At 39.2% G+C, this 1,153,433-nt stretch overlaps 2 protein-coding genes and 1 pseudogene across 11 annotated transcripts; 2 read left to right on the forward strand and 1 right to left on the reverse strand.

Annotated features, from left to right (window-relative positions):
- Positions 1-16,310: 16,310 nt before the first annotated feature.
- hts (adducin 1-like protein hts) lies at positions 16,311-522,893 on the reverse strand. 10 transcript variants are annotated; one of them, XM_067147793.2, is made up of 23 exons: positions 522,788-522,877; positions 436,905-436,953; positions 378,212-378,288; positions 297,345-297,484; positions 297,069-297,258; positions 270,218-270,369; positions 269,777-270,007; positions 266,198-266,341; positions 255,630-255,728; positions 253,001-253,207; positions 225,511-225,647; positions 214,803-214,929; positions 212,231-212,254; positions 201,802-201,915; positions 158,927-159,019; positions 158,594-158,789; positions 147,213-147,359; positions 108,773-108,844; positions 91,642-91,704; positions 76,919-76,993; positions 56,487-56,554; positions 22,189-22,330; positions 16,311-18,090 (listed from the first exon to the last, which is right to left on the reverse strand). In XM_067147793.2, exons 4-22 carry the CDS (start codon positions 297,459-297,461, stop codon positions 22,205-22,207), a joined length of 2,382 nt encoding a protein of 793 aa, XP_067003894.1. In that variant the 5' UTR covers positions 297,462-297,484; positions 378,212-378,288; positions 436,905-436,953; positions 522,788-522,877; the 3' UTR covers positions 16,311-18,090; positions 22,189-22,204. The 10 variants fall into 10 exon arrangements, with proteins under 10 accessions (XP_067003894.1, XP_067003896.1, XP_067003895.1 ...); XM_067147795.2 differs by lacking the exon at positions 522,788-522,877 and adding an exon at positions 522,044-522,194; XM_067147794.2 differs by lacking the exon at positions 378,212-378,288 and having other exon boundaries at positions 22,205-22,330; positions 522,788-522,893.
- A 540-nt stretch (positions 522,894-523,433) lies between these two features.
- FANCI (Fanconi anemia complementation group I) lies at positions 523,434-950,591 on the forward strand. Its single transcript, XM_067148224.2, has 25 exons — positions 523,434-523,566; positions 523,917-524,027; positions 553,838-554,010; positions 570,205-570,372; positions 613,039-613,268; positions 636,424-636,620; positions 654,290-654,426; positions 654,584-654,807; positions 663,365-663,566; positions 682,225-682,354; positions 698,994-699,102; positions 722,884-723,044; positions 755,931-756,092; positions 765,526-765,717; positions 791,798-791,961; positions 827,821-827,994; positions 836,163-836,314; positions 843,537-843,733; positions 857,084-857,254; positions 893,294-893,474; positions 895,733-895,949; positions 912,668-912,740; positions 933,992-934,156; positions 946,735-946,827; positions 950,203-950,591. Exons 1-25 carry the CDS (start codon positions 523,474-523,476, stop codon positions 950,302-950,304), a joined length of 3,978 nt encoding a protein of 1,325 aa, XP_067004325.2. The 5' UTR covers positions 523,434-523,473; the 3' UTR covers positions 950,305-950,591.
- On the forward strand, positions 665,906-674,071 carry LOC136874252 (outer dynein arm-docking complex subunit 4-like; annotated as a pseudogene).
- Positions 950,592-1,153,433: the final 202,842 nt, after the last annotated feature.

Consider the following 1,153,433-nt stretch of genomic DNA (forward strand, 5'->3'; position numbering starts at 1 on the left):
TCTAAATCTGGAGTATACAGATTCAAATGTAACAACTGCAGCTCCTCGTACATTGGACAGACTGGACGCAACTTTAATATCAGGTACTCCAAACATATCAATGCCATTAAATACAACAGATTCTCTGCTGTAGGACAACACATACACGACTCCAAACAAAATTTCACCAATACTGAAAAAGACTCACCTTGACCAACACTTCAACCCTAATGTCAATTTAAATGACATTTCTGAAAAACCCAACATTCTTTTCGACTTCCTAATTCTTCTTCTCAAAAATGCTAAATTTCTAAATCCAAATTCAATTTTCCATGCCTTACACAGTTCCTACACACGTTTTCTACCTCCAATAACCCATCCTCCTAACCCACCCTAAACTACCCCTCCTTTATTTCCCTACCATATCGTTTCCCATCTTCTTTTAACTTCCAGTTCTTTTAATCTTCTCTTATCTACTAATCCTCTTCCTTTATTATCTTATCCTACCTTTTCTTTTCACTTCTCCTCTCAAAAAAAAAAAAAAATTCGAATTGAACTGTATACTATATTACATCTCACAGTTCAGATCATTACAACATTCAAATTTACCTTACTCATACCTTAATAATAATAATAATAATAATAATAATAACCGTATAGCCTCAGCTACCGTGTGCAGACATTTCAATTTGACGCCATCTGGCTGTCTGCTAGTCAATTTCAACGTTCCGTTTTACTCTAGGCCCACTAGATGGCAGACCGAGTAAACCGAAACTCTCTTGGGCGTCTACGGCTGAGACTTAATGAATTTTGTCGGGTAAACACCAAATGTGTTACCAGAGATCTTTTACATGTTGACATCGTACGACATGGAGTGTCTAATGGACTTTTTTTACGCCCTTCAAAAATCCAACTACCTCTGCCGGGTTTGAACCCACTATCTTGGGAACCGGAGGTCGACACTACCACTGATCCACCTCAAGTACGACCTGAATTCTTATCTTCAAGAAATAACATGCTATGCATGTGCGTTTTTCATTTGTTTCCAATATTGTGCTTATTACCATTTTTCTCTTCACAATCCTTGAGTACGGTAGTTCTTGCGAATTTCAAACTTTAGGCCTAATTACAATTTTCATTTCTATTTGTGCTTATTAATAACCTATTGTAATTAGGATACGTCTGAATGTAGTTTAAAAACTGTTGTAGTTTATTGTAGTGAGTTATTAGGATTTAGAGTGCTTATTCTATTATTTTGAGTAGTTTTGCGAATTTCAAATTTTAATTGTAATTTCCATTTCAGATTGTGCTTAGTAATAACCTGTTGTATTATAATTCGGTTACGACTGAATGTAGTTTAAAAATCATTGTTTCAAGCCCCACTGTCCGCAGCTCTGAAGATGGTTTTCCGTGGTTTCCCATTTTCACACCAGGCAAATGCCGGGGCTGTATCTTAATTAAGGCCATGGCCACTTCCTTCCAATTCCTGGGCCTTTCCTCTCCCATCGTCGCCGTAAGACATATCTGTGTCGGTGCGACGTAAAGCAAAAAAAAATCATTGTAGTGTATTATAGTAGGTATTTTATTATAAATTAGTGCGTATATTCTATTACTGTGAAATATTTGTGTAGTATAGTATCTGTAGTATATATAGTATCTGTGGTATCTGTATTAACTCTCTTACTAGCATTCTGTTGCAGTAATTAGGACAGACTTAACTGCAGTTTAGAATTGTGTAGACCTCATTCTTGTGTATTACCTTCGGTTTTCAGTAATTAACAGCAATTTTCATTCTGTTAGGGTGTTGTAGAAAAAAATTCCTACAACTAAGTACCAGTAGTATTGTAGTGTAGTAGTAGCTTATATTAATTACCTTGTTGTTGTGTGATTTTTGTGAACTATCCTAGACAATATTTCTTTCCTTTCATTTTTATAGGCAATATTTCTTTCCTTTCATATTTATTTGCACAGAATAAGTTATTTTATTTTTCCTTTTCTTCCCATTATTCCATACATAATGGCTAAGCAGTGCAACTGTAGGAACTGAGGGTGTGGCCAGGCATTAAGGAGTATGAGGGAGGAGTTGGAGAGTTTGAGGGAGATAATTAGGATCATCTCAGAGGACAGAAAGGAAAGTAGGCCTCCCTCAAATAATGTACAGGATACAGTAGGTGTAAAGAATGAATGGGAAGGAAATGGGGGAATTGTAGAAGACAGGTGGTCTAATGTTTTAAGGGGAAGGAGACTGCAGGCTAAGGGCTCTGTTCAGGACAGCTGTTAGAAATCGGTACGAGTCACTGCAAGTAGAACAACCGATGGAAGATGAGGAACAGGGAACTGTTGCTGAGATGTGTGGAAGTATTAGGAAGGGAAAAGGTAGGAAAGGGAAATGTAGTGTAGTGGAAAGGAAAAGACAGGTGGAACAGGGTCATGGGAGGGAGAAAAGGGAGGAGGAAGTAGCTTCTGCAGCTATCAGGAAAGATAGGGCTGACCAGGAGGGGAGGGGATCAAATGAGGTGGGTAGGGTTGAGGCTCTGGTCATGGGGGATTCCATCGTTAGACATATGGGGAAAGTGTGTGGAGGAAAGGGAACCAGGGTAGAGTGTTATCCAGGAATTAGGTTGAAGCAGATGTTGAGGAAAGTAGAAGAGAAGGAAGAGGGAAAGGAGAAGGTGGTAGTGTTTCATGTAGGTACTAACAACGTAAGACAAGCAGGTATAAATACCAACATAGTTGGGGATGTGTGGGATCTGGTAAATGCAGCACGGATGAAGTTTAAGGAAGCGGAGATTGTTATCACTGGAATACTCTGTAGGAGGGATACTGACTGGAAGGTGATTGGGGATTTAAGTGAGACTATGGAGTGGGTATGTAGGAAACTGGGAGTGAGATTTCTAGATCCTAAAGGGTGGGTAGGAGACAGGGATCTGCGCTCAGAAGGCTGTCACTTAAAACGCAGTGGTACATATAAGTTAGGAAACTTGTTTACAAGGGTTATAGGCAGGTACATTCAGGGAAACGGGCTGGCCTAGGGAGCGGTGTTAAGCGAACAGGGAACTGGAAATCAAGTAGAGATGACATAAAAATGATAGTGCTCAACTGCAGAAGCATTGTAAACAAAGGAATCGAATTAAGTAATTTAATAGATATATACTTACCAGATATTGTAATAGGAGTTGAATCATGGCTGAGAAATGATATAATGGATGCAGAGATATTCTCACGGAACTGGAGTGTTTATCGTAGAGATAGGATAGGAATGGTAGGAGGGGGAGTATTCATTCTGGTGAAAGAAGAACTTGTAAGCTACCAAAAAGTTAAGGATGAAAAACATTAAATTCTGGGTGTAAGGCTCTTCTCTAATGATAATGGGCAACTTGATGTCTTTGGAGTGTACAGACCGTAAAAGGGTAGTGCTGACACTGATTCAGAATTATTTGATAAGATAATCAGCTATGTTGGAAATGATATGGAAAGGAATGTGATAGTAGCAGGTGATCTCAATTTCCCAAATGTCAATTGGGAAGGTAATGCAAACGACAGGAAGCATGACCAACAAATGGCAAATAAGTTAATATGGGAAGGGCATCTGATTCAGAAAGTGATGGAACCAACTAGAGAGAAGAATATTTTGGATGTCGTGCTGATAAAACCAGATGAGCTCTATAGAGAAACCGAAGTAATAGATGGTATTAGTGATCACGAAGCTGTTTTTGTCTTAGTTAAAATAAATGTGAAAGAATGGAAGGTATTAAAATTATGACTATTACGCAGTACCATATAGCTGATAAAACAGGCATGAGGGAGTTTAAAAAAAAGTAAGTATGATTGCTGGAAAATGGTAAATAAAAATGTAAACAGACTCTGGGATGGGTTTAAAGCAATTGTTGAGGAATGTGAAAATAGGTTTGTTCCTTTAAAGGTGGTAAGGAATGGTAAGGATCCACTATATTATAACAGAAGTAAAGAGACTAAGAAGGATGTGCAGACTGGAAAGAAAGAGAGTTAGAAATGGTTATGGAAGTAAGGAGAATTTGAAGGAACTTACTACGAAATTGAATCTAGCAAAGAAGTCAGCTAAGGATAACATGAAGGCAAGCATAATTGGTGGTCATACAAACTTTAGTGAAAAATGGAAGAGTATGTATAGGTACTTTAAGGCAGAAACAGGTTCAAAGAAGGACATTCCAGGAATCATTAATGAACAAGGGGAGTGTGTATGCAAGGATCTTCAAAAGGCAGAAGTATTCAGTCAGCAGTATGTAAAGATTGTTGGTTACAAGGATAATGTCCAGATAGGGGATGTGAGTAACACTAAAGAAGTATTAAAATTTACCTATGATAACAATGACATTTACAGTAAGATACAAAAGTTGAAAACTAGAGAAGCAGCTGGAATTGACAAGATTTCTGGGGATATACTGTACTAAAGGCAATGGGTTGGGATATAGTACCATATCTGAAATACTTATTTCATTATTGTTTCGTTGAAGGAGCTACACCAAATGAACGGAGAGTTACTATAGTAGCCCCTGTGTATAAAGGAAAGGGTGATAGACATAAAGCTGAAAATTACAGGCCAGTCGGTTTGACATGCATTGTATGTAAGCTTAGGGAAAGCATTCTTTCTGATTATATTAGACATGTTTGTGAAATTAATAACTGGTTTGACAGAAGGCAGTTTGGGTTTAGGAAAGGTTATTCGACTGAAGTTCAGCTTGTAGGATTTCAGCAAGATATAGCAGATATCCTGGATTCAGGAGGCCAAATGGACTGTATTGTACTTGACCTATCTAAGGCATTTGATAGGGTAGATCATGGAAGACTACTGGCAAAAATGAGTGCAATTGGACTAGAAAAAAGAGTGACTGAATGGGTGGCTATATTTCTAGAAAACAGAACTCAGAAAATTAGAGTAGGCGAAGCTTTATCTGTCCCTGTAATAATTAAGAGGGGAATTCCTCAAGGCAGTATTATAGGACCTTTATGTTTTCTTACATATATATCAATGATATGTGTAAAGAAGTGGAATCAGAGATAAGGCTGTTTGCAGATGATGTTATTCTGTACAGAGTAATAAATAAGTTACAAGATTGTCAGCAGCTGCGGGGTGACCTCGATAGTGTTGTGAGATGGACGGTGGACAATGGTATGATGATAAACGGGGTTAAAAGTCAGGTTGTGAGTTTCACAAATAGGAAAAGACCTCTCAGTTTTAATTACTGCATTGATGGGGTGAAAGTTCCTTTTGGGGTTAATTGTAAGTACCTAGGTGTTAATATAAGAAAAGACCTTCATTGGGGTAATCACATAAATAGGATTGTTAATAAAGGGTACAGATCTCTGCACATGATTATGAGGGTATTTAGGGGTTGTAGTAAGTATGTAAAGGAGAAGGCATATAAGTCTCTGGTAAGACCCCAACTAGAGTATGGTTCCAGTGTATGGGACCCTCACCAGGATTACTTGATTCAAGAACTGGAAAAAATCCAAAGAAAAGCAGCTCGACTTGTTCTGGGTGATTTCTGACAAAAGAGTAGCGTTACAAAAATGTTGCAAAGTTTGGGCTGGGAACATTTGGGAGAAAGGTGACGAGCTGCTCGATTAAATGATCTGTATTGAATTGTACAATAAAGTCAAAGAAATATTCATGTTTATTTATTCCACCTATTCAATACATAAAAAGTGATTTTAATTAACAATTAAAATCTGTGAACAAAATTACAGGGACATGTTTCGCCCTTTATCTCAATCCGAAAGATAAAAAATCAGGATCCTGATTGTTCTTAATTGTGGTAGATTTAAACATACATACATAATCATTATAGACTGTTATGCCTTTCAGCGTTCAGTCTGCAAGCCTCTGTGAATTTACTAAACGTCACCACAACCCTCGATTTGCAACTAGTGTTGTGGCCTCATTTAGGTCTATACCTCTGAACTTTAAATCGTTAGAAACAGAGTCTAACCACAGTCATCTTGGTCTCCCTCTACTTCTCTTACCCTCCATAGCAGAGTCCATTATTCTCCTTGGTAACCTATCCTCCTCCATTCGCCTCACATGACCCCACCACTGAAGCCGGTTTATGCGTACAGCTTCATCCATCGAGTTCATTCCTAATTTAGCCGTTATCTCCTTATTCAGAGTACCCTCCTGCCATTGTTACCACCTGTTTGTACCAGCAATCATTCTTGCTACTTTCATGTCTGTTACTTCTAACTTATGAATAAGATATCCTGAGTCCACCCATCTTTTGCTCCCGTAAAGCAAAGTTGGTCTGAAAACAGACCGATGTAAAGATAGTTTCATCTAAGAGCCGACTTCCTTCTTACAGAATACTGTTGATCGCAACTGCGAGCTCACTGCATTAGCTTTACTACACCTTCATTCAATCTCACTATATTACCATCCTGGGAGAACACACAACCTAAATACTTGAAATTATCGACCTGTTCTAGCTTTGTATCACCAATCTGACATTCAATTCTGTTGAATTTCTTACCTACTGACATCATCTTAGTCTTTGAGAGGCTAATTTTCATACCATACTCATTGCACCTATTTTCAAGTTCCAAGATATTAGACTGCAGGCTTTCGGCACAATCTGCCATTAAGACCAAGTCGTGAGCATAGGCCAAACTGCTTACTACATTTCCACCTAACTGAATCCTTCCCTGCCATTTTATACCTTTCAACAGATGATCCATGTAAACTACGAACAGCAAAGGTGAAAGATTACAGCCTTGTCTAACCCCTGTAAGTACCCTGAACCAAGAATTCATTCTACCAAGAATTCTCACTGAAGCCCAATTATCAACATAAATGCCTTTGATTGATTTTAATAATCTACCTTTAATTCCGTAGTCCCCCAGTATAGTGAACATATTTTCCCCTCGGTACCCTGTCAAATGCTTTCTCTAGATCTACGAAACAAACAACCGCCTATTCCTCAATTATCTGGCGCATACTGAAAATCTGATCCTGACGACCTCTCTGTGGTCTGAAACCACACTGGATTTCATCCAACTTCCTCTCAACGACTGTTCGCACCCTCCCTTCCAAGATGACAGTGAATACTTTGCCTGGTATACTAATCAATGAGATACCTCGATAGTTGTTGCAATCCTTCCTGTTACCTTGCTTATAGATAGGTGCAATTACTGCTTTTGTCCAATCTGAAGGTACCTTACCAACACTCCATGCTAATTTTACTACTCTATGAAGCCATTTCATCCTTGCCTTCCCACTATACTTCACCATTTCAGGTCTAATTTCTTCTATTCCTGCTGCATATGACAACGGAGTTTATTTACCATTCTTTCCACTTCCTCAAGCATAATTTCACCAACATCATTTTCCTCATCCCGATGAGCTTGGCTGTTTGAAACACCACCAGGATGATTTCCTTTTACATTGAGAAGATGTTCAAAATATTCCCTCCACCTCTCCAGTGATTCCCTGGGATCTATTATGAGTTCACCTGAATTACTCAAAACACTGTTCATTTGCTTTTTCCCTCCCTTCCTAAGATTCTTTATTACAGTCCAGAAAGGTTTCCCTGCTGCTTGACCTAGCCTTTCCAGGTTATTACCAAAATCTTCCCATGACCTCTTTTTGGATTCAACAACTATTTGTTTCATTCTGTTTCTTTCATCTACGTACAAATCCCTGTCTGCCTCGGCCCTTGCTTGGAGCCATTCCTGATAAGCCTTCTTTTTACGCTTACAGGCTGCTCTCACTTCATCATTCCACCAAGATGTTTGCCTTTTCCCATCTTTACACACAGTTGTTCCTAGGCATTCCCTTGCTGTTTCTACTATAGCATCCCTGTATGCCACCCATTCACTTTCTATATCCTAAACCTGCTTATTGTCTACTGTTTGAAACTTCTCACTAATCATATCCATGTACTTCTAATTTCCTCGTCCTGGAGATTTTCTACCCTTATTCATTTGCAGACAGATTTCACTTTCTCTACCCTAGGCCTAGAGATACTTAGTTCACTACATATCAGATAGTGGTCTGTATCATCGAAAAATCCACGAAATACTCTTACATTCCTAACAGATTTCCTGAATTCAAAGTCTGTTAAGATATAGTTATTATGGATCTGGTACCCCTAGCCTCCCATGTGTAGCGGTGAATAGCCTTATTGCTTGAAGAATGTATTCGTAACAGCTAAACCCATACTAGCACAGAAGTCCAGCAAACGCTTCCCATTCCCATTAGCTTCCATATCTTCCCCACATTTACCAATCACCCTTTCATATCCTTCAGTTCTATTCCCAACTCTCGCATTGAAATCACCCATTAGCACTATTCTATCCTTGCTGTTGACCCTGACCACGATGCCACTCAATGCTTCATAAAACTTGTCCATCCTCATCTGCACCCACACATGGTGAATACACAGACACATTTCTTGTCCTAATTCCTCCAACTGACAAATCTACCCACATCATTCGCTCATTTACGTGCCTAACAGAAACTATGTTGAGTGCAATGGTATTCCTGATAAAGAGCCCTACCCCAGACTCTGCCCTTCCCTTTCTAACATCCGTCAAGTACACTTCATAATCTCCTATCTGTTCCTCGTTATCTACCCTTACCCGAATATCACTTACTCCTAGCACATCCAGATGCATCCTCTTTGCTGACTCAGCCAGTTCTACCTTCTTTCTTCCATAAGCCCCATTAATATTGACAGCTTCCCATCGAATTCAATTTTGTTCGCAAAGTTGTTTCCAAGGAGTCCCTTGCCTGTCAAATGGGAGTGGGACTCCATTACTCCCATAGGTCCGAGGCTTGCTTAAAATGTTCTGAGCTCGGTAAATTCATGAAGCAGGATTAAAAAAAAAAAAAAAATATACAAATGAACGTGAGGATGATATAGGAAAAATGGTTCAAAAGGTGAGAGAGATGTTTCAATAATAATAATGTTATTTGCTTTACGTCCCACTAACTACTTTTTAAGGTCTTCGGAGACGCCGAGGTGCCGGAATTTAGTCCCGCAGGAGTTCTTTTACGTCCCAGTAAATCTACCGACATGGGGCTGTCGTATTTGAGCACCTTCAAATACCACTGGACTGAGCCAGGATCGAACCTGCCAAGTTGGGGTTAGAAGGCCAGCGCCTTAACCGTCTGAGCCACTCAGCCCGGCAGAGAGGGAAATGTTTGACAGTAGTTAAGATATTCTTAAAAATAAAGTCTTAATAAAGTCTTACAAATAGTCGTAATTTACACACTTTCTTGAATGTCCTTGTCTAAAAATGTGGTAACTAGTTGCATATTGGTAGTTCTATAAGAACGCAAATTGCTATGTTGAATCTTGTAAAGGGGTGCCCTGTGTTGGTTGAGGGTAATAGAGAAAAGTTTGGATCCTAAATCAGCAACATTCTTCATCATTATTCTGACGTTTGAACTGTTTAGGATCCAAATTTTTCTCTAACACCCTCAAACAACATGGCATCGCTTTACAAGAGTCAACGTAGCAATTTGCGTTCTTATAGAACTACCAATATGCAACTTGTTACCACATTTTTAGACAGTGACATTCAAGAAAGTGTATAAATTACGACTATTTGTTTGTAAGACTTTATTTTTAAGAATATCTTAACTGCTGTCAACCATCTCGCTCACCTTTTGAAGCATATTTCCTACATCATCCTCACATTCATTTGTAATTTATTTTTAAAAAAATCAACCACAATTAAGAACAATCCGGATCCTGATTTTTTTATCTTTCAGATTGAGATTAAGGCTGAAGATTCCCTTAGATAAAGGGCGAAACATGTCCCTATAATTTTATTGACAGGTTTTAATTCTTAATTAAAATAACTTTTTATGTATTGAATAGGTGGAATAAATAAACATTAATATTTCTTTGACTTTAAATGGTATGTTCCGAGCTGTCAGAGGAGAGATGGCGTGGGAGGACATCAGTAGACGAATAAGTTTGAGTGGTGTCTTTAAAAGTAGGAAAGATTACAATATGAAGATAAAGTTGGAATTCAAGAGGACAAATTGGGGCAAATATTCATTTATAGGAAGGGGAGTTAGGGATTGGAATAACTTACCAAGGGAAAGGTTCAATAATTTACCAATTTCTTTGCTATCATTTAAGAAAAGGCTAGGAAAACAACAGATAGGGAATCTGCCACCTGGGCGACTGCCCTAAATGCAGATCAGTAGCGACTGATTGATTGAATAATTGTCTTTTATGTCAACTGTTCCGCATCTCTTAAGAATCTACAAGATCCTATTAACATTGATACATACCGTGCCGTTTTCACGTGGAACGAGGGCGACAGCATGAGTGCCGACTCAGGACTCAAGATCCAGCAACATGGCGATGGAACAGTCAGGACCTGTATTCATCTACACATTACGCAAACACAAGAAGGTGAAAGTGAAGAAATGGACTTTATATTCATTTTTAAGCGTGAGGATGTATAGTTTTATGTATATAAGGTTATTTTAAGTTGTATATAGATTATAATGTGTATTATACGAGACGAAACCAAAGGGAATGCAAATAGTTTAATGTCATGTAGAATAAAATATCGATAGTTTGTAAGTGTGACGGTGGCGACACCTATGTATTGATTGGTAATGATATGCTCTTTGAGATGAAATGGTATATCTAAGTTAGTATACTTCTGTTCCATGTCTCTGTTATAATGAGAAGGCGGAATACAGATAATTGTCGTTGTTGGCGTGTGTGAAGCTTGGAATTGTGGTTGATGAATTAAGGTTTTACAAAAATATTTGTGGAAAACTAAGTGTATATTGTTAGAGTCTTGTAAAGAAATACTAATACACAGCAGGTATTTCAAATCTGTGTCATTACTGACAAATAGCGAGGAAATATTAGAAGTGGTACGAAAGCCAAGCCATCAAAGAGTACATGTTATTGTTTAGTATAATAATGGTGGTATGCGGACTTGTTAATCTAATACTAGACTGTTTCAGGTGTGATCTACTTGAGAATAATATGATGGTTTGGAAGATGAATTCCTTTAACAATATGCAAGGTAAAATGTGAAAGCGGGCTCCAGCCGAGACAATGGCGTGGTTACGGGGAGGATTTCCTGGACCATGCGAATCCCAATACCCTGGTCTGCAAGTCAGTAAACCACCAGATATTTATAATGGCTTTTCATGGTAGATTTTATTGCATTTTCTAGTAGTAAAAATGTAATTTAGTAGTGATAAGCGATGTCCTGAGGTAGTTCGTTGAAGTGCATAAAGCGACTTGGTATACTGAATTATTCTGGTATGTAGCGATTTACATACGCGTTTGGCGATGCGATATTGGAATTTTCACGGTATTATGTGCATGTGATTGTTAATTGAAGGGATTCGACTTCGAAGTTGTTCATATCAATTTGTATCGTAACTGCTGCATGGTTAACGAGTTTATGCGAGCATATGTGAGACGTGTAGGTGTATTATCTGCTATTTGCTTTACGTTGCACCAACACAGATAAGTCTTATGGCGACGATGGGATAGGAAAGGCCTAGGAATTGGAAGGAAGCGGCCATGGCCTTAATTAAGGTACAGCCCCAGCATTTGCCTGGTGTAAAAATGGGAAACCACGGAAAACCATTTTCAGGGCTGTCGACAGTGGGGCTCGAACCCACTATCTCCTGATTACTGGATAATGGCCGCACTTAAGCGAATGCAGCTATGGAGCTCGATAGGTGTATAATCTAGGCATATCTATATTGTGAAGTAAATGCTAGCTACGCACAGGTAATGGTGAATTATCAGTCGAATCTTAATTACACCAGAGTTATTAATATGATGAACAAGAAATTACGGCATATCGTTGTATTACAAGAAGATAATATGCAGGTAAGTAATGTATTTAGTGTGAAGCTACGAGTGATAAATATATGAGAAGACGTTATATGAATATATATAAGTGATAATGTGTATGCCAAGTGAATATTAAGTGCCAGTGATGTTGATATTTATTGTGGTAGATAATAAGTCAGTGCTGTATGATACTGTGATATACAACCGAAGCTTGTGGTGAGCTTGAGTGTGCTGAACTGGTTCTTATACTGAAATGTGCTGTGTATTGAGAGTAATGGAATTCGTGTGAGATGTGTTGATAGTTCACTGAGTAATCCGCCACGAAGCACTTGCCGTTTAGGCGTGTTGTGCGCACTTTGAAGTCAAGCGGTATTAATGGATATATATGCCACATATGCAAGTGTATATTGGGGTTATGATGGTGAAGATTATTAACTACGAAGCTGTGTCAACTATTATGATCTGATTTATTGTCACGACGTCATGATTACCGTAGTGGAGATTCACATTTCGTTTGTTTATGCTTTTCGACTGGTTCTGTAGCGATATGCTTGCGACATTTATGAAATTCACCACACACATGGCTACGAGGATGTGTACCATGATATCTTTTATAGGTTAAAAGTAGCACTTCATGGACTTAGTAGTTAATTAATACGTAGAGTATATATCATGCGATACTTTGATTTGATATTTGAATGTGAATATGTTGTGTTAATATATCTTATCTCATCATCCATATCATCCACTGTTTGTTACGTTAGATAGATCCTCAAAGGTATGTGTGAGGATAGTTGTGCATTTATTTTCGCGTTGATGCAAGCGTCTTCAGTACAATGTAATTTAATTAGGATGTAGTAGTAATAATTTAATTTCAGTTTATTTCAGTCGAACCATGAAAAAGCATTACTGTCTGGACCAAAACGACGAAAATAAATGTAAAAAAAATTCTTAATATGTACAACATGCATGGTATTGAGTCTGACGCAAAAGTATCAATGACAACGCAATTAGGCAATGAGTATTTTCATGTAGGTGGTTTCACTTAGGCAGTATATGCTCAATGAGATCTCATAATGATTGTCAATCTTAAGGTTAATATTATTTATTATTGTGAACTGGTGTTTGTATTCACAATTAGCTGTTGGAAGTTGAAAATTACATACCGATATCACTGCATTACACAGAGTTAGCGATAGATAAATGATTGGTTATGACTGATCTAGTTAGGACATTACCTTGAATAAACATGATCCAATCCAGAATATCTCAATTCTTTCATTATTATTTAGCTTACTTGTGAATTAATTCCAACCTCATGTTCACAATAAATCATAAGGCAATTCCAACATTAGAAATATGGTCAACTTTGTTGCAAGCATCATGCGAGTCAAGATCGTAGGGAGTATTAATAGGGTATTGATGGACTTGAAGCCATATAACGCAAGCACGCCATGAAGTCGAATGGATACTCCACATTTTAGATTTGAAAATTTAGTCGCCCAATAGGATTCCCAACTAGACATCTCGTAATCGATATATTTTATCACCATTCAAGATCAGGGATGCGAACCATCGTATTTATGCACCAATCAACCACCCTAGCTAGCTGTGGCGTCGCGGTTCGCTGAAGTTGCCCCACAACGAGAAGAACCAGTCAAGACCCTGAGTGTAGAGGACTTCATCCATATGGCGTGTTGGTACAATACATCAATTATATTAAGTTGTTTTATATATATTTTCACGACTGAAGCATTAGCAACCTTGATCATTAAGCTATTCACCGAGTTTCGTCGGCATTTAAAAGCACAGGGCCAGACATTGAGTAGACCTATGTTGTGTTGATCTTCAGGAGCTAGCATCTCGCTTCAATTAAATGATTCGTCTTCGACTTCTACACATTTTTGGGACTTCGCGCCTGACAGTGTATGCAGGCTGGTTGACTGAACTATTCACCTCTTCTCGTAAACATTTTGAGGCACAGTGCCGGACATTGTGTGTGTTGTGCTACTCTTCAAAGGCTTGCGCCGTGCTTCATGTAAGTGACATCTTCAACTTCTTCTGGATTTTATGATTTAAAATTGCACAGTGCTAATCCTTATTATATTGCCTCTTCAACTCCTTTTGAAAGACTTATCCTTTAATTTCTTGTTTTCCTATGCATTGTTTTTGTATTTTTAATCGGCTGATGATGACCCAGATTGGTGGTCGAAACCGGTACCGCTTTTAATCAAATAAGAATGTAACACTACATTTCTTATTTAATTGTATTGAATAGATTGAACCATTTTATTTCTTATTTCAATTTAATTGTGATACAGTTCAATGCGGAACATTATGAAATTTTTATTTTTAAATGCCTGTCTATGTACGGATACAGTGAAAGATACAGGGCATCTACCATTTCTAAAGAGGAGAGTATTAAAAGGCGTGAAAAAGACTAGAGAACACATACGAAAATCTTTCCACTGGGACTTATTAAAAACCGGTAACAACAATGTACTTAAAGGTGTGTAGAACACCAGACAAAAAAATATAAAAATATTTGCACTGGGCCCATAAAAGTATCAGCGAGTTATTAGCAGGTCACTCTCTTTCTAAAACAAACGTCAATTGAAGCCTATTTCGGACCAGAGGGTTATTACATGGTTTCTGATCATACTCTTTGATCATGAATTATTTGAAGGTTAAACTCGGCCATGCGCAAAAGGATTACTTTGAAAGTCATCTCGAATGTGACAACACTTTGATCAATTGGATCAACTCGAGTCTAAACTCGAAGGCATGTGTTTCAACATGCGTGCCATTGTTGTCAGATGCGGATGTCTACTTCCTAGATTTTAATTTTGTCTTCATTAGCAAGCGATATCACGATTTTTTCAGTATTCATAACTGGTCTACAAAATAATATGACCACGCTAGTCAACTTCACATGATTATGTTCCTAATCCATACGTAGGCTATCACACGCCAAATATTCTGTTCCCTTCACTGTATAACTCAACACAATAAATTTCTAACTTCGGAATGGAATGTGAAATGCAAGCACAAAGCCGGAAAGCAAAACTGAACTTTCGTGAGGCTAACGGCTGGCTTCACAAAGGTGTAATTTACCCTATAAAGTTCAGGACTTCAAGGACACTTCTCGTTTTCGTGCAACTTTTTCCGACCGGCCTCCACTGGCGAGGACTCAATCTGTGCTGGAAATCACGTTCCTTACAAAGGGATGACATAGAACATTTTCAGGGCTAGGAAAAATGTGATCGTACTAAGTGGTAATAGTGAAAATTTGTGATGCGATAAGTGAGGTATTTTTGTATAGATTTAATAAGACGTGAATTGGTACTTCAAAGATTTCATTGTATTTTCTAGCGTGTGGTCAAATTTTTGGTAAGGCTATTCCCATGTAAATTTATAGAGAAAAGTTTATCATTACTTTACTGGTGCTTGAAGTATGTTTTCATTATGCATATAACATTAACTTAGATTAGATTGTGCAATTTGAATAATTAAATCGAGTGTTTGTCACAGAACACACTGGAGTGATAATAGTCCAATTTTTCAGAAAGAAATTGAACATCTGGGTTCATGATTCTCGGAGTTAGATAACTAACGAATAAGCTGCAGTATGGAAATCTGCGAAAACGCAAGTTTTGAACAAACTGATTGCCGTTTCATACCGATTTTAAGAAAAATCTGATATAACGACAATCCGCTATAGCAAGTAAATTTTTCGCCGTTATGAATTCTCGCTATAACTGTGTATGTGAAACAAAGAACACTTTTTTTTTCAGATTAGAAATATTACAGAAGCACCATTTACTTATTTTATTCAGCGTATGCCTTTTAGTGCTGGGAGTGTCCGAGGACAGGTTCGGATCACATGAAGCAAGTCTTTCTATTTGACACCTACGGGCGACCTGCAGGAAAGGGACGGTGAAAGACTGCGCCGGGACATGCCCTCCAAGGAAGCATAATGAAAACAACGTCCTTAATCAGAAACAACCGATCCCATCATCAACGCTGAGAACAAAAATAAAGTATGAGGATTCAGTCACTACATCTGTATTGTTGGGAGGATGCAATGCAGGAAAGTAAAATGTGGGAAACACAAGGAATTGGGGAAATCTTAGCTGAAGGTATTATAAGTCCCAGAACTCACAGTACCTTTATATATCTGTTAAGCGGTATGTGCAATTGGTTATCTCCTGCATAATATGTGATCCCTTGAAATGTTTTACTGAAGTTCTATTGTAATTGAATATAATCCTTTTGGGCATGTGGACAGGGAACAAAAAATGTACCTTCTGAGCTTCTTAAAGATGAGTAATATCAATTAAATTCACTGTATTCTGTTTTGAAACATTGTTCTTAGGGACATTCAGATTTCACTGAACTCAAGTGTAACCACTGTAGCTTTTATATTCATATTTACAATGTCTTCTATGGACTGTACCAAGGTCTTGGACAAATACCTAGGAAAAAACTGGTTAATGTTACAAAGTGATGTAATAACACTGCAGTCCAACCTGAGGTTGTAATTTATTAATTCTCATGTAGCATTTCATTATGTTAATAATATTGTTTTCACTTTTTCTTTTTTACAATTATCACGTAAAGTGAACAAGAACAGTATTGAAATGATTTCAAAGAATACAAAAAAATATCTCAGTTGAATTTCAGATTATGGTCCAAAAATAAAAAATATAGCAATCTTCCATTCACAACACAAACAGTGCTCTCCCCTAGTTGCTTCCCTATTTCAATCTTGCTAATAAACTGTGAAGTTTCAATATCTTTTTACAAGAATGGATAGGAATTCAGCTCATAAGCATTAAAGAACTCTTAAATAACCCATGTTATTATTATTCCTTTCAGAGAAATGATAGCATGGGACCGGATCTATGTACACGCATAATTTACATCTACAAGGTATAGTTTTATTTTATGTGATGCAACCTTCTTACTTCTTCAAGTCTCTAAGATAATTCTTGTCGTCTACTAAGCAAGCACTGATGGAATATTTGAAAACCACTTTATAAGAAATGCTTTCAGCATAACAACATTGAAAGAATAAAAAGAAAAGTTATAGGAAAGCCAGAGAAAGGGAGAAAAAATAAAATAAAAATAGGCATGTATTTAGCACAAAGTCAACTAGCATCAATAAAAAAGGGGAGGAAATATACACAAAACCTTACACCGTCTATGTCGAACAATAAGTCTATAAACTGATATGAAATTCGTAAATAATACAATATATCAAAAATTAAAACATGCTGGTTGTTGTACCCAAAGATCTGTTAATATAAGATATGTAGTAAAATCTAACTAATTCATCAACAAAACAATAGCTCTCAACAAGACATCTTCAACATGTTCATGGTGGGTTTTATAATACACTCTCACTCTTCAAGTCCAGACACTTCATTAAAAAAGAAAAAATATATATATATATATATAAAGAGAGAGAAAGCAAAGCCTCAAGTTTTTTTGTTTGCTGCACCATCTCAAATATTTCACTACTCATTTAAAACTGTCCTTTCATAAAAGATATTGCAAACATCAATTGTGTACACATTAACATAAAATATGAGCTGCAAGCAAGATGCTCAGTAGAACCACCTTTAGCTTAAGCAACTCAGTCTAAGATGATTCTGCACCAATTTTTGGCAGCTCGTTCCAAGCAAATTGAAGCCTCAAAATCCCACGACTTCATTTCATGTTACCACTTTTTTTTGTTTGTTTTTGCTTTCTTTGTGCACCACAGTAAATTATTTCATTCTAGTCTTCAGCACTTTTGTTCCTTATAAATTTGCTAATCGCTGTTGTCAATAAAAAACTAATAAATGATGCCAAACATTAGAACCACACCAGCTCGATAAAAAACCCTGAAATACTACAGTACTACTCTGAGGGGTACTCTTTGAGAATCGAGTGATTAAAAAGGAAAGCATTTTAGGCTTGCACATATAAGGATAATCATCTTGAAAAAACACCTCGTATCTTAAATTTTGCACTTTCTTCTTTGTGATCTGTACAAAGCTAAAATATATATATTCATTTAAAAATAAAACAGTACAAGAAGCAGGCCTGCCATTTCATAGCAACACCACGCAATGTAACCAAGCAAGGGGGAGTCTCTTGCATGAACAGTATTGGTGACACACGCGACATCCACACATACTATATGGAACGGATGTTGATCGTTGGCAACTAAATGCTAACACAAGTCAACAACTGGCAGTATTGGTTCTTCTGAAAGATGGTGGAAGTGGTTAGTTTGCAGTATCTGAAATTAAATAAAAAACAAACATTAAACCCAAAAGTTTAACTAAGAATTACAAAGCAAATTAGATGTACTCAAAATAAACTTTAAACTTATTAAGTAGTGTTCAGTACTGTACCGGTTACGACCTGCACATGCGTATTTTTTGATAGTTAATTGCATTTAATCATCACGCGTAATATTCCGAACAAGCCTGGTTTGTTTACATTCGGTGGAACGAGCGAGCGAGTCGAGGACAGCTGTGTGTGTGTGTGTGTGTGTGACATAGCGGCAAGGGCAAGATAGATCACCCGCCTGACACGCCAAGTGTAGCTGGCCTGACCTGGTATGTTCTGGATTCAAGTGTCACACTTTCACGAACATTCGATTAAGAAAATTATAAAACTCCTCTACTAATTATGGTAGCGACTTGAGCGACATGTCATTTTGAAGGGAATCACATAAACGTCGCAAAGCGTGAATCTCAAGTAAATCCGTCGAGGGATTCATGGGATAACCAGCTTCAAGGGATCACGCTATATGACGACGTAGAAGCCCCCAAACCGAATATAAGGAGGGCTCACTTTAGCCTGATCAGTCAGTCACAGCTGAGTATTCAGCCTGGCTCTACACGCTGCCGTAGTCGTCAGAGGCTATCTTCGAGTAGTTACAGTCTTCATGCGGAACTTAAACCATCACGACCATATGGGACTTATCAATTGTGCGCGCGTGAACTCTAAAATTATTCAAAGTCTTTCTGAACATGGACTTGTAATATCTGTGAGTGTTAAGGAACAAATTATTCTAAGTCTTTGTGGACATTGACTTGCACTTTCTGCCAGTGGTCAACTTTAAAATTATTCAAAGTCTTCATGAACATGGACTTGTCATTTTCGCGAGTGTTAAGTCTTTATGGACAGCGACTTGTAATTTCGCCAGTGGTGAGAAACCAATTATTCAAGGTCTTTATGAACTTTGACTGGTATATTCTGCGAGTGACGAACACATTTTCGAAGTCTTTGTGGACATTGAGTCCATCAGCCACATCGGACTTAGGTGATGAGTGATTACGTGCAACATCGTCAGAGACCATCGGAGATTATCCAGAACATCGGAAGTTCGAGACTTACTCATACACGACCAACCTGGGTGTTCCGGCCTCATCTTAACGGAGTATTTGGCATCTTCCGGAACGTGTTCCAGCCTGTTCGGCCCGGTGAGCTGGAGACCCGGACCATTAAAAGGACGATGTTGAAGACAACCCCTATCTACAATGAGGTGATGTGCAATTAGATATGCATTTAAGGAATAAAGTCTTATTCAATCGGATTAAAAATTTTCTTGTAGATAGGACCCTGCCTCCTGTACCAAGCCTTAGCTAGTGTCTATCCAGTTTCGCCCTGAGAACTATTTCATGCTTACGTTAAAATTAAAATCTTAAAGTTGGGCTCTTTTACTGGTACAGTACATGTTAAGTACAGAACAAAAAATGGCCAATCGGACACCAGTGGGATCTGAAACCACAACCTTCCACTTTTGCGTCAGTTGCTATTAGATGTACTGAACACGAACTAATAAGCTAAAAGTTTATTTAGAGTACAATGCGGTCATGAAAATTAAATATTCATTAAATTAGATGTAAATAAACGTAGGTTGTAAATATAGATAAGGTAAAAAAAAAAAAAAAAAAAAAAAAAGCATCCTATATGTAATGTCAGATTGAAAATAAAACAAATATGAAGAGAGAGCAGCTTGAACATGGTTTCAGAAAAACGGTGACCAATGTTCTAAGATGATTGGTGGTTATTATTGTTTTAAGAGGAAGTAGAATATTCTAAGCGTTATCCAAATCAACAGCTCTGATACAAGAAGTATGCAAAGTATGTTTAACTCTTGAGAGATAGCAATCATGGTGACAAGAGGCTGAACTATCGGACAGCTGAGTCTGCATACCTGTTATTTCAGGCTATTTTTGAATTTTTGGTTTCTGGCAACATTATGTAACTGTGCACTGTAAACACGGCCCCTCGATGAGTACTGATGTCTATAAACGCGACAAAGCTAGTAAGCAGAAACAAACTAGTTGGAGGCTGATAAAAAGTGGATGCAGAAGAATTAGGAGTGATGTATGAAAATATGGAGATAGAATATCTATAAAAGAAGAGTTTTGTCTGTACATTGCTCAGAATTTAAAAAGAAGGGTATTTCTGTATCGGTCGTATCCATAGTAATAAGGAAGTGCAGGTTTTAATTTTCCGTAAATTCTGGCTGTCTGCATGTACGATTCATGTTTTTTAAGTAAGTACCGTTTTGGTATTCCGCCGATGCAGCGCTGCGGTCGGCATTCCGTGCGTGTGCGCTGTGTGCCTGCATCTACTGGCAAGGCTGAGACGCCATTACGGCAATAGTCGCCCTTGTGTACGTTTGTTGGCAAGCATTTGAAATGGCCTCTCCGATTGAGAGTCCTGCCGACTGTGGAGTCTGGTCTATTATTCGTTTTCTGAGTGTAAAAGGTTTGAAAGCTATCGATATTCATCATGAGACCTGTGCAGTTTACGGACCAAACATTATGAGCGATGGAGTGGTTAGAAAATGGGTTCGAGCATTTAAAGGTGGCCACAAAGATGTGCATGATGAAGAACAGAGTGAGTGACCTTCAGTCATTAGTGAAGATTTGGTGCAGGCAGTTGACGATGAATATCGATAGCTTTCAAACCGTTTGCACTCAGAAAACGAATAGCAGACCGGACTTCACAGTCGGGACTCTCGATCGGCGAGGCCATTTCAAATGCTTGCCAACAAACGTACACAAGGGCGACTATTGCTGTAATGGTGTCTTAGCCTTGCAAATAGATGCAGGTACACAGCGTGCATGCATGGAATGCCGACCGCAGTGCTGCATCAGCTGAATATCAAAACGGTAATTACTTCAAAAACATGCCTCGTATGTATGCGCATCACAAGAAAACGACTGAAGAGAATTTAATAAAAATTGGTATGTAAAGTCCAGGAATAAGTCTCTACAATCTAGGCCATAAATAATTATATTCATCATGCTGAGTGAAGTGGTAGTTTAGGGGAAGGCCTAAAATTTAATTCTCAAATATTTATGTTAGTGGTCCTATCAATAAATAATAACTGAAGTTATATAGCATTACATTTCCGATCATTTATGTCTTATAGATTTTTACCATACCGGCTAGGATATCAGAGATATTCATGAGTTCGGATTTTTGTTGCTAAGTTCATATCAGCGCCGAGTCACGAGAACATGAATAAACAGAATTTAACGAAAATCGGTACGTAAAGTCGGGGAATAAGGAACTACAGTATATGCTATAAATAATTTTACAAGTTGCCCTAATATCACAGAGTTGGAAGAAAACTAAATGTGAAGGCCTACAATATATGAAGCTTATAAAACTGATCAACAATAACATTACGTTGACCACTGTTGGTTGTGATGTGCATTGTGTCTTCTGCTGCCACTTATCTCCGATAGATGGGATTACTACTGTGTACCGAGTATAACAGCCTGCCTGAATATTGGAGGAAAGTAGCTGGGGAGTTAGATCTGTCTCTTCTTTAGCATCCCATTCCTCTGGTTCATAAATTTCCTGATACTATTGGTACGTAACACACTGGTTAATCATAGCATTCCAGCTATTCAATCACTACTCTGAGGCACTGACTGGAATGAACGTGTGCACATTTAATGGAATAATGTCAGAGGAGAGTTCGCGGCTGTCTGCAGCCTGGTCATTCCAACACTGGAACTTTGGACTGTTAGATCGGCACTGTAGTAATTTTCGTTAGAAACAAGAAAATGTGCGGTTTTTCATTTGATCGAGTATTTTATGTGATGACATTGCTTTGAATCGCTACATCCCTACTGACGTCATAATGACCTACATTGACTTCAGTTCGGAAAACGACAAAGACAGACTTTCTGAGAATTCTGTAGCGAAGCATGGGTACATCAGCTAGTTGGAAATAAATTTATTGATGAGCCACCAGTATCCTTTAACATGCAAAACTAAATGTCCCTAGGGACGTGTAAATTTTCCTAGCAAAGCCTGTGATCTCGAACTGAGCGTTAAGTTTAGATAAATATGTACTAACCCAGTAGTTTGACTACCTATGCTTCAGCCATCTTCTTCTTTTCCTTCTTTTTCTTGAGGAATGATGGTGTCCTCAAGCCTTTCTTCTTTTTCTTATCCTTCTTAGGAGACTCTTCCGTTGACAAATCCTTAGTAGGAGACCCCTGAAGCAAAACATCAATCAAATGATCATGTTATATATAACAGTTAAGATTACAAGACAAGGCATTTGCAAATAATACAGGTATCATGACAATCAGAGTTGGGGAAACAACTGAGTAAAAGTAATAAAATTACTTGTAATAATTACTTTTCAGTTATTTTTAATTGTAATTGTTACTATTTTTAAAATTAATTTACTCCTTGAAATAAAATTGTAGTAGCATACCTGCCAACTTTCCAAATGACCTATCAGTAAAATGCCCGTACATCAAAATATGCAGGAATCCAATGCACCAAAAGGCGGTAAACATGACAAAACTAAAGTATTTTCTTCCTTCAGATAATTATGAGTTCAACAGCATTAATATAAAACACTACATGCAACCGATGACATTATAAAGGGACAAAGTATTTCACCTCAGTTAAACTAACACAAATATCTTTAAAATGCATCAATGAAATCTACTTACACAACACAATTTGTTTACGCACATGACTAATTAAAACATTGAAGTAAAGAGTATGTTGCTGCACATAATTATATGCGCACAAGTTACTTACAACATCACAAGCACATCATCATTCTGATTTAACAGCTAAAGTTGTGGCTTGCTTTGGTTCGTTTAGAAAGTCAATAAAACGTGTGTTTGCATTACATGCTTCAGAACTTAAAGTCTTCAAAATGGAAATGGCTTCCAGAGTTCCATTGGACATCGATGACCTGAGCTGCGTTCTGTTCTTAACCAGGCTAAAAATTTGTTCACACTCTGCATTACTATGTGATATGGCAAGTATAGTCAGCATTAATATAGAGATCCTGTCATATTTATAATGTCCATCAGCTCCACCGATATTCAACAACTGTGCCCATTTCGAATAATTTGTATCTTGGTTAATTACAACACCGGACAAGTCTTCTATCTGAAGAGCCGCAAACTGGCTTTGGTGTTCATTCACAGCGTCATCTCGTTTCATTTTCTCTTTTACACAAAATAACAGGAACTCTCCAAAAAGGAATTAACAGAAAAAAACTGTGCTTCTTCAATGGCATCAAGTTTAGCAACCTGTGCATGTTTTAGCACATTGTTCTTATAAGGGAACTTGTTAACCATGTAGTCACAGACTCCACAGAAATAGTTTTTAACTGACAACAAAAATAGATTTGTCTTCATCTTGCAGCGCCTTAACCAAGTTTGAGGTATGAATGCCAATTACCAATTCATCATCATCCTTCTGATTCTGGATTGGGTGATACTGGACATCAAGCAATACAGACCGTTTAACTACACTTGGCTTCACAAACTTGGTGAGCATTTGTAACGATAGATCCATCATTAATTCAAGCAGTACATGGATATATGCAGAAGCATTCTGAAGGACTGTATTGATCATATCAAATGATGGGATAGTCATCTGTAAAAACAGTACAAAATGCCTTGTTTAGGTCAGAGGAAAGAAGCAAGCAGCTTTACTTCAGATGCAATGGGATTCACGTTTCTGAGAACAGGTATGTCACGTTTGGAAGAACATGCCAATCTTTAAGCAGAAAATGAGGAGGAGGGAGGATCACAAAATCTCTTCATTTGTTTGTCATCAGATTTACAGGGTCCTTTGAAAAAAAAAAAAAAAAAAAAAAAAAAAAAAAAAAAAAAAAAGAAAGATAAATTGGCAGAAATATTTGGAGCAAACACTACCACATCATCCTATAAAAAATAAATAAAAAAAAAGTGGATCCCACTGATATAATAATTATTAGATTATAATCTGTCAAAACACCTGGCTAGGGATAACCATCTTGTACACACAATCTTCACCAACTTCTTTGTTTCTTTTCCATGCATACTTTGAAGTTTCTGAAGACATTTTCTTTTGGCACACTTCTCCAAGTAATAGAATTGATGAGATTCTTGTTATTTTCTAACGAGTAATGTTACAGCAGCTTTTTCAGTGGATAAGTTTGTTAGATGGCAGCTGCAACCAATACAAAAAATATCCTGATGAGCTTCTTTCAGAACTGCTAGAACTCCATTTTTCTGTCAAATCATAACAGGAGCATAATTTCAGACAGTTCTTGATTGAGACTAATTCCAACTGCAACAATAGCAGCTTTCCTAAGTTGCGCACTGTCCAATCCCCCTCCAATGCTGGTACCAATAAAGCAGTATTTATAATACTTTCTTGAGCAGCATCATAAAAAGTAACCATTATGAGATACAACTTGGAATCTGTATCATTGCTTCCATCTGCCAACAAAGAAAATGGATTATTCTGTAAACAAGTAACAATGTCCTGTGTTACAGTACGCACCATTTCGTTCAGTAAACATGTATTTGTGCGACCACTACCATATTTTTTTTGCGATATCTGACGTAGGAAACAACTTTCTGAACAAAACTCCTGCATGATCAGTTGCACTGAATGGAATGTTGTTTTCCACTTAAAAAAAAAAAAAAAACCACTCAGCCTTTATTATATCGTGAACATCTCCAACTTTGCCCCCCAAAAAACGGTTTATTTTCTGATTTTCTTCCTTAGATTTAAAATTACCAAGATGTTTAACACACTTTACACGATTAGTCCGGTTGTTTTTTCCGCCATGTGCTATGTTAATATAACAAGAGCACATGGTACAAAAGGCAAATTCGTCAACTTTTGTTTTCAGTACAGATGGGAAACTCAAAGAATAGGTTTCCGTAAACACCTTATGTTTTTTCGTAGATTTACTCATGATTAGCGATAAACAATAATACAAAATAAGCAACAAAATTCATGTAACTCTACATCTACTGTATATAACCTCAGCTTCGCAATATGTGGCAATAAATAAATTAAGCGACAAACATGATTCACAGGTTTTTTTTCGTAACTACATGACCTATGCTTTGTAATTTGTGGTGAAGAACAAAAGAACTACTTTTTATACAGAACGCTAAAGGTTATTATCGAACGAATCAATGCAGAGAACAAGCGAATGGTTATGCAAGAGTCATAATAGAAAAGTAAAATTAAAAATCCACCTTTTCAATACCAATATTAAACCAAATAAGTTATAATATTTACTCTGAACTAGTTTCGATGCTGGCGAGCGTCATCTTCAGCCAAATATGAGAACAGGCAATTGTAAATATACATATCATTAAATCAACGCACATATAAATACACTTAACCCTCTAAGCGCCAACGTCCTTTTGAAAGCCCCTTTCGTTTTCATCTTAAAAATGCCAACGTCCTTTCAAAAGGACGTTCAGTATTTATTTTTTATTATTAAAAATAACAGTAATTTCCTTTCAGAATTTCCCAATATAATTTAAAGACTTACTTTTTTTTTTTGCAATAAACAGCATCGTTTATTTTCAAGGCCATTCTTACAGTACATTAGTCTAATCAGCAGGCATATTTATTGGTGCGCTTTACTTGGTGCGTTTGTGCAAACTGTCCGCTCTGTGTCTAGTTGCTCTCGATCTTTTACTTGTTCATTTATTGCTGTGAAAATGATTATACAGTATATCCATTGTGCTTGACAAAATATAAGTGTGTTTGAGAGGCCTTTTTGTACCGCAGTTAGTAAGTACTGATATATAAATGAAACAAGTGTAATTAGACTTGTATTTTTGGCTCATTTGTATAATTATATAAATTAATTATTTTTACTACAGATTATTTTAGGCACAAAATGAATAATTTTCAATATAGCTTCATAATAGGTTGTACTAACCAATAAATATGTTCGCGATGTATAAACATTTTTTGTTCTACCTGAATTTTATTGCTAAACTTTTGTTTTGTTTTATTTTTAATTAATATTTTTGGGTTTTGGCTGCCAAATGTTTACTAATGGTCATAAATCGACTGAGTAAGGCTTTATTCGTAGAGGTAAACATATTAGTAAAACATAACGAAAATTTCAAGTTTCTACCTACAATAACAGCTGAACTGTGAGTGATCAAACAAAAGCTTGCAAAAAACGGAAACTGGCCTTGGCGCTCAGCGGTAGGAAAACCGTATTAGCATGCGGCGCTCAAAGGGTTAATATGAGACTTATGATGCCCCTAAAAGTATCTGGAGAATAAAACTTCAAATAACCACAATTTCAAAATCTTGAAGTCACGATTAGCACGACACTTAACACAGTATAATCCTTTTCACTCAAGTTAGAACTTTGGAAGTATTGAGTTCGATTTAGAACTGTTAGATTCTCAAATTAATAAAAAGTCTTGTTATAAATGAAATGTTATACAAAGGTAGAACCACAGGTATGGCAGGTATGCAATAGGTTACATTCTGGTAATCGATATACTTCACATCAAGAATTTGGCAATTTTCGAGCCCCAGCACTTGCAAGGTGTCTTGTCAAGGGTATATAATGTGCACTTGTGATAACAGGTTGAAATTTAGATAATCGTGAACTATCCTAGTTGATAATTGAACTGGAATATACTTGTGATGATAAAGGGGTTAAGAATTTCCATTCACCTACTTGAATTAATATTTTGAATTAGCTGGTCCTGAAAATAATTAAAAAAGAATCTGACATGTAAACTTTGCTTGGGAGCAATCTTATTTACAGTTTGTTTAGTCTCATTTAGTGATGATAGCCACTTAATATGTCTATGTAAAAAAGTATTTTTTCCTTGTAAACTTAGGTATCCTTCCAGCCCCATGTAAAAAAAAAAAAAAGTCAACGATTATTGTAATGACTTGTGTTCTGTATAGTAATTGTAACTTTCCTGATTAATTGTTGAAAAAGTCATTAGTAATCGAGTAAAATATATCAGGTAAATGTAATTCAGCCCAATTACTTTTATTATGTACTTTTCCTCATCCCTGTCCATAATACAGCAACAGTCCCATGGCTGCAGTTTCAGAAATAAAACTATTAAATAGCAAGGAAACACTTCTAATGCACAAGTTTTAAGAGTGCCACGAGCTTTTTTTAATTTAGTAGCACAAAGGTTACAATTTTTCTTACAATTAAACTAAGAATTTGCTTGCACTGGTCAACACTCGCGTATCAATTGAGAGGGTCAGTCACTGACCTCAGTGACATTTCTTCGTCCTAACTCTTAATTAATTGGTTCATTTATTTTAAGCAATTGTAACATTTGTCCATGACCAATATTCTGTGGGTTGACAAAAATTGGAGCCTCAGATGACAGTTCACCGTTTTGTTATTGCTATTCGTGGATTAATATGTTTAGTTGTGTCAAGATTATTATGTGGGCTAACAACATGCGAACATCCGGTGACAGTTCCTTGCTGCATTATTGTTATTACGGTATTTGATTGTGTACCAGCAACCATTAGTCAGTAAATAGTGCTGGAAAAAGTGGTTCTGTTTTCATCGCTTGTTCTAAAGTGTACAAATGGCCAAGTCTGACCGAGAAAGAAACTGATGAATGACTCGAAAACACAGACTGTGAATTAAGTTGCAAATTATGTGCAAGGTCAGACAAACTGAATATATTGTTCAACAAGCCCCTACCATAGTTTTTGGATATCAATGAAGTTTTAGAGCACAGAAAGCATCTGTTATACCCTGTTGATAGTAAAAAGTAATTCCCAAAACTGGTAGCCAGATCACGAGTATTAATAATTGATAATCTGCGTGAAAATCATTGGGTTTATTAGTGTAACACACAGCACTGGTTACTCAAACACTCTGTGCATATCAATAGAAAAGTGTGTACAGTTATTAGGAAATCATGGAAAACTATCTTCAGGCTGCAGATGGTTTACTGTCAGTTCTACATCAGTTACTGTGCATGTTCCATTTCCATACAACACTCCATAGAAAATCATCTTAATATGAATGTACAACACGTTACAGTTAAACAAAGTCCTTAACCTTTTGGAAGCTCTCGATCAGACTCGTTAACTTTAAGGTTAGATTTCTCAAAAAATCGGGGCAAAATGTTGGACAAGCTTTACCTTCAGTATAATTATTCCTCAGTGTAATGCTGAAATCTACTATTCATTTTAGAAGCGCTATCTCCGGAAATATATCATCTACTCTACAGAATAATGTTCATGAGCACCAACATAGCCGAATGCATAGCGGTGATTTTAGGAACAACTGTGCGAGAGTGATTCTGATGTTACGTCTCAACGGGAAGCTGATGTGTGACAGGACAAGAAATACAAAGGATTGTGTCGTTACGTTCAGACAGGAAAGTGAAAGGTTGTAGACATAATCTCTGTGTGGAATTTGTCCAAGGAACCCAGGACACCATCCAACAAGTCTTCTGAAAATACCACATGATGAAAAATTATCAATGAACATTGATGACTGACTGACAATATGAGGTGTGTCCAAAAAGTAAAGTTACAATGGCTGATATCCATTGAAAAAAAATGATTGTTAGACGAAACATCCATTACAAATTATTTACCGGTCTTGCTTTATTTTCAATATAACTGCCTCCATTGTTTACACACTTGTTATCTTTGGGCTCTGACTTCTGTATCCCATTATCGTAGAATTCTACCACCTGCTGCCGGAACCACATTTCCACTTCATTCTTGATCTCTCTTTATTCGTGAAAGTGTAATCTTGCAAAAGACAAATGGAAGCTGCACAAATGGTTCCCTTAATACTCTTACGAAGTTAAACTGTTATCACAGATGGCCTATTGCTCCTGCATTTGTCATGAACATTGTTCTGCCTTCTGAGAATTCAGCATGCACTTTGTTCTATGTTGTAGATTGGGAACAATATTACTTTGTTAATATCTGGAAGGTATTCACATCTAGTATGGAGAAAACTTAGGATAGAGCACAATTCACATTTGGTGGAGTTCTGAATTGGTGCAGCCATTGTTAAGATGTGTTGCTTGAACTAGACTCCAGTTAGCAATGAGGAACAGTTGCGAGACGAAAGTCGAAGGAATAAAGTCAAAGCCAGTTTAGCCAACGTACCTTCGATGTTAGGCCCCTTAAAACAACAAGCATCATCATCAGTATCAATACATTACCTGTACCCTTTAACAGGCTGTAGCCTTACTTTCTGGACATAAATCGTATAAGAATTTTGTACAGATTTACTTTCAAAAGTGTTAATTGTATAAAATAAATCTCTCTGCAGTTTATCTCCTACTTGCTTTATTTTGAACTAGATCTACAGGGGATGCAAGTGGATCCCAAAAGGTTAAGAAATGCCTTTCTTGCTTGGGCTAGTCTATATGTCCTTACTTCTCTAATTACTGATTACTGTACAACCCAAACAGCAACATTCATCTACCTACTTACACCATGAGCCATTACATTACAACCACCCCAACCCAGGAACATATAGCGTGCCTGAAGCGGGGAGAATAGCATGTGGCAAGCTGGTAGCATGGCATATGTGGGATAGGTCTACAGAGTTGCTGTTAACACATTAGCTGCCATGCGGGGTCCAATTGGACTGGCAGTACAGGTATTTATTAATACCTGCTCCGCTCCGACAACAGCTGGTTGATAGTTAATGTGAAAAGGAACTCTTATACTACGCATTGTAGTGTGGAAAAATGAGCCACGGTATCTCAAGTGACTCTCTGGTAATCCGATGATGAAACACTGTCACCCAATTCGGTTGGCTACACAGCATAGAACACTTACAAAATGACGCAATGTGCAACATTAGTTATCGGCCTGACTGGGTCGGCATATGATTGATATTGTAATGACTAATGGCAAAGGTGAAATTGAGAATTTGAACAAATTATTTGAAATTGCAGTGTACTTCAGTAGAGAGATGTGATAAAGAATGGTGAAAGGACCTGTTTCCTGTGAAACGCCTGCTGGCCAGGTGAGAGCCCATGTTCAGTGGCCTAAAAAATTTTAGTTCACAGCCAAGACGTTCAGTTTCAGCTTTCAAGCCAGCCAGCTCCCTGGATGCATCTAAGTAATCACTAATTTTCATGGACACTAACATGCAATAGACCTTGATTGAATTCTCGCACCAAATCTATTATGAAAGGCTAAACAACGTACAGTGCCTGATTGGGTCGGTAGTTGTGAGCCCCCTGAACATGAACATTTTTGCCTTGTTCATGGTTTATTAGCAGTACACATGCACAAAATAAGAAATAAGGAGAAACTAGGTTTAGTTCAAAATGGTGCTTAAGTGTGGCAGCTAACGTGTTAATAGTGTCAAAATGGGAAAATTGGCCGATCACTCTGCGTTTCATAAACGGAAAGTTGTGACAGCACAGGGTACAATGATAATGGCCAGCTCAATGTTTCCCAGCACACTGTTCATTAAACACTACTACATATGGGACTGTGGAGTCGATGACTCAATTGTACCCCAATGCTAACTGCACTCCACCGAAAGCAAGGCATGAGGTGGGCACAAAATCATCGCACTGGACTATGGATGACTGCAAAAGAGTTTGCCTGGTTTGATTAATCCAGATTCCTGGATCATCACATTGACTGCCGAGCTTGTGTATGCCACTTTCCATCGGAAGCTATGGCACAGGCTATTGGAGGTGTGATGATCTGGGTAATGTATTCATGGGACACATTAGGGCCCATTATTCGAGTACACCAATCCCTAACAGCTATATGGTATACAGACGTTACTCGCAACTGAACCAAGTCCATCTGTTCATGACAACAGAGTTCCCTAAGGGTGAATGCTACTTCCAACAGGATAATGCACCCATTGAACATTTATGGTTCCACTTGAAAAAGTGGGTTTGTGCTACATCACTACCACCCAGCAGTGTATGTCAACTGGAGGACTTGCTGTTGCCCTTGTGGTACCAGATACCCCAGGATACCTTCTGCTACCTCATACCTCACCAAGTGGCTGTGGTTTTGTGGGCAAAAAATGGTCCTGCATTGTATTAGGTATATGATAATCGGTATATTTCTATATCACTGAGCTTCATTCAATCTTCTCCAAGGCTAAATTACAACACATCCTCTGCAGACTGAGGTAAAATAACAATGTCTTCCGCAAAAAAGAGTATTGACCTTTCTCTTTGATCAGTACTTCTTTTTCCAAATTTCTTCTTAATTTCCTTCAACATCTGTTCATCAATACTGTACCAGGAAGACATAGGCCCTGGAACATTAGTTGTATAAAATCTTTGATCATTAAGGAATGGCTGAGTTGTAACATCGGAAACAGCTGTACGAGGGAATGTTCTAGTCTCTACTGCTCCGTGTAAGTGTGAGGGAGACAGTGAGAGAGGGGAACAAGGTCAAGTGACATCAGCGCCACATGTATTTTACCTCCCCATAGAAACATCCAGAAATTATTTTTCCAACTTCTAAACGGCTCAACAGATAAAAATGAGACAAACACCAACGTGTAGCCCACATTTCAAATGTAAAATGATAAAAATTTGAGATCAATCCATCTATTAGTTCAGAAGATATGAGTAGAAGTTTGGGATACGTAATCGCTCCTCTGTCGCTTGACCCAGTGAGCTCGCTTCCAGCGGTGTATAAATAGGTCAACGACTTGAGGGGGATAGTCAGTTGAAATCTACAACTCGATCATGGCTGAAGGTCATGCTGCTTCGTCACGTTGCGCGAGATACGAGTAAGTCATATTGTGAGACTTTGAATTTGTGCAAGATCGTAATAAGTTGAAAACTTCAACCGCGTCGTGGACGTGTGGAATATTATAAAGTACTATAAAACTGAGTTTCGTCGTACGAGACTTACGAATTTCTTGAACAAGTGATCTCGTGTTATTGACTGTGTATTTAGTTAGAATTGAAAATACCAGTGTTAAATTTGCAAGTTATGAATCTCATTCCGTATTGACGGTTATCAAGTATTGACTTGTATTGATAGGAGGATTTTATAAATATTTTCTTTTGTAAAGTGTTAAATTTGCCAGGTTGACAGCCTTATGGACTTTCTTTCTTAATCACTTGCGGTGACAAGCATATTAGGAAATTGTGCATGGTAAATTAAACTTTCAACTAGTGACAATTTCGTGAGTTTTGAGACAAATTTCTCGTCTACAATTACGATTGTGAACTATTTGATCGCTATCGCCGCAATACGAGGTTCAGTGACCATACTCCAAAATCATCTATATAACATCTGAAGAACCGTATTGCAAATTTATTCCCGAGCCTTGTGGTGATTTTTCTACCTGGCCCAGTAGCAAAGTCAACAGTAACTTAGAAGACAAAATACTGTGTAGTCGACATACTTTGCCCTTGTGGCAGCCTCCGCATGGGGGAAGTTGTAATAATAATAAAATAAGTATTATTCCACTCGAATATTCAGTGATTAATAGGACGGAGTGTAGCTAATTTTCACGTATTTTCTTGAATATTCGATCAGTGTCGTGAGAAAAGGACTGAATATTAAGGAAGGACATTTTATGGTGATATTAGGTCATACGAACCCTTATTATAAAAACTCGCTCATAAAATTCACTTAAGCAGTGAATATTAGGATTCTAGAGACTGCTGTAGAAGTTACACGTTAACTGCATTTACTAGTGAATTTAATGGACTGTGATAGTCATTCTAATGCCGAATTTACGACGTAATCTGTGGATATTATGAACTGTGCTAGTGTCTAATTTCATGTCTTACAAACTGTGTGGTGAAAGACTGTGCCTTCGACTTCAGAAGCGATCTCATTTTATTACCACAGAAACTTAACGTGTAGTTCGACTTGTGACACTGACTGTGCTTTTTCAAGTCACATATTCACTGCCATATTATAAAAGTGTGAGTACAAACTATGCATTCAAACTTATTTCAGTGTGAAATGCAACTCATTAATGAGTGGTGTCTTCGAGGGATTAATTGTGGTGTCTTCGAGGGATGGAACGTGGTACGATGCTGATGCTGAGTTCGACTCCAGGCTGTTCGCTGCAGAAGTTCTAGTCATCAAGCTGCAGAGCTGTACTTCATCCATTCTTATAAGCAGAACACAGGTGATATAAGTGTATTTTACATCTTCTTGAGCAAGTAATTACACTTAGACAATAACTGACTCAATCAATCTCAATATTCAACAGTGCTACGTTTATCAAATGAAAAGTGCCTCGTCTAACACAATTTTTGATCGTGTGAATTCTAATCCTACTACTTGTAGAAATTGTAGAAGGTCATTTAACGAAACTTTAGGTCGTATTTAAATGAACTTTAGGTTTCTCTCCAAAGCAAGCATAACTGGAGATCCAATTTTAAATGAACTTTAGGATGTCCTTTTCAAAGTTTGTGTAATCTGAAGTCATTTCATAACAACTTAATTGAACTGTAGGGCTTGTTCTATACAAGTGTACAATTTAAAAATCTTGTTTAATTCATTTAGATGAACTGTAGGATTTCTTCAGTAAGTGATTGAAAATAAACTGGACTGTAGGATTTCTTCAGCAAGTGCAATTTTTAATATTATGTTTAATAATTTTAGACTGACTTTAGGTTTGCACCAAAAGTGATTGATTTAATTTTCTTTGCAATCTTGGTCAATTGACAAAGTGGTTGAATGAAGGTTTATGATCAAAGTGTTATTTTGAATCTGAGTCTGTGTGTGAAATCTTAAATGAACTGTAGGGTGTATTGAAATCATAGAAAGCTGGTATTTATTCTGGACATTATTTAAACATCGAGTGGATGTATAGGACAACGACTCAATTTATTTCAATCACAGCAGCATATATAATTCAGCCATTTAATTTCTTCCTGAAGAGATCAATTGTTTTGAGAAATGAGAAGCAGGGTGATTTGCTTGAGATTATCAATAAATATTGTCAAAAATGTTAAATACCATCTATTATTCGCCCTGCAAAATTATCCTTCTCTGTACCTGCTCCAATAGTAACCGTACACAACCCGAGGTCCTTCCCATGCTCTTGCCCAATGCTTTAGCATTTGTGTGAATGGTTTTCAAAGCTATTTTTAATGAAGGTTTTTTAAAAAATATTTGAAATAGGATATATGTTATTATTGTTAAAGGTAAATCCGGTAAACTTCTCTTTAGGGGGAGGTTCTTTTCCCAAAGTAGTCTTGGGTTCACTTCTAAATTTATTGAGAATTTTGTTCACGAATGTTTTATTGAAACCATTATCTTCGGCTATAGTATAAATGGTGTTGATTTCTTTTCTGAAATTCTTACGGGATAAAGGAACATGAAGAGCTCTAAAAAAATCATACTATTAGAAGCTGCCTTCTTCTGCATCCCCGGGTGTAGCGAAGTCTGGTGAATTGTGTTTACTGTGTGAGAGGACTTCCTGTAAATATCAAAGGAAAGGATTTTATTATGATTGCGAGTGATAGTTAAATCGAGATAATTAAGAGAATTGTTGTTTTCGGATTCTATCGTGAACTTTATATGAGGGTCAAGGTTATTACTGTAAGTAATTCAAGAACTGTATTGCTATCTGTAGTATGGGAATCTGGATAATGAAAGTGTCATCAAGTAGCGTGTCCAGTGTTTGATACCGTTAATTCTGCCTATGATATGAGTGTGTCAAGGAAATCCACGTAAATGTCAGCTAGGATTCCCGAGGCCAGTGACCCCATAGGAAGATCCTTCTGTTGGTATACAGTATTATTAAAAGTGAAGACATTATTTAATGTAAATCTGAGGATCTGAACAAACTCATCTATCTCGCCTATAGTCAATTTACTGAATTCGGAAAGATTAGCTTTTACTATTTTTAATGGTTTTATTAATAGGTACATTTGCGTACATATTAGGCTGAAACATGTATAGACAATGTCCCATATAACAGATGGTTTGTTTTGTATTGAAAAGGAGGATCTTATACATACTTTTTATTTGTGAAGCGATAACCGTCAATACGGAATGAGATTCGTCACATGCAATAATGAGCAGCTACCATTTTCCGAAATTTGCTACGAAATGCTTCTGTGGCATTATAATATGGTGTCCATTGACATTGTTGGTTTCTCACATAGGTGACTTCAATGTATTTGCCTAGCTCAATCAGATCCTCATTGCTGTCATTGTATAACATGTCAAATGTATTTTATAGATCTTCCAATGGAATGAAAGGGAGAACAAAGTTCTTGAATTTGTTGCTGATGTTTTCATTGTTCCACATTTAGATAAAAGTCTTGTAAACCTAAACTTTGAATATTTATACAATGATGAACAAATGAATTAGAGATAGCTGCGTTTCTGACAAAATGGTGCTGTGGTCGGCCCCGTACGGCGTGATATGCGACTATGGACCAGCAAGTTGGCAGAAAGGTGATACTTGTTTTGATTTGGGCAGTAGATTAAAGTAATATGTACGCGACAAGTTTGGTCTTTCCAGCTAACAACTGATCCAGTAAGTGAGTAATTGTCACTAATAGAACCAAGTCGTCTTTTCATGCTATCGTAAGATAAAACTAATTAAAAATTTGTTTTCTTGTTTTTAAAGGAGAGGGATAGTTGTACCTGGCTTGTGTGTTGTCCATGTCAATAAAGGTCAAGGTTCTGTTTCGTTTTTCTAGTAGCTGCTTGTCAAATATATCGGGAAGTTTTCTGACAGCATTTGAATTTTTATATATTTTCAGGAGTGAGATATTGGAATTAAGTTAGTTCCTTCCTTTATATGTTTAGGAACCAAAGAAAGATCGAGAAGGACTATGAAGTAAATGAAGTGGCCGAGACAAAAAGAGCTGATAATAAATTAACGTTTTTCGACGCATCAATCTAGAATTTTATACACACACACACTCTTTTAGCAAATTTTTTAATATATGTTTTGTACTGTTAACTACAGAGGTGCCAACCGCTGAAGTGGATTATTAGTAATCCCCACCCCACCAAAAAATCCAAGTCAAATCCAAAGAATGCTCTTCGACAATGACACGTCTTCTGCCCTTCTTGACAGCAATGTGTTATAAACAATATATTTCACTTCACCTGTTAGTACTGCGATAAATGATGCTTTGTAGCTTATTTTGCAGCTGCTTTTCAGTAAGTTTTTTGAAGCATCCTTCCCCCTGCAATGATGTTTCTGTCTTCTGACTATGAGCAATTCCAGTGTAAATGTGCTTAATGTAGGGCTGAATTCCATCTGATTTTTACTATCAGCACTGAAAACTTCTGGTGTGGGGAAAGTTACTCTGAAGTGCACTTAATACAGTACTGCAAATACAACATTACCAAGGTTCTACAATGAAGAACAGAGTAGAGCTCCTTCATTTACAATGAATTTCACAAAGCTCATGGATAGCAAAAGAAACAGATGATCGAATAAGTTTCGTTGCCAACTCAGAAGCATTGAAATTAGAAGGGTTGAGCAGTATGCTCAAAAGAACTGAATGTTTTTCTTCATTCCTTCTTTTCACAGAATTTGTTTTTGTTTTTCGTGATAATTGCAATTCATCTATAAACCTATATGTTCAACCATCACTTTTGTACAACTATATCCCATACTTAATTTTTGTATGTGTATTAATAATATGTATTATTTTGTGCATGTCAACTACTAACCAGGTACCTGATTTTTTGCCTTGAGGTGATAATTTGACTGATAATGCCCTCAATGAAGGGCGAAACATGTCTCAAGTGGAATCACTAATAAATTCCTAATTTATAAAATTTATATGTATTGAATAGGTGATAAAACAAACCTTTTAGCATCCTACATTTCGTGATAATGCCGTTTTTCCATAATCATTTTCCCTTTGACAGTAATACCATAATTGTGAAGCGAAATCCGCAATAATTACCGACAAACCATAATTGTTGGCACCTCTGTACCTATAATCTAAGATCTGTATTTACATATTTTGTAAGGTGATACATTTAAAGTTTTTAAATAATTTAATCAAAACATTTCAACAGTTATTATACAGTAGATATTTAAAATTATTTTAATGTGTCAAGTGAAGAATTTGGGATTACAATGATTTAACAATTCCAAGAGTTTGTTTGGTCATTTTTACACCGGTGAAGAAGAGAACAGTAAGTTTCTTGAAACATGTACGACTTTTAATAATAACAAAAACACTTAATAGTATTGACAAGGAGTTTAAATAAATGGATGTATGGTTCACACCACTCTTTTGCTGTAAATAACCCACAACAAATCATGCTGCTTTCCATTTGATCTTTCCCAACTCTTGAATTAAGAAATCCTTGTGAGGGTTACATACACTAGAACCATGCCCTAACACGGGGTCTTACCAGTGACTTGTACTAAAATAATTATTCCTTTAAGTGGAATAGTATACATTTTCCACCTTTCAATACTTAACAAGTTATAATAATTTCTTTGTTCCAGTAAGCCAGGTGTGATTGTGTACAAGCCTCCTTCAGTTTGTTCAGTCCACCCACAGATGTTCAAATATGTGATGCCAGCTTAAATCTCTGATTTCAAGGTCCTTGAAAATCTGTTTCTCCCAAACATCAAGAGGTCGTCTTCTTGGTCAATTCCCAGGAACACTGCGGTCAAAGTATGCTCGAGGAGTCCTGTGGGGGAGCTATTCTTCTCATGTGACCATAAAATTTCCATCTCTTCAATTCTAAGGTCTTCAGGAGGCTTCTTTCCAATCCAAGCTGCTGTTGCAGCTTCATTATTTTCAAGTGTTTTCAATGGACTATATAGTTGGAATTCATTATTCAAGCTCAACACTGTGATAATTTAAACACAGCAGTTCCAGCGTTGTTCATGAGGAGTGTATTACATGCATGTTCACAACTTACTCTTTTTATAAGCATCAACGGACAATGATAAATTAATTTTTAATTAACAACTGTTCATCAAGATATATAATCCTAGTATCTGAATCATACTGAATATTTTAATTGCGTACATGTGTGTTTTTGCGACCAGTTTGTGATTATTGCTTGTTAAGATTCAGTTCTATTTGGCGTTTGTATTAAGACATTCAATTTTAATGACACTATGTCCTTCATTAAACTACCTTCCTAGGAACAGCTGAAGATGGCCGTTTACATCGGTCAAAACTAGTCCAATAAAGCAATATTGCATTGATTAGGTGGTCAGTAAAAATTTTCATCAAGAAAATAAGTTAGATCCATCAATATGGGCTTAATAATGAAATTCATTGCTTATTGCTAAGCCAGAGTGCTAAACCATGGAGATACTCCATAGACCGAATCGCCAAGTAAGGAGCTTTACCATCGAACTGAGCAATGATGTTTCTAATTGGGCTACGTCTCCAGTCTTTATATCCTAGCATCGTGCACACTACCAGGCCACTCTGGCTTATGCTTGTAAATTTGTCATCGGTATTGACAGTAGCTTGCACACTGAAACTGGCAAACCCTTTCCGATTTATGTACTCATCGCCATGCATATAAATGGTTTCTTTAGTTCTTTTGTATGCAGTCCAATGCACCTATGATGCTTGGCAGATGAAAACTAGTTTGCCAGTGTAACTTGGCAATATTAATTTCTTGCATTGTGGAATAAAATTTCGTCGAGAACACTGTCCATATCACAGTTACCCATTTTACATACTGTACTGTTGTTTGATCAACTCTGAAGTCCCCCCTCACGTTTCTTCAGTTACTGCCAAAACTTCCGACGTCGAAAAGTCTACATTTTCACTATTGAAACGCAAAAGTGCCTTACATATGCTCACATCTCCTTGAACACAATGTATTTTCTCTTGTCCAACCAGCCTGAACATTGCCACGATGAGAAATGACAAGCAGCAAGGAAAAAGTTAGCTATTTGCTTTTCGTCGCACCGACACAGATACGTCTTATGGAGACCATCTTCAGGGCTGCCGACAGTGGGATTCGAACCCACTATCTCCTGGATGCAAGCTCACAGCTGGGTGACCCTAACTGCACAGCCAACTCGCCCGGTAAAAAAATCTAGCATGCCCCATCATAGTCTTATAAAAATTAAGATACATCTACACAAAATAAGTAGAATCTACTTTTTATTCACACCAAAATTAAGATGTATCTACCCTGCCCAGAAAAAGCAAGATACATCTAGGTGTAGTAGGTTCGAGTCTTTTTACTCACATGAAACAGAGACACATCTCAAAAATCTAACTTACATACTGTACCTGCCAACTTTACAAAACAAAAAAATCATCAGGAGATTTTGATATGAAAATCAAGAGATACAATTGGTCAAAACTGCTTATTCTACATGTCTTGCGCAATACAGGAGTACTATGGTACATATTATAACACATATTGTTTCAAAACCGTTCTTCTGCGTCGTCTGTCTTTTCCCGCTCATGCAGGGTCACGTTTTTGACAAGTCTTTTCCATTTCCCCTCTGTCCCAAATGGTGTTTTCAGTTAACTGCTTTTCTGTTAAGTCTTCCCGCATGCAGTCCACCCATCTTCTTCTAGGTCTGCCTCTCTCCCTCCTGCCCTTCACCTCCAAGTCAAGCACTCTTCTTGCTACACAGTTCTCATCCCTGCACTTAATGTGACCATACCAGAGCAACCGCATTTCTTGAACTTTCTGTGATGCTTGAGTTATCTTAACACTGCCTTGTATGAAGCTGTTCTTGATGTGGTCTTTCCTAGTAACACCACACATCCATCGCAACATTTTCATTTCGGCTACATCCAGCTGCTTATTTTGCGATTGTACTATTGGCCAAGTTTCTGCTCCGTACATCATAGCAGGTCTCACCACACTTTTGTAGGCTCTCCCCTTCACCTGGACATTTAGTCTCCTGTCACAGAGGACACCAGACAGCCTTTTCCAATTTAACCAGGCAGCCTGAATTCAGTGTGTAATTTCCAGATCTAGATTGTCATCATTAGATACAGTTGATCCAAGGTACTTGAAACTATTACTTGCATGGAACTGATTTCCATACATTTTCATGCTATAATTTTCCTTCCCACCGAGGCACAAGTATTCTGTCTTATTCTGACTGATTTTATGACCCCTATCCTCCAGTGCTTTTCTCCAGTGTTCTAGTTTGAGTTCAAGTTGTTCTCTATTAGTGCTGCATAGTACGATATCTGCAAAAAGCATGAACCAAGGGACTGGTTCTCTAAGGCTTTCAGAGAGAACATCCATTATCAGATCAAAGATATAGGGACTCAGAGCAGATCGTTGATGGAGACCAACTTCAACTGGTATGATATCCGTTAGCCCCACACTGCTTCTAACTTGCGTCTTTGCCCCATGGTACATATCCTGAATGATGCACACATACTTCTCTGGTACTCCCTTGAATCTCATGCATCTCAATACTTCTTGGCAGGGAACACGATCATAAGCCTTCTCTAGATCAATGAACACCATATGTAATTCTTTCTTCTTTTCTCTGTGTCTTTCCATAAGCTGTTTTAGACAATAAAAATAGCATCTATAGTTCCTTTCCCCTGCCATAAATCCAAACTGTTCTTCTCCTATTCTCCTGCCTAAGCCTACTTTCAATGACTTTTCCCCAGATCTTCATAGTGTGCGTCATGAGTTTTATTCCTCTGTAATTTGCACAATCCTGAATGTCCCCCTTTTCTTTAAAAATGGGAATTATGGTACTCTTCTGCCATTCACTGGGCATTATTTCCTCTTGGAATATTTGTTGAAATAGGTTTAGCAACATATCTATTCCCTCTTCTCCCAGGCATTTCCAGGCCTCTACAGGAATTTCATCGGGGCCCGTTGCTTTTCCATTTCATTTTCTTCATAGCAGTTACAACCTCTATCCTGCATATGTCAGTTGTTACATTATAATTTGGAATACCATCTTCAAACACAAGCCATTCTTTCTCCTCATTAAGCAGGTTTTTAAAATACTCCTCCCATCTCTTCTTAATGTTCTCATCTTGATTTACCAATCTTGCTCATTCTTCATTTGCTTGATGTAAGATCTTTTGATGCTCTGTCCCGTGCCTTAGCAATTCTGAAGAGCTTTGCCTCGCCCTCTTTGGTTTCTAAATTTTCCTGGACTTCATTCCATGCCATTGCCTTTGCTCTTCCAACAGCTCTTTTCACAGTTGTATTTGCTTGTCTGTAGTGTTCTCTATCCTCAGCCATTCCAGATTCTTCCCAGGCTTTCTTGGCTTGTTTTTTCATCTAGATCACATTCTGGACCTCATCATTCCACCACCATGTTTCTTTATCAAGTTGAGCGCCTTTCCCAGATGGCATACCCAGAACTTCCATACCAACTTTCCTGACAGCTTCAGCGTTTACTGTCCACCATTTCTGAACACCTTTCACTAACTGTGTTTCTTGGATCACCTTTTCCTTGAATTCACTTCCCAAAATTGATCATTTAACCTCCACCATTTGATTCTTGGAGTAATTTTCCTTACTGCTCTTTTCTTCATCCCTGTGCATTCATAGTCAAGCACTTGCACTCTGCGTTGTGGAGCCACGTCTTCCTCTAGTATGACTTTGCAGTTCTTTACCTCCTTCATATGCATTCTTCTACACAAGAGGAAATCTATTCGGCTTTCCCGTCCTCCACTTTTGTATGTCCATAGATGCTTCTCACTTTTCTAGAAGAAGGTGTTACAAATTGCCAGATCTGAAGCCAAGGCAAAATTTATCTCTCTCTCACTCTCTTCATTTATTGTATCAAATCCCCAACCTCCATGCACTCTTCAATGCTTCTCCTTCCATACTGATTCCCACATGACCATTCAGATCACCACCCAAGCAAGAATACTTTTCCATTTGCTGGTATGCTGGAAAGTAGTTCTTCCAGGTTTCTCCAAAAATCATCCTTTTCTTCTCTTCACAATCAACTTGTGAAGCATAAGCAGTTATAATTGCGAACTCTTCCCCAAGGCACAGCTTCACACTCATTCTATTATTTCTTCTGTTTACACTGACCAGGCAGGTTGCAAAGTCATTTGAAAGGATAGTTCCAACACCATTTCTACCTGCACTGTTTGCTCCACTGTACAGCAACTTAAAACCACAGCCAAGCACTCCTGCTTTATTACCCTTCCACCTAGTTTCTTGAACACACAGAATTCCAATCTTTCTTCTCAACATTAGATCCACAACCTCTCTACCCTTCCCCGTCATAGATCCAACATTCAGGGTTCCAATTCTCACTTGAACTTTCTTCTTTAGCCAGGCCCGCCTATGACCTGGTATCTTTCGCTCATTTCTCACAAGGGCCAGGCGGAATCCTTGCGCGATCTCCTTTTTAGACAATACATTATAAAATATGCTAGTAAAATGCATTGGCAAAATAATATTGTTAGCTTCTGGAATCTTAGCAGAGATTTATTTGGACAATTCAGAATTTTAAAAAAGAAAATATTAATAAACGAAAGTTCGGAAACACAGTAGAAGTCCGATAGTCCGGCACCGACCCGGTGCCGGATTACCGAAAATGCCGGACTATCAGGCGGTACCTCTTACTACGATATAGGTTAAGGTGTACAGCAAAAACAGCTGTAACATGGCGTTTTGTAGTAAAATGTTGATCAGCAGAATCATTAAAAACTTTAGCTCAAAATAAGGGCAGCACCAAATCTTGGTTTGTTGAAATTGTCCCTCCGGTTACATCAAGTCTTCAAATTCCATGCTGAAAGTTTCTGAGCCAACCATCAGAAAAATTGCATTCACTTTCTGCAACACCTAAGTCTTGTCCAAATTTATTTGCCTTTTCAATAACCATTGGCCCTGTTACCGACTTTCTTTTCGGGCGTACTGCACCGAACCATTTGTACAATAAAGCTATCTAATTGTTCCAGTTTTGGTTTTTTTAATGTTTGTCTGGAAGCCAATTTTTCAGTTGTTACCGATTGAGAAGCAAATTTCATAAGTTCATCTTTTGTTGTTTATGTCGTAAATGGCTGATGAGCCAATATTGAATTCATTCAACAAAATATTTCTATTCTCACCTTTCTCCAGGCATTTGATGATTTCCAGTTGGTTGATGGTCAGAGTTATGTGCTTACGTTTCTCTCCTGATTTGGAACTTGAAAAAGGTCTCGGTTTCAAGAACACTGTCACTGCTTAAATACCAAGAAAACTTCCACAGGGCACTTTGATAAGCATGTTCAATATACTACTGCACTACTGTAATATGGATCCTAGATCGCAAGAAAAAATACTGTAGAGAAAAGTGCTTGCAATCAAAACAATGAACTGAACCTGTGTGTGGTGACAGCCAACAATACCGATTGTGTCTAACAATAGCAGATGCGCAGTGGGCACTTCCGGGTGGTTTCGAACCGCGCCGTGCGCTTTAACTGTCACAAACGTGTATTTTTTTTTAAAAAAATCCTGGAATGGTGCCGGACCATCGGGCGTTCCAGACTGTTGGATGCCGGACTAATGGAATTCTACTGTATTAGCTTTTGGGCCAGGTAAGTGGATGACATTTTTGTCATACTAGATGATAATACTGAAGATGCAGCTTTCACTTTAACTAATTTGAACACCCTTCATCCACTTATCAAATTCACGTTAAGAGTTGAATCTAATCTGAATTATTTGGATTTAACTATCATTAGAAAGAAATTCAAACTCTCTCAGCCACCACGTCTATAGAAAGTCAACCCAATGCAATGAACACCATATAACAAGATTCGTACAACCCCCCCCCCCCCCCTCATCCCATAAGAAAGCCGCCTACTATATTTAGTATATCGTGCCTTTAATATCCCGTTGTCCAAGAAAGATCTTAAAAATGAATTAAGATCTTATATGTAACATTGCTAAAGACAATGCCTATGGCAGGCATTTCACTGAAAAGATAATTAATAGAATCAAACATAGTCCATCGACCACCTTATCCAGAGAAAAAAATTCATAATCTACAATTTCTACCTTTATGTTTAATAATGAGAACATTTAACAGGTATCCAATATTTTTAGAAAACACCCATAAAATAGCCTACAGAACCAATAATAACAGATCCATTATTTACAACTCACTCTATCAACCAAAAAAAAAGTTTTCCAAATCGGGTCCATATAAACCAAAATGTAATGACTGTAATACATCATATGTAGAACAAACGGGTAAAGTTTCACCACAAAGTATTCTGAGCATGTTAACACTATTAACCTTTTCGCTGCTGAATTCTTGGACGTGTTGGTGTGACCTCAGTGCTGGATTATTTCAACCAACAAACTCAAAATACATTATCACCAATTTGAACATAAAATACAAGCATTAACACAATAATATAGTTTGTTCATACAGTGCTGGAGACCGTTCATGTTTGGGGTTCAGGGTTCGAGGTTGCAAAAATTTCGTCCATTAGGAAGATACTTAGAAATTTTAATTAGCATTATGGGCTGTGTCTACTATGTATATGCACAATACAAATCCATACACACAGTTAAGAGCGGAAAGATTATACACAATATTGATAAAAGTAGAGCAGAACTTGACATGAACTTAGCATCAACAGTCTGTTGTTTTCATCCTGTTATCTTTCCCAAAATCTCTTCATTCACAATAATAATCAAATTTCATGGAATTCAGGGGTCAAATGATTATTTTACATAGCTAGGTTTGGCGCTTGAAATGCATGTGCATTCAGCGGAAACTTGTCTGGCAGCGTAGGCAGTCATAGGTCAGTGACACTTTTTTCTTCTCTCAAGCAGCAAATCATCACCACTATCAATATCACTATCACTCCCTATCATTTCACTATGTTGTTTGAATCATCAGTCCATAGACTGGTTTGATGCAGAACTCCATGCCACCCTATCCTGTGCTAACATTTTCATTTCTACTTAACTATTGCATCCTACATCTGCTCTAATCTGCTTGTCATATTCATACCTTGGTCTACCCCTACCATTCTTACCATCTACACTTCTTTCAAAAACCAACTGAAAAAGTCCTGGGTGTCTTAAGATGTGTCCTATCGTTCTGTCTCTTCTTCTCACCAAATTTAGCCAAATCAATCTCCTCTCACCAATTCGATTCAGTATCTCTTCACTCTGCTGCTGCTTTTTCAAAGCCCTTGATTCTTATCACTGCAGACCGATTTTAAACAGATTGTAGATAATTCTTCGTTCTTGGTATCTGATCCCAATCACCTTCAGAATCTTAAATAGCTTGGTCCAATCAACATTATCGAATACCTTTTCTAGATCTACGAATGCCATGTACGTGGGCTTGTCCTTCTTGATTCGATCCTCTAAGATCAGACGTAAAGTCAGGATTGCTTCACGTGTTCCTACATTTCTTCTGAAGCCAAACTGATCTTCTCCCAACTCAGCTTCAACTTGTTCTTCCATATTTCTGTAAATTATACGCGTTAAAATTTTGCAGGCATGAGATACTAAACTAATGGTGCGGTAGTTTCCACACCTGTCAGCACCGGCTTTCTTGGGAATAGGTATAACAAAATTCTGCAGAAAATCGGATGGGACTTCTCCTGTCTCAAACATCTTACACACTAAATGGAATAACCTTGCCATGCTGGTTTCTCGTAAGACAGTCAGTACTTCAGACGGAATGTCATCAATTCCAGGTGCCTTGTTCCTATTTAGGTCGCTCACAGCTCTATCAAACTCTAACCTCAAAATTGGGTCTCCCATTTCATCAGCATCAACAGCCTCTTCTTGTTCCAGAACCAAATTATCTACATTTCTACCTTGATACAACTGTTGGATATGTTCCTGCCATCTTTCTGCTTTGTGTCCTTTCCCTAGAAGTGGCGTTCTATCAGAGCTCTTAATATTCATACACCTAAATTTCCTTTCTCCAAAGGTTTCCTTGATTTTCCTGTATGTAGCATCTACCATTCCTAGGACCATTCCTCCATTCCTCCTTAGCTACCTTGCACTTTCTATCCACTTCATTCTTTAATCGTCTGTATTCTTATCTGCCCTCTTCATTTCTAGCATTCTTGTATTTTCATCCTTCATCAATCAGATCTAGTATCTCTTGAGTTATCCACTGATTATTAGTTGATCCTTCCTTCCTTCCTAACATTTCTTCAGCAGCCCTACCGACTTCATTTTTCATGACTATCCACTCTTCCTCTATTGTGTTTCCTTCAGCCTTTTCATTTAGTCCTTGTGCAACATTTTCCTTGAAACAATCTTTTCTTTCAACTTGTCTAGATCCCATCTTTTTGTATTCTTTCCTTTCTTCCATTCCTTCAACTTCAGATGGCATTTTATGACCAACAAGTTGTGGTCAGAGTCCACGTCTGCTCCTGGGAAAGTTTAGCAATCCAACACCTGGTTTCTGAATCCCTGCCTAATCATAATGAAGTCTATTTGATACCTTCCAGTGTCTCCAGGTCTCGTCCACGTATACAGCTGTCGTTTGTGGTGTTTGAACCAAGTATTGGCAAGGACTAAGTTATGATCAGTTCAGAATTCAACCAGCCGACTTCCTCTTTCGTTCCTTTGTCCCAATCCAAATTCTCCTACTGTATTACCTTCTCTTCCCTGGCCTACCACTGCATTCCAGTCTCCCATCACAATTAGATTCCCGTCACCTTTTACATATTGTATTAAATCTTCGTGGCGGCCATTGGTTTGGTGTCTATCTTGACGACAATAATTCTTTCAGTATGCTGGTTGTAGTAGCTTACCTGCTGCCCTATTTCCTTATTCATTATTAAACCACCCCTGTTTGATTTTGTGTTGATAATTCGGTAGTCGCCTGACAAAAAATCCTGTACTTCACTTATACCAACTACATCTAACTTTAGTCTATCCATCTCACTTTTCAGATCCTCTAAACTACCACAAGGATTCAAACTTCTAACATTCCACGCTCCGACTTACAGAATGTCAGTATCCATCTTCCTGATGATCGCCCCCTCTCGTGTAGTCCCCACCCGGAGATCCGAATGGGGGACTAGTTTACCTCCGGAATATTTTACCCGGGAGGAAGCCATCATCAGTACATCATTCATACAGAGAGAGCTGCATGTTCTCGGGATTTAGTTACGGCTGTAGTTTCCCGCTGCTTTCAGCCGTGTAGCAGTATCAACACACCTAAGCCATGTTGAGTATTGTTACAAGGCAATATCAGTCAATCATCTAGACTGCCGCCCTTGCAACTTCCGAAAGGCTGCTACCCCCCTTTCGATGAACCGTTCCTTCTTCTGGTCTCTCAACAGATACCCATCCGATATGGTTGCACCTGCGGCTCGGCTATCTGCTTCATTGGGACACGCAAACCTTCCCACCGTGGCAAAGTCACATGGTTCGCAGGGGAGGCATTTCACTAATATCCTCAATATAACTCCCGCCACTATGGAAATCCACATTGGATTCAATCTCCTCTAAAAATGTAAGATTTCCTTCGGATGCATCTTACATTCGTAGACGGCAGCCATCATTTCAACACAATGTTTACAACTGTGTGACAAAAGAACAGTTTTCCTACAGAACTAATAATATAAACTACTTGGTTTCAATTGTGCCTAATAGATGGCAGAAGCATACACAGTTAAAAGGTAGATCGAGTATATTTGATCACAGCACTGGCAGTGCAAAGTCCTGCTTGAGTATACTTGGCAGGCCGTTTCAGGCGGATCGAGTATATTCAAACGCAGCAGTGAAAAGGTTAAATATGATGATGCTTAAAACAGCTGAGAAGGGCACTTTACTAAACATAATCAAAACTTGTTTTATACATTTGGAGCAGTACCACAATCTCATTTTTAATCTTGAGATATATGTAATATCTTATTTGATCACATCATACAGTTTTATGATAAGCTAAAAATCACATAAAAACAAAGACCTTTATCATCTTTCACATCTACATCACCCCCCCCCCCCCCCCTCCATTCTTCCTCACCCGTCTATTCCGTTGAAGCGTAACCATGTCTTACCCCTCCAACTTCACTTCCCCTGTTCTCCTTCTATACATATTCATCATCAACCTTGTTATTGCAGTTTGTGTCTGAGAAAGATACACATTGGACAATATATTTAATAGGGGCGAGTCTCGTATCACTTCCCTTCCCTGCAGCCTGCACATGTAATGGTCTTTTTACTTTTTGTTTTAGTTACAGATACCTTTCTTGCTTTATTGTGGTCCGCACTGAAAATAAACTTGGATTGGACTCTTGTACTTCGATGTATCGCAGCAAGATGTTCCCCAGCCGACCCTTAAGTACTTCGCACCTTCAAGAACACAAATAGCTTCATATTATATGATAAGCTATTATATAATGCACCTCTAGATGACTTTGTATACAACAAACTAGATGCGTTATCTTCAAGTTTAAATATAGAATTTTTGATGACATTTTAAATAGAGGTTTATGGTGTGGGTTACTGTAGCCACGTCCTAGTTCGTGAACCATGGGCAATGACTGAGTGGCCTAGTAAGTGGTCCTGATAGTCGGGATACCAGTTGCTATGGAATGGGAGTGGGCATCTCGGACATATTCAAAGTCATGGTCCTCCTTGTGCTCAGGCGGCTAGGACTATACAATCCACCGGTGGTCCATAACCAGTTAGAGGAGAGATCTTCACTTGGACTAAGTGTAAGTAGGGTAGCATCCTGCTTCATGATTTTACCGAGCTCAGAACATTTTAAGCAAGCCTCGGACCTATGGGAGTAACGGAGTCCCACTCCCGTTTGACAGGCGAGGGACTCCTTGGAAACAACTTGGCGAACAAAATGGAATTCTATGGGGAGCTATCAATATTAGTGTGGCTTATGGAAAGAAAGGAAGTAGAACTGGCTGAGTCAGCAAAGAGGATGCATCTGGATGTGCTAGGAGTTAAGTGATATTCGGGTAAGGGGTGATAACGAGGAAGAGATAGGATATTATAAAGTGTACTTGATGGGTGTTAGAAGGGGAAGGGCAAAGTATGGAGTAGGACTGTTTATCAGGAATACCATTGCATGCATCATAGTTTCTGTTAGGCACGTAAATGAGCGAATGATGTGGGTAGATTTGGCAGTTGGAGGAATTAAGACGAGAACTGTCTCGGTGTATTCACCATGTGAGGGTGCAGATGAGGATGAAATTGACAAGTTTTATGAAGCATTGAGTGACATCGTGATCAGGGTCAACAGCAAGGATAGAACAGTGCTAATGGGCGATTTCAATGCAAGAGTTGGAAATAGAACTGAAGGATATGAAAGGGTGACTGGTAAATGTGGGGAAGATATGGAAGCTAATGGGAATGGAAAGAGTTTGCTGAACTTATGTGCTAGTATGGGTTTAGCAGTTACGAATATATTCCTCAAGCATAAGGCTATTCGCCGATATACGTGGGAGGCTAGGGGTACCAGATCAATAATAGACTATATCTTAAATGACTTCGAATTCAGGAAATCTGTTAGGAATGTACGAGTTTTCCAGGGACTTTTCGATGATACAGACCACTATCTGATCTGTAGTGAACTAAGTATCTCTAGCCCTAGGGTTCAGAAAGTGAAATCTGTTTTCAAGCAAATAAGGGTAGAAAATCTCCAGGACGAGGAAATTAGATAGAAGTACATGGATACGATTAGTGAGAAGTTTCGAACAGTAGACAGTAGGCATGGTTTTTTTTCTTCCCATTTGCTTTACGTTGCACCAACACACATCTTACGGCGACGATGGGAAAGGAAAGGCCTAGGAATGGGAAGGAAGCGGCCATGGCCTTAATTAAGGTATATCCCCAGCATTTGCCTGGTGTGAAAATGGGAAACCACAGAAAACCATCTTCAGGGCTGCCAACAGTGGGGATCGAACCCACTATCTCCTGGATGCAAGCTCACAGCCGCGTGCCCCTAACTGCACGGCCAACTCGCCCGGTATTAGCAGGTTTAGGACATAGAAAGAGAATGGGTGGGATACACGGATGCTGTAGTAGAAACAGCAAGGGAATGCCTAGGAACAATTGTGTGCAAAGATGGGAAAAGGCGAACATCTTGGTGAAATGATGAATTGAGAGCAGCTTGTAAATGTAAAAGGAAGGTTTATCAGAAATGGCTCCAAACAAGGGCCGAGGCAAACGGGGATTTGTACGTAGATGAAAGAAACAGAGTGAAACATATAGTTGTTGAATCCAAAAAGAAGTCGTGGGAAGATTTTGGTAATAACTGGTAAGGCTAGGTCAAGCAGCAGGGAAACCTTTCTGGACAGTAATAAAGAATCTTAGGAAGGGAGGGAAAAAGGAAATTAACAGTGTTTTGAGTAATTCAGGTGAACTCATAATAGATCCCAGGGAATCACTGGAGAGGTGGAGGGAATATTTTGAACGTCTTCTCAACGTAAAAGGAAATCTTCCTGGTGGTGTTGCGAACAGCCAAGCTCATGGGAAGGAGGAAAATGGTGTTGGTAAAATTACGTTTGAGGAAGTGGAAAGGATGGTAAATAAACTCCATTGTCATAAACCAACAGGAATAGATGAAATTAAACCTGAAATAGTGAAGTATAGTGGGAAGGCAGGGATGAAATGGCTTCATAGAGTACTAAGATTAGCATGGAGTGTGATATGGTAACTTCAGATTGGACAAAAGCAGCAATTGCACCCATCTGTAAGCAAGGGAACAGGAAGGACTGCAACAACTATCGAGGTATCTCATCGATTAGTATACCAGGCAAAGTATTCACTGGCATCTTGGAAGGGAGAGTGCGATCAGTAGTTGAGAGGAAGTTGGATGAATACCAGTGTGGTTTCAGACCACAGTGGGGCTGTCAGGATCAGATTTTCAGCATGCGCCAGGTAAATGAAAAATGCAACGAGAGGAATAGGCAGTTGTGTTTATGTTTCGTAGATCTAGAGAAAGCATATGACATGGTACCAGGGGAATAGATGTTTGCCATACTGGGGGACTATGGAATTAAAGGTAGATTATTAAAATCAATCAAAGGCATATACTGTATGTTGACAGTTGGGCTTCAGTGAGAATTGATGGTAGAGTGAGTTCTTAGTTCAGGGTACTTACAGGGGTTAGATAAGGCTGTAATCTTTCACCTTTGCTGTTCGTAGTTTACATGGATCATCTGCTGAAAGGTATAAAATGGCAGGGAGGGAATCAGTTAGGTGGACATTTAGTAAGCAGTCTGGCCTATGCTGACGACTTGGTCTTAATGACAGATTGTGCCGAAATGCCTGCAGTCTAATATCTTGGAACTTGAAAATATGTGCAATGAGTATGGTATGAAAATTAGCCTTTCGAAGACCAAATTGATGTCAGTAGGTAGGAAATTCAACAGAATTGAATGTCAGATTGGTGATACAAAGCTAGAACAGGTCGATAATTTCAAGTATTTAGGTTGTGTGTTCTCCCAGGATGGTAATATAGTGAGATTGAATGAAGGTGTAGTAAAGCTAATGCAGTGAGCTCGCAGTTGCGATCAACAGTATTCTGTAAGAAGAAGATCAGCTCCCAGACGAAAATATCTTTAGATTGTTTTCAGACCAGCTTTGCTTTACGCGAGCGAAGCCTGGGTGGACTCAGGATATCTTATTCATAAGTGAGAAGTAACAGACATGAAAGTAGTGAGAATAATTGCTGGTATAAACAGGTGGGAACAATGGCAGGAGGGTACTCAGAATGAGGAGAAAAAGGCTAAGGAATTAACTTGATGGATGAAGCTGTAAGCATATACTGGCTTCGTTGGTGGGGTCATGTGAGGCGAATGGAGGAGGATAGGTTACCTAGGAGAATAATGGACTCTGATATGGAGGGTAAGAGAAGTAGAGGGAGACCAAGACGATGGTTAGACTCAGTTTCTAACGGTTTGAGATAACAGGTATAGAACTAAATGACGCTACAGCACTAGTTACAAATAGAGGATTGTGGAGACGTTAGTAAATTCACAGAGGCTTGCAGACTCAACGCTGAAAGGTGTAACAGTCTATAATGATAATGTACAGTATATATGTATATAATCATAACATGAGTCAGGAATATGTAATATAAAATATCATCATTTTATAATTCTTCATTGTAACATTGTCATGTCAATTTTTAAGATTTATGGCTGAAGATGACTTCTATGGAAAGTTGAAGCTATTACCATGGTATTTTAAGCTATAGTTACTACAAAAAAATGTGTACTGAATAGGTAAAACCATTTTTTTCTTTTGAATCCTAATCAGGATATTGACAGGACTTTTTGAGTTTGAGTAGCATCAATCACTAATAAAATGCTCTAGACTCAACTGCAATGGTATAGGCACATTTTGCAGAATGACGACAACTCGCCTGCGAAGATGGCACTGGAGCTAAGACTCCTAGATGGCAATTTTGCAGAAAAGTTGGCTAGGCACACTGCGAGAAGACACTAAGACTGCAATTATCATTGAAACAACATACCTGATTGTGCAAAATGGAGAGCTAAGTGCAGGTGGAAAAAGAGTGAAGAAGTAGGCATCTAATGAAGGAGAGGAATGAAGAAACATCTCAATCAAACAATGTACAATGTAGAAAAGAGTAAGGGGAACAGTCGTGGGAGACAGGTGAGCTAGGCAGGAGGGACATTCCAGGAATCATTAACTCTTATAATGAACAGTTAATTATCAACCAATTCACAAAATTATGAGACAAAAAATGAAGTTTTGCAAATTGGGTTTTATACGCTATGTATGCTCTATCAGAAAATAAGAAGGGGAGTTAGGGATTGGAATAACTTAACAAGGGAGACGTTCAATAAATTTCCAATTTCTTTGAAATCATTTAGGAAAAGGCTAGGAAAGCAACAGATACGGAATCCGCCACCTGGGCGACTGCCCTAATGCAGATCAGTATTCATTCATTCATTATTCATTCATTCATTCATTCACTCTATAAACTATGGTCACTACTCGATATAAAAATGCTTATTGCTGACTATACGTGAGGCAATGAATTGTAATTTATTATCTACGGAGCAACAGTATGTATAAGACAATGAAGGCTGGCTATGTTATACTCTGACAGCAAATTCGAATACTACGTTATACATAATACCAACAATATTTTATATGTAAGCTTGTGCTTTAAACTAAACTAATGGTGTACCAGGCTGTAGTGATCTCAACACTTCTATATAGCTATGAAACATGGATCTTAAATGGCCATGACATCAAAAAGCTGAAGCGTTATCACCAGCAAAAACTACGCTCCATCATGAACATCAAGTGGGAGAACTATGGTCCCAATGTTGAAGTTCTCGAGAAAGGATGCGTTAAGAGTGTAGAAGCATTGGTCATCACCTTAAATGGGCATGGCATGTGCGCTGTATAAATGACACCATGTCAGATCTTTTATAGTGACCTGGGCTCTGGTTCGAGACCAGAGAGTAGTTCATATTTAGCACAACATGATACTGAGGTGATACTGTGGCTTAGAACACCTGCAACTTCACTATCAAGTAAACACATCCCTGCAAAAGGCCAAGACAACGGTGATAGAAACATTAGTTATCGACATGAAGAATGTTCAGCTCGAATGGAACTTTCCATATATACTGCCTGACATAAAAATTGAAGCACCCAGAATGGGAGGAGGAAACGAAATTAAATTTCACGTGTTGGTAGGTTATGCGATGTTATTTCAAATTACAAAATTGAGTGACATTTACATAGAACTTGGCAGTATGAGCCCACTTATCGGTATGACGGTCCACCGGCTCTGGCCTGGATGTGTGCACTTATACGGTTAAGAAGCATGTCAAAGCTGTTGTATCCTCTCCTAAGGCAACTGTTATAACTGGTTGTTTATATCCTGGATACCAGCACTGGGACAGAGTTGATGTTCAAGCTGGTCCCACACTTGTTCTATCGGGGACAGATCTGGGAATCTTGCTGGCCATGGGAGTACCTCAACATCATGCAGACAGTTCATAGGGACATGTGTTGTGTATGGACGAGCATTGTCCTGTAGAAAAATGGCACAACCACACTGTCACGAGAGGTAAACACATGAGAACGCAGGATGTCTGATGTACCTTTGTTCCGTCTGAGTTCCCTTAATCACCACTAGCCGTGACCTGAAGTCATACCAAATGGCTCCCCACACCATAACACCAAGAGTAACACTGCTGTGTCTCTCCAAAACATTGGAAGAAGGGGACCTCTTCTCAGGTTGCGGCCATACTCGCAGATGATGGTCATCTGGGGTAGTGCAGAACCGTGATACATCGCTGAACAGAATGCAACAACATTCATCAGCAATCTGTGCCTCCCAGTCATGGCAGCACTCCAAATCCAGCTGTTTGTGTTGTGGTGTTAACAGTATTCTACGTGTGGGACGGTAAATCCTGAGTCTGGCTGCTGCTAGCCTCCGACCAATGGTGTGGTATGCCACAGAATTTTGCAGGGAGTCTTACTTGTTCTCGGATGGCAAGCGCAGATGTGAAAAGATTACAATGTGCTTGATGCACAATATGGCGATCTTCCCTTGTGGTGGTAAGACATGGTCATCTGGAACCTTACGACTAGTATGCCTGCCCTACATTCCCATGCAGTCCAACATCGGGCCACTGTCATATCCGAATGCCCCAAAAATCTGGATATTGAACGATTCGACCAGCCGGCCAAACAGACTCACAATGAGGCCCCTTTCAAACCTGTCAGGTTCTGACAACGCTGTCTCGCACAAGTACGTGGCATCTCCATGTCCTTCCCAGTGATCACTCTGCATCTGACGCTGTTCATGCCCATTATACACCTTAACAGACCTGGTAACAACATAAAATGTTAACAACACTAATGCACTCTGGTGGCTGTTCTACTTGTCACAGAGAATTGCAACTCTTATCATGTACATACCCACCAATGGTGTGTGTGTGTGTGTGTACAATGTTACATTGACATTCGACCATTTCTTCCGAGTGTTTCAATTTTTTTGACAGGCAGTGTAATTGCATGAAATGGTCTTCATTCATGCAAAGAATGGACCTCCCACATGCGAGAAAACTAAGGCAAAGAACAAAATGTAGAAGTATGTGGATGGCAAAGAGTGTGCCTCCATTCATCCCTGAATAAAGAAACAGTAACTCAATTCAAATAGAAAATTGACCCACAGGGGACAGTTATGTAAAATATGGTGTAGTACAGGGAGAGGCTAATGTGTACACTGGGAAGAGCCGTAACATGATGTGCTGGAGAAATATATTGTATTTAACTGACAATTTATGGAAATTAAGTTTTTGTCTTATCCATTCTTTATATGAGCTGTTGAAAACATTCACCATTCATATCCAAGCACAAGTTACAGTGGCCCATAAAGTTCTCAAAAACTTGCTGGAGTCCATCTTGACTTATACTGCTTACCACACTTGTGATTATTTTGTTCAAGAGCCTGAAGAGTGTAAGGGTTGCTGCTGTGTAGTTTCTGTATGAAGGTAACCCCAAAGATAATGATCACATGCCATTTAATTTTGGGGGAATTTAGATAGGACAAAGCCAGCAGCTAATTACCTGTTCATCAAAAATACCATGAACTATATCTTTTGAGCTGTTGCATTATTCTGCTGGAAGTATGCATATTGCTTTTCTTCTTCCATTAGCATTTCAGGAAATGTTTGTAAAATGTCATTCATACTGCTTTAAATTCACTGTGACGTATGGAGACGATCATGCAACTTTCACTATTTGTGCAATCATACCCCAACTTTTTGCCACTTCACAAACAACTGCGCCATAGTACTTCCTGATGCAACCTCCAGATAGCATATATTTCATATGACTTTTTCTTTTAAATATGTCTCAACTAGATATATTAACTGTTGTGTTTTGTATCACATTTTCACTGACCATGCCTTATCTATTCAGATACAAGGCCCCAACTAGCTCTGCGTCAAGTGGAAAGTTTCTCTCATCTCTCCCGAAAGTTCCACTATTCTAGCCCTTGGTTGCCATACATTGGTACGTTTGCTATACCTCACCCTGAACTTAATAGGAACAGTGCATATCAAAGATGCATGCAGTATCTCCAGATCATTAGAAAAAAAAAAAAGGAAAAAAAAAACACCCCACATTTATGTTAAAATAAATGTTTACACTATAGTTTATATACTGAAAATATGCATAACCACAGAATATATTCAGCAAGACAGAGCAAAGTTTTGATGTCATTTTCCACAGACAGCAGTAATAGCAAGAGAAACACATTTTACTTCCCAATGAATACAGTCTATTGCACTATTGCAACACCACAGGAGGCACTTCAAAAATAAAGTGAAAAGCTGCACATGGGAATATTAACAGACATCAAAGTGAATGAACTAGTATAATAATAAAAACGTACTATTATAGTTTAGAAAGAGTGCAGAAAAAATAAACACTGGCTAAAATTAAATGAAGAACAGGATCTCGTGTGGATAAATCACATTTTCAACAACTTAATTATAAAGGTATAATACAAAACTTCCCACTCACCTCCTTGCTGCTCTGCGAAAATGTGCTATGAGGTGCATCAAGATCATCACCGTTCACCGTATTTTCACCTGTAAAAAGCCATCTTTAACCTCCTTCCTCCCATTTCTCAGTCGTAAACAACAAGATAGACCCTGATAATCATATATTACCATATTTTCTTTGGTATCAAAATCTATGCAGATGAATTATAGTTAAGTATTTTAAAATCTTGCAAATCAATTAACATTAATAAAACAAAACCTTTTCAATTTATATTGTTTATTATCATAGAAACAATGAATTATGCAGGACACAAGTGCAGAGATTATAGGGTATTGCTAAAGCTTTGGGTTAAGGGGAGGCTTAAAAATAAATGAACACAATAAAGCATGCATAAGGAAACAACTGCCACTTTTAATTGCAAAGGAAAACAGTACATGTTTGCAAGAGAATATCATATATTTTACATTAAAAGGATTACAAAGGTAAACCAAGATATAAAAACTATTTATAGGGATGTGTTATGACAGATACACAATTGCATATTGTATATTTTGTACTTTATGGAACATTCCCAGAGAGTTATTATCAACTAGCAAAACAAAAAATGGAGGCTGGAACAGCACAAGAAAAAATGAAAATAAAATGAAAGCAAAATGTTCAAAGCTGGAAAGCCGACAGTTACATGCTGAAGAAAGTTCTTTTATCACACCACAAAGCACCATTAGTAAATTGTACGTAAGTTACACCACATGGAAGGAAGAAGGAAAATGTCTTGCTGTAGCATTTATTCCTTGCAAACACACACAAGAATAAAAATAAGCCTCACAATTATAGAATATAGTTACATGGCATGTTCAAGAAACTAACCTACGATGTGGTATGGATGAAAAGTCGTCCTGAAAAATTATCAGAAATATAACCAAGAAATTATTTTAACCTAACGCCATTTCCACTCACCAGGTGGGGGGAATATATTTCTATATTTTCTCAAGAGAATCAGGAACTACATCACTTAGATTTCTCATTAATACCTTTGCAAGAAGCAGGAAAGTCTTTAATATTGGAAGAGTGTGGATGAACAAGGGGAGAGTATTCTAACGAGTCTATAAAGTTACTGAAGTCAGACACAAAGGATTCATCTAAATCCACAATTCTCGGTAAACCACTGTGAGAAAAGCTATCTTTTAGGGGTGACATTGTTTCAGTGGTCAGCAAAGCCAATGCATGATCACTGCCAATATAAAATGTATCAACTGCATCAAAACAATGAAAATCTTGAATATGGTCAAAGTAGAATGTAGTACAATTATCGGAAAGTTCAGATTTATTTTCAGCACTACAGCATTCTTTGTTTGGAAAAGGTTTCCTTTGGAAGCAGCATTCATGAAGATTTTCCTTAGGCTCATGAAAAATCTCATCCTCTTGATTCCTTTCAGTATCTTTTAATTTGGAAATCACAATTCTACCGGAAAGGTCCTGGAAATTATCCCTAGCGTTTGTACTGGTTCTAGCGCTATTGATGAATTTCATCTTTTGCTTAGCTTCACAGACATTAACTTCTTTACAACCCACCGTTTTCATATTAAGGTCTCGATGTTGTATTTTAAGGGTTGAATCACAAAATTCACTGTTGCCCCATTTATATCCTGAGTTACTAGTATTGAATTTCATCCGACTAACCTCTCCAGTGTCAGAACAGACATATTTACCTCTTTCTTCCAAAAGCTGCACGTCATCAATAGACTCATTCAGACTACAAGGTTTAGTATTACCTGGCTTGGATTCCAAATTACCCTCATCTCGTAAGTCTAATTCACAAACCAAGTTGCAGTTTCCATACTTATACCTACTGTCTAATATTTTACCAAGTTTATGTTTATGTCCTTGGTTCCCTCTACAGCCAACGATAACATTTTCATGATCTATTTCAGATTCTGTAGTACTTTCAAAACCTTCAAAGAATTGCCTAGCTTCTGGTATAATGGTGATACCTTTGTATTCTTTCTTCAATCCTGAATTCCAGCTCTCTTGTCGATGTGCTGAACAGACACTGAATGTATAAATGTTTCCTTCTTTACATGCTTTCGTACATTTTGTTTCACCAGAACAGAGATCAGTAGCTGACTCCATCTCATTGGGACAAGTTTTATGCAAACATTTGGAACAAGAAAGGCTCAGGCGAGCAATTCTAAATTCTGATCTTAAGACTACCTTTGTTTTCACACTTTTTCCTGTGATGCTACATTTATCATCAATGTGATGTCTCGCACAGCATTCACATTCTACAGAATAGGTGGAATTTTCAGAGCCTCTTTCTGAATCTGTATTTGTACCTTTGCCTCCAGGGGTTGGCATAGAACCTAAGCTATAAAAATGATCATTATTTTCTGGATATCTTGATTCAATAATATTCTCCTTAACTAGCAAAGGATTTCCAACACTGGATCCTTCACACACATTAAGAAGGCTATTACACATTTGAGACCCGCCATAAATGGTTTCAAGATTATTCCTCCTTCCTAAGCTAGAACTAGTTTGCTTGAGTATTTCTTTGGTTTCTAAACACTGAGGTGTTGCATTAGTAAGGCAATATTCAGATCCTGAGTCACTAATATCTGCTTCAAACTCTTCTTCAGATAACAGTTCAACATCCACAAGATCCTGATCGGATTCAGCATCAATAATATCCCCACAACAGTCTTCCATGTATTCTATAACATTTCCAATGACTGTAGGTTTCAGACTTTCTTCCTGAGATTTTTGTTGAGAATCTATAGGATCATCATCTACCTTGAAGTCGAAGCTGGTAATGTTTTCCCAAGTCTTGTCACTTTCTTTAATTCCAAGACTATATTCAGGGCCTTTATCAGGTCCAGAATGTACAGCATCTATTGCATATGGTTTCTCATGAGCTGTGTTTTTAATAAACAATACAACTTCTTGGTTAGACTCCAAATTCCCTCCGTCTTCCCGAATTTCATTATCTAGTTTGAGGTTTCTCTTTGACTTTGAGTAACAACTCACTCCATGCTCTAGTTTACACTTTGAGCAGCCAACTCCTGTCAGATGCTGTGTACTATCAGCAACCAAATCATCTTCGCCTACATTACAGATCCTTTCCCAACTGTCGTCTACCATCAGATTTTGTAGAGACCTCTCCATTTCATCTTGCTCAGATCTTGACCGAGTAACTTCTTTGTATACTTTACTAGAATCTGCTATATCATCTTCTTCACTTTCTAAATTACTAACATCTTCCCAACTATCGCTGTTTGCATCAATATGATGGTTCTGATTGGATTCTGAATACCTAACAAATACCTGATAATCTAGTTTGGGTTTAAAGTGAGTAGTTGCACCACCACTGCCCACTTTCTCTGGCTTGAGATCACTAATATCTACCCAACTCTCTTCTACAAAATACTGTTCAGGTAGTAAACAGCCATCATTCAATTTGGCATTTTGTTCAGCCTTATGGTTGAGTTCAGAATTAATATTAAAAATATCTGTTGAAGAGTTTTCCTCTAACCTGTCTGGTTCATAGTTCCCTTCAGTATTCACAAGATTGTAGTCATGTTCCTGCTCAGATACAGAGTCAGTAATATCCGTCCATTCATCATCATTTAGCTCTGTATCTACTACAACAAAATCTGATTCAGTTTTAGCTACATTTACTTGCTGAGATCTCCAGCCACTTACACCATAGTCTTGTTTACAGAAAATGCTGCCATTTCCACTAGAATTCTGTTTGGAATGCAATCTAATCTCTCTCTTTCCAAGATTTTGCTCAAATCTTGAATTACAAGTACCTCCAAATATTGGCTTAGCTCTTTCTTCAATCACATATATACAATCTTCTTCAGATCCTGAATCACTAATGCCAACACCAAGGTCTTGTTCTAATCCTGCATCACCAAATACACACAGGTTCTGCTCCCAATCACCTAGGCTGAGTTCTGGATAATCATCTTCAAGAGCTTGATTATCACCCACAAAATTCTGCTCTGATTCAGTTTCTGCAGAACTAATCTCATGGTCAGGTTCAGAAGCAGTTCCACTATCTGAATCATTGTCTTGTTCCGATCCTATACCACTGCTACACCCATCAAGGTCATGCTCTAAATCTGAATTTGTATCATCAATGTGTGTCTGCAGGTCTTCATTAAATTTCATGCTGTCATCCTGAGTAGATTCAATGTCACTTCTTATTGAACCATATATCAGTAAGGATTCTAATCCATTCTTCACTACTTCAAGACTTTGAGTTATTAAAGTGTTGCTATTATTTCCTTGCATGTGTTGCTTTAAATTGAAGTTAAAAATTACTCTTGATCCATCTGTAAGTTCTATATTACTCCACTTGCACTCTGAATTGTCTGCATGTGTTCCAAAGTATAGGTAAGGTGCTATTCTAATTGCAGCTCCACCTTTCACACCTCTAGTCAGCTTTGAAAAAGCACCATTATTCTTGAGGCAATGTTTAGTTTCAGAGTCATGACAAGTGAGACTGCATTCCAATGTATGAAGCCCTCTGTAATCTTGAATAGAACTTACAGTTTTCTTCGGTTTGTAGAGAGGACTCTGTTTGCTAGTATTGCCATGGTCTATATCACTAACAATTTGCCTATCTTTAAAATGAGGACAGGAGGAAAATTCCTTGTGGTACGCTAATAATTTCACCCAATTTTCCTCTTGTTCATATATCTTCGAATGGCCTATGGAACAAATTTTGTCCAAGATCTGCATGGATATGAATAAGTCAATAATTCTGTAACTGTGATAAATGTTCCTTAGAAACTCACATGCTTTCACAACATCAAATTTGAATTTTGAACAGTCTTCAGTTTTATTGCACGACTTCTGTTCTTCATTACTGTAGTCCGACAATGAGTAAACCATATTTCTGGCCTTAAATATGTGCGATATAAAATTTATACACATGATCACAATATCTGTATCAGATTTTGGAAGAAATGTGGAAGTACTGAGTACTTTCGGTAGTAAATTAAATGCAATAATGACATATTTTTGATTGTTCCCTGAATAGGAAGAATTCTTGACAATTTGCTTTGACTGTACCCTGCACAGTTTACTGTTGGGTTCAAAACAACAGAATCCCTCATCACAGACTAGGAGAAATTCACACAAAACGTCATTTGCACTTTGTTTCTGCTGAGGTTCTGAACAAAAGAAATGATCGCAAGTGGACTTGAATTCTGGGCTTGACATATTACTACTATGATTCCACCGAAACACTTGGTCAGAAATATTGATGTGTTCCTTATGTTCCTCCTCAGGCTGAAGCTTGCGAGCATCTTCCTGCGGATTTCGTCTGGAGTCTTGAGTGCTATGTTTAGCATCTGAATTTGGATCCTGATTACTGTAGTGGCCAAGTACTTTTGAGTGATCTGGGTCACAAAATTCCCTAGGTTTGGGATGGTCAATGGTACCTTTCTCATGAGCTTTTTCACTATGAAGTCTTGTACTTTCCAACTGAAAATTCTGATTAGAAGCCTCACAACAGCAAGCTTGGAATTTTGAAAACCCTTCACAAGAACAAGCATGATCATTGAAATTTTTTTGGACATCTGAGGGCACGGGAGGATCAGGAGGCCTCATGTCAGCATATACACCATCTGTTTTTCCTTCACAATCCATTTTCTTTTCTACTTCTGGCTCTTTGGTTATTTCCTCATGTTCCGGACTGGGTACTAAAAAATTAAAAATATCACCAACATCCCAATGATATTCTCCAAAAATATTTGCTTCTGGGTCATAATTCACCTCTCGATGGTTTAGATAGCTTCTCTCAACTTTCCTTAGAGGATCATTCCAGTCTGTATCTCCCATATCTCCACAAGTCTCTTCTGGCGAGGATGATGAACCAGAACCTGAAGAACTGAAACAAATCTTGAGATATGGTGACATACTAGCTCTACTTAATGTTGTAATTGAGGAAGAGCAAGTTTCCATTGAAGTTTCAGAATATTCCTCTAAAGGATTAATTGTCATACTAAGTTCGTTAGTGGTTGAATTATCACCAATATTAAGTTTCAAATGCCACCCTTCATTACCAGACTCAGCAATAATGTGCGTGGAGGAATTAATTTCAGCAGAACCTAACTCGTCAACTAGAGAATTTGCTGAGAATTCTTGATCATCCGTTTCCATTTCGAAGATCGAAGATGTAAAAGAATAATCTTCAACAGAGGAATCTGTAGGACTGTCAGATCCCACACCCTCTGTATCATCATCTACAGAGCAGACTGATGTCTCAACCTCAGAAAACTTGTGGTGCTCCTGAATTTTCACAGAGTTCAATTTTGCCAAGATTGCTGGTATGTTGAAAAGCCCTCTGTCCTGTGAACTATGTTCTTCTTCCTTAGGTACATCACCGTTCATTTCAGAGTTCTCTGTTAATGTACATCCTGGGATTTTAAAAGGGTTACTTTCCTTCACTATTTGGCTACTAACAAGCTCTGTCTTTCCAGCAATAACAGTGTTTAACACACCAGAATTTTCTGTAGAACATTCGAGGAGTTCTAGATCTCTGAATAATTTTGGCAAAATGTCCCCTTCTCCCATGCTTTTAATGGAATTTCTCTCTTCAGAAACATTTGCTTCTGTTATGTTGATTTCTATGCGATCCTCTCTTGGCGATTCCATATTTTCAAATACAATTCCTATTGGTCTTCCAGGACATTTTATATCTTTACAGTACTCTATTTCCAGTTCTACAGGATCCTCTGCTGCTTTCTCAACAGGCAACATTGATGCACAGCTTGCTCCCCTGAAATTTTCAAGAAGTATTCTATTCCGAAAACCAACTGATGTGACACATTCAGATAATTCCATATCCTCAAAATTAACCGATGATCTTTCACAGTCATTTAATAATTTGTTTTTATGGAGCATCATTTCATTACAACTCGCTTGTGTTGTTGCATCATCAATGACGTAAGTTTCTAAAAAGTCATCATCTGCCATTTTATCTTCAATAACCTTTGTTTCTATATAATCTTCTGGAGTTACATCTTCAAAAACCTTGGCTTCAATACTCTCTCCCTCTAACATTACATCTTTAACTACTTTGGCTCCTGAATAGTTAACTTCTGTCATTACATCTTCAACAACCCTGGTTACTACACAGTAATCTTCTGCCACTACAACCTCAACAGCATTGGTATCTATACAGTTATTTTCTGCAATTCCATCTTCAACAACCTTGGTTTCCAAATAGCTTCCTTCTAGTATCACATTCTCAACAGCCTCAGTTTGTAAATAGTTATTTTTTGATATTACATTTTCAACAAGCTTGATTTCTGCATAGTTTTCTTCCACAATTACATCTTCAATATCCATGGTTTCTATATTGCGATGTTTTGCAATTACATCTTCAACAACCTTGGTGTCTACATTGCAGTCTTCTAGCATTACATTTTCAACCACCTTGGTGTCTACATTGCAGTCTTCTTCCATTACATCTTCAACAACCTTGGTGTCTACATTGCAGTCTTCTGCCATTACATCTTCAACAATCTTGGTGTCTACATACCAGTCAACCTTGGTGTCTACATTGCAGTCTTCTACCATTACATCTTCAACAACCTTGGTGTCTACATTGCAGTCTTCTGCCATTACATCTTCAACAACCTTGGTGTCTACATTGCAGTCAACCTTGGTGTCTACATTGCAGTCTTCTACCATTACATCTTCAACAACCTTGGTGTCTACATTGCAGTCTTCTACCATTACATCTTCAACAACCTTGGTGCCTACATTGCAGTCAACCTTGGTGTCTACATTGCAGTCTTCTACCATTACATCTTCAACAACCTTGGTGTCTACATTCCAGTCAACCTTGGTGTCTACATTGCAGTCTTCTACCATTACATCTTCAACAACCTTGGTGTCTACATTCCAGTCTACTACCATTACATCTTCAATAACCTTTGTGTCTACATTCCAGTCTTCTACCATTACATCTTCAACAACCTTTGTGTCTACACTGCAGTCTTCTGGAAATAAATATTCAACAACCTTGGTGTCTACATTGCAGTCTTCCACCATTACATCTTCAACAACCTTTGTGTCTACACTGCAGTCTTCCACCATTACATCTTCAACAACCTTTGTGTCTACACTGCAGTCTTCTACCATTACATCTTCAACAACCTTGGTGTCTACATTGCAGTCTTCCACCATTACATCTTCAACAACCTTGGTGTCTACATTGCAGTCTTCTAGCATTACATTTTCAACCACCTTGGTGTCTACATTGCAGTCTTCTTCCATTACATCTTCAACAACCTTGGTGTCTACATTGCAGTCTTCTGCCATTACATCTTCAACAATCTTGGTGTCTACATACCAGTCAACCTTGGTGTCTACATTGCAGTCTTCTACCATTACATCTTCAACAACCTTGGTGTCTACATTGCAGTCTTCTGCCATTACATCTTCAACAACCTTGGTGTCTACATTGCAGTCAACCTTGGTGTCTACATTGCAGTCTTCTACCATTACATCTTCAACAACCTTGGTGTCTACATTGCAGTCTTCTACCATTACATCTTCAACAACCTTGGTGCCTACATTGCAGTCAACCTTGGTGTCTACATTGCAGTCTTCTACCATTACATCTTCAACAACCTTGGTGTCTACATTCCAGTCAACCTTGGTGTCTACATTGCAGTCTTCTACCATTACATCTTCAACAACCTTGGTGTCTACATTCCAGTCTACTACCATTACATCTTCAACAACCTTTGTGTCTACACTGCAGTCTTCTACCATTACATCTTCACCAACCTTGGTGTCTACACTGCAGTCTTCCACCATTACATCTTCAACAACCTTGGTGTCTACATTCCAGTCAACCTTGGTGTCTACATTGCAGTCTTCTACCATTACATCTTCAACAACCTTGGTGTCTACATTCCAGTCTACTACCATTACATCTTCAACAACCTTTGTGTCTACATTCCAGTCTTCTACCATTACATCTTCAACAACCTTTGTGTCTACACTGCAGTCTTCTGGAAATAAATATTCAACAACCTTGGTGTCTACATTGCAGTCTTCCACCATTACATCTTCAACAACCTTTGTGTCTACACTGCAGTCTTCCACCATTACATCTTCAACAACCTTTGTGTCTACACTGCAGTCTTCTACCATTACATCTTCACCAACCTTGGTGTCTACATTGCAGTCTTCCACCATTACATCTTCAACAACCTTGGTGTCTACATTGCAGTCTTCCACCAATACATCTTCAACAACCTTTGTGTCTACACTGCAGTCTTCTGGAAATAAATATTCAACAACCTTGGTGTCTACATTCCAGTCTTCTACCATTACATCTTCAACAACCTTGGTGTCTATATTGCCGTCTTCTGGCATTACATCTTCAACAACCTTGGTGTCTATATTGCCGTCTTCTGGCATTACATCTTCAACAACCTTGGTGTCTACATTGCGGTCTTCCACCATTACATCTTCAACAACCTTTGTGTCTACACTGCAGTCTTCTGGCAATAAATATTCAACAACCTTGGTGTCTACATTGCAGTCTTCTGGCAATAAATGTTCAACAACCTTGGTGTCTACATTGCAGTCTTCTGGCAATAAATGTTCAACAACCTTGGTGTCTACATTGCAGTCTTCCACCATTACATCTTCAACAACCTTGGTGTCTACATTGCAGTCTTCCACCAATACATCTTCAACAACCTTGGTGTCTACATTGCAGTCTTCTACCATTACATCTTCAACAACCTTGGTGTCTACATTGCAGTCTTCTACCATTACATCTTCAACAACCTTGGTGTCTACATTGCAGTCTTCTACCATTACATCTTCAACAACCTTGGTGTCTACATTGCAGTCAACCTTGGTGTCTACATTGCAGTCTTCTACCATTACATCTTCAACAACCTTGGTGTCTACATTCCAGTCAACCTTGGTGTCTACATTGCAGTCTTCTACCATTACATCTTCAACAACCTTGGTGTCTACATTCCAGTCTACTACCATTACATCTTCAATAACCTTGGTGTCTACATTCCAGTCTTCTACCATTACATCTTCAACAACCTTGGTGTCTATATTGCCGTCTTCTGGCATTACATCTTCAACAACCTTGGTGTCTACATTGCGGTCTTCCACCATTACATCTTCAACAACCTTGGTGTCTACACTGCAGTCTTCTGGCAATAAATATTCAACAACCTTGGTGTCTACATTGCAGTCTTCTGGCAATAAATGTTCAACAACCTTGGTGTCTACATTGCAGTCTTCCACCATTACATCTTCAACAACCTTGGTGTCTACATTGCAGTCTTCTACCATTACATCTTCAACAACCTTGGTGTCTACATTGCAGTCTTCTACCATTACATCTTCAACAACCTTGGTGTCTACATTGCAGTCTTCTACCATTACATCTTCAACAACCTTGGTGTCTACATTGCAGTCAACCTTGGTGTCTACATTGCAGTCTTCTACCATTACATCTTCAACAACCTTGGTGTCTACATTCAAGTCAACCTTGGTGTCTACATTGCAGTCTTCTACCATTACATCTTCAACAACCTTGGTGTCTACATTGCAGTCTTCTACCATTACATCTTCAACAACCTTGGTGTCTACATTGCAGTCTTCTACCATTACATCTTCAACAACCTTGGTGTCTACATTGCAGTCTTCTACCATTACATCTTCAACAACCTTGGTGTCTACATTGCAGTCTTCTACCATTACATCTTCAACAACCTTGGTGTCTACATTCAAGTCAACCTTGGTGTCTACATTGCAGTCTTCTACCATTACATCTTCAACAACCTTGGTGTCTACATTCCAGTCAACCTTGGTGTCTACATTGCAGTCTTCTACCATTACATCTTCAACAACCTTGGTGTCTACATTCCAGTCTACTACCATTACATCTTCAACAACCTTGGTGTCTATATTGCCGTCTTCTGGCATTACATCTTCAACAACCTTGGTGTCTACATTGCGGTCTTCCACCATTACATCTTCAACAACCTTGGTGTCTACACTGCAGTCTTCTGGCAATAAATATTCAACAACCTTGGTGTCTACATTGCAGTCTTCTGGCAATAAATGTTCAACAACCTTGGTGTCTACATTGCAGTCGTCCACCATTACATCTTCAACAACCTTAGTGTCTACATTGCAGTCTTCTACCATTACATCTTCAACAACCTTGGTGTCTACATAGCAGTCTTCCACCATTACATCTTCAACAACCTTGGTGTCTACATTGCAGTCTTCTGGCATTACATCTTCAACAACCCTGGTGTCTACATTGCAGTCTTCTGGCATTACATCTTCAACAACCCTGGTGTCAACATTGCAGTCTTCCACCATTACATCTTCAACAACCTTGGTGTCTACATTGCAGTGTTCTACCATTACATCTTCAACAACCTTGGTGTCTACATTGCAGTCTTCTACCATTACATCTTCAACAACCTTGGTGTCTACATTGCAGTCTTCTACCATTACATCTTCAATAACCTTGGTGTCTACATTGCAGTCTTCTACCATTACATCGTCAACAACATGGGTGTCTACATTGCCGTCTTCTGGCATTACATCTTCAACAACCTTGGTGCCTACATTGCTGCCATCTGTCATTATACCTTCAAAAACCTTGGTGTCTACAGTGCAATATTCTGCCATTACATCTTGAACCATCTTGATGTCTACATAGTAATCTTCTCTCATTACTTCAAGAACCTTTGTTTCTACAGAGTTATCTTCTACCATTACATCTTTGGTAATCGTCCTTTCTACATTGCAATCTTCTGCACTTACATCTTCAACTACGATGTTTTCTACAAAGTTTTCTTCTGCCACTACAACAACGCTGGTGTTTTTGCAGTTATTTTCTGCAATTCCATCTTCAACAACCTTGGTTTCTAAATAGCTTTCTTCTGGTATTACATTTTCAACAGCCGTTTGTTTTGTACAGTCATCCTCAACCATTACAATTTCAACAACCGTGGTTTCTACATAGTTATTTTCTGATATTACACCTTTTACAATCTTTGATTCTACATGGTTATCTTCAGATATCACATCCTTAACCTTGGATTCTATATATTTATTTTCTGATAACACATCTTCAACAACCTTTGTTTCTATACACATATCTTCTGTTAATATATCTTCACAGACCTTTGTTTTTACACAGTTATCTTCTGTTGATACATCTTCGACAACCCCGGTTTCTACATAGTTATCTTCTGTTACTATATCTTCCATATAATACTGTCCATGGCTCCTTCCAGTAACTTCTACATTAGTCGTTTCATAGCTTTCTGTCAGGCTGTTTGCGAGTAGTTTTCTTTCTTGAGGTTTACAGTGGCAAGATTGGCTACAAAACCTTTTTTCACAGTCACATAATTTACTATTGATTAGCATTGTCACCTTGGAACACTCAGTTCCTACCTCTCTAGTAGTAACACTTTGATCTTCTTCAGAGTGCTTGTGATAATCTGAAAAGAACCATCCTCTGGAGGCACTTCTTTCAGAACATTCTGATTTACAAGTACCCAGTGCAAAATGTTTAATGAACTTATCCTCTTCTGAACTTATGACTGTTATATCAGGGAAACAATTTGATGTATTATAACACATTCCCATGCCACCACCAAGAATGCTGGTGTCAGAAATAATATCTGATTCCATTTTCTCTGGTGGCTCTTTCATTTCTGTATAAAACTGTAGAGTACCTGATTCAACATCTTTAATAATATTTTTATTGTGCTGAAAATCAAAACACAGATTTCTGTGATGAGGTTTGTTTACAAGATATTCTTCACTGAGTAGTTCTTCACACATTCTTCTATTGTTTTCAACTGATTCCAAATTATCTATACTATCTTCAGTTTTTCCATTCATTTCAATAGCAACATACCTTTTATCAACATCCACTGTATTATCTTCTATCTCCTCAGGTATGTTTGGAATATGTTTTGAAAATTTCACATAATCTTCTTCTACTTTTACCTCTAAGATGTCAAAACATTTCTGAAGTTCTGTTTCTTCTGCTGAAAATCTTGTACTAGAACTGTCAGAAGGAACAGCCTCTTCAGCTGAAGATACATTTGACAATTCATCCATGCTGACTCCATCTTGCATCACTACTCCATAACTTTCAAGAGAGCTTAATACTTCAAAACTTCTATCTTCAACTGTGTTTGAATTACAAGAGGATTCAGGAAGAAAGATATTAGACTCAAATTTATTGACATTAACCTTTTTCTCAATATCGATGTCACGTCGACTCCTGACGGAGTTTGAATGCAAATCAACATTACCGTGCTTAAATATAGGTGAACTTGGACTATTTATACTAAAGATCTTAGTCTGTAATTTTAAAAGAACATCTGATATTTTATTAGTCACGACCTTATTATCTTGAACAACTGTCACCTTCTGCTTATTACTACCACTGACTAATGAATCCTTCTGGGCAATAGATTCATTGTATCGGGATATGAGATAGCGAACGATTTTTGGCACTTGGAGTGGATTTTCAGACGTCTTCTCTTCTGAGAATTCATCAACAATCTGTTGACAACTATCTGCAATATAGTATGATATGAATTAGTATGAAAGTGCATTTTTATAGTACATGCTACATGCAAACATTGACATGAATGCTCTTATAACAACCTGCACCCAGCTTGCTGGAGCAGAGAATTGATTAATATGCTCTTGCTACAAAAAGATAACAACATGCAGGATAAAAGCTTGTATGGCAGAAAAACCAAAGCAAGCAGAGGTATTTCAGCCTCAGGTTCTTGTTCACTAGTACTCTTCTTTGAACTTGGCATAGCAGGTTCACTTTTTATAGTGAAATCTTATCCAATCTGTCATACATCAGGCAATCAATTAATCCCATGTGTACATAATGCTGATACAGAGGCACTTGAAAATAAAAGTATAAATCAACTTAAAGTGCAATTCTCAGAAAATGCTCCAGCAAACTAAACATAAGCACAGTAAATTTAAGAGGTAGATTTCTAAAATGCACAACAATCTAACATTAAGTAAATTACCACAGCACATCTGGTTGAAAATAAAAACAAGCCAAGAAACCAATAACAAGATGCTCTAGCCAGAAATACATTCAGGAAGTCCATCACAAATATATATCATATGCTGTAGGTTCACAAAAGTCCTCATATAACCCACAAGCCACATGACACTGGTGCTGTTAAGTTTGTTATTTTACCCCACTTCAACTGTTATTTTACTTCAATTAGTTAAAAAACCCATAGGATTATGACAATATTACCAGGACACCAAGAATCAAATGGCTTCAGGTTTAGCTGATATCACACATGGTCCAGAAAATGCTAACACAAACAAAATGTCACTTTTCTGCTATAAAATATTCAAGATAACAGTTCTTGTAAATTTAAGTTAATATATATTATCTGAGGGTAATGCCATGAAAATACTGCCGTGTCTGTTCATTGTTCATGGTGAAGTTACGGCCCCTGGCCTACTCTTACACTAAACCACAATCTTACGAATTGTGATTAATCTCCAAATATTTCCACTCAGTTCCTAACTAGTGTACAGTTCAGTGGTCATATGTTTCATGTAAGGATTGGTCTCAGCCATCAAAGGCATCTGCATCCCTGAATATTGCAAGAATTGTAGGAGAGAGATGAATACTCTGATACAAGTATCAGCTGCCACCAGCAGTTTAGTAGACCTGTGACAGTCCTAGCAGATTGTTCATCCTAGAGCATATCCCTCATAAGGATGTTAAAGACTTATATGGCATCAATATAGCAGCTCAAGAATGGTTTAGAACAACCAAGAGCAACCTCTCTTAATCACAAACAGAATGAATCACGCCAGTAAAACAAATATTCTTACTGCACGATACCAGGGCAGATTAAATGAAAAGAAATAGGGGCCACACAATGAAATCAACAAGGTTTATTTCAGTCCAAAGTTACACAAGCACTTGTCCCACTGTTTCACCAAGCAGCGAATACCCTGCTTGTAAAACTCCTTCAGCTGAGATTGGAACCTTTTCTGAACATTGTCCAGGACTTCAGTATCATAGTAGAAGTACTTTCAATGCCTTTTTCAACAGACCAAAGACATGAAAATCGCATGGTGATGCCGATGACCTTCGATGTTAGGCCCCTTAACACAACAAGCAAGCAAGATGCATCAGGAGCGTATGGTAGGTGTTCCAACACTGTCCAGCCAAATGTTACCAATGTATTCTGTATAACAGCTGCCATATGCGATTGCGCACTGTCGTGCAACAAAACCACTCCAGTAGACAACAGACTAGGTCGACTGGCCTCAATGGCCGCATGCGACACTACTGAACAACACTAACGGTTTGGCCACAGCCCAGGAAATCAACGAGAAGGGGTGCTTTATGATTTTTAAAAATGGCAGCATCACTCTGCACCATCTTTGACATCTTCAGCAGTGGGCGAGCTCACAGGTCTCCACTGTTGCCTTTGTCCTATGCTTTCAGGTTGGAAGTGGTAGCACCAAGATTCATGACCTGCCACAACCCTTTTCAGAAAACTGACCCTGGCACAATATCTCAGAAGTTGCCATTAAGAAAATCCTATACGTTCTTCTGATCATCTGTGAGATGGTGCGAAATCCAATGTGTACGCACTTTCATGAACTACAGTCTGTCTCAAATGACATTAAGAACAGAACAGAACTGAACCTCACCCCAAATCTGACAGCAACTTGATATGGCCCTAAGAAGGGCTGATATGTCATCAGGATTGATCAAAGACTGGTATAGGTAATGGGGGCATGGGAATCTGCTTGCGTGGACTATTCAGTCGACTCATTCCATCACAGCATCTGTGATAATGTGAGCTTGACCAGGTCGCATTTCATCTCGCAGATTCCTGTCCCTTGCGGAAAACACCTGCGCCAGTTCTGCACACGAGTCACTGACAGAGCACATTCCCCCTTTATTCGCCAATTCACTTAGCAAATTCCAGCTTCTTCTACCACTAAAAAAATATTACACCATGTTGCCCTTCTTCACTGGCAAACATTCTGCCAACGCAAGTGAAGGCTGACTGCCTGCTAGTCTTCGCGGATGATTGATTGTATCTTAAGCGATGAATGTAACAATATAAAAGTAAAAAAAATAAATTCATGCAATTTATGTAAAAACTGTGTGTGTTAATAAATAGGTTTTTAATTTTGCGTTTAAATGGTTTTAAAACATCTAATGGTTGTATTAATAAACACAGCAGAAGCTGCGGGTATATGCTAATTATAAAAATTATGAATAAGAAAAGGATGAACAGAGTTTGAACAACATATATATTATGCAAGTATAGTCCTTTTGTGTTTGTCCCGTGTTCCTAATCTTTTACTACTTGTATTCATCTTTATTTCACGTTTCTTCCCTTTTCCTGTATTTATCCAGCTTTCTTCTTATCCTACACCTCCTGCATCAAGAATGAAGACATGTCAAGTTGGCCACTCAACGAGTGTTGATGCCTGCACTTCTACAGTTCGTTCTCTTTTAATCAAATGTTACAATTATTATTGCACTGCATTTCTTTACTATCACTCACACTTTCAGAAACGCGAGTTGCCACCTCTGGCATGAATCTTAGCTTTGACCCATACTGCTGACAAGTACAGCAATTTGTAATATCTGAAGATCTCTTTTCAGTTTCAACTCAGTTAATTTATAACTTAGGTTCTTCAGTCTGCCAAAACTAATTTTGAGTAATAAATTTACAAACTATCTGAAAAAAGGAACATATGTAATCATTAGTGTACCAGCTCAATTTAGTTCACATTCGTGTCAATTTCGGCGTTCTGCAGATAAACCCTAACTCTGTCTCGGGTTCTAATAAGCTTTGTCGGGTTCACGCTGAAAGTGTCTCCAGGATTCTTTTGCATGCACTGCATTAAAATAGAATGACATTTCATGCTTGAAATAATATGATCGGATTCTAACAAATACCACTCAATTGTTTAGAAAAGTATAAACATGTATGTTTTTTTCTGTTTAAATACTTAAGAACTTGAAATCTGGAACTTGGAATAGAGAAAACAGGACTTTATTAATGTAAGTACCAGATTTCAAATTTATAAGTATCTAACGAGAGAAGAAAAAAAAAACCTTTTATATTTTTCTAAATAATTGAGTGGGATTTGATAAAGTCTGATGATGTTCTTTCAAGAACAAAGCATGTCATTCAGTTTTAATTGTTTCTTTTTTTAAGTATAATACTGTTACCATAGGTTATTTTTTTCAGGTGATTTATACATTTATTACTCAAAATTAGTTTCGGCAGAATGAAGATCTGAACAGTCATTACGTATGTAATTTAATAAAAAAGAATGTTGCAATGCCCTCTTGAGGAATGAGCTCTCATTCTTCCTGGGACACCTGCATTGTCTCTGGACTATGACTACGTACTTTTTTTTACCCCCAAGATGTTCCATAGATGCTCAAGAGGGCCGAGATATTGATTGCAGGCAGGACATTGCATCAGTCGCTTCCCTACTTTGAGGTACTGACGAGGACATCTTGCCACATGAGGGATGCCTTGTTCTGCATTAGCAGGCAATCTTTACCAATGAATGGTGCAAAAGGAAGAACATGTTCTAGGATTTCTTCAATGTAGCGATGGGCCGTAAGTGACCCACCTTACAAAAAACGAGCTCTGTTAGGGCAACTAAGGAGCTGCCTGCCCAAATCATTACAGAACCGCTGTGAAAGCTATCTGTGAAAAAAAAAGTTGCAAGGAGAATACCTTTTTCCACGTCTCCTTCACACTCTTTCTCGTCCGCTTGGGAATCTGAGACTAAATATTCATCCGTGAAGAGAATTGTTTCTCACTGTTCACCTCAGTCCCGAAGATCTCTCAATGTTGATGTACCAGAGCTGGGCCGGTAGCAGGTCTTCTCAAGTGGAGTTCAGCACCTCATAACCTCCTCCTCCTCACTGTCCACTCACCAACATGTATCTGCTCAAGACGACTTCTGACACGACCTGCAGTATTGCGCTGATCATGCAGAATTTGAAGGTGCAGGAACTGATCATCCCTTGCAGAAGCTGACCTGCTATCAGATCCTGGCCTGCGAGAGCATCAACCCAATACCTAATACCTTTGCATGGTACATGAATTTGCTTACGGAGAACAGTGGAACAACTCAGCCACATAATAACGCAAGCTGCATCCATCCACTACCAACACTACTGCCCTAGCGGCATCCTTTGAGCCAAAAAACATTTTCACTTCCTAAGTGATGTTTACACTGAGTAGATAAGGGAATTCCCTCGCATATAAAGGTAACAATAAGGGTATGGAAACAAGTATTTGCATTCTTGTGATAGGCAGTAATTTTCAACTGTATAACACCATACCTTTGACATGGTCTATTATTGCCTATTGTTTAGTTAATTCCATTCGGCAGTCTTTGAGAACATCACCTAAGATTCAGCACAACACTGCCTAAGATTCAGTATATGGTAAAAAGTTTCATAGGAGAGCATGAGAAATGTTAAAATTTATACTGTATCTCAATTACTAAAAAATCTTGAGATGTTTCATTTCTTTTGCTCATCAGTGTATTACGTTTGTTTTAAACAAAGCTCTTTTGTAGAAAATCCACCAGATTTTGTCACACACTTTTATACTGATCTTCTGGAGGAGAATAATGGGGACCCTATTTTCAGGGCTACCCTCAGATTTTGTTATCTTGAACCCCATGGAGTATATTAAAAAGGCTTTACTATCTTCCTCTATGTTAACAGACCCACTACTTTAGCAACTTAAAAAGACAGGAGGTTAGGACAGTAGGAACACAAAGCATAAGCTGGGAAAAGCCAGTGTACCTTGCTCCCCCAGACCTTGGTGTCACACTGCAAACAATAACAAACACACACTATGTACAGCCATGAAAAACCTCAATCTCAGTCAAATGGCCTCATTAACTATGATAATTAGAAAAATCAGTGGTTCCCAAACAAATATATCAATTTCCAATTGAAAAGTGGTAATTTACACGAACTCCTGTTGGAAGAATTTAAAATGTGGCATCACCGTGTGGTCAGATTTAATGCAGTAATATTTTGATTTCAAAAACTCTAGATGAGGTATCAGACAATCATGTCATACTCTCAGGGAACAGTCTGCAGTGTAGTATGTGGGTTAGTTCAAGAATGTCAGGTCAGCAAAGAGGTGTTTTAGATCTATCATTTTATATCTGAAGCTGAAAATGGCACGCATGAGTACATTTCTATTCATTCTAAATTAGGCACCATGGGTATCGATACTTTTTTCTGTGTATACTCATTTCACACAAAGTTTCTCAGCAAGATGTATAATTCTGTCCTTTATGCTGTTAGTTCCTGTAACACAATGTCGAACAAAATCGGCAACTGATCTATTCTTGAGAAAGGAATGGATGGCAAGCGGAAAATTTAGCAAAAGAAAACAAGATTTAAGTTATTCTGCAAACTTCATTTTCAATTTCTGTAACTAAGGATAAACATGTTCTAAGAAGCTCAAAAGAGAAATTTCATCACTGTTCCTATGAACATCATCGGTGTCAGATTTCACTAGTGTAATATAGTTTACAGTATTCCAATTACATTTCTGTGACAGTTTGATTTCACATTCAGTTAGTTACTTTTGATCCACTTTGAAATGGTGTCTTTATTAGGCAAATGTACCCAATTATGTAGCTCAAGAATCTTGTCTTTATGTAAATTCACCAGGACAGTGCAGAGAAAGATCTTCATAGCTTCTTTGGTCTAAACATCTGATCATAGTCGCACTACCAACAGGATGTAACCCTGTTATTCACAAGAAGCTGAGAGCCAACATACTGGCAGGCTGCAGCCCATACAGTTTAAATGAAGATATAATACAGAGCTTGTTATATTACTACAGACAAAAAATTTCTACACTGTAAATGTGACCAGTCATATCAGCTGTGTACCAGACCAAATGAGTACCGACTAGGACTTGCACCAGCTTTCCTAAGCTACCTCCTGCTGTGCTACCAGAAAAAGACTATATACAACTTCTTGATCAGAAGCAACAGATCTAGCAAAATATTTTTCCAAATACAAAATAACCTGTTTGGGAACCACTGAGATAATGACATTATGTCTCCTACAACTTAAGAAATGCAAGCTAACTGCCAAGAAATAAGTTCTGCACAATATCACAAACTGTGCTCATGTACACCACTCTACAGTAAAGAAAATCTTGTTCAACATTAGGCCCCTGTGAAGAAAATGCTTCTAAATTATGACGATGATAAGTAAAACAATAATAGTAACTTAAGAGCTGTTGTTGATGCTCAGCTGAGATGAGTAAGAACTTCATGGCATAAGTCAATATATCTTTCTGAACTATACTCTGACTTACCTTTCGATTTGACCTTCTCAGGACCCAAAGACCACGAGCGTTTAAACTGGTCCGAGACATCTGTAGCATCCGCAACTACACAAAACAAGTCATGCCATAGCAGATGCAAAAAGGAAGGCGGGAAAAAAATAATTACATGCAACATATGAAGAAAGATCATGCTACAACATTACACAAGAGGTAAAATAAAGAGCAGAATATAGTTCACAGTGCATTATTTTAGTCTTCATCAACAATAATATGAGCCATAATCAATCCTTACAATAATCTAAAAACCAGATATTCATCAGAGAATAAAGCTTTTGTTTGTCATTTAACATGAAGTACAATAACACACACAAAATATTTCATTAAAAACCAAGCACACTTGCACATGTTTCACTTACTAAATTGTGCTGACAGACTCAAACTGGATAAGAAAACTGAACTACCACCACCAATAAACTTCTTTCATTCTAAGCAAACAAGTTTAAAATGAATACAAGAAGATTACTGTGCAAGGTGTTGAAATAGTCTGATGACCAGCAAACTAGCCACATGTGATCTTCAATGTAGAGTTTGATTCAAGATAAGATCCCCTGTAACACGGAAGAAGTCAGTTCTAAAAGAAACAGTTACCTGTGAGCTGCAATTTCAAGATACCAATTCTGGTTTAATGTGGTAACAGGTTGTTCACTACAAGATTGCATCATCTCCAATGTCTGCATCTCTAGTAGTTTCACACCTAAGAGCCACCCTGAACGACATTTAGCAGGTTGACAACATCTTGCCATGTATGGCCTGCCAGATCTAAGCCAACAATCTACAGTCAGCTGAACTCTATTTGTCTACACAACACAGGATATCTTATAATGACCGATTCATCTAAATTAACTTCTACATGTGTCATGGCAAGGGCTAGGATACATACATGCAGCACTTTGATTGTCCAGTGTTGAAGACCTGGTATCAATTTGAAACTCAGAATATAATTTAAGGCAGTATTCCAAACTTTTGTTGAGGATTGTATCTATTTTCCTAGCTCCCTGGTTGTCATGAACGTTAAGATGTCAAGTCTTCATGGTCTGAGATGGTGGTTAGCTATTTTGATTCAGGTCAACAGAAACAAATTTTCACCATAAGAATGTTGGCCAGCCTATTACTACACTGCATGCCAGGCTTTAATTCCAAACTTCTCCATAGGGCTCAAACGGAGCGAGGGCACATGGCATTGACAGCGATTCATCCGCTGGCTGAGGATATTAAGCCTTGAGCAGCCTTGGTGTTATTCAACAGGAGTAGGCTGAGTGTTGTCACTGGGTTTCACCCTCTCCGCACATCATCATCATCATCAGTCGATTTTTGGTAACAGATGCGAACATTTTTCATATCCTCCTCCTCATGTGTATGACATGTACTGTAATGTAATTTTGCAAAATCAACTCGCAAAATCTGTGATGTATTGTGCAAATAACCATGAAATGTACTTTGTTACAAAAGTGCTAAAGATGGCAAACATCCTGCACTTAAATGTAAAAAAATGCCAAAATTAAAGTGACAACATTCTCTCAACAATCGAGTGAGGGGATTTGATGCTGCCAGAATTCTAATCTGTAAATACTGTAATGTTTGTATTAAGTGGGAATGAAAAGAGACTTGATGGACACTGCAGGAAATCAGGGAATAAAGAGTGAAGTAAATGAACAGATTTCTATGCATCAAATAACAGTATTGGAGATAGCAGAAGTTGATGAGCTAGGACCATCACTACTCGGAGAAGAGCTTGATAAGGCTCTCAAGGGATAATGAAAGAGAAAGGCTTTAGGACCAGCTGAGATCCCTGCAGAAAAAAAAAAAAAAAAAAAAAACTTATATAATGAAATGTAAAAAACAGGAGGAATCTCAAATGATACAGCAAACTATCCTTATTCTATCCCAGAAAAGCATAGAACACAGATGGTGAAGATCATAGAATGTTGAGCCTCCTCTCCTTTTTACCTAAAATCATCTCAGATTATCTACCACTGGTTAGAGAGGATAACAGAAGATGATACTTCAGAAGAACAGTTTGGATTTAGAAAGGGAAGAGGCACAGAACAAGCCATAAGTCTTAAGAGTCATTATCAAAAATCCCTAGAAAAAAGACAGGGCAATGGTAATTGCATTCATTGATATTAAGCAAGCCTTCAGTAATGTAAACTGGAATGTGCTGTTTGAAATCATAAGAAAGTTGAAAAAAAAAAAAGAGACTACAGGGACAGAAGAATACCACCGTTACAAGAACCAGGCAGCATTAACTGGCAAACAAAGAGTGGAAATAAAAATTGGAAACAGCACACAATAAGGATGTGGGCTATCACCAATAATATTTAACATCTATATAGCAAAAAGCATAGAGGAAATTTTAGCTGCCAACATTCATGACATACAGGTTAATAGCAAACTGTACAGTACCACATGACTAGCAGATGATACAACCATAAATGCCCTGGCCTGGCATGAGCTGGATAAAGGGAAAGGAGGACGAAGAAGTTAGCACTGATAAATGAAAAATACATGGAAAAGGCACCAAATTACAGAAATGAATTGCTAAAAGACAGGAGTGGTTAGACAAACAAAAATAATGACATGTACAAAGGACGAAGACCAACTTGGCAATGTGTTTAATGGCTGGAGAAAACCATATCAAGTAAAGGAATTCAAATATCTAGGAAGTCTGATCACATCTGCAGTAAAATGTACAAGACAAGTGTGTACTAAAATCTAAGACCAACACTGAGGTACAAAAGCACTTCATAAAACGTTTTTGTATGAAGTATGTTAAGCTATGGGTCAGAAACATGGACCCTGTGAAAATAAGTATTGAAGCTGAAGGCATTTGAGATGTGGTGCTGGCACCAACTCCTAAGAATATCAGACTGACAGAATTGCAAATGAGAACTTTTAAGTACAGCTAAACAGGTACATCTCATAAGCTGAAATCAATGTTACCTTTGACTGTATTTTACATAAACCGATGCTTGGTATAGTGGCCAGAAATTCTTTGCTGGTGGGATATAAGTGCACTCTAATGTGTTCAAAGAGTCGAGCCTCCCAAGTTTTGTTCGTGAATGCAACTACGTAAATAATCAGTTTCACGTGTTGGACAAGCGTTTCTCAGCTCTGAGCTTTCCTGCTGCGTTTTTCCGCATCCTCGTGTAGTAGTAATTTTATTTTGTTTTCTTGTCATTAGGAAGTTATTTCATTTGTTGCTGTGATAACACCTCCAATTCTCTCAAAGCTGTGTCGTAAAACAATCCACAGTCAAACCTGTGAAGTTGTTGCTAACATTCACAACCTCATGAGATGGGAGGTGGCTGCAGGGCATGTAATTATACTTCTCAAAAAATACAAGAATGGGTGTCAAAATGCACTTCATTGTCAGAGTGAAGTGTCTGGAGAACTGTGCAAGAGAAAGGGAAATGTAAGGAACAAGTCACGCCACTCTATACTGGAGGTAAAAGCTGCCATGTTCCAAACCATGTAACAAATAGGAACGATTTTGATAAATGTGTCATTTGCTGAATGGTATATAACTTCTATGGGAAAAGCATTGCCCCCCAATAATAAGAAAATTACTAATTAAGCATTGCGAGATCTCATTTTTAAAGTGCCATTTCCAGTTTGAAAACTGTCCTAAAATAAATGGGCATCAATAAAAAAGCTCAGGAAAAAAGCAGGATTGTTTTTATTGAATGACATTCAGTCTTTGTAAGAGTCTTTTCTAACGCCAATACGAAAGTATAGGCAGGAAGGTCTGCCGATTCTGTATGAAGATGAGATATATATTCACAGTGACTATTCTCAATCCTGAAATCGGAACAACAACAGTTCAAAATGTTTAAAATACCCACTGTTAAAATGCAAAAAAGATTTGCAATATTGTTCATGGTGGAAGGTGTCTTGGGGCCTAAGTGTTAAACATGCATATTATAAGGTACATGCTCAGAATAATAGCATGTAAGTTTTGTTTCATGAAGTTAGAAGCTTCCAATTTAAATTTAGAAGTTATAAACTTGTTTCAGCAGTGTTCTAAAATTTGTTTCGCAAATAAACAATAGGACTCATAAAATCACTGCTAAAATTAACCACTCGTAGTACGTATGACATGACTTAATTTGCACTGAAATGCAATACACTCTGAACATCATCCACAAACTGGAAGTTTGGTGTTTACCTCAATTGTCTCTTCTGTGAAGAAAGGTTAATACATTTACAAACATGAAAACACTCAGAGAATTATTAGGCGAAACACAACAGCAGCTTCTCTCTCTCTCTCTCTCTCTCTCTCTCTCTCTCTCTCTCACCCCCTCCAACAGGCCCAGGTATCATCTCCACCGAGAACGGGCATGAGGTAGAATAAATAGTAGTTGGAGAGGAGGCGTGTCGAATGTGAAACACTGATACATATGCGCAAATGCGCAAACAAATAGACTGGAGTAGCATCCATTTCAGTGCTGAGCCAATTGGCCTGATTAATGAAGCGAGATTTTACATATGTCCAAGATACAATACGGTCCATTTTACACCAGCGAACAATGGCAAATACCTATCTTAAACTTACAACCTAAAACTTAATTATGTAGTTATAGGCCAAGGCTATGCTAGGCCAAAAGCATAAAACTGCACTCTGTAACCGCAATAGAAACGTGACGAACAGAATAGTTTAAGAATCCCTTAGTTTCATGCTGATATGACATCCACACATTTTCTTCTTTTGCTTTGCTGCAGACGAAAGTTGAAAGGCATAATACAACAGGAGGAGGAGGACCAGATACCAATTAGATGAAACCCACCTTCTTGTCTTAGAGATTATGAGTAAAGATTCTCCGATTGTTGAAGATGTGGGGATACCAGATACCATAGATCTAGATCCTAACAATACAGTAGGAATAGGAAACCAAGATTGTGCTGATAACCAAGGGCTTGTCGAAAATGATGCTGGTCAATAGAATTTCATTTCGCTGGAAGAGAAGGGTCATGATTTGGAAAAGGAAAGCCACAGAAAGCAAATCTGTATAACCCTCACAGTTAGCAAAGGTTAGGTAAATGAAGTAATTAAGTTTCAGTGTAGCCCAAGAGTCAGAACTTAATAGCTTTTTGTCTTTTTAATACTGTAAAATTAATTTAAAATAAGGTCAATAAAATGCAAATACTGCATACAAATAATGCACATGCTATATGGAGGATGAACCATTCTTACGTATTTTCTTCCCATGTATTAGGTTGGGAAATACAATTTTTCTTCTGTTTTCATTTCAGGGAATCACTGGAGAGGTGGAGGGAATATTTTGAACATCTTCTCAATATAAAAGGAAATCATCCTTGTGGTGTTGCGAACAGCCAAGCTCATGAGGAGGAGGAAAATGATATTGGTGAAATTATGGCGTATGCATATATATCGCGCATTTCGAGAATGCATGGACTTAAAAATTATTTAAAGGTCGTTCGAAGCCCGATGGAATTTTACACGAATCGTAAGAAGCGGGTTCTTACTAGTAGAAAAGTCGGCTATCAGACTGAGCGTTCCATCTGAACTGCATCCTACTGCCATCTGTGAGCACAGCATGAAGTTCAGCGCTGCTCTGCCAATTATCGATCGAGTTCGACAATATGTGCGTAGTTTTTTGTTTTTTTCTACTTGTTGTTGGATATCGTGAAGCCAAACTGTTGGAACTTGGTCGCAGATACTTGGTGTTTTAATAGAAACCCGATCAATATGATGAAGACGGGCGAGATGTGGCTGATTTTCGACCCTGGTTAAATTTGTGGCCAACCGGCCACAAATTCTAGTTGGATTTGTGGTTTGTTTATCAACTTATATTTGCTTCCGAGAAATTGTAAGTACCCTGCATGATGAAATCTGCATGAATACCTTTTTCCACCGAGGTATCTCCACAATCCTCAAGATTTTTGGTTTGGACTGAACAAGTTAAAAAATTGAATTGCGAGTATGTTTTAAACTACGGTTATCAAGAGGAATTTCTTTATCACGCGGTAGCCTTTACTATGGCGTTAATAAGATGTAATTTTGTTAAAATCGGGACTCAGATTTCTTATGTGTTGGTAAATTTTCATTTCAAAACTTCTTGTAACAGATATTTAAGCATTATTTCGGCGGATCACAGATGAAAAATCGGTAAGTTGGAGTTGTTTGGTCGATGTCTATCTGATAATGTTTTGAAGCCATGCTTTAATCGCGGCATGTGATTCGTTTCTATGGGAACTGTTGTAAACAAAGATGGTTTCCGTGTGTTGAAAAAACAGCTGATGGCTGTCGATTGTATCTTTGATCCGGTGTGTGGACTCGTTTTGTATTCCAGTTTACTAATTCTAAAATTGAAATACGTCTTCCTTTCCTACGATTTAATTTAATTACTATTGGGTTCTATTTCGCCTAAATCTTGGTAACATTTATTTGCCACTTCGGATATTTCTGTGAATTATACTAGACATGTCGAGAAACAAGCCTCAACTTACCGTTAATTATTCCACTACTGCTCTACTAATTAAACTGATTAATTTGGTTTTCAAGGATTGTGATCCCAAGGTTTATTTCTTGTATTTTCAAGGGTCGACCCAAGTTATTATCTTTTCCTTTAGTATGATGATAATTTTCTTCTTTTCTTTTAATCATCGAATTGTAAGTTCCAAGTTATTACTGTCCTTTGAGAATTGAAGTCCAGATCCTTTAAAGTTAGTTTAATTTTTAATCTGTCTTTCCTTTATAGTTAGTATATTCTCTTGGGTTTTGATTCACATAGCCTCTGGCACCGAGTGTCCGTTTTTCATGCCTTTTCTTCTTTGGACATCGTGGTAAGTATTTCATTTCCGTAGTTTTCTTGTAAGGTCCAGTGTTACCAAACTACTACCGACTGGGAAGTTTTGGAGACACCAAGGTAGAGTTGGTTGTTGTACTGTTGTGTTGTAACAAATTATGCTAGAGGAAGTGGAAAGGATGGTCAATAAACTCCATTGTCATAAAGCAGCAGGAATAGATGAAATTAGACCTGAAATGGTGAAGTATAGTGGGAAGGCAGGGATGAAATGGCTTCATAAAGTAGTAAAATTAACATGGAGTGTTGGTAAGGTACCTTCAGATTGGACAAAAGCAGTAATTGCACCTATCTATAAGCAAGGGAACAGGAAGGATTGCAACAACTATCGAGGTATCTCATTGATTAGTATACCAGGTCAAAGTATTCACTAGCATCTTGGAAGGGAGGGTGCGATCAGTCGTTGAGAGGGAGTTGCATGAAACCCAGTCTGGTTTCAGACCACAGAGAGGCTGTCAGGATCAGATTTTCAGTATGCGCCAGGTAATTGAAAAATGCTACGAGAAGAATAGGCAGTTGTGTTTATGTTTCGTAGATCTAGAGAAAGCATACGACAGGGTACCGAGGGAGAAGATGTTCGCAATACTGGGGGACTATGGAATTAAAGGTAGATTATTAAAATCAATCAAAGGTATAAATGTTGACAATTGGGCTTCAGTGAGAACTGATGGTAGAATGAGTTCTTGGTTCAGGGTACTTACAGGGGTTAGACAAGGCTGTAATCTTTCACCTTTGCTGTTCGTAGTTTACATGGATCACCTGCTGAAAGGTATAAAATGGCAGGGAGGGATTCAGTTAGGTGGAAATGTAATAAGCAGTCTGGCCTATGCTGACGACTTGGTCTTAATGGCAGATTGTGCCGAAAGCCTGCAGTCTAATATCTTGGAACTTGAAAATAGGTGCAATGAGTATGGTATGAAAATTAGCCTCTCGAAGACTAAATTGATGTCAGTAGGTAAGAAATTAAACAGAATTGAATGTCAGATTGGTGATACAAAGCTAGAACAGGTCGATAAATTCAAGTATTTAGGTTGTGTATTCTCCCAGGATGGTAATATAGTAAGTGAGATTGAATCAAGGTGTAGTAAAGCTAATGCAGTGAGCTCGCAGTTGCGATCAACAGTATTCTGTAAGAAGGAAGTCAGCTCCTGGACTAAACTATCGTTACATCGGTCTGTTTTCAGACCAACTTTGCTTTACGGGAGCAAAAGCTGGGTGGACTCAGGATATCTTATTCATAAGTTAGAAGTAACAGACATGAAAGTAGCAAGAATGATTGCTGATACAAACAGGTGGGAACAATGGCAGGATGGTACTCGGAATGAGGAGATAAAGGCTAATTTAGGAATGAACTCGATGGATGAAGCTGTACGCATAAACCGGCTTCGGTGGTGGGGTCATGTGAGGCGAATGGAGGAGGATAGATTACCTAGGAGAATAATGGACTCTGCTATGGAGGGTAAGAGAAGTAGAGGTAGACCAAGACGACGATGGTTAGGCTCGGTTTCTAACGATTTAAAGATAAGAGGTATAGAACTAAATGAGGCCACAACACTATTTGAAAATCGAGGATTGTGGCGACGTTTAGTTAATTCACAGAGGCTTGCAGACTGAACGCTGAAAGGCATAACAGTCTATAATGATAATGTATGTATGTATGTATGTTTCATTTCATATACAGTACACCTTCAAGTATCAACATGTGAATGTACATATTTTTCTTGTTTATTTCTCACAGGTTTTACTCTGAAGCAGATCAATGTTGGAAACTGTGATGAAAGTAAGGCTGTAGAGAACCTAAAAAAAGAGGAGATTGGAACTTGAAATTTAGAAATTGGAACTAGATGTTTGGGAGAAGCAGGAGAGAGACAGTGCAATTTGACAAACCATACAATGCCATGCTCCAGCTGAAAGTCGTCAAAAATATTTCTGTAATTCTTAGATTAATGTTCGAATTGAGTGAATTTCTTTTTGTAAAAAAAAGGTCTTTCTCGCTTGTGCTGGTCTGCTTTTTATGCCCTCCTTACTTTTACCATTGTCAGTTATTCTACTACGCAATTAACAATATTCATCTACTTCTCTTAAGACTTCATTTCCTAATCTAATATTTCCTTCATCACCTGACTTCCTTTGATTACACTCAACTACTTTAGTTTTGAATTTATTTATTTTCCTCTTGTACTCCTTCTCCTAGATTGTGTCCATACATTTCAGCAATTTCTCCAGATCTTCTGGCGGCTCACATAAAATAGCAACAATATTGGCAAATCTTGAGTGTTTAGATTTGCCCTGCTGTTGGGGTGCGATTCCCTTTCCAAATTCCTCCTCTATTTCCTTTACAGTCTGTTCTACATAAACAATGAAAAAGAGAGGGGACAAACTGCAAGCTTGTCTCAATCCTTCCTGGACGGCTGCTGCCGTTTCATAGGCCTCTATTTTTATCACTGCTAACCGAATTTTATAATTTCTGTAATTGAGTCATATAATTACGACTGTATGCGTACAAAAATTTTTTTCATGATATTTAGTATGCGATCCTTGAACAGGCTGTAAGTCTGAAACTACTGATGATAAAAATGTGCTTTATTCTTTAGCTTATTTGTTGAACTGAAGTATGTATCTACAGTATTCTATTTTTCTTCAAATACCACTGATCCACCTGGGTGGTGATGCGAGGTTTTACAGGCATTGCAGTGCTAAGGACTGCATGAAGCAGACTTAAGACTCATTCTGTTTATTGCTCACGCATCGCACCGGCCAGGAACGACTGACGCAGTAATATTACACAGTACAATGTGTGGAAACATACCGTACACGTCTTACTTGATTTGACAGAGTCAAACAGGTTTAGAGAAAAAGGAAGATTCAAAAGCTTCTTCAAGAGGAAAACACTACTCATACGCAGTGTACATAAGGTATTAGATATTTTATTTCCTATGTTCATTTAGCAACCAACACTGCTTAAAAGTTGAAGATATAAATAAGCACTGTGATGCAGATGTTACACTGAAGCTGACACTATAAAAGCAACAACTGAACATCATGCAACAAATGAACAAACAAAATAAAAAAGTAAATCTAGTCACTTATTTATCATTCTTCAGCCAAATTAGTATACAATCAAAAGCACATCAAAATTACATCATGCAAAATAGATCACAGAATCTAAAAAAATCCAAAACAAACAATTTTTAGTTATCCGTGCATATAATCTAAAAGAGAGACAAAAAAACAAAGGGAACAGATACTTAAAGAAATTAATCAAGATGCATTTAGTATTTCCTTTCACAATAAAAATAAAAGCAGGTCAAAGCAATCAAGAGCAACAGCTAGTACCTGGCATTTCATAATAATATGACCATATACAGGGTAATTTCAAGGACAATGGCAACTGAATAACCAGGATAATTCATTTCGTGTTTTTCAGCCAACTTGTAAACCAAATTCGATATTATGTTTGTTTGTTTGTTTGTTTGTTAACATTTGATTGGAATTTATACAAACTCATAATTTATTTCCAAAAGGCTGGAGTTCACAGTATCACTTTCATATTGTCCTAAAAAGTATTAATTGCCTAAATTCTTTAATAGATACTCCTAAAACACAAATGAAGCCTCCAAATGGACAACAGAAATCTCTCATTACACACTTTAAGCAATTTATATTGTGGGGGGGGGGGAGGGGGGAGAGAAAAAGTGAGTCGCTAAGATATCATTAAGAAAAACTATTTCAAAAAATACGACAAGGGAGTGCATGAAACCTGCAAAATTGAAATTAAATTAGGAAAGAAATCAAGCACATGTTAAAAGTCAATGTTTTTTTTTAACGTCAAATCTTCTGAAGGGAGAAAAATATAGTATTGTATTCCAATTTCCTGAGATCTTTATTATGCCAACAATTATGATTTAGTGTGCCAAAACTTCTGCGTAGTCCTCAAAAAATAAGACTATTTCAGTTGGGATTGAACTTGAACCATGAGTTAAACACATTCCCTCTGATCTACTTCAGGCAGTTTTTTAATTAGGTAATTATTATTCAATTGCTTTCACTCAATTAAAGAGAAAATTTGGACATAATCATATCCTATACTTGAGAATAACAAAGGAGGATTTTAAAAGGAAAATTACTTATTGAATACTGTTTATTTCATGGAGCAAGTGACTATCCTTTTCTCTCCAAGGATGGATATTCTATGAATATATCATGCTACCTACTCTACTCTCAACAATATATATTTTTTTTTGCTAGGGGCTTTACGTCGCGCCAACACAGTTAAGTCTTATGGCGACGATGGAATAGGAAAGGCCTAGGAGTTGGAAGGAAGCGGCCGTGGCCTTAATTAAAGGTACAGCCCCAGCATTTGCCTGGTGTGAAAATGGGAAACCACGGAAAACCATTTTCAGGGCTGCCGATAGTGGAATTCGAACCTACTATCTCCCGGATGCAAGCTCACAGCCGCGCGACTCTCAACAATAAAGAAGGGACTTTTTACCATTGTAAGAATACAGTACTTGTTACACCTGTGTAGCACACGTACCTTTTTCTTCCAGGACTGACACTTTTATTGCACTATCTACTCTTACCAACAAAAGGTCTCATTAACTACTTTGTCAGGTAGGTGATGACAACGTCAAACAGGGCTGGATTCCACGCCAATCCTCGGTGTACACCAACATATCACAAACACCTACATGAGTTTTCACCTTGGTAGATGGACATAGAAATATTCCCTAAGTAAAACCGACGAATCGTCGCCATAAGACCTATCTGTGTTGGTGCGACGTAAAGCCCCTAGCAAAAAAAAAAAAAAAAACGACGAAAAAGCTTACCGGTTGAGAAAATGTGAACGATAGTGAGCTTTTAGAATGGATGAACAGCAATGAAAAGTTTGGAATGTTTCTAATAATAATAATAATAATAATAATAATAATAATAATAATAATAATGTTATTTTGTTTTACTCCCACTAACTACTCTTTTACGGTTTTCGGAGATGCCGAGGTGCCAGAATTTTGTCCCGCAGGAGTTCTTTTACGTGCCAGTAAATCTAGCGACACGAGGCTGACGTATTTGAGCACCTTCAAATACCACCCGACTGAGTCAGGATCGAACCTGCCAAGTTGGGGTCAGAAGGCCAGCGCCTTAACCTTCTGAGCCACTCAGCCTGGCTTGGAATGTTTCAATCGTTGAAACGATTAATGAACCTGCTGAAGATAGTGGTGAGAGACACTACCGGTGATGACCACACCCACTAACACTATACTTTGTAGAGGATGGCATAAAATTTCCGCTAAAAATGGAGACTATTTTAAAACAGAAGACTCTGGACAATTTATTTAAGTTTAGAATTTCTTGTAAACTTTGCAATATTAGCTCGTATCTAACACAGGTATGTACTTTATTGTTCAAAAATGTTTGTACTCCTTAAACATTTATTTAGGCATTCCTTTTTTGTTCTTATTCCTGTGTATTTAGAGTTTTTTGTAATTTGAGATATTGTCAGCTACAAGCTCTGCTGCACATAATATTCTAGTTCCCATAAAGCAAAGTAAATTAGTCTTAATAGAATCATTGATCATAGGACAACTCTAACACCAATATAATGGTCCGTTATAGGACATAATAAATTTTCCAGCTAACTCATTCTTGGTTGCCTGTGTTTTGTCCTCGTGTGCCAAGTTGGGCTCGTCAGTTGGGACTTAGCACACCTCCCAAGATGCAAGGCTAGTGCATTTTGACTCGGAAGAGATCGCGCGTATTGAACTTCGTTTTCACGGCTATTGTTGAGAGTGAAGGAGAATTTCCTGTTTTGTATGTTTATCAGGAACACAAGGGAGACTTCATTAGTTAGTCAGAACATAGAAAGAATGATGAACTCTTCTCAGAAGAACTCTTAAGGTTTCACTTTACTTTGTCCTGCCTGCGTGCTCTTCAGAAATGTGTGCGCGTGTGTTTTGTATTCAGGAATCATTCAAGACGAATATTTTCGCACTACAAGATGTGTGGTTAAGGTTATTTTTAATAAGTACAACTTTCCCTGTTTTCATCTCCTTGTAAGATGTGTATTGTTTAATTTCCTGTTGTGTATGTTTATCAGGAACTCAAGGGAGACTTCATTAGTTAGTCAGATCATAGAAAGAATGATGAACTCTTCTCAGAAGAACTCTTAAGGTTTCACTTTACTTTGTCCTGCCTGCGTGCTCTTCAGAAATGTGTGCGCGTGTGTTTTGTATTCAGGAATCATTCAAGACGAATATTTTCGCACTGCAAGTTGTGTGGTTAAGCTTATTTTTAATATGTATAACTTTTGTTTTCTCAACGATGCATGTGTTTCTACATTCGTCCCTGTTTTTATCTCCTCGTAAGATGTGTATTATTTAATGTAACACCTTGTGTAAAAAGCTGGGTTATATGAAGGAGTTATATCATGTTCAAAATCATGCTTTCACGTCTCTGCACAATATTTAAAATGAGATTTTACCGTTGGTCTTTATAGCTATTGTTGAGAGTGAAGGAGAATTTCCTGTTTTGTATGTTTATCAGGAACACAAGGGAGACTTCATTAGTTAGTCAGAACATAGAAAAATGAGAACTCTTAAGGTTTCACTTTACTTTGTCCTGCCTGCTGGCTCTTCAGAAATGTGTGCACGTGTGTTTCATATTCAGGAATCATTCAAGAAGAACACTTTCGCACTGCAAGATGTGTGGTTAAGGTTATTTTTAATATGTATAACTTTTGTTTTCTCAACGATTCATTTGTTTCTATACTCGTCCCTGTTTTTATCTCCTTGTAAGATGTGTATTGTTTAATGTAACGCCTTGTGTAATATAAATGCCGAAATGCTTGCCTATTCCCACATTTTGGCTGATGATGACGCAAATCAGCGTTGAAACTAGTTCCAAGTACAAATACATGTTATAAATAAACTATAACATTTTGTATTGAAAAGGTGGACCGTTTTAAGTTTTCCTATCATCCTTTCTCAGTTCAATACGGACAAAAATGAAATTCCTAGGTTTAAATTAAGTCTTATGGCGACGATGGGATAGGAAAGGCCTAGGAATGGGAAGGAAGTGGCCGTGGCCTTAAGGTACAGCCCCAGCATTTGGCTGATGTGACAATGGGAAACCATGGAAAACCATCTTCAGGGCTGCCAACAATGGGGTTCGAACCCACTATCCCCCGAATGCATGACCCTAATCGCATGGTCAACTCGTTCGGTATCTTCATTTTCAAAGCAACTACCCGATATGAGGATACGACCTTCACCTGTGATAAACAATTGTTCATGCATTATGAAATATGGTACCACAATGCATTGAAGCTACCTATAGAAGCGTTAATATGTTGGCAGTGACCTGCAGATTAACACGGAAAATGATGAGCACAAGTGTCACTTGCACTCAAACCTTTATCTTCCAACTGATTGCCCCCTTCTGACATCTTGTGGCCACTAGTAACTACAGACTTGCAGGACAACTGCTGGATATGAACTTCGAACCAGCAGTCTACCGCAGCACAGAAAAGCCAACGAACACACGACTGCTACAGCAGTCCACCCGAGTGAAAAGGAAAAACAGGATTTGCTAAAAGAAAGAATGTTCAAAAGAGGTTCTACTGTATTTATTACTAGGATGAGCAATTTTGCCATGAAAAAAAAATCTGTAAGATGCCCTTTAATTCAGTCAGGTTAGTGTCCTGCAAAAATGTCGACTAAATGTGTAAATATGGCACACATAAAGCAATTTCAATTATTGTAAAGCAATGTATCCTCATTATTTGGAAAAATGTTACTTTATAAAAAAAAGACAAAGTCAAATTTCAATGTATCGGCCACTTCAATACTGACTCATAATATTACAACTTACCTTTATCAGGATACCGAAGAGACATGGACCGCTCAACACTTGGATCAGGGAAATCAGACTCGGCTTAAAACAAGACAACAATCATGCAGATTTCTGAAGCAAATGTCATTCACATGAAATGCATGCACATCAAATTGGTCTCTTCAAATAAATCTACTACCATGTACACAACACATTAATAGCTACAAATCAGAGCATGATAAATGTGCCTGTCCATAATATGAGGGTGGGTTGGAGAAATGCAATCACTGACTTAGGTAACAAGACAGACTGAATAGTTAGATAAGTCTGAAACTGTAGATACAGTTAAGTTTATTATTTTATTTCCCAATTTACCTCTAATGATGGAAGATCAGAATTACTGAAGAGCTATCTTAAAAACAATCTTGTTGCACGAGTCCTTATAATGTGCCATCGAGATACAAACTAGTTCTATAACCTAGCGATAATTCTGTTGAATGGTACTGAGCAAGTGGCCATGCGGTTTGGGTCACGTAGCTATCAGCTTGCATTAGGGAGATAGTAGGTTCGAATCCCACTATTGTCAACCCTAAAGATGGTTCTCCGTGTTTTCCCCATTTTCACACCAAGCAAATGCTGGGACTGTACCTTTATCAAGGCCACGGTCTCTTCCTACCCACTACTAGCCCCTTCCTATACCACCATCATTGTAAGACCTATCTGTGTCTGTGCGGTGTAAAGCAAATTGTAAAAAAATATATATATATTTTTGAATGGGAAACATTACACTGAACAAGTAACAGCACAAAAAGTGGAAAAAGGGCAAGACACTGGTGATGGAAAAAAAGAAAAAAGAAAAAGAGAAAGGTTGTATTAAACTGGGGGCGGGAGGGAGATCTGGAATTAGTGGAGGCTTTCAAGTACTTGGGAAGTGAACAAGTACAGAATGTACAACTGGATGCAGATACAGAAGTGCCAACCTTTTAAGCGTGTTATCAGTAATCACCCTCCGCTCCTCAGAAAATTTTCGAGTCCAAAGCATGTTCCTTCCTTCTCGATAACGATACCCCCTTTTCCCTTCCGACAGCAATCTATTCCAAAGTATATCATATTACACAATAACATTTTCTCACGACCTTCAGTGATAAAACATTCTTTGTAAGCATCTGCTTTTCAGTATAGGTTTGCATGAAACATCCTTCCCCCTGTGATGATATTGTCTTCTGAACCATAAGCGATTGTATTGCACTTGTGCTTAATGTAGTCCTCAATTCTGTAAATACAATATTAAGTATTTATAGTGGAGAAGAGCAGAATAGAGCCCCTTCATTCACACAATGAATTTCACACCGTTTATGGGCAGCAAAAAGAAGTGACAATCGAGTACCGTTGCCAACTCACAGGCATTGAAACAAGGAAGGTTGAACAGAAATGCTGGAAAGGATTGGACATCTTTCCTTCTTTCTTTTTTTTCTGTAGAGAATTATTTGTTCGTGATAATGTTGCTTTTCTGTAATAATTTCCCCTTTGACTGTAATCATGAGGTGAAATCAGTAATAATTATGGACAACCAGTAATAGTTGGCACCTCTGCAGATACAATAAAATGCTGCCTTAACAAACTCCAATATAACAAAATGTTCAAATTGTGATATAAAGTTTTTAGGCTGCATTTTTCCCTATATATAGTATGTTACAATATTTCACTTTAAATCTTTGAGAGTCAGGTTTTTGAAGCACTAATACACCCCACAATTTAGGTTAAAATACTTTTTGAATGGCCTAGGCATATAGGTTGAAAAACTAGTATATTGGTTCCAACTACTCAATACCATAAGATTATTTACAATTCAAAGTTGTAAAACATCACATTAAATTAAATTTATTTCACGACCTACTCATACATGAAGAAAGTAAAATAAATCATAAAATCACACCATGTTCATGGTTAATGCTTTTTGTGTGATATTCCTCAAAATATGGTGCAGGTCACAGCATGTTAGTCTTTGCACTGGTAAATGGTGCTCCTGCGCATCTTTCTGGGATGCTTTTGTTGTGTATGTCATCTTGAGGTTGGGAACTGTTATTGTGAAGAGCTGTAGAATTACTTTATATCAATTACAGAGCAAGAGCCAAGAGAATACAGGGGTTTGGATGAGTGGATCTATCGACCAGTACTGTTATGCTTTTATGGTATGTTTGTTTACATAACCCATTAGTACAGTAATTCTTAAAAACAAACTCATTTCTTTCACAATTACATCAGTACAATTTTTTATTTGGGCACAGGGAGGAATTCCTGGATAATTATTCTCCACCACCTATGCATGCTACAAGTTTTTCATCTCTTTGCACATTGTGCTTCTTCTTCTTTGTCACTTTCACTTATTCATTCACACTCAATTACGATATCCGCATGGGTAAAATAAGAACTCTAATTTCACTATTGATCTAAATTTCAAACACTTTTCTCATTATCTTGTACTTCATCAGCATAACTGTGAGCTACTATGTTTGTGAACTAGGAGTCTACTCCCAAAAACGGTAAACGTTCACACGCAAAAACAGAGTTTACACCACTTTCCGTGAGAATATGAGCAAGTGCAAGCTTCAGTAATGTAACCAATAGATGACATATTTGAATCCCTACTCAAAGACATAGAGAAGCAAAAGACACTCAGAATATATATTGGGTCATAACCACAGAGCCACTTCGAGCGAGACTCATTATACAGCATTGCGACTCTCATTGGGTTAACGAATTTCAAACTTTCAGAATAACAAATTTAGCCTATGTTTAACCTTATTGTTTTCAAAATATAATTGAAATTAATCTTGTTTCACTTGCTGGGTATATTGCATAACACGTTATTACGCAGTTAATACCAGACAGTATAATCATTACAACAAAGGCGAAACTAGCTGATTACAAGTATCAGGGGAAGGTAAGCAAACCACACAACAGTTCTGATCAGCAGGTTGCCTATCCAACAGCATGTAATTATGATGAATTTCTAAAACTTTTTTTTTTGCTTTACGTCGCACCGACACAGATAGGTCTTATGGCGACGATGGGACAGGGAAGAGCTAGGAGTGGGAAGGAAGCGGCCGTGGCATTAATTAAGGTACAACCCCAGCATTTTCCTGGTGTGAAAATGGGAAACCACGGAAAACCATTTTCAGGGCTGCCGACAGTGGGGTTCAAACCTACTATCTCCCGAATACTGGATACTGACCGCACTTAAGCGACTGCAGCTATCGAGCTCGGTAATTTCTAAAACAAATGTATACGTTTATGAAGTACATCATAATGTAGAATTAATTTCTTGTAAATAAAACACAAATTAAATTTACTGTGAAATATTGCCTTACCAGGGAGCTGGCTGGCCGGAGAGCCGAAACTGAGCGTCGTAGCTCGCCGCCGCCGAGTGCGGCCTGTGGGGGACAGACTTGCTTTGCTCCGTTGGCTGGCCGAGTGGCCGCCAACTAAAATTTCATAGGCCGCCGAGCACGGGCTCTCACCCGGCCGGCGTCACTTCACCATCCATCGTCACATCTCCACGTCGTCCGCTGCCCAGGCCGGCAGGACCGTACGAGAGGCGTACAACACTACATTCTCACGCCCGAGTAAGGGCGAGCGGTTACCAACATTATTGAGCGCCGCATATGAGCATGAACACTGGGTGTGCAGAGGCTCGCAGCATTCCAGTCGTGGGCAGGGAGCCTGCCGCTCTCAGTGCATCAGGCGGCGTGTATCTCAGGGTACTAAGGGGGCCCGGCAGTTCACAAAAGGGCCTCCACAGCGCCAGCGCCCGGCCGCAGCTTCGACCAAATTGTGCGGACCGCGTGCGGGTGCGCCATGCTCTCAGTGCATCGGGCGGCGTGTATCTCAGGGTACTAAGGGGGCCCGGCAGTTCACAAAATGGCCTCCACAGCGTCAGCGCCCGGCCGCAGCTTCGACCAAATTGTGCGGACCGCGTGCGGGTGCGACCTATATGGCGATGTTAAGTGGTATCGTAAATTAAGACAACCACTCCAGGGTGATGTAACCCAAACGGGTGCATTACGTGATTATGGATTTAAGACCAAAAAGAAAGTAATTAAGAAGAGATTAGGGAAAAAGTCGCGACCGAAAGCTTTCTTCGCTTACGCTGCCTGAGCCATCAGCGTTAGGCCCAAGGTGTAAGCGTACGAATTGTAGAGCATAAAAAGTCTGCGACGGCATATATTTATTTCCAACCATTTACCCCTAAAAGCGACCATCCGGGTAAAAAATTAACACCTTCAAATGAGAAAGAGAAAAAGACAGACAGACACTAATATCAACATAATATTGGAGGAAGTCACTGCAAACTGCTTTAGAAAAGTTGGAATGGTTTATGCAGAAAAGGGCTCAGAGAAAGTCGTGTTGGATGATGCAGAAACAGAGGAAAAGAGGAAACATTTGTGTGAAAAGTTGGATATGCCAACAAATGTGAATCTTCCTGACTACATCAATACTGACTGTGATGTGCTGGTGCAAAAAGAAATAACTGATAATGAAATTGTGCCAGACATTAAAAGTGACAGAAATCCTAGTGACAATGAGGTGGAAGAGAAAGATGTGCCTCAAAGGGTTTGACACTTGTGCAGGCAAAAACATGGCACGTAGTCTTCAAGATTTTTTTCTGTTGCGAAGTGATGTATTAGAATCTGTCTTAAATTCATGTGCAGTGGTTGGCGACAATCTTTAAGGTTCTTTTGTGGCTGTAAGTGACAAGCTTGATATGTTTAAAATTTACAGAAAACCTCTTGTAATTACCGAGTACCATTACTGACTTCCCTACCATTTAATAAATGATATGCTTTTTTATCTATAAAGTCATGCTGAAGTAATGTAGATTCTGCAATGGATATAACAACAGGCTTGTTCCAAGAATCAACTAATTTCAGCACATCATTTCACTATAACAAATTAATTTCCAAGGTCTCCAAAATTTTGTTCTACTGATATTTTACTGTATTAGCAAAGGGATTCAAGCTGGAGAGTGTTTCTATCACAGTGTACAAAAATTACTGTGGGATAAAGAAGTGCCAATGAAAGCAAAATAAAATGTATACCCATAACAACACATGGAGCAGAAACCAGGTTGATGACATGAGAAGAGAGCCGAACACAGGTGGCAGAAATGGAAGTCCTGAGAAGTATGGTGTATTAAGAAAAAAGTGAGGAATGAGAAAATACGGAAATAAATTGAAGTGGAAGGGAAGGGATAAGTGATAAACTTGAGAAAAGCAACCTAGTTGGTTTGGATAAGTTCGTTCGCTCGTTTTTTTTTGTTTTTTTCTTCAAGTTGCGTTACGTAGCACCGACACAGATAGGTCTTATGGCAACGATGGGATAGAAAAGGGCTATGAGAAAGAAGGAAGGAAGGAAGGAAGGAAGGAAGGAAGGAAGGGGCCTTAATTAAGGTACAGTCCCAGCGTTTGCATGGTGTGAAAATGGGAAACCACGGAAAACCATATTTTCGGGCTGCCAAGAGTGGAGTTCGAACCCACTATCTCCTGCATACTGGCTACATATAACCGACTGCAGATATTGCATGTATTGAGGTTGGTGGTTTGGATACAAGGATGAATAATGAAAGAATGCCAAAACACACGATGGAAAGGAAAAATAAGGGAAAGATATGCCGAGGATGATCAAGACTTAGATGGATGAACCTAGAACAGAACACAATGTTGGATGGGGAGTGGTAGGTAGAAGAAAACAGAGAGGAACCATATTTAACCCTGATCGGCTCTAGGTGGAAAATGGGAGGTGAAGATGAAGATGAATATGATGAACATGCAAACACGTGGACCACTGTATTTACTCATGTATTAGACCCCCTGGCTTTTTGGGACAAGGAAAATGAAAAAAATAAATCTGGCATACAAGAACCCCCAATGTAATTCATCAGAGAAGAATAACGATTCCGCTTTGATGGGCTACAAGCCTTAATGCAGCTCCAATGACATCACACAAATTTGTGAATAGTTTTGTCCGTACAATCCGCGCAATGAAAACATGCGTCAATGTCATGCGGTACTTCTGTGTTTCATAGTTAAGAAATTTCGCCTCTGTAGCGTAGGCCTACTGCAGTTCTGATGACGTCATACAAATAGGTGAATAGTTTCGTGTCCAACCTACGCAATTAAAGCATGCATCAGTCATACTATGTGTCTCCTTTTTGTAGTTACGAATGTCCGCCAGCATAATGGTTAACACAGTTAGCTGCCGTTCTCGGGGGCCTGAGTTTGATTCCCATTACCGTATTGCCAGATATTTAAGAATGGCAGGGAAGTTGATATGCCGTAAAAACGGTACATGCACCTCCCCTCATTGGAGGCTGCACCACCTTGTGATGAGGAAACTAGTTTACTTTAGTTAAGAAATATTCACGGTTGTTGCTACTAATATAGCAGGCAAGGTCATTAAAGTGATTGTTTAATATCTCGTAACAGGGCCAATATAGCCTACACAATCTTTGGAGAGAAGTAGATTTAAACTCTATAAAAGCAATCCAATCATAACAATTGTTTTACTTGCCAACGTACCTAATTAATAATAATGGTATTGATTTTACGCCCCCACTAACTACTATTACGATTTACGGAGACGCTAAACAGAACATACTATGCGTTAATGAAAAAAAAAAAATGGCGGCAATGAACGAGCTAAATTAAATGTTTTGATAGTAAAACACATTACCGCCACACCTGTAGATATCCACAAATGCGACAAGCTTTCCTGTTATTTATTTTCATTCTTTCTGTCATGAAACTTTGACACTAGCTGCGCACGTAACACATTCACGCCCGTATCCGAGTTACTTCCTATAGCGCGTGACCATGCTGTGGACCGTATCCGAGTTAGCCCGGATAAGCGCAACCTTAACCTACGCAGCTGGGATCGATTTTGGTCACAAATGTACGCGAGAGAGATGAAGGTAATACCCTTATGAATGCTTCTACTCACCAGAAACCACATGGCTACAATATGCTACAATGCACTTCTTTGTTTTGTTTCTGAAGGTTACAATAAGTTAGAACATGAGTATATAGAACACATTAAAACATATGGGCCACAATATAAAACACTTAAAAAGTTTTAACACCTACATCCCTCTCCACAGCTAATATGAGCCCCAGATGCACTCGTGGTAGAACACAGCACACCTTCAGACATACTGCTACAAGACCTCCACAACAACAATAATAAGTACTCTTTCCATACACACACCAGACATTCCTTCATACACACACTACCGGTATACTTATAATAGCTTATCTTTACAGACTACAACCACAAACTAATATAGACGAGAGAGGTGTTGCCACCAACTGCTTCTAAATTCAAACTCAAGACCTGCAGCTTACTATATTAAAACTTACTAGAGTACATCACAGTTGGATTATATAACGCAATAAAAATTCATGACAAAGGTCCATATCAATATGACGCATATCAGCCTCAGAACATTCTCGAAGATTACCTCACACAGCTAAAATCAACATGACATAGAAGCAAAGGAACCACGAAGAAGTTAGAAGAATAGAATCTATGTAACATGAATTAAAATTTTAACAAGTGTCTAACCCAGGGCCTCTCAGGGTGCATGCGCTTGGTGCAAAAGACGACTTCTCTTGGTTGACCAGAGTGCAGACCCCCCCACTCCTCGATTTGGAGCAATAGCGCTTACTCTCTCTTTCCTCACGCCTGTCTTGCTTGCTCCCCCTGTCTCCCTCTTCCACACTTGCCCCGTAGCGCTCGAAATCCGAGCTGAGTTGCGCCGAGTAGAGCCAAGCTTAGCCGAGTAGCCCAGAGACGAAGTGTTGGTCAGAGACAAGCCGAGCCCGACTGATGCACAGTGCACGGAGTTCTTGCGCCTCGATTTGCACGCATGAGATTTTGGGCGTTTGAGAGGCCCTGGTCTAACCTATACATACCAAATTTTAATGTGTTAAAACTTTTTAAGTGTTTTATATTGTGGCCCGTATGTTTTAATGAGTTCTATATACTCATGTTCTAACTTATTGTAACTTTTTACCTTGACCGCAGATATTTTAACTTCATGCTACTGTATACTGCATTTTCATCCCCCATTAGACATCCGGATGTCTAACAAAGAAACAAATTGTGATTTGTCTAATGGCTGGAAACCAATCATGTACTAGCTGATGATGGCCGTTAAGAGCCGAAACTGGTACTAGTGTAATCTATTTACAATAAATCGTGTATTGATTGGTGGAAAAACACATTTCTTGTCTATACATCATAATCGTATACGATAATATTAAAATATTAAATTTGTGTTACTTGAGAAGGAGCAGTTTCGATTCCTGCCTGAAAGCCCAGTGACTATACAGTGCCCTGAGGGAAATGCCAAAAGCCTGCTCGGTGACACACTCGAAAAAAAAGTAAAAAAAATTTAACATCTAACCCCGGACATAATTTAGACGTTTTTGTAAACGAACATTTGACGAAAATCGTTCCGTCTTCAAATAGAGCTGTCGAAATGCGTGCTGTCTCCTTCCAATTGTCGTGGGCACTCTCTGACTTACGATTTCCGAGGATTCTCTAAACAATACTACTCGAATGCGATGCTAAGATGATCCCTTATGTAAGTTCACCGCCGGACGCTTTTCCAGTAATTACCACAATGACGGGACGTCAACACCAAGATCTGCAAGTATGCTGTAGCCGTCCTTTCGTAAGATACAGCTTCTTGAACAATGCGTGATCGAGGATTTAGCGTTGATGGGACTGAAATTTCTGGAGGGTTGATGCGGGAAATCGTTTCGAGGAACGGAGAATGCGGGATTTTTACATCGTGATTTAATTAGGATGTTCGCAGGACCACATAATTTGAACGAATAATACGGGAAAACGGAGTTTCCGGGAACGTATAATCGAGGTTCTACTGTAACAACATTAAACGTGCCATTGTAAACCGTTTGTCTAGCTTCACTAACTTTTGGTGGATAATTTTCTCTCACTGAATTATTTTCATGTCCTAATATTTTATGGAAATAGCATATTGGACCCTGAACTGGAACTCGACTTCTCCTTCAGAATTCCATGGTATGCCATCTGTAAAAGTGAAGGATCCTGGATTTGATCTACCCATAAGAACGTGAACTAGGGTGAACAGAATGTGGACTGGGTATGGTGTTTGCACTGATACACTGGAGGAAGTTAGCATGTGATTGTGGTGCCAAGTAACAGACTATTGCTCACATTGAACATTAGTGCTCTTTGAAAGCTTACCACGGCAACCTCGAAGACTTTGCACATTACAAGTGACTCACTGAAGTATCTAAGGACCTTGAACATTAATTTGTAAATTGTGTAAATATATACGTATCTATTTTGTTCTTCTATAAGTAATATTGTTTTATTGTAAACCATACAATTAATAATAATGATGCAAAATGAAAGGAAAGCATAGATGTGTGAAGAATGGAGAGCTCCTGCCAACCAGTCCAACAGCTGTTAACCAAGAGAGAGACTATAATGATAATGATCCAAATTACAATGGGCAGAACTTAACACATTCACGCCTGTATCCAAGTTCTTGCCTATAACACGTGTACATGCTCTGGACCGTATCCAAGTTAGCCCAAATAAACTCAACCTTGAATTGTAGCCATTTCCTAAGCAGCTGTGGTTTATTTTTGTCACAAATATGTGCGACAGAGATGAGAGCAATACCCTTGTGAATACTTCCACCTGCTTCTACCCACCAGAAACCACATGGCCTTGGAGATTTTCCCTTCCAATACATTTTTTAAATTCCGTTTCTAAACGAAGGCTAGTGCCGGCCAAGCTAGCTGCGTAGTTGGTTTGTGATTGCACAAGCGTGTGTATAGTCATGTTCTGAAGTGTAACCATAGCGTTTAAGGGCAATATAAGTGTTGATGAAACTGCCGAGATCCTATTCAATGAAGACTCAAGTGATGAACTAAGTGAAAATGACAGTGATGACAGTGAAGAAGATTCTCCTGGACACGTGACAAAGCACAGTACCTGAAGGCTCACCTTATTTTGCTGCCCCCCCCCCATCCCATTAATGGCTAAACCAGGTCTAAATATTGAAACAGAAAACTCTAACGAGATGTAATTTGTAAACTTATTTCTCACAGCTGAATTTCTCAAATACCTGTGCAAGCAAACAAATCTGTATGCCAGCAGGTAATCAGTGCTGCGCCATGACCCTTCTCTAAACACTCTCTTACATAAACTTGAAGTCTGATGATGGCTTCAGAAATAAGAATTCCTGGGTTTGATGCTCACTACCGACATCATTAGTAAACCATCCCTCAGAATGTACTGGACAGAAAATCCAATTTTCTCCACTTGTATTTTCTCAAAAACTGTCACGAAATAGTTTCGAAAGTATCCTGTCATTTCTCCACTTTAGTGACAGCAGCTAATACGAACACAACACTGACAGATTATATAAAATTAGACCCATTTTACAGAAACTGTGACAGATTTACAGAGCTTTACACTTCAAAACAGAAAATTGCTCTGGATGAGGGAATGCTAGCCTGGAAAAGGCGCCTAAGATTCCGCGTATACAACCCCGATAAAATAATAAAATATGGGATATTAGTGAGGATGGTTTGAGAGTCTAACATGGGGTATATCTGTAAACTCATGATATATGATGCAAGTGGTGCAAATTTACAAAGCACAGTTTTTCAGCTGCTTGAAAATTATCCTGGTCAGGGGTATTCAGTATATAGGATCATTATTAGCACAGCATTGGGCTCACAAAACAGTTACAGGAACAAAACACTGCTGTATGTGAAACAATACGATCAAATAGGGGTGTACCAAAAAACCTGAAGGAACACAAGGCAATTCTCAAACGGGCCAAAATGACTTTCAGGAGGGACGAGGATTATTACTATGGTAACTCAACCACTCAGCAGAAATGGTTGAAAAAAAAAAAAAACAAACCTGAAACTGGAGTCTGTGACTGACACTAATCAATACATGCATGGTGTTGATACTGCTGACGAGTACTTGGCACTATCCTTTCATGAGGAAAACAGTAAAGTGGCCAAAGGTTTTCTTTTTACTGTGCTGCTCACATTTTAATGCATTTTGGCTTTCAGAACTTAAAAAAAAAAAAAAAAAAAAAATCCTGAATTTCATGCAGGAAAGTTAGGAACTTGCTCCAGGATAAAAGTGAACATGAAATAAAAGTACAGAGACTCTCCGACATCTTAGCACCCTCCACTTCATCAGCTCCAAGTCCACGTCCTGCAATTTTGCCGCCAACAAGGGCACCGGCCAAGAATCCACCATTTAGGTTGGATGGGAAGAGAAAACAGCTTATTCTCTTGAAGTTTCCACCGTCAAATAAAGTACAGTTTCCCTCAAGAAGGTGCAAAGTGTGCTTCAAAAATAAAATTATTAGCGAAATACGCTATTTTTGTGGAAAGTGCAGTGTTCCCATTCACCCAGGAAAGGGAGACATTAGCTACCACACCCTCCAGAGATACTAGAGGACTTCTTTAAGGTATGTGCAAAATTTTGTTTCCATATCTTGTTTAGTTTACAACTTATTGTGAAAATAATTCATTGTTGTTTGCTGTTCCACTAACAGCTGGAATAGCTGGGCCAGCCATTTAAACAGCCCGCTCAGCTGGTGGGTGTGAATGTGTTAAGAACAGTTCAAAGAAAGAGGCCTGGACTGGAACATCGAAGAACAGGGGAAAGATACAGTCGAGTATGTATGTTGGGTATTCAGCACGAAGGCTGATTCGATCCTCCCCAGCTTCGCCAAAAGCTGTCATAAATAGCTTAGGCGTCACTGAAGAGGCATGCTAGGGAAATGAGGAGTGAGGTAGTTTCCTGTTGCTTTTCTCACTGAGCCAGAAGTTGCTATCACATATCAGTCTGCCAAGCCCACTGAAATGCTTGCACCAACCAACCAACCAACCAACCAACCAACCAACCAACCAACCAACCAACCAACCAACCAACCAACCCACCCTATGAGTGTTATTTTCACACCATTCATAACAGGGAATGGCTGCATAAGGAGTGGTATTACTAGCATCGCTCATACCTCAGTCACATTCATATTGTCAAAGCCAAGGATGAGACAGACAGGTCAATGAAAGTAACATTTATTTTAGCCCATACCAGAAGATATAGCACTGTAAACACTACATCTCGCTAGCAAAGATGCCTTAATTCCTTTTGATTCAGCAGACTCTAGAAGAATAAGCGGAAAGGGGATGGTCATATACCAAGTACATCAGGCCTACCCTCCATAGTTAACTCTTCAACATCTTTCTCCTTGACCGTGGAATTAACTATATTTCAAACAGGGTCTAGTTATTATGGAGTGACAGTTGCAGCTGAAATCTTTGTATTTGCTCTGAAGATTATCCTGGTTGCAGGTTTGAAACGCATCAGCATATAATAAGTAAGAATTTCAAAGGGAAATAATATCCTTGGTACCCAGGAAGGAGGTGGGGAGTTTTGAAAATGAATAGAAATGATTTAAGGACGCACTGGTTGGATGTGCAGAAAAAGTACGTTGTAGAACATCAGGAAATGTAAAAGACAAAGAGACACACTGCTGGAATAATAGGGTAAAGATTAAAGTGAAGGAAAAGAAAATGGCATGGAAAGCATGGAAAACATCTAAGACTGAAGATATTAGAAGAAAATATGCAGAGGCAAAGAATTTGGCCAAGAAAGTCATGGAGGAAGAAAAGAAGAAAAGCTGGGCCTTATTCACACAGAAATTGAGAGATGATATGCAGGGCAGCAAGAAATTACTGTACGGTATCTTAAGAAACAAAAAGATAGTTCAAGTAAACACCAGATTTGTGAAGGATGAAGGTGGCATAATATTAACAAAGCCAGAAGAAATGAGAAATAGATGGAGCGAGTATTTTCAGAAGTTGCTGAACATAGGAACTGATGACCGTCATTCAATGGATGACTAGGAAAGGCAATTAGTTGAAGAAATGGATAAAGAAATCGCAATGAATGAAATTGAAATGGCAGTAAGAAAGATGAAGAATGGAAAAACTGCTGGAATAGATGAAATTTCAGAGGAGATGATAAAGGCAGCTGGAGCTGTAGGTCTGCAGTGGACATATCGGGTTCTCAGGAATGTCTGGGAGAATTCGGAGGTCCCCGAGGATTGGCAAAAAGGAATGATCATTCCAATTTTCAAGAAAGGCAATAAGGAAGTTTTGAAGAACTACAGGGGAATTACTCTAATATCCCATGTTGCTAAGATAATGGAGAGGATACTGGAAAGTAGAATAAGGTTGAGGGTTGAAAATCACATACAGGAAAATCAGTTTGGTTTCAGAAGTGGAAGGTCAACAATAGAGCCCATTTTCATTATGAGACAACCAATGGAAAAGCAATGGGAGTATGGAAATGATATGGTGATGACATTCATTGACACTGAAAAGGCATATGACAGTGTCCCTAGGACTAAAGTTTGGGACAGTCTGGTGTAAAAAGGAATTGGACAGGGATTAATAAAAATGATCATGGCAATGTACAAGGAATGTTGTAGTTGCAAGCGAACACAAGTTGGCAGGACAAGTTGGTTCAAGATAACTAGTGGGCTGAGACAGAGAAGTGTTCTATCACTAATTTACAATATTAATCGACGACATCATGAGAACAGCAAAAGCAGCATATGGAGGAAGAGAAATGAACATGTTGTTATTTGCAGATGATATTGTGATTTGGGGAGAAGACAACAGGAAGGTTCAAGAACAGTTGGATGTGGTGAATGGGAAGATCGAAGAATGTGGATTGAAAATAAGTGTAGAAAAGAGTAAAACTCTTGTTATGACTAGAGGGGAGAAAGAAGGGAAAGGTCAGATTAGACTTGCAGACAAGCCTCTGAAAGTAGTGGAGACATTCTAATACCAAGGGAGTGAATTAATGAAGAATGCTGAACTGGGTGCTGAAATTAGTAGATTCAAGCTGGAAGTTGTTTCTATCATAGTGTAAGAAACATGTTATGGGACAAAGATGTGCCCATGGAAGCAAAGGAAACTATGTACAAGATGTATTACGTATCCATAACAACTTACGGAGCAGAAATTTGGACAATGACAAAGAAGGATGAGATTCAAATACAGGCAGCCGAAATAAAGTTCTTGACTAGTATAATACAGAAGAGTAGAAGAGACAAAATAAGGAATGAGAAAATCCGGGAAGAAACTGGAGTGGAAAAAATGAATGATAGAATAGAGAAGAGCCGACTACGATGGTTTGGGCACATAAAACGAATGAGTGATGAAAGAATGACAAAAAAAAGTGAAGGAAATGCAAATGCAAGGAAGGAGAGGCCGTGGACGAACACGATTGAGATGGAACGATACAATCCAACGCAGTATTACAGAAAAAATGAAATGGCGTATGGCTTTTAGTGCCGAGAGTGCCAAGGACAAGTTCGGCTCGCCAGATGCAGGTCTTTTGATTTGACGTCCGTAGGCGACTTGCGCATCATGAGGATGAAATAATGATGAAGACGTCGCATACACCAGCCCCCGTGCCGGCGAAATTAACCAATTAAGGTTAAAATTACCGACCTTGCTGGGAATCGAACCCAGGACCCCTGTGGTCAAAGGCCAGCACGCTATCCATTTAGCCATGGAGCCAGACAGTATTATAGAAAGAAACCTCGACTGGGACACAGTATTGGAGGAGTGGTGGAAAGTCCGAAGAAAGTGGAGAGGAACCATATTTGCCCCTATGGGGCTACAGCTGGATAAAGGGAAATGATGATGAGTACAAGAACAGCTAAGTAAAATAGAACCTCGATAATTCAAAATCGGTTAATTCAAAATCTCGCCTAATTAGAAGCAGCTCTCATTCCCAGAAACATGAAGTATGGTTAAGCATGTTATTTATTTAAATAGTTTAATTCGAAATACGGATAATTAGTAATTCGAAGAACGATGTCCTGTTACCAAAATTCAGACTTTTAATTCGGAATTGCCTTTACATTTTGAAAAAAAAAAAAGTATTTTACAGAGTAATTTAAATTCAAAATTTCTCCGCGCCATGAAAGAATGCGTCTTCCGGAACGTGCAGGGGTAACTTTGCATACCTTCATCCACTTCGGCTTGACTAAAATGTGCTTCATTTTTACCAAGTTTGAGTGAAATCATAATTATTTTGTATTCGGCGTTTTAAGGAATGCCACAATATCACGTAGCAGGCAGTGTGCCGAGTGGGAAGAATCCGCGAACACTGGCGATGCCGACAGTTGGCGAAAAAGCGTGGCTTATATAATCAATTTGAACACACCAAACAATATTGTCATCAATGCCGATGAAACTGCATTGTTTGTTTGCGAAATTTTTTAAAATGCTGAGGCCAAACAAACTTATGGTTTTAAAGGAGGGAACTGCCAGCCGGGAAATGTACTGCGGTGTAATGCAGTGCACACGAAAGAGAGGGACTTCCTTCCCCCGTCAAACGAAAGTTCGAAAAGCCACGATAATTTAAAAGTGTCGGGCACTTTCCGTGCAAATACATGGTATCTAAAAATGCAAACAGTACAGTAATCCAAGAGATAAAGCATTTGCACCGGGGAGCCAGCATAATTTGTCCTCATCTTTGAATCGTATTTTTTCCCCCCCCTTTCGTTGCGTGAGGTTGTTTGCCATTATTTTATATAAGTGCAATTGTAATGCAGACGAAAGCGAGAAACTTTCTCTCCTCGTCACAGGAAAGTTTGATAAGTCATGATGTTTTAAGGGCATCGGGTACTTTCCGTGGAAGTACAAGGCATCTAAAATGCATACAGTACAGTAATCCAATTAATAAAGCACTTGCACAGGGGAGCCAGTATAGATTTCTCCTCGTCTTTGAATCACGTTTTCTTTCTATTGATTTCACTGCGTGAGGTTATGTTTGTCAGCGAGTTATCCAAGTGTGTTTATTGAATACTGTAAATGCACCTTGTTGGTTACATTTTAGAAAAAAATTTTTTCCCATGGCATTTGAGAGGTTTAAACTGTGAATCAAGGTTATTTGCATGCAGTAACGGGTCTTAGAATATATTGTGACGCCACAAAGGTTGGCATTTCTGAATTATGTGTTAGCGGTTAATTCAAAATCACGTAATTCGAAGTCTGATTTTTGCGTCCGAACGACTTCAAATTAACGAGGTTTCACTGAACTGTCTATGAAAATTAAAAGGAATTTACTTACAAAATATAAAAATACAACTGAAGTACACAAGATCAAGAAATAGCACCTATAATGCTGTAAGAGGGGCCCGAAATTCCACCTACTGAACAGGCAGAAGAGCTTTGGGAATGATATTTGCAAATGACAAAGTTCACAAATATATATTTGTGGACTTTGGTGCTTTGAGATCGTAATATATTTCCCTTATTTACAATTACTTTTTTTTTTGCTACGGTCTTTACGTCGCACCGACACAGATAGGTCTTATAGCGACGATGGGATAGGATAGGCCTAGGAGTTGGAAGTAAGAGGCCATTGCCTTAATTAAGGTACAGCTCCAGCATTTGCCTGGTGTGAAAACGGGAAACAACGGAAAACCATCTTCAGGGCTGCCGACAGAGGGATTCGAACCTACTATCTCCCGGATGCAAGCTCACAGCCGCGCGCCTCTACACACACAGCCAACTCACCCGGTACAATTAAAAATGTACTACAAAGAAATTACCAGTAAGTAAAGATTGTACTAAAATAAACCTCCCAATAAATGTTACCTAGTATCAATAATCAAGAATAAGAAAATGTTTTGAATCTTCCTCAAGCTTCCAGACACAGTAAGTTACAACCAGTCTGTGTACCAGACATAAGTATACCCAAGTTCAGTAGAGTAGTTTCCTTGGTGAAAATGGCAGTTCAGAACAAAAAAAATACAACATGCAGTTCCCATGTTTTCTCAATCCATGCGACTTTCATTCAAGCATAAACTATCTATATAACATAAGCAAAGTATTACTTTCAAACAATTACACAAACCGAGTATTTCTTGCCAACAGATAATTCAAATCGCATGCTCATACAATATGCATACATACCTCACATAAAAAAATATAGGTCATAAGATCCGACACTTGTTTTTTGACTAAACAATGGGAGATATATTACTACTCACCATCACTGAGTACTACCTCCGCCTGGCTTGGCCGTGGAACCTGTTTGGTCTCTATCCTCAGGACCCTTGGTTCTGAGGAATACAAAAATACAAAAATTATTTGTCTAGAATATAATCTGAATATTATGTATGATCTAGCTCTAGTAACACATTCACAATTAAATTAATAAACTTCGTTGTTTGTCCGTATTGAACCAAGATTACAACTTTAATATAATTTGGGACCACCTAATTCAATACATAAAAATTGTTGCGTAGATTTAGTTACAGCATACTGCACCTTTCGGGTCAGGGTGACCACATTTATTTTCCCAACTAGTCAGATAAACGTCTCAGGGTATCCATGTTTCCAGAAAAATCGTTAATTTTTCTATAATTCCGTTTAACGTGAGTCCAAAGAGAAATAGTGACACCCTACGCAGTTCAAAATTCCGTAATTCAACGCTCAATTGTGAACTCCGCATACGTATACTTCAATCAACATTTCCTAAGACATATCCACTTATCGGGTACCTTATTCACTAAATACAACTACAGTCTATCACTACAAATGAGAACTCATCCAATTATATAAAACATAATCAAGAAACATATTTATTAAATTACTGAGAATCGCGAAAGAAATGGTTAAATGTCAAAAATAGTTCGTGAACTTCCAATCATTAACCTAATAAACAAGTATTTTAACTCCTGAATCAATTATTTTAAGTCAGCGCTGGCTTATTTCTAATCTAAGTTTGCATATCACAACATTCTGGGTTGAGTATTCCTGAAATGAATTCACATTTTGTTTCATCTTCCTATCAAAACTTAAGTCTGGTCGTTTATGTACACAAATATATCAATCTTCTGACCATAGTCAAAGTTCAGTATTTCAATAAATAATTCTATCACTTGCGGTGTTAACTATTCACCATCATCAAAAATGCTACCATTACATTATTCATATTATCGTGGGAATGATCTGAATTTCAATAAAAGTGTCCTGAATCCTAATATCAGTGATCTGAATTATATTAAAAATTATCTGAGTTCGTTGGTGCTGAATAAAGTGAAGAAAATGAGAAATCGAATGACGTACTAAGTTTCTTGGTCCGATTGCCATTTAAAATACGGCTCCTAGCTTAATATTAGCTCTTATAGTATTTCAAATTAATAACATCGATGATATCCTACGTAAATTACATATTATTTCCCTACTCTAGCTAGATAATTTCTTATGTAACGTATTCCAGCTCAATATGCACACAGCCAATTAGCATTTATCATATATATATATCTGCAAGTGCCTTCATTACGATATCTCAATACTATATTATCATACTGGTTACATACTAGTTTCATCTTCCATGCAATCAACATTCATTCAGAATACGACATAATCAAGCATAAATGTACCCATCACCAATTGTTACTACTGTCAAACCACTCTCAAACTTCATCTAAATATATATAATTTTACTATCCATACCTTGCTATAGTTCTTCCCTGGGGCATATTTCCTTTCCGTAGTTGCTTTACTTGTGCCCTTATATCGCACATTATTTATATCATATACGTCTCATTTCTTATTAATCTGCGCAATATTTCACTTAAAACACCATATACACTTCCATTATTTCATCTATAACCTTCATTTCAACCTATATTTAACTTATTCAACACCTACAATTAACGCATTTAACCTCCAATATTCATTAAATATGAGACGTGACATTCTTTTAGCGCAGAATTCATTTCTTACAACACGATTTATCGTACAATTCAACACATAACCCCAAATACGGTATCTACTCTTCCAATATAATCATTCAGCAAAGAGTATGGCAACTTAAATTAAACAATTCAAGACATGCGTCCCTCTATGACGTAATCTGGGTTCGGATGGTACTATATCATTCGTGGATCCTTTTAGCTAACCGGGATTCTTAGCAAATATCTGTTACATTATGTCACTTTTAAAATCGTATTCTCACTCCTCTGGTTAAGATAATATAGTAAATACATAACCATTATATCACGAGATATCGTCTTAAGTTCACACTGACTTAATATATGTTAATATCATCTTAAATATTTCACACTGCACTTCCTTATATTAATTGCACACTTAATTCACGCTTAGGCTATTCAGTTCTATTGCATATACTGGTAATATTCTACATAAGAAATTATACTACTTATTACTATTACTTAGCTCGCCATTCAATATCTCGGGCCTTAGTTGCTCTTCTTCAACTGCTCCACGGTCTAGTCACAGGCCATGGATCGAGAATTGGACGGGTCCTTCATCTCTGGTAGCTCGGGTTGAGTGACCTCCTCATCTCGGGTCGGGTGGTTTTAACTGCCAGGACGACATCTCTCTCCAGGTTGGTCTATGCTGATTTAGCAAGCCATCATTTCCTCAGGAATACTGTAGATAATATACATCAATTCTGAAACATATGTATTCATCATGGTTCTGTGAAGTCTTAGTATTTATCGTTGATAACTGTATATATATTTGGTAGCCTTCCTCTGCAGAAACATTTTCTTATTCCTTGAGGCCAGTAGAAGATTATTTCCTTCGTCTAATCGTATATTCAAAGTTAGCTTATTTTCCTTTGTGAAGTATAATTTTTCAATGATCGCCTATTTATTTACGATATCGTTGCTATTACTTTCTCCTGTTGTAATTCAATCTCCAGCTCTTGCATCTCGGTCAACCTTTTGCTTCAAGACGATTAGCGTATAAGTATCCGGACGAACTTTTCCAAATTTCTTTGGTTTATATCCTCCTTACTGTATTTCAGGGTTTAGCACTTCCGTTTCCTTCAATATTACCGTCGTCTCTACTTAATATTCTCGTTAGAAACTATAAATCTTGCTTAATTCTTGAGAGCTATGTTCAGCACGTCTTGTCGTTACGAAGTCAATTTTAAAAGTAAGTTTTTATAATAATCCGTTCGATCCTTCTTTTTTTTTTTTTTTTTTTTTTAAACAATTCAGTCGATTCTACTCTGTTGTACCTTGCCTTCATAGTGGTAGGTTTAAATGTCATGGCCTTCTAACATACATAAATATCGATACTCTGCTACATATTCCTTTGCATTGGCTGGTCTCTACCTTCCGTAGGCGCCATTTTGGAATACGTCCAGTAAATGCATCGGGTACAATACTGTACATTTCAATCAGTACTAGTTTCGACGCCTCTCTGCGTCGTCATCAGTTGATAGAAGTTTGTAGAAAAATTGACAATTATGTAAGTTCATCACCGTCAAATTGATCACAATTTAAAACCATATTAACAACATGAAACTGCGTTAAAAATATACTGTCTCTAATTTTGTATTTTCTACAAGTCCAAGACATGCGAGTCTTATGCCATAAACTGATAAAAACATATGCAAACCGGTTTGCTCACTTATGATTTAAAGTGGATTTAAAAGAATCAACAAATTAGAATAGTCTTAAAAGCACAATGTGCTTAATTTATCACACTTCTTAGAACTTGACGTAGTATCATAGTAGAAATAATTCAATAAAAACTACAGTGTCCCTTTAAAGGAGCAATCCTAATCAGGTGGAAATGAGCAATGACTCCTTTGAGATGTTATCAAGGACGTTTCCAGTTCAATGCGGACCTGTAATAATAAGAATGTAATCAACTATCACTTCAATGAAGAGGCAAGATATAAAATTGCGTCATAATATAATCGTTTTTACGTGACTCACCTCAAAAGGTCGCTGTCCATGCGAAGCGCAATGAAGCACAGCAAGCAGTATTGTGATAAAAATCAAGTGTCCAAGGTTGGTTGGGATTGAAGAGGGTAAGTAGGGGAAAGTGGGAGGAGCAACTGAGGAATGGCAATTCGCTGGAGCTCTGGAAGGCGTGGTCGTTAGAAGCAACTAGCAAAGCTATTACGCATAACATGAAACACCGAACTATTGACCGGGACATGAACGTTTTTAAAAAACGCAATAAGGAAATCAAATAGAATATTTGATTTTTCAGAAATCTCATTTAAATTGGATTAAAATATTGTACTATACCCTTCTGGACACCCCCTATATGCCCCTCTGACCAGAGCATGGGTGATGATGAGCTCCTTCCAATATCTGCCACAGCTATCTGGAAAAGAAACCTAATATTCACCAAGAACTTACCATCACGATGACTCTCTTCTCAGGCGCAGCCGTCCATCAATTCCTCGGGCAGGGCTGATGAATAGGGGTGTCCCAAACTAAACTACGGGTCAAGCTAACTACTAAATAATTGTAAATCCCCAGACTGATTGAAACTGAATGAAACAAATTTTATTGCTCAAGCAAGCAACTGAAAAATTAAGTTAAATTAAATAAAGACTGTGTAAAGATGACATTAATTAAGAAGTTAAATTAATTGATTAGTAAAATTCCAGTAACAAAGTGTCATAATAATTATCTGTAGTTATCAAATAATTGAGTTACATCATATACAAAATTTTAAAATAAACAACTAGAATCTCTTCGCTGCATTCCAGACAGCACGTAGGTCTAACTGAACACTGTCACTTATTATACCATAATGTGCTAGATGGAGTAGGAATTGGCAATAATTGAATTGTTGAAGTAATGCATTGACTAATGCACTGTCATAACACAGTCTAATCTGTGATTCACCTAGACGTGCAACCTAAATCTCGTTTAACACCATGAACACACACACACATCGTCAATTTGACGATGTTACATTGTCACGTAGACTTACACTGTTGAATATAATTATTCAATAAATTGAAATCATCAGTTAGTGGCTGCTTTAAAATTTTATATAAAAATAAGTTATTGAAGATAATTTATCAGCCATGATTACATCACATATTTTTTTCACTGTGAAGTTATCGGACCAATCTCAAAAATTAAATACAACTGAGCCTCCATTCTAAATGAGACTTACAAGCACCTGCCGCGGGTTGTGTAAACATACAGACCTGTTTACTTTTCTTTACATCACATCCACATACCGTTCTAATTTTTACATTGTAGAACGAATTTGTGGCGTACACCAATTGTAACACTAGAATACATTACTTGTTGACCTGACCTTGATGTGCTAAAATTAATGTGACATGTAATACTCTGGATTCTTGCGTTGTTGAGCAAAGGTATTAAGATACTGCAGTCATCTAGTCGACCAAGACCAACGTGTTTTCCATAGAACCTAATCCTACCGCTTAATAACTAACTATAAACAAATTAATATTTACAGAAGTTAAGATTATACAAGCAATGTAGAAATCCACAAATTGGGGTAAGTGAGAAAATAAAACTAATCAGCTACACTCTACTATCTACAGAACATGAAGTTCACGATCTTCCAAATTAATTTAAAGTAGCATGAAATTTAAGATTTAAATATTAAGATTTAAAGTGACGCGAGTTTCTACTCAAATATACGACATTTAGCATCCATGGGATTGTCCCTGATTATTACACGTAAGCGAGTCTGTCCAGCGAAAATACATGTTTATCGAAATTAATTAATTAAATAATTCTTTAATTAGAGTTCCCCTGATCAATCACACCTAAGTATAAATTTTAATAGACTGAAATTCACAACTATAATATTTAATGTTGAAATTATTCATCACGTTTACATGTCATTATTGGCAATCACCTTGAATTTGCGAAGCATTTACTATTTCACCATGAATCCTCAAATGTCGCAACGTTTCCTAAAATAACGTTATGTTAATCTGCATTGTCCCCTCGCTAAATGAATAATTCTTACATGGGTCCTTTCATATTCACTTGATCCCTCTAGGCCCCTGTTCAGTATTTATTATTATTCTCATACATCATCGTAGAATCACTCTTATCATTTGAGTCGCCAACATTATTCACTCAATTCACAAATATCTGTCCTTCACTTCAATGACAGGGTTCATTTCACACATCTCAGGAATAAAATGCTCATAATATTCACATGAGCTTCACTAGCGTACACTTTGGACCTGTCCGTCTTCTATCACAGCATTTCACAAGTTGACAATGCCTGATAAATATTATAACTATCATATCTGGACATGTGATTGCCTTCACAATGACGTGTTTTAATCTAAAACAAAAATCTACCTGTAATGCCTTGCTTTACCTTAGTTAAGCACTGAATTCCCGATTATTATTATTATTATTATTATTATTATTATTATTATTTCAATAATCTGAACTCGGCATTGAATTTCGAATATTCGAATGATCAGTATTATCATTACGCGTGGATACCTGTTTATAATCTGGGCTAGACAGACACTGACATGAAACTATCCGACGTTTACATCCTAAATTTGTTATTATTACTACATGCATCAACAATAGGAAGTTACCTCATCACTGAACAAGATTAAATATGACGCTTTAACATTCAAATTTGGTCTCGAAAAAGTATTCACCTGTGCCAAGAGTTTGTATGAAAAATTCATACTCATACAGTAGTAATTATTATTATTATTATCAAACTGAGTTACCACAGTCAGATTCCGATCGACAACCTGACTGTTTTAATCTCTAGTATCCACGTGATTATTATTATTATTATTATTATTATTATTATTAGATTTTCGCATCACCGTTAATTTTGTTCTTAAGTCTTCAGTACATGAACTTCTATTTACAAAACATTATATAATGACCATATCGGACAACGCATTGATCTGTAGCCTACATTAATTTACATAGTAAATTTTGCATCTTATTACCTTGTGTATGATGGCTGCAACTGCATCTCTAGGATACAGACATTCCAATTTTAGCACTCCATGATGATGATATATGTGACGCACAAGAAAACACACATTAACACATTTGTCACCCGCATTTCACAATCTTGAGTTTCTTGATGTCTTCTATCTAACTTATAAACTAATACAATTTACAATTAATATTGTCTGATTGTGGATCGTCGTTTGCATAATGAAGTGACCTGACTCCACTATCGATGTGTTTCTTCTATGGGCGCTGGTAATTACAGTAGTAAGATCCCCGTGGTACTTTGATCGTGTGTAAACAAGTCGCAGAGCGTGTCCAATGACCTTGGTCAGGGGAGCTGAAATGTTTGTCTTAGTTACCTGGCTTCCGGGAATATTTCTACCTGCTACTGGATTCTAAATTCCATCCTGACAAGTTCTGCCGTTGCATTGTCTTTACTGCAGATGACATTGAAAGTACATAGCCTGTAACTGCAGTCGAAAATAATATTATTATTATTATTATTATTGTCACTTTGTGAATGGCAAGAAATCGAACTAGATTTGCGTAACTACACACAGACTGTGATTGTGAAATATGGCAAAGTTCATGGGATAAGATACTCGACTCTGGAAAAATATATTTACATCTCGCGGTCAAGTGAGAGTTTCTCGTGTCATTAACAAAATGTTGAATTCATGAACCGATCCAGACAACATTTCAGACAGCTGAATAGAAAGCCGAGTAATGTATCTCACCTACGGATGTGCAGGAAAGTTTATGCTGTTCATGGCAAAGTTTATACTAGTCTGTGTTACGACTGACACTCACCTCTCCTTTCAGTAAATAGCTCTTACTTATAAATCGTGTACCGCGACCGAGCTTCAGATCTCTCTCACCTGAGCATATTAAGACACAATGCTCGCGGACCGTACACCGAAAGCTCACTGGAAACCGAGTGAAGACTGAATGCGGTAGACTGAAGACTGTCGACTGTTAGACTGACTCCTTGGCGGCTATGGCTTCTACTTTTGTAACTTCTCATGCCCCGCCCTCACAAAATCCAGAGTAGGGGTAGCGGAAGGATATGAAATACACCATGGAATCTTCCTTTTTGAATATCAATCACTGAATTTACCACTGGTTTGCCCTGATTTATTCCATTAATTAATGCGATTCGCCCTATGACGACGATTCTGTAAAACGATCACAGGGTTTTATTAGATGTTAACAGCGACACCCACGTTACTTAGCTCGGCATAGACACACGGTTTTTACAAGTCATTAATCTCATATTTGGTCCATATTGACGACAGTGATTACATAGAATTAAAAAAAAAAATTTGTTTAATGTCAACCTAGTCAATACTTACAACATGTTTCGCCCTTCTTAACGGGCATCATCAGCACTATGAACTTTAAAAATAATAGTTACATTTAAAATTATATGTAGACACACAGTTTGTCGGTTTTCGCGCCTTCACTTTCGGATGAGTCCACTTCCTTTGGATATAAGACGTAGTTACTCGTATTGAAATAATTTGGCACCAATTAATCAAGAAAAATATCGGGAAATTTCTCAATTATATGTTAAAGATGCGAGCACACTTAATCTTCATTAACACTGTCTAAGATCACAAAATTGACTGATTTTCAGTATTGCTTCAACTGGGCGGTTACCTCGTGCAATTTTCTGATTGGCTGAATTTTGCCTTAAGCAGTAAAAATGTCTTCCTTACCAGGGTCATTCCAAGTTGGTGAGGGGTGACAGGTATCATTCTGTCCATCTTCCACACACCTCTCTCTCTAACATTTAAGGAGTGGCCCTTCTTTGTTCGTCCAGCTTCCTTTCTAACTAGAAAGTAGCACGCAAAATATCCCAGGCAGGTCATTAGTGCCAAATTGGAGACTTTTATGACCTCTTGTTGTTGGCTGTACGTGCCTTAACACAAGTCCTAAGGATATGAGCTGACGCCAAGAGTGTCTGGGCTGTAACAAAGACTAGATGCGATGTTCTACAGATCTGCAGGACATATTCCCCGTATGATATTAATAAATTTAATAAAATCATAGCTTGAGCAGTTGCATTATGGGTGCAGTACCAGGTATACATAGCAACCCTCCGTGACATCCAGCAAACTTCCTTTTTGTAAGTTCTCCAAGATCTCAATGCCCTGTTCTATAGATGTGAATTTATGCTTTAAATCGTGCATATGCTGGCCTACTGCAGGAAACCTGTTATATTTTATGGCATTAGTATGTTCTGTACATCTAATTTTAAAGTTTCGTCCTGTTTGATCTAGATATATGCACCCACAGTCGTTACATTTAAATCTATACACACCCGATTTGGAATATCGGTTCGATCTATTGACAGGCTGAATTATGCAGTACAACTGTATTATTATTATCGGTACAAAACGAAACCCTGACATTGTGCTTCTTGAAAATATTCGTAAACTTATATATATCCTTATTATAAGTAAATATACAATAAATATGTAGGTTGATGGACCACCTGGTCAATACTAAATATTAAATATTTATTTACATAAGTCTAGTACATGTTTTGAGAATCTTAATACATTCCCTTCATCAGCTAGTCAAATTAAAATTAAAATTCCTATACACAAAAAGACCTAAAAGGGGGGCCCCCCATTAAGAAATCCAAAACTGTTGCCAATACAATTTGACATTTTTAAAATCGAAGAGTGGATGGGATTTAATTCCATCCAGTCGAATACAATAAAACACAATAGAATAAAGTCAGTATGAATTAAAATATTGAGCACTATGTTATTATGGCGTTAGGTCACTGTGTACTTGATGATCCGATGATATTCTTGTAAAATTCAATTGGAGTTAGGAATAAGATAAAATAGTGCAGAAACTTGTTGTCATGCCGAAACCATCCGTTAAAGGGTGTGTTATGCAGCCAAGTGATATGAGCTTAAAATGATCCGTAAGAGGGAAAAGTAAAATAGAAACTATAATTAGAAGACATAAACAAAATGAGAATACAACGCGTAAAATTATTAAAAGTTACCAATATAATGATACAAGAAGTACGTGAGGCTGTCATGTAACTATTAAGGGTATATGAAAGCGGCTGAAGTTGTTCGGCGAATGATTGTGTAGTTGCAGTGGAAGGCGCGATGACCAGACGGAGGAGGGGAGAGAGTACTGCCCCTGTGTTCTAACGTCATACTTCCTCTCTTATGCGCTTTTCTTCCTTCTCTTTTGCTCTCTTCATAGCATATTGGGTCACCAATTTAAACAACTGGTTATCCTCTGCCATGTGCTCGTTAAGGCAATTTTCATTATCAAATTTTTGTAAAATGTAAATTTCTAATTTCTCAAGGGTATTCATTTGTTTACCTTTGTTTAGCGAGTGTAATAGAACCATGTCCCGTTCAATGTTAGTGAAGTGATTGTTTTCATGCATTCACATGCTCTTTATACCGTACCGACACACTCCTTCTCGACTGTCCTACATACTTTTTTTCGCAGTAAATATTGTGAACGCCTTTTGATTAGGTTTGTCTTTGAGCATAATGGTTTGTAAACGGTACCTAAACTTGTTGATGATATGTTCAATAAAGCATTCACTAAAACCATCAGCCTTAGCCATTGAACGGATTATGTTAAGTTCTATATTCAAATTAACCTTTGTCAAAGGGGATCCTAAAAGCCCATTCTACTGAACTATTTGTATGTAGAGTTTTTTGATTCTGGGAACGTTGCCCTTGATAACATCTCAAAGGACTTATTGCTCATTTCCACCTCATTAGGATTGCTCCTTTAAAGGGACACTGTAGTTTTTATTGAATTATTTCTACTACGATACTACGTGAAGTTTTAAGAAGTGCGATAAATTAAGCACATGTGCTTTAAGACTACTCTTTTTTAATTTGTTGTTCTTTTAAATCCACTTTAAATCATTAAGTGAGTAAACAAGTTTGCATGAGTTTTTATCAGTTTACGGCACAAGACTCGCAAGTCTTGGACTTGTAGAAAATATGAAATTAAAGTCAGTATATTTTTAACAGTTTCATGTTGTTAATATTATGGTTTTAAATTGTGATCAATTTGACGTTGTTAAAACTTATATGATTGTCAATTTTTCTATAAACTTCTATCAGCTGTACTGATTGAAATATATGTTGTAATTAAATCTACCCAACAATTTTTATGTATTGAATAAGGTGGACCCAAATTATAAGAACAGTTGTAATTACACATTCACAAGTCATAAAACACGTAACGATATAAGAAAAACCATTTTAGGGCTACCAAATCTCCTCGTTTATTTCGACTCGCACACAAATTGACACTGTGTCAGAGAACACATGAAAATATTTGTTACATATCCCCAATTATCAGATTCTCTATCAGTTGCTTACCTAGTCTTTCCTTAAATGATTTCAAAGAAGCTGGAAATTGATAAAGTTCACTTCCTAAATTATTCCAATCCCTAATTCCTCTTCCTAAAACTAATATTGCCCCAATTTTTCCTTCCCCCACCCCAAATTTTCATTTTTACAACTTGTTTAACGTCGCGCTGATACAGACTGTTCTGATTGTGACCAAGGGATGGGAAAGGCCTAGGAGTGGGAAGGAATTGGCCGTGGCCTGGTGTGAAAATGGGAAACCACACAAAACCATCTTCAGGGCTACCGACAGTAGAGCTCGAACCCACAATTTCCCGGATGCAAGCTCACAGCTGTGCGCCCCTAACTCCACGGCCAACTCGCCCGGTTCAATTTTTTCTCAAGTTCAAAATTTTTCTTCATAAATCTTTTCTACATATGAAAACTCCATTAGGCATTTTTTTTTTTAAATTTCGTTAGGGCCATCTATGGCCCACGGTGCTTGTATTTTAGCTGTTTCTTGATGTCATCGTCGTCGTTTGCCACAATTGGTGTTCTTAGTGGTTTGGCAGCTGTTTTCTTGTTGGTACCTCGAGCTTTCCTGATGGCCCAGTAGTCCTTCATTTTCTGGCTAAATTCAATCTTAGGTTCCTCAGACCATTTCCTGTCTCACCTTTAGGTCTGTGGGTAAATTCTGTGAGGGATGTCACAAAGGATTTAGTTTTAAGAGTTGTAGTCGAAAGGGGGGTAGCAAACTTTCGGAAGTTGCAAGGGCGGCAGTCTGGATGATTGATATGGCCTTGTAATAATACTCAACATGGCTTAGCTGTGTTGATACTACCACACGGCTGAAAGCAACAGGAAACTACAGCCGTAACTAACACCCGAGGACATGCAGCTCTCTCTGTATGAATGATGTACTGATGATGGCTTCCGGAGGTAAACTAGTCCCCCATTCGGATGTCCGGGTGGGGACTATACGAGAGGGGGTGATCATCAGGAAGATGAATACTGACATTCTGCGAGTCGGAGCGTGGAATGTTAGAAGTTTGAATTGTTGTGGTAGATTAGAGAATCTGAAAAGGGAGATGGATAGACTAAAGTTAGATGTAGTTGGTATAAGTGAAGTACGTTGGCAGGAAGAACAGGATTCCTGGTCAGGCGACTACCGAATTATCAACACAAATTCAAACAGAGGAAATGCAGGAGTTGGTTTAATAATGAATAAGAAAATAGGGCAGCGGGTAAGCTACTATGACCAGCATAGTGAAAGAATTATTGTCGTCAAGATAGACACCAAAACAATGCCCACCACAATAGTGCAGGTCTATATGCCCACTAGCTCAGCAGATGAGGAAATCGAAAGAACATATGAAGAGATTACAATGCTAAAAAGAGAAAGATCACCTATTCAATACAATAATATTGTTGCACAAATTAATGTAGCAACATATTTAATATGTTATGGGACCAGTTTCGATACTGTGTTGACTTCTTGCCATTTCATGTCGGCTGATGATGACATGGACATATGTCGAAACTGGTCCCATAATATTAAATATGTTGCTACATTAATTCGTGCAACAATATTATTGTATTGAATAGGTGGAACATCTTTCTCTTTTTAGCATTGTGATTATTAGTTTAATACGGATCAGTGATGAAGTTTTTAACTTTAAATCATATGAAGAGAAAGAAGATTTAATACAATATGTAAAAGGTGATGAGAATCTAATTGTGATGGGAGACTGGAATGCAGTGCTAGGCCAAGGAAGAGAAGGTAATACAGTAAGAGAATTCGAATTGGGACAAAGGAACGAAAGAGGAAGTCGGCTGGTTGAATTGTGCACTGATCATAATTTAGTTCTTGCCAATACTTGGTTCAAACACCACAAACGACGGCTTTATACATGGACGAGACCTGGAGACACTGGAAGGTATCAAATAGACTTCATTATGATTAGGCAGAGATTCAGGAACCAGGTGTTGGATTGCAAAACTTTCCCAGTAACAGACGTGGACTCTGACCACAACTTGTTGGTCATGAAATGCCATCTGAAGCTGAAGAAATTGAAGAAAGGAAAGAATGCAAAAATATGGGATCTAGACAAGTTGAAAGAAAAGAGTGTGAGGGATTGTTTCAAGGAACATGTTGCAAAAGGACTAAATGAAAAGGCTGAAGGAAACACAATAGAGGAAGAGCGGATAGTCATAAAAATTAAGTCAGCAGGGCTGCTGAGGAAATGTTAGGAAGGAAGAAAAGATCAACTAAGAATCAGTGGATAACTCAGGAGATACTAGACCTGATTGATGAATGACGAAAATACAAGAATGCTAGAAATGAAGAGGGCAGAAAAGAATACAGGCGATTAAAGAATGAAGCGGATAAAAAGTGCAAGGTAGCTAAGGAAAACTGGCCGAAGGAGAAGTGCAAGGATGTCGAAGCTTGTATGGTCCTAGGAAAGGTAGATGCTGCATACAGGAAAATCAAGGAAACCTTTGGAGAAAGGAAATCTAGGTGTATGAATATTAAGAGCTCAAAGCCACTTCTAGGGATAGAAGACAAAGCAGAAAGATGGCAGAAACATATCCAACAGTTGTATCAAAGTGAAGATATAGATAATTTGGTTCTGGAACAAGAGGCTGTTGATGCTGATGAAAAGGGAGACCCAATTTTGAGATCAGAGTCTGACAGAGCTGTGAGCGACCTAAATAAAAACAAGGCACCTGGAATTGATGACATTCCCTCTATATTACTGACTGCCTTAGGACAAACCAGCATGACAAGGTTATTCCATTTAGTGTGTAAAAGATGTATGAGACAGGAGAAGTGCCATCCGATTTTCGGCAGAATGTTGTTATACCTATTCCCAAGAAAGCCGGTGCTGACAGGTGTGAAAACTATCGCACCATTAGTTTAGTATCTCATGCCTGCAAAATTTTAACACGTATTGTTTACAGAAGAATGGAAAAACAAGTTGAAGCTGAGTTGGGAGAAGATCAATTTGGTTTCAGAAGAAATGTAGGAACAAATGTAGGAAGGACAAGCCCACGTACGTGGCATTCGTAGATCTAGAAAAGGCATTCGATAATGTTGATTGGACCAAGCTATTTAAGATTCTGAAGGTGACTGGGATCAGATACCGAGAATGAAGAATTATCTACAATCTGTATAAAAATCAGTCAGCAGTGATAAGAATCTAGGGCTTTGAAAAAGAAGCAGCAATCCAGAAAGGAGTGAGGCAAGGCTGCAGTTTGTTCCCCTGCTTTTCAATGTTTACATAGAACAGGCAGTAAAGGAAATCAAAGAGGAATTTGGAAAGGGGATCAAAACGTTGAGATTTGCTGATGTTATTTTATCTGAGACTGCAGATGATCTCGAAGCTGCTGAATGGTATGGACGAAGGGTAAGGAGTACAAGATGAAAATAAATAAGTCCAAAACAAAAGTAATGAAGTGCAGTCGAACAAAGGCAGGTGATGCAGGATATATTACATTAGGAAATGAAGTCTTAAAGGAAGTAGATGAATATTGTTACTTTGGTAGTAAAATAACTAACGATGGCAGAAGTAAGGAGGACATAAAATGCAGATTAGCACAAGCAAGGATTTTAGCAGATTTAAAATATGAGTATCATTATCTGACTATTTTAATTGTTCCTTTATATTTCTGAGGTACGTGCATTTTATTCTATCTTTTTGGTACGTTCATTTTCTATTCAGTATCACCCTTTGGTGCGTGCTGCCCTGTCGTTGAGCGCACGGTTGTGTGTGTAAATGAGTCGAGCGTGTTATTTGCCTATCTGATGTACGGTCCCAGGGTTTTGAATTTATGTGCCTCTACATTTATTCTTCGATTACGTGACTGTTGGTCATTCGTATCAGAACCTACATCACTGGATCTGTATGAAGTCTGACCTTGTACACCGCGTGTCTCTTAGTGTGCCTACTGCATGAACCTTGGGTTCGATGCTTCTTGTTTCTACGGAATATTGTCCATAATATTGAGGCAGTCTGATTTGGTAATCCGGCTCGATAGGGAGGCCGTTGTTAGTGTAATTGCCCTTTGGACGGACCAGTGGTCTCGCGCCACATATTTGTTATTGTGCTCAAGTGGATGACCGTGCATGCGTGAGTGTCGTATGTATGGATCGGACAGTAGAAACCGCACTGTATAATGTATATATTTTTCCCTTATTAATTAATGTCATGTTTTTATACTGCTCTCATTTTTGTTTGTACCTGACCGGGCCTTGTATTCGATTTATTTTCTATGGCCCCCATTTTCTTTTTCTTATTCTTCCGATTACTTGACTATTGATGTGCGCAATCTCATGGTTTCCAGCCATGGAGGTTTATAACGGATTTCTCCGCCCCTTTGTCCTCTTTGACGCATATATTTTTCTCCTTTCTGATGGGTCACCTAATGTAGGTTACAATAATGAACTAAGAGTAATAGGACATGTAAAATGAACATCGAGCTGTGTGGGTGTCGTAGGAAAAAAAAATGGAGAGTGATGCATGAGAATATAATGGAATTGAACGTTTGGATTTAAGCTTTACCCCCAATAACATTCGTGGGAAGCTTGGCGAAGAAAAACCCGGATGTTATGCTCAGTGTGTATGTAATTCTTTTTATCATTTTCTATTCAATATCCTACTTGCATGTTTCGTTGATAAATTTATTTTTCTTAACTTATTCTTTCAATAAAGTGGGAATTTGTGTGCTTATTTGCTTTTATTTCATAGTAGCTTTAGTCCTTTAGTATTATTACTATTATTAAGAGACTGACCTCCACTTCAAGGTTGATATGTGTTGCCTTTCCCTATCGCGACCACCAGACCTCATGTTCTTGAGTGCACTCGTTTCCTCACGTTTCCCGTATTGATCCTCTCTGTTGCCCTCTTTTTCCGGGATACGAGTGTGGGTATTCGCTCATCGCATGGCATAAAAGTTATTTCTGATGATATGTAAATCATCACGATCAGTGGCATAATTAGTATTACACTCAGGAAAAGTGATGAATTTATTTAGGGACCCTGCGACTTCTGCCCAGCTGATTCTCTCCTTTTCTTTTGTTTTCTCATCTGAGTCACTCTTCAAGATTGTGTACAGGTTTGAGGGTTTAATACACTTTGGATAATGTCCTCATCAGTTAGCTCCTGCTCGGTAGGTTCATTGTTATCCATTTAAATCCACTCCGTGAGTTCCTCTTCAGATAAGTTATCCAAAGGATTGTTGTTGGTTACACTTCTTACAACATCCAAAACTTCAGACACTGATTTGGGATGTTCCCCCTCCTCAACAGTTTGTGGTGTTGAATCAAATGTAGGATCAGCAGTCTGCCAAAGTTTTCCCCAGCACCGTTGTAAAGTAACTTTTTTTACATGAGCCCAGGACAGTGCGACAGGATAAACGGCATCTTGTACATTAAACTTCTTTTGAAATTCAGATACATCACACTTGGCGTTTATAACAGGCTGAGAACGAAAGAACTCCTGTAAAAAACATTTGAAGTTCTGGATCGCCCCTTAACCCACTGGCTGAATCAGTGATGTAACATTAGGCGGCAGAAGTGTGACAAATATATTTCCAGAAACTAACTCAGCTACTGGTGGATGTGCTTTACAGTTGTCCAAAAGAAGGATGGCTTTGCTGACTTCTGGTAGACCAAGATTTTTGAAGCTTTCTTTGACTTGTGGCACAAAATTATGAAAGAACCAGTCTTTGCAAATTCATAACATTTTTAAATGCCCGAGGTTTTCTAGATTTACCAATTACAAAAAGAGTTATTTGGTGGCTTCCAGACGCATTAGAACATAGCAAAACTGCCAATCTCCAGAAGATCTAACGTGACAACGCTTATATCAAATATATTAGTGGTAAATTATGTACAAATGGATGATGGGATAGACATATCAGAGTGGATACCCCAGAAAATAAGGGTCCTCCAAGGAGATCCACCGAGCCCAATCTTGTTTAACGCCTTCACATGCGATGTAGGGGTAAAGATAAAAGAAAGTACCAATGCAAAAATGTATATCTACGCAGATGACATGGCAATTGCTTCAGAGAACGTCGATGAACTGGAACGGGCTATGGACTTAATTGTGGAATGGGCAGAAGAAAATGAAATCTGCATAAATGAAGACAAAACAGAAATGATGATTTTCAGGAAGGGTGATAAATTCGCAGAGGCTGACCAAATGATGTGTACAGGATCGCATCTAAGAAGAGTAAACCATTTCAAATACAGTAGAAGTCCGTTATAGCGATAATTCATAACACCGAAAAATTTACTCACTATAGCAGATTGTCGTTATATCAGATTTTTGTATAAAAGTCGGAAAAAGCACATACTAAAATTTGGTATGAAACGGCAATCAGTTTGTTCAAAACTTACGTTTCCGCAGATGATACACACTACGGCTTACTTTTATTTTTCGAAATCCGATACTACGTGAAAGTGTATGTTTAATTTAATTCTGAAAAAATATAGTACCGTATTTCTACGAATCCAAGACGAACCCTACTTTTTCCTTCAAAAAAATTAAAATCAGGCTCAAAAAGTATTTTGTAAAATCACATGAATGCCTTTGTTGTACAGTAGGCCTACGCATTTCAGACTATTTTTAGACGCCGAACAATGGCTTTCGTCATGCTGCAATTTTTTTGCGGCTGCACAATTATTCATTTCCGCGGGTTTAACGACTACTAACTTATAATTGGCATAATAATACTGAAGACAACCCGTTGAAAATTTGCCGCCAATACCTATTCCATGCGGTTCTACAATACGACGATCCATCAGGAAATTATTTTTGCTGTCTATAAAACTGTTACTTTTACTCAGCGTCAGATAAAACCGGCTACCACTGCACGCACGTGTCGCTTGCCGCCTAGCGATGTATAGGCCTAATCGCGGACACAAAGTCGACGAATGAGTTTACTGCATCACGGTATGGCCATTCCGCCCTTGCGATTTTTGTGCACATACCTCACAATTTCATCGACCTCTTTAAGGCGTCCTTGCTGCGGACCACTGAATGCATTTTTTGTACAGTATGCATTTTTTTAGCTCTTTGTCTTCACACTAACGCCAAATATTGGCTTTAGCTAGGCTTATGCCGCATTTTCTTGCGGCTGCACAATTACTTTACATTTCCGAGTGTTTAAAAACCATTAACTTAAAATTGGTATCATAATATCGACGAGAACCCGTTGAAAATTTAGCGGCAGTACCTTTTCCACGTATCTTCACAATACGACTATCCAACACGTAAATATTCCTGCTGTCTATAAAACTTAATTTTATTAAGCGTCAAGTACAATAGGAAATCAGATCAAAAATAGATGTCTGGCTTTTCAGGCGTTTGCTCTATTAACCAGCGTTTCGTCTTAGGTCTGACACTAGACTCTTCAGAGTGGGATGTGTCAGACCCTAACCACTGACGCTGGGGTGTATGCAGGTGAACTTATCAGAAGCCAATTTAAGAGGCACAGTGTGATAACTGCATACGGGAGATAAAACTCCACAATGGAATTAATGCCCGTCTAGCAAGAAGATATGAACTATCCTCTGAAATAAGTGATGTACTCTGCCATATCTTGAGGTGTATCACATTCTTACTTAAATCTAATTTCCGTATGTAACAATAAAATTAACAGATCGTTTACCTCAGTCTTTATTTTTAACGAGTTAACAAATCCTATCGACCACGTTATTTACACATTTATTACGAAAACGTGTTATCCTCTTTCATTTCAAATTTTTTTTAGAGAATAGCAGTCGACAGGAATTACTAATCGACTACAACATCGCCTTTGAATGTCGACGAGAGAGCTAGCAAATGCACATAGTGAGAAAACTATACCGTACCGAACATGATTGATCGCATTTCGTAACAAACGCTTCCGTTTTCTTATTCAAACAGCGTCGCCTATCCTAACTTATCCGTATTATACGTATGATGAAAACACACTTCATGCGCCAGTAGAGAAATGATAACCTCGCTACAAAATGTTTATAACAGCTTTTCCGTAATTTCTTCAGATGCGAGAAAATATAAACAAACCTCTGCAAATCAATAATGCACTCTACTATATCTCGAGGTGTATCCCATTCTTACTAAATTGCAGTATTTGGCCTTAAAATTAAGCGGTCATTTAGTCAGCGTTTACTTTTAATGAGTTAACAACCATTATCGGACACATTTACGCAACTATTACGAAATTGTTCTCTTTCATTTCAAATTTCCTTTACGGAACAGCAGTCACCGGGTATTACTAATCGACTCTGACATTGCATTCGAATGTCGACGAGAAAACTCGACAGTGGACATAGGGAGGAAACGATACCGAACGTAATTGATCGCATGCATATCGGGTGCATAAATATCGGGAACGGGAAAAAAATCGCTTAATCGCTTGTAATAACGAATGCATCAGCGACAGGTCTCTCGCTGTAACCGAAGGACGACGCACAGTTTAATATAGGAATTTTGAAGGGACAGAAAGATATTGTCGTTATAACGGAGTTCTCATTATATGCCGTACTTGCTATTGCGGACTTCTACTGTATCTAGGACTAACTCTGCAAACAAGTGGGCATTGCTTCCGAATACACATCAGATCCAGGATGGTTGCTGCGATCAGAGCAATAAACGACATAGGGAATATTACCCTTATTGCAGTAGAGACAGCTATGCTGATATTTAAGGCAAAGGTAATACCAGTGCTAACATATGGTCTTGAACTCACAGGAGAGTACCTTACTTATAAACAACTGGAGAATCTGGAGAAAATCAAGGCTCGCTACCTCAAAAGGGTCCTGGGAGTATCAAAGACAACCTGATCGCGTTTGGTATATGAGCTAACGAAGGAAACGTACCCGATAGAGGACCTTCGGAATGAGCTGATACTGCCAGTTAATGCGGTATATGAGAAGCTTCTACAAGATCTGAAAGCCAAGAAAATGAAAATTTGGGATTCCTTCTACACTACCGAGGTCATGATGGACAGACGGCGGATGGGTACAAATTACCAGCCGCGCCACATCGCTACAAGAATGGCGGTCCATGGTTTCCATTTTAAGTTTTGCTCAGAGAAGAAATTCCATGACCCAAGTGATCGGTGTGTGTGCAAGCTTTGTGGTCAAATCTGCGGGCGATATCATATACAGGAATGCTCTGAGAGAAAGTGCTCAATTAGTGAATTTGTGAAAGACTGATGGTGATCTCCGCCTGAACTAAGCAGGCGTGGATGTATATATGTCATTGTATTCTTGTTTTATAGGTTATGGCCATTGGCTGCATTAACACATCATTATTAAAACTGCCAATCTGTCCTGTTTTTTTTTTAAAAACCTTTTAGCTGCCTTTTTACCTCCTGCAGCTAGAGTAGATGTTGGTAAGCACCACCATAGTAGGCCTGTTTCATCAGCATTGTAAATCTGATCAGCTGTTCGATTATTAACTGTGATTATTTCTTCAGACTCGTCTTTGTATTTTTCTGCTGAATCTTGGTTTGCTGAAAGTGTCTCTCCGGATACATCAAGTCTTCGAATTCCATGCCGAAACTTAAGTTTCTGAGCCATGCATCAGAAAAATTGCATTCACTTTCAGCAACACCTAAGTCTTGTCCACATTTCTTTGTCTTTTCAATAACCATTGGCCCCGTTACCGGCTTTCCTTTGGAGCGTACTGCACTGAACCATTTGTACAATCATCATAATCATCCTAAACCATCTCCAGTTTCCCAGTGTGGTATATGAGCCTCCTCCATCTCATCCTGTCCTTGTACCATTCTTCCTCCACTAACTTGTCCCAATCATGACCTCTCAGCAGTACATCGCTCTTAACTAAATCTATCCATTTCCTTCGTGGCCTTCCCACGGGTCGTCTTCCTTCTACCTTTCTGTCAAATTCCTTCCTTGCAGTTCTGTTTACTGGCATCCTCTTCATGTGACTAAACCACTTCAGTCTTGATATCTGAATCTTATTGAGGAGAGAATCGTCTATTCCTACTTCTTCTCTAATTTTCTCATACCTAATCTTGTATTTCCTGGTTTTCTGGATCATAGTGCGTAGGAATTTCATTTCAGCTGCCTGAAGTTTGGAATTATCTCTACTGGTCAGTGTTGTGGTTTCGAGACTGTATGTAAGAATTGGTGTATAATAGGACTTGTACAATGTCATTTTTGTTTTCATGGGTATTTGCTCATCCCACAGCAGGTGTCTTACCTGTTGGTAAAATTGTGTTGCCTTACTGATTCAATTGTTTACCTCATGTTTTGCTAGGTTGTCAAATCAAATCAAAATCTCTTTATTTGCAAATGAGGTGTCTACCTCGGTGGCAAATGGTACACTAAAATACATTATTGTCAGGCACTAAATATGAAATTAACAAGAGAAGAAAATTTTTCCTATAATACAATATTATACAATTTACGCTAACAATGTTTTCTATTAAACACACAGTTCATCCTTAATAAATTTATATTGTTTACAAAATTCTACTTATAATATATCCTGTCCTACTTACAAATATAGTCAACTGATATACAGTATGTGGAATTACTTCAAATGATACTATACAACTGGTATAACATTAATATTTACATTGCATTTATTTATTTACTTTTTTTTTTTTTACCCGTTCTGGATCCTAAGTAGCATAACGACCTGCTGCGTCTTAACCAGAGCCCCTTTTGCCACCACTTTTCAGAGTTCCTGAAGGGCCTTCACAGCTACCGTAGCGTTCCCAGGGCCCTCGAAGTCCCCACTGTACTTCACCCCTACAGGCAGTCCCCTACTTTGGCTGTCCAAACTCCTTAGACCAGGGGATGGAATTAATTTATTCACACACATTTTTTTATATACAATAACCTGCACTGGTCGAATGCCCTCTAACATTTCATTTATTTTCTCTGTTGCTGTTTATTCTCTTCTTGAATATCTGTACAGATTTTGGAAAAGGATCAAACACTACCCCTGGTAAACTGTTCCACTCCTTCACACCCTTCCCAATGAATGAAAATTTACCCCAATCGCTTCTGCTAAAATTCCTTCTAATTTTATATTTGTGGTCAGTCCTGCCGATATAATTATTTTCCAACTGAAGCCTCTCACGGATATCTCCCCATGCTTCTTCTCCTGTATAGGCTCTATATAATCCTGTAAGTCTAGTTTTCTCCCTTCTCTTACTTAAAGTTTCCCACCCAAGTTCCTTTAACATTTCTGATACACTACTCTTTCTCCTGAAATCCCCTGTTACAAATCTTGCTGCTTTCCTCTGCACACTATCTATTTCTTTTATTAGGTATTCTTGGTGAGGATCCCAAACACTGTTTGCATATTCCAATAATGGACGAACCATACTCAAGTAACTTTTTTCTTTTAATTCTTTGTTGCATCCTTTAAGTAGCCTCATTATGACATGTAATGATCTGTATGCTTTCCCAACAATGTCATCAATATGACCCTTCCAGTGCAAATTACTTTCAAATCTCACACCTAAGTATTTGCACTTGCCATCTTTTGGGATAACTACCTCATCCAAAGTATATTCAAATTCAGTTTTAAAGCTCCTGTTTGTAAAAGTTGTAACAGTTGATTTGCCTCCATTAACCTTCATATCATTTTCTTCAACCCATTGTTGGATACTTTCAAGGTCCCTTTGTAATTCTGAACAATCCTCAATGTTGTTTATTTCTCTATAAACAATTATGTCATCTGCATACAATCTTATTTTTGATGTTATATTGTTCCCTAAATCATTTGCGTATATTAAGAAAAGTAACGGACCGATTATACTACCCTGTGCAATTCCCTTCCAAACTTTCTCTTCCTGAGATACATTATTTCCTACTTTGACTTTCTGAACCCTTGAATTTAGAAATGCTTTTATCCAACGTGTAACCCTTACGTCCAATCCTATTCCCTCCAATTTCTTTAATAATATTCCATGTTCCACTCTATCAAAGGCTTTGGAAAGATCTATGGCTATGCAATCTAACTGGCCTCCTGAATCCAACTGATCTGATATGTCCTGCTGAAATCCCACCAGTTGTGCCTCACAAGAAAATTTCTTTCTAAATCCATACTGGCTCCTCATGAACCAATTTTTATCATCACATATCCCTCTGATGTACTTCGATATTAAACTCTCCAGAATTTTACAAACTATACTGGTCAGGTTGATTGGTCTGTAGTTCTCTGGTTTCCTTTTATCACCCTTTCCTTTATAAATTGGTATTATTATAGATTCCTTCCATTCCTTTGGTATTACACTATTATTTATGACATAGTCAAAGAGAAATTTTAAATAAGGCACTATGTACCACCCCATTGTCTTTAATACCTCCCCAGTAATTTGATCACTCCCTGCTGCTTTTCCTTGCTGAAGCAGTTGGATTTCTCTGAAAATATCTTCGTTTGTGAATGAGAAGCTTCTTGTTTCCCTCTGTCTCTCTCCCTCTCTATCTTCTGTTTCGGTTTCCAACTCTTGACAATCATCTACTGAATCTCTAAATTCCCTACTAAATAGGTTTGCTTTCTCAGTATCTGTTAAATAGTGTTCACCCCCTTCTCCCACCATTGTAGGAATTTGGATTCCTTTTCCTTTTTGATTCCTGATATATGAATACAGCTTTTTCCATTTCCCTTTGTGGTCATTACCCTCTTGAAGTATGCCATTCATATAATTCTCTTTTGCTTCCTTTTTCACTCTATTCAGTTCCCTCATTAGCTGTTTTCTAGTTTCTCTACTCTCCCTACCCTCTTTGATTTTCCTGTTTACTATTCTACATTTTCTTTTTAATTTTCTTATTTCCCTTGTATAATAAACAGGGTCTGAGGTCATTTTACCCTTCTTAACAGGTACAAATCTCTTCTCTCCTTCCCAAATAATTCCTTTAAATTTAGCCCAAAGTGTATCCACGTTACTCCCTTCACTTATCCAACAACTGAATTGTGAGTTAAGGTAAGTCCCAAATTCATCAACTTTAGTTTTTCTGTACAATTTCTTGTCTTGTGTAACCCTCTTATTAAGCCTTTTTGGTACGAGTCCTACATCCATTATTACAGCCTTATGGTCTCCTATTCCTTCAATTACCTCAGTTTTATCAACAATTTCCCATGGTTTAACCAAGAATACATCTAGTAAGTTATTGAGACGAGTCGGTTCTTGTACTACTTGTGTAAATCCTCCCTCCCAAATTAACTTATTTGCCAGTTTCTGTTCATGGGCTTCACTTGCAGCTCCTTTCCATTCAACTTCAGGCAAATTTAGATCTCCCCCAATTATTACCATATCATTATTATTGTTTTTACAAGTATAATCTATTATTTTTTCAAAGATTTCCATGTCTCTTTCCTCTCTTCCAGGCCTGTATGTTCCTATAATTCCCACCTCCTTCATATTATCACAAACTAATTTTATCCCTAATATTTCATCCCTTTCATCGGTAAACCATTCATGTGAACAGTAAGTTTCCTTCACCAGAATAAACACCCCCCCCTCCCTTTTTATCTCCTCGGTCTCTACGATAGACTGTGTACCCTTCTGGAAATACTTCTCTATTACCCACCCCTTCTTTCAACCACGATTCCACTCCTATCACCACATCAGTCTCATAAGATTCCATCAATGTACCGAATTTTAATTGTTTATTTACTACACTTTGACAGTTTACCAAGAGCAATCTCAGACCCCCTTCCTCCCTAAAACTTGACTGTTGCAATTGGGTAACTTGAAATTCATTACCATCCTGAGTTTCTTTTTCTAGTTGACTGAGCCAGCTTGAAGTATAGCTGGCTCTTTCTGCTAGTTTTCCTGGTCAGTATTATAACTCAAGGGAGTTGCCTGTTTTACAGTACATATCTTAAGATTAATAGAATCTAGAACAATATTTCCTATCTTTCGTTTACCTGAATTGTTTAGATGGAGGCCATGTTTTGTATAACAGTATCTCTCAAAACTGCTGCATTCAATAACCTGAGTATTCCGAAAATGTTTACAAATTTTAACAATATCTGTATTGACCTTGTCCACTTCAATGTTCACACACGAATCTCTACTCAAATCATGCCTGTGGGGCACGTTCACTACAAAAACGTTAGTGTGGGTCAGCTTCCCTAGTGTATGTTTAAGTTGTGATCTTACATTCTTGGCGTCGTCGCGAGCTACGTCGTTCGTCCCACCGATGATAAGCACTGCATCGCCGCTCCCGAAGTTCCTAGTTGCTGCTTCTACGTTTTCCACAACCCTGCTGATAGAAGCTCCTGGATATATTTCTCCGGTTGCTGCTATATTCTCGTCGTTAATCACTCCCGCAATTCCCCTTCCTTGGCTATCACCAAACACAGCTACCTTCGCTGATTTAGGCCTAACTGGGTCTTGAATCTGAATTCTAGGCCTAAATTTCAAACTCGGCACGGCAACGGATCGCGATGATTTGGTTTCACGCGCGCGATCACTTTCTTCCAGGATTAAATTATTTAGGGCAGAAAACCTATTTCTAATGTTTATTTCCGGAAATTCAGTTGTAGATTTCTTCTTAGCCGGCCATCCACGAACTACTTGACACCACGTGCTCGAGTTTGTTACTTGTACCGGTATATCACTCGAAGAATGGTCAGTCCCAAATTCTAGCGATCGCAGTCTTTCTTTTAATTCTTGATTTTCAACTTTAAGAGTCTCATTGTCCTTTTTTAGAATGTTTATAATTTCTAATGCACTTTTATATTCCTCATCGACTGTTTTCGGTGCTTCGTCAACGCCGTCCCCAACAACAACATTCCGAACACACTGCTCACAAATCCAGTCAACATTTTCATTAGTTTTTACGTCTCTAGGGCAATTTCCGCACTTATAATGCCACCATCGATCACATGAATCACACAACATTCCATTTTTCACTAATTTTCGACATTTTCCGCACTTTTCGTCACATTTTACGGTTAATTTACTCGGAGAATAAAACACTACGTCGTCATTACCGGGCGCCATTTTGAAAGAAAAAAAAAAAAACGCTACCCAAGTATTTGAAAACTGGAACGCTGTCCAGTTGAGCTTCATTTAACATGACTATTGGTTCTGCTCCTTCCCCATACACTTTCATCACCACCGTCTTCGTCTTGCTGATGTTTAAACCATATTTCTTAAACTCCTCATTCCAGCTTTGTACTCTCTCTCCCAATTTCTCTTCTGAGTCACTCCAGATCGCAACATCATCTGCAAATGTGAAGGCTTTGATATCTCCATGTTCTTTCCTTTTAATAGATTTCATTACTACATCCATTATAATAATAAACAGAAGTTGTGACAATGAGCTGCCCTGCTGCACTCCTCTCTTTGTTTCAAACCAGTCCGACAAACCACATCCTACTAGGGTTGGGCAGACCGGAACATTCTGTTGTTCCGTAACATTAGGAACTTGGAGGCGGAGCGTTTCGGTACAGAGTGCCGCCACATGGGACGCGGGACTGTAACTGCATAGTAGAGAGAGAGAGGCAACATGACATGCTCCGCGTCAGCTGGAATGTGCCTGTAACGAACGTGCTGTGTCGAAGGCTGCACTAGATAAACTACTTGGCCTTGGCTGTGTGCAGTGGGCACTTGGGACGCGGGGCTGTAACTGCGCACTGCGCAGTAGAGAGAACTTCGAGAGGCAACATTACATGCTCCGGGCCAGCGGGAATATGCCTGTATCAGTGTATCGAACGTGCTGTGTGTAGTTTATAATGGCCATGGCCAGCATAAAGCTGCACGAAACGTGAACGAACAGTTGGAACACTGAAATTCGCGCACAATAATCTCGTTTAAAGGCTGCGTTTAGATTAAGATTTTTTCGGTCAATACGAAATACAGATAACACAGTTACAATGGCAGTGCAGGTGTTTAAAAGTAACTAATCCAAGGATATTTCCACCAGTTGAATGTATCGGCAGGTATTGTAATTAGGGCCAGGATAAAACTTCACGGCACGTGAAAAACCAGTCGAAAATCTGAAATATGCACCCAGAAATATCATGTCTAAAATGTTTTTAGGATAAGAATGTCTTCATTCATTCTGAAATACACCTGTCATAATTACACTGGCAGTAGATGTGTTTACGAATGTCACAATGTTATTTTCACTAATTAAACATATACTCGCACAATTAAAGAGATATTTACCGAGCTCGATAGCTGCAGTCGCTTAAGTGCGGCCAGTATCCAGTATTCGGGAGATAGTAGGTTCGAACCCCACTGTCGGCAGCCCTGAAAATGGTTTTCCGTGGTTTCCCATTTTCACACCAGGCAAATGCTAGGGCTGTACCTTAAGGCCACGGCCGCTTCCTTCTCACTCTTAGCCCTTCCCTGTCCCATCGTCGCCATAAGACCTATCTGTGTCGTTCGGTGCGACGTAAAGCCACTAGCAAATATATATATATATATATATATATATATTCGTCAGTACCGGTACTCTATTTACGTACACGATATTAAAGCAGAACACTAAAATACAAATTAAACAGTATATACTATACAAGGAGAATACGAAAATAAAAATTAAATACTATATTATACTGTAATAGGAGAACACGAAAATAAAAATCAAACACTATATTATACTTTACTAGGAGAACACGAAAATAAAAATTAAACACTATATTATACTGTACTAGGAGAACACGAAAATAAAAATTAAACACTATGTACTGTACAAGGAGAACACGAAAATAAAAATTAAACACTATGTACTGTACAAGGAGAACACGAAAATAAAAATTAAACACTATATTATACTGTACTAGGAGAACACGAAAATAAAAATTAAACACTATGTACTGTACAAGGAGAACACGAAAATAAAAATCAAACACTATATTATACTGTACTAGGAGAACACGAAAATCAACTTTAAACACTATATTATACTGTACTAGGAGAACACGAAAATAAAAATTAAACTCTATATTATACTGTACTAGGAGAACACGAAAATAAAAATTAAACACTATATTATACTGTACAAGGAGAACACGAAAATAAAATTAAACACTATATTATACTGTACTAGGAGAACACGAAAATAAAAATTAAACTCTATATTATACTGTACTAGGAGAACACGAAAATAAAAATTAAACACTATATTATACTGTACAAGGAGAACACGAAAATAAAATTCAACACTATATTATACTGTACTAGGAGAACACGAAAATAAAAATTAAACACTATGTACTGTACAAGGAGAACACGAAAATAAAAATTAAACACTATATTATACTGTACTAGGAGAACACGAAAATAAAAATTAAACACTATATTATACTGTACTAGGAGAACACGAAAATAAAAATTAAACACTATATTATACTGTACTAGGAGAACACGAAAATAAAAATTAAACACTATATTATACTGTACAAGGAGAACACGAAAATAAAATTAAACACTATATTATACTGTTCTAGGAGAACACGAAAATAAAAATTAAATACTATGTACTGTACAAGGAGAACACGAAAATAAAAATTAAACACTATATACTGTACAAGGAGAACACGAAAATAAAAATTCAACACTATATACTGTACAAGGAGAACACGAAAATAAAAATTAAACACTGTAACTTATACTGTACAAGGAGAGCACGAAAATAAAAATTAAGTGACTCTACCGACAAATGTTAATCTTCCAATAGGCTACAACACTTTAAATGGTGCTCAAAATGTTCACGGCATATTTGCATTCAGGAACATGATTTTAGAAACTTTGTCACTTTTCAGACGTGTACGGTTTTCTGTGATGGTCTGTCCCTGCTTTGAGAACACTCGTTCACAGGGAACTGATGTCGCCATAATGCAAAGTCTCTTCTTCATTAAGTCGTAGAGGGCTGGCAAGGTATCTTTGTTGTCATTCCACCATTGAAGAGGATTCTCTATCCTATGCAGAAGAGGCATATTTAAATACTTGTCCATCTGTATGATACTTGCTGCTTTTGGATTAACAGTGGGCGCTTGAACGAGCTCTTCAACGGCTGCATCAAAGTTTTTCCATAGTATGCTCGAAAATGATACTGTAGACCCATATGCCTGATTCTCATTTGATGAGGGCTCTCGTGTTCCAGCTGATGTGTTAACAGCTGTCTGTTGGTGTGCAGTGCCAATAACGGTAGCGGCATCATTAATAAGTTTTTCCTTTATTTCTTTAAGTTTGCTTTCATCCTTCATAAAACCATACGTCTTAAATCGTGGATCTAAAAGTGTTTCTTCCCACATTATATTTATATATTGTGGTACTTATTGCAAATTTTACTTGTCAGTTCTTCACATATCTTGCCAAGGAGTCGAGAAATGGCCGGACTGTCATATTCCATCTCTCGCAGCTGTTGGTAATGAGTTCGAAGGTTCCTACTCATCAATCCAATTTTTGAAAGGGTAACGTGCTTTTCACTGCTGACTTCCCTCGTCATTTCATCGAAGCACCGTAGAATTTCAACAGATTTCTCAATTATGTACCAGTCTTCATTGTTTAAAACTTCCACAGAATTATTGCCACAGAATTATTGTTCATTATTGCAAGAGTACTTTGTAGTGGTTCTTTGGTCTGAATCACTCTATTCATCATCTCGTATGTCGAGTTCCACCGTGTTGGACAGTCCTGCTTTAGAGTCAGAACAGGATAACCCATCTGTTTTTGACTGCTGTGAAGTTTCTCCAAGGATTGTGGGCTCCTTTTAAAGAATTCGACAATACGTTTTACCTTCTCTCTCGTTGGCCTTATTTCTTCCAGGCTTGATTGTGCTACTAGATTCAAACTATGCGCTAAACACGGAACGTGCCACCAGTTGCACTTCTGAACCGCACTAACCATATTTGAAGCATTATCTGTTGTGCAGGCCACGATTTTGTCCTGAAGATCCCATTCTATTACCACTTTCTTGAATTCTTCGGCAATGTTTTCTGCTGTGTGTCTTCCTACAAACTTTGAGCAGGACAGAAGCTTTGAAGAGAGTGTGCCATCACTTTTACGTATGAAATGAGCGGTAACTGCTATATAGTTTTAATTTTTCAATGAAGTCCACCCATCTGTTGTAAGGGCTACATATGAAGCATTTTCTGACATGTTAGCCTTGACATCTTGCAATGTTGTGTCATAGAGTTTATTCAAGAGACTATTCGAAAGTGTTTTACGGCTTGGGATACTATAATTAGGATTCAACATCGATAAAAACTTCTGAAACTCCTCAGCCTCAACTATATTGAAAGGTAAAAAATCTTTTGCAATCCATTTCAACAACTGTTCGTCAAGTTTCTCTTTCTTACTTGTTGACATAGGCCTGGATGAATAGGCTTGTATTCTATTTTGTTTCAATCTTTGTACCTTCCCTCTGCTTAACTCGAGTGTATGATCGGACGTACCTGTAGTAGTAGTAGTGTTGGTGGGAGATGATGATGAAACAGCTTCCATTAGCGACACAGGAAGATAGGTTTGTCCAGTTATTGCTTGAACTGATGTGGCAGGCACAGTACTTGAAGCTTCAGTTGTTGCCTTTTCATCTTCTGAGTCATGATGCACCGATAAGAACCTACTTTGATAAATGTCTGTTGTGGGATGTTTAAGTCTGAGATGTCTCGTCATTGTGCCGGTTGAAGATCCCTTTGCACACAAAATAGAAAAACATACATTGCATTTCACTCTGTCGGGTTTTATTCTAGTAAAAAAGTCCCAAACAGGACTCCGGTGTGACGACATGGAAAGTTTACCGTCTTTTGTACGGTATATATTCCTAGGCTTCAATGAAAACACTCTTACAGAACAGTTGAACACAACACAGAACACATTAAGTTATTCGCATGTACCGATTTACTACCGCAAGCCAGTGGCCGGTGCAACGGAACTCGCAGAACTAAGAGGATATGACAGAACACGAAACACTCCAACACGAGCAGCACGTGGCGGGACTGGCGGCGGCACGGGCACACTGCACTTCCGTCTCGTGTAGCGCCTGACACCCAGGAGCCGTCATCGGCTATATTCACTGTCACTCGGCTCATGGTGTCAAGCGCTTCGTGTCGTCACAAGTCCCGCTTACCTTTGATTACTTGCGAATCTTGAAGTGAAACCAATTAAACTAGTGTATTATTTAATTGTAAAATAGCCAAGTATAACTTCGTGTGCCCAGTATGTTGTACCCGTACTTCCTTTTATTATACACAAGACTTTCTTTCTTTTCTTCCTTATAGTGTAAGCATTCTCGAAGATACCGCGCGAAAAGATGCTTTCAATCAGTTAACTGTAGCTTGCGGTAATGAGGTGAAGTTTGTTAAAACGTGGACTTGAGTTTCTTTCTTTCAGAATGTTCAGTGAAATCATTACTTAAGCTAGTGAAGTGTATTAATTAATTCTCTAATAGTTGTGAATAACTTCATGGGCTCAGTATGTCAGAATGTTCTACATCCTTTAATTATAGGAAAACTTTAATTGTCATTTTAAGACGAAACATTCAGGTGAAGAAGTGATATTTACAAGTCACTTCTTCACCTACAATATGACATGGTCTTCCATCATAACGATATAAATATGATAATATTTGTAAGTAGATGTAAGTGTTTCATAATAATATTAGCGACATAGTTTCTCTTTAAGGTGTTAGAAATAATGAATGTGTACCAATTAACATTAGAACCGATTACAAATTGAGCACGCGATAGCATTATGAGCGTTCAATTATATCAGTGAGCCTGTAATTCTGTTCACAATACACTCTGAACTCGAGGAAAGTGAAAATAAGAAGTTCTGAAAAGCTCAAGCAGAGGGAGAGTGTGGTGGCTAAATATCCTGCTACGACGATCATGCACGATAAAAATGAAATGGCGTATGGCTTTTAGTGCCGGGAGGTCCCAGGACGGGTTCGGCTCGCCGGATGCATTTCTTTTGATTTGACTCCCGTAGGCGACCTGCGTGTAGTGATGAGAATGAAATGATGATGAAAACAATACATACACCCAGCCTCCGTGCCAGAGAAATTAACCAATGATGGTTAAAATTCCCGACCCTGCCGGGAATCGAACCCGGGACCCCTGTGACCAAAGGCCAGCACGCTAACTTAGCCGATGACGGCTCCTGAGTGTCACGCGCTAGAACAAAGTGCACACTGCCGGTATCGACAGTCAGCTAGTAGGCGAAGGGGAAGGGCGCTTCTGACGGGATAGCAAGTCAATATCTCGGTCTCGCTTGAGAATGTTTCGGAGCAATTGACACTCCGTGTTCCGGAACAGCGAAACATAACTGTGCACCGGCACAGTGTCCCGAAACAGGGACATAGTGCCCAACCCTACATCCTACTTGAATACAGCTTCTGTTCCCACTATACAACATTTTCATTTTGTCTATGAGGCTGTCTCGCACTTGAAGTTCTTTCGTGCATTGCCAAATTCTTTCCCTTGGTACACTATCGTATGCTTTCTCAATGTCCAAAAATATTAGAAATAAAGGCTTGTTCTTCTCCCAGTATTTTTCCATTAGCATCCTAATTGCAAATATAAGGTCTGTAGTTGACCTTCCTGGTCTGAAACCATACTGCTCTTCTTCCAAAATTGGTTCAACAATATCTCTGATTCTGGTCTCTTATTTTTTCCAATATTTTCAGGACATGAGACAGGAGTGTGATAGCACGGTAATTAGTACATTTTCGTCTGCTTCCTTTCTTGAAAAGAGGTACAATGATGCCCATCTTCCAGTCCTCAGGAATAGTATTTTCCTCCCATATCTTGTTGAGCAGTCTATAGAGCCATTGGATTCCTGGAACTCCCGCTGCTTTCAGCATATCTGCACTCAGTTCATCTATGCCCACTGCCTTTCCTTTCTTCATGCTCTTGAGCACATTTTCAACCTCAAGCCATGTAATTGGTGGTTCAGTTGTGGTTCCTCGACAAGCTATCTAATTGTTCCAGTTTTGGTTTTTTTAATGTTTGTCTGGAAGTTAATTTTTCGGTTGTTACCGATTGAGAAGCAAATTTCCTTGGTTCATCTTTTTGTTTTTTATGCCTAAATGGTTGACGAGCCAATATTAAATTCATTCAACAAAATATTTCTATTCTCACCTTTCTCCAGGCGTTTGACGAGTTCCAGTTTCTGATTGATGGTCAGAGTTACGTGCTTACGTTTCTCTTCTGATTTGGAACTTGAAGGTTTTGGTTTCGAGAACATTGTCACTGCTTAAATACCAAGAAAACTTCCACTTGATATGTATGTTCAGTACACTACTGTAATACGGATGCTAGACCGCAAGAAAAAAATACTGTAGCGAAAAGTGCTCTCAATCAAAACAATGAACTGAACCTGCGTGTGGTGACAACCAACAATGCCGATTGTGTCTAACAATAGTAGACGTGTAGTGGACACTTTCGGGTGGTTTCGAACCTCGCCGTGCGCTTTAACCGCCACAAACGTAAAACATTAAAAAAGTCAGGGAATAAGGAACTACAGTCTATGCTATGATTTATTTTTTAAGATGCCCTAATATCACAGAGTCAGGAGAAAACTAAATGTGAAGGCCTACAATATAGTATAACCTTTCAAATGGTCTCTAGGTCGAGTATGCGGGAGCCATTGAAAGTTATAATAAGACAAGATCAATGGAAATCGCGCAGAAGTATACATCCAACAAAAGTATGTCCAGTCTATACGTCCAACTAGGTCCGTAAGCCAAGATAACTTGCTCATTTAATAGGAACTTAATGCAAATAGAATGAGGGGAAATTCATAAGCTCAGAACCCCGTGGTGTTTGGATAAATGAGACAAGAAAGCGTAGGTTGAGACATGAATGGAGACCAGCAAATAAAAGATTGTACCAACAGCTGAGAAGTAGTCAAGTCTTGTATGTAACATTCAGGTCCAGGAACGTCACATGGCGGAGGCCATGGAATGGTTTTGAATAGTGCAAGTTTAATTATCAAAAGGCGTATATGGAGTAATCGATTGTATACATTAAGAAGATAAATGAATAGCTGAATGTGTTCCTTGGCATGTTTTCTTTCTTTTCTCGACTTGAATGGTAAATTGAGATCACGTGTTACAATCATGTTCCTCTCTGTGAAATTTCCCACATACCGGATTATCTTGTCAAATTATTCTGTGTCAACGTAACCTCTTCCAAGTCTGTACTAGGGTTGGGCAGACCGGAACATTCACTTGTTCCGCAACATTAGGAACTTGAGGCGGAGTGCTTCGGTACAGAGTGCCGAGATACGGGACACAGTGCACAGGACTGTAACTGCGTCCTAGAGAGAACTTCGAGAGGCAACAGGACATGCTCCGCTTCAGCTGGAATGTGCCTGAACTGAACGTGCTGTGCCAAGGCCGCACTAGATAGATTAGTTGGCCTTGGCTGTGTCTGCCTGTCGATACCGGCTGTGTGCCGCCCTGTGTTGGAGTGTCAACATTTTTTCATCCAGTTATATCTTTAATTCCAAAGCGATGGCCCGTATTTTTCTTGATCTTAAAAGTTCCCTTAAAGTCCAAATTAATTTTTAACATCAATCCCCGAGAAAGTGTTGAGGGAAATTTTCGAGATATTGAAGAAAGTAAATGGAAGTTGAGAGGGAAGGAATTCGAAGTGCAGAGAGCATAAGGCGGGGCGCACATTGGGACGCAGGCGAAGCAGCTAAAGCAGTGCAGCGCAGAGCAGATTTTTGTAATCCACACAAATCATTGCACCATCGCAAGTTGACAGACACGGCAGGACAGAGCAGAGCAGGCCGGTTCTGCACGTACTTCCGCCTACCACGCGATGTCTTCGAAACACAGTTTCCTGCGCACGTGTCATGCAGTTAAGAAATGGAGGAGAAAATTACCACAGCCATTCAGTCTCGCCATGTTTTGTAGGTACTATGTGAATCATGTGGACTGCAATGCAGTATGTACGTATATATATATGTATGTATGTATGTATGTATGTATGTATGTATGTTCGTGAGAAAATGGCTGAACAGAATTTAATTAAAATCGGTATGTAAATTCGGGGAATAAGGCACTACAGTCCAGGCTATAAATCATTTTATTCACGCTGCGTAACAAGGTAGTTTAGAGAAAAGCCTAAAATGTAATCCACCGAGCAAGTGGCCGTGCGGTTATGGTCGCGCATCTGTGAGCTTGCATTCGGGAGATAGTGGGTTCGAACCCCACTGTCGGCAGCCCTGAAGATGGTTTTCCGTGGTTTCCTATTTTCACACTAGGCAAATGCTGGGGCTGTACCTTAATTAAGGCCACGCCCGCTACCTTCCCAATCTTCCACCCTTCTTCCATCGCCGAAAACCTTCGATATGTTAGTGCGACGTTAAACAAAAGCATGTAATCCTCATATATCTATGAAACAATCCATGACCCAAGTTCTCGCAACATATAGAATTTAAGACAAAGTTCTAATGTTGATTATGGAGAGCATCATCGCCGACTCCGTCGCCGTCATCCATCATCACATTTATGTGAAGAGATAAATACGGAAAATCATTTGTCATGTCTTGTCAAATATAAATGCAAACGCGTTCACAACAGATTGTCAATGTTGATTGATTTTAGTATCTTGTGTCTTGTGACAACTAGATGAAAATCTAGCAGTACATTTGTAAATACATATTTTTCCCTCTCCCCCACTGTGATCCTATTAATGAATTTACCATGCAAGTTGGTCGTGCGGTTAGGATCGCCTTGCTATGAGCTTGCATTCAGGAGATAGGGGGTTCGAACCCCACTGTCGGCAACCGTGAAGATAGTTTTCCGTGGTTTCCCATTTTCACACCAGGCTAATGCTGGGGGGCCTGTACCTTAATTAAGGCCTCGGTCGCTTCCTTCCCATTCCTAGCCCTTTCCTATTCCATCGTTGCCATAAGACCTATCTGTGTCGGTGCGAAGTAAAAAATATAAAAAATAATCATGAATTAAATTCTTTGCTTAGTCCATATGAACGCCGAATATCGGTAACATAGAAATATTGTTCAGTCTTGTAAACTGGCGAAGGTGGTTGTTTTTATTGCGATTATCTTAAGCTGAATAACCGTGTTGCCATCAGCACAAGGGAAATTGTGAAGATGACTAACAAAATGAGAAAAATCGCGAATGCTTGAAGAAAAAGAAAAAAAGAGCCTCTTTATACTGGATGCCCCAGTATCACAGAATCTAAAGAAAACATGTCATTTCTGAAAACCGACGAGACCCTGCGTGGCAATGTGCGCTCACGTCAACTTCGCAATTTCGTACGCTTCGCGGTGTTCTGCTCTGCTCTTCCCTGCTCTGCGGCCAACTGCTTCTCAATGTGCGCCCGGCCTAACAGCAGGAAAGTACAACAATGTATTCATCCAGTTATATTTTTAATTCCAAAGCGACGACCCATATTTTTCTTGGGCTTAAAAGTTTCCTTAAAGTCCAAATTAATGTTTAACGTCAATCCCCGAGAAAGTGTTGAGGGAAATTTTCGAGATATTAATTACTCACTAATTACTCACAATACAGGCCAATACATTCAACTGGTGAAAATATTCTTGAATTGGTTACTTTTAAACACCTGCACTGCCATTGTAACCGTGTTATGAGTATTTTATATTGACCGGAAAAATCTTAACCTAATAGCAGCCTTTAACGTGATTATTGGGCGCGAATTTCAGTGTTCCGACTGTTCGTTCACGTTCCCTGCAGCTTTATGCTGGACCATGGCCATAACTACACACAGGCACACACCACACAGCACGTTCCGTACAGGCACACTCCCAGTTCCCACTGGCGCGGAGCATGTAATGTTGCCTCTCGAAGTTCTCTCTACACTGCGCAGTTGCAGTCCCGCGTCCCGTGCGCCCGCTGCACAGTTCAGCTAGTAGGCGAAGGACAGTGCATAGCGGCGCTTCTGATGGGACAGCGAGTCAGTGTCTCCGGCTCGCATGAGAATGTTTCGGAACAATTGACACTCTGTGTTCTGGAACAGCAGAACGTAACTGTGCACCGGCACCTTGTGCCGAAACAGGGACATAGTGCCCAACCCTAGTCTGTACACCCCAAGAAACATCAAGTTGCCTATTATCTTTCAAGATGAGTCTTACATCTAGAATGTGTTTTTCATCCCTAATTTTTTTATAGCTAATACAACTCAGAAGCTTTTCAGTCTGCTGAAAGACTAATTGTAACACATATGACACTGTAACATACTTGCAAAAAATAACACACCGATAAACAAAGAATGACATGTTTTGTTCTACAAGAAATCCTCAGATTCTATCAAATCACTTTTAACCATAAATATTTTACATTATGCTAACTTGTCAATGATAGTGAATTGGTGAAATTATGAACAAGTGAGACAAAATTATGAATGCAGAGGAGGGGTCACCAAGGGGCCTGTTGAAGGGTTAATGTCCTCAGAGGAGTCATCATCATATGCCCTCACTCCAGATGAATACTGCAGAGAGGTTAGGAATTTCAATCCAGGAAATTTTTTCACTAACAGGACTCTAACAGGCTAACCATGGTTCGAGACCATATAGACCTGATGTCATAATGATCATGGCCATCAGGCAGGCTTTCCTCTAACACTTAATATATATATATATATTTTTTTTTTTTTGGTAAGGGCTTTACGTCACACCGACACAGATAGGTCTTATGGCGACGATGGGATAAGAATGGCGTAGGAGTTGGAAGGAAGCAGCCGTGGCCTTAAGGTACAGCCCCAGCATTTGCCTAAAGTGAAAATGGGAAACCACGGAAAACCATCTTCAGGGCTGCCGACAGTGGGATTCGAACCCCCAATCTCCCGGACGCAAGCTCACAGCCGCGCGCCTCTACGCGCACGGCCAACTCGCCCGGTACACTGTTAATAAGGATAACTGTTGTTTAAAGGGGCCTAACATCAAGATTATTGGCTCCGTGATAATAATACAAATCTCCTAAAAAAGGGGAATACATAGTGTGTTTGCAGCATCTGTAGGAAGAGTCTTCTCATTAACGAAATTCTGGAGAAAAGAAAGAGGCAGCACAACTACAGAAACTTGTGAAAATTTTGCTAAAATTTCACTGTGAATACAGTTGCAGTTGCTTTTATGAATTAATAAAAAGTGATGAATATATTATACGAAAAGGTGTATCCACAGAAAAACATGCATGGTACTGTACAACGAGAAGGCCACTGTTGGACCATCATCATTCAACACTTAGTGAATCACATTTTTTAAAGGTAATTTTATGTTTTACTAAAATGTTGGAAGTTATCCTAGTTTTTTCTTTCAGAAATAAGGTAGCCGTAAGTACAATATCGAAGGTCCTCTCAGGAGTATTCAACAAAAAAATAATTATTAATATAAACCATACATATACTTGCCATCCCTACTTTCCTCTTCAGTCTCGCTAGCAGCTGATGTTGGAGACAAAAGAGGGGACTTAATGACACCTCCACTATCATCGTTCGTAGGTCGACTATTCTGCAGCGATGACGACAATGGTTCCGACTCCGTCTGATCTTCATCAACTGTTAAAAGATTAAAAATAAATAAAAGAAAGAAAGCACTGTACTACAACTTAAGCCGTGTTATAGAAAAGAGCAAGTGGCTTACAATACGAACGTGGGCACATAAAAATGAAGCCCCTTAATTTGTTATTTTTTTTGGCAACTATCAGGTAAAGCATAAGAAGGATGAGGTACAAATTAATATCACAAAGTGAAAGCCAGGTGACTGAACACACCTACCTGATATCTCCTAAAAGACAGCATAAAAGAAACTCCACAAATGTCATCAGCCAACTAGCAGAGGGCTGACCTATACAGCATTAAATAACTCCACATACCACAGCTCACAGTATTCACAAAGAAACAACATAGTTGAATACAAGGGGAACACAATGATATCAGGTCTGTTGGAAAGACCTGAAAAATACATGCTGATTCACAAAACATGAGGGATCATGAAAAGCACCTGACACCATTACATCCTATTTTCACAAGCCCCGTAAAGTCCCGCATCTGGTTGTTTGTAACACTAAAATAAATTTTCTTGTTTGGTAGATTGGACTACAAGCAACTTAGGCACATATCAGATCTGCAAGAAATTTTAAGATTAGTAAGTGGAACACAGGGCATTTTTCATGTACAAAGAGTGACTGGTGTAGCCATTAGACTGGTGACAGTGTTCTCATCGCTTATGTCTAGTGAAGAAGCAGAATGGATAAAAGAAGAATTATTAGAAGAAATTACTGTTTGCAAGATCACAATCTTTGTAATAAATGAGAATGCATATGATTATGACAATGATGAAGGCAGTTTATTCAAAACTGAAGTTCGAGAAAACGTATTTTCTTATCTTGCATGTATATTTGATTGTATTGACAAACATTGTTTTTTGAGTGCGTGCAGACAAATTTCAATACTTGTTCTGAAGATTAAAAGCCTCAGTATAATGGAGGAGGTTTCATCAAAGTTAACAGAACTGTCAATGTTAATGATTCCACGTGCATCGTTGTCTGTCTCTAGATTTGCCTGTGCTCAGGCCTCCTGTAGTAGAACGTGTGATGATGAGATACCCAAGGTCAGGAATTGTCTGCGAGCACTCAAAAACAATGTTTGTCAATACAATCAAATACAGTATACACACAAGACAATAGGTTTTCTCAAACTACTGTTTTGAATAAACGGTATCTACTTCCAGAACACACAGATCTTGGTAAATAAACAAAAAAATCATCACATGATACAGTATTAATTTTTTTTAAATGAGACTGCAAACTCTCTTTTATAAGACTCAATTTAGAATTAGAGTTTGGCAAGATTTGACAATTGTTATCCAAACGCAAAATTTTTATGAACAATTTTAATTCCACTTTGTGAATTTTAGTATGTAGTGTATCATATTGTGAATTTTTGTACTAGGTGTAGATTGTTTTCAACTCTGTACAATACAAGCTGTACCTTAAAAATGTCCACTAAAGATGGCCCATAACTAAGGGCCAAAACCTGTATGTTTTTTAAGTAAATTTTACATGAACTTTTAACCCCCCTCAGGGAAGTTTAATAAGGTACTGTACAGGAGGAAAAAATAAAGGCTTATACTGTGTACAATCAAAAAAGTATGCAGAAAGTAGTGGTTTGCTATAAATAAAAAAAATAAATAAAAATTTGCTCCTGTCAACTTTATGGAAGGTTATTTGACAGATGCATGCAAGTTGTGGACCAGGCAACCATGTGAAAAAGGAGATTCTAGTACTTTATCAATCAACTGACAATCAATACTGCTAACTTAATCTTAGAACAGCTATAAAAATTAAACACTTGATCACGAGTCAACAGGTCCCATACTCACTTAAAGTCACACAAAATGAGAAATATGAAAGGAACTCTATATAAATAAATAAATAAATAAATAAATAAATAAATAAATAAATAAATAAATAAATAAATAAATAAATAAATAAATAAATAAATAAATAAATAAATAAATAAATAAATAAATAAATGTGGCAACTTCTTGCAATTTTAAGACATCAGAAACCAGCACGCGATAGGTATAGTAATAGTACCCACGGTCAGGATCGACCTTGGAACAGAACAAAAATTAATTCTAGGAACCAACCTCACGGATGAAAAAAAATTCAAAACTCACCAAGGAGGAAACGAGGAAAATAAGGAGGAAAGTTCAATCGTAACCTGACTACTATCCCGATGAGGGACCGTTAAGACTATCGCCTTGTTGGTTTGTCAAGGAACAGTTATAAGGCTCGTATCATGAGATGACAGAGAAAATACAAAAAGTAAGGCATCAGTATCTATTGGTTGATGGAATGGAGCTTTAGCGCATATGTATTACCCAGCTTGCAGAAAGGAGGGAAGAATGGAGAGAAATGTAAATCACACTGGAAAAAAAAAAAAAAAAATTAAATATGTAGATAGCACGTACCTATATGTGGTTCTTAAATAATATATCCTGGTTCATGATGAATTGTTTATTTGGTTCAGTATGGGTCTTGTAAATGCTAGTAGCTGCTAAAAGTTTGGTTTGTTATGCAAATGGCAACCAGGATTTTTTTTTCGCAAACAATACAGGAATTGAGCACATACGGAATGTGACGAATTCCTGCTAGCCATACTTACCTTTGTATTCACCAAGAACAAGATTCATTGGTAAAAATTAGCATCCAAAGAAAATGACAGGTTGATAGGGGAGCAATCGGACGTGTTGGGTAATGGGACGCACCTCTCTAAATCCCTCCCCTGGTAGCAAGCATTCCGTGACCTGCTTCAATCTAATGAGGAGTCACCATAATGTTTATGCAAGCTGAGTGTCAGCCTGAGTTGTGTATGTTTCTTGCGCTATGCAGAAATACTTGTTTTGTTACATCATCTTACATTAGAAGAGTTGAATTTATATTAAGGTATATACTAAACTGTCCACTTTTTTCTCGACAGTCTTCATTACCACTTCAGTGCGCACAATTAGCCCCTCTAAACAAAATGGGTTTTTACATTTTACCAGAGATTTATGTGAATGATATGTGTACAATCTATTGGCGAAATTACTATATGTGCATATCATTAAAACTAAGAATTGTAATTTCAAATGGTTCGGAACTGTAAGAGGGCTACAGAGAAGGCTTGTTGGTCTGAAGAAACATTAGTTGCTGCAGATGCTAATGTTAAAACTGGACGTGAAGTGCACGAGGTTTTTCCTTCTTCCGCCAATCACGAATACACGATTTATCAATATCGTACCTTCTGCCAACGGCACGACTTCCGTATATTTCAGCTTCGCTTACAACTTTAAGTTTCTCACGCACAGTAAATGACCGCAGATGCCATTTTGAATCCATCATTTACTATCGAGACAACACTTTCACGGACAGATACGGAACTCGAATGTGAGTGACGTAGACTTCCATAACCAACAATCTCGACTCTCTCGAAGTACGATATCCCGCGAGATCAGCTATTTGTGCACCCAGCATGCCAGCAACACTTTTGAAACAAATAACGATCGAGCATCCGCAGCAGCGGCTTTCATATTTACTGCATATTTACCCATTTTCTTTGATTTACTGCATTTCATTACCTTGCATTTCACGTTTAAATGCCACTGTAACCATAATGAGAAAAAAATTGATACTGTTTTTTAGAACGCAACGAAAACACAATAAGACCTGAATGCCCGTTTACATGTGGCATATTGAGTATAGTAACCGTATTCAAATTATTTCAATACTCCATAAAGACTTAGTGAATATTTACTTGAATGAACGGCTTGAATACGACCCGCACCCAACATTTAGAACCAATATTTTTGGGGAAAAAATGCGGGTGGTATTTGGGATTATAGGGTATTTAATTTTCATGTTATGAAATGTATACAACACACAAATTGGTATATCTAATGCCCGTTTTGGTACTACAAGTAGATGTTCAAGGTGGTGACCACTGACAGCTTTACACAAGTTAAGCCACTGGGTGAATGACAACACCAATTTTTCCAGGGTTGACTGCTGAAGAGAATTACAAGCATGCACAATAAGTTTCTGCATGTTCTCTAGAGTTATTGGAATATCTATATGATGTATTACCAAAGGAAGTCTTTGTTTTATAATTTGACAACTATCAAGGTATCTCATTAATCAGTATACCAGGCAAAGTGTACACCGGCATCTTGGAACGGAGGGTGCGATCAATGGTTGAGAGGAGGTCGAATGAAAACCAGCATGGTTTGTGACCGCAGAAAGGCTGTCAGGATCAGATCTTCACTGTACATCAGGTAACTGAAAAATGCCGTGAGAGGAATAGACAGTTATGTTTATGTTACATAGATTTAGAGAAGTCATATGAGAAAGTACCGAGGGAAAAGACTTTTGTCGTACTCTGGGACTATAGGATTAAGGGTAGATTATTAAAATCAATCACAGGCATTTATGTTGACAGTTGGGCTGCAGTGAAAATTGACAGTAGAATGTGTTCTTCGTTCAAGGTATTTACAGGGGTTAGACAAGGCTGTAATCTTTCACCTTTATTGATCATAGTTTACATGGATCATCCGCTGAAAAGTTAAGTGGCAGGGAGAGATTCAGTTAGGCGAAAATGTAGTAAGCAGTCTGGCTCATGCTGACGACCTGGTCTTAATGGCAGATAGTGCCAAAAGCCTGCAGTCTAATATCTTGGAACTTGAAAACAGATGCAATGAGTATGGTATAAAAATTAGCCTTTATAAGACTAAACTGATGTCTGCAGATAATTTCAAGTATTTAGGATGTATTTTCTACCAGGATGGTAGTATAGAAAGCGAGATTTATTCAAGGTACAGTAAAGCTAATGCAGTGAGCTTGCAGTTGCAATCAACAGTATTCTGTAAGAAGGAAGTCTGCTCCTGGACTAAACTATCTTTACATGGGTCTATTTTCAGACCAAATTTGCTTTATGGGAGTGAAAGCTTGGTGGACTCAGGATATCTTATTTATAAGCTAGAAGTAACAGACATGAAAGTAACGAGAATGACTGCTGGTAAACAGGTGGGAACAATGGCTGGAGGGCACTCGGAATGAAGAAATGTTTGCTATGTTAGGAATGAACTTTACGGATAAAGCTGTACGCATAAACCAGCTTCGGTGGTGGGGTCATGTTAGGAGAATGGAGGATAGGTTACCTAGGAAAATAATGGACTGTCTTATGGAGGGTAAGGGGGGTAGAGGGAGACCAGGACGATGACAGACTCAGTTTTGAATGATTTGTAGGTAAAAGATATAGAACTAAATGAGGCCACAGAACTAGTTACAAACAGAGGATTGTGGCAGCAATTAGTAAATTCACAGAGGCTTGCAGACTGAAGACTGGAAGGCATAATAGTCTATAATACTGGGCGAGTTAGCCCTGCAATTAGGGTCGCGCAGCTGTTAGCTTGCATCCGGGAGATAGTGGGTTCGAATCACATTGTTGGCAGCCCTGAAGATAGTTCTCCGTGGTTTCCCATTTTCACACCAGGACAATGCTGGGGCTGTACCTTAATTAAGGCCATGGCTGCTTCCTTCCCACTCCTATTACGTAAGACCAACACAGACCTGTCTTATAGTGACAATAGGATAGGAAAAGGCTAGGAGTGGGAAGGAAGTGACTGTGGCAGGGATTAAAGTACAGCATTTACCTGCTGTGAAAATGGGAAACCATGGGAAACCATCTTCAGAGCTGCTGACAGTGGGGTGTGAACCCACTATCTCCTGAATGCAAGCTGATAGCTATGTGACACAAACCGAACCGCGCAGACACTCTCTCTGTGCCAAAGAAGAAGTCCACGGGTGTTAAGGTCAGGAGACCGAACAGGCCACTTAACTGGTCCTCAACGATCAATCAAACCACCAGGATCTTTCTGGTCCAGAACATGACGTACATACACGGCATTATGTGCTGGGCATCTATTATGCTGTTACCACATCATTCTGTTCCTTAGAGGCAGCTCCTCCAGAAGACCCCACCCTCCCAAAAAAATGTTTGTATTAAGCTATACCCAAAATTAGGTCCCATATCCTTGTTGTCAACAGTAGAAATTAATTCGCCATTCACGCTGATAGTCCACCTGTTGAGCCACCGTGTGTTTTCGATGGTTCAATGATGCATGTATGCACTTGGCCCGAGTTTCAAAACTAAGATTCATTAGTAAAAAGACTGATTAGTGCTAATTTGATACTGTGCCCATGGATAGAAATCTACATGATTCTTGAAAACATTCCCATGCAATTCTTGGTGTGAGTGAACATAATAGGGATGGAACATACCGTATTTACTCATGTATAAGACCCCCCCTGGCTTTTCGAAAGAAAATGAAAAAATTTCCCATACAAGACCCCCCCCCCCTCAAACATAATTCGTCACAGAACAACAACAATTCTTCTTTGAAGCGGGCACAAGCCTTACTGCAGCTCTGACATCGCACAAATTTGTGAGAGAAAAAAACCCACTCGAAGTCATGCAGTACATCAGTGTTCCGTATTTAAGAAATTTCCGCCTCTGTAGCGTAGGTCTACTGCAGCTCTGCTGGCATCGCACAAAAGGTGAATTCTTTCGTGTCCCACCCAAGCACTGCAAGCACGCATCACTCGTGTATATGTGGCTGTGTTTTGTAGTTAAGAATGTCCACCAGTGTAATAGTTACCACAATTAGCTGCCATTCTCAGGAGTCTGAGTTTGATTTCCGGTACCGTATTGCTAAAGATTTACGAATGGCAGGAAGATGAATATGCAGTACAAATGGTACATGCAACTCCCTTCCACTGGAGGCCTATCTAAAAAGAGCTGCACCACCTCGGGATGAGGAAACTAGTTTACTTTAGTTAAGAAATATTCACGGTTGTTGTTAGGCCCATTAATATAGGCAGGTGAGATCATTAAAGTGATTGTTTAATATCTAGTAACTCGGGCCAATATAGTTTTTTTTTGTTAGAACTAGGTTTAAAACGTGATAAAAACAATAGAATCATAACTATTGTTTTACTCACCAATGTAGTTCACAAATAATAACAATAATAATTTTACGTCCCCACTTAACATCTTTCGGAGACGCCAAACAATACATACTAATGTGTTAATAAAAAATGGAGACAACGATCGTACAAAATTAACATTACGATGATAAAACTCATTACCGCTACACCTGTAGATATCCATAAATGTGATAAACTTCCCTGTTATTTATTTTTAATCTTCCCGTTGTGTAACTTCTGGCACTATGCGGGCACTTGATACCATACCTAACCTAAACAATGAGCTCCATCTGATCTCATTTACAGTTGTTTAGATAAATCCTGATGTGATATATGTGGAAAACAAGCATGAAATATACTTAAAAATAAGGGTTTGGCTTTCAATAGCCACAGTTATGCAAAGAATGCTATATATTACATGTATGTATGTATGTATGTACGTATGTATTACATTCGAAAGTACAACTCTTAATATATGCTGGTCATCAGCTGGTGGTTTGGCACGCTCTCTGCAGCATGTCTTATTCAGGAGTGGCTTCTGCTACACAGATAGGAAAAAATTGGGAATAGATTCTCATTGTCTGGAATCAATAGTCCAGAACAAAACTATTTTTTTAAAGTTTAAAAAAGATGGCACCTCAAATGCTCTCTATGCATGGCTGACGATATGGCAGTGAAGGCGACGTCATTTGGAATGACAACATGCCGGTAGCAGGGAAGTGGCAACAAGACTATAATTCAAAAGCAGTGATTAGGTTTACTCAGGTTTATTGTGCAGTAGGCCTACTGCTCAACTGACAGAGACAAATGACTGGCATCACATAAAAGGTGAATTCTTTGCATAATAATACTATAAGCTTATCCCTTTTCTCTACGGGGTTGAGTATGAAGGGAGACAAATTTTCGTAGAGAGTTTTTACGATTGTATGCCCTACCTGACAACCTAATCAGAGGAATTAATGAGATGAAACGAATGACTTGATATGAGTTACTAAAAGTGACTATTTACTTTATCCGTAGGCCTAAAAGTCGTGTTCACCATTCATTGTCTTTTTACATTTTTAAATACTGCCTTCCAATGAAAATTGCCAGTATAACTCAAATACATTCGTTTGTTGAAGAATAGTGTGAAATGTTTACATGTATAATTTATAGCTCTTTACAGCATAGAATCCATGTGTTCACTGCACAAAATTTGAGGTTATCGCATACTGGACCCCCTTACCTTTTTGGCTGTAAAAGGAGAAAAAGGGGTATAATACGTAAGTAAGGTATTAACTCGTAAGAATGCAATGTGCACTCTTTTGGCTTCAAGTTAGTGTATGCTGATTTCTGCATTAACTGTAATTGTGCTGAGAGTTAGAATTGCCCGTTTTACAAAGCTGCACTGTCTGGATGGAGGAGTCTTGTCATGGTATCGCTTACTGTAGAGTTGTTTTGCCCGACTAGCATCACGCCTACCTTCAACAGAATGGAAGACGAGTGAGCAAACCAGATACTGTTAATGGTAATAACATACCAGTGTGGGTGTGTGTGTTTCAGTACAACTCATCCGAACATACTGTACTGTAAAATACAAATACATTCATTTGCTAACTCACATTCTTCATAGATGAGCAGAATTTCTACCTTTCCTTTGTTGGAGTACATTTCCGTTAAAACTTTCAATTTGCAATGTTCTGTACTGTATTCGACTGAACATGGATGACTTGAGTATTCGTTGTGTGTTGTGTTCTCCTCTGTTTCTTCTATGCACAACGTCCATGGAGTGGGCTATGCAACTCGGGGTACCTGCAATATTGACGAGTGTTAACATATTGTAATGTACCATGCTGGACAACTGTGCAGCAAGGCTTCAAATAATTGGTCTTCATGAACCATTCTGAGTTCCAATTTCTGTGTCAAATTTTAACAATATGTTTATTAGAATGATACATTGTGATAAAAAGCTGCCTCTGTGGATCAATGGTAGAGTGTCGGCCTCTGGATCACAAGATAACGGGTTCAAACGTGACAGAGGTAGTCAGATTTTTGAAGGGCGGACAAAATTCCATTCTACAATGCATGTCGTACGATGTTGGCATGTAAAAGATCTCTGGGGACATTTTTGGTGTTCACCCGACAAAATTCATCAAATCTCAGCCATACATGCCGAAGAGAGTTTCGGTTTACTCTGCTCTCTAGTAGCCCTAGAGTAAAATGGAACGTCAAAATTAAAAAAACAATGTTAGGTTTTGGTCCACCCAATCAATACATGTCGCTTTACAAGTGAACTATTTAATTAAAAACATATTAAAATTTCTTAGTTTTAACTATATCAATACCGATCTACGAGATGAAGTTCGTAAATTGTTCGTTGAAATTGACGAGCAGGCAGCCAGATGGCGTCATATTAAAATGTCTGCAAACGGTAGCTAAGGCCATAAAATAATAATTGTTGTTATTACTGTGATACATTTTTTAATAAGTTTTGACGAGCTTCACTAAACTTTTAATCAATAAATACCCAGTGCTGTTCAAAAAAACTGATGCTAGTACTCACTAAGAAATAATGCTGTAAAGCTGACTCTCCCAGAGTATAATTTCCCCCTTTCAGTTGTACAAGTTTTGTATGAAATATCTTTTCATTAAGAGCTCTGGTACGTATTGTGGATTGCCAAAATAACAGAGACATCCTGCATGTGTGTGTGTATTTTTACGAGTCAGGACAGTTGAATGGCAATGTATTTGTAATCTTTAATTTTTCATGAACTGAAATGTTTAAAACAATCTAGTGACCTGTCACACATGAAATAGGGTCAGTTATCTAGTTCATCACAAGGTCTTGTTTGATTCCACCTGGGTCAGGGATTTTAATCACATTTGGACGACTGGGTGCTTGTGTTTGTCCCAATTCATTCTTCATAAACATAAAACGAATCATACTACCAACCACCACACAAATGCAATAGTGCGTAGATCCCACTACGTAGGGTTGGCGTCAGGAAGGGCATCTAGTCGTAAAACTAAATCAAGTTACCGTGTGCAACCCCCACAAGTGGGAAAAGTGATATAGTTGATGATCCAGATCTTCAGTGCAAGAAATCAGAGGAGAGAGATCCCCAGGATTGAAGTGTACAGCTCCAATGTTGATTACCCATATCTGGACAAGCCACCCGGAACAACTAACTATGGATGAGCGGTGGTCAAGTGAACACAGACAGTTTATAAAATAATAACAAAAAACTTGGAAGCTAGAAGTTGTGCTCTTGATGGATTCAAAAGATTGTCCAGTGGTTGCCGTAGCTGTTTTTGACCCGATACTGTGAAGAAGGTAATAAATTATTGGACCCCATCCTCAAACAACCGCATTTGTGTTTTTGATACACGGAGAGTTTTGTCTTGGGACTTCACTCGCCAAGTTATAATAGATGACGTCGAGTATTGAATGATGAGAGAGCAAGAGAGCGCGCATGCGCTATCTGTGGCTTCCTACTCTCTGCCACTTTTGCTGTTTCATGATAATGTGAAAACCCACACTGATGCTTAAATATTAAATGTGCAAGCTCTCGTAGAATCTTTTGGTCAGCAATAACTAGATCACCTCCCACAGCCCTGACCTTCCGCCCAATGACTACTATGTCTCCAGCACCTGAAGAGGTTCATTGTCATCCCACGTTTTCACTCTGCAAACGAAGTGAAAACAATGGCATAGGAATAACTTTCCTTGCAAGTAGCAGACCACTGTGATAGTCAAGAAAAACTGAACACATTCTATACTAAGGTTTAAATAAGAAAACTGAGAATTAACTGAAAGTACACAGAATCAAATTTTTTTTTTTTAATATTACTTTGAGGAGATTGGACTGAAATATGGAAAACGTATTCACGACAACCAACCAGAAGGCTCATTAAGCAACGACCTGACTGGGGAAAAATATCTTCACGAAACAGACCAGAAGACTCATTAAGCAATGACCTCACTGGAATTACTGGTAAGCCATGCCAGGGGTTATTTTTGGATTATCTTTGTTTGAAGAAATGAACGGGTGTTCTATTAATCATAGGATCTTTTGGTCAGCAACAATTGGATCACCTTCCACACAGCCCTGACCATGTGTCCAATTCTATGTCTCCAGCACCTGATGAGGTTCGTTGTCATGTTTTCAAGTTTCTCTTAAAAGACAATTCACAACATCCCCTTTTTACAGCATAATGCTAATGTCTTGTTTGAAGTTGAGGACAATGTGATAATCAGGTCTGCATAGTCTAGTAACTACTTACATGATTCTCCCCTTTGTTTCCGTTCTACAGTTTTCTTGTACTCCTCGATCTCTTCATCTGTAATCGTATCGAATGGATTCTTGGCATATGGGGTCTTGTACACCATAGCATTATGCTGAAACCCTCTCTGGATGATACCTTTAGAAGCAGCACCTACTAAAATCACCTGATCCCCAGTAGCAGAAATATTGGCATCCTAAAAACAAAATTAGTGAAGTGAGTATTACTTTCCCCTTTCAAATTAACACCCAAAGTTATTATGCATGAAAATAGCCATTCTAAAACTGAATAATACATTTTATGTAGGTACATCGCACAAATTCTATACATTACCTGCAGTTTCTTGGCTTCTTCCCATGACACACCCTCCAGTATGTGTGACTGAGGTCCAGAAGTAATTTTATCAGCACGTCGATTATCCTTGATCTAAGAGAAGAGAACGTTGTATGTTAGAAGATCAATGGAACAGGAAATTGAACACTATTATATAGTTTCATCCACATAAAAACTTTGGTCTCCCCTTTTGCTGAATTTGTACGACTTTCTCCTTATCCTTACTTCCAGATTGCAGATCTTGCTCATGAACAGTCCCCTCTAGCACATCCTGCTCCCCTCCCCCACTCCACCACTCCCAACAATGAGCACTGATGTCCAACCATAGTGAAATAAACCAGGAATGCGAAGCTGAGTGGTTCAGAAGATATTGTGATACATTCCTGTGAGTTCGATCCTGGCTAAGTATGGTGGTATTTGATTAGTGCTCAAATAAACCTGTTGCTTGACAGTAGAATAACTTGTTATTTGTATTATTCCAACTAGGGTTGATGAAAATTGCACTGTGGTGTTGTATATCATCATCATCATCCTCCAATACCACCTTTACATTCATTCAACTGATGATTAAAGACCCAAACTTCATAGTCATCCTTGAATCTATGATACAGTACCCACTTAGACCTACCAAACACTAGCAATTATATAATTGCTTGTTTGAGTACCTATTTAGTTTCCAATGAAAATGAAAATTTGCTCCAAAATCAATAATAATGTTCTCTTCCAAAATTATACCTGCGTGAGCCACCAACTGAATACCTTGAATCAGTCAAAAGTTTAGGGATAATCCTAATAATAAATCCTTCTTGGAGGCAACATATCACAAACATTTTAAGAAACATTTTCAGCTCTAAAATCGATACATAGCTTTCAGAAGATTTTTTTCCTTGGGCGTTGAAGGAGCGGCTTATCTTTACGTTTTAACGTTACCTCATTTTGACCACTGTGATGTAGTTTACAATGACCTGACTGCCATTCTCTCTGGCAAATTACAACATGCTCAATAAACTTGTGTGCATTACATAAGCACACTTCAGTACTACGACCAAGTCAACTTGGCTGCTTGAAACTAAAACAATCCTGTACCCTTCATGCCCTATGCCTTCACTGAAGTGTCTCTATGTCCTCTCCACCTTGCATTGATTCTCAATTAAACAGGTTGTCACCCCACCACAAACAATACTCTAACATAATACTGTGCAATATGATTCACAAACTCTTATTTCTATAGTACAACTATGGAATAAACTACCTAGCTCTCTCAGAAAAGACAAACCTGCTAGATTCATGAACATCAGCAATATCTCATCAATAACAAGTATCAATGCTTTGAGAGAAAGTGTCCTTTAAAATAAAATAAGATTAAATGACAACACTGATACTTTGTCAATATATGAATTTTTCATTTAAACAGTGTTATGTGGCTGAAGATGTCAATAATATATGAAACATATACCACATAAGTTGCCTTAGGGCCGGTTCTAATACCTACTGGTAAAGTAGCGCGTAATTTGCCCTCCGCGTAAAAGGATGTTTCCGTCCGACCACTCCCAGGTAGCGCTATCGGCAGCATAAATCGTCGTTACCCGGCGCGTAATTTCTCGGCCACTTCGAGGGCCCGATAAGACTTTACCTGCCGGGCAAGTTCTGAGAGCTGAACATTATTAGCTGTATTTCTGGTGATATGCAACTCAAATTAGCTTAGTATACTGAAAAAAGCAGTATACTGTAACAGTGATCGATATTGTATTGCAGGATTTTGAACATTAATGCTTCCCTTTAATTGCAACGGTCACACCAGCCTCTCGCATCGGTAGCACAGGGAACACATTTTATACGTCAAGTTTTCGTAAAGAAACTCTAAAAGGATGTAAAATCAAAATCTATTTGGAAATCATTTCAAATGGACTTTAATTTTCTACTTTTCCAGTTTTCGGACACGAGATATATATTACTGTATGTATCCCACCGAACCCAAGCGTTTTCGTAGCGTAGTGGTTAACACGTACGCTTCGTAATACGAAGTGTGGAGGTTCGAGTCTTTATTATGACAAATTTTTTATTTCCATTATTAGCGTTGTGTTAATCTGTATGCCTCTTTTCATACGTTCTTATCACAATATTATGTCTACTAGGAAAATTGCTTTATATGTATGCTACCTATAGCAAGTGATGTTATGATTAATAGCACATAGGACTGTCGCCCAGGTAGCAGATTCCCTATTAGTTGTTTAAATAGGCTTGTAAATTATTTCGAAGAAATTGGAAACTATTCCATTCCCGAATTCCTCTTCCTATGAATGGATATTTATCCCGATTAGTTCTTTACAGTACCTTCCAACTTTATCTTCATAAAGTTCATCATCATCATCTGTTTACCCTCCAGGTTCGGTTTTTCCCTCGGACTTAGCGAGGGATCCCACCTCTACCGCCTCAAGGGCAGTGTCCTGGAGCTTCAGACTCTTGGTCGGGGGATACAACTGGGGAGTATGACCAGTACCTCGCCCAGGCGGCCTCACCTGCTATGCTGAACACGGGCCTTGTGGAGGGATGGGAAGATTGGAAGGGATAGGCAAGGAAGAGGGAAGGAAGCGGCCGTGGCCTTAAGTTAGTTACCATCCCGGCATTCGCCTGGAGAAGAAGTGGGAAACCACGGAAAACCACTTCCAGGATGGCTGAGGTGGGAATCGAACCCACCTCTACTCAGTTGACCTCCCGAGGCTGAGTGGACCCCGGTCCAGCCCTCATACCACTTTTCAAATTTCGTGGCAGAGCCAGGAATCGAACCCGGGCCTCCGGGGGTGGCAGCTAATCACGCTAACCACTACACCACAGAGGCGGACCTTCATAAAGTTAAAAATTAAAATGAAATGCTTTATCAATAAATGGAAGCATCTGGAACTAAACGAGGTCACAGAACTAGTTGCAAATAGAGCATCGTGGAGATACTTAATCAGTTCACAGAAGCCTGCAGATAGAATGCTCAAAGGCAATAAGTCCGTAAAGAAGATGTGTGTATATGCGTATATGGAAGCGCGTAAAAGAGAGTTAAGAACAACGGCAGGGAACGAAAATACACTTTAAAATGTAAATTAGAGATACGATGAAAACCTGCGTACCTTCTATTACGGAGCGAGCGACTTGACCAGTCTACTACGAGAATACCTTTCAAAAACGCTGCCTTACATGACAGGTTATAACTGGCATAAGAAAATGCAATCTCGAGATTTTAATCCCAATTTGGTATTGATATTGAAGATCATAGATTAAAATCACGAAAGCTTGACATGAATCGTTGTCCATAACTCTTAAGACTCCCCTTATTAGGCTTTTTGGTGATAATCAGCAGACGCAAGCACAGGGAAATAAGACAATCGAAATGGGTTTCATGCATCTGACGATAGATAGCACCACACTCGAAGGCGAGAAATCGCTGAAAATCAGTCTAGCCAACTTCGTATATCGGTGTCTAGCTCCGGGTAGCTACCTAGCGCTTGCGCGGAGGTGGTTGGACGCAAGCCAAAGTACCAGCCGATTTACACCTCCAGGTAGTTTACCTCCCGGGCAGCTGCCAGCCACTTTACCAGCAGATGGTAGAACCGGCCCTTAAACAACTAATGTATCGACAAGGTGGAAAATAATAAATACTTAGTTGTGAATTGCATTTGAATGGCGAGGAGAGAACTCTTAAGAGTAGATAGCCAGAAAACTATACCATACCGAAGATATCTGATCACATTGTGTGGCAAATGTTTACTTTCTTATTCAAACAGCATCGCTTAACCTAACTGCAAATGAAGGCTTACCATGAAAATATATCACAGAGATTTCACAAAGTAAGGTTCAACCTTTCCAATACAAATTCAAGTTGTATAAGATGTTATCTACAACATTTATTCAATAGTGGTACCGGTTTCGACATTTAAAATGTCATCAACAGCCTAAATCACAAAAACTGAGCAAGTACATATTAATTAAATTGTCATGGTGACATATAGGGATACATATCATACACTATTTTGCACCAAATAAATCATTATCATCATCATCATCATCATTTCCCAACTCCAGTTTCCCGGGTGTGGTGAACAAGCGCTCGCCAACTCCTTCTGCCTTCATACATCTTCTGATCAAGTACATCCTCCCATTTATATCCTCTCTCCTCCACATCTGATCTTACAGTCTCTATCCAACGTTTTCTTGGTCTTCCCTGTGGTCTTCTTCCTACGAGATTAAGGTCGAAATATTTTCTGGCAGGTCTTTCCCCTGTTCATTCTCATTAAATGCCCATACCACTGAAGTCTGCATTTCTTTATGATGCTGATAATAGGAACCTCAATACCAGCTACTTTTCTATTCACTTCATTTCTGATCTTGTCCTTTCTGGTTGTTTGGTTCATGGTTCTAATGAATCTCATTTCAGTTGCTTGGATTCTACTGAGGTCTTTGTTTAGTAGGGTACATATCTCTAAACCGCACGTGAGGATTGGTACGAAGTAAGTGTGGCACATGATTGTTTTGCAGTCCCGGAGAAGATTCCTAACTTGACTGTAGAAGTTCGATGCTTTCTGTGTCCTGCTGAGTATTTCCTGCCTAACAGTGTTGTCTTTCAAGATTGTGCTTCCGAGATACTTGAAGTGGGAAGCTGATTCAATTTTGCTCCTTCCAGAAATATATTTGAGCTTGTTCCTTCCCTGTTGATGGTCATTTCCACTGTCTTTGTTTTGCTCATCTTCAGTCCAAAATTTTTGAATGTATTGTTCCATTCATTAAGTTTCTTCTGAACTTCAACTTCTCTCCCCATAAAAGCACATCAGCAAATACCCGGGCGTTTGATTCACTGTCCATTTTCTTGATTGATTTGATGACCTTGTCCATTACTATTACGAACAGGAGTAGTGACAGGGCACTTCCTTGTTGGACACCTCTCTTTGTTTCAAACCATTTTGATCGTCCGTTGCCTATCTGGACACAGCTGTAGCACTTCTGATACAGCATCTTGAATTTGTCAGTTAAGTACTTTGGCACCTTTAGGTCTTCCAGAGATTCGCATATCTTGTTTGGAGGAACACTATCATATGCTTTTTCAATGTCCACAAATGCAATCACAAGATTTCTTCTGTATTCCCAGTACTTTTCTGTCACAGTACTCTCCTGTCAGTATCTTTACTGCGTTGATAACATCCACAGTACTTCGACCTTTCCTGAACCCGTGTCGTTCTTCCTCAAGCAAAGGTTCCATTATCTTCCTAAGTCTTGTTTCTATGATCTCCAGCAGCTTCAGTGAGTGTGACAACAGCGCGATACCTCTGTAATTTCCACATTTCCGTCTGTTGCCCTTTTTGAATAGTGGGATGATGACTCCTTTACTCCAATCTTCTGGAATTTTGTTACTTTCCCAAATCACTCATAACACTCTATATAGCCATTTCAACCCTGGTATTCCAGCTGCCTTTATCATATCTGAGCTGAGATCATCAAAGCCTGGGGACTTCCCATTTCGCATGCTCTTTAGTGTTGTTTCTACCTCAAGCCATGTTAATGGGTATTTGTTGTTTTTGGCTTCATCAATGATCGGCGTGAGCTATTCCACACATTGTACCTTATGGAAATTCAAAACAGCTGAGTTTCGGCGTGACTAATATTCATTTCATCCGTAAAATAAACTGAAGCACACTGTTGATTATAGGTTATAAATTTGTCGTACTTTAAATATTTAACGTCCAATTTTTCAAATTCACGAATTGCTTGTAGACTTTACCAGTGTAGGGCAATTCTACAGACGTTAGCAAGGACTCGGTCAAATGGTGACAGTCAAGTTTTGATGAAAAGCAAGCGGTAACTTCATTGAATTTTACGTAAGCAAGTCTGTTGACATCCCTCTAACAGGAAAATATTTTTGTAAAGATATGTTAGATGGTTTAAAAGTTGAAGAAGCTAACGTGCTATGTTCCTATGATATAACCAATATGTATACAAGCATACCTATTATAGAAACCGTTGAAATCATCAAATCTAATCTAACCAAACAGGGCAAGTTAAGTACGTACAAAATAGAAGAGTTTATAAATCTATTAAATTTTGTTTTAAACAACAATTATTTCACATTCAATGATAAAATTTACAAACAGATGTGTTTGGGGATGGGTGACCCCACGTCAAGAATTTTGGCAAATATTTACATGCATCATCTAGAGCACAGCAAAATAAAAACAAGCATAAAAGGACTATGTTTGTGGTTGAGATACGTAGACGATACCTTTGTTATAACAGATAGCAAACTTGATGACAGTGATAATAAATTAAACTTCTTAAATAACCTAGACCAAAGAGTAAACTTCACTAAGGAGGAAGAAAATCATTCGTTAAACTTTTTAGATATTACAGTAACACGAACAGAAAATAAATTTAACTTTCAGATTTATAGAAAGCCATCTTACGTTCCAATAGCTATTAAAAAAGATTCCTTACACCCAAAATCACAGAATCAAGCTGCTTTTTTTAAGTCTGATATACAGAGCCTTCAAAATGCCACTCTCTGATAATAGTTTAAAGAAAGAAATTCAATTTATAAGACTTAGCTTCAGTCAACGGTTATAAAATAGATGTGGTGAACAAAATTATTAATAGAGTGAAATCGAAACTAGCCACTAACCTTATTCCGATCAAAACTTAAAAACCAAAATTCGCAACATTTACATTTACCAACCCAGCAGTATAGCAAATCACGAATCCGATCAAAAAACGGCAAATTAATATTGCATTTAGAACACAAAATACAAACAGAAATATATTTTTCAAACATAATAGCATAAATTCATGCACAACAAATACCGAAGTTCAGGAATCTATAAGCTATTTTGCTCAGATTGTGGTTTTTCTTACGTTTGCCAAACTGGCAGAAGTTTTATAACTAGACATTTGGAACATGTAAACGCAGCTAAACATAAGAAATTCTCCGCTATGAGTAATCATATGCAAGAAAAAGGATACCATTTTACTACAATAGAAAAAGATTTAAAAATAAACAGAAAGGTCGGTAAAGGAGAATTAATGAATGAGCTAGAGAACATACATATCTACCTAGACAAATACTTCAATAGAGATAAAAACCTGGACGAAATAGAAATAAAAAACCCATTAATAGAACAAATTCCGAAGTTAATACAAACATTCAACCTCAATAGTTCAAAATTGACAAACAATTTTATCCCGAATAATAATAATAATAATAATAATAATAATAATAATAATAATAATAATAATAAGACAAACTACGAATATACAAACACCCTTCCACACAACTTCTGAACATTCCCCTCCACGAATCACGCCATTCGCTAGAACGCCGCCCTCTGTTACCTCCCCTCCCAATGCCCCGAAGATATGGAGAAAAACATACAACACGAGGAGCGCAAGCAGTCGTCAAACAGCTGAGTGCACTAACGTAAATGCAGGCAGAATTAGAAGGGGTAAGTGCTGATCCTTCAACGTTAGCTTCTTCAACTTTTAAACCATCTGACATATTTTTACAAAAATATTTTCCTGTTACAGAGATGTCAACAGACTTATTAGGTAAAATTCGATGAAGTTACCACTTGCTTATCATCAAAACTTGACTGTCACCATCTGACTGAGTCCTTGCTACCGTCTGTAGAATTGCCCTACACTGGTAAAGTCTACAAGCAATTCGTGAATTTGAAAATTGAATGTTAAATATTTAAAGTACGACAAATTTATAACCTATAATCAACAGTGAGCTTCAGTTTGTCATTTTACGGACGAAATGAATATTAGTCACGCCTAAACTCAGCTGTTTTGAATGTGCACTAAGATTTCATTTCCATAAGGTACAACGTGTGGAATAGCTCACGCCAATAGTAACAACATGATTTTAATGAGTATTCCAACAAATAATTTTAAGACATTCAACAATTTTAACAGATTGTAAATGTATCTATACATGAGACTAACTAGTGACATTGTATTTCAAATATTAAACAAGGTTTTAAAGTTTCAAACACAACAAATAGTTATACTGTTTTTAATAAGACGACGTAATATATAAAGCTTTATATTTAAGATAATTTTAATAGTTTAATAACAGTAAACAATAAGTGTTTCTAGAATAATGTTACCGGTTTTAACCTTGTTAAGAATGTTTATAGCTAAAGATGTTCAAAATTTGAACAAAACATGTCCTATGTTTTTAATAATTTAGCAATAAAATAAGGATGAGATCCTAATTTTATAATTGCTTTTAATGTATTGAATAGGTGGAAAACAAAGTTTTATTGTTCTCCTTTAAGTTTCTTTATACCGAACCATTCTGTCATGGGCCAATTGAAGAAATGTTTAATGCATTGATAATAATAGGGATGTATAGAACTAGCACCAATAGAGCACACTGCTGTTTTACTGGGTAAGCGCAATGCGCTCTTCATTTGTCTCCTGTGTACTCATGCCACTAAATATCCATGAATTTAAGTTGCTTAAATTGTTATTTTCGTGACTATGCCAAGCTATTACAGTACTCCTCTTTGAAAAATCAGGGAAGCCCATTTTCGTTTCACCAGTTCCCACAAAATAAAGAAATGAGGAAGAAATGGATACATGCTCTTAGAAGAAAAATTTCGGTGAGAAGAATCTGACCGAAAATATTAAAGTGTGTTCCCATTATTTTCAACCCGGTGACTTCACGAAAATTTTGTTGGGTAACTACTATTTACGAAGGGAAATAATTCCTATTTTCTACCTATAAACTGATTAGGCATTTTGATAACTACCACAGAATTTATGCGTCTGTATTTAAAGGTGAGAGAGCAAGATTAAAACCGGGCGTTGTTCCATCGCTTTTTCCGTGGACCACGAACACAACAAAAGCAAAGAAGAGACCATACACCAGAAAATTGCCGGATTACTACGATAAGCCTACAATATCGGAATATGCTGAAATCACCTCCTTTGAAGTACGGGAAGAAATCGTGAATATACCCGAAGAAGTGAATGTTACATTTGTGACTCCCATTTTCAAAGACATCAGCACTCAAAAAATACTACAGGTAATTTGGTTGTTGAGCAAACAATGCGTAATCCTGATGCCATATTGCGCTATACAGGGTTTGTAGATGTCCAACATTGTAATTTGGTGTTTGCTGTTCTGGGAGAAAACAGATACTATTTACAGATATTCCCTCTTGAACCCAGACTGTGTTTCTTCTTGATAGTTATGAATCTAAGGACCAACAAATCTGACAAAGAACTAAGCCTTAACTTCGGAATCCATGAAACTACTGTTGGGATAATATTTAATGTTTGGATTGATTTCATGTACTGCCAATTTAAAGAGTTGAACATGTGGCCTGATAGGGAAAATGTCCTTGAAAACATCTCCCTTGCTTTTAGACAGAAATATCCCCCGACTACAGTTATAACTGGTGCAACTGAGATTATAATGGCAAAACTTGCTCCAAGGGCAAACATTCCACTTTAATAGGGCTAACTGTCCTCAACCGTTTGGTACGGGGATACTGAAAAGTTTATAAATTTTGGCTGCATGTTTCTGAACCCTGAATAATACCAGTCTTAGGGAAGTGCTCTAATGGGTAGCTTACAGCAGCAATATGCTTACAACAAGCTTTGAGGCCTGCTCCAGCAAAACGTTCACATTTCCTTCCTATAATGTCACCAGGTACTCCTAAAATAAGCTTCACATTATAGGCCTTAGGCTATGTTTCGTGTACTCGGATTTCACAGCACTGCATTTTAGAATTTCACCCGATTGAAATTAACCTTTTATAAACTAAACAAACTTTTCGCTGAAAAGTCTGTATCCAGCATAACACAATGATTTGTAGTTGGAAAGAGTTGCTCCATCTATTTACGATTTTCTAAATACGAAATCATCCGTCAGATGCAAATCTGTGATAATGATCTTCACCTTATGGCTGATGGTCAAATATTCAAAGGAACCGGCACTGGGAAACTCAAAAATATTCACATGCCTTTGGTGGTGGATAAAGGCTGTATCTGCAGTTTCACGTAAGTAAGCCATCAACCTTTAAAAAATACATGAATCGAAGTCTATAAGCAAGGGAACCAAGTGCGTGTTTAAATATCTATTCATGATTGAAGTCTTGTGGAGGTACATTTATATATTTATCGATGTACAACACTCAAGTAATTGTAATCTTTAGGAAAAGGCATGCTGACTCCTATTCATTATTTGGATAATAAAGTGTGTTAGAATGTTCTAATTACCGCTGTACTAATTCTTCATTACTCCCGCTAGTTTTAGCGTTTCTGGTCCGTAGCTCATTTTGCATCTGTTTAACGCTTAAAATAGTCCGTAATATACTAGGGGATATACCTATACAATTAATTAATATAGTCTTAGAGTAAAATTAGAGAAGATACAGTCCGCTTTAGCTCAGAAAACTGTCACATTCTATACATTACTCGCAGCTGACTGGGAGAAACCTAAGACGATCGTCTTGCGCTTACCCAGTAGTACACGAGCAGTATCTGGTGCGAACTTTCTCTGCCTACATCCCTATTGTATGAGACCACACGAAAAGGGCGCAAACTGGAGCAACAGCGTGCTTGGGAGAATCACCATGTCGGTTTCGGGTGCAGCTCACTGTGCGACAAGGATGGACACAAGGCAAGCCAACCACTTGATGCTAGGGGATTTTCTTATGCCAATCTACGGACAAGAAACGCGGGAGATTCCAGGGCTGACGAGAAAATAAACTTGAGATGCATCTCTGCCTACAGATGGAATCTGGAGAAGATAAAATGATAGAAAAATCAGAAATAATTTTCTGAGTCATGTGATATGCATGGCTATGTTATTTATCATCTCCTGTAATTAATAGGTGTTCACAGTAAGTACCGTGAGAACCACGCCAACTCCACACAAGGGAGTCAAGTGGATTTCAAGAGTGTTAGACGGGGAAGAACTTGGCTTGGCATGGGTTATCAAGCTAATATATACTCAGCAGACGCAGCCAGGAACCCACTCTATACTTAACTCTGATCGTGGAAGTACGTGATGTGTGTCGATTGCACTGAAGCATAATCTTGTGTAACAAAGCATTAGCCTTGAATAGAGTTAAATATTTAGAGAACTTTTCTTTGTGTGCACGGTTAGAATACCGGTCAGTTACTTTTAGACTGAATTATAAAAGTGAACAGTAATCAGTTAATTATGGTTCGAATTAAAGATATTCTCACTCTAGCTAGGATCGCCTGCAGTGTAAACTTAAATCCAGTAAAGTTTGATTGCTAACTTCCTCTCAGAACTGTGTGAAGTCAGACTAAACTGTAAAATTTAGAAGTCACGTTAACTGGGCTTTTCATGTGGACAGAAAATCTGCGGATGGACAGGGTGCTAAGTTAGGTGAAGCTAGAACAGTGATTGTGAATTGCACTAACAGCAGTAAGCTTAGCAGGAGGAAGGATGAACTAGCATAGAACTGTGCTATACAAGTTGCTAGGACAGAGGGGTGTGCGCGGTTTAGCACTTTGATTTGCTTGAAAACTTTCCGTCAAGAAAAGTACAGGTGCAACAGTGCTATGCGATAGTAAGGGAATATGCACATAAACAAATGCGGACATTAATGGAGTATTTCCTTGTAGTTAACGTTAGACTGCCCGTACACACATCAGTAAGTGCTGATACACAACTGTGCATCCCAGATGTATGAGAGGCTGTAAGAAGACAACAGGTGCTGCCGGGAGAAGAAGATCAAGGATCAAGCAGAAGCCCAGGATCGACATGGTTGCGAAGGAGCCAGCAGCCCAGGATCAACGCTCAAGAAGACTTACGACCATGGGGAAGCTACTGGAGGTGAACCAAGGACTGTGGACCTGTGACAACAGGTGTACCATGAAGTGCTAGAAGCCTATGGTCCGGTATGGAATTTTCCACACTCAGGACTTGCATGCGTAGATAATGTTTTCTTTTAGAGAGTGGTAGATTATATTTTGCTCTCAGCTGTAATTGTAGATTTGTGTTGTTCATGTAAATAGATTTGTGGTTTATTTCGGAGAAAGTGCTTGCAGAGCAGGATCATTAAAGGAATGAGACCTGTACGGTCCATTAACATTGTGAGTTAGGTGAGCTATTTAGAGAGGAATTTGCATGAGCATGAATTACAGATGTAGTTTTCACAACCTGATGTTTACAATGTTGCAGTCAGAGGGGTTATCACAATAACATCCTCAGATATTCTCTTAGACATGAGTGTGCATTGAATGGTGGACCACAGCGTTCAGAGGGATGATGCCTAGACCAGATAAAGTAATGTTTGATTAGCCCGTACGTAGCTAGGCTGGATAGCCCTCAGTTTGAGCGGTTACACAAGAGATAAAAGGTGTAATGTATGATACTGAATGGCCTGTAGAGAGCTCAGTAGATGAGTCTTACTGTGTGCGAATATACGCATGAAATGAGAATGAGAATTTATACTTCGCGATACATAATGATATGGAAACGGCACGGCAGATAAGCCTCTTAGTTTGCGTGTACCCAAGAAAATATGTTATTATAATTTGTCACGGGCCAGAGGGTGAGTGATCAGACAGTCGGGTCTGTGATTTATGAGGGTCTAAATGACAATAGTAATGGCCGCCGCTGTGACGTATAGCCATGCCTGGAGAATTCATGTACTTCTATTACAGTTGATTGAAGATGCATGTATTCTTCGTGAGTTGTCATTTTATTGTTTTCTTTCGTCTGCATTTATTTGTTTGTTTTAATCTTGTCAATCTTATGTTAATTTCAAGGACACTTCCTCTAAAGCATTACTTTGTCAATTTTATATTTTTCATCTAAACAGTGTTATGTGGCTGAAGATATTGATAATATACGAAACATGTACCACTTTTGACCAATAAAAATTGCCTTAGGCAATCATTGTATCGACTAGGTGGAAAATAAATAAATACTTCATTGTGAATCTAGAGGTATTGTACGGATATGAGAAGGGGTCTCATATTCGTATCCCAGCTGGTGAGCTGTGATGTCTTCATGTGCAGCTTTAAGTAGTTATATGGGTTAATTCAGTCCTGTAGTGCAATGTAAATATTTCCCTACACCGGGGAACTGATAATTTAAGTAATGCGAAGTGATTCCTCTCTAATCTCATATGAATTATGTTTAAGCAACATTCCATAATGAATCAAATCGAGTCTGCCCACGCCAAAACACTACTCCAGCTCAAATGAGAATTCTCGCCGGTGAACGCCGAATGAAGATTGATTTTGCCACTTCATGGCAGAACTATTTGTACAAGCCTTAATGTCATTAACTATTCAACGATTTATGTTTGCTTTGGATTTCGCATCCATCCTTTTCTCACACACACACACACACACACACACTCACTCACTCACTCACTCACTCACTCACTCACTCACTCACTCACTCACTCACTCACTCACTCACTCACTCACTCACTCACTCTCTCTCTCTCTCTCTCATTAAAGACTGTTATGCCTTTCAGCGTTCAGTCTGCAAGCCTCTGTGAATTTACTAAACATCGCCACAACCCTCTATTTGCAACTAGTGATGCGGCCTCATTTAGTTCTATACCTCTTATCTTTAAATCGTTAGAAACTGAGTCTAATCATCATCGCCTTGGTCTCCCTCTGCTTCTCATACCCTCCATAACAAAGTCCATTATTCTCCTAGGTAACCTATACTCCTCCATTCGCCTCACATGACCCCACCACCGAAGCCGGTTTATGCATACAGCTTTATTCATCGAGTTCATTCCTAAATTAGCCCCCATCTCCTAATTCTGAGTACCCTCCTGCCATTGTTCCCAAATGTTTGTACCAGCAATCATTCTCGCTACTTTCATGCCTGTAACTTCTAACGTATGAATAAGATATCCTGACTATAATCTATTAGTCTAATACAAACTAGCCTGTTTTTTATCATTGATATAGACTGAGTAAGAGCTATATATCTGTAAACAGGTTATTAAACCTCTTATTTTAATGAACATGACGTCCCCGCATATTAGCAACCCAACAATGCACCTTCAATAACCGTTGGACATGGTACTGGCATTTAACATTGGATATCTGAGCCTGACACCAGTATGTCAATGATTCTCCATAAACCCTACGAATTGTATCCAATTTCAACCTCAGCAAACGGAACTTTTGTAATGTGTGGTAATCAGGGGGCCAGTGTAAAACCCTTCAACCCCATAACTGTACCATATGTGTGTATCTTAATATTAAGTATTTTTTAGAATAGTGGCACTCAATAACATATTTTTCAGCAGTGATACAGACTGAGTATATAAGCTATGTGTCTGTGAACTGGTTGCTGAACCTCTTATTCTAAAGAACACGACACCCCCGTAATATTTTTCGCACAACAATGCACTTCAAAGATCTCATAAACCATTTGACATAATACTGGCATTTAACACAGATAACTTGACATCTGAATATCAATGATTCTTAATTAACTCTAAGAACTGTATCCGACTCCAGCCTCAGTTAATGTAATATTTGAAAATAACCCCCTGAACCCCAAAACAGTACCATATGTATATATCTTAACATTAAGTAATTTTAGAATATTGGTATCATGTTTATTTAATGGCATTCTTGTTTAATTTTAATTGTAGTAGTATTTATTCTGTACAGTCACTATTAAGTAGGTTCTCTAGCAGCTGAAGATGACCTATTTACGGGTCGAAACCGGTACTAATTTTATGTAAATAATATTGACACTATGTAAAATAAAGTATTGATTAGGTGGAGAACTCATCCTTTATACTTGTAAGATATCCCGAGTCCACCCAGCTTTCGATCCCGTAAAGCAAAGTTGGTCTGAAAACAGACCAATGTGAAGATAGTTTCGAGTGGGAGCTGACTTCCTTCTTACAGAATACTGTTGATCACAACGGTGAGCTCACTGCATCAGCTTTACGACACCTTGATTCAATCCCACTTACTATATCACGATCCTGGGAGAACACACAACCTAAATACTTGAAATTATCGACCTGTTCTAGCTTTGTATCACCAATCTGACATTCAATTCTGCTGAATTTCTTATCTACTGACATCAATTTACTCTTCAAAAGGCTAATTTTCATACCATACTCATTGGACCTATTTTCAAGTTCAAAGATATTACACTGCAGGCTTTCGGCACAATCTCCCATTAAGACCAAGTCATCAGCATAGGCCAGACAGCTTACTACATTTCCACCTAACTGAATCCTTCCCTGCCATTTTATACCATTCAGCAGATGATCCAAGTAAACCACGAACAGCCAATGTGAAAGATTACAGCCTTGTCTAACCCCTGTAAGTATCCTGAACAAAGAACACACTCTACCATCAATTCTCAACATAAATGCCTTTTATTGATTTCAATAATCTACCTTAATTCCATAGTCCCCCAGTCCCCCTTGGTACCCTGTCATATGCTTTCTCTATATCTAAGAAACATAAACGCAACTGCCTATTCCTCTCGTAGCATTTTTCAATTACCTGGTGCATACTGAAAATCTGATCCTGTGGTCTGAGGTCTGAAACCACACTGGTTTTCATCCAACTTGAGCCATCCCCAGGATGCCTCAAGATGTAATAATAATAATAATAATAATAATAATAATAATAATAATAATAATAATAATAATAACACGGTGTACATATCTATTTAATCATGTGCACAGATCTGGGTACGAAGTAATGGGAGTCCGTTAGCTGCCGAGATAGGCGAGCTGCAGCTTGTAATTTTCCAGTAAACACTGGGCTGTTTGAATTCAAAGTAAGTCGTTGCCTTGGTAACTACGCACGTCATCCCCCTTCCAGCTTTCAAATTCAACCAACTTGATCTTGGCGGAGGTTCGATTCAAATATAGGGAACCCCTCCCCAGCATTTCAGGGTGACGAACTTCGACTACACTGGACTGGGATCTCAGCATTTACATAGTTATATCACCACTAAGCTAGCATTCCACAGGTCCAAACTGCATAAAACTTGCCCACGTATTTATCAGTCACTCATATATGAAAACAATGACTACTTGTGCATTATCAGAGTAATTTTATTTGAATGGAAAGTCGTTGGGCCGAACCAGAGTCCGTTACAGGCAATCTCAATGTTTGCCGGGAGTTACCCTGCTGCCACAAAGAGACAGTGAGTTTATTCGAAGTCCGGTGGTGGGGGAGCAGCGGTTATTCTTCTGGTGTACTTTGAGAGAACTACACTTTGTGCGCGAGTGATGAAAGTTCCTTTGTACTGACTGAAAACGGTTATACTCTATGTGCGCATTGCTATTTGAACTCGAGCCGAAGTTTACAGGATAATAATGTCCTATCCTTTGTTTCAAATACAATTGATAGACCAAGTGCAGTTTGGTACCGCGGATTTAATAACTCTCTTAATCCGAGAATAAGGTTTGCTCGAGACCCGCGGATGAGATAAATGTACATTCCGAACAGTGACCACTATCTCATATCGGTATCTGATCGCGAGATATATATGCATTGTGCGCGCTTCGCTTATTTATTACCGCGGTGAAGAACTTAAGTTGATTGGGCTCAGTCCCTTTATCTAATGACGAACCAGTCCGATTAACACTGGAACGTAGGCTGCGCGAATTACAATCTAGCATTGGAGTCAACTTACGCAAAGCGTTGAAGAAGTGAACATAATCCAATATCCTACAGAGTTCCAGGAATGTAAAGAAGATGATATGGCTGTACGTGGAGTTGACGCTAGGACCAATCAACCTCGGCTCAACATCATCACGATGAGCTAAGCAGCGGAGACACTGCGACCATGTGGGCCATGGTGAACGACACCTAACTGCACAAGATACGTATGAGAATTCCATTTACTAGGCATGTTCTGGGAAAATAATACAGTAATTTACGAAGATTTTTCATTATGTTTTGTAAATTAAATGTCAGTCACATAGGCTGGAGATTTGTTTTAATTCAATTAACATTGAATGTTGGATAAGGCTGGGATGCATGTGTTCAGACCAGGCTATTTGTATATATGTTATAGTTAGATGGGATCGATGGAAGATGTTAGAAATGACCTAGTTATTGAATTTTGGCTAGTGTAGTGTTTTCTGTGCAATTTCATATCATTATTTTATTTGGAGATATTCAGGTAAAGGTCTTTATTTTCAAGCAGGCTAGACGCCTTCTGCGTTGGTTATATTTACTTACAATATAAATTCAATCAGTATTTTCTTTGCATGTGGAATATATGATATATGTTCTGAGCTCGGTAAATTCATGAAGCAGGATGCTACCCTACTTGCACATAGTCCAAGTGAGGATCTCTCCTCTAACGGGTTATGGACCACTAGTGGATTGCATAGTCCTAGCCGCCTGAGCACAAGGAGGGCCATGGCTTGGAACGTGTCCGAGATGCCCACTCCCATTCCATAGCAACTGGTATCCCGACTCTCAGGACCACTTACTAGGCCACTCAGCTGTTGCCCCCAGTTCACGAACTAGGACACGACTACAGTAACCCACACCATGAACCATCTTTGTGTTGCAATAAATTGTTATTTTGTTTTTAAATCATTTTTTGGATACTCACACAAGTATAGACAACAGCTCTAGGCATATTTCCTGTTCCTCTTAATTTCATTTATAAGTCACGCAAACTTTTACCATGGATCCCGCCGACTGAGCAGCTAAGTGCCGAAGAGGACAGGATATTATGGTAAGTTATGTGCCAATATCTGCGACCCACCAAGGCAGGTATTTCTACGATACTACAGTACTTCCGATACGTTCTCGGCATTCGCTTGAGGTGTATTGGAGTCTGTAGGGCACAATACTGTGTGTTAAAATTATGATATACTCATAGCAAATACATGATGCACTGATCTTGCTGATCTGTTTACAAGCTAATACTCAAATCATCACACATTTTACGGTTGCATTTTAATCTTTAGTGATTGTCAATCCATTAAAACACTTGTTACTCAAATGTTGTCCAAATAAGAAAATAAATATAGTCGATCTAACACTTCGCTCGTGTAATGAACCTTGTGGAACTATGCATTAGTGTATCTCATAAAACACGTCTCGAATGGCTAATTATGCTTGTGAAAATTTACACTATATATACTATATATAAAATTATATAGTAAAAAAAAAAAAAAGGGTATTGTTTAAATCATAGTTGGTTGTCCTTCTGTTATTCTCTTTGGGTTTGTACTGAAATGGTTGAACCTTACCTTGTGAAATCTCTGTGATCTCAGTTCAATACAGAAACAAAATGGAGTTTGTATCTTTGAATGAAAATATATATCAAGCGCAGCAGAGAAATGATTAACCTTCTCGCTATAAATTTGCATGGAAATATCATCTTCGAAATTTAACCCAGACGGGAAAAAAGATAAAACTAACTTCTGAAATCAGTGATGTGCTCTTCTGTACCTTGAGGTGTATCGCGTTCTTACCTAATTTCAGTGTTGAGTATTAAAATTAAGCGATCGTTTCTTTAGCCCTTATTTCTAACGAGTTCACAACTGCTATCCACCACATTATTTATGTATTTGTTATGAAAACATGTTCTCCTTCCTTTCTAATTTTCTTTACGGAACAAGAGTTGACGGGTATTATTAATCGACTCCAACATCGCCTTTGAATGTCTACGAGAGAGCTTGCCAGTGGACATAGCAAGGAAACTATATCGATTGATTGCATGCAATATAATCGTTGGGTGCATGAACATCGGTAACGGAAAAAATTGCACACAATCGCTCGTAATACATGCATCAGTGATAGGGGTCTCGCTGTAACAGAAGGATAATACACAGTTTAATATAGGAATTTTGAAGGGACAGACAAAATCTGCCGTTATAATGGGGTTCTTGTAATATACCGTACTCGTTATATCAAACTTCTAATGTATCTTCTTGATTCAGTCTAAGTAGAAGTTGGCAGTGTGGTTTTGGAACAGTCTCATGTAATCGTAGTTCGAATATTTATCAGGTTCGATTGGGGGAACTCCTCTTGTTCATATGTGGTAGACAGATCTTGATACAGTGAATATATTAATACATTGTGGATAAGTCACGGCAAGGTTACGGGCAAAAGAAAAGAAAAATTAAATAATTAAACAGAAACACACTGAATCTTATAATTATCATTTCTATTACATATTTATTACATGACAAAGCAGAAAACTTACACCGTTAGCAGACATATGTAATAACATCCAAGTTCTTTATGACAACATCTCCACCTGATGTTCAATCAATCTACAGGGTCTTCCATACTAACTAAGACTGTTGAAGCAGCATTTTTACTCTCCGACACATAGGCTCCAATATAAGACTGTGCGCGTAGTTCTTGACCTTGCAAGCAGCCTGCGCATATTTGACCTGGCAAGCATGAGTTGCCAGTCGATCTTGGCTGTTAACATGAGACAGTTATCATTGCAACACCGTATTTTGAAACGTAAAAGTAATGTTCTTTTTTTCTATTGGCTTTACATCGCACTGACACAGATAGGTCTTATGGCGACGATGGGACCGGAAAGGGCTAGGAGTGGGAAGGAAGCGGCCGTGGCCTTAATTAAGGTACAGCCCCAGCATTTGCCTGGTGTGAAAATGGGAAACCACGGAAAACCATCTTCAGGGCTGCCGACAGTGGGGTTCGAACCCACTATCTCCCGAATACTGGATACTGACCGCACTTAAGTGACTGCAGCTATCGAGCTCGGTAAATTTATGGTTTAATCTTGATGGTGTGAACAGTAATAACTCTCGCTACTGAAGTGCAGAAAATCCCAAGGGTATTAATGAAGTCCCTCATTATGATAGGAAGATTGGTGTTTGGTGTGCTGTTAGTGCAAGACGAATAGTTGGGCCAATTCTTTTGAGATGACAGTAAATGCAGAGAGGCACCAAGATGACTTTTTGATGCTGTTCTTCCATCAAATGGAAGGAGAAAAATCACGTGGGTGGTTTTAACAAGATTCAGCCCCTGATCATACAGCAGAAGATTCCATTCTTACAACCTCGGAAGTGTTTGGAGACAGAGTGATAAGTGTTGGTCTATTTCCCGTTCGTTCTCCAGATTTAACAGCGTGTGATTTTTACTTGTGGGGTAAATTGAAAGAAAAAGTGTATTGAACAGATCCTCACACATTGGAGGAACTGAAAGAAAACATTACGAATTAAGTCTGAAACATTACAGTGGCAGAACTCACTCACGTCAGCAAGAATGTGGTCGCCAGATACAATGCCTGTTTAACCCAGGAAGGATGACACTTCCAGCATCTTTCATAAGGTAAGATTTCATACAAGATTATATACACGCTTAAAGCAGGGCGGGCCACGCGCGATGCAAGTTCAGCTGAGGCAGCTGCTGTAGCGCAGAGAAGAAACACCGTGCGTCCGGTCTTAGTTTATATGAAAGACCCATATTCAACTATGCGACAGTTTTTGAGTTTTAATTTTGTCACACACATTCTTCTGTCCTGGCTCCAGTAATTCAAGGGTACCCATATTTCTCCAGTAAAGTTTTAAAATGTTCCTCCAGACACTTGTAAGGGACTCAATAATGATGATGATGCTGTTGTTTAAAGGGGCCTAACATCGAGGTCATCGGCCCCTAATGGTACGAAATGAAATAACAAAAAATTCAAATTCATCCACTGACCAAAATAAAATAAAAAATGTCATGAAGAATGAATGGGTGGACATGTACCCTACAAAAGAACAAAAACAGTGGATCAGACTCAAAAAGGTAGTTAATTATAGTATTACTGACCAAGGGACCATTTATAAAGCACAATGATGCTTGATGTCTGAAGGGGTGCTAAATTCACGTCTAAGGCCCCACAGAATGGTACATGTCGCGAGTAAAGTAGAACCATGGTATTTGTCATTTTGGGGTACTGATCAAAAGTAGCAAAGACTCACGGTGGTCCACCCAAGATGGTACTACTCACAAGTATTGCAATTCGTACAGGGAACACAGACCTATGGTGTTTCTCACACAATGGCGCCACTCATAGCCAACTCAAACCAGTAAGGTTCCTCACCTAGGTGTACTAGTCACGGGCGCCGGTATCCCCGTGGTGTTCCTCACATAGTGGGTACCAATCACAGGCAACGCTGACCCACGGTGCCGCTCATATAGCGGTACAACTCACAGGCTACGCCCAGACCAGCGGTGTTGCCCACATGGGTACAACGCACGGGTACTGGAATCCACCAGGCCAGGCTTTTTACTGCAACTAATCACAAACCTATTTCGTACCAATTTAGTGATACTACTCGCAAGTACATGCAACCCATGGTGTTCCCCGCATGATGGTACGAATCAAGAGCAGTTTCATGGTTCTAATTCAATCATCCCTTGGTTGCCCCTTGTAGTCGCCTCTTACGACAGGCAGGGGATAACGCAGGTGTATTCTACATGTGTGTCCCCCACCCGTAGGGGGTAGTGGGTTTGGTCCGCGAGAGGTATTTTATTTCCCTTAAGTCCGCCGGCAAGCCGGTTAGGACCCCCCTATCCGCCACCTGGGATGCACCACGTGGGAGTATCACCTCTCCCCCTGCTACGCCTGCGTAGCAGGTTCGTGGGGACTCAATAATAAGTCCATATTTCCTTTCAGTCCACGCTTCACACTCAATTGTGATAGCACAGGAATTTGATAATGATAGGGTGATTTCCCTGCCCGACTACTTCAGCAGATGTTCAGCTGCGTTGTCCGAGTCTATGATAGCACTCAACATTGCTCATATAGTGTCCATAGATACTTCACTTTTTAAGGGATCAAATGATTACTTATAAGTATCCTCCAATGGTTCTTCTGGAATTCTATGCAGAAGAAGAAAATTTTGATGACTATACTGGTCAGCCTGGTCCAACATAGCTGTAGGTGGATATCGAGGGCCCCCAGACTTATCTTCAGGTAACCGACTTCTACACTAACATCCAACTTGAATCCTACAAAATCACCACCAAGTGATTTTAGTGCATTCATTGGGTTGTGGTTGGCAGCATGTACAGCAGAATCCAAGCGAGTCCAGAAGTCTTTCATAACCTCTTCAAATTGACTGATTTTCTTCGCTGCTTTCCTCAGAACCATTGTGATGGTCAGAAATTTTAGGGTGGTAGTTTAACTGTATCACACTTACTGTAACATATTGTGATCTGGATATTTACAGAGCATTATTACTCGTGCGCTGTGACAGTGCAATAGTTGCTCTGTCAATCTTGTGCATTCTGTAATTCCACGTTATAATGGCAGATATATTAAGTATATTTTTCATCCTCGTTACGAGCAGCCATGAAGGCCATGTGTCAGCCATTTATTTGAATGAAGGTTGAGGTCGGGCAGTCTCCTGTTTCTGTGTATTGCGAGTGTTGACAAGCGTGTTGCGAAACAGACAAGACTTACAAAGGAAATTTAGAAACTACAACATTTTGGACATGTTGCTCAATGAAGACTCTGGTGATGAATTCATACCAGTGGAAGGTAGAAGGGACAGCAAGCTTGAACTACCCATAGAATGTGACCCTGGAGAAGTTTTAGCACCTGATATGAAATGTGCTATATAGGCCAACTTCACCACTATTCACAGATAATACTGGGTTAAATGAAATTGATGTGTATTTAGTGAATTTGTTTCTTTCTGAGGATTTTTTTGAATATATTTATGAACAAACTAACTTATATGCCAGTCAGATGATTAAGCGTTTCTCCTCGCCCCTTCATTAAATAGTCTCGGGTACAGACACTGAAGCCAGTAGAAGTTCCAGTGCTAAAAGTATTCTTAGGTTCAAAATCTGAGAAACGAATAAATAAATATCTGGATTTAAAATTGTTATGGACTGAGAACCCAATCTTCAAAACTCAAGTGTTTTACTAAGAACATGTCTTGGAACCAGTTTTTCCTTCATTTCAGTGACAGCTGCCTCTGTGAGACTAGTTACAATAGACTGTACAAAATTAGGCCTATATTGGAAAGACTGACAGGTTTTCAATAGTGTTCAATCCTGAGCAACAAGGTATGGGGTTCTGCTTAGAATGGTATGTGAATCAAAGTAAGGGTACATTTGTAAACTAAAGATGATGAAACTCAGACAGAATCCAAACCTTGGTCAAGGATATTCCGCATTCATGAACAACTACTAGAATAATGACCTTTAAACACAAATATAACGTTCCGGAACGTCTTACACCATTCATTACATGTTATAAACCTCATATTAGGTCCGTATTGAAAATTTAACAGTTCAACAATGATAAAGGTGTTTTAATTTATTCCACCTATTCAATACTTAGGTGGAATAAATTAAAACACCTTCAAAATCTACTTTTTGTAAGGAAAAAATAAATAAATAAACGAGGCGCCTCAGTTTCTATTGAGGGGAGTTTAGCTGAATGGAGACTGGAGTGGTCTATAGTCTGACAAAATCACTTATGAAGTAAATACAAAAGCTCGATCCACATATCCAACACAGTACACGTAAACATTTAAATATAGTACATATTTCAAAACCTAATTGGACCTTTTTCAGCTAAATAATTCTATTACAATTGGACAGAATTAGTAATTTATAACGTATGTATTAAAATATAGCTCAACAAGTCCAAATATAAACACATCAAGATCCTAAAATGACATATCTTAAATAGATGTCATAAAAAGGGACAATTAATTTTTATACATATTGATCATCATTATCATTTTACAATTCCAGTTTCCCAGGTACTGCTATATATATTGATACTGAAGGTAATTAAAAACATAGTGCACAAGTAATATCGTCTTTAATAACGAACTTCACTGAATGTCTATCCTGAGTTACGTATGTTTTACATTTTTTATGTTATCTTCTTTAAGAAGTAATAATAATTTTGTGTGGCTATTTCTAGCCGAGTGCAGCCCTTGTAAGGCAGACCCTTCGATGAGGGTTGGCGGCATCTGCCATGTGTAGGTAACTGCGTGTTATTGTGGTGGAGGATAGTGTTATGTGTGGTGTGTGAGTTGCAGGGATGTTGGGGACAGCACAAACACCCAGCCCCCGAGCCATTGGAATTAACCAATGAAGGTTAAAATCCCCGAGCCGGCCGGGAATCGAACCCAGGACCCTTTGAACCGAAGGCCAGTACGCTGACCATTCAGCCAACGAGTCGGACTTAAGTAAAATGTCCCATCATTCAAGGAAGCTAGTAAACAAACATGTTGCCTACATCTTGACCAATATGGAATCGGATCATCATTATTTCTTGTTTCCAGCTTCCTGGGTTGGGTTGTAAATAAAGGACCTCCATCGCTGCCTGTCTCTCCACCACTCTTCTTTTTTAAGTACATCTTCTGGTTTTGCTCCCCACTTCTCTATGCACTCCCACACTGAATCTGTCCACCTCTTTCGTGGTCTCTTTTCTGTTAACTTCTCTGAAAAACTTTTTTTTGGGCACTCTCTCTTCTCCCATACCACTTAAGCTTTTTTGTTTCTATCCTGTCTTGAAGTTTCAAGATTCCTGTCTCTTTCCTTATCTCTTTATTTCTAATTACAGTGAAACTCTGTTAAGAAGTTTTCCAAGGGACTGCAAAAAAACTTCTTAAGCAGGGGTAATGCCCAAAAACTTATTCTGTACTTTGAAATACATGTGAAACACACAGCCAACAGATTTTCTTGTTTGTGAACAATACCAAAATAGGCCAATATATAAGAGCTGCTAACAGAAAGCCACAATATAAAAATTTGATTATTATGACAATATTTTTAGAGAAAAAGTAAAATAATTGAACATATCGTATTATAAATATATTTTACTTAATTTTACCCCGTGGCAAGATTCTCCCTTCAAAACTAGAGACATATCCGGAATAAGCTGGTAAAAAAGTGCAAATTCATCAAGATTAAAAACGTTGCAAGGTTTGCTTATTTTAGCAGGCAGAAACATTTCCTGAGATTTATGAGTGAGGTAAGTTTTTAAGTGGAAGAGTTACCAGCCCTTTGCTATATGGAAGTGAGACATGGGTAGATAAAATAAGCTATAGGAATAAAATACAATCATCTGAAATGAGATTCCTAAGATCAGTGAAAGGATACTCCCTAAAAGATAAAATACGAAATGAAGAGATAAGATAAAAATTAAATATATTCTCAATGAATGAAAGAATATTCCAAAACAGGATAAATTGGAAAAACCACGTTCTGAGGATGGATAACGACAGAATCCCAAAACTTGCCCTGGAATACCATCCTACAGGAAGAATAGATATTGGTCGTCCTATGAAGAGATGGAATGAAATCTGAGGTCGGAACAGGCTATTAGCCTAATCCATGAAGAGGAAGTAAGTAAGTAGAAACATTTCCTTCACGCTTCCCTTTCCTCCGCACACACACTCTGCTTCTCCACAAATTTTTGTAAACGATGCCGGCTCGATTTTTAAAGCGGTCCAGCCATCCGTTTGACGCGGTAAAAGGTACCCTTAATTTGCATGCAATTTTTCGGCTTTCTCCTTCACAATAGTCCCACCGAAAGGTATGTTTAAACTTCGCCGCTGTTTAAACCATATTCATCATCATCATCATCATCATCATCATCATTTCCCTTTATCCAGCTGTAGCCGGGTAGGGGCAAATATGGTTCCTCTCCACTTTCTTCGATCTTTCCACCACTCCTCTTCCAACACTGTGTCCCAGTCCAGGTTTCTTTCTATAATGCTGCGTTGGATGGTATCCTTCCATCTCAATCGTGGTCGTCCACGGCCTCTCCTTTCTTGAATTTGCATTTCCATCACCTTTTTTGGCATTCTTTCGTCGCTCATTCGCTTTATGTGCCCAAACCATCTTAGTCGGCTCTTCTCTATTCTATCATTCATTTTTTCCACTCCAATTTCTTCCCGGATTTTCTCATTCCTTATTTTGTCTCTTCTACTCTTCTGTATCATACTCCTCAAGAATTTCATTTCGGCCGCCTGTATTCGACTCTCATCCTTCTTTGTCATTGTCCAAGTTTCTGCTCCGTAAGTTGTTATGGGTACGTAATACATCTTGTACATAGTATCCTTTGCTTCCATTGGCACATCTTTGTCCCATAACATATTTCTTACACTATGATAGAAACAACTTCCAGCTTGAATCCTTTTACTAATCTCAGCATCCAGTCGAGCATTCTCCATTATTTCACTCCCCAGGTATTTAAACGTTTCCACTACTTCCAGGGACTTGTCTGCAAGTCTAATCTGACCTTTCCCTTCTTTCTCCCCTCTAGTCATAACAAGAGTTTTACTCTTTTCTACACTTATTTTCAATCCACATTCTTCGATCTTCCCATTCACCACATCAAACTGTTCTTGAACCTTCCTGTTGTCTTCTCCCCAAATCACAATATCATCTGCAAATAACAACATGTTCATTTCTCTTCCTCCATATGCTGCTTTTGCTGTTCTCATGATGTCGTCGATTAATATTGTAAATTAGTGATAGAACACTTCTCTGTCTCAGCCCACTAGTTATCTTGAACCAACTTGTCCTGCCAACTTGTGTTTGCACGCAACTACAACATTCCTTATACAATGCCATGATCACTTTTATTAATCCCTGTCCAATTCCTTTTTGCACCAGACTGTCCCAAACTTTCGTCCTAGGGACACTGTCATATGCCTTTTCAATATCAATGAATGTCATCACCATATCATTCCCGTACTCCCAATGCTTTTCCATTAGTTGTCTCATAATGAAAATGGGCTCTATTGATGACCTTCCACTTCTGAAACCAAACTGATTTTCCTGTATCTGCTTCTCAACCCTCAACCTTATTCTACTTTCCAGTATCCTTTCCATTAGCATATTAGCAGAGCTTATTCTATTTCATCGTACTTTTCAGATTTAACTTCCTAGCAATTTGCTAAAGTATTCCCTGCAGAAGCAAAGATTCTTCTTTCTTCGCTATAATGCCATTCAAAGTAGACGGCGGCATCCCCAGCTCCTTTGCCAAAGCAACACGGGAAAGTGTAGATGACTCCACTTTCCTTATAATCTTCACTTTGTCTTTTATTGTTAGTGCCTTTCGCTTCATCTCTTTCCTCTGAGTTCCGCTCATTTTCACTTAAAACGTTTGTACGTTGATATTACAAGTACAACTAACTACGCGACTCCTATCCATACTAATTACGACGCTACACTATGCTTGGCAATTTGTAGCTTAGGCTTACAAGACGCAAAGACAAGATGTGTACTACAGTTTGTTAGCATGTGCTTTCTATCTTCCTCACACCCCCGACACCTGCTTCACGGATTACGGCAGCAAATGGGAAATCTGGCAACTTATTCTTAGAAATTCTTAGAACCTAGGCCTAAATCGCCCCTGCATTCCTACTGGTTGTCACGGCAACGGGCGTAGTTTCTCGCTGTTTCGCAAGTACTGCATGGCCAAGCCAGTATTGATTTTATTTTCCCGCTTCAATCCTCTTCATGCTATAGGTAATGAAGAAAAGAAATACAGGTTCGAAGTTGCAGAAATGAACGCATGGAAAAGTATCTGGGCTATTACGTGGGAGTGATAAAGGCGCAGTAGCAACGTTAGCACATCTGAACGTGAACAGTTTCTTTCCCCGCGAGAATTTTATTTCATGTCTCCTCATCCTTGTGCTACGTTCTAATAATGCGGTGTAATAATTACGAGTGACACGATAATACAATGTTTAGCTCGTATAAGGGTAAAATTAAAAATAAGTTTCAATTTTATGCCAACACATGGTATTGCAATGGCTCTGTGTGCCTCCCACCAACACCCAGTTGGCTGTCAACATTCATTCAACTTCATAGGCGATCAGGATCTTTTGGCCGGCTGTTTGGCGGCATGTGTATCAGCCGGCAAGTCGGCTGTTTCTGCATAGAGTTGGGAAGTTGTTTTTGTTCACCTCGCTAATAATGGACACTGAAAATCTTATCAGTTTAGTTCAAAAACGTTATTTCCTCTACAAGACCCATACGTATTATTGCAACAACGTAAGAGAGAATGCCTGGAAGGAAATAAGCAAGGAAATGAAAAATCAAACAGGTTAGAATATTCAAATTTGTGGTAGATTAATAGTAATGTTATGGACAAATACACTTTACGGTTTTTAATTAATGTTTAGGCCACCTCGATTAAAGACTTCACCCTGTCGCGGCCCGCAAATTACTGCATTAAAGTTTTATCAAACCATCCATTGCGTGCTTTATGTTTCTCACGTAGAATCCCGTTGGATTCTATTCCGCTAGATGGAACGGTGGAGTGTAAATTTCGAATGATGGGTTCGATTCGATACCACAAGGTGAGAGTGAGCATCGTGTCCGTGCTGTCATAGCATGACGTCGTATGGCCTTGGCAAGCCCGCACAGGATCCGTGACACCAGAGACACACAGCGAGCACGCGAACGGTCTAACCGGAGACGGTTCAACTTCAGTAACGCTTATGCATACAGTAAAAACTTGATGCATCGTTTTTCAAGGGGAGGGGGAAAATGACGATGGATGCGGGAAAACGATAAATGCGGGTGACATAAAATAGTGGGAAAGCAAAAAAAATAAAATATGAGTACTGTATCTGGGCATTTTTCGTCATGTAAATATAATAATAATAATAATAATAATGATGATGGCATGTGGCCTCCGAAACTAGGTGCAGATCTTTCAAGTTGAAATGAAAATCGTGCAGTTTAAAATTGTTTCAGCATGCGCCGGGTATGTTTTAATTAGTCACAGTGTTATTAATCGTGTCGTACCTTGTGGTGTGTGTGTGTAATACTAGAGGCCTGTTGATCAATTTGTTGCTCCCTGCCCAGTTGTGTTTTTACAAGCTAGACCAATAATCTTTAGACTAGCCTGGTCTTGAAACTAATTCGAAAGTTGGCAGCATCACGTAGCCCGCTGTGACATCGCCCGAGCCGTGCCATGTGGGATCTCTAACATATCGTTCACGAAGGGGCTACGAAATCTTTATCAAAATACCGGTTATCGCCGTAATATCCATGTATATCATTAATTTGCAATAAGAGAACTGACCTTGAAGGTTTTCTAATTATTACGAGATGCATGGAAAAGTGAAACGAAGTGGCGTAAAAGTCACTTTTTATTTTTCATCCTGTATATCATGAATGCAATATTTTGATACCGTTCTGTATAGTATAAGCATGTCCGACTCCATGGCAAAATGGTTAGCACATGCTGGCCTTCGAGGAGTCACGAACGGTTCGGGGATTTTAACTTTTGTTGGTTAATTCCGACAGTTCGGGGGCTGTGTGTATGCGCCAAATTACGCATTAGGATTTATCTTACGTAGAGCCACATTTTCGTAAGCGTATAGATCGCCTATCACGAGACAACTTGAAAGATCTGCACCTAGTTTCGGAGGCCACATGCCATCATTATTATTATTATTATTATTATTATATTTACATGACGAAAAATGCCCAGATACAGTACTCATATTTTATTTTTTTTGCTTTCCCACTATTTTATGTCACCCGCATTTATCGTTTTCCCGCATCCATCGTCATTTTCCCCCTCCCCTTGAAAAACGATGCATCAAGTTTTTACTGTATGCATAAGCGTTACTGAAGTTGAACCGTCTAATTATAGTCTGTGAATGGATAACACAAATCGAATTAAGGTTGAAAACGGGTGACTTAACAGGAACAACATTTAGATTAAGTTATGAAGAACGAAAATTAACTTATGTTATGTGCCTTGCTTGTATCACCTGTGTTCTCCGATTACGGAGTCTAGCTCTCGACTGACGTGCCCGCAGTCAAGACGCAAGACATGTTGCTAACTACAGTGACTCTGTATGTACAGTGTGGTCAAGTGCAGTCCAGCCGCCATATTTTAACCAACTACTCTCAATCAGCTGATAGATGAAGGAGAGCGATATTAATATTGTTTCAATAAAGAATAGACTAGGTCAATGTTTTTAGATGTTATTTATTTTGCTTTTGCTGTGTGTATATAGGCCTATCAGTATTTGTTATATGCACAGTCTAGCTACCTGGCATAAGACTTAAAAATTTAGATTTATACAGGGTATAGGCCTACAAGTACAAATTATTGAAGAGGTTAGAAAATCTGTGCTAGTAGCTAGGCCTATAACAACATTTATAATACATGTAATAATAATAATAATAATTATTATTATTATTATTATTATTTTTATATATATACATATATATACATGTGGCATAAAATACTATAGTCATTGTCTTGAATAATGTATGTGATGACTGTAAAGTTAGTCTACATTAAATTAAGAAAAAAATAAAATTGCCATGTTCAAGGTTACATCGTTTTACATATCAGAATATACAACGCAGTGTTATCAAACTATACATAGAAGTGTACCTTTTTATATATGTATATAATCTTAACACACACAGAAGAGAGAACATAATATGATTAGTTGACCGATGGGCAAACAAAACTGTGTTACCTAACTCCATATTAGGTTAACATAAGTTAACATAATTATCTGTATCATTTTACTGTGGTAGCCCTTCTAATAGAAATAATAACTAAAACCTACTACTCTTTAGTCGTGAAAAGAAGCAATTGCCATGGTCCCCGGATTATGTATAGTACTCCTTTAATGATGGCTATGGTTTGATCCCCGCAATAAGGAATTAAATATTAGTATAACTACACAACAGGCCTATAGTTTGAGAAAATACTACTTGTTGCTCAGTGAAAACAAGCAGTTATCCTGGTCCCGGAGTACTTGTATTCAGGATTCAACTATTGACCACCCGCAGTTCGATCTCCATGATGTGCGACTAATTATGTGCCCCAGTTCAGTTAGTACTGGTAGATATCCGCTGTGTTTTAAACATATCTGCTACTGTCGGTTTTGCTAATTTTGCTAATACATTGTTATTACTGTAAATGAAATAACGTATGGCTTTTAGTGCCGGGATGTGTACGAGGACTTCAGCTCGCCAGGTGCAGGTCTTATGATTTGACGCCCATAGGCGAAATGATGATGACACAGACACCCAGTCCCCGTGCCAGGGGAATTAACCAATTATGGTTAAAATTCCCGACCCTGTCAGAAATCGAACCCGGGACCCCTGTGGGCAAAGGCCAGCACGCTAACCATTCAGCCATGGAGCCAGACGTTATTACCTACTGTTATCATTACCTTCTTTTTCTCCCGCTCTTCCCACAACTGTGGGGTTGTGGGTGGGAACTGTGTCACACGTGGATTTGGTCCTGTTTAACGGCCGGATGCCCTTCCTGATGCAAATCCTATATGGAGGGATCTAATCACTATTGCGTGTTTCTGTAGTGATTCGTAGTGTGGTATGTTATCTGAATATTAATAAAAAACACAACCACTCAGTCCCCAAGCCCAAGCTATCAAAATCCACTCGGCAGGGAATCGAACCCGGAGCACTCTGAACCGAAGGGCAGTACGCTGACAATTCAACCACGGAGTCGGATTATTATTGTTATAATTATAATGTATGGGAAAACTCAACTTGATGCTAGGCGGCACTTATAACCACGCCCCTTAAGACATGAACAGCCATAAAAGTTTGAATTCGAGAATTTATCGATCTTAATATCTCATACAGTGAAAATGAATGAGACTTGCAGTAAATGATCGAAGATACATTTTCAGGGATATTTGGAAATTTGTGAAAAATAATATAATCGTGAAAATCTGTTATTTTTCCTTACACGATAAAAATCGCACAAAACGTAAAAGAGGGGAAATTATATTCTAAACAACTTTCGTTATGTACAGGTTTTCTATACAGCGAATATTAATGGACAAATCTGACATTTACTGTCTTGGACTCCATAAAATTACTAATCCATTTTGTTATTATTGTTACCATTATAGTGCACGAGACAACTCTACTCGTTGCTGGGAGTGTCTTATAACGTGCTACTTTCAGAGATAAAAACAAGCAATTGTTCTATTGCATTTTAAAACCCTTTTCCGAATTTGTTTCTGCATCCATAAGCATAACAGCCTGGCGTAATTTTTCTTCAAAACTCAGACATCAGAAATATGTGAATTCACACACATTTCAAAACTAATAATACTAAATAATCTTCCATATTTAATAAAAATATATTTTCGGTTGTATTAAGGTTAAAAGAGGTAGCCTGTACGCTGCTGAAACTGCATAAAGAGTGATCTTACCCTTTGCGGAATACATAAGTTTAAATCAGCTGACGGGACATTTAGCTAAAACATGGCGGAACCAATCTGAATGGAGCACTCGTTGGCCACACTCTACATATAGAGTCACTGTATTGCTAAGAAGGAAGTGAAGTGGGGAAATGGGGCGAGGCTTGCGGGAGAATGGGAGTGTGCGGAATAATGGGGGCGGTGACAAACCAAGTGTAATAATTGTGAGTTCGAATGTTCCTGTTTTTTTACTACAAATGATCGGAACAAAAGTTTACAGTATGTTCTTTTTTCATGTATCTCATTTAAGTTGAGGGCTGGGCTCTTATATTGATCCATACTGATGTAAACATTCTGTAAAAAGTTTGAGTAGTGCACCTTTTTTGTTCAAGTTGTAGAATTTTTTAGATCTGGATCTATTTTAGTATAATTGTGATTATAGTCTTTGTGATGGTTGCTCATGGCAGAGAAACGATTGTACTTTAAAGCGCTGCGATGTTCTGTATATCTTATGAGGAAGTTCCTACAAGTTTGTCCGATGTAACTTGACCCGCATCCCTGACATTCCAGTTTATATATCCCAGAATTTGTGTATTTATTGCTAGTATTTACTGTGTGAGAGATAATAAATCACACCCAGGAGACTGGAGAGGGACATTGATGAGTTAAATAATATTCTTTCATCGTTGCTGGTTTTGAAAGCAATTTCTAGGTTCTGTTTTCTTAAGACGTTGGTGATTATGTGTATACAATTGTTGCTAAATGTGAATGTGGCATATTTTTCTTTAGCTTTTGACTCATTCTTTAAAGTAGTTGTGGGCTTGTTAGTATGTTTATTGATTAGCTTACTTATAAATTTTGTGCGGAATCTGTTGTTCAAATTTATTTCGTGGATGGTCCTCGTGGCTTTTTTCAAATATTAAATGCCAGGTGATTATTCTTATAACGTGATAGTGTTGTCTCTAAACTAGCTGATGTACCCGTGCTTCGCTACGAGATTCTCAGAAAGACTGTCTTTGTGGTTTCCTAACTACAGTAGGAATGTAGGAATTAAAAGCAATGTTATCATAAAAAATACTCACTGAAATGAAAAACCACACCTTGTCTCAATTTTAACGAACAGTACTACGGTGCCGATCTAACAGTCCAAAGTTCCAGTTCTGGAATGACCAGGCCGCAGACAGCCATGAACACTCCGCTGCAATTATTCTGTTAAATATACACACTGCTCCTAATCAGTGCCTCAGGGTAGGGATTGAATAGCTCGAATGCTATGATGAACCAGCTTGTTACGTACCAGTAGTATCAGAAAATTTATGAACCAGAGGAATGGCATGCTTAAAGAGGAAAGTTGTCTAACTCCCCAGCTACTTCCTGCCAATATTCAGGCAGGCTGTTATACTTTGTACGACCGGGCGAGTTTGCCGTACATTTAGGGGCGCGCAGCTGAGAGTTTGCATCTGGGAGGTAGTGGGTTCGAAAACCACTGTCGACAGCCCTGAAGACAGTTTTCCATGGTCTCCCATTTTCATACCAGACAAATGCTGGACCTTAATTAATGCCAGGGCTGCTTCCTTTCCACTCCTAGCCCTTTCATATCCCATCGTCACCGTAAGACCTATCTGTATCGGTGCGATGTATAGCAAATTTTAAAAAATACTCGGTATACAACAGTAATATCATCTATTGGACATGACTGGCAACAGAAGACAAAGCACATCACAGCAAACAATGGTCAATGCAATGTTTTTTTGCAATGTCATGAGCTTTCTGAATTATAGGCCTTCACATTTAGGTTTCTTTCGACTCTGTGATATTAGGGCATCTTACGAAATTATTTATAGTGTAGACTGTAGTTCCTTATTTTCCGACTTAACGATTTTCATTAAATTAGGTTTACCCATTTTCTCGTGACTTGGCGCTGATACGCACTTAGCAACAAAAATACAAATTCATGCATATCTCTTATCATAGCCAGTACAGTAAGAATGTATAAGACATAAATAATCGGAAATTTAATACTATATAACTTTAGTAATGTAGTATTTGTCAATAGGACCACTAATAACACAAATATTTAAGAATTAAATTTTAGGCCTTCCCCTAAACTACCATTTTAATCAGCATGAATAAAATTATTTAAGGCCCAGATTGTAGCGACTTATTTCCCGACTCTGCATACTGATTTTCATTAAGATAGGATCGCTAGTAACATAAATATTTGAAAATTAAATTTTATCCCTTCCCCTAAACTACCATTTCTCTCAGTGTGAATAAGATTATTTATGGTCTAGATTTTAGCGACTTATACCCGGACACTACATACCGATTTTTATTAAATTCTCTTCAGCTGTTTTCTCATGATGCGTGTACAGACAGACAAAAATTACGGAAAATTAAAAAGTGCATTTCCTTGCTACTATGGACACGACCGATAAAGAAATACCATCCTTTTTAAATTCTGAACAATGTACAATGAACAATGTTATGTCTAAATAGGTAAGCAAGTTATTGTTCTCCATTATCATAGTGAATTTAGTATTCTGATCTAAACTGCTGAGTAGTTCCAAAATTCCCCTTCCTTCGTTAACGCTGCTATCTATGATGGCTAGAACATCGTCGCGTAACATGCCAGTATTTTATAGCTCTGATCTTATCTATGACTAGGTGATGTACCCGTGCTTCGCTACGGGATTCTCAGAAAGACTGACTTTGTGGTTTTCCTAACTGAAATTCCATAGGTCATTACAAAAACGTAAGTATGAATGTAGCGATTAAAAGCAATGCTATCATATAAAATACTCGATCAAATGGAAAGCCGCACGTTTTATCACTTTTAATGAACAGTTCTGCGGTTAGATTGCGGTGCCAATCCTGACTTTGCATACCCATTTTCTTTAAAATACGACCACTAATAACATAAATAGTTGAGAATTCAATTTTAGGCCTTCCCCTAAACTACCATTTCACTCAGCGTGAGAAATGATTTATAGCCTAGATTGTAGAGGATCATCCCCCGACTTCACATACCGATTTTCATTAGACCACTAATAACAAATAGTTGAGAATTCAATTTTAGTCCTTCCCTTAAACTACCATTTCATTCAGCGTGAGTAAAATGATTTATAGCCTAGATTGTAGAGGCTCATCCCCCGACTTCACATACCGATTTTCATTAAATTCTCTTCAACCGTTTTCTCGTGATGTGTGTACATACATACATACATACATACATACATACATACAGACAGACAGAAATTACGGAAAAGTAAAAAGTGCATTTTCTTGTTACTATGGACGTGACCGATACAGAAATACCATTATTTTCAGATTCTGAGCAATGTACAGACAAAACTCTTATTTTATATATATAGATGTTTGTGTCTTCTAAGTGGTCTATATATATCTTCACCAAAATACTAGGACGGTGCTCCCACAGGTAAACATAATTAATCGAAATGTCCGTAGTATGGGCGCCAGAGTTCACCAGAATGGATCCCTCGAATTTAGTTAATGATAAACTTTATATCCCAGGGCGTGTACATAATGCTGCGTACTGGTACATCTGCTGCAGGCCTTACCTAATCTCCTGAAAACGACTAAATGGGTAGGAACTGCACCTAGCTGCACCTAGGTTCATCAGTAACTCCACTGATTCTAAAATATCTAACTATATTCACAATAAAATCCGTGCATGAGCACCTCATCAACACAACAAAATACACTTATAATACAAACAAAAGATTGCTGGAAGACTCCATATTTACAACAACAAAGAAAACAGTGGGAAAACGAAAGCGAGAACTATGCCACCATTTGCAGATAGTCCGTTGAACAATGCACATATATGTAGATAAATTACCTTCACTGTCTCTGTATCAACACGACTTTCCGATTCTCATAATCGGCACTTATATCACACAGATACTGTACCTCAGAATACTGTGTTCACTGATTTTAATACTTGTTGTAAAGAGATATACATTTGAGCAACACACGCTTGTCGATCCTGAACATAAATTGTGGAAAGTCTGAGATAACTTTCACCAAACATATAATACCAGGCCACCTCAAGTGCTACAATACCTGATGCGTAAGCACTCCACAATTTGTCGATCATCCACTTTCCATGAACATAACAAGACTACGTTCCACGAACGTTTGAAGTCCAGTCCAGTATAGTGCAGCAGCCTCACTCCAGTACCGTGTATCAGCACAACTTCATACCCGTACCGTGTCTGCGCACTACTTCCTTCTCGTACAGTGTGTGAGTTGTAGTTTCCTTCCTTCTCTTACAGTCTCTGGTTCCCGCTGTTTGATCAACCTTTACAGACATCAGTATTCCCCTTCCTCTCACATGATACGTCTGGATTGGTCCTTTGCAGCCAATCGTGAGTGATCCTCTTGTCAAGACCATGCCCTGAACTACTACTTGGTCCCAAGACATAAACAAACTCTCGGGTGTTTCACGAGTCGTAGAACTTTCCTAGTACAACATCAACAAGCTCATGTGATTCTGGGCTATTTACATGATTCATCAAACTTACTGACAACAACAAGTACATCTCATAAGACACTGGGATGCCCGCACGAGTCATACAAATTACCAGAGTCCAATATAGCAATGTTTTCCCACTTGTTCAAAACAAATTACTCATACTACATTTATGGAGTACAAATATAAATGACAAAATATACAAATAAAATACTGATAATAATAACAACAACAACAACAACAACAATAAAAATAATAATCGAATACTGACAATATCATCTCTCACTTTTACATATGGTGCGAGGGTGTGATATATGTACTATCACAACCTAAGGTTCATGGCAAAGAGTTTCTTCTTTTCAAATTCATTAAAGAGGAAAGTACTATTATTGACTATTGATTTTCAGTGTTCTCCCCAGAAATTTTCGTTAGCTGGGTGGTAGGAATGAGTAGCCGGGCGGGGAATACTACGTAAAAAATAATTATAATAAAATTTCAACTCATACCCCTCAGGCCATTAACAATAACAATAGACAGGTAAACATTAACTGCAAAAATGAACTATTTTAGTGTTAACACGAAGAGGATGTAAGAGAGTAGTTTGAAGTTCTAGTGTTCTACTGCTCGTTCATAATCACCCGGTTGCTGTGGAGAGCCAGACGGGTTTGTTACGTCCCGCGGAATCGAGTGCTCGCATGCGATTCCACGCTAATCCAGACATCGCTCGCGCACGACACTACGGGATAAGCTGAACTCCGATGTAACTCGCGCAGTTATGCTGACAATAATGAAGGTGTTTCATTTAAATAAACAGTTTGACAGTGTTTACATTTTAATTTGGAACACATAATGACTTAAATATGTGAGCCTCCGTAGCTCAGGCGGCAGCGCGCCGGCCTCTCACCGCTGGGTTTCGTGGTTCAAATCCCGGTCACTCCATGTGAGATTTGTGCTGGACAAAGCGGAGGCGGGACAGGTTTTTCTCCGGGTACTCCGGTTTTCCGTGTCATCTTTCATTCCAGCAACACTCTTCAATATCATTTCATTTCATCTGTCAGTCATTAATCGTTGCCCCAGTGGACTACGTCAGGCTTTGGCAGCCGGCACAATTCCTATCCTCCCCGCAAGAGGGGGCTTCATTCTTTCCATCCCTGACCCGGTTACGGACTGGAAAATAGCTTGTACGTTTTCAATGACTGAAATATGTATTAATATTACGTAAACCGAGGGAGCACAGCTGTGAGCTTGCAGTCGGTAAATAGAAGGTTCGACCCCCACTGTCGACAGCACTGAAGATGGTTTTACGTGTTTTCCCATTTTCACGCCAGGTAAATGCTGGGGTTGTAGCTCGATTAAGGCCACGGACGCTTTCTTCCCACTCCTAGCCCTTCCCTATTCCATCGTCGCCATAAGACTTATCTTTGTCGGTGCGACGTAAAGCAACTAGAAATATTATGTAACTAGCAGATATCTAGGTTATGATAGCTGGGCGGTCAGTGAAAACGGCTGGGCGGTGCGCCCATTAGAAAGGTCCTAGGGAGAACGCTGATTTTAATTCTTTTTACAGGTTATTTAAGGGATCCTTCTTGATTACATCAAATTTGTTTTCCACGAAGAATGAACGAGTTCTATTAATGTAATCGTTCCTCTCCACAATTACTATTGCACCCCCTTGATCAGATTTGGTTGCTATTAGTTCATGAACCTTTCATTTTTCTTTGAGGTTTTTAACTTATTAATGGATCGGTCTGCGTTATGATTAACCTTTTCCGGTCCAACGTCGAGGTGGATCGTTATGGTTGCCCACGGCCTGTCAGCTGTGTTTACATTGAGTAGTGCAGCATGCGTGTTGTACTCGGCGTGTTCAACTGTGAACGCGAATTGTCTCTGTTGAATTTGTGATATAAAAGGGTCAAGTATGAATGAAGAAGTAATATGTATGCACGTTTATTTAGACAGCAGTGACGATGAATATTTATTTGAATTAGTCGAAGTGTTAGAGAACTGTCAAGTGAAGACGAAGGTGCAGTGAACTCAAGCATTGTAAGTGAAACTTCAGCGACTGGACCTGTGCGCAAAAAAGCACGGAATGATCCTAGACTATCATAAGCAATTTCTGAATATTCAGAAGAGGAAATTCCAGTGATTGCTACAAAAGCAAGAAGACATGCAAAGGTAATGGGCCGGGGGAGGGGAGAGGGGGTACAGCACATGCTAATGACAACGCTTCTCTGGTGAGTGTTGATAATTTTAGTAACACTGATGCTGAAAATACTTCCGTAGATACAAATGGGAATGCAAACGATAATAGTGTTTACCAGAATGTAACATTTCATGATAGTGAGCCTCCTAGACTGAGTTATTCATCAGATCAGAAAACTAGAGGACTGCATCACTCCACTTCAGTTTATTGTTATTTTTCACTCCTGTACTGGTGACTTTTGAGTGAAGCTGTAAATATGTAATTCAATACGGATCAGAACCATGAAGTTTATAACCTATGAAGCTGTAAATAACTCACTAGACTAATGTTTATTGAATATAATAATAATAATAATGATGATGATTATTATTATTATAGTTACTAATAAAAGTTCTAAGTTTAATCTGACTAGGTAAGAATGTGCAAAATTATTTTGGACCAGACTGTTGGAAGCAATCTTCGAGACAGAGACCCATGTCACACTCCTGGCAGCAGTACACTGACGTCTTGTTTTTGTCGTGTTTTGAACACACGATACGTCTCTAAGGTTTGGATTTCTCACTCTTGGGTGCCAATTTCCTGACAAAATTTCTTTCCTGCAACCTTGGAACTGTATTTTATCTGATGCGCGCCGGCCTTGAATATTTCTTTCGCTGCCCAAGCGAGCGTATTTTGTAAACAAACCTTTCACCAGCTGACATCGATAAGGTAATCGCTCAGTGTTTGTCTCTGTGACCTGTGTGAATATTATTAGACAAATTAGGAATCATAATTCACTGTTGAAAACTTCCCTTTGACCTGTATGATTATCTATAGTCTCCTATACGAAATTTCCAAGTACTGTTCTCTCCTCATCGTCACTCTCATCATTTACCACTGCCACATCATCTATTTCATTATCAGTGCTGCTCATACTGTCACTACTACTTCCGACTAAACTTTCATCTGAATTATACAATATTTCAAGCATGTAACTGTCAAACCACGGCTGAGCGCGGTGCGTGACACGAACTGATGAAACTGCAGTGAAGCCGAAAGCAGCAGGACAAAACTAAATGAGGGGGATAACATTTATGACGAAACAAACCAACTCGATACATATTTCAGATGAAAGGTCGAGACATCATCTTTCAAGCGAAATATATACCATGATTACAAGCCGAGAAATAAAGACAAATATAATAAATAAACCGCACTCCCAATATACAAATAGAGCAAAGAATATCACGCGAAAAGACAAACTTCTCAGATCATCATTTATTTATTTTATTCCTTGAGAAAGAATGAAGCAAACAGACTATTAAAAAACCAGAGATTAGTGCTCAGACTTACTTGACAAATAATTATCCTTGCAAAAACAACTACATTATAATGATTTTCAATTCTTATTTACAGCACTGATAAACCCAAAATTGTCTTCTTGGAAACAAAACAATTTGCATATCAATAACTCCAAAACTCTTTGCGCTATAGCCGTAAATGTGATACCATGTATGGGTCTATACCACATATAGAGGTCGGCGGCTACGGAAGAAAAGAGGGTCTATACCACGTATAGAGGACGGCGCCGAGGGGTTAAACTATCATGTTTGGAGGTGGTGGGCCAATTGTGTTTGGGTCCACTACTCAGAATTTCAAGGTCATCCTTGCTAAGACTTACTTTACTCAAGTTCATAACTGGTGGATGAAAACCTTTGGATTTGATGTTTATTTCAGTTGTGTTGGTTATATTAACAAAGTCTTTTGTGTTCTGTTTTTTCGAGTTTATGAGCGAGTTTCATCTTTTGTCTGGTGTATTTTGTTTACTGGATAGTGTGTTTCTCTAGTTTATTTGCGAAGTGTTTTTGTGAAGTTTTTGTAGTGAATTCCATTCCATTCTAATAGGGCTGTTGAACAACAGACTTCACAAGGCCCACTTGGAAATTACCACACTTTTAGCCTCATTAGAATGTATTCACTATAAAAACAAAACAGAATATTGCAGCCCTTTAAAATATAATAGTTTCTCTGCCATGTGTAACCATCACAAAGACTATAATCACAATTATACCACAATAGATCAAGATCTAAAACTTCTACAACGAGAACAAAAAGGTCCACTACTCAACATTGTAGAGAATTTTTACACCAGTATGGATCAATATAAGAACCCAGCCTTCAACTTAAATATGATATAAATAAAAAAAGAAAAGAACGTAATATAGGAAACTTTTATTCCGATCATTTGTAGTAAAACACAGGAACATAAGAACTAACAATTATTATTATAGTCAGTTTCAGCTACCACCCCCATTCTCCCGCAAGCCCCGCCCCATTTCTCCACTACACTCCCTTGTTAGCAACATGTCTTGCATCCCGACTGCGGGAGCAAGTCAGTCGAGAGCTGGATTCCGTAGTCAGAGAACACAGGTGTTACAAGCGGACCACGTAACACGAGTTTTCATTCTTCATAACTTAATCTAAATGTTTTTCCTGGTAGTCACCCTTTTTCAATCTTAATTCAATTTTTACTACCCATTTTACAGACTAAACACTGGACGGTTCAACTTCAATAATGCTTATGTACATCAGCCAATGTCTGAACACAACAAGTAAGCCAGCAGTATACAGATACCAATTGAACCACACCAAAGGACAACAAAACATTGAAACAGAAAGACCTCCAGCTCAAGACTGTTTTAACGATCCAAATTTCAGTTTTTTATCTTTCATCATGCTTTAAAAAAAAAAATTTAACTAACATTTCATTTTGTGCGTTTCTTATGTGTTTAACTCATTTTGCATGTCTTACCGAGGATGACCCAATGCCGAGTCGAAACATGTCTGTGTTGAAGTTTCGTCTTAATTGGAGGTAAATTATATAGTATTGACCAGGAGGATTAAAATCGTTTTGTACATTTTTGTAAGAAATATTCTGATATTTTTGTATTTCAACGAATATTATCTGACCCATGGATACTGATACATGAAAGAAAGATGAAAGAAAGGAAATTAAAAATTGATGTAAACTAGCGTTTGTGTAATAGAACAATGATACTTGCCAAACAATGCAATTAACTTCCCAGTGCATTACGTTGTAATAGCCGGAGTAACTTAAATGATAATTTCAATTACGAGCTTGGACATTGTCAGTGTAATTAATTCCTACTCTTATTATTTTTCTCTTTTAGCCTTCAACTTAGTGCTATTCTTTGGTTTCATCAAAGTGATAGGGGGATTTATTGAATAAAATGTGACTGACCTGAATATCTCAGTTGTTTTCTATGTAGAATAGATATAACCATTCATGATCATGTATAATATTATTTCATTCATTAGTATATAATATGTTCTGAATATCATGAATATGTAAAATTGGGAACAATGGTCATGGTTAGATACAACCATTTGATATAATAAAATAGTACCAGAATAAGTTCACAATACGCCATCACATGTAAAAATCATCGGAATTATTCATTCTATTCGACTAAATTCTCGATGTTGAACACTGATCGCCCAATAGGATTCTAGCCATAACCATGTTTTCAAGTCATCTTCGATGCTTATAAACTTGACATCATATGATACCTCGTTTAATCAGCACTGTTGCACCTTTGACTAGCTGTGGCATTCATAAATTTCAGACTGTTCTCATTGGTAAAGACCTGCGAAAAGCCCTGAACGCTGAGACCCATGCCTCCGACTGTATGGGTGCATGTATCTTGAAGGACAACAGAAACACTTTTACAGTTGAGATTTTTAGATTTTGTAATGAATACTTCACCTCGTTGCGGATTCTAGATTACCAATGTACTTTTGCTTCAACCTCGAAGGAATGATGTACTGGTAAGTTAATTCTCAAGCAGTAAAGGGTACTTTGAAGAGAATGTAACCTGCATTCACTTTTGTATATGTGTAGGATACAGACTCCCGAGGACCTATCTCAAAGTTATTTCATTAACACTAGTAGTGTTCTGCATTTGTCGTAGTGTGTATCTCAAGGGGTTACTGAAGGGAGACTTACCTGCTGTTGCAGTTTCTTGAACTCTCGAGGATCCGTATTCTTTGGCACAAACTGTAGAGCAGCATCGATCTTGACCGGTGTACTTGTATGTGTAGGCGAACCGTCTGCCACCCACTGTGGACAGACAAAACCAGTGCATTAGGGACCACTGTTCCCTTTCAGACATATTGCAATAAGAATAAACATGTGCCTGTTTTCAGTTTCTTTCATTAATATATTAAGCATCTTAACAAAATCTGGATCCATTTTCATCAATTTTGTTCTGGTCCCTTATGTTCTGGTTTTGTCACGACAATGTGTTTTGGAAAGTCTTGCATAGATGGGGGAGGGGACGGGGTTGCAGAGAGAGGGGGAGAGGGGGAGAGAGGGGGAGAGGGAGAGAGAGAAAGAGAGAGAGAGGAAAATGTCTTGAACGATCAGGAAAACAGGCACAAAACCTCAAGTTTCCTCTTGTAACTGATGCCAGAGAAGTTTAATTGAACTAGGGCAATGTAATGCTTCAGGACAGAACAGCAATTTTAAAACTACAGAAAACTTTATTTTGATTTAAAATATGCCTAGACCATTAAAGATTTAGGTGCATTGAAATTCAGTTTTTTAAAAAATCTTTTCTGTAGTTCATGTACAATAATAAATTGGAACTATTTTCACTCTCCAAGGAGCAAAAAGTTATTTATAGTTTGAAAAGAATAAGAAAATTAATGAAAGAAACTGAATGGAAGGATTAAGGACATTGCCACAATAAGTGTAAAGAGAAAGCAAGATGAGAGCATAACGATAGAAAATTATCATATCCAAGAGAGCAATCACTTCACTATTATTACCATGACAAGCTGCCTCCAAATTCCTCCCACAGAATTGCCCCTAATCCACCCTTTTATAAATAACCTACCATTTGGAAGGAATTGGCAAAATTTATGAATAATGAATTATCATGGAAACTGGTAGAGTTCAAAGAGAACTGCACAAATGCTATGAAACAACCCAGTCCAGGTTTTTCAGTCACATGTAATGCGTTTCATACTTAATAGTAATGGCAATTACCTCCCACTAGAAGCAGTAGTAGTCTGAAGTCCAATTATTTACTACAATAAATGAAGCCATCCATATCTGCAGAAAATTAACATTTCTATCTACACAAAAATTCCATAAGGAGATGATCTTTTTTTCAACATATATTCCCTCCAACTGACTGGGTATACTGGACTGTATTAACACATTCCGGTCTAAACGTGAGCATAGCCCACAATAGGTTCTGACAGGATATTAAAAATGGGGAATGAACTATGTTTAGTCAGGCTTATATGTGGTGGCAATACTACTACCTAAGTCAATGATGCAAGATAGCTTCTGAGTATTTCCATCGTCGAAGACCAACTTTACTCCTTAAATACGGTTGCGCAACTTGAAGTGGTCGATATGACTATAATATGTTACTGGACATAGCACTCAAAAATTCCTACAACCTAGTTAATATTTACTGATATGGAGTAGATTTATAACCTACTTCTTTTGCTCTAGACACATTCACTGGAGGAAAACGAGACACATCAAAATACCAATACGCTTGCATAATCCAAGATACTAAGGGAGATGAAGTGGAAGTTACAGGTATGAGAGTTCAAGACAAAGTAAAAAGGGTGTTCCTGTCAAACGGGAATGTTTCGTTCATAAATAGATTGCAAGTAGAAGGCATTCTTCTGCATCCAGAAGTTAATCAGTAATGTGCCAGATTGAAATACATATTGAACCCTATGCCATTACTAATGCACCAGAGCGCTGAAGTTTTATGACCGTCTGCCGTGCTAAACGCTTCAAAGCGCTCGTTACACGTGCAGTTATTACAAGTGTGTTGATGGAAAAATTGAAGGGTCTTGTGAAACCACGGTACATTCCCAGGACTCAACAAGCTCTCAGCTCCTTGTCAACAGTCTTTTCTGTGTATATTTTACAAGCAGACCTAGTTTATCAACATGGTACTCTGGTTAGAGAATATTTATGTTAGAGTTCTCATCATGTCTTCTCTTTATTGCAGAGAAGTGTCACACGGTTGGAAAAAATGCAAAATTGCAGTATGTTAGAAATAAGTGGAGATAGAAAATCTTTCTAGCAGTGGTTCAGAATAATATTCTGATGAATGCAGTAGTGATAATTATTCCAAGGATCATGAAAAACATTAACAAATACTGTGTTAAGACAGAGGGACAGGGCTAGGAATTTAATGAACTTGTAGTAAAGCAGATAAATACTGAGACTGAATATTTACAGAGAAAAACTGGCACTGTTGATGCTACCTGGCAAAACATTACACTGACAATGAAAGGGTGTATATAGGTGTTCTAATTTATATAGGTTTGGTTGTTTTACCTGAAACTGACGATTACTTTCTAGCAAACTTTTGTGCGTGCCCGTTGGTGAGGCAGGTAATGACACTGAAATTGTTAAGGAAACTTGCTCAATATTTAGATTCAAAATTAGGGCGAGTAAAAATATACATGTATTGATTGTTTAAAAACGAAATGCAAAAGAAATTGCATTCATTTCTTTATTTGTTTCACTTCTACGCCGTTTGCTTTAAAGGGTGACATTTATGCTGCAGCGTCTATAGGGAATAAATGCCTGAGAGAAAACTCTAATTCCGGCTAGGCAGTTGCCCTTATATGGGGAGTGGCAAAGGGTTAAGAGCCCTGTTAATGTATGTGAGAACCAAGTTCACAGCTGGCTAATACCAATGTCTAATACATTAGACCCTTGCACATTTTAATCATTTTGTTATTTATTACATATTTAGTTTATATTCCTGTAAAAATAATTCCATATGCACTTTAGAATTTTATTTGTATTGTACAAATTGTGTATTTAGTCTCGCTTTACTTTATGCATTATTATTATTATTATTTCCATACAGGAGCAGGCAGAAGCGGTTACTCACAATCTTCTGTTCCAAGAATATTTGTGTAATTTTCATAAAAATATTTTTAAAGATACATTTTTATATTTATTTACATGCCTTGTGGTAAGTTGGAATGGATCCTTCGTATAGCTTACGCTGATATTTACGTCAGAAATCTACAAACTTGCCATCAATAATGCAGACAGATTTTGAGATGAAATGTTCCGAGCTGTCAGCTGAGAGATGACGTGGAATGCCATTAGTAGACAAATAAGGTTCAGTGATGATTTTAAAAGTAGGAAAGATCACAATATGAAGTAAGAATTGAAGGGACAAATTGGGGCAATATTCTGCACCCGTAAGCGGACTGGTACGCACTCGGGTGGCTGGGCCAGGACTCCACAAGCGGACTGATATGCCGGAATGCAAGGTCGCATATTGGAGACATTTGTGACATCTGTTAGCTTTTTCCGGAAACATTTCTAATTGAAATCTGTTCTTGGTGTCTCTAAGTGTCACCAGAGTGCTCATGCTTCTTTGGCAAAGAGAACTGATTAAAATATCGATCGAGAAATCCATATTCTGTTGTTGACAAGATGGCTGAGAAGGAAGTTGCTTGCTTGCTTGCGTGAAATGCTCACTAATAGCGAAATTCAAAGCATATTTGATGTTTTAGGCTCTGATTTCAGCAGTGTTATTGAGGAAGAAGTTATTAGTGATCATGTGCATGAATGAACACAAAATATATCACCACAGGTATCGTACGACATGGAATGCCGAATGAACTTTCTCCCGCCCCTCAAGATCCGATTGAGACTGCCGGATTTGAACCTACGATCTTGGTACCTGGATGTGAACACTTTACCACTGATCCTCAGACTGAATAATAATAATAATAATAATAATAATAATAATAATAATAATAACAACACACCGAGTGAGACATACGGCTGTAAGTTCGTATTTGGGATATAGGTTCGAATCTCATCATTCGCTTACTCGTGATTTGTTTCCTATTATTTCAAAATCAGGCAAATGTTAGGCTTGTGTCATATAATTAAGGCCATAACACACACTAAAGAACTTCCGAGGTGAGATAAGTTAATGAAAAATTTAAGATTTCAAAGGGATTTTTTATGTGTTATATTTCAGTATTTTTTGTTTTTTGTGTCATGAGCAATAGCGTGGAATTTCTCAATAATATAAAACAGGTCCTGTGATAATACGCGCAGTCGATCACCCACTATACTGTTTTAACCGAAAGCTTGCAACACCCAGGTTGCATACTAAAAAGTTGGCGGATTCCTAGCAATGTCGGAGCAAAGGGAGGGTGGGTGCATATGGGTTAAGGATTGGAATAATTTACCAAGGAATGCATTCAGGAAAGATGCAAGGAAAGATTAGGTAAACAATTAACAGAGAATATGCCACCTGGGCAACTGCGCTAAAGGCACACTGGTGGGGATTGATTTATGCGTGTCTTGAAAGAAAAAATGTTCTTTCTCCTATAGTTATAGCAACAAAAATATATATAACACCCGCCAACCAAACCCCATGGCACAAGAGTTCTGGCCAACCAAGTGACCGCTACTCAGCCTGAACCCCTGCAGATTACAAGGCGTCATGTGGTCAGCACGAGTAATCCTCTCTGCCATTATTTAAAGGTTGCTAGACTAGGGCCGTTATCTCACCATCAGATAGCTTCTGAACTGTAATCACATAGGCTGAGTGGGCCTCAAACCAGCCCTCAGATCCAGGTAAAAATCCCTGTCCTGGCCAGGAATAGAAACTGGGGCCTCCGGGTAAGAGGCAGGCGTGCTACCCCTACACCGCAGGGTCGGCCTAACACCCACCAGTTGACTTTTTTGTGTTATTAAAACAGTTTCATTATTTTAAAAATAGGAAATAACCTGTGAAAGCTGTGTTTGCCACTTATATACAAAATTACTCTTGATCCAATCTCATGCAAAAAATGACTAACATGGATAAAAAGTCCGATTGGTACATATTTTGAAGCCCAGACCGGAATGTGTTAATTAGGACAGTCTCAGTCTCAGCGATCTTATCTCAAATATCAAGTTGATGTCAGACCTTATCTTAAAATCTACAAGACCAAAATAAGCAATGTAATGGTGTATGACTACAAAGTGGCAGAGCAGATTCTGAACAAGCACAAAAGCAAATATTTCTTTTCAGCCACTTTCTTCCATTACTTAACATAACAGGCTTACCTCAAACTACTTCCTGCTGTACTTGACAATATAAATTTAAAGGAATATCTCTATCTGAAATGTATCAGCTTCCATGCTACCATCCAATTACCCAAAAAACTTTAAAAACAGTCCTCTAGATAAGAGATGTCAAACTATGCTATACATTTCGAAGTGCTGTTATCTTAGAAAACAATTTAACACTCCAGAGAGGCAGCTTGGTGCACACTTGCTGCCAGTAATACAGTAAACAACACTAGTAATTTTAGAACTACCCTACTCTGTATCTTCAATATTGATTTTGTTTCATAGTATACCAACTTTTCACTTGTCAGTAATATCAAAGCTTGATGTCTCAGAAATTAGGGCTGTTATAAAACTGAATACAATATGTGAAGTAGTAGTAGTAGTAGTAGTAGTAGTAGTAGTAGTAGTAGTAGTAGCAGCAGCAGCAGCAGCAGCTTGCCTGTGTGATAGGAAGAGACAAGCTAAAGAACTATGGATCAAAACTACTTAAGGCAGGACTTCTCTTCTGCAAAACTACATGCACTGGCCAGGAGTTGAACCACAGTTACACAGTACTTTGGATGATTCATAAAGAATAAGATCTACAGGAACATGCTTAGAGCAAATTAAAATATTGAGAATAGCACAGAAGATAATGCAAATTCACATAAAATAATTCATTTGCAGTTAACATTTCTAAAATGTTAACATTGTTCAGTATAACTTACATTTTAGTCATACGACTTGTACATGAACATTAATTAATTGAATAAGGAGGAAAAATAAAACCAGCCCCCATAGACGACCAAAAACCAAACCCAAAGAGTGCTACAGTCCCGATGGGCTTGGCCTACCAAGTGACTGCTGCTCATCCCAGATGCCTGGAGATTATGAAGTGATGTGTACTACTGGCTGTTATTTTGGGCTTTATGGAAGAGGGTTGCTATCCCACTGTCAGATAGCTCCTCAACTGTTCTCATTTAGGCTGAGTGGCTCTTAAATTAACCCTCAGATCAAGGTTAAAAAAGTTCCCGACCTGGTTGGAACTTGCACCCGGGCCCTCCCAGTAAGAGGCAGGCTCGCCATCGGCAGTCCGCGAGGCTGGCCCTTAAATGATCAACAATTCAAAATAAATAATAGCAATATTTGTCTTCAAGATAGTAAAACTGCACCAAGAATCTAAAGTAGTAAGATACCCACTGGAGAGTTAAACTGCGAGATGTAAAGATAACAGCTCTATTCCTGCAAGTATGGAACACAAGTTTTGAATACAGATGTATTAAAAAAAAAAAAAAAAAAAAAACTCAAAAACTGAATGCATTCTACCCAAACTTTTAAGCAGAACTACGCATATTTATTTCCTACAGGAGAGAAATTACACCTGAATCAATTTTGTTTAGACAATTTTTCTAAATGGCAAAATTAACAAAATGTTGATTAAGAAAGTACATAAGATTTACAGAAATGTAATGAAAACACAAGACCATTATATCCATTTGACATCTCTGTTTCAGAACCAGATTACTGGTCATCTTCCCCATGCAAAACACCTCAACATTAGAAGCAAGAAGAAAGGAGAGAAGATAAATATAGAGGAAGAAGGTCCTATTACAAGTGCAATTTAAATTCTTGACCAAATAGCAACAGTTAAGAGAAATTCCGACTTCACGAAATGCTCTTTAAATTACAATTTTCACGAAGGATTACAAAAAAACCACTCATACCTCTTTTCCAATTGACTATGCAACAACTTGTCCACATAATACAACTCTTAAGTAAACTTCAGTAAATGCAACTAAATATTCATTGATCAGCTACTGTTCATATAATTACCATTTATATTCAGTGAAATATATACAGGTGAGGAGAACTTGGGCTGATGTCTATGTATGTTCTCCAGTTGCTATCTGCAATAACAGGACAACATTATCCTGATTGCCTGAGGGCCTAACTAATCATTTTAGAACTTTTGTGAGAAAATGAAACGGAAAACCAGCAAGTAACTTTTTGTCTACACCAAAGAGTTTATAATTAATTGAAATATCTTTTAGCAGTGACTGAAAATTGAGGTTATAGGGCTCTTATTACCAATGGAAATACAAATCTAACAGCGAGCTCATAACTGGAATATATCGGTTCTTGGCGAAGTCTTAGATTACTGGTCTGTTCAAATTTTGAAAAATATACGAATAGCAAAGCACAAAGGCGTTCATATGAGAACTTCTACCTAAAAAACAAAATGTTATAACCACCCCCAATCTAATTTCAAAGTCGCATGATGACTGTCTCAAATACATTTTTGCCAAACAGAATTGCACAATCATCACAGTGACAAAAAACATAGCTAGATTTGTGAACAATTCAAAATAAATAATAGCAATATTTGTCTTCAAGATAGTAAAACTGTACCAAGAATCTAAAGTAGTAAGATACCCACTGGAGAGTTAAACTGCGAGATGTAAAGATAACAGCTCTATTCCTGCAAGTATGGAACACAAGTTTTGAATGCAGATGTATTTAAAAAAACCTCAAAAACTGAATGCATTCTACCCAAACTTTTAAGCAGAACTACGCATATTTATTTCCTACAGTAGTTAGCTGATTCGAGTCCTATTGATGGATGGTATGTTGGCCAGCAGGATAGGAAAGGTAATGGTATACAATTTCAAACCAATGGATTGCATGCTAAAAGCCTAGATTTAATTCCAATTCTCTCCATAATGTTTGTATGGAGGGAGGGCACACATCACTGCTGATGGGGGATTTGTCTGTCGGATGGCGACATTAAGCCTTGAGCAATTTACCTGGCTATTTGTCGACAACATTGGTTTTACGTCCCACGAACTACTTTAATGGTTTCTGGAGACTCCGAGGTACTGAAGTTTTGTCCAACGGGAGTTCCTTTATCATGCCAATAAATCTACCAAACAAGGTTGAAAGAACCGGGATTGAACCTGCTGCCAACTTCAGAGAGAAGGCTAGCGCTTTACCGACTGAGCTACTCAGTCCGGCAGGTTTGATTTCCTTCTGGCCCAAGAGGCTCTTGAGTAATCCTTTATTTAGGAAACTGACCCTCAACGTGTTTGCCATAAGACACAGCATTGTACAATTTTTATGTTTTTGAATATAAATGGTTCCTTAAAAAAGAAGCATGGACGCAAGCACAGCCGCCTCAGCAATCGTGGCTAGGTAGCTTTTCTCGAGGGCAAACCTCACCCACAACTCTGCCATCATCCTTAGTATGGTACCTCTTGCACCCACGAACAATCCACAGATTGTGACGGAATTCACATGATATTTCTCCATGATGTAACTGGATACTGGAACATAGATTGCCTGCTTCTCACAGTTTACATCGTGTGGCTGTTTTTCACCTGATTCTAGACGTACTGTTGGGTCCAATATTACAGAATGATCTCTATTTATCGATGGCCAGAATATATGCTCTTCTTGTGCTACCATTTTCAACCGACCAGTTCACTTTTGCACATACTTCCCCCCCCCCGTTATTGCAGAAGGCTTTTATAATAAGGCTGTAAATTGTGTGATGGTGAGTATTCCTAAGCAATGAGTCGAATAGACAGTTACCGAGAACATGTCCCAAAGTTTCAGTCCCACTGCAGGTATGCCTGCATGCCTGCAGTGGTTGTTCTCCTGGCTTCTTTCTTACTTTGAGTAATATTTTTACTCAAGGAATAAAAATCCCCATTTTCACAGTCAATTTTTATACCGGTATGTGGCAAATCGTGCACAATAATGACATTTTTGTTTTGCTGATGTTTATTTTCACCTCTAGATAAATCAATTCTTGTCTGCAGGACAGACACACGGATCATTATTGAAGAAGATGAAAGGAACTCGGCATGAGAAATGAGATTCATGAGGAGACATAGATACTACCTGCTAAAGTGTTAAATGTCAACTTTTAAGAATCATGAATTATGCCGAGAGTTCAACATGGACAGGAGTATCAAGTACAGCGAAACAATTTGATGGGATGAACTCTATTTAGATCACCACTCACACATCCTTCGTGAAATCTAAGAAATCTTCACTTCTTTAACTTGAGTTAAATTTCTGGAATGTTACAAATATGCTACTAAAATTTACTATAAATATCAGACTTTTTAAAAAATTATTAATTTCATTATACACTAATTATATTCTATCAGAAACAGATGTGACATTTGTAAACTGAAATACAGTCTAACTTCGTTAATTTGAAGTTGAGGGGATTGAAAAAAAATTAAATTATTAAAAATGTTGAATTAAGACAAGTTTCAATTAAAAAACAAAGGTTTTAATTAAAATAAGCATTATAAATGCATCCTCATTTTGCAGTAAAATAGCGAACGTATTCAGTGGGATTCTGCTGTCTCCTGCTATCTCACTCTTTTTAAGAACCTTTTTCCACCCCATGGATGGCTGATGGCCTTCTCAACATGTTTTGTATTGCACTAGTCTGTTAGGAAACAGAGAGGGTCAACATACGGTAATTCAATAATAAACAAACCCTCATACCTGCGATGTGCTGTACATGCTGATTTCCTACGCAATTGAATAGTTTTCGTCTGTTACAGCACGAAGAGTAGAGTGTGCTACACAATACAAGCAAGTGCCTGGGGTGAGAAGAGACTGGGTCTATTGCCTGGAATTTAGTTTTTTTTTAAAAGCTCGACTAACGCACATTCCTACCACAACCGTTTTAATCCCATCACTCTACCTCACAATATACCAGTATAAAGGACTGAATAAAAAAAGTTTTGCTTCTCAATCTCGTCGCGTATTACTTTAAATTTTCAAAGAATAATAACTGAATTATAGAAGATTTGTTTTAAAAATACATTGAATTAGGGACCATGTGAAAAGTAGAATAGTTTTACAAAATGGAAGTTAGACTTTGCATTCCTTATCCCAAAACAAGATTGTATAGTGCAATGTCAAAATAGAGAAAAATGGAAATCTTGCCTTCTGAAAAGCAATCCGAAGCGCAAATATAGAACCTACAGTAAGCATCGCAAATTAGAATAGATTTGGTTTTAGTACTGTATGGGAAATTTTAAAGGAAGAACCCACAAAACTTATATCATGGGTTTTTTCTTGGCAACACATCTACTCATCAGCATGCAGGAAAGGAAAGTTAAGACCCATATTTGAAAAGCTGTTCCCAAAAGAAATAAGAAAAGAAAACAATCATGCAAATCCCAGAGGTGACATGCATGGCACCATCACCAATCCTTAATAATCAACTAAAAATAAAATGAAACAAGACACTTAGACCCTCTATTGAGAGGCTTGGCCAGGAGACAAATCCAATTACCTCCTCTGCATTTGCTTCCACCCACTAAAAATGAAAATAAAAATTGGTATGAAACACTGTGCCCTTCTATGAAAACAACTCGTATTAGTAACAAACTTATGCACTTATTCAGTACCTTTCACTCTGGTCACCGTCACTTCTGGCAGTAATATGAACAAGTTTTCATCACTAAAGTATGTTCCCTAAAGTTTCTAACCCAAATGTACCATCAGTCTTATAACAGGTATAAATGAAATATCGAATCAAAAGATTGAAAAAATAATCATGTATTTTTTCCATATGCTCACAAGAATTGAGGAATGTATTACAAGTTCATTTATAATTGAACGTTTAGAGTTTACGACTACACTCAACAGTGACCAGGAAAGAAAGAACTGAAATAATTTTGGGAACATATATACTAACTAAACAGTGGTTAAAGGGGATTTTTTTTTTTTTTTAAATTGGAGGTTAAATAGAACTAGTCCAATTTATACACATTTATTGAATGAACATCAGCTGCCTACAGACTTTGTTATACTAAAAGGGGATTGTGTCTTTACTAGTGATTAAATATCAAACTGAACACACTGTACAGCAATGTCTACAATTTAACTGCACAAAACACAATCAGTAAAACTGCTACAGTTACAGACTTACAGAAATGTTTGAAGTTCTAAGATTGATTAATTAAAACCATACAACATTATAAACAAGTATAATACACACAGAGAAATGCATTTCACAGAAAGTGGCACTTAGTTACTCCTTATGGAATCTCTGAGATTACTTTTATATTTCCTCCTGTTCTCAAATTTGACAAGAGTCATGGAACCATTATTTCAGCTTCAACATGGTCCACCCAAATTTTTGTAAAATTCTAATCAACATCTAGATGAAATATAAGAACACAGGAATAAAACATTCAGATAAATTAGCATTTAAATTTAAGACTAACCTCAGAACTTAAAACTTTTCTGTAAAACTTTCGAACTCAAAACTCTACTAAAGCTAAAAAATGCAGACGGCAGTATCAATCTGGTTATTTAATACAAAAGCTCATAAAGACAACAAGGAAAGTCTGAAATTCTGCAATATCTTTTTATAAATACATTATTAAAAATAAAGATCTACAATAAACATATATGTATTTTTTTTAAAAGAACACCTTTATAACAAATTTTCACAATCCCAAGTACATGGTTAACCCTCAAAATGCAGAACTCAGACTGCAATCAGCAGCCAAGTATTACAACAAGGAGAATTAGTCCTCTTTTACATTCACGACTCTACACATGTGAGAGAGAAAACATTTGAAGGGTTAACTGGGAAGGCTAATACATATTTCTCTACAAAATCACAATTCTCAGCATAAAATATCAGTAAAAAAACAACATAGTATGTATTACTCTGTCATAAACATATATAAAATGACAAACAAGTTCCTTATACTAAAAATGAGCAAAACAAAGAACAGTATTTGACCCTTGCAAAAAATGCCCTTTAATAAAACCACCAGCTTGGAATAAACCCTATAGAAAACACTCACAAGTGTAGCAATTCCTACAAAGCAACTTTATGCCACGGGTACCATCTGTTCAAGGAAACAAACAAAACTGCTGACCACAAAATGTCTTGCACTGTTCACTGGCTTTTCAAAGTCCTGCACAATCTCTATCAGTACAAAACAAACAAAACACCACCAATAGTCATGCTACTGACACTGGAATGGGAATGCAATTCATACACATGTTCATACTATGGCAAGACATGTACCAAAACATTTATATGGCAAGACCTACAATGCAGTTAAAGGATGTGTCTAGGTTCTCATACTATTTGAAGTGTTGTAAATCACTTCCTAAACACAATGATTTACCACCTTTCAAAATGTTGACTACTACTATTGCAAAGCTATGAGCTTTGAGTCAGAAACCATGAGACAAAATGGAATGCAATAAGAAGAAGAATTGAATCCAAATGGACATCAAAGGGAGTTTCTAACTCTAATCCAAATGAATACGGAACAAAGTTTCAACTTAAAAATAGCAACTGAGAAGAAGTTTCATAAGAAGAGAGATGTTTGATCAAATTGTGCAATTTACTATACTTCCAATCCGAATAACACTAGTCTTTTGGATTTATGCTGTGCAAAATGAGAAACAGCTGGAGAACAAAACATTCACTTCCTCTGAAGAAATCACAACAAGAATGTTTAAAAGTACTAATTACAACAATGAATCGCAAAAGAGAAATTTATGATTAAAACAAAGTACAGTAAATCTGAACTGTCCTCTATTTTTAGAACATGACAAATCATGATATAAAAAGGTACCTCCTTAACAGCTAATTCATCAACCTGCAGAAGTACAGATAATCTGCAAAAGGATACTACTTTCTCAGGCCACACTGAACATGTTCAATGGAATAATTAAGAATACATAAATGAACAAGCACATTACCTGCTCTAAAGCACACTCACTATGTAGTCAAATCCATCTTATAAGCATGTGAAAATATCAAATTCAAATTTACATTGCAATATATCTTAATCCTAGGAGCCCTCTTTCTTCTCAAAAGTGATCACTTCTACCTTTGTGATCTTCTTTGGATCAGGTGTTCCAGTTTCCAGGATTTCCACCTTCTGATACACATTAGGAGAATTCAGCCACCGAGTTCGGTCGTGTGTTTTCCTACCATCAAGGAACTTCTTCCATTGGCTGAAATAGAGAAACTCAATTTTAGTTCTCATGTAATTTTCTCTACCATATTAACTTAATTCCAGTCAAGCTTCAGTTACTGTTGAGCTATGATAGGTTATAAACTTCATGGTTCTGATCCGTATTGAATTGTAAGTACAATATAATTATTAAATTAATGTAGTAATGGTCCACCTTTCAATACTATAATATGTAATATTCTAAATTACATTAATAAGGGACTAGTTTTGGTCATGGCTGGCCATCTTCAGCCTTAATGTAAAACATCTAATAACTAAAGAAATGTACATGCACACAATTGACATAAAACAAAATGAAACAAATATATACAAACTGACATTAGAAAATTGAGATGAAATTATGATTAAATGCTGAAATGTTGTTGGACATTGTCAGGATGGCACATGATGTGGTTAACACAGATACACTGTGTCTGGTATAAAATTTGCAATTCATTGCGGTGCCCATGAAGTTAACCTGAATAAATTAGATTAGATGGCATATGGGATATGGGAAAAGGAATGAAGTACATAAATTAGTTTAGTTTTGCGAGAGGAATGTAATGATAGTGGGCAAGACATGGTTTCGGAATGATGATTGTTATTCGAAGAGGCCTAACATCTAGGTCATCGGCTCCTAATGGTACGGAATGTAATGACAATTTAAAAGTTCAAAATCATCCACTGACCAGAATAAAAAATGTGATGAAGAATGAATGGATGGATATGAATTTAAAACAATCAGTGGATCCGACCCAGAAACTATCATAAACAATAGTATTACTGACCAAGGGACTGCTTCTGAAACAATTCTGAATAGAGGATGCTTGTTGTCTAAAGGTGTCCGCGGTCAATGGCCCCTCGTAATGGTACTTGTCGGTAGTCAAGTATTACCATTGTATTTGTCATGTTGCGGTACTAATCAAAAGTAGCGTAGACTCGTGGTGTTCCACACATTATGGTACTACTCACAAGCATTGCATGTCGCACAGGTAATGCAAATCTATTGTGTTTCTCACATAATGACACCATTCATAGGCAACGCAAACCCATGGTGTTCCTCACCTAAATGTACTAATCATGGGTGTCAAAATTCCCGTGGTGTTCCTCATGTAGTGCTACTCATCAGAGGCAACGCTCAAACCAGTGTGTTTCTCACAATGGTACTTATCACGGGTACTGAAAACCCACAGTGAACCACTCTCTGCTGCTACTAATCACAAACTTATTGTGTACCTAGCATAGTGGTACTACTCACAAGTAAAGGCGATCCATGGTGTTCCCCGCGTGATGGTACTAATCACAAGTAGTTTCATGGTTCTAATACAATCATCCCTTGGTCGCCTCTTATGACAGGCAGGGTATACCGTGGGTGTATTCTTTGTGTCCCCAACCCACAAGGGGGTAGGTTTCGGAATGAAAACAGTATGAAAATTATAAGATATGGCTGGGGTGACAGAAAATCAACTGATTACTTTCTGGTGGAAAGGACAAATCACAGATGGTTGGATGAAACATCTTTACCAGAAGCATTCGATGGAGATCGTAGAGTTATGATAATGGGAAGAATGGAAAAATTAAAGGAGATACGTGATGGTAACATAAAAGTGTGGAAATTAAAGGTTAAGAATGTACAGGACAAATTTCTGGAGAGACTGAAGTAGGAAATGTGGAAGATGAATGGTCCAACTTCAAAAGGAACATTTGTGAATGGGACAGGACTGAGGACAAATAATATTTTGACGATCGATTTGATAAAAACGATAGTTCGAGAAATGATAGATGCAGGGAAATTTAACATTGGTTTATATGGAACATTTTTGGGACCGAATAAATTCAATGATGGATACGGGAAAGCGACAAAGGAAATGCTACCGTTATCATGGACAAAAGTGACTATGTTAATAAAGCACACACGTTTTTTTTTGCAGACAACTTAATAACCTCTAAAAAAGATCCAACTAATAAAATACAAAGAGAGACCTAAAAACCATAATAAAGAATATTTCATTTCTGTTTAATGACCTTGAAAAATCCAAAATGATTATCATGAATCCGAAGCTTCCCACAGCCAAAGCGCTACCCAAGATCCATAAAGCAGACGTCCCCATAAGACCCATTATCAATTTCAGAAACAGTCCGACCTATGAAGTATCTCTGTTCATTCACAAATTCCTCAAGTCACACTATCGTTTTCAAGCCAACACATCAGTAAAGAACTCCTTAGAATTCTGCACCAAGATTAAACACTTTAATTTATCCAAACACCACACTCTTCATTCTTTTGATATTACTACCATGTATGCTAATGTTCCCGTTAACAGCAACGTACAATTGAACAAGAACAATCTCTCCAAATTCAGCAATTTAAGTATAGGCGAAATAGATGAATTTATTCAGTTTCTGGAATTTACTTTGAACAACAATTTCTTCACTTTCAATAATGTCATTTACCAACAGATAAGTCTTCCCATGGGGTCACCAGCTTCAGGAATCCTTGCAGATATCTACATTGATCATTTAGAGCATTCTCACATCATTGGCAAGATCAATGGCATTCAACACTGGACACGCTTTGTAGATGACACATTTGTTATTTTAGACTCTCACGTTACTAACAGCAACACAGTACTTGGATTTCTCAACTCCATTGACCCACATATAAAATTCACCAAAGAGTCTCAGAAAACAATAAAGCCCTTAATTACCTGGACTTAACCATAATGCGCAACAGCAACAACACTATCCTTCAATATATACAGGAAACCCACCCATACAATCAATACCATCACTCAGACCATTGTGCACCCAGACACATAAAAAAGCAGCTTACAATAACATGGTTCTCAGAGCATTAACTGTCCCTTTATCTCGCAAGAATTACAAAAAAGAAATTAATACCATTTACAATATTGCAGAACACAATGGTTTCAGTACAACCTTTGTCAGCAGAATCATCATCAGATATAAAAGCAGACCCAAGACTACCCTAGAAAAAGATTCCACTCCTAAAGAAAAGTTTTCCACATTCACTTTCAATAATAGTAATATTTACCAAATTTCTAATATTTTTAAGAAACACAACATCAAAATAGCTTATAGAACCTTCCACACCAACTCCAAACTAATTTTCAATCCACACACTGTCAACAATAACTATAACAACATTAACAACAAATAAGGCACCTTGCTCAACGTTCTCAAGAGCATCCTCATCGATTTAGATCAATTTATGAACCCCTCTCACAATTTAAACGAAGTCAGCGAGAAAAAGAACATTCTACTTGAAACATTCATTCCATATATTTGTCAGAATTTCCAGAACACAAACAAACCCCACCTCCATCTCTCCAACTCACCACCACTCCCCCCTCCTCACACCAGCCCAGGACCATCCCTTCCATCCTAGCAAACACAGTCAAACCAACAACAGACTCGATCACGCGAACGAGACCGTTACTTTGAGAAGGCCAGGCCATTTGAGAGGACAACCACCTGCTAAACACCGTAAGTTTAAGCTTTCTTCACACCCATTCTACACTTTTTACTTATCACCCCACGTTTCTCACACAACCTCATTTTTCCATTACAGATTAGAACTTCATTGATGGTTTCCACTAGATCACTTACAGTTTACTATGCATCTGTCTTCTACCTAACGCAGCTTCTCGATTTCATATTGCGGCCCTTCTGACCCTTTATAATAATAAGGCAAGACACAAGCCAACATTATGAAACAATAATCAAGAAAGGGACCGCTAGATTGAGAAGATATTGAGAATGCTGCTGTTTCTAAAGCTTTAAATTTCATTGGGGTTTTTTCCTTGTCACAGGCTTTTCGCCTGCACGTTATATCAGACTTGGTTTCCCAAAAATGTTTGCTCCCGCTCCCCTCCTGACCAATTTAATGTGATGGGTTTCTACAAGGATGATTTTCGACAGTGATTTCAACTTGTTTTGTTATTGTTACTAAACAATATTTTGTAAACTATGAGGTCCACAACCTCACCATGTGCTACTATTGTTCATTTCCATCTGCATCATTTGTTTTTTCATTCCTTTGTCTTTTAGGTTACCACAGTTTTTAGTTTCAATTATTATTTTAAATTAACACCTTTTCACTGAATTTTGTCGCAGTGAGTTGTTTTTTGCTCCGCATATTGATGTAAATATTGTATATTTGTGCTAATTTTGTTTCCATCTAGGCTCTCTTTTGTTTGTTTTTTCATTTGCTCCTTCATTATGTTTTTTTTAAAAAGCATTTTTCAACTTATATTATGTAAATTATTTCAAACTCCCCTCATTTTTCACTGAAGATGGCTCAAACGAGCCAAAACATGTTTGAATTTGTTTACTCTGTCTAATGACGGAATATTTATTGTATTGAATTAGGAGGACACTCTCAGGAACGTTGCATCGAGGTTCTAATCCACCCAGCCACCCACCGGCTAAACCTCGTCGCTGCAGCCACATCCCACGGTCTTCAGCAATCCTTTTCATCGTGACATAGGAAGCAAAACCCAGCTGAGTGATTATGTTCCTAAGGTACGAGACACGTGGTCTTCCTCTCGACTTGTTCCCTAGGACCTTTCCCTCAAAGACATTCTGGAGAAACATGTCATGTCGTAGGACGTGTCCAAGAAATTTAGCTTTCCTTTGCTCTGTTGAATAAATTAAGGTCCGTTTCTAATTAACTTGATAATGAAAGGAAATTTAAGAAATTGGTAAAAGTTGGGAGGAATTTACACAAAAGATGGAAACAGGTGGAACTGGCAGTAAAATAATGCTGTATGGAATTATACGAAGTAAAAGGAAAGAAAGTTTATACAAAGCTGATGAGAGGAAGATTGAGAGTTGATAACATCCAGAGAAATAAAGAGAAGATGGAAGGAGTATTTTGATAAACTGCTGAATGTGAGAAATTGTGCAGAGTAGACTGTATTAGTACAGTGTAATGACTCAATAATAGAAGACAATATAACTATTATAGAGGTGGAACTAGCAGTCCATAAAATGAAAATGGAGAAGGCACCCAGGATGGAAGAAATTAGTGTGGAAATGATAAAGGCTGCTGGACTACAATGGGTATACAGATTGTTAAAGTGCACATGGAAACAAATGTGCGCTAGAAGACAGGGGAAAAGGAATAATAATACCAGTCTTTAAGAAGAGAGGAAAAAAAAAGTGTGCAACAACTACAGCAATCAAACTCCTATCATAAGTGACAAAAATAGTGGAAAGAACAGAGGAGAATGAGAAGGTGGGAGAGTTGCAAGAGGAACAGTATAATATTAGACATTGAAGATCTACAGTAGTCCCCATCTTCAGCACAAGACAATTAATGGAAAAACAATTGAGAAAATGGAAAGGATCTGGTCATGACATTCATAGATCTAACAAAGACATACAATTGTGTTTTCAGGGAGAAAGTGTGGGAAACCATGGTCACAGAGAGATTGGGTACACAAACTGTAGAAATCGTGCAAGCAATATAAAAATGTACCTCAATGAGAGAATTGATGGGAGTAAACAAAGATGGTTTGGACATGTAAAGAGAATGGAGGAGGAAAGAATACCATAACATATGACGGAAAATGAAGTTTGAGGGAAAGAGAGCAAGGAGGAGACCTATAGAACGTTCCAACCTTAAAATGCACACAGTGGTTGGGGGGGGGGGGTTCTCAGTTCGAAGAAAAAGTACAGAAGGATGTACAATGGATCGTCAAATTAAAAAGAAACGTTCCGTAGGTAAACTCAGGGGAAAAGAACGCAATATTAAGAGTGTCCTGGATTATTTTTCAAAAGACTATGAATGTGAGTAGCGCAGTCAATGAAACAGCTAAAGCTACAGGTTGTTCCAAAAGAACAATCTACGCTATGAGGAGGGAACACACACATGGTCCTTTGCAAACTCCCGCAAAAAAAAGACTGCAGAAAAATGCAACGAAAATTATATATGATGAAATTGTGCAAATTGGAGTGCGTCGGGTGGTTCACTGTCTTTTATTTGCTAACATACCACCGACACTGAACGTGATTTTCAGTCCGGTAAATGGAAAAGATTCTTTGCCACCATTTTCCTAAACTACGTTTTAAGGCTTCTTACGTGATATAGGCTTCCATTATTTAAGATGGGGTAATAAAGCAGCTTTCATTGAACTGATGAAATTATTAATTGGAGGCACAGATATCTCAGGGAGATAAAACGTTTGAAGGCACAAAATAAAGCTATAATTTACACAGATGAATCGTGGGTAAATACTGGGCAGACAAAGACAAAAGAATGGAAGGATATGACAGTGAAAAGTGCACGGCAGGCCGCCATTGAAGGCGTGAGTTCGGGACTTTGGTCACCGAAAAGCCGAGGACCGTGATCGTCTTAGTCCACGCGGGTAATGAACATGGTTTTGTTCCAAATATTGAACGAAGATTTTTATGCCATAAAACATGGCGGACGCCCACGAGGAAATGACTGGTGAAATTTATGAGAAGTGGTTTGCGGAACAACTATTGCCGAACACTCCCGAAGGTGCCGTGATCGTGCTGGATAATACCGCTTATCATTACCATTAGTTGTAACCTTTGCCGGTGCCTTCTTGGCGAAAATATGACATCATACATTGGTTACGTAAAAAACAAATATACCGGGCGAGTTGGCCGTGCGCGTAGAGGCGCGCGGCTGTGAGCTTGCATCCGGGAGATAGTAGGTTCGAATCCCACTATCGGCAGCCCTGAAGATGGTTTTCCGTGGTTTCCCATTTTCACACCAGGCAAATGCTGGGGCTGTACCTTAATTAAGGCCACGGCCGCTTCCTTCCAACTCCTAGGCCTTTCCTATCCCATCGTCGCCATAAGACCTATCTGTGTCGGTGCGACGTAAAGCCCCTAGCAAAAAAAAAAAAAACAAATATGTTTTGAGAACGGGATGCTCAAGCGAGAATTGTTGCACATTGCTTCTCAGCATAGTGCCCTGTATGATAAGCAGAGTTTTTTTTTTCTACGGGCTTTACGTCGCACCGACACAGATAGGTCTTATGGCGACGATGGGATAGGAAAGGCCTAGGAGTTGGAAGCGGCCGTGGCCTTAATTAAGGTACAGCCCCAGCATTTGCCTGGTGTGAAAATGGGAAACCATTTTCAGGGCTGCCGATAGCGGGATTCGAACCTACTATCTCCCGGATGCAAGCTCACAGCCGCGCGCCTCTACGCGCACGGCTAACTCGCCCGGTAAGCAGAGAATAGATGAAATGGCAAAAATTGCAGGTTGGCAGATTCTATGTCTCCCGCCTTATCACTGCGAGTTAAAACCCTATTGAGATTGTGTGATCCCAGGTGAAAAACTACATCCGGTATCATAACGTATCATTCAAGAAAAATGATATGGAAAGTTTAATAACCGCTGCATATATGAACATTACGGTGGACAATTGGGCAAATTACGTGAACGAAGTAAAGAAAAATGAAAGAGATTGTTGGAAAGCAGACGAATTACAGGACGATGTCGACGAACAGTTTTTAATAAGACTTTCTTCATCGTCTGGATCATCCTCAAGTTCATCTCCCGAACCCGGTTCATCCAATAAGAGACCATTTATATTGGTATTATAAATTTACTCATTCGGGACAAATATTTCAGATTCCCTATGGGAACTTCTATATCATGTTAAGAAAACCAAATACTTCTTTTCTGACAAATCCTACGTAATAGTAAACAAAGACCCATAGCAAAAATACAACGGAACCTGAAGGTATTACTAAGAAATTAAACATTTTTCCTACAAGAAGAGAAGTACCAAAAACTCGTTAGCATGAATCCAAAATTACCAACAGCTAAAGCATTGCCCAAAATCCATAAAAAGGATTATAAATAGCATAAATAGTCCTACATATAAAACCTTGAAGTTCTTACACAGTCTTAAAAAAACAAACTTTAAATTCAATAATGAAGCTTCTATTAAAAACTCAATTTATGTGAGAAACTGAGTAGATCTAATCTACAAACCAACCACACAATATGTTCCTAGGACATTACAAAATATGTATCCTAATATTCTTGTCAGACCATTATTGAAACTTATCTTTCCAAACATAGTAACCTAAGTAAGTTTCAAATAGAAGATTTCATCAAGTTATTAAGTTTCGTGCTGAATAACAACTATTTTACTTTTAACAAAAAAATTTACCATCAGAAGCGTTTGGCAATGGGAGACCCCATTTCAGGAATTTTGGCATATATTTACATGGACAATTTGGAGAGTAACAAGATAGTGAATAAAATTAATGGGCTCTGCTTATGGCTCTGGTACATTGATGATACGTTTGCAATAATAGACTAACACAACAATAGTGAAAAAATCTTAGATTTTCTGAATAGTTTGGTTGACAATGTAAAGTTTACAAAAGACGACTAAGTTAACAACTCTTTAAATTTTCTAGACATCGACATAACACACACCATTAATAAGTATGAGTTTCAAATTTAGAGAAAACCAACTTTTGCCCCACCGACAATAAAAAATAAATCTCTACATACAAATTCCCACAAACAGGCGACCTTCTATTGTTTGATCTACAGAGCATTAAAAATCCCTCCGTCGGCAAGCAATTTAAAGAAAGAACTTGATTATATAAAAGAGTTGGCAAAATTTAACGGTTATAAGTTAGATATGATCAACAAAATTATTAACAGTCACACTTAAGATAGCAACAAATCTCTCCCCGATTAAACCCAAAAATTTGCTACTTTCACATACATAAATGCAGCCATATATCAAATCTCTAATCCCATAAAAAAAGAGGTCAACATTGCCTATAAGACTCTTAAATACTAACCAGAATATTTTCTTTAATCTTAACAGTCAACTCAACCAATAACCGTTATTCAGGCTCCGGGATCTATAGAATTGTGTGTTCGTAATGCAATTTTTCTTACACTGGGCAAACGGGCCGTTGATTCCGTACCAGGTATTTGGAACATTTTAATGTGTCAAAACATAATACTCCGCTATGAGCTCCCACACGAAGGAAACTGGGCATCAATTTACCACAATAGAACAAGATTTAAAGATCATTAAAAGAATAGATACAGGCAAACTAATGATGGAATTCAAAAACATATATTTAGACCAGCATTTCAATTACAACCAGAATTTGAATGACGTAATAGATATAAAAAGACCGTCATATGAACAGATTCCGGAATTACTACAAACATTTATTTTACAAAGATTTTTAAAAAAGTATTTAATTCTACGTCTACAAACACTCCCACTACACCAGCGAATGCTACTCTCCCCTCTTCGGTTTATGTCAATTCCCCTCCGCACACAACTAGTGATTTCAAAGCCCCGCCCACCCCTCCTTCCCCGACACACTGCCAGTTCAAAATTCACACTGCTATAACACGAGAAGCAAAAGTGTAGTGACTGTCAGACTTTCCAGTGCAGTTAGCGCTGCAAGAAAACACTGGAACAGTCAAGGGGGAAAGTGATAAAATATCAACATTATCAATTAAATCAGATATTCCTATTGACTCTTAAATTTACACAGCGTTCTTTTAATTGTAGAACTTCAACATGCATTTGGTAGTTCTGTAGCAGACTACATCCATAATTTAAGTTTGAATGCCCCCTTTTGACTAGCTCATTTTCGGAAGATTCCAGCTATTTTAACTAAGGGGCGTTAATCTGTTCTTCTAATTCCACAATATCAATAATACAATTAAGAAGGGTATCTAACATCGGTTTCAACAAATAATTCTCGTCAATGGTGACGCAAATCTCTTTTAATGACAGACTGTTACTAAAAAACATTAACACTAGTTTTTAACCAGATTTTCACAACAGTTCCAATTAAATGGTAATATGTTCACAACAACCATTATCTGAAAGAGGTTAAGATGGAATGAGTTTCCTAAAAAGTTTAGACAGAGTAATTTATTAGGTTTTAACATTCCATAATCGGGAAGAGATTTGTTGCTATCTTAAGTGTGACTGTTAATAATTTTGTTGATCATATCTACATTAGAATTATTCAATGTGCTTTTTCTAGTCAGTTCACAATCACAGTCTAGCTATTGATTGTTTATATTTTTAAATTTACCACAACTATTTGTAATTCTATTATATAAACTTGTAAGTAGTTTTTAAGATTTTAAACGATGTGATAGTCTCATATACAGTAAGAACAATATCAGGATCCTGATCTAACTTAAAGGTGATATGCTGGCTGATGATCCCTGAATTAGAGACAAAAATATCCCATTAGAAACAAATGTAACAAAGTTTGAATAGTAATCACAAGGTTTTTATTGTAGAATAGGTGGATGATATAGCAAATAATTTGTAAATTTAAGAAGCCTGGGAATGTCAGGAATGTCACAAGATGATCATTTTATTCACTTTCCCTAAAATACTCTACTTTCCTTACAATGCAAAACAATCAAGTGATAGCCATTTTGCATACACAGTGAAGTCAGATACTAACACAATGTTGCTCACAACATGACCTTGCTTTTGCCCATCCTCAACTGGGCTGTTCACGCTAATGAAAACAGACTAGGTTTCAATTTTCCTTAACTCACCCATGTTTATACATCTCTTCCTCCTCTAACAAATATCCAAGAGAAGAAACAGCGGGAGGAACTTCCACATCATTGCGGGGACGAGGTAATTCTCCTTTCACCAGAGGATGTCTGTAAATATAGCCTGTCCTGAAGCCCTGAAACAAAGAGTTCTTTCATAATATTGACCTGACAAAGAATAAAAATACATAGACATGACAAACGAGACGCTTAGAATAGCACTGAAGAAGGCGCCAACTACACAATTTTTGTTTAATCTTGCTATGGAGTTATTTAAACCTTGATCTTCATATCAATATAAATTAATCATACATCTTCTAAGCTGGTGAAAATTTCATTCAAATGCTTACAGCATGAAGAGAATGTTGTCTAGAAATTTTAGAATAGCAATTATGTGCCAATTCAAAGCACATCTGCACCTATGTCTCAACATGGTGTATGCAATTTGTCATTTCAATCTCCAAAGCTGTTTACAATAAATCCTTTTCTTCTTCTGCATTTAAAGCCTCATTGGACAACTTCAGACATAATTTTCTAGTCACCTTATGGCAAAATTTAAACACATCTGGGTAATGAAATAAAATATTAACTAGAAATAAATATAAATTACAAAATTGGGCACCACCTGGAAAAGATTTACAGGAATAATTGACTCTATAGAACATGAATGAATTCCTTCTCCCAAGGTGACTCATCCGGCTGACGAGGCTCCAAACTTGCTTCATTACCTTAGCTGCTACTGTTTAACACTGTAAATAAATTTGGGTAGCAAGGCATGTTTTCCCTTACTCCTTACATCACCAATGAAAGATTTGCTATCAGTTTACCACTAGAATTTACTCCCACAACAAAATAAAACAAAAACACCAACAATAATCATCACGTGATGAGATCACTTTAACATCTACAAACATCTACAAGCTATGAATCACAACTATACATAGTTCTGAAGGTCACGCTTCAAATTGATGGTTTCCTATGGCTAAGACGACTGTCCATTCTTAGCCTTATATTACATTAGCACAATAGCATCATCACCATGGAATCTATTTTGTTGTGTTGGCTTTGAGTCATCAGTCCATAGACTGGTTTGATGCAGCTCTCCATGCCATCTGTACCCTTACGTTATACAGTCCAGACGCAAATACAAAGGAAAAAGGGACAGGAAAAATGGCACACGGCAACTTCAGGCAGAATAAATATATGGAAAATGTCACCGAAACTCAGATCAACTTAAGTTTAGAAGGCAAGGAATTACAATGGCCATGTATAAGAACGTTGAGATGGAACAGATATCGTTTAAAAAAATTACTGAACCCTAATTTATTCTATACACAAGAAGAAAACAAGATTGCACTACAAAAAACATCGAAGAAGGAAGACTGAATATGTTGTCACTGCAAGTCGAAAGAACAATTTAAATATAACATTGAAGAATAATTGCGTGCTATATAGCATAGAAGAAGAAATTAAAATATGAAAAAGATCCGATATAGTCAAATTTAAATACCAGCTGAAGGTGATATTGAGACCGCTGTAGAGATGAAGCCAGAGGGCAAAATTCCGTACTTCAGGCAATGTAGTACATAGAAGAGAAGTTAGATTACAATAAATAAACTTGATATTTCCACCTATTCAATACAATTTTAATGCTGTTATTCAATTACAACATATTAAATTTTCACAGGACTAGTTTCGACGCGGATTTGCGTCATCTTCAGCTTTTTCGGAAAATAGGCAACCTTAAAATTCATGACATGTCTTAAAATGTTTGGCATGAAATCCAGTTAAATCTATAATTAAAACCTTAACTCATTAAAAACTATTATGACAAGTAAAAGACTTGCTAGTCAGTCGTATGATAAAAGTTCATTGGTTAAATAATATTCTTATGATCAAGCAGTTGTGGAGTCCTTAAATTTGTTGAGCGATAGATAAAATGTTGTGTTCCATTTCACTACAACTTGTATACTGCTGAACCATCTCGAAAAACGTGAAGGTTGGTCATGTGGAACTTTCTGCATAAAATCTTCTATGTCTTAGGCCTATGAGGTGGAAACATTAAAGTAGTTTCTTGTGATGTTAGTGAAACAATGTTTCCTGGTTCAATGCGGAACCTGTAAATATATTAAAACGCGGTTAACGATCCTGTGTTAAATGTGTTGTGGCTCTAATCAGTAAAATGATAAAGTGATTGTATGTAGGACTCACCTCAAAATGCCGTGAGACGATGCTATTACTAGTCGCGCTCAATGAACAATGAAGGCTCTGAGCAGGTTTGCATGATCGGACGTAGCTAAAGAGGGGAAGTAGGGGTGGGTTGAGACGATGTATGTGGGCCGCACGTGTGGAGGGAGTCTGGTGGGCGTGGACTGCGGAACGAATATCGGGAAAACTTATTGCGAATTATACGTAAAATTAAATTTTTGTTTGGGATTTGAACATTTTTTAAAAATGTTATCAGAAAATCGAAGAGAACTTTTGGAATTTCAGATATATCATTGAGGTTGAGGTTAGCGTTAAAATATTGGTCTATATGAATGTAACATAACTCAGTAGCGTCCAGCAATGGTCCCTTGCTCAAAATCTCTAATATTTTCATGTCTTTTTCCAAGTTTGTAAAATTATGTTTTAGCTCATGGATATGTTGTCCCACAGCAGAGAATCTATTATATTTTACTGCATTAACGTGTTCGGCATACCTTATCTTAAAGTTGCGCCCAGTTTGCCCTAGGTAGGCGCTGCCACAGTCATTGCATTGGAACCTATAAACACCTGACGTAAGATAAGGGTTAGATTTATTTACAGTAGCTGCATTGTGTAAAACTTCGGTACTTTTGTTATCTGTGCGAAAAGATATCTTTACATTATTCTTTTTGAATATATTAGTGACTCTGTGAATGTTGTTATTAAATGTAAAAGTTGAATAGGAATTATGACTTTGTTTATCTTTGGTAAGCGTGGTTTGCGGACGATGTTTAATTTTATTGATTATACTTTCGATGAAAGAGGCCTTGTAGCCATTGGCATAGGATATATTGCGGATAGTATTCAGCTCCTTGTTTAAATTAGCTTTAGTCATAGGGATTCTAAAAGCCCGATCTACGAGGCTGAAATACGTAGCTCTTTTGTGAGCTTGTGGGTGTGTTGAATCTTGTCTTATAGTGATGCTAGTTTGTATTGGTTTCCTGTAGATGTTAAAGGAAAAAGTAGGTGGCTGTCTCTTAAGTTACATCTAAAAAGTTAATTGATCCCTTCTTTTCAGATTCCAAGGTAAACTTGATGTGCGGATCTATGTCATTGAGTTTACTTAAGGTGGTCTTTGCATCTATTATCCGCTCATCTAGAACTACGAATACATCATCAACGTACCTAGACCAATGGTGTATGTTACTGAACGTATTTCCGTTATCTATCACGGAATCCTCTAAAAAATCCAGATAAATTACTGCTAAAATCCCCAAGGCCGGAGACCCCATTGAAAGCCCATTTTGTTTATAAATTATACTATCAAAAATAATTGTCTATTAACAACCTTAATAAATTCATGAAGTCCTGTATCTCTAGTACGCTTAGGTGACAGTTTTTAAATTGTGAATGATCGGTATTATGTTACTGGTATTAACGCTTGGAAACATGTTAACCACATCGAACGAATGTATTGTGTGGTAGGGTCGTAGTTCGAAGTCGTTCAACTTGTTAACTAATTCAATAGTATTCTTAATTGATTTATTAGCCCTAAATTTATAATGTTGTTTGAGGAATTTCTGAATAAACTGTGCTACTTTGTAAAAAGGACTTGGTCTATAGTTTATTATTGGTCTAATGGGGACTCCGGCCTTGTGGATTTTTGGAAGTGCTTTGGCTGTCGGAAGCCCCGGGTTCATGTTAATCAATTTGGTCTTTTCTGTTCCGTAAAGAGAAAAACCGCTTTCTTTAATGTTTGTTTTAACTGTTTTTGAAGTATCTGTGTTGGATCTTTCTTGGACACTGAAGGTCTTATCATCGAAAAATATTTTGGCTTTTTGAATGTAATCGGCCTTATACATAATTACTGTCGTATTACCTTTATCCGCTTTGGTTACGATAAGTTCTTCTTCTTGAATCTTCTTCTTAAAATCTATGATGTGTTTTCTTTCCGTAAAAGAAACTTCTGCCGTAACGCCAGTTCTATTATTGTTTGCAATAAAGATTTTTTGTAATTGTCTTTTTACATCTGTCCTAACATCATCCTGCAAATCTTGTGGCATTTTACGAATTGCGACTTCAGATTCTGTTACTAATTTAGAGGCTATATTGGCCAAATTAACATTAGGCCAATTGTGTTTGGGCCCTTTAGAAAGAATACTCTTTTCCTCTTCACTTAAATCAATTGTAGACAAGTTGACTATTGGAGTATGGAACTGATCTATTGATCCATCATTTGGATTATGCCTAGGTTTTTTAGAGGAAGGTTTGCTGGCTACTACTTCGTTATGTAATATGTTAAGTTTTTTTATCTAATGTTGTCTGTTTGATATTAAGAAAATTGGTAAGTTTGTCTTGAACCTGATCTTGGAAGAGGTTCCATTGAGCCTTCGTAAGTAAACTCGTGGCCTTGAGGTGAGCCTCATACAGTTTCTGGTTTAAATAGTATTTTTTCTTATGAAGAAACTTTAATCCATTCTTTAGCCATAACTTTTTAGTTTTTAAATGAACACTACTTTGATGAATTGAGGAAAAATTATGCTGGCTCCCCTATGTATATGCTTTATCTTTTGGATTACTGTACTGTCGGCATTTTTAGATGCCTCGTACTGGCATGGAAAGCGCCCGACGCCCTTAAACATCCTGGCTTTTCGAACTTTTCTATCACAGGGGAAGGAAGTCTCTCCCGTGTGCAGTGTGCACTGCATAGCAACACAGTACATTTCCCGGCTGGCAATTCCCTCCTTTAAAACCACAAGTTTGTTTGGCCTCAGCATTTAAAAAAATAAACAAACAATGCAGTTTCATCGGCATTGACAATATTGTTTGGTGCATATGAATTGATTATAGGCTATAAGCCACGCTTTTTCCCCAACCATCGGCACCGCCAGTGTTCGCGGATTCTACCTCTCCGCACACTACCTGCTACGTGATATTGTGGCGTTCCTAAAAACGCCGAATACAAAATAATTACGATTCTGCTTGAACATAGCAGATATGAAGCACACTGTAGACACACTGCCGTACGTGAAAACGCGCAAAGTTACCCCTTCACGTTCTGGAAGACTTGTTCTTTCATGGCGCGGAGAAATCTTGAATTTAAATTACTCTGTAAAATACTATTTTTTTCAAAATGTAAAGCAGTTTCGAATTAAAAGTCTGAATTTCGGTAATGGGACAGATATTGTTCTTCAAATTATGAATTATCTGCATTTCGATTTAATTTAAATAACATGCAAAACCGTACCTTATGTTTCTGGGAATGAGAGCTGCTTCGAATTAGGCGAGATTTTGAATTAACCGATTTCAAATTACTGAGGTTCCACTGTATATGAAGAGGCTAAATGAACATTTTAAATATGTATTCTGCCAATCCAATGTTGATTTCTACTTTCATGAACAACTGCAACATCATGAAATCCGCTTAAGCTGAGGGAGAAGATTACCTAGGATGCCATAACGAAGCAAAGCAGCACGAATTCATTGGGACCAGAGATGACGTCCGGAGAGATGGTAACTGGCCGCATGGAGCACATGTAACATCTGAGAAGGAGGCAGTCCCAGAGGAGTGACGAGATACGAGATAAGTTTCTTTTTAAAAAATATTTATATCATTAGGTAGGAATATTTTTCTTTCAACAAAATTCTCAATTTCTAACCATCAATAGCAGATCTGTCATAAAAACCACGAATATTATTTATTTTAATCGATATGTATACTGACATGTGCAGAGATGGCTATGCTGATGCTTTTAGTGAGTATATTATATTGATACATGATACCAATCTACTTGAAAAGGCTATTCAGTTATGATTCAGAAAACATTGGGAAGAATGCATGTTATATAAGATGTAGATGAGCTCTAGGAGGCAATTATATTGACAAACATGACCACACCTATAAGAATTAAAGGAAGAGATGGATCCTACCTGAATTATATGAGTATTGCAGAAGTAATATCGTCAAGGGAGGTTATCGTAACAAATGAGATGTTATAAGGAGGTATAATGAAATGAGAATAAAGATGGCTAAGAAGAGAAAGATTTGAATTGTGTATTAGTGGAAATATTGAGATTTAAGTGTTTATATTTCGAGAGGTTATTTGTAAGAAGAAGAATTTGTATGATATATATCGAGAGAGGATTGTATTGGATAACTATTATAGGGTTAAGCTCATGTGGAGAAGAGTGTATAAGCAACAGACCAGCTGATTTTATGTCAAAATGAAACGCATAGTAACATGAGTAGTTGTTAGCCTCCACATGCATAATGGTGCAGATGTAAGGATATATAAGAGTAATCGACGTATTTAGGGTTTTTCTTTCCCAAACGATCTGTAGATTGTCATATTGAGTAATTCAAATGAATGGCACGGCAGAAGATTAAATGAGGTTACACTATGATTGATGGTGGAATAATAATATGACTGCTTGGCACATACATTCATTTACTATACTAGTCGATTAATGAAAGGTATATTTATTTGTTTACATTTGCTAATATCACTGATGAATTTTAATATGTAGGAGAAATATAAGAATATTTCATTTCTAATAACATTTTTGAAGGTATCTGGCCACATGAAGAAAACTTATCAAATATCTTGAATCTCACAATTAAAGTCACAAGAAGAAATCCAAACACTATATGTGAAATAACAAAAATTGGACATGATAGGGCTCCAATTATGAAAATTTCCGTATAATAAAGATGCAGGTTTTGTGTACGGACGTCAGGATGGTCAAATTTGAATAAAAATTGATGAAAACTAACCAAACTACATGAATTATATTTTCAGTAGGGCATCTTATTATAACGTTAAACTTAATTTTTCCTGACAGAGGAGTCGAATTGTGATTTAGATGCTACAAGATGGTATTATATAATTCAATGTCATGAAGTTCAGTATTGGATGGATAAGTTTATATCCTAAATAAAATCCCATTTCAATTATGAGTCATCGCCAGAGAAAAATAATGTAATTAAGAAAAATGGTATCACAGTTGATCACCAGAATTTTTTTTTTGACTTTGTATAGAGGCACATTGTTCTTTCCTCGAGATTGCCACAATTTATTTAACTTTTCTTCAGATTAGCATGCTACTAAATTAGTATAAATGATACGGTGAATTGATTATTTATGCAAGATAGGATAAGATATGTAGAGTTAAGGTCACATATTCATTTGCGCCAAGGGTTATGTCGAATGGAGATGTCCGCCGACAAGAATAATATTTATTGAGAGATACTTAGAGGACTGGAAGGCGATCTTTCTCGGAACCTACGATGAATAAATAGAATATTGTTCAAATTAATTTCTTCCCGAGATGCTACCGGGATTATCCTCACTCTGATTTAGACACAGGTGGGGTAGACATCCTACGCAGAGAGATATGCATGAAACTCAGTCACCTCATTATATTCTGTTAAACAACTTTACCATACAAAAAAAGAAAACTCCTGTGGACTAGATGCAAGACAAATGCCAAGTCAAATCAAAGAACGACCAAGCGCTGAACATTTGGCCTACACTTCTAGCAATAGTCAGTTCTCTGCCCAACAACACATTATCTCCAGTTTACACCTATAAAACACTACCCACAGTGTACATTTCCTCGGAGAGGAATAATCCAGAGTCTGACTTAAAAAAGAACACTATGTAGAGTCTTCCACCAACTGCTCACTGGGAACTTTTAATTACCGAGTAATGCACTCGTCATGACTCTGTAATGGTACAGTAATGCAACCGTAAAGAAACCTTACAGCAAAGATTTCATAATGATGATTGTCATTAACAGCAACTGCAATGGTCATGAAGAGTAATAAACTCGTTTCACACGTGCAATAGGCTTGCTCCACGTGGCTGTCACGTCTGTAAAAGTCCACTGTAAACAACGCTACCACTGAAACATCTTCAAACGCCACTCTGTCAATGTAAACTTGTTCAAACTTTGGGCTTCTTTATTGGTTACCGAGCTGCCAATTTGGAAATAGTGATCTTGCACGTTCATCCACACACCATCTTCCACATACACTTCCTGGCCGAAGCACACCCGGGTTTCTAAACCACTTGTTGCAACACTTAACAGATTTCAACCGTCTATAATACCAATATAGTTGGTCTGTTATTGGACATTATAAATTTTCCTGCTAACTCATTCCTGGTTGCGAGCGTTTTGCCCCAGTGTAGTAAGTTAGGCTCATCAGTTGGTAAATAGTACACCCATCAAGACACATGGCTAGTGCATACCGTGGAGGCCACTGCGTAGGCTACTTGGAGCTACCAGCAGTGCCAATGCACTATGAGAGACTTTGTCTCATTTCCAAATATTGATCCCTGCCTGGCCTCCAGATGATAAAGAGGTTGATTCCCATAGAGAACCGTACCATGTGCACAAACCCTTATCCAAACAGAAATATAATGATGCAGCAATTGACATATCAAGTTCTCAGGATTGTCTGGGGAAATAAGGAGGTCCCTGAGGATTGGCAAAAAGGAATGATCATCCCAATTTTCAAGAAAGGCAATAAAAAAGTATTGAAGAACTACAGGGGAATTACTCTGATGTCCCATGTTGCTAAGATAATGGAGAGGATACTGGAAAGTAGGATAAGGTTGAGGGTTGAAAATCACATACAGGAAAATCAGTTTGGTTTCAGAAGTGGAAGGTCAACAATAGAGCCCATTTTCATTACGAGACAATTAATGGAAAAGCAATGGGAGTATGGGAATTATATGGTGATAACATTCATTGACATGTAAAAGGCATATGGCAGTGTCCCCAGGACTAAAGTTTGGGGCAGTCTGGTGCAAAAAGGAATTGGACATGGATTAATAAAAATGATCATGGCAATGTACTGTACAAGGAGGGTTGTTGTTGCGTGCAAACACAAGTTGGCAGGGCACGTTGGTTCGAAATTACTAGTGGGCTGAGACAGGGAAGTGTTTTATCGCCAATCCTGTTTACAATAGTAATGGATGACATCATGAGAACAGCAAGAGCAGCATATGGAGGAAGAGAAATGAACATGTTATTTGCAGATGATATTGTGATTTGAGGAGAAGACGACAGGAAGGTTCAAGAACAGTTGGATGTGGTGAATGGGAAGATCGAAGAATGTGGATTGAAAACAAGTGTAGAAAAGGGAAACTCTTGTTATGACTAGAGGGGAGAAAGAAGGGAAAGGTCAGATTAAACTTGCAGACAAACCCCTGGATGTAGTGGAGACGTTCAAATACCTGGGGGAGTGAATTAATGGAGAATGCTCGACTGGATGCTGAGATCAGTAAGAGGATTCAAGCTGGAAGCTGTTTCTATCATAGTGTAAGAAACGTGTTATGGGGCAAAGATGTGCCAATGAAAACAAAGGAAACTATGTACAAGATGTATTATGTTCCCATAAGAACTTACGGAGCAGAAACTTGGACACTGACAAAGAAGATCAGAGTCAAATACAGGCAGCCAAAATGAAGTTCTTGAGGAGTATGATACAGAAGAGTCGACGAGACAAAATACGGAATGAGAAAATCCGGTAAGAAAGTGGAGTGGAAAAAATTAATGATATAATAGAAAAGAGCTGACTAAGATGGTTCCGGCACATAAAGCAAATGAGTGATGAAAGAATGCCAAAAAAGGTGATTGAAATGCAAATGGAAGGAAGGAGAGGCCATGGAGACCACGATTGAGATGTAAGGACACAATCCAATGCAGTATTATAGAAAGAAAAAAAAAACCTGGACTGGGACACAGTGTTGGAGGAGTGGTGGAAAGACCGAAGAAAGTGGAGAGGAACCATATTTGCCCCTACCCGGCTACAGTTGGATAAAGGGAAATTATTATGATCATGACGATGATGAAGAAAGAAGACATGCTTTATAAAGAGGAATAGCCATAAGATCAGCCGATATAGTTGGGATGGACAGTATGGAACACTCATTTATTTTATAACAACGGACTGACAATGGGGAGGATACGTCATGAATACAAAAATAATTCCCAGTGAAAGTATGGAAGGTTACCATAGATTATTAATTGTGGAATTAAAACAAGTAAAAATCCCTAAAAGTGTATTGAAGAAGAAACCAAAGATCAGGATTTGGGAATTGGAGGAGGAGGATAAAAGAATGGCATTTCAAGATTGTATAAAACAAAGTTGCCTAGCACGGAAATACGAAGTGGAGAAGAAGAGTGGGACAATTTAAGACAGACATTTGTGGAAGCAGCAATTGCAGGGAAACAAAAGCAAAGGTTAAGCAAAAGGAGACACTGTGGTGGACAAAAAAAAAAAAAGTGAAGAAAGAAATGGATAAGGAAAAGCAAAAAATGTATCACAGGGATGAGAATAAGATAAAAAGGTTACGTGTGGAATACAAAAGATTGAAACTACAAGGAAAGAGTAGTATCACGGAAGAAAAGGAGGAAATCAGAAACTATTACACAGAGTAATAAAATCGAAAAGAATAAATCGAGAAGAAAGATCAAAGTATTAGAGAGAGAAGATGGATCCACAGTACATGACGAAAAGGGTCTTCAGAAGCTGATGGCAAAGTATTTTGAAAAACTTTATGATGAGAATGACTGCTCGGAGGAAGGAGATAAGAAAATGGAAATAATAGATGGAGAAAAAGAGGAGAACCCGATAACGTGGTTGGAACTTGAAAGGGCAGTGAAAGCAATGACCAAAGGTAAAGCAAATGGAAATGACATTATTATTTAGCGTATGGCTTATACAGACATAATCAGTAACGTACATATATACATATTTACAGCTGAGAAACAAAGCAACTTGTGCTTCACAACTGAATGTCTAATTCTTCGATCCAGCGTGTAGCATCCGGAGTTAGCAGCAGGAAGTAATCCTCATCACCGTGATAGGCTCAAATCCTACATTCCCTGACGATATGACGAACAGTCTGGTGAGGAGCTCCGCAGTCACAGTCTGGATTAGGTAGCTTTTTCCACTTATGGAGAGCAGCTCTACACCGACCATGTCCTGTTCTGATTCTATACAGGGCAGTCCAGGTCTTGCGTGGTAGGTGGGATCCACTTGGAAGTCTGGGACCTGAGAAGAAGGTATGAAGGCACACATCCGTTGCTGCTTCCCATCTACTTTTCCACTCATCAAGAGATTTAAAATCCTTAGCATCCATGTTAGAGGCATCGCGCAGAGTTGGATGGCGTGATTTTAGTCTGTTAAGATTCAGAAGTGGCAGGTCACTATTCACGGGTAGACTAGGATTTCTTGAGATTTTGTGAAATTCCTTCATAAGGGCATTAGATCGGCATAGATCAGGTGGCATTATACCAGTTAACAGCGGAAGCCAATGAACTGGAGTAGATGTGATTACGCCAGATATGATGCGCATTGTGGTATTAAGCTGGGCGTCAACAAGCCTTGTATGATGACTGTTCATCCAAACAGGTGCACAATACTCGGCACTTGAATACACCAAACCCAGGGCTGAAGATCGCAAAGTGGTTGCTGAAGATCCCCAGGTAGTTCCACACAGTTTATGAAGGATGTTATTTCGAGACTTCAACTTTTGTGCTAAGTTCAGGAGGTGTTGTTTGAAGGATAGTGTGGTCCAAGATGACACCAAGGTATTTTGGGTTCCAGTTATGACGAAGAATTCTCCCCCTGAAACTAACATTCAGTTTCACGTTCACCAAACGATTATTTAAATGAAAGCAAGGCACTTCTGTTTTGCTTGCACTGGGTTGGAGTCTCCAGATTTTGAAGTAGTCTTCCAGTAAAGACAGGTCCTTGGTCAGAATCTCTTCAGTTGTCTTCATTACCTGATCTTGTACAGCTAGAGCCAAGTCGTCGACATAGCAGAATTTTCAGGATGAAGTGTCAGGAAGGTCAGAGAGATAAAAGTTGAACAGTAATGGTGAGAGAACTGATCCTTGGGGCAATCTGTTGTTTAGCTTCCTCTCCTTGCTTATCTTGCATCCAGTGATTACTTGGAACTTCCGATCACTTAACATGTTGTTAATCAGTTGAACCATCTTTCTGCATGGTATGATACGAAGAAATTTGTAGATAAGGCCTTCCCTCCATACAGTGTCAAAGGCAGCAGTAAGGTCAATAAATGCTACAGATGTTTTCAGTTTCGTTTGATATCCTGCCTCAATGAAGGATGTAAGAGACAATACTTGGTCACAGCAGCTACGTCCTGGTCTGAAGCCTGCCTGTTCAACTGGAATATGCTCTAGGATTGCACTACTTATTCTGTTATATATCAACTTTTCAAAAAGTTTGTAAGGCAGCAGCAAGCATTGGACTACTGTAGCTATACAGAGCCCTCAATGCCATATGGAAGGATGAAAGGATACCTGAAGATTGGCAACAAGGAAGCATTGTACCACTGTTCAGAAAAGGAAATAGGAAGAAATGTGAAAATTATAGAGGCATAACCCTATTATCACATGGGCTATAAATAATGAAGAAAGTCATACACAAAAGACTGAGGGATATAATAGAAACACAAAGGAAGAACAATATGGCTTTAGACCGAACAGATCATAATAGACTTGACATTTACAGTGTGAACGGTAACGGAAAAACATATAGAAAAGAAGGAAATCATCTTCGTATTTTTGGAATTGGGAAAAGCTTATGGTATAGTTAAGAGAAAACAAGTATGGGAATGCCTACTGAAAAGGAAAGTACCAAAATCATTAATTAACAAGATAAAAATGTTGTATCATGAGAGTAAAAGCAGTGTACAAGTGGGGAGTGGTGACTGAAATAATATTGTATTTAAAAAAAGGTCTCAAGCAAGGAAGTGCACTGTCACCATTATTGTTTATTATATTGATGGATGAAATTATAAAACGTGTAAAACAGTATCAGTAGTGATGAAGTGAATGCTTTGGTATTTGCAGATGATGTGGTAATTTGGGGAAAGGGATAAAGAGAAATACAAAGGAGACTGGACATTTGGAATGAAAATCTGAAGGAATTTTGAGTGGTAATTAGTAAAAAGAAAACTGTAGTCATGCACTGTGGAAAAGAGAAAAAGAGAAGTCAAGTGAACATAGGCAGAAAACGGTTAGAGAATTTGAAAATTTTACATATCTGGGTAGCATTATTAATGGAAGTACAGTAGAAGTCCGACATAGCGAGTACGACATATAACGAGAACTCCGTTATAGCGACGACTTTTTTCTGCCCCTTCAAAATTCCTATATTGAACTGTGTATCGTCCTTCGGTTACAGCGAGAACCCTATCACTGACGCACCCGTTATTACGAGCGATTAAGCACGCACGATTTTTTTCCGTTTCCGATATTTATGCACACCAGCGGAGATATTGCATGCGATCGATTACCTTCGGCATCGTTTCCTTGCTATGTGTACTAGCGAGTTCTCTCGTCGACATTCGAAGGCGATGTCCGAGTCGATTAGTAATACCCGTCGACAGCTGTTCTGTAAAGAAAATTCGAAATGAAAGAGAACATATTTTCGTAATAAATGCGTAAATAACGTGCCCTATAACGGTTGTTAACTCGTTTAAAAATTAAGGCTGACTAAACAACCGCTTAATTTTGAGGCTAAATACTGAAATTAAGTAAGAAAGGGATGCACCTCGAGATATGGCACAGTGCTTAATTGATTTCAGAGGTTAGTTTATATTTTATCGCGTCTGGTTAAATTACGGAAAGACTATTATGAAAATTTATAGTGAGAAGGTTATCATTTCTCTACTGGCGCCTGAAGTATGTTTTCATAATACGTATAGTACGGTTAAGTTAGGATAGGTGACGCTGTTTGAATAAGAAAACTGAAAAGTTTGCAACAAATTGCAATCGATCATCTTCGGTACGATATAGTTTTCTCATTTTGTGCATTTGCGAGCTCTCTCGTTAACATTCAGAGGCGATGTTGGAGTTGATTAATTATACCCGTTGACTGCTATTCTCTAAAGAAACTACGAAATGGAAGAGGATAACACGTTTTCGTAATAAATGCGTAAAAAACGTAGCCGATAGCAGTTGTTAACTGGTTAAAAATAGAGACTGAAGTAAACAATATCTTAATTTTAATGTTATATACGGAAATTAAGTAAGAATGTGATACACCTCAAGGTATGGCAGAGTTACATCACTGATTTCAGAAGATATATCATCTTCCTAGTTAAATTTTGGAAAGGCTATTTACATGTAAATTTTTAGCGAGGAGGTTATCATTTCTCTACATGCGTTTCAAATACGTTTTCATGACACATATACGGTTAGGTTAGGTACCGGTAACGCTGTTTGAAGAAGAAAACCGAGGTGTTTGCCACAGACACCTCTGGAGTGAAACCGTATTTCTCCGAATCCAAGACTTCTTATTTCTCAGAATCTCGTGCGAAAACTCAAGGGTTGTTGCATTCACGGCCTAACAGTAACTTAATGGATACCACTGGCAACTACCACGGTAACCACGCTGCTTCTTTTCACACGCGCACAGAACTCATTGACAATAAACGCCCGCTTCTTTACTATTCTGTACATCGCTAGCCGCGACAACTGGTTGTACAGTGCCTGTGTGTAACGTCACTGGATCTCAGGAAATAGTGAAGAGAGAATGGTGTTCTATTATTAGCCTCTACAAAAGCGTTTCTCAAATCTGCAGAATGGCATTAAAACATGCGACCCTTCAAATTCTTAGAAAAGCCATGGCTACTCAGTGGCAGAGTTATAACGCATCTATTGTACATGACGCTTAGTAAAATTAAGTTTTAGAGACAACAGGAATATTTTCGTGATGGATAGTCGTATTGTACAGATACGTAGAAAAGGTATTGCCGGCAAATTTTCAACGGGTTCTAGGCGATATTATGATGCCAATTTTAAGTCAATGGTTATTAAACACTCGGAAATGTAGTATAATTGTGCAGCCGCAAGAAAATACGGCATAGGCCTAACTAAAGCCAATATTTGGCATTAGTGTGAAGACAAAGAGCTTAAAAAATGCGTACTGTACAAAGAATGCATTCAGTGGTCCGCAACAAGGACGCTTTAAAGAAGTCGAAGATGAAATTGCGAGGTATGTGCACGAAAAAAGCAAGGGCGCAATGGGCATGCCGTGGCGTAATAAACTCGTTTGTAGACTTTCAACGTCTGCGATTAGGCCTATACATCGCTAGCCACTGAATTTGGCCGAACCCGGCAAGCGAGACGTGCGTGTAGCGGTAGCCGGTTATATCTGACGCTGAGTAAAAGTAACACTTTTATAGAGAGCAAGAATAATTTCACAGAGACGCATGGAATAGGAATTGCCGGCAAATTTTCAACGCGTTCTCTTCGGTATTATGATGCCAATTTTAAGTTAATGGTCCTTAAACCCACGGAAATAAATAATTGTGCAGCCGCAAAAAAATAAAAAAATTACACCCTGACGAAAGTCAATGTTCGGCGTCTAAAAATAAGGCATTCATATGAATTTACAAAGTACTTTTTGAGCCTGATTTAAATTTTTTGAAGGAAAAAGTGGGGTTCATCTTGGATTCAGAGAAATACGGTACTATATTTGTTTTCGGAATGAAATTAAACACACACTTCCATGTAGTATCGGATTTCGAAAAATAACAAACAAGTAAGCCGTAGTGCGGATATCATCTGCGGAAATGCAAGTTTCGAACAAACTGATTGCCGTTTCACACCAATTTTTATGTGCATGGAGGTTTTTCTGACTTTTATACAAAAATCGGATATAACGATAATCCGCTATAGCGAGTAAATTTTTCGCCATTATGAATTCTCACTATAACGGACTTCTACTGTAATGAAATCAACCCGGAAATTAATAACAGACTAAGTAAAGGTAAAACAAGTCAGAGAGCTTTTATGGGATGACAAAGTAAAAGAGAACAAAATTAACATTATATAAACAGTATTTCATACCAATAGTAACATACAGACTAGAAACGCTGGAAACTAATAAGAGACAAGATAGTAAGATCCAAGCAGTACAAATGAAATTTTTATGAACATCGGTTAAAAAGACAAGAAGAGATAGAATTCAAAATATTAAAATAAGAGCTAAATATAGAACCGTTAGTACAGAACGTAAGGAAAGCAAGACTGAAATGGTTCGGACATGTAAAAAGAATGGGAAAGGAACGGGTAGCAAGAAGGGAATTGGAAAGAAAAGTTAAGGGAAAGAGACCAGTTGGAAGACTGAGAAGAAGGTGGATGGATCAGATTTGGAAGGACATTAGAGAAGCTGGATTGGATGTGGCAGAAGTAATGGAGCAGGAAAAGAGGAAGGACAGAAAGGAGTAGAGGAGGCCTGTTAACTACACCCGGGCAACTGGAGTGGAACATTGATGATGATGAAACTGATCCTTTTGTTTTTCTCAGCTATAACTTAAACCTATACCCATTGTAGATATTTCTTTGAACAAACCGAAGGACTGCTATGATAATGATACACAGTTCAACTTGCGTCTTTATTATCAACCTACAAAGTGATGAGTCTTTCTACACCTGTTTTAAATAAACATGCAAACATAATGGCTTCTATGATAATGGAAGTAACAAATTTAAGAAGGAATATATTCTTCGACACATCCCATTCTTTCTTGATTCATTATGCCCAACTAAGAAGCATGTTTGAACTTGCTGGCACCTTTGTTTCTTCTTCTCTTTGCAATAAATCCTCATCTTCTCGCTGAGTTCCTATTTATGTTTAGTCCATCATGTATTTAGTCAGGTGGACTTTACAGAAAATTTGAGGTTGTATATTAAGGTTCTGAATTTTATTTTATCTTGAATGCTTTCTTCATCAATGCCAATTTCATTTAGGTTTTCATTGATTTCTTTTAGATTATTGTGATTTTTCATTGATATGCTAAATTTAAAATTTTCTTTGTGAATTTGTTGTTATCCATTCTATGTAAGTGACCATGAAATTGTAATGCTGTTTCTTGATTGTAACTGATTTTTTCTATAACTTGATAGATCTCATGCGATTTCTTTTTCATCCAAATTCCATTATCGCATTTTGGTCGTAACATTTTCTGAAGATTTTTCCTTCTTGTTTTTCGATGATCTTTATTCGAGATTTGACACCAATTATAGTATCAGATGCATAAACTGCTTCTGTTTCAACTATTGTGCTATGTCATAATTTTGCCTTTTTTTGATATACAGTGAAACCTTGTTAGTGCGTTCCTCATTAACACATTTTCCCGCTTAGCATGTCGTAAATTCAAGTCCCGATTCTCATCGCATTAAATCTGTATAAAAATATCTCACTTGTGCATCACAAATTTTCGCTATTACCGTTTAGTATGATCACATTTTTCCTCGACAGGAAAATGTTGTTGTATTTGTCATCCCTACTGAAATAAACTTAATTTCGAACTCGGGGAAGAGCCGTTGCCACAGTTGCAGGATTAAGGGTAAAGGCCTTCCTGAAATTCCAAGAGCAAGTTGCACTTTCGGGGAGCAAGCTATCAACCTCAGGAATGTTTAGTTTAGCTCGCTGAATAGCAGAGTGAGCCTGTTCGTGCTTGTATTTCGCATTCCATTCAGAAGGTAGAAATGTATAGTGTGTTGAGTGGTACAGTGAAGTTTAGTTAATATTTGTTGCGTGATATTGTACCCTAATTGGGTGAAATTGACTAGCGTGGTGCATATTTGTCTTGTGATAGCCTAGTTATGGACACTGAAAATGTGAAATTCTGTAACTATTTCCTTTGCTAAGTTCAGCCTACATAATTTCAGATTTTTTTTCAAATAAACATTTAACTCCTTGAGTGCCAACGTTGATTATATCAATGCTTGGAAATTATGCAAGAAGTGCTGGCGTTGATATAATCAACGCTTCGTTTAACTTAACATAGTTCCTTCTGTAATCGCTAGATGGCACTAACGTCATGCTTTCTCAATAGCAGGGTCCTTTAGCTTCCTCATTTGGCAACTTGGAAGGGTCTGTAGCTTTTTTGCTTTGAAATATTAAATTTTCTTCATAGTGAGTGACAGCTGACATACAACATGGCGGCATCCAGCAGTAAAGGTGTTCGGCTTGAAGAACAAGAAATTGGCGCTGTTTTAAATGAATCCTTGGAGGAAGGGGAAGTTTTCTCAGACTTTGAAGAAAGTGAAAGAGAGTTTGATAATAGTGAACATGATAGTGACTCAGGAACATCATATCAGAAAATGATAATGGTGGCAAATGGTCATAACATCAGTGATAGTGATGCCGATAGTCCACCTCAGTTTACAATGCCTTTCATGGAAGTGCAGGGTCTTAACATTGTCACCCACCAGATTCAAAGCCATCCTCATATTTTTCCTTGTTTTTTTACTACTTCATTTCTCAATATTCTTGTGACAGAAACAAACCGATATGCTCAACAGTTCAGTTCATTTCCCATCCCAATCTTATGCCGAAATCCAGAGCAAAACTGTGGAAACCAGTAACACTGCAGGAGATGAAGGCATTTGTGATCTGTATTTTGAACATGGGCATAATTCGCAAACCATCCATATTTAGCTACTGGTCAGTAAAAGGTTCCATGCTAACACTATGGTTCCGACAAATGTTTTCTCGCAACAGATTTCAACTTATTCTCCAGTTTTTTCACATGGTAGGTAATTCTAAACTTTCTCCACCTGGCGAGTCTTCATATGATCCATGTACAAACTTTCAGCCCATAGTAGACCGTGCAAATCTGACCTTCAGGCATTTTACACTTTGCATCAGCAGCTTAGTATCAACGAGTCTTTAATTGGAACTAAATCACAAACCCAGTTATTACAATATCTCCCAAATAAACATCAACACCGATGGGGAATCAAATTCTGGATGGTATGCGATTCTGTTGTGGGTTACTGTCTTTGTTTCTATCCATATCGTGGTGCAAAAAGACAAAGAAAAAATTAGAAAAGATGGCCTTGCTTTCACTGTTGTAAAGAAAATCTTCTCTCTACAGGCAACAACTTGAACAAAGGGTACCATGGAACCTACATAACTGGCACAATCAGATGAAACAGAAAATCTCTACCTCTTCAGATTCTACAGAAATTCAATGCGGGGACATTCGTTTCTTTCAGAAGGCCTTTCTGTGTCTCTGTGGCTTCAGAGAAAAGAGAACACAGAAAAATCAAGTTCCATACCTGCCAACTTTTAGAACCCAAAAATAGGAAGATATTTTAATTCTTGGATTTCTTCACGCTTATTTCACCACAGTCTACATGAAAATAGCTCAGGATAAAAGGCATACATACCTACAGTTACAATGCGAATTGATCATTAAATTTAAAATCTTAAACTAAGAAAACAAAAATGGTTACAAGAAAATGTACCTAATCACTCTCATTTATGACACTTACATACGAATAATATTTATGTCACACCGACACACAACAAAATCCATAATACCATATTTTTTCGCGTAATTAACGCACTTTTTGACAAAAAATACAGGCGAAAACTGCGGATGCGTAAATTATTCACGGAATTCAGATCTTTACAAATTATTTATAATTCATTTACGTTTAAAAGATACATAAAATATACTATAAAGACAATTGGTTCAATTCATTTGCGATTATCGTCATACAGCATAAAATTCCGGCGTGAGATTTTTTCTGAAAAGTCAAATAGGGTACATCAGGTAAGTTAGACACGTGGGTTTCAAGTACCGACACTAGAAAATATTCTTCTCATTACGAGCTGAAAATACGACCTGAATGGCATACCGAAAAAAAAACTATCCAACACGAGAAGGGCCGGGCATCGAAGAAGGGACCCTGCTACATTACCCCAAACCGTTCATATCTAATCTTGTACGAGTGACGTGTCCATCCATCCTTTCTGTTGAATACGAACGTGGATCACTCTCGGAAATTTTGCTTTAGGCATTGTTTTTCGTTTTAGAATAATGTAAAGTGTAACCTTTCTGCCATCAGCAAGCATTGCAGTACATCGTTGTTTTTGACTTTCGATAGCGCGTACGATAACACTATGTTCCTTTCTCATCGATTCTTCGACTTTGTGGCGTATGGAAACTGATTGGCGTCTGACGTGCGGTTCCTATAAAGGGAGATCAAATATTCCTTCATTTCACGCTTCTCAACCACAAAGCGATGACAATGGTTGAAACCATTCATCATTTTTTGGCATAATGTTGTTCTTCGTCGAAGAGAAAGTTCATTTCTCTTCAGAAAATTAATCAAGCCTCGGCTAACCTTCAAATCCGAGACACCGATTCCATGTGCCGCGGCTATTTCTCATTCTTTAAAATACAGCATTTCGTGAGAAACGGCTTATCCAACATTGCCCAACAAAATCATTTAAGCAGATAATCCTCTACTTGCAGAAACTTGCCGCTTTTTGGTCCGCGAAATGCTTTGGGAGACTTGTTGGCCGCTTGAAGTGCACTTCTGTTACCGCGGTAGCGTACGTTTCATTTGGACACTGAATACTTGCTGCCCGCAGCTCTATTCCCGTATGTTTCGACGTAAATGATCACCGCGAGTTTGTATGATGCAGTATTACTGGAATACTGTGTACTGACAAACAATTTTGAGATCACAGAAGGTCCCGTACCCGAAACACTCGTAAAACTAGTGCAGTGGGATTTCCTGACGGATAATAACAGCAAGTTGCCCTGTGTGTGGAATGCCTGCTTCGCGATAGGAAGCTTGCTACTTGAGTAGTTGGCATCTTTATTTCGAAATGCATCCGGAGCTGAGTGATGGATGTTCGAAGTTGTGGGTGCGTCAAATACGTGAACATTTCTTTTCCTCCACTTTGGACCCAAAATTACTGGGATGCGTAAATTATGCCAGGGCGTTAATTACGCGAAAAATACGGTAGTTTCCCTTAGACGGTAAAATGAACGGAAATTTATAGGTATCTCTGAACACTTGGAGATAACGTTTGTTATATTTTTTGGCCATAACGAGAAAAGAAAATGCCAGAAACTGTCACCGACAAGAAACCCCTTAAAAACATTAAATTCATTAAAATTATGCACTTAAATACGCGAAACTACCACATGCAAAACAATTCAATATGTCCCATACATTATTAACAAACGACTCTGACAGAGAGGGGGAAAAACACGTGGCCTACCACTCCGACGAAACTGTGCACAGAAAAGATGTCAACAGCGCGCGAACAGCACAATAAACTCGTTCTTTCGTCCCGATTAACTGAGTCGCTAGCGCGCGCTAGCCTCTTGCTTGCAGGACGATTGTCGCCCCGAATCCCCAGCTGCATAAAGCGCGCACGCTGTTGTGGTGTGCGGGAAACACGATACACGGAGGCGACGGACGAAACACTCACGAAATAAAGCAACAAATAAATACGCTTGAAAATAAGGTTTCGTAAATTACACAAGTACGTAAGAATTTATCCTTTATCGAAGGGGAAGAGTATTGGCGGTACTAGAGGTTATATTAGTAAAAAATCGGAAGAACTAAAAATAAATCGGAAAATCTGAAGACTAGTTAAAAACCGGAAAGTTTCCGGGTAAATCGGAAGGGTTGGCAGGTATGAAGTTCACCACCTTTCTACCGCTTCCTTAGCTGCAAATTCTGAAACTCCAACGACAAGAAATCGCCTGGTAATGATGAAACCAGACGTTGTGTTGAACTATAAGTATATAGGGGGCATTGATTCATTAGACCAGATGCTGTATAATTATTTGGGCGAAAAGACTAAAATATTGGAAAAAGGTAACATTCAACATAATGGCAAGAATGTTACTAAATTCTAACATTTTGCACAAACATAATCATACCGTAGAAGTTAAGAGAATGTCACGATTATCTTTCAAAAATTCTACAATTGAGGAATTTGGAAATGAGTGGTTTGATGTACAGAGGGAATGTAACTGTGCAAATGCTTCTCGTTCACAAATGCAAGCCCTTCATCGTCTTTTGGTGTCATAAAACTTCCAACAGGCAAACAAGGCTGTGTCAAGTTTGCTCTAATGACAAAACATAGAAAAGGGCTGTTACTGTGTGTGTACATTGCCAAAAAGGATTGCATTCAGCCTGCATCACAGGGCATAAATGTGAATTTTGAAAACTTGTGTAATGTGAATGTTGGAATGTGATATTGTGGTTTGTTTCATTCTCTTCCTGTAGTTAGTAAGTAGTCAGATGGTGTCAATTATGAACTATTCTGTGTTTTCAATTTGAGTGTAAGACTGAAACATCATATTTAGTGTTTTTCAGGCTCTCAAACTGAACCGCCCCCCACAAAATCAGAAAAAAAATTGAAGATTTTTCACATATTCGTCATTAATTACTAATGTATTTAAAGTTTTGGAATACTAAATGGGAGAATGGAATGTTGAGTACCTTCCAAAAAAGGACTCATCAGTAGTTTATGAACACTTATCCAAACCTTTGCATATTTAGGAAACTTTAGAACTATACTAAGCAATTTCAGCTGGCACTCAAAGGGATATCTGAAGTTCATTATTTCGTTTAATTTTTTATTCCGTTCACCGTATTTAAGACAAAAAGTAGGTTTCTAAGTATTTTACTAGGATCTAAAATGCATATATTAGAAACATGCAAAATTATAAATGAAAAAGACTAGGTATGCACGATACATTTTTTAAGTACAGCGGAGAGGAGTTTCAAAGGAAGTATGCCCCTATATGTCACAGAAAGTCATTATCACATAGTCTGTCTTAAAATATCCAATTAATACAGTGATTCATATTTTACAATACAATGATATGTGGGGTGGAAAGCACCCCAAGCGTGTTTGTGTCCTAAAATATGGTGCGTATGCTTGAGAGTTAATTAAGGTCCAGTGGAAAAGGTTGTCATGTTTGTTCTCTTCTTTTTCATGCCCTTTAATGCCTTTTAATACTCGCACCTTTAGAATTGGCAGATAGCCTATATATTTCATTGTACATGTGTATACACGTCGCAAAATGCACGCATGTCAAAAAAAAAAAAAAAAAAACACCATAACTTGTTTACATATCCGTGTTGGATAGCTTTTATTTGTGTATCAATAGTAAGTTTTCTTGCTTAACATATTATCCTTCCTTGTTCCCTGCAGAAATGCCTAACAAGGTTTTACTGAATAAACTAACCTCCGAAATCAGTCATCCACTCTGCACCGTATTTTGAGGTGTATCACATTCTTGCTTCATTTCAGTACATAGTTTTAAAATGAAGCGATCCTTTCCTTCAGCCTTTATTTCTAACGAGTTAACTACTGCTATCGGCCACGTTATTTACGCAGTTATTACCGAAGTATGTTCTATCATTTCGAAGTGTGCTTCTAGAACACCAATCGAGTATTACTAATCGAATCCGAGCACCTTCGAGCTCCAATGTCGATGAGTGTGTTCGCTAGTGCACATAGTGAAGAATCTATACCGAAGATGATCCATCACATTCCAGATAATTGCTAGAATACACAGATATTGATATAATGGAAAAAGATTATGCACGGTTAATCTCTCATAATAACGGATGTATCGGTGATAGGGTTCTCATTATAACCGAATGATAATATACACTTTAATATAGGAATTTTCAAGGGACAGAAAAAAGCTGTCGTTATAACCGAGTTCTCGCTGTGTGCCAAACTCGCTATAGTGGACTTCTTCTGCACCTTTTTTTAAACACTGAAACATACAAATAAATTTCTTAAATATAGGCAATTTAGTAATTTGTTTTGAAATATGTAATATGTGTGCATCATCATCATCATTCACTTGCTGATGAGCAACTCTTATTCCGAGTGCATAAAGATTGCTAATTACCTTCTTTGAAGAAACCAATTCTAGAACCACTTGTTCAGCCACAATGCTGATATGAGGCTCCTTGTTACTGGTGATCATTTGTTTGGAACACCTAAATCTTTTGTATGATCACGTATTGGACTCGTGCCTTTGCCACCATCGTTCAAAATGCCACAGACCCTCATCACTAAAACACTATAGCCTTGCAGTTGGCACTTCGTGTTAAAACATTAGAAAGTCTGTACGGTCTTCGTTGTCTTCTTCGATTATATTGCTCATCTTTTAACTGCATTTGAACACACTGTTTTTTTACTTAAATCAACATTGAAGGTTGGTTTATTTTTATTTTTTATTTTGACCTATTAAAATCCCACAACAATCTACAATTTGCAATATTACATATTCTAACTCACAATTCTACCTATCATATTTAACCCAACTGGTTCATGTCACTGGCATATAGATATGACTAAAGTAATATTAAATGAGGTAGAGTTCATATTTGAAGCAGTATGTGTGTAGCAATCAGGTCAGCTGAATCATGTCTTAAACGGCGCACGTGTAGAAGATTAGCGGATGTTGCATCATAAAGAGAGTAATGGAATTTTCCACTCTGAAGAGAGAGAGAGACGTGAGATCGAGATGAGACAGATACCGAGTTATGTTGGCAGAACTCTCAAATAAACGAATCGTGAGGTAGCGCGCACAGGAGGGACTGATGCAGTAGCAAGAATGCCAATGTGAAAGCACTGTGAACTAAGTCTAAATCCAGAAGAAGTGATTACTAAAGGCAAATAAGACTTTCATATATTTGTAAAATGTAATTAAGAAATCCTAGCAAACTTTTGTGATTAGATATGGGGTTACCAGAGACAGGACGTGATGTAATCGAGCCGTGGAATCGCGGAGATGTTTGGTCTACAAGGCACGTGGACTGGATGATGCCAAGCGCTGACGAGACACACACAGTAAGTTCCGGGACCGAGTGTGTCGAACGTGTGTTGTGATAGTCGATTAATATATAATATAGATATAATAGTGGAAGTATTAACAAAATTAGCATTAGAAGGCTGCTAAAATAAGTGCAATGGATTATTATATCTCATCACATTGTACTTTTTAAACCATCATCGTTATTTTTAATGTTATTTTACTTCAAATCTCTTCAAGATTTTAAAATTCATTTCATTATTACATGTTATTTAAACGCTTATTTTTAATTTAAAATTAAGACTATGGCTGATGCCTTCAGGGAAGGCGAAACATGTACCACTATTAGTTAACAAATTTATGTAAATCATCCAAGACGATTTTGTATTGATTAGGTGGTCTAATAAATAACTTAATGTTATTATTTCAATCAAATATCATCAATACGGATCAAAAATGATATTTATTACATGTAATGTTGTGATAGTCTCAGAAAAATGTGAAGACTGAGCATTTGAGATGGAACAATAACTTTTCTTTTATCGTGGACTTAATCTGCAGGGATTTTCCAATAAGGGAGTTAATGGTATTAAATCGTCATAGATAAAATTATGTTTAAAGTGCCGAGAGACTTGTTCTTAAAGCGGTATTAAATTTAGTTAATAATGAAGTTGTGGGGCATGCTGGAACTTGAATTAACAATGAACAACAGATTCCACCCGGAACAGGATACAGATCAAATTATTACGTGAATGGAGTGCTTTGGAGAAGAATTATTTATTGTGTTTTGTAACTTATATATAAACCGATTGTATGTTTATGCTCAGTGAACCTCAGGATTGTGCGGACACGAGTGTACCGATTGTGCCATACGTAAATTGTGTCGTGAACATGAACATCACGAGGAGAATTATGGAGGAGAGCCCTAAAGACGGTTGCATTTCCAGCATGATGAAGTGAGCACCGCATTGATGGGCCGACCCGATGGCTGAGACAGTGCATTGCTGAATCATGGACTGGACAGGGATGAGCACATCTGATTTTATTTAATTTCATAGAATGCATGGCTAGCTGCTTGTGTAAATTTGTAAATAATAACTTCTTGCACTGTATACGCTGCAGCAAGGTCTTACGTCCCGATTGAACAGAGGAACCTTAGTCCTACACAATATAATAGGACCTACATGTACATTTTAATACCAACAGCAAACACTTCAAATTAAGAAGCCTATACAACCAGCAGTGACCGGATTATTTTTCAATACAGTATCATGAACAAGATTTTAATGCATTCGCAAAAGTTTTTATCATATCAAAGTATAAATTCCACAGTAAACACTCCAGATAATGTATAAGACTAATACGCCGTCAACGTGTAGATATCTGTGGACATTTTATATGAACTATTTTAAACGTGACAATTTACGAATTTTATTTAACCTGTGTATTTTGTTGCTAAATGTAAACCTATTTACTTGCTTAGTTTTACCTATGGCTGATGATGACACTGGATACGTGTCGAAACTGGTACCATTTTAACTAATATGTTGTAATATAACCTATAGTGCAACAATTGTGTATTGAAAAGGTGGAATCTGTTATATTAAATTACTATTGTAGTCCTATATGCTATACTAATCATAACATCACTTTCTATAAGTAGCACACATATAAAGCATTTTCCTAGTAGACATAATGTGATTAAATATTTCAGCTAAATATATGATTAACAAAATAACGTATGAAAAGAGGCATACAGATTAATACAACACTAAGAATGAAAATAAAAAGGATTCGTCATAATGAAGACTCGAACTTGTATACATCATATTATGAAGTGAGCACGTTAGCCATTAGGCTACGAGAGAGCTTGGGGAAATTGCGATACATACACTAAATCATACTTTGTGTCTGAAAACTGAAAAAGTAGAAAATTAAAGCCCATTCGAAATGATTTCCAAATAGGTTTGGATTTTATATCCTTTTAGTTTCTTTGCGAAAGCTTGACGTATAAAATGTGTTCCCTACGCTACCAATGCCAGGGCTGTTGTGACCGTTGCAACTCAAGGGAAGCATAATGTTCAAAATCCTGGAATACAATATCGATCACTGTTACAGTATCATGCTTTTTCAGTATACTAAGCTAATTTAAGTTGTATGTCACCAGAAACACAGCTAATAATGTTCGGCTCTCGAAACTTGCCCGGTAGGTAAAGTCTTATTGGGCCCTCGAAGTGGCCGATAAATTACGCACCGGGTAACTACGATTAATGTTGCCGGTAACGCTACCTGGGAGTGGTCGAACGGAAACGTCCTTTTACGCGGAGGGCAAGTTATGCGCTACTTCACCAGCAGGTGGTAGAACTGGCCCCTAGTCGGAGTTGAGTAACAAATTTTATTTCTTATAGTGTTGTAGTTTATTTTCGTTATCACTCTGCCGAAGTTTTAAATAAATTTGTTTGCAAAAAGGTTCTCATTCATAATCTTTTTATTATTTTTTCTCTTTATCCTCCCTGCTTATTAAGATTAGTTTCTTTTATTTAGAAATATCACCGAGGATCACTCGTGTACGACCCTGGGATTATAGCCAGCGCCCAGAATCATAGGCTGGAAGGGTAGAATATACTGCCATTAATAGTAATACTTACAGCATTATCCAGCATCCTCATGAGGGCTTCAAATTCTATACCACCAATCCGCCATGGTTTTTCTTTCTTAATGCCAGAAGGTGGCAGATCTGAAGATTCCTGCTTTGGTGCACTGTCTGGAGCTCGTCTAGCAGCTTCATATAACTGTTTCCTGTTTTCATCTGATACCAGAATCAAGTTTTCTACACCCATCGGCATCAGCTTTATCTGTAAAAGACGAGAGTAATACATCGAGTGAAAAAGAGCAAGACCAAGAGTACATAAAACAACAATTAAACTCAAGATAAGGAGACTCATTTCAGGTTGGATCTTTGTCTAACATCCACCACATCAAATATCTTCCTCAAAGACTCCTGCTCTCCTAAATAACCTTCACCACCAAAAATGAAGGTTACTGGCAAAAGAAAGGGAAGAGTGATGAAGGACGTAGAAATGAAAGACTCCCTAGGCCTTATAAACCTTATACTACTGGGGTCAGAAGAGAACAAGAACTGACCGAGGGAGATCATATAAGAAAGATGACAGTGATTGGGGGGGGCACCAAACTGAGGTCTTGTTTAACTCTATCCAAAGGTTATGATAAAACAAAGGCCAAACAAGGGTGGTTGTTGTAATACAAGCCTTTTTTAAAATCCTCTCAACTGAAATTATTTCACCATTTTTGAATGCAAGTGTTGTTCAGGACAGCAAGGATATTAATGTAACAATGCCATACTTAACCTAAAGAGAAGTGAGGAATTTAGAGTCAGAATTCTGGACTGTGTTTATACATTAGAAAGAAAGATAAATGTCATCTTTATGTACTCAAAAGTTCTAGCTCCAATGTAAAAGTACATTTAAATCTAAGAATCTACCAGTTACAGCTAGCTACCTGATCCTAACAATTAAATATAATACTGACCTAGTTTCCCTTTCTCCAAAGGTTTCATTGATTTTTCTCTATGCGCATCTACCTTTCCTACAATCATACAACCTTCAACTACTTGCACTTCCCTTTCAGCCATTCTTCCTTAACTGGCCTGCATTTTTGCCATTCATCAATCAGATCTAATATCTCCAGGTGATCCAGCAAATGGAAGCAAAGTTTCTACTTAGTAATGCATACTGTACATATAAATACAACGAAAACGACATATACTTCAAGGAAAGCGTTCAATATTGTGTAAATTTCTGTGCAATGGTGTTGTAAACACAATGTTAAGCTAGTAGTAAGTCACTGTAACACTCAAATGACAGTAACCATTAATATTATTGGAAATTACAAGTTACCTGTGAATTTTTAGTGCTTCACTACTTGTAACATAATATAAGTTAAATTCTATAAATCCTTATATACGCTCCTTGTAATTGTAGGTAATGTCCAGCTTCATAGCTGAATGGTCAACGTACTTGGCTTCGGTTCAGAGGGCCCCAGGTTCTATTACCGGCCAGGCTGGAGATTTCAACTATGTATGGTTAATTCCTACGGTTTGAGGACTGGGTGTTTGTGTTTATTTCAATATATTTCTCTTTATATTCACACAACACATCACACTACTAACCACCACAGAAACATGCAACAGTGAACACATCCCTTTGTATAGAGTTTGTGTCAGGAAGGGCATCCAGCCGCACATCCCGGCCAAATCCACATGTGCAATACAGTTTGTACCTGTGACCCCACCAGTGTTGGAAAAGCAGCAGAAGATGACATACAATTGCTAGTAAAATTTGATAATTAGTATTTCTATGTTATGTAATATGTTTTCATTGAATTTTGTTCTTATGCTACTGTTAACACTGTCAATCAGATATCTCCCAACTGCAAACTTTTGTGCTAACAAATGCTTATCAGGAGAGAAGGAAAAAAAGAAGAAAAAACCTACCTACAGTAAACTATTTATTCAAGCTAATGAAGGGGAGAATGTGCATGAAAAATCAACACATGAATATCAAATTTAATGAAAATTTGTGGAATAATTTGACACATTGTACCCGTGATGGAACACGTACATTTTTGTTGGACTACAGTTGAAGTGCAACATTAATTCAACTATGTAGGTTTTTTAAAACTTTTACATTCTGAAGGTCCATCACTGTCACTCTTCCCCACAAAATCCTCCAGTTTTTCTTTTCTTAAAATTGCGGACAGTTTGTACAGTACCCCTACTCCATAAACCTGCCACACACTTAACTGCCGACTCTCCTTTTTTTTAATTTTTCCTTTTATTCTACAACATTGTTTGCTGTTTTATTAAAATGGTATATCAATGTTTTTTCTGCCATGACAAAACAAAACTGAAGATCACACAGACTGACAAAACAGAAATGTTCAATTTCTAGAGACGCTAAACCGATAATGGATATGGTGCTCTATTGTCACCTAGAGCAGAATTTATTGCTGTCACAGATGCTACATTTCTGAACAACTCAACTTACAGAAAGCCTAGTTCAAGACCAGAAAAAATAATGTTAACTACAGTATATTTCTGATTTTTTATTAATAACTTTTTAAGGTGCATGAATAATCTGCAGACTGGATAACCCACACACAAATAATTCAGAGTTTATTTATATCAAACAAACAGGCCTAACACTGTGAATCTTCAACGGGTATACACATGAAATAATCCATATCTCCCAAACTCACCTGAGTTTCACATGCGAGCACGGTGTTATACACATTATAGAATGCTTCTTCAATGGTTTCTCCACAGCACACAGCACCATGGTTTGCTAAGAACATAACCTACAAATAGAAATATATTATTACATTATATTAATTAGAAGACAGAAGAAACATACCAGGAGATATAGCTAAAAGCATAATACAATATTGGCTAAGATTAAATAGGCAGGGGAAATGGAAGGAAAATACTGAATTTAGCTTACTAATATCAGATAAAGTACTTACATGAAAAATACTGCATAAACAAGGTGAAAAGAATGGTAGACAGAACAGTAATGGTAGACTGCTGGGATAAAGAAATCCATAGTGAAGAAAAGTTGCAGAGTAAGAAAGTAATTACTAGAGTGAAAGATTCTGAGAAACAGATGATCATATCAGAAAGATCATTAGAATTTAGCAAAATTCACTAAAAGGCGAAAAAAGCAGAAAGGAAGACAAACGGTTTCTGGAATGACAAGATATCTGATATGTCTGGCAGCTACTGAATGGTTACAGTTGTGAATTCTATAAATCTTCACTATGCTGCACAGCATTATACTAGCTGACTTATCAAACTAGGAAACTTGATATATTTGGAGTGTACAGACCGGGAAAGGGTAGCACTGACACGGATTCAGAATTATTTGATAAGATAATCAATTATGTAGGAAACGACATGGAAAGAAATGTGATTGTAGCGGGAGATCTGAATTTACCAGATGTCAATTAGGAAAGGAAATGCGAACGACAGGAAGCATGACCAACAAATGGCATATAAGTTAAAATGGGAAGGACAGCTGATTCAGAAAGTAATGGAACCAACCAGAGGGAAAAATATCCTGGATGTGGTGCTGATAAAACCAGATGAGCACTATAGAGAAACTGAAGTAATAGATGGTATTAGTGTACATGAGGCTGTTTTTGTCATAGTTAAAAATAAATGTGATAGAGAGGTAGGTCCTAAAAGTAGGACTATTAGGCAGTACCATATGGCTGATAAAGCAGGCATGAGGCAGTTTCTAAAAAGTAACTATGATCGATGGAAAACTGTAAATAAAAATGTAAACAGACTCTGGGATGGGTTTAACGCAATTGTTGAGGAATGTGAAAACAGCTTTGTACATTTAAGGGTGGTAAGGAATGGTAACGACCCACCTTATTATAATAGAGAAATAGACTAAGGAGGTGCAGACTGGAAAGAAATAGAGTTAGAAATAGCTGTGGAAGTAAGGAGAAATTGAAGGAACTTACTAGAAAATTGAATCTAGCAAAGAAGGCAGATAAGGATAACATGATGGCAAGCATAATTGGCAGTCATACAAATTTTAGTGAAAAATGGAAGGGTATGTATAGGTATTTTAAGGCAGAAACAGGTTCCAAGAAGGACATTTCAGGAATAATTAATGAACAAGGGGAATGTGTATGTGAGGATCTTCAAAAGGAAGAAATATTCAGTCAGCAGTATGTAAAGATTGTTGGTTACAAGGATAATGTCCAGATAGAGGAGGAGACTAAGGCTAAAGAAGTATTAAAATTTACATATGATAACAATGACATTTACAATAAGATACAAAAGTTGAAAACTAGAAAAGCGGCTGGAATTGATCAGATTTCAGGGGATATCCTAAAGACAATGGGTTGGGATATAGTACCATATCTGAAGTACTTATTTGATTACTGTTTAGTCGGAGGAGCTATACCAGATGAATGGAGAGTTGCTATAGTAGCCCCTGTGTACAAAGGAAATGGTGATAAACATAAAGCTGAAAATTACAGGCCGGTAAGTTTGACATGCATTGTATGTATGCCTGATCATTGACCAATGATCGTGAATTGATGCACCTGAAATATGCACTAGGTAGGTGTGCTAGGTACCAACTGATGAGCCCAACCTATCACACGAGGGCGAAACGCTGGCAACCAGGAATGAATTAGATGGAAAATTTATAATGTCCAATAAGGGACCATTTTATATTGGTATTAGGAGTTTTATTCTCGAACTCAATTTTAGAATTATCATAGACAATGCTCCAATATTATGTTTTATGTATCAATGTATTATTCACATTAAGTGTACCAATTTTAGTAACTAGTCAACAAGGCTAATCTTTTAGCTTCTCTTAATATTATGTGTAACTTTTAAGGTTGTATTTTAGGCTGAAGATGCCCTAAATTGGGGGCGAAACATGTCCCGAAAATAATAAGTTTTAATATATTTAGGTAAGCACTTATAAGTGGATGCAAAGTATAATAAATACCTTCATTGTTTTTTAACTTATCAATGACCGTGAATTGGTAATCTTCGCAAGCCTGATAAATTATGGAAGTTCAGCAACATTGTGAAAGTTTTCTGTACTTATCTTAATTTTTATGTCTGTTACATCTAGCGATAACAGCTGGACTAATTCCAGGTCTCCTGCTTTGGTTGTGGCTAGTCGGCATACTTGTCTGTAAGGGTTTGATGGGAAGGTGGAATACATTTATGGCTTATCGGCAATTTGGCAACACAGTCACATTTGTGAGATGTCAGACAACAAGCAAGTAAATAAAATTGGTATACACATGATTCATGGATCATCGGTAGTTTGACAATGTGGTCGCGAGACAGTGTACAATTTATACACCAGTGACAAATGAGTTCTCATTTGAAATACGCAAGGTTGTAAGTTATCCCTTATCGGCAACGGCGCCGGGAAATACTGCACTGTACACACTTGTTTTCTAGTACAGCTTTCAAAGTCTTGCAACCAGGGGTACACTGGTAATGGAATGCGCAGATAAACTGCGACAAAATGAGTCACTGAGAATCTAATTCACAAAACAAGAAAATTAATGTTTGCTCTTATCAATGGTAAACATCATAATGAATGCGTTCTTTTTTCATAACGTTGCGTGCTTGTGGTCTACTATGATACATAATCTAATGTTCCGGTACCAGGAAATTTAAGAGTAGGTACAACCCTGATTACAACCCTTATACTTCACCTCTAGTGGACCTCCATGTTGTGGGGGAATGTGGGTTTTCCCATTTCGTGTTTATTAAGTACTCTCACGGAAGTATGACTACTCTGAAATTAACAGATGTGTGTGTGTGACATGCTTACTGTAGATGTGTCCGTGAAAATGTAAGTTTTATTTCGTTTTTTGGGATGACTGTAGAAATATTTTGTTTTTGAATATAATAATATTGAATAGTTACAGACAGTAATTTACATAGCGGCACATTAATGTGTTAAAGCATATATCAGTAATTTTGGATAATTATAGAAACTATTCTGTGGCCTTCAAGCTGAAGGTAAATTGTCTTTGCAGAACAGTATGGTAACAGAGCTGTGAAAATTTTCAGTGAGTGGGAACTTTGTGTTTGACAGGTGGAAATTAAAGGAGAAGCTAAAAATCATGAACTTATCTAGACACGCGTTTAGATGTCCGGAAACAAGGAAGTGTCCAAAAACTGACTAAGTGTTTGTGTAGGTCATACTAAATACGTAACAATCGCCGCAGCGTATCATTTGAAATGTTACAAAGTAAGGCATGGGAGGTAGAGCGGGAATAAAATATTCCCATAACTCAGTTTAAGACGAGTCGTGGATGGGTTATGAGGTTCATGCGATGACACAATCTGTTGGTTCACAATCAGAATTGAGGAAAGGTTCAACCTATTCAATACTAAGTATGTCGTATAAGATGTTTACAACATGTTATTTATTGCTTCTAGTACTGCTTTCGACGCATAGTGGCATCATCAGCTAAAAGTTACAAAGTGGGCAGGATACGTAACAAAACTGTGTACATAATACATGCAATGCAAAGTACAAAATGGTTAACAATTTTTTTACATTTAGAGGTAAACGAACAATGGGTAAAATATGGAGTAATGTAACGCATAACAGGCGATATAGTCTAATATGGTACATTGGTGTTATACAATAAAACTGGTCTGATGAATTAGAGTGAAAATCTTGGTATATATAATAAAACAAAACAATGAGATAAAATTGATGTCCACTCTTCTGTTAATATTAATGGAGATATATAAGTCAAGGCCAGTGTTGTGTGTGGTTGGCAAGGACATCAAATATTTGTTTATGGCTATACGCCTAAAGTTGGGTGGTTGAATGAGGTTGAATTTTAAATTAAAGTTGTCTCACCTCAACATAGGTAGTGAAGCCTAGTTCAGCATACTTGTGTGTTGTGAGTCCATGTTGACCGCATGTTTACTCAGATATACAAGGGTCGAGTCATGTCAGTTTTTTTCTTGCGAACAAGAGACAACACGGAAAATCTAAGATATGCATTTGGAAATATAGGGCATGCACTTATGCATAGTGCCTGAAAACAAATTCTGACTTCAGGAGATTCTCGTAGGAAAATGACAGAACACAGACCATTGGTAAACATTGTTTTATTATGGTATAGACAGCAAATACACAAGACTACGTACAAAGGACAGGTGTCCACTGGTTACAGACCTTCAAAATAATCACCCAAGGTTTCCACTGTGCGTTGCCAGTGGTGGGGCAGGCACTGAATACCATTCACTGCATGTGTATTGCTAGCGTGCGACACCTCTCTCCGAAATGCTGTTACGATGTCCTCTTTGTTAGCAAACCGTTGTCCATGTAATGGCTTCTTGACTTTGGGGATTAGATCATAGTCACACGCCTAATGCTTCCCGCAGCTCTGCATGGCATGTGTGTGCATTTCTGCCGCGGAGAACGGCTACTGTAATATACGATCGTTGCTCCTGCTTGTTGACTTCCATTTTGTGATGCTCTCACTCACACACTGAACTTTGAGGCATGCTTAGACCCACACTGTTGTTTACATACACCATCTAGTGGCATCATATGCAAGTACATACCGTACGTTTCTAAATGCATATCTTAGATTTTTCGTGTTGTCTCCTATTCGCGAGAAAAAAAAAAAGTTGCCATGACTTATGACTCGATCTCCGTATATCAGACTGAGTAATATATCAACTGCATTATCAAGTGAAAAGTCCTCAATTAGTGAAGAAAACTTAGTATGAACATGTATTCATCTGGGGCTATAGGTTAAGAATATCTCTCTGCCGTGTTTTAATTTTGTAGTTTATTTGTGTAATGTTATATACCTAATGTAAAATTGAGTTAGTGCATTCAGCATTTTATTATCAACCTTGATGTGTATATAATTGAATTAAGGTTATCAGCAAGAGAAATCACCATGCTAAGAGTTGCTGTGTGCCTGGCTGCAAAGCAAATTATAAACAAGGAGAGTACACTCCAGTATTTGTGCTTTCTTCTGATGAAAAAAAGAGTTAGGTTATGGAAGAAGGCTACTCCAAGGGAGAAAATAATAGTTAATCACCACACAGTTGTATCAACCAATTACTGAAGACTAAATCCTGAGGGAAATAAGAGTGTGTCGTCAGATGGTGAGTTAAAATTTCTTAATATGTCAAAAACACGGGTAACATTAGTTATATTTTTACGTAATCAGACTTACGGCTTATATGAATTTGGTGTATCTGAAAATTGAAGTTGAATTTATGCATTTTACCGTTTTAGGTAGAAATATTGTGATTAACACTGCTGAGATTTTTCCTATCAAATTTCATATCATAGGCAATGGAACAGTGTTATTCCATGAAAATTGAATATGAAAATAATTTTATAGGCATTATTTGCTGTTTAAAAATCTACATTTTTTTAAAACAATAACTGAATTTCATGAAAGTAAATGTTTTGTTATTGTTGGAGGTTAGCTTACTCATAATCTTTCTTGTAGGTACTGAATTCGTGGTATAGAAATAATTTACATTTGTAGTATATTGTATTGGTAATTGGTTGCTTGTTTTTTATCAGTGTATTATCCAGTTGACTAGAAAATGGATAGAAATTGCAAGAATATGTCCCGCAGTGTTAGCCTGTACTCACGGAAACGGATATATGTGAGAAATAGAATGTTACGGGGAAGGATACGCATTTTATGTTAGAACTAACAAATATTTATGAATAGTTTTTGGTTTCATAAGGTGTTAACAGTTCATTAAGTAATTTAAACGAGTGTTATTCAAGCAGAGCAGATGCGTATTGCCAAGTCCCACCTAAAGCGTGACATCAGAACTACGGCATGGCTTGTATATAAAAAAGGCAGCAGCACAGGACTGCGAAATGTGGTAAAAAGAGTGTAAAAAGCCAAGACTGTTACACTTGGTGGAAGGACAGTAGGCACCCTGAAGGAGGGCACAATTGTGAAATTGATAATAGTACAGAGCAGTACAATGCACCAGATGTAAGCAAAATGATATCTGCCATTTTTGCTACGCTTTACCATTGTATCAGCAGTGATCAAAACCTACAGCATAGAAGGTGTCAAAGTGGGGTGTCATCATGGTGCTTTCAAAACAGAGCAACTGCAGCAGGAAAACTACCTGAAAAGCACCAAGTCAACAATTCACACTCCACTGAATAAGGATGTGTTGTTGAAAATTGTTCCTGTGTACAGGAGACTGGCATCAAAACCCATTTTAGCAAGGTGCTAATGAAAATCTCCAGTGTTATCTGGTCAAAATACTCAAAAGGAATCTTCGTTTCTAGGAAGAAAATTGTAATGGCTGTGTCAGAAGCAATTTCATTGGTCAACCAAGGACAATATAGCACTGAAGTTGCCAAAACTCCAGACAGGAGCCCGATGTGCAAAGTGCAGGGACTCCTGAGTAAACAGAGGGATCGTCGTAGAGTGAAATGAAGTGTCCGCCGTTCTTTGGAGAACGAGAAGAGACAAGCTTCTAAAGTTGCCAATATTCGTGCAGAAGCTGCTAAGAAAGAAAAGGAAGGAAAACCACACAGTTCTGGTGACTTTTAGGTTACAGATCAGGAAGAAAAGGTCACTAGAACTTTGTTTTAATTTTCCTGCCAATTGTAATTTTATATTTAAATCCCATTTCCCTCCCATAATATTCTGCCAAATGTAACAAAATTTGTATGGTTAAATGTATCACAGCTATATTAAGAAACCTGCATATGGAATGTTTAATTGCAGAATTTTTTCAAGTAGTAGGGATTTTTAAGTCCAAAACTGTAGAACGTAAAAATTACAAAAACTTTAGTATGATCTCCTTACATAAATTATGTACAGAAAAATCGATACGTTGTGCTTTTGAAGTATTATCTACCCAATTACAAATTTACATTAACATGTAAATTAAATTTCATGAAAGAAAATGGAATTAAAAATTTCAAAAACAATTACCATAGTTATGTGAATAATTCCTGCACCCTAATTTTAGGAAGTTCATTTTGAAAAAAATGAAATGAAATAAAATTCCTTCCATTGAAAGACTAACATAGGCATAAACAAACATTTCACATCACTCCGCGAGGTCCACGTAGTCTTTACGCAAATATGAACTTGTAAATTTACGGATTTAGCTGTTTTGCCTGAATATATTTGAAAAATACATTATCACTGCTATAACGTCCGACTCGTTGGCTGAACAGTCAGCGTACTGTCCTTCGGTTCAGAGGGTCCCGGGTTCGATTCCCGGCCGGGTCGGGGATTTTAACCTTAATTGGTTAATTCCAACGGCACGGGGGCTGGGTGTATGTGCTGTCTTCATCATCATTTCATCCTCATCACGACGCGCAGGTCACCTACGGGTGTCGAATAGAAAGACCTGCACCTGGCGAGCCGAACTTGTCTTCGGACACTCCCGGCACTAAAAGCCATACGCCATTTCATTTCACTGCTATAACATATATTTGCCATGAAAATTATCAAGTAGGCCAAGGTATTTCATTAATCTGAACTTGCAGTAGGCTCGATTCCATGTAGATCGAAAGATCCGTTGTCTCTTGCATCACTAGTATCCTCTCCTAAATTACTTACAAATGCGTTACACACCACATCTAAAACACTTTTCACACACGGTGTTTTCTTTACACAGATATTAACACGACCCGTGGTGGATAATCCTTTTTTCGTGCAATGTAAACAGTTGAAACGCACACACCGGCGAACTCCGACGTTAGTTTTGCAATAGGGTAAAACCTCGTTAATTCAAAAATTGAACTTTGAATTACGTGATTTCCAATTAACCGCCAACTCGTACTTCACAAATGCCAACCCTTGTCGCATCAAAAAATATTCTAAGATCCGTTACTGCATGCAATTAACACCGACACAGTTTGAACCTTTCAAATGCAATGGAAGAAAACAATTTCCAAAATGTATCCAACAAGGTGCATTTACAGTATTCAAATATTGTAATGCACTTTGATAACTCGCTGACAAACATAACCTCATGCAACGAAAGAAAAGTTTCATTGGTTACTGTACTGTACGCATTTTTAGATGCCTTTTATTTGCACGGAAAGTACCCGATGCCCTTAAAACTTAGTGGTTTATCGAACTTTCCTACGATGAGGGGAGGAAATCTTTAGCTTCTGTCGGCATTGCAACACAGTAAAGTGACCCCATCTCCTTTTAAAAAGCCCGTTTGGGCTAGGCATAAAAAAACCAATGCGGTTTCATTGGCGTTGACAATATTGTTCGTTGTGTACGAATTGATTATAATTATGAGCCATGCTTTGTCACCAACTTTAAACGTAAGGAACTTCATATTATTTGTCCGTATTGAACTGAGATCACAATTATTAAAATCTAGCAGGTTCCACCTTTTTCAATACAAAATACAATGTTGTTGGATGGTTTTTACAGCATATATTTTATTACAGAACTAGTTTTGGTGTTCATTTAGACACCATCATCAGCTGCATATAAACAATAACATATTGCTATACTTAACTCCTTAAAATCTATATTATGCTAGGTTTAAAAACTCTAATTTAAAACAAGAAAACCCTTGTAAGTCAAAAATCTAAAATCTCATCTCTGAGTGATGAGTTGTCTTCAAATTCTGTAATGGCTGCTATCGTGAATGTCGGGTTCATATATGATCTTAAAATTGAGGAATTAAAGTTGAATGCAGTCCTTTAATGTTAAAATGTTCATTTCATATATACGTTGTTAGCCATTTGTTGGATAAAAACTCGTGTACAATAAAATGATTAAACTGCGCCGTCTTCTTAACTTTGTTGGTGTGTATTGAAAAAGGTGCAACCTGCTAGATTTTAATTGTTATCAACTGTCGATATCGCCAAAGAAAATCGCCAGTGTTCGCGGATTCTGCTTCCGCGTATAATGCCTGTTATATGATACTGAGGCATTTCTTAAAGTGCTGAATACAAAAGAATTATGATTTCACTTGAACTTATCAGCTATGAAACCAACTGTCAACACACCGAAGCGAGTGAAAGTGTAGAAAGCTACCCCTGCACGTTCCACAAGATGCATTCTATTATGACACAGAGAAATTTTGAATTTAAATTACTGTGTAAAATATTTTTTTTTAGTACAGGCAGTTTTAAATTAAAAGTATGAATTGTTTTCCATTTAAATATGACTTATGGGGGCTGTTTTCTTCCATCTGCTGTTATACAAAGCACAACTGTACACCCAATATCGAAAACTAGGCGAGCCAGAAGCGTGTTTCCAACACTGACCCAAATAAAACCCGCACACCAATTTACCGCCTCAAAAGTTTTAAAAAGAAATATTCGTGATATCTCTACTTTTATGTAGGAGACATTCCCACAAAGTTTCGTGAAAATCCATGTATTAGGCAAAAATATCCTTTTTATCTCCAAGAGTGTCGCCTTAAGAAAATTTAAGTTCTTAGACAGGTTTTTAAAATACAATTTTTAGAAGAAAATATTTATATAGGCCCACCTGGTCAATACAATTCTAAAGTAAACCACTAAATAGTATGTACATTCATAAAAACTAGAGACTAGGATATGTTTCAACCCCATATGGGTCATCATCTAGTATATATGGAAACAAGTCAACTTAAAACATCCAAAAACTGAAAAATGATGGAAACATTCAGTGTAACACATTAAAAGTTTAAAACATCATGCACTGTTTTATAGCCTTGATGAAATTTTAAAATGGAATTGATGATCATTATGACCTATTCAGTTGGCTGTAGTCCCATACTGATTTTCAAACAGAGTGTATGGTAAAATATGGCTGTCAATATGGAAAGTTTGTGCACCCTGCTGTTATTCCTCTTCTAAGGAAAGTAAATAATCGCTATTATTACAATAAAGCCCTCACTAAATGTAGGAACACGTAAAAGATCTTAAAAGCAGGTTAAAGCAATGGTTAAGCATAAGAATTAAGTGAATCTCTGGCATCTCCTTTTCCAGAGCCAATGCATTCTTCTGGATTCTGCAATCGCAGGTTCAAACTTTGTAGAGGTAGCTGTATTTTTGATGGGTGGAAAGAAGTTAATATGGCACTCTATATCACATGATATTGGCATGTAAAAAAATGTTTCTTCATCAAAATTAATTGAAACTCAGCAATGCAACATTAAAATTGAGACCCAGGCACCCTGAATTGCATCAAAATAAAATACCTGTATACAACAGCTGACATAATTATTACTAAAATTACACAACGTTAGGTCATAACGAATCTCCTGCAATATGACTCACTTTGTTGACAGGTCCCAAATTACGTGCAATCTTCTCTCGTTCTTCAGGTTCGAACAGGCCTCCAAGATACGGATGATGACCGACTTCACCTATCACAATTGCCTCCTGACATAATGGGAGTAATCCACATTTTAATGATGAGACCTGAAGAGGAACATATTTAACATTTTTAACATCTTGATGAGGAAGAGAGGAGTGTACATCCTGAAATACATGATTAACTCAAAGAAATTCAGGTACAGTACATTAAAACAAGAACACTTCCACAAGAAGTAAACTTACAATTTTATGACATTGATATAAGAAGAGAGATCAATCCAGTGCAAGAAGACACCCCACTACAATTAGTTTTACATACTCACCCAAAAAATCACTACAGGATTAAAAAACAGGCATGTGCTAGTATGGTTATTCATCCAGATGTGGAAGCAACTCATTTAAAAGAAAGTCAGTCCTTGCACTGGAGTTTGTAATGGTAGAGTTGGAAATACAATCTTAAGTAGATTGACAAGTTAGATTACATAAGGCGAGGTCGACAGCATTGCCTGACACCCCAGCAAAGCTACCACCCCTCTGGTCCTTATCAACGAAGTTCCCTCAGAAGTATTTTACTATGATAGTTCTCAATATCTTTGCCTGGATTTCTGCCCTTACACTCTCAAGACTACACTCCAATTCTTGATACTAGCAGTCCCACCTGCTTATCTACTAATACTCCCTTCACTGATAATATTTCATTTTTCCTTCCAAAACTCATGGTAATGTACAATGTAATATTAATCAGTGACAAATGGTATGTTAAAACATGCATTTCCTAATCTAATAAGCAGCCTTTATACTTATGCCTAAGTAAAAAGATGAAGTGTGTGTGTTTATTTTCTTCCTACTCAGCCCAATGCACCATAATAAAATAAAGGAAAACAAAAAAGTAGATGCTTTTTTTTTTTGCTTACATAGCAAAGCAAAGCCATCAGGCCATTAAGGCCCTTGGAGGAGAGGAAGGTAACCTTGGGACTAAGTGGGATAGAGTTGTTAGCTCCATGCCAGGCCACCTTTGCTCCCCAGAATTCTTTCATTTGTGCATGCAAATCAAATAACATTTTGCCAGCGAGTAGGCACAGTTACAGTTTTATGTGCAGCTTTACAGTCTTCTAGTGAACATTTGTCCATGAAGGGGCAGACCAGCAAATGGTCTGACTCCTGTATGATACCACTCACTGTTGAGCATGTTCCAGTTCTACAGAATGGTCTTGCAGAGTAAAAATATCCATGCTCAGCCTGTTCCAACGATTTCCAAATTCCATTATCTACACACTGGAAACTTTTTGTCCTTATTAGACATTATTATCCTATTATGTGCAGATAGTTTACTTTTGGTGTTCAGGCAATGCCGCTTGGAAGACAACTGTCTGGTCGAACGAGACAGCAAGATACTTGTATTCTGGTGTAGCAGAGCAATGAACCAATTCACCTGTTACTTGAATTTGATGTAGGCTGAGTGAACCTCCAGGCCATGTGCTGTTCCAGAAGTGGGAATTTTATTTTTGGACTTTATGACAGGGAATTGAACCCATATCCTTCCGGGTGAACCAAGCACGCCTTTACTGCCTGAGCAAGACAGCTTTTTAGTTATTTCTACATACACAGTGTAATGCACTGAAACTGCATAAACAACGGGTGGACCAAGGTATATGCTTTACAACAGAGTTATTTAAATGGGACTCAGCAATTGTGAGTTCAGTTCCAAGGCAAACAATATTTATGGTATATGATTCACAATAACCAATACAATTTTTTTGGAATTCTAAAGAACACAAAGATTTAAAAAAAATTTTTTGTTGCCTAGCAAGTAATTATGTTAAGGTTCAAATTTAAGGCTGGTTTGGTCCTCAACAGCTCTCATCTATCAGACTGCCATAAATGCCCTAGATGTCAATAAAAAGGCATACTAGCGAAACAAGGAGTCTGTTTCTTTCCTCAAAGTAATCAAGATGAGTTGTTTTAACACAGATACAATAACATATTTCTTTCAAACTTTTCCTCATTCACTATAAACTAACTGCATATGAAGGCGCAACCGCCCAGAAAAAGAAAGAAGCAAACTACCCTCATAGAATTAAAAAAAAAAGCTTGTAGTTTTATGTGACTATCGGTTTTGTGATCACAGCCGCAGGACCTAAAATTTTACGTGGGATTTGAACCACAGGGTTAAAAACTTCTCATTTCCTAAAAAAAAAAAAAAAAAGAACCACGGCTGCCTCTGTGATGCCACTTGGCTATCATGCTTCCTTGTAACATACAGTGGAGATAGAGAGAGAAATAAAATGCTCTAGTATAAAGGGTAAACATCATTATAAATTTTACACATTCAGGACAAGGTACAGATTGTAGCAGCCAGTGGCAGTTTCTGGCCTTATCGCATGTTTATGCAACCACCACTTTTTATATTCTTCTAATAAGAGATTTTAAGTTATTCTTTCTGAACAGTGATTCATTCGTTTGTAGCTCTCTGAATCAACATCCACACATCTTGATTTCTTTTCAGTTCAGTGACGTGGAGTGAGTGTGGCACATATTTGCTTTGATTATAACTTGCAGTGCTTGTAGGAAAACAGTTGAGCATGCAGTGTACACACTAGTTAGAGCAAGCAGTTTACACGCAAGTTCAATTAATCTGTTTATGATAAACAATTGAATTTGTGGCTATGAAAAGATCAATTCATTATACTGTTTAGTATGCTTGTTATTTTGTGAGGCAGATAAATGGACAAAACAGGAATGACATTATCATCTAGCAGACAGGATAAAAAAGCACAAAACCTCAAAGGCCCACATTAACAATGCTTGATGCTGATCAGTGTTTAGCAAAACTAACATTGCTGAACAGTTAGACAATGAATTTAAGAAGTCGATATATGCATAAGAAAAAGGTCAAAAAATAATTGATCATGTACACAGTTGTTTTATTTATGATTTCATTGTAAAGAAAACCTACATTTATCTTATTTTGTGAATTTAAAATTTATGCTTACACATTTAAAACTGACCATGTTTCATACCTACTTCATTCCAATTCTCACCTATGGACTCTAAAACATATCCTACATAACAAGGCTAACAGTAAATAAAATCCAGTCAAAAGAAATGAAATTCATTAGAACAATGAACCAAAAGATCAGGAAGGACAAGATTAGAAATGAACCAACCAGGAAGGAGGCTGGCATCAAAATACCAGTTACTAAGCTTTTAGGATGACCCAGACTACAATGATTCGGACATGTTACGAGGATGGACAGAACGAGAACACCAAATAATTACTTTGACCGAGGAATGAAAGGGAAAAGGTCAGTATGGAGGCCAAAAAATCAATGGATAGACGAAGTGAAATCGGAGGTCAGCAAGATGAATGTCAAGTGAGAGGAGATGAAGGGGAAAAAACTATACTTTGACAGGAAGAAGTGGTGAGCGCTTGTATAGCACACCCAGCCAACTAGAGCTGGAAAATGATATTTAAAATAAATTGCAACCACCTATAAATTATACCATGAATTACCATTGATAGTAAGAGTATACACTTACTGCTAGAACTGATGGCGTGTGAACATGAATGATGCATTTAATGTCCGGACGAGCTGCATGGATAGCAGAGTGTAACATGAATCCAGCAACATTCACACCGAAGTTCGTGGTCCCTGGCTCAACAATGCCACCTTGCATATCAATCTTCACTAAACTTGAAGCAGTGATTTCATGATACAACATTCCAAAGGGATTAACTAGGAAATGCTCTTGGTCTTGATTTAATCTGGCCTGAAACACATGAAAGATATTAACTTATAAACTTGAAACATTTGAACCTGCAATAGTATTTTCATGAAAACAGAATCAAGTAATACCATATATGTATTTCAGTTTTAAGCTACTTGTTCAAGACGAATTACAAGAAAAGTTCATTATTGCTACCTTAAACCAGTAATAATGACCAAACATTTCACTAAGTTTTACGAAGCTGATGCTTACAGTTATATGGTTGTAGATCCCCTGAGTCCAGCCATACAAGTCCATCAACCTATAGACAGCAGCCAATTTACATCTGAGAATTTTCTCCCCCTTTGCATATCCCATGCTTTCAACACCACGGATATCATTGATGGGAACCACACAGTTTGAACCTAAACAAAGAGAGAGATCAAAACCATAAGGAGAGGTCAAAAAAGGTTGTAACAGTAAAATTCCTGAAATGTAACACTGTAATGAAATGGTATAACCATTCAAAGCTGGAATGGGGTTGATAGCAAGTAAACTTATATAAACATTTATAAACCTCTTTAGAGTATTAGTGTCGTGTGGCCTAAGCTGACAACGTACATGCCTGGAAGAAGAGGAAAAAAATGCAATGTCTGAAGGTCTTAATTTAAAACTCGCTTTCTGCTGCATGATGAGGGAGAGCAAGTTGTGATGAAACAACATTTCACACTAAACTTCCTTCACATTCGTTTTTTAGTTATAACATTAATTAGTTAATAGACATTTTGGGTGACAGTACATCATTTTTATTTTTTAACGTTAAAGCACTGCCTTCATGATGTCTAGGCCATACTGTTGTTGATGATTATGATAATGCTTGTTGTTTAAAAGGGCCCAACATCTAGGTCACAAGCCCCTAATGGTATGGAATGAGATGAAATGTAATGAGAATTTAAAAGTCCAAAATCATCCACTGACCAGAATTCAAAACGTGATGGAAGAATGATTGGATGAATATGAATTTAAAACAATCAGTGGATCCAACCCGCAATACCCCACATTCCCAGAAACTAACGTAAAACAATAGTATTATTGACCAAGAGACTGCTTCTAAAGCACAATCCTAAATCGATGATGCTTATTGTCTACAGGGGTACAAAATCCAGGTCATCAACCCCTTATAATGGTACTTATCGCTAGTAAAGTAGAACCATGGTATTTGTCATGTTGAGATACTAATCAAAAGTATCAGACACGCAGAATTCCACACATGATGGTACTACTCACAGGTAATGTAATATGCACATGTAACACAGACCTATGGTGTTTCTCACATTGCGTCGCCACTTATAGGCAACGCAACCCTATGGTGTTCCTCACATAGGTGTACTAATCACAGGGACTCTTACTATCCCGTGGTGTTCCTCACACAGTCGCTACTGATCATAGGCAACGCAGACCCACGGTGTCTCATATAGTGGTACTAATTACACGCAACGTAAGCCCGTGGTGTTCCGAATGTAGTGGTACTAATCACTGGTACTGTAAAAGCCATCCTGATTCACATACTGTTGCTACTAATCACAAACCTATTGTGTACCTGACATGGTGGTACTATGATAAAGACGTTGATTCCCAAAGGGAACCTGAAATATTTGTTCCGAATGAGTTATTGGACACTGGCGCGAAACACTGGCAACCAGGAATGGGTTAGCTGTAAAATTTATAATGTCCAATAATGGACCAACTATATTGGTATTACAAATTTACTCATTCGGAATAAATATTTTAGGTTCCCCTTGGGAATCAACATCTTTATCATCTGATGGCCAGGCAGGCATCAATTTTTGAAAATGAGACTCTCGCATAATGCATTGGCACTGCCGGTGGCTCCAAGTATCCTGCGCAGTGACCTCCACGGTATGCACTAGCCATGCATCTTGGTAGGTGTGCTATTTACCAAGTGATGAACCCAACTTAGCACACTGGGGCAAAACGCTGGCAACCAGGAATGAGTTAGCTGGAAAATTTATGTCCAATAATGGGCCAACTATATAATAGTGGTACCACTCGCAAGTAACGGCGACCCATGGTGTTCCCCGCATGATGTACTAATTACAAGTAGTATCATGGTCCTAATTCAATCACCCCTTGGCCGCCCCTTTCAATTGCCTCTTACAACAGACAGGGGATACCGTGGGTGTATTCTTCGCCTGCGCCCCCCACCCACAGGGGGTTGTGTGTTTGGTCCGCGTCAGCTATTTTATTTCGCCCAAGTTCGCCGGAAAGCCAGTTAGGACCCCCCCCCCCACTATCCACCACCTGGGACGCACCACGCTAGCGTAGTAGTTTCGTGGAGGCTATACTGCAGCGAGCGCAGGAAAGCAATCAGCTGACTGCTAGGGTGGAAGGCTAGCACGTGGGTTAGTCGAGTTGGTTGTGAATTTATTGCTATTCTAATGATATTTTCAACATTGATCGCACATTAACACTGAAATATATAAGAGAATGAGTCAAGATCGACTGCATTTTTAAGTGAAAAGTGCTTAATTAGGGAAGAAAATGTGTGTGTATATTCAGGTGAGCCTATAAATCAAGAAGACCGCTCTTCAGAGTTTTTAATAGTTTACTTGTGTAGTGTTATATTCATAAAATTAAGAGGTAGTGCATTCACATTTTATCATCAAACATGATGTACGAGGGATGCGGCAAAAGTCATGGCAACTATTTTTTTCTTGAAGATAACAGTCCGGTTGGAAAATGTGACATATACAGACAAAAGGACAAGGTGTTAACTACATGTGTGGACAATGAATAGCACTGAAATATCGTAACACACTAATTTATTATGGTAGTATACAGGGCAGTATGGCCTTTCCGGTGCAAAAGAATGACATCACAGTACATATAAAGTTGACATGACAAACCTGGGGCTAAGGACCCTCAAAGTAGTCCCCTGCTACTGACACCACACGCTGCCAATGATGTGGGAGGCGCTGAATACCATCTGCCTCAGCATTTGCCACACCATGTGTGAATCAGGTCACCTGTTGGTGGACAGCATTAGCAATGTCCTCTTGTGTTGCAAACTGCCTACTACGTAGTGGTTCCTTAATATTTCGAATGAGATCAACGTCACAGGGTGAAATGTCAGGGGAGTGCGGTGGGTGCTCCAATTCTTCCCATCCCTAACGTCGCAGTAACTGCCCTACACACACTGCTTTATGTGGTTTTGCATTGTCGTGCAGGATTATTGCACTGTCCACAAGATCCGGACGTTTCTCCCGAACGCCACGTCGTACCTGTTGCACCAGGAAGTCCCTGTAGTACTGTGCAGTCACTGTTCTGCGATGTGGAACAAAGTGGCAAACAATGACACCCCTGACATCATACGCGTAGATCACCATCAATTTGATTGGGGAAGGATTCTGACGGATTGGTGAACCAGTATGTCGCCACTCGCGGACTGACGTTTCAGTACTGGTTCGTATGCCCTGGTCCAAAATTCATCGATGGCGATTATTCGTGACAAGAATTTAACGCCGTCCTGTTGCCAGCATGCAAGGTGGTCTGAGCATATTGCATACCGCACCCACCTTTGAACTTCCGTCAGTGCATGCGGTACCCACCGCAATGCGATTTTGTGCAGTTGCAGCTCATTACGCAATATCCTGTGGACGGTACATTTCTTGATGCCACTTGCCCTCTCTAACTCCAGTAGCGTCCATCGTCTGTCTTCATCCAGGAGCTGCTCGATGACGGCATGTGCCACGTCGGTCCGCACAATGACAGGTTGCCCTGAACGTTGCTCATCACTGGTTGACACACGTCCTTGCTGAAACTTTCCTACCCACCGTGCTACTGTACGGTATGGTAGGGCATTATTCCCAAGGGCTTCCACTAATTCACTGTGACATTCCATCGCATTTCTCACTCTGAGAATGGCTATTTTGATGTATCATTGATGGTTATGAATTTCATGTTTTTGGTCCGTATTGAACAATATATAAGTAATAATAATAATAACTTAAATGTTTCCACCTTTTCAATACAATATATTCACAAGATTACAAAATTATACGGTACTAGTTTCGACCCATCTAGGGGTCATCATCAGCCGTATTGGAGCAAAGATCATTTGTGGCGAAATCCTAAGACAATATTATTTTAAAGAATAACAAGTGAAATGAGATGTTATGGTAATAGTTAATAATACAAGGAATATACATAATAAGAGGTTTTTAACAAAGAATAAAGTATAAATGGGGTGTTGTAAAAATTATAATCATGGAAATCAGTAAGTTCTTGTATTGAAATGAAATATGGCTTAGGAAGAGGGCTTAAGGTGGGGCTGAAGGGTGCGGGAGAAAGTGTAATTGTCTTGGAAAAGTACCTTTGATTAAATTTAGGATTGAGTTTAGGTTGGCTGCATTATTGTTTCTGAGGAAAGTGATAAATAGATCGAAGAGTATGTTGGGTTTCTCTGAGATTTCATTGAGATTGTGACTGGCATTAAAGTATTGGTCTAGGTGTATGTAGTAATTTTCCATTATGTTCAGTAAAGAAGCAATAAAAAGAAACATCGGACTTCACCTCAAACCATCAAAACTCAAAACAAAACAAACAAAATATGGTTAAGAGACGAAATTAAATTCTTGTACAGGAAGAAATATTTTTTGAATCAGAAATTATACGACACTCACCTCGCAGCGACTAAACTACTTTCAAACGCACAATGGACACTATTCTATCAAGAAGTAGAGAACAAATTATTCTACGAACTAGCCAAAAAACAGTCAAACTTGGAGAATAAACTCAACAGGCTAAAAAACTGCCAACTACATAACCAACAAACTAGAAACTCCAATAGTAACACGTTCGTTCGTACGCAGTTTCATCCAGCTGTTGTAAATCTATCTAACACGCCCTTAAGTGAAAGTGAACACTTAACTTTATCCAAAGGACCGAAACACAACTGGCCAAACTTGAACAGCCTCAACATAGCCGCTACTATGATCACAGAATCAGAGCTAGCCATCAGCAAAATACCGGAAGACACGCAAAATGAGGTTAGAACCGATGTTAAAAGGAAACTGACTGATATCCTCCACAATTTAACCAACCCCGCAAATAACCTCAATAATAAAGAAAAAATTGCTGAACAAAAGCGCATATACGCCCTCAAGAAGAAAATTAAAGACAACGAACTCATCATAACCAAAGCTGACAAAGGCAATGCAACAGTTATCATGGATAAAAAAGTATATATTGAAAAAACAAAAAACTTTTTCACAGACAGCTCATTTTCCATAATCAAAAAAGACCCCACCCAAAAAATTCAAAAACTACTTAAACAAACTCTTAAAAACACTTCATTTTTATTTACCGAACAGGAAAAATCCAAACTCATACATATGAACCCAGGACTCCCCACTGCTAAAGCTCTTCCCAAAATTCACAAAACTGGAATTCCCATCCGGCCAATTATCAACTATAGACCGAGCCCCTTATACAGAATATCACAATTCATCCAATGTTTCTTAAGAAAAAATTATCAATTCTTATCCAAAAAGTCTATTAAAAACACATCTGAGCTAGTAGAAAAACTAAACAAGTTCAATTTGCAACCGGATCACTCCATCCACTCTTTCGATATTGTAAACATGTACCCAAGCATACAAGTATCAAAATTAATTCCGATAATTATAAACAATTTAAACAAAAACAGCCACTTAAGCAAACTAGAGATACAAGACTTTATCACAATATTAAAACTTATCATCGACAATAACTTCTTCACTTTTGAAAATGTCATATATCAACAAAATGGTTTGGCAATGGGGTCACCGGCCTCAGGTATCTTAGCAGAAATATACCTGGACTTCCTCGAATACACCAAAATTGACAACGAATTCGAAAACATTCTCTTTTGGGCCAGATATGTCGACGATGTCTTTGTAATCATGAATGAGAAATCAATCAACGCACCCACCACCCTCTTAAGACTCAACAATATTGATCCTCATATCAAATTCACACTAGAATCCGAATCAAATCAAAAAATCAACTTTCTAGATTTAACCATCACTAGAAACTCAGATTCTTTCAGTTATAAAATTTTCAGAAAACCCACTCAAACAGCCTCCACCATTCGCCAAGATTCAGTGCACCCCCAGTCCCACAAACGAGCCACATACAACAGCCTAGTTCACCGAGCCTTCAGCATACCTATGTCCAATAAAGATCTAAAAAACGAACTCAACACAATCCGTGGAATCGCAAAATTCAACGGCTTCAGCAATCATTTTATAGAAAGGATAATCAATAAACACAAACATCGCCCAAAAACTACCCTCAAAAAAGAAATAACCAAACCTCTAACATTTTCCACCTTCACGTTCAACAATGATATCTACAAGTTAACCAACATCTTTAAGAAACAAGGCGTTAAAATAGCCTTCAAAACCAACAATAAGAACATGAATGTTTTATACAATACTTCACACATCAACAAGACCAGCAGTTTTTTAAAATCAGGAGTTTATAGGATCAAATGTACCACCTGTAAAAAAACCTACATCGGGCAAACCGGGAGAAACTTCATTATCAGATACCACGAGCACACTAACGCAATAAAATACAACAAGTTTTCAGCCATCGGCCAACACATGCAAGATTATAACCATAATTTCACCAATATTGAACAAGACATGGACATCCTCGTATTAGCAAACAAGGGCCCTTTACTGAACATAATGGAAAATTACTACATACACCTAGACCAATACTTTAATGCCAGTCACAATCTCAATGAAATCTCAGAGAAACCCAACATACTCTTCGATCTATTTATCACTTTCCTCAGAAACAATAATGCAGCCAACCTAAACTCAATCCTAAATTTAATCAAAGGTACTTTTCCAAGACAATTACACTTTCTCCCGCACCCTTCAGCCCCACCTTAAGCCCTCTTCCTAAGCCATATTTCATTTCAATACAAGAACTTACTGATTTCCATGATTATAATTTTTACAACACCCCATTTATACTTTATTCTTTGTTAAAAACCTCTTATTATGTATATTCCTTGTATTATTAACTATTACCATAACATCTCATTTCACTTGTTATTCTTTAAAATAATATTGTCTTAGGATTTCGCCACAAATGATCTTTGCTCCAATACGGCTGATGATGACCCCTAGATGGGTCGAAACTAGTACCGTATAATTTTGTAATCTTGTGAATATATTGTATTGAAAAGGTGGAAACATTTAAGTTATTATTATTATTACTTATATTTTGATGTAAGCACGCTGCTCAACACGGATTACTTCCATCTCACATGACACTTACCAACTGACTGATTTCACAGCCCTCGCTGCAAACTACCAGCTATCACAGAGCCATTTGTTATTCTGCATACAAACTATGCCTGCAGAACTCCCACACTACACGTATACATTTGTGATCCGTTCACGTATCTACAAGAAAAAAAAAACGTTGCCAAGACTTTCGCCCCAATCCTCGTATATGTCATTGGATTAAGGTGATCAAAGAGCAATATCACCATGCCAAAGAGCTGCTGAATGCCTAGCTACAAAGCTTATTATAAATGAGGAGAGTATACTCCAGCATTTCAGCTTCCTTCTGATGAAATAAGACATTATGGAAAAAGGCTATACCAAGGTAGAATTTAATAGTTACCGGTAATCAGAACACAGTTTTATCAACCACTTTCCTGAAGACCAAATTCTGAGGAATACAAGTGTCGTCCTGATGGCAAGTTAAAATTTATTATGTCATAAACATTTGTAATGTTAGGTATATTTACTATGTAAATCAGGCTTATGGCTTATCTGAGTTTGGAGCATTTTAAAATTTAAGTCCAAGTTATGCATTTTCGAAATGTATTGTGGAATAAGACAACTGTTATTTTTCCTATCAAATTTCATATCATATGTTAGGCCTACGATACTATGCTATTCCCTGAAAAATGAAGATGAAAGTGATTATACAAATGAAAACAGAAATTTATATAATGCTCTTCTTGTAACAAAAGAGATACGATTTTTATAGGCCTAGTTATTCATTTGGATATTTCCTCTTCAAAGTCTCTTTTTTACAGTCTGGGTACATTTTTCTATGTTCTTGCATACAATGTAATAAGAAGTGTTTCTGTTCTTCATCTGCGGTAATCAAACCATGAAAGTCTGTCATTAGTTTAACAGCTCTTTCAGCTGTGTCATTAACTGCTTTTAAGGTAGAAACCTTCTTTTTAGCTTCCACAAACGCCACATTGTCTTTCCATGAAGATACCGTTTCTTGAAGGAAACCACTGTCAAGTTTCGGTCGTGAAAATAAATCTTTACTTGACAGAAACAAAATCGCTCAAAGATTTCCCTGAAACAAGGTAAGAAATCCTTGTAGTGCCTATAAATAAAACAAATCTATATATATAAAATTAGAGTTTTGTCTGTACATTGCTCAGAATTTGAAAAGAATAGTATTTCTGTGTCGGTCATGTCCACAATAACAAGAAAATGCAATTTTTACTTTTCCTCAATTTCTGTCTGTCTGTATGTATGTACACGCATCACGAGAAGACGGCTGAAGAGAATTTAATGAAAATCGGAATGTAAAGTCGGGTGATGAACCGCTACAATCTAGGCTATAAATTATTTTAATCACGCTGAGTGAAATGGTAGTTTAGGGGTAGGTCTGAAATTTAATTCTCAAATATTTATTTTATTAGTGGTCGTATCTTCACGAAAATTGGCATGCAAAGTCGGGAAATAGGTCGCTATAATCTAGGCTATCAATAATGTTATTCACACTGAGTGAAATGGTAGTTTAGGGGAAGGCCTGAAATGTAATTCTGAAATAAGTTATTTATGTTATTAGTGGTCGAATCGATAAATCTATATATATGAAATAAGAGTTTTGTCTGTATTTTACTCAGAATTTGAAAAGAATGGTATTTCTGTATCGGTCATGTCCACAGTAACAATGAAATGCATTTTTTTACCTTTCCGTACTTTCTGTCTGTCTGTCTGTCTGTCTGTCTGTCTGTCTGTCGGTATGTATGTATGTATGTACGTATGTACACGCATCACGATAAAACGGCTGAAGAGAATTTAATGAAAATCGGTATGTAATGTCGGGTGATGAACCACTGCAATCTAGGCTAAAATTATTTTATTCACGCTGAGTGAAATGGTAGTTTAGGGGAAGGTCTGAAATGTAATTCCCAAATAAGTTATTTATGTTATTAGTGGTCGTATCGATAAATACTACATAACTAACATAACTTTAGTTTATGTCGTAAGTTAGTAGTAGTTATGTAAGAAGTTATTAAATTTCTGATCACTTATGTCGTATACATTGTTACCGTACCGCATATAATCGGAGATATTCATGAATTTGGATTTTTGTTACCAAGTCCATATCAGGGCAGAGTCACGAGAAAATGGGCAAACAGAATTTAGTGAAAATTGGTATGTAAAGTCTGAGAATAAGGAACTACAGTCTACGATATAAATAATTTTGTAACACACCGTAATATCACAGAGTTGTAAGAAAACTAATGTGAAGGCCTGCAATATAGAAAGCTCATAAACTTTATCAACAATAACATTACATTGACCATTGTTTGTTGTGATGTGCTTTTTGTCTTCTGTTTCCTCTCATCCCCGATAGATAGGATTACTGCAGCGTACTGAGGTTTTTTAAAAATTTGCTTGACGTCGCACCGACATAGGTAGGACTTATGGCGACGATGGGATAGCAAATGGATAGTGGTGTGAAGGTAGCGGCCTTGGCTTTAAGGTACAGCCTGGTGTGACTGGTGCGAAAATGGGAAACCACGGAAAACCATCGTCAGGGCTGCCGACAGTGGGGCTCGAACCCACTATCTCCCGAATACCATCTTCAGTGTTGCTGGCAGTGGGGTTCAAATCCACTATCTCCCAGATGCAAGCTCACAGCTGCGCACCCCTAACTGCAAGGCCAACTCGCCTGGTCGTACCGACTGTAACAGCCTGCCTATATATTGGTGGGAAATAGCTGGTGTGTAAGATAACTTTCTTCTTTAGCATGCCATTCCTCTGGTTCATACATTTTCTGATATATATGGTATGTAACACACTGCTTCATCATAGTATTCGAGCTATACAATCCCTACTCTGAGCAACTGATTGGAATGAGTAGTGTGCATATTTAATAGAATAATGACAGAGGAGTGTTCACGGCAGTCTGCGACCTGGTTATTTAAGCTTTGGAACTTTGGACTCTTAGATCGGCACCGTAGTACTGTTTGTTGAAAGTGAGAAAGTGTGCGGTTTTTCATTTGATCGAGTATTTTATATGATTACATTGCTTTCAATCGCTACATTCCTACTGACGTTTATGTAATGACCTATGTTGAATTCAGTTAGGAAAACCACCAAGTGAGTCTTTCTGAGAATCCCGTAGCGAAGCATGGGTACATCAGCTAGTAAGTTCTAAATAAAATACCAGATTAAACACTACTAGTCTACTATGTACCATATAGAGAGCAAAACATCCCTTCTTTCAATGGAACATATCCCTTTCCGGAATCACTAAAGCTTTCTCTTCGTAAGTTTTCTACAATGTTTCCTCTGGTCTGCTCATCAACTTCATCATCAAAAATTGAAAGGATGGCTATTTCTTCTGACAAGTACCACAGTGTTGACTGAACTTGTTGAAAGCCGCATTGGAAATCAATTTGTCAACTTTCTCGTAAAGGTCTTTAAAAAACAAAAGTCTTGATTCGGCGCTTTTATTGCCAAACTACATCCAAGCCAGGGCTTCACGTAAACTGCCACAATGAATAAACACAACATCCTGTAAAGCTTGTTTGTCCTTAGCGCTCATTTTAAACTGGGACTGCAGTAAACACATTTTCAAGGAGAAAATAGCTCTTGCCATCCATCGTGCTTGATGAATTTCACCAGGAGGTCTAATTTTTATTTTATTCTTAATGTCTCCACCCAGAAAAACAATAGCGAGCTCATATATTCTTCCAGTTGTCTCAACTTTTTGAACAGCTGAATATAAGGACTACTAGTGATTTGTTGGTTCTTTGATTCAAACACACTTTTGAGCACCAGTTCGTAGATATGATGGCGGCAAGGAAAGGGTAACAACTCTCTCTCTAGTTTTTGCTCTAAAAGCACACAAGCTCCGTTCAAGAGTCCTGTATTCGATCCTGTTGTATCACAGCACGTTATTTGGACCTTGATACTGCTTTCGCTTGCTCTTTCCTGGAAGAGTTGTCTGACTTTGGCACAGCAAGAAGTTGTTCTTCCTTGTCATATGAAATAATTGGTAGGCGTTCTTCTTTAGAACTTCTTACGTCCAGAGCAGGTAACAATTTTCCATGCCAATAAACAGTAACTACTTCGGGCATGTTATTCCGAAAATCGGATTTAATGGATCCCGATCTATCTTTTCTCATTTGTGTTTGAATGTGTTGAATAGATTTGTTGATTGGGTAATTGTCAGAACTAAAACCTGATTTGTTGATTGGGTAATTGTCAGAACTAAAACAAAGCGCTTCTACTACAGACTGAATTATATGAACAGAATCTCTGATGCTCAGTTGACATCTGTCTAAAGTTGCAACTAATTTAGATGTGATAAAATCTTTTCTTCCTCTTCTTGTTGACGTAGCTAAAGAAGTTACAGAATGAGATGTGGATGGCAGAGATTCTTCCAGGTAATCTTCAGCGCTTGTAGATTGTTGTTCTACGTCTTCATGTGTATCAAAGGTCTGTAAAGTTGCAGATTCCAAAGAGCTCGCAGAAGGCATTTGCTTTAGTCTCTTTATCTTCTGCGAGTTTTCTCAACCTGGCCCTTTCTTCAATTTCAGCCAACTTTTTGTCAACACCCGCTAGGCACCTTCTTTGATTTTTATTCTTTCAACAGCATCAGCATGTGCGATATCAAATAAATTATCTAATTCAAGTTGAAAGTTCTCCTTGTGGCGCCTATGTGAATCCTGATTTTTTTTTTATTTATTAATTTTTTTTTTATTTTTTTTTGCAGTTCTCGCCAGACCTGATAAAGATCCACTAACTTCTTATCACAATTAGGGACAGCTCTGGTAGGTATTCTAGCCTTTTCCCAGAATACATTGCACTCCCGAATGACAAGATTTGCGCTTTCACTAACATCCAACTTAACCTCACGTATGTTGAAAAATAGAACTGCGAGAATTTGATGATTAGATGGTAATTTTGCGCCTGTTACTTGGTGATTTTCTTCACCAACCAAGAAAATACTTTTTTTTATTGCTCCTTAGTTCCACTGACATCTTTGAAATATAAAACAATCTGTGCTAGCTACCCGATAAGCGAAAACTAAGTGACAATAACAATGAGAGCACGCCATTCTTGTGGCGCAACTTGTATGGACATGTTTGCGTGCGAGTTGGCATGGGTTGCACTGTTCCAAATAAGGGGAAAAAAAAAAAAGTTTGGGTGTTTTAGGCCCAAATGAATAAAACAATAACCTATGCATAGCAAAATCAAAACTTTGAAAAATAAGGGACACCCTGACGTACGTGGATGAATGCTTATGCGAGCAGCTGTATTTATGGCTATACAACCTTCTTTTCAATCATCCATGTTTTCAGAACACACAACACCACAAAAATTCACTTGAAAAGACACAATTTCAATAGTCCGAATGGTGGAAACAAACGTACTGAACACATTTAATGATACAATTGACAATAATATTGACCGTGTAGGGTAATAATAATAATAATAATCGTATGGCCTCAGCTACCGTTTGCAGACATTTCGATTTGACGCCATCTGGCTGTCTGCTCGTCAATTTCGACGTTCCGGTTTACTCTGTCTGCCATCTAGCGGACCTAGAGTAAACCGGATCTCTCTCGGGCGTCTATGGCTGAGATTTAATTAATTTTGTCGGGTAAATACCAAATGTATCACCAGAGATCTTTTACATGCCGACATCGTACGACATGGAGTGTCGAATGGACTTTTTTCCGCCCTTCAAAAATCCGACTACCTCTGCCGGGTTTGAACCCGCTATCTTGGGATCCGGAGGCCGACACTCTACCACGGACCCACAGAGGCAGCTACCGTGTAGGGTATAGCGATGATGACATATTGACAGGAGTAAGCAACTGTATTGACAATACTAATATTGTCAATAATATTGATCTGTACGGGCCGCTTTAGAAATATTTATAAATTGAATTGTATGTCACGGACGTGTTGTTCTCTCTTTAAGAGAAGCCATTGTTTAAATATGCCATTGTTATAATCCAAGACCACCATTATAGTCATCTTTACACAATATAATGTTGCACCTTCACATCAATACAACATGAAATGTAAATAAACTAGCCATCCTACATTTAAGTTTATTATTTATAGTTAGAAAATCCTTCCACACTCCTTCATTAAGATAGTTAATTACTACCATTGCACGAGACGCCTGTCTAACGTATTCTTGTTATTACGACTATTCTGATTTAGTGGTGAAACCGTCGTGAGGACCCACCCCACGAGATATGACTCTTATGTTTTGCCGGAGCTAAGCTATAATATAATGCGAGAGGATTTGATACAAGATAATTTATATGAGTATGCGCCAAACCCACACAGGGTAGGTAGATTTATTTATGACATTCTACCTTAATAATTACGCTGATTTGATTACAATTAAATGATGTACATATTTGTTATTATCATAATAGTTTTAATATGACTGCTGTAAGATGAATGATACTGGTTGCACATATGAATAACACTGAGTTACAAAATGAAATTTTTTTTTCAAGGCTTTTAGTTTTGATGAGTGATTGTAATGTAGTTTTGCATCCTGTTTATGAATTACATAAGGATTTTACAGAATTTCTTAAGTATTTACTAAATCTATAATATCACTTACAGCAAAGTTTGGGAATTAAACACCAGTAAAGTAACTATAACTTTGTTGTCCAAGACAGATTCCCAATTCCATCCTCTTCTCCCCACGTCTACCCTCAGTTGGTCCATCCATCTTCTTGGTCTTCCAGCTGGTCTTCTGCCTGTTATTCTCTTTTCCAAATAAGCACATGGTAACCTTGTGCTATTCATTCGTTTAACATGCCCAAACCATTTAAGTCTAGATGATCTAAGTCTTTTCTCCATCGATTCATTTAGACCTAGGTTAGATCGGATCTCATCATTTTTCACATGATCACGTCGAGTCTTTTCGAGGGCAGTTCTAAGAAATTTCATTTCACAGGCTTGTACCCTACTACAATCTTTTGATGTAAGTATGCAGGTTTCAAGAGAATATGTAAAGATGGGAATGAAATATGACTTGTACAGGGTCATTTTTGTTCTTTGTGGGACCTTCTCATCCCATAGTAGGTGTAACGATACTGTAAAAGTTAGAGCCTTTGGTTACTCTGTTATTTCTATCTCAGCTATGTTATTACTAGCCATTACACTTCCTAAATAACTGAATTGGTGTACTACTACAACTTGGTGGTCCTGTATTTTTATGTTGCATTCTCTATTATGTCTGCTGATTTTCAATGCTACTGTTTTTGATGGATTCAATTTCATTCCATAATCATCGAACTTCTTACACTATGCCTTCAGATTATTTTGCACTCCCTCCTCTGTTTCATCCCATATTGCCACATCGTCTGCAAACACCAGAGCCTGGAGATCTTTATTACATTTTCCTTTTAGTTCCTTTAAAATGGTATCCATAACTGCTATGAATAGAAGAGGTGATAAGACACTTCCCTGTTTTACTCCTTTGGTTGTATTGAACCATTCAGAGTGACCATCTCCAATTCTGACACAGCTTTTACAATCGGTATATAGCATTTGGATCTTCCTAATAAGGTACTCCTGTACACCAAGTTTTCTAAGACTTATTCCAAATAGTTGATCTAGGAACATTAACATATGCCTTTTCAAGGTCCATAAACACAATAATTAGGTCTTTTCCTCTCTCTCAGTGTTTCTTTGCCAACATCCTCAAAGCAAATATCAGATCTGTTGTGCTTCTTCCAGTCCTAAAGCCATATTGTTCCACTTCTAAGATAGGCTCTAGTATATCCCTTACTCTGGCTTCGATGATCATCTCCATAATTTTAAGGCCGTGTGATAAGAGGGTAATGCCTCTGTAATTTTCACTTCTCCTTCTACTCCTGTTCTTAAAGAAAGGAACTATCACCCCTTTTGTCCAATCTTCAGGTATTTTGTTATCCTTCCTTATTGTTCTGAGAACTCTATACAGCCACTGTATTCCTGGCAGACCAGCAGTTTTAATCATGTCAGCTGTAATTTCATCAGCTGCTGCTGACTTACCACTTCTCATCCTATGGAGAGCTTGCTCTACTTCTGTCCATGTAATTGGGATATCTTCCTCTATTGTTTTCTGTCCTACATCCTCAACAGAGATCTCTTTAGGGCCATTTAGGAGCTTGTCAAAATACTGCCCCACTGTATCCATGGTATCTTTCATATTGCAAACTATATTCCCATCTGCTGTCTCCAGAGCTGTAATTGCTCCTTGATCTGATCTATTACTTTTTACTATTCCATACATCATTTTCATATTCCCTTTACTGTCTTCTTCCAGTTTAGTTGTAAATTCTTTCCAACTTCTCTTTTTTCCCCCCGTACAATTCTCGTGACTTCCAACTTTCTGTATCTATATTCCTTTGCCATCTCTTCCAATTTATTGTTGTCTATTTGGTCGCTGTTGATTCTTCTGCCAGACTTAGCCACATCAAGAAGTTTTTTGGCTTTATTCCTTTTCATTATGACTTCCTTCACATTATCATTCCACCAAGATGTTCTTTTCTCTCTCACTCTTCTGCTTGTTCTTCCACATATTTTATTTGCACTACCAACCAGACTTGCCTTAAAATCATTCCATTCTTCATAACCTTTCTTTGTGTCTGTTATTGTATTTTACCTCTGTTTTCCTCTTGAAACTGCTGTTTGACTGCCACATCTTTCAATTTCCAGTCTTTAATTTGTGGTTTTTTCTTCTTGTTTACTTTGATAATAGGTTTGGTGACTTAGGTCTGCAATGAGGAGTCTACGGTCACTATCAAGGCTCTCACTAGGTATCACTTTTACATCATGCACCTTTCCTCCACTTGACATATCAGTGATGATATGTTGAGTGATAGGAGGCTTCAGGTTATCATCGGGAACAATGTGAGCAAGGAGAGGAAGCTTAAAACTGGTTTGCCTCAAAGTTCAGTCCTATCGCCACTCCTGTTCAGCTTATATATATCTGATCTTCCTGAATCAATCAATTAATACCGATCTGCATTTAGGGCAGTCGTCCAGGTGGCAGATTCCCTATCTGTAGTTTTCTTGGCCTTTTCCTAAATGATTTCAAAGAAATTGGAAATTTATTGAATGTCTCCCTAGGTAAGTTATTCCAATCCCTAACTCCCCTTCCTATAAATGAATATTTGTCCCAATTTGTCCTCTTGAATTCCAACTTTATCTTCATATTGTGATCTTTCCTACTTTTATAAACGCCACTCAAACTTATTCGTCTACTAATGTCAATCCACGCCATCTCTCCGCTGACAGCCCGGAACATACCACCTAGGCATAGATATCAAGGATAATTTAATAAAAAAACACCTATTCAATACTTTCCACGTTTAATGCGGTTATTATCTACATGATTTTATGTAGACTTATTTAGGTCAGGTACATGTTTCACCCATTATTTTGGGCATCTTCAGCCCGTATACAACCTTTAGATCAAGGTTTGGGACTTTTTTAACCAATATATACACTATATACTATATATACAAACATTAATGAACTCTTGTAACATACCACTTAGTCGAGCAGCTCCTCTTCTTTCTCTCAATTCCTCCCAACCCAAAATTTGCAAAATTTTTGTAACGCTACTCTTTTGTCGGAAATCGCCCAGAACAAATCGAGCTGCTTTTCTTTGGATTTTTTCCAGTTCTTGAATCAGGTAATCCTGGTGAGGGTCCCATACACTGGAACCATACTCTAGTTGCGGTCTTACCAGAGACTTATATGCCCTCTCCTTTACATCCTTACTACAACCCCTAAACACCCTCATAACCATGTGCAGAGATCTGTACCCTTTATTTACAATCCCATTTATTTGATTACCCCAATGAAGATCTTTCCTTATATTAACACCTACATACTTACAATGATCCCCAAAAGGAACTTTCACCCCATCAACGCAGTAATTAAAACTGAGAGGACTTTTCCTATTTGTGAAAATCACAACCTGACTTAACCCCGTTTATCAACATACCATTGCCTGCTGTCCATCTCACAACATTTTCGGGGTCACATTGCAGTTGCTCACAATCTTGTAACTTATTTCTCTATAGAGAATAACATCATCCGCAAAAAGCCTTACCTTCGAAACATAAAGGTCCAATAATACTGCCTTCATCGAAAGGGGGGTAGCAGCCTTTCGGTAGTTGCAAGGGCGGCAGTCTAGATGATTGACTGATACGGCCTTGTAATAATACTCAACATGGCTTAGCTGTGTTGATACTGCTACACGGCTGAAAGCAACGGGAAACTACAGCCGTAACCACCTCCCGAGGACATGCAGCTCGCTCTGTATGAATGATGTACTGATGATGGCTTCCTCCCGGGTAAAATATTCCGGAGGTAAACTAGTCCCCCATTCGGATCTCCGGGTGGGGACTACACGAGAGGGGGCGATCATCAGGAAGATGGATACTGACATTCTGCGAGTCGGAGCGTGGAATGTTAGAAGTTTGAATCGTTGTGGTAGGTTAGAGAATCTGAAAAGGGAGATGGATAGGCTAAAGTTAGATGTAGTTGGTATAAGTGAAGTACGTTGGCAGGAAGAACAGGATTTTTGGTCAGGCGATTACCGAATTATCAACACGAAATCAAACAGGGGTAATGCAGGAGTTGGTTTAATAATGAATAAGAAAATAGGGCAGCGGATAAGCTACTACGACCAGCATAGTGAAAGAATTATTGTCGCCAAGATAGACACCAAACCAATGCCCACCACAATAGTGCAGGTCTATATGCCTACTAGTTCAGCGGATGATGAAGAAATCGAAAGAATATATGAGGAGATAGAAGATTTAATACAATATGTCAAAGGTGACGAGAATCTAATTGTGATGGGAGACTGGAACGCAGTGGTAGGCCAAGGAAGAGAAGGTAGCACAGTAGGAGAATTTGGATTGGGACAAAGGAACGAAAGAGGAAGTCGGCTGGTTGAATTCTGCACTGACCATAATTTAGTCCTCGCCAATACTTGGTTCAAACACCACAAACGACGGCTGTATACGTGGACGAGACCTGGAGACACTGGAAGGTATCAAATAGACTTCATTATGATTAGGCAGAGATTCAGAAACCAGGTGTTGGATTGCAAAATTTTCCCAGGAGCAGACGTGGACTCTGACCACAACTTGTTGGTCATGAAATGCCATCTGAAATTGAAGAAATTGAAGAAAGGAAAGAATGCAAAAAGATGGGATCTAGACAAGTTGAAAGAAAAGAGTGTGATGGATTGTTTCAAGGAACATGTTGCACAAGGACTAAATGAAAAGGCCGAAGGAAACACAGTAGAGGAAGAGTGGAGAGTCATGAAAAATGAAGTCAGTAGGGCTGCTGAAGAAATGTTAGGAAGGAAGAAAAGATCAACTAAGAATCAGTGGATAACTCAGGAGATACTAGACCTGATTGATGAACGACGAAAATACAAGAATGCTAGAAATGAAGAGGGCAGAAAAGAATACAGGCGATTAAAGAATGAAGTGGATAGAAAGTGCAAGGTAGCTAAGGAAGAATGGCTGAAGGAGAAGTGCAAGGATGTCGAAGGCTGTATGGTCCTGGGAAAGGTAGATGCTGCATACAGGAAAATCAAGGAAACCTTTGGAGAAAGGAAATCTAGGTGCATGAATATTAAGAGCTCAGATGGAAAGCCACTTCTAGGGAAAGAAGACAAAGCAGAAAGATGGCAGGAGCATATCCAACAGTTGTATCAAGGTAACGATGTAGATAATTTCGTTTTGGAACATGAAGAGGCTGTTGATGCTGATGAAATGGGAGACCCAATTTTGAGGTCAGAGTTTGACAGAGCTGTGAGTGACCTAAATAGGAACAAGGCACCTGGAATTGATGATATTCCCGCTGAATTACTGACTGCCTTAGGAGAAACCAGCATGGTAAGGTTATTTCATTTAGTGTGCAAGATGTATGAGACAGGAGAAGTCCCATCCGATTTTCAGCAGAATGTTGTTATACCTATTCCCAAGAAAGCCGGTGCTGACAGGTGTGAAAACTACCGCACTATTAGTTTAGTATCTCATGCCTGCAAAATTTTAACACGTATTATTTACAGAAGAATGGAAAAACAAGTTGAAGCTGAGTTGGGGGAAGATCAATTTGGCTTCAGAAGAAATGTAGGAACACGTGAAGCAATCCTGACTTTGCGTCTGATCTTAGAGGATCGAATCAAGAAGGACAAGCCCACGTACATGGCATTCGTAGATCTAGAAAAGGCATTCGATAATGTTGATTGGACCAGGCTATTTATGATTCTGAAGATGATAGGGATCAGATACCGAGAGCGAAGAATTATCTACAACCTGTATAAAAATCAGTCTGCAGTGATAAGAATCGAGGGCTTTGAAAAAGAAGCAGCAATCCAGAAAGGAGTGAGGCAAGGCTGCAGTTTGTCCCCTCTCCTTTTCAATGTTTACATAGAACAGGCAGTAAAGGAAATCAAAGAGAAATTTGGAAAGGGAATCACAGTCCAAGGAGAGGAAATCAAAACCTTGAGATTTGCCGATGATATTGTTATTTTATCTGAGACTGCAGAAGATCTCGAGAAGTTGCTGAATGGTATGGATGAAGTCTTAGGTAAGGAGTACAAGATGAAAATAAATAAGTCCAAAACAAAAGTAATGGAGTGCAGTCGAACGAAGGCAGGTGATGTAGGGAATATTAGATTAGGAAACGAAGTCTTAAAGGAAGTAGATGAATATTGTTATTTGGGTAGTAAAATAACCAACGATGGCAGAAGTAAGGAGGACATAAAATGCAGACTAGCACAAGCAAGGAAGAGCTTTCTTAAGAAAAGAAATTTGCTCACTTCAAACATTGATATCGGAATTAGAAAGATGTTTTTGAAGACTTTTGTGTGGAGCGTGGCATTGTATGGAAGTGAAACATGGACGATAACTAGCTCAGAAAGAAAGAGAATAGAAGCTTTTGAAATGTGGTGTTACAGAAGAATGCTGAAGGTGAGATGGATAGATCGAATCACGAATGAAGAGATACTGAATCGAATTGGTGAGAGGAGATCGATTTGGCTAAATTTGACGAGAAGAAGAGATAGAATGATAGGACACATCTTAAGACACCCAGGACTTGTTCAGTTGGTTTTTGAAGGAAGTGTAGGTGGCAAGAACGGTAGGGGTAGACCAAGGTATGAATATGACAAACAGATTAGAGCAGATGTAGGATGCAATAGCTACGTAGAAATGAAAAGGTTAGCACAGGATAGGGTGGCATGGAGAGCTGCATCAAACCAGTCTATGGACTGATGACTCAAACAACAACAACAATACTGCCTTGAGGAATTCCCCTCTTAATTATTACAGGGTCAGATAAAGCTTCACCTACTCTAATTCTCTGAGATCTATTTTCTAGAAATATAGCAACCCATTCAGTCACTCTTTTGTCTAGTCCAATTGCACTCATTTTTGCCAGTAGTCTCCCATGATCCACCCTATCAAATGCTTTAGACAGGTCAATCGTGATACAGTCCATTTGACCTCCAGAATCCAAGATATCTGCTATATCTTGCTGAAATCCTACAAGTTGAGCTTCAGTGGAATAACCTTTCCTAAAACCGAACTGCCTTCTATCGAACCAGTTATTAATTTCACAAACATGTGTAATATAACCAGAAAGAACGCCTTCCCAAAGCTTAAATACAATGCACGTCAAACTTACTGGCATTTAATTTTCAGCTTTATGTCGATCACCCTTTCCTTTATACACAGGGCTTACTATAGCAACTCTCCATTCATCTGGTATAGCTCCTCTGAATAAACAGTAATCAAATAAGTACTTCAGATATGGTACTATATCCCAACCATTGTCTTTAGTATATCCCCAGAAATCTGATCAATTCCAGCCGCTTTTCTAGTTTTCAACTTTTGTATCTTATTGTAAATATCATTGTTATATGTAAATTTTAATACTTCTTTGGCCTTAGTCTCCTCCTCTATCTGGACATTATCCTTGTAACCAACAATCTTTACATACTGCTGACTGAATACTTCTGCCTTTTGAAGATCCTCACATACACACTCTCCTTGTTCATTAATTATTCCTGAAATATCCTTCTTGGAACCTGTTTCTGCCTTAAAATACCTATACATACCCTTCCATTTTTCACTAAAATTTGTATGACTGCCAATTATGCCTGCCATCATGTTATCCTTCGCTGCCTTCTTTGCTAGATTCAATTTTCTAGTAAGTTCCTTCAATTTCTCCTTATTTCCACAGCCATTTCTAACTATTTCTTTTCAGTCTGCACCTCCTTCTTAGTCTCTTATTTCTCTATTATAATAAGGTGGGTCTTTACCATTTGTTACCACCCTTAAAGGTACAAACCTGTTTTCGCATTCCTCAACAATTTCTTTAAACCCATCCCAGAGTCTGTTTACATTTTTATTTACTGTTTTCCACCAATCATAGTTACTTTCTAGAAACTGCCTCATGCCTGCTTTATCAGCCATATGATACTGCCTAGTAGTCCTACTTTTAAGACCTTCCTTTCTATGACATTTATTTTTAACTACGACAAAAACAGCTTCATGATCACTAATACCATCTATTACTTCAGTTTCCCTATAGAGCTCATCTGGTTTCATCAGCACCACATCCAGGATATTTTTCCCTCTGGTTGGTTCCATTACTTTCTGAATCAGCTGTCCTTCCCATTTTAACTTATTTGCCATTTGTTGGTCATGCTTCCTGTCGTTCGCATTTCCTTTCCTAATTGACATCTGGCAAATTCAGATCTCCCGCTACAATCACATTTCTTTCCATGTCGTTTCCCACACAGCCGACTATCCTATCAAATAATTCCGAATCCGCGTCAGTGCTACCCTTTCCCGGTCTGTACACTCCAAATATATCAAGTTGCCTATTATCTTTAGAAATGAGCCTTACACCTAGAATTTAATGAGGCTCATCTTTAACTCTTTTTGTAGCTTACAAATTCTTCTTTCACCAGAATGAATACTCCCCCTCCCACCATTCCTATCCTATCTCTGATACACATTCCAGTGCCGTGAGAAAATTTCTGCATCCATTATATCATTTCTCAGCCATGATTCAACTCCTATTACAATATCTGGTAAATATATATCTATTAAATTACTTAGTTCCATTCCTTTCTTTACAATACTTCTACCAACAATTTTATGTCATCCCTACTTGATTTCCAGTTCCCTGTTCCCTTATCACCGCTCCGTAGGCCACCCCGTTTCCCTGAATGTACCTCCCTATTACCCTTCCAAACAAATTTCCTAACTTATACGTACCACTGCGGTTTAAGTGAAGGCCATCTGAGCGCAGATCCCTATCTCCTACCCACCCATTAGGATCTAGAAATTTCACTCCCAGTTTCCCACATACCCACTCCATAGTCTCATTTAAATCCCCAATCACCCTCCAGTCAGTATCCCTCCTACACAGTATTCCACTAATAACAATCTCCGCTTTCTTAAACTTCATTGTGCTGCATTTACCAGATCCCACACATCTCCAACTATGTTGGTACTTATATCAGCTTGCCTTACGTTGTTGGTGCCAACGTGAAACATTACCACCTTCTTCTTCCCCTCCTCCCTCTCTTCTACTTTCCTCAACATCTGCCTCAACCTAATTCCTGGATAACATTCTACCCTGGTTCCCTTTCCTCCACACACTTTCCCCACGTGTCTAACGATGGAATCCCCCATGACCAGAGCCTCAACCCTACCCACCTCATTTGATCCCCTCCCTTGCTGGTCAGCCCTATCTTTCCTGATGGCTGCAGAAGCTACTGCCTCCTCCCTTTTCTCCTTCACATGACCCTGTTCCACCTGTCTTTTCCTAACCTCTACTCTTCATTTCCTACCTTTTCCCTTCCTCCTACGTCGACACATCTCAGCAACAGTTCCCTGTCCCTCATCTTCCCTCTGTTGTTCTACCTGGAGTGACTCGTACCGATTTCGCACAGACACCTGTCCTGAATTCTGGTCCTGAATAGAGCCCTTACCCTGCAATGTCCTTCCCCTTAGGACATTAGACCACCTGACTTCTACAACTCCCCCCTTTCCTTCCCCTCCCTCTTGTACACTTACTGTAACCTGTACATTATTTGAGGGAGTCCTATCTTCTTTCTTCTGTGAGAATCCTATTTATCTCCCTCAAACTCTCCAACTCCTCCCTCATACCCCTCAATGCCTCGCCACACCCACAGTTCATACACTCGCGCTCCTTAGCTATTCTTTACGGAAAAGAATGAAAATAAAAATAAAACTTATTTGCAAAAAATAAATGAACAGAGGGATATATTGTCTGGGATTGTACTCAAAGATCACACTACAATAAGGTAATTACTATACGACTACACTACAATACTACTCAGACGTACTCCATTTTTTATATCCTACAACCCCTAACAGGATAAAAACTGCTGTTAATTACTGAATATTGAAAGTAATACACAAGAACTACACAATTCCAAACTGCAATTAAGCCTATCCTAATTACAACAACAGAATTTTACTAAGATTTTCTACGGATACCTCTACTACACCAGTGCTACACAAATATTTTACAATAATAAAATAAGCACGCTAAATTCTAATAGGATATTACTCTTATACTACTGTACAGCACACTATAGTAATTTTTAAACTATTTTCAGACGTATCCTAGTTACGATACCGGTACCTTATGTCACTACTAAGCACAAACAAATGAAATTTGGAAGAACTACTGTACTCAAAGATTACCAACAAAGCTAAATGCTTAGACAAATTATTATTAATACTACGCTCTAATAGACACTGGGAGCCTCCGTGGCTCAGGCGGCAGCCTCTTACCGCTGGATACCGTGGTTCAAATCCCGGTGACTCCATGGGAGATTTGTGCTGGACAAAGCGGAGGTGGGACAGGTTTTTCTCCGGGTACTCCGGTTTCCCCTGTCATCTTTCATTCCAGCAACACTCTCCATTATCATTTCATAGCATTTATCACTCATTAATAAATCCACCTTGGGAGTGGTGACCCCATTGTAATAACAGCCTATAGGCTACATGTTTCGTTCATTATATCCCTGATCCGGTCAATGACTGGAAAACAGGTTGTAGGTCTTCATTTTCATTTCATTTTCTAAAAGATACACACGTAAGATAACACACGAATATAGCAGGCAGGATTCGGCACTATCTAAATGTACTGTATCTACACTACAATTTTCAGCTGAAGTGTGGTTATATGGAACTTTTACTGCTGGTGGATTAGTATTATTTTCCCTACTACACGGGACGGAGAATAAAAGTGTCCTTAACCCTTTCCCGCCCATATTAAAATTCATGTTTTCCCCAGAATTAAAGCAATTATTTTCAGCCATCATTATGATAATGCAGATATTTATAAAAATGTATATTGTACAAAAACTAATGAACAATTAAATCGAAAATGTTTTCATCAAATATAAGGTAGAAATACTCTAATGCTGTACTAGCTACAGGAAGAGAATGGCAAGGTCCTGCCTCTTTAGTAAAGTCCGCCGGTTCGACGTAAGACAATGTATTTGTCCACTGAAAGTTAGGCCTACAATCTATGTCATCACGCATGTGTACGTCGTCATTTCCTGAAATATCGTCATTTTTATTTTCACTTTCCAGTTCACTGAGTTCACTTGAGCCACTACTAACAGTTCCACAGTCAGGATTATCGTTCACCAAATGTTCAATGTCGTTACTGCATAAAATATTTTCACGCTAATTAAACGTTGACGTGTTTGTTTACAATATGTCACTGCCTTCCGTATTTTGTGTTCTAATATGCCTGCTAAGGTTTTAAAAAAAGAAAACTAATATCTTTGGTCTCTAGGAAGTGTACATGCTAGTAACAGTAAGTTATATTTGTCTATCGGCCAATAGATGGCTCATACATGCGACTAGAAGTACAAGTACGCTTTACTACGCTATGGGCGGGAGGCCCTAAGCTTTCGCGCTACGCATTACTACGCTATGGGCGGGAGAGGGTTAAATGCTGAGAATAAGAGGTTGTCTACTATAATTTCTGCCAAAACCACGCCAGGGGTTTTGAAGTGCAATATTATTGGGATATAGGAATTTGATTATTAACTTACATCACATTACATGAAGTTACATCATGGAAATTCTGCTATGCTGATAATATAGCATTAGCTGTGCAACACAAAGAACTGGAGAGAACTGAAGAGATTTTAACAAGGGATTTGTCCATTTTGGAAACTTACTTCAGGAACTGGAGACTTAAGCCTAACACCACTAAAACGGAGGTGTCTTGTTTCCATTTAAACAATCACTTAGCAAATACTAAATTGAATGCAAGTTTCTGTGGCAGGATACTTCACCAAAACTGGAACCAAAAATATCTTGGAGTAATCTTGGATCGAACACTATCCTACAAGCAACATCTGCTGGGCTCTGCACAGAAACTGAAAACACGTAACAACATCATTCATAAGCTTTGTGGAACTACCTGGGGCTCTTCGGCAAGCGTTTTACGGTCTTCAGCTTTAGGCTTGGTATATTCAAGTGCCGAGTACTGTGCTCCAGTATGGATGAACAGTCATCACACAAAACTCATTGATACTGAATTGAATTCCACTATGCGCATAATAATTGGCACAATTCGATCTACACCAACTCATTGGCTCCTGCTTCTATCTGGAATAATGCCATCTGATTTACGCAGATCCACCGCTCTTATCAAGGAATTCAATAAAATCTTAAGGAACTCCGATCTACCTGTACATGAAGATCTATGAACTATCAACCAAAACAGATTACGTTCATGCCATCCAACTTTACGTAACGCCTTAGACATGGTTGCTAGAAGCTACAACCCAACTACAGAGTGGAAAAGACGGTGGGAAGCAGCAATGGAGACGCACCTTCACAGTATGTTCTCGAATGCGAAACTTCCAAGTGGATTCCAACTACCACGTAAAACATGGTCTGCTCTGAACAGAATAAGAACAGGCCATGGCAGATGCAGAGACAGGCTGTTTAAATGGAACTAGTTGCCGACACCCGCGTGTGACTGTGGAGCTGCACGACAAACCATACATCATATTGTCAGAGAGTGTGAAACGCGGGCATACACAGGCAGCAAAGTGGATTTCCTGATGGCACTCCAGAAGCAATACAGTGGATCAGTGATCTTGACATTCAGTTGTAGGGAGCCTTTTCTTGTTCATTGTTTTCTTGTTATGTAAATATGTATATAATTTATATCTGAACTCAACTTGATTGTATGAGTCATACGCTAAATAAAATAAATTTTTTCTTACTCTTATTCATAAATAATTAACACGATGTGCTCACATAAGTGTAAAATAATTACATCTTTTACACAATTCGCCTAATGACCATCATCGAACAGTCCAGGTGACTGAGTAGCCTTCAGTCGAACATTTTACAATAATTATGTAATATACCGTGAGTGTATATTTTTGCATATTTGTATGTAATTTCCTTTTATAGTGTTTCTTCGACATGTGTTTATAGGCTTATTATTGTGTATCTTTTGCCATATTATGATATACCGGTAACGTGTTGTGTCAGCAGTATAGGAATTACACGCAATGACAACTAAAATTAAGCACTAAAAGTGTAATGTCACAACTATTGGTAACATGCTTCTGTATCAAGGTGGCTGTGGTTAAAGCCATTTAATCATATTGATGAGTGAATAAAGATGTTAAATATCCTTGTGGCTACATCTATAAAATTCACCTCAGTATGAACTACTAAACTTACTTCGGAAAACATTTCCAGACTGAAGACGTCCACCTTGGTATCCCATCATATCAGATATTTGCTGTAGAAGTCCAGCTGGCCCACTTCCATCTTTCAATTGGGTTTCGATTATCCTCTCCAACTCTTCTCGAAAGAGCCGGCTGTTCATTATCATTTCCACACGCTTCCGCCGTTCCATTTCACGCATATCCTAAAAGAATTCAGGTTGTTCATATTCGAATAATTCCACAAACTGATTACAATGTAGGGTATATAAAATTCCTTGAAAATACTTACAGCATCAATATCAGCCGGTCGCATCTTCATTTTCTCATCTTCATCTATGCCATCGGGAATACCATTTGTCTGCGGTTCAGACGGAGACAGCTGCTCCATCTGACTTGTGTCAGCCATTGTACTTGGAGCCTCTATTCAATCTGCAAAGAACACAAAAAGAAAAGATCACTCAGCATAGACTAAGCAGTATTGTGTAGCTAGAATGGTGGGTCAGCTATCAATCATACAGCAGAAATGTAACTAGGCATTAACGGACCTGGCAGGAAAATAGAAGAGGTACAGTCCAGATTGGTCAGATAGTTTTGAACACAAACAAGCTTGCTGTTTTACATGGCTGTTGATACCGTGATCAGAAGCATGGGACCTCTAATTTGAAATGGAATTCAAACAACAGAGACAGGACTTTCACCTGAATGGTTAGGACAGGTCCAGCAGTTCTCAGCCTTACCTAAAATTTATGATATTATAATCTGATTCTAGTGAAGAGCTATGTCATACGAAAATCCAATCAGTATCAATATATCATCTGATAAGACCAGTAGCAAACCTTCAGTGCACTACTGTAGATTAAGCCTAGTTTTACAAGCGGATAACATTCCCGACACCAACCCTACATATTATGATATATTTACTATTGTGTTTCTGAGATGATACTGTATGTAAATGAAGATGTGCATAAAGAATATCACAAATACTCTTCTCGCCAGAGGAATTAACCAAATGCGGTTAAAATCCCAGACCCAGGGGTCTATGATCTGACTATCCAACCAAATAGCCGGACAAACGATTGTACTGCAATGAAAATGAAGAGAATCTCGGGAACTAGGACACCCTGTACAAGTTTCACCACTCCTTTATGTGATAGTACATAAAACACAATTCTGCATTGTATTTATTACAATGCATTATATTGATCATAATGCAATATATTATTGTTTGCGTATTAATTTAGTTATACGGTAAAAAGTACTAACTGGAAGGTCTCTATATTGGATCTTGTACTACTATTATTTTGTACAATAACTGGGAAATACAGAGCTATTTACAGAGATGTGGATAACATTGAAAACTTTTATCAGTCACGCCTGAGTCAGCAACTCAACCAGAAGGATGTTGGTATGGTAGCTACAGACTATAAAATTCTATTTCAAGGTGTTACTTTGGGGGACTACTATGCTGGAGATTCATTATCCTCCTTCCTCTTTTCTCCTTATCCAGCTCCTGCCAGGTTGGGGCATTTACGGCACAACCTTTCCTTCCACCATTCCTCTTCCATCATTTTGCCCCATTCCAGGTTACTTCTTATTCCACTCCTTTTTATTGAATTGATCCAACTTGTTCTATGTCTATGTCTCATTCTCTTCCCCTCAAACTTCATCATCTGTTATGGTATTATTTCTTCCCCTATCATTACATGTACAAACCATCTCAGTTCATTCCTATCAATTCTCTAATTCAGGTTTTCTAATAAAACTTCCTTTCTCACCTGTTTCTCACTCTTTTCTACCATATTTCTTAGGTATTTTATTTCAATGCCCTGAATACTACTCTTCTCCCTACTTGTCATTGTCCAGATCTCTGCTGCAAAAGTCAATATGGGTGCATAATATATTTTGTACATTATCTCTTTACACCTCTTTGGTACTTTCTTCATCCAGACAAGGTTTGCCATCAGTGTAGAACACTGTACACTAGTGACTCTATATGTACCGTGTGGCATAGTGCAGTCCAGCCACCATGTTTTAGCCCAATAATCAGCTGATAGATGAAGGAGAGTGATATGATTGTTTCAACAAAGAATAGTTTGATATTTTAATATGTTATTTATTTTTCTTATACTGTGTGCATTTACATACAGTGGACGGCGTTTATTGTAATCACGGATAATGTTATCAACCATATTATATAATCACTTTTATGAAGTCCGGTACGGACAAATACTAAAACACTGAAAATCTTCCATTTATTGTGATCATGAATTCGGTTCATGTTATATTTGTTTTCAAAGATTTTGTTCTCAAGAATGCAAGTATTATCGCGCCTTGTGTGAATACACTTCTTCAGATATGAAAGTGCTAAAGGCTGTAAAACCTCCAAGGAACGAGTAAGAGTCTTATGTTGTGCAAGTGTGTGTGGTGAAAAAAAAAGACTTAGCGATTGGGAAAAAGTAAGATCCCATGTTGCTCTGAAGACATCAATAGGTTTCCAGTGGACTATCATTCCGACTAATGCATGGAGGACTGCCCTAATGTACAAAGAATGGCTACTGAAGTGGGATAATAGGCTGGGCCGTAAAATAGTTTTGCGGTTGACAACTGTGCAGCATACATTGTGAATTGTAAGCTCAAGAACATCAATGTGGTTTTCTTACCGGCCAATCCGACTTCATTAATACAACCATGCGATCAAGGAATCGTTCACACCATGAAAGCGTATTATGGCAATGAAATGCACACAAGAATCTTAGAAAACATAGGACTCACATAAAACTAGTGCCAAAACAACCAGCCTTCTCGATGCCCTGCATCTTCTAGCCATGTCATGGGATAATGTCTCAGCACATACAATAAGGAACTGTTTCCGGTATGGGGGATTTTTAAGAGAGTTACCAGAAGTAGATGAAGATGTTGAACTTTGTCCAACAGGCTTAACGGAAGATGAATTTCAGGAATGGATGAACATTGATGAGGGCAACATTACTGATGCGAAATAGACAAAGACGACATATGCGAGGCAATTACCTCCACAGAATTAGATATGAAAGGTGAAGAACACGGTGCAGAAGATAGCGATGCTGCTGCTGATGATGATGCTGCTGAAACTTCCCGAACACCAACAAATGGTGAAATGCGACAGGCGCTAGATATTAATGGACTTTTGAGACAACCAGAAGCAAACAAAGATTAGAGACTATTTTACATAGCTGAAAACAGTTAACTGTATTGCAGTGTTGTGTGCCGGTATCTGTTTCAACAATTATTCTATAATACATCTATATCTATAAAATGAAGAGTTTTGTCTGCACGTTGCTCAGAATTTGAAAAGAATGGTATTTCTGTATCGATCATGTCCACAGTAACAAGGAAGTGCAATTTTTACTTTTCCAAAATTTCTGTCTGTATGTATGTACACACATCACGAGATAACGGCTGAAGAGAATTTAATGAAAATCGTTATGTTAAGTCGGGGAATGAGCCACTACAATCGAGGCTATAAATAGTTTCATTCACGCTGAGTGAAATGGTAGTTTAGGGAAAGGGCTAAAATTTAATTCTCAAACATTTATATCCTTAGTGGTCCTATCGACAAATACTGCATAACCAAAGTTAAATAGAATTAAATTTCCGACCATTTATGTCTTATAAACGTTTACAACAGATATTCATGAATTTGTATTTTTGTTGCTTTATTTATTTAATCGTATGGTGATTATAACCACAAATTTATAAGTCCAGGTCCAAGTGTTTCAGCCACTCTCTTACGACTATAAAAATCTGTCACTGGAAGAATATTATATATGCAAACACAATATTACTTACATTTTCTTGTCACAAAGGAAACGGAAGAAAGACCATGCATTCTTCTCTACTTCATAGTTACTGCAGCCAAACACAGCACATACCTTTCCCCTCATGTTGAGAGAGATATCAAGGAATGACACACGTTACTATTTAATTATGTCAACTCACTGAAAACGCATAAATAACTCCAAAAACTTCACACATAAATACACGTGCTCTTATGATAGAATCAGTAGTTCTCAGGTCAATCCGCTAGAGAGAGCTCTAATAGCTGTCCCTCGATATCCCGCCGAGCGTCGCGTATTGTCTCTACCGTATTTGGTTTTACTGTACTGACACTGATAAGCAAGACGGGAATTTGCCTATTTTATTCCTGTGTTCAGAAACATAGGCTTTTGAGATATAAATCCGTTTTAGGGTCCTTTAAGCTTGATGTCATTGGTTTTATTGTGCCTATAAATGCCTATTTCAGGGGTCTGTGCCTATTTGGAGTATAATTGCCTATTTGATGCCTTTTGAATCTATTTTAAAGAAGCCAAATTTCTTCCAGTGCATTATACAGTATTGTAACTCATGTGCTCGACAGTATTATCTTCTCATTTCTCAAGATCTGTTTACCCTACGAACAAAAATGGGAATTCTTGGAAATCACCAGAAATAGTTATTGGGAAATTTCCGTCAGGAGAAACAAGGAACAGTTTGACCTCGAAGCCTTCAACCACTCCAACCTTCTAAGACATATGCGAGAACCAATCAACGTCGAACCCTTATACCTCCTTCTCGATGTGAACTGTTGTACGTGTATGCTTTATCTTCAGAACGTGTTGCGATTTATTGTGAAGAAGTGTGTGTGTGTGTGTCAAAGCCCAAAGAAAAATCACTGGGCGAGTTGGCTGTGCGCATAGGGGTGCGCAGCTGTGAGCTTGCATCCGTGAGAGAGTGGGTATGAACCCCACTGTCGGCAGCTCTGGAGATGGTTTTCCATGGTTTCCCATTTTTACACCAGGCTGTACCTTAATTACCTTAATCACCTTAATTAAGGCCACGGTTGCTTCCTTCCCACTCCTAGGACTTTCCCATTCCATCGTCCCCATAAGACCTATCTGTGTCGGCATGACGTTAACAAAATTGTAATTGCAAAGAAAAATAGTCTACGTCCTACTGGTTGAAGTGGTGGATTACAGGGGATCCGAATTTCACTACGGATGGAAAGGTAGTCTTCTGCCAAGCTTGCTGTAAGGAGGTAAGTTAGTTTGTTCCTTTTATTTTTATCATGACTGAACTACTATCATTTCATTGTAGCATTTATAGGCCTATTAATTTACGTATTGTGGAAAGTGGTTTTGTTGCAATGCTGTATTCATCGTGAACTATCAATAAATTATATTGCTAAAATGTAAATAATCATTTAATTACTGAACGGGGAGTTAGAACGCCGGTGGTCTCGTCACAGAGAGGATGAAAATTAAAAATCTGTATTTTGAACTGATTCAATTCCCGTGAAAAGAGAGATTTACAACTGAAATATTTTCTTTCTTTCTTAATCTATTTACCCTCCAGGGTAGGTTTTCCCCTCGGACTCAGCGAAGGATCCCACCTCCACCGTCTCAAGGGCAGTGTCCTAGAACGCGAGACTTCGGGTCGGGGGATACAACTGGGGAGGAGCACAAGTACCTTGCCCAGACAGCCTCACCTATGCTGAACAGGGGCCTTGTGAAGGCATGGGAAGATTGGAAGGGACAGGCAAAGAAGAGGGAAGGAAGTGGACACGTCTTTAAGTTAGGTACCACCCCGGCATTTTCCTGGAGGAGAAGTGGAAAACCAGAGAAAACCACTTTGAGGATGCCCGAGGTGGTAATCGAATCCACATCTACTCAGTTGACCTCCCAAGGTTGAGTGGACCCCGTTCCAGCCCTCGTGCCACTTTTCAAATTTCGTGGCAGAGCCGGGAATCGAACCTGAGCCTCAGTGGGTAGCGGCTAATCAAGCTACTACACCACAGAAGCGGACTACAACTGAAATGTAATTTTAAAAAATTGTGAGTAACGTTCACCAACGCTATGTGTAGGCTCTAGTGAACTCTATTACGCTTCCGCTAAGCCTTCGCGAATATAGGTTGAAGATCGAATGTGTTGCAGCTAGAACGATGCCACAGAGGCTAGACATACACGATGGCACGGCTTTGACGATGTCACAGTATGTTTTACAAGGCTGCAAAGACACTATCTACAAGACCAGGCCAGTGAAAAGATCGTTGGTCTGTATTGGTAAGGTTCGGTTAGTAACCGTTGTGCTGGGGGGGGGAGCAGAGAGAGTCTGGGGTGCGTAAGCTCTAATATCCCATCTAGAGTCTTGCTATATTGTGACAAAAAGTTTATGGGCGCATCCACGACAATTTCAAATCACACGGTTTTCTAATTTTCAACGAGGTGGCAGCCTTATGGGCACAAATGATGCAGGATCTACTGCAGGCAACAGAAAATAGTCTTCATGACAGCTGACTCGGCTGACCAAAGGCGGCGAAAAGCAACATATAAAACGTTCACAAATCTGAGATTTATATTGCCTCCGTTTTAATTATTCTATATAAGTAAGAATACTGCTAGGGGCAGCTTGGTGAGTTTCTGGCAAGCATATAGGAAAGATCTCTCCTCTACGCTGCTCAGGTATCGTTTCTCGTCATTTTTATTATTTTTTCACCCGGTGAACTCGGCAGGAAACTGCCAATTATAACTGAACATTTTTGAGGACATGTCTCCATGTAGATTCTCTTGTTCCTACTTTAAAGTTTTGTACTTCTAGAAACATCACCTCTAATAGTCCTTTTTTCTATGAAACAAATGCATATGTATGAAGTCCGACTCGTTAGCTGAATTGTCAACGTACTGGCCTTCGGTTCACAGGGTCCTGCGTTCGATTCCCGGCCGGGTCGGGGATTTTAACCGTAATTGCTTATTCCAATGGCTCTGGGGTTGGGCGTGTGTGTGTGGTGTTTTCAGCATTAGAAATCATCCTAGGCAAGGCCCTCATCTTCACAGACATGCAGGTCGCCTAATAGACCGTCTACGAGAAGACGACCCGCACCAGGACTCTGCGGAGGCCATGCGCCATTATTATGTTTATACTAAGCATTATTGCAAAATAGCCCAGGTGTAGAAATATAAGAATATTGTACCTTTATTTTTCAGGTCAAATGTTAAAAGATACCATATACACTAGAGTCCCGTTAATCCGAACGTCCGGTTAATCAGAACTGAAGCATTCAATCTTTAAAAAAAATTCTCGTTATTGAAATGAAACAACATATTATAGAATGAAGATTTCCTTGCATTTTAGTAGTCATATTTTACTAGAATAAATGTAAACAATTACACATCATGAACCATGTTATCTTTACGAAGTCTGTTAGTTTCTTTTGCCGTAATGATTGGAACCTAGTCGAAGATGCAGTGTTAAACCAGCGTCTCATAAACAACACATCAGTGAGCGTAGCAGCGGAGTGTTGCTCGACGTAGCGTATGGCAAGTTCTAAGGCGGCCGCGACATCTGAATGTGATACTAGTTTTTCATTGTGGTCTTCTTCGTCGTCACTCTATTCCTCATCAACTCCAGAATCTTTCTCCACCATAGCTACAATTCCTTGGTTTGTTTGTAATTGATGACAGTCAGCTTCCATCCACCCGCTAATGTCATTTTCACTGTCGTTTCCTCGTCTACGGGTTCTTAAATACCCTACTGTAATTTTGTATTTTGTTAATGTAACTGCTCAAGAATGGACATTTCAAATTACAGTATGTACTGTATTGTAGAAACTATTTTCCGCAGACGGTTGAGGCGCTGGCCCTTCTGGCCCCAACTTCGCAGGTCCGGTGGTATCTGAAGGTGTTCAAATACGTCAGCCTCGTGTAAGTAATTTACTGGCACATAAAAGAACTCCTGCGGGAGAAAATCCCGGCACCTAGGCGTCTCCGGAAACCGTAAAAGTAGTTAGCGGGACGTAAAAGCAATAACATTATTATAAGAAAATATTTTCCGGTTAATCAGAAAATTTCGTAATCCGAACAGGCTCCGGTACCAATTAGTTCGGATTAACGAGACTCTACTGTAGATCAACATAGAAATACTGTGATGTATTTGACAAGAGTACAGAAAGCGTTGTCATCGCAGCTTTTCTACCAGTCCACTGTGAACAGCAACCAACAACAATTTTCTATACACCTGTGCACTGCAACTGTGGGAGCTAATATCCCTCCGCATAAACTGGAGCATCTTCAAGCTTCAACAAGCTGCCGGGAGGAATCACCGAGTTGGAGATGAGTGGCTTTCCCCCGGTGGAGTCATTTAGGGTTGTGGAAGAAGTCAGAAGTTTTGACCGAACCTCTGGGAAGGTAGCCGCTTTCAGCAAAAAGTCCTGCAGCAGAATCCAAGATGGAAAAGGACGGTAAAAGTGGCCAGGGTGCTATGAAGTGAGGTAGATGAAGCGGTTGAACTTAAACCAGATGAAGTGGCTTCAATGAAGTTTTATACAATCACTTCCTGTGATGATAGATTTCCCCTCAGTACAAAACATTCTGCCCGACAGGAAAACAAGATTGTTAACGGAAAACATTGAAACGTTGCTTGTTGTAAATTCCTTTGATAGTAATTGAGCGTGTTATTAAGTTCTATTTTGTTGCCTATTGTGCACGTTGGTGCCTATTTACATGCCTATTTTGGCTAATGTAAGAGCCTATATGCCTGCCTATATGCCTGCCTATATTAACTGTTTTTAGTGCCTATAATTCTCGTCTCTAAATTGATAACAGTGGTATTTCATAGTCGGAAGAAAACTAAATGTGAAGGCCTACAATATCGGCCTACATTGATCAACAGTAACATTATATTGACCACAGTTTGTTGTGATGTTCTTTGTTTCCTATGCTGTCATTCAACTCCGGTAGATGGGATTACTGCTGCGTACCGAGTATAACAGCCTGACTGAATATTGGCGGGAAATAGCTGGGGAGTTAGGAAACTTTCTTCTTTAGCATGACATTCCTCTGGTTCATAAAATTCCTGATACTGCTGGTATGCAACACACTGGTTCATCATAGTATTCCAGCTAGTTGATCCTTACTCTGACACGCTGTTTTGAATGAGCAATGTGCACACTTAAGGCAGAGGCTCACTTACTACAAGTAGTAGTAGTAGTAGTAGTAGTAGTAACCTGGTCTAGAATTACAGTTCAGGCCTATTCCAAATTATAGCCCCACAATTCACTAAATAACTCAAAATTCAACCCTGAAAAGGACCGTTTCTTATGAAAAGCTTCTTTCTATTCACTTTTATTAAATTATACATTCATCTTATTCCAAATTAGCAGAGAAGGGGGAGGGGGGGTGTTTCCTCCTCTGACTTGTAGGAAAAATTTGCCTCCCAGTCAGTTAGCTTTTTCCGTCCCCAGTGTAGTGAATTGAGATTTTCCGACTCATCGCGTATTCCTAGGAAACAGATTAATAAAATGGCATCGTTTTTGCCCTGGGACTATTCGACCCCCACCCCCGAAAAAGACGAAGAGTGTTCACGGATCTCAGCTGTCTGCGAATTGGTCACTCCAGCTCTGGAACTTTGGACTGTTAGATAGGTAGCGTAGTACTGTTCTTTAAAAGTGGGAAAATGTTTGGTTTTTCATTTGATCGAGTATTTCATTTAAAAGCATTGTTTTTAATCGCGCCATTCCTACGGACGTCATTATAATGACCTGTGTTCATTTCAGTTGGGAAAACTACTGAGGCAGTCTTTCTGAGAATGTAAAAAGGCAAGTGGAGAGTTAGTATCTGCCGTTATAATGAAAACTCCCCAACCTGATTGTGACTGGTGGTAGGCAAGCGGGCCTACCATTACAATGAAAATTCCCTACCCAATCTTCATATGAGAAAAGACGTTAGGTGACTTCTTCCTCGCCATGCAATTTAATACAACCTTGCTCACAACGTGTACACTACCTAACCTAGAATTATGTATACAAAGTAGAATTCCGTAGCGAAGCACGTGTACATCAGTTAGTGTGGAATAAAATAATGAAACTATACTGATTCACGAACTCTACGCACCACGACGGTCGAACTGCCTAGCCCTAGAGGGCATCCCTATTTTGACTTTCACAATGAAGAAGGACCCAGTCGATGGAGTAAGTACTTCGACTCCACACTTTGACAGCACAATATTTGGCACAGAAGGTGACGCTGTATTGAGCCATTATCTCGAGAAACTTTGCAGGAGCGATATCAGCGAGTTTTCATCTGAGGTTGCGAAACACATCGCTGGTTTTGTTATGTTTCAGATTGAGCGGAAAATTCGAGTGTTTTACAATTTGCTTTACATCGCACAGACACAGATAGATCTTATGACGACGATGGTGTAGGGCAGGGCTAGGAGTGGGAACGAAGCGGCCGTGGTCGCAATTAGTGTACAATCCCAGCATTTGTCTGGTGTGAAAATGGAAAAATTCGGAAAACCATCTTCAGGGCTGCCGGCAGTGGGGTCCGAACCCACTATCTCCTGAATGCAAGCTCGCAGCTGCGCGGCCCTAACCGCATGGCCAACTCGCTCGGTAAAATTGAAGTATTGACTGTAACTTTATTATTATAGGATTAAGAATAGAGGTGGTACGGTTTTCCCATAGAAGGACGTAATCAGTGTGTGCAGGAGAGCTGAGAAATGTGTAACAAGACAAGTGCAAAAATTCGCTAATAGAGCGACGGGAAGTAGGCTACACTACTCCATCAGAAGTATTCGAACATCCCTGTGCAATGCGGAATCGAGCCCTAGATGTCACGAGAGGCAGACCCACTCGTATAAAATGAGGCGAGGAGTATTGTATGGTTAGTAGAGAAGCAGTAACAGAAGCATGAGTCAGTCAGGAGAGCTCGACGACTTCGAACATCAGGGACATTTCAATCCTTCTGATACGGTGTTGTGTGGTGGACAGAGGTGAAAGGTGCGGGCATGAATGGGTCTATATACTACTATCAAAAGATTAATTAAAAGCTTTAAAATTAGAGTTATATTTCTTTTTTCCTTTTTTTCAACTGCAAAAATATTCACAAACAAGTCGTTCAGTGACGGAACAAGATTTCAGGTACAGTACTTTAAATACAAAGTAGGAGAAGTCAGAAAATCAACAAAATTTGTTAACCATAGGAGTTCGAAGCTCCAATTGTACAAGTGCTATTTGAGCACTATTGCTCCATACACCCAAAAGTTAAGGAGACAGGTCTCCCCATTGCATTTACAGAGTATATCTACAAGAATAGGAAGAGCATCTATGCTCTATGAATAGTCGAGGAGACTGAGCTCCGAACCTAATACCAATACAACCCGAGCATCTTTGCTCACTGGAAACTTAGTTTCCAGGCCTCTCGAGGCACAACCTACATTTAATAGTTCAAACAGATTTCACTGTCTTCAACACTCAACAGTTTAACCACTTAACAGAAATAACTAGGTTTTACAAGAATATCTAATACCCACTACACCGGGCCTTGGTGGGAAGAAAAAACACAGGTTAAAGTTACTGGCTCAAAAATCAAAATGATGCGGAGGCAGACACTTGTACTCCTTGACACTGACACTTAGAAGTTTAAAACCCTAATAGGGCTCACTGCTCTACGTTCCAGTGGCTAATTCCATACTACTGAAGTGACTAGATGGATAAAATTTAAGTTACAAGGCTACAGATAGAAAACGCAAAAACATTCACCTCAAATACAAGTTGATAGGGGACTCGAGGAGTGTCACACACTATTCCCGAATGTAAGCTAAGTTTCTAGGCTAGTTTAGAAATTTACATTTGAAGGAGAAAATTACATTATTGGAGAGCAGAAATTTAAAGTTATGTTCTTAAAGACAGGAAACCTTCCCCTCGGGTTAGCTTTAGAGGCTATCACCTACTTAGTACGTGGCTACCATTACCTTATTGCGCTGGACTGCTCGATCAAGGGCGAAACGCCCCCATCTTCACTATTAGGATACACTGGACGATCAAGAAGACAAGGTAGCTCGAAAAATGGCCAGCTTTTGTACCCGAGAGGAAGGTTCGAGAGAGATCTGGAATAAAGCCCGACCGCCCCCCCCCATTTTTATTGGATAATTCAATATGTAGAAGAAAACGCTGATTGGTTGAAAATTTTCTATTGGCCACTTTTGAAGTTGGCGTAAGGAGGTCGAAGTGTTGACAACTTTAACATACCAAAAACAAAAGAATTAACACAGTGTGGTAAACTTAGGAGACAAAATTACTTTATCACTTTAGTAACGACATCTGTTGACCAAAGTCCGAACTTCTTGCTCTACTTGTTTCAAGTTTAAAGTGTAAGATGTCATTTCACAAGGCGCTTGATTTAAATGAACGGGGCGGGTGTACCCTCGCGGTACCCTTCTAAAACTGATCAAGTCGACTGTTGGTGATGTCATTGTAAAGTGGAAACGCAAAGGAATAACCACAGCTAAACGATCAGGTAGGCCTCATTATTTTAACGACGGATAGGGACCGTTGACTATTGAGAAGGGTGGCTGTAAAAAAAAAAAAAAAACACACCCGCAGGCTGAGGGTCGAATAAACGATCATTCAATGATGCAAGACATCACTCACAAAATATCTCACTCTTGTGGCTGGATCAGCTGGTTTTAAACAATGGACCCCTGTGAACCTGTACGGTTTGATTTGCAGCTTTGTAGCTCTATGTGCAGAAGCAGCCAAAACCCCTACTTCTTGTCCTCATTTTGTGAGTGATTTATTCAGTGACCAAGATTCCTGTTAAAACTGTTCGTGTGCGCACACGTTTTTTTATTATTATTGAGGACTGAGGTAGTAGTTTCAAATTTACAAATATGTGAAATCTGAAATAAGAATTTGTGCTCATGAAGGCAGTACCTCACCAGGAAACTGCTGACCAAATGCATCGCGTACCCATCGAGCCGATTTGTAGTAAAGTAACTTTTACATACGAAAATACGGTGTTGCAATGATAACTGTCTCACCATGTTAACAGCTGAGATTCAGACTGGCTACTGATGCTAGGTCGAACACGTGCACGCTCCTTAAAAGGTCAAGCACTATGCGCGCGCCTTCCAAATTGCTGTTTAGGTCTCGGAGAGCAGAAACGCCACTGAACGGTCTAGGTTTATAAGAGAGACCCTGTATGCATCAACTTGAACGACCCGCAGCAGGGCCTCACCGGAGGCCACACGCCATTATTAACACATGCAGTAATCGGCTTAAAAAAATTTGAAGTCCCCGAATACAAACACGACTGAAAGGGTCATAATTATAGTAGATTTCTAGGAGGTTCATCTACACTTTGTTAGTAAAATGATCCACTGCAGAACCAGAATTGCGATAACCTTTGCTACATATTTCTCCAAGACTACTAGGCTGCTCCTTAATGTAACAGAATTAGACAAGTTCATTCACGAAATGTGAATTGATGGGTAGAACATTATTACGAAAGATCATGGCACGGGGCGACGTTTATGGAATTCGATGCGGATTCTTCCGCAGAAGAGTACGCTCAGTTCGTGTGATAGGTGTTCATAAGATTTTAGTACGCAATATTGCGATTAAGAGGAAAAAAATATTTTCTGTACTGTCTAGGTCAGAATATCGAGGCTTGGATGTAAAATGTAAGCAATATTGTACATATTACGGCTATGTCAAAGGACAAAAACTGGCTTTATTTCGAACGACTGACAATCGAAAGGCTCCCCTCTCCATAATTATATAAAACAAAAATAAGACATCGTACAAAACACACCCCATGTCTTGATGCCTACAATGTCGTAATGCCTATCTAAAACTAAGCATGGAAATTAGATAGTGATTGAACCCAGAAAGAACAGAAGAGAATGCATCGAGAACACGTTACGTGAAAATCTTGGTTGGCTCATGGATGAACTTTCACTCCTTCCCTACTTTGCCTTCAGGCTGCACAAGGAAGTGGCAATTACGCCCACTGTTCTCACCAGCACGATATGACCTCCTTCATACAGAACAAACCTTTAGAGTTCATCCTTGCAGGGCACAAATGAATACAGTGCACTACTATGGAGACTCTGTAACGAGACCAAAGGCATTGAGCTATAATCTAATTACACCCTAGTGCTTCCAAAGAACAAATTTATCGATAAGAGGATAACCTCTTCGTCTCTGAAAGGTCTTGTCTTTTCTCAGTTTAATGAGGTATCTACACTATCACTATGCTTAAAGCCTCCCCTCCCGCTGTTACGGGACAAACCAACGTGATTATGAACATGGAAACGAAAAGAAAAATCAAATAAAAGCCCATATCATGTCTAAACGTACGGGCCGTGAAAGCATCTATGTTAACATCGAATAGAAGTTCAACGAAGGAAGGTAGTGGTGGTGATTGTTTTAAGCGGTAGGGCAACACCTCTAGGGGCTTTCATAGCCTATACAGACGTGGCCTTGCTATTTATTTTACAACTAGGGAACTATGTTTTAAAAGCTAGCCGATCCTTCAAAGAAGAGTGGTATCGGCAAACGAAAACACAGGACCAGAAGGGGCCCGCCTTACTTATCGTATGGCTTTTAGTTCTGGGAGTGTCCGAAGACATGTTCGGCTCACCTGGTGCAGGTCTTTCTAGTTGACACCCATGAACGACCTGCGCGTCTGGCTGTAGAATTAGGAGGAAGGGAGAGGATGAAACCTGGTGTTGTCACGTAGCCTACTTATGTCGAAAACCACCAAGGGGTCTGCTCAAAGCTTTGCGTCCCCATCCGACGGACGAATCACCATGGATATGCCCTCACTCCTCATTAACACTGCAGAGAGGTTTGGAATTGAATCCAGACTTTTGGAACGCAATTTGGTGAATAGAAATTGTATACCACCACATCTCTTACCCTGCCGGCCAATATTCTGATTAATTTTTTCGACCACTGGGACTCTAAGTTGACGCCTTAACGATTATGGCGACCAGGCCAGGAATCCATAGGCCGCGCGAATCTAATCCATCTGGGTCGGAAGATAACAAAAGTTGATCAAAAGAGATAGGATAGGAAGATGAAAGTGATGTGGAAACGATGTCAGACTCGGCTAGGGGTGCAGTGCTCGCCAATCCATTCTCGCAATGTCACAACCCGACAACCCCTGATCTATTACCACAGGGAGGGCATAAGGTGAGTATTTTACGCCATCTCTCACAGGGTAAAGGCATTTCTGAAGACAAAGTTTAAAATCGAATTACAAAAACCACCAAAAAGAGCATAACCATGTGAAAAGCAACACGATGTAGATACTAGAATAAAGAATGCATTCAATAAATCCTCGTTCGTGAACCGGCAAGTAGAATAGTGGTACTTACCTCTCCACCCTGTTCATAGATTTTTTTTTTTTTTTTATTACGATAAGTAGAGCCCAGATGTTTGGCAACAGTCGCGAAGATACGACTTTTCCTACTGGGGATATGAAGAATATGTTTACCTGCAGAGTGGTCAATTTAAATACAATTTATGGGATAGCGGGGGGGGGGGGAATCCACAGCCTGTTTTGTTTCCAGTCATCCGACCGGGTCAGGAATGGAATGAAGCCCCATCTAGCAGCGAGGACACGAACTGCGCCAGCTGCGGAAGCCTGTCGCACTCCTCCCGGGTAATGGTTGACTGTCAGAAGAAATGAAATGATATTGGAGTGTGTATTGCTGGAATGAAAGATGACAGGGAAAATCTGAGTGTCCGAAAAAAACCTGCCTCACCTCTGCTTTGTCCAGCAGAAATCTCACATGGAGTGACCGGGATTCGAACCACGGAATCCGGCGGCGAGGCCGAAGCACTGCCACCTGTGGCACGGTGGATCTTACGCGGGGGGGGGGGGGGGAGAGAGAAAGTTAATTATTGTTATTATTCTTCAAGCCATAAAACATTTTAAATTAATGGTTTTGCGAATGGATATTATGTTTTAGTATATTTATAATAAGGAGTACAAAGGCCTCATGGGGGATATATCCCCCTTATACCCCCTTACCTTCGCCACTGTTTGGCAAAATACCGTTTTTTGTTGGTTTATATGAAAGAGTTAAATATGTTTGGACATATTTGGGAATGGCAGGAACGATTTTTATTTTGCCTATTTTAGCCTTTGCATGTTGTAAGACTTTTTTCCTAGTTGCTTTACGTCGCACCGACAGATAGGTCTTATGGCGACGATGGGAGAGGGAAGGGCTAGGAGTGGGAAGGAAGCGGCCGTGGCCTTAAGGTACAGCCCCAGCATTTTCGTGGTGTGAAAATGGGAAACCACGGAAAACCATTTTCAGGGCTGCCGACAGTGGGGTTCGAACCTACTATCTCCCGAATAGTAAGACTTTTCTCAGTTATTTTGGTATGATTCACTTTTCTGAAGATACTGTAGTAACTGTGCTATTCTAATTTTCCCCTCATCTAATAATGCAATATTGAATATACTGAGTGGCCGTAAGTCATGGGAACACACTGAATGCGATTTCAATAAAGAGTTGCTCCTCCGCGAGCCCTCATAACGGCAGCAATACGGCGAGGCATCGACTCTGCAAAGTGTTGGAATCGTTCTGAAGGGATCTAGACCCACGCATCTTTCACTGTTACCCATTATTGGTCTTGTACGTAATTGATGCGGGGTTCATGGAGCGTACGCCAGCATCGATAGCATTCCGTAAATGCTCGATTGGATGAAGATCGGGGGAATCTGAGTGCCAATCCATGGTCGTAACTTCACTATTCGTACGCTTATACTTGGGGTCTATCGTTGACGGTTCCAGGCAGCGTAAGCCAAGAGAGCAAGTGACCGACCATGGCAGAGCGCTGGCCTTCTTAGCCCAACTTGGCAGGTTCGACGTCGGTCGGTCGAATTGTACAAAAAAAAGTCCGCGATGGTATATACCAATTTCGACCCGGTTGCCCTCTAGAAGCGATTTTATGTTACAGTCCGCGGTAAAGAAAAATAACTCCTTAAGATTAAATAAATATTTCGATATTATCCTCTAACTCCTCGTCGAAATACATTGCTTGACCTCCTCCACTATTTCATAAGGATTACAATAATCTTGTCAGGACATTATTTGCATGAATGGTTCAGAAGTTATGACCGTTTTAGACTGTAGTGGTAATTCGTTCCCTGTTGTCTGCTAGCAAGTTGCCTCTACCTCGCCGCTTGGAGCGCTGTAGTCGCCTCGGATGAAAAATATAAGAGCTTCGCGACTGTATGTATTAGCCATAGACTGTGCTAATAGCTTGCTGTAATTGTCGCTCTGTGACTGCCATATTGCGGGAGCTATAATGCACAGCAAAATCGTCCACACACAGCGACGGTATAATTGCTGAACCAGCAGCAGCGACAATACCGTTTATGGCAATCGCGAACAGGGTGACACTAAGAACCGATCCCTGTGGGACTATTTTCCTGAACGTGGTATTGCGAATATGCCCTGCTAATTCGGACACGGAATAGACGGAGCGACAAAAATTCGCAATAAACACCGGGATGTTACCCCGGAATCTCCATTGATGCAGGACTGAAAGGATATATCGCCATGTGGTGTCACAGCCCTTTTCTAAGTCGAAGGAAACAGCGACCATGCCCTCTCGCCAGTGAGACGGAAACTCACCCTCTATCCAGATGGGTAAATACTTATGTTTTTAATTTCAACACTATTTTTTTTACGCTGACTTGCGCAGTCCTCCCAGTCTGATGGCGAGCAACCAACACCGCTCCGTATCTATCTACGAAGTAAGAGAATAGAGATGAATGAACGAGCGAGGGCTTTCGGTTTTATGTCCAGATCTGTCCCGGGTGAGATACAGAGTGGAGCGTGCAAAATATCTCCACTTAAATTGCAATATTACATAATTAAAATCATAGGCTACAGACTGTGCTTATATACAATTACCGTATTTACATAGACGTATTATTGACTAAGTTATTCACAGGATCTGCTGTGCATTATCAAGTATTTCTACTTGGACGTTGATCCCCGTATATACTCCAGCTAAACCTGCTCATTCGTACTCACGTTCACTCACATACACTGATACACTAAGTCGCAAACACCCACTCTCCCGCGCATACAGAACATTGATACAAATAAGACAATTGCGTTATGTACAGAAGGTTTCGTTAAACAAGCGTTCATTTTACCTATTTACAAAATTTTACGGTAGGAATTTCTTTTTTCTCTGGTGTTAGTTCATTCCACAGCTGAACACAACGAATAACGAAGCCACTTTGTTAAGTGGAGAGGAGGGAAACGCGTCGACCTCTTTGAACGAAACTGGTAGTTCAGTTAAAAATCGGTTGAAAGGGTTGGTTGATGAGTTACTCGCAAAGCATTATCTCAGAAAAACAATATCTGTTTACAGAGAGCTGCTATAGGGGGCAGTGACCTGGCTGTGTGTAAATAACCGTTGAGCAATTAGCCCTTCTACTCGGCTTTGAACTACCTCTAGTTTCTCTACAGTAGTGGGATGTCAGAGAGGAAATCCTTCGAATAACGAAAAAGCACAGCCTGTTTCCGGTCATTCGATCGGGTTAGGAATGGAATGAATCAAGCCCCTATCTAGCGACGAGGATAGGAACTGTGCCGACTACCGATGCCTGTCGCACCCCTCTGGGGCAATGATTAATGACACATGAAATGAAATGATGCTGGAGTGTGTTGTTGGGATGAAAGATAACAAGGAAAACCGGAGTACTCTGAGAAAAACCTGCCCCGCCCCAGCTTTGTCCAGCAGAAGTCTCACATGGAGCGGAAACCATACAACCCAGCGGGAAGAGGCCGGCGCGCTGCCGCCTGAGCCACGGAGGCTTCCTTAGAATAATATTGATCGTAATAATATCAAATAGGCCATTCGAAGGGCTTTCTTTCTAGATCCCAATAGATATCTGTGGTTAAATACTACGCCTATATATGCTTTGCAGATTATTTCCTCACTTACTATTATTATTATTATTAATGTCTGGTTTCGGGGACGTGATTAGCTCAGTTTGTTAACTGCTGGCTTCCCTCCCGCAAAGCTGAAGTTTGAATCCCGGTCGATCCTGGGTTCGTCTCGAAGTTCACGTGGCGTCAAGAAGGGCATTCAGCCTTAAACACCAAACCAAAACGAGCCTAGGTGGCTCCAGTGACTGCAGAAATAACTGGGATAAGGTGGAGAAAGGTCTTTATTGTTATTGATTTCACGTTTCGTTTAACTATTTTACTGTTCTTTAACGTATCAGTACATCTATCGACACGAGGATGACCTTAAAATATCACCGAAGTGAGCCGGGATCGAACCTGCCGGCCAGGGTTCTACCATATGAGCCAGGCGGACTGAGCTGCTCTGCTGTATCCGAAACGCATCACCTATTCCCTTCACACGTATTCATCAAGCAAGTGGACACAAGGTGGTGGAAGCAGCACACTGCGCCACAAAAATTGCCCGTACACTCAGTTGCAGTATTCATTATACACAGAACGTCGCATGGATTTCTTCAGTCAAGAAGAACGGGAAGAGCGAAATCTTATCCGTCCATGCATTTCAATATTCAAATGAAATAGCATTCCTGAAAGAAACTAACCACTTGCTGGCGACTCTCAGGAGGGTCACTTGCAATGCGCTCTTCCCTCACAACACAGGTCGATAATGGTGAATAGGGGTTGTCAACCATGACGCATAATTACAATATTTCCACAGAAAATAAACTGGGTTCAAAATGCCAGAATGCTTACTTTTCTCAAACAGAGATTTACTATCACCAATTGCATCATGGAATTGTAAGTCAATTCCTAAATGACGCAACGTATCTACATAAATAAGAGAAGCAAATAAGTGCAGAGAACGGGTAAACTATCATACATAACCAAAAACGCAAAACTGGAGCAGGACGTCTATAAAGAAAGATCGAAGGCATCCAATACAAGTAGAAGCGTGTGTCCACGAAATAATTTCCAGCACGATCATTATCACGCTGGTAACAGATTTGTAACAAATTCATTCACTATCCATCTAACACTATCATAATGTTTAAAAAAAAAAAAAAAGGAATCTCGACATCTCACTCTTCAGAAGTACGGACCGAGCCCATGCTGGCGGATTCGATCCTGGCTGAGGTAGTCTGTTTCCAAAGGGCACTTCGGCAGTCCATGTCGTTAGCACGTTCAAGATCTTTGGTGGTACATTTTGTGCCCACCAAAATTAAATTAACTCAGCCATAGTATCAGTACATTTCCGCTTCTGTTGCTAGATGGCATCACACCTGGAACGCCGATATTAGTAGGCAGGTTGCCTAGACGATACCAGGTCTGCATCTCGACCACCGAGACCATCGATGATTCTTATGATTATTTCCAGTTGTTTACAGTTAAGTATGAACATTTCTTCCGAGCTTCGTTCGACAGAAACTGTTGCTTCTAAGGCGGGGCTTTTGACTCCCCAAACCGCTACTGCAGAGTGCTAGGCAAGTCTCTCGTGAAATGTTGAAGCTTATCTGCTAGTAGTTGGAACTGGATTGTTACCTCTTATGGAAACAAGATTTCGTAGACTAGTTTACCGTATAAAAGAGAATATATTTTGTCAGATATGTAGAATGTCAACTGAATGCCATTCAGCATGTAGTAATGTCCAATCACTGTACGGAAGGTGTACAGAGGGCAAGTAACTGATGTGTAACACTGAAATGACGGAAGCCAGTCTTTTGGTGTCTTTACTGAACTTTTCCAGAACTTAACAGCCAAATCAATATCCCAGAGGGGTTCGTGGGCTCGAAATTTCTTCAAGTGAGGATATTCACCGTGCTTGTGATACCTGTCACCAGCGAGTGTACGTACCCTACAACAATGTAACATGGCCAATATCAAAGGACTTACTGCATGCCAAATCAGTCTATTAATCTGTGCTTGTCTTGAATCTTTCGACAAATATTTGCACTCAAGACCATGCAGGAAAAATCTCGTGGCATCTATGTTGCGTATATTGCAAATTAATAAGGGCTACTACCTCGTCTACATCAACGAGTATGGACGTTTCTGTCTCTGACAACGTTATATTGTTTTCCCGAATGAAGTAGCAACTGACATTTTTCGAAGCTCTTATGTATTGTACTCGGCACGTAAACTATACATTAAAAAGCAAATATCGCCGCCAATTTATCTTTTTTAAATGGGTCATCGCTGCCGCCAACTGGACTAGTTACATATTGAAATTGTGAGACAAACCCCAAAATATCAATAATGGAGGTTTCTTACCCAAGTAAATGATCAGTCAAGATATTCAAAATTAAGACTGTTTTCAAGCTCAGTGAGGAATTAAGGAAATAAACGCTCATCCTCACTCAATTGAATGTTATATATTTCTATCTTTATTTTAATATATTCGAATTACTATAACTGTATTCTTCGGCGTTTGCCTTGTGTGAATAATTGAACTCCCTTCTTGACATTATATTACATGTACTTATGCCGTAAGTTAATAAGAATACACAAAGGCTAAGTCAGCAAACCGTACTGACGTGACAAGACAAGTTTAGGTTAAGTTGATGAAGAAATTTCCTTCCATTTCAGCAGAACTGATCTTTATAGAGGAGGTAGAGTTTTCCTTTTCGAAGGAGTTCTTGCAGATTTTTCTTGCTTTTTATAGGCTACATTCTAATCGAACTCTATACATACGAAATGAACCATATGTAATGTAATGCGCAATGGCTTTTAGTGCCGGAGGATATATTTGGCTCGCCAGGTGAAGGTCTTTTGATTAAACACCCGTAGGCGACCTGCGCGTCGTGATGAGGATGAAATGATGGAGACGACACATACACCCGATCCCCGTGCCAGCGAAATTAACCAATGATGGTTAACATTTCCGATCCTGCCGGGAATCGAACCCGAGACCCCTCTGATCAGCATGCTAACCATTTAGCCATGGAGCCAGGCAATGGACCATATAAGACTGTATTAATTAAAGGCTGCGTTCATCATTTAACACCATGTACGTTATTAAATGCATTATTCGAACATGCCACGATTCTACTGAGCTACTATTACCCAGATAGATTTACAATCCTACAGAAAAACAAAATATGCTTTAGGCTACTTACTCCCGCAAATGTAACGGTGATCTTCACAATACAGTAGTGGACATACGTATCGTTAGGTATAACCTCGCAAGTAGCTGCCTCTGTGGATCCGTGGTAGAGTGTCGGGCTCCGGATCCCAAGACAGCGGGTTCAAACCCGGCAGAGGTAGTCGGATTTTTGAAGGGCGGAAAAAAGTCCATTCGACACTCCATGTCGTACGATGTCGGCATGTAAAAGATCTCTAGTGATACATTTGGTATTTACCCGACAAAATTAATTAAATCTCAGCCATAGACACCCAAGAGAGATTCGGTTTACTCTAGGTCCGCTAGATGGCAGACAGAGTAAACCGGAACGTCGAAATTGACGAGCAGACAGCCAGATGGCGTCAATTCGAAATGTCTGCAAACGGTAGCTGAGGCCATACGATTATTATTATTATTATTATTATTATTATTATTATTATTATTATTATTACCTCGCAAGTGACGAAAAAAAAAACCTACATAGTGCCAACATGCTGGATTAACAGTAACTGTAAGACTGTCGCATCGGCAAGCAGGGTCCCTAAACTGTATGATTACCGACATTGAATTGAACCCAGCACTTAAAAAGTAACTATACATCACTACCTTCAGTAGTAACAGGGAGAAGAGTAAGGTTGTACCCTTAGCGTATAACCGTACATGGCAGAGACTATACTGTCTAACCAGTCATCAATTGAACATACATCATTTCTGCCTTGTCTGCATGTTGCTGGGTCAAGAAGGTTGTTTAGGGCAGTGTGGGCTCACTTCCTGTCAAACGTGTACTACTACGTAACCCGGGCCATGACGTCATCGCCCATCTAGCTGTGCTATAGCACGCAGACAACGGAAGGGGACGAAGAAACCATACACATCGCGTAACCTTCACTCCGCACCTGCTCAGCGCAGGCAGAAGGTGCGATTGTCGAAACGTAGGCGAAACATTATCGGAAAACAGATACAGTGAAGTTCTGATACCACGCGAGCTCGATTGGTCTTATTTAGGTATTCCATAACCGGAGTGTGACTGCAATTTACGGTGGTTTAAACAAGATACGTATGAAAAAAATGAAGCATATAGGAGCAAATTGAAAATCAGGATAGTTACAAAAATATGTATTAAAATATTACGTAAATAAATAAATTATTTCCACAAGGAAACTAACTGGCCAGAAAGAAAACAAACGAATGATATACAATAAATGTACATTGCATTTCATAGAAAGGCTGTCCGTTAAATATGTAGTAATTACTTCCACAGTAAACTTCCTTTAGTAATTTCATATACCTGTTAAGACCAAGAGCAAATTCAAAATAGAAGTTATCAAAGATTGATTGATTGATTGACTGATTGATTGAAGATATGCATTTAACGACTGCAAATTGCTCATATCGTAACTAGCCGTGAATGTGTGAAAAATTTTGTCTTAGAAACTGGAATTCTAAAAAGCTGCTAGGAACTTGAATTGTACACTGTGATTCATTACCGGAAGTGAATTAGCTCTATGAATTTAGAGCAGCGTTGTCCTCCATCCTGACCACACGTGGAATTTTCAATACGAAAATTACAGTATGTCCGAGTGACATGATATTTACATTTTATAAATGGCGATGCAGGCTATTTGTATGAGAAAATCCATTATTCGTGCTCTGGGTTGAAACCTTGTAAGAAAGGAAGGATTTACCATCGAAAAACAACTATCTTGCGTAAAGAGTAAATTATAAAAGGTACAAGCTGGACTGATATATAAGTTATGGCGGATAGCGAACGGTGTATACTTTATCTGAGTAAACTTATGAACAAAAGTACGAGTGGAGTTAAAGACAGGTAAATACTGAACATGGAAGCTAGTTACGATGTTGAGAATGGGCCTTTACGAATGTGAGTCTACATTTCGAGGTTAACGCCACGGGACGAACATTACGAAGATTGATATCTAGGGAAGAGTCAAGTGCTTTCAAAATAAAATCTAAGAACTTCATTTTTTTTTATAACCAACTTCCCACCCATATTCTTGTCGCAGAGATGAGTGCTAACCCCGAAGTAACGTAAGATTCGTTTTTACAAGTAAATACCGTAGGCCTATCACAAAACAACTCCAGAACATTCTCAAATACTGTAATATAAATCAAAGCACACTCTCCAATAGATCGCAGTGTTAGACATTAAAACAGACATCCTAAATGGATTTCGCCACATACGAGAGAGTTCTAGAACGAGTACTTTAAAACTAAGACGGATGCAGAGGAACATCGAACGGACTTGAGCATTAGAGCAGCAGGGACGTATTCAACGTACTGGGAAAGAGCAATGGTCATAGCGTGTTCTAAACAGGTCATACCTGTGAGAAGATGCAGAGGAAAAAGAACGTGGAGAGGAACCATTACCACGGCAAGTCGATTGTTCGTGAGACGTGCTAATATTTTCTTTTTAACTATACACCGTATTGTTTAATATAATATTGTTATTACTGTCAGTGCTTTTAATTCCTTATGTTATGGAGCCACGACCAGGTCCATATCAACAATCAGAACACATTGATAATGTGGAAACACAAACTGGTAATTCTCAATGAGTTATGAGAGAAACTTCGAAATGTGTTGGGAGAAAAGACACAGAAAGAAGCGAAAATTATCTAACACGCATGGATTTTGGACATAAAAATGTTAATTTATGCTGCGAGCTTTCTAGTAATTTTGATTCTTTTTTAGATTCTAGGTTCTTTATAAAAGACCGACATAGCAGGAAAGTAATCACTGCAAGTTTTGTTTCTAAATTTTTGAGGAAAATAGGAACTTACTCAGCGTTTCATTTTTGTTTTTTTGTTTATTCTTCTGGACTTGTTAGTTTTCTCCTGAGTTCAGCTATGGCATGTTTGAAAACATACAGAATGTTTCAACTAATTAAGTTCAATAAACAACAAGTAAAAAAATAGGCCTGTTGTATAATTTAACAGTACATTTCTGGAGCCTGGCAGAAACCATGATACCGGTTACGTTACACAATTGAGATGTATGGCCCAGAATTGTTATAATGTACACGTTTACGAAAGGGAAACTTACGACAGCGCAGAGAGGCATGGAAAGGTCAATGCTGGGTTTTACAAGGAAAGATAAGAGAACAGATGATATCAGATCAGTCACTAATGTTAATGACATTCTTGAAAGAATAGCCACCTTAAAATGGCAATGGGCTGGACATACTGCTCGAAGGGAAGATGACAGGTGGACGAAGCTAGTGTTAGAATGGAGTTCAAGAGATCATCAGATGCCTAGAGGAAGACCGCCAGACAGATGGGACAGACATCAAGAGAATAGCTGGTGCTATCTGGAGAACCCAAAACAAAAGTGGAGTGCAGTCGAACGAAGGCAGGCGATGTAGGAAATATTAGATTAGGAAATGAAGTCTTAAAGGAAGTAGATGAATATTGTTACTTGGGTAGTAAAATAACTAACGACGGCAGAAGTAAGGAGGACATAAAATGCAGACTAGCACAAGCAAGGAAGAGCTTTCTTACGAAAAATTTGCTCACTTCAAACATGGATATCTGAATTAGAAAGATGTTTTTGAAGACTTTCGTGTGGAGCGTGGCATTGTATGGAAGTGAAACATGGACGATAACTAGCTCAGAAAGAAAGAGAATAGAAGCTTTTGAAATGTGGTGTTACAGAAGAATGCTGGAGATGGATAGATCGAATCACGAATGAAGAGATACTGAATCGAATTGGTGAGAGGAGATCGATTTGGCTACATTTGACGAGAAGAAGAGATAGAATGATAGGACACATTTTAAGACACCCAGGACTTGTTCAGTTGCGTTTTGAAGGAAGTGCAGGTGGTAAGAACGGTAGGGGTAGACCAAGGTATGAATATGACAAGCAGATTAGAGCAGATGTAGGATGCAATAGTTACGTAGAAATAAAAAGGTTAGCGCATGATAGGGTGGCATGGAGAGCTGCATCAAACCAGTCTATGGACTGATGACTCAATCAACAACATCTGGAGAACTGCTCAAGACCGTTCCACCTGGACAGTTCTGCTAAAGAGTTCACGACTTAGAGGCCACAACATGTAATAATATAATTGGCGGCTGCTGCTGGTGATGATACTTGATCGCGTGTGTTAGCGAGTAACATTCCAAACCTAGCTTAATACACACTTTATTAAAACGAATTTATCTTCAAAGATGTCTAAACTGGATTTTTTTTTTTTTTTAACAATTTGCTTTACGTCACACCGACACGATGGGTCTTATTGCGACGATGAGATAGGAAAGGGCTAGGCATGGAAAGGAAGCGGCCGTGGCCTTAAGGTACAGCCCCAACATTTGTCCGGCGTGAAAATGTGAAACCACGGAAAACCATCTTCAGGGCTGACACGATCCCAATTATGATTTAACTCCATCTCGGCAAAGGCAAATCGATGGACCATATGTTCAACGGAGAGACACTCTTTGGCGGCAGTTTTTTTTTTTTTTTGAAATGGAGTCGTAATAGTTTACGGATCGCGTATGGCTATCCAGAAAAAATGGTCGCATGCATGAGCTCCGCGGGGTTAAAAAACGGGTTCTATGAAGTTTCAACTAACCTGCTCCGCTTTAAACCAGAGCCCAGTAGACCCCCAAAGCCTTCCGACACCCACTAGTACTGTATCCAGCTTTGAGCATCTCTAGGCGAAATGGCACACGAATGCTAAACTGTCTTGTTGGACGAGAAACATACTTGCCCTAGAAGTGTGTAAATAATATGCTATGTCACAATGGAGCGAACCGTTCAGCATCGAAGCTAGCTCGGCCGAACTTTAATGTGTTCGTTGCCTGACGCCATCAAGGCGTATTCAATCTGAAGGGAAAAAAAGTCGTTCACGCCGGGATTCGAACCTTAGTTGTTATGGGAAGAACTAATTTTGTAACCTACAGCTGACTCACTGAGCTACGTGGGAGCGTGACATGTATTTTATCATTTCCTAGTGTTTCAGGCAAGTGCATGTCACGAGGAGGAGAGAGAAGGAAAAGAGGGGGGGGGGGGCAGGGGGGAGTGTGAATGACAATAGGTGGCCACTGGCCATACACACATTCTTTCCTCTGTAAATTCGCAGAGTGTTAAAACGGCAAGGTTAGCGCGCGCTAAAAGACGGCGCGTGGAAAAAACTGTCTTCTCCCATACACAGTAAATAAAAAAGAGAAAAGTTTTACGTAGTGTTTATAGATTTCACAAAAGCATTCGACCTCAAATCGAGAACTTGTGACCCAGAAGCTGGAAGAAGCCCTCAACAGAAACAATGTGTGGACTAAAACCATAAAAACGATACTACAATGGAACAAAATAAGAATCTCTGACAATATATCTCTCACAGAACCGATACTTCAAACGAACGGGGTATTACAGGGTGACCCAATTAGCCCGTTACTTTTCATCCTGGCAGCAGAAGAAATAATGAGAATAACCCACAAGGAAGACGTAGTATCGTACGCATACGCCGATGATATAGTGATCGGATCAAGAGACATCACGAAACTGGAGGAATGGTGCTACGAACATTAGTTTGAAATTAATACATCAAAAACAAAAATGATGGTATTTAGGCAAGGAGGAAAGATCCCAGCAATGGCAGAAATCTTCATAAAGAGGCAGAAAGTAGCCACAGTAAATGACTTCAAGTACCTTGGCATTACTCTGCAAACAAGTGCCAAATGCTTAACAAAACATGTAACAGAGAAAGCAAACAGGCGGTACGGGCGATGCACGAAATCAACTACATCAGATCACTCAGCCTAGAGACGGCGATGGCACTATTTAGATCAAAAATCATGCCTATACTAACATATGGGATAGAAATCACATGGCCGTACCTCACAGAAAACAACCTATCCTCTCTAGAAAGAGTAAAAGCTCTATACATAAAAAGAGCGATCGGTGTATCCAAGACTACAAGATCAAGACTCGTCTACCTCCTAGCGCGAGAATCCTTCCTCATTGAAGACTTCAGAATACACCTGACTCTACCCAACACCAGAGCATCAGAAAATCTCCTAGCAACACTCAGCAAAAAAAGAGAAGACATTCCTTCAGAATTCTTTGGAAGTGGGGCTATGATAGACGGACATGGACAACATCCAACTTCGAGATGAGGCACGTATTCACAAGACTGGCAGTACATGGTTTCCATCATCTAATTTGTACCAACACCTCGTACCATGAACCGACAGACACATGTAAGTGAAAACTATGTGGATGCATGTGCCTCCGCATCAAAAGAACAAAAACAATTAAAGAATATGCAAACCAAGGCGCAAGAGCGCGAGTACAGTGTATATAAATGTATTATTTTTCTCTTTCTGTATGGCTATTTGGCTGCAATAAATATATTAAATTAGTAAATAACTCAGCAGGGAATTTAGCACATTATACTACGGCGCGTTCCGTTTCCGAAGGAAAGGCCGTGAGTGTATCGACGAAAACCATTTGGCATCTCATCTCGACTCGCATGTTGTCATGTACAAATTTTCAACGTGACTAAGTCGTTCCTCCGGCGACTGCAGTATTTTGTGCCTGTAGAGTCGAAACAAACAAGCAGACTAACAATATGGATGAGAGAAAAAAATGTGTATCATTGCCTGTGCCGTAATCTGAACTTCCGAAGGACTTCCCATGGCTCAATGCTGTCTGAAGGAGCTTCATGCTCCCCATAACCAACAATTACACCATAGGCTAGGTACATAATTGTCTTCACTAGTAGAACAACTTTTCTTAAAACCGAATTTTTTTAAGCTCTTTCCTGAAAGACCCCCTCAGCGATTGAATTTTCTTGGAAACAGTCACGATCAACATTTGGGTCAACTCACGCTAAAACTCAACCTTCAGTTTCACCTTCCACAAAGCGGGGTGAGACCTATAAATCTCAAATTCAGTCTAAAATGCTCCGTTATCATGAAGAACGTCGGCTATTCTTCAACTTTATAGCACACGTTAACATAACACTTAGCACGAGGTGTAGCGTGGCATGTGGTTACTTAGCGTCTGCACTCGCAGCACGCGCTATTCCAGAAGGTTGTGTCAAAATATCCCTCCGCGTTCTATTTGGCGCGAGGCGATGTCCACGAAAAGAATTTTCCGCTTGATTCGAGACACGCCGCGATTTTACGGAGGAAAGGCTGCGTGTGTATGGCCTCCTATTGAATGAGAACTACGAGCCGTGTTGTGAAACGCATCCATCAGACTGTACAAAACCTTACATAGCCAAAATGGACTTTCTTATATTTCATGTCTCCAGAGATGCGAAAACTGTTTGTTTGACCGAACATGGTGAAAGTGATGACTGTACCTCATACTGAATGAACAAACCTTACAGCATATCTTTCGCGGACGATCCCATCCCGATAAGAGAGGTTTCTTGTGGACTAAGCGTCTATCTTAGTACAAATCAATCAATTGAATTTTGTCCAGCTAGATTGCAATGTAACGAAGCACCGTCCAGCGTACTTTGCTATGTATGATGCAAATATTAGCATTTAAATTTTGAATTGAAGGAGTACAATACTAGGAAATTCACTTTAAGGAAGAACAAACTGAGGGCAAGTTTACCATTTCACATAAATTCCAATCGCATGATACGATATTACTTATAATTTTACGTAGAATCCGAATTAAAGTAATCCTGCTATCCAGAAGGTTGGGAACCCACAGTAACGTTGCTGAGAAGTGTGTCAGTGCTGAATTGCAATGAAGGGACATTTCTGGGACGGAAAAACCACTGGGTACAACAAACAACGTGGATTAGAATTATGATGCGACTATATCAGTTTTTCAGAAACGAGTAAAGGGACAAGATCGGAGAGCTCCATACATGGGTTTAGGATAGAACTATAGGTTACAGTGCTACAAACGAAAGTTTGTGTATATACAGGGCAGAAAATGAGTAGACGTGGAGAATGAATGAGGGGGAGGGGGTGGGGAAGGTTATGGTAAAATTAGCTGCTTCCTCGCTACGCAACTTCACTCCGCTGCGGGCTAAAAAAAAGAACTCTTCCTGCTTATCACAGAGGAAATTGCTTGCAGCCACATTTAAACGCAAGGTATAAGTTCAGCAGAGAGTGTGAACCTTTCGCAATGCCAGAAGCTTCCGAGAAGTAAATGTGCAAGAGAACCTGCTATTTTACATCGGGATGTGGAAAAGACTCCAAGAAATGAACTTGCAAAGCAGAGTGCAAGCAGTTCGATTCTCTCTCTCTCTCTCTCTCTCTCTCTCTCTCTCTCTCTCTCTCTCTCTCTCTCTCTCTCGCTCTCTCTCTCTCTCTCTTTTTTTAAAGGTATACTGCTGACAATTATGCAATCGTTACTGCTCAACGTAATGCGATGGCCATTTGCTCTTCACCAATTTTCAACATGTTTCGGGACCAACATTACCCGCGAGATAGAATTCCAGGGTCCGAAAATGAAACAATGCGATAAAACAATTCATAGGTCCAAACACTTAAGGATCCCTAAACGTATCCTGCCGTTCACAGAACACAGTCACCGTTAGAACCGGGCTTTGTTGGACGGTCACCAGTTTAACAATTCTGTCGTGTCTTAGGACCGTTATTCTTAATTAAATCATCCTGTGAATTAGTGATAGGTAGGGAGCGGATGTTGCTGAAATGTCCTATTTTCCCCTTTGCATTAGGACGCTGCTCAGAAGTATAAAAATTCATTCTGCGATATATAACGAACTATAACAATACGTTTTTACTTTGCATTCATTTACATTTTCTTGGGATGTTTAGTCATCATTTGAACATTCAAGAAGGTTTTAGGTCAATATAGCATTTTTAAGGAGGCTTGTTACTTAAATGAGAAAGATGGAACGAGTGCGAAGAACAGGGGTTCCCAGGTTCTTCGGGAGCTAAGCAAATCTTTATGTCCACACTAATTACACTTCCAAATAAATTGGGATACAATTGTTTACGTAAAAACAGGACCTGCGCTGAATAGAACAGGGATATATTAACTGTAAAGCCATTGAAACTGAATTCTGGTGACTTTGTAACGTCAAATATTTTAAAGCCACTTTTAAAAACTTATTTTATAGCATTTTCCCATAAACTGAAGGGCATTTTATTGATCATTTTCAGCGATTGTTTAGGTCATCAACATTCGCCCTCTAGTGATAAGAGAGCGGGCTTCTGATCTCAAGATAACAGTTCAGACAGACAGCAAGTAGTCATTTTTGGACGGCAGAAATTAAGACCACGATGAATGATGTAGGTGTCAAAGACCTCTGGTAATACACTCAGTCTCAATCCGACAGAACTGTAACTGAAGAAGAGGTCGCGCAACAGACTTCCGGTTTCCCTGCCCTCGGATGAGGTACAACAGAACGTCGAAATCGACACACACGCAGTCTAGACGGTGTCATATCCAAATAATTGCACACTGTAGCTTAACGCTTGTTCTATCAAGGGAATTTCAAATATCCGATGAATTTAGTGATCGAATATGCATTTCCTATAAACTCGTGCGTTAATGGCAGAAATGCACCACAGGGTGAAAAAAAAAAAAAAAAAAAAAAAGCCGCACGTGGAGGTAGGCATGCGGTTCCTCGTCAAAATTCACGACAAAAGTTTATCTTGCAAAACCTAGTCCCACCAATAGGTTTAATAGAAATGCGAGTTAAGAAACAAGGCTCTGGCAACGCCGTAACGGCGCGGCGTGCAGCGTGGCCAAGCACAAGTCGCATGAACTCTGCGCTCTGCCGGAGCTGTCTCATTAGCTCAGTGAGACGAGGTAATACCATAAATGCCGGTTGTGCAGACGCGCCGACGTTCGAGTCGCGTTCGCGCCAAATTTTTTTTCAGTTAATGTACCAAACTGTATCCAATGTACACCTCCACTATGCAATACACTATGTTCTGTTTTACCGTTACAGTTACCTTTATTTAAACATTCAAACATGAACTTACAGACGTAAACGACCACTTTGTTTCGTTCATGGCACAAATAAAGCCAATACGTAGAACACAATAGTGGATACAGTAACCGTCTCTATACAATACGGTACAAGGAAAGAACACAGTACAGTAGGTAGGTACACTGAATTGCCCATTATGCTACGCACAATAATTCCATAGTGTACGTGTGACATCCAGTCTTCAGAGAGCCGGTACGCACATTTACGAGCAACGTTCACTTCACAGAAGATGTTCAAAGCGAACACTTTGCATTTGCAAACACTTCGCCACTCGCTGGAGCATACTTTGCCGGACCTTACGCAACACACCTGCATCCACCATTGCCGATGCAGCATGCACGCGAGCTATTACGTCTTGTACATCCACGGGTGGAGTATTATATACATGTTCATTAAAGTGTCCTCAGAAATAAAAATCTAGTGGATTAAGGCCCGGGAACGTGGAGGCCAGAACATTGGACTTCCACGACCAATCCATTTCCCTGGAAACACTTCATTTAACCAGCTATGCACAGTCATTCCAAAGTGTGGTGATGCACAATCATGCTGAAACCATAGCTGTTGCCGAACACCAAGTGGAACGTTTTGTAACCGTCAGGCAAAGTATTGCCCAGAAAAGTACGATAGCGGGGCGCATTCAACTTGTTCGGCAATAGGTAAGGGTCTAAAAGCACTCCTCCCACAATTCCAGCCCACAGGTTGAAACCACGTTCACGGGTGACATGTGGGTTGTGGTCAGACCAATAATGGCTGTTGTGATGGTTGAAAATACCTTCCCGAGTGAAGCTACATTCGTCACTCAATACCACATTCTTGATAAAATGTTCATTATCTTCAACTTGTTGCAAAAGCGAATCACAGGACTGTACTCGTTGAATGCGGTCTTCTGGCCGCTGGTGTTGATTTCATGTGTAATGATATGAAGTTTTTCGTCGTGCAACACGACAACAACCAGTGTCTGAGATACCTGGAACCGCCTTGCAATATCACGGATACTTCGCCGAGGTGATTGGTGAACGGCTTCAAGAATGTCATCCTCTGTTTGTGGAGTACGTCTAATCCTTGGACGACCTCTGTCCACTACTTGTGGACGAAGATTACCGGTTTTCCACAGGCGTTGCTCAAGGCGACGAAAAAACATTCTTATCGGGATGGCGCCTTTGAGGGTACCGTGCTGTACTCACGAGCAGCAGCAGAAGCTTGGTTATCGGATGCACACCCAATACTAAAAGCATATCGACGTATTCGCCGTTTGTGTACTCCATCAGGAAGCCGCCCTACATGCACTCGACAGGACCAGTTATGATTGTGCACTGCTTGGTTAATCGACTCATGCATTCACTTGAATGGATCACACTGCCACGTGTTCGATTATTGTCATGGGACAATAGGATGTCATGCTTACAAACGCAGTTACACAACGGGAACTAGGGACCTGACGTCACACATAAAAAAGAAAAAACAACCTGAGGGGTAGATTCGAGTCGAAATTCTCCTTCAGCGATACATACAGAGCCATAGCACACTTAAAGAATCGTACGTTATAGCAAACTGCCGTTCTCAGCTCATTCGAAAATAACACAAATTTGCATTCGCTGTCTTAAAGGGAGGTTAAATAGATTTATTTTCAGTGTTAAAAAGGTAGGAAAAATATAATTACAAAGTAACTAGCTAGTAAATAGGCAAACCAGGTTATGTCACATCACTGCACATGACTTCAATAGCCGAAACACGAGATCACAGGGGTGTACGTGGACAGTAAGTGAGCCGACTGACTTATCCTATTTATTAGTTTAATGAATCAGTATTGAACCCATGACCTTTGTGCCCTAAGAATTTTAAGCATGAAAGTTATTACAGGAGGCCCCATGTCAATTGTAATAGGAAACTTTATTTTTATATATCTCAGAGGCGACACGTGGCAAAGGGAGGTGGCTACCTTCCGTACCACGGTATGAGATGTGACGTCATCCGCACGTGTCGACAGTGGAAGGATACAGAAGAAAGTTTAGGTTGAATAAATATATTTAAATAAAAGAATTAGTGGTGAACGCAGTATGAGGGTCCTGTATTTATCTATAAGACACTTTGTCTTTAGTAAGACGGATTCGAGACTGCTAAGCTACTTCTGTGGATTATGTCAGAAGGACGCGCGTGTCTAGTTCACCCACGCTAAGTCGACAGAAAATTGTGCCTATCAAATGAGGTCACTTAACCGGTTAATTTAATGAGAAATTTTCAATGTTCATGAACACTACTGCTAACGAGTTAACAAGTATGTGGCTACATCAAATACTCTTAAATACAGTTCATTTAAGTCGGAAAAGTTAAGCAAGTTTTCGTGGCGGCAAATGGAAAATGCCTGGGGAGAGGGGGTAACGTCTATAAATAAGAAGGGACGCCATGTTGAAACCCCTGCATTTGTATCATTGAAGCGTAAGAGAGGGTTGAACTGTGCAAGTAAATCGTTCGTCAAAAGAAGACTAAGTACTACAAACCTAGATTCTGCCGATGTGACTGGGTCGATTCCATATGGAGATAGTTTTTTTTTTTTGAGCATAAGTAATTTGATACATTGGACAGTCAAGATACCGAAGTAGTTTTGGTAAAATTTTTAACACTGTGAATAAAAGTAATTCATGTGGGGGTAATAAATACAATTAGTCGAGTGCGATCAACGATGACGCCGAGTGAAAGGGCATTTCTTTTTTTATGCTTCATTTCCAGGAAACATGAAAATTCTATGTACAGCCAGAAATGTAAAAATGGCTAAATAAATGACTGAGGGTCAGAGGTGAGCCCAAGGATGGACGCTGACGTAACCTAAGGTAGGTGACATACCATCTTACCGCCTAGTGTATCTTGTTTTATGATGTCAAACTTATTTGTATTTGAAATGGGTATTTATGACGCAGTTGGTCACCCGTATGTTTTTGAGAATGTTATAAATATGACGAAAGGTCATTGGTTTTATGTTCTGCTTGAATAAATTTTTAAAGTATTGCAAGTGCCGTGTAATGTTGTAAAAGTTATAAATGAGGGTTTCGAAGTGGTATCACGTCCAAAGTAGATCGTCATTTCCGTGAATTTATTGCCTATATTTTGTGATGTCAAATTAAGATGTTTATTCGACGTAAAATTTTTCTGTTGGAATTTTGATGGAATTGTTGCAAAAGGATCCGTGGTTACCCATTTTCAATCGGGTGGAAGCGCTGTAGTGTTAAGTAATGGAGATGGGTGAATTTTGTCGCGAGGTGTAACGATATTCTATGTCCGTTTAGACTGGGTCTATGTGATTATAAATAACAGTAAAATTTGTCAGTCATTTTTTGTGAAAATTCAAGTTGTAAAACACGAGATCATTTTATGCGAAGTTGTTCATTATTAAAGTATTGTGCATTATTAGGCGTCGTGGATTCTAGTAAGGATTTTTAATCCAGTTCTTTTGTCAGTGAGAATCGTTGAGTTGAAGACAAGAGTTAGATTTGCCGTATGAGTTGAGATAGGATTTGTGAATCAGGTGACGAAGCCTCTAGTGAACCCGGGACTTTGGTGTGCGCCCGAGGAAGATTTTATAATGTTTGGGATGGAAAGTAGAGTGTGAGAATCCACGCCGGTATTAATTTGCGACGTGTACAATTATTGTAGGACATTTAAAAGTAAATCTATGTGCATATTTGTTCGTCAGAATATCGTATTTTGTTGTATTTTGCGAAGCCAAAGGGGTTCATTCTTAGAAGTCAGTCAAGCGAGGCGCAAGACATGTGTTTCAAATTAAAACTGACAGACAGGGTGAGGGTCATTTGTTTTCAATGCCGTCAGCTGATCGGAGTTCGCCGCTCGGAGATAACAGGGTTGTGCGCTTGCTACGTGTTAAAAATGAAACTGCATTCTTGACAACGGAGATCATTATTTGTGAGAACTAGTTGAACATATCCGGAAATAACGTGTAGGTTATTAAATACTGTGAATTTGTTTGAGATCGTAATGTATATTTGAAACCACGAAGTTAGAGTATAATGAGCGAGGTTAGCCAATTTCAGGGTTGTCCAAAATATATAGTGGTAGTGATGATTGTGTGTGAGGGGTGCACAAAGCTTTATGGAATTATTATGACAAGATATGACACCGTAATCGGCTTACATTGTACGGCGAGTTATTTATGGTTTTGTACTTAATTATTAGAGTTATCCAAGTATTAATAATGGTTAGTATTAGATTTAAGTGTGATGTCATGAAACAAGATATAATACTGGAAATAAATGATGGAATTTTTTTTCCAGCTGCACGATAACAACAGATGATAAACATGAGCGAATTAAAATTTAATTCCATCAAAATTTGAGTAGGGACTTGTGAAAGAAACCATTCGTCTGTGGAGATAGAATTTGTTGTTCATTAAGATTTCATTAAATCATTTAAATTTATTTAATTATTAAATTCAGTAGAAACCATATTTATGAAAAACTTCAAACCAAGCGAATAACTTGAAGATGCATTCTGGAAATCTTTATTTTTCTGGGAATATTTAAATGTTAACGTAACGATTACGGGGACATATCCGAAGGTAATGGATTTTACTGCCCCAAAGTATTGTGAGCGTCGTTGTTGTTGCATTATTTGACTTTGATTGATTGAGCAGTAAATGTGCTGGGGTTAGTAAAGTGGAAACTTTGGTCATCAACCGATGTAACTTAATTGTGTTTAGCCTTCAGCTTAGAAACTTGGATGGTCATGGGGTCATCAACCTCAGGGACTTAGATTAAGGCCATATGCCACTGTAGCATCATTTTCCTTGCGGTCATCATCCACAATGACTTTAAAGTAACTTAGAAGTTTAAAGGTCGGTCCATGGCATAGTCCCAGGTCACATTGATTCAATTAAGGGTCCATGCCGTACAACCACTGTGTGGCACACACCGATTACACTGCCTTTATTATGCCCAGATTCCAGAGTTCGTGTTACGAGGGCTGGACCATCAAGAATCATTATGATGGCACATGTAGTCTCACATGGAAGCCGAATTTAAGGATTTCCAGACTTTCCTTTCTTTATTTAATAATTGAGACAGTGGTTTCTAGTAAGGATGCCCATCAGGCAGTTAAGTCAAAGGCTCAAACCAGCGTTCAGCACCTCTGTGTAAAAATGATTGTGGTGTCAAGTGGACAAGATAGAGTCCGAAATATACATGGATTACAAAATATTAGTTTCTTCAGTATTCTTTTCCAAAAATAAAATACAAATATTGTATGAATAGACCTTTCATTTGAGTAGATTAGGATTACTGAACCCTACCTTTTACCTCAGCAAGTGACGAAGAACCCGAAACGACCCCAAGAGACAGATCTCATGAAAATCGCTGATAGGTAAGGAAGGTAGGTATCCTTCATAGTGGACCAAAGGGTTCAGTATTATCAAATACAGCAGACAATACGCGACACTCAGCGAGATATCGCCGGACAGCTATTAGAGCTCTCTCTAGCGGGTAGACCTGAGAACTACTGATTCGGTCATAAGATCACGTGTATTTGTGTGTGAAGTTTTTGGTGTTATTTATGCGTTTTCAGTGAGCTGACATAATTAAATAGTAGCGTGTCTCATTCCTTGATATCTCCTCTCAACATGAGGGGAAAGGTATGTGCTGTGTTTGGCTACAGTAACTATGAAGTAGAGAAGAATGCGTGGTCTTTCTTTCGCTACCCTCGTGACAAGAAAATGGAAGTAATATTGTGTTTGCATATATATTCTTCCAGTGACAAAGAGATTTTAATAGTACTTCATAATTTTCTGACCTGCTCGACCCATATTTTAACTGGCTTAAAATATAATACGCATATTTTATTGTGTAGTGCAGCAATTAACCTTCAATACCGATGTGTTGTAGGTGTGATCTGTGGGTTTTGAAATGTAACAGAAATGATTTGGATAAGGTGTGCAAGAAAGAAGGGACGTTACGCTTATATAAGAATTATAAGATCTGTTCAGATCATTTCCAGGCCAGCGACTTTAAAAATCCTCGACTATACAGCCAAGGGTATGTTACATTTTTACTCTAACTGTACGTAAATATTCCTCAAAGCATCACTATCGACAACATTTTCATACTTTTCTTTCTTTTATCCCTCTTCTCAGATTAAAGCCGGGAATTTACAGATTTTCTTTCCGTTAGTAGGCTTCATGTTATGAGGAATATTGTCCAGCTTTTAAATGTTATTTCATTGCATCATGTGCGTAAGAAATGTGCCGATATTTTTATTGACAAGTGTCTTACCGCGATGATACAATGTTTTTAAATGAGAAAAAAGACAAATCTAACGGTAAAAGTTCAGGCAGGAATGCTAAAGCAAAAAAAGTAATGCATAAATGAAAGATCAACCCATTTCACAGCAGTCCATTTCGCATCTTGTCTATATGTCTAATTTCAGTCTTTAAATAATAACCTTTTAAATAATTCTTCATGCATTTATCCAGAATTGCTTCATCAACTTCGAAGTTAATATCTCAATAACACTTTCTTTCTAGACGTAATTTGTGTATCCATTTTTGTATATGCATTTCCATTGGTATTTGAATTTAGCGCGACTTTTCAGGTCAAGTCACTAGGAGCGCCACCGTCCAATTGTCTATTTTAACAAGGCTAAATTCGTAAGTGTCGCGTATTGTCTCTACTGTATTTGGTATTATAACTTAGTTGACATTCGACAATTCAACTCAACTCTCCAGTCTAACTTATGACTACCGGTACGTCATGCTCATGACCACTCAAAATTGTCTGCTTTATATTGGGAAGAACCGCTCAGTATTTTCTCAGTTCGTATGTCACTGAGTAGACGGCTGGGTTATCAAACCCACATGCACATGCGACGGTAGAGTGGGATAATGCAACTCGCTCGGTCATTTTTGAAAATATGCCTCTTTCTATCAGCAGAGGATTTATTTAAATAGGCCTAGTCATATTTTGTATAGGCTACCCGAGATGTACAGTAGTCCTGTGGTTTCTGATTCATTATCTGTTTATTTACGTTACTGCCTTACTTAAGGTACAACACCAGCGGCCCCGTGTTCGATTCCCGGCCGGGTCAGGAATTTTTAATTGTATTGATTACTATTTCTGGCATGGGGACTGGGTGTTTGTGTCGTCCTTAATATTCTTTGCCTCACATTCAACACTCTACACTTCCGCAATTCCACTTACACGCAGGTTCCTATCATATGGTGAAAGTAGTGGCAAAAGATGTTACAGAAGTCGACGCCACGAACAATTTTTTTTAATTTTTTTTATAAAAGGCTACGGCCGCTTCCTTTCCACTTCTAGCCCATCGCCGCCATAAGGTCTGTGTGTCGGTGCGAGGTAAAGAAACGTATTTGATTTATATTTAACATATAGGCTACTCATTTGCGAACACATGTATTTTTACATCTAATTCTACATATGGAATAGAGTTGTGACTTTCAGGCAAATGTGGGAAAACCATAAGTTAGTGTATAAAATTTGAATTACGTCAGTTCTTATTGCTACGTAAGTTTTGTACTGTAATATAACGAACATGTATAGTACTGCAGAAGTACCTACTTTTTCCTGCATTTCATTTTTAACTTGTTTTGTATTATGTGCTTACTGTAAATACAAATGGAATTCCCATGGTCATTGAAATCGTTTAAGCGACTAGGCAAACATTTGACAGGGAATCTCCCACATGGGCGACAGCTCTAAATGCAGATCACTTATGACTGAACACATTTTTTCATCAAATTCTATATACTTATTTAATGGAGTTGTCACTGTGGGGGAGAGTATTTGTAACATCACAATTTGATCCAAAGAGGTTGCTGATTGAGAAACCTGAATCTGAAAGCTAGATGACCCGCAGGAAAGCAGTTCATAGAATGAAGACAAGATGACAGCAGCAACCACTGAATGTTGTTGCTGTCTCACCAGTACTGTTGAACGTCATTACTCACTACACAGATGCAACACGAATGGTGACTAATCCGCCGTGAATCTGATCACTATCGATTGCGTAACGTGAACGGAATCAAATGAATCGATTCTGTGGTTGCCGGAAAGCAGGTCTGATCTGTTCTTCCCTGTGCACCTGTACCCTGAGAGAAGCTTGCGGACATGTATGTCATCTCTCTATTCGAAGACGGCAATCTTCGAACCACCTCCAAGAAACGCAGGGCCCCTTCGGTGGATCGAGTAGCCGAGACCCTGAAGAACCAAACCAGCAATTCCCCCCCACAGCCACAGCCAAGCAAAGTAAGAAAACCAAGTACGTCCTCACTTCCTTTCTCTATCAGCCTTCACATCATGATTACACCAACTAAGATGAAACACTGGTCGCGGGAGACGAGGCGGTGCACACATATGCTGCCAAACACGATGCTTTACAATTCCAACCGTCAAACTTACTTAATTTAAATATTACATTTTCCATAGAATTACAGTGTCAAGACCACCTGACACACGGGATTATTTTCAATCCCGTGCTCACAACAGTGACAAGGCCAGTTGTATGCTGAGCGTCAACAATTTCCGTTAAGCAACAATGGGCACGTACAGTCATGGATTTTCCACTATAGCGCAGGCAAGGATGGTGGTGATTATTGTTTTAAGAGGAAGTACAACTGGGCAACCATCCTCTATATAACACTAATCAGAAGGAAAAATGGAAGGGATCCGACACTTCGAAAAATGAAGATATCGGCCAAAGGAAGACAAGGGCCACGAAGGGCGTTAAAATGAAAGACTCCCTAGCCCTCGCAAACCTAATAGCGTCGGGGTCGGAAAAGAACAAGAGTTGACCAAGGGAGGTCAGATAGGATAGATGAAAGTGAGGAGCCTGGCACAAGTAAGTGGAAGCAATGCCAGGACTCAGCTAAGGGCCCCGTGGTTGCCAACCCACGCTCCAAAGTTCAGAGCCCCTGGGGCCGCAGGCAAGGATCGCAATAGCGAAACCGGTACTGGGATAATAAGCAAAATACAGGATATTTGGGGGAAGACGGCAATGAAGCTGAAGACGAGCTCCCAGCGTCCATAAATGATGTATGAGCAATGATATGGAAAATGTTGATACTGTGTTGAAAGGGACGATGGGCAGCAGACAGAGCTTGAAGAGATCCGATCTGACCCCTCAAAATAGCAAAAACTATAAATAACATGTTCTGATCTATAACTCACTACTAATGCCCCAGTTTTAACTCGTGGTGTAAAAATTTAGTACACATTTTAGTAACTTTTTTAATATATCCTTATTGCTTCATGGTGTCCAAATGGCAGTGGATGTAGACTAAACAGTAAATTACAAGTACAAAAATTGTGCTTGTGTGGATGTTTTAATAGCCTTTAAAAGAACTGCATATCTTGAAATATTAGTCGTAGAAACTTCCTTTAATGCTCTATGTACAGCAAATTTACTCACCTATAAAACTGATCTGTATAATGTTTGCTCTGAACACCTTAGTTTGGGAGATATTTAATTTCGACGAAAAATAACAAATTTAGCAACTTTCTGACAAAAATATGTCTGAAAGTCTATATCTCAACAACTACGTAAGGTACGAGCTGAATGTGGGCTCAAACTGTAGGAAATTTACTTTAAATTAGGAATGAATGTTTGTTAGACCAGCCGTTTAGGCGATATTAAAAACACCGAGAAAGGGTCAATTTTTTAATGTTTTTCCAATGCCAAGTGGGGCGCGGTGGCGCGCCAAGGTCTAAATCTTGGATTTTACATTATAGGCCCAACACAAACAACGTATCAACAAGCCAAAACACAACTCTTTGCATACCAAAATGTGTGATTTTACTGGACTAAATGTCAAAATCACTTAAAGTTGCTTATTATATATTCCTATATATATATATATATATATAGCATGTTCTGTCAGGTCAGAAGTTTTCTGCTACCGTATCGTATGTGACAGACGGTACTACCTTCGACTGTCCGGCCGAGGGTTGGGCGGCCAATACCAAATCTGACAACCCGTGAGAGAACCAACGGCTTCGGGCGGAGGAGTTCTCTCATGGGAGTATTAATGAAGACTTTGTGGAGGAAATGCCTCATAAATTCATTAAAAAGACTTCAACGGCAGCAAAGGCGGAGAAGATGGACTTTGGTACGGTGGAGCTAGCGAAGGAGATAATCTGCTGCCCATCGTTATAATGGGCAGAGTGCACGACGGTTCCACATGTCGATGGCGGTACTCCGGCAACGTCTGTTCCACATGTTAGTGGCGGCTGATACGATATACCTCAGGGCTAACAACCTCGAGAGTTAACCGTCACCCACTAAGGTGACTCCAATATAATTATAATCGTTGGACTCAACATGAACAGAAATATCAACAAAAATATTATCCCAGGTTGCAACCAATCCACCCCCAGTCATGATGGGGCAATCAGGTCATCGGATTCTGGGGAGCCTGCACCTGTAACCGTACGTATGTACGATCCCGAATTTTAGGTTAGGAAATTTTCGTGTATAGTTTATAATTTTAAAATCATGTGATTTTGTTTATTTAGAATGTAAAAACGTAATATTATAAGAATAATTTGTAGTTAGGGAATATTGCATATGTGCATCATTATATTTTGTATAAATTTCTGTTTTGGTAAGAGTCTGTAAATATGGCCTAGCCGTAAGGATTGTGCAACCGGGAAAACTGCGACTATATCGGGAAGGACGGTTGAAGTCAGTTGGATGTGTTGCAACTAAGTGGCTTGGAAACACGGGGTACGGCAGGTAGTATAGGCTGAAGAATTGGAGTGGATCAATGTGGATGTACGTGAGTGGACGTTCGATGTCACATTAGACGCACGATAGCCAATACGAGGGCTTTGTTTTTAAGCGAGGTTGGGTTGACTGAGTGACGCGTCAAGAAGTGCCTGTGAGAGCGTTGCTACCAGTAAATTTTCCAGGACGCTATAGCCACGTGTAGCAAGCCTATAAGCAGGTACGCGTTTGCGGCAAGTCATTTTAATGCTGTTCCTGACTGATTCGGATTGTGTTTCTGTCTCTGATTCTGTGTGTATCTCACTCGGACCGGCGCGCGGGAGCTACTTTGCGCATAGTCCTACGCAATGTTGTATTGTTCTTGAGTATCGTTTTCGGAGTGAGCACGCTGTATGTCGCTGATGCTAATGAGTTTCTGGTGGCTGTTAGGTCAAAGACGCTACTTAAGTGTTTATTTGTAACTCCAACTCTGTATAGTTGGACTACAATAATTCTTCTAAGAGATTATGTACAGTGGATGTGGTGATGCGTACAGAATCGAGATTCGGTAGTGGATGTGTGAAATCGTCGGCCGAGTATCCAGTTTCAGTTGCAGAAACCTGAGGCGTTACACCAACCTGTGCGGCAGTCGGGAAGGACTCAAGACGTCGATGAAGTGTGTAAATAAGGTTAGGGATGCTCTTCGCAAAGAAGCTTGCATCCGTACGTAGAGAAAGTCGTCGTACTTTTCTTTACCAGTATACGATTTTGATCTACAACAGTAGAGTGCAGTGCGACTCTTACCTGAAGTAAGTAGTGAAAATAATTTTATGGTGGTTTGAAGATGTTTGTAATTTGCCTTTATAAGCGGCAAACACGAGTTGGTCTCGTAAAGTGATGTTTCTTTCTTCATGTTAGTGGTTTGTAGATGTTTGTAATTAGATCCTGTAAGCGGCAAACACGAGTTGGTCTCGTCAAATGATTTATTTTTGTATGTGGTTATTAGTGGTCTGTAAAGATGCCCTTCGTTAACGGCGAACAGGTGTTGGTCTCATCAAGTGATTATTGAGGTAATTTATATGTTTTTTATTTATTTTGGGAGTAAAGTCATGGAACGAAACTTGCAGTGAATCTTTTATCAGTAGAATATGGATGAACCTGGCATGCTAACCAAATCTAATTTCAGGCGTAAACAGGTAAGGTTATAAAGTAAGTCTGGAGCTTCGTCAGCCTGATGACCGTCGCCTTGGGAGAGGGAGTTACTCATTGCTCTACATAGTTATATATTCCTGTAATTGTTTTACAGGTGGCGCCCATTCATTTACACTTATTTTAGTCACCGATAATTTATATATATGTTTATTATTTATTGGTAGTCGTCAAATTGTTACACACCTTCACGCATTCCACCACTACTGCCCTACCATAAACAAAAGAAAAAGAAAAGGAACATTACTTACCAAGCTACAGTGAACATAACCTCCCTGTTAAAGCTAAGGTAAACACAACAAACAACCTTGATGTGTTGGACAAGTATAACATCAAGTTAGCAGCATTACAAGAGAGACTGTCCGCAGATTAAGACGCAATGGAAACCCAAGGATACCGGATATATAAAGGGAAACCTGATAAGAGGGTGATGAAGACTGTTCCATACCTGGGTACTGGCTTATCTGTACACCATCGAATGGTCGACCATATATTAGAATTCATCTCGTCCAATGGCAGAACCTCCTCACTATCCTTCAGGTCTCACAACAGAGCGTACACCATAGTGAAATTCCATGCACCTACAAACGACACCAACAGGAAAGATCTGGAAGCAGTAGAATACTACTGCAACGCCCCTGAAGAGACCCTAGACAAGATCCCAAACCACCATACTCATGGGCGACTTCAACGCACAGGTCGGTGAGAAGAAGAAATACCGCAAGATAGGTAGTTACCCAGCCCACAAAAGGACCAACAGAAATGGCGACCTTTGTGACAAACACAACCTGGTCCTAAAATCAATTGCGTTCAAGCGATTGCCCGAAAGACTACAAATCACATGCTGTGTGAATATCAGTTAGACCCTCCGGCTATTGACAGGAGATGCTACAGGGAAATACAGAACGTCAAGGTCTTGAGAGGAGCCAACCTCGACTCTGACCACTATCTCTCCCTAGTAAAGACCAACCTACAACCCTTGAGGAGAGCACTCAACACCCCAAATATCTCGAGGATACCTAGGTTCAACACCCAACGGCTGAGCAATGAGGGTTGTGACTTCAAGATCACCCTTGAGACGAGAGCACGGAAACAAGGGTAGCCTACTCTACAAAAGGCTCTACTGGATGCCGCTCAAGAAACCATTCCTGCTTCATCCAACGAAGGCAAACACCCCTGGTGGACCACCGAGTGCAATCAGGCTATATAGGAAAGGCGCGGAATCTGGCTCAAGTGGAGCGAGTGCAAGGACGGACCCAACAATCAGGCTTTCATTGCGCAAAGAAAAACAACAGCGAGCATCATCCGTAAAACGAAGAGGAACTACGGCAGGTCTCAAATACAACAGGCAGAAGACGACTCGAAGAGAAACAATTCAAGAGATTTCTACCAGGAAACCAGTCTATCTCATACACGGCGACCACCCTACATCTCCGAGGGCCAGATGGGAAACTCCAAATGAACAACAGAGACTGCACCAACACCTTTGCCCACTGTCAGGAACCAGAACTGTACCATCCAACAGGGAAGAAATAGAGGAGATAACCAAAGGCCTCAAGAACAACAAGGCCCAAGTGAAGATTGTATAGCTTCATAGATGTGGAAGCATGTAGATGATCAGTCCCTGCAGATTATCACCCAGATCATCCAAGACTTATGGAGAACAGGTCTTGCCATAGGGATGGACCTCAGCCGTGATTCACTCGCTACACAAGCAGGGAAGTAAGACCGACCTAAACAACTACAGAGACATCTCCCTGTTGCTTGTAACCTACGAGATCATCTCTACAGCCCTGCTAACTAGTCACATACCGAGCGAGTTGGCCGTGCGGTTAGAGGCGCGCGCTGTGAGCTTGCATCCGGGATATAGTGGGTTCGAATCCCACTGTCGGCAGGCCTGAAGAGGGTTTTCCATGGTTTTCCATTTTCACACCAGACAAATACTGGGGCTGTACACTAATTAATGCCACGGTCGCTTCCTTCCAACTTCTAGCCCTTTCCGATCCCATCGTCATCATAAGACCTATCTGTGTCGGTGCGACGTAAAGCCAATAGAAAAAAAAACAGTCACCGAACAGCTGGACTCCCAACTAGGTGAATACCAGGCTGGTTTTCGCGTCAGTAGGTCCTGGACAGAGCCGATACAAAACCTCTAGACCATCCTTACATATAGGAGCCAAGGGGGACACCCCCTGGGTAGCCATTATGGTGGATACGATTCAGTAGATAGACCCTCTTCTCCATCTTCTGGGAACTAGGCCTGGATGAGAAGACCACCCGACTGGTCCAAGCTACCTTGACGAACACCGCCCCCAAAGTCAAGTTCAGGGGTGAGCTCTCCGAGAGCTTTCTCATCCAGGCAGGGAGATGGTATCACCTGCATCCTCTTCAACTGCGTACTAGAGAAGATAATCAGGGAATGGGCTATCAGAAGCAGGACTGAAGCTTGGGTACGAGAAAGACAACCACAGTGTACCCTGTCTAGCCTTTGCTGATTATCTCACCCTACTGGCCAACAGCATGGAAGAGGCTACTCACCAACTACACAGCCTCTACAGTATGGCCGCAAAAACCAGCTTGAAGGTCAACCTACAGAGGACCGTTTATCACCAATAAAAAGCAGGCTCCTAAAATTCCACTAGGAAATAACACCGTAAGTGAAGTTCCTGCGGTCAAGTATTTAGGGAAATGGATCTCAGCAACAAGCGAGAGCGAAACTTTGGCCATAGACACCAGGTGCACCAAGTTAGAGAGGGCGTACAATTTCTGTAAAAGCATCTACACTTCCAAGACACCAGGTGCACCAAGTTAGAGAGGGCCTACCATTTCTGTAAAAGCATCTACACTTCCAAGTACTCCTCCAAGAACCTAAAGCTGAAACACTACTACTCTGTAGTAAGACCCTCTGCACTACCTGTTGATGAATCGAAACTAGAACTTAAAGAGAGGAAGATCTTGAGGAGGATACTAGGACCCGTAAGAGAGGAGGATGACACCTACAGGATCAGGCATAACAAGGAGCTCTACGAACATCAGGAAGACAGTCACATGTATGAGGAAAAGGCGACTGACTTGCTACAGGCGCGTGAGCCGCCTGAAACCCTGCAGGCTCACCAACAGAATCCTCAGTGACAAATAGGGGAAAGGCTTCCAAGACCAAGTGGATCACCTCAGTAAAATTAGACCTAGAGGAACTACAGATCCCATTAGAGACCATAGAGAACCGATCTCAGTACCGACAAGCCATCCTACAGGGAGTCTTCTCACTGTCCCCCACAAGCAAAAAGAGTACAGGGACCACCAGACTTAAGTGGACGGATGGAAGAAAGCAGGCAGACAGCCAGAAAATGAAAGCATACTGGGCCAAGAAAAAGCAGAAGACCTTAACTAAGAGTTATGACGAGTCCCGTGGTCTCTAGTAGGCCGAAACGAACCAATATATACAGCGTGATCAAGGCCATCTCCGTAGTGTAAAGGTTAGTGCTACTAGCTACCGTCTACGGGGGCCCGGGTCTGATCCCGTTGAACTACCAGAAATTTAAGATTAGTATGAGGTTAAAACTGTACATGCAGCTCATTTCCATTACGGTTGTGCCTCAAAAGACTTGCCCAACCACGCAACGAGGACATGGATATACTTATAATTACGCATTTGTAAAATACGGTATTCGTGTGAGCTATTGATAGTGTAATGTAGCCAAATTTCTGTAATTTTAATTGCCTACTGCATTTTCAAATTTATTTCGTGAGGTCGTGAAGGAATACTATTACATTTCACACTCTGCTCCGTATTACACTATGGTATTATGACCTTCCAATGACGTGCAATTACATGTCAGGGAGTCATTGAAGGTCATGATAAATGCATGTGGACGGCATGGTGGTAAAATAAACTATTGATGTGCGGCGAATTTATATATTCGTAAGATATTGAGCCGACACAACTCGCGAATTGATAGTAGATCTTATGGATGAGAATCGATAGATCAAGCTCGGAACCCCGTGGTACACATCGGACCGCGTGAAAAACCGTGTAGTCACAAGCGGGTATCAATAAATATTTGCAGTAACAGCTGAGAAGAAAATAGGCCAGACATCACATCTAGTATAACAGACGTCAAGGGGGCCATGGATTGAGCCGGAATACAGTCAATTATCTAACAGGCGTGTGGTATGACGTATTTCAGGTGGAGAAGAATAAACAATGGTAGCCTGCATTCCTTTGTGAATCTCTAAGATAACGTTCCTCAATGTCGAAGTCAGATGTAAAGCAGTCAGGATCGTAGTCATGTAGTTTATGAAAAGCAGCCTCGTTTTTTATTGAAATAATGAAGTTTGATTTTGTTTTAAAATGTGAATTCTTGTATGGTACAAAAAGGATCGTGAAGCAATAGAGAGCTCAGCCCTTATATCCGAATTAAAGCTCATAAAATTTAAGGGTACAACTCCCGTAAAGGTTGACCAGCGCAGAATCGCTGTTTAATGTTCATTTGTCATTGGGGATGTAGGTCAGTTCAATTACTTCGTGGTACCAACTTGAATTAGTATGACGTACCAACAACTAAACTGAGTTCCTAAATACTACGTAGCACGAAGTACCAACTTGGCCGGGCGATAAAGGTGAGTGCACTGACTGAGATGTTTAATTATTCTTTTCCTTTCTTCTTCTTGGGCACTCATTGCGCGCGAGGTTTAATTATATTTTTTCGTTGCTACGGTAATCAACAACTTACTATTTAAATGGATGTCGCTGGTTGTGGACACTGCTGTGTGAAAATTTCTTCCTGGCAGATGCTGATCTCTACCCTCCTCTCCATTAAGGTACGTTCAATGTCACCATAAATGTTTCTTTGTCTAAGTCCTTCTTTATGTGTGTGTATTTTTGATAATGAATCATGAGTTCCACTATTGCAGTCAGTAAGAACAGCCCAATCTATGCATTAAAGTGTGCAGTTCCGTAATAACTGTCTCCCTACATTGCTCTTGATACGTTAGGTCCGGCTACTGACAAAATCATTGCTCTAACCTCCATTTCTTCTTCTTATTATTACTAAATCATCTGGCTAGGTTAGCTCCCGGTAGTGACAAAATCATTGGTCTGTGAACAAGCAAACGTTAGAAGCCGCAAAGCGGCTTTAGGCCCCTATTTCTTATTAATATTAAATCGCAAGTGGCGCTGTCTATGATTTGTAGTGTTTGGAATCGTAATTACTGCTCACCTACAATGATATTAAATCGTAAGTGGCGCTGTCTATGATTTGTAGTGTTTGGAATCTTAATTACTGCTCACCTACAATAATATTAAATCGTAAGTGGCGCTGTCTATGATTTGTAGTGTTTGGAATCGTAATTACTGCTCACCTACAATAATATTAAATCGTAAGTGGCGCGGCTTCTAACCTCCATTTTTTCTTATTACTTTCGCGGCATTAGGCCTCTATTTCTTATTAATATTAAATCGTAAGTGGCGCTGTCTGTGATTTGTAGTGTTCGGAATCGTAATTAGTGCTTACCAACAAAAATCGCGGCTTCTAACCTCCATTTCTTCTCGCGGCTTTAGGCCTCTATTTCTTATTAATATTAAATCGTAAGTGGCGCTGCCTATGATTTCTAGTGTTTCGAATCGTAATTACTGCCTACCTACGTCTGAAGTATTTCAACATTATGTTATAAATCTAAATCTTCGGTGTTTCTATATAATCATGGCTGGCGGTGGAACGAATAGACTCTGCCATTGCCTGAAGATTTGCCCCATGAAACGTCACTCCCATAATTCAAGACAGCGACATATTGTTATGTTTATTTATTTCATTTCGTTACTCTTTGCCATTGCCTCATTTTCTTAGGTCTTTTCATCGCGCGTAAGTTGGCTATAACTTCTCGCTGTCTTAAATTATGGGAACGACATTTCATTGCTCTAATCTTCAGCCAATGGCAGAGTCCATTCGCCCACCGTCAGCCATGATTACTATGTTACTAATCCTGGGGTGCCTTATCGGGAGTTATACCAGCTCATTTATGTAGGGAATGATGATTTCTCATTATGTGGTGGACATTGTGTAGAGTAAAATATGTAGGGTCATCTAAAGGTATAGTTGACGGTATAAGCAGAGAATGATTTATTGAGTGGTGAATTGCGGTAGTAATTTAATTCTTTGAGATGGCTAATGATTAGGATAATAGTATTGAGAGGTATTTCCGCCGCATACATTTGAGTTTATTAGATGAGCGTGTTTCGTAGCGTTGTTTGAATGCTTTTCGAAGAGTTTGGTTAGGCATGCGAGCTGACATGAGTTTAATTTGGTATCACATGGGTAGCGGAATGTATTTACGAATATACGAGTAGGATCAATCAATCAATCAATCAATACTGATCTGCATTTAGGGCAGTCGCCCAGGTGGCAGATTCCCTATCTGTTGCTTTCCTAGCCTTTTCCGAAATGATTTCAAAGAAATTGGAAATTTATTGAACATCTCCCTTGGTAAGTTATTCCAATCCCTAACTCCCCTTCCTATAAATGAATATTTGCCCCAGTTTGTCCTCTTGAATTCCAACTTTATCTTCATATTGTGATCTTTCCTACTTTTATAGACGCCATTCAAACCTATTCGTCTACTAATGTCATTCCACGCCATCTCTCCGCTGACAGCTCGGAACATACCACTTAGTCGAGCAGCTCGTCTTCTTTCTCTCAATTCTTCCCAACCCAAACATTGCAACATTTTTGTAACGCTATTCTTTTGTCGGAAATCACCCAGAACAAATCGAGCTGCTTTTCTTTGGATTTTTTCCAGTTCTTGAATCAGGTAATCCTGGTGAGGGTCCCATACACTGGAACCATACTCTAGTTGGGGTCTTACCAGAGACTTATGTGCACTCTCCTTTACATCCTTACTACAACCCCTAAACACCCTCATAACCATGTGCAGAGATCGGTACCCTTTATTTACAATCCCATTTATGTGATTACCCCAGTGAAGATCTTTCCTTATATTAACACCTAGATACTTACAATGATCCCCGAAAGGAACTTTCACCCCATCAACGCAGTAATTAAAACTGAGAGGACTTTTCCTATTTGTGAAACTCACAACCTGACTTTTAGCCCCGTTTATCAACATACCATTGTCTGCTGTCCATCTCACAATATTTTCGAGGTCACGTTGCAGTTGCTCACAATCTTGTAACTTATTTATCACTCTATAGAGAATAACATCATCCGCAAAAAGCCTTACATCCGATTCCACTCCTTTACTCATATCATTTATATATATAAGAAAACATAAAGGTCCGATAACACTGCCCTGAGGAACTCCCCTCTCAACTATTACAGAGTCAGACAAAGCTTCACCTACTCTAACTCTCTGAGATCTATTTTCTAGAAATATAGCAACCCATTCAGTCACTCTTTTGTCTAGTCCAATTGCACTCATGTTTGCCAGTAGTCTCCCATGATCCACCCTATCAAATGCTTTAGACATGTCAATCGCGATACAGTCCATTTGACCTCCAGAATCCAAGATATCTGCTATATCTTGCTGGAATCCTACAAGTTGAGCTTCAGTGGAATAACCTTTCCTAAAACCGAATTGCCTTCTATCGAACCAGTTATTAATTTCACAAACATGTCTAACATAATCAGAAAGAATGCCTTCCCAAAGCTTACATACAATGCATGTCAAACTTACTGGCCTGTAATTTTCAGCTTTATGTCTATCACCCTTTCCTTTATACACAGGGGCTACTATAGCAACTCTCCATTCATCTGGTATAGCTCGTTCGGCCAAACAATAATCAAATAAGTACTTCAGATATGGTACTATATCCCAAAACCCATTGTCTTTAGTATATCCCCAGAAATCTGATCAATTCCAGCCGCTTTTCTAGTTTTCAACTTTTGTATCTTATTGTAAATGTCATTGTTATCATATGTAAATTTTATTACTTCTTTGGCCTTAGTCTCTTCCTCTATCTCAACATTATCCTTGTAAAGAACAATCTTTACATACTGCTGACTGAATACTTCTGCCTTTTGAAGATCCTCACATACACACTCCCCTTGTTCATTAATTATTCCTGGAATGTCCTTCTTGGAACCTGTTTCTGCCTTAAAATACCTATGCATACCCTTCCATTTTTCACTAAAATTTGTATGACTGCCAATTATGCTTGCCATCATGTTATCCTTAGCTGCCTTCTTTGCTAGATTCAATTTTCTAGTAAGTTCCTTCAATTTCTCCTTACTTCCACAGCCATTTCTAACTCTATTTCTTTCCAGTCTGCACCTCCTTCTTAGTCTCTTTATTTCTCTATTATAATAAGGTGGGTCTTTACCATTCCTTACCACCCTTAAAGGTACAAACCTGTTTTCGCATTCCTCAACAATTTCTTTAAACCCATCCCAGAGTCTGTTTACATTTTTATTTACCGTTTTCCACCGATCATAGTTACTTCTTAGAAACTGCCTCATACCTGCTTTATCAGCCATATGGTACTGCCTAACAGTCCTACTTTTAAGACCTTCCTTTCTATCACATTTATTTTGAACTACCACAAAAACAGCTTCATGATCACTAATACCATCTATTACTTCAGTTTCCCTATAGAGCTCATCTGGTTTTATCAGCACCACATCCGAAATATTTTTCCCTCTGGTTGGTTCCATCACTTTCTGAATCAGCTGTCCTTCCCATATTAACTTATTTGCCATTTGTTGGTCATGCTTCCTGTCGTTCGCATTTCCTTCCCAATTGACATCTGGCAAATTCAGATCTCCTGCTACAATCACATTTCTTTCCATGTCGTTTCCCACATAGCTGACTATCCTATCAAATAATTCCGAATCCGCATCAGTGCTAACCTTTCCCGATCTGTACACTCCAAATATATCAAGTTGCCTATTATCTTTAGAAATGAGCCTTACACCTAGAATTTCATGTGTCTCATCTTTAACTTTTTCGTAGCTTACAAATTCTTCTTTCACCAGAATGAAAACTCCCCCTCCCACCTTTCCTATCCTATCTCTACGATACACACTCCAGTGCCGTGAGAAAATTTCTGCATCCATTATATCATTTCTCAGCCATGATTCAACTCCTATTACAATATCTGGTAAATATATATCTATTAAATTACTTAATTCTATTCCTTTCTTTACAATACCTCTACAGTTCAACACTAACAATTTTATGTCATCCCTACTTGATTTCCAGTTCCCTGTTCCTTTATCACCGCTCCCTAGGCCATCCCGTTTCCCTGAATGTACCTCCCTATTACCCTTCCAAACAAATTTCCTAACTTATACGTACCACTGCGGTTTAAATGAAGGCCACCCGAGCGCAGATCCCTATCTCCTACCCACCCATTAGGATCTAAAAATTTGACTCCCAGTTTCCCACATACCCACTCCATAGTCTCATTTAAATCCCCAATCACCCTCCAGCCAGTATCCCTCCTACACATTATTCCACTAATAACAATCTCCGCTTTCTTAAACTTCACCCGTGCTGCATTTACCAGATCCCACACATCTCCAACTATGTTGGTACTTATATCAGCTTGCCTTACGTTGTTGGTACCAACGTGAAACACTACCACCTTCTCCTTCCCCTCCTCCCTCTCTTCTACTTTCCTCAACATCTGCCTCAACCTAATTCCTGGATAACATTCTACCCTGGTTCCCTTTCCTCCACACACTTTCCCCACGTGTCTAACGATGGAATCCCCCATGACCAGAGCCTCAACCCTACCCACCTCATTTGATCCCCTCCCCTCCTGGTCAGCCCTATCTTTCCTGATAGCTGCAGAAGCTACTTCCTCCTCCCTTTTCTCCTTCCCATGACCCTGTTCCACCTGTCTTTTCCTATCCTCTACTCTACCTTTCCCTTTCCTACCGTTTCCCTTCCTCCTACTTCCATGCATCTCAGCAACAGTTCCCTGTCCCTCATCTTCCCTCTGTTCTACCTGGAGTGACTCGTACCGATTTTGCACAGACACCTGTCCTGAATTCTGATCCTGAATAGAGCCCTTGGCCTGCAATCTCCTTCCCCTTAGAACATTAGACCACCTGTCTTCTACAACTCCTCCCTTTCCTTCCCCTCCCTCTTGTACACCTACTGTAACCTGTACATTGTTTGAGGGAGTCCTATCTTCCTTCCTGTCTTCTGTGAGAATCCTAATTATCTCCCTCAAACTTTCCAACTCCTCCCTCATACCCCTCAATGCCTCACCACACCCACAATAAGTACACTCGCGCTCCTTAGCCATTCTTTACGGGGGAAAATTTTTAAATTAAAAAATAAAATAACTTATTTGCAAAACAAATAAATGAACGGAGGGATATATTGTCTGGGATAGTACACAACAATAAGGTAATTAATATACGACTACACTACAATACTACTTAGTCGTGCTCTATTTTTTTTAATCCTACAACCCCTAACAGGATAAAAGCTGCTGTTAATTACTGAATATCGAAAGTAATACACAATAACTACACAATTCCAAACTGCAATTAAGCCTATCCTAATTTCAACAATATTTTAGTAAGAGTTTCTACGGATGCCTCTACTACACCAGTACTACACAAATATTTTACAATAATAAAATAAGCACACTAAATTCTAATAGGATATTACTCGTATACTACTGTACAGTACACTACAGTAATTTTTAAACTACTTTCAGACGTATCCTAATTACGATACCGGTACCGTACCGTATGTCACTACTAAGCACAACAGAAATGAAATTTGCAAGAACTACTGTACTCAAAGATTACCAACGAAGCTAAATGCTTAGACAAATTATTATTAGTATTACGGTCTAATAGATATACACGAAATATAACACACGAATATAGCAGGCAAGATACGGCACTATCTAAATGTACTGTATCTATACTACAATGTATCTACACTACACTACACTGCGTTTGGTTAAATGCTTAAGTATCAAAAGGATTGCCGTACACGAAGAAAAACACGAATATAACTGGCAAGATACTATCTAATATATTATACCTTATCTTCACTACAATTCTACTGAAATGTGGTTATGTGATTATTACAGCTGGTGGATTACTATTATTTTCCCTACTCCACGGGACGGAGAAAAAAAAAGTGTCCTTAATTAGACCTACTGAAAAATACGAGGTTGTCTACAATAATTTCTCAAATATTTCTACCAAAACTACTACTACTACTACTCCTCCTCCTCCTCCTCCTCCTCCTCCTCCTCCAGGGACTTGAACTGCAATTACTGGGATATATGAACTTTATTATTATTAGCTAACCGCTCATAAATGCTGAAAGATCGAGGGAGCGAAATATAAATTACGGATACTAACTACCTACTCAGAAGTACAAATGAATGGAATACAAGGTCAGCTGATTTTTATTTATATTTACTTGACTACACTACACCCTTTGTTCACGACTGTAGCCAACAATGCAATATTTGAATATGAGGATCTTCGACAAGCTACTCGAACGACAATTAGATTGTGAGATTGTCACCTGTACTGTAGATCAACTTGTGGTATCGCTAGATGTAGTAAATTAGCGCTGTAGGTGTATTTTCAGCAGGATGGAATGGAGCCGATGCAACGCAGATCGTCTGGCATTTGATAGTTTTCTTATTTATGTCAGTAGATAGTACCTTATTTCAGGTGCAGCCACATGATGCCGTTGGTTGGATGGAGACATGCAGTTAGTTGATTATGGAACACTGATATTATGTATTTGATGGATTTTCGGTGTTTATCACGCCCTGTTAGAAAATTCTAGTTATTACTCAGTTAGTTAGGTAATTATAATGAAGTAATAAGAGAAGTAGAGCAGGGAGGACAGGTTCGTCTAGTAATACGTCAGAAATGAACAAACAAGATGAACGAATAGAGACTGAAATTGCTGATTTTCCATTATATTAATTTATATTTATTTAAATGAATCAGTGTTGTGTAATGATGTGATTTTAACTTAGTGACTGACATTATTTTTCAAGATGGACTTGATTCTTTAATTCGGCGCGGTAGCGATGCACAAAGTTAATATATTTTTACGTTGCATATTCAGTTCAATTGTAGTCTGTTATTTCATTTTATTAAAATTATTATACTTCCAATTTCTCATTGCAAATATTCATTTATGCTTAGTTTTAGTGAACTTATTATCTTGAAACTGATGTTAGATTATTATCGGACTAATTATTGATAGGATGTGACTGCTTCCTTTCCGAAGGGCCATGCCCTGAGTGGAGGATCATGTAATCCCCTGAAATCTAGTAAATTTATTATCATCTCCGAGTTAGGCGTCCCGCGAACGGTCACAGTATATTAGTATTTCATCTGAGCCAGGATATTATTATTCTGGTTTAAGACTATGGGTTAACAGAACAAACTTGTGTCTATTAGTATGATGCGTCTGCTTTAAAATTATGGCCTACTGCAGCTTAGTTCGCAAATACGACATTGCCCTAATTTTGTGTTTTTGTTAACTTATTTGTAAAAAGGTTAAAATAAGTTTTGTAAAGAGTTATTTTGTATTACCGGCAATTCAAATGTTAAAAATCCCCAATCAGTTCTTGTGATTTACAGCTAAGATCCGTCTTTTAAAATCCATTTCGTGAGGTCGTGAAGGAAAGCTCCGTATTACGGTGTCCATTTCTGTACCCAACAACAAACTCACATTTCTGCCGGAACGTTATGACATTAAATACAATTTTAAAAACTTGTAAAATTAATAAATGCAAGTAAACATCATGTGTCCTCCAGCTTCTTACGGTCAGCTGTTGATGAACAGGGTTCTAAGCAGACCTCGTGATATCCACCAACAGCAGCACACTGTTGTATGCACGGAGCCTACATGCTTTGCATTTAATCTTTGTGATATTAGTTCGAGTTTTCTGAGTTCTGCGAGCAGTCACAACCGTTCACATTTTCAACTGAAGCAGCAGAAACACATAACTGAACTGAACGTCTGAAGGTTTCATACTTTTTCTCGACAACTGGACTTAAACCACACGAAGTGCCGACTCCAAGTAGTGGGAAAAGACCAAGAAGAAGAAAAAGATACTATATCGTAAAGGGGAAGTAGAATATAATACACCCACCCCCTAGTTCCAAACCGTCTGGAACTAGGGATCGAGTAATCTGATTGCAATTCATTATTCTGATACATTTTAAATGTGATAAAAGCATTCATGTATCTACTACTACCACCACCTTAAACATCACACTTACACCTAATTATTATTTCCACTTAATCTCTAAATTGTAGTTTTAAAAAGAAAATTATTTTTGTCCTATGCATTAAGTGTGTTACTGTCTAGGACAACATGTATCTTACCCTTATTATAAATTGGCGCGAGCATTTGTTTTGTTGAGTCCGATCAGGTTTCCCCTTAGCTCGTAATAAACACTGAATTTCTCGACCTACAGCTACGGAATTCCAGCGGCTGAGGAAGACGCATTTCACCTATTGCAAGCTAAGCAGATTCACATGCAATTTAACACGTTACAAATGACAACATTACAACCATGATTCTAAATGTTTTGTTCTTGTTCTTTTCATACTTTCAGTTATGGTGCTATTATTTTTTTCATTTCCGTAAAGGGGAGTAAAGAAAACATTTCGTAATGAGCAGCGATTTAGTCTGAAATCACAACGAAAGAATACTACTACTACTACTACTACCACCACCACCACCACCGTTTAATTTTCGGAGACTCCGAACAGTCTGACATTTTGTCCCGCGGGATTGTTAAGTCCCGGTATGACCATCTACAAACACAAGGCTGGCGTATTTGAACACCTTCAATAGCACCGGACTGAGTTGGGATCGAAACTGCCATCTTGTGCTAAGAAAGCAAGTCTAGAAATAATAATAATAATAATAATAATAATAATAATAATGGTTTCAAGAATCCCTGACTATTCTTACGGCTTTCGAAAAAATCGAGGTAATTGAATTTGGCCCCGCAGGAGTTGTTTTAAGTGCCAGTACACCAGGCTGGCGTATTTAAGTGCCTTCAAATACCACTGGATCGAACCGGGATGGAATTGGCCAACTTGAGTTCAGAAGGCCAGCGCTCTACCGTCCGACTTTACTCAGCTCGGGAAAGACGAGAAACAGATGTTATTGCGAATTAAACGACGTTCTCCAAGTTTAGCCAATAACGTGATAAAAACAAATGTACCTACGGGGAGAGAGAGCTTGTCAATGTAAGATCGAAATGAATCTGCCATAACATGGTTTTAATCGTAACAGGACTGTTGCCGAAATCCATGATTAACAGGAATAACCATTTATTTTCGTAAAACTAACACAAACGCCCTTCTTCACATCATCCATAGGACTTCAGCAGTGTGACATAATGATGCGGTCGTAACTGTATAATTAGAATTACCCACAGCAAGCGGCTAGCGCTCTATACAATTTTACTGACGATAGTGAAGATCCGAGACAACAGAACAGAAATGGCGTGGTCACCGTAGCTCAATCGGTACACCACCGCGAACGTGATATCCGAAGGTTGAGAGTTCGAGTCTCTACTGTGTCCAGCTAGCAATTCATGATCTGTACTTAACATGTCTTGGCATATAAGATATCTAGACTACTCGACAGGACATAATACTCCGTAGTCTTTATCGGAGTATAATGCAGTCATAAAAGCTAAATTTTCAATGAGTTTGCAATCAGATCGATGCTTCCAGGGTCCATATTGATAGAAGTGATATTTTGGAATTTTTGCCGTGTCAAGAAAATTCTTTAAGTTTTGCGGATATTTTGCTCCAAGTGTGTCCACGACTTTCTGCTTCTACTTAACAGTGCAATCTCTTTCCCACCAGACATCTCTTGGCCAACATCTGTTCTCTTCAAATACAAGCGAGGCCTACGGGTGTCTCATTTTCACCTTTCACGGCCCACTTTCATGGGAAGAGCCCGATCTCCTCTTCTTCCTCCTCCTAGGAGTAATGTTAAGAGGGGCTGCTCCCTGAAACAAAAGCAAAAAAGCAACCTACCTCCACCTTGACAGAATTTCCTAAAAGCTATGCCGTGTCGCGGTTGACATTCCTTTCAATGTCGAAATGTAACGGAAAATTGTCCTTATTAGGCCGCTGTTGCATTTTGACGAGGGTCCGCTCTACAGCAGGCCTTGTCAAAACAGTTCCGATAGATGGAAAATAGATAGAGGCAAATGTGTTCGCGGCGCAGTCTGTATTTCTGAGAACTATTATTTTAATGGTGTTTTTAAAGTGCACGTGTTCCAGTTTGAAAATGCGCATGCTGAATTATTTTATATTTTAATCGCTTTTCGATGTTAACTAATAAGTGGTACCCAGAAATGTTCCTCGAATTGTATATTGTGGCTAAGATGGTTAAGTACTCGGGAACAATAAGTTAGTTTAGAAGGGTGATGAACTTAATTGTAACAAGTTTGGATCAGGTGACTTGATAAAGTGAACAATGAACCAATACCAAAAGTCTGATCCTCATGCTTAGAATTACATTTATATTCACCAAATAACTGCACTAACGTAATTCGAAGGGTGTTAGGGTATTCCCACTCACTGAGGGTAACGAGGCACAACGGACAAAATTTGATGGTGCGAATAGTTTCAACCAGGTAAAACGCCGCGGGCATGTAAGCACCTCGTTACTTCCTTACCCACATCAACCGTGTTATATTTAAAAGCATTTACGAGAAACGTATGCGGAATGATCACGAAAAGGATCATCGATATCGATATATATATCTATATTTTACAATTTGCTTTACGACGCACAGACACAGTTAGGTCTTATGGCGACGTTGGGATAGGGAAGGCCTAGGAGTTTGAAGGAAGCGGCCGTGGCCTTAAGGTACATTTGCCTGGTGTGAAAATGGCAACCACGGATAACCAGGACTGCCGACAGTGGGGTTCGAACCCACTGCCTCCCGGAAGCAAGCTCACAGCTGCGCGCCTCTAACCGCGCGGCCAACTTGCCCGGTCATCGATCTCGAAATCCAGGGAGTTCGGATTTGCGATGTGAAGGAAGTTTTTAAACCAAACCTAGCTCTTGTTTCCAGACATACAATATTTATTCTAGATCTTTAAACTAAATCCAGTTTTAACAAAGCATGAGGTTCATTACAAGCATTTCACGTTAGAGGCAGCTGAAATATGGAACGGGAGGAGAACGCAGAGGGTAAGTTGGACTGAAATGAAGAATACTGTAGTTATAAATGGACAGGCAATTAACAATATCAGGTACGCAGATGATACTGTTGTCATAGCAAATGAATTACCTGCGCTCCAATTACTCCAGCGCGGTGAATAGTTTGGCCTGTTTGTCAACGCTTCAAGACCAAAGTTGTAGTCTTTTCTAAAAGAAAAGTCCAAGCAACCCTGTCAATAAAAAGCAGTAAGACTGAATAAGTGTCCTCCTAGATGAGGAATGTGATTCCAAAAGAGAGAAAATCTAGAATAGAACAGGCCAGGAGACAATTTTTTTAGCATGAAATAGCTACTTACAAAATCGGATCTAAGTGTGAAATTGAGAATGCGAATGATTCGGTGCTATGTGTTCTCCATTTTTCTCTTTGAATGTGAAAGCTGGACCCTTGACCAAAATCTAGAAAAAAAGAATTTATGCTTTTGAAATTATCTGTATCGCCGCCTACTCCGAATACGCTGGGTGCTGAAAATTTCAAATGAAGTCCTTCATCACATGAAGAAACAAAAAACTATTACTTGCTGTAAAAAAAGGAAAAACCAATATCTAGGGTACATTATGAGAGGCGAGAAGTACCTGCTATTTCAACTCATCATTGAAGGTAAGATACGGGGGAAAAGGTTTGTTGGTAGGAGGAGGAATTCATGGCTGAAGGACATCCGAAGATGGCACAACTGCACTTCAGAAGATGCTTTCTATGCTGCAACATCACGTCAGGAGTTGACTATGTGGACCGTTCACCAGACAAAATGAACTCAGCCTTAGGAACTGTCGACTTGAGTTATGAACGACAACTTCGACCGATTTTTAATACCACTTTCTCATATCAACGTGTTATTGGTACATTAAAAGTTGATCAACGAAACTATCCCTCCCTTTTTTCCTGAAAGAGCATATACACACACACTATTTGCTTTACGTCGTACTGACACAGATAGCTCTTACGGCGACGATGGGGTAGGAAAGGGCTAGGAGTGGGAAAGAAACGGTCGTGGCCTTAAGGTACAGCCCCAGCATTTGCCTGGTAAGAAAATGAGAAACCACGGAAAACTATCTTCAGGCTGCCGACAGTGGGGTTCGAACCTACTATCTCCTGAATGCAAGCTCACAGCTGCGCGCCCTTAACCGCACGGCCAACTCGTTCGGTAAGAGCATCAATTTAGAGGCACGTATGAATGAATAGTACTACGACTTGGCACTCAGCCCGTGGCTACTGACCTTCCGTGCGGCACATTACGCAAGCCCGACACCTGATCAATGAACGAACTAACGGTCACTTCTCACGTGTACAACACTTCCCGGGAATAGACGACCGATTATCACTGGATCACCCATGAAATAATATATATTCTTACACCTTGGGGAAGGTCTGTAGGAGGTATGTCCATGCCCAAGAATGGTTGGTGATTTCTGTTAGTACAGTATAACAGCATGCTTACTGTGAATTCCAGGTAGGCTAATCGAAGTAGTTCTGTAGTGGGTCTGGGTTGCGCACACAATGACACTTCTTTCCCGCTTGCATCGCTCAGCTGTCTGGATTACGTCAGCCAATTCTATGACTGAGTTGGTGCCGGTAGATACTAGACGGTCTAGATGCTGATCTATTTCTTATATATTTATTTTTCCATGCATCAAGCAGCAAAGATGAATTTACTTGGTTTGGTGGGCCTAGCCTCGTTTCAAATTTGTTATAAGATTTCTGTTCAAGAAGGCTGTTTGTGGTGAATAATCAATTTTTTTACTATTTCGCTAACCTTTCTGAAACATATTACGATTATCTGAGGATGAACAGAGTTTAACAAAATATGCCATGCCACGCTGAAGACTTGGAAAAATTGTCATCGAAACCCAATTCTACACGAAGAACGGCTAGTAGGCACTTTAAAGTTAAAAATATATATATTCCTCCTTTTACGTATCGTTAACCTATTTTATATTTATTTAGCTTTTCACCATTAGTATAAAAAATTGGTGTTTCTTCTTTCGTTTTGACTGGCTGTGGACCACGTTAATTCGATTTCAGCTGTTTCAGGGCTTTGGGATACTCTCCCAGTACTCCTCCATTTGTGTGTTACTGGATTATTTTCGGCATTCGTTCGATCTACAGTACATATTCATTAAACTAATGTCATGTAACTCGTTTTACAGACAAACAATGTATTTGAAATGTTAATTTAGATTTCTTGCAATTAAGCACCTCGCTGCAAGCGGGACGAATACCTGGACTCATGATCAAGAATCCATACGTTAACGTGAGTGCTTACATAAACCATATTTCTACAACCTTCATTCACCCCCATCCAGCAATTTACAAGGAAGTCTGACCTCGAGGACCATAAAGGCCGTCAAGACGCTACACAGACAGTCGCTAAGAGGTAGAAGTGCAAAATTCTATCTTCGTGCCGCTGAATTCTTATTTGCAACACAGCAGCAAATGAATGGATGATGCATCACTCCGGACGCCCAAGTTCCATACACAAAAAGTAAACTCGTGTCATCCTGAGGTGGTGTAGCTCTTTTCAGGCACACCCCAATGGAGGCGAGTTGCATGTACCATTTTAACCATATACCAGCCCTCCTGCCATTCTTAAATTTCGGACAATACCGGAAATCAGACCCGGGCCCCCGATGATGGTAGCTAATAGCACTAACAGTTACTCTACGGAGGCGGACATTTCCATATACGAAATCGAGGAATTACTTGGGAAGGCAGAACACTTAGCATTCACGCCATAAACTTTAATGAACGGGTTCCAAAATACTGGAATGTAGGTGGTAAATAACTTGACCGGTAGCATTTACTCTAGTAGGCGATCACCTCCTCCTGGCCATCCTGTACCTGCGACAACACCCCACCAAATCCCACATGGCTGTTATCGGTGTCTAGGATGAACTTCCTAGGCTTGGGGTATCCTAGGAGGGGTGACGTACACAGTGCCTCTCTATGTTATGGAAGGCAGCCTGTCTCTGACGACCATTAAAATTGCCTACTCTCCTCGGTGAGCCAGTAAGTGGCTCCGAGATGTCACCAAAGCCGGCTATAAACGTGTGATAGGTGCAAAGGCCGAGGAAACTCCTCAGTTCCCGATTGCCCTTAGGCACCGGCCAGTCCCTGACGGCTCTGGATCTGTCACTTCTCCTCCCGATGACATGATGTGGCGATGTGGTCCACGCAGTGCACCTCCTAGAACAGCTGGCACTTTCCAAGGTTCAGGTTCAGGTGAGCCCGAAGTCTCCGGAACACAATCCGGAGACTCGCGGTATGTTTCCGAAAAATGCGCCCCTCTATTATGCTGCCCAGAAACACGAGGCAGGCGCCGTTAGCTTTCGCAGTAAAGACTATCAGTCGCTCGAAGGTCGCCGGGGCGTTGCACAGGCCGAAGAGCATCACGGTAAAGTGCTATAGCCCTTGGCAAGTAGAAAACGCTATATTGTCTTCCGGATGGAGCGCCTCTTGCTAATACAGAGACTCGAGGTCCGAAGTCTAAAATCACTGGTTCAGGGTGTCGTCTATCCGGGGTAACGGGAAGCAGTCCTCCTTCGTGACGTCATTTAAATTGCGGTCGTCTGCCTCGACTTGCGGTAAACGAAGCAAAAAAGGAGCTCACCGTTCTTCTCCACAAGGTCCACTGATGATGACCACGGGTTGTTGGACTCCTCGTTGATTCCCCGCTGCTTCATTTAGTCCAGCATCCGGTCGATTCCAGCAAGATATAGTACATATTTTAGATTCAGGTTAAATGGACCGTATAGCTATTGACCAATCAAATGGCATTTGATAGGGCAGACCATTGGAGACAACTGACGTAAATCAGGACTATTGCACTACAAAAAAGGTTGAATGGGTAGCTATATAAAAAAGACGACTCGGAATTAAGAGTAGGTGAGCCATTATCTGATTCTGTAATGATCACGAGGGGTGATTTGCAGGGCATGGACATTTATGTCTAACATAATCTGCTTTACGTCGCTCCCACACAGATCTTACGGCGACAGTGGGTTAGGAAAAGGCTAGGGGAAGGAAGGAAGGAAGGAAGGAAGGAAGGAAGGAAGCGACCGAGGCCTTGAAAGTCCAGACCTAGCTAGGTAATTTGTTTTCGGAAAATCCACTTAAGTGGAACAAAAAGGGGGGGGGGGTAACATTTTTAAAATGAGCCTGTTTACAGTATCTCAAAAACCTAACATACAGAAGGAAAAAAAGGTATTTTTTATCTCTATTAAAAATAAACATGTATTTTTGTTTTCAAAAAAAACCCACTTGGGTGGGAGATAAAAATGACAAATTGGGGTTGAATTATTTTTATTAAGATACTGATATCTCAAAAACTGAAGATGTTACAGACGTGAAAACTGGTATTTGGATCTCCTTTAAAAACAAAAAATACGCATTTTGGGGGGGGGGAATCATCTTCGGTGTGTGTGTGTGTGTGTGTGTGTGTGTGTGTGTGTGAAAAGGAGTTGAATTCCTTTTATGAGGAGACATATCTCAAGAACTGAAGATGTTACAGTCGTGATAATTGGTATTTAGAAGATCCTTTACTAACGAAGAAACAAATGTTTTCCCGGAAAAAAATCACTTGGGGGAGGGGGGAGGGAGTGTGAAGGAAGTGAAAAAAAGTGAATTTTTTAAATGTGGATACTTATATCTCAAAACTGAAGGTAACCGACGTGAACATCGGTATTTGGAATCTCCTGTGGACATTGTACCGGGCGGTACACCTCCACGCCGCTTATTTAAACTTGGCGCCAGTTGAAACTCCCCTACTGGAAGAAGCCTGAACTTGGTCTTATGTGTTAATTTTCAAGTTACCCTTAAGATGCCACTACTTGGAAAATTTGAAGTTTCTGAACTGTGTTGTTTTCGATGTATTTTTGTTTTGCTTGTAGTAAGAAGTGTGAACATTCTCTTCTAGCGGACACTACTGAAGAACTACAACGGTGCACCCTAGTGCGAAGTGAAAGAACTGTTTTTTTGGAGAAAATTTAATTTCAAAAGTTTGTTCTTTGCTAAATTTCTTTCAGTCATTGTGTAAGTTGGCAATATTAACCCTTTCTTTCCCCTTGTTTTGAATTTAGCCAATCCCGAATTTCTCGAATTAATTTTCCACCAATAATATGTTTCTTCGTATTGTGAAGGGGGTTTCTTGGTGAACCAATAAAATCCTTGTAGGAGGGTGTTCTCATTCCAAAAACGCCTCGAACTTTCCGCGAGAGTATATAAACTGCTGATTTTCGGGTCTCGGTGCCACTTCAGTACCATCTTTCAGTGTGTAAAGTAAATAGCAGGGGGCGGGAAGCGCCTCTTTCTTCGGGGAGCAGTTCAACACCAAGGTAATGGCCTTTTAATAACTTCTTTTCTTGCTAGCTCAGCAGTTTAACTCTCGGGGAGGGTCCGAAGCGTTTCTACCATGTAACTTTCCCTAAAATGTAAAGAATCCTTGTATCTATTCGCTTTCAAGCTACATATTGGGATAGAGAGTGCTTAACCCTCTCGAGCTCCCACTCATATTGTTTTGAGGTGAACTTATTTCTCACAACCGATTCTTCCTTAATGTAATGTAAATTATTCTTTTCTAAAGTCACCTCCGTAGTATGGGATTAGCCCTTGCATTAGCGGCCTAGAGCCAGATTAGGTTTTAAACAAATGTATTAGGAGTGCAGATCGCCTCCTCTCAAATTGTTATTTTAGAGGTCATGTACTTAACCTTTTTCTCACTTAATAGACCTCAGTAGGTTGGGTATGTTACCCCTGTGTATATGTCCTTAGAGGACAACTTGAAGGTGGAGTTTGGTGTGGCCTTTGATAGGCTTAAAGTTGAGAGCGAGTGGCTCTTTTTCGAAAATTGAGTGTTGTATGCCTCGAGGAGGCTTTACTGTGTAATTTGGAGCAAGTGCTGCCGGGCTTGATTGGGGTCTTCTGCCCCTTTGTTGAATTCTGTTTATCGTAAAGTTGGGCTAATTGCTCAGAATTGTGTGTCTGGCTCTCGGAGCCCAAATCCTGTAATTGTACATTCTCGATTGGTGGTTTTGCTACTCTGTACCTGCCATTATTGTTATTTCATGTTTTTTTTTTTTTTTGTTAAGAAAATATAACCTTGTTAAATTTTAAATTCGCTTTAATTTCGTAGCCTGAGACCTGTTCACCCTCCCGCACCTTCTTTCACCTCTAACTACCACGGAAAACTCCGTAACAGAGAAAGTCATAAACCGATCATTTTTATGTTTCCTGGGTTCGTTTTCAAGAGCCTTCTTTTCCTTGGGAGAACTTAACCCTCCGTCGGTCGCGCCGTATCCAGCAGGCGCTAGCGGTAGTTTTTCGCGCCCTACTTCACAGCGCATGCGTCTGGTGAACCTGCACTCACAGTATCTTCATAGCTCCCAGTGTCTTACAATACAGTTGAGAAGTTGTCATTGTTGATAACATTAGTGTTGGGATACTGAACGTTGGCGCCTACCGGATGCCACGCGACCTAAACCTTCCGTGCTTTTTGGTATGGCCGGTAACCGTCAGTTTTTCGATTTAAACAATCCTAGTGACTTGAAATGAACGCAGAGTTTACTTACTGATGATAATTTTGACGAAGAGCAACAGAATGAAGAGGACTGATACTGACGCTGAAGATCTTCCGGCTGAGAGCAGAGAAGACAACTCCGATACTGAGGAAAGTGGAGCGGAAGATGAACCTCTTCACAGGGACATCCTGTTTTATGCAGGGAAGGATGGAAACACAAAATGGGGTTAGCACCCTGAATCTGATCTTAGGAAGAAAACCCCCACATAATTTGCTCACCAACCTGCCAGGAGTTATTGGTGATGCACGTCACGTAAAAGATGAAGGCGGGTGTTGGAAATTGTTTATAACTGACGCAATGTTACATAATGTAGTTCTGTACACAAATCAGTATTTAAAAAAAAAAACACGTAGAAGGACATTTTCAAAGGGAAAGAGATGCGAAAGTGACTGATATTATTGAAATAAAGGCATTCTTAGGACTTTTATATTTGGCTGGTACTTTACATGCAAACAAAATAATGCTCGTGGACTTGTGGGGCACGGACGGCAATGGAGTGGAAAAATTCCGTCTTGTTATGAATTTGAGGACTTTATTGTTGCTGTTAACAACGGAAATAAGAGTAAAATGAATGTCAACATTATTTAACTCAATTATATCCAAACATATCTACAGGAAATGTATTTTTAAAACTAATAACACAATGGCGCCTCCTAGATGCGGCGCGACTTTTCGTGTCGAAATTAGAGCGCGACCGACGGAGGGTATATAAATTTAAACATTTTAACACGTCATCACACGCTCCCGCGGCAGTTTGCCGCGTTTGAACAATAATCCTAATATCTTCCTTTGTTGTATCCAAGAATCGGCGGGCAGTCAGGTATTCCTCCCCCCCACATCTCTGTATAACGACCGTAGCCCAATCCAGTTCGTCGCTGTCTCCTCTCTACGTCAGTTCACATTTGTGTTGGTGGTGTCACGTTGTGTGAGCAGATTGCTAACGTGCGTGCTATCGCGTACAAACATTAGTGAGCATATTACATACAGTGCCAACGTGTTCGAGATGCTCAACCCAACAGGAGGATCCAGCTGAAAATGACTAGACTGGCTGATTGTTGGACAGAAGTAACATGCTTACGATGTTTCTTAAATCAATCATATTTGTTTATATTTCATATTTTACTAATTCAACTGGACTTGTGTTAATGCAACTGATGTGAAAATGCCTAAAATATAGTATGCGGCAATTTGCTAACCCGCGGTTACTCTCATGGGGAGTGCGGCGCTCACCTTCGTAGTATATTGCTTCTTGTTGGAATGTTACAAAACCTCCACCTTTGTAAGTCCCTGTACCTTTGTAAGAGATTATTATGAAGGGGATGTGTCATTTTCATTATCTTTGAAAATATACACCCGAAATTCATTATTAGGCACAGCAGTGTATGTTTGGTGAGCGGTGCGCTCAGTAGCGAGGAACTGCGCTACTTATATTTCGCTCATTGTAATAAGTCAGGTTTTGTTTTATGCTTGTGTTTAGTGCGAAATGTTTATACTGTAGGTGTTGTTAGACAATATTTACAAGTTATTGTGGCATCCAGTGATCAGATACTTTCGTGGTTGTGTGAAACGAAGGAGGGAAGGTCTTGAACATCGAGACTGATGGTATGAAATAGATGAGGTTTACGGAAGTGATCATAACTCTGTTTCAGAGTGTCTGCAAGTTCTGGGAAAGGAGAGAAACTTTCGTTTATAGCAAACTGTGATATCAATGTACATAGCTTGTTTTACGACCGGATGCCCTTCCTGATGCCAACCTCAGTTGAAGAGCTAATAAAGATGAAATAAATGATGGTGAACGAAGTTGGCTAAATAGGTGTAAGGAATCGGCTGTAGTCTGTGAATAGAAACTGCCCCGGTATTTGCCTGGAAGCGTAAACAGAAAACCATTCTCAGGACAGCTAACGGTGGGGATCGAACTCACGCGTCTCCCGAGTGTTGAGCTTGCCTCCATAGCCACTCCACTCGGCCGTGTTCCTAAATAAATAACTATCTCAAAAGGACATATTAAAAATACCTCCATATTTATATGGACATATTATAGCCTTTAACACGTTGGGTGCCACATGCCGCCATACGGCGTCACGGTGGTCTACAAATTTGAGATGGCGTGACGCCATATGGCGGCATACCGTTCTTGAAATCAGAGTTGGCGTGACGCCATATGGCGGCACAGTTGAGTTTCAGGCGATGCGCCGTAGATAATCAGCTGTGACATCTATGCGCGTAAAATTGGTACTACGTGAAGGGCGAACTTCAGGGTCTATTCCAGCTATGTATTTTTACTGTATTCCACCATGTGGCGCCACAGTATTCTTCCGAAGCCACTGTCTGGCCAGTGGTCTTTGTCACAGGTGAAAGCGCGCCAGGCTTTGTTTATTCCTCGTTTACGTACGTATTATCACTCAGTTTATATAGTTGTGCAAAAATATAAAAAAAATGGAAGATATTGGTAATAATCTTACGAGGGAACACATACATGTGTTACACTCGGATTCGGTTGAAATTTGGTAGGAATATTCGTGGGAGGCAGTAGAATGCCAAGGTGAAAACTGCATGTACCCAGCGCAAGTTTAAACGCCAAAATTGAGCAAATAAATAGTCATAAAATTAGAAGTACCACGGGAGTATCGGGGTGTGGCGGAGAGGTAGGGAGGAGCGAAGCATCGGACGTGAACCAACCGGGCTGCGTCGAGCTGCGCCAGCAGCCAGGTAGCGTACAGTTAGCGCGTTTCCCTTAACTTCCCGATCAGATGTGCAAAACGTAAATATGAAAACAGCACATGAAACAAGTGTACAAAGGACGATGTTTGAACAACGATGCCAATAAGGTTTGAAAAAATACGAGTAACAAGAACTCTGGCATGCCGAGACGCATATTTTCATTGTTTAGAGTTATCAGAAAACTGTTCACAACAATATGTAATGCAATATAAGTACTTGTTTTGCATTTTACTAGGTTTTCATAAATATTGCGTTAATTTGAATTAGGAAATAAATATCCCGTATTGGAAATTCGTATTGAACATTCCATGTCAAAAAATTCTGTGACACCATATGGCATCACGCATGACCAGGGTATGGTGAGATAAAATTTACTTAGTACATCATATAAATACATCCGAAGATTATATAAACAGTCTACAACGCGTACAATTGCTTTGGCACCAGCGGAATGCAATTCAAAAACATGCCTGGCACCAGTGGAATAGTGTGCTACAATCGGCTCGGCACTCAACGTGTTAAACATAAAGGTGAGCGCTGCGCTCACCAGCGAGTAACGGCGCACGTAAAGACCTAGTGAGTAATGCCGGGCTAACGGGGCGTGCTTTGATGTCAGGTCACAGGCATGGAATTGCGGCAGTTTGCTAACATAGCGTGTTCTCGTGTTGTAAAATATTTTAAATTACTAATAATTATTTACAATCCTAAATATGATGTTTTGGTAAGTAAATTCTCTTTCTTACAATGTTGTTAACGTTTGAGGATTGGTTTCTTCATTTAATTAATTATATAAGGAGCACTCGATTGAGTATTAAGTTTGTTGTCCCAATTTACATTGTGCTGTATTCTGTTGGAGTCTTTATTCTGTTCTTGCACTTTAGCAGATGGTAGCGGTCGCACTTTTCCTTACACAGTGTACAAACACAGTCATCTGTTGGATTGTGGAATTTTGTCTTTGCGCATATTTTGTGGTGGAAGCCATGTATTGCATATCTTGTTATGACATGTCTTTGCTCTTGAAGTTGCTTGGTCCAGTTTCGATCGATCATGGCGTCATTTCCGTAGAATTCGGGGTCTATTTCCGCGCGTTTCTTGAGAAGTTTTTTCTGAAGCTCTTGGAATGGGCCGGTAGATGGCAGTGGTAGATTGAGTCGTAGATCCTCAATGAAGTAAGTTTCCCGTGCCAGTACATAAACAAGTCTGGAGGGTGCCAGTTTGCCTACTCCTAGGGCCTTCTTCAGGAACCTTGCTTTGACCCTTTCTATCCTCTCCAAGTCACCGATTGTCAGGTTATCCCATATTATTTCGATTCCGTACGAGACAATTGGGGTTATTGCGGTCTTGAATAGAGTCATCGCTGTGTTAAGGGATAGCATAGAAATATTCTTGATATTGTGGATGGCTCTGATTGCTGCTGTCGTTCTGTCTATGACGTGGCTGTTGAAGGATGCCATGCTCGTTTGGAACGTGATGCCCACGTATTTGAATTTCTTGACAATTTCTAGTGGTTTATTATTTAATGTTATAGCGTCGTCCTTGGCCGCCTTGCCACCTTTTCTGAAGACCATCTGTACTGTCTTTTCCTGGTTAATTTCAAATTTGTTATCTGAAGCCCAAGCTTCTAACTTCCTCACTGTCGACTGTAGTTCTGCTTTTGAGCTGGATCCCAGAGCCATGTCATCAGCGTACATTATTAGAGTAGTCTCAGGGGAGTCCGTCATTATCTGTGTGATATCTGCCGCTGCTACGTTGAATAGTAGCGGGCTTAGCGGGTCTCCTTGGGGTACCCCGTTTGTTTGAATTACTTTCCCGGATGAGGATGCTCCATCTTCAATTTTGATTAGGTTGTAGTCTAGTATGGTCTCAACGATTCTCACGAGCGTGTTGTCACCAATCATTTGTTTCAATTTTCCTATCAGAATATCTCTGTCGATAATATCGAAAGCCTTCTTATAGTCAACAAAGACGACGTAGTACTTCCCTTTTGGATGCCTCAGTGCCTCTTCAATTTTTTCTTTCAGGTATGCTGCGGCTTGTAACGTGCTTTTTCCTTTGCGGAAGCCTAGTTGGCATTCTGGTATGAATGGGTCTATTTCGTTGTTCAGGCGATTCGCTACAATAGTTGCAAATGCTTTGTATAAGTTGCTTTCTAGAGCTATACCTCTATATGAGTCGGGGTTGTCCGTTTCTCCTTTCCCTTTGTACAAAATCTTCAGCGTTGCCGTTCTCCAAACTTCCGGTATTTTGCCTAAATTTAGACATTTGTTGAATAGTTCTGTCCAAAGCTGTAGTAAATGGTCTTGAGTACTTTTTAAGTGTTCTGTATATATGTTGTCCGGTCCTGCTGACTTCCCTTTTTTTCCTTTGCTGATTACCATCTGTACTTCCCCTGTGGTTAGTCTAATTTCGTGTTCTGGATCGATAGGGTGGTTTGCGGTGTCACCTTTTGCTCTGCTGTCCCTGTTTAGAAGCGCTGAGAAGTGTTTTTCCCATGTTTCCATTGGTATTTCCCTCGCTCTACACTCTTGCTTTTTCTTGAGGGCCCGAAATGGGTCTGTTTCTGCTTCGACTGCAATCTTCTTGGCTTCTGCTTCCAGGTATTTAGCTCGCTTCTCTTTTAGAAGTTTTCTGTAATTTCTTCTTTTGATGGCATATGCTTCCAAGTAATCGGCGGTCTCCATTTTTCTGGCTGAGTATAACGCGCGTAAGGTGTCTTTTCGTGCTATGTAGCATTGCCTGTCAAACCACTTTTGCGCTCTCCTTTCTTTCACAGGCAAAGCGGTTTCCTGTATCAGATTTGTAGCAACTTCTACTGCTTCATCTAGGTGTCCTCGAGCTACAAGTGCTCTTGCTTTTTGTATATTCGGGTGGTTTTGCAGTTTCGTTCCATCAATATTTCTTGAAATTGTGATGCCTTTATCATCGGGTCTTAGTGTTTTCCGTGACTCTTTGTGTTCAATTTCTGTGCAGATGGGTATGTGTTTTCTGATTGGCGTTGACCCTGAGGACCATAGACCTTCCTGTTTCCTTATCATAAATTTTTCACCTCTGTAGAATAAAAGATCAATTGCACTAGAGCCATTTGGTGCAAAGTAGGTTTCATCATTTCAAAATCAGAGCAACAATATATAACATGCGTGAGCAAATTGCCGTGGGGCGAGTTATGTAAAAATAAGGGGGCGTGTGATGACGTGTTAAATAAACGATAGGAATGATACTGGCCGTGCAATTGTTCACCTCTATAATAAGGTCAATAATGCACGGAAGAATATCATTCGTATCGCCAGAAATCCCGCGCACTTGCCTACGCGCGACAATGGTGCTGGTCACATTATCAGCAATGACAAAGGCAGATGTAATTTACCGCCAAGGAGCGGTTTTGCATCTTGCTGTGATGTCCAGAACATCAATAACATTCAACTAGTATCACCCACCCTAATAATCAATCTGCACCGTCGTCAAAACGTGCGGACCGCGCTGGAAACTGATCCTGGCCGGGTAATGACTACGAACGCAGCCCGGCCGCGGGTTCAGTACAGCCAAAGCACCCATGACGACACCACGCCGGATCTCCTCAAGGATTTGATCCATATAAAAATGCTTATAGGAAAAGATGGCAAAGATTTAGGGACCCAACTGACCGGGCGGAATACCTGGAGCTAGCCCGAGAAGTACGAAATCGACTGCTGGAAAGAAAGATTGGAGAATGGAGGAACTCTGCCGTCAGATCCCGAATTCTGGCCGATTACGTATAAAATGTTAAGCATTCAATTATAAATTTCAATATAATACCGTAGCGAAGCACGGGTATCTTGCTAGTACTGTACATATAGATATATAAGTTACAGGAGAGGGAACAGCTGCAAAAAAGACATCTATGAATTTGTAAGATAAACGACAATGATTCATTTATAAACTAGCTGATGCACCCGTGCTTCGCTACGGAATTCTACACTGAATACAGAATTCTAGGAAGTGACCAAACGTCTTTACTTATATGAAGACTGGGTTATGGAATTTTGATTGTAATGCTAGGCCCACTTGTCTACCATAAGTCAGAATCAGGTTGGGGAGTTTTCATTATAATGGCAGAAACTCTCTTAACCAACCTTTTTACATCCCAGAAACACTGAGTGGTTTCCCAACTGAAATGAACATAGGTCATTTCAATGACGACAGTAGGAATGGCGCGATTAAAAGCAATCCTTTCGTACGAAATACTCGACCAAATGAAAAACCACACATTTTCTCACTTTTAACGAACAGTACTACGCTGCCTATTTAACAGTCCAACGTTCCAGAGCTGGAATGACCAAGCCGCAGACAGCCGTGATCCGTGAGCACTCCGTCTTTTTTCGGCGGGAGGGAGAGGATAGGGGATCGAATAGTGCGAGTCCCAGGGCTAGAACTATGCCTACTCATATAATTCTTAGTTCCTAGGAGTACCCGATGAGTCGGAAAATCTCAATTCACTACACTGGCGGCGGAAAAATCTGACTTTGAAGCAAAATTTTCCTCCAAGCCAGAGGAGAAACCCTCTCCACTGCTAATCTATATAAAATCATAGTATTGTCTGTACGTTCAGAATTTGAAAGTAATGGTATTTCTGTATCGGTCTGTCCACAGTAACAAGGAAATGCACTTTCCACTTATGCGTAATTTCTATCCGTATGAATGTATGTACACGCATCACCAGAAAACGGTTGAACCGAATTTAATGAACATCGGTATGTGAAGTCCGGGAACGAGCCACTACAATCCAGGCTATAAATCAGTTTATTTACGCTGAATAAAATGGTAATTTAGGGGAAGGCCTAAAATTTAATTCTCAAATACCTTTTTATGTTATTAGTGGTCCTTTCGATAAATACTACATAACTAAAGTTATATAGAATTAAATTTTCGATCATTTATGCCATACATTTTTACCGATTATGATGACACAGATATTCATGAATTTGTGTTTTTGTTCTTAAGTCTATATCAACGCCGAGCCACGATAAATTGGTTAACAGAATAATTGAAAATCGGTATACAGAGTCGGGGAATAAGAAACTACAGTCTAAGCTATAAATAATTTTATTCACCCTGGATAAAATTTGTAGTTTAGGAGAAGGCGCCTAAAATTTAATTTTTAAATGCCTATGTTACTGGTCCTATCGATGAGTACTAGACAACAAAGGTTATAGAGAATACAATTTCCGATCATTTATGTTTTATTCAGTTTTACCGTGCCGACTATCATGATTAGTATTTCAGAGTAGGAAGAAAACTAAATATGAAGGCCTACAAGATGTTATGATTTTCTTTGTCTCTTATGCTATCACTCAACTCCGATAGATGGGATTACTGCTGCGTACCAAGTATAACAGCCTGACTGAATATTGACGGGAAATAGCTGGGGAGTTAGAAAACTTTCTTTAGCCATTCCCCTGGTTCATTTTCTGATACTGCTGGTACGTAACACACTGGTTTATCATAGTATTCCAGCTATTCGATCCCTCCTCTGACGCGCTGTTTTGAATGAGCAGTGTGCACACTTAAGACAGAGCTTACTTAGTAGTAGTAGTAGTATCCACCTCAGTTTACTCCAACACCAACTTCAACCTAATTCAGCCCCCCCCCCCCCCTCGGTGGATGGAGTCGCCGAGACCCTGAAAGACCTAATCAGAACCCCCTCTCCCCCCGACACACAAAATCCTTCTTGGTTACGCTTGGGATTGTTCATATATCTGAATATGATATGTAATATTTGAGTTCATATATTAAGAAGACTCCATACTTTATCATGTTCCTACCTCATTATTATTATTATTATTATTTTGCAAATTGCTTTACGTCGCACCGACACAGACAGGTCTTACGGTGACGGACCGATGGGACAGGAAGAAGCTAGGAGTTGGAAGGACGCGGCCGTGACCTTAATTAGGTACAGCCCAGCATTTGCCTGGTGTGAAAATGCGAAACCACGGAAAACCCATCTTCAGGGCTGCCGACAGTGGGGTTCGAACCCACTACCTCTCGAATACTGGATACTGACCGCAATTAAGCTACTGCAGCTATCGAGCTCGGTCATGTTCCTACCAGAAATGTGCAAATAATATACAGTATGTCCCTGGAGGAATGGTCAATATTAAGAGATGTAACAGGGACGATCATTTGAAGCAAAAACTGCATATGGACATATGCCCTCTTACGAATGATTTCCGAAATAGAACACATTTAATGTTTTTATTTTGGGAGGGGGTGGGGGGCTAGTGGCCTGTACGTATGTCTTACCTTGATGTTTTATTCTAGTCTAACCTACCTCTTTGTTCGGGATGTCTTTCTGCCATTAAACTAGCCCGATGAATGCGCAGCTGTCCATGGTGTGTTGTGAGTGAAGTAGTACGAGAGATTGGGAGTTTAACAGAGAGAAGCACCGGTTAACTGTTTGCACACGCGCAGGTTATATACCACACATCTACACTTATGAATATGCCGATATGGTGCATGTTTACGGCTTCTGCGATGGTAGTGTTCCTGCTACTCTCGAGGAATACCGTCAGCGCTTTCCGACACGTCGAAATCCTGATCGTAGAGTGTTTACCAAAGTTTTTCAGCACATTGCGTGAAACAGGTACCGGTTCAAGTTCACATCTTTCTTCTGAACGTGTAGTTCAACAATCTGTGCTGTAACAATAACGCATTGTTGAAATGGTGCAGCGTAGTCTTATCACCACACGGCGACTTTCTGCACGCATCAATGTCCCACTAATATGTGTATTGCGAACATTACATGCAAAAAACTTCCCATTTCAAAATGTCAGAGAGGTCGGGTGGGTAAGACATACGTGCGCACCACTAGCCCAAAAGCAAATGCACATTAAATGTGTTGTATCTCGGAAACCTTTCGGAATAGGGCATTTGCCCATATGAAGATTTTTTGCTTCAAATGATCGTTCCTGTCATATCCCTGAATACTGACAATTCCTCCTGGAACACCCTATATATATTTCACAAACCAGCCAACTTGCATTCACGTTTCAGCTGTACACAAAAGATTACGCACTTGAAGACTTCAGTCGTGATACAATATCCTACAGGCTTGAGGAAGATACTATGGAAATTATGAACAATTACCAAAATTTTACCTGACCTGATAAAGTCACATTCCTTTATAGAGATGGGAAATTATCTTCCTTAGAGAAATAATCCACCTGATAGCCGCCCCTATTAGGGAATCGAAATGATCGGTCCCCTATTCAGTTCATATGAGCAATATTTGTTTTATCTGTTATATGAGCGTGAGCGAGGTTCGAGTTAAAACTCGAAATTAAAACTCAACCATCAGGCAGATTTTCTCTTTCGAATTTTATTGGAAAAAAAAATCCAATACATGATGTTTCAGGTCAGGAAGTACGACTTTTTTATATAGCAAGAATCAGCTGCTCTGGATAATTGTGCCCGCAAGTTTTTATATGCTTAGAAAGTTCAGCGTCTCTTTTGGAATTGCCCCTCCTAGCGCCAATCTTCAGCCCAGTGTAATCCCATTTGTAAATCTCGCTCTTTCCGAGATCCTCAGTGCATGCTTCATACATGCACCCCCCCCCCCCACTCTAATCTAGGCTGCTGTTCATTTTCCTCGAATCTTATAATGGGATCAATCACCATATCCGTGCCTTTTGCCCGATCAATTACAACAATATCAGCTCGTCTCGTGGATCCGTTTGTGGAAAGACGTAACATCTCACAAACCTTCAAAAGTTGCTGTTTACGTAGGCTTCCAGCAATTAATGTGCAGACTGATGCAGATTCATTGTCATAACCTCTCCCTTACGAGAGAACCCTAATATATGAGGTAAAGTTTCGAACTCGTCGCATCTTGTACAACAGGATGTATTAAGGCTCTTTTAAAGGAGAGACAAAACTGGGATATTACAGTTAATTTTAACTGATTCTGTCCATTGTCCGCACGACATACATCTCTTATTACCGATCCAGGAATTTTTCTTTCTTACCCTTGCATGGTAATGTGCACTAACTTCTAAATGAATCTTTACGGAGTACTTTTCACAACGGGATTTTACCTTACTCTATGGACAAATGAATCCTGGAACATTTCGAATTTCCTCATAACTGAAGAGCCTTTTGCCGTATGTAATAGCCACCCCACAAAATCGAATAATATAATTTGCACACGGCTGCAGAAGAAGGAATGTCTGCAAGTTTTTGCGTTTCCAACACAAACTTGGCCAATAAATGTGCATAATTTTAGTAAGGGAAGTGAAAAGCAGCGTCTAGGGCAATTTGTAGCGAATATTATAATTTGAACTCATTTTATGCGCTCAAGAGCATGAAGAAAGGAAATGCAGTGGGCACAGACGAACTAAGTGCAGATATGTTGAAAGCGGCTGGAATTCCAGGAATCCAATGGCTCTACAGACTGCTGAACAAGATATGGGAGGAAAACACTATTCCTGAGGACTGGAAGATGAGCATCATTGTACCTCTGTTCAAGAAACTAAACCGACGAAAATGTACTAATTATCGTGGTATTACACTACTGTCTCATGTCATGAAAATACTGGAAAAAACAAGAGATCAGAATCAGAGATATTGCTGAACCAATTTTGGAAGAAGAGCAATATTGTTTCAAGACCAGGAAGGTCAACTACAGACCTTATATTTGCAATTAGAATGCTAATCAGCAAGACCAAGACGGTGGTGATGAAAAGTGTATGGGGAAGGAGCAGAACCAATAGTCATGTTAAATGAAGCCCAACTGGACAGCGTTCCAGTTTTCAAATACTTGGGTTGCGTTCTATCAAATGACAACCTAGCAAAACATGAGGTGAACAATCGAATCAATAAGGCAACATAATTTTACCACCAGGTAGGAAACCTGCTGTGGGATGAGCAAATACCTATGAAAACAAAAATAACATTGTACAAGTTCTATTATACACCAATTATTACATACAGTCTCGAAACCACAACACTGACCAATAGAGATAATTCCAAACTCCAGGTAGCTGAAATGAAATTCCTACGCAATATGATCTAGAAAACTAGGAAAGACAAGATTAGGAATGAGAAAATTAGAGAAGTAGGAATAGATGATTCTCTCCTCAATAAGATTCAGATATCAAGACTGAAGTGGTTTGGTCACATGAAGAGGATGCCAGGTAACAGAACTGCAAGGAAGGAATTTGACAGAAAAGTAGAAGGAAGACGACCCGTGGGATGGCCATAAAGGAAATTGATAGATTTAGTTAAGAACGATGTACTGCTGAGAGGTCATGATTGGGACAATTTGGTGGAGGAGGAATGAATGGTAGGACAAGATAAGATGGAGGAGGCTCATATACCACACCCGGGAAACTGGAGATGGTTTAAGATGATGATGATGAACTCACTTTAAAAACACGAGTTAAACCTCCATGTACTAACTAACCAAGTAGTCGGGAACTTTGATTTTTTTTCTTTGTTTTCTTTTGCTAGTTGCTTTACGTCGCACCGACACAGATATGTCTTATTGCGACGATGGGATAGAAAAGGTCTAGGAGTTGGAAGCAGCCGTGGCCTTAAGGCCAGCATTTGCCTGGTGTAAAAATAGGAAACCACGGAAAACCATTTTCCGAGCTGCCGACAGTGGGGTTCAAACTCACTACCTCCCGGATGCAAGCTCACAGCTGCGTGCCCCTAACCGCACGCCCAACTCGCTCAGTACTTTGATTTTCAGCCGATCATTTCTTGAATCAGGAACTGTACAACGGGACTGAGTCGCTGCGGTCTTTATTCGTGTCTCCTCATTTTCATCTATCTTAACTGACCTCCCTTGGTGAACTTATTTTCCGACGCCGACGGTATTACGTATGGAGGTGTAGGGAGTCTCATTTTCACGCCCTTCCTGCCCTTTTATTTCTTTGGCCGATACCTTCATTTTTCGAAGTGTTGGATACCTTTCATTTCCCCCTCTAATTAGTGGTAATAGAGGATGGTGACCTCGTACTTCCTCTTAAAAATAATTCAAACCTGGTGGAATCACGTTTTAATTTCTTTATCTAGAAGATTAGAGAGACTAGGTTGCAGGTTGCTGAGAGGACGATGTTTAAATTACGTACGGATTTCAGGGAAGGAGGAATAGATAAAACAAGACCATAGAGCAAAAGGCAAGGCGGATTTAAAATGAAGATTACTTTTAACATACACATATACTAATTTCAACGGTAATGTTACAAGGGATTTACCTTTGGGCAAGGACATAATCAAGAACAGTACTGTCGCCTTCTAATTAAATACAAAAAGTTGTTTTAAAGAACTGAGACAGTGGCTGTATCTTCACATTCCTTTCTCCTCCTCTCTTCTCATTCTGACCAGCAGCCATTTTAAACATCGTATTACCAGCGGAGGTTCAGAGTATTCGGCTAAGGAGTCTGACTTCGCATTCATTCTTCATAAGTTATCACAACTCTAGGATGGGAAAGGGGAATTGGAAGGTAATGACCGCGGACTTCAGGTACAGCCCGTTATTTTGCCGGATGTGAAAATAGGAAAATACGGATAACATACCTGCCAACGTTCAAAAAGAGAAATCTGGAAGATCCTCAAGCGGAATTTTTTTAATAACACGCGCATGCTTAACAGTCTTGAGACATAATGAAAAAGGACGGCAGAGGGGAGGGGGATTGATGATGATTGTTGTTTAAAGGGGCCTAACACAGAGGTCATCGGCCCCTAATGGTACGAAATGGAATCGCAAATTAAGTCTAAAATTCTCCACCGACCAGAATTCAAAGCGTGAGAATGAAGAATGAATGGATGGACATGAATTTAAAACAATCAGTGGATGCGATCCGCAATGCTTTACATTCACAAAAACTGACACAAAAGAGCAGGATTTCTGACCAAGGGGCTGCTGCTATAGCACAACACAAACGATAATGCTTGCAGTCTAAAGGGGATTCAAAATCCAAGTTATCGGCCCCTCATAACGGTACTGATCGCTATCCCTTGGTCGCCTCTTACTACAGGCAGGGGATACCGTGGGTGTATTCTTCGTCGGCGTCCCCCACCCACAGGGGGTTTTGTGTTTGGTCCGCGAGAGGTATTTTATTTCTCTCAAGTCCGCCGGCAAGCCGGTTAGGACCCACCTATCCACCACCTCGGACGCGCCACGTGGGAGTATCACTTCTCCCCCTGCTAAGCCAGCGTAGCAGGTTCGTGGGGAGGGGGATTATAAACAATACTAATACAAGTCAAATTCAATAGAACATCGATGCACTCTTCCCGGCACTGTCATTTTCCCGTATTCATCGTTGAATTTATTCGGTCCCAAAAATGTTCCATATAAACCAATGTTAAATTTCCCCGCATCTATCGTTTCTCGAACTATCGTTTTATCGCATTGATCGTCGAAGAATTATTTGTCCTCGGTCACAATTTTCGCGCACAGACCGATCGTGCGTAAGAAAAATATACGCGAAAGTTTTTTTGGATTTAGAGGGACTGCTCAATACTCTTAGCATATAATAGCGGCAACCTGTTACGCGAGAATGTACGTGCAAATTCGGAGTTGGTAGTTTTGAAAAAGGATCTTGCAGGCTGGAGTGCTATGCGCAGGTCACTCACGCGCGACCTCTGTACGAACCTCCTGGTGCCAACGCTTCTCGACCCACTAACCCGACCCTAGAAGTATTTTTATTTACAATAATTAAAATGTAGACAACGTAAAACTCAAATTTGTCACCATTTTCTGTGTCGGTATAGGCTGGCTAGGGCTGCAAACTTCGTTGAAAAAAAAAAAAGGGAAAATCGCGCAGTGCGCCAGATACGTTTTAATTAGTCACAGGGCGATTAATCGCGCCGTACCTTGTGGAGCGTGTGGGATGCTAGAGGCCTGTTGACTGCTTTGTTGCCCTCTGCCCAATTATCTTGAAAAGCCGGACCTACAATCAATTTAAGATATTACCAAAATTTATTGGGTTCAACCTATTCAATACAATAGAATTTATAAAGTTAGGACTTACATCCTATTAAACTAAAATTTGAAGGGACATGTTTCGCCCTTTAAAAGGGCATCATCAGCCTTTTTACACTCATACTCAAAGATAAAAATCAGGATCCTGATTGTCATGGTAAAAAATATAAAATGAGAATATAAGATTAGAGTGAAATTATACAATGCGAGAAATTGTGGAGTTCTTAAATAATAATTTACAATTAAAACTTCATTTAAAATGTTTGCGAAGAAAAAGTTGAAGTTGGTATGATATTACACTAGTAATTTTAAAATTATTTTATAAATTAGACAAACTAGGCCTTAACCACATAATAACAAGAAAGTCTATGGCTAAAGTTGCCGTATCAAAGTTCGAGTGAAATTCGGCTGGAAGCAACTTGATTTACATGTTGAAGAGAAGGTTAATGGAACTTAGTAGCCGCTTGAGATGACATTGAAACTTTCTTGTTGAAAAGTCGTAATATTTAACTGTAGTATGGCGCTATGTAGATTATAAAGTTGTATCCAACTAATCCACTAATCTCGTTATTTACGCAGTGGGTTCGCGGTTTCCGTAATTTTGTTGAAGGAGTTATAACGAGTTCATAATTGAATGTTGCCGTATAGATCTTTGTTAACTCGTATACTGATAGTTAAATGGGAACATTCTTACTTGTTGGCTGTAGTTTTGACTATAGATTAACTATTGAAGGATATATGGTGAAGAATCTGTAATGAAAAGAGAATAAAAGGTATGAAGTTACCGCCGTAATATCCACGTAAATCTTTAGCCTAATTTGCAAGAAGGTTTTCAATTACTACGAAATGTGTAAAAAATGTGAAACGAAACGGCGTAAAAGTCACGGTTTCCTCGTATACCTATATCATGGTTGCAATATTTTGATACCGGTATGTATAGTATGAGCTAAATGGTTAGCACGTGTTGGCCTTTGGTTCAAGGGGTCTCGATTGGGTCGAGGATTTTAACTTTCCTTGGTTAATTCCACCTGTTCGGGAGCTGTCTGCCGAATTCATCTTAAGTAGGGCAGCATTTTCATATGGGCGTAGATCGCCCATCACGCGACAACACGGAAGACCTGCACCCGGCTCCGGAGGTCACGCACCATTATTATTGTTTTTATAATAATAATTTTATAAAACGAAAAATGTCCCAATTTAGTACCGTACCCGTATTTTATTATTTTTGCCTTCTCCCTATTTTTATGTTGCCCGCATTTTTAGTTTTCCCGCATCCGTCGTCACTTCCCCCCTGCCCCCTGAAAAACGATGCATCGAAGTTTTACTGTATATGTTACGATCACCCCTGAAATTAAATACTTCACACAAAGTTACATCTTTATGAGTGCTCTTCTGTTTTCACTGAACACTGGGAACACTTTCCGTGATCGTATAAAACAAGGAAATTAAGCAGAATGGCCTCCCGAAAAGACATATCGTTTCTTAGTTGAACTCATTACGAACATTACTAAATCAATTAGAAATTCGTCACAAAAATCCACGAGTTTCAGAACTACCGCCAATGTTACACACGCACACAAAGCCTTTCAGCTGCTACGAAGCACAACGCAGTTACTGAAGTTGTTTTATATAACTTCACAGCCTGCTACTTATTTCGGAACATCTTATTGAATGAAGTAGCAGTTGAGGTAGAACAGGTGACAAAAGCACGGCGATAATCGATAATGTGATTATCGATACATTTACCGGTCGAATCTCAAAAACTGCATCTCGTATTATCAGCTACTTTCTAAAGTCAAATTCCATTTGACCGCAGAAAGCGAAACCAAGCGCGGATATTCAAAATCCATACAATAATGTTCATTCGCACAACCATAAAACACTCAAATCCGTACATTTTACAGAAAAACCGGAATACTTGGCAGGTATGGAAAAACTATTTTCAGGGATGTGGACGGTGAGATTCGAATCTCCCGAATGCAACCTCACAGGTGCGACTCGCAGCCAACTAGCTCGTAAGAATCAGCGGGCCTATGAAAACACTGCCCGCCAAGATTTATCATTACGTACATTTTTCAGACAACCCCTTCATTACAATTTGCAATTAGTCTGGTCGAATAAACCGAGGTATTACTGTCTATTGATAAACACAGCGAATGTTAAAATACCTTGGTTCCAGTCGGGCATATAGCACTCCTTTAAGTAAACTATCAACAAAACAAACAAGATTTAGCCGTTGATTGATACTGACCTAATAATAATAATAATAATAATAATAATAATAATAATAATAATAATGTTATTTGCTTTACGTCCCACTAACTACTTTTTTAAGGTCTTCGGAGACGCAGAGGTGCCCGGAATTTAGTCCCGCAGGAGTTCTTTTACGTGCCAGTAAATCTACCGACACGGGGCTGTCGTATTTGAGCACCTTCAAATGCCACCGGACTGAGCCATTATTGAACCTGCCAAGTTGGGGTTAGAAGGCCAGCGCCTTAACCGTCTGAGCCACTCAGCCCGGCTGATACTGAACTTGGAATCCCGTACTAGTTCAAGTAGGGACCGTACGTCTTTAGACTTTGCGCATACAACCAATAACAGCTTAGAACAAGGGATTGCCTATTACGGTACAGTAACCTGTAGGTCTATGTATTTCAGTACTGTAAATTATCTTCCGCAGCTTATCCTGCACTGTACAGAGTCGCTGTTCCTAACGAGGCTCCACTGCTCTCCATTCTGGACTCCATCAGGTCTTGTTCCAACAGGTCTACCCCACCTTTTGTTTGGGCGCCCATGCTTCATCTTTCCCTCAACATCCATTAACGCTATCTTTTTTGCCGACTTAGTTGTCTACCCCCCACCCCTGCATTAGATGGCCAAACCCCCTTAACCTTGTCTCCTGAATCTTTGCCCTGATGTTGGTAGTACGTGGTCATCTCGGAGGCGCTTTCTGGTACCAGCGCATATCCACTGCTACCCCCTACCTGCTGATATTCCTTCTTAGAGGCACCATTTCAAAGGAGTACAGCCACAGTCTAATATATTAGTAAAATTGGTAGCGGCGTTGGGCTTGAGATAGGAGCTATTAGATCCAGTTTAGATATCACATGATAGAAAACCAATTAGGATGGCGGATCACAGTGGTAGTTGAAATCACTAGTCCTCGATAGTTAATAATACATTTAACAAACTTCATTGTTAATGTAAACAAAGCTTGCAGTTTAACGTGGCTTGATATCGCGATCAAATGATCAGGACATCCAGAGTCGTGTGGAAAAACCCAATCACACGGACGTAACTTATTAAAAAAAAAAAAAAAAATACTCCGTATTCAAACCGTGCCTGCCTTGGTGACAAGTCTCCTCCGATAATGGTAACTACTAAAAACTAAACAGCTGTTATTTCAACTTAAATTCTTTGAGTTTACCGTCAATTAAAAAAAAATGTATTTCATAATAAGGACAAAGGAGCTGAGATAGGTTTATAGAAATAAATTAAAATAAAATTCGTGAATATTTCACCTTTCTATGCATTATCACTAAAGAAGCTTGCAAGGATTATCATTATCACTGAGTTATTTAAGCCATGGTTGTTTGAATGATATGTCGTTTACTACTTTCACTTAGAGAAAATGCATCAAAGAAAGAATATGTCTACTTCAGATAGTACAATTTGCCAAGAACTGCAGGTTTCTTAGTACATACTTGCATGTCTAATAAGAGTATCCCGGATAAAGTCAAGAATCTGTGACCTACATAAGCAACATGGCAGATGAGTACGATAACTAAGGCTGTCTTTCACAATGGAATGCTAGTCAGTAAAATGAATTGGTTGTCACGTGACAAATTTAAACGCATGACGTCACGGGAGTGGAACTTCCAGGCAATGAGAGAGCATCGCCTACTTAAAATAACCTCAGTGCCTGAAGGAACTGAGCTCACGGGCTGTTCTTACTGCAATGTGAACTTCGTGTTCACGACGGATTAACATTCTTTCGGAGTGCATCTTTCAATACGCTGTTGTGGATTTCACCCTAGAAATTATGAGGTCGGGTTGCTCTCTGGAAAGAAATTTGTATCATCACCTAATATATTCCTTATGAACAAGCGCACCTGAATCAATCATAATCACACGTGTCCACCTCCGCAGTGTAACGGTTAGAGCCATCAGCTGCCGTCCTCGGAGGCCCGGGTTCGACCCTTCTAATATTAACAGAAGATTGCCAGGTAAGAAGGTACACGGCAGCTCATTTCCATAGGGGGTCTGCCTGGAAATAGCTGGAACATCTGGGAACGACGACAAATTTACATTGAGTTCACACTTTTATTCACAATCAATACAGGGCAAATATAGCACTCCCCTACTGGGCCTCACTAAAACAAGCACCTTCTGTGGGTGTGGTGATAGCAGGGGGTCTCAGTTTGGGAATATGAGGTGGCAACAACGAGCTTCCTAGCTGAATCTGACACCGCTTCCACTTCTGAACCTGGATGCTAATTTTCAGTTTTCCTATCCGACCTCTTTGGTGAATTCTTGTTCTCTTTCCACCGTTGTGGTATTAGGCTAGTGAATGGTATTCGTTCATTAATGAATGTCCTTTCCCTTCTTTTTGCTGGTAACTTAATTCTTCGAAAGACGTACTAAGACTACTTACGATTAGAGTTGCGAAGGGATGAGTCTTATTACTATTCCAAAGATGATTTCAAAATTCAGTTCGAAATATATTATTGCCAAAACACGACGCATCAGGTAGAAAAATCAATATTTCTCACAGGAAAGAAGACGCTCGCTCTTTCAAAAAGATTTTGTTATCAATATAATCTGTTTACAGGGCGGCTAAACCTCATAGTTATAAACGAAGAGACAAAATACGGTCGTGTAACATCTTAGCGCGCAAAGTATGGAAAGGAAGCTGCAGCGTCGTATACGTTTCATTCCATCGTGAAATACATCCGAAGTAAATGGGAGTTATGAACAAATTTTGCAATTTCTAGGGTTCTGATCCTATTTTAATATTTTTTAAAAAAATGGCATTTAAAACACTCGTCAATATGTTCTCATTTCACAGTACTCTAGATACATTAGTTCCGACGTTACATAATGATTTCTAGTATTTTATTAGCAGTCAAATCGTCCCTTGCGTTTAGAGTTTTTCATTTGTACATGGACGTTAAATAGACGTGCAACAGGCGAGCCGAGCATGTCCTCGAGACACAATCGGCACTAATAATAATAATAGTAATAATAATAATAATAATAATAATAATAATAATAATAATCGTATGGCCTCAGCTACCGTTTGCAGACATTTCGATTTGACGCCATCTGGCTGTCTGCTCGTCAATTTCGACGTTCCGGTTTACTCTGTCTGCCATCTAGCGGACCTAGAATAAACCGGATCTCTCTTGGGCGTCTATGGCTGAGATTTAATTAATTTTGTCGGGTAAATACCAAATTTATCACCAGAGATCTTTTACATGCCGACATCGTACGACATGGAGTGTCGAATGGATTTTTTTCCGCCCTTCAAAAATCCGACTACCTCTGCCGGGTTTGAACCCGCTATCTTGGGATCCGGAGGCCGACACTCTACCACGGATCCACAGAGGCAGCTCAATCGGCACTAAAAGCCATATGATAAACAGAAAGTGACCTATAGGTCTACAGAAGAGTATACTGAGCTCCTGTTAAAAGGCAGTAATATAATAAGAAAAAGAAAAAAAACAACAACAGATGAACTGGTTTAAAGAATAAAGCTCCACAGGGAGATAGTGTTACATTCTAAATTTAATTTTAACGGTAAACAAAGTTTTATTTTTAATTAATCTGCATGCAATTACAGGTGACGACGGGGATCCAGAATACTACTGTAAACTTATTAATAGTCTACAACGGCTATGATAAATATAAATGAAATAGGGGAAAGTATATTTTAAATTTAGCGATGGAGTCATTTGAGAATAACTTACAGATAACAGTACATCTACACAAATATCTTAGTCGCAACGGGTAGTTATAGGGAAAGTGAGAAAATTCGTTTTAGAGTGGTGGTGGTGATTGTTGTTTTAAGAATCGTAACTAAGTAACCATCCTTTCTGAACAAATTAAGTGGAAACATTAAAATGAGTTTAAAACGATTTCTTAAACGGAGAATTTGAAAACGAATTTTTTTTTTTTTTTACAAAATATTACAGCGAGTGTTTTACGTCGTACCGACTTAAATAGGTTTTAAGGCGACGGCGGGATAGGTCAGACTTGGGAATAGGAAGCGACCGTGACAAAGTTCAGCTGGTGTGGAAATAGAAATCCAAGGAAAACCATCTTCACGACAGTGGAGTTCGAATCCTCTCCCCGCCCCCCCCCCCCAAAGGTAACAGTTACACGCCTCGAATCGCGTAGCCAATTCACTCGGCAACTCCGTTAGTAATAATAATAAATAATGTTATTTGGTTTACTTTTTAAGGTTTTCGGAGACGCCGAGGTGCCGGAATTTACTCCCGCAGGAGTTCTTTTACGTGCCAGTAAATCTACCGACACGGGGCTGTCGTATTTGAGCACCTTCAAATGCCTCCGGACTGAGCCAGGATCGAACCTGCCAAGTTGGGGTTAGAAGGCCAGCGCCTTAACAGTCTGAGCCACTCAGCCCGGCTAATCTCCGTTAGTACAAAATACGATTCGGGACACAGGTTGTGTAGTCATTTAAAGGGAAATATTTTGCCATAAGGCATGGATGTACAGTCTAGTATAACGAAGAAATGAACAACTCCAAACGCAAGGTTACCATACATTTCTTGGATCTCGAAGTAGTTAACCGTAGTCCTTTGTTTAACAGCAAGGAAGCCCTAGTTGAAGGTTGAAACCCTATGAATGCTGGATAAGGAACTATTCATTCAAGCTTCATTTTGACGCTCGAATGTAAAAGCAAGCTGGGATTAAAAGGAGCGGGAGTTAACTACAATAGTAGACACTACCGTACCTTGCTTAGTATGCGCATACAAGCACCCTATGAACTAATCTGCAAAATGATTCTTAAATAGAATTACCAGAGCGTCTGATTTTGCAGGAGATCTACTTTTAGAAAAATCAACTGAGCAACTGTGGATTTTAAATATTTCGTCTTTTCTTCCCCTGTGGATGGGAACTGTAGAGTAACACCCACGGTATCCATGCCTGTCGTAAGAGGCGACTAAAAGGGGCCCCGAAGCTCTTAACTTGGGAGCATGGTTTGGCGACCACGGGGCCCTTAACCGAGTCCTGACATTGCTTCAACTTGTGCCAGGCTCCTCACTTTCATCTACCCTGTTCGACCTCCCTTGGTCAACTCTTCCGACCCCAACGGCATTAGGTCATTAGGTCTAGGGCAGGGATGGCGAACCTATGCCACGCGTGTCACTAGGTGACACGCGAACACGATTTTGATGGCACACCACATGCACACATTAACGTTTTATGTACGTCTTGTACTACAGACTATACATATCCCATTCATGGTATAGTTATAGTGTTTTAGGTTTAATAAATAAATGCCGAAAATCTTTTTCTAGTTCCATTCGGACGTGCATTATGGCAACATCATGACGTCCGGGAGTCAAGTGAGATAAGTGTCACATGCGTCCGACGAACCATTCACTCAGCCACATCAGTCAATTAGCGAAGTTTAGCTTGTGTCTGGTTGCCAAAATCGCGTAATTATTCGTAGCGTGTGTTTATTGTTTCGAATTTTGTAAGACAAATAGTTGCCAAGAGATTACCCCAACTTCGAGATTTAGAGAAACGATCGCACTTTATTTCAAAACCCCATTTTGCACAAATGATTGCTATCAAGGTCAATTTTTTAAGTGGTTAGATACAAAGGGCACTAGGAAAGTTTTGCAATGTGAGTGAACGCTTTGGACTTTTTCAAAATAATTGCACCACACTCAATACACTTCTCCATACGTCGAAAGCAGTCACTGAACCAATTCTGCCACTTTTATTCGGTTACTTTTCACACTCTCGATCCCATACTGCCAGACACTCCTCTTCGGATGCATAACGCGCCCTTTCAGCTTCATCTTCGCTTTTGAGAAGAGTGCGAAGTCACATGGGGCAACGTCATGACTGAATGGAGGGTGATCAAGCACAGTCAAACCTGATCTGGCAAGAAAATCCATTGTTAGATTAGCACGATATGTTGGAGCATTGTCGAGATGCAGGAGCCAAGTGTTGAGCCGTGACCTTGGACGGAGCTGCTAGAGCCTGGATGACCTGAGGCAGACAAGTCTCACTGTACCACTTAGCAGTAACTGTCCTTTGTGTTTCTAGCATAACCCGAGTCAGGATGCCCCGTTTAGTGAAGAATACTGCGATCATCCTTTTCTCCACTGACCTTGACTTTCGCACAGTCACAGGAGTACCCTCATTTTCAAACAGCCACATCTCGTTCTGGGATTTTGTTGGGACATCGTAATAATAAAGTCAAGTTTCGTCAACTGTAACGATGTTATTGACGTTACGCGAAGTCCCATTTTCAAACTGTTTTAGCATTTTTCGGCACCATTTCACACGATGTGCCTTTTGTTCCTCTGAAAGTGAATGGCCAAAGGGAACAAACCTTTCTATAACATGGAGTGGTCATGTAGAATTGAATGAATAGCTGGTGCAGGGATGCGGAGGATCTTTTCTACCTGGCGATACGTCAACCGCCTCCCTTGCTGCAACATTTTCCTCACAGCTTCAATGTTTTCCTCAGTCACTGAATCAGACGGTCGCCCATAACGAGGATCGTCTTCAGCCCCAAAATTTCCCCTCTGGAACTCTTTGTACTAGCGGAAAATTGTTGTCCGATGTGGACAGTCTTTGCCCAGCACAGGAGTCATTTCCTCCAGGCACTGGTCAACAGTTAATCCACGAGCAAAATTGTAGCGGATAATTGCGCGATATTCACTTTTAGACCACACTGACACCTTAACTTCCTTTCAATCCCACTGCTTGGTAACAACTGGTGTGAAGGTCACACCTTGCTGTCTTCTAAGCCAGTTTTCAACCCTCACCATAACAGGGGTGTCCAGCCAACCGTTTTTGCGTATGGCAAAACTTTCCTAGTGCCCTTTGTATTGACAGTTTAGAAATGGAGTTGACTGAATTCAGGAAAGCAGTACATCTGTTAAGTTCCTGCAACTTGGTGAAGAATTGGTGAAAATCAAGCGTGTTATTGATGGTGAATATTATTTCCAGAAGCCAGATGACTTAATACTTGAACAGCGGAACAACCTCCCACAAATGTTTTCGGCCATGGAGAAACTTGCAACAGTGTTAGTTACCTTGTGAGTCATCATACGCCTGCAAAGAGCTACTTTATGCAATGAACGTTGTGAAGTCAACTGTTAGAAACCGTCTTAGTTCAGACCTAAGTGCTTCTTGTGTGTTACCGAAGACAAATTAAGAGCCAAACATAAATGGCATGGCTACTAAGATTCAGCAACAAGTTTCACACTAAAGTTGAGAACGACATTTCACTTAAAGTCCTTCGGCAATATCAGTATTTTTGATTTCTATACCCAATACTACTCAATGACGAAGTGTGTTACAATGGGCGCTTATTGTATTTAAACACAATTAATATTAGTTATTCTAAAAAATTACATATTTAAATGTATTTTTGCGGTATTGGCAAAATATATGTAACAACATATTATAAAACATAATTTGGAATTACGCATGGAAGTCGGGGGTGGGTTGGTAGGGGTGGGGTGGTTGTAGCCATTCCAAAGGAAAATAAGAAGTGGCACAGTATACAGTTCAGAAAAGTAAACCAGACTTAAAATGGCACACTAGTTGGAAAAGGTTCGCCATCCCTGGTCTAGGGAGTCATTCATTTTCACGCCCTTCGAGGCCCTTTTCTTCCCCTGAACGATACCTTCATTCTTCGAAGGATCGGTCCATTTTTTCTCTCTAATTAGCGTTATATATAACACTAAATCAGAGAGGTTGCCTAGTTTTACTTCCTCTTAAAAATAACCACCATCACTTCATCTTTTCGTGCTCCACGGTCAACCAAACCTTTACTGAAATGATACAGATTAGAAAACCGCGTAAGACCATGTTGCAACGTTAGACGGAAAGTCCAACACCTACCAACAAGAGTGTTGGAAGCCTCCATGAAAGTATTACAAAATTCTGTCCAACATCTACACTATCCAATAACCACACACCAACAGCACGGCCGTGTCTCACTAACCTGAAATACCCCTTACAATAATGAACACAATGAAATCTACGAGAATTTATTGAAAGTGACGCCAGCTAATGCCTAGAATACCCGAAAGACTGATACAGTTTGACTGAATCTTAGTACCCAAAAGTAGTAGTTCTTGGTCGTGGTTCGATTTCGAACGACGTGACCCTTCACCCAATTCTATGAACAATACTTCAAATTCCGCGGTTTTGCACGTGCAAAATTTCGTCGCAATCGTTTCGTGTTTATTTCCAAGAGGTTCACATATTATCTTATAATTTGAACGCAAACATGACCAAACATGGCACAGCTTCTACATCACAGAGCGTTTCTTCTCTTTCAATTGGAGTAGATTTCAACATCAACGGTGATATTTACAGTTCGTGGTTCTTTTCTCAATCTCAATCTAATAATCCACCCAAAGCATTCATCCACCTGGATGTTAAATGCTTTTAGTTCTATAAATCACGAGGTTCCCTTCAATTGTGGAACGAGTATGACCGTAATTAGATACACATTTAGATTATTAAAAAGGACGGTTGTTAGTGATCAAAACAGGCTACAACTAAACCAGACATGAATCAGCCCAATGCAGGTTCACCGAAACTAGCAAAAGAATCAATAATGTTGGAAGGGACTTCACTGGGATCCTCGCTGTTTACTGCTCGCAAGTGATCAAGTCAATGGCCGAAATTTCGCGCTACGTTTACGGTCAATAATCACCGTGAGAGAAAATATGTCAAGATTCCTACAACCCACTTGTAGCTCGGCGAGAAAAATACCATTCCTCTCGTATATCAATCACTAAAAAAATTGACGGCGCTCCAGTGAGGTAATTCATTTACTGTCAAAAAGTCCAGCTCCATGACTAAATGGTTAGCGTGCTGGCCTATGGTACAAAGGGTTTCGGGTTCGATTCCCGATCGGATCGGGGATTTAAACCTTAATTGGTTAATTCACTTGGGTAGGGGATTGTGCCGTTTTGAACATATGAATTCATCATAAGTAAGATCCCATCCTCACAGACGAGGACATCGCCTATAGGTATAAATTCGAAAGAGCAGACCTCACCGTAGGCCATAACTACACTATTGTCATATCATCGACAAACAACCTACGGATTACAGATAATTTACTACAATTATTATTACTATGGACGTCAAGACTGTAGAGTAAAACGTTTGCTGGTGAAATGAATAGTAAATAAATTGATTTTACGTCCCAATAACTACATTCACGGTTTTCAGAGATGCCCAAGTACCTAAATTTTGTGCATAAGAGATCTTTTACGTAAATATACCGATACATGGCTGGCTTATTTCAGCACTTTCAAATACCACTAGACTGAGCCAGGTTCGAACCTTGGCTCAACAGGCTATAACAGCACTCTCTCCAAGTTTAGGAAATTGATATAGTCTAACTACAAAAATTCAACTCGATATTTACTATCGGAATCCTCGCTGAAACGAAGGAAATAGGTTGGACCAAAAGTATTCCAAAAATCAAGATATTTAATTTTTTAAGATGAAGGTAGAAAGCATAAGGCAATGGGACTGAATAACTACCCAAAGAAGAACGACTTTTCACAAAATCTGTTATGCAATGGTGACATTGCAAGTTAGTTACTTTAAAAGCAAGCATTCATAGGAATACCCTGCGTAAAAAATTCAAAAACATGATTTAAGTCGTGACGCAACTATTGAAGAATTTCTTTAAAAAGCGTTCAAGGCAAAGTGTTCATAAACGATGTGGAAATAACGCTATCACAAAATATTTAATAAATGCAATATTCACTAAATGAAATGAATATATCACTAGGATAAGTGGTGATTGATTTTATTTTTAAAAACGTATACAGTGAATGTACCCTGTTCACCCAGATCATTTGAATTATTCTGTTGCTGAAAAATTGGATTTTTCACGTAATTATGTTTTATCTTATTAACCATTTTTTCCCCCAACTACCACCAGTGTCTGGACAATTACAAATGCCCCTTGAGGTGTGGAACAGTCATGGAAACCGACACCGAACAAACAATGCCGCTGAAGGATGGTATTTTAAGTTCAATCGTCTGATAGAAAGACCTCGTCCCCGCTTCAAGGAGTTGGTATGTTGTTTGAAAAAAGAAGCTGGAAAGTCTGATTTTCAAATAGCCAGGAAGAATATAAATCTGGAAGGTTCGAAGGAAAGAAAGAAATGTTGCATTTTAGACGAAAGAATCAATAGCACTACAACTAAATACGAAGAAACTGGATACATCAAAATGTTTAATATAACCTCTTACGTCATCAAAATGGACAAACCTGTGACAACATTCTGACGAAAATGTGTGAATGATCAATGTTGTTCATATGACAAAGCAATTGCTGCATTTTAAAAAATGGGACTGGGCCTAACTTCGCGCGGGCTTATGGCATCCTTGGGTTTGCTGACCCTTGTAGTATATATCTTTGTGTTAGGCTAGCCCCAGCTGGCGCTAACAATGAACCTTTCCCCACCTGTTTGTATAACTTTATGTTTATGATCAAGGTTACGATTATTAGGTGCGCACCTTTTTTGATAGGGTAAATTAAAGCTGTTCGGAAAGATATCACAGGGTGAAATTTTGTTTCTGGTTGCGATAAGACATTTTTCACGCACCTTTGTCCACCCCCCCCCCCCCACAACTATGCCCATAATCCCTTTCATCCTTTTAATTCCAATTTATTCTAAGATTGAAAATCAATAAAATATTTAACTTTCAATTAACGTCTCTTCAGCTTGCTGTGTACGCGCGAATAGTAAGTCTACCACTTTCAGTGAACACCGCGCGGGAGATGAAGGCACACATGCAACAATGGATGTGTTCGACAAAACCTCTTTCTCTCGTTTTACCGCTATAATGTAGCCCGCAATAATGCAATTGTCAAAAAGTGACTTTATCCCACCAGAATCAGTAGTCTGCTGTTCGTGAATGTGAGTTTGTTACTGTGAGGGACGTGATCTGTTCGCGTGGAGGCGGAGGCTGGTGACGCAAAGATGTCAGCAACCGCACCCGCGTAGTTCCGAGAATAGGGATGTATCACGCAAAACTCGTCCGCTAGGCAGCGCAATGGTTAACACACGGTATGCGCTTTCCGTTCTCGATTGTTTTACATGAGACATATGGAGTACTTCTCAATGTATGAGAATCGTAACGAAACTTATTTTAAATGCATGAACATGAAGTTACCATACTCTACTGATTATCTGAAAGAGATGGGAAATAATATAATGCAATGACGATAGCGGATTTGAAAGCGGAATTGGGAAGAAGCTAGCTGACTGAAAGTAGCAACCTCTTCTTTTAGTGTTTTTGTTAATACAGAATTCTTTTAAGACAAATAGACTTTTGAAAACATGCCTAATACAGTATATATTAGGTTAGAGGAGTACATAAAGCACGATACTGGTACGACTGCAGTACCAGAGCCTACATCCAGTATTACAGAATTGAATTTCCCTTCAGCGCACGAGTTTCAAAGACTTTGTTTGAGGTCATAAGGCAGGTATAAATATATTAAATTTGAAATTGATGAATTATTGTGTGTTCATGGAGTATTTTTTTTTGCTAGTGGCTTTACGTCACACCGACACAGATAGGTCTTATGGCGACGATGGGATAGTAAAGGCCTAGGAGTTGGAAGCGGCCGTGGCCTTAAGGTACAGCCCCAGCATTTGCCTGGTGTGAAAATGGAAAGCCACGGAAAACCAGGGCTGCCGAGAGTGGGAATTCGAACCCACTATCTCCCGGATGCAAGCTCTCAACCGAGCACCCCTAACCGCACGGCCAACTCGCCCGATTCAGGAAGTCTAGAATTGACGGTGCTCCAGTGTCAAATTAGATGTCACTCTTGTTATTCAAGGTACACCACCGCACACGATGTTACGGCTGCTTGCCTACTTCTAAATATTCTTGATCTCGGGATTATTTCCATGGTGCCGGTGCCACTCCATGAAAATATCGAAGGTACAGCGTTCTCCTTAAGTCTTCGTCTTTCACCTAAAATGATGTCCGCCTCCGTAGCGTAACGGTTAGTGTTATTAGCTGCCGTCCTCGGGGGCCCGGGTTCGATTCCCGGTACTGCCAGAAATTTAAGAATGGCAGGAGGGCTGGTATATGGTTGAAATGGTACATGCAGCTCACCTCCAATGGGGTATGCCTGAAAAAAGCTGCACCACCTCGAGATGAGGACACGAGTTTATTATTATTTACCTAAAATGATTCAATAATACCGAAAATGAAAACTTTCAGCCTTTTTCCAGTCATTCGAAAGGGTCAGGAATGGAATGAATGAAACTCCCATCTAGCGGCGAGGATAGGCATTGTGCCGGTTGCCGAAGCCTGACACTCCTCTGGGGTAATTATTAATGGCTGACAGATTGAAATAAAATTGGAGTGTGTTACTGGAATGAACGATGACAGGGGAAAACCGAATGTCCCGCCTCCGCTTTGTCCAGCATAAATCTCACGTGGAGTGACCGGGATTTGAACCACGGAATCCAGCGGTGAGATGCCTGCGCGCTGTCGCATAAGCCACGGAGCCTTATTGAATAATAAATAAGGTTATTGTTTTTATGTCCCACTTACTACTTTTATGGTTTTCGGAGACGCCGAGGTGCCGGTATTTTGTCCCGCAGTACTTTTACGTGCCAGTATATCTACCGACACAAGGCTGACGTATCTGAGCACCTATAAATAACCACCGGACTAAGCAAGGATGGAACCTGACAAGTTGGTCTTAGAAGACCGGAGCTCTACCGTCCGCGCTACTCACCCCGGCTAAAATGATTGAAAAAGGTCATTAACTATTCAGGACGTCACTAATATATAATAAAACTATTTCTTAAATGGACTGAACAATCTCATTCACTCGTTTCAGTAATGAAACTGAAATGAATATTATGAGTCAATTTTATTTCTTAGGTCCTGTCTACGAAGCGCATGCAATCACTTTTTACGGAAGGGCTCCTCCTTAGAAAATTGATGGTATGGATACGATTGACCTTGAACACTGAAACAGTGCAATAGTCAGGCAAAATAGTTTTGTTTTCTTTTCTGCCATTTCGATATATTAGAACTTTAACTCGCATCCGGGAGATAGTAGGTTCGAATCCCACTATCGGCAGCCCTGAAAATAGTTTTCCGTGGTTTCCCATTTTCACACCAGGCAAATGCTGGGGCTGTACCTTAATTAAGGCCACGGCCGCTTCCTTCCAACTCCTAGGCCTTTCCTCTCCCATCGTCGCCGTAAGACCCATACCAAAGGTAACCAGTGCCCGATTTATTGCTCTGGCTCAGGAATTCAAACAAGATTTCATAAGCACTGATGGAACTGTTATGCGATGTACTATTTGTGATCGCATCAAACAACACATTTCCAGCTCTAAGCATCAAATGAATAAGTCTCTTCAAGTAAACAAATCGCAGCAACCTCTATTATGAAATGCGTTTCAACAGTTCTGCAAAAAGCTACAATATGAAGGAATTAAACATTGATTTGTGAGTAGGTCTTACACAAGCAGGAATTCTACTCAATAAGGTGAACCGGCCTTCAAGAGATTTCTTGAAAAATACACAAAGATGTCAATGCCCGATGATAGTACTTAAAAAAAAACATGGAGCCTGCTTACAAAGAAACCATACAAAGAACCAAGGGGAAAGTGTGATTGCGATGTGATAATCATTGTGGATGAAACCATAGACTCAATGGAACGATATGTTTTGAACATTTTAGTTTTTCCCTTAGCAGGGGAGAACGCTAAGCCCATGTTGTTACAATGTATGAGCTGCAGAAAGCCAATACCAGTACAGTAATGCATTCAAGTATGGAGTTCTGCCGACAACTCTGGACTACTGGTATCGAATTTGAAAAACAAATTATTGTGGTTACGGACCAAGCTCCATACATGGTTTTAGCTGTTAACCAATTGACACCTTTATTTCCTAAGTTGAAGCACGTGACATGCTTGGTTTATGCCCTTGACAGGGTTTGTGAATCCATAAGGAACGAATACGACATCGCAAATCAATTCATCTCTGCCCCGAAGAAGATTCTACTGAACGCTCCGAGTCTTGTTGCCTACAGGAAAACCACTGGCCTGCCCCTTCCACATTTCCCGGCCATTACTCGCTGGGGATCGTAGATTGGGTGTGCTGCTAAGTTGGAATTTTGACAAAATTAGAGAGCTTGTACTTTCTTTGGATCCAGCCGACGCAGGTGAAATTTCCAAGGCACAGCAACTTCTGTTACCGGAGAAAATACACAATTTGCAGACAGAACTATATTGTGTCCATAATTACAAGTACCTGACTGCAGTTATTAAACGATTACAACAACATCAGGAAAAGGAAAACAATGGGATATTTTTACTTCCGTGAGGTAGCAGTTAGATGGCTTTGCCAAAGACAAACTTGAGTCTAGTCTTCAGAAGAATCCAGACATTGAAGAATTCGGCACATCTGTGGAGTTGCCATTCCGAGTGAATACAAGGTTTGCCCCACTGGTTTCTGTGGATGTCGCAAGAAGCTTTAGCATCTATAGACATTCTATCTCCTGACAGACTTACTTTTAAAAATGTAGAGATGCTTTTAATGTTCTTGTTTGTCATTCAATAAACGAGAATAGATGAAAGAGAAATCGGTGAATTAGTTTAATAAACGAGCACCTTTTTGTCCTATATTTTAGGTTATTTGAGCATCTTTCCCCTTTTTTCATCTGAAATTTGCACCTAAAAATCCTAACCCTGCTTATGATAATACTGTATACTGTTTTGAAACAGTACCAACATCGAAAATACGGATATTTTGAGATTCGTCCTTCAGGCAGTAAACAGGCTTAAACTGTTCTCGGAACTCTGATGTTTTCAGACACCACCATTCAAACTTCTTCGAAATAATTTAAGAAAATGCTAGGTAAACAAATGACAGGGAATCTGCCAACTGACCTAAATGCTGGTCTATGGGGTCACGGAGAGTCGAAAGCGACTAAACGACTAACAACAACAACAACAACAAGTGACTGATTGAAGGTTCCATAATGTGCCAGGAGAACACCTCTCAAGGTTTTCTCTATAAACAGCTAAAAATGCAAAATGCCAGCCTGTATTTGATCCTGTAACTTTGGAAGAGGAAGCGAGCGCCTGATCGTTGAAACAGCCGGTCATCGATATGGTTAAAGAGGAAAACATCAAGACTGATAGAGAACTGTGTAGATGACGTTGGGTCTAATCAGCGGTTGAGTCATAACCTTGAATGGTACAGATGGTTCATCTTAACCACTGCTGTCAATGCCCGAATACAAAGCTAGCATACTAGATGACCACTTGTAACTTGCAAGAACACTACCATTAAATATATTGCCTACGTAGTGGATTAATATTAATGGAGAAATTTCGAATGAAAACAATAGTCTAAAGCTGTTGAATCGTAAGCGATTCCTGTGCAAAACACAAATGAAGAACTTTTAAGATTCTTCTCGTCCAAAATTGCTGGTACACAAGGTACCGAGTTGGATCGCCAACACATCAAACCCATGAGTTTAATTTTTGTCTAGCTACACCTTATTTTAATACAATAACCACCACCACCACCAATCGGTCCCACCTGAATATTTACTTAACCCCCTGAGGGAACCCAGTATAGAAAGCCAATAATAATGGCCCAGAGGATCCGTCGTGCTGACCACATGAAACTTCGTAATCTGCAGGGCATTTGGGCTGAGCAGCGGTCGCTTGGTAGGCCATGGCCTTTCGGGGTTGTTGCGCCATGAGGAAGTCAGAGAAAGAGCATATAGAACACTGATTAAATATGCCGCTCCTTAGGAGCTTACAGCGTAGTAATATAGCTTTAACTTTGGAAAGGTTCCCCTGATCTTCCCTGTTCATTCCCCCATGATTAATTCCAAAGGTTTTAGGTTTGCGATGGTTAAGAATAATATTCATTCCCACCGGGTCATTCAGTCTGTTTTTACCGTTCCATTCACGCCAGGACGTCGGATTTCTTACTTCTGCAGTCAGGCACAAATGATCCTGGCGTTCATGGCCTTAAATTGAATCATTTATCATTGACAAACACAAGCAAGGGCACACCATAGAGTAATTTGGAATAGATGCTGTAGATTAGAATGCACTATGTAGTAAAATGTTCAATTACTGAAACAAATTGTTGGCACACATCCTGCTACAGATGGTCGCAGTACACACCTTACTACAATAAAAATATTCTGCTGCTCCTCCAGTCGCCAATTCTGCTGTAACCTAGCCTCTTCAAGGGCGCATTCAATCGAACAATTTCACTATTTTCGAATTTTGAGTACGGTCTTCATGCCCTACTCTCGGGAAGGAATGATCCTATACGGAGAACGTACAGCGACCGAGTATCCATTCGTGTACTGGCAGGAGGCCTAAATAACCACACATTACGAGAATTATCAGAGTGAAATGTTTGACAAGGGGCGACTGAAAGTGTGCTGGTGCCCTAAAAACAATCCGTGGCGCCAGGCTATCGATTCTAGTCGTTCCCATGACAACCCGCAAGGTGTTGTGCGAAGTGGTCAATGGGATGTCTACGCAGTTTGACCCGCTTTCCTTTCTCGCCAGTCACAAGAAATGGATACATTTTCCACCCCGAAGTTTAGATGTGCCTCAAATATTGAAAAGGAATTCAAATACAGTACCAACGTGACAATAAAATTATATGATTATAAAAAATTAAAAAAGCAAAACTATTAAAAACTCTGCTATACTACATAAGCTACTTGCAATTTGTAGAATGAGTAAACTTACACAGGACATGATCAATTTAGGTTGACAACCTGAGTTTAATACCGCACGTTTACATCAAGGTACACTTCAACGAGATACCTGATTTATTACACTAATCAATTCCCATTAAAATATAATTACAAGGTTGCGCCTTCAGTGGGCTTACTCTAGAATTGGTACGTTGTATAACACCCCAAGAAACGCGCCAATGTTGTGACTATTATGTCAAGACTGAAAGGACGAAATTGTGTCAAGTTCCTCAACAGCAATGTTAACATCCAAGTACAAGTCATTACTCAAAACAGTAAGAACATTCCTGCAATAAAAGTGGTATTGCATGTTTTTCTTAGCACATTACGTCCCAAGTCCCAGGGCATCCCCCACCTGTCATAAGAGGCGAATTAAAGGGGCACCACGGGCTCTGAACTTTGGAGAGTGGGTTGGCAACCACGGGGCCCTTAGGTGGGTCCTGGCATTGCTTCCACTTGTGCTAGGCTCCTCATTTTCATCTATCCTATACGACCACCCTTGGTCAACTCTTGTTCTTTTCGACCCCAACAGTATTAGGTTGCGAATCCTAGGGAGTCTCAATTTCACGCCCTTCGTGGCCCTAATCTTCCTTTGGCCGATAACTATCGAACTGTCTGATCCCTTCCTTTTTCTCTCTGATTTGTGTTATACAGAGGATGGTTGCCTATGTGCACTTCCTCTCAAAACAATAATCACCACCACCTGAGAAACTATATGCTAGAAATTTAATCCAAAATAAACTTGTGTATCTACATCCATTCCCTAAAAAAACAGTAAGATCTCTTTCCATTGCGGTGTCAAGTATTCCAATATTCAGTTCTTTGACAATTCGACCGTGTAAGCATGTGACCTGCTCTTTTCTCTGGGTGGATTAATCATGCTCAACTCCTACTTGGCGATATACTGTCGTGGAAAAAAGTATAGAAACCCGAGTTAATACGTTAATGAAAAGTTTATCATTTCTCCAGCATAGAAACAAGCTACACCAAGATTTTATTCTACGTTTAATTATTTGGAGTAGACATTTTTATCGTATCCAAGTAAAATTCTAACGCAGGTTGAAAAAATAAAACACACACACACACACAGCCGGTATTTTTTTCCACTTCATAATTTTAAAAGTATTGATCTGATCGTTACCACACTTGAATACGTCTTAAAGTAACTTATTGCTGACCTGTATGCCAAGCTTTTACTTGATATTTGTGAACAAGGTGGTTGTAAATTTTGTGAAACATTTTCTCATTACTGGGTGATCATAGCCGTAAAAAATTCGGCTTATGAAACTCGTGTGAATGTCATGTTAAAATTAAAACGGCTTTTTGCATGCCTGCAATTGTTGATTTTATATTGATAGTTGTTAGAGAAAAAAGCAGCCTACCGGTCGGCAAGAACAATGCACTTGGCCCTCGAAACCCTTGCGACGTTGCCATGTTGAATATCAATTGGCCGTTCCTGCTGTACAATAAGTGGATGTTTGTTGTTTCGTCAGTTGTTTAAACCCTTATGGACTAGCTCTCAATATAACAGTGAATTACGTAGTATATCTCCTATTTCGCCGCAAGTTCCGGCTTATTAGGGACCTCTTCGTTTCATTAATGATAAATGCATCAGTGCACTTCGCAGAAGTATTTGGAAACTTGCTTTTCTTAGAAGTAGAGAAGAAGTGATTGTTTCTTCAAAATGTCGCATTTCTACGCGAACTTTCGTAGGTCTCGTTCCACCTATGTGCGTAGCGTTTCATTCAACTTCTCGACCTCACCTGGGGTAGAATTTGCTTTAAAATAGTCTCATGTACAGTGATGAGCCGTTACAATATGGCCACCTCACCTTAATACAAAGTAGGACCACCACCTGCTCGTACACACACGCACATTAATGGTGTCCCGACATAAACAATCAACACTGCCCCACTCCAGTACTGAAAAGGAGGGGAGAGAGTGAAGGGATAGTGTTGAAGGCCAGTACTGAAAAGGAGGGGAAGGGAGTGAACAGGTAGTGCTAAATACACAGTGTGTGTATTCCGGGGTTATACTGTAACATTGCAATAAGATGGCTCCTATCCTATCACAGGTGAATCGAGGCCGTATTATTAACATGTGGGAGGCTCGCATGGTCCCCCAAGCAATAGCACAAGCAATACCATGCAGTCTTAAGACAGTTTGGAGATGGATAGAAATATGGCAAGAACGAGGTGAAGGATTGGTAGACCCGATATAACGCAGCTACAAAATATTCCTAACTAGTATAAAATACTTTTTTCGGTTGACAACCTTCTTTACCTCTTAATACTGTAATTAACAGAGTAGACCATTTCTTTTATTTTTTTTATGTTAAAATGCTATTTGTTCGGGGCGTCGACCTGTAGAGTTCTTTTGCCCCTACTTGCACAATATATGAACCTGCATGTACTTGGAATTGCGGAAGTGTTGAGTGTTGAATGTGAGAAACGTTAAGGACGACATGAACACGTAGTCCCCAGGCCAGGGATATAATCATTTACAATTAAAACCCCCTGACGCGGCCGGGAATCGAACCCGGGGTGGCCGGACGCGTTGCCCCGTACACCGCGGGGCCGGACGAGTAGGTAACCTAATGATGTACTTCAATACATCCGCCACTGTGCCCATTTCGATCACAACGAAGTCTTGTAGCGGGCTCTCTGCATGCAGTCCATGCAGCAATGCGTTAAGCGAGAAGGTGAGTCATTGTGCCTTCGACACTACCCCTTCACTCCCTTCCCCCATGTTTTGTACTGGATTGGCCTTCAACACTACCCCTTCACTCTCTCCCCTTCTTTTCAGTACTGGAGTGGGGCAGTGTTGATTGTTTATGTCGGGACACCATTAATGTGCACGTCTGTACAACCACGGCCACTCTGCGAGGCATCGATTCAGCGAAATGGCGGAAGGTATCCTGCGCAGTCTGGTGCCACAGCAGGTCCTCCAGTAGGCGTACACTACTGGGGGTGATGTAGAATGAACCCACTTCAAGTCGAGCCACAAGTGTTCAGTTGGGTTCAGAACGGGACTATGGTGAGGCCACGGCAATAAAGCAAATTCACTATCACGTTTCTCGAACCAGTCTCCAACAATCCTGGCAGTGTAGCATTGCGCATTTGGAAGTGGCCAGCATCAAGGGAACACAGTTGACATGAACGAATGGACAGTTCCCAGTCACGTCCACATACAGGATAGCTGCTAGGTACTGGTGTACCGGAATAATGGGCACTCGAGTGTCGCATGAAAACGTCACCCAGATCACAACACCGCGGAGTACACGCGATCGGCCGTCAACGTGATGAACCAGGAAAGTGGATTCAACGGACCAGGCGACCTCTTTTCAGTCATCCACCGTGGCGATGATTTCTTGTCCACCTCATGCAGTTTTCGGTGACTCCCCAGTCCCATGCGTAGCAACGTTCGATGAACCGTGTGCTGGGAAACATTGCCTTGGTCATTACCGCTGTACCTGTTGACGATTTCTCAAACTGTGACGGCTTTGCGATTGTCCCGAACAATGCGCGACAGCCTTCGCTGGCCTTTGGCATCAATGAGCTGTTTGTCGACACACGGCTGGACGAGCATCGTTGTTTGCCCATCGCAGTTCGATACGTGCTCACAACAGCGGCACGAGTAGCCCACAAGCCGCGCTATGCCATCCTATCAAACGCGGAGAGATAGGCCGCTTTGCTATTCTGATGCCGGAGACACTACTAACAGCAAGCCTACTATTACTAAAACGTTTTCATTCCGTCCCGGAAGGAGCGACGGGCCTCCTAGACGGTAAAGTCATCCCCGAAGGAGCGGCGGGCCTCCTAGACCGTAAAGCCGTCTCCCAGGCCACGGAGAAGTGATACGGCCTAAGATGTTCGGAGAAGGTTAGAGTGCTGGCGGCCATGGCCTGTACAAGGAACTGTCCCGGCAACTACGGAAAACTACTCTCAGGACAGCCGACGGTGGGGACCAGCCCCTCTGTCTCCCGAATGCAGAGCCGCGGCTACCCCATCCTCTGTTCGGTCAGAGTGCACAGCCGCCGAACCACAAACAAGCCGTGGCCACCTGTAGGCGAAGCACACTCTGCAAACGCCGACGTAGCAAGCCTGTAGAATAACCCTACATATGCCATGCTACCAGCGTATCACGGGTTACTCTACCCACCCCAGGCGAGTTAAATGTTCCCGGATCGGGGTGGCCGTAATGCAATGACTTATCAGAGTATACCAAATTGTGGATACTATTAGCCGCGTGATTCCACCCATATTTACAAGCAGACTTTCTACGTATATTTTTCTGTCAGTACAGTATTCTACAATCAAGTTTCGGAGAAGTTTTGCAGGCCTTATTCTTATAGGAACTATGAGGTCACAGATAACACCTGCCAAATTTAACCAGACAGCACTTATTCAGCGAGTGACATCTTGCTCAAGACAGGCATTTGTCGTCAGAATGGAACCGCGGTATTTGAAAAATGACACTTTATTAATAATAATAATAATAATAATAATAATAATAATAATAATAATAATAATAATTGTTTTACGTCCTACTAACTACTCTTACGGTTTTCGGAGACGCCGAGGTGCCGGAATTTAGTCCCGCAGGAGTTCTTTTACGTACCAGTAAATCTACCGACACGAGGCTGACGTATTTGAGCACCTTCAAATACCACCGGACTGAGCCAGGATCGAACCTGCCATGTTGGGATCAGAAGGCCAGCGCCTCAACCGAATGACACTTTCGGAAACTACATGTCTGTTTTCCAGGTCCAGCGTTGCCTCTGTATAGGACTCTAGGGTATATCCACAGGCAGTTACATAGCTATGATGCGATCGTTTCTTCTGTCAACGCTGATAATTCTGAGATCTTTATCTATATTTACTCTAAAATAATTCAGTAATAACAATATTCCAAGGTCAATAAGTCACATCATACTATCTCTACAACATATGACACTCGGACTTATTCTGTAATGAGCTGAGGGTGTTGAAGTTTATGTAAATATAATATGCAATTGTCTTTCAATACGTACACCGGTGTTCTTTAAAATCTCGTGGCCAGAAATATTCATTTCAAGCAAGGAAAGCTTACACTCTCTCATCTATCGGATCCATGCTGAACCGTAACACATGAACACACGTGGAGAGCAAGGGGAAGATGGAGAGAGCAAGCGACGGGAGATCGAACATGAACCAAACACATGCTGAGGGGAAGGTACGTGCTTCCGCACCTGCCCACAAAGCCCCCTGGCTCGACCTTGAATATGCGCTTAGAGGGGGGAATGAAGGGAGGAACCACACGGGGTCAAATTCTCCTACTTTTTCACTCTTTTGTGAGAAGGCTGACTGAAATTTTAGCGGTTCCAACCATGACCTTATTTTCAAACGGCATCCCGCCATTAATGACTTATTTTTGTCAATATAGGCCCTATTAAATTACTCTACATTAGTAGCTTTTCAAACACTATCAAAAGAAGAACTGATATATTTTGCACTAAGATATGCTCGGATATCAAATTGGGACGCAAGAAATTAAGATGAACGAAATAACTTTCACGAAGAACTTAGTAAACGATTCGTGTTTCATTCGAAGGCATTCCCTTTTACCGACACTCATTCCATGCCATTTCTTAATATAATTATGGAAAATGGGGAGAAAATTAAATGGGATAAAAGACGTATAAAATTAGTTGTAATACACAAAAATTCTCATAATGAAAAAATCCACAAGTCTGTTTCCACTCATTCCACCGGGTCAGGAATGGAATTAATGAACCCCCCTCTAGCGGCGAGGATAGGAAGTGAGCTCGCTGCCAAAGCCTGTTGCACTCCTCTAGGGCAATGATTAATGACCACCGACAGATGAAATTAAAATTATATTGGAGAGTGTTGCTGGAATGAAAGATGACAGGGAAAACCGGAGTACTCAGAACAACCTGGCCTCTGTTTTGTCCAGTACAAATCTCACAGTGCGATCGGGATTTGAACCACGAAAAAAATGGCGTATGGCTTTTAGTGCCGGGAGTGTCCGAGGACGAATTCGGCTCGCCAGATGCAGGTCTTATGATCTGACGCCCGTACGCGACCCGCGCGTCTTGAGGATGAAATGATGAAAACGACACTTGCACCCAGCCCCGGTGCCAGCGGAATTAACCAATTATGGTTAACATTCCCGACCCTGCCGGGAATCGAACCCGGTACCCCCCAGTAACCAGAGGCCAGCACACTAACCATTTAGCCATGGAGCCATGAACAACGGAACCCAACGGCGAGAGGCCGGTACGCTGCCGCCTGAACCATGGAGGCTCTATAATATCATAGCAAAAAATCCTTTAAGAAACAAAGGAGTGCATTTTGTAAGGGGGAAAAAAAATACAATGAACGCTTCCTGCGCATGAAAATAATTGTATTTGTATAAAATGAAAAGTGGAGCATAATCTTAATGCTCTAGTTTTCCGTATTCATGCGAGACTGATCATGATTAATATTCAAGTGAGTCCAGGTGCCGTATGCTGTTCTATATTGCCGAAAATACATCATAGGCCCAGAAGTTACTGTATTCACAGGGGAAAACGCGGTAGGTAGGTCAGTCTTTTCTTTTCAGGAACTGCTATGTGGTATAAATGTATTCGTTCTTATGATCACTTTTTCCACCTTTATAAAGCCGTTGAATTTTAAATAACTGCTGAGTTTATTTCCCACAGGGAGTATTATTATTATCATAATTATTAGTGGTATTTATTAAAAAATAAACATCCGTCATCCAGTGAGGGTAAACAAAGGTCCGAAATACATAATTTTAAGTTATGCAATTATAATAACGAAATCATGTCTCTTGTGGAAATCACGATGTATAGATGAAACTGTATAATTTTTTAAGAGAATCTATTATGATCTGCAATAAGATTTTCAATATGTCATAAAAATGAATTTTTAAAATTTGAAGGATAGTTGCTGCGTTCTTCGGCAGGGTACCTCTGGATCCAAACAACAGGCCTCAGACAATCCATTAACCAAAAGGAATGTTATATTTAGCTGATAGATATGGCAGGTATGGTGTATAAATTGCTCGTTTTTCCAGATTAATATCCTGGGCTTGTTGCAGGTCCCTCCCGAAGCGAATGGTAGGATCTAACACCATCGCTTTATTTTCTTTCATACTGATGGCTATGATGTCCACTCTTGTCGTTGAATCGTCGGTAGAGACGCAGTGGACTTCTTCGTGCACCTCCCATACACGCTGTCTCAGGTTTGAGCAGTTGATACTCTTACTCAATGGTGACTATTGCGCAGTAATTCGGTGCTCCTGCAGAACCCCAGCACATGTCCAAATGTTTCGGTCTCGTTGCAACCGTTTTGTCCGCAACGGGTTGAGGTGAAAGTTCTGCCGGGAACCGATCTTACTGCGGTCAGGTTGCACGACATTTTTATAGCATTTATGTATTCGGATGAAGATATAGGTGACTTGCGAGACATCCAGGCATTTGCTTTCGGGTGTAAAGATCGATCTCATTATCTCTCGCAGATTTCTTCCATTAGTTTTAGAGAGAAAACTTTCTTTATTGATGTTCAGTTTATGGAGCACCATGTTTTGCTCATCGGAAAATTTTCGTACATGATGCAGCCATACGTCCTTAATTGGGAGTAAGCGACTGCAGATATTATAGTGCTGAATATTAGCCTCCGATTCGGCGCAGAGTAGTCTCATACCTCTGATTTTCTTTGGACTACATAACATGGAGTTTGGCGAATCATTTCTTTAACCGAACTTCTCATAACTTAGTCCAGATCTTAAGAACAGTGCTGGATAACAGAGTTAGAGGTGCGCACTGTAGCGGATATATAACAATCCTGGCCAAATTAATTCATTGATAATTTTAACTTTGTTCTGGTTTTAAAAGTGCAGTTTTCACTAAATTGTTTAAATCAGAATTTAGGATATTAATTACTTTAGATCTGTCAAGAGATTTCGTTATTGAAATCAATTCCTACATATTTGATTCGTTAATTATTTGATGTGATGGTATTACTGATCCTTGAAGAGTGGTGACTTCCCAGAACCATTTTTCCATTCTTTAGGATAACAGATTTACTTTTTTGTGGGTTGATATTTAGACCTATATCTGTGAAGCCACTTATGGGTAAATTAAGAAATTGTTGCATCTTTTTCGGTTCTGCTGATTATTGCTATATCAGCGAATGCGAAAGCAGACAATGGTGGAATTTCTTCAGATAAAATGCATCCGTACTTATCGCTGACGTCATGGTCGGTAAGATTATGTAATATTTTATTAACTCCCAAACTGAAAAAGGTAGGTGAAGTAGGGGAAACTTTTGCTAGTCCACATTTAATTTCTATAGGTTTGAATTTCTTAAAATCTGCTTCTCCTTGAATACTGTTCTGCAAAAGGAAAGCTAAAGTAAGTTTACGTAAATTGTCTGGAATAACAGACTGCTGTAGAGCCCGTCTGATGTGCTGATGTCCAATAGAATCAAACGCTTTCGATATGTTGAGAAAAATGACGCAACAATCCTTCCGGTAGTGTTTCAATCAATCACTACTGATCTGCATTTAGAGCAGTCGCCCAGGTGGCAGATTCCCTATCTGTTGTTTTCCTAGCCTTTTCTTAAATGATCGCAAAGAAATTGGAAAATTATTGAACATTTCCCTTGGTAAGTTATTCCAAACCCTAACTCCCCTTCCTATAAACGAATATTTGCCCCAATTTGTCCTCTTGAATTCCAACTTTAACTTCCTATTGTGAACTTTCCTACTTTTAAAGACACCACTCAAACTTATTCGTCTACTGATGTCTTCCCACGCCATCTCTACTCTGACAGCTCGGAACATACCATTTCATCGAGCAGCTCGTCTCCTTTCTCCCAAATCTTCCCAGCCCAATCTTTGCAACATTTTTGTAACGCTACTCTTTTGTCGGAAATCACCCAGAACAAATCGAGCTGCTTTTCTTTGGATTTTTTCCAGTTCTTGAATCAAGTAATCCTGGAACCATACTCTTAGTTGGGGGTCTTACCAGAGACTTATATGCCCTCTCCTTTACATCCTTACTACAACCCCCAAATACCCTCATAACCATGTGCAAAGATCTGTTCCCTTTATTACCAATCATATTTATGCGATTACTCCAATGAAGGTCTTTTCTTATATAAACACCTAGGTACTTACAATGATCCCCAAAAGGAACTTTCACCCCATCAACGCAGTAATTAAAACAGAGGACTTTTCCTATTTGTGAAACTCACAACCTGACTTTTAATCCCGTTTATCAACATAACATTGTCCACCGTCCACCTCACAACACTATCGAGGTCACCCTGCAGCCGCTCACAATCTAACTTATTTATTACTCTGTACAGAATAACATCATCTGCAAACAGCCTTACCTCTGATTCCACTTCTTTACACATATCATTGATATATATAAGAAAACAAAGGTCCAATAATACTGTCTTGAGGAATTATTACAGGGTCAGATAAAGCTTCGCCTACTCTAATTCTCTGAGTTCTATTTCCTAGAAACAGAGCCACCCATTCACTCACTCTTTTCTAGTCCAATTGCACTCATTTTTGCCAGTAGTCTTCCATGATCTACCCTATCGAATGACTTAAATAGGTCAATCGCAATACAGTCCATTTGGCCTCCTGAATCCAGGATATCTGCTATATCTTGCTGAAATCCTACAAGCTGAGCTTCAGTTGAATAACCTTTCCTAATTCTAAACTGCCTTCTGTCAAACCAGTTATTAATTTTGCAAACATGTCTAATATAATCAGAAAGAATGCCTTCCCAAAGCTTACATACAATGCATGTCAAACTTACTGGCCTGTAATTTTCAGCTTTATGTCTATCACCCTTTCCTTTATACACAGGGGCTACTATAGCAACTCTCCATCCATTTGGTATAGCCTAGCTCCTTCAACCAAACAATAATCAAGTATTTCAGATATGGTACTATATCCCAACCCATTGTCTTTAGTATATCCCCAGAAATCTTATCAATTCCAGCTGCTTTTCTAGTTTTCAACTTTTGTATCTTACTGTAAATGTCATTGTTACCATAAGTAAATTTTAATACAGTTGAACCTGACTTATACGTATATCAAGGGGAAGGGAAAAATCTACTTGTAACTCAGAATGACTTAGAAATCAGACTTACACAATAATCACATATTTACTGAAAAACCAATGGAATAGACCTACATGTGTTAAACCTTGCAAATAATAAACACATTAAGACAGAATATAATTTTTTGAACTTGGTCCAGCCTTAGAGAAATCAGATAGGTTGGCTTGTTTCACTTTGCTTGCGTTAAGAGTATAAACCTCCTTTTGCAAACTTAGTAATGAATTCAAAGCATTTTCACTACAACTTTTCACACTGATGTAACGCCTACACCCATCAATTGCACTTAACACCTCACTCAGTTCAAGTGTTTCAAGATTCAAGTCGTTATCTCCATCACTGTCACTATCGCTTGTAGCTGGTCCATCACAACCGCGTTGTTGGCATACATTAGCAATAATCTATTCATCTGGTAGTTCTCCACATACAGCCCGATTATCATAGAAATGCACAAAAGTATAGAATTCTACACCCTCCGGTAGCGTTAGCTCATTGCCAGACAAAACTTCGTCCCCATAATCATCATTAGAGACAGCCTCTTCTAGTAAGCCACCAGCTTTGCGGAAACAGTTGCTGATTGTGGAGAATGACACCTGCTTCCAGGGAGCCGAAATAAAGTCCATGGCTTGTAGCAAATTAATGGTGGGAGGTTCATTTCCTACATCACTCAGTGTTATAAAATGTTGAAAAAGCATTTTTCTATAATGCACTTTGAAATTTGCAATGATGCACAAATCAAGCGGTTGTAGAACACTGGTACAGTTAGGAGGGAAAAATTCCACTCGGACATTCTCCAGAACGCTTTGAGATGCACATCGATCCATAAGAAGAAGGACCTTCTTCTGTTTCTTTTTTCATTTTGATGTCCATTTTTTCAACTACTGTTCCATTAGAAGCATAGCTATTTCTGTTAGATTCATATTCCATAGGTTTTGTTTTCGCGCCCTTAAAACACCTCGGATTCTTGGATTTTCCTATCACAAGTGGAGGAAGTTTGTCAGATCCATCTGCATTGGTGGCGAGAAGTAGACTGTTACACGAATTTTACTTTTATTCCCTCGATGGCATGAGTCATCTTTTTCAGCTAATGTCTTATTAGGAAGGAGATTGTAGAATAGGCCGGTCTCAACACAATTGTAGATGTTTGATCATCGCTTACGATACCCGGCAGAACCTCTTCCTTCCAGTGTTGCACTGTGACGTCGTCCACAGCTTTTGAGTCACCGCAAATTGTTCTCCCTGTGATTTCATGACGAAATCCTTGCAACCATCCTGATGAAACCTTGAAATCAGCAGTGATACTTATCATTTTAGCTAAATCTATCGCCTTTGCCTTCAGCATGTTGCCACTAATTGGTAGAGCTGCAGCCCGCTTTTGCTGGAACCATGTGAAAAGTGCTTTCTCCAAATCTACATACCTTCCTTCTTGCTGACGGCTGCGATTTGTTGATTTTGAAGCCAGTTTTAAGAACTCATCCAAAATAGCGTTTCTTTTGCTGATGACTGTACATAGCGTGGTATAAGCAATCTCTAAATCTAAAGAAATTTCAGTTTTTGTTTTGTGTGGATTAGTGTCCACTTCTCGTATAAATTTTACTTTTTTCATCTAGGGTATAACTTTTCCTTTTTCTGTTCTCCATGGCTAATCAAAAGCAACTGAATGACAAAACTACTGTTCAACAGTAAACACCAGATACCGGCGCCGTGGACATTTTACTTCTCCGTTGTTCCCACGAAAGAAATTCTCATATTCAAACAAATTTACTGTATTTTCTTTTGTTTCCGCACCGAAACCGCTCACTTTGCTTGTAATGTATCTTAGGCGGCATTGTGAAGGTCAAAAACGACGAAGGTACAGGAGGAGCGAGATAGAGAGTGAAGGGAACTCGCTCCGTTGGCCTTTGTTCAGCCGCCAGAAAGGGTCAACAATGTCACTCGGCGAAACTCTGTCTTCTGTTTCAGCACCGAAACCCGACCGCACTACTTACGCCTACGCCGACAAAGAGGAAACTTCGTAAATACAGTAGTTTCTTTTACGAAAAGCACGTGCTCATTACATTTACGCAAACTCAGTCATATTTCACTGACACTTAATACGTATAACAGCGAATTACGTATAGACGGATTACGTATAAATAAGGTTTAATTAACACGCTTTTAAATTACATTTTGCCGGGACCTAAAGGAAATTACGTACAAATACGAATTACGCAGAACAGAGTTACGTATAAAACAGGCTCAACTGTACTTCTTTAGTGTTACTCACATCCCCTATCTGGACATTATCCTTGTAACCAACAATCTTTACATACTGCTGACTGAATACTTCTGCCTTTTGAAGATCCTTGCATACACACTCCCCTTGTTCATTAATGATTCCTGGAATGTCCTTCTTTGAACCTGTTTCTGCCTTAAAGTACCTATACATACTCTTCCATTTTTCACTAAAATTTGTATGACCACCAATTATGCTTGCCATCATGTTATCCTTAGCTGACTTCTTTGCTAGATTCAATTTCCTAGTAAGTTCCTTCAATTTATCCTTACTTCCATAACCATTTCTAACTCGCTTTCTTTCCAGTCTGCACCTCCTCCTTAGTCTCTTTACTTCTCTGTTATAATATAGTGGATCCTTACCATTCCTTACCACCTTTAAAGGAACAAACCTATTTTCACATTCCTCAACAATTGCTTTAAACTCATCCCAGGATCTGTTTACATTTTATTTACCACTTTCGAGCAATCATAGTTACTTTTTACAAACTCCCTCATACCTGTTTTATCAGCTATATGGTACTACCTAATAGTCGTAATTTTAATACCTTCCTTTCTTTCACATTTATTTTTAACTACGACAAAAACAGCTTCGTGATCACTTAATACCATCTATTACTTCGGTTTCTCTATAGAGCTCATCTGGTTTTATCAGCACGACATTCAAAATATTCTTCCCTCTATTTGGTTCCCATCACTTTCTGAATCAGGTGCCCTTATTTGCCATTTGTTGGTCATGCTTCCTGTCGTTCGCATTACCTTCCCAATTGACATTTGGTAAATTGAGATCACCTACTACTGGAGGCAACCAATGACAAGAGAATCGTTAATATGGGTTCCAGGTAGTATCATAAAACGGCGTTGAGATGGATTTAAAGTGACGTGTGCACGTAGCTGAACGTCTAAAGGTAATCGCCCACTACACCGCGCCGCGCCGCGTAGCCGAGAAGAAATTTCCGTGGTCTGCTTCTTGTGAAATGAAATGGCTTAACGCCCACTGCAGGGAGCCGCGCCGCGCGGAACAAGCTCGTGGAATTTCCGCTTCTGGAACGGAACTTTTTCCTTTCGGCGCGCTTGTGTGGGCGAGGGTAGAAGGAAGGAATAACGGAAAGAATGTGGTTTCGTGGCGTTTCGGCAGTCTTCGCGAGTCCTCGACTAGTGCCAGCACGCTCGTACCTTCATGCGGTTAGTGGTATTGTGTACTGTACGCCTTTCTCACCGAAAGGTGATATTTTCTCGCTCTACACACGGCTTTTTTATTTGCTAGTTGCTTCACGTCGCACCGACACAAATAGGTCTTATGGCGATGATGGGACAGGAAAGGGCTAGGAGTGGGAAGGAAGCGGCCGTGGCCTTAATTAAGGTACATCCCCAGCATTTGCCTGGTGTGAAAATGGGAAACCACTGAAAACCATTTTCAGGGCTGCCGATAGTGGGGTTCGAACCTACTATCTCCCGAACACTAGATACTGGCCGCACTTAAGCGACTGCAGCTATCGAACTCGGTACACACGGCTTAACTAGGTTCAATAGTTCATAGAATTTTTCTTGGGACATACGAAAGCAGTGGGAAAATCTACTTCGGTCCTTTAGTGGATCAGGAAATAAATGGTGAAACTCTCCTCGTTTCCCTTTTCTCATAAATGTTGTGGACTCAAATTTTTCTTTCGCGTTTTTCTTCTTCATTTGCAAATATCGCAGCCGCAAATAATAAGTCCTCCTCAGAACTGGAACTCATTTCTGTGTGAGCTGCACTTCCCCAACTGGAGAGAGGCGGCGCGGTGAGGTGTGCTGTATGGGCGAAGTCTCGGAAAATGGCCCGTGGAATGTTCCACAAGCTTGTTCCGCGCGGCGCGGCGCGGTTCCCTGCAGTGGGCGATTACCTTAACACGTTCTATGATTCTCCTGACCACCGAATATATGGTAATAGGTCTCAAATGCTTGATGTTTATTTCTCCCTCCTTTGTGTATCAATATCGTTCGTCCCCTTTTAATTTGTGAGGGTACAGAAAGCCGGGTATCGACTGCGCGCGGCAATGCTCGTTGTTTTGCATCGCGAAGTCGATACCATATTGCCCCGCGCAGCAAGACGAACACTTCCCCGCTCAAACTTGGCGCGGGTCGAGCCAAATCGGAGCGGTTTTCTTTGTCCCGCGGCAAAGGGATTTCAGTGCGCTGTGTTCGTTCAGTTGAGACGGGTGTTTGGGATGGTTCTACCGCGGCGAAATCGAGAATAAAATTTGTATAGTTCTGATACAGCTGTATAAATGTAAATAGGTCTTGTGGAATCCTAAAAGTGCTAGTTATCACAACAAAAGTATGCGTGAGAGCGTATGGAAGAACATACGTGAGGAAATGAAAATGCCAGTTCAAGAGTTAAAGAAGGAAATGACAACTTTATTGGCGTCATACAGAAAAGTCCCGGATTAAGAAGTCTCTCATGACTGGTTCTGGTACGTACATATTTATTAAACTGAACTCGTGTTATATGCAATTATTCTAATGCACCAAACCAGTCTTGTTTATTTACATATGCAGGTACTGTTTACGTATCCAAGTGGTTTGCTTTCAAGGAATTCGACTTCATGGCCGACAAAAATACACCCGTGGATACCGTGTGATGTACGTATCTTTTTTCATTACAATACGTATGCACGTGCAGTACTCACAGTATTCGCGCGAGAACTGAGGAACCAGTGTCGATCACCTGCCGCGCTCGACTCTGGCACCACAAACATAGTGTTACGCGAAACACAAACGGAAGAGCCTTGCCGCGCTCGAACAGAAACGCGCGGCAACCGCGCAAAGTGGATACCCGAGTTAGGAGAATTGCAGTATTGAGTTAATGAGCAACGTAAGAAGTCTACTGGGTTTAAGATGTCTTAAAACACGAACTGTTAAGGCTAGGTCACACTTGGCGATTTTATAGCAGCGAGTCAGGTAGCAACGAGTACTAGCTGTTTAAGTCGCTCAGTGTGATTGAAAAAGTCTCTACTCACCGTAAGTCCAGCGAGAAGGAAAATCTCTGCGAGAAGAGTTGGACATGTTTAACTTTTCTCGCTGCTAGCTAGTCACGTGATCATCACGCAGCGACTCATCGCCTTGTGTGACAGCGTAATCGCTGATACAGGAAGTGCACAGCAGCGAGATGTTTTAGCTGAAAACACCTTATAAATATGCTTTCCAGTGTTATTTAAAATGAGTAATACAAAATGGTCAGGTGATCAGATAATACAATTTCTGGAGGTTTTACGGAAGTATGAGGCCCTGTGGGACGTTTCGACTTGTGACTACATGAAGGGAGATCGTATAGACAGTGTTTATTCTAAAATTATTAGTGAATTAAACGAGTTGGGATTTACAGTTACGGTAGATGAGGTCAAGAAGAAGATACAAATCTAAAAGACGCATACAGAACAGACATTAAGCTATCACTACTTGCCAAACATCGTAGTGTTATTTCCAGTTTTGTCCTGCATGAGATCGCCATACGCAATTTCGTACATTGCTTTACAATAAGTGGTGTAATAATTTCAAGCAAGTCATCGAATTTGCGAGGGCTCGTTCTTAGAACATTGCGGTACGCTTTCGGATCTTCTGCAGAAAGCTCTTGCATTAGTCTGTTGGAGGCTCCAAGCTGACCCCCTCCCCGCCTTTCTATGCAGTCTCTCACCCATTTACGTTTTCTTGATTCTTTCGTCAACACTATCAATAATTCGCGACTGATCTCATGCACTGTAAGTCTCAACAAACGTCTTATAACATCACACCGCAATCCAACACACGACATCATTATAAAACACCACGAAAATTACACAAACTCGGCAAAGTAGTCTACTGAAACGCAGAAACACAATGTTATCGCTGCTTGTACCGCTATATACTACCTCGCTTGAGTCTTTGTAATGTGACAAATTCTCGTAGCGATTTTACTATCAGCCAGAACTCGCAGCTAGAACTAGCAGCGAGAATATCGCCAAGTGTGACCTAGGCTTTATACGATCGGGGCCAGGTGACGTGTCAACTTTTATGCCGTGAAGCACCTTATGTATAGTCCTCTCCGTGTAAGGACGTACACTAAGGGTGCAACCTTACCCTTTCTCCCCTGTAATATTAAGGTATTGGTTTATAGTGACTTTTCTTGATGTTGGGTCTTTTTCAGTGTCGGTAACCATACAGTTTAGGGACCCTACTTGCCGATACGACGTCTTACTGTTACCGTTAATCTGGCACGTTGGCAACGTTCAGTCACTGTTCTAGCGTGAATTGTGTGTTGCCACCGCATTGCCTCTAAAGTCACTAGCGATACATTTGCGAGAATATTTAAAGCATATTTTCTTTTTCTGTGGGATTGTAAATCTATTTGGCTAATACCAGGTAAGTAGAATTGTGGCATGTTCGGATAATGCATTTAATAACATAGTTTGTGTGAAATGATGAGCACATCATTTTATTAATTACGTTCCTATTTCGTCCCATACTTATACGAACAGAATTCGATTGGGATGTCTAAGAAGGAAGAAAAATCTGCAAAAACTCCTCCGAAAAGGAAACCAAGGTTACGTCCTTTACAAGCTTCAGGTCAAGAAATGCTTGTACATTGCTACGAGCAATTGAAACAGGAAGACGACGAAGAAGGTATCAGTCGTAGTGATACTAAGCTAATGGCAAGAGTTTCATTATTAACTGGGGTAAGTGTTCGTTTTTATCTTGTTTCTATGATAAGTTTCTGGCATAATGACAATCAGTTGAAAAGGAGCAGTATTTCATTCTGAACCTAACCTAACCTAACCTGATCATGTAGGCCTAGGCCTATACCGGTACCATGTCTTGTGTCGACTTCGATACGGTTCGTAGACTTAACCTTTGTGTATTCATGTTGACTTATGGTATATGTGTATGTAATATATTTCTGTGTGTGTATTCTTACAGTGTAGTTTCGGTTTAGTCCGAAAAGTAATAGGAAATTTCAAGAAGGGAGTTGAATTTTCTACACCAGGTAAACGCCGAAAGCGTGAACATCCAGTGACCGGCATAGACAGTTTTTCTAAGGAAGCGATAGCAAGGTTTATTTATGATAAATTACATAAAGGTAAGGTGACTTCATAAGGAATCTATTGCAACATTATTTATAGAAATTGGCACGCAGGTGAGATAAGCTCCCAGAAATGTTTTGTGCATGTATTGTCATACAGCTCTTTTGAGTCCCTTGTAACTCTCTTTTTTCTTCCCACAGGAGAAGTCGTAACTGTAAGAAAGGTTTTCGACCACATGAAAGCAAATTATGACACTTATTTGTACAAGGGCTCCGAAACATCATTAAGAAGAATTTTGAAGGCCATGGGGTTTGTGTGGAGTAAAGGTGATCCCTATGCGTATGTTAGAGAAAATGAAGACATTTGTTTTAAGAGATCCTGTTTTCTGAGGGAATACATGCGTAATAAGGACAGTGAGAAACCAAAACCTGTTGTTTTCTTGGATGAGACTTGGATTTTTATGAATGGTGAATATATATGTTATATATTACATTTTATATTTAAAAAATCTTGGAATAATTTATCTTCATCAGGTGTCTTTGGTTTCAATTGTGCATTTGTCTTTCAGGGTCACCCACATACTCCTGGAATAAACCACACAAATCTGGACATGATGTTCAAGGAGTAATTCGTCGACCTGTGTCTGAGGGAGGAAGACTGGTTATTGTTCATGCTGGAACGAAGGATGGCTTTGTACCTGGTATGTTCTTAATTTATTTTACTTCATTTTATTGTAGTGAGGTGATCTCTCTTTACATAGTTATGAGGGTATTTAGGGTTTGTAGTACGGATGCAGGGGGGGCACATAAGTCTCTGATAAGACCCCAACTTAAGTACAGTTCCTGTGTATGAGACCCTCACTGGGATTACTTGGTTTGAGAATTGGAAAAGTTCAAAAGACAGAAGCACGATTTGTTGTGGGTGATTTCTGACAAAAGAGTAGCGTTACAAAAATTTTGTCGGGTTTGGGCTGGGAAGACTTGGGTGAAAGGAGACAAGTTGCTGGACTAAGTGGTATATTCCGAGCTGTCGGTGGATAGGTGGTGTGGAATGACATTGGTAGACGAATACGTTTCAGTGGTATTTTAAAAGTAGGTAAGATCACAGTACAGTGCTAAAGTTGATGAAAAGTGGGGCAAATATTTGTTTTTTTTTAAGAAGGGAGTTAGGGATTGGAATAATTTACCAAGGGAGATGTTCAATAAATTTCCAAATTGTTTGCAATTATTGAAGAAAATACTAGGCCTATCCCTGAAACTACATCTTCTGTCCTAAGTGCAGATCAGTGGTGACTGATTGATTGAAATTGACTGGCACTAGGTCGGAAGTGGCATTATAACTTACCGCTCATTGAGCTCTGTACGTGGTTTTTGATTTTGACTTCTCCACTGTTATTAAAAAGACTTGCAGGTATTCACTTTAGGCCAATGATTAACCTTAGAGAGGTATTTCAATCAAAACTTACTCAGTGTATTTTCATATAATATTACTGGATATTTGTATCAGTAAATTACTTGTATTGTAGGCCTATTTATTATGTTTATTCTGCATTCGACAATCTCCACCTGAATCAGTGCTTGATACCTGACTGTTGAACACCTTCCAAGCTTCTTATTTCTTACTGCCTGATATAGGTTCAGTGTTCGCAGCAATTACATTTGTTCTAAGGTATTGAAATGGGTGTTTATACTTATATCTTTTATGCAAGTGATCGTGGACTTCTAATCCAGATATAGGCCTACTAATGGAGATACATTCATGAGAGATGTTACGATAAAGTAGTGTAAGTAGTAATTAATTGACTTCATCATCAGGTGACTTTGCTACACAGTAGTTGGTTTTACTTAAAATCAGACAGCTTTTTGTATCATTCAACAGAAATCACATTTTTTATTAATAGGCCTATACTTTTTTTAGAACAAATAACTTCATACTAAAACTTAAAATTCTTACAGGTGCTGATTTGATATTTGCTACAAACTTGAAGAGAAATCAGGATTACCATGGTGCTATGAACAGCGAGAAATTTCAGATGTGGGTGAAGACGCAATTAATCGTAGGATTAAGAAATATAGGACCCTGTGTTATTGTAATGGATAATGCACCATATCACTGTAAGCTTGTTGAGCATCAACCAATAACGAAATGGAGGAAGGATCAATTAGTGGTAATTATACTTAATTGAATATTTCCTTCTACTGAATGATGTTTAATGATGTTACAGAAATTAATTTTTATTTTTCCTTTAATTTACAGTCATGGTTAAGGCAGAATGGAGTTTCTCCACCAGAAAATGCCACAAAAGATGAGCTGCAAAGGTTGTGTAATATGAATCGAAGTCACTTAAAGAGGTACAGAAGCACGTAAACATAAGTTTAGATAATGTTGTTTACACTCGTGTATTTGACTTTCATGTATGCATAACAATATTTCTCTGTTTCTTTAAAACCAGGTACATTGTTGACGAGATGCTGCACAGTGAAGGCCATACTGTCTTACGACTTCCTCCATACCACTCATTTTTCAATGCCATCGAATTTGTATGGTCTGTGGCAAAACAGTATTATAACAAAACAGTGGCTTCAAGACCTGGTCACGGATTGGACAGAGCTACAGCTGTGTGGAAAGAATCTCTTGATCAGGTAGGCCAAGTGGAAATGTTATTTATTGGATATATGCAAGTGGAGTTTATAATATACTTGTCAGGTTGTGATACTTCAATATATCCTATAGGCGACAGCAGAGATGTGGAGAAATGAAGTAAAACACACTGAGAAGAAGACTGTCGAGTTCTACAATAATGAGGTGAGAGGTCTTCCTGAAGTGGAGGAACTAGTCATTCATCATGGAAGCAGTGAATCGGAGGAGGAAGATGAAGATGAAGAAGAAGAAGAAAGAAGAGAAGCCGAGGAGTTAGCTGTACCATTGTAAGAGCCATTCCATGAGATTAAGAATGTTATAACTTTGCTGGGAAATAATACATTTCTGATTGCCCCGTCCTTTCTGATATAACGAAGTTACATTTCAAAATTGTGGGAATTGTGTATCTACAAGTTACAGGGCGGTATAGATGTGCAGGTGGGGATCAGTGTCCAATCGGAGTGGAATTATCTAGAACTGCTGTGGCGCAATGTGATGAGGAGCGGGCTAGGGGGGGAGAGAGAGAGGGAGACAGCACTCTGTCACCAATACACGATGTAAACATTGTACGCCTGTTAAAATACTGACATAACTTAAATTTTATACACTATCTAATGGTTTTCCACAGTTCTCTGAAAGTCACAACTCACGTATACTGTATATATATAGAGAGAATTACATATAAAAATACCTGTGTACACATTAAGTAGCCCACATATTAAATATAAATCAATTTGCTTTATGTCGCACCAACATAGATAGGTCTTATGGCGACAAAGAGGATAGAAGAGATAGGAAAGGGCTAGAAGTGGGAAGAAAGCGGCCGTGGTCTTAATTAAGGTACAGCACAAGCATGTGTCTGGTGTGAAAATGGGAAACCACCGAAAACCATTTTAACGGCTGCCGACGGTAGGATTTGAACCCACCATTCCCCGAATGCAAGCTCATAGCTACGCGACCCTAAACGCACGGCCAGCTAACTCGGTCATCTTTGAAAATGTCTTTTTCTATCAGCAGAGGCTTTTTTAAAATCGTCATATTTTGTATAGGCTACAGGAGATGTACAGTAGCCCACTGGTTTTCTGATTAAACATCATTTATTTAATCTATTGCATCAGTCTACTTACATACTCACTGTCCACGTACATCGGTAACCTCGTGATTCGATTATTGAAGTATTGTGCAATGATGCGACATACAAACTAAGAGAATACCGAGTGGTTCTTCCAAATATAAAACAGACAATTTCGAGTGGTCATGAGCATGACTCATAGTCATAGGGTAGGCTAAATAATAATGTTATTGGCTTTATGTCCCACTATCAACTTTTAGGTTTTTTTTGAGACGTCGAGGTGCTGGAATTTAGTCCTGCAGGAGCTCTTTTATGTGTCAGTAAATCTACTGACATGAGGCTGAGCACCTTCAAATACCACCGCACTGAGCTCGGCCCTGCCAAGTTGGGTTCAGAAGGCCAGCGCCTCGACCGTTTGAGCCACTCAGCCAGGTGTGGAGGCTAGAGAGCTGAGTTTAAGTAATTGTCGAACGTCAACTACTTATAAAGATACTGATTGATTAAACTAATACAGTAATTAGAATAACCTAATTGACTACCTACTTACAACCTAGGTACTTTGGAATTGTGTTCTATCTTTTTAACACTGCAAATAAATCCATGTATTGTTTAAAACTCCCTGTAAGAAGAGGACAGTGGATGCGAATAGGTATTATTTTCAAATGAGCTGAGCTCGAGAGTCCATTATAGCATACGATTTTTTCAGTGTACCATGACTCTGTATGTATTGCTTCAGAGGAAGTTCGGCTCCCCGCCAATGTCCAGTGTACCGATAATGAACCATGTGTGTGTTGTGTCTCACTGATCCATGACTGCGTACGATTCTTTCAGTGTGCCATGATTCACTGTGGCTCACTGCAGCGAAAGCTCGACTCCCCGCCAGTGTCCAGTGTGCCTATAAGGAGCCGTGTGTGTCGTGTGGCTCACTGAGCCGTGATTGTGCATGATTTGTGTGCCATGAGCTTGCCGTTCCTGTGAATCGATTCACTCGGACACTGAATGAATCGATACACTGCTTCGAATCAAGCACTCAGTAGCCTACACTAGTAGAGGTACATAGTACATTACCATTAAGATAGATAGCATTGCAAAGTAATTTGTCTTTACCATAATAACAATAATAATAATAATAATAATAATCGTATGGCCTCAGCTACCATGTGCAGACATTTCAAGTTGACGCCATCTGGCTGTCTGCTCGTCAATTTTGACGTTCCGTTATACTCTAGGCCCACTAGATGGCAGACCGAGTAAACCGAAACTCTCTTGGGCATCTGTGGCTGAGATTTAATGAATTTTGTCGCGTAAACACCAAATGCGTCACCAGAGATCTTTTACATGCCGACATCGTACGACATGAAGTGTCGAATGGACTTTTTTCTGCCCTTCAAAAATCCGACTACCTCTGCCGGGTTTGAACCCGCTATATTGGGATTCGGAGGCCGTCACTCTACCACTGATCCACAGAGGCAGCTGTCTTTACCATGAAATACATCGTCGTCGTACATGACTGAATTACTATCAATATATCTTAGAGAAACTGTAATGTACATGAAACCGAAATTGAGTTAATTTCCACGATACATTCTTCCTATATAAAGGAGACCATGTAGCTTATCCACCTTCATTTCAGCCACATAAATATTCAGCAAAAATTGCAAAATCACATTAAAGGACAAATACAATTTTTTAAGTAGAAATAGTCTGGAACATAGATTAGTGAGGTTGGACATCCTGCGCGTCATCATTCAGGAGTCGCTGTTGAACATACTGTACTTGTCAAAACTAGTAAGTTTCTATTTTACACAATAATAGTGAAATGTTGATGAAGACGACATACACCCAGCCCCCGTGCCAGAGAAATTAACCAACGGTGGTTCAAATTCCCCACCCTGTCGAGAATCAAACCCACACCCTGTGACCAAAGGCCAGCACGCTAACCATTTAGCCATGGGGCCAGACAATAATAGTGAAAAAGCATGTTCACTGCAGCTATTGTTGACAGGATATTTCTTCTCTTTAAAGAACAATGAGTACCACGAATTAATATCCTGTTTTGTTGATTCCTGTAAACTTTGTATGTACGGTTTTGGTTCGCCAGTTCCTAGCGTATCTACTGAATGAAAACTTTGTAGACCAATGGATTCAGTTTTATGTTTATTGCCTTCAGTCGTCACGACAGTTTTTTCAATGACAACAGTCGCTCAATTACAAATCCTGTCAAACCTAACCTAACCCTGCGACAATCAGTGGTTTTCGATGGATCACTACCTAACCGGTCATTATAATTTGTTTTCGGTGGATCACAACCAAACCTGTCCCTATCAGTGGTTTTCGGAAGAATACAGTGGTTTTGTCACAAGTCAATACAGACTCTTGAATCAATGTGTGAAAATGGGAAAGTGTAGAAAACCCTCTTCAGGAATGCCAATCTCTAAGTCCATAGTCTTTTCAGCGTTGTCACACAGCTGAAATTCACTTTAGAAGTAATTGTAAAAAGTCGTATATAGGCTCTACAGATACATAGTACATTACCAATTCCATCTCGATTGCTATGATACGCACACTGCATAGCGGTTTTGCTCTATAGATAAATCATATTATAGTGAAAAAAAAATTGTTTAAAAAAAAAATCTGTCTGGCATGAAGGTCCAGAAGGAAAATACTTTCATTGAATTCTTATTTATGTGCTCACCACCCTAGTAGGTTTAAATAAACCTTATAAATACGTTGTAAGACCCATTCTCGAATATGGATCTGCATGTTGGTTTAATAAATTCCCTAGAGAAAGTTCAAAGAAGAGCGATGCGTTTCGTAACTGGGAATAGAAGGAATACCATTAATTGGGAAAGTCTTGAATCTAGAAGAACTAGAGCTCGCCTGTGTGGTCTTTATAAGAGCTATACGGGAAGGGCTGCTTGGAGTTGTATTAGGAATAGGTTATAACCTCCCTCATTGTATCACTATTTGCAGCGATAGCCAGGAAGCGTTAAAAGCACTATGTGCAGTTAAAACAACATCAAAAATGGTATGGGAATGCCAAAGGATGTTAGATCAGCTGTGTGAATTTAGCTCAGTTACCCTATTACGGGTCCCTGGGCACACAGGTATCAGTGGAAATGAAGAAGCTGACAAACTAGCGAAACAAGGCTCAAAAGGTCCTTTTATAGGACCAGAGCCCTTCCTGGGAGTGTCACTCCGAAGCGTGAAACTGGTAATATCCCAGTGGACAAACCAGTCTCACTTAAGACATTTGGAAGAGGTTAACTATAGCAAGGCAGGCACGTGAACTTATCAAAGGGCCTAGCCAAAGTTATAAAAAGGTCCTGATAAATTTGAATAGGACCAGAATGCGAATGGTAGTTGGACTGTTGACAGGCCACAATACCTTACAGAGACACCTACACATCATGAAAATCAGTCAGGATCCGATGTGTAGAAGATGCGGTAGGGAGGAGGAGACCTCCGCGCATGTGTTATGTCAGTGTGAGGCTCTTGCAAGCACTAGACATCGATACCTTGGCTCACATTTCGTGAGCCTGGAAGACATCAGGAATGCCAACATCCGGGCACTGGTATCCTTTATAGGAGCACTAGGTCTGGACTAGGCAAACCCGTTTAAGGGACACAAAGGGTCTTCACAGACCTACGTGTGGAGCCCTGCGAAGGCAGGGTTCACCCATTCTTTATCTATCTATCTATCTATCTATCTAACCTCCCTCATACTTATCGAGAAATTATCATAAGCATAAAATTAGGGCCAGAAACCAGCATACGGATGTATTGGAAATAATTAAATTGTGTATGAAACTGTACATGATGCTGGATTTAGAATGACTAGTAGTATTTCTTGTAATATTTTTTTCCATGGAATTCCTTTTTGTACTTGAGTTGTTGTAGTTGTTGGGTAGTATGATTTAACTTTATTATCACTTGTAGTGTTAAGCTAGTAGTAAGTTCAATCTATAGTATTGTAATTTGTAGTGTTAAGTACTGGAAATACTTAAGTTGTGTGTGAATATGTATATAATGACACTGGATTTAGAAAGTTTAATTAGTAGTATTTCTTGCTTGTTGTAATGTTGTTGTTGTTGTTGTTGTTGTAGGGTAATTACGGTTTAACTTCACTTTATTATCACTTATAATGTTAAGCTAGTAGTAAGGTCAACCTATAATATTGTAAGCCAAATTGTTAAGCACTGTAAATACTTAAGTTGTGTGTGAATTTGTATATGATGTTGCTCGATTTAGAATATTAAACTAGCAGTAATTCTTGTTATATTTTCCTTCCATATATCTGCTTCTTGTACTCTTGTTGTTTGTTTGTTTGTTTGTTTCTTTGTTGTAGTTGGGTAATTATGTTAACTTTATTATCACATTACTGTAAGTGACCGTTGCCACCGGGGTATTTCCCATTTGCAATTTATTAATAATAATAATAATAATAATAATAATAATAATAATAATGAGTGACAGAGGTTTAACGTAATTTGGAAGGAATGTTTTGCGTATGATAAATGAGTACCAGTTAACTATTGGGGGCAAAGGCGGTCATGCGTTGAGCTAACCACTCCACCCCACCCCACCAAGTGCCAACGTCATGGATAGTGGAAGCCTTCACCTTCCCCCTTTCCAATGGCTTTCATGGTTTGTACGGAGATGACTTTGCTTTTTGCTTTTTAAATATTAGTATTCATGTTTATTTTGTTTATTCATACCCCTGCTTTGTAATTCAGTGACCATGGAATGGCTCTAAATGTTGTAAATTATATTTATATTTACTTGTATTTATTTCCTTTTTCCTTATTGCACACGTTTGTTGTTGTTATTGTTATTACTACTACATATCGCTTAACATGTAAATAAACTAATATTTAATGCAGTAAATAATGCTTATCTCTTCGGATTCATTTCTTCGTTGCGTATTCGTTTTGCTATGACAACATGACTTCTTTATGATATAAATAAATATAAAATAAAAGTATTTCTTCCCAAACATATTTGTTATACGTGCACCAATCAGAGAACCAACTAGGGAAGTACCTCTTACTAAGGTGCATAATGTTTTTGCATACATGTATAATTGAAGAATTGAAGATCCATATACAGGTAAGTGGGTCGCCCATGTGGTAGGCCTATTACGCGTCATAGGAAACTGAGTGAACTGGCTGTGCAGTTTGATCACATTGCTGTTAGCTTGGTTTCAGGAGATGGTGATGTATTCGAACCCCACAGTTGGCAGGTCTGAAGTTTTTTTTTGCCCGTTATTTTCATTTCAGGCTAGTGCTGTGTCTGTACGCTTATTTACATCTTAAATCCTAGCCCTCTTTCCTATCCAATTCTTGCATCACAACCTGTCTTCATGTGATTTAAGCCAATATATATGTAAAAATCTGGTAATGTTGTAAGCTTGAGATACACCAACTTGTAAGCTGAAAATATGTTTAAAATGCCAAATGCCGAAAACCGTAAAAGTTCTTAGTGGGATGTAAAGCTGTTAGCATTATTATTAAAAGGAAGGACATATGTCTTATGTGGTAAGTCCTTGAACTTGCAGAAACCGCAATGAATTATTCAATCTATATTCCCTCCCCCCTTTCTTTAAGAATGCAGTTATAGTAATGCATACATCAGAATCAGAATAAAGGCAGGAAATGTTTAACATTATTTTAAGCGAGTGAAGGAGAGAATGTATGACTAGCTCATGTTGGCGGATTCGAGTTCGGCGGTATTTGAAAGTGCTCAAATACTCCAGCCTCATGTCTAGATCTACTGGTACATAAAGAACTCTTGCGGGACGAAATACTGGCACCTCGGTGTATGTGAAAACGATAGAAGTAGATAGTAGAACTAATATTCAATTGTGCAGTGAGCTTGAAGCTGACCTAATTTCCGTTCACGTAGCTTGGCACATTAGTATTCCTATATGTTTCCTGATAACCGTGAAGATATAACCAGCCTGCAGGCTGAAAATATGCCCAATCTCTCTCCTTAGGCTACGGGTTACCGGTATTGAAGAGAGAAGGAAATGTTCGCGCAAAAGAAAGGGAAGTCATTGGACTTTCGAAAATCACACTGCAAAGACTTATTAAACAAATTGCATCGTTTAACACGCCCCTATTTTCAAGAATATGGTTATAGTACGTCTACTGCATATCAAAATAAAGACAGATATATGTAACATTAATTTGAGTGAGAAAGGGTGTTTATTTCCTAAATTTCTCATTGAGCGTGGAAACCGACTTAATTATGAATATCTTGATTTATTTCATCTTAACTTTTATCATTTACTAGGGTAGGGAAACATTTATTATCGGTGTTTACATTGAGGTTAGTTTGTTTGGTTATGTCTGGTGATTTTAATATGTAACCAGGCAGGTTGGCAGCAGTGATCAGCCATTACAAAATAGAGAAAAGAAGAGCATCGGGCGGCGATATTTACTTTCTGGGGTATTTCGTTACGTGGCTATTACTATACGTCATTTTCACTAACGGTAATATCAGCTGGTAAGTCAGTATTTATTTTTGTATCTGGGAGAGAGGTGGTGGTGTTTACGATACCCAACGTATTTTCAGAATGTGTTATTCTTGGCAATGGAATTTTGCAAGGTTGAGACTTGTTCATTTTTTCCATTACTTTACGGGTAACTTTTCGTCTTTGGTTATAACACTGGTATCGAGCTACCTCGTAATCATAACATTCCCATTATTTTTGTCGTTGTCTCTTAGGCCTTCGTTTTGGATTATTAGACGTTTTATGATCGTATTTATGATTACTTTGCAGGCAATTCAGTTAAGTGGTCGGCGAGAAACTGTAAAATGTTATATATTTTATCCTCAACAACCGAAATAAAAATAATTTGACATTAAATAATTATGATCATCACAGGCGCAAAAGGTGTCTGAAAAAACGCGCCTATGGAGTTATTGTCAGCGCTGATCAAATACTTAGGTCATACGTATTGGGGCAGGATTGCATCGTGCACATTTCTTCACAATTACATTACAGTTAGTTGTTTTCCTGTATTAGAAGCAAGTGTAACCAGAATGTTTAACCATAAAATCTTAAAAATCAATTCTCGAGAAAATAGAATTGGGAGTGACCTCTCCGAGTGCGTAACGTCACAAGCCACACCTCCTGGAAGACTAACACAAGCCTCGCTTTTTAGGCTACTACGTCGTTCTTATCTCGGACTAGATAACGTACCCGTCGTTGATGGGACACGCTCTTACTGTATGTTTCTCAGTACAGTTTTGACGACCTCTCATAGTGTTCCTGAGATTCTCAGGCACGTACGTGGACTTGCTTGTTGTCGGAGACTTGTGATGTAGTCGCTTCCTGGCTCCGTGGTTTTTCGCGGTTTCGTCGGTTTTGCATCACTGCTGCTCTTGATTAGATCTCTTCCTTGCAGTATAAAAACCATCAAGTGCGCGCGCGTGCGCGCGCGTGTGTGTGTGTGTGGTCCGTATGTAGTGGGATGAATCTTCGTAACGAGCTTTTACGACCGGATGACCTAGCTGACTTCTACGTCATCAGGGACGTTAATGAGATGAAATGAATGATGTGATGTAAGATAGTAAGAAAGGAGAGGGTGAAATCCGGTGTAGGCACATAACCCACTCCCGTCGAATAACACCAAGGGGTTTGTTCACGGCTTGACGTATTCATTCGACGAACGAATCACCATCAATAGTGTCATATGAACTCATTCCAAATGAACAGTGCGTAGAGGTACGGAATTTAATCCAGTCTTTTGGCACACAATCTAGTAATTATAAATTGTATACCACCACCCCTCCTACCCTACCGGCCAAAATTCTGGTGACGAAATTTTTTCGACCAACGGACTCTAACCAGCTAATCACGGTGTCAGACTATATGGACTTGATGCCTCAACGATCATGGAAACCAGGCGGACTATACTGCAATTACACCTACTATAAATAAATAGCAAAAATAATATTAGATAAGGGATTATGTGCCTTTTTCTAATGGGTGTAACGTACCATTATTGGGACAAAACTTCACCTTACCATTCTAGGATTAAAACTCAAACTTGATTTTGATATTAAATGTCAACTATGCAGAAACAGGCAGTCACTTTGAGTAGAGTTTTCAGACCGGTGTGGTACTGATATTTTTCCAAAGGAGTAGTATTAAAACATTGAAGGTTTAGTCCGCGATACAAGAATGGGAACGGGCTAGGATTGGAGAGGTAGTGGCCGTGGCCTTAAGGTACAGCTCCAACATTTTCCGATGGTGGGATTCGAGCCCACCATCTCCCGAATGCAAGCTCTCAACTTCGCGATTCTACCCGTACGGCTGAATTGTTCGGTGGGGTGTATTTTGAAAAACTAGTCAGATTATCAAGTAAAACTAGTGTAAAGCGTGTAAACTCGAAATTCAAGGTCTTATGGCTAGGCTGAAAGCACACTCGTGTTTACAGAAGTTGAAAATTCTGAAAATGGGAACGAAGAAATGGTGTTCAGTGAAGTTTTGACCCCAATATCATCACACAAATGCAGTAAACACTTCAAACTCACTCAACAAGTAAACACATAATTAGGTCTAGTGTGCAAGAATTTTAAAATTACTCAAGTTTTTATTTTGTGTTTCTTTTGTTTCAGATAAACCACAAGATCCACAAAAAAAAAAAAAAAAAAAAAAAAAAAAAAAAAAAAAAAAAAAAAAAAGCAGTACCAATGGATACTTGTTTTTAAAGTAGGCTACTGCATGACCAAACAGGTAGATTTATATTTGCAAACTTCTTTTAGAACAGTGGAACAAATATTTTGTTTTTAAAATGCGCACTCTCCTGAGGCCTGGCAATAAACCACCATCCCACCATGACATTGCTGATAAATGGCTGCAAACTGATTGCAATAAAGAGTCAGAATTGAGCGCTATGGAAATGCATCATGAATATGTGCCAATGGATGGCTGGTCTAATATTCGAAACGAACCAATAGTTTGTGTGACTAAACAAGATGTTCTTGGTGGATGGTACCGACACTTCTGGACACCCCCCAGGAAAAGTGTAATACTTTTTCATTTAACATATTTTGTCTAGTAACTATATACCGCTCCACCATGGCCTTTGTTGGTATTAAAAGGTTTGTGACGCCGTACGTTTAGAATATCAGCACTGCTACAATATCAGTAGCAATTAGTATAATAATTTTAGTTCTTTCATCGTAGCATTAGGATACATTTACCAGAATTCGTAGAATGAGGAGCTACACCATTTGGGAACTGGAGATCGTATACTGCTATAGTTGGAACGGGCAACTGATCCCAGCCGGCAGCAAAGAACGGTTTCATCTCGTGGTCCCCCGTTGGTCCAGCAGAGGGTGATTTATAACGTTAGTGGGTTTTAAAACGGAAGTTCTCATTCCCTAAAAGAAATCCTAACAACTCTGTTGTCAATGCACCTATTCCTTCCTTCCAACATCTGCGACCAGCGCACGGGTTATGCACGGAACAAAACATTCTGCGATACTGGTTTGTGCTGTGGTTCATTATCAGGTTTTTATATTTTATAGTTCGTCTTAGGAATATATATATATAAAATAAGAGTTTTGTCTGTACGTTTCTCAGAATTTGAAAAGAATGGTATTCTGTATCGGTCATGTCCACAGTAACGAGGAAATGCACTTTTTACTTTTCCACAATTTCTGTCTGTCTGTATGTACGTACACGATCACAAGAAAACGGCTAAAGAGAATTTAATGAAAATCGGTATGTAAAGTCTGGGAATAAATCGCTACAATCTAAGCCATAAATAATTTTATTCGCGCTGATAGAAATGTTAGTTTAGGGGAAGGCCTAAAATTTTATTTTCAAAATTTATGTTATTAGTGTTCCTATCTTAATAAAAATTGGTATGAAAAGTCGGAGAATAAGTCGCTACAATCTAAGCCATAAATCATTTTATTCACGCTGAGTGAAATGGTAGTTTAGGGTAAGGTCTAAAATTTAATTCTTAGAAATTTACATTAGTAGTCCTATCTCATTGAAAACTGGTATACAAAATCGGAGAATGAGCCACTACAATCTAGGCTATAAATCACTTTATTCACGCTGAATGAAATGGTAGTTTAGAGGAAGGCGCCTAAAATTTAATTTTTAAATAGCTATGTTTTTGGTCCAATCGAAAAGTATTACATAACAAAAGTTACAGAGAACACAATTTCCGATCGTTTATGTTTCATTCTGTTTTATCGTACCGACTATGATGTGTGGTATTTCAGAGTCGGAAGAAAACTAAATGTGAAGGCCTACAATATCAAAAGCGCATAACATTGATCAACAATAACATTACATTGGCCATTGTTTGTTGTGATGTTATTCGTCTTTTATACTGCCTCTCAACTCCGATAGATGGGATTACAGCTGCGTACCAAGTATAACAGCCTGACTGAATATTGACGGGAAATAGCCGGGGAGTTAGACAACTTTATTCTTTAGCATGCAATTCCTCTGGTTCATACATTTTCTGATACAGGTGGTACGTAACACACTGGTTCTTCATAGTATTCCCAGTTATTCGATCCCTACTCTGGCGCGCTGTTTTGAATGAGCAGTGTGCATACGTAATGCAGAGGCTGACGTAGTAGTAGTAGTAGTATTAGTAGTATGGCCTGGTCTAGAATAATTTAGGCACTGTAACTGTTCTACCCCTCATCAAAACACTTGGGGAGATGAAAGTTATTATCTTGGGACACATGAATATCAAATAAACTATTTGTGGCTTGCCCGCAAATTGCCACGCAAATAGAAACAATTAACATTCCATGGTTTCCCATTTCTCTATGTAATGTTTGGGCGCCAGGGTTACAGTTTTAAACCAAACTGTAAACCAAAATTTATATTTACTAGCATAGAGACTTATACTTAAATCACAGGGGTAGGATTTTAAATAATTAACCATTAAGTATCGCTTAAGAAAGAAAATTAACGCAATATAAAATACAAATGAATTTATTATAAAAAAAAAATAAAAAAAAAAAGAGATGAATCGGAAAAGTTCCTTAAAGCGTGGAGGAATTTATAATTTACTGAATTTACTATTGCTTGCTTTATCTAATTGAAGCTCACCAATTGCAGCTTCCGTTGAAGTCATCTGGTTTCCGTGGTTACTCGTTCTCTTCTTTTCGATGTAGAATTTGCTCCATGGACATCCTTCCTTCTCTGATATGGTACGGGCTATCTGGACTAGCACTCCCTGCTTGCCTAGCCTTTAAATTAGACATTGGCCCTATACTTGTAAAAACTGATCAGCGTTGATCGTATGAGGAGAAAATTCAGGGATATGAATTTTCCCATATTAGTAGAAATCTCAATCCAACTGAGCTATACTATTTATACGGTACAGACTTGTACCAAATTTCGTAGACTTGAACTAAACATAGTTCTTCGTCCAGAATATTTACTGAAAATGACAAGCCGTAAGATTGTTTCGTCTCACGCAGATCCGATAACATTACCGCACCTAAGTACTGTATCGAAGCGATAACACATTGTACAAAAATAACTATGTCGCGAAGCGACCACACACTGTTTCAAAAATCAAATCACGTCGTTCAAAGTAGATGTTCACAGTAGAAGTAGATGTTCACAGTAGAAGTAGTAGTGATGGAGTATCCGTAAGTATCTCGCTCCGCACTTGATAATATCACCGGGCTCCCCCACTCTTGGTAACAGCTTCATCTCAGATCTCTATATAACGAAACATCTGATTCGTGGATCGCATTATCATCTCCCCTTCTCTTCTTTCTTGTCGAGTCCAGTAGGCGTGGCGATGATTTACTCTGCTGGTGTGCAAGCCTCGCGCGCGGGTCGCTGTTTACTGCCTTCGCCAAACCCACGAGTCACGCAAAATCCCAACTTTAAGAATAACTTTCCGTATACACAAATATGAGATGAAATGAAAACAACTATGTCTCAACATATTGACCGTATTTACAACATAATGAATTCTTATCCTACATAATATAATAATTTAAATAATAATACGATGTTATCAAAAAAAATGCCTTTGCTGGTGAGATGTAGTGTTTACAGTGCACTATGTCTTCTGGTATGGGCTATATCAAATTTGTTACTTTCATTGACCTGTCACAGTCTCATCCTTGGCTTTGACAATATGAAAGTGACTGAGGTATGAGTGATGCTAGTAATACCATTCCTTATGCAGCCAGTCCCTGTTATGAATCGTGTGAAAATATCGCTCATAGGGTCAGTTGGTGCATACATTTCAATGGGCTTGGCAGACTGATATGTAAGAGCAACTGCTGGCTCGGTGAGGAAAGCAACGGGAAACTACCTCACTCCTCGTTTCCCTAGTACGCCTCTTAAGTGACGCCTAGGCTATTTATGACAGCTGTTGGCGAAGCTGCAGAGGATCAAACCAGCCTTCGGGCTGATTACCCAACATACATACATCAAAAATAAAATATGATTCCAAAAGGCCTTGATTACAAATGCTTGACGTAGATTAAATATGTTATTACGAATAATTGCCGATGGCGGATAAACTTGATATCAAATGATATCGCGTAAAATGATATATTAAATTAGTAGGGCTGGAGAAGCCTGGACGGTTACAGCATATGCCAAATTATAGCACCACGTTTCATTAAATAACTCAAAATTCAACCCTGAAAAGAGCCGTTTCTTACATTTCGTAAGAAAAGCTTCTTCCTCTCCACTTTTTTTTTAAATTCTACATTCATTTTATTCCAAATTATCAGTGAAGAGGGGGTTTCTCCACTGGAATGGAGAAAATTTTTTCCTGGGAAACATTAGTAAACGGGCATAGTTTTTTTCCCCTGGGAGTCTCCACAACTCGACCCTCTCCCCGCCGATAAAAGACGAAGAGTGTTCACGAATCATGGCTGTCTGCGGCTTGGTCATTCCAGCTCTGGAACTTTGGACTGTTAGATCGGCAGTGTAGTCCTGTTCGTTAAAAGTGAGAAAATGTGTGGTGTTTTATTTGATTTCATATCAAAGCATTGCTTTTAATCGCGCCATTCCTACTGACGTCATTGTAATGTATGTTCATTTTAGTTGGGAAAACCACTAAGACACGTCAGAGGATGTACAAAGGCAGGTGGAGAGTGAGCGTCTACCATTATAATGAAAACTCCGAAACCTGATCGTGACTGATGGTATGCAAGCGGGTCTACCATTACATTGACAATTCCCCGACTCAGTCTTCATATGAGAAAAGATGTTTGGCGACTTCCCCGTCGCGTTTCTATGGTAACGTCAAGAGCTATGCAATTTAATACAATCTTGCTCACAACGTGTACACTAAAATTCCGTATACAATGTAGAATTTCGTAGCGAGGCACGGGTACATCAGCTAGTTATGTAATAATGTTATTGACTGAAGTCTCACTAACTCCTCTTACGGTTTTCGGAGAGCTCGATGTGCCGGAATTTACTCCCGCAGCAGTTCTTTTATGTGCCAGTAAATCTGATGTAAATTTGACGTATTAGAGCACCTTCAAATACCACCGGACTGAGTCAGGATCGAACCTGCCAAGTTGCACCTGCCTCAAACATCTCAGCCACTCAGCCCGGCAAGAATAAATTATATGCTAACTTGTTTAAATAATCAACCCAAATTATGGCTAACATGCTCTTACGGTACTCAACTGCCTTTTAAACGACACGCACCCCCTGTATCCAGAGGAAAGAACTCTACAGATAACCCTCCTTATCACCAGGACGGTCCATGTTTTGGGGATCAGAAGCTGCCGCCTGGAAATACGTTCAACGAACCAACTATACTACTAGTACTACTGTCATCACACAACCACATATCCGTTCTTACATAAGCATAGACTAAATTGACGAGCACCATCACAAAAACACGGGATAGGGATGGTGGTGGTGGTGGTGGTGATTTTTGTCTTAAGACAACTAGGTAACCATCCTCCGAACAAATTAATTGGAAACGAAAAATGAAAAATTAAAGCTACTTATTAAATGGGAGAATTTGAAAATGAATTAAAAATGAAAAAATCTCATTATGCCGAAATGGACAAAAATGAAAAGTGAACGTTAATTCCCTGAGTAACAGAACACCTAAAATTTATATGCCCTTGATTATAAAACGTGTCTCCAAGATAGAACATGAATTATTCATAGAAATCCGGCACCGAGGGCGGTCTCTGTACTCCGGAAACACGTCGAGGCCCAGTCCATACCCGAGATGACTGTGCATGCGACGTCACAGACGACACATACCCCTCGCAGGAAATCCCCTAGCTCTATCGAACAAGAACCTGCGCCCCAGAGCGAAGCCTTCTAAATGACACCAAGCCTGCCAGAGGAGGCTGTCCCGAGTACCGTTCAGGAGCGCGACGCGACATCTCTCTTTCAGCCGCAGCAACTTGCTCGCTCCACCAAGGGACGAGCCTTCGTCGAGAAGCCCCACCCCCCCAAAAAGAATATAACGGACTCGGCAGTAGCAGCAAGAATAACCCGAGCTATACAGGCCACATCGTCATCTATGCTCCGGTTATTCGCATCATTGAAGGCAGCTAATGACAAACTTTGGCCAGTCAGCATGTAAGAATCCATCGGGAAGGAACCTCGATAGATTTTTTTTTTTGCAGTATGTTTATTCGATAGTATAATTATATCATTCAACTAAACAGAACTGATAAAAGTAAAGCGAGGCAATCTCACTACAGCAGACACCTTATGGTCGATACTTTTCACCTCGGTTTCGAAACTACACGAGTTAAGCTCCTCCACAAAACAGCCGTCCGAATTGAAGTTGGAATAAATTCAAAATCTGCTGCTTCGTGAAACATCAATTGTACTGACGCGTGAATTAACTTTTCAATTAGATACATATGTGAGGAAATTACACTGTGATAATCTGTATGCATAATCCAAGGATTATTTTAGATACACTTTCGTAAGTTCACAGCAATATGCCTACATTTGATTAATCAATGTCGTCGTTCGCGTCGAATACAGAATGGGAAAAATGAGATTTCCATCTCGTGGAGATCGCACCAGGCTAGTTTTTTTCTTTCCTTCCACCCCCTTTTTTTAAGGGATAAGAGATGAAAATGTAGAATTATTAAAGCCAAGAAGCACAAACATGTCTCCAAAAAAAAAAAAAAAAAAGAGAATGAATTTCACACTTATGGATTTATTCACTCGAAATATATCGTAAACAGTAAAATGGTAGAGAGTTCTTTTAAGAGGGCCGGCCTGAGTGGGTCGGACTGAAAAGCGTAGGCCTTCTGAACCTAGTCGGCGGGTTCGATCTCGGCTCAGTCCGGCGGTATTAAGTGACATAGATCAGCCCCATATTTACCGGCACATGAAAGAACTGCGAGACAAAATTCCAGCACCTACGAGTCTATGAAAACCGTAAGTAGTTAGTGCGACTTAAAGTCGTTATTACCATCATGGATTGATGAAATCCACAGAACGGATATTCGCGAGCTCGCTCAGAGTCGGTTCGTCTGACTCAATGTCTGACGTTCTTGCACCAGATCGAATGGCACCTCACTTTTCTGTAAGACAGCCCTAGCAGTTCGTTTGCATGTTGCCTTACGACGCCCACTTCCTCTCTCTGGCTCTTCGATGGCAAGAGCTTTCTGTACTAAATGGTGTTCATTTCTTCTTCTGACGTGACCATACCAGCGGAGCTGTTTTTCTTCCATCTTGTGAATAACGAAATTTGAAATAAAACGTGCATTCATTACATCACACCAAACTTAAAGGTAATATCTAGTCAACTACAGAACTCGTCGAAAAATAAATCAGTGTAATGAATGATTTGGAATGCCATACATCGAGATATTCCTTACCCAGAGAAAACAGACGAGTCATACCGCAATTTACTTTACGTCGCACCGACACAAATAGGTCTTACGGCGACGATGGCATAGACCTAGCAGGGGGAGGAAGCAGCCTTGGGCTTAATTAAGGTACAGCCCCAGCATGTGCCTGGTGTGAAAACTAGAAAAACACCTCCAGGGTTGCCGAGAATGGGGTTAGAACGCACTATCTCCCGGATGCGAGCTCACAGCTGTGCGCCCCTAACCGAACGGCCAACTCGCCCGGTAAGAGTTTTTAAGGTCAAACCCCTAACAATGTAGGGGGAAATGTACAATTAGGTAATGTTATACTGAATACTAGAATAACACAAGTTCAGTTATATTTTAATAAAGATTATTTGATTTACATTTACCTGACCTTTAACCCTCTACTGCATGAATTATTTTTCGTTTCCGTATGGTGAAGAAAATTCCAAGCTTTAATGTTCAACATACGCTCAGTGGTTTACATATACAAGCAATTCTTAACTGGGCCTAATAGCTTAACACTCGTACGTGATGTGGATTGCCATATTGGAATATACTGTATATACGATTTTCCACGATTTTACGCTAAGCTTTTAACATTCAAAGACCGAACATTACTGCCTACTGGCCATGGATACGTATTGCAGGGCGCAAGTATACTTGCACAACGGTAGGTCGGTAATGTCTTTGAGGTTGAGCCAGAGGTACTCCTGAAGCCTGTGGTAATATGATGGGGAGGGCCCATGTAAAATAAACGGTGGTTGGTTCGCGTGGATGTTGACGGGTTGGAAGGAGTACCTTTGGCTGTAGGGCTGTTTTGTCTTATGTTATGTAAAAAAAAAAAAAAAAAAAAAAAAAAAACAAAGGCATCACTGGGATGTGTGTTTAATTGACTGTACAGTTGAAGGTGTGGCAAGGTGGAAAGTTATTTGTTGCCTAATGGCAACAGTATGCAGTAGAGGGTTAAGTACAGTTCTGGGGATCATCATGATCAGTTCCTGAATTTTCGGAGAACGGAAATGACAGAGCAGCATCTTCGTAAGTCGCTTTTGTGAAGTACCAGCACGAAGCGCAATGTCACTTGAACCACTTCTATAAGCAGCTACTGCCCCTACTTTACATAACACACCTGGGATAAACTGGCAGTTTCTACAACAGGAAATATGGTGATGCGTTTACGTCTTAACCTACAACATGCCCATATACGGAACTACGTTTCCATGTCCGGGAGAAGGTGCCAGCACGACCAGCTACGGCTCGTTCGGGAGACAGGCGGTTTCGAATCCCCGTCGACCATCCCCGAAAATAGTTTTTCGTGTGGTTACCCATTTTCTTCTCCAGCCAATTGCCAGGATCGTACCTTTATCAAGGCCATGCCCACTTCCTAGCCCGTCAATTACACCGATACCCATAAACACACAGTGGTACATGTAACACACAAGAAAAACAGCTACAGAACTGGCGAGCCAAATGACCTCGGTCACTCCAAGCACTAAAACATTTGAAAACGTTCAATGTAACCATAAGAAGTGGTAGCATTTTTCATATACCTTGAAGTTTCATGAGGTCATGTTACATTATCAAAGCACATTCCAGTATATACAGGCTGGAAAGCAACTGATGCACCAAATAAACACAAGTAATAGAACTTGGGAAGAGAATTGCAATCTCGTAATTTTCATGTCTACATTGCATCGGTAAGCTAAGCCTTTGAATAAAGGGGACGAGTTGCTCGATTAAATGGTATCTTCCGAGCTGTCAGTGGAGAGTTGGTGCGGAATGACATTAATAGACGAAAACGTTTGAATGGTGTTTTTAAACGTACGAAAGATGACAAAATGAAGATTAAGTTGGATTTCAAGATAACAAATTGGGGCAAATACTCGTTTATAGGAAGAGAAGTTAGGAATTGGAATAATGTACAAAGGGAAATGTTCGATAAATTTTCAAATTCACCGAAATGACTAAAGAAAAGACTAGGTAAACAACTGATCGGCAATCTATCACCTCGGCGACAACCGAAAATGCAGATCAGGGGTGACTGATTGGTCGTATGCAGCACGGTGCTAATCTACTGTATTCGGTGGCTAGCGACACGATTCTGGCGTGGTCGCGTCCGGCACGCCGCTTATGGCATGGAACCAAGGACTCTCACATCGATAATTTTTCAACCCCTCATTGACAACCTACTTCATACTCTTTCACATCATGTTTAACAGCAGTACATTCATAATGAATTAACCGGCTTCACACCTGTATTCGACGCAAGATGAATGATATTTCCTGGAATGATTAAACAATAGTGAAGTCGAGTAATTCAATACGTAGGAAGGTCAGAGTTAAAGAACGCAAAAACAACAATACGAACAATGTAGCTAAGAAACAACCGAAAGGGAACTTGGAATTTATTTACATAATTATTAGAAAACACCGACTTCAATCAAAAAGTGTTGGAATACTGTACGAAAGGTGGCAAATCATGTACTATTCATTCCACAAAATACAGCATTCTTCTACAGACTATGCCTAATTTAAAGCAGAACTTACCGACTGCCGCGAAATTCTTCCCGGGGTCGCTACGAAGTGATGGTGGGATCTGAAACAAAAACAAACAAACAAAAAAATTAGTAATGTACTCTAATTTATGTTCATAACTAGCTGATGTACCACTGCTTCGCTACGGGATTTTCCGAAAGACTGTCTTTGTGGTTTTCCTACCTGAAGTCGTCAGAAGGAATGTAGTGATTAGAAGTAATGTTATATAAAATACTCGATCAAATTAATAAACCGCACATTTTCTCACTTTTAACGAACAGTACTACGGTTCCGATCTAACAGTCCAAAGTTCCAGAGCTGCAATGACCAGACCGCAGACAGCCGTGAACACTTCTCTGCCAATATTCCATTAAATATGCACACTGCTCATTCCAATCAGTGCTTCAGAGAAGGAATTGAATAGTTCGAATGCTATGATGAACCAGTTTGTTACGTATCAGTAGTATCAGAAATTTATCTAACTCCCCAGCTACTTCCCGCCAATTTTCAGGCAGGCTGTTATACTCGGTACGACCGGGTGGGTTGGCAGAGCGGTTAGAGGCGCATAGCTGTGAGCTTGGATCCGGGAGGTAGTGGGTTCGAACTCCACTGTCGACAGCCCTGAAGATAGTTTTCCGTGATCTCCAATTTTCACACCAGAAAAATGCTGGGGTGTAACGTAATTAACGTAGGGGATGCTTCCTTCCCACTCCTAGCCCTTTCGTATCCCATCGTCGCCATGAGTCCTCTCGGTGTCGGCGCGACGTAGAGGAAATTTAAAAAAAACCTCTTATTATAGCAGTAATCCCATCTATCGGAGATGAATGGCAACAGAGACAAAGCAAATCACAACAAACAATGGTCAATATAATGTTATTGTTGATCAATTGATCAATGCTTTCTGTATTGCAGGCGTTCACATTCAGTTTCTTTCGACTCAGTAATATAAGGCCGTCTTATAAAATTAATTATAGCGTAGACTGTAGTTCCTTATTCCCCGACTTTACATACGGATTTTCATTAAATTCCGTTTACCCATTTTCTCGTGACGGCGCTTATATGATCTTAGGAACAAAAATCGATATTCATGAATATCTCGGTTATCATAGCCACTACGGTCAAAATATATAAGACATAAATGATCGGAAATTTAATACTATGTAACTTTATATAGCAACTGTCAATAAGACCACTAATAACACAAATATTCGAGAATTAAATTTTGAGCCTTCCCCTATACTACCATTTCGCTCAGCGTGAATGAAGTTATTTATGGCCTAGATTGTAGCGACTTATTCCCCGACTTTGCATACCGGTTTTATTTACGATGGGAAAACTAATAAATATTTGAGAATTAAATTTTAGGCCTTCCCCTAAACTACCATTTTTCTCAGCGTGAAATAGATTATTTATGGCCTAGATTGTAGCGACTTATGCCCGTACTTTGCATACCGATTTTCATTAAATTCTCTTCAGCCGTTTTCTCGTGATGCGTGTACAGACAGACAGACAGACAGACAGACAGACAGACAGACATTACGGAAAATTAAAAAAATGCATTTCCTTGTTACTATGGACATGACTGACACAGAAATACCATCCTTTCCAAATGTTGAGCAATGTACAGACAAAACTCATTTATTTATTTATTTATTTATTTATATAGATTACAAAATTAACGTATTACATCAGCTTCAATGGTGGTTTGTCTAGGTGGAAGCAACTGTTACCAGGAAAATTACGTGCATTTAGTAATTAGGCTATTTGTCCGACTCTGTGGCTGAATGATCAGCGTTGAGGCCTTCGGTTCAGAGGGTCCCCGGTTCGATTCCAGGCCGGGTCGGGGGTTTTAATCGCCTCTGATTCTTCTGTCCCAGGACTGGGTGATTGAGTTTGTCCTAACACTTTCCTCTTCATATTCATACAACACACTACACTACCAACCACCACAGAAACACGGAATAGCGATTACATCCCTCCATATAGAGTTGGCGTCAGGAAGGGCATCCGGCCGTAAACCAGGGCCAAATACACATGTGCGACACGGCTCGCTCCCGCGACCCCACAGGTATGGGAAAAAGCGGTAGAAAAAGAAGAATTAGGCTATGTCAATTATCTCCATTATAGACTGATTTGTCTTTCAGTATCATTCTGCAAGCATCACAACGAACTAAGCGATCCCCACAGCCTTTCATTTACAACTAGTACCACGGCCCCTTCCCGATCTAGATCTCAGAAGTATTTTCTAGTGGTTTAACGTCGCGCTAACGCATGGAAGGTTTTCGGCGACGGAATGATTGAAAAGGGCTAGGACTGGGAAGGTAGTAGCCGTGGTCTTAAGGTACAGCCCCAGCATTTCCCTGGTGTGAAAATGGAAAACCGCGGTAAACCATCTTCAAGGCTACCGACGGTGGGATTCGAACCATGTATTTTCCGAATGCAAGCTCACAACTACGCGACACTAACTCGCTCAGAGTAACCATAACTGCCAAGACAATAACATTCTCAAATCTCTACATGACAAAGTTGGAGTATCGTGACTGCCACTATGCCAACAATTTAGGCATTCCTGAGAGAACTGGAGATGAATGTTACTCTGCTACATATCGTGAGTGGTATTTGATGCCCAATGCCTTAATTTAGGGTGAAAACTATCGGAAATTACTTGAGCTAAAAACAAAGAAACAATGGTTACGGAGTGACGAGCCGGACCTACAGATGTGCACTATCAAACTAGTCTATAGTTTCAACTATTAAAACAGTCGACTATTTTCCAAAACAAGTCGACCGAATTCAGGTACACTCCCGTCACTGTGACACGTAAACAAATGTAACTATCGGTTCATGGTCACTTCGTGTATCTCCGACAGCCATAGAGGGGTTTTGGTATCTTGCAACGTGTTCTTCGTTTTCGCCGTATATTTTTTAATATTAATAACATTAAAAAAGCACGGCTAAAAATAATCTGGAAAACAGTTTGGTTATTTTCATATATCCTACAGCAACAGACGTTTGATGTATTATTGTTAGCACTGTTCGGGGATAGAGCCTAATGTCGTCTCTCCACGTTTCAGTGTCCAGCTAGCACAAAACAAGTTACTGAATTCAGTCGCAATCCCGTAACTAATTATTTAAGACCAGGATCTGGATACTTGCCCGAGGTAGAGTACTATCGTGATATTTGGTAGAGGTGAGTACAGCTAGACTCATGGGAAAACTACACCAAGGATAGCCACACACTGTGACAGGATACGAAACTTGGATTTCCGGGTAGTGCACCTTCCCATTCCCAATGTGGAGTAAGCTTCTCGGCTGCAGAAGTGTCACTTTCAACTAAAAGCTGCTCAATATAACATTTATTTTGTCCAATGAGTGTCTAAACTAGTGATTTCTAATTTCATAACTAATGATCAACGTTTAAAATAATGTAATTCTTATAAAAAACACTATCCACTTTCGTTACGGAGAGTTTCAGCTAGAAGGATTCGAATGTTTCGTCATGGAACGACTGGCAACTAACATTATGTAATAAATTAATACTTTCGACTGAAAACATTCGACATTCAGCCTTCTTGATTACGAAAAAACTAGAAAAAACATGTCTCAATGCAAGCCTAACATTTTTGTTCTAATGAGTGTGTACAGCAGTGATGTCTAAATGCTGGTCAATTACGTTTAAAAAACTAATTCGTAAAAGACACCACTGTCCACTTTTGTTGCGGAGAGTTTCGACTAGAAATTTTAGAATGTTTTGTCATGGAACGACGACTACTTGCGATGTGCAAAGAATAGGTTCGACTGAAAACATTCCAATAATCTAACAGCAGTTCAAAGATCTTGCCTTTGCTGGCGAGATGTAGTGTTTACATTGCACTATGCCTTCTGGCGTGGGCTAGAATAAATTACTTTCACTGACCTGTCTCAGTCTCATCCTTGGCCTTGACAATATGAAAGTGACCGAGGTATGAGCGATGCTAGTAGTACTATTCCATATGCAGCCAGTCCCTGTTATGAATGGTGTGAAAATATCACTCATAGGGTTGGTTGGTGCATGCATTTCAGTGGGCTTGGCAGACTGATATGTAACAGGAACTTCTGGCTCAGTGAGGAAAGCAGCGGCAAACTACCTCACTCATTTTCCTAATATGCCTCTTCAGGGACACCTAGGCTATTTATGACAGCTGTTGGCGGAACTGTGGAGGACCAAACCAGCCTTCGGGCTGAATACCCAACATACAGTTCAAAGGTCCTATCGCCCTACCAGTCGATAGTGTCCATCTCAAGCCGGTCCTAACCTATACACATAGCCAGACCAATGGTTTTGTCAGTAATCTGGTCCGGTAAAGACCGAAGTTCGTAAGTTGGCAGCCTTCTGTCACGTGTGTTGTGAAGACTCAAAAGACAAAAATTCATGTGAAATGTAGTTAATCAACTCTTGAAAGTAAAAAAGGGTTCTAAAATAACCATCACCAAATTACCTTGCTGCTACCACCAAATAACGTAACTCAATTAAGTTGCACAAAATCATAAGAGTTCAAGAAGTAATTACAATAAAGCTTTCCTGATCAAAACCTATAGCTAATGTTCTGCTCTATATGATACATAGAATTCAATGGAAATAACGTAATTTTCCCCTTTATCTTGCTATAATCTAAAATCACCACCAAATTACCTTACTTTACCCTATTTAGGAAAACAGAAATTCGTGACTGCGGGGGAAAAATCAAACTTCCCCACACACGTATAACAATAAACCATGCCCTGTCCATGTACACTTTGTTCAAGCGACCACAGAGGAAACTGCTGTCGCTGCTTATACAGGGTCTTTCATAAAGAATGAACCTATTTCGAAGGCTTATTGTGCCGTACTCAAGCCACGCAGCGGAACAAGTCTCATATCGTTACAAAGTGCGTGGTCTCACATTTCTATTACTAGTCAGTAATGTGCTCCGCGCCTTCCTTGCCTCCCCGCGACTTCATTCAACACTGCTACGGATTGTGCTCTACTCGCATGGCCTCCCAGATCCCCAGACCTCACTCCTTGCGATTTCTCCCTGTGGGAATTCGTCAAGGACGAAGTTTATGTTCCGCCACTACCCATTACACTGGATGGCCTTTAAGAGCAGACAACACGCGTGATCAACTCACTGGATCGTGGTATGCCACAACGCGTTTGGGAGGAATTGTCTTATAGCCTTGATGTGATCCGTGCTGCTGGTGGTGGTCATATTGAACACCAGTATGAACATCAAACATATGTGTCTTAGGTTTAATCTTTTACTACGGACTGTTGGGAAAATATAGCTTGATAAAATCGGTTCATTCTTTATGAAAGACCCTGTACGATGGACTCAGTGTGACGGCAAGAATTAGATCTGTGAAGTCCCGCGTATTTTGTGTAATGTAACGTGTATGTTATGTTTATGTACATACACTGAAGAAAATGGAAATTGCAACACCCAGAAGGAGTGGTGCTACATTGCTGCAACTGAACATGCAGAACGAGTGTTCGGTTGTGCTTTGATGATTACATTTTCAGGTCCCTCTGATCGCAAGTTTGGACAACAATCAATACAGGACATGACCACCACGAGCTGCAATACATTGATGAATTCGTCGAGGCATGGAGTCAATAAGGCCCTGGATCGCTTCCTGAGGAATTGTGGCCCATGCTTGCTGCACTGCACGGGTCAGTTGTTCCAGAGTTGTGGGTGGTTGATGACGGTTGACCAGTTGTCGACCCATCATGTCCCGCACATGCTCAATAGGACTGAGGTCCGGGGATCTGGCGGGCCATTCTAAGGTTGTGATGTCGTGGAGAGCTTCTCTGGAGATGCGTGCAGTGTGAACCCGGGCACTGTCCTGCTGAAACATCCCATTAGCGATGTTCGCCATCATAGGGACAACCACTGGATTGAGTAACTAATCAACGTACTGTCGAGCAGTCATAGTGCCCTCAACAAGCACTAATTGTGATTTCACATTAAAGCCAACAGTTCCCCAGACAATAATGCTTGGTGTTGGCCCTGTGTGCCTCTCAACAATAACATCCGAGTGGCCCCTCTCCCCGGTACGTCGGCGCACAAGATTCCGGCTATCACTGCGGGCAAGACAGAAGCGCGATTCATCACTAAAGACGACCCTATGCCATTCGTCGACCCACGTCGATCTTTCTCGACACCAGGCCAGTCTTACACGTCGCTGTTGTGGGGTCAATGGAACACCTTCTGCAGGGACGGGTTCGTAAACCAGCTGCACGCAGGCGATTACCAACTGTTTGTTGCGCAACTTGGGGTGCCACAGCTGCTCGAATTTGCACTGCTGTTGGATGGGGTTCCGTCCGGGCCATCCGAATGATGCGGCGATCCTCTCTCACAATTGTCTGTCGAGCTTGGCCTGTGCAAGGTCCATGAGTGTGGGGACCTTCATTTGACTACTGCTGTCATACACGTTGTACCGTAGATGCCTGTCGGTCAACACGTGCAGCGACAGTCCTTAGCGATAATCCAGCCTCACACAGCTCAATTATCCGAACCCTCTCAAACGGCGACAGTTGTTGATAGCGTGCTGTTCTCTGTCGTCAAGGCATGTTTGACGGGGAACACTTCACTGCACAGACTGCGTCCTTAGCGATAATCCAGCCTCACACAGCTCAATTATCCGAACCCTCTCAAACGGCGACAGTTGTTGATAGCGTGCTGTTCTCTGTCGTCGAGGCATGTTTGACGGGGAACACTTCACTGCACAGACTGCACGTCAACTACGCTACACCAGAGTCCGTAAACTTGAGTTGATTCCTCCGCGACCAATCACGTGGGAAGACCTGTAGCAACAATCCAATGGGTCTGAAACTTTGACCATTTACATACCTACATGGCATCGTTCCATATCTTGAAAATCAACACAAACGACCAATGTCTTCATGGTGTTGCTATTTCCATTTTCTTAAGTGTATGTACTGCTCACGAAATATGATTACCGTTGTTTAAAGCGGCCTAACAGCTGGTCATCGGCCCCTAACGATACGCGGTGCAACGAAATGAAACTATAATTAAAACTTCAAAATGTATCCACTGACTAGAATCTAAAAATAATGATGAAAAATGACCATGAATCCAAAACAATCAGTGGATCCAATTCACAATGCCTTATTTTCTGAGATGATGCTTGTATTCCAAAGGGGTCCAAAATCCAGGTCACCGGCCCCTCATAACAGCACTAATCACTGGTAAAGCAGAACCATGGCGTTCCTTCTATAGTGGTACTAATCACAGGTAACACAGAACCATGGCGTTCCTCACATGGTGGTACTAATCACAGACAATATAGACCCCGGGTGTTCCTCACATAGTGGTACTAATCATAGGCAATGTAAATCCATGGTGTACCATACGTTACGGTACCACTCACAGGCAGCACAGACACATTCTAAACACAGTGGAACCAATCCCATGCAACGCAAACACCAGCGGTGTTCCTCACATGGTGGTTCTAATCGCAAGTAACGTCGACCCATGGTGTTCCTCACGTTATGGTACTAAATACGAGTAGTCTCATGGTTCTAACTCCATCATCCCTTGGTCAACTCTTACGACAGGCAGGGGATACCACGGGCGTATTCTTCATCTGCGTGTTCCACCCACAGCGGGTCAGAGAAGGAAAATTTAAGGGAACCGACACTTCGAAAAATGAAGTACCGGGCAAACACAAGAGCTATGAAGGGCGTGAAAATGACAGACTCCCCAGGCCTTGAATGCTCTTAATACCGTCAGGATCGGAAAAGAACAAGAGTTGACAAAGGGAGGTCGGACAGGATAGATAAAAGCAAGGAGCCTAGCAGAAGTGAAAGCAATGTCAGGTCTTAGCTAAGGACCCCGTGATCGCCAACCCACCACGCTCCCAAGCTGAGAGCCCTGAGGCCCCTTTTAGTCGCCTCTTACGGTTGGCAGGGGATAGAGTGGGTGTACTAGTCTAATAATAATAATAATAATAATAATAATAATAATAATAATTTCCCTACTCTCTTTAATGGCGCGTATTTCTGCCCCGTACAACGATCTGAATTTTACAAGCGAATGTAGAACATCTTCCTCAAGTTTATATTCAGTATTTAGGATGTCCCTCTCCAAACATCTCGTGCTAGATAAGGCTGCCAGTTCTTTCGCTTATTACTTCTTTACGGATACAATTCCATGCTAGAATCGTGCTATTGCATGGGTGTGAAAGTGGAAAGTTGCGAGAAAGGAGAGAGCTCGGTAAGAGGCAGTGGAGATGAGGGTACGGAGGATCACGCCAACGAGCAGGACTGACTGGAAATCAAACCAGGTTTTTAGAGGAAGTACATGAAAAACAAGACACCCTGCTGAGACACGCTAAGTTTCTCACAAATATTTTTGTAGGAAACGTGTGGGGAAACAGGCACAGGAAACTCCAGGAAAAATCATATTTCGATGACATGAAGAATGTGATGAAAACAGGGACTAGAAGGAAAGTAAGGAGAGCGACAGAGACGAAAATGTTTACAGCGACAAGGCTCCGCCTTTAGTAAAATCAAATAGAGACAATATGCGACACTTCCGGATTTAGCCTTCTTAAAATGGGAGACAATTCGCAAGTGGCGCTCCTAGTGGCGTGACCTGAAAATTAGCGCTAAATTCAAATATCAATGGAATTGTATATACGGAAATGGATAAATAATTACGTCTAGAAAGAAAATGTTGCTAAAATATTAACTTCAAAGTTGCTAAAGCAATTCTGAATACATGAATGAAGAATTATTAAACAGGTTATTATTTAAAGACTGAAATTAGACATATAATTTAGATGTGAAATGCACTGTTGTGTAAGGGCTTGACCTTTCATTTATGCATTAATTTTTTAGCTTGAGCATACCTGCCTGAACTTTCACGGCTAGATTTGTCTTTTTTTCTCATGTAAAAAGCATTGTACATCACATTAGCACAATTGTCAAAAATATCGGCACATTCCTTACACACATGATTCAATGAATTTACATCTAAGAGCTGGACAATTTTTCTTTTAACCTGAAGCCTACTAACAGAAAGAAAATAAAATCTATAAATTTAACCGCAAAAACATTCAAAATTTGCCTATAAGCAATACTTGCCATTACATTAGGGTAAAGCAAATTTGCATAATCTTCACATTTCCTAAATCATCCATATTTTCTTCAGTGCTTGACAACGCATTACGGCATTCCAAATGGGCTAAATTGGAACACAACCAGCCACACACATATGCATATGCATTTTCCTGAATTAAATCAAAACCCACAGTTCACTCCTACAAAACTACATCGGTATTGAAGGTTAACGGCTTCAGTTAAAATACGCTTATATTTTAAGCCAGTTAAAATATGGGTCGCGCAGGTCAGAAGTTTATGAAGTAGGCCTTCTATAAAAATATCTTTGTAACTGGAAGAATATATATGCAAACACAGTATTTACTTACATTTTCTTGTCACGAGGGAAACGGAAGACCGCGAATCCTTCTCCACTTCATAGTTATTGCAGCCAAACGCAGCACATATCTTTCCACTCATACTGACAGGAGATATAAAGGAATGCCACACGCTACTATTTACTTATGTCAACTTAATGCAAACGCAGAAATAACCCCAAAAACTTCACGAACAAATACACGTGCTCTTATGACAGAATCAGTAACTCTCAGGTCACTCCGCTAGACAGCTCTAATCGCTGTCCATCGATATCTCGCAGAGTGTCGCGTTTTGTCTCAACTGTATTTGGTACAATGAATGATTACGTAGCATTGTGACGGGATACAAAACTTATGGTTATTAGTGAAATACTTCAGTCAGTTTTCATGCTCATACTTCAAAAGTTAAAGAAACCCTTAAGCCACGAAGAAGTTGAGACAGTTGCGTTAGTGAAGGAGGGTGCAGTGCATGCTACAGGGTTAATGCTGTTGCATGAATATGTGTACAGGTGTCCACTGCGTAGACTGGATCCGGCCATAACATGTAGCAATCGATTAAGGATAACAGCTCAACTACCAACCCTAGTTTAAGTATGGAATCACCCTGAAATTGAGGGGGACATTAAAAGTAGTAGTGAAAGAACAGTCTGACTCAAGGTTCTTAGAAGAGGACCCGGAACAGGCCCCTATAACTTGAGCGACAACATACCATAGACTAGAACGACTCGTGCAGAACAGGGATACGTTTTCTTCACATACGAGATCTCTTTTCCGCTTAGGTCCTCGTCAGAGGTAAGTACGAAGCAAAAAATGGAAGTGTACAGATAAAATTATAGTTTTTTTTATATGAGCTCCTAGAATCGGTGAGAATGGCAGTATACTTTTATGGTCAAAAATATCTTCTGATGTTCAATTAAAGCAGTAGCAAAATTTCAGACCTAAAGAGAAAATAACTGATTTTTATCTTATTTTCCGAGCACGAATTATCTGTCTACCTAGAACTTCAGTTATTCATCTATGTCTACCTCTTGAAGGATATTGAATAATCAGTCGAATTAGAACTATAACAAAAGGCAGTTTGAATGTGGTAAAGTTCAGCAAAGACTCATTTTTGCGATGCCATTTAATCTTAACTCGATAACTAAGAAACACAATTTTATTTCTCACGCGTCCGACTCCATGGCTAAATGGTTAGCGCGCTGGCCTTTGGTCACAGGGGTCTCAGGTTAGATTCCCGGCAGGGATGGAATTTTAACCATCATTGGTTAATTTCTCTGGCATGGAGGCTGAATGTATGTGTTTTCCTCATCATTGCATCCTCATCATGACGCGCAGGTCACCTACGGGCGTCAAATGGGAAGACCTGCACCTGGCGAGCCGAACATGCTGGACACCCCCGGCACTAAAAGCCATACGCCATTTCATTTTTTCATTACCCACGTGAACTTAGCAATCACGAGCACATTTCACAAACTCAATAAGCGTCGAAGTAATTAATCTTAAAATATAGAGGGCGTTTGCTGTTCAAAGGTGCTGAACAACTAGGTCATCGGCCCCCCAATGGTACGAGGTGCAACGAAATTAAACTTAAAACTTCAAAAAAGGATCCACTAACTAAAATATAAAACGAATGGTGGTGAAAAAATGATCCTGAAACGAAAACAATCAGTGGATTCAATTCACAATGTCTTAATTACTGGGATGATACGTATCATCTAAACGGGTCCAAAATCCAGGTCAACGGCCCCTCATAATGGTACAAATCACAGGTAATGCAGACTGATGGTGTCTCTCGCATGGTGGCATTAACCACAGGTAATATAGACCCATGGAGTTTCTCAGAAAGTGGCACTACCCATACGTAGCGCAGACCCATTCTGAACACAGGGGAACCGACACATTCCAGCGCAGCGTTACGGCACATGGGTATTAGTCGGCGCAGCCGAATGCACCCCCCTTGCCAAGGTGCAGACGATAGTACTAACCCCACGCTACGTCCAGGCCCGTGGTGTTCCTCACATAAGGTTACTACTCGTAGGTAATGCAGATCCATGGTTGTCCTGACATGGTGGTACTAATCGCAAAAATGTCGACCCTCACGAAATGGTACTAATCACAAGTACTCCCAAGGTTCTAAAATCATCACCCCTTGGTAGCCCCTTACGACAGGCAAGAGATACCGAGGGTGTATTCTTCGTCTGCGTTCCCCACCCACAGGGGGTAATCTTGAAATATATAGGAGGCCACTGAGTATACGCAGTGTGCCAGCAGAAGCCTTGAACATGCTTAAAATGTCATTGCAAAACCACTATTTTTATTCCTTCAAAAATTGACAACCTCCGTCAGGACTGAACACAGGTTCTTCGCGCCGAGTCGTGATGCTGAACTCAAAAGTATCATAGGTATTTCTTTTATAAAATAATGTCACTTCGAACAAATCATCCCCACAACTTCGTAATGTAACTTCCATAACTATGACATCCAAGCACAACTTGCAACTGCTGGGAGAATAAACGTGAATTCATCCTTCAACCTACTTAGGAGTTCCTAAGACGCGACGAATGTCTGTAAAACCATGCAGACAGGTCTAACAAAAGACCTATCTACTTACCGAAAATAGCGCAGTTGGCGTGGGCGTCCCACTGCTCTCCTGTGCGTGTATTCTGCAATGCGATCCATACAAATGTTGAAGACTTTCTGTGAAACTCTACGACGATATGAAGGAATTAAGTTTCCTACCGATTTATATAGTACTAACCCAGACTTTCGACAACAACGGGATAGGAAAGCGGAAGGAAGCAGCTGCAGACCGAGGTACAACTCCATTATTTCCCTGCTGTGAAAATGAGAAACAAAAGAAAACCATATTCGGGGCTGCCGATTGTGATCGAGCCCATTATATCTCGCATGCAAGTTCACAGCTACATGAACCATACTGCGCAGCCAACTACCTTGGTAAAAAGCTGTAATGTATTTTATATCAAAGTAACAAATGTGCCACATATGTAGTGTAGTGGTTAGCGTGATTATCTCCCACCCCCGGAGAACCGAGTTCGATTCCCAGCTCTGCCACAAAATTTGAAAAGTGGTCCGAGGGCTGGAACGGGGTCCACTCAGCCTCGGGAGGTCAACTCCTACCTCAGCCATCCTCGAAGTGGTTGTCCATGGTTTCCCACTTCTCTTCCAGGAAAATGCCGAGATGGTACCTAACTTAAGTCCACGGCAGCTTCCTTCCCTTTTCCTTGTCTATCCCTTCCGATCTGTTCAACATAGCAGGTGAGGCCACCTGGGCGAGGAACTGGTCCTCCTCCCTGGTTTTATTCCCGACCCGAAGTCTCCCGTTCCAGGACACTGCCCTTGAGGCAGTAGAGGTGGGATCCCTCATTGAGTTTGAGGGGAAAATCAATCCTGGACGGTAAACAGATTAAGAAAGAAAGAAAGAAAGAAAGAAAGAAAGAAAGAAAGAAAGAAAGAAAGAAAGAAAGAAATGTAGTGATGTTGGTACGTTATACCGGCCAGGAAAACAAAAATAGTGATCAATACAGAACTCATTTTAAAAGACCCGTTTCCGAAGAATATCTGTCAAACGAGTGGAGGAAATATGCGAACAATTTAGTATTCCATCAGAAAAGTTATTGTTTTAAAAGGAATAATTATGAGAGCAAATGAAAATTTGCAAAAAAAGTGATCACGTAACTCTTCATTGAAACTAAATTCTAAGCGAACTTCATTTCGCACATGACTTCCAACGCCTACTTCCATTATTTAATGTTGAACCGAATGCCTTAATATCTCCAATTAGTCTTACGCTTCAATAACGCCATTCACGAGAGGAGGTTTACTTACTCGGTGAAGTCAACCAACCATACAACTTTAATCTTACGCTAGAGATCCGATACGGTAATCAACATAATCATCGAACGTTTCCTTTTCAGCAGCTAGTGACGTACGATGAGAAGAAACAAAAAAGAACAATGCCAGGCAGTAAACAAAAAGTCAGAATATTTTAAGCAATGAGAACGTGTATTTCCCAAGAATGGGAGTACGGTAAGTAAAGCGGATTCAAGGTGTAGGAAAGCTAGCGTAGTAAATTCCCCAGACGAAAATATCTTAACACTGTCCCGTTTTCAGACCTAATCTGGGTTGACTTAGGAAATCTTACAACGAACACAAAAAATAACATGATTGCAGGTACAAACAGATTGGAACAATGGCAGGACACTCGCAACGAACACCTAATTGCCAAGTAGTATAGAAGTGAATTCAAGTGGCATGGACCAGCATCGATCTGAGTCCGAAGTACACGCACGGACAAAAATGGTGTCCGGAGATAAATAATAAACACTGCCCCACTGCAGTACTGAAAAGAAGGCGAGGGAGTGAAGAGGCACTGCTGAAGGCCACTCCAGTACCGAAAAGGACGGGAATGGAGTGAACGGGAAATGCTGAAAGCACAGTGTGCGTACTGATATGTCTTTTCACGAGAGTTTAATCCTGATGTAAACAGGGTATGTCCACGCCTCCGCCAAAGAAAGAGTTGTGATTCGCTGAGCGTGTAGTACCGACCTCCACCCCGTCAACGTCTCGTGTTCGGACGTACACGGCTGCGCATCGCATACGACAACAGTGCTAAGATCTGAACTTTTGAATAAACGACTAAACCTGGATTCTGTTTACTTTATTGAACACATTCACAATGCACTGCGTATGGTCACTTCTGAGTGGGTTTCCTCTTTTGTGCTTCACTATACGCGATGATCCTACCTCTTGCTCCATTTCTCTTACTATGAATACTGACACTGCTGCTGCAAAATGCAGCACCTTATCTCTACGCTGTACAGCTTGGGACTTAACCTCATTACGAGAAGACTTCCTGTATTACACCACGCCTTGTGCCTTCATTTCACGTTACTTAATCACTATTTTATATTTAAAAAGCATATACATCTATATACGACAACCGTTTGATTACGTACTATTCCAAACTTTCTAAATGTAATAAACTAAAATAAAATTAATGCCATGTAGGGCCTACTACCACCCTTCGAGCTCGCATACAGTCGAGTGAGTGCCAGTCTGAGTCCGACGGTTGCTTCTCCAGTCAACTACGTGAATGTCACGTGCAAAGGTAACGTGCTCCGCCTATTTGTTTACACCAGGATTAAACTCTCGTAAAAAGACATATACATCCACCGGTCGAGTTGGCCGTGCGGTTAACGCGCAGCTGTGAGCTTGCATCCGGAAGATGGTGAGTTCTCAACCACACCATATCATTTTATGGTTCGTTTGCCTGTTCTGAAGACCTCACGTTCCTAGCGGCCTCTTGTATCTATGGTGAACTGTTACTCTTTCCCATCATGTGTTGTTACCACTACGTAATCTTTCTCTATTCCGGCAGATGGCATCTCATGCGTTAGCATAGGGCAGAGCATTTCTTTTCTGCCCCGTCTTGTTCGGTTATCTTTCTGGTTGGTTGTGTGGAGAGTTCTGACTTTAGAAGATGGAAGCATTGGATTTCCAAGTCGCCTTTGTGGCGTATAAAATATATTTTAACAGATTCAAGATGTCTTTATACATATCTCGACCTTTCGAGAATGTTAATTGTCTATGTGACTGAGGTATTTATTTTTCTTTAACCTTCTCTTGTTTTATTATTACTTCGTTCTGTGTTCACCATGGTTGGGTTAGAAAGGTTACTCTCATTACATGTGTTTCTAATTTATTTGTGTGTTAACTTTGCTTTTACACGCTTCTTTCGATATTTTCCTTTACCGATCCGCTATGTTTGTTTTGACAACAGAAGGTGACATGGATGCATACGTGCGTGTGTGAGATTGTTTGCTGTGTGCCGCCTGAGACCTTTTTCTTTAACATACCGCTTGAGCTCATGTTCTATTATTTTATCGCGTGTTCTCAATATTTCATGTACACCACATTTTCGTGGTATGAATACAAGCTAACAACGCGATTGGCCAGTTTGTTTCTAAGATGGACCACTTTCTGGTTCGTATTGTCTGAGCTCCAGAGCGGTTGTTTATTTTGTCATGTGCTGTGTGTTAACGTTCTTATACGTCCCTTTATTCGGCGATCTAACCTTTATGGTCACTGTGTGAGCGTGGGTGGTTCTGACCCTTGGATCCGTGATACATTGTGTGTCTAATTTATTTATTTTTAGTTTATTTGCCGTCATTGGCTTTCTTTACCTATTTTCTCGTTTAATTTGTTTTATTCTTTAAGGGACGTCTTTCAATTTTACCTTAGTTATTTGGCGTGAAACCATGGCGACCACCCCGTTTTCTCTTTTCTCTTCGCTTTAATTTTATGAGCTCGGTGCACCCTTCCCTCTTCTCCTGTTTCAAGCACTTTTACTCAATTATCTTGTATTATCGGGGGACGTGGATTTTTAATGTTGAGAGCGTTATGTCTTACCGTATGAATAGCAAGGGAGAATGTTATAACGTGCTGTTTCTCCCTAAACTTATGGTTTTAGACCTTAAGTGCATAAAAAAGTACTTTGTACCCACCTGAATTTATGTTCATTTAATGATGATAGATGTCAAGCCCCTGTACCTGACTTTTCATCACGTCTTTTTATCAAGGTGAGCGAGTGTGAAGGTGCGATAAACAGTGAATCTTGTGTATTTTGATTATGTGCCACGTATGATTAATATAATCTCTTTGATTTTTGGCCCCCTGGTTTCGCCTTGCGATCTTTTTTGAATTTATCTTCATAATAAATTAATGTTCTTGCCCTTATTCCTGTTATATTTTTATTTTTATTCGTCTCATATGTATGTTATCTGTGTAGGAGGCCCGGGTCCATTTCCTGACAGTCTTTCTAGTTTTTGACCAAATCCACCGCATTGGGACTTCGTCGTGTTCTTAGTGCCAGTTCAGTTCGAACCCCACTATCAGCAAACTTGAAGATGGTTTTGCGTGGTTTCCCCATTCTCATACCAAGCAAATGCTGGGCCTGTACCTTAATTACGGCCACGGCTTCCTTCCAACTTCTAGGCCTTTCCTATCCCATAGTCGCCATAAGATCAATCTGTGTCTGGGCGACGTAAAACCAATTGTAAGATACACATCCACCACTGTGCCCATTTCAACCACAACAGTCTTATAACGGACAGTTTACCTGCAGCAATGCGTTAAGCGAGGAAGTGGTGAGATGCCATGTTTTATTTATATCGGGATACAATTTTTGTGCATGCGTGTACAAAGGACAGGACCATGGATGGTAAACAAATCATAAAACACCCAGATGATTAGACTCCGTATTCAAAACATCTCTGCAAATAACCTCAGCCTTGTGGAAGGGGTTAACTTCTAATAAGTAACCAGGGGAACCTGACCACTTCAGAGCGCGTCACCAGGTGGTAGATAGGGGGATGCCTACTGGGATGATCTTTGGATCCGCGGACCAACATGTAGCCCAATTCCTGGGGGCTTTAAAATGCTGGGGCACCCTCTCTCCAGGGGTCAAATATGGAGGGCCCTAGCACAGAGTGATGTGTGAAGACCTCAACGGTAACTACGGCGAAAGTGTAGAAGGCGGAGGAGGCAACCAAACACTCGGAATAATATAATATAGGTAGCGTCTCCACATTAGGGGCTGCTATCGACAGGGTCTGAACAGAAACCAGAGAAGGCAACGGGAAACCACCGATTATATATTCCCCAGGATGTCACTATGGATAGAGTTAATCAGACAGAGGCCCCTAGTCCCGGGCCGCCCTTAAATGGGCAGGGGGTGCTAAGATTGTCCCAGTTCAATGAAGTGGCATCTAAAATGAGATTAGCAACATGGAATGTGAGGGGTTTGTTCATGGCTGGCAAAATGGACAATACAATTAAAGAAATGAAAAGGTTCAAGATTGATGTTCTTAGGGCAAGTAAATTAAGCTGGCCAGGCGAAGATACATGCAAAAGAGATAATGGAAATTTATATTACCATGGCAGTCCTGACACTGATAAAATTCACCGTAATGGTGTAGCAATATTTGTGGTCAGAAACTGTGAAACATGTCGCCAATTTCGTTCCAATATCAGATCGACTTATGCTCTTACAACTACATTGTTACCCTTTCCAGATCAACATAATAAAAATGTACGCTCCCACAGCAAATAAATATCATAATGAGGTGGAGAACTTTTACAAAGACTTACAAAACATCCTGAAAGCAACGAAAAGTGATAACGTAACGATAATGGGAGATTTCAATGCAAAGATCGGAAAAGGACAGCGTAGAGATTCGGTGGGAAAATGTGGACTTGGTGCATCCAATGACTGTGGAAACAGGTTGTATCAGTTCTGTCAGGAAAATTAAATGGTCATCTCTAATACAAGATAAGGTACCAACTTCCAGACCGTAGAGTGTACACTTTGAATTCACCAGCTGATAATGAACATGACGTTCCAAAATGTAATTAGATTGATTATATCCTCTTCAATAAGAGATTCAGGAACTTTATTAAAAGGGTTAGTACATATACAGGAGCATATGTAGGTTCCGATCATAACCCACTAGTTGCTGATGCGCAATCAGATTTAAAATTTTGCATTCAAGCAGAAGTGCAGAATAGCAGAATATATGTGAGGAAAATACGGAATTGGCAAATAAAACAACTCGCTCGTGAACTCATTGAAGAACTAAAACAACTAGCATTTAACAGTCAAGAGGTAGAAAACCAATCGAAGGAAATAACCACTCTCCTGGCAGTAAGCAAAAAATACCTTTGTGCCGGCCTTTAGTATTAATATATGTGTATAAACTCATATGTTTTATAAACTCCTTGAACTTTGTTTATATTTTGAAGACTTTCATATATTGATGTTCTGTGCTTCTAATATTATCTTTATTCTCTCTGATTATTATTCATGCTTTTACCTTCGTTCCCCACGATAGTTGGAGTGTTAATTAAACACATTAATACACCATCCCTGTTCTATTATTCAAGTACATAATCATCATCAATTACCACATTGGTGACCCCGACGTGATATTAAAATACGGCGCGAAACACATTTTGTGGTTAGTCAAGTGTGAAAATGACCGATGCCAGCAACGAAACAAATCCACCGCCAACAACAGTATGGAACGAAGCGGGTATTGTTCGCATTTCAGTGAGGATTCCACCCATCTGGAAGAAAAACAAAGGTATGGTTTCTTCAAGTTGAAACACAGTTTACTATGTTGGGTATCACTAACGAAACCACGAAATTCAATCCTGTTGTTGCGTCATTAGAAGCGGATATTGTAGAATTAATTTCCGACTTTTTATCTCGACCACTATCTACCACTCCGTTCACAGAGCTTAAAGCACGACTAATTCAGGAATGTGAAGAGTCAGAGAATAGAAAAGTGACGAAATTAACAGAATTAGAATTAGGTGATAAGAAGCCAACTCAGCTCTTGCGTGAGATGCGAACTTTAGCCGGTACGCAAGTCAAGGACGATTTCTTGAAAACCATATTTATTTATTTTATTTTATTTTATTTTTTGCTAGGGGCTTTACGTCGCACCGACACAGATAGGTCTTATGGCGACGATGGGATAGGAAAGGCCTAGGAGTTGGAAGGAAGCGGCCGTGGCCTTAATTAAGGTACAGCCCCAGCATTTGCCTGGTGTGAAAATGGGAAACCACGGAAAACCATCTTCAGGGCTGCCGATAGTGGGATTCGAACCTACTATCTCCCGGATGCAAGCTCACAGCCGCGCGCCTCTACGCGCACGGCCAACTCGCCCGGTAAACCATATTTATGCAGCGGCTTCATGTTACCGCACGTTCTATATTAGCTACGAGTAAAGATAATCTGGACACCATAGCCACTATGGCTGACAAAATTGTTGAAATTTCACAACCGGGATTAAATGTTTGTGCTCAAACCGCGCAGGCACCATCCACCATTGCAGTCGATAAAATAAATGATGTCAGTAACGATCGTATCTCAAGACTAGAAATGCAGATCGCTGAATTAACACTGAAAATCAATGAATTGAAAACGTTGTCACGTTCTTCAAGAAGTAGCTCACGATCATCTCGTTTCACACCAAGAAGGTCACGAGACAGGTCCCGATCAGCCCACTCTTTTAATCCTAATGGAGCACTATGTTGGTATTACTTGAAATATCGCAGCAGGGCAAAGAAATGTCAGTGCCCATGCTCATATCAACCACCTTCCGCTCAGAATTCTAACATGCAGTCAAACTAAAACGCTCCACACTAGCGGCGGCAGGTGATCGGAGTCATTTTTCACGCCGCCTATTTCTCACAGACAGAAGTAGCGGAAGTCGTTTCTTAGTCGATACCGGAGCTGACATTTCTGTGATTCCGCCTTCGGATAGTGATCGCCCAAAAAAGACAGATCGTAAACTTTATGCAGCAAACGGTACTGGTATTAACATTTACGGAGAGCGTCTACTAGTACTCAGTTTGGGTTTACGGCGCAATTTCACATGGAAATTCGTAATTGCAGATGTGCAATCACCGATTATTGGAGCCGACTTCATTCACCATTACAACCTTATCGTAGATCTAAAGAACAGGCGACTCATTGACCCATTAACATCAGCAGACACACCTGGCACATTGATTAAAGTCTCGGGCATAGAAACAGTTTATGTAATGCCACCAGATCAAACACATCCTGAGATTCTAAAGAAATTTCCCAACTTGCTCCATGAAAACGTCCATTTCGACATCCCAGATACCTCTGTTTATCATACCATTGTCACAGAAGGACATCCTGTAGCAGCAAAGGCACGACGACTACCACCAGATAAACTCAAAGCAGCTAAAGCAGAGTTCCAACAAATGATAGATATGAAAATCTGCCAGCCATCAAAGAGCGCCTGGGCAAGTCCCCTCCACTTAGTTCCCAAGAAAGACGGATCCTGGAGACCTTGCGGAGACTACCGTGCTCTCAACAACATCACCAAGCCTCACAGGTATCCTATTCCTAACCTTCAAGGTTTTAACAGCCAACTACATGGCAAACGAATATTTTCAAAAATAGATCTGATCAGAGCTTATCACATCCCTGTACATCCGGACGATGTACCTAAGACAGCAGTGATAACTCCATTTGGTTCGTTCGAATTTTTGCGTACCCCATTTGGACTCCGTAATCCGGCTCAAACTTTTCAAAGATATATCGACAGTATACTCAGAGACCTCGATTTCGTGTACTGTTATATAGATGACATCCTAGTAACATCACAAGATGAAGAAGAGCACAAGAAGCATCTTCAACTGCTTTTCGAACGACTCAGTAAGTTCAACATCAGAATCAATCTGAACAAGTGCATTTTCAGTACAACAGAAGTACCTTTCCTGGGATATGTGATATCTGCAGAAGTAATCAAACCACTACCAGAGCGAGTGCAAACCACTGTTGACTATCCGCTACCCACAACAGTAAAAGAACTGCGCCGGTTTCTTGGCCTCATTAACTTTTACCAAAGAACACTGCCAAATTCAGCCAGTAAACAAGCAGAGCTTTTGAACCTTCTCCACGGGACTAAGAAAAATGACAAAAGAAAAATTAATTTGACAGAAAACCTTCGATAAGCCTTTAATGACCTAAAAAATAGCTTGGCCGATTCAACACTTCTAGCTCATCCATCTTCAAATTTACCACTAATTTTAATGGTAGATGCCTCAGATTATGCTATTGGTGCATCCTTGTAACAAATCAAGGACAATAATCTGCAACCATTAGCATTCTTCTCCAAGAAACTGACAAATGCAGAGAGGAATTACTCAACCTACGACAGAGAACTCCTCGCTGCCTACTCAGTTGTGAAGCACTTTCAGTACATGCTTGAAGGACGTGATTTTCCGATTTACACCGACCACAAGCCACTCACCTTCATGTTCAAGCAACGTTAAGACAAAGCTTCTCCACGTCAGATACGACACATTAGTTTCATCGGACAGTTCACCACAGACATACGTTACACTACTGGAAAGGAGAACATCACAGCTGATGTTTGTTCACGAATTGCTTCAATCACTATACCTCCAACTGTTACCATGGAAGAAATAGCAGAAAGCCAACAATGTGACGAAGAACTTCCACACATTAAGAATACGTCACTTGCACTTCGAACAATAATGTTGCCCAATGGTAAAGAACTCGTTTGCGACATGACTGAAGATATGATTCGCCCATATGTACCTCAACAACTACGACAGGCAATTTTCAACTCGCTACACAATCTAGCTCACCCTGGTATTCAAGAAACCATTAATTTAGTAAAAAAGCACTTCATTTGGCCATCACTAAAAAAGGACGTAAAGACCTGGTCATCAGCATGTATTCCTTGCCAACGAAGTAAAGCCTGGAGACACACCAACAGTGCAGTGGGACAGTATCCTCCAACGGCAGCAAGATTCAGTCACATTAACGTGGACATAGTTGGACTCTTACCTCCATCACAAGGATATCGCTATTTACTAACAATTATTGATCGTTTCTCCCGATGGCCAGAAGCAGTTCCATTAGCTGACATCACAGTAGAAGCAGTTTCATTCGCCATAGTACACTGGGCATCGTCCACATTAAAACGACAGCATATCATCCGGCAGCAAATGGAAAAATTGAACGCTGGCACCGTCAATTAAAATCTGCTTTGAAGGCACAGATGTCTGATGATTGGGTTTCGAAGCTTCCCTCGGTCTTGTTAGGACTTCGTTCCTACATAATTCCGCAAGTCAATACCTCGCCAGTGGAAATGACTTACGGCTCAACAATTAGGCTACCAGGAGTATTTCTCAACGAACAGAAACTAGTAACTGACATCCCGACCTTCGTTTTTAAATTGAAGGAACAGTTGAGGAACCTAAGACCAGTCCCAACAGAACATCACGACCGCAAAAAGATCTTTATTCATCCACGGCTGATGACGAGCAAGTTCGTTTTCGTTCGACATGATGCGGTCAGAACACCTCTTCAATCACCATATGACGGGCCATATCCAGTCCTGTCTCGCAGTGACAAACACTTCGAGGTGGAGATGCCAACAGGGAAACAAATTATTAGCATTGACAGATTGAAACCTGCCTTCCTTCTGGCAGACCAATCATCGGACAACAAGGAAGACATCTGGAGAAACCACTGTCGACATTCCGTCGAGTTCCATTCCAAAGACTGTCAACCTTCAGAAGAAGACAGGCAGCACTCAATCAAATACACCCGCACCACGGATCACCAGATCAGGTCGAAGGGTCACCTTCCCTCGAGAATACATGGACGCTGTCACTGCGGAGGGAGTGTGTGGCGGCCTCTAGTATTAATATATGTTTTATAAACTCATATGTTTTATAAACTCATATGTTTTATAAACTCATGTTTTATAAACTCATGTTTTATAAACTCCTTGAACTTTGTTTATATTTTGAAGACTTTTATATATTGATGTGTGCTTCTAATATTACCTTTATTCTCTCTGATTATTATTCATGCTTTTACCTTCGTTCCCCACGATAGTTGGAGTGTTAATTGAACACATTAATACACCATCCCTGTTCTAACCTTCATCCAGACAATAGAAACAAGAAGAAATGGATGACAACACATACTGAATTTGATGGAAAAACGCAGGAGTGTTAAATCCAACAAGGATCAATATCGGCAAATCAATAATCAAACTAGAAGATAAATTAGAAAAGCCAAACAGGACTGGATGAATGAAAAATGTAAAACTATTAGAGTCTCAATGAAAAGCATGACACATTTAATATGCATGATGTCATCCAAGAAGTAACTGGGACCTTCAGGCGGATGATGACCCATTTTTATAAGATAACTTTGGGAAACCTATTATAAACTATATTGACAGACACAAAACATGGGAGAAAATACATTACATACCTCTTTTTTGATAACCGACCGCAAGTACATGTCAATCATAAATACGCGGATGGGCCAATAATTTTGAAGTAGAAAGTAACTCATGCCATAAATCAATTAAAAACCGGAAAAGCCGGGCCCTGAGATTTCATCTGATATCAAACTTATCATAAACAGACAGTGGACCTCTTTAATAACATATATAACAGCTAAGGATTGGCTATTATCTACGTTCATTTCCCTACCAAACAATCGAAATTCTAAAAAATGCAACAAATATCGTCTTATAAGGTTAATGAGGCATTTGTTGAAATCCTTCCTGAGAATTATACATGCCCGAATAAATAAATGTGAAAACCAGATAGACGAAACCCAGTTTGGATTTAGAAATGGTTATGGAACTCGTGAGGCTCTATTTGGATTAACAAATGTTCTCCAAGAATGCTCGGACCAACAGAAAGATGTATTTGCCTGCTTCATAGATTATGAAAAAGCATTTGATAAAGTGAAACACCAAGAGCTCATCAGAATACTCCAACAAACTGGAATTGACAGTAAAAATATAAGAATCATTGAAAACCTCCACTGGAATCAAAAAGGTGTGATGAAGATTGATGGTGATGCATCAGACTATATGGAAATAAGGCGAGGGGTTCGACAAGGCTGTGTTTTGTCCCCGTTATTATTCAACATCTAATCTGGAGTTGTATTTAAGGCAGTAACATATGTTTTTTTTTTTTTTTGCTAGGGGCTTTACGTCGCACCGACACAGATAGGTCTTATGGCGACGATGGGGCAGGAAAGGCCTAGGAGTTGGAAGGAAGCGGCCGTGGCCTTAATTAAGGTACAGCCCCAGCATTTGCCTGGTGTGAAAATGGGAAACCACGGAAAACCATCTTCAGCGCTGCTGATAGTGGGACTCGAACCTACTATCTCCCGGATGCAAGCTCACAGCCGCGCGCCTCTACGCGCACGGCCAACTCGCCCGGTAAGGCAGTAACAAATACGGAAGTGGGAATCAAGGTGAACGGAGAACTAATACGCACACCCATATGCCGGTGACACAGTACTTCTTGCCAGTTGCATTGAAAGCCTACAACTGTACTTAGACAAGCTTAATACAGTTGGAGAAGAAATGGGTCTCACAATCAACACTAAGAAAACTGAACTATCTAATCTAAATCTATTCTGAAACTGAAAGGTCAACGAATCGAACAGTTGACAAATTTAAATACCTTGGTCATTGGATATCAGATGATTTAAACCCAGATCACGAAATTAAGATCCGTATAGAAAAGGCAAGATCAGCATTGAAGAAAATAAAGACTTTACTGTGTGATGACGCCTTCAACTTAAAACTGAGACAGCGCATGGTTAAATGTTATGTTTGGTCAATTTTGCTTTATGGAGTTGAAGCTTGGACCACCATTAAAAGGCTGGAAGCTCTAGAAATGTGGTTTCATAAACGAATGCCGAGAGTCTCCTGGATAGAGCTCGTCTCTAACGAACAAATATTACAGAGAGCAAACTTCAGAAGAGAACTACTGATCAACATCAAATGCGGGAAAATTGCGTACTTGGGGCATGTGTTATGTGGTGCAAGATTATCTGATTTTAAATGTAAAAATCGAAGGACAGCGAGGAGTAGGCAGAAAAAGAACGTCATGTCTTAAGAACATTCAAGACTGGACTAGAATACGAACCGTCGCACAACTCTACCGTACTGAAGATCGAAGAACTGTCCATGGTGTGAAAATGGGAAACCACGGAAAACCATCTTCAGCGCTGCTGATAGTGGGACTCGAACCTACTATCTCCCGGATGCAAGCTCACAGCCGCGCGCCTCTACGCGCACGGCCAACTCGCCCGGTAAGGCAGTAACAAATACGGAAGTGGGAATCAAGGTGAACGGAGAACTAATACGCACACCCATATGCCGGTGACACAGTACTTCTTGCCAGTTGCATTGAAAGCCTACAACTGTACTTAGACAAGCTTAATACAGTTGGAGAAGAAATGGGTCTCACAATCAACACTAAGAAAACTGAACTATCTAATCTAAATCTATTCTGAAACTGAAAGGTCAACGAATCGAACAGTTGACAAATTTAAATACCTTGGTCATTGGATATCAGATGATTTAAACCCAGATCACGAAATTAAGATCCGTATAGAAAAGGCAAGATCAGCATTGAAGAAAATAAAGACTTTACTGTGTGATGACGCCTTCAACTTAAAACTGAGACAGCGCATGGTTAAATGTTATGTTTGGTCAATTTTGCTTTATGGAGTTGAAGCTTGGACCACCATTAAAAGGCTGGAAGCTCTAGAAATGTGGTTTCATAAACGAATGCCGAGAGTCTCCTGGATAGAGCTCGTCTCTAACGAACAAATATTACAGAGAGCAAACTTCAGAAGAGAACTACTGATCAACATCAAATGCGGGAAAATTGCGTACTTGGGGCATGTGTTATGTGGTGCAAGATTATCTGATTTTAAATGTAAAAATCGAAGGACAGCGAGGAGTAGGCAGAAAAAGAACGTCATGTCTTAAGAACATTCAAGACTGGACTAGAATACGAACCGTCGCACAACTCTACCGTACTGAAGATCGAAGAACTGTCCATAGTGATCGCCAACGTCCGGGACACTGGGCAAGAAGAAGAATTCAAGGCATGAAGTGAAGATGTTACAGAGTCCGTAGCAAATAATGAACAACCTAAAACTACTCCGAGAGTAGTCTATAATTTGGCAAACATTTTTATGAACTTAATTTGTGTTTAGAAAGAGTGAATTGAAATGATTTAACGAAATTTACTGATCCAAACAAAGCCTTGAATTCCTTTTATGATGGGGTTAATAATATAAATCAAACCGTGCCTAAGAAAACATGTTATAAAAGGAGAAGGCATCCATGTTGGTTCAAATATATAGAAGATATAACAGGAGTATCATAGAAAACGTGCAAAGCACTGAGTTCAGATTGAATCGCGATCTGCACAGGAAGTCAAATGTATGATATGTGTAGAAGTGTTACATACGTTAATCTGGAATGAGTATATATAACAATCTTAAATGCTTTCGGAATTTTATTAAAATCAAGACGAATAACAGGGCATCCACTCAACAAATGTCAATGCTAATGCTTAACTAGTGCTCAGAACATTGCTGACTCTTCAGAGTCTCATTTTAAATGTGTCTAGCACCTTCATATTCACTGGTAGCGAGTGACTCTTTAAAATATCTATACTTTTATCAACTGATCTGATCCATAAAGTTTAGTACAAACGAGCAATACATAAATTAAACCAGGAAAGTCAAGTGGTCCTGCTGTTTGAGAGGTTGTACCGATTTGCCTATGTTTCCTTTATGTCTCCATTTAACTAGCACGTACCCGCGACTTTGCCCGCGTTCATTAATTCATCCGTTAGATATTTTAAAACCATTTAAAAGCAAAATGATTAACACACAGTTTTTACATAAATTGCAGGAAATATATTTTACTTTTAACAGAATTGTTACTTTCAGTGCTTAACATACCGGGTTGGTGGATGGTACAAATAACATTACAAACATTACGACCATATATTAAAAAAAAAGGAGCTTTCAGAGCTTCCGGATGAATTATAATAAGTGCCCTTCCAACATCCCACAAACCTGACCATGGGAAAGCATCGTTTTCGAAGACAGAATCCTACAACCTGAAGCAAGTATCCGTGTGCCTTGTTGATGCACAGAGCGAAACTCGAACGAACTGCAGACGTCTAAATTGAAACTAAATGCATAGGCCTATCCGAAGGGATGATCTAAATCCGAGGAATGAATACTACTTCGCTCGCGGCATGTCCAATCATGGTGGCTTCGATAATATTCGGCATCCGTTTCTTGAAAGTCTTGTTCCGCTGCAGAGGGAAGGACGATTAATATTCTTAAGGATAATCGATGCCACAATCGCCTGCTTCAAGACGTTCGAGGGAACTCTAGTTGTTGAACAATTGTCTCAGCCACTCAGGTCGGCGGACGACTCACTCCAAGACAGTGGATAAAGTAGGGGGTAGACAGTATCTTCTTTGAGCGCATAGAAGATTCTATGTCACGTTGATTGCTTGAAAAACCTAATAATAGCTGCCCGGACTAGATATGAACCAAACATCCTCAGCAGCCCACTTTACGATCAAGAGCACCGAATCAATGCATGAATGTGTTTGCTGACGTACCGTATCTACTATGGGGATTGAATATCACGTTCCGTAACTGACAAAAACCTAATTAGAATTGGCTCCTGGACTACATATTAACCCCAAACATGTGGCGAAGATCCTCCACTTCCCTCTTCAGTATGTCATTTTCTATTTATAGCATACGTACTTTATTTCCTGCATTTGTAAAAGACAACATTAAAAAACATGGTACTACAGTCCAGATGGCCTAAAAAGCGACCATTGCTCAATCGGGAGGGCTGTAGATTACTAGGTGGCACAAGGTCACGCGCGATGAATCACCCTGCCGTTACTCCTGGCTTTCTAGACCGGGGAAGCTGACTCACAGATAGCTCCTCAACAGTTCTCACGTTGGCTCAGCACAGTCCACACAGCAAGTGAAACTAGAACAAGAACTTGCTCAGTACCTCTACGCTACGGCAACGAACAAATATTTAACGTGTCGAAGAGCGGGTAATTGATGACTGCACTAAGCATAAAATTTATGAACAAATTATTACAGCAGTCTTTCGACAGTAGGTCCAATGAAGAAATGTAGCGAGGTTAAAACTCATCACCATGGTGGGACGAGAAGTAGAATAGTTCCTACATTGCGTGCAAGAAATAATGCTTTCAAGGTTCTCTAACTGGTGTTATCACATTTCTTATGCAACATAAGTGAATGCTGGAAGATAAATAAATCTGAATGAAAATCAGGTTTTAGAACTACAGCATGAAGCGCTGGACAACATAATGGTCAATTCTATTACAAGAAATATTTTAAAAATCCGATACAACACTTGACATTTTTCGGAAAGCTTGCACGTCATTTGTGAATTGTATGTGGCGGATAGCTAGATTGGTTAATTAATATATAGTGTACCGGTTGGTACACCCCGACCCCGCAAGTTTAAATTGTGCGCCTAAAATAATCCCCTACAGGAGAAACTCCGAACTTTAAAATCTGTATTAAATCAATGGTTCCTTGGAAGATGTCACTACGGTAAATTTTGAAGTGTTCTGAACTGTGTCTATTTCGATTCGTGTTTGTTTGCTCTGTAGCAAGAGGTGTGGACATTCTCTTCCAGATGTCATTACAAAAAAAACTATGACTGTGCACCCTGGTGCGAAGTGAACGAACTGTTTTGAAGAAATTTTGTATCCTTAAGTTTGTTCTTTGTTAAATTTCTTTCTTTCATTCTTTGGGTTGGCAATATTGATCTCTTCTTCCGCCAGTTTTGAATTCTACCAATCACTAATTTTCAGCCAATCATGTATGTCTTCTCCAATTTTGTATGTAACTATTGCGTCCACCAATAAACAGAGCGGGTGTGGCGTTTTTCTTTCATGAAAGGTCTCGAAGTTTCCTTGTGGGTATAAAACTGCTGATTGTCATGGCTCGGCGCCACTTCATCGACATCTTGCTTAGTGTGTGATTATGTAGCAGGGGACGGGAAGCGCCTCTTTCTTCGGGCAGCAGTTCATCAACAAGGTAATGACCGTTTAATAACTTTCTTGCTAGCTCAGCAGTTAAACCCACGGGGCGGGTTCGAAACTGTGCTCATGTAACCTACCTTGTAAAATGTAATATCTTTGTAAAACTCTATATCTTTAACCGCAAATTGGGATAGGGAGTGCTTAACCCTCTCGAGCTCCCACTCATACTGTTTTGAGGTGACTACGTTTTCATAACCAATTTTCTTCTCTTCTTAAGGTAATAAAAGTTTTTCTTCTACGAGTCACCTCTCTAGTATGGGATTAGCCCCTGTGTTACCGGCCGAGTGCCACCTAGGTTTTAAGAAGTTTCATGTAGGAGTGCAAGCTACGCCTCCAGCCAATTTGGTATTTTAGGGCCATGTAATTAACCTGTTCTTTTCTGATAAGGCCCAGTAGATTGGGTACATGATACCCCTGTATAAATTTGTAAGTTGTGCCCGAGGGCAAGTGATGGTGAAAGTTGAGGTTGCCTTAAACAGGCGTGAGTAACTGAGAGCCTGTTAGTTCTCTCCGAATTGGATTTGAGTGCCTCTAGAAGGCCTGAAGGTGTTTGTTGGGAGCAAGTGCTCCTTGTATGAAGGGGTTTTCTACCCCATGAATTAAGTGTATGTAGGTAAAGCGGAGCTTGGAGCTCAGGATGTATGCCCGAGAGCTTTGTAAAATGTAGGGCTGATAGCCCAAGAGGGTTAAAAACCCCTAAAATTTGGATACCTCTAGTCTTGCTGTTTACTTGTAATTGTACCTGATTTTTGGCTTTAATCATTTCTTGTTGAACTTGTTGATATTCCAAAGTATATGTAAATCTTGTTCTGTTTGAAAAATATAACCTTTGTTGAAGTTTTAAATTAACTTTAAATTTCGTAGTTAGACCCATTCGCCGCCCGCACCTTCTTTCCACATCTGCTAAACCATCAAAACAACGGTAACATATAGAATAAGAGGCAATGTCACAAACCATACACTAATTAAGCCTACCATTTAAGAAAGGAAGGCGAGAGTCAAAGGCCTACATTAACGCAACAGGAGAATATTTAACACTATGGACCGGTTCCTTGGGTGAAGTCAGTTCAAAGGGTCTTAAGCTCTACTCTGGCCACGTCGGGTATTTTAGCTGGTCTAGCTAATTTCTCTTGATTCGGCGACTGGGTAGGCTATTTGTATTAATACACACACACAAAAATCACTAACAGTCACAGCAAAAACACGGGATAGCGAATACATCCCAACAGATAGGACTGGGGTGTGCGGAGAGCAGCGAAAGAAAATATTATACACTGTGATGAGGTATAAGAGGGGTTCATAATCCATCCTGAACTGGGCTGCGGTCACAGCTTTAGACTTCGCTAATGATATTGTGGTTATTGGAAGAAATGAAGAATCGATTCAGATGCTAAAAATATCTTGTTAGCTTGGCTTCAGTGAGTCAAAGAGTCAATCCTTCGAAATTTGGCATTATTAACATTAGAAATTGTTGCTTACGAATAGTTCTTCCCACTTTATGGAGATTTCATTGCATCGTTGGAAGACGGTAAAGTTCTCAAGTATCTGGCGTTACATTTCTCAGATGCAATCACTTTTGATAAGAGATAAACTGTTCAAAATTTAAACCTTACCGTTAGTTTTCTGACATGTTCTACCCTACTAAAACACGGTCAGAAATTGAACATTATAAATCAGTTTATTCGGCCAAGTATCACTTATCGGGAAGTAAATTTAAATTACAATGGCATGCCAAAAATCATGGGACGAGGTTCTACTATCGTCCAGGCCAGAGGTGCTTATGCTGAGCATATCGTCCGCGGGCGCACAGCACTGTAAGCGGGCGGGCGATGGCGGGTTCAGACATAGTGACGGGGTTAGGTCAAAAGTCGAGAAGGTTGGGCGTTCTCACAAACACACTCGATCACTGCGGCGATGACCGAGTTTGAAATGGTCGCAGAAAACAATGAAAGAAAGAGGGCAGAAATCCTGGTCATTTACAATTGATGTATTCTGACTGAATACAATAAAGAGTTAGGCCTACAAACTAAAATATAGCTGCCTCTGGATCAGTGGTAGAATGTCTGCTTCCGAATCAAAAGACAGCGGGTTCAAACCCGACAGAGGTAATCGGATTTTTGAAGGGCGGAAGAAAAGTCCATTTGACACTCCATGTCGTACGACGTCGGTATGTAAAATATCTCTGTTGACACATTTGGTGTTTACCCGACAAAATTAATTAAATCTCAGCCATAGACGCCCAAGAGAGTTTCGGTTTACTCGGTATGCCATCCAATAGGCCTAGAGTAAAACAGAACGTCGACATTGACAAGCAGACAGCCATATGGCGTCAACTTGAAGTGTCTCCACACGGTAGCCGAGGCCATACGATGCTTCTTCTTCTTCTTCTTGTTGTTGTTATTATTATTATTATTATTATTATTATTATTATTATTATTACTACTCAAATATTTTTGTACTGTACGCAATGAATGAATTACAGTTTTCACTACTGTATTTTAAGAAGTGCTTTAGAAACATTTCTAATAGCCTATAATACGGAATGAAGATGGTTGCTTGGGTTTAAATTCTGATAAGCTCACCAACAATCTATTCGAATGCTTACCGGGAGTAACATCAGTCAGGTTATTTATTTTAAGACATACTGCATATCCATTTGGCATTTACATTGATGTACATTAATCTCCGATAGTAAATATGCACGTCCTCACTCGTGATGAAACTCCTCGCCATTATCATCGGACGCCTGATAAGTTTTAAATATTATTTTCATTAATTCAGAGAGCACAGAACACTACAACACTACAAAATCAAGCAGTAAACTTGTTAACTATGTAAATACATTACGTTTCGCTGAATGAACAGCAATTTTACTTTTTTCAAATGGAAATTGTACCGGAGGTACACCCGCCTTGCGCATTCAAATTAAGCGCCTTGGATAAGGCCATCTGCAACAAACTTTGAAACTACTAGTACAAGAAGTTTGGACATTTTTCGACAACGCTACTATCAACTTAGGTTGTGCCCTCCGGGGTAAAGATAAACTTAAAATTCAAGAGTAATTTTGTCCGCCTCTGTGGTTTAGTGGTTAGTGTGATTAGCTGCCACCCCCGGAAGGCCGGGTTCGATTCCCGGCTCTGCAACGAAATTTGAAAAGTGGTACGAGGGTTGGAACGGGGTCCACCCAGCCTTGGGAGGTCAACTGAGTATAGGTAGGTTCGATTCCCACCTCAGCTATTCTGGAAGTGGTTTTCCGTGGTCTCGCACTTCTCCAGGCAAATGCTGGGATGGTACCTAACTTACGGCCACGGCCGCTTCCTTCCCTCTTCCTTGTCTACCCAGTCTTCAAATCCTCCGCAAGGTCCCTGTTCAGCAAAGCAGGTGAGGCCGCCTAGGCGAGGCACTGGTCATCCTCCCCAGTTGTATAGCTCGATCCAGAGAGTGAAGCTCCAGTACGCTGCCCTTGAGGCGGTAGAGGTGGGATCCCTCACTGAGTCCGAGGGAAAAGCCAACCCTGGAGGGTAAACAGATTAAGAAGAGTAATTTTGTGTGTTAAGGTTTCCTGAATTGGAATGTTTAGTGTTTATGTTCAAACGTTATCAACACTTCTATCTCTTTCCGCCAACTTAACATATATTTATTCACCAATGATACAATTTTGATATTTGATTATCCAATTAAAACTGGGGATGTGTCAGGGCCGTGGCCCAGAGTTTTCTGGAACTTTCCCCTTGGCTATAAAAACCGGCAAATTTCGCACCAGGTTGTCTTTGTGATCGTTCCAGTCTAAGTGTGTGTTCGTAACGGAGGTATGGGAATGGCTCCCTCGTCCATCTTCGGGAGGTCCACCAGCTCAAGGTAATGGTAGTTTTGGATTAACTATGTGATAGTCCTTGAAAGCAAGCTAGAGGGGAAGGTTTCAAATCTTCAGTAATTTAATGTTTATTTTCTCTAATGTAAATTTTAAACTTTAAGTGTAAATTTTCAAACTAGTCGAAAGAACTTAGCCAAAATCAGGGAATAGAGAGCGAGGTACCCTCTCAACTTGATCTAGAGGTGACTATCATTTTGTAACTTTTAAAATCTTGTAATTTCTGTAACTTCAATATTTTTCTCCATCTAGTCACCTCCATAGTGTAGGCTTAGCCTCTGTAACGTCGAGCCATAAGCCCAAATATGGTTTTAAAGCATTTCTGGTAAATTTCAAGGGGAGTGCAAGAGTTCACCTCCTTACCATTTTGATTTTGGCCAGTAACATAACCATTTTTTTTTTTTTTTTTTTACCAAAGGCCAGGTAGAATGGGTACTTGTTACCTCCGTTAAACTCTTTCATTCATTTCATGTTAAAGATATTAGACAGTTGAGCAGTTAAGACATTGAATACTGTTTAATTTTGTTAAATGTACGTTGTGCCTTTGATAGGCCTGGAAAGTGTGAATTTTCGAAAATAGATTCCTAAGTAGAAATTTGTAGAGCGAAGAAGCTCTTTCACTGATGTAAAAATTGGGAGAGCCGTCTCCTTGATTATTGATTGAATGTAGTAGTGCTCAGGTAAAAATTGTAATTAGGGAGTTTCAAGCTCAGGTTGTTAATTGGTGATTTGTTGATTATTCAGATTTTCCAACATTGTACCCAAGCTAACGAGGTAGTTCTGGGATTATTGCTTTATAAGCAAAGTGTAAAATTGAAAATTTTTAAAGAAAAGAAGCATAGAAAGAAATATAGGTCCAATTTTAAAGTTTTAAATTAATCTTCTGTTTTATATCCACCCATTCATGCCCGCACCTTCTTTCACCCCTGCGTTCCACAGAATACCCGGAACAGAAATAACGTTATTCCCGTACAAGGAATTGTAAATCGTAGCCTGTAGGTTTAAACCTTGTATCTTTGTAAACTGTAACTAAAAAATTATAAATATCAGTCTTTTGAATGTATAAACAAAATAATCTCGACTGTGTATATCGAGCGCAGTATAAATCAAATCAGAATTTCTTGAAAGGGTCTTGCGGTTACAGATTTTAAAAAAAATACTGTACCCCAATCAAAATGTCCCCTTAGTAGCGGAGGAGAGCTTTGTAGTCACAATCAAACGTCAATGCTTCACTTTCCTGCAACGTGAGTTCGCTCTCTCGCTTCACTGTGGCGTATGCACGCTACGTAAGCTGTCTTTCTTCATTTACGTCAGGCCAGCCCGGCCACACTGAGCTAGCCTCAATGGGTGCCCAGTTGAGCACCTATGGTTTAGGCCCTCGTCTACCATGGCGAAGTGCAGCAACTCGTCGTGGCATCGATTCGACAGGTGGAAGAAAAACCTGGAGAGATACTGACCCGTTCCGTTTAGCTACCGGCCCTTTGTAGGTGCAGGGTCATTGATGAGAATGGACCTTAATACCACTTTTCATAAATGCTCGACAGGGTTCATATGAGGCAAACGAGGTTGCTACAGCAGTCGTTGAATCTCAAAAGAACGCTCCTGGAACCAACTCCGATAACATGGTGCATTATCCTGCTGGACTATCTCATCGTTTTAGGGGTACGAGGTACTTAGAAGGCTGCAAGGGGTCACCAAGCAGTTCAATCAACGTAGCAGTCACTGGTCAACGACCTATTCAGATTGATCAGCGCATCCAGCCAATACCACGTGAACACTTACACCACTATGGAGCAACCACCAGCCAATAATATGCCTTGTTGAACACTGGAGTCCATGTCTTCATGGGGTCTGCGCCATATCCGAACCATGCCATCAGCTCAATCAACTGGAACAGTGACTCATCTGACCAAGCTACATGTCGCCAGTCCTCCAGCGTATGGTTGGTAAGGTCACGCGCCCAGGCGAGATGCTGTAGCAGCGTAGACCGCTTACACGCACTCGAGGTATTAGGTCACACCCGAAACAGAGCTGGGCATTTTCAAGACTTGGACGCCAACCCAAGCTACTAAAATGAGAGCCCTTGGTTCCCCTTTTTGTCGCCACTTTCGACAGGCAGGGGATACCATGAAGGTTAACCTACGTCCTCACCCACAGAGGGAGGTCAGCAACAGACAAGGTACGGTGCCGCCACCGACTACCATTACTTTTGGCATCCCAATGCATGATACCCCCAAAACTGCTGCCAACAGAGGATGATCATTTGTACAGAAGTCAGGATTTGCGCGGTGAAATCGAAACGTATTGGGAATTCCTTGTAACAAAGTTACACTCTGGCAATCCACAATCCAGCAATGAGAACAACTCAAGCGACAAGCCTTGGCTCGTGGAGTCGTCTTCACATCAGCTCAAACAACTGGAGCCGTGACTCAAAGGCAAGGTGCGGCTGTACTGGGATGATCCTCCGAGTACTTCTTGGGTTTGCAATAATGTAGTAGAGGTGATTAGCAAAACGAGGCAATACAGGATAGTTGTCCGGTTGTACTTTTAAAACAATCACCAGCACCATCCTCTACTAAAATTAATCAGAAGGAAAATGGAAGAGGTCCAACACTTGAAGGAATGAAAGTAGCAAAAAAACAACGTGAAAAATGCGACTCCTTAGGCCAGTGAAACCTAATACCATCGAGGACGGAAAAGAATAAGAACAAACCAAGGGAGGTCGGATAGGAAAGATGGTGACGAGCTTGATAAGTAAACTAAGGCAATGTCAAGCTCAGCTAGGTACTACTCACAGGTAATTAAATTCGCACATGTAATGCAGACCTATAGTGTATCACACATTGCGGCGCCATTTACAGGCAACGCAGACGTATGGTGTTCATCACATACGTGTACTAACCAAGGGACCCACTATCTCATGGTGTTCCTCATATAGTGGGTACTAATCACAGGCAAGCCAGAACCATGGTGTCGCTCCTAAAGTGGTACTAATCACAGTACTGTAAATCAATCAATCACTACTTATCTGCATTTAGGGCAGTCGCCCAGGTGGCAGATTTCCTACCTGTTGTTTTCGTGACCTTTTCTTAAGTGATTTCAAAGAAATTGGAAATTTATTGAACATCTCCCTTGGTAAGTTATTCCAATCCCCAACTCCCCTTCCTATAAACGAATACCACATACCACTTAGTCGAGCAGCTCGTCTTTTTTCTCCCAAGTCTCCCCAGCCCAAACTTGGGAACATTTTTGTAATGCTACTCTCTTGTTGGAAATCACCCAGAACAAACCGAGCTGCTTTTCTTTGGATTTTTTACAGTTCTTGAATTGGCTGTAATGAATTAGAAATTAGGCAGTTACTTGTGGAACTAGAGGAAATGGCAGCACAAATAGGCTTACGGGTAAATGACAAAAATACATTACATGGTTGTACTGAGACTGAATTATAAGGTTGACAGACTGCCTTTGAAGATTGGGAAATTATTACATTTAAAAGAGTAGAGGAGTTTACTTTCCTTGTTGTATTAATCAGTGAGGAACACAAAAGGCAACAGGAACACCAAGCTAGAATTAAGGAATGCAAAAGTGATTATCTACAATACAATCATTCGACCAGTACTTCTGTATGGTCCCGAGTTTAACCAAGAAAGAGCAACCGCAGTTGTAAGTCTTTGAGAATAAAGTTTATAGAAAAATATTTGGCCCATGGTTCGATCCTTTCTCTCAAAGCTGGCAGAAAAGTTCTAATTATGACATTTACACCTTCTCTCAACAACACACTATAATGGGTGTGATAGAATACAACAGACTGCGCTAGGCTGGGCATGTACTGAGGTTGCAGGATAAAAGAGCAGGAGTAGATCTGTACAAGGGATCTCTTCATTGGAAAAGACCTTCAGGAAGACCTCGAAGCACGTGGAAGAAGGAGATTAACAATGTATGCTGGACCCTCCAAACTGATAACTAGGAAGAGCAGGCTCATGCCTTTGCTGGCAGGACCTAGAGTTTACAGTGCACTATGTCTTCTGGTATAGGCTAGAGCAATTTTGTTACTTTCATAAATCTGCCTCTGTCTTATCCTTGGCCTTGACAATATGAAAGTGACTGAGGTATGAGCGATGCTAGTAATGCCAATCTTTATGCAGCCAGTCCCTGCTATGAATGGTGTGAAAATGTTGCTCATAGGGTCGGTTGGCGTATGCATTTCAGTGGGCTTGGCAGACTGATATGTAATAGCAACTATGGCTCGGTGAGGAAAGCAACGGGAAACTACCTCACTCCTCATTTCCCTAGTACGCCTCTTCAGTAATGCCTAGGCCATCTATGACAGCTGATGGCAGAGCTGTTGAGGATCCCACCAGCGGAATCGCTGACGGACTGAACATACATACAAGAGCAGGCTCAAGATCGAAAAGGATGTAAGAGGATTGAGAGACCTGCACGGGAACTTCACGTCCCTCAGAAACCTATGGAGTGAGTGTCTCCTACACTGGAACCATACTCTACTTGGGGTCTTACCAGAGACTTATATGTCCTCTCCTTTACAACCTTACTACAACCCTTAAACACCCTCAACTATGTGCAAAGATCTGTACCCTTTGTTTACAATCCCATTTATGTGATTACCCCAATGAAGATCTTTCCTTATATTAACACCTAGGTAGTTACAGTGATCCCCATAAGGAACTTTCACCCCATCAACGCAGTAATAAAACAGAACTTTTCCTATTTGTGAAACTCACAACCTGACTTAACCCCGTTCATCATACTATTGCCTACTGTCCATCTCACAACATTATCGAGGTCATCTTGCAGTTGCTCACAATCTTTTAACTCTATACAGAATAACATCTGTAAAAAGCCTTGTCTCTGGTTCCACTACTGTACTCATATTTATATATTTATAAGAAAACAGGGGTCCAATAATACTACCTTGAGGAATATTCCCCTATTAATTACTACAGGATCAGATTAAGCCTTGCCTACTCTAATCCTCTGAGATCTATTTTCTAGAAATGTAGCAACTCTTTTGTCTAGTCCAATTGCACTCATTTTCCAGTAGTCTCCTATGATCCACCTATCAAATGCTTTAGATAGGTCTATTGCAATACAGTCCATTTGACCTCCTGAATCCAAGATATCTGCTATATCTTGCAGGAATCCTACAAGTTGAGCTTCAGTGGAATAACCTTTCCTAAAACTGAACTGCCTTCTATCGAACCAGTGATTAATTTTGCAAACATGTCTAATATAATCAGAAAGAATGCTTTCCCAAAGCTTACATGCAATCCATGTCAAACTTACTGGCCGGTAATTTTCAGTTTTGTGCCTTTATGTCTATCACACTTTCCTTTATACACAGGGGCTACTAAAGCAACTCTCCATTCATTTGGTATAGTAAAAGCCGGTAAAGCACTCTAGTTGCTACTAAGCACAAACCTATTGTGCACCTAACATAGTGATACTACGCGCAAGTAAAAGCGACCCATGGTGTTCCCCGCGTGGTGGTACTAATCACAAATAGTTTCATGGGTCTAATACAATCATCGCTTGGTCGCCCCTTTTAGTCGCCTGTTACGACACGTAGGGGATACCGTGAGTGTATTCTTCGTCTGTGTCCCCCACCCACAGGGGGTTGTGTGTTTGGTCCGCATTTTATTTCCCCCCGGCAAGCCGGTTAGGATCCCCCTTATCCGCCACCTGAGACGCGTCACGTGGGAGTATCACCTCTCCCCCTCCTGCGCCAGCGTAATAGGTTCGTGGTTACAACGTTGCACAAAGGTAGATCTTGAAGAGAAGGGAAGATATGTAGGCCAAGGAAACAAATAATAGTGTAAAGGAAGATCTTCAAGAGACGGGAGCGAAGAGACTTCGAAACAAGTCGCAGGACAATCGTCAATGAGACCAAGGCCACAGAGAGAATACAGCGCGAAGGTGAAAGCAGTAATATCTAACACGAATGGTTTTTTTTTCTCTGCCATTTGCTTTATGTCGCACCGACACAGATATGTCTTATGGCAACGATGGGATAGGAAAGGCTTAGGAATGGGAAGGAAGCGGCCGTGGCCTTAATTAAGGTACAGCCCCAGCATTTGCCTGGTGTGAAAATGGGCAACCACGAAAACCAACTTCAGGGCTGCCGACAGTGGGGCTCGAACCCACTATCTCCCGATTACTGGATACTGGCCGCACTTAAGCGACTGCAGCTATCGAGCTCGGTACACGAATGTTTAAGACCTTCGAAGCATTCACTAGCTATTTATAATTTAAGTAGAAAATCATCATCTTACATGTCACGGGATTGTGTCATTTCAACTGGATCATCAACCCCCATTCAAGAACAAGGAATATTGTATACAGCAGGTATAATCAGTACCTGAACATTACACTCATGGTAATCGTTTCTGTACATAGTATCAATTTAAAATGAGATTAAACACACCTTCACCAAATGAGCTTCCGCGCAATTTGGAAACAATCTCAACAACTGAATGATTACTTGCATATGAACCAGAATACCCCTCCCCCCTGGATTATTATATAGGAGGTTGTATATCGCAGTGCCTCCGAAGATATTTGCACTCAATGCCACATGTTGAAAAATAATTTCACTTCACGGTTAGCCCGGTTCTTCATAGCAGCCACTATCACTTTATGCTGCGAACTTATCAATGAGAAAGCGAGAAAAGAAAAATAACCAATGAAATAGGTAACTAATGTTAGAGAAAAAGTTTCCACGGAGTGAATTCAGTTTCGACTGCTGTTCCAAACAAAGGTACTTCCGGAAGACACTTGGCTCGCCGGCAGTTCACTGACCTCAGTACCGTTTCGTGCCGCGGACTCGTGACGGAGCAGACGGCAGGCAGACTGGCTGCACCGGGAAGGATCGATACTGACGCGGCGCAGCGGCAGCTCTGCCAGGCCAGCACAACAGACTTCCCTCACGCTATTGAGTAACCTTTGCCGCTCAAGGATTTCATAACCACATTCTTACCAATTACAATTGCAACAATGAATTCACTTCGCTCAGTCTCTGATGCATGATGGATCACAAACTTTATCGCGAATCGTTCGAAGAAACAGGAAGATAAATTATACCATTATTTAAAAAGTTTGCATTTCGCAGTGCCTCCGCAGAAATAATTTACACTCAATGCCATAGGTTCGAAAACGATGCCACTTCAGTGTCATACAGGGTCATTTAACACTTATGCCGTTCAGCGTTCAGTCATCAAGCCTCTGAATTAACTCAACGTATCCACAATACTGTATTTGCGACTAGCTCCGCGGCCTCGATTATTTCCACATATCTCATTAAATCATTCAAAGTAGAATCTAAGCATTGCCGCTTTATTCCTCCTCTACTTCTCTTTCAATCCGTGGCCGAGTCCATTCTCCCACGCAGCTTATCTACCTCCATGCGCCTCGCACATCACGGAAGCCGATTCAGCTAGCGAGCTTTTTCCCCTACTTAGCCTTTATCTTCTCATTTCAGGTACACTCCTGCTACATACCCACCTATTCGTACTAGCAATCATTCTCGCTACTTTCTTGTATTTTACTTCTAATTTATGAAAAAGAAACTCCCACTACACCCAGCTTCTCCTCCTGAACAACCAAGTCGATCTGGAAAAAGACCGATTTAAAGAACAATTTCATTCGGGAGCTCACTTGTTTCTTACATAATACAGTATACCGTTGATCGCAACTGCGAGCTCACTGCATTAGTTTGCTGCACCTTGATTCAGTTTCAAGGTAGCAGGACCAATTTAAGGGCATCGCATTTACAGGGATCCCCGATTTTAAAGGGTCCTCATCGCCACTCTCCTGTAAACGAGTTATTGGTAAAAACAGGTTGAAATTCCCGCTGAAACTAAAATCCCTTAATCTTCCAATAGAATTTTCAACGTTTTTGAATCACTAAAATCTCGAACTTTTGCTCGCCACTGCAATTCTAGTTCAATTGTCAATATCTAAAGATCAAGGACTTCCGGTCCATGCAGTTTCTGCTCCTGTCTGCTTAGAATGCTTGTTGATTCTTAGTTGTGCAAGTCCATGTTTTGTCACCATAGTTTACCATAACGTAACATAAAATGGAAAATACATAACAGGTTATAAAAAGGAGAAAACGTATGAATGCGCTGAATAAAAACCACAGTAGAAAGGTGTGTTAAACAAATTCGTAAAGAGAAGGCACGATGATAATGTGGCTGTGGTGCCTGTGATACAAGTGCGGGGAATACAGTGATCAAGTGAAAAGTAATAAAACTCCAGCAACGAAGTGTAGTGAAAACTCGTCAGTTATAGTTTTAAATGAGAACAGCATACAATTAGAAGATAGTGCGGGAAGTTTAGCTTGCATTCGTGAGATAGCCTAGTAGGTTTGAACCCTACTGTCGGCAGCCCTGAAGAGGGTTTTCCAAGTTTTCCCATTTTCACACTAGGGAGATTCTGAGGCTGCCTACGAAAATCGCTACGTGAAAATTTTCAGCTTAGTACTTAGGCCGGTAAGGTTCTGTCATCTAACGTTCAATACTGAGAGGAATTTCACAAGAACTTTCCCTCTTAATGTGTGTGCTGCGGGTCAGTTTTTCTCCCACAATATTATCACATAGCGGTTTTCGCAGGCAAAGAACGACGACATATTGTATCTCACTTATGAGGCTCCAAGGAAAGTTTCTTTAAATTGAGCATAATTACAGATTTAACCGACTAAATACAGGCTAATCTCTTTCAAACACAACACGCGTCAGTTTGCAGGCATATTGAACTGCCAGAGAGAGGGAAACAAGCGATGAAAGATTCATGAGCTTGGGCCCATTCAGCATTGCGGTATACGGTGCTGTTGGAAGGTGCGCGAATGATCCCCGGATTCGCGAGGGTCAACTCTATTCTACATGACGTCACCGTCCCGCTGAGCAGCTCATCGAATGACGGGTCCAGCGCTACACAAGAGGCAGCAGCTGGGCACTAGGTGTACGAAATACTCTTAACGCTTTATAGGACAATTATTTTTATTAAAATAAAATTTGTTTTTAATATCTACAAATGAGTTTGCAGTTAAAAAAAAACATTGACAGGAGATACAGTGCCAGGTTTCAAAATTAATTGTAGAAAATAGGCGGTCACCATCCGTTTAAAACGACACTGAATTGGACACAATCAGTCTGAATTACTTGCTTATGGCTAATTGAGTCGAAGAATTCACAACGAGTCACTGATTCTAATATCTCACCGAAACCTCTGCGTGTCATGCTGGGAAAATAAAGGTAAGAAATTAGAGTTTGTGCCACCTCCCGAAAAAAACAAAAAACAAAAAAAAAAACCAAAAAAAAAAACAAACCACATGACAATGAAAATCTGCACACAATTCGCAAGCAAAATGTTAAGTTTAAGGCAAAATACAATTATACAGGAAACCCTTATAACTCTGACATTTCACATGATGTGTCACAAGCAACTAGTTTGTTTGTAATGCGAGGAATGGTTATGGACTGACACCGAAGTAACAAATGAATCTCTTATATTTAGATATTTTTACTAATAAGGCAAATCGGCTAGAAATAGAACTACTGTCCGACATGCAAATATAGTGCACGTAAGAATAACAGCATAGCTCTCACATTTAATTCCAACTGATTTTCATAAAACACTATTAAAATAATCAAAGGCTCAACAAGAACAAATCCGCACAAAGAACAACTAGTGCAAGGGGGTTCTCATGAGACATTTTCGCACCGAAATACCACCGTTAAAGCTGTATAATGCAAAGGTGGATGTATATACCATCACAATTCATTCCAGTACATCCGAACACGTCTATAAGTGTCATCTACCGTAGGTAGGAGGTTACTCAATGTACCAGCGTTTCACTTGTATTACAATGATAATAAATGCCCGGGTTCTATTCCTGGTACGGCTAGAAATGTACAGCAATATTGGCGAAGGGCTAGAAGATAAGTTAGAAAGGTATATACCGGTCGAGTTGGCTGTGCGCTTTCATCCGGGAGATGGTGGTTCTGAGCCTCACTGTCGGCAGCCGTGAAGATGGATTCCGTGGTTTCCCATTTTCACACCAGGCAAATGTCGGGGCTGTATCTTAAGGGCACGGCCAATTTCTTCCCACCCCTAGGCCTTTCCTATCCAGTCGCAACAACACCTATTTGTGTCTGTGCAACGTAAAACACATTGCAATATACATATATATATATATATATATATATATATATATATATATAATATAAAACAAACAATAGGAGGCGTGCGTGAGAACCGAGTGGTCTAGGCACTGGCTTCTCACGAAGGCAGCCGCGATTAGAATCTGGGCGAATACATGTAGGATTTTTAATATGAACTGGAACATCTCCATGGTACTGATATTACATTACTTTTCTTTTAAATACATATTTATACGAAATAGGTAGAGAGGACTGACCACTTTCCTCTTTTATCCACCCGCTATGTCAAGTTTCCGAGACAACCCTTCAATGAAGAAAGCTTGCATCCGGGAAAAAGTGTGTTCGAGCCCCACTGTCGGCAGCCCTGAAGATGGTTTTCCGTGGTTTCCTCATTTTCACACCATGCAAATGCTGGGGCTCTACCTTAGTTAAGGCCACTGCCGCTTCCTTCCCATTCCTAGGCCTTTCCTATCCCATCGTCGCCATAGGACCTATCTGTGTCGGTGCGACGTATGTCTAATTCTAAAAAAATAAAATAAAAAAACGAATATATAATAAACCTCAATATACTGGTCGTCATGGGCATCATCCTGGTAAACTTCACAAACCAACTGAACGTTATTAAAGTGGAGAACCAATCTGATGACTCGCACGCATTGAATGAATCTAATGATTCTTCACCATCCCAGGAGCTGCTCTTTTAAATCTCAGTTTAATGAAATAGAATGAAACACATAAAATGAATACCACATAATAGTAGTCTAGCAATAATAATAATAATAATAATAATAATAATAATAATAATAATAATAATAATAATAATAATAATAATTGTACCGGTTGGTACACCAATACGCCGCACATTTGAATTCTCCGCCTTAAAGTACTCCTCTACAGCTGAAACTCTGAACGTTAAAACTGAATTAATTCAACCGATTATCAGAAGATGTCACTGTGTTAATTTCGAATTGTTTTTGTTTACTAATTATCAAGAAGTGTGGACATTCCCTCACAGATGTCTCTACCAAAAACTATGATCATGCACCCTGGTGCGAAGTGAAGGAACGTTTCTTGAAGATATTTTGTATTTGTAAGTTTGTTCTTTTACTAAAATGTTCTTTCATTTGTGGGTTGGCAATATTAATCTTTCTTTCCGCCAGTTTTGAAATTAGCCAATCGTAAATTTCTGTCATTAATTTTCAGCCAATGGCGCCTTTCTTCCCCAATGTTGATGTGTAATTGTAACCTACCCAATAAACGACTGTGGGTGTGTAAATCATTCATGAAAGGTCTCGAATCTTCCCCGAGAGTATAAAAACTGCTGATTTTCCTGGCTCTCGGCCACTCGTACAACATCTAGCTTAGTGTATGGAAGTATAGCAGGAGGCTGGAAGCGCCTCTTTCATCCGCCAGCAGCTCTTCTACAAGGTAATGGCCTTTTAACATCTTTATTTCTTGCTAGCTCAACAGTTTAGCCTTCGGGGAAGGTCCGAAACCTTTTCAATGTAACCTACCTTTCTAAAAATGTAACTCAGTGACGGCTTATGTAAAAGTTTCTTATTACTTTAACTGTAACTCGAGCTCCACTTCATTTTGAGTTTAGGTGACTACGTTTTCATGACCGATTTTCTACTCTTAATGTATTAAAATTTTCTTATACGAGTCACCTCCCTAGTTTGGGAATAGCCCCTGTGTCAGCGGCCTAGTGCCCCTTAGGTTTTATAAGGTTTCATGTAGGAGCGCAAACTACGCCTCCATTCATATTGGTATTTTGGGTCATTTAATTAACCTATTATTTTTCTTTTAAGGCCCTGTAGGCTGGGTACAAGATACCCCTGTTTAATTCTTGTAAGTTGCGCCTCGATGGCAAGTGATTGTAAAGCATTGTATTGCCTTTATTAGGCTTGAAAGATTGAGAGCGGGTTAGCTCTAAGGTGTTCTGAGAGGTGCCTCTAGGAGGCTTGACAAAGGTGGGAGCAAGTGCTCCATGTAATGAGGGGTTTTCTGCACTTTGGTAATTTGTGGTTGTGAGCTGAGGGCTCAGGAATTGTAAACTTATGGCTCGAAGCTCAGAATTTGGAAAGATCCCTTAACTTGTGCTTTCGTTTGTACAGTTATAATTGTACCTGATTTTTCATTGTTATTTCACCTAGTGAACATTTGTTAAATCTTGTTGTCTATTGAAAATATAACCTTTATTGAAATTTTAATTCATCTTTCGGACTTGTAGTTAGACCCATTCCAGCCCGCACCTTCTTTCACCTCTGCACTCCACGGATAACTCCGTAATAATAATAATAATAATAATACACTCGCCAGCTTTATGAAAATGTATGTTCACCGCAACATCGGTTCCTTATTTTCAAAATTGATCCCCAGTGTCTAAAAATAGAAGTCTTTTGAACGGTGACATCGTTAGAATGTTGTATTTGAATATGAACTGGATTCGTAATTAAATTTCTAAGGCACACGATGGAAGAACTGCCAAAAGTAGTTTAAAAAATGTTTTAATAATTACGGCGACTTTGTGCGGCCACCATTTCGTATTGTGTGAACCCCAAAAATGTGCCGTTATTTTACTACCTTACTGTAACCTAAGTTATAACCGGGTATAAAATTACAGCATTTGTAGCCTGATTTAAAATAAAAGTATTTCGCGTTCATTCGTTTTGCGCCGAATAACTTCCTTTACTGACATCCTAGAATAAAGAACAAAGTGACTACAGAACAATTTCCTGCAAGTTACACGTAGTTGAAAATGACTCGCATATAGCGGGAATGCGTTACAACAGACTCATCTGTCCGTGAGTTAAAGGACTGTCTCTCGAGGGTATATTATGTTCCTGCGTGAAAGGCATCGACACCAGCCGACTCCCATCACTACTGCGCTGTATCCACTACAACATTCTAAAATGGACAGTGGGATAATCACAGAGAAAAATGGGTTCGCGCGCGCATACGGCCTTGGTGATTAGAGCTGCTGTCACGACCAATAAGCGGCTGGCATACCAGAGCAACTTCAAATACAAAGACTGAAGAAAGCCAGCGCTCTACCATCAGAGCCAAGAGAATTCAAGGAATCAGTACACAGAAGTGTCGGCGCTCATTGGACAGTGCGTACCGCAGAGCTTCACAGATAGCATAGAGATCGCTGTATAAAAACTACAGGTTACCGGGAGTGCAAAGATAAACCTATCAGTGTCGACAACGAACGCACAGCCCACTTTCGTGTCTGTTCTCAAGCCATCCATGTAAACGACGACTGAACCTGGATACCGGCCAACAACGGACAGGAAGAGCCTCCGATAAATCGAAGGGTCCGTGTTTTCCTTCGGGCCAGTGTGCAGATCCAGGATTAATTCATAACGTCGTACTACACACGGAGGTACCCCACATGGTTGTCTGACAAGGCAAGGAACCGAAGGTACGTGAAACAATCAGACTGCTATCCATGTGCATTCCAACCGGCCGCATTGCTCGAGGACAAGCAGCACACAGCCGACGGTAGGGATGGGCGCGACTTAAGCCTACAATCGAGAGTGTCGATTCCATCGACTCCGAACACCGCACCGGGGTAGGTTCGCATGAAGCCTCGCGACTCCAAGTAAACCTGATGCGCATTGCAAGGCCCCTAGCATGTCTATGCCCGGAAAATAACATGAAATATCATGCATGTTTAGGCTCATTTTCCCATTGGGATTGTTAGGAGTAGAATGAAGTACGGTATCGACGAAGTCGACGAGTGTAATGATGTAGTTGAAATAAAATAAAACATGTCAAGTCAGAAAGTATCGACATAGTAGACCAAGGGCATTTAATTTCACGTCTTTATATTTGTCGTGATCAGGAAATTGATGAACAGATATCGATGATAAATCATTACGAATTGCACATGAAAGATGAAAACAAATCTAATACGGGTAAAGCCACTAGCATAATTCGAACATAGATGACACCATTAAAAATAAACATTGTGAATGAAGTCTTAACCAAACCCGCCAATGTCGTCTCCCATACGAGTCATGTTGATGGCTATACAGAGTGCGACAATGAATAATATTCGTCCCACAAAAGACGTGTCACGAATGAACAGCACAATGCCGCCCATACTGTAATTCGCGCATATTTCACCTTCATCACGAAAGCTGACATAGCCTACACTATGTACCGGTACTCAAGTTTATTTTTATATATCGGTAATTGCAGTTCATATTGGTGATTTTTAAGCAGATCTCAGAAACTATTATTATTATTATTATTATTATTATTATTATTATTGTCCGCCTCTGTGGTGTAGTGGTTAGTGTGATTAGCTCCCACCCCCGCAGGCCCCGGTTCGATTCCCGGCTGTGCCACGAAATTTTGAAAGTGGTACGAGGGCTGGAACGGAGTCCACTCGGCTTCGGGAGGTCAAATGAGTAGAGGTGGGTTCGATTCCCACCTCAGCCATCCTGGAAGTGGTTTTCCCAATTCTCCAGGCAAATGCCTGGATGGTACCTAACTTAAGGCCACGGCCGCTTCCTTCCCTCTTCCTTGTCTTCCCATCCCCCCGCAAGGCCCCTGGGCGAGGTACTGATCGTTCTCCCCAGTCGTATCCCCCGACCCAATGTCTCACGCTTCACGACACTGCCCTTGAGGCGGTAGAGGTGAGATTCCTCGCTGAGTCCCAGGGAAAAACCAACCCTGGAAGGTAAACAGATTAAGAAGATTATTATAATAATTATTATAAACACCAATAACTGATACAATTGTCATTATACGTAATACGCTCGCCGGTGTTTGGTTGTTATATAATTGAGGGTCATATTGGCGATTACTTACGATTCTGTCACAATACATTATTAATATTATAAATAATAATTAGTGAAGAATTTGTTGTAATATTCCATTAGTACCGGTAAATGAAAGTTAGTTGTATTATGTAGATCAAGTTCACGTTGGCGATTACTGAAGATCATTCTGTCAGAATATATTATTATTATTATTAATATTATTATGTACAAAAGACCCTTTTCGCGACAGCCTTCATGGGCCTTCGCCTGTCAACTGACCTCTGCCCATCTCGAAGGCCAGCAGCTTACGAGATGACGTATGGTCAGCACGACGAATCCTCTAGACAGTTATTCTTGGCTTTCTAGACTAGGGCCTCTACCTCACTGTAATCACAAAAGCTGAGACCCTGACCAGGCCGGAATCAATCCAGAGGCCTTCCTACACAGCGGATGCAGCTATTATGATACACAATCATTGGTCAAATATTTCTGTTTAAAATCATACGCTAAGCACTCGCCTTTTTTTCTGTTTTACATCATTGAAGTTAATATTGGCGATTATCTAGAAGTATAGTCAGATTATTATTATCAGTGCTACTATCATCATCGTCGTAGGCGTCCAAAATAGACCTACAACATTAACAATAACGATAATACCCCGAAACAATATTTAATGTTCGCTGGCTAATAATCATCTTATCATAATCATATCATAAATTATCAAGGGAGGAACACTGAACTATAATTCCAGGCAGTTCCGAAAACAGTTGTTAGATGGCGTTAGTGCATCAATGGAGTCGAGAGTGTCGGTACCAGAGGCAGCAGTCTCGATTCTTCGCGACTCCGTTCGCAGCCCATCCCTAGCCGACGGTGTCCATTGTTTGGGGCTTGTTTAAAGGCTCCCGTCTCCAAACTAACCCCACTGCTAAGAAAATTCGAAAGATTTAGCTTCTTGCTGCATTGCACTTTTAGCTGCCGCACGTGTGGCTCCCGCGATAATTTGCTATCAAAAAGGAGCCCAAGAAATCTGTCAACTACGGGAATAGCGACATTTCCTAAATAAAGTACAGGATGAGGGTGAAGAGTACGTCGCCGACAAAAGTGGACAACAGGGGTCTTTGAGGTGGAAAATCGAAAGCCATGTTCTAGGGTCCTCTGCTCCACTCTCCTAATAGCTCGCTGTAATTGTCGCTCTGCAAAGGCCATATTACGTGAGCTACAGTGAGAGCAAAATCGTCTACATATAGCGACGGTATTACTGCTGAACCTGCAGCAGCAACAATACCGTTTATGGCAATCGCGAACAGAGCGACACTAAGAACCGATCCCTGTGGGACTCCATTTTCTGGAACGTGGTATTGTGAATATGCCCTCCCTAATCGGACACGGAATAGACGGAGGGACAAAAAATTCGCAATAAATACCGGCAAGTGACCTCGGAATCTTCACTGATGCAGGACTGAAAGAATACCATATCGCCATGTGCTGTCATAGGCCTTTGCTAAGTCAAAGAAAACAGTCACCAAAATGGTTTTTGCGGAGAAATGCATCTTGCATAGAACTCTCCAGGCGTACCAGGTGGTCAGTGGTCGAGCGAGCGGCTCGAAAACCACATTGGTACTCGGACAGAAGTCCGCGTTTCTCCAGACACCACATAAGTCTGCGATTGAACATCCTCTCAAATAGCTTACACAAGCAGTTTATGAGACAAATAAGTATACTGCTTCCTGCATACATAGGGCTTTTGTCAAGCCTGAGGACAGGTGTCGTAAAGCTAATGCAGTGAGCTCGCAGTTGCGATCAACAGTATTCTGTAAGAAGGAAGTCAGCTCCCAGACAAAACTATCTTTCAGACCAACTTTGCTTTACGAGAGCGAAAGCTGGGTGGACTCAGGATATCTTATTCATAAGTTAGAAGTAACAGACATGAAAATAGCAAGAATGATTGCTGGTACAAACAGGTGCGAACAATGGCAGGAGGGTACTCTGAATGAGGATATCTATCTATATATATAAAATAAGAGTTTTGTCTGTACATTGCTCAGAATTTGAAAAGAATGGTATTTCTGTATCGGTCATGTCCACAATAACAAGAAAATGCATTTTTTACTTTTCCGTAATTTCTGTCTGTCTGTATGTATGTACACGCATCACCAGAAAACTGCTGAAGAGAATTTAATGAAAATCGGAATGTAAAGTCGGGTGATGAACCGCTACAATCTAGGCTATAAATTATTTTCATCACGCTGAGTGAAATGGTAGTTTAGGGGAAGGCCTGAAACTAAATTCTCAAATATTTATATTATTAGTGGTCATATCGATAAATACTACATAACTTTTAGTTATGTAGAATTATATTTCTGATTACGTCTTATGCAGTTTTACCGTACCGGCTATGATAGAAATATTCATGAATTTGGATTTTTGTTGCCAAGTCCATATCAACGCCGAGCCCCGACAAAATGGGTAAACAGAATTGAATGAAAATCGGTATATAGAGTCGGGGAATAAGAAACTACAGTTTAAGCTATAAACAATGTTATTCACCCTGGGTGAAATGGTAGTTTAGGGGAAGGCACCTAAAATTACATTTTAAATACCTATGTTCTTGGTCCTATAACATAACAAAAGTTAGCCTATAGAGAATATAATTTCCGATCATTTATGTTTTATTCAGCTTTACCGTACCGACTATGATAAGAGTGGTATTTCAGAACCAGAAGACAATAATGTGACGGTCTACAATATCGAAAGCGCGTAACATAGATCAACAATAATATTGCACTGACCGTTGTTTGTTGTAACGTTCTTTGTCTCATATGCTGACATTCAACTCCGATATATGGGATTACTGCTGCGTACCGAGTACCTAACTGAACATTGGCGGGAAATAGCTGAGGAGTTAGATAACTCTTCTTTAGCATGCCAATCCTCTGGTTCATACATTTTCTGATACTGCTGGTACGTAACTGGTTCATCATAGTATACCAGCTATTCGTACCTATCCTGACGCGCTGTTTTGAACGAGCAGTGTGCGCACTTAAGTCAGAGGTTCAGTTAGTAGTCGTAGGAGTATGAACTGGTCTGGAATTACAATTTAGCCCTATTCCAAATTATAGTACCAGAATTCACTAAATAACTCAAAATTCAACCTTGAAAAGAGCCGTTTCTTAGGAAAAGCTTCTTACTCTTCACTTTCATTAAATCTACATTAATTTTATTCCAAATTAGCAGCGAAGATGGGGTTTCTTCTCTGGCTTGGAGGAAAAATTGCCTCCCCGTCAGATAGTTCTTTCCCCCGCCAGTGTAGTGAACTGAGATTTTCCGACTCATCGGGTACTCCCAGGAAGCCGATAAGTAAACGGGCATTGTTTTTGCCCTGGGACTATCCACTATTTGAACACTCACCCCCCTCCCCCTCCGCCGAAAAAAAGGACAATTGATCACTGATATCTGCGTCTTGATCATTCCAGCTCTGTAGCTTTGGACTGTTAGTTCGGCAGCATAGTATTGTTCGCTAAAAGTGAAAGTGTGGTTTTTCATCTGATCGAGTATTTCATAGGCATTGCTTTTAATCGCTCCATTCCTGCCGACGTCATTGTAATGACCCATGTTCATTTCACTTGGGAAAACCACTAAGAGAGTCTTTCTGAGAATCTATAAAGGCAGGAGGAGAGTGAGTGTCTGCCATTGTAATGAAAAGTCCCCAACCTGATTGTGACTGACGGTAGACAAGCTAGCCTACCATTACAATGAAAATTTCCTAAACCAGTCTTGATATGAGAAGACGTTGGTGACTTGCCCGTCGTGCTTCTAGGTCAACATTAAGAGCTATGCAACTTAATACAATCTTGCTCGCAAGGTTTACACTACCTAAGCTAGAATTCTGTATAAAATTTAGAATTCCGTAGCGAAGCACGGGTACATCAGTTAGTAAAGGCTAATTTAGGAACGAACTCGATGCATGAAGCTGTACGCATAAACCGGCTTCGGTGGTGGGGTCATGCGAGGCGAAAGGAGGATAGGTTACCTAGGAGAATAATGGACTGTTACGGAGGGTAAGAGAAGTAGAGGTAGACCAAGATGGTTAGACTCAGTTTCTAACGATTTAAAGATAAGAGGTATAGAAATGAGGCCACAACACCAGTTGCAAAACGAGGATTGTGGCGACGTTTAGTAAATTCACAGAGGCTTGCAGACTGAACGCTGAAAGGTATAACAGTCTATAATGATTATGAATGTATGTAATATGTCCTGGCATTAGGCTGTGCGGGGACCTGTGTTGTCACTACTGCACGGGTAGGCCTACATGACGCTCCCACCCTCAAGATCCCTGGGTGTTCACAAGCGGGCTTTCGGGCGTAATCGCACACGTGAAGGGCCCATCTCCGAGCAGCAAGCACATCAAAAATTTTGAATCGGTCCACAAGTAACCCTCAAAAAACAATAAAAAATAGAGGGGCCATGGCCACATGGCCCTTTTAGTCACCTTCTACGACAGGCAGGGATTACCTGTGAATGTATTCAGCCCCTCTCATCCACAGGAGGCACAATACATATTAAACCGCAATCCATGTCTGCGCCTAGGCCGCCCCTTTTAGTTGCCTCTTACGACAGGCAGGGGATACCGCAGGTGTATTCTACATGTGCGTCCCCCACCTGCAGGGAGCCTTGGGCTCAGAAAGCCAGCGCCTTAACCACTCAGCCCAGCAATAAATAAATAAATAAATAAATAAATAAATAAATAAATAAATAAATAAATAAATAAATAAATAAATAAATAAATAAATAAATAAATACAAAATATTCTGAAAAGAAATCCGTGTAATAAAATGTTCGTAGACGTAATCGGAAGGTATTGACAGTCTGGATCTACCAGGGCGTGAAAGCCCGAAATATGGGATGTAGTCTAAACTTGAGTAGGTATGTCTCTGCGAACCTTGGGCAGTTTTCAAATCTTATACAAAGAGCACAGAAACCTTCACACCGGTGTGAAGGCCATGATGTTTCTATGGGCAAGTGTACGGGGTGGGGCGCCAAGAAGAATATAAGTGGAGAAAACATCTTTGTGGGACAGACAAGGCGGAAGAAATTCGTCAAGAAGTATCTTACGTGTTAAAAAAACACGAATCCACCACGCCATAACTTCAGCAAACGTGAACTCAAAGCAGCTGATGAGTTTCGCAAAGGCGATAACATAGTTGTAATTCCGGCTGACAAGGGTAATATTTCTGTCATCATGAATACAACTGATTACGAAACAAAAATTAACAGCCTGCTAGATGAAGAAACGTATAGGTAACGCAATCAATCGACTTATTAATAACTCAACACTTCGAATACACTTCCAGAAGACCCTACTGAATTCAGACCGGTATCTCCAGTCATATGGGCTATCAAAAATACACAAGATACAAGTGCCACCAAGACCAATCGTGTCATTGGCTCTGCGCGCTACATTGCACCCCCGTTACAGCCAAAAATAGGGAAGACGGAACATCGCGTTAACGATTCGAAACACTTCTTACACAAGTTAAACGCGTTACATATGGACGAATGTAACACTCCGGAAGCCACAAGTCATTTTTATAAATTTATGCGACAGGGGAAAAAATGTATTATATTAGCTTTAATACAACAGCAAAATATTTTAATAATAGTAATAATAAAACACCTGTCTCTTTCATTCACCAACCATCGTTTTTCCCCTGCGGGTTGGGGTGGCAGAGTAACATCCACAGTATCCCCTGCCTGCCGTAAGAGGTAACTAAAAAGGGAAGCGTGAGTCACCGCGCAATTCATCCCTCCCGCGGTCATCACTAGTACCTGCTGTCCGGAGTCGAATTCTGAGACTCATTAGAATGTTTACTTTAGCTACCAGTTCGTAGTCGTGAGTTTTGATACTATTTGTTATTAATTTTAGCCTGTGGGTTTCGAGACGTTACCAAGGTGACGGACGCTTATAACCAGTCGAGTGCATTAAGAGAACTGACAGGATCCATAAAGAAAAACTGTTATACATTAGCAGACATCGCACGAGCTGTAAAGATTAAGGAGCCTAATAAGGATAGTACAAAGTGGGACTTCAGAAAAAAACATTCCCTCCTTACTTGTTAAGTGTAACTGACAAATAGTACGCATAGCCAGTACAATTTAAGTCCACGCCACATACCGGAAGTTCAAATCCGTTTCGGTCAAAGAAAAAAAAAAAACACCTCTTGAAGCGTCTGGCATCTGTGAAGTCCCATGTGGTTGTGGCCGCTCATATATTGACATGACAAAAAGGCTTAACACCAGGGTGAAGGAACATACCAGATCCGTAAAGAAGTACACTTTCATTCTCCTTCACAGACGATGTTATAAACCTTTGCTATAGCAGAATACTTCTACAGTAAAGACCACCAATTTCTGTTTGATCAGGCGAGGGTCCTCGCACCTGTAAAAGACTACTATGCTCGACTTGTACCGGAAGCCGAATAAATTGAAAGGGAGTCATGACTGAAATTTGGAACTTCTACAATTTACAACCAAATCTAAAACATGAATATGTTAATAATATAGAGCACCACAGAAAATTTGAAGTTGATTAAGTTTAATTAATCTGTTGCAAAGTTATTAAATGTCTAATTTTTATACTTGCTCCTTGCGGCACAATTTTAATTTTTTGGGGTTATAATTTTACAGACTTGTCCAAAATATTCATAAACTTAATTATAAATCTGGGTTTTGCAATCAGGTATGAACTATTGGAGATACAAGTTTTTCAATTTTTCATTATCAACACAATAGACAAAACTCTAGTTTAATGCTAGACCTATTTTAGAAAAAAAATATGAAGGTAATATTCAACTGATAAAAAAATGCTGAACTACTTTTAATTCCTGTACATACAGAAAATTTATCAGAAAATTTCAGGCGAATCTGATAAGAACTTTGTTGCAAGGAGCATTTTATATACGGCAATGAGCTGATATTTTAATCTACGAAAAGGCAACTGAAAGTTTTAAAAAACATACTTGCATTAAAACTGCCCTGGACTGTAAGTTACTCCCTCAGACTTCTGTCTCCTCGTATGCACAGCCTAGGCCTACTACAAAGTAAATATATTTCAGCGGGATTATTGAAATGCCCAAAAGAACATTGAAGCCAATGATGTCTAAGAACCTGAAAAGGGCGTATGCTTGCTCTATATATGCAATGCCACTACCCTTTAAATAGGGCATGTAGAGTTTTAAAAATGGCACTAGGGCAAAAGTGACAACGGGATTTGTAAGAGGAAGAATTGGGGGATGGTTAAACTTGAAAATTCGATTTTGTGGTAAAATACCGCAGCATTTCAGTCATGACTCCCCATGACACGGAAGATTGCTTCAAGTTGTCAAATGCATAGAAACCTGTACTCCAGAAATATAAACTTTACACCACCACACCATGGCACAGCACGGCGAGGTAATAACTCCCCTCCAGACAACCATAGCACAGCGCGACTGACACAAGAGTCCAGTCATAATCAGTTCGTGATTAGCTCAACGGACTTGTAATACACGATCCACGAAGTATTTTTACAATTACTGTCAACAGTAGATCATCGAATGGACAGCCCCAATGAAAGCCAATGAAACTTAGCGTTATTTGTTGAATACGTGATTTTAATGCAGAAATAATTTATTTAATAAATGATAGCGAGTCACGGAAACCTACATTCATTAACATTCGCAGGTTATATTACCAGGCTGTTAAAAATAATATATTAACCAGAGGTTTCAGCCACAATACAGAAACTTCGTGATCACATACTCCATGACAAATACGGGTCCCAGCGATTATCCATTTTCGCGGTGGCCTTTGCGAGAAACTAATCGCAACCTCCCTTGGTCCAGATTTCGATACAACAAGAGGCGGTTAACAGCTCAATTCGCAATATTCCTATTTTACTGTAACAGTACCAAAACAAAACCAATCTAAACCCGACGCCAATACAGCCCCGACGAGCCTTGGTCTACTACGCGACTACTGTTCAAGCCCGAAAACCTGCAGATTTCAAAGTGACGCGTGGTCAGCGCCACCAATCCCCTCCGTCGGGGCCACTATTTCACCGCCTGACAGCTTCTCAATTGTTCTGACGTAAGCCTTCAGATCTAGCTCAAAATCCCTGACGTGGCCGCGAACCGAACCGGGGGCTTCACTACCTCCAGACCACGAAGCCAGCTTCTAACACCGACATCAAGTTATAATTCGAATACCGATTTCTTCAGGTTGGTTATTTAAACGGGACACGTTTGGTAACAGCGGCATAAAAGCTGTTTACTCATCGTCGGTTTGCTGGTCCTCGTTGCATTTCCTATTACTACCTGTTCCTGTAGTTATCCAATAGGATTGTAAGCACAAGATTCAGTGCGTACCTGGTACAATGCGTGACTGATGTGTAAATGTATCGTGACTTTAGTCACGATCGTGAACGAAACATAGCCCTTCAAAGCACAAAAAGGAAAGCCTTGGTTTGAAGGTTGTTTTCTTTCGCTACAGATGAACAGTGTTTTGCTAGGTTATGTTCTCCGACCAAGAATACCAATCAATTTGGGGATACGGCTAAACCTGAATAAAAGGTGCGAAGACGCATAATAGGACTCAACACAGCAGAAAAACAAACTGTTTAATTGCTGGGGCTCACTGTTCTCATTTTCTGACTTGTTCGCTTTGGTTTACCTTCCTCAAACAATTACGTGTTCAACTAACTTAAGCGCTGAATATTTTACCTTCTGATAAACTCGTGTATATATATACCACGCTGCTGATCTCTATTTCCTATTCCACATTCTCCTCATACTGTTATAAACAATTGAATTTAGATTAAACTGTTCTCTTCAAACACAGTCCTGTATGACTTCTGATCCTTTCACTCCAGATAAATCATTTAAGAGCAGGTGCATTTTCAACGAGGTATGGCGGCCTTGTGGGCACATATTTTGCAGGCAACAGAAAACAGTGTTCATGACACCTGACCCGGCTGACCAAAGTCGGCGAACAGAAACAAAATGTTCACAAATCTTAGATTTACAGTGCCTCTGTTTTCATTCTTCTATATAAGTAAGAATATTGCTAAGGCCAGCTTGGTGGGTCCTTGGCAAGCATAAAGAACGGATCTCTCCTCTACGCTACTCCGGCATCGTTTCACGTCTCTTTTATTATATTTTTCACCCGGGGAACTTCGACACGATACTGCCAAATTATAACTGAAAATCCTTGAGGACATACTGTATTTCCATGTAAATTACTAATTCCCTTGTTCCTACTTTAAAGTTTTGTACTTCTAGAAATATCATCTCTAATAGTCATTTTTTTATGAAACAAATGCATGATACATACTAAGCATTATTGCCAATTAGCCCAACTAGAAATTTAAGATATAGGAACAATGTAATTTATACCAATTTCATTATTTTTCAGATCAAATATGAGAAAAATACCATGTAGATCAACTTAGAAATACTGCGATGCATCTAATACGAGTACAGGAATTTGTATCAACTCACCCTTTCTACCGGTTCACTTGGGCAGCGACCAACAATCATTTTCTTCAGACCTATGCACTGCAATGTTGGGAGCTAGTATGCCCCTGCATAAACCGGAGCATCTTCAAATTTTAACAAGCTGCCGGGAGCAATCACCAAGTTGAAGAGTGGCATGCCCCTGGTGGAGTCATTTCGGATTGTGGAAGAAGTCAGTGGAAGTTTTGACCGAACCTCAGGAAATGCAGCCGCTGTCAGCGAAATAAAACCATATGAAGTGACTTCATTGAAGTTTTGTCCAGTCGCTTCATGTGATGCTGAGAGATCTTTTTCTCAGTAAAAAAAAACAACATTATGCATGAGAGAACAAGATTGTTACCGGAAAACATTGAAACGTTGCTTGTAAATTCCTTTTAGCCTATATTAATTGAGTGTGTTATTAAATTATTAAAGTATTTTTTCATGCCTATTTTACACGTTAGTGCCTATTTAAATGTCTATTTTGGCTAATTTAAAAGCCTATATGCTTGCCTATTTTAACTCTTTTTAGTGCTTATAATATTCTCGTCTAGTTATGACCATCTGAAATTAGCAGCCGTTGATGGATGGCCATGATTGAGAGACATATTTAGGATCATTTGATTTCCGCAAAGGGAAAAGTGGTTTATTTTATTGTAGCGAATGTGTAGTACTATTTCCATGTAAGTGTAATGTTTCAGTTTTGTAAACAATTTCACCACCCCACTGATGCCCATTGTTCCCAAACGAGAACACGAGGAAACCAAAGAATACAGTATGTTAAGATTTGTTCCCTAAGCGATGTATGGATATTATGAAGTTAGTCGTTTGATGCTGCGGCTGTTCGAAACTGAATTAGGGCAAACTATTTTTAACGCCATGTTGAACGTACTGTCAATATTTTTAGACAGCCCTGAGGGCCGGAATTTTGTGCAGAAAATGGGTTCTACTATTCTATCAAATGATGATGCTTGCTGTTTAAAGGGGCCTACCATCTAGGTTATCGGCCCCTAATGGTACGAAATGTAGTGACAAATCATCCACTGACCAAAACATAAAATGTTATGAAAAAGGAATGGATGGATATGAATTTAGAACAATCAGTGGATCCGACCCAAATAAAAAATAGTATTACTGACCAAAGGACCAATTCCAAAGCACAATCCTGAATCGAGGATACTTTTTGTCTAAAGGGGTCCAAAATGTAGGCAACGGCCCCTCATTAAGGTACTTATCGCTAGTAAAGTAGATATTTTTTTTTTTTTTGCTAGTTGCTTTACGTCGCACCGACACAGATAGGTCTTATGGCGACGATGGGACAGGAAAGGCCTAGGAGTGGGAAGGAAACGGCCGTGGCCTTAAGGTACAGCCCCAGCATTTGCCTGGTGTGAAAATGGGAAACCACGGAAAACCATTTTCAGGGCTGCCGATAGTGGGGTTCGAACCTACTATCTCCCGAATACTGGATACTGGCCGCACTTAAACGACTGCAGCTATCGAGCTCGGTAGTAAAGTAGAACAATGGCATTTGTCATGATTGGGTACTAATCAAAAGTAACGTAGACTCACGGTATTCCACACATGATGGCACAACTCACAAGTATTGTACTTCGCACAGGTAACGCCGACCTATGGTGTTTCTCACATAACGGCGCCACTCATAGGCAACGCAATCCGATGGTGTTCCTCACCTACGTGTACTAATCACGGCCGCCAGTATTCCCGTGGTTTTCCTCATATAGTGGTACTAATCGCAGGCAACGCCCAGACCCGCGGTGTTTCTCACGATGATACTAATCACGGGTAGTGGTAACCAGAGTGAACCATTCTCTGCTACTACTAATCACAAACGTCTGGTGTACCTAATATAGTGGTAGTAGTCGCAAGTAAAGGCTACCCATGGTGTTCCCCGCGAAATGGTACTAATCAAAAGTAGTTTCATGGTCCTAATGCAATTATCCCTTGGTCGTCCCTTTTAGTCGCCTCTCACGACAGGCAGGGAATGCCGTGGGTGTATTTTTCGTTTGCGTCCCCCACCTACAGGGGGTAGACAGAAAAAAAAGAAAAAGGGATCCGTCACTTCGAAAAATGAAGTAACGAAGAAAGGCAAGGGCCACGAATGCTCTAATACCGTCGGGGTCGGAAAAGAACAAGAGTTGACCAAGGGAGGTCGGGCAGGATAGATGAAACTGAGGAGCCCGGTACAAGTAGAAGCAATGCCAGGACTCAACTAAGGGCCCCGTGGTCGCCAACCCACACTCCCAAGTTGAGAGACCCTTGGACCAATTTAATCGCCTTTCACGACAGGCAGGGGATACCGTGGGTGTATTCATCTGCGTCCCCCACCCACAGGGGGTGATTCTATCAAATGCCAACGGACTGAAAAAAGATTCGATCGACGCACATTTGTTGTGAAATAGTGGTAAGAATTAAAAAAAAAAAAAACAGGATTAATAACTTCAGTTGCTGACAAACCTTTCCATTGCGAAATATAGCAAACGTTAACGATAACGAGTATGAAGTATCATCCCTTCATAGGATTTTACAACGTACGAAGCAGCAGCATTCGATAAATTTTGTTCTGGTATGGTAGTATACTAAAACAACTTACGGAATTCAAATCTATGATTAATAAACCTGAATACACATTACAAAAAGAAAACCTGGGTTCCTGGGCAATTCCATCAATCCTTACGCCAAATCTCTACCGACTAACCCTTTTCAAGGAATTCATTGTGTACAGCAAGATTCCCGTGGATATCAGGTGTGGTCCCCTTAATATTGCTAAACCATACAAGAATCAAACAATATATAGTCTAGTACACACACCGGCTTCCTTTGAACTTAAATACCGACTTACAGAAATTATGTTAAACCGTTGGTGATTACAGACAAAACTGAACTACACTGACTTTCTCGTCTTTTGAATACCTAACTCGAGATCAAAACGAAATATGAGGTTAAAAATATGGAGCGTCAAGATAAAATTATTGTATTTACATAGATGTAAACAGTGTAAATAATAACACCCAACTTAATTACTTACAGTGCATCGTTTATTAATGGAGACAGAAAAACAGAGGTGCTTCTCCGTTCTATTCATCTACAATAATCCAGTTATGTAACAATTTCCGGAAAAGAAAGAATGAACACACAAATGAGCAGCCAAAATTTGTTAAGCTACAAAGCAATATGGGCTACCGTTCGAATAAAATTCCGGCCAACTGAATGATACATCTGTTCAGCTTATACATCAAGCCCGAAAAAAATGGGGGTCCGGCTAGGTCAGATAATGCGCTGATGAGAATTCGATGGTGTTAATTATGCACCACTTGACCAAACGCCAAAACAGAATTTTTAAATTATTCCTCCAACTGGTAGCTAAAGGTGTGAACTTTATATAGTTTGATGTTCGCATTTTTGTTCTTGTCACAGTTTCGTGAAAAATTAATGTTCAACAAACGCAACCCCTCAATCAATAAAATGAGTTTTGCGTCAAGTGACTAACCGCCATTTCCGAGTCTGAACCACGCTATTTCATGTTGTAGGCTGTTACGTACAATATTGTTTTGGAACATTTTGTATGAGCAATTAACAGCGTAATTCTAATGTTTAAAAGTTTGTCCCATTTAGTCGTAAAATTGCAGGCATTTGTAAAAGAGGCCAGTAGACGAATGTGATCAATATAACACGAGTGGCCATGGCCTTAATTAAGGTACATTTGCTGGAGTGAAAATGGGAAATCGCAGAAAGCCATTTTCAGGGCTGCCAACAGCGAGGTTCGAACCCACTATCTCCCGAATGCAAGCTCACAGCTGCGCGCCCGTAACTGCACGGCTGACTCGCTCCGGTACACAATATAATCTTGTACATAAATGAGCAATAACTGTTTTGAAGTCAAATCGAATCACGAAATGACAATTTTGTTTGTTAGTCAAGCGACGCAAACAAAACCCAAAAGGAACCACAATAAAGCATCAAATCGCCAAGCGCCATGATCTCATTACTATATGTTTAAAATATCACTAATTTTGATACATTAATACGAAAAATTAATTTTGATCTTTATTTTGTTATATAATACTTTATATTTCAAAGGAGAGACAAAGAATTTTGTGTATCTCGAAAATCTATCTTTTGGCACTTGGTCAAGTGATGCACAAGGCCATCCAATTTGTCATCGAGTAAACCTACAAAATAATTTCAAGACTTGCACGAAAATCTTTCCGTGTAAATAACTGATGTTTAGAGTTCGTGGTTTATAGCATTTAAAAATCAGAGATTTAACATTTTGATTTTCAAATTTAGCGTTTTGTAGCATCTAAACTTCTCAAATTTAGCGTTTTGTAGCAAATTGGTTAAAAATAGGCATAATTTGCTAAATTGCACACACAACAGTTGGAGTAAAATCATACTGTTTAATCACACATTGCTTGTCATGCAGTTTTGAATTCACTATGGAAAAATAAGACAAACAACATAAGACTGCAAGAAGTATTAACGAACACACAGGAATATGCTTATTTTCAAATTTACAAACACAATTTCAAAGTGAAAAATACTATTCTGAACGTATTTATTTATCACAGTACAACACACCTACAAGGAAGAGGAATTTCAATGATTTAAGTACAACCTGCCAATTGTTTAAAAGGTGTCCTTCATTTGAGACCGCCTATCAGTTAGAATTATGTTTTACTTGCTAAAAAAAACTCTACATCGACAGTGTTCCTAGAGGCCCAAGTGGACAGAAGTGCTGCCAAGGCAAAGGAAGGCCTGCAAAACATTTTTTTTCCTTCAAGTTTTTGATTGCAGAGTCGGCACATCAATATAGGCCATCTGTATCCTTACATAAAAATGTCCCGATTTGTGACTTTCGGCATGCTGTTTGATTGTCACTTGGCTTCCACCCATGGCTAACAGACAATAAAATAAATCGCTACCGTACTTTTAAACAGAAGTACTACTCAACACCAATGTCAAGAATAACCGACTAAGATCAAGGGTCAACACACAAAGAGAATGAACGTGGTGCTTGAAAGTGTATTTGCTGTTTGACTGGTCTTTGCAGTGCTCTTTAGGCAGTGAAAGAAATTCCACACATTGAATGATTTAACCCTTTGGCCTACTTGTGAAAGGAAATATTCCCTTACATACTATTTATTTTTTCGTCACTTTAACATAAATTTGATTAATCACATAAGAATACACAAAGCAAAGTGAGCTTTTAGCTCGCCTAAAGTAACAGGAAACCAATGTTTTTGTTCGTAGGTATTACTGGTTTCAAGGGAAGCAGATAAATTAGCAAGAAATGTAGGGGCATAGGCATTGGTTTCCTTAGTAACGTGATCCCAGAACTGTGGGGTTAGAAATTCATTCCCTAAGTCCATTTCTTTCGGATTATTACCCAACCCCCTCCTCACTATAGAGTGAATTTCAAAAACTGGTTTACATGTTACAGAAAGAGGCTTATTGTCAACAAGGTCATAATTCCAAGTATCATTTTACTAGACGTCTCAACGGGCGAGTTGGCCGTGCGGTTAGGAGCGCGCAGCTGTGAGCTCGCATCCGGGAGATAGTGGGTTCGAACCCCACTGTCGGCAGCCCTGAAGATGATTTTCCGTGGTTTCCCATTTTCACACCACGCAAGTACTGGGACTGTACCGTAATTAAGGCCACGGCCGCTTCCTTCCCATTCCTAGGCCTTTCCTGTCCCATCATCGCCGTAACACCTATCTGTGTCGGTGCGACGTAAAGCAACCTCCCCCCCCCCCCCCAAAAAAAAAAGGAAAACTAGACTTCTCACTCGCTCTTGTTGCATTCTGGTTTTGTCACGTAGTTTCAATTGGCACTATCATCTCGGAACTGAAATCGGAATCACTTTCATCACTGTCATTTGAAGAAGAAGTATTTTCACTCTCCAGAGAATCTTTTCCACTTTCAACATCCTATTTTCAAGCCAGTTACGAATAAACTCATCCATGCCGCGCTTGGATGCCGCCATGATTGTTTACAACGAGCGGCAAAATGAGGTGCTTTTAATTTTCCGTATTTCAGCTCAGAGTTACTATTTACACAGAGAAAATAGCGTCAGGTATCATCTGACATCAATCGGTTGGGTTGCGAAACAAAGAGAATAAATCTCTCCGACCAGCTAACTGCGATAATGAACTTATAGATGTTCCGTGCACCAAGACGGAAGTGTCCGTCAAAGCATGTTACCGCTTTACAATCGCAATGGGCGCCGTAATAATTATTTCTCCTGAAATAAGTAACATTTTTATCTTATTTTTAAGAAAAATGCATCGTTTTTAAAAATATATATGTTTATTTCGTATAAAACTGAGAGTTTCGCATCTATTTCGCATAAATTGTATAATTTCGCATTTTGAACCAATTTCGCATTTTATCGCGAATTCGAAACCGCTAAAAACCACCCGTATGGGTCATATAAGACGAAGGCACATACACTGACAAAGTTTCGGCATATTTCGCATTTATCGCAAATGCTAAAAATCACAAACTCTACTGATGTTGCATCGGAAGATTTTGTTGCCTAATATACTTTGGCGTGTAGTCACGCGAATCTGAGATCAATGCTCCAACTATGTAATACCAAACAGAGTGAAATGTGCGAGAATGAGTACGCTTTCAGAGTCGTACAGTTAATAGAGGTCTGTGGAGTGCTCGGGCCTAGTTTACGAATTGGCTAGGCTTTTCGGAATGAACACCAACGCAAATGTGTACCTTTCCTGGTGGTGCTGGTAGTAACAGCTTTATGGGAAAGAATAAGTAATCAGTGGAAACACCGAATCTTGAATGACCGTATAAGAGAGAGGGAAGGAGGGGGGCAAGAAATGGGTGAAAATGAAGAACACCCAAGGCCTTGTAAAATTAATACCCGGGGTCGGAAGAGAACAGCAGACCAAGGAGTCGGACAACTAAGATGAAGCGAGGAACCTGGCATAAGTAGAAGTAACGTTGGAATCCAACTACGAGCCCCGTCGACACCATCAATCGACGTTCACAAGTTGAGTCCATGCGACTGTAATTTCTCTTATTCGCCCATTACTAGAACCCTGCGCGGATATACAAAATAATATCCGCATCTACGAATGGTTAACCGCGGATAATTTAAATATTTAACTGCAGTATATTACACCCAAGGTATTGAGACTGATAGATCTGTTAACATAATAGACCTGGCATCTGAACCCCTTACAGTCACAGGTTTATGAGGGATTTTCTCTCGCGAAAACTATCGACGTACTGACCTTTGTTCCTTCCATCCATTAATCGCGGGCAGAAGCCAGATTTATGGCTTTATGGTCTCAAGGCTCTTTATATATCACTATTATCCAATACCAATGTCAAGAGTCGCCTAACCACAACCAAAAAAGAGAGCATACTTAAGTGAAAATCAATAAATGTCATTATTTAGAAATTATCCGCACTGCCATACAGTTTGTATCCGGCAAGACACTACCTTCGACCAAGGCTCTACCTATTGCCCCCCCCCCCCCAACCCGTCTCACCCGGAGCACACCAACTGATATTACTGAAACTATCACAATGGTAGGAAAATACGATAATACTAAATAAAGGTTTCTCGCTGGGTCCATCCATGCGTTTCACTTTAATCCTTGTCACGCCGACAGTCGCTCGATGATTAACATTCGCCAAAAATATGCCTTTAATTATTTTTGAGATTGGTTAGTCATTGCCAAAAAAAAAAAAAAAAAACGAACTTATGCAGACACCTAGCATTAACAATGTGAAAATGTGTTAGAGAATATGGTGGAGAGATACTTCCAAGACAAGTTCACACGATAATGAATACGAGACCTTTCAGCTGGCATATATAAGTAAAACCATTACCTCATACGGCAACTTTCACCGATGACATCATCCACAGTTTCAAGTTACTGTTCTGCAAACTGCTCGCAACACAATATGATATCAATATCTTCATCGGCGTGTCTGCTGTTACCAATTACAGTATGCTCCAGAGCATGAAGTCCACGAAATTTACTCCCTAACCGGTACCCGCAAACTATCTACCCGCTAATATATAAGTAATAATAACAACGTAAACGTTTCCTTTTCATATTTGAAATTGGAATCGCGGTACTCACGATAGAAGAAAAAAAAAAAAATATCACTTTGATTAAGTGAGGAAAGCAATGGCAAACTACCTCTCATATTGCCTAGTACACCCCATTTCGGTGCCGCCATCGATTTTTGAAGTTTCCCTATAATCGCATAACGTTTGGTCCAACCAGCCTCTGGACTGATGACCTATCAGACAGATTTGGACGAAGATTATTACCATTAGCCTCCGCGGCTCAGGCGGCAGCCTCACCACTGGATACCTTGATTCAAATCCCGGTCACTACATGTGAGATTTGTGCTGGACAAAGCGGAGGCAGGACAGGTTTTTCTCCGGGTACTCTGGTTTTCCCTGCCATCTTTCATTCCAGCAACACTCTCCATTAACATTTCATCTGTCATGTATCATTGCCCCAGAGGAGTGCGACAGGCTTCATTCATTCCATTCCTGTCCCGGTCAGATGACTGGAATCAGGCTGTGTGGATTTTCATTTTTACCATTAAGTATCTGCTACCGGTATGCCATTCTTTTGTGAGCTAGCTGTAACAACATTATAACTTGAATGAAACACTTTAAACTCTGACTTGTAAATCTCCACTGTTAAGCACTGAGTAAACAAACAATACATTTCTTTACAGGAGCTTAGAAGAGTTCTTTCAGAAGGGGAAACATTTTAAACGTTCACATAACTTCTGTTCATTAACCACTAGCATTCCTCGATTCCACCCAATTTGAAGTCAAGACTTGATTTAAAATAGTGCACTTTCCGTAAGAACAACGAAGAGTCCAATATTAGCTTACCGCTGATCACCTGTCAAATTTTACCACTCCCGTCGGCTTCGACAACATTTAGCGTGTCCAAGGTGGTGCTAATGATTTTAGTTTTTTTTTTGTTTTTTTTTTTGCTTTACGTCGCACCGACACAGATAGGTCTTATGGCGACGATGGGATAGGAAAGGCTTAGGAGTTGGAAGGAAGCGGCCGTGGCCTTAATTAAGGTACAGCCCCAGCATTTGCTTGGTGTGAAAATGGGAAACCACGGAAAACCATTTTCAAGGCTGCCGATAGTGGGATTCGAACCTACTATCTCCCGGATGCAAGCTCACAGCCGCGCACCTCTACGCGCACGGCCAACTCGACCGGTAGATTTTAGTTTTAAGAGGAAGTACAACCAGGGAACCGTTCTCTGAACAAATTAAATGGAAACAAAATGAAAATAAACAATTTATTAAGCCAAAAAGGACACAAAGGATTTCAAAAGTATACGGCCCCGATTAACCCACTCTCACACAAAGCGAATGACTACATGAGCAGTACTCTCGTCATCGGCTAATATCAGGTCGAGGTCTCCTGCAGGCCGAGGTTCGTTCTTAAGCCAGAGTGATCGGCGCCCGTCGGCCACGGTGAATTCGGTACTGGTGCTGGGAACAAACGGAGCGGAGCCGGAGGTTTCCGCGCATTGAATCGGAGGCACCGAGTACAATCGCAAGTGAATCGTGGCGGGAAGACAATCGTTTCCCCCGAAACCGTCGTTTCACTCACCGTTTCCTTTACACGTAGTAAAGTTGCTACACTGTCATTTGGACGTGACGTATATGTTGTACAACGTTGTTGAATGGAATTATGATGAATGTGTATAGGATGTGGGGCGAATTACCAAATTATAACAAATAAGGTTAGAACTACAAATGTTCCGAGTATTGACTTTGAGAAGGAACTATTTTCTTTCTTAATCAATTCAACTGACGGTAGGCATATAGGTACCGGTAACATTTTTAGTTCGAGGAAGATTACAATTATATCAAACCACCCTGCATGTGCACCAAGTAATAATTTCCTTCAGAGATTTAACGAGTAACTTATAGGGTGTTAAAATGAAAGTATCAAATATTTTAGGTGGCGACAGTATGCATCGAAACAGACAAAATGTCTAATAAACATGGGTTCCACAACAAAAGTTCTGAAATATGAAAATGTGTTTACAGGAGGTGCCTAATGTGATGCCATTCATGGTAATGCATTTCTCAGCCCTGCAATAACACTAGACTTCCAGATATTCATAGCTGACACCCCTGACATGGAATGAAAACAATCTGGCTTCTCACCAATGTGGGCGCTGTTTGAATCCCGACCAAGGTATATGGATTTTGTTATGTATTTGGTTTAATAATATAAACAAGTAATAAGGAATACTGTATTGGATTATAACCTATTACCTACGTCCAAGTTTTTACGAAAAGAACATTGCGTATGTAACATATCGACTGGTGCTACAATAAAATCGGTAGTAAAATCCAAAGAGATATGACATCCCTTTTCTTCGGGGTTAAGAGAAGAAAGTGTCTTACAAATTCAATCTCTCCGCTGTCTTCCTAGTCCTAGTACAGCGCCGCAAGACTTGCTCTCCTTCAGGTGTTGCGGTTGGCTGCGAATCCGCATTGTTAAGTGCGGTGTCGGACTTCCGCGGCGCAGGCTGCAGGTTAGACTCCGGATCGACTGAAGTGGGCGTCACGACCTCGTTGTCGGTGTCGCTGGTAGAGCTATTATTATTAGGGTTGGTCTTTTCTGGATGATGTAAAGGTAAGGGAATAAGACTGTAGCGGGTGTGTCTTGAACTGAAGATCCGCATGACTTCATCTGGTCGATATGTCTTTGCGATAATTGGCCACTGAGATATCGGGTAGTTCAGTGCTCCATCCTTACTTAGGACTGTGTCTACAACCCATTTATTATCGGGAGGCCTGTAGCCACGGACGGCTACCCATTCGCCTTCGGAGAAATATCTATTGTAGAAGAATGTTGTCTCTCATTTGTTCAATCACGTCCTTAACGGGATCCGGTTTCAGGATGACCAGTCTGGACCGCACCTCACGTTGCAAAACCGCTGGTAGACAGACGGGCACATCTTTTCTTGTCCAAATTGACATGGTTGGGGTAAACCCGTTTCAGTTTAGATGTTCCTCCTCCTGTTGCAAATGAAAGGTCACACACTTTTATATTTGGCCCATTTCTTGCCTGTGTCTCGTTCGAAGAACGACCAAACTACAGATTGATGTCACGGCATATAGCCGAAAAGGGGACACCGGACAGGGTTCACTTGTGTACTAACGGCCCCTTTCCTCCTAACGTCCTCCGGTTCCTTCGGTGTCACTCGCTACTCCGAGTACTTCGCTGCCGTTCATATCTCCAGAGGGACTCTTAACACCTGCTACCGATTCAATCACTTCGCTCCCAGCAATATTCGGTACTGTAAGAACACACGGGGGGGGAGGGGGTTGTCTTCCCTCTTCTGAAGGAGAGAGTGCGCAGATCTTGCATGGCCTATCCTCAGCCCACACAAAACTACGGTCCCTCTCCGTAAAGGCCGGAGGGAGGACCGTCGTAAGGTAGTTTTCTACGTAATTGCTCCTAGCTTGTTGGGACTTCGGATAGTTAGCTACTTCCTACGTGATTGCAACAGAGGAGCTATATGATCGTGAGATAACAGCCCTGGGCTAGAGAACCAAGAATAAAGGCCACGAGGATCAGTTACGCTGACCACACGTCACCTTGTAATCTGCAGGCCTTCAAGCTGAGCTACGGTCGCTCGGTAGGCCTAGGACCATTACACCTGTAGTGCCATGGGTTTTGTTACAGTAAGTTATAATTGTGTATTTAAATATCCTATGTCCACATATACCTAATTTTTCATTTTTGTGCCAAACACTCTGCAATAAATTACTCCACTGAATGCATTTAACATCTATGTCCATAATCCAGCCAGTTGCCTATTTTCACTTTATTACATGGCTCCTGTGACCTCTGAGTTAAAATTGTTGTAATGAACTCATGTCAACGAAAGACAAAAAGTGTTAAACCGAAAGAAAGTAATTCCAAGCCAGAACAGAAATCCTTTGTCACTGCTTTTCTTGAGGACTTGCCAAAAATTGCTTCCATCATGCAGTTTATTCATGAAGCACAACATACAGCTACACCGAGCAAATTTCACTTATACTGTCACGTACCATTACAGAATTTAGCGTAGTAAGAATAAATGTGTGAACTCTTGAGCATCAGTTTCATTTTTTCTCGTAAGAAGAATCAATGTGATTTTCTTTTTACAATTTGCATTACGTTGCACCAATACAGATAGGTCTTACGGCGACGATGGGATAGGAAAGGGCTAGGAGTTGAAAGGAAGTGGCATGGCGTTAAGGTACAGCTCCATCTTGCCTGGTATGAAACTGGGGAAAACACGGAAAAACATCTTCAGCGCAGCCGACAGTGGGGTTCGACCCACTATCTCTCAACGTCGTCTGTGTTGTCAGTATAAAGAAGGTTATCTTCCGGGAGAAGCACGGCTGCTTTATAATAAAAATGAAGACACTGCCAGGAAAGAAAAAGATAAGAGTTTATAGTTTGTGGACAGTGCACAGTATTTTCTCTGGATGTTCAAGCTGTGACAGTTGCCCCTGTTTCAAAGCATCTGCTTTGTACTATAAAACTAAGTCACGTTGTCACAATGATATACCATTTCGCAATCTCAAAAACAAACGAGGTTCCTTTTACTGACGGAATGAGAGTGAAGGAGAACTGAAGTCTTTTTTGGAATTATCCAGCAAAACAAACTCCGAGATACACCAGAAATATCTTACAAAGGGTTACACGCAAATGGAGTGATTCTGTACATACTACCATACAAAGATGCAAACTTGCAATTCATCTTCCCACAGATAATGTGGCTGTTACGAGAAGTTACGACTCAAAACCATCCACCCATGATGCTTATACTGACAATTTTTTTTCCAATGATTTCACAAAATGTAAATTCCATTGATACTCATCTAACAGGCAAGGTAACAAAGCTAACTTAGTGAGTCAAAAAAAAAAAAAAAAAAAAAAATCCAGAATTTGATTCAGAAGCAAACAAAATATTACAATCATTAAGTCACACCGCAGTAGACCAGTGATGTGTAATCTCAGGAATGTATGGTAATGCAAGAAGATCTGTACAAGATGCAGGGCAAAGCAGGCAATCCTGTAGATGCTCCATAGTCAATGGTTCTTTGCAGTCACAATTAATGGTGTTGACAGAAGTGTCATTTATGGAGAAAACTCTTGGATCTTCCAACTCCACAATGAAGACGAGTGAGCGACATCCACAGTCTGATTTTGTTTGTGCCCAAGTGGGAGACTTTCCCAAGGGCAAGGCCAGGTAGTTATTCTGAAGTCAAGAATCCCGAGTTCTTTTCTTGCTGTAGCTGCTGTACTTTGAAAGACTGCAGTGGTTTTGAGGGAGTTTGTCCTGGACCTCAAATCAATGAGAAAATCAAGTACATGCCAAACGGAAATCTTCACTATAAAGTCGAAATTGAAGAGTTTTCAGGTGATGCCCAGTCAGGCTCCTTGGCTGAATGGTCAGCATTGTCTCCTTTGGTTGAGAGGGCCCAAGGATCAATTCCCGGCTGGGTAGGAAATTTTAACCGTATATGGTTAATTCCCCTAGATCGAGTGCTTGTCCTGTCCCTAGTAATGCTGCAACTCATACACCATCCCAAACAGCAGAATAACACGCAATATTAATAGCAGATGCCCCAGGAGGAAGATGATAGTGACACCCATGCACTGCATAAAAATAATGAAAAGGTTGCTGGCAGGACCTAGTGTTTACAGTGCACTATGTTTCCTGGTATAGGCTAGAACAATTGTGTTACTTTCATAGATCTGTCTGTCTTATCCTTGGCTTTGACAATATGAATGTGAAAGGTATGAGCGATGCTATAACGTCAATCCTTATGCAGCCAGTCCCTGCTATGATTGGTGTGAAAATGTTGCTCATAGGGTCGGTTGGTGAATGCATTTCAGTGGGCCTGGCAGACTGATATGTAATGGCAACTATGGCTCTGTGAGGAAAGCAACGGGAAACTACCTCACTCCTCATTTCCCTAGTACGCCTCTTCAGTAATGCCTAGGCCATCCATGACAGCTGATGGTAGACCTGTTGAGGATCCCACCAGCGGAATCGCTGACGGACTGAATATACATCCCGTTTATTATAAAATAGGTTAATAACAGGCCAAAAATGTTAATTTATAAACAGTTCTGTCCTGAAACAGTGTTCTGGCCAAAGGAGGTTTCAATTCTACACAATCAACATACTGGCAACATTTCCTATTTAGTTTGCCATTTTTTAATTTAACCATTTGCTCTGTGTCACACCAACAGAGATAGGCCTTACGGCGTTGATGGGATAGGAAAGGGCTAAAAGTGGGAAGGAAGTGACCGTGGCCTTAATTGCGTGTCCTATTTAGATATACATTGTTTAATAAATTATACATAATATTTTGTATTTTGTGTTGTCATCCTGGACCACCATGACCATTTATAAATGTACAAGCAGGCTCCATTCTTTCTCGGATGAATAAAATATGTTACAAATAATGCTTTTGTTGCATTGTAACTAATACAATATTAACTTAAACAAGTGGGGACATTTCCAACGTAAAATAATTTACAGAAAACACTACTTTTCCTAATGAATCTGTCAACGGATGGGATTTTAGTGACACTAGGAAGGAAAATGCTACAGATAGTGGCCATGGCCTTCCTTAAGGTACAATACAGGCATTCACCTGGTTAGAAAAACAGGAAAGTATAGAAAACTATTTTCAGGACTACCAACTGTAGACTGTCGGCATACCATCTCTCATAATCCATGTAACAGTAATACTGCCAAACTTGCCCGACAATAATATCCGCTGTTGCAGGAAGCAACTTTTAAAAGAAACCTATAAAGAAATAAAGCACTAGAGGAATGCCAGAAAACAAAACATCAAAACTTGCACTGTGAGGGAAATTTCCTCATAAAAAGATATACCACTTTAAAGAAACATTCTCCTAGGATATCTCTCCATTATTTATCCAGTACTCATCTCTGTTTAGGGATCTTATCCTCTTTTCTCTCAGATCTTCCACCATCCATCTTGCATCTCCAGCCTTTGTACTATCCCAAATAGTTTTTAGGTCTTCGAAGTAGCTAAACCACGAGGGAAACGATTGTCTTCACCTAAAGACATACCCAATGGCTCCCCACACCACGATGCCAGGGGTAACACCTCATTGGTTATCCAAAACATCGGAAGAATGGATATCTCTCCAGGTCGCTGTCATACTATCAGACAATGGTAATCTGGGATAGTGCAGAAACAGGATTCATTGCTGAAAACAATGCAACGCTATTCATTAGCAATCCATGCTTCCTGGTCATGGCACTACTCTAAATGCCGCAGTTTGTGTTGTGGTGTTAACGGCAGCCTACGCATGGGACGGTAATTCCCTAATACGGCTGCTGCTAGTCTCAGGCCAATGGTGTGGAATGACTCAGAATGTCGCAGGGAGTCTATTACTTGTTCTCGAATGGTAGGTGCAGATATGAAGGCGTTACGATATGCTTGGTGCTCAATACAGTGATCCTTGCTTGTGGTGGTCATATGTGGTCGACTGGAACTTTAATAAGAAGATGTACAATATTAGAAGGATCCACCTTTCAATACTTCGTTGTAAGTTGAACTAAAAAGAAGTCACAACTTGTTTATTGGGACCGGTTTCGACACATTACAAGTGTCATCATCAGCCAAACAGTAAAGTAGGGCAAGATATAAAGATCTTAAAACAACTAATACATTGAACAAGGCAAAAAATTAACATTGATTCATATCGTAGCAATTCAGTTAATGTCCAAAACACAATGATCGCAGTCAAGAGAGTAAACAGAACATCATTGTCTTGCACCGAAAACAAATATAGTTGAAGTTCACAAGCAGGTCAAGTATGCACTTATGTAGAGTCGTTGCTAGACAGGTCTTGTAGGCATTTGTTTCTCAGGCCGAAAAGTAAAAGGTGACATAATTGAAGTCTTAGGAAAACAGTGTAGGATTTAATTTTGTCAAATTCAAAGTAGATATACAAGTTTGAGAATAATTAAAAAGAATAAAGCCAAATAAAAATATATTAAAAATAGGAAGAAATAATAAAAGAAAATTGCAATGTGAGGTTCAACTCGAAACAACTTGCCGTAGTAATTGATAGATGAATGGGAGATGATAAAGAAAAGGTTGGGGAACGTTTATTAGAGGGTGGTGGTGAACTCGTTGCAGATCGACGTTCTCTGAAGTACAAATGGGTAAATATCTTATATACATCTACTTTGAATTTGATGAAATTAAATCCTACAGTGTTTTCCTAAGACTTCAATTACGTCACCTTTTACTCTTCGGCCTGAGAAATAAATGCCTACAAGACCTGTCTAGCAACGACTCTACGTAAGTGCATACTTGACCTGCTTGGGAACTTCAACTATATTTGTTTTCGGCGCAAGACAATGATGTTCTGTTTACTCTCTTGACTGCGATCATTGTGTTTTGGACATTGATTCATATCGTAGCAATTCAGTTAATGTTAATTTTTTGTCCGTGTTCAATGTATTAGTTGTTTTAAGATCTTTGCATCTTGCCCTACTTTACTGTTTGGCTGATGATGACACTTGTGTCTAAACCGGTCCCAATAAACAAGTTGCGACTTCTTTTTAGTTCAACATACAACGAAGTATTGAAAGGTGGATCCTTCTAATATTGTACATCTTATTTCTCTATTCAATATGGAATGATCATGAAGTTTTTAACTTTAAATGGAACCTTAATGAAGAGTACGACTGCCCTCACGTTCAACATTGGGCCACTGTCACATCTCTAGGCTAAATGTGCCATAAATATGAATACTGCAAGATTCGACCAGTCAGCCAAATGGAGACCCACAACTAGGCCCTTTTCAAAGTCTGTCAGGTGCTGACAATGCTGCCTCACACAAGAAGGCCCAACCTAAACATGAACATTAAAAACACACTTAAGATCTTCTCATGGACTAAATAAAATCAGAAGTTGTGCGAGTGACCAAGTAACCAATATCGCCAACCACCCACGTTTATAATAAATTCCATTCATGTAAGTAGCATTAGATCCCGGAGGGTCCTCAAAAATTAATGGCATCCCTTCACATAAGCAACAATAGTTCACTGTAGGACCTGCAAAAATTAATATTTACAGGCAACACCTGCAGCGCAAGCACCTAGCTGATGAATTGGTGCCAACTGCACAACTCTGGGACCATGGTTAAAGGGCGAGGTATAAGTGATCCTCGCTTCTGGTTTCTTTTCAACTTTTCTTTATTAGTCTGTGAACATCCCACTAATGACAAAAAATCATCTTGGTCTGATACGTCATGGGTGGTTAGAAAAAAGTTTCTCTAAGTAAGTGTGGCCCCGCACAGAAGGGGTTCGGTCGCGTGTCAGGCATTAGCTCCTATTTAGGACTTATCATGCATGGTTGGTAACAAAATCTGTGTGTTAATTTCTAGGAATGTCATATTGCATGTTTCAGCCAATGACAGAGGTAGCAGTTGCAAGAAGTATGGAAAATGATGTGTGCGTCATTAGGTAATAAAAGTACATATTACACTTCGAGTGGTGGGATGATGTGTCCTCAGCTTTCATAATGATTACAACTCTACAAGTTATTTAAGTTTAGCATCCACTGCAGGCCCAACTGGGAATAATACAGCATTATAACTGAAGATCCTATGTAGTAAATAAAAGTATGGTAACTTAGATGTTAACACTAGCACAGCCAGAGCAGTCATTTTGACCGTAAGCCAATTTCAAGGTAATTCTACGCTTGTATTTTTTATGACAACGTTGTAACTTATAATAACTTAAAGTTCTGCATATTCACGCCAAAAATTACGGATGATAAAGGAACACCGATACTGTTATACCTAGGAAGGACATAAGATGACCAGATAGCGATTCGGCTAATGACAATATGCACACAGTGGTCATCGTATCTACAACAGATCACTACAACTACCAGTGATCAATCTTGCAGCATAGGTCATTCTCTCAACAGTGGGCAATCTGTGCAAAGAGGAAAGGGATGAGGAGGGAGAGTTCATGAACATCAGCACCAAAGAATCAGTTGTGTAGTAAGGATTGTCGTATCGATAAGTGGGATCCCTCCTGACAGGATGGCTGCATAGAATGTAATAAAAAGGGTAACAGGGCCTACGTCTCACGCTAAACGCAATATAGAGACTACAGATATATTTGGCAAAAATTCTGGCTGCTGGTAGATGATTCTAAGTATGCATGCAATGGGTTCCCTTATCTTGGGGAAGATGAAATACGACCTGCCAGGGGAGTCAATGCCCAAACATATTTTCATGAAATATATTGACCTAATCTCAAAGAAGGATGTAATGTGACCACTGGTAACTCCTTTAAATCAGTAAACTTGGCCAAGAGACTGAAAGAGAAGCAAACAAGTAATGCTGGAGCAACTATCAAATGAGGGAGGAAATACCCAAGCCAATAAAAGCATCACGCATGAATCCGTAAGAGACTGTCATACTTTGGGGAAAAAAAGACCATGCTACTCTCACAGTCTATCAAGGAAAATCAAACAAGAATGTGTTTCTGCTAAGCACTATACAGCAGAGCATTCAAGTCAGCGAAGAAAACAGGAAGCTCCCTAGTACAACTGAATTTTAATAATAATGTTTTAATGCAACCACTGGCCATAAAACAAGAATATAATACAATGACATATATACATCCACACCTGCTTAGTTCAGGCGGAGATCACAATTATTATCAGGCTTTCACAAATTCACTAATTGAGCACTTTCTCTCGGAGCATTCCTGGATATGATATCGTCCGCAGATTTGACCACAGAGCTTGCACACACACACACACACTGATCACTTGGGTCATGGAATTTCTTCTCTGAGCACAATTTAAAATGGAAACCATGGACCGCCATTCTTGTAGCGATGTGGCACAACTGGTAATTTGTACCCATCCACCTTCTGTCCATCATGACTTCAGTAGTGTAGAAGGAATCCCAAATTTTCATTTTCTTGGCTTTCAGATCTTGTAGAAGCTTCTCATATGCCGCATTATCTGGCAGTATCAACTAATTCCGAAGGACCTGTATCAGGTACGTTTCCCTCATTAGTTCATATACCAACCGCGATCGGGTTGACTTTGATACTCTCAGGACCCTTTTGAGGTAGTGAGCTTCGATTTTCTCCAGTTCCTCCAGTTGTTTATAAGTAAGGTACTCTCCCATGAGTTCAAGACCATATGTCAGCACCGGTATTACCTTTGCCTTAAATAGCTGCATAGCTGTCTCTACTGCAATAAGGGTAATATTCCCTATGTCGTTCCTTGCTCTGACCGCAGCAACCATCCTGGATCTGATGTGTATTCGGAAGCAAAGCCCACTTGTTTGCAGAGTTAGACCTAGATATTTGAAATGATTTATCCTTAGACACGATCCTCTACACATTATTTGGTAAGCCTCCACGTATTTACCACCCTTCCTGAAAATCATTTCTGTTTTGTCCTCATTTATGCAGATTTCATGTTTTTCTGCCCATTCCATGAGTAAGTCCATCGATGTTCTCTGAAGTGATCGCCATGTCATCCGCGTAGATATAAATTTTCATACTGGTACTTTCTTTTATCTTTACCCCTACATCGCATGTGAAGGCGTTAAACAAGATTGGAATCGGTGGATCTCCTTGGAGGAGCCCTATTTTCTGTGGTATCCACTCTGATACGTCTATCCCATCATCCATTTGTACATAATTTTCCGCTAATATTTGATATAAGCATTGTCATGTTAGATCTTCCGGTCAATTTCTCCAGCTTCTTGACTAGGATCCCCCTGTTCACTAAATCGAAAGCCTTCGAGTAGTCTACAAATATTACGTAGAGTTTTCCTCCGGGTGTATCCAATGTAGATTTGATGTGTCCTAGCAGATTTTCCATAGCCTTGATAGCGGACCTTCCTTTTCTAAACCCAAACTGTTCCTCGGGTAGCAATGGATCTATCATTCCCTCTATTCGCTTGGTCAGGACTCTTGTTAGCAATTTTAGGCCTGTCGACTCTAAGGCTACTCCTCTGTAGCAGTTAGGGTCGTCAGTGTCTCCTTTACCTTTGTATAAAGGCTTTATTGTGGATTTCTTTCATTGTGTTGGTATTCTGCCTAGTTCTAGACACTTATTAAGCAGAGAAGTCAATATATAGTTTCTGTCGCTGTCTTTTGAATATGCTCATACCCGGAGCCCTGTTTTGCTTAGCTTTACTGATGGCCCAACTTACTACTTCTATTGTCAAAGGCTGGGGCTCATAACAGACCCCTGGCTGTCTGAACTGAGGCCTGGTTTCCTTCGAGCAGATGACCTTGTGCAGATGCTCCTCCCAAGTTTCCATCGGTATGTTTGGCTGGAATCTTCTTTCTTTGGGGCATAGTGCTTTATATGGATCCCTCTTGGCTTCCTCTATAATTTTCTGTTTTTCTCTTTTGATGTTGTCTTTCTCAAGAGCTTTTTGTACACCATTCTTTTGGCTCTATATTCCTCGAGTACTTCTGTAGTTTTTATATTCATAGCCTAGTGGAGTGAGCATCGTTTGTTTTCTTTGTAAGTAACACTTTGTCAAACCAGGGTTTTCCTTTCCTTTCAGATCGCGGTAATACCGCTGCCTTAAGGAGTCTTTCTAGAGAGAGCTGCTTCATCTAAATTTTCCTTCTCTATCAAGTTCTCGATATATCGCTTTTGAGTAGCCTCGGCCTTTATTTTCTCAATGTCGATGTTCTTGCCAAGTGTGTTGGCTTTCATTTCTTCTTCAGTCTCGCTTATACTTGAGATGATCTTTGCGCTGACCGGGACGTGTTTTCTCACGACGGCTTCTTCTGAGCAAACTGGTTTAGCCGGGCGAACTATCTTGAATCCCTTAGTGAAGACGAGATCTATAATACTCCCTCCGTTTGGACAGACATACGTCGAGTCGGATTGTCGGTTTAGCAGCTTTAGACCTTGTGATTATACGGTTTTCCCTTTTTGCTTATCAATGGCACAGTTTAGATCGCCTGCTAATATAATTATCTCATCTTTTTTTATCTTGTTCAACGCTATGCCGAGACTGTCAACAATATCCATTGTGGAGCATTCGGGGTTGAAATACACTGCCAAAATTACTCCAATGTTAGCCCGTACGACGAGTATGTCATCTTTTCCCATTAGCTGTTTACAGGGTGTGAAGTGGGGTTTAACCAATACTGATACTCCTCCTGATGATCTTCCTCTTCCTCCGGGCATTCTTGCTGTTACCTTGTAGCGGTAGAATCCTGGTATAATAATGCTATTATGTTCTATGATGAAGGTTTCTGTCGTTCCTGCGATTCGTTTCTCTTTGTTGGTCTGCTTTCCTTAATTTTTTTTATAAACATTACTAGTACTTTCCTCCGGTTTGTCGTTTTCCTCCGAGTCAATCATGTCCCATTCACGGTCGTTTTCAATACGGTGTTTTCTCCTGTACGTAATTTCGTGGGGATCCCTGTCTTCTTTGGCTTTCCCTTCCCCATCTGAGTTAGTTTCCTTCTTTTCTTCTCTCTTTTTTCAAAGATTTGGAGCTCATTTCTCTTATTTTTTTTGTGCTGTGGCTTTATTGCGGGTCCATCTCTTCCCCACACATGCCTTATGTCCCATTTTTCCTCGATTTGTGGTTATAGTATCTAATCATTGCTGAATGCGGGTTCGGTGGTCCGATATTCGAAGATGATCCTTCCCCTTGTATTTCGGGAGGATTCTGCGACTTTAACTTAATTACTCAAGATCTGAGTTTTAAATTCCTTCCGCAACGCATTGTGCATTCCTTCCCTTACTTGTTACACTAAGCTATTCTTCACGGACTCTATTATAGTGTGAATACGTGTTGATAGTTTATCTAGCAGTTCCTCTTCCATATTGATTGCCTTTATTTTTGATTTGCATTTACTGCATAGCCAAGTTAGCATGCAGTGTCTTCTTTTTATTATATCAAATTTCCCTTTAGTCATTTCTGTGCAACCGAAGTGCTGCCATCTGTTACAAATCTCGCATTCGACAGCGTCGTCTCCATCGGCGACTTGCTTTTTGCAGATTTCGCACCGATCTGTTTCTGCTGAGGTTGTACACTTCTCTGACATGATGAAAGTCACCACCTCGTAACGATCCACCGGCCGTGTAATTTGAAGTTATGTATAGTATAAAGCTGGCACTACACGGTATGATCAATTGTCACATCACGCACAAAATTCTGCTAATAACGAGATAAATATTGACCATTCTTCTTTATGCCTTCCCGAGTTCACCTAGCGAGAATGTCGATGCTTTCCTTTAACAAATTGCTCCTACATTTCCCTATATTTCACTCTAGCAAAAACAACTGAATTAAGTATGGCTTGGGTGTAGCTGATCAAATGAAGTGTAAATACTCGACTAGGGCTGCATGTCGAAGGTGACCTGTGTATGTATTTCACAACGTACTTGATCTAGCAGCAATATATCTATGGGTAGTCTACAAGAAAATTACGGTACCGGTACACAGAATCTCGACCCGATTATTTTCTTCAAGTAATATGAGAACGAAGATTAGGCTAATTTTCCAGAGACAAGATCCTCATTGATTGAACTCCTACACTTCCACCTGAGCCTCAGCCCCAGGTCCAATGTGCCAGTCATAAGCAACGACAATGTTATGTCAACTACAACTGTAAACAGAACAAAACCTATGATATGTTCTTCATACAATAAAGTAGCAAGACTGAAGTGATTTGGCCATGTAAGAAGGATGAGTGCAAGAAGGACTGCAAGAAGAGAATATGAAAGAGAAGTAAAAGGAAAGAGACAAGTGGGCAGACCCAGAGGAAAATGGACAGATCTGGTGAAGAAAGATGTCAACAGAACAGTGGCTCAAGGACAGCCGAAGATGGAGGGGGCTTGTACACCACACCCAAGCAACTGGAGATGGTCAATGATCATGATGATGGAAAATGTTTGCGCAAAGTACTTAAGCTTTTCACGAAAGCAGTCGGTATAAGTCCAGGATCCGCCGGCACGGGCTCCGCAGCCCCTGCTTGTGCGCCTGACGTGTTTGATGAGTTGATGTTTGCAAACATGGCGTATAATTCGAAGGGACGTGTAGCGGTTGCTAAATTTATGAATTAATGGTCTGTTATATTTACCCGTTTAAGACTGCGTAACACAATTTACAGGCACTAGATTGGGTAACAACTCGACTAGTTGGTTCGTGAAATAGGTATTAACGGTACGATATGATGGGGCTCACTTGATGTTGCAAAAACTTTACGATCATTAACTCGTTGGGCCCGAGCCACGGAACCGTTCCGTGCTTCGTCTCGGTGGACCAAACACTGGACCACGGAACTGTTCCGTTGTCTCATTTTACTACGTAATTCTACTTTTCCTCAAGAGATGGCAGAGTGAGTTGCATTTGTGATTTGTGTAGGGACTCTTTCTTTGCAATGTTATATGCTCTTTGGTAATATATATCGATAGTGTGCTTGGTATTATTAGTTTGAAGTGGACTATCTCTACCTTTGAGATTCGCTTGTAAACAAGATGGCTGCCAGTGTAGAACATATTTACAGATATATAACCCCTTTTAGGAAGTAATGATGATTAGGAATGTAATTTTTTCAGTGAAATTAGTAATAATATTAGTACTAGTGTGAGCAATGCTCCTGAATAACAAATAGATGTGGAAATCGAAGAGAAAGTGCAAAGAGAAAACTGGGTTACAGCTCAGCAGGCGGACTGAGTAGGCCTACGGTACCGTGATGCTAATAAAATAAAGTGTTTTACTGTATTCCTTGTTCCGCAGTTTGTGGTATGAAGCATTTTGTGTTCATGTATATTTAAATCTTTAATGGTCTTTTAACTAAGAAATTTCTAATGATATGAAGCGACACTATATTTCCTCCAAAATAATCCCAGCGCCAATGCAGTTTCAATCCAACAAATATGCAGGGCTCAATGGGTTAAGTACGTCCGGCAAGTACGAAAAGCATTGGTCTGGTTTGGTTAGGTCCAGCTAGTGGCAAAACCATTGGTCTGGGGACAAGCAAAGTGGGTCTGGGGGCGTATGCCCCCAGGTTAGAAATGCGAAGTGGCCAACAGGCCTTTAGCATCCCTTACAAAAGCAATTGTGTTTCACCGAAAACCACTGATAGCGACAGGTTAGGTTGTGAACTACCAAAAACCACTGATAGTGACAGGTCAGGCTGTGAACCACCAAAAACCACTGGTAGTGACACGTTAGGTTAGGTTTGGTTAGGTGCGACAGCATTGCTAATTGAGGGGGTGATCCACCGAAAACAACTGATAGTGAAGGTTAGGTTGTGAACCACCGAAAACCACTGATAGTGACAGGTTAGGTTGTGATCCACCTAAAAACACTGATAGTGACAGGTTAGGTTGTGAACCACCTAAAACCACTGATAGTGACAGGTTAGGTTGTGAACCACCTAAAACCACTGATAGTGACAGGTTAGGCTGTGAACCACAGAAAACCACTGGTAGTGACAGGTTAGGTTAGGTTCGATAGCATTGCTAATTGAGCGACTGTTGTTGGAAGTACACTTTTGGTGATCACATCACGAATAGGAAGACAACACACATACGTGTATACTGCAATCACTAAGACAGGATATGAATTTATTGGTACTCACCATAAATTAACAGAGGAGTGGACAGAAGATGGACTTATGTTTATGCAGATGTACTCCGTCTTAAAATAATAATTAGGCTACTAGTATGGATACAGCACCGAAAAGGAGTTTTAACTGTTTTGGCTACTTGTACCTCGTCTTAAAACAATAATTACGACTATTAGAGAGCTGGACACACGGCTCGATTGTTTCTGTCTAGTAATACTTCCTCTTAAAACAATAATCACGACTGACAGAGCTGGACACACAACTCTCTTGCTTTCGTCTAATTGTAGGCCTACTTCCTCTTAAGACAGTAATCACGACTATACATAGCTGGAGACACGACACTTGTTTTCTTGTGGTTATACTTGCTCTTAAAACAATAATGACGACTATCGCAGAGTTGGACGCACGACTGGTTTGTTTTCGTCTAGTTGTACTCCAACTCCCTCTTTAAACAATCACACTGCCAGTAATGAAACTCAGGATGTGAGTTTGATGTATTTTTTTTTATTCGTAGAAGTTAAGTTGGCAACAGTTGAGAGAGAGAAGACAGTGATCTTTCAGGGTAAATATTATTTTGAGATGCCATCTCTGTTGCAGGTAATGTACTATATGTATCTATATATGCATCGTTTACATGTGCAAGTAACAAGTTAGCTGAGTGGATAAGCTGGTGGACTACGGAATTGAAGATCGCTGGTTCAAGACGGTCTATCGCCAGGAATTTATGACAGGTAAGTAAAATTAGTATAGTATGCGAATATGTACATATAAATTAGGTTAAATGGAAGCTGGTGAAGTACAGGCGTGAGTTGAAAGAAGGTGAAGAAATAGAAAGTGAAGGCGAAATTTCTTCAGTATGCCTTAATTTCTCCCCACCCGAAACCCCTCCTACCCAGGAGGTTCCGTAATGTCGTCATAGCTGTGCCGGCGAATTCTGGCCTTGTTCCAAGCATTCAATAGCAAGTACACCAAATTATTTCATTAGATGTATTTAATTGTTATGTATTAGAAGTAAAATGAACAACAATAAAAATTTGACAATGGGTCGTTTCGTGTACAATAATACAGTGTTCAGCTAAGTTGTTTTAAGATACATTATTGAACATTCCGATGCCTCCCAGCCCCTGGATGCTAGATATACATCAGGAAGTGGCAGTAGTCAAAATGACAAGTTGCGGCCTTTATACGTATGAGGAAAGTTCGGCTGTTGTAATGTTAATTTTGAGGATCACACTCATAACCACCAAAGGAACCTCCCCATATTTATCTTAATGTGATATATTGAAGCACGTCTACAAATAACAGGTAACCGGTAAACCTTCTCTACCCGGTGGTTAAAAGTTAGTTTAATGATCCATCACTGCACAGCTTGGATGATGTTTCAAGACGCTGAGCAGGCTTACCAGGTTAGAGCAGCAAAGCAGCCCAAAGGGTTTCAGTGTCCTGTGACACCACTGGTCTGGACAGTAAGCAAGAATGTAATCATGTTGTGGATAGAGAACTTTCATCTCGCACAGGTTATGACAATTTCCAAAGGATAGAGAACTTTCATCTCGCACAGGTTATGACAATTTCCAAATTTCAGGTTATCTGATTTTTGCTGAATGTAGCAGCCCTGTGTTTGGGACATGATGCAAGCTCCATCAGAAAAAATGCTAAACTTGACTGGGCAATAGGAACACAGCAAATGGTTGTATTTCGCTGATTTACAGTTTTAATTCTTCGATATGAGTAAGAATAGTTCTAGTAAGGGATGATAGGTCTCTGGCAAGCATAAACTAAGGATCTCTCCTTTTTGCTACTTATCATATTGCTGTACATAATTTTTATATTCTTTTACTCTTTCCTAAACATGCAGTTACACACCAGGTTTGGAATCAGCACCAAATAATTAAATCCCAACAATGCTTGAATAAGACAGCAATTATTGGAGTTTCTTTATGTAGAGTATGACTATGATAACCTTCATTTTGAAATAGTTTGTCTTAAACATGCATAAGCTACAGGTTAAGTCATTTCCTGTTGACTGCTCTAACAGTTGCTGTATTTCTTTGAAATAGTCATATTCAAGTTAAATTATGCATTAGGTTAGCACATTTGTGACAGAGCAAAGGTACGTAGGACTACAGTTTGTAAAGTTAAAACAGACTGAAAGATGGGATACTAACAGTTAATTATAAGAACATAGTAAAAGTTCAGTGCCAATTTTAAATTGGAATCTCAATGTAGAAGACCATAAAGTAACTTTCTACAGGAAAAAATGGCAGCCTACTGAGAAGGATGTTATTGTTACCAAGACCTAGTCATGTTTTAAGGTAATTCAGTAACGACTGAACGAACAAGGACATCTATAGCTTAGAGGTTTATTTATCACGCCCCTGCACAAACTACTGATTCATTGTAATCTACATAAAACTTCTCAATACATGTTATGTACTTATAAGTTCAAATAAAGTTTCACCAAATTAAGCTTCACAAGACTGGTCATTATACAAGTCAAATCCACTAAACTGCACAGCTTGTTTAACTTCTCTTAGCAGGTACAATAGGCAAAGATCAGACATCGCTAAATTGCATGTATAAATTGAAATCACCGTCAATCGAGTTGGATAACTTCCAACCAGTGTCAGTGACGCCCACCATTCAAGAGAATTACGAAGAAGAGTAATACGGGTTGCTATAGATCGATCGAAGGTTCCTCACCTCAATATCACCTTCACTTTAACGGTGATACGAAAGCATCAAAAAGTGACGTACTTTATCAGGTTTGACAACTAGGTAATGAAAAGACCACACCGAATTTAGTCTCCATGAAGCAAATTTCCTCACACACATTGGAACATTATAACCTCCGCTATTCAAACAACTCGCACAACGAAGTAAGTTTCACCATAGTGAGTATATGTGTAGGTTAAGTGCACTGCTCACACAAGGCAAAACCGACAACTACTCTACTGACACCCATGCGAGGCGAATAATGAAAACTCCCAGGTTAATATTTACAAATTCCTTCTGTTGGATGTTTGTACAAAGATCAAAGTACAGTACCAAAGAAACAGATATATGGACAGTTCATTACTCACGATATTTTAAAGGGAGCAAACTCGATCTATTTACTGATGAAGCAAAAGTCACACAAACAGTTTCGGACGAACAAACAGTACACTGACAAAATCATGTCCATATCAATATTCTTGCCTTAACAACACGATCACAATGACCAAAACAACGACTGTTGAAACTGCGGCAAAGCCCTGATAGCATTAGTTCAAAAACAACACCAAGGGGGGTACGCCTACTGACTAAAAGAGCCACTGCAAGACAATAATGTAGTCAAATGTTGTTAAATGGCTTATTCGGGAATACTTTCACTCTTTATCTCAACTATGCACGGTATAAAATTAAGAGTGGAAGGGGTATTTTTACATCTTACGGAGAAATTAAGATTATTATAACCTAACCGGCATTCGGCACTGCACTGCCCTACATCCTCTCAAATATGCATGCATAGAAATGGCGCCTCTGGTCCACATTTATACATCTTTAATATATAATTTGCTTAACCTCAAACAAAACGTATTTTGTTCCTAAAACAATGCTTTGTATATTTAGCGAAATAAGGTATTTATGAAAATTTTCAAAGAGATACCATACACGCAGTGTTCTCGGTATCCGAAGTGACACACCCCTAATTCAGTATGTCAGACCAAACCCGTATTAAAGGAACTTTGATCATTATAGTATATTCTGCCTCTTAAGAAGAGAGCACAGAGTGTTCAGAAGGATCGTGAGCAAATAACAATTACATAAAAGTTCATATAACTTACCAAATAATATTCCCAACCGAACAAATCCAACTACACTTCAACAACCTCTCGCACCACTTCGCACCACTCACTGACTCATGATATGGCTGTTCCAGTAACGTTCTTTACTCCCCTGCTAGTAATGCAGAAGCAAAGAGTAAATGGTATTCAAATGATTGCCAGATTTCTGTACTGCTTCGTAGCCGCCAACGAGCTAGAAAGAGTAGTCCTCCTTGGTAGCCGCGTATTAATGAAAATGTCTTCGCGAAACAAAACAATATCAAAATACTTCTTGACATATGGTATTCTGATGATATTCATCAAAGTTTGAAATATTCTCTACTAGGCCTATATGAAATCATGAAGAAATCATTCCTTGAATAGGCCTTTGGAAACTTTATTGGTTGTAGCAAATACAGTCGAGACTCAGTATTTGGTTGTAGTCATAATACTTTGACAGATGTTATTTCAAAGCGTAATATTTAATTTCATTCGCATTCTGTCGCACCCATATAAGAAAAAAATGTACACTCTAATTTTTGGGTAATTGTATATTCTTGAACGGGTTATTGATGTTGCACTTTGTCATGAACACTGGAAACTCTTTGCATAGAGAAATCGGATCGGAATTACCGCCAGAAATTCAAGCTGCCTTGTTCAGAGTGTTGAAAAATTTAAGGTTAGAATAGTTTGATTTTTGCGTACCAATGAAGTCGTTCGAGGAGGCTATTGTATCCCTTGGGCAAAAACGTAATGTGAAAGAGTTAGGAGCTCTTGTTGAGAAACGGGATGTAGAAGAGGTTCGTATTTTAAGACATTTGTGATTGACGTGTGTCATATATCACTTTACATTTTTACAACTTGTGGTTATTTTAATCATCGAGCACGATAAAGTGCTGCCAGTATTCAGTATTCGGGAGATAGTGGGTTCGATCCCCACTGTCGCCAGCCTTGAAGATGGTTTTCTGTGGTTCCCCATTTTCACACCAGGCAAATGCTGCGACTGTACCTTAATTAAGGCTACGGCCGCTTCCTTTCCACTCCTAGCCCTTTCCTATCCCATCGTCGCCATAAGACGTGTGTCGATACGACATAAAACAACTTTCAAATATATATATTTTAATGACGTGCCGGTATTGTATTGTTACAGCTTAGTCGCCTAATAATTAGGAAGATCTCTATTCCTGATGGCACCCAACTATTACATTATGTTTTTGCTGGACTGTCAGACTCTGGACCTTCTCAGATGAAGCGACTGAAGGTAAGAATACATCAGTTACTATTTGATCACGTAATGGCAATAATGAGCATGGACCGAACGAGTTGGCTACGCGGTTTGCATCACGTAGCTGTGAGTTTTCATTCGGGAGATAGTGGGTCTAAACCCTGTTGTACCGAGCTCGATAGCTGCAGTCGCTTAAGTGCGGCCAGTATCCAGTAATCAGGAGATAGTGGGTTCGAGCCCCACTGTCGGCAGCCCTGAAGATGGTTTTCCGTGGTTTCCCATTTTCACACCAGGCAAATGCCGGGGTTGTACCTTAATTAAGGCCACGGCAGCTTCCTTCCACTTCCTAGGCCTTTCCTCTCCCATCGTCGCCATAAGACCTATCTGTGTCGGTGCGACGTAAAGAAAAAAAAAAACTCTGTTGTCGCCAGCCCGGAATATCAATCATTCGTCATTGATCTGCATTTAGGGCTGTTGCCCATGTGGCTGATCCCATATCATAGGTTTGCCTAGTGATTTTTTTTTTTAATGTTTTCATAGGAAGTGGAACTTTAGCCCCAGTTTGTTCTCTTGAATTCCAAATTTATCTTATACTAGCTGATGTACCCGTGCTTCGCTACGGGATTCTCAGAAAGACTGACTTTGTGGTTTTCCTAACCTAAAATCAACATACGTCATTACAAAAACGTAAGTATGAATGTAGCGATTAAAAGCAATGCTATCATATAAAATACTTGATCAAATGGAAAGCCGTACGTTTTATCACTTTTAACGAACAGTGCTGCGGTTAGATTGCGGTGCCAATCTAATAGTCCAAAGTTCCAGAGCTGGGATGACCAGGCCGCAGATTGCCATGAACACTCATCTGCCATTATTCCGCTAAATATGCACACTGTTCATTCCAATCAGTGCCTCAGAGTAGGGATTGAATAGCTCGAATGCTATGATGATCCAGTGTGTTACGTACCAGTAGTATCAGAAAATTTATAAACCAGGGGAATGGCATGCTAAAGAAGAAAGTTATCTAACTCCCCAGCTACTACCCATCAATATTCAGACAGGCTGTTACACTCTGTACGACTGGGCGAATTGACCGTGTGGTTAGCAGTGCGCAGCTGTGACCTTGCATCCGAGAGATAGTGGATTCGAACCCCATTGTCGGCAGCGCTGAAGATGGTATTCCGTGGTTTCCCACTTTCACACCAGTCAAATGCTGGGCCTGTACCTTAATTAAGGCCTAAGGCACTCCTAGCCCTTTCCTATCCCATCGTCGCCATAAAACCTATCTATGTCGGTGCAACGTAAATCAAATAAAAAAAATACTCTGTACGCAGCAGTAATCCTATCCACCGGAGATGAGGGGAAAGAGAAGACACAAAGCACATCACTACAAACAATGCTCAATGTAATGTTATTGTTGATCAATGTTATGAGCTTTCTATATTGTAGGCCTTCACATTTAGATTTCTTTCGACTCTGTGATTTGTAAAATATTTTATACCATAAACTGTAGTTTCTTATTCTCCGACTTTACATACTGGTTTTCATTAAATACTGTTTACCCATTTTCTCGTTACTCGGCGCTGATATGGACATAGTAACAAAAATCCAAATTCATGAATATCTTTGTGATCATAGCCATTATGGTAACAATGTATAAGACATGAATAATAGGAAATTTAATACTATATAACCTTAGTTATGTAGCATTCATCGATTACACCTCTAATAAGAAATATTTGAGAATTACATTTTGGACCTTCCCCTAAACTACCATTTCACTCAGCGTGAATAAAATAATTTACAGCCTAGACTATAGCGACTTATTTCTTGACTTTGCTTACCGATTTTCATCAAGATAGGACTACTAATAACAACAATGCTTGAGAATTAAATTTTAGGCCTTCCCCTAAACTACCATTTTTCTCAGCGTGAATACAATTATTGATAGCCTAGATTGTAGCAACTTATTCCCCAACTTTGCATACCCATTTTCTTAAAAATATGACCACTAATAACATAAATAGTTGAGAATTCAATTTTAGGCCTTCCCCTAAACTACCATTTCACTCAGCGTGAGCAAAATGATTTATAGCCTAGATTGTAGAGGCTCATCCCCCGACTTCACATACCGATTTTCATTAAATTTTCTTCAACCGTTTTCTCGTGATGCGTGTACATACATACATACATACAGACAGACAGACAGACAGACAGACAGAAATTACGGAAAAGTAAAAAGTGCATTTTCTTGTTACTGTGGACATGACCGATACAGAAATACCATTATTTTCAAATTCTGAGCAATGTACAGACAAAACTCTTATTTTATATATATATCTATAGATCTATAGATATATATAGATATATATAGATTATGATCTTTCCTACCTTTAAAAGCTTTCTCTCCTTCTGTGGGTGGGGGTGGTAGAATAACACACACGGTGTCCCCTGGCTGTTGTTAAGTCAATCGATCATCAATGATCTGCATTTAGGGCTGTTGTCCAGTTGACACTTAAGTTGTTTACCTAACTTTCTCATAAACATTTTCAAAGAACTTGGATATTTATTGAACACTTCGCTTGAGGTGACTAAAAGGGAAAGCAAGAAAGGGCTCTCAACTTGGGAACATGGGTTGGCGTTCACACTTTCCCTATGTGAGACTGGCATTGCTTTCACTTACTTGAGCCAGGCTCCTCACTTTCAACTTTCCTATCCGACTTTGCTTGGTCAACTCTTGTTCTTTTTTGACCTGAGTATTAGCTTTGCAAGGCTTGGGATTATTTTATTTTCATACCCCATGTGGCCCTTGTCTTTCTTTGGCCAATACCTTCAGTTTTCAAAATTTCTTAGCCTGTTTCATTTTTTCTCTCTGATTAATGTTAATAGAGGACGCTTGCCTAATTGTACTTCCTCTCGAAACAATAATTACCACCACCACTTTAAAAGCTCCACTCAAGGTATATTTATTTAGTAATATCTTTTCATACCATCCCATAGTCGCCAAAAAAGCTGTCCATGTTAGTGTGACATAGAAAAATTACAGCAAAATAGAAAAATAAGCTGCATGTAGCTAGGTACAGGAAAGGATGGGAGGTGAGAGAATGCAGGGAAGTAGCTGCTGTGTTATTGAAGCCCACTGTGGATGTGGGGGTGGGGGGAGCAGTAGACTATCAATCAATCAGTCACTATCAATCACTACTGATCTGCGTTTAGGGCAGTCACCCAGGTGGCAGATTCCCTATCTGTTGTTTTCCTAGCCTTTTCTTAAATGATTGCACAGAAATTGGAAATTTATTGAACATTCCCCTTGGTAAGTTGTTCCATTCCATAACTCCCCTTCTTATAAACAAATATTTGCCCCAATTTGTCCTCTTGAATTCCAACTTTATCTTCATATTGTGATCTTTCCTACTTTTAAAGACACTACTCAAACTTATTCGTGTACTGATGTCATTCCACGCCATTCCGACAGCTCGGAAGATATCACCTAGTTGAACAGCTTGTCTCCTTTCTCCCAAGTCTTCCCAGCCCAAACTTTGCAACATTTTCGTAACGCTACTCTTTTGTCGGAAATCACCCAGAACAAATCGAGCTGCTTTTCTTTGGATTTTCTCCAGTTCTTGAATCAAGTAATCTCAGTGAGGGTCCCATACACTGGAACCATACACTAGTTGGAGTCTTACCAGAGACTTATATGCCCTCTCCTTTACATCCTTACTACAACCCCTAAATACCCTCATAACCATGTGCAGAGATCTGTACCCATTATTTACAATCATATTTATGTGATTCAAAATTAGATAACCACGAGGGAAGTACAGATGGTAATTAGTAAAGGAAAAAAAGGGGAAGACAGCAAGACCGGACAACATATATATGAAACACTTAAAAAGTACTCAAGACAACTTCGGACAGAACTTTTCAAAAATTTCTAACTTTAGGCAAAATACCTGAAGTTTGGAGAATGGCAACACTGAAGATACTGTACAAAGAGAAAGGAGAAACTGACAACCCCGACTCATATAGAGGTATAGCTCTAGAAAGCAACCTATACAAAGCATTTGCAACTATTGTAGCGAATCGCCTGAATAACGAAATATACCCATTCATACCAGAATGCCAACTAGGCTTCCGCAAAGGAAAAGGCATGTTAAGGCCCCAGCATACCTAAATGAAAAAGTAGAAGGGGCACTGAGGCACCCAAAAGGGAAATACTATGTCGTCTTTTTTGACTATAGGAAGGCTTTTGATCTAATCAACAGAGATATCCTGATAGGAAATTTAAAACAAATGATTGGTAACAACATGCTCGTGGAAATCGTGGAGACTATACTAGACTACAACCTAATCAAACTTGAAGATGGAGCATCCTCATCCGGGAAAGTAATTCAAACAAATGGGGTACCCCAAGGAGACCCCTAAGTCGCTACTATTCAACGTAGCAACGGCAGATATCACACAAATAATGACGGACTCTCCTGAGACTACTCTAATAATGTACGCTGATGACATTGCACTGGGATCGAGACCAAAGGCAGAACTGCAGACGACAATGATGAAGTTAGAAGCTTGGGCTTCAGATAACAAATTTGAAATTAACCAGGAAAAGACAGTGCAGATGGTGTTCAAAAAGGTGGCAAGGCGCCCAAGAACGATGCTATATCACTAAAAAATAAAACACTAGAAATAGTCAAAAAATTCAAATACGCGGGCATCATGTTCCAAACGAGCATGACATCCTTCAATAACCACATCATAGACAGAACGAAAGCAGCAATTGGAGCCGTTCACAATATCAAGAGTATATCTATGCTATCCCTTAACACAGCGATGATTTTATTCAAGACTGCAGTAACCCCAATTGTCACATATGGAATTAAAATAATATGGGATAACCTGACAATTGGTGATTTGGATAGGATAGAAAGAGTCAAAGCAAGATTCCTCAAGAAGGACTTAGGAGTAGGTAAACTGGCACCCTCCCGACTTGTTTATGTACTGCCACGGGAAACCTGCTTCACTGAAGATATACGACTCTGTCTACCACTGCCATCTACTGACCGATTCCAAGAGATTCAGAAAAAACTTCTAAGAAACCCACAGAAATAGACCCCGAATTCTACGGCAATGACGCCATGATCGATCGTAACTGGACCAAAGAACTTCAAGAACAAGGACATCTCATAACAAGATATGTGATACATGGCTTCTACTACAAAATATGCGCAAAAACAAAACTCCACAACCCAACAGATGACTGTGTTTGTACTCTGTGTAAGGAAAAGTGCGACCGCTACCATCTGCTAAAGTGCAAAAACAGATTAAAGGCTCAAACAGAATACAGCAAAATGTAAATTAGTTCAACAAACTTAATACTCATTCGAGTGTTCCTTATAAATATAATATTTCGTTCCCACTCTGGCAAACTAGCGAAAGTGACAAACTAGGGAATCTGTAGTCCTCAAGTTTTGGTATATATTTAATTATTTATATATTGTCTACCCTCGGCCAAAGTCTCACATCTGCAGGTCTTTCTGTATGCCTAACGCATAAAACCAATCATTAAATATAAACATTGATCTGACATGAGCAATCACAACTTCTTTCAGCTCTCCTAACCTTTTGACAATTTGCAGATTCGTTAGTTTGTGTAGGGACGATTTATGTGATTACTCCAATGAAGATCTTTCTGTATATTAACACCCAGGTACTTACAATGATCCCCAAAGGGAACATTCACTCCATCAACGCAGTAATTAAAACTGAGAGGACTTTTCCTATATGTGAAACTCCCAACCTATCGTCGCCATAAGACCTATCTGTGTCGGTGCGACGTAAAGCCCCTAGCAAAAAAAAAAAAAAAAAAAAACCTCACAACCTGACTTTTAACCCCGTTTATCATCATCCATTTGCCGACTGTCCATCTCACAACATTATCAAGGTCATTTTGCAGTTGCTCACAATCTTGTAACTTATTTATTACTCTGTACAGAATAACATCATCTGCAAAAAAGTTTTATCTCTGATTCCACTTCTTTCCACATATCACTGATTTATATAAGAAACATAAAAGGTCCAATAATACTGCCTTGAGGAATTCCTCTCTTAAATATTACAGGGACAGATAAAGCTTCGCCTACTCTAATTCTCTTAGTTCCGGTTCTATTTTCTAGAAACCTAGCCACCCATTCAGTCACCCTTTTGTCAAGTCCAATTGCACTCATTTTTGCCAGTAGTCTCCCATGATCCACCCTATCAAATGCTTTAGACAGGTCAATCGTGATACAGTCCATTTGTCCTCCAGAATCCAAGATATCTGCTATATCTTGCTGGAATCCTACAAGTTGAGCTTCAGTGGAATAACCTTTCCTAAACCCAAACTACCTTCTATCAAACCAGTTATTAATTTTGCAAACATGTCTAATGTTATCAAAAAGAATGCTTTCCCAAAGCTTACATGCAATGCTTGTCAAACTGACTGGCCTGTAATTTTCAGCTTTATGTTTATCACCCTTTCCTTTATACACAGGGGCTACTATAGCAACTTTCTATTCATTTGGTATATAGCTCCTTCATGCAAACAATAATCAAATAAGTATTTCAGATATGGTACTATACCCCAACCCATTGTCTTTAGTATATCCCCCGAAACATCTATTCCAGCTGCTTTTCTAGCTTTCAGCTTTTGTATTTTACTGTAAATGTCATTGTTGTCATAGGTAAATTTTAATACTTCTTTAGTATTAGTCACTTCCTCTATCTGGACATTATCCTTGTAACTAACAATCTTTACATACTGCTGACTGAATACTTTTGCCTTTTGAAGATCCTCGCATACACACTCCCTTTGTTTATTAATGATATCTCTAATATCCTTCTTGGAACCTGTTTCTGCCTTAAAGTACCTATACATACTCTTCCATTTTTCACTAAAATTTGTATGACCGCAAATTATGCTTGTCATCATGATATCCTTAGATGACTTTTTTGCTAGATTCAATTTCCTAGTAAGTTCCTTCAATTTCTCCTTACTTCCACAGCCATTTCTAACTCTATTTCTTTCCAATCTGCACCTCCTTCTTCGTCTCTTTATTTCTCTGTGTAAATATAGTGGTTCTTTACCATTCATAACCACCTTTAAAGGTACAAACCCATTTTCAAATTCCTCAACAATTGCTTTAAACCCATCCCAGGAGTCTGTCACATACATCCACGATATACTTTCTCTCTCGTAAGAGGCGACTCATAGAGGTTGCAGGAGCTCTTAACTTGGATGCGTGGGTTAGCAACCAAGGGGCCCTTAGCTGAGTCCCGGCATGGCTTCCACACGCTTCTGCCATGCTGCTCTCTTTCATCTAGCCTATCCAACATCCCTTGCTCAACTCTTATTCTTTTCCGACCTCAACGGTATTAGGTGTCAAGGCCTAGGGAGTTTTTCATTTCCACGCCCTTCGTGGCCCTTGTCTTTCTTTGATGGATATCTCCATTTTTCGAAGTGTCAGTCCCCTCCCATTTTATCCCCCTTTGATTACTGTTAACCCTCAGGATGTCGCGCTGCGCTCTTTTCGATGACACGTATCCTTCTTTTGTTACTCTGTCTATGATTGTTGTAGGACAGGTTTTTCCTTTCACCATATCTCCCCCGCAGCCTTCCTCTAGTGTTTGAAGCTTGATAGCGCTCCCTACTTGCTATTTTGTTGTCGCTGTGTATGTTTATGTGACTGCGCGGTGCTTTCGACTGCGGGCGACTACTGCCGTTTGTTAAATTTGGTCCTAACACTGGACGCACGACAATTACTATACATACATTGTTTGACTGTTTACCGAGTGAGTTGGCCATGAGGCTAGCAGCGCGCAGCAGTGAGCTTGCATCCGGGAGATAGTGGGATTGGCAGCCCTGAAGATTGTTTTCCGTGGTTTCCCATTTTCACATCAGTCAAATGCTGGGGCTGTACCTTAATTAAGGCTACGGCCGCTTCCTTCCAACTCCTATACTCCTATCCCTTTCCTATCCCATCGTCACCATAAGACCTATCTGTGTCGGTGCGATGTAAAGCCACGAGCAAATGTTTGACTGTTTACCTGTGTTCTGAGTGAAAATTGGATTCCCAAGAATTTGATAGGATGAACAAATTGATTGTGTGGAAAAGGAAGAGAAATGTAATGAAACATTACAAAAACTACAAGTTAGTGCTAGGAAAGGTTTTAAAAAAAATGATGATGTGAATGGCAGAAGATGTGGTTGTTATTGTTGTTGTCGTTGTTGTTGTTGTCGTCGTCGTCGTCGTTGTTGTTTGAGTCATCAGTCCGTAGACTGGTTTGATGCAGACCTCCATGTCACTCTATCCTGTGCTATCCTTTTCATTTCTACGTAACTATTGCATCTTACATCAGCTCTAATCTGCTTGTCATATTCATACCTTGGTCTAACCATACCATTCTTACTGCTTACACTTCCTTTAAAAACCAAATGAACAAGTCCTGGGTGTCTTATCATTCTATCCTTTTTTCTTGTCAAATTTAGCCAAATCGATCTCCTCTCACCAATTCGATTCAGTATCTCTTCATTCGTGGTTCGATCTATCCATCTCAACTTAAGTATTCTTCTGTAACACCACATTTTAAAAGCTTTTATCCTCTTTATTTCTGAGCTGCTTGTGGGCCATGTTCCACTTCCATACCATGCCACACTCCAGATGGAAGTCTTCAGAAACATCTTTCTAATTCCTATATCAGTGTTTGAAGTGAGCAAATTTCTATTCTTAAGAAAGCTCTTCCTTGTTTGTACTACTCTGCATTTTATATCCTCTTTTCTTCTGCCATCGTTAGTTATTTTTCTACCCAAGTTACAATGTTCACCTACTTTCTTTAAGACTTCATTTCCTAATCTAATATTTCCTGCATCACTGTCTTCGTTCGCCTGCATTCCATTACTTTTGTTTTGGACTTATTTATTTTCATCTTGTACTCCTTACCCAAGACTTCGTCCATACCTTTCAGCAGCTTTGATTATTTTCACCATGTTAGTTCGTATTGACTTATATTCAAATTTCTGTAAAAAATATTTTCACCGCCTTGTCAATACTTTATACATTTTATTTTATTTAATTACCATACATGTACATGTTTCAAGAGCCACCGCTGTCTTCTTCAGCGGTGCCAAACATTAATTGATCCTTGGACTATGGTACCATGGTATAATATAACAAGTATATATGAATTTTGAAAATTGTTACAACAATTTCTCTTAGTTTCACCTTTCCTATTTACTATGTCATTTGTTGCACATTTTACTGGAAATTTCCTAAATAATGAAATCTATTAAATTAATCTCTATATGTTAATTTATGTCCTTATTCACATCTGAAAGAATAAATATTTCTTCTTGTCTAAATTTAACATTTACTTGTCATTTAGTGGAAATCCTTAAATAAATCAATTTGTAAAATAATAGATAACATGTATAAAATAGTCCTTATTCTGAAATCGTAAAATCATAAATAATAAATATCAATTCGTAAAATAATAATTAACATCTATAAAATTAGTTATCCTTTAAAATGTTTCTGCTCTCTTCTTAAAAAAAAAAAAAAAAAGCGAGGTCTCCTCCATACAGGCCATGAAGGCCCTTGAAGGAGTGGAAGGTAAATGCTTCCACCTTTGTTAACCTCAGCACGTGATGGGGTAGAGTGGTTAGCTTTACGCCCAGCCACCTTTGCCCCCAGAAATTAACCTGGTACTCATTTTTGGTGTAGGCTGAGTGAACCTCAGGGCCATATGCACCTCCGGAAGTGGAAATCTCGTTTCTTAAATTTTACGACTTCCTGACGGGGATTCTAACCCACGTCCTTCCGGGCGAACCAAACACGCCTTTACCGCCTTGGCCAGGCAGCTTCTTCTTTCTTCTTAAAGTCTGCTATAATTTTCTAGACCTCTCATAGATCAGAATATCTTATCTTAATCTCGTCCAATTCTTCATTCCATCTAATTTATCCAAAAATTAAAATGATGTGATATTGGTCTGAACCCAAACAATATGTCCTCCTTGCTTCCTTGTTGTCAATCTGCTACTCTGCTACTGGTTACGCGATGACCATGCTGGAAAACTTAAAAGGGTCCTTCTTTTCAATACAAAAATGTTATAGTTTATTTATAACATATATTTGCACTTGGAACTAGTTTCGACGCTGTTTGGCGTCATCATCAGCCAAAATGTGGGAAATAGGCCAGCATGTAGGCATTTATATTACACAAGGCGTTACATTAAACAATACACATCTTACAAGGAGATGAAAACAGGGACGAATATAGAAACAAATGAATCGTTGAGAAAGCAAAAGTTATACATATTAAAAATAACCTTAACCACACATCTTGCAGTGCGAAAATATTCGTCTTGAATGATTCCTGAATACAAAACACACGCGCACACATTTCTGAAGAGCCAGCATGCAGGAAAAAGTAAAGTGAAACCTTAAGAGTTCTTCTGAGAAGAGTTCAACATTTTTTCTATGTTCCGACTAACTAATGAAGTCTCCCTTGAGTTCCTGATAATCATACACAACAGGAAATTCTCCTTCACTCTCAACAATAGCTATAAAAGACCAACGGTAAATTGTATTTTAAATACTGTGCAGAGATCTGAAAGCATGATCTTGAACATGATATAACTTCTTCATTTAACCACCTTTGAAAGTCTCTCTCTATATTACATAGCTTCATTAACACCACCATTCTGTAGATGCACAAAATAATCTTGTAATCTTCACAGGTCCGGTATTCAGCTCGACAAGAATATAAAATTGGTATTAAGGAATACGTTTTAGAAACATAGAAACATAGAAAAAATGATGAACTCTTCTCAGAAGAACTCTTAAGGTTTCACCTTACTTTTTCCTGCCTGCTGGCTCTTCAGAAGTGTGTGCGCGTGCGTTTTGTATTCAGGAATCATTCAAGGCAAATATTTTCGCACTGCAAGATGTGTGGTTAAGCTTATTTTTAATATGTATAACTTTTGCTTTCTCAACGATGCATTTGTTTCTACATTCGTCCCTGTTTTTATCTCCTCGTAAGATGTGTATTGTTTAATGTAACACCTTGTGTAAAAAAATTGGGTTAAATGAAGTTATATCATGTTTCAAGATCATGCTTTCACGTCTCTGCACAATATTTAAAATGAAATTTACCGTTGGTCTTTATAGCTATTGTTGAGAGTGAAGGAGAATTTCCTGTTGTGTATGTTTATCAGGAACTCAAGGGAGACTTCATTAGTTAGTCAGAACATAGAAAAAATTATGAACTCTTCTCAGAAGAACTCTTAAGGTTTCACTTTACTTTTTCCTGCATGCTGGCTCTTCAGAAATGTGTGCGCATGTGTTTTGTATTCAGGAATCATTCAAGACGAATATTTTCGCACTGCAAGATGTGTGGTTAAGGTTATTTTTAATATGTATAACTTTTGCTTTCTCAACGATTCATTTGTTTCTATATTCGTCCCTGTTTTTATCTCCTTGTAAGATGTGTATTGTTTAATGTAACGCCTTGTGTAATATAAATGCCTACATGCTGGCCTATTTCCCACATTTTGGCTGATGATGACGCCAAACAGCGTCGAAACTAGTTCCAAGTGCAAATATATGTTATAAATAAACTATAACATTTTTGTATTGAAAAGGTGGACCCTTTTAAGTTTTCCTATCTTCCATTCTCAGTTCAATACGGACAAAAATGAAATTCTTAGATTTAAATGACCATGCTGGTCGCTTTCTAACCGTCAAACTGTTCAGCTCGACTGGTTGCCAAAATTTGACCTTTACCACAGTTTTCTTGTACTAGTTTGAATAAACAAACATGTATTGACAGCAGAGAGCAGAACACATTTGTTTATTCAAACTAGTACAGGAATACTGTGGTCAAGGTCAAATTTTGGCAACCAGTCGAGCACAACATATGATATTGACATCTGTAACAGTGTATCAGCATTGCTTTTTCTTATCATCTTCAAGGAGGCACATTTCTGTTTCATTATAAAGACTGAGCTGTTTACTGCCGTACCCCAACAAGTTTTTCAACGCTCCGGAAAGTATATTCATGTGAACTTATGACATGCAGCTTGATACTGCAATTTTAGCCAAGGACATTCTAATATTTTGTATGTTTAGACTGACACCTATAATGATATCCTCTTTTTATGGCTTGTAAGAGCAATCAGGATCCTGATTTTTCACCATACAGGTTTGAATTTGAGGCTGATGATGCCCTTAATATGGGCGAAACATGTCCCTTAACATTTTATAATAATATTTAATTTCTAAAAAGATCTCTTTGTATTGAATAGGTGGAAATATAAATAAACACTTGTAACATACTTTGTATTTAAGTGGTATGTTCCGAGCTATCAGTGGAGAGATGAAATGAAATGGCGTGTGACTTTTAGTGCCGGGAGTGTCCAAGGACATGTTCGGCTTGCCAGATGTGGGTCTTTTGATTTGACTCCCGTAGGCGACCTGCGCGCCGTGATGAGGATGAAATGACGATGAAGCCGACACATACACCCAGTCCCCGTGCCAGCAAAATTAACCAATGATGGTTAAAATTCCCGACCCTGCCGGGAATCGAACCCGGGACCCCTGTGACCAAAGGCCAGCATGCTAACCATTTAGCCATGGAGCCGGACAGTGGAGAAATGGCGTGGGAGGACATCAGTAGACGATTTTGAATGGTGTCTTTAATAGGAAAGATCACTATACGAAGATAAAGTTGGAATTCAAGAGGACAAATTGGGGCAAATATTCGTTTATAGGAAGGGGAGTTAGGGATTGGAATAACTTACCAAGGGAGATGTTCAATAAATTTCCAATTTCTTCGCAATCATTTAAGAATAGGCTAGGATAACAACAGATAGGGAATCTGCCACCTGGGCAACTGCCCTAAATACAGATCTGTAGTGACTGATTGATTGACTCTATTCGTTCCTTTCTTCAATTTCTTCAACTTCAGATAGCATTTCATGACCAGCAAGTTGTGATCAGAGACCATGTCTGCTCCTGGGAAAGTTTTGCAATCCACCACCTGGTTTCTGAATCTCTGCCTAATCATGATGAAGTCTATTTGATACCTTCTAGTGTCTCCAGGTTTCGTCGACGTATACAGCCGTCGTTTGTGGTGTTTGAACCAAGTATTGGCAAGGACTAAATTATGATTAGTGCAGAATTCAACCAGCCGACTTCCTCTTCTGTTCCTTTGTCCCAATCCAAATTCTCCTACTGTATTACCTTCTCTACCTTGGCCTACCACTGCATACCAGTCTCCCATCGCAATTAGATTCTCGTCACCTTTTACATATTGTATTAAATCTTCTCTCTCTTCATTTATCTTCTTCATATGTAATGTTTTAGAAGAAGACATTGACGATTTTCCAGAAGTAAGTGATGCACTACACGGGTATCAAAGATTCTGCAGATACTGAAGGTGAAAAATATGGATATATCTGAGTACAGGGTTCTACCAGAAAACATAGCAATACCTCAGTACACCGGAAAGGAGAAGATAACTGAGTATGACATTCACTGCCCTAGGTCTAAGGGACGAGCCAGAAGACATAATATGGTATCGCACATGCCTGACCCGTTAAATTTAGCTCGTAATATAACATCTCCCATTGAATCATGGCAGTTATTCTTCCCAGGTGATGTACTAGACAAAATTGTATGTTACACTAATGTATGGATTGGAATGAGATGAGAAAATTAACAAAGACCTCGGGATGCCCCAGACACAACCCTTGTAGAGGTGCAGTCAGTAATAGGATTTCTCTATCTAGCAGGATGTCAGAAGTCGTCTCACACAAATCTAAAAGGTTTATGGGCTGGAGATGGTGCAGGTGTTGAGCTTTCCTGCTTAACTATGCGTCTCGGAAGGTTTGAATTCCTATTGACTGCTTTTCATTTTGACGATTTCGCAAGCAGGGTAGACCGTAGGAAATCTGACAAATTCACAGCCTTTAGGGAGGTGTGGGAGGAATTCGCCGAACATTGCAAATTGTATTACTCTTTGAGTGAATACGTCACAATATCTAATGTCAAAAACTTCATTTTTAGGTTCCGTATTAAATGGAGATTTACATTCAAAATTGTAAGGTATGGGGATCCACCTATTAAATACAAGAAATTATGATAATTATAAGGTCATCACTAGGGTTCGGATCGATATGCTCGATAAAATCTCCAGATATTCTCGAAAACCATGTGTTATGTGCTCGATAGATATGCTCGAAAAACCCATTATATGCTCCATAGATATGCTCGAAAAATATTATTTGCGGTTAAATATGCAGAATATGCTCGAAAAACACTGTTATAAATTATAGAAAGGAAAGTGAAACTAAAAAACCAATAACATATCTATATACGAGCTTTATTTTCTAATTGTATGTACGATACACTGCAATGTACTCGCATTGAAGTTTCAAGTATATATATGAGAAGTTTTCTTATAAAAGTTACAGTTTAAAAGTTCATTTAAAAGATGTTCAGAATTAGGCGAGTCATTGAAGTAGATTTGCATTGCTCTGTACAACAAGAATTTTTTCTATGTTTTCAGTTTTGAATGATTTTCTTAAATCAGTCGATAAAAGTTTCAATTATGAGAACGATCTTTCGACGTCAACTGACACAAGAGGTAAATACTTGAATGATGCTGCTTCTTGTGCAGAGTAGTTCGGAAAATCCTCTGACGGTGCAGACTCGCCACGCAGCATCCTCTCCAAGTCCAACGCTGCACTCCAACCGGGATTTTGAGCCAGCACGAACTCCCATTTTTGTTTCATGGTTTTCCCAGTCTCTCCAGGCTACGAGTCGGCTTCTTGGATGACTCCTTGTATTGTAGCGACCATTTCAACCAACTCCATCCCTCGCGATTCCAACTTTAGGATGGCCTCAGGAATGACGCTCATGTAGGCTTTTATGAAAGTCAAGGATGGCATCAAGCCCTTCATTTTAAAAGCAGCCTTAGGTTTGGCGATGTACTTGCTGTCCGCCTTATCAAACGTATTGATCACCTGGAAAAAATATAAATGAAAAATATTAGCCGAGGAGAATAACTGAGAAAATTACAAAATTAGGTGCCGTATGATGGAGTAAAGATAAAAGATATGAAAATAATGATAGAGAAAACCTCGAAAATGAGAAGATTTTAAACATTTCAACTAATCTTACCTCTTCAATTGCCCTATGATTTTCAGCGTAATACAAGGCAGCCAATATCCAAATTCCCCATCGTGTCAATATGGGCTCGGGAGGTAAAGGGAGCTCTGGATGCATCGTCTTGAAGGCACGGTCGTGAGAAGGAACCTTGACAAAAATTTTCTTCATGAGAAAATGACGCTGTTCACGCTGGGCGATTTTTCGCGCAGTTCCTCAGCAACACTGTGCATTGCATGGACAAGACAAGTAACATGTAACATCTTCGGGTAGAGAAGCTTGAAGCTCTTCCCAGCATTAATCATGTAGGGAGCAGCGTCAGTCACCAATGCAAGTACTTTGTTTACCTCCTCATCTGAAAAGGTTGGCCACAGCAAGCCTGAAACAGGAATGCATAAAATGAAGGGTGAATCGTTCAGTTAATGAGATTCTGACATGTCATACGACTGTAAGAGATATTTAACTATCAGAAGTACACTTAAGAAAATGGAAATTGCAACACCTTGAAGGCATTGGTCGTTTGTGTTTATTTTCAAGATATGGAACGATGCCATGTAGGTATGTAAACGATCAAAGTTTGAGACCCATTGGATTGTTCCTATAGGTCTCCCCACGTTATTGGTCATGGAGGAATCAACTCCAGTATACGGACTCTGGTGTAGCTTAGTTGACTTGCGGTCTGTGCAGTGAAATGTTCCCTGTCAAACATACCTCGACGACAGAGAAGAGCACGCTATCAACAACTGTCGCTGTTTGAGAGGTCTCGGATAATTGGGCTGTGTGAGGCTGGTTTATCGCTAAGGACTGTCGCTGCACGTATTGTCCGACAGGCATCTACGGTACAACGTGTATGGCAGCAACAACTGTGAGAGAGGATCGCCGCATCATTCAGATGTCCCGGATGGAACTCCATGCAACAGCAGCGCAAATTCGAGCAGCTGTGGCACCCCACGTTACACACCAAACAGTTGGTAATCGCCTGCGTGCAGCTGGCTTACGAGCCCACGTCCCTGTAGAAGGTGTTCCATTGACCCCACAACACCGATGTGTAAGGCTGGCCTGGTGTTGAGAAAGATCGACGTGGGTCAACGAATGGCATAGGGTCGTCTTTAGTGATGAATCGCACTTCTGTCTTGCCCGCAGTGATCGCCGGAATCGTGTGTGCCGACGTACCGGGGAGAGGGGCCGCCCAGATCTCATTGTCGTGAGGCACACAGGGCCAACACCAAGCATTATGGTCTGGGGAGCTATTGGTTTTAATGTGAAATCACAATTAGTACTTGTTGAGGGCACTATGACTGCTCAACAGTACGTTGATAGGGTACTCAATCCAGTGGTTGTCCCTATGATGGCGAACATTGCTAATGGGATGTTTCAGCAGGACAATGCCCGGGTTCACACTGCACGCATCTCCAGAGAAGCTCTCCACGACATCACATCCGTAGAAAGGCCTGTCGGATCCCCGGACCTCAGTCCTATTGAGTATGTGTGGGAGATGACGGGTTGACAACTGGACAACCATTCTCAGCCACCCACAACTCTGGAACAACTGACCTGTGCAGTGCAGCAAGCATGGGCCACAATTCCTCAGGAAGCAATCCAGGGCCTTATTGACTCTGTGCCTCGACGAATTTATCAATGTATTGCAGCTCGTGATGGGTATATCCTGTATTGATTGTTGTCCAAACTTACGGTCAGAGGGACCTGAAAGTGTAATCATCAAATCGTAACCAAACACTCGTCCTGCATGTTTAATTGCAGCAATGTAGGAACACTCCTTCTGGGTGTTGCAATTTCCATTTTCTTCAGTGTATCAGTCTCCACTGAGCATAGATAGAATGCATTGTAATTATAGCCAGACTGTACTTATTCTTCTTTGGCAAAACGCTCAAAAAATAAATTAACAAAAATATACTTACACAGAGCTGCTTACGCTGTTCGCACAATGGTACCATGGTTTGTCACATCCAGCTCCCTGCACAGAATTAGGTGGCCCTTCCCCGGTTCACTGGGACTGAGTTTTCCAACAATAACGTTGGCCATGTACCTTCCACAACTGTCTGTGGTCTGGTCGATAGATAACCAAATTGGGTGGCTCCCGATGTTGTCCTTTAATGCGTGTAGAACCTGGTGAAGGAAGTACCTGAATGAATATTCTTTGTGGAATGAAGGTATTATCGAGAGATTACCTTCATTACGACAGAGCGAGATTCATGTTAAAATTACTTCTAAACTGTTTAAACGAGAATGCGGAATACGGCAATTGTGCATGAATTTATACCTTTTCATACTCTGAAGAAACGTAATTTTTGCGTAGGGTCAACTCATGAGGCAACTCTCTTCTTGCAAATTCCTTGAAGAGAGCTCTAATCTCAGCATGTTCGACCTTGTAGAGGGGTATGTTCGCACTTAAAAACGCCCTATAAACTCTGGAAGAGAACTCGTCCGAGTGCTGTTGCTGATTGAACAAAGGTTGTATCAGCACTTGTTTCTTCGATTTCCTTTTTTAAAATTCTTCAACTTTTGCTGAGTGCCCACTTGTGGCTTTATGTTGAGAAAATTGAAAACCCTTCGAAATCTTGATCTGAAAATAAATAGGTAGGTACGCATAAGTGAGAAAAAATACATTGAATGAACAAAAATAAAGCATTGTGAACTATGAAATTATTTTCAAATATTGCAGTAGAAATACGAGCACCCTCTCAACCAGAAGTCCAAACGTCAATTTCCGTCTCGGAAATGTAAAATCTGACGATCTAACGGGTCTACACTCCGAATTCTTAGACTTCTCTCTTCTTACCTAGCAGGTAGGCACCGTATGCTGCACATACGGCTTACTTGAAATTTCAACCGTTAGACCAGTAATATCTTTAAGAACGTAGATATGAAAATGTCAATAAGAACTTACCTCTATTTCACACATTTTGCAGAAAAGAATTTTCCCCTCAGTAGAAAACGAGTCAGGGTCTTCCTTTGCACATCGTAGGAGTAAAACACTCAGAGATTTTTAAACTTTAAGCATCGCGTTCTTGGAAATAACAAGAACTCGATAGGTACGTACGGATACGATTACGAACTGAGAACTGATAGTAGAATGCAAAAAATTCATTTGACCGGGTCGGATCTTCCACCACTTTGTGGGAAAAGCCACCTAAACAATACTGGTTCCCAAAATAGGTGCACCACTAAAATACCTCACATTTCAAAGTGAAAGGATGCTTGGGGCTTCCAGAGTTTATCTCACGAGTTGCACTCTAATCCGGCAGAGGCCAATTAGGGCGTGTGAATGACCTCACTAAAGGTTAAAAACCTGCGGTTCTGTTATTCGCACCAGATAGGCTTTTCAATAATTATTTCTGTTTTAGAACCTTAAGGATGGTCAGGGCCCAAATTCGGGGGTGGGGGTGGGGGTGGGGGTGGGGGTGGGGGGGTGATTCGAAGAAAAACAAACTATTTAGATGAAAACCACAAGAATATGCATTTATATGCTTCTATTCTAAAAACCACGGTTTTATGCATTTGTATGCTCGATAAATTTAAATTCTGTTGGTCCCAGAGAGATGAAAATACTACCAAAAGGCTTCCTTCAATGTGTACTATTCAGGAAAAAAAATATCCTAATATGCTCGAATCCGAGCCCTAGTCATCACATATTCATTTATTTGGGACCGGTTTCGGCAATAGGGTATGCCATCATCAAGCTAGGAAGTGAGACAAAGACAAGTACATTACATTTCTTAAAATTAATATCAATACTTTTTAAAATGTATGTGCTTGAACTGAATTACTTTATGTATGTACAAAAGGGTTCTAATCATTAAAATTGAATATAGAAAGGTGTACACCAAAATATTTGTAAATTAAAATCACAAAAGTGGAATGAGCTTTTTCACATTGTTAGAACAATATGGGTCGTTAACTACCTTGTAGTCATAGTGGTATGAAATTGAGTTCCTTAGTTCTATATTAACATTTGTAGTCATTATAAATAAGCTGATGAACTAGTTACAACAACCAGTTATTTACTTAAAGTTCCTCGTAGATTATGACTAATTAATTTCTAATATATTCAACTTGGATACAGCAATGTGTGAAGTTTAAATAAATGTCTTATGTGGCTAAAATATAGTATGGCATCTGTTTCACAGGTTATTATATCCACAAAAGTCCAGCAAATAAAAAGGATAAGTCCACTGTATACCTTGGTTTGCATGTCCGCAGGTTGTTAACTACTTTCCAGTTCTTGTGGTATATGTGAAATTTAGTTTATCTTTTTGAACATCTTGATTCAATTTTAAACATTTATAAACAGTATAGATATGCCGATGAGTTAGTTGCTACAGCCAGTTATTCAAGTAAGAGAAGTTCCTCATAAATGTGTACTAATTAAAATTTCTGAGGGATTTAACTTGGACTTAACAATGTGTGGATTTTGAATAAAAATATCGTATATAGCTAAAATCTAATGATATGACACTGTATCACAGGTTATTATATCCCTAAAAGTTCAGTAGGTAAACTTGGTAAGTTCATTATATGGCTTGGTTTTTTACGTGAGCGTAAATAGCAACTTAAGAATTGTAAGTTAATATAGAAGAACAGACGAGGTTTTTGCGAGAGTATTATTATCGAGTGGATCTTGTAAAACTCTGGAAGTATCTTGAACCAAAGGCGGAACCTAAAAGAAGAAATTGAGCCGCGTGTTAGCACAACAGAATGGACAAATGCTGGGGAGGAATTATATGTTAATAGAAATTCACCTCGAGTGCCAAGTTGAAAGTTGTAAAGTAAGAGAGGAAACGATAAGCTAAGTGCCAGACAGCAAGCCGTCAGAGAGCGCGGGGCGAGAAGGAGCATGTATGATTCCCCGTACCTAACAATTTTGAATGTACTGTATGTCACAATAGACAAAATGCTTGACGTCTTCCGTGGTAGATGCCCTTTTCGTCAAAATATAGGAAATAAGCCGGCGAAATACGGTTTTAAAATATTTGCCCTTGTAGATGCGAGGACCTTCTATACGTACAATGTTGTTGTTGTTTGTCCAACCCTTGTCCCGTTTCCCTACGGGGTCAGTTATGAGGTGAGATAAATCTGTCGTGGCAGGTTTTTATGACCAGATGCCCTTCCTGACGCCAACCTCATCAGAGGAGTTAATGAGATGAAATGAATGACGTGATATATGCCAGTAGGGAGAGGGTGAAACCCGGTGCCGGCACATAGCCTAATCCTGTCAAATAGCACCAAGGGGATCTGCTCAAGGCTTAACGTCCCCATCCGGCAGACGAATCACCATCAACAGCGTCATATGCCCTCACTCCATATGAGCACTGCGGAGAGGTTTGGAATTTAATCAAGGCTTTTGGCACGCAATCAATTGATTAAAAATTGTATACCACCACCTCCCTTACCCTGCCGGCCAACATTCTGATGGTGAAAATTTTTTCGACCAACGGGACTCGAACCGGCTAACTTCGGTGTCAGACTGTTTAGACTTCAGCGCCTTAACGATCATGGCCACCAGGCGGGCACTTTCTATACTACAATATACAGTCCAACAGTCCAACCCCTCGTCCACTTCGTGGGAGATGGGCAACGTCATCAAGTAGGGAATAACCTGTGGGGGCGAAGTACAGTGGGGTCTGTTGGTGCCCCGAGACCGCTACAATAGCTGTGAAGGCCCTACAGGAATCCTGAAAAAGATGGCAGCTAACGGGGCTCTGGTGAAGTCACAACAGGCCTAGCAAGCCGGTGATGGATATTAACTCGCTTTCAAGGAAACAAGGAACGATAAGCTGGATGGATGTAACAGACGACGACCCTGGCGAGGAACAGGATTACGAATTGGCACACTGAATATGCAAACATTGACCGGAAAAGTAAAAGTAGACATGATGGAAAGAGGAAAACTGGATGTACTAGGGCTGGCAGAGACTAAGTGGAGGGGTGAGGTAAGAGAGAGCTGCGGAATGGTTTTTGGTTGTACTGGATAGAAAATGATGAAGGAAAGCGAAATGGAGTAGGAGTGGTAGTAAGAAATGGATTGAAAAAAAAAAAAAAAAAAAAAAAAAAAAAAAGGAAATAAAAGAGATAAGTGGCAGTTTGATAAAAGTCAAAATAACAGTCAAAGGAAAAACCTGAGAAATTGTACAAGTGTATGCTCCACAAGCAGGATGCACGCAACAAGAGAAAGATGACAAGCGTCCACATGCAGGGTGAAGCGAAATTCGTGCACTCGGGTGTTGCAGTGCGACTCCTCACAGCCAGCAATAAAAAAATATCTCTCACAAAAGTTTATCTTGCGAGTATATCCGGCAGAAAAAGAATGTTGAAGGGTGGCAATCTGGCAACACTGTAACCACATGTAGGGTAACTACTTCTGTCAGCATGTATTAGTCGTGCTGTACAGTTGGTGCAGTGGATGGTGTTTTGGATTAGCATGCAGGAGGTCGAGGGTTTGATCCTGACACCGTTCCTTAGGTCACATGTATCCTACATTTACAAAATTTAGTAACGCTGAACACGTAATGCATCTAGTAGATGAAGTGGTGCGAGTAAATTCACGTCCACGAAGTGGAAAGGGCGTCTTTCAAAGCTGACCAATGAAAACGAATGTTCGTCCATTTCTACGATCGTAGTATGTAAGTGCAAATGGTATCTAGAGGACCCGCTGCAGTCACTGTTGACGATTAAGATGCCAGATACCATACCACCTGGACTACATTTACGAAATAAAAAACATATGCCTCAACCCAGGATCGACCCCTCGATCTCCTGCATGCTAAACCAAAACTATCTACTGCACCAACTGTACAGCACAACTAATACGTGCTGACAGAGGTAATTACCCTACATGTGGTTACAGTGTTGCCAGATTGCCACTCTTCAATGTTCTTTTTCTGCCGGATATTCTCGCAGGACGAACTTTTGTGAGAGAGATTTTTTTATTGCTGGCATGTGAGGAGTCACGCTGCGACGCCCGAGTGCGCGAATTTCGCTTCACCTGTATATTGCACAGAATTGTTGGAGGAGGGCGTGGTAGTGCTGCACAGAGTTTTCATGTTTCTCTCCTGTCCTCTTCATATCTGCATCATTCCCCTCCAGACAGACTGACAGCAGTAGGTTTAGCCAAATTGTGCAGTCTTGAGCAAGTGTGTCCTAGGTTTGTGGATTGAGACCTGTCACCTTCATAATGTGCTTAAGCTGGTCCTTGTAGTGTCTCATGGGGGTTCCATGAGGTCTGGTGCTGGAAGAAAGTTCACAATTAAGAATTTGGCATGGAAATCTGGTATTACTCATTTGATGGACTTGGCCAATTCATCTAACCTGATGATCAATAATGCATGATTCTATGCTCTTGGCATGCGCTTTTTCAAGAACAGCAATGTTGGTGATCCTAAGGATGAATCGAAGTTTTCGTTGGTGGAAGCGTTCAAGCTTTTTTCAAGTCACGTCGGTGAAGGGTCAAAGTTTCACAACCATATAGCAATGTTGTGATGACAGGAGCATGGTACACAGTGAGTTTCATCTTCACGGTCAAGTCTTTATTCATGAACAGCTGGTGTGATGGATGTCCAAAAGCTGCGTGGGCAGCACCAATTCTCTTCTCCACATCTTGCTCACATTTACAGCGCACAGAAAGGATACTACCCAAGTATGAAAAGTAGTCTACCTTCTCCAGTTGAGTATCTGAGATGGAGATGTTGAAATGTGGAAGGGTTGTACATGGTGAAGGTTGTGCCAGGATCTTGGTCTTTTGAACGTTAATGGTGAAACTACAATACAATAATCACATGCACTCTTGTAGCAGAGAGATAACTAACGTTGCAATTCCTCTGGTGTGAGTGTAGGTGATGCAGCATCATCTGCATACAGCATTTTGGTTACCTATATAACCTGGATGAGCCTCCGGGAACGAAGTATTGCTAGTTTGAAAAGCCCTTCATTGAAACAATACCTAACTTCCACACCTGGGTTGTTTGTAGAAGATTCATGTAGCATGTTAGCCAAATATAATGCAGAAAGTGTTGGAGCAAGCACACATCCTTGTTTCAGTCCATGAGTAATAAGAAATTCATCTGAGATCCTATTCTGATGGCAAACCTGTCCAGTTATGCCATCATGGAGGGCCTGAACCAGATCAACAAAATGCTGAGGACAGCCAAAGTGTTTCAGTACCACCCACATAGCAGGTCTTGGACCAGAGTCAAATGCCTTTTCCAGGTCATAAAAGACTAAGAAGAGAGGGTTCTGTTGCTCTCTGCATTTTTCTTGAAGTTGCCTTGCACGAAAAATCAGATCAGTTGTTCCTCTGGAAATTTGAAACCCACACTGGGACTCTGGGAGGACTCTCTCGGAGATAACCTGGAGGCAGTTAAGCAGAATTCTTGTGAGAATTTTACCTACAGTAGATAGTAGTAATATACCGTAATAGTTGCCACAAACACTGCGATCACCTTTCTTGAAGATTGTGATGATAATGGCATTTTTTAGTGTACCAGACACTTCTGTGACTTTCCAAATTTTGAGGATGAGAGTGAAAATCCTCATTTTGAGTGATTGAATTAACTCTTAAGTGATGTTATCTGGGCCAGGTTGCTTTCTGGGTTTCAGATGGTTGAGAGCTGCACTGAATTCTTAGTAAGTTGGCAGAACTGCCATCCATGGTTGTTCGGGCTGTTGAGGCACATCACCAAGAAATTCTTCATCAGCTGTGGAAGGACGATTTAGAAGGGTGGAGAAATGCTCCTTGCAACGCTCCAGGATTTCATGGCTGTCAGTAAGAGTGGTAGAGTTGTCAGCAGTTTTCAGTGTACCTGTTGAAGAGCAAGATAGACCCTTCACGTAGGTTTCAGTGTTTCCTGTATGTGGCTGAAGTAGTCCAGCTAGGTAACGGGCGATATCGTGCGTGGGAGAGCCTATAGCTCTCACGATAGGTCGCAGAGGTATGCCTTCTTTATGGATTTTAGGAAGGCCATACAATTTTGGAGGTATCGGGTCCGAGGATATCAGTTTCTTCTGTATTTCGGCTGGGATACTGGAATTTTTTACTAGTGTGTGGAGTTTGTTCTTAATGCGGTTGGTAGGGTTCCTAATTTTTCTGTATGTAGAATCGGTGAGTAATTGTTCTATTTTCCGAGTGTAGTCTGTGCGTGTCACTATCACCGTAGCGTTGCAGATAAAGGCAACGTGAAGGACTCCCGACATTTCATCCAGCTCATTAAGGACCAATCAATTGAAAGTACGGACCTATTAGTAAGCTTTGACATCACGTCACTTTTCACCAATGTGCCGCTAACAGAAGTATTTCCGCTATTAGACCAGAAACTTCCAGAAGACCTGTCAGCACTAGCTAAAGAATGCCTTAGCGCCGCTTATTTCTATTTCAACGGGGAGTTCTACGAACAGACAGAAGGGGCCGCGATGGGGTTGCCACTCTCTCCAATAATAGCAAACATGTATATGGAACACTTCGAACAGAAAGCCTTAGCTACATCTGCCCTGAAACCGAAATGTTTTCTCCGCTTTGTGGACGACACTTTTGTAATCTGGCCTCACGGCAGCAATAACCTACAGCTATTTCTCGACTATCTCAACTCCATACACGTAAATATTCAGTTCACCATGGAAATAGAAGTAGACGGAAAACTACCGTTTCTGGATGTGCTAGTAATACGCAACCCCAATGGGACGCTGAGTCGTGCAGTATACAGGAAACCCACTCACACGCCTCGTCTCATCATCACCCATCACAAAAGCAGGCTGTCCTAACATCACTGGTGAACAGGGCCATAGCGATATCTGACGCAGAGCACCTCGAGGAAGAGAAAGAACACCTCATGGAAACCCTTAGGAAAAATGGCTACTCGCTCAATAACATCAGACAAGTCCTTAAAAAATCAGAAGAGAACAAAGAAAAGGCCGCCGCAGGAGAAAACAACGGGAAAGAAGAACTGACCCGCCAGAAAACAGCAATACTGCCATACATTAAAAAAACACTACAGACAGGATCGGCAAGATACTGGACAAATATAACATAAAAACTATCTATAAACCTCACCGGAAGCTAGCCTGTTATCTACCACCAGTAAAAGACACAATAGAATTACAGACCCCTGGAGTGTATCGCATTGAATGTAGCTGCGGAGCTTGTTATGTAGGTGAGTCAAAACGTCTGATCTCCACCCGCCTAAAAGAACATATCCGTCACACCAAGAACCAAAACACAGATATTTCAGCAGTAGCCAAGCATTCCTACGAAACTAGGCACGGAATATCATTTGACAAGACCAAGATCCTAGCAGCTATCCCTTGGAATCTGGAAAGGAAAATCTGCGAGGCTATCGAAATCAAGAAACATCCGAACAACATAAATTTAGAAGAAGGATATAAAATCAGTAATTCTTGGATGCCTATCATTCATAGTTTAAGACATACAGGCCACAACATAAACACACGGGCCGCAACCCCGTTACATAACAGTGCGGGCAAGTCCCCACTACCTGGCTGTGACACATACTTTCCAGAATCCTCATGAGACAGCCAGGGCTTACGTCAGCCAGAAAGGCTAGGATATAAAAGGCCAAGATCAAGGCCACTCTAGTAGTGCAATTTCTGCCTGGGAGACTGATTACCTCAGATCGAGTAGGGGTAGTTCAGTCGCCTTGACAAAGAATACTGCAATGTATTTGAAACGTCGGCAAACTGTACGTGATGTGTGTACAAGTACAACACGGTTCAACCCGGAAATTAAATTAAATAAATTTACTCATCTGCTGACCTGCTAAGCCTAACGGATCTCAGCATTTTCTTTCGGGGTTTACTCCCTTAGCCTTTGAAGATCCCTCTTCTCCACAAGGCAGTGGTTTCCTCTTCTTGTATCATGAGAGTAAAAGCAGTGTACAAGTGGAGAGTGGTGGCGCTGAAACATTTTCTAAAAAAAAGTCTCATGCAAGGAAGAGCATGAAATCATAAAACATGTTAAACAGAGTATCAGTAGTGATGAAGTGAATACTTTGGTATTTGCAGATGATGTGGTGATTTGGGGAAAGGGAGAAAAGGAAGTTCAAAGGAGACTGGACATTTGGAATGAAAATCTGAAGGAGTTTGGAATGGTAATAAGTAAAAAGAAAACTGTAGTCGTGCATTGTGGAAAAGAGAGAAAGAGAAGCCAAGTGAACATAGATGGAGAACGGTTAGTGTAGAACAGTTTACATATCTGGGTAGCATTATTAATGGAAATAATGAAATCAAGCCTGAAATTAATAACAGATTAAGCAAAGGTACAACATTTTATCATCGAGTCAGAGAGCTTTTATGGGATGGCAATGTACCCAAGGGAAGGAAATTAACATTATATAAGCAGTATTTCATATCAATTGTAACATACGGACTAGAAACGCTGGTAACTAATAAGAGACAAGATAGAAGATCCAAGCAGTAGAAATGAAATTTTTTAAGAACATCGGTTAAAAAGACAAGAAGAGCTAGAATTCAAAATATTAAAATCAGAGAAGAGCTAAATATAGAGCCGTTAGTACAGAAGATACAGAAAGCAAGACTGGATGGTTCGGACATGTAAAAAGATTGGATGTGGCGGAAGTAATGGAGCAGGAAAAGTGGAAGGAAAGAAAGGAGTGAAGGAGGCCTGTTAAGCATACCCGGGCGACTGGAGTGGGACATTGATGATGATGATGATGATGATTGATTGGGGCTCCCTGCAGCACACCATTTGTTTGAGTGATATTCCTTGAGATTGCAACATTGTTACTTATTTGGATGTGATTATTCGCCAGAATTTTTTCTAGTATTCTCATTATAGGGTGGTCATTCCCTATCATTCCTGTCAGTTTTTCCATCAGTATTTCCCTGTTAATCAGGTCAAAAACTTTCTTGAAATCTACAAAGCGCATGTAATACTTTCTCTTGGGGTGTTGCTTGTGATAAAGAAACTCGCATACGGCAATAATGTACCCCGCACTACCACCTTCGGTTTCTAACATTTTAAGGAAGTAGAAATCAATGAAATCTTACTTGGAATGAATGTCAGAGAAGAGATATGTTCTTTGCAATGTCCAGGAACCCACTGTCCTACCCCCAGAAGTGCTTTTACTTTTATAACGTAATCAAGAGCAATACACGCTGAAGTAGTAACTTCCATTTGTATTGGCCACGTAAGGTCACATTCCTGTCAGTCCTAATAAGTAGATACTATTACCAACCTGGGCAGAATAAAAGCGCAAAGCTATCCTAAACAGTACAGACCAATGGTCTGTTTCCACAGGAAGCTAGGCCTAATGCTGCTTTGTGGCTTCTAAGCTGGAGGCTTACGACCCCAGACCCCTTTGCTTGTCCCCATCCAATGGTCTTTTCCAGGCCGTAATGTTTTCACAGGAAGCTGGAGCACTAAGAACCACTTTGCTTATCCCCATATCACTGGTCGTCCAGGCTTCGCAGCTCCATCCTGTGGGTTTATTTCCTAAATAGAGAGGTTGGCAGCCTTGTGCACTGCTCGACTACATCCGTCGCAACAAGCTGCGAGTTGTAAGCAAAGGATAGTCGTTCCAAGCATACATGTATTCAGTGAAAATTTGGTAGTGTGGGTGGAAGTATTCAATCATCAATCGATCAATCAATACTGATCTGCACTTAGGGAAGTCGCCCAGGTGGCAGATTCCCTATCTGTTGTTTTTGTAGCCTTTTCCCAAATAATTTCAAAAAAATTGGAAATTTATTGAACGTCTCCCTTGGTAAATTATTCCAGTCCCTAACTCCCCTTCCTATAAATGAATATTTGCCCGAATTTGTCCTCTTGAATTCCAATTTTATCTTCATATTGTGATCTTTCCTACTTTTATAAACGCCACTCAAACTTATTCGTCTACTAATGTCATTCCACGGCATCTCTCCGCTGAGAGCCTGGAACATACCACTTAGTCGAGCAGCAACATTTTTGTAACGCTACTCTTTTGTCGGAAATCACCCAGAACAAATCGAGCTGCTTTTCTTTGGATTTTTTCCAGTTCTTGAATCAGGTAATCCTGGTGAGGGTCCCATACACTGGAACCATACTCTAGTTGGGGTCTTACCAGAGACTTATATGCCCTCTCCTTTACATCCTTACTACAACCCCTAAACACCCTCATAACCATGTGCAGAGATCTGTACCCTTTATTTACAATCCCATTTATGTGATTACCCCAATGAAGATCTTTCCTTATATTAACACCTAGGTACTTACAATGATCCCCAAAAGGAACTTTTACCCCATCAACGCAGTAATTAAAACTGAGAGGACTTTTCCTATTTGTGAAAATCACAACCTGACTTTTAACCCCGTTTATCAACATACCATTGCCTGCTGTCCATCTTACAACAATTTCGAGGTCACGCTGCAGTTGCTCACAATCTTGTAACTTATTTATTACTCTATAGAGAATAACATCATCCGGAAAAAGCCTTACCTCCGATTCCACTCCTTACTCATATCATTTATATATATAAGAAAACATAAAGGTCCGATAATACTGCCTTGAGGAATTCCCCTCTTAATTATTACAGGGTCAGATAAAGCTTCACGTACTCTAATTCTCTGAGATCTATTTTCTAGAAATATAGCAACCCATTCTGTCACTCTTTTGTCTAGTCCAATTGCACTTGTTTTTGCCAGTAGTATCCCATGATCCACCCTATCAAATTCTTTAGACAGGTCAATCGCGATACAGTCCATTTGACCTCCAGAATCCAAGATATCTGCTATATCTTGCTGGAATCCTACAAGTTGAGTTTGAGTGGAATAACCTTTCTTAAAACCAAACTGCCTTCTATCGAACCAGTTATTAATTTCAGAAACATGTCTAATATAATCAGAAAGAATGCCTTCCCAAAGCTTACATACAATGCACGTCAAACTTACTGGCCTGTAATTTTCAGCTTTATGTCTTATCACCCTTTTCTTTATACACGGGGCTTACTATAGCAACTCTCCATTAATCTGGTATAGCTCCTCTGACCAAACAATAATCAAATAAGTACTTCAGATATGGTACTATATCCCAACCCAATGTCTTTAGAATATCCCCAGAAATCTGATCAATTCCAGCCACTTTTCTAGTTTTCAACTTTTGTATCTTTTTGTAAATGTCATTGTTATCATGTAAATTTTAATACTTCTTTGGCCTTAGTCTCCTCCTCTATCTGGACATTGAAATGTACATTAAAATGATAAGAATGTAAATGTTAGTTGGTAATCTGTATTAAGTGTTGTTCAAGCAGAATTTCTTGAGCGACAGAAGAGCATGTGGGATCGATTGCATGACCTTCCGCACAAGGAACAAGTCAGGCTTGCTATCTTCCCCTACCTGTGATTGTGGTGAGGTGGAGCAGACAGTCCATTGCATTATCACCGTGAAAGAAGGGCATTTTTCTGGACCTATGGAAGAATTTGAGAGCTGCATTGCAGGCCATATAGTTGCTGAACAATCTGTATATTATTTTTTTGGAATCCTCTTTTGAATTGTTAATTATTTCAGTGTTTCATCATTGTTTTTATGTGGATGTAATGATTATGCTTAATGTAATTATGTAATGTGTATGCAGTGCCATAATCTAATAATATTCTGGATGTAATTTCTCTCCTGACAGATAATCGAACAGGTCTTGAAAGAATTACAGAACAGAGAACTGAGCATTGGTCAGTTGAATGCCCTTGTCAGCAGAATTTGCATTGAAGTGGACAATTTAAGTAGCGTACATCTTGTTCGTTTAACAGAATGGTGTATTGATAATATACAGAAAGGCGAGGGACATCAGATGTGGTAAGTACACTTATTTTTAAATTGATTTCTTCTCCTTCTTTCAAATGGGCCTTCTTGTGACCTTGCTTATTCAAATATAGGTTTCTGATCTTCACATTGTCGCATCTTCTCCCAGTGTAGCTAGTTTTTTTCCTCTGTCTAGGGGGTAACCTTTCATATTCAGAAGATTTTCCTGTTAACCACGGACTTTGTTCAGCATCTGTCTCACAACCTATCTGTTTTGTAGATCTGTCAGCCCCAGTTCTTGTGTGTCCTTCACAAGTTTTCGTCCTTGGTTTCTGTCAGCCAGGTGATACAGACTTTCTTATTTTGCTAGAAGATGGTTTGTCAATTTGTTGGGAGGCAGTCTTGATACATGACCATAGCAAGCTACCCTGCATTTTCCTGCAAAGTCCAAAAACCACTCAATCTGGGAGTAGTGCTCTGAATTGTGACTTCTCCAGTATTCTCCATTTTCCAGTACTGGGTCTAGGATCATTCTGAGAATTCTTCTTTCTCCATCATCCAGCTTTTCAATGAAACCTTTTCTGTTTAGTGACAGACATTCCATGGCATACAGTGCTTCTGGATGGATGATTGTTGTCTAATGTTTCAGCTACAAAGTGCATGACAGATGTCGCTTGTTGTAGGTGTCCATAGGCCAGTTCCTGCTTGTTAACTCTTGCAGAGAGGGCTGCTTTTTTCTGACAAGTTCGATTCAATCCAGTTGCCGAGGTGTGTAAAGTTCTCCTCTCGCTGGGTTTGCCTATTTGGAATACCCTGCTATCTCGTTTTTTTTTTGCTATTAAAACTTCTACTGTTGTTCATCGATTTGACCTGAATAACATCAAGTTGCTCTTATTTTCTCGTCTTTTATTTTCTTCTGTTCTTTTAATTTAGTTAGAAGTCCTAGTGACATCTCTCTGTTAGAATCTTTGATGTTGGTAAGAGTACGTTTATGCTGCAGCTTCGCTGCTGGCACATCGCCAATCCTCTCTGCTCGATGTTGCGCAATGATGAAACATACCAATGGATTTCAATCGGTGCTTTTACCTTGGAGCTCGGCTGATAGCTGCGCTGCTCACTGCTATCCTCGCCACATCGATGGTCTCAAACATGTTTGTTTTTCGAGCCTGGCACATCGCCGGCTATCCTGTAACTAGGACTGTGACTGGTTCTTTCAAAGTCTTGCAAGAAATCAGCTTCATTTCCTGTATCGAATATTATTTACAAAGACTTAATAACAATAAAAATCTTCCACCTTTTTGATACTTATATTTACACTTTAGCAAATGAATTAATTACACACAGTACATGTTTCGTTCTTTTTTAGAACATCTAGGCCTACAGCTGTTTACATTGCTTAGGTGATTCACTAAGTGTTTATCTTTTTAAGTACATCATAATCAAGTACCTTGTTCTTCTTAAATACTACGTAAATATAAATTAAATTAAAATGAATTAAAAACAATGTGGTGGTTAAATGGGTTGGTGAAATGAGATGAAAATGGATTTACATTTACTTATAGTTAGCCTATTTTAAAAAAATATTTCTATTAATTTGAATAGTTGTTAAAATGTTTCCAGCACTTTTTCACTAAAATATTCCGCTTGTCTCCTAATAAAAAGTTTTTGAGAACATGTATGTCTTTCCTTTGTCACTTTTCTGAATATTGTTAAGTGTTCACTTCATTTACTCCCTCCAAGGTGGCTGCTTTGTTTTGAATTTACAAAATGTATCTTGAATTGGGTTAGTTCAGGAACCTTGAAGCTGGTTTTGACAACAGCAAGGTATGAAACCATTTTTATGTAGGCCTACTAAGTTTGAGCAGATATATTTTTTTTATCAAAAAGCAAATCCCCCATTTTATTTTATTTTATTTTATTTTATTTCATTTCAGAATACGGGGAAGCTCCTTTATTAATAGCAAAACGGCAATCACCTTCAAGGGCCGATGACCTAGATGTTAGCCCACTTCAAAAAACCAAGCATCAACATCACCATCATCATCATCAAACTATGGAATGAATTGACAAAAGAATGTGGAACGATTATGTCAACTTTGTTTTTATTTTTATTCTTGCTATTTAGGGACCTCTATCATTACAAGCAGGTGATTTATATGAAGTACCTCAATTTTCATGGAAAGTTAGGCTTATTTTTTTAAACTGTAAATACGAGGCGTGTTTTTTAAGTAAGGTCCGTATGAAAATAAGTACACAATGAAAGGTTATTTCAAAAAAGTAAATTTATTTTCACAAAGTACATACTTCACTCTATTTTTTGACATAGTTGCCAAGTTTGTTCAAAAAATTATCATACCTCTAACCAATTTTAAAATACCCTCTTGATAGAAACTTGCCGCCTGCTCCGATAACCAAGAGTTCACTGCCGTTTTCACGTCGTCGTCATCATTGTATGGTTGCAACGGAAGTGATGTTTGAGGTGGAGGAACAGATGGTAATCGCTTGGCGCAAGATCAGGACTGTAGGGTGGGTGGTTAAAACTTCCCAGCCAAAACTGTCCAATAAATCGTGGGTCTGACCTGCAGTGTGAGGTCTTGCATTGTCATGGAGAAGGACAATTCCCTTTGTCAGCATGCCGCGTCTTTTGTTTTGAATTGCTCTGCGTAGCTTTCTCAGGGTTTGGCAGTATGCTTCTGCATTGATAGTGGTTCCTCGTTGCATGAAGTCGACCAACAAAACACCACGCCTATCCCAAAACACCGACGCCATGATTTTGCGCTGGGACAGAGTCTGTTTGACTGTGGGACAGGTCAGGCTCCATTCTCCGTTATCTCAGGTAACGCCTTCACCGGACATCGGTCACGGTCTTCTTAGTTCATGTTGACGGGCATGTCTTGCGCAAATGTAACAGAAATGCAAACATACATGGTCAGTTTCATTATCTTTGGGTTGTCACTGCCTTCTAATATGAATTTAGGTGTTAAATAAAACGTTTCTAAGTTTCAATTCTGAATATTCTCCTTTAGATTACCAATATGACTGCCTTTAATTCACTTTGTTCTGATTTCTGTTATGTATATCGACTCCAATTGCCGTGATTTTTTAATATCTTTTGCGGGCAAGCTTAAAATATAATCTGCTGCTGCAGCTCGGAATTTGTGACGTAGACCTTATGTAATCTGCTGCTTGATGTAATATTTTAATTTCTTGGCAATTTTTTTATGCGTTCCAATGGAATATTCTGAACTATATCGGCCTTCTTCTCTTAAATGATGTATTTTATCCTCGACGGTATGAAGCTGCTTCTTACTTCGAGAGTTTTATGAGAAGTTGTGATAATAATGCTGTAACAATCTTAATCATTCCTTTCTTTTTCTCACAGCCACCTTGGTATTTCTCGGTTCGATTATGATATGCAGTTGAACCTGACTTATACGTATATCAAGGGGAAAAGAAAAAACTACTTGTATCTCAGAATTACTTAGAAATCAGAATTATGCAATACGTCACAAATTTACTGAAAAACCAATGGAATAGACCTACATGTGTAAATCCTTGCAAATAATAAATACATTAAGACAGAACATATTATTTTGAACTTGGCCCAGCCTTAAAGAAATCAGATAGTTTGGCTTGTTTCACTTTTCTTGCATTAAGAGTATAAACCTCCTTTAGCAAACTTTGTAATGAATTCAAAGCATTTTCACTACAACTTTTCGCACTGATGTAATGCCTACACACTTCGATTGCACTTAACACTTCACTCAGTTCAGGTGTCAAGATTCAAGTTGTTATCTCCATCTCCATTGTCACTATCGCTTGTAGCTGATCCATCCGCGTTGTTGGCATACATCAGCAATAATTTCTTCATCCAGTAGTTCTCCACATACAGCCAGATTGTCAACGAAATGCACAAAAGTATCGAATTCTACACCCTCCGGTAGCATTAGCTCATTGCCAGGCAAAACTTCGTCCCCATAATCATCATTAGAGGCAGCCTCTTCTATTAACACACCAGCTTTGCGGAAACAGTTGCTGATTGTGGAGGATGCCACCTCCTTCCAGGCAGCCAAAATAAAGTCCATGGCTTGTAGCAAATTAATGGAGAGAGGTTCATTTCCTGCATCACTCAGTGTTATTAAATGTTGAACCAGCATTTTTCTATAAATGCACTTTGAAATTTGCAATGATGCCAAAATCAAGCGGCTGTAGAACACTGGTACAGTTAGGAGGGAAAAATTCCATTCGGACATTTTCCAGAATGATTTGAGGTGAATGTGCTGCACAACGATCCATAAGAAGAAGGATCTTTTCTGTTTCTTTTTCATTTTAATATCCAGTTTTTTCAACCAGTTCCATTGGATTCATATTCCTTAGGTTTTGTTTTTGCACCCTTAAAATACCTCGCATTCTTCGATTTTCCTGTCACAAGTGGAGGAAATTTGTCAGATCCATTTGCATTGGTGGCGACAAGTACTCTTACACGAATTTTATTTTTCTTCCCTCCATGGCATGAGTCACCTTCTTCAGCTAATGTTTTATTGGGAAGGAGATTGTAGAATAGGCCAGTCTCATCACAATTGTAGATGTTTGGAGGCTGATCATCGCTTACGATACCCGACAGAACCTCTTCTTTCCATCTCTTCTTTAAATCCTTGCAACCATCCTAATGAAGCCTTCAAACAGCAGTGATAATCATCATTTTAGCTAAATCTATCGCCTTTGCCTTCAGCATATCTCCACTAATTGGTAGAGCTGTGCCCCGCTTTTGCTGGAACGATATGAAAAGTACTTTCTCCAAATCTATGTACCATCTTTCTTGCTGACGGCTGTGCTTTGCTGATTTTGAACCCAGTTTTAAGAACTCATCCAAAATTGCGTTTCTTTTACTGGTGACTGTACATAGCGTGGTATAAGCAATCCCTAAGTCTGAAGCTATTTCAGTTTTTGTTTTGTGTGGATTAACGTCCACTTCTCCTATAACGTTTCCTTTTTCAGTTCTCCATGGCTAATCAAAAGCACTGAATGACAGAACTACTGTTCAACAGTAAACACCAGATACCGGCACCGTGGACATTTTAATTCTCCGTTGTTCCCACGAAAGTAATTCTCACATTCAAACAAATTTACTGTGTTTTCTTTTGTTTCCGCACCGAAACCGCTCACTTTGCTTATAATGTATCTTAATCTTTGGTGGCATATCAAAAACGACGAAGGTAGAGGAGGAGCGAAGGGGACTCGCCTTTGTTAAGCCGCCAGTAAGTAAGGGTCAACAATATCACTCGGCGAAACTATGTGTTCTGTTTCAGCACCAAAACCCGATCGCTCTACTTCCGCCTTCGCCGACGAAGAGGAAACTTTGTAAATAAAGTAGTTTCTTTTTAAAAAGCACATTCTCATTACAATTACGCAAAACTCAGTTTTATTTCACTGACACTTAATATGTTTAACAGCGAATTACGTATAAACGGATTACGTATAAATAAGGTTTAATTAACACGCTTTTAAATTATATTTTGCCGGGACCTAAAGGAAATTACGTACAATAACGAATTATGTAGAACAGAGTTACGTATAAAGTAGGTTCAACTGTATTTATTAACTTCGCAATATTGATGATTGAATTTCTGTGCCGTATTTATACTTCTCGTGGCAATTGCATCCATCTTAGTTCCAACTGTCAATTTATGACAGTGAATTGGTACGTCGGGTAAACACCAAATGTGTCACCAGAGATCTTTTACACACCAACATCATACGACATGGAGTGTCGAATGGACTTCTTTCCGCCCTTCAAAAATCCGACTCCCTCTTTTGGTAATATATGAGTTAGAATATATGGGTTAGAACTTTTATTTTGGGATCCGGAGACCGACACTCTAGCACTGATCCACAGAGGCAGGTATTAATTAAGAAATTTAAGGCATTTACAGGGCTGATTTGACTGTGATTTTCATTAGTGAATAGATTGAAGTCAATATGGACACAAACAAATAAACCACAGTGGTTAAGGTAATAAACTTCTTTTAAATTTACTCAGGGGAACAGAATCAGTAAAATCCTGAAAGTGGATAAAAGAATAACTAGAACATGCATAAATAATTTCTTAGCCAGGCTGAGTGGCTCAGACGGTTGAGGTGCTGGATTCTGACCCCAACTTGGCAGGTTCAATCCTGGCTCAGTCCGGTGGTATTTGGTGATGCTAAAATACGTCAGCCTTGTGTCGGTAGATTTACTGGCACGTAAAAGAACTCCTGCGGTACTAAACTCGGGCATCTCGGTGTTTCCAAAAACCATAAAAGTAGGTAGTAGGATATAATGCAAATAACCAAGGTAACTAGAATATAAGGTAGGCTACTCCGGCGGTTGAAGCTTCCATTGGCTGGAGCGCTCTGACGTCACGCGGTATGAATGATAGCGAGTAAGGAACACAGTCGCAGTACAGCAAGCCTGTGAATTCTCGTGCCTGTGAAACATCTTCTCAATCTTTCATCAAATAATAGTCTGGTTTAGTCCGATTCGATTAGTAACGGCACTTCCAATAGATTTAAAAACGTGAAAATGCGTTAAATTTTGTCACATGCTGAGCAGGTAGAACATCAACTATCAAATAGATGACATATAATACGATAAGAAATAAAATATTGCCATGCAACTCAAAATAATTTATTTCCTGATGAAGTAAATATTTAGATTAAATGGCATAGGAAAATATGCATCATATCGACATCATTATGGAATTATATTAAATTATTAAAACGTACGTGTCAGGAGACTTAATTACTTGTTGAACCAGCCCAAAGCTTAGCCTTCTTATTGGCATATTTTCTCAGTGCTAGCTCCTTACTCTTTGCATTAAAATGCCATATCCTAATAAATGTCCTGGTCCTTACGTAGAGACAAATTATTTTGTCATGGAATACTGGAAATTTTGACTTAATAATAGAAGTAAGAGTTTTCCCTTTTTTGCATCTGGATACAGTCTTACCGTGAAACACACCAAATGAAATTTCGAACTGGGCTATCTTTTTTAACCACTCATGACTGGGATGTGTGAGGCCCCCTTTTGAAATAACCGAGATCCAGTAACAGGTCTCTTCTCGCACGACATTTTTGTCTCTTTCTTCGTATTTACTGTATATCGGATCACGGATACTGTATTATTTCACGAGCTTCGAAATATATTCAGAAATATATGTTATTAGCACATAATAATGTTAATGTTATTGGATTTTACGTCCCACTAACTATGTTTTTGAGCACCTTCACCACTGGGGCACATAACAATAATTATAGAAAATATGATTTTCATTCGGTCATTTATATCTGACACCTTTTTACCGTACGAGCTGTAATAATGGAGATATTCAAGAGTTTATTACAAAGTGTTTCAATAACCAAGCATTGCTGACGAGGAAGTATTGTTATGCCATCACAGTAGGAAACTAACTGGCTGTGATGGTTGTTGTCGTTATTGTCTTTATAATATGCAAAATAATAATAATATTATTTGTGTTACGTCTCACTAACATTTACGGTTTTCTGAGACTCGAGGTGCCGTAATTTTGTCCCACGGGAGTTCTTTTACGTGCCGACAATTTATAGCGCCACACACGTTTCCATAATATGTTGACTGCATTTTAATCAGTACAGTGGTTCTACTTCAGATACTGACAACACGAACACTGTTCACGTAGTGAACCACTATAAAATTACTATATATCCGTGATCCGATATACAGTAAATACGTAGAAAAAGATAAAAATTTTGGTCGGTCGGTCACTTGCTTTCTTGGCTTACGCTGCGTGAACCATCAACGATAGACCCCAAGTGTAAGCGTACGAAATGTAGAGCATAGAATCCTCTACAAAAAAGTCTGCGATGGCACATACCTGTTTCCAACCGGCTGCCCTCTAGAAGCGATTTTATGCTACAGTCCGCGGTAAAAAATGTAACTCCTTAAAATTAAATAAATATTTCGATATTATCCTCGAGTTCCTCATCAAAATAAATTGTTTGACCTCCTCCAGTATTTTATAAGGATTACAATAACCTTGTCAGGACATTATTTGCATGAATGGTTCAGAAGTTATGACCATTTTAGACTGTAGTGGTAATACGTGTCAGCAGGGTGGGCGACCGCTGTTTCATACCACATGACGTCATGCAGAAGGCGGACAGGGAGAGAAACAAGTGAGCGCGATGCGGAAAGAGACCTCTGTGGCAAATAACATTATTAAAAATTTCTTTTTGATAATATCTGAAGCCATTTCTTTTCAGTTTTGACTCAAGTTAATTTTTAACTGCTAGGTTCTTCAGTCTCTTGAAACAGAAATGTAAACATTATTTAAACAGAAATAAACATAAATGTGTATACATTTCTAAATATTTGAGTGCAATATGATAGAATCTGATGATGTTCTTTCAAGAACAAAACATGTCTAATTTTATTTTAATTTAATAGTTTCTTTTTCAGTTTTAATAATTTTACCATACATTTTGTTTTTCAGGTAGTTTGTAAATTTATTACTCAAAGTTGGTTTTGGCAGACTGAAGAACCTAACAATTTTTTGAAAATCACAAAAATCAAAAAGATTGATAGTGGTGGGTAGTTCAAGAAAGCGGAGATTGTTATTAGTTGAATACTGTGTAGGAGGGATACTGACTGGAGGGTGATTGGGGATTTAAATGAGACTATGGAGTGGGTATGTGGGAAACTGGGAGTGACATTTCTAGATCCTAATGGCTGGGTAGGAGATAGGGATCTCCGCTCGGATGGCCTTCATTTAAACCGCAGTGGTACGTATAAGTTAGGAAATTTGTTTGGAAGGGTAATAGGGAGGTACATTCAGGGAAACGGAATGGCCTAGGGAGCGGTGATAAGGGAACAGGGAACTGGAAATCAAGTAGGGATGACATAAAATTGTTAGTGTTGAACTGTAGAAGTATTGTAAAGAAAGGAATAGAATTAAGTAATTTAATAGATATATATTTACCAGATATTGTAATAGGAGTTGAATCATGGCTGAGAAATGATATAATGGATGCAGAAATTTTCTCAAGGCACTGGAGTGTGTATCGTAGAGATAGAATAGGAATGGTGGGAGGGGGAGTGTTCATTCTGGTGAAAGAAGAATTTGTAAGCTACGAAAAAGTTAAAGATGAGACACATGAAATTCTAGGTGTAAGGCTCATTTCTAAAGATAATAGGCAACTTGATATATATGGAGTGTACAGATCTGGAAAGGGTAGCACTGACGCAGATTCGGAATTATTTGATAGGATAGTCAGCTATGTGGGAAACGACATGGAAAGAAATGTGATTGTAGCGGGGGATCTGAATTTGCCAGATGTCAATTGATAAGGAAATGCGAACGACAGGAAGCATGACCAACAAATGGCAAATATGTTAATATGGGAAGGACAGCTGATTCAGAAAGTGATGGAACCAACCAGAGGGAAAAATATCCTGGATGTCGTGCTGATAAAACCAGATGAGCTCTATAGGGAAACCGAAGTAATAGATGGTATTAGTGATCGAGAAGCTGTTTTTGTGGTAGTTCAAAATAAATGTGATAGAAAGGAAGGTCTTAAAAGTAGGACTGTTAGGCAGTACCATATGGCTGATAAAGCAGGCATGAGGCAGTTTCTAAAAAGTAACTATGATCGGTGGAAAACGGTAAATAAAAATGTAAACAGACTCTGGGATGGGTTTAAAGAAATTGTTGAGGAATGCGAAAACAGGTTTGTACCTTTAAGGGTGGTAAGGAATGGTAAAGACCCACCTTATTATGATAGAGAAATAAAGAGACTAAGAAGGAGGTGCAGACTGGAAAGAAATAGAGTTAGAAATGGCTGTGGAAGTAAGGAAAAATTGAAGGAACTTACTAGAAAATTGAATCTAGCAAAGAAGGCAGCTAAGGATAACATGATGGCAAGCATAATTGGCAGTCATACAAATTTTAGTGAAAAATGGAATGGTATGTATAGGTATTTTAATAATAATAATGTTATTTGATTTACGTCCCACTAACTACTTTTTAAGGTCTTCGGAGACGCCGAGGTGCCGGAATTTAGTCCCGCAGGAGTTCTTTAACGTGCCAGTAAATCTACCGACACGGGGCTGTCGTATTTGAGCACCTTCAAATACCACCGGACTGAGCCAGGATCGAACCTGCCAAGTTGGGGATAGAAGGCCAGCGCCTTAACCGTCTGAGCCACTCAGCCCGGCAAATAGGTATTTTAAGGCAGAAACAGGTTCCAAGAAGGACATTCCAGGAATAATTAATGAACAAGGGGAGTGTGTATGTGAGGATCTTCAAAAGGCAGAAGTATTCAGTCAGCAGTATGTAAAGATTGTTGGTTACAAGGATGATGTCGAGATAGAGGAGGAGACTAAGGCCAAAGAAGTAATAAAATTTACATATGTTAAAAATGACATTTACAATAAGATACAAATTTGAAAACTAGAAAAGCGGCTGGAATTGATCAGATTTCTGGGGATATACTAAAGACAATGGGTTGGGATATAGTACCATATCTGAAGTACTTATTTGATTATTGTTTGGTCCGAGGAGCTATACCAAATGAATGGAGAGTTGCTATAGTAGCCCCTGTGTATAAAGGAGAGGGTGATAGACATAAAGCTGAAAATTACAGGCCAGTAAGTTTGACATGCATTGTATGTAAGCTTTGGGAAGGCATTCTTTCTGATTATATTAGACGTGTTTGTGAAATTAATAACTGGTTCGATAGAAGGCAATTCGGGTTTAGGAAAGGTTATTCCACTGAAGCTCAACTTGTAGGATTCCAGCAAGATATAGCAGATATCTTGGATTCTGGAGGACAAATGGACTGTATCACGATTGACCTGTCTAAAGCATTTGATAGGGTGGATCATGGGAGACTACTGGCAAAAATGAGTGCAATTGGACTAGACAAAAGAGTGACTGAATGGGTTGCTATATTTCTAGAAAATAGATCTCAGAGAATTAGAGTAGGTGAATCTTTATCTGACTCTGTAATAATTAAGAGGGGAATTCCTCAAGGCAGTATTATCGGACCTTTATGTTTTCTTATATATATAAATGATATGAGTAAAGGAGTGGAATCGAAGGTAAGGCTTTTTGCGGATGATGTTATTCTCTATAGAGTGATAAATAAGTTACAAGATTGTGAGCAACTGCAACGTGACCTTGAAAATGTTGTGAGATGGACAGCAGGCAATGGTATGTTGATAAACGGGGTTAAAAGTCAGGTTGTGAGTTTCACAAATAGGAAAAGTCCTCTCAGTTTTAACACATTGCTGACCGGATGCTTGGGCTTGGCACATACCCTGTGGACCGGACATTTTTCTACTAAGCATACTAGGGTGCACTTGATTATAAAAACGTAAATAAATATTAAACCAGTCAATATTTTATCTTTAAAGTTGGTATGGGTACTCTCCAATGCCCTTAGTAACAGTGGATCTGCCTTTACGAAACCATATTCAGCGTCAATTCCTAACACATCATTAATGGTTACATCGTTGTCGTCAGAATCACTTGAATAAATAAGTACACTAGGTAAATTACGGCCTGTAGAGGCTTGAATATCACTTCCGCTATCACACTCACATTCAGTTTCCACTAATTCATTAGACTATTTCCATTTGAACGATCATAGGCATATAATTCTTCTAACATGTCGTCAGGTAACACCGTATTCCGCGGGTGCTCCATCTTGTCATTGACTAAACCAGCAGAAAGAAAGTCGACGTTTCAAAGCTAAATCAAAGAATAAAAGAGGCCGTGAATAAAAGGAAAGTGGCAGATATACATCTACGATTTATTCTACTCAATGTGCACGTCCGAAATAGTTCAAGATATGGTCAAGAGATGTCACAGGAAGACCGAAAACAATGCCGTGAATGAAACCGAGATTTCTCGTGGCCCGTCACCTACCGCTGGCGAGCGTACTACAAGATTTCTCGGGGCCCGTCAGCCATGTGTTAATTACTGCTTTGATGGGGTGAATGTTCCTTTTGGGGATCATTGTAAGTACCTAGGTGTTAATATAAGGAAAGACCTTCATTGGGGTGATCACATAAATGGGATTGTAAATAAGGGGTACAGATCTCTGCACATGATTATGAGGGTGCTTAGGGGTTGTAGTAAGGATGTAAAGGAGAGTGCATATAAGTCTCTGGTAAGACCCCAACTAGAGTATGGTTCCAGTGTATGGGACCCTCACCAGGATTACCTGATTCAAGAACTGGAAAAATCCAAAGAAAAGCAGCTCGATTTGTTCTGGATGATTTCCGACAAAAGAGTAGCGTTACAAAAATTTTGCAATGTTTGGGTTGGGAAGAATTGAGAGAAAGAAGAAGAGCTGCTCGACTAAGTGGTATGTTCCGAGCTGTCAGCGGAGAGATGGCGTGGAATGACATTAGTAGACGAATAAGTTTGAATGGCGTTTATAAAAGTAGGAAAGATCACAATATGAAGATAAAGTTGGAATTTAAGAGGACAAACTGGGGCAAATATTCATTTATAGGAAGGGGCGTTAGGGATTGGAATAACTTACCAAGGGAGATGTTCAATAAATTTCCAATTTCTTTAAAATCATTTAGGAAAAGGCTATGAAAGCAACAGATAGGGAATCTGCCACCTGGGCGACTGCCCTAAATGAAGATCAGTAATGATTGATTGAAATGAAGTGGTGTACTGAGAACCAGAGCCCATCACAAACACTATACGGAAGAAGAGGATCTCCTTATTTGGTTACATTGACACCAGAAACCAGATTACCAAGAAAACTTACAGAGAAACTCTGGAATGTGAAGCAACAAGTAGGATGAATTAAGGAATTTCGAGAGGATATGGAAGAACTGGAAATAACCCTGGACAATTTACAGAACAACACAGAAAATTTAAAGAAATCAAAAAATATAAAAATGAGATTTAAACCAAAAATAGATAAACAACATACATTAAAAATTGTATTTACAGATGAATGTCAGAAAAGATCAGAACAAATGAAAAGTTACTGGGCAATTCGGAAAGAAAAAGGAAATTACCAGAATATTGACTGAAGTGGTCCAATGAGGCTGTAAAAGAAGAAGTAGAAGAAGAATACAATGTTGAGACTTACGTATAACGCTGAATGTTTGGCACAACTTGAAACTTTAAGTTGTTATAAAACAGTTTTGATCAAAATAAACAAACAATAGAAAAAAATAACAGAATTGGCATCATGTTAAGATATTACAACAGAAATGTCACTAAAGGATATTAATACGAACAATACAATCAAACAGTGGTAATATAAGTTTATTTATTTATTCATGAAGCACAAGAGATTAATATAGAAGCGACTTCGTTCAGAAAGAAGTTATATTCACATGATGACTTGTATTGAGTCTTGTACTTAGCCTACTTGTTAGTCACTCATTAGTATACTCTGTGCTGAAACACTTGTCGGTTATCAGACATCATCTGTATTCAATGACATGACTGTGAAAATGCTTAAAATTTAAATAAAGGGCTATTCACTATTTGCAGGATGTTCTGCATATGAATATCCTGATTTTTCAATATTATCTCTTCATACATCCTTCGGAACATCATCCGTCTGTTCAAACAACCACTATCTAATCTTCTCATTTTGAGCCATCGTTCACCACCAAAATTTCGAGAATGAATAGTAAACATAAAATCCTGGACAATAATGGAGTGTAAAAGTGTAGTAACCCTGCAGTTGCTCGTGCTTAGTGCACTGTTGATGAAAACATCGTCTTACTGCTACTGGAGTCAACAGTGGCACTTACCAATACTATTCCTCAACACCCCTGAAACCCTAAGAGTCAGCTACATGATGATTCAGAAGTTTATATCTGTGTGTGTACTTATACGTGTGTTTTTGTCTGTTCCAAGAATTTCTCCTTTTTATTTTCCTTTTGTCTGGGAGTTCCATCTCAGCCATATTGTTTTTCAGGGTGCTGTGTTGTCACAGTCTTCAATCCACCACTTTTTTTCTTTTTGTTATTTGCTTTACGTCGCACAGACACAGATAGGTCTTATGGCGACGATGGGACAGGAAAGGTCTAGGAATGGGAAGGAATCGGCCTAGCCTTCACTAAGGTACAGCCCCAGCATTTTCCTGGTGTGAAAATGGGAAACCACGGAAAAACATCTTCAGGGCTGCTGACCGTGGGGTTCGAACCCACTAGCTTCCGGATGCAAGCTCACAGCTGCGCACCCCTAACCACACGGCCAACTCGCCTGGTTCAGTCCACCACACAGGCTCCCCTTTTCTTGTGGGTGGGGCAAATTCAGTGACCGTTTTGACTAGGCTTTCGTTAAGTTGGTTCCAGTTTTCAGATCTGCGTTGTTCCGCCTTGGCCTTACTTCTTGGTTCTTCTTAATTTGTTCTGTGTCAAATTTGGTTGTCCTGGGGGCTTTGCATCATCTGGTGTTTCTGGGCAGGAGTCTCAGTTTGACCTTGTGAGAGGTAGTGATTCAGATCCATGTTGGTGCATCTCAGTACATTTAGAAATTTCCTTTGGGACTTACTTGAGATATCCAAATATTCTACCTGGAATTTGCCCAGGTGAGTGTTTGGAGAAATCAAGGTCTTCTGTTTCCTAGATAGGTGTTTAAAGGCCATGGACTTCATGACCAGCAGTTAGTGTTGTGCATAATGAAGCCAGCACTGAAAAGAATTGGCTCCTTGGCTCCCACCTTAAACTGGCATTACTCGCTACGTCTTTACGTGCGCCGTTACTCGCTAGTGAGCGCAGCGCTCACCTTTATGTTTAAAAGCCATAATATGCCCATATAAAGATAGAGGTATTTTTAATACATCAATTTGAGATATTTATTTAGTTAGCAACTCGGCCGGGCGGTATGCTCTGGAGCCAACCTCTGCATTCAGGAGACGCGTGAGTTTGAACCCCACCGTCGGCTGTCCTCAGAATGGTTTTTTATAGTTCCCTGCTCACGCTTCCAGACAAATGCAGGAACAGTTTATATTCATAGGCCACAGCCTGTACCTTCCACCCACTCACCCATTTTCATTCACCATCATTCATTCCATCTTATTTAGCTCCTTTACGGAGGTTGGCATCAGGAAGGGCATCCGGCCGTAAAACAAGCAATATAAATTCATCTCACATCATTCCCGACCCCGTATCAAGAAGCGGTTCTAAGGGGTAGACAAACAGTTTATTTAGGAACACGAAAGCTTAAATTTAAACAAATACTTATTTATTTAGGAACATGAATACTTAAATTTAAACAAATTTGAAGTAGGAGGAGTATACTCAGTATGAGCTAAATAAAGCAAACATAAAATCCTGCATACTACAAAACAGAAATTTTGCATACTCATCACTTCTGTTGCTTTCAGCATCTTTCCTGGAAAACTTTGCAGATTTTGTTTCCATGTTGGAACATTTGTAATGGGACTATGGAGGCCCCAGTTGATAATTCCATCCTTTCCTGAAACGAATGGAATATATCTTCAATCAACAAAACTGCCTCTTCTTCTTCAGAACTTGCAAACACTCTGTTTCAGATTTATGATCACTTTCGTAAACCTCGTTTGTTTCATTATCATCACTTTCGTTGTTGAAGTTCATTTCCTCCGCCATTTCACCTACACACAAAATTATCTGATCAGTTGATGCCAGTATAACTTGTGTAAATTCACTAACAACTGTCACAGTATAAACATTTCAAATTTAACAGATCATAAGACAAACTTTGACTTATTACAATGCGTGCTATATGAGTAGCACTGTTACTTGCTACTGAGTGCACCGCTCACCAAACATGCACTGTCGCACCTAATAATGAATTGAGGGTCTTCGTTTCCAAAGGTAATGGAAATGACTGACACATCCCCTTCCTAACAAGGTGTTTGAAAGGTACAGGGAGTTTCAGAAGTAGAGGTCTTGTAAAACTCCAACAAAGGGCAGTATACTACGGAGGTGAGCGCCGCGCTCACCATGCAAGTAACTGCGGGTTAATGAAACATTATTGCTATTATTGTTGTTGTAAAGAAAGTTACCTCTCTGAAGTGCTTTCACTCATTATTGCTACTGACTCCTAGGACAAACATTTGAAGCTCTATGTTTATTTCCAGCTTTCTCTGTAGAAAAATACTGAAGTATGTGTTTGTTTAGTTTATGGAGATTGAATTATGCCTGTTCTCAAAGAATGTTGAGATTTATCTTGTTATATTGTGTGTTAATTTTTCTTCCAGTTGGAAGGATCTGCTTCCCAAACTTCTCAGTAATTTGGAGGTTATGAATAAAGTGGAACATTCCGGAACTGAAATGACAGGTTTGGAGTATAAATCTAGAGTCATCAGTTCTCTCTGTATGGCTAAGTGGAAACCCGCTGTTGTAACATCACTGGCTGGAATGTTTGTGTGAGTATACTACATTAATGGTGGCAAAATTATTTCATGAGGTGCAATAACGTAAATTAATTCCAATTTACATTTATGGTGTACATGGTGTGGGTTACTGTAGTCACGTCCTAGTTCGTGAACCACGGGCAACGGCTGAGTGGCCTAGTAAGTGGTCCTGAGAGTCGGGATACCAGTTGCTATGGAATGGGAGTGGGCATCTCGGACTTCTTCTGAGTCATGGCCCTCCTTGTGCTCAGGCGGCTAGGACTATACAATTCACTGGTGGTCCATAACCCGTTAGAGGAGAGATCCTCACTTGGACTATGTGCAACTAGGGTAGCATCCTGCTTCATGAATTTACCGAGCTCAGAACATTTTAAGCAAGCCTCGGACCTATGGGAGTAACGGAGTCCCACTCCCATTTGACAGGCGAGGGACTCCTTGGAAACAACTTGGCGAACGAAATGGAATTCGATGGGGAGCTATCAATATTAATGGGGCTTATGGAAGAAAGAATGTAGAACTGGCTGAGTCAGCAAAGAGGATGCATCTGGATGTGCTAGGAGTAAGTGATATTCGAGTAAGGGGAGATAATGAGGAAGAGGTAGGAGATTATAAAGTGTACTTGACGGGTGTTAGAAAGGGAAGGACCGAGCTTGATAGCTGCAGTTGCTTAAGTGCGGCCAGTATCCAGTATTCGGGAGATAGTGGGTTCGAATCCCACTATCGGCAGCCCTGAAGATGGTTCTCCGTGGTTTCCCATTTTCACACCAGGCAAATGCTGGGGCTGTACCTTAATAAAGGCCACGGCCGCTTCCTTCCCACTCCTAGGCCTTTCCTATCCAATCGTTGCCATAAGACCTATCTGTGTCAGTGCGACGTAAAGCAAATAGCATTTATTTAGAAAGGGAAGGGCAGAGTCTGGGGTAGGGCTCTTTAACAGGAATACCATTGCACGCAACATAGTTTCTGTTAGGCACGTAAATGAGCGAATGATGTAGGTAGATTTGGCAGTTGAAGGAATTAGGACTAGAATTGTCTCCGTGTATTCACCATGTGAGGGTGCAGATGAGGATGAAGTTGACAAGTTTTATGAAGCATTGAGTGACATCGTGGTCAGGGTCAACAGCAAGGATAGAATAGTGCTAATGGGCGATTTCAATGCAAGAGTTGGGAATAGAACTGAAGGATTATTACAAGATATTAGAATCATTCCGTATTGACGGTTTTCACTTTACAATGGCGAAAAATGAGAGTATCCTCCTATTCAATACATCATATATTCCGTCATTAGACGGAGCAAACAAATTCAAACATGTTTCGGCTCGCTTGAGCCATCTTCAGTGAAAAAATTAGGGGGGTTGGAATAATTTACATAATATAAGTTGAAAAATGCTAAAAAACATAATGAAAGAGCAAATGAAAAAACAAACAAAAGAGAGCCTAGACGGAAACAAAATTATCACAAATATACAATATTTACATCAATATGCTGAGCAAGAAACAACTTATTGCGACAAAGTTCAGTGAAACAGGTGTTAATTTAAAATAATAATTGAAACTAAAAACTGCGTTAACCTAAGAAACGAGGGAATGAAAAAACAAATGATGCAGATGGAAATGAATAATAGTAGCACATGGCGAGGTTGTGGACCTCATAGTTTACAAATTATTGGTTTAGTAAAAATGACAAAACAGTTTGAAATTGCTGTCAAAATCATCCTAGTAGAAACCCATCACATCAAATTGGTCAGGAGGAGAGCGGCAGCAAACATTTTTGAGAAACCAAGCCTGATATAACCTGCAGGCGAAAAGCCTGTGACAAGGAGAAAAAACACCAATGAAATTTAAGGCTTTAGAAATAGCAGCATTCGCAATATCTTCTCAATCTAGCGGTCCCTTCCTTCATTATTGTTTCATAATGTTGGCTGGTGTCTTGCCTTATTATAAAGGGGTTGGAAGGGCCGCGTATAAAAATTGAGAAGCTGTGTTAGGTAGAAGACAGATGCAACTGTAAGTAATCTAGTGGAAACCGTCAATGAAGTTCTAATCTGTAATGGAAAAAAATGAGGTTGTATGAGCAACATGGGTTGATAAGTAAAAAGTGTGGAATGGTTGTGAAGAAAGCTTAAACTTACGGTGTGCAGTAGGTGGTTGTCCTCTCTAATGGCCTGGCCTTCTCAAAGTAACGGTCTTGTTCGCGTGATCGAGTCTATTGTTGGTTCAGCTGTGTTTGCTAGGATGGAAGGAGCGGAGGGGGAAGGGGAGGTGCAGGGCTGGTTTGAGGAAGGGAGGGGTGGTGATTTGGAGAGATGGAGGTGGGGTTTGTTTGGCAAATATATGGAATGAATGTTTCAAGAGGATGTTAGTTTACTCGCCGACTTCTAAAGCTCGAATGGCGTGGCCTTCTCAAAGTGATGGTCTCGGTCGCGTGATCGAGTCTATTGTTGGTTTGGCTGAGAAGTCAGCGAGAAAAAGAACATTCTACTTGAAACATTCATTCCATACATTTGTCAGAATTTTCATAACACAAACAAACCCCACCTCTATCTCCCCGACTCACCACCACTCCCCCCCCTCCTCACACCAGCCCACCATCACCCCTTCCCCCTCTGCTCCTTCCATCCTAGCAAACACTGCCAAACCAACAATAGACTCGATCACGCGACCGAGACCATCACTTTGAGAAGGCCACGCCATTCGAGCTTTAGAAGTCGGCGAGTAACCTAACATCCTCTTGAAACATTCATTCCATATATTTGCCAAACAAACCCCACCTCCATCTCTCCAACTCACCACCCCTCCCTTCCTCAAACCAGCCCTGCACCTCCCCTTCTCCCTCCGCTCCTTCCATCCTAGCAAACACAGCCGAACCAACAATAGACTTGATCACGCGAACAAGACCGTTACTTTGAGAAGGCCAGGCCATTAGAGAGGACAACCACCTACTGCACACCGTAAGTTTAAGCTTTCTTCACAACCATTCCACACTTTTTACTTATCAACCCATGTTGCTTATACAACCTCATTTTTTTCCATTACAGATTAGAACTTCATTGACGGTTTCCACTAGATTACTTACAGTTTACTATGCATCTGTCTTCTACCTAACACAGCTTCTCAATTTTTATACGCGGCCCTTCTGACCCCTTTATAATAAGGCAAGACACCAGCCAACATTATGAAACAATAATGAAGAAAGGGACCGTTAGATTGAGAAGATATTGAGAATGCTGCTATTTCTAAAGCCTTAAATTTCATTGGTGTTTTTTTCTCCTTGTCACAGGCTTTTTGCCTGCAGGTTATATCAGGCTTGGTTTCTCAAAAATGTTTGCTGCCGCTCTCCTCCTGACCAATTTGATGTGATGGGTTTCTACTAGGATGGTTTTGACAGCAATTTCAAACTGTTTTGTCATTTTTACTAAACCAATAATTTGTAAACTATGAGGTCCACAACCTCACCATGTGCTACTATTATTCATTTCCATCTGCATCATTTGTTTTCCCATTCCCTGGTTTCTTAGGTTAACGCAGTTTCTAGTTTCAATTATTATTTTAAATTAACACCTGTTTCACTGAATTTTGTCACAATAAGTTGTTTTTTGCTCTGCATATTGATGTAAATATTGTATATTTGTGCTAATTTTGTTTCCGTCTAGGCTCTTTTTTGTTTGTTTTTTCATTTGCTCTTTCATTATGTTTTTTTAGCATTTTTTCAACTTATATTATGTAAATATTCCACCCCCCTAATTTTTTCACTGAAGATAGCTCAAGCGAGCCGAAACATGTTTGAATTTGTTTGCTCCGTCTAATGACAGAATATATGATGTATTGAATAGGAGGATACTCTCATTTTTCACCATTGTAAAGAACTGAAGGATACAATAGGGTGATTGGTAAATGTGGGGAAGATATGGAAGCCAATGGGAATGGGAAGCGTTTGCTGGACTTCTGTGCTAGTATGGGTTTAGCAGTTATGAATACATTCTTCAAGCATAAGGCTATTCACCGCTACACATGGGAGGCTAGAGGTACCAGATCCATAATAGACTATATCTTAACCGACTTCGAATTCAGAAAATCTGTTAGGAATGTACGAGTTTTCTGGTGATTTTTCGATGATACAGACCACTATCTGATCTGTAGTGAACTAAGTATCTCTAGGCCTAGGGGTGAAATCTGTCTGTAAACAAATAAGGGTAGAAAATCTCCAGGACGAGGAAATTAGACAGAAGTACATGGATATGATTAGTGAGAAATTTCGAACAGTGGACAGTAAACAGGTTCATGATATAGAAAGTGAACGGGTGGCATACAGGGATGCTGTAGTAGAAACAGCAAGGGAATGCCTAGGAACAACTGTTTGTAAAGATGGGAAAAGGTGAACGTCTTGGTGGAATGATGTGAGACCAGCATGTAAACGTAAAAAGAAGGCTTATCAGAAATGGCTTCAAACAAGAGCCAAGGCAGACAGGAATATGTACGTAGATGAAAGAAACAGAGTGAAACAAATGGTTGTTGAATCCAAAAAGAAGTCGTGGGAAGATTTTGGTAATAACCTGGAAAGGCTAGATCAAGCAGCAGGGAAACCTTTCTGGACAGTAATAAAGAATCTTAGGAAGGGAGGGAAAATGGAAATGAACAGTGTTTTGAGTAATTCAGGTGAACTCATAATAGATCCCAGGGAATCACTGGAGAGGTGGAGGGAATATTTTGAACATCTTCTCAATGTTAAAGGAAATCATCTTGGTGGTGTTGCAAACAGCCAGGCTCATGGGGAGGAGGAAAATGATGTTGGTGAAATTACGCTTGAGGAAGTGGAAAGGATGGTAAATAAACTCCATTGTCATAAAGCAGCAGGAATAGATGGAATTAGACCGGAAATGGTGAAGTATAGTGGGAAGGCAAGGATGAAATGGCTTCATAGAGTAGTAAAATTAGCATGGAGTGTTGGTAAGGTACCTTCAGATTGGACAAAAGCAGTAATTGCACCTATCAATAAGCAAGGGAACAGGAAGGATTGCAACAACTATCGAGGTATCTTATTGATTAGTATACCAGGCAAAGTATTCACTGGCATCTTGGAAGGGAGGGTGCGATCAGTTGTTGAGAGGAAGTTGGATGAAAACCAGTGTGGTTTCAGACCACAGAGACGCTGTTAGGATCAGATTTTCAGTATGCGCCAGGTAATTAAAAAATGCTACGAGAGGAATAGGCAGCTGTGTTTATGTTTCGTAGATCTAGAGAAAACATATGACAGGGTACCGAGAGCAAAGTTGTTTGCTATACTGGGGGACTATGGAATTAAAGGTAGATTATTAAAATCAATCAAAGGCATATATTGTATGTTGACAGTTGGGCTTCAGTGAGAATTGATGGTAGAATGAGTTCTTGGTTCAGGGTACTTACAGGGGTTAGACAAGGCTGCAATCTTTCACCTTTGCTATTCGTAGTTTACATGGATCATCTGCTGAAAGATATAAAATGGCAGGGAGGGATTCAGTTAGGTGGAAATGTAGTAAGCAGTCTTGCCTATGCTGACGACTTGGTTTTAATGGCAGATTGTGCCGAAAGCCTGCAGTCTAATATCTTGGAACTTGAAAATAGGTGCAATGAGTATGGTATGAAAATTAGCCTCTCGAAGACTAAATTGATGTCAGTAGGTAAGAAATTCAACAAAATTGAATGTCAGATCGGTGATACAAAGCTAGAACAGGTGGATAATTTCAAGTATTTAGGTTGTGTGTTCTTCCAGGATGGTAATATAGTAAGTGAGATTGAATCAAGGTGTCATAAAGCTAATGCAGTGAGCTCGCAGTTGCGATCAGCAGTATTCTGTAAGAAGGAAGTCAGCTCCCAGACGAAGCTATCTTTACATCAGTCTGTTTTCAGACCAACTTTGCTTAACGGGATCGAAAGCTGGGTGGACTCAGGATATCTTATGCATAAGTTAGAAGTAACAGACATGAAAGTAGCAAGAATGATTGCTGGTACAAATAGATGGGAACAATGGCAGGATGGTACTGGGAAAGAGGAGATAAAGGCTATTTTAGGAATGAACTCAATAGATGAAGCTGTATGCATAAACCGGCTTCGGTGGTGGGGTCATGTGAGGTGAATGGAGGAGGATAGATTACCTAGGAGAATAATGGACTCTGTTATGGAAGGTAAGAGAAGTAGAGGTAGACCAAGACGACAATGGTTAGAGTGGGTTTTTAACGATTTAAAGATAAGAGGTATAGAACTAAGTGAGGCCACAACACTAGTTGCAAATCGAGGATAGTGGCGACGTTTAGTAAATTTTCAGAGGCTTGCAGACTGAACGCTGAAAGGCATAACAGTCTATAACGATAATGTGTGTGTGTGTGTGTGCGTGCGTGCGTGCGTGCGTGCGTGTGTGTGTGTGTGTGTGTGTTTTTTTGCAACCTGTTATAGCTAGACAACAGTTGGAGAACACTGAGACACCTCAGGGGTACTCAGTTGCAAATAGGACGCACAAACAAAATATCCAAGGATGTGGCATGCATAGGAAATATGAACTTAAATTGTGGCATATAATAAAGAAAATACTGAAGAAAATTGATATATGGCATGGTTTATTAATAACAAAAATATTTTCAAATTGTCATCCTTTATAACTGTGATAATGAAAATGATCACTAATAAATTAAAAATATATCTCTTGATGTACAAACGAAAATAATCAAATGGGGAGGTACATGATTTCACGCCCTATCTTGCCCTAGCAAATCACAATTACATGTTAATTTCAATAATTTTGTTCTGAGATTCAATTTTCTCACTCATAATATTATTCTGAGATTCAATTTTCTCACTCATAATATTATTCTGCTCAGTCATTTTGGACATTAGCAAATTAAACCAAGGCCAATCACCCCTTTACTTTGATCTTGCTTGACAGCGTTTTCCTCAGTTTCTACTATTTTCTGACTTTCAGTAGGCCCCACCTTAGTCACCAACTTCCTATTTATGTTACCACCTTGGATTTCCTTGGACACAATAACCTCAGCCTCATCACCTGACTGCATATTGCTATCCTTGTCCATCTTCGGTTTCCTACTAATTTTTCGCGATCTCAAAGCTATTTCCCCTTGTACTTCCTCTGACATTACCCCTTAAATACAAACTTCAACAAAATGACCTTCCTAACATTACTCGGTGAATTTAACATGTGCGTACTCATTAAAAGAACTGATCCATGTATATTGCCATTCAGAAACACTTTTTCTGAACCTTTCGAGTCCCACGTTGCTGGCGACACGTTGTGGCTACTCCAACCACTACTCTTATACCTTCGTATCTTCCACACAATATAAATAACATTTGTTTGAGCGCCAGTTGCATTTTTAAGAAGAACAACAAAATTCGGTAGAGCATACCTCTTATATCAATTATCTCAAGGCGTGAGGTGATAAACTTGCATATCTGGCAATATACAGGGATATGGATCAGGACAATATTAAATTACTGTTGCATTTCCACAATTGAGGATTGTACATGGAGCTGGAATCACTTATTATAATTAAAATAAAACTGAGTTTATGACTATAATTTACGTCACAATGAACAATCATTGACGTCTTTTAATTTAACAAAAAAATATATCTAGTGAGATTTGCGGCACTAATAAAAGGAAAATTTAATCTAAACAAAAAAAAGCTATTGGCATGAACTTGAAGTGAGATGTGATATCGCCGCTGATTACATTCTTCTTCATGTTATGAATGCATAACATGTCTGATGCTTTAATTACCTGATGTCTGCATACACCGCTGTTGAACTTGAAATTCTTGGGAAAACCTATGAGCTGAAGTCGGGAGCCGTCTGCTGTTATCTTCTTATATAACAAGGAGTTGGCCTACATACCATGTACGCGTGTAGAGAGCTCCAATGTAATTACGTCCACTCAATATATTATAAGTAATTGGAAAATATTATTGAAACATCTTGTGAAGTCCATCCTCACAAGGAGATGATGTTTCTTTATCAGCATAGTACCCGTCTCTGCTCGGATACAACCACCACTTGTAGACCTCCTCGATTATTACAAGACCTCTTGAAAACACAACTCTTAGCTCTGACCATCACTCTAAGACCACTTCTTCCATTTGATACATCTGACGGTTACATATGATCTGAACGATATGATCTGAATGATATGATCTGAATACCTCTCACCACCGTTGCATCGACTTTTATAACCTCGCGATGACGACTCATCTCCCTACTCTCTGTTCATCCCTTCCACTTCAACATACAGTAGCTGGCGAATACTGACACTTGGTCGCAATCACGTGCCCACGCACTGATGTCATCAGTCAAGTGTTGTCTAAGCGTGCTCAAGCGGATTGCAGATGACTAAGTTTCATGCGTCACCGGGAATTCTACTTGCACACAACATTCTCAGTTAAACATAGCCTCGATTACAAAATACATTGCCAGCTCATCTAGCCAGAGTTACAAGCCATAGCATGACTATATGAAACCAACAAATCTCACTTACAGCAATACAGAATAATTACAAACAAATTTCACTTAACCTATGATTAAATACAATAATATGCGTGATGCCTAAGTATTACAGTCTAAAGGATGAGAAACAGAATATAAAATCTAATGAATCGGGTTAATAATGATAATAATAATAATAATTCACAGAAAAAATCACAGATACCATCAGAAAGAGACGACTAAAATTCTACGGACACCTACACAGAATGGATAACAACAGGCTGACAAAGAAAATTCTAAATCTAGCTCTAACCCTGAAAATCCGCAACAATTGGTTAGCAGAAATTCATGAAGATCTACAAGAAATGGGTATTGAGGACGAAACCATTCAAGATAGAATGAAATTTAGAAGCTTAGTAAACAAACATAAATTTGCAGAGAAACCAACAAGAAAAAATACAGGCTGGACAGAAACACGCAGAAAGGAACACAGTGAAAAAATGAAGAGATATTGGGAAGAAAAGAAAAAGAAACATTGTGCAAAATAAGTTCAAACGCGCTCCACAGCTGGGCACAACGAATCAAAAAAAAAATGATAAGAAGAAGAAATACTGAATGGAATATGTAACCCTGTTGTACGGTTACAGAACGCCTCCCTCATGAAATAATCGATTAAATGAATCGATTGATTCATGAAATATATACATAATCACCTGAAATCGAGTACACCATAGATACATGTATAAAAATGCCCTTTACAAATTGGGTACATAGTATCATCCATCTGGATGTTTGTTGTTACACATATAAAACATTGATCAATTATCATTTTCACTTTGATTATACAGTATTATTTACATACAGAGATTACATTACTTTCTCACTTCTGTCGTTTCAAACGTTCATTTAGTGTCCAAAAGTAATTCTCGAAGACATTTCATTATATACACTTTCTCCAAGCACTGGAGTTTATTGCACTGCCGTGCTTCACTTAATATCACAACACACGCTAATTTCACTGAAGTCCTGTTCGCAATGCCAGCTTCATAAAACATGGTGAATTAACATAATAATGAAAATTAATCAACAAAATCACATGATATATTTCTTAAGATTTCTTATATTGTATGTGCCTACGATATTTCCTTCCTTGTCTTCTAATGAATAAGCACATTTCCCAATTTGTTTCACTACGGTGAAGTATCCCTGATATAACAAGAAAAACTTAGAAAATTGACCAGCTTCTGCTGATGACGGAAGTGGCACTCTGAGTAAAACCTTGTCGCCAAGCTCAAATTCATCCAATGTAGTCTTCTTCTGCTGGCGAATTCGTTTATCTCCTGCTTTCTTTAAATTCTCCCTAGCCAGCTGGATATAAAAATCCTTAGTTTTCTCCTCTCCCAAGTCCAAGCCTAACATACTTGCAATTTCATCAGTAGGCTTCCTGCCGTGATGAATTTCATAGGGCGTAAATCCAGTGGACTCGTGCAACGTGATGTTACACCAACGTTCGACATTACTCAACTGTGAAAACCACGAGTTGTGTTTGTCATGCACATATGCCCTAAATATACGTCCTATTTCACGCATCGTTCTTTCAACCATATTGCTTTGCGGGCAACGTACCGATGAAAATATAGTTTTGATCCCCAGTTTATTTAGTTTGGTATTCCAGATCTTCGAAATAAACTGGCTGCCATGATCAGATAATATTCAGAGGGGACATCCGAACTCAGGAATATATCTGTCCACGACCTGTTTGAGACAACCCCTCCCTGTAGCTTTCCTCAATGGGTACATCTTGACATATTTGCTGAAGGCATCAATCAAGACAAAAACAAATTGGTAACCATATCTGGATTTAACTAACGGTCCAAACAGATCAACACTAATAAGCTTCCCGGGTCTGTCAACAATAACAGCCTGCCTGGGCCCCTCTAGAAGTCTAGTCGGGTGCTTAGAGCATTGGCAGAGATCACACGTAGCGAGTATTTTCCTCACGTGCCTTCCCATATTCCTCCACACAAAGTTACCCTGAATAGCATATAAGACCTTATTTGCTCCAAAATGACCCAGCTCCGTATGATAAAACCAAATCATATCCTCTTGCAAGGCTTTAGGTATACATACTTTGAACTTCCCAGAATAACATTTCCGAGTGAGAAAACCATTACATAATTTATACGTAAGTTTGCCGTTCTCTAGAACAATACCTGGTTCCTTATCTCTAAGCGAGGTCAACAGTCCCACCAACTCTTCTTCTCTTTCCTGCTCGGACAACAGATAACGAAGTCTATCTCTTTCTGCAGTATTATCAGTCATCGAGCCAACACAAATCAAAATACCTTCTTTCACCTCTAAAGAGACAGTATTTTCCTCCTTAGGGAGATACCTGCTGAGAAAGTCAGCCATAACATTATCTTTCCCTTTAATATGACGTATCTTAAAATCATATTCACTTATGGCTAAAATCCAACGAGTCATACGATTACTAGTTAGTTTGTAAGTATTTAAGAATACCAAGGCCTGATGGTCAGTCCATATCTCAAATGTGTTACCTAAAACATACATTCTAAACTTACTTAATGAATACATGATTGCAAGAAATTCAATCTCAGTGATGGTATATCTCTTTTCTGCCATACTGAGCCCACGACTTGCCAAGGAAACTATGCCTAAATTGCCATTATCATCTCTCTGACATAAACATCCAGCAACTCCCTTCTCTGAACCATCAGTCATGAGAATAAATTCACGATCTGACATTGGATATCTCAACATAACTGCTTCATTAAATCCATCCTTCAACTTCTGGAAAGCCTCATCATATTCTTTCCTCCACTTCCACTTCGCACCTCCTTTCAATAGCTCACGAAACGGCTCTAACAGTGCAGAATATTTACCCACAAAACGTCGAAAGTAATTACACATTCCCAGAAAAGATTTCAATTGTTTAACATTACGTGGAGTAGGAGTGTTGTTTATCTTGTCTAATCTCGTCTGTTCCAGTTTTACCCCCTGTTGAGATACAGTGTGTCCCAAAAATGTAATCTGTTGTGAACACAATGTCGATTTACTCAGTTTTAATGTAAATCCCCCTTCCCTGATTTTATGTAGAACAATCTGTAAGTGTTTCATGTGTTCCTCAAACGTGTGAGATGCTATAACAATGTCGTCTATGTACATGGTCACAAAACTATCCGTATCTCTCCCTAATACTTTACTCATGGCTCTAATTAATGCTGCAGATGAAGTACGGGTCCCGAAAGGCACCCTGGCGAACTGATACAAGCAATTCTTGTATGCAAAAGCCGTAAGTGGACGGTCGCTTTCTCTCAGTGGAATCTGCCAGAAAGATGACGACAAATCAAAAGTAGAAAACCATTTTCTACCTTCAAAACGTTGAATAAGTTCCTCTACCATCTCCGCCCTTTGCTGATCCGCTTTAATTCTCATATTCATTAACCTGCCATCAATGCACAATCTTACCGTGTTATCCTTCTTAGGTATAATAACAAGTGGATTCAAATTAGGACTACATGATGGTTCAATTATATTATAATCTAGCATAATGTCAATCTGCTCTTCAACAGCGCTAGCGTATTTTAACGGAATGGGATATTTCGGTCCTACAAAAGTTGAGTCATCAAGAACATTAAATTTGTGTTCGTAAAGATGTGTTCTACCAGGCCGATCACTAAAAACATCACAATGTGATATCAACAATTCACACAATTCATCCTTCTGACTTTCCGCTAAATTACATTTCTCCACTGTCTCATACAATTCATCTCTAGAATCTCTCTGTACAGACACATGGCAGACATCAATATTTTTCCTAATATTAGGAATTTCACAAGGCCCTTCAGTACTAGAACACACTTTATTCGCACTAATTTCTGACAAAACATCATATGGTAACCTGACTTCCCTGATACTCTTTCCCCAAATAAGATTGGCATTACACAGATCAAAATTTAATTTAGCCTTGTGACACGTTAACCAGTCAGTACCTAAAATAACGGCATAAACTAAATTAGGCACAACTAAGTATGGTTGGAAAATACATTCTCCACTTATGTTAATGGGGACAGCTATTTGTTTATTCACTCTTTGAGACTTGTTTCCAACAGCTGTTACGATGAACGTATTCCTCACAGGAATTTCCGCTACATCATAATTCTCTCTCAAAACTTCCTCATACAGCTTGGAATTTACACATGACTTCTCACTGCAGGATGCTAAAAGGTTAGTTTTTTCCACCTATTCAATACATATAAATTTTATAAATTAGGAATTTGAATCAACAATAAATTCCTAATTTATAAAATTTATATGTATTGAATAGGTGGAAAAAACTAACCTTTTAGCATCCTGCATTCAGTATCTTCAATACGGATAGCAATGATTTTTATCACTTGTGACTTCTCACTACCAGAGTCCAACAAAATCTTAACTTTTCTGCCCCATATCAGCAGTTCAATCGTCAGTGTAACAGTAACACTACTTAAATTATCCTCATTACATAATATAAGATCACTTAACAAATCTTGCCTTACATCTAAATTTAAATTACACTTATAAAATTTATTGTCTACGTTTGAGTCGTCTCTTAAAACATTTGAATTATTGCTACTTTGGTCACAATCATGTTCACTTACAACTGTAGGCTGGTCGACATTAACATACTTATCTACCTTATACGTGAACTCACCATTTACGGACTGTCTCAGTGACCTGTTTATACAGTCCGTTGCGCGTTTAAATTACTTGGTTCGGTTACGACTTGTTGGTTACACACCTCAGTTGGCCTCCCCTGTTGCCTATTTCCTCTAGCGTTATTATTATTATTATGGCCTGGATTCTCCCGTCTCCCAGCTTCTGGTTGATTTCCATAATCACGCCTCCCAGTCCTGAAATGTTCCGAACTATTTTGATAATTTCTCTCCCTGTGGAAATTATTATTAGGTCTCTCCTGATATTCTCTTCTGTAGTTACGATTATTCATAGGCCTGTCCTGATTATTAGATTGGTTACCCCTTCCTTCTACATTCCTATTTAGTGTCCTACTATTATTCAAGCTACTACCTAAAGCATCAAAACTTTCCAACAAAATCTCCATTTCCTTAATAGTCTCCACTTTTTGCATACAAACAGCTTCTCTTATTCTATCGGGATAGTGCTTAGCTATAAGTCTAACTATATCAGCCTCAGGTCCAATACATTCTAAATTTCTCCACACCAAAACATGAGCCAAAAAATATTCTGTCATTCTAACACCCTCGTTAGAATTATACCTGCCAAACATTACTCTCTCTCTCTCTCTCTCTCTCTCTCTCTCTACTCTGAACACCTTCACTCCAAAATTTAGCTATGAATTTTTCCTTAAATTCAGTTAGACTAGACATCGAGCTTCTATATACCTGAAACCAAGACTTAGTCTCTCCTACGAAAGCATTAGATAAGATCTCCAATACAGTTTCCCAGCTAATAATATTGTCTCTTAATTGAACAGCAAATGTTTTCTCTACTACTCTCATAAATTCCATCGGGTTGAATTCTTTCCGAGAAAACTTAGGTAAATCATGATCTCTAGTGATTAAACCATTATTTACAATTATTTCACGTACATTTCTACTGTCACACACTTCTTTCTGGAGTACTCTCTGGCAACTCAGAAATTTTTCTTCCACTGTTTCCTCAGCCTTTTCTTGAATTTTTCTTAATTCCTCCTGCAACTTTTCTTCCGATTCTCTCACCTTCTGTGATAATGATTTTTGTTCACTCTCTAGATCACCTACTTCTCCAAGTTTTCTTTCCACATATTCTACCCTACTAATACATTTCCTAGTTTCTTGCCCCACTGTATTGGTTATCTTTTCAAATCTTTCTTCTACTAACTCATTGATTTCTCCTTTATTAGACTCGATCTTGGCGCCTAATTCATCAATCTGTTTGATGCATGTCTCACTAATTTGCTCTATTTCCGTATGGAGATTGCTCCGACCCCATTCCATCTCAGCTCTGATGTCACTACACTTCCTATTTACCTTACTTTCTAAATTATTAATTTGCTTACTTATTACTAACACCTTATGATCTATCTTATTACTAACATCATCAATCTTCTTATTAATACTATTTATGGCATTATTCTGAGATTCAATTTTCTCACTCATAATATTATTCTGAGATTCAATTTTCTCACTCATAATATTATTCTGCTCAGTCATTTTGGACATTAGCAAATTAAACCAAGGCCAATCACCCCTTTACTTTGATCTTGCGTGACAGCGTTTTCCTCAGTTTCTACTATTTTCTGACTTTCAGTAGGTCCCACCTTAGTCACCAACTTCCTATTTATGTTACCACCTTGGATTTCCTTGGACACAATAACCTCAGCCTCATCACCTGACTGCATATTGCTATCCTTGTCCATCTTCGGTTTCCTACTAATTTTTCGCGATCTCAAAGCTATTTCCCCTTGTACTTCCTCTGACATTACCCCTTAAATACAAACTTCAACAAAATGACCTTCCTAACATTACTCGGTGAATTTAACATGTGCGTACTCATTAAAAGAACTGATCCATGTATATTGCCATTCAGAAACACTTTTTCTGAACCTTTCGAGTCCCACGTTGCTGGCGACACGTTGTGGCTACTCCAACCACTACTCTTATACCTTCGTATCTTCCACACAATATAAATAACATTTGTTTGAGCGCCAGTTGCTTTTTTAAGAAAAACAACAAAATTCGGTAGAGCATACCTCTTATATCAATTATCTCAAGGCGTGAGGTGATAAACTCACATATCTGGCAATATACAGGGATATGGATCAGGACAATATTAAATTACTGTTGCATTTCCACAATTGAGGATTGTACATGGAGCTGGAATCACTTATTATAATTAAAATAAAACTGAGTTTATGACTATAATTTACATCACAATGAACAATCATTGACGTCTTTTAATTTAACAAAAAAATATATCTAGTGAGATTTGCGGTACTAATAAAAGGAAAATTTAATCTAAACAAAAAAAAAGCTATTGGCATGAACTTGAAGTGAGATGTGATGTCGCCGCTGATTACATTCTTTTTTATGTTATGAATGCATAACATGTCTGATGCTTTAATTACCTGATGTCTGCATACACCGCTGTTGAACTTGAAATTCTTGGGAAAATCTATGAGCTGAAGTCGGGAGCCGTCTGCTGTTATCTTCTTATATAACAAGGAGTTGGCCTACATACCATGTACGCGTGTAGAGAGCTCCAATGTAATTACGTCCACTCAATATATTATAAGTAATTGGAAAATATTATTGAAACATCTTGTGAAGTCCATCCTCACAAGGAGATGATGTTTCTTTATCAGCATAGTACCCGTCTCTGCTCGGATACAACCACCACTTGTAGACCTCCTCGATTATTACAAGACCTCTTGAAAACACAACTCTTAGCTCTGACCATCACTCTAAGACCACTTCTTCCATTTGATACATCTGACGGTTACATATGATCTGAACGATATGATCTGAATGATATGATCTGAATACCTCTCACCACCGTTGCATCGACTTTTATAACCTCGCGATGACGACTCATCTCCCTACTCTCTGTTCATCCCTTCCACTTCAACATACAGTAGCTGGCGAATACTGACACTTGGTCGCAATCACGTGCCCACGCACTGATGTCATCAGTCAAGTGTTGTCTAAGCGTGCCCAAGCGGATTGCAGATGACTAAGTTTCATGCGTCACCGGGAATTCTACTTGCACACAACATTCTCAGTTAAACATAGCCTCGATTGCAAAATACTATGCCAGCTCATCTAGCCAGAGTTACAAGCCATAGCATGACTATATGAAACCAACAAATCTCACTTACAGCAATACAGAATAATTACAAACAAATTTCACTTAACCTATGATTAAATACAATAATATGAGTGATGCCTAATTATTACAGTCTAAGTGATGAGAAACAGAATATAAAATCTAATGAATCGGGTTAATAATAATAATAATAATAATAATAATAATAATAATAATAATAATAATAATAATAATAATAATAATAATAATAAATACTGAATGGAATCTGTAACCCTGTTGTACGGTTACAGTCTTTTGAAATACTAAGAATTTTAACCTTCGTATTGTTAAATTTATTATTTCTCTTGCCCGGTGGGCATAATCACTATTAATAATCTTGACCATAATGGCCAGTATTGGGTCCGTATTGACTTAACCACAATAAATAGAGAGGTGGATGATCTGCCTAGTCAATACTATGTGTTAATGTTTTTAATAATTACCTTTCACCTTAACATTATGTCTAGTACATGTTTCGAGAATATGCATATTCTCTTCTTCAGCTAGTTAAATTAAAATTCCTGTATACAATAAGACCTAGTGAAAATGGGGGCCGCCATTAAGAAATCTAAAATTATGACCAGTACAATGTAACATGTTAAAAATTGAAGGATGGGGCATGGAATTAAATTCCATCTTGTCATATACAATAAAACACATTAGGATGATGTCTGTATGAATTAAAATGCTGAGCACTGAGTCTTGTTGTGATGTGAGGTCACTGTGTCCTTGGTGTTCCAATACTTTCTTGTAAAATTCTAATGGGGCGGTATTAAGAATATTATAAAATGATATAAAAACTTGTTGTCAAGCTGATACCCTCCGTTAATAGGTGTGTTATGCAGCCAGGTTGATATGAACTTAATATGGTCTGTAAGAAGGAAAAGTAAAGAAACTGTAACTGGAAGACTGTAAAATAAACAAAATGAGTATACAACTCGTAAAAATATTAAAACTTACCGAAGTTTTAATATACGTAATGCGTAAGGCTGTCATGCAACTGAAAAGGAGATATAAAAGCAACTGAAGTTGTTCGACGACTGATTGCGGAGTTGCAGTGGGAGGCTCGGTGTATGAAAAGAGGGGTGGAGAGTACCGTCACTGATGCTATCGTCATACTTCCCCCTTACGCGCTTTTCATCATTCTCTTTTGCCCTCTTTCTAGAATATTGGGTCACCAATTTAAACAGCTGATTGTCCTCCTTAGGAAACACAATATCCACGTATCCTTTAGAACAGATAATAATAATAATAATAATAATAATAATAATAATAATAATAATAATAATAATAATACCTGTGTGGGGATTTACCGGTTACCTCCATCGGGCACGTCCCATTGGAATTGGGGAAGCTTGCTGGCTCTGCCGCCAGCAGAGTCAGAGGGTAGTAGGGAAATAAAATACCACCGTGAAAAAAAAACTGGTCCCTTGCCAGGGTTACGGCGAAGACTGGTAAATGACCAGAAGCCAGAAAACATCGTGAGGCAACCTCTAGGGCTAACAACCCTAGTTGTAAAAGGATGGGTACCCGTCCAAAGCAAAGTCAAGTCAAAAAGGCATGATGGCACAACATTTCAAGAAACATACCCCAGGGGGTAAATCTTCGGATAAATCCCTCGTCGTGAACGCCACGGCGCACGAGTCTCGTTCGGATTCTGGGGGAGACTCGACATCATGCAAGAGACGAGTCGGAGCGTCTCGGTGTACCCCGAAGAGTCAAAAACTCAGGCCAAAATCTAAAACCTTTCTAGCAACTTTCAACATAAATTCACTTACACAAACTGGCAAGCTGAAAACCCTCACCAAAGCTCTTCACGAAAATCAGATATCCATAGTGGCCCTACAGGAAACAAGGTACCCAGATGAAGAGATTTTTGAATCTGAAGGCTACCGATTTTTCAAGAGCAAAGCGCAAAGAGGAATCCTCAATGGAGCTGTGATGCTTGGAACCGCGTTTGCTGTTAGAACCAAGATCCTTAAATCGGTTGCAAATTTCGAACCTGTGAATGACAGATTGTCTATACTCACAATTAAATGCGCGAACAAAACCTACACCCTAGTTAACGCACATGCTCCTACAAACGATAAGAACAAGTCTGATCCAGACGAAGTTGATAATTTCTGGGACCTACTGGATGAAAAATTGAACAAAATCCGCAAACACCACGTCAAGCTTCTTTTGGGTGACTTCAATGCCCAACTAGGTCGAGAGCAGAAGTACAAGAAAGTTATAGGAAATTACCCTGCTCACAAAAGAACCAATCCCAACGGCAAAAGACTGGTGCCCATTTGCGAAAATTACAACCTGCAGGTCATGTCGACCCACTTTCGCCATCTACCCAGAAAGCAAATGACTTGGCGTTCTCCTGTCCAAGCTCTCGGAGAGTTCCAAATTGATCATGTTGCGATCTCCAGGAGAAACAGCCCTGAGATTATGAATGTCAAGGTAAAGAAAGGCATCAATGTGGCCTCAGATCATTATATGTCTCTTATCAAATTCAAACCAATTCCCGCAAACACAAGGAAGACAACCAAACAGATCACACGCTTCGACAATGATAAACTTCGGCAAAGGGTCGAGGAGTTCCAGGAGAAGGCTAGACCAAATGACTGTGACTTTAACAACGCCAAAAGTCTCCTTGTTGAGGCCGCCAAAGACGTTGCAGAAATCGAGAGAAGCAAAAAGCATGCCTGGTGGAATAGTACCTGCGAATCAGTCCTCCAAGAAAGACTCAATGCGTGGAAACAGTACAACTCTACGAAATCAGAAAATGATTGGGAAACCTACAAAACCCAACGTGCCCAAGCAGCTAGGGTGTTCAGAACTGAGAATCGTAAATACGAAAAATCTCTCATTGAAACGATAGAACAAAACTTTAGGAAGAATGAAAGCAGAGAGTACTACAGAGCCTTCAAACGCAAACTCACTGGCTATAAACCAGCATCTCTATGCTTTGAGCGAACGGACGGCACACTGGCAACGTCAAATGAAAATTGCAGCATTCTGGCAGATTACTTCAAGAATTTACTTAATTGCTCTAAACCGCAAAGCGCCATTGAGACCAAGGAACCCTTACTCAGGTACCCAGATTCCAGACCACCCGACAGACATGAAATCAAGCGCCACATTGGCCGTCTCAAAAATAACAAAGCGCCGGGGGAAGACTCAGTAGTAGCATAACTATGGAAATATGCCCCAGAAGAATCACTTGATATCTTGCAAAAGCAAATAGAAGAAATTTGGAACAAGGAGACCCTACCCGAAGATTGGAAAATAGCTTTGATCCATCCATTACACAAAAAAGGCAGCATGAAGAACATCAACAACTACAGAGGGATATCTTTGCTACCCGTGACTTACAAAATTCTATCACTTGCCATCCTGGAGCGTTTGGAAGCACAAGTCGAACATCAAATAGGTGAATACCAAGTAGGGTTCAGAAAAGGTCGCTCAACAGCTGAACAGGTTCAAAATCTCAAAACGATCATCAGATATTGTACACTAAGGTCCAAGCAGTATATGTCTGTCTTTGTGGACTTTAAGAAAGCATACGACTCCATTGACCGGGAAGTCCTGCTAAACATCTTAAATGAATTTGGAGTTGATTTGAAACTGCTGGCATTAATTAGAGCCACCCTGACCGATACAAAATCCAAGCTGAAGTTCCACGGATGTCTCTCGCATTCCTTTGATATCAAAACAGGAGTCCGACAAGGTGATGGGCTATCCCCGATACTCTTCAACTGTGTTCTTGAAAAGATCATCAGAACCTGGCCGGTGAGATTACAGGAAACCAACTACAGTCCATTGAGAATAGGAACCAAATCCAAGGGGATCGCAACAGACTGCTTAGCATTTGCCGATGATATTGCTGTTCTCTCAACCGACATAGAAACCGCTAGAGCTCAAGTTGAAATTTTAAAGGAAATTGCCGAACAAACTGGTTTGCAGATATCGTTTGAGAAAACAGAAGTAATGACTAACATCAAAGAGGCTCCACCAAAACTCCACACAAAATACGGGGACATCACCCGAGTAAACAAATTCAAATACCTGGGTGAGATCATCATGAAAAATGGACTGGACAAAGAAGCACTTCAGGAGCGAGTATGTAAACTGGAAATAGCCTACCAAACACCCCGCACAGTCTACAACCAAAAATGCCTTTCCCAAAACACCAAGATACATCACTATGAAACAGTTCTGAAGCCAGTAGTTCTATATGCAGCCGAAACTCTGTCTCTAAATGCCAACAAAGGACTCCTTGAAGAACTGGAGAAAAGAGAACACAAAATTGTGAGAGGAATCTTGGGATCGAAGTACAGAAATGGAATCCATCAAAAGAGATCCAACAAGGAAGTCTACAGCAAAATAGAGAAAATTACCGACACAATCAGAAAAAGACGGGCACGATTTTACGGTCATCTGAAAAGAATGGACGGAAGAAAGTTATCTAAAGAAATCTTTCACTTTTTTTGATTCAAACCCCAAAACCACAATTGCCTGGTTTAGAAATACCAAAGAAGACCTGCAAATGCTACATATCTCAGCTGAAGACGCCCTTAACAGAGATCTCTTCCGCAAGAAAATATTGACGAACGGGCTAAACCGAGACGAGCAACCGAAGAGAAGACACGGTGCCCCTTGGACAGAGGAGCGTAAGCAGGCCCACTCACAAAGAATGAGGGAAATTTGGGCTCTAAAGAAGGCCAAGTTCAGTGTCAAATGCAACAAGACTTAACGTGGTCCTTGATGGCCCCAGCGAATTATATATAATAATAATAATAATAATAATAATAATTGTACCGGGCGGTACACCTCTACACCGTTTATTTAAAAGTTGCGCCAGTTGAAACTCCTCTTCTGGAGGAAGGTTGAACTTTATCTACTCTATTAATTCTCTACTTTCTCAGATGTCACCACGTGGAAAATTTTGAGTTTTTGAACTGTGTCACTTTCGATGTGTTTTTGTTTCGCTTGAAGTAAGAAGTGTGAACTTTCTCTTCTAGAGGACACTACTGAAGATTAACAATAGTGCACCCTAGTGCGGAGTCAAAGAACTATTTTGTTGGAGAAATTTTTATTTCAAAAGTTTGTTTCTTGTTAAATTTCTTTCTGTTATGGTTTAAGTTGGCTGTTTACCCCTCTTTTTCCCCTTGTTTTAGATTTATCCAATCCCGAATTTCTTTTAGTAATTTCTGACCAATCTGGTGTATTTTCCCCCAACTTGTATCTGTTGCGGGGTCCTATCCAATAAAAACATTGTGGGCGGGTGTTTTCTTTCCCCTAACGCCTAGAAACTTCCGCGAGAGTATTTAAACTGCTGATTTTTGGGTCTCTGGGCCACTTCTGTTCCATCTTTCAGTGTGTTAAGTACCTAGCAGGAGGCGGGAGGCGCCTCTTTCTTCGGCAGCGGTCAACAATAAGGTAATGGCCGATTAATAAATTCTTTCTTTTCTTGCTCAGCAGTTTAACTCTCGGGGCGGGTGCGAAGCGTTCCACCATGTAACCTTTTCCTAAAATGTAACTAGTCTTTTCTTCTATTCTCTTGAAAAGCTACATACTGGGATAGAGAGTGCTAACCCTCTCGAGCTCCCACTCATAATGTTTTGAGGTGAACTTATTGTTTCTCAACCTATTCTTCCGTAATGTAATGTAAATTGCTATTAAGTCACCTCTGTAGTATGGGATTAGCCCTTGTAATAACGGCCTAGTGCCAAGGTAGGTTTTAAAATCAAAGTGTATTAGGAGTGCAAGTTCGCCTCCTCTCAAATTGTTTTAGAGGTCATTTAATTAACCTGTTTTTCATTTAATAGACCTCAGTAGATTGGGTATTTTACCCCTGGGTTTGTGTCCGTTGTGGACAACTTGAAGGTGGAGTTTGGTGTGGCCTGGGAGAGGCTTAAATTAAAGAGCGTGTGGCTCTTTTGGAAACGGAGTGTTGTGTGCCTCGAGGAGGCTTAACTGTGTAATTTGGAGCAAGTGCTCCAGGGTTTGATTGGGGTCTTCTGCCCCTTTGTTAAAATTTGTATATCGGAAAGTTGGGCTAGTTGCTCAAGAATTGTGAACTCAGGGCTCGAAGCCCAAACTCTGTAACCCCTGTAATTGTACATTTCAAATTGTGTTTTGGCTACTAAGTACCTGTTCTTTGTTATAACTTAATATTGAAAAGAAAATATAACCTCGTTAAATTTTACATTAACTTTGATTCCGTAGTTTGAGAACCCATTCACGCCCGCACCTTCTTACACCTCTACCTACCGCTAAAACCCGGTAACAAGTGGTAGCAGAGCGTGGTTGAATGGGTCTCAATTTAGCCCCTTTTGACGGCTAAACATTGTTTGTTCCGAACTCTAAGTATTTTCCCAGTTGCTGGAATTTTTTGAGTTTTTCAAAATTGTTCTGTCACCATGCCCGGCCCTCGCGATGTTCTCCTTCTTAACTATTTGCGCAAGGAGGAGTTGATCTATGAATTAACTATCAGAAATGTGCAATCTGGAGGCACGGTTGCAATAGACACTAACAAGCTTAGAGAGTCTCTTGATTTGCCCATTTCCATCCCCAATTTGGGAGAGAAAGAAATTGACGACTCTCTTTCCACGATCACGGAGAATATTACTGGGCTAGCTTCTGTAGTTAGTTTTTTTGATGAAAATGATCCGTCTCCTAATCAAATTAAGCGTGTGCAAGGCAGGCTATATCATTTTTCGAATAGGGTTAACGATCTGTTGTCTCTAAAACTGAATGACGTTCAGAGGAAGGAAGCTAGTACGCTCCTGGAAAATATTTCTGAATTATCTAGTAAGGTCACTCAATTGTTAACTGGGGAAGTTCCTCCCAAATCTGATCGACCCACCATAGTGAATGCAGGTAGTGAGGAAGCGCCTCCCAAGGGAGAAGTTAATAGGATAACCGTTGCTGCTCAAACTATCCCTGCCCCATTGGACAACGAATCTGAACGTCGTGCATCATTGAGTAACATCCGTTCTGAATTGACTTCCTTGCCATTGAAACCTTTACCTACTATGTCACCCGGATTTAGTAGCTTGCCTCATCCATTGGCAATGTTGCTCAGAGGTATATCCAAGTTTTCTGTTAATACCACCAGTGACGTAATTTCATTTTTAAGATTTCTAGTGGAATTTCAGGATCATGCCCTCGTTTTTTCTCTGTCTCCATGTCAAATCTTGCAAATTATCTATCCGTATGCTATTGGTATTCTCTCCGACAAAATAGTAAGAGCCATAGCTGAACAGTCATCCATCGAAGATTTTCATGCACATCTACTTGCTAATTTTATTCCGGCCCGCGCAAGGTCATCTCTGATTCAGAAATACTATTATCGAGTACAGAGGTTGGATGAAAACTTGGCTGATTTCATACAAGACATTAAGTTTTATACCAGGGTGTTTGCTCTTCACTTCCCTGAGGACCAAATTGTACAAGCTATTGTGGAAGGCATTTCACCATCTTATAGGTCATACTTGTGTTTTGCGGCGTGCCCGCAAACTTTTTCCGAACTTGAAGCGTTGGCCGTCTCAGCGGAAGGAGTTAGATACGCTGATTCTTTGCGTGTAGCGAAAGAACCCCCGCCTTCCTTTAGTAACACTCGGCCTCCACCTCGCCGACCAGTCACACCCCGTAAATGTTATGCTTGTGGGTCGCCTGACCATCTTCGCAATAAATGTCCATTGGTCAAAAGTAGTAGGGCAAATAATGGAGCCGGTTCAGCACAAGGCTGTTTTAAATGTGGGGCCTTCTCACATATCGCCAAGAATTGTCCGAACTCAAATAGCACCCCCTCCTGCTCAACTTCTGGTGCAAATTCCACCTATGCCAATAATAAAAAGTGACTAGTGGCTTCGGTTGAGTCGACTAATCCATCTTCCCGAGACTCAGCCCCTAGTAAACAGATTGTAAATGCAGAGAACGATCAGCCTTCAAATTCATCTTTTGAATGCCCTAAAGAATGTCTTAGGATTGCGGCGGATACCCCCGCACCTGTTCCTTTTCTTAAGATTGAGTTAAATAACGAGCCTATAACAGCCCTCTTAGATTCAGGTAGTGTTTGTTCGATTATTGCGGCTGAATGGTATTCTAAATTGAAAACGGTTTGTAAACTTCCTGACTATGTCTCTTCTCCTGTTCAATACGTTTCGGCTAATTCATCTCCATTAGAAATTCTAGGTTCCTTACTGGTCAAAATTCGTGTTTTTAAGTTTACATGGAAAATTAAATTGTTTGTGGCCAAGCAATTGTCTTGCCCCATTATATTGGGAGCTGACTTTATCTCTCACACTGGTCTTGTGCTCGATCTCAAGTCTAGGTCGTGCACATTCAAATTTGCTTCTAGTTGTAAAATACCACTATTAAAGTGTAATTCTGTGTCATGTTCTTCTATTTCGCCTACCCAGGATGAGATGTTGTTAGACCTTAGACATCTACCTGAGGAGCAGGCTGATAGTATTCGCAAACTGTGTCAGTCGTTTCCCGAGGTGTTCTCTGATACTCTTGGTGTTACTGACCTTATTGAATACAAAATTGAGGTTACGGATTCGATTCCTGTCCGTTTTCCACCGTATAGGCTATCTCCACCTAAAATGAAGGCTCTGAAGGAAATCATCGATCAGATGTTGAAGGACGGTATTATTAGGCCCTCTAAGTCAGCGTATTCTTCGCCTATTTTTCTAGTACCGAAACCCCAAGGAGGCTTCAGGCCTGTCATTGATTACCGGGCTCTCAATCGGAAGGTGGTGTTACAATCTGTGCCCCTTCCCGACCTTCATTCTTGTTTTTCATGGTTTCGTAAGGCCAAGTTCTTCACCATCTTGGACTTAAATCAGGCCTATAATCAAATTCCCCTTGCCGAAGAGTCTAAACACCTTACAGCGTTTGCCACGGACTGGAATTTATATGAATACAACCGCGTGCCTTTCGGGCTCCCCACGGGAGCAGCTGTGCTCACTAGGCTGCTAGATAGGGTCTTCTCCGACATCAAATTCGAGTACTTATATCACTACTTAGATGATGTCGTAGTATTTTCAGAGACCTTTGAAGAACATCTAGATCATCTGCGAGAAGTCCTTGATCGCCTTCGTAAGGCTGGGTTAACTGTTAAGTTGTCCAAGGTTGCCTTTGCTAAGCCCTCTATGTCATTCCTAGGGCATATTGTGTCACCCGATGGTGTAGCAGTCGATCATTCTAGAACACAGGCCATTCGTGATTTTAAACCTTCCAAGGACATTAAAGGTATCGCCAGGTTCATTGGTATGGTGAATTTCTTCAGGAAGTTTATTCCTAACTTCGCTAATAGAGCGGCGCCCTTAAACCTTCTTCGTAGGAAAGGCATCAAATTCGAGTGGGGACCTTCTCAACAAGCCGCTTTTGAAGATCTGAAATTAGCTCTCTGTAATGCCCCTGTCCTTGCTATGCCTGATTTCTCGAAGAAATTCATTGTCCAAACCGACGCATCGTCGTCAGCAGTAGCGGCAGTCCTTCTTCAAGAGACTGAACTAGGGAGGCGACCCATCGCCTATGCGTCTAGGACATTGTCGGCTCAAGAAGCCAAGTATTCCATCTATGAGCTCGAAGGTTTGGCAGTCTTATTTGCCTTAGAAAAGTTCCGTCTCTATCTGGAACATGTCAAATTCGACCTGGAGACAGATAATCAAGCCTTAAGCTGGGTCTTAGGTAGGCCGCGTCGTACTGGTCGTATAGCCCGTTGGGCCATCCGTATTTCTGCCTTCCAATTCGATGTCAGGCATATCAGAGGTACTGAAAATGTTGTTGCTGATGGACTCAGCCGTATGTTTTCAGACGACGTTGATAACCATGAACCGGTCGACAGTTCATCACCTTCCGAGTCCATGCTATCTGAGGTTAATGCCATCCTAACTGATGCTCCCATGCTTTTTAGGGATATCGAGAAATACCAACGTGAAGATCCGACGCTGGCTCCGATAATGGAAACCCTTTCTTCTGGGGAACATGTTGTCCCTTATGTTCTGAGGAATGGTGTTTTATGTTGCCCTTCGAGGCATGATAAGATGATGAAAGTTGTTCTTCCAGCAGTTCTTGTACCAATGATCTTCAAGTATTATCATGAGACCCCATTAGGAGGGCATCTGGGTATCTTTAAAACTCGTGAAAAGATTCGTGAAATGTTCATATGGAAAGGTATGGACGGTGAAATTCGGGAACTTGTAAAAGCTTGTAAATCTTGTTTGATCAGTAAACCCACCATGTCCACTAAAGTAGGCCTTTTGTCTTCTCATCAAGCGTCGCGCCCCATGGAACGCCTGTATATTGATTATGTAGGACCCTTCCCCCCGTCGAAGGGAAATGCCAACAAATTCATCTTTGTATGTGTAGATGGTTTTACCAGATTTTCTTGGTTATTTCCGACTAAGCTGGCTACCGCTCAGTCCACCATTACCTGTCTAAATTCTATTTTTGCTTCTTTTGGTCCGTGCCAATATATTGTATCTGATAATGCTAAGGCTTTTACATCTAATCTTTTTCGTAAATTCTGTTTTGACTTGTCCATCTCTCATGTAACCACTTCTGCTTATTACCCTCAACCATCTCTGGCTGAACGGGTTAACCGTAATCTCAGGTCCGCACTTATTGCCTATCATCATGAAGATCATTCTAGGTGGGACACGTCCCTGCATTGGTTAGCTTTTGCTTTGAATTCGGCGGTTCATGAATCACACAAGTTTACTCCAGCTTCCTTGATGTTTAAGTTTGTTCCCAACACGCCGCTCTCTAACCTCTGGTCTCTGAGTGACATTCTGCCCGAGACAATAGATCCGGATAATATTAAAGATCTTTGGAAGAAGGCTAAAGCCAATCTTAAGGTATCTCATGAAAAGGTTAGGGAAAGGTATGATCGTGGACGGAGACCCACCCCTTTAAAGGTAGGTGACCAAGTAATGGTCAAAAATTTTGTTCCCGCGGGCAAGCTTGCCCCCAGATTTCAGGGGCCTTGTATCATTCTCGATTTTCTTACGCTGGTTACCTTATTGTTAAGTAATCCAGCCACCGAGAGGATATTTAGAGTTCACCTGTCCCAGGTGAAGCCGGTGTAATTTCTATGTTAACTTGCTTTATATTATTTTGAAATGATATGAAGGTTATATTTTTTTTTGAGTTTCATTTTTAAGGAATTCTGCACTACCTATAATATTTTGTTTCAGATGTAAGCATTTTTGTAAAACCTGTCCCGACCCGTTAAACTGCCATTCTGTCCTTTCCACGGCCATTACCACGCTCCCGTCTCCTGCTCCACTACACACAGTGGCTGGCTTAGATGAAACGCCATGGATATCTCCACGCCGCTGGCCCCTCAATCTCTCTACATGCCTGTGCCCTCAAAAGATACATGATGGTCCAACACAATTCTGCCGCCTAGTTTTAATGTTTCAGTGCCCCCGCAGCCGCGCGGCGCCGTGCGGCAACTGGGCCCGAGGACGGGCCCCCTCGGCCCCAGCGAGGACGACATGTGCACGGCGAGCCGGAGCTCTCCTCCCGGCCAAGGCTGATGTGCGGCGCACGACCTGCTACTTGCCCGCAGCCTGTATATGTTCACCGCGGGCGCGGCGTGTTTCAACACCTCTGCTCCCCTCATAGTGCGGGCGAGCGGTATCTCAGGGTACTTGAGGGGTCCGAGCGGCCTCCTTTGGACGCAAGCCGCAACGGCCGGTCTGGCCATCCCACTTCATCACCATCAACTACATGAACAGTTACTATAAGCAAGACTACACTTGGGAATTCAACAGCAATATTTGGTGGACATTGCAAATTTTTCCTTCACTTTTAAGTATTAAAAGCTTATCTTCAGAAATTCAACTTCTATAAACATAAAGACTTTACTTCACCTGCAACAACAAAATTTTGGAACCGACTTAAGAAATTTCTCAAATACTTCTGCAAGTTATCTTAATCTCAACATCAAAACTTGGAACTTATTTCAAACAAAAGTTTATGTTCTTCTGTGTTACCCCTTGGAGGAACTTTTGGGGGGGGAGGTCTGTACCGGGCGGTACACCTCTACACCGTTTATTTAAAAGTTGCGCCAGTTGAAACTCCTCTTCTGGAGGAAGGTTGAACTTTATCTACTCTATTAATTCTCTACTTTCTCAGAAGATGTCACCACGTGGAAAATTTTGAGTTTTTGAACTGTGTCACTTTCGATGTGTTTTTGTTTCGCTTGAAGTAAGAAGTGTGAACTTTCTCTTCTAGAGGACACTACTGAAGATTAACAATAGTGCACCCTAGTGCGGAGTCAAAGAACTATTTTGTTGGAGAAATTTTTATTTCAAAAGTTTGTTTCTTGTTAAATTTCTTTCTGTTATGGTTTAAGTTGGCTGTTTACCCCTCTTTTTCCCCTTGTTTTAGATTTATCCAATCCCGAATTTCTTTTAGTAATTTCTGACCAATCTGGTGTATTTTCCCCCAACTTGTATCTGTTGCGGGGTCCTATCCAATAAAAACATTGTGGGCGGGTGTTTTCTTTCCCCTAACGCCTAGAAACTTCCGCGAGAGTATTTAAACTGCTGATTTTTGGGTCTCTGGGCCACTTCTGTTCCATCTTTCAGTGTGTTAAGTACCTAGCAGGAGGCGGGAGGCGCCTCTTTCTTCGGCAGCGGTCAACAATAAGGTAATGGCCGATTAATAAATTCTTTCTTTTCTTGCTCAGCAGTTTAACTCTCGGGGCGGGTGCGAAGCGTTCCACCATGTAACCTTTTCCTAAAATGTAACTAGTCTTTTCTTCTATTCTCTTGAAAAGCTACATACTGGGATAGAGAGTGCTAACCCTCTCGAGCTCCCACTCATAATGTTTTGAGGTGAACTTATTGTTTCTCAACCTATTCTTCCGTAATGTAATGTAAATTGCTATTAAGTCACCTCTGTAGTATGGGATTAGCCCTTGTAATAACGGCCTAGTGCCAAGGTAGGTTTTAAAATCAAAGTGTATTAGGAGTGCAAGTTCGCCTCCTCTCAAATTGTTTTAGAGGTCATTTAATTAACCTGTTTTTCATTTAATAGACCTCAGTAGATTGGGTATTTTACCCCTGGGTTTGTGTCCGTTGTGGACAACTTGAAGGTGGAGTTTGGTGTGGCCTGGGAGAGGCTTAAATTAAAGAGCGTGTGGCTCTTTTGGAAACGGAGTGTTGTGTGCCTCGAGGAGGCTTAACTGTGTAATTTGGAGCAAGTGCTCCAGGGTTTGATTGGGGTCTTCTGCCCCTTTGTTAAAATTTGTATATCGGAAAGTTGGGCTAGTTGCTCAAGAATTGTGAACTCAGGGCTCGAAGCCCAAACTCTGTAACCCCTGTAATTGTACATTTCAAATTGTGTTTTGGCTACTAAGTACCTGTTCTTTGTTATAACTTAATATTGAAAAGAAAATATAACCTCGTTAAATTTTACATTAACTTTGATTCCGTAGTTTGAGAACCCATTCACGCCCGCACCTTCTTACACCTCTACCTACCGCTAAAACCCGGTAACAATAATAATAATAATAATAATAATAATAATAATAATAATAATAATAATAATAACTGTTCAGAGGTATCTGTGGAACAGCAGAGGTGAAAGAAGGTGCGGGCTGGAATGGGTCTAACTACAAGTTCGAAAGATGAATTAAAATTTCAACAAAGGTTATATTTTCAAAACTTAACAATGGAGACATAGAATTTGAAAACTTAACAAGTCAACAAAGCCAAAATCAGATACAAAGAAATTACAAGTGTTAGGGGATTATTACAAGGTCTGGGCTTCGAGCCCCACAATCACAATCCTTGAGCTATTAGCCCAACTTTACCAAGGTACAAATTTGAACAAAGGGGCAGAAAACCCCATCATGCCAAGGAGCATTTGCTCCTAATTACAATGTTAAGCCTCCTAGAGGCACACAGAGATCAAATTTAGGAAAGAGCAGACCCGCTCTCAAAGTTCAAGCCTATCAGGAGGCCATAAGCAGACTTCACACTAACTGCCCTCAAGGCACACATATAATGGTACAGGGGTACCTTGTACCCAATCTACTGGGCCTTCTCAGGAAGGAAAACAAAACGAGTTAAAGAAATGGCCCAAAATACAAAATTGAATGGAGGCGATTACTTGCACTCCTACCCTAAAGTTTTTATTTTTAAACCTATGTGGCGCTAGGCCGATAATACAGGGGCTAATCCCAAGCTAGGGAGGTGACTCGTATGAGAAAACATTAATACATTAAGGAAGCGTAGAAACGGTTATGAAAATGTAGTCACCTCAATTTCAAATTGAAGGGGAGCTCGAGAGGGAAAAGCACTCTCTATCCCCGCTTTACAGTAAAAGAGATTTGTAGATTTTACATAGAAAAGGAATTTACATTTTAAAAAGATGGGTTACATATTAAAGGATTCGAACCCTCCCCGAGAGTTAGACTGCTGAGCTAGCAAGAAATAAAGATGTTAAAAGGCCATTACCTTGTAGAAGAACTGCTGCTTGAAGAAAGAGGAGCTTCCCGCCCCCTGCTACCTATCCACACACTGAGTTAGATGTTATACTAGTGGCACCGAGACAAGAAAATCAGCAGTTTTTATGCTCTCGCGGAAAATTCGAGACCTTTCAGGAATGAGTAGACACACCCCCCAATTTTATTGGTAGACAAATAATTACACATGGAAATTCAAAGAAGAAAGCAATGAGTGGAGGAAAATTAATTACAGAAATTAGTGATTGGTTAAATTCAAAACAGGCGGAAAGAAAGGATTAATGTTGCCAACCCACAAACCACAGAACAAAATTTAGTAAAAACAAAACTCAGGAATACAAAATTTCTTCAGGAGAGTACATTCCATTACACCAGAGTGCATGATCATAGTTTTTGGTAGAGACATCTGTTAGAGAATGTCCACACTTCTTGATCAATGATAAACAAAAACACATCAAAATTCACACAGAGCCATCTTCAGAGAAACTGTTGAGTTAATACAGATTTTCAAGGTTCAGGCTTTCTCCTATAGAGGAGTTTCAATTGGCGCAATATTTGAACAAGTGGCGTGGAGGTGTACCGCCCGGTACAATAACAATAATAATAATAATAATAATAAAATTTTTTTCAATTCGAATAGCGTAACCACCAATAGTATTTTCAGTAAGTTGGGAGTATACAAATTGTCATGTCAAGACTGCGAAAAAAAGTATGTAGGACAGTCGGGAAGGAGTGTGTTGGTACGTTATAAAGAGCATGTGAATGCACGAAGATATTCTAGATACTCTTGAACACATGGCTTAGGACAATCTGTTGTTTAAATTGGTGACCCAATATTCTAGAAAGAGGGCAAAAGAGAATGAGGAAAAGCGCATAAGGGGGAAAGTATGACGATAGCATCAGTGACGGTACCCTCCACCCCTCTTTATATCCTACGCACCCCCCACTGCAACTCCGCAATCAGTTGTCGAACAACTTCAGTTGCTTTTATATTTCCTTGACAGTTGCATGACCTTACACACTACTTATATTATATAGGGTTATGAATTTCATGTTGTTGGTCCGTATTGAACTGAGAATAACATATGAATTATAACACAGTAGAGGTTTCCACCTATTCAATACTAAGATGTATTTACAATATTTAAATTACATGGGACTAGTTTCAACCCTCCTCGGGGTCATCAGCCATATTAAAGCATACACAATTTATGGCGAAATCCTAAAACATGTTATTTAACGGTAAGAATCTTATGGATATATAATTTACAATGTGAGGTGTGGTTGAAATGTCGTAAATGAAAATGAGAGATATTACGTGTGATACAGGTGAGTAATAGTTAATACAAGTAAATAATACATACTAGGAAGTCTGGAACAAAAGTACAAATAAGGTGCTCTGTGTTGTAAAAATTATACACAATTATGGAATTCAGTAGGTCCTCGTAATAAAGAACAGAATGTAAAATGACACATATACAAATATATACAAGTATATACAAAGTCTGGGGAGTAAAATGTGATACTCATTAGATGCAGAGACAACTTTACACTGATCAGCTTAAGCAGAGAAATTTGGCAGTTGATGTATTAAGTGACCAAGCCGTGTTGATGGGCAGCATTGTTGATTGTTGGAGTTGTGCAGAATGTGAAGTTATTTTTTAGTTCTTGTTAAGAAGAAAGTAGACACTGCGCGTGGAGATATTAATTGGTGGAATTCTCAGTTCATAGCGGAAACCAAATTGGACCTATTAAAAATGAGAAAAGCCAGTAAAAAGCAAAGTACACGGAAAGGGGAAAAGATTACCATAAAGTGAAAAGACGCTTACCTCGCGCTGCGGTGTGTGTAGTTTAGCTGATAGTGTGCGACTGGTGGCGGGAAGAGAAATATGGGCGGGGAGGAGGGCAGGCATATGCGGGTTAGGAGGAGTGGAAGTGGCTTAGGAAGAGTGTAGGTGGCTTGGGAGGGGATGAGGGGGGGGTTGGCTTAAGGCGGAGCTGAAGGGTGCAGGATAAAGGGTAATTGTCTCGGAAAAGTACCTTTGATTAAACTTAGGATTGAGTTTTGGTTGGCTGCATTATTGTTTCTGAGAAAAGTGATAAATAAATCAAAAAGTATGTTGGGTTTCTCTGAGATTTCATTAAGATTGTAATTCGCGTTAAAGTATTGGTCTAGGTGTATGTAGTAATTTTCCATTATGTTGAGTAAAGGGCCCTTGTTTGCTAATTCGAGGATGTCCATGTCCTGTTCGATATTGGTAAAATTATGGTTATAATCTTGCATGTGTTGGCCGATAGCCGAAAACTTATTGTATTTTATTGCACAACAACCCAACAAGCGGATAGCAAACTACAAGCCGCAGAAATTAAGTTCCTACGTACTATGGTGCAGAAGACAAAAAGGGTCAGGGTAAGGAATGAAAGAATAAGGGAGGAAGCTGGTGTGTACCCATCCCTGAATGAAAAAGTGACAAGGGCCCGTTTGAAATGGTTTGGCCATGTCAAATGATTGGATGATGGAAGGACAGCAAAACAATGGCTACACACAGTCGTGGCCGGAAAACGACCGGTAGGAAGACCTAGGAAGAGATGGCTGGAGAAGAGTGGTACATGGACAGACAGAAGTGGAGAGTGCTCGTAAACCACACCCGGGCAACTGGAGTGGAAAAATGATGATGATGATGATGAGTGTGCTCATGGTATCTAATATTGTAATTTCTTCCGGTATGCCCAATGTAGGATTTTTCACAGGTATTGCATTTGATCCTATAAACTCCTGATTTTAAAAATCTACTGGTCTTGTTGATGTGTGAAGTATTGTGTAAAACGTTCATGTTTTTATTGTTGGTTTTGAAGGCTATTTTAACGCCCTGTTTCTTGAAGATATTGGTTAACTTGTAAATATCATTGTTGAACGTGAAGGTGGAAAATGTTAGAGGTTTAGTTATTTCTTTTTTGAGGGTAGTTTTAGGGCGATGTTTGTGTTTATTGATTATCCTTTCTATAAAATGATTGCTGAAGCCGTTGAATTTTGCCATTCCACAGATTGTGTTAAGTTCATTCTTTAGATCTTTCTTGGACATAGGTATGCTAAAGGCTCGAACTAGGTTATTGTATGTAGCTCGTTTGTGGGACTGGGGGTGCACTGAATCTTGGTGAATGGTGGAGGCTGTTTGAGTAGGTTTTCTGAATATTTTATAACTGAAAGAATTTGAGTTTCTAGTGATAGTTAAATCTACAAAGTTGATTGTCCATGATTATGAAAACATCGTCAACATATCTGGCCCAGAAGTGAATGTTTCCAAATTCATTGTCAATTTTGGTGTATTCGAGGAAGTCTAGGTATATTTCTGCCAAGATTCCTGAGGCCGGTGACCCCATTGCCAAACCATCTTGTTGATATATGACATTGTCGAAAGTGAAAAAGTTATTGTTGATGATTTGTTTTAATACTGTGATAAAGTCTTGTATCTCTAGTTTGCTTAACTGGCTCTTTTTGTTTAAATTGTTTTTAATTATCGGAATTAATTATGATACTTGTATGCTTGGGTACATATTTACAATATCGAAAGAGTGGATTGAGTAATCAGGTTGCATATTGAACTTGTTTAGTTTTTTTACTAGCTCTGATGTGTTTTTAATAGACTTTTTGGATAAAAATTGATAATTTTTTCTTAAGGAACATCGGATGAATTGTGATATTTTGTGTAAGGGGCTTGGTCTATAGTTGATAATTGGGCGAATGGGAACCCCGGCTTTGTGTATTTTGAGGAGAGCTTTAGCAGTGGGGAGTCCTGGGTTCATATGTATGAGTTTGGATTTTTCCTGTTCAGTAAATAAAAATGAAGTATTTTTAAGAGTTTCTGTAAGTAGTCTTTGAATTTTTTGGGTGGGGTCTTTTTTGATTATAGAAAAAGTTTTTTGTTTTTTCAATAAATACTTTTTTATCCATGATTACTGTTGCATTGCCTTTGTCAGCTTTGGTTACGATGAGTTCGTTGTCTTTAATTTTCTTTTTGAGGGCGTATATGCGCTTTTGTTCAGCTATTTTTTCTCTATTATTGAGGTTATTCGCGGGGTTGTTTAAATTGGGGAGGATATTGTTCAGTTTCCTTTTAATATTGGTTCTAACCTCATTTTGCGTATCTTCCGGCATTTTGGTAATGGCTAGCTCTGATTCTGTAATCATAGTGGCGGCTATGTTGAGGCTGTTCAAATTGGGCCAGTTGTGTTTCAGTCCTTTGGATAAAGTTAAGTGTTCAATTTCACTTAAGGGCGTGTTTGATAGATTTACGACAGCTGGATGAAACTGCGTACAATCGAACGTGTTTCTGTTGGAGTTTCTAATTTGAATGTTATGTAGTTGGGAGTTTTTTAGCCTGTTGAGTTTATTCTCCAAATTTGACTGTTTCCTGGCTAGTTCGTGGAATAATTTGTTCTCTACTTGGTGATAGAAAAGTGTCCATTGTGCGTTTGAAAGTAGTTTAGTCGCTGCGAGGTGAGCATCATATAATTTCTGATTCAAAAAAGATTTCTTCCTATACAAGAATTTAATTTCGTCTCTTAACCATATTTTGTTGGTTTTGTTTTGAGTTTTGATGGTTTGAGGTGAAATCCGATGTTTCTTTTTATTGTTTCTTAGAAAATTAGGTGTCAAGTTAAGTGATATGCATTGTTTTAGGAAATCAACGTCTTTGCGTAATTTGGCTATCTTTAATTTTAGGCCTAGATATTGAACGGCTTTCTGTTTTGCCTGATGAGCTACATCATCAAGGGTTATGAATTTCATGTTGTTGGTCTGTATTGAACTGAGAATAACATGAATTATAACACAGTAGAAGTTTCCACCTATTCAATACTAAGATATATTTACAATATTTAAATTACATGGGATTAGTTTCAACCCTCCTCAGGGTCATCATCAGCCATATTATAAAGCATACACAATTTATGGCGAAATCCTAAAACATGTTATTTAACGGTAAGAATCTTATGGATATATAATTTACAATGTGAGGTGTAGTTGAAATGTCGTAAATGAAAATGAGAGATATTACGTGTGATACAGGTGAGTAATAGTTAATACAAGTAAATAATACATACTAGGAAGTCTGGAACAAAAGTACAAATAAGGTGCTCTGTGTTGTAAAAATTATACACAATTATGGAATTCAGTAGGTCCTCGTAATAAAGAACAGAATGTAAAATGACGCAGATAAAAAAATATACAAGTAAGTACAAAGTCTGGGGAGATACGGCTGATGATGACCCCGAAGAGGGTTGAAACTAGTCCCATGTAATTTAAATATTGTAAATACATCTTAGTATTGAATAGGTGGAAACCTCTACTGTGTTATAATTCATATGCTACTTATATTATAACATTGGTAAGTTTTAATATTTTTACAAGTTGTATTCTCATTTTGTTTATGTTACAGTCTTCCTGTTACAGTTTCTATTTTACATTTCCTTCTTACAGGCCATATTAAGTTCATATCAACCTGGCTGCATAACACACCTATTAACTGAGGGTATCGGCTTGACAACAAGTTTTTGTATCATTTTATATTATTCTTAATATCACCCCATCAGAATTTTACAAGAAAGTATTGGAACACCAAGGACACAGTGAGCTCATATCACAACAGGACTCAGAGCTCAACATTGTAATTCATACAGACATCATCCTAATGTGTTTTATTGTATATGACAAGATTGAATTTAATTCCATGCCCCCATCCTTCAATTTTTAACATGTTACATTGTACTGGTCATAGTTTTAGATTTCTTAATGGGGGCCTCCATTTTCACTAGGTCTTATTATATACAGGAATTTTAATTTAACTAGCTGAAGAAGAGAATGTGCATATTCTCGAAACATGTACTAGACATAATGTTAAGGTGAAAGGTAATTATTAAAAACATTAACACATGGTATTGACTGGGCGGATCATCCACCTCTCTATTTATTGTGATTAAGTCAATACGGACCCAATACCAGCCATTATGGTCTAGATTATTAATAGTACAATCTAATAGCAACAAATAAGGATAACACTCAAATGACGCATTAATTCTTGAAATAATCCAATTAAACAATTGGATTTCCTAATTATGGTTAAACGGCAATAATGAATTAAAATTATTGTTGCATGCACTTAACACTTTCGGCATCAAGACTGATGTCTTCTTCTTCTTCTTCTTCTTCCTCTTCTTCCTCTTCTTCTTCTTCTTCTTCTTCTTCTTCTTCTTCTTCTTCTTCTTCTTCTTCTTCTTCTTCTTCTTCTTCTTGCGTTATGGCCTCTGTAGGACCATGGACAGCTCCTTCATGGATTGCATTTTCTTCTTCTCCTCCCAGAACCTCTTCATCCTTTCTCTTCTTCTCTCCCGCTCTTCTTCCGAGATATTCAGTATCCTCTTCTCTTGTCTACTCCAATGGTGACTCTCAATCCTTTTCCTGTACCCATCCCTATCATTGATCTCTGGCATATTAGTCGGTATGTACTTGCTTCTCCAATTTTTCTTTTCTTCCACCTTGATCCCCAATTCCGACCAATCTTTCCGGAGTTCAACTACCCACTTGGTTCCTGTCTTTCCTTGTGTCCTCGCTGTTGTTTCCCATACTCTTTTCGTCATTATATCCATATTCATCCTGATTACATGTCCCGCAAACCTTGGTCTTTTCAGTCTGATTTCTTCTGAGATTGTCCTCATGTTCCGGTATAGTTCTTCCCTGGGTCTCCTCATCCATCTCTCACCTCCTCTCTTAGGGCCTAGTATTTTCCTCAATATTTTTCTCTCCTCTTTCTCTAGTTGTTCCGCACCATTTCTTCCTAGTGCTATTGTCTCAGCAGCATATAATACAGCATTTCTCACCGTTGCCTTGTAATGTCTAATCTTTGCGTCTGTAGATATATTCTTTTTATTGTATATATCTCTGGTCATACAGAAGGCTGATCGCATCTTCTTTATCCTCTCTGTTATTCCCTCATTGCTCCTATTCCTTCTTGTTATAAATTCTCCCAGGTGCTTGAATTTGTCCACCTTTTGCACGGTGCCTTCCGGTGTTGTCCAATCGTTAAGACAGGTACGAAAATCAATATCTCTAGCTGGAGGGAGGAATTCAACACAAATATGAACAGATAGGTTATCATTGTTAAATGAAATTCAAAAGTATATCATTAATATCAGTCTTCCTCCTCTGATATTTCACACGAAAACCTTTTAGCGAGTCAATACGGATCATACAATCATTTTAACCTATCATGGTTAAGTTTATCAACCCTTTTGGCTGTTGGAAGCTCTTCGAAGAAATGCCTATATTGCTGAGGGATCACTCCACTTGACAGCAATGACAGGAGCACATTTTTTTTCTTTTTTTTCACTTAAGGGCAATTTATGGTTGTACACTCACTCTAGAGCGAGATTTTCCTACTTCAATGTCGCTTTTTCCTGCAACCTTGTCTTCTGGAACATTGTGATATATCTATTTCGGAAAAATGTTTCATTCAAAAGATCATATTTGTACTGAATAATGAACGGTTTGTTCTTCTGGATGCTAATTTACTTTATTTTAATCCAGTTGACCTTTTCGCCACCAGCATTAGCTGTGACGTTCTTTAAACTTTCTCCGCCAATTCCTTCAGGTTGTAAAACTCATGGTTCATCACAGTAAGTTGTAAAGGGTGAGGATTAATTCTGTATGCTGAAATCATGAGCACCTATTCACAGGTAGAGTAGACTTTCAATTTGCATGCATGGCACCAACCTTGAGATAAGAATGAACTTATTCCATGAATTTCAGGTCAATTGTCTCCAAGTTTCTCTTTTTGTTTGCTGCATATATCATTGCAGTAGTGGCAAACCAATTTCTATTCTATCCACTGCAAGTGTTACTAAATGTGTTTGATCCTTTTCCAAAATCTGTACAGATATTCAAGAAGAGAATAAACAGCAACAGAAAAAATAAATGAAATGTTAGAGGGCATTCCATCAGGGCAGGATATTGTAAACAAAAAATGTGTGATTAAATTAATTCCATCCCCTGGTCTTGGACAGCCCATGTAGGGGACTGCCTGTAGGGGTGAAGTACAGTGGGGACTTCAAGGGCCCTGGGACCGCTACGGTAGCTGTGAAGGCCCTTCAGGAACTCTGAAAAGTGTTGGCAAAAGGGGCTCTGGTTAAGACGCAGCAGGTCGTTATGCTACTTAGGTTCCAAAATGGGTAAAATATAAATACAATGTTAATTTTAATCTTATACCAGTTGTATAGTATTATTAGAAGTAATTTCACATACTGTATATGAGTTGACTATGTTTGTAAGTACAGGAGATATTATAAGTAGAATTTTGTAAACAATATAAATTTATTAAGGATGATGTGTGTGTTTAATAGATAAAATTATTAGTGTAAATTGTATAATATTGTATTCTAGGAAAATTTTCTTCGTCTCTTGTTAATTAAAAATTTAGTGCTTGACAATAATGTATTTTAGTGTACCATTTGCCACCGAGGTAGACACCTCATTTGCAAATAAAGAGATTTTGATTTGATTTTTGAATTTTGAATTTTTCTTTAATCTTCTCTTGGTCAGCCACACAAGAGACGAGGGACTAAGTAGAAGTTTCGAAAGCGGCCTCCTCATTAACATCTATTAACACACATTTCTTTTCGTTACAGACATCTCAATAAACTACATTCTACAAACCAGAAGCAACAATTTTCCATCATCCAACATAAAGTTTGACAGGTCCCCATTATATCAGCACATACAACACGTGGCAGCAAACCCAACTTCTAACAGAAACAATCACTTTGACAATGTTCATCCATCACACCAACAAACAGATAAAAAAATTGATGACGGAATTGATACTTTAATAATAATAATAATAATAATAATAATAATAATAATAATAATAATAATAATAATAATAATAATAATAACAAAAACTTTGACTTCCAGTATTCAAATTTTCACAATTAGGGACATACCCTCAATAGAGGGCTGTTATAAATGTCACTTAAACATCAATAAGTAGCAAAATGAACACTGTTAAATGGATTTTTAAGAAGACAACAGTTCTATATCATAATAGTAAATAAAATCATGAAGTTTTAATCAGATTCTGTACTTGATCACATTGTGTAACTTATTTAGTTTTTTTAAAAGAATATAAATGTTCAGACATGAATGAAGTTTTAACTAGTGAACAATCAGACCAAGTATAAGAACTTGACAAGACTGTCAACATTTTTCAATTGAAAAACTTTTTAATGAGTTTCTAATAAACGTCTATACTATGTTAAGCAGTTATCTTAGGAATTTTTATAATCAAATAAGCAATTTTTAAATAGTCGAATGAAAACACTAAAAATGGACCTTTTAATCACAACTCTTTGTAATCTAGAAAGTATACAGGCATTTAACACATAGTCAGGATCCTGATTAGAAATGATTTTGAGGTGTGAGACATTGGCTGATGATGCCCAATATGTGGGGCGAAACATGTCCCAGTTAGGTGGTTAATAGTAAGGTATTAGTCCTAATATAAGAAATATTTTATTGTATTTAATAGGTGCATTTGTTTAATAAATATATGTGATATTTTAATATTTATATACCACATAGTCGAGCATTTCTTCTCTTTATTCCCAAGTCTTCCCAGCCCAAAGTTTGCAAACATTTTCATAACTCTACTCCTTCGTTGGAAATCACCCAGAACAATCCATGCTACTTTCCTTTGAATTTTTTCAAGTTCTTGTATGAAGTAGTCCTGGTGAAGGTCCTGTACACTTGAGCCATACTCTGACTGCGGTCTTACAGAGAGTTATATGCACTTTCCTTTACATACTTACTACAACCCCTAAAACCATGTGAAGAGATCTGTAACCTCTCTTAATCATTAGGGATCAGATAACGCTTCACCTACTGCAATTCTCTAACTTCTGTTTTCTAGAAATGTAGCCACCCATTCAATCACGCTCACCCAATAGCTCTCATTTTCATCATTAAACTCCCATGATCTACCTTATCAAAAGCCTTGGATAGGTCAATCGTGATACAGTCCATTTGACCTCCTGAATCTAAAATATCTGCTATATCTTGCTGGAATCCTACAAGTTGAGCTTCACTGGAATAACCTTCCCTAAACACGAACTGCCTTCTATCAAACCAGTTATTAATTTTTCAAACACGTCTAATATAATCAGAAAGAATGCTTCTCCAGAGCTTACAAACAACACGTCAAGCTGACTGGAGTAGTACCACTATGTTAGGTACCAAATAGGTTTGTGATTAGTGGCAAATGAAAGCGCGACGGCTTTTACAGTATCTGTGATTAGTAGCACTATATGAGCGACACCATGGGATGAGGGAACCCATGGTTCTGGCTTGCCTATGATTAATACCCACTATATGAGGAACACCACGGGATAGTACGAGTCCCTGTGGTTAGTACACTTAGGTGATGAACACCATAGGTTTGCGTTGCCTGTCAATGGCGCCACAATGTGCAAAACACAGTAGGTCTGTAATACATGTGCGAATTTCATTGCCTGTGAGTAGTACCATAATGTGTGGAGTACCATGAATCTACGCTACTCTTGATTAGTACCGCAACATGACAAATACCATGGTTCTACTTTTCTAGCAATAAGTACTATTATGAGGGGTCGATGAGTTGGATTTTGTACTCCTCTCGACTACAAGCATCATCGATTCAGTATCGTGCTATAGCAGCAGTCCCTTGGTCAGTAATACTATTGTTTTACGCCAGCTTCTGTGCATGTGAGGCACTGTGGGTCGGTTCCACTGATTGTTTTAAATTCATATCCATCCATTCATTCTTCATCCTCATGTTTTGAATTGTGGTCAGTGTAGGATTTTGGGTTTTTAATTTGTCATTTCATTTCGTCTCATTTTGTACCATTAGGGGCCGATGACGTAGCTGTTAGGCCCCTTTAAACAACAAGCATCAGTCATCATCAAGCTGACTGGCCTGTAATTATCCACTCTATGTTTGTCAGCCTTTCCCTTGTATACTGGGACTACTATTGCGACTCTGCATTCATTTGGTATCGCTCCTTCATGTAAAAAGTAATCATATTCCATTATCACCATAGAGAATAGGAAGAAAACTGGAAAATAACAAATGGTTTTCACACTCGTTTGAATTCAATTTCATTGAGAATAGACGATATAGAACTTAAAATAATATTTCACTGGGCTTTTAATAGGATAATATTTTAAAAACAGAATTTTTTCAATTTACTTTACATCGCACTGATACAAATGGGTCTTACGGCGATCATGGGACAGGAAGGGCTAGGATTGGGAAGGAAGCAACCATGGCCTTAATTAAGGTACAGCTCCTTCATTTGCCTGGTGTGAAAATGGGAAACCACAGCACACAATCTTCAGGGTTACCGGCAGTGTGGTTGAACCCACTATCTCCCGAATGCAGGATATTTTAAAGATATTCAGTACTTCATATGAACTGCAAGAGAGGGTTTGAAAGAAAGAGGACAGTAATAATGTTATTTGGTTTTACGTCCCACTAACAACTTTTTAAAATGGTTTTTGGAGGTGTCAAGGCACCAGAATTTCGTCCCACAGGAGTTCTTTTACATGTCAGTAAATCTACCAACAACTTCAAATACAACCGGATTATGCCATGATCGAATATGCCAAGTTAGCGTCAGAAGGACCGTCTCGGCCACTTAGCCTGGCAGAAGGAGCACATCTGGTCACTCTAACGTGTGTCCAATATTGGAACTGTTGCACCTGTTATTTCTCTGTTCATACTGTGTATTTGACAAAAATACTGCCTTTTGCCCCATAGGGACATCACTCTCTCCTCTGATGAACGCCTACAGGTTGTCCACAAGTTGTGCAGGAGTATGGATGTGATGGATGTCACAGCAATTCCTCCTTTCATCAAACAATTGTTACATCTCTGCAAGAATGAACTTGGCCTGCCTCTGTTCCTTCAGCTGCAACAGTACTTCACTGCCAAACTGTACACGCAGACAGCATCAAGTGCTGATACTCTGGCCATAGACTCTGATTCAGGTAAGAGTTATGCTGAAACTCATCTAGAACTAATAATACTGTTATTGATTTTATGTTTCACTAGCCACTTTTAATGATTCTTGAGATTTAGTTTTGTTGTCCGGTCAGGAGTGATCCTGCTACCGTATGCGACAGTAGACGGTACTACCTGCGACTGTCTGGCCGAGGTTTAGGCGGCCGACACCAAACCCGACAAACTAGGGGAAGCTACGGATAGAGGAGTTTTCCCCTAGAAGGTTTGATGAGACCCTTGTGTAGGAAATGACATAAATTCATCAGCTGCCGCCTTGCAGTGAGGTAGGGGACTGCCAAAGGCTAAGGGAGAATACCTCTGACAGAAAATCCCCAGCAGTGTTAGGCTTAGCAAGTCAACCGAAGGGTTATATCGATTGCTTTCGACTACAAAACGAACCTCGGAACTCACCTGGAATGAACATTTGAAAGCACATGGATTAACAATAAATAAATCGAAAACTGTTATTATGTCAACAGGCAGAAGAAGAAAGGAAAAATAATGCTGGAAGGTACACAGTTGGAAACAGTAGACCAATATAAATATCTTGGGTCCATCATTTCAAGTGATAGCAGAATACAGCATGAGATTAACAACCGCATTAAAAAATCAGCTCAGTTTTACCATCAAGTTCGGAACCTCCTCTGGAACAAACAAGTTCCATTAAGATCAAAGCAGATTCTGTTCCAATCATACTTCACCCCCATAATAACATATGGCCTAGAAACCTGCACAACAACCCAACAAGTGGATAGCAAACTACAAACCACAGTAATGAAGTTCCTACGAACTATGGTACAGAAGACAAGAAGGGACAGGGTAAGAAGTGAAAGAATAAGGGAGGAAGCTGGTGTGTACCCATCCCTGAATGAAAAAGTGTCAAGGGCCCATTTGAAATGGTTTGGCCATGTCAAACGAATGGACAATAGAAGGACAGCAAAACAATGGCTACACACAGTTGTGGCCAGAAAACGACTGGTAGGAAGACCTACGAAGAGATGGCTGGACCAAGTGAAGGAGGACATAGGAACAAGAGGAGTCAGCTGGGATGTCGTCTTGAGAGAAGAGTGGTACATGGACAGACAGAAGTAGAGAGTGCTCGTAAACCACAGCCGGGCAACTGGAGTGGAAAACATGATGATGGTGATGATGATGATGACAATGAGTTCACTTACTGAACTGTAATACAAATGATGACCCAAACCTTATAAGCAATAATGCAGAAAGTTTGACTGGATGGAGATGGAGACAGCAATATGTAAAATGAAAAACAGCAAGTCAGCTGGACTAGGTGAGCTCAGTGCGACATGATCTAAGCACTTAGACAACCTGGAACACAATGGTTGTACAGACTACTAAATACAGTAAATGCAATCTCTAGTGACTGGAGGCAAGATATGATCAATGCACAATATAAGAAAGGTGATCAAAAGAAGTGTAATAACTATAAAGGTACCGTATTGACACAAATAACCCCACATATTTAAAAAAAAAATTTAAAAAATGCATGAAATTGGGGTGCGGGTTTTATTTGCGTCAAGGTTGGTAACACGCTCCTTGCTCACCTAGTTTTTTATGTTAGTCATAGTGCTGGTAACAGAGCGTTTTTTCCGGAGCGAATGTTTGGCGCGTATTCAATCGGAGCTCCGATTTACTAAGAGTAATCTGCCACGCGGTAATTTCAAATTTACTCCATGGTGGATTGGAAAGGAGTATGCTTTATCAATGTTATTGGTATCATGTAAACAAAAGTAACGCAGTACAGTGTCCAGTAGCTTACATACAGATCGCAGTGAATAGAAAAGAATTATGTTATAGGGCCTATCTATGTTACTGATGACTTTGAAGAATTAAATGAGCATGGACCTAGGTAATATGCATAAATCAAACGAACTGTGTGCATTATAGGGTTTAATACGTTTTGTTACCCGTTCAGGAAAATTAACTTATTAGCTGATTCTGGAGACAGTGAATTTTGCCGATCCGTTATGATCTGCCCAGCCGTTGAAAAAATTATTTCGGCGGGTACAGAGGTGGCTGGTACAGGAAGATACTAGAGGGCTACGTCACTTAGACCTTTCGATGTATTTTTCTTAACCCAGTAAGCCAATGGGTCTCTAATCCCAAGCGTGTGTGGTTTTTCTGTGTACTGTCGCACACATACCGCTGCGTCAGTCGTCGGTAAGTTAAATTTGCTTCAGCATTGTCTCTCAACAGAAAATTTTATAACCCAACGCCATACTTGCTTGGTCCTGCAGTGGTTTGTGCCGACTGATGTAAGGGTGATGTTCTTTCATATTCCTTCCTCAGAAACAATGCTATTTTGGACTCTGCCTGCTTTCTTGCTTTGTGTGCTTTTTCAGGCAAGTGAAATGCTGCCTTTTTAAAGCGTGAGTCAAGGAAGGTCGCAAGTTTTGGAACTGTTCACGATTCATAAACAAAGAGTCTTCTCTCCACTGCACTCAAAAAGGAAACTGACAATTGTTTATCGACATCCGTCAACAAGTTTCCAGTTATATTAATGAGTTTCAAATTTGTCCAATGTCCAATAACGGACCATTTATATTGGTATTATAAATTTACTCATTTAGGACAATTATTTTAGATTCGCTATGGGAATCAACTTCTATATCATCTGATGGCCAAGCAGGCATCAATTTTTGGTAGTGAGACAAAGTCTCTCATAGTGAATTGGACCTGCCGGTATCTTCAAGTAGCCTACACAGTGGCCTCCATGGTATGCACTAGCCATGCGTCTTGGTAGGTGTGCTAGGTACCAACTGATGAGCCCAACCTAGCACCCGGGGGCGAAACGCTGGCAAACAGGAATGAGTTAGCTGGAAAATTTATAATATCCAATAACGGACCATTTATATTCGTATTATAAATTTACTCATTCAGGACAAATATTTCAGATTCGCTGTGGGAATCTGCATCTATATCATCTAATGGCCAAGCAGGCATCAATTTTTGGTAGTGAGACAAAGTCTCTCAAAGTGCATTGGCACTGCCGGTGGCTTCAAGTAGCCTACACAGTGGGCTCCACAGTATGCACTAGCCATGTGTCTCGGTAGGTGTGCTAGGTACCAACTGACAAGCCCAACCTAGCACACGGGGGCGAAACGCTGGCAACCAGGAATGAGTTAGCTGGAAAATTTATAATGTCCAATAACGGACCATTTATATTTGTATTTCAAAGACAACCCATGCATGAGAGGGATAATTTGTGAGCAGGTCACATACTGTTCTCCGGAGAGAACGGTTGTCATAGTTTCTATCGGTGAGGAGATTTGCATAATTTCTTGCAGAAGTACCCACTCCACCACTGTTCAGACAAATAATGAATAAATTATTACTATATTAACTAATGCAAAAAGTCATGCATCTACCTATCACGCATTTCTAAGCATATTGTTACTGGTTAGACAATTAAGATACTTGCTTATAATTTTTAATATAATTTACATTATTACTGTATTTATAGGCATAACCTTCCGCCAGTACTCAAGGGATAAAATACAATAGAATGGAATATCCATGTTCAGATATGAGTTGTGCTAAAAATGTACTCGTGTTTTTGATGAAAATAGTATACGTGTGAGAGCCCGTGGAGTGTTTACCACATTTGCATGTGCAAGCGAAAGCTCGTCCTTAACGTCCAGCAAATGGCAAACCATCTTGAAAGTTAGCAAGATTTTCACTTGCGATGTTGCTGTGCCTGTGTCCAATTATTTAAAAGAATTAGTTTCCCTTAACCGTAAAGGTGCAGTATTTTTAATACATCGATCAGAGAGAAATAGGAGCTTACTAACTTAAAAAACGTCACTATATTCGAGGTGTGGTTCAGAACTTCAGCTAATGAAGGCGTGTTTTTGATACTGGCAGATGATACCAGATTTAATGTAAGAGCCACCCATGGGACATGCCGAATGGACAACTTCTGTACATGTGCAACCTTATTAGCAGCATTGTCAGTAACAATGGCTGTTACTCTCCCAGTGATCCCCCAGTCTGCAATAGGCCTAACATCCTTCAAAGCTTGTGCAATATTTTCTGCTGAGTGATTATCTTTAAATATGCAGCATTGAAGACAAGCAGATACTAAAGGGTTGTATTTATTTTTATATAAAATGGGCCTTAACTGCAAGATAACAATCTTGCCTGATTGTTGTTCACGTATCAGTGGTCAATAAGACAGATGTAGCTTGCGATAGGTCAATTTTCAAGGCATTCTTGGCAGAGTTATATGTCTTCCACAATATATCCTAAAAAAAATTATACAATTCTTTTAATATAGATTACACCTAATTTATTTGTGGAAATATAAATCTTTCATGAATGAGTTAACTTACATAAATTTGCCAATGTGCGACAGGAAGGTAATAAGTACCGGGGATTCAGAGCTTGTCTTGAAATTCTTCACTTTCGACAAGAATAAATGACAACATATCAGCTGTAATGACTCTCTATAGCACTTGGTCAATCTTTTTCTTTTCCTCGTTATCTTTGCAATATATCACTACGGTGTTACCACTGTCATTATCAACATTTCATTCAATATTTTCCATATGGAAATGGTCCAGAAGAGTTGATGTTCCCCCATCTGTTACACATAACTGACTGCATAAAGAACATTTTGCCTGTTTTCTACTGACATTGGAAAATATCCGACGTACCTGCAACGCAACGAGTGATTGCACAAATCCGTTCCATTGTTTACTGCCGTGCCCAGTTGTACTTCATCTAAACTTCGCAGACCTCTCTCCGAGCACTGGGTAGTGACTAATCGTATGTCTAATACCTCCGCTTGACCTTTCCTCTGCGATCTTCCTTACTACCTCCGTCCTCCATTTCCCCTCCGAAAATATGCAAGCCATCCATCGGTAGTACCGGAGGTAACCAGATGGGGTATTTCAATCGTATATCCGATTCAATCAACAGAGAACCACCTTTGCTTGCCAGCACTAGTTAGTCGTACAGTTATGCTTTGTGTAACCGCAGATGAAATAAAACTGTCCCCATATTTCATATTTAAACAGAAAAATATTCATACATTTAATTCTAAACTACCTTCACATTTAAAAAAGTGTTTTAGAGTAATTTAAATTCAAAATTCAAAAATTAAAATAATGTTTCTAAACATTAAAATTATTTTAATGTTTATGAAGAAACTTTATACATGTTTATCATTTCTGCTTCTGATCAATTGTGACAAGACCTTTTATTTAAATTGAGAATCTTCCTACTCTAACTAGAACTCAGGACTTTCAAGATTCCATCTCGAGTAAAATAATTAAGTGTCATTCTAATTGTGACTGTCATATTTACAGAGAAACTCTGTATGTGGTTCGACCTTTGTATAACATTTCAGTTATGACAAGACTTATTATTTATTTGAGAATCTTACAGTACTAATTCGAACTCAATACTTTCCAAGTTCTAACTTGAGTGAAAATTATATTGTGTTAAGTATCGTTCTAATTTAGAAATTGTGATTATTTGAAGTTTTATTCTTCAGATACTTTTAGGGGCATCATAAGTCCCATATTAAGAGTGTTTTTGTGTGTGTTGATTTAATGATGATATGTATATTTACGATTGCCTATTCTCATATTTGGCTGAAGATGATACTCACCAGCATTGGAACTAGTTCCAAGTAAATGTTATAACTTATTTAGTTTAATATTAATATTAAAAAGGTGGATTTTTAATCTCTTAACTGGGTATTATTGATGTGGTTGGTGTAATCTGCCCTGTGTATTTTTTCAGCAGGTTGTTGTGTCATGGCAGGATAGACAGAAAAGTTAGTAATATCATTGATATCATTCATCTGTGATGCAAAAAGTAAAATAAAGGAGTTTTAATTAATTCATTTTAATGTTAGTGTTAATGTTCTTAAAACAAACAATTTTTTTAAGAATGATTACACTATTGACACCAGGATATTGAAACAACTATTTGATTACTTTTTGAAAAATAAAATCAATTATAATTGGTTCAAAGAAGTTCAGGATGATTTGGAAGAATTGGGTATAACTCAGCAACAAATCAAAGACAGAAAAGAGAAGAGGATTTTGAAGAACAAAAGCATAAGTCTCAAACTAAAAACAGTTGAACGGAAACAATATACTATATTGGACACACAAAGGGCTTCCAGGTCGGAGAGAATGAGAAAGTTCTGGGAGAAGAAAAAGAAGAAATTAACTCAAATGTATTGATTTAAGTGCTCCAATGTGGGCGTAAAATATGTAAATAATAATAATTGATTATGAAAAATTGAGATGAGATATGATGTGATATTTTAAAAAAAAAATTTCTTTGAATCAGTAGTTAAGAAATTTGACATGGGAAGTACGAGCATATGATAAAATTATTGTAGTATATTTTACAATATAATCTAAAAATTATTTGTAATAAGAAGGTTTTAAAATTGGCATGTATCTGGAACTGAAATGGATCCTTTTCTTAGTGAAAGTCAGTAATATTTGCCGCAGTCGCTGCCATGTAGATCAGAGGATGGATTTTGTTTTAAATTATACGTTCCAACTGATGAATTTCGGTTAAGAAGAAGCAAATGGCGTTTCTTTGTTGAGTTGAATTGATTTGAGATACACTCTGGCGTAATAGTTGGAATGGAGTATAAGTTGGAGATTTATCTGTGTTTGAAAGTTGTGTTGATTTTCACATATAAGTGTAGTCTTCCAGATGTTGTAGGAATCTTGATGGAATAGAATATTGTTAAACTGCAAAAGAATAAAAAGACTTATTTGATGTATGTGTTTAAAACGTATGTGATTGTACAGTGTTGTGGATTGTGTAAAATTGGATACTTACTCAAATGCCGTGTGAGTATCTATCTTGTTTTGTTAGCAGCGTTGGTCTGACTGGAGTTCCTACTTCGCGTGTTGTATGGGTGTTTAAAGATAAAAATTTCATAATGTTCCGTATTGAAATGTATCACAGTGAAATAAGGTAGTTCAACCTATTCAATAAATATGAAATGTTCAGTTCAGTTGGCATTTGAAAGCACAGTGCCGGACATTGAGTGTGTTGCGCTGATCTTCAGAAGCTAGCAATTCATTTCAATCAAGCGACTCGTCTTCGACTTCTAAACAATTTTGGGACTTCATATTCATTAATTATATTGTGACTTTGCGCCTCATTTGCTGGCTCATTTAACTTTTCACCTCTTCTTGTAAACATTATGAGACAGTGCTGAAATTTGCGTGTGTTGTGCTACTATTCAGAAGATCGCGCCTTACTTCTTATAAGTGACTGAGTTTCTACTTCTTCTAGATTTTACGATTTAAAATTGCACAGTGCCAATCCCCATTAACATATTTTGCCTCCTCAACTATTTTTGTGAAAGACTCATTCTTTAATTTCTTATTTATCTATGCATTGTTTTTTGCATTTTATTCGGCTGATGATGACCCAGATTAGGGTCAAAACCGGTACCACTTCCGCTTTTAATTAAATAGGAATGTAATACTACATTTCATATTTATTTGTATAGAATAGGTTGAACTACCTCATTTATTATTTCAATTTCATTGTATGTGTGTGACAGAGGGAGGGGGGGCGAGTTGAGGGAGGGTAGAACTGGGTGGAATATTACGTGCCAGTATCGGTGTGGGAGGGGGACTATTTAGAGGGGCTGTTGTAGGTTTAGTAGTCAGGGGGATAAGTGGGGTTGTTGAATTGACAATTTTAAGTGTTCGTGGGATCTTATTTTGCTTTGGAATGACTGTTTTTAATAACTTGGGCATTAATCTATATAAAGAACTCTTAACCTCCGTGTCGTCATTAAGGTTGCGATCTTTATTAAATGTTTTGTCTAGAAAAATATAAATATTCTCTAATTCATTTAGCAGTTTACCCTTATTAGTAATCCTGATTATTGTAAGATCCTTTTCTACTGAAGTGAAATGGTGACCTGTTTCTTCACATGCATACTCATAGCGGAATATTTGTTGTGTTTATCAGCATTGAAATATTCCATGTAACTTACAAGGAAACTTCGTCCAGTCTGACCAACGTATGAAAATCCACACTGTGAACATGTCAGCCTGTACACTCCTGAGGCTGAATATTTACTGTTCTTCTTCTTTCTTTGTTTCGGCCTGCTGTGGACCATGTTATTTCAACTGTTTGCATCCTTGAGCTTTAATTCTTCCCCAGTACTCCCGCATTCTCGTTCTGTGAGCCTCCTTTCTTTCCTCAGTCCACTTCTTGCCTGTTTTCAACTTTGGCCTTTCTTGGAACCTCTTGTTTTTCTGGAGAGGAGCACGTTTCTGGATGTCTTCGAGTGTGATTCCTATTTCTTGAAGGTCTTTTTCAACTTCAATAAACCAGGATCCCTTGGTTTTCTTGTTAAGAAAGTAGGAAAAGATCCTATTGGTCTGTCTCTGTGTGCTCATGCGTGCTATATGGCCCTAAAAATTATTCCTCCTTTTCCGAATCGTGTCCGTTATCCTCTCCATATGCTGGTACAGATTGCTGTTGTGTAGTCTCCTGTACTCACCATTTTCTCATATACTGTTATTATTATTTATTTTATTACTATTGAAAAATATGTTTTGTGTTGTGTTGGTTGTTCTGAAGGCTATGTTTATGTTATATTTGTTGAAGGTAAAGTAATTTCGTGGATAGTTGGATTACTGTATGTAAAAATGGCATATTTATTTCTGTTAGGTTTGTCTGGTATAAGGTTTGTGGACAACTTGTTTTTAATCTTATGTATTAGGCGGTTTACCATTTTGATCTTGTATCCATTAATTTTGGCAAGATTCCTTATGTAATTTAGTTCAGTTTTTAAGTTTATAGGGGTAATGGAATTCTTAAAGCTCGGTATATCAGGCTGTAAAAAGGTGCCTGTTTCTGTGATCCGGGGTGTAGTGAAGAATTATTTATGGTTACTAACAAATGTGTAGGTTTTCTGTGAATCTGATACTCAAAGGAGTTATTGGTTCGGGTGACCTTTATATCTAAGAAGTTTAAGGAGCCTTTAACCTCATCTTCTTTTGTAAAATTTACGTTAGGGTTGATGTTATTTAAGTTTTCTAATATTTCGTTGCTGTTGGTGACATTCTTATCAATTACTACAAACGTGTCATCCACATACCTCAACCACAAACAAATTCCTTTAATGTCAGTTTTGATTTTTGTGTGCTCTATCGTGTCCATGTAGATATCAGCTAGGATGCCCGAAATTGGGTCTCCCATCGCTAGGCCGTTCTGTTTATGGATTTTTAAAAATTAAAAGTGAAATAGTTGTTATCTAATGTAAACTTTAATATTGTCATGAATTCGTCGATCTCCATTTTTTAAATATCACAACATATCTCATCTCAATTTTTCATAATCAATAGTGTAATCATTCTTAAAAATATTGTTTGTTTTAAGATTAACTAATGTACTGATGATGCCCAATAAGAATGGCGAAACATGTCCACAACTTTTTAATCTTTTATGAGTATGTAACCACAAAACGTGGTATTGTAGATATTGAATAGGTGAATAATAAATGTCTACTTTGTAAATTGAATGTGATTCATTTAATGGTTCCAGTCCCAGGTAACATTGCTGGTAGGACATAGATTTTATGTTAGTCATGGACCTATCATCCTGCAGTCTTAACTGTGTCATCTCCCTCTGGAGGTCTAGTATTATGCTAGCATGTGTCCCTAAGTCACGCTTGATGTCCGTTATCAGGCCGGCGTTGCTATCTATTCTTTTCTCGGCCTTTTGCTGTCGTTCACCCCATGACGTGATTCTTTCTCCTAGCTCTATGCCATTCTGGCTACTTTCTTCCTGGAGTTGAGCGATCCTGTCTTTAACTTCCTTCCAGAGACTAGACATTTCGCCCCTGATTTCTGTCTTCAGGCGGCCGAGTTCTTCCTCTGCGAACCGTCTCACTTCTTGGACTTCCTTCTTGATCTCAGCTGTTATCTCTTCTTTGACCCTGTTTATTTGACCTTCTGACTTCTCTTGGATAGCCTCTATGACCGACAACATCTCAGTCTTAAAACTTGATATTCTATATTGAAAATTGTTGGAGACTTCAGCGACCGAAACGTTGACCTCCTCCTTGAATTGCGTCATACCGTTTTTGAGAGTGCCTACCTCGTTTTGTACCCTCATTTAAGCTTTTTACGATGACCATTAAGTCAGACCTAGTATCCGTTATCTCTCCCTTCAGTTGGGCCACTTGCTCTTGCCCTTGCGCAAGCTGTTGGGATAGCTCGTCCCTACCGGCGTTGCACTCTAGCTTCAAGGTCCTTATCTGTTCTAACAGTTTCTCTTGTGACTGCCTATTCTCCTCAATTCTTTCCTGCACCTGCCTAATGTTTTCATCAGTCTTTTCCTGCGCTTGCCTAATGTTTTCTTGTACCTGCCTAATGTTTTCATCACTCCTCTCCTGTGCCTGCCTAATGTCTTCACTTAACTTCCTATTGTTCTCCTCCAACAACTTGCTAATCTCCTCTAACGTAGCCATTATTAAACACTTATTAAAGAGACATATGGGAATGGCTGTCCTTCAGACATAGCAACCTAGTCATTCAGTCGAAAGAGTCAACAAATAGCCAGTGCCCTCACGTAAAAAGAAAAATATTCAGCTCACTTAAATTTTACTGTTAATGCCAATGATTATCTCACGAGATAATCACATACAATTTGGAAAAATGAAAATAACCTGTGCCACATAGGTTTTATCAGAGCTGAACATTAAGAAAAACGATGAACTCTATCTTGCTGTTATAAACAAAATTTTCCTTAAACCTCGACGTCACATAATAATAATAATAATAATAATAATAATAATAATAATAATAATAATAATAATAATAATAATAACAATCTAGTAACTTTTATCTCGAGCACCTCCTCCATTCTGCATCATGCCCTTAATTCTATAGCCTAACTTGATCCAAATTGAAAAAAAAAAATTCCTCCCGACAGGTTTCATTACGTTACAATTTACCTGGAGAAAACTAGAACCATACCCCGGTGGGTGAAAATATCAAATCTCTACTCTGCTATATGGTTAGCTCGCGTACTTCATATAGTTCAACATGCTTTGTGACTTATAACCTGTCTGACTTTACCGTGTCATGTTGCCCATCCTATCGCCAAATTTTGACATTGTAGCCTCGCTCTAATAATACTTGAAAATACTCATACTAGGCATAGCCTTCCGTATGGTAAAAGGTGAAATCGTATCTAACAGCGATTAATATGAATTTACATTTTACTTTCACCTCTTGCTTGTCCATCTTATAGGTAACTTGGATTCTATTTTCAAACCTAACTTTATTTTACTTAATTTCCACGTTCCTCACATCGTTCGCATCCGGTAAAATGGATACTTCGAATTTTAAAAAATACAAAAAAAGAACAAGAATATCACACATTGGGCAAGCAATTCGAATGGCCACCGTGTCCAAAATACCAAAAGGGTGTGAGAAGCAAAAACAAAAACCTACGTTGGCTGCGCCACTTACATGTCCCCGTTTTTACCATCAAGATAATTTGCCCCAGACTAGTCAGCCGATCCCAGGCGTGCTCAGTCCGAAATATGATAAAATAATGCCCTAAAAATACATACACCCTGGATCTTGATGGGGAACTTATAACTAAATACGGACACGGTGAGGTCAATTAAAACTACAAATAAAGCAAGGCGAAGCATGACGTCAGTTTTGGAGGAAAATCTGTTTATTAAAACTAACAAGATAAATATATAAAAAAATAGCAAAAGTATCAAATAATCCAGATTTACATGACTCACATTTTTTTTCTTTTTTAGCTTGATAAAGTCCATCTTGAGAATCGGAATATATTACAAATTTGCAGTGTATGCCGACACACATACTTAACATATCAAATAAAATCTTGAAGTTTCATTAATTTTAACACATGGGCTTGACTGCTCGCACCACACTCCTGGCTTTTACTTTCTGTTAATGCTTTTAACTGTAGATGAGTACGTTTCCCATTTCTGCACACTTGACATTGCAGTGGGGTCCCTAACCTTAAGAAAGGACGAGATCTAATGCGTAAAAGGGGTGGGGGGAACTAACCTAACTGTATAATATATATCACGCTGAGTGGTAAAACATCCTACGCACAAATATATACCTCTCGAGCCATGAACAATCTCATGAGCATAACAAACAGTGTGGATAGGAATCACACAAACAAAAACATGTAAATGGCAATATATACATTCCAAGAAACAAAAACATGATGTCATATTTTCCAGGGCTCACTAAGAACAGCATGCGGCATTCACGCAACACGCATCCTCTCGAAAATGGAAATAAAGGAAACATAATTACACTATAAGCAACACTTCCTATTCAACGCAGGTTCCTGAAAAATAATTACATAATACAAAATAAATTTAAAAAATGTGACAGAGTAGGCTTTACCTTTCAAGACCTATTTCAATGTTGTAACCTGGAAGAGATGACATGACACAAAATATTCCTCCGCAGTTATATCGTAAAAGAAAATCCGAAACAAACGTTGCGGTATAAAACTCTCGTCAACTACAACAACTGTAGAGACATGGACAGAAACAATAAAATCACGAAGTATAGGCCGCTCAAATAAAACTCTCCTAGGTAGACAAGCATATCGCCCTCACCAACACACGGCGGAATGACTCAAAGTGGAGATCCACGTCTCCCAAAAATAAAGCAGCAAATAACAAAACCACAGGGTCCAACCCTTTACACATGGTGCTCAACAGTCTACCTGCGGCAAGTCACATAATCAGGAAAATGGAGGCCTTTCAAATGAGGAACGCGTCCTCTTACTCAAAATCACACAAATAATATCTCTTATCCTAAAGTTGCGTAAAACTGAAGAAATATTGAGGACGTCGTCTAAAATTCGCTCGCATGAAAGAAACACAACCGCGCTGGTCACAAATCAAAGCACTCGCGCTCAAAGTAAACATGAATAATAAAGTGGCCAACTCTGTAATAAATATGAAACTGAAACTAAGAAATTGCCACATTGACAGTCGATCATGTCTGAACATTGGAAAATTACTGAAATATCTCAATCCAACATCACGAGAAACTCATATTGATGATAATAATAATAATAATAATAATAATAATAATAATAATAGTAATAATAATAATAATAAATATTAAATTGATAATAACAATAACAATAATACTTTTTACAGAAATTTTATTCTAATATTTGGAACTCGTGAATCAATTACTAATTTACAACCTAGATATACAAAATAGTCGTGAAGATGACACTAACTACTTCATGGATCCACACTCCACCGTCTTACACACTCTTATTCACACATCATGATTTAAATCCCAGAAAACGTGACGCCATGTTTCCGTACACTTTGAGCTCCCATTAATAATACTTTAATCTAGTCCTTCCTGACTGTAATTTGAATCCTTATTTACATTTACAACTACGCCCCGAGACGTACACTGCGTCTCAAACATCAAACCAAACAAATCAAAAAAATATACGAGGCTAAAATAAGAAACTGACTCGTAAAGAAATGATGCTATCCATTCAGCTAATTAAATCAGCTAAAAATGTAAGAAATCAAGCTGCGACCTCATGCAAATGGTCCACATTTATGTTACAATTTATATTTACATAAACAAGCTTCCTATCATTTACTTTAAATAGGACGTAGTCCTTCCAAACAAAGCTACATCTACAGAAATTAAATATCAAACTAACCTATCCACTTTTGCAACATTAAACACGTTCACACTCACATAATTACATTAAAACTCTGTACTCATTTGTTATGTTGATTTATGGCTGCTCGTCTTCAGGAGACAGCCGACCCCATCTTGTTTTTAGCCCGCCATATCGATGATGATGATGCTGCCTTCAGAAAAGACTTGGATCAGTCCTTTTGTTTCCATCGAGGGGTACAAAGGTGATGTCATATTTTCCGTTGCTGCTTCTGTTTCTGGATGTCGTCTAAAACATCCCCTCGTTCACGATGTAAAAACTAGGTCAAGATCAACCGGCCAGTTACTAGAATACTACAGCCGGGGGTAAATTCCACCGACCGTGAAACCAGTTCCCATTCAGTAGCGGAACTGCTTCTCTTATCTACTCCCGTAACTAGGTCAAATATTTCCCATTTATAACAGGCTGGACTGGAAATTGTTAAATGATTTGAAATGATTAAATGGAACTGTTCTCTCCCTTTGGTAATTGTAAGTTAAATGCCATTCTCCCAGTATTAGAAAACTTGAGTATATCAAATGTAGACTGAGCATCTTCCAACAAAATCTTACGAGTCCCCACACGATCACTCGTGTAAATAACAACTTCTTCTTACGATGTTACTTGCACAAAATCTTGCCAAATAATAGGGTAACTGACGCGGTCATCGTTTTTATTAACTCGTCCTTGAAGACGCCATCGTATCCTCGATTGGGGCCATCCATCTCTTCCCTAGACCAATGCCTCGCCATATCGACGGTGGCTCTATCGTTTCATTGGCTCAACACATCGCGTACCTGACGCTTACTTCAAACATCTCTTATAAACGACCCTAGCCTCTCGCCCGGGCATCCAAAATGTTGTCCATTGGAGTTCTATTGTTCCCTTGTTCGGCTTTGTGTGTGTCATGTCGAAATTCCACCTTTCAAACTTAGCTGGTGAGCAAACAAACTCGAGCTCCAAGCTCCCTGCAGAAATTGCGACTTGTGCTGCTGAATGTAGATGTTTCCTGCCAGTTACTAGTACTTAATAAAAATGAAATATTCTCTGTTCACTCGAATAAATGACTGATTAATTAAATGAGCACTTCAATAAAGGCTCATTCCGTACCAGCAGTACGGTATCAGAAAATGTATGAACCAGAGGAATAACATGCTGAAGAAGAAAGTTTTCTAACTCCCCAGCTATTTCCTGCCAATATTCAGTTAGGCTGTTATATACTCAGTATGCAGCAGTAATCCCATCTATCAGAGTTGAGCGGCAGCATAAGACACAAAGAACATCACCACAAACAATGGTCAATGTAATGTTATTGTTGATCAATGTTATGCGCTTTCAATATTGTAGGCCTTCACATTTAGTTTATTTTTCTTCCGACTCTGAAATACCACTCTTAGTATAGTCGGTACGGTAAAATTGAATAAAACGTAAGTGGTGGAAGGTAAATGGTGTAGTCCGCATATTCTCAGGAACTTCGTTCCGTTCACAAGATGCATAAACTGTGAAGGAGTTGTTGAACTTGGTAGTTCTGTGGGCCAGCAGTGCAAGGAGGGTGATGTGACGCATGGTTGTCATGGCATGAGGAGATGTAATTGAAGGTGGGTTGTGAAGAATTTAATATATTACGAAGGATACTCTTAGTATAGTCGATACAGTTTAATTAGGGTGACATTAACAAATAAAGATTAAAATATGTTTCAGGTTACTGAATACATCAGTTTAAAATAATGATCAAATTCAAAGAATGTTCTTAAAATGTTGGAGCTCAATTGTTTCTTTGTTCTGTTGAATTGGAGATAACATTGAACACATATAATAGTTCCATTAAAAGTTTGATGATCGAGTTGTTCCTATGTTCAACGAATTATTAAACAAATTAATTTAAAACACCACCTAATCGATACTTTATTTCTTGTCTTTTGGCAAAATTGTAAAAGCATTATCATATACAGGACATGTTTCGACCACTTAGTGGTCATCTTCAGCTGTCCTTAAATAGTTTAGATGAAACAATTTGATTAGTAAGTACCTTAAAATCTTAAATTACTTTCCCATGGGAATTTATAACTATGTTTAAAGCGCTTGAAATTTGAGGGGGAAGGGGGGAATAAGTGGGGGGATTTTAGTGATGTGGTGTGTTAAAAGGTACTTAAATTACAATTCGCATCTATGGTAATATTAAAAACTTCTTTTCTAATTGAACATATTTAAAAAATCTTAAAATGTCTGTAATTGGGCACTTTTTGTAAAAACACTAGGTGGCTTGATCTTGCTTATGTTAAAATCGATGTGTATAACAGTCTTCAAGTTTCTTATTGATTGTCTGTTGTGTTGATTATCTTCCTTTAAAGTTGCTTTTTATTTTTAGTACCAGGTTGTGTTGAACTGTTAATATACAATGATTCTATGGTGACTTCTCTATTAAGTTGTGTCAAACAGCGGTCTTCAGATTTGGGCAGCTTGCCTCATGATCTGCAACCAGCAGAAAGATCGTAAAATGTTAAAATGTGTCGTTAAACAAAATTGTTCTAATTTAGTTTGACCTCGGAAAGAAGGTGGTGATAGGGGTATATTGCTTTAACTCACCTTTCTGGAATGGTGTTTATACTCCACCACCTTGTGACTGCTTAGCGTGTACACGACCTAGTGTTATAGCGATGTGATACAGTTTGTTCATTTGTGTGATTCGACGGAGAGAGGAGAAGTGAGGTCGTGTCTTCATCTACTCTGTCTCATGAAGGGGGTAGGGAGTAGTAGCTGTTCTTCCATGATGTCATGTTTGGTTATTTTACTTGTTCGTCTTATTTGTCTTCTGTTTATCCATTCTATGTATTTACTTATATGCTCATATAGGAGGTTAGTTTGGTCATTCATTTAATTTAAATTCCGTTCTTTGTTTTCTAATTTGTCAAGAATAATGGGGATATTTTCTAGGCTGTTCATAAGACTTCCTTTATTAATCCTACTAATGATGTGAAGATCCTGCTTAACGTTAGTGAATTTGTGGCTGCCTGTTTTATATAAGCTCCCATAGCAGAGAATCTGCTGTACTTCTCTGCATTAACATGCTCCTGATATCTAATTGTAAAGCTTCTTCCAGATTGTCCCACATGTTTTTTTACACTGATTGCAAATCAACTTATAAATGCCTGACTCCTGAAATTTGTCGTCCTTAAGTTTATTGACCTTGCTGTGATTGAAGAATCTATGTTTCGTGTTGTTAGTTGAGAATGCTACTTCGGTGTTGTGTTTCTTAAACAAGTTTGTTATCCTCGGGTTATTGAAGGTAAATTTGATGTACCTCTTCACTTTCTCCTATTGCTGCTTTAATTTTATTTGTTGTTGATATTTGCACTTAGTAATGATTTTATTGATGAATTTAAAACTATAACCGTTAAAAAGAGCTTACTGGTGAATGTAAGCTAATTCCTCCTTCGTGTCATTTTCTGATAATGGAATTTCAAAGGCCCTGCTGACGAAACTATAGTAAACGGATTTCTTTTGTGAAATAGGGTGCAAGGAGTTGCTTTATATTGTGGTCGGTATAAAAGTGGGTTTTCTGTGTACTCTAAAATGGAACTTGTTGTTTTCCTGGATTGTTTGAATGTCTAGAAAATTGAGTCTGCCTTCTTCTTCTGCTTCTTCTTCTTCTTCTTCTTCTTCTTCTTCTTCTTCTACTACTACTACTACTACTACTACTACTACTACTACTACTACTACTACTACTACTACTACTACTACTATAAATTTAATGATTGGGTCTAAGTTATTTAAGGTATTTAGAATGTTGTGACTGTTATTAAGTTCTTTATTTAGTATGGCATAAGTATTATCAACATAGCGTAGCCAGAGTACTAGTCCTTTAATATGGCCTACTATCTGAGTGTGTTCTAGGTAATCGAGGTATATATTAGCTAAAATTCCTGAAGCCGGAGCTCCCATAGGGAGTCCATCTCGCTGATATATTCTATTATTGAAAGAAAAGAAATTATGGTTAAGTACGAATTCCAGGATAATCAAATAAAATGTTCTATTTCCAGTTTACTAATGCGTTTGTGTTCCAATAGATTCATTCCTTTTTATAATCTTAATGATCTTTTATGGGAGTGTTAGTATATATATCTTTAATGTCAAAGGAGCTTGTTGCGTGGGAAGAAGTTCATTTAAAGTCTTTAACAACCTTGCAAAACTCCTTGGAGTTTCTTTATCGGTGTTTTGGGGCAAGAAATCTAATTTTGAGTTAAAAACTTATGAATGAATTGAGAGGTTTTGTATGTGGGACTTTTCCGAAAGTTAATTACCGGTCTAATAGGTATATCCTATTTATGTAGTTTATGCATAGCCCTTGCTTTGGGAAATCCTGGGTTCATATTTATGAGCTTCTGTATTTCTTCGTAGTTTAAGAGGAAGTTACTTTGTTTTAGTATCCCTTTCAAGTTCCTTTGTTTTTTTAAGGTGGGGTCTTTCTCAATGACCTTAAATTTGTTGTTATTGAAAAAAGTTTCTGTTTTCTTAATGTATTCGGTTTTGTTTATTATTACAACTGTTCCTCCTTTATCGGCTTTCGTTACAACTACATTACTTTGTCTAATTTCACGTTGAAGTTCTCTATCTATCTTTGAATTGTCGGAATTTGATTCTAATTCTTTAATTACGGAGGGAATTTTTTTCGTAGTTTCGTACTTTAGATCATTTTTTAATATCGATTGGTAGGGTCTGTGTGGCTGTTTCTGTTTCTGCTAACGTTTGTATTAGTTCTTGACTTTTATTGATACTATGCCAATTGTGATTTGGTCCTTTTCCTAACATTTGTAATTCTTGTTCTGTGAAGGTCATGTTCAACAAATTTTTGACAGCAGGTGGGAGTCTTTCATTATTGACCAAAATAACCTCCTATAAGTAAATACATAGAATGGATAAACAGAAGACAAAAAGATGAACAAGTAAAATAACCTAACATAACGTCATGGAAGCACAGCTAATAGTACTCCCTCCCCCTTCGCGAGATGTATTAGATGATGACACGACCTCGCTTCCCCTCTCTCTGGCTAATCACACAAATGAACAAACTGTGTCACATCGCTATAACACTAGGTTGTGTACACATAAACAGTCCCAAGGCGGCAGAGTACAAACACCATTCCAGAAAGATGAGTTAAAGCAATATACCCCTATCACCACCTTCTTTCCGAGGACAAACTAAATTAGAACAATTTTGTTTAACAGCATATTTCAACATTTTACGATCTTTCTGCTGGTTGCAGATCGTGAGGCAAGCTGCCCAAATCTGAAGACCGCTGTTTGACACAACTTAATAGAGAAGTCACCATAGAATCATTGTATATTAACAGTTCAACACAACCTGGTACTAAAAATAAAAAGCAACTTTAAAGGAAGATAATCAACACAACAGACAATCAATAAGAAACCTGAAGACTGTTATACACATCGATTTTAACATAAGCAAGATCAAGCCACCTAATGTTTTTACAAAAAGTGCCCAATTACAGACATTTTAAGATTTTTTAAATATGTTAAATTAGAAAAGAAGTTTTTCTTTTTAATATTACCATAGACGCGAATTGTAATTTAAGTACCTTTTCACACACCACACCACTAACCCCCCCCCCCCACACACTTATTCCCCCCTTCCCCCCTAATTTCAAGCGCTTCAAACAATAGTTATAAATTTCCTTGGGAAAGGAATTTAAGATTTTAAGGTACTTACTAATAAAATTGTTTCATCTAAGCTATTTAAAGACAGCTGAAGATGACCACTAAGTGGTAACATGTCCTGTATATGATGATGTTTTTATAATTTTGCCAAAAGGCAAGAAATAAAGTATTGATTAGGTGGTGTTTTAAATTAATTTGTTTAATAATTTTTTGATTGAATTCATCGATACGGTCATGAAGTGGACAGCTTGCAATTGTTCTTATGTTGGTGTGATGATGTATTGTTCGTAATTCTTAATTAAGATGTTATGAGGCAGGTGGAATATTTGACTCTAAGCGCACCAAAGGAGAAGGGTTGTGCTGTGTTTAATATTTGTTCTCGTCTGCCTCAGAGAGGTGAGACTCAGTGCGTCTGTTACAGCTGACTAAATGTGGACTGTGGAGGCCCTGTGTAATTCTATCTCAGCTGACAGCTCAGAAGATTTCCGGAAGAGTTGGACGAAGGAGTATCTGCTCCAACTCCACAGCTATCATGAAGTTCAACGGTCACACAAAAGAGACATGAAGCTCTGAGTTGGTGACCTAGTCCTTCTGCAAGAGGAGCAACGTCCAGGGCATATATGAAAATGGGCGAAATGGTAAAAGAAGAACTGTTGTGCCTCGTGCTGCAGTTGGAAGGCATTTAACACATCCTGTCCAGCTGGTCATCCCCTTGGAGATTGACGAGGGTGGGGAGGATATTAGGGATTCTTAGAGAATACAATTCCTACTTATATACTATCTTAGCTGTTATCATGCCCACTGGGTGAGTTGGCTGTCTGGTTGTATCTGGGAGATAGTGGGTTTGAACCCCACTGTCAGCAGCCTTGAAGATGGTTTTCTGTGGTTTCCCATTTTCACACCAAACAAATGCTGTGGCTCTTACCTTAATTAAGGCCATGGCCATTTCCTTTCCACTCCTCTAGGCCATTCCCATCATCTCCGTAAGACCTATCTGTGTCGGTGTTACGTAAAGCAAATTGAAAAAAAAAAAATGTTATCATGCCCATTGTAGACGGTCAAGAATTGAATGAATGAAATGTAAGTTGCGTTCTTGTACACTCAATGCAATACTAACCCAAGATATTCCTGCAAAGGAATTACCTGGCACTCCTGTTATGAAAATGTTACAAATTGTTAAATGTATCTATTTCATAACACTGTTAGTAGTCTACAAATTTATCAACTTGTCATTTCAAAACTTTTATGAAACAGAATTTTGTAAAATTGTCATATAAATTTACAAAATTTTCATGACAATCTTGTAAACTTGTAAGCTTTTATGAAACACAAAATTTTCAATATGTAAACCTGTCCAACTTTTTCCTGTCATCTGTAAAATTGTAACTTTTATGAAATAGGGCCTAGGAGTTCCATTAGCAGCCTATATTTACTAGTGACTCCTACTATATCTATGGTCAAAGTTTCATTTTGCAAATGCGGAGGTGAACTGGAGAGTTCTTGTTAACTGAAAGTTATTTTCCTGATGAACAGTCTTGCTCCACTCTCTGTCATACCTCTTATGACACCAGTAAAGAACACTGTGTAATCACCTACCTCCTTTTCTCCTTTGCCTTGAATAGTGCTAATTCTTAACACAATGAATATGAGTGTATACTACTCGGAAAATACATACTTACGTATCCCACATTGTTCCATCTATACGATGGATCGGTGAATGAAGCCCCTCCACCGACTTCTGTCTTTGTACTTTTCTCCTTCTTCATTGTTGTCCCAGTCCCTTCCTCGTTACTGAATGTCGTTTTTCACCATGTCTGTATATCGCATTCTTGGCCGCCCTCTTGGTCTTGAATATTTTAACTGCAGATCATACATTTTTCTGGGTATGCGATCAGGATCCATCCTTCGCATATGACCATACCATTTGAGTCTACGCAGAGTTATGTTATCCTGCATTCTGCCAACCTGAGCCATGTCCCTTATGTTCTCATTACGAATTTTATCTCGTCTTGTTTTGCCAACCATCGCTCGGACGAGTCTCATTTCAGCTGCTAGAATCCTTGCTTCATCCTTTTTCCTCATGGTCCAGGTCTCGCTCCCATATGTCAAAATTGGCATGGAATAAGTCAGATAAATTGCTCGCTTGCATTTCAATGGTAGTTTTAGGTTCCATATTAGATCTCGGACAACTCTATAGAATGTTCCTCCAGCTTGAATCCTGCTGGTAAGTTCCTCTTCAATGGAGCCTGTTGCTGATATCATGCTTCCTAGATATTTGAATTTGTTGAACATCTTCAGTTGTTTAACCTTTATTTCAATGTAATCTTCAGGTTGACCATTTCTCTGCATAACCAACGCTTCACTTTTTTTCCTGACTGAATCTTAGGCCGTACCCTTCAGCTGTTACTGTCCATGCATTGATCTGATCCTGAAGTTCCTCCTTGGAATCTCCCCATGTACAGGTCATCAGCAAATAGCATGACTTTCATATTGTTGTTACCAACATTTTGGCATACTTGTTGTTGAATCTCATTCATCATAATAATGAAGAGAAGAGGTGACAGAACTCCACCTTGTCTTAGGCCCGTAGTTATTCTAAAGGGTTCCATCATTTCTGATGGTGTTTTGACGCAACTACTGATGTCTTCTTATAAATTCTCAATTCGTTTTATTATGTCATTATTGATTCCACTGTTTCTCAGCATCTTCTAGTCTTTGTGCCTACTTACAGCATCAAAGTTTTTTTTTAACGATATCCAGGAAGACCAGCCAAAGGACCTTGTTATGATCATAATTCTTCTCCATTAGCTGACGCAGCCCAAATATTAGATCAACTGTTGATCTGCCTTTCCGGAATCCATATTGTTCCTCTGATAACTTTAATTCTATCAGTGGTCTTATTTTCCTTTCTAAAATCCTTTCATACAGCTTTCCCACTTGGGAAGTTAATGTAATTCCTCTGTAATTGGAACATTTCTTCCTGTCACCTTTCTTAAAGAGTGGAATGATGATTCCTTTTTCCCAATCTGCTGGTATTTACCCATCCTTCCATATCTTGTGGAAAAGTCTATACATCCACTGCTATCCTGCATCACCCATAGACCTGATCATTTCACCACACACTTCATCAATGGCTGGAGATTTTCCTGTTTTGATGTATTTCCATGCATATTCTATATAATTGCATGTCAGATCTGTTATAGTGTCTTTCTTCCATCCTTCCATCATTAACTACTCTAATGCAATGTTTGTGATATCATTCACATTTAACAGCTTATCAAAATAATTCTTCTATTCTTCTTTGATCTCTCTGTCATCTGTAATGAATATACCCACTATCACTAGTCAGATAGTAAGTCTGTTCTTTGTCTCTCCTCCTATTCTTCATCATTCCATACAACATTTTTCTTTTGACATCTACATCTTCATTTAGTTTGTTACTCAATTCATTCAACCATTTTTCTCTTTCTGCTCTGACAACCTGCTTAGATTCTTTCTTCACCAACTTATAGAGTTCTTTGTCCTTATCTGTTCGACTTTTGAAATATTTTCTCTAGGTATTTTTCTTTTTAAAGCCTGTGTCTCTTGTTTTTATTTTTTTAACTGCACATCTGAAAATAGTTGGTGTTATACTCCTGTCTGATTCTTTTGAAGGATTTTTTGCAGATCTTCGGTATGAAACTATTAATATCCTGAGTTTTGTTTCTTTTCTTGCTGTGATACTTTTAGGTGGCCTTGCAGAAATCCAGAGGACTGAAAGCACTGTACTTTTCTTTATCAATCAGTCGGCCAGTCTTGGTCATAGTAGTGTCAAAGAGTTCATGAAGAGTCTGAGAACTGTGAACACAGCCCCAGAGATGGTGATCAATCCATTCTTTCTGTGTGTTCTTCTTTCCATATCCTGTGTTCCATCGTATGAAGAACAGGTAAGAATTTTGTGTACATATTAGTCTATATGCATTAAAAGAAACAAGTGAACAACACCAGTTTACTGGTGAAGAGAACTGTTCGTTCTAAATATCATTATTCTATTTTGTTTGCTTAAAAAAAAAAAGTAAAAGAGAATTTGAAGCACACTATGTTTTTTTTCCAATCTTAATACCGTTTATGGAAGATTTAGTGTAGACAAGTAATTTTTGACAACTTAGCAATGTTACACAAAATGCTTTTAAAGGCTTTATTCAAAATGTTATATAAATGCAAAACTGTTTTCTTTAACCTTTCCGCTTCTAATATTGTGAGCGCCTGTCCGAACCCTCTGTGCTAAATTTTTTTTTTTTAAATATGATGCCTCAAAATACATGAAATATATGAAAATTGTGCAAGATATTTCATATGAACTGGAAAAATAATTCCAGAACAGCTTTCAGTTTTATTTTTTCCACAAAAATTAACAACAGAGAAAATCAGGGTTGTTCATGGGCCTATAAAAATTCTATATTCCTCTTTCACAAGTGCTAAATTCTCACCAAATTGCACAACGCTCTTTCAACAATTACGAATGTGAGTCATTTTAGCTATTTTACAAATCAGAATTGTCCATAATAGTCAAAGTACTCACTGGTCATTGCCTTGAATAGATCGGTTATGACTAATTATTTCCTAATAAAAAGCAATCAAAGAACATTTCATTATTTAATAATGTAACAAAAGTTAAATTTATGTCAGGGTTGGCCAAAATAAGAAATGTAGTGAAAATACCAAGTTCTAAAATATCAACTCACCTAATTTACACCAAATTGTTTCATAATTTATAACAGACACTCCAATGTGTCCGTCTGAACTTCACTAATGTGTGGTATATTTCAAAGCAGGGGTGAACACAGAGAGCCACGTCACATTTGACGCACATGTACTGGGTTTCTCGCCTCTTCTTTTCGCCAGTTGTTGTGTTGGAGCAGTCATGGCAGCATCTTGTAGATAATTTCTTCTCTGGAATAGGTTGTACAGGGGATGGGAAATGTCTCTCCGTCAGTCTGAGTGGTTGGTCACCAGATGTAGGACGTCCTCCGTTTGCTGGATTGTCTAGATATGTGGTACTTCTGGATGAGTTCCCTTATAAGCTGTAGTTGGAAATCTTCTAGAGATATGTTCTGTCCAGTTTTGACATTGAAGAGGGCATGAGAATTTAGAACAGTGATGTCCAGCTGGTAGAAAAACAACTCTAGGTACCATTTCATCGACTTCCGCATGCACTTGATAGAACTGATCATCATGTCTGACCGATCAACAGGACCCATGTACTTGTTATAGCCAATAACGGGGTTTCTCTACAGGCAGTCTTGTCTGTCTGCCCGTCTTCCCTGTAGGTCTCATGTTGTTAGTATGTCGCGTGGTCAACATACAAACTTCCCTAGGATCGAACCACCTGATGGCAATCATGTTATCTTATAATCTATCAGTTTCATGTCCGTATTGATACTTGGTATTCACAATCACAAAGAATGGGTACCGTCCACCTAATCAATACTTTATTATGTTTTGTTACTATGCAGTACTGGTTTTGACCTTGACAGAGGTCATCCTCAGCTGATCAGGAGATCTAAAGCTAACTTAATATATTTAAAAACATTACTAAATCAAATGAAGAATGTCACATGAAATGAGTGATAAAATTAAAATATACAATATATAAAATATACAATGATATGGTGTGTCTTCTGGTTTAAAAAGCAAGCGTCGATATTCTATGACATGTATGTGTTACATAAAATTCTGGTGTACTGTTCGTGAATAATAGATAATTTGGTGAAATAAAATGTCTTCACTCAAAATGTTTATAGCATTCTTGAGGTTCACTTTGAAGTTTAGTTCATATTGGTGAATCGTTGCATACGTTGATTGGTATATTTGTACTAAGCATTCTAGAACATTCTAGGATATGGATGTGATGAAAACTAACAACATATAATACATTAAAATACAATAAAATGTTCACAGTATTCTTGCGGTACACTTTGGAGTTATATTAATGTTGGTAAAGCATTATGTACGTTCACAGGCATGTTTGTGCCAAGCATTCTAGAATGTTCAATGATGTGTATTGTTTATCTTGTAAGTTCATATAGTTAAGAATGTTGGATGATTTACATCAAAATATTGTGGTGTTTCATTCGTTTCCTTGGTACTAATCTCGTTAAAAGATATTGAGTAGGTGCTGATGCTCCCTCTTTGTAGTTTTGTTGTTGGACATGCAGTAATCTGCAAGAACAGAGAAGAAGATGAAGTTCAAGAATTTTGTCAATGGAATGTCTAATGAATGTGTCGAATAAGTGTTTACTTATATAGTACTGTTGACTGGTCGAATGTGTACAGTTAGGGAGTATGTCGTGCACTGTTCCGTGCGTGTCTAGGGTTGGTACTTGCGGTAATGGAGAGGGGAAGTGGAGGGGTTTGAGGAGTCTTGATTGGGGAAGGTAAGATAGAGGTGATAGAGAGGGGAAGGAGAGGTGCAATAAGGGCAGTGATTGGGGGAGGTGAGGTATGGCTGGGCGTGTCTTCGGGAGGTTCCTTGATATGTATTGGATTCTGTTTTTTAACTATTTTTATGTAGGTGTTTTTTAAAATCGGGATGATTGTATTAAAGAGGATATTAACTTTATCTGTAATTTCGTTTAAGTTATAATTTGGGTTTGTGTATTGATCTATAGTAATGTAAAATTCTTCCGTTATATTGAGCAGAGGGCCCTTGGGGATCACACTTAGAATCTACATGTCGTTTTCAGTATTTGTAAAATTATGCTTATAATCCTCATGTTGAGCTATAGACGAAAAGTGATTATGCTTTAAGGCGTTAATGTGTTCATTGTAACGAATAAAGAAGTTTCTTCCAGTACGTCCGATATAGCTAGCCTCACAATTGTCGCATTTCATTTGATACACTCCTGAACAACTGTATCTATTATTATCATTAACAGATTTGGCGTTGTGTAAAATGTTGGCACTGTTGTGTGTTGTTTTGTATGCTATTTTTAGATTGCATTAAAAAAAAATGTTAGTTATGGAATGAACGTGGATATTATTAAATGTGAAAAGTACGTAATCCTTCTTGAAGTTGTTAGCTCTGGTTAGTCTTGATTTGGGTTGATATTTTATCTTTTGAATGATTCTATTGACCATTTCTCTATTAAATCCGTTTTGATGGGCTATATCGTAAATCGTGTTTAATTCCTTTTTCAGCTCTTCCTGGGATAGAGGTATATTGAATGCTCTGTGTATCATACTGTGGTAAGCTGCTTTTTTGTGAGCGTTAGGGTGGATAGGATCTTTTCTTATTGTATTGGAGGTTTGTGTGGGTTTCCTCTATACTTGATATGTCAGGTGATCATGGTGTCTAGTGACAGATATATCTAAATAATTCAAGGTGCAGTCATTTTCTTTTTCTATTGTGAATTTTATATGTGTCAATCAATCAATACTGATCTGCATTTAGGGCAGTCGCCCAGGTGGCAGATTCCCTATCTGTTGCTTTCCTAGCCTTTTCCTAAATGATTTCAAAGAAATTGGAAATTTATTGAACATCTCCCTTGGTAAGTTATTCCAATCCCTAACTCCCCTTCCTATAAATGAATATTGGCCCCAGTTTGTCCTCTTGAATTCCAACTTTGTCTTCATATTGTGATCTTTCCTACTTTTATAAACACCATTCAAACTTATTCGTCTACTAATGTCATTCCACGCCATCTCTCCGCTGACAGCTCGGAACATACCACTTAGTCGAGCAGCTCTTCTTCTTTCTCTCAATTCTTCCCAACCCAAACATTGCAACATTTTTGTAACGCTACTTTTTTGTAGGAAATCACCCGGAACAAATCGAGCTGCTTTTCTTTGGATTTTTTCCAGTTCTTGAATCAGGTAATCCTGGTGAGGGTCCCATACACTGGAACCATACTCTAGTTGGGATCTTACCAGAGACTTATATGCACTCTCCTTTACATCCTTGCTACAACCCCTAAACACCCTCATAACCATGTGCAGAGATCTGTACCCTTTATTTACAATCCCATTTATGTGATTACCCCAATGAAGATCTTTCCTTATATTAACACCTAGATACTTACAATGATCCCCAAAAGGAACTTTCACCCCATCAACACAGTAATTAAAACTGAGAGGACTTTTCCTATTTGTGAAACTCACAACCTGACTTTTAACCCCATTTATCAACATACCATTGCCTGCTGTCCATCTCACAACATTTTCGAGGTCACGTTGCAATTGCTCACAATCTTGTAACTTATTTATCACTCTATAGAGAATAACATCATCCGCAAAAAGCCTTACCTCCAATTCCACTTCTTTACTCATATCTTTTATATATGTAAGAAAACATAAAGGTCCGATAATACTGCCTTGAGGAATTCCCCTCTTAATTATTACAGGGTCAGATAAAGCTTCACCTACTCTAATTCTCTGAGATCTATTTTCTAGAAATATAGCAACCCATTCAGTCACTCTTTTGTCTAGTCCAATTGCGCTCATTTTTGGCAGTAGTCTTCCATGATCTACCCTATCAAATGCTTTAGACAGGTCAATCGCGATGCAGTCCATTTGACCTTCAGAATCCAAGATATCTACTATATCTTGCTGGAATCCTACAAGTTGAGCTTCAATGGAATAACCTTTCCTAAAACCGAAATGCCTTCTATCGAACCAGCTATTAATTTCACAAACATGTCTAATATAATCAGAAAGAATGCCCTCCCAAATCTTACATACAATGCATGTCAAACTTACTGGCCTGTAATTTTCAGCTTTATGTCTTATCACCCTTTCCTTTATACACAGGGGCTACTATACCAACTCTCCATTCATCTGGTATAGTTCCTCCGACCAAACAATAATCAAATAAGTACTTCAGATATGGTACTATATCCCAACCATTGTCTTTAGTATATCCCCAGAAATCTGATCAATTCCAGCTGCTTTTCTAGTTTTCAACTTTTGTATCTTATTGTAAATGTCATTGTTATCATATGTAAATTTTATTACTTCTTTGGCCTTAGTCTCCTCCTTTATCTCGACATTATCCTTGTAACCAACAATCTTTACATACTGCTGACTGAATACTTCTGCCTTGTGAAGATCCTCACATACACACTCCCCTTGTTCATTAATTATTCCTGGAATGTCCTTCTTGGAACCTGTTTCTGCCTTAAAATACCTATACATACCCTTCCATTTTTCACTAAAATTCGTATGACTGCCAATTACTGTATGCTTGCCATCATGTTATCATTAGCTGCCTTCTTTGCTAGATTCAATTTTCTAGTAAGTTCCTTCAATTTCTCCTTACTTCCACAGCCATTTCTAACTCTATTTCTTTCCAGTCTGCACCTCCTTCTTAGTCTCTTTATTTCTCTATTATAATAAGGTGGATCTTTACCATTCCTTACCACCCTTAATGGTACAAACCTATTTTCGCATTCCTCAACAATTTCTTTAAACCCATCCCAAAGTCTGTTTACATTTTTATTTCCCGTTTTCCACCAATCATAGTTACTTTTTAGAAACTGCTTCATGCCTGCTTTATCAGCCATATGGTACTGCCTAACAGTCCTACTTTTAAGACCTTCCTTTCTATCACATTTATTTTGAACTACCACAAAAACAGCTTCATGATCACTAATACCATCTATTACTTCAGTTTCCCTATAGAGCTCATCTGGTTTTATCAGCACGACATCCAGGATATTTTTCCCTCTGGTTGGTTCCATCACTTTCTGAATCAGCTGTCCTTCCCATATTAACTTATTTGCCATTTGTTGGTCATGCTTCCTGTCGTTCGCATTTCCTTCCCAATTGACATCTGGCAAATTCAGATCTCCCGCTACAATCACATTTCTTTTCATGTCGTTTCCCACCTAGCTGACTATCCTATCAAATAATTCCGAATCCGCGTCAGTGCTACCCTTTCCCGATCTGTACACTCCAAATATATCAAGTTGCCTATTATCTTTAGAAATGAGCCTTACAGCTAGAATTTCATGTGTCTCATCTTTAACTTGTTTGTAGCTTACAAATTCTTCTTTCACCAGAATGAACACTCCCCTCCCACCCTTCCTATCCTATCTCTACGATACACACTCCAGTGCCGTGAGAAAATTTCTGCATCCATTATATCATTTCTCAACCATGATTCAACTCCTATTACAATATCTGGTAAATAAATGTGGGTCTATTTTATTTAGTTGTTCTAAAATATATGTCTCATTGGTGAATCTTGTCTACTGTTACAACTTTTACAAACAGGAGCTTTAAAACTGTATTTGAATATACTTTGGATGAGGTAGTTATCCCAAAAGATGGCAAGTGCAAATACTTAGGTGTGAGATTTGAAAGTAATTTGCACTGGAAGGATCATGTTGATGACATTGTTGGTAAAGCATACAGATCGTTACATGACATAATGAGGCTACTTAAAGGATGCAACAAAGAATTAAAAGAAAACAGTTACCTGAGTATGGTTCGTCCATTATTGGAATATGCAAACAGTGTTTGGGATCCTCACAAGAATACCTAATGAAAGAAATAGATAGTGTGCAGAGGAATGCAGCAAGATTTGTAACAGGGGATTTCAGGAGAAAGAGTAGTGTATCAGAAATGTTAAAGGAACTTGTAAACAATATAAATTTATTAAGGATGAGCTGTGTGTTTAATAGAATAAATTGTTAGCGTAAATTGTAAGAGAAGGGAGAAAACTAGACTTATAGGATTATATAGAGCCTATACAAGAGAAGAAGCCTGGGGAGATATCCATGAGAGGCTTCAGTTGGAAAATAATTATATTGGCAGGACTGACCACAAATATAAAATTACAAGGAATTTTATCAGAAGTGATTGGGGTAAATTTTCATTCATTGGAACGGTGTGAAGGAGTGGAACAGTTTACCAGGGGTAGTGTTTGATCCTTTTCCAAAATCTGTACGGATATTCAAGAAGAGAATATACAGCAACAGAGAAAATAAATGAAGTGTTAGAGGGCATTCGACCAGTGCAGGTTATTGCAAATAAAAAATGTGTGTGAATAAATGAATTCCATCCCCTGGTCTAAGAAGTTTGGACAGCCAAAGTAGGGGACTGCCTGTAGGGGTGAAGTACAGTGGGGACTTCGAGGGCCCTGGGACCACTACGGTACCTGTGAAGGCCCTTCAGGAACTCTGAAAAGTGGTGGGAAAAGGGGCTCTGGTTAAGACGCAGCAGGTCGTTATGCTACTTAGGTTCCAGACTGGGTAAAAAAATATATAAATAAATGCAATGCAAATTTTAATCTTATACCAGTTGTATAATATCATTTGAAGTAATCTGCATACTGTATATCAGTTGAGTAAGTAGTACAAGAGATATTATAAGTAGAATTTTGTAAACAATATAAATTTATTAGGGATGAGCTGTGTGTTTAAAAGAAAAAATTGTTAGCGTAAATTGTATATTGTATTATAGGAAAATTTTCTTCTCTTGTTAATTTAATATTTAGTGCTTGACAATAATGTATTTTAGTGTACCATTTGCCACCGAGGTAGACACCTCATTCGCATTTTGATTTTGATTTGATAACAAAAACGTCATCTACAAATCTGCACCAGAAAAAGTTCTCAATTTTGCTTATTTCTTGGTGCTCTAAATGATCAATGTAGATTTCTGCTAGTATACCTGAAGCAGGAGATCCCATAGGAAGACCTTGTTGTTGGTAAATAGTGTTATGGAATTTGAAATAATTATTGTTAATGGCGAATTTAAGTAAAATCAGGAACTCTTTTATTTCTAGGATGCTTAGGTTACTATGGTTTTATTTAATTATTTTCAATTAATTTTATTGTTTTGTGAGTAGGTGTGTTCGTTGTATCGTATGATGCTAGACTATGGTACTGCTTGATTTCTAGCTTTTTGATAATGTTGCAAAATTCTATAGAATTTCGTTTTGTTTTCTTGTTTTCTTGTTTTTACTCGAATTAAGAATAATTATTTCAAATTCCATAACACTATTTACCAACAACAAGGTCTTCCTATGGGATCTCCTGCTTCAGGTATACTAGGAGTAATCTACATTGATCATATAGAGCACCAAGAAATAAGCAAAATTGAGAACATCTTTTTCTGGTGCAGATTTGTAGATGATGTTTTTGTTATTATAGACAATAGATTCACCAATGAGACAAATATTTTAGAACAACTAAATAAAATAGACCCACATAAAAATTCACAATAGAAAAAAAAAATGACTGCACCTTGAATTATTTAGATATATCTGTCACTAGACACCACGATCACCTGACATATCGAGTACTGTATATAGGAAACACACACAAACCTCCAATACAATAAGGAAAGATTCTATCCACCCTAACGTTCACAAAAAAGCAGCTTATCACAGTATGATACACAGAGCATTCAATATATCTCTATCCCAGGAAGAGCCGAAAAAAGAAGCACGATTTATGATACAGCCCATCAAAACGGATTTAATAGAGAAATGGTCAATAGAATCATTCAAAAGATAAAATATCAACCCAAATAAAGACTAATCAGAGCTAACGACTCCAAGAAGGATTACGTACTTTGCACATTTAATAATATCCATGTTCATTCCATAACTAACATTTTTTAAAAATGCAATCTAAAAATAGCATACAAAACAACACACAATAGTGCCAACATTTTACACAATGCCAAATCTGTTAATGATAATAATAGATACAGTTGTTCAGTAGTGTATCAAATGAAATGCGACAATTGTGAGCCTAGTTATATCGGACATACTGGAAGAAACTTCTTTATTCGTTACAATGAACACATTAACTTCTTAAAGCATAATCACTTTTCGTCTATAGCTCAACATGAGGATTATAAGCATAATTTTACAAATATTGAAAACGACATGTAGATTCTAAGTATGATCCCCAAGGGCCCTCTGCTCAATATAATGGAAGAATTTTACATTACTATAGATCAAAACGCAAACCCAAATTATAACTTAAACGAAATTACAGATAAAGTTAATATCCTCTTTAATATAGTCATCCCGATTTTAAAAAACACCTACATAAAAATAGTTATATATAATTTCCATTTATTTTGGAAAGACCTCCTGTATTTACAGCCTGCCGCTAAGAACAAGGTAAAACATATCAATTTTATGTACATATGTATTAATAAAAGAAAATTCAAAATTAGCTGTAGAGGTGGTGCCTCATGATCTTGATGGAGGCTCGGAAGACGAGGGTCGCGATTTCCAGGATGAGCTTCATTGGGAGTTGGAAGCGCTTTCATGTGGCGACGAAGTGACGAGGTATGGTACCGCGTGCTCCGACCATTATCCCTATTATTTCAATTTCCTGAAGGTGGTATTTAGATTTGTAGTAAGGGATAGTGGGTTTGTATTTGTTAATCTTTTCTAGATTAACCTCCTCTGGCTGACCGCTATGGTGCTCGAACCTGACCGTTGGATCTAATATGTATCCTTGAGAGCTGTTGTCTTTAAAGGCTATGATGTCAATTCTTTGCGAATTACCATTTATGGCCAGTCCGTGTACCTCCTCATGTACACTGAATCCCTTCTTTCTCAGTTCTGCGGCAATGAAGGATCTGATCTGGTGGTGCCGTGTGTTTCTAAGGAGCTTCCCGCGTGTGCAGAATTCCAGGACATGATCAAGAGTTTCTTTCTCTCCATGGCAATGCCGACAGAGGTTGTTGTCCAGGGATCTGCCTGGCACCGAGCGCACCGCAGAAACATTAGCAGTCATCTTTATAGCCTCTCTCCACTCATTACAAGACAGTCCGGTATGATCTCGCACCCAAGAGTTTGCTGGTGTATACTCTTTGTAAAGTTGTACTCCGAGTCCCTTTTGCGGTAGTGAACACCAGGAGGTGAATTCACGTTCTCGTAGCTCTTGACGGATCTTCTTAGTATTGTACAGGCCGTTCTTCGCGGTTATTTTCTGGGTATCAGCGTTTGTTAGTTTTAGGCGTTCTATACATTCCCGACTCTCCGCGTGACAATCCCCCGAAGCGACACCAAGTGGATGTTTAGTCTTCAGCAAGATATTGCAGGCATTAATGCATTGTAGGTAAACTTCCCACGAGGTTTTAAACAGAGCGAGTCCTTTGTATTTCTTTTCGGTGTACATCATGCCATCTGGGGTATCCGTCGGCAACTGCAATATCTCAAATATTATTACAATATTACTACTTGTAACTGCAATATCTCCTTTGTTGCACTTTTAATCATTTTATCGCTATCGAATAAAAATTTCTGTGCAATTTTCTTGAAACTGCATGTCAGGAAAGGGTATATCAGGGTGGGACAGATTGAGGAATTTAGTACTATGAGCTTTTGGTCTTCCTTAAGCAGTGGCGACGATGTTAGAAGTAGAACTCATTGTGAAGGTCTTTCATTACTGCAGTCTCGTCGAACACTAGAGTATCCCTGAAGGTAGTTCCAAGGTAACGAATTTGTTCGCCGTCTCCGATTAATTCAATGCTACAGTCTTCCTCCACGGATAGCGACCCTTGCTTCAACTCACCTTGGATTACACACATCCCTGTACATTTCTGTGGATTGATATCAAGATCAATTTCTTCGAACCTCGTGCGAGCTAGTCGAGTAAGATCTAAGGCGGCTTCTTTGTTCTTCCCGATGATGACGGTATCATCGGCAAAGCCCATTACGGTTATGGATGGTAGTTCGGGTGACAGAGATGCCCCGTAATGCCGCGAGAGACTATCTTTGCTTAGCTCGTCTAAGATATGATCTACGGCTAAGTTATAGAGGGCTGGTGGTAATGGAGATCCCTGAATCACACCTACCACACCTCTCCTAATCAGGATAGGTTTTGTTCTACCTTTCTGCATTTCGATTTGAGTGATGTTCCCGGTCTGAAGGTTGAAAATTATGTCTCTTGAGTTTTGAAGGTATTCCTTCGGACTGTAGAGTTTTTAGAAGGTGGCTGTGACAGATATTGTCAAATGCCTTTCGAATGTCCAAAAAAATTACCGTGATGTCTTCTTTCTTCTGTTTAACAGATATTTACAATGCGCCGAGAATGGAAGTATTTATAATGGTGCCTGGAGTTGAACAGAATCCTTGCTGGTGTTCATTATAGTGGATGTACTCACGTAGGCGACTGTCAAGTACTCTTTCTATTACCCTCCTAATGACTGAACAGGTAGTGATGGGTCGCCAGTTCGATATGGCCTTCGGATCGCCTTTCTTATATAGCAAAATTGTTCGTGCCTTCCGCAGACATTTGGGAATTCCGCCAGTTTGTAGCATTCTGGTTGCTATTTTTGCGATGATAGCCTGTACGTCGTCGTCTTTAAGGGCTCTCATCAAAACACGATCCTAGCCCGGTGCAGTATCCACTGCGATATGATGGACGGCAGTGGTAATTTCCTCCGTCGACACGGTGGGCACGAACGTTTCATTAATTTCCACACATTCCGCTTCAGTGATTATTGAAGGGTAAGTTTCCCTTTCGTGTAAATTTTCATTGGAAAATGTATCCGAAAAGGAGCTATGGATGTTTCCAAGGTCGATTTTACACACCTCGGACTTGTTTTCCAACACCCGCCTCACTGCCTTCCGTCTCTGATTGTAGAACTGGTATTGGGTCAGTTCGTAGTTATATTTGTTTCGCCTTTTTTTCCAATACATATCAAGGAACCTCCCGAAGACACGCACAGCCATACCTCACCTCCCCCAATCACTGCCCCTATTGTACCTCCACTTCCCCTCTCTTCCACTTTAACCTTACCTTCCCCAATCAATACCCCTCAAGCCGACGCACACGGAGCAGTGCACGACATGCTCCCTAACTGCACATATTCGACCGGTCAACAGTACTATGTACGTAAACACTTATTCCACATGTTCATTAGATATTCCATTGACAAAATTCTTATACTTCATCTTCTTCTCTGTTCTTGCAGATTACTGCATGTCCAACAACAAAACTACAAAGAGGGAGCATCTGCACCTACTCAATATCTTTTAACGAGATTAGTACCAAGGAAACAAATGAAACACCACAATATTTTGATGTAAATCATCCAACATTCTTAACTATATGAACTTACAAGATAAACAATACACATCATTGAACATTCTAGAATGCTTGGCACAAACATGCCTGTGTACGTACATAATGCTTTACCAACATTAATATAACTCCAAATCATACCGCAAGAATACTGTGAACTTTTTATTGTATTTTAATGTATTATATGTTATTAGTTTTTATCACATCCATATCCTAGAATGTTCTAGAATGCTTAGTACAAACATACCAATCAACGTATGCAACGATTCACCGATATGAACTAAACTTCATAGTGTACCTCAAGAATGCTATAAACATTTTAAGTGTAGAAATTTTATTTCACCAAATTATCTATTACTAACGAACAGTACACCAGAATTTTATGTAACATATACATGTCATAGAATATCGGCGCTTGTTTTTTAAATCAGAAGACACACCATATCATTGTATATTTTAATATTATCGCTCATATCATGTGACATTCTTCATTAAATTTAGTAATGTTTTTAAATTATATATTAAGTTAGCTTTAGATCTCATGACCTGCTGAGGATGACCTCTGTGAAGGTCAAAACTGGTACTGCATAGTAACAAGACATAATAAAGTATTGATTAGGTGGATGGTACCCATTCTTTGTGATTGTGAAAATCATGTTATCTGTCGCTTTTGATTCAGTTTGTCCTTTCTTCAATTTTCTAGTAAATTTCGGCATACCCCTCCTGTTTTTCCTGACTGTACCACATGTGTTGGTTTTGTTTTTGTGTAGGTGATCGTACAATTGTGGACTTGAATACCAGTTATCTACCCATAATATATGTCCTTTCTGCAAGTACTTTTCAATTAGCGTCAAGACAACTGCACCTGATACCCCAAATTCATGTTCTGGAATTATTTCTGTAGTTGACCCTGTGTAAACAATAAAATCCAGCACATATCCGGTCTCACAATCGCAGTTAACAAATGTCTTTATTCCAAATCTGTCTCTCTTTGATGGGATAAACTGTATTAATGAAATCCTACCTTTGAAAAGCGTCAAATTTTCATCAATGCAAATGTTTTCAAACGGGGTGAACGTTTCTCTGAACTTGTTTCTGAGATGGTCAATTACAGGCTTTATTTTATACAGCTGGTCACCTTCAGGCTGACTGTTGTTATCATTGAAATGTAACAACCGCAATAATAAGAGATACCTGTCTCTAGACATGAAAATCAAGAACTGCGGGGTCATTATTAAAGGATCAGTTGACCAGTATTCAAGAATTGTAAGTTTCATCATTCTTGCCATAAGCATTGTCACTGCGAAAAAGACGTACAGGTCTTCAGGTGTGGTTTCCCTCCATTTCTGTAGCCTTGAACTTGGAGACTGTGGTATTGTTTGCATAACAAATACAAAGTACTTGTTCGTTTCAACTGCTATATGCTCCATAATTTCTCCTGAAAAGAAGCACTGAAATACATCTAAAACCGCTGGTTCATCATGAATCACACCGAATAATATACCCAATGAACTGTCATCAAAACTGTATATTACAGGGCTAAACATATTACCCATGCGCCATTGAAATAAATCAAATTTGGAATGAATTCTTTTCCTGGTTTGTGGAGCTGGTACTTGAGGCTCAGCACTATCACTGTCATCACTGTCACAAGGACTGTAATCACTACCCAAATCACTGATATCTAAGTACTCACCTTCCGATTCAAGGGTATTCACACCTTCTATAAGTTTGAACTCAGAAAGAACGCACCGTCCGCTACTTGAAGCCATTTTTACAAACCCTGGACACAGGTGCTTTGCGGGACTGCCAACCTAGGTTACACACTGAGCTGAGTGCATTATTTCATATATTTGACCGCAGATAGCGTTAAAATGCAGTCTCTGTTTTGATTGGTGGTCCATTATGCTACTAAAAGATGTAGCTTGTTGTCACTCAAATTTGAAAAACAAAGGGAACTCCAAAGGTATATATTTCCTTTTCAGAAATTTAGCTCAAGTTACCGACGAGATATCTCAGGCGCAGCAACGACGTGACGTATTACCGCGCCCGAGATATCTCGGGCGTAGCAGTGTAAGGGTTAAATAAACTTTATTTATACCTTTTCTTTTTTTCCCCCCTCTTCTTGAAACCTACCAGGCTGAGTGGCTTAGATGGTTGAATCACTGTCCTTCTGACCCCAACTTAGCAGGTTTGATCTTGGCTCAGTCCGGTGGTATTTGAAGGAACTCAAATACATCGACCTTTTGTCGGTAGATTTACAGCCGTGCAGAAGAATTCCTGTGGTACAAAGTTCCGGCACCTCAGCATCTCCTAAAAACCGTCAAAAGTAGCTAGCGGAACATAAAAACAATAACATTAGTGTATTCTTGAAACTTAAACCAAATAGAGTTTGTCCCCTTGGCCTGATGGGAAGTGCTGTTGGGTGGCAAGCTCAGATACCCATAGTTTGCCTAAGCAGCTTCTCAGTGTGCCTTGGCTACTACCAGTTTTTTAGACTCTGAAAAATATTTTGTGATAGTACAATCATTTTGTGGAATCTTATCAATTTAGCTGACACATTCGCTCAGTCCATTCTTCCCCTTTCGTCAATGAGTGCTGGAGGGGCAGCTGCGAGTAGGGAAAATGCTAAAAGAAGAAAATCCAGCGATTTGTTGGACAAATTCTCTTCATGCCAGTAGCCATTGAATCCAGTGGTACCTGGGGCAATGATGGCCTCAATTTTGTCAAAGAGGTTGGCCAACGAATTGCTTGGATTTCCAGCAATACCCAATCAACTACTTTTCTTATTCAGCGGATCAGCGTAGATCTACAGCGTGGAAATGTCACATCCATTCTTGGGACACTGCCACCTGGTAAAGAGCTGGATGAAGTGTTTCTCCTTAAAGACATTACTTCATATTTTATGGAAACTGAATTTTTGCCTGTGAATAATAAATTCAATTCTTCTTCTCCTTCTTCTGTGCAAATGGCTGGCTTAGGACTACACAGAATCAACATTTGTTGAGCTTTCCTCCTTGCCCAGTAGTTCTTCATTTACATTGATTATTGTAATTTCTGTTCCTCCGAACAAGTACGTCGTGTTGATTTCTTCTCATCTTCATAATTTTCCTGATTACGTTTCTATCCTGCAGATTTGGTGGTCCGAATTCAATGAGGTCTTTCTCTACTTACTGTTTTGATCTTGTACGTTAGATTTGCAAAAATTTGTGTATTTGATAATTAAGTCTGTTATTCAGTTTTTCCAAATGGCTTTTTAATTGAATTTGTTGCAGTATCATTGTATCAATAAGTTTAGGTATTTTAAAATATATTTCGAAGTTGGGTTTGGGGTAATGTATTCCATTTTAATTCTTGGCACGAAGATTTTTCTTATGATTTTCCTTTTTTAAATACATTTTTAAAATGTAAATTGAGCATTTCTGAATCATAAAGAGCTTCAGGTTTGATCACTGTTAAGTAATGACAAATTTTACTGTTCCAGGACAAGCATATTTTTAATAAACATTCTTTGTGTGTTAAAAAAAATTTCCATTTTATTAACTCTTGATGCTACTGTTTTATTTTCATTGCCATTTTCAGTGATCCATTCACCTAAATTCTTAAATTCCTGTATTCTTGCAATTAAGTCCTATTTTTGCTGCTTGCTCTTCCACTATAGCAATCTGTTTCTGTGCATCAGAGATGTCTTTGACAATTAGTGCCATATCATCAGCAAATGCTAGACAGTCTATGTTAGACCCTCTATTTTTGGTCCTAGTCGGTGACATGGTACAGCTGCTTTTCTCCCCTCTCTGACAGCTTTTTACAAGAGCACAGTTAAACAGTAAAGGCGAAAGTCCATCACCGTGACCTATACCTGTAGTCTATTTATTTCAAACTCATCGCTATATCCTCCCATAAACTTTACTTTAGCTTTCATTTCACTCAATGTGTTCTTTAGAATATTTCTTGTTTTTTGGTCAAGTCCTAATTCTGTTAAAACATATTTTAAAGATGGAAAAAAAATTAAACAATTGAAAAATAAATGAATTCACGGATACATTCTGTATAATTTTGCGACTTTCTTTATGAAGTTTGTATTTCAATGCATAAACTCAAGTTTTGAACACATTTTGTGCATATCATTAATACCAAAAAATCATACCTGCAACAATGACAGTTTACTAGTGGAAAGGAACAAACAAGTTCAGATTGAGTCATTCAGTGGTGTGGCATGGAAATTTGCTGGGTGTTACTGGTTTGAAATTGGTGCAGTAGTAGAGGGGATGAAGTTCTTTTGAGCGGTCTAACATTTTATGGGGAATTTTTTCATTTTCCAAGTACTGTATAGAATTATAAGAACGGTAAATGTGTGTATTTGTTATTTTGGAAGATGTGAGTAAAATACAGGGTGTAACAGTAACAGCACATTCCTCACACGTAGAAGAAGAAAATTTGTTACATGGACATGGGTCCGGAAATGTTCCATTTCCATGTTAGAATTCATTTTCTACAACTCTACATAGCACATTAATCAGAATATACCAGCATCTTGCATGAAATCTTGAAAATGCCCTCAGTTAGCATTGAAATGCTGACAGTGTTGATGTGTTGTTAAAGCACTTGAGATAGGGGAAGAGTCCGTAGTACTGTTGGAGCATATAAACACATTTTTAATTTTTTGTTTCTTCCCTTTGCCTATGTTTATCTGGCTTTCTTCTTATCCTACACTTCGCTCATCAAGACTGAAGATCTGTGACAGTGTCTCCTCAGTGATTGTTGATGAATCTGGGAGGCAAAAAACAAGCAAGAACTGGGGTCGGTGAGGAGAGAAACAATCTATTTCAACGCAGCAGTGTGTGAGGGTGTGTAGATTGTTCATGTCTTTTTTATTTTCTTTCTACTTCTTTCTTTTCCCACACTGACCTTTTACTGTTTTTATTCTGTTTTGTATTCCTTTTTGATATTTCTGTCACCGGGCAAATTGGCCATGCGGTTACGAGCGTGCAGCTGTGAGCTCGCATCCGGGAGATAGTGGTTTCGAAGCCCACTGTCGGCAGCCCTGAAAATGGTTTTCCGTGGTTTCCCATTTTCACACCAGGAAAATGCTGGGGCTGTACCTTGATTAAGGCCTCGGCCGCTTCCTTCCCATTCCTAGGCCTTTCCTGTCCCATCCTCTCCATAAGACCTATCTGTGGTGGTGAGATTTAAAGCAAATAGCAGAAAAGGATATTCCTATCGTTCTGTGTGTCAAAATGACAGTTGAGTTTGGGAGGAGGAGGAAAAGCAAAGACAGTCATGAAAACAGAGAGGACAAGGACCAACATTCCACTCATGATTGGGCTATCTCGTCACTAATCCCAACTCTTCTCTGCCTGCTATGAGCTCGTTTCTTCCTCTCACCATCTGTAGAGGATGGGCATCTACAGTGAGGTAAGGGCTGTTCAGGAGAGATCTTTGGTGATTCTGCTTTCATTTATGTATCTTTTAGTTTAACTTTTATATATGTTTCATGTCCTCCTTTTGTACTTCATATATAAAATGTAAGAGATCTGATCTTTGTAATAATGTTGTAGGTTTTTGAAATCATCAAGTCGACCCTAATTCGTCTTGTGACTGAAGGTGAGAAGAGATCTCGATCTGCTTGGATACGTAATATCACTCCTATAGCACCTGATGTTGAGGGCATTCTTTCCAATATTGTGGACAACAGGTACCAGACATGCATGCGTGATTAGACAACTTTAATTTCCAAATCAAACAACAAAATGTGTGGATAGCTAATTAAATGAGACAAGGAAACAAAAATTCATATTTTTGGTGTGTTTTACTTACATCCTTACCTCAGTAGCGTGTTCATCTCTTTTCAGTGGATGTGAACGAGAAATGGTCAAGGTTGGTCTTGTCAACTTGGGTTTCGTCCTACTAGGTGTACCTGCTATGCGTGGAAGAGAGTCTGTTACAGATAAAGTGTGGTCGTATGGCAGACTTATCTTAGTAAAACTTGTGAAGAAACAACCTGATGTTGCAAGCACTGTTCTACAAACTCTTGCTAATCGTATCATTCTTGGGCGAGGTGTGACTCAGTACACTGGTAGGTGTATTCATCTTAAATAATATAGTGTAATACAAGATGAAGAGTATTTGTGAATAGGGAAGCCTCTGACAAATATGCAAAAATTGAAAAGTATACTGTGAAACTCCTTTATAATTCCCCTGCTTTTAACAAAATCATGTTTTTATTAAGCACAATGTTGTGTAAACATTCTTTTAATGAATTCCTCTGTAAGAAAAAACTCTGCTTTTAAGGAACATATTTTATATAGATTTCAAAATGTGCATACTTTTAAACAGAAATTTGCAAGTAATATAAATGATGAATTATACTTTCAGTATTCATTGAACATGACTGTCAACCTCTAAAGACATCAGTGATAGATATCTCAATTCATATGTACGTATAGCTAGGGATGGGATTGAGCAGCTCTTAAACAAGCTGATAGTCTGATGTTACCATGAAAGGGAATCCAAATGTACTTGATTGTTTGTTTGTGAGGCTGATGGTAGTGTCATCTTTGATCAGCATTTGCACACCAAGTTGCTGCTTGTATCTCTACCAATGAAAGAACACCTCCATGTGTTCTATAGAGCGCACAGTACATGCATACATAAGGCTGATGGCTCCTACTTGTCCATGCCAAAACGTTCAAGATATTTATTGCATATGGGGTGCAGTAGTGGCATAACTCAAAAAATCAAGTTCTGAGATAAATGAGTGCAAAGCTTCCCTTAGCAATGAAATGCAGAATTAATACGTTTAATCTGTGGAATAAAGAGCAAGCGGTATTAAATGGCGCAATAGGAGTTCAATTACTAAACATCTTTTAAAAATTGTCCCTTTGTTCCCCTTGCCGAAGCCATGACCTAGATTTTTTAAGATGTGCCATTTATTTATTTATTTATTTATTTATTTATTTATTTATTCATTTAATTAATTAATTTATTTATTTATTTATTCATTTATTTGTTTATTTATTTATTTATTTATTTATTTATTTATTTATTTATTTATTTATTTATTTATTTATTTATTCATTCATTCATTCATTCATTCATTCATTCATTCATTTATTTATTTATTTATTTATTTAAATCAAACCCAAATACATTTATGTTAACAAAGAATTAACTGAAGATTTAGCTTGTGTAGTGAAAGTGGTAGTGTTTCACATTGGTACTAACAACGTAAGACAAGCAGGTATAAGTACCAACATAGTTGGGGATGTGTGGGATCTGGCAAATGCAGCACGGATAAAGTTTAAGGAAGCGGAGATTGTTATCAGTGGAATACTGTGTAGGAGGGATACTGACTGGAAGGTGATTGAGGATTTAAATGAGACTATGGAGTGGGTATGTGGGGAAACTGGGAGTGAGTGGGTACGAGATAGGGATCTGCGCTCAGATGGCCTTCACTTAAACCGCAGTGGTACATACAAGTTAGGAAATTTGTTTAGAAGGGTAATAGGGAGGTACATTCAGGGAAACAGGGTGCGCTAGGCAGCGGTGTTAAGGGAACAGGGGACTGGAAATCAAGTAGGGATGACATAAAACTGTTAGTGCTCAACTGTAGAAGTATTGTAAAGAAAGGAATAGAATTAAGTAATTTAATAGATATATACTTATAGGAGCTGAATCATGGCTGAGAAATGATATAATGGATGCAGAAATTTTCTCACGGAACTGGAGGGTGTATCCTAGAGACAGGATAGGAAAGGTAGGAGGGGGAGTATTCATTCTCGTGAAAGAAGAATTTGTAAGCTACGAAAAAGTTAAAGATGACAAGCACGAAATTCTAGGGGTAAGGATCATTTCTAAAGATAATAGGCAACTAGATGTCTTGGGAGTGTACAGACCAGGAAGGGGTAGCGCAGATGCTGATTCAGAATTATTTGATAAGATAATCAGCTATGTGGGAAACGATGAGGAAAGGAACGTGATCGTAACGGGTGATCTCAATTTACCAAATGTCAGTTGGGAAGGTAATGCGAACGACAGGAAGCATGACCAACAAATGGCAAATAAGTTAATATGGGAAGGGCACCTGATTCAGAAAGTGATGGAACCAACTAGAGGGAAGAATATTCTGGATGTGGTGCTGGTAAAACCAGATGAGCTCTATAGAGAAACCGAAGTAATAGATGGCATTAGTGATCACGAAGCTGTTTTTGTGGTAATTAAAAATAAATGTGAAGGAAAGGAAGAGATTAAAATTAGGACTGTTAGGCAGTACCATATGGCTGATAAAACAGGCATGAGGGAGTTTTTAATAAGCAGCTATGATCGGTGGAAAACGGTAAATAAAAATGTAAACAGACTCTGGGATGGGTTTAAAGCAATTGTTGAGGAATGTGAAAATAGGTTTGTACCTTTAAAGGTGGTAAGGAATGGTAAAGATCCACTATATTATAACAGGGAAGTAAAGAGACTAAGAAGGAGGTGCAGGTTGGAAAGAAATAGTTAGAAATGGCTGTGGAAGTAAGGAGAAATTGAAGGAACTTACTAGGAAATTGAATCTAGCAAAGAAGTCTGCTAAGGATAACATGATGGCAAGCATAATTGGTGGCCACACTAATTTTAGTGAAAAATGGAAGAGTATGTATAGGTACTTTAAGGCAGAAACAGGTTCCAAGAAGGACATTCCAGGAATAATTAATGAACAAGGGGAGTGTGTATGTGAGGATCTTCAAAAGGCAAAGTATTCAGTCAGCAGTATGTAAAGATTGTTGGTTACAAGGATAATGTCCAGATAGAGGAGGTGACTAATACTAAAGAAGTATTCAAATTTATCTATGACAGTAATGACATTTACAGTAAGATACAAAAGATGAAAACTAGAAAAGCTGCTGGAATTGATAAGGTTTCAGGGGATATACTAAAGACAATGAATTGGGATATAGTACCATATCTGAAGTACTTGTTTGATTTTTGTTTGCATGAGGGAACTTTACCAAATGAATGGAGAGTTGCTATAGTAGCCCCTGTATATAAAGCTGAAAATTACAGGCCAGTCAGTTTGACATGCATTGTATGTAAGCTTTGGGAAAACATTCTTTCTGATTATATAAGACATGTTTGCAAAATTAATAAATGGTTTGACAGAAGGCAGTTTGGGTTTAGGAAAGGTTATTCCACTGAAGCCCAACTTGTAGGATTCCAGCAAGATATAGCAGATATCCTTGATTCAGGAGGTCAGTTGGACTGTATCGTGATTGACCTATCTAAGGCATTTCATAGGATAGATCATGGGAAACTACTGGCAAAAATGAGTGCATTTGGACTTGACAAAAGAGTGACTGAATTGGTGGCTCTGTTTCTAGGAAACAGAACTCAGAGAATTAGAGTAGGTGAAGCTTTATCTGTCCCTGTAAAAATTAAGAGGGGAATTCCTCAAGGCAGTATTATTGGACCTTTATGTTTTATGTTTTGATATATATATCAATGATATGTGTAAAGAAGTGGAATCAGAGATAAGGCTTTTCGCAGATGATGTTATTCTGTACAGAGTAATAAATAAGTTACAAGATTTTGAGCAACTGCAAATTGACCTTGAAAATGTTGTGAGATGGACAGTAGGCAATGGTATGATGATAAATGGGGATAAAAGTCAGGTTGTGAGTTTCACAAATAGGAAAAGTCCTCTCAGTTTTAATTACTGCGTTAATGGGGTGAAAGTTCCCTTTGGAGATCATTGTAAATACCTAGGTATAAATATAAGGAAAGATCTTCATTGGGGTAATCACATAAATATGATTGTAAATAAAGGGTACAGATCTCTGCACATGGTTATGAGAGTATTTAGGGGTTGTAGTAAGGATGTAAAGGAGAGAGCATATTTGTCTCTGGTGAGACCTCAACTTGAGTATGGTTCCAGTGTATGGGACCCTTACCAGGATTACTTGATTCAGGAACTGGAAAAAATCCAAAGAAAAGCAGCTTGATTTGTTCTGGGCGATTTCCGACAAAAGAGTAGCGTTACAAAAATATTGCAAAGTTTGGGCTGGGAAGACTTGGTAGAAAGGAGACAAGCTGCTCGACTAAGTGGTATGTCTGATACAAATTCTTATAATTTTGTTAATTACTACCTATTCAATACAATAAAAACGTAGTACAAACTTACATATTTATTAAGATGTTTATATGGTACATGTTTCGCTCCTTTTTCGTGAGGATCATCAGCCAACTATTATTCACTTAAGGTTGTATAAGATCATGAAACAATTCTTTTGGATTAAGATTATTCCTATAAAACTGGTATGTTCCGAGCTGTCAGTGGAGAGATGGCGTGGGAGGACATCAGTAGACGAATAAGTTTGGATGGTATCTTTAAAAGTAGGAAAGATCACAAAATGAAGGTAAAGTTGGAATTCAAGAGGACAAATTGGGGCAAATATTTGTTTCTAGGAAGGGGAGTTAGGGATTGGAATAACTTACCAAGGGAGATGTTCAATAAATTTCCAATTTCTTAGCAATCATTTAAGAAAATGCTAGGAAAACAACAGATAGGGAATCTGCTACCTGGGCGACTGCCCTAAATGCAGATCAGTAGTGATTGATTGGAACAGTATTTATAGGATAATTAGTCTGCTTGTGTTACGGTTCATATTATTTTCAGAAGAGTGTAGAGACAAGACAACAAAGAGGGAAGTCAAGAACCTCTATAACTACGGTGTCCTTCAGTCGTGTCTCCCGGAATCTGGAAGCGACCGCTTATCTCGTCGAGAGACTTCAATGCGCGTACGAACAAGGACACACGGCTTTAATTATAGTCTCTGCACGCGTTGCGTTGCAGACGGGTGAGGTGCCATGTGCTTGTTCTCTGAGTTCGTTATACTTCAAACAGAACTGGTAAGCAGGAGATACATGGACATTGGACATTTTCGACTGGATTATCATAAATCACTTTAAATTCGTTCATGGCAATACGGCTCGCTTTATACACCCAATTGCATTCTTCCTTTCCCAAAACCTCTTCATTCTGGCTGACTTGGCTGCCCTTTCTTCATCAGATAAGACATATTGTTTGTGTTGTACAGTTTTTAATGACAATCTTATTTGTTTGTTCTTGAGAATACTTTTTTCTTCTCTATTTTCAATTTGCTTCATTGTAATATTCAGCTCTTCTAAATCATTCTGAACTTCTTTAAACCAATTATTTTTTGTTTTACTTTTCCATTTGCTGCAGTAAAAAAAAGAGGAGGATTATGGGTGACTGTCTTGAGAGTTTGTGGCTTATAATAATAAAATAAATTTATGGACAATGCCAGAGTCTGCAATAACTCTGATTTCGTATTTTTTGAGTTGTGCCACTATTGCAGTCCACGGGCAATATATATAATTTATATATGTGCTACCGATGCACATGTGAACTTGACTAACACAGTTACTCCACAATCATATTACATTACTGTGTTATTACTGCTGAGAAATGTAAAATAAATATACTGACCCGGGTACGAGAGTTGTGTGGTTTCTATAAATTGACAGGAGATAATTTCTCCACTGAAATGAATACCTGATTCCCGATTGGTCATATTACCAGGGAAGGTTTTGTGAAATTAGCTTTGTGCACATCAAATACTTGATTTTCCACATCATATTATTTTTACATTTGTGATGACACGAGCATAACTAGAATTTTGCTCTCTTTGCTGTTGACACGTATTTTTGAAGTGTTATGTTTTGTAGCAATTTTTAAGTGTAAATTTATTAATTCCTGACATTATGACCTTCAAAACTTGCTCAGGACACAGTTATGTTAATCTTTAATTTAACATATCGCATTTTATTACATGAACACTTTTTTAAGGGAAACTGCTAAACAAGGAACAAATATCAAATCCTTCTACTGTGTGGTGGAGGATATTAGAATAATTAAAAATTAGCCCTAGATATTTGTATTGTACCCATAATAAGACACTTAATATAAAAAATGGGGCGCAGGTGTATAGAGAATATTAATTGAAAATAAGAAAATAAAATTATAAAATGACTATTTTTTTCAATAGACAACCTCGTGCACCAAGAAAATGAAATGGAAATGATCATTATTACTCTACCATTGAAACTCAGAATTATTAATATCTGATCCAAAAAGTATCTCATGATCAGGATCACTTAACTGTATATTAATACCATTATTTAAATTGAATCTGGATTCAAACCATATAATACTGTCCATGTTAGTTTCAGCTTGACTCCTATCTAAAACTTAAAATATTTGGTCTTCATTTCAACCATTTATGATTGTTATGTCCAAAGTCGCTCAGTTACCTCAACATTCCTTCAAGAATTCGAACATCCCTCAGGAGATGAGAAAAATGTTCCACCGATCAATACATTTATTGTGGATGAATTATTACACTAGTACCGGTTTCGACCTATCTTGGCCATCATCAGCTAGCACACAAATTTACAGTCATGGGATAAATTACAGAGAAGTTACTTAAGAGCATCCGGATGTCTGATAAAAAATGGAAGTAATATATATTGCAGTATGTTGCGCTAAAATAGCTCTGATTAAAAGTAGTGATGGTTAGAATAAACTAAAACCTATTGATTGAGCATGGACATGAGTACATAAACACATTAAAATATATACGCCACATCATAAGACACTAAAAATATATAGCACATTAAACACATTAAAACATGGTATATTTTAAAAACGTCTATTAAAATTTGAGTTCATGTTGCGTTGCATTCATTCTTCAATCCTCTTGTAGTTCTTGTGTTGATTAAGTTGAATATCGAGAATGTTCTATGGTTGATATACTTTGTATTGGTATGTTATAAGAACTCTTGTCAGTAAAATTTGAAAATTAAGTTGATGTAGCAAGATAGGTTTTAATATCAGAGTAGTTGGTGGTGACACTTCTCTCGTCTATGCACGTTATATGGTCGTTATTGTTGTTGCTGTGGAGGTTGTGTACCGATATGTTTGGATATTTGTTGTGCTCTGGCAGAGAGAACATTCTCGATATTCAACTTAATCAACACAAGAACTACAAGAGGATTGAAGAATGAATGCAACGCAACATGAATTCAAATTTTAATAGACGTTTTTAAAATATACCATGTTTTAATGTGTTTAAATGTGCTATATATTTTTAGTGTCTTATGATGTGGCATATATATTTTAATGTGTTTATGTACTCATGTCCATGCTCAATCAATAAGTTTTAGTTTATTCTAACAATCACTACTTTTAATCAGAGCAATTTTAACGCAACATACTGCAATATATATTACTTCCATTTTTTATCAGACATCCGGATGCTCTTAAGTAACTTCTCTGTAATTTATCCCATGACTGTAAATTTGTGTGCTAGCTGATGATGGCCAAGATAGGTCGAAACCGGTACTAGTGTAATAATTCATCCACAATAAATGTATTGATCGGTGGAACATTTTTCTCATCTATTACATTGAATCCAATCAATACGGAATATGAAACTTATAAATAATAATACATCCCTCAGGAGCTCACATGCAAAAATCTTTTTCCAGCATCACAGTAGTGGTTCTCGGTGGTAGTCATCAGACTTCTTCTTCTTCTTGTACCGCTTTTCGCACATCTATGGGGTTGCAGGTGCGAACTGTGTCGCACACATGGATTTGGCCCTGTTTAATAGCCGGATGCCGTTCCTAACACCAACCCTATATGGAGGGATGTGATCACTATTATCTGATTCTGTGGTGGTTGGTAGTGTAGTGTGTTGTCTGAATATGAAGAGGAAAGTGTTGGGACAAACACAAACACCCAGTCCCTGAGCCAGAAGAATTAATCAGACACGATTAAAATCCCCGACCCACCGGGAATCGAACCCGGGACCCTCTGAACCAGTTCCTCAATGCTTACCATTCAGCCATTGAGTCAGACTGGTGGTCATCTGACTCCTATGCTAAAACTGAAATAAGTGAGCAAAAATGCATTATTCATTAACAAGTTCTTCATAATAATATATATACTTACCAACTCCTGTAGCTTGGAAAAGTAACGACAATACACAAGTTTTTTGAAATTCATAATTGTTGAAAATTGAAATGGACAGGACATGTGGAAGGTAAGGTAAGGGTGTATTCTGCCCGAAGGCAGGTCCGAACCTCCGCAGAGTTATGCCTGAGCTGGAGTTTACGTACGGTAGGGTGGCCAGTTCCTTTCTGCTCCTCTATTCCTTTACCCCCATCAACAGCGCGTGGCAACCCATCCAAATCTTGACCATGCCCAATGTTGCTTAACTTCGGAGATCTCACGGGATCCTGTGTTTCAACACGGCTACGACTGTTGGCAGGCATGTGGAAGAGGGAGGAAATCTCTCAGATATAATTTAAGATTCTTGCTGGATATCCTGGAGTACAAACAGTACGAGGACACCTTTAAGTCAGATAGTGTGAAGAAAGAGTAGGGGATGTGTAGAAGATGGAATGATAGAAATTTGAGGAAGATTCCAAGGATCTTCATGGGCAGTAATGCCTTAGAAGATTATGCTACAAGGAACCTTGACTTTTTATATGTCAACCTTGCGTTGTTATCATACCTAAATATGTTCTCAAGGCTGCTGATTAATTTTTTTATCTTGTATCTTTTCCAGATTGTCTGTTGAAACTTTCGCACACAGTTCCTCTTCTTATGAATGAATGCCAGAACATCTTGATTGGACTGTTGGAGCAGTTACTTCAACTTCCAGGGTCTGTGGCCCAGGAGATTGTCAGATCACTGCTACCATTGATGCCAACATTTCCAGCACTTCGTGATGCTCTCATCATGATCTTAAGAAAGGCTCTGTATCGCTGGTAAGTTGTACAAACTACAGTGGTTGGCATAGGATAACTTGTTCTTCATGTACTAACTGCGGCTTTGGGGCTGACTATAACACATGACAAGAGGTATGAAATTATAGTATGAAGATTAAAACTAGCATTTTATTGAATCAATTAATTGAAGAAATAGCATTATTAGCTATAACGTATTTTGCTCTACAGTGGAACCTCGTTTATCTATTCCCGGAAACTACGTTTTCCCGGATTATTCGTTCAAATTACATGGTCTGACGAGCATCCTGATTAAATCATATTGTGAAAATCCCACATGACTCGTTCCTCGATGAAGCAATTTCCCAGATCAGCCGTCCAGAAATTTCCGTCCCATCAACACTAAATGCTTGATCAAAAATTTTCCAAGGAACCGTACCTCACGAAAGGATGGCTGCGGCATACTTATGGATCTTGGCGTTAACGTCCCATCATTGCAATAATTAGAACAAGTACTGTATTGGAAATGCGATCAGCAGTGAACATGGATAAGGAGCCATCTTAGCAGCGCATTCAGGTGGTATTGTTTAGAGAATCCTCGGAAATAGTAAAGCAGGGAGTGGGCACAACAATTGGAAGGAGACAGCATATTTCGACAGCTCTACTTGAAGATGGAATGAGTTTCATCAAATGTTCGTAGCCTACTTACAAAATGTCTACATTATGTCGAGGGTTAGATGTTTGTTTTTACTTTTTTCGATTGTATCGCTGAATAAGTTTTCGGCACCTCCCTCCGGGCACTGTATAGTCACTGGGCTTTCAAGCAGGAATCGAAACGGGTTCTTTTTAATACAACTAACATTCTGATATTATTGTACACGATTATGTTCTCGAGACCAGAACAGATGTTGCACCTTACATATATACAGACATGGGAGGTCTTGGGATTGCCAGTTACTGTTTTGGTTCTCATGTAAGACAGGGAATTTTATGTTTCTGTGTTAAAATGTCATAAAAATTGCAGTCATTTCATTTGCACACGTTACATTTAAAGTTTGTATCATTTCTCACTTGTACTGACTTGTGCAGCAAGCGTGCTTTCCTGCTAAGCTCAAGGTTTACATTAAAAAATATTAGGTATAGAGATCCACCTACTCAATACTAAAAAACGTGATAATTATTAAATCGTCACATATTTTTATATATTCACATTTTTGGGACAGGTTTCGGCAATAAGATATGCCATCATCACCCTAAATCAATTAACAGTTTAAATATTTGGTGTACACCTCTCTATGTAAATTCTCTTACAACAAATCTTGTAACATACGCAAATGATTCAGTTCGCACACGTACACTTTAAAATTATTTGTATATATCATTTTTAAGAACCTATATTAATGTAGCTTTTTAATGTCTTTGTTATACTTTCCTAGGCTGATGATGGCATATCTTATTGCCGAAACCGGTCCCACAAATGCGAATAAATAAAAATATGTGAGGATTTAATAATTACCACTATTTTTAGTATTGAATAGGTAGATCTTTATACCTAATATTTTTGAATGTAAATCTTGATTCAATACGGACCCTAAAAATGAAATTTTTGACACTAAATAAGCTCAAGGTCACGAATAACCATAATTTCTGAAGTTTTTATATATATATATACATATATATATATTTATTTTTTTTCCTTTCGAATTTGATTGTGACTAGTGATGGGCAGAATTAAATATAATGGATTCAATAACTTTTGAGAATCAATACTTTCATGATAATGTACAATAACGGACCAATTATATTGGTATTATATCAATGCTTACATTCAAAACCATATTCTCGATTTCAACATAACTGTGAAAAGTGTATGTAGGCCTAATTTACGCGGTACAAAATTTCCAGAAACCGAGTACGAACAGTATACCGGTGACCAAATTGCAATGGAAAGTTGAAAAAAGGAGGTATTTCACCATCATGTGGAGCACTTTTTGTATCTAATGTGCTTTATTTTATTAGATTAGAGTATTAAAAACTACTTTTGGTCAATTGTTGTTTGGATTGGCGTTATTAGATTTGTAGGATGCTAATTAGTTTATTATGTCACCTATTCAATACATTAGAAATTTTAAACATTTAGGAATTTATCATTATTTCCATATGAGCCATGATTCGCCCTTCTTTGAGGGCATCATCAGTCATAGTATTACCTCAAGGCATAAATTAGGTACCTGATTTGTAATTAAATTGTAAATACTAAGATATAATATTCACATATTACAGTGGGAAAGTCAAGAGAAAAACAACGTTCAATGATGATATAGATAAGAGTATATCAGCCGTTGGCTGTAAAGTATTAGTTGTGAAGATACAGCGTCAAAATGTTAGGGTATGTCCTACAAAGGATGACTTCACATATTAACACAGGGCAGTTTAAGGGAAAGATAAGTGACTTGCACTAATAGGTCAGAAAGACCATAGGGTAATTTGACAGTGTCCAGCAGCAGTGGTCCATATGAAGTATTGACATTACATTATCAGAAATGTTGGTAACTGTTTCTTAATTAAATTTTATCTTAATTTTTTGAATTCACGAATTTCTTGTAGTTTTAACCAGTGTAGGGCAATCCTACCAACGTAAGGCAGGACTCAGTCAAATGGTGACAGTCAAACTTTGGTGATGTGCAAGTGGTAATTTCATCCAAATTTACGTTAAATTTGACGTTAAATATTTAAAGTAGGACAAAGTTCATAACCTGTAATCAACAGTGCGCTTCAGTTTTGTCATTTTATGGACAAAAAGAATAATATTCATGCCTAAACTCAGCTGTTTTGGGAGTGTATTAAGATTCCATTTTCATATGGTACAACATGTGGGAAAGTTTACGCCAGTTGTAACAAAATGTTTTAATGTTGTATACAACAAATAATTTTAAGACATTTATCAATTTAACAGATTGTAAATGTATTTATACAGAGACTAACTAATGACATTGTATTGTAAATATTAGAATAAGGTTTCAAAGTTTCAGACTCAACAAATAGTCACACTATTTTCAATAAGACGACGTAATATATAAACGCTTTAAATTTAAGAGGTTTTTAAAAGTTTATTATGGATAAGTTTGTTAACGGCAAACCATAAGTGTAAGTTTTAGAACAATGTTACCAATCTAACCTTGTAAGAATATTTATAGCTGAAGATGTTCAAAATATGAACGAAACATGTCCTATGTTTTAACAATTAAGCATTGAAATAAGGATGAGATCCTAATTTTATAATTGCTTTTAATGTATTGAATAGGTGGAAATCAAAATTTTATTGTTCTCCTTTTAACCCATTCCAGTCTGGGCCTTGATATCCCTAACAAACGTTCTGGACTGGGCATTTTTAATGATATTTAAAACATTATATCTCTGTACCTGTAGGAGATATTTGCATGATTCTTTTTTTCTTTGTGCTTGTTTGAGCATCTAGTTTCGAAAAACGCTGTTTGTATTATGTCAACTATCACTTGAGATATCAGAATTGTTTATAAATTATACCATGTTTTGCGAATGGAAAAAAGGTCTGACGGATAAATAAGCAAGTACAGTTCTCTGAAATACTGTTATATTTACGCTATTTTGCTAATATAAAATGTGCATTGTAATTACAAAACAACAACAATAATGAGTACGATATAAGAATAATAATTTTTCAATAATAATAGTAATAACTACAATAATGAAAACGGGAGCTCTTATGAAATTTTATTTTAATTGATATTTTTTTTCAAAAGTTACTCAAATGTAGAAATATTGTTCCATTTACCACAAAAGACTTCTGAAAAAGAGAAAATACAGTCTTCTAAACAGAAAAGTTTACTAATATGTAGACAATCTTACGTATTCAAGTAAATTTGGAATATGCGGGAACATGCGCTAGGCCGTAAAATGAACTCCAATCATAATAAAATGTAAGAAGTTGTTTCGAATTCATATGTCAATAATATGTTCATCTGTGCATGAACTTATAATATATCATAAAATATCACTTTCGTCAAGCACGTATTTGCCGCGAGAAGCCATGTCTTACAGCTCACTGAGTGAGAACATCTACTGATGCATGTTGGTCGCAAATATCGTAAATTCTCTGACTTAGACATATAATACTGCCATCTGCTTAAATAATCTCGTAACTAATACATGAATAAACACGATGTAACCACCAGAATGCGTGCATAACTCGTTCTCGATTTTTAGTGAATTGTCAAACCTTACTACGGGCTATGACCGCAGCTCGGCCTGAGCGTAATTTCGGCCGCTGGACCGGAAAGAGTTAACAGACAGTCATTATGAAAAAATGAGGATAGTCTCTTGCAGAGTCAAGCTCTGTCAATCACAATCATTTTGGGGGGTGTCTTCCTCTTCCTCCTCAGCACATGGATCTCTATCATTTATAATGTCCTCCACAATTTCCTCATTGGTGATTTCTTTGTGGACTATTACATCACTATCTACATTGATGTAGTCGGTAAGACTTGCTGTAGATGGCACATCCAACGTTGTACACAAACGCTTCTAATTCTCCTCGGTTCAATCAATCAGTCAATACTGATCTGCATTTAGAGCAGTCGCCCAGGTGGAAGATTCCCTATCTGTTGTTTTCCTAGCCTATTCCTAAATAATTTCAAAGAAATTGGAAATTTATTGAACATCTTCCTTGGTAAGTTATTCCAATCCCTAACTCCCCTTCCTATAAATGAATATTTGCCCCAGTTTGTCCTCTTGAATTCCAACTTTATCTTCATATTGTGATCCTTCCTACTTTTATAAACGCCACTCAAACTTATTTGTCTACTAATGTCATTCCACGCCATCTCTCCGCTGACAGCTCTAAACATACCACTTAGTCGAGCAGCTCTTCTTCTTTCTCTCAATTCTTCCCAACCCAAACATTGCAACATTTTTGTAACGCTACTCTTTTGTCGGAAATCACCCAGAAAAAATCAGGCAGTTTTTCTTTGGATTTTTTCCAGTTCTTGAATCAGGTAATCCTGGTGAGGGTCCCATACACTGGAACCAGACTCTATTTGCGGTGTTACCAGAGACTTATATGCCCTCTCCTTTACATCCTTACTACAACCCCTAATCACCCTCATAACGATGTGCAGAGATCTGTACCCTTTATTTACAATCCCATTTATGTGATTACCCCAATGAAGATCTTTCCTTATATTAACACCTACAGTAGATACTTACAGTGATTCCCAAAAGGAACATTCACCCCATCAACGCAGTAAGTAAAACTGAGAGGACTTTTCCTATTTGTGAAACTCACAACCTGACTTTTAACCCCTTTTATCAACATACCATTGCCTGCTGTCCATCTCACAACATTATCGAGGTCACGTTGCAGTTGCTCGCAATCTTGTAACTTATTTATTACTCTAAACAGAATAACTACATCCGAAAAAAGCCTTACCTCTGATTCCATTCCTTTACTCATATCATTTATATATATAAGAAAACATAAAGGTCCAATAATACTGCCTTGAGGAATTCCCCTCTTAATTATTACAGGGTCAGATAAAGCTTCACCTACTCTAATTCTCTGAGATCGATTTTCTAGAAATATAGCAACCCATTCTGTCACTCTTTTGTCTAGTCCAATTGCACTTGTTTTTGCCAGTAGTCTCCCATGATCCACCCTATCAAATGCTTTAGAAAAGTCAATCGTGATACAGTCCGTTTGACCTCCTGAATCCAAGATATCTACTATATCTTGCTGGAATCCTACTAGTTGAGCTTCAGTGGAATAACCTTTCCTAAAACCGAACTGCCTTCTATTGAACCAGTTATTAATTTTGCAATCATATCTAACATAATTAGAAAGAATGCCTTCCCAAAGCTTACATACAATGTACATCAAACTTACTGGCCTGTAATTTTCAGCTTTATGTCTACCACCCTTTCCTTTATACACAGGGGCTACTATAGCAACTCTGGTATGGCTCCTTCGACCAAACAATAATCAAATAAGTACTTCAGATATGGTACTATATCCCAACCCATTGTCTTTAGTATATCCCCAGAAATCTTATCAAATCCAGCTGCTTTTCTAGTTTTCACATCATCCAACAGTTCACTTTCTGCGATGTCTTCTGTAAAAACCACTCCAGCTTTTCTAAAGCAGTTTGTGATGATGTCTGCATTCAGGGATTTCTATGCAGCATTAAACATCTGCATTGCTCCCAATATGTTGATGTTAATGTCTCTATTCATGGCAACATTGCACAGCATTTGACGGACCACACGAGCTCGGTAATGCCGCTTTACTGCATGAATTATACCCTGATCCAGCGGCTGCAGAATTGAAGTTGTATTTGGAGGCAAAAATAAAACTTTCACATGCTCCAAATGGCGAGGCACACAATTATGAGATGAGATGAGCAATTGTCCAATAATAGAAGAACTCTCCTCTTTTCGGCCTTCATCCGATGTTCCAAGTCCAACAACACTCTTTGAATAGCACAGATGTCATCCATGCCTTAGAGTTGTTCCTGTTTTCAGAGGGCTGATATTGCACCCCCTTGAAGCACCTTGGCTTCCCAAACTTCCCAATTATGAGAGGCTTCAGTTTGTCCGTCCCTGTGGAATTGGTGCACAAAAGATAAAGATGATGATGATGATGATGATGATGATGATGCTTGTTGTTTTAAGGGGCCTAACATTGGTCATCGGCCCTGTGCGCAAAAGAGCTGCGATATGTTCTTTTGAATGCTTGCCCCCAAAACACGTATTTCCTTTAAAATCAAGGGTTTTGTTCGTTATTAGTTTATAAAATAACGCAGTTTCGTCTGCTTTATAAATGTCTGCCGGCGAATATTCCTTCTAGGCATCCGTTAGAGTCTCCAGCCGCCATGAAGACGCATCTTCTTTCCGGGCATCGTTAGCTTCACCATTTATAATTTTGTGGGATATGCCATATCTCTCCTGGAACCTATGAAGCCAGCCAGCACTACCCATAAACTCAGGTGACCCAAGCGAACGTGCGAAAGATCGCGCACACTCACATAACAGTGGGCCATTTATTGGAATGTTTTTACGCCACATTTCCACAAACCACGTATAGACGGCTTGGTCCACCTCCTTGCAGTTGGCTGTCCTGATCTTACGCTGTGGACCTAGAGCATTAGCATCAATGTTTTCCTCTATCTTACTTTTGTATTAAAAAAGTAGAAAGTGTTGACGGGCTAATGCAATACTTCTTCGCTACTTCTCCTTTCTTTCCGTCTTTCTCTACTTCCGCAAGTATTTTACGTTTTTCACTGAACGAAAACTGCTGTCGCTTCTACTTATCCATTTGCGATGATATGAACTTATTTATTTAACGAAATTCACACAAACTTTGCAAGTTTAATGATATAACCTTAACAGAAATACGTTGCTTTGCAAATGAAATACGAAGAAGAAACATGCAATGCATGATGCGATGAAACCACCGCATTCATTGGTAGAGTACAAACATCACGATGCTACTCAGCCATTAGTGTGATGTCTTACATTGGTTGATGGGCGGAGCTTATTGGTTACACAAAGCGTAGCGTTCATTGGTGGATTGCAAACTTGGCGCTCCTACTCAGCTTACATCTTGTATTTGTTTTTTAAAATGGCGCCCGGTAATGACGACGTAGTGTTTTATCCTCCGAGTAAATTAATCGTAAAATGTGACGAAAAGTGCAGAAAATATCGAAGATTAGTGAAAAATGGAATGTTATGTGTACATTTTATCATTAACAACAAAATCTTTGCAGGCTTCCTTATTGGATGGAGACGTAAAGCCTTGAGCAGACTCCTTGGTGCTATTCGACAGGAGTACGCTATGTGCCAGCACTGGGTTTTACCTCTCCCTTCCTACTATCTCATTTCATTTCATTTACTCCTCTGATGATGAGTTTTAACATCAGAAAAGGCATCCATTCATAAAAAAAAACTACGAAGATTCATTTGCTTCATATCCAATCCTGTAGAGAAATGGGACAAGGGTTCGACATACATACATGTAATATCAGCATAAATGAACATTCTATAATCTTCCGGAACCCATGAAACTTTTAAATTTTGTTTTATCTGCATCAGTCCATCAAAAAGTGGTGTCGCTCTCAAACATTCATGTGAGAATGAGAGAATATTTTTAAAACTTTTAATTACTTACATTTATTAATGCATATTTGTAATTTTTGGAACATTTTAATATGAACTCAATACTAGAATGTGCCAGTTTGAAGGCTGAAATATTTAGTAAACATTTCAAGAACAGTTGTATTTTTTAGCTGAAGATGGCCCATTAGGAGCCAAAACATGTCCTAATTTATGTAATGACTGTTTGAATACGAATGATCTAATGGAGTATTGAATAGATGGAACCAGAAGTTTATATTCTCATCATCATCTTCATTTCCCGTTTCCAGCTTCCCGGGTTGGGTTGTGAATCAAGGACCTCCATCGCTGCCTGTCTCTCCACCACTCTTCTCCTTTTTTTAGTACATCTTCTGGTTTTCCTCCCCTCTTCTCAATGCACTCCCACACTGAATCTGTCCACCTCTTTCAGAGTCTTCCTCATGGACTATTTCCTGTTAACTTCTCTGAAAAAGCTTTTTTTGGCACTCTCTCTTCTCCCATTCTCATCATATGCCCATACCACTCTAACTTTGTTGTTTCTATCCTGTCTTAAAAATTCCAAGATTTCTGTCCTTTTCCTTATCTCTTCATTTCTAATTCTATTCTTTCAGGTCTTGCCCTCGATACCTCTTAGGAATTTCATCTCCGCTACCTGTATTCTACTCTCTTCTTGTTTTGTAGTAGTCCACGATCCAGCTGCATAGGTTAGTATCGGTTCATAATAGGTTGAATATAATACTTTCTTACATTTCTTCGGGACATCTTGGTTCCACAAAATACTTCTTACACTGTGGTAGAAGCTGTTTGCTTGTATTCTTTTCCCAATTTTCTCGGTTATCTTTCTATCGTCCAGTTCCATGGCTAAATGGTTAGCATGCTGGCTTTTGATCACAGGGGTCCCAGGCTCGATTTCTGGCAGGGTCGGGAATTTTAATCATCATTGGTTAATTTCGCTGGCACTGAGGCCCGGTGTATGTGTCGTCTCATCATGTTGCGCAGGTTGCCTACGGGAGTCAAATCAAAAGACCTGCACCTGGCAAGCTGAACATGTCCTTGGACACTTCCGGCGCTAAAAGCCATACACCATTTCATTTCATTTCTTTTTATTTTATTTTTTTCTCCATCTTCTGTGATCACACTTTCCAAGTATTGTAGAACAGTAGAAGAAGTACCAAAGAAGAAGAGTACCAGATATATTACATGGTTGTTTTCTAAATTTATCTCATCAGGATTAATGTAAACAGCTGTTATCAAGATACTGCCCTGGAACTTAATCCTAATGACAAGAATGCTTTGGTTGCACGCAGCAAATTTATCTTCTGCTTGGGGAGCCTCAAGATGCTGAAACGGCACTGAAAGTGGACAAGTCATTTATTCGAGGAATATTTCAGAAGGCTGAAGCTCTGTATCACTTAGGGGACTTCGAACACAGTTTGATGTACTATCATCGAGACCACAGACTGCGACCAGAACTTGAAGGATTTTGGCTTGGAATACAGAAAGCTCAAGAAGCTATTGAGAACACTTTTTTGGGGGAAAACACTTGTTGGTCTTGATCCAGGCAATCTTTCTATAATTGAAGAAGTTAAAGGTTCCCCTATTGCTGCACCCACTCCAGTAGCAAGTAGTGACGTGAAATGAGCTGGAAGTGGGAAGAGCCATCCTGCTACCGTAGCAATACATCATCAGACTCGCCACTTACTAGGAGAGCTTTGTGTTGATAAAGATTATCTTGAACAGCTCCTTAAACACCCAGATATAAAATGCTTACATCAAGAATCTGTAGGTCACATTACCTCTCATGCTGGGGAAGGAATTGCATTCCTAACCAAAAAGGCAAGAATTTTGGCGACAGCAGAAACCCGCAGCTACAGCAAAGAAAAAAGAGAAAAGGCAGCAGCGAAGTAGTCAGCTGATGATGTAGAGGGCATACTTAACTGGTTAATACTTGGTTATATTATGTCAATTCGGAAAGTACTAGCATTAGTATAGTGGTCTTTGTTATCAATAATTATGTTGTTAACATTTTTACCACCATATGAATTACCAATATTGATACAAGAATAAAAGTAAACATGAAAGGACTCAGCTCGCTAACAGCTGAACATTCTTTAGAATGCTTGTAAGAATGAGATTATTATGACTGAGAACCTCGACAGGAAAATTTCTTAGGAATTTAAAAAAAATATTTTGTTGCTAGACATAGTGCTGGTAATGTAGGCCAATTCCTGGGAGCTTTAAAATACTGGGATACCCTCTCTCCAGGGGTCATAAATATGGAGGGCCTTTGCCCTGGGTTATGGGTGAAGACCTCAACAGCATCTACAGCAGAGAAGATGGACTTGGGTATGGTGGAGATGGCGGAAGGAGCAAACCTGTAGCGTATGTACTCCAGAGGAGCGGCTACAAAAGGCGTCCGACTCCATATTAGGGGCGGCCTAATTTGAACTTGGCAGAAGATAATAAAATGCCTTGGGAGTGGCGAACCCATCGTACAAACAGCCTAAAAAATGAGTGCGAGTGAATCGAGGCCTCGGAAAATGCTAGGGCATCACTCTGAAGTGATGCGCAGTTTCCGGTGCTCTGGGGGAATTGTGAGAAGTGGGCTACCAGACATCACAAGAAATTTATATTCTGTTAAGGAATAAAGTTGCTGATATTAGTGTAAATAAGAAACCCAAAGATGAAGTTTATCAGTTGTAATACCAGTAACCATAGTGAGTGAGACAGAACAAGATACAAAGAAATAAATTGATAACATTGCCAGAAGGGTAGTATTATGGATTGACTATGGAAGACAAAGAATGTGTACACCACTGGGGATTGGAAAACACCAGAAAGCACCATACAGAAGGTAGACAAGTTTAAGAATCTCGGAGAATATATCACTGGAAAGAACAGAAACGAGGGGATAGGCACCGCGCGTGTCGCTCTAGCGGCCGGGCGGAGAACAACATGTGAGGTAGACTCCAGACTTGCAGTAGCTGTTCTGTTATGACTGAGCATGTAGTTACTCCGATGATAATGACAGAGAAAAGGAGATCAAGTAAAAGCAATTGTTGCATTGTCGGATGTTCCAATACGTACACAAATACGGGAAGTGAAGTACAATTTTATTGTTTTCTAAAGCGAGCGATAGAAGTGGACCGAAGGAGGCGATGGATACAAACAGTTAAGCGAACGAAGTAAGTAGGCCTACACATACGTACTGTGCATGTTTGCAATAAGTTCAATATTTATCCAATTTAATTTAATTTTTAGCACTGATGGATCACTTTGGCAACCTATGACTTACTCAAGAATACGTAGTGCACATTTCATCGGAAACAGAAAATCTGGACACCCACTAAGTCCAGCCTATGTTCCGACAATATTTCCGGATGAATACAAGAAGAAGAATGTGTCGCTGCGACCCAGCTTACAGCGATTTCACAGACAACTCAAGCGATTAAAAAAGGAAGAATCAGACGGAAAATTTTCAAGTAGAGTTTGCCCAAGTAACATAACCAAGGATGCATCCATGGGAACAGATGCATCTGATTTTCATTGTTCAGACTTCATGTTTTCTTGTTCAATAAATGAAAACGACGTAAATACACAAGCATGCATTCCACTTAATTTTGGTCTGGGAGGGGACATTATGAAACATGATAAAATGTGTGGAACGGAAGACGATCATGCAGACATCAAGGGTCCAGGTTTCCAAGGCTACTGTTCCACAAATGCGTGCTTTAACAGGTGTGAACTTCAACGTCTTTGCCTTGCTGCTTGCATTATTACCAAATTGTAACGTTTCGAAATTATGTAAGGAAACCAGATTATTGATTTTCCTAGTGAAAATGAAAACCGGACTGTCCTATTCTGCTTTGAGAGTGCTATTCGGTGTTCACAGGACTTACACGTATTTTTACGACTGTTCTTATGCAACTGGCACTGTGTACGAAGCATTTCATATTCTGGCCTAGTAAGGAAAGTGTTCAAGAAACAATGCCTCCAGCATTTAAGAGAAATTACGGTAATTGTCGAGTAATTATTGATTGCACGGAAGGGGGGAAGAGATGTTTCCAAACTCCAAAGTCTTTTTAGCGAACAGTTCTTCTATGCGTTTGCCTTTTCTATATTTTTCTGTTGACATTGTTTTCGGGCTCGGTTTTCCTCATTGTTGCGGACGGTCTGTTTTGGAGACAACACTTTCGTTATTTATATAATACACTGCCGGTACTGCAGCTACGTGCTTGCAAGTTTCTCTGGTGCTTGCAGTTGATGAACAAGTTCCTCTTAGATACGAAGTTAGTAGAACATTATCCAATATGATAGAACGTACAGTAGAAAACCATAAGGAGTTGAATAAGAATATCAAATTATTGAAGAATAAGATAGATAATAATAATATTGTTGTGACAAAAGCTGTTAAAGGTAATACTATTGTACTGATAGGAAGACAAGATTATATTGAAAAGACTAAGAATTTTCTAACTAGCAATAATTTTGAATTGATAAAAAAAGATCCCACATCTTCTATGCAGAAAAAACTTAAACAAATTCTCAATAACATAACTTTTTTATTAGACTCCAAAGATACTAACTGTTTAATTAACATGAACCCAGAAATACCTACTTTAAGGGCACTACCGAAAATTCATAAACAATAAATTCCTATTAGACCAATAGTTAATTGCAGAAATAGTCCAGTATATAAGACGGACAAATTCATACAAATATTTTTAAAAGAACAGTATAAGTTTTATAGCCAGACACACCTAATTTATACTATTGACTTTTGTAACAGAATTAAAAACATTGAGCTAACAGATTACTACACGATACATAGTTTGGATATCAAAGATATGTACTCCAACATTCCTGTCGTAGATACTATAAAAATAGTAAGAAAGGATTTAATGCAACACAGCAAATTAAGCAAGGTGGAAATTGAAGAATTTTTAACATTACTAGAATTTACTTTCGAAAATAACTATTTTGTTTTTGACAACAAAATTTACAAACAGTCTAAAGGCCTAGCAATGGGTTCGCTGGCTTCAGGTATTTTAGCTGACATATTCATGGATTACATGGAATATGGAATATAATAAAATAGTGGATAAAATAGATGGATTGAGTACATGGTTGAGATACGTTGATGATATATTTGTTATTATCGATGAACAAAAGGTTAAATCTGATGGTATATTAGAGTATTTAAATACTTTGGATAAACAAGTGCATTTTACGATGGAATCTGAAAATGATAGGACTTTAAATTATTTAGATTTGACAGTTACTAGAAATTCTGGTCCTCCTCCTCCTCCTATTAAATTTTTTCTTACTATTTTTATAGTATCTACGACAGGAATGTTGGAGTACATATCTTTGATATCCAAACTATGTATCGTGTAGTAGTAGTAGGAGTAGGAGGAGGAGGAGCTAAACCATGGCAAAGCCACTTGCGGTCGTACACAGGCCATAACAAAATAATAATAATAATAATAAAGATGATACTCGGCCCAAAACTGACTGTCGAAGGATATAGACTGCAATCTCGTACAAAAACCGAGGAGCTCTCAAACCTTGCGGCTGACATCAGAAAGAGACGCCTGAAATTTTATGGACACATCAAATGCCTTCCAGATAACAGACTGACAAGAATCTTACTTGAGGCAACAGAAAACATCAAAACAAATAGGTGGACAACGGAAATCCGCCAAGACCTGGAAAAATCAGGAATCAAAGTGGCCGACATCGCTAACCGAACCTGCTACAGAACGAAAATCAACAAGTGGGAAGTAGAGTCAGAGAGAAACCACAAGAAGAAGACAGGAGCTAAGTGGACAGAAGAACGAAGAACCACGATGAGAGAAAAATTGAAGGCTGCCTGGCAAAGAAGGAAATGCACAACTTCTAAGTGAGCTTTGCATGATCAGTTTTCTGGTCTTTTTCGCATCTAATAATAATAATAATAATAATAATAATAATAATAAAGATGATAATTTGGCCCTGTGGTAGGGTCACGCAGCTGTGAGCTTGCATATGGGAGCTAGTAGGTTCGAACCGTACTCTCCGCAACCCTAAAGATGGTTTTCTAAGGTCTCTTAGTTTCACACGATGCGAATGTTCAGGTACCTTAATTAAGGCCACGGCCGTTTCCTTTCTACTCCTCGCCCTTTTGTATTCCCTCGTCGCCATGAGACCTGTCTGTGTCGGTGTGACGTAAAGCAAATTGTAAATAATAATAATAATAATAATAATAAAAGATGTGATTTGAAATAATCTGATAATGTTCTTCAAGAACAAAACATGCCAATCTGTTTTTAATGAAATAATATCTTTTTCATGTTTAGTCTGTTCTTAAATGTTTTCTTTTTCAGGTACTTTCTAATTTAATTTATACTACATCAGTTTTGACAGACTGACAAACCTCACTTTTATTGGGGAACCAGAGTAGCGTAGTGATTAAAATATTTCAAGAAAGATAATGCTTTCTGTAAATGAATGGCATGCTACAAAGAAATACAAATAGTCTTCACCACCCGATAGCAGACAGTTCAGAATAACTTCATTACTTCAAGCAATCTGTGTGGACCATATAAAACAACTCAACCCTTATGAATGGCTTAAGTAACCTGCAAATAGACAGGGATGGTTATAAGCGGTTGATGCAGTTAAAGTGTTAAATATGTATAACAGCAGTGACTTGCCATGTGGGATTACTCTGATGTAATACATTGCAGTACTACAAGAAGTCATTAGTACATCATTCTACATGTATGCTGATGATATGGCTCTTGCATCAACAAAAAGAAATGACCTCCAGAATGCTCTAAATGCTGTCACAAAATGCACAGACCACAACAGCTTTCAAATAAATGAAAAGAAAATGGTATAGATAATCTTCTGTTGGGGAGAGAGACTAGCATTGCAGAACAAACTAAAGCATAAAAGCAACTCTGTGGAAGTAGTTAAAACCTTTAAACACTTTGTCTTCACTCTACAGACAACCAGCACTTCATTTTAAGCCCAAGCAACTGAAAGATTCACTGCAAGAATATACAACACATAGTACATTCATCTGATGTCAGCTGAAACAGCCACGGTCTTGTTTTGTATCAAGATAATTCTGATATATGAGGTTGATTATGTGACGTAAGTTATCACTGAGAGACTAACACTATAGAGAAGGTCAAATCCCATTTCCTGAAAACTGCCTCTGGCTTTTCAAATATAGTGATCAAGAAATCAGAATTATCAAGGGAATCCATACTGATAGAAAATTTCAGAACAAAGATTCCCCTCCCTGAATGTGCTGAATGAAAGACAATGAAAGAGAAAATAAATCTTGAGCGAGTTCTATGCAACAGATGATATGCTAATGACACTTTGGAAACAAATTATTATTATTATTTATTTATTTGTCAGAATATTGATACAAAATGAACAGTAAAAATATAAATAATTACAAATATCCATTAACATAACATACACGTTACATTACACAAAATACACAGCACTTTACAGATATAATTTGTTTGGTCACACTGAGACCATCCAGTAATCAGCGACTGCAGATAACTCTTTAGCCACTTGAACGAGGTCTTGAAGTGTACGTTGGACAGGGCATAATTGACAGTTATACGTGTGTGGGGTAGTTTGTTTTTACCTGCAATCACAGAGTTCTGTCTGTTTTCCCAAATCCCCCCCACTTCTTTAGGTTGTCCCTAGATCTTCCAGTACCACACCTTAACACGTTCGCGGCCGATGACGACACATATGCGTCATGACTTCACTTTCACTCAGTGCCAATGACGACACGTGCGTCACATTTTGTGTCAAATATTAAAGCTCTTATTTCCGCCGATATATATTTAAACAAACAGACCTCTTATCTATACATTGTTAAGGTGTTATTAAACATATGCACAATCCGGGCATCAGATCAATTGTTAGTTACAATCTCTGTAGCCATTACAAGTCTGCATACATTTCCGCAATGTCAAGAGGGAACAGTGAAGTTTCAGCGGTGAAGTCTTAGCGGGATAAACAGGCGATTTGCAATTAATGATGATAGTCTGGAAGCTCTCCTGAATGCTAGTGACAGTGACAGCAATGATAGTGACGACAGCGATGACAGTGTGAACAGTGACTGTAGCCACCTGAGTGAGAATTTAAATCATGGATGTGTGTGTCGAGCGTCTACTCCCAATTCTAACATTGCAGAAGATGAAGAAGACGTAAGTAATATCTCATCTCCAAATCGCCCGCCAAATAACATGGGCAATATTTCAGGTTTTTTTCTTGGATTTCAGATTTGTCCTCAATGAAACAAATAAACTTTATTGGTCGGCCGGAAATGAAGTGACGTGAAACCTATTGATTATTTTTGCTTGCTTGCAGGTGACAACTTGCTGAATAACATTGTAGCTGAATGTAATGCATTTGCAGAAGAGTTGTTTTTGCGAGGAAATGTCACTGAAAAGTAGCACACTGTATTGACTAGTTACATTATACAGCTTATGGAGTAATGTAAGTATACATTGTTCACACAGCAATAATAAATTCTACTGCACAGTATTTTTCTGTGAAATGTTCAGAAATTTATTTTTCTGTTCTAAAGAAGTTCTACAATCAAACAAAACATTATTTTCCTCGTTCCACTTCATTACCAGTCATGACGCACATGCTGCATCAAAACCAAAGACGAAAAGCTCATCGGTAGTGCCGCTGGCGCAGCGTGTGCGTCATAGCTCGTATGCATATAAATAATATTGAAATAATGAAAATAATAATCTAAAATAGCCGAGCTGAGCTGATGTTCAGGAGGTGGAGATTCATGAGTTACCATCCACTCTGAAAGGTGTTGTACTTGACTTCAACTCAGGTCTCAGTGTGCTGTTGCTGTTGATTTGTTTAAGTGGAAGAGATCTTGAGGAAGCTCTTTCTTGATTTTAATCTTTCAGGAAGCAGTCGAAGTTCAAATAGAGGGTTACTCTTGTTGTTCTCTGCCTTTTTCCTCTTATATCTTGCCGCCTCTTTCATGCAAATATCCGGGGGAGTGATCCCAGCCAGGCAGTTAAGTTTCTCAGCAAAGGTTGCTTTCAGGCATCCTGTAACTACTCTGCAGGTTTCATTCAGAGCTACTGAGCTCAATAGCTACAGTCGCTTAAGTGCGGCCAGTATCCAGATACAGTGCTACAATCACATATGTTTTACTACTCCACACGAACTTACGTCTGGTGAAAAAACTATATCTTCTACATTACTTTTTATTTACCTGTTGCATTGTTTTTTCTGTTTTTGAGTAATCGGCTGATGATGACCCGGAACTTAGGGTTGAAACCGGTACCGTTTACGATCAACTAGTCATGTAACCTTACATTACTAAGTTTGCATATATTGAAAAGGTGGAACCATTACATAATTTTATTAATTTTAATTGTGATCTCAGTTCAATACGGACCATAATGATATTCTTATCTTTCAATTGCAGTATCCAGTATTCGGGAGATTGTGGGTTCGAACTCCACTGTCGGCAGCCCTGAAGATGGTTTTCTGTAGTTTCCCATTTTCACACCAGGCAAATGCTAGGGCCGTACCTTAATTAAGGCCACGGCTGCTTCCTTCTCACTCCTAGCCCCTTCCTGCCCAATCGTCACCATGAAACCTATCTGTGTCGGAGCAATGTAAAGCAAAAAAACCAAATCATTCAGAGCTACATTCATCCGTTTTGTATGAGCCGGATTGAACCAAGCAGGGCTGCGTATTCTGCCGCTGAGAATCTGAGAGCCAAAGCAGATGTCCTCAGTACTGTTGGATGTGCATCCCACTTGGTCAAGCAAAGTTTATGAAGGATATTGTTCTGGGCTGAGACCTTTTGACCAGTATTTGCGCAATGTGTGGAAACAAATGAATTACAATCTTAGACACATCATTACATGTTTTGCTATCCATGGCTTCCGCTTTCAACAAAAATTGTGATTGACCAAAAGCTTTCACGAACCAGTGGTAGAGTGTATTTGCAAGCTGTGGAAGAAATACTGCGACCAATAACATGCCAAGAACATTGTGGTCCAAGTGGAATCTTTATCCAAGCTTTGTGCCAATGACAAGATTCTACAAATCCTTGCACCAATGTTTGGCTGTTGGCTGCAATAATTCAATTATTATAAATTCATGAAGGAGAACATATCAAATATCCAGAATCAATAGTGCTGGGTAGGGTAGAGGAAGCATTGAACTATGTATTATTGAATACTAAATGATAGTAAAAACTTTAAAAAAAAAAAAAAAAAAAAAAAAAAAAAACATTGTCTCATTTTTAAATCTGCTCTTTGCTGGACCAGAGTACTAGTTGATGTACTATTTTTGAGTTTTTGCCTCTGGATTTGAGTTTTGAAAGATTTAAATTTTTAATGGATTTCTGTTTTATTATAAGAAATGTGGAGAAGGCATTACAGTCATGTAAACTGGCAGTGAGAAGTTGTGCCCACACTATTTGAAATGTGTAGAAAGTGTAGTGTATTGTTGTATTTTGTTTTTTTAGTAATGTGGAGACACGTCAGATGGCTGTGACAGGATTCTTGCTACTCTTGAAGACGCTGGATGTTAAAAACCTTGGTGCTATCAGCCAGTGTAGTCAGGGGAACTCTTCAGGAAACTCATACTCATCACAGGTAATTGTTATTGCATCATACTCTGAACATAAGTGATATAAATATGGAAAGGAACAATCAAGTCGAAGAGAATATTTTATTATGATACCCCCTGTTTGTGAGGGCAGTTGAATACCACCATGCCTGTCATAAGAGGTGACTAAAAGGGAGACCAGGGGATCTCAGTTTGGGAGCGTAGGTTGGCGACCATAGTTCCCCCTAGCTGAGTCTGGAATTGCTTCAGCATACTTGTTCGACTCTTGTTCTCTTTGCAAGTGACTAATCTCATGTTTGAATCCATATTGAAATATGTTATTTGTAATAACAAAGTTTTTATTCTAGTCAACCTGTTCAATGCATTATAATGTTGTCACACTGAAAATATCTTCATTAATTGACAAGTTATTTGTGGGACATGTTTCACTCCCTTATAGAGCATCATCAGCCAGATCTGAATCTCGAATAATAGTTATGTTTGTAAACAATGACTCCAGAACTATTGAAACATTTTTTTCACAAACTTAAAACTACTCTATTAGAATTTCATAAATTACATAAACTTTGATCATGCCTTCTTAACATGGGCTTAGTAGGAGATGTACAATAAAATTGTGGTAGAATGAGTTATTCTAAAATACTTAAAACAAGTACAGTAAAACCTCCCTATAACGGACACCTTCGGGACCGAAAAAAATGTCCGTTATGAAGGGGTGTCCGCCCGCGAGAGGTTATGAAACCGGTACCATTAAACATAAGTTGGAATACAATAACCCATGTATAGTATGTGTTAACAATTCTCGCAAATGTACCTTTAATTGTATACCGTACTGTATACAGTATTGTACAATATACTGCACTGTACTCACATGAGAAAGTTGTAGATGGGCTGCTGCAGCTGCGATGCACTGTATAAAAGAGACAAAAACACTTCTATGGAAACCTCTATTGAGCACACTGTACACTATTACCGTTCACCATGTTAAAATTAAAAAGAACGTATGAGTTTTTGAAACGTCAAATCAGTATGTAGATGTAGCAATATCTAGCACAGTACAGTAAAACATTAGCACTTGAAAAAATCCTTAATGTTCGTTTGTTTTGTCCATTTCGGTTTAGCAATGATGTTTTCACTATGTGCAATTAAATCCTGGGTCAAATTTACACCTTTTTCATCGTTTTGTTTACAATAAAATTCTTTCAGTCGCTTAACAATGCCGAGAGCCTCACTGTACGAGGTTATTGGCAGCACATTCATTTCCGTATTTTCTTCAGAGTCATCATTAGCATCATCTTCACTCCCGCTTTCGTCAGAATCTTCATTTTTGTCCCTCTTCCCTTGGATTGACTGAAGAATCGTTTTCGTGTCTCCACTCTCATACTCTGTTGGAATATCTGAATCAATTTCGATATAGGTGTTCACTTGTACACTGTAACCTGCTGCATTAATCAACTCTTGTGTTGTTTCCATGCTATCAGGAAGGGTATCCGATTCTATTTCGGGATGTCCACCACTAGCGGGAAACCCAGCTTTCAGAAAGCAGTTACGAATTGTTGAGGCCGTGACGTTTTTCCATGCATTGGTTATCCATGAAATTGCTTGGAGAACATTCAGCCCCTTTGTCAGTGTTTGAAGGGTTACTTCATTCCCGTTAAGTTCTGATACTATGTGCTTCATCACTAACTGTCTGTACATAACCTTGAAGTTCTGCATCACTCCTTGGTCAAGCGGCTGAGAAACTGATGTTACATTTGGTGGGAGAAAGACGATCTTCACATTTTGCAACTTAATTGTATCCGGATGCGATGCTGCATTATCGAGGAATAATAACACTTTTTGCCCCTGGCGTATCATTTTTCTGTCCAATTGTCCTAGCCACTCTGTCATTATTTCTCTGGTCATCCATGCTTTCCTATTCGCTTTCCATTCAATGCCAAACTTCGTAACGTCCATATTTTTAAAACACCTTGGTTTCGCAGCTTTTCCTATCACAAGGGGCTCCTCCTGTTCTCCACTCATACTTGCACATAACAAGACAGTAAGACGTTCTTTCGCAACTTTTCCACCAGTACAACGATTTCCTTTGAAACACAAAGTTTTGTCAGGTAAAGCACGGAAAAATAATCCAGTTTCATCGGCATTCAAAATATTTTCCGGAGCATACCCGTCTATGATTGAAGGTATTTTTTCTTGCCAGTTGTCAACAACCTCCATATTAACACTGGATGATTCTCCGCAAATCACTCTGAAGTTGATACCATGTCGCTTTCTGAATCTTTCTAGCCAGCCATTCGAGGCTTTGAAATCTCCAATACCTAATTCTGTCGCGAATTCTAACGCTTTTGCTTGTATCATTGGTTCTGAGACAGGGACATTCTGACTTCTTATTTTAGCGAACCACTCTAGCGTTGCCTTGTCAATGAGAGCTCCACTACCATTTTGAAACAGTTTAATGCGCTGTTCGTTGCCATTTAAATGCCATTCTTTCACTAGTTCCTCTTGCTTTTTCACAATTTCAGCTGCCTGTGTCTTTCCAATCTTAAACATTTCTGACAGTTTACGCACACCACACTTCTCACGTTTATGATAGTCTATTATGCCTACCTTTTCTTTTAAAGTTAAAAACTTCCTCGGAGCCATGTTTACACGCACTTACTAACGTAAAATTGAACACATCAAAAGCCCACGAGTCAATGAAAAGTAACCTGACAGTGAAGGTACGAATTCCAGGGCTGTCGAGCATGTCAGATCACACAACTTCCGGAAGTGATAGCGTAGCATAGTGTTGCCTTCCAAGAATGTGTACAGCCAGGATGAAAAGTTACGGTGTCTGTGATTCTTGGAAGTACCGGCAGTGCGAAAAGTAAGCGAATACATACAGTACAGGACACAAATACAGAATTTTTTGAAAAAGAAAGTGTCCGTTAGGAGAGGTTTAATTAGAGTTTCTCGTGGCTATGGTGTGTCCGTGTCCTAATAAAGGGTGTCCGTATAAGAGGAGTAAATTACTCATACACAACATGGCATTTAATTACGGACCTAGAAAATCGTCCGCCAATGAGGGGTGTCCGCCGATGAGAGGTGTCCGTTAAGACATGTTTTACTGTAGCATGTTTTACATCTTTGAAATAGGTGAAATTCAATCTTAAGAACTAAATTTGAAAGTTTCTTTGTAATGATTTGGTAAAAGAGTTTTACAGTAAAACCTCGTTAATTCAAAATCGTTGGGGCTCAAAAATTGGACTTCGAATTACGTGATTTCGAATTAACCGCCAATTCGCAATTCAGAAGTACCAACCCTTGCCGCGTTACGAAATATTCTAAGCCCGTTACTGCATGCAGTTAACCTTGATTCACAGTTTATACCTTTCAAATACCATGAAAAAAGAACTATTTCCAAAATGTATCCAAAAAGGTGCATTTACAGTATTCAAATAATGCACTTGCATATCTCACTGGCAAATATAACCTCACGCAACGAAAGAAAGAAAAAAAGAAGCACAATTCAAAGACGAGTAGAAATCTATGCTGGCTCCCATGTGCAAGTCCTTTATTCATTGGAGTACTATACTGTATGCATTTTAGATGCCTTGTATTTACACAGAAAGTACCCGATGCCCTTAAAATCAAACTTTCCTATGACTCTATCCTTGTGCGATTTCCCGCCATGGCACTTTTCTCGTACTTCAGAAATGTAAACACTTGCCGCGTCACAAAGTATTCTAAGACTCATTAATACATGCAATCACCTCGATTCACAGTTTAAACCTTTCCAATGCCATAGAAAAACTATTTCCGAAATGTATCCAACAAGGTGCATTTACAATGTTCAAATAATGCACTTGGATAAATCACTGACGAACATAACCTCACGCAACGAAAGAAAAGAAATCACACAATTCAAAGACGAGGATAAATTATGCTGGTTCCCCTGTACAAATGCATTATTTTTTGGATATCTGTACTGTTTGCATTTTTCGATGCTTTGTACTGGCATGGAAAGTGCCCGACGCCCTTAAAACGTAGCTTATCGAACTTTTCTATGATGAGGGGATAAAGTTTCTCGCTTCCATGTGCAATGCAATTGCAACGCTTACAATGACCCCCATCCCCGACCCTTGTACGATTCCCCGGCTGGCACTATCTCCTTTAAAACCATAAGACCGTTTGGGCTCGCATTAAAATAAAGCAATACAGTTTCATCGGCAATGAGAGTATTGTTCGGTGCATACGAATTTATTATATGAGCCACGCTTTTTCGTCAACTGTCGGCATCGCCAGTGTTCGCGCATTCTGTTTTCCCGCACACTGCCTGTTGCGTGATATTACGGCGTTCCTGAAAAGGTTGAATACAAAATAATTCCGATTTCATTCAACTTGGCAATCATGAAGCGCACTGTAGACCCACCAAAGTGAGTGTAAGTGCGGAAAGCTACCCCTCCACGTTCCGGAACACGCGTTCTATTATGACGCGGATAAATTTCGAGTTGAAATTACTCTGTAATATACTATTGTTTTAAAATGTAAAGGCAGTTTCGAATTAAAAGTTTGAATTTCGGTAATGGGGCCGACATTGTAGTTCGAATTACGAATTATCCGTATTTCTAATTAAACAATTTAAATAACATGCAAAACTGTATCTCATATTTCCGGGAACGAGAGCTTCTTCGAATTACGTGGGATTTTGAATTAACCGATTTCGAATTATCGAGGTTCTACTGTATATCCTTTAAGGATAAGAGTCTATAAAGATTCAAAGATCTCGTCAATTTTGAAAACAATGACTCAAGAACTATTAAACCATTATTTCATAATCTCAAACTTAATTTACTAGACTGTCATAAAATCAGAATCTTTGGTGACATGTCTTAATAACTTGGGTTTACCGGGCGAGTTGGCCGTGCGCGTAGAGGCGCGCGGCTGTGAGCTTGCATCCGGGAGATAGTAGGTTCGAATCCCACTATCGGCAGCCCTGAAGATGGTTTTCCGTGGTTTCCCATTTTCACACCAGGCAAATGCTGTGGCTGTATCTTAATTAAGGCCACGGCCGCTTCCTTCCAACTCCTAGGCCTTTCCTATCCCATCGTCGCCATAAGACCCATCTGTGTCGGTGCGACGTAAAGTCCCTAGCAAAAAACAAAAACAAAAAAAAAACAACAACTTGGGTTTAGTAAGAGAGACACATTAAAATTGTAGTAGAATGAGTTGTCCTAAAATATTTAAAACAGGTAGCATGTCTTGTTCTCTTGATATATAATTTATTTATAATGTCCAATACCGGACCATTTATATTGGTCTTGTTCTCTTCACGAGGCCTACGGAGTTTCATTTCCAGACCCTCCATAGCCTGTTCCTTTCTTTTGCCAATACCTTCATTTTCGAAGCGCAGACCTCTTTCTTTTTTTCCCTGCTCTTAATGTTAATAGAGTATGGTTGGCCAGTTATACTTCCTCTTAAAACCACCCTGCCACCCTGTTATATGTTTCTTTTGTGTTTTTCCTCTGTATTCATCTTTATGTCTCTTCCCCTTTCCTGTGTTGTTCTGGCTCTCCGTATCCTACACTTCCCACATCTGGGCTGAGGATATGTCAGTATGGCCCGTCAGTGAGTGCCCCTGATGGTGTTGGGAAGCATAATGAGCTCGTCGAGGTCTGAGAAGAACTGGATGTGGAAGGGCCGGGCTTAATTAGGAGAGAGCCAAATCTGTTTGAGAATGGGGATTGTCTTTGTCCTTTTTTAAATTCTTTAAATATTCCTGTCTTCCCACACTGTCCTGTTTTCTATACAGTGTTCCTTTTGATGTTCCTTTCTGTATTTATAAGGCATGATTTGCAGTTGTTTGTTCCTTTCTATTTATTGATCTCCACTTTGTTTATCTTACTATGTGTTTGTATCTCCCTCTATATACATGCTCTGAATATAAATACTTAGAAATCTAACAGGAGTGAAATATATATGTAGGTACCATCAAAGTATAACATCTGAAGTCCAAAATATACCACATGATAGTACATCCTGTTGCTTTATACAGTGTTGAATGTCGACCAGCTGGCAAAGATGCAGAGCGCCAATTACACAGAAATGGTATGTTCCATTGGTCGATGGTCATCATACTCCTGCATTATGTTAAAAACTACACCATCCACCAGCAAATGGGCAGGAATGTTCAGTTTTGCTTGCGAATTAGCAGCGTGATTGCTGAATAACACGGTGAACCTGTTTGTGCGTGCATTTTACAGTTAGAAATTTATTTTGCGTTGAATGGTACAGGGAAGTGTAGAGAATATTTGTCACATTATACAGTAGCCTATACCTGGATTAGGAATATAATCTTGTGAAATTGACTAGCGTGGTGCATATTTGTCTTGTGATAGCCTAGTTATAGATACGGAAAAAGTCGTGAAATTCCTTACCGATGAAGGGATGTGGCGACCCCATCGCCCAGTGGGAAACCACTGCAATCAGCTACCCGAGTATTGGTGGGAAAACCATAATGTTTGCGGGGTATGGAGGAAAAGCCTACTCCCAGTCCTGAACAACTAGGATGAAATAAGGCAGAAAGCCTTCTTCATAATTTCATAAAATCATCCTTCATCTCTCATCTTCACCTTTCTAAATAACATTTGGAATTGTAACTCGAGGATTTATCTTCATCTCAAGGTGACACCTTAGACAGTCAACCATGAAAAGTCTTTTGGAGAAGAATTCCACTGACTGCAATCATGGATTGCAGAAAAGACAGCATTCGAATGCGGTGGGCTATCATTCGGAAGATTATGATGGATCGGAGCATCTGAAAACTCAACAGCCAGCATCTACACAAAAACTTCAAAGAAATAAACCTAAACAAATCTCCTTCTTCTTGACACAATGTTAACTCTTTGTGCCAGTTTGGAAAATTAAAAATTATCATTGACATCATGGACAAACATAAAATTCTAATCATGGCCCTTCAAGAAATAAGGAATAGTGATCAAGACCAAGTAGAATCACAAGGGTACCGACTGTATAAAGGAATCCCTGGATAACAAGTGATGAAAAACTGTCTGCAGTTTGATAATGGATTTCTAATAAATCTCAAAATCATAGATTCATTTATGGAATTTAAATCTCAGTCTGCCAGATTTGCCCTAGTCTTTGCAGAAATCTGGAAAAACGCAGGGAAAACAGCAATCATAAATTTACAACAGCATCTAGACAAAATGTGTATCACAGAGAAAATCCCAGAATATTGAACCTCAGGCGTAATCCATCCATTATTCAATAAAGGAGATCAGACAATTACAGAGGAATAACCTTTTTGGACTGCATTTACAAAATTTTCTCTTGCATAATTTACAATGGGATAAGAAACATTCTGGAACCACAACTTGGAAAATACCAAGGAGGATTTCGCCCATACAGAAGTTGCCCAGATCAAATTCTCAGCCTGAAACTAATAAGGGAATATTACAAATACAGAAATAAACAGCTGTTGAACGACCTGCATAAGCAGAACCATATCAGGAAGAAGAAGAAACAGCTGTTTATTTCATTCATAGATTTCAAAAAGGCTTATGATAGTATACACAGACCCACCTCTTTTAAAAATCCTCAGATCATATGGCCTTCATCCTAAATTAACAAAAATGATTGAACTAACTTTAACCAACACAATTTCAAAGGTAAACTTCAGACGAGAAATGTCAAATGCTTTTACAATAAATACAGGCCTCAGACAAGGTGAAGGATTATCCCCACTGCTCTTCAATGTGGTTCTAGATTACATCATGAAAATTTGGCAAAAAGAAAACCCACCTAGAATCAAAGTTGGAGCAAAACCCTCAATAAGGACAAACTGCCTAGTGTTTTCAGATGATTTAGCTCTTTTAGCCCTTGACATGGAAGAAGTCCATGCTCAGATCACCAGTCTCCAGAAAATTGCATTAAAAATATGATTACAAACCTTTGAGAAAACTGAGATCATGCCGGAACCCCTTGACATAAACGAAGTCATCATGAATGATCAAAAAATTAACATAGTCCTACAGTTTAAATACCTTGGAGAAATCATTATGCACGACTTAACCGAGAAAGCAACATGGTTAACTAGAACCAGCAAAATGAAAAAAGCATAATTTCTAACCTGGTCAACTTATAACAAAACACGCTTTTCAATAGACAATAAGATCCAACACTACTTTGCCCGAAGCCACTTACACTTGCAAAACCTCGTACCAAATTAAAAATGAAAGACCGAGCTCGATAGCTGCATTCAGATTTAAAAATTTCATTGTTCCGTATTGAAGAATATCACAATTAAAATTGAAATAATTGATAAGGATATTCCACCTATTCAATACCAAAGAATAAGAAATGTAGTGTATTACATTCTCATTTAATAATAATTAGAAATGGTACCGGTTTCGACCCTATTCCAGATCATCATCAGCCGATTAAGAAATGGAAAACAATGCATGGGATCAGTAGAAGAGGCAATATGAAAAGGAAATGAACGGGGGTAGACACCATAAAACTTAGAAGAAGTAAAATACAAGTCATTCAAAAGAAAAACAGTGTGCGATTCTCTTAGCGGCAGCAAGGCACACACAGTGCTAGGCAAAGTCCCATAATGATTACGAATAGCGGAGAACTGTTCAAAGCCAGTTATTTAAACACTGTCAGGCATAAAGTCACATCACAATCAAACACATACGAAGGTCCATATTCGTGTAGGAGTTGAAGACGAGCAGATTCATTGAAGCAACTTGCCAGCTCCCGGCGATCAGCGTGACACATTCAGTATCAGGCATTGTGGTTTCAAACGCCAAAGTAAAATGGAGAATAGCTTGACGATCCAGTTATTTTCCTTGGTTGCGGGAATGTAAGTATATAATTGAGTAAGTAATTGTGCTCCTATAGAATTCTTAGAACAATTGCCGTGAAAAAACTTTCACTTTCACTCAAGATGCTTATAAAATAACTAATATTTTTTTAAAACACAATATGAAAATTTCTTTTAGAACTAACAATAGAAATTTGGATAATTTACACAACTCTAAATCTCTAAATAAATCTAATGCTTTTTCTAAATCTGGAGTGTACATATTCAAATGCAACCACTGCAATTCCTCCTACATCGGACAAACTGGCCGCAACTTCAATATCAGATACTCCGAACATATCAACGCCATTAAATACAATAGATTCTCCACCATAGGACAACACATACAAGACTCCAAGCATAGTTTCACCAATATTGAAAAAGACATGAAAATACTTAAAATCATAAACAAAGGTCCCCTCAAACACTACTGAAAATTGCTTTATCCACCTTGATCAGTACTTCAACCCAAATTTCAGCTTAACCCCTCAGCGTCGCAGCCATTTAAATAGCTTCCTACCCCGCGGCCGGATGAGATTTCTACTATGCGCGACTGAAATACATCGATTCACTTAAAGCGTTACTACAAGTATAAGAGTAGCCCGATTTTCACGAAATTTAGTTTTCCTTATGACAGAACTATGTACATGCAGATAATTACATAATTGTTTCACATTTCCTTAGTAATTTAGTTCCGTGTGATAGAGTTCGAAGCACTCTTTGAGACAGGGACTCAAGTCACACTCGTGGCAGCAGTACACTGACGTCTTCTTTCCGCCGTGTTTTGAACACAGGATACAATGTCTCTGAGGTTTGGATTTCCAACTCTTGGGTGCTAATTTCCTGATAAAATGTATTTCCTGCAACCTTGGAACTGTATTATCTGATGCGCGCCGGCCTTGAATATTTCGTTCCCCTCCCTCCCGAGCGTATTTTGTAAACAAACCTTTCACCAGCTGAACCCGGTAAGGTAATTGCTCAATACTTGTCTCTGTGACCTGTGTGAGTATTATTAGAGAATTTAGCAATCAGAATTCACAGTTGAAAACTTCTCTTTGACCTGTATAATTATCTATAGTCTCTTACACGAAATTTCCAAGTACTGTTTCCTCCTCATCGTCACTCTCATCATTTACCACTGCTACATCATCTATTTCATTATCACTGCTACTTATACTGTCTCTAATACTTCCGACTAAACTTTCATCTGAATTATACAATATTTCAAGCACGTTACTGTCAGTCATACCACGGCTGAGCGCGGCGCGTCACACGGACTGGTGAAGCTGCAGCGAGACCGAAAGCAACAGGACGAAACTGAATGAGGGGAATAACATTTATGACGAAACAAACCAACTCGATACATATTTCAGATAAAAGGTCGAGACAACGTCTTTCAAGCGAGATATATACCATGAACAACTGGTTCTCGTATCGTATGACAGAAAGCAGCACTAACTGATGCCTACACAGAGCGCTCGTGGAGAGTTACGAAAATATTACAAGCTGAGAAATAAAGACAAATATAATAAATAAACCGCACTCCCAATGTACAAATAGAGTAAAGAACATCACACGAAAAGACAAACTTCTCAGATCATCTTTTCTTTATTTTATTCTGTGGGAAAGAAAGAAGCAAACAGACTTTAAAAAAGCAAGAGATTAGTGCTCAGACTTATTTGACAAATAATTATCCTTGCAAAAAAACTACATTATAACGATTTTTCAATTCTTATTTACAACGCTGATAAACCCGAAACTGTCTTCTTGAAAACAAAACAATTTGCATATCAATAACTCCAAAACTCTTCGCGCTATAGCTGTAAATGTGAAACCATGTATGGGTCTATACCACGTATAGAGGTCGGCGGCCACGGAAGAAATGAGGGTCTGTACCACGTATAGAGGTCGGCGCTGAGGGGTTAAACGACATTTCTGAAAAACCAAATATCCTTTTCGACTTCCTAATTCTTCTTCTCAAAAATTCTAAATTTCAAAACCCCAATTCTATTTTCCATGCCTTACAAAGTTCCTACCCACATTTTCTACCTCCAATAACCCACCCATCCTAACCCACCCTAAACTACACCTCCTTCATCTCCCTACCTTATCCTTCCTCAACACCATTTAATCTTCAATTTCTTTCACTCTTCTCTTTTTTCCACTATTCCTCTTCCTCTATTAATTTATTCTATCTTTTCTCAAAAAAAAAATTCATTTCCACCTTCATTTCGATTTTTCTCATCCATACTCAACTCCTGCCTTACGCCGATTTCGACTACTTCAATCTAGACCTGAATTTTTTACGTTTTAAAAATTGCGCACTGTGCATATACGTTTTCATTTGTTTCCAGTATTGCGCTTTTTACTATATATTTTTCTCTTCACAATTGCTTTTTCACGTCAACTGTTCTAAGAATTCTATAGGAGCACAATTACTTACTCAATTATTATATTTATCCATATACTTACTTTCCTGCAACCAAGGAAAATAACTGGATTGTCAAGCTATTCTCCATTTTACTTTGGCGTTTGAAACCACAGTGCCTGATATTGAATGTGTCACGCTGATCGCCGGGAGCTGGCAAGTTGCTTCAATGAATCTGCTTGTCTTCTACTCCTACACGAATATGGACCTTCGTATGTGTTCGATTGTGATGTGACTTTATGCCTGACAGTGTTTAAATAACTGGCTTTGAACAGTTCTCCACTATTCGTAATCATTGTGGGACTTTGCCTAGCGCTGTGTGTGCCTTGCTGCCGCTAAGAGAATTGCTCACTGTTTTTCTTTTGAATGACTTGTATTTTACTTCTTCTAAGTTTTACGGTGTCTACCCCTGTTCATTTCCTTTTCATATTGCCTCTTCTACTGATCCCATGCATTGTTTTCCATTTCTTAATCAGCTGATGATGACCTGGACTAGGGTCGAAACCGGTACCATTTCTAATTATTATTAAATGAGAATGTAATACACTACATTTCTTATTCTTTGGTATTGAATAGGTGTAATCTCCTTATCAATTATTTCAATTTTAACTCGATAGCCTGCAGTCGTTTAAGTGCGGCCAGTATCCAGTATTCGGAAGATAGTGGGTTCGAACCCCACTGTCGGCAGCCTTGAAGATGGTTTTCCGTGGTTTTCCATTTTCACATCAGGCAAATGCTGGAGCTGTACCTTAATCAGCTCCTCAAAACTGAAAGAAGAATGATTAGAACTTGCAGAAATAAAGAGTACGAGGTTGACGGAGTCTGGAGAATCCTCCTCGGTGAAACTGTCTATCGAGAGATTGACCCAGTTACCAACACAATGAAGAAGAAACGAATCTCTTATTTCATTCACATCTTATGATTACCAGAAAACAGGATTTTATGACAACTCTTGATGAGAAATCTAGGAAAGAAGACAGGAGGGCATAGGATCAAAGAAATTCAAGTGGATCTCAAAACAGTTGGATTTGAAATTACAGATGCAGAGAACAGGAATAAAATTACCACCCTTCTTAAGAAACGCAATTTTAAATGATGCACAGAAGGCCTGTAGAGATTTCAGACGAATAAAGAACACTACGATCGTTCTCTTGTGTTTTTCACACCTTTCAGTACTTTCCTCTCATCTTTGGAAAAGGTAGGCCTAGATATAGTTTTCACTGTACCTGCAGATATGTGACGTAAAATGCCCTCAGGTTGGAAAAAGTATTGCCTAGTGTTTCCATATCCCTGTTGGGTAGTTTTATACATGTATTCATTAGTACGCTTTCTTGCTTAACACATTCTTTTTCCTTGTCCTCTGCAGAAACATCTGAACGAGGTTTTACTGTGTGTGTATATTGTATGGGTTTTATTGCTGGGAGTATCTGAGCTCATATTCGGCTTGCTGTTGCAGGTCTTTTAGTTTGATGCCTATGGGTTTCCTGCATGTCACGATGGGGGGAGGATGATGATGATGATGATGATGCTGAGGTAGGGAGAGGGTAAAACCTGCTTTGGCAAATAGCCTACTCTATCAAGTAACATCAGGGGGGTCTAACCGAGGCTTAACGTCACCATCCGACAGACTAATGATCAACAGCAGCATTTATGCCCTTGCTTCAAATGAATACTGAATACTACAGAGAGGGTTAGAGTTGAACCAGGCTTTTGGCGTGCAATCTAGTGCTTTTCTCTTTTGTAAAATACTTCTTATAAAGTTTGTTTCTGCTGCTTGTAATTGATTTTCATTCTTAGTTTTTACTAGCCAGATCTCAGCAGCATTTATTCATTTTATTTTATTTTATTTTATTTTATTTTATTTTATTTTATTTTATTTTATTTTATTTTATTTATTTGACCACTTTAGCAAAATTCATACAAAAAAAAAGTTTTTCAGTTTTCTGTCAGCCCAGTACTTCTTCATTCCCTCAGATCTCAACTTTCTTCTCAGATCATCATGCTCAAATTTTGCAACTAGAATTGAGAATGTTAACAAGCATTCAGCCAAAATGAAGCAAGCACAATTAACTCATTTTTTCTCTGCAGCTGCATGTGGCAGTTTCATTGAAAGTCTTAAATTTCAGACCTGGGCTCCAATAACATTTGGTCATAGCATTGATCAAAAGTATAGAACCTTTTTAAGCATTTTTAAAATGCAATTTGAGTTACATTTTCAAAAAAAAACTTGCAGTAATTAATGAAACTTCAATAAAGCCATGGATCATGAAGGGTGTACAGATTTCAAGTCAAAACTGTAAATCACTAAGTAGATTAGCACAGCAGAGTTGTGACGTGGATTTTTGCAAGTATGTTAAGAAATTCAAATCATTCTATCAAAGAGTTCTTAGGGTGGTTAAGATAATGCACAATAAAAAAAAAATTAAAGAGTCGTGCAATAAATCATGAACCATATGGAATGTAATCAAGGAAGAAACCAACAGACACGTAGTTGGAAATAAGTTGCTGCCATAAAAAATAAGGGAATACAAATGAATGACCCTCATCATTTGGCTAATTATATTAATGATTTCTTTCTATCCCTACCATACAAACTTGAAAATGCAAATAATTCAGATGTATTACCAGATCTCCCAACCTTTGTGCAAAACTCTATGCAATTAACTCCAGTAACAGAATTGGAAGTTCTTAAAATCATACATACAGTATTTGAAGAATAAAACTTCCACAGGTGTAGATGAAATTCCTACAAAACTCGTTAAAAAATGTGCTCCTTATCTGGTACAGCCTTTAACTTATCTCATCAATGAATCAGTTTCTTGTGGCCATTTTCCTAATCTCTTAAAAATAGCTAAAGTTATCCCAGTCTTTAAAAGTGGAAACTTACACGATTTACATAATTATAGACCAATATCAGTACTTACTGTTATTTCAAAATATTTGAATATGCTATGAAAGATCAGCTTACTAAATTTTTAATCGAATATCACTTGTTAAATAATGCACAACATGGGTTCAGAGCGGGCAGAGGTACTTTGTCTGCTTTATCACACTTTACACAGTTGTTTGTGAATGCTCTTGATAATGATGAAACTGTGATAGGGCTATTTCTTGACCTTTCAAAGGCATTTGATACTGTTGATCATGAAATATTGTTGCATAAATTATATCAGATGGGGTTAGAGGAATTGTTAACGACTGGCTTAGATCATACCTGGATAAATGATCCCAGTTTGTTGAAATTACACATTGTAACAGTAAAGGGCATAATGAGACATATCACGCTCGGGTGAAAAAACATAGACTTATGTATTCCACAGGGTAGTATTTTGGGGCCTGTTCTTTTCTTGATCTATGTGAATGATCTTCCTCACAATAATCAGGTAGAAACTGCAGTTGTGTGTGCTGATGATACAACATAATTATTAATAATCCTGACCCTATGTCTATAGAAACTGCAGCAAATGCAGTCCATTCTAGGTTAGAATCATGGTTCAGGAAAAACAAATTAACATTGAACCTAAACAAGAAAGACCCAATACATGGAATTCAAGGCATCTAACTACCATGACCAAACTGAAAAAAAAAAAAAAAAAAAAAAAAAAAAAAAAAAAAAAAAAAAAAAATACGACTTTATATTAAATGCAATTGAAAATACATTGACCACAAAATTTTTAGGTGTCCATATAGATGAAAAATTAAGGTGGGATTGTCATATTAAAAAAAAATAAAGACCGAGCTAGATACTGCATTCGCTTAAGTGCGGCCAGTATCTAGTAATTGGGAGATAGTGGGTTCGAACCCCACTGTCGGCAACCCTGAAGATTGTTTTCCGTGGTTTCCCATTTCCACACCAGGCAAATGCTGGGGCTGTACCTTAATTAAGGCCACGGCCGCTTCCTTCCCATTCCTAGGCCTTTCCTATCCCATCGTCGCCATAAGACATATCTGTGTCAGTGCAACGTAAAGCAAAAAAATTTGGAAGTCTCTGAGTTCAGTTTGTTTTGCCTTAAGGATTTTATCTACTAGTTGTAGTGAAGAATGTGTTAGAATAGCATATTTTGGATATTTCCATTCAGTCATCACTTATGCTATTGGTCTCTGGGGCTGCTACAAATCAAATCTTGATGTTATTTTTCGAATACAAAAAGGAGCTATCAGAATTATATCGAGATATAACAGGTTAGATCATTGCAGACCATTATTTAAGAGACTAAGGATACTCCCAGTACCAAGCATATGTATCATGCAATGCATTCTACATGTGAAAAAAAAATTGATCATTTCAGAAAGAATTTTGACAATCACAGTTACCAGACGCGAACAAGAAATAATAGTTTTATCGAGCACAAGAGTAACACCATTGCCTTGAGACATGTAGACTCTGTTGGAATCAGATTATATAATAAACTTCCAAATAAGATTAAAGATATTAAGTCCCATCAGTTCATTTACCAAAGCTTTAAAAAATTCCCTGCTGAGTAGCTGCTTCTATAGTACAGAAGAATAGGCCTACATGATGAAGTGGTGGTGATGATTCTATTACTTATTAACTTGTAAACATTCTTAATATCTAGTGTATAGCCTTAAAAATATGTTAAACCAAGCTCGATAGCTGCAGTTGCTTAAGTGCGGCCAGTGTCCAGTATTCAAGAGATAGTAGGTTCGAACTCCACTGTCAGCAGCCCTGAAAATGGTTTTCCGTGGTTTCCCATTTTCACACCAGGCAAATGCTGGGGCTGTACCTTAATTAAGGCCACGACTGCTTCCTTCCCACTCCTAGCCCTTCCCTGTCCCATCGTCGCCATAAGACGTTTCTGTGTCAGTGCGGCGTAAAGCAACTAGAAAAAAATGTTAATGTCACATTATGTACGTGTTGTTAACACCACACTCGTAGATTTTTATTTTTATTTTGCCTCATAAATATTGATTATTAATATTATTTATTATTTAAAAAAATTAGGATGTGCTGTCCAAACATGAGGTATTTGGTGTTCTTGTTTTTTCTTTTTCTTCTTTTCAAAATTATTATTGTGCATAAATTATTGCTAGTATTAAGAAATAACTCGACAACTCCTATACTGTTGGCATATTTCAAAATATGTAATTGTACAGTCTATGAAAGTTAAATAATTGAATGAATGAAGGAATGAATATCCTCGTCTGAAATCAACTGCTCTATTGTTCATCTATTGATCTTGGTTTGTAGTCTGGTTTGTTTGTGAGTTTTGTGATTTTGACTGTTTTTTTTTTTTTTTTTTTTTTTAAATCTTCTATTGTAATTTGTACTTGCCTCATATCTTCTTTGATTTCTGTAATCACTGATATTACTTGTATTACTGATATGATGTATTGAATTTTTGTCTTACAGGTCCATTCCCAGGTGAATGAGAGTAGTGAAGCAATCAGTCTGGAGCTCCTGTATGTACTGCGAAGGTGTTTTGTTCAGCAGGTTGAAGTGAGACATTCTTTTTACCATGGTGAGCTATGATAACCATGATTAATGTGTACTGGGTTTTTCCTAGGGACATAATTACAAGTTTACTGAGTCAGTTAGCTTGAATAAATTATACTCTTAAAGTCTTTAAAACATCACAATACATTTCTTCATATTTATGCTTCTATCAAGTGAAGTTGTGTAACCAACATCTTTCATCTTGATATCTTCTTGCAGAATGAAAAGTGTGTCTGGTCATTCGTTTTAAAACATCTCATTATTATTGCATGAAACAGCTCCATTTTGGTATGAAATTTCACTAAGTTTTACATCTGTTATATTATCTACCAATGGTTATGCTCTGAAAAATAAACGGATGCAAATTTTAGACCAGGGGTATCAAACTCAAATTGATGTGAGGTCTATAATCTCATTATAAGAGCACAGCGTTTTACTGATCACGAGAAGGAAATTTTAATGTGAAATATACTTTATGTTGTATTGAAATTAATATACCGTATTTCACGGCATAATCGTCGCCACCGCGTAATCGTCGCATCCTTTATTTTCAATACAAAAATCGGACTTTAAACCTTTAATTACATAATCGTCGCACGTCCAAATTTTGTTCACTAATCTGGTTAAAAGGTAAATGGAACTGCAACGTAAGTTGCACATGAATGCGCAATTTAAATACGTGTATGGTTTATGGGCAATTTGGCAACACAGTCACGTTTGCGACATGTTGCACAACGTATAAATAAATAATACCGGTATACTGTATGTACGACGCATGGCTTACCGGTAGACTATCGGCAGTTTGACAACGTGGTCGCGAGACAGTGTACTATTTATTAACCACCTATTATGAGTTCCCATTTGAAATACGTAAGGCTGTAAGTTATCGCTTATCGGCAACGTCGCCAGGAAATACCGGCTAGGTAGGTTGAATGGACCTCGAACCAGCCCTCAGATACAGGTAAAATTCCCTGACCCGGCCGTGAATTGAACCCGAGGCCTCCGTGTAAGAGGCAAGCACGCTACCCCTACACCATGGGGCCGGCTCCTGTGTTATTGCGCACGAAGTGAAATCCAAGACGATAACGCAGATTTCCACGGAATTATTCAGCCGAATTATTTACGATGTCTCAGTTGTCATCGCTAGACTCTTATCTTACTACTACGTCATAAGTGTCCGGGCATCGGATGAAAACTTTTATCCAAGCAGTCAAGATAATTATTATCCAATGCTATTAAAGTTTTATTTTATAAACTCGTAGTAATGTAATGTAAAATCATCAATAACTGGGAAGAAATATTAACCTAATTACCGCATGTTTAAAAGAAATTGAAAAAAATGAATGTTTGTTACTGACGTCTCGGAATACAGTCAACTATACAGTAGATTTACACCGCGCTAGCTAGAGCTCCGGTTTGCGAGGTTTGCACAAGCGCAGTAGTGTGTCGCAACCAACGAGCTAAACTGATAAATTGTTGCATGCTTCCTTGCTGCCTAACAGTATTGGCTGCTCTGGAATGGACAGATCACAGATGCATTTATTTGTTTCAGATTTACGTGATTACTGTAGACATGTGTGCGTGAGAATTTAAGTTTTTAATTTGTGTTTTGGGTGTTTGCAGAAATAATTTGTTTTAATAGTGAACAATTACGGAAAGTCATGTATATCGCAAAACATTAATGTGTGAAGCATTTATAAGCGATTATGGGTAAATATAGAAACTATTCTGCGGGCTTCAAGCTAAGCGTAATTGCCTTCGCTGAACAGCACGGGAACAGAGCTGCAGAAAGAAAATTTTCTGTGAGTGACAAGTTGGTGCGTGACTGGCGGAAAGTAAAAAACAAGCTAAAAAGCACAAACCCTTCTAGACGCGCGTTTAGAGGTCCTAAAACAGGGAAGTTTCCTATAATTGACGAAGAAGTGTTTAGGTACGTCAGTGAAATACGTAACAATGGCTGCAGTGTATCATATGAAATGTTACAAATTAAGGGACAGGAGGTAGCGCGCAAACACAACATACCGGTAACTCAGTTTAAGGCGACTCGTGGGTGGATTAAGGGGTTCATGCGACGACACAATCTGTCAGTGCGAAGGAGAACAACACTAAGCCAAAAGTTGCCTGCTGATTACACGGACAAGATTGTAAATTTTCACCGATTTGTCATACGCTTGCGCAAGGAAACTTCGTACTTGCTTTCTCAAATCGGTAATGCCGATCAGACTTCAATCTTTTTTGATATGCCTCGCAACAGCACTATTGCGCTAAAAGGATCACGGAGTGTATTAATGAAAACCAGCGGTAGTGAGAAGTTGCGATGCACGGCAATGCTAGCCATTACAGCTGACGGGAGAAAGTTGCCGCCTTACATCATTTTCAAGAGGAAAACGATGCCTAAGAATATACAGTTTCCCCGTGGAATTCATGTACGAGTGCAACCAAAGGGTTGGATGGACGTAGAACTCATGCTGGATTGGGTTAAAACTGTGTGGAATAGAAGACCTGATGCACTACTAAAACAACCAGCTCTGCTTGTTTTAGATAGTTTCCGAGGTCACCTCGTGAACGAAGTGAAGCAAATTCTCACTACAAATAAGACACGACAGATAGTCATTCCTGGTGGCCTAACATCTGCTTTGCAGCCACTAGACGTATGTGTTAATAAACCCTTTAAAGACCGTTTACGTCGATTTTACAACGAGTGGATGATGAGCGGCGATCAGCAATTGACGCCCGCCGGAAATATCAGGCGTCTACCCTTGGACTTGTTATGCTCGTGGGATCTTATACCACCTGAACTAGTCTCCAAGAGCTTCAAAAGGACTGGGATTTCGAATGCACTAGACGGTTCCGAAGATGACGCAGTGTGGCAGGGAGACGAAGAATCTGATACTGGTATTAACAGAGGCGAGGACGGCGCATCAGATAGCGAAACCTGCGATAGCGACACCGAAGATTTGGAATAAATTGCGTACCGGTAAGTCCGCATTTCACAACAAAGCGATAATTTTTTGCAAGTGTAATATTTTAACTTTAATACTCAAATTAATGACAAATTAACTTAATACGTTAATTTTTATTTTCAGGTTGGAAAAACGTTCGCCGAATTGTTGCGAAAAATTATGAATTTTGTTTTAGACTATTTTAATTATTTTGATGTATAAACGCGAGTATTACGTGCATCTTAAATTTGTATCAAATACAATTTAGTTATAAATACATTTTTTGAGTAATACAAATACTGGTATTAAATATTCATCGTATAATGGTCGCACCCTACAATTTTTTTCGAAAATTTTGGTATAAAAAGTGCGACGATTATGCCGTGAAATACGGTAATATAAAGACGGTAAAACCTTGTTAATCTGAAGTTGACCAACATGAACACTTAATTAACCTTTTCCCACCCACATTTTCACTCCGCTTATTCCCACGTTTCAATCTATTATGTATTTAGGAAACAATGAAGCAGAGCACATTGTTTCAGAAAAAGTTAAATATTATAAAAACTATTGATCACAATGTATTCACATTTTCAATAATATTAGAAAACATACTGTCACATTCATTTCTCTGTTCATTGAGTAATAAGGTTGTTGGTTCAAACCTCCACCCCCTTCTGGTGACACTCAACACAGAGATAGGCTGTATTTGTCACATTCTCATGTTGTCTAAATCCCTCTAAGCCAATAATCACGTGACTCTCGAAGTGGAATGGTGCCCATGTCTATCAGATTTTATTTCTTCTGAGCAAGTATGTCTTCCCATTCTGTATCTACGAGGGCTATTTTTTTTTTTTTTTCAAGGTCCGATCGGTCGCGACAGTCAAACGCCCGCGAATATATGATGAACCGCTGCGCAGATGTGTTGCGCAACGTCTCTGAAATGACCGTTATGCGCCTTACCTCAGTCCCGTCAGTAGTGAACGTGCAGCGCGCTCGTAAACATGGCTACAACGATCGCTTCGCCCGCCAAGTGTGAAGTGCGCGGTGTAATTTGATTTCTTCAGGCTGAGGGGTGCAATGCAGCCAAAATTCATCGCCGAATAAGTCGTGTGTATGGTGAAACGTGCATGAGCGACAGCAAAGTGCGACAATGGTGCAGGAACTTTACAGCAGGGCGTACAGACGTCCATGATGCAGGCGGCCAGGGAAGGAAGCGTGTGTCAACCGATGATCTTGTTCAGCGTGTGGATCAGGCAATTCGAGAAAATCGTCGGTTCACAATTTCTGTGTTGAGTGCTTCGTTTCCTGAAATTTCCAGGTCAGCTCTCTACACAATTGTGAGTGAGACACTTCAGTACCGCAAATTTTGTGCGAGATGGGTTCCGAAGATGCTGTCTGACCGTCACAAAACACAGCGAATGGGCGCCGCTTTAGCGTTTCTCCAGTGCCACCATGATGAAGGACCGGATTTTTTGAACAAAATTGTCACAGGGGACGAGACATGGGTTCATTTTGAAACGGAAGAAACAAAAGAGCAATCCAAACAGTGGATGCATTCGCACTCCCCGAGTAAGCCAAAGAAATTCAAGCGAACATTCTCCAACAGAAAGTGTATGGCTACTGTGTTCTGGGACCGGAAAGGAGTTCTGTTGGTGGAATTCATGGAACGTGGTTCCACCATCACTGCAGCCGCATACTGTGCGACTATTCAACGTCTACGACGGGCAATTCAGAATAAGCGGAGAGGGATGTTGTCATCAGGCATTGTCCTCCTCCATGACAATGCTCGGCCGCACACTGCAGCTGCCACCACGAACCTCCTGCAGCGTTTCCAGTGGGACGTTTTCGATCACCCAGCATACAGTCCGGACCTGGCTCCATCAGATTTTCACCTCTTTGCTCACATGAAATGCTGGCTAGGAGGACAGCGTTTTGACACCGACGAGGCGCTGCAGACCGGCGTGCAAAGATGGTTACAGTCGCAGGCGGCGACGTTCTATCAAGAGGGCATTGACGAGTTGGAACCACGCTACGACAAATGTTTCAATCTGCGAGGCAACTATGTTGAAAAATAGCTGTGATGTATCAGTAAGTGTTACTAATAGAAAAGTGTCAAATTTGTACTGCTGTTTCATTTCGTGACCAATCGGACCTTGAAAAAAAAAATAGCCCTCGTATTTTACTGGAATGCATCTGTTTGAATGCTGCATTAATATATACGCAATTGGTTATGTCGTTGCAAGTAATACAAATCATTGTTGTCCGTATTGAAGATACTGAATGTGGGATGCTAAAAGGGTTTAATGTGTCACCTATTCAATACATGTAAATTTTTAAATATTAGGAATTTATTATTAATTCCATTTGAGACATGTTTTGCCCTTCATTGAGGGCATCATCAGTCAAATTACTTCCTCAAGGCAAAAATCAGGTATCTGATTAGTGATTAAACTATAAACATTAAGATACATTACAATGGGAAAATCATCATCCAGCAACTAAAACAACGGGACGCACTTGATGCTAGACTTCTTTATACCCTCTCTCACCAAGCTGCTCTCTTGTAAATATGTATATAAACTGTGATTTCTCAACTGTTCAATTGGAATTGCAAATTTACTGTATAGTTACCCTATCAACCTGTAATCGTTCAACCAACGGCAGTAATTAATGTTACGAACATTGACGCCAGATACTTATAACCTTTCTCCCCCTGACTGTCTCAATGTAAATATTTGTATAAACTTTATAATTTCCTATGTTTTTCTAACGAGTGCGTCAATTATTCTTCGGAACACCCCTGCTGGACTCTGCTAAAATACCCAGTGATTTTATGCATTGGTGCCGACTACTGTGTCTATAAACTTATATTGTTTAACTGTATCACTAGTGAACAAAAAATTTTTCTTGGTTGCTTATTTTCCCATTGTAATGTATCTTAATGTTTATAGTTTAATCACTAATCAGATACCTGATTTTTGCCTTGAGGAAGTAATTTGACTGATGATGCCCTCAATGAAGGGCGAAATATGTCTCAAGTGGAATTAATAATAAATTCCTAATGTTTAAAAATGTACATGTATTGAATAGGTGACACATTAAACCCTTTTAGCATCCTACATTGGTTATGTCACCGAATATATTGTCTCCTCCCAACATATGTAAAAAAATTATCTATTTCTCATAATACTCTTTCTAAATTATGGACAGGTACAATATAATCCATATAATGAAATGAAATGGCGTATGGCTTTTAGTGCCGGGAGATCCCAGGATGGGTTTGGCTCACCAGGTGCAGGTCTTTTGATTTGACTCCTGTAGGCGACTTGCGCATCGTGATGAGGATGAAATGATGATGAACACAACACATACACCTAGCCCCCGTACCAGGGAAATTAATCAATGATGGCTAAAATTCCCGACCCTGCTGGGAATCGAACCCGGGACCCTTGTGACAAAAGGCCAGCTCGCTAACCTTTTAGCCATGGAGCCAGATATCCATATAATCATTCGGAGTAACGAAACAAAATGTTTGTGTTACCTGAACTGCCGCTGCATATCCATCGGGGCAGATTTCTCGATATCCGTTTTCAGTTAAATCACTGTTATCACTAAAATTTTCTTTGTTGATATGCTATTTACTTACTAAAAAATTCACCTTCACCCCCACTCAACGATTCTGTGTCATTTTTTCCGCCTATATTCAGTTCAGTTTCAGTATCTGCAGTATTCAAACCTGCCATGTTTACGAAAAAAACAGCTGACTTGCGCTCACGGAAGTTCAAGACTGTTGCCTAGACAAAGTCAGAACAGATTATCGTTCTTCTTTTATTTCCTAAGTCTTGTTCATTGCACTGCGTTTTCATAAATGTCCTATAAAAACTTCACTGCCAAAAAAAATACAAAACTATAGCATAGATCACAGACGTGTGCAGATAATGCAGCCGGGCGCTTTCGGGCGCTAAGGACTGGCAGGCAAAGTGAACAGTCTGGTGGAAAAGGGTTAACATGAACAAACTTTTGGACCTGACAGAGAGTTTATTATTTCTTATGGAAGGTTACCAGGGACTACAAACTCTTTCTAAGTTCAATGCATCATTATATCGCAATTAACACATTCACGCCCATCATCTGAGCGGCCATTTAAAGGGCTGGCCCAGCTATTCCAGCTGTTCGTGGCAGAGCAAACAACAACGAATTCTTTTCACAATAAGTTCTAAACTAAACAAGATATGGAAACAAAATTTTGCACATACATTAATGAAGTCCTCTAGTATCTCTGTAGGGTGTGGTAGGTAATGTCACACTTTCCTGGGTGAATGGGAACACCACACTTTCTACAAAAATAGCGTGTTTCATTAATAATTTTATTTTTGAAGCACACTTTGCACCTTCTTCAGGGGAACTTTACCATATTTGATGGTGGAAACTTCAAGAGAATATGCTCTTTTCTCTTTGCATCTAACCTAAATGATGGATCCTTGGCCGGTGCCCTTTTTGGCGGCAAAATCGCGGGACGTTGACTTGGAGCTGATGAAATAGTTGGAGCTGAGATTTTGGAGGGAGGTGACTGTACTTGTATGTCGGGTTCACTTTTTCCCGCATTTGAGAAATGCCTGGTGTTCCTTTAGATCTTTTGGTACACCCCTATTTGACCGTATTGTTTCACATACGGCAGTCTTCTGTTCCCGTAATTGTTTCTTGAGTCGAACGCCATTTGTAATAATTGTCCATATAGACTGTATACCCCTGGCCAAGATAATTTTCAAGCAGCTGAAAAACTGTGCTTTTTAAATTCGCATCACTTGCATCATTTATATTGTCCCTACACACCATGGTTACACTTCAGAACACGATTATACACACGCTTGTGCAATCACAAACCAACTACGCAGCTAGTTGTGCCAGCGCTAGGCTACCTTCAGAAAAAAACAAAGAAAGTGCTTTGGGAGGGAAAATCGCCGTAGCCATATGGTTTCTGGTGAGTAGAAGCATTCATAAGGGTATTACTTTCATCTCTCTCGCACATATTTGGGTGACCAAAATAGATCCCAGCTGCGTAGGAACGGCTCCAGTTCAAGGTTGCGCTTATCCGGGCTAACTCGGATACGGTCCATAGCATGGTCACGCGCTATAGGCAATAACTCGGATACGGGCGTGAATGTGTTAACATGACTCACTGATATTATTCGTTCTGTTCTTTAAGTTTCTTATCTGCTAGGAATGCTTGTAGATAAAAGCAATCCATTGTCAAACCATAATTTATTTGGATGTTGAGCTATGACTAAGTGGGTGCTATTAGATTGATAATCCTGAATGTCACAGAGTCAACAGTTGGCTTGTCTTGTTAGCCTAAGTATAGATAAGAAAAGTGTTTTACCACCAATCAATACACAATTTATTTTAAATAGATTAAACTAGTACCGGTTTCGGCTCTTTAACGGCCATCATCAGCTAGTACATGATTTGTTTCAACCATTAGACAATTCACAAGTTGTTATTGCATTAGACATCCGGATGTCTAATTGGGGATGGAAATGTATACAGTAGCATGTAATTAAAATATCAGTAGTCAAGGTAAAAAGTTACAATAAGTTAGAACATGAGTATGTAGGACATATTAAAACATATGGGTCATAATATAAAACACTTAAAAAGTTTTAACACATTAAAATTTGGTAAGTATAGGTAGACACTTGTTAAAAATTTTTAGTTCATGTTACATAGGTTCCATTCTTTTATCTTCTGTGTAGTTCATTGCTTTTATGTTATGTTGATTTTAGCTGTGTATGGTAATCTTCGAGAAATTTCTGAAGCTGGTATGCGTCATATTGATAAGGACCTTATTCCAATTTGTGATGTACTCTGGTAAGTTTTAATGTAGTAAACAGCAGGTCTTGAGTTTGAATTAGAAGTAGTTGGTGGCAACACCTCTCTCGTCTATGTTTGTGGCTGTAGTCTGTAAAGATAAGGTAATATAAGTATACCGGTGGTGTGTGTATGAAGGAATGCCTGGTGTGTATATGGAAAGAGTACTTACTTTAGTTGTTGTGGAAGTCTTGTGCCGATGTGTTTGAAGGCTTGTTGTGTTCTACTGCGAGTGCGTCTGGGGCTCATATTAGCTGTGGAGGGGGATGTAGGTGGAGGGGAAGAAGGAGTGGCCGTTGGGGAAGTAGGGGCGGGGTCGGGCTTTTGATTCGTTGGTTTGTTGGAGCGTGTGTTTCCTATTTTGAGGTAATCATTCTTTAATGCCGGAATGGCTTTGTCAAAAATGATGTTGGTTTTTTCAGTAATATCATTAATGTTATGATTGGGGTTAGCGTATTGGTCTAAAGAAATGTAGAAATCTTCGGTTATGTTGAGCAGTGGGCCCTTGGAGTTTATGTTTAGTATCGTCATTCGTTATTGATGTTTGTGAAACTATGCTTGGATTCTTCTACATGTTGGCCTTTTGATGAGAAATGGTTATGTTTTACTGCATTTATATGTTCATTGTAGCGGATGGTGAAGTTTCTGCCTGTACGTCCTATGTAACTTGTGTCACAGTTGTTACATTTGATACGGTAGACACCTGATTGGTTGTATTTATTGTTATTATTGACTGTTTTAGTGTTATGTATAATGTTGGTACTATTGTGTGTGGTTTTAAATGCTATTTTCATGTTGTGCTTCTTGAAAATATTAGTTATAGTATATATATGGGTGTTGTTAAAGGTAAATAGGGCATAGTCTGTTTTGGGTTTGGTTGTTTTTGCTAATTTAGTTTTAGGTTGTGATTTTATTTTGTGAATGATTTTGTTGACCATTTCTTTGCAGTATCCGTTATGTTTAGCTATGTCGTGGATTAACTTCAATTCATTGTTTTGGTCTTGTGTCGTCATTGGGATGTTAAAAGCTCTATAAATCATACTATAATAGGCTGCTCTTTTTAGTGTATTGGGATGAATGGAGTCATTTTTTATGGTATTTGAGGTGTGTGTGGGTTTCCTGTAGATCTTGTAAGATAAGTGGTTTTCGTGTCTGGTTATTGTTAAGTCTAGGTAATTTAGTGTACGGTTATTTTCGGTTTCTTTGGTGAATTTAATTTGGGGATCTAGAGTGTTAAGTTTGTCTAGTATAGCTTGTGCGTCAGTGGATCTATTATCTAAAATTACGAAGATATCGTCAACAAATCTGCACCAAAAATGTATATTACCTATTTCTTTGATTGACGTGTGTTCTAAGTAATCTATACATATTTCTGCTAATATTCCGGAGGCAGGAGACCCCATAGGTAGGCCTTGTTGCTGATAAATGGTATCGTGAAATCTGAAATAGTTATTGTTTATGGCGAATTCAAGTAAGTTTATGAATTTGTTTATTTCTAAGGTGCTCAAATTGCTATTGTTTTTTAGGTTAGATTCTATTATTTTGATTGTTTGTTTAACAAGAATGTTAGGGTACATATTTATTATGTCAAATGAAGCAAGGGTGTGGTGTTGTTCGATCTTTAGCTCTTTGGTTCTGTTGCAGAAATCTATTGAGTTTAGTATTGTTTTGTTTGCTAAAAATGTATAGTGCTTTTTTTAAAAATTTTCGGATGAATTGCGATAATTTGTAGGTTGGACTGGCTCTATAGTTTATGATTGGTCTCATAGGTACGTCTTGTTTATGTATTTTTGGGTAGGCTTTCGCGGACGGTAATTGGGGGTTCATTGTTACGAGTCTAGCAGATTCAGTTTCGGTGAGAAGAAAGTGTGTTTTTAAGTAAAATTTTTAAATTCCTTTGTATGTTATTGGTTGGATCTCGGCATTTAATAGAAAAAGTATTGTCTTGGAAACATTTTTTAGTCTTTGTTATGTATTCATTTTTATCCATTATAACCGTAGTGTTGCCTTTGTCGACCTTCGTTACTAGTAAATTGTTCTGTTTTATTTTATTTTTAAGTTTGTTTAAGTTCGATCTATTGGTGGTATTCATGTTTAGGTTATTATTGTGAATGTTGTTGATGTATTGCGGGATCTTTCTGCTGATTTCGTGTCTAACTTCGTCTCGTACGTCATATGGGATCCTTTGTAAAGCAAGTTCTGTTTCGGTAATGGTAGTTATAATATTCTGGTAGGATGGTGCATTACCCCAGTTGTGTTTGGGTCCTCTGCTCAACATGTCCGTTTCTACGTCGTCAAATACGGTTTGCGTAAGATTTTTTATAGGCGGATGGAATTTATGTTGGGAATTCTTGGTAGAAAGAGAGAGATCTTTGTTTTGGATTATGGTTAGTGGGTCTGGTTTACTTTGTTGTTGTTTCAGTGTTTCCAGTTTTTTGTTTAGTGTGTTTTGTTTCTTTATGGCTAAGTCTTCTATTTTTTCAACAACATTCACAATAATAACCTAAACATGAATACCACCAATAGATCGAACTTAAACAAACTTAAAAATAAAATAAAACAGAACAATTTACTAGTAACGAAGGCCGACAAAGGCAACACTTCGGTTATAATGGATAAAAATGAATACATAACAAAGACTAAAAAATGTTTCCAAGACAATACTTTTTCTATTAAATGCCGAGATCCAACCAATAACATACAAAGGAATTTAAAAATTTTACTTAAAAACACACACTTTCTTCTCACCGAAACTGAATCTGCTAAACTCATAACAATGAACCCCCAATTACCGTCCGCGAAAGCCTACCCAAAAATACATAAACAAGACGTACCTATGAGACCAATCATAAACTATAGAGCCAGTCCAACCTACAAATTATCGCAATTCATCTGAAAATTTTTAAGAAAGCACTATACATTTTTAGCAAACAAAACAATACTAAACTCAATAGATTTCTGCAACAGAACCAAAGAGCTAAAGATCGAACAACACCACACCCTTGCTTCATTTGACATAATAAATATGTACCCTAACATTCTTATTAAACAAACAATCAAAATAATAGAATCTAACCTAAAAAACAATAGCAATTTGAGCACCTTAGAAATAAACGAATTCATAAACTTACTTGAATTCGCCATAAACAATAACTATTTCAGATTTCACGATACCATTTATCAGCAACAAGGCCTACCTATGGGGTCTCCTGCCTCCGGAATATTAGCAGAAATATGTATAGATTACTTAGAACACACGTTAATCTAAGAAATAGGTAATATACATTTTTGGTGCAGATTTGTTGACGATATCTTCGTAATTTTAGATAATAGATCCACTGACGCACAAGCTATACTAGACAAACTTAACACTCTAGATCCCCAAATTAAATTCACCAAAGAAACCGAAAATAACCGTACACTAAATTACCTAGACTTAACAATAACCAGACACGACAACCACTTATCTTACAAGATCTACAGGAAACCCACACACACCTCAAATACCATAAAAAATGACTCCATTCATCCCAATACACAAAAAAGAGCAGGCTATTATAGCATGATTTATAGAGCTTTTAACATCCCAATGACGACACAAGACCAAAACAATGAATTGAAGTTAATCCACGACATAGCTAAACATAACGGATACAGCAAAGAAATGGTCAACAAAATCATTCACAAAATAAAATCACAACCTAAAACTAAATTAGCAAAAACAACCAAACCCAAAACAGACTATGCCCTATTTACCTTTAACAACACCCATATATATACTATAACTAATATTTTCAAGAAGCACAACATGAAAATAGCATTTAAAACCACACACAATAGTACCAACATTATACATAACACTAAAACAGTCAATAATAACAATAAATACAACCAATCAGGTGTCTACCGTATCAAATGTAACAACTGTGACACAAGTTACATAGGACGTACAGGCAGAAACTTCACCATCCGCTACAATGAACATATAAATACAATAAAATATAACCATTTCTCATCAATAGGCCAACATGTAGAAGAATCCAAGCATAGTTTCACAAACATCAATAACGACATGACGATACTAAACATAAACTCCAAGGGCCCACTGCTCAACATAACCGAAGATTTCTACATTTCTTTAGACCAATACGCTAACCCCAATCATAACATTAATGATATTACTGAAAAAAACCAGCATCATTTTTGACAAAGCCATTCCGGCATTAAAGAATGATTACCTCAAAATAGTAAACACACACTCCAACAAACCAACGAATCACAAGCCCGACCCCGCCCCTACTTCCCCAACGGCCACTCCTTCTTCCCCTCCACCTACATCCCCCTCCACAGCTAATATGAGCCCCAGACGCACTCGCAGTAGAACACAACAAGCCTTCAAACACATCGGCACAAGACTTCCACAACAACTAAAGTAAGTACTCTTTCCATACACACACCAGGCATTCCTTCATACACACACCACCGGTATACTTATATTACCTTATCTTTACAGACTACAACCACAAACATAGACGAGAGAGGTGTTGCCACCAACTACTTCGAATTCGAACTCAAGACCTGCTGTTTACTACATTAAAACTTACCAGAGTACATCACAAATTGGAATAAGGTCCTTATCAATATGACGCATACCAGCTTCAGAAATTTCTCGAAGATTACCATACACAGCTAAAATCAACATAACATAAAAGCAATGAAGATAGAAGAATGGAACCTATGTAACATGAACTAAAATTTGTTAACAAGTGTCTACCTATACTTACCAAATTTTAATGTGTTAAACTTTTTAAGTGTTTTATATTATGACCCATATGTTTTAATATGTCCTACATACTCATGTTCTAACTTATTGTAACTTTTTACCTTGACTACTGATATTTTAATTACATGCTACTGTATACATTTCCATCCCCCATTAGACATCTGGATGTCTAATACAATAACAACTTGTGAATTGTCTAATGGTTGAAACAAATCATGTACTAGCTGATGATGGCCATTAAAGAGCTGAAACCGGTACTAGTTTAATCTATTTAAAATAAATTGTGTATTGATTGGTGGTAAAACACTTTTCTTATCTATACTCTGAATCTGTCAATACGGAAAATGAAGTTTATAAATAATAATTTTTAAATAATAATGTCTTGTTAGCCTACAAACACATTCGAATAAGGCCTTCATGCAGATCAACAGTTGTTATTGTTTGATGTAGCGTAGTGATCAGTGTATCTCATCAGATCATAAAATATGGCAGGAGTATGGCTGGAGCTCCTGTATGTAAGGCAAACACCCTGTTAGCAGTCAGCAAGTCTAGTAGGTTGCTGTCAGTATAGCGTAGCTCAAAACAGATACCATGTTAGCAGTCAGTAACTCTTGCAGTAACTCTTGCTGCGGCCAAGAGGAAACGGCCAGCAGTTGATCTGAAGACAAAACTGAAGATTCTAGAAGAAGTAGGTCATGGTGTATTAAATAAAACTATAATTCCTGAACAGTTTGGAATTGCTAAATCTACATTATCTGCTGCAGTTAAGGATCATGAAAAAATCATTAATACAGCTGCATCAGGGTTTGTAGTGCAAAAGTATGAAGAAATCAAAATGTTACTCCTAGAATGGTTCAATCATATGTGTGCTTCCAATGTACCTTTAAGTGGGTCTATAATTCAGGTGAAAGCAAATGAAATTGACATAGATATAGCTGTTAAAAACTTCAGTTGTTCCCATATTGGTTTGTACTGGTTCCAAAAGAGACATTCACTTTCATCATTGCTGATATGATGAAGCAAATGAACTTGATGAAAGTGTAATCAGCTGGTTGCATGAATTTGTTTGAGTGCAAGAAAAGTCTGCCTCAAGTGATGTGCTCAAAATGGATAAAACAGGACTTTTCTACAGTGTTTTTCCAAGTCGCACCCTAGGGTTTAAGGGTGAAAAGTGACGTAGTGGATCTCGCAATAAACAATGTTAACTGTTGTTATTGTGTGCATTGCGGATGGCAATGAAAAACTCCGTCCACGGGTGATTGGCAAGTCTGAGAAATCACATTGCTTTAAAAGCATAAACATGGATACTTTGCCTTGCATTTACTCTCATCAAAGGAAAGCTTGGGTTGACAGCTCATCATTTTGTAAGTGGCTTCTTTGCTGCAAGTCATATAGTCGCTTAGAATAAAAATGTCATGCTGACGTTGGGCAGGTGTACAGTCAAAACATATGGGATCTGAACTTAACCAACATAAAGGTTCATTTTTCCCCACCAAATGTTACAAGTCTTCTTCAGCCCTTGAACCAAGACATTATCTCTAGGGACACTCAAATTTTGCGACTTGCAAAACTTGCAACATTTTCAGAAGTGTTGAATATGATGGGGGAAAGGCATATAGGACATGTTACGAATTTAAACGTAATTTGACACACTGTCTATTCGCAAAATTTTGACATTTCAGTCCCATATACAAAGTTTTAGGTTAACTCGTGAAATTTAACGCAACTAGAGGAATAAACATGGATTAGACAGTTATCTGACTTTCATTAAAACCTTTTCAAGGCGTGGGTGCATAATGTCATCGGTGAAGATACAAAGGTATATGGAAATACCCGAATGTGCAGGTGTTTGTGTTTATTCTGTGATTCACATCTGAAGTGTGTATCCTAATGACCAAGGTGTGGGCGCGTAACACATCGTCGTTGGTTTGTTAATTCTGAGATTCTCACTTGAAGCATTGCATCATGGGGTGGCTTGTTTTCAAGTGTTCATCAACCATTTACTCGTTTTCATGCAGTTCAGTTCTGTTTGAGCAGCAGCAAGGGTAAATACGCTCCCACGCAAGTTTATCAGGATAGTTCACCATGCTACTGGAAGTGAGCTTGGATAAACGAATGAAACAGTTCTTGTAGGACGGAATGAAGAGGTGCGGAGAAGTAATGCTCTGTAGTTTTTGCAATAAAAGAATACCATGGGAAACTTCTGATGGCGTAAAAATAGCCCATTTCTAGCTGCCATCATGTGGAAGCAGTTATGACACGCAAGCGGTAGAAAACAATGTTCGAGATGGGTGAATGTTCAAAAGGAGCAGAGGTATGTAACATTCAATTGTTGTATTCTTGTGCATACTTTTATTTCATTGTGGTTTACGTAACAACCGTGGTCTGTTACCCGCCAACGTTGGCGGCAGAGTGGGTCTGGGATTGTAAGCGGTTATCTGTTTGCAAAATATCTTAAGTAGAAATTGCACGCCATTTCCCCCACTCAAGCAGTCACCACGTAGAAAGCGATGGCTTATTCATGCACTGGGCGGCCTGAACCACGGTATTGGGTGTATAATGAATGCAATATCGTTATCTTATTGCTTGTTTGTTTTGATGCATTCTGATCAAGTATCATAAGAGATCTGTTACTTCCATGTTGAAACTTCACTCAAAAGATGCATGTGCAGCGCACAGTACTGTTGCTTTAAAGCAGCGACATATGGAGCAAATTCGCCTTAGATGTTTTTCCTACGAAGCTGTTCTTAAACCACTCATTGTATCGTAAATGAATGAAAACTGGGTGACTAGTAATTCTTGAAAGTATGACAATTAATGTTACTTGTTTCGAAGTGACCTGATATAACGATTTTATTAACCTCTCACTTAAGCTATAGGAAGTAGTTATTAATCCTTAATATTGAATCTTCTTCTTCTTTTCCTTCCACTTTTCCCATAGCTGTGGGGTTGCGGGTGTGAACTGCATCGCACAAGTGGATTTGGTCCCTGTTTTATGGACGGGTGCTCTTCCTGCCGTCAACACCCTCTGTGGAGGGACATATTCATTATTGTGTGTATATGTGGTGGTTGGTTGTGATGTATAAATTGTTGATAATTTAATTCCACAGATTAATTATTTGCATTTTTTCTGACTTTATTTGGCTGCCAAACTGGATATTGTCTCTTCGACCGTAGAGATGATGATATCAGCTGACATTCCCTTGGAAAAGGCAGATCACCCAACTTTCAAGGAATGGGTGAAGAAGAATTTTGTAGGTGGTGGAGACCTTCCAGGAAATAATGTTCTTCATAGGGAAAATCGAGAAGGAAGAGATTGTTATAGCTGTACAGAACAAACAAGTTGCTGTCATGTGTGATAAAACAAGCGACAAGATGGGCAGGGCAATTTTATTTGTTCTGCTGTCTACAGTGGAGCGTTCCAAATCACAGGCTCAGTATGTAGTGGCAGTCACCTCATTGGAGGCACTAAATGGACGGATGTGCACTCAAACAATTGCAGAGGCACTGCAAGACACAAAAGTGAACTTTGAACAAGTTGTGGCCGTAGTAACTAACTGGGCCAAATACATGACTTCCTGTTTCCTGGGGATTGTGCTCCAAACCAGTTGCTGTAGAAGTGTATCCCGAACTTCAGAATTTGAAGAAGCATTTACAAGTGGTTGCTGCAAGAATTTTCAGCAACAGAGGCCAGGAAGAGCTGGATGCCCTGAATGGTTATCTTAGGGGCAGAGCGATGGAGGAAATGAAGAAGATGGCAGGCCATATGTATACAAAGTTCAACAACCTGATGCTTGGGGGGACCCGGCCCGTACATTTTTGGAGCCAGTGTCTGAGCTGTGTCTGAGAAGAGGGAGAAATTAAACAAGAACTCAAGATCTATTTCGAAAAGCTGCTGAATGGAGACACAGAAAACGTAACAACGGATAGAGGAGAGCCAAGCCGAGGAACCACAACTGAACCACCAATTACATGGCTTGAGGTTGAAAATGCGCTCAAGAGCATGAAGAAAGGAAAGGCAATGGGCATAGACGAACTAAGTGCAGATATGCTGAAAGCAGCAGGAATTCCAGGAATCCAGTGGCTCTACAGACTGCTCAACAAGATATGGGAGGAAAATACTATTCCTGAGGACTGGAAGATGGGCATCATTGTACCTCTGTTCAAGAAAGGAAGCCGACGAAAATGTACTAATTACCGTGGTATCACACTACTGTCTCATGTCCTGAAAATATTGGAAAAAATAATAGAGACCAGAATCAGAGATATTGTTGAACCAATTTTGGAAGAAGAGCAGTATGGTTTCAGACCAGGAAGGTCAACTACAGACCTTATATTTGCAATTAGGATGCTAATGGAAAAATACTGGGAGAAGAACAAGCCTTTATTCCTAATATTTTTGGACATTGAGAAAGCATACGATAGTGTACCAAGGGAAAGAATTTGGCAATGCATGAAAGAACTTCAAGTGCGAGATAGCCTCATAGACAAAGTGAAAATGTTGTATAGTGGGAACAGAAGCTGTATTCAAGTAGGATGTGGTTTGTCAGACTGGTTTGAAACAAAGAGAGGAGTGCAGCAGGGCAGCTCATTGTCACCACTTCTATTTATTATTGTAATGGATGTAGTAATGAAATCTTTTAAAAGGAAAGAACATGGAGATATCAAAGCCTTCACATTTGCAGATGATGTTGCGATCTGGAGTGACTCAGAAGAGGAATTGGGAGAGAGAATACAAAGCTGGAATGAGGAGTTTAAGAAATATGGTTTAAACATCAGCAAGACCAAGATGGTGGTGATGAAAGTGTATGGGAAAGGAGCAGAACCAATAGTCATGTTAAATGAAGCTCAACTGGACAGCGTTCCAGTTTTCAAGTACTTGGGTAGCATTATATCAAATGACAACCTAGCAAAACATGAGGTGAACAATCGAATCAATAAGGCAACACAATTTTACCACCAGATAAGACACCTGCTGTGGGATGAGCAAATACCCATGAAAACAAAAATGACATTGTACAAGTCCTATTATACACCAATTCTTACATACAGTCTCGAAACCACAACACTGACCAATAGAGATAATTCCAAACTTCAGGCAGCTGAAATGAAATTCCTACGCACTATGATCCAGAAAACCAGGAAAGACAAGATTAGGAATGAGAAAATTAGAGAAGAAGTAGGAATAGATGATTCTCTCCTCAATAAGATTCAGATATCAAGACTGAAGTGGTTTGGTCACATGAAGAGGATGCCAGTAAACAGAACTGCAAGGAAGGAATTTGACAGAAAGGTAGAAGGAAGACGACCCGTGGGAAGGCCACGAAGGAAATGGATAGATTTAGTTAAGAGCGCTGTACTGCTGAGAGGTCATGATTGGGACAAGTTGGTGGAGGTAGAATGGTACAAGGACAGGATGAGATGGAGGAGGCTCATATACCACACCCGGGAAACTGGAGATGGTTTAGGATGATGATGATGATGATGATGATGTCTGAGCTCTTCCACTGGTAGAATGCGTTGTCACTGTCTGCAACAGGAGACAAAATGAAGGCCCTATTCAGCAAAATACCATCACTGAAGGGTATTCCCATTGATGGAGTACTCGCGTATAGGGATCTTCAGGATATTCTGAAGAAGAACGCAGGAATATCGGTGGAAGACGATCTTCAGGCAATGCGTGAGGATTATCAACCTTTTGTTGATTGTGCATTAAGGGCACTGTGGGTTCCAGTGTCAAACGTAAATTGTGAAACTTTTTTTTAAACTTTCCTTGCATGTTGACCAATTTCAGAACTAATCTGACAATGACAAATTGGAATTGTTGTCATCGCACAATTATGAATGTAAAGCATTAGGGTAGCAGGGATATTTGTAAAAAAAAATTAAAATCTTTAATGTTTGCAATTTCTGTCTTTTTTAGTGATAATTTTGCAGTTACAATATAAATATTTGAATATACTGCCTGCATTTTTATTTCCATAAGATCCACGTTATCTAAGAATTTGTCATTTCTACCCAGAATTTTTTTTTTTTCTACTCAAGAATTTTAATTACCTACCTAAGAATTTTTCCTCCCTACTCAAGAATTTTTTCTCTTTTCACTCAAGAATTCAACACCATTTCATTCATGAAAGTCAAGTGTCTCAAATTATCACTGTTATGAAGAGAGCTTATTGCAAGTGAATTGTAAGGGCTGCAATTCATGCTGCTGAGAATAATATGGTATCCCTAAGTTTGGAATGTGTGTGATGAAATAAGCAGAAGCTGTCCAACTCGTTGGCTGAACAGTCAGCTTTCGGTTCAGAGGGTCCCGGGTTCGATTCCCGGCCGGGTCGGGGATTTTAACCTTAATTGGTTAATTCCAATGGCACGGGGGCTGGGTGTATGTGTTGTCTTCATCATCATTTCACCCTCATCACGACGCACAGGTTGCCTACGGGCATCAAATAGAAAGACCTGCACCTGGCGAGCCGAACCCGTCCTGGGATATCCCGGCACCAAAAGCCATACGAATTTCATTTCAAAGTAGTAGCTGCAGCCTGGGAATCTGTATCATCACACCATATACAGAACTGCTTTTGGCAGAGTCTGGAAATGTAGCAACGCTATTCATGTCCATGTCCAAAGAGCTGCTGGAATCGATACCACTTTGCCTGACAAATGGGCTATTCTACAAGGCGTTGCAAAATCTGATGTTATTTATGAGGAATTTGTCAATGCAGACGGTGACGTTGCTGTATGTGCTCCAGGAGAAAGTGATGTAGGCCTACAAGCAGGTGCATCTGAGGTGCAAGAACCATCATCAGAAGAAGACAATGAGGAGGAAGGTGTAATTCATCCTAGCCACCAGGACATATTCATCGCTTTTAATATTTTAGAATGTTTTGCTGCAACATCCAAAGTCATCAGCTTGTTTACAGAAAGCATGGATACAGTTGGCCATGAAGTTATCAGGTACTTTTATTTACAAGAGCGACAGTAAAACATACTTCAAATTTTTTTCCCTGAAAATGACTTCCGAGTACCTAACAGTTAATTGTACTGTCTGTACTATGTACCAAAAAATGAAAACAGTACCCTATAATAAAGTGATTATATTCTAACTGTAAAATTTGAACACTCGTTTAACACAAATTTTTTAACATGATATATTGATTTTCCCGACCCTTGAAATTCATATTAATGAGGTTTTACTGTACCGCTCTATTAAAATCTTACATAAATGAATGCCATGCTAAAATAATAGGTACTGGTACTTTAATTTTACCCGGGTAAAAACCCATATATGGGTTACCTGTCTGTGTCCTTGCACGCGGGCTTGCTCAAAACTTTGAAATGTTACTGGCTCTCTGTGTTCAAATAGTTACACGAATAGTCAGCAGGTGACATAAGTTGTACTCCCAAATATTTTAAAGCTGGATGCTGGCATTTATATTTTCCATTTTTTCCCTGAGTTTTTGGCAAAATGGTTAAAAGAAAACAAATCACAAGTGATGAGTTAGAGGCAATAGTTAATGAAAGTTGCAGCGGGGTGTCAGAATTGTCATTGAGTTGCAGTGAAAGTCAATCTCTCGAGATTTCTTCCAGCAGTGGTAGTGAAAGCAAGTGACCGTACTGATGAGTGACCTTTTCCAGTAGGCAACTCTTTGACTGTTCCCTTCTGAATTTGGATGTTATGTTGATCAGAGTTACTCTCACCAGGTTCAGGGTCTTGTTGTCTAGTCCCAGTTCAGTGAGTGTGTGGGTGAGGCACGGGGACTGCCTATCCACAGAGCTCTAGGCTTTCTGGAAGTCGACGAAGGTTGCTGCGTATGGTGAGGCACTTAGGTTCTTGTAAGCGACGATGATTTTGAGGTTCAGGAACTACCGTATTTACTCGTGTATTAGACTCCTCCATGTATTAGACCCCTCTTGGTTTTTCGAGACGAAGAAAATGAAAAATATAAATCTTGCATACAAGACCCCCCCAACGTAATTCATCAGAGAAGAACAACAATTCCGCTTCGAAGTGGGTACAAGCCTTATGCAGCTCTGATGGCATAACACAAATTTGTGAATAGTTTCATCTGTACAACCCACACAATGAAAACACCGTCAAAGTCATGTGGTACATCTGTGTTTCGTAGGTAAGAAATGTCCGCCTCCATAGTGAAGTGTTACTTCAGCTCTGATGATGTCACATAAGTAGGTGAATAGTTTTGTGTCCGACCCGCGCATTGCAAGTACGCATCAGTTATGTGTATATGTGGTGTTTTGTAGCTAAGAATGTCCGCCAGTGTAATGGTTAGCACAATTAGCTGCTGTTCTCAGGAGCGTGAGTTCGATTCCCGATACCGTATTGCCAGAGATTTACGAATGGCAGGAAGATTGATTTACGGTAAAAATGGTACAGGCAACTCCCTTCCACTGGAGACCTGTCTAAAAAAGAGCTGCACCACCTCGGGATGAGGAAATGAGCTTACTTTAGTTAAGAAATATTCACGGTTGTTGTTAGGCCTATTAATATAGGCAGGCGAGATCATTAACAAAGTGATTGTTTAATATCTTGTAACTCAGGCCAATATAGGGTTTTTTGGGAGAGAAGTAGGTTTAAAAGTGATAAAAACAATCCATTCACAATTGTTTTACTCACCAACATACCTAACAAATAGTAATAATACTGATTTTTTATGTCCCCACTTACTTTCAACGATTTTCGGAGACATCAAACAAAACATACTAAGGTATGCATTAATTTAAAAAATGGGAGGCAACGAACATACAAAATTAAACATTATGATAACAAATGCATTACCGTCACACCTGTAGATATCCATAAATGCTGCAAACTTTCCTGTTACTTATTTTTATTCTTTCCATCGTGGGACTTCTGGCACTATCCGGACGATAGCATGCATAACCTAAACAATGCGGTCTCTCTTTTCTCATTTACAGCTATTTAGGTAAATCCTGATGCAATAAATGTAGAGAACAAGCATGAAATATACTTAAAAATAAGGGTCTGGCTTTCAGCAGCCACAGTTATCAAAAGAATCCTTCCAGTCACTACATATTACATTCGGAAATGCAACTCCTAACATACGCTAGTTATCAGCTGGTGGTTTGGCACGCTTTCAACAACACGGCTTTATTCAGAAGGAATGACTTCTGCTACACATATACCAGCTGGGAATATCAGAGACCATCTCCGGAAACCATTTGGGAATAGCTTCACACAGTTTGGACTCTATAGTAGGGAACAAAAAACTTTTAAAAGGTTCAAAAAGACGGGACCTTGAATGCTCTCGGTTTCGATTGCAGTGCATGGCTGACAAGATGGCAGTGAAGATGACATCGCTTGGAATGACGACACACTGGTAGCAGGGAAGCAAGCGGCGTGAGACAATTAAAATGAAAGCAGTGATCAGGTTTACTGTGTGGTAGGCCTGCTCAATTCACAGAGACAAAGGTATCAATATTGCATATTGCATAATATGATTATACGATACCCTTATTCATTTTCTCTATGGGGTCGAGTATAAAGTGAAACAAATCTTTGTAGCGAGATTTTACGACCGTGTGCCCTTCCTGACATCGACCTCATCAGAGGAATTAATGAGATGAAACAAATGACATGATATGAGTAACTAAAACAGATTATATTTACTTTATATGTAGGCCTACAAGTCATGTTCAACATTTATTTACCTTTTACATGTAGAAATACTGCCTTCCAATGAAAATAGCCAATATAACACAAATACATTCATAAGTTTGTTAAAGAACAGTGTAGAATGTTTGCATGTACAATGTATAGCTCTTCATAGCCTAGAAGTCATGTGTTCACTGCACAAAATTTGAGGTTATCGCATATTGGACTCCCCCCTTTACTGTTTTTGGCTGTAAAAGTGGGGGAAAAAGGGGTCTAATACACAAGTAAATAACGGTATTCCATGCATGACCTGGACTTCCTGAACCTGGCTTGGTACTCTCCTTTGTGGGAGTCTAGTTGAGCCTCTATTCTAGTGAGAAGTGCCTTGGAGAGGATCTTGTATTTCACCAATATATTTACATATTTCATGAAACCTATCTCTTGACTTAATGCTTTGTAACATTGGTCATACATAAGTAGATAGATAGATTAATGTTAATCTAAAGATCATAATTCATGTAAAGAATTCGTTATATACTGTACTACAGCAATTTTTTTATTTTTGTTTTATTTCAGGTTTGTACGATGCCATCTGCAAGAATCCTAGTCTGTATCCTCTTGTTCTAAACCTCTTGTTAGAGCACTTCAATCAGTTCTACAATGCTGGAGAGGACACTCTTCCTCCTCTTGATTTCAAGAAGATTGTTATTATGAAGGATACTGAAGCCACTCTACAGGTTTGACTACATCCCATGCTTCATCATCATCATCATCATCATCATTTCCCATTTGCAGCTTCCTGGGTCGGGTTGTGAATCAAGGACCTTCATTGCTGCTTGTCTCTCCACCACTCATCTCCTTTTTTAAGTACATCTTCGGTTTTCCTCCCCTCTTCTCTATGCACTCCCACACTAAATCTGTCCACCTCTTTTGGGGTCTTCCTCGTGGTCTCTTTCCTGTTAACTTCTCTGAAAAAGCTTTCTTTGGCACACAATCGCTTCTCCCATTCTCATCCACTTTAACTTTGTTGTTTCTATCCTGTGTTGAAATTTCAAGATTCCTGTCCTTTTCCTTATCTCTTCATTTCTAATTCTATCCTTTCTGGTCTTGCCCTCGATACCTCTTATTTAGTATTTAGCTTATTTAGTGTAAATTAAGAAAGCATTTTACATTTAAAATTATATTTACAATCAATCTGCATTTAGGGCTGTTGCCTAGGTCACAGATTACCTATCAGTTGTTTACCTAGTCTTTTTTTAAATAATTTCAAAAAATCAGAAACTTATCGAATGTCTCCCTTTGTAAATTATTCCAATCCCTAATTCCTCTTCCTGTGAATGAAAACTTGCTCCAACTAGTCCTTCTGAATTCCAACTTTATCTTCATACTACCATCTTTCCTACTTTTAAAACTCCATTAAAGCTTGTCCATCTACTAAAAATCATTCTACGCTACTTCTCCACTGACAGCCCAGAACATGCCGCTAAGTCGAGCAGCTCATCTCGTTACTCCGAAACCCTCCCAGCCCAAAGATTGTTACATTTTCATAACTCTACTCGTTTGTCTGAAATCGCCCAGAACAAGTTGTACTAGTATACCAATAATTTTTCATTACCAGTATGTCATTTTCCGTTGATGTCAGCGCCTTTTCTGGAACTGTACTTCTATTATCGTCATCGTAAACGTAGTTTATCACTACCAGTAAACTAGTTGGCCCATTAAATGCTCATTAAAGAATCCCTACATAATTAAAAAGTAATTACAGAACAATAACAACAACAACAACAACAACAACAATTATTTAAAAGATTAAGACTCGTCAAGGAAACACTCATGGACTCAAAATCAAAAGTGAAATTCGTGGGTGAAGTATTGGAGCCCTTTGCAATTAAGACCGGCGTGCGACAGGGTGATGGATTGTCACCACTGCTTTTCAACTTTGTTCTGGATAAAGTCATTTGAGAATGGGAGAAGGAATTGAAAGCTCAGGAACACTGGAAACACATTCAACTTGGACGAGAAAGCGATGACATAAAGGTCAATTGTTTAGCTTTCGCAGATGACCTAGAGATACTAACAGACGTTGATATTTCAGCAATCAGACAGATTGAAGTCCTTAAGGAATGCGCTGAGAAAATTGGACTACAAATCTCATTCGAGAAGACCAAGTTTATTTGCACTAAATTCAACATTCAGGAATTACAGGCAAAATATGGGCAGATCCATACTTTAAATATTTCGGTGAGATTCTAGAACCAACAGGGTTGGAAAAGGAAGCACGGAAAGTTTGATTACAAAAACTCAAAAGAGCATATTGGAGACCCCGTAACATCTACAGTGAGAAATGCATGTCCGTGCATGCAAAAATCAAACATTATAATACGGTGATTAAACCTGAACTGCTGTACACACATACATATCCCACATCGTTCCATCGTAAGCGATGGGTCGGTGAACGAGGCTTCTCCACCAGTTGCGGTCTCTGAATTTTTCCCCTTCTTCAATGCTTTCCAAAGTATGTCCTCTCTGTTGAATGTCAATCTTCACCATGTCCTTGTACCTGAGTCTTGGTCGCCCTCTTGGTCTTTAGTCTTCAAGTTTTAGATCGTACATTTTTTTTGGTAATCTGTTATCACCCATGTGTCGCATATGTCCATACCATCTCAGTCGCTGCACTGTTATTTTGCCCTGCAGTCTTACAACTTGAGCCTGCTTGCGGATTTTCTCATTACGGACTCTGTCCCTCCGTGTTTTACCGGATTGGAATTATGAAGCCTGTTTTCCAATCGACTGTTATGTCCCCTTCTTTCCAGATCTAACGAAAGAGTCTGTAGATGCAATGTTTTCCAGAAATGCCCATAGCCTTGATCATTTCTCCATTAATTTCATCTGCACCAGCTGTATGCAAGTGAAATATTGGTACGTAATAATAAACGTGATCTGGAAAACATCTTGAAGGAGGAAAGGAAGATCTTGAGGAAAATTCTGGGCCCAGAGAAAAAAGAAGAAGGGTATAGACTCAAATCATGCAAAGAAACTTCCCTTCTTTGATAGGCAGAACACTTCTCATCCACCCCTTTCTAGTCCCTCCATTTCCCCTCCACACCCTACCGCGTATGCAGGTCACTCGCAGATACAATAACAGTACTAGAAGGAAAGCAGCTGTTATTACAGTAGGTGGTGGTGAGTGAGTCGACTGAGGGAAGTTGGTATGGACTGAGTACGTCTACGAAGATCTAACTACACACAATAATCTAATAATATTTGATTTTTATTTATTTTACATTTTATGGCCTACATTGGACCACTCTAGTCAATTATACAAAATATTTCTTGATTTCCTATCAGCCCAACATTATTCATTCTGAGAAATGCTGCCTTCCTTTGTTCTATTGAAAATACCGTACCATTAGACCTTTTATTGATCTTGGTCTGTAGCTTGGTGTGTGTCTCTTGAAGTATCTTTTTTGTTTGTTTTGTTTTTGAGATCGTCTATTGTTATTTGTAGTTCTTTAATATCGTCCTTAATTTTCGTGATCCATTTAATCTTGGACTTGCTATTCCATAATTTTTCAATTATTCTTCTGCTAATTCTGATGTCAAATGTTCTGATAAGATGTCCAAAGAATGATGTACGTTTTTTTCTAATTGTGCTCAATACTGGTTCAATTTCCTTCTAAACTGTTTTATTTGGTACTATTCTCCATTGTCCATTAACATGATACTATTTATGCATGTTCTTATTCTTCTTCTTTCTGTCTTAAGGATTTTGTCTGTTTCAGCTGTATTAGTAGTTTTAAAAATGGCTTTACTAGGATAAATTATTTCTGGCTGTGTGATTGTTTTATAATGTCTTAATTTTGCTGCTAATGATAAGCCTTTTTTTTTTCTTTTTGTATTGCGCCCTTCCTGCATCCAGGACGGGTGATGCAAAAGAAAGTCCAGCTAACTATCATCTCAGGGTAATCTATGCATATTTTTGTTTTACGTGGGATCCAAGGCAATGTTGATACGCTGATAAATATCTAGTCTGCCATTTAAAGTGATGGACGTCTCCATTTGATGTAACATTATAATGCAGGAATATTAATTAAATTGAAAGAAGAAATAAAGTGGTTCAACCTATTCAGTACAAGTAAATAAGAAATGTAGTGTTACATTCTTATTTGGTTGAAAGCGGTACCGGTTTCGACCACTAATCTGGGTCATCATCAGCCGATTAAAAATACAAAAACAATGCATTGTATTGAATAGATTGAACCACTTTATTTATTGTTTCAATTTAATTGTGATACAGTTCAATACGGAATATTATGAAATTTTTATCTTTAGGAGTATTAATTAGTAAACACATTAATCCTAATTTGCCTTATTGTTTTTGAAGCTATGGATAACACCTCAAGTATGTCTTAACTAAATATAGTGGATAAAATCAATGAATTGAAATTATGAAATTAATTAATTTTTTTTTGCTAGTGGCTTTACGTCGCATCGACACAGATAGGTCTTACGGCGACGATGGGATAGGAAAGGCCTAGGAGTTGGAAGGAAGCGGCCGTGGCCTTAATTAAGGTACAACCCCAGCATTTGCCTGGTGTGAAAATGGGAAACCACGAAAATACATCAAATGACTGCCGACAGTCGAATTCGAACCTACTATCTGCCGGATGCAAGCTCACAGCTGCACGCTCCTAACTGCATGGCCAACTCACCCAGTATTCATTAATTTAACTTGCTTTGATAGCTTGAATCGTCATTGATCACTGTTAGATCTGTTGCGTATTTTACAAAGTACCAGCATTGAAATGAACTAGTAGTTCATTTATACATAATATTAAAAAATAACAAAAATATAATAAATGCAAACTTGCATGGGAAATTTTTTGGGTTAAATTAAGCTGTTATTCTTATTTATGTACATTATTTCGTGTCAATATAATAGTTCTTCTCTTCTTAGGACAGATACTATATATTTTGCTTATATCTCTGAAGTGAATTTGAGCTTAAGGATAAAGATGAGTTTCTTATTTTTATAACAAAACATGTGCTAATATTCATTTAAAAAATCATAATGTCAACCATCCTTGTATCCTATATTGAACTAATCTCCAATGTAGATCAATTATGTAACATAAATAATCAACTAGATTCTCAAGTGTATTAGGAATTTATAATGTGACCTTGTGTGATTCAATCAAATATATATATATTTTGTAACCGTAAAGTTTGTTTTGATGGCTAGCTGAACACAAGACTCGGCCCAGGGGTGACCGGTCACTATCTGAATTGTTACAGAGGAGAGGGAAGTCAGATAAGTATAATGGAACACTAATTGTTTTAAAAAAAGTTTATTCATAAAATAAAGTCAGATTTCAACATCACCTCAGCACAGCAGTTATAATGAGTACTTCTCCTTGGGGCGGAATTGGCCCTGATACATTGCGGGTCACAATGTCTGCTTAGGGTGCCACCATCTTCCGAGCCGATCTTGAATATCTGGAAGGTCTCGAATATCTCGAGGTCTGGATGGTCTAGGAGCATTCGTAGTCACGGTTGTAACGTGGCACTGGGCATGAAATAGATCCAAAGTGACTGGTCTGCACTCAATTGTCTTCACAGTGGAATTTCATTTCACTAATGAACACAGTTATTGCTGATGGCTTGAATTGAGCTCAAAATAAATCTGCGATGTATCAGCCACAGAAAATAAATAAGTCACTTTATCAAAGTTAAATATGAGAACTTTGGCTGAATAGTGTCATAGAAAATTAAATATTCCACTTCCAAACTTTACACAGTTCAAGTTCGAATTAATTCTAGAAACGTGCGCGTTGAGGCGCGCGGCTGTGAGCTTGCATCCGGGAGATAGTAGGTTCGAATCCCACTATCGGCAGCCCTGAAAATGGTTTTCCGTGGTTTCCCATTTTCACACCAGGCAAATGCTGGGGCTGTACCTTAATTAAGGCCACGGCCGCTTACTTCCAACTCCTAGGCCTTTCCTATCCCATCGTCGCCATAAGACCTATCTGTGTCGGCGCGACGTAAAGCCCATAGCAAAAAAAAAAAAAATAAATAATTCTAGAAATAAATGAAACCAAAAAATTTGTTCTGGGATGAATTTAGTCCCGTTCACAATTAAATAAAGAAAACACTGTCCTTTCAATAACCGTCCGGGGTTCAACACAAGAAATGTTAACTGTACCAGTTTATTTAACCACAGTTCTAAGGCTGTGTTCTATCGTGAATATGGTCACTTGGAAAATAAATCTTAAGTTCGATAGCACTGTTAAATTCACAATTAAGTATTTATTATTTTCCACCTAGTCGATACAATGATTGCTTAAGGCAATTTAATGGCTAAAAGTGGTACATGTTTCATATTTCATCAACATCTTCAGCCACATAACACTGTTTAGATGAAAAATATATAAAATTGACAAAGTAATCCTTAAGAGGAAGTGTCCTTAAAATTAACATAAGATTGACAACATTAAAACAAACAGAAACTCAAGAGAAAATATATAAATTATTACTACAATTGAAAGCAGTTGTCAAGGAAACACTTGTACAATATTCCATAGAGAATATGTCCTAAATGAATATTATTTTCTTAATAATTCATGAAAAAAGGTCAAATTATAAATTATACAGTTTATAAGTAATTGTCGAAATGAAGAAAACCAGATATCACAATGTGGTTCTTATTATTAATGCAGATGAAAATATAACTAATTCCTAGTTGTCAATTCTTATTAAGCCTGCTTTCTTTTGGAACAGTAACTCCTGTCATTCTTTCACAGTCTTGTGTCTGGTGTAATATTGATGATGCGTTCTTCCTTGCTCTTGCACCTGAGGAGGTGGAGGAGCGGGGGATATAGGTGTGTCAAGAACCTCCTTGCTGCCACCTATAGCTTCAACTGAGGAGGAATAAGTTGTAGGGCTATCTGTAGATGGAGAAATTCCAATTCTTTTTTCGTGATCTTTCTCAAGCATTTTCAAATATACTAGAATTTGATAATATAAAGGATTCTTATATTCTACAGCCTCATTAAGGTTATCATTTTTCTTTATAAGTTCTTCTAGATGAATGTATATGTGTTCATTAAGCTGCCCTTCTTTAATTTCTTTATGGTGGTCAGGTCTTGTTCTATGCTGGTAAATTTATGACCTGTGGCAGTCATGTGTGATCCCATAGCTGAGAATCTTCTATGTTTTTCAGCATTCACATGTTCCAAATATCTATAAAGTTGCGGCAGATTGTCCTATGTATGTATTCTTGCATTCAAAGCATGTGAGTTTATATATTCCCGAATCAAAAAATTTAACTTTTTCCGAGAGATTTGTTGTATCATGGTTGAATTTTTTCTCTTAAATAAATTTGTTATTACGTGTATGTTTGGATTATTATAAGTGAACTTGATGTATTTTTCAGTTTTACTATGTTCGATTGCTAATTTGGAATGCTGCTTCTCCGAAAATTTATTATTTTATCAATCATGTTATTGTTGAAACCATTCAAGAGGGCTTGTTGTCGGATAAACAACAGTTCTTTATTCCTTTCAGATTTGGATAAAGGAATACTAAACGCTCTGTTAATGTAACTATAATATGCTGATCTTTTCTGTGCCTCAGGGTGTAACGAGTTGTTCTTGATAGTGGTCACTGTGAAAGTAGATTTTCTTTGTATTTTGAAAGAAAATCCTTTTTCTTCTCTCGTTGTGACTATGTCCAGAAAATTCAGTGATCTCTCTACTTCCTCTTCTAAAGTGAATTTGATATTGGAATCCAAATTGTTCAATATATTTAAAACTTTATTGCTATCGGTAAGTCTGTTATCTATTATAGCGTAAACATCGTCCACATATCGTGTCGAAAAATCCAAACCCTCTATTTGATTAATAATTTTCGTGTGTTCCAAATAGTCTAAGTATATATTAGCCAATATTCCTGATGCTGGGGCTCCCATTGAGAGTCCTTTTTGTCGGTAAATTTTATTATTAAATGTAAAATAATTTTGATTTAACACGAATTTTAAAACATTATGCTTACTAATTTGTTCTTCATTAAATTCTTCTTAATGATTCTGATAGTGTCTTTCGGAATGTTTGTATACATGTTGGTTATGTCAAACGAACATGTCGTGTGAGATGATCCAAGTTTAAAATCTTTAACTAGATTGCAAAAATCCACTGAGTTTTTGATAGGTGTTTTACAATGAAATATGTATTTACTTGATAAGAAATTATGTATAAATCTAGAAGTTTTATAAATGGGGCTATGTTTGAAATTTATGATAGGTCTAATCAGTTCTCCTTGTTTATGTAATTTCGGCAGTGCTCTTGCAGTCGGGAGTCTAGGGTTCATATTTATTAACGTTTGCACATCATGTTCATTAAACAAGAATGACGTGGTTTTTAATAGTTTTTTAAGATCCCTCTGAATACGTTATGTTGGGTCTTTATCAATTGTACTAAACGAATTGTTATTAAAAAATGTTTCTGTTTTATCAATATAAACATTTCTGTCTAGGGCTACAACTTTTCCTCCTTTATCTGCTTTTGTGATAATCAAGTTATTTAGTTTGATTTTTTGCTTCAAGTTATTAACTGCCTTGTTGGTGCCTCGAAGTGATAGTAAACCTTTTACTAAAATAGGAATTTTCTTCTTAGCTTCATACCTTAAGTCATTCTGTAAATCTACAGGTACATTCTGTATTGCTGTTTCTGTTTCTGCTAATGTGATTAAATCGTAACTTTTGTTTGAACTTGGCCAATTGAAATTAGGGCCTTGACTTAAAATAGAGGTTTCTTCTTCATTAAAATCTATCTCAGACAAGTTTTTAATTGGAGGTGGATAAACACGATCATCAAACGTAAGATTAGGAACTAACCTTCTTTCTTCTCCATTAGATGCTAAATTTTTCAACTTAAATAATTTATTATCCAAAGTTCCTTGTTTCATTTTAAGTGTGTTCTCCATTTTCTCATTGATATGTTTCGGAAAGAATCCCATTCCAGAGGAAGCAAGTTCAGTGGTGCTGAGAGGTGTGCGAAGTACATTTTCTCATTAAGAAGTTTCTTTCTCTTATACATAAATTTAATTTCTCTTTTTAACCATATTTTATTAACCTGGATTTGAGTAAACTTATGATGATTAGAATATATAGTTTTTCTATTGAAGTGCAATACGGACCATGAAACTGATTTTATGTAAGCACTGTTAAATTCAACTATTAGTGTCAGTAGCTTGTAACATAAACGCATAGTTTGTCGAAATGTTCTAACACCTTGGTAGAGTAACACTGTCACAAAATTCAATCACCTGTACAGTTTGAAATACTGAATTACGTCTCGCTATTAGCACAGGTTTATCACTTGTTAGGGTTCAATACAAAATTATGTACAGTTTTGAAGTTCCGCTAAGGACAAGGTTTTATCACTCTTAGCATTCAATGTTAAATCACTTTGTGAAGTTTAAACACTGTCATTCAAATTCTATCATCTCTTGTAATTTAAACATCAAATTACATTTAAGTACTTGGTAGCGTAGTATCGTACTAGTTTGAATCACACTCTTCCTGTAAATAGTTAAACACCTTAACTGTTCACTTCTCAACTCATACACAACTTCTATTACCACACGCAAACGATGCTGTAATACTAAGTCTTGTAGATGCATTGTAGAATCAGAGTTCAATAGTATGCGAACTTCCATCGGAGAGTCGAACTGGCGACCAACATCACAGCAGCAGAATGACCAACAGCCGACCGACCGGCCTTGACTGTGGCACAAGATAGACTGGCTTGACAAGCGAAATGCTTGCCTATTTATTCAGTATCCCCTGGGAATTATAATTGCTAGTATCTTTCGTACATTTTAACGGATCTTCATGAAACTTGGGAATTATGACTATAAAAAATTAGGCTATACAGTGATGTGGTTCATTTCTTCATATCATTAATCCATCTGGAACAAATTAACGATGGAAAAGAATGGAACATTCTGTCTGATGTAATACAACCTTGGCCAAGTTACCCAGTTGTGACGTCTCACTTCCCTGCTGCTCACAGCTGACATGTTCGCAGGGGAAGCGTGTTCGGCGGGTAGCATAACTCCACATACATCAGGGACTTTGATTGAGAACCGTATTACAGGTATATATCCCCCTCTCTCCATGAAAAAGAAAATCCGATCAGGGTTTTCTTTTCTTTAGTGTTCCCGATGATAATATTTCTTCAAATTGGCGGAGTTGTAAATTCCTTCCGGGTTTCCATTTAGTTTAATCACTTCATAAGCCCCATTATCAAAGACTGCAGTAATCCTATAAGGTCCTACGTAGAGGGGACAAAATTTAGTGTACACACGAAGTTCTGGACGTGAGACAGCGGGTTTCCTAATTAAGACCATGTTATTTACTTGAAGTGGTGGTCGAAACGCTCTGTTTCTCATCCTCCTCTCTCGGATTTGGGCTGCATGTCGTAGTTGTTCCTTCGTAGCTTCCACGCGAGCCTGGTGAGTGATTACCATGTCCTCAAGAGGTAGTAACAGTTGACCCAAAATCGGGTGTGATATCCTTATGGACCTTCACGGGAATATCACGAATAGATTCATGAACTGTTGAGTTTATGACCTGCTGCATTATGGGCAGAACCTCGACCCACTTCCAGTGTTGATTCCCGCAGTAGAGTCTGCAAAATCTGGCGATTTCCCTCATGATCCTTCCGGCTGGGTTAGCCTCAGGATGACGTATTGAGTTCATGATATGGTTGATGTCCATGTCCTTTAATGCTACTTGAAACTCCATAGAGGTGAATTGAGTACCATGATCTGTAAGTAAATATTCCAGTTTACCCATTTCCGGAATAATATTCCGTTTGATTCTGCGGATGATGTGCCGATTGCCACGGGTTGCCTTTGGCAAAGGGCCATACAGGTCCAAAGCCAGTATTTCCTTAGGTCTCTCTGGTGTCAATGGCCTAGGAAATTCCCTCATTAACTTATTATTAGGTTTAATTCGTTGGCAAACGTCACAGGTGCGAATAATGTCTCTAACATCTCGCCTCATGTATTCCCATACAAATTTTTCTCCAATGAGAGCAACCACTTTATCAGTGCCAGCATGTGCAGATAGAGAATGAGAATGCCACACGATGTCTGGTCTAAGTCCAGAAGGAGCGTAAATCCTACGCTTACTCTTCGCTGGATCCAAGTACTTATAAATCTGTCCATCTTGATAGCAAAAAGATCGTGCGAGGTGGGAGATACGGTCATAATCGTCATCAATGGGAATCGAACCCTTGAAGAATCTAAGGAGTTCTCAGATTTTGACATCGCGCGCTTGAACTTGAACTTGCGGTAAATATTGGAATCTTCGAAGAAGCTCTTCATCTTCTCTGTCTAAAATTTCAATTGGATGAGCAGTAATAGTGCTGACTGGGTTGCGACTTAGGTCGTCAGCAAGGATATTTTTCTTCCCAGGTCGATGAACTACAGTGATATTAAATTGTTGGATGAAGAGTGCCCAACGAGTTACTCAATCACTGGTAATGTCGGAAGACATGATGAAAGTAAGAGCTTTATGATCGGTGTAAATGATCACAGGGTAGCCGAAGATTATTTTCCTCCAATAAAGCAGGGACTGAACTACAGCAAGTGCTTCAAGTTCCGTTACTGTGTAGGCTCTTTCATGTGGTCTCAACTTTCGACTCATAAATGACAAAAATATTCTGACATCAGGCTTTTCTGGGTTTATCTGATAAAAGACGGCACCCACTCCTACAGAGCTAGCGTCGCATTCAATATAGAATGGCCATTCAAAATTTGGATAGGCAAGTTGTACACTATCCCGGAGCATTAACTTGGTTTTATGAAATGCTTCGTCACATGCTTCTGACCATTTCCATCGATTATTTTTCTGCAACAGTGACTGCAATGGTGCTACAGTTTCTGTATAGTTGGAACAATGTTGTGAAAAGAATTGGCATAATCCTAGGAATTGTCGCACGTGCTTGACTCTGGTCGGTTTAGGAAAATCTATAATGCTATTAATCTTGGCTGGATTAGGCTTAATCCCATCTCCACTGAGGAGATGACCGAAGAATAACACCTCAGGCTTAAAGAATTGACTCTTACTCATGTTGATTTTGAAGTTCTTCGCTTGAAGTTCACTTAAGACAGTACTAACATCCTCAATATGCTTCTCAAGTGACTCTGAAGCTATGAGAATATCATCAACATAAATGGTAGCAATATCTTTGAATTTGACAGATAGTTGACTTTCCAACACTCTTACAAGCACGGCTCCCAAGTTCTTGATTCCAAACGAAAGTCTGTTGAAGGCATACGTGATGTTTTTGAAAATAAATCCAGTGAATTTTCGACAATCTTCTACCAACAAAATATGAAAGTATGATGAGGTCATATCCATTGCAGAGAATATCTTCATCCCTCTGAACTTCCTAAGGATGTCTCGGAGTAAAGGTGGACGGTCGTATTCTAACACTAGACTCTCATTTAATGCACGCGCGTCGAGACACAGGCGCAAACTGCCATTTGTTTTTTTTTTTTTTTACGATCGCCAAAGGGTTTAAATAAGGAGTGATACACTTAGAAATAATGCCATCGTTCTCCATCTTCCGGATTAAAGTCCTGGCTTCTCCTTGATATTTTTCGGGGACAGGATACGGTCGCTTCTTATATGGTGAAGTATCCCTGTCATTCAGACAGAATCGAAAATTCTCAATTACACCAGGCTTATCATTGAAGACGTCTGCGTATTCCTCGAACAATTTTTGGGTCGCCTCTGCCACCTAAGAACTGAACTCTGGGCTTTCAGTTACACTGTTGAAAAAATACGAAGTCATTACTACCCAAGTCGAAATCATCCTCAATGATGGGCATTTCTTGGCCCTCGACTGGTCCCACTTCATTGGGTCTACCCTCTCCCTCGATAGGCGGAGCATCACTCTTATTGCTTTCGGAATTAACTATAGGGGCATTCAGACCCTGACACTTCATATCTTCACTATTTAACGGCTGTAACTCTACAGAGTTAGCATTTGAAAATTTTAGGGTATTGGCAGAATAGTCAATAATACCACTATACTTAATTAGAAAATCAGACCTTATAACAATATTAAACTTCATTGGTGTAATTACCAAGAATACGTGTTCAAAGTAGACACCTTCGATTTCAATTGTGAAGAATGCCTGTGTCTTACATTTGATGAATTTGTCATGTACAATCCCCTTAACTTTAAGTTGGGCGACTGGCATTAAGAGTATCTCCTCTCTCTTTTTTAACTCATCAACTAATCTGTCAGAAACTAGTGAGGCTTGAGCTCCGGAGTCGATCAAAGCAGATGTAATGAGATGGCCTAGCTTAATGCTAATGACTGGGAGACTACGTTGGGTTTGGCAATAGTAGGATCTTCGTGCAATAATTCACTATCATCTAGGTGCTAATAGTTAATGTTTGTGGTGCAAGAAATTACTTCTTCATACTGGTTTTCAGGCAATCTTATTGCTGGGAAAATGAAGTTTTTTTTAAATCACGCCCTTCGATTCAGGATTTGGCTCGGACGTCTCATTCTCTCTACCAACATTCTCTTGATATTCCAATGACGTGGCGCCTGGTAATCCTTCGTCCTGATTCCTACGTTGGATGTATTCACATGTGTCCCTCTATCTTTTCTCGAGTTCGACCCTATGTGTATCTCGGTCTTGGAGAGCTGATTCAGTGGGCTTCTTCCAATTTTGATTACGCTCATAAGGTATATTATCATCATATGAGCGTCTTCAAAATCTGCGGAAACGAGAGGGTGTATTTCTCCTCTGTTCCGTTTCCACGCGCGGTTCGGGATTCGGTCTCTGTTGTGACCTTATTTCCACGTTATTATTCGTGACTTCTTTCGGTTTCTTAGTCTTATTGGGATTCTGTGTGTGAGCGGTGTCCAACCTCCTAAGAACATTGTCAAGCTGCTCTAAATTTTGGACATTAGCTGCTGCAAGAATCTCTTGAACATGCGCAGGAAATTGAAGTATCACTACCTGAATTAATTCATGTTCGGGTAGAGGTGGATCAAAAAATTGCATCTTTTTTAATTGTGAGAGTAAAAAGTCAGAATAGCGTGAGGAATTAATTGCTGTGTTGTACTTTCTCGAATATAATTGCAACTTAATTAAATGTTGAATTTCTGAATTCCAAAATCTTTTCAATAGTGCTTCTTTAAAGTCATTGTAAGTTTTAATATTAAACTTGAATGCTGAGTACTATGTTAGCGCTCTTCCTTCTAGAAATCGGGAAGCTATCCTTAATTTACAATCAGATCTTACTTGACTCTCTAAAAAATATTCATCAAGATTGAGGAGAAATTCCTTTGCGGTATATTCTTCCTTACTAAATGGTTTATTTTGTCACCTATTCAATACATATAAATTTTACATTTAGGAATTTATTATTAATTCCGCATGAGACGTGTTTGGCCCTTCATTGAAGGCATCATCAGTCAAATTACCTCCTCAAGGCAAAAATCAGGTACCTGATTAGTATTTAAAATGCACAAATTAATACACATTACAATGGGAAAATTAAGTACAAGAAACTCTTGTACAATGGTGATGGTTAAACAATATAAGTTTAAAGAATAAGAAGTCGGCACCAATGCTTAAAATTACTGGGTAATTATAGCAGAGTTCAGCAGTGGTGCTCTGAAGAATAATTGACGCACTCATACGAAATTATAAAGTTTATAAAATTATTTACAGTATAACAGTCAGGAGGAAAGGGTATAGTGCTCAGCGTCAATGTTTGTAACAAAAATTACTGTCAATGGTTGGTAATTATACAGTAAATTTACATTATCCAATTGAACAGTTGAGAATTTACAGTTTATATACATATTTACAAGAGAGCAGCTTTATGAGCAAGGATATAAAAAAATAAAAAAAATGTCTAGTACCAAGTGCGTCCCGTTGTTTTAATCGTTGGAAGATGATTGTAGCATTGATATATTAGAAATATGCAGAGTGGTTTAATCTTAGTTTATAATCACAGGGGGCAGGGAAAATATTCCATAGCCAAATGAGGTTTTATAGGCATCAAACAGAAAGTTGTCTGGTTGAAGCACCAGGTTCGGTACGGTGAACTGGTCAGCGTGGACGGAGACTCAATGGGTGTCATTGGGTACGCGGTGCATTTGAATGGCAACAATGATGGCAGTTATTTGTAGGTAATTGTATTACTTGGAATATGTTACGGGTTGAATCCTTCGCTTTTTCTTAGTTGTCTTCTTGTAGCTTGGAATGATGTGTGAAAACATCAGTGTGAGATGCCAGTGAGACTTAAATTGATATTATTTCGTGAATGAAAGTATGAAGGTCCTCGGGACGAAGTTACCGTTTTTTGTTGCTGGTCTAGTGAAATAGAATGAAGTTGCTTATGCTATGAACTGCAGTGGAGAGATTAGAATGTATACGGTAACTATAGAGTCAGAGCGATGTAGCTGGGACGAGGCATCTCTTCATTTTGTCTGCGAAGAGGAGCCGTAGTGGCACGCCATATTCATGCTGATGTGCGCTGGAATTCTAGCGTGTTGTTGGAAGTTGTGTTGTATGAAGTGGAAGTTATCTGTAATTAAGATGTTAATAGTATTAGTTGGTGTGTAAGAAAAGATCATGGTAAGTAATGAAGAGGAAATGTTATGTTGCATACCTGATGTGTCGTTGAGAGGCAATTTGTTGATGGATGTTGGTTGACTATGAAGGAGGCTCAGTCGGTAATACGCACATGTGGTTGGCAATGGCGGCGGGAGGGGGGTGGGGAGCTTTGGGAGGGAGGAGCATGGGCGGAGTTCATGCGCAGAGGTGAGCTGTCGGAATGGAGGAAGGTAGAGTGGAGGGGTAAGCTTGTTATGTGTTGGGAGTGCTGGATGATAAAGTGTTGGTTTGTAAAAAGAGGGAGGGGGGGGATGTATGGACTCGAAAATTTCGTGGATAGTATTGATGTCTTTTTATTAATGCGGTTGAATGTTATTCGCTTTTGTTTGGTGTTGTAGTGTTTTTATTGGTCGAGTGGCTTTTATTTCTCGTATTGTATCGATGGGGTCGTAGTGGAGGGGGAAGTGCTTGGGTGGGAGGAGGTATGGGCTTGCTGTCATTGCGTGTGGGGGAATTGGTGGGAATGGGGGAGGTGGGGGGGGAGGGGGGTAACTGTCGACATGCTGGGTGAGTTAGTTAATGTGGTATTAAAGATTTTAGACAAGTTGTTGCCTTGAAAATTCATTTTTTGTAACAAGGTGGGAATTTGTTCATAAAGGTTTTTTTAATATCTATTATCTCATTGAGGTTTTTGTCTTTATTGAAGTGTTGGTCTAGAAAGATGTATAGGTTCTCAAACTCAGTCATTAGTTTACCTTTCTCAACTCTCTTCAGGATTTTTAGGTCTTGTTCTATTGTGGTGAAATGGTGGCCAGTGTCCCTCATGTGGGTGCTCATTGCGGAAAATTTATTATGTTTTTGGGCATTGTAGTGTTCAAAATAATGGGTTTGGAAGCTTCGGCCAGTTTGTCCGATGTACGAGACATTGCAGTGTGAACAGGTGAGTCTGTAAATACCTCAGCCCGCATAGTGATTTTTTTCTTGAGTTGACAGAGTTCTGGTTGCAAAATATGTTCTGGTTCGTGTTCTGCGTTTTGAAAGCAATGTTGACTTCGTGCCTTTTTAGGGGGTTGGCTATCAGGTGGATGACTGGATTAGTGTATGTGAAAGTTGCGTATTTGGGTTTATTGGGTTTTATTGGGGAGAGTTGTGTTGTAAATTTTAGTTTTACTTTGTTGATGATCTTGTTGATCATGTTGGTGTTGAAGCCGTTGAACTTGGCAATTTCTTTTATGTAATCAATTTCCTTTTTTAGATTGGTAGGTGCAAGGTGAATTTTTAAAGCTCTATATATTAAACTGTAGTACGAGGCTTGTTTATGAGAATTGTGGTGTAAAGAATTATTGTTTATTGTTAGCGGAGTGAAGGAGGGTTTTCTGTGTATCCGAAATTCAAATGCATTGTCCATTCGTGTGATGTTGATGTCTAAGAAATTGATAGAGCCGTTGTTCTCATCCTCATCTATTGTTGTCTAAAGTGTTTAGGAATGTGAGGATGTTGCCGCTGCTATTGCACTGTTTATCGATGATGACTAATGTATTCACAGAAAGTGTAGGTAATTTCTTTTTTATGTCAAATCTACACTAGCTAAAGAACTTAATGCTAAATCCGACTCTAATCAAAAATCTTTAATACGTAATTTGAGAATGAAAATAGACGATAATAACATCATAGTCACAATAGCTGACAAGGGAGGGTCTATGGTGTTAATGGATAAGGACAATTACATAAATAAAACTGAAGAATTTTTTAAGGATAAGATTTATACAATAGTTAGCAAAGATCCTATCGTAAGAATACAACGTAATTTAAAATCTATAATTAAGAACTCCACATTCCTTCTCAATGAACAGGAACAACAGAGACTGATCAACATGAACCCCAGCATTCCAATAGCCAGAGCCCTACCTAAAATCCATAAAAACAACATTCCCGTACGTCCGATTATTAATTGCCGTAATAGCCCTACCTATAAAGTTTCCAAATATATCCACGGTTTTCTAAAACAACATTATAAGTTTAATAATAAACTTCCTTTAAAGAATTCAATCAAATTTTGCGATATTTTAAGTAAATTTGACTTACAACCTAACCATATAATGTGTTCCTATGATGTCATAAATATGTACCCAAATATACCTACTAAAGAAACAGTCAAAATTATCTATGACAATATTTCAAAACATAGCAGCCTGAGTAAGCTGGAAATTGATGAATTTATGAAGATCCTGAATTTTGTATTGAATAACAACTTTTTCTCCTTTAATGGTAAGATTTATCAACAGACTGGCTTAGCCATGAGTGACCCTTTGACCGGCATCTTGGCTGACATTTACATGGACTCAATAGAATACACAAAAATCAAAGAACATATAAAAGGTATATGTTTATGGCTAAGATTTGTGGACGACACTTTTGTAGTTATTGACAAAAATGTTACTAACAGTGAGGAAGTTTTAGAGAATTTAAATAAAATTAACCCTAATGTAAAATTCACTAAAGAAGACGAACTTAAACAGTCCTTAAATTTTTTTTTTAGATATAACGATCACGCGCGCCAATAATACTTTCGATTTTCAAATCTACAGAAAACCCACACAATCTCCTATAACCATAAATAATTCCTCTTTACATCCTAAATCTCAAAAACAAACGTCATTCTATAATTTAATACACAGAGCCTTAAAAATCCCACTTTCCCCTAACAACTTAAAAAATAGAATTAAACTATATAAGGAACTTGGCTAAGCTTAATGGGTTCAAAGTTGAAACGATTAACCAGTTAATCAATAAAGTTAAAAATAAACTATCCACGAATCTCAATCCTGATAAACCTAAAAAAACTAGTTTCGCTACGTTTACATACAATAACCCAGCCATCCACCAGATCGCCAACACACTGAAGAAATACGACACTAATATTGCTTTCAGAACAGTAAATACAAATCAAAGTATATTTTTTAATCATAATAAAGTCAATTATAAAAACAGCCGTTTTTCGAGATCTGGTATTTACAGACTAACTTGTGCTCAGTGTGGATTTAGTTATGTTGGACAGACTGGCCACAGTTTTTATACGAGATATATGGAGCATTACAATGCCTTAAAGCACAACAAATATTCAGCGATGAGCTCACACATGAGTGAAACAGGACATCAGTTTATATCAATTGATAAAGATCTCACTATTCTAAAATGTATAGGCAAAGGAAAACTTATGAATGAATTAGAAAATCTTTACATCTTTTTAGACCAAGCCTATAACAAAGACCATAATCTTAACAATGCCATGGAAGCAAAAAACCCTCTATATGTGCTAACTCCAAAGTTATTAGCCATGGTGAATTCAAAACATAATATAATCCCGCAAACTTTTAGAACTTCTTGTTCTAAAGCTTCCACCACATCACCAAATGTTAGGCCCGCCCATCTTGCTCCTAACTGCCCTCCAATAACACATGCGCGCAAGGGTCCACCCACCATTACCCCCCCCTCCATGTCCTTCACTGCCTCAGCCACACCGTTATAATACTAGAAGTAGAAAGCTCAGTCAAGCTAGCGTTGCTGAAACAACCCGACGTACTTAATACGCACCGTACGAGTAAGTACCGCCTTAGGCATTTTTGACGTACGGGAAGTCTCTTGTACAGTACGGTATTATTTAACCAACTTTCTTCTACATTTTGTTTCAGAAAAACTTGATCATTTCTTCCAACAGATCTTTCAACGGAATTATAACATCAACTTGACTGTCTTTTAAATCCAATCGACTACCAACATAATTACTGACATCCGCTAGCTTTGACATACGTTTTTTCATTAGCAACGCCTCTACAAGAAGTTCCATTTTCTTTTCTACTTTCAGATATATCAACCGTATACATTTTAACATGTTTATTACGTTCACACTTCCGTTTTAAATAACTGACAGTGATTTTACCATGTTGGATTCAAACTATGGGAATTGAAGAAACATCCCCCTTTGATGATTGTGTTTACACTCAAGGCTATCACAGTCTTAATGATATTTTTAAACAAAGGATCCATTTTAGTTTTAAACTCTCAAAATTCATGTTAAACCACGTTTTAATCTCCCAAAACAGTTAATTTACTCTCTTTTAACATACTTTGGTGCATTATCGTTGTTTAAGATGTTATTGTATAATGTTTTACTAAATCATTTTTCAACATTTTAACCTATGATTTATAAGATTAGAATGACTCCATATGTATTATTTTTAAAATTGATATAGGCTGATGATGCCCATACGGAGGGTGAAACATGTACCATTGACTTTTATGTATTATGTATAAAATTTTGACCATATGAAATAGTGGATCATATTGTATTGTATTGAACAGGTGGACTTATAATATTGTAATAATATTTGAGACATACGTCAACTTCAATACGGAACCAAAATGAGAATAGTTACTTGTAAGTGGTATGTTCCGAGCTGTCAGCGGAGAGATGGCGTGGAATGACATTAGTAGACGAATAAGTTTGAATGGCGTTTATAAAAGTAGGAAAGATCACAGTATGAAGAAAAAGTTGGAATTCAAGAGGACAAACTGGGGCAAATATTCATTTATAGGAAGGGGAGTTAGGGATTGGAATAACTTGCCAAGGGAAGATAGGAAACTTAAAAACGGTCCACCTTTTCAATACAAAATTGTTATAGTTTATTACAACATATATTACATTTGGAACTAGTTTTGACGCTGTTTGGCGTCATCTTCAGCCAAAATGTGGGAAATAGGCTAGCATGTAGACATTTATATTACACAAGGCGTTATATTAAACAATACACATCTTGCAAGGAGATAAAAACAGGGACAAATATAGAAACAAATGAATCGTTGAGAAAGCGAAAGTTATACATATTAAGAATAACCTTAACCACACATCTTGTAGTGCGAAAATATTCGCCTTGAATGATTCCTGAATACAAAACGCATGCGCACACATTTCTGAAGAGCCAGCAGGCAGGAAAAAGTAAAGTGAAACCTTAAGAGTTCTTCTGAGAAGAGTTCATCATTTTTTCTGTGTTCCGACTAACTAATGAGGTTTCCCTTGAGTTCCTGATAAATACACACAGCAGGAAATTCTCCTTCACTCTCAACAATAGCTATAAAGACCAACGGTAAATTTCATTTTAAATATTTTAAATATTGTGCCTGCTGGCTCTTCAGAAATGTGTGCGCGTGCGTTTTGTATTCAGGAATCATTCAAGGCGAATATTTTCGCACTACAAGATGTGTGGTTAAGGTTATTCTTAATATGTATAACTTTTGCTTTCTCAACGATTCATTTGTTTCTATATTTGTCCCTGTTTTTATCTCCTTGCAAGATGTGTATTGTTTAATATAACGCCTTGTGTAATATAAATGTCTACATGCTAGCCTATTTCCCACATTTTGGCTGAAGATGACGCCAAACAGCGTCGAAACTAGTTCCAAATGTAAATATATGTTGTAATAAACTATAACAATTTTATATTGAAAAGGTGGACCGTTTTTAAGTTTCCTATCTTCCATTCTCAGTTCAATACGGACAAAAATGAAATTCTTAGATTTAAATTAAATTACCAAGGGATATGTTCAATAAATTTCCAATTTCTTTGAAATCATTTAGGAAAAGGCTAGGAAAGCAACAGAGAGGGAATCTGCCACCTGGGTGACTGCCCTAAATGCAGATCAGTATTGATTGATTGATTGATTGATTGATTGATTGATTGATTGATTGATTGATTGATTGATTGATTGATTGATTGATTGACCTTGTACCATTCTCTTATTATAAATTCTAATGCACAATTAAATAGTAATGGTGATAAACAGTCTCTTTGTCTTAAACCTGTTTTAATCTAAAATGGTTCAGAAACTTTTGATATGGTATTATTCAAAGTAAGTTCTATCAGTTTAATTAATTTAGGATGGAGTCCAAAATTCCATAAAATTTCTAACATTGAAGGTCTATGTATACAATCATATGCCTTCTTAAAGTCAACAAATGTTATTATTATAAGCTTGTTTTGTTCTCTGTAGTATGCCGTTATTAATTTTAGGGTGTTGATCAGTTCAGAATAATAATAATAATAATAATAATAATAATAATAATAATAATAATAATACATACATACATACATACATACATACATACATACATACATACATACATACATACATACATACATACACACACACATACATACATACATACATACATACATAATTATAGACTGTTATGCCTTTCAGCGTCAGTCTGCAAGCCTCTGAGAATTTACTAAACGTCACCACAATCCTCGATTTGCAACTAGTGTTGTGGCCTCATTTAGTTCTATACCTCTTATCTATAAATCATTACAAACCGAGTCTAACCATTGTTGTCTTGGTCTACCTCTACTTCTCTTACCCTCCAGAGCAGAGTCCATTATTCTCCTAGGTAACCTATCCTCCTCCATTCACCTCACATGACTCCACCACCGAAGCCGGTTTATGCGCACAGCTTCATCCATCGAGTTCATTCCTAAATTAGCCTTTATCTCCTCATTCTGAGTACCCTCCTGCCATTGTTTCCACCTGTTTGTACCAGCAATCATTCTTGCTACTTCATGTCTGTTACTTCTAACTTATGAATAAGATATCCTGAATCCACCCAGCTTTCGCTCCTGTAAAGCAAAGTTGGTCTGAAAACAGACCGATGTAAAGGTAGTTTCTTCTGGGAGCATACTTCCTTCTTACAGAATACTGCTGATCACAACTGCGAGCTCACTGCATTAGCTTTACGACACCTTGATTCAATCTCACTTACTATGTTACCATCCTGGGAGAACACACAACCTAAATACTTGAAATTATTGACATGTTCTAGCTTTGTATCACCAATCTGACATTCAATTCTGTTGAATTCCTTACCTACTGACATCAATTTAGTCTTCGAGAGGCTAATTTTCATACCATACTCATTGCACCTATTTTCAAGTTCCAAGATATTACACTGCAGGCTTTCGGCACAATCTGCCATTAAGACAAAGTCGTCAGCATTGGCCAGACAGCTTACTACGTTTCTACCTAACTGAATTCCTCCCTGCCATTTTATACCTTTCAGCAGATGATCCATATAAATTACAAACAGCAAACTTGAAAGATTACAGCCTTGTCTAACCCCTGTAAGTACCCTGAACCAAGAACTCATTCTACCATCAATTCTCACTGAAGCCCAATTGTCAACATAAATGCCTTTGATTGATTTTAACAATCTACCTTTAATTCCATAGTCCCCCAGTATAGCAAACATCTTTTCCCTCGGTTCCCTGTCATATGCTTTCTCTAGATCTACGAAACATAAACATAACTGCCTATTCCTCTCGTAGCATTTTTCAATTATCTGGCGCATACTGAAAATCTGATCCTGACAGCCTCTCTGTGGTCTGAAACCACACTGGTTTTCATCCAACTTCCTCTCAACGACTGATCGCACCCTCCCTTCCAAGATGCCAGTGAATACTTTGCCTGGTATACTAATCAATGAGATACCTCGATAGTTGTTGCAATCCTTCCTGTTCCCTTGCTTATAGATAGGTGCAATTACTGCTTTTGTCCAATCTGAAGGTACCTTACCAACACTCCACGCTAATTTCATCTACCTGCTGCCTTATGACAATGGAGTTTATTTACCATCCTTTCCACTTCCTCAAGCATAATTTCACCAACATCATTTTCCTCCTCCCCATGAGCTTGGCTGTTTACAACACCACCAGGATGATTTCCTTTTACATTGAGAAGATGTTCAAAATATTCTCTCCACCTCTCCAGTGATTCCCTGGGATCTATTATGAGTTCACCTGAATTCCTCAAAACACTGTTCATAATAATAATAATATTTTTTTTTTTATTGTGAGGGAGTGTGGAAAATCTTTCATAAGACGCTTGTGAGGGTCCGCACTCAACAAGTGTGTGCAGATTCTTACCTACTAAAAACCACACTCCCTTTTCCCACGACGTTATCTGCCCCGGAAACCGCTCTCGCATTACTTCAGGACGGATGTCGTGCTTAATGCATCTTGTGCTTCATCTTCCTTCTTCTGCTTTACTGTCTGTCGTAATCATCCAGATCCTTCTTCTTCTGATGCAGAATATTTTCTACGTAGCCTGCCACCTGGTCCCAATATTCTTGACTTCGTAGCATTACTGATGCGATACCTTCTGGCGTCTGTTCTTCAGACCACAGAGAGGCTGTCAGGATCAGATTTTCAGTATGCGCCAGATAATTGAAAAATGCTACGAGAGGAATAGGCAGTTGTGTTTATGATTCATAGATCTAGAGAAAGCATATGACAGGGAACCGAGGGAAAAGATATTTGCTATACTGGGGGACTATGGAATTAAAGGTAGATTGTTAAAATCAATCAAAGGCATTTATGTTGACAATTGGGCTTCAGTGAGAATTGATGGTAGAATGAGTTCTTGGTTCAGGGTACTTACAGGGGTTAGACAAGGCTGTAATCTTTCACCTTTGCTGTTCGTAGTTTATATGGATCATCTGCTGAAAGGTATAAAATGGCAGGGAGGAATTCAGTTAGGTGAAAACATAGTAAGCAGTCTGGCCAATGCTGACGACTTGGTTTTAATGGCAGATTGTGCCGAAAGCCTGCAGTCTAATATCTTGGAACTTGAAAATAGGTGCAATGAGTATGATATGAAAATTAGCCTCTCGAAGACTAAATTGATGTCAGTAGGTAAGAAATTCAACAGAATTGAATGTCAGATTGGTGATACAAAGCTAGAACAGGTCGATAATTTCAAGTATTTAGGCTGTGTGTTCTCCCAGGATGGTAATATAGTAAGTGAGATTGAATCAAGGTGTCGTAAAGCTAATGCAGTGAGCTCGCAGTTGCGATCAACAGTATTCTGTAAGAAGGAAGTCAGCTCCTGGACTAAACTATCGTTACATCGGTCTGTTTTCAGACCAACTTTGCTTTACGGGAGCGAAAGCTGGGTGGACTCAGGATATCTTATTCATAAGTTAGAAGTAACAGACATGAAAGTAGCAAGAATGATTGCTAGTAAAAACAGGTGGAAACAATGGTAGGAGGGTACTTGGAATGAGGAGATAAAGGCTAATTTAGGAATGAACTCGATGAATGAATCTGTACACATAAACCGGCTTCAGTGGTGGGGTCATGTGAGGCGAATGGAGGAAGATAGGTTACCTAGGAGAATAATGGACTCTGCTCTGGAGGGTACTCGAAGTAGAGGTAGACCAAGGCGACGATGGTTAGACTCAGTTTCTAATGATTTAAAGATAAGAGGTATAGAACTAAATGAGGCCACAACACTAATTGCAAATCGAGGATTGTGGCGACGTTTAGTAAATTCACAGAGGCCTGCAGACTAAACGCTGAAAGGCATAACAGTCTATATGTATGTATGTATGTATGTATGTATGTATGTATGTATGACTAACGTAGGATTTCCCTGTAAAAGCCATATGCCATTTCATTTCATTTTTCCTGTAAATATGTGTTGTAAATTCGTGTAACCTCAAAATCTGTTGACTAGCATATGATTTCCCTGTTAATATGATTGGATATGATCCATTATCACTCTGTTACATATGAAGGTTTCTGGAAGCTTATTGTGATGTTTTATTATCCAGATATGCGTGGAAGCTTTGGAATTACGTAGAGTTCTCCAGTAAGGGTTTTGTGTTGTAATCAAATATTCGAGTTCAGTCTACACTGGAGTACTTCTTTTGACTGGCCAGTCGATCGATTGATCCTAGTATGTTTGATTGTGTTCCATTGAGAGAGTTGCAAGAACATTTCCAGAAGTTAGAGATTTCTAGATGATCTGTTGAAAGGTATATGTATGGAACTGATGGCCAAGAGGCTGGGAGTTGGTCTTACCTTGTGATGATGACGTGAATAATCAGTGTGAGGACTTGTTGATATCTATACGTCTTGTCAAAATTGACTGTGAATTGCTTCAACATATTTTTCTAAAGAGTATTGCAGTGTTGTTTATAACTGTGTGTAATTGTGTAGTCGTTAAGCGAACTGACTGGGAACTCTGGGGACGTAATGTTGTTAAGGAATAGACTCAGTGACAATAAAGTAATTTTTTAATCAAGAAATAAATTTATCTCGTGTGATATTTATTTACACCAAATAAAATCACATTGAGAATGACAAATTCTTGTTGCCCTGTTGATATTGATTCCTTAGTCCGTTTGATAGAGGCCAACCTGTGTCACCTTTGGAATGGTCCAGAGGTATTGTGTTCATATTCATCCTGTTCACCCTGGCCAAGATAGTGAGATGAGTGTCGTCACAGTACGTACAGAGAGAGCTTGAGAACGGTTGGCTGTTGAGAGAGCTCTTGCATTATTGTAGTGATAAAGTAGTGAAAACCTATTGAAATAGCTTAATTTTGTGTATATCTGATTCATTTAGTGCTGTTTATATAGTGGTGTTTAGTGCTTGTTGGTAGAAATTGGGAGTAGTGATATTTATTTAAATTTTGTAACAAGTAATTCAGTTAGACTTCAGTAAATTACGTTTTCTAGGTTAAGTAGGCTAGCTAGGTGTACCTTGTTTCGAATTTCGGTTTAGGTAATAATATTAACTTTTAAAATATTTGTAAATATCTGTAGGTTCGTTGGTTATACTTACAAAGGCAGATTAGCATAAGGAATAGTACCGTAATTCCTGCAGCAACTTCTCCGGTATATCGTATAGATATCCGTTCAAACTATCGCGAAGGTAATAATTTACTACATTAAAAAACACTATACGCCTGTAAACTTCCATTTAAAAAGAAGTTAAAGAGATTACAGGGTAACAGTTAACAGTCATTGTATTGTTATTGATTATTGTCGCTCCTCATATTCAAATATTGCATTGTTGGCTACAGTCGTGAACAAAGGGTGTAGTGTAGTCAAGTAAATATAAATAAAAATCAGCTGACCTTGTATTCCATTCATTTGTACTTCTGAGTAGGTAGTTAAAGTATCCGTAATTTATATTTCGCTTCCTCGATCTTTCAGTATTTATGAGCGGTTAGCTAATAATAATAAAGTTCATATATCCCAGTAATTGCAGTTCAAGTCCCTGGAGTAGTAGTAGTAGTAGTTTTGATAGAAATATTTGAGAAATTATTGTAGACAACCTCATATTTTTCAGTAGGCCTAATTAAGGACACTTTTATTCTCTTCAAGCATAGTTTATTCTCCGTCCCGTGGAGTAGGGAAAATAATAGTAATCCACCAGCTGTAATAATCACATAACCACATTTCAGTAGAATTGTAGTGAAGATAAGGTATAATATATTAGATAGTATCTTGCCAGTTATATTCGTGTTTTTCTTTGTGTACGGCAATCCTTTCGATACTTAAGCATTTAACCAAACGCAGTGTAGTGTAGTGTAGATACATTGTAGTATAGATACAGTACATTTAGGTAGTGCCGTATCTTGCCTGCTATATTCGTGTGTTATCTTTCGTGTGTATCTATTAGACCGTAATACTAATAATAATTTGTCTAAGCATTTAGCTTCGTTGGTAATCTTTGAGTACAGTAGTTCTTGCAAATTCATTTCTGTTGTGCTTAGTAGTGACATACGGTACGGTACCGGTATCGTAATTAGGATACGTTTGAAAGTAGTTTAACATTACTGTAGTGTACTGTACAGTAGTATACAAGCAGGGTTCCAACCAAACCGCAGCTGTACAGATCAGGTTTTGTCACTAACAACATTTATTGAGGCAGGCTTTCAAAAACAACTGAAAACTTCTGTGGCATTTATTGATTTGACTGCAGCTTATGACACTGTGTGGAAACAAGGACTTATCTACAAACTATTACGTGTTTTGCCATGTAAGAAGATTGCACGACTTATTGATAGCATGCTCACCAAGAGGAAGTTTTGTGTAATACTGGGAAATGGCACTAGCAGTGAGAAAACTCTAAACAATGGCCTTCCCCAAGGTTCTGTATTAGCTCCTCTGCTTTTCAACCTGTACATAGCTGATATACCTGAAACTAGCTCTAGGAAATTCGGATATGCTGATGATTGGGCTCTGGCAGTACAAGATAAATTCATGGAAAATACTGAAGAAACACTGACGGCTGATCTTACCACCTTGGGACAGTACTTTCGCAAATGGAGATTACAACTGAATCCAAATAAAAGTGAAGTTACATGTTTTCACCTTAGCAACAAAATGGCCAATAGTGAACTGAAGGTTCAGTTTGAGAACACTTGTCTTGCCCACAACAGATATCCACAATATCTAGGGATTACTCTTGACAGAACTCTGTCCTTCAAGAAACATCTTCAGAATACGGCTGCTAAGTTACGATCAAGAAACAACATCTTACAGAAGCTGTGTGGAACCACCTGGGGATCATTAGCATCTACCCTACGGTCTTCAGCTCTTGGTCTTGTATACTCTGCTGCAGAATACTGCTCATCAATATGGCTGAACAGCAGTCACACGAAATTAATTGACACTCAGCTGAATCACACTATGCGTATGATATCAGGGACAATTAGATCTACTCCCACTTTCTGGCTACCTGTTCTATCCCATATTCCACCACCTCACCTCCGCCGAGAAAATGCTCTCCTACGAGATTATAAGAAAATAACTAACAACAGTCAGTTGCCAATTCATGGCGACATGAATGATGTTCTTATTAACAGGCTAAAATCAAGACGCCCACCTGTTAGAACAGCCAGAAACCTAGCAGACGCTAACTTTAATCTGCTTCAGGCCTGGAAGCAAGTATGGATATCCAGTGCTCCATCAGAATATCACTATCTACCATGGCTGAAAAACAAACCAGAGGGTTTTGATCTTCCACGGAAGACCTGGACAACTATCAACAGGATTCGTACTGGCCATGGCAGATGTGGCGACTCCCTCCATAAATGGGGAATACTTAATTCGGCAGCGTGCAGTTGTGGTGCTGTGAAGCAAACAGTTCGGCACATTGTGGAGCAGTGTCCTCTCACTGCCTACCAGGGAACCCAAGAGACTTTTTTCTGCTCTCACCCTTGTGTGTTGAATATGTAAATAATTTGAACCTGTAAATACTTCAAATTGTAAATATTATTTATTATTATTGTATCTATAATGTGATGTGTTAGCCATACGCTAAATAAATAAATATCCTATTAGAATTTAGTGTGCTTATTTTGTCATTGTAAAATATTTGTGTAGTACTGGTGTAGTAGAGGTATCCGTAGAAACTCTTACTCAAATACTGTTGTTGTAATTAGGATAGGCTTAATTGCAGTTTGGAATTGTGTAGTTCTTGTGTATTACTTTCGGTATTCAATAATTAACAGCAGTTTTTATCCTGTTAGGGGTTGTAGGATAAAAAAAAAATAGAGCACGACTAAGTAGTATTGTAGTGTAGTCGTACATTAATTACCTTATTGTTGTGTACTATCCCAGACAATATATCGCTCCATTCATTTATTTTTTGCAAATAAGTTATTTTATTTTTAATTTCATTTTTTTAATGTAAAGAATGGCTAAGGAGCGCGAGTGTACTTACTGTGGGTGTGGCGAGGCATTGAGGGGTATGAGGGAGGAGTTGGAAAGTTTGAGGGAGATAATTAGGATTCTCACAGAAGACAGGAGGAAGATAGAACTCCCTCAAACAATGTACAGGTTACAGTAGGTGTACAAGAGGGAGGGGAAGGAAAGGGAGGAGTTGTAGAAGACAGGTGGTCTAATGTTCTAAGGGGACGGAGATTGCAGGCTAAGGGCTCTATTCAGGATCAGAATTCAGGACAGGTGTCTGTGCGAAATCGGTACGAGTCACTCCAGGTAGAACAACAGAGGGAAGATGAGGGACAGGGAACTTTTGCTGAGATGTGTGGAAGTAGGAGGAAGGGAAATGTAGAGTAGAGGATAGGAAAAGACAGGCGTAACAGGGTCATGGCAAGGAGAAAAGGGAGGAGGAAGTAGCTTCTGCAGCTATCAGGAAAGATAGGGCTGACCAGGAGGGGAGGGGATCAAATGAGGTGGGTAGGGTTGAGGCTCTGGTCATGGGGGATTCCATCGTTAGACACGTGGGGAAAGTGTGTGGAGGAAAGGGAACCAGGGTAGAATGTTATCCAGCAATTAGGTTGAGGCAGATGTTGAGGAAAGTAGAAGAGAGGGAGGAGGGGAAGGAGAAGGTGGTAGTGTTTCACGTTGGTACCAACAACGTAAGGCAAGCTGATATAAGTACCAACATAGTTGGAGATGTGTGGGATCTGGTAAATGCAGCACGGGTGAAGTTTAAGAAAGCGGAGATTGTTATTAGTGGAATACTGTGTAGGAGGGATACTGACTGGAGGGTGATTGGGGATTTAAATGAGACTATGGAGTGGGTATGTGGGAAACTGGGAGTGAAATTTCTAGATTCTAATGGGTGGGTAGGAGATAGGGATCTGCGCTCAGATGGCCTTCATTTAAACCGCAGTGGTACGTATAAGTTTGGAAAATTTGTTTGGAAGGGTAATAGGGAGGTACATTCAGGGAAACGGGATTGCCTAGGGAGCGGTGATAAGGGAAAAGGGAACTGGAAATCAAGTAGTGATGACATAAAATTGTTAGTGTTGAACTGTAGAAGTATTGTAAAGAAAGGATTAGAATTAAGTAATTTAATAGATATATATTTAACAGATATTGTAATAGGAGTTGAATCATGGCTGAGAAATGATATAATGGATGCAGAAATTTTCTCACGGCACTGGAGTGTGTATCGTAGAGATAGGATAGGAATGGTGGGAGGGGGAGTGTTCATTCTGGTAGAAGACAAATTTGTAAGCTACGAAAAAGTTAAAGATGAGACACATGAAATTCTAGGTGTAAGGCTCATTTCTAAAGATAATAGACAACTTGATATATATGGAGTGTACAGATCGGGAAAGGGTAGCACTGACACGGATTCGGAATTATTTGATAGGATAGTCAGCTATGTGGGAAACGACATGGAAAGAAATGTGATTGTAGCGGGAGATCTGAATTTGCCAGATGTCAATTGGGAAGGAAATGCGAACGACAGGAAGCATGACCAACAAATGGCAAATAAGTTAATATGGGAAGGACAGCTTATTCAGAAAGTGATGGAACCAACCAGAGGGAAAAATATCCTGGATGTCGTGCTGATAAAACCAGATGAGCTCTATAGGGAAACTGAAGTAATAGATGGTATTAGTGATGATGAAGCTGTTTTTGTGGTAGTTCAAAATAAATGTGATAGGAAGGAAGGTCTTAAAAGTAGGACTGTTAGGCAGTACCATATGGCTGATAAAGCAGGCATGAGGCAGTTTCTAAAAAGTAACTATGATCGGTGGAAAACGGTAAATAAAAATGTAAACAGACTCTGGGATGGGTTTAAAGAAATTGTTGATGAATGCGAAAACAGGTTTGTACCTTTAAGGGTGGTAAGGAATGGTAAAGACCCACCTTATTATGATAGAGAAATAAAGAGACTAAGAAGGAGGTGCATACTGGAGAGAAATAGTTAGAAATGGCTATGGAAGTAAGGAGAAATTGAAGGAACTTACTAGAAAATTGAATCTAGCAAAGAAGGCAGCTAAGGATAATATGATGACAAGCATAATTGGCAGTCATACAAATTTTAGTGAAAAATGGAAGGGTATGTATAGGTATTTTAAGGCAGAAACAGGTTCCAAGAAGGACATTCCAGGAATAATTAATGAACAAGGTGAGTGTGTATGTGAGGATCTTCAAAAGGCAGAAGTATTCAGTCAGCAGTACGTAAAGATTGTTGGTTACAAGGATAATGTCGAGATAGAGGAGGAGACTAAGGCCAAAGAAGTAATAAAATTTACATATGATAACAATGACATTTACAATAAGATACAAAAGTTGAAAACTAGAAAAGCAGCTGGAATTGATATATCTGAAGTACTTATTTGATTATTGTTTGGTCGGAGGAGCTATACCAGATGAATGGAGAGTTGCTATAGTAGCCACTGTGTATAAAGGAAAGGGTGATAGACATAAAGCTGAAAATTACAGGCCAGTAAGTTTGACATGCATTGTATGTAAGCTTTGGGAAGGCATTTCTTTCTGATTATATAAGACATGTTTGTGAAATTAATAATTGGTTCGATAGAAGGCACTTCGGCTTTAGGAAAGGTTATTCCACTGAAGCTCAACTTGTAGGATTTCAGCAAGATATAGCAGATATCTTGGATTCTGGAGGTCAAATGGACTGTATCGCGATTGACCTGTCTAAAGCATTTGATAGGGTGGATCATGGGAGACTACTGGCAAAAATGAGTGCAAGTGGACTAGACAAAAGAGTGACTGAATGGGTTGCTATATTTCTAGAAAATAGATCTCAGAGAATTAGAGTAGGCAAAGCTTTATCTGACCCTGTAATAATTAAGAGGGGAATTCCTGAAGGCAGTATTATCGGACCTTTATGTTTTCTTATATATATAAATGATATGAGTAAAGGCGTGGAATTGGAGGTAAGGCTTTTTGCGGATGATGTTATTCTCTATAGAGTGATAAATAAGTTACAAGATTGTGAGCAACTGCAACGTGACCTCGAAAATGTTGTGAGATGGACAGCAGGCAATGGTATGTTGATAAACGGGGTTAAAAGTCAGGTTGTGAGTTTCACAAATAGGAAAAGTTCTCTCAGTTTTAATTACTGCATTGATGGGGTGAATGTTGCTTTTGGAGATCATTGTAAGTATCTAGGTGTTAATATAAGGAAAGATCTTCATTGAGGTAATCACATAAATGGGATTGTAAATAAAGGGTACAGATCTCTGCACATGGTTATGAAGGTGTTTAGGGGTTGTAGTAAGGATGTAAAAGAGAGGGCATATAAGTCTCTGGTAAGACCCCAACTAGAGTATGGTTCCAGTGTGTGGGACCCTCACCAGGATTACCTGATTCAAGAACTGGAAAAAATCCAAAGAAAAGCAGCTCGATTTGTTCTGGGTGATTTCCGACAAAAGAGTAGCGTTACAAAAATGTTGCAATGTTTGGGTTGGGAAGAATTGAGAGAAAGAAGAAGAGCTGCTCGACTAAATGGTATGTTCCGAGCTGTCAGCGGAGAGATGGCGTGGAATGACATTAGTAGACGAATAAGTTTGAATGGCGTTTATAAAAGTAGGAAAGATCACAATATGAAGATAAAGTTGGAATTCAAGAGGACAAACTGGGGCAAATATTCATTTATAGGAAGGGGAGTTAGGGATTGGAATAACTTACCAAGGGATATGTTCAATAAATTTCCAATTTCTTTGAAATCATTTAGGAAAAGGCTAGGAAGGCAACAGATAGGGAATCTGCCACCTGGGCGACTGCCCTAAATGCAGATCAGTATTGATTGATTGATTGATTGATTGATTGATTGATTGATTGATTGACTTTCACCTGGAGGATGACGACTGTGAGAAGACGTAACTTCTGTAGTTGCGTTGAGGCTACTTTTATATTGTTTATGATTTATGTTAAATAATAGAGGAATTGGTACCTTTTGAATATATTCAGAACTTGTCTAGTTAAATTATCTTCAAAATAATATGTTTGTTTGATTGTTAAGTTGATTAGATTTAGACTAGGGAAAACATATACATATTTGATATCTGTTCCTTTGGATTGTTCTTAGTTTGGTTTAAAATTGTATTGATCAGAGTGCTTTTTTTTATTAATCGTTCTCATAATCAATGAAACATACAAATACATCTTTGCATTGTTCTCGGCATCTTTGAAGGAGAACATTGACACTGAACAATGCCTCTCAGGTACCAAAGCCATTTTTTTTTTAAGAATAAAGGATATGTAGCCCAATTGTTGTTAGTCAGATGCAAGTCAGATCCAATGAAGTTTGAAGATGAATAAAAAGCAGCAAATTCCTTTAATTTGAAACCAGTTACAAAAAACTAGTAATGCTACTGTGTTTATTTTCCAGGAACCATTGGCTCTGTTAGTGTTTGTATTGCAGCAGATTGTTACAAAGGCACATAATGTTGAATCCTCCTCAACATCAAACAAATCATTGAACAGCTTGGAATCAATTCTAGAGTCTCTCACAAAGCGTATGATTAAGTGCACCCTTGAAGACTTTGGCCTGGTAAGATATTGGGCTCGCTAGTGTACAATATGTCATAGTTTATTATTTTCATTTCTGTGATTACTCAAAGGATGTTCCACCAGTGAAGACTAAAAGGTACTTTTACAAAATTTAATAAATCAGTGCCAGTCTAGGCGAACTGAAACTGGTTCTAAGCAGACCGTAATTTAATAAATGAGTACCAGTTTTGGTTTGCTTAGAACTGGTTTTGGTTCGCCTAGAATTAGTACTTATGTATTAAATTATGTAAAAGTACCTTTTAGAGTGTTGATTGATGGAACATCCTTTGAATACTGTAATTCCTACTATATAGTGTACAACATGTCATTTTTGAAAGTACAGTGAAACTCAGTTAAGAAGTTCCCGCTTAAGAAGTTTTCCCGCCTAAGAAGTGTGATATTCTTGGTCCCTTGATCAGTTGCATTAAGATATATGTATATTTTTCCCGTTTAAAGTGTTCTGTTGTAAATATATTTCCTGCTTAAACAGTTCAGATTTTAGAGCCCCTTGAGATAGAAAAAGTCCGCTCAAAGCAGCCCATGGTTAGACCCTCCAGTCTCCTTGCAAGTTGCACCCTGTGTTAGACCTTTGTCGCGCTCTCGGTGTGTCTGGTGTCACGGAACATGTGCGGGCCTGCCAAGGCCATATGACGTCACGCTATGACAACACGGACAGCAGATGCTCACTCTCACCTTGTGGAATCGAATCAAACCTATCAGTGGAAATTTTCACTCCACCGTTCCATCTAGCGGAATAGAATCGAACAGGATTCTACGTGGGAAACATAAAGTATGCAATGGATGATTTGATGAAACTTTAATGCAGTAATTTGCGGGCCGCGACAGGGTGAAGTCTTTAATCGAGGTGCCCTAAACATTAATTAAAAACTGTAAAGTGTATTTGTCCACAACATTACTGTTAACCTACCACAAAATTGAATATTCTAACCTGTTTGATTTTTCATTCCCTTGCTTATTTCCTTCCAGGCATTCTGTCTTACGTTGTTGCAATAATACTTATGGGCCTTGCCGTAGAGGAAATTACGTTTTTGAACTAAACTGATAAGATTTTCCGTGTCCATTATTAGTGAGGTGAATAAAAACAACTTCCCGACTCTATGCAGGAAACAGCCGATTTGCCAGCAGCCCAGCAGATACACATGCCGCCAAACAGCCGGCCGAAAGATCCCGATCGTTTACGAAGTTGAACGAATGTTGATAGCCAACTGGGTGTTGGTGGGAGGCACACAGAGGCATTGCAATACTACGTGTTGGCCTAAAATTGAAAGTTATTTTTAATTTTACCTTTATACGAGCTAAACATTGTATTATCGTGTCACTCGTAATTATTACATCGCATTATTAGAACGTAGCACAAGGATGAGGAGACATGAAATAAAATTCTCGCAGGGAAAGAAACTGTTTGCATTTAGATGTGCTAGCGTTGCTACTGCACCTTTATCACTCCCACGTAATACCCCAGATACATTTCCATGCACTCATTTCTGCAACTTCAAACCTGTGTTTCTCTTCTTCTTTACCTATAGCATGAAGAGGATTGAAGCGGGAAAATAAACTTAATACTGGCTTGGCCATGTGGTACTTGTGAAACAGCCAGAAACTACGCCCGTTGCCGTGACAACCAGTAGGAATGCAGGGGCGATTTAGGCCTAGGTTCTAAGAATCTCTAAGAATAAGTTGCTAGATTTCCCATTTGCAGCCATTATCCTTGAAGCAGGTGTCTGGGGTGTGAGGAAGATAGAAAGCACATGCTAACAAACTGTACTACACGTCTTGTCTTTGCATCTTGTAAGCCTAAGCTACGGATTGCCAAGCATAGTGTAGCGTCGTAATTAGTATAGGAGTCGGTGAAGTTAGTTGTACTTGTAATATCAACGTACAAACTTTTTAAGTGAAAATGAGCGGAACTCAGAGGAAAGAGATCAAGCGAAAGGCACTAACAATAAAAGACAAAGTGGAGATTATAAGGAAAGTGGAGTCATCTACACTTTCCCGTGTTGCTTTGGCAAAGGTGCTGGGGATGCCGCCGTCTACTTTGAACGGTATTATAGCGAAGAAAGAAGAGATCTCTGCTTCTGCAAATTGTAAGGAAGTTAAATCTGAAAAGTACGATGAAATAGAACAAGCTCTGCTAATATGGTTTAAACAGCAGCGAAGTTTAAACATACCTCTCAGTGGGACTATTGTGCAGGAGAAAGCCGCATGCAAATTAAGGGTACCTTTTACTGCGTCGAATGGATGGCTGGACCACTTTAAAATTCGAGCCGGCATCGTTTACAAAACAATTTGTTGCGAAGCAGAGAGTGTAAGTGCAGAGGAAAGGGAAGTGTGGAAGGACATGGTTTTGCCTGCTAAAATAATCAAACCTTGCAACGTTTTTATATAACTTAATATGTTCCCTTCTCTTATCAAATATATTTATAATACAATATGTTCAATTATTTTACTTTATCTCTAAAAATATTGTCATGATAATCAAATTTTTACATTGTGGCTTTCTGTTAGCAGCTCTTATATATCGGCCTATTTTGGTATTGTTCACAAACAAGGAAATCTGTTGGCTGTGTGTTTCACATGTATTTCAAAGTACAGAATAAGTTTTTGGGCATTACCACTTTTAAGAAGTTTCCTGCTTAAGAAGTTGTTTTTTTTTTTTTTTTTGCAGTCCCTTGAAAAACTTCTTAACAGAGTTTCACTGTATATTGTCTCTTAGAAGATATGAGTAGGAGTGACTTGCCTATGGAGCTTTATTTCCATATATGCCAATGTAATGTTAATTATTTCTTACCTTTTACCATTTTCTAATGTACCCAGTGTGTGACTGTAACATCTCTGCTTAGAATTTGACACACTTTCTCTCCAGTTTTCCTTTTCCTAATGTCTTTTAATGTCCATGTTTTGCCTGTGTTCAAATAATCAATTTTAGAAAAGATGGTGTCCTTATTTTCAACATGTTGTAAGTGAGAAAGTATTTTGTTGCCTTAGGATGAAGAACTACTACAGTGCACTTTTTCTGAGATGAATAAGGAAAAATGGAAAATATGAACCTTTCCTGATGTATTTGGGAGATTTTAACATTTTAACAGGACTGTTAATAAGTTAAAAAATCACTTTTGTTATTTGTCTGTAATTGCCGAAGAAAATTACACACCAAGAAGGAGTTATCGGAATTGCATGATATGTGATATGGGTAATTGTTATAAGTAAGTGATAAGGATAGTTTATTTAAAAAAACTGAACACGTGAAGGGAGACTCTAGTATGCTGCAGGCCCGCCAAGATGTGATACGAACAGGCATGGAGGCATAAAAGTTTTTTATGGTGTCTTGGAGCATATCTCTCCATATTTGTTGCAACTGGTCTTCTAAATCATTTCTTGAAGTTGGCAGCTCAGGTGGCCTGAAGTTGAATGGAAAGGAGCTGCAAGTGAAGCCCATGAACAGAAACTGGCAAATAAGTTAATTTGGGAGGGAGGATTTACACAAGTAGTACAAGAACCGACTCGTCTCAATAACTTACTAGATGTATTCTTGGTTAAACCATGGGAAATTGTTGATAAAACTGAGGTAATTGAAGGAATAGGAGACCATAAGGCTGTAATAATGGATGTAGGACTCGTACCAAAAAGGCTTAATAAGAGGGTTACACAAGACAAGAAATTGTACAGAAAAACTAAAGTTGATGAATTTGGGACTTACCTTAAATCACAATTCAGTTGTTGGATAAGTGAAGGGAGTAACGTGGATACACTTTGGGCTAAATTTAAAGGAATTATTTGGGAAGGAGAGAAGAGATTTGTACCTGTTAAGAAGGGTAAAATGACCTCAGACCCTGTTTATTATACAAGGGAAATAAGAAAATTAAAAAGAAAATGTAGAATAGTAAACAGGAAAATCAAAGAGGGTAGGGAGAGTAGAGAAACTAGAAAACAGCTAATGAGGGAACTGAATAGAGTGAAAAAGGAAGCAAAAGAGAATTATATGAATGGCATACTTCAAGAGGGTAATGACCACAAAGGGAAATGGAAAAAGCTGTATTCATATATCAGGAATCAAAAAGGAAAAGGAGTCCAAATTCCTACAATGGTGGGAGAAGGGGGTGAACACTATTTAACAGATACTGAGAAAGCAAACCTATTTAGTAGGGAATTTAGAGATTCAGTCGATGATTGTCAAGAGTTGGAAACCGAAACAGAAGATAGAGAGGGAGAGAGACAGAGGGAAACAAGAAGCTTCTCATTCACAAACGAAGATATTTTCAGAGAAATCCAACTGCTTCAGCAAGGAAAAGCTGCAGGAAGTGATCAAATTACTGGGGAGGTATTAAAGACAATGGGGTGGTACATAGTGCCTTATTTAAAATTTCTCTTTGACTATGTCATAAATAATAGTGTAATACCAAAGGAATGGAAGGAATCTATAATAATACCAATTTATAAAGGAAAGGGTGATAAAAGGAAACCAGAGAACTACAGACCAATCAGCCTGACCAGTATAGTTTGTAAAATTCTGGAGAGTTTAATATCAAAGTACATCAGAGGGATATGTGATGATAAAAATTGGTTCATGAGGAGCCAGTATGGATTTAGAAAGAAATTTTCTTGTGAGGCACAACTGGTGGGATTTCAGCAGGACGTATCAGATCAGTTGGATTCAGGAGGTCAGTTAGATTGCATAGCCATAGATCTTTCCAAAGCCTTTGATAGAGTGGAACATGGAATATTATTAAAGAAATTGGAGGGAATGGGATTGGACGTAAGGGTTACACGTTGGATAAAAGCATTTCTAAATTCAAGGGTTCAGAAAGTCAAAGTAGGAAATAATGTATCGCAGGAAGAGAAAGTTTGGAAGGGAATTGCACAGGGTAGTATAATCGGTCCGTTACTTTTCTTAATATACGCAAATGATTTAGGGAATAATATAACATCAAAAATAAGATTGTATGCAGATGACATAATTGTTTATAGAGAAATAAACAACATTGAGGATTGTTCAGAATTACAAAGGGACCTTGAAAGTATCCAACAATGGGTTGAAGAAAATAATATGAAGGTTAATGGAGGCAAATCAACTGTTACAACTTTTACAAACAGGAGCTCTAAAACTGAATTTGAATATACTTTGGATGAGGTAGTTATCCCAAAAGATGGCAAGTGCAAATACTTAGGTGTGAGATTTGAAAGTAATTTGCACTGGAAGGGTCATATTGATGACATTGTTGGGAAAGCATACAGATCATTACATGTCATAATGAGGCTACTTAAAGGATGCAACAAAGAATTAAAAGAAAAAAGTTACTTGAGTATGGTTCGTCCATTATTGGAATATGCAAACAGTGTTTGGGATCCTCACCAAGAATACCTAATAAAAGAAATAGATAGTGTGCAGAGGAAAGCAGCAAGATTTGTAACAGGGGATTTCAGGAGAAAGAGTAGTGTATCAGAAATGTTAAAGGAACTTGGGTGGGAAACTTTAAGTAAGAGAAGGGAGAAAACTAGACTTACAGGATTATATAGAGCCTATACAGGAGAAGCAGCATGGGGAGATATCCGTGAGAGGCTTCAGTTGGAAAATAATTATATCGGCAGGACTGACCACAAATATAAAATTAGAAGGAATTTTAGCAGAAGCGATTGGGGTAAATTTTCATTCATTGGGAAGGGTGTGAAGGAGTGGAACAGTTTACCAGGGGCAGTGTTTGATCCTTTTCCAAAATCAGTACAGATATTCAAGAAGAGAATAAACAGCAACAGAGAAAATAAATGAAGTGTTAGAGGGCATTCGACCGGTGCAGGTTATTGTAAATAAAAAAGATGTGTGTGAATAAATTAATTCCATCCCCTGGTCTAAGGAGTTTGGACAGCCAAAGTAGGGGACTGCCTGTAGGGGTGAAGTACAGTGGGGACTTCGAGGGCCCTGGGACCGCTACGGTAGCTGTGAAGGCCCTTCAGGAACTCTGAAAAGTGGTGGCAAAAGGGGCTCTGGTTAAGACGCAGCAGGTCGTTATGCTACTTAGAATCCAGAACGGGTAAAAAAAAAATAGTAAATAAATAAATGCAATGTAAATATTAATGTTATACCAGTTTTATAGTATCATTTGAAGCAATTCCACATACTGTATATCAGGTGACTATATTTGTAAGTAGTACAGGAGATATTATAATTAGAATTTTGTAAACAATATAAATTTATTAAGGATGAGCTGTGTGTTTAATAGAAAACATTGTTAGCGTAAATTGTATAATATTGTATTATAGGAAAAATTTTCTTCTCTTGTTAATTTAATATTTAGTGCTTGACAATAATGTATTTTAGTGTACCATTTGCCACCGAGGTAGACACCTCATTTGCAAATAAAGAGATTTTGATTTTGATTTTTTTGATTTGATGTTCGAAGGGTGATAAATTTGGTAATGAGACAGGGCACAGAAGTATGGCAATGTTGTGGAGGCATATCTGTGATACCCCCTGTTGTATGCAGTCAAGCAGTATTCTGCTAGAAAATGCCTCTTGGATGCATGGAGCAAGGATGTCCAGCACCTCATACCACTTTGCTGTCCATTTCTCTTGAATCACTACTAGGACGTCCCGCCCAGATCTGCACGCCACCAGGGGAGGTGGTATGTCGTGCCACAACAAAGGCAGGATTAAAGTGCTCATTACAAGGCCTCCAGATACATACACAGCGATTGCCAGTGCACAAAGAGAACCTGAATTCATCACTAAAAGACAAACTGGTTCCAGTCCGTAAGAGTCCATGTGTGTTGTTCATGACATCGCTGTAAACTGTGACAATGTTAGGTTACGTAGGACACGTAATGGGTGCCATAAGACAAAATTTTCTTCAACCAAAGTGCTTGGAAATGATTCGGCAGATACAAAGGTCTTTAACTATGATACTACATGTGCCTGGGTGGTAGACACCGTAACAGTGGATCAAATGATCCTCCTTCCCTCCTGTTGGTCAGGTGAGGATATCTTGAGCCCAGTTGCTGTGTATGTGCCCTTACTTATCCGTTGGTCCCAAACAGCCCAAACAGTGTGTTCAGAATGACCTAGGTGACGGGCAATTTGTCGATGGGGTCATCCAGTTTTGTGCATTCCAGTAATTCCAGGTAAAGACTGCGAGCCGTAGACCCACTGTAAGGGCTAGAGACTTTTGTACATAGCCAATAATTAGTGAAGTGTTGTCATTCATTGTTGAGTATAGCTGTGTGTGTACTGATAGTGTTATCTTCGATTAAATTAGTTCAGTAAAACACTCATTGTTTTATTCGTAACAGTAGGCACAGGTGTAAGGAAATAAAATTCAAAGATCTCAGTGAAGCAAACTTTCTTAATCAGTGCACATGTGAAAGAGTTCAGTTCAGATTGATTTGCATTCCACACAGCAAGCAGAAGGCAAGAAAGTCATTATCATGGGTCATTATTTCCAGGGGCCATTAACAATTTATTATATCAGACCTCTTATCTTCATTGCAAAATAATCATCCCACACTGACATGTCATATGTTCTAGCGATGTTCCTTTATGACTTGATTTGTCACTGGTTTGTTCCTTCCCATTACTTATACAGACCTGTTGAATCCCTTTGCTACTTTTGTGTTTGTCGTGTTGGACTTTTATTGCCTGTATTCATTTGTATCTTTTTGTCTCTTCCCTTTTTCTACATTTACCTGGCTTTTGTCTTATCCTACACATCCCATATGGAAGCTAAAGATATTTCAAGATGGCACCTCGACGAATGCTGATGTCCGTCCTTCTATTGAAGCTGCAAAGCACAAACAAGCTTGTTGGGGGCTGAGAAGAAATGGATGCAGAAAGCATGGATGAACAAGAACTGGGTTTCATTTGGAGAGAGACAATCTATTTGAAGATGAGGAGGTTGTCTCTGTGTATTTTCACATTTTTACTTATCTCCTTTACTCATTACTCTTTGTCCTGATGCTGACCTGTGTAGTGTTTATCCAATTATGTGCTCCTGTGCATGTTGCTATCTTTCTATGTATGGTTTAATTTGTCACTTGTTTGTTCCTTTCCTTTTCTCACATTGACCTGTTGGGATCCTTATTTTGTGTATGTCCTGTGTTCCTGGTCTTTTCCCACTTGCATTCATTATTTTTACTCTCTCTTCCTTTTTCCTGCACTTATTCACCTTTCTTGTCATCTTACATCACAATTGAAGATGCTTCTCAATGGGTGTTGAAGCCCATCCTCCTGATGAAGCTAAGAGACAAAATGAGATCGTCAGAGGCTGAAGAGGAATGGATGCGGAAGAACTGGGGTTGATGAGGAGAGAGCCTATCTATTTGAAGATGTGGAGATTGTCCTTGTCTGCTCATTTTGTTGCTCCCTCTTCCAACACTGACTTATTACATTATTATGTTTGTACATAGGCAAGTCAATAAGTATCTGCAGTTTTGCTCTAGTTGTCCTTAGGTTGGCTCCATGGTGTCTTGTGCTCTCCAGCCGCTAGATGGCACTGTTGTGTATGTCTGTGGTAGGTTTCAGCATTATGAGATCAGTACACCTTGCGCTGTTGCGACGTAAAAATGGCCGTGCCACACTCTGTTTGCACCTAGGAAGAACAGCGTTCCGTAATCTGTTTATTGTGGTATGAAAACCACAGCTAATGTGCATATGGTTTGCCATGTCATCAACAGTCACTCGTCTGTTATTCAGGATCATATCATGCACTTGTTCAATATTGGCATCAGTTATGGCTGCAGATGGACGTTACATGTAACCAATCACAATATTGTAAGCATATTGCAGATGGACGCCCGGATCTTTCCTCATCCTTTACGCTCATGCGACCCCTTATGAATTGTTCAATCTACTGGTAAATACTTCACTGTGGCAAAACATTGTCCTCATATTGTACTGAAAGTCATCTATGAATTTCTGCTCCTGGAACACCCTCAGACCACAAAAAACGGATTATGAAACGATGTTCTTCCTTGGTGCAAACAGAGAGTGGCGTGGCCATCTTTACGTTGCAACAGCGCAAGCTGCACTGATCTGGTAATGCTGAAACCTACCATAGATGTAGACAACGGTGCCGTCTAGAGGATGGTGAGCACACAACGCCATAGAGCCGACCTAAAGACAATTGGAGCAAAATTGCCGATACTTATTGACTTGTCCTTGTAATATTATGTGTATTATGTGTTCCTATCTCAGACTTGATTTGTCACTTGTTTGTTTATTTTCTTTATTATTATTATTATTATAACAACAATACTTGATGACTTTTACCTCATTTCTCATCTTGCTATATATACCTCACTATGGCGCTGCCATCAGTTTTTGCGTTTTTTCTAAAACAACAACCTTCGGTGGTGCTATTTGAGGATCCAACTAGCCTCTCGGCTGAAGACTTAACAGAATCTTGACTTTAATTCTGATGTTCCAGGATAACACTGTGAACTTATCGGACACCCTCCCTGAGAGCCAGCAAATGTTGGAGATGTACAAACAAATGTTGGGGGTGTATGAGGCTCTCATGAGCTACTGTGTGGCTACGTGGACAAGAGATACTCCTGACCATTACCAGAGACTGGTGGACCTCTTTAAAGGCTACAGCAAATTGTTGGAGTTCTCAAAGGTAAGGGTTGGTTGGTTTATTTCTCCTCTTCTTCCATGCCATCATACTCCTCTGATCTGGGTGTAGCTGTCTCGAGATATTTATTGTTTTTCACCGTGTTATTCTCTCTCTCTTTCTCTCTCTCTACCACTTTCAGTCTCTTTGCTTTATATTAGAATGTGAAATTCTTAAAACTCTCTGGACCAAATCCATATCATCACTTTTCCCCAGAAACCAGGCAATTTCACAGATTTATCAAAAAGTTTCTCCTTTATGTGTCATCTTAACTTTTGACATAACATCTGAAAGGTACAATCTAAAAGGTGCTGTCTTTATATTTTCATCCCACTATTCTAAATAGTATACAAGTACAATATTACTGTACAGTATTACATGTTTAAGCCAAAATAATAATATTTCATGAATTACCATTGCAAAGAAAAGGAAATTTACCTAGAAAAGAAGGCATGGCTCCCAGTGAGAGCCCATAATGACCCATCTGAGTAATGATACCATGAAAAGAGTGACATCATGCACAAGCTTTCTAAGTTTTTTACATAGAGCTCTTAATATCCTTCTGTCAACCAATAATTCAAAAAAAAAAAAAAAAAAATCAACACTATTTAAAATATTGCACTCAATAATGGATTTGATAAATAGTTGGACAACATACTGTAATTCATAAATTAAAACTAAACCCTCTACTTCCCTTGCAAAAGAACCCAAAAGCTAAAAGTAATACCTCACTTTCACCTATAATAACAAAAATATTTTCCAGATCACCAACCTATTTAAAAAACAAAATTTCACTATAGCTTTCAAAACTCATAATACTAAATCCAACATGTTTTATAATACACATACAATCGATGGTTAGTGACACTCCGCATGCCATTTACGTCAAAGTTCAACCCCCATCAACTTTGGAAGCGAGAACGGGTGAAAAAGAAAATGTCCAAAATAACAAAGGTAATGGATGTATGTTCCAGCATAGCTCTCAACCAAACTTGGTACACATATTGATATGATTTACTATCTGGAAAATAATACTTTATGTGTAAGACACCCCTAGCATGTCTAGCAGTGGGGGTGCGTGATATGTAAAAATAATTTATGACAAACCCATGGTTTTGGGGGTCACTGAGATCGATTGTGACATTTTGGATGCTACTTCAGTCCAGTTTCAGCCCCCATCCCTATGGAGGATGAGAACAGGTGAAAATTAAGAAAAGTTCCTCTGCTGTACGGAGAAGCATTGAAGCATGGCTACTTTTTTTTTTTGTCCTGGTATACACAGATGATGTACACTGGTTGCCATGGTTACCATAGTGTTTGAAAGTTGTTGACACAAAACTGTCCATGCCAATTGTTCCATGCTGAGTCGTACAGTGAAAGGTAGTGAATATTTGTCACATGATAGCCTACATACGGATGAGGAACACAATCCTGTTAAGTTGCCTAGCATGGCCATATTATTGTGTATGGCTTTTAGTGCTGGGAGATCCCAGGACGGGTTCGGATCGCCAGGTAGAGGTCTTTTGATGTGACTCCCGTAGGCGACCTGCGCGTTGTGATGAGGATGAAATGATGATGAAGACAACACATACACCCAGCCCTCGTGCCAGAGAAATTAACCAATGATGGTTAAAATTCCCGACCCAGCTGGTAATCAAACCCGGGACCCCTGTGGCCAAAGGCCAGCACGTTAACCATTTAGCCATGGAGTTGTAGATACTGAAATAGTTGTGATATTTGTTTACTAATGAAGATAAAATCCAGGAAGAGGACAAGCATCCACATTTTTCAACAGTGGCGCGAATGTTGAAACTCGCACTTCGAGTTTTGACTCAAGTCGATCGAAGTGTTGTTGCATTTGAGATGACTGTCAAAGTAATCCTCTCGCAGTCTGGCCCCGCGGTGTAGAGGGCAACATGTCTGCCTGTCACCCGGCGGCCCCGGGTTCGATTCCCGGCCAGGTCAGTGGTTTTTAATTGTAAATGATTAGTATCCCTGGCCTGGGGACTGGGTTTGTGTCGTCCTTAACATTCCTTTCCTCACATTCAGCACTTTATACTTTCGTAATTTCCAAATACACGCAGGTTCCTAACATATGGTGCAAGTAGGGGCAAAAGATCTTTCTAGGTCAACGCCCCGAAGAAATAGCATTTTTTAAAAATTCCTCTCGCACATACATACCTGCCACCTTTGACGGTTTATCTGTAAAATTGACGGAAATTGCAGCATGTTAGGGTTTTATGGTTGGATGGTGTTGGACAAAAATTTGAAATGTTAACATTCGATAATCACCCCAGTTCTGTACAGTCGATTGTTTGCGTGGATCGAAGGCAAGTCCACGATAGTCGATAACTCATTCTTTGATATGATTGGTACTTTTAACCATGTGATGTTTGTGTCATCATTGGAATTGAATGTAAAGCCAGAATAACAATTCCTCCATGTGAATCTTCGGTATCAACAGGCTCTGCGCCGCACATTCTTTGTTCCGCTCTGTTTGCTTGTTGTGATTTAACCCATATTCTTTGACCACGTGAGTAATGTTCTTTGTTCACGAAGTTGGTGTTCCTTGAATGTTTTGGCTTTTTAAGGTTATGACATATTTTAATGAAGTGTTCAAGTTTTTGCGTTAAAACTTCGTGCTTCGCAGTTTCCTGTATTGTTGGACTAGTTATGTTCGTTCTGTGTGTGTGGTTTTTTTGCAATGTGCATATTCTTCGTTCACGAGGTTGGTGTCATGTTCATTAAATGGTTTAAGACTTTGTGTGCTTTGGCATGTTTTAATGAAGTGTTTGACTGCCTTGAGTGTTTGTTATAATTTTATGTGATGTTCATTGATCCAGATTCCTGTTGATGTTTCAGTAGATAAGTAAAATTATTTCAAGAATAAAATTTACAGTATCCACCTATTCAATACAATTCACAGTTCATAAGTGATTAAATTCTACATGAATTACATACACTTTTTAGGTACATGTTTCACCCTTTTTGGGCTTCTTCAGCCTATTAACAATCTTAAGGTCAAGTCCAAGGCCTTGTTTGAGTTAAACATTTGAACTTAATATTATAGGTGTACAAAATGATCTTATTCTAAAAAAAATTTTGTGAAAAAGTTTTTCTTTAGATGGTATGTACATGGTTTTAAAACGTGTACGTTGAATAAAACCAAAATTTGTGACATAAATACAATAAAATTATCTACATTTAACTAAAATTGTCCAAAGCAAAAATTGGATCTTCTTCAATTACTGGATGAATCATTAGGTTAATAAAGTTTGTAAAAATTATGTTCAAACCCATGTACATAGCATCTAAAGAAAATTTTTTTTAAAAAAACGTTTTTAGAATAAGATCATTTTGTATAGTATTAAGTTCAAATGTTTAACTCAAACAAGGCCTTGGACTTGACGTTAAGATTGTCAATAAGCTGAAGATGCCCAGAAAGGGCAAAACATGTACCTAAAAAATGTATGTAATTCATGTAGAATTTAATCACTATAAACTGTGAATTGTACTAAATAGGTGGATACAGTAAATTTATTCTTGAAATAATTTTTCTTATTGTCATCTTCAGTACAGAACAGACATGAGATTTGTTACTTATTTCAGTAGATATTGAGACATTTGTTCTGGGACATTTTCATACTCTATATTCCAATTGTAGGATTCATGAATAAATCCAACAAGAAACAATATTTCCAGACATTTAAAGACTCATATTCTGTTGATTTTCCGTGCATGCTAAAATCAAGAATGGGAGCAAAATTTGCCTTTTGCAAGGTATGTGGTTGTGATATTAACATTGCACATGGTGGAAGAAATGAATTAAGTAATCATGTGAAGTGTGGTAAACACGTAAGTTATGTTAAATCGAAGGAGGATAACAAGAAAACCAACACCCTTTTGCCAAGTCTGGAAATGTTTACAGTGACATAATTTGGACCGAGTGTCTGTTTACTTCCTTTTTGGTGAAACGCAATGTCCCTTATGCGTGGCTGATCATGCTGGTGCTTTGCTTAAGATGATGTTTCCCACATCAGAAGTTGCAAAGAAATGTGCTGCGGTTGCATGAAAATGACATGCATTGTAAAAATAATGACAAAAAATGTATCATCTGAAGTAGTTAAATGCCTTCAGAATGGACCATTTACTTTGGCAATTAATGGAAGCAATGATACGAATGCCAAGTTGTATCCTATTGTTGTTACATTCTATGATATTGTGTAGGAAAAAGTAGTGAGCACTGTGCTATCTGTATCAGCGTTAGACGGGGAATCAACAGGACGAACATAGGTACCTTAATGTTATCACAGCTGAATTCTCATAACATACCAATTGGAAACTGTGTGGCTTTCTGCTCAGACAATGCTCCTGATATGATAGGACACAAAATGGGGTTTCTGCAGTTCTGAAGGAAGTTCAACCAGATATTGCCATCGTAGGTTGCATTTGCCACCTGATTAATCTAGCAGCTGAAAAAGGTGCTGGAAGATAACCATTTAAAGTGGACGAGATGCTTATTGATATATTTTATTTCTAAGAGAAGAGTGTCAAAAAAAAAAAAAGCCTTCAGGAATTTCAGAACTTGCACAATAAAGAGGCAAAGAAAATTCTGAAGCATGTATATCCTAGGTGGTTATTTTTAGGCAGATGTTTGGATAGACTACTGGACCAGTGGGATCTCTTCTTTCTTTCTTTCTTTCTTTCTTTCTTTCTTTCTTTCTTTCTTTCTTTCTTTCTTCAAGGAAGAAGTAATATTATATACCCAAAATATTTCCACAAGCTTGACATCTTTCAGAATACCTAGAGTTAAACAAAGTAGTGATGGGACATTCGATTCATTTTACTGAATCGATTCATTTGATTCCGTTCACGGTACTGAATCGATACAGTGATCCGATTCACGGCTCATTGGTCACCGCTCCTACTGCATCTGTGTAGTATGTGCTGGTAAGACAGCAGCAACAGCATTCAGTGCTCGCAGCTGCCATCTGGTCTTCATACTATGAACTCCTTTCTTAGAAAAAATGCTAGTTACTCTAATACATCGAAGGTTTCCGGCGACGCAGGGTGGGAAAGGTTAGGATTAGGAAGGTAGCAGCCATGACCTGAATTAAGGTACAGTCCCAGCATTTCCTGGTGTGAAAATGGGGAAACTACGGAAAACCATCTTAACGGCTGCCGACGGTGGGATTCGAACCCACCATCCCCCGAATGCAAACGCATAGCCCCGCGATATTAACCGCGTGACAACTCGCTCAGTCCTTTTTTAAAAGTATTTTTCTATCAGCTGAGGATTTTTTAAATCGTCATATTTTGTATAGGCTACTCGAGATGTACAGTAGCCCGCTGGTTTTCTGATTCAACATACTGTTATTGCGTCTGTCCACATATGATTGAAGTCTTGTGCAACGATGTGACATATGAACTGAGAGAATACTGAGCCGTTCTTCCTAATATAAAACAGGTACTTTTGAGTGGTCATGAACATGGCTCATAGTCATAGGGCAGGCTAGAGTCGAGTTTAATTGTCAAATGTCAACTAAGTTATAATACTAAGATTCATTAAACTAATAAATATTATAACCTAATAGCCTACCTACTTACTAGGTACTTCAGAATTATGTTGTGACTACCTTTTTAACACTGCAAATAAATCAGTCTATTATTTAAACCTCCCTGTAAGAAGAGGACAGTGAATGCAAATGGGTATTATTTTCAAATGAGCTGAGCTCGAGAGTCCATTATAGCATACGATTCTTTCAGTCTAGCATGTCTCACTGTATGTCTCGCTGCAGCGGAAGCTCGGCTCTCCACGTGTCCAGTGAGCCGATAAGGAGCCGTGTGTATCATGTGTCTCACTGAGCCGCGCTCGTTCACGATTCTTTCGATGTGCTATGATTCACTGTATGCCTCGCTGCAGCGGAAGCTCGGCTCTCCGTGTGTCCAGTGAGCCAAAGGAGCCGTGTATATCATGTGTCTCACTGAGCCGCGCTCGTTCACGATTCTTTCGATGTGCCATGATACACTGTCTCGCTGCAGCGGAAGCTCGGCTCCCCGTCAATGTCCAGTGAGTGCGCCACTCAGCACTGTCCGCTGGGAGTAAGCTGAATCGTGTGCCGTGAGCTCGCCTTTCCTGTGAATCGATTCACTCGGACACTTGAATGAATCGATACACTGCTTCGAATCATGCATTCAGTAGCCAACACTAAAACAAAGAGTATCAGAAGAAGAGAATTCTTGATTCTGCTACTATACATGCCCCTAAAAGAATAGCATGTTCTTCCAAATGTGACAGACCCATCCTAAAAAGTAAGACTTATGCTACAACACATGAGGAAACATTGTTTATGTTCCTGTCCTGTTATGACAAAACATTTTCTTAAGACTTATTGCAGGAAGCTAAAAAGGCTACAACTATGACTTTAAAGTTGAACTAGCATGTGATTTGCAGTGTGTATTATATTATTTCTTGCCTTTGTTACATTTTATTGTGTAAAGCCTTTTTTCATTTTTTGCAAATCTGCTTAATTTATCAAGGAAGTCCTGTTATGTATGTTCCAAACCAATATTCACCACGCCTGCTGCTGTTTAACATGTACTTCTTCTTGATTGTTATGTTCATCTACAAATCATGGGCCTATGATGTAAGTAGATATGATTTCATTGAAGTATCCTGTTTAAAGCTTGAATTATTGTGTGTTGTAGCCCAGAAGTATTATTATTTTTGTCAAACCAGGGTGTTGCATAAAACCAAGTATGATGCATACAACAGACTACAAACCTCCAATGATCCATCTTTTAATAATGATGTAATTCTCATTTAACGAGAATATATTGCAAGTTTAATCTTCTTTCATTAATCTTCATATGAACATTATACTTTGACAAATAACTTAACACTAGAATGTTAGAAAAAATTGGAACATTTAGCCAAATCTTACAATTTAATTGGCACATACTATGACTTGGACATCAACTTCCTGTGATTAACGTCTAGTCTATTATAGACCCATTTTAATTGTTACTTCTTTCTGTTTACTTTTTATATAGTAATGATATTTTATTGTGTAATAACATCTTAATGAACAAATAATTGTAAAATATGGTTTAATATAATGACTCAACCTTGAGATAATTGTATAAAATGGCTGAAGATGCTTGACACAACGAGCGAAACATGTCCCATTTAATGTTTGTATTGCAATAAATGTCCTTTTAAAAACAATAAACATTTTTAAGTATTGAGTAAGGTGGGTATAAAATCAAGAATTTGTAACTATTAAACCGGGGTATGTAAAAAATAGTTAGATTTTTTGTCGCGCTTGTGAGTTTTACTGATAGTCCTTTTCAAAAGTTGGCAGGTATACACATAGCCGAGTTTAACCTCCAAATAATTCATGGTCGAAGAGTGTGACCAGAAAACAATGTTTAATAACCTACTGTTCTGATATATAAGACTTCAGATGACATTTGTTTTAGAAAGAGTGTGATCTGCAAATAAGAATTGATTATTTTCACCATGTTGGTTCGTATTGACTTATATTCAAATTTCTGTAAAAAATATTTTCACCGCCTTGTCAATACTTTATACATTTTATTTTATTTAATTACCATACATGTACATGTTTCAAGAGCCACCGCTCTCTTCTTCAGTGGTGCCAAACATTAATTGATCCTTGGACTATGGTACCATGGTATAATATAACAAGTATATATGAATTTTGAAAATTGTTACAACAATTTCTCTTAGTTTCACCTTTCCTATTTACTATGTCATTTGTTGCACATTTTACTGGAATTTTCCTAAATAATGAAATCTATTCAATTAATCTCTATATGTTAATTTATGTCCATATTTACATCTGAAAGAATAAATATTTCTTCTTGTCTAAATTTAATATTTACTTGTCATTTAGTGGAAATCCTTAAATAAATCAATTTGTAAAATAATAGACAACATCTATAAAATAGTCAATCAATCAATACTGATCTGCATTTAGGGCAGTCGCCCAGGTGGCAGATTCCCTATCTGTTGCTTTCCTAGCCTTGCCTAAATGATTTCAAAGAAATTGGAAATTTACTGAACGTCTCCCTTGCTAAGTTATTCCAATCCCTAACTCCCTTTCCTATAAAAGAATATTTGCCCCAGTTTGCCCTCTTGAATTCCAACTTTATCTTCATATTGTGATCTTTCCTACTTTTATAAACGCCATTCAAACTTATTCGTCTACTAATGTCATTCCACGCCATCTTTCCGCTGACAGCTTGGAACATACCACTTAGTCGAGCAGCTCTTCTTCTTTCTCTCAGTTCTTCCCAACCCAAACTTTGCAACATTTTTGTAACGCTACTCTTTTGTCGGAAATCACCCAGAACAAATCGAGCTGCTTTTCTTTGGATTTTTTCCAGTTCTTGAATCAGGTAATCCTGGTGAGGGTCCCATACACTGGAACCATACTCTAGTTGGGGTCTTACCAGAGACTTATATGCCCTCTCCTTTACATCCTTACTACAACCCCTAAACACCCTCATAACCACGTGCAGAGATCTGTACCCTTTATTTACAATCATATTTATGTCATTACCCCAATGAAGATCTTTCCTTATATTAACACCTAGGTATTTATGATGATCCCCAAAGGGAACTTTCACCCCATCAACGCAGTAATTAAAACTGAGAGGACTTTTCCTATTTGTGAAACTCACAACCTGACTTTTAACCTTGTTTATCAACATACCATTGCCTGCTGTGCATCTCACAACATTTTCGAGGTCACGTTGCAGTTGCTCACAATCTTGTAACTTATTTATCACTCTATGGAGAATAACATCATCCGCAAAAAGCCTTACCTCTGAATCCACTCCTTTACTCATATCATTTATATATATAAGAAAACATAAAGATCCGATAATACTGCCTTGAGGAATTCCCCTCTTAATTATTAGAGGGTCAGATAAAGCTTTACCTATTCTATTTCTCTGAGATCTATTTTCTAGAAATATAGCAACCCATTTAGTCACTCTTTTGTCTAGTCAATTGCACTCATTTTTGCCAGTAGTCTCCCATGATCCACCCTACCAATTGCTTTAGACAGGTCAATTGCGATACAGTCCATTTGACCTCCGGAATCCAAGATATCTGCTATATCTTGCTGGAATCCTACAAGTTGAGCTTCAGTGGAATAACCTTTCCTAAAACCGAATTGCCTTCTATCGAACCAGTTATTAATTTCGCAAACATGTCTAATATAATCAGAAAGAATGCCTTCCCAAAGCTTACATACAATGCATGTCAAACTTACTGGCCTGTAATTTTCAGCTTTATGTCTATCACCCTTTCCTTTATACACAGGGGCTACTATAGCAACTCTCCATTCATCTGGTATAGCTCCTCCGATCATACAATAATCAAATAAATACTTCAGATATGGTACTATATCCCAACCCATTGTCTTTAGTATATCCCCAGAAATCTGATCAATTCCAGCTGCTTTTCTAGTTTTCAACTTTTGTAACCTATTGTAAATGTCATTGTTATCATATGTAAATTTTATAACTTCTTTGGCCTTAGTCTCTTCCTCTATCTCGACATTATCCTGGTATTAAAATTATAAAATTCTTTAGTCCTTATCCTAAAATCGTAAAATCATAAATAATAAATATCAATTCGTAAAATAAGAAATAACTTCTATAAAATTAGTTATCCTTTAAAATGTTTCTGCTCTCTTCTTTCTTCTTAAAGTCTGCTATAATTTTCTAGACCTCTCATAAATCAGAATATCTTCTCCTAATCTCGTCCAATTCTTCATTCCATCTAATTTATCCAAAAATTAAAATGATGTGATATTGGTCTGAACCCAAACAATATGTCCTCCTTCCTTCCTTGTTGTCAATCTGCTACTCTGCTACTGGTTACGCGATGACCATGCTGGTCATTGACAGCAGAGAGCAGAACACGTTTGTTTATTCAAACTAGTACAAGAATACTTCGGTCAAGGTTAATTTTGGCAACCAGTCGAGCTGAAGAGTTTGACGGCTAGAAAGCGACCAGCATGGTCATCGCATAACTAGTAGCAGAGTAGCAGATTGACAACAAGGAAGGAAGGAGGACATATTGTTTGGGTTCAGACCAATATCACATCATCTTAATTTTTGGATAAATTAGATGGAATGAAGAATTGGACGAGATTAAGAGAAGATATTATGATTTATAAGAGGTCTAGAAAATTATAGCAGACTTTAAGAAGAAAGAAGAGACCAGAAACATTTTAAAGGATAACTAATTTTATAGATGTTATTTATTATTTTAGGAATTGATATTTATTATTTATGATTTTAGGAGGACTATTTTATAGATTTTATTTAAGGATTTCTACTAAATGACAAGTAAATGTTAAATTTAGACAAGAAGAAATATTTATTCTTTCAGATGTAAATAAGGACATAAATTAACATATAGAGATTAATTGAATAGATTTCATTATTTAGGAAAATTCCAGTAAAATGTGCAACAAATGACATAGTAAATAGGAAAAGTGAAACTAAGAGAAATTGTTGTAACAATTTTCAAAATTCATATATACTTGTTATATTATACCATGGTACCATAGTCCAAGGATCAATTAATGTTTGGCACCGCTGAAGAAGGGAGCGGTGGCTCTTGAAACATGTACATGTATGGTAATTAAATAAAATAAAATGTATAAAGTATTGACAAGGCGGTGAAAATATTTTTTACAGAAAAATCTGCAAATAATGTGCTCATGCTTTTATGGACCTCAGCGCAGTTGTTATATATTTGTTGTCTGGTGTTTTACACACCTTATACACCGTTGTTATTTAATACACCCCAGTGGAAAAGATTTTCGTATTTGTTCTCTTGTCTTTTTTATGCCTTTTAATACTCCCATCTATAGAAACAGTAGATAGCCACTGTACCCATACATACACGACCTAAAATGTACTCACATAAAAAAACGTATTCCTTTTGGATTGTTCTGATTCATGTATTCAATAGTATGTTTTCTTGCTTAACACATTCTCTTTCCTTGTCCCCTGCAGGAACGTCCAAACAAGGTTTTTCTAAATAAATTGACCTCCGAAATCGGTCAACCTTTCTGCGCCTTACTTTTTTAAATAATGTTATTGACTTTACCTCCCAATAACTACTTTTGCAGTTTTCGGAGGTGCCGATATGCTGGAATTTATTCCCGCAGGAGTGCATTTACGTGCCAGTAAATCTGCCGACACGAGGCTGACGTATTTGAGCACCAAAAATCAAAACATAAGAATTTTTTGTTTATTGGTCCGTATTGAACTGTGAATTACAATAATAGTTAAATATTTTAAATTTAATGCCCACCTTTTCAATACAAGTTATAAATGATATACATTATATTAACATTACCTTATTTCTCATATGGTATATACATATCATTTTGAATATTATTGACACTATACTGTGTCTTCCATTGCTTAAAATTTTTACAGAAATTATTTTATTCAACCAGGCTTAACTTAAAACTCTATTGATTGTACGAACAAATTTTTAAGACCATTGTGTCATTACAATGTTTATTTTATTCGATACATTTATGTAATTTGCTTCATGGCTGATGATGATCTACGATTTAGGTCGAAACTAGTCCCCAAATGTTAATATCAAATCAAATCAAATCAAATCAAAATCTCTTTATTTGCAAATGAGGTGTCTACCTCGGTGGCGAATGGTACACTAAAATACATTATTGTCAAGCACTGAATATTAAATTAACAAGAGAAGAAAATTTTCCTATAATACAATATTATACAATTTACGCTAACAATGTTTTCTATTAAACACACAGCTCATCCTTAATAAATTTATATTGTTTACAAAATTCTACTTATAATATCTCCTGTACTACTTACAAATATAGTCAACTGATATACAGTATGTGGAATTACTTCAAATGATACTATACAACTGGTATAAGATTAATATTTACATTGCATTTATTTATTTACTATTTTTTTTTTACCCGTTCTGGATCCTAAGTAGCATAATGACCTGCTGCGTATATAAATATATATCATTTATAATTTGTATTGGAAAGGTGGACATTAAATATAAATATAAAATATTTAACTATTATTGTATTTGAGCACCTTCAAATACCACTGGACTGAGCCAGGATCGAACCTGCCAAGTTGAGGTCAGAAGGCCACTGCCTCAACCGTCTGAGCCGCTCAGGCCAGCATGCTGTATTTTGAGATCTGTCACATTCTTACTTAATTTCAGTACACAATATTAAATTAATTGATTGTTTATATCAGCCTTTCTTTCTAACAAGTTAACTACTACTATCAGCCAGGTTATTTACGTATTTATTACGGAAATATGCTTTCTTTCATTTTCGAATTGTGTTTACAGAACAGCAGTCAACGAGTATTACTAATCGACTCTGACATTCCCTTTGAGTTTGAATGTCGGCGAGAGAGCTCCTTAGTGCACATAGCGCGAAAATTACACTGAAGATGATCTTCGCATTCATTGTAATCGCTAGAGTCCATGAATATTGATAATGGAAATAATAACACATGCTTAATCGCTCATAATAACGGATACATCAGTAATAGGATTCTTGCTGTAACCAAAGGATAATACACAGTTTAATGTAGGAATTTTTCAAGGGACAGAAAAATCTGTCGTTACAACGGAGTTCTCGCTATATGCTGTACTCGCTATAGTGGACTTCTACTGTATTTGTGGATGATGTGGTAATTTTACAAGAGTGCAGCCTTGCACTTCATCATGAGGTGGAAACTGGAAACAGAAGCTGGGTGTGAATGGGCTTTGACTAAACATCCAAAAAAGTCAGTATATCTAGAATGTGACATCCTGAAACCAATACCACACTTGACAAAAAGTCATCATCATCATCTTCATTTCCCATTTCCAGCTTCCCGGGTTGGGTTGTGAATCAAGGACCTTCATCGCTGCCTGTCTCTCCACCACTCTTCTCCTTGTTTTAGTACATCTTCTGGTTTTCCTCTACTCTTCTCTATGCACTCCCACACTGAATCTGTCCACCTCTTTCTGAGTCTTCCTCATGGTCTCTTTCCTGTTAACTTCTCTGAAAAAGCTTTTTTTGGCACTCTCTCTTTTCCCATTCTCATCATATGCCCATACCACTTTAGCTTTGTTGTTTCCATCCTGTCTTGGAGTTTCAAGATTCCTATCCTTTTCCTTACCTCTTCATTTCTAATTCTATCCTTTCTGGTCTTGCCCTTGATACCTCTTAGAAATTTCATCTCCACTGCCTGTATTCTACTCTCCTCTCATTTTGTTGTAGTTCACGATCCGGCTGCATAGGTTAGTATGGATTCATAATAGGTTGAATATAATACTTCCTTACATTTCTTTAGGACATCTTGGTTCCACAAAATACCCCTTACATTGTGGTAGAAGCTGTTTGCTTGTATTCTTTTTTCCAATTCCTTTGGTAATCTTTCCATCTTCTCTGATCACACTTCCCAAGTACTTGAAACTTTTACCACTTCCAGAATTTTACCATTCAGTTTTATCTTTCCTCTTCCTTCCTTCCTTCCTTCCTTCCTTCCTTCCTTCCTTCCTTCCTTCCTTCCTTCCTTCCTCCCTTGCCCTTGTCATCACTATTGTTTTACTTTTTTCTGTGCTTACTTTCATCCCTAATTTTTCTATCTCTTGATTCCATACATCTACTTGTTTTTTTATTTCCGTTTCATCCCTTCTCCATGTCTGCATATACTCCATATACTCTATCAGTTCTTCTACCTTGCCATTCAAATTCATGACATTGATGCTGATTCTTGCGATGTCTGGTAGCCCACTTCTCACAGTTCCCCCAGAGCACTGGGAACTGCGCGTCACTTCAGGGTGACGCCCTAGCATTTTCCGAGGCCTCGATTCACTCGCACTCATTTTATAGGCTGTTTGTACGATGGGTTCGCCACTCCCAAAGGCATTTTATTACCTTCTGCCAGGTTCAAATGAGGCCGCCCCTAATATAGTGTCAGACGCCTTTTATAGCCGCTCCTCTGGAGTACAGACAGTGTGGGTTTGCCCCTTCCGCCATCTCCACCGTACCGAAGTCAATTTTCTCCTCCATAGATGTTGTTGAGGTCTTCACCCATAACCCAGGGCAAGGGCCCTCCATATTTATGACCCCTGGAGAGAGGGTGTCCCAGTATTTTAAGGCCCCCAGGAATTGGGCTACCTGTTTGGTCCATGGGTTGTATTGGGTATTTCAACCAGCCCTACATACTGTAGTGGCCCCCTATCCGACACCTGGGGATATGCTCTGTAGGGATCAGGGTCCCCTGGTTACTTATTGGAAGTTAACCGCACCCACAAAGGCTGAGGTTATTTGCAGAGTGACAGAAAGTCAACCATTTTAAATATTTTGGGTGTTTGGTCATATCAGACAATGATACTACTTCTGACACATGGATGAGGGTCAGCACAGCATGGTTGAAGTGGAGATAGGTACCTTGTGTCCTCTGCCATAAAAAAAAAAAAAAAAAAAAAAAAAAAACAGATGACCGAATACCTGAAGGCTAAAATTTACAAGACAATGATGAGACTAGTTGTTCTCTATGGGTAGAATGTTGCCCTTTGAGAAGAAAACATGGACAGATACCCTTGCTATGGAGATTAGGATGTTGCGATAGTCACCAGGGATGATTCTCTTGGATGGTGTCAGAAATGAAGATGTGTGACATAGACTTGGTTTGGCCCCAATTGTAGAGAAAGTGAGAGAGGCTTAACTCTGGGGTATGGCCATTTCATGTCATTTGGAGCAACAGCGACTTGGTAATTGAAACGGCCATCCAGCTTGACCCAGATGGGCGCTGACTGCGAGGGAGACCACCGAAGCAATGGATTGGCAGTGTTATGGAAGACATGCATGCTGTGGCCCCCAACCATTTAGATGTCCTAGACAGGCACAGATGGCAAAATGTATCCAAATAGCGGACCCCACTTGATGGGGAAAACACTAGGAGAAGAGACCTGAAATGGTGATACAGTAAAATGTGACTGTAACGAACGCCAGTTTAACTAAATGTTCAGAATAGCAAAATTATTTTTAACGAATTTCAAACTTTCAGTATAACGAATTAAAATGTAGCCTTTTTGCTAATGTTTAACATTTTTTTCCTTCAAAATATAATGGAAATTCATCCTGTTTTAATCACCGTGTATTTCGCACATGTCTCTATACCGCTAATACCAGTCGGCACACTCTATACAACACACAGGCGAAACTGCTCAATTACAAATAAGGGGAAGGTAAGCAAACATATCACAATTCTGGTGAGCGGGTTGCCTACCCAACATCACATGAAGATTATCTTATTCAGTTTTGGTGTACCGCTACTGAACGTCATTATGTAGGATTAATTTTTATATACATGAAAAGCAAATTAAAGCCAATTTTCTATTAATAAAATTATCTTCAAACATTGGGGCGCGCGGTTTGGATTTCATTATTTGCATTTACACGATACGGTTCATGTAGCCATTATCCATACATGTTTGCGATTGGTCAAGCTGGATATCGATTTCAAAGTAACCAATACGTAAGAAGTAACACTGTTGACTGGGTAGGAACGTCACATTTACAATCAACCAATGAACGTTATGGTTTCACATCTCCACCTCCAGTACTGCACTTCGTTTATTCACGTCTCTTGGACGCACTTGTTGTTTATCTTTTGTTCGTGAAGCAACGTGTGTATTAGTGTGCCAGTTAAATCTTTCGCCAGTATGGATCAAAAGAAGCAAAAGCAGTTTTCTTTAAAAGAAAAATGTCAAATCTTTTGGGAAGTGGAGAAAGGAGGAAAGAAAGGAGAAATAGTGAAGAAGTATGGCATCAGTCCTTCAAAACTATCTATTTTTGTAAAACAGAAAAATGAGATAGAACAGAATATTGATGCTGATGCCGTTGGCCCACAATGAAAGAAGATGAGGACAGCAGACTATGAGGAGGTGGACAAAGCTGTTTATATGTGGTGTTAAGCACAATTATCACAAAAATAATTTATTTTATTATCACCACCTATTTAATACAAACCATGTGCTACGTGGTTGAAATCTACATAATTATTATTTATTTATTATATATTTGACATATTTTACGCTCACATTGGAGCACTTAAATCAATACATTTGAGTTAATTTCTTCTTTTTCTTCTCCCAGAACTTTCTCATCCTCTCCGACCTGGAAGCCCTTTGTGTGTCTGATATAGTATATTGTTTCCGTTCAACTGTTTTTAGTTTGAAACTTAAGTTTTTGTTCTTCAAAATCGTCTTCTCTTTTCTGTCTTTGATTTGTTGCCGAGTTATACCTAGTTCTTCCAAATCATCGTGAACTTCTTTGAACCAATTATTATTGATTTTATTTTTCAAAAAGTAATCAAATAGTTATTTCAATACCCTGGTGTCTGGTAATCTTGAAATGTGACAGAAAAAGGAAATTCTTCTTTTACGCATTGTAGATATTATTGATTCACATTCACGATAGACAATGTTGTTAGGCAACAATCTCCACTGTCCATCAACTTGGTGTTTTTTATTAATAATTGTTCTAAGAATTCTTCTGTCAGTTTTCTGTAATTTGTCTGTTGTAGATTTTACATTTAATTTGAATAAAGTTTCACTAGCATATGTTGCGTTTGGTTTAACTATGGAATTACAGTGTTTCAGCTTAGCGTTTATTGAAAGAGGTTTTATTTATAGGTTGGCGAGGTAAGTCTTCATGCTTGTTTAAATTTAGTTGTTCTGTGTTCTATTGCTTCTTTTTCATTTGTGTTCCATGTTATTATTTCCCCAAGATATTTGAATTTCTGAGCAATTTTAATCTCTTTATTACTGTCCAGTTGAATAACTGGTAAATCAACTTTAAAAGTTGGCATCATTTCTGTTTTTTTCAAATGAAATTTTTAATCCCATTTTTTTGCTATAATTTCTAGTTGTTCAATTTGAAATTTAGCCTCTTCTATTGCATTTGCAAGTAATGCTAAATCGTCCGCAAAAGCAAGGCAGTTGAGTTTAATATTTCTACCGATCTTGATAGTTGGTTGGCATTTCTTGTTCCATTCACGCATAACCTTCTCCAATGCACAATTAAATAACAATGGTGAAAGTCCGCCTCCTTGTCGAAGTCCAGTTCTTATAGTGAATGATTCTGATAATTCACCTCTAAATTTAACTTTTGCCTTCGTATTTTTAAAAGTCATACTAATGAGGTTAACAAGTTTTTGGTGTAAGCCAAATTCTACATAATATTATATAATACGATATAAACTTCATATATATACTTTATATATAAACTTTATATAGTATTTTGTAGATTTCAATCACGTAGCACGTGGTTTGTATTGAATAGGTGGTGATAATAAAATTAATTATTTTTGTGATAATTTTGCTTATATTGTAGTCAGTTTCAGTACGGATCAATCATGAGAGTTATCTCTTGCTATATGTGGTTTGTCGAAATGCGGACCAGAAACATTCCTGTCAATGGCCCACTGTTATGTGAGCGTGCACGATCCTTTGCACGTTCACTTGGATTTCTGGAATTTATGCGAAGTGCTGGTTGGCTTCATAGGTTCCAGGAAAGATATGGCATTTCCCACAAGGTTGTGAATGGTGAAGCAAACAAAAGAAGTTGCATCTTCATGGTGGATGGAGACACTATCAGCTGCCTCGAAATAATATTTGCCGGTGGATATTTATTATTGCATTATTGTACAAATTGATGCCAAAAAAACTCTTGAATTGAAGGGAAATAAGTGTTTTGTGGGCAAAAGCTCAAAAGAACGGATAACGGCTCTTTTGTGTACCAACTCTGTAGGCGCGGATAAATTGAAGCCTCTCTTAATTGGGAAGTTTGGGAAGCCAAGGTGCTTCAAGGGAGTACAACATCTGCCTTGTGAATATAGGCACAACAAGGCATGGATGACATCAGTGATCTTTGAAGAGTGATTGTTGTGCCTGGAATGTCAGATGAAGGCCGAAAAGGGGAGAATTCTTCTCATCTTAAACAACTGCTCCCCTCACAATTGTGTACCTCGCCATTTGGAGCATGTGAACTTTTTTTTTTTTCCCCCTCCAAACACTACCTTAGTTCTGCAGTCACTGGATCAGGTGATAATTCACGTGGTGAAACGGCATTACCTAGCTCGTGTGGTCTGGCGTATGCTATGTAACATTGCCTCAGAGAGAGACACATTAATGTCACCTTATTGTAAGCAATACAGATGTTCAGTGCTGCATGGAGATCACTGAAAGAAGGAGAAATCATGAACTGTTTAGATAACCTGGACTGGGTTATGCAGAAGATAACATCACAGAAAGTGAAGAGTTAAATGCTGAAACAGATGAGAACTGGAAGCATTTATGTGGAAAGTTTGATGTGCTAACAAGTGTAAAGCTTACTGATTATGTCAACCTGGACTGTGATGTGTTAGTGGAAAAGGAAATCACTGAAGAAGAGATTGTGGCAAATATTATAAGTGAAAGGAATCCATGTGATGATTAGGTGGAAGAGGAAGATGTTCCTCAAAGTGTTCAACAGATAATACCAATACATTTGGTACAGCTAACTCATTCCTGGTTGCCAGCATTTTGCCCCAGTGTGCTAAGTTGGGCTCATCAGTTGGTAAATAGCACACCTACCAAGGCACATGGCTAGTGCATACCGTGGAGGCCACTGCGCAGGCTACTTGGAGCCACCGGCAGTACAGAGTTTGAATCTTGTGCTGGCAACAAACATGACACATAGTCTTCAGGATTCTTTTCTGTCACAAAATGATGTGCCAGATTCTGTGTTAAATTCAAATACAGCAGTTGCTGATTACCTTGAATATTTGTTTGTGTCCGGGAGTGTTCAGAAAAAAATTACAGACTTTTTCAAAAAAATAAAGTCAAGGCCATAATGTACAGGTATAGGGTAAAGTTGAGATGCTGAAAACTTTTAGCAAATACCTGTACTTTATATCATTACTTCATGTATATATATATATGTATCCTAATTTTCTTATCATTTTATACATTCAATATTAAGGTTTGTTTAATGTGTAAATTGATGTTGAAATAAAGTAGATTTTTTCAACAGTGGGCGAGTTCTTAAGAAGTGACTTATTTCAGTATACCAAAAATTCACCTATAAAAAATTAATTCCTCATGTCCCCAAAATTTTGTTATACTGATATTTTACTGTATTTAGTAGGAAATCAGGGATGAAATGGCTTCGTAAGGTATCCTAATGGCATGTGGCATCTAGTTGGCATCCATGATTTCATAGAATAATAGAACTAGAATGGGATCTCAGTATAGTACCTTTTGACAAAAAGCAGTATTTTGCATCTATCTGTAAGCAAGTGAACGAAAAGATTGCAACAAATATCGAGGTATTTCATTGATCAGTACACCAGGCAAGATATTCACAAGCATTTTAGAAAAGAGGGTGCGATCAGTGGTGGAATAAGTTGGTTGACAACCTGTGTAGTTTCTGGCTTCAGAAGAGCTGTCAGAACCAGATTTTTAGTATGCATCACGTAATTAAAAAATGCTTCAAGAGGAACAGACAGATATTTTTATCTTTCGTAGAGTAGGAGAAGGCATGTAGTAAAGCATCAAGGGATAAAATGTTCAACGTACTGGGGGATTATAGAATTCAGGGTAAGTTATTACAAGCAATCAACAATCGTGTTGCAGTGAGAATTGATGGTAGAATGCATTATTGATTCAAAGTAGTAATAGGGATTAGACAAGTGTTATTGTAGATAATATATACGAATCATTTACTGAAAGGTATAGGATGACAGGTAGGGATTCAGTTGAGTGGAAATGTACTTAGTAAGCAGTTTGGTGTATGCTGTGACTTGGTCTTAATGCCAAACTGTGCTGAAAGTCTGTATACTGCGATCTTGGAGCTTGGAAAGAAATGCAGCGAATGTAATATGAACATTAGCCTTTCCAAAACTAAAGTGATGTCAGTAGTGAGATGATAGACTGTTAGGTTGGTAATACAAATACAAAACAGGTCGATCATTCAAAATACTTAGGATAAGTATTCTCTCAAGTTGATTCAATTTCCTTTTGTATACTACCTAGGTACAGCAAAAGCTAATGCAGTCAATCGATAGTATTCTGTAAGAAAAATCTGAACTCTTGGACAAAATTATCTTTCCCTCCATTTGTGTGTAGACCATCTTTACTGTACATGAATGAAAGTTGAGGGGACTCAGAATATCTAATAATAGTATTTAATATGAAACACATTGTATACATATGGTTTTAAAAATATAGAAATTCACTGTCAGTACAAGGTTTCATTTTGTGCATAATGAGAAAAAAGGTAGTGTTCTGTGTGTGCAGACGAAAAAGTGGTATAGTGAACATTGTAAGCTTCAGATTTCAGATATCTGGTGAAAACCTTTCTTGTTACAAATGTGGTGATGAAAGCCGTGAATTGCTCCTCTCGTGTAGAAGTGACGTAGCTCAAAATTGGCTGCTTTCCATTAATCATTGTTCATGGCGGGGGTATTAAAGAATTCTGGGTCTATTTCTGTAGTTGTCTGGAGCCATTCGTCCAAGAACCTTTTGGTAGCTGGGGTTGCTGTCAGGTTATAAGTTATCATCAGTTCTTCTGTGAAGGAAGATGTTCCTGCTAGCTGGTGTACAAGTCAGTTTGGTGAAAACTTTTCGATGCAGAGTGCTCTTTTTATGTATATGACTTTAGTTCTGTCTTACAGTTTGCATATTTCTGTATGAAAGGTACAGCCATGTTATCTCAGTTGCATATGATGCTGCTGGTGCAAATTTCAGCTTTCTTAGTGAAAGGGATTTGAGGTTCCAAATCTCCATTGCAGCCTTTATCACAACCACTGTTCTATCTTCAATGTTCCTTGTGGAAGTGAATCTGGTGACTTGTAGAGTCACCCCTAAATATTTGGAAGATTTTACTAGTTCATATATCTTATTCATAAAGTGGAAATAATGAACATGAAAGTAGTGAGAATAATCACTGGTACAAATGGGTGGGAACCGGGTGCGGCTTCACAATATGATCTACAGAATTTCAGAACCGTGATGATGCTTGCTTGTTGTTTAAAGGGGCCTAACATTGAAGGTCATCGGCCCCAGTTTCAGAACCATCAGAATGAAAGATATAATACACAGCAATGAGCGATCACATCCTTCATATTGTGTGTCATCGAGCCAGAGATCAGTACCCATTCAGATACTGATGATCTGACAACCTCGTTTGGATCTGTGAACGACAGAACATTAGGTTGAAAGCATGAGTGCACACTTAACTCTGAGTCACCCATAAGGTTCTGTGTTATCTGCACGGCTGACCTGTGTTGATACTAGATCAACATTTTTTTTTTTTTTTTTAATGTGGAAGAAAAGCTTTATTTTTTGTAATATCTTAAGTGTTTTTTTTTTTTTTTTACAAGTCAGTTATTTATATCATCAAAGTCCCTCAATATCGGGTTCTTACAAATTGAAATGTATGCTTACCTGTATTTTTTTCTGTAAATTTTCAGAAACTTCAAAGGTGATAGGACATACAGTGAGGTAACTTCAAAGGTGATAGGACATGGAGTAAGATAACTTCAAAGGTAATAGAACATGGAGTAAGGTGTTTTTGCGGGGTTTAAGGACGGTTGCACACAGGCTCAGCTGGCATTTCCCATATTCAATACAAATTTAGATTTGTCTATTACTCCTACTGCAATGGACTGGGCATCTCAGAGCAGAACCACCAACATAATTTAGCACAAACCGCCACTGTTGGGAAGAAAGGCAGGAGGGTACTCAGCATGAGGAGATGAAGACAGGAATATACTGTATGGATGAAGCTGTATCCATACAGCTAAAACAGTTAATATACACAAATCATTTACTGAAAGGTATAGGATGACAGGTAGGGATTCATTTGAGTGGAAATGTACTTAGTAAGCAGTTTGGTGTATGCTATGACTTGGTCTTAATGCCAGCTGACTCCAGCTTTGTTGTTGGAGTCATGTGAGGTGAATTGGGTAGGATAGATTACCTAGGAGAATAATGAGCTCAGCTATAGGGGGTGAGAGAAGTACAGGGAGAACAGGACAATGATGGTTAGACTCATTTTTTAATGATTAAATGATAAGAGATGTGGAACTAAATGAGCCCAGAGAGCAAGTTAGTAATAGAAGATTGTGGAGGACCTTAGTTAATTCACAGAGGCTTGCAGACTGAATGCAGAAAGGCATAATAGTCTATAATGAAGATATATGTATGTTTGCTCTACTCTTGAGGTTACTGAAGATGACAAAAAAATACTGATCAAGTTCATGTAAGAGTGCTCTGAAGTTTCTAGGCAAAAGTAAGTACAGTGCAATCTCTCTAATCTGGCCATTCAGCAGTCCAGCGCATGCATTAATATGGCCATTATTTCCACCTGCCATACTATGTTAAAACTTCTGGATTTCTAATACGACTCATTGAAGTGCAGCCATTAAAAACCATCCACTATATTCTTTGTCCATTCACCTATATTATTGTTATGACACATACTGTATGCTGTGGCTCTGTGTTCCTTGTGCAGGTCTATATTTTCTTCTGTGTGTTGAAATATCAACTGTGGTTTGAACTCGAAGAAGCACAAGTACTAAACATTATCATTAAATGAAAATTGTGTCATCATTAAGAAACTGGATTGAGGTGAGAGAAACAGAATGACTTGGCAAAGCAGTATAATATTGGACATGCAGCAGTGTAAGCTTTCCAGACCCAGGTGAAAATTGAGTCCTGCTGCATATGGAACAGGTGATGGACAAACTTTGAAGATGGAGGATGAAGTTGATGAATCGTTTCTACAGGAACTCGGCTGAAATGCACCCATTATTGGAGATATTCTTAAAGAAAAAAACTGACGTGTTCTACAACTAAATAATGGGCAAAGATGACTTTTGTGTTAGTGATAAATGAATGAACAAGTTGAAGAAATTATTTAACCTTTTTTGATTGTGTACAGTATATTTCTTTTCAATATTAAAACCTATAAATCCCACTTATCCAACATGTATCTGGTCCAGGGAAGGATGTACTATGAATATATAATTGATATTTGCTGCAGGAATATACAGCTAATGAATTCTGTTGACAAATGTCTAATGGGTGGAATAAAGGTGATGTCATAAGATGGATCCTGAGGCTTTCAGTATGCAGATGCCCCAATTAATGACTGTTTCGTCTGAAACTTCTCATGATTTTGACCGTCATTTGGGAATAGTTTCCCTGTCTCCCAGCATGAGCCCTTTGACTACAATGTTTTCTGATTTGTACAGTATTTGACCTAGTTGTAGCAGGTGATTAGCATATATCTTCCTTTCTTCTCTTCATCCACTTTTTGAGGTGGTTTCGAATTTAATTGTCGCACCAAGAAAGAAGCCTTCGTGTCATCTGGTTTAAAGACAGTCATATCGCTTCTTCTCTTTCTACCTCCAGTTGAAGAACAGCAGACTTCTCTTTGCACTTTGTACTCCTTTTTCTATCATCCATAGATGACCGGTTACTGTGTAGTATCAGTATGTCTTTTTCTGTATTCTTTTACACACTAGATTTGCACTTTTCTTATGACTTGCTGACATGTTCCAAACTAATGGACTGTGTGCTGTGCAGCTTCTGATGGTTTCCTTATGTGGAATATCAGCTTTAATTAATACATTACTAGAGGACCCGAGCTGCTCCGCAGCATTCATTATCAGATGACTTGTCTTGATATGCCTGTCATAGTCATATTGTTTTGTCTGCCATTTTTAATAGTTTTATGAACATGTAATAAGAAGTGAGTTATGGTATATCGCAGGTCATGGTCAAAATTAATCCGTTCTGGCATCATCATGCCGTTTATTTATATATTTGCTTTTTTTTTTTTTTTTTAAATCCTGCAGATCTTGATGTAAAACTTGGTATTGTGTCATAGAAGGCAATGGTATTTTTATTCGCATTTCTTCTATACAGAACAGTTTTCTTGTGAACTCATAGGTTAGTCTTGAAGGAGCGCTTCTTGCCAGGCAGAGAACTTTTTAAAGATACATGGCTTTCACTCTTTTTAGTGTAGCTAGGTTATCCTTTGATAGATAATGTCTAAGGCGTATATATCATAATGGAGTCTGTTTGTACGTAGACTTTCTTTCTCTTCACAGCATGTAACTTACTAGGAATGCTCTGCCATCTGTTGAATATATTTGGAAGCTGTGAAAGATTAGAGAATCAAAGAGTATTTATCAGGCAATAGTATTCTTCTGTGATTAGAGCAAGTATATACTCTCCATCTTGATAGGTAGTAATCAATCATGGCTGCATGCAATGACATTACTAAGGCTGAAAATCTCATAAATATCAGAATCTAAATGAAAGGGTTGCTTAGCAACCTGTTAAGTACAGAATGTGCCCCTACAATCCATTGTTGACTTATGACTATTGTTAGCCACTAGTTCAAAGTTTCTAGTTTTTGCAGTCATAACATAAACACTGTTTGGCAGTGTGTTCTAATTGTGAAAATGTACTGGAATACAAATTCCTTGACTGAGCACAATGGCATTTCAAAAAGAATTCAGTATGCACAATGTGCAATCGATGGTATGAAACTTTGCAAGTTATGAACCTTAGAGACCTATCAGTGTCTCACGATTCACCAGCGAGAAATTCCAGAGAGAATAAAACAAAAATTAACCAAATTGGTCCAGTAGACCAGACGTACAGTTTTGCCAAAGTTGTTTTTAGTTAACTCTTTTAATATATACATTATTATTATTTCTTTCGATACAGCCAACTTAGGGTTACGAATATACCAGCTACCTGCCACGTTTCTTCCTAAAGGTAATACCCTTCTCTTTACATTCTCTCCAAAGGTTCTTTAACCTTTGGCTCCTCCTTTGCCGTTCTTCCACCGAGATGTTCTGTGTTTTAGCAGGTCGTTTCTCTGGATTATCCCTGTTCTGCAACTTTCTGTCTGAAGAAATTTCTATTTTGAATTTCTGTGGACGTGATACCTCCTTCGTTGAGATCTTTATGCACTTTGTTCAACCAGCGGGGATGAATTTGGTTGTTGGTTTGTTTTGTGTAAGGGTAAAGTGGAAGTTTGTATTCTTGAGTTTTGTATTCAATTTTATCTTATTTGTGGTGTCTTCTGTTGTAAGGCCTATTACCTTCAGATCGTCTCTTACTTCTCTGATCCATTTACATCCTGTTGTGGTATTTTTTAAGATGAGATTGTGTTGTGCTAGTTGTTTCAGAAGTCTCGAATCCTGCAACCTCTTGATATGTCCAAAGAATCCCACTCTCCTCTTATGCATAGTATTTGTAATAGGTTCTAGCTCTTTGTACACGACTTTGTTAGGTATTAACCGCCACTGTCCATCTTTCTGGTATTTTTTGTTGATGCAGGTTCTTCCAATCCTCCTTTCAATTTTCTGTCACTCTTTGATTGTTTATTCAGGTAAAAAAGTGTTTCTGCTGCATATGTAGCTTCCGGTTTTATAACTGTGTTGTAGTGTTTAATTTTTGTATTTATTGATAGACATTTCTTTTTGTAGATATCCCATATCAGTTTTTGTGCTTTAGCTAATCTATTTGTTCTTGTTTGGATTGAGACTCTTTCATTTAGGTTATGTGTTATTACTCCTCCAAGATATTTGAATTGAGTGACTATTTTGATTTTATTACCATTTATGGTAACTTCTTTTAGTTGTGTTGGTTTTTGGGGCATAATTTCCATTTTTTCAAATGATATTTTGAGGCCAATTGTATTTGCAATGTTTTGAAGTTCTGATATCTGGGTTTTTGCTTATTTTATGACCACTGCTAGTAATGCTAAATCGTTAACGAAACCCAGGCAATTTGTTTTGATTTTTTGGCCAATCTTTATTTTAGGGGGACATTTCCTAATAATAATAATAATAATAATAATAATAATAATAATATATTACACACATGACAGAAGGTACATAAGGAATGTTAAAAGGTGTAAAGTTTTTAGACCTTGTTCATTATCTGTTCCAGTTAAGTTCAAAAGGTAACAAAAAGGCAGAAGCTGATGGACCGGCTACGCAGGGTCAGAAAAAGAAGAAAGGCGACACCAGTGGGAAGGGGAGACCACCAGCACTGAAGTTGGTTACTATCCTTGACTTGAAGACAATTATCAGAATGTTGCAGCTGTTGTATCAGTAAGTGGTCTGTTCATCGTGACTGGAAGTTTTCTTTATCTTGTCCATTGCCAAGTATTACTTCTGAAACAAGACAAGTACGATACCATCATCATTGTCATCACAATCATCATCATCATCATCATCTCCCCTCCGTTCCAGATCCAGCCAGGTACTTCTCTACCTTTCCTTCTCCTTCCACCATTCTTCTTCTGTAACTCTATTGCATCCCAGGTCCCTTCATCTTATACTGGTGTTGATCAAGTCTGTCTGTCTGTCTACTCTAGATTTTCCTCTTGCTCTATTTCTGTCAAACTTAGCCACTATCATCTGTTTCAGTATTCTCCTCTCTTCCATTCTCCATTACCGAGCTCGATAACTGCAGTTGCTTAAGTGCGGCCAGTATCCAGTAATCGGGAGGTAGTGGGTTCGAGCCCCACTGTCGGCAGCCCTGAAGATGGTTTTCCATGGTTTCCCATTTTCACACCAGGCAAATGCCGGGGCTGTACCTTAATTAAGGTCACGGCCGCTTCCTTCCAATTCCTAGGTCTTTCCTATCCCATTGTCACCATAAGACATATCTGTGTCAGTGCGACGTAAAGCAAAAAAACCTTCTCCTTTCTCTTTATATGTCCAGACGATCTTAGTTTATTCTTCTCGGTTCTGTCATTCAACTTTTCTACTTCAATTTCATTCCTGACATCTTCATTTCTCACTCTGTCTTTCCTATCAAACTTAGGAATTTCATTTCAATGTTTTGAATTTTACTCTCCTCTTTCTTGTCATTGTCCAGGTCTCCGCTGCATATGTTGATGTGGATGTAGAGTACAAGGTGTTCCATATAAACCTTTAGCATTGTAATGACTTATAACATTTGAACCAATAATAGCAAATGTGTGAAATCTCTTCTTAATCACCTAATTCCTTTGCAGCTCTATGACGTGAGTAGCCAGTCTCCTGGCTCATTCAGTGCAGTGATTTCTTTGGTGAGTTCAGTGAGCATCGTTAAAACATCACCACTATCTTGACTCATTCCAGCTCTGTATTTTCCGCTCGTACGGAGGAGTGAGCCAGTTTTCGGCAGTTTTCGTAATTCAGATTCATAACTTGCAAAGTTTCATACCATCGATTGCACATTGTGCATACTGAATTCTTTTTGAAATGCCATTGTGTTCAGTCAAGGAATTTGTATTCCAGTACATTTTCACAATTAGAACACACTGCCAAACAGTGTTTATGTTATGACTGCAAAAACTAGAAACTTTGAACTAGAGGCTAACAATAGTCATAAGTCAACAATGGATTGTAGGGGCACCAGTATATCTCTCCGAGACTGTGAGATCAACCTTTAATGGCCATGTTTAATGAGGGAATGTTTGTTATAGTGATGAGACATTCGATTCATTTTACTGAATCGATTCATTTGATTCCGTTCACGTTACTGAATCGATACAGTGATCCGATTCACGGCACATTAGAGTCACCCCTCCTACTGCATCTGTGTAGTATGTACTGGTAAGACAGCAGCAACAGCATTCAGTGCCCGCTGCTACCATCTGGTTTTCATACTGTGAACTCCTTTCTTAGAAAAAAGTTCTAGTCACTGTAATAGATCAAAGGTTTCTGGCGATGCAGGATGGGAAAGGTCTGGGATTAGGAAGGTAGCAGCCATGGCCTTAATTAAGGTACAGTCCCAGCATTTCCTGGTGTGAAAATGGGGAAACTATGGAAAACTATCTTAACAGCTGCCGATGGTGGGATTTGAACCCACCATCCCCCGAATGCAAGTGCATAGCTACGCGATGCTAACTGCACTTCCTACTAGCTCAGTCATTTTTGAAAATATGTATTTTTCTATCAGCAAAGGATTTTTTAAATCGTCATATTTTGTACAGGCTACCTGAGATGTACAGTAGCCCACTGGTTTTCTGATTCAACATCAACGTCAGTCGGCTCACTTACTGTCCACATATGATTGATGTCTAATGCAACGATGTGACATACAAACTGAGAGTATACTGAGCCGTTCTTCCAAATATAAAACGGGTACTTTTGAGTGGTTATGAGCATGACTCATAGTCATAGGGCAGGCTAGAGTCAAGTTAATTAATTGTAAAATGTCAACTAAGTTTTAATACTAAGATTCATTAAACTAATAATTAGTATAACCTAATAGCCTACCTACTTACTAGCTACTTTAGAATTATGTTTTGACTACCGTTTTAACACTGTAAATAAATCCATCTGTTATTTAAACCTCCCTGTAAGAAGAGGACAGTGAATGCAAGTGGGTATTATTTTCAAATGAGCTGAGCTCGAGAGTCCATTACAGTATACGATTCTTTCAGTGTACCATGGCTCTGTATGTATTGCTTCAGAGGAAGATCAGCTCCCCGCCAGTGTCCAGTGTGCCGATAAGGAGCCGTGCTTGCGCCCACGATTCTTTCGGTGTACCATGATTCACTGTATGTCTCACTGCAGCAGAAGCTCGGCTCTCCGTTAGTGTTCAGTGTGCCAATAAGGAGCCGTGTATATCTTGTGTCTCACTGAGCCATGCTTGCTCCCACGATTCTTTCGGTGTGCCATGATTCACTGTCTCGCTGCAGTGGAAGCTCGGCTCCCTGCCAACGTCCAATGTCCCGCTAGTGAGCCATGAGCTCACCGTTCCTGTGAATCGATTCACTCGGACACTCGAATGAATCGATACACTGCTTCGAATCATGCACTCAGTTGCCAGCACTAGTTCGTTCAGCTGGTCATAAGTAGAAAGTGTACAATTTGGGAGGATTTACACAATTACAGTACCACCCCTCTTTTACACTTTTCAAGGGATCCAAGGAATACTGGTGTAAATGATGGAGGAGTGTAAATCATGGGAAAATGTAGAAAAGCTCCCGGAAAAGGTCATTGTTTCATGAATGCATATGTGACCTGTTGTGCGGAACAGGACCCAAAGTCAGCAATGGAAATGTTATGGCAGAGCCGAACAAAAATGTTGGGGGTGTAAAACTTGCATTTCTATGTCTTGACTTCTTGTGCTACCTATGGTTCTTCACAAACTAAGATATGCAGCATTTTGAGTCTTCACCATTCAGTGTCATGAAAACTTTGTGCAATTGGTGGGAAAATTAGTGAAAGCTATAATTGCATTTTTCTCAAAATGAAATTTTCTTTATAGCAAGAGTCAATAATTAATATCTTCTGAAGTAGTGCACCTAGGAGTGTGAACTCTTTTTTTAAATGTTCAGTATCTTTTGCCAATTTTAGAACCACAAAAATCTTAGAAATAAAAAATTTGAATTTATGTCATATTCCGCACAACTTATCACATATTAATCATTTTATTTACCTCAACTAAAGGTTCAATGTAAATTAACTGTTGATACTAAATTGCCTTTGTAATTCTGACCAGGAGAAAGGTACCAGTAGATAGTTAAGTTAAATTATTGTGTAATACAGAATATTCTTTTAATCTGGTTATCTTTCTTAGAATGGCTATAGAATTATCTAAGATGCTTATCTAAGATTTATCGTATGATGAATCTATGTACACACATGTATATAGTTCAGGGTAAATGTGCGTAGTCACAAGTCCGTACAATACTATAACTCTAGGTCTAGCTTTTTGACCCAATCAACTGCTTCATCCGATGTGTGGTGACTGTCCATTAGCGTTCCTTTGAAAGCTCGAATTGGGCAGTCAGCAACAATGTGGTGGATTGACTGTGAAGATACACCACAATCACAATCTGCAGACCTAGTCCAACCCCATTTGCACAACAAATAACCACATCTGCCTTGTCCAGTTCTTATCCGATTGATGATTCTCCACTGTCGTCTTGGAAGATCAAATCCTTGTACTCGTTTAGAAGGATTCTCAACCAGATGTTTGTTCACTACCGAAGACTGATCCCACTGGGCTTTCCATGAACTGTTAACATGAAAAGAGGTTCTTTCAAGATCCATTGCTGTACGCCAGGGTGGTTTCCTTGATTTCAGTCGTTGATGTTCAGTGTGCGTAATATCTTGATGGATGGGTAGTTGGGGGTTCTGCTGAATGTTCTTCCATACCTTTAGGAGAGCTTCTGATCATCTTAGGGCTGGAGGAGAAATATTGCTGAGAACAGGAAGTCATAGTGTGTTCGTGCTCCGAATGCAACCTGAGATTATGCGCATTGCCTGATTGAGTTGTACATCGATCTTCTTTGTGTGAACACTATTGATCCAAGAGGGGCAGCAGTATTCAGCAACAGAATATGATAAGGCTAATGCTGTTGATCTTAGAACATGAGTATTGGCTCCCCATGATGTACAAGCAAGTTTCTGAAGAATATTATTTCTAGTTTTTACTTTAGCAGCTACATTTGAAAGATGTTGCTTGAAAGTCAAAGTTCTATCAAGTGTTATTCCCAAGTATTTTGGTGTACTACAGAACGGCAACATTTCACCTTGTAATCTGACTGTTGGTTTGTAATTAGACTGTCTGTTGTGTAAGTGGAATGTAGATATAACTGTTTTTTGGGGATTTAGGAGAAGGCACCATTTCTTGAAGTATACATCCAAGGCTTCCAGATCAGTGGCTAAAGTTGGAGCACTGAGTCACCAAACAAATGTCATCAGCATAAATGAATTTTCTTGATGATGTGTCTGGGAGGTCATATATGTACAGACTGAAAAGAAGGGGGGAAAGAACTGATCCTTGAGGTAAACCATCGGTTAATTTAAACACTCTACTTCTGTCATTATCAGCGTAGATCTGGAAGTACCTATTACTGAGCATATTGCTAAGTAAGGCCGTAAGTTTACGACATGGGATCACACTCAAAAATTTTAGAGGAGTCCTTCTCGCCAGACAGTATCATAGGCAGCTGATAGATCCAAAAAGGCAGCCACGCTTACTGATTTCCTCTCATATCCATTTTTGATATACGTGGTGAGAGACAGTACTTGATCATTACAACTTCTTCCGGGTCTAAATCCTGCTTGCTCTATAGGAATGTAGCTGTTGATTGTTTCATAAATTCTATTGCAGATCAGTCGCTCAAGGAGTTTATATGTAACACTTAGAAGTGCTATTGGACGGTAGCTTTCCACTTTAGATGGATTTTTATTTGGTTTCAGTATGGCTGTTTTGTTTTCTTCATCAGAGGTGGTATGTTTCCAGTTTGCAGAATATTAGTGAAGAAGTTGGTTAACCATTTTATTGTGGCTGGTCCGCAACGAGCCAAAAATTCAGGATAAATTCCATCAAATCATGCAGCTTTTCCAAGTTTCATACTTTTTATTGCGGCTTCAGTTTCCCCTTCTTTGAATGGAGTAGAGAATTCAGAAAACTGCGGCGCTGCCCTTTTCTTGATGTTCAACTTTAATTTGATATCCTTTTTGGTTCGCTTGTCTTTTGTGTTTTTAGAAACTGATTTTAGATGATTAGCAAAATCATTCAGATTGATGGCTGTTTTTGATCTCTTAGTTGCAGGGTTTGAAGAATCCAGTTTCCTAATTATAGACCAGGCCTTTCTGCTAGAATGGGTGTAATCTAGGGATTCCACTGTTTCATGCCAGATTCTTCTTCGACTCTCATCCAAGGATTGGAGGAGACCTGCTGCATTGTCGGAATTAGGATGTTCTTCATATTCTCGTAGTAATTCCTCACTCTCTGAACTCCAGCCAGGGATATACTCCTTACGATATCCTCTAGGGATGCATCATCTCGCTGCACCTTTTATAACCCCTACAAATCTGCTGTAGTTGTTGTATGTTGGTTTGATCCATCTTATATTGGAGTCTGTTTACTTTGCAAATTCAGTCCAATTGGCTTTCTCGAAGTTCCACCTTGGTTTAGGATGTGAACGAACAACAGGTAAAGACATCCCAACCTCCAAGAGAAAGGCCTGTCTTGACTATGTGGGAAACCATTGAGCACTGTACATCGAACTTGACTGTGTGAATTATGAAGCTGATTTGTGAAACAAAGATCTGGGGTGTAGCCTCGAGACCAGCGAGCTGATTGGAAGGTAGGCAGGTCCTTAGCATCAAAAATCAGATTCAAATTTTCAGTTTCCATCCAGTGCACAAGAACTTCACCATTAGAGTCATCCTTGTTATATCCCCAAAGATGATGATGACTATTGAAATCACCGAGATATATAGTAGGATACTGCAGAGAAGGTATAGGAGGATTAGGCCAAGTAATATCTGGTGGCTTGTACACATTAACTATTTTTTTGTCAAGTTTTCAGTGTTAACTGTAGTAGTAAAAATGTCATTTTCAGAATTTACTGATAGTAATTGGTAATTTGTTATATCATTCCTGATATAAGTTGCAAGGCAATAATTTTGATGATAGTTAGACGCTACCAATTTAAAGCCTGGAATTTTCCCCCTACTCTGTAACTGTAGTTCATCTGCTGTGTGTGTTTCTTGAAGCACGATGATATCAACTACATATTTCAGTGCAATCCTTGAAAAATACTCGCATTTCGCTCGACTAATCCCTTCAATATTCAATTGACAAATGCGCAGCGATGGTCCAATTCTACGAACTTGAAGGTCCTGAAAAGGACCACACATCTCCTTCTTGCTCGCTCTTTGACCGAGAGGTTGTTTCCGACAGTTCGGTCTCACCTTATCACTGTTGCTTTCTTAGCACCACCCGGGGGACACGTGTAGGGCAGTGTAGTGGTTAAACCTATGGACGTGAAGCAACGTAGACCCCCTTATCTAAGATGCAATAAATTTTATTTCTCTTAATGGAACATTTAAATTACTACTATTGTACCTATTTACAATATTAACACACTTTTATTCCAGATGAAAAACTACACAATCACTGATTCCTACCGAAATAGTCCAGAATCAATCTCTGTTTACACTCTTCATTTCTAATACCTGCTGTTTGTTTCCAAAGTTCATAAAAAGTTAATTATAGTACGGGAACCTTTTCTTGAGCCCTAGTTCCCATTCAGCACTATGGAGCTCAGGGCTCAAGAAAAGGTTCGCGTACTATATTTTCACCCCCTCCTACATATGACAGATAACTACATAAAGTGTCCGCTGCTGCACTTGTTGTGGCATTGGTAGGCATCACTTCACTTTGCTCATCTTCTTGTTCATTATCACTGGTGGGAGACTGGCTGCTCTTCTTCTTCTTTTTCTTTTTCTTCTTCTTCTTCTTTGCTGCTGGTTGAATTCTTAAAGAATCCTGCTTTCAAGAAACCGTTTAATAAAGTGGAAAATGTATAAAAACTGTTAGAGTTGTATCCAAATAGGTGATGGTTGTTTAAACTGGTTTGCAACTATAGTTGGACCCACAAGATTTGGAGTCTGACATTTGAGCGGTAAAAGCGGTAACTACGAAGTGTGCTGCATTCTCATAGTTACCTCCATCTGTGGCATATTTCCCTTTCACACAGACTGAGTATTTAATCAAATATGTAGGCCCACCAAGCTCGATAGCTGCAGTCTCTTTAAGTGCGGCCAGTATCCAGTATTACATGTGATAAAATTCATTTTTGGGTCCGTATTGAAAGTATTTATATAAATAACACTCGTATCAATAGGCAAAACGTGTACCATCCAATGTATTAATTTTATGTTAACATTTTGATAAGAACAAAGTCCTAACTTTTAAGATTGTATTGTATTGAATAGGTGGAAGGACAATAAAAATATACAAGTGTTATTTATACAGTATCCAGTAATCGGGAGATAGTGGGTTCGAACCCCATTGTTGGCAGCCCTGAAGATTATTCTCCGTGGTTTCCCATTTTGTTGTTGCAAGTTGCTTTACGCTGCGCCGACACAGATAGGTCTTATGGTGACGATGGGGAAGGGATGGGCTAGGAGTGGGAAGCCAGCATTTGCCTAGTGTGAAAATGGGAAACCACGGAAAACCATCTTCAGGGTTGCCGACAGTGGGGTTTGAACCCACTATCTCCCAAAATCTGGATATTGGCCGCACTTAAGCGACTGCAGCTATCTAGCTCGATGTTTCCCATTTTCACACCAGTCAAATGCCGGGGCTGTACCTTAATTACGACCACAGCCGCTTCCTTCTAATTCCTAGGCCTTTCCTATCTCGTCACCATAAGACTTATCTGTGTCGGTGCGACATAAAGTAAAAAAAATAAAAAATATGTAGGCCTAATGCAAGTCAATAAACTTTGACCCATTCCTAAGCTCATGCTAATAATTCCAGCATTTAAGACAGAACACGTCATTGCCAATAAATATAAGATTTCATAATCACTAAACTGACAAAAACCTTGACGAATATGCATATTATATAGAGAATAGAACTGTACAACTAGCCACTGACTAAATTACAAGAAAATAAACTAACAACGAAAATAATATTCAGGAAGCAAAGACGTAAATACAGTTGAACCTGTTTTATACGTAACTCTGTTCTGCGTAATTCGTATTTGTACATAATTTCCTTTAGGTCCAGGCAAAATGTAATTTAAAAGCGTGTTAATTAAACCTTATTTATACGTAATCCGTTTATACGTAATTCGCTGTTATACGTATTAAGTGTCAGTGATATATATCTGAGTTTTGCGTAATTGCAATGAGCACGTACTTTTTTAAAGGAAACTACCATATTTACGAAATTTCCTGTTTGTCGGCGTAGGCCGAAGTAGAGCGTTCGGGTTTCGGTGCTGAAACAGAACACAAAGAGTTTCGCCGAGTGACATTGTTGATCATTACTTACTGGTGGCTTAACAAAGGCCAACCGAGCGAGTCCCCTTCACTCTCTGTCTCGCTTCTCCTCTACCTTTGTCGTTTTTTACCTTTTCATTGCTGCCAAAGAGATACATTAGAAGCAAAGTAGGCGGTTTCAGTGCGGAAACAAAAGAAAATACAGTAAATTTGAATATGAGAATTTCTTTCATAGGAACAACAGAGAAATAAAATGTCCACGGTGCCGGTATTTGGCGTTTACTCTTGAGCAGTAGTTTTGTCATACAATTGCTTTTAATTAACCATGGAGAAGAGAAAAAGTAAAATTTATACGCTGGATGAAAAAGTAAAATTTATACGAGAAGTGGACGCTAATCTAGACAAAACAAAAATTGAAATTGCTTCAGACTTAAGGATTGCTTACATCACGTTATGTGCAGTCATCAGTAAAAGGAACGCTATTTTGGATGAGTTCTTGAAACTGGGCTCAAAATCAGCAAAGCGCAGCCGACGGACAGAAGGAAGGTAGGTAGATTTGGAGAATGCACTTTTCACATAGTTCCAGCAAAAGCGGGCTGCAGCTCTACCGATTAGTGGCGACATGCTAAGGCAAAGGCGATAGATTTAGCTAAAATGATGAGTATCACTGCTGATTTCAAGGCTTCATCAGGATGGTTGCAAGGATTTAAAGATCGTCATGGAATCACAGGGAGAACAATTTGCGGTGACTTAAAAGCTATGGACGACGTCACGGTGCAACACTGGAAAGGAGAGATTCTGACGAGTATCGTAAGCGATTATCAGCTTCCAAACATCCACAGTTGTGATGAGACCGGCCTATTCTACAATGTCCTTCCTAATACAACATTAGCTGAAAAAGGTGACTCATGTCATGTAGGGAAGAAAAGTAAAATTTGTGCAATAGTACTTCTCGCCACCAATGCAGATGGATCTGACAAACTTTCTCCACTTGTGATAGGAAAATCGAAGAATCTGAAGTGTTTTAAGGGTGCGAAAACAAAACCTACGGATTTGAATCCAACAGAAATTCTTGGATGACTATGCTTCTGATGGAACATTGGTTGACAAAACTGAACATTAAAATGCAAAATAAACAGAAGACGTACTTCTTATGGATCGATGTGCAAAAATCCACCTCAAATCGTTCTGGAGAATGTCCGAGTGGAACATTTCCCTGCTAACTGTACCAGTGTTCTACAACCGCTTGATTTGGGTATTATAGAAAATTGCTGGTTCAACATGTAATAACACTGAGTGATGCAGGAAATGAACCTCTCTCCATTAATTTGCTACAAGCCATGGACTTTATTTCGGCTGCCTGGAAGCAGATGTCATCCTCCACAATCAGCAACTGTTTCCGCAAAGCTCGTGTCTTACTAGAAGAGGCTGCCTCTAATGATGATTATGAGGACGAAGTTTTGTCTGGCAATGAGCTAATGCTACCGGAGAGTGTGGAATTCGGTACTTTTGTGCATTTCGATGATAATCTGGCTATATGTGGAGAACTACCGGATGAAGAGATTATTGCTGATGTATGCCAACCAGCTATAAGCGATAGTGATGGAGGTGGAGATAATGACTTGAATCTTGAAACACTTGAACTGAGTGAAGTGTTAAGTGAAATCGATGTGTGTAGGCGTTACATCAGTGTGAAAAGTTGTAGTGAAAATGCTTTGAATTCATTACTAAGTTTGCAAAAGGAGGTTATACTCTTCATGCAAGAAAAGTGAAACAAGCCAAACTATCTGTTTTCTTTAAGGCTGGACCAAGTTCAAAATAATATTTTCTGTCTTAATGGATTTATTATTTGCAAGGATTTACACATGAAGGTCTATTTCATTGGTTTTTCAGTAAATATGTGATGTATTGTGTAAGTCTGAATTCTAAGTAATTCCGAGTTACAAGTAGTTTTTTCTCTTCCCCTTGATATACGTATAAGTCAGGTTCAACTGTATATAAAGCAGCAACAACTAACACAGCTAACACAGTACCACTTCAAATAATATCACCAAACTGACTGAGAGCAAGCTAACCCACGTGGTGATAGCTTCCTTAAATGTGGCATCTCTGTTATAATTTCCATAGCAACGGACCATTTTCAAGCAGCGTTAGTCACTTTTTCTCGCCGATAACGCTAAACGTCTGACTCCAACTTTCGTGGACCCCACTATAGGCTTGGAGTACATCAAGGAAGTGCTTTATCCCCAGATGGATGAAATAACGAACTGGGTCAAACAATGAACCAACAACAATTAATTCAGTTCACTTTCTTCACAGCTTTCCAAGACTTTGCAGTGAAGTGAATCGCATACAAGATTGAAACTTTAAATGTTGATGGATCTTTTCCAGCATCTGTAAGGAATAACATTCACTGCATCGGGCTCTTCCTATAAAGTGAATTAAAGAAGTCCATAGGCTGCAACTTGCTTCAGAAATTCTAACTGCACACGAGAAAGAAGGATCTTCCTATTTTGTTCACCCATCTTTGAATCCAGAGCAGCCAACTACTGACAAAAAAAATCTGAAGTCATCCAAACTTTATGGTTGGCATCGTAGGCAGTTGGTGACGATCACACATTCTTGAAGCAGTGTGGCTTTTTAGATTTCCGTATCACAAATAGGTGGAGCTTCTCAAAGCCATCAGCATTGACTCCCAGCATCACTGTGAGCCTCATTTTGCTGTGTTTCCCACTGTGGCATTTATCCTCTTGCTGGGCAACGCACTGAAAAACAGTCCAGTGTCATCTAGGTTAAAATGTCCCTGCAGCTCTTCAAGTTTTAAACCAAATTTTTACAATTTGTTTTCAATCCTAAAATATTTCTTTGGAGTTCGGTCCACATTCTGAAGCACTTGATGGTTATGCTTCCTCTGTTTTTCACCATTGTAATCAGTTTAGATATAGAAAGTTGCAACTCATGTGCCAGTGTGTTCTGTGGAATGAATCAACTCTTTCCATGATTAGAACCTTCTCATCCATAGCGAAAGTTTTCCTTTCTTTTTTCTATTATTAGCTAGAAAAGCAAACACCAAGAACAAAGCAGTAACAAAGAAGAATTAACAGATATGTATGAACATAAACAAATGATGCAGCATTGATCATGGCATATAACTGGGCACTTGACTCTGATAACAAAAACAAAAAATGTAACAAATAACAAAGAAAAATGTGCTAATCAGCAACAATAACTTTCACAACTGCAACAGTAAAAAGCAAGTGTAAAGGAATAATCACAAAATAACAAACTCAGACAAGACGAACACTGAATAATGTGATAACTTCATGACTTTACACCAATGTAGCTTCTCAAAGAATGCATGTGCGCAGGTTTAAGCGTCACCGCTGGGAAAGCAGAAGTTCTGTGCTATGAGTTAGACCATGCTTGTTTGACTTGGTTGTCATGCCAGGGTTAATTGAAGCATTCGGTTAGTTGGGACGCTGTTTTACGTAAGTTTTTCCCCGTCTCAAACATCCTGATGTGGCGTAAATGGCAGGAAGCATAAAATGTCGCAAATGTAAATTTGAGGATTTTAATACATTGTGAGCATAGGAAATCTGAGGGGACCAACAGAGAAACGTTGTAAACAACAGGAACATAAAAGAAGAGTAATACTCTAAGAGTAATACTCTAAGAGTAATACTGTACTTATTCAATTCTAAAATCTGTTATTAGCTTCAACATTATTTGTGATATTGCTTTGGGAAGCTCTCACACCTATCGCTTTAGTCCTAGGCCTTGTAGTCAATCTTTGTGTGGTACATTTCAAAACGGATGCCTGGATGTAATCCTCGTTTCTTATCACAGGTAGGACAAAAATATACAGTGTCAGGATGAACATGTTCGATTTTCCTGTAAGAACACACTGCACAGTCCTTGGCATTGCTATTCTTGTTGAGGTAAATGAATTGTGACTTAAGGACCAGTATTTTTCTTCATCATCATCATCTTCTTCAACCAGTTGCCCGGGTGTGGCGTAAAACTGCCTTCCACTTCTGCCTGTTAAGGCTGAATCTGCTTTCACTCTAGTCTTTGTTCCCTCATGCCTTGTCCAGCTTAATCAAGCCACCTTTTCCTTGGCTTACCCCTGGGTCTCATGCTTTCCACCACAGTTTCCGGCCATTTTCTTGCTGTTCTGTATGGTTCCAGCTGTTGAACATGTCCAAACCATCTTAGCCTGGCCTTTGACAGGGTTTCACTTAGTGACTGTTTAACTCTTCATTCCAGATCTTGTCCTTTCTTGTGGTTTGGACTGTTGTTCTTAAATATTTCATCTCCACAGCTTGTAGCTTACAGACATCCCTGCTGGTTAGATTGCAGGTTTCACGACAGTATACAATGATTGGTATTCAAAACTTATAAATTGTTAGTTTTGATATTATTTGGATTTGGGCATCCCATAGGATTTTTTACCCTTGGTGGTTAAAATGTGCTCCTTTTAGGACTGCTGGTGATTTCAGCATAGGACAGATTATCTTCTGTGTCCATACTGCCTTACAATGCTCCAATTCTACTAGTTTTTTCCCATCCAAAGTTTGTTCACTCCTGTTTTTGCCGACTAGCTGGCAGCATCACTGTTTTGAAATGACATATTTTCAAGTCAAATTCTTTGAAGATGACATTCCAGCCATGCAGTTTCGATGTACTTGTGTTTCTGTGTTTTCCTATGTTACATCATCATCTGCAAAAGCAAGAGATTTGAATTGTTGTTAGTTCATTGTTTGACCCTGTTCATAATTTCATCCATTTTAAACAACCACCACCTATTTGGATGCAACTCTGACAATTGTTATACAGCATATTCACTTTATTTATTAAGGTTAGTGGCACATTTCTTTCCTCTAGGGGTCTAGGCATTCCCACACACTGTCCCTCTGTATACTGTCGTAAGCAATTTTAGTGTCTAGGAAAATGAGATAACATCGTTTGCTTTCTCCCCTTGTTTCTCCACAATCATTTGAACAGTAAAAATCATGATCAGTATTATTCACCATAAACGAATGTAGTGTAGGTGACAACACCGTGTAAAGACATTGGTTTTGTCAGAACTATAATCGCTCTCACTTTCATCATCAGTTTCAACAATTTCCAAAATGTCAGGCAAATAAATAAAAATAACTATCATTCTCCTCAGCCGTATCAATGATATCTGAAATCACCCAATAAAACATGCCATGTTGTACACAATCAATCAATCAGTCAGTCAGTCACCCTTGGTGGTTAAAATGTGCTCCTTTTAGGACTGCTGGTGATTTCAGCATAGGACAGATTATCTTCTGTGTCCATACTGCCTTACAATGCTCCAATTCTACTAGTTTTTTCCCATCCAAAGTTTGTTCACTCCTGTTTTTGCCGACTAGCTGGCAGCATCACTGTTTTGAAATGACATATTTTCAAGTCAAATTCTTTGAAGATGACATTCCAGCCATGCAGTTTCGATGTACTTCTGTTTCTGTGTTTTCCTATGTTACATCATCATCTGCAAAAGCAAGAGATTTGAATTGTTGTTAGTTCATTGTTTGACCCTGTTCATAATTTCATCCATTTTAAACAACCATCACCTATTTGGATGCAACTCTGACAATTGTTATACAGCATATTCACTTTATTTATTAAGGTTAGTGGCACATTTCTTTCCTCTAGGGGTCTAGGCATTCCCACACACTGTCCCTCTGTATACTGTCGTAAGCAATTTTAGTGTCTAGGAAAATGAGATAACATCGTTTGCTTTCTCCCCTTGTTTCTCCACAATCATTTGAACAGTAAAAATCATGATCAGTATTATTCACCATAAACGAATGTAGTGTAGGTGACAACACCGTGTAAAGACATTGGTTTTGTCAGAACTATAATCGCTCTCACTTTCATCATCAGTTTCAACAATTTCCAAAATGTCAGGCAAATAAATAAAAATAACTATCATTCTCCTCAGCCGTATCAATGATATCTGAAATCACCCAATAAAACATGCCATGTTGTACACAATCAATCAATCAATCAGCGGGCGAGTTAGCCATGCGGTTAAGGGAACACAGCTGTGAGCTCGCATCCGGGAGATAGTGGGTTTGAACCCCACTGTCAGCAGCCCTGAAGATGGTTTTCCGTGGTTTACCGTTTTAACACCAGGCAAATGCTGGGGCTGACTTTAATTAAGGCCACGGCTGCTTCCTTCCCACTCCTAGGCCTTTCCTGTCCCATCATTGCCATAAGACCTACCTGTGTCGGTGCGACGTAAAGCAAAATAGCAATCAATCAATCAGTCAATCATTTCAATCATTACTGATCTGCATTTAGGGCAGTCGCCCAGGTGACAGATTCCTTATGTTGTTTTCCTAGCCTTTTCTTAAATTATTTCAAAGAAATTGGTAATTTATTGAACATCTCCTTTGGTAAGATCGCTGCATGATACTGACACTTTGTTGATGTAGTATGATTATTTTTATATATTTCTATTTATTGATGAGGAAGATAATTCATTATTTATTTAGTATATAAGTACATTTGACTTCCAATCAAAAAGATTGATTAATTCAAAATAAATAATCTGAATTATATTTATTGTCTCATCATTCACAATCATTCTCACATCAATTGTCATAGTATTGGCCTCAATTCTCTCCAAAAAAACCATTAATGACCGAGAAAAAGCTTCCCGTTTTGAGTGTGGATTCCAACCCCTAACTACCCTTCCTATAAAGGAATATTTGTCCTCTTGAATTCCAACTTTATCTTCAGTTTTAACCCAGTCCAGCATGAGTTCTACGTCCATCCAACCCTTTGGTTGCACTCGTACATGAATTCCACGGGGAAACTGTATATTCTTAGGCATCGTTTTCCTCTTGAAAATGATGTAAGGCGGCAACTTTCTCCCGTCAGCTGTAATGGCTAGCATTGCCGTGCATCGCAACTTCTCACTACCGCTGGTTTTCATTAATACACTCCGTGATCCTTTTAGCGCAATAGTGCTGTTGCGAGGCATATCAAAAAAGATTGGAGTCTGATCAGCATTACCGATTTGAGAAAGCAAGTACGAAGTTTCCTTGCGCAAACGTATGACAAATCGGTGAAAATTTACAATCTTGTCCGTGTAATCAGCAGGCAACTTTTGGCTTAGTGTTGTTCTCCTTCGCACTGACAGATTGTGTCGTCGCATGAACCCCTTAATCCACCCACGAGTCGCCTTAAACTGAGTTACCGGTATGTTGTGTTTGCGCGCTACCTCCTGTCCCTTAATTTGTAACATTTCATATGATACACTGTAGCCATTGTTACGTATTTCACTGACGTACCTAAACACTTCTTCGTCAATTATAGGAAACTTCCCTGTTTTAGGACCTCTAAACGCGCGTCTAGAAGGGTTTGTGCTTTTTAGCTTGTTTTTTACTTTCCGCCAGTCACGCACCAACTTTTCACTCACAGAAAATTTTCTTTCTGCAGCTCTGTTCCCGTGCTGTTCAGCGAAGGCAATTACGCTTAGCTTGAAGCCCGCAGAATAGTTTCTATATTTACCCATAATCGCTTATAAATGCTTCACACGTTAATGTTTTGCGATATAAATGACTTTCCGTAATTGTTCACTATTAAAACAAATTATTTCTGCAAACACCCAAAACACAAATTAAAAACAAATTCTCACGCACACATGTCTACAGTAATCACGTAAATCTGAAACAAATAAATGCATCTGTGATCTGTCCATTCCAGAGCAGCCAATACTGTTAGGCAGCAAGGAAGCATGCAACAATTTATCAGTTTAGCTCGTTGGTTGCGACACACTACTGCGCTTGCGCAAAGCTCGCAAACCGGAGCTCTAGCTAGCGCGGTGTAGATCTACTGTGTAGTTGACTGTATTCCGAGACGTCAGTAACAAACATTCATTTTTTTCAATTTCTTTTAAACATACGGTAATTAGGTTAATATCTCTTCCCAGTTATTGATGATTTTACATTACATTACTGACGAGTTTATAAAATAAAACTTTAATAGCATTGGATAATAATTATCTTGACTGCTTGGATAAAAGTTTTCATCCCATGCCCGGACACTTATGACGTAGTAGTAAGATAAGAGTCTAGCGATGACAACTGAGACATCGTAAATAATTCGGCTGAATAATTCCGTGGAAATCTGCGTTATCATCTTGGATTTCACTTCGTGCGCAATAACACAGGAGCCGGCCCCATGGTATAGGGGTAGCGTGCTTGCCTCTTACACGGAGGCCTCGGGTTCAATTCACGGCCGGGTCAGGGAATTTTACCTGTATCTGAGGGCTGGTTCGAGGTCCATTCAACCTACCTAGCCGGTATTTCCTGGCGACGTTGCCGATAAGCGATAACTTACAGCCTTACGTATTTCAAATGGGAACTCATAATATGTAGGTGGTGAATAAATAGTACACTGTCTCGCGACCACGTTGTCAAACTGCCGATAGTCTACCGGTAAGCCATGCGTCGTACATATACCGGTATTATTTATTTATACGTTGTGCAACATGTTGCAAACGTGACTGTGTTGCCAAATTGCCCATAAACCATACACGTATTTAAATTGCGCATTCATGTGCAACTTACGTTGCAGTTCCATTTACCTTTTAACCAGATTAGTGAACAAAATTTGGACGTGCGACGATTATGTAATTAAAGGTTTAAAGTCCGATTTTTGTATTGAAAATAAAGGATGCGACGATTACGTGGTGGCGACGATTATGCCGTGAAATACGGTATACGGGTTTGGCAGTGATTGGGTTAAGGTACATCCCGAATGCAAGCTCACAGCTGCACGCCCCTAACCACATGGCCAACTCGCTCAGTCGTACCGAGGTAATAGCCTGCCTGAATATTGGCGGGAAGTAGCTGGGAAGTTAGATAACTTTCTTCTTCAGCATGGCATTCCTCTGGTTCGTAAATTTTTTGATACTACTGGTACGTAACACACTGGTTCATCATAACATTCGAGCTATTCAATCCCTACTATGAGGCAAGGATTGGAATGAGCAGTTTCATATTTAACGGAATAATGGAAAAGGAGTGTTCTCGGCAGTCTGCGGCATGGTCATTTCAGCTCTGGAACTTTGGACTGTTAGATCGGCACCGTAGTACTGTTCTTTAAGTGTGAGAAAATATGCAGTTGTTCATTTGATCGAGTATTTTATATGATGACATTGCTTTTAGTCGCTACATTCCTACTAACGTTTTTGTAATGACCTATGTTGACTTCAGTTAGGAAAACCACAAAGTCAGTTTTTGTGATAATCTCGTAGCGAAGCACGGATACATCAGCTAGTGTCTAATATAATCAGAAGAAATACTTTCTGAAAGCTTACATGCAATGCATGTCAAACCGAACTGACATGTAATTTTCAGCTTTATATCTTTCACCCTTTCCTTTATACACAGGGGCTACTATAGCAACTCTCCATTCATTTGGTATAGGCTCCTTCATACAAATAATAATCAAATAAGTACTTCAGACATGGTACTATATCCCAACCCATTATCTTTATTATATCCCCAGAAATCGTATCAATTCCAGCCGCTTTTCCAATTTTCCACTTTTGTATCTTATTGCAAATTTTAATACATCTTTAACATTAGTAACCTCCCCTATCTGGACATTATCCGTGTAACCAACAATCTTTATATACTACTGACTGAATACTTCTGCCTTTTGAAGATCCTCACATACACACTTCCCTTGTTCATTAATTATTCCTGGAATGTCCTTCTTGGAACCTGTTTCTGCCGTAAAGTACCTGTACATACCCTTCCATTTTTCACTAAAATTTGTATGACTGCCAGTTATGCATGCCATCATGTTATCCTTAGCTGACTTTTTTGCTAGATTCAATTTCCTAGTAAGTTCCGACATTTGCTCCTTACTTCCACAGCCATTTCTAACTCTATTTCTTTCCAATCTACACCTACTTCTTAGTCTCTCTATTTCTCTGTTATAATAACGTAGGACTGTATCTTTCTTTACCACCTTTAAAGGTATAAACTTGTTTTCACATTCCTCAACAATTGCTTCAAACCCTTCCCAGAGTCTGTTTACATTCTTATTTACTGTTTTCCACTGATCATAGTTACTTTTTAAAAACTCTCTCATGCCTGCTTTATCAGCCATATGATACTGCCTAATAGTCCTACTTTTAAGACCTTCCTTTCTATCACATTTGTTTTTAACTACGACAAAAGCAGCTTCATGATCAGTAATACCATTTATTACTTCAGTTTCTCTATAGAGCTCATCTGGTTTTACCAGTACCACGTCCATTATATTCTTCCGTCTAGTTGATTTCATCCCTTTCTGAATCAGCTGTCCTTCCCATATTAACTTATTTGCCGTTTGTTGGTCATGCTTTGTGTCATTTGCATTGCCTTCCCAATTGACATTTAGTAAATTGAAATCTCCCACTACAGTCGCATTCCTTTCCATGTCGTTTCCCACACACCTGATTATCTTATCAAATAATTCTGAATCAGCGCCAGCGCTACCGTTTCCCAGTCTGTACATTCAAAAACATCAAGTTGCTTTTTATCTTTTGAAATGAGCCTTACACCTAGAATTTCATGTTTGTCATCTTTACCTTTCTCATAGCTTATAAATTCTTATTTCACCAGAATGAATACTCCCCCTGCTACCATTCCTATCCTATCTCTATGATACACAGTCCAGTTCTATGAGAACATTTCTGCATTCATTATATAATTTCTTAGCCATGATTCAACTCCTATCACAATATCTGGTAAGTATATATCTATTAAATTACTTAATTCTATTCCTTTCTTTACAGTACTTCTGCAGTTCAACATTAACATTTTTATGCCATCCCTACTTGATTTTCCGATCCCTGTACCCTTATCACCGCTTCCTAGACGACACCATTTCCCTGAATGTATCTCCCTATAACCTTTCTAAACAAATTTCCAAACACATACATACCACTGCGGTTTAAGTGAGGGCCATCTGAGCACAGATCCCTATCTCCTACCCACACATTAGGATCTAGAAATCTCACTCCCAGTTTCCCTCATATCCTCTCCATAGTTTCATTTAAATCCCCAATCATCTTCCAGTCAGTATTCCTCCTATGCAGTATTCTACTGATAACAATCTCTGCTTCCTTAAACTTTACCCGTGCTGCATTTACCAGATCCCACACATCCCCAACTATGTTGGTACTTATTTATACCTGCTTGCCTGATGTTGTTGATACCAATATGGAACACTACCACCTTCTCCTTTCTCTCCTCCTTCTCTTCTACTTTCCTCAATATCTGCCTCAACCTAATTCCTGGATAACACTCTACCCTGGTTCCCTTTCTTCTGCAGACTTTCCCCACTTGTCTAACAATGGAATCCCCCATGACCAGAGCCTCAATCTGAGTCACCTTATTTGATCCCCTCCACCCGTGGTCAGCCCTATCGTTCCTGACAGCTGCAGAATCTACTACCTCCTCCTTTTTCTTCCTCCCGTGACCCTGTTCCACTTGTCTTTTGATATCCTCTACTCTACATTTGCCTTTCCTACCATTTCCCTTGCTCCTACTTGCACACTTCTCAGCAACAGTTCCCTCTTCCTCATCTTCCCTCTGTTGTTCTACCTGCAGTGACTCATACCGATTTCTCATAGACACCTGTCCTGAATTCTGATCCTGAATAGGGCTCTTCGCCTGCAATCTCCTTCTCCTTAGAACATTAGACCACCTGTCTTCTACAATAGGGAACATGCATGATCCGGGGTTTTAATTAAAAATACGCTAATCTGATTCAAAATTGCATGCAGAATTCAAAAATGTGATCAGAATGTACAAATAATAACTCCAAACATGATAAAAATCTACGAAAATGTCACGTCACGCAAGTACGCGATCTCATTGGCCTGACGTCATCGTACAGGTTGACTGAATTAGCAGACGAAATAACACATAGTGTGCTGTGAGAAGCAGGATACACCTCGCGTATTTCTACTTTACATTAGTGTCTAGTATGGTTAAATTCTAGGTCTATACATTGGATAATAATCTGAGTGGTATATTTTAGAGTTAAAATGAATTGTGCTCAGACAGTGAGGCAGAAAACTTATAAATGGTGTAGAGTTCCAATGTGCAATAGCACATCGCATACCATACCAAACAAATTGTTTATAAACGTTCCAAAGATGCTAAAACTAGGGAGAAATGGATTTTGGCGAGCTAGAGAAGTGCTGGTGATATATCGGAAAAGTCTACAGTTTATTTTTTTGAAGATTTTAACGTAAGATGAATTTGTTTGAATTTTCAAATCACTTTTCCATGTCAGCTGTTCTAGTGGTAAAACTTTAAATTTTAATGTATGATGCTTTATTTAAATGCTTCAATTACATCTTGGAATATGAAAGTAATAAACAGTGCATTAAATAATGCTGATTATTAAAGTATTCTCCAAACCTAACCTATGTTTTGGGTGATCCATGTCAAGATAATAAATCAAAGGGGTTATGAACCATTTTGACAGCTCTAATTCTACCAATATATCTTGGCATGGGACAGTTATGTATGTCTTTATTGAAGAGCTTAATTGGTAAAGAAATTTAGGCTATATCTAAATACTCTATAATGTAACAAAGAATAGGCGTGTACATCATGAAAGGAAACAACGTGAATTTAACAAATGTATAACTCTACACAAAACCAATGCTTGTCTGTTGGGGTCTTATAAGTTAACAATGCTCAGTTATAATAGTTATCATAATATTAATGAAATAAATAACATAATTGCACACAGGTGAAAATAGTGATGTAGGTGTTTAAAATATTATCCAACTTAGCCTAAGTTTTAGGTTATACAAGCCAAGTTAATAAACCGAAGGGTAAAAATACCGCGCGAGTTGGCCATGCGGTTAGGAGCGCACAGCTGTGAGCTCGCATTCGGGAGATAGTGGGTTTTGAACCCCACTGCCGGCAGCCCTGAAGATGGTTTTCCGTGGTTTCCCATTTTCACACCAGGCAAATGCTGAGGCTGTACCTAAGGCCACGGCCGCTTTGTTCCCATTCCTAGGCCTTTCCTGTCCCATCGTCGCCATAAGACCTATATGTGACGGTGTGACGTAAAGCAAAAAAAAACGTCACAGCACCCAAAGACATTCCTGTATTGAGCAACTAAAATGTCACCAGGCCACTTTTCTTTCCTGATATGCTCAGCTTGTTAAAAGCCAAATGTAATTAATGTTATTGGTTTCACGCCCCGCTAACTACTTCTACGATTTTCGGAGACACCGATGTGCAGGAATTTAGTCCTGCAGGAGTTATTTTACGTGCCAGTAAATCTACCAACACGAGGCTGACGTATTTGAGCACCTTCAACTACCACCGGACTGAACCAGGATCGAACCTGCCAAGTTGGGGTCAGAAGGCCAGCACCTCAACAGTCTGAACCACTCAGCCCAACTTGTGAAAACTAGATGAAGTCATATTTATCTTTATCATGTTTAACTTTTTCCTTCCACAAAGATATTTAATTCTCTTTCATGGGCCCCGGAAGTGGGTAGGCCAGTTGTCCCAACCATAAATATATATTTTTTTGGGAATGATAGATTATAGCCCTATAGGACTATGATCTTTCTTTCTTTCCTTCTTTCTTTCTTTCTTTCTTAATCAGTTTATCCTTCAGGGTTGGTTTTCTCTCGGACTCAGCGAGGGATTTCACCTCTACCACTTCAAGGGCAGTGTCCTGGAACGTGAGACTTTGAGTATGGTGATGCAACTGGTGAGGAGGGCCATTACCTCGCCCAGGCGGCCTCACCTGTTATGCTCAACAGGGGCCTTGTTGGAGGATGGGAGGATCGGAAGGGATAGACAAGGAAGAGGGAAGGAAACGGCCGTGGCCTTAGGTGCCTGGAGGAGAAGTAGGAAAATACGAAAAACCACTTCGAGGATGGCTGAGGTGGGATTCGAAACCCTTCTACTCAGTTGACCTCCCGAGGCTGAGTAGACCCCGTTCCAGCCCTCGTACTATTTGTTTCCAACTTTCATGGCAGAGCCGGGAATCGAAACCGGGCCTCTGGGAGTGGCACACATTAACCACTACACCACAGAAGCGGACTAGTACTATAATGCTACCTATATGTTTATGTTAGTGCTGAAATCCGATTTCTTACTTTACTAATGCTGAAAGCCCGAAATGTAATGTTATTCTTTAATAGGGGAATCAGTCTAGAAGGAAATGTTGAAAGTGATGTGATATCTATCCAGGTTCATTGTTATCCTAATACTATGGGTTACAGTACATTGCACGTATATAAAAGACGCCACTTACAAACTTGCTTGTTATCCGCGAATTTCTGCGGCCACAAAAGTCACTATTTTTCAAGAATGATGACATTTACACATGATAGATTGTCTGATTGTGCTGTTTTGAACCTTTCTTCTGTCATTTTGAAGTTATTCGCGATCATGAATAATAAACAATCGGCTTTTAGCAACGGCTGATGCACAACGGCTGGTAGAGCTCCATGCGGTACTGGATCGTGACGTCACAGCGCGCCGCTTACGTCAGAGGCCGTTTCACTCGCCTTGTGGAAAGGCACTATTAAATATTTTTTTAATGATAGAAAACAAGGCAACATACCACAATGCAATACGTTTACGTACTATTTCATTGGTGTACTTTTCAAAAAAAATATTTTTGAAAATGATGCATGTTCCCAATTCCCCCTGTTCCTTCTCATCCCTCTTTTACACCTACTGTAATCCTGTACATTGTTTGAGGGAGGCCTACCTTCCTTCCTGTCTTCTGAGAGAGTTGTAATTCTCTCTCTTAAACTCTCCAACTCCTCCTTCAGACTCCTTAATGCCTGGCCACACCCATTTTTATTTATTTTTTATTTCCTATACTTGCACTCCTTAGCCGTTCCTTACGGAAAAATGGAAAGAAAAGGAAAAATAAAATAACTTATTATGTGCAACAAAAAAATAAGGACAAAAGTATTATCTAGGATAGTACATAAATATCACACGACAATAAGGTAATTAATATACTACTGCACTACAATTCTACTTAGTCGTACTATAATTTTATCCTACAAGACCCTAACAGGATAAAAACTGCCATTAATTACTGAATACCTAAAGGAATACATAAATATTACACAATTTTAAACAGCAGTTAAGTCTGTCCTAATTACAACAACCAAATTCTATTGAGAGTGTATCTACAGACTCTTCTTCTACACAAATATTTTACAAAAATAGAATACATACATACATACATACATACATATCTCACGTCGTTCCATCTTAAGCAATGGGTCGGCAAACGAGGCTTCTCCACCAGTTGCGGTCCCTGAACTTCTCTCCTTCTTCAATGCTTTCCAAAGTATGTCCTCTCTGTTGAATGTCAATCTTCACCATGTCCTTGTACCTGAGTCTTGGTCGCCCTATTGGTCTTTTGTCTTCAAGTTTTAGATCGTACTTTTTTTGGTAATCTGTTATCACCCATGCGTCGCATATGTCCATACCATCTCAGTCGCTGCACTGTTATTTTGTCCTGCAGTCTTACAACTTGAGCCTGCTTGCGGATTTCATCATTACGGACTCTGTCCCTCCGTGTTTTGCTGATCATGCTACGGACAAATTTCATTTCTGCTGCCTGGATTCTACTAACATCTTTGTTTCTCATGGTCCATGTTTCGCAACCATAGGTCGGGATTGGTACGTTATAAGTTTCATTTATGACTCTCTTACATTTTGTTGGTATTTTCTTGTTCCATATTATGTCTTTAACTATTTTGTAAAAGTTGCTACCTGCCTGAATTCTGTGGGGAATTTCCTTATAATAGAACCAGTATCAGAGATAACACTTCCAAGATATTTGAATTGATGGTTCATCTGTAGCTGTTTCCCCTCCATTTCAATGTGTCCCATTGGTTGCCCATATCTCTTCATGACCATAACCTCACTTTTCTCTTGGCTGAAGATGAGTCCATATTCTTTAGCAGATTCTGCTCAGGAGTTTTCCCTGTCATCTTTCATTCCAGCAACACTCTCCATACTCATTTCATAGCATTTATCAGTCATTAATAAATCACTTTGGGAGTGACGACCCCATCGTACTAATAGCCTATATCTGCTTCATTCATTCCATCCCTGACCCGGTCAATGACTGGAAAACAGGTTGTAGGTTTTCATTTTCACTACTAAGCACAAACAGAAATTAAAATTGCAAGTTTGAAATTCACAAGAACTACTCAAACATGAGCAACAGAGCTAAAGGTGTAGACAAATTATTATTAGTACTATTTTATCCTACAATGCTCAAATAGATACAAACGAAAGATACACAAACCTTGTCAGTCCTTCACCACTGAGCAAGTGGCTGTGTGGTTTGGGTCATGTAGCTATAAGCTTGCATTCGGGAGTTAGCGGGTTCGAACTCCTCTGTCAACAGCCCTGAAGTGGGTTTTCCGTGGTTTCCCATTTTCACACAAGGCAAATGCTGGGGCTGTACCTTAAATAAGGCCACATTCTCTCCCTTCACACACCTTGCCCTTTCCTATCCCATCTTCATCGTAAAACCTATCTGTATCACAAAAAGCAGATTGTAAAAAAAAATTTAAAAAAATAAAAAAATTAAAAAACCTTCGGCAATGTTGAACAATCTTTGATAGGATTTGGCAATTTTTCTTGTGAAGTTTTGAATTGAAAGAAAAATTTGATGGTGTACAGCAGGCATTAGTCTGGCTCATCCGTTTGCACAGATTATCCGGTTCACTTTGTTCCACCAGAGCGCTATTCTTTTCACCTGTTGGTCTGAATGATCAGTGCTGTGGACTTTGGTTCAGAAGGTTGTAAGTTTAATTAATTTATTAAACACAATGTGTACAATGAAGTTTTTCACCACTCTGTCATTTCTGTGATTAGAGATTGAGGTCTGTTTACACATTCCACTAAATGGTTTTTAGAGCATGGATTCTTGCATTTCTTGCAGACGCAATCCTCCTTGGGTTCATGGAATGCCTCATTCTGGCAGATCCTTCCATGAAACCCATGGACAGCGAATCGTGTATATAGATGTCGAAGCTTGAAATTCGGTCCCTTCCAAATTTCTGACTTCATTGCATCAGTCTCCATTATTTCTTGGGGTATCTCATCGGCTTTATTTCCGTCTCTCCTCGATGATAGTTTTATATGCATGCGTTTCCGGCAGATCAAAAATGTGCCTTATGTCTTCCATGAAGAAGGTTTCCTGCGCTATTTTATAGGCGTAGCTATTTCTTGAGAATTTTGATATTGAGAAAGCTCTCTCAATAAATCTCGCTTTGACGCTTTCTAGCTTCCTAAGGTTGTTCACCGACAAGTAAGGCCAAATTAATTGAATACCATATGTGGCAGTCGCCATAACTTTAATTTTGAATAGTTTCATTGCTGTTGATAGGGATAGGTTTTGGAGTTTGGGGATGTCGTATGAGACTTTCGTTGCTGCCGTAGCTTGCTCCTGTACATGTAGGGAGAAAGCAGTTCCAGTAGTTTGTAATACAACACCCAGGTATTTGAAGTTGGATACGAATTCTAAAGGTTCTCCTCCGCATTTTAGTTGGTCCATATTAGATATCCTTCCTCCCCTTCTAAATTTCGTAGCCTTTGTTTTGGAACTATTTATTTCCATAGAATTATCTTTCGCCCATACCCTAATGTTCTCCATGGCTGCTTGTAGGTCTTCGCGGTATCTTGGCTCAGGGACTGGGTTTTTGTGTTTGTCTTTACACACGTCTTCATTTATGTACAACACTCTACACTGCCAACCAAATGGGAAACATGTATACGTACAGTCTTCCATGTAGGAAGGGTGCCTGTCCATAAAACTGTAACCAGTCCTTATGTACAATACTGATCACATCTGCACCCCCACCTGGAAAAAGCGATGGAGCAAGAAGAAATACCGTAAAACGGGGTGAGAATGTGACTGGTGGTGAGAGAATGTGACAGTGACGTCATTTCATATGTCTGCATCTCCCAGTGCCACTTGGTGTCAAATACAAGAATGTGGCCTGCACTAATGCTTTGTTTATAGTCAAAGGTTGGTAGCCATGACGTTCTTCCTGCATTTATTCTTTGACCTTGGCGCGAGCAGTGCATTTAAAATTACGCGCCGTTCCCGCTCTTTTTATACGTTTGCATTGTCTGTTATGTGCAGCTTCCACCGTGAATTGTAGGCAAAAGGTAATTATATATTTTGAATCCTTTGGTGTTCTAGGTCATATCTCAGTTTTAAACACATTGTTATCATAATTTGTTCATGAAATGCAAATAATTTGATCTGAAATGGGAAGATTGTGGGGTGAAAATGTGATATTGGTTTCCTTTTAAATTTATTACAGGCTGTGTTTCTCTATAATGGGACGGATTTATAAAAGGAAAATTGGTGGACAAAATTACTGAAATTGGACAGATGATAAGTTAGAAGCAGCACTGAATGAAATCAAAGGGAAAAAAGCTTCTATTCGTCAAGTGGCGGAGAAATATGGAATCCATAGGAACACGTTGTTGAAGAAAATGCATGGACAACTTGCCGGTAAATCAGGTGGTCAAACAGTGTTGTCTTATGAAGAGGAGAAAGTAATAGTTTCTCATGTGATCGCGCTGGCAACTTACGGTTTTCCCGTTACTGTTAATTAATTATGTGTGTTCATACGGTCATAACTTGACAGGATAGGCCGTAAAGTAAAACGTTTCAAGAACAACACCCCTGGAAAAGACTGGGCTTTTCTCTTCTTACAGAGACACAAAAGCAGTCTGAGTTCTAGAATGGCTCAGTGCATCTCTCAATCACGTGCTAGCCTTGATAATGATATTATCAGTGAATATTTTGATAATCTTTCGGGAGAAATTGAGGGAATTCCTCCCGAAAATGTCTGGAATTATGATGAGACAAATCTACAAGATGATCCAGGCTCCAAGAAAATTCTAGTAAAGAGTAAGTACCCTGAACAGATAAAAAATGCTACTAAGGCTTCCGTCTCCATAATGATGTGTGGAAATGCTGCCGGAGATTTCGCACCTCATTATGTTACATATAGGGCTGAAGGAATGTACCAATGTTGGACGGAGGGTGGACCTCCTGCAACAAGGTATAACCGCTTGAAAAGTGGTTGGTTCGATGCAAGGATTTTCGAAGACTGGTTTGAATTTCTGTTGCTCCCAATTTTGAAGAGACAGTCTGGAACGAAAGTGTTAATAGGAGACAACCTTAGCTCCCATATCAACTACCACGTGATTTCTCTGTGCACTGAGCATAACATCAAGTTTATTGCCCTTCCACCACATTCTACACATTTGCTACAACCTTTGGATGTGGCCTGTTTTAGGTCAATGAAAAGTGCCTGGAAGAAAATACTCACAGACTGGAAGGAAACAGATGCTGGAAGGAGACTTTCGACTATTCCGAAGACTGTATACCCTCGCTTACTGAATTAACTTATGGTGCAATTGAATGAGAAAGGCAGTATCAACCTGAAGTCTGGTTTTCGTGCTTGTGGAATTTTCCCCCTTGACAAAACTGCTGTGCTGAGTAAACTGAGTGATAGTGTAATCGAAAGGTCTCCAGACCACAGACAAAATATCAGTGACACTTTTCTTGAGGAACTGAGAAAGAAAAGAGGAGAAACTGTTTCAATATCAAGCAGAAAGAAGAAGATCAAAGTACCACCCGGAAAAGGCTTTACTCTTGAAGATCTTGCATTACAGCCAAGAGACGCTGAAGCAAGAACTTCTAAACAAAGGAAAGCACAACATGTTTCTGGAGAAAAGAAGAAACGGCCGCAGAAACTAAAGCATCAAAATGAAGACGACACATCGTCAGAAGAAGAAGAGACGACGGTTTATGCAGAAAGTGAAGACAGTTTGTGTTCTTGGGCAAATTCAGACGATGAAAATACGGATGGACAAGAGGATATGAATGTTGATGATCATGAAGCTGAACAGTCAGACGTACCGGTACAAACAACTAATGAGGAGCAAAGAACTGATTTATCTGCAGGAGACTTTGTAGTCGTCAGGAAAATTATTGACAAATTTCGACGATGTGGGGGAAGTAACTACTATGACGAAGAATGGGAAATATTGGAAGTGGCCTGAACGTCCGGACGTGTTATGGTACTGCAAGGAGCAGGTCATCAGGAAGATACAGACACCACGAAAAATTGGAAAACGTGACATATTTCTAATTGACATGAAGCCTTAAATAATTCACGCTTGTTGACAAGTATTTTTTCTTAATATTTCTTACTTTACTTGTAAGTAATCTTGTAATCAAAGAATTTAATAAAACTGAATAAAAAAGTTTTTTCTGTTATTAAACCTTAAACTCACTTTCAAAAGGAGGAAAAAATGAGGAGTGATTTCTGTGCTGAGAGAGTTGCTTTATAAAAATCATGAAATGGTACATTAAGATAAATTACAAGCTATTTTAATATTAAAACCACTTTCAATTTGCTCACTTACATAAAAAGTGGTGTGAAAAGTGCCGTTTCTGGGGTGAGAATGTGCCAAGAAAAAATGCCTTACCAACACTCCCTTGTGAAGAAAATACAAAATTGAACCTGGTAAGTCAAATTACAACATTGTAGCTTACTTCGATTAAATTTTCAGTGTATTTGCTTTAATTTTGGGAATTATATCATTAAAAAACAATAAATGCTGTCACATTCTCACCCCGTTTTACGGTATAAAAGATTGCTCTCGCCTGTTGTTTTCTGCCATCATTATCACTAAATTATCCCAAGATCATGGATTTCATTCTGACTCTTGGGATTTTTCAGATTGGAAGATACGCTTGCCATGTTAACCCGTCTGGTAGCCTTGATCGTTAAGGCGTCAAGTCTTCATGGTTAATCATCTCTTTGGTGGAAAAATATTTCACCTTAGAATTTTGGCCATCGTGGTAGGTGAGGTGGTGGTATACAATATTCCTGACTTCAATTCCAAACCTTCCACAGTGTTCATATGGAGTGAGGGCATATGATGTTGGTGATTCATCCATCTGATGGGGATGTTAAGCTTTGAGCAGACCCCTTGGTTATATTTGACAGGAGCAGGCTATGTGCTGACACTGGCTTTCACCCTTTCTTTACCTCAGGATCCTCTGGTAAATTTGAACTATTGTCGCGGCCACGAAATTAGGCGGGTCAGAGAAATTACGCTGTTGCCAAGGTTATGTAGCAACTGGCGAAGAAATGTCTAACTGAACACATCATTTCGAAGCGCGAGGCAAGTTGCTCTCTCTCAAGCTCCTGATGTTACTTCATACAATGTTTCCAAACAAATTATACTACAAGCTTCAGAAAAGACTGCCGATTCCAGTGGTATAACTATTTTCCATATAAACTACTTTAAATAATAATGAAAAATAAAATCTTGAACGAGTAAGTTTAAATCCGTAAAATCATGTATTGAAAATTTTAGTAAGCGGCCAAGTTTTTATTTCTTCAGCCAATAAAATTTTGTCTGCGGGAAAATGTAAAAAATTACCTGAATTATATTTTTTATCTGAAACATATTTTCGTGAGTCTTGTAATTTTCCTGGAAAATGACCCGGAAAACGATCATGTAAATGTCGCTAGCTGAGGCAGTTCGGGGCGCGCGCACCAGCACAGGTTGCAGGACCCCGTAAATACTTTCGGATTACATATTAACCCGCATCAGTTTTATTACATTATAACTTTAAATATCTGAATACTGTATATTGTACCGAATAATATATTAAAAAACTACTTTAAAGAATAGGTTTATATTAATTTACAATGAAGTAAGAATCGGTTTCTGGCTTCAAGGCAGTCTTATTCACTGTCATCACTCATCTCACTATCTGTCGAGTCATCTTTTACACTGATGATGAATGGCTCCATTCTTTCGTCCCTTACTATTTCCTTCTCCCAATCGTCTGTTTGAACATTTTCCGCCCGATTGAAGCACTTTTCCCAATCTGCAGCAGTCACACGGTCGATGGCATCTGACGTGAGTTTTTCTACGCCCTTTATTTTGAATGTCTTGTTCCTCTCTGCCACTTTTATCTTTCTTGAGCCCAAATCAATTCACATTCACTATCCATTTTTTAACTGCACTTACGATGCGAACTCAACAGCTGCTTGACAGGGAATGACTCAGGTAAGGTGGACTGGAGCGGATGGGCTTCAGTTTGACAGCAGACAGCACTGCACGATCAGCGTTGCCAATCCATGCCCGGGGGTTAGCGACTCTCGACCATCTGTCGCTTCGCCGTTCCCATATCTGACGACAGTGCAGTTTTCCTCACCCGCCTAATTTGGTGGCCGCGACAATAGTACCATTTAAACACAAGCTCCACAATGTGATCACCAGGTAACTAGGACACAAACTGGAGACGTCCATGATGATGATGATGATGATGATTATTATTATTATTATTATCATTATTATCATTATTATTATTATTTAAACAAAACTGCTGTAGCACCCTAGTAGCATCTACAGCTTTCTGGACTCCCCAATACATTTACATTTAATTCACAGTTCTGGAATAGAACTAACAAAAGAAAACTGATTGGGTGTCAGTGTACTTGATGATACACAATATGTAATAAGCATGAGAATATATTATCGTCCAGGGTGGGGTCATAGGCTGACTATATCCCGATTTGCTTTCCTAACCTGATGACTTGTTGAACTGAAAGTAAAAGCATTAGGACATTCCGGGAAGGTTCTTGTGTGAAATAACACACTGTCCATTAAAATATATAAATATACTTACAAATTTAACCTCCTCAATAATATAAACATAAATTACAACATCAGACATACACTGTTTCTCTCTTCTTATTTACAACCTGCACAGAATTTACATGTCATAATAACAAGCTTTGTATGTAATCTGGCTAGTCTGAATAATGGGATCACAAACCTATGCAGTATAACAGTAAAATGAAAATGTTAAAGGTCCACCTTTTCCCAGTTCAATACGGAACAAAATGAAGTTTCTAACTTTCTATGCAGTGTAACTCGCTACACCATATCGAATTGATCTGTAGTGATTGATTATAGTTGGAGGTTGATGTTAAATGCCACCATACCTCGGCCTTGTTCTCCAATAACTTAGGTGACAAGGTGACACGTTGTATTCCGCCAAGTGCATAGCACTTCTTAGGGTATATAACATTTAGTGTAGATATCATATAATGATTTGTAACCCTGCAGTGCGTCCCAACCGAACATCCATAGACGAGACTGATCTCCAACGGATAGACACCAGCATACAATATGGCTAAACAATGCACACTTCAAGCAGGACAGCCACCTGATCTCAGTAGTTCCACTACACAACACCAACAAGACCTCTCTTCTGACAAACCAGCCATAAATTAGCCATCATTATCACTAAATTATCCCAAGATGCTTGTTGTAGATCATCTTCTATTTCTTTCAGCCAATTGTTTTTCTTTATTGAGCTATTAGCTCCATCAAAAATCCTCTTTGTGGGTCTGCTGCTGTCCGTTCTATGTATGTGCCTATAGAACATTAGTCAGCGTTTTCTGATCATGCTTGCGAGTCTGTCTGTGTATTCATATAGTTCTTTAGTTGGTCTCTTGATCCATATACAATCTCTGTGTATTGCTCCAAAAATCTTTCTGAGGATTTTACGTTCTACTTTTTCTGTCTATATGATACCTGATTTTCCAGTTGTGGTTGCTTCTGAAGCTTAAAGGGCTTCTGGTAGTACAGCTGTATTGTAGTGCCTGAGTTTGGCCTGTCTTGATATGTTTCTTTATTGTAGTGTGTCCATATGAATTTGTATGCTTTCTGAAGTTTGTCTGTTCTGTCTGTGTTGGATGCCTCATTTGATCCTCCTATTAGTATATATTCCCCTAGATACTTGAATTTTTCTACTCTTGTGATCTTTACATATTTTGTGAGCATGGCTTCTATATTGTTTTATTTTATTTTCATATACTGTTTTTTCTCATATGATATCTGTAGACCTGTTTTGATAGAAATTTCATGTAAGTATTCCAGTACTTCTTGTGCTTCTTGTCTATTGTTTTTAAGTATTGCCAGGTTATCTGCAAATGCCAAACATTTTATGATTGTTCTGGTTGTTTACGTTCTTCCTAACTGAATTCCTTTTACTTTTTCTCTCCATTGTTTGATGATTTTGTTCAAGATCAAGTTGAATAAAAGCGGTGAGAGCCCATCTTCTTGTCTGACCCCTATACGTATCTCGAATGATTCTGAGATTTCACCCATAAATTTTATTTTGGATGTGGTGTCTGTGAGTGTCTCTTGTATGAGTGCCCTAGTTTTTCTGTCTACTTGATATTCTTCCAGAGTATCAAAGAGAGTCTGCCTGTCGATTGAATCGTAGGCCTTCTTAAAGTCCACGAATGTGACTACAGTGTTGTTTGTCTGTCTGATCTTCAGGATTGTTCGCAGGTTCCAGATCTGTTCAATACATGATCTTCTTTTTCTGAATCCTGCTTGGTTTTCACCTATCTTTGTATCAACTTGAGATTATAGCCTGTTAAGTAATGCCTTGGAGAGAATTTTGTAAGTGACTGGCAATAATGAGAGATCTCTGTAATTATTATGGATCAATGTGCATTTCCATTCCTATGGGATTTTCTCTGTATATCATATTTCTGAGAAAATTTTGTGGATTTTCTTTATGATATTTTGGTCTCCAAGTTTCCATATCTCAGCGATAATCCCATCTTCTGGTGCTCTGTTGTTTTTCGGTCCATTTATGATCTCCTGTACCTCTGTGATTTTGGATGGTTTCAAATCTGAGTTTGGTACGGTTTTCGAGAAGTTTAATTTTTCTCTAGGCTTCTCGCTGTTGAGTAGTTTATCAGAGTAATTTTTAAGAATTTTTCAGTTCACTTTAGTATTTCTTTCCAAAGATACATCCAGTCTTTGGAAGCAAATATTTGGAGGCTGATAACCTTTTATAGTTTCCCTAAATGTTCTATAGAAATTTCTCTTACTGTTTCTCTTGAAGTCTTCCTCAATTTCATTTAGTCTATTTTTGTCGTATGTCCTTTTCACTGTTCTAATATCTTTCGATGATTGTTTCTGGATGTTGTGGAAATTCTGCCATGTTTCAGTTCTATTGCTGCTAAATTTCTTCCACGCCTGAATTCTTCGTTCAGTTGCTTGATTACAAGTTGCTTTCCACCATCTATGTTTGTGTTTCCTAGGAGGCTGACCCCAAAAGATTGCCTTCTGAACTGTCTTCACTAGGTCTGTCCAACTTTCTGTTGCTTTTTGATTAATTTCTTCAATAATTTTGTCCTTATTTATCTGCAAGTATTCTGGGTCTGGTCTTAAAATTTTGTACAATGTTGCCTTTCTGTTTCTTGGAATTCTTTACTTGTAGCAAGTGATGGTCAGACTCAAAGAATCCTTTGTGTGTTCTCGCATTCAAAATTCCTCTTGTATTTTTTTTTATATGGCTTCGTGATCTATTTGGAATTCTCCCCATAAGTTTTTGGGCGTTTTCCATGTTGTGACCTTTCATCTTGGTATTTGAAATTGTGTAGACATATTTTTTAAGTCAAAATTTTGACAATATCGTATGAGATATTCTCCATTCTTGTTTGAGCATTTGTGTTCTTTGTATGGGCCCGTAATTTGTTTGTACTTTTTCTTTGTGCCTAGTTGTGCATTGCATTGACAATTTTAACATGTCGTTCTGGTATTTTGTTTGTTATTTCTTCCCATATCTTCCCAAAAATCTTCTACTTGCTGTTTCTTTCTATTGAGCTCATTTGTCGGTGCATGTGCATTGACGATTGTATATCTTTTGTTTCCTGATATGAAGGTTACTGTAGAGATCCTTTCTGACATTTAATTGAAATCTAAGATATTTTCAGTGACTGATTTGTGCATTGTAAATCCTGTGTCAAACATTGTCGGCATTACCCGTCTGACAGCAGGTTTTCCTTTATATAATCTGTAATTTTCTGTGTTGAAGTGGTTTTCATCTGTGGAACGTGTTCCTTGTATAGCAAGAATTTTGATTTGAAATTTTTTTAGTACATCTGTCAGCTGTTTAAGTTTGCCTAGTTTGACCAGCGTATTTGTGTTGAGTGTATCAATATAGTGTTTGTGAAGAGGTTTTGAGAAGCTCCGATTCTTCTCCTTTTCATGATGTTCCTAGTTGCCCAGAATCTGATGACCAGGAAAGTCCAGCCGCACCCACCTGGTGAACAGATGCTGACCATTGAGCTGCTGGATGTCAGAACAGACACTAATGGGTTTAGGCTTTTGCTCTTATTGGTGCCAAGTAATAGGACGCTTCTTCCACTAACCACACTGTTCCGAATTCCAGCTTCTCCATAATAGTTACCGTTGTGGACTTCACTCATAACCCAGAGTTTGGCCCTCCATATTTATGACACCTGGAGAGAGGTTGTCCCAGCATTGTAAAGTCCACAGGAATTGGGCTACCTGTTGGTCTGCGGATCCGAAGATCATCCCTATTGGGAACCCCCTATCCACCACCCGGGGACACGCTCTGAAGGGGTCAGGTTCCTCTGGTGTACTTATTGGAAGTTAACCCCACCCACAATGGATGAAGTTATTTGCAGAGTATTTATTTATTTTATTTATGTATTTATTTATTCATTCATTTATTCTGAGGCAAAAAAGAGCCAGATAGAGGTAGGGGGTGAGCAGCTTCTTCCCAAGCCCCCTCGTGCTATGTGCCAAAACTGCAGAAGGAACTGCCACTATAGGGTGGGACTATTCAGCCACTTAAGATGCTGCATAAATTAAATCAGAATGCTACATTATCATCATATGAGGACAAATGAATGCTTGTCATGTTTCCATTCTCAAATTTCCATTGAAAGTAATGTATTCTCAAAATATGGAAATATGTTAAGGTAGTCTTGCTAATTCATGTGACCAAATATACCTGAGCTTCTGCCTATCTACGTACTTATTTCTGTATCTTCCCATTGTTTGTATACATTATTTGAAGTACCTTGGTACTGATAGGGTTAATGGTCCCTTCAGAGTTCTAGTTCTTCAAACAGCACTTGAACTCCCTTCAACTAGTGAGGTGAAGATGACTGGGCCTAAATATTACCTTTGGTCCATTTTGGAGAGTAGAACCAGTTTATAAACAATATTTTTTTGTAGAAATGAATAATTGAAATCTGTGTGTTTGCAGACGGCCATTAGAATGGGCCAGTACAGACTCCGCCAACATGCTGAGAGGAAGGCGAGAGTTTTCTCGGTATGTTATGCAAGCAACTCTACAACAGCTGCACCACATCAAGAGCATGAAAAGCACCGAGATTAAACACTTTCCTGCACTCTTCTCCCACTGTACTGAAGTTGGAAGGTAAAAACATGTTTAATTATATGACAACTTTAAGGAGCAAGATCATTGCTCAGTTACTGAACAGTTAAAGGTAGAACAGAGTTATTTATAAGATAGCGTACAAACATTTAAGAAAAGAAAAAAAAGAAAGAGTTAGTGAAGCAAGAAAATGAACAAACGTACCACAGGTATGGTGTAACTGATATTTAGAAATTTCCCTTTAAAGATAGGTTGGAGAATAGGATTGTAACATAAAGGAGATGCATACAGTCTCCTGACAATGTGTGTAGAGTAAGTAAGAAATCAAGAAAAGAACAAGCATATATTCATTAAAGAATAACTCTATGTGTGTCTCTTTTTTTCTGGAGATGGGAATCATTTGTGTTGGTAAGTAGCCTCATCTGGAGATGATCCTTGGTAATTTCACTTGGAAATTAAAAATATTTAAGTGGCAGTCACTCTTTTAGGGAGAGGGAGGATATTCTCACTGGTCTCAACAAATGTACAGTGAAACCTCGTTAGTACGTTTCTACAGGGGACAATGAAAAAGATCATGTTAAGCGGGAAAGCGCACTATCAAATATCCCATTGAAAACTATCCAACAAGATCAATCAATCAGTCACTACTGATCTGCATTTAGGGCAGTCGCCCAGGTGACAGATTCCCTGTCTGTTGTTTTTCTAGCCTTTTCTTAAATGATTGCAAAGAAATTGGAAATTTATTGAACATCTCCCTTGGTAAGTTATTCCAATCCCTAACTCCCCTTCTTATAAACGAATATTTGCCCCAATTTGTCCTCTTGAATTCCAACTTTATCTTCATATTGTGATCTTTCCTACTTTTAAAGACACCATCCAAACTTATTCGTCTACTGATGTCCTCCCACGCCATCTCTCCACTGACAGCTCGGAACATACCACTTACACGTGGTAATTCTCATGTTAGGTCCGTATTGAAATGTACGTAAATACAAAGTATGTTACAAGTGTTATTATTTTATATATCCACCTATTCAATACAAAGAGATCTTTTTAGAAATTAAATATTATTACAAAATGTTAAGGGACATGTTTCGCCCATATTAAGGGCATCATCAGCCTCAAACTCAAACCTGTATGGTGAAAAATCGGGATCCTGATTGCTCTTACAAGTCATAAAAAGATGATATCATTGTAGGTGTCTGTCCAAACATACAAATTGTTAGAACGTCCTTGGCTAAAATTGCAGTATCAAGCTGCATGTCAAAAGTACACACAATTATACTTTCTGGAGCATTGAAAAACTTGTTGGGGTAGAGTAATAAACAGCTCAGTCTTTATAATGAAACAGAAATGTGCCTCCTTGAATACTCCTGTTAGAGGATCAGAAAAAGCAAAGCTGATAAACTGTCACAGATGCCAATTTCGTATGTTGTGAAAAGACAACAACCTTCTTAAGTGGCTGTTCAGCTGCCTATAGTCTATTTAACTGGCTGAAGGAGTGAAAGTCGAATGTGTTATGATAAGATAACTGTCTTCTTTAAGTAATTGTGGGAGTAAGGAAAAAGCATTCGGTTGTCTATAGATGTATTTATCTTGTTTGAAGGAGCGAAAGTCGAAGGTTTTTCGACGCTGATAGAGTCCTTTCGTCTGTACAGATAACTAACTAATTTACATCTGTGTATAGTGTTTCAGGAGATAAAGGAGAGCACTAAAAAGTGTGGAAAAGTCGAGAGAACAAATATCAATAATTCTCTATTGGAGCCTGTTAAAGTAACAAGAGACTATTAAAAGACGTGAAAAATATGGAAGAACAGATATGACATTCTTTTGCCCTTGGGCTCATAGAAGTAACTACAGTACCTACATATTATAGCTAGAGTTTGTGGTTTATAGCATTTAAAAATCGGAGGTTTAGCGTTTTAGTTTTCAAATTTAGCGTTTTGTAGCATCTAAACTTCTCAAATTTAGCATTTTGTAGCAAATTGGTTAAAAATAGGCATAATTTGCTAAATTGCACACACAACAGTTGGGAGTAAAATCATACTGTTTAATCACACATTGCTATCATGCAGTTTTGAATTCACTACGGAAAATGAGACAAACATCAACATAAGACTGCAAGAAGTATTAACGCACACCCACAAATGTGCCTATTTACAAATTTATAAACACAACTTCAAAGTAAAAAATACTATTCTGAACGTATTTATTTATCACAGTACAACACACCTACAAGGAAAGGGAATTTCAATGATGATTGAAGTACAACATGCCAATTGTTTAAACTGTGTCCTCCTTCATTCGAGACCGCCTGTCAGTCAGAATTATGTTGTACTTGCTAAAAGAAAACTCTACATCAACACTGTTCGTGGAGGCCCAAATGCACAGCAGTGCTGCCAAGGCAAAGCAAGGACTGCAAAACATTTTTCTTCTTCAAGTCTTTGATTGTAAAGTCGGCACATCAATATAGGCCTATCTATATCGCTTACATAAAAATGTCCCAATTTGTGACTCTCGGCATGCTGTTTGATCGTCACTTCGTTTCTACCCATGGCTAGCAGACAATAAAATAAATTGCTACCGTACTTTAAAACAGAACTACTACTCAATGCTATTGTCAAGAATAACCGCCTATGATCAAGGGTCAACACAAAGAGAATGAATGTGTGTGCTTGAAAGTATATTTGCTGTTTAACTGATTGTTCTTTGCAGTGCTCTTTGGCCGGTGAAAGATGTTACACACTTTGAATGATTTAACCATTTGGCCTACCATTACTTGTGAAAGGAAATATTCCCTTACATACCATTTATTTTTTCGTCACTTTAACATAAATTTGACTAATCACATGCATAAGAATACGCAGAGCAAAGTGAGCTTTTAGCTTGTCAATAGTAACAGGAAACCAATGTTTTTGACTGTAAGTATTACTGGTTTCAAGGGAAGCAGATAAATTAGCAAGAAATGTAGAGGCATAGACATTGGTTTCCTTAGTAACGTGATCCCAGAACTGTGGGGTTAGAAATTCAATCCCTACGTCCATTTCTTTTGGATTATTTCCCAACCCCCTCCTCACTATAGAGCGAATTTCAGAAACTCATTTGCATGTTAGAGAAACACGCTTATTGTCAACAAGATCATAATTCCAAGTGTCATTTTACTAGACTTCTCACCCGCTCTTGTTGCATTCTGGTTTTATCACGTAGATTTAATTGGCACAATCATCTCGCAACTGAAATCTGAATCACTTTCATCACTGTCAGTTGAAGAAAAAGAAGAAGTATTTTCACCCTCCAGAGAATCATTTCCACTTTCAACATCACTATTTTCAAGCCAGTTATGAATCACCTCATCCATGCCGTGCTTGGATGCCGCCATGATTGTTTACAACGAGCGGCAAACTGAGGTGCTTTTTATTTTCCATATTTCAGCTCAGAGTTACTATTTACACAGAGAAAATAGCTTTAGGTATCATCTGGCATCAATCGGGTAGGCTGCAAAACAAACAGAATAAATCTCTCTGACCAGCTAACCGCGATAATGAACTTATAAATGTTCCATGCACCAGGATGGAAGTGTCCGTCAAAGTATGTTACTGCCTTATGATCGCAATGGGCGCCATAATAATTATTTCTTCTGAAATAAATAACAACATATATCTTATTTTTATGAAAATGCATTGTTTTTAAAAATATATGTTTATTTCGTATAGAACCGAGAATTTCACATAAATTGTATAATTTTGCATTTTGAACCAATTTCGCATTTTATCGCTAATTCAAAATTGCTAAAAACCACTCGTGTGGGTCATATAAGATGAAGGCACATACACTGACAAAGTTTCGACATATTTCACATTTATCGCAAATGCTAAAAATCACCAACTCTAATTATAGCAGATACTTTCTTCCTAAAACAATAAAATTGTATAATGAATTATTGTTAGTTGAAGCCTTAGGTTTCTGACCAGTGGGTAATTAAACACTGTTTTCTGGTCACTTTGTTCAAGCATGAATTTCTCGCGAGGTTATACTCGCCATAAGTGATTAAGCACCTTAGGCCGCCATCTTGAACACAAAACTTCGGCAGTACTCGGCATTGGTTCAGACAGACTCACCGGTGAATAATAAGAATGTGCCAACTGTCAGACTAGCAGTTTGTATTTTTGTATGAATGGCACACCGCTTTACCATTGCCTAAATCTTTACATAACTTTTTAATGGGATAGGCCTACAGTATATGGAAGCCTTATTACTTAACGGCACCCACAAATGACCTATCGAAGATCTGCGATTGCTATTATTTTAACTTCAGTCGTACCACACTGATTTAAATCATCTTATAACAAGAACAGTTATTGGCATTACCTTTAACTTATTGTATTGAGTGCTAAAAAGAAGTGAAATCATTATTTGTCGTGTGACAGCCTACTTACGGACTAATAGGATAATCGTGAGAAGTTCAGTAGCGCGGAACACATGGTATCTGTCTAGCTATGGATAAGAAAAGGGTCGTGAAACCACTCACTAATGAAGAAAAAGTTAAAATCTTTCAGGAAGTAGATAGGAATCCACATCTTAAGTGCGTGGAGTTGGCGCGAACGTTAAAGCTAGCACATTCTACTTTGAGCACTATTGTGGGCAATCGAGACAAAATTGAAAATGCGTATAAGCAAAATAGAAATGGAAAAAGAAAATGAGTGTGCGAAGGAATGTTTCCGAAGTTGGAAAGAATGATTTTGAATAAATAAATTTCTAACTTCTGATTGGAATGAAAAATAGGCTACAAGCACTATCAAACGCACTGGGTTATTCAACAATCTCACTGACAACAAAGACCTTTCCATAGAACAAAGAACATAGAACAAAAAATAAACCACTTGTCAGAAAATCAAATGATCATAGATATGTATCTCTGTCATTACCATCCACTAACAGCTGTATGGTTGATAGAGTTACACTTCCGTTACACATTTTGTGGCAGTAACTTCCGTGATGCATAATTTCGGATGACTCCCAGCCATAAGCCATGTATGTCAATCAATGACGCAAAAATCAACTTTACCAAAGCTAACAGCTTGCCCTTCGAAGGTGCAATATACTCGTTGTTCGAGAATTCAAGGTTATTTCCTCTTATCGCACAACTTTCTCCGACCGACCCATGGCAAGGGCTCTTATCTCTGTTGGAAATCATATTCCGTACACAAGGGATGACAAAGAACATTTTCAGGTCTGGGGAATGTGTCTGTCTGTTAGGTCATCAGCCCAGAGGCTGGTTGGATCCTTAAATAGCACCACCAAAGGTTATGCGGTTATAAGGAAACCCCAAAAACCAATGGCAGCACAAAAATGAGGCGTACTAGGCACGATGAGGAGTGAGGTAGTTTGCCATTGCTTTCCTCACTGGGTCAGAAAGTATTATTGCAGCACGACTGACCCTATGAGCAGCACCTTTCATAACACTCAGATGCACTAGTCATGCTCTGAATGTCATTACTCAGCACTACCCATACCCCAGCAACTTCCATATTGTCACAGCCATGGATGTTGACTGGGACTTCGGTGGAAGCTACACTTTACTCTGGCCTGTGCCAAGAGATGGATGCAAAAGTACTGTATCCATCAAGAAATGACAGCAGGCAGGTCTGGGGAATATGTGATTGTAAAGCGGTAAAGGCAAAAAATAGTGACGTGTTAAGTCACTATACGATGGGCATCGGGACTTCAAATTTACGACGTGCTAAGCGGGAAAATGTGTTAATGAGGAATGTACTAACGAGGTTTCACTCTTGGGAATATGATTTTTAACTTTTGAAAAGCTGAAACTGAAAGTTTAAAATGTGTCTTAAGGTTTTGATATACGTGAATAATTCCTGCACCCCAAATTTGGGAAGAGAAATTTAGAAAAGTTCCCCCCTTCCCCTGCAATTACTAATAAACTTGTGTCCTCATCTTGAGGTGGTGCGACTCTTTTTGGGCACACACCTAATGGAGGTGAGCCGCATGTACAGTTTTAACCACATACCAGCTCTCCCGCCATTCTTAAATTTGTGGCAGTACCGGGAATCAAACCTAGCCCCCTGAGGATGGCAGCCAATATTGCTAACTGTTACGCTATGAAAGTGGATTTCTAATTACTGTATATATAGCTTTGTTAGTTATTAATACAGTAGTAGTCTGTTATAGCAAGAATTCATAATGGCGGAATATTTACTCTGAATAGCAGATTCTTGTTATATAAAATTTTTCATAAAAGTCAGAAAAGATGCAGAATAGGTATTAAAATCCGTATGAAACGATAATCAGTTAGTTTCATAGTCAAGTTTTTGCAGATGAATGCCATATTGTGGTTTACTTGGTAGTCATTTTCTAATTCTGATACTGTATGCTCGCGCAAGTTCAATTTCATTTCTTAAAATTACATTAGTGTGACAAAAACTTTTCAGTCTATCAACAGTCTATCTGCAATAGGCCTACACATACATGACTTAAAGCATAATTTTACTACCATAGAACAAGACCTAGAAATTCTCAAAAACATAAATAAAGGCCCTTTACTCGACGTTACAGAGAACTGTTTCATTCACCTAGACCAATTTTTTAATCCTAACTTTAATCTTAACGAAATTTCAGAAAAATCCAATATCCTTTTCGACTTCCTAATCGAAGTCTTTAGAGGTATAAAAACCACGGGAGGAAAATCGATCTTTCACGCTCTCCACAGCACTCTTTTACGTCCCACACCACTACCACTCCGCCCTCCTGACCCGCTTTAAACTCTGCCTCCCTACCCTTCTCCTCTCCCCTTCCCCCTTCCCCCCCTCCCCTTTCCACCCCTCTCACTCTACCTTCGTTCCTCAGTCACACCCATCTCACTTGTCCACAACTCTCCTCACACTACACACACAGCACGCTGAACAAGGTGAGTCTCATATCCTATCATCCTTGGCCATGACTCCATTTAGAGTTCCATTTCACTAACTTAGTTTTTCTTTCCCTTCTTTTAAGATTCACCACCCTTGTTGAGCTGAGACTAATTTGAAGATCAACCTTATTCAATCGCTTAACATCAGGTGTCCCGGCCTTGACTAAATCTTTTTGATGGTTTTGCCAACCTCATATAACATCGGACCTGGACTTATGTGTCTTAATTGAACAGCAACAGAAGAGTGGACAATTTTACTACATCGTTTTTACCATATCGTTTTATCATCACATTCAGACTTTTATGTTCAAAGCATCAGACCAATTTTATGCACAATACTCACTCATCAAACTACTATGCTTTTGTGTGTCACATCACATCATCATATTTTACTCATTTTCTTCTAGCCTTTAAGGAGAAAAGCAGTCCATCATTTGTATTCAGCCATGCAAGAGTCTTTTATGCAATATTTGTGATATGTACTTTGCCCATTTGTGATTTTTGTAGCTGATGATGACGCAATAAGCGTCGAAACCGGTTCTAATAATATAATAAATAATATGTTGTGAACATCTTATACGACACGTTTTGTATTGAAAAGGTTGAATCTTCCTTAATTCTATTTGTGAAAGCTTATGTGGTGAAGTATCACATATGGAAATATCATTTATTGTCTTAACTTGTTGATATACTTTTTGGAGCTCCTACATCCTTCAGTCCCTTCTAAGCAGACTTCGTCCTTGTTATTCTCTCATGTCACATCGACGTACTTTCTTTTAAACAATTTATTTGAATCGATTGTTTAAATCCACAATTTTGCAATGTCATAGGATTGCAATAGGACAACCTTAAGTTTATTCAAGCAGTAAAATAGTGTATTGAAAACAGAGGATGTCACGATTGATGTTTCACAATTCACAATAACTTATAATGTGAAAATGTGTTTAGAATTAAGACATGTTGCAAGTACTTTTTATATTGTTAGCACCATATTTTCTCACAGTATATAATCTATTTTAAGTAGTATTAGTTTTCAGTAATTTTTATGGAATCTGTTTGATCAATGTGACTGTGAACCAGCTGAGGATGACCTGATAGGTGGCAAAACGTACTGGTGTAATAATAGAAAGTGTTTTTTCATTATGTATCCATAATGTAAAATGCTTTTCCTAATTTTGTATTGTAAAGTGGACCAAGTAAATTCTACAATTGGTAAGTTTGACACATTTCTTTTAGAATGTTTATTTGAATGGATTGTCTAAATACCAGTTTATTTTGTTTTCAGTGTTTTGTATCAGAATTGTATCGAGAATTTGCAGGATCTGTCTGCAGTTGACAAACTTACTTCAGTTCTATCAGTTGAGTGTTTTTATGAGCTGCTGTTGGTGGTGAAGCTGCACTTCAAGTCTCAGTTCTCTCGTTTCTTGGACACTGTTGGTGAGTTACACATCAATATTGTAATTTGATTACTGGGATAATGCTGGGCAGAAGTGAGTCTATTTGGCACTCTATGTTGTATGATGTCGGCATGTAAAAAGATCTTTCATGGTTATCTGACAAAATGAATTAAAACTTGGCCATAGATCGCCCAACAGAGATCCTTTTCTGTAGCATCTGGTAGAGTGAAACGAAGTGTTGAAATTGACTTTGATTCAGATCAAATTCTTGCTCATGGAAGCTGAGGCCATACAATTATTATTAGTACTTGTAGTAACTTGAGCAACTGGGAAGATGTAGAATCTGATCGATAGACATGGGAATGTGCAGTATTGTCAATGGTAGTTCATATGTTTAGGTAGTCGGTTGAAAGAGATCATAGAAAAGAACGAGAAACTGACTGCCAGGTTGTACAACAAGGAGCTTTGATAGAGCTTGTGGTTCTGGAAGTGGTCTCTTCAGCTATGTAAAAAACCCAGAACACGGATGCACTTGGAATACAATTGTTATGCTCACCACTTTTTATTTTTTTATTTCTATAAGTTGCTCTACATCGCACTGACTCTGATAGGTCTTATGGTTTGCATTAAGGAGTGAGGGTAATTGTTTCCACCTATTCAATTGAGAATAGGTGAAACAATTACCCTCACTCCTTAATGTAAATCTGGATTCAATGTGAACTATAAAGGGCTTGGAGTAGGAAGGAAGCAGCTGGGGTCTTAATTAAGGTACAGCCTCAGCATTCGCCTGGTATGAAAATGGGAAACCACGGAAAACGATCTTCAGGGCTGCCGACAGTAGGGTTCGAACCTACTATCTCCCGAATACTGGATACTGGTCGCACTTATGCGACTACAGCTATCGAACTCGGTATGCTCACCGCTGGGTAGTGATTGTTTTATGACCTTTTAACTAAATTTAAACACCAAAACATGAGCCATTCAGAAGAAATCTGATGTACAGTAGAACTTGGTTAATTTGAACCTGAAATGTCCAGAAAATTAACCATAATTTTGAATTGTACAGTATCGTACACTGTACTTACCCAATCTTAAATTAGAAACGATCCTTACTTTTTCAGTAACACAACATACTTCACAGTTTAAGCGAACCAGGCTGGCCTTAATACTGGATTGAAAAACAAGCGGATATCTCGATGTTGCACCCTTTATTGCTAGCACTTTACTGTCCCTAAAAGCAGTATACATTCTGTTTGTTACTAGTTTTAGGTCAGAGAAAAGCATAGCTGTTGACAGTTAATCCACACATATGGTAGGCAGTGGAATGACTGTCACTTAACTCCAGGTATAGTTCTGGGTTTAGGCCTAAGGAGCAGATTTTTCTGGTAACCGAAACTCTTACTAGAAGACTATTCAAGGAATATACCCTTAGTTGGCAGAAACCTTTGCAACAACTGTAGTTCCAGCACCAGAACAGTTCTACACTCTTCTCTTCCATCCAAACAGAGTTCACTCATCCTTAAATATCATTTTTGAAAATATGGTATTCTTTTACTTCGAAATAAACAACATAATATCCAGATTCAACCAATATTTTTAACATTGTGTTATATAAGAATGTAAAGGGTCCATGAGAAATTTTCTAATTAATCACAAATTCAAATTCAAAATGTTAACCAAGTCCTACTGTAATTAAATTGTACCATTTGTATGTAATTTTGTCATTTTCTAAACCATATGCGTTCCTTAAAATAAGGTATTATATTAGTTGTATGGCAAGTAAGTATGGAAAGAAAAATATTAAGAATTATTAAGATGATTGGAATTACTTATGTTATTCTTGTACCATAGTTTGTCATAATATTCTGAGAAAAATTGAGAAAGTTATGCCAGTGAATACAGTAAGTCTGTTTCTGGCCCAGCATTTGGGTCTGACGGCAAACCCACCTCCTAAAGAATGATTTGGAATATAAAATATATTTTCATTACTATTATTTATTATTTATTTGTGTCAGAAGTACCATTATATACAAGAAAGAGGTGCTGAATATACGTACTGGATATGCAAAATGTACATGAACAAATTAATCATGTATAGTTCAGAATGAAGCACTTGACAAATTTGCATATGAAGTATAACAAATGGAAGAACATACATAAAAAATCAAAAAGGAGAAAGCAAGTATTATATAAAAATATATACATTATATATACATTATTTGCCCAAGTTGTGACCCGTATTTGGCTACATTGATGGCATAACTAAACTACTACTACTACTACTACTACTACTACTACTACTACTACTACTACTACTACTACTACTACTACATACCTGCCAACTTTCCTGATTTAGGCGGGAGGCTCCCGATTTTTGACAGTTTTTCCTGCCTCCCAATTATTCTATTATTTCTCCCAATTTTAGCTTATTTTTTGGTGAAATTTAAACATTTGTTTTCATATCCCGCCATTTCAGCATTCTACACCATTGGACGGTAATCCTTCACTCATTGACTGCTTTCAAATGAAATATTGACGTTTATTAATATGAGAAATGTGCGCAAATGTGCGATGTTTATTGAAACCTGTATATCGCGACACACGGATAGATCAAGAAGTTAATATAAAGAACCACCTAATCGATACTTTATTTTTGCCTCAGGCAAAATTGAATATATATTAACACTTACAGAACATGTTTCGACCACTTAGTGGTCATCTTCAGCTGTATAAAGAAAAAACTAAGATGAAAAAACATTAGGATAATAAGCACACGTGATACTCTTTTTTCATTTTAACCTAAGAGTATAACTTGTGCTTATTATCCTAATGTTTTTTCATCTTAGTTTTTCTTTATACAGCTGAATATGACCACTAAGTGGTCGAAACATGTTCTATAAGTGTTAATATATATTCAGTTTTGCCTGAGGCAAAAATAAAGTATCGATTAGGTGGTTCTTTATATTAACTTCCTGATTATACTCATCGATACGGTCATGAAATGGATGACTTGTAACATGGATAGATTGTAAATCTCTTGTTCTCGCATGCTATGTTCGTGTTCGTTCACATCAGTCTAGTCGATTCTAGAGACTATTAGCTAGATTTGGAGTCTATTTTAGTAATTTATGACAACATTTCAAAGATAGCAACTAGTGACTTTTTTAGAGATTTTTAGGAGCCATTTGGAGACAATTCTGGCAAATTTTAATTTATTACTTGATAAAAATAACATTGTGCTTCACATAATCGCGCTGGCGCATTTTGTAATATATTAACCCTTAGCTCTCCTTTTTTTTTTTCTTTCCTTCTGAATAATCCTGCCTCTTAAGTATCTGCTTGCTGACGGATAAGAGACAGCACAAACATATGTACAGCATATTTATAAAAATCAAATAAAGCAAACACAAAATAAATATAATACAAGCATAATAGAGTATTTAGGTGCAATGTTCAGCATTTTTAAGCCTGAAATTATCTCAGGCAGACACTTTTTATTTGTAATTGTGCATTGTGTAGAATTTCTCAAGGCACTCGCCAGTATGTAATCCAGGCTTTGCTGGGGTGAGTGGCTCGGACAGTTGAGGCGCTGGCCTTCTGGCCCCAACTTGGCAGTTTCGATCCTAGCTCAGTCTGCTGGTACTTGAAAGTGCTCAAATACATCAGCCTCGTATTGGTAGATTTACTGGCTCGTAAAAGAACTCCTGCAGGACTAAATTCTGGCACCTCGGCATCTCCAAAAGCTGTAAAAGTAGTTAGTGGGATGTAAAGCCAATAACATTACTATTATCAATCCAGGCTTTTTTCTACAAATATTGTAGAAAAACATTGCCTCACGTCATAATTCAGGCTTACTGTTCATTGCCATGTTTTGGATTACACCTACAATGCTTTGAATCCAGGAAGAGTAACATCTATGCACGACCTCCTAATAGACTCATGTTTGAGGGGTGTAACCTTTTGAATGTTTACACTGGCGTATCGGTTCATCTCACGCACAATTTCTAACAATAACTCGTCAGTTGTGAATAATTGGAAAAAGTCAAGTTCACTCTTAGGTTTAGCCCCTTGTGGTGGCTTATATCCGGACATACCTGTGAATGGGGTTCTTTTGAAGTCCAAGTCCATGTCATCGTATTCCCTCCAACCATCAGTAGAGGTATCAGCACTGCCATTTAGCATACTTTTCTCATTATCAGGATCTTCATCATTCAACTCACCAACACAGTCAAATTCTGCAATATATTCCTCACCACTTAATTGAAAATCACTCTCACTATCGCTGAAATCAACGTCACTTTCATCTTAAAGTCTGGCTATTTCCTTCTCATGCTGCTTGAACAACGCCATGTTGTTAACGTCTGTTTACAAACTCGCTTGGTCCTCAAAGAATGCCCACAAAACCTGATTTGAAAGAGATTATAGCTATACATGGCTTCAAATTGTCGTCAAAAGATGGCAGTAGCTTACTGTACCCGTAATTCATGCATGCGTAACACAACAAAGGAGTTATATAATGAAATGGGAATGCCCTGTCAGCATTCGCCGTCCATGTATTTCTTGTGGAAAACGTGCTAACACCCGTCTGTGAAGATTTGAAACGAGCACTGAGCGCGCTGGCATCATGTGTGACAGCGCAGGCAGGTGATCGCTCGTTGCAGGGTACCAGCCAAAGCCGAGTGACGTCACGATCGAACGTTCCATTCCTTCTATTTCACTATGTTCAGAACTGATGTCCAATTATAATTTCAAGCACGTCATCTTGTAGGCCTAAATAACAAATATCACTGTACAAAATTTCAAGCAAATCGGCGGAAGGATGGCAGAGTTATGGAAGGTTAAAGAATCTCGTATTTTCAGCCTTGCCAGCTGACCTGTGGGTATAAAAGGAGCCCGCTAGCTCCATAGAATTCAGAGTGTATTTCGTCGTGTCCCAGCTGCCACGCCATACTGGCCAGCTGTAGGATTATAGACTTATTCTGTCCAGCTGAGGGCCGATGGTAGAAGGTACGCGAGACGATTCAAGTGTCTAAGTGTCGAAAGTATACTCGTGGGACTTTAACTTCGTGTGAAGTAAATAAGTTGCCTCAGAAGACTTGTTCAATAATAATACAAGTGATAGAATCGGTTTAGCTGATCAACATTTTTTTTACTTTTGAATTTCGTCTTGCAGGGACTGTACATTAATTGCTGTCACATAGACCTTTTTGAACAACTGTGCTTTTATAAAGAGTGTGATTAACTTAGTGCGTAAAGTTAGTGAGAATTAACTTCATTTCATAAAAGGTTGTACCTCAAGGTTTAATTCACTTCGTAAAGACTCGGCCTACATTTCTTTTCGAGAGACTGTGTTGATTTACTTCGTAAAGACTGTGTCTCAGTGGAAAAATAATTTCTTTGGAAAGACTGTGTTTAATTTACTTCGTAAAGACTGTGCCTACATTTCTTTTCAAGAGACTGTGTTGATTTACTTCGTAAAGACTGTGTCAGTGGAAAATTAATTTCTTTTGAAGACTGTTTAATTTACTTCGTAAAGACTGTGTCTACGTCTCTTTTCGTGAGACTGTGTTAATTTACTTCGTAAAGACTGTGTCAGTAGAAAATTAATTTCTTTTGAAAGACTGTTTAATTTACTTCGTAAAGACTGTGTCTACGTCTCTTTTCATGAGACTGTGTTAATTTACTTTGGAAAGACTGTGTCTCAGTGGAAAATTAATTTCTTTTGAAAGACTGTGTTTTATGTATTCCATAAAAACTGTGCCTACTTTTCTTCTCGAGAGACTGTGTAACTTACTTCATAAAGACTGTAACTTAGTGGAACTTAGTTTTCTTTTCACAAGACTGCGCATTACAGTTCATAAACTGTTCCTCGACGAAAACTTGGTTTCAAGTCACGAAACTGTACTGTGATCAATTAAAACTGTCTTCATAGAAACCTTAATGTATTTCAAATTTTACGTGTGCTAAAACATTGCATTCACTTCATCATATTAATTATGAACATTACGAAAAACTGTGTCCGAGGGATTTGATTTATTTCTTTTCTTTGAACTGTGATTAAGTGAAGTTGCACACGGTTGAACCTCAAAGTCATAGAAGGCTCCAGATTTTGTGTTGCCTATAATTTCAAGTTCTTCAATGACTATTTCATTTACTGAACAGGGCTAACTTTCATCATCATCATGGAACTGTGATTCTGAATTTATTTCTTCGAAGCATTTTGCGTCCAACACTATTGACAGTGGATCTCGTGCATTTAACAAACAGTGTCGTGCCACAACCTTCAGTGCAGTGCTGAGAGGAGTTCTATTGTGAGTGGAGGAGTTCAGCGACGCAGGACGATGCAGACGCTGAGGGACGACGACCGGCGCTGGCACCGAGGGACGAGGGACAACGCCCTTCTCTACATCTTTCTGGACACTCAAACTCCAACTATTCATCTGTAAAGGCGATATGATTTATTTGTTTTTCTTGAATAAACTTCAAGTTCCACTGAATAAGAACTTATTGCACTACCCTTCTGTCTCAGACTCTCGAGCATGGACCGTACACGCCCTGGCGTCAATCCATGCTCTCCACTAAGCTAAAGTACGGGCGTTCCTGTTTCAGTAAGGAAGAAAATCATGTCGGGCATTGCCTGACATAGGATCTATGCGGGATATTCTCATCGGGCGTGGCCTGCCACGTGAGTGCTAAGCATTAATCTATGCATTTGCTCCGTAATGTCATCTAAGTGCATGACTGATTCACATGTGGAGCATGAATTCATACCATTTTCGGAAGGCTTATCAGAGACCGATCATCTCACTCACATACTTCCTGTGAGTGAATAGAGATGTGTAATTTTTAACCTTGTAACCTCGTATGGCAACAGTCAGGTTTTGAGACAATAATATACCATAGTACGCCTGTATTTTGCAAGACATTTAGAATGAGCTGTTTTGTAAAGTTGGCAGGTATGCTGCTACTACTTGTTGTTGCTGTTGTTGTTGTAATATTGTCTGAAAAAGTGTTTGCATACAGGTGAAAAGTTCTTGTCTGTTCTCCTTCCATTACTTATATCTCATTCAATGAAAGTTTTAAGTAGGAGCTGTGCTGAAGGTGGTAAAACCTGGTAGTATTTTGTTACTTTTAATAAAAGTAGATTTGTGATTGTAGTGCAGAATGCTCATTTGAAAAGATTTTTCATAAACTTCTAAGAATGTTATTCATTAAATCTAAATGATGTATGATCCAGCCAATTTTTTATTTTTTTTTCGCAGTTGAAGTTTCAAGAGAGGATGGTCTTCCAGCACAGTTACTGAAAGTGATTGAGAAATTCCAGTCTCTTCTAGAAGACAATGTGACAGCTGATGAAGAGGATGAGGATGAGCCTGGGGTGAAGAAGTTACCTGTCTTATTGGTCAATGTGCTGTCTCTTCTGTCCTTGGAGATATCGCATGACACTCTGAGTGTAGATGTTAGTATGTCTTGTTTGTCTGTATTCACATAAAGTATATTCTCAGTTTAAATTAACAGAAGTCAAAATAGAAGAAATTTCAGTTCTATTTGTGAACACCATATAAAATTATTAATAGGCGACTTCAACGCTCAACTAGGCAGAGAAAGAAAATACCGTGACATCATCGGAAAATGGCCAGCACACAAGAAAACAAATAAAAATGGAGAGAGACTAGTTGACCTGTGTAGAAACCATAATTTAATCTCAAAATCTACATGTTTTAAGAGGAAACCTCAAAAACTCAAAACATGGAAACACCCTGACTACACTAAAGGAGAATGGCAACTGGACCACGTCTGCATGGACAAATACCACCACAAAGAGATCTATAACGTCAAAGTCCTCCGAGGAATAGACACAGGTTCAGATCACTACGTAGTTAAAATTAAAATTAAACTCACTCCCCAGAGGAGACAACAAAAGCAAGCCCTTAAAACTAAAAGAAAAATAGATCCTACCCAGCTAATCAACAACAAAAATTACCAGAAAGCAACTGAAAAAATAAAAATCACAGACAAACTTGAAGACTTAGTACACAACCTTAAACAAATTGCAGAAGACCTAGCTCCAATTAAACCACGTAAAAAACACCAATGGTGGAACAGTGAATGTGATGAAACAGTGGAGAAAAGACATCAGGCATGGCTATTACATCAGTCCCAAAAGACAGAAATATCCTATCAAAAGCTAGTAAAACAGAGAAAAGAAACTACCCAAGTCTTAAGAAGAATAAAAAGACAACATCATAAGGACACCCTGCAGTTAATTGAAGAACAGTTCAGTAAAACTAAATCAAGGGACTACTACAAAACCTTCAGAAAGCAGCTCCAAAAATATGAACCCCCAACCCTACTGATGAAGGATGAAGATGGTAAGCTGGCCCATAACAATAAAGACAATGCAGAAATTCTGGCTAAACATTTCAACAAGCTTTTAAATTGTGAGGAACCTACAGAACTCCTTCATTTGGACACCAACACCCCGATAAAAACATCACCAGAAAACATCAATCCCCCCACAATAAAGGAAGTCTACCAAGCTCTGAATAAATTAAAAAACTACAAAGCGCCAGGAGAAGATCAGACCTTTGCGGAAATCTGGAAATATGCAGGAACCTCAGCAAAAGTTGCCCTCCATCAACAACTTGTCTCTATCTGGATTAAAGAAGAACTACCAGAACACTGGACAACAGCCCTCATTCATCCTCTGCACAAAAAAGGGGACAAAACCGACCCTAATAACTACAGGGGAATCTCGCTCCTAGACATAACATACAAAATATTTTCAATAATCATCCTTAATAGGATAAGTTTACAACTTGAGAAAGAACTAGGAGAATATCAAGGAGGTTTCAGACCCTGGAGGAGCTGTCCTGATCAGATCATGAGTCTTAAGTTGATAATGGACTATAACAGGAGAAGAAACAGAGATATGGTGATCACATTTGTAGATTTCAAGAAAGCTTATGATTGCATCCATAGAGAATCTCTGTTTAAAATTTTAAGACACCTTGGACTACACCCCAAATTAATAAACATGATAAAATTGACTCTCACCAATACCAAGTCAAAAGTGAAGTTTAGGGGTGAAACATCAGAGACATTTGAAATTAAAACTGGACTACGGCAGGGAGATGGGCTCTCACCACTATTATTTAACTGTGCTCTAGAAATGGTAATGAGGGAATGGTTTAGAAAATGTCCCCCCAAAATAAAGATTGGCCGAAAAACCAAAACAAATTGCCTGGGTTTTGCTGACGATTTAGCATTACTAGCAGTGGACATAAAAGAAGCAAAAACCCAGATATCAGAACTTCAAAACATTGCAAATAAAATTGGCCTCAAAATATCATTTGAAAAAACAGAAATTATGCCCCAAAAACCAACACAGCTAAAAGAAGTCACCATAAATGGTAATAAAATCAAAATAGTAACTCAGTTTAAATATCTTGGAGAAGTAATAACACATAACTTAAATGAAAAAATCTCAATCCAAGTAAGAACAAATAGATTAGCTAAAGCACAAAAATTAACATGGGATATCTACAAAAAGAAATGTCTATCAATAAATACAAAAATAAAACACTACAACACAGTTATAAAACCGGAAGCTACATATGCAGCAGAAACACTCTTTTACCTGAATAAACAATCAAAGACTGACAGACTTCAGAAAATTGAAAGGAGGATTGGAAGAACCTGTATCAACAAAAAATATCAGAAAGATGGACAGTGGCGGTTAATACCTAACAAAGTCGTGTACAAAGAGCTAGAACCCATTACAGATACTATGCGTAAGAGGAGACTGGGATTCTTTGGACATATCATGAGGATGCAGGACTCGAGACTTCTGAAACAACTAGTACAACACAATCTCGTCTCAAAAAATAACACAACAGGATGTAAATGGATCAGAGAAGTAAGAGAGGATCTGAAGGAAATAGGCCTTACAACAGAAGACACCAAAAATAAGATAAAATTGAATACAAAACTCAAGAATACAAACCTCCGCTTTACCCTCACACAAAACAAACCAACAACACGCACATTTTCAACTGAGGAAAGGGCACGAAGATCGGAGCGTCTGAAGAAGTACTGGGAGGACCGCAAAGCCCGAACAATCCCTTCAAAGAGACCTGAACGACGGACTGACTAAAGTGATCCTATGTGGTCATAAAAGAAGAAGAAAGAAGAAGAAAAGAAGAAAGCATTTAGTTCCTTCATTGGCATTGGACAGCAAACATTCCACTTGACAAAAAATACTAATCTGAAAATAAAGTTCTAAGATGTAAATGACAGGGATGTACACTGACTCCTCTTTTGTTTGATACAGTATATTTAGACAGAATATTCAGATAAGCTCTCAAAGATTTAGAACTGGTTGTAGAAATCAATGGTGTTATATAAACTCATTCAGATATGCAGATGACATGGTTCTTGTAAACGACAACACAAATGATTTTTAAACTTTGTTAAACAAGATGAGTCGCAGCTGTATTAACTGGGGCCTATTCCACGAACGAACTTTGCAACTTTTCACTTTTCACTTTGCACTTTTCAGTTCAGATTTTGTTCCACCATCACTTTTCAGATTTAACTTGCAAAGTGAAAAGTGAAAAGTTAGGAATCTTTTCACTTTTCAAGCCTGTTATGTTCCTCCATTGGTACAGAAATGCAAAGTGCAAAGAAATGAAGTGAAAAGTTTTCATAAATCTTGCAAAGAGATGATTCCCTTTTCATATGTTAATTAACAAGTATGTACACTAGTTTCTCGGCGTAGAATTTGGTTTAGTGATATAAACACGTTACGACGTGAGTTTTTATTAGCATCAAGTGAGGACAGTGATGAAGAATCCAATAAGAGAACGTACAAAGACGAGATTAATTTTCATAACCTCACTTCGACGGACTTTCGCGAGTGATTTCGTATTACCCCAACACAGGCTCATTATATTCTTGAAATTATCGGACATTTATTGAAACATGTAACAAAAAGAAGTCAATCCCTTTCCGGAAAAGAACAAATTATTATATGCTTACATTGGTTAGTAAATGGTGCCCAGCTGCATGGTGTAACACCAATGCATGGGACATCAAAACAATTATTTGCGAACTGTTACCAAAGTCGTAGATGTTATAGTAAATGTAATATTTCCTAACAGTACGTTGGCCTGATAATCCACTCAATATAGCGACGGCATTTCTAATGAAGGGTGAATTTCCTTCTGTGTGTGAATGTGTTGACGGCAGCCTACTCTCGTTAATATTGATGTGTCATAATTTGAGAAGTTATCTTTAAAGTTGTCGAAAAAGTATGTCACGTTTCTCCTTGACAACTTCCAGCACAGCCAGCTACTTGTAATAACCTTTTTTCCCATGATAAAAACGTAAACTGTACGACAATTATACTGTCAAATTCGCCGCGAATAGTAAAGCATTAAAATCGTAGAGTATTAGGCCTATACAGTTTGCTCATGGAATAACCTCGATCGTATCACTCATTCGCAAAGACTTTTCACTTTGCGAAAAAATTGAAAAGTACAACCTAGACCATGGTGGAACAGAAAGACTTTGCACTTTGCAAAATTTGAAAAGTGAAAAGTGCAAAGTTGAAAAGTTGCAAAGTTCGTTCGTGGAACAGGCCCCTGGTGACCTAACATCAATACAATGAAAGCAAAGTTCATGGTTTTCAGCCATCAACCACTCGCAGAGGTATCACTATGTATACTGTAAATGGTCAACATATTGAACTGGCCTGTCTTTTACCCAGAGGCCCTGGGTTTGATTCCCATCCAGATCAGGAATTTTTTTCCCAGATCTGAGGGCTGTTTAAGTTCTTCTCAAGCTATGTGAGAAAAATTGAGGAACCATCTGACCATGAGATAGTAGCTCCAGTATAGAAAGCCAATGGCCAAGAGGATTCGTTGTGCTGACAACATGTCACTTCATAATCTGCCAGCCTTCTGACTGAAGGAGCGTCGCTTTGTAGGTTAAGGCCCCTCAGGGATGTAGCACCATAGGCTGCTTGGTTTACAGAAAGAAAGAATACCATTGAGTACCTGGGATGTATCATTGCAGTCAACTTGGATCCTGAACACAAAATCTGCTGTTACATTGAAAGAGCTAGGCAATATTTAATAAGATGAGATCACTGTACTGCAATGATGACTTTGGACTCACGATGTGCCAAACTTTCGTTAAGAGTTATTGTTGGCAGTTATTCGTACACAGCTTAGAGGGATGGACCTTAACAGCTTCCTCTATAAAATGGCTTGATGCTTTTGAAGCGGGTCTTAATATGAATGCTCTGCATCTGATGGATTTAAAAAAAGTCTTTTACTGATATATTATGAACTACCATTGTCTGGAGGACCAGATATGGCACCTTGAGAAGAAGAATACAGTCTTGCAGACAATACGCTTAAAATAACAGTCTGTAACTACTGCAAGCTATTGAAAATATGAAATGAATAAATGGTGACTAAAATAGGTATAAATAACAAGAATGGGCGCCGCCCGCAACACAATTGCAGGAATAATTAATTCTGTAGAGCAATGAGCAACTCCCTTTCCCAAGGCGACGGTCATCAGGCTGACGAAGCTCCAGACTTACTTTATAACCTTACCTGTTGCTGTTTAACCCCTGAAGTTAAATGTGGGTAACATGCCAGGTTCATCCATACTCTACTGATAAAAGATTTACTGCAGGTTTCATTCCATGACTTTACTCCCAAAATAAATAAAAATATGTATAAAACATACCACAATAATCATCACTTGATGAGACCAACTCCTGTTCGCTGTTTACAAAAGGCAAATTACAAACAACTACCACCAACAACAGAAAAACATCACTTGACGAGACCAACTCGTGTTTGCCGTTTACAAAGGTAAATTACTAACAACTACAACCACCGAGCTCGATAGCTGCAGTCGCTTAAGTGCGGCCAGTATCCAGTAATCGGGAGATAGTGGGTTTGAGTCCCACTGTCGGCAGCCTTGAAGATGGTTTTCCATGGTTTCCCATTTTCACACCAGGCAAATGCCGGGGCTGTACCATAATTAAGGCCACGGCCGCTTCCTTCCAACTCCTAGGCCGTTCCTATCCCATCGTTGCCATAAGACCTATCTGTGTCAGTGCGACGTTAAGCAAATAGCAAAAAAAAAAAACAACTACGACCAACAAAATCATTACTTGACGAGACCTACTCGTGTTTGCCGTTTACAAAGGCAAATTACCAACCACTAAAATCACCAAAAAAAACATCACTTAACGAGACCAACTCGTGTTTGCCACTTACAAAGGCAAATTACAAACATCTACTAACCACCAAAAAACTATTTTCACTATATACATTTAACATACCTTCAGGTAAGAGTCCCACTGCACTCTACTGTTACCGAAGAAAATCCTAATCTGGTAGAAAGAAGTACGACGACTTTCTCTACGTACAGATGCAACCTTCTTTACGAAGAGCATCCCTAACCTTCTTTATACACTTCTTCATCGACATCTTGAAGATCGCATAGGAAACTGCGCAACATACGTAGCTCCCGCGTACCGGTCCGAATGAGAAACACACAGAATCAGCATCAGAATCAGAATGACTTGCCACACATGCGGACATACTTATATAGGCTTGCTATACGTGGTTATAGCGTCCCGAAAAGTTTACTGGTAGCAACGCTCTCATAGGCACATTTTGACGCGTCACTCAGTTCAACCCAACCTCGATTAAAACAAAGCCCTCGTATTGGCTATTGAGTGTCTGATGTGACATTGAACGTCCACTCATGTATATCCACATTGATCCACTCCAATCTTCAGCCTATACTACCTGCCGTACCCCGGGTTTCCAAGCCACTTTGTTACAACACTTTCAATTGACTTTAACCGTCTTTCCCGATATAGCCACTGTTTTCCGTGTTGTGCAATTTTTGAGCAACCTACACTGCCATGCCGTGTGCAGACACTTACACAAATTAAAGTTACATATATATATACAAAATTCCCTACTACAAACTCTTCTTCTAATCTTATGTTTTTACATCAAAATTACATTATTTACATGACTTCAATATTACAAAAATTTCCTAACCTAAAAATTTGAGGATCGTACATTCGTACGGTTACAAGTCTATAATGAAGATGAATGTAAATGCATACCTGCCAAACTTTCCGATTTACCCAGAAACTTTCCGGTTTTTAACTCGTCTTCTGATTTATTTTTACTTCTTCTGATTTTTTACTAATATAACCTCTAGTACGGCCAATAATCTTCCCCTACGATAAAGGATAAGTTCTTATGTGGTTGTGTAATTTACGAAACCTCATTTTCAAGCGTATTTATTTGATACTTTATTTCATGGGTGTTTGGTCCGTCGCCTTTGTGTATCGTGTTTCCCGCTCACCACAGCAGCGTGGGGATTCGGGGCGGCAATCGTCCTGTAAGCAAGAGGCTAGCGCGAATCAGGACAAAAGAATGAGTTTGTTATTGTGTTGCTCGTGCGCTGTTAACATCGTTTCTGTGCGTAGTTTCGTCGGAGTTATAGGCCACGTGTTTTTTCTTGCATTTCTATGCTTTCCCCCTCTGTTAAAGTCGTATGTTAATAATGTATGGGACATGCTGAATTGTTTTGTATGTGGTAGTTTCACGTATTTAAGTGCATAATTTTAATGAGTTGAATATTTTTAAGAGGGTTCGTGTTTTCGTGTTGGTGACAGTTTCTGGCACTTTCTTTTCTCGTTATGGCCAAAAAATGTAACAAACATTATCTACAAGTGTTCAGAGATACCCATAAATATCCGTTCATTTTACCGTCTGATAAAGGAAGCTACCATATTTTCTCGCATAATTAACGCCCTTGCATAACTTCCGCATCCCAATAATTTTGGGTCCAAAGTGGAGAAAAAGAAATGTTCATGTATTTGACGCAGTCACAACTTCGAACATCCATCACTCAGCTCCGGATGTGTTTCGAAATAAAGATGTCAACTACTCAAGTAGCAGGCTTCCTATCGCGAAGCGGGCATTCCAAACACAGGGCACCGTGCTGTTATTAGCCATCAGGAAATCCCACTGCACTAGTTTTACGAGTATTTCGGGTACGGGACTTTCTATGATCTCAAAATTGTTTGTCAGTCCACAGTATTGGAGTAATACTGCATCAAACAAACTTGCGATGATCAGTTACGTCGTAACATACGGGTATAGAGCAGCGGGCAGCAAGTATTCAGTGTCCAAGTGAAACGTGCACTGCCGTGGTAACAGAAGCACGCTTCAAGCAGCCAACAAGTCTCGCAAAGCATTTTGCGGACCAAACAGCGTCAAGTTTCCGCAAGTAGAGGATTGTCTGCTTAAATATATGATTTTGTTACGCAATGTTGGATAAGCCGTTTCTCATGAAATGCTGTATTTTACAGAATGAGAAATAGCCGCGGCACATGGAATTAGTGTCGGATTTAAGGTTAGCCGAGGCTTGATTAATTTTATGAAGAGAAATGGACTTTCTCTTCGACGAAGAACAACATTATGCCAAAAAATGACTAATGATTTCAACCATTCTCATCGCTTTGTGATTGAGAAGCGTGAAGTGAAGGAATATTTGTTCTCCCAAATAGGAACCGCAGGTCGGACGCCAATCAGTTTCCATATGTCACAAAATTGAACAGTCGATAAGAAAGAAACGTACAGTGTTATCGTATGTGCTATCGGAAGCAATAAACAACGATGTACCGGTACTGCAATGCTTGCTGTAACAGCTGATGGGAGAAAGCTTGCACCTTACATTGTTCTAAAATGAGAAACAACGCCTAAAGCAAAATTTCCGCGAGTGATCCACGTTCGTATTCAAGAGAAAGGTTGGATGGACACTTCACTTGTACAAGATTGGATACGAATGGTTTGGGGTATTGTGGCAGGGTCCCTCCTTCAATGCCCGGCCCTTCTCATGTTGGATAGTTTTTTTTTTTTTTTTTTTTTTTTTTTTTTTTTTTTTTTTTTTTTTTTTTTTGCCGGTATTTCATTCAGGTCGTATTTTAAGCTCGTAATAAGAAGAATATTTTCTAGTGTCGGTACTTCAAACCTATGTGTCTAACTTACCTGATGTACCCTATTTGACATTTCAGAAAAAACCTCACACCGGAATTTTACGCTATATGACGATAACTGCAAATGAGTTGAACCAATTGTGTTTATATTATACTTGATGTATCTTTTAAATGAAAATTAATTGTAAATAATTTGTAAAGATCTGAATTCCTTGAATAATTTACACATCCGAAGGTTTAGCCTGTATTTTTCGTCAAAAAAGTGCGTTAATTATGCGAGAATATATGGTATTATGCATTTTGTTGTGTGTGTGTGTGTCGGTGTCGGTGTAACATAAATATTATTATTCGTATGTGTCATAAATGAGAGTGATTAGGTACATTTTCTTGTATCCATTTTTATGTTTTCTTAGTTTAAGATTTTAAATTTGATGGTCAATTCGCATTGTAACTGTAGATTTGTATGCCTTTTATCCTGACCTATTTTCACGTAGACTGTGGTGGAATATATGTGATAAAATCCAAGAATTGAAATATCTTTCTATTTTTGGTTTTTTTTTTTTTGCTTTACGTCGCACCGACACAGATATGTCTTATGGTGATGATGGGATAGGAAAGGCCTAGGAATGGGAAGGAAGCGGTCGTGGCCTTAATTAAGGTACAGCCCCAGCATTTGCCTGGTGTGAAAATGGGAAACCACGGAAAACCATCTTCAGGGTTGCCGACAGTGGGGTTCGAACCCACTATCTCCCGATTACTGGATACTGGCCGCACTTAAGCGACTGCAGCTATCGAGCTCAGTTTTTGGTTTCTAAAAGTTGGCAGGTATGATATTTGGTTCGTATTGAAAGGAGACTAACATACAATGAAAGAGAGTACAAATAATCCACCTTATATCAATACAAAATTTGTTGCTAATACAAGATCACAACATTTTTATTAGGGACCGGTTTCGATGTCTTTGGATACCATCATCAGCCACAATAGGTCAAATGAACAAAGATGTATATAATAATACAAATTATAGACCATTAGTAATAAAATTACATTAAATGAATGAAATATACAACGTGAATGACTTTAAAAAAATATTGGGATTGATTTGAAAATTAACATTATCGAAGACTCCTTAATTTGTGACAGATGTGAAATATTTGAAAAAATTGTCCATCGGCGGGATTCAATCAAGCGATCCCACGCTTACAAAGTGGAACTCTTACCGCTGCGCCATGAGCTCGTTGTCTTTTCTGCAAACATAGTTTGCATATAAGCGCACTATAATTTTCCTTTCTTTCTTTCTTTCTTTCTTTCTTTCTCTTAATCTGTTTACCCTCCAGGCTTGGTTTTTCCCTTGGACTCGCGCCTCTACCGCCTCAAGGGCAGTATCCTGGAGATTAAAACTTTGGGTCAGGGATAGAACTGGGGAGGAGTACCAGTACCTTGCCCAGGTGGCCACACATGCTATGCTGAACAGGGGCCTTGTAGGGGGATGAAAAGATTGGAACGGGTAGACAAGAAGGAGGGAAGGAAGCGGCCGTGGCCTTAAGTTAGGTACCATCCAGGCATTTGCCGGGAGGAGAAGTGCGAAACCACGGAAAACCACTTTGAGGATGGCTGAGGTGGGAATCGAACCCCCTCTACTCAGTTGACCTCTTGAGGCTGAGTGGACCCCATTCCAGCCTTCGTACCACTTTTCAAATTTCGTGGCAGAGCCAGGAATCGAACCTGGGCCTCCGGGGGTGGCAACTAATCACGCTAGCCACCACACCACAGAGGCGGACACTGCAATTTTTCATTAATTATTTTCTCAGAATCAGCTGAGAATTGTGGCTTACTACTTTCAGCTGTTATACTCCTGGTCATACCCTACACTTGTACCAAAGATGGATTGAATCGGTCACCCATTCACCATAGCCTTCCCTTGTTAGTTTGTTATTGTGTGGTTCGCGTGCTGTTAACATCATTTCTGTGCATAAGTTTCGTTGGAGTTGTAGGCCACGTGTGTGTTTTTTTATTGCAGTTCTGTATTTTTCTTCCTGTCAAAGTCGTGTGTTAATAACGTGTAAGACATTTTGATCTGTTTTGTGTGTGGTAGTTTTGTGTATTTCAGTGCATTTGTGTTCAGTTTTAGTTCATAAATTTAATGACTTGATTGTACTTCAGAGAGTTGTGTTGGTGACAGTTTCTTGTATTTTGCATGGCCACAAAATATAACAAACGTTATCTCCAAGTGTTCAGAGGTACCTAAAAAATTGAATTTCTGTTCATTTTACAGTCTGATAAAGGACACTATTATGCATTTTGTTCAATGTTTGTTACATTTTCTTGTTACCAGTTTTATGTTTTCTTAGTTGAAGATTTAAATTTAATGGTCAATTCGCATTGTAACTACTGTATAAATATGTTTGCCTTTTATCTTTTTTTTTTTTTCTCCTGAAGCCATGGCGCAATATACATGATGAAATACCATAATTAAAAAATCTTCCTATTTTTGATTTGGCTGGTATGTATATGTTTTCCTAAAGTAGGAGAACTCTGGTGTTATGCTACAGCCTTACGCTATGTTATTTAAGTGCGTGTAATGCTTCACACATGAGAGTGAGTTTGTGATCTCTGTATAATTCAGACCTGAAACCCCTTGTATTGTTAACACCTTTCTGTCACTCCTCTTCTCTCTGTAGCCCGTGGTTGTTTGAGAGCTGATGAATAATTACTACTTGATTATCATATATCATTACCTCCGAGGTCACGAGTTGTAACTCACAATTCTCATACTTTTTAGGAGAGGAGAAAAACTATCTGCTCACTTCTCATTGCATTTATATTACCAGCACACGTTTAGGACTTCTTATATTGGGTTCTTTGTTCTTTTATTGCTTTACTTACTATATTCATTTTTAACATACTGCAAGAAGAAGAAAAAAAGGAGCAAGCCCTGTTAAATGAAATGGCCTTTTTAAAGAGCTCAAGAAAACAAGAATAAAGTATGAACACCAAAGAGCAATCTAAAAGCTGTACGCAAATGAAACAGCAATGACCATGCATCTTCATTGCTTGGAAGGAATATCAGGAGGAAACCAAAATCAAGAAAGGTGTCAGGCAAGGATGCTTCCTGTCACCAGTAATTTTTAATGCCTACACAGAGAAAATTTAATTATGTGCAACACAAGATTTACACAGAAATCATTATTCATTGGGAAAAATAGATATGCTCCAATATGCCAATGATGTAGTTATTTTATGGGAAAATAACCACAGTGTAAGAAAATTTAATTATGTGCAACACAAGATTTACACAGAAATCATTATTCATTGGGAAAAATAGATATGCTCCAATATGCCAATGATGTAGTTATTTTATGGGAAAATAACCACAGTGTAACAAATTCATTGCAAAATATGCAGGATTTCTTGGGAGGAGAATTCTATGTATGTCTACCCCTTAGTCCCGTCGAGGATGAGATGAAATTGTATGGCAGCATTTCATGGCCTGATGCCAACCTAAATTAAGGAGCTAACAAAAATGAAATAAATTGTGATAAGGTAAGGAAGTAGAAGGAATCAGCTGTGGCCTATGAATAGGAACTGTCCCAGCATTTACCTGGTAGCCTAATGAATTGTGGGAGGAGATTATAACCTAAAATTTAGCAAAAGGAAAACAAACTTCCTCGTATGTAGTAGACAGCTAATTTCATGAATTAATATCTAATTGAATATGAAATCCCTTGAAGAAATGGAAGAATTGACAAATTTGGGAATCATAACAATAAAAGATGGAAGGGTCACAAAGGAGACTGAAAGTATAGGCAAAATTAGCCTTCTGTAAATGGAAAGCCTCACTCACCTCACAAAACATTATCCTCGAGATAAGGAAAAAGTTAATGAAAGCTTTTGTGTGGAGCATCATTCTGTATGATAGCAAACCGTGGACAATAGGAGCAATAGATAGAAAGCAATTATAGATGCTAGAAATGTGGTGTTACAGGTGAATGCAAAAGGACAGGTGGGTAAACAAGACTGCAAATGAGGAAATCCTTCACAGAATTGGCTGAAAGGAAATCCTGCTTAAGAGCCTTGTAAGATGAAGGGTGGAACTTATAGGACACACATTAAGTCAAGATAGGTTACTCAAGAATATAGTGATAGAACGACAAAGGAAGCCTACGACACAGTTATATTTGCCAGATTATTAATGATGCTGAGTACAATACCTACCTGAAGATGAAGAGGAAAGAAAGCCTAGAATAGAGAAGCATGGAAAATTGCTGCCAGCCAATCTAAGGATTGAAATAGATAATGATTTGTGAGATTTGTTATTCTATGCCACTAAGCAATATAGGAGGCATGACTTACTTTCGGCAATCTATCATGTATGTGAACAAAGCTTGGATGTACTACTGTACACCTTCAAATATATTTCCTTCTAATAATTCTTTTGATACCAGAACCTCAAAATGACCAAAAATGGAGTCATGATTCTTGATTATCTATTCTCTTATTAAGCACGGGTTGATTGGCTGTGCAGCAGAAACTATTGCTTATGTTTATAGCAGAAAGTAACAGGTTTTTATGGCTGTGTATGATGTTAGCAACAAAAAGTTTAAATTCACTTTTGAAACACACTATATATTCTTGAAACTTGTATTTGCACACATTACTGATTTCTCATCTTAAAAGTTGGTATCTCTGCATGTGTCACAAAGCAGATGATACAAAATTTATGTGTAATTATAAACATGACTTTTCTATACTTTTCAGGTGTACAACTGGATGAAAAGATTTGCAAAAGAGAAGAGTTTATCTAATCCCAACCTAGTGAGGGCAGTTGTCTCACTACTCTTCAAGTTGCAGACCCACTACAAAACAGATGGAGTTTTGTTTGATAATTTTGCAGCTCAGTTACTTAGTGTAATGGGTGCAATTGATACAGTAAGTTTGTCAGAGGTCTAGTTATAATCCCGCATTCTTTTGTTAATTGGTTTCTGTGATGTTTCCTTGATGACTTGGTAAACCTTTCAGAAAAAATGTTGGCAACCTTTTAGAATTGATTAGATATATTTTTTAAGTGTTAACACTCTAGTAACCATGCCCATATAGATTTTACAAGCTTCTGTTCTTTCAAAACTGTCAAAACGTGTAACTTCTACGAGCTCAAGCACAAGATATAGTTTAAAATTTCTGCCCGCAGTTTTTACAGGTTTTGTAATATCTACATGTTGTGGTACTATGCAGTAACTAAATGTCACTCAATGGCCAAGTTACTGATAAGACATCAATTAGACTATGCTTGTAGTGTATGGGACCCTCATCAGAATTACTTGATACGAGAACTGGAAAAGATTCAAAGGAAAGCAGCATGATTGTTCCGGGTGATTTCCAACGAAAGAGTAGCGTTACCGAAATGTTGCATACTTTGGGTTGGAAAGGCCTGGAAGTAAGAAGACAAACAATTCAACCAAGCAGAATGTTTCAAGCTGGCAGTGGAAGGATTGTTTGGAATGACATTAGTAGACGAATAGGATGGAGTGGAGTTTTTAAAAGTAGGAAAGATGATCATGAAATGAAGATAAAGTTGAAATTTGAAAGTTGAAAAGATTTAAATCTAAGAATTTTCATTTTTGTCCGTATTGAACTGAGAATGGAAGATAGGAAAACTTAAAAGGCTCCACCTTTTCAATACAAAAATGTTATAGTTTATTTATAACATATATTTGCACTTGGAACTAGTTTCGACGCTGTTTGGCGTCGTTATCAGCCAAAATGTGGGAAGTAGGCTAGCATGTAGACATTTATATTACACAAGGCGTTACATTAAACAATACACATCTTACAAGTAGATCAAAACAGGGGCAAATATAGAAACAGATGAATCGTTGAGAAAGCAAAAGTTATACATATTAAAAATAACCTTAACCACACATCTTGCAGTGCGAAAATATTCACCTTGAATGATTCCTGAATACAAAACATGCGCACACATTTCTGAAGAGCCAGCAGGCAGGAAAAAGTAAAGAAGTAAAAAAGTAAAAAAAGTGAAGAAGTTATATCATGTTCAAGATCATGCTTTCACATCTCTGCACAGTATTTAAAATACAATTTACCGTTGGTCTTTATAGCTATTGTTGAGAGTGAAGGAGAATTTCCTGTTGTGTATGTTTATCAGGAACTCAAGGGAGACTTCATTAGTTAGTCGGAACATAGAAAAAATGATGAACTCTTCTCAGAAGAACTCTTAAGGTTTCACCTTACTTTTTCCTGCCTGCTGGCTCTTCAGAAGTGTGTGCACGTGCGTTTTGTATTCAGGGATCATTCAAGGCAAATATTTTCACACTGCAAGATGTGCGGTTAAGTTTATTTTTAATATGTATTATTATTTTTTTCTCTACGATTCATTTGTTTCTACATTCGTCCCTGTTTTTATCTCCTCGTAAGATGTGTATTGTTTAATGTAACACCTTGTGTGAAAAATTGGGTTAAATGAAGAAGTTATATCATGTTCAAGATCATGCTTTCACGTCTCTGCACAATATTTAAAATGAAATTTACCGTTGGGTCTTTATAGCTATTGTTGAGAGTGAAGGAGAATTTCCTGTTGTGTATGTTTATCAGGAACTCAAGGGAGACTTCATTAGTTAGTCGGAACATAGAAAAAATTATGAACTCTTCTCAGAAGAACTCTTAAGGTTTCACTTTACTTTTTCCTGCCTGCTGGCTCTTCAGAAATGTGTGCGCGTGTGTTTTGTATTCAGGAATCATTCAAGGTGAGTATTTTCGCACTGCAAGATGTGTGGTTAAGGTTATTTTTAATATGTATAACTTTTGCTTTCTCAACGATTCATTTGTTTCTATATTCGCCCCTGTTTTTATCTCCTTGTAAGATGTGTATTGTTTAATGTAACGCCTTGTGTAATATAAATGTCTACATGCTAGCCTACTTCCCACATTTTGGCTGATGATGACGGCAAACAGCGTCGAAACTAGTTCCAAGTGAAAATATATGTTATAAATAAACTATAACATTTTTGTATTGAAAAGTTGAAAAGATGGCGCCGAGTGAGATGGTAGAGTAAAGTTGCTCTTGCTATACCCTATCTGAATTGCAAGTTAATCAGCTGAAAGTGTTAATCCGTGTTAAAAAGTTATATATTTAAGTGCCTTCTTCTTTAAAAAATAATCATCATGTCGGTAAAGGAAGTAGCCAAGAAGATATCGGCTTTTGAAGATAGCATGACAGACTTTCAAGCTTGCCTAGACTCAGCAGTCAGTGCCGCTAACCCACCGAACGTGCTCCAAGCACTTGGTGCCAAGTTCCAGGAATTCAAGAAACACGCCAGCGAAGACATCTCCGTGCTTAAAGGGGAGTTGAAGGTTCTTGAAGATCGGCTCCAGAAACAAGACGACGCGTTGGACGAGGCCGAACAGTACAGTCGCCGGAACTGCCTTTTATTGCATGGTGTCCCGGAACAGCCGTCCGAGGACGTCTACATTAAAATGCTGGACACACTGAAAAATAAACTTTCTGTTGAACTTTCAATTCTTGATGTGGATCGCTGCCACAGGCTAGGCCGCCGAAATAGAACGTCTGCTGAAGTGGTCTCACAGGGAAATCGGCCTATGATTATAAAGTTCCTACGATACCATGATCGTGATCGAGTGTGGCGTGCAAAGCGAGCTTTGAAGGGCAGTGGGCTCATGCTGAGTCCCTCACAAGTGCGAGAAAACATATACTTAATCAGGCAAGGGATTTATGGGGACTGCAAAAATGCTGGACTCAAGATGGACGCATTTGTGTATTAAGAGAAGATGGAACCAAATCTCAAATATCCACGGTGGCACAGTTAAAAAACATTGCAGGGAGTAGGATGAACTCGTGAAATTAAGAGAAAGAAATTATGTGTGTAGTACCAATAATTAATTTATATTTGTGTGTGTGTATGTGTGTGCTTGTGAAAGTCAGTGAATCTACTCACCAGGTTGCTGGGGTAAGCTTATTTTACATCTTACTTAACTTTTGTTTTTCATACTGCTTACTTTCATATGATTGTTGACCAGTACAACGGCAATACTATTGACCTGCATTCCTCTCCACAGCCCTCACCCTCCCCTTCTCTTTCGTCCCTACCACCTTCGATAGGACTTGTGTTGCAAGAGCAGCTCAGTAGCCACCCCCGATCGTTACATTGTTGTCACCTAAATGGCCAGTCATTATTAGCTCATATAGAAGAGATTCAGGCTATTTTTGAAGTGAACAATGTACATATTATTGGAATCAGTGAAAGCTGGATGCGTACAGACATGCCGTCATCGACAGCTAACGTTGACAGATACTCAATATTACGCCATGACCGCACTGACAAAATAGGCGGTGGACTTCTACTTTATTATAGAAATGACCTGAAATGTAAGATAATTTCCACTTCTGACCCACGACTTACACTGCGACCGGAATTTATGTTTGTAGAATTAGACTGCCATAAAAAGATATTGATAGGGATTGTATACAAGCCGCCTAAAATAAGACAGACTGATGATTTTGAAGAGGCATTAGCAAATCTTATCTCGGCATACGATGACAATATAATCATGGGCGACTTTAACACTGACCTTTTGAAGCAGACTAGTGACGCGAACAATCTACTGAATTTATTTATCGCTACAAACATGACAATTTTACCCCTCAACGCTACTAATCATGTTCATTACTCTGACCGCACAAGTCATACCTTAATTGATCTTCTTGTGACAAATCAACCTCAAAAAGTAATTAAGCACGGACAGATCCCTGCTCCTGGCATCTCTTCACATGACCTATTGTACGTGTGTTATTCTACTCGAATACCTAAGTACAAACCACGCTACATTACAATACGGGACTTACGACATATGGACCGGAATAAACTACGCTACGGTGCATATAACTTGCCTTGGGATAGTATACGTAATTTTCAGAACATTAACTCTAAAGTAAACAAATTCAGTTCACTGGTACTGGAAATATTTGACAAGCACGCACCAAAGAAACAGGTAAGAATCACCCGCCATTCTTCCGCTTGGCTAACGGCCGAGATAAGATCTGCTATGGCCAGTCGTGACAAACTGTACAGACAATACAGACAGACGCATGACACAGATGATTTCCAGCGATACAAGATTCTGAGAAACAGAACCAAGCAGTTAATTAGGAATGCTAAATATAAATACTTTCAGGAACTGATGAACAATAACAGCCCAAGACAAAAATGGAATAAATTATGCACGTTAGGTATAGGTAAAGCCATAGAGCAACATGTGCCAAGCATATCGCTAGATGTTTTAAATGATCATTTTGCATGGCCAAGAATAGCCTCTACCTCCTTCCCAGAAAATTCACTACCCTTGTTACAAGAGCAGTCTGTGTATGAGCAATTCTCTTTTAGAAATGTCAGCTTGAATGAAGTTAAACGTGTGATATACGCTATAACATCTAATACCACAGGTAGTGATGACATTCCTATATCGCTAATTAAGGATATCTTAGGAGCTGTTCTGCCAATACTAACTCATATATTTAACTACTGCCTGACAAATGGAGTTTTCCCAGATGTTTGGAAAGATGCACTAATTAGACCCATCCCGAAGAGCTCCAAGTTGGATTCTCCTTCAGATTATCGTCCAGTATCCATTCTACCACCCTTATCCAAGGTGCTTGTACGTCTAGTTCATACACAAGTTACTGAATACATTACCAAGCATTCCCTCTTTAATCCCTTTCAATCCGGCTTCAGGAAAGGACATAGCACTGCGACAGCTTTACTACGAGTGACAGATGATATCAGACGTGCAATGGACCAACGGGACGTGACTGTATTGACATTATTAGATCTCAGTAGTGCCTTCGACACTGTTAATACTCAGTTACTACTGCAGAAACTTCGAGAGCTAAATTTTAATAGTGTATCACTTTGTTTCTTTTTATCTTATCTTGAAAATCGCCGGCAACGTGTAACAGTTGAAATTTGAGTTCAGGATGGCAAAGGAAGACCCTCGGCGTCCCTCAGGGGTCGGTTCTTGGACCACTGCTATTTATCATCCAAATTAATGATATATCAAAAGCTCTTAAATTCTGCAAATTGCAAGTGTACACGGATGATATACAGATTTACTATCACTCAAAACCGAGTGATATTGATACTGCAATTACTAAAATAAATTCTGACCTTCAACATCTTAGTGACTATGCAAATAAAAACAGTTTATTAATGAATCCAAATAAGACTCAAGTTATTATTATCGGTACCAGTAAAAACATTTATTCCCTCAAGCAACAGAACATCCCCCCAATAATTTTAAACAATAAAATCATACCCTCCTCTACTTCAGTGACCAACTTAAGAATTATCATGACTGAGACTCTAAACTGGACTCAACAGGTGATAAGCACATGTAATAAAGTACATAAATGCTTATATCCCGTGAAACGGTTCGCTAATATATTCTCTGTTCGACTTAAAGTACAAATAATTCACTCTCTTATACTACCTATATTTGACTACTGTGACACTGTGTTGACTGGAATAACCTGGGACAGTAACAAGAAACTGGACCGGAGCCTGAACAGCTGCATAAGATATATCTTTAATCTGCGATATGATGCTCATATATCACCTTATTATAAGGAGCTGTCGTGGCTTCGAGTGCACCAGCGCCGTGAACTTCATATGCTATCACTTCTGCACAAAGTTCTTTCCACTAATACTCCCGACTATCTGTCTTCATCTTTTTCTTACCTCTCGTCCTATCATGAACACAATACAAGATCTGGCTCCTCTCTTGCCATACCTGTAAACCGCACTGCTGTGTACAACCGCTCCTTCATAATCTCTGTGTCTAGGTCATGGAATTCGCTACTTGCAAACGTTAGAGAAAATCCTTCTCATCGCAAGTTTAAAGTGGCTTGCCAGGAGAATTTGCTGGGTAGATCCCGCTGACTTGCTGGATAATTGTTGAGTGAATGAAGGAATGAATGGAATGAATGAATGGATTACTGCAGTTACATAATTTAAGTGTACGTTATTTTGTGTATTTTAAAATTAAGGATTCTTTCATTATTATTATTATTATTATTATTATTATTATTATTATTATTATTATTATTGCTATTGCTATTAGTATTATTTGTTTTATTTGTATTCAAAATTATAAGTTATGTATATGTATACTCATCTAGTGGTTAAGTGTAAGAGAGGGCCTCGATTCCTAACTTCGCCACCAATAAAGGCATTATCTATCTATCTATCTAAATTCAAGAGGACAGATTGGAGCAAATAAGAATTTATAGGAAGAGGAATTAAGGAAAAATTTATCAACGGAGGTCTTTGAAAAATTTCCAGCTTCTTTGAAACAGTTTAAGGAAAGACTAGGTTACAAAACAATTGATAAGCAATCTGCCACCTTAGCAGCAGCTCTAAATGTAGATCAGTTGTGATTTATTTATTTATTTATTTATTTATTTATTTATTTATTTATTTATTTATTTATTTATTTATTTATTTATTTATTTATTTATTTATTTATTTATTTATTTAAATTGTAATGTTTCGTATGCAACTTTTCAAAGCTTAAGCTTGTATAATGAAAATGTTGTTGAGGGACGCAATTTACCATACCAAGAAAGAATATGATAGTACCGAGGGAGTTGGCCGTGTGGTTAGGGGCATGCAGCTGTGAACTTGCATTTGGGAGATAGTCGGTTCATGTCCCACACTCAGCAGTCCTGAAGATGCTTTTCTGTGGTTTTCCATTTTCACACCTGGTTGTACCTTAATTAAGGCCATGGCGATTTCCTTCCCACTCCTAGCCCTTTCCTATCCCATGATCACTATAAGACCTATCTGTGTCGGTGTGACATAAAGCAAAATTGTAAAATATATATACAGTGGTGGTCAAAATAATACAGCCACCTGGCAAAGGTTTAGAATAAAGTGCAAATTTATTACTAGACATGTTTGTACTATGATGGAAAGAAAATTTTACGTTGTACAGGAACCATTACAACAGAGTCACATTGCACCACAGTCAGTTATATAGATAACACAACTGAAACTAATCAATAATATTCAAAATAATACCAGACCACAGGGTCAAAAAAATAGAGCCAATTGACACAAATATTTTGTACTTGATCTAAGTCTTATGAAATTTACAGGAACAGTCGTTTTTGCATAGGAGTGCATTAGTACTTCGTGGTGTAACCCTTATTTTTGAGGATTTCCCTGCACCTCTTACCCATAGAGTCGACTAAACGCCTGCATTCGTCGCTGCTGATCGCATACAAGGCTCTCTGGATTTCTTCCCAAAGTTTATCTAAAGACGTAGCTTTTGAGCGGTCAATTCTCTTGTCTACGATCTTCCATAAGTTTAAAGTTAAAAACTTCATGATTGTTCCGTATTGAATAGAGAAATAAGAAGATGTACAATATTATAGGGAAGGATCCACCTTTCAATACTCCGTAGTAAAAAGTAGTTACAACCTGTTTATTGGGACCGGTTTCAACACATTTCAAGTGTCATCATCAGCCAATTAGCGAAGATCTTAAAACAATGATACAATGTTAATATTTTGCCTGTGTTCAATATATTAGTTGTTTTAAGATCTTCGCTAATTGGCTGATGATGACACTTGAAATGTGTTGAAACCGGTCCCAATAAACAGGTTGTAACTACTTTTTACTACGGAGTATTGAAAGGTGGATCCTTCCCTATAATATTGTACATCTTCTTACTTCCATAAGTTCTCGATGGATGATGCGTCAGGGGATTGAGGTGGCCACTCTAATACTTCGATATGGTGATATTGAAAAAACTGCCTTATGATCCTTGCAGTATGCTTTGGATCGTTATCGTGCTGAAATTTCCATTTCAGCGGCATTTCCTCTTCAGCATAAGGCAGCATCACATTTGCTGTCATTGTACATTTCTGCGTTCATTATGCCGTTGATACGGTGTATTGGACCAAGGCCATACCATGAAAAACATCCCCATACCGTAACACTTCCGCCACCGTATTTCACAGTTTTTAAAGTGTACTTGGGATTAAATTCCTGGTTTGGCGGGCAGCTTACATAGACTTTTCCGTTTGAGGCAAACCTATTATACTTGGATTCATTGGACCAAAGGATGTTCCTCCACCAGATATTGGGTTTGTGTTCATTTCTCCGGGCGAAGGCCAACCTTTTCCGAACATTAGCTTTTGAAACATGTGGCTCCTGTCTCGCAATGCGCCCATTCAATTTTGCGGATCTCAGTCGTCTTTGAATCGTTGAAGTTGATGGTTGAACATCATTTTTGTCGTTAAACAAAATGGCTTTCAGTCATGGTGGTGACAAAAATGGGTTTCTTTACTTCCCTAGTGATGAGTCTGTCTACGCGAAGAGTAGTTACACGAGGTCGCCCCCTGTTCCCCACCTGCAGCTTTGTTTGTTTTGCCAGTCTAATGGCGTTCTGGACTCGTTTTCGTGAAAAGTGTAAATCTTTGGCTATTTGATTCATGGATATCCCACTTTTGAACATCCGGAACATTACTATACGACCATCATCACTTGTATGCTCTGCTCTGCCCATCTAGAAGAATGTAAACAAAACCAAACGTCAGTTTACATACAAAATAATATTGAGTGGAGGTTTGTTGACAAATAATATTGCTAGCCCCCAAAACAACTGCAAAAAATCAATTTGAACGGGACTTCTGTAAAACGGCTCTATTATTTTGACCCATAAGATTCTTACCTTTATGCCTCTTTTCGAACGTCTAGCTCAAACGCTTCCTTTCGCACGACTACAGACAGCAGCGACGTCTTCCCTGATATTGTCTAAAAGGGACTGACAACACGGCACTCGTGGAGATTTTGCGAACTAATAGATATCCTAGTTCTTAATCTCGTCAATAGAGGTGGCTCTATTATTTTGACCGCCACTGTATATATATATATATATATATATATATATATATATATATATATATATATATATATATATATAAATGATAGTTTGTGAACTAGTAGATAGTAAAATATGTATTTATCATTAACAGAGTAATAAGTAGGTAAAGTTACTTTTTTATTTTTTTCTGTTTACATAAAGATAAAGAACACTGCAATACTTCCAAACTACTCAGATTATTTGAATGCTTTCGCCATCTTAAATTTAAGACAGCACCACTGTAAAAGAATGTTTGAATCTAAACGTTATGTTGAACTCGAGAATATGGTTTCGAATGTAAGTATCGATCCTCAAGTTCTCGAATGCATTATATTCAATTCTGCCCATCACTAATCACAATGTCCGACTCGGCTGAATGGTCAGCGCACTGGCCTTCGGTTCAGAGGGTCCCGGGTTCGATTCCCGGCCGGGTTGGGGATTTTAACTTTAATTGGTTAATTCCAATGGCTCAGGGGCTAGGTGTGTGTGGCGTATTCAAAATTAGAAATCATTCTAGGTAGGGCCCTCATCTTCGCAGACCTGCAGGTCACCTAATAGGTCGTCTACTAGAAAAAGACCTACACCAGGCTTCTCCGGAGACCATACGCCATTATTACTAATCACAATCAAATTGGAAAGAGAAAAATATCATTAGCACTTCCAAAATTATGGTTATTCACGACCTTGAGCTCAGCTGGAAAGTGCGCTCGCTGTAGAAGTCGGTACGAGTGCAGAATGATGCAAGGTTTTTAAATGTAACGTGCACAAATAAAACGACTGCGGTTTTATAACATTTTAACACAAAAACTTGAAATTCCCAGTCTTATAATAGGTTGATAATTTTAACATAATAAATTTTTGTTACCAGTACTTAAGAAGGAACAGTTTCGATTCCTGCCTGAAAGCCCAATGACTATACAGTGCCCTGAGGGAAGTGCCGAAAACCTGTTCGGTGATACACTCGAAAAAAGGTAACAAAGTAAACATGCAACCCTGGACAATAATGTAGACGTTTTGCAAGTAGGAACATTTGACGAAACTCGTTCCGTCTTAGGTAGAGCTGCCGAAATGCACTCTGTCTCCTTCCAATTGTTGTGGACACTCTCTGCTTTATTATTTCTGAGGATTCTCTGAACAGTACCATGCAATGCTAAGGTGGTCCATTATGCAAGCTCACCGCCGATCGCTTTTCCAGTACGATACAGTACTTCCTCAAATTACCGCAATGACAGGACGTTAACACCAAGATCCATAAGTATGCCGTAGCCGTCCTTTTGTGAGATACAGTTTCTTGGAAAAAAAAAAAAAAAAAAACGTGCGATCGAGGATTTTGATGGGACTGAAATTTATGGACAGTTGATCCGGGAAACAGTTTCTTCGAGGAATGGATAATGCAATATTTTTACACCATGATTTAATTAGGATGGTCGCGGGACCACGTAATTTGAACAAATAATGTGGGAAAATGTAGTTTCCGGGAACATATAATTGAGGTTCTACTGTACATTTACTTTGTCAAAAACCAAATGGACTGTCGGATAGGAGATAGCACGTTTCAAAATAGTTGCTAAGTTGATTGTACAAAAGTGATTCAAATATTTTAGAAATTATTGGAACAATTGAGACTGCACAATAGTTCTAAAGAAATTGTTTGTCCCCAGTTTTAAATACCGGAATAACTTTTGAAATTTTAAGTAAATCAGGAAAAACTCCAAACTCTAAACACTTATTAAAAATAAAAGCTAGAGGTTCTGAAACCAAATGTATTATTCTTTTGATGATGTAATTAGATAACCAATAACAATCAATACTCTTAGAGTTTGATAATTTTAAGCTAACTTTAATTACTTCACCAGGTGTGATTTCAACCCAGTGGAAAGTGTTTCGGCAGGGGAGTTGATTATGAAGAAAGTCACTCGCAGAGGTACCTGTTGCTTTAATTTGATCTTCGATTTATTTTACAAAGTTTAAGAAATAATTATTGAGTTCTTCAAAATTGAGGAATGTGTCTTGAGTACGAGTAGGGATGTTTTCTTTTACTATAACATTCCATGCCGCCTTGCATTTGTTGAGTGCATTCTCAATATATTTTTCACAAGCTGAAGTTTTGGAATGGATAAGTTTTCTTTTATATAAATTTTACAATTAAGATAAGCTTTATACATGCCATTCTGCTCGGTTCCTCCTTGACAAGAGCTTTTATAAATTCTATACAGCAAAAGCCTTCTTTCTCTATACCGAGTCAATTCATCGGTATACCAGTTCAACTTCTTGCTTTTAAGTTTACCATTACAACTAATTTTTACTAGTGGCGAACATTAATGCCACAAGTCAACCATTTTATCTAAAAAGTTTCCATATAGGGTTTCAATATCATTTTCTCCCATTTGAAATTCAAATACAAAGACCCAGTTAATTTGTTTCAGATTTTCGATAAATATGTTAATATAATCATCACCCTGACTTTTTATCCACATCAGAACAGGTTCGACCGGGCGAGTTGGCCGTGCGCGTAGAGGCGCGCGGCTGTGAGCTTGCATCCGGGAGATGGTAGGTTCGAATCCCACTATCGGCAGCCCTGAAGATGGTTTTCCGTGGTTTCCCATTTTCACACCAGGCAAATGCTGGGGCTGTACTTTAATTAAGGCCACAGCCACTTCCTTCCAACTCCTAGGCCTTTCCTATCCCATCGTCGCCATAAGACCAATCTGTGTCGGTGCGACATAAGGCAACTAGCTTACTTACTTGTCGCCTGAAACCTGGCGACAAGTATAAAATACGGATTTGGTTCTGAGAGTGTTACTACTCTTACAGGCATGGAACAATTCCTTATACGAGCATGCACTCAACAACCTTGTTGAAGCAAGTTTAGAAATGGTTCAATATCATTAAAGTGTATAGTATGTTAAAGGTATGAAATATGTTAATTTTTTCTTCCACATTTCCTGTTTCCAGTCTCCTGGGTTGGTTGTGAATCAAGAACCTCTAGAGTTGTCTCTCTCTCTCCACCACTCGCTTCCTTCCTCCAATATTTCTTGTACTTTTACTCCTCTCTTCTCTATACCCTCCTTCACCCTGTTGTCTTCTTCCTATTAGTTTCTCTGTAAATACTCACTTTGGAACTCTATCTTCTTCCATTCTTATTATGGGTCGATACCATTTTAGCTTACTGGTCTCTATCTTGTCTTGCAGTTTTGGGAATCCAATTCTCTCTCTGATTTCTACATTCCTGATCTTATCCCTTTGTGGCTTCCCAATTATTCCTCTTATTTAAATATGTTGACTGTTAAGATGTAAATTGAGGCAATGGAAAATTCATGCACAGTGCAGAAGGGACTGCATCTGTCAAGCCACAGAAACTCTTCCTTTTTTGAAATAATGGCACTAAGTCCTGATCATCATCATCATCATCATCATCATCATCCTTTAACCGTTTCCAGTCGCGCAATTGCAGTATGAGAGTGCTCTCTATCTTTACCTATCCAGGTACATTTCTTCCTTCTCAACTTGGTGACATTCCACTCCTCTTCCTTCCAGGTCCTAATTAATTGACTGATCCACCGTTTTCTTGGTCTGCCTCTAGGACTTTTGCCTTCCAGTTCCCTTTCTAGCCCTTTTCTTGCTGTTCTCATTTGATCCATCCTTTTTACATGACCATACCATTTGAGCCTTGATATTCTTACATTTTCTCAGTCTACCATATTAACGTGAATAATCCGTGCTGCTGAATAATCCCCGTACCCTAATTTTAGGAAGCATCAATTTGAAAAAATGAAATGAACTAAAATTTCTTCCATCAAAGGAGTAAAGTAGACATAAACAAACATTTCATGTCACTCCGAGAGGTCCACGTGGTCTTTACGCAAATATAACCGTGTAAATTTACGGATATAGCTGCTTTGCCTCAACATATTTGAGATGATAAAAATACATTATCACTGCTATAAAAGATATTTGCCATGTAAATTAGCAAGTAGGCCTAGGTATTTCATTAAAAGTGGGGAGACCTAGCTCAACATGGGGAAAATAGGCCAATATTCATTCGATTGTTATATATGCTACAAATGTTGTTGACAAATGCTGCACATACCCCAGGATTGGCATGCTTAAGAGCAATCGGAAGCAACTTCAATAATGTCAAAATTCTAATTATAACATTTTAAAATAAATCTTCAAAATTACCTGCCTTTTTAACAATATATCATGGTTTCTGCAACCTCTCCAAAGGGTAAGGTTACAATTAATAGGTTTAAAGAAGAGAAAATGTTTGCTACCGTAATGCTTTCACCAAAAGTACTGTACACTAGGCATGTAAACATGTACGAAATTAAATTTGCAAGCACATAAATCACAGGAAATAAACAAACAGTTTAACCAACATGACTATTAAGAAAGGATAACCGGGAAACGGCTGGGAACCATATCCAGGCGGTGGAAGGTATTGGTAACACTGAAGAAGCGAAGTCAATGTAATCCTAAACTTTACTTAACAACCATTACAATTTACATGAGGGTAGCATTTAGTAATTAAATTTATTTTACACCGGAACATCACACATGACGTTCCACTGTTGTGGCGTTACCTTTAAAAACCCAAAACAGTTCGAAATAAATAAAGGAAGGTAACGTTATACTAAAATGAAGAGATACATCTAAGGAGGAAGAATAATTTACGTATAATCATGGAGCAGAGCATCTTCAGTGGGTAGCCCCCTCAAAAACACTTCTGAGAAAGGGTACCCGACCTAAAGATGAATATTCCATGATGAAGCGGAATTAATGAGATAGTCCCGAGAAAAATATTACTGATAAGGATTACTTCGAAAGGCGTATAACATTTAATTTACAAAACAACAAACGGGAACTATCTCTTAACAAGGTGAGGTGACTTACCGAAACGGCTAAGTCATAATTATAACATTTGGAAGCAGAAGGAAACACGGGTACGCTCCGGCAAGATAAATTAAATGAAACACTACATCTGAAACTGGATACCAGAAAAGTTAAAAAATAATAATCAGTGCTTACCGGATGGTGGGGCCCAGAAGACCCGTACCTTGGAAGGTGACCGTTCCCTTCAGTGGTCAAACAGAAAAGACGCCCTCGCAGAGCAAGGCTCCAGCGACAACGCTTCTCCCCGGAAATTATGAAATATTACCACGGCCAATGAGCGTACGATGATTTCCTTCACCTACCAATCACATTTCCTTTTATTTTCTCCAATAGGAGCGCAGAAAAAAATAGTGCTGACAAAGAACATTTAGGAAGCCTCTAGAAAAATTACGAAATTTGTGCAACTTTACGAAACCGGAAATCTCATTTGTGCAACTTTACGAAACCGGAAATCTCCCACGCCGATGTGGCACGTGTGGTACAGGATGCACCAGAATTACAATGACAATCAAATAATTTTAAAATCATATCGACTTCAAACCAATCAAACAATTCCAAAATTCACATACTAAGGAAAACCAAAACAAACAATAGAATAAATCCTTTACATACATAATTTATCGCCGTCTTCCGAGTCCAAATAATCAAATCCCAATAATCACAACATACTCCCCCCCTTTAATTTGGAGCACCGCTCCAAAAATAAAAATTTTGATCACAATTTTAGCAGTTCAGTTACAGCATAGTTTAGAAAATAACAAAACACCCAAAAAAAAACACTGAAAAACAAAGGAAAAATGTCACTGAAAACAAAGGACATATAACAATGTTCATTGAAACAGAAAGCACATAAAATATACACTGAAGAGATTTTTTTTTTTTTAAATTTCTTTTTTCTGTCCTTATGTTCATAAAACACCACACTGAAATTATTTTCTATAAAAAAATGAAACGTTCACTGAAAAAAAAAATTTACACAAAATAAGAGACATCTTTTGGATTGAATTCTTGGTTTTTCCAGTTTATTTACACTGTAGCACCACGAGTTCTTGCTGTTGATGTGACTGACGACGTGGCCACTGTCTTCAGCCTCTACATTACAGTTCAAACTGGGTGACTGCGCACAGCCTAGCACGACTGGCGTCATTGGTATATCCGGTTACAGCGCTGTAAATTGACATGTCCAAGTATAGGTGATATCACGTGCCACTAATGGCCACGTCAGTGTATGTCTGGTAACTATTCAGAATCTTGGCATGGGATGATGGTCACCACCATGCAGACGGTTCCCTCTTGGATTAGGGACGTCAAGTTGTCAGGCAAGAACAGTAATAGTCATCTGTACCTCAGATCACTGGAATACAGTGCAGAACGGCAGGGCCCAAGACATAACGTACCTCTCCACTAGGCACGACAGCAGAAATGGGGATGGTATCCCCCTCCGGCCACTGCAACAGAAATTTACCCGCAGCAGACAGGGAATATAAAGCTAAAGCCACCCTGGTGGACAAGAGCTTGGAGGCACCTAACCGGTGTCTCCTCGACCTTCATTTGGGAGGTTCCCCCACAGGTTTGGGACTATCTTAGCCCCCCCCATTCTGGCAAGCACTATGGATAACTTAAGATGAAATTTAGGAAATAGTTTAAAGAAACTCAAAAACTTTGCCGGAGCTTACCCTGATTTCACAATTTGACAATAATCCCTAGTTACGAAGATCTTAATTCTACCCCACAATACATACTAAATTATATTTAATGTGATCATAAATGACCTTTCCATTACAACTAAAGAGACTTAACTAAATAATAAACTATAAAACCCGAAAAATTGTGCGCACTAATTAAAAATTTGCTTACAACTAATTCCTTATCACTACCCCAAAACAAAATAGTTTCTAAAGTATTATCTCATAACTAGGGAATTTTTATCTGAGATAAATGCACACGGCTGATCCTCTTTCTTTCAGGATCACTGACTAACAATGATACAGGGGTTAAAAATTTCAAAATTGTGCAGGGACCTCGAAATCTGGGGGATAACTTGCTTATTACATGGTCCGCAGCACTACTAATGGGATGAGTCTTTACATAGACCTGGTCACCCACAGACAGATTGTGCGGTCTTCGCCCGTGATTATAGTTACGTTGAACTTTAGCGTAATAAACCTTCAAATTTTTACGCGCACGATGCCAAGCAGCACGGATCGTTTCTGGATTAGCGACATCAGGCAGGAGATCGTTAATGGACCACAGATTAGAAAGTGGAGAATTAGGGGTGAACGCTAGCATCAATGAAGCAGGAGTTTGCTTGTGACTTTCATGAATAGCAGTATTGAAAGCAAATGATAGCCAATTAAGTGAAGAATCCCACTTTGAGTGGTCAGAAGAATGGTATGCAATAAGAGCAGATCTTAGGTTCCGATTAACTCTTTCAGCATAATTAGGCCTGGGATAATAAGGTGTGGTAGTCACATGAGAGATAGATAGATCAAAACAGAAATTACGGAATTGCACAGATGTAAAAGCTCTAGCATTATCACTCACCAAAAATTGACAGGGTCCAAATGAAGCAAAGATCTGTTTTAAGCAAGAAATAGTAGTACTAGCATTAGCCATGCGAGTAGGGAACAGCCATGTAAAACGCGAGAACGCATCAACACACACAAGTATGAAACGATGGCCGGTCCGTGAACGCGGGAATGGTCCAATGTAGTCGATAAATAGTCTCTCCATTGGGCGAGAAGCTTGCTCAGATGACAACAGACCAAGGCGGGTATTAGGAGCGGGTTTACTGATGTTACAGGTTTTGCAAGATTTAACCATAGTGCGAATTTCACCATCCATGGATTTCCAAATAAAATGCTTACGAATTTTCTCCCTGGTTTTAAATACACCAAGGTGTCCGCCAACAGGGGATTCATGGAAATATTTGAAAAGAGCAGGGACTAGATTAGAAGGTACAACAATTTTGGGGTCTCTGCGCCCACGAGCAGGACAACACAGAACACCATTTTTGAGGGCATACGGTTTGACATGTTCACCAGATTTAATCCTGTCAATAATACCCTTCAATTCAGGATCGTCTTCCTGATGTTTAGAGATATCTTTGAAAAGGACAGGGGAATTGGTCAAAACCACATTAACAAAGGCCGAAACTTGTTCAGGAGAGGGATCAGCGGATTCTAATTGAGGATCAGAACTGCCAGGGTAGAACATCCTACTAAGAGTGTCGGCAATGACATTTTGAGTTCCACGAATGTGACGAGCTTCAAATTGAAAAGCTGAGATGCGTACTGCCCAACGCGCAAGGCGACCAGTTCTTCTTGGCTTGGCCAGTACCCAACTCAATGCCTGATTGTCTGTTTCAAGATCAAAAGGTAGATGTTCAAGATACATTCTAAATTTCTCCAAGGAGAAAACAACAGCTAAGGCTTCCAACTCATATATAGAATAGTTGCGTTCAGCAGGATTTAGACTACGTGAAGCATAAGAGATAGGACGACGTCCCTCTTCAAATTCCTGAAGGAGAACACCAGATATACCTGTAGATGAGGCGTCGGTTTGGAGAATGAAACGTTTAGAAAAATCTGGCATCGCCAGCACAGAAGCATTACATAAAGCAGATTTCAGATCATAGAAAGCTTCAAGTTGGGCATCACCCCACTCGAATTTAGCATCTTTTCTCCTCAAGGCATTTAATGGGGCTGCTCTTTCAGCGAAATTAGGGATAAATTTACGGAAGAAATTGACCATACCAACGAACCTAGCGACAGCTTTGACATCTTTAGGAGTAGGAAAATTTTGGATAGCTGCAGTACGAGATTGGTCAACCGAAACGCCTTTCTCGGACACGATATGGCCTAGGAAGGACATCTGAGGCTGTGCGAAAGTCACTTTGCTAGCCTTAAGGGTTAGTCCTGCTTTACGTAGCCTTTCAAGGACTTCATTAATATGAGCAAGGTGTTCTTCAAAAGTTTCGCTAAAAATTACCAAATCATCAAGATAATTATAAACGAATTTGAATTTAATGTCTGACAACACGTTATCCAGCAGCCGGGTCAAAACAGCAGCTCCCGTTGCCAGTCCGAACGGCACGCGCTCAAATTCATAGAGGTTCCAGTCAGTAGCAAAAGCTGTAAGATGCTTGGATTCCTCAGCAAGAGGTATCTGATAGTACGCCTGATTCAGATCAAAAGTGGTAAAAATTTTGGCATTAGCAAACCAAGAGAAACAAGAGTGCAAGTCAGGAAGTGGAACAGATTGAAGCACAACTCGCTTATTCAACATTCGATAGTCTATTACAGGCCGAAAACCACCCTGTGGTTTAGGGACTAGAAATATGGGAGAAGAGTACGCAGATTTAGAAGGACGTATTACACCATCAGCAAGCATTTGGTCGATGATAGCCTTAAGGGCTTTCATCTTAGGAGGCGACAACCGGTACGGAGGAGAACGAACAGGTACATTGTCAGTTACTTCAATTTTATACTCCAAAACATTGGTCACACCTAACTTGTCAGTGAACACATCAGGAAATTTATCGCAAAGATTCCTAAGCTGGTTGGCCTGATCATCAGGCAAATGATCAAAGTCGAAAGCTTTTGGTTCACTTGTGTCCTCAGACACAGCACTGACATGATAAGGAAGGATAGGAGAACGGTTACACAATGTAAAGATCCTCATAGAAAACTTAAACTGGAACTTATTATATTGAAGATCCAAAACCATACCAGTTTTGGCAATAAAATTTGCACCGAGAATGAAAGGACAAGATAAATCTTTCACCACTACCACGGGCATTTTCCATGTGAAATTACGTATTCTAATTTTGAGATTCAGACTTCCAATCAAATTCAAGGAATTAGAATTAGCCGTATGGCAGGTTAAAGACACAGGTGTTAAAGCAGGGAACTTACAAACAGATTTCACAGAGTTATACAATTTTTCACTCATCAAGGTGAGGCTACTTCCAGAATCAACTAGAGCACAAACTGGTTCATTGTTCACTTCTAGGCAAATGTAAGGTAATTTACATGGAGGAATAGCAGAAATCCCACAAGATTTTGGAAAATTGACACTAGGGTCAGACTGAAGCTTATAATCGACTACAGGGTCGGGTAAATCATCAACTAATTGACAGCGATAACAGACGAAACATGAAGGTACACTATAAGTTTTGGCACCAGGATCGGCGGCTAGTCATCTGGGATTACTATTACCAGAACGCCCAGAGCCGGAAGAATTGCGAGGACACTGTCTTGAGAAGTGTCTATTTGACCCACAATATCTGCAAGAACTAGTGGAGGGAGAAACTCTATTCTCATTCGGAATTGAATTGCCTAAGGGCTCAATCTTAGGACAGTTCCTTTGGAAATTTTGAAGTTGACCACCCATGACAGGTTTTGAATTGCCTAAGGGCCCAATCTTAGGACAATTCCGCTGGAAGTGATCCGTAGAACCACAACTATAACATGCACGTGAATTACGTGGCTTGGAAGAAGTAGAAACGGTACTAGTGACCTGAGAAGACATGCTCATAGGAGGAGGAGCTAAGGCGACTCGTAACTGGTCGGCATACCTAATGCCTTCAGCAGAAACAGTAATAGCTTCCAACTGAGCGAATGTAGCGGGTCGAGGTGACAGAGCAAGATACGACCGGTAATTTGGTGCAAGACCCTCAATAATGCTAGCAACCATTTGAGACTCAGAATAGTTTAGCATGAAGATCCGAGCATTGAACTTAATGTCCTGGATGTATTCCGACAATGTTTCATTCAAATACTGTACTCGAAAATAATGCCTTTGAACCAAAGAAGACAAAGCACGGGAAGGAATAAAAAACTCAAGCACATGTGCATGAAATTGGTCAACTGTCCACTTTTCTGAAATGGCTCTTATGACATGCTCAGAAAGAGCTCCAGATACATGTGGATATAAGACTTGGAAGAAATTGTCACGACTTAAGGAATACACTACACTCTGATCTTTAAATTCGACCAAAAAACGTAGAAACACTATGACTTCGTCAATTGAATTAACGGTGAACTTAGATACACCCTTAAATATAGCAGTTAATGGGTGAGGCAAGTTTGAAAAAATTTGAGAAGCAGCAGGAGTAGTAGGTACCTGAACAGCACTGGATTGGTTACAAGAAGGCAACATACTGCAACCTCTCCAAAGGGTAAGGTTACAATTAATAGGTTTAAAGAAGAGAAAATGTTTGCTACCGTAATGCTTTCACCAAAAGTACTGTACACTAGGCATGTAAACATGTACGAAATTAAATTTGCAAGCACATAAATCACAGGAAATAAACAAACAGTTTAACCAACATGACTATTAAGAAAGGATAACCGGGAAACGGCTGGGAACCATATCCAGGCGGTGGAAGGTATTGGTAACACTGAAGAAGCGAAGTCAATGTAATCCTAAACTTTACTTAACAACCATTACAATTTACATGAGGGTAGCATTTAGTAATTAAATTTATTTTACACCGGAACATCACACATGACGTTCCACTGTTGTGGCGTTACCTTTAAAAACCCAAAACAGTTCGAAATAAATAAAGGAAGGTAACGTTATACTAAAATGAAGAGATACATCTAAGGAGGAAGAATAATTTACGTATAATCATGGAGCAGAGCATCTTCAGTGGGTAGCCCCCTCAAAAACACTTCTGAGAAAGGGTACCCGACCTAAAGATGAATATTCCATGATGAAGCGGAATTAATGAGATAGTCCCGAGAAAAATATTACTGATAAGGATTACTTCGAAAGGCGTATAACATTTAATTTACAAAACAACAAACGGGAACTATCTCTTAACAAGGTGAGGTGACTTACCGAAACGGCTAAGTCATAATTATAACATTTGGAAGCAGAAGGAAACACGGGTACGCTCCGGCAAGATAAATTAAATGAAACACTACATCTGAAACTGGATACCAGAAAAGTTAAAAAATAATAATCAGTGCTTACCGGATGGTGGGGCCCAGAAGACCCGTACCTTGGAAGGTGACCGTTCCCTTCAGTGGTCAAACAGAAAAGACGCCCTCGCAGAGCAAGGCTCCAGCGACAACGCTTCTCCCCGGAAATTATGAAATATTACCACGGCCAATGAGCGTACGATGATTTCCTTCACCTACTAATCACATTTCCTTTTATTTTCTCCAATAGGAGCGCAGAAAAAAATAGTGCTGACAAAGAACATTTAGGAAGCCTCTAGAAAAATTACGAAATTTGTGCAACTTTACGAAACCGGAAATCTCATTTGTGCAACTTTACGAAACCGGAAATCTCCCACGCCGATGTGGCGCGTGTGGTACAGGATGCACCAGAATTACAATGACAATCAAATAATTTTAAAATCATATCGACTTCAAACCAATCAAACAATTCCAAAATTCACATACTAAGGAAAACCAAAACAAACAATAGAATAAATCCTTTACATACATAATTTATCGCCGTCTTCCGAGTCCAAATAATCAAATCCCAATAATCACAACAGTTTCCTTCATAACTCTCTTACTGATTCACAGATATTTATGATTTTTTCAGATTTTCCTTCCATAATGTTGTACTACAATCTGTACCTCATTCAGATCAATAGGATTTAAATTCGATTTTATATGACATTTTTATTTAAAAAGCTATCAATATTTTCTGGTGTTCAGAATAAAAACACGACAAAAACTCCAACGCACAGTCTATGTTAATGATTGATGTTCATTTTGTAGCTGGAGTTTTGATACACACTTTAAAAAAGGAAAAGTACGAAAATTCTTATAAACTTGGAATTTATAAGAAAAAGTAGTGATATACTGTTAGAAAGGCGGGAAATTTTGAATATTTTATTTTAAAATATTAAAATTATTAAAATTCTGACATTATAGAAGTTGCTTCTGGATGCCAGGAAGCATGCCAATACTGGGATATGTGCAGCAATTGTCAACAACAATTGTAGCATATTTAAAAATCGAACGAATATTAACCTATTTTTTTCCTTTGTTAAGCTGGGTCTCCCCCTTTTTAATCTGAAATCGCAATAGGCTCGATTCCATGTAGATCGGAAGATTCGTTGTCTCTTGCATCACTAAAATCCTCTGCTAAATTACTTACAAATTTGTCACACTCCACGTCTAAACACTTTTCACACGCGGTCTCCTTTTACTCGGATATTAACACAACTGGTGGTGGATAATTCTTTTCGTGGAATGTAAACACTTGAAAGAGACACACTGGCGAACACTGATCTTAGTTTTGTGATACAGTAAAACCTCTTTAATTGGAACTCTTTGGGTCGCAAAAATCTGACTTTGAATTATGTCATTTTGAATTAACTGTCAACTCGTGCTTCAGAAAATATTCAAGATCCGTTACTGCATGCAACTAAGATTGATTCACAGTTTAAACCTTTCAAATGCCATGGAAAAAAAATATTCCAAAATGTATCCAACAAGGGGCATTTACAGTATTCAAATAATGCACTTGGATAACTCAGTGGCAAATATAACCTCACGCAACGAAAGAAAAAAAAACACGATACAAAGACAAGGATAAATTATGCTGGCTGCCCTGTGCAATTGCTTTTTTTTTTTTTTGGATTACTGTACTGTTTGGATTTTTAGACGCCTTGTACTTGCACGGAGAGTATTCGACGCCCTTTAAACTTCGTGGCTTATCAAGCTTTCCTATGACAAGGCGTGGAAGTCTTTTGCTTCCGTCTGCATTGCAACACAGTACAGTGACCACATCTCCTTTAAAGATGTCCGTTTTGGCTAGGCATACATACATACATTATCATTATAGACTGTTATGCCTTTCAACGTTCAGTCTGCAAGCCTCTGTGAATTTACTAAACGTCGCCACAACCCTCAATTTGCAACTAGTGTTTTGGCCTCATTTAGTTCTATACCTCTTACCTTTAAATCGTTAGAAACTGAGTCTAACCATCGTCGTCTTGGCCTACCTCTACTTCTCTTACTCTCCATACCAGAGTCCATTATTCTCCTAGGTAACCTATCCTCGTCCATTCGCGTCACATGACACCACCACCGAAGTCGGTTTATGCGTACAGCTTCATCCATCGAGTTCATTCCTAAATTAGCCTTTATCTCCTCATTCCGAGTACCCTCCTGCCATTGTTCCCACCTGTTTGTGCCAGCAATCATTCTTGCTACTTTCATGTCTGTTACTTCTAACTTATGAATGAGATATCCTGAGTCCACCCAGCTTTCGCTCCCGTAAAGCAAAGTTGGTCTGAAAACAGGCCGATGTAAAGATAGTTTCGTCTGGGAGTTGACTTCCTTCTTACAGAATACTGTTGATCGCAACTGCCAGCTCACTGCATTAGCTTTACGACACCTTGATTCAATCTCACTTACTATATTACCATCCTCGGAGAACAAAGCAAAGCAAAGTCACCTCCGTACTGCCCCCATTTTGCCGGGCAGCTCAGCCGGTAAGCAAAAGTTCCCAGAGGCGGAACGTTCGCTTACAGGCGACGCTAAATTATAGAGGGCAGGGACAATCTAAGGACTGACGACAAATGAAAACACTAAAAAGAAATGGGTTTTAACATTTATTAAATAAAACATTAGCACTTTCCAGATTCAATAAATATTTTCCAAAATCTTGAAATAAATTATTTATCTCTTCCCTGCTGGAATTCACCTCACAGTTCTCCATAAATTTTCATTCTGTAAAGATACGAAAGTGGGTCTTAATGAATTGTCTTAGAAAATTAAATGAACTATTATTTGAGAGAATCCTATCTCAAAATATCAAAATTCTGAATTATATCTTTCTTTTAAGTTATCATTTAAATTAACAAATCTCTGCGATTCATTTTACTGTGAGTCAAAATTCTACCTCATACGAAAAATCCAATAACTCATTTCTGTTAATTAAATATTATTTCGTTTAATTATTTAAGCTTCAAATTATATCATAAAAATATTTTGAACTCCAATATCCAACTCATTTAACTCTTATTTTTATGTCGATTGTCCTAGTGTTGTGCACAACTCACAATAAAGACTTAAATTTCCCGCATTGTAGCGTTAGACATTTTACATTTTGTGAGCTTAGTTCATTGACGCGATCCTTGCTTAAGTATTTTCCCTCGAAGCAAAGATCCTAATCTATCTTATTCCGTCATAAAATCACTTAAAGATTCATAATTGAGCCAAATATGCTCGCCACAAAACAACAACAAAAATCGAGACTTTACGCGCTTAGCGTACACATAACATGACGAAATATAACCATGGAAATCACAATTACAAGTAAAATCAGTCATTCATCCATCTCACATTCAAGCTTTGGTCCGCGGTGATATTATTAAATAGATTTAACGAATCCTATCTCTTTATTTTTATTTTTGAATTTTATTTGAAATATGAGAGCTTCTCTCGATGACCATATCAGACAAGGGCTACCATTACGATCGTCTGACGTGTGATTGTGATAGGATTATCACTTTTCCAATGAAATAAATTCTACAACGATGTTCCAGGATAATTTTACAGTAGAAATCGTCACTAAAAATTCCATAGAACTGCCTACAGTCACAGATAAATAAACATTCGCGCATACGGTCTATGAGTCACGACTGCGTTATTTTTAATCTCTTATTATCTCAAATTATTGATCAACATGTGCTGCATAAGAAGAAATTATGTTCAAAGACACACTCTCTTCCTTAACTGACTCATGTAATGGACACACAAATAAATCCTATCTTAAGATCCATTTACAAGTCTCGAAAAATACCAATAACAGTAAATGCAAAATTTGTGGACATCCAAGCCACGACCAATATTCCAGGCCAACATCTACCTCAATATAGCACACATTAATCACTTATAAGCACAGTAATAATTACACTCATGACCTTTAAACATTCTATTAGACCGTAATAATGTCACTTATTATTATTATTATTATTATTATTATTATTATACGCGCGCGGTCGCGTCATCGCAGGCTATGGTTTAATGAAATCATAGATGACTCTATTCTATCTCGAATCTATGGTAAACCACAAAACATCAAGGTAAAATCCTAAATTCACAGAACACGTCGATATTCTGTCCCAAATAATTCAAAAAAAATTATTCCACCATTATTTTCTAAATTAATAACTATTATCGCGTGGGTCAAATATTTTTAACACTTTCCTCAACTTATCATGGGACACTGAGAACATGTCACGAAGCACTCACTCACATAGAACAAATTATAGGTCCCAATTACACTCCCACACACATCAAATCTACCAACACCAGTGAAAGAAGAGTGAAATTCCTAACTACAAAGACTATTAGAAATGATTTCAAATATTCAAGCAAGGACTACGTCTACATAATTATTACAACAGAAAATAGAGAAAAGTATAATTTAAAATCTTAGCTGTAGTAGACTTGGCTTCTGGACTCGGTTGATGATCAGTGAATATTTAACCAAACTCCATCTCCGATGTTATTCTCTCCCGGGCTGAATTATGCCTCACATTTTAATGATACATGGCTGCAGCAGGCGAGGACTTAGGACAATTACAAACTCCGTCGTAATGCTGAAATTCCATTCTTCCAAAGTATTTCAGGACTGCTAGGAATCTTGCGTCTTCTGGTGAAAGCTGAAACTAAAAAATCCGTCTTAGAAAAAGTACTCAACACACACTCGATTCTTCAAGATGGCACAGTTTTACCTACTTTAGAAAATTTTCTTCAGATTTATAAATTTAAAGAAATCTGAACTGCTGCGTTTCCGATATTTCGGCGTCACAAAATTTCCTCAGAAGCAGAAAATTTATCGTCTTTCCTCAATGAATGCTGGTAATATTCCACGTCGGATACATCGTTTCCAATAACACATGTGCTCATACAATTATTCCCGTAGACAACTGAGCAAATTAGCAGAACAGAATGAGCAGAATGAGCAGAATAGAATGAGAAAGATTTTCCCAAGTACATGGGTATTTATTTCTTCAAGACGTAAGTGTGTTTGTTAATTAAATTTAATTGGCTGAGATTTTGCGATCGGGCTAACCTTGCGATTCAATTGGTTAAATATCATGACGTCAAAATCTCAAAGTATTGATCGCTTTTAATCTGGTCGAGTTCCTGTCCACGTGCCACCCTTCTGATGTCTTCAACAAGGCACAAAAAAAACCCAGACTCGCTTACACGGCACGGGGAAAACCTGTTTCCTGCTGGCTATCAGATAGTGCAGAGTTGAACTCACCTTCCTGGACGACAATTTTATGCATGGTTCCACTCAAGTAATAAAATATTCTTTCCACACAAACCAATAACCAATTTTCAAGGGTGCAGTACAGGCCGTGAAGGCCCTTGGAGGAGTGGAAGGTAAAGGCTTCCACGATTGTTAACCTCAGCAAGTGATGGGGTAGAGTGGCTGCCTTTGCCCCTAGGAATTAACCTGGTACTCATTTTTGGTGTAGGCTGAGTGAACCTCAGGACCATATGCACCTCCGGAAGTGGAAATCTGGTTTCTTAAATTTTACGACTTCCTGATGGGGATTCGAACCCACGTCCTTCCGGGTGAACCAAGCCCGCCTTTACTGCCTCGGCCTGGCAGCCCCTATCCTCGGAGAACACACAACCTAAATACTTGAAATTATCAACCTGTCCTAGCTTTGTATCACCAATTTGACATTCAGTTCTGTTGAATTTCTTACCTACTGACATCAATTTAGTCTTTGAGAGGCTCATTGAACCTATGTTCAAGTTCCAAGTTATTAGACTGCAGGCTTTCAGCACAATCTGCCATTAAGACCAAAACATCAGCATAGGTCAGACTGCTTACTACATTTCCACCTAACTGAATCCCTCCCTGCCATTTTATACCTTTCAGCAGATGATCCATATAAACTACGAACAGCAAAGGTGAAAGATTACAGCCTTGCTTAACCCCTGTAAGTACCCTGAACCGAGAACTCATTCTACCATCAATTCTCACTGAAGCCCAATTGTCAACATAAATGCCTTTGATTGATTTTAATAATCTGCCTATAATTCCATAGTCCCCCAGTATAGCGAACATCTTTTCCCTTGGTACCCTGCCATATGCTTTCTCTAGATCTACAAAACATAAACTCAACTGCCTATTCCTCTCATAGCGTTTTTCAATTACCTGGTGCATACTGAAAATCTGATCCTGACAGCCTCTCTGTGGTCAGAAACCACACTGGTTTTCATCCAACTTCCTCTCAACGACTGATTGCACCCTCCCCTTCCAAGAAGCCAGTGAATACTTTGCCTGGTATACTAATCAATGAGACACCTCGATAGTTATTGCAGTCCTTCCTGTTTCCTTGCTTATAGATAGGTGCAATTACTGGTTTTGTCCAATCTGAAGGTACCTTACCAACACTCACTGCTCTATGAAGCCATTTCATCCCTGCCTTCCCACTATACTTCACTATTTCAGATCTAATTTAATCTATTCCTGCTGCTTTATGACAATGGAGTTTATTTACCATTCTTTCCACGTCCTCAAGCGTAATTTCACCAACATCATTTTCCTCCTCCCCATGAGCTTGGCTGTTCACAACACCACCAGGATTGATTTCCTTTTACATTGAGAAGATGTTCAATACATTCCCTCCACCTCTCCAATGATTCCCTGGGATCTATTATGAGTTCACCTGAATGACTCAAAACACTGTTCATTTCCTTTTTTCCTCCCTTCCTAAAATTCTTTATTACTGTCCAGAAAGGTTTCCCTGCTGCTTGACCTAGCCTTCCCAGGTTATTACCAAAATCTTCCCATGACTTCTTTTTGGATTCAACAACTACTTGTTTTGTTGTGTTTCTTACATCTATGTACAAATCCCTGTCTGCCTCGGCCCTTGTTTGCAGCCATTTCTGAAAAGCCTTTCATTTACGTTTACAAGCTGCTCTCACTTCATCATTCCACCAAGATGTTCGCCTTTTCCCATCTTTACACACAGTTGTTCCTACGTATTCCCTTGCTGTTTCTACTACAGCATCCCTGTATGCCACCCATTCACTTTCTATATCCTGAACCTGTTTAGTGTTTACTGTTCGAAACTTCTCACTAAGTTAATCATATCCATGTACTTCTGTCTAATTTCATCGTCCTGGAGATTTCCTACCCATATTTTTTGCAGACAGATTTCACTTTCTCTGCTGTAGGCCTAGAGATACTTGGTTCACTACAGATCAGATAGTGGTCTGTATCATCAAAAAATCCCTGGAAAACTCGTACATTCTTTACAGATTTCCTGAATTCGAAGTCGGTTAAGATATAGTCTATTAAGGATCTGGTACCCCTAGCCTCCCATGTGTAACGGTGAATAGCCTTATGCTTGAAGAATGTATTCGTAAGTGCTAAACACATACCAGCACAGAAGTTCAGCAAACGCTTCCCATTCCCATTAGCTTCCATATCTTCCCCACATTTACCAATCACCCTTTCGTATCCTTTGGTTCTATTCCCAACTCTCGCATTGAAATCGCCCATTAGCACTATTCTGTCCTTCCTGTTGACCCTGACCACAATGTCACTCAATGCTTCGTAAAACTTGTCAACTTCATCCTCATCTGCACCCTCACATGGTGAATAAACGGAGACAATTCTAGTCCTAATTCCTCCAACTGAGAAATCCACCCACATCATTCGCTCATTTACGTGCCTAACAGAAACTATATTGCGTGCAATGGTTGTTGTTGTTTGAGTCATCAGTCCTTAGACTGGTTTGATGCAGCGTTCCACGCCACCCTACCCTGTGCTAACCTTTTCATTTCTACGTAACTACTGCAACCTACATCTGCTCTAATCTGCTTGTCATATTCATACCTTGGTCTACCCCTACTGTTCTTACCACCTACATTTCGTTCAAAACCCAACTGAACAAGTCCTAGATGGCTTAAGATGTGTCCTATCATTCTATATCTTCTTCTCATCAAATGTAGCCAAATCGATCTCCTCTCACTTATTCTGTTCAGTATCTCTTCATTTGTGATTCGATCTATCCATCTAACCTTCAGCATTCTTCTGTAACACCACATTTCAAATCTTCTATTCTCCTTCTTTCTGAGCTAGTTATCGTCCATGTTTCACTTCCATACAATGCCACACTCCACACAAAATTCTTCAAAAACATATTTCTAATTCCTATATCAGTGTTTGAATTGAGCAAATTTCTTTTCTTAAGAAAGCTCTTCCTTGCTTGTGCCAATCTGCATTTTATGTCCTCCTTACTTCTGCCATCATTAGTTATTTTACTACCCAAGTAACAATTTCATCTACTTCCTTTAAGACTTCATTTCCTAATTTAATATTTCCTGCATCACCTGCCTTTGTTCGACTGCACTCCATTACTTTTGTTTTGGACTTATTCATTTTTATCTTGTACTCCTTACCCAAGATTTTGTCCATGTCATTCAGCAGCTTCTCGAGATCTTCTGCAGTCTCAGATAAAATAACAATATCATCGGCAAATCTCAAGGTTTTGATTTCCTCTCCTTGGATTGTGATTCCCTTTCCAAATTCCTCTTTGATTTCCTTTACTGCCTGTTCTTTGTAAACATTGAAAAGGAGGGGGACAACTGCAGCCTTGCCTCACTCCTTTCTGGATTGCTGCTTCTTCTTCGAAGCCCTCGATTCTCATCACTGCAGACTGATTTTTATACAGATTGTAGATAATTCTTCATTCTTGGTACCTGATCCCAATCACCTTCAGAATCTTAAATAGCTTGGTCCAATCAACATTATCGAATGCCTTTTCTAGATCTATGAATGCCATGTACGTGGGCTTGTCCTTCTTGATTCGATCCTCTAAGATCAGGCGTAAAGTCAGGATTGCTTGACGTGTTCCTACGTTTCTTCTGAAACCAAATTGTTCTTCTCCCAACTCAGCTTCAACTTGTTTTTCCATTCTTCTGTAAATAATACATGTTAAAATTTTGCAGGCATGAGATACTAAACTAATGGTGCTGTAATTTTCACACCTGTCAGCACCGGCTTTCTTGGGAATAGGTACAACAACATTCTGACGAAAATCAGATGGGACTACTCCTATCTCATACATCTTACACACTAAATGGAATTAACTTGCCATGCTGGTTTCTTGTAAAGCAGTCAGTAATTCAGAGGGAATGTCATCAATTCCAGGTGCCTTGTTCCTATTTAGGTCGCTCACAGCTCTGTCAAACTCTGACCTCAAAATTGGGTCCCCCATTTCATCAGCATCAACAGCCTCTTCTCGTTCCAGAATCAAATTATCTACATCTTCACCTTGATACAACTGTTGGATATGTTCCTGCCATCTTTCTGCTTTGTCTTCTTTCCCTGGAAGTGCAGTGGTATTCCTGATAAAGAGCCCTACCTCAGACTCTGCCCTTCCCTTTCTAACACCCGTCAAGTACACTTTATAATCTCCTATATCTTCCTCGTTATCTCCCCTTACCCGACTATCACTTACTCCTAGCACATCCAGATGCATCCCCTTTGTTGACTTGGCCAGTTCTACTTTCTTTCTTCCTTAAGCCCCATTAATATTGATAGCTCCCCATCGAATTCCATTTATTTCCCCAAGTTGTTTCCAAGGAGTCCCTCACATGTCAAATGGGAGTGGGACTCTTACTCCCATAGGTCCGAGGCTTGCTGAAAATGTTCTGAGCTTGGTAAATTCATGAAGCGGGATGCTACCCTACTTGCACATAGTCCAAGTGAGGATCTCTCCTCTAACGGGTTATGGACCACCGGTGAATTGTATAGTCTTAGTCGCCTGAGCACAAGGAGGGTCATGACTCAGAATAAGTCCAAGATGCCCACTCCCATTCCATAGCAACTGGTATCCCTACTCTCAGGACCACTTACTAGGCCACTCAGCCATTGCCCATGGTTCACGAACTAGGACGTGACTACAGTAACCCACACCATGAACCATGGCTAGGCATTAAATTTTTTTTATTTTTTTTTTAAAGCAGTTTCATTGGCATTGACAGTATTATTCAGTGCGTACGAATTGATTATAATTATGGGCCACGCTTTTTCACCAACTGTCGGCATCTGCTTCTCTGCACACTGCCTGTTACGTGATATTGTGGCGTTCCTTAAAACGCTAAATATGAAAGAATTATGTTTTCACTCAAACTTAGCAACTATGAAACACACTGTCGATACACCGAAGTGAAAGTGTGGAAAGCTACCCCTGCACATTCCGGAAGACACATTCTGTTGTGACATAGAGAAATTTTGAATTTAAATTACTCTGTAAAATATATATTTTTAAAAATGTAAATGCAGTTTTATTAAAAGTCTGAATTGTTTTCCATTTAAATATGACATATGGGGCAGTTCTTTTTCTATCTGCTGTTACACAAAGCATAAGTGTACATCCAGCATTGAGAACTTGCCAACCTTGACGCAAATAAAACCCGCACCCCAATTTCGTACCTCAATTTATTTTTAAAATATGCGGGGATTATTTGCGAAAATACAGTATGATGGATCTCTTCATTTTGGATCTCGTCTCTTCTTGTTTTCTGTAGCATTGGTCTCAGGAACTTCATTTCTGCAGCTTGAAGTCTGCTACTATCTCTACTGTTGATCGTACAGGTTTCCTTAAAAAATATCCGTTTTGGCTAGGCATAAAAAAAAAAATGCAGTTTTATTGGCATTGACAGTATTTTGTCGCCAACTGCGTACTTGCCTTATATCCTCAACACCACAGATCGAATTGCCAAGGCCCTTCGCAAACAATATAAAAACAGTGTTTGGCACCGCCACTAATCTTGCTCACAATCTGAGTAAAACCAAGGATAAATTGTCCCCACTTTTACATCTTGGGGTATACGAAATTCCTTGTACATGCGTTAAGGTGTACATCGGCCAAACTTGCCAGTCCATTGGTACCTGTATCAAAGAACATGAACATAATATTCGTCTCAACCAGCCAGACAAATCAGCAAAAGCTGAGCGTGCTCTGTCGTCGGGTCATGATGTCTTGTTCCAAGATGCTCAAGCTCTTACCCACACTAGACACTACAGGTCCAGGATTATATGGGAAGCTGTGGAAATACGTAGAAATTCTAACAATTTCAACGGGGACATTGGCTAATAATTAAGTAATACCTGGTTGCCAGCCATTAAGAATTTACGTAGGTAGTTCCCTTCCCTGTCCCTTCACTATTGTTATTTCATCTCAGTGTTTTCCAAATTTGTACGTTCCTCGTCGCCAGATGTTTCATTCCAGGCTTGTGTCTAGCATACACCTGTCAATGTCATACGTTATGCAAACACGTTATGTGAACCACTTAGTTTGATTGTGATGGTTCGGTCAGCTTCCATTTCGAACGCTAGCGTTGTGCCACGTCCTGGGGGCCATCTGGTGGCAAATGAATGTACCCTTTCCACTTCTATTATAACGTCCAGATTCAAAGTGTCATTGTTTAAGACAGTCGAGATTACTTTTGAGGACGCAGAGCACAGTTCTCTGCGAAACATTAAGACCACCTATTTTCCTGACACGGCATAAGCCCAAAAGCCTATACAGTATCATGTCTATTGACAGTATTGTTTGGTGCGTACAAATTAATTGTAATTATGAGCCACGCTTTTTCGTTAACTGTCGGCATCACCAGTGTTCGCGGATTCTGCTTCTCTGTACAGTGCCTGATATGTGAAATTGTGGCGTTCTTTGGCACAAAATATACCTGATAAAGTGTTCTTTTTTTACTTAAAGGTATTTTGTTATCCCATAGAAGAGACCTATCTTGGTGATAAAATTGTGTTCCTTTTTGGACTCTGTTAGTTATTTCAGCAGAGGACTTTGCATCACCAGTTACAATGCTACGAAGATATTGAAAGTGGTTACATTTTCTAGTTTCTCGCCGTCCAATTGGATCATCGAAATTTGTAGCTATGTTTGAACTAGAGGATCATCTCTTAACTAATTATTTACTCGTGTATTGTTCGCATTCAACACTGAAAGCAAGTTTTTAGTCTTGCAGATAGTCACATTAATACTGTAACATGGAGGTAGATAATAGGTAAATAAATACACAACCGGTAACATTTACCCAAAGATTTATTAACTATTATTGATTGCTATACAATTACACAGGCACACTTTAAACATCAGACAAATGCTGGGGGTATACCTTAATTAAGGCCACAGCTGCATCCTTCCCACTCCAGACCCTTTCTTACTTCATCACCGTAAGACCTGTCTGTGTTGATGCAACGTTAAGCAAATTGTAAAATACCATAGGAACATAATCACTCTAGTTAGTGCCCTCACTATCCTCACTGTTCAGTCACACAAGTTATTTGCTCCGACACAAGCTAGAACAGTTGCCCTATACACACTTCTGTAGCTGTCACTTGGACCCTAGAGCAGTTCACGATCAAATTCACTGTACAGCTATAGTGGCTGCATAGTTCGCAGTTGGAGTGCTTGCAACACAGTCTTATATGTCTGTACATGATACACAATTTGTTCACTAATGGTAGTCTACGTTCACTGTCCATAATAGCACAGCTGCACTGTTCTGTCAGTTCACTCCCGGCACTAATAACACTCAGTCAACACTGCTCACCGAATGATTGTGTGCTTCACTGAACTGTCTCAATCGTTAGCAGAACAGCCCAAACTGAACCTTCACAACCGTTGATGGAATTTAACCCTGAAACTCGTCCGGCCTGCTTTAAATAGGGAGGTCAGCCCTTTGAAATTCTTCAGATGAGGATAAACCCCTGTAGTTACCTGTAATTGGGAAGTTCTGGGTTTACCATTCTAGTGCCTTCTTACACCACCGCGAGGTCTCCAGTAAGATAACGGGTAGTGACAGCAGTGATAGCAGAGGGGCTGGCCTTCTGTGCTTGGCCTCCTCTGGCTGGTTGCTGCAGTGGCAAGAGGATGGGGGGCCCTATCTCGATGATGTCACTCGCAGCTAATCCAGGCTAACATGCCCCTCTCAAAGCCTTATAACAAAATGGCAGACATCATCATAGTATTTCGTTTGGTTTTGCTACCATAAGTTTCATGACACCGTAGTGGAACGATAGAGTCCGAACAGCTGTGAAAGATAGAAAACAAAAACAGGGGCAAAAATGCATTGTCCAAGAAATCCTAAGACTCCAGGAGCTAAGAAACTTGCAGTTAAGAACACAGTAAGTGAAGAAAAGGGGAAAAAATGGAATGAGTTTGCAGACAAATTGGGAAAGGGCAGTTGAAGAAACATAAATGGCTATATAGAGTAGTGAAGAAGGAAAGAAGTGATCAAGAAGCTATAAAGGCAATAGAATGGAACAAGGAATTTCAGCGTGATATTACAGAGAAATCAGGGAACAACTCAAGACCTATTTCCACAAGCTGCTGAACGGAAATACAGAATTCATAACAATAGACAAAGAAGAGCCAAGTTCAGACCTTGAACCAACAATTGTATGGCTGGAGGTTAAGAATCTTAAGAGCATGAGCAAAGGAAAGACAGTAGGTATGGACGAACTGAGTATGGATATTCTGTGAGCAGTGGGAATTCCAGAAGCCCAGTGGCTGTACAGTTTACTCAACACAATGCCAGAAAACACCATCTCAAAGAACTGGAAGAAGATGTAAATGCACCAGTATTATGGTATTTCACTGCTGTCTAGTGTCCGGCCCCATGGCTAAGTGGTTAGCGTGCTGGCGTTTGGTCACAGGGGTCCTGGGTTCGATTCCCAGCAGGGTCGGGAATTTTAACCATAATTGGTTAATTTTGCTGACACGGGGGCTGGGTGTATGTGCCATCTTCGTTATCATTTCATCCTCATTACGACGTGCAGGTCGCCAATGGGCGTCGAATCAAAAGACCTGCACCTGGCAAGCCGAACTTGTCCTCTGACACTCCCGGCACTAAAAGCCATACGCCATTTCATTTCACTGCTGTCTAGTAGTCTGAAAATATATGAGAATAAAATATTAGAGAGCAGAATCAGAGATAGGATTGTCAGCCCATTCCTAGAGGAAGAACAGTATAGATTTACTCAAGGAAGGGCAACTACAGACCTCATCTTTGGAGTTAGGATATTGATGGACATAAAGTAGGAAAAGAGAAGCCTTTATTTTTATTAATTTTGGACCTTGATAAAACCTATGACATGTCCAGATGGAAAGAATTTGAAAATGTGTGGAAGAACTGCAGTTACAAGACAACCTTGTAGACAAAGTGTAAACGTACAGTGGGAGCAGGGTCTATGTTCAAGTAGGTGGTGGTGTTTTGGACTGGTTTAAGAGGAAGAGAGGTGTACAACAGGGTAGTTCATTGTCCCATCTTCTAGATGTGTTATCATAAACAATGTTATAATGTAGTCGCTTGAACAAATAACTGGAAGCCATCACATGCATAGGTGATGTTGGCATTTGAGGTAAATCAGATGAGGAATAGAAAGAGACTAGAAAGTAGAAGTTATGAATTTTAAGTGCTACAGCCTAAACATAAGCATGACAAAGATGGTGGTGGTGGTAGCATTGCAGAAGGAAATGAAGCAAAGGTGTGTAGCATTCCAGATTTCAAGTACTTGGGCAGCATTGTCTCAAAATATGACTTGACAAAACATGAGGTGAACAACTGTATCAGCAAGTTTATGCAATTCTGCCATTAAGTAAGGGGGCTGTTGTGGGATGAACAGGTACCTCTGAAAACAAAGATGACACTTTATAAGTCTTGTTATACACTGTTTCTTCTATACAACCTGCCCGCCTGAGTGGCCGTGGTCATTAAGGCATTAAATCTTTATGGTTTGACACAGTGGTTAGCTGGTTCGAGTCCCTACATTTCCTGAAACGTTCTGGTCTGGCAATAGCCATAGGAACCATTTATAAGAGTTCTGCTTCATGCATGCCAATTTTCTCTTACGTAAACAATGTAGATCCCATCGTGGCTGAATGTCCAATGTGCTGAAGTTATCATTTTTTGTTTCTGAATCTGAATTGAATTCTTATGATCTGTTATTTCTCTGATCAAAAATGACAACCTACACCCTGCACAAAACGATGACTATTTTGTGTATCTAATTAACTATAAACTTCAGATAGCCCAGTGTAAGATGTTTCTTTTCCCCCTCTCAATGTTACAGGACAGTGCTCCTGACGATGTTACTCACTATGCCATCTTGGGAGAAAACACAGCAAACATCTGCTTACAGCAGCTCAGCTCGTCTCTGAAGACACTACTGGATGATGTGGAGTGGATTGTGGCCCGGCTTCGTGGGGAGTTTGCTGCTCAGAGCTACCCATCAGAACATGACATAGAGAAGAGTAAGTTTTAGATACACCTTATGTTAGTTACAAGTAATGAAAAGTGACCAGTTAAATCATGTCTTTCCCTGCATTTCAGAGTGATTCATGAGGGTGGGGGGTGAATCTTTCATCTTTTGGGGAAGTTATCTTTTATCTGCCACAGTTCCCTTTATTCTTAAAAGAAATGAAGCCAGTTAATACATTTGCCTCAAATTTTAAAGGCCACTGAGTTTACTCAGAAACCAGAATTAAATCTCCTAACTTGCACGTTTAAAAATCTATGATCTTTTCTTGGAACTTGTATAATTAAATTCTTCTTCTTCTTCCATGCACTACTTGTTTACCGGCTTCCATATGTCCATTGTAGCTACCAGGCTAGTAGCACGATGACAACTGAAAAGAAAGCAAAAGTTTTGTTTCTCAGGGAGAACAGTGCGTCGAAAATTAAGTAAAGTGGGAATACGGGGCAAAGCAAGCATTATATATTCAAAGTTCTGTATTAATTAGGGGAGTTCTATAACCTCTATAATAAGCTGAAAGCTGACCCCAATAAAAAAATTTAATACTGCAGAATGTTACCTTCAACATTCAATTATATAGTCGGGGTTATTCAACCAACCCTTTTGCTTATGTTCATTTTGGTTTAATCATCAGTTGAATGATATTACCGAGTACTATATAATGCACACCTCATTGGATCAATATAAGTAAACTGTGTGGAAATTAAATATAATTTGTACTTATTGCTGATTCCAAGAATGCGAGAAATGGTGTTCCACTCCTTATCAACCATGTCCCTGTTGTGGTAACCTTTAATTCTACTGTCCCATAGTACAGGAACATCAGGAATAAGAGCCTCTGATGTTGAAATAATGCTAACAAGCTTGTGATTATACAGTTGCAGACAAACTTGTTTGGAAGCTGCTTCCTGCTCGTGAGCGTTGGTACCTGGGGAACACACACGAGAGAATGCGCCAAAGCCATACAGACACATGCGATAGTGTGTTTGTCCGCGTAAAGCAGGTAGTGCGTGGAATCTCCTGGAAGCGCATGCATGTTGGACGCTAGGACATAGCCTAAGTCTGTAGTACTGGGGAGTGTAAAGTGAGAAACCAGTGTGACTGTGTTAGTGTACAAGTAATAGCAGTTAAACAAAACTTATGGCCAAGTGCACCAAACTTTTTAAGATTCAGCTAACAAGTGTATACGTAAACATTATTTAGATTTAAGGATTGGTTAGAAGGAAGCTTGGAACACCATTCTTAATCAATGTTTATTTCAACATGTTTAGCTGGCACTAGAATTAAACACTAGCGTGATGTTTAACTTGCTAGCAAAGAATAGTGAACATCCTTCAGTGATTTTGTGTTTCTTTCATTTAGAAGGAGGAATATTCATTTCTTCTTTGCTGACAGTACTTATTAGAAACATGGACGAACAAAAGAGAAAAAGGTTGTCCAATTTTTAGGATTTTGAAACTGATATTGTGGCGTAATTGCAGGAGCTACTGTATAATATTACTCACGTCATGTATAATCTGAGCTGCTTCTTGTTCTGTGCATATTAGTAGTATCACAATTATGTTAAGGTACCAGTGGCGTAATACCTTAATGCAGTGAGCAGTCTGTTGATAGCAGAAACAGGATGATTTCTCTGCGTTGGAAATTATAGATTATTTCGCTGTATTTCCAGAAGAAATTAAACTGTTTGTTTAGAGAAGCGAAATCTTTCCACTTATTTCTTACCACAAAGTTCTTCAAAAGGATCACCTCTCTCCACTATTATACCTTCGCGTTTTTTCCATTTTGTTCCAGATATTCAAGATATAACAGTTCTTCTTCAAAACCAACTCCAAAACTGGCAGCCATTTCACCTTCACTGCTAATCACTATTTATGTTTGGTAACCACTCGGAACTCGACTGTTTAACTTTAACCGACAATAATCAGGGATTTAAATAATAATCAGGAATGATGTTCTGCAGTTTCTTTTAAGCAAGATTTAGGAAGAATCTTAAATGCTGATTACGGTAAGCAAAGTTCATACACTTGGCCATTAGTCTTATAGTAAAATAGTACCAGTTCAGAAGAACTGGGACTGACAAAGAGAGAACCCATCTGTTTGAAGACGTGGAGATTCCTATTGTCCATTTTTGTTTTCATATTTGTCCTCGCATCTTTGCATTGTTTCTCCTTCCCTCACTGATCTGTCCTGTTACATACGTGTGCTTTTCTTTTCTTCTACCAAGAGTTTACACAGTACTGTTTGTTATGCTAGGACGTGAGTTCCTGAAGGGGAAAGAACGTGATACCTGCCGTTTCTTAGGCCACTGTGTGAAGATCATCACTGTGGTCATCAGCATTGCTCTTCCTCCTGGGCCTACCACAGATGCTGTGCTCAAGTTACTTATTAGCCTGTATGCTACTCTGAGCAGCACAACCAAGTACTTCATCTCTCGCTCCAACAAGACTGACCGTGCTTTCCAGACTGCTCGGTAAGTATACCATGTGCTTCCTGTTCAAGTTTACTCTATTAGCAATCTACAGCGTGACTGTTTTTTACTTCAATGATCACCAAACTTCCAATCCCTGATTTTATATCCAGCTGTCCACTTTTAACTCCAATTTTCACCATTAAAGTTTAGAACTCCACCCCTGTGTCTTCTCTGCTCTTCCCCCCTAAGGAATTCAGATTTCTAACATCAGAAACTACCGTATTTCTCCGAATCCAAAATGGCCTTGAGTGCAAGATGACCCCTAGTTTTTCCTTCAAAATAATTAAATCGGGCTTAAAATGTGCTTTGTAAAATCATATGAATGACTTTCTTGTACAGTACGCATTTTTAGACTATCTTTGTCTTCACACCATTGCCTAACATTGGCTTAAGTTATGGCGTATTTTTTGCGGCTGCATGATTATTCTTTATTTCCACAGGTTTAATAATCTTTAACTTAAAATTGTCATAATAATATCAAAGAGAACCTATTGCAAATTTGCCGTAAATACCTGTTCCATGCTTCTCTACAATACGATGATCCATCAGGAAAATATTCCTGCTGTCTATAAAACTGTTACTTTTACTCAGCGCCAGGTGCAACTGGCTGTCTTCACGCTGCACCCGCTGTCGCAACCGTTCGCAAAATAACTCCCAGCAGCTCCATATATTCTCAGGGTATATCATTCCACGTGAAAAATCAGTAAATCTTTCATGTAAATTCGCTTTACGTGAATTCATGAAGAGACAAATCCATCCGAAAATGGAGCAGTGTGTAAGAGTTCACCTATTTCGAGTATTAACATTGTAATTCCATCATAAATTGCATTCAAATACCTACGCAAATAAATTAACTACTTATCTTACAAACTAGCTAAAGGACTGAGTAAAACTAAAACAAATCAACACTCACAAATTATAAAAAATAATGATCCTTACTTTATTTAATTAGATAATTATCCTAAGAAATGAGAACTGGATTCATGATTGTATTACCTTCATCATTATATACAATAAATAATTCCAAGTCAGCGGTGGCTTGTTAAAAAATAAAATGTAACTTTAACTTATTCTGAAGCATTTCCGAAATGAAATTGTCCATAATTAATCTTGGGACATCCTAAGTGTTACTGCAAACACATTATTCCATTACCATTCATATTGTAATAACATCTCAAAATCTCTTGAGCGACTATATATCACCATTTTGAACAGATAAAATAAATACAATCTGAATAAAATGAATTAAATCTGAACTAAGTTAACTAACTAAGTTAACTAAGCTAACTAAGTAGTAACGATTCACGTGCTAAGGCTTTACATCCCTAATGCCTGTTAAATCCGGCTCCTAGTCTATCATTTCCCTATATATTAACCTTTCATAAAATGCAAATTCGAATACACACTGTTCTAAAATAAATAAACTACCTATATATCCACATAATTCTTGATTTATATATCTAAGGCTCAATATGCTTTAATATTTTCATATTCCAATCACTACCCTACGGTGCAAGTTACTTGATTCAATTATGCAGTGTAAAGATGAATATCACACATTTATGCTTTAGGATTACACAACCGCGTATATATATTATGTCTTCTATTTGGCATTAACACAGTTCGAGAATATGTCATAGAACTCTTATGCTTCCAACACAACAACTATTCTTAACATAACATTTGATCTCACTCTCAATTAAATATCACTGTTCAATATTTATACCTTGGTTTTGGTCATTCCCGCGATGTACTTCATCTTACGTATATGCATCATTTCATAATATTCTTACCTTTTAAATGTGACATTTTACTCTCTTCAACACATATATTCCTTGCATTTACTGTAAAATCACAATATAATCCTTCATGTTATATAATATATCTTATTTCGCCGTCTTATAATTCAAAAACATCATCTCAACTATTCAATATCACACCTTAATTAACATAACCCTCAATACAAAAACGTTGCAATTACGCCTGCATTGCTTTGATAAACATGTCACAATATCATTTCACAGGAAACTCTTCTCAATTTAGTTACGATGCTTTACCCCAAAATAAGTTTTCAATACTACGATATCGCTGTACACGGAGTACATACTTATAATCATCCACTTCTGACGCGCGGTCCATCTATGACGTAATCCATGAATATTTTCAATGTGAGATTTATCGAAATACTACAACATATGTTAGCTCTTAGCAATCAGCTGTTATGTCAAGATATTTCAGTCATATTCTCAGCTACTACACTGATTTGTCTGACCAAAATGCGGTAATCTGTTTGCGAAATAAATGTGAATCTAGTTCTATACTGCCTTATTATAGCATTAAAGACTTAAATATCTCACACTTCACTGCATATAATCACTTGCACACTTAATTAGATGGTTTGTATCACCAATTCCAAAGCATATGCCGAACTAGAAATATGTATAAATCAATAATTATGCTACTAAATGTAAAGACTTAGCTTGTTTCTCGTTACTCCGGTGCCAGTTGCTCATCTTTGACCGTCATGTGGTTAGCTGTGCGGTCTGGATCTAGGGTTGAACATCACTCCTTCTCCTGCTCAGAACCGAATTTTGGTGGGCAATATTCCTCTCTGGTCATGGGCTGGTCATCTGGTAGGATGATGCCTCTCTCGTCACGGGCTGGCCATCTGGCTGGGCGATACCTCTCTCCAGGTTGGTCCATCTTACACGTTTAGCAGTTCATCATCTCGTTGGTTCTGCTGGCAACAAAAATAAATATTCCCAAGAAGAACATTGTCGTAAATAAAATTTTGTATGAGATTCATATTTCTCTCAGTTACTGTTCTTATCCTTCCTTTGCGTTATAAACTGCTATTTCTTCAAAATTATGTAATATATATTTCAACTATCTCGTGGAAAAATCTTCAAAAGTTGCTTAATAATGTTTAGAATTATTCTTCTTCCAGCTACTGTGTCAATGAACTAGCCTTTTCTTCGTTCCTTTTTCTCTAGTGCAGTTCGTATGGTCCCTTCCTGTAGTTATATTAGGCTTGCTCTTCGGATTCCGCTCAGCGTATTTAATCCTATTTCACTTAGCTATAATATTTTGGCTAATTCTGGTTTCACTCTAGGTTGATTATGCCGTTTCTTTTTTATTGAAAATAGCTTTTCTTCAGGAATTTCACCAAAATATTTTACTATTTCGTTCAATATGTTGCACGATCACAAGTCACGTCTTCACTTCCTGGATTCAATTTTTCAAATAAATTTTTTAAACAATCTCTTCTGTTCTATTTTTTTCTTTAAAACCATCTACCTGACTTTTCGCTGTTCCGCACCGCCTTCAGTATACAGTATGTCCATTCTCAGTTATGCATGGCCTTCTGTTATACATCGTATCATATATTCATGGCTTATTCTTTTAAATTGAGTGGGCCATACCTTCCTTCAGCGCCATTTTGTAAACGTCTACGAAATGCAATGGGCACAACGCTAACACCAAATATTGGCTTTAGTTAGGCCTATGCCATATTTTCTTGTATCTGCACAATTAATCTGCTTTTCACATGTTTAATAACTAGAGTTTGTGATTTTTAGCATTTGCGATAAATGCGAAATATGCCGAAACTTTGTCAGTGTATGTGCCTTCATCTTATATGACCTGTACGGGTGGTTTTTAGCGATTTCGAATTCGCGATAAAATGCGAAATTAGTTCAAAATGCAAAATTATACAATTTATGCAAAATAGATGCGAAAATCTCAGTTTTATACGAAATAAACACATATATTTTTAAAAACGATGCATTTTTCTTAAAAATAAGATATAAATGTTGTTATTTATTTCAGAAGAAATAATTATTACGGCGCCCATTGCGATCGTAAAGCGGTAACATGCTTTGACGGACACTTCCGTCTTGGTGCACGGAACATCTATAAGTTCATTATCGCAGTTAGCTGGTCGGAGAGATTTATTCTCTTTGTTTTACAGCCTGATTGATGTCAGAGATGTCAGATGATACCTGAAGCTATTTCCTCTGTGTAAATAGTAACTCTGAGCTGAAATACGGAAAATAAAAAGCACCTCATTTTGCCGCTCATTGTAAACAATCATGGCAGCAGCCAAGCGCGGCATGGATGAGTTTATTCGTAACTCGCTTGAAAATGGTGTTGAAAGTGGAAAAGATTCTTTGGAGAGTGAAAATACTTCTTCTTCAAATGACAGTGATGAAAGTGATTCCGATTTCAGTTGCGAGATGATAGTGCCAATTGAAACTACGTGACAAGAGCGAGTGAGAAGTCTAGTTTGCCTCTTTTTTTTTTTTTTTTTTTTTTTTTTTTTTTGCTAGTTGCTTTACGTCGCACCGACACAGATAGGTCTTACGGCGACGATGGGACAGGAAAGGCCTAGGAATGGGAAGGAACTGCCGTGGCCTTAATTACGGTACGGTCCCAGCACTTGCCTGGTGTGCAAGTGGGAAACCACGGAGAATCATCTTCAGGGCTGCCGACAGTGGTGTTCGAACTCACTATCTCCCGGATGCGAGCTCACAGCTGCGCGCTCCTAACCGCACGGCCAACTTGCCCGTTAAGAAGTCTAGTAAAATGATACTTGGAATTATGACCTTGTTGACAATAAGCCTCTTTCTGTAACATGTAAACCAGTTTTTGAAATTCACCATATAGTGAGGAGGGGGTTGGGTAATAATTCGGAAGAAATGGACTTAGGGAATGAATTTCTAACCCCATAGTTCTGGGATCACGTTACTAATGAAACCAATACCCATGCCTCTACATTTCTTGCTAATTTATCTGTTTCCCTTGAAACCAGTAATACTTACGAACAAAAACATTGGTTTACTGTTACTATAGACACGCTAAAACCTCACTTTGCTTTGTGTATTCTTATGTAGCCTATGTGATTAATCAAATTTATGTTAAAGTGACAAAAACATAAATAGTATGTATGGGAATATTTCCTTTCACAAGTAATGGCAGGCCAAAGGGTTAAATCATTCAATGTGTGGAATTTCTTTCACTGGCTAAAGAGCACTGCAAAGACCAGTCAATCAAACAGCAAATACACTTTCAAGCACCACGTTCATTCTCTTTGTGTGTTGACCCTTGATCTTAGTCGGTTATTCTTGACATTGGTGTTGACTAGTAGTTCTGTTTAAAAGTACGGTAGCGATTTATTTTATTGTCTGTTAGCCATGGGCAGAAGCGAAGTGACGATCAAACAGCATGCCGAAAGTCACAAATTGGGATATTTTTATGTAAGGATACAGATGGCCTATATTGATGTGCCGACTCTGCAATCAAAAACTTGAAGAAAAAAATGTTTTGCAGGCCTTCCTTTGCCTTGGCAGCACTTCTGTACATTTGGGCCTCTACGAACAGTGTCGATGTAGAGTTTCTTTTAGCAAGTACAACATAATTGTAACTGATATGCGGTCTTAAATGAAGGAGGACACCCTTTAAACAATTGGCATGTTGTACTTAAATCATCATTGAAATTCCTCTTCCTTGTAGGTGTGTTGTACTGTGATAAATAAATACGTTCAGAATAGTATTTTTCAGTTTGTAATTGTGTTTTTAAATTTGAAAATAAGCACATTCCTGTGTGTTCGTTAATACTTCTTCCAGTCTTATGTTGATGTTTGTCTTATTTTCCATAGTGAATTCAAAACGCATGACGAGCAATGTGTGATTAAACAGTATGATTTTACTCCCAACTGTTGTGTGTGCAGTTTAGCAAATTATGCCTATTTTTAACCAATTTGCTACCAAACGCTAAATTTGAGAAGTTTAAATGCTACAAAATGCTAAATTTGAAAATCAAAACGCTAAATCTCTGATTTTTAAATGCTATAAACCATGAACTCTATTAATAACCAATAATTTAAAATTGACATCATAATATCAACGAGAACCTGTTGAAAATTTGCTGGCAATACCTGTTCCATGTATCTTTGCAATACGACGATCCATCATGAAAATATTCCTGCTTCTATAAAACTTAATTTTACTAACAGTGCACGTGTTATAACTCTGGCACAGAGTAGTTGTGCCGGACTGAGTGGCTCAGGCGGTTGAGGCGTTAGCCTTCTGACCCGAACTTCGCAGGTTAGATCCTGGCTTAGTCCAGTGGTATTTGAAGGTGCTCAAATACGTCAGCCTCGTGTAGTAGATTTACTGGCACGTAAAAGAACTCCTGTGGGACAAAATTCTGGCACCTCAGCGTCTGAAAACCTTAAAAGTAGTTAGTGGGATGTAAAGCCAATAACATTATTATTGAGTAGCCATGGCCTTTCGAAGAGTTCAAAGGCTTGCATGTTTTGATGCCATTCTGCGGATTTGAGAAATGTTTTTGTAGAGGCTAATAGAATGTCATTCTGTCTTCACTATTTCACGAGATACAGTGACGTTACACAGAGGGGCTGTATAACCGGTTGCCGCTGTTAGCAGTGAATAATAAAGAGGTGGACGTTGATTGTCAACGAGTCTTTTGTGTGCATGCATGGGTGGGTGAAAAGAAGCAGCGTGATTACCATGGTAGCTGCCAGTGGTTTTCATTACTGTTAGGTTTTCACTTGGGTTTCTGGGGAGAAAAAAGTCTTGAATTTGTAGAAATACAGTATTTAATTTTGGGAAATCTGAACTTCCCTATGTTTTGCTCAACCTCATCCTCTCAGTACAGTAGAGCATTGATTTTTCTTCATAATGAAGGGGAAAAAGGAGCGGATAATTGGAAAAGACTGATAATTCTTTCGACTTTTTTGTGCCGTATTGTTCTATTCTGTTAAAGTAGTCTGCAACTTCCTTCTGAACTTAGTTATCAGCAATTTTGTTTTTCATTATTGTCCATTCTAATTATACAGGGTCTCCAAGAAGTCCCCGTACCCCTAGTGCCGTCGCTCAATCGATTCTCAAAATAGCAGCTGAACTTCAAGTACTGCGGTCAACAATGCATGACCACATTAAAAGAGATTTGAAAATGAAAGGATTTAGGCCGATGCATGTGAATGAATTATCTGACAATGACATGGAGCAACGAGTTGCAGCCTGCTGTGCTTTATTGGAACAATTCCCAACTGCCGTGTCTCGCTCAAGAGTGTTATTTTCTGATGAATGTGCAATATATCGCAGTTCACGTAGGGGGAATGTGGTTTTCTGGTCTAAGGAAAATCCTCATTATGTGCAACAGTTGGAAAGGAACCCCCCTCATGGTATGGGCCGGGATATCATCACGTCACTTGTGCGGACCGTATTTTTTTGATGGGTATGTGAATGGTCTACCGCCTTACCGACTGTCAGCAGTAGAAGTCAAACAGGGACAAGAAAATTAAAGACAGTAGCAAAATAATACATTACCAACAAAGCATACCACAACCTTAGTTGAACAGTCCGTTACCCAGAGACCATGAACCAAAATAAATGTTGGTACGGCAGTAAAATTTCTAATCTACAATAAAGAGGACAAGTTTTTCATAATGAACATAACTTACATATTTATTTATTTTAAAGAATAAACGAATTAAGCCATCACTATCAGGGAAGCATCCAAAATTAAAACCACCCAAACTGGGTTACAAATAAATTTAGAAAGGAAAAACTTAACGTGCCGTCCGGACGGAAAAATAAAATTACCTGATACATTTTGTATAACTTCAAACCAACCCAACTTCGTGTGAAATATTAACATGTTTTATGCATTGCGTCTTCAATAAATATTTCTTTTCACAACATTCCTTTAACTTATAAATATTTTCATTACACCGAAAACACAGGCTAATCACCACGGAGATTTCACACGGCCCCCAGTACATGCCACGCGGATGAGAAAATAGCAGACATAAACCGACAGAAGGCCAGAAAAATATAAGGATCAATAAAAGGGGAATACATAAAATTACATAAGGTATGGAAAACAAATGAAAAAGCCCCATGAAACGGACCAAAATACACATGCATAATTAAGAGAAGCTGAACGCCACCAAACAACAACAAACACAATCACAACCGTGACCAGTTGCCATGGTGACAAACACGCCAAGAGTCCTTGGCAACCCCGAAAACATGAACCCAAATAACACACAGGTCCAGCCCAAAATACGAAGGGAAAGGGAAAGATAACCAAAGCACAGTCAAAATTAAATGAGCAGAAACAGAGGTAAACAAGAAATTAAAACGAATAAGGAGACTGGTACCCAAGTGAAATCTCACGTAGTTTAAAGATTATACACAGAGATGTTTCATAGTTACTCATTAGTATTATCAAATAAATTGGTTTTTAATTAATTACACTTCCTTTTCACCAAACGGATCCCATGTATAACTTGATACAGTTTGGAAACCCAATTCAGAAAAACCTAAGGTAACCTAAAAAAAAACTGGACGACATAATAAATCCAAGACCGACGACGATACTCAAGATGAAAGAATTTCACTCATAATTCTTCACGTAGCAGGAAGCAGATCCAAGACAGAAATGAAGAAAAGACTTGCTTGCTTTGTTGGAGTTGGAGAAGTGTACTACTATCCGTTACTCACATAAATGAAATATACTTGAAGTTACAAATTTATAAGAAAAGGAAGACGTTCCCAAAGTTGATAGATCAGCACTAAGGACAAGTCCTTATGTAGAAACACTGTTATCCTTTATCTATGTGGTGGATCGGAAAACGACCCAGGAGAGGGAACGAAACACGTCTTGCCTCCATCGTACTCCAAGGATTACTCATGGCGGACCACACCGATAATGAGCGTGGCCCACCGCACGGAGAGAGAGAAATTCAGAGACTCGCTCTCAATAAGAAACTACAACATACGGCGCGGAATCGTACCAGACCAAGATAATAAGGATTCAGAGAGAAAACATTAAGGTAAAATGATTTCATGGTGACAAAGACCGAGATGGTACCAAATAAATTGGGTAAGGCCACATAGAAAGTACTTGTAAAATACAAGACTGAAATAATTCTGAATGACACAATTTAAAAAAAAAAACACAAATGCAGTATTCGAAATATGGTTGGGGAGAGCTAATACTCGTCACCAACGTCACAATGGAAAATCTTATTTGCATATGTTACAATCTTGGTTAATACCTCAGCTTCAAGACAAGGGAATCATGGGTCATGTGTGGTTACAGCAGGATGGGGCTCCAGCACATTTTGCTATTCAGGTACGCGAGTTCCTTGATGAACAATTTCAAGGCCGCTGGATTGGCCATGGCTCACCAACATCTCCAGCCCCGTTAAAATGGCCACCACGAAGTCCGGACCTTACCACGCCAGACAACTCATTATGGGGAATAATCAAGTCCCATGTAGCTCATCGTCAGTACACGACTAATAAAGAATTGCGCCAAAGTGTGGAGGAAGCCTGTCGTTCCATAACTCCTGAAATGCTCCACAAGATGTCAATGAGGACATGGAGATGGATAGACCTCTGTGTAAGGCATGATGGTGCACATACAAATTCCCTGGATTCATAGTTTTTGTATGTAAGTACTCCACTATAATATGAAACGTTTGAAACTAGGGTACGGGGACTTCTCGGACACTCTGTACACATTAAAATAATGTCTCGGAATGAACCGTTAACTTCTTGCTCCATAAACTGCAGGAGCAGGGCACCTCCTTTTTAACGAATGGGTTTTTCCTGAGTTCTTATAAATTATAACGTGAGTGCAGAAAATATGTATAGTAGAACCTTGATTCTCTATTTTTCGTGGGAGCAGGGGGTGGGGGGGTTTCAGTATGGAAAACTGGAAATCCAGAAACAAATCAAAACCATTAACAAATTTGAAATAAAGTTTCAACATATTAGGTCAAGTTCAGTACCTACATGTAGTACGTGTTGAAGAGATGCAAGTACAGAACAAAAATGGCTAACTGGTCACCAGTGGAATCCGAACCCACAGCTTCCTGATTTTGCATTGGTTGCTCTATCCAATAGAGCTATGGGTCCAAGGTCATATTGTTCTGTTGGAAAGTGTGCCGCAAAATGTAACAAACGAACCAACAACGGAAAGATAAATAAAATACACATGTAAAAGGACCACTAAAGGTAATACGAACAGCAGGATGTGGAAGGTGCTGGACAACTCTTCAGAGGAGCGTAAACTGGTGACACTTTCACTCTTGAGCTAAACAGTCAGGTTCCTTTCAATATCATTTATTAAACATAAAAGTCTCTCCTTTGAAGCAGGAAATTTGGTCTACAATTAAAATACACAAATTTTTTAAATAAATAATTCTTAAAATGAACTATATCCCTATGGGAATGTGCACAGACACTTGGATTCATGGTCCTACCGTCAGAACCCAAGTGATGTTCCATGCACCAAATAAATGCCATCAACTTTAAAAGTGATATCAAAGGAATTTAACATTTTAGAAACAATGGTTAAACATAGCAACTTAGTGAAGACAAGTAAGCTAACGAATATCAAGGGAATTCTAAAGACATGATCATGCGAATACTTCCATACGTGACACTCTCCAGGAAACCATACCTTAAGTCAGGAAATCACAGCTTTTGTTTATTGTGTATGGTATTTTGTTAGCAGATAAATGTGTGATCATTTTCTTGAAAACCAGAAGTCTCTAGCTTAAAAACTGATGCAAGTGTGATAAACGGATATAACTTGAAAACAATATGTCTCACCCATGAGTAATGCAAGTATCGAGCTCAAATAATAATAATAATAATAATAATAATAAAGCTTGATAAATTAGAAATATTAGAAAGAAGAATTATAAGGAAAATATTAGGTCCTCTAAGAATTGCAGAGTTTTGGAAATTAAGAAGTAACAATGAAATTTACCAGAACGTAGAAAACATATCAGAAACAATAAGAAAAAGGAGATTGCTATTTCTTGGACACATTTACAGAATGGATGACAATAGACTAACTAAATGAATCTTCAAGTACCTTTGGGAAAAGAAATCAACTACCACCTGGATTCAAGAAGTCAAGAAAGACCTGGAAAGGAACAACATACGAGAAGAAGAATTATTGGAAAGAAAGATTTTTAGGAAGAAAGTCTTACAAATGGAAGGATTCCAAGGGAGGAAGGAAAAGAAAACAGGCACAAAGTGGACTGAAGAGAGGAAAAAGAAACACAGTGAATCAATGAAAGAATACTGTAAGAAAAGGAAAGAACAACTAAGGAGGAACAATTGAAATTGTAACGTGGTCCTTAGAAGGCCGGAACGCAAGAAATATTATTATTATTATTATTATTATTATTATTATTATTATTATTATTATTATTATTATTATTATTATTATTATTATTATTATTACGTGATGTACATCCAGTTATTTGTATCATTATTAGTTTACAATCGCATTATTTGTGAGGTTATGGAGAGTCCTATGAGAATCAACATCTGTATCATCCAGTTCTTTACTCATATCATTTATATACAGTAAAACCCCATTAAGACGTTTTGCTGTGGGCAAGGAAAGAGAACGTGCTAAGCGAGAAAACTCACTACTGAATAGACAAATAAAAACACCTGATAGGTTTTTTCGACATGCATGCATTTTTTAAAGTAATAAGCTTCATGGTTGGGTTCTGTATTGAGTTAAGACTTAACTTAAAAATGAGTACAAAATTTTTTATTGTTCCACCTTCTCAATACCTAAAATCATTTAATGTTTATCAAAACATTACAATATAATAATAACAAGTACTAGTTTCGGTCCGTTTTTTGGACCATCATCAGCCAAGCCAAAGTTACAAGCAAAACACATACTCTAAAAATGAAGTGATGTGGATGAACAAGGGGATGGGATGGTGATGGAATGACATACATGGGTTACAATAAATATGACCAGAATATGTTAAAATTAACAGATGAATAAAAGCATTGTAATGTCGTGTAAAATCACTTGATGACAAAGTCTTAGGTTCACGGTTGAACTTGTGTTGCACACTTATATTCGAGTGAAATCTTATGTAAGTTCTTATGTTTCTGGAAGGTTCTAAAAGCAAGTTCCACAATGGCGCAGAGGGAATTATCCAGTATGCCCAGTATAGACTTGATGACTTGAGAAAGATGGACTCGTTCTATGTAGCATGAACGATTGCTGTTCTTTAAAGGTAGTCTCAATTCAGTTGGAACCCAATGAACCTGAAGAACAAAATTGGAATTAACTTGAGAGATCTAATAGAGAAAATACAAGGGGAGGGGGGCAAAATAACAAGTACTCACCTTGCGCATTTTGTAGAACAAGCTGCTGGAATGAGTGCAACGGACAGAGTGAGCGTCACGCGGAATAGAACAGCAAAAGAGGAGAGGGGGATGTGAAGGGGAAGGGGAAGGGTGACTTAAGTGTGGAAGGAGACGGGAGGGAGGGAAGGGGGAATGGTTCAGGGCGCGTTAGGAGAGAGGGAAGTTAATGGTATTTGTGGTGGTGGGGGACCCTTAATTGATTTAAAGAAAGGATTATGAACAGCTTATTTTTCCTATAATAGGAAATAAAAATCACATTTCTTTCACAAAAGATGACAAGGAAAATTTTCTGGGCTAGTTAAACTTGAATGTACTAAGTGGTAATAATAGAGAACATTTGCTTGCTTGCTTGCTTGCTTGCTTTGCTTTGCTTTGCTTTGCTTTGCTTTGCTTTGCTTTGCTTTGCTTTGCTTTGCTTTGCTTTTTGCTTTTCTTTGCTTTGCTTTGCTTTGCTTTGGCTTTTTGCTTTGCTTTGCTTTGCTTTGCTTTTGCTTTTGCTTTTGCTTTTGCTTGAGGTCATCACTGAGCATTCTGATCCATACATAACTATTTGTCATAGTACTGTTGTTTATATTTTAATTTTTATATTCCTGCTGATATTCCTGGATTTAAACATATTTTGCAAGGCGCAAAAGCATCGGTTTCCACTTATTATCCTCTCCTGTATTTCCATGGAGGTTTTGTTGTCCTCTGTTATTATAGAGCCTAGATATTTGAAAGATGTGACTCTTGGATATTCCTTCCCATTTAATCTTACTGTGGTCCTTCCTCTTACTCCCTCTGTATCTCCTATCTTCATATATTTTATTTTGTTTATATTCACTTCTAGTCCTAGGTCCCGTGCTTTCTCTTCTAATACTGAGTAGCTCTCTTCAAGAGCTCTTTCATTTCTTGCTATTATTGCTACATCATCAGCATATGCTATCACTTGTACTAATCTGTTCAAAATGGTTCCCCGTGGGTTGATGGGTAGTTGACGGATTACTTTTTCCAATGCTAGGTTAAAAAGCAGTGTGGAAAGTACATCTTCCTGTCGTAGTCCTCTCTCCACTAAAAACTCCTCTGACAGATCTTGCTCCACTCTCACCTTTCATACTGTTGTTTTCAAGGTCATTTCTGTTAATCTAATCAATTTCCTCAGGATTCCAAATTCTTTCATAATCTTGTAAATTTTACCCCTATCTAGACTGTTATACGCCTGTTTAAAACCAACATACAGCTGATGTAGCTGTTTGTCATATTCATAAAACTTCTCTAGCACTTGTCGTAATATAAATATCTGATCCAGAGTAGAGCGATGTTTTCTAAAGCCTGCTTGGTAATCCCCTAATATTCTTTCCATCCATAATTCCAATCTTAAGGCTAGTACCTTACCAAAAATCTTGTACGTTCCATCCTTCAAGGTGATCCCTCGATAATTTCCACATACTGCCTTATCTCCCTTTTTATGTATTGGGTAAATTATACCCAATGTCCAATCCTTGGGTATTTCCTCCTTTGTCCAAACCTCATTAATCAATTCATAAACAGCCTTTTCTGTTTCCTCTCCCCCATATCTCAACAGCTCTGACTCCATTCCATCTTCACCTGGGGCTCTATTATTCTTTAATGCATTAATTGTAGCTTTGACCTCTTCTAAGTCTAGCTGTTTTACTGATTCCTCTTCCAATTCTCTTTCTTCCCCATCAACATTTATATTTTCCTCCTCTCTATCATCTTCATTATTTCCATTGAGTAATTCATAAAAATACTCCTGCCGTCTTCCAAGCACTTTGCTTTTATCACCCAGAAGGTTTCCATCTTTATCCTTGAAGAAAACAACTCTTGGTTGAAATCCTCTCTTGAGGTCTTTTGTTCTTTCATAGAACTTTCGTACCTCATTTCTGTCCTTCATTTCATCCAGTTCTTCGATTCTCTTTCTTTCAAAAGCTCTTTTCTTATATCTACATATCTTACCTGTTCTTCTTCATTTCTCTCTATACTCTTCTACTGTTTTTCTGAACATTTGCGATACAATAAGTGAAATATTTTTTTAAATACAATGTGAATCAGCATTTCGAATTTACAACGTGCTAAGCGAGAAAACTTCTTAATGAGGAATGCAGTAATAAGAAAACATAAAGGTCCAATAATACTGCCTTCAGGAATTCCCCTTTTAATTATCACATTATTATGCTTCACATACTCAAATTCTTTGAGTTCTATTTTCTAGAAATATAGTGACCCATTCAGTACATTTAATGGTTTTCGTCTTCTGAAGTCCATGTTGACTGTTGGAACATGAGGCAAATCACAGGATGATGTTCTTTTCTTTCATGATATGCCATATTGTTTTTATTTATTGTATGGATATTTATGCCAATATCACACACAACAAAAAGAATTGCAGTGGCAAAGGAAGATTTCAGCAGGAAGAGGGAATTACTATGTGGACAGTTGAGTAATGATTTGAGAAAGAGGCTTGTTGAATACAGTATTGCACATCCAACCTATTCTACTACTTTAAAATATTTCTACTTTTTTTGTGTGTTGGTAAAAACCCACCTCCACTCCCCTCCCCACCCCAAGATAAACAGACCAAATACTGCACTGATCCTTATAATGTAGTTAATAATTTGAAGATTATTAAGGCTGGCTAACACAACCATATCATCAGCAAAGTGTCAACACCAGAAGTTTTAAAAACCTCAACATGTTTTATGAGATACGCAATAAGTGGGCTAAGTGGCTCAGACAATTGGGGTGCTAGCCTTCTGACATCATCTTGGCAGGTTCGATCCTGGCTCAGTACGGTGGTATTTAAAGGTGCTCAAATACGTCAGCCTTATGTCGGTAGATTTACTGGCACATAAAAGAACTCCTGCAGGATATATTCCAGCACCTCTGCATCTCTGAAAACTGTCTAAAGTAGTTAGTGAGGCGTAAAAATATCATTATTATTAGATGTGCAATAGAAAGCTTTTGAATAGTCGTTCAAGCATGTGTACATGCCAACATTTATATCCAGGCATCTCTGAGTTAAAACATTCAAAGAAAAAAGAGACTCATGAGTTCCCAGTCTATTTCTAAAACTAGGCTGAGTATGTCCAATTTGGCATTCACATTTTGCGTAGATATGAGTGTGGATGATACGGAGGAATACCTCTAAGACATGGAACATTAGGCTGATGATGAGATATTCAACTTGATGCAATGCACTAGCTTTTTTTAGGTATAGTAACAAAAGTTGATTGTGACCTGTCACCTTGAGAAATGAGTTTGAGAGTTTCTGCATGTATCTTGTCTGGAGCCACAGCTTTTACCTCTCTTCTGGAGCTTGATTGAGTATAATACTTCTTATTTTTGTATGTCAGGACTTGCTTTGTTGTGTTCATGAATAAAGGGTGGTTTGTCGCACATCTGTAAATATATTCTCAACATACTCCTTCTAGCACTTCAGCTCCCACCAAGATATTGCTATTGGCATCCCTCAGTTAGCTTTATATGGCTTGTTATATTTCCCTGCAAGTTTCTTGATTTTCTTATGGAGTTTGAACAGTTGTTTTTCTCCTGGAGAGATTCTATTTCTCTACATCTTTCCACCAGCCAAAGTTCTTTCGACTCCCTTAATTTTCTACACACTGCGCTGTTCAGCTCTTCTTACTGACCTTTATCCCTGTACTTCAGTGCGATGGATAGACAATGGAGAAGGAGCTGTATCCCATGACATGACCTGCCTGGATGATGATGATGATGATGATGATGTAGCAAGTCTGACATCATATACATTTGCCAAATCAGCCACTAGTTCACTGTTTTTGAATCTTTCAATTATTCCAACTTTTGTTCCATGATGATGCTTGTTGTTTAAAGTGGCCTAACATCTAGGTCATGGGCCCACTTTTGTTTCAATGTCCAGTCTTTTGTGTTTTCTTTTATTAACCTGTTTTGAAAGCATTGTATCACAGAAAATATTTATGCTCAGTGAGACTGAAGCTAAACTGGGAGTAATTGAGATGCAACCTTGCAACTAACTTTTTAACATTCTTATGAGTAATTGGTGATGTTCGGTTACCAGGTTTCAATTGCAAGCAACAGATGAGAATGTGATGTGTTGTAAAATGGCAACTGTAGCCTTGCACAGGGTCTCTTCTTCAACTTATCTTTATAAAAGATGCAACACTCTAATTCTTGCAGACGATTAGAATTTCGGCTGGGATTATTGATTACTTGAACACTATTGTTGCATGTATTTTCTATATCTAATTTTGATTTGAAAACATTTTTGTTTTTATAACGCTCCATGTATGGTTCCTAATGTATAGACATATTGTGTGTCAAAACTTGCACACAAGTTAGCAACATCTTAAGTCAGGGGAGAGTCAGAAATGCATTCATACAATAATTAAAAAAAAAAAAAAAAAAAGGTAATACAATATTAATAGGTATAATTTCCAGAAATTGGTATTTCTTAATTATTTATGTTTTTAATTATATGCTCATTCCAGGTTCATGAATGTGGTCCACCTTGCTGGTGTTGATTTGGCAGGCCATGTTCAGCTTCTAATATTACATATCATGGTAAGTCTTTTTTTCAGACTCTTTTAATTACTCTTGATTTTTATGTTGCTATGAAATCTTGTTGTGTTCTATTTGTATTTAACTACTTTTTTGACTTCTATGGACAAAGCTTGACTGTAAAGACTTGTCATTTGATTATAGTAAAGTCTTAATATGTCGTACCCTTAAGTGTTCTTAACAGGTTTACAAATTGCAGTCCTCATTGCTTAAAATATTATTAGTTGAATATGGAATGGATATCTCGTTACTGTAAAGTTGGACAAAGTTGTGCTTTACATCATTATGATCATGGTAATTTCTGTTTTCATAATTAAGATATATAAAAAACATTGATTTCATGCTGATTAATGACAAAATATCTTATCTTGTATCATGAAAAACACCACATAGAGGAACAAATAAAAGCATTCGTTCTTGAAGTCTTGATGTAAGAAATGACTTAAGATTGTGATGCTTTTGGTTATAATTTTAACGATATGACAAGATAAGATATTTCAAGATTAAGTTTTCATAGGACTTTTGGTGTTATGTTGTAAAGTGTTTTATTAACTTTATATTTATTTTTACTCCCGAAGAAGGCCCTGTGGGGCCAAAACATGTACATGCTACAGTAAAACCTTTTCGCTTCCGCTCCCCTCATAGCCATTCGATGTGGTGGTGTTTCTACAAAGGCAGACTTTCGGCCTGAATTTTTGACACAAGTGATTTCATCCTGTTTTGAATTGTTATAAAACCAAAATTTTGTAGACTAAGAGGTCTGCAACCTTGCTATGTGCACTTATTGTTCGTTTCCACCATTTGTTTTCATTTCTTTTCTTCTTAGTTTAACACAGTTTTTAGATTCAATTATGTTTTTTATTAACCCCTGTTTTCACTGAATTTTATTGCAGCGAGTTGTTTATTGCTCCATATGATGATGTAAATATTGTATATTGTGCTGTTTTTATTTCCGTCATGTCTCTCTTTTGTTTTTTCATTTGTTCCTGTTTTTTGGCACATTTTTAGCTTGTATTATGTAAATTACTTCAACCCCCCCTCCCCTTTTCACGGAAGATGGCTCAAACAAGTCGAAAGATGTTTGAATATGATTACTCCATCTAATGATGGAATTATATGATGTGTTGAATTAGGAGGATACCTTTAATTTTACCTTTGTAAAGTGAAAACCGTCATACGGAATGATTCTAATATCTTGTAATAATTCATTAATTCAGCCAATGGATCAAGGCATTATCGCAACCTTTAAGGCGCATTATAAGTGGGAATTGCTAGGCCTCTTACTTTCCAAAGAAACATCAATGGTTGAGTTCTGGAAAAAACTCCATCTTAAAGGAACGCTTTATTTTGCCCAGAAATCATGGGACCTAGTAACCGCTCAGAACATCACTTGATCGTGGAGAAAATTGTATGTTGATGTCGAAGAGCTTGCCGACGATTTTCATGGGTTCACTGATGAAGATGAAAATGAGGGATTGATGATCAAAGATATCCTGAAGGCTATTGAAAATAACATTCATTTTGGAGAAGTGGATGAAAGTAACATTCAGGAGTGACTTCATACTGACAATGTATTGCCTGGGCATCACATTTTAACTGATGACGAGATAGTAAATAAAAGCACAAATGGGAACTCGGCAGTCAGCTGCGAAGTGACAGGGATAGGAAGTGTTTGTTGTCCGCTATGAGTATTCACATGAAAGAAATGGGACATAGCTTCACCACTATAGACGAGGATCTTCAGATCTTAAAGATTATCAATAAGGGCAGTTTAATGAATGAATTCGAAAATACCTATATATTTTTAAGACTAGCACTCAATAAGAATCAAAATCTAAATGACATCGTAGAAACAAAGAGCCCAGTCACTGAGAAATTCCCAACTTATTATCATCTCTTAACATAAACAATTTTCTAAAAATCTTCAAGTTTAAATCCAGCATTAATACCCCTACTTCAACAGCAGCTAATGTCCCGTCGCCTGCCCACACCCCTTCCCCTACATGTACCAACAGTGATCTTAACCCCTCTCCACCCGACACACTCCCCTTCCCCTCCACGTACCAACAGCAATCTAAACCCCCCGCCCACCCCTCTCCACCCGACACACTCCCTGCCAACAATGACACATTCCTACAATACGAGGAGTACAGGTAAAGCGACTGTCAGACCACCTCACATAAGCAATGCTGCCGGACATCTCTCCTAAAGTCTAAATGGGTAAGTGTTAAGAAGATTAATTCCATTAGTGAGCAATTCCAATATAGCACCTGACACACTTTTTCGTCTTATTCCACAGACTTCAACGTGCATCACAAGCCATTTCATTTACACCTAAGAATCCAGTTGAACTCCTCTTCAAACTTATATGGATGATAACTTCATAAGCTTCACAACCTAGGCAGCATACTTGCATATTTAAAGAGAAGAAGAATTAATTTGTTATATGAATGAGACTTGATCAAGCATCCTCTGCTAGCTGTACTTGCCATCTAACCAGCATCTTCACTTTAAATATTATTAATAAAGACTCTAGTTTCAATGAAGAAAAGATTTTAATCTATAGAAGATTTTAACTAGTCCAAAATCTTTTTAAGCTAAACGTTTTGATTTCTTGTATATACTGAAAAATTCTGTGTAAATATTTTGATTCCCATTTGACTTCACTTGTCAACCCAGTATCAACATTATGAGTGTTAATATTATTTTATATTATCTCCATTAGATGTGAACATACACTAGGTCAGAAAGTTTAGACTCACCCATGAATTTTCACTTACCATGAAAGATAGGGGCTATTTGTTGAAAATCGACATGGAAATACCTATGTTTTTAGAACTAACTAGTTTTATTACATATTTCACTAGATTTTCCTTTACACTGATCATTTACAGGAAGCTAGAAACACAATCACAACATCTTAAGCAATCACACTGCCTGTTCATCAATGTGCCCACCCTTTGCTTTGATTCCTTCTACTTTACAGATGCGTGGCATTCTAGCTGTTAATTTTTCCAAAGTTTCGGTATTTGTACATCCCCAGGTTTCTAACAGACATTGCCACAACCCATCCACACTGCCTGGCACCTTTTCTTTCACTTTCCTGTCAAGTTCTTCCCACAAAAGTTCAAAAGGTGACAGATCAGGTGATTGAGGAGGCCAGACCATTAATTCCAGTTTTCCTTCAGCTTGTTTTCTTTCCAGATACTGCTTGCACAAATGAGAGGTGTGTTTAGGATCATTGTCCTGCTGTAGAACAAATCCTTCACCAATCAACATTCCAGATGGCATCGTATTGCGCGATAGGATACGGTGATATTGTTTCTTTTCCACTATTCCCTCTACTTTCACCAAATTACCAACCTGATTATTTCCAAAACATCCACACACCATCACATTTCCTCTTCCATGCTTCACAGGCGGAATTATGCAGGATGCCATAGCTCTTTCGGCGGGGCGGCGACGAACGTATTGGAAAAATCTAAATTCCCATGGAGGAATTAGATATTTTTTACCAAAAGAGCATGTCAAAAATGTTAAAAACATATCAGATGTAAGGCTTCCAGAAAGTCTCCAGAGAAACTGGACGAAAACAATGCAAGGAGAGGCTGGTCACGTTATCACATTCCTGGCCTTGGCTTACTCATCTCTTCCAGGAAATACTGAAGGGGGAACAACAGGGCTGGTACATAACAATTGAATATAGAAGGTTTAACAAGAGATAGCAAGTTATAATGGGAGGATATAAATGAGAAATACCTGGATTAGTTTGATTAGTAGGGACTGAAAAAATTAGTGTACATTTTCTGAAAATTAGTTTTTTTAATGAGATAACAGATCTCCACATGATATAGATGTTGATTCCCATAGGGCAGGGATGGCGAACCTATGCCACGCGTGTCATTAGGTGACATGCGAACACGATTTCGGTGGCACACCACGTGCACATATTAAAAATTGCATGTACGTTTTGTACTATAGACTATACATATCTCGTGCATCGTATAGTTATAGTGTTTCAGGTTTAAGAAATAAATACAGAATATCTAAATTATAGTTCCATTAGAAAGTGCATTATGGCAACACTACAACACCCATAGGTCCGGAAGTCAAGGAAATAAATGTCAGATGCAGCCGACGAGCCATTCGCTTACCCATATCAGTGAATTAGTGAAGTTTGGCTTGTGTGTGGTTGCCAGCATCGCGTAATTATTCCTAGCGAGTAACTGTTTATTGTTGTGAATTTTGTAAGACAAATGGTTGCCAAGAAATTATCCCAATTTCGAGATATGGAGAAAGTATCGCACTTTATTTCAAAACCTCATATTGCATAAATGAGTGTTTAGATATGGACAGTTTAGAAATGGAGTTGACGGAATTTTAAGAAAGCATGTATGGGTGAAAAAGTTCGTACAACTTGATGAAGCATTAGTGAAAATCGAGTGTGCTGTTGATGGTGAATACTCTCCCGAGAAGCCGCTGAACTTAATACTTGAATAGTAGAACCGTCTCCCACAAAAGTTTTCGGCCGTGAAGAAACTTGCTACAGCGCTACGTACTTTGTTTGGGTCATCATACGCCTGCAAGCAGACAGTGAACGTTGTGAAGACAAGTTATGAACCTAACATACATGACAAAGCTACTAAGTATTTTTGCGGTATTGCAAAATACGACCATGAAACATGCAATCACATGTATTTTGTTTTTTACAATATATATATGTAATATCATATAATGAAACACAATTTGGAATTAGGGATGGAAGTCAGTGGTGGCGGTGGTGAGTAGGGGGTGGGGGTTGTATCCATTACAAATGAAAATAACAAGTGGTACAGTAAAAAACTGAGAATAATAATCTAGACCTAAAATGGCACAGTAGCTGGAAAAGGTTCACCATCCCTGCCATAGGGAATCAGAAATATTTGTCCTGAATGAGTAAATTTATAATACCAATATAAATGGTCCGTTATTGGATTATAAATTTTCCAGCTAACTCATTCCTGGTTGCCAGCGTTGTTTGTTGGGGTCCACAATAAATCAAAACAAAATTTAGCAGATGCAGAGAACTGTTGACAAGCATGACATCACATCTCAAACCTTCCTTCAGTTGATTTTAAGTTGCATCTCTGAGGGAACTGGAACCAGACCAGATTTCCTTTTGTGAAAGAATTGATGCACCACCTGAACAGTTTCTCAAGTTCAGCTGCTTTTCTGTTATTCAAGATGGTATTTTTAGGGTACAGAGCTTGAGTTTTGGGCATTTTTCTGTTGATGAACATGGTTTTTGCTAAAAAGCAATGCATTTATAATGAAAATTGCCTGCAAAATCACAAGTATTTGCTAATTTTTCATTATTCACTTTTTCAGTCAAAATTCGCATTAAAATTTGCAGCTATCACAAAATGTGAAATTTTTCAGTCCCTAACGACTAGTAATTTTGTATTACAAGATATCCGTCTGTATCATTTATTTTCTTTTGTTCTTAGTTTTAGCACTTTTTGGATTGAATTATGTTTTACATTAATCCTTTTTTCACTGAATTTGTTTCGGCGAGTTATTTATTGCTCCATCTAGTGATGTAAATATTGCATATTGTTATTGTTTTTATTTCCGTCATGTCTCTTTTGTTTTTTCTTTTGTTCCTTCATTTTAGCACATTTTTAGCTTGTATTATGTAGATTAGGAGGGGCCCCTATTTCACTGAAGATGTCTCAAATGAGTCAAACATGTTTGAATTTTACTGATCCATCTAATGATGGAATTATGATTTGTATTGAATTAGGGGGATACTTCTAATTTTTTCTTTGTAAAGTAGTAATTTAGTAACACAAGAAGTCCGAAACCATTGCTTTGTGTAGTCCTCATATTCTCAGGAACTTTGTTCCGTTCACAAGATGCATAAACTGTGAAAGAGTTGTTGAACTTGGTAGTTCTGTGGGTCAGCAGTGCAAGGAGGGTGTGTGACGCATGGTTGTCATGGCATGACGAGATGTAATTGAAGGTGGGTTGTGAAGAATTTAATATATTATGAAGGATGCTCAAGGTAGGGTAAATACTCTGCTCACTTACACATGGCCATCAGTAGTTATAATAATTTGCCATCTAAGCAGCACATCATCATCATCATCACCTTGAACAAGCTCCAGTTTCCTGGGTGCAGTGAATGAGCGCGCTCCATTTACTTCTGTCCATGTAGAGGTTTTCTTCCATAACCTGCTGTAAATCCAGACCTCGTCCAGCTAGATTATTTCTAACTTGATCGATCCATCTCTTCCTTGGCCGACCTCTTGATCTTTTGCCTTTGATTTCCTTCTCAAACCACACTAGCTGTTCTTTGTGGGTCCATTCTTTTGAGATGACCAAACCATTTCAGCATGGCTTCGACACAGATCTCACCAAGGGGTTTTTCACTTGGGCAAGATGGCGTATCTCGTCGTTTCTTATTTTGATCCACTTTGTTTTCTGAATCACAGTTCCTAAGTACTTCATTTCCACTGCTTGTAGATTACTGATATTACTGTTGGTTTGGATGCATGATTCTAGACTGTATGTGGTAAATGGTACAAAAAAGCTCCTGTAGAGTACTAATTTTGATCTTAATGGAACTTGCTTATCCCAAAGAAGATTTCTCACAAGATGATAAAACTGTGCTCCAGTCTGTACTCTACTAGTGATTTCTGCAGATGGTCAGCTATCTGTTGTTACTACACTACACAGAACTGATGGACTTGTTCCAACTTGGATCCATCTAGAGTGATGTTAGTACGGATGTTCTGTCAACTAATAGGCAACACTTTTGTTCTGGACTGCTTATCTAGAGACCAGATTGTATGAATAGAGCATTCCAGTCATTCAGCTTCTGTTGTACTTCAGCCTCACTATCACCCCATATCACCAAATTATCTGCAAAGGCAAGAGCTTTAAACTCAGATTTGTTGTTGAGTTTCTTAATTCTTTTCATTATTTCATCCTTACAGTGATGAATAAAAGTGGGGATAATGTGCCTTCTTAGTATCTAGCCTAGGAAAATAAAGATGACATCTTTTCCTTTTTCCCAGTGCTTCTCCATGTTCTTCCTTACAGGAAGTACCAGTATTAGATCTGTTGTTGACCTCCTCATCATCATCTTCATTTCCCATTTCCAGCTTCCCGGGTCGGGTTATGAATCAAGGACCTTCATCACTGCCAGTCTCTCCACCACTCTTCTCCATTTTTAAGTACCATACATCTTCTGGTTTTCCTCCCCTTTTCTCTATGCACTCCCACACTGTATCTGTCCCTCTCTTTTGGGGTCTTCCTCGTGGTCTTTTTCCTGTTAACTTCTCTGAAAAGAACTTTTGTTTTTGGCAGTCTCTCTTCTCCCATTCTCATCATTATGACCGTACCACTTTAGCTTTGTTGTTCCTATCCTTAGCCTTTGTGGGTGGGGTTAACTTCCAAGAACTAACCAGGAGAACCTGACCCCTACAGAGCGTGTCCCCAGGTGACGGATAGGCGGCCCCTAGAGTACGTAGGGCTGGTTGAAATACCCAATGCAACCCATGGACCAGCAGGTAGCCCAATTTCTGGGGGCCTTAAAATACTGGGATACACTCTCTCCAGGTGTCATAAATATTGAGGGTCCTTGTCCTGGGTTATGGGTGAAGACCTTAACGCCATCTATGGCGGAGAAGATGGACTTCGATACGGTGGAGATGGCGGAAGGGGCAAATCCGAAGTGTCTGTACTCCAGAGGAGTGGCTACAAAAGGTGTCTGACTCCATGTTAGGGGCGGCCTAATTTGAACTTGGCAGAAGGTAATAAAATGCCTTAGGGAGTGGTGAACCCATCATACAAACAGCCTATAAAATGAGTGCGAGTGAATTGAGGCCGCCCGGTTTGACCTACTACTTCTAAAACCATACTGCTCCTCTTCAAGCTGTGGTTCATTGATGGTTCTTAATCTCTGTTCTATGATTCGTTCCATTATTTTTGAGTCCATGAGATAGAAGAGTGTTGCACATGTAGTTGCTGGCTTTCAGTCTGTCCCCTTTCTTAAATAGAGGGATGTTGACTCCTTTAGTTCAGTCTTCAGGTAGTTTTTCTTCTTTACAACTAATGTTTAGGGCCCCAAACAACCGCTGCAATCCTTGCGCTCCAGCAGCATTGATCATGTCAGCACTTACCTCATTTAGACCTGTTGCCTCAGCTTTACTCATGTTTTTTTTAAAGTGTTTTTTCCACTTCCATCCACGGTATAGGAGGCTCCACATTTTGAATATATTTTGTGCTGTGTTCTGCTGATGCTTGATATTTAAATTTTCAATATTTTACAAATTTTCAAAATACTGTTCCATCTCATCTCTTATGTCTTTGTCATTTCAAGTGATGTTTCCATCTTCTTTCTTTAGGGCCTTTATTCCTTCATGGTTGCTTTTCTTGCTTCTCACCATATAAATTTCTTGTCATTCTTGCTGTCCTCTTCTAGTTTCTATGCAAATTCAGTCCAGGTTTTCTCTTTCTCATTAGAAATTATTCTTTTCACTTTAAGCTTCAGGTCTTGGTACAGCTGACTGAGTTCGTCTAACTTCTCTTCATTCCTTGCCACACCTTTCTGACATTCTCTATCTTTTAGTTTCCTCTTTTTATTTTTCTCCTTTATTGCTGTTCGGACAGTTTCATTCCACCATGGGGTTTCTTACTCTGCTACTTGATTTTCCAAAAGTATTGACTGCAGCAGGGTTTACTTAAATCCAATCAATCAATCCATCATCAATCAATCAATCACTCACTCACTACTGATCTGCATTTAGGGCAGTCGCCCAGGTGGCAGATTCCCTATCTGTTGCTTTCCTAGCCTTTTCCTAAATGATTTCAAAGAAATTGGAAATTTATTGAACATCTCCCTTGGTAAGTTATTCCAGTCCCTAACCTCCCTTCGTATAAACGAATATTTGCCCCAATTTGTCCTCTTGAGTTCCAACTTTATCTTCATATTACGATCTTTCCTACTTTTAAAGACACCACTCAAACTTATTCGTCTAGTGATGTCCTCCCACGCCATCTCTTCACTGACAGCTCGGAACATACCACTTAATCGAGCAGCTCGTCTCCTTTCTCCCAAATCTTCCCAGACCAAACTTTGCAACATTTTTGTAACGCTACTCTTTTGTTGGAAATCACCCAGAACAAATTGAGCTGCTTTTCTTTGGATTTTCTTGAATCAAGTAATCCTGGTGAGGGTCCCATACACTGGAACCATACTCTAGTTGGGGTCTTACCAGAGACTTATATGCCCTCTCCTTTACATCCTTACTACAACCTCTAAATACCCTCATAACCATGTGCAAAGATCTGTACCCTTTATTAACAATCATATTTATGTGATTACCCCAATAAAGGTCTTTTCTTATATTAGAGCCAACAGACGGGCAGCAACCAACACAGCAGTAGATAACAAATAACAACTTCCACTTACATAAAACATTATTTCTGCATCTACGTACATTTTCTGGCAAGGTTTCAGCCATTTTTATTACCTACCGGTGCTAAGGGCCACTTACAATTTTACAACAGATGCTTATGTCTCACTTGCTGACGAATTTCATCAGCGGCCTTGGAAAGATTGTATTCTTGACAATCAAGTTTATGCTTGTGTTCACGCCCTCATGTCGTTGGCTTTATATTATTACCACTTTGATTTTCCACTAATTTTTTATGAACTGTTTTTAATTAGAATTTTAATAGAAGAAGTTTTAGTCTCCGACAAGATTACAGTTTAATCATAAGACATTTTTCCATTAGCATCCTTATATATTGTATCACTTTTCACATTTTTATGTTCCAATTTTAATAACTGACTAAACTTTTAACTTCCATTTTTAATTTAGTTGTATTTTTGATGATTGTGTTTAGGCTGAAGATGCCCTTAATTGAGGGCGAAACATGTCCCATGTAACTAAGAATCTATTTATGTAAACACTATAAGTGAAAATATAAGTATTGAATAGGTGGAACAAATTAAAACACCTTTATTAGTGTTGAACTGTAAAAATTTTCAATACGGACCCAAAATGAGGTTTATAACATGTAATAAGTTTATATGGGCCGGAGAGCCAGGCGTGGAATGTGCGAGAACAATGATGACGTCAGGGGGTGGCGGGGAGAGGAAAGCAAGCACACACACAGTTGTGAGGCAGACAAGGCAACAGATGGATGGTAAACGTAGCAGTCCAATGTCACTAGCGATGAATATGCACGAGGTAAGAAAACATATATATATCGGGAGCACGTTACAGTGATGCCTAGGCCATCTATGACAGTGGATGGCAGAGCTGTTGAGGATCCCACCAGCGGCATCGCTGACAGACTGAACATACATACATCAGACTACAAGTACCATCGATTCAGTATTGTGCTATGGAAGCAGTCCCTTGGTCAGTGATACTATTGTTTAACGCTAGTCTCTGGGAATGTGGGGCATTGCGGGTCGGATCCACTGATTGTTTTAAATTTATATCCATCCATTCATTCTTCGCCCTCACGTTTTGAATTCTGGTCAGTGGAGGATTTAGGACTTTTAAACTGTTATTACATTTTGTCTCATTTCGTACCATTAGGGGCCAATGACCTAGATGTTAGGCCCCTTTAAACAACAAGCATCATCATCATCATCATCATCATCAATAAGAGATTTTTGCTGTCCATTCCAGCTGTATCTTGTGACCATATGGTTCAACTGCTTTTTGAACCAGGTGTTTTTGATTATTCAGTTGTTTCATATGCAGAAGTCAAGGAAACAGCAAGCAAAATAATCTTTACCGTGATGCCAGATGGGTGTTGAACTTGTTTCTCTGTTGGTTTGAAACATAAATTAGTTAAACTCTGAAGTCATCATCATAATATTTTCTCAGTCGAAACACTTACTGCTGGATTTACGTCACGAATTGTGCAAGACTTTAATATGTGTCGTGCATTGCATAAAGATAACTTCCATCACAACAGCAGAGAAGAAACATTGAGTTTAGCCATTTCTTTGTTGAATACGACTTAAATAAACAAATTCCAACAGACAAACAAAACGACATAAAATACGAAATTAAAAAGAAATTACCTGCCCTTGTAAAAGAAATTTCTAACAAAAATAACTCGTTCTCACTAAAACAGATCCAAGAATTAAGAAAAAAGTGGACACTAATAACATAATAGTAACTAAAGCCGACAAAGGCAATACTGTAGTTTTAATGAAAAAACAGGATTACATTCATAAAACAGAGGAGTTCTTCTCTAATGAGACCTACACAATAATCTCAAAGGATCCCACTACAAAAACTCAACGTAATCTAAAAACACTTTCAAAAAACTCTTCATTTTTATTTAATGAAAATGAATACCAATATCTCATTAATATGAACACCAGACTACCCACCGTCAGATCACTACCGAAGGTACATAAAAAGGACGTTCCCATTCAACCAATCATAAACAGCCAAAATAGCCCGACATATAAAACTTCACAATTCCTCCAGAAATTTCTCAAAAACATTTCAAATTCCATAACAAACACCCCAAAAAATCAATAGAACTATGTGAAACTCTCAAAAAATTTAACTTAAAACCTAATCACACATTGTGCTCTTTCGACGTCATTAACATGTACTCAAACATTCCCGCTAAAAAAACTATAGAAATAATAATAAACAATCTTTCCAAACATAGCAATTTAAGCAAAATAGAAATAGAAGAATTCTTAAAAGTACTAAACTTCGTCTTACAAAACAACTATTTCACTTTCAACAATAAAATATACAAACAGGAAGGCCTGGCCATGGGAGACCCTTTATCTGGAATACTTGCTGAAATTTATATGGAAAACCTTGAAAACAGCAAAATAATAAAAAACATCAATTGATTAAATCTCTGTTTACGCTTTGTTGATGACACGCTAGTAATAATTGACAAAAACATCAACAATAGCGAAAACATATTAACTTATTTAAATAATCTGGATAACAGCATTAAAATTCACTAAAGAGAACGAGGACCAAAAATCAATTAATTTTCTTGACATCACAATAACAAGAACTTCCAATAAGTTTGATTTCCAAATTTACAGAAAACCCTCATTTACACCTATAACTATTAAACAAAGTTCCCTACATCCACAATCACACAAACAGTCCTCATTTTATAGTATGTTGTACAGAGCTCTAAAAATATCCCTTTCAACCACCAATTTAAAAAAAAAGAAATAAATACAATAAAAGAAATAGCCACTTTTAACGGATATAATCACTCTATCATAGACAAACTAATTAATAAAGTTAAATTGAAACTATCCACAAACCTCTCCCCAATAAAAAAATGAAAAATCAAAGTATGCAACCTTTACATACACCAACCCAATCATATACCAAGTAACCAACACCTTAAAAAATCAAGAGATCAAAATAGCTTTCAAAACTCAAAATTCAAACCAAAATATGTTCTTCAACCATAATACAATAAATTCAGAAAATAATAAATACTCAGGCTCCGGTATCGATAGATTAAAATGCAATGAGTGCCTCAGCTCATACATCGGACAAACAAGAAGCAGCTTCATAACTAGGTACACGGAACATTTCAATGCTCAGAAACATAATAAACACTCAGCAATGAGCAATCACATGAAAGAAACAGGGCACAAATTTACCACAATTGAACAGGACCTTCAAATTTTAAAAAGATTAAAAAAAGGTAGACTTATGACTGAATTCGAAAATTTATACATATTTTTGGACCAAAAATTCAATGCTAATAAGAATTTAAATGATCCAGTAGACAATAGAAGCCCTTTATATGACCAAATAGTAACATTATTTGATAAAGTAAACCTTCAGGACAAAAGTTTTTTTAATATTTTCAAAACAGTATCAATAAACACTCCTTCTACGTCGACAAATACTGTACATCATACCCCCCTCCCCCTCCCAACTTACGTAATTCCCCTCCACGCACCAATCATAAACCAGTAAATGATTCACGCCCCTCCGCTTCCCCCACTATACATAATTCCCTCCCGTTCACCAATCACAAGCCTACAACTCCGCCCCCTCCAACCCATCCCCCTCTGGCCAGGCGACATACGTACAACACAAGGAGTAAAACCGTTAGTGACCATTAGTATCCTAACAACGCCTCACACAACATGTCAAACGGGCCTACAACGCCATAAGTAAGCACCAACATTTTCTCACTAACAACACTTAAACAAAACCTTCCCATGTTTTCTTTCATTCCCGTCAAAATTAACTACAGTTTTTTCTTCATTTCAGAACCAATCAATAACAACAATAATTCAACAGCTCCATCAAACCTCCATAATACTCTTCAATAGTATAAATTATCACAATCAACGTTTTTTTATAAAATATATTGTCATCAAGGAAGATAACAACAGCCATCCAACCTTCGCGTCAAAAACTATACCAACTTTGAGAATATCAACCCATCATCATCTCTGCAACTTTTTTAGATGACTTAATACAAATTAGGCCAACTATAAATATCTGGTGAACTACACGTCAACGCAATTTCGCCGAATAAATATAAAATAACCTATGAACTGTTGACCAATAAACATCACGGACAAATGCACACCAACATCAAGTAGCTTTTGTCCAGCAATTGGAATGTTTTCCCTTCATATTTTTATACTCAGCTTTATATTTTGACTTATATCTTTTTACCTTATATTAGCAAGTTATTTGACCTATACTTCAAATATTGACTACAGCTTTAAGCCATCAACTGTCATTTATAATCACATGACACCTCCATTTTTAAATGTACTACTTATGAATCTACCAGTTTTTATGTATCATTTGAATGTATCATAAATTCTCATTGAACTGATTTCTTATGCCTTCCACTATGTATTAAACATCTATTAATGACTACGGCTTCAAGCCTTACAATCATACGACGTCCTATTCAACAAAGAACTAGATATGTGTTTATCACTATATTAGATTTTTTAGTTATTTCATGAACATTTTATATGTACTACCTAAGAATCCACCAGTTTTTAGTATAATTTAAATGTAATGTATATTCTCATTGAACTGATTTTATATGCCTTCCACTATGTATTTTACATCTATTAATGACTACAGCTTCAAGCCACCTTTTTTTTTTTCTATAGTACATTCAAACAAAGTCGTATTCAACAAAGAACTACATAAGTATGTTTTTTTCATTATATTAGATTTTTAGTCACTTCATGAACATGTTTATAACAAATGTAAATCTTATCTCTCTTATAATCGTCAAACACATTTTAGAATATCTTTAACCAGATGTCTGGTAAAATAATAAGGTTTTTTGATAATGGCTGAAGATGCCTCACAGTAGAAGGCAAAACATGTCTCATCTGAAAAATGTTTTAACTTAAATGCCAACATCTTATATTGTATTGAATAGGTGGAAATAAACAAAAGATATTTTCCTGTATACAGTTTACATACCACTTAGTCGAGCAGCTCGTCTTCTTTCTCCCAATTCTTCCCAGCCCAATCTTTGCAACATTTTTGTAACACTACTCTTTTGTCGGAAATCACCCAGAAGAAATCGGGCTGCTTTTCTTTGGATTTTTTCCAGTTCTTGAATCAGGTAATCCTGGTGAGGGTCCCATACACTGGAACCATACTCTAGTTGAGGTCTTGCCAGAAACTTATATGCCCTCTCCTTTACATCCTTACTACAACCCCTAAACACCCTCATAAACTTGTGCAGAGATCTGTACCCGTTATTTACAATCCCATTTATGTGATCACCCCAATGAAGATCTTTCCTTATATTAACACCTAAGTACTTACAATGATCCCCAAAAGGAACTTTCACCCCATCAACGCAGTAATTAAAACTGAGAGGACTTTTCCTATTTGTGAAACTCACAACCTGACTTTTAACCCCGTTTTTTCAACATACCATTGCTTGCTGTCCATCTCACAACATTATCGAGGTCACGTTGCAGTTGCTCACAATCTTGTAACTTATTTATTACTCTATACAGAATAACATCATCTGCAAAAAACCTTACCTCTGATTCCACTCTTTTACTCATATCATTGATATATATAAGAAAACATAAAGGTCCAGTAATACTGCCTTGAGGAATTCCCTTCTTAATTATTACAGGGTCAGATAAAGCTTCGCCTACTCTAATTGTCTGAGATCTATTTTCTAGAAATATAGCCACCCATTCAGTCACTCCTTTGTCTAGTCCAGTTGCACTCATTTTTGCCAGTAGTCTCCTATAATCCACCCTATCAAATGCTTTAGACAGGTCAATCGCGATACAGTCCATTTGACCTCCTGAATCCAAGATATCTGCTATATCTTGCTGGTATCCTACAAGTTGACCTTCAGTGGAATAACCTTTCCTAAAACCGAACTGCCTTCTATCGAACCAGTTAATAATTTTTCTAATATAATCAGAAAGAATGCCTTCCCAAAGCTTACATACAATGCACGTCAAACTTACTGACCTGTAATTTTCAGTTTATGTCTATCATTCTTTCCTTTGTACACATGGGCTACTATAGCAACTCTCCATTTATTTGGTATAGCTCCTTCATACAAACAATAATCAAATAAGTAGGTACTACAGATATGGTACTATATCCCAACCCATTGTCTTTAGTGTATCCCCAGAAATCTTATCAATTCCAGCTGCTTTTCTAGTTTTCAACTTTTATATTTTATAAATGTCATTGTTATCATAGATAAATTTTAATACTTATGTAGCATTAGTCACCTCCTCTATTATCGTTGTAAGCAACAATCTTTACATACTGCTTACTGAAAACTTTTGCCTTTTGAAGATCCTCACATACACACTCCCCTTGTTCATTAATGTTTCCTGGAAAGTCCTTCTTGGAACCTGTTTCTGCCTTAAAATACGTATACATACCCTTCCATTTTTCATTAAAATTTGTATGACTGCCAATTATGCTTGCCATCAAGTTATCCTTAGCTGACTTCTTTGCTAGATTCAATTTCCTCGTAAGTTCCTTCAATTTCTCCGTACTTCCACAGCCATTTCATACTCTATTTCTTTCCATTCTGGACCTCCTTCTTAGTCTCTTTACTTCTCTGTTATATTAAAGGGGTCTTTACCATTCCTTTAACCCTGTTTTCACAATCCTCAACAATTGCTTTAAACCCATCGCAGAGTCTGTTTACATTTTTATTTATCGTTTCCCACAGATCATAATTATTTTTTAAAAACTCCCTCATGTCTTTTTTTTTGTCAGTCATATGGTACTGCCTAATAGTCCTACTTTTAAGACCTTCCTTTCTATCACATTTATTTTTAACTACGACAAAAACATCTTCATGATCACTAATACCATCTATTACTTTGGTTTCTCTGTAGAGTTCATGTGGTTTTACCAGCACCTTGTCCTGTATTTTTTTCCCTGTAGTTGGTTGCATCACTTTCTGAATCAGCTGTCCATCCCATATTAACTTATTTGCTGTTTGTTGGTCATGCTTCCTGTCGTTCGCATTACCTTCCCAATTGAACAGTGATAAATTTAGATCTCCTGCTGCAATCACATTCCTTTCCAGTCGTTTCCCACATAGCTTATTATCTTGTCAAATAATTCTGAATTAGCTTCAGCTCTACCCTTTCCTGGTCTGTACACCAAAAACATCAAGTTGCCTATTATCTTTAGAAATGAGCTTTACACCTAGAATTTCTTATTTGTTATGTTTAACTTTTTCGTAGTATACAAATTCTTCTTTCACCAGAATGAATACTCCCACTCCTACCATTCCTATTTCTATGATACACATTCCAGTTCCGTAGAAAATTTCTGCATCTATTATATCATTTCTCAGCCATGATTCAACTCCTGCTGGTATTACAATATCTGGTAAGTTTATACCTGTTGTTGTTGTTGTTGTTGTTGTTGTTGTTGCTGTTGTTGCTTGAGTCATCAGTCCATAGACTGGTTTGATGCAGCACTCCATGTCACCTTATCGTGTGCTAACCTTTTCATTTCTACGTAACTATTGCATCCTATATCTGCTCTAATCTGCTTGTCATATTCATACCTTGGTCTACCCCTACCATTCTTACCACCAACACTTCCTTCAGAAAGCAGCTGAACAAGTCCTGAGTGTCTTCTTCTCATCGAATTTAACCAAATCAATCTCCTCTCACCAATTCGATTCATTATCTCTTCATTCGTCATCTGATCTATCCATCTCACCTTCAGCATCCTTCTGTAACACCACATTTCAAAAGCTTCTATTCTCTTCCTTTCTGAGCTAGTTATCGTCCATGCTTCACTTCCATTCAATGCCACACTCTGCACAAAAGTCTTCAAAAACATCTTTCTAATTCCAATATCATTGTTTGAAGTGAGCAAATTTCTTTTCTTAAGAAAGCTCTACCTTGCTTGTGCTAATCTGCATTTTATGTCCTCCTTACTTCTGCCATCGTTAGTTATTTTACTACCCAAGTAACAATATTCATTTTCTTCCGTTAAGACTTCATTTCCTAATTTAATATTTCCTGCATCACCTGCCTTTGTTCGACTGCACTCCATTAGTTTTGTTTTGGACTTATTTATTTTCATCTTGTACTCCTTACCCAAGACTTCGTCCATACCATTCAGCAGCTTCTCAAGATCTTCTGCAGTCTCAGATAAAATAACAATATCATCGGCAAATCTCAAGGTTTTGATTTCCTCTCCTTGGATTTTGATCCCCTTTCCACATTTCTCTTTGATTTCTAATACTGCCTGTTCTATGTAAACATTGAAAAGGATGGGGGGCAAACTGCAGCCTTGCCTCACTCCTTTCTGGATTGCTGCTTCTTTTTCAAAGCCCTCGATTCTTATTACTGCAGACTGATTTTTATACAGATTATTCTTCGTTCTCGGTATCTGATCCCAATCACCTTCAGAATCGTAAATAGCTTGGTCCAATCAACATTATCGAATGCCTTTTCTAGATCTACGAATGCCATGTACGTGGGCTTGTCCTTCTTGATTCGATCCTCTACGATCAGACGTAAAGTCAGGATTGCTTGACGTGTTCCTAAATTTCCTCTGAAGCCAAACTGATCTTCTCCCAACTCAGCTTCAACTTGTTTTTCCATTCTTCTGTAAATAATACGTGTTAACATTTTGCAGGCATGAGATACTAAACTAATGGTGCTGTAATTTTCACACCTGTCAGCACCAGCTTTCTTGGGAATAGGTATAACAACATTCTGCCAAAAATCGGATGGGACTTCTCCTGTCTCATACATCTTACACACTAAATGGAATAACCTTACCATGCTGGTTTCTCCTAAAGCAGTCAGTAATTCAGAGGGAATGTCATCAATTCCAGGTGCCTTGTTCATATTTAGGTCTATCAGCTCTGTCAAACTCTGACTTCAAAATTGAGTCTCCCATTTCATCAGCACCAACAGCCTCTTGTTCGAGAACCAAATTATCTACATCTTCACCTTGATACAACTGTTGGATATGTTCCTGCCATCTTTCTGCTTTGTCTTCTTTTGCTAGAAGTGGCTTTCCATCTGAGCTCTTAATATACACCTAGATTTCCTTTCTCCAAAGATTTCCTTGATTTTCCTGTATGCAGCATGTACCTTTCCTAGGACCATCCAACCTTTGACATCCTTGCATTTCTCCTTCAGCCAGTCTTCCTTATCTACCTTGCACTTTCTATCAATTTCATTCTTTAATCGCCTGTATTCTTTTCTGCCCTCTTCATTTCTAGCATTCTTGTATTTTCGTCGTTCATCAAACAGGTCTAGTATCTCCTGATTCTTAGTTGTTCTTTTCTTCCTTCCTAACATATCTTCAGCAGCCCTACTGACTTCATTTTTCATGACTATCCACTCTTCCTCTATTGTGTTTCCTTCAGCCTTTTCATTTAGTCCTTTTGCAACATGTTCCTCAAAACAATCCCTCACACTCTTTTCTTTCAACTTGTCTAGATCCCATCTTTTTGCATTCTTTCCTTTCTTCATTTTCTTCAGCTCAGATGGCATTTCTTGACCAACAATTTGTGGTCAGAGTCCACGTCTGCTCCTGGGAAAGTTTTGCAATCCAATACCTGGTTTCTGAATCTCTGCCTAATCATAATGAAGTCTATTTAATGCCTTCCAGTGTCTCCAGGTCTCGTCCACGTATACAGCCGTCATTTGTGGTGTTTGAACCAAGTATTTGGCAAGGACTAAATTATGATCAGTGCAGAATTCAACCAGCCGACTTCCTCTTTCGTTCCTTTTTTCCCAATCCAAATTCTCCTACTATATTACCTTCTCTTCCTTGGCCTATCACTGCATTCCAGTCTCCCATCACAATTAGTATCTCGTCACCTTTTACATATTGTATTAAATCTTCTATCTCTTCATATATTCTTTCGACTTCCTAATCATCTGCTGAGCTAGTAGGCATATAGACCTGCACTATTGTGGTGGGCATTGGTTTCGTGTCTATCTTGAAGACAAGAATTCATTCACTATGCTGGTCATAGTAGCTTACCCGCTGCCCTATTTTCTTATTCATTATTAAACCAACTCCTGCATTTCCCCTGTTTGATTTTGAGTTGATAATTCGATAGTCACCTGACCAAAAATCCTGTTCTTCCTGCCAACGTACTTCACTTATACCAACTACATCCAACTTTAGTCTATCCATCTCCCTTTTCAGATTCTCTAATCTACCACAACGATTCAAACTTCTAACATTCCACGCTCCGACTTGCAGAATGTCGGTATCCATCTTCCTGATGATCGCCCCCTCTTGTGTAGTCCCCACCCGGAGATTGAATGGGGGAATATTTTACCCGGGAGGAAGCCATCATCGGTACATCATTCATACAGAGAGAGTTGCATGTCCTCAGGAGTTAGTTACAGCTGTAGTTTCCCGTTGCTTTCAGCCATGTAGCAGTATCAACACAGCTAAGCCATGTTGAGTATTATTACAAGGCCATATCAGTCAATCATGTAGACTGCCGCCCTTGCAACTTCCAATAGGCTGCTACCCCTCCTTTCGATGAACCATTCCTTAGTCTGGTCTCTCAACAGATACCCATCCGATATGGTTGCACCTGCGGCTCGGCTATCTGCTTCATTGGGACACGCAAGCCTCCCCACCGTGGCAAGGTCACATGGTTCGCAGGGGAGGATATACCTATTAAATTACTTAAATCTATTCCTTTCTTTACAATATTTCTTCAGTTCAACACTCACATTTTTATGTCATACCTACTTGACTTCCAGATCCCTGTACCCTTACTCTCGCTCCCTGGACCACCCCGTTTCCCTGAATGTACCTCCCTATAACCCTTCTAAACAAATTTCCTAACTTATACGTACCACTGGGGTTTAAGTGAGGGCCTTCTGAGCGCAGATCCCTATCTCCTACCCATCTGTTAGGATCTAGAAATCTCACTCCCAGTTTCCTATATAGCCACTCCATAGTCTCATTTAAATCCTCACTCACCTTACAGTCATTTGTTATAGTAACAATATCATTAAGCCAAAGCTTTCATGTAGTAGTTTCATTTCTTTATTGTTTCTTATACACAGTAGTATTGGGATGTAATGTATTTGATGTCCAAATGGAACATGCAGTAATTTTATGTACTCATTTTGCCATATTGCAACAGCGAATATTTCCAAAACTGAATGTCCAAATATCAAAAAATCATTATTAATTAATTTATTAGGTCTAATAGACATGTAATAAGGAGAAATGAAAGTTAAACCAAGAATTAATAAATTCGGGCATTAATGAGTTAAGGAACCTAGATATTACATTCAGCATTATTTTGTTCATTTCTTTCCAGAATTCAGCTAGAACTCCATTATCATCTGCAAATCTGATGCTGTGAATTCTTAATCATCACTCCTTTTATCTTTTGCTTCATACTTACGATAGCTTCCTGATTAAACAAATTTTATAAATATGGCTTGCCTTGCTCCCTTCCATATTCTTGCTTCTTCCACTCATCCTTTAAAAAGTTTATTATTGTTGTGATTTATTGTAATTGCATTGTTGTATTATAAAACTGATCTGAGTCTATCTGTTTTTGGATATCTTATATCTTAGATTTTAACCCTAGCACATTGGTTCTTCAATTCTACTGACCACGTGCTGTGATGTCCTACCCCTGTCCCTCAGCCAAGTTCCTTATCTTTCTGTAAAATATTTCTATGTATTTGTTTAAACATTGTTCATGTTATTTTTATTTCTTCATAGTCATTAGATACTGAAAATGAAGAGCCAGAAAAGAAGAAGAAGAAAAAAGGTGGGGAAAAAGCAGCCATGTCCAAGGTTCTGAAGGACACTAAATGTGTTCCTAAAATAGTTTTTGGGATGGAAACATTTGAGAAGTTCTTGATACAACTTTCCAACAAATGTAAGGTAAGAATCAGAGAAGAGCCTGTATTTACATGTTTATCAATCAGGCATTTTGGATTAAAATAACCTGTTAGAATGGAATGCTTCATATTGATCTTTGTTCTTACCTTCTCCTGAAACTCATCAGGACTATGTTTTAAAATTTTCACCCTGATAAAAAATATGTTCAGTAACAGATTTTTCCAACTTCATACAGAACATGTTGTGATAGTACATATATCACACCCCCGAATTATGTGTAGAAGTTAGAGATATTATTATCAGTATTCGATTTATTATTATTATTATTATTATTATTATTATTATTATTATTATTATCATTATTTCATTTGTATATTTTGCCATTTATATTTATAAGCTGGGAGATCTCCACATATGTAGGTATGAGTAATTTGTTTTGCATGACTGGGAAAACATTGCTTTAATAACTCGGGTAATTTGGATGAGTCATGTGGCTACCCCAGTGTTTGTTGTGATGTACTTGTGTCGGGAAATTCCATGAGTCATGTATATATCCCAGCCTGATGAGATGAGCTTGTTGTGATACTAGGAAAATTTGTATGACTCATGTGATATACCCGAGCATTTGTTATTGTTTTGAGACCAAGTATGAGTTCAGGGCTTGGTCTTGACTAGACATCACTCTTGATTGGCGGGCAAGGACCAATCCAGACGTATCATCTGAGAGGAAGGGGAATGCCGAAGTCTTTATATACTCCGACATCACAGCGGAAGGGAACTACTACAACTACAAGCAGTAACACTGTATGAAGGAACGACAACTGACACACTGTACGGGAAGGAAGTGGTGCTGATACACGGTACTGGAGTGACACGGCTGCAATGGACTGGACTTCAAACGTTCGTGGAGCGTAGTCTTGTTATGTTCGTGGAAAGTGGCTGATCAACAAATTGTGGAGGGCGTACACATTAAGTGTTGTTGTACTTGTGGAGGTCTAGCATTATATGTTGGTGAAAGCTATCTCAGACTTTCCATAAATTATGTTGAGGATCGACAAGCGTGTGTTACTAAAATGTATATATCTTAACAAGTGTTAAAATACGTGAACACAGTATTACAAGGTACAGAATCTGTGTGATGTGATAACTGCCGATTATGAGAATCGGTAAGTCGAATTGATATAGAGACAGTGAAGGGTATTTATCTTCATACATGTACATTGTTCATCGGACTATCTACAAATGGTAGCTTAGTTCTCGCTTTCGTTTTCCCACGGTTTTCATTATTGTTGTTGTTGTAAATATGGAGTCTTCCAGCAATGTTTTGTGTGTGTATTATACGTATAATTTTGTGTGTTGATGAGGTGCTCATGCACAGATTTTGTTAAGAATATAGTTAGCTATTTTAGAATCAGTGGAGTTATTTATGAACCTAGGTGCAGTTCCTACCTATTTAGTCGTTTTCAGGAGGTGAGGTAAGGCTTGCAGCAGATGTACCAGTACGCAGCATTATGTACACGCCCTGGGATATAAAGTTTATCATGCTCTATCATAATTCGAGGGATCCATTCTGGTGAACTCTGGCGCCCATACTACGGACATTTCGATTAACTATTTTTATTAATTTAATTTATTTTCAAGTATTTTATGAAGTTTGAGTAATGTTATTTATTTCTATATTTTTATTCATGATTTTATTTATCGGTAATCATCAAAAGGTTACAATGTCCATAGCAGATTCCATAAACTTGATAATGGCTTGCCACGGGTATCAGTCTTGTCTCCCATTCTCTTCAACTTACACATCCATGATCTCCCAGAAACCATATTTTGCAAGTTCATCTATGCAGATTATATCAACCTCACCATACAAACAACAGACTTCAATGAGGCAGAAGACATTCTATCCCAAGACCTTGACAAGATGGGTGATTATTTAAAAAATGGCGCCTGAAACCTAGTCCACTAAAGACAAAGATAGCTGCGTTCCACCTTAATAACAGGCTGGCAAACTATCAACCTATGATCAGTTTCGGAAACCACACACTGCAGTGTAATACCAACCCAAAATATCCTGGTGCAACTTTAGACAGGTCCTTAACCTCTCGACACCATCTTGAAAAACTGGCTGTTTAAAGCCGTAACAACTTGCTGGATAGACTAGCTGGGACTTCCATGGGGTGCAGATGCATGCACAATACGAACAACTGCTCTAGCAATAGTATATTCACCAGCTGAATATTGCTCCTCTATATGGCTCAATAGCTCCCACACTAGTCTGGTTGATGTCCAACTGCACCACACAGTGAGAATTATATCTGGGACATTGTGCTCTACTCCTGTTCAATGGTTACCATAATGGAGCAACATTCAGTCTCCTCACATCAGGTGGTAAAGCACCCTTGTTAGACTGTGGACCAGGATAGCGAAGAATAGTTACCTTCCAATACATCAGGATACAGTTGAAAATGCCGTAATGAGACTCAAGTCACGGAAACCTGCCTGGAGGACGGCAAAGGAATTAGTTAATTCACATTTTAAGCCTGATGAAATAATGGAAACGCGACTGCTCTTAATCACACCCTCATGGTATTGTCAACATCAGGGATTCAACTACAAAGTTGCCTGGGTTCAACCCTCCTCGCTCCACCTGGACCACACTCAACAGGATATGCTGCAGAGTAAGAAGAAGTGCTTCTGCTGTGCATCATTGGGGCTGGAAAGACTCTCCAGCTTGTGACTCTGGTGCTGAAGTGGAAACCATCCTGCACATTCTGAAGGGCTGCCCTCTGCGAGCTTTTGTTGGTTCCATCGAGGACATACACCGAGTGACCCCTGAGGCACTCTCTTGGCTGGAAGAGCTGGACATTCGTCTCTAAGAGACTGAAAGACCCCCACATTAACCTTTTTTTAATGTGGAGTTTGTATATATATATATATATATATATATATATATATATATATATATACATATAGTATCTATATAAAGTCAATTTTTTGTTGTGCCTTTTAAGAACTTGTACATAGTCGATTGTCAACTGTAGCATCATGCGCCAAATAATAAAAAAATAATAATAACCTCTGTTCATTTACCTTCAACATCTGTTATTGAACTGAACAAAGCCCATCCAATAAAGCTGGGATATTATGTAGTTCATTTCACTCATAAATGTTACTAGCATTGCTAATTAATTCTAATGTACTACTTCATGGTAGACTGCAGCTTGATGTACCGTAGTGTATTGGTCCGTATGTGAGGGCAAGTCAATAAGTGTCTGCAATTTTGCTCTAATTATCTTTAGGATAGCTCTGTGGCATTGTGTGCTATATTTGAATTGCATAAGAAAAAGCATGAAGTTACAGAAATTTCATAGATGTATTCCTAGCTTACTGTAATTGTAATGATTTTAGCTTTTGTTTTTTTTTTGTTTTTTTTTATCGGCCGGCCATGATTAAGTTTAATTTAGATTTTTTAACTTGTTGATTTAACACTGTTTCTAAAGCTTTTCTTAATTACTCCTATGAGGACGATGTTTCTATTTTGGTGATCTTAAATTAAAATCATTTAACGTTCTTAAAAAGGTGGGTTTTTTCCTTTGGTTAACTCTTGGCAATGGGGTACTGTACCAGGATATTCAATGATTCATGGGTAATTTGTGACACCTTGACCTGATTTAAGATAAGTTAAATGTCTGTTTCCCTTTTAATGTTGTGTTTTTGGGGGTGTTTTGTGCTTCCTAGCCTACTTTTAACTTGTACTGACTCATTGACGTTACCAGGCCAGTACAGTCTATAAATCATTGGCCTATGATGTAAGTAGATATGATTTCATTGAAGTATCTTGTTTATTGCATGTATTATTGTATTTTGTAGCCCAGAAGTATTATTATTTTCGTCAAGCCGGGGTATGGCAGAAATCGTTAGATTTTTTATCATACGTGAGTTTTACTGATAGCCCTTTTCAAAAGTTGGCAGGTATGCATATAGTGGAACCATACTCTAGTGGAGAACTTACCAGAGACTTATATCCCCTCTCCTTTACATTCTTACTACAACCCCTAAATAGTCTCATAACCATGTGCAAAGATCTGTACCCTTTATTTACAATCCCATTTATGTGATTACCCCAATGAGATCTTTCCTTATACAGTATTAACACCTACCTTACAGTGATCCCCCGTTCTGGGTCTGTGTTGTTTCAGTTAATTGTGGAATTTTCTTTTATTTCCATATCTCTTCATTTGTATATTTTTATTTTCTTATTATTTCTTTCATTTTCACTATGTTTTTTACTTTTAGTTTTGCTACTACTACTCTGTGGTCTCGATCAAAGGCTACTTCTGGCAGGGCTGTTGCATTCAACAATTGTCTACGATTTGTTTTTTACAGTTATTCTCTTTGTCCTTCTCTTACGCTATCCATATCTTGTAACCTTTCTACTATTCGTCTTCCTGAACCACGTATTGCCTACACTTAAACCATTTATCACACAAAAATCCACCAACTTCTGTCACTCTTCATCCCTCCTTCCATATCCAAAAGGTCCACTTCATTCTACCATTGCATTAAAATCCCCCATGACAATCACTTACTCATCCTTCTTTCCTCTTTCCAGTTTCTCCAGAAATTTGTCTATATCATCTTTGCATTCAGTCTAGGGTGCATATACTGTACTTGGATGGAATCCCTAGTCGGTTATTATCCCCACTTTATTCTTTGCCTTGTGTCCTCTACTCCAGTAGAGTTTTTCCCTTTCTCAACTTCTTCCCGTTTCTTCTCCACATACCTGTAACCTCATCCAATCCCATCATAGCTATTCCTTCTTCATAAAATCAATCACCTCTTCTGACTTCCCAGTCAATGACATGAGGTTGATTATTGCCACCATCATAATGTTCTCTACTGTTTGCCCACTTCTCATATTTCACCCAGCATAAGAACGGTGTATCGCTTCTGGGGAATACTGTAGCTTTTTCTGAAGCTGATTAAAGTGCGATTTTCATTTTAGGCTGTTATTATGATGGGGTCATCACTACCAAAGACATTTTAGAACTACTGCCAGCAGGTGATCAGGCCAGTCCTAATATGGAATACAGACGCCTTCTGCACCCACCCCAAACTGGGGGGTCGGATGCTACTTGATTGGTTCCAGTGTCATTTCCTACACTGAGGGGAAAATCACCCTACCTAAGAAAACTCATCCACTGGAAGCCGTTGGTCATCTTTGGTGATTGGATTATTTACTGCTGCCAAGGCACTGGCTGCACCCTTAGCAGGGTAATTGGCCAGACAGATAATTATGACAATATATATTAATATTCCTCCCCTGCGAACCATGTGACCTTGCCGCAGTGGGGAGACTCGCGTGTCCCAATGAAGCAGATAGCCGAGCCGCAGGTGTAACCATATCGGATGGGTATCTGTTGAGAGACCAGACTAAGGAATGTTTCATCGAAAGGGGGGTAGCAGCCTTTCGGAAGTTGCAAGGGCGGCAGTCTAGGTGATTGACTGATATGGCCTTGTAATAATACTCAACATGGCTTAGCTGTGTTGATACTGCTTCACAGCTGAAAGCAACGGGAAACTACAGCCGTAACTAACTCCCGAGGACATGTAGCTCTCTCTCTCTGTATGAATGATGTACCGATGATGGCTTCCTCCCGGGTAAAATATTCCAGAGGTAAACTAGTCCCCCATTCGGATCTCCGGGTGGGGACTACACGAGGGGGGGGACAATCATCAGGAAGATGGATATTGACATTAATGTTAGAAGTTTGAATTGTTGTGGTAGATTAGAGAATCTAAAAAGGGAGATGGATAGACTAAAGTTAGATGTAGTTGGTATAAGTGAAGTACGTTGGCAGGAAGAACAGGATTTTTGGTCAGGCGACTACCGAATTATCAACACAAAATCAAACAGAGGAAATGCAGGAGTTGGTTTAATAATGAATAAGAAAATAGGGCAGCGGATAAGCTACTACGACCAGCATAGTGAAAGAATTATTGTCGTCAAAAGAGGCACCAAACCAATGCCCACCACAATAGTGCAGGTCTATATGCCTACTAGCTCAGCGGATGATGAGGAAATCGAAAGAACATACGAAGAGATAGAAGATTTAATACAATATGTAAAAGGTGACGAGATACTAATTGTGATGGGAGACTGGAATGCAGTGGTAGGCCAAGGAAGAGCAGGTAATACAGTAGGAGAATTTGGATTGGGACAAAGGAACGAAAGAGGAAGTTGGTTGGTTGAATTCCGGCACTGATCATAATTTAGTCCTTGCCAATACTTGGTTCAAACACCATACACGACGGCTTTATACATGGACGAGACCTGGAGACACTGGAAGGTATCAAATAGACTTCATTATGATTAGACAGAGATTCAGAAACCAGGTATTGGATTGCAAAACTTTCCCAGGAGCAGACGTGGCCTCTGACTACAACTTGGTTATGAAATGCCATCTGAAGCTGAAGAAATTGAAGAAAGGAAAGAATGCAAAAAGATGGTATCTAGACAAGTTGAAAGAAAAGAGTGTGAGGGATTGTTTTAAGGAACTTGTTGCAAAAGGACTAAATGAAAAGGCTGAAGGAAACACAATAGAGGAAAAGTGGATAGCCATGAACAATGAAGTCAGCAGGGCTGCTGAAGAAATGTTAGGAAGGAAGAAAAGATCAACTAAGAATCAGTGGGTGACTCAGGAGATACTAGACCTGATTGATGAACGACAAAAATACAAGAATGCTAGAAATGAAGAGGGCAGAAAAGAATACAGGCGATTAAAGAATGAAATTGATAGAAAGTGCAAGGTAGCTAAGGAAGACTGGCTGAAGGAGAAATGCAAGGATGTCAAAGTTTGTATGGTCCTAGGAAAGGTAGATGCTGCATACAGGAAAATCAAGGAAATCTTTTGAGAAAGGAAATCTAGGTGTATGAATATTAAGAGCTCAGATGGAAAACCACTTCGAGCAAAAGAAGACAAAGCAGAAAGATGGCAGGAACATACCGAACAGTTGTATCAAGGTGAAGATGTAGATAATTTGGTTCTGGAACAAGAGGCTGTTGATGCTGTTGAAATGGGAGACCCAATTTTGAGGTCAGAGTTTGACAGAGCTGATGAGACCTAAATATGAACAAGGCACCTGGAATTGATGACATTCCCTCTGAATTACTGACTGCTTTAGGAGAAACCAGCATGGCAAGGCTATTCCATTTAGTGTGTAAGATGTATGAGACTGGAGAAGTCCCATCCGATTTTCGGCAGAATGTTGTTGTACCTATTCCCAAGAAAGCCGGTGCTGACAGGTGTGAAAATTACAGCACCATTAGTTTAGTATCTCAAGCCTGCAAAATTTTAACACGTATTATTTACAGAAGAATGGAAAAACAAGTTGAAGCTGAGTTGGGAGAAGATCAATTTGGCTTCAGAAGAAATTTAGGAACACGTCAAGCAATCCTGACTTTACGTCTGATCTTAGAGGATCGAATCAAGAAGGACAAGTCTACGTACATGGCAGTCGTAGATCTAGAAAAGGCATTCGATAATGTTGATTGGACCAAGCTATTTAAGATTGTGAAGGTGATAGGGATCAGATACTGAGAACGAAGAATAATCTACAATCTGTATAAAAATCAGTCTGCAGTGATAAGAATTGAGGGCTTTGAAAAAGAAGCAGCAATCCAGAAAGGAGTGAGGCAAGGCTGCAGTTTGCCCCCCATCCTTTTCATTGTTTACATAGAACAGGCAGTATTAGAAATCAAAGAGAAATGTGGAAAGGGGATCACAATCCAAGGAGAGGAAATCAAAACCTTGAGGTTTGCCGATGATATTGTTATTTTATCTGAGACTGCAGAAGATCTTGAGAAGCTGCTGAATGTTATGGACGAAGTCTTGGGTAAGGAGTACAAGATGAAAATAAATAAGTCCAAAACAAAACTAATGGAGTGCAGTCGAACGAAGGCAGGTAGTGCAGGAAATATTAAATTAGGAGATGAAGTCTTAAAGGAAGTAGATGAAGTAGTAGTAGTAGTAGTAGTAGTAGTAGTAGTAGTAGTAGTAGTAGTAAAATAACTAACGATGGCAGAAGTAAGGAGGGCATAAAATGCAGATTAGCACAAGCAAGGAAGAGCATTCTTAAGAAAAGAAATTTACTCACTTCGGACATTGATATAGGAATTAGAAAGATGTTTCTGAAGACTTTCGTGTGGAGCGTGGCATTGTATGGAAGTGAAACATGGATGATAACTAGCTCAGAAAGAAAGAGAATAGAAGCTTTTTAAATGTGGTGTTACAGAAGAATGCTGAAGGTGAGATGGATAGATCGAATCACATATGAAGAGATACTGAATCGAATTGGCGAGAGGAGATCGATTTGACTAAATTTGACGAGAAGAAGAGATAGAATGATAGGACACATCTTAAGACACCCAGGACTTGTTCAGCTGGGTTTTGAAGGAAGTGTAGGTGGTAAGAATGGTAGGGGTAGACCAAGGTATGAATATGACAAGCAGATGTAGGATGCAGTAGTTACTTAGAAATGAAAAGGTTAGCACAGTATAGGGTGGCATGGAGAGCTGCATAAAACCAGTCTATGGACTGATGACTCAAACAACAACATATTAATATTTATTGTTAAGTTTTACTGCTGAAGGAATTATGCTTATATCCTTAATTGTTTATATTAAGTTAAAGAAAAATAATTGAATTTTAAAGGCGCTGTTAAGAAAGTCAGTCTGTCATATCGTCCTCACTATGGCAAAGTGAAAGTGACAAACTAGGGAATCTGTAGTTCTGAAGTTTTGGTCTAGATTTTATTAATTATACAGGGCAATTCAAAATGATGGACCTGATTTCATAAATTTATTCTATGAAATCTAACGAACATATACTGTGAGATATGCGCAAAGAAAGGCAAACTCTCGAAGTTTAGTTGAGTTTAGATTTTATCGCATGTGGTTTCATTTTCAGCCGTTACGAGCACGCAGGAAGCGAGTAAAGAAAAAGGCTGCGGCTGGTGAGCAGAAGTCGTTCTGTGTGCTTGATTACCACGTAAACAATTCTGTGATTAATGTTCAACGGCATTTCCGTACCAGGTATGGAAGAGACCCACCTACTGGAAAAGCCATTCGTGCGTGGTATACAAAATTCAGAGACACGGGGCTGCACCTGTAAGTGAAAATCGACTGGCCATCCTTCGACCGGGGAAGAGACAGTGGAACGTGTTTCGTGCGGAGTCCACAGAAGTCCACCTACCGGTCAGCGAGGCAACTTGAACTTCCACAGGCAACTGTTTGGCGCATTCTATGGAAACGTTTACGAATGAGACCCTACCGCTTGCAAATGGTGCAGGCCTTAAAAGACACTGATCATGCTGCTCGGGCGTCCTTCTGTGTTGATTTTCTCACATTAATGGAAGAGGACGAGTTCTCCGAAAGTGTAATTTTCGCTGATGAAGCGACTTTTCACCTTTTTGGGACTGTGAATAGACACAATGTAAGGGAAGTGAAGGCAGGAGAGAAGAGAGCATGGTTCAGGTTAGACAGTAGTCTTAATGACAGTCACTAAGAATTAAGAATTAAGAATAGACCAGATCAGGACGACCTTCGTGCCCGCATCACAGCAGCCATCGCAGAGATTGGCTGCGACACTCTACACAAGGTTTGGCAGGAGATAAGACTATCGGCTTGATGTATGTCGTGTTACACGAGGTGCTCACATAGAACACTTGTGTTATGACTGAAAAAGCTTTGAGAGTTTACCGTTCTTAGCACATGTCTCACATTACGATATGTTTATTAGATTTCACAGAATATATTTATGAAATCGGGTCCATCATTTTGAATTGCCCTGTATAATGTCTGCCCTCTGACAAAGTCTCATATCTGCAGCTCGTTCTGTATGGCTAACACATAAAACCAATCATTAATTATAAAAGTTGATTTGACACCGAGTAATCACAACTTCTTTCAGCTCTCCTAATTTTTTGACAATTTGCAGATTCGTCAGTTTGCTAGAGGGGGGACGATATGTTGCCATCTATGACATATGCTTGGAATTTCTTCTAGCTATGTTAATGAGGGAAACTTTCCTACAAAAATTTAAAAATACATAAAATGGTGGCTTACGACTATAATCTGGCTGATCCCTTCAATTTACAAAAATTCATGAAAACCCCATTTTCAAAAATAAGAGGTCGCTATTAGTGACATTTCCCAAATATAAAATCAGTTTCATGGTCCGTATCACACTTCAATAGATTCACAATTAAGTATTTATTATTGTTTTCGTGTTAAATTAAAATTATTTTACATTTAATAATAAAATTTACCGACAAAAAGGACTCTCAATGGGAGCCCCAGCATCAGGAATATTGGCTAATATATACTTAGACTATTTGGAACACACAAAAATTATTAATCAAATAGAGGGTTTGGATTTTTGGACACGATATGTGGACGATGTTTACGCTATAATAGATAACAGACTTACCGATAGCAATAAAGTTTTAAATATATTGAACAATTTGGATTCCAATATCAAATTCACTTTAGAAGAGGAAGTAGAGAGATCACTGAATTTTCTGGACATATTCACAATGAGAGAAGAAGAAGGATTTTCTTTCAAAATACACAGAAAATCTACTTTCACACTGACCACTATCAAGAACAACTCGTTACACCCTGAGGGACAGAAAAGATCAGCATATTATAGTTACGTTAACAGAGCGTTTAGTATTCCTTTATCCAAATCTGAAAGGAATAAAGAACTGTTGTTTATCCGACAACAAGCCCTCTTGAATGGTTTCAACAATAACATGATTGATAAAATAATTAATAAATTTTCGGAGAAGCAGCATTCCAAATTAGCAATCGAACCTAGTAAAACTGAAAAATACATCAAGTTCACATATAATAATCCAAACATACACGTAATAACAAATTTATTTAAGAGAAAAAATTTCAAAATTGCATTTTCCACCAATAACAACATGAAACATAGTATTTTCAACCATGATACAATAAATCGCTCGGAAAAAGATAAATTTTTTGATTCGGGAATATATAAACTCACATGCTTTGAATGCAAGAATACATACATAGGACAATCTGGCCGCAATTTTAAAGTTAGATATTTGGAACATGTGAATGCTGAAAAACATAGAAGATTCTCAGCTATGGGATCACACATGATTGCCACAGGTCATAAATTTACCAACATAGAACAAGACCTGACCATCATAAAGAAATTAAAGAAGGGCAGCTTAATGAACACATATGAAGATCTATACATTCATCTAGACTAACTTAAAAAAAAAAAAAAATGATAACCTTAATGAGGCTGTAGAATATAAGAATCCTTTATATTATCAAATTCTAGTATATTTGAAAATGCTTGAGAAAGATCACGAAAAAAGAATTGGAATTTCTCTACCTACAGATAGCCCTACAACTTATTCCTCCTCAGTTGAAGCTATAGGTGGCAGCAAGGAGGTTCTTGACACACCTATATCCCCCGCTCCTCCACCTCCTCAGGTGCAAGAGCAAGGAAGAATGCATCATCAATATTACACCAGACACAAGACTGTGAAAGAATGACAGGAATTACTGTTCCAAAGGAAAGCAAGCTTAATAAGAATTGACAACTAGGAATTAGTTATATTTTCATCTGCATTAATAATAAGAACCACATTGTGATATCTGGTTTTCTTCATTTCGACAATTACTTATAAACTGTATAATTTATAATTTATAAATTGACCTTTTTTCGTGAATTATTAAGAAAAGAATATTCATTTAGGACATATTCTCTATGGAATATTGTACAAGTGTTTCCTTGACGACTGCTTTCAATTGTAGAAATAATTTATATATTTTCTCTTTTTTTGTTTGTTTTAATGTTGTCAATCTTATGTTAATTTTAAGGACACTTCCTCTTAAGCATTACTTTTTGTCAATTTTATATATTTTTCATCTAAACAGTGTTATGTGGCTGAATATTTTGATAAAATACGAAACATGTACCACTTTTAACCATTAAATTGCCTTAAGCAATCATTGTATCGACTAGGTGGAAAATAATAAATACTTAATTGTGAACTTCCCAGATATTTAGACATGTGTCTACTTTCTGTAGTTACTCTCTTCCACATGTATTTCCTGATCTGGTCTATTCTTAATTCTTAGTGACTGTCATTAAGACTACTGTCTAACCTGAACCATGCTCTCTTCTCTCCTGCCTTCACTTCCCTTATATATATTCTTAACCCGTCCAATTATTACCTCACTCACTTCTTTCTTTCTGGGTAATTCTCAAAACTTACCTCTGCATACACTGCCTTCTCTATTTCCAAAAATACCATCACCACATCCTTCCCATACTTGTAATGTTTCTCCTGCAGTTGTCTCACCACCTTGTTGGAAACCATGTTGTTGTTATCGTAATCCACTCTGTACTATTGTCTTTATCTGTTTCTGTCTTATTGTGTATACTATATGTACTATGAACTCCAAATCACTTTTTCTTGATTTTTTGTGGTGATATATGAATTGCTTGGTAAAGAAGAGAAATTAAATGAGGTGCTTGAAAAGTAATAGATATTTGATTTTCATTCCCTAGGTGAATCTCATGCAGAATATAAAACCTAGTACGAGTAGAGACTTCCGCATCAAGATGGAAGTGTTGCAACAAGCCCTTGTTCCTGATGATGAGGTAAGTTCTCTTTCTTACGAACATCAAGTTTAAAGATATTGGCTTTTCAGACTGGAGCACAGTATTAATGCCAATGTCTTACAGTCTACTGTGCCTTCTTTAAATATTATACACATCTCAAAATTTCTTTAATGTTTACCTGTACTGCTGATTGGAGACCATTGGATTTCTTGTTTTATCTGTTCTTTTAAGCTAATATATCCCCAAGCAAATTAATTTCTCACTGACCTGTACCATTTATTTGGCATCCAGCAAGTTTTTAGACTTCCCAGAACCATCGTCAGTATATTTTTACTCTTTACTTTAACCCACTGGCTTACTTTGATGAGTGGAACTCGTGTGTAGTTATTGGGATTCTAAATTACTCTGATTCATTAATTTGTGGTCTTTAAGTGGTTCTAAGTGGTTCAAACTACCACCAAAAGGCAGGAGATGATTACTGAAATGTTCAACAGCAGAACTAATACTACAGCCTTCTTCACAAATAATTATTTTGTTTCATACTATTTCCGTGCATGCTCATTAGTTCTTGTGAGCACGGTGGGTATTCGTGCTAATTTCCTGATGGATCAAAAGCCAATCAAAGACTGCCTGTTGGATAATTGTAGTGATAACTAAGGACATTGATCAGAATGTACATTCATACCAGAGTGAAAGTAGCAGGAGTAAGAATGATGATGATGCTGTGAGTGGAATGGAAGGTAAGAGTGAGTGGCTGTGTGGTTCAGGTCACTTAGCTTGTCAGCTTGCATTCGGGAGATAGTGAGTTCGAACCCCACTATCGGCAACCCTGAAAATGGTTTTCTGTGGTTTCCCATTTTCACACCAGGCAAATGCTGGGGCTGTACCTTAATTAAGGCCACGGCCGCTTCCTTCCAACTCCTAGGCCTTTCGTCTCCCATCGTCGCCATAAGACCTATCTGTGTCGGTGCGACGTAAAGCCCCTAGCAACACTTTTAAACGCCTTGAATAGTCTTTCCCGATTGTTTCCCAGTTTGCACAATCTTCAGTGCTAGGCCATGTGCACAGACTCTTACCTGAACAGAAATTTATACAAAATATAATGATGCACATATGCAATATTCCCTAACCAGGATTTTTTAATAGAATCTTATGTTCTTACATCTTAATTTAACAAACTGCCATGATATTCACTACTTTATATTAGAAATTATTTACAAAAATTTCCCAACCTAAAATTGGGATATCGTCATATACAAACATTTCCTAACCTAAAATCATTGCAATTATTGCATTTGAGAGCTCATTTCTAACTTTCCAGTTTGATATTCCTGACCTGACATTCTATCTCTCTAGGTTTCATCTCTGCAGATATGATACTTCCTCTTAAACAATATCATCCACCACCACCATGCTGAAAATTCTAATTTTCATATCATATTTTCTGCACCTCCTTTCAGGCTCCAAAATATTAAATGCCAGGATTTCGAGTCAGTATGGTATTAAGACCAAGTTGTTGGCATAGACCTTGTTGAAAATCTGGTGCAGATAACTCCTCTATGGTCTGGAATCAGTGGTTCACTCTTCACCAGTGATCACACACTCCTTTCCAAAATACCTGTAAACCCCTTGCCTGGTATACTGATCTGTGAAATACCTCAATAATTGTCAGAATCCATTCTGTTCCTGTGCTTTGTGAAAGTACTATTTTCTACTATGAATATGTTGAAAACCAAGCTGAGAAATATGTCACAAAGGAATTACTGGAGTTTACATCGGGATTAACCACTCACTTAAATGTTGTTGACCGGGCGAGTTGGCCGTGCGGTTAGGGTCGCGCAGCTGTGAGCTTGCATCCGGGAGATAGTGGGTTCAGACCCCACTGTCGGCAGCCCTGAAGATGGTTTTCCACGGTTTCCCATTTTCACACCAGGCAAATGCTGGGGCTGTACCTTCATTATGGCCACAGCCACTTTCTTCCCAATCCTAGGCTTGTCCTGTCCCATCGTTGCAAAAGACCTATCTGTGTCGGTGCGGCGTAAAGCAAATAGAAAAAGAAAAAAACTGTTGATAGGCTTTCTATTATGTTACGACCGCTCTACTACATCTTACCTTCTGCCTTCTGTCGCATTCTACCGTCCATCTGCTTGCTCGCCCAGCTGTTCACTGACTGGCCTATTCTCCAGCACTGTTGCTGCTCCCTCGTTGTGACGTCACACCTACGTATTTTTCATCGAGTAACTTCTCGAATCTCTTCACCACGTATATAAACAAGCTATTCCTTAGTTTCCCCGGTCAGACATTGAGTTGGAAAACAACACGAGTGGAGAGAGCGGAACTGTTTGCTAGCGGCTGGCCCGTTGCGACAATTTACCTACTTTTAATTTGTGAATAGCTGCATTGTTTATCAACAGACTGGGTGAGCAAAATGTTACAACTTTTTATATCTTTCGTGGTTTATATCAAGATTTGAACTTTGAATGTTAAATTATTTGGTGGCTTCATGGTCTCCATTCTAACTGAGTCCTTCAGATTGATACCTTTATCTATCTCATACACCAAAATAAACTGTGCTTGGACAAGTGATAGAAGTGTTGCCACATCCTGGGCTTTTTCTACAGGCCCGAGTGGTCCAGGATGCAAGCTCACAGACGCAGGCCTATTTTTAAAATGCTTGTTTAATTTACAAACTGGTTTAATTGCCTGTTTGATATTTTATGTAGATGACTTCAAGTAAGCGTTGAATGTATGTGTGATGTCCGATTCGTTGGCTGAATGGTCAGCATACTGTCCTTTGTTTCAGAGAGTCCCAGGTTGGGAATTTTAACCTTCATTGGTTAATTCCAGTGACGCGGGGGCTGGGTGTTTGTGCTGTCCCCAACATCCCTGCATCTCATACACCACACAACACTATTCCCCACCACAATAACATGCATTTAGCTGCACATGGCAGATGCTGCCCACCCTCATCGGAGGGTTTGCTGCACTTGGCTAGAAATAGCCACACAAATTTATTGTTGTTATTATTATTATTATTATTATTATTATTATTATTATTATTATTATTATTATTATTATTATTATTATCATCAATGTCTAATGGAAAAACTTTACCCACTGGGCTTAAGTGGAAAGATTTTTGGACTGTTTTTTCAATCTATATACATCAGTATGATAGTGAGACTGAAAAATATTTCTCACAAGTGTATTTCCATCTCCAAGTTGAAAACAGTTGTACCACTCTGCTTCAATTTGAAAACATTACCTGCATTATTGGAAAGAAAATTCTAGATGGATAAAATCCTCTGAGTGAGGCTACTGGCTGGAGGCATAATGACCCTGTAATAATCTCTTGCTTCATATATTCCCCTTTGTTTAATGATAAAACTTATAATGTTATTTTGTTTGTTCTAGAATGGGTCTGACGAGTCCAACGCCGAAGATAACATTGATGAAAATACTGCTGACAATTCTCACAGCTCCCAGCCACCTGCCAAGAGACAACGCACCTCATGAACCTGAAGAGAATTGTGTTTCAAGTTCCTTCTCATCTGTCTTAAAGCAATATTTATAACACTTAAGTAGCTGGCCTTCTGAGCCCAAGTTGGCAGGTTTCATCCCAGCTCAGTCTTCCAATATGCCTGGTGCTATTTCAAGGTGCACAAACATTCCAGCTTTATGTTAGTAAATTTACCTGCATGTAAAAATAACTCCTGCTTGACAAAATCTCTCTATCTCCATACACTGTATAAGTATTTAGTGAGACATAAAGCCATTATTATTATTATTATTATTATTATTATTATTATTATTATTATTATTATTATTATTATTATTATTATTATTATTATTATTATTATTATTATTATTATTATTATTATTATTATTATTATTATTATTATTATTATTATTATTATTATTATTATTATTATTATTATTATTATTATTATTATTATTATTATTATTATTACTATTATTATTATTATTATTATTATTATTATTATTATTATTATTATTATTATTATTATTATTATTACAGTAAAACTTGTCTTAAACAGTCCTTCTGTTAGTCAGGAATTGTCAAACAGTAAACAGAAGCCAAAAGATCCACTTAAATGGAACATTTCCCATCCTCGTAGTGGATGGTTTAGCTATATTTTAACCATCCTACCGTCCAACAGTTCTAATTGTGCCACGAGGGGCGACCTATTTATTGCACCGGCTACTCCTCCTGTTCAGACTACTCCACGTATTGGAATCAATTTTATGGATCGTGCATTAAATATGATGTTAAGTATCGGCAGCTACATCTATCTCCATTAATCCGTCAATAATAAATTCTTTGCGCCTTCATAATTTTCGATTAAGGTAATTATCTCCTTTCCACGTTTCACTGTAGGCATCAAATTATTCTCTGATTTGCTACATGATACCTCTCAGGGGTAACTAATATGCATCAATAAAATATATTTTTTTACGTGAGATCAACTGGGGACCCGCATATCCTCTCTTATAGTTACCAGCAATTCCATTTTTCCTTAAATATAAATAAAAATCATCACTTAAACTCATCCAACCAAAAATAATCCTGCAATAATTCAACTTAAACTAATCTGCTATAATAATGAAATAAATTGCAATAATAATAATTTAAATGTTTAAATTCTTGCTTTATTCATGATCATGAATTGTCTTGGGATGAATTATTCAATTATTAAAATATCTAATTACATTTGTCCTATCATCATCCAAAGGATAAATCAACAAAGTCTTCGACTGAGATCAAATCATTATCTCGTTAATGAAATATGGTTCTCACTAAATAAAAGCAAAGAAAAATTTACGAAATATCATATGTCGTAACTATCAATCTCATTAAGTAAGAATCTTGCTGAATATTAATGAAATCAAAGTGTCAAGAAAATTAAAAATGTGAATAAAATCACAGGTGAATAAAATAAAAAATGAATAAAGTCAAAAGTGAATTAAGTCGAAAGTGTGCTTAAAATCAAAATTGAATTAAATCAAAAGTGCTTATTTATCTTCTCATCAAGTCATTAATCTTCTCGTATATCCTTGCTTGATTTTCAATTGTAACGCTAGCAGAAAAAGTAAAGTTCCAAATGTTATAGTTTCAAATGGCTACTCTTAATATATTCTGATACATAAAAAAAATATCAATCAGTTTCACCTGTTACTGGATAAATATATCCATATTATTTCCTAAAAAGAAAATGTAGGTATTGCCTAATAAATTCTAACCATTATCCTATCAGGTCTTACATCTATCAAGATTTACAATCGCATCTAAATTCAATCACTAGATCATGGAATTCTAGAGAATATTGTTGGTGATAATTATCTACTTGTCAATGGCAGAGACTTAAATTATGAAGATGCTTTCTCCCATCAAATCATGGCTTCGACATTAATCAAACAGGACTTAGTACAACATGTGAAATTCTCCTAGAAGATATCAGGTTTACACCTTAATATTTATTATTTGGAAATTTTATTTTGATGACTGTATATGGTTATCAGCCTACAGAATCTGTAACGTATTTCACCATATGAATAACCTATCAACCCAAAACATCCTATACCACTACTAAAATCATGCCGCAATAATGTCATTTATAACCTATGGTTAATATCACGCTGCGTATTCACTATCAATAAATTACAAATACCTATCTTTCTTCATATTCCAATCGTAAACATTATAACTCCACATTAGTCATATCAACAAACATATCCCTCAGAATATTCATACTTATAATCTCATCATTACGTCGTATGTACTCTTAATTGCACATATAAATATTAATCATTTCTCCTTTAGCGGCATATTATTCCGGTATTCCATTATCATATGACAATGATTCATAAATGGGTTTAAATTCTATTCAAATACACATAATCACTATTTTCCTGTAAAAGAAATACATGTATGAATGTATCAGGCTCGTATTTACTTACATGTGATGACAATCTGGCGATAACCAAGTCTTAATTTTTGAGGCTAAAGTTCTTGCTGATGAAGAGTGAGACAACTGCAATTAAAAAAAACTATTTGTGAGTTGGAGAATGTAGAGTGCCATATCAGTAAGAAAAGTTGTTAATTTTATCATCATCATCCACTTCCTTCGTCCATCTCCCACTCGTTTGGGATGTTAATGGCACCTTTCTATCTTTGTCTATCCCATTACCATTCTTCCTCCTTAACTATGTTCCAACCCAGGTTTGTGCTAATTATAGCATTCTTTATTGTTTACATCTACCTCTGCCGCCCCCCCCCCCCTCCCCCAATCTCTTCTCCTATCTGGGTCTCTATTATCCACTCTGGCATCCTTCTCTCTTCTATTGTCTTAACATGTCCAAACTGTCTTAAGTTTATCCCTGTCTGTCCTGTCATAAAGAGTTTCCATTCCTCTTTCCTTCTTGACGTCCTCTTTTCACAGGCCTGAATTTTATTCTTCTGTCTTATATATATATATTTATTTTTATATATATTTTCATGTACAGTAAAACCTTTATGCATCGTTTTTCAACGGGGAGGGGGAAAATGATGATGGATGCGGGAAAACAATAAATGCGGGTGACATATAAAATAGTGGGGAAGCAAAATAATAAAATATGGGTACTGTATTTGGGCATTTTTCGTCATGCAAATATAATAATGATAATAATAATAATAATAATGGTGTGTGCCCTCCGAAGCCGGGTGCGGATCTTTCTAGTTGTAATACCAATATAATGGTCCGTTATTGGACATTATAAATTTTCCAGCTAACTCATTCTTGGTTGCCTGCGTTTCGCCCATGTGTCCTAAGTTAGGCTCGTCAGTTGGGACTTAGCACACCACCCAAGACGCAAGGCTAGTGCTAGAACACGAGGGCGAAACGCAGGCAACCAAGAATGAGTTAGCTGGAAAATTTGTAATGTCCAATAACGGACCATTATATTGGTATTATAAATTTACTCATTCGGGACAAATATTTTAGGTTCCCTATGGGAATCAACTCTGCATCATCTTTCTAGTTGTTGCGTGATAGGCAATCTAAGCGCTTACGAAAATGCGGCTCTACCTAAGATGTATCTTAATGCGTAAGTTGGCTCACACGCACATCCCCCGAGCTGTCGGAATTAACCAATAAAAGTTAAAATCCCCGACTCGATCGTGACTTCTTGATCTGAAGGCCAACACGTGCTAAACATTTAGCCATGGAGCCGGACATTCTCGTACTATACATAATGGTATCAAACCATTGCAATCATGATATACATGTTGAAAATAAAAAGCGCTATTTTTACGCCGTTTCATTTCACTTTTCCTTACATCTCGTTTTAAGTGTAAAACCTTCAAGGTCAGTTCTCTTATTGCAAGTGAATGATATAATTACGCGGATATTATAATGATAACCTGTATTTTGGTAAAGATTCTGTAGACCACTTGCGAACAATAGGTTAAAGATCCCACATGACCATGGTGTGGCTAGGACGATGTCACAGAGGTTAGAAATTCAACATGGGGCACCTCGGACAATGTCACGGGAGCTAAACAATGCTGCCATCTTAGGAATTAGTTTCAAGACCAGACTAATGAAAAGATTATTGGTCTGGCTTAGTTAGGTCTGGCCTGTAGCAAGACAACTGGGCAAGGGTTAACAAAGTGGTCAACAGGCCTCTAGCATCCCACACACATCACAAGCTACAATGCAATTAATAATCCTGTGACTAATTAAAACATACCCGGCACACCCCGTGACTATTTTAAACTGCACAATTTTCTCATTTTCAATGTAGCTGGCAGCCCTAGCCAGCCCATAGCAACACAGAAAATGGTGGCAAATTTGAGTTTTACAGTGCCTCTGCTTTAATTCTTGTAAATAAAAATACTTCTAGGGGCTGGTTAGTGGGTCGAGGAGAAGCATTGGCACCAGGAGGCTCGTAGTGAGGTTGTGCGTGAATAACCTGCGCACAGCACTCCAGCCTACGAGTACATTCTCACATAACAGGTTGCCGCTATTATATGCTAGAGTATTCAGCTGTCTCTTTAAATTCAAAAAAAGTTTGCATATATTTTTCTTACGTTAGATCAATCCGTGTGAGAAAACTGTGGCTGAGGGCGAATTTTTTGATGCAATAAAACGATAGTTCGAGGAACAATAGATGCGGGGAATTTTAACATTGGTTTATATGGAACATTTTTGGGACCAAATAAATTGAACGATGGATACGGGAAAAACAACAATTCCGGGAAAGATGCATCGAGGTTCTACTGCATTGTTTTAATATTTGAGGAGTTGTGAGCTTGCATTTGGGAGATAGTAGGTTCAAACCCCACTGTCAGCACCCTGAAGATGGTTTTCCGTGGTTTCCCCATTTTCACACCAGGCAAATGCTGGGGCTGTACCTTAATTAAGGCTACGCCACTTCCTTTCCACTCCTCGATCTTTCCTAACTCTTCGTTGCCATAAGACTTATGTCGGTGCAACGTAAAGCAACTTGTAATAAAATATATATATTTGAGGTATTTTTGAGTGTCTACACTACCAATAAGAAAAGTGATCCCTGATCATTTTAATGTATTCTGTTATTTGATGTGTTTTTAAGTGGTCTGTTTCAAATAAACTGAGAATCTACACAATTTTCTAGTATACCTTCATTATGCAGAAACTGTCTTCAGTGTAAATTTTTCCTGGTCTCTTGTGATACCAATAAAGACAGACTTTACTGCATAATGATGATGATTATTATTGTTGTTGTTATATTATCATCATCATCATATTTACCATCTAAGCCTAGTTTCCCGCAGTTTCGCCCCAATCGGTGCAACTCCCATCCTTTGTCAAACATCATTGTTCGTGGCGTGGTCGAATCGCATTAGTCCAAGACACTACCAGAGCATTTGCATTTCCATCACATGCAGAAACTGCTCACGCTTTTCTGTTGCTGGCCAACATTCTGACCCATACAGGGCGACTGGGTGCACTACAGTTCTGTAGACCTTTGACTCAAGATGTAGGGGCATCCTTTGATCACACAGGACCCCAGTACTGGTGTTTACACTTGCATGAGCATCCGGAACACTGCTACCATCACTGCATAGAAGGGAATCGAGGTACTTGAAATGTTCCACTTTCTCCCATATCTTGTTCAATGCTGATGTTTCTGTTGGTTTGGCATTGCAGTGAGATATTGAAAAAGTCAAAATATCTTCAGAAAAATGTGTTAGTATTCCATTAAACAGGCATTTTTTTTACTGCCCACACTAGTCTTCAAATGAGCATGATTCACTAGCCATGGTTTAACTCTATTCCCTTAACAAACTTTTGCTGTAACCTTCCATCTGTATGCATGTTTATCAGAAAATTCAAAGGATGACCACTCTTAAATTGTAGGAATAAAAATTACTTTCTGGGGGAATTTTATTAAACCTGAATATTACATACGGTATTTCAATGCAATCTGTGGACTTGTATTTCATCAGTGTATGAACATTTTCAAGTTTTACAACAGTATACAGTTTTCTAGGTACTGCATGTAGCACTATCCTGTGTTTCTCTTCTAATGGGAAAGATAAATTGTCAGGCTAAGTGTGAATCCTGAGTGGAAAGGATTAAATGGATTTAATGAGAAACCCAGTACATGAACATTTCTCATTCTTAATGGACAGATATAAAATATTATCTGCTAAAATGAATATACATAATATGTTACTGACAGCTCAATATTTCGAGAGTGTTCTCCTTGCCAGTAGAAAGGAATTAACAAATTTGCAAATTCAGAGGAACTTTTACATTAATCATATTGACTTTCTACACAGACTTATATTTTAGGACATAATATCAGTGAAAGCAAAAATCATATAGTTTAAATTCAAAATATCATTGTAATATATATCTCACTTAAGCAGTCTACATCTCCTCCTCAATCATTATCCTTGACAGGACATGATGGCATGCCATTTCTTGATGCTTTTGGCGATTTAGTGCCTCGTGTGTGGCTTCGTGGAGATACATTGCTAACAGGGATATAGCTGATCGACCCACAGAATTGGATGCCTACCTTGGGCTTTCTTACCGCGTACTATGCCTTCTACCATATCTTAGGCGTCAGTTCTTCTGGTGATGTGTCTGAGAGATACCTGGAAGAGTTGTTTGGATGCCCAGGTGTTACATTCATTTGATGTTTAGTACAAGAGATTCAGAGAATGCACCAGTCCACTCACATATCAAAACTCTTGTCCACATCGTCCACATCTTGGCTGCACAGGTTGCATGGAGGAAGATGAGGGAGTGGATCAAATGTGTGCTGGTTTTGTCATAGAATATGTCTAAAGTTTTGAAATCATACTTGGGTCAGTGAGCATTACAAAAACATGAAATTTGTAAAATCAAAATAATTTTTAGATAATTTGTGTGACAGCAGTGTTCAGTATCTCATTGTAAAGAAGAAGGACCAGTGTATCCAGCAACAAGAGTCAGACTTCAGTAGGCATCATCGGATGGTGCAGGATCTCCACCATCCTGAGCTACTAAAATAGCCATGTTGCTTGGCTAACAATTAGTGTAGCTCTGGACTCTGGCATGGTTACGCATTATGTGACATATCATTTGATTCATCTTGGTGAGTTCTTCAAGTATAATTGCAAAAATGTCCTTCTTTTGCAAAATTTTTATGCTTATCAACATTAAATGGCTTCCGAATTATCAAAAACACATTCTAGAGGACGAAGTGGCTTGTCAGAATTCCAGTGTGTCCAAGATCACCAATGCAAAGGTTCTAAAGGCTTATCGGGAGTATCTCAAAGTTAAGGCAGCAGAGTATCTGGAGGTTAGTTCTGAGTCAGCTGGAGCCCCAGGTAAGCATATCTGTTAAATAGCTATGACACTGACACAGCCCTGTTCAATATTTTATTTTTCCCTATTACCCAGGTGATGAGTGGTTTGCGACCATCATTTATTTCAGTACACCATCTTTGATCTAGGAATGATTTACTTCTTGCCTTAGAGGTATTATGCAAGTGTGTATGGTCCTGTGTCCAGTGACGATTCTATGTTATGTGTTATATGGTGTGTGATGATGACGAAGAAGGGAGGTGAAATCTGGTGTCATTGCATAGCCTAATTCTATCGAATAACACCCATATGAGTAGAGGGCATGAAATTATAGCATTTATGTTTTCTATTTTTACCAAAAATTATTTTTTAAATAGCATTTTTTTTTATATTTGAAGAAATATAATTTATTATCTATAATGTGTTTGCTGTTTTTGTTAACCCTGGGTAAATGAAATTAAAATATTAAGCTTATTATATACTATCTGGGATGTCCAGTGCCTTGTGGTCTGCCTGAGACTTGTTCTCGAATAAAACTGTCGCTTCTCTGACATCAAGATTAGTGATGATATGCAAAAGCAAATTCAGATACAGTATCCATGCAAGTGGCAAACAGCACATCAGTATACTGTAAATGGAAGTACATAACGTAATCAGTATTACAATTTTCAGTTAAATAGACTTGTAAAAGTTCCAATAAGCTTTCCAAAAAGAAGACTGAAGCAAATGAAAACCATGCCATTGCAAAAAAATGTGATTCATAGCCTCAAATGCTAAGAGTTTTGTTCATAGGCTTTAATTAAGGAATAAAATCGCAAGAGTTTCAACAGTTTCTTCTTTCCTTGCTTTCAAGTATAAGCACTTAATGAACAATGTAACAACAACCTGTATTTATTATTATTATTATTATTATTATTATTATTATTATTATTATTATTATTATTATTATTATTATTATTATTATTCAGAAATCAATAGTAGAAATATTACAAATTACAAACTGTGCACCTTTGTATTGGTTCCTTCTTTCCCATCCTAGGGAACAACCACCATCTGCTCAGTAACAGACGAAATAAAACATCAATACTGTGCATGGATGCTTTACAGTATATGAGTTCACTTCATGATAATATTTCCAGCCTTGGCATATGTAGAGAATAATAAAAGTATGAAATTTTTTTTATTTCAAATTTTAAAAATTATACATTTTTCAAAATCACTTGTAGTTTGCTGAAAATCGCCTTAATATCTACACAGTGTATTAATTTTTAATAATGGAATCGGTCTTAAAAGGGTGGCAATTACGACACGATGTAATGAAAAATGAAAGAAGGTAGGAAAGTAATACTTTTAATTTCATTGTGTTTATCATGGTTGCAATATTTTCATGCTTCTACATATGGGCACGGCAGAGAAATTTGGAACTAAACTCAAGGTTTCGGCACGCAATATAGTGATTAGGAGTTCTATACCACCACCTCTCCTACGTTGCTGGCCAACATTCCATCAATTGGATTTAAACTGGTTAACCATGAAAACATGATCATGTTAGTTAAAACATTTTTTTTTTTTCCAAACAAATCACAAAGGTCAATCCACTAATTCAATACAGTACCTCCGATGTTTAGTAGGCCTTCTTCAGCTGATTCATTAAAGACAGATTTAGAAGCTAAAATAACATATTAAACAAGACATAATACTAATTTAAAACCAACATACTGATATTGGTCAATAAGCCCTAACACATAAATCCTAAACTGACATAATTCAACAACATATTGCCGCTGCGCCTGCGAAAACCACTATTTAGTAATGTTCTCAGAGAAATACTGACCCACAGCACATATATTATGAACAGCGAGAATTCCTTGACAATATTCGTACAATATTGAACCTTAGATGATAGAACCGTACCGGCTAAAGTTCTAAGCTGAAATATACACATAGTGGTTTTTGCAGGGGCAATGATGATATTATAAAATAGGATAGTGACATTTTTATACATCCAGTATAAAATATGAATCTTGAAACACGTCAAAATCATAAAATTCTACTAAAAATATTGGAAACACAAAAACTAAAAGTAATTAACCATACAAGTACCAATGCAGTATTCTGTAGTGCCATGCGTTGATACTGAAACTGTAGTGGTTTAGAAAATATTTTATAAAACTGGTAAATATTATCAGAAATCAACAATATATGCACCATTTTGATCAGAAAGAGTTGTTTTCACGATAAAGAGACATATAAAAACTGATAATGTTGTAACTAAAGATACTTTATAGACGGAAAATGTTTGGTTGTTTTGAGTTTTGTTATCTTGAAAACACAAAGTGAAATTGCAACAAAACCGAGCTCGATAGCTGCAGTCGCTTAAGTGCGGCCAGTATCCAGTATTCGGGAGATAGTAGGTTCAAACCCCACTATCGGCAGCCCTGAAAATGGTTTTCCGTGGTTTCCCATTTTCACACCAGGCAAATGCTGGAGCTGTACCTTAATTAAGGCCACGGCCGCTTCCTTCCCACTCCTAGCCCTTCCCTGTCCCATCGTCGCCATAAGACCTATCTGTGTTGGTGCGACGTAAAGCAACTAGCAAAAAAAAAAAAAAAATTGCACCAAAAAAATGTCATCATAACAAACAAACAAAAAAAAGAAAAAGCAGAAATATACAAAATTTTCCCCATACAAGGCTGAAATATTCCTGAAAGTTTCAGGAAAATCTGTACATAATTAGTACTCTTAGTACTTCATGTCACAAAAGGGGAAAAAGAAAACATTCACTTTTCCTCGCAGCTTATTCTGATTCTACTTCCTCTTCCTGGGCTTTCTTCCTTTTGTGTCCCTCTGCTCTGTTGAAGTGCTCTAATTGATCCCAGCCACTGCCACACTACATCCTGGTTACAAATGTCTGCTGTTGTTGCACATACAGTGCACCCTGTAGTTGTCTGCAATGGTGTATCATCATCTGACAAATTATCCAAACTTCCTCCAGTCTCACCTAGATTTTTAATGTCCTCAGACTCATTTTTACTATCAATTTCACTAAAGTCACTTCCCTCATCAAAACCTTGTAAAATATCTGATTCGGTTAGCAATGTTTTTGTATTCGATGCTGTCGTGTTATTTTATTACAGACACATGGCAACTACTAGATACAAGATTTGTATAGACATGAATCTCTAACAAATACTACCAAAAGCAACAATAGCAGTGATAAGTGTGAACTAAGAGACATTCAAGTTGATGTAGTATGAATGTTTCATCAACAGATTTCATAACAGTCAGGAAAACACACATTTACAGAGGATCTCAAAAAGCAATCCTGGCATCACAGGAAGGCACAGTGAGCCACTTTTAGAGATCCTTGGCACTTCTTAGGTTAAAAGTCCACATATAATAAAATCATGTTAAAGATCACTGGAATGCCTATCCTGAGTAATGCGAGTTAAAAATTCTTGTATATAATCTCCTTTGCTTTCCCTATGAATCATGTAACCTTGCTACGATGGGGGGGATTGTGTGTCCCAATGGAGCAGATAGCCAAACCGTAGGTGCAACAATATCAAAGGGCTATCTGTCTATAGACCAGTCTAACAAATGCGAGGGCAGCAATGTGGATGATTGACTGATATGACCTTGTAATAATATTTAATGTGGCTTATCTTTGTTGATACTGCTACACATCTGAAAGCAATGGAAAACTACAGCCATATCTATTTTCTGAAGATATGCAGCTCTCTGTATGAATAAATGGTGTACTGATGATGGCTTCCTCTCGGATAAAATATTCCGGAGGTAAAATAGCACTTGGATCTCTGGGTGGGGACTACACAGGAGGGGCAATCACTAGGAAGATGAGTACTGACATTTTGTGATTCGGAACATGGATTATTAGAAGTTTGAATCATTGTGGTAGGTTAGAGAATTTGAAGATGGAAATGGATAGACTAAGATAAGGAGCAGTTGGTATAATTGAAGTATATTGGCAGGAAGAGCAGGATTTTTGCCAGGCAACTACAGAATTATCAACACAAAATCAAACAGGGGAAATGCAAGAGTTGGTTTAATAATAAATAAGAAAATAGGGCAGTCGGTAAGCTGCTATGACCAGCATTGTGAAAGGCTTATTGTTGTCAAGATAGAGATGCCACTGCCCACCACAGTAGTGTAGATCTGTATGCCTACTAGATCAGCAGATGATGAAGAATATGAAAGAATATATGAAGAGATATAAATTGAAAGAAACCGAGCTCGATAGCTGCAGTCGCTTAAGTGCGGCGAGTATCCAGTATTCGGGAGATAGTAGGTTCGAATCCCACTGTCGGCAGCCCTGAAAATGGTTTTCCGTGGTTTCCCATTTTCACACCAGGCAAATGCTGGGGCTGTACCTTAATTAAGGCCACGGCCGCTTCCCTCCCACTTCTAGCCCTTTCCTGTCCCATCGTCGCCATAAGACCTATCTGTGTCGGTGCGACGTAAAGCAACTAGCAAAAAAAAAAAAAAAAAATTGAAAGAATATGTGAAGAGATAGAAGATTGAATACAATATGTAAAAGGAGACAATAATCTAATAGTGATGGGAGACTGGAATGCAGTGGTAGTTCAAGGAAGAGAAGGTAATGTCATAGAAGAATTTGCACTGGGATGAAGGAATGAAAGAGGAAGTCGGCTAATTGAATTCTGCACTGATCATAATTTAATCCTTACTAATGCTGTGTTCAAACACCACAAACGACGGCTGTACATGTGGGCATGACCTGGAGACACAAGAAAGTATCAAATAGATTTCATTTGGCTAGGCAGAGATTCAGAAACCATGTGTTGGATTGCAAGACGTTCCCAGGAGCAGACTTGGACTCTGACCACAATGTGGTGGTCATGAAATGTCGTCTGAAGTTGAAGAAATTGAAGGAATGGAAGAAGATGGGATCTAGATAAGTTGAAAGGAAAGAGTGTAAGGGATTGTTTCAAGGAACATGTTTCACGAGGACTAAATGAAAAGGCTGAAACATAATAGATAAAGAGTGGCCAGTGATGAAAAAAGAGATCAGTAAGGCTGCTGAAGAAAAGTTAGGAATAAAGGTAAGAGCAAGTGAGAATCAGTAAATAACTCGGAAGATTTTAAATCTGATTGATGAACGGCGGAAGTACAAGAATACAAAAAATGAGGAGGGCAGAAATGAATACAGGCGATTAAAGAATGAAGTAGATAGAAAGTGCAGGTTAGCTAAGAAAGAATGGCTGAAAGAGAAGTGCAAGGATGGTGAAGGTTGTATGATTGTAGGAAAATTAGGTGCTTCACAATCAAAGAAATCTTTGGAGAAAGGAAAATGAGGTGTATGAATATTAAGAGCTCAGACAGAAAACCACTTCCTTTTCAGGAACATATTAAATGAATCAAGGTAAAGAAGTAGATGATAAGTCCGACTCATTGGCTGAATGGTCAGTGTTGAGGCCTTCGGTTTAGAGGGTCCCAGGTTCGATTCCCGGCTGGGTCGGGGATTTTAATCACCTCTGATTAATTTCTTCTGGCCTGGGGACTGGGTGTTTGTGTTTGTGTTTGTCCCAACACTTTCCTCTTCATATTCAGACAACATACTACACTACCAACCACCACATAGTGATTACATCTCTCCATATAGGGTTGGCGTCAGAAAGGGCATCCGGTCGTAAAACAGGGCCTGTGTGTGTGTGTGTGTGTGTGTGTGTGTGTGTGTGTGTGTGTGTGTGTGTGTGTGTGAGAGAGAGAGAGAGAGAGAGATGATACAGCAGAAGTCCCATTCCATTTTAGACAGAATGTCAGGTGCTGACAAGTACGAAAACTACCGCACCATTACTTTAGTATCTCATGCTTGCACCACAGTTCGCACCCACAAACCCCACAGATGTGGGAAAAGCTGTAAAAAAGAAGAAGAATGAAGTAAATGATAAGGTTTTGTAACAAGTTGGATGCTGATGAAAGGTGAGACCGAATTTTGAGGTCAGAATTCGGCAGAGTTTTGTGAGACGTAAATAAGAAGAAAGCACATGGAAGTGATGGGACACCCTGAGAATTAATGACTGCCTTTGGAGAAGCCAGCATGAAGAGGTTATTCGATTTAGTGTGTGAGATGTATGATACAGGAGAAGTGCCATTCCAGTTTTAGACAGAATGTCAGGTGCTGACAAGTATGAAAACTACCACACCATTACTTTAGTATCTCATGCTTGCAAAATTTTAACTAATATTGTTTACAGAAGATTGGAAAGACAAGTTGAAGCTGAGCTGGGAGAAGATCAGTTTGGCTTCAGAAGAAGTGTAAGAGATTTTAGTTTATTAGTTTCAAAGGGCATAAACCAAGGTTCAAAATTAGGTCCACTGTTGCTCATTCTGTTTGTTAACGTAATTGGCTCTGTCTTGAAGAATTCTAAATTTCAGTTATATGCCGACGACATGAAAATTTACAGGCAGATTAGTTCAAACAAAGATAACGAAAAATTACAACAAGACCTCACAGCACTGGTTGAACGGGGAAAACACAATTCCTTTCAATTCATTGTTAAGAAATGTGAATCAATGATCTTTACAAGAAAAGGACAACCAAAACTCCATTTTTATGAAATGAACGGTATCAGCGTAAAACGAGTTGAAGAAAAGAAGGATTTAGGAGTGATATTTGATAGTAAACTTCAGTTCAATATACACATAAATAACGCCGTAAATAAGGTCTATAGGAACCTAGGATTTCTAATGAGAAACAAAAATAAATTCAAAAATATCAAAGCGATAATACAGGTATACAATTCACTAGTTAGAACAGTAATAGAATATGCCTCTATAGTCTGGAATCCATCCTGTATCAAACATATAAAAGAAATAGAAAATGTTCAAGCTAAATTTCTAAGATATCTGTATTTCTGTACCTCTAAAACTAGTGCAAAATATGTGGTATATAGCGACTTAATAACAAATTTTGGGATAGATAGGTTGCATATGAGGAGAACATTAACCTGTGTAAAATACCTACATAGAATTCTCAAAGGTAAAGCAGATAACCGAGAGTTACTCCACCAAATAAATTTATATGCACCGTTTGGAAGCAATAGAAACAATTAAACTTTCTTTGTTAAAAGGTCAAACACAAATCACCATATGAATTCACCATTAAACAGAATATGTCAGTTAATTAATAAAATGCCAAACGTGGACATATTTCACGACGAGAGTATCTTGTTAAGGTCAGTCAGAAGGGAACTCGCACAGAGAGAAAACATAAAGTAAATATAGTAGCATTATTGTGTACCATGAATAATTTAATTCTTAGATTAATTTAGATTAATAATGTATATTTTAGGATGAATTAAAATAATGTTGAAACGCACACTTACCTTTGTCCATAGTTCATAAGTATAATATTAGGTTTATATTTTAATTTTTATTGTAAATTATTTATAAAATTAGAAATAAGAAATGGGAATGTTCTGTAAGTGGGCAGAAATGCCTGTTGAACAATAAATCAAATAAATAAATAAATAAATAAACATGTGAAGCAATCCTGACAGTACGTCTCATCTTAGAGGCTCAAATTAAGAAAGACAAGCCTAAGTACATAGCATTTATAGATCTAGAAAAGGCACTCAATATTATTGATTGGACCAAGTTATTTGAGATACTGGAGGTGATAGGGACCAGATACCGAGAGAGACGAGTTATATACAATGTGTAAAGAAATCGTCTTCAATGATAAGAATGGAAGGCTGGGCAGTAGAGTAACTACCGTATTTTTTCGTGTAATTAAACGCACTTTTTTGACGAAAAATGCAGGTGAAAACTTCGGATGCGTAAATTATTTAAGGAATTCAGATATTTAAAAATTATTTACATTTAAAAGATACATCAAATATAAAAACACAATTGGATCAACTCATTTGCGGTTATCGTCATTTGGCATGAAATTCCGGCGTGAGGTTTTTCTGAAAAGTCGAATAGGGTATATCAGGTAAGTTAGACCCGTGGGTTTGAAGTACCGACACTGGAAAATATTCTTCCCGTTACGAGCTGACAATATGATCTGAAGTGAAATAAACACGAAGTAATAAAAATACAATTCATGTAATGTCATAAGAATGACATACCGGCAAAAAAAGAAAACTATCCAACACGAGAATGGCCGGGCATCGAAGGAGGGATCCTGCTAGATTTCCCCAAAGCGTTCGTATCCAATCTTGTACGAGTGACGTGTCCATCCACCCTTTTTCTTGAATACGAACGTGGATCACTCTCGGAAATTTTGCTTTAGGCATTGTTTTTCGTTTTAGAAAAAAGTAAGGTGCAAGCTTTCTGCCATCAGCTTTTAGAGCAAGCTTTGCAGTAGGCCTACATCGTTGTTCTTCGCTTCCGGTACCGCGTACTGGCACGATAACACTCCTATTTGGGAGATCAAATATTCCTTCACTTTACGGTTGTCAATCACAAAGTGATGAGAATGGTTGAAATAATTAGTCATTGTTTGGCATAATGCTGTTCTTCGTCGAAGAGAAAGTCCATTTCTCTTCATAAAATTAATCAAGCCTCGGCTAACCTTCAAATCCGAGACACAGATTCCATGTGCAGCGAGTATTCCTCATTCTTTAAAATACAGCATTTCTTGAGAAACGGCTTATCCGTCGTTACGTAACTGAATCATACATGTAAGCAGATCGTCCTCTACTTACGGAAACTTGCCAATTTTTGGCCCGCGAAATGCTTGGTGGGATTTGTTGGTCGCTTGAAGTGCACTTCTCTCTATTACCGCGGTACCGGTAGCGCACGTTCCATTTGGACACATTACTTGCCGCTTGCTGCTCTATTCCCGTATGTTTCGGTGTAACAGATCACCGCGAGTTCATATGATGCACTATTACTCGAATATTTGCTCACTGTGGACTAACAAACAATTTTGAGATCACAGAATGTTCCATACCCGAAACACTCGTAAACTATGATTGTATAAGACTGGAATAGAGGGTCACTAGTCACTTCTGGGCTGATTCTCTCACTGAAATAGTGCAGTGGGATTTCCTGCTGGCTAATAACAGCACGTTGCCCTGCATTTGGAGTGCCCGCTTTCGCAATAGGAAGACTGCTACTTGAGTAGTTTACATCTTTATTTCGAAACACATCCGGAGCTGCGTGATGGATGTTCGAAGTTGTGGGTGCGTCAAATACGTGAACAATTCTTTTTCTCCACTTTGGACCCAAAAATATTGGGATACGTGCATTATGCAAGGGCCATTATGCGAGAAAATACGGTAATAATGGCAGAAGTAAGGACGACATAAAATGCAAACTAGTACAAGCAAGGAAGACGTTTCTTAAAGAAAAGAAATGTGCTCACTTCGAAGTTGATATAGGAATAAGAAAATTGTTTTTGAAGATTTGCGTCTGGAGCGTGGCATTGTATGGAAGTAACACATGGACGATAACTACCTCAGAAGAAAAGAATAGAAGCTTTCGAAATGAAGCGTTACAGAAGGTGAGATGAGTAGATCGAGTCACGAATGAAGAGGGACAGAATGGTAGGGCACATCTTAAGACACTCAGGACATGTCCAATTAGTTTTTGACGGCAGTGTAGGTGGCAAGAACGACAGGAGTAGACCGAAGTATGAATATGACACAGAGTAGATGTAGGATGTAGTAGTTATGTTGGAATGAAAAGGTTTGCACAGGATGGAGTGGCATGGAGAGCTGCGTCAAGCCATTCTATGGACTGATGACCCAAACAACAACAATCTCTTTTGAGCAGTAAAATGTTCCATCAATCACATCAGTAAACACACATGTTGTCTTATATTTATCAATTCGGATTTGAATAAAATAATGTGAAATGTACGTGTATTCCTTCGTCAGATCGATATATGGAGGCTTATCATGGAAACATTTCGAGTGTGAGGTTGATGCTAACTGACGTTTCTCGTTATTGATGGAACATTTTACTGCTCAAAGGAGATTAGGCCTATACAAGAATTACTGATTTCTACAATTATGATTCTCACAATAGACGAAGTGTTTGTCATGGAATATTTTATTTTCGGTCATACGGAATGGGGGTCAGAATAGACCGAGCTTGCTTCACGTTAAAGAACAGTATGAGGAGCGATTTAATAAGGAGGTACCAAATAACAGAACAATGATAGCTGTCGTTGACGAGTTCCGTCATTCGTGATCAGTCGTGTTAAAAAAAAGCGGAAAACAAACTGGGCACCTAAGAACCATCACCATAAACGGGAAACATGGACGGCTTCTCCAACATGTGTTACAGTCCCCGAAGCGCAGTCTACGACGAACACAGCTGAAATTCTGTTTGAGCGATAGGTCTGTTCGATGGATGTTTGAAGAGCTGGATGGATTTGCATTCGGTACAGCATTCAAGATGCTGAGCGTCTAACAGAAAAATATGAGGGAGCCAGATTAGCATTGAAGCAGAGTGTTGTCCATGATGTATAGGATCCAGATTTCTCCAACATACGGTTTTTTACAATTGGCTTAACGTTGCACCGACACAGACAGGTCGTATGGCGACGATGGGATAGGAAAGAGCTAGGAATTGGGAAGGTAGCGGCCGTGGCCTTAAATAAGGTACAGCCCCTGGTGTGAAAATAGGAAACCACGGGAAACGATCTTCAGGGTGTTACTACTACTACCACTACTCTTACTATTACTTTCCTTCACACAATATACTTTAAATTGGATGAGCGCCAGTTGCTGTAAGAAGCAACAAAATTCGGAGAGCATGTCTCTTATCTCAATTACTCTCAAGGCGTGAGGTGAATTCACACATCTGGCAACATGCAGGAATATGGATCAGGACAATTGTAGATTACGGTTGCATTTCCACAATTGAGAATTGTACTTGGAAATAGAATCGATTATTATTATTATTATTATTATTATTATTATTATTATTATTATTATTATTAAAAGAAAACTGAATTTATGACTACGTCACAATGAACTAGCATTGCCGTACTTTAATTTAATACTATAAAAATACCCTGTGAGATTCGTTGTTACATATATAGAAAATTTGATCTAAATAAAGAAAGCTATTGGTATGAACTTGAACTGACCTATGAAATCGCAGCTGATTACATTTTCTTCATGTATTTATGCATAACATGTCTGATGCTGTAATTACCTGATGTCTGCACACACACACACACACACACACACACACCACTATTGAACTTGAAATTCCTGGAAAAGCAATTGAGTTGAAGTCGGAGCCGTCTGCTGTTATTGTATGTTCTTATATAACCTGCAGTTGACCTACATTCCCTGTCCGAGTGTAGTAAGCTCCAATGCGGTTACGTCCACTCAATATTTATTGTTAGAAATTGGAAAAATTTTACTAAAGAACCTGTTCTATACAGGCATACTATCTAGTTCACTCGTCCTGATAGCTAATATAGAGACTGTTGAAATAAATACAACAGTTTTATGCGATGTTAGATGTATCTACGTTAGATTCAATTCTCGAACAAAGTTTGCGAATTGCATAGTAGAATTCAATAAAGAATTCGAAGTACCATGACGACTGTTAGCTGCATATATCTGTTAAATTCGATATATATAAATTTCCTATACCTCTGCAGACCACGGCACTAAATCTCTGGTGAACCTACTGAAATAAACTTACATTGTAAAGTTCTACTTCGCAATTAGATGCTGCTGCTTCACTATCATCCCAGTACAAGTCTCTACTCAGATCGGACCACCACTCTTACACCTCTTCGTCGATTCTTAGACCACCTCTTAACTCTGACCACCACTTTTATATCGATGTATATAAACTCGTGATGACCACTCATCTCCTTACTATCTGGCCATCCCTTCCGCATCGATACACGGTAGCTGGCGAATACGGACACACTATCGAAACCACGAGGCCACACACTGTACAAAAGTAGTCATGTGTCTTAATGGAAATTGAAACACCATTAAGGCATTGGTCGTTTGTGTTGATTTTCAAGGTATGGAACGATGCCATGTAGGTATGTAAACGATCAAAGTTTCAGACCTATTGGATTATTGCTACAGGTCTCCCCACGTGATTGGTCGCGGAGGAATCAACTCCAGTATACGGACTCTGGTGTAGCGTAGTTGACTTGCAGTCTGTGCAGTGAAGTGTTCCCCGTCAAACATGCCTCGACGACAGAGAAGAGCACGCTATCAACAACTGTCGCCGTTTGAGAGGCCTCGGATAATTGGGCTGTATGAGGCTGGATTATCGCTAAGGACTGTCGCTGCACGTGTTGGCCGACATGCATCTACTTTACAACGTGTATGGTAGCAGTGGTCAAATGAAGGTATCCACACTCGTAGACCTGGCACAGGCCCAGCGCGCCAGACAACTGTGAGAGAGGATCGCCGCATCATTCGGATGGCCCGGATGGAACCCCATGCAACATCAGCGCAAATTCGAGCAGCTGTGGCACCCCACGTTACACAACAAACAGTTGATAATCGCTTGCGTGCAGCTGGCTTACGAACCCGTGTCCCTGCAGAAGGTGTTCTATTGACCCCACAACAGCGACGTATAAGCTGGCTTGGTGTCGAGGAAGATCGACGTGGGTCGACGAATGGCATCGGGTCGTCTTTAGTGCTGATCGCGCTGCTGTCTTGCCCACAGTGATCGCCGGAATCGTGTGCGCCGACGTACCGGGGAGAGGGGCCGCCCAGATCTTATTGTCGAGCGGCACACAGGGCCAACACCAATCATTATGGTCTGGGGAGCTATTGGCTTTAATGTAAAATCACAATTAGTGTCTGTTGAGGGCACTACGACTGCTCGACAGTACGTTGATAGGGTACTCAATCCAGTGGTTGTCCCTATGATGGCGAACATTGCTAATGGGATGTTTCAGCAGAACAATGCCCGGGTTCACGCATCTCCAAAGCAGCTCTCTACGACATCACAACCTTAGAATGGCCCGCCAGATCCCCGGACCTCAGTCCTATTGAGCATGTGGGGGACATGATGGGTCGAAAACTGGCCAACCGTCCTCAGCCACCCACAACTCTGGAACAAATGACCCGTGCAGTGCAGCAAGATGGGCCACAATTCCTCAGGAAGCGATCCAGGGCCTTATTGACCCCATGCCTCGACGAATTCATCAATGTATTGCAGCTCGTGGTGGGCACATCCGGTATTGATTGTTGTCCAAACGTGCGCTCAGAGGGACCTGAAAGTGTAATCATCGAATCACAACCGAACACTCGCCCTGCATGTTCAAGTGCAGCAATGTAGCACCACTCCTTCTGGGTGTTGCAATTTCCATTTTCTTCAGTGTAGATTCCCCACGGGTCCAAACGATGACTGCAAAGATGTGTCAGCAGAAAATTTACTTGCCTAATACAGCCTCGGTTAAACATAGCCTCGGTTGCAAAATATCACGCCAGCTCACCTACCCACAGTTACAAGTCACAGCATGACCATTGTAAATCAACAATCTCATTTATGTACACAATAATTACAGACAAAATTCCCTTATCATATGATTAAATGTCATAATATACGTGATACCTAATTATATTGCAGTCTAAATGATGAAAATCAGAATATAAAATCTAATGAATCGGGCCAATTAATGATAATGAAAAACCTACAACCTGCTTTCCAGTCATTGACCGGGTCTGGGGTGGAATGAATGAACCAGATATAGGCTATTATTACAGTGGGGTCGCCCCTCCCAAGGTGATATTAATGACTGATAAATGCTATGAAATGATAATTGAGAGTTTTGCTGGAATGAAAGGTGACAGGAAAAACCGGAGTACCCGGAGAAAAACCTGTCGCGCGTCCGCTTTGTCCAGCACAAATCTCACATGGAGGGACCGGGATTTGAACCACAGTTTCCAGCGGTGAGGCCGACGCGCTGCCGTCTGAGCCACGGGGGCTCTCAATTAATGATAATAATAATAAATGCGGAATGAAATCTGTAACCCTGTTGTACGGTTGCAAGGGCTGCCGACGGTGGGATTCGAACCCACTATTTTCCGAATACAGGCTCACAGCTGCGCGCCCCTAACCGCACGGCCAACTCGCTCGGTACGTACAATTTCGGATGCAAGCCATCATGATGAGAGGGACACTAAAAGAACTGCTAGAACTGTCTACCGATGTCCCAATGATATATGCGGGCACAAAATTTAAAGGCTTGGATCTATCTTGTACAGCCTGGGAAATCCTATTGCAACATATCAATACATGCAAGACTCGTCAGCTTGCAGATAATCACATCCTGAATATAACTAGGGATTTCCCTCAAGAAACTTCTGACAGTCTTACATCATTAGGTATTACAGAATGTGAAAGAATTCAGGTGAAGCGGCGCATTTGGATTGACGAAAGGAAAGTAAGACAAGAGGTACAACTCAAGGTGTTGGGAAACTGGAGTAATAAGCCTCAGAAAGGAAAGGGATTAATCCTCTTTTAAGCAATATACTCCAGCTAACAAATGGATTAGAGGCCACATGGCCTTGACATGCAGTGAATTGAGAGAAGCGATCAAGATGACTGCGAGTGTATTGTTCTGTACCGGCAGATCTCAGGACGATAGCCTCTGTAGAAGCTGTCACAGAGTGCTCACCAACATGCCATCAGATCACTGATTGCTGATTGTCTAAGACTAAAAGATTACTCGACCTGTGAGGAGGTGCATGGTCTCTCCACTGCCGGGAGGAACAAATGAATAGACAACAACGCCATCGATCCTCACACTCCAGTAGGCTACTGTCCGGTTCGAGACAAATTAAGTCCAACCTGAAGAAGGTGACCATGAAAATATACGAATATATTAAATCACAATATCGTACTATAAAGACAAATATAAGCTTGAATCTATAAGCATCACCGTCCTCATGATCGGTGCTCGAGGGACCATTTCCCGACTACTCGTGGATTTCTGGAAAAGATTTTGACCAAGAGCTGACCTTTTTCAATCAATTATTGTGACAACCGTATTAAATGGGTCGATAGCCGTCTTCACTAGCCACACCTTGATACCCTGTTTTCATTTAAGTATATAAAAAATACTTTTTGTGAAATTATATCTATTGGTTGTGGTACTCTCTGTCCTTGTGGCAGCCTGCAAGTGTCATAGGAAGATATCAAATACAGTATAATATACCGGGTGGTTCACCAGCCCCTTATGTTTTCGGACGTAGGTAACCCAACTAACGCCTATATCAAAGTCATCCGAAAAACATTAGTACCTGCTTCTTTATTGCATTAATACAACCATACCGTTTATATAATGCTCGCGAATATGGTAGATATCATTAATGGCAATATCATTTCTATTACTTAAACTATAATTAATGTGGAAAACTATCACCGCTGCGAATAACACTATCTTACGTTTGGACAGGAAGTGTCTATGAGGACTAGAACGTGCTGGTAATGTATTGAGGCTCGTGGTAGATAAGGTGGCTAAACCGTGCATCTCTGCTGCTGCATCAGCCAAGCTGTGTGGTAGTAGGTTCGATTTACAGGCTGGTGCAGATTTTTTTTTCGATTAATGCCGTTCACAGTGACTGTAATATGCTCACATATTTTCCTGTTCCAAAGAGTGAATTTTTATTTGGTCCTGAAAAGAACCGTTTTTATCCGATGTTACGTAACCAGGTTGGACTACGACATGATGGTCTGTAGGTAGGAAGTAGGGTACCCTGCATGTTCAGAGTAACAAGTGTTCGGAATGTAGACTACTTTACAGTGTTCATTTAACTTTTTACCATTACGGAGCACGTGGCATACATTTTAATTCGACCGTACTTCTTCCTTTCTTAATCCGTTTACCGTCCAGGGTGGATTTCTCCCTCCGACTCAGTGAGAGATCCCACCTCTGCTGCCTCAAGGACAGTGTCCAGGAGCATGAGACTTTAGATTCGGGATACAACTGGGAGGAGGACCAGTACATCTCCCAAGCAGCCTCACCTGCCATGCTGAACAGGGGCCTTCTTGGGGGATGGTAAGATCGGAAGGGATAGATGAGGAAGAGGGAAGGAGGTGGCCGTGGCCTTGTGTGAGGTAACGTCCCGGCATTTGCCTGGGGGAGAAGTGGGAAACCACGGAATACCACTTCGAGGACGGCTGTGGTGGGAATCGAACCCCTTCTAGTCAGTTGACCTCCCGAGGCTGAGCGGACGCCATTTCAGCCCTCGTGCCACTTTTCAAATTTCATGGCAGAGTCGGGAATCGAACCCGGGCCTCCAGGGGTGGCAGCTAATGACACTAACCACTACACCACAGAGGCGGACTCGACCGTACTTTATCCATAAATTAGCAACAATTCAACGTACTCTTCATAGGAATATATCGTGAGGAAATTAATAAGTGCTGTGATGTGACCTGGTAGGTGTGGATTATTATTTGTGTGCGTTGGATTCGGCAGGTTGTGTACTCGAATCTCATGCTGGCCGTCCTGAAAATGGTTTTCCTCAGTTTCCCATTTTCGCCGCCAGACAAATGCCGGGACGGTACTTTAATAAAAGACCAAGGCCGATTTTCTTCCGAAGCCTTCTCCCACCATTCCTTAGGGGAAAGACGACAAATCAGAGCGCACCCCTTAAAACTAATAGCAAAAAGATATTGGTTATGGCTGTATGCCCACCAAAATGGAGCACCTTCTGTTGTTCAAGAAATTTTCCTTATGCTGGATTCGAACCACTATGCTGCCGATACTCACACATCTTGTGCTCCAGCCCTTACCCGATTTAGCCACGAAGTCAATATGCATGGTGCTTGCTAGAGGTTTTGCATTTAAATACGGTCGTTCCACCTCGAATGTTAACAACGTGTCAACGTTTTCAATGAAGGTTTACAGTGTTCATTTAACTTCCTTACATTGTAGAGCGCGTGGCATAACCTATTAATTCGATCTATTACGGGTACCTGTGTTATTTCAAAGCACAATAAATCACACGTTTGCAGAATGGCCCCTTAGTATTCGGCGCGGAATTGTGCATAGTAGTTTCTCCTTTGCTAGGTTCATGGATCAATTGACAGTGATGACATACAGGTAGGGGAGAGCCTTATTGATCATAAGGAGAAATTTCAAGTTATTTGATATTCATAAAATTAAATTATAAGGATCTTTAGGTTATACGCGTTATTTGGGATGCCTATCTCCGAAAAATAAGAGGCTGGTGAACCACCCGATATACTCCTTGGTGGCTACATAAGCCAACATCGTTTTTTAAGGGTTTGAACGCCCTGATGTCGTTATACAGAAACAACTACACAGCGCGCGGGTGCCGTGTTCGGTCATGGAATATAGGGCCCTTATTTCGTCGATGATGCTGCACAGATTTTTAAAAATGTAGTATACAGAGACCGTATTACTACTCCATTCGTGCGGGATTTGCGTCGTTTTATCGCGCTAAGAACTTAACCTTCCAACGACAATGGCTGCAAGAAGATGGAGTTGTTGCCCACACTGCAGCGACACTTTAGAGATCGCCTAATCTCTTGTGGAACTCCACTCCCGTATTGCTCCCTGGATCTTACGGTCCCAGATGTCTACGTATGGAGCATGTTTAAAGAATCAGTGGCCCCACAAATAATCCTGAAATACGCCAGAAGGTAACGTCGTTTTTGTGTCCTTCTAGTGATGGCCAGTGCTATCGCTCGAGACTTTCGAGACTGAAGTTACATATCTCAAGAGAAACTCTAGACAGATTTATTTATTTATTTATTTATTTATTTATTTATTTATTTATTTATTTATTTTACATGGCGTGGCTCAGGCTATGAAGCCTGCTGTTATGCCAAACCATCTTATATCTCCTACATTGTACAAACTACAGAGTATTAAGATTTCTAATTACGTATAATTAATTATAAAATTAAACTTAAATAATAGTTATAAACAAAAAGGTAAATTTCTGAGAGTCACTATTTAAAAAAAAAACATTAAATTACTAATTTCTTAAGTCTATGTACCATTTATAACATATTTTTAAATACATTTCTACTATGTATGTCTGTAATTACAGCCGGAAGGGAATTCCAAGAGCGTATGGTTGCAGGAAGGAATAAGTTGCCGTAAGCGGTCGTGCGGTAAATTGAGAAGCTCAGCAGGGGAGAGGTTTTTCTGACCTTGTAGGTATACTGTTTGGAGATGATAAGTATTTAAGATCCATTCTCAGATAACTTGGTGTGTCTGTACGGAGAATGTTGTGAACAAGCGAAACAGAGTGAATGTTTCTTCTCTCCGCCAAATATAACTACGACAGCTGTTCAGGACAAGGTGATATATGACAATACCTTGGCATATTTAATACAAAACGCATGCATGTATTATAAGCCCGCTGAAGTTAAACGTTAAGTGTGGTGTTTAGATTGTTATATATTACGTCACCATAATCGAAGATGGGTAGAATTAAGCTTTGAACAAGTAATTTTCTCGTATTTAGTGGAAGGAGATCCCGTAAACGTTTAAGAGAGTGCAAAGAAACGAATACTCGTTGGCATATTTTCGTCGTGTGCTCCGTCCAGTTTAAGTACTTATCAAAAATGAGGCCAAGGTTTTTTACAGTTTCGTTTATTTGTATTGATGTTGCGTGGAATAGGATTGGGGGAATTTTAACACTTTTCAGTTTGGTATGATTATTTTTGGATCCTATTATTATTGCTTGCGATTTGAATGGATTGACTTTAAGAGAATTATTTTTAGTGCAGTCTTTTATATTTTCCAGGTCATCGTTTAGTTTGTTAATGTTTATTTGGACGTATTTCGGGTTTGTATGTAGACTATATAAAGTTGAATGTCAACTGCGTAGAAATGGTATTTACACGTTTTCATATGTTCTGGTAGGTCATTTAAGTACAGTGAGAATAGCAGTGGCGCTAGAACACTGCCCTGAACTACGCCAACTTAAGTTTGTTGCTAGTGTGATACTTTCGTACCTGCTGACACGCACTGCTGCCGACCAATTAAATAAGAGTGCAGCCACGTCAGTGCGCTTGAAGAAAATTTTTGTGCTTGTAGCTTAGCTAATAATATTTCCCTGTTCACACAGTCAAATGCTTTACTTAGGTCTAAAAGTACAAGGATAGTCATTTGTCCGTTGTCCATGCCTGCTTGAATGTCATTTGTAACTTTTAGTAGTGCTGTGGTTGTGCTGTGGTTAGGTCTAAATCCTGACTGGTATTTGTCGAGTAAATTGTGTTTGTTAAGGTAAATTGTTATCTGCTTGTGAACGAACTTTTCTAATATTTTACTAAGACAAGGAAGTATGCAAATTGGTCGAAAGTCTTCGGGTTTTGTTGGATTATCGATTTTTCTTATCGGTCGTATTATGGCACTTTTCCATATATTGGGAAAGATTCCTGTCATGAGTGAGGTATTTATTATGTGTGTAATTGTTGGGAGAACAATTTCAGAGAGTATTTTAATTAATGTCAAATTTATTCCGTCACATCCTGTAGCCTCTGACTTTATTTCATGAATTGCTTCTCTGGCGTCATTAAGAGTTACATGTGAAAAATACAATTCTTCTCCATCGTGTTTTCTTTTCGTATGTAGTCTGTCGTTTGTTTCCCTTTTAGTTCGTTTGTCTGTATGTGAATTTTGTGAGCATAAATATGTATTTAATTCGTCTAATGGCAAGTCAGTGTTGTTTTCATCGGTTTTAATTTTTGTCAAACCAATGTTCCGAAGAATTTTCCAAACATTGTCAGAATTGTTATTTTTTAAGATTTCATGTGTGTGCGTATCTTAGCATTCCTGATGGTCTGGGTTGTTGTGTTACGCAATTTTTTGTACTTTTCGAAATTGTCTACGGTTGGATTTTTTTCTATAATATTTGTAAGCTGCATTTCTTTCCTCCATTTTTGACCGTATGTCTTGTGTTAGCCAAGGTGATGGTTTTCGTTTCACTGGTGCTGTCCGTATGGGGGCGTGTGCTGCCTGTGCTGCGATCTGTGTGTGCGACGTCCCATAACTGTGAGCGTAAGCTTGATAGTATATTATAAGCAGTTATTGTGTGAAACACTGCCTGCTCGAACTGCATCCGATGGCTGCTTATGCAGATCTTTTTTTTTCTTTTGCTATTTGCTTTACGTCGCACCGACACAGATAGGTCTTATGGCGACGATGGGATAGGAAAGGCCTAGGAATTGGAAGAAAGTGGCCGTAGCCTTAATTAAGGTACAGCCCCAGCATTTGCCTGGTGTGAACATGGTAAACCACGGAAAACCATCTTCAGGCTGCCGACAGTGGGGCTCGAACCCACTATCTCCCGATTACTGGATACTGGCCGCACTTCAGCGACTGCAGCAATCGAGCTCGGTCTTATGCAGATCGAGCAGCCAGTGGCGTGAAATAACATTCTTCTACGGAAACGTGTTGCCGATAAATTTTGTCAAAACGCCTGGAAAAATACTGCATGTTCAACTATGAACCCCTTAATACCGTAAACGAAAGCGAAAACAGAATGTCAGTATTTTTAATCGGTTGACGAGTTATTTGAGGTGGATATCTTAGCTGAATAACCCTGCATGTGTTAATAACTGTAGACAGGATGCACACTTGCCTGGATACCTGGGAATTGTTGTCGACAGCGTAGGTTCTTGTGATACTGACAGGGTCGGAGATGTTCTCTTCTTTTGAACAAACAACACAGTGGGCCTTGCTATGTGGCATCTCTTCAACATAATCCCACGACTACTACTTACACTGCGTTTCGACATCGTCTTAAAATTGTCGCGTACAATTAGACACAATTACACATTGCACCGTCATATACCGAAGTACCTAATTATAACGCGAATACTCTATAACAGTGTAAGGAATTATTTCCTTCGTCACCATAATGTTGGTAAACACAAGCACTGGTCAATGTGGGGTCTGATAACGATGTACACGTACAGCAGCCGTCAGTTTTTGTATTTAGCCTACTCATTCGTGTACTTACCGCTGCACACAATGCTGATGTAGCCGTGCTTCTCTACGGAATTCTATTTTGTATACAGAATTCTCGGTTAAGTAGTGTACATGTTGTGGGTAAGATGGATACCCACGGTAACTCCGGCCTGTACTAAGATGGATTAAAAGGGGCCCGGGAGGGCTTTTAACTTGGGAAGCGTGGTTTGGCGACCTCGGGGCCCTTACCTGATTCCTGGCGTTGCTTTCACTTGTGCCAGGCTCCTCATTTTCATCTATCCTATCTGATCTCCCTTGGTCAACACTTATTCTTTTTGACCCAGAGAGTATTACGTATGGAGGCCTAAGGAGTCTTTCATTTTCATGCCCTTCGTGACCCTTGTCTTTCCTAGACCTATACCTTCATTTCTCGAAGTGTCGGACCCCTTCAGTTTGTTTCTCTCTGATGAGTGTCATATAGAGGATGGTTACCTAGTTGTACTTCCTCTTAAAATAATAATCACCACCACCACTCTTATCATAGTTGGTACGGTAAAACTGAATAAGATATAAATAATTGGAAACTGTATTCTCTATAACTTTTGTTATGTAGTACTTTTCGATAAGACCAATAACACAGGTATCTAAAAATTACATTTTAGGTGTCTTCCTCTAAACTACCATATCTCCCAGGATGAATAAAATTATTTATAGCCTGGACTGTAGTTCCTTATTCTCCGACTTTACATACCGATTTTCATTACATTCTGTGTAGGCCTACCCATTTTGTGTGACTCGGCGTTGATGTGCATTTAATAACAAAAATTGAAATTCATGAATATTTGTTGTCATAGCCAGTACGGTAAAAATGTATGAAATAAATGTTCGGAAATTTAATTATCTATAACTTTCGTTATGCAGTATTTGTCGAGAGGACCACTAATAATATAAATTTTAAATTTCGAAAATTTTAACGCGGTGATGATAATTGCTTGAGGCTGCCCTCTATTATTCTGAACATTTACCAAAAATTAGAGAAGTTGTAAAAGCATTAGATCCTAATGAAAGAGCATCTTTTGAGCTGACTCACGAAACATAATCAAGCAAAGAATTAGAAAGTAACCTTGTGTTTATAACAGCTCGTTTTAATTGTATTCCTAAAGCTATTACGTCATTGGAAGTAGTTGGACTTCCTTTACACCAGCCGTTCACAAAATTTGGCAAAACCGTGTCCACTTTAAAGACATTTCCAGGGGTTGAAGGAGAAACAGTGAAATAGAACGTAACACACGTTCTCTTCAAAAATCCTCGGTATATTGTTTGTTTGTATGTATGTATGTATGTATGTTCAGTCCGTCAGCGATTCCGCTGGTAGGATCCTCAACAGCTCTGCCATCAGCTGTCATAGATGGCCTAGGCATCACTGAAGAGGCGTACTAGGGAAATGAGGAGTGAGGTAGTTTCCCGTTGCCTTCCTCACCGAGCCAGAGTTGCTATTACATATCAGTCCGCCAAGCCCACTGAAATGCATACACCAACCTACCCTATGAGCAACATTTTCACACCATTCATAGCAGGGACTGGCTGCATACGGATTGGCATTACTAGCATCGCTAGCTGCCTCTGTGGATCAGCGGCAGAGTGTCGGCCTCCGGATCCCAAGATAGCGGGTTCAAACCCGGCAGAGGTAGTCGGATTTTTGAAGGGCGGAAAAAAGTCCATTCGACACTCCATGTCGTACGATGTCGGCATGTAAAAGATCTCTGGTGACACATTTGGTGCTTACCCGACAAAATTCATTAAATCTCAGCCACAGACGCCCAAGAGAGTTTCGGTTTACTCGGTCTGCCATCTAGTGGGCCTAGAGTAAAACGGAACGTCGAAATTGACGAGCAGACAGCCAGATGGCGTGAAATTGAAATGTCTGCACATGGTAGCTGAGGCCATACGATTATTATTATTATTATTATTATTATTATTATTATTATTATTATTATTACTAGCATCGCTCATACCTCAGTCACTTTCATATTGTCAAAGCCAAGGATAAGACAAAGACAGATCTATGAAAGTAACAAAATTGCTCTAGTCTATACCAGAAGACACAATGCACTGTAAACACTAGGTCCTGCCAGCAAAGGCATCGGTATAATGTACTGCTTGAAATGGTAGATGTTTTAGAAGACAGAGCACCCACAACACCGATATAACAATTATTATATACAGAACAGTTAGCAGCATTTGTGAATACCCCTGTCACTTCGTGCGAAGATGAACGGAGTTTTTGGCTCTACAAAACTTTGCTGAGGGACAACAGACGAAGGAAAAAGCAACTCGATTTGTTCTGGGTGATTTCCGACAAAAGAGTAGCATTACAAAAATGTTACAAAGTTTGTGCTGGGAAGACTTGGGAGAAAGGAGACGAGCTGCTCGACTAAGTGGTATGTTCTGAGCTGTCAGTGGAGGGATAGCGTGGAATAACATCAGTAAACGAATAAGTTTGAGTGGTGTCTTTAAAAATATGCAAGGTCACAATATGAAGATAAAGTTGGAATTCAAGAGGACAAATTGGGGAAAATATTCGTTTATAGGAAAGGGAGTTGGTGATTGGAATAACCAAGGGAGATGTTCAATAAATTTCGAGTTTCTTTGCAATCATTTAAGAAAAGGCTAGGAAAACAACAGATAGGGAATCTGTGACCTGGGTGACTGCCCTCAATGCAGATCAGTATTGATTGATTGATTGATTGATTGATTGATTGATTGATTGATTGATTGATTGATTGATTGGTTGATTGGTTGATTGAAGTAGAAAGTAAATTCATTGACCATGGGAAGCATCCGTCACTTCCCGCTTGTTAATTGCAATAGTAAAGAATTCACCAATGATAAGGCTGACTGGCACTTAAACTGGGGAAAATATTCATTTATAGGAAGGGGAGTTAGGGATTGGAATAACTTACCAAGGGAGATGTTCAATAAATTTCCAATTTCTTTGAAATCATTTCGGAAAAGGCTAGGAAAGCAACAGATAGGGAATCTGCCACCTGGGCGACTGCCCTAAATGCAGATCAGTATTGATTGATTGATCCATGGAATAACGACGTAAGTTACAGATACATGATAATTTTATAGAAATAAGCTCAAATGATATATATTTTATTACATATTTAGGTACTTTTTAGATCATAAATGCTAACAAACTTATACACTTTTCAGGGCAAGGACTTCCGACCCCTAGTAATTATGTAGTTAGTATTATTAATGAAATTGTGACATTTGAACTGTATTTTTAAATGTACACCTTAACTGAATGTTCATTTTGAGGAGTAAATTTGATATCTATTAACATTATTTAAATACAGTGACGTACCGTATAATACCATACCATGCTCTTCGCAGGCCAGTTCAGTTGACGTAATTTATTATGGTGAAAATGCGTTTAAAATAGACTGTCGTTAGTCTATTTTATAAATAACTTTCTATTAGTCAACCTGCAAAGTAGGGCTGGTTTTATGTTAAATGTTTTAAAATATTTATAACATTCTCTTGCATTCTGATATTACAGCCTAATTTACTTGTTTTCCCCAGTTGCATCAGGCTATTCATATTTTAGTTCCATATCGCCACCCTCTTGAAAGCCATTTTAAGCACTGGTAGAACCCAACAGAAAACAAGTTACCTGCTGTAAGAAAAGAAATTTAGAAATATGAGAGAGTAACGGTTTTGGATTGCTAATTGTATGATGTTTATTCTCAGAGACAAAGGTATGGTCAGTGGCGTGCACTGAACTCCATCTACCCCAGCGCTGCTGGAACTTTGTATTAACAATTTTTCTAATTATTCCTTAGAACGCTTTTTATGATGTTTAAAAGAATTGCGAACATCTAAGCCAAGCCAAGTCAAGTACAGCTGTCTCGACAATACGCTCGCACTACTGCAGTTCAGCTTCTTCAGCGAGCTGGATTTCCTTGACGGCCCAAAAGAGAGCTACCCCAGGGAAATTCAAGGACGCTTGGGTGAAGCATGTACTTGGACTGGGACTGGGTGGAGCTGTAGGTCCTCCCCCGACAGCAATTTACGGCGACAGGCCAGCTAGCTTAGGTAAGGTAATGTTAGTTTTAATACTTGACACTCGAAGTCTTCAGCGCCACACACTAGAGACTGCAAGAAAAATATCAACATCTTAACAGTATAGCCACCTGCACATCGTCTTGCTAATAAAAATAGAGCCAGTATATGAAATCAATTGTAATATAGAAGAATATATTTTAGTCTTGGGTTTCGGCATGTATACAGTTTTTTCGAGCAATTCATTGATTGCACGTGTAGAGTATGTGTTCCGATAGCCGCAGAAAAATATTTAGGTTGCCCAGCATGAGCACAGAGTTAAGCGCGAAGTAAAAGAATACTGTATTTAGTTGTCTGTGATGGTGGTGTATAGTGAATTGTTGTGGTGTTCCTCTTGGATTACAGGTGAAGGTTTCGCGAGTTCTGTAGCAATCTTCATGAATATAACGTGCGTTATACGTCGTTATAAATATTTTTCGTCGTTTGTCGTTGATGCACGTACACTCAGTGTGCGAGTGAAACTATAAAAATTCACCGACGGTAAAATACCAGTTAAATTTTGCTGATTACTTTAGATTAGGCTTTTTAAGTAAAAAACAATTGTTAGTCTCAGTGTATTTTTGTGAAAACCGTTACTGTACTATTATGAAGCGTCACCGGATGAAAATGTAAATACATTATTTAAAATCTGCTGTAGATTAAGTTATAATGGTGTCATCACTGCCGTGAATATCAATTTGGTAATATGTGCGAGTGTGTGGTTGAAAACATTCCTGAAAGAAATTTCTCAGGTTGACCTTTCCACGAAAAATGCAGCCTTATAAAATTGTAAAATTGACTTTATAGAGTGTAGTGGGGCTACGATTGTTTATATTTAAAAACCCTTTTTGCAGCTGGGGTAATGAATATGTTCACCGCACGCCGCTGTGTATGGTGTTTCTACTTAGTAACTTATATAAATAGCAATACTCCTACAGTTACCACAAAGAAGCAACCAACAGATATATTATTGGCCTACTCCTCCGCTCGTGCTAAAATTAGTTCGATTTGATTTTTATCCGTGTATTTTGCTACTCGTTGAGAATCGCACCGTCTAATTTACTTGTAGTGACACGTTAATTTGGTGCGAGTGCTTGAGAAAATTGGTAGCACATGGAGAGTTTTTCTGGAAGACGCTCCCTCGTCATGTGCTTGTGTCATGACTGAAGAGGGCGCAAATTGGTCCAATTCCGCGTCACAATGCCTCCACTCTGCAGCCAGCGCCACCTGTTAGCTGATTGTTCAATTATATGATCAGAGCAATGAAACAGGGATGCTATCGTGCGCGTCACACAACGACCAGAGGCTTCATACGACGACTATTGCAGTAATCCTAATTTAAGGACCTTTTATTTCACTCGTCAATTCAGTTTCTACTCAGTGATGAGTTGGACTGACGTCTAAAGAGCAAAATTGAAAGCTTAAGCTAAAACGGAATGAGAAAAGTGGCCTGATTCTGCGTCTGGCCTCCAGTGAGGCCCTACTACAGGTCTTGACGGCCATGGGTGACCTGAGCGTCTGGGAGAATGCGGTCCTAACTAGAATGAAATGTAAAGTTAAACACTCAATCCCCAAGTTGGAAGAAATAACCAATGGAAGTTAAAATCCCCGACCCGACGGGGAATTGAATGTGGGACCACTAGGAATAAAGGCCAGTACGTGGCTTGATAAAGTGGCCATCATTTTTCATGATGGCAGCTGTCTGATTAACGTACTGGCCTTTATTCCTAGTGGTCCCACATTCAATTCCCCGTGAACTGTTCGTATAAACAGGCGTGTCAATCCAGATTTCCTGTTTTGCCATAGAGCGACCTAGAAACAACATCAGAAAGTTCAACAGATCACGATTTTACAAAAGAATTGACTGGAATATATCGCTCTTTTCTATGCAATGTTAACTATCATAACGTGGTGAAAAGAGATCAGGCTCACGAAGATTTATTACATTAATTCAAAGAATATGATGGGAATGCCACAAATGTTTTAAGTATTTTGAGATCAACGTACGGCGATATACCACATTTCATATTCGTGCCTTGAATTTTAATCATGTCCGCCTCTGTGGTTTAGTGGTTAGTGTGATTAGCTGCTATGCCCGGAGGCCCGGGTTCGATTCCCGGCTCTGCCACGAAATTTGAAAAGTGGTAGGAGGGCTGGAACGGGTTCTACTCAGCCTCGGGAGGTCAACTGAGTAGAGGTGGGTTCGATTCCCACCTCAGCCATCCTGGAAGTGGTTTTCCATTGTTTCCCACTTCTCCTCCAGACAAATACCGGGATGGTACCTAACTTAAGGCCACAGCCGCTTCCTTCCCTCTTCCTTGTCTATCCCTTCCAAAATCTTCTCATCCCCCGCAAGGCCCCTGTTCAGCATAGCAGGTGAGGCCGCCTGGGCGAGGTACTGGCCATCCTCCCCAGTTGTATCCCCAGACCCAAAGTCTCATGCTCCAGGACACTGTCCTTGAGGCGGTAGAGGTGGGATCCCTCACTGAGTCCGAGGGAAAAACCGGTCCTGAAGGGTAAGCAGATTAAGAAAGGAAGAAAGAAAGAATGTTAATCATTGTACTAAATGCAACAGTTCCGGATAAAATAACAATTCTTTACTCATTCGAAGGAAGTTTGACCAATTATTTGTTTCGAAATGGAGCTCTTTTATCAAATTAACAAGAGATAAAAGCTGTCTACAAAAGCAAAGTCATCTCTGTGCAGGCCATAACGGCCCTTGGACGGGTGGAAGGTAAAAGCCTCCACTATCCGTAACCTCGGCACTTGATGGGGTAGAGTGGTTAGCTCTACGCCCGGCCGCCTTTGCCCCCAGGAATCAACCTGGTACTCATTTTTTGGGGTAGGGTGAGGCTGAGTGAACTTCAGGGCCATGTGCACCTGCGGAAGTGGAAATCTCGTTTCTTAAATTTTACGACTTCCTGACGGGAATTCGAATCCACGTCCTTCCGGACGAACCGAGCACGCTTTTACCGCCTCGGTCAGGCAGCCCCTAAAAGCTGTCTTCCTATATACTCATTTCTACTCCATTTTCAACTTATTTTTTACCATTTGCTTTACGTCGCACCGACACCGCAGAAAAGGTGTCTGATGGCTGAGTCTAAGATGAGACACTCGGTACTATAGTCGTATGACGAGAAGTCGCAATTGCGGGGTAAGAGGTGTGAGGGGTAAGCATGGCTGCCACGCATGCGCCTATCTCAAGTCTCAACGCCCGACAATAAACATCGGTTCCGTTCGCGGTGACTCTTACGAACTAAGGTGCTGTCGTGAAATTTCTAAGTGGTAGTACGATATTGTGCTTTAGTTACACATTTACTATAATTAGTGACTACTGCGTAATGAACAGTTTAATAAAGAATATGCACTGATTCAGATAGCTCGCATTGCCTGTCACGACTAATGTTTGTAGCTAATAGTGTATATCTGTTAATCGTGCCGTACCTACAAGCTGCCGCGACTTCTCGTCAGACGCAGACAGTATGTATGTGTATATGTCTCGGTTAAATAATAGGTTAAATAAGTATAATAATCAACATTAAATGGGCTATATTTAGTTTGGGGTGCTCGTAGGACTTACATCATCTACTATGACAGTACTGTCATGCAAAATAATGGTACAGCGGGACGCTCAGCATTAATAGAGCGCTCCTACTACCTGTAGCAAGAAACAGCCGTCAAAAGTTGTGTTTCGTCAGCTAATACTAGGGGAGAAGAGCCACGAAATTGGCAGAATTTTTAGAAAACACGCGCCTTCTCTTGGAAGTTTACCACTTCTTATTCGTGTGATTGGTGAAGATAGTCGCGCAGCACGTCTCTGTCCAGCAAAATGTACATTCATATTCAAAGTACACACTGCATTCATTGTGTCCCAAGATTTCGATTTAGCTCAACTAATGCGGCATTCTCTTTCAATGTACAGTACATTAAACATATTCAGTTCAATGTAGAAAAAAGTGCTATAAGACTATTGATTTTCAGAAACAATACGTTGCTGGTTAAAATCTGTCCGGAAAGAAATATTTTCAATCTCTTTAACTCCAAATTTGGCTCGTGTTTTAACATCTGATTTTGCATATTGGGTTAGCGTGGACCTCGATGTAAAAAATTCCCATTCTTTGTTAGCAGAGTTGGGAAGTGATCTATAACTCATTCCATGTTAAGAAAACAGTACTGCTCTTATGGACCTACAGGGAGTGAACACACCCCCTCTTGGACACTCGAAATTCCTCGTGATTAAGGAATATTATAATGTACTTTGTATTATTCTATGAAAGGATGAAAATGAATGAGGCATGCTTTTGCCCGTGAGTTATTTAAATAACTATTTCACATTCTGTGTTTAATAAATACATTCGCAGGGAGGAGGCGCAATGGTGGGAACAGCCATCGCTTTGTTGCCTTCCATCATTTTCCTTCTGAGTTGCTCTGGCACATGCAACGCGTAATCCGTTCCGCTGTGAATTTTCGGTAGCTTATCAGTATCGAAGAAATGTCACCTGTCTGTTTGTGTGTGTGTTTCAGTAGTCTTGTACTGTACAGCGGTTGTTACTGAAGATTTTGATGCTGTGGTATTTAGAGATACATCACGGCATGACTTGTACTGCTACAGAAATTCGCTATGATTCTTATCTGTGCTTGGTTTTGTTATTTAGCTTTTGTTTCTTAAGCGCATTTTTGCCACATTTCTACCTCTTTTTCACAAGCGCATTTAATTGTTACCGTTCTTTTCGTGGGGACGATAGGACGGCACAGTACTATACCCGGCGTTCCCTGGGAAAATTTATTAAATGCAGATAACTGAATCTCCCACCTCGAGCCTATAAAAATTATCCGTTGTCTATTTTCTCCCAGTTTGCCTTGAACTTCAGTACTGAGGTTTTTGTATGTGCAGTAGTTTACCCTTGTTGCTGTAGAAACCTAAATACCCACTCCCCTGCCCCCTTTACAAACACGTATCTTAGTTTTTTTTTTTTTTTTTTAACAAAATGCACTTTAGTGTCTTCCTTTTATTTGGAACTTAAATACTGACTTTCACCAAAATATATGCCACGGTTTTCCCTTTATGCCGTTTAGCAGAGCCTTTCGATATGGCAACCCTGTTGTCATAAGTACAATACTGTTTTCTTAACGTGGAATGACCTATAGTAAAAGTAATCGAATTATTTGTAAAAATTGCATTTTTAGTAATTTTTACTTGTAATCATACTTTTTACAAAATGTAATTTTTACTTGTACTTTACTTCTTGAAATGAAATTGTAATCGTTACATTCTAGTAATTCATATACAATGTTCCTTGCTGGAAGTAGAAACGGTGAAAAAGTAAATGATGAAGAAAATTTTTTCAGTTCTGTTACAGCAGAAGCAGTGGTTTGACCAGTTCTGGATGAGGTACTTCCTTACTTCTCCAGCACTTTCTTAAAATTAAAATCCACAGCCTGTTTCCAGTCAGGAATGGAAAGAATGAAGCCCCCACTTGCGGCGAGGATAAGAATTGTGCCGGTTCCCGAAGCCTGTCGCACTCCTCTGCGGCAATGATTAATGACCGACAGATGAAATGATATTGCAGAGTGTTGCTGGAATGAAATATGTCAGGAAAAACCGGAGTACCCGGAGATAAACCTGTCCCGCCGCCGCTTTGCCCAGCACAAATCCTACATGGAGTGACCGGGATTTGAACCATGGAACACAGTTGTGAGAGAGCGGCGTACTGCCGCCTGAGCCACGGAGGCTTTTACTTTCTAAAACATCATCCTTATTCCAACGGTATTCTTAAAATCAAACACAGATATTTTCCAAGTGCCACTATAGGGCGTCTTTTCAGTAAATGCGAAGATGGGAGCCGATTACCCAGTCGTTAGGCCCCTTCAAACAACAAGAAACAATAATGTTAACATTGACGCTTTCACGGCCCGTACCTGTAGATATGATATGGGCATTCGAGCTTATGTCATATCAAGAAAACAAGGTGAAATTCTGTTCGTTTCGCAGAGAACTTTGCTCTGTGTCTTCAGAAGAAAATATTCTACAATATTGTAGGAGACGTCCTCGGGAACAGTCAATATTTTCTCGTGAAGACGCAGAGCAAAGTTCTCTGCGAAACGTAGAGAGTTTCACCTTGTTTTCTTGACATGTCATAAACCCAAAATCCCGTATTATGTCTAAAAGAAATAATTATGTTATTTGCTTTACGTTCCACTAACTACTTCTACGGTTTTCGGAGACATCGAGGTGCCGGAATTTAGTCCCGCCGGAGTTCTTTTACGTGTCAGTAAATCTACCGACGCGAGGCTGACGTACGTATTTGAGCACCTTCACATACCACCGTACTGAGCCAGGATCGAACCTGCCAAGTTGGGGCCAGAAGGCCAGCGCCTCAACCGTCTGAGCCACTCAGCCCGATCAAACAACAAGCATAATCATCATCATCATCATCATCCTCGCCATCATCATCAACAAATGCAAAGATGTACTCTCTCCTCACAAGTCATCGAGCATTAGCGATGAGAATTTTAGAATCAATTAATTTATTTGCCAAGTAGGTTATTTGAATTGCTAAAAGTCATGAACTAAAATAAAAAAATAGGAACAGATCATTTCAAAAGTTCAAAGGTATCATGTTCAATCTCACGCCTCTTACCGTCTCTATGTTGGAAAGAAAAAGCAGCACAAAATGAAGTATCATTTCCTTGCACACTTTTGTACTATTCCATCCCAATGCGAAATAACATCTGTGTTTTCTTTAAAACTAACAATCTGTAAAGTAACTGCAGTTGTAATTCTACTGACCACTTGTTGAAAATGTAACTTGTAATCGTAACCGAGTAAAAGTTCGCCTTTGTTGTGTAGTGATTAGACACCCCACTCCCGGAGGCCCGCGTTCGATTCCTGGCTCTGTCAGGAAATTAGAAAAGTGCTACGAGGACTGGAACGGGGTCCATTCATCCTCCAGAGGTCAACTGAGTAGACGGGGATTCGATTCCCACCTCAGCCATCATGAAGTGGTTTTCCGTGGTTTCCTGCTTTTCCTCCAGGCAAATGCCGGGGTGGTACCTAACTTAAGGCAACGGTCGCTTCCTTTTCTCTTCCTTATCTATCCATTACGATCTTCCCCTCCCCCTCCCCACACGGCCCCTGTTCAGCTTAGCAGGTAAGGCCGCCTGGATGAGGTACTGGTGCCCCTTTCCAGTTATGCCCGCGGACCCAAAGTCTCATGTTCCCCGACACTGCCCTTGAGGCGGTAGACGTGGGATCTCTCGCTGAGTCCGAGGGAAAAACCAATTCTGGACGGTAAACGGATTAAGAAAGAAAGAAAGAAAGCTGAGTAAAATATTCCTCAATATCTGTAATCGAGCCCAATTACCTTTATTCTGTACTCTTCCCATCACTGTTTGTTAGATCCTACTACTTCCGGCGCTGAATATTTTTATTGATATGATTAAGGAAAGGCCAATAAAAATAACGTAAGAGGCCTATTAGATTGAGTTCATTACCAGAAAATAGAATGTACTTCCTAGCAGACAAGAACACTGTCAAATACATATCACCAATTTTGTGATAACCTACTGTATGTGTTTTGTTCACATTTCAGCAATATCTCAGCTCCTATGTCTCGGAACTTGTAGCTTTGATCACGCCTGCCAATTTAGCCACTATCTGGCTAGATATGGACATTTCGATTAATGAGTTAGCCATAAATTTCCGAAAGCCACTAGTGGCATTTTGACCACTTTCTTTTCCTAAATTGGCCATTTGTAGCCGTATTTTCTTTGGATGTTTTATCGTGATTTACAGTGCAGTTAGAGGTTTTAACACTTCTAGTTTGCACATTTTGTGGAATACAGGGTGGTCGGAAACAACGTGAACCGGGTATATGAGCGTTAGAGGGTTGGTCATACTGATAAATAATTTAAAAGAAATCATTTGTTTATTTTTTAATATATATATATAGCGTATGATGCTTACATGGCAACCTCCAGAAATTATTTGAAAGAAATAATTCGATATTTCGCACCGCACAGTGGTCTAAACACCGATTCTAGCCGGCAATAAATCGTATTATCTTTCCGAGGTCACAAAAGCCGACGAAAATTCATACTCGGGGGTTTTCGAGGTTGCTGATTACGAATCCGACAACGGATTTTCGATTAACGGAGTAGCGGATCCACTACGCGTCCGCTAACTCGCAAAACTTAAGGTAGCCGGACAAAATTTAGTATTCCGGGAATGGATTCATAGTAAATGGCGCACTACGCTCCCGTTAACTCTTTGATGAAATTATGAACAGGGTTTAGAAAGAAAAACATATTGAATCCTTGACAAATGTCATGATTTTATTTTCATAAGAATCGGTCATCTAAATCCATGATGTAAAACATATCAACGATTGTAAAAATTAGGCCAGTTTGGTGAGGGAGGTGACCTGAAAAGGAATAAGAATATATTACGTTATATTTGAAATGTTTCGATTTTTAGCACCAAGTTACTTATTAGTAAGACTACTTGCGAGACATGCCTTGGGTTCATTGTCCGTATTTGACATTTCAACGTCCTCTTCTTCTGCTTTGGAAGTCTCTTCATCCGAAGCCTCCTCTTCATCTGTGTCCTCATCGAACACGAGCAAAGCGTATACTTCAGGGGGCAGTTCATTCCAGTGAATTTTGGCTTTGATGAGGTGCATTGTAACTACTGGGTCCGACGAAAACAGGAGGCTGTGTATTAAGATCAGTTGTTGTGTCCTTTCTAGATGTCTTCCGGGTTCGGTGCTCCCGGAAGAACCTGTAATTCTTGTTTCGGGATTCTTGGGCCTCCTCGGACAGCTTTCCGATTGGCAGTAGGGCGTATCTGATCGCCCGAGCACCATGAATTAAGATTCTGTGGTGGTCGGAGGCATAGGATACCAATTATACAAGGACACGTACAGTTTTACAGTGTCTAAAGCGTACGCGTTGAAAGCCTCATCGTTCACCAGATGACCACTGAACAAAACCTAAAACCCAGAGAAGAGTATAAATATCGTGAAGCGAAGGAACTAAGTCCAAATATAGTTGGGTTTTGTTGTTGTGCCTGAAATATAACAGCAAATCTGATGATTAATTCTTCGCTGGCTCCGGTTGCTTCCGCTGCCTCTTTCGGATTGTGATAGAACCTTCTTGAGACGTTGCCGGTTTTCGAAGTCCCAGTCCCTTAAACAACCCTGTCAACTTTCAGGCCCAGCTCTTTCCACAAAGCCTCCTGAATAGTGGAATTCGATCTTTGACATCTTGCTTTTGTTCATCCGTGGTGTTTCGTGAACTACCTTTAAACAACAAATTTCAATGTAAAGAAGTACAGTCAGATCCATGGTACAGAAAGGCTCGGAGAGAGGTAGGCCATGAGCCACAAACAGTGGATGTTGCGTTGTAGGTAGAAGGTGGGGGGGATGACACTGATAAGAAACAGTAGTGCGGTGAATTTTTTTCGGGTTGCTTATAAGCAAATACCGCCAGCAACAAAAAGTTGCAAGAAGTGGCAGTTGATTTTTGGTGGAAAATCTTGAGTATAGTGTATAATATCGATTAAATCAATCAGTGACTCATAACTACCAATGACTTCAGTTTCCGGCACTGAAAACGCCGTAAAATCGGAGTAAAGTCTAAAATATAGAGAAGTTAACTGGTCGATACGGTCTTTTTAGCGCACGCAGATGGACTTATCCTTGTAAATTTACTCAACAAATACCCTCCAAGAAGGGGTTCTTCAATATCCTGGTTGGTCCCAATAAGATATAAATGTTTAATTTTTTCCAAGTTTTTAAAATTGTCACGTTTGTGCTTCATTCCCCGCCACTTACACACTCCAAGCACATTATGTGGGGCAAATATGAGGTACATGGGGTGTCTAGAATGAGTTCCCAAACTTTTTTCAGCGATTTCTTGACTTCGATTTTATCGATTTTTTGCCGGCTAGAATTGGTGTTTAGATCACTGTGCGCCGTTGCCATGTTATCAGCTGCTAAAGTTAGCCAATCATATCACTTCGCGGGCGAATTCAAATGGAACTTTGCGCGACTTGAGAGTCTTGCCGACAAATCAGCTCAAAATGGAAATATACCGTGGGATTAAGACGATCTTTGGCGCGATCCTGTCACCTCGGAGGGCTGTGTTCAAACCCCTTCCCTGGCGAAGTGTTATGCCCAGTTGCAGAAACAGCAATCAGTGTTTGATCGACGATCAATCTCCCATCAGATTTGACCAGCAAATTCATGTTGATCAAGCACTGATTTTCTAATCAGTGCTTGCAGTCTTTAAACTCAAGGATGCTTTTCTTTCATTAAATACATCTGATTAAACGTTTCAATGATTAATACATTTCAAATTCATGTAGAAAGTGCGATTTAAATGACGTGCTATTTTCTTTTCCGTAGTCATTATTCTCACATAACCTCAATCTTGAACATGGAACGAGTTAATTTATATAAAACAAATCTTGAAATAAATACTTATCTCGCGCACAGTAATATCCATGTAAACTCAGACTTTTTAGAATTAACGAGCCAATGTGACAACACTTCAACCTATCCGCAGCATGGTTGTTTACCCTCTTGTAATTTTTCGCACCATGCCGTACTCAGATCGCGCGGTGTATCGTGGTCTGTTTCTGAGTTCTTTCAGGCTGTCTCTTTCTATTTTGCCCACAAAGCACTCGTTTTTTAATTTTTCAATTGTATGCAAGTATCCCTCAACTATATTAAGTAAGAGGGCTCTATCATTCAATGAAAAATTAGGCCCTCTCACTTTCTTAGTGGGGATATCACTCATGTTGTCGAAAACTAATTAAATTAAACGAAAGCCTCAAAATCCGCTCTTTGTTCACCTTTCTCAAACATGATCATGATCAGCTGTTCCCTGATTCACTGCCACCTTGATGTCACTGCTGGGCACCAAAGAGGATAAAATACACACCATCCTTAACGAATCAACACGGCAGTGGTCACTAATTGCGCTGTTGCCAGATTTATTTCCTTCTTGGATCTTCAATCAGTAAATTGGAGGAATTTCATCGGGGTTGAGGTTTTCTGCAACACACCCTGAAATTAAATTTGATTGGCAATCAGTTGATCTGCCATCAATGACTGATTTGATGGACCTTTGTGCAACCGGGAATTTTATTCTTCGACTGGCACAGATTTGGCAACAGTGCTGCGCAAAGCCCATTTGAATTCGCACACGAAGTGATCTGATTGGTTAACTTCAGCAGCTGATAAAATGACAACGATGGGAGATATCGAATAATTTCTTTCAAATTATTAATAATCACGACCAACCGTCTAACGCTTACATAGCCTGTTCACGTCGTTTCCGACCACCCTGTAGTAATGAAGTGAGATGATCACTGATCTCTATACATGGATCGCTGATGGCAGGTCTCCGCTGCAGGAGAAAGTACGCCAAGTTGAGCGCGCGGTTCGCCATGTTGGCGTACCCAACCTAGAGCTTTTCTTATGGGGAAGCAATGATAATATAGTCAATTTTAAGTCGCAATTAATGGCGCATTGGAATAATTAAAAATATAGAGACATGTTCACTCAAAGCATAAGGACATTGGGATCACTGACACGTCATTCCGAGGTCACTAAATCTCCGGGATAGCAATAAACATGAGTGTATTATAACGGCCGACAAATATTAACTTCGATGCTGAATACATGAAATTAGCGATCGGTAACACAATACGAGTGAAAACCAGTTTCTGGAAACATTGCTGTAAATTGTATACATGTATGCCACGAAATTATGCATTCTTAAAATGATGTACCTATAAACGTAGCTCACTATACAGGCCTAGATTCGACATATCGTAATCGGTGCTTGATAATGAATTTCTGTTTCCGGTTTCCATGAAATAGCGCATATTATCAAATTAAGATATCATTGAAGCAAATGTGCACATTTATAAAACCAGCAAATATTCAAAACTTGTCAATATATCACATTACCTGCAGCTTTATTTACTATTACAGACCTCTTTAATTAAATTCAGCTACCAAAGCGATATTGATAGTCATCATCAGAAATATGTAACACCAGTTAAGAGTCCCAAATACCACGAATAGTATAATGGGATAGCCCCAAACACCCACCACACTTTCCCTTCTCCCACCACTCCAGTGTCTGAAACCCCTAATTATTACTGATGTAAATAAGGTCTAGAATTCCTCCAGACTTCATTTTCTAAGATTGTTATAAGGTCACGCCAATTATTTCATCGAAACCGTCAGTTTAATTAAGAGAAAAAAAAATGAGTAAATCTTTACTTGCAGTTAATGTTCAGTATAATTGAAAACAGTTGGCTGTACATCACTAAGGTGTACAGTTCGTCCATTTCTATCAAAACAGTCTTCCTCTAAGTGATCCGAGCAGAGAACAGCTGTTTTAGAAGGCTCCCAATTCTCCCGCCTGATACTCCTAATCGATGATCTTAGATGTTCGGGTCTCGAGAAAGGAAACCTACAAAAATTAATTGCCATTTTGCTCCCGGAATATGCAAAATAAGATACAATAAACCTAAAACTCAAAACACTACCCTAGGAAGATTCTTATGTACAGTATAAAACTCCCCGATGAAATGATTTCTCCTTCTGCTGATCGGTTCTGTTTGTACATCCATAAGCTGAACACTGCGGTATGTTAATACCCCGTAGAATGTTTCTTCATTCATATTTCAGATAAACACATACATATTTAAATTGAATCTTGTAATCCACAAGTATACTACAAGGCAACGAACCTAAATTCGTAAAATACACTACTATTTACTTCGCAATAACACAGCACAGAACACTCGTGGAACTACAATCAAGAGGCCTGGCGTCACTGAACTAAGCATAAACAAAGCAAGCGCGCTCCTCGTGGTCTATTGCACCATGCGCTCGCTGTCATCTTAGTACGCCAGTCATCTTCTATTCGGCTTACTGCTACCCAAGCTACCAGCCATCCAGGTATAGGGATCAGTGGAGATGATACATGATAGTACGAAGGGAGAGGGTGAAACCTGGTGCCGTCTCACAGCCTACTCCTGTCGAATGGCACCAAGAAATTTGCTCAAGAGCTTTACGTCTCCATCTGACGGACGAATCACCATCAACAGCGTCATATGCTCTCAATCCATTTGAACAATGCGGAGAGGTTTGAAATTGAATCCAATGGAGTTGTAGGCAATCTAGTGATAGTAAATTGTATACCAATAATCAGGAGAAACACACAAGAACCGAACGTACCAGCATACTACATGCAACTCTTTCTCACAGGAGACGTTCAGTATGCCCTCCGTGAGACCAAGGTCGAACTGATCACAGGAACAGTTGATGTTACTTGTAAACAAGCAATGAAGGAAGTCGCGTGACAGCAGGGACATGTAAAACAAAACAAACACTGGCGGTACACCTACGAAAATGTCACCGTAAGAGACGTAACCAAGAGTGCATGTTCCCCATGATTCTAACGTTCTGTTCTCGTGTGTTTCCCATTATTATTGAGTTGGAGACAATGAGGTGTAACATGGAAACAAAGCTTTTCCGAACCATGTTCATATATCATAATTTCTTCGTCTACGTGTGAGGAATGTGTCCTGAAATTTGTGCCCTACATTTTTGTGACAGCCTGTATAAAGAGACGATCTTGACGGTGAAGTTAGTTATTGAGAGTTTAGCTGTTGTTTAGTAGAATGATGGTGTAACACGTATATATCCCGGGCTGACATGCGATATTGCAGTCTCCATATTGAAATACGTAGTCATCTGTTTTCAACTGTGTTTCAAAGTTGTAACCTCTTTGTGCTGTGTTATTCAGTTGTTTTTAATAATGGCGGCTTTGTTGATATTCTTGAAGTGAAGTGTTTTGATTCTGTGATTAAGGTTATGTGTGTATTAATTATTTGTGAATATATGTGAATGAAATTAATTGTACCAACTGACTGCATCTCGTGTGCTTCTTTGTGGCTACGTTAAGGTATCCACACACACCAAAAAAAAAAAAGGGAAGGGCCACGAATGGCATGAAAATGACCGAGTGCCTCGGTCTCGCAAACCTAGTACCATTTGGGTCGGAAAAGAACTTGATCAAGGGAGGTTGTGTAGGAGAGGTGAAGGAGAGGAGCCTGACCTCGTGGTCGCCAACACACGCTTCCAAGGTTAAAGCCCCTGGATCCCCTCTTAGTCGCCTTTTACAAGGCAGAGGATTCTGTGAGCGTATTCTTCACCCACAACCACAGGGGGAAGGAGCCGTTGGAGATCTGACTAACCTTCGCAATGAAAATTCAACACATACACTAGCCGACTAACGGTATTGCGGTCCTTTAGTGATGTTGGACGAAATCGAATGCGAACGTCATCAAAAAAGTAGAACATCTGTTAATGTTTCAGCTGCACCTGATTACTGTTGTATTCTCTAGCATCTCTTTTATCTTGCCTTAAACTCTCCATGTATGCACCACGAAGCTCACCAAGTAAGTCATATCTCATCACTGATTAATCTCGAACAAATTTTGGTGATCTAAAAGCAATTTCGTTGCTGTGGGATACTTTTCTACGCCGGTAGACGCCAGAGACAGAATCCCTCTACTCTAATATTACGCAGCATACCGGATCGTACAACAGACCTACTTTCCACGACCAGGCATTCCGCAAATTGCATTCCATCACGTTTTTTAACTTGCAGACTATTTTTAATAAAGTGAGAAGCACTTCAGTCATGCCGAAGATTCCTCTCCACGCACATCATTGCTGCATTCTAATTGCTTGGCTTGGCGCATTCCAGGTCACCACTTTACAGGCTTTAATATCCGCCCCAACCTCATGAAACAACTGATAAATATTGATAAACACTTTCTAGTCCAAACTTTCATAGGAACCAATCACTAAAGTTAAGTGGTTTCATTTCCAGCTTTGACGATTTTATTTACACCAGTCTTACTTGGTTTTCCTAATATAATGTTATTGGCTTTACGTCCCACTAACTACTTTTGCGGTTTTCGGAGATGCCGAGGTGTCGGAATTTAGTCCCGCAGGAGTTCTTTTACGTGCTAGAAAATCTGCCGACAAGAGGCTGACGTATTTGAACACCTTCAAATACCACCGGACTGAACCAGGATCGAACCTGCCAAGTTGGGGTCAGAAGGCTAGCGCCTCAACCGTCTGAGCCACTCCTTCTGACTTTAGAAAGTGTTAAGATGGTTCCTCATGATAATCCTAAACCCATGTCCGACTCGTTGGCTGAACGGTCAGCGTACTGGCCTTCGGTTCAGAGGGTCCCGGGTTCGATTCCCGGCCGGGTCGGGGATTTTAACCTTAATTGGTTAATTCCAATGGCACGGGGGCTGGGTGTATGTGTTGTCTTCATCATCATTTCATCCTCATCACGACGCGCAGGTCACCTACGGGTGTCAAATAGAAAGACCTGCACCTGGCGAGCCGAACCCGTCCTGGGATATCCCGGCACTAAAAGCCATACGACATTTCATTTCATTTCATCCTAAACCCATGTATTAACAACTACAGACTTACTTTAGTCCAGCTTATTGATTGAATGGCTTTCGGTTCATGGAGCCTCGGGTACGATTGCCTGCTGGATCGGGAATTTTACCATCATGCATACGTACATATCAGTGGCGGCTCATTGGTTCATGTGATAGGCCAGGGATAATAAAATTAAACGCGCATACGTATTAGTGCCATGCGATTTTCGGCAGAATATTGTTAGACCTATTCCCAAGAAAGCCGGTGCTGACAAGTGTGAAAACTAGCGCACCATTAGTTTAGTATCTCATGCCTGCCAAATTTTAACACGTATTATTTACAGAAGAATGGAAAACAAAGTTGAAACTGAGTTGGGAGAAGATCAGTTTGGCTTCAGAAGAAATGTAGAACACGTGAAGCATTCCTGGCTTTACGTCTGATCTTCGAGGATCGAATTAAGAAGGACAAACCAACATATATGGCGTTCGTAGATCTTGAAAAGGCATTTGATAATGTTGATTGGACCAAGCTATTTGAGATTTTGAAGGTGATCGGAATCAGATACTGAGAACGAAGAATTCTCTACAATCTGTATAGAAAAAAAAGGTCTGCAGTGATAAGAATCGAGGGCTTTGAAAAAGAAGCAGCAATCCAGAAAGGAGTGAGGCAAGGTTGCAGTTGACCCCCCCCCCTTCTTTTCAATGTTTATGTAGAAAAGGCAGTAAATGAAATCAAAGGAGGCAATCACAATCCAAGGAGAGGAAATCAAAACCCTGAGATTTGCTGATGATATTGTTATTTGAGTCTGCGGAGGATCTGGAGAAATTGCTGAATGGTGTGGACGGAGTCTTGGGTGAGGAGTACAAGATGAAAATAAATAAGTCCAAAATAAAAAGTAATGGAATGCAGTCGAACGAAGGCAGGTGATGCAGGAAGTATTAGATTAGGAAATGAAATTTTAAAGGAAGTGGATGAATATTGTTACTTGGGTAGTAAAATAACTAACGATGACAGAAATAAGGAGGACATAAAATGCAGACTAGCACAAGCAAGGAAGAGCTTTCTTCAGGAAAAGAAATTTGCTCACTTCGAACATTGATATAGGAATTAGGAAGATGTTTCTGAAGACTTTCGTATGGAGTGTGGCATTGTATGGAAGTGAAACATGGACGATAACTAGCTCAGAAAGAAAGAGGATAGAAGCTTTTGAAATGTGGTGTTACAGAAGAATGCTGAAGGTGAGATGGATAGATCGAATCACTAATGAAGAGACACTGAATCGAGTTGGTGAGAGGTGATCGATTTGGGTAAATTTGACGAGAAGAAGAGATAGAATGATAGGACACATCTTAAGACACCCAGGACTTGTTCAGTTGGTTTTTGAGGTAAGTGTAGGCTATGAGTAGATCAAGGTATAAAAATGACAAGCAGATTAGATCAGATGTAGGATGCAGTTGTTACGTAGAAATGAAAAGTTTACCACAGGATAAGGTGGCGTGGAGAGCAGCATCAAACCAGTCTATGGACTGATGACTCAAACACCCACGTATTAGTTGTGCCTAATTAGAGTTTAAGTGAATGATAACAACTAATAATAAAGCTGATGTTTACCGCAAAAGCTTCCACTCTTATGCTTTAAAGGAGCCATACAAGCAGTTCTTGGTACCATTCATCATATGGCCTGTGAGGCCAGAATGAGATTGGCCTCTGCTGAATTTGACTGTCAACATACGAGGTTTACTGGTTACCATGGCAACGATGACATCACGCGTGTCCTCTTGAGCGGCCTGGCTCCATGTCTATACCGTCAATTGCTCGGACGTTTAGAGACTTTACACCATCAACCAGCATACGTAACAGCCTACATACTAAGTTAAATTACGTCAAATAATCATTCCCCTACGTCTCGCATTGTATATATGAATATATTACTTTATTATTATATACGCGGGAAGAATCCAAACAAAAGGGTATGAAATCTGGCTATGAAATTCTGATAGGAAATAAATTAGGACCGCAGTTGGTTCACAGGAAAATGTAAGTGCTTCTGAAATACAAGTAAAGGATGCCCTACCTCCCATTCTTCCGCCCAAAACCACCCCTGATACATATATCATCATTATAGAGCGTTACGCCTTTCAGCGTTCAGTCTACCAGCTTCTGTGAATTTACTAAACGATGCCATAATCCTCTATTTGCAATTAGTGCTGTGCCCTCGTTTAGTTCTCTACCTCTTATCTTTACATCGTTAGAAACTAAGTCTAACAATCGTCTTCTTGGTCTCCCTCTACTTCCCTTACCCACCATAACAGAGTCCATTATTCTCCTAGGTTATCTATCCTCCTCCATTCGCCTCACATGACCCACCACCGAAGCCGGTTTATGCGAACAGCTTCATCCATCGAGTTAATTTCCTAACTTAGCCTTTATATCTTCACTCCGAATGCCGTCCTGCGATTTTTCCCACCTGTTTGTTCTTTTTTTTTTTTGCTAGGGGCTTTACGTCGCACCGACACAGATAGGTCTTATGGCGACGATGGGATAGGAAAGGCCTAGGAGTTGGAAGGAAGCGGCCGTGGCCTTAATTAAGGTACAGCCCCAGCATTTGCCTGGTGTGAAAATGGGAAACCACGGAAAACCATTTTCAGGGCTGCCGATAGTGGGATTCGAACCTACTATCTCCCGGATGCAAGCTCACAGCCGCGCGCCTCTACGCGCACGGCCAACTCGCCCGGTCCTGTTTGTTCTAGCAATCATTCTCGCTACTTTCTTGTCTGTTACTTCTAACTTATTAATAAGATATCCCCAATCCACCCAGCTTTCACTCCCATAAAGCAACGTTGGTCTGAAAACTGACCGCTCTAAAGATAGTTTCGTTCTGGAGTTCACTTCTTTCTTACAGAATACCGTTGATTTCAACTGCGAACTCACTACATTCACTTTACTAAACCATGATTCAATCTCACTTACTACATATATTGCCATCCTGTCCTGTTCCATGGATAAATGGTTAGCCTGCTGGTCTCTGGTCCCGGGTTCGATTTCCGGCAGGATCGTAGAATTTAACCTTCGTTGGTTAATACCAATGGTTTGGAGTCTGATTGTGTGTGTGTGTCGTGTTCCTCATTACAATTAGTCGTAGGTAGGGTCCCATCCTCATAGACGCGCAGGTCGCCTATACGGCGTCAGATGAAAAGACCTGCACCAGACCTCTTCGGAGGCAACACGCCATTATTATTATTACTACCGTCCAGGGATAATAGACATCCTAAATACTTGAAATTATCTACTTGTTCTACTTTTGTATTGTCCGACTCGTTGGCTGAATGTTCAGCATACTGGCCTTCGGTTCAGAGGGTCCCGGGTTCGATTCTCGGTCGGGTCGGGGATTTTAACCTTCATTGGTTAATTCCAATGGCCCGGGGGCTGGGTGTTTGTGCTGTCCCTAACATCCCTGCAACTCACACACCACACATAACACTATCCTCCACCACAATAACACGCAGTTACCTACACATGGCAGATGCCACCCACCCTCATCGGAGGGTCTGCCTTACAAGGACTGCACTCGGCTAGAAATAGCCACACGAAATTATTGTTATTACTTTTGTATTCCCAACCTGATATTCAGTTCTCTTAGGTTTCTTACCTGCTGACATCAGTTTAGTCTTGGAAAGGCTAATTTTTGTATCATACTCACTGCATGTATTTTCAAGTTCCAAAACATTAGACTACAGGCTTTAAGCGCACAATCTGCCATTAACACTAAGTCGTCGGCATAGGTCAAACTCCTTACTAGATCTCCACCAATTGAATTCCTCCCTCCCACTTCATACCTTTCTGTAGATTATTTCTTTTTCTGCTAGTGGTTTAACGTCACATCAAAGATTTTCGGTGAAGGAAGGTTGAGAAAGGCCTAGGACTGAGAAGTTAGCGGCCGTGGCATTAAGTAAGGTACAGACCCAGCATTTGCCTGGTATGATAATGGGGTGGTGGTGGTGAATTACTGTTTTAAGAGGAAGGCAACCAACCTATTTTACCACTAATCAGAGGGAAAATATGAAGAGGTCCGCCACTTCGTGAAATGAAGGTATCGGGCAAAGAAAGGCAACGGTCCCGAAGGGCGTGAAAATGAAGGACACCCCAGGCCTCGAATGTTTTAAAACAGTCGGAGTTGGAGAGAACAAAAGCTGACCAAGGGAGGTCGGATAGGATAGATGAGAGTGAGGAGCCTGGCACAAGTAGGTGGCAGCATAACTAGAAGTCAGCTAAGGGCCGCGTGATCGCCAACCCACGCTCCCAAGTTAAGAGCGGCTGGGGCTATGAGAAAATGGGAATTCATGCAAAGCCGTCTTCAGGGCAGCCGATGTTGGGATTCGAACCCACTCTCTCCCGAATACAAGCTCACAGCTACGCGACTCTAACCGTGCGGCCAACTCGCTCGACTTGGTGTAGATCGTCTTCTTGTTCTTCTTCGTCTTCAACTTGGCGTTTTCCCGCAGGTGCAGTTTTCGCTCTTCGGATCGAAGAACGCCATTTTAAGCGATCGGACGCAACGTTCGGTGTCAGCTGAGCAGCCTTCAACGCGGGCGTTGTACGCATCACGGACGACGCGACGGTACAATTTGCCGCTCTGGGATATGGCCCTTCCAATTTAGATGTCCTTCTCGCATTTTTTTCTTTAGTGGGTACAACTCCCATCCTCTGCCAGATCGTGTCGTTGGTTATGTGATCAAGGAGTGAAGCTCCTTGCGCATCTCCATGGCGCTCGGCGCTTTTGGTGACTGACCAGCTGTCGGTCCCATACAACGCCGCTGAACGAACCAAAGTGCGGTACACGTTTGTGCTGAAGTCGATCGGCACACGCCTATCGCACAGCACTCCATCTAAACCAAGCTGCATTCAATCTAGCCAGCACCTCCCCGTCAATGCCACCGCCACTTTGCAGGCGAGATCCTGAACACTGGAAACAGTCAGCTTTCTTTAGGTCTTGACCATTGATTGTGACGGTGACTGTTCTCGGGTTAGTTTCCACATCCTCGGTCTTTAACACATTTAGACGCAGGCCGTATTGGCTTAGGCGTTCGCTCCATGTTTGAACACAGCCCTGAAGTTCCTTGGTTGTAGCTGCAAGTAGGATGTCGGGTAGTCCAAGGAACACTCGCACACAGATTACCTGAGATGGTGTCCACAAGTATGAAGAGCAGTGGCGACAGGGTGGTCCCTGATGTACTCCTAATCTCACAGGAAAGTTTCCAGAGAGGTCAGCAACGCACCTCACTCTGTAACAAGTATTCGCATAAAATCGATAAGGAGCCCTGGCTCGCCATCGTCGTGGTACACGTACCAGATGAGCTGAAGCAGAACAGGATCAAATTATTTCTCTAGGTCAAAGAATGCCAGGTACAATGGCTTAGTCTTTACTCGACGTTTCTCCAGAAGCGTACGCGCTGCAAAATTTGCACCAGAAGTACTGACCCTTTCACAAAACTACACTAGTTGATGTATTTCAGGCGCCGGTCAAGAATCCGCTCAAAGATTTTCATCACGCGACACGTCCGACTCGTTGGCTGAAGGACATTGTTCTGTAATCCGTTTTTTGTGGTCTGAGGGTGTACCAGGAGCGGAAATTCACAGAACAGTCACTCGTCCTTTATTCACTATCATTTCATGCACTTGTTCAATATTGGCATCAGTTACGGCTGCAGATGGACGCCCGGATCTCTTCTCACCCTTCACGCGCGTGCGACCCCTTTTGAACTATTCAGTCCACTGGTAAACACTTCGCTGTGGCAAAATATTGTGCCCGTATTGTGATGAAAGTCTTCTATGATTTTCCGCTCCCGGTGCACCCTCAGACCACAAATAACGGACCGCTGTTCTTCCTTGGTGCAAGAAGTGTGGCTCGGCCATCTTTACGTTGCAACAGCGCAAGCTGTACTGATCTGATAACGCTGGAACTTACGACAGATGTAGACATCAGTGCCATCTAGCGGCTGGTGGGCAAACAACGCCATAGAGCCAACCTAAAGACAACTAGACCAAATTGGAGATACTTATTGACTTGTCTACGTATCATTACCGCACTTAAGTTGGTAAACTGTCAACCTTTACCTCTCTGTGGAAATTCGCTCAGAGAGCATAAAATACTTCCCATTTTCAGTTTTGATGTGCACTGACTGAGCAAATGTCATAGGATAGCGGAGCACTGATGCGCAGGTGTGTTGTCTGCGCACCACACACCCCCATGCCAGCGGCAGTTGTATAGGAGACCTTGTGAGCGGTGGCTTTGCATGTCACAGGTGTAACATGAAACGTCGTCGTGAGCTGACACCGTTCGAACGGGGTATGGTGGCCGGTGCCCGACGGATGGGAACTGCGATTTCGGAAGTGGTGCGGGAATTCAGCTTCACACGATCAACCGTGTCCAGGGTGAATCATAAATGGTTGAATGCGGGTGTCAAGGTCCACAACAGACGAACTACCGGCCATCCAGCCACCCTCGATGACTGCGACCGGCGACATCTGAGACGGATTGTCAATAGTGACAGACGGGCAACCGTACAACAAATCACGGCTCAATTCAACACAGGCCGTGCTAGACACGTCTCCAAGTGGACAATCCGTTGGAACATGGGTTCTATAGAGTTTGGGAGCCGGCGCCGCACACGGTTGCCACTGTTAACCCAACGTCATCGGGCACAACGACGCGCATTTGTTGCCAGTCTCCAGTGATGGAAACTGGAACAATGGCGTAACGTGATATGGTCGGACGAATCACGATTTCAACTGCACTATGCCGATGGGAGGCACCGTGTATGGCGCAGACCACATGAAGCGATGGATCCCGCCTGCGAAGAAGGTGTGGTCCAGGGCGCTGGTGTCTCTGTTATGGCCTGGAGTGCATTTTCTTGGTATGGAATGGGCCCCTAGTTATTCCGGAAGAGACTTTGAATGGTACGCGGTATGTTGAGCTGCTCGGAGAGCATCTCCACCCATTTTAGGCCTTCCAGTGCCCAGACGGTTCTGCGGTGTTTCAAGATGATAACGCGCCGCCACATAGCTCCCACGTCGCCCGGGAATGGTTCCAGGAACATGCAGCGAAGGTCCAACGACTGTCATGGCCACCCAGGAGCCCCGATATGAACTCTATCGAGCATATCTGGGATGTCCTGGAACGCTGGCTCCGTGCCATGGATCCTGCACCCACGAACAGACCAGCATTGGTGGCCGCTCTGCAAACGATTTGGTGTCAGCTGCGTCCAGAGGACTACTAGGGACTTGTCGACTCACTTCCACGGCGTCTCACTGCAGTTCGCAGGGCCAGAGGAGGCCTCACACGCTATTAGGTGACTATCCCATGACATTTGCTAAGCCAGTGTAAATATCTCCCTCTGCTCGCTATATCCCATAAACCAGGGTACCTTTTGTTGTCTGTACATTTTTGCCGCCTCCTCCACCTTTAATTGCCAATCGCTGATACTGGGCATGAAGGCCTTCTCAGTTATGTTGGTGGCATTTCTGAAGAATACTACGGTAGGATCGAAACAATATTCCCCTGGCCTCACTCACACACGTGGTATGATACTGTAGGGTTCTGACTAGGGGAGGTGAGGAGAAATAGTGATAAAGGGAGCCTAACAGATGTAGCTACAGTCGCTTAAGTGCGGCCAGTATCCAGTATTCGGGAGATCGTGGGTTCGAGCCCCACTATCGGCAGCCCTGAAGGTGGTTTTCCGTGGTTTCCCCATTTTGACGCCAGGCAAATGCTGGGGCTGTACCTTACTTAAGGCCTCGGCCGCTTCCTTGCCACTCCTAGCCCTTTCCTGTCCCATCGTCGCCTTAAGACCTATCTGTGTCGGTGCGACGTAAAGCAACTTGTAAGAAAGATGTACATGACTGCAATACCAGACTCATCTAGGGATAGCTTGATCTCTACGCTTCCTCGTAGGAGTGATTTCCCTTGGCCCATCAACGTTCAACCTCTACGTTATAAATATTTCTGAGGCTCAGATTATTCTTCCATTTTCCTGTACTGTTTAAAATTTCTTTGAAGGTCGGAATTCTTCTTCGATTACAAATGTTGTTAAGACACGTAGTAACTGATTTCCTCCCGAGCACGTCGTTATAATCAATCAATCAATCAATCAATCAATCAATCAATCAATCAATCAATCAATCAATCAATCAATCAATCAATCAATCAATCAATCAATCAATCAATCAATCAATCAATCAATCAATCAATCAATCAATCAATCAATCAATCAATCACTGATGATCTGCATTTAGGGCAGTCACCATGGTGACAGATTCCCAACCTGTTATTTTCCTAGCCTTTTCTTAAATGATTGCAAAGAAATCGGAAATTAATTGTACATCTCTCTTGGTAAGTTATTCCAGTCCCTAACTCCCCTTCCTACAAATAAATATATGCCCCAGTTTGCCCCCTTGAGTTGCTACTTTATCTTCATATTGTGATCTTTCCCACTTTTGAAGACACCACTCAAACTTATTCGTCTACTGATGTCATTCAACGCGATCTCTCCACTGACAGCTCGGACCATGCCACTTAGTCGAGCAGGTCGTCTTTCTTCCAAGTCTTCCCAGCCCAAACTTCGCAATTTTTTAACGCTACTCTTTTTTCGGAAATCATCCAGAACAAATCGAGCTGCTTTTCCTTGGATTTTTTCCAGTTCTTGAATCAAGTCATCTTGTTGAGGGTCCCATACACTGGAACCATACTCTGGTTGGGGTCTTACCAGAGGCGTGTATGCCCTCTCTTTTACATCCTTACTATAACCCCTAAACATCCTCATAACCATGTGCAGAGATCTGTACCCTTTATTTACAATCCCATTTATTTGATTACCCCAATGAAGATCTTTCCTTATATTAATACCTGGGTACTTACAATGATCCCCAAAAGGAACTTTCACCCCATCAACGCAGTAATTAAAACTGAGAGGGCTTTTCCTATTTGTGAAACTCACAACTTTACTTTTAACCCCGTTTATCATAATATCATTGCCTACTGTCACTCCCACAACATTATCGAGGTCATTTTGCAGTTTCTCACAATCTTCTAACTTATATATTACCTTACACAGAATAACATCATCTGCAAAAAGCCTTATCTCTGATTCCACTTCTTTATTCATATCATATATACTGTATGTAAGAAAACATAAAGGTCCAATAATACTGCCTTGAGGAATTCCCCACGTCATTATAATCAAAATGCAACATCGGTACGCGCAATATGGATGTGTCTTATCACCAGGAACAGCTAAAGAGACGATGACATGGAAATACACTTTAAAAATACGATTAATCACTGAATTGACTTGCAAAACTGTAAACAATGCATTGCACTTAGCGTGCCGGTCCCCGCGTGACGAGCGTGGATGTAATATTGATGACTAAATCGGCATCACGCTACACGGTGATTACAGGAGTCGCTTTCTCCAAGACAGGATGACAAAAATCGCGGCACGTGAAGTAAATTATGAACCCGAGCAGGATATTTACGACAAAACCCTGTTCGTTAGACTGAACTACTTCCTCCAACCTTTACAAGGCGGTCGATTCCTTTTTCTCCCATAGGCTCATATCTCATAACAAATGTAGATTTCTACTTCTTCCTGGCCTTTTTTCCCCATTTACCTAAGATTGAATTAAGCCTACCTTTCCTCGCTGTGGATTGGGGAGGTAAAATACTGTACATCTACGGCATCTTTGTCTATCATTAAAGGTAACTAAAAGGTGAACCCCAGTGACTCTCAATTATGGAGCGTAGGTTGGCGAGCACGGAGCCCTTAGCCGAGTTCTGGCATTGCTTCCAATTATTTGCGTGAGACTCTTCACTTTGTAGTAAGGATGTAAAGGAGAGGGCATCTAAATCCCTGGTAAGGCCCCAACTAGAGTATTTTTCCAGTGTATGTGACCCTCAGGATTACCTTTTTCAAGAACTGGAAAAATTCCAAAGAAAAGCAGCTCGATTTGTTCTGGGTGATTTCCGACAAAAGAGTAGCGTTACAAACATGTTACAAAGTTTGGGCTGGGAAGAATTGGGAGAAAGAAGACGAGCTGCTCGACTAAGTGGTATGTTCCGAGCTGTCAGCGGAGAGATGGCGTGGAATGACATTAGTAGACGAATAAGTTTGAGTGGTGTCTTTAAAAGTAGAAAAGATCACAATATGAAGATAAAGTTGGAATTCAAGAGGACGAACTGGGGAAAATATTCACTTATAGGAAGGGGAGTTAGGGATTGGAATAACTTACCAAAGGAGATGTTCAATAAATTTCCAATTTCTTTGAAATCATTTAAGAAATGGCTAGGAAAACAACTGATAGGAAATCTCCTACCTGGGCGACTCCCCTAAATGCAGAATAGTAGTGACTGATAGATCTTTCGAACCCAACCTCCCTTAGTTAACCCTTGTTCTTTCCCAACCGCGATACCATTACGTTTTGTGAGGCATAGATATTCTCATTTTTACGCCTTTCATGGCCATTGTCTTTCTTTTGCTTATAGCTTTCGCTATCGAAGTATCGGACCCTCTTCGTTTCCTCTTCTATTTAGTACAGGGTTGTTCAATCATATTTTTCCGTGGGATCTGGTTGGATAAGGCAGGTGTTGGTCTAGCTTACGGTTTCTGGTCACTCCCTGTAATAATTGAAGGGCTTATTTCAAGAAGCACACTATTTTTATTAATAAATTGATTTCTTTATAAGATAGAGACTTCATTTTTTTATGTACCCACACAACTTCAAACAAAATCTGCTTGTCATAGTGGCTAAAATCCTAATACAAAAAATGCTATCAAGATGGATGGGGGGGGGGGGTATTGGATTTACGTCACTTTGGGACTAAAGAGCGGCTTGAAATGCAAACTATGCGAAACGGTGTAGACTCGCTTACTTTGTAGATCCCCAGACTTTCAAATATAATGCTTAGTTATATATCTAATCAAATATTTCACAAATGCTGTATTCTCAGCCCTAAGGCTGGTTGGATCGTCAATAGCTCCGCCATCTGTCATAGATGGCCTAGGCATCACCTGAAGAGGCGTACTAGGGAAATGATGAGTGAGGTAGTTTCCCGTTGCTTTCCTCACCGAGCCAGACGCTGCTGCTGCTGCTACTACATATCGGTCTGGAGCCCACTGAAATGCATGCATCAACCGACCTTATGAGCAACATTTTCACACCATTCATAACAGGGAATGCTGCATAAGGAATGGCAATACTAGCATCGCTGATACCTCGGTCACTTTCATATTGTCAAAGCCGAGGATGAGACTGAGAGAGGTCAATGAAAGTAACAAAATTGCTCTAGCGCATACCAGAAGACATAGTGAACTGAAAACACTAGGTCCCGCCAGCAAAGGCATATGCATATAATATGAATGGAAAATAAAGATGCCTACAATGCATAAACCTAATATAAAGATGATTCTCTTGAATTATATCTCGTACTTTTGAACACACGAGTTTTCGGGGGGAAATGTTTGCAAGGATCTATAGGTACATATACTTCATATGTTCAACTCACAACATAAAATTTAAAAAAAAAAAAATCCTTATTACATTCGAGTTGAAGGACGCTAAAATTCTTCTTTGTGAATTTTAATATTCAGCAGGTGAAGCGGAAGAAAACACGGCAGGATATCCTTCACGTACACCCAGTTTATCGAGGAGGCTCTTAAGATCGTTGACTTCGTCTTCTTTCAATACATTTCCCAGTGGTCCTTATTTCACTCAAAGGTACGACCATTTCCTACCTGTTTTCAGCAGGGTGCGTTTGCATACAGCAAAACCAGGAGCAAAAGAGCAGAGTACAGCCACAACCTGTAAGCGATCGCGTGATATGGAGTTGCGCCACTTTGGAAACAGCGAGGACTTGCGTCTCTTTTGGATGCCATTTCAGCCACGATATACTCCACTGTAGAAATAAATACGCCTCCACATGATAACGTGGAATACATTTACACGTTCAGCTTGAAATCCGATAAAGGTAGAGTTATTTACCATGGAAATAAGCCCTTCAATTACGGAAAAATTAAGTACTGCATTTCCCTGTACTTTCACATACAATTCATTCACAAACAAACAATATTTGCGCCCCCTAGCACAACAGCTCCGGAGGGCCTGGGCCTATCAAGCGACCACTGCTCAGCCCGAAGGTCTGCAGATTGCGAGGTGTCGTGTGGTCAGCACGATGCCTCTCGACCGTTAATTCTTGGCTTTCTAGACCGGGGCCGCTACCTCACCGTCAGATAGCTCCTAAATTCTAATCATGTAGGCTGAGTGGACCTTGAACCAGCCTTCAGATCCACGTGAAAATCCCTGACCTGACCGGAAATCGAACCCGGGGCCTCCGGGTAAGAGGCAGGCATGTTACCCCTAAACCGCGGGGCGGCACAAACAACATTTTTGATCAATGACAAAATGATAAATGATATTTTAAATCCAGTGTTCATTTGTACGTTTCAAATATATAATTCACTTGCCCAACCTCATTAGTGAGAGAAGTGGCATACCTCGTTTTAGTGATATCTTGCAAAGTTAGAAATACACGAAGATCCAGCAATGTTTAAGCAATCTTCAAGTGTTCATTAGTAATTCTGTATATAAGTTATTTTTAACAAAATTCATATTGGAATACACATTTTCAAACATATATGTTGACCCAAAGGTCAGCATATACAGTATTTCGGAAACTTGCGCATGTTAGGAGAAGGCTCTCTATCAGGAGAGAGCCAAAACAACACATCAGGTTGCCCTGCCCTTTCTTCTGCCATATGCAGCTGTAGTATTTCCATCTGTAATTCTGCTGTGTCAAGTTCCACAATTTATTGTTTTGATAATACCCACTCCCTGGCACGTAAGCCTATACACTCTTTGTCTCCTGTTAATACTGAAGGTACCGGTAGAGATTCAGTGTCGCTAGCCGTACAGTTTAGGGACCCTACTCGCCGGTACGACATCTTACAGTTACTGTTCATCTGGCATGTTGGCACTATATACGAATGCAGCGCTTTATTAATTACGGTCTTATTTCGTCCAGTACTTACGTATATAATTCGATTAGGATGTATAAGAATCAAGAAGAATATGCAAGAATTTCTTCGAAAAGGAAAGCAACCACTTCAGTTCAAATAGAAGGAAATTTCGTTATCAACCTATCTTAACCTAACCTAACCCTGTCTTGTCACAACTTGGGTAGACCTACAGTTTGCAGACTTAGACTTTGTGTGTTCTTATTGTCATACGGCATATGCACATGCAATATATTTGCTTGTGTGTATTATTACTGCGTGGTTTGACTTCAGTCCGACAAGTAACAGCAAATTTCAAGAAGGGAGTTGAATTATTTACACAAGGCAAACACCGAAGAATATGGTTATAGTAACGCGTATGTGAAAATAAAGGCAGAGATATACAGGGTTATTCACTTAACAGTTACAGAGAAATAACTTCTAAACCATTAAAGATATAAGCATTCTGTTTTCATATTCGTAAATGGTACCAAGGGTCTTGTAAAATAACGTGCTACTTAGTCTCATGGGGTGATTAATAATCGAGGTATTGATACTAACTTCATAATTTTAAATGGAACGTCACAAATTCATACAGCTGGCCTAAAAGTTCAACTACATACAAGTTCAAATATGTAAGTATTTTTTAAATCGGACAATACTTTTTGAGATATAAATAAGAACAGCATGCGCGGTTTTGCATGCCGCATCAGACGGCGTGAAGTCGGGCAAGTACATATTGAGGCGCAAGCTGCTTCCTGGCCTTGATTCCAGCCACAGAACGGATACAAGGCATGTACTGTAAACATAATGTGATGTACCGTAACATACCCTGGGTGTGCAACGTTATTGTATGACTGGGGAACACACAACAGGGAAGGGAGATTAAAGTTGTATTGTTTTGTTTTGACACATAATAGATTGCGCTCAGTTTAGCGTTTTTTCTCACGGATGGGAATGGGAAGGATTTGGAAAGGAAGTCGGCCGTGGCCTATCACAAAGGTACCTATCCGGTATTTGCCTGGTGTTGAACATGGGACACCCTGAAAATCACTGTCAGGTTGGGCGAGGCAGGACTCGAACCTACGCTCTCCCGAATGCACGCTACTACAGTCGCCCTGGAGCTCTGCGGAGATTAATGCGTGTAAAATAAAACATAAATGATAGTGTTGCTGCCATCTCACCATGATCAGCTCTGAACATTTGCTTTTCTAGAAGGAGCTCTTCCGGTAATTTGTGTTATGTTTATTTCTCAACTCATAGAGTAGTATGAACTGTACGCTAAAACCAGTGACAATTATAGCTTTCGTTATGTTCCTTTCAGGGCAAAGTACTTGTTTTATCCCTTTTAAAGACATCAACCCTTTCTGTCCTGTCATGTGTTCGCCTGTCATACACACTTTGCAAACCCATCCCATGTGTACGAGGTGCTTACATGCCTGGTATCCATTCTGTGGCTGAACTCACTCCCAGGAAACTGCTTGCGCCTCAATATGTCCTTGCCCGACTTCACGCCGTCTAATACGGCCTGCAAAACAGCGCATGCTGTTCTTACTTATATCTCAAAAAGTAATTGTCCGATTTTGAAAATACTTATACAGGATGTTAGGGGTATACGTGCAGATATTAAGCTGGTCGGCAAAGAAAAATACATCTCACAATATATGCTATGTACTTTTTACCTTGTCCTATTAGTTTGCCCATAACAGAGCCAAATATTTCAGGACCTAATGTGTTTTGAACGGCCGTAGCAGGATGCGCCGGTTACGTCATTCTGTCCACGCGTAGTGGAAGTACAGTAGCAGAGTATAGGGCTTGTTGAACCTGTTTCTTATCGCAGGCCAACACATGTTGTTGTGCACTTCCCCTAAAGGCTTGGCAAGTAGGAGAGGTTGACTCACGTGCCTGGCCACTTGCCGTACTCGAAAACCGGTCTAGGGTAGTCTGTTTGAAAAGTACACGGAAGTCTTGCAGTGACGTCGAAGATCCGTACCAGCACATGCATGCGAATCAAGTGTTGTGTAGTTGTGTGTGATTTATAAGACGTCATTGGAATTACTCAGTGATCCAAGCTGACAAAATTAAAGGAAATAGTTAATAAGTAATGAAAAATGGGCGCAACATTTCTGTGCTGTTATTGCGACAGTCTACGATGAACTTCTGACAATAGACAATGCGAGTTGTCCATGCTTATTCATAAACTTTTCAGGTCAATGAAACGACGGTGGACACTGAAAGAAAAGGCTATAAGTATTCAGTGAAATTGTTATTAATGAGACAAATTTCAAAAACCGTAGTTTCATCCATCGTGAACATTGCTCGAAAGGAAAAAGAGCTACCGGTACTGTGGAATTGCCGCCAGGCATTTGTAATATAAGGCTTATTCTTCCTTTTCCTAATATTTTTACCCTCCAGGGTTGGTTTTCGCTGGGACTCAGCAAGGGATCCCACCTCTACCGCCTCAAGGGCAGTGTCCTCGAGCGTGAGACATTGGGTCGGGGATACAACTGGGGAGAATGACCAGTACATCGCCCAAGCGGCCCCACTTGCTAGGATAAACAGGGGCCTTGCGGGGGGTTGGGAAGTGATATAAAAGGAAGAGGGAAGGAAGCGGCCGTGGCCTTAAGCTAGGTACCATCGCAGCATTTGCCTGGAGAAGTGGAAAACTACGGGAAACCACTTTCAGGATGGCTGAGGTGCGAATCGAACCACCTCTACTCATTTGACCTCCCGAGGCATAATGGGCCCCGTTCCAACTTTCGTACCCCTTTTCAAATTTCGTGTCAGAGCTCGAAATCGAACCCGGGCCTTCGGGGGGTGGCAGCTAATCACACTAACCACTATACCACAGAGGCGGACAGAAGGCTTATTACTGGACAGTAAGTGCCGATAGGTAAAGTGATGACTGTAATGGACCCGCTTAATTAGAACTTCCGTAATCATAATAATATTATTACTACTACTAATAATAATAATAATAATGTCTTTACGTTCCACTAACTAATTTTCACGGTTTTCGGAGACGCTGAAATGCCAGAATTTTTTACCGCAGTGTTTTTTAATGCAAGTAAATCTACAGACACGAGACTGGCTTTTTTGAGCACCTTCAAATACCACCGAACTGAGCCGCCATCGAACCTGCCAAGGTGGGATCAGAAGACCAGCGCTCTATCGTCCGAGCTACTCAGTCCGGCATTAGAGGTTGGATTAAGTTGGTCGTGTGGTTAGGGGCGCGCAGCTGTGAGCTTGCATTTTGGTGATAGTGGATTCGAACTCCGCTGTCGGCAGCCGGGAAGATGGTTTTCCGTAATTTCCCATTTTCACATCAGGGAAATACTGGGACTGTACCTTTATTAAGGCCTCGAACGCTTCCTTCCCACTTGTATCCCTTTTCTCTCCCATCGTCGCCGTAAGACCTACTTGTGTCGGTGCGACGTAAAACAATTTGTAAGTACATGTTTCGGTAATTCCGGAGACATGTCCGCAATTATAAGATTAATAATAATTCGGACTTGTTAAAAGTTCACTATTTTCTTTAGTGTTTTCTGACAGATTACCAGCTACGAAGTTTGAGTGGGGCGTTTAACTTTTATTTTCGTAATAGTAATAATGGACTAACACAGTTTTTATTATAATATTGGTAGGTGGCTTTACGACGAATGCAAGCTGACAGCCGCGCGCTCCTAATCACACGGCCAACTCGCTCAGTAATAATAATAATAATAATAATAATAATAATAATAATAATAATAATAATAATAATAATAATAATAATAATAAATGTTTACGTGCCAATGGAGACGCGCGGTTTCGGAGTTTTGCCCACGGGTATTCTTTAACGTGCCTGTAATTCTACCGATCAGAAGCGGACGTATTTGAGCACCTTCAAATACCAGCGGACTGAGCCAGGATCGAGCCTGCTAAGTTCATGAAACCAGAGCTTGAACCGTCTGAGCCACTCAACCTGGCAACGTTTATTTTGATACGTTTAATAGGTCCTGCAAAAGCAGAATGCTTTAATTTACCATTAAATAAGTTCTTTTCGTTTGGAAGCACGAAAAGGAAGTACGTTTAATTTATTTATTTTTATAACATGTCCCTTATTGATATGAAGCAAAACGTTCGATGTGCTTTGACAATTCAGTTCTGATACTACTCACTTGGAAATCCTATCCCACGCATTCTTTCGTTGACGTAAGAAACTTTATTTACGTACACGTCAACACGGGGTGTTTCTGCATACGGCGAGTTGGTCTTCCAAGAATCCATGGTATTGAAATCACACTGTGGGAGAATATTTCACGTAAGCAGTTTGACAAATTCACTAGACCTGTCACGGGCCGGTCGGTCGTCTGCTGTTTCTAGCGACGGGGGTGTGGTGGGACGGGTTCCCGCCCCTACATGAAACCACCGGACTAGAGGTATGAGCTGTCTGTCTGACCTTGACCTGAATAACAGCTGTCAGAGAGGCGAATTATCGTCCGTACTAGTACGCGAGTTACTTCGTAGTAGTAGTAGTAGTAGTAGTAGTATTTGAATAATGCCAGTGTATGAATACCACGAATACCATGATATGCTGCTAGTGTATCGTGTGGCAGAACAGAACGCGGGTCGCCCTCAATGAATCTATCGGAAAATCGGAAAAGGCTTTCCAACAGACGGGTGCCGAATCCAGCAACGATACTTGCTGTACTGCAGCGTATTCGCGATGCAGGTTGTGTTACATCACGCTTTCAGAAGCGATGGCCTAAACGGCCACGTGTAATTCTAGACGCGGAAGAAGACATCCTGACAATGGAAATGAAATGGCGTATGGATATTAGTGCCGGGAGATCCCAGGACGGGTTCGGCTCGCTAGGTGCATGTCTTTTGGTTTGACTCCCGTAGGTGACCTGCGCATCTTGATGATAATCAAATGAGGATGAAGACAACACATACACCCAGCCCCATGCCAGGGAAAATAACCATGATGGTTCAAATACCGACCGTGCCGGGAATCGAACCCGGGACCCCTGTAACCAAAGGCCAGCACGCTAACCGTTTTGCCATGGAGCCGGGCATCCTAACAATAGTAAACGATGATCCCGGGCGCCGTACGCGTAGTATAACACGTGCCGTTGGTGTACCAACTTGGACCATACGTAGGGCACTGCATGAAGAACGAGTGCATCCTGACCATATTCAACGGGTGCAGTGTCTTTGACAGCTGATTACCATTTTCTTACGAGTTGATGTACGTCGCCACGACACAGATAGATATTACGGCGACGACGGGACAGGAAAGGGCTAGGATCGTGAAAAAGCAACCGTGGCCTTAATTAAGGAACAGCACCAGCATTTGCCTGGTGTGAACATGGCAAACCACAGAAAACCGTCTTTAGGGCTGCCGACAGAGGAGTTCGAACCCACTATATCCCACTCATGGGCTGTGGAACGTCCCCATTCAGTAGGAGAAGGCAATTTCCAGCACCGGTTATGAATTAATACCTGGATGGGTGTAGTAGGAAGTCGGTTACGTGGACTAATCATCTTTTTATTAATGTTACCTTGCTCCTGTAGATACAGTACGTTACTTGAGCTTTCAGAGGACGTGTCGCTTCGACTACGCAGAACCACGTGGATTTTACACGATGGTGCAGACATTTCCTCAACGGTGGACAGGACGATGTGGAACTATCAATTAGCCAGCCAGATCTCCAGACGTTATTCCAATGGACTTTAATGTCTGGGGGAACATGAAACACAAAGTATATCGAACTGAAGTAACCACTTCGGACGACTTCCGTGAACGTATTGTTTAAGCAGCAGAGGATATTCTGAACAACCCTGGTGAAATGAAATGAAATGAAATGAAATGAAATGTCGTATGGCTATTAGTGCCGGGATATTCCAGGACGAGTTCGGCTCGCCAGGTGCAGGTCTTTCCATTTCACTCTCGTAGGCGAACTGCGCGTCGTGATGAGGATGAAATGATGATGAAGACAACACATACACTCAGCCCCCGTGCCATTGGAATTAACCAGTTAAGGTTAAATTCCCCGACCCGGCCGGGAATCGAACCCGGGACCCTCTGAACGGAAGGCCAGTACGCTGACCGTTCAGCCAACGAGTCGGACACAACCCTGGTGTCTTGGCTCGAATCCGTCGCAACTGGATTCGGAGAAGTGAAGCCTGCAGGGAAGCTCAGGGTGATCACTTTGAACAATTGCTACGAGTTTTACTTTGGTATGTCAGATGTTACGCCATTTTTGCAACGTAATAGCTTGGGAGTACAGTACAGTATCGCCTTAGTATTTTGAGTCTCGATAGGTCGATATTCTCATAAATCCGAGCAGGGAAATTGATGTACCGGTAACAAAAATTATAAATCGAGAGTTTCAGTGCGCGAGTGCGGAAGACGTGCTTGTTAAAACGCTAGACATTGACCTTGAACGCATTTCGGCAGTTGCTCAATCCTACACTGCATGTGTTTTTTTTTTTTGCTACTTGCTTTACGTCGCATCGACACAGATACGTCTTATGGCGACGATGGGACAGGAAAGGGCTAGGTCTGGGAAGGAAGCGGCCATGCCTTAATTAAGGTACAGCCCCACCATTTGCCTGGTGTGAAAATGGGAATCCACGGAAAACCATATTCAGGGCTGCCGACAGTGGGGTTCGAACCTACTGTCTCCCGAATACTGGATACTGGCCGCACTTAAGTGACTGCAGCTATCGAGCTCGGTTTTTTGATTCTTTAGGTGTGTTCGAGAAATTTATATTTTGTTTCTTATTCACTACGAGTTAAAACAGAAGACACTTTGCGTTTTTAAGGGCCGATGACCTTAAAACAGCAATCATCATCATTAACACGTATAAAAATTCAAAAAATGCTTGTTTTATATTCATCACTACTGAAATATGAAAACAATTCAATCAAATTAGTTATTTCATTCCCACACTCGTAGAGGGGTGGGTGGGCCGTCAGCTATACGTGTAGCTCTTCGGCCATGTAGTAAGGAAGTAGAGTTGTGGGTATGAAATAATTCAAGTTGGACGTATGTCTTGTACATACAATAAATTGAGTTGAATATGTTAGTAAATATGCTTGTTGTTTAAAGGGGCCTAACATCGAGGTCATCGGCCCTGTTAGTAAATACCTGACCGCGCAGAGAGATAACCGCAGCAACAACACGGACCCCAGAGGAGGCCCGCAGAGCACCCCACCCAGGACAGAGATCCCCCCAAACACTCCGTTTATTGAGTAAATTTTCATGGTACGATGTTGACATAGTACAATGTTGACATACATACATGGGTAAATAAACAAACAAACAGAGAGAAGTAGTTGGCCTTGAACTTGCTGGGCCGAGTGAGACGAGTTCTTAGTCCAGATATGTGAACAAAATAAGCACTGAGGTCATTGACCATGCTAAAAGGCTACAGAGCAGATTAAAGGCGATGTATCACAAGGTCAAACTTAAACATGTAATAGAACGTAAGATGTAACTGTGACAGATGAGAAACGAAACGCAACCCGGGCTGGGGAAACAAACACAGACCTTGCAGCACTGTCTTGAAGCACAGAACAGAAACGTAGATGTACACCTGCACACGACACAACAGGTGAATTAAAGACGGAAAAAGTATTGTCACTTGAAGCTAAAGAGAAGTTATAAATGAACGAAATAAACTAAATCTAAATAGTAAAAATAACAATAATAATATACAAATAACAATAATATTAATAACAAAATATCAAATATGAATAACAAGTATACGACTTAAAAGGAGAGTAAAAAGAGGAATAAGACGAAAATATGAACAGGTGAATAATAATAATAATAATAATAATAATAATAATAATAATAATAATAATAATAATAATAATAATAATAATAATAATAATAATCAGACGAGGAAAGAGAGTAATAAGAAGAAGTTCAATATGAGTAGTAGCAATAAAAATAAGACTGAAAATTAATAATAATACCGGTAATGTTATTTGCTTTACGTCCCACTAACTACTCGTACTGTTTTTGGAGGCGCTGTAATTTAGTCCCGCACGAGTTCTTTTTACGTGCCTGTAAATCTACCAACACGAGGCTGACGTATTTGAGCACTTTCGAATACCACCGGATTGACCCAAGATCGAGCCTGCTAAGTTGGAACCAAGAAACCAGTGCTCTAACCGTCTGAGCAACTCAGACTGGCCACTTTTATTTTGATAAATTTATTAAGCACTGCAAAGGAAGCAGTAAGTTATGCTTTATTTTACCATTACACATATGCTTTTCTTTTGTAAGCACGAAATAATAATGTAATTTTTTACGTCCTAGTAACTACTTTGACTGGTTTTGGAGACGCCGAGGCGCCGGAATGTTGTACCGCAGGACTTTTTTTAATGCAAGTAAATCTACAGACACGACACTGGCGTATTTTAGCACCTTCAAATACCCCCGAATTGAGCCTCCATCGAACCTGCCAAGATGGGATCAGAATACCAGCGCCCTATCGTCCGAGGTACTCAGCCCGGCATTAGAGCTTGGAATACGTTGGTCGTGCGTTTAGGGGCGCGAAATTGTGAACTATCATTGGGGAGATACTGGGTTCGAACTCCACTGTCGAGAGCCCTGAAGATGGTTCTCCGTGGTTTCCCATTTTCACATCAGGAAAATGCTGGAGCTGAACCCTTATTAAGGCCACGAACGCTTCCTTCTCACCTTTTCTGTCCCATCGTCACCATAAGACCTATCTGTGACGGTGCGACGTAAAGCCAATTTTGAAAATCATCATATTTAGGACATTATACAACTGACGAGATCCATAGTTATAAACGATGGGAAGTATTTTCTGGGCAGACATTATTGGCGAGTAGTCAATAATAATAATAACAATGATAATAATGGTATTTGCGTTACGTTTACGGTTTTCGGAGACGATGAGGTGCCGAAATTTAGCCCCGCAGGGGTTCTATTTACGTGTCACTAAATCTACCGGCATGAGTGTGACGTATTTGAGCACATTTAAATACCACCGGACTGGGCCAGGTTCGAAACTGCGAGGTTGGAGTCAAAAGGCCAGCACCTCAACCGTCTGAACCATACAGCCCGGCAGGAAGCACGAAATGTAGGTACGTACACCGGCAGCAGCCTTCAGCTGTTATCGTAGTTCAGTTGCTCGTAAACATAAAACCAGTTTGGCAAGTATATTACGTAACATCTCGTGGCATTGCATTATCGATCAGCTGTTACAGTAGTATATTTGCTCTGAAACATAAACAGAAACCGGTTTGGCACGGATGGCGCGTGACTTGCCTGTTATCAACGGAAAGCTATTCATTCGAGGAACAAGGCACACTACCTATTCTAAAAACATCGTATCCCTTTGCTCTCGAAAATAACTTCCGCGGATTACTAAAAGTTTGATATATAGTGGTTCGTCACATCGTTCTCTATTGCTACAAGAAATATCTGCACGTATACACCTAACACCCCTGTATATTTGAACTTGTACGCATTTAAATCAGGCGTATGAATTTGTGCCGTTCCATTTAAAAATATAGAGTTAGTATCAATATCTCGGTTGTTAATAACTCCATGAGACTAAGTAGCACGTTATTTTACAAGACCCTGCGTACCATTTACGAATATGAAAACAGAATGCTGATATCTTTAATGGTTTAGAAGTTATTTCCATGTAACATGTTAGGTGACTAACCCTGTATAACATTACATAGACTGAGGGTAAGAGAGTGTGTGTGTATTTCCTTAATTACTCATTAAGCTTGGAAGCGGACTTAATTATGAATACTGTATCTTGATTGATAATTTATTATCATTTTCTTGGGTGAGAGGACCTCCATTGTTGATACATCGAGGTTAGTTTGTTGATGGTTATGTCTTGTGATTTCAATGTGTAACTAGTCAAGTTGGCAGCAGTGATGAGAAGAAAAAGAATTGGGCGGCAATATTTTTGCCTTTTAGTGTATACCCAAGACGGATAGAAATGTATACTGTGACGACTTGTGCTGATTGATAAGTTCCTTCACTACGTGGCGCTCGTATAGATAAATAGTGATCAGCTGTCTCTGAACATGTGTTTATAAATGTAATAATAAGGTTATTTGCCGTAAGCCCCGCTAACTACGGTACTTTTACGGTCTTCGGAGACTAGTTTCTAATGGGAATTGATGTGACTTAGTTCGGAATTCATAGTTTAAATAAATTATTTGAAACCGTGTATTCATTATTGTGGTGTTTCATGATGTGTATTGTGTTTACTGACTGATGACTGTTTATGTGCGATATATGTTTGAGGCAAGGTAAGATACTATATTGTTCCATGTTTTGAAAGTAAACCGTGAAAAATACGTAGGAAGTATTTTACAGTTAGCAATGGCATATGGACATTACTCCGGAAACTGGTTCGTCGGAAACGTAATTAATATCTCAAAACGTTTATGTGCTTAGTTGCGCTAAGAGTTCTTTCAGTAATTCGCCACGAAAATGACTGAATATCTAACTCGATTGCAATTTAACTGTTTAGTGTACATGCTGCGAAAATATTTAATGTTTTTGTTCCAAAAACAGTCGTCCACCATGTACTTCCAAAAGGTGCCTTATCCATATTTAATAACAGGTTTCTCTAAAGTAAATAGATTTAACATTTCCTGGTTCTACAATTCATATCGGCATCAATGGTATAAGACATGTATCATTAATACATCAGCATCATATAGAAACAGTTCTTCCTCACTCCTGAAAAATTTGTGAAAACGGAGAAGGCAGGTTTAGGAACTACACTGGCTCAGCAAATGTCATGGGATAGCGGAGCACTGATGCGTAGGTGTGTTGTCTGCGCACCACACGCCCCCAGTGCCAGCGGCAGTTGTATAGGAGACCTTGTGTCCGACTCGTTGGCTGAATGGTCAGCGTACTGGCCTTCGGTTCAGAGGGTCCCGGGTTCGATTCCCGGCCGGGTCGGGGATTTTAACCTTCATTGGTTAATTCCAATGGCCCGGGGGCTGGATGTTTGTGCTGTTCCCAACATCCCTGCAACCCACACACAACACTATCCTCCACCACAATAACACGCAGTTACCTACACATGGCAGATGCCGTCCACATTCATCGGAGGGTTTGCCTTACAAGGGCTGCACTCGGCTAGAAATAGCCACACGAAATTAATTAATTAATTAATAGGAGACCTTGTGAGCAGTGGCTGTGCATGTGACAGGTGTAACATGGAACGTCGTCGTGAGCTGACACCGTTCGAACGGGGTATGGTGATCGGTGCCCGACGGATGGGAACTGCGATTTCGGAAGTGGTGCGGGAATTCGGCTTCACACGATCAACCGTGTCCAGGGTGTATCGTGAATGGTTGAATGCGGGTGTCACCGTCCACAACAGACGAACGACCAGCCGTCCAGCCACCCTCGATGACCGTGACCGGCGACATCTGAGACGGATTGTCAATAGTGACAGACGGGCAACCGTGCAACAAATCACGGCTCAATTCAACACAGGCCGTGCTAGACACGTCTCCCAGTGGACAATCCGTAGGACCATGGGTTCTATGGGGTATTAGAGCCGGCGCCGCACACGGTTGCCACTGTTAACCCAACGTCATCGGGCACAACGACGCGCATTTGTCGCCAGTCACCAGGGATGGACACTGGAACAATGGCATAACGTGATATGGTCGGACGAATCACGATTTCAAGAGCACCATGCCGGTGGGAGGCACCGTGTATGGCGCAGACCACATGAAGCGGTGGATCCCGCCTGCCAAGAAGGTGTGGTCCAGGGCGCTGGTGTCTCTGTTATGGTCTGGAGTGCATATTCCTGGTATGGAATGGGCCCCCTAGTTATTCTGGAAGATACTTTGAATGGTAGGCGGTATGTTGAGCTGCTCGGAGAGCATCTCCACCCATTTTTGGCCTTCCAGTGCCCAGACGGTTCTGCGGTATTTCAAGATGATCCGCGCCGCCACATCACTCCCACGTCGCCCGGGAAAGGTTCCAGGAACATGCAGCGGAGGTCCAACGACTGCCATGGCCACCCAGGAGCCCCGATATGAACCCTATAGAGCATATCTGGGATGTCCTGAAACGCAGGTTCCATGCCATGGTACCTGCACCCACGAACAGACCAGCCAGAGGAGGCCCCACACGCTATTAGGTGACTATCCCATGACATTTGCTAAGTCAGTGTATGCTACTCATTTGCCTCATGTATAATGTGACGACCCACCGTGAAGGTGACCGGCATGTAGCATTTCAACCACATACCAGCCCCCCTGCCATTCTTAACTTTCTGGCAGTACCGGGAATCGAACCCGGGCCCACGAGGACGGCAACTAATAACACTAACCGTTACGCTACGGAGGTGCACTCTACTGCGATTCATCAAAGTGATATCAGAAGAAAATACATAATGGAACCCGCAAATACAAAAGCCGTTCATATAACTTCAACTTCTTCAGCAATAATTTCATTGTAATAACTTATTAACCTCGAACAAGACGAAATTATAAGTGGGTTGCCATTTATCACGCTTGTAACTTTGTACCGTATCCACTGAGCTCGCTATTGCTTATCACTGGAAAGCGAAACACTCTAATCCCGCAGGTTGACTTATTCTGACAATTTGGTGTAGTGCTGTACCCCATTTTCCTTTAAAATGCAAATACATTTTATATATTCACCTCGGGCTCGCCCACATCATAAGGCTCAATATGGCCGCCACCACAAAGGATTGTGATAGCGTGACCAGACTTTCCTATACTGACCTCGTCGAGAGACAGCGATTGGAGCTCTGTCTAGCGGTGTGACTTGGAGTTACTGATTCTGTCGTAAGAGTACGTGTATTAGTTTGTGAAATTTTTGGTGTTATATATGCGTTTGCAGTAAGTTAACACAAGTCAATAGTAACGTGTCATTCATTTATATCTCCTTTCAACATGAATGGAAGGATATGTGCTGTATTTGACTGCAATAATTATGAAGCGCAGAAGGATTCGCGGTCTTTCTGCCGTTTTCCTCGAGACAGAAAATGTAAGTAAATATTGTGTTTACATATATATTCTTCTTCTTTTTTTTGCTAGTTGTTTTATGTCGCGTCGCACCGACACAGATAGGTCTTATGGCGACGATGGGAGAGGGAAGGGCTAGGAGTGGGAAGGAAGCGGCCGTGGCCTTAATTAAGGCACAGCCCCAGCATTTGCCTGGTGTGAAAATGGGAAACCACGGAAAACCATTTTCAGGGCTGTCGACAATGGGGTTCGAACCTACTATCTCCCGAATATATTCTTCTAGTGACAAATATATTTTTATAGTATTACCTAATCTTCTAACCCGTGCGATCCATATTTTAACTGGCTTATAATATAATAACCGTATTTTATTCTATAGTGCAACACCTAACCTTATTGTAGGTGTGATCTGTGGATTTTGAAATGTCGATTTGGATAAGGTGTACAAGAAAGAAGGGACGTTACGCTTGAGTAATTATTATAAGATCTGTTCAGATCATTTCCAGGCCAGCGACTTCAGAAATCCCCGACTATATAGCCAAGTGTATGTTATATTTTTATTCTAACTGCACGTAAATATTCCTCAAACATAACTATCGACAACATTTTCATGCTTTTCCTTCTTTTATCCCTCTTCTCAGATTAAAGCCGGGATCTGTACCAACACAGAATCTCCCATAAAATAAGACATTAAATGCTACCGCCCCTTCCAAAAAGGGATAGTCCTTCAAAGAGAAAAAGACAGGAATGTGCCGATATGTTTACTGACATGTGTCTTAATGTGATGATACAATGTTTTTTAAATGAGGGAATAGGCAAATCTAACCGTAAACTTTCAGGCAGGAATGCTAAAGCAAAGAAAGTAATTCATAAATGAAAGATTTAATTTCAGTCTTTAAATAATAACCTGTCAAATAACTCTTCTTTCATTTATCCATTTTTCTTTTAGTAACTTTGAAGTGAATATCTTAATAACTCTTTCTAGACGTAATTTATTTATCCATTTCCGTATATACATTGATATTTGAATTTTGCGCGAATTTACAGGTCACGCCACTACGAGCGCCACTTGCGAATTGTCTTCCATTTTAACTAGGTTAAATCCGGAAGTATCCTGTATTGTCTGTACTGTATTTGTTTCAAGTCTTGAGTAAAGAGATTTAAGTTTGCTGTTGCTTGCTCCGCTCACGAATTCTAAAATAACGCTAACTACCAACTGAAATAGGGGAGAGCAAAGACGAATAAACACTGCAATCACATCACATCACATCACATCACATCACATCACATCACATCACATCACATCACATCACATCACATCACATCACATCACATCACATCACATCACATCACATCACATCACATCACATCACATCACATCACATCACATCACATCACATCACATCACATCACATCACATCACATCACATCACATCACATCACATCACATCACATCACATCACATCACATCACATCACATCACATCACATCACATCACATCACATCACATCACATCACATCACATCACATCACATCACATCACATCACATCACATCACATCACATCACATCACATCACATCACATCACATCACATCACATCACATCACATCACATCACATCACATCACATCACATCACATCACATCACATCACATCACATCACATCACATCACATCACATCACATCACATCACATCACATCACATCACATCACATCACATCACATCACATCACATCACATCACATCACATCACATCACATCACATCACATCACATCACATCACATCACATCACATCACATCACATCACATCACATCACATCACATCACATCACATCACATCACATCACATCACATCACATCACATCACATCACATCACATCACATCACATCACATCACATCACATCACATCACATCACATCACATCACATCACATCACATCACATCACATCACATCACATCACATCACATCACATCACATCACATCACATCACATCACATCACATCACATCACATCACATCACATCACATCACATCACATCACATCACATCACATCACATCACATCACATCACATCACATCACATCACATCACATCACATCACATCACATCACATCACATCACATCACATCACATCACATCACATCACATCACATCACATCACATCACATCACATCACATCACATCACATCACATCACATCACATCACATCACATCACATCACATCACATCACATCACATCACATCACATCACATCACATCACATCACATCACATCACATCACATCACATCACATCACATCACATCACATCACATCACATCACATCACATCACATCACATCACATCACATCACATCACATCACATCACATCACATCACATCACATCACATCACATCACATCACATCACATCACATCACATCACATCACATCACATCACATCACATCACATCACATCACATCACATCACATCACATCACATCACATCACATCACATCACATCACATCACATCACATCACATCATTTGCAAATGATACACAAAAATACAATATTCTCAACAACTACATTTTAAGTTCAAAAGAAAAGGAGAAATTTTTCCTAAAATACAGTATTGCCTATACAATTTACATTAACATTTTTGCTATTAAACACACAACATCCGTAATAAATTTATATTATTCACAAAATTCTACTCATAATAACTTCTGTACTTACACACATAATTAACTCATATAAAGTGTGTGGAATCACTCAGAAAACGGTATACAGTATCGTTATAAGATATGTACATTGCTTTTTTTTTTTTTTTTTTTTGTACCTAACGTGCATAACGCTTAACCTGAGTCCCTTTTGGCACTGCTTTTAAGAGTTCCTGAAGGGCCTCCACAGCTACCGTAGCGGTCTCAGGCCCGTCGAAGTCCCCACTGTACTTCAACACTGCAGGCAATATCCTACTTCAGCTATCCAGTCTCCATAGACAAGGGGATGGAATTAATTTATTCACAAAAATTCTTTATTACAGTAACCTACACCGGTCGAATGCACTCTAACATTTCTTTTCTCTGTTGCCGTTTATTCTTTTCTTGAATATCTCTACAGATTTTGGAAAAGGATCAAACACTTCCCCAGGTAAACTGTTCCACTCCTTCACGCCCTTCCCCATGAATAAAAATTTACCCCAATCATTTCTGCTAAAATCCCGTCTATTTTTATACTTGTGATCAGCCCTGCCAATATAATTATTTTCCAACTGAAGCCTCTCACGGATTTCTCCCCATGATTCCTCTCCTGTATAGGCTCTATATAATCCTGTAAGTCTAGTTTTCTCCCTTCTCTTACTTAAAGCTTCCCACCCAAGTTTCTGTAACATTTCTGATACACTACTTTTTCTACTGAAATCAACCACTACAAAGCTTGCTGCTTTCCTCTGCACACCATCTGTTTCTTTTATTAGGTATTCCTCGTAAGGATCCCAAACACTGTGTGTATATTCCAATAATGGACGAACCATACTTAAGTAACTTTTCTCTTTTAATTCTTTGTTGCACGCTTTAAGTAGGCTCATTATGACATGGCGCATGTAGAAAACCTGTTCACTCTCATATCTACAAAATATGGTACTGTCATCTATGGAGCAAATAATGTTCTAGGACACGGGGCGGAAGTCCTTCATTACCCTCTGAAGTATTTTTATTGTTTTAATCGTAATTTGATCTCTTTCTTTCTTAGTCTTGACATCGTATAAACACGATCCTTATTATAAACCGTGCAGGTCCGGGAAAAATATTTGGGGTTCGGTTCCGGACCGGAGTCCGCCAATTCAGAGACCCCTGGTTTGGTGTTAAGAGGGTATGGTTGCCCAAATGTACTTCCTCTTACAACAGTAATAACCACCACCATGAAGCGCATGCTGGATGCATGAACTGTGCGTTCCTCCTCATCTTACGGCTTATATGAAAACAACACCCAATATCGTCGGGGTGAAGAGAACAAGCGTCGACCAAGGGAGGTCAAGATAGAGAAGATGACTGTAAGAAGTTGGTATAAGTATGTGGAAACAATGCCAGACTCAACGGTGAATCTCATGGTCACCAACCCACGCCCCTTTTAGTAGCCTTTCACGACAGGCAGTGGGTATCGTGAATGTATTCTCCCGTCCCCATATACAGAGATTTTGTCTGGGACAGAAGCATGTGACAAAATATTTGTGGCAATACGTTGAAGTTTTCGAAGACAAAGGAAATATTAACCTTTTGCAAGTCCGGCCCCGCGGTGTCCACCTGTCATCCGGCGGCCCCGGGGATTTTAATTGTAAATGATTTATATCCCTGGCCTAGGGACTGGGTGTTTGTGTCTTCCTTGACGTTCCTTTCCTCACATTCAACACTCTACACTTCCGCAATTACACTTACACGCAGTTGTGGAAAAAGATCTGCAGAGGTCGACGCCGCGAAAAATATATTTAAAAAAAAACTTTTGCAAGCATAAGATGAATTAAGATGGATGGGTTGAGTAGCTCAGACTGGAGAGCGCTGGCCTTCTGAGCCCAATCTAGAAGGTTCGATGCTGGCCCAGTCTAGATATTTTTTTTAACAATTGGCTTTAAGTCGCACCGACACAGATAGGTCTTATGGCGACTGTGGGAGAGGAAAGGCCTAGGAGTGGGAAGGAAGTGGCCATGGCCTTAATTAAGGTACAGCCCCAGCATTTCCCTGGTGTGAAAATGAGAAACAACGGAGAACTATCTCCCGGATGCAAGCTCACAGCTGCACGGCCAACTCGCCCAGAGAAGTTTGAAGGTCTCACATTAGCCTCGTGATCGGTAAAATAATTCGTGTTGAACACATTTCCGGCATCTCGGCGTTTATGAAATCCGTAAAAGCAGTTAGTGGGACGTAAAACTGTAATTAGTATTATTAAACAGGATCCGGCTTTCCTTTTCTAGTCTGTCAGTATTTTCGAATTTCCATTATCTCACTATATCAGTCTGAGTGGTGGTGGTGGTGGTGATTATTGTATAAAGAGGAAGTGCAACTAGGCAACCATCCTCTATATAACACTAATCAGAGAGAAAAATGGAAGGGATCCGACACTTCGAAAAATGAAGATATCGGCCAAAGGAGCCAAGAGCCACGAAGAGCGTGAAAATTAAAGACTCTCTAGTCCTTGCAAACCTAATAGCGTCGGGGTCGGAAAGGAATAAGAGTTGACCAAGGAAGGTCGGATAGGATAGATGGAAGTGAGGAGCCTGGCACAAGTAAACAGAAGTAACCCAGGAATCAGCTAAGGCCTCCGTGGTCGCCAACCCACGCTTCAAAGTTCAGAGACCTGAGGCCCATTTCAGTCGCCTCTTACGACAGGCAGGTGATACCGGGGGTGTTATTCTACCGCCCCCACCCCCACCCCCAGGGGGATATCGGTCTGAGGGCTGGATTTTTATGTTTGGATTACTGGTGGCTCAATAAAGGAGGTTGCATGGTGACGCAAGTGTGATAAACTGATATAATTTGAAAACAGTATTATCTCACCCATGGGTAAATAATGCAAGTATCGAGCTCAAATTATTATTATTATTATTATTATTATTATTATTATTATTATTATTATTATTATTATTATTATTATTATTATTATTATTTACGTAGTCGGATGATCACATTGTTTGCGAGGTTATGTCATGAAACATGTGCTGTATATAGATATTTATATAAGTTTTGTGAATGTAAGAACCTATAATTAATAGTATATAATTTATTATTACCTGTATATATGATTTGTAATCCACTACAGTATTGTGAAACACACTGTAACATCCAGAATGGCACTAGGTAGACGAGAACTATGGAGAATATTCTTTATATTATATCTGGGATTTAAGCACTGTAGAATTGTAGAGAAGGAATTTTGTAACATATCTTTCTAGAAGCCTGGCCAGAGCTGGTCTTGATGCTAGAGAAGAGCTACTGCTTAGTTGGAGTTATAGTTTAACATTGTTCTTGTGACCTCGTGTTGTGTTTGGGCAGACATGCTTGTGAGCAGTCAGCAATCAATTGTTTAAGGTTGCATTCTCCATGTGGCATGTGCTTATTGATAGGCAGTTGTTAAAATGGTGGTTTGTTGATATGGTGTGTTGTTGTGGCGGTAGTTAATCAGGTTTTTATGCGTGTTTAATGTTTAATGTATAGATAAATAGTTCTAAATAAATAAGTGTAACAACTGACAGCATTTTGTGTGCGTCTTTGTGGATACACTTCAATGGGAGGAGTTAGTAGTCTCCGTTAGCATTCATTATTCCCTTCTTCCGTCGAGACATAGAGGCTACTAAACCACTGACGATGATGCTTGTTGTTTAAAGGGGCCTAACATCTAGGTAATCGGTCCCTAATGGTACGAAATGTTATGACAGCTTAAAAATCCATAATGCTACACTGACCAGAATTCGAAAACGTGAGGACGAAGAGTGAATGAATGGTTATGAAGTTAAAACAATCAGTGGATCCGGCCCGCAATGCCCGATATTCCCAGAAACTAGCGTTAAACAATAGTAGTACAGACCAAGGGACTGCTTCTAAAGCACAATACTGAATCCATGATGATTGTAGTCGAAACGGGTCCAAAATCCAGGTCATCGGCCCCTCGTAACAAGGGCGCCCATACCCGGGGGCAAGGTGGGGCCACAGCCCCCCTCTAGCTCTCAGGGAAAGGCAAAAATCTAGTGTAGTCACGTGTTTTCATTTCAAGAAAATGATTTAAAAGTCAGTATTACGTAAAAGCGTTAGTACCGTCCACCACCAACAGGCAGGGAACACCATGGGTTATTCTACCGCAGAAAACAAATCGCCATTTATCTTCCAAAATATTAAAATTACTACGTACCCCCAGGTCTGGGCCCCCCTCTAGAAACTGTCATATGGGCGCCCATGCCTCGTAATGGTACTTATCGCTAGGAAAATAGAAGAATGCTATTTGTCGTGTTGCGGTACTATTCAAAAGGAGCGTGGACTCGCGGTACTCCACACATTATGGTACTACTCGCAGGTAATGATATTCGCACATGTAACACAAGTTTCGCACACTGCGGCGCGCAAATCTATGGCGTTCCTCACATAGGTGGACTAACCACAGGGACCCACACTATCCCGTAGTGTTCCTCACATAGTGGGTACTAAGCATAGGCAAGGCAGAAACATGGTGTCGCTCATTCCATGGTGTTGCTCATATAGGGGTACGAATCACAGGTACTGTAAAATGCATCCTGAGCCACACACTGTCGCTACTAATCACAAACCTATTTTGTACCTAACATAGTGGTACTACGCGCAAGTAAAAGCGACCCATGGCGTTCCCTGCGTGATGGTACTAATTACAAGTAGTTTCACGGTTCTAATTTGATCACCCCCTTGGTCTCCATTTTAGTCGCCTCTTACGACAGACAGGGGATACCGTGGGTGTATTCTTCGTCTGCGTCTCCCACCCACACGGGGTTGTGTGTTTGGTCCGCGAGAGGTATTTTATTTCCCTCAAGTCCGCCGGCAAGCCTGTTCGGACCCCGCTACCCGCCACCTAGGACGCGCCACGTGGGAGTATAACCGCTCGCCCTACTACGCCAGCGTAGTAGGTTCGTGGAATTAACTACTTGTAGCGGCCGATGACCTAGATATTAGGCATGCAGCAGCAACATCATCATCAAATTACTTGTAGGCTCTGGTATTTCTTTCTTTCTTTCTTTCTTTCTTTCTTTCTTTCTTTCTTTCTTTTTGAACATAACCGGTCATGAGTTCCAGTTACAATGTTCTCGACAATTGTTTCTTATCTGAAAAAATTACAGAGCCTCCGTGGCTCAGGCGGCAGCGCGGAGCTTCTCACTGCTGGGCTCCGTGGTTTAAATCCCGGTCGCTCCATGTGAAATTCGTGCTGGACAAAGCGGATGTCGGGCGGGTTTTTCTCCTGGGACTCCAGTTTTTCCTGTCATCTTTCATTCCGGCAACACTCTCCAATATCATTTCATTTCATCTGTCAGTCATTAATTGTTATTGACTCAAAGGAGTGCGACAGGCTTTAGAATTAGTCAGCCTTCAAAGTGAGAACATGAGAGTGAAATGCAAACTTTGCTCGGGAGCAACCAAAGTTCAAAGATATCATCTTTAGTCTCACATAGTACTGATAGCCACTTAATATATCGAAATACACGCAATATACTTCTTTGCAAATGTTGATACCATTCAAGACGCATGTGCCAAAAATGCCGGAGACTTCCTAAAGACTGGAGTTCTGTGAAGTTTTTATTTTCTACTTGTTTTAGGTCCTACCAACACAGACAGGGCTTATGGTGACGATGGGATAGGAGAGGGCTAGGAGTGGGAAGGAAGCGACCATGGCTATAATTAGGGTACAACCATAGCCTTTGCCTAGTGTGAAAACTGGAAACCATGGAAAACCATCTTCAGGGCTGCGAACAGTGGGGCTCGAACCCATTATTTTCCGAATACAAGCTGACAGCTGCGTGACCAACCCGCGCAGCCATTCGCTCGGTGTTCTGTAAACTAATTATGATTTAATTTTATTGATTGCTCGTTGGAAAAGTAATTATGCAATTGTAATTGCGTAAAATATTCTCAGGTAACTGCATTCAGTCCGCCGGGCTGCATAGCTCAGAAGGTTGAGGCACTGGTCTTCTTATGGTGATGGTGGTAGTGATGACTGTTTTAAGAGGAAGTACAACTAGGCAACCATCTATATATATATAAAATAAGAGTTTTGTCTGTACATTGCTCAGAATTTGAAAATAATGGTATTTGTATATCGGTCATGTCCATAGTAACAAGAAAATGCACTTTTTACATTTCCGTAATTTCTGTCTGTCTGTCTGTCTGTCTGTCTGTCTGTCTGTCTATCTGTCTGTCTGTCTGTCTGTCTGTCTGTCTGTATGTATGTACACACATCACGAGAAAACGGTTGAAGAGATTTTAATAAAAATCGGTATGTGAAGTCGGGGGATGAGCCTCTACAATCTAGGCTATAAATCATCCTCTATATAACACTAATCAGAGAGAAAAATGGAAGGGCTCCGACACTTCGGAAAATGAAGGTATCGGCCATAGAAAGACAAAGCCCACGAAGGGCGTGAAAATGACGGACTCCTTAGGCGTCGAGTGCTCTCATACCGGAGGTCGGATATGATAGATGGAAGTGAGGAGCTTGGCACAAGTAAGTGGAAGCAATTGCAGGACTCAGCTAAGGATCCCGTGATCGCCAATGCACGCTCTCAAGTTAGGAACCTCTGGTGCGCCTTTTAGTCGTCTCTACGATAGGCAGGGGATACCGTGGGTGTTACTCTACCGCCATCGCCCACGGGGACTTGTGGTAGGACCGTACTTATCGTCATGACTCTGAGATTGTTTCCATTTCCGTCACACATGAGACAGTCCGGGAACCATAACTCTCGTACGCCGAGACTCCATCTAGCAACTGACAGCTGTGATGTGATGGAAGATAAGAGCACGCCAACCCGGTTCCCCAAATATCAATAAAATGCTTCTCCCGTGTCTTGGCCAAGGCTTCTCGGAACGTCATTGAAGAAAGTTCGCTCTATCCATGCTGTTCGTAGTGCAGTCCTCTGTGATGTTTCTGATTTCACTGAGAAGAAACTCCAAGCAGGAAAGTGAATATGTGAACACTTGAGATGATTCTCAGCCGCCAGTTGCTACAGTGGTGTGTATAGTCTGGTGCACTCTAGAGAACAAGGTTGTAGTGTTACATGGCGGACAGGGACGTACATTTCCATTGCAGTTATCCCACATACATTGTCTGGGATTTGAACCGCGTCCGCCTTGGTGAGAATCAATCAATCAATCAATCAATCAATCAATCAATCAATCAATCAATCAATCAATCAATCAATCAATCAATCAATCAATCAATCAATCAATCAATCAATCAATCAATCAATCAATCAATCAATCAATCAATCAATCAATCAATCAATCAATCAATCAATCAATCAATCAATCAATCAATCAATCAATCAATCAATCAATCAATCAATCAATCAATCAATCAATCAATCAATCAATCAATCAATCAATCATCTGCATTTAGGACGGCCTCCCAGTTGGCAGATTGCCTATCTCGTTTTTACCTAGTCTTTTCTTAAATAATTGCATAGAATTTGGAAATATATTGATCATCTCTCTCGATCAATTGTTCCAATCCCTAACTCCTCGTCCTTTAAATGAATATTTGCCCCAATTTGTCCTGTTGAATTCCAAATTTATCTTCATATTATGATCTTTCCTACTTTTAAAAACACCACTCAAACTTATTCGTATAGTAATGTCATTCTACGCCATCTCTCCTCTGACAGCTCGGAACATACCACTTAGTCGAGCAGCTCGTCTCCCTTCTCCCAAGTCTTCCCAGACCAAACGTTCCAACAGTTTCGTAACGGTACTCTTTTGTCGGAAATCACCAAGAACAAATCGAGCTGTTTTTCTTTGGATTTTTTTCAGTTCTTGAATCAAGTAATCCTGATGAAGGTCCCATACACTGGAACCATACTCTAGTTGGGGTCTTACCAGAGACTTATATGCCGTCTCCTTTACATACTTACCACAACCCGTAAAAACCCTCATAACCATGTGCAGAGATCTGTACTCTTAATTTACAATATCGTTTATGTGATTACCCTAAGGAAGATCTTTCCATATATTAACACCTAGGTACTTAACGTGATCCCCATAACTTCCACCCCATCAACACAATAAAACTGAGAGGACTTTTCCTATTTGTGAAACTCACAACCTGACTTTTAACACTGTTTATCGTCATAGTAGTAGTAGTAGCAGTAGTATTGTGCGCGACTGTAAAAACCCTCAGCAATGTAGCGAGATGGACAGCAAGCAAGGATATGGTTCTAGTGTATGTGACTCACATGAGGATTATTTGATACGAACACTGGAAAGGATCCAAAGTATAGCAGCACGATTTGCTCTGAGTGATTTCCGACAAAAGAGTCGTGTTACGGACATTTTGCAATCTTTGGGTTGGAGAGACTTGGGAATAAGGGGTCGAGCTGCTCAACTAAGTGGTATGTTGCTTGTAGTCAGTGGATAGATAGCAAGGATTGACATTAGTAGACGAATAAGCTTGAGTGGAGCTTTTAAAAGTAAGAGAGATCACAATATGAAGATGGACTGAAGGGGACAAACTGGACAGAAATTCATTTATGGGACGAGGAAGTGAGGGAATGGAATTGTACGTCTTCAACGAGTTAGCCTGCTTGTAACGTAATAACCAAAATACATTTAACTTTTAATTTTTATTTTAACTAGAAAATGCAGCATCAATTCAATACAAGCACTATCACTTGTTCATTCAAAACCATCACAGCCTTCTTGGTTAATTATAGCGGGAGGTTTCTCGGAAACTATATCAAGAGTCAAAGAGTAGTATGTGGTTCCCTACACCACTCCCCCCTCAGTGTACAACGTCCACGAATCTAGCTGGGAAACGAACCGTTCTTCCACTGCAATAATTGTGATCCTAATGATCTGGACGAAGTCTTGGGTGATAAGCCTTTGGTCGAGATTAGACAAGAGGTAGGCAGGTTTAAGTCGGTCGATTGAAATATTCACCTCTTTTCCCTTGATGATCAAAGTGAAATACTGAATAACTGAATACGGGCCATCATGCGGCCTTTCGAGGGATGACTTAACTCGATCAACTCGAACAAAGATGTGAGGTTTCGTGGAGATCCTTGTGGATGAATATCGTTGTCTTATTCTTTTGTGCCTGTTTCACCGATTTTAAATTGTTCATTCTGTGGTGAAGTTGGTTAACAATTACTGTTGGCGGGTCAATGCGTGGCTTAGAATATGGTTCAATAAAGAAACCATCAGGGATTCTGAGGGGTGTGCTACACACTATTTCAGCTACAGAGGAGTTGGTGTCTTCTCGGACTGTACATCGGAGTCCTAAGAGAATGATTGGTAATACTTAGTCCATTTGCCAGTTGAGTGTGTTCTTGTTGTTGTTTTAAGGGTGCGGTGAAATCTCTCGATATTGCCATTGCTCTGCGGATGGTGACTGGTGGTTCTTGACAATTTGAAGCCACATACTTTGGCTAGTGCACAAAAGAGTTATGATTGAATTTGTCTTCCTTGATCTGTAATTATTTGATTAGGTGATCCAAACCGGGTTATCAAGTTGTTGTAGAAAACTTGTGCCACTGTCTCCGCTGTAATGTTTTGGAGAGGAATAGCTTCGACCCAGTTTGAGATTCTATCCACACATTTTAGGCAGTAACTGAAGCCATCGAATTCTGAAATGGGAGATTTTGTGTGCCTCGATATCTTGCTTTTCTGACAGGACAGGCAACACCTTGTCCACAATGGTACGTCTTTCGTATATTTTTCCAGATGAATCTGGAAGAAATCAGTTTCACAGTGGCTTTGATGCCTGGATGAGATATATTATGGTAATGTTGAAACACAACTAAATGAAACTTTTCCGGAACATATGGACGGATATTGCCTGTAGATACATCATACGATAGTATGTTTTCATCTGGGGTAGGCTATGGTTTAAACTGCAGCGAAGTTTGAGGAGTTGAATGCAAGAAGTTAAGCTCGTCATCTTTCATTTGTGCTTTAGCGATATCATCATAGTCAATGGAAAGCAGTTCTGTTGTGGAAAGATGATCTGCAACTGTATTTTCGTTTCCTGATACATGGCGCAAGTCAGTTGTGAATTGCGAAATGTATTGGAGATGTCGAAGTTGTCTTGGAGAAGCTTTCTCATTGTTTTGTTTGAAGGCAAAAATCAGGGACTTATGATCTGTCTAGATTGAGAAAACTCTGCCCTCTAGAAGGTACTTGAAGTACTTGACTGCTAGATAAATACTGAGCAGTTCACGGTCATATGTCGAATATTTTCTTTGGGCACCAAAGAACTTCTTAGAATAAAATCCAATGGGTATCCATTCTTCACCTTCTTTTCTTTGTTGGATGGCAGCACCAGCCGGAAAATCGGAAGCATCCAAAAATTGTGCGAGTTCATATTCAGTGCTGGGGCATGTTAAGAGAGCCGCGTTGCATAGGTCTTCTTCGCACTTCTCGAATTGTGTATTTCTCTCTTCAGTCCACTCTATTGGGTGATGGTCGTTCTTCTTAGAGTTTCTGAGATAGTCATTCAGAAGGCCTCGATTTTCAGCAGCATTCTTTGTGTGTCGGCGATAGAAACTGATTAAACCAAGGAATGCTCTAAGTTCTCGTTGACAGTCTAGGTCGCTTATGGTTCTTCATAGCACTTACTCATTCGGGGCCTGGTTGTATTCCCCCTTCGCTGATTAGGTAACCAAGAAATACTATCTCTTTTTATCCAAATATGGACTTGCTGACGTTAAGGCGCAGTCCAAAATGGTTTAGTCTCTCAAAAATTAAGCTAAGATGTTCAGCATGCTCTTCTGTGGATTTAGAAGCAACAAGAATGTCGTCGAGGTAGGCGAAGCAGAAGTCTAGTCCTCGAACCACTTCGTTGATGAATCTTTGGAAGGTACTCGGGGCATTCCGTAGCCCGAATGGCATGAACTTGAATTCATAAAGTCCAAATGGTGTAATAACAGCAGTCTTTTCTTTGTCTTCTTCAGCTACGGGTATTTGATAATACGCCTGTAGGAGATCTAGCTTGGAAAATATGAATTTGTTATTTAAGATCTGGCTAAAATCATCGATCCTTGGAATGGGATGGCGATCTGGAATGGTGCGATCGTTAAGTCGACGATAATAATAACACACCCTCCATTGTCAGTTCTTCTTGGAAACAAGGTGCAGGGGATTAGCCCATTGAGACTTCGATGATCGGATAATGCTATTATTCAACATAAATTGGAATTGTTGCTTTGCTAGGCTAAGCTTCTGAGGATCCAGTCTACGAGGTTTGTTGAATACTGGTGGGCCGCTAGATGTCGTAATGAAATGTCGAACGTCATTCTTGATTTCTCCAGGTGTAATGGCACGTTTTGTTATATCAGGAGGAGCTCAGAAAATTGGCAGTTATCTTTCAATGTACTAACCGAATCAGCCTCCGATACAGTTGTTAGGTCAGCTGAAACAGTCAATTTCGTGTTTCTAGCAATCGATTGTTTGTTTTTAAATCAATTAATAAACCAAATTGGTGAATAAAATCAGCTCCTAAAATACCCTTGGATGTTTGAACAATAATAAAGGGCCATTCGAGCTTTCTCTTTAGTCCTAAATCAATATTCATTAATTTCGAACAAAAATTTGTATCTGAGTCCCACTGGCTGTAAAATGCTTGAAATCTGATGGTTTACTTCCTGTTAGTTTTGTTACTGGTATAACGGAAACATCAGCTACACTATCGACCAGAAAACATTGTCCTGAATGACGATCTTTGACGAACAGACGGTAGTTATGTGAGCAGCCTTTCAATGAATCATTAGTAGCGCACGCAACCGCTGCAGTGGTTGCTGCCTCGTGTTTCTCTGATTATGCCACTGACATGGTGATACACAGTTTTCAGGCTTGAAATTGGAACCAAACCTGAAATGGTAGTAACAGTATTTTCCTTCAAGTCTATATCTGGGCCTGCTCCGGATACGGCTTCGCGACCTGGGACGAGATTTATCACGATGCTCAAGTTGCCGTTTTAAATCACATATTTTCTACATAATTTCATGAAGGGAGAAACCAGAAGTGGGGTTAGAGGTTGAGGTTATTGAACTAACTTGGTCAACACTACCAGGAGACTTAATTGCCCATATCTTATTAACATCACCGTCAGCAATCACTAACACACTGCGAATTTGTCAAGCCACAAAGTTTTCAAAAGTTTATCCGAAATTTCAGCACTACCGAAACTTTTCATTTTTCGAAGTAATTGGATTGGTTTTAAGTCACCAAGTTCAATCTCAATAAATAACTTTTTGATTTGTCTTTCTTCACTTTCACGGTAAATCATCAAAAGTCGTTCCTTAGCGATCGTGTATTTATTCTTCTCGTTTGATGATACCAAATCCTAAATGTTTTCAAAACTTTTAAGATCCAGCTGAGCCATAAGATAGTTAAATTTTGTATTTTCATTTGTGATTCCGATAAGGTTAAATTGCGCTTCTACTTGCGAAAACCATATTTCTGGTTTTTCAACCCAGAAAGGAGGTAATTTTACACTCACCTTTACAGTTGATTGTTTGGCATCGTCACCACAGAACAGATCGTCACTATCTTCACTCGCCATGTTGGAGCAGGTAACAAGCACATATTACCGAATCACGTCGCGGGTCACCACTTGTAGGTCCTCAACGAGTTAGCCTACATGTGACGTAATAACCAAAATACATTTAACTTTTAATTTTTATTTTACTTAGAAATTGCAGCATGGCATAAATTCAATACAAGCACTATCAATTGTTCATTCCAAGGAACTTAGATTCATTCAAAACCATCACAGCCTTCTTGGTTAATAATAGCAGAAGGTTTCTCGGAAACTATATCAAGAGTCAAAGAATAGTATGTGTTCCCTACAGAATAATTTTTAAGGGAAATATTCGATAAATTTCTAAGTTCTTTGAAATATATACTTATGTCTAGCGCCTGACAATGTGCAGCCACTCGGAGTAACTCGGCTAAGTTCGGTCCGTCACCTATGAAATACAATATGGCCGGCAGGTAAGCAGCTGATGGTAGTCGGCAACACGGCCGACTGGATCCCTCCCTGCGCCCTAGAGCGTTCGACAATCACCCACCACGTTTGCAGTTAAGCTCCCTACATTGCCCTACTTCCTCAACTTTCAAATGCGCACAGCTCGTAGAAATTAAGTATTTGAATCTTAAATCCCATCATAGCTCACACCGATATTTACAAATCTTAATTTCTACGCTACTTCTTAAACCAACCATGCAACTCCAGTATGCCAAGGTTTTTGAAAGTACAGTAGGTAAATTAATAAAAAGGTACCATATTAACGCTGCGTATGTTTCATAGATCTCACTGAAGTTTTAAAATCTTCCTGTTGAGAGGTTTCTATTGAATTGTATAAATCGTTCGCACTTCTGTAAATAATTTGTGGCAATGTTAATTAAAGGTGGCTTTAAAAATATTTCTAAAAAGAAATATGGATGCCCATCATTACAAGTGTCACATTATATTTCTCTCGTGAATTTGTCTTTCATGAGAGTGGAGCAGTTTAGCAATTCATTTCGAGGAAGCTGCAATAAGAAAATCAGAGATTGTCAGAAGCGATACAAAAAGTGACTAGAGTCATAACAAAGAAATAGTGACTTTCCATTACCGGATGGATGTATTATTTCATGCTTCAAAAGTGCCACGTCCCCAACATAATGTTTCAAACATTGAAATATTAACCTGGTAATTATCGGTTACTATTCGAAGAACTTGAAAACCACCGAGAGAGTTGGCCGTGCGGTTAAAGGCGCGCAGCAGTGAGCTTGTATTCGGGAGATAGTGGTTAGAACCCCACTGTTGGCAGCCTTGAAGGTGGTTTTCCATGCTTTCCCATTTTCATACCAAGCAAATGTTGGGGCTGTACCTTAATTAAGTGCACGACCGCTTCCTTCCCACTTCTAGCCCTTTTCTATCCCATCGTCACCATTAGACCTATCTATGTCGGTGCGAAGTAAAGTAACTCGTAAAAGCTTGAAAACCTTTGTCCTTTGACTGCTTCAGTGGCATCTAATGTAAATTATGCCACCTGCTTTCCAGTGAAATATAACAAACTGGGAGACTATTCTATAAAATGTTGGAAATCCCTTGAATAGAATACACAGTAGTTTGTTAGCCAGCTTGACTTCAACGCCCAGTGCATCTCTGTCGACATCTCTCATGCCGAAACATGTCTCAAGCTTCTATCATATTGTAGTAATATTTGAATACTAGTGTCCCATTGCTATCGGAAAGTTCAATATTACAAAGTCCATAACAAATATACTAGTTAGTAATTGTAATGAAGGTATTGCCTAATATATGGACACTGATATTCCATTACTATCTTAATGTGTGCCAGTAGAACATAGCCGACAGAAGTCACCCGAGCACGGCCGTGTATAATCGACAGATCTCATCCGAGCACGGCCGAGTATAGCCGACAGATCTCACCCGAGCGTAGCCGAGTGGCTTCACATTATCAGGCGCTAGACACAAGTGAAATATATATTCAATTCTATCACTACTGATCTGCATTTGGGGCAGTCGCCCAGGTGGCACATTCCCTATCTGTTGTTTTCCTAGTCTGTTCTTAAATGATTGGAAAGAAATTAGAAATTTATTGAACATCTGCCTTCGTAAGTTATTCCAATCCCTAACTCCCCTTCCTATAAACGAATATTTGCCCCAATTTGTCCTCTTGAGTTCAAACTTTATCTTCATATTGTGATCCTTCCTACTTTTAAAGACACTACTCAAACTTATTCGTCTACTGATGTCCTCCCACTACAACTCTCCACTGACAGCTCGGAACACACCTTTTAGTTGAGCAGCTCGTCTCCTTTCTCCCGAGTCTTCCCAGCCCAAACTTCGTAACATTTTTGTAACGCTACTCTTTTGTCAGAAATTGCCCAGAACAAATCGAGCTGCTTTTCTTTGGATTTTTTCCAGTTCTTGAATCAAGTAATCCTAGTGAGGGCTCCATACACTGGAACCTTACTCTATTTGTAGTCTTACCAGAGAATTATATGCTCTCTCCTTTATATCCTTACTACAACCCTTAAATACGCTAATAACCATGTGCAGAGATCTGAACCCTTTATTTACAATCATATTTATGTGATTACCCCAATGAAGATCTTTCCTTATATTAACACCTACATGGGCGCCCGCAGGATCTTTTCCAAGGGGGGGGGGGCACATTAACAATTTTCTTGAATATAAATACCAATATAACGTCAGCAACATTACATTTTTTACAGAAATTTGCGAATATAACAGATGCTAGATGACTGTCAGTAAGTTCAGTTTATGAAATAATCTGGTATGATATTAAACAATTGAACATCAACTTTTTAGAATTCCAGGGGGGGGGGGCAAGCGCCCCCCCCTTGCCCCCCCCCTTGCGGGCGCCCATGAACACCTAGATACTTACAATGATCCCCAAATGGAACTTTCACCCCATCAACGCAGTAATTAAAACTGAAAGGACTTTTCCTATTTGTGAAACTCACAACCTGACTTTTAACCCCGTTTATCAACATACCATTGCCTGCTGTCCATCTCACAACATTATCGAGGTCATTTTTGCAGTTGCTCACAATCCTGTAACTTATTTATTACTCTGTACAGAATAACATCTTCTGCAAAAAGCCTTACCTCTGATTCCACTTCTTTACACATATCATTGATATATATATATATATATAAGGAAACATAAAGGTCTAATAACACTGCCTTGAGGAATTCCCCTCTTAATTATTATAGGGACCGATTAAGCTTCACCTACTCTAATTCTCTGAGTTCTGTTTTCTAGAAACAGAGCCACCCATTCAGTCAATCTTTTGTCAAGTCCAATTGCACTCATTTTTGCCAGTAGTCTCCTATGATATACCCTATCAAATGTCTTAGACAGGTCAATCGTGATACAGTCCAATTGACCTCCTGAATCCAGGATATCTGCTATATCTTGCTGGAATCCTACAAGTTGAGCTTTAGTGGTTTAACCTTTCCTAAACCCAAACTGCCTTCTATCAAACCAGTTATTAATTTCGCAAACATGTCTCATATAATCAAAAAGAATGCTTTCCCAAAGCTTACATGCAATGGATGTCAAACTGACTGGCCTGGAATTTTCATCTTTATGTCTATCACCCTTTCCTTCCCCCTGTGAGTGGGAGTGGTAGAATAACACCCACGGTATCCCCTGCCTCTCGTAAGAGGCGACTAAAAGGGGCCATAGGGGCTCTGAACTTTGTAGCGTGGGTTGGCGACCACGGGGACCTTAGCTGAGTTCTGGCATTGCTTCCACTTACTTGTGCCAGGCTCCTCACCTTCATCTATCCTATCCGACCTCTCTTGATCAACTCTTGTTCTTTTCCGACCCCGACGGTATTGGGTTTCCGAGGCCTAGGGAGTCTTTCATTTTCATGCCCTTCGTGACCCTTGTCTTACTTTGGCCGATACCTTCATTTTTCGAAATGTCGGATCCCTTCAATTTTTCCCCTCAGATTAGTGTTATATAGAGGATGGTTGCCTAGTTGTACTTCCTCTTAAAACAATCATCACCACCACCACCACTATCACCTTTCCTTTATATACAGGGGCTACTATAGCAACTCTCCATTCATTTGGTATAGTTCCTTCATTTAAACAATAATCAGACAAGTACCGGTACTTCAGATATGGTACTATATCCCAACCCATGAATTTAAGCCAATAATTTAAGGAAAGGCTACCAATAATTGATAGGGTGTCCAACGTGCAGATAAATGATGATTGATTGATTGATTGATTGATAGGTTGGTTGATTGACTGATTGATTGATTGATTGATTGATTGATTGATTGATTGATTGATTGATCTATATCCATATCTTTAGCGTCTGTCAATTCTGCAACTATATAATAAAGAGTAGATCTGCTTCAGCCGTAATTCTCATGAACGACGAACTTATTTTTCTTGTCTGCAGATAGTCTATTTATCAATTTCGTATTTGTACTTAGGAATTATTAGTTCACGTTGAAATGTTCGGTCACGGACACCACTAATATTACAAGTAATCAGGGAATTTACCCGAAGAGAACAGGAAAGACTGTGTAACGTAAATATTACTTTATGTTTCTGGGGTAACAAACATGTTAGACAATTATTTAACTAAGAACATGTACTCTTGGCGTGGGACTGTGTAAAAGAATACAAAGTACAACAGAAGGGATTGTGTAGATTGGCGCGTTCCTAAAAGTCTCACAATGCTCTCCTAATTTCGCGTAAGCTGACATCTTGGCGCAAGGACGTACCACCGAGAAATTTAACGCTGTTGAGCCTGTTCACTTGTTATCTTCGAGTGGGGAAGTCCAGTCTATACTCAAGATTAACGAAGAGAGGTAGAGCGAACGGGTTATGAAGGCAGCTGTACTTGCCTTGACTAAGTTCTTTGCGGTTTTTTAACTTGAAAAAAGAAATGTTCCAAAGGATGATAAGAAAATGCAAATACAAAATTCACAGCCCCAGTATGTATTAGAATGAGAATTTACTGCATGTATAAGTTACACGTACTTTAACGTAATCCTACAATTACAACATCCATTGGAATAACTTCAATGAATGAATGAATGAATGAATGTTCTCCCTCAACCCACATACAATTAATATATACAGTATACTGGCAATTAGGCATGCACCTATTTCAGCCAAAACAAACAAACAAACAAACAAACAAACAAACAAACAAACAAACAAACAAACAAACAAACAAACAAACAAGCAAGCAAGCAAACAACCTAATCAGAAGGAATACAATACGGAGTACATATCAATGAACTGAAATACTACTAATTAGAAAATGTACAATACGTAAAACTTAGCGCTAGGGTAGCTAGGGTTCAGAGCAGGCCTCTGGCATTATTACCCCTAAACTTTCGTTTATTGAATAATCCTTTAGGCGGAGTCATATTAGCATATTTTCAACCAAGATAACCTGAACTTCAACCTTTAAACACAGATAAGCAACAACCATTACTGTTATGACAGTAAGGCCAATGTAAGTTACCTGTGCAATGAATAACTTACCAAAACACTTTTCTCTGAGTGAATTTTTATGTAAAACTCTAGTGCAAAGTATGAATTAAATATAATCTGAAAATATATGTATGTATGTATGTATGTATGTATGTATGTATGTATGTATGTATGTATGTATGTATGTATGTATGTATGTATGTATGTATGTATGTGTCTATCCCTATTTATTGATACGAGATTGGCGATGAGGTGAGATGAAATTATATGGGACGTTTTTACGGTCGGACGCCCTTGATGCCTACCTCAGTTAACGAGCTAATGAAGATGAAAGGAATTGTGGTGAATGAAACTGGGTAATGAGGTGGAATGATTGGGCTGTGGTCTATGAGTAGGAACTATCCCGGCATCTGCCTGGAATGAAAATGGGAAACTACAGAAAACCATTCACAAGACAGTTGACGGTGGGGCTCGAACCCACACGTCTTCCGAGTACTGGTTCCATAGCCGTAAGGCGTTAGCTAGTGCGGCTACTCCAGTCCGTAATCTGAAACTATATATTGGCATTCAAATTCAAACAGTTGACTTGACATATTTCTGTTATCCACACAGCGCTTTGTTAAGGAAGCTCCACTGAATGTTTTAGTGGAAAGAATGTTATGTTTTGACCACGCCCACATCCTGACAGCAGTAGGCTACTTGAAGGAGTTTAAAACTCTAATTTAACAATGACGCTTAGTCTTAAGATAAACATCAGAAGATAAAAGTATTGAACAATATACTTGTGGTAAGTTCTACGATGCATATAAAGGCTATGAATAATAAACGTGATGATGATTATTATTACTCACAGTGAAGGAATGTCAGCTGGACTACTCCATCTCTTTGTAGTTTCATTTCACAACATTATTTTGGCAAATATCAACGAAAGTAGCCTTTATGATTAATAACTTTGACAGTATTAACCTATGTAACACTTTCCTACAACCTGTTTTCCAGTCAGTGACCGGGTCAGGGACGGAATGAATAAGCTCCCATCTTGCGGCGAGGATAGGAATTATGCCGGCTGCCGAAGCCTGTCGCAATCCTCTGGGGCAATGATTAATGACTGACAGATGAAATGAAATGATAGTGGAAAGTGTTGCTGGAATGAAAGATGACAGGTAAATCCGGTGTACCCGGAGAAAAACCTGTCCCGCCTCTGCTTCGTCCAGAAAATCTCACACGGAGTCACCGGGATTTGAACCATGGAACCCAGCGGTGAAAGGCCGATGCGCTTCCGTCTGAGCCACGGAGGCTGTAACACTTTCCATGCCTCTAAATTAAGATAAATCGGTAATCAAAGTCTATACCTTTCCGACAGAGAAGTATTCATTTATACCGCACAGCTGTAGGCCGCCAGCGCCACGTGTTGAGCTGTGAAACTAGACTGATTACAGTGCGTGGACCAGTCTGTCAAGACCGGTAAGGACCTAGCTAGAGCGGTGCATAAAGTCGGCCTTGACATTCACGAATTCTCCTGAAGTATGCTACCTACCTCTCTTGTATGCTTACTAATTTTTATGACACTAAATCTTGAATTTCGATTTTGTTTACAGATGAAAGTTAAGAATTTGTCCATTACTGAGGGGTGGAGGTGGTGGAGGAAAGAACACACCACTTAATATGGAATTTACAATACTGACTTTTTCCTTAAAGCGGCTTGTAGGCCTACAGTCTGCATGTTGATATAGTAGTTACCGAGCATAGAAGGCTGTGATATGCACGTGAATTGTAACCATAGGAACGTTTGGTTTGACAAAATTATCAGAATGATTGCATTTTCGTTTGTGAAGATGAGTTATTACTGATCGTTACGAGCCATTGGTTTAATTTCTGTGCTTGTGATTAATCGCGTGTGTGATTTTATTCCACTATGGCGGAGGACGCTGCACTCAAAGAGCTGTTTGCGAAAATTGATTCCCGTAAACAAGAGTATATAAGTCATCTCAAAGAGGCGGTGTCAATTTCTTCTGTGTCTTCCATTGCGGATAAACTGTATGAGGTGATGAAGATGGCGTATTGGGTGGAGGATCGTATGAAGCAAATCGGTGCAAAGACGGAGATGTGCAAGATCGAGATACCAGCTCAGAGTGGCGAGGGTAACGTTCAGAAACCTCCCGTACTGTTAGTGTCATACGGGAAGAATCCGCGAAAGAAGAACTTGCTAGTGTACGGACACTTGGATGTTCACCACGCACTCCGTGAAAAAGACTGGTACACTAATCCATTCTCTTTATCGGAGAGGGACGGTTATCTTTTCGGACGTGGTGTCTCAGACAATAAAGGACCTGTTTTGTGTTGGATACATCTTCTCGAACTTTATCACGAGTTGAAGCAAGAACCTCCTGTTAATATCAAACTTCTGTTAGATGGTAGTGAAGAAATAGGAAGTCCAGGACTCGAATGTTTATTGCGTGATAAGAAACGATCGGTTCTCAAAGACGTAGACTTCGTCTGCATCACTGATTGCTTGAAGGTTGGTAAGAAGCCATGCGTAGTGTATGCTACGAGAGGAATAGCTTACTTCCACCTCACTGTGTATGGGGCTAACACGGACGTTCATAGTGGCGTATATGGCGGAGTGATGTATGAACCATTGTCAGATCTCATCTATCTACTGGATGCGCTTCACAACAAATATGGCAAAATAAATGTTGCCAAAGTTAATGATAGTGTGATTGCACCCACTCCTGACGAGGAGAGAGCCTACAATAAAGTTGATTTCGATGTAAAAGAGGTAAGAGAATTTATGGGAGTGGACCAATTGCTTCACAAAGACAACAAGGCACGACTGCTGATGCATCGGTGGCGTCTGCCGTCTCTTTCAATCCACGGCATAGATGGTGCCTTCCACGAACTTGGTGGCAGGACTGTGATCCCAGGCTGCGTGACGGGCAAGTTCTCACTACGTCTCGTGCCCAACCAGAACCCTGAGCGTGTTGGACAGTGCGTGCGTGAGCATCTAGAGGCGGCGTGGAAGGAGCGGCATACATCAAACAACATGGAGCTTTGTCTCAGTGCTGCCGTGGCTCCCTGGCAAGACAGTCCTTCAAACAAACATTACCAGGTACGTGCTCTTTGTTTGTAGACAGGCTTTGTAGCCATTCCTTCCCTTGATTTTCCTCATGATCGATTGTTTTCAACCCAATACACTCGCCTATCATATTTTTCCAATCAGTTCCTGAAACTCTTTCGAGCTTAGTCTTACAAGACCCACGCAATGGAGCTGATGATTGTGGTATTACCTACTGCATGCACTTTATCAATGATACAATGTAACTTATTATTGCAACATTTTAGCCTATATTAATTTAGTCTTATATAGAAGCACTTAAAGGTCATGATAACAAAGAAAACCACCACATAATAGTAGCAATGTTGGAGGTACTTAGTTCATCCTCACGAGAATGTGTACTACCAAAAAATTGGTCACTTTCCATAATACTTACGGAATTATAATTGGTTCTGTACTCTTTCAAGATCGTCACATGAATGGAATCAGTCGGAAATAAAATCTGACACGAGACAGTAGTAGACACCCCTTAGGTAGCTAAAAATCTACTACATCTACTATAATCTCTTTGTGATATTTATGTCTTGTTCTACTCCTACCATTATTTCTGCTTACACTCCCCTCAAAAACTAACTGAACAAGTCCTGAGTGCCTTAATATGTGTCCCATCATTCCATCTCTTCTTCTGGTCAAGTTTATCCAAACCGTTCTCCTCCCACCAAATCGATTCATTGTTTCTTCATTCGTGATTCGATCTAACCATCTCTCTTTCAGCATTTTACTTAACACCACATTTCAAAAGCCTCTATTCGCTTCCTTTCTGAGCTAGTTTTTGTCCATGTTTCACCCCCGTGCAGTGCCACGATCCAGACGGAAGTATTCAGAAACAACTTTCCAATTCCTCCATCAATGTTCGAAGAGAGAGCAAATTCATTTTCTTAAGAAAGACCTTCCTTACTAGCGCCAGTATGCATATTATGTCCTCCTTACTTCTGCCATAATTGGTTATTCTATTACCCAAGTAACAATATTAATCTACTTTCTAAGAATTCATTTCCTAATCTAGTATTTCCTGACGTCGTTTGACTGCACTCCACTACATTTGTTTTGGCTTTATTTATTTTCATCTTGTACTCCTTTTCCAAGACTGTATCCAGACCATTCAGCAATTTCTGCAGATCTTCTGCGGACACCGATAAAACAACAATATCTTAGACAAATCTCAGAGTTTTGATTTCCTCACCTTGGATTGTGATTCTAATTCCAAATTCCCCTTTGATTTCCTTTACGGACTGTTCTATGTAATCATTGGAAAGATAGGAGGCAAACTACAGCCTTGCCCGTCTCATTTCTGAATTGCTACTTTTTTCATAGCCTTCGATTCTTATCACTGCGGACAGGTTTTTATACAGATAGTAGATAGTTGTTCTTTTTTGATATCTGATCCCGAACACCTTCAGAATCTCAAGTAGCTTAGTCCAATCAACACGATTCAATGTTTTTTCTAGGTCTTCGAATGCCATGTATGTGGGCTTGTCCTTAATTCTCTAAGATCAGACGTGAAGTCGGGATTGCTCCACGTATCCTACATTCTTTTCTGAAGCCAAACTAATCTCTTCCCAACTCAGATTCAACTTATCTTTCCATTCTTCTGTATCTAATACAGTTGGTATAAGTGAAGTACGTTGGCAAGAAGAAGAGGATATACTATAGACTGAATTACAACGTACTGTGTATTGAGACGTGCTCAAAACATTCCTGACATGTTCAATTATACTTTTATAGATGTCTTTAGTTTTTCGGACGCCAATGTAATGGACGAAAGACATTTACCCTGATAAATTATTCCAGTTTTTAATTCCTCTCGTTAGAAATGAATATTTTCCCAAATTTGCCCCCCTTGAATTCCAAATTTATCTTCATATTACAACCTTTCCTATCTTTAAAAGTTCCGCTCAAGCTTATTCGAGTACTAATGTCATTCACGCCATTTCTCCACTGACGGCTTGGAACATACTGCTTAGTCGAGCAGTTCGACTCCTTAATCCCAAGTCTTCCTAGCCCAAAGTTTACAACATTTCCGTTAACATTAATCTTTCTTTCGGAAGTCACCAAGAAAAAATCGTGCTGCTTTCCTCTGGATCTTTTCCAGTTCTCGTGGAGTCCGTACCAACTGTTAAGCACTCCATACAAGTGGTTTCTGAGAATGGCTACCAAACTTTCTTATGATTGTGGGCACAATATTTTGACACTTCTATTCAACGGTATGACATAAGCAGGGTCCGGTATAAGTTAGTTTACCGTTGTCATTTTCGAGATCCATTATTAACGACGACGTTCATTGTACCTTGACCGGGAGAGAAATATGTCCACGCAGAGGGCATCCCAGTCAAGAAGGCACTCAGAATCAAGAACCACACGGGTCCCACCTATATGGTGATATTTCTTCTGTCATCGCCCGAAGATGTCGACCGTGTCTTGGCCATACATAGAGTGGAACCATCTCGCGCCCCACGACCACAGGCCATCCGGTGGGAGCGCTGCCTTATCTACAACAATCATACCATCATTCAGTGTATAGCTGAGATCCCTACATGTGGCCATTGCAATCAAGCTCACTCTACACGCAGGTGTCCCACCATGCATCAACCCCATTCTGCCATACCTGTGGAGGTAATCACGCCGTGTATTCTCGCCGCCCTGCACCTCTTCAAAATCAACCGGATTTTATAGCCACTATCAGAACCATTGACCCACCTACATCACCTAGTCGTTCCCTTTTTCCATCACCTACAGTCGAGGATGTAATTCGATTTGTCACCATTTCATTACTAAGTATTCACCTCTACAACAGACCCTTAGTTCTCACTCACAAGCTGCAGCAAATCAAACATTCAGTCTTCACTTTCTAACAAACCATTCCGACCTAAATTCGCACTTCAACTTTAAATCATTGGAAATCCTTGTTTGAACACATTCACAGCCCCTTCAGCTCAAGCCACGAAGCAACTTCGCCACAGAATCGCATCATCTCCAGTCTTTGTGCAATCACCGACTGAACTTACATTCTATTCACCGTAGGCTTGTGAGTGCACTAGGGAAATTAAATTCCCTTCTTCACATATTTGCTACCCTGTCTTCAAAATAGAGCACCTTGGCGAAGGAACCAAGGACCAATGAAAATAATTAATAGATGTTCAAAGCCCAAGTACTGTTAAACTGTAAACGTTATATATATATATGCACAAAAATAGAAAGAAAACAGACCTATATAACAAATAAAGTTTCCAAACCCCATCCCGTCTCCTTCAGTTGATCTGCCACTTAAGCTGAGTCTTGGAGGGGCGTGCCAATCCAACTGATGAGCCCAAATGGCATGTCTGGGCGAAACTCTGCAAACGCACATGACCTAACCACCCAAAGGCTGGTTTAATTTTCTGTGATTTGTAAAGAAGAGGTCTGCTGTTACATTGTAGGAAAAGAGCAAAGTAGTTAGGATGTATGAAGTAGGGGAAAACACTGTCTACACTCGCTCCTGAAGTGGATCTCCCTGTTTCAAAAATTAACATAATTGTGAAGGACGAAGTCCGCGTTGTTGAAAGCATGAAAGTTGTGATGACACTGAAGAGCACAATCTTCGCTAAGAAGAGACTAGGTTCAATTTCAGAAATGGAGGAATTATCTCATTCGAGCGAGGATCTGACAAATTGCGATACAGTTTTAATGATTACTCAAAGATCCGATAAGGCTGGCATCATGGAGGGCACATTTAGAGCTAGTGAAAGGTGGTTCGATAGATTTTAGAAGAGTACAAATCTATATAATATCAAGGTCAAACAATGTCAGTTTATAATTACGTTACACCTAAGTAAATTCGACTTATGAAAGTGCGACTTCGTAACGTGTAAAAAGCGCAATCCTTACGCAACTCGGGGTGTTACTGCACCGCTCTTTTCTAAATGCAGACACACTTATTTGGAAACAGTATAGAGAACACTAACTTCGCACTTACTGTACGAGATTTTTTAAATAGGCATTTTTTTTCACAAGTTGCTTTACGTCGTACCGACACAGATAGGTCTTATGGCAACGATGGGATAGGAAAGCGTTAAGAGTGGGAATGAAGCGGCCGTGGCCTTAATTAAGATACATCCACAGCATTTGCTTGGCGTGAAAATGGGAAAACACGGAAAACCATCCTCAGGGTTACCAACAGTAGGGTTCGAGCCCACTATCTCCCGAATGCAAGCTCGCAGCTGCGCGCCCCTAACCGCATAGGCAACTCGTTTGATAATGGGTATTTCAACGAGTGCCTAGGGAAAGGAAGATTGGCCACCAAGTTACCTGACTTACCTCCTTGAAATGTCTCCGGTACCGAGCTCGATAGCTGCAGTCGCTTAAGTGCGGCCAGTATCCGGTATTCGGGAGATAGTAGGTTCGAACCCCACTGTCGGCAGCCCTGAAAATGGTTTTCCGTGGTTTCCCATTTTCACACCAGGCAAATGCTGCGGCTGTACCTTAATTAAGGCCACGGCCGCTTCCTTCCCATTCCCAGCCCTTTCCTGTCCCATCGTCGCCATAAGACCTATCTGTGTCGGTGCGACGTAAAAGCAACCAGCAAAAAAAAAAAAAAAAAAAAAAAAAAAAACTAGAAATATCTCCGTGTGACAATGATACATGAGGTGCTTTCCATGACACACCAAGATATGATGTAACTAAAAGAAATTCGTAAGTAATGGGAATTTTAAATCCTGATTTTAATGACATAATCTGTAAATTATACATATGTATTAAGTGTAGCCTATGGTAAAGAACGGTAGTTATTTCGAGCAGTTGCCACATCATGTAAGCTATTCAGTTGTATTTTCAGAAAACTAACGTATGCTGGGCTCTGTTATTATCCTCACCAAATGATTCAAAATTCATTCATTTATAATATCGACTAGGACTCCTCAAATTCATTATCGGTATAATTTTGATGTTCAATATTCATAATAGATAATTAAGTGTATAACACTAAACAGACTTGTGGTCTATACTTTAAGTTCCCGATTAAACATTGTCTTCCTGTTACGTTTTCATGTTAGGGGAAATGTGTATTACCTGTTTTCTTTGGTGTTTAAGGCGGCCTTACGCGCTTTGAAGTTAGTGACTGGAGCTGAGGCGCTGCTAATTCGGCACGGCGGTACAGTGAGCGGCGCCGCTGCGCTACAGCACGTGTTGGGGAAACCCGTCGTTGTGATACCTCTGGGAGGATGTGACGACAACACGCATGGCAACAACGAGCGGATCTCTCTGCACGACTACATGGAGGGACACAAGGTGGTGGCTGCCTACGCCAGTCAAGTGGCCAGTATTAGGAATCTGGCGTAGAGGTTAGTAGTAAAAGAATGTCCAGTATCTATAAGGTTCTGAGTTTCATGAACCTGGAGTAGAGTTTGGTAGAAAGAGGATTTCCTGTGTTATTGAGGTGCTGAGTTTCAAGAACCTGGGGTAGAGTTTGGTAGTAAAAGGATTTCCAATGTTGGTGAGGTGGTGAGCTTCAGGCACTTAGCGTACTGCTTAGTAGAGGAAGGATTTTCAATGTCATTGAAGTGCTGAGTTTCAAGAACCTACCGTAGAGGTTAATAGAGGAAGGATTTCCAATGTCAGTGAAATGCTGAGTTTCAAGAACCTGGTGTAGAGTTTGGTAGAGTAAGGATTACCAATGTCAGTGAGATGCTTGAGTTTCAAGGACTTGGTGTAGAGGTTAGTAGAGGAAGGATTTCCAATGTTAGTGAGGTGCTGAGATTCAAGAACCTGGCCTAGAGTTTGGTAAAGGAAGGATTTCCGTCGTCAGTGAGATGCTGAGTTTCAAGGACCTGGTGTAGAGGTTAGTGGAAGAAGGATTACCAATGTTAGTGAGGTGCTGACTTTCAAGAACCTAGCTTAGACTTTCCAATGTCAGTGAGATGCTGAGTTTCAAGGACGTGGTGTAGAGGTTAGTAGAGGAAGGATTTCCAATTTCGGTGAGGTGCTGAATTTCAAGAACCTGGCGTAAAGTTTGGCAGTAATAGGATTTCCAATGTAAGTGAGGTAGTGAGCTTCAAGAACCTGGCGTGGAGTTTGGTAGTAAAAGGATTTCCAATATTAGTGAGGTGCTGAGCTTTAAGAACTTGGTCTTGAGGTTGGTAGCGGAAAGATTTCTTCTGTTAGTCAAATATCGGCCCTGAAGAACCTAGCCTAGACCAGTTTTAGAAGGGATATTGGCTTACGCAGCAGATAGAGCTCTTTCCTCTTTTGTGGGAGATTTTAATGCACATGGTATAATATGGGGTAGCGAGATGAATGCTAATTATGGCGAGGCTGTTCTTCACATAATAGATTAATTATTTGTTTTAAATGACGGATCGGATGTTGTGTTACCAGTTCCGGGGCAACGTCCTTCCGCTGTTGATCTAACCGGACTTTTATTGGAATATTTTGCCGTATTCAGTGGGTACTAATCATTATACTCTCACCATTTTGCCTGCTTTTACCATCTCGCTTTATCGTTAAATAGAACGTTCAAAACGTAGACTGAGCCAAATGCAGAAGGGGATTAGACGGAAATATACTCTCTGTATTACATCAAGAAAGTACGTTTGATATATACAACGCTTTCGTACACACGACCCATTAATTTAGCTGCTTTCATATCCATTCCTGAAGGAAGACAAACATCTCAAAGATGCCAATTGTCAGGGAGGACAGTCGACAGGTATCTAAGAGAAATAAGGCCCTCAGCGAGTTAAAACGAGCAACTACAATGGGACATTTCCTGAACTACAAGAACACGGATGTGGCAGTCAAACGCTTTCTAAAATGGAAAAGGAAGAATAGCAAGAGATCCTATTGTGAAAAATTAACCAAGGGTAGGCCTCTATTACAAATCTGGTCGATGGTCAACCAAATACAGAAGAAACGGCCAACCCCTACAGCACTCAGTTGTTAGAAAGAAGAGTTGTGAGACCTTATTGCTCCACCTAGGACCTCGCGTCCTCGGAAACAGCGCCCACTTGCTACTTTCCGTACCGAGACAAGATTCCCTTCACGTTACATGAGTTAGAGCAAGCTTTACAAACTACTGCTAACTCTGCACTTTCTAACTTATCTCGTAGCGCCAAGGAAATTTTGCCATTACTTTTCAGCAATACAGATAGCTCTTATGGCGACGATGGGATAGGAAAGGGCTAAGAGTGGGCAGGAAGGTACAGCCCCAACATTTGCCTAGTGAGAAAATAGAAAACCACCGAAAGCCATATTCAGAGCTGCAGACAGTGTGGTTTGAACCCACTATCTCCCGAATGTAAGCTTACAACTGCGCGCCCATAACCGCGTGGTCACCTCGCTCGGTACGTCCATTATCGTCCCAGTTCTAAAACCGGGTAAAGATCCGAACGAAGCTGCTTCTTAGTGACCAATCGCTCGATCTTCATGCAAAGCTAAAACTATTGAACGGCTGTTGAAGTTTAGGCTGGAGTGGTTAGAGTCTTACAATTTATTGCCTCTCTTTTAATGTGGTTTCCGGAGAAGTCCATCTACTTACTACAATCCCGAATTCTGACTACGGATATCGAGCATATATTTCTCTCATGTTACCTTACCGCAATATTCCTTGACATACCTGGGACATACGACAGCGTTATTATACAAGTTCTTTCTGAAAATCTACAAGACCTAGGTCTCCCCGAAGTATACGTACTTTTACGGCAGACAGTCTATATTCGATCTCTTGTATGAGTCCAGACTAGTAGCAAAAGGTCTCGTTAAAGGTGCTGTATTGAGTCCTTGAATGTACGCCATCTACACTGCATATCTCGACCACATTTTCAAACAAACAGTCAAAGTTATACAGTATGCAGATGACGTATGTATCTATGCATCATCTCAGTTGTTTGGTTAATGCGTCTATGGCTCGATAACGCAGCAAGGAAATTCCAAAACTGGACGTTTCAAACAGGTTTTACGTTATCTCCAACGAAATCTTATTGTGTCGTCTTTTTACGATAGAAACTCCACTACACATCACCATCTGAGCATTGTGGGCCATATTCGTTCCCTATACAGACTTCAGTCCAGCTATTGGACTTATATCTCTATAGTAAAGTTACATGGAGAACACACGTCGAGAACCTGGCAGCTAAAGTGCGCCGGACGTTAAACATTATCAGAACAGTAGAGTATGTTGGGGAGTTGAACCATCTGTTCTACTACTATTATATAGATCGTAAGTACGATCTGTACTAGATTAAGGTTACCAGTTGCGTCTCATGGGAAAGAAGTTCAGGCGTTGTTATAAATGAAATTAATGGATTAAGTTTATAAGCCCGCACATTTCGCTTCCTCCCCCCAAACCTATTTCTATTAGCAGATTATTCAGATCACGAAATTAATGTAAAAGACAGGCATGGAGAAAAAAGAGAAAATCTGTAGAGAATTGAAATTTTCTGTCAAAGTTGAAATACGTACAGTGCTTCGGCCATTTCAGTCACTTCACCATTGTCAAATTTTATATACTGTAGTAATATAATATTGCAAAACTAAATAACAAAATGTTAACAAACCACCGTCGTTAGCCCTGAAAATGCCTGGGCATGGTCGACCACTGTCAAACACTTGTTTCTTTCACTACAAGAAAGTGATGACAAACTAGTATTTAATGATTGTTTTACTATGCTTTCACTCCCCATTTACATCCCCGACTTGATAGCATAAGCAGTAATACACTCGCGCTCAAATGGAAAACAAAAATCAACGCAAAGCGTGAGAAACTGAAAGAACACCTTGGCCAGGTTCAGCAAACACGTCGCAAGGGGAATGAGAACATATGTGTACATGCACGATTCCAGGGAGTGAAGCTGCCGAGTCGTTGGAAAGGGAACCAATACCTTGGCGGCGTCGCAGACGGTTCCGGACGGTGCTGAGAGTAACTACGGTATATGGAGCGGAAAAACAAACGACAGTAACAGAAAAACATACTATAAAGCAATATTACATTTAAACGAATGAATAAAAATGATTTATTATTTTCTTTCGATTTTATTTAGGCATTGACACACAACTTACGCACGCCACTGATGGTTGCATATTTTTCGGCAAGGCACCGCAGTACGTTGTTCGAAAACTAAATCTCCTACAGTTCCGAACACTCAGAATATGTCTCGGAGCCATGAATTCAAGTCCCAGTAACGCACTACTGGTGGAGGCTAAAGAAATATCCCTCGAGATAAGACGAAATCTGCTTGCCAACAACTTTCTTCTGCAACGCTCTAACGTCCAAACTACGCCACATTCTTCCAATGTGTGAAAGTGGAATAAACTGAAGACTAAGGGTACCTCATTGGTCCAAAGCATCAATGAATTACACAACATTATACCCATTACTCTTTAAGACTCATCACCTCTACTATTTGTTGTGGTGACGGATGATATAATACAAAAGGTAGCACAGACCATTGGGGAGAGAAGAATGAAAGCAGTGTTGTTTGCAGATGATCTACTCATCATCATCACCATCATTTTCATCATTTCACAATTCCAATTTCCCGGGTGTGGTGTACAAGCGCTCGCTATCTCCTCCCTTCGTACATCCTCTGTTCCACTACATCCTCCCATTTGTTTCGTCTCTACTCCATATCAGATCTTATAGTCTCTATCCAGTGTTTTCTTGGTCTTCCCCGTGATCTTCGTCTTATGAGATTAAGGTCAAAATATTTTCTGGCAGGCCTTTCCGTGTTCATTCTCATTAATTGCCCATACCACTGACGCCTGCGTTTCTTCATGACACTGGTAATAGGAATCTCGATACCAGCTACTTTCCTGTTCAATTCATTTCTGATCTTGTCCTTTCTGGTAGTTTGGTTCATGGTTCATGAATCTCATTTCAACTTCTTGGATTCTGCTGAAGTGTTTGCTTATTAGGGTACATGTCTCCAAACCGTACGTAGTGTTTGGCACGAAGTAAGTGTGGTACATGGTTGTTTTCACTTTTTATGGTATTTTGCAGTTCCAGAGAAGATTTCTGACTTGACTGTAGCAGTTTGATTATTTTTGTGTCCTGCTGAGTATTTCCTGCCTAATAGTTTTGTCTTTCGAGATTGTGCTTCCGAGGTACTTAAAGTGGGAAACTGATTCGAGTTTCTCTCCTTCCAAAAATATATTTTAGCTTGTTTCTTCCCACTGTCTTCGTTTTGGTCATCTTCGATCAAAATTTTTTGAATGTATTGTTCCATTCGTTAAGTTTCTTCTGAACTTCAGCTTCTGTCTTTCCCCATAAAAGCACATCATCAGCAGATACTAGGGCTTTTGGTTCACTGTCAATTTTCTTGATAGATTTTATGACCTTGCCCATTACTATTACGAACAGGAGTTGTGATAGGAAACTTCCTTGTTGGACACCTCTTTTTGTTTCAAACCATTTTGATCGTCCGTTGCCTATCTGGACACAGCTGTAGCACTTCTGGTAGAGCATCTTGACATTGTCAATAAGTACTTTGGCACCTTTAGGTCTTCCAGACATTCCCATATCTTGTTTCGAGGAACGCTACCATATGCTTTTTCAATGTCCACAAATGCAATTACAAGCCTTTTTCCCGTATTCCCAGTACTTTTCTGTCAGAATTTTTACTACAGAAATAAGATCCACACTACTTCGACCTTTCCTGAACCCTTGTTGTTCTTCCTCAAGCAAAGGTATCTTCCTAAGTCTCATTTCTATGATCTTTTTCAGCAGCTTCAGTGTTTGCGACAACAGCGTGATGCCTCTCTAATTTCCACATTATCGTCGGTTGCCATTTACGAACAGTGGAATGACGACTCCTTTACTCTAGTTTTCTAGAGAATTTTATTTCCTTCCCAAATTACTGATAACACTCTACTGTATACAGGTAATTTAAGCCTAGTATTCCAGATGCCTTTATCATATCTGAGCTGAGATCATTAAAGCCTGGGGACTTCCTTTTTTGCATGCTGTTCAGTGCTGTTTCAACCTCAAGTCATGTTAATGGGTATTTGTTGCTTTTGGCTTCATCCACACTACAGTCATTGGTGGTGGTGTTGCCCCCCATCTACATTTAACAGCATGTTGAAATACTTCTTCATTTCATCCCTGATGTACTAACATAGGGAAATCGTGAGAGTGAAGTACAGGAACAGGCTGAATGTATGGGAGAACGTTGTGTCATATTATAGAATTTCTCAGCACAAAAGAATGAAGTGCTGGTAACGACACGAAACAAGAACCAAGCGTATAATGGCATGACATTAGGGTAGGAGCAGTTGAAAAGAGCTGAAAACTTTAAGTACCTGGGAAGTGTAGTTGAATAAAATGCAGGAAATAGGATGGAAATCAAGTGAAAGATGTGAAAATAGATTCTTTAAGAGTGTGGGAGGATTGATATGTAACAGGGGTGTACCAAAGAGATATAAAGGAATTATCTTCAAGACTTATATTGTGCCAATTTTTGACATATGGATTAGAAATGCAGGTGATGGAAAAGGAGGATAAACGCAGAAAACAAGCAGTGGAAATGAAGTTTCAAAGGTGTCGAGTAGGTTTAACAAGGATGGACAGAGTAAGAAATGAGAGAGTTCGGGAGATGTTAAACGAGGTACCCCTACAGGAAAAGATAGAACAATGAAGGCTGGACATGTTAGGAGAATGGGAGAAAAAAGTATACGAAGTAAGATGTTAAAAATGGAGCTGAAGGGAAGGAGACCTAGAGAAAGACCGAGGGACAGATGGCTGAAAGATGTAAAGAAGAGCATCGAGGCAAGAGGAGGGAACTGGACGAGAGTGAGAGAAGAGAAGTGGTGGATGTAGAGAAAACGATGGAGAGGCTTATGTTCCATGCAGACCCAACCTGTGGTTGGAAACTGCTCGAGATGATGATGACTTCCGGTATTTCGATGGCGATTTGAACTTTCGGTGTTTCAACCAACCACATTTGATCTACCATTTTTATAATCCCCAAAACCAATGTAAATGAAGAAGTAACGAAATTCACTGATACACATTGGGTCAGCTATACTGAAATATACACAAACGGGTCTAAGACCGAAGAAGGAGTCGGTTATAACGTACTATTGTCGTGATCTCCACACTTGCAAAATATTCTCTCCTCCAAGATTTTCTCTCTTCCCAGAGAAGCTTCGTCATTCACAGCTGCAGTACTTGCCGTTATAACAGCCATCATGTACGGCGTGCAGCACTTCAGAAGAATATTAATTCTCATGGACTCCGGAAGTCCATTTCAAAAATTAGAACAATCGTGTAGGAACAAACGTTCGAATAAGCACATTAAGGACATGCTGAGTAGTATGTGCCAAGCAGAGGGAAAATGGAAGGTAAGTTCATCTAATGTGGGTCAAGGGAAACATTGAAATACTACGTAAAAACAGTAGACCAACTTGCAAAGCACAGCATCACAGAAGGACAATTCCAAGCAATACCCCTACCATATACGGACATTAAGAAACAGGCTTACAGAGAATGGCCAAATCACTAGACAACAACACAGCTCATCAAAGAAAAGCATTATGCCGTTATCCGGAGATACATCTCACATGAGCCATGGTTCCATCTTCTTAGTCTCCGACATACCACCTCAGTTATCAAGATGAGACTTGGACATGCATATTACCCCAGCCATTTCAGAATCAATGCGTAGACTCTCCACATTGTTCCTCTGATCCCAATCATGAAGCAGACCTCAACCATACAACATTAGGATGCACTGAATTCAAATCACAAGTAACCAATTTATATCAATGCTTTAAAAATCAGAAAGTTCCCCTTCCCACGTCGGTTTTGTCGTTCTTAAGTAGCTGTGTCATCCACATATTCCAAGCAACAGAGAGATTTTTAACTGAAACGAACTGAACATTGTGATACATTCAATTTCTCTGGTACCTGTATAAATTGTCCTCACCTGGCCCAGGCCCAATTTCCGATACCGTGGCCTACCATTACCAAGTGCAGTAGTCATAATATCATGACAGGTCCAGTGGCGTGAAGATATTGCACCTTGTCCTTCCACCTTTAATAAACGTACAGAGCTGGCTGTTACAGATGGGGTTCCAAGAAAATGTGTACACTGTTTGTTCATCAATAACTTTGTAATAAACTGAGATAAAAGTCTGAGATTTGGTGAAGATGTAGCTTCATGTTCAACTTATTGAAACCACTTAGGGTGTTTAAAGTAGCCACCTCCAGCAGTCAAAAACAGTCGACGCCGCCGAGCAATGCTATGAACATTTGCAGTAGAATTGCTGTGCACGATACGCGTAGTGCAGCCAGTGTACTGTAGGTGACTTTTCCCGATACACAACACCCTTTAGGGTCCCTCCAGATGCAGAATTCTGGAGGTGTTAGGTTGGAGACCAAGGATGAAAATTCAACAATGTCTCTTGGCCTATCCATCACCAAGGTACTCTGTAAATATAAGAGAGAAATAGTCTGTAGTTCCCGAACCTCTAAATTACTCTGCTTCCAAAAATCACAATGAATCGATGAATAGTCCTTCAAGCCCCTATTATTAATCCTATCACTTTAATATCCTGAAATACAAATTTATCTTTATAATAAATCAGGTTCCGTTCATAGATAAGCTGCTTTTCCATATCAACGTCTTCTGGCTGGTCTGTGGAGATTTCAAAACGAACTGTGGGGGTCTGTTATATATTCCACATCTTCTGATTCCTTGTAGGCTATGATATAAATGCCGGCCCCCTGGTGTAGGGGTAGCGTGCCTGCCTCTTACCCGGAGGCCCCGGGTTCGATTCCCGGCCAGGTCAGGGATTTTTACCTGGACCTGAGGGCTGGTTCGAGGTCCACTCAGCCTACGTGATTAGAATTGAGGAGCTATCTGACGGTGAGATGGCGGCCCCGGTCTAGAAAGCCAAGAATAACGGCCGAGAGGATTCGTCGTGTTGACCACACGACACCTCGTAATCTGCAGGCCCTCGGGCTGAGCAGCGGTCGCTTGGTAGGCGAAGGCCCTTCAAGGGCTGTAGTGCCATGGGGTTTGTTTTTCTATGATATAAATTCTCCTAATGCTACCGTTATCGGCAAGTCCGGATACCTCTTCGGCGACCCTATGTTATGCCTGGCGTTCCGCAGAATCTCTCCATGAGGAACTGTTTCTATCTCTCTTCGGCAATGTCGACGGAGATTTCCGTTGTGGGACCTTACCTTTAGTGTAATTTATACACTGCTTAAATTGGACTAATTATTTTTGTCGTTTACTTACAATGTATAAATAATGATGAAATTGTTAATAACGTTACATGCTATATTTAGTTTGGTAATCCTATTATACTGTACATTAAATTTTGCATTCATTCGTATGTTCTCATTACACACTAAAGGAGTTTCAACGCATGTGCACCTCATTAAAACATAAAAATGCCGCGTTAAAGAAAACATGTTCCTGATACTCTTTCCATGTAATAAGTAAATCAATCGTCAGCTGGCGAATATGCACCTTAAAGGGATACATATCCATCTAAGACAGAGGTGCTCAGCTTGGTGCCCGTTGAGGCTAGCCCAGTGCGGCCGGGCTGGCGTGACGTAGATGCAGACACCTTACGTAGCAAGCATACGTAACATTGAAGCGAGAGAGCGAACACACTTTGCAGGAAAGTGAGGGAGCATTGACGTCCGATTGTGATTACGAAGCTCTCCTTCACTTCTCACCGAAGTGCTGATTAGGGTACATTATTTGAAATAAAACTCTATAATATTCCAACAAAAACTGACCTTTTCAAGATATTTTGGTTTGTCGCCTGAAGGTTTCTTTGTGTTCGACTCCTCTTTCTTTGAATCCATTCAACAACTAGGAGTGTATTTGATTTTAAAGTGAATATTTGTTCAGTGCCATCGCTGGCGGGCTCACTGGTTTGCAGAAGCACAGAGTGATGACGAATGCACTACCCATTACTCCTCCTCCCCACCACCCCTCTACTGCTCCGGCCTCGTCATCGAGCGCTGAGAGCATGGTACTACATAAATGGATGGTATAAATGAATACTGCCTTGGATTACTTTTGAGGGGAATAATATGCAGAAAACGAGCTTCAGGTAACCGCGGTTTCGAAACCAAGGATTAGCAATGATGCAACAGGTTCATGACAACACCATCGTAAGAGTTTTACCACGGTTTCGTAACGCATGATACTTACCGAGAATGGTGAAGCAGGGCACTAAACTATAAATTATGATGAAACGCATTTCGTTGTGCCTAACTATCTAAGAGTACTGGCGCACGAACATGAACTCAAGGCATGTTCAAGAGTATCGTACGCATTGTATAAGCTTGTTGTATAAGCAAGTTTGTGACAGTCTATAGGAAATACGTAGACAGTATAGTTTGTTCCCTCATTTTGCGCTGTTGTGGATGATAGTCTATAAGCGGACGTTTATCAATGGCGTGGCGTACGTGAAATGCCACTTGAATAATAGTTGAGTCTATGTATTCATATTCATTACTAACTCAGTCATATGTGATCCTAATTCAGCTCTCCCCTGGAGATTAGGTTAGGAATTATTTGTAATGTCTGTTTTCAAGAATAGTTTGTATACTGGAAGTAACTTACTTATTGATTGCATTCCCTGATATTGTTATCGAGAGGATTTAATATGAAGTTGATATTTCTGATTTCAGGTATCCGTGTGTCTTACGAAGACTCTCATCAGTGTTAGTTAGGTCTTCAAAATCCCTAGTCCTTGTTGAGAAGTGTCCATTGCGTAGTATAATAAATAAAGCTGGAGTGTTATTCCTTATGTCATTCATCAACTCTACAGTGGACCAGAGAAAGTGCCTCCGCAGCGGAGTTCGCAGTAGGAATTCACACTTGTAACAAAACAAAATGTAATTTGCATTGTGTAGTTCGCATTCAAATGATTGTAAACATTTAGATAGACAGATAAAGTAGGCATCGAAATTGACAGAACTATCAAAGGAGATCGGCCCTTGTATTCGCATTCATGATATATCAACCCTCAAACAGCTTTTCTGAGATTGAACTGAGATTCAATTATGTTTCTCTTATTTTACTGGGATTGCTTGAAGATCAAATCCGTGGATTTTGTGAATTTACACCGTCGAATAAGTGAAAACGTGCTTTATCTGTAAAGAAAGTTTAACTGAAGAATATCGAGTCCATGTCAATGTATGAACCATTCACCATACAGCAACATCTTCGCGTGATCAGCTTGTTCTAATTTTTGAACCACGGTAATTTTATTGGGTACAATGGGAGTTGTACAGCTTTATTTGCTGTCCACTTAGCGACTGCAGACTCTTGTGCTAACCTGCACGTTGATTCTGTATGGCTTCGCAACATTATACGAGTGTCTGCCATTTGAAATTTGTTGTCTCTTAAAATCGTAGGCCTGCCATTTACTGGTAAGTGGCGAACTGAACCGTTCGCACGAAATTTGCATATCAAATCACGTATAGTATTGCGGTTTGGACATCGGCAATTAGAAAAATGGGTATGAAATGATATTTTCCACAAACTGACTTCGCGAAATGCATGTTCTACCAAACTCGCTCTCTTATCAGTAGTGAACATTACCAGTAATCACCAGCATCCTGTCACATTTTCACCAGTAATTTGTCTAAAGTCACGTAGACTACACCACACTTTCCCGAGACTACTTGTCCCGGCTGCTGATTTCACCTTAACGCTTTCTCTAACTCCAGACCGTTACCAGGATCGCTGCGGAGGAAGTTCCCTGGCGCACTGTATTATTATTATTATTATTATTATTATTATTATTATTATTATTATTATTATTATTATTATTATTATTATTATTATTATTCCATACACTCACATTTGTATGTAACATGAGGATAATAAACGTGACCATAACGTTGATTAATTGGAAGAATTTGTAGTCCTACGTATTCAACACTGCTATTTGTTTGAAGAGGATAAGAATAGATCATGGGTCGATAATGCTCCATCGACCCTGACACCAGTTATGTTTCGAAGTAACATTCGTCCTAATTCGGAAAAGCATTCGTATGCGAGTGTCCATGAATATGGAAACATCACGGTATTCCTGGTTTACATTTTCCGTATTCCCTTTCGGAAAATAACTCAGACATAATTCTCCCAAAATAGGGAACTGAACTTCGTTACAACCTTATTAGAGTTATCTAATGGGCCTTAGAAGGTTCTAACTGTGGAGTTCTAAGTAATTTAATCGGATTAATTTCTATCTTGTTGGTGAGGAGGAATCGTTGTGTCGTTACGAAAAGAATTCAGAATTTTATGGACAGTTATTGGCCAACTTTCTTTTTATATTTCTGGTAGACGATGGTGAATTGGGGAGAGAGATTTTGAGTGTCATTTTTAACTCCACTGCTGTGAAATGGAGCATCTACTGAGACTTCAGAGTATTGTTGAGAAAGCATTTCTCCGGAATATCTGGCCATCGCATAGCTCGAACTTTCAACTTTCAACCTCAGCTCTTGCTCTGAGTTTCTCTGCGGCTGAGTATACTTGTCCTGTCTGGTTCAGCTCAGCCCATACAAAGCGGGTGGATATAGCCCTTACTGAAACCTACTCCCACTGACAAATTTTACTGCTTGGCTGGTGTTGCTCTTCCAGACATTCGGCGAGAAGTGTTTGCAAGGCAAGAGAGGTCAAAGGTGGATCGCACAAACACCCACCCGTTATTTGGACATCGACCTCCACCCAGAAGACTGAAGTCCAGGAAAGGTTTCCTCAATGTCTGTAAGGCTCTGGAAAAACCAACAAGAACAGCATGTTGTGATATGTGGCAAGCTAAAATGGAGCGTTTTTCTGACTGGATGGTGCCTTCTGAATCTCCACTCCCTGGTCATCATGTGGAATGGACAGCATGGAAGACACTGAATCGTTTGAGGAGTGGAGTAGCTAAATCTGATAACCTAAAAAAGTGGGGTTATTTGAAAGATCAGTCAGACTTCCGCGATTGCGGGGAGCAACAAACTACCCAACACCTTTATGACTGTCAGTCCTTTCCTGTTCGTTGAACACTTCAAGACTTGACTCAAGCCACTGAAGGAGGAATTTCTGTTGTCCATTTCTGGACAGACTTTGGGTGAAACATGTTTGTGACATAAGATGTACTTTATTTTATTTGTATATAAATCCTTATTTATATTTTTTTTCAACACTCTGAGACGAAATAAATAAATACGGTAGTTCGAACTAAAGATGCGCTCCTGTGGGATCTTCTTCGGTATAAATGAGCGGACGAAAATTTCCCATCATAAGCAACAGGGCTAGTATTTTCATGACATGTCATATTTTAATTAGTTCACAGCAGACATTGCTAACTTGTACAGAAATCCTGATCATAGTTCCCACATTGTAGAAATGCTCATTTATTAGGTAATTTTCTGCCATTTGGTATTTTTAGGTCATTTTACAAAATTATACGTCATTATTTGGTCATTTTATGGAATTTATTAGACTATTTTATACTTTTTGAGTCATTTTCTTACATGTTTGTGGATTTAGGCCCGTATTGCCCAACGCAAGTAAAAGCTTTCATCTTAGTTTAATGCTACGTAAACCGAGATAACAGTGAAGTTTGTATTCACCAACAACATTATCTCGGATAACGGGTATTATCTCCGTTTAAAATTTTACCCGAGATTGGTTGACCGGTAAAATGGGAAATCTGAGATAATAGCCTTCCAAGATGGCTGTTCGTGGGCGCCCGGAATATCTAATTGCTGCAGAAAATCACAGCGACGACTAATATGATCAAGATTATGCCATTAATAAACGTCCTGGGTGGATAAAAGTACGTGCGACATATTTCGAGGACTACGTCGACTCTGATTTTCACACACATTTTAGGTTATCTAGAGCTTCGACACTGTCAAATGTTATCCACGATCGACCATAACCTGGAATTCCCAACACGTAGGTAGGCCTAAAATGAATTCTCGATTATAGTTTATATCTTGTACGGTCCCGGTACACGATTGGGTGACTTTTGAATGAAGAATTATGAAATATTGCCTCATATTTTGTTGAGTGAAATATACAGTGTGTAGGCTATAATTTGTTTTCTTATTCTCGATGTTGTTAATGCTTTCTGCCACCAAATTCAATAACAATTCACTCTCTTGGAAAGTCGTGTTAGGCTTATTTCTTCGTTTCTGCTCAATAGCCGACATAATGTATGCAAATTATTTGCAACCCCCGCATGGAATCAAAAAGTTGTTTACATTTCGATATTGGTGATAGCGTGAAGTCATTTGTTTTCCGTGCGTCAATATGAAAAATTTACGGTTCAAATTCTGATTGAAACGAAAACTGTTTTGATAAACCGAGATAATAAATTCTGTGGTGAATACGGAGGCGAGTGTTATCCGAGATAATGACATTATCCGAGTTATGGAAATCTAAGATGACGGCAAAACCACCTGACGTGGTGAATACGAGCCTTAGAAGCATTTATGCGTGTGGTATTGGATATTATTGCAAATTTAAGTGAGGATGAATACGCAGACTTGAGAATATTCACAACGCTTTGTCAATCTGGGGACTAAAGAAACTTTGTTCACCCCTTATTTCTTGGAAATGTCCACATTCCTGGAGAGACACCTGCAGTTGTAACTAATCCGGGAGGGATATCGAAAGCAAGGTTAACATTTAGCCAAGTAATGCCGGTCTGGTTAAGTGTCTGAGGCCCGTATTCACCAACGTCACTTACTTTTTCTGTTATCTCAGGCCGGTATTCACCAACGTCACTTAATTTTACTGTTATCTCAGGCCGGTATTCACCAACGTCACTTAATTTTACTGTTATCTCAGGCCGGTATTCACCAACGTCACTTAATTTTACTGTTATCTCAGACAGGTATTTACCAACGTCGCTTAATTTTTCTGTTATCTCAGGCCCGTATTCACCAACGTCGCTTAATTTTTCTGTTATCTCAGGCCCGTATTCACCAACGTCGCTTAATTTTACTGTTATCTCAGGCCCGTATTCACCAACGTCACTTAATTTTACTGTTATCTCAGGCCGGTATTTACCAACATCACTTAATTTTACTGTTATCTCAGGCCGGTATTTACCAACGTCACTTAATTTTACTGTTATCTCAGGCCGGTATTTACCAACGTCACTTAATTTTACTGTTATCTCAGGCCGGTATTCACCAACGTCACTTAATTTTACTGTTATCTCAGACCGGTATTTACCAACGTCGCTTAATTTTTCTGTTATCTCAGGCCCGTATTCACCAACGTCGCTTAATTTTACTGTTATCTCAGGCCGGTATTTACCAACGTCGCTTAATTTTACTGTTATCTCAGGCCCGTATTCACCAACGTCACTTAATTTTACTGTTATCTCAGGCCGGTATTTACCAACATCACTTAATTTTACTGTTATCTCAGGCCGGTATTTACCAACGTCACTTAATTTTACTGTTATCTCAGGCCGGTATTTACCAACATCACTTAATTTTACTGTTATCTCAGGCCCGTATTCACCAACATCACTTAATTTTACTGTTATCTCAGGCCCGTATTTACCAACATCACTTAATTTTACTGTTATCTCAGGCCCGTATTCACCAACGTCACTTAATTTTACTGTTATCTCAGGCCGGTATTCACCAACGTCACTTAATTTTACTGTTATCTCAGACCGGTATTTACCAACATCACTTAATTTTACTGTTATCTCAGGCCGGTATTCACCAGCGTCACTTAATTTTACTGTTATCTCAGACCGGTATTTACCAACGTCACTTAATTTTACTGTTATCTCAGGCCGGTATTCACCAACGTCACTTAATTTTACAGTTATCTCAGACCGGTATTCACCAACGTCACTTAATTTTACTGTTATCTCAGGCCCGTATTCACCAACGTCACTTAATTTTACTGTTATCTCAGGCCCGTATTCACCAACGTCACTTACTTTTGCTGTTATCTTAAATTTCAAAAACTCGGATAACGCTGTTCACCACAGAATGTATTATCTCGGTTTATCAATCTGAGTTTGAACTGCAAATTTTTCATACTGACGTACGGAAAACGAATGACTACGTGGTGTCACCACTATCGAAATGCAAAGAAGTTGCTGATTCCATTCGGGGTTTGCAAATTATTAGCATAAATTTTGTCCGCTATTGAGCAGAAACGAAGAAAGAAGCCTAATATGACTTTTCAAGTGAGCGAACTGTTATTGAACTTGGTGGCAGAGAGCATTAACAAAGGGAATAAGAAAACAAATTATAGCCCACACATTGTATATCACTCAAAAAATAAGGCGGTATTCCTTAATTCTTCATTAAAAAGTCACCCAATCGTGTATCGTACAGGATATAAACTACAGTATAATCGAGAATTCACCTTAGGCCTACCTATATGTTGGGAATTCCAGGTTATGTTCGGAAGCTTTAGATAATCTAAAACGTGTCTGAAAATCAGAGTCGTCGTAGTTCTGGAAATATGTCACAAGTTCTTTTATCCATCTAGGACGTTTATTAATTGCATAAAACCAAACTCCATGACGAAACAGCCCCGAAGGGCCTTGGCCTACCAAGCGACCGCTGCTCAGCCCGAAGGCCTACCGATTACGGTGTGTCATGTGATCAGCACGAAGAATCCTCTCGGCCGCTATTCTTGGCTTTCTAGACCGGATTAATTGCATAATCTTGATCATATTACTCCTCGCTGTGATTTTCTTTCAATTAGATATTCCATCCGCCTACGAGCTACCATCTTGGAAGGTGACGCAAGTGTAATAGACTGATATAACTTGAAAACGATGTTATTTATTTTAAATATGTACACTGCAATTAAAAATCGGAATCGGTAACAAAGATTATTATGATTATTATTTTTATTGTGACTTGTGATGTATGGCTATGAAGTGTTTACATCCACTTATTATTATTATTATTATTATTATTATTATTATTATTATTATTATTATTATTATTATTATTATTATTATTATTATTATTATTATTATTATTATTTGTTGTTGTTGTTGCTAGTTGTTTTACGTCGCACCGAAACAGATAGGTCTTACGGCGACGATGGGACAGGAAAGGGCTAGGAGTGGGAAGGAAGCGGCCGTGGTCTTAATTAAGGTACAGCCCCAGCATTTGCCTGGTGTGAAAATGGGAAACCACGGAAAACCATTTTCAGGGCTGCCGTCAGTGGGGTTCGAACCTACTATCTCCCGAATACTGGATACTGTCCGTACTTAGGCGACTGCAGCTATCGAGCTCATTATTGTTATTATTATTATTATTATTATTATTATTATTATTATTATTATTATTATTATTATTATTATTATTTACGATCGTATTATTTGTGAGGTTATGTCATGAACATGTGCTGTATATATAGTAATATGAGTTTAGTTAATGAAAGAACCCGTAATTAATAGTATATAATTTACTAGGTGATATACCCGTGCTTCGCTACGGAATTCGCAGAAAGAATGACTTTGTAGTTTCTCTAACTGGAGTCAACATAGGTCATTACAAAACCGTCAGCAGGAATGTAGCCATTAAAAGCAATGTTATCATATAAAACACTCTATCAAATGAAAAACTCCACCATTTCTCACTTTTAAGGAACAGTACTACGGTGCCGATCTAACAGTCGAAAGTTCTAGAGCTCGAATGACCAGGCAACAGACAGCCGTTAACACTCCTCTGCCATTATTCCGTTAAATATGCACACTTCTAATTTCAATCAGTGCCTCAGAGTAGGGATTGAATAGCACGAATGCTATGATGAACCAGTGTGTTACGTACCAGTAGTATCGGACAATTTATGAAACAAAGAAATGGCATGCTAAAGGAGAAAGTTACCTAACTTCCCAGCTACTTTCCGCCAATATTTAGGCAGACTGTTACACTCGGTACCACTGGGCGATTTGGTCGTGTGGTTAGGGGCGCGCAGCTGTGAGCTTGCATCCGGGAGTTAGTGAATTCGAATCCCACTGTCCACAGCCCTGAAGATATTATTCCGTGGTTTCCCATTTTTACACGAGCCCAATGCTGGGGCTATACCTTAATTAAGGCCAAGGCCACTTCCTTCACACTCATAGCCCTTTCCTATCCCATCGTCACCACAAGACCTAACTGTGTCGGTGCGACGTAAGGGAAAAAGAAAAAAAGAAATTCTCGGTACGCAGCAGTAATCCTATCTATCGGAGATAAGTGGCAACAGAAGGCAAAGCCCATTACAACAAACAATGGTCAATGTAATATTATTGTTGATCAATTTTATGCGCTTTCTATACTGTAGGCCTTCACATTTAGTTTTCTTTCGACTCTGTGATATTAGGACGTCTTATAAAATTATTTATAGCGTACACTATAGTTTCTTATTCTCCGACATTACTTACCGATTTTCATTAAATTCTCGTGATGCGTGTACAGACAGACAGACAGACAGACAGACAGACAGACAGACAGACAGACAGACAGACAGACAGACAGACAGACAGACAGACAGACAGACAGACAGACAGACAGACAGACAGACAGACAGACAGACAGACAGACAGACAGACAGACAGACAGACATTACGGAAAAGTAAAAAGTGCATTTCCTTGTTACTGTGGGCACGACTGATACAGAAATACCATCCTTTCTAATTCTGAGCATTGTACAGACAAAACTATTAGTTTATATATATATAGATTATTACCTGTATATACGATGTATAACCCACTATAATATTGTGCAACACACTCTAATATTCAAAATGGCGTATCTTTGACACTAGATGTTGTAGAATGTTCTTTAAATTATGACTAGGCTTTAGGCACTCTAGAATTTACAAGAAGTCTGTCCAGGCAATATATATACCTATAAGGAGGCGGTCTTGATGGTGGAGTTGAGTTATTGTTTAACAGGAATTGCTTTGTAGAAGTCATATTTGAAGTATGTGAATTGGTTTTGTAGAGTTGATACTTGACACGCAGTGGTTGCAGTCTTCTTATTCTTCGTGATAGGCAGTTGTTCAAGATGGTGCTTTATTGATGTGTGTGTGTAACAAATATTAGGCTATACAACTGACAGCATTTTGTGTGCATCTAACCTGTCTAGCTCATGTATTGTAGAGTCGCCGAAGAAGTCATATCAAATTTCCTTGACGTGGAGAAGCTTGTGTCGCAAACCAAGAAGGTATTTCTTAAGGCTCCATCAAGCAGGAAACTTTTCAAATCTGAAACACCAGACATTCCATTACGGTACCACCGCAGCTTTGCATCACACGGTGGGGATCGTGAATCGACGCTTGTGTTTACTACTTTCACAACTTTAAGCCACTGAAACATGTCATATATTCTTGTGGTGAGCAAGACGCCAAGGCCATTCAGACAGACCGAGAATCGTTTTCGGATACGCAAGTGGAGGGAAAATGAGCATACATCAAGGTGAATTTTGGTTCCTTGACATCAACTATTAGGCCTACACATCTTCAGGAGAGATGCGTGGCTGTTAAAATAATGATCAATTTAGACAGAACAGCTGCAGATCAATTAAAATGCGTTTCTTGGTGATTCTGGCATGTGAATGTCAGACAAACTGAAACGTGTTCTTGGCAAGAATTCGGGCTTAATGTTTTGTGCTCTATCTCTCGGTTGTTGACGGGTGAAGATTTTAGCATCACTAGAATTGAAGAGGAACTTATATCCAGTGGCACAGAGCACTTCAAGTATGCTCCCATCATATCTGTACTGTAGACATTGGAAGGAGCTTCTCAAAGTACAAGAACTTGCTGGCCGACCAGCGTCATTCTTTTTCCTGGGAGATTCTGAGAATAGTCACCATCATATGCTGTAATGCGCAATGAGGTAAGACTGAATATCTCATTTTAAGTGCATGTTATTCATGTGTGCTCTAATCCAATAATGCATTCCATTCTAACGGTAATTTTCCTTTTTCAGATGTTCCCGACTTAACGGACCACATGACAGAAAATAAATTATTGAAAGAAAAACTAAATTTGCAGTATTAATTAATTGGCTGAAATGTTAATCAGTATTTATGTGCTTCTTCATCACAGTATGAAATAACAGTGGATTAGGTATCCATTAAATTTGTGTTGGTATAGAAGGACGCAGTCTGTTTGCAGTTGCGGCAGCTGGAAACAGTCGCCTACAGTCGCTCGCTCGCGCAGCTAGCGGCCGCCACCGTGAGTCGCCGCCACTCGAGGTGAAGCATTATTTTAAATGAGAGCTTTCACACGGTGCCACTAGTAGCCGCTACTTCTCACTGTCCACTCCAGTTTGATCCAGTTCATGTAATTTAGGAAGTCCTGAATAACCAGCGTACTGCGTTCATTGTCAGATATGAGTGTAAACGTGGAAAGAAGTAGCCTTAATAGATTAACAGCCCGACTCGTTGGCTGAATCAGCGTACTGGCCTTCGGTTCAGAGGGTCCCGGGTTCGGTCCCCGGCCGGGTCGGGGATTTTAACCTTAATTGGTTAATTCCAATGGCTCGGGGGGGCTGGGCGTGTGTAGCGTATTCAACATTAGAAATCATCCTCATCTTCACAGATATGCAGGTCGCCTAATAGACCGTCTGCTAGAAAAAGACCTGCACTAGGCCTCTCCGGAGGCCATACGCCATTAATTAATTAGATTCGCTATTTGCATTACGTCGCACCGACACAGATAGGTCTTATGGCGACGATGGGATAGGACAGGCCTAGGAATTGGAAGGAAGCGCCCGTGGCCTTAATTAAGGTACAGCCCCGGCATTTGCCTGGTAATAATAATTTCGTGTGGCTATTTTTAGCCAAGTGCAGCCCTTGTAAGGCAGACCCTCCGATGAGGATGGGCGGCATCTGCCATGTGTAGGTAACTGCGTTTTATTGTGGTGGAGGATAGTGTTATGTGTGGTGTGTGAGTTGCAGGGATGTTGGGGACAGCACAAACACCCAGTCCCCGAGCCACTGGAATTAACCAATGAAGGTTAAAATCCTCGACCCGGCCGGGAATCGAACCCGAGACCCTCTGAACCGAAGGCCAGTACGCTGACCATTCAGCCAACGAGTCGGATATTTGCCTGGTGTGAAAATGGGAAACCACGGAAATCCATCTTCAGGGCTGCCGACAGTGGGGCTCGAACCCACTATCTCCCGATTACTGGATACTGGCCGCACTTAATTAATTAGATTAACAGATGAACAAGTGAAACGGAAGACCTGACATATGGAGTTGAAAAATATCCCACGATTTGGAACGCTTCAGTCGATGAGTATGGAAAAGTGAACGAAGAAACGCATGGCGTAGCTTTGTATTGAGGTTCTTCGCGAGTTTCATGACAAAACACCAGCAGAGAGAAACGAGATAAGTAAGCGTTTTCCTTATAATTTACGTAACTTACCACCTTTTGTTAATTTGTTGCAAGAAAACTCAATTTAGCAAAACAATTCTGTAAATTACCGAGTATATTCAGAAAAGAGTATTTCATCCATTATTTGCTTCAATTATTTTTATTGTAGTGAAAAGTTTCAATCATGAAGGAGATTTACATGGTAAGCAAGATAGCAATAGAATGAAAGATAAAATATCATCACTAGTTAACTAATGTTATTAAAAAGAGCCCATTGGCAAACTGAAAATTACTAAACGCATGTAAAGTACAATTGTGTTTTGGGTGTCCATCTATGATCTGTATAGCACTCTAGACACAATACTTATGTCTCTAAATACGATCCATTTGCCATGAAACTGCACCTTCCTCACTGAAAGTAGTTGGCAAACTTGTCTCGTAAATTTCTGGCAAGCCTTGATGAAGGTCCTGAAGCAGGGCCCATTTCAAACAATCCATCTACTGTCAACGTATCTTCTATTTGAACACCATACCTCTCTCGTACAAAATTATGCAAAACACAACACACTTACACTATGTCCTCTGCTAGTGTGGTGTCAACATCCACTGGTCTATGGAAAATACGCCATTTGTTTGTAAGTATTCCGAAGGTACATTCAATGTACTTGCGTGCCGTTGAAAGTCTGTAATTAAAAGACGCGTTTCTTTACACTCAGAAAAGTGCCCGCATATGGTCGCAGTATATGACGGGAAAGACCAAATCCCTCATCAGCTACAAATACAAAGGGCATTGATTCATCAAATCCTGTGTACGACCTCTGTGGTGGAGGATACACCTTCATTGCTCTTACCCTGCTTTTATTTATCTTTTTCTTTTGGATTAGCAAAGCAAGCAGCAGTTCCTCACTCATAAATACCGTTTTAGAAATCGGGAGTAGACCTGTTTTCCGTACAGGCGAGCAGCTGCCGCCACTAGTTGCCTCGTATGAAAGGGGCCTAGCCCACGCACCTCTTACCTAGCATCCACGCGACTTCTCGTGAGACTACCAGAGTCATTTTCAGGTAAGTCAGCAAACATGTACAGTCTATTGCTATTTTGCTTGTATTAAGTTTTATATCTCATGATGACACACGTGTACACTGAGTGGCCAAAGTCACGGGAAGGGGTGTCCCGTTAGAAAGTGTGTCGTGTATGACCCCTGAGCGTTGCGGCGTAGCTGACACAAGTGTTGTGAAGATGGCAACACGTCGCGAGTTAACCGACTTTGAACGTGGGTGGATCATCGGCGCACGGCGCATGGGTCATCGCATAGCATTGTGGAGATTACACGCGAATTCGTGTTTCCGAGGTCGACCGTGTCGAGGGTGGATTTTCAATATCGCAGAAAGAATGATACTCCGTACCACCTGCGTAAACCGCCTCACGGGAAGACCACAGGTGTTTAACGAAAGGAACCTCACGTCGCCTCCGCAGAACCATACTGGGCGCTCGACGGGCTACTATGAGTCAAATCGCCCAGTTGAATACTGGGGGTCAGGAACCCATTCCTACTGTAAGGAGGCAACTGCACGACGACTAACTCGTGTCCCTTTGCTGACACCTCGACACAGAGCTCAACGACGTGCATGGGCCCGCGAGCATCGGCAATGGACCATGGAACAGGGGCGGCGCATCTGGACCCAGATCCCTCCAGAACGATGCCTCGCCATATTGCTACCGTTTTGAGGAGCAACTCGTTATTAACATCACGTTCAATGTCTTCCCATGACTTTTGGCCACTCAGTGTATAAGTGACAGAAATGTTATTCAAACACGATATAAAGTTACAGTCAGTCTGTACAATTCAAATGTTTGCCTCAGACATAGTGTAATACAAAAATCTAAAGTGGGTTCAGTTGTCTGTCTATCTGTCTGCGTGAACATCACAGGAAAACAGCTAGACGAACTTTCTTGAAACTCGGTATTCAGGTCCAGGTCAAAACTATTAATTAATATATACAATGGCGTAGAAATATTAAGGGGATGAAATCAGGAAATGTCAATGTCCGAGGACATGTTCAGCTCGCCTGATTCAGTTTATTATATTTGTCTCCCATGGGCGACTGCGCGTCTGGACGTGGGAAGACAATGATGAGGTGAGGAGATAGTGAAGCACGGTGTCGGCACGTAGTCTGCTCCTGGAGAATAACACCAAGGGATCTGCTCAAGGCTTAACGTCTCCATACAACGGACGATCACCATCAAAAGCGTCTTGTGTTCTCACTCTATATGAAGACTGCGGGGAGTTGGAATTAAATTTGACACGCAATATAGTGATTAGAAATTGTATACCGCCACCTCCTCTACCCTGCCGGCCAACATTCTGATGGTGACATTTTTCCACCAACGGGACTCAAATCAGCTTACCACAGTGGCAGACTAGGGCCACTCTGGCGGCAAGTTCGGTTACTAATTGATGGATAACAGAAATAGCGGATTAAATATATAAGTTGTCAAATATCAGATACAGTTGTGAATGAAGATTGTGTTTTTCTCTAATGTTATACAAATCTGTTAATTCTTGCTGTAAAAAACAAAACAAAAAAAAGTCACACAAACTAAGACCTGTTACATACATAAGCATTTGACACTGAGTGTAACAGTCCGGCTCCATGACTAAATGGTTAGCGTAATGGCCTTTGGTCACAGGGGTCCCGGGTTCGATTCCCGGCAGGGTCGGGAATTTTAACCATCATTGGTTGATTTCACTGGCACGGGCGGTGGGTGTATGTGTCGTCTTCATCATCATTTCATCCTCATCATGACGCGCAGGTCGCCTACGAGCGTAAATCGAAAGACCTGCAGCTGACGAACCGAACATGTCCTCGGACACTCCTGGCACTAAAAGCCATACGCCATTTAATTTCATTTCACTGAGTGTAACACGTATTATAATTTTCAGTTGAACACTTTTAATTTCATATAGTAATACATATTTTTAGTTGACATTGTCTTCATAATCTACTATTGGCTTTCGTTTGCGGAAAATTTGGCACATTCATTCCAATATCCTCTCCATGGTTCACGAAAATACCATCTGGTCTCGTACAAAGCCATGGTTTTAACACCGTGTGTCTTTTCATAATTTCGAATAGCCTCTGGTTTCACACTCCTTTTTTGTTTTTTCTTAAGCCAACGCCTAAAATATGCGGATCTGTCAAAAAGGAAGTAGCCAGGCTATCAATTGTTTTTACAAGTTGCTTTACGTAGCACTACGTAGATACAGTAGGTCTTATGGCGACAATGGTATAGGAAAAGGCTGAGAGGGAGAAGGAGAGGCCGTGGCCTTAATTAAGGTACAGTCCTAGTATTTGCCTGCTGTGAAAATGGGAAACCACGGAAAACCGTCTTTAGGGTTGCCGACAGTGGGGTTCGAACCCACTCTCTACCGAATGCAAGCTTCTCTCTTCTTTCCAACTAGCACTTTGGCATTATTTTCCTAATAATCTTATCCTTCTCTAATAGTCACGAAAGCCAATCACAGAAGTCGCTTCATTCCTAACTTTACCTTGATATAATTGTAGGATCTAAAACATGGGTGTCAAATCTCGCTCGCTGTAAGCGCAGTTCCCGGGCTCGAAACACCTGTGCACAAGGGCGCAAGCCTCTTCACCTCAGTCAACTTGTACTTTCCCACGTTGCTGACTTAGGGCCGTACAGGCTCCAGTTATCTGTTTTGGTCTGCAAATAATGGTTGAGATATAAACTACATAGGCTTTGGCATAAGGATTGACAGTACTGTAAATTGTTACCGTGTGTTTGTATTTGTGTACTTTGTATCAACACACTTGAGATGTTACTTCTTATGTAACCGAGCGAGTTGGCCGTGCGGTTAGGAGCGTGCAGCTGTGAGCCAAGCCCACTGAAATGCAGCCGACCCTATGAGCGATATTTTCACACCAATCATAACAGGGACTGGCTGCATAAGGAATGGTATCACTAACATCACTCATACCTCAGTCAATTTCATATTATCAAAGCCATGGATAAGACTGAGACAGGTCAATGAAAGTAACAAATTTATTCTAGCCAATACCAGAAGACATAGTGCAGTGTAAACACTACATCTTGCCAGCAAAGGCAAGTGAACGTGTAATGTACACCCCTCCGGGCTAGCACTCGGAACAGCTATTTCTCGTGCACGCAAAGCTGTCAGTCATCTCGAGACTTTGACATGGCTGATCTATAATAACCGCTGTGTTGAAGGCTAGCATGTCCACCAATTTGTTTACTCGTGACTGATCTAAAGCGTGAACCTCTTCAAAATATTCGTATCGCTTTTTAATGAAGAAATCGATTAGTAAATGTTTTAGTTTCTGGTGCTACTCATTGATTAACAATGAATTGAAGGGACAAGACCCGAGTACATGACTCAGTGTTCCTTTCTCCTTCGTGCATCTTTCACAAAGGGATGACCAGTTCATTTCACTGCCATTACCGGGACCGCCACAACGATTGGTATATATTTGTTTTTTGTTTTTTGCTATTTGCTTTACGTCGCACCGACACAGGTAGGTCTTATGGCGACGATGGGATAGGAAAGGCCTAGGAGTGGGAAGGAATCGGCCGTGGCCTTAATTAAGGTACAGCTGTTTGCCTGGTGTGAAAATGGGAAACCACGGAAATCCATCTTCAGGGCTGCGGACAGTGGGGTTCGAACCCACTATCTCCCAGTTGCAAGCTCACAGCTGCGCGATCCTAACCGCACGGCCAACTCGCCCGGTGGTATAGTTTACGACGAGTTTCAGAAGGGCTGTTAATTCAGATGAAGTCAGATGGATATCTTCCGTGGTAAAATTATTGGCTGTCGGGTATTCCTTGAAATGTGACACTCCTATTCTTCGCCATGGCGTTACTGACCGATCATTGAAAGATTGTTTATCAACGTTTATTATTATTTATTTGCTTTCTTTCTTAATCCGTGTACCCTCTAGGGTCGGTTTTTCACTCGGACTCAGCGAGAGATCCCACCTCTACTACCTCAAGGGAAGTGTCCTGGAGTGTGAGACTTTGGGTCGGGGTTACAACTGAGGAGGAGGACGAGTACCTCGTCCTGACAGCCTCACCTGCTATACTGAACAGGGGCCTTGTGGAGGGATGGGAAAAGGAAGAGGGAAGGAAGCGGTTGAGGCCTTAAGTTAGGAATCATCCCGGTAATTGCCTAGAGGAGAAGTGGGAAACCACAAAAAACCACTTCGAGATGGCTGAGGAGGGAATCGAACCCTCCTCTACTCAGTTGACTTCCCGAAGTTGAGTGGACCCCGTTCCAGCCCTCGTACCACTTTCCAAATTTCGAAGCGTGGACCTCCGGGAGTGGCCGCTAATCACACTAACAAATAACTTAATTGTTTTCTGTTCTAAGTTAAAATCCCACTTTGCTGACTCCTATTGTTAAGCTCATAACTTTAGTTATCTTTCTAGTTTCTAGTTATACCATCTACCTCATCAGCATTATTATCTTCGATAACATCACTACCATCATTCATAATTACAGTACTAATGCAACTTTAAAGTCGTTCGTAAATCATTTTAATTGACTCTTATCTTATCTTAATCTGTTTACCCTCCAGGGTTGGCTTTTCCCTCAGACTCAGCGGGGGATCCCACCTCTACCGCCTCAAGGGCAGTGTCTTGGAGCTTCAGACTTTGGGTCGGGGATACAACTGGGGAGAATGACCAGTACCTCGCCCAGGCGGCCTCACCTGCTATGCTGAACAGGGGCCTTGTAGAGGGATGGGGAGATTGGATGGGACAGGCAAGGAAGAGGGAAGGAAGCGGCCGTGGCCTTAAGTGAGGTACCATCCCGGCATTTGCCTGGAGGAGAAATGGGAAACCACGGAAAACCACTTCCAGGATGGCTCAGGTGGGAATCGAATCCACCTCTACTCAGTTGACCTACCGAGGCTGAGTGGACCCCGTTCCAGCCCTCGTACCACTTTTCAAATTTCGTGGCAGAGCCGGGAATCGAACCCGGACCTCCAGGGGTGACAGCTAATCACGCTAACCACTACACCACAGAGGCGACTAAATCATTTTAATTGTAATATTTTAAATACCTTGTTATACTTTGTGCATAAACTGAATATTTGTAATATTATGTTCATCATCATCATCATCATCTGTCTAACCTCCAGGTTAGGTTTTTCCCTCGGACTTAGCGAGGGATCCCACCTCTACCGCCTCAAGGGCAGTGTCCTGGAGCTTCAGACTCTTGGTCGGGGATACAACTGGGGAGTATGACCAGTACCTCGCCCAGGCGGCCTCACCTGCTATGCTGAACAGGGGCCTTGTGGAGGGATGGGAAGATTGGAAGGGATAGGCAAGGAAGAGGGAAGGAAGCGGCCGTGGCCTTAAGTTAGGTACCATCCCGGCATTCGCCTGGAGGAGAAGTGGGAAACCACGGAAAACCACTTCCAGGATGGCTGAGGTGGGAATCGAACCCATCTCTACTCATTTGACCTCCCGAGACTGAGTGGACCCCGTTCCAGCCCTCGTACCACTTTTCAAATTTCGTGGCAGAGCCGGGAATCGAACCCGGGCCTCCGGAGGTGGCAGCTAATCACGCTAACCACTACACCACAGAGGCGGACTGTAATATTATGTTATTGAAGAAAAGTGTATTTTTATTTCATTTATGACTTTATTTTACAAAGACTTTCATAAGAGATATTATAATTTAAATTTAATATTTGTTTCTATCTAATGTAATAATATGTGTATATGTTTTTCACATCATTAGGTTTGTAACTGTCTGAAGCACAACAAATAAATAAATAAATAAATAAATAAATAAATAAATAAATAAATAAATAAATAAATAAATAAATAAATAAATAAATAAATAAATAAATAAATAAATAAATAAATAAAATATAACAATGTATAAATAAATAGACCACAGAGGCAGATATAATAATAATAATAATAATAATAATAATAATAATAATAATAATAATAATACACCAAGAACCACTGGCTTAGTGAAATTGAAATAGACCGCCAGAAAATCAACATCACCGAGGAAATTATACGAACACCAACTGATAATCACCAAATCACAGACGAAACCAACACCAGAACCACTAACACTTGGAGAGAAGACCGCATGAAAAACTCAGTGAGCGGGTGAAGAGATTTTCGATCTGGGAGAAGAAGAAAATATATTTTTAAACAAGCTAATTTCAACCCCTCTCCTTAGTCTGGCATAACGATGTGGACAAATAAATAAGGACCAAGAAGCCTAAGACTCGTTATAAACACCGCGGCGCTTGGCTCACTTATGACCTGGTTTAGAATCACCATTTCGGATTATTCTAAATTATAACATCACAAATACACTAAATACTTCAAAATAACACCCTGAAAAGGGCTGTTTGTTAAGAAAAAATCCTTCCTCTTCACTTTCACTAAGTTATTTTATTCCAACTTATCAGCGAAGAGGGGGTTTCTCCTCTAACTTGAAGGTAATTTTGCTCCCAAGTCAGATAGCTTCTCCCCCACCAGGGCATGAATTGAGATTTTCCGACTCATCGGGTACTCCTTAGAAACAGATGAGTAAAAGAGCATAGTTTTCGACCCTAACAAAAAATTTAAAAAATATTAAAAATAAGAAAATAATCGTATAGCCTCAGCTACCATACGGAAGTATTATTATAATTTGACGCCATCTGGCTGCCTGCTCGTTAATTTCGACGTTCCATTTTAGTCTTGGCTCACTAGATGGCAGAGTGAACAGAATCTCTCTTGGACGTAAATGGCTGAGATTAAATGAAATTTTTCGGTTGAACACCAAATGTGTCATCATTGTTCTTTCACATGCCGACATCAAACGATATGGAGTGTCGAATAATATTTTTTCAGCCCTTCAAAAATTCGGCTCCCTCTGCCAGGTTTGAACCCGCGACTTGGGATCCCAAGGCAGACACTCTACCATTGATCCACAGAGAGAGCTCTAGTGATTACGCTATTAGTGTCGTGTTTATCCTTTGAATAAGAAGGCGGTGACTTGGTAGTCAAGAGACACTTCCTGATCTTGATATTTTGACATTTTTCTACGGTTAATATTTATGTCTATTACAGATTTTCTGGTCTTGATATTTTGAACTGTGTTTTGTAGTTTACATTGTGCCTTGTGTCGTTTTCTGCGTTTATAGTTATACTTATAGGTCAGTACACGTATTGTTTGTTTACGTTTATCGAATGGTTGCTATGCTATTCTATATCACGAATATTTTGAAGATTAACTAAGACAATCTCCTCTTAGGACAATTGGCAGCCCTTATGAGTAAGAATTGTATCATCTCGTGACCATATTGTTTGTGGCTAAACAGTCTATTCGCTTACATACGATACCAACAATGTAGGTTAGGTGCAACATTTGGACATTTGATTGGATATATTGGATTTATATAAAAAATCTTACAATATAATTAACTGGATGGAAGTACTGTGGTAGAACCTTTATGATATAGTATAGATTATTTTAATGATCTGTATCTGATTTTCCTCTGTTACATTACAAATGTACAAATCCCCTGTGGGTAGGGGCGGTAGAATAACACCTACGGTACCCCCTGCCTGTCGTAAGAGGCGACTGAAAGGGGCTCCAGGGGCTCTGAACTCTGGAGCGTGGGTTGGCAACCACGGGGCCCTCAGCTGAGTCGTGGCATGCTTCCACTTACTTGTGCCAGACTCCTCACTTTCATCTATCCTATCCGACCTCCCTTGGTCAACTCTTTTCCTTTTCCGACCCCGACGGTATTACGTATGGAGGTCTAGGGAGTCTTCCAGTTTCACACCCTTCGTGGCCCTTGTCTTCCTTTGGCCGATACCTTCATTTTTCGAAGTGTCGGATCCCTTCCATTTTTCCCTCTGATTAGTGTTATATAGAGGATGGTTGCCTAGTTGTACTTCCTCTTAAAACAATAATCACCACCACCACCACCACTTACCAATGTACAACCTCCGTGATATCACTGTGGGGTACCTTCTATGACGGCTTCGTTCGTTGATTTCTGTACCACTGTCGATGAAAATATGACGATATATAGGCCTAAGCGTTATTATTATTCTGACACTTCACATCAGCTGTTTACCTTTGTGTTAGCAGTGGAATGAACTATCTGCCTCGGTAAGATCTATCAATCAAAAACAGCATTATTACAGATTAGCCAAACACTCCAGAGCATGGTCGATTCTCGGGAAGTATCAAGCACTTCAAGTGCTGTGCCTACATTTATTGAATGCAAGATATGTCACAGAAAGTTTACAAAGAGGGGCATTAACATACACATAGCAAGAGCTCACGTGCCTCTATCTCAGGACTCATCATTGGTAGATAGTGAACAATTGCACATTAATTTAGGAATTCCTCGGGCATCTCAAACTCTTCATACAAGATTATCAGCTAGACGCAGTGAGAATTCTTCAAATCAAGCATTTGACAGCATAAATTGTCAGTGTTCACACTGCGGATGTCATTACTCCAGTTCCCGTGGGATCAGCAGAGCTCATCCGGATATTCACCGTCAAATTTTAGTTTCTAGAAATCGACAGGGGGTTGATCCCTCTGAAAATGTAGAAACAATCGTTCAAGAAAGTGACCCTCATGCTAACACGGAAACTAAAGATGTCAAGACATTACCGCATGAATTTAAGCGGAAAATGATGCAGTGGCGAAGTAGATTTTTAAAACATTTGACAGACGAGCAATTTAACTATGAGATTAACATTTGGTGTGAGTTCTTGGCTTCTGCGATTGATCTACTCCCTGGCCCCAAACATCCATCACGAAAATACTACCAGTATAGGAAAAATAAACAAACCACAGACAACCAAAGGAAATGTAAACAGACAACCAACCCTGAACGGGCAACAAAACGGGACCGAATAAAAGGCCGCGAAAAATACAAATATCAGCTTACCAGTAGCACTTCTACAATCAGCGCAGAAAGGCTATTAGATCTGTTTTAAATTCCAATTCTGAAAACTGTAAAATTCCTTCGGATGAACTATTCCATTATTTCTCTCTAATTCTCGGGCAACCTAATGACATGATTCGATCCGAATACCCATCTCATACAAGTGATATTGATAGGGAACAAATTGACATTTTATTTAATTAAACTATAAGCCCAGATGAAATCAGCTTTGCTGTTAATCATATAGCCGTAGACACATCACCCGGTCCAGACCACGTCCTCGTCAGAGTTATCAAAGACAGTATTGCAATCGACATAATATCTCACATTGCCACACGTATGTTGAAAACTGGGGTTGTACCTTCTATCTTCGAAGAGTCCAGGACTGTTCTAATCCATGAAGGTGGAGATACGCTCAATGTTAAGAATTGGAGACCTATCACAATCTGTTCGGTAATCAGGAGAATAATTGAGCGGGTCCTTGACAGGCGTCTTCGTGAACATGTTGTCTTAAACCCCAATCAACGAGGATTTACTAACTCCTCTAGAACGCATGTCAACACTGCGATACTCGACTCTCTTCTCCGTGAAGCCAAAAACAAACAAGCCAATCTGACTACCATATTCTTAGATATCCAGAAAGCCTTTCACAACGTTGGCCATGCCCATTTAAAGGAGACACTAAAGTCGTTACCAATTCCAACCAAAGTTACGAATTTAATCATGAATCAGCAAACAGGAAATGTCACACAAATTCAGACGCAGGGAAGCAAAACAAGACCTTTCTTGATAAGCAGGGGAGTTATGCAAGTTTCTCCTCTGTCGTCAATCCTGTTCAATCTCGCCATCAATCTTATTCTGGATGCCCTTAGCGAAACGTCGATATCTACCCAATATGGCTTTCAGTTGAGTCCATATCGTGAAGCTCTAACTGTGTTAAGTTTTGCTGATGTAGTTATTGTTGGAAAAGATTCTGAGTCAGCCTTAGTACTTGTTCATGCGGCCAATTATCTACTACAAGAAATTGGACTTAACATCAATATTGGAAAATATAAAGGAATATGCATCAAACATGGTCACCTATCAGAAGAAAAACTATTCACGGCAGATGAAAAACAGATACCATGTCTGAAGAAAGGGGAATCTCTCCAATGAAATTACTTTCCAGTCCGTCGAGGTCCTAAATAAGCTCAAAAACACCCTACTATCTCATTTCTTCACCGTTTTTGCATTCCGATCAAAAATTTGTAATCATATACACTTCAATCTGTCCCAGTTTGGTATATAAATTTCAGACAGTACCACCACAAAAGATTCCAGTCAAATTTACAAATGACGCCGATATTATGGTTAGGGGTGCATTAAAGGAAATTTTGCAACTTCCCATGGATGCGCCCCAGGGGTTCTGAACTTTGGAGCGTGGGTTGGCGACCACGGGGCCGTTAGCTGGGTCCGGGCATTGCTTCCACTTACTTGTGCCAGGCTCCTCACTTTCATCTATCCTATCCGACCTGCCTTGGTCAACTCTTGTTCTTTTCCGACCCCGACGCTATTAGGTTTGCGAGGGCTGGGGAGTCTTTCGTTTTCACGCCCTTCGTGGCCGTTGTCTTCCTTTGGCTGATACCTTCATTTTCCGAAGTGCTGGACCCCTTCCATAATTTTCCCTCTGATTAGTGTTAATAGAGGATAATGGTTGCTTTGATGTACTTTATCTTAAAACAGTGATCACCACCACCACCACCACCACTTTCCCTCGAAATACAGTCGTTATATTACCCTTGATAATTTCTCAAAATGCGTCGTAATTCCAATTTAGCTCAATATTGCGGATTTATCCGTGTCTCACTCGTTGGGTGAGACATAGAGACTAGTTACGAAGTCGATTTTAGCTGCTTGGGAGGACTGGGATACATCAGTCACCTTGGCAAAAGTGCTGTAATAACTGTAGGCTATGTGATGTACATAGAACGACAATAAGGTCCATGAATGTGATACTAATTAGAAATAAGTTTTATATCGGATCTGCACGCGGCCTTGGCTAGCAATAGTTCACCTCACTAAACTGGAAGATTAATTCAATTCGCGACAGGAGGTACTTCAGCCGGTCTCTCTATAGAAACTTTAATCGTACAGCTATTCTTTAAAACAAAAAGGGCAGTCGCTTTCTCTACAGAAATTAAGCGCCGAGTTAAGCTTCCTTATTAAAACTTAACGAGAAGTTGGCGGAGTAAGAAAGTTCACAATGTCTTCGCCAGACGGAGCAGGCGTCAGCTTCCGTTCGCAAGGTCCCTACCTACCAGTTCATTTCAAATTCTCACACGAGTGAGTGCTTTGACTTTTTCAAGAAAATGGCTTTATAAGTGAGTGGAAGTTTTACGTCTTGAGGATGGAGCAGGAAAATGTGAGTTGCACCATTCGTGCGAACACCAATAAGTTCTTTTTAGGAAATCCATAGCAGTATAATACTGAAGAGTACTTATCCAGTAGAACAATTGCCGATAATAGTACAATAAAACTATTAAAAACAAGATTTTACTTACGATTCTTTTGCATGGAATTTCTTTCTTTTTAACAATTCATAGAAATGACGTAAAACTTCAGTACCGTCCAACAAAGATGCAGGATATATTAGATTAGGAAATGAAGTCTTAAAGGAAGTAGATGAATATCGTTAAGTGGATAGTAGAGTTACCAACGATGGCAGAAGTAAGGACATAAAATGCAGACTAGCACAAGCAAGGGAAGCCTTTCTTAAGAAAATAAATATGCTCACTTCGAACATTGAAATAGGAATGGGATGTTTTTGAAGACTTTCGCCTGTATGGAAGTGAAACATGGGCAGTAACTAGCTCGGGAAGGAAACTTACAATGTTTTGAAATGTTGTGTTACAGAGCAATGCTGAAGGTGAGATGGGAATATCGAATCACGAATGAAGAGGTACTGCATCGAACTCGTGAGAGAAGTGTCGCATCTGTTCCATTTTTTTAAATCTCTGATTAGTGTTAATAGAGGATGGCTGTACTTCGTTTTAAAACAATAATCACCACAACCACCACTTGGTTATTGCTGTGGCACCCGGCTGTCTCGCCTTTCTTACCCTATACGTAGGCTATCTTGCAGTTGCCGTGGATGTTGTGGGCTTGTTCGATTCGTTTTTACTAATTAAATCTTCTTATTTCCGTTTGCGGTACGCTTGAATATTCTTTAAATGAAGATACTGAGGCATTTCGAAAATTTTCTTAAAGTTCATGATTATTTCACACACTTTTCCTTGTGTTCCTGTAGAAGAAACGAACGACAACCTCGCAGGACGTGCTATCACGTTGAGGTCCGCATGCACCAAGCTCCGATTTCACCACAAAATGGCAGATGAATACGCCACTTACTGTTGTGTCATCCGGCCTTGGAAAGCTTTTTGGGTAGACTCTTTGAAGCTTATACTGTTACATGTCAGGCCTGGCGTGGCCCTCTCCGTCAGTGAGTCAGACTGGACAGCTCCCAACCGGCTTTGAGGGCACAGCCTGTCTTGAGTGAACGGCCTGTTTTCAGGGCACGTCCGGCATTTCCGCGTGTTATGCCTCCGTCTAATTTCGTCGTTGGTCTCCTGGAACGGGAAACTTCTCTCTATACCAGCACCATGAAGGTTCCAGTGCTCCACTATCAGGATAGCCGTGAACAATCAGTCATTGTTGGTGATGAGTTTTTGGACTGGGGCGGCAGTAGTGCTGGCTGACGTGTGTATCCTTTCGGTGTCAGAGTATCGTCGTGTACTGAGCGGAGTACTATGTGGAGTACTGTATGTGCACCGATGTGGAGTGAGTGATTGGAGCTGGATGTCAGTAGGGCTGGTTGTCGTCAATATCCCACCGGAGTCAAGGTATGGCCGTGTAATGAGCGGAGTACTATCTGGTGTGTGTACTGCCTTGGAGTACTGTGCGTGTACCACTGACGACTGTAGACTGTCGTCACGTCAGTGTGTGGAACAATTGATGTGAGTAGAGTTGCAAGCAATCTTAATTGTCGTTGTCGTGAGGAGTATTGTAGCGCTCATTACTACTGTCGAGTTGTTGCTGTCATGTGATCCCTGGTTAGATGTCAATGTTGAGTAGTTCACTGTGTGGAACGTTCACGTGAATTGACTTTGTGAGTGGTGGGCATTCTCTTTAGTCAAGCTAAGGAACAGTCGTGTGTTGTTGTGGCCAATAACCCTGTGTACGTGTCTGTCTGCGTGTAGCTGTGGCCAATAACCCTGTGTACGTGTCTGTCTGCGTGTAGCTGTTTTCAGGGCACGTCCGGCATTTCCGCGTGTTATGCCTGATCGTGTAGGAGCGAAAGTGGAAGGTGGGTTTTCAATCAGGATTACCGCCTTCCAGATAATACTAGCGAGTTGGACTACCTGCTGTGAGGAGGACACATACTTTGTCCATACCAGATGTATGCATAAGTTTTTGCCGGCTTTGGTGCTGAAGAAAACACGTAAATTTCAAAGGAAATTCATTTTTTGTTTGTTCAAAATATCGGCCTTCGGCTTCTACACACTTCGCCCATCTTTCAGGTAAGTTATGAATACCATGCCAGAAAAACTGCTTGTATTTTGCGGCAAACCATTCGTCGAGACATTTTCTAACTTCTTCGAAATTGCTGAAGTGCTGCTCTGCGAGGAGGCAGTTGCCAGGTCAGGGCAGTATGGCGGGTGCGGAACTATGTATGTCCCATCCAAGCGATTTCAAGGTGTCCTTGACTAGTTTTGGTCTTTGAGATTGCGCATTGTGTAACAAAACTACACTGCCATGTCTTCTGTTCCATTCCGGTCGTCTTTCGATCAATGCGTGATTTAAATTAATCATTGGTTGGCGATAGCGTTGTGCGTTAACGGTTTCGTCGGGTCATCATCCAATAACGCCTGCAATTGTTCGTCCTCGCACTTTTGTGGTCTACCAGAGCGCACTGCCTTTCACATTGAAATCACCACGTTTAAATTGTCGAAACCATGTTTCACATGTTCTGATCGATGGAGCGTGTTCACCATATGTTTCTACCAGCAAACGATAACTTTCTACAGCCTTTTTGTTTTGACTAAATATGAAAAGCAATGCGTGCCACAAATGTTCTTTTTTCAGGCACAAACGCCGACATGATCACTGAACGATACAGTACCCACTCAACCTGTGTGTGCTGGTAGGTTTATGTCAGATGAACAAACTGATGTATGTGTCAAATTCACACGCTGCGTACTGTTCGCCGTCGCCATCTCTTAGTGAAACCGGAAAAGACTTATGCATACACCTGGTGTATAGTAATTAGCGGAGTGTAGTCATTCTTGGTTGAGTACAATATTGTGTATATATTTACATCATCATAGAATCTAATTAGATCGATAAAACAATGCTTATTCGTAACAATATTTTTGCTAGCTTTTCAGTTTTGAATTTATCGAAGGAAGTCTGGTGTACACTATCTTGGGAAACACGGACATTTGCCGAGGGACCAAGTTATAGAACATAAAAAGTTAGACCGCGGGATTTATACTCTATTGGAATACAGAGGCACCACTCATGTGTGCTGTAACATCGCTTACCGCCGAATCACAAAATCTGCCCACGCTTATGTATTAACCTGTAACCATTGAATCTAATTTAGTGATCTCGTGTCATGGTATTCCTTGTCTCCATTTAATTCATTCCAAGGAATAACAAGATGTGAAAATACTTTTCTCAGGTGAAGCCCTTCTTTGTTTTTAAATAACACTATATCACCGATTCACCAAAAGTTGTCAAACCATTCTGTGTTATACGAAACTGCCTTTTAAATAATTGTTTTGCTTGGATTTTGTTTAATTCGCAAAATAAATGAGGTATCTGCTTTGGATCGTGAATGAAACTGACCTGTCCTATATTGAGCTGGCATTATTTTCTTATGTGGATCAGTAAAACCCGAAACGTATAAATCGCATTTGTGTATTGTTAGTTATAGTTCATTCCATTTTAAGAAAACACTATTGCTCTAATGACAACAGGGTTGCCATATCGAACGGCTCTGCTCAACACCATCACGGGAAAACGGTGGCACAAAAATGTGTGATATTCAGTATGTAAGTTCAGGACAAAAAGAGGAAGAAACTAAGCTACAAATTATTTTTTATGAACTAAAGGGGACGGGGTTTACAGTGGCTATTTTTGGTTTGTACAGAATCAGGAGTAAACTACGGTACATAAAAGAACCCCCAGCGTTGAAGTGTAAGGTAAATTGGGGAGGAAAAACATTTTTTATGTGCTCGAGGGATGAGGAATGCATTTAATTCAATTTAATAAATTTCTCCAGGCAATAAAGGCTAGAAAACGGACGCAAGGAATAAATACTGTAGGTAAATCTACAATACATCACAGTATTCCTGTTAAAGAAAGAAATCACACACGTAGGCTTATCGCATAACAATCACTCAGCAAAAGACAATTACGCACTGATTTAAAGCCTAAAGAAACACAGAGAAGAAATAAATACTGTAGATGACTTCACTACAGAAGTGAGCTGCGGGCGGTTCACAGAGTGAGGGACTACACGAGGCTTGTAGCAGAGCAACACAGGGGGGAAATGAAGGAAGGCAACGAAGCGATGGCTGTTCCTGCCATTGTGCTTCCTCCCTAGAAATGTATTTATGAAAACGTAAATGGTATGTAGTTATCTTAATAACTCACGGATAAAATGCCTCATCCTTTCTATCTTTCATAATACATTACAAAGTACGGTATAATATCCCTTAATGCGAGGAATTATGGGTGTCTGAGAGGGGGTGTATTCACTCCTTGTAGGAGTATGTAAAAGATCTCTGGTGATACATTTGGTATTTACCCGACAAAATTAATTAAATCTCAGCCATAGACGCCCAACAGAGATCCGGTTTACTCTAGGTCCGCTAGATGGCAGACAGAGTAAGCCGGAACGTCGAAATTGACGAGCAGACAGCCAGATGGCGTCAAATCGAAATGTCTGCAAACGGTAGCTGAGGCCATACGATTATTATTATTATTATTATTATTATTATTATTATTATTATTAGTATTATTATACTGTTTTCTTAACGTGGAATGAGGTATAGTAAGATTTAATAGTTCTCTTTAACAGAAGCAGCTGTGTAAATTCTCTGCCAATAATACATTTACAGGACAACAATATTCATGTCAAAATTAACAACAGAAAATATATTACACACAAGACAAACGGACTTATCTAGTAGAAGCCACTTTTATTAACAATACTCAGAATATTGATAAGACAACTCAACTTATCTGTTTTGTATAATAATAATGTCATTCTCCTGTCTCATGCTTCAAAAATACTGCTCAGCATCATCAACAGAATTCTAAGATTAAAATCATCTGCTGGCCAACAAAGATATAGATATTCAAACTCGGAAGGTCTTTGCAAAAACCTTTGTATGGAGCATGCTTCTGTGTGGTTACGAAAGCTGGACATTAGGAATGCAAGAAAAGAAAAAAACTAGAGACAATTGAAATGTGGGTCTGGAGAAGAATGCAGAGGATAAGTTGGACTGAAATGAAGAGCAATACCGAATTCCTTAGAGAGATAGGAGAAGAACGGAATCTGACAACTGAAATTGAAAGACGGAAAATGAAATTTATTGGTCACATCTGCGGCATGAGGAGTTCCTTTGTAACATCATTGAAGGAAGAATTGCTGGAAAAAGAGGAAGAGGACGACCCAGAGTGTCTTACTTCAAGAACCTGCTTCTGAGGATGAAGTGCAAGACCTACGCCTAGTTGAAAATACTGGCTCAAGATAGACAACTGTGCTGCAGCGACAAGGCTTAGCCTTTAGAATAATAATAATAATAATAATAATAATAATAATAATAATAATAATAATAATAATAATAATAATAATAATAATAATAATAATAATACCGGGCGAGTTGGCCGTGCGCATACAGGCGCGCGGCTGTGAGCTTGCATCCGGGAGATAGTAGGTTCGAATCCCACTATCGGCAGCCCTGAAGATGGTTTTCCGTGGTTTCCCATTTTCACACCAGGCAGATGCTGGGGCTGTACCTTAATTAAGGCCACGGCCGCTTCCTTCCAACTCCTAGGCCTTTCCTATCCCATCGTCGCCATAAGACCTATCTGTGTCGGTGCGACGTAAAGCCCCTAGCAAAAAAATAGTAATAATAATAATAATAATGTTATGAGATTTACGTCCCACTAACTACTTTCACGGTTTTCGTAGACGCCGAGCTGCCGGAATTTAGTCCCGCAAGAATTCTTTTGCGTGCCAGTAAATCTGCCGACACGAGGCTGGCGTATTTGAGCACCTTCATATACCACCGGACTGAGCCAGGATCGAACCTGCCACTCAGCCCGGCCTATTTTGTATTCTTGAATAATCTGGAGGGTAAAATTTGGCTATTTCTTCAATATTTTGACTAAACGACTTATCTTGTTTGTGTCAAAAGACAGACACCATTGGCCTTAGTAAGTTACTGAAAAAAAACGAAAAAAATACTTATCTGGTTTTCCTTGAGGTCAGTGATTGGATGTATGAAGAATTCAAAAATAAAAATAATTGAATTACTTATGTCTTTATTCATAGCTACGAAAGTTAATTGAGAAATCGCGAGTTTCCGGCATGGTGCGATTATCGACGTAAAGGAAGAGGCCTTGAACTATTTGGCAAGTTCCCTCGGCTAATTCATGGATAGTATTCGTAAAAAGGGACAGTTTAACTAGTTCTGAATGAAGAGAGATACTGGAGATGGCAGAATTGGCACCACAAGTGCGCACTCTATCGGAACGCTCGACCAGCTCAGGCCACTGCAGTCACTGCAGTCGGTACAAGACATTACCACATGTGCTGGGATAAAATGCACCGAAACAGCGCCATGATTCAATCAGAAGCATGATTGCTACAGCACTTCATTCATAAAGCCTTCATGAATATGAAGAAGCGCACTATACTGCCAACTTAGGTAGCAACGGAAAAATAGATAAACTGCTATAAACAGGCAGAAGAACGAAGACGAAATTATTGATCCTACCATCAGACTCGAATGTTTACTATCTCAGCCAGCAGATGTTGACCGGGAGAAGAAGTGAGTATACGAGCTAAGAGCCCCATTTTTCCTGCAGTCATACAATCTCAAGCAGATTATTGTGACAGATGTCTTCCTGAGTGCGAGAGTAACCACTCCGAGTACGTTTGGAACATGGAGGATGAAATACAAAGTGGAGAAGTGTAACGTTCCAGACGTCACAGTGTAATTATGTTAATTTTATTATGTGTAATTAATTCAGGAATTTAACGTCATGATATTTATCTTGGTATGTAATTTTATTATAATTCATGTTTAATCATTTGCTCACTATCATTTCATTACTTTGTAACTACGACTTGTAAACGAGGGCTGAATATCCTAATATTCACTTAGATTCTTGCGACATTCGTTTAAATTTAACTTGCAGTAGATTTCCTCTATCTTGCCACATCACCGAGGAAGAAGGAAGGACAAATTTAGACATCAAATTCTGGGAAAAGCGAGCACGTGTTCAAGCGTTGTAACGACAAGTACCGTATTTCGACCAGAATAATTCAAACTGATCACCACCTATATTTTCAAAGGAGCGTCATGTTGCCATGGATACTGAGTGAAAGGGCTAATAGAAGAACAGTTGATATCATGGTTAAGACCCATCAACTCTAATATCTGGAGTGGGGAGAGACGTGTCAACTGATTGGACCACGTGTAGCGACCTGTAATTAGAGCCAGAGAAGGTTATAAAAGGGCGTGTTGGAGCTCTTGGCTTCACTCTTCTGCATTCTTCATTCGTCTTCTGCATTCGTTATTATTAATCTTCTTGATTCTTCGATCTTGTATTTCGCTGTAGGTCTGAGAACTTGTCTTATGGTTGTTGTACCATAGTGGACTAGTGTGATAGTTTATCACTTCTACATTAATTACCTCATTACCACGACGTGGTACTTAGGAATTTCTGAATGAGGGGTGTATAGCCACTCTCATCAGGAAGTACGTACAGCTCGGCTACTAGACCGGTTTGTACCAGTCTAAGACAATAGGTAGTATTAAACTAGATAGAAATGAAACTTCAGGGCACATTTTCAGTAAAGTTGGAAGGATTATTAATTGAGTATCCTCTCCACATAACCCAAGGAGGTTTTTCTAACTATGACTTAGGGCTCATCTCCAATATATGGAATAGAGCATAATAGGGAGTGTTAGTGTTGAAGTCATCTTCCAATTAGTGGTAGGTGCACTTAGCAAGGGAGGAATGGTAATGAGCTGCAGATGAAGATATCTCAAAGACGACCGGTGATGTTCCAGCTACAAGGATGGAAGCTTTCCAAGGACCAGCAGAACAAGACTACATGGTGAGCAAGCGAGTTAAAAATATTGCAAGTTTTCGCGAAGTAGAGTCATTCAACTTTTTATTAAATTCATTTCCTATTTTAAATTCAGTTCTCGTTAAACCGTCGTCATTTATATTCAATATAATAAATAGTATTTTCCTAGTTCACTTTAATCAATCTGCCTTAATTAGCCTTTTGATTTCTAATTCTCCTGCTTAATGATTAGTGCACTATCACCCCACCCCTGTGATAAGAGTCCGTCCAAGCTTGATTAAAATTTTTTATCTTTAAGTCATCAACTTAAAGATTGGCGCCCTTAGCTTGCATGGTTGCATTTCTCGTTCAATGATTGTTCTCCGAGAGGGGAAGTCACATAAATGCCGCTCCAACGTAGGGCGAGAAAATCATTAAGTACGGAGCAGTTAATGACAGTAACGATATCAGAATTCGTATTATGGGAAAAAATTTGGATATCCAAGTTGCATTAGGAGTGTTTGATTGTGGGGAGGGTCATGGCTGATCAGACGAAAGAGGAGAGGATGTTGCGCAGTGGACGGGCGATAAAAGGCAATAACGTATTGAGTTCAGAGGAAGAGTTGTGTAGTCTATTAGAGGAAATTGAAGATAGAAGTGTAAGTAGTATGGAGAGTGAAGGCAAGCAGAAAGAAGTCAGTATGGAGTCAGATGATAGCAGGATGGGGGGCGAAGCGGAAGTAAACACTAACAATGAAAGTAATAATAATGATCAGTTAATGAGAATGATGTAGTTAATGTTGAGTAAGATAGAGGACAGTAAATCTGAAATAAAAAATGAATTGGAACAAACTAAATCTGAGCTTAAAAGTGAATTAGAACAAACTAACACTAAAATTGAGAATATTAAATATGAACTTAAAGAACAGTTAGAGCAAACTAAAGCTGAATTAAGCAGGGAGATGAGGGAAAATAAGGAGGAAGCGAATCGGAGAATGGACGAACACAGTAGGCAGTTACGCGATCTGGTGGTAAAAAATGAACATTTTAATAAGCAATTAGAGGACCAGAAAAGTGAATATGAACGGCAAGGGAAAGAGGTAGAAGAAAAGTTTGCGGAGCAGAGAAGTAAATTCCTGGAATTAATGGGGAAGGAAAGCAACTCTACTAGGGAGGAAGTAATGAGGCAGGTCACTAGTATTGATAAGAGAGTTGAGACTCAAAAAGGGGAAATACGGGTATTCAAAGACCACGTCCAACAAGAGATTGACACAGTAAAGCTTAGAATAGAAGATGAGACCCGGGCAAGTGAAGAAAGTTTTGCGATAGCTGAAGAGAATAAGATTGAAATTAGGACACTGAAAGAGAAGCAGGTTAATTTGGAGAGCGAAATTAATAGGAGAGACAAAGATGTAGAATGCCGGATGGAGAAAGCAGAAAATCAGTTAAAACAGGTGGCAAAGGATAAACAGGTTTTCACGGGAAAGCAATGTCTAGGAAATAGCTACATTAGGGAAATTGAACTACCTAAATTTAATGGGAAACAAACGAACCCGCTAGATTTCCTTAAGATGATAGAAAAACGATTTGAAAAGCGTCTAGAGGAAGGGTCTATGGACTGGGAAGACGTTATGAAAAATATTGACCATGCTTTTGTAGGAGAAACTCGGTCTTGGTTCATGGTATATAGGCAAACGATGACGAACCTGAAAGAATTCAGAAATAAGTTTAGAGAGAAATTCTGGAATGAAGCGATACAAGCTCGGGAGAGAGAAAGGGTGGTATTTGGGAGGTACAAACAGCATGAGGGAGTCACTATGACCGAGTACTTCCTGGCCCATGTCATGATTTGTCAGAACTTAGATGGTATAACCGAGGGGTCTGATGTAGTAAGACTACTTTTGAGACATTTTCCGGACAGGGTGAGAGAAGCGGCCTGCATGCAAAGAGTTGGTACTATTCAGGAGATGGAGAACCTACTAGGCAGTTTTGATGCTTTAGGTAACCTTAGGAGTAGAACGGAGAATATACAGAGCTTTAGTCATCACAACGGAATGAGACATAACGGAAGAACACAGAATCACGAAGCTCGCAATCAGTTCAGACCTCAGCATAACAGTAGGAGCGGAGCACCTGAATATAGGACAGGAAATTCCCAACGGGGGCCAGAGCAATGTACTAATGAGTCCAACGTCAATACACAAAGGGGACCTTTAAACTAACTAGAGGCTGTAATGTTAGGTCAGAATTCCAGCCTAGTACGAAGGTAGCGAAGTGTCTTGTCATGAAAGTGTTACCATATGACCTAGATGTTAGAGACGATTTGTTGTATGAACCCGAGCAGAATAATGGAGATTCAAGTAATAAAGTAGTCAATCCCGTTGTTAAATTGAAAGTCTGGGGGGCGTGGGTTAAAGTTTTTATTGATTCTGGTAGCCAAATATCATGTATTAGTTCTCAGTGGTATGAGTCATTAGTGAAACAGGGTATTCAGTTGGAGGAAATGCCTGTTAAGTCTACTTTCATCATTACGGCTGTTGGAAAGAGGTCTAAGCAAATTTGTAAACAAGTAGCTGTTCCGATCTGTATTAATAATTTTATTAGCGTTCAGATATGTTTGGTAATTCCGCATTTGATATTTGATCTTATCTTGGGATCTGACTGGTTAACGTTAAAATTGGCTCAGTTAAATTACAATGATTTAGTGCTAAATTTGAGGTGGAATAATGAAGATATCAAGGTCAAGTTTGAGGAGGAAATTCAGAGGAAAACGGAAGTTAGTACAGTGTGGAGAATGAGAGAGGTTTCTAAAGTTAATGAAGAGGCTAGTGAGGGCCTGAAGTTGTGCCAGTTGTGGATTAATGAGGATAAAATATGTGGCTTGAAAGAAGCCGTAAGTAGAAATCATTTAAATGAAGTCCAGAAGGACAAGTTATTTGAAGTGTTGTGTGAACACGTGGAGATTTTCTCCGAGAAACCTGGTGTTACCCATCTGTACGAGCATTCTTTTTCTGTGCTGGATAGGACTCCATTCAGCGGACCGCGGTATCCGATACCACACAAATATGCCATAGCCGTAGAGGATCAAATTCAAGCTATGTTAGCAGACGATGTGATTGAATTATCAAACAGTCAATACGTTAATCCCTTAATTGTCGTACCTAAGTGTAATGGATCAATACGTCTGTGTATTGAATGCGAGAGCGTAGTGAATGGTTCATATAACAGTAGTTTACGGAGATACTTGTCGTGTGAGGTGGCTGAACCGGATTGTAAGATATAGGTCAGTAACACGGGGAAGTTGCTACCTGTTATGTCAGACTACGAGCGGAATGAGTTTACCTCTCAATTGTGGTGGTATTTCCTAGTTGTGTTTGTAAACAAGGGAGGTGTTTGTGTGTAGCGGTAGAGTTACGCTCGTTCATTGCCGATAGATCGTCTGTTTTCCGTATGTGAGGCCATGAAATTTTATATCTTATCTGTTTTCTGAGATGTTACCGAAGGCTAATTAAAGCTGACGATGGCAAATAATTAATTTTCCCGTATGTGCATTTCTAACTTGCAATAATTTTACCGTGAGCTTAAATCACGTGTGTATTCGTGTGAAGTGTATTGCATCCTGCTTCAAGATAAGGTTGAAACATTCGAGAGAGTGATTAAGGTGTAAATTGTTTGTATCATTTGTTTTCCATGGTTTTAATGTAAAAGATTGGAAGAGAACGTGTTACTGCTATCTAGCAAAGAATGTCGGAAAGATGGAGAGTAAAAGGACTAATAGACACTCGGGAGAGTTTGTAATCTGAATTGTATATATATTATGTTATATTCTCAAAGATAATCTTGTTTTTTAAAAAATGGAAAGTTGCTAGTGTTGGGCATAATTTAGTATCTAAACCTCAAGATGAACTGAAATAACAGACATTCGCAATGGTAAGCAGTCTAAGAGAGATATGGAAACAGTGAGAAATAATTAATTGTATGAAAATAATGTCGCTCGTAATGGGCAGGTAATAGAGGTATTTCAAGTCAATGTGGGAGTAAGAGTGTGAGTTCTCAACTCATGTGATATTTGTTAAGAACTCATGGGGGCGTATGTAACGTTCCAGACGTCACAGTGTAATTATGTTAATTTTATTATGTGTAATTAATTCAGGAATTTAACGTCATGATATTTATCTTGGTATGTAATTTTATTATAATTCATGTTTAATCATTTGCTCACTATCATTTCATTACTTTGTAACTACGACTTGTAAACGAGGGCTGAATATCCTAATATTCACTTAGATTCTTGCGACATTCGTTTAAATTTAACTTGCAGTAGATTTCCTCTATCTTGCCACATCACCGAGGAAGAAGGAAGGACAAATTTAGACATCAAATTCTTGGAAAAGCGAGCACGTGTTCAAACGTTGTAACGACAACTACCGTATTTCGACCAGAATAATTCAAACTGATCACCGCCTATATTTTCAAAGGAGCGTCATGTTGCCATGGATACTGAGTGAAAGGGCTAATAGAAGAACAGTTGATATCATGGTTAAGACCCATCAACTCTAATATCTGGAGTGGGGAGAGACGTGTCAACTGATTGGACCACGTGTAGCGACCTGTAATTAGAGCCAGAGAAGGTTATAAAAGGGCGTGTTGGAGCTCTTGGCTTCACTCTTCTGCATTCTTCATTCGTCTTCTGCATTCGTTATTATTAATCTTCTTGATTCTTCGATCTTGTATTTCGCTGTAGGTCTGAGAACTTGTCTTATGGTTGTTGTACCATAGTGGACTAGTGTGATAGTTTATCACTTCTACATTAATTACCTCATTACCACGACGTGGTACTTAGGAATTTCTGAATGAGGGGTGTATAGCCACTCTCATCAGGAAGTACGTACAGCTCGGCTACTAGACCGGTTTGTACCAGTCTAAGACAATAGGTAGTATTAAACTAGATAGAAATGAAACTTCAGGGCACATTTTCAGTAAAGTTGGAAGGATTATTAATTGAGTATCCTCTCCACATAACCCAAGGAGGTTTTTCTAACTATGACTTAGGGCTCATCTCCAATATATGGAATAGAGCATAATAGGGAGTGTTAGTGTTGAAGTCATCTTCCAATTAGTGGTAGGTGCACTTAGCAAGGCAGGAATGGTAATGAGCTGCAGATGAAGATATCTCAAAGACGACCGGTGATGTTCCAGCTACAAGGATGGAAGCTTTCCAAGGACCAGCAGAACAAGACTACATGGTGAGCAAGCGAGTTAAAAATATTGCAAGTTTTCGCGAAGTAGAGTCATTCAACTTTTTGTTAAATTCATTTCCTATTTTGAATTCAGTTCTCGTTAAACCGTCGTCATTTATATTCAATATAATAAATAGTATTTTCCTAGTTCACTTTAATCAATCTGCCTTAATTAGCCTTTTGATTTCTAATTCTCCTGCTTAATGATTAGTGCACTATCACCCCACCCCTGTGATAAGAGTCCGTCCAAGCTTGATTAAAATTTTTTATCTTTAAGTCATCAACTTAAAGATTGGCGCCCTTAGCTTGCATGGTTGCATTTCTCGTTCAATGATTGTTCTCCGAGAGGGGAAGTCACATAAAGAATTGCAAGGCAGAATCTTACTAAATTTTACAACCGTAAGGTTCTTTGGCAGCAGCTCTCCAAAGGTACCGTTTTTGTGCCCCTCTCTTCAGTTCTACATAAGATTGTTCATCCCAGATCCTCCACCAGTTGACCAATATATTCCAGTCTAGGCGTTCCCCTACAATTTCTTCCTTCCACAGAGCCATCCAGGATGAAGGGTAGTAAACTCTCATGTCAGATTATATGTTCAATCCATGTATTTCATTATATTCATTGACAAGCTCGGAGTTTCTCCAACTCTTTCCATTACTTCCTCGTTAGAATCATCGCCTGTATAATAAAGTACTCCGTGGCTACACTTAGACACCATCTCTATGAAGTTCACATTATGTGATGTCAGCTTAGCCTTACGTTCCGAGTAGGAACTGCCGACCAGATATGAAAGTTTTTGTCCTGGTATTGCTTCCACTTACTTGTGCCAGGCTCCTCACTTTCTTCTATCCTACCTGACCTCCCTTGATCAACTCTTGTTCTTTTCCGACCGCGACAACTCATCCATCAGGATAGCCGCGAGCAGTGTAGGGGTTGAGTTATTGGACTGGGGCGGTAGTGGTACTGCCTGCCGTGTGAGTCCCATCAGCGTCAGAGGGTCTCCTTTTATTTATTTATTAGCTGTAGCATCCGACGTTGCCCGGATAGTTTTTGAATGCTTACCTTTAAGATTTGTATTACCAGTTATTTACGTAGGTCGAGTCATAAGTCATGGCAACTATTTTTTTTTTCGCAAACAGGAGACAACACGGAAAATCTAAGATATGCATTTGGACACGTACGGTATGTACTTGCGTATGATGCCACTAGATGGTGTATGTAAACAACAGTGTGGGTCTAAGCATGCCCCCAAGTTCAGTGTGTGAGTGAGAGCGTCACAAAATGAAAGTCGACAAGTAGGAGCAACGATCGTATATTAAAAAAACAGTCCTCCGCGACAGAAATGCACGCCAATGCCATGCAGAGCTGCGGGAAGCATTAGGTGTGCATTCCATGCCCTATAGAACAGTGGCGAGGTGGGTGGAGACGTTCAACGGAGTAGGGTATAAACTGCCGATTTACCTCGCCCAGGCTGCCCAGTGTCCATGGACAAAGATGTACGCACAGTGGAAATCTTGTACGTAGTCTTGTGTATTTGATGTCTATACCATAATAAAGCAATGTTTGTTTTTTTTTGCTAGAGGCTTTACGTCGCACCGACACAGATAGGTCTTATGGCAACGATGTGAGAGGAAAGACGTAGGAGTTGGAAGGAAGCGGCCGTGGCCTTAATTAAGGTACAGCCCCAGCATTTGCCTGGTGTGAAAATGGGAAACCATGGAAAACCACATTCAGGGCTGCGGACAGTGGGATTCGAACCCACTGTCTCCTGGATGCAAGCTCACAGTCGCGCGCCGCTAACCGCACGGCCAACTCGCCCGGTAAAACAATGTTTACCAATGGCCCGTGTTCTGTCACTTTCCTACGAGAATCTGCTGAAGTCAGAATTTGCCTTCTGGCACTATGCATAAGTGCATGCCCTGTATTTCCAAATGCATATCATAGATTTTCCGTGTTGTCTCCTGTTCGTGAGAAAAAAATAGTTGCCATGACTTATGACTGGACCCTCCTATGTGTGTGTGAAGTTTTATAGAATTTCTTTTTGACATACTGATGATATTTTACGATCTAGTAATTAGTAATTTAGATATGTTTGTTTTCAAGTTTTAGATTATTTCATTTTCGAGTAATACTTTGCCTTACGGAAGCTCGAATTGACTGGGAAGTATTTGATCATCATCATGATCATCATCTGTTTACCCTCCAGGTTCGGCTTTTCCCTCGGACTCAGCGAGGGATCCCACATCTACCGCCTCAAGGGCAGTGTCCTGGAGCTTCAGACTCTTGGTCGGGGATACAACTGGGGAGTATGACCAGTACCTCACCCAGGCGGCCTCACCTGCTATGGTGAACAGGGGCCTTGTAGGGGGATGGGAAGACTGGACGGGATAGGCAAGGATGAGGGAAGGAAGCGGCCGTGGCCTTAAGTTAGGTACCATCCCGGCATTCGCCTGGAGGTGAAGTGGGAAACCACGGAAAACCACTTCGAGGATGGCTGAGGTGGGAATCGAACCCACCTCTACTCAGTTGACCTCCCGAGGGTGAGTGGACCCCGTTCCAGCCCTCGTACCACTTTTCAAATTTCGTGGCAGAGCCTGGAATCGAACCCGGACCTCCGGGGGTGGCAGCTAATCACGCTAACCACTACACCACAGAGGCGGCGTAGTATTTGATCCTGTCAAAAATTAATAAGTGATAACTATAAACTGTGTATGTACCCGACGCCCTATAGATACGATGTACACGATTTCAACTGTCGTTAGGACTGTCACCAATCAACCTTGCGACCCCAAAAGCAGTGGATTGAACACTAATCTCGGTTATTTTAGACTACTGTATTTATTTTAATGCCCCTCTCGGCCTCCGTCTCAATGGAGGCTCAACGTGGACTTAAACGGTATACAGAGCGTCACAATCCGTTACATATACAATGGATTCGACATTAATATAGGTTATTTTCCATTATTTTTACATGTCATCTCCTCCCATTCCCCACTTCACCGGGAGTTGTGATGTTTCATCTCCATAGTATTTTTTTTTTTAGATGGTAAGTCGTATGTGTACCAAGTGTCGTTTAGAGCTATTCTGGAACATACCCACATACATCCATAATCTCGGTCATTTTTACATTCACTTTCACCCTTTCACAATCTCCATTCTGATAGCGGCTGAAGTATGACTTAACCAGCATCCAGAGTGGATTCGTTTATTTTTACATTTCAACTCCTCCCCATATGAGTGCTAGGCGTCTTTTCCTCCAACAGCACCTTTTCCACATAGTAAGCAATATTTGCACAAAGTTTAGTTGATAGCTATGCTGGAAAATAGGCTACTCACAAATGTCCATAATCTAGGTCAGTTTGGCCACTTTGGCCACTTTGACTCAACTTGGATTTAAACGACGTCCGGAGAGTCGTTATTCATTCAGCGACCCCGAAAACTATAAATTCGACACTACTGTCGATTATTTTTATATCTCGACCCCGCCCCCACCCCTAAGTGTATTAGGGGATATCTTACCCCCACTAGGAATGGGAAGGAAGCAGCCGTAGCCTTAATTACGGTAACAGCCCCAGCATTTGCCTGGTGTAAGAATGGGAAACCACTGAAAACCATCTTCAGGGATGCCAACAGTGGGGCTCGAACACACTATCTCCCGGATGCAAGCTCACAGCCACGCACCTCTAACCGCACGGCCAACTCGCCCGGTGCACGGCATTTTAAGAGTACCAACAAGAAATATAGGTTATACTGGAGTTTACTTCACACACGAAGGATACGCTCGAGTTCACGACTTTTAAGACATTTCGCAAACCTGGAAAGTAATTAAATAATGTGCAGACCACAGAAGAACAGCAATGCACCGAACTTCACTGCTTAGAATGAAAACACTTACACCAAAGAGTGTATAGACTGACATTAACGCGCAAAACAATGCGTAGTGTAATGGGAGGGAGAGTCCAGAGACGTCACGACTACGCCAGTCTACTGCGCATCCGTCTCTCTTCTAGTTACCGTTGTAGAGATTTACATAATCGTGTACTACTTAGTAGAGATGGTGGTGGTATTATTGGTTCAAGAGGAAGTAAAACTGGGCAACCATTAAAATAATAGTGATGACAACCACTCACTGTCCCTTTGCTAAATAAACACAAAATGGAAAAATGTACTTTTCCTAGCACACTTCGGTATCATTTCATAACCATGTGAAAAATGTCGTGATTACCCAAAGACTTTTCCCCCTGTTGATCGGGGCGATAGAATAACACACACGGTATCCCCTGCCTGACATAAGAGGCGACTAAAAGGGGTCCCCCAGAGTGGTTTGGCGACCACGAGGCCCTGAACTGAGTGCTGATATTTTTTCACTTGTGCCAAACTCCTTACATTCATCCTATCCGACCTCACTTGGTCAACACTTGTTCTTTACCTACCCCGACGGTATTACGTTGCGAGGCCTAGGGAATCTTTCATTTCCATGCCCCTCGTGGTCCTTGTCTTCCTCTGGCCGATACCTTCATTTTCGAAGTGTCGGATCCTTTTCATCTTCTTTCTCTGCCGAGTTGTAATTCCTCTTAAACAATGATCACCACCATCACCACATCCCTTAAGACTCGCGTTCTGTGAAGTAATTGCAATTTTACGGATCACTTTTTGAAAAGGTAATTAGTAATTGTAATTGAGTTCATTCTTCTCTGGTATGTGTAATTCAGCGCAATTACTTCTATTTTGTACCTTTTTCGTCACTGGCTGCGAGTTAGTTTCTCTGATCTGAGCTGTCAGGAAATTCCATAACCTGGCGCCGGTCACCACAAATGATTTATTCATTTTACTTGTGCCGTGCACGTAATAAAAAGAAGGGACTCCGAACGGGTATTAACGTAGTGAAAATGTGATTAAAGAAAGGTGAATTTATGAGAACGGTTGGTTTCCAGCTAACAATCTAAACACCATGGTCAAAATGTGTATGTGCCGATGTTTATATGGCTTGATGCTATGGGATGGTATGAGTATCACATTGATATTGTAAATAAATCGGAGGCAGGAGTTCGTAGTTCGTTGATGTTTCAATGTTTGTTCCCTTGTCATTTCAACTAAAACAACGTCATAATAATCAAGAATAGGAAGGAACTGTGTCTGTGCTGGCCTTTATCGCATACTGACATAAGAGGGTGAAGCGCTCCAAACATATTTTTTACGGATTTTCTTTCTGTGATCAGATCAATCAAGTATTTCATTCTTCTTCAGTTAGAGACCACAGTCGCCTCCATCCAACTTGAAGCATCAATTTTTAAAATACGGACATTATTTTTCCAGTGACCCTGTATACGTAGATAAGTACACGATACAGCTACATTGTTGTTTCTTGGGCCATCTGTCCATAGACTGGTTTGATGCAGCGTTCCATGCCGCCCTATCCTGTGCTAACCTTTTCATATTTCCGTAACTAGTATTACAATACATCCTACATCTACTTTAACCCATTGAGGTCCAATGTCGGACTCTTAGTTTTCCGTTCCGGTCCTATGTCGGACCTAATCTGACATAACTTTGAGGTTCCGACTCGTTGGCTGAACGGTCAGCGTACTGGCCTTCGGTTCAGAGGGTCCCGGGTTCGATTCCCGGCCGGGTCGTGGATTTTAACCTTAATTGGTTAATTCCAATGGCACGGGGGCTGGGTGTATGTGTAGTCTTCATCATCATTTCATCCTCATCACGACGCGCAGGTCACCTACGGGTGTCAAATAGAAAGACCTGCACCTGGCGAGCCGAACCCGTCCTGGGATATCCCGGCACTAAAAGCCATACGACATTTCACATTTCATAACGAGAAGAAGAAGAAGAAGAAGAAGTGGTATCTATTCTCCCTCAATAGCATGTATTGAATACGGATCGGGTTGGCATTCTCCGCTTCGCAGCTCTCCAGTCGACTTTGGCTACATGATCTCCACGTGTGTTTATGTGCGACATCTAAAGTTTTTAATCGGCGGTGTTCTGTGCAAACTTTTATTGATAGACAAGTGCTTACACTATTACTTCATAGTATTAATACCTGAAATGATATTGTAGAAAGCATTAAGTAAAAGGGAATTGAATTTATTTCCGTGTGTTGAGGTTATCTTCGTGTGATAATTTTATTGTTATTTAATGCAAATAAACAGCAATTACGATTAAGTTAGAGAGGGCTAAGTTTCTGTTCTGCAAAGGGAACTTGGTAGGATGAAACACAGACTTTCAGGACAAGGTCCCTGTCTGTGTAAAGAAGGGCTATCTAGGTAATAGAAAGTTATTGTGGACACTGTGTTGCAAAAGTGTCAGGAAAAGAATCCCAAAGGTATAAGGTACGACAGTGAGTTTCTTTTAGATAGTTTTTTGCTACACATAAAATCGCCCAAGAGTTACAGACACTGCCTGAAACATGGTTTGCTGATCCTTCCATCTGAGGTGCACTTAAGGAGGTTGTTAAAGGGTTTAAAATGCTCATATGGTGTAAATAAAAATGCTCCTGATGCCATTAAAGACTCCTTCATTGAAGAAAGGGATGAGAATAAAAAAAAGCAGGAATTGTCATTTTTGATGTGGTGAAGCGAAGAGAAGATGTACAGTTTAATGTGTCCTCTTTGTTCATAGATGGATTTGTAGACTTCGGTAATGTAACACCTGAAGACCAGTGTAATGTTAACCTCTCTGGTTTCTGGGATGACTTGTTTTATGATTGCTTGGAGAACATGAAGAACATTACAATTCAACATTCAGACTTGGGGTGTAATGAACGACATCCCATGGAGACTGTACCAAAACTGATATTTCACTGCATTAAGTGTCGTTTCTACTTCAGGATGAAGGAACTCCGGAAGGAACTGAGATCAGGGAAAGTGTCAAACTCTACCAGGAATTTTTTCTATGGTATCGAACTAAAGGTAAGAATTAAAAGAAATAACACATGACTCCTCAGCTTTTCTTACACATATTATTCTCTCATAAGTTTATATATTTTCCCTTCTCTGCATGATGGTGAGTTTATGCTGCACTTAAGATTAGGTTGGCCTACATAATCTTGTGACGTGGTATTTTATCCGTTTCCTTTTGATTTACATCCAGTTTCCTATAATTTCTCACATACTTTAACATCATCCTTATTCTAACAGTATTGTTTTTGCTTTATGAAATGGAATACCTGTTTTATTGTTCTTATTTATCAAGTGAATTCTATCAGCACTTATACTTAGGAGTCAATTCTCTGAAGAACAAACTTGCCCTACAGATTTTATAATTCGATTTCAAGTCAGGAGGGGGTGATATTTTTTTGAACTTCATTTACTATTAATTTGAAACGATTGATATCATCATCATCACCATTTCAGTTCTCTGATTTGTTGAGAGCTATATGCAGTCTTACTGTTGTCAGTAAATGATTGAACTATATTAAAATATTATTTTCCAGTAGTCGGGAGATAGTGGGTCGAGTCCCGCTGTCGGCAGCCATGAAGATGGTTTTCCGTGGTTTCCCATTTTCACACCAGGCAAATGCCGGGACTGTACCTTAATTAAGGCCACGGCCGCTTCCTTCCACTTCCTAGTCATTTCTTATCCCATCGTCGCCATAAGACCTATCTGTGTCGGTGCGACGTAAAGCAAAAAATTGCAGAAGAAAAATATTATTTTTTCTCTAATGAACTTAGATTAACTAATACACGTGACTGCTTATGTGTATATGTGTGTTGATCCGTTGTATTAATTATATTTCAGGGTTGGTAATATTTGCTTACCGGTTCCAAATTTTTGTGTTTAGGCCTATTTTTAGATGATAATTTTATCTTGAATGTATGTTCCCACGTGTGTCTGACGAAGACACCATTGTCGAAACTGGACTGTTACAGGAGACGACTTATTAAATTGTAATTGGGCACAATAAAGTAAGTGGAGATGTCGGGCTTATTAGCGCCTAAGAGGATCTCTTACGGCATTTTAACATGTAAAACAGGTCGCAAGGTTTTAAAAGTCTCGTGAGTGATGATGCTAACTTGAAGCCAAGGTCGGACCAGGCGTACTACGCCAGTGATATTACTTCTTCTATTCGTTATGCTACAACATTGACATGGAATACACGCACGGTAATGCAGGAAAGAATCCGGTAGTTTTTGTGAACAGTTTAGAAGTATATATTATGTCGAAAAAGACAGAAAATAAGCCTGAAGTGAGCCACAAGTCTATCAGGGATCTAGTTATCATGGGGCTTAGGGGGGGCATTGCGAAACAAAATACCCCTAAGCGCGGCCGACGGAACAACTGTGTCCAAGAAATTTGTCTGAATGGGAAACAACATATCATAGACGCTCGTGAGGCCAAAAAGCTGTGCCGTGTATTCCGAAAGGAAAGTGAAAGGGTGCAGAAATGAGACATAATTTTATTGTGAGACTTGTCCAGGGAACCCAGGACTACATGCAAACAAATACCTCCGGAAGTACCACACTTTAACAAAATATTGCTGATAATTTTGTTAACATATTGGATAATAAAGAAATGTGCAATTCATATTGTTAATGCAAAATTTCAGCATTTAACTTACGTGAGTATTTCCTTACCATAGTTTCCTAATGTTAAATTGGACCTGTGAAGATACAGGCGGTAAATTAATTGGACCCCAAAGGGCTAACCTGTTTGTCATGTTCATATCTTGGTTTACCTGTAACAATATTCTCACTTGTAGTACATTTAGAGGAGCTAACGAATACAAATGTCGATAACAAACTTACTGTAACAAACGGGTAACAAGATCAGTTCCATTTACAATGACTAGCGTCGAAATAAAAACCTGCGAGAATGTCCATGTCCATAGCCAGGTCGTCGTTCGTCAAGATGGCGGCAAACCACTTCACATTAAATTATTCTTAAGAGATGAAGTAAGAAAACTAAGACAAGCTATAGAAGAAGAAAGAGAGATCAAGCATGACTCAACTTGGGGTGAACGGACGTACTCTTAAGGACGGCATGAGATAACGGAACACAGTGATGGATGAGCAGTGCGGAGAAAGGGAGAGAGAAAATACAAATAAAGGTACGGCATTTGCCTCGATCTAGATAGAAGTAAATGGTGATACAATTACTGAGTTATCAAGGGTTATAACGTGCTCCGAATTTTTCCTACTGTTTTATGGATTCTACGTCTGCTATAACGAGTGTGTTTCATCTTGTCTCCCCCTGTGTTTGGGGGCGGTAGAATAATACCCATGGTGTCCCCTGCCTGTCATAGGAGGCGACTTAAAGGAGGCCTAGGGTCTCTTAACTTGCGGGTGGGGGTGGGTTGGCGACCATGTGGCCCTCAGCTGAGTCCTGTCATTGCTCCACTTACTTGTGCCAGGCTCCTCACTTTCATCTATCCTATCCTATCTCCCTTGGTGAACTCTTTTTATTTTCCGACCCCGACCGTATTAGGTATCGAAGGCTAGGGAGTCTTTCATTTTCACGCCCTTCGTGGCCCATATCTTTCCTTGGCCGATACCTTCATTTTCTGAAGTGCTGGACTTCTTACATATTTTCCCTCTGATTTTTGTTAATAGAGGATGGTTGCCGAGTTGTACTTCCTCTTAAAACAATAATCACCACCACCATCCCCGGCGCTGCCTGTAATTGAACCCGAGACCCACAGAACCGAAGGCACTACGCTGAGTATTCAGTCAACCTCCCCAGAAGTTTGCATAATCCATTTTTCTTTTACGAATGCGAGTTTGAGAGAGAAAGGAGCGTTGCATCATATCCCATCCCTGTTAGCGCTATGGCGGCTAAGTGTGAGGACATTACGAGCTTTTGAAGTAGGCAGTCTCTAGAATAATGTTGCATTTGGTCAAGATCGTGCCGGGGTAGGGGTAGCGTCCATGCCTCTTACCCGGAGGCCCCGGCTTCGATTCCCAGCCAGCTCAGAGACTTTAGTCTGAATCTGAGGACTGGTTCGAGGTCCTCGAGGAGCCATCGGACGGGAGCACTCTGCCTTCATTTTCTTACACCAGAGTTGCTGGAGAATGTGCTACTGCTCCACCGATTACAGGACGGAGCACCACCTCACAGATCAGTAGTCATCCGGAACCATTTTCATGCTTCATTTCCTAATAAAGATATATTTGGCCTGCCAGATCACCTGATCTTAACGCCAATTGACTTCTTCCTGCGGGGTTACTTAAAGGAGTATATGCACAGGAGCCTGAAAATCCTGGTCACCTTTGGCAACTGATCACCAAGCTGTTACACTTCACATGTTACAACAGGCAAGAATATCTTCACAACGTCGTGCTGTAATTCGTATAAACCAGGTGGTCAACGTTTCGAGCTCTAGCAGCAGGGTACCCTGCCTCCTACCTACAGACCATCATGTCTGGCTAGAAAACTTTCTTCCTTTCTTTCTTTCTTAATCCGTTTACACTCCAGGATTGGTTTTCCCTCCAACTCAGCGAAGGATCCCACCTCTACCGCCTCAAAGGTAGTGTTCTGGAGCGTGAGAATTTGGGTTGGGGAATACAACTAAGGAGGAGTACCAGTACCTCTCCCAGGATGCTTCACCTGCTATACTGAACAGGGGCCTTCTGGGGGGGGGGGGATCAGGTACTAATGTTCGTACGTTGGATGTGATACACGAGTTTATTGAGTTGCACATCTAAAAAAAATCAAAGGGGAACCGGACTATCTGGTATGTAGGTATGCATATAAACCAGTGTTCTTTATCTTTCGTTTCCAGCCGGGCTGAGTGGCTCAGACGGTTAAGGCGCTGGCCTTCTAACCCCAACTTGGCAGGTTCGATCCTGGCTCAGTCCGGTGGTATTTGAAGGTGCTCAAATACGACAGCCCCGTGTCGGTAGATTTACTGGCACGTAAAAAGAACTCCTGCGGGACTAAATTCCGGCACCTCGGCGTCTCCGAAGACCTTAAAAAAAGTAGTTAGTGGGACGTAAAACAAATAATATTATTATTATTATCTTTCGTTTCCACCAATTTTCTACGAATGATTTGCATACATGGTGTATGTTCATTCACTGATCAGACTGTAGATGAATCCATAATTGAACCTGTTTTCTTGGTTTCAGTGAAAATGAAATGGCGTATGGCTTTTAGTGCCGGAGTGTCCTAGGACATGTTCGGCTCGCCAGGTGCAGGTCTTTCGATTTGACTCCCTTAGGCGACCTGCGCATTGTTATGAGGATGAAAGGATGATGAAGACAACACATACACCCAGCCCCCGTGCCGGAGAAATTAACCAATGATGGTTAAAATTCCCGACTCTGCCGGGAATCGAACCCGGGAACCCTGTGGCTAAAGTCCAGAACGCTAACCATTTAGCCATGGAGCCGGACTTTGTTTTAGTATTTAGCTCACTTTGAGATGGAGAAAACCCAGAGTGATCACTTCAGGCCGCTGGCGAAAATCTGTATAGCAGCTCTTTTGTGTTCCTTGAAATGAAGAAACAAAGAAACGACTGTATCGAGAGCATGTGTGGGTTTCGTTTAGTATTCCACTTTTGGCCAGTGATCGGTAGAGTTTTGAAAAGCGGCTCTTAGTGAGGCAAAACGAAGGCGAACCTTCTAGTCAATGCGGCATACTGTAATATCTATATAGCCTACAAAGCAATAGATTCCACTGTCAGTCTACAGTGGAGACAACCACTGAGAAGACAAGTGTCAAATGTCATGGAACACATTGGAAGAACGTATCTGTTCACAATATTTCCTCCAGAGGCACCCAGTTTATTTTTAACGGATATTGCAGATGTTCTACACCGCAAACCCGTAAACAAAGGCGTGTGATGCAACACATTTCAAGATGACTGATGGAACTGAACGACAATTTGGAAAAGAATGCAGGCAGATGGTCATAATTTTTACTTTAATGGAAAATGCAACTTGGTAACCATCATTCTTAGCAGAGAAAAAGAGAAGAGGTAAGGTTCTTCGAAGAACAAAGGTATTGGGAACCGCCCCTATCACGACAGGCAGGGTGTGTCGTGTCCACCTGCAGGGAGAACTTGGGTAAGGCGAAGTTGGTGAATCAAGCAATCCCCTCTTGATGTAAAGTAAAGAAGGAAACCACTGCTTGAGGTGAAGGGGGATGTTCAAAGGCTAAAGCGGTTGCGCCGAACAGAAAGCAGTCTACTTGGAGAGTACAGGTGGCAGCGTCGCCACCAAGCTGGGAAGACGCAGCCAGAGAGAAAGGAAACCGGCTAGATTCAGTCAGTGCTGGTAGAAATAGATGAAGATCTATCTTGCATGCCCTATGCATCAGTTAGAACAACGTTTAGTTAGTGAGAGTTATACAGGAATTTACGAATTTTTTGGAGTTTGTCCTGAGTTATTTTATTGTTTTACAGATAGGCCTGTTACAATGATTTACGGGAATGACACATTTTTGCAATTGGGATATTTAACTGAAGATCATGTAGTCAATGTTTAGAGAGGGGAATAGCAGGTTACTTAAAAAGTTGAATTAAATTATATTTTTTTATATACATGAGCTGGTTATTAGGAGACAAAGAAACTATCTGAAAGAAGAAACGTTCCAATTTTACATGCTATGGACCACCACTTGTGCTCATAAGCCATTAGTAATATGGGATAATTTTTTGTACCGGGAGAGTTGGCCGTACGGTAGGAGCGCGTAGCTGTGAGCTCGCATCCGGGAGATAGCGGGTTCGGACCCCACTAACGGCAGCCCTGAAGATGGTTTTCCGGGGTCCTCCATATTCACACCACGCAAATGCTGGTGCTGTACCTTAATTAAGGCCACGTCCGCTTCCTTCCCACTTCTAGGCCTTCCCTATTCAATCGTCGCCGTAAGACCTGTCTGTGTCTGTGCGACGTAAAGGAAATTATAAAAAAGAAAAAATGGTTTGCTTGTAGTTTGATAAGAAGTTGTAAAAATGGGCATTTACATGTCAGTCAAGCCAGGAATGAGAAGGAAAAATTTCCGTCTTGTCTGTCTGTATGTACACACATCTCCAGAAAGTAGATGAACAGAACGAAAATCGGTACTTCAGGTCAAGGGAGAATGCACTATAATCTACGCTATAAATATTTTCAGTCATGGTGACTGAATTAGTACTTTAGGGGAAGGTGTAAAGGTTACTTGTCTAATATATCCGTCAAAACTGGTCCAATCGATAAATGCTCCATAACAATAGTTCTAGAAAATTACGTTTCTATTTATCCTACACGAATAATAAAGAAAATTGTATAGAATAGGAAATTAAATCAAAGAGGAATTTGGGAAAGAAATACAAATCCAAAGCGGAGGAAATCAAAACTCTGAGATTTATGATGATATTTTAATTTTATCTGAGCCTGAGAAAGATCTGTAGAAACTGCTGAACGGTATGGCCACAATCGAGAAGGAGTAGAAGATGAAAATAAATAAGTCCAAAACAAAAGTAATGGAGTGCGGTCGAACGAAGTCATGTGATGTAGGAATAGCTCGGAACAACAGTGTGTAAAGGTGGGAAAAAGCAAAAATCTTCGTGGAATGAAGAACTGAGGGCAGCTTGTATATGTAAAAGGCATATCAAAAATGGCTCCATTCAGGGACTTCTGCAGACAGGGAATTGTACGTAGAGGACTGAACCAGAGAGAAACAAATAATTGCTAATTGCGAGAGGAATTCATAGGAAGATTTCTGTAATAATATGGAAAGGCTAGGTCAATCGGATGGGGAAACGTTCTGGACAGTAATAAAGGAAATAAGGAAAAGAAAGAAAACGAATAGTGTTTTGGGTAAATCAGGTGAACTCATAATAGATCCCAGGGAATCTCTGGACGGATCGAAGGATTATTTAGAAACTCTTCTCAACGTACAAGAAAATCTTGCTACTGACATCACGAACAAACGAGTTCATGAGGAGGATGACAATGATGACGATTTGAGGAAGTAAAAAGAATAGTAAATAAAGTCCATTATCATAAAGCAGCAGGAACAGATGAACTTAGACAAGAAATGGTGAAATATAATGGGAAGGAAGGGCAGAGTAATAAGATTAGTATGAAATATTAGTAAGATACCTTCTGACTGGACGAAGGCAGTAACTGCACCTATCTATATGCAAGGGAACAGGCAGGATTGCAACAACTCTCGAGGTATTTCATTGATCAGTATACCAGGTAAGGTGTTCACTGTGATTTTAGAATGGGTGGTGTGATCAGTGGTTGAGAGTAAATCGGATGAAAACCAGTATGGTTTGAGACCACAGAGGAACTGTCAAGATCAGATTTTCAGTACGCGTCAACTAACTGAAAAATGCTACGAGAGAAATAGACAGTTATGTTTATGTTTCGTAGATCTTGAACAGGCATATGACCGAGTACCGAGGGAAAAGATGTTCGCCGTACTGGGGGGGGGGGGGCTATGGGATTAAGGGTAGAGTATTAAAATCAACCAAAGGCATTTGTGTTGACAATAGGGCTGCAGTGAGAATTGATGGTAGGATGAGTTCTTAGTTCAAGTTCCTTACAGGGGTTATACAAGCCTTTTGTTACTCATAGTCTACATTGATAATTTACTGAAAGGTATAAAGTGGCAGGGAGTGATTCAGTTAGGAGGAAATGTAGTAGGCAATTTGGCCTAAGCTGATGACTTGATCTTAATGACAGATTGCGCTGAAAGCCTGCAGTCTAATATCATAGAATTTGAACATAGTTGCAAGGAGTATGATATGAAAATTACCCTTTCCAAGATTAAATTGATGTCAGTAGGCAGGATACCTAACAGAATTGAATGCCAGGTTGGGATTACAAAGCAGGAAAAGGTGGATCATTTCAAGTATTTAGGATGTGCATTCTCTTAGGATGGTAATATAGTAAGTGAGATTGAATCAAGGCGCAGCAAAGCTATTGCAGTCAGCTCGCAGTTGCAATAAACAGTATTGTGTTAGAAGGAAGTCAGCTCCCGGATGGAACTATCTTTATATCGGTCTGTTTCTAGACCAATTTTACTTTACGGGAGTGAAAGCTGTGGACGCATTATATCTTATCCACAAGTTAAAAGTAAGAAAAATGAAAGTAACGAGAATTATTGATGGTACAAACAGATGGGAACAATGACAGAAGGGTACTCGGAATGAGGAAATAAAGACTAAATTAGGAATGAACCCAATTGATGAACCTGTGCGCATTAACCGGTTTAAGTGCTGGGATCATGTGAGGCAAATGGAGAAGGATACATTACCTACGAGAAAAATTGACTCGACCGTGGAGGGTAAGAGAAGTAGAGGGAGACGAAGACGACGATGGTTATACTCGGTTTGTAATGCTTTATAAATAAGAGGTATAGAACTAAACGAGGCCACAGATGAAGTTACAATCAGAGGATTTTGGTGGCATTTAGTAAATTCACAGAGACTTGCAGACTGAACACTGAAATACATCACAGTCTATAATTAAGATGCATGCATGTATGTATATATATATATTGATAGAGTTCAGGCAATTTCTTCCTCTTTGCTCGAAAACTAATAAAAATACAAAAATAATTAAGATAATAGACATGTTGCCTAGCACAATTTATTCTGTTACTGGATGCTTATGCGGCCATTTAATGAACCTGACTGGACCAGAAAAGAATGGTCAGGTAAATTGAGGAAACTAAGCACCAGTTTGCTATTCGGTCTTGTTGGAGTATGGTGGGTGTTACGGCTCTGCAGTCTGTCGTAATGTGATTTGGATGGACCTCAGGATTTTCCGGCTTCTGAGCTGCTTGTTTCAAATGGCTCGACAGGAAGAGAGTCAGAGGCGTTTAATGTGATGATCTGGTGGTCCAGATGGCATGTCCTCCCTTTTCTCCCCATTGACCAGGCCGGGTGGTTGCGAAAAACTGCAGACATGTGTGGTGGAACTCCGTCATGTGGATACTATATGGTTACATGGGTACATCTAGCAACAGTGGTAGTTAATTACGCAGAAACTGTAGGTAATGAGGCTCCTGTCAATAGCTCTTCAAGAAATGTGGGTTAATTAGAAGGCCATCTATTGCACCACACGAGATATTTACCTACTCCCCATTGCGCCGTGCCTGAAATACTGCCTTCCTTACCCACTGGCGATTGTCAACACGCAAGTAGCGTATTTTATGACGATTCACGGTACCATAGTTACGACATCGTGACTCGTCCGAGACCAAGATTTTCTACAAGAACTAGCCTGAGTATCCATACACAAAAATCAACCCGACCTTTGAAATGTCACTCGTGGAACTTCTGATGTAACTGTAGGAGATAGGGGTGGAAGTGTTTGGCCCGTGCACACATGTGAAGATCAACCTGGATTGCGTCCAAAACAATCTCAGCAGTATTATCAGACGTCACTGGCGCCTCTAACAGAAATTATTGTGGAAGGTGACGCTGTTGTACGCAAACGCCGCTCTGCACTCTTAAACGTATTAGCGGTTGTTTGCCACCTGTGCGGAAATCTCTTATGGTACATCCGTTGCGCTTGTTGCGCGTTTCCTCTTAACTTCTCTGTAGATGAGGAGCATGTCGACGTTCTCGTCTGTTGAATGCATAGCGCAGGAATGAACATACACCAACTGAGCCAGGGCAGTAAACATTCTTATCTAAACGAAAGCTATCTATCATCGGAGCACCTGGTATGAATACATAAAAGAAACCATTTTTTCCGTGTGAAAAGCAAATGATCATAAATACGTCTCCCGGTCATGGCCATCCATCCGCGGCTGCTAATTTCAGATGGCAACCAGCCGTAAGACGTAGCCTGCACGGTTGTTAGGTAACATTGTCTGGCTATCCATGCATACCTTACATCACAGCCTGCACGGTTGCTAGGTAACATTGTCTGGCCATCCATCCATACCTTACATCACAGCCTGTACGGTTGCTAGGTGACATTGTCTGGCCATCCATCCGTACCTTACATCACAGCCAACACGGTTGTTATGTAACATTGTCTAGCCATCCATCCATACCTTACATCACAGCCTGCACGGTTGCTAGGTAACACTGTCTGGCCATCCATCCATACATTACATCACAGCCTGCACGGTTGCTCTGGTCACACACCAATCATACATTTTGTCGCGTCACTTTGCACTGTAAATAATGTAGTGGCAATATTGGTAGAATGCCACATTTAATGAACTAAAAAGTACAATTCCATTACATTCCTTTGGTGCATTCACCCGCGAAGTTTATTACTTTTTGCCGAATGTCGGAAAACCGTTACGGACCGTTGGCAAAGCGTTCTCTGTTAGTGACAGCGACGGAGCGCCGTACTGCGCGGAGTACAGATGCCACGTCATGAAATCGGTGGCCTCAGGGGTTCCTTCAACTTCGGAAACAGGTCTAAATCACAAAGACTCATGTCTACTGAGTACGGAGGGTGTTTAAAGACCTCGCAATGCCGCCGTTGCAATTGAGCTTTTCACATTGTTTGCGAAGTGACAAGGTATGTTGTCATACAACACGATAGGGCGATCGTCTCGCAATAAATTTGGACGTTTGCGCCGCTTAGCCGGACGCAGTTGTCGCTCCAGAAATCGACAATAGTAGTCACTGTTAAAGGTTTGTCCCTCGGGAACAGCATGCGTAAGAGTAATACTCTCGTAGTCCTGTGTCACAATCAGCATAAGCTTCACCCGACTCGGTTCCTGTCGAAATGTCTGTAGTCGTGCCGAACCTTGGTGATGCAATTCATTCGATTTGATGCTTTAATTCAGGCTCGTAGCCTCGTGCCCACGTCTCATCAATGGCGACACTACGCTACAGAAATGCGTCTCCTTCATGGTGGTATCTGTCCAGGTGGATGCCAGACAGTGCATACTGGTGCCATTCCTGTACGTCGGTGACTTGATGTGGAGCCCAGCGGTACGCAATTTTCCTCGTCAAAATGTGCCACACCGAGACCACTCACGCAGTGTTGCCAACTTAGCGGATTTTCCGCTAAATTCGGTGGAATTAGAAAACTGTCGGCGGAGAAATGTACCATTTAGCGGACAGCGGAATTTTTGGCGGAATTCTAGATTTATTATAGCGGAATTTAGCGTTTTATCCATTTTACTTTATTTTTTACATTTGTACTCCAGTCTGTCTCTGAGCTATTCCGTATTTCTTGTCAGGAGCTAGCAGTCACATGAGGAAAACATGTTATTTGATTTGATGTTATGAGATCATGGTATCATCAATTTCTAATGCGTGGGGAAGGGGTACTTATCTCTTAGTTAACGAATGACGACAGATAATGAAACTGTGAGAGAGTAGCATTGGTATTTATGTTATGAAGGATGACCGTTTATTGAACTGGCCTGTTCTGTGTGTGGCCCTTGAGGTAGGGGATTCACCTAGTGTGCACCCGGCAGTAAAGCCTACAAGTTTTAGCTCGCCGGCTCGCAGCCAGGGGTTAATCGCAGTGAAACTCACAGATCGGGTGAGTGAAGACATTTACTTTTATTATTATTATTATTATTATTATTATTGTTATTATTATTATTATTATTATTATTGTTCATTATTTGAGATCGGATTTTTATTATTGATCATTATTTGAGATTGGATTTCTTGGCGGAATTTTAGCGGATTTTTAGTAGTATTTAGCTGATCTTGAAAATATAAGTTGTCAACACTGCACTCATGATGTCAATCTGATCTTGAGGAATGAACGAACTTTGCGGTGCAAATACGCAGTCTCATTCCGACCCGTACAAAACGCCCAGAACCATCGTGCAACCATCCTATACGGTTATGCATCCTCGCCGCAACCCTCAATAACATTCTGAGGCATTTTTGCCACGAGCAACCTCGATCTTTATCCACGAACGCTGATCACCATTTCAAATGCTATAGAGCGGCGAAATTGACACTCTTCAATTGAACGCCACACAGCAACAACACTCCCAACTGGATGTCCGGCAAATGCACACTTCACAGCGCCACCTGACCGCTCCCATATCCTATGTGCGCATGCCCGATCTCCTGCGAGTGTCTGGACTACGTTGCCACTACTTTATGTACAGCCCTCGTACTTGTCTTCGATGAGATTAGAATCCCCCTACTAAACAGTGAATGTGCCAGCACTTTCACACTTACTCCACGATACCAATTTGACAACTCTCATAGGTCTTCCAAAAAGTTATACGAACATAATACACTTCTTCGGTTTCACCAGCTCATGCCCGTTCCCTATTTCTGTATCATAGTTTTAAACGTTATTAATTTTCATGTCCTGCTTAACCTGATCGCTTGGCACGACCTATTTATCTCGGTGTATGACAGATCGATGCAGCATGTTACTACCTGATACATAGAGTTTTTTTTTTTAGAAAAGACTGTGACGCAGCTACATGTCAATAGAAACTAACCAGCTCCGCAACGCACATCCGCAGTGCCTTGCTACAGTAACTATCAGAGTTAGGCGAAAGACTATCGACCATCGTGTTCTTGGTGTTAAAAAGGTGGCCTTACGTCGATAAAATAAGGGGCACAAGAATCACCCGGTATGTGGCCACTGATCATGTTGGAAGGTAACTACTAAAATGAGGGCATCTTTACGCGGAACTTATGGGAAAATTACCCCCGTTGTTGGAGGCGATAGAACAACATCCACGATATCCCTTGCCTGTCGTAAAAGGCGACTGAAAGAGGCCCCAGGGGGTCTCAATTTGAGAGGTTGGGTTGGCAATCACGGGGTCTTGGCTGAGTCCTGACATTGCTTTCCTTTACTTGTCCTATCCTATCCTATCCTATCCTATCCTATCCTATCCTATCCTATCTCAATGTAATCAATCAATATAATCAATCACTACTGACATGCATTACGGCAGTCGCCCAGGTGGCAGATTCCCTATCTGTTGTTTTCCTAGCCTTTTTTTAAATGATTGCAAAGAAATTGGAAATTTATTGAACATCTCCCTTGGTAAGTTATTCCAATCCCTAACTCCCCTTCCTATAAACGAATATTTGCCCCAATTTGTCCTTTTGAATTCCAACTTTATCTTCATATTGTGACATTATTATATATATATATATAAAATTCGCTGGGGCCATCAAGGACCACGTTAAGTCTTGTTGCATTTGACACTGAACTTGGCCTTCTTTAGAACCCAAATTTCCCTCATTCTTTGTGAGTGGGCCTGCTTACGCTCCTCTGTCCAAGGGGCACCGCGTCTTCTCTTCGGTTGCTCGTCTCGGTTTAGCCCGTTCGTCAATATTTTCTTGCGGAAGAGATCTCTGTTAAGGGCGTCTTCAGCTGAGATATGTAGCATTTGCAGGTCTTCTTTGGTATTTCTAAACCAGGGAATTGTAGTTTTGGGGTTTGAATCAAAAAAGTGAAAGATTTCTTTAGTTAACTTTCTTCCATCCATTCTTTTCAGATGACCGCAAAATCGTGCCCGTCTTTTTCTGATTGTGTCAGTAATTTTCTCTATTTTGCTGTAGACTTCCTTGTTGGATCTCTTTTGATGGATTCCATTTCTGTACTTTGATCCCAAGATTCCTCTCACAATTTTGCGTTCTCTTTTCTCCAGTTCTTCAAGGAGTCCTTTGTTGGCATTTAGAGACAGGGTTTCGGCTGCATATAGAACTACTGGCTTCAGAACTGCTTCATAGTGACGTATCTCGGTGTTTCGGGAAAGGCATTTTTTGTTGTAGGTTGTGCGGGATGTTTGGTAGGCTATTTCCAGTTTGCGTACTCGCTCCTGAAGTGCTTCTTTGTCCAGTCCGTTTTTCATGATGATCTCACCCAGGTATTTGAATTTGTCTACTCGGGTGATGTCCCCGTATTTTGTATGGAGTTTTGATGGAGCCTCTTTGATGTTAGTCATTACTTCTGTTTTCTCAAACGATATCTGCAAACCAGTTTGTTCGGCAATTTCCTTTAAAATTTCAACTTGAGCTCTAGCGGTTTCTATGTCGTTTGAGAGAGCGGCAATATCATCGGCAAATGCTAAGCAGTCTGTTGCGATCCCCTTGGATTTGGTTCCTATTCTCAATGGACTGTAGTTGGTTTCCTGTAATCTCACCCGCCAGGTTCTGATGATCTTTTCAAGAACACAGTTGAAGAGTATCGGGGATAGCCCATCACCTTGTCGGACTCCTGTCTTGATGTCAAAGGAATGCGAGAGACATCCGTGGAACTTCACCTTGGATTTTGTATCGGTCAGGGTGGTTCTAATTAATGCCAGCAGTTTCAAATCAACTCCAGATTCATTTAAGATGTTTAGCAGGACTTCCCGGTCAATGGAGTCGTACGCTTTCTTAAAGTCCACAAAGACAGACACAATACGGCTTGGACCTTAGTGTACAATATCTGATGATCGTTTTGAGATTTTGGATCTGTTCAGCTGTTGAGCGACCTTTTCTGAACACTCCTTCGTATTCACCTATTTGATGTTCGACTTGTGCTTCCAAACGCTCCAGGATGGCAAGTGATAGAATTTTGTAAGTCACGGGTAGCAAAGATATTCCTCTGTAGTTGTTGACGTTCTTCATGCTGCCTTTTTTTGTGTAATGGATGGATCAAAGCTATTTTCCAATCTTCGGGTAGTCCGACTCGTTGGCTGAATGGTCAGCGTACTGGCCTTCGGTTCAGAGGGTCCCGGGTTCGATTCCCGGCCGGGTCGGGGATTTTAACCTTCATTGGTTAATTCCAGTGGCCCGGGGGCTGGGTGTTTGTGCTGTCCCCAACATCCCTGCAACTCACACACCACACATAACACTATCCTCCACCACAATAACACGCAGTTACCTACACATGGCAGATGCCGCCCACCTTCATCGGAGGGTCTGCCTTGCAAGGGCTGCACTCGGCTCCTAGCCACACGAAATTATTATTATTATTATCTTCGGGTAGGGTCTCCTCGTTCCAAATTTCTTCTATTTGCTTTTGCAAGATATCAAGTGATTCCTCTGGGGCATATTTCCATAGTTCTGCTACTACTGAGCCTTCCCCCGGCGCTTTGTTATTTCTATCTCCCGAGCTTGCATCCGGGAGATAGTAGGTTCGAATCCCACTATCGGCAGCCCTGAAGATGGTTTTCCGTGGTTTCCCATTTTCACACCAGGCAAATGCTGGGGCTGTACCTTAATTAAGGCCACGGCCGCTTCCTTCCAACTCCTAGGACTTTCCCATCCCATCGTCGCCATAAGACCTATCTGTGTCGGTGCGACGTAAAGCCCCTAGCAAAAAAAAAAAAAAAAAAAAAAGCTTTGTTATTTTTGAGACGGGCAATATGGCGCTTGATCTCATCTCTGTCGGGTGGTCTGGAATCTGGTTACCTGAGTAAGGGCTCCTTGGTCTCAATGGCGCTTTGCGGTTTAGAGCAATTAAGTAAATTCTTGAAGTAATCTGCCAGAATGCTGCAATTTTCTTCATTTGACGTCGCCAGTGTGCCGTCCTTTCGCTCAAAGCATAGAGATGGTGGTTTATAGCCAGTGAGTTTGCGTTTGAAGGCTCTGTAGTACTCTCTGCTTTCATTCTTCCTAAAGTTTTGTTCTATCTTTTCAATGAGAGATTTTTCGTATTTACGTTTCTCAGTTCTGAACACCCTAGCTGCTTGGGCACGTTGGGTTTTGTAGGTTTCCCAATCATTTTCTGATTTCGTAGAGTAGTACTGTTTCCACGCATTAAGTCTTTCTTGGAGGACTGATTCGCAGGTACTATTCCACCAGGCATGCTTTTTGCTTCTCTTGATTTCTGCAACGTCTTTGGCGGCCTCAACAAGGAGACTTTTGGCGTTGTTAAAGTCACAGTCATTTGGTCTAGCCTTCTCCTGGAACACCTCGACCCTTTGCCGAAGTTTATCATTGTCGAAGCGTGTGATCTGTTTGGTTGTCTTCCTTGTGTTTGTGGGAATTGGTTTGAATTTGATAAGAGACATATAATGATCTGAGGCCACATTGATTATTATTATTATTATTATTATTATTATTATTATTATTATTATTATTATTATTATTATTATTATTATTATTATTATTATTATTATTATTATTATAGCCTATTATGTATCTGGTTTGTCTTCCTTTAACCAGTCTAGTATTTCTTCATCCTTTGGGAATGGGCTCTGTAAGTTCTTGTGACCAGGTGCTGCCGGTCTGTTTCCTATTCGTGTGATCTTGGTTGTTCGTTTGATCTCGAAATACCGGTATCTTATAATAATGTCTATTATCTACTGCATCCTGTGGTATGTTCTTTTCGTCTGTGACCTCCTTGACTCCTTTAAGCAGATTAATTGGTATCTTCCGCCAGCCTCTGTGATATAGTGGTTAGTGTGATTAGCTGCCATCCCCGGAGGCCCGGGTTCGATTCTCGGCTCTGTCAGGAAATTTGAAAAGTGTACGAGGACTGGAACGGGGGACGGCAAGCCTCTGGAGGTCTAATGAGTAGAGGGGAAGGGGTTCCATTTCCAACCCAGCTACCCGCGAAGTGGTTTTCCGTGGTTTCCCGCTTCTCCTCCAGACAAATGCCAGGATGGTACCTAACTTAAGCCCACGGCCGCTTCCTTCCCTCTTCCTTGTCTATCCCTTCAAATCTTTCCATTCCCCTACAAGGCCCCTGTTCAGCATAGCAGGTTAGGACGCCTGGGCGAGGTACTTGTTCTCCTTTCCAGTTGTATCCCTGGCCAAATATCTCACGCTCCAGAACACTGCCATTGAGGCGGTAGAGGTTGAATCCCCCCCTGAATCTGAGGGGAAAACAACCCTGGTGAGTAAACGGATTTAGAAAGATAGAAAGAAAGAAAGAAAGAGAAAGGAAGAAATGTGTGTCTTCCTACTCCCCATGTGTTCCAGAATTCCCTTTGCGTTTCTCTCTGGGCAATCTTTTGATGTGTGCGTAGAAAAATGACGTCTTGTCTTTTTAAATGAAGTTGTGCTTTTCTCTGCCTTTTTGTGTAATTCCGCATTTGGTCGCAGTCGAAATTCTTGTTCCACTTTCTTAGGCCCTAATGTTTTCCTTAAAAATGTTCTCTCTTTTTTCTCATTATTTTTTAGTGAGCTCTTCATGTTCAGTGAAATGCATTCGATTGCATACAAACTTCCTTGCTTTACAGTGTTGCAATGTCTAGGTTTTGCGGTGACTGAGACTAATATTTTTGTTATACACATTGCGGCATAGCTGATCCTCCACCTCATTATCCTGTGATTGTATTTACTGAATAAGAACATTTGGAAGCGAGTGAAGTTTCACATTCGCACACAGCCATGTTCATGGACAACATAAACTGTACCCGCTGCTCTGCTGTGCTTCGTCCTCTCGCGCTTAACCTGACCTGAACTGTTCATTCTTCCACTGTCTGGCTCTATGGCTGGTTTCTCCCTCGGACTCAGCGAGGGATCCTACCTCTACTTGCCTCAGTGCCCTGGAGCGTGAGACTTTGGGTTGGGGATAAAACTGGAGGGAGGACCAGTACCTCGCTTAGGGGGCCTCATCAAATTTTCTGAACAGGGGCCTTGTGGAGGATGTGAAGACTGGAAGGGATGGACAAGGAAGTTAGGGACCGGTACCATCCCGGCATTTGCCGAAGAATTGGGAAACTACGGAAAATCACTCGGAGGATGGCTGAGGAGGGAATCGATCCCCCCTATACGCAGCTGATCTCCCGAGGCTGAGCGGACCCCGTTCCAACCCTCGCACCACTTTTCAAATGTCATGGCAGAGGCGGGAATCGAACCCAGGCCTCCGGGGATGGCAGGTAATCACGATAACTACACCATAGAGGCAGACATTTCATTCTTAATTGGTTAGTTACTCTGGATCAGGGACTGACTGTTCGTGCCTACTGAATATTATAATTTCGGAAGATTCGGGATATAGTAGGTTCGAACCCCACTGAAGATGGTTTTCCATGGTTTCCCATGGTGTCCCATTTTCACACCAGGCTGTATCTTGGTTCAGTCATATCCCATCGTCGCCAAAAGACCTATCCGTGTCATTGCGACGTAAAGCAAAGTCTTAGGAAGGACTCCGTCTTTACAGATGCGCAGATCGCCTATAGGCCGAATACTCGAAAACACCTCAATCAATGATTCAATCACCACTGATCTGCAATCATACAGGTGGCAGAGTCCCTATTTGTTGTTTAATCTAATTTCTTAAATAATTTCAAAGAATTTGGAAATTTATCCAACATTTCCCTCTAATAATTTCAATTAACTCCTCTTTCTATTAAGGAACATTTGCCCCAGTTTGTACTCTTGAATTCCAACTTTGTCTTCATGTTGTGATCCTCCCTACTTCAGAAGAACCACTCAAACTTATTCGTACCTAGCAGCTTGCATTCGGGAGATAGTAGGTTCGAGCCCCACTGAAGATGACTTTCCGTGGTTTCCCATTTTCACACCAGACTGTATCTTAATTAAGGCCACGGTTGCTTCCTTCCCAGTCCTAGTTCAGTTCAGTCATATCCCATCGTCGCCATAAGACGCCACCTATCCGTGTCGGTGGGACATAAAGCAAATTCTAAGAAAAAAAACTTTTTCGTTTACAGACGTCACTCCACACCCTCTCTCTACTCGCAGCTTGGAACATATCGCTTTGTCTACAGCTTGTCTCCGTTTTTTCCCAAGTCTTCCCTGCTCAAAATGGGCAACATTTTCGTAACTCTACTCTTCTTTAGGAAATCATCCAGAACAAATGAACCTGCTTCCTATGGATCTCTTTCCAGTCTTCGTAACAAGTAATCTTGGAACCTTACTCTAATTGTAGTCTTACCAGAGCAGTCTCGTTCACACCCTTCCTATAATCCCCAAAGTCCGTAATAACTATATGAAGGGATCTATAATCTTTATTTACAATCCCGTCTATGGCACGAGGCCCCTCCTGAGGCCATGCGCCTTTATTACTACTCTTACACTGGAGCTTGACATAACTACCAGAAAAGAAGTAAACTCCGTTGATTTGTGAGGATCCAGCCACCCTGCAGACTTAAGACAGTGAGATTATTATGTACCTAGAAGGTGAAAGGTGTGTGTATAATATTCTAGTGCAGGAGTAGGACGGGGACACATGCGTAATAAAGTGTAGCGCCTTCTTCTGGTAAAGTGGGGAATCTTGTCTCTTGTCGGCGGAGAAGCTGATCCCGGATCAGCCCGCTACACTGATCTTCCATTCTCCCGACACCGGAAACCGTTTACACACAGAACGAACATTTTAATTGACTCGCGAATGTCTGGAGAGAAGGAAGCTGCCGGTAATTTGATATTGCGTGGGCCATTTGATTTCTACTGGCTCGGCCGCGTGTGACTCTACTCTGTGAGACTAATATTCCTATGCGCTTTCTGGTAAGTCTTCATCGTGGAGGCTGATTCGATCCTCGAGTGCTGTTAGAGGAAAACTTCAGAAACAAATATAAATCAACTTTCCCTATGCGAAGATCAAATGATCATAAAAATGTCTCCCTGTCATGGTCAGCCGTCAACGGCTCTAATTTTAGATGAGGCCAGCCATAAGGACAGCCTGCGCAGTTGCTAGGTAACATTGTCTGGCCATCCATCCATACCTTACATCACAGCCTGCACGGTTGCTAAGTGACATTGTATGGCCATCCATCCATACCTTACATCAAAGCGTGCACGACTGCTAGGTAACAATGTCTGGCCTTCCATCCATACCTTACATCACAGTCTGCACGGTTGCTATGTAACATTGTCTGGCCATCCATCCATACCTTATATCACAGTCTGCACGGTTGCTAGGTAACATTGTCTGGCCATTCATCCATACCTTACATCACAGCCTGCACGGTTGCTAGGTAACATTGTCTGGCCATCCATCCATACCTTACATCACAGCCTGTACGGTTGCTAGGTAACATTGTCTGGCCATCCATCCATACCTTACATCACAGCCTGCACGGTTGCTAGGTAACATTGTCTGGCCATCCATCCATACCTTACATCACAGCCTGCACGGTTGCTAGGTAACATTGTCTGGCCATCCATCCATACCTTACATCACAGCCTGCACGCTTGCTAGGTAACATTGTCTGGCCATCCATACTTTACCTCACAGCTAGTGTATTTTAACGTAGACACGTTTCTCGACAACGGATACGTGGAAGGAACAACTTTAAGACGCTTTAGTGTTTGGGTGCAACACGTATATCTCAGAGAGTATTTATCGTACGATTATGTTCAATGTCTCAATTGACAGATAAAATAGGAGACTACCTGTTGCAAATAAATAAATAAATAAATAAATAAATAAATAAATAAATAAATAAATAAATAAATAAATAAATAAATAAATAAATAAATAAATAAATAAATAAATAAATAAATAAATAAATAAATCTGAAAATCTGAAAATCTGAAACGACGTTTCCATGAAAGAACGTTTCATAGTAAAGCGAAATTTGTGCTATGTGACGTCACACTCATACTCTGTTATAAAATGGCGCTGTGTTGACTCGCGCACTCAGTTGGAGGAGAGCTGTCGTTGTGAATACGTCGTGGTCAGTTGTGTAGAATACGAAGTTTAATAATGGAAAATGAATATTTGATTAGGATTCGGCAAAAACGTGCAAAAGAAACAGCTGAAACAAGAAAAGTGAATGACACAGGAGTAAAAGCAATGAAACGAAAAGAACGTAATAGGCGTTACTATGAGAAATTGGAACAGCGAAAATAATTTACAATTAGTAGCTAATTTGAAATAAATGAAGGGGTACCTTCATCAAGTGCGACTTTGTTAGGAGACAAGAAAAGTGAACCAGATTTAATCGTGATTTTACTCCCTTATTTCTCATATCGCAGGCCCATACTACACGGACTTATTACCCACATTCCAAGTGTACCACGTGCTATGGAATACAATGTATTATCCACATAATATTCTTCTTTTATTTCTAATAAGTAAGTGTTTGAAACACTCAAAACCGGAGGTCGTTACAATAGCGACAGCCTACTGCCAATTTTTTCATTTTTTTTTGTCTACCCCCACCCGCTCCTCCGCTATATTCCTCACACCCGGGTACTTTTTGCTGTCTAATAATATATGTTCTCCCAATCGTCGCTACTGGCGGTCAGAAGACAACAAGAGTTGACAAAGGAAGGGCGGACAGTAGAGATCAATAGCAGACTCAGCAAGGGACCTTGCGGTCCCCTGCTCACACTCCTAAGTTAACGGGTTAACGGCCTTTGTAAAGTCTCTCCTTTAAGTCGCTTGCTACGACAGACAAGGACATGTGTTCTATCCCCTCGGGAAGAAGAATGAGGTTACGAGTAGAAATAAGATAAACAAGAAAGTAAAACTTAACATAACCCTCACCAGTATAAATAATAATCAAGGCTGGCGGTGGTGAGAAGGGACTCTGCCGTTGGTTGAAACATCGCTCTCACAGTTCAAGACAGCGAGACGCTATGACCAACTTAGGCGGTATAGAAAGAGAGGCAATGTTACTGACACTCTAATCATCGGGGTAGTCGGGATGAAGAAAGGAAAGGATAAGCATATTAGTAAGTAATAATAATAATAATAATAATAATAATAATAATAATAATAATAATAATAATAATAATAATAATAATAATAATAATAGTAGTAGTAGTAGTAGTAGTATTTATTCATTCATCGTGTCGTTTACATATTTACAGGACTCTGTTTTATATATACATAACTCTTCTAATAACATTATTACTTGAGATATATTAATCTTATAACTAAACCACATATATTACAGATTATTATCAACATATTAATACTTAAAATAAATTGAACTTCTAACTATCTCTTGCACACATTAAATAAATTATTATTATTATTATTATTATTATTATTATTATTATTATTATTATTATTATTATTATTATTATTATTATTATTATTATTATTATTATTATTATTATTATTATTATTATTATTATTATTATTATTATACAAAATCACACCAACCTCAACAGAGTCGAGTAGATATCAGTAAAATACCACGTAAGGTGAAACCTTGTGTGTGGTAATTTAGAATATTAATTACATAGTGAGAAATATATTTTAAATGATGCCTGAAATACGAGTATGGGTATGAGTGAATGACGGATATGATCAACAGCACATGGTGGAGCATTGAATAGAAATTGGATATGGTGACGTGATATTCTCATTTAGTTATTTTCTCCATAACAGTTTTATTGTCCCTGACAAAGGATTTAAGACAATAATAATAATAATAATTCTTTGTCGTTTAGGCCTACTGAGGACCACGGGGCTCGTATCTACTCTTGGGTAAAGTTGTTGCTTTCTTCTTCTTCCAATAGTACTTCATGTGCTGACTATGAGCCAGCTTTCTCTCCTCGGTCCACTTAGTTCCTGTAGTCTTCTTACTTGTAAGGGACGTTGGGAAAACTCCGTGTCGGATGGCATGACGGAACAGTAGTCGGTCATGAGTTTGTCCCGGTGGGATATCTAGTTGTTCCATATCTGACTTAACTGACGTGATCCATTTGTTCTTAGAAGCCTTGCCTCTTCCTGTTACTGTGAATATCCTGTTGGTGAGTCTTTCGGAATCCAGACGGGCCAAGTGTCCATAAAAGGTCAGGCGCCTTTTCCTTATAGACGTGACGATGTCCTCCTGGTGTTCATACAGTTCATTATTATGGCGGATTCTGTAAGTGCCTCCTTCCTCTCTGATTGGTTCTAATATCCTCCTCAGGACCTTCCTCTCTTTTAACTCCAGCTTTCTGAGTGGGCCCTTCCTAGCCATTACAAGGCACTCAGAAGCATACAGAACAGATGGTTTGACTACCGAGTTGTAGTGTCTGAGCGTGAGGTTCTTGGAGAGGCACTTAGATGAATAGATACTACGACACGAGTGATAAGCCCTTTCAAACTTGGTACATCTGGCATCTATGGCTGGGTTCTCGCTCTGATTCGCAGAGATCCATTCTCCCAAGTACTTAACCGCAGGTACTTTTCGTATGGTAGCGTCTGTGAGAGGAATAATAATAATAATAATAATAATAATAATAATAATAATAATAATAATAATAATAATAATAATAATAATAATAATAATAATAATAATAATAACAATAACATATCGCTGTCTTGAATTAGGGGAGTGACGTTTCATTGGGCCAGTGGCAGAGTCCATTCATGCCACCGCTAGCCATGATTAATAATATCAATAATAAGGAGAATAAATAACATTTTTGAATGTTCCATGGCTAGCCATACAGTAATTTCAAATCTCGTCACTGAAAAGCATAGATCGCGCTGATATCATTCCTTTAATGGGACAAATATTGTTAAAATAGAATTTTGGACAGGAAAAGTAATAACCTTTGTAAATGGTCCAGGCAAGCGATTACGTTTCATCCAGAGAAAACGAAGCGTGTTAATTCTGAAACCGGACGCAGTGAGGTGTAGATTGCAGTGATGTCAATTAGTGTTGGCTACCGAATGTATGATTCTAGTTGCTTTACGTCGCACCGACACAGATAGGTCTTATGGCGACGATGGGACAGGAAAGGGCTGGGAGTGAGAAGGAAGCGGCCGTGGCCTTAATTAAGGTACAGCCGCAGCATTTGCCTGGTGTGAAAATGGGGAACCACGGAAAACCATTTTCAGGGCTGCCGACAGTGGGGTTCGAACCTACTATCTCCCGAATACTGGATACTGGACGCACTTAAGCGACTGCAGCTATCGAGCTCGGTAATGCATGATTCGAAGCAGCGTATCGATTCATTCAAGTGTCCGAGTGAATCGATTCACAGGAACGGCGAGCTCACGGTACACGATTCAGCTTACTCCCAGAGGACAGTGCTGAGTGGCGCACTCACTGGACGTTGACGGGGAACCGAGCTTCCGCTGCAGCGAGACAGTGAATCATGGCACATCGAAAGAATTATGAACGAGCGCGGCTCAGTGGGACACAAGATACGCACGGCTCCTTATCGGCACACTGGACACTGGCGGAGAGCCGAGCTTCCGCTGCAGCGAGGCATACAGTGAGCCATGGGACACCGAAAGAATCGTACGCAGTCGCGGATCAGTGAGACACACACACGGTTCATTATCGGTACGCTGGACATTAGCGGGGAGCCGAACTTCCTCTGAAGCAATGCATACAGAGCCATGGTACACTGAAAGAATCGTATGCCAAAATGGACACTTGCATTCACTGTCCTCTTCTTACAGGGAGGTTTAAATAATAGACGGATTTATTTGCAGTCTTAAAAAGGTAGTCAGAACATAATTCTGAAGTGGCTAGTAAGTAAGTAGGCTGTTAGGTTATACTATTTATTAGTTTAATGAATCAGTATTATAACTTAGTTGACATTTGACAATTAAACTCGACTCTAGCCTGCCCTATGACTAATGAGTCATGCTCATGACCACTCAAAAGCACCTGTTTTATATTGGGATGAACGGCCCAGTATTGTCTCAGTTCGTATGTCACATCGTTGCACAAGACTTCAATCATATGTGGACAGTAAGTGAGCAATAACTTAACCAACAGTATGTTGAATCAGAAAACCAGCGGGCTACTGCACATCTCGGGTAGCCTATATAAAATATGACGATTTAAAAAAAATCCTCAGCTGATAGAAAATACGTATTTTCAAAAATGACTGAGCGAGTTGGACGTGCGGTTAGTATCCGTAGCTATGCGCTTGCATTCGGGGGATGGTGGTTTCGAATCTCACCGTCGGCAGCCGTTGAGATGGTTTTCCGTAGTTCCCCATTTTCACACCAGGAAATGCTGGGACTGTACCTTAATTAAGGCCATGGCTGCTACCTTCCTAATCCTAGACCTCTCCCATCCTGCGTCGCCGGAAACCTTCGATGTATTAGAGTGACTAGTATTTTTTTTCTAAGAAAGGAGTTCATAGTATGAAGACCAAATGGTAGCAGAGAGCACTGAATGCTGTTGCTGCTGTCTTACCAGTACATACTACACAGATGCAGTAGGAGCGGTGACTAATGTGCCGTGAATCGGATCACTGTATCGATTCAGTAAAATGAATCGAATGTCCCATCACTAATGTCAATAGCCGCTTCGCGGCCCTAACGTCCCCCTTTGCTTGATCACAGTCCAACGGGTTTGCCACTAGCCGGACCTAACATATCCAGACCACTGGTTTTGTCACTAGCCGGACCTAACATATCCAGACCACTGGTTTTGTCACTAGCCGGACCTAACCTATCCAGACCACTGGTTTTGTCACTAGCCGGACGTAACCTATCCAGATCAATGGTTTTGTCACTAGCCGGGCGAAAGTGCTGCACTAGCTGAACTGTTGCCGGATAAATAATAATAATAATAATAATAATAATAATAATAATAATAATAATAATAATAATAATAATAATAATAATAATAGCAATAATAATAATAATTTGAAATGGTCCAGGGCTAGCCATAATGTTTCGTCCAGGGGAAAGGAAGTTTGTCCACTGTAAAGTGTAGATTGTGCTGATGTCAGTCTTATAATTGATACGAGGGAAATAATGGAAATAAGAATGAATGAAAACATGCGTGGTTGTTCCATGGCTAGCCATATTGTTCTGAAAAGTATTACTAATGGTGCAGGGTAGACGAATGCTGAAAAATTATTTCATACACACAAATAAACAAAGTATAACGTACCGGTGCCGTTTATAGGAAGAAGGAAGATTTATACCAAAATTTAGCATACCTAAATGGAGAGCACCTAAAAAATAATTCGGTCCCTCGCCGACCTAATAATCAGGCCGCAGTTAACATAATACGACAACACATCTTCAAACTTACTTTTGAAACCATTAAAATCAGTAATTTTGACATAGCAATCTCCGCACGGAACAAGAGCTTGTTGATTATTATAGCAACGAAGAATTCATTTATGACCGTAGCAACTAACCAGGAATAAATTCAACAGCGCGACCAAAGTTGGTACTAGTAACTAAGTCAAGTTGATACCAGGAACTAATTACGTCGCATCAGTTGGTACCAGTCGCCAAGAACTTACTTACGTCCCCAGTGACAAATGGAGATTAAACAGCAGTTCCTGCTCTGGTGAGGGTTATGTTAAGAACTGTGAAATACCAGACTCTATGTTTTCTGTCTTGGAACAGAATGGGGAAGTCGCCGAAAAGCGTGAAAATCAGAAGCTGAATATAACGAATTGAGAGCAACATGAAATTCATTGGAGGTCCCGTAACTGCCACATACGAGCCATATAGCAACTTACAAACCCCTGCGAGAAGACTTACAAACGTCTGTCCGGTTGTCTACCTGCTCTGTAAAGTATTGCCAACAGCTGCCATGGCAACTTCAACCATGGAGAGCTGATTGTGCAGAGTTTCTGCCGGGGGCTAACTTCGTTTGCGACGGAGTCAGTGCGACAAAAGCCGCGATCGAGTCTCAGCTAAATGGATCGCTAATTCGACTGAACTTGATATCTTGGAGGCTGTTCCCCAGAGAGAAACGTCAAGGGAGGGACACACACAATGTCTCTACTTCACAAAAGTCAACTTCAAATTACATTTGAAAAATAGCATTTTAGCTTCTTAATACTATTACGAGTGTGCACCGGAAAGCTCTCAGCGTACTGCTTTGTTTATATTTCTTCTCTTCATTTGATATCCATAAAAGTTAGAGATGAAATCAACCCTCAAATCACCCACCATTTTGTACACAATTTAGTACTTTCCTTTACAGGTCACTGGTAGAGGGTTGGTCTCTGAATCCCAAGATCACAGGTTCAATACCAACAGAAGTTGTCGGTCTTTTGAAGAATGGAAAGCATTCCATTAATTCACTGAATTTTGCAGAATGAACGCTGAAAGTAAAAACAGTGTAGAATGAAGATTTATTTATGTATGCAGATATGTAGATTATTATTATTATTATTATTATTATTATTATTATTATTATTATTATTATTATTATTATTATTATTATTATTATTATTTATACAAAGGAAATATTTTTCAAAAGCATCCTTGTAGTTTTACGTAACTTGTGATCTTCAGTCAAGTGAGTTTTTGTTTTATGTGGAATTCTTATTTTTATTTTCTTCTTATTTCGTATGACCTATGTTGCTTTTGTTGATCTAGAGAAAGCATTTGATAAAGTAGAATGGTATCAGTTATTTAAAACGCTGAAAGAAGCAGGTGTCAATATAAAGACAGGAGAGTTATCTGGAGTGTCTAAAATAAAAGATGTGGCGGTGATAAACTGCGGTGGGAAACAAGAAGAAGCAAGCATAAGACAGAGTGTAAGACAAGGATGCGCCCTCCCACCAGTACTATTTTATGATACATCCAGAAAGCTCTGGATGAAACAAGGGAGAAGCTAGGACAAAGAGGTGGTGTTAAGATTCAAGGAGAGGGAATAGATACAATTCGTTTTGCAGACGAGATAGCAACAACAGCGGAGAATGAAGAACAATTAGCGACAATGCTGGAAGATATGGACAGTATATGGATATAAGATGAAAATAAATTCAGACAAAACAAAAGTAAAATGTAATAAAGATAGCTCTGCGTGGGAACCAGATCAGTAACGTTGAAGAGTTTTCTTACTTAGAAAGCAAAATAACAGCAGATAACCGAAGTAGAAGAGATCTGGTCGGTAGAATTAACCGCATCCGGGAGACAGTGGGTTCGAACCTCACTGTCGGCAGCCCTGAAGATGGTTTTCCGTGGTTTCGCATTTTACACCAGGCTGTACCTTAATTAAGGCCACGGCCGCTTCCTTCCCACTCCTAGCTCTTTTCTATCCCATCGTTGCCATAAAACCTATCTGTGTCGGTGCGACGTAAAGCAAAATAAATTAAAAAAGCAGAATTAACCAGACAAAGTTAGCCTTCAATAAAAAGAGAAAGATCTTCACATGGAAAGATATCAGCTTAAAACTGAGGAAACAGTTAGTTAAGGCATATGTATGGAGCGTACTTCTGTACAGAAGTGAGGCCTGGACACTACGGGTGGCGGAGAGAAAGACGGCAGAAGCCTTTGAACAATGGTCTTTAGACGAATACTGAAAATTCCTTGGACAGATAGAGTTACTAATGAGGAAGTATTGGAAAGAGTTGGAGACACCCCGAGCTTGACGATGAATATAATGAAATATATTACATGGATTGAGCATATAGTGAGACATGAGAGTTTACTAGCTTTCAACCTGGAGGACTCTGTGGAAGGAAGAAATTGTAGAGGAAGGCCTAGACTGGAATATATTGGAGGAGCTGGGATGCCAATCTTATGTAGAACTGAAGAGAATGGCACAAATTCGGAATCTTTGGAGAACTGCTGCCAACCAACGTTAGGGTTGTAAACTTTAGTAGTATGACAATTATATAAGAATGTAAAACAAAACTACTTCACACTCGTATGTTTTCGGGCTTAAGAAAGCGCGAGTTCCTCTCTTAGTAGCCTCTTACAACACGCATGGGGTGCACATAATGCATCCGTTGACTGCACCCACAGGGGAGATAAAGATTTTCGATACATTAAAAAAAAAAAAAAAAACGGGTGTATTCACAGAAGAATGGTAAGTTTCATGAATTGTGCGAAAGTGAAAGACATTCTGTACCTCATAACATTATACTAATCCAATTATAATTGTTAATAGCCAGCACTGTAGTATAGGGGTCTCTTATTCCAAGGCCCTGGGTTCGTTTTCCGGCCAGGTCAAAGATTTTAATTCTGGACCTAGGAATAGAATGAAGTTGAATTTATACGAGATATTTTCAAGTTTTTAGTTAAGGAAGAAAGCGCACGGTGAGAAGACGAGGGGTAGAAAAACACACACGGCAGCCCCTGCCTGTCGAAGAGGCTCTTAACTTGGGAGCGTGCCTTGGCGACCATGGGCCCCTTAGCTGAGTCCTGACATTACTTCCACCTTTTTATGCGATGCTCCTCTCTTGGTCAACTCTTGTCCTTTCCCGAAGCCGTCGGTATTAGTTTCCCGAGGCCTAGGGAGTCTTTCGTTATCACGCGCTTCGTGGCCCATTACTTTCTTTTGCCGACACCTTCATTCATCGAATTGTCGATACCTTCAATTTGTTTCTCTCTGATTTGTGTTATACAGAGGACGGTTGCCTGGTTGTACTTCCTGTTAAAACAATAATCACCACTATCACGCCACCAGTCTTTCAGTTTTACGATATTCATGGCCCCTGTCTTTCTTTGACCGATACCTCCTTTTTCCGAAGTGTCGGTGCACTTTCATTTTTTCCTCTCTGATTAGTGTTCATAGAGGATGATTGCCCACAATAATCACCGCCACCACCACTCTTCGTCTTAAGACTGACTTTACCCTTCTTCCACAAACACCAGCTAAGGGATGCGAATGCTGCCTCTGCCTGTCCAATCCTGTTATATATTTCTTCACTCGATACCTCTTCGTTCTCTCAGATCAGTGACTGTAGGTATTTGAACTGGTGGTCTGGTTCCATTCGTATCCCATTGAGAAGAACCTCAGCCTGCGTACCATCCGCCGTTAGGGTTGTGGCCTTGTCTGCGTTCATCTTCAGGTCATACGACGGGGTAATGTTTGCTACGGCGTCAAGTATCATCAGTCGCCAGCAAACATGAGGTCGGTCATAAAGGAATGGTCATCCTACTGAACTCTTTGTCTAAACTCAAAAACGTGTTCCCTTCGCAAAAACAAATGATCATAAATATGTTTCCCGGTCATCGCCATCCATCAACGGTTGCTTCCATGTCGTACGATGTCGGCATGTAAAAGATCTCTGGTGATACATTTGGTGTTTACCCGACAAAATTCATTAAATCTCAGCCATAGACGCCCAAGAGAATTTCGGTTTACTCGGTCTACCATCTAGTGGGCCTAGAGTAAAACGGAATGTCAAAATTGACGAGCAGACAGCCAGATGGCGTCAAATCGAAATGTCCGCACACGGTAGCTGAGGCCATACGATTACTATTATTATTATTATTATTATTATTATTATTATTATTATTATTATTATTATTATTATTATTATTATTATTATTATTATCGGTTGCTAATTTCAGATGGCCACCAACAATAAGACATAGCCTGCACGGTTGCTAGGTAACATTGTCTCACCATCCATCTATACCTTACATCACAATCTACACGGTTGCTAGGAAACATTGTCTCACCATCCATCTATACCTTACATCACAATCTACACGGTTGCTAGGAAACATTGTCTCACCATCCATCTATACCTTACATCACAATCTACACGGTTGCTAGGAAACATTGTCTGGACATCCATCTATACCTTACATCACAATCTACACGATGGCTAGGAAACATTGTCTCACCATCCATCTATACCTTACATCACAATCTACACGGTTGCTAGGAAACATTGTCTGGACATCCATCCATACCTTACATCACAGGCTGCACGGTTTCTAGGAAACATTGTCTGAACATCCATCCATACCTTACATCACAATCTACACGGTTGCTAGGAAACATTGTCTGGACATCCATCCATACATTACATCACAGGCTGCACGGTTTCTAGGAAACATTGTCTGGACATCCATCCATATCTTACATCACAGGCTGCACGGTTGCTAGGAAACATTCTCTGGACATCCATCCGTACATTACATCATAGGCTGCACGGTTGCTAGGAAACATTGTCTGGACATCCATCCATACCTTACATCACAGGCTGCACGGTTGCTAGGAAACATTGTCTGGACATCCATCCATACCTTACATCACAGCCTGCACGGTTGCTAGGTGACATTGTCTCACCATCCATCCATACCTTACATCACAGGCTGCACGGTTGTTAGGAAACATTGTCTGGACATCCATCCATACCTTACATCACAGCCTGCACGGTTGCTAGGTGACATTGTCTCACCATCCATCCATAGCTTACATCACAATCTGCACGGTTGCTAGGAAACATTGTCTGGACATCCATCCATACCTTACATCACAGGCTGCACGGTTGCCAGGTAACATTGTCTGACCATCTTTAAATACCTTACATAACTACCTGCACGGTTGCTAGGTAACACTGACTAACCGTCCATTCATACCTTTCACCACAGCCTGCACGGTTACTAGGTAACATTGTCTGACAATCCATCCATAACTTACATCACAGCCTGCACGGTTGCTAGGTAACATTGTCTGACAATCCATCCATAACTTACATCACAGCCTGCACAGTTGCTAGATGAGATTGTCTGACCGTCTATCCATACTTTTCATCAGAACCTGCACGGTTGTTAGGTAACATTATCTGGCCGGCCATCCATACATTTCACCACAGCCTGCATGGTTGATAGGTAACATTGTCTGACCATCCATCCATACCTTTCACCACAGCCTGCACGGTTACTAGGTAACATTGTCTGGCCATCCATCCATAACTTACATCACAGCCTGCACGGTTGCTATGATTACACCTCTGGCACACATTTTGTCGCGTCACGTTACACAAATTGTTATATGATCTCGAGCCATAAGATATGTTTATGTCAAAACTTCCCTCGTAATGGAATCAATTACCGTATAGAAAAGTGATGGAGGGGCGACATCACCTTGCGGACTTCAGATTGAATTATCAACTCTCCTGACAGTTTTCGAATTCTCACGCTGTAGGGTGTAATGCTGTATGATTCGTGAGGGATACAAATGCCCATTTGTGATATATGCTCAGCTTCCAACATTCTCCACAATGCTGGCCAAATTATGCTGATGTGCGCTGACTTGAAATCACTGAAGACGACTACCATTCTCGTCCCACATCGAATTAATTCTTCTATCATTTGGAGGATGGAGAATATTTGACGCGCCTAGTATCAAAAGCTGCCAAATTCACTTGCCTGCGATTTCGGCAAATTGTTAAAAAACTTTCCAGGAAGATTCATTATTCCGGGTAACATAGATTTAACTTTAGAATTTTATAGCCATTTAGCGTCTGATTTTAAAATATAAAAGTCTGATGAAATACGGTTTTGAAATATTTAAGAAAAAAGTTGAGGATATTTGGATGTGGCTGGGTTTGATACTTAAATTGGGATGAATGAACGGTTTTAAAATACGGGGAACTCTCAAATAATTAAATGTTACAAGTTTAAGTTCTGTGAGCTATCTGAGAATAGAGTTGTATTACCATCTTAGGAAGGACGCTGGGTTTAAACACTGTTCAAGAGGTATTGTGAAAAATAAAACGGAGTTTTTAAACACTTATCTTGTACTAGCTGATGTACCCGTGCTTCGCTACGGGATTCTAAGAAAGACTGTCTTTGTGGTTTTCCTACCTGAAGTCGTCAGAAGGAATGTAGTGATTAAAAGCAATGTTATATAAAATACTCAATCAAAATTAATAAACCGCATATTTTCTCACTTTTAACGAACAGTACTACGGTGCCGATCTAACAATCCAAAGTTCCAGTGCTGCGATGAACAGACCGCAGACAGCCGTAAACACTTCTCTGCCATTATTCCGTTAAATATACACACTTCTCATTCCAATCAGTGCCTCAGAGTAGGAATTGAATAGCTCGAATGCTATGATGAATCAGTTTGTTACGTATCAGTAGTATCAGAAATGTATCCAACTTCCCAGCTACTTCCCGCCAATTTTCAGGCTGTCTGTTATACTCGGTACGACCGGGTGAGTTGGCTGTGCGGTTAGGGGCGCATAGCTGTGAGCTTGGATCCGGCAGGTAGTGGGTTTGAACTCCACTGTCGACAGCCCTGAAGATGGTTTTCCGTGGTCTCCAATTTCACACCAGGAAAATGCTGGGGCTGTAACGTATTTAACATAGGGGCTGCTTCTTTCCCACTCCTAGCCCTTTCGTATCCCATCGTCGCCATGAGTCCTATTTGTGTCGGCGCGACGTAGAGCAGATTAAAAAAAAAAACTCGGTGTACAGCAGTAATCCCATCTATCGGAGATGAATGGCAACAGACACAAAGCAAATCACAACAAACAATGGTCAATGTAATGTTATTGTTGATCAGTGCTATGAGCTTTCTGTATTGTAGGCCTTCACATTCAGTTTTCTTTCGACTCTGTAATATAAGGCCGTCTTGTAAAATTCATCATAGCGTAGACTGTAGTTCCTTATTCCCCGACTTAAAATACCGATTTTCATTAAATTCTGTTTACTCATTTTCTCGTGACGGCGCTGATATGATCTTAGCAACAAAAATCCATATTCATGAATATCTCCGTTATCATAGCCGGTACGGTCAAAATGTATAAGACATAAATGATCGGAAATTTAATACTATGTAACTTTATTTATATAGTAATTGTCACTAAGACCACTAATAACACAAATATTCGAGAATTCCATTTTGGGCCTTCCCCTAAACTATCATTTCGCTCAGCGTGAATAAAGTTATTTATGGCCTAGATTGTAGTGACATATTCCCCGACTTTACATACCGATTTTATTTACAATGGGACAACTAATATGAAATATTTGAGAATTAAAATTTAGGCCTTCCCGTAAACTACCATTTCTATCAGTGTGAATAAGATTATTTATGACGTAGATTTTATCGACTTATTCGTCGACTTTGTATACTTATTTTAATTGAGATAGGACCACTAATAACATAAATATTTGCGAATAACATTTTAGGCCTTCCCCTAAATTACCATTTTTTTCAGAGTGAATATAGATTATTTATAGTTTATATTGTAGCAACTTATTTTAGAACTTTACATACCAGTTTTCATTAAGATAGGACCACTAATATTCGAGAATTAAATCTTAGGCCTTCCCCTAAACTACCATTTCTATCAGCGTGAAAGAGATTATTTATGGCCTAGATTGTAGCGACTTATTCCCGGACTTTACATACCTATTTTTATTAAATTCTCTTCAGCCGTTTTCTCGTGATGCGTGTACAGACAGACAGACAGACAGACAGACAGACAGACAGACAGACAGACAGACAGACAGACAGACAGACAGACAGACAGACAGACAGACAGACAGACAGACAGACAGACAGACAGACAGACAGACAGACAGACAGACAGACAGACAGACAGACAGACAGACAGACAGACAGACAGACAGACAGACAGACAGACAGAAATTACGGAAAATTAAAAAATGCATTTCCTTGTTACTATGGACATGACTGGTACAAAAATACCATCGTTTTTAAATTTTGAACAATGTACAGACAAAACTCTTATTTTATATGTATAGATTTACGCTACAGCTGTGTGTATTTCCTCCTCAGTTTCTTCAGTCTGAAGTCCTATATTTTCCTGTTTCTCTAAAGCAGAATCTAGGTGAAGCAGCTTATTACTCCCCACTCTTCTCCAAAATGTTTTGATAGACCCCTTATTTAAATAGGAACCAGGCGATTTGGCCGTGCGTTTAGGGGCGCGCAGCTGTGAGCTCGCATCCGGGAGATAGTGGGTTCGAATCCTACTGTCGGCAGCCCTGAAGATGGTTTTCAGTGGTTTCCCATTTTCAAACTTGACAGATGCTGGGGCTGTACCTTAATTAAGGCCACGGCCGCTTCCTTCCCACTCCTAGGCCTCATAAGACCTACCTGTGCCGGTGCGACGTAAAGTAAATAGCAACAAAAAAATTAAATAGAAGAAAAGGCTTCAACAGTGTGACGTTCGCAGCAGCAGTAAACACACAAACAGCGCATCCTAAATCAATCAATCAATCAATCAATCAATCAATCAATCAATCAATCAATCAATCAATCAATCAATCAATCAATCAATCAATCAATCAATCAATCAATCAATCAATCAATCAATCAATCAATCAATCAATCAATCAATCAATCAATCAATCAATCAATCAATCTTGATCTGTATTCAGGGCAATCGCCCAGGTGGCAGATATTTTATCTGTTGTTTTCCTAGCCTTGATTTAAATGATCACATAGAAATTGGAAATTAACTGAATATCCCCCTTGGTGAGTTAATTCAACCACTAACTTCGCTTCCTATAAACGAATATTTGGCCTAGTTTATTCTCTTGAATTCCAACTTTATCTTCATACCCTATTGTAATATTTTCTACTTTTAAAAATAACGCTCAAACCTATTCGTCTACTAATGTCTTTGCACACCATCTCTTCACTGACAGCTCGGAACATAAAACTTAGTCGAGCAGCTCGTCTCCTTTCTCCCAAGTCTTCCCAGCCCAAACTCTGCAAAATTTATGTAACACTGTTCTTTTGTCGGAAATCCCCCTGAACAAATCGAGCTGCTTTTCTTTAGATTTTTTTCCAGTTCTTGAATCAAGTAATCCTGGTGAGGGTCCCATACACTGGAAGTATACTCTAGTTGGGGTCTTACCAAAGACTTATATGCTCTCTCCTTTACATCCTTACTAGAACCCCTAAGTACCCTCATAACCATGTGCAGAGATCTGTACCCTTTATTTACAATCATCTGTGATTACCCCAATGAAGATCTTTCCTTATATTAACACCTAGGTACTTACAATGATCCCCAAAAGGAACTTTCACCCCATCAACGCGCTAATTCAAACTGAGAGGACTTTTCTTATTAGTTAAAATTATAATCTAAGCTTTGACCCGTTTATCATCATGCCATTGCCTGCTGTCTATCTCACAACGTTGTCGAGATCTTTTTTTTTTTTAGTTGCTCAGAATCTTGTCACTTATTTATTACTCTATACTGTACCGTACCCAGGGGTAAATACCCTCTAGGACGATGCTTCCATTCCTGTATGAACATCCGACTAACTCAGGGTTGGGCAGAGAGTGGGTTGGTCGTCAATTGGGTCAGGATAAAAGTCGAATTTCTACACTTAAATATAGGTAAAAGACAGGAAAATGGAGGTATAACTCGAATGAGAAACAATCATATGGGGTAGGATGAATTTATTCATAAATATCCCCGAATCATTCTACATGAAATCAATTAAATCAAATAATAAAATAGCATTATAAAATCTAAAAATAACAGAAATAGCTAGACATTGACAACGTTAATTTTTTTAAAGAACCAAAGTGAATAAAGTATCAAGCACAACATTGAATACCTGCATACTTTCAGAAATGATCTTCTTCTTTTTTGTCCATAGTTCATGTGATATGGTAATAAGTATACGCATACACTGATATGTAGTTATTTCGCATGGAGTCACACTAGAAAATATCGCAACGATACGAGTTACGAATTTAATTTAAATCGAGAGTCGCCAAAATTTTATCGTTAAAAGAAATTACAATATAAAGAAAAGTTACGATGAAAAAGAAAAAACTTTTTTGCTAGGGGCTTTACGTCGCGCCGACACAGATAGGTCTTATGGTGACGATGGGATAGGAAAGGCCTAGGAATTGGAAGGAAGCGGCCGTGGCCTTAATTAAGGTACAGCCCCAGCATTTGCCTGGTGTAAAATGGGAAACCACGGAAAACCATTTTCAGGGCTGCCTATAGTGGGATTTGAACCTACTATCTCCCGGATGCAAGCTCACAGCGTCGCGCCTCTACGCGCACGGCCAACTCGCCCGGTAAAAGAAAAACTAAGACGCAATGGGATATGATCTGAATCATGTAAAATACTAGTGGCATTTCCTACAATATATTTACAACAGATCAAATAAGCAACACTAAACACATCTATTTACATCGGATAAAGAGAAAAAGTCTTACATACTACACAGATTCTACGTGAATCGCGGTTCACTACAAAGGATCTAGTGAGAACTAGACTGACCATCAATAAAACTCAGCACTCGGGCTGTTCCCCATTAAAACAACGAGACAAGGTGTATTCAAACAACATGTAACAATATAAAACATCATCCTGTAAGGGAAAAACATATAAATAACCATCAATAGTATATAGAAAGCAATGGGCAATATTGCCTCCTTCTGCTGCATTTGAGCGCTCAACGGCGCGGTCATCCGTCATGTATTTCGGGTGGGCTGTGAGCTGAAAAGAAATGTTGAACTCAACACTGTACTAAGGCTTGGTTTCTGTCTCCCAAGATTGTGACACGGAAATATCATCTCATTCGCGCCGTCTGATAAAAACACGGCCAATATATCAGCTTGCAATGAGATAACGTCTTTCGTTGGCTATACGGAAACTCACGCATAATCATTCCTTCCTAGCATGCTTTTACAAATTAGCACACATCAGACTCCTTGGTCTGGAATCAATTCCGTTAATTCTGATAACAATATACTCTCAGAAGACAATTGGCAGGTACATATCCACTGCACATTATTCTTTTACATATCAGGCATGCAATCGGCGTGCATAATCACTTTATCATTCCGCATGCAATCTTATTTCTCATATCTCTTATGAATCAAATTAGCTTTCTACATTATGAGACCCGGTTCGTTTCCTTGCAAGTCATTGGGCAAAAACATACATTACATACATACATTATCATTATAGACTGTTATGCCTTTCAGCGTTCAGTCTGCAAGCCTCTGTGAATTTACTAAACATCGCCACAATCCTCGATTTGCAACTAGTGTTGTGGCCTCATTTAGTTCTATACCTCTTATCTTTAAATCGTTAGAAACCGAGTCGAGCCATCGTCGTCTTGGTCTCCCTCTACTTCTCTTACCCTCCATAGCAGAGTCCATTATTCTCCTAGGTAACCTATCCTCCTCCATTCGCCTCACATGACCCCACCACCGAAGCCGGTTTATACGTACAGCTTCATCCATCGAGTTCATTCCTAAATTAGCCTTTATCTCCTCATTCCGAGTACCCTCCTGCCATTGCTCCCACCTGTTTGTACCAGCAATCATTCTTGCTACTTTCATGTCTAATGTAGCAAAGGCATTTCAGTCTGTCAAACACAAAGCAAATACAATGTAAATTAAAGACAGTCCTGAAATAGTGTTTGGTGACAACAGACTTAACATCGGCAGTCTAGATAAATACGTAAGTTTTTCACTATATTATAATTGTATATAATTTATTTTTTGTCATTACTGTTTCATGTTATCACTTATCTCTCTATCATTGACAAGTTTACGCTACGTAAACAATACTGTACATATATAAGCTTATTTTAAGTGATTTGATAGAATCTGAGGATGTTCTTGTAGAACGAAACATGTCATTCTTTGTATGTTAGTGTGTGTTTTACAGATATGCTTTTAGTGTTTTAATTTACATTGTATTTGCTTTGTGTTTGACAGACTGAAAAGCCTTTGCTACATTTAACTAAGTCAACACTGGAAAACATGGCTTCATTTTTAACAAACTCTCATGTCTGTTACTTCTGACTTATGAATCAGATATCCTGAGTCCACCCAGCTTTCGCTCCCGTAAAGCAAAGTTGGTCTGAAAACAGACCGATGTAAAGATAGTTTTGTCTGAGAGCTGACTTCCTTCTTACAGAATACTGTTGATCGCAGCTGCGAGCTCACTGCATTAGCTTTACGACACCTTGATTCAATCTCACTTACTATATTACCATCCTGGGAGAACACACAACCTAAATACTTGAAATTATCGACCTGTTCTAGCTTTGTATCACCAATCTGATATTCAATTCTGTTGAATTTCTTACCTACTGACATCAATTTAGTCTTCGAGAGGATAATTTTCATACCATACTCATTGCACCTATTTTCAAGTTCCACAATATTAGACTGTAGGCTTTCGGCACAATCTGCCATTAAGACCAAGTCGTCAGCATAGGCCAGACTGCTTACTACATTTCCACCTAACTGAATCCCTCCCTGCCATTTTATGCCTTTCAGCAGATGATCCATGTAAACTACAAACAGCAAAAGTGAAAGATTACAGCTTTGTCTAACCCCTGTAAGTACCCTGAACAAAGAACTCATTCTACCATCAATTCTCACTGAAGCCCAATTGTCAACATAAATGCCTTTGATTGCTTTTAATAATCTGCCTTTAATTCCATAGTCCCCCAGTATGGCGAACATCTTTTCCCTCGGTACCCTGTCATATGCTTTCTCTAGATCTACGAAACATAAACAATAAACACAACTGCCTATTCCTCTCGTAGCATTTTTCAATTACCTGGCGCATACTAAAAATCTGATCCTGACAGCCTCTCTGTGGTCTGAAACCACACTGGTTTTCATCCAGCTTACTCTCAACAACTGATCTACCCTCCCTTCCAGGATGCCAGTGAATACTTTGCCTGGTATACTAATCAGTGAGATACCTCGATAGTTGTTGCAATTCTTCCTGTTCCCTTGCTTATAGATAGGTGCGATTACTGCTTTTGCCCAATCTGAAGGTACCTTACCAACACTCCATGCTAATTTTACTACTCTATGAAGCCATTTCATCCCTGCCTTCCCACTATACTTCACAATTTCAGGTCTAATTTCATCTATTCCTGCTGCGTTATGACAATGGAAATTATTTACCATCCTTTCCACTTCCTCGAGCATAATTTCACCAACATCATTTTCCTCCTCCCCATGAGCTTGGCTGTTTGCAACACCGCCATGATGATTTCCTTTTACATTGAGAAGATGTTCAAAATATTCCCTCCACCTCTCCAGTGATTCCCTGGGATCTATTATGAGTTCACCTGAATTACTCAAAACACTGTTCATTTCCCTTTTCCCTCCCTTCCTAAGATTCTTTATTACTGTCCAGAAAGGTTTCCCTGCTGCTTGACCTAGCCTTTCCAGGTTGTTACCAAAATCTTCCCATGACTTCTTTTTGGATTCAACAACTACGTACAAATCCCTGTCTGCCTCGGCCCTTGTTTGGAGCCATTTCTGATAAGCCTTCTTTTTACGTTAACAAGCTGCTCTCACTTCATCATTCCACCAAGATGTTCGCCTTTTTCCATCTTTACACACAGTTGTTCCTAGGCATTCCCTTGCTGTTTCTACTACAGCATCCCTGTATGCCACCCATTCACTTTCTATATCCTGAACCTGCTTTCTGTCTACTGTTCGAAACTTCTCACTAATCATATCCATGTACTTCTGTCTAATTTCCTCGTCCTGGAGATTTTCTACCCTTATTCGTTTGCAGACAGATTTCACTTTCTCTACCTTAGGCCTAGAGATACTTAGTTCACTACAGATCAGATAGTGGTCTGTATTATCGAAAAATCTCCGGAAAACTCGTACATTCCTAACAGATTTCCTGAATTCGAAGTCTGTTAAGATATAGTCTATTATGGATCTGGTACCCCTAGCCTCCCATGTGTAGCGGTGAATAGCCTTATGCTTGAAGAATGTATTTGTAACAGCTAAACCCATACTAGCACAGAAGTCCAGCAAACGCTTCCCATTCCCATTAGCTTCTATATCTTCCCCACATTTACCAATCACCCTTTCGTATCCTTCAATTCTATTCCCAACTCTCGCATTGAAATCGCCCATTAGCACTATTCTATCCTTGCTGTTGCCCCTGACCACGATGTCACTCAATGCTTCATAAAACTTGTCAACTTCATCCTCATCTGCACCCTCACACGGTGAATACACGGACACAATTCTAGTCCTACTTCCTCCAACTGCCAAATCTACCCACATCATTCGCTCATTTACGTGCCTAACAGAAACTATGTTGCGTGCAATGGTATTCCTGATAAAGAGCCCTACCCCAGACTCTGCCCTTCCCTTTCTAACACCCGTCAAGTACACTTTATAATCTCCTATCTCTTCCTCGTTATCCCCCCTTACCCGAATATCACTTACTCCTAGCACATCCAGATGCATCCTCTTTGCTGACTCAGCCAGTTCTACTTTCTTTCTTCCATAAGCCCCATTAATATTGATAGCGAATTCCATTTCGTTTGCCAAGTTGTTTCCAAGGAGTCCTCGCCTGTCAAATGGGAGTGGGACTCCGTTACTCCCATAGGTCCGAGGCTTGCTTAAAATGTTCTGAGCTCGGTCGATTCATGAAGCAGTATGCTACTCTACTTGCACATAGTCCAAGTGAGGATCTCTCCTCTAACGGGTTATGAACCACCGGTGGATTGTATAGTCCTAGCCGCCTGAGCACAAGGAGGGCCAGGACTCAGAATATGTCCGAGATGCCCACTCCCATTCCATAGCAACTGGTATCCCGACTCTCAGGACCACTTACTAGGCCACTCAGCCGTTGCCCATGGTTCACGAACTAGGACGTAACTACAGTAATCCACAAACATGAACCACAGATTCCAACCTAAATTCGAAGATCCTATTCTTTCAACGTCGTTATGCAGCTCCTTACGTACAGCTTCTGAAATACAATGCGTCATGCAATTAGCTATAACTGTCTCTCTAAATGATCAAAATGAAATGACGTAGTAAGTATTTAACTTTGAACTTGGATGAACTTGTCAATCTAATCCTCCTAGCACTATTTTACAAGGAAAAATCGGAATATTCTACACTAAATAAACATGCGTAAATGAACAACAATCTAATCCCAACAAATCCCTCATTATCCCAATTATCTAGTCATAAATCAAAATCAAAATAAAAAACATGCATTACTTTTGTAAACGTATATACAACAATATCAAAGTGAATCAAACACATGCCGTCAGGCTTACTCTACATTAAATAAAATCTCTATTCTAAACTGCACTAGTATGTTAACATAACTGTTGTAACCAAGGTTGAGATTTACAAAACACAACTTTATTATTCGCTCCAAATACAAAATACACTATTTACACAAATAAAACTGAAATTTAACTTGAAGCAAAATGAATTAGGAATCTTGAGAAAGAGTCTATCTTTTGTACACTATATACAAGTTTGCAGTATTTACATCCACTACTATCTCGAAAAGATAGTCCTTGATATGAAAGTCGATAGTCGAAAACTATCCGAAGTAATGACATAAATGTTTTGGGAAGTCCTTCCTTGCTGAGTTCATAAAAGCAAGTTCAATGTTGGAAGAATTCTTACTTAGCGAAACTAAGGGAGCTTGCATTAATTAAGGAAATATGACGGTATGTAATAGTATGACCGGATATGGGCAGCGGAATAGGCAGAGGAGCGGTGACCAGAGGTGAGACCTCGTACTGCCAGAAATTCAGTCCACCTGGCCGAAGCACATTTTCAAGAGGAGTAGCCTCCGTGCTCGACGTAGGGTGTATTCTGGAGCTGGACACCGGGGCAAGTGGGCATCAGGACAGGCTGGGAGTTCCTCTTTATAGTACACACACGACAGTTCAGGCACGCGCACTGAGAGCTGCGCGTCGAGGTTAGAAGAATGACACTTGGCGCGCGTGTAGCTGGCTGGCGGAGCGAGAAGGGAGCGCCGGACATACAACAATAACCCATATAACATTCCATAATTAACACATGCGTCTTATCTTAATTTGTGGCGACTCTCTGGATACATGGTAGCAGCTCACATCTCTGCTATATTAGGGATTTACTCCATATCGATCACAGCTTCAACACGTGGAAATGCACTTCCTTCTTCCATAGGCGAAGCCATCTTCTTGCTGAAAAGTTGTTTAGCACTGGAACACAGAAAGCTTTGGATGAATATCTCTTCACCGCTCACTTCTATAAGTGCCGAACGACCCTTGGTTACAAATTCAGCCAAGCACACTGACACATTAATAATGCAAACTTTATATTTAAGGGTATATATACACAGTTTTTGTGAGTGGCACGCGGTACGGATCGAGAGTTCCTCGCGAAATGCGACCGACACGAAAATGTGAGACAATGGCACGTCTCTCCTGCACTTGCTACACTGCGGCTAATTATCACCGTCTCTATATGTTGATAGTAAACTTTGCAATAATATAATCTGCAATTAACTCTGGAACAGTTATTTTATCCAACTGCACAACTGAGACACTTGTTTAAAATCATATACTGTTACTGATATAACAATTCAGTATCCGCGATCACAATGACACTTCTACTCTCTCCAAACTACCCGATCAGAATGACGCTCTCCTGAGCTTGGGGTGCTGAGGAAGCTTCGGTAACGCCGTTTCAACTATGGGGTTCCCGCTTGTCTAGACAAACCACCAATCAGAAAGCTTGCCATGTATAATGTCACAATATTAATTTTAATACATTTGTAAAACACAATTCAAACAATGGCGAATCTCTTCCTATAATTTTTAGATCGTATTTATGATCATATTTCACTATAGACCTGTGAAAAACCGACAAATGACAGAATTAAACTCAAGCAACTGTACACGTTGGTCAACCTGCGATTATCACTTGGCGCGATGTAGACTCCATGGTTGCCGTATCCTCACGTTCTCATTGGCGGAATATACAGCTTGGTCAACACCTTGTACACGTGCCGATCTTTACCAACGCTTGGTTACGCTAAGCTATTCTCACGATCTCGAGGAAATGTTGGGCAATATCCAGCGACTTGATGTCTCCATTTTGGGTCTCAACTATCTTGGGATTCAATACTCTACCATTTATGACTGTAATTTATATGAATAAAATTTATATATTATGTCAAATAATACTCTGAATATTTCTTATGGGCCGGCAGGATACGGCTCAATACAGTATGACATCATCCGCAAAAAGCCTTATTTTTATTTCCAGTTCTTTACTCATATCATCACGGGAAGCGCTGATGGCTGACAGGGATTTGGCGGAATTTGACACTACAAATATCCAAAATCATCGTTGCGTTGAATTTTACGAGGTAAAAACTGTCAATAGTGATATGTAACCCTATTTTCTATTTGGCGGCTTTTGATAATAGGCGACTAATTTGGTCACAACGTACTCGACTTGGCGAGAAACCTGCCCGTTACTTGCAAGCTATTTGTTCTCAATGTCCCTCGAGCCTTGTTTGAAGTACCTTAATGAAAACTGTATCAAAAATGGAAAGGAGCCTAATTCCAGGTTAGTTTTTACCTTCTTCGCGGCTGGCACAATTATGGTTTTCTCCCACGCTGATGACATGCGTTTTGTGCGCTAGACTAACGTCATGAGCCTGTGTAAATATTTTTTGACGTAAATGTCTTATGGCTGCGGGACATCCGATAATTAGTGAAATTGACGTGAAAAAATATGTGACGGAAGTGTAATCATAGCAACGATGCAGGTTGTGATATGTATTTGTGGTCAGACAATGTTACCTAACAACCCTGCGGGCAGTGATATGGATTTGTGGTCAGACAATGTTACCTAACAACCCTGCGGGCAGTGATGTGGATTTGTGGTCAGACAATGTTACCTAACAACCCTGCGGGCAGTGATGTGGATTTGTGGTCAGACAATGTTACCTAACAACCCTGCGGGCAGTGATGTGGATTTGTGGTCAGACAATGTTACCTAGCAACCCTGCAGGCAGTGATATGGATTTGTGGTCAGACAATGTTACCTAACAACCGTGCAGGCAGTGGTATGGATTTGTGGTCAGACAATGTTACCTAACAACCGTGCAGGCAGTGGTATGGATTTGTGGTCAGACAATGTTACCTAACAACCGTGCAGGCAGTGATGTGGATTTGTGGTCAGACAATGTTACCTAGCGACGCTGCAGGCAGTGGTATGGATTTGTGGTCAGACAATGTTACCTAACAACCGTGGAGGCAGTGATGTGGATTTGTGGTCAGATAATATTACCTAGCAACCGTGCAGGCAGTGGTATGGATTTGTGGTCAGACAATGTTACCTAGCAACCCTGCAGGCAGTGGTATGGATTTGTGGTCAGATAATATTACCTAGCAATGCCGCAGGCAGTGATATGGATTTGTGGTCAGACAATGTTACCTAGCAACCCTGCAGGCAGTGGTATGGATTTGTGGTCAGACAATGTTACCTAGCAACCCTGCAGGCAGTGGTATGGATTTGTGGTCAGATAATATTACCTAGCAATGCCGCAGGCAGTAATATGGATTTGTGGTCAGACAATGTTACCTAGCAACCCTGCAGGCAGTGGTATGGATTTGTGGTCAGACAATGTTACCTAGCAACCCTGCAGGCAGTGGTATGGATTTGTGGTCAGATAATATTACCTAGCAATGCCGCAGGCAGTGGTATGGATTTGTGGTCAGACAATGTTACCTAGCAACCCTGCAGGCAGTGGTATGGATTTGTGGTCAGATAATATTACCTAGCAATGCCGCAGGCAGTAATATGGATTTGTGGTCAGACAATGTTACCTAGCAACCCTGCAGGCAGTGGTATGGATTTGTGGTCAGATAATATTACCTAGCAATGCCGCAGGCAGTGGTATGGATTTGTGGTCAGACAATGTTACCTAGCAACCCTGCAGGCAGTGGTATGGATTTGTGGTCAGATAATATTACCTAGCAATGCCGCAGGCAGTGGTATGGATTTGTGGTCAGACAATGTTACCTAGCAACCCTGCAGGCAGTGGTATGGATTTGTGGTCAGATAATATTACCTAGCAATGCCGCAGGCAGTGGTATGGATTTGTGGTCAGACAATGTTACCTAACAACCGTGCAGGCAGTGGTATGGATTTGTGGTCAGACAATGTTACCTAGCAACCCTGCAGGCAGTGATGTGGATTTGTGGTCAGATAATATTACCTAGCAACCGTGCACGTTGGTTACCATCTGAACTCAGCAGCCGCTGATGGATGACCATGAGCGGGGGACATATTTATCACCATTAAAGGGAAAAATGGTTTGTACGTTGCACTAACTCATTGAGGTTTTAGGCGTCACAAGGAAGAGAAAGGGGAAAGTAGCGGTCGCCGCCGTAATTAAGGGGCAGCTCCAGCATGTATCAGGTGTGGAAATGGTGAACTATGAAAAACAATCTTCAGGGCTGCCGTCGGACAGTGCGGCGATCACATGGGGGTAGTGGGCAAAATCAAAATTAAATTTTCTTCACGTGTTTATTGTCTGTGAAGGCGCTCACTGGCCAAGTAGACCTAAACAAACATGTTTGCCGTCGTTGAACTTTACAGCTGTAAATATACAGAAAATACTATCTCGTCCTACAGTCCCGTATCAAACTTCACAAGGTTCTTGTAAACATAAGTAATATCACCGAGAATATAATGAAAATTAATGTATTACATGACTTCTGGATTTTCCTACTATCAGTCATCACCATAACGTCTCCGAGAAGCTTTCCGTGTATGCTTTAACCTAGTGTGGCGGAAGTCTTTGTGGATGGCTTCTATAGGCTCTTCCGAAATCAGTCCTACGGAACGTCTTTTAGCAACTAACTCTGTAGACGAGCTTTCTTTTGTTCCTTATTTGTAGATCTCGATCTTTCCGGAAAGTAATACACCACTTTGGTGTATCTTCTACACGCCTTTCGTTTGCTTTTAGCGAACAGTCCTCGAACTGTTTACAGGGTCCACCGCGAGCAGAGCAAGTTCCATCGGTCTTCACTTTATTCTGGCAGTGAGCAGTTATCAGTGTTGTTACAGACTGTAGCCGGGAGCGTACACGGCCACTCTGCATATTTAGCAACCAAGTCACGTGCAGTAAATCACTAAATTTGTGTAAACTCTTGTACATTTCTTTTGTACAGTTTTAAAGTTTATAAGCACTACACGTAGCCTTGAGAATTTCCATCTTCTTTCGACTAGCATCGGTGGTTCACACCCGCCTTTCAAAAATGTATTGGTCTTTCATGGTGCATTCTCTTGAAAAATACGTGATAAAAGTCAAACATGCGGACAAATGAACACAAAGTATTGTTAAACTTGAAGAGAAAGGTTAGAAAAATTACTGCAGAGGTCTCCAGACATGTTTTGGCTTTTTTAGATATCCCCGATGTACCAAATGTT

Source organism: Anabrus simplex, chromosome 5 (assembly GCF_040414725.1).
Source record: "Anabrus simplex isolate iqAnaSimp1 chromosome 5, ASM4041472v1, whole genome shotgun sequence".
NCBI lineage: Eukaryota > Metazoa > Arthropoda > Insecta > Orthoptera > Tettigoniidae > Anabrus > Anabrus simplex.

Excerpts from the sequence above, each read along its gene's own strand:
- hts (XM_067147794.2), bottom strand. The coding sequence starts at position 297,461 with ATGGCTGACACAAGTCAGATGGAGCAGCTGTCTCCGTCTGAACCGCAG. Across the intron at positions 270,370-297,068 it reads GTCTGGAAATGTTTTCCGAA|GTTCAAACTGTGTGGTTCCC; the intron begins GTAAGTTTAGTA and ends CTCTTTGTTTAG. Across the intron at positions 76,994-91,641 it reads TCTTCGGTATCCTGATAAAG|TTGCGGATGCTACAGATGTC; the intron begins GTAAGTTGTAAT and ends TGTTTTGTGTAG.
- FANCI (XM_067148224.2), top strand. The coding sequence starts at position 523,474 with ATGAAGTCGTTCGAGGAGGCTATTGTATCCCTTGGGCAAAAACGTAAT. Across the intron at positions 791,962-827,820 it reads ATGTTGCAGCTGTTGTATCA|ACGGCCATTAGAATGGGCCA; the intron begins GTAAGTGGTCTG and ends GTGTGTTTGCAG. Across the intron at positions 895,950-912,667 it reads CGTGCTTTCCAGACTGCTCG|GTTCATGAATGTGGTCCACC; the intron begins GTAAGTATACCA and ends TGCTCATTCCAG.